We start from the raw sequence: 1,105,150 nt of genomic DNA on the forward strand, positions 1-1,105,150 counted from the left end.
CATCTTAAATCTTAATTACAAATTGAATTTTTACAATGAAGAGTAAGATTTCAGTAGTCCTCTGTTTATTCAGAATGTCTTTATACAGGTTTTCACAGTAAATTAATTTGTATAACACAGGAGGATTTTGCTACTGTTGTGATTAGACTAATGTCATTTTGGATAATCTTCGTAATGTCTGAAGCATCAGTATCTCCCTGAACAGCAGAAGCAGCAGGAAAAAAATAAACTTCTCTCCCCAGTGGCTTATGGAGTTATTTGCACTGGTTATATTAAGCACCTCAAATAATTTTTTTTTCTGTAATTAACACTTTCTGTTCAAGAGATCAGAAAATAAAACTTCTATGTCTATGGCCTTGTGTTTAGGACACTCTCCCAGAAGGGAAGAACAGGATAAAAAGGTGCAAAGAGAGGTAAAACTGAGAACTGCACCTTTTGGCAATGCATTTGACAAAGAATATACAGTAAACAGATGTTACAGTCTGGATCAGTTACATAGCAAGTAGTTCATAGAGTGAGCATTCATACTAAGAACTGCTTTGATGGCTTAAGGCACATATTCTGTTAACTAATTAGATAATGTAACCTTTAGCAATTAATTCCACTTTCAGCTGAATTAAATGATTGGCAGCAAAAGGAACTTTACCAACATTTCAAACCTACTAGGCTATAATAGAAAGGTTTCAGCTGTTTTTTTATTTTATTGCTTGCAGATATCTAGTTGGAGGAACTGTCAATTTCATGGGCTATCCTGCTTTGAACCACAAGGTTGGATTAACATCCTCCTAAGGTTTCTTCCAACCTGAATAATCCTATGATACTATAAACCTGTAATAGAATATTATTTGATTATAGTTACTGTATAATATACCAATAATATATTTTTATATAAACACATATTTTGACAGTTCCTATGTTATATTCATGCTTTTCAAACTCTTGTTCACAAATTCTGCAGCATTTATGAAAAACAGAGAAGAAAAGTAAGCCTTTAATCATCAGACTTATTTGCCTTTACAAGGGTACTTTTCCATACTGAGAATTTGTCAGAGGCCTCCAAAAAGGTTTAAAAATAATGAATTACATCAATCCTCCAGCTTTTAAAAGTAATCTCTGGTAATTGCTTGAGGATTTAAATAGCTTGTTAGGATATCAAGATTTTTAGAGACTGGAAATAAGCTTCTGCACCCAAATACACCAGTATCATTTATTTTTAAATACATATAATTGAGATCCTCATGAGAAGAGCTCTGTCTACTGAGAACTTCTCAGTCCCCCTGAGATTGGCAGCTAAGCAAGACATTTAGTGAAAATAAAGTTGAATTCATCAGGCCTTTTTTAGAAGTTGTTTCAACATTAACCTCATGCTCATCTATTACTGATTATTTAGTTTAAGAATTTTTTGTCTTTGAGAAGAAACACTGATACTGTAATTTTAGTCAGAACGCTCCAAAGCACTTCAGTTCTTTTCAAGCCCACAAAGTTAGCTTTTTCTTTCCTTTTTTTTTTCTTTTTAATAACAATTTTTAAAAAAAGCTATTTCTCCTTTTCTTCTCTGGCCCATCTCTTTTGTGATAACTGCAGTGGCTGGGCTGAAGTTAGAAGATTTTAGTTAAGAGAGCTGAACAAGTTTATGGTGTTAACAACAGGAAACCACTGCACTAATCTGCAGATTGCCTACCTTCACATACAGGGCTATTCATGAATTTGTGCTGCTGTTTTCTTGCATTTCAGGACTTCCATTGTTTTATATATGGGAGCTTGGAGGCTGGTTTAATTAAAGTGATCTGAATAGAAGTACAGTATGCCAGATGTATGTTATAAATATAGAGCAGGTTATGTAATGGTAAATAGTCAGGAAATATATGGGAATGGTTTGTGATAACTCATTGTTAACTAAATATAAATCCTAATTTATTTCACTGTTTTAAACTTACTACTCTTTTTTAACTAGCACAAATGAACCTTCTTTGTATTTTTACTTTTTCCTTTTTTTTACTACAGCCTTCCCATGGGGAAAGTCTGCTTCAAATTAGTTCATTCTGGTGAACAGGTACTATTCAGGATAAAGAATAAGGACTGTAGCATTTGGGCTAAGCAGGACTAAGACAGGGTATGCTCCTGCAGATGCTTCTTTCCACAATAAAGTTATCATAAAGCTGCCATCTAACTGGCATAAAGACAAAAAGTTGTGGGTTTTTTTCAAATTCCCAAGTTGTTTAAGGAAAATAGGCTTGTTCCAAAATATCTGCTTTTCATTATGTTGAGCTGTTCAACTGTATTGTCCTATTATTCACTAGTTAAGTATTTCCTCTCCTTATTTACTTATGTGGCCTGATCAATAAATATTTTTCAGCATCCTCTTGACAGAAAAGGCAAGGATAGTGAAATTCAAATTCTTACCTCTTTTTATCCTATTCTTTCTTTGCTGGAGCACCTTCAGCACAACACTGTAGTGCTCTTTGCATATCCCCTTACTGAAACTCACTGAAACAGAGTGTGTGGCAGCCCCATGTTCCTGTGTTCAGAGGAGGACTGCCTCTACTCAAAGGTAAAAAGCCTTTTCTGCAACTCTGATTCAGGACATACAGTAGTTGTTTTCTCTGGGTCAAAAGGTAGAATGCAGTGTATATTCTTCAACTGCCTGTATACTACCACATAAAGAAAACAACTCAAAGAGTCAGTTACCATGTAAGTCATGCTATATGCTTCACATATTATTTACTTTTTAATGGGCCTTTGAAGACCCATGTGCAACTTACTTAATAGTAAATAATTTTCAGGTTTCAGACTATGCTAATTCCTAAATCATGACACTTTTTGCACTTCCTTTTAGACTATTTGTACCACTTGACTAGCAAAGATTGAAAGGTTGAAATAACTTTTTATAAGCCACATTTTGTATAAAAATTGAAATATTTCTGACAAAAAACATGTGCCCACATATTCATTCAGTGCCTTTCCTGTCTTTTGCCCAATTAAGTTTCACCTGGTAGACATTTTCAATGCTGACTGGGCAGGAGGTGTAGAGCAGACAAATCCCACTGCTTGCTAATTAATTTCTCTCTTCTTAAGATCACTAACGGAAAAATCCATGGCCATCTAACACGTGTTCTTTATAACCTGCCAGTGGTTTAGCATAATTTGTTGAAACATTACCCAAACACTATTCACAAAGAGGTAAAAGTATGAAAAGATCATTACAAACAAAATAGTAAAGAATATTGCAAATTTTTCTTTGAGTGTGGAACTATTTCTGAAGAATTTACACCTCACAGCAAGTACACATCCTAGACTTCTGCAGAATTTCTTTAATTTTAACTTGCCTTTCAGAGAGCTTCTACATCAGACAGAACACCTGACTAGTCTGGGAGAGTGGAAATGAGACATAACTCCTCTAGCTTCACCACTACAACTTACTCTATCATTCCACTAGTAGTAGGTTAAACTGGAATAAACTAGAGTGATAAATGAGCCTGTCACGTCTGAATTGTCTCTCGATATCCGCAACAGAATTATATTTTTCCATTGGCTTACTATGTACAGGATACTTTGACACGAGCAAGCCATAATGTATCAGTGCCTCATTTTGCTGAAGATTAATATAAAGAATCAAGCCAAAATGTTAAATTTAACTGAGAGTATGATTTGAAGCCACAATGCAGCCAAAATGTTCAGAAACTCTAATCGTTTGTATTTGCCTTTAAATGCTGGTTTAACCCTATCTCTTAAAAAAATTATCAATCTCTGAGGACAGATTTTTAAGCTAGTAAACTTTTGCAACCAGGGGATCCTCCTCTGGCAGGGGGGTTGGATTTGATGATCTTTTGAAGTCCCTTCCAACCCCTAAATTCTGTGATTTTTTTTCTGTGAACATGACTCAATGTGACTCAAAGTGTAAACCAATGGGTATATTTGGACAGTGATTTTCAAGTTTCACGTATCTGTCTGTATCATCACCCATACACCTGGTGATGCTTACTGCAAGAGATTTGACAAATTATTTTAAATAGTAATTATTTTAAATACTTATTTTTAATGTTTTTTTTTAATAAGGAGCTTTGGAAAAACAGCCAGAGCTCCTGAAATAAGGAATAAAATTTTGCATTTATTTACATGTGATTTTCTAATACTACATCAATTAAAATTGCTTAGAAACCTATAACTATGTCCTTTCTTTTCTCTGAATCATTCCAATTATAAGGAGAGGAAGGTATCCAACCCATTCATCTATTATAACAGACCCAATATAAGTTATGTTAAAGACTTCTATAAGGCATTGCTGTTCTTTTTGTTTCCTCAGAGGCACCAGGCAAAAAAAAGAGCAAATGATGAATTTGGTATTCACAAAGCTATAAATGTGCTGCTTTGTATAAACCATTCCAGTCATGACTCAGTGCAAGTAGAAGGTAGATTGCAACAGCTCTGCCAAATAGGCCTCTACCAGCTATAGCAGCCAAATTCTACAAGCCTTGACAAATGGGGAATGATGGTCAAGCTGGTCAGAGAATGCAATATTTTAGCACATTTCTTCCGCAGCCTGAAGCCTCTTGTCCCTGCTCATATGAACCCCTCAGTAGTTATCCAAGCCAGTCTTTCCCAGCTGGATCTCTCTTGAAAAATCTGCTGGTGACACCACTCCTGACTTGATTTAGATAACTTGAAGAGATATAAGTGAACCCATCTCCATAGGTTGCAGGGATGTACATGTCTCAGTCCCCAGCTCTAGGCTTGCAGGGATGTCTCTGAGCTTTTTTGGGAATTCATTGATGCATGCAAACACTTGGGCATTTGCAAGGTTTAGCCTTGTCTGTTCTTCTTGATTGAAAACAAGTGAGAGACTATCACTATTCCCTGCAACAGGACACATGGGTAGTTCTCACTGTGTGGCTTTTTGGTGCTTTATGGGCCTGCAGCTGCCTGGGCAGTGTGTGAAAACAGCAGCTGACTCACACCTGCCAGACTCATTCAAATCTTGGCTTAAATATTCAGTCATTGCAGATTAATCCTTGATTTCCTTCTGGCTGGCCAGAAAGAAAAAAAAAAAAGGAAAAAAAAAAAAGGAAAAAAAAAACAATATTTGGAAACTAGGAGTCAACTCCTAGATTCTGGAAGTAGCGTGCAAGAATGTTGTGGTCATGTAGGACCACGTAAGATTCTTGTATTAGAGACCAGAAAAAAAGGCAACTACCTCCACAATGACTTTTTGTTTGTTTGTTTTTGTTGTGGTGTGGGTTTTTGTAAGTGGGAACTATACTAAACCCCCTTCTGCAAACAGCAAGAGAAAGCACAGAGATAAGCAGTCACCAGAGGTGGCTAAGACCCCAGCGCCCATCCCCATTCTCTCCAGTATAGAGGGCAGATGTGAATCTCCATCCTGGGGGAATATTCTAGACAGTATTCTCTGCCTCCCTGGGACTCTGCCATGTTGCATCAGTATTTCAACACTCGCTGATACCAACAGGAAAGCCACTGACTCCCACAGCCTTGTAAACTGCATGACTCAACTGGAATAAGAGATGTAGGCACTGAATCCTTCCTTCCCAGATACTCATTTGAGCAGTCTCTGCAGAAGACCCCCAAGCTTGGCTACAGCATTCACCTGATATGCAGTCAAGACTTTGCTCTTGTCATCCCAGGCTGTCACTGGCACAGGGACATGCTTTGGTACTTACAGTTAACTTAGCGAAGGAAAAAGGGAGATACATAGCCAAGAGCCCTATGTTCCTAGTACTATTACAGTACTAGTATGTCTTCTATTTTCTAATTATAGGTCTTGGTGTTCAATATAAAACAAGTTTCTGGGGCAATTTATATTTAGAACATCGTTAGTAACTGGAGCAAAAATAAGAAAAAGGGGGCGGTTCTAACCCCATCACTGTCTATTAGGTGCTGTGTTTGCATAGTCTCATGTCTCACCTGCAGCCCCAGTATACATCCCCCACAGAGAGAGGACAGCCTATGAGAGGTACCAGGCAGGGGATGATTAGTGTTAGGTGCATACATCCAACATACACATGCTTTGGGTTCCTAGGAAAACTTAGTAAGATTGCAGTCTTATCACACACATCATCAGTTGAAATTGACAGGCGCACCACTCCTCTTATAATTAGGAGCTTTGAATGTTAATATCCCTAATTCCCACATCATCAGGAGGATGAAATTTAATCTCTGTAAGTGTCACAGTGGAGTGAGCCAAGGTTAGGAAAATCCTGGACCTTGTGTATTCTTAGGCAGAAGGAAATGACCACATTTTACCGTAACACTGTCCTGTGCTTGCCCCTCAGAGGAGGGTCTATATAGTGTTTCAGCAGCATAGGGTCATTTTTGAAACTGACAGGGCATTGCTTTCTTTAAGGTCACAGCATCTAGCAAGACCCCACAGGGAGCAGCGACTCAGCCTCCAATACTTAGAAGTAAAAGATAGCTAGAACAAGACAAGTAAACGGTGGCTGGTGGATGCTACAAAACCTGAGACAAGAAAACAATGATCTAGCAGGACATCAAAGTGGGTAAAAACTTATTGCCTGAGAAAAATTAGGAAAGTCAGAGTTATTTTCGTAAAGTGAAGACTGCAGACTTAAACAGAAGCAAAAATGAGGGAATGACTACAAATTAAGACCTTTTTTTGGTTCATAATAGGGAACTGCTACCATACTGAAAAAATACCCTGAAAAATTTGACCTCATATTAACAAATTTTAACAAGCTATAAGAAGGTGAATTTTTGTAATTTATCAGGGGAAATAAAGAAATAGTAGTGATTTTCATGAACTTCACAGGGAAAAACCAGTACTGGTATTTAACCTGTGCCTTGTTAACTCTCCCTACAGAAATTATCTTTCTTCTTTGGGGCGTGTGCACTCCACAGTGGTAAATGCCCATGCTATCCTTTTCCACAGTCCCATATGTAAAATAGCTGCATTTTTGTTCATGATTAATGAGATAAGTTCAAATAAAGGTTATGTATTTAACTAAACCTCAGCAGCAGAGTTATGAGATGCACATTTAATATTTTTTTTTCATCAGAAGCTACATGCTGTTCTAATTTGCTGATTGCTAAATTATGTCATCCAGCTAAAGAGGTTTTTTTGTTGATATTCAGGACTTCAGAGATGTCTTATTTAAATAGCAAGATAGAGAGAAACTATTAATATGAAGGAAAAACAATGATCTAAACTACAAAATATGGTTATCAGACATTGCCAATAAATTCCCCTGTTAAATGAATAAATATGATCTGAGACTGCCCATATCATTCTTATATGCGAGACCGCAGTTAAATTAATAAATCTCCTACTGGTATAGATTTACTGCATAAACAGGCAGTAGGCTAGGGGGGTTATATGATCTTCACCTTTTTCGCTTTATTTGGGAGAAAAGTACAGGAAAGGAAACTGTTTTCACTTTTCCTTCTCATTTACTCTCATTTTATTCTTTCTTACACCAATAGATATAAGCCAGTCACTTCAATCTTTCGAAAGGCTTGTCAACTCATGTCATATGTTCAGACATCTTGCTACCAGCTGTAGAATGGATACAATTAAAATAAGAGGGAAGTGATAAAACTTTCCCTATAGAGACCAGAGCGCAGCACAAAGGAATCAACTGAAGAGTTTATGATAATAATTTTTGGCTTATGCTGGCTTGGCAGTCTGCAGGGCTCTGCAAAGCTACTAGAGCAAGATTTATACAAATTTATTAAGCCATGGTACTACCAAGCCTGGTGGGGGCAAGGCAACTGCAGCACTCTGTTGGGTCCTTTCTCACTCGTACTAGGATAATCTCACTCTTACTATCCTATCTTATTAGGATATTTCTGGTAGGACTTCAGTAGGGTTTTCAAGGTTTGTCTTTATACACAGAAAAAATATGTTTGGGGTGCTTAACTCATGCAATCCACATTCAGAGTTTAGGAATGGGAAAGAAGGGTTACGAAAAAACATCTAGTGTCACTCTGACAAAACTTAATGAGAACTGGCTAGGGAGAATGGAAAAACTTGAAGTTAATATGAAACTTTCAACCCTGAGTACATTAGTTTTAACCAAATAATACTTCATCTTTCAGGATTGATAAAAAGAACTGTAAGAATACAAATACAACGAGAGATTAAATTTTTCACATTTTGAACGTCTTTGCATTTCTGTTGTTTCTGTAAAAAATATTAGTGATATGGCTGTGATTTATCTACCTCAAAAACGTTAATACAACCATGTGAATCCAGAGGAGAGACACAAAAATAGTCAGAGGGATGGAACACTGCTATGAAGAAAGGCTGAGAGAGTTGGCATTGTTCAACTTGGAGAAGGCTCCAAGACACTTGCTTGCAGCATTTCAATGTCAAAAGAAGTCTTATAAGAAAGCTAAAGAGAGAGTTTTTACCAAAGCCTTTAGTGACAGAACAAGGGGCAATAGTTTCAAACTGGAATAGGGTAGATTTAGATTGGAATTAAGGAAGGCATTTTTTATTAAAAGAGTGTTGAAACACTGCGACAGGTTGCCTGGAGAAGTTACAGGTGCCACATCACTGGAAATGTTCAAGTCTGGGTTAGGTGGGCCTTTTGATCAACCTCGTGTCCCTGCTCATGACAGGGGGGTTGGACTAGACAATTGAGGGAGAGACATATGGCACCTAACAATTCTGGCTGTTCGGCTCAAAGTGCTAGGCATAAAAATCAGAGAGATACACTCTTTGAAATACTGTGTTGTGCATGGTCTTCTAGCCTGCATTTAATGTGCTAAGCAAGTCAGTGTGTTGATTATTTTTAAATTACTGTATTTAAGAGGTGTGAAGTTAAGTTGCATTACAAACCATTTTTTCTTTACAGGTGAAAATATGTAAACCCAAATCACAACTGGAATAGGGCAATTGCAATTATTTGCAATATTGTCACAAAAACATCATGGAATAGCAACCTGAAAACAAAATGTAGTAGAATTTAAAAGGACATCATCCAAGTATCCTATTACTCATCATAATATTTAAAAAAAACCATGCTAACTCCTCTGAACATACAAGGTAGCTTTGTACAAAATATTCTGTAAGCCTACAGACATTGTAGATACCCAGGTCAGCGTCTTCAGAAAAGCACAAACAACAAACACAAAGAGTGAGTTGTATGATAGTCAAGTTATATCTTGAATACAAAAACTTAAGCAATTAGAAACATTAAGAACATAACTGCATAAACATATGTCCTATTTTTGGCTGGCATAGAGTTAATTTTCTTCATGGTAGCTGGTATGGGGCTATGGTTTGGATTTGTGCTGAAAACAGTGTTGATAATAGAAGGTTGTTTTCATTACTGCTGAGCAGTGCTTACACACAGTCAAGGCCTTTTCTGCTTCTCACCCCACCAGTGAGGAGGCTGGGGATGCACAGAAAGTTGGGATGGGATACAGCTGGGACAGCTTACCCCAGCTGACCAAAGGGATATTCCATGCCATATGACATCATGCTCAGCATGTAAAGCTGGGGAAGAAGAAAGTGGGAACATTTGGAGTTATGGTGTTTGTCTTCCCAAGTCACCATCACACGTGATGGCTCCTGGCTGTCCTGGGGAAGGCTGAACATCCACCTGCCCATCGGAAGCAGTGAATTAATTCCTTGGTTTGTTTTGTTTGTGTACCTGACTTTTGCTTTACCTAATACACTGTCTTTATCTCAGCCTTCAAGTTGTCTCGCTTTTATTCTTCTGATTCCATCCCACCATGAGGGAAGTGAGAAAGGGTCTGTGTGGGGCTTAGTTACCAGCTGGGCTTAAACCATGATAATACATAAAATCTGAAATATTTATTTCATTGTTCATTAAATAGTGCAAATTCTGTGCATTTACACAGGAAGCATCATAAAGAACTAATCCCATGTGATTGCTACAATAAACATTGCTGTGGGTGCAGATTTTAATTTTATACAGGATGCTTAAATATCAAATTCTTCATGTGATCACTAAAAGGAAGAAAACAGAAAAAAATCCAAAATTAATCTCACTTTGCCAACTCATTTTAGCATAAATAAAAATACAAGTATTGCTAGGGGATTCCGTGCTTGATGTTAAGAGAGCAGAAACAACTTACTATGACCTATGCATTAATTTACCCTTTTAAAAGATCTCTATATTTTTAATTAAAAATACAGATTTCTCTTGTTACACACAGGCACATTTTAAGAGATAAATGTTCAAGCAATTTCACTTGAAGCTTGATTGAGACATTTTAAAAGAAAGGAGAGAGGTTTAAACCACTAGGTTGGATTAATGTAAATTGATTTGTCCAAGGTTATTTGTTTAGATAATAGAGGTAATAGAAGGAAGGCCCTGGGTCTCACAGAAGTGATGCTCTGAGACATCCCATCCTGTCATCATCCTCAAAGCAGGTTCACAACAGGGCATACTCCATTTAGGCAGGGAAAATTCAATTAGGATCATTCTGTGGACTCAGGGATCCCAATGGGGATCAGGGTAGGCAATATTCAGATTTCATTGTCTCACAACAATATATGCCAATGAAAGACATTTTTTGCCCTGTCTTGTGCTCCCCCTTGTGTTTTCCTAAAGTCTATGAACAGGCTTTTGGTATCAGAAAAAAACGAGATGCTAATTGTTTATGACATATTTTATTAACTATGCTTAAAATAATAAAACATGTCAATAATTAACTACTATTAGGAGCACAAAAAAAATAATTGCCAAACCTTGCAAAAATTATTATTTTGGCACTGCATAATTACTAGAATTAAAAAATATTCAGCATATGCAGAAATACAAAATAATAAGGAAGAAACATAAAAAAAAACCCCAAAAACAACTAAATTGTTTCTGGGATAAGACATAGTTTTTCCTGTGGTATACAGTCAACTAGGTATATACATCAGTAGAAGTCTGAAAGTCTTAGAAAAAACTTAGGAAAACTAGGAAATGCTTTCAGAAGGCTTTGTCATTCAAAATATGCAAAATACCAGGGTTGCCAATCCTAAAATTTCAAAATCCTGCATCAGAGATCTGAAGTCATGAGATCGACTAAAACAATGATTAAAAGTGAAATTGTGTTTGACCTGTCCTTTTGATTCTTGATTAGCTTCTTACCCTCCACACTCTGGATATGTCAGTTGCAGAGGTGTTGATTGTCCAAGACTGGTTCTGGTCTACACAGCAAGAGTTGTTATAGCCCGAAGACGAACTTCGTTCAGCTTTTTCCCATTATAAGAATGCTGTTAAATCCTTCATTAGTCCTGAGCCACAGAAACATCAGTTTCTGACCCGTAATTATTTCCTTCCACTGCAGTGTTAGTGGAGGAAAGTTTACACTTTTCTTACAGCAGTTTTCATTGACTTCTTTTCCACAGGATCAGCAAAGATATCTTATTCAGACCATCCATTCTTGAGGTAGAACTAAAATTCATGTGAATCCTATTAGCTGTATAGTAGACTTTTGTGGAGACTTAGGACACCATACTGAACAAAACAGATTAAAATTAAAAACACCAAGGCAGAGAAGAAAGAGCTTGAAGGACAACAGCCAAAAGGCATAAAATTAATAAACCCTATTTAAAACACATCAGGAGCAGGAAACTTGCCAAAGCACCTCCAGGGCCAGTAAGTAACCAAGACGTAGAAGAAATGTTCATACAAGATATAGTAGGAAAACTCAACAAATGTTTTCCGTCTGTTTTCCCTGTGGAGAAACATAGGAAGGATTCTCCAAAAGACCTCTTCTCTACTCAAGATTTCTCATCAGGTTCATCTGATACATTCAGCAGAATTCAAGGAATTCAGGTCTGAAGTTTTGCTTCCTACAGCTCTTGGACTCCTTTACAAGAACAAGGATGAGCACATAAGGATAAGGAAACCCAGATCATTTAATCTATCCAGATTTCCAAATAGTCTGAAAGGTGCCAAAGAAATGACCCTGCTATGGCCCAATGTGAAAATCTTAATCTATGTAAGTAATAGCTAAAATAATAGGAATAAGATAGTAATTGGAAGTAGCATAAGAGAAATAACTCTGTACATTCATTAGATGCATAGTTATCAACTTTATAATTCAGTTATAAATAAGTCAATTATTAAGGTTAATCTTAATATGCCCTCTCTGCTTTTCCATTAACACATCCCTTTGTTTTTCAAAAAGTCAGTGGTCTTACCTTAGACTTGCTTAGCTCTATTGATTTACCCTTAGAGAAGACCTCCAAAACACGCCAACATACACTCTGGTCTGTAATTTAAATGCTGTCAAGCTTCAGGAAGCCACCTTAGCTTCTCTGCTAGGAGTCTGTACTTGTGATAAAGCCTTTACTATATAGGTTTCATTCCTTGATGTTGAGTCAATATCTAAAAAGAACAGAGATATAGCAGACAGATAACATTTTGTTTCTGTCTGTCTATTGGGCCAGCTGCCTGCATAGCAGAGTTCAGCAGATAAAACACTTCTTGTCTACTGCATTCTAATTATCTCGAAACTGAGAACTGGTTAATATCTTCATTCTGCAGCTTTCCCTCCATCCATACTTGCTCAGTTCACATGTTGCTACTTACCTGTTTTCTTGTCCTCTGCTTTAATTTTGAAATGTCATTCTAATTCTCTTATACATATCTCTTGCTTTAGCAGCACAAGTATTTGCAATGATTGATAATTATACGGAAAGATCTTATTGCTATTCAGTACACAGCTAGCTGCAGATCTTTGTTTTCCTTCAAAATATGTGCTATTTGAATCTTAGGTCAGTCAGACTAGCAGAGCTGGAAGCAGAGATTATCATAAAATCCCAGGCTTTCTATTTCTACATTGAAGACATATGCAAAAGTACAAAGAGAAATACAATTGCTTCCAACTGTTGGCAAGGAAAATGAAATGTATATATAGATCTACATGTAATTGACATGTACCAATGGTGGTATGTGCATAATAGTAATTCCATGTTGGAATAGGTTTTTATTTGTCTTTGCAAAAACTGATGGCTCTGAGAGCTGTGCAGATGTGAATTTTGTGTGCATAGCAGTGTGTCATCCTGATTGCATGGACAAATGTTTGCATCTGCTGAAAGGGAAAGGAACTTGTACAGCAGGACAATATGGAGCTCCAAGAGAGTGGATCACTGAAAATAAGGAGTTACACAAAGAATCAATGTAAATCAATAGAAATATGGTCATTTCTGCAAGAAGTCAGTAGGAAAAGTGAATGAGATGACTGAAACTATTTAATTAACAGGGAAAATTAATAAAATGGGAGAAAAGAATAAATAATTTAAAAGACATACAGGGTACCTCTGTGCAACCCTTTTTCGTAATAAAATATTAAGGAGATGTTAAATGATTATTAAATTATTACCTGAAGATAATATTAAGTATGACAAATTTGAAGACGAAGTATTGTGTCCATACAAAATCATTAACTGATGAAATGCCCCCCTGTGTCAGAAGTTTCACAAGATAAAAACCCATTTATTAAAATAAAAGTATAGTGATAAAACAGTTTAAACCTCTACTCTCACACACACACAAAAAAGGCCCCAACTGTTCAGCCATTTTGCTTAGTGTGGGTATTTCTCTTCTGGACATTTTAAATTGTTCACTCATTGATAAACAAATCTGATGGGTTTGAATATTATTCTGAAAAATTTATGGAGCTGGGCATGCCAGACCACAGAACATATTAAGTAGGTAGGTATGTTTTTGGATCAGTTGTGGTAGTTCCTGTGTTGCACTGTTCCAAAACTCAGAAAATGAATGGTCTTGAGAGTTATCTGCAACATCCTTCAGTTTGATCCATGATGTCTAGGAGGAACAGCACTTGTTCATCTTTCCATTAAGAACACAAGCTTGTTTGTGAACTCCCAAATCATAGAATCATAAAATGGTTTGGATTGGAAGGGACCTTAAAGATCCAACCTGCCTGCTAAGGCAAGGGACATCTTCCACTAATCAGGTTGGTCAAAGCCCCATCCAAGCTAGTACTGAACACTTTCAGGGAAGGGGCATCCACAGCCTCACTGATCAGCCTGTTCCAGTGTCTCATCACCCTCAGAATGAAGAATTTCTTCCTAGTAATAGTTCTAATCTAAATTTACCCTCTTCCTTGTCCTATCACTAAACACCCTTGTAGAAAGTCCCTCTCCAGCTTTCCTATAGAGGTGCCCTTCAGCTACTGGAAGGCCACTATGAGGTCTTCCCAGAGTTTTCTGTTCTCAAATGTTTAGCTTCCACACATTTATGGTTAAGGACCATCAGCTGTTAAATCTCTAAGACCTGCTTGCAACCTCTCCCTTTCAGAGTTATAAGAGATAAAAGTGCCAAAGTAACGAATGAGAGCAACAGGTGAAACATCATTGTCATCTAGTCAAAAAGAAAAAACACACTGCCTACTATATGTGCAGGATGACCTTGCTCAACGTGTACAACATAACATAGTACGTTATTTACTTCACTGTGGGAGCCTGTAATGCATTTTCCCCCCTCCCCATTAATGGGAAAGGAAAACTACAAGGAAAAGGAAGTCTGGTGTTCACCCATTTTTGAAGTATTAAAAATTAACCAGGGCTGAGGGTAAGGTAAAGCAAAGTGCACAACTCCATCTACTTGTGTTTCATATAGGAAGCAGTCTTTCTAGAAACTCTTCAGAAACAGATAGTTAATCTCTTGACAGCTTTTTAATGTACTAGACAACTCTGGTGGCCTAAGTGGGTTTGAAATCCTAAGCAGTCCCTCCCAAGCCTATGAATCTTCAGCCTATGTGTTTCTGAACGTTTGGTCCAAATTCAATGGCCATTTCAGATAGACTTGGGAAAAGTATTTGTTAAAATACATATGTACTTTGTGTAGCATGAAGTATATGAAACTTTTGGTTCACTGAAGGAAGCTTTGTTTGACAGTACCATTGAAGCAGTAGCAGAGGAAAAATAATCAACCCAGTGGTATACAGTGAAATTTACTGTAGCATAGCAAGTGGGAAAACCTCATTTTTTATAATACCAATAATAACTTTTTACATGACAAAAACCAACAACTCAATAACCAGTCAATATTTTTCATCTTATGTCTTAGAAATAAGTCTGTGTGACTGCTTTGCCTGTTTGTATATCTGGCAAAATTGTCCCTCCCTCCACAATAACTTTTGAACCAATTGTCCAACTTCAGTCAAATTCAGCTCAGAGGCTAAAATCTCAAAGTTTAAATTCCTCCAAATTCTGTGAAAAGAGATGTCCAGATAAAGACAAACATCTAAATTAATGTCATTGGTAAAGAGAAAATTGTACTCGGAGCTGAACTGGTTTTTTTGACACCAGGGAATCTATTTCAGAAAAAAAATGAAGTGTAAATGAAAAAAAATGAAGTGTAAAAGCATTATTGTTCACAAAAAAAAAAAAAAAGTTTATTTTGACATTCATCTTATATATGATTTTCAATATTGTCAATTATATAAATTCTATTATAGTTTGCATCTAATTCAGTTTTTAATTCTGGATAATGTCTACAGTGAATATTATAATTTTGTTACTTTTTTGCAATGAGATATTTTTTCATCTTCTAAACAAACCAGTATTATTCATTTACTTAAATACAAATACCAGTATATAAAATAGACAAGAGGTGATGTAGGTAGCAGAAGCTCTGGGTTCACATCCTTTGATGAATAAGTAATTGGTTATTCGATTAATAAATAATAGTATTTTGTTACCATTTTTCTCAAACACTTTAAAAAAACCAAACCTCCCTGACATTGTTCTATGGGATACTACCTAAAAGCAGTCTCTTGAGGTCAGGAAATATTTTGCCTAAAATTTTCAGCTGGAGAAAGTGGAGCAAATGGAGGAATATGTTTTGCATCCTTGGTCAGTCATAGTTTCTGTGCTGCAAGTTCTGTGCTTTTTCAGGACCAATGAACAGAAGAGTGAGTGAAGGGAAGGATGCCCAAAATGTGAGGGGGTTTTTTTCTCCAGAAATTGATTTGTCCAAGAAGAGAAGAGACTCAACTTCTAATTACTCCATTTTGTGATTGCCATTCAATCATGGCAGAAATTCTACAGATAAAAAATTTGTTTATGAAGTATATTTACACCCTTTATGTTTTTTTGGTCTGGGTTCCTTTCCCACAGTAAATGGGGGAGCATGCAGAGGAAGAGCTCAACCTCAAGTATTTCCTCTGAGGTCCCACAAGCAACAATAGTAAAATTACATCAATGTACAACAATCTAGTCTTTCATTTTGTTTTCTTTATTTTGTTCCTTAGTCACTGAGATGCCTCATGCTCCTGATTTTTTTTCTAATCTCCTTATTTTCCTAGCACTGGTTTGAGAAATACACCTCTGAAGACTGGAAAACTCCAACCATTGTCATCTAGAGGCTCAGTAGAATTTCAAAACCTAGAAGATGCTGAACTACAAAAAAAATATCTACATTAAGGATGTGATGTAAACTTTTTAATTTATTTTTTTCTCACTTGAGAGAATCTTAACAGAAAGAAGAATAAACTGCCCAGAAGGCCTAATGCTGCTTTACTGGATGAAGTAAAAACCATGAAACTGGTAACAGCTTCATAAGCACTAAGCCAATTGCACCATTTTACCTGTAAGGATATAAAGCACACTTCCACCCTGTCATTATAATGAAAGTTTTGATGATGCCTGCTTACATACCTGCACCTGGCAGAGAGGAAAGTTCTCATGCCCCTCTAACAGGGTAAACCATTTTTCAGAATATCTGCATTAAGCAGACTCAAATCTCAGATGCTTTGTGAGACACACATCTAAAACCAACATTATTTTCCATTTTCTTGTCATAAACCTGCATTTTGTGTAAGAAAAGATCAAAAAGTAATCACAGAATGGTTTGGTTTGGAAGGGACCTTAAAGATTATCTTTAATGATGATCTTTAATGACAAAGATCATTAGTGAAAACACTTTAATCACTGATCTTTTTGCCAGAAATGTTATATTGGGAATTTTAGGAAAGGGCCTTAAATTAAAGACAAATATATTAGCTCTTCTATGTGTAAGGAATTCTTCTGATAGTGTCTTATATTAAATAGTACCACAAATAAAGCAATGTTTTCATGTCATACTGCTGCTAAACATATATAATACTTCTTGCATTATGAACACCTCAAGCTAAAGAGATTTTCCATAAACAGCTCTGTAATGTCTTGCTCAAAAAGATAATAACAATGAGCTACAAATGGCTTTATTAAAATGCATTAAAAAGCTTTTCTGAACATATTGCTTGCATTCTTCAACCTTGCTGTGACCCCCAGCACCTTTACATAAATGCCTTACAATGTGATTGTTGAATAAAACAGAAATTTTAGTAGGGACTTAAAACATGATGAACACAACTCATACAGCATAAGCAGCTTAAATTTTTATTTAAATTTACTGTAAAAGTTGGCACAAAAGCAATAGTGGATCTTGCTATGAGAGAAAGGAAAATAATTAAAAAAATTTATTACTGTATGTCTAATATTATAAATGCACTTCAAACTGCAGTAATACCTGGACTTATTTTAAACAAACTAGTTCACCTATTGATGGAAATCAACCTTGCTGCAAGAGCATGGAGCTCCACGAAAACTAATTTACTTTTCCTCACTGTAGTGCATAGTGTAGGCATACCTTTACTTTTCTTAAATTTGGGGTACAAAGATTAAAAAGAGCACTGTGTGCATGTGTGTATATATGCTATTCTGTGTATGGCCTCGTTTTATGTCAGACAACATGCAGAGAGTTAGAATTTTGCATGAGGAGGCTTACATTAAAAGTGCATTTCCATTAAGTAAAAGCTTTACTTAAGGATTTTTTTGGTCTTCAGTTTTTTTGTTTTAAGTTTTACAAGCTGCAAAAATGAAAGCTCAGTATATGAGGAAATGCAAGAAAGATACTAAACCAGAAGTGTGTTAATATAGGGTATATTGTCGCTGCTACCATTTGCATTCTGTCCAGTGAAAAGGTAACTTTAGAATGCAATACAATCATATTCTTTAGAAAGCAAATATATTCATCAACGATATATTGTAACTTTAAATTCAGATTTTGGAATCACTGTGGGCAATAGCCATCTCAGAGAAACATTACTTTTTGCAATACAAAGCAACATTACTGAATTTGGTCAGTAATTGAGCTAAGAAAAACTGCCACCTGGCTTTTGTAATATTTTTCTAGTAGATATTCAAAAAATGCTGACTGTACAGGACTGAATGGAAATATTAATTAATTTGTAATTACTATGAAATGCAATTGATATTACAGAGGAGCCTTAAGTGATGGTAACTGTACAGGCGGTATTGCTGGTCTTTTTTAAGAATATGAGTGATATGCAATTAAAAATGTGCTGCAAGTAGCCTCAAAGTGAAGGGGCTGAAGGGGCCCTACCATGCTGCTGTAAAGTTTGAATATATTTCTTATCAGAGAAAAGTATAGGATAAAATACTGGGTCATTCCCAATTATGCCAACTGTTTACTGGGAGGACTGAAAAATATTGTATTTGGGAAAATTTGTGGGGGACTGAGACAAACTGGACATACCAAAATCAGGAAACAACTTGGCATGAAAACTAGTTTGCTCAAACAAATAAAATTATGCTTAGTTATTATGATGGAAAGGATTTGCTTTACAGTCCTAGTAGTTGGTGGTATTTTATAGGACTATTAAAATAGAGCAAATACTTTTCATAACTGCTTGAACTGCTAATGAAGAGAAAATGTCAGTAGCAGGAACATCCTTCCTGCTCTTCAGTCCCTTTCTTTTGCTTTCAAATGTGCCTACCAAGATTTTGAAGAACTGAGACACTGCCAGGAATGTTTTTAGAAGCGAGAGACCAAAGCACAGAACTGAGACACTATCAGGTAAACAAAGGAAAATAAATCATGTGATTATAGATAAAAACCTCACATTACCATCAGAGAAATTATGCCCATCTATTTGTCCTGCTTTCATCCTGAGTTCATCAGAGCAACCACAATACAAGGAAAAAGTGAGTCTCATTCAGACAATCAGTCATTGTTCCTAATACTTCATTTATCCTCCATTTTTCATCCCTGTGAGGTGCTACATCATTTTTCTATTTAGATTAGATGTTGACAGAAGTTTTTCATTTATATTTGTACAATGTCCAGTAAAGGCTGGGGAGAGGGAGGTAAACTTTATCAGGCTTCTTTAAAACAAAAATGTTAAAGGTGATACCTCTGCTCACAGGAAGAGGGAGAAATCTCCCAAAACTCCCAAAGGAGTGAACTTATTTTTCCATCTGTTATTCCTAACCATACTCACTACATAACATACTCAAAATATTGACTCTGAAAATAATACCTTTTGGTTTAGAATAGTAATCTGCAGTTTTGTTAGAGAAAATCTTCCTTTGAAACTGAGTGATGGGGTGGAGCCATGCAGACCTCAGCCCACAATAATGCTGTTTATAGCAGCACAATCACAAGCAGGAGATGTGCTAATATGGACCCCTCTCAAGGTAATTTATGGTCAGAGATATTATTGTATAATTATTACTCCTTTCCAGCTGATTTTAGCAGTTATCAACTATAGCTGAATAAATGCTTGCTTTTCATATTCATCCATAACCTATCAATTTTGTCTTCCTTATTTAATTTTATTTATCAGTTAGCACTAGAAAAGATGATTTAAGTTGTGATATTCTACTGCAGAATATGATAAGTCAGAAGGGAGACAGCTCAAAGCTTGATTCTTGCAGGTTTGCTTTGGCTTGTGAGCCTCACAGTTTGAAACAGTCCCTTTTTCATCCTAACAGACAAAATTTATATAACATTTACTGTAACATGATTAACTTTGGTGCCATTCTCACAAAGGCACTTTTAGAGTATATCCATACTTTGTTTCAAAAACAACTGCAAGCAGGAGGATTAATATCATATAGCATCTTGAAAAAATTAAAAGCTTAGGAAATCTAGTTAGAATTATTCTGGGAAAAAATTTCACAAACAAAAGAAAAACCTTCTAGTAGAGGTTCTGACTTATGTCACTGTGTAAAGACAGAAGTTATGAAGGAGAAAAGAAAAAAAGCTATACTTTTCCTGACTTTTTTTTTTTTTTTTTTTTACAGCTTTGAATTCTCTAGTTAATAGTAATATTGAATTTTCTTTCTCTCTTCTCTTTCCCTGCACTGCCTCCTCCCTTTCATCCCCTTCAACTAGATTCAGGCTGCCTGATCAAAACAAATTACAGGACAGCCTTATAAATTAGTTACAGTAGACTAATGTCTAATGGTGACATGTCTGTTTTGCCATGGTGATGCTCATCCTCCAGAGGTAATGTCACCTAGCTTGTCAGACAAGCAACAGCATTTTCATAAATAATCCATATGATGCTAATACAGAATGTGTGTGATGCCTTATAAAAAGTTTGGTTTGGTTTGATTGAGTTTCCCTCAAGATACTGTATAGTTAACACTGTGACCTGATCTGCCTTGGCTGACTGATTTCTGAAAAGGCTACTCTAAAATACTGGTGTGCAACATGAAGGCACTGTGTTACCCAGACACAGCTACACTGGTAGTACACCAATGACTGTAATATTCTGCATGTCTCTCTGGTTAGATCAAAAATCACAAATGCAATAAAATACCTATAGAGTTAAAAAAAAATCTGTCTGACAGTTTTCAAGCAGGGATTTACTGGCTGAGGAGAGAAAACAAAGGGAGTTGAATATCTTCCCCCCGATTACCATGGACTAATGCAGTTTGCATGCTTCAGTTCACATGACACTGACCTGCCATTCAACTGCATAGCCCTCTTTCACCTCTCCTGCCCAACCCAATCATGGCTGATCTGGCCCCAGTTTTACCTTTCAAAAATGCAAATATCTGTGATGGTACTAAAAAGCAGCTAAAACTACAATGGAAAAATGCTTTTTGATTTATCTAATGAGGTTACGTACCTTATTTGTAAACTATCACCTCCTTTTAAACTAATAAGGGCAAAAGTGCACTCTATTATAATATCAATGAATCCCTAGATCTGCTTTATAAATATGAGCAAGATGCTCATCGTAATACTTGAAAAATGTTATGAAGTTCCACTACCAGAAATGTTGAGGTAGAGACCACCAATAACCTACCTGTGTCTCATTGCAACTGGTTATTTCTATGGGTTGATTGGCTCCTTCTGCTTAAGGACAGCCTGGGCTTTCCAGGTGTACTGCAGTTACTTATTCCCTTTGTTTTATAGGACATGTATTGCCAATGTCTTGCCATACCTTCTAGGAAGTTGCACTAGCTTCACTGTTGTCATGCAGAGCTGGCCAGTCCTGTGAAAATCATGTGGTTCTAGTTTTGAAAAGAGTATTAATGTGATAAAGAAAATAGTATAAATGTGATGCTTAGGATTTCTGCAGCACTTTTCAGGGTATGACTGAAGCTATTAAAAATTTTCTTGAGGGTCAGAATGTCTTTGTGCATACATGAGTAGATTTAGACAGTAAATAAGAGGAAAGAAAGAAAACATACAGGAAGATAGATGACAGAGTGCTCAGCTCAGGAGGAAGAATTCAGTACATACCATCTTTACGAAAAGATGAGAATGAGGAGCACCTTCTTATTTGTCAGATTTCCTATATTCTCTGGGTTTTTACAATGCAGCTTACGATGCAAACACTCTAATACTCATATATCAAAATCAAAGGGCTTATTAAAAAAAACCTGCAAAAGCTCCAGCCTATCTGGCATCCTCCTCACACTCTGATCAAAGGCAACAATATAATGCCAAAATAAGACAACAATTTAATATTGAGATCGAGCTATAGAATAACATCCAAGGATGCAAGGATCAGCACTACTATTTAATAAGAACAGAAAAGGAGTTTTAATAGTGCTGCAATTTGATCTCTTGGACATGCAGATTTCTGTGTTGGTGGCATTCCCAAGTCCCAGTGCTTCAGTCATGTAATTGCAATTGCTCCTCTTGAAACCTTATGCTCTGCAGTAAGCTAGCAGTTGTAGCATCTGACAGCATTTCTGGAGAAATGGAGACTCTCTTTGGTAAAGTGTTAGAGAAATTTTTTTTCTAAAAAGGACATTTTTCTCCCAAATCTTCCCCCAAATCTTTGTGTAAACAAATGAAGCCATCCTGGCAAATAAAATTTGCTCATATTTTCAAAATCTGAACTCTATCATGCCTCCCCTCTGACTTCATTAAGGTGCTCCAAGAGCACTTAGATGTCATAAAGCAATTCACAGGTGAAACCAACACAGTTCTTCTTCAGCTCTGATGTGTCACTTTAATTAAACAATATCCACCTCAAAATCAAGACTGTATAGACTACTCTACTTCTGGTGTTATCCCAAAGAATTAAAGTAGCTCCGTTACGCAGCATGTGCCTCTAGTCATCAGTGCATATCTTCAAATTTCAGTTAGGACTTCTGTTTACAGCTATGGTGGCAGAGATCCAAGACATGCAGGTTGCACAAGGCAGTTTTCCACATGACAAGCAGCTTCTCTTTCACAGCATTGCAGCAGGGCTACAGAGGGGTTTCTCTAAAGCAACACTCCTTGGCTTAAGCAACATCTGATACTGTCCCTGCTTATCCCTCTAAAGCTGTTTACTCTTCTCAAAGGACACACTGACACATCACAAGAACAGCTGCTGAAGTGTTTCTTTGTCCTTGGCTGACACTTGGTCATGCAGGCTCTTTCTCTTTTGCTTACTGGGCTGTTTCACGGCTGCAAACCCCTGTTCTGCCAAGGGGTTTTGAGGTACCAACTAGAAGGGACTGTCACCAATTTCTCATTAACTGCACTTTCACAATAATGACTCTTCTCTTGAGCTCACAGTTTGGTACAGAGTGTAACAGCTTTTCCAAACACCATTTCCAGCTGGGTATTTGTAGTTTAAGACATTTCAAAAAGCACACTGCCATGGTCCTTATATTTATTTGTGTTGTGAAACCAAAATCCTAGTTTTAATTGCTTGAAGAGAAGATTTATGTCCCAGTTAAAGGCATCTTTAAAACCAGATGTGCCATCCGTGTTCTAATACAGGTATCTAACTGTTGTAAAGCAAAGTAATTGTCCCATAAATGTCCCATCCTATGATGTTTCCAGATGATATCCACCCTTAGGAGAGCATCCATGAAAAATGCTGAGCAACCTGGAAAGATCTCACTTCCCACATACAGTATCGGTGCCCTGCAGTGCTACCAGCCCTGACTGCCCCTGCCCACCCTTCCCAGGACCTTTCCCCATCCTGCACGTGGCCAAAGAGCCCATTTCAGCCGACAACTAAGGCTGCTGGTGCCTTCTGGAGCTGTGCTGTATGTGTCCTAAAACCAAAGCATCTGTTAACTTGCAGAGAAAGAACTAGAACCCTAGTTAGAAAGGATTTTGAGGATGATGGCTGAAATCTCTTAGGTAGGTTCTAGATTTTCCTGGCAGTTATACACTACTTAGGAAAATAAATTAGGAGATGAAAGCAAGCAATGACTGTTTCTAAAGAAGAAAAAAGTTAATATCAACATCTGTAACTGAGCAACATAGGAAACAGAGCTTCATTCAGCAACCATTAAGATAAGGGGCAACATTAGCTACTATTTCCTAGTCAATGATCATTGCTAGTGGATTTTCTCCTTTCTCCCAATTTTTTCTTTTTTTTAAAGAAAATTCAGATATTAATCATGTTCCCAAATAAGATGGTCTCCTGCCTCTCATTAGCACCTGTTAATGAGATGCATATTCAGATGTTGCAATATTAGCTCTACCCTGCCAGTTATATCTGGTCTCTGGTCTTACCTGACGTAACTTGAACAAGGACTAGATTAATAACAAAAACCTACTAATTTCTTTTAAAAATTGCTTCAAGAATGTCCTTTGTGCCAAAAAATGAAGTATGCTACAAAGAAGCAAACCAGTATTTTTCTGCTTGGCATTTGAATGACATATTCACAGACTGTTGCAGATCTTCTCTTTTCTATACTTGGATTACTTTGGATGGGATACTGTTTCCAAGAGCTACTTTTTTCAGGTCTTCTCAGACTGAATTGAAAACAAAGACCAAAGGCACACAAATTATCCAAGCAGTTCATGTCCTTGGAGGAAACACAGGACAAAACTGACGTATGGTTTACTCAGTAAAAGAATACTGGAAAATTTCACAGGAAAATCTCCTTCAGTAAATTTTATTTCAGTTGCCAAGTTCTATTCTGTATGTGAAATAGTAGCTGATCTACAGCAAGAAATGGAAAGTAGAGGTGATCTAACAGAGTTGTTTATTACCCCTGTTTATTACCTCTGTTTACCAGGCATAGATTTTCATCACACTTTTCTTAGTGGTCCTGGAAATTCTCACAATATTTTCTTTATTCTTCTCCTTATTCCTCTTTTAATCGTCTCCTTGCATTTCTGTTTCAAAGTCTGCAAGATGGTTTCAGTGAGACAATTTCAGTGATCAAACACCTCTCAACATGAATGTGGAATTGCCGGAACTGTGTTGGATGTGAAGATAGGTAAGATCCCGTATGGTTCCACAAAATACTACAGGAGTAATTTGAATAAAAAAAATATTAATCCTTACAGTGATTAAGTGGCAATAACAGCCAACATAAAAAAGCTCTGATATTTATGAAAACAAGTTATTTTACTAAATATAAAATAATCAAAACAGTAATATCCAGCATTGTCATCCTCATGGCATTTTTAAAAACTATCAAGCTATACTTCATCATTTTGTAATCAAAAGTAAGGTCTCAATTATATTTATTATTTTCCTCCTGAGAAAAATAAAGCTCATACAGATGTGAAGAGTTTGATAAACATAAGGAAAAGAAATATTAGTTTTTCTTAAATGACTTTTTAACCAATCATAATGCATCCCCTGAATATGGGATATGACTGGATAAAATTACTCCAGCTGTCAGTATTATTGCCATTTAAGAAAGTAAACAATAGAGAACTATTTTCTGTCAGTTGTGAGCCAGCATTTCTTTCAATAACATAGCCATATCTTCTATATTCATGAGTGAAGATAACTACGGAACATCCCTAATCCTCACAAAAGAAAAATACAAAACTGCAGAATCCTTCCCTGTTTTTGTTCATCCCTGCACAATCACAGACAGCTACCCCTCAACTAAAAGAAGTAGAGTCAATTGTCTTGTTATGCTCCTTTTTGCATTACAGATGCATTACAGAGCTCTGCTTAGGCTTCATAATTGAGTTATAGCCATCATCCACATATTAGATTCTAGGCTGAGCTTTGGCAAGATGAAATAATAGATTGAAAAATACAATTATTGCTTACCTACAGAATTCCTTTGCTTAGGAGGTAAAGCATATATATCAGAAAAGTTGTTGTTTGTTTTTTTTTTTTCCTCAGGCCTATTCAATAAATGAACGTTACACCAGGATTCTTACACAGAGTATCTTTGAAATGGGTTTTGTATTGATTTTTGTAACTACCCTGTTAGATGACGTTATCCCTTAGTGTGTCATGTTTAGATGGGTCCGCCCGGAGCAGGTCACTGAGGTGATAACTGTCATTTGGAGGGACAGAAAAGCAATCATAGCTTTTTCATTACTTACTGTTTTCCCCCTGCAAGTGTGGGATCATTTGACATATTATGGCTTCTGTGATTTAAGCTGCATTCTGAAATTAAGTGCTAGAATATCAAGCTGTGGGTTTAGAAAAATAAACTTCATGTCAAAGAAACCGCAAGTCCTGTAGGTCATAACTAAGATCTAGAAATAGTCTTCAGCATTTAAAAAAAAAAAAAAAAAAAACAACAAACCAAACAAAAACCAAAACAAAGCAACCCCCCCCCCCCCCCCCCCCCTAAATATCTTCCAGAAAATAAATGTTTTTATAACAGGCAGAAGGATCCAACATTGTTAAAGAAATTGCAGACTGCACTTCCTATGTAAATGAGAAAATGAAAAGCAATTTGCAAACTGAATATCTCAATTTTCCATGCTAAAAGAAAAACATTGTCAAAGTATCAGCAATTTGTTAAAACATTCAGTAAGCCACTAACAGTTAAACGCTAGGGTACAAAAAGAAGCCGAAGTGTTTTTACCAGCCTTCAAAAAAACTGCTGCATTCCCCGCACAGCTTTTGTGAGTGTGACCAAATTTCTAGGAAAATCTAAGGCAAGTTCTGAATCAATCCAAATTCATTTAAAGACAAATCTGCATTAATGCATAGTTGTTGACAGAAAACACAGAATATGGTAGTTATTAAACTGTTTTGATATATGTGGCATTCAGGATATCTGTCGTCTGTCTTGTGGCATCTGAGAGTTGAACAACACTGGCTGATGGACTAAAGAGATGTCTCAGCAACCCACCCAACCATTTTACTTCCCCTCCTGCGACGAGTACCCGAGAACTGGGGAGTTTAGTGCGGGATATGCTGAGATCGGAGACAAAGGAGTTCTACAGCTGGCGCTGGGAGCAGAATATCCAGTGATAACCTGGCCCTGATATCTCATGAAAACCACCAATTTAGCAAGACAAGACAGAGTGCTGGTCTCAAACCACTTCCTAGGACCAAAACTCCACTGCAACAAACTCATCCTGTGGTGCCAGTTGTCTCAACCTCCTCTTTTGTAATGGCTGATCTCAGCAATTAGCCAAAGACTACATAGCCCCTGGCATCATACCTGCCCCCTGCTATCTCAGAAGGATTTTCTCACTTATTCAGGAAGAAAAGTGGGGGTGCAGTGGGCAAGAACTGTATAAAAATCTGGGACACTATGGGTGCATGTGAAGCACTTCCCCACCAGGAACCACTTCCCCACCAACGACATAGCTGGACCGTGGTGGCAATTATGCTCTCGCTTGCTGTCCTCTGTATCTCTGCTTTCTCCTTTCTTTTCTGTCTCTGTTCTCCTCCCTGTCCTATCCGCTCTAGTGACTTTGTTGTGTTACTGTAATAAATGTTTGTTGTGTGTGTGACACCTGACCTCATTTGCATCTTAATTTCACCATTTGGGATCACCTTTAAACTTCTTCTCAGGTCCTGCCGGGCAACAAAAGGTGCAGCTGCCGTGCGGCTCATCCCAGGAGAGGGAAGGCAGAATCCAGCCGCCCCAGCCTCCCACTGCGGTGAGGAGGGCTAGAAAGCAAGGGGGTTCTGCCCCATCTCTCCTAAGACCGCACGCCAGCCCCAGGGCCTCTTTGTGCATCCGATGTTGTGTTGTCTTTGTTTTGTCCTGGCAAGATCGTAAAAAATTGCCACTTATCTGAATACCGGATTGTGACAATACAGAACAAGGAAACTTGTTATACTTAGCTAAGCTTTTGTAATTTTAAAAAATGTATCAAATACTAAGATCAAATCAGGTTGATTAATGAATACACTAGCCTCCTCTCTCAGATGCAATTTTATATGCAAACTTTTTTTGGTGCATTTTTAAAAACATGACACAAAAGTCAAAATGTCCCCTCCCTAATCAACTTCGAATGCTTACTGTATAAGAAACATTTGTGTCCTCTAGGTATGAACTCCTAAACTCTCAGATTATTTTTCTTTCACTTTTTCAGAATCTTCTTTTTGATCAAAATCACTTTTCATTCAAAAGTCAGATCATGCCTCCTTACATGAAACATATTTTTACAATTCTCAGTCTGTAATTCTTCCAAAACTTCTAGTACTATAAAATGTCTTTATAGCAATGTTCTTATATTATATGGCCATTGGGTAGAATGCTCAAACAATCCTGGAAGCAAAGACTGGCAAGCAATATTTCAAAATATCCTACATAAATGCCAGGTTACAGAACCTGCTCTCACTTTCTCACTCTTCAAACTCTGTGAAGGGTGAAGATTTTGCCATATAGAGGAACAGTTTTCACCCAAGGCGATGATGGCAGTCTGGTTATTCAGGTACCCTCTAAAGAGCAGAACGTCTTGGTCTGAACAGCTTTAAGCTGAAGAATCCAGGCCACCCCTACGCTGTTCAAAGGTTTGAATAATGATGTTATGTTCTTCTACCATATTTTCAAGGAACAAGTCTAATCTCTTTCTCCAGAAGAAAGCTTAAAATTCTCTTTTATGATTCTAGAGTGGATAAGGTTCCCAGGCTCAGGAGAGAGACAGGCCTATCTATTCATGTACTCAAGCATGTGTGTCTGAGTTAGTCCTTAGTAACTCCCTCCTATGCTGTCAATTTGGATTTAATGCTGAAAAGCTTAAATCCCCATACCATCTCTGGGGACCAGAAACCACCAACTAAAATATTAAGCACTACTAGACAATTATAAAATTTTCAACAGGTTAAGAGCAAGATTAGTAGAACAAACCACCATCCTCTTATCCTTCCACTTTTCCCAAAGTAGTAATCTAAATAACTAACAAAATAACTTTTTCTTTTTCTCTTTTTCTTTTTTTCTTTTTTTTTTCTTTTAAGTAGACAACTATTACATTACCCTGTACTGAATTGACTATGGACATTTTCTTCCTAAACTTCTACCCCCCAAAACTAATGAAAGTTGTAAAGTCTTGTTAATCTTAACCTAACTTAAAATGTCCCACAGACTTGTGGTCCTGCAACTAAAATTAAAGGTCTTAATAACCATCATTTTACATTTTACATATGGGTCTTGTATGTAATATTTCTTTTAGGTTTCTATCTCACATACTTTGGAAAAAACTGACTGTAAATAAAATCAATTCTTTTTAGAATATGCTCAGAAATATTTTACTTACTTGGTGCTGATTAAACATAATGGAACAAAATAAAAATAATAGATGTTATCTGAAACTAAAAGTAACCATCAGACAGATCTCATTACCAAACACATGGAGAAAGAAATTGGTGGGATTACTTCTGTTGAATAATGTTGGTCAATGTATTCAGTAATTTTATCATTCATAAGAAATAACTGATCAAATTTATTGATGACACAGAGATTGGTTAACTAAAAAATAATGATGAGAATATGTCTCTTACTCAGAGATACCCAGATCACATGGCACCATGGGTCTATTCAAGTAACATGCATTTTAATATACATTTAATACATTCACTATTCAGCCAGAGGCATGTTTTTAGAGAGCTCAAAACCAGGTTGCTGTTGGAATGCTATTCATCATCTTATTCATGATGAAAACTTTTTCTTTTTTTCATTCAGAGGACAGTTTTAAATTCACCTATTTAAGATTTAAAGAAATTTTGTGTTTCTCTTTTTCAAATTTGCAGGAATATATATAACTGGAAAAGATTAAAAACGAGTTGTTTTAATTTAGTGGTTTTTTTCAAATGCAAAGTCTTCTGGTTTCTGGATGACATAAAATTCAAATTGGAGTCACACGTTTTTCCCTTGGAAACAAATGAAATAATCTTAACATTAATTACTGCAATCATTCTCTGAGATTCTAGAGGAATTCTGAGAATCTCAACTTTTTCAAATGGTTCAAAAAAGCCTCACTAGAAATATCCACTGTTAATTATAAGGAATTAATAAAATATGTGCATTATTCTTTTCAACTATTAATATGCTTCCTCCAAAGGGAAGCTAAGAGAGTATTGTGAAGGAACCTTTATTGTCCCTACAGAAAGCTATCACTGTGGGTTAACCGTCAAGGAAGTATGACAATGCTGTCCTTTTTTCACTGACATTATATTTTGAAAACACAGAATATTAAATCAGGATACTATCAGTTATTCTTTCTTACTTAAATTCAAGACTCAAAAGATAGTTAAAATTAAGTGAAACTGACATTTTTTAACTTCTCAAATCTCTTTCATAATAAAAAATCAGTTGTTTGGGTTTTTTTTTTGTTTGGTTGGGTTGGTTTGTTTGTTTGTTTATTTGTTTTTTTATTAAGCATTCTTTCTTTTCTACCTTACTGGGTCCTAGACTTGTCAAATGACTTTACATTGTATCATCTTAAATATGTATTATTGCCTATCATGTCAACTTTCAGAGATATAATTCCAAAAATGTATTCAGGTTGTTTAAAATCCATGCATATAATTCCGATAGAGAAACACTATAAGAATCCATTCTAAAAAAAATCCATTCAACCACAATGTATTTATAACTTGTCACAGACTATTAATATGCATCATCCCAACAAAGACTCTCTTTGTTCCAAACCAAAAGTGGAAGAACGGAGTGAAGCTGGTAGGATTCTTGATCCACAGGCTTCTGTTGTTCATTCTTAAGCCAGCATGGCTTCTTTTTCATGAATATACTTATTTACTTTGTCTTCTTTCAGGAATGTAAAGGGAGTTTAAAGTAGCTTTAGCTGGGCTGCAAGATTGGGTTAATAAGATTATAACAAATCTTTTCAATTTTTGAGTCATCTTGCCTTGACTATGGAGTCTGAGGAAGCTTTTGAGCCTCAGCTGAAACAACTTTTACATTTTTCAAGATGCAAACTTCTTGATCAACTCTAAGCTTCATTAATAGAAGCCAGCATCTAGAGAGCCATTATATGTTCACTATAAAATTAGTCCAGCTACTTTGCATGTCTGCTCTGTATTCATGAAAAAACTGACCAGATGACCCCATTATGTCTCACTGGGCTCAAGAAAAAGGCCAAAGAGATAGGAAGCATCAGTACAAGGTACTCACAGATTTCTAGATGTTTCATACTCTGAGGCACTAGGCTCCTGGGAGCCTTGGGCGAAGGTTATGGCATGCATTTCTTCTTCCTCACATCCACACAGTATCTGAATGACTACATAATTTAACCTAGTGTCAACCACGTTCCATTCTTTTCCCTTTCCCTATCATTTTTGAATAAAATATGTATATATATTTTTTAATATAAACAGATTTTTTGAAGAAATATCACATATTTCATGGAAATTAATTAGCTTTACATCATGTTCACTGGATACTGCCCAAGAGACAAACCTCTGAAAAGAGTCCTCCTCATTTTTCTAAAAATTTTTTATAATACAGTGACACAACATTTCTGTAAGATCTATTAAAACAGTATTTATTTACTCTACCCTTCAAAGACAAGACTTTCCACAGAGGAATTTGGCTGAATGCATGACTTTTTGTAATTAAAAAGTTACATTTAAGGAAAAGAAAAAAATAATCTATAAATAAATGGCTTTCAATGCACTTAACAGAAAGGGGAGAAATTAAATTGCCAGGAATTCAGTACTATTCATTCCAAACATTGATTTGCACATCTGTTTTTAGCTTCTATTAGTTTTGTCAATAGTTGTGACCCATAATACTGATTTCTAAAAAGTGTAACTGTTGGTAAACAGAATAGCAAACTTTAAATGGCTCCAGTGGAGAGAAGTATCTGGGGAACTCCAAGTCATTAAGTATGTTACTAAACCTATTTCAACCTGTATGAAGTATTAAAAAACAATAGAAACAGCAAACTCAAGGACACATGATTCAGTGGGGAAGAAATAACGTGGTATTTATAGAGAAGTACCGTTCTTACATTTTATTAATAACCTCTGTAGGACTGAAGACAAGGGTGATCTCCTTGACATGCTATATTTGCATTTTTACAAAATTATTTCACACATCTCTCATGGTAGGCTGTAAAAGAAATTGAAATTCCAAGAGATGACACAAATACCTATTTGTATCTTATGGAACAAAAAGCAGGAGAAATAATGAGCCTGTAAAGACAAGTCAACAGCATAGTCCAGTAGAAACCTGCCCTAGCATCTGCAGTGTTCAAAATAATATGAAGTTATTCAAGGTTCTCAAGTCAGAATAGATAAATGGAAATGCCTAGTACAAATGTCAACCATTTTTAAGAGGAAAACAGAATTAAGTCAGGTGCTGTTCAGGTAAGGGTAAAACAGCGCTGGAAGAGGTGGAGAGAAGGATGTTTGACACAAATTCCATACAAGGAACAGTTAAAGAGGATATTTGCCTACCTTTTGTAAGAAAGACAGCAAATAATGTTATGAGAAAGTGATATTAAATCAAGAGTGACCTGGGCAAAGCAAAATAATGAAATAGCATGTTTAAAAGGGGCAAGACTGTATCACATAATGAAGACAAAAAGCAAAAAATCCCAGATATGTTCATGAAAGAAAAATAAGAAAGATACTCCCTCTGACTTACCAAGTCCACACATTGCTGGCAGCTAGGGGGGTACACAGAGGGAACTATCACTGTATGCTTCCCTAGGCATCTGCTGCTAGTCACCAATGAAGAAAGGAAACCGGGATAAGATACTCTTTCATCTGATCCGGCATGGCAGTGCTAATGTTTTTATTCAGGAGCCCTTGGCATTGCAGAGGCAAAACAATGTCAATTGGCTGATTAACAGTATCTTGCAACAGGGAAAAGCAGATGCTCTTAAACTAAATTGCTTTATTTGGAATGCATACAGGACTGCAGCAGAAGTTCCCACAGAGATCCTGCAGACTGGCCAAATGCAGTCCTTCTCACACAACTCTGTGACCATCTTGGGGGGTAAAAGGGAGAGGGAAGGTTATCACATGTCTTTTTTTATACCCATCCAAGTTCACTGTAGGAGCACCTATTTTAGAAACAAACCAACCATACAATCCTGGTATTACTTGCACTTTCGCTTAAATTACTGACACCAAAACCACAAGCTTTTTGAGATCAAGGCTGACTAAAACTTTCTATACATGAATCAGATGAATGTCAATGTCCACCTCTATTACTTTACTGGGTTTAGTTGTGTCCTTCATTTAGGGTCCTTATAATTGTAAAAATACTTTGACCCTACAGAAAGAGTCCGTCTTTGAATCAGTTGATACAGATCTTCACTTAGTTACAAAGAAGAGATTATCATCGGGTTGGAACTAAAAGGAGACAGAAGCAATGTAACAACTTTTTAGTCACTTATGTAAGAAAACTACAAGTAACCAAGTTCTGCAAAAGCAGAAATTCTTCTCAGGGATTGTGCAAAATAATGAACTCTAATAATCTGTTTTCCTCGTTACATTTAGGTATAATCCACTGGAAAGGGAAGTGAAACTTGCTCCATGGGGGTTATACAAACCACACTATATTGTGAAGATTGCCTCTCGGAGTTGAGCACAATGGCTGCTGAAGCTCATTATTGCCTTGTGATGTATGCCCAGCTTTACAATAGTCTCCATAAGCCCACACCACAAACTAGGAATCACAAAATCATCATACGGAAAAATATCTGTGTCTCAGAGATGTTACCATTTCATGGCCAGGTCCAAAGAGAGCTAAAACTGAAAAAGTGGAATATAGGGGGATTTTGCAGCCTATTTCAAAGAGACATTGTTTTTAACTGCAGCCAAATACTGGTTCACCAGCTTTGGTCTGCTATTTTACCACTAGCAAGCTGAAATGAAAAGAGTTGAAACCCTTGGGCAAGAAAGAGGTTGATACATTTTTTTTAAATAATATTCTGAAATAAAAATCTAAGTGTTGCTGAAGATTTTTAAAGGAAGTGGGTAGACAACTTCAGGAAAGCATACCAGGTTATCCAGGTGCATGACCAATTCTCCGTGATGCCCTAGATAAGTCTTGTCAGAGAGTATGATGGTCCTCAAAGTTCAGACATGGTTTCTGTTCTCTTGGTTTTCTATTGCTTACATTGGCATGGCTGCACATGAAGAACATGTTCCATGCAGGACAGAACAATGAGCTGTCTGCTAGGGATTCCAGTTCAATTTTATTTGATGTATGATGACAGTTTCAAGAAATTTATTAATTTTTCCAAATAAATTAGATTACAACCATATTTAATGAAAAACCAAGTCTCTACTGATTTCCCTAAAACTGACCTATTGTATAATGTACTAGAAGTTGCTCATATTGTTATCCATAGCACAGTTTATGAACTGTAAGACAAGAACAAGTTAATCATATCTGTGTTGCCTCAGTAATATGAATTAATCAGGTGTTAAATGGGTTGTGGAGATGAATCTATTCTACTGAAATCATATCATATGTTTGTATGGAAAAGACTGAAAGTCTCCTTTTGAAGCCAAAAAGAAATTAAAGCTTTAATAATAAAATGCACTGTGGCCTTGATCCAACATAGCACATAACATAATCACAACACACTTTCAAATATGACACCATCAGTTTTGCAGTACAGTTACCTCTGGACCAGCTGCTGATATTCTCTCTTCCTTGCACGCTAATTATCTAGATGTACACATGTGCATATAAACATGTTCAAACGTGCACACTATACACACATACAGAGGCATGTATATAAAAGATAAAGTCAAATGGTATACACTAGACAAATTTAAATAATAGACAGTAGAAAAAAGCAACTTCAACCAGCCTTTTTTTAAGAGCATGAAGAATATTTTAGGAGCAGGACAGATAAAATGGCATTAACACATAAAAGAAAGTATGGGTAAGTAGATGCACAGGAAACAGTATGAAGTTAAAGACCAGAAGAATTTAGCACAATACCTAGTAGCCCAGATTCCTAAATAAGTCAGCTATTTCTGTTATAATCTGCATAGGTTTTGCGTTTTGAGTGTGCTGAGGTGTCTATGCAGTATAACTAGTCACTTTTTAAAACCAATGCTCCTGCTTCATAATATAGCAATGGAATTACACATTTGCTCAGCAGTTTTAACTTAATTATTCTTTTACCTTATTGTCACTGGTAAATATATATCATGGTTTGGCATTTATATTTATAAAGGGTTTCATTTCAGTTGATAACAATAAATTGGCCTATAGGGTATACTTGTTACAAATGTTTTCACATTTATAGATCACTGTTTCAAAGGAAACAACTTTAAATTGTTTCTTTTATAAAAACTTAATATAAAATTACTATATATTGGATCCTGTTTATATTCAAAGTGGAGCTTGTAGGGACTCCTGCAAGTGAAGTCACACTGTGACCTAAATGAGACTTGTACACATGCCTGCCATCCCTTAACTATTGTTTCTTTGGTTATCTGTAATATAGTGCCATTTTTTATTTCACTCACTTCAGAACCCATTTATTAGAGAGACCTAAACCCATATTTCCAAATTAGATGATATAAACTGTACTTGTTCAAGCCTGGATGTAGTAATTAAGTATGTAATATTACTATAAAAATACATAACTATGATTTTATTCATCTGTTACCTTAGCCTCCTACTTCTCTTTATGCCAATATAAAAATCACCTTTGACAATATGGGACCTAGCAGATCAATAAAATGTTCAGATTCCTTCAGAAATAGGAACTGCTTCTTATTATAGCTAATAGATCATTGTTAAAACCAAAATGTAATTTCTATAATCTGAACCTCTAAAGCCAGCACCACTAACTGCAATAAAATACAGAAGAAATGCATATTGTCATTTCCAGGAATGTATTGATTACTCATCCATATGCAGCAAAAAGTTTGTTGAAATTAGTTTGTTTTCAGCAACCAAACCCCACATTTTTACTTTCTTATACAGCTTTGATCTTACATAATACCACTTCACCTTCCCAATTGAATAACTGAAACTTTATAGGCAGAATTAACATAACCACAACAGCAATAATACGTGCATCTACACAAAGATCAGTTACTCTCTGAACACCAGTATGAACTCAATCTGATTTGCAGGAATGTCAGTATGATCTGACCACTTTACAGTCTTGTGAAAAACAGGTGTTCAGCTTGGAGTGAGCAGTAGACTAGCCAGCACTCATCTTTTGCCACAGCTCTCAAGCTGTGACTTTTTCATCCACCTGTGAGTTGTGACCTCCAGTGATGAAGTGCTACGTTTGTTAAGTATATGCTACTTTACATCCACATATAATTTTTTTAAAAGCAGATGGAAGAGCATCACTTTTTATTCTGCCAGACTGAGACCTACTTTAACAAGATGTGTCGCATGTGGACCACGTGTAATTGACCAAAAATCCCCCACTTCAATCCCTGTGTAGCTCAGCAATCTGGCTCTCATACTGACCCTGCAGTGCCTATCCCCAGGCAGACACTTCTGCTGTAGCCCAAATAACTCTCCCATGATCCCCTTTGAAAGGAAACCCAGGAATGTGAATAAGGAAGGAGCCACTCTAGCAACATCTCCAATCTGTTCAAAGACCACAGGTATGCAGTTCATGGAATAATTATCAGTCTCACAGTGTAAATATGGCACAGGGACATAGCTCTCACAAATAAAGTGTATGATCAAAAGGAAAAATGGGAGGATGCATCTGCAAAAACAGTCAATATCCTGCCACAGGCACATTTGAAGACTGAAACCCTGAGGATGTGTTATGTATCTCTGTGCCCTATGAGCAGGCTTTCTTAGCTCAGATATGATGCTGTGGACCACTGGAGACTGAAGCTGGAGAGTTTCAACTAATATTATTTTTTATATACTTATTTCATTTTTATCAAACACAATGGCTTCCATTGATATTTAACTGAAGATTACTTCTAAAACATTTGTTTTCTTCAAAAAGAAAAGCCTCACATATGAGGCAAGGTGATGTGACACGTACAGCTTTAAAGCAGCTGAGAATCTGGCCCAGAAGGAGTATTCAAAACTTCAAGTGCCTCTTCTGATGCACCATTTTCTATAGCTGTCCATACTACTTTATTTTCTAAACTGTGATGTCATTATATACAGTCAGAGGCACAGATGTTCTCAAGCAACTCTGGATAAATTCCTGATGCAGTATCAAGTGTGTTTCCTCTTGGTCCAAAGTACAGCATGAGACAGATGATTCTGAGATATGTGCTTTCAGAAAGCGTATTGGAATAACTTTAAGAAGACTTCTTCTCTTTCTAGTAATAAAGGAAAAGATTCAAGGCACATCTGTAATGCTCTATTTCTGAACTAGGTGTGCTTGTTCTACCAAGGATATGCCAATAATTCAAGGTAATCAGCAGGGTACATTACATAGGAAACTCTGAACCAACAAGCTGTACAAATAAAATAGCAATCAGAAGATTTAATGCATTTCTGATGTACATTTAAGGCACTGACACTGGGCCACAGATGTACATGTGTTGTGTTTTATCTTGTTGAGATATGGCCTGTGAGAACCTATTATAGCACATCATCACCCACAACTACTGGGCCCAGCAAAGGAAAAATTCCATCACACATTACTCCTGCAGATATATTAGAGAAACAAATTGTACTTGGAATTGAAAAGTCACAGGCTTATTCTGTCTTAATAAATTCCTGCCAAAAGGCTAAGTGTAAAACTAGAAATACTTCCCAAACGTTGTTACTGTATTATCATCTCTGACATCTCAAGGGCTGCTCAGGGGATCATCTAGATATCATTTCAGAGTTCTCACAATAAATCTGCTTTTTTTTAACCTATGCTTGGTTTTATGTAGCCATTTTGAATTTGCTGTACTTGAAATTTAACATCCCCTTTACCAAAAGGCAAAGGCTGCTTTATAACAAGAACTCTGATATTTTGGTGATCTGATCATACTCTACACTTTCCAGAATCATAGATACACCTACAAATGTTACTTTAACTTCTCTGAAGATACAATCTGAAGTCCTGTGATGCATCTGAAGAATCTTAATAGATCTGATTCTGTCCTTGCACTGCAGTCTTTCTGTTCTAGATTGTGAATTATATGTGGATAATTTTTAATTTTTTTAACAATGCATGTAAAGACTCTTGAATGTTTTCTCTCACACACGCTTTGTGGTTCTTCCATGTGTCCTTGCAGTATATAGCGATACTGTAAAGTTCTTTAATACCTCCAGTATTTCTTGTGTCTGCTGTTACGGTTTTAATTCTCTACCTCTCTTAATAAATACGCAAATAATTTATACTATACTGGCATGAGAATGACAATATGCTAAATAAAATGCACTAGGAAAGAGCCCTTTTTGGAGTTAATCCAAGAAAAGCATTCTTTCATGCCAACCAGCAAACCATGTTGTCTCATTTTATTTCTGCTTCAGTTAAACAAAGAACAGAAAAATTAAGATGGTGTGCTTAAGCTACAGGTTTAATTACTCTGTTTCACTCTGAGCTCTTGCTTCTTTGACAGGCCACACTTCAGGACTGCCAAATATTTCCTGGGATAGAGCAATGAGATCCTTACCAAGGCAGAACCCAGGCCTGGCTGAAAACTTGGCTAGGCAGGTGTCCTGGTTTGAGCCAGGATGAAGCCAGTTTTTCTTTTGCTGATTTTTTTTTTATTTCAGTGAGCTTTCTTCAACTAGCAACTGCGTGTTCTGCTAGGTTGATAAGACACTGGAATGTTTTTGTAATTGCTGGGCCCTCAAGGTCGTGCCTTTGCTCTGCCGGCTCAGACACTACGGCGGGATTTGTGGCCCCCCTGTGGGAGGCTGGGTTAGACGAACAGCAAAACTGGCCAGAGATATTTCATCCCATATATCTATGTAGGCTCGGGGGAAGGTCAGAGATGACAGAAGAAAACTTCCTTCCTTCCTGCTTCGCTCTCTCGCCGCTTCGCTTTGCCTCTCTGTCTGCCTTCCTTCTTCTCTCTTTTTCTCTTTCTTTCGTTCGTGACTGGCATCTGGGAAAACACCATCTGCCCATCCTCATCGACCCATCGACCTCAAGCCCTCCTGACCCTCGTAACTCTCTGCCTTTCCCCAGGAGCAGCTTCGGGATTCCTCGGAATTGTCTCATCTGAGGGAAGTGCTGTGGGAGTTGCTGGGGGTGGGGGGAGGCGAGAGGTTTCTACCACACCTTTGTATAATCACTATATATATATATATATATATACACCCTTATATCACGTATTAGTATTACAAATAAAGTTGCACGGTTCAGTTTTTAATCCAGCCAAGTCTCTCTCTCTTTTTTCTCTCTCTCCTTCCCTACCTGGGTGGGAGGGGGAGGGGATCGAGAGCATTGTTGTCAAACTGAGTCAAACGTTGACAGCAGGTACAGGGAGGAGACAGCTTTCTCCATTGCCCATCCCAGTCTGCTGACACCTTACTTTCAAAAACATATTCATCCCACCCTCTTCTGCACATGGTACATAACCCTCAGAATCATGGTCTTAAAGAAGAAATATGGAGTGCTGGAAAGCAGCCCTTTAACTGTCTTTGTTCTAATATATATATTAAATCTGAAAGAAACTTAAGCAAACTCTGTGTCTCAGTCCCAACAACAAAAAGCAGCAGACCACAGGGAAGAGCCAGCTTTGACAAGTGCTTCTGGCTATCCCAAATGCAAAGCCCAGGGAGACATAATCAAAAGGCTAGAACATGCTCTCTACATTTGTTTAGAGGAACCCATCAGGGCATTCCATGCTGAGGACCGTTAGCAGTACAGCCCCAAATTAGGTATCAACAGATGGCCTCCATTGAGGTGGGAGTTGGTATGATCACATAGAAAAACAGCCACATGCTGCAAGTGGCATGAGAGTCCCACAGGTGTAGGTGCAAAGGGCAATGAACCAGGTACCAAACATGAGAGTACAGAGAAATTATACAATGCAGATCAGTCAAAACACTGTGGGAGGAGCTGGCCGTGAGTGGCATGGGTGTCACTCACCCTCACTCAAATGCCAGGGAAAAGCAACGACACTCTGGAGCAAGTCACAAAGATAACATGGGAGTAGTCAAACCACAGAAACAACCTCTCAGCTGCCTATGCTAAATCTCACAAGGATCATGAAACAAAAGCAGCAGCTGATGATCTGCGATGGTTATAAATTAAATAGATTTGGATTTACTATAATAAAGGAGTTGCTAAACTGTCCAAGCTCGTAAGTTAACACTGTTTTACCATTCCTACTACATGGGAAACAACCTATAGCAGGGGAAGGGAACAGTGAGCTAGTGGTGTCAACTCCTGTCTTTGTTTCAGCAAGAAACGATTCTTCAATGAGAGCCTTCTGTCTCCCTGGCTGATGTCTGGGAAGCAATGTCGAGAACAGCACTGGGTATCTATAAAGAAAAACAGGTACATGAGTACTTTTAAGTGTGTGGGCCTGGATGTCTCCAGTCTATAAACATAATAATAGGCACTCCAAATCATGTCAGTCTCACAGAGTAACGTATCCCAGCAGTCACTAGTCCAGCGTGGTGTAATGGAAAGTGAACTGACCTAGTCAGAAAAAAAGCATTAATTAAATATAATGTTTAAATACAAAACATGAGAGGCTATGTCCTTTGTAAGTGAAGTTTTCCCTATGAAACATAGTTGCAGATTCTGCTTATCTACGAATGTGCACACTTCTTTTGGTTTAATACTTCTTCCTCCAACAATTCTGAATTCTCAATGAGATCTTTAAGTAACTAATGATTTTTTGTGCAAAAAATTGTTACCTTTTGGTCCAAGAAGCACTACCATGTTGTTCTTACATTAGAAAAAAGGGTATATAGTCATGGTCACCCTACTTTTTCTAATTCATGTCTCTATTATGATGCTTCTTCTGTGCTTCCTTCCTAAAATGTCTCAGCATTTTTTAGATGTAAATGTGGACAGTTCTGGATTTACACAGTGTCATTCCCTCACAGGTGATGGTACTTGACATAACTTTTCCACAAGTCATTCATATTCATCCTCATCCTTGTTCATGTCCGCATGTGTTCTTTTGGTGGTGAGGAATTGGCAGGTTACTGTGAGTACTTTGGTAACAATGATGCCTTATCCAGCATCTTGCTTATTTTGGGGGTGTCTTTCCTCCTTTTCTTTTTCATAAGTGTCATTTTTCTATCAGTTAAGGTCAATGTGGCTTCTACTAGCTTTATGTGCATTCACATATACTGTTTCAAAAGAGCTTCAAGCCTCCCCCCAATATATGTGTTTCAAGTGTCAGTGTACAGTGATCAAAAAATTTATGTCTTTGTCTCAGCATTTTGCAGAATCAGAACAGCAGATTGCTGTTGGCTGTGTAGAGGCTTCTCCACACAACTCTCTTAAATCAGCAATCAACAGGTAGGCTTAGCCAACCACAGATCTTGAAATAATGAAGTAGCAACTTGACATTTCAGCTGTGATGAAAGTCAACAACTGAGGTGTGAGGTATGAAAGTGCACTGCAAACAGTGACGTTCTCATTTTTTCTGGCATCCAAATAAGACACATAAGACAACTGGGTTTCACAGTTATGCATCAGTGCCTTGTAGTTTAAAACTCGTTAATGTTACTAGGCTCTGGTAAATGAATGAAAAGAAAATTGATCATTAAATGGTGTGATAAAAAGTATGAACAAGACATCCAGGTACCAGGATCTTTTCTACATCCTGAATGTAGCAACCTTATAAGCAACAAGCTTACAATGTACACCTGCAAACCCCAGTAAATTGTTTAGATTGCACACTTTACTGTAGGTCAAGGCAGTTAATCACTAGAACACCCCAGGGCAGCCACATACAGCCTTATTTATGGGCAAATCAAGAAACTGAAATACTGAACCGTGCCTGATTAGCTGCACTAATATGCTACTTGTGGCTAATTTCTGAGCTGCTTAATTCGCAGGTGTTTGCCCCAGCCAATAAATCATGCTTTCTACCTCCTCTTTGCACTCATGGACCTGCCATGCATATGTGGAGCCTGTTTAAGTGACAAGAAGGAAATAATTGATGGTGCATTAAATCACTCTAGTATTTAGTGAACTGGCTCCCCTTTGAAACAAGCCTTGCTACGTTCCCACTCCCAGGTTCGTTTCAGATGTTATTGTAACCCAAGTCTTCTGCGCCACTGCTTGCAACCTTTCAAAGGTACAATGTGTACATTTCCTCATTTTTATTTGTTTTACTTGTAGAGCACACCATTTGCATAAGACACCGCTATTAAATTTTCCACAACAGCTAGTCGCAAATGTGATGAAGCAGAACAAAATTCTACTGACTGAGAAGTTGAAAGAGAACGTACCAGGAGCCTTAGAAGCTACAGCCCTGCAGTTTCCCTTTGAATATTCTTAAACAAAGCTGTCAGTAAACAGGAGCTCTCGGTCATGTTTTGCATGGATCTTCACTAACTTGCTTGCTCTGATTTACTTTTTTCCTTCAGGTGGGAGAAAGAGATCTGAAAGTTGCACTCAAAGAAACAATTCATTCCAAACTCACTTCGAGTCAAAACCAGGCAGATTCGTGTTCTTTTCTGTATCTTGACACAAAACCACAGAGATGCTGCACTATTTCCAAATTTAACTGGAAATGCTGCCCAGAGTATACGGGGAGGCCTGACACTACGGAAAACCCAAATTTTTTTTCCTCTGTCTTGTGGTTCACCCCATATCATAATGTGGTTACCTGAAACAGTTTTTATTTTGGAGGATTCTCTGGTCTTCAGTTTGCATTGTAGTTGAGACAATAGTTCCTCAGGGAATTCTGAATGAGTCACATAAATCTTTTTTATATGGCTTATGGAGAATGCACTTTGGAGGATGAGATGCAAGACCTAACCACTTCTTTCTACTTTAAGAAGTAAACTTCTACTACTTAAGAAGTCTATTACCATTGACTATGATAAAATTCATTTGCCATCATTCTGGGGTTTAAGTAAACCAATCTCAAAGTAAATTGTTTCAATAAACAAGTAAAGAATCTGTTAAATAAAGGCCACTTAAGCCTTATGCTGAGACCAAACAGAAATTGAAGCGAACGGGTAATGAGGTTATCTGCTTATTAGTGTATCCCACAAAAAGCTTATTGGTGTCCTGCGAACCATGAAGTTGCCCTGAGTTTTGTGGTGATAGCTAAAAGTGGGGATTTCCAGAGATATTTTTCTGGGAGTACTTAAAACTGATTACATTAACTTAGCAGAGTGTTACATTGTCTGAGGTACATTTACCTGAGACTTTTCTCCTGCTGCAGCTAAGAACAGCAAAAAATGAGCTCTCCCAAAAGAAAAAAAAAAAAAAAAAGATAAAATGTCTGCAAGTGGCACAAAAAGTTTTTAAAGAGAATGTATTAGACATTCACATTAACAATCAATCATCCCCACCATTAACAAATATTTTCCATATGTTCCATAGGAAACCATAAGACTGAACAGAAAAGATATAGGAGGTAATATGAAATCTGAAAAAAAAAAAATTAAAAAATCCTCCTTAGTCACATCCAATTGAAGAAGTTTTAAAAATTCAAAATTGAGACAAATTAGATATAAATTGACAATAAGTCACATAAGAATTTTGGTAGTAACTTCCTAAAAAACATTAAAAATAAAAGATAATAACAAAACAAGAAACTGGTGGGTTGGGTTTTTTGTTTTGTTTTGTTTTCTAAGCTTGATATGTAATCTATGAAGTGAACAAAAGGTCAAAGTTTATAATGAGAACTTAAATGCCCTGTAGTAGCAACTGGTGAAGACGCAATTCTGAGTTACATGGATATTTAACCTGACCTAATATGGTAATTTTATGTTCTTAGCTTCTGAGCTTATACAACAGAAGTTCTGCTATCAGGCTGTTCTCTCTTGCTCTTACCTGCTTCCTTGAATGCCAAGTGAGGATTTGTTGGCTTCTGGGGAAGCTGTAAAGTCGTTTTTCCATAGACTTGCTAAAGAGTTATGTTATGATCTGGATTATGAGACATTTTAAATATATTTGTAAATTTTAAGCCCAGAGAGAGCCATTATGTTTGGCCAAAGTAATTTCTTTTGCTATCCGGTTCCTGAGTAGTTTCTGATTTGGAAGGAATTATTCTTTCCATTAAAAAAAAGTGTTTGTTTAGACTTAGAAACTAGTAACTTAAGCTGGAAAATATTTTTATAATTTGGCATACTGTTGCATTTTTTTAGTGGTAATTAAATTATAAAAATAAGAACTCTCTTTGAGATATTGTGTTTTAATTTATCTCAAGCACTTTGATTTAAAGGACATTATTAACATAAATATCTAATGAATAAAGGTAAGTCATAATGTCTGACCTGAAAACTTCAGGGTGAGATTTTCAAAGCTCTTCTACATTAAATTATCATAAACCATCTAACTGACCCTGGTATAAAGAAACATAAATTTCAGTATAAGGGCATGACATTTTCCCACTATTTATTAACTGAATGTTTTCTTTTGGTTTTGATCCCTAGTTTGCTAAGATGTCAGTGAGAGAAAAATATAGCACATGCATGTCAATATAATTTCAATATAACAGACTACAGTGTTTTGGCTCCAAAGATGATTTTTCCCTAAAATGGCTTTTCTTCAAAGTGAATGTTTGGAGTCAGGGGTTTTTTTAATTAAAATAGACTTTTCATTTCCTTTCTGGATTGCCTAAAAATTTCACAATCTTCTTATTAAATATTTTAATTACTTTTCTTGAGGATGAGAAGAGAGTTATTGACATTGATTATTTAATCAATACCATAGTTTTACAAGAAAAAAAATAAATGTTCTATGATGTGTTCAGTAGATATTTCAGGTAAATAGCACTGTTGAATTGAATTACATTATTTGAATAAACAAGTGCAATACATCTAAGCTTGATGTTATGTCACAAATAAATAATAATACAACTGAAGTAGAAAGATAAGGAGTGAATAAATCTGTCCAGAGCTTCAGTTCTTCATTTACAAACTGTTGCAGAACTTTGCAGGATTATTGGTTAGCTGACATTGGAAAACTCCAGCTTAATTCAAGGAAGACAGGGGGGGAAAAAAACCACATATACATTGCTGGTATTTTCAACTTGACTTGATATTTTTACTATCTTAGGAATTTTTGTGTCAAATTAGAGAAATCATAGAGAAGCTTAATGTTCACTGTCTCGGTTTACTGTCCTTTTTTAAGTTCAAGACTTTGTAAACATGATGAATTTGACACAAAATCTGTTTTCTGAAAAAAAATATTAAAATTATTTTGTCATATTTTCTTGTAATTTTTATGATATTTTACAGGAAATTACCAAAATGTTTATTAGGATTTTCAGACAAGACTCAGATCAGAATAATGAAATAATTTCATGTATATTTGTTTGCATTTTTCTTTTCTTTCCCCACTCATCCTGTTTAATACAATAGATAAACATATGCCTCAGTAATATTAACTTCATGCTTAATAGACACAGGACAAACAGATACAAGGATCATCACCAGGGCTTTTCAGACCCGTTTGTCACACCTGTATAGCAGTCTGAAAATTTAGTCTGAAGTTTCTGGTCTTTCAGAAAGAATATCATAAAACAAAGTAAAATATACTTCGAAATTTTTTTAGACTGTCTTGATTTTTATGTTGTGGTATGTTGTTGTGGGGTTTTTTGTTGTGTTGTTGGTTTTCTTTTTACCAACATATTTTTCATATTTGAAAAAGAGTCCCAGGCTATCTGTTACAGAAAATCTTGTAAGAATAAACTGAAACTACAACAATCTGCTCCTGATATGCAATCAAGCTCCTATTTTATGCAGTCTTGGAGAGGTTTATTAAGATAAGGAGTAACATTGGCTTGTGATCACTTGTAGGATGTATACTAGTAGCATTCTGATAGAATACTCTGAAGTTTCACTACTTTTCTCAAAGTGATGCGGTAAGGAGAGAGTTAAGATTGTTTGGGTTACCTTAATTGGTCCTCTCCATATTTATGATGCTCTGAGTGTTTTACAAAGTGAAACTACACCATGTCATTCTTGTGCTTTAAATTATCTTTGATAATAACTCTGAGAATGCGTTCTAAATAGATCTGTGCTAAAAATAATAAAAAGATATCTGCAATTTAACCTATAGTAACAAAGATCCTTCTTATAACTTGTTTGTGTTTTTTTGTTTGTTTGCTTCATTGGCCTTGAATTATTTTCTTAGTTGAAAATCCAGCCCGTATATCATTACATTCTGGATCAACACCAAAGAACTAATGCATGATTATTCAAAAAAGGAAAAAGAAATGCATAATGTAACTTAGTAACACTATGTAATTGTCATATTGCTGAAATATAAGCATTGGAGAGGGATATGGGAATGTCAAGAATTGTTGTTTCTGTATTTAAGAATTAAAGGTGTGCCAGCCTTTACTGTCAGAACACACTTTCATGAGGTAGCAATGAAAGTTTACATTACAAAGGTCACTCAAAGAAGAAGACTATCACAAAGTACATCCAGGGAAGATCAGATAATAGGGAATATCTTTTTCAAAGCTAAAAAGATAGATTGCAAGAATGGTAAAGTAGAGTGTATGGCAGATAGAAAGGGAAATCAACACAAGAAAAATAATAAAATAGAAGGGTAATACAATATAAGTGAAGCTGTAGAAATCACAAAAGAAATGCTTGGAAAACAAGAGTGAAACTTATTGAATAAAATAAAATCTATTCAGAGCATTCAGATGGCAAGATTCAGAAAAATAACCAGCAGAGTGGCATCTTAGCTGATTGCAAGATGCTTCACAAATACATTTTAAAAATTGTCATGTCATGTAACAACATATGAATAATTTAACAGCAACGGCAAGATTTATAAAAAGAGTATTATCAGAGAAATGTTAATGCCCAACAAAAGAAATTGCAGGGGATTAGGGTGACTATACAGTTCTAATTTAGCGTGGACTTGCAAAGCTGGGACGAGATCTTTCAGGACTTGTACAGTTTTAACATAGATGAAGGCTTGATGATGTTTGCAAGTTCTGTGTTAGTTATCAGTTAATAGATCTTTGCAAACAGAACATGTATAATCCTGTCCAAGCAATATTTATACAGAATATCAAGCCTAATTATTTTTCATTTAGCATTTTGCTTCCTTTGATGGGCTCCTCATAAAGTGATACTTTGTACCGAACAAGACATTTTATGATGTCATTAAAATGTCACAACCATTATGTAATGTTACTCACTTTGCCCTTGGAAAACCTATGAGGAGGAGCATGTGCAGGCAGACTGATTAGATTGCTTGCATGCCACAACATGAGACAGACACAATATTTCAGTTTCCTGTGGACAGCTTCTGTTGCATCTGGACAAAGAAACTCACCAATGTTCGACAACTTAGGCTTTCCTATGATATAATGAATTTTATGAACAAGCACAAAATCAAGAGGACTCCATCCTTTACCTGCGTAGCCCTCATCTACTACAGGATTGTAACAGCTCCTTGCAGTCATGGGAAGCTCTTGTTATCTGAGCAGACATAATTGGGTGGAGCACAAATATACAGACAGTGTCTGTTTTAAATTCATTATTCTATTAACCATTTTCTAACTTAATCTGCCTTAGCTTCAGCTATAGGGAGAAGATACTAAGCTGAATTGCCATGGTTGCAATATGTGTAGGACCAAGACACTGATCTTTAGGCACTAAACTAGTGATGTTGAAATCAAGAATGGTGAACGTAACCATTCCCAAAAACACACTTTCATAAAAAACAACATAATTTTAAGTAAAATTATCTAGACAGCACAATTATAAATTGTGACCAGAAGAGCATAGATCATGGCTTCAGAGCTCTAGGGCAGATGAGGCTTAAGGCAATGCTCCCGATAAACAATCTGTATAGCTATCTGTTTTTTCCAAACATACCAGAAGACAGCATACTAGTCTGATAATGTGGTGATTTCCACTTCTTCTCTACAAATGTTAAAAGTTTGTTCAAACCTTAAATCCCACTGAAGTGCAAGGAAAGTCTTGTTTAACAATTTTTATTAAAAATCCTCAGTTCCTCTTCCTTAACTGGTGAGCTAGAGAAAAGTAAATTATTTTTCAAACTACATGTTACAGTGTGCTTCACAAAGCAACTTAGAGGGCAAACTTCCTTCCCTGCATGTCATATGATGTGTTACCCATAATCAGTTCTAAATTTTCCAGTACTTTATTTCAATTAAACACTACAATATCTTGTCTTACCTTGTCTTATAATCAATTCTTAGCTATAAAAAACACATACCTGATGACCATGGTCCTCTCTCAGAAAATATACTAATCACTACATTTGTGGTAGCAATATAAAACTCACATGTACACTGAAACTGGTCATAAAATGTGGCCATTGTCTTGAGCATAGGATACCTTCAGTTACAGAAATACAGGCCTTGTATCAACCGAAAAATACATCTTGGTGTGAGCACATGGACTCCCAACTGGTTAAAGATGCTGGGGTCAATCCATTTCCACTTAGAACAATTGACAAAAAGCCAGATGGGAACAGGCTTTTCAGTTGGATCTCTCTTGATGTCAGATTGGCCAGAGAGCAAGAAAAAACACAGAGAAAAAAAACATCCCCAAATCCGTGGCGTGGCCTAAAGGGATCTTCAGCTAGAAGAAGCACATCCTTAAAAATCCGTTCCTCCTAGGCTGGAACCCAAACTATGCTGTGTACTTTGCAAAAACAACTGTGCAGCAGCAGGGATTATATGTGAGTAGGACTTTAAGAGAGAATTTCGTTAAGGTCTCTCAGCTCTGAGTAGGGTAAAACTTCAGTCTGTTAATCTTTCTTGTCCATCTAAGACTTTTTATGGGAATGAGTTTTTACTGAAGATAGGTCTTAAGCAAGCTCACTTAACCAAGAAAAGATGAGTTGGCTTTTAATGCTGGAGTTTTGGATTTTGCAATGTATTTTTGTAAAGGCATTTTTTAAGAATGTTTTGTGTATGTGTGCATACTATTACAGAGGTACGTTACGATTATAAAATAAAACTAACAGATTCCCTGCTTATTTTAATATCTGCAGTGAGGAATATTGGTTCATGCCTGCTTTTATGATTTTCAGACTGTTGTATATTAGGCATGACTACCAATAACAGTTGTGGTTATTCTTCATTATTTTTCAGTAAGTTGCAGCTGAGTTTGAAAAACAGCTCATATTTTTAATTTGCAAACAGTTGGAAACTCGTATTAAAAAAGCCAACAATTATGTTGTATTAGAATATTGGTCTTACACATTGCTGTCCAGAGGCATATGATATTAAGGGTGGGACTCCAGCTGATTATATAGTTTCTTTACATTCCTGTGGTTTCTTCTCACCAATGATAAAAGGTCTCGGAAAAACTAAAATACTAGGCCTCAGAGCATTTATCTTCTCTATGAGTAGTTCTCTGATTTCAGCAATCAAGATTTACTGTCATGATAAAATCTACTGATTTGCGAGCCACGGATTTACTTAGTCATCTGTTCCTACACAAGTCATAGGAAATAGGAAAGGCAGAACCTACATGATCATCTCATCCTTCTACCTGCTCAGGGCCACCTCTACTTTCATCATTCATGACAGACACTTGTTCCAACTCTTTTTGGAAAATCGTGTGACGGAGATCCAACAACCTCCCTGGCAGAACCATGCACTTGTTACTTTAAGAAAAGGGTTTATTACTTTGTTTGTTTTAAGATAGAACACATACGTCTTTTGCTACAAAGGAAAAAGTTAATTTACATTATATAAAAAAAAATAGTTATGCCTCTCTTTCTCTAAGCTACATAATATAATTTCAGTCAACCTTTTCTCATAGGTCACATTTCCTACAGTTGTAATATTTGTCATTACTCTACTAATTTGATTTTTTTATTTCTAAAAGCATGGTATTGTTAAACTGAAAATGATACGTCAGCTGGGCCATTCCCACACTTAGCAGGATAGAAGCATTAGGTCACATGTTTTTCATATTTTATATTCTTGACAGCCCAAGGTGGTGGTCTTGTTTTTGCAACACCATGTGCATTACTGACTCAGGGTTGGGTCCATTACAACCTCCAGATCCTCTTCTTCAGTCCTCCTGTCCAGACAGCTTGTATTTGTTCTTCCAATTATTTATTCTTATCTAAGCACAGTGCTCTGCTGATTCAGTATCTCTATCTTTGTTAGGAACCTTTTTTTTTTTAATCTAACCGTGTTAATTAACACACCTCACACCTCAGCTGATGTACAGATTCTTTAAGCATCCCCTCAAGTCCTTTTCCCCATTTTCTAGTGACAAACTCAAACCAAGACAGACCTCTGTCAAGTCTCATTCATTGTAGTCTTCCCTTTTGAGAATGTACTAATGGCTATAAACTGGGCATGGTTTCCCGTCAGTTCCTGTGCTAGTAACAATTTAATCTAAACCACATTTGTTAAACTTTCTTTGAAGATCCCAGTGTAAAATGTCTTACCAAAAGACATATATTATCCACATCTCCTTTCACCTATCATGCAATCGTTTTGATAGGAATTGCCTCTCCAAACTTCCCATTGGGTGTTTATTCCTCTCTGTTATCACTCAAGTGTTTGCAAATTCTTTCATTGTTAGGTGCATGGCTTTTTTCTAGGGGTGGAAGTTTCTATTGCCAACTTCTATTTCCTACCTCTTCCTCCTTTTCTTGCTTTTATCTGAACACCTGCTTTGCCACTTTCTCATTTGTGGAACTTTCACAAGGTGTCAGAGAAAATGGCCACCAGTCTGCAGCTGCTTCAGATAGATCTGTGAGCACCACGGGGTGAATTTCCCTGGCTCTCATCATCTATTGTGCCTACAGAAGAGCTCTCTCACCTACTCTTTCCCTACTGTGGACATACTTTTTTTCAGACTGACACTTGTCTGTGTTAACTGCGTGATCACAGTCAGTCCTTCTACTGAAGGTTGTAGCATACTGCCTTGTGGTATGCTGCCATGGTTTCCAGTAGCTTTCATGTTACAACACATCTGTAAATAGTGAAAAAGATAGAACAGCAGCAGAGTGAGCTGTTAGCAAACCAGCAGAATATGTTCATCTTCTGTAACTGACAAGCATATTTTTTCTATATTATTGTTTCCTAGCTTTGGACTGGTATATTTCTTACAGATCAAGCAATGCTCTCTCCTTCTTTACTTCTTTCCATGTGTCTGTATTCTTCCTTTGCTGCTTCTTCTCTGTTACTAGGAGTTACAGATCTTGCATGATCTAGTGAGATGAACGTTACAAAGTCAGAATGGGAAGCTCTGTGCTTTCACTGAATTAATCTCAACCCTGTTCTAAGAGGCTCATTTCCAGCTGAAACTCCTGGCAGTCTAGAAACGAATGCCCCATAAAGAATTACTTAATTTAGTTAATAATGTTTGAATCAAGTCATTCTTCATTTTCCATAAAACTAGAATAGGCTAGAAGTAATTCAATTATTTTTTACAAGTACTAATGAATAAAGTAAATGTGTAATTTCCAATAAATTACATAGTTACTTGTGGTGTGAAAAATTGTGCACTCAAAACAAGTAAAAAATGTGTCACTTCTATTTTTATAGTATGTCCTTTAGAAGAGATATTAAAGCACTGTTTATTTTATCCCATGGTACTCTACAGAAAACTGTAGATTAATTTTCCCTCAGAGAAGCCATATAGTATTTCAACCCTGAAAGAAAAAAAAAAATGCCTTAGAGAGAATCATTCAGGTACCTTGTATAAATTCTTCAGTAATAAGAAATAGGCATTTATGCACTTCACACATAGCCAGTATCTGTTGAGGAAACATATTCTTGCCCTGTTAAAGGAAATATTTGGGGGTTTTTCTGTCTGAGCCTTTTTGCCCCTCTTTTAATTAAAATGCAAACTCAGGCATAACACTGCCCTCTCAAACAGAGTTTTTCTGTTCTGAAACATGTGGTTAGACTTTCTTTTCTCTGGGCAATAGGTAGGATGGAAGAGTCATGAATGAAAAACAAGGGATGAATTACCCCTTGTGCCATGCAGTTCCTTTCCCTCTTCTTTCCCTTCCAAAGCTCAATAAAATCTCTATGTCTTAATGGAATTGGCAAAGGAATTTATTTTGTATTTTCAAACATAAAAAGAGGCAACTTAGAAAAGTGCAGCATTTGTAAAAATGCACTCACTGCAAGCTGGGATCCCTCTTGGCACACGTGTGTGCAAGCACTGTCTATGAGTAATCCATTCCCTGATTACACTGGTGCGCTGTGGGGAAGGGCAAAATACAGAGATTCAGAAAATACATATCTCAGTAACCATACATGAAGCAAATCCACTTTAGCTTTGCTGTGACCTCCAGGAAGCAGAGCATGAACTGCTTTGATTTATCACAAAATTGGAGCTTGCATCTAGAAATGTAAGTGTGAGATCATTTACTTAAAAGCTATAGTCATCACCATAATCTTTGAGGAGCCAGATCCGGAGGCAAATTGCTGACGTGCTGATGTGCTAAGGCCTAGAAAGCAAGTCAAACTTCCAGGATCCTTTACAAATATGGCAATATCAACAGGCTGCAAATTGGTTTCTTTGTGCATGCTGCCTAGCCAAATAACCCTTAAGGAAATCGTGACAATAGCATAAGTCATCAAATACATTTCACCAGGCTCTCTGTGCAGATATAACTCTTCAGAATAAAATAAACCAGCTATGCTAGTTTTGAAGACAAGGTACTCTTACTTACTTGTGAAATAAACCACCACCCAACACAATACAATCTCCTCTTCTGTGATAAGCTTTGTCTACAAGACATGAAACCAGTGTCTTCCCACAGAGTAGGGGCAGGACAAGCACTGATTTAACGAAGAAGCATACTGGCAACCCAGGTGAAGCAGTACCACTCATTCAGATCTGCATAGAGGAACAATGGTTTGCGAGACCTCCAAACTCTATGTGTTTCTGAACTGTTGAGGTGAACACAGTCTGTGCCAGAGTTTCTTTAGGTGCAGTGTCTTTTGGGTCAGAACATTTGCACTTCCAGTAGATAGAAATCCAAGAGTGACCCTTGTTTCAGCTCTGCTGACTAATAACCCATCACTTTTTTCCAAGTAATCCTCCTTACTGCATTCTGCGCTTCACAGCAAATTTGCCAATAGAGAACTGTTACTAAAACATTAAATAAATGTTTAATAAGTGTTGACTTCTTACAATGACTCTCTATTACCATCCTTTCAGCTTTTAAAAAGAAAGCAGGATAATAGAATGATAAAATCAATTTTTTAAAAAAGTTAAGTCATTTTCTCCCCAGTAAGCCAATTCAGAACAGAATTTTCAAAACTTAACAACACATGATCAGTATGTGCACAATTATGTACTAAAAGTCCATATACTAAGTGTTCCTTATTGTTAAAAATGTCTGAAGTACATTGTCTTCTCTAATATGCTAATGAAACATATTGATTTCCAAAACAATATCCAGTGTAGGCTAACTACTGGAAGTTATACAAATATTTACATAGGTGAACAAAATGGTGTCTGGTAATATACTTGCAAATTTATCTTACAGATGTCATTTCCAGACATAAATATATTATAATAATTTTCTAGCTAACTCAATTAATTAGGACCCAGCTTCAACAAGAAAACAGAGAATCAGCCCTTTCCAGCCAGCCTCATGAATACAGCCCCAAATATAGGCAGGAGGGAGAATGGCTAGAGAGGAATCCCAAGGAAAAGCACTTGGGGGTGGTACATGAGAAGCTCAGCATGAGCCACCAGTGTGCACTGGAGCCCGGAAAGCAATGGCATCCTGGGCTGCATCAAAAGAAGTGTGGCCAGCAGGACAGGGAGGTGATTCTGCCCCTCTGCTCTGCTCTGGTGAGACTCCACCTGTAATACTGCGTACAGCTCTTGTGCCCTCAACACAGGAAAGACATGGACCTGTTGGAGAGGGTCCAGAGAAGGGCCACCAAGATGATCAAAGGCCTGGGGCACCTCTGCTATGAAGACAGGCTGAGAGAGTTGGGGCTGTTCAGCCTAGAGAAGAGGAGCCTCCAAAGAGACCTTATAGCACCTTCCAGTGCCTGAATGGTTTTAAACTACAATTTTTTGGTAATGATTTAAAGTGGGTATAGACTTAGGTTAGGTATTAGGAAGAAATTCTTCCTCATTCAGGTAGTAAGGTGCTGAAACAGGTTGCCCAGGGAGGCTGTGGATGCCCCCTCCCTGAAGGTGTTTCAGGCCAGTTTGGATGAGGCTTTGTGCAGCCTAGTCTAGTGGGAGGTGTCCCACTAGGGACACCAGGGAGGTTGGAATTAGATGATCTTCAAGATTCCTTTCAACCTTAATATTTCTCTGATTCCATGGAGCCTAGTGGTTACGCTGCATCTCTATGTGGCATAAAAGCTGAAATTAACATGCTGAAATATGGTTCTGAAAGGTGTTACTTAATTTCTAAGTGTTACAGTGTTGAGTAACATTTTTGGTATGTTTTTTTTCTAATAACATCAAAACATCCACTTCCCAATGACTGCATTTTCAGAAGATGTTCCCTAAATGTTGTTTTCTCTGGTCCTTACATTATTTTCATAGATAATAATATTTTTAGTATTTAATTTTTTTTGTTTATTTAAAGTTACAAAAACTTAAGTAGGACTTATAATAATTTTTTTGCAGATATACATCTTGGTAGAAGAAAGCATGAACAGTAGGAATGGAGCAGTTTGAAACATTAATCTGAGTCCTTAAAATACAATTAAGCATACTCTTTGAGGGCTTATGAAATCTGAGAGGTCTGAATTGAGAAATGGAGAACAATTTTTTTTAGATTAAGGCCATTTTCTTGTGGAAACTGTGTTTCCATATTCCTCAGTTATTCCTTTTTAAATTGGATTTATTGTTTTTCTTTTAAAGAATCATAGGATCATTGAATCATAGAATCATCCTGGTTGGAAAGGACCTTGAAGATCAAGTTCAGCCATAACCTAAATCCCTCTACTATAACCTAATTTACTTCAGTACTTAAGTCATGTTGCTAAGCACTATATCTATATTTCTTTTAAATACTTCCAGGGATGGTGACCCCACCACCTCCCTGGGCTGCCTGTTCCAATGTCCAACCACTCTTTTGGTAAAGAAGGCAAAGGTATTGAAGAAGTTTTGGGATTTTTCTTATAACTGAGTTGACACATTTTGCAGCTGTTCCAATTTAAAAAACATAATGAATAATGCCAGGAAAAAGGAAACAACCACAATTTCAACACACTTCGTTCACCAAAAGAGGCACATATGACTTTGATGGGAACATAGACTGCAGACATTTTGCCCAGTGCAGTGATGCCCAATTTCTCAGTGTATTTAGAAGATGAGCTTCCGCAAAAATTTAGAAAACTATGATGTGCTAACAGAAATGAAAGAGTCGAGCCCATAGGTGTGGTGTATGGAAATGGTGTGTAGAAGCAGCTCTCACTCTCTCCTTCCCATGTCTGTTGAACCCATCTGTCTACAATTTCCCATCTGTCATCTATTAGAGCTCTGAGCACCTTTGAGAGTGACAAAATTACATTTGCAGCCCTTGTATTTCTTTGTGGATGGTACTGCTCAGGACCATTATCAGCTTAAGGGTAAGAAAAAGAAGGCTCCTAATGCTTCACCTAAAACAAGAACAGTAGCTCGTTTACACTGCTCTGTGCCCACCTGTGTCAATTTGGTGTTGCAGGCAGTGCAACTACTGGAGAGAGTCCAGCAAAAGGCCGTGAAAATGATGGAGTGACTGGACTACCTCTTTTACCAAGAAAGGCTGAAAGAGCTGGGACTTTTTATCCTGTAGAAGGCTCAGGGGCATCTCATCAATGCTTATAAATACCTGAGCAAAGAATGTGAAGAAGAGTGAGCCAGGCCCTTTTCAGTGGTGCCCAGTGACAGGACCAGAGACACAAACTAAAACACAGGAGATTCTGTCTGCTTGTGAGCAGGACTTAAGAACTAGCATAGGTTTTCCAGAGAAGTTGCCAAGTCTGTATCCTCGGAGATATTCAAAAGGTACATGGTCCTAGACAAGCTGATCTAGGAGGCCTTGCTTGAGTTGGGGCCTTGGACCAGATGGCCTGTAGAGGTCCCTTCCAACACCAGCCTTTCTGTGATTCTGTTAAGTATGTCTCGAGTCACAAGTGTGGATGTGTAACAAAGGCCAAACACTGTATGCACTTCTCCTGGACTCACTCATGAGGCCATCAAATTGTAGCATGTATAAGCAGGTGGTAGAGGCAGCACCTCTTTACTTCCCCCTCCTCTGAAGACTTTTCCTCACTCAGCGTTCCTCGGAGTTCCTATTTTTAGTGTTCTTAACAAAGGGACTGGGCTCTCTGAAGATTTCCCTCCATTTCAGAAGAATGCCCCGTCTGAGTTCTTCATCTCATAAATGTCCCCCATGAATAATTTCTCTTCCTGAAGTCAGCATTCCCCTGAGGGCTAATTCATGGTGAGAGAGTCTTCCTCAAGTTCTGCTCTTCGGTGATTGAGGTCCCATGTTTATGGAAAGAAAAAAATCTTTTGAGAGTCTCAGGGCATTGATATCTTGCATCGCAGCAAATTGCCATGGGGTAGAGCATTCTGGTGTTATCTTTTAATACCAGAAGGTGCAGTCTTATAGATTTTTATGTTAAGATGCAAAACAGTGGCACCTGGTGACTCCAGCTCCTTGAAGAGAAACAGTATTTTTGTATTGAGTCTGTTCCATTCCTGTACTCATCAAGTCACTTTGCTGAGCAAGAACAGATCAGTTAATTTTTTGGCCCAGCTTGCTGCATAGCCATATTAATTGGAATTTTCCATGAAGGATTTATAGGGCACAGTTAAAATGAAATATATTTGCTAACACCTCTGCAGAGGAGTTTATATTAGAAAATAGATGAGGACTGAGTTCCCTTTAGAAAACAAATGTACATGTCTACAGTTCACATTGCAAACCAGATAACACATATTGTTTGGGGTATAAATTAGACATGGGGGAAAAATAAGGAGAAGAGAAGATAAAGAATGAAAATCTGAAAAGCTTCCAGTTGTCTTTTCCAGAAAAATAATAATGAAAAATATTTTTCTACTTCTCCCCCCACCCCAAAACAGCTACCTCTCAGCCACCGGGTGGTAAAGTTTCAATCTAAATAAAGCATTGATGGTATGAAAAAACAGCTGCAAAAAAACAAATGACAGTCAGTTCTGACTGTCAATCTACACATTTAATGAGAAACTCTGCCTGTTTTAATGAATTCTGGTGCTTCAGTCTACCATCACTTTAAGTAGAACCTGCATACATAACGACATAGTGTCAATTTGGGGGGTACATTATGGCAGTACAACGCACCTCTGAAGGGAGAACTTCATTTTCTGAACTATTAACCATAGAAGCAATTGTTACTAATTTACTGTGAGAAATGTGTGTGAAAATGTATGTGCACATGATTGGCTTGGTGAGACAGCTTGAAAATGTTTAATCAAGGCTGAATAATTCTGCGTCTACAGTAGCAGTTAGATTAAAAAAAAAAATGAAAAGAAAGAAATAATACTATCACTTCACCAGTGTGTCAGGGGTGAAAGTCTAATTGGTTTGTAGTTGAAGATAAACTAACTTCACGGTGAACTGACTAGTTGAAATCTGGAGGGGGGGGGGGGTGTCATTATCTTGGGCTTAACCTCTGATTTCTGAGTCTGACAAAACCTAAGTAGACTTCCTCGGAGAGGACATTTCATATACCGGGGGGAAATAAATAAATAAATACATACATACATACATTGAATGAACAAAAAAAATAAATCCTTGAAAGCTGCTATTTGACATGAGAACTAGGTGGCTGATTACAATGCCTAGGTCAGGGTCATTCATGAATTGTGAATATGCAGATATGTTACCCCTAACAAATGCTTACATGCATGCATATGTTTATCACCCAGAAGTGCTAGCACAAATGAAACATTATTTTAAAAATACGTCTAAAGGACGATCTTGAAATTCTGCATGGGATTACTGATTTTAACATCTGTAATGCTGGCTCTGAACATCAAACTCATGTTCTCCACAAACGAGCCCAAACCTTTGCCCCTCCACCCCACACTCCCTCGCATAAACACATCCTGGCACAGCTGTAATGGACTGTAGCCCGGTTCTTCTCTGCGTGAGGCTGAGAACCAGTTCATGTAAATACAAGCTGGAGAATTTAGGTTGTGTCACGTAGGAAAAACAATGAGTGGAACAAATGAGCTGAGCAGCTCAGAGAGTTGGAAATCTCTAATTACCAGACCCAGTCACAGACAAACGCTAAAGGAGGGGCGGACTATTTACACCTAGTGCCACTCAACCAGGGTGACAGTAAATTTATGAAAGGTCAAAGAACTTTCCATATGTAAAGCTGGCGGTGGGAGTGGTGGGGGCTGTCACCCAGCCGGGGAGCCAGGCCTGGGACGATGCTGCCACCTGCTGATGTCTCACCGAGGTCCATTGCCAGCCTGTGCTCTGCTTTTCCAGCCTCACTGTTCCGCAGGTAATTTACATTGGTTTTGTTCTCTCTGCCTGACAGAACTCACATTTACTCATCGAGATTATAACAATTACTTAGTAATTTCTCAGACCTACTTGGTCATTTCTCTTCCTCTGCTCACTACCCTGTGTGCAACTGTAACATCACTTGCTGTAAAGGAAAACATAAATACTATACAGCTGCTACTCACCTTTCTTAAATAGAGCCTCCTTTTCTAAACAGAGCTTTCACTCCTAGCATTTATGTCACTGTGGACTATAGTATACTCCTTGTCATCATCCCCCTTATTGCTTAGTTATAAGACTGTTGAAAATTATTTTTTTATAATAGTGCCTCTCCCATAAATATACATAAACTTCCACATGAAACTGTCTTAATAAGAGCAGTAAGTCTTATAAAATTTACACTAAGACATGTATAAATCCATACAAATGCACACATAAATAAAAGGATTAAAAAAAAATAATTACACAAAATATAACCTAACAATATTAACGAAATATTTTCCCTGTAAATTCCTACTACTGCTTTCTTTGGACAATTCACCTATCTCAGACTAAAAAGTGGGGGGAAAACAATTGCAACAGCAGTCCAATGCAGGGTGCAGGTCGCTCTGGTTGGTTGCATCAAGCAGAGAAGAGCTGAATTAAGGGACAAGCTACTTTGGCATCTACTCCTGCTGCCCAACTGGACAGCAGTGCAAGATGCAGCCCAGCATCTGCTGCAGCTACATCTGCCTCTCAGATTCATTCCAGAGCCATACCTGGACAGTGAGAGGGACTGCAAGAATCAGCAAGAAGCAGGAGTGTGTTGCAAGGACAGTTCCCAATGGCACAGATGCAGGGGGACACTTCCCACTGTCTCTCTGGGGTTTTTGAGATTGGCTCCTAGTCAGTCTGGATTGCTTTGCAGGGGATCCATCATCTCTGCACTTGTACAGTCTCATTTTTTTACACATTTTCTTGTAGTTGTTGAAAAATGTCACAAGGTGTTTTGGAAGGACTACCTTAACCCTTCTCCCTCAAAATCTTGATTTTGTGCAATTATGTGTGTGAGACTCTTTAAGACAATGGCATCCCAAGTTTTCATTTATCTCTGTTCTCTGCACTTCCTGCAAATATGTTTGGATTCTCATACTCAGATGCTGCAGATACCATCATGATGTTTGCTTGTGCTGCAATCATAACTAGGCCAAGACTAAGTCACTAGGGCACTTTTGTCTTGCAGCAACTGCAGGAGCCAAACCATGTTCACAAGACCAAGTGAAGGCAAGGCTCCTTCTAGGTGAGCAAATGTTTGCATCGACCTCAGGTGAAAACCATGGTCAGACCCTAAAGGAAGCATGTACCTGTCCTCAGAGCAAAACCACCAGCTCTCCCACGCTGTCAGCCCAGCACAAGCATAATTCTTGTTTCTTTGTGCCTGGTTAAGGACTCTGCACCTGAATTTTAATCATGAGAAAATTGTGTCCAATATAAAGAAAGAGACAGAGAGAGGGTGCCCTTGGAGGACCTTTGCAGCAATTATTTGGCCTAAACCCCTAAATTTTTTACATTGTGTTTAATCATTATAAGACAGATAGACTGAGGGTAACAATTCCACCAGTGGATAAGCCCTGATGGTTAGCTAAGGTACCTAAGGGTGTGCATTTTAAAAGTCATTTGCATAATGATGTAGCTGTTTAAAAATTACATAACAGAACAATTAAAATGCCAGAGAATGACACAGTTGAGCTGTTGCTTCCATTAGCTGATGTGATCCTGAATTTCTCTGCCACCTGCTTTCTTCTCTGAAACTGCCCACTTGAAATGTAAAGGCACGTTTTTCTAGTAGCTCTCACAGTTTTCACTTACATAAATGTCTCAGGTGGGCTGCATGCTGTTTTCTCAAAGAAACATTTCATACCTATATTAGCATTTTAAGATTCTCCCCCAAAACAACACCAACATTTAAAGATTACCTTTATCTGCTGTTATGAATTTGTGAACTAAATATTATTTACAAATGTATATGATAATAATAAATGCATGCATAAACCAGGTGTGTTGGGGGTTTTTTGTGGTTTTTTTTTTGTTTTATTTTGTTGTTGTTGTTGTTGTTTGGGTTTGGTTTTGTTTTTTTTAAAAAAGGAAAATACCAATACTCTCAACTCCCTGCTAAGCTTTCTGTACATCTTAATAGTTTAATTGAACTATGAGTCTGACGGTTAAAAATCTGTTAACACTAATGTTTGTCACTGCACTTCAACTTCAGCACCACTTTAAAATCTGAATTTAAATACTATTCAACTTTGACATCCACAAGTGCTGTAGAGAGTGTTCATACTTTTTTCTTTCTGATAGCTTTCTTGTCAAATGTTGTAATTGAGCCTTTAACAGCTGGCACAAGTCTTATCTGCTCTAACAATCATGACACCAAATTGAAAGATATTACTTCTTTTGCCTCTGTTTTTCAAAATTACAAAAGATGCAGAACAGAAGGCCAGAACTGCATATTTCCTTCTTCAAATAAGACAGATTTCTAAGATTTACTCTGAATTTGAATTTTGTGTTGGCGCCTCATCCCAGTTCAAGGCGTGAAGTGGTGTTGGAAGGAACATGACAGGCCACAGAAGCCCACTCTGTACTGAATTGTAATACCATTTCCCATCTCTAAAAACGAAAACATAAGATCAGAACTTGCAATTCTTGGCTCAAAATTACTGAAAGGCACTTATTTTTTATTTGCTAGGAAATAAGTTAAAAATTAGAGGAAGTTTAAATGTAATCACTTTTCTGTGCTTCAGAGAATTAAAGCTACTGACCACTGAGAAACCTGCTAACTATTAAAAGTTACAGAAGACCAATGACAAATAGTAATGAACAACAAACGTTCAAGAAATTGCCAACCACTGGAAATCTTTAACAAAAACCTACAAAACCATAGCTATTTTTTGGTAAATAAACAATTGTTGTAGGAATTAAAAGTGCTTGATTTGATCCTAATTTCATTTTATCAGAAGGAACTCTACTACCATGAATGCTCAGCTGCTGCCAGGAATACTCTTATGTGAAAGTCCTCAGTATTGATTATTTTTTTTTCTATTATTATTTTTTTTTCTGGAGAAGTTGGAATTGAATCAGAAACATCCTTTTACTTTGCCTACCAAAATATGCAGCTTCTATGATGTGTAAGAAACATGGCAAACTGTCTCCAAGGGGACTATTTTCAAGCTAAAAAGTGGTTTTCACTTGCAAAAAATGCCTTGTTGTTTTAAAAAAGCAAATTAATTTAAAAAATTTAATTTTTAGATTTACAAAAGAGTTAGGAAAGGAGAATTCCTCCTTAGCAATAAGAAGATAAATTACAAGTTCAAAAACAATCTTCCCACTCAAAACAAAATGCAGTATGTCTGGCTGACATGTTTTTAATTTATTGCTGTCGTTACACTATTGCTACTTGTGAAGATAACAAAGGGAAGAAGGTATGTGGAAGTAACCTCCCAGGTATAATGGATCTGAATTGCCCAAAGAACATCATTTTCAGTAGAACAAATATGAAATAAATACGCCCAAGGACTCCATTAGCAGGTAAGCTGAAATTTCACAAGGTATACATGGCTGCAGGTAGAAACAGAGAAAAAAACCCAACATTTACATTATTTTAAATCCTGGAAAATAGGCATAACCACTGTAATGTCACTTTCACACGATAGTTTATACAGACAGGCTGTTCTCTGAGCTGTGAGTAGGTCAGTGTGTTTCTTTCAGAACGTCAGTATGACTCTTTCCTGAATAAATGTACAATGGTAAATCCATCAGGAATTGATGAGAGCTTTGGAGTTGCGGTGACTTACTTCCAAAGCCACACCTGTAGCAGAAGTCAATGAGAGATGTGTCTTGACCCATTGGTCACATCCACTGTACATACATGGCACACATTTGTCAGCTGTTTCAGGTTTGTGGCTGCTCAGCTACTGCATTAAGTAAGAAGGGAGGAAGACCAGATTGGCAATGTTGTTTATGTATGACAATTTCATACTATATTTTAGGTTTACTTAGTCTGAAAGCCTAGAGAATGGTCTCTTTTTAAAAAAACTAAGTAAAAAATCCATTAATTTTATCCCAAACATTAATAATTGAGACTGAAAGTCAAAGTAGCAGGACAGTTACAGTGAACAGTATGGCGTTGTGCCATAGATCTAATGAGGATAAAGAGAGTAAGAAAGCTATTTTATTTTCTGGAAAGTAGTCTTAGATGCCATTGACATAGAATGAACAAGATACAGTCCTCTAACAGACACATATATTACACATACACTAGAAAAATCACATTGAAATCACATTATGATGGGTGTTTGAATGCTATTTATTTATACAGAATTATACCATCCTTACTGAGCAGACAGATTGGAGATATGCATGTTTAAAAAATCCACTTAAACAGTTGAAAGTACAGCTCTTAATTGCTCCTCTTCAGTACATGTAAGACAATACCTTATGGGTGACCTTTGAACTGATCAAAATGAGTTTAATATAGTTATTACTGGAAACCAGATACAAATAAGTCAAGAAACTGGATTAAATACATTGCTTTGCAAGAACCAAATGAGGGAAGAACTAGCTATAATAAAATATTCTTGCTCTGCAAAATGTACTATGATTCTATGTAGTGTTTTAAAGTTTGTTCAGTACTACGTAATGTAATGATGTGCTACGTAGCAATACAGATCTTGCTTCTACTTGAGGTATTGTAAATCACTATTGATTTCTGTGGAGGCAGGATCAGGTTCTTAGGAATGATAACAAGTCAATTCTGAATCTCTTATACTTACCAAAGACAGTCGTCATCTTTGACAGACATGCAGAAATGGCAAGAAAAATCTATTCATGTACTTTAGACACTGGCTTTTAGCAGCAGAAAAAAAGATATGAAAGAGCACAGCTTTACAAGCATATGCAAGAGCAGCATTATAGATGACTTTCCTGAACAAAAGCTTGCGTGATCAGGCCAAATTGCTTGTGAGGCTTTCACCAAGCTTTCAAATTGGACAGAAATAAAAGGAGAAAATAACATTTTAAAAGTATTTTTAAACCTGTTGTAGTATACCGACTAGGTTTGAATTAAATTGCAGATTTCGATGTCCCAGAATTAGTACTTTTATTAACAGACAAAGAGCACTCCATTAAACTTCTGTTTCAAATCACATTACTTGTCATTAAACAATCAGAGCATGTTTTCTCTTTCTTTTGACCTTGGCAATTAACATATAAACTTTCAAAGCACTACACTCAGACCTCTGGAAAGAAATATGATATAGAGCACAATTAGTGACACAAAGATGAAGGAGACAAATAAAGGCTATCTAAATATAAAGAAATGCTCTAAAAACTCTTCCTGAAAATGAGACACTGTTATTAGAGATTAGACAGTTAAAAGTGAAAAGACATCTGACATTTGCATTGATGCTGTAGTAGTGTAGCTCTGACTTACAGTAGGTGTAATTAGAGCATTCACTCTACTAAGGAAGAAAGACCTGTCACTCTGCAGCAAAGCCCCAAGCAAGGCAGGATAGCTAACAATGTCTTAGCCTTAAATTACGCTTCTGATTTCAAAAAATATTTTAAGAAAACAAGGTTTGAGGTTCATTGTGTAATGTTAGTAACTGAACCTTTTCCCATTTCTCTGTTAATATTATTACAGCAAGTTATTACATATTTTTTGAAGCCCAGAGGACAGCTCAAGATTCATCTGCTTGAGTAAATGCACTGATAGGATTATTTTGGAAAGGTGTGATGTAAGCAGGCTCTTTTTAATAGAATGAAACCCTTCAAGATACTCATAATTAGATTGATTAATTTGACTTGTGAAAGTGCACTGTGTCATCTGATTTTGGAGGTAGACAAATATCCAAGAGATAGAATATCTGTGTCTTCTTGTCCCTTCTTTAGTTAGGGTTAGTACACTAGCAGCTAGCATGGGAAACATCTCAAACAAAAGCTCCTTTACAGCTGAGCTGATTGAAGAGAGTTGGAAACTTCCATTTTCTCCAGTCCTGCCCAAGACAGAATTTCCATGCAGTGGCAATAGCTTTCAATGTTCTGAAATACATGAAATGTGAACAGTTCAAGCCCTGTTCAACCCTGAAAACATTCCCCGCAAACCGCACTGATCTTAAAAAGTCCCCTCTTCTACTAACAGGAGTTTAGACAAAACAGATGAGGTTCTCACTTCTACCTGACCAGCGATAGAGTGGATGATACCTACAAAGAGGCCTTCCTCTTTGCGTGCAACACTATTGATCTTTTTGTTACCTGTGCCCAGAGATCTACTGGCATTATTTTGTCATTCCAGTGCTTTCTATGAGACTGAAGGGACATGCTGCTTTCTGAAATACTAGTCATTTTACAGACTTCAAAATGGAGGTTGAGCATGAATGCTGGAGTGTTTTGTGAAGGATAGCTCACTTCCAAGTAGTGGCCTCACACCTACTCCTAAAGCAAGCCATAAAGTTTTTGTCTCATAGGGTTTTCCTAAATTGCCTCTGTTTAGAAGGACCAGTAGCTTTCCAGGGAAGTGGTAAACAATACTAAAAATTACTGACAGTTTCTGCGTTGTAAGGATCCCCTTGGCTACAGCCACAACGGAAGAGAAGTACTTGGGCCTCCCTTGCCAATCTTATCAAAATCCATAACTGAAATCCAGGTCAGCAAATGAAATATAAGGCATATAAGCAAAATCAATTAATTCAAATAGAAAATCAGAGCAATTTGGCGAGTAATCAATTTAGGATTACCATGAAACGAGGCAAACTGGTTCCTTAAAGAAGACTTTCTCAATAGCTCTCCTACTTCTCTTGAGTAGGCATTGTATTAAACGTGATCATCATTTGAACTACTTATGAATAATTGATTCAGGAATAATTTCACTGCCAAAAACCTCCAAGTTCAATTTACTATGGTTTGTGGAACATATTTATATCCATTTATAACAATGCTAATCGACAGCAATCCAGGCTTTGGAGCCCTTAAAAAAATTAATTGAACATCAGAAACTCAAATACTGTCGATCAACATAATTTAATAGAGTGTCTTCCATAGATTACCTAACAAAGATCAATCATAATCACAGGACCCTAAACCATTTCTATTCTCCTGTGGTTATTAAAATAGATGGGATTTTCCGGTATGTCTAGAAGATTAATGAATCAGATTTCTGGTAGATCAGAGTGGGATACTAAATTAGGAACAAGTAGGTCTCCAGAAGAACCCTTTCCAGTATCCTGTACCCACATTTTTGTTAGTGGAGTTCCTTCGGAATATCTTTGTGGACCAATAACAGAAGTATGTCCCCAGGTTGCAGCCTATTTAGCACTTCATAAATTCCTGGAGGAGAACTGGGCCTACAATTGCACTGTAAGATGATGAAAAAAAAAAAAAAAAAGCCATTTTCAATCCTGAGATGTTAAATGTTGTCTTCATGAAATACGTGGGGGTTTTTATTATTATTATTAATTTTGTTGTTAGGATTGATAACTAAATGTAACATTGGTTTTCCACATGATTTTATCACAAAAGCTACAGTTAGAAACATGGGAGAAAGTGTTCACAAAATAGTTATTTTACACATGCTTATTCAGAAATAGGCCTGACACAGCAACATTGCCAAGTACCTGGAAAACTGTGATACTCAGAAAGTCCTTCTGCTCTTGTACACCAAGGAAAATTAAATCTCTCCTGGAACAATGCAGATTCCAAAAGAATCAACATCAGAACATTACTCTTGTCTTCCCTCCACCTGCTTTCAGAAAAGAGGACTACAGAGAATGAGAGAACTGCTGCAAATACTATACCTTTTTGTACTTGTTTTGCTCTCCAGACTAGTTTGGTAATTGTGTGGCTAACCCTTTCCCTGCCAGGGAGAGGAGGATGCCTTCATGTTTCAGGAGAGAGGTGCAGACGCTAGAGAGAGATCCTGAAAGGCCAGCTTCACTGAAGCCACACTGCCACAAGGCCAGAGTGATAAGGACAGGCAGAGGGTAATGAAGAAACCTTTGCACAGAGTGTGACTGCATCTGGTGGTTCTTCCTAGAAGCAGATTTTCCTGTTTGATAGATGCTTACCAGAAAGAAGCAATTCCTAACTGACTTATATGGTGAGAATTTCACCAGGTTTCCTGGTTTCACCATCTCTTAAAATGACCTGAAGAAAGGTGTCCTGTTATGTAAGAAAATTAAAACAAGTATTTGGAGATTATGTAGAAGACGTAATCTCCAGAAGGCTGGACCATCACATTGTAAACCACCTGAACAAAGGTCAGTAACTCTCTGCCACCAGTGCAAAGAGAGGACTCAAATGCAACTCACACACCAGTGCATCATCACAGTATGGTAATGGCCACAATGGGTTGGCCACTCTGCACCTGATTGATGAAGAAAGGTAAATGCTTGTGCAGCAGCAGCTGCTCTTCTGCAATGCCAAGTGTAACAAAGTGTGTTGCTTCCTGCTTCCTTGTGAGAGCATGCAGCAGTTGTCATCAGCTAGCAGAAGACAAATAACCAGTTGTACCGTCCCAGTGGCATGAAGATGAGTAAATATTTATAGAGTATTCTGGTATTTTTCTACATACACCTCAGCATCCACATATTTCCTTCCCTGCTGCAGCCTATCTCCATATTCGTGGTCTGACACCAAGATCTAATCTGGTAGCACACTGAGGGATGTTTTCCCAGGACACCTCTCAGCTGTGCTTAGACAGTTATAGGGAAAGGGGAAGCAGTGGGGTTCCTTATTCCTGACACCTCCAGAGAAGAATCCTGTTGTGAGAATGAAAATCACAGCAGCTGCTCAAATGTGGCCTAAGCAGAGGGGAGGACAAGATCACTGGAAGTCAAATCTCCTCAAGCAGGCTTACAGGTACCACACAGGGAGGACAAGCTGGAATTTTGAAGCCCTGCTCAAGAGGTCTGTTCTTTACATATGAGACCAAAGAGGCAAAACAGAGTCTATACATGCTGCAGATGACATGGAAATAAAATTACTTCACCAATTTGTGCCTGTTCTTCAAAATGCATGAAAATATATTTTACCTGATGGTCACTCAGAGTTTTAATGTTGTGATGTATAATGTGCAAATTGGTAGGAGTTTCATATTCTCTTTTGAGAGGGAGAAAATGTAGAAGTGAACAAGAAGTTACAAGACTTCTGTCTAGGGAATAATATGCAGTGGTATGGAACACCAGGAGAAGACTTGGATTATATGTTTATCTGTCCCTTTTTATGGGTGACCTTGAAAATGCTTTGAGAAAGCTAGAGAGAAAAGCAATTACATTTTTGAAATTACACACCGCTGTTCTCATTCATCTTGATAAGCACTTTTAAGGAATCCAAAAAAGGCTAGAATATTGCTTTTATAAGCGTTATAGAGACCTTGGTATTGCAATGTCAGTTTTAAAATAAATGTGGATGTACAAAAATGAATTTTTATTTCCTTTGTGTTACTAAATTGGCCACTTTTTTTAAAAAAATGCAATTCTATACTGGGGCCTTTGGCAAAAAAATAGTGTACAGGATTTTTTTTCCTTGTTCTGAAAAGATATACAGCAGCTCAGCTTATGTTGTGCAGTCATCCCTACTGTGTCACAAGCATCTGCATTCATCCTTTTCTGTGTGTTTATAAGTGTGATTGAAGTGTTGATAGGAAGCTGCATTTATAAAAAGAGGATGTTATGCAAACGACAGGCACAAGATCTTAGTTATTGCTGCTGGTGAAGCTCCCCTGTGTTCATTTAGGCATGATCTGTCTTTGTGTCTCTTTTACTCTCATTATTATCTTCCCTTACCAATTAGGTAAGGCACTGAACGGCCTGTAATTCCAGCCTGGGAGGGCTGAGGGTCAGAATGAGTCATGCTTAATGTTAAGTAGCTGTGAAACGTTAAAGCCTGTAAATTCATCAGGACAGTTGGCCTAGCCCACTGCAGGGCAAGGGTGTAAGTACTTTTCTGCTTGAATTACACATGGAGCACTGCTGGCTTTGAAATGCCAGGATCCATGCTGAGCCCAGCGAACGTTCCCCAAGCACGTAGCTTCAGCCTCAGCTCTAATAGCAGGAGCAATAGGGGTTATATTTGGAAGCTCTTGGCAGTCAGATAGAAAAAAAAACTTCAAAAATCATACTGCCTCTTTACTGAGGACCCCCTTAGGAGTACTACTGGGAAGAAGTCTGTCGACCTGCCACAGCTAATAGTCACTCAGCAACCCGGCATAACCACCGCTCCAGAATCAATGCGCTGCAGCTATTCAGTAGTACCACATCTGATGCTTGAAAGGATGGAAAACACGATATGTGACAGCTGCTTATGAGTGATAGTGATAGTGAACAAAAAGCCTAATGGGTACTGGAATCTCCCTGCTCTGTGTACAGGAAAGACAAGGAAAGGAATGATGACTTTTCCTAGTGTGGCTGCACTCTTCAGCAGGCACCGTCCTGTGTGCCAGATTGGCATCTCCAACAGCTCAACAGCAATTATTCACATGCCACCTCTGAAGCTGTGGTTTGCTACTCACAGAATTTCTGTTATATCACATACCAGACTGCTGACTGCATATCAAGAGATGTTCACTTGTTGGACAAGAGAATAAGAGACCAGCAGACAGAAAAAGAGAAAAGAGTCAAATCTGTTAGTCTAGATGGTTTTCAAAAAGAAAACAAGAGCTTTTGTGACCAACATGCACAAGGTTAAAATCTAAGCCAGGCTAATTTAGCTTTGGAAGAAGGATTTTCTGATGCACCAAAACAAATGGCCAGTCTTGGTGGTGTGCTGTTTTACCACTGGCTTTGCTGGGAACTCAGCTGCATATCTTCCTGGCCTGCTTGAAACTTGGCATCCAGCAATATTTAAATAATTTATGGAACTGTGAATTATTTCCTGAAAACCCATGGTCTCCCATTTTCATATACAGTATGGCATTTCTTTGGCAAAGGCAACCTTCCTTCTGTCTACTATATGGATTAGCATCACAAACTTTTTACTCCAAATCTGAACATAGTTATAGCTCACCTCCATGAACTTAACTCTTCATTGTGTGAACATAACTGATTGGTATTTAGAGAAAAAATATTCATTTGTTCTAAGAGGGATGGGCATTTATTAATATGACTGAAACTGTTCAAAAGCATCTCAAAACAAATGTCATAAACTATTCATTGTGGCAAGTTCTAAAGGAAAAATCTTCAGTATAAACCAGTAACATACTTTTAGCATGCAGAATGAGAGAACACCTACTCAAGAGGAAAAAAAAAAGAAAAAAAAAAAGAAAAAAAAAGGAATTTCATTAGGAGAGAATCTAATTATTAAATACTTTGTCTATATAAGAAAGTGATGTCTTGAGTTCTCAGTAGCTCTTCTTGACCTGTTTAAAGTCATAAGTGATACTACCTTGTAGATTTCAATTGGAAAGGCTCCATTAATATTCCCATGTATGAAAATAAGTAATCAACATATATTTTGCTAGTTATTTTTCACTCCAATAAATATTTTCTGTCATTATGTTAAATTTTTTATATTAAAAGATCTTTTTTCTCTTGGTTTAAGATACATAAACATCCTTTCAAATGTTTATATACCACCAATAAATATTTTCAAGGCTTTTTTCTGTTTGTCATTTTATCTTCATGCTAAGGAACTCAAAAGGTTAAGATCTTGATCCACTGCAAGGGATTTTCTGAATAAATGTCTTGTTTGTAAAGACAACACACTAAATCAGCTCCAGCTAACTACAACACAGTGAATCTTGTCAGGAAAATAAACTCTTCTGTTTATCCTTCCTTATGCACAGATCTATGAATAACTCTTATAACCAGCTAGTGAACCTGCCTACATCACCTTGTCTGTAAACATGCTCTGCATCCTGAACAGCTGAAAGGAATATACCAGCTCAGGAAAAATCACAGAAGCTGAAAAACATGTTTTAACCCAACTAAGAGAAAAAAATCCTCTGCTCCAGGAGAAAGGCTTTATAGTGTCTCTCATCTACCCTCATCCTCTCATATTGCCCAAGATTGCCCTACTTTGTCACAGAGAAGCTATGATGAAAAGTTCCTTAGAATGACCCAGCCTGAAGGAATACCTGCTACTTAATTTCCCTAAGAATAGACAGAATAGTTTAGAGGCAGCTACTTTTTTAATCATTGTTTCTCAAAAGGTATATTAGCACTGGTTAGAAAGAAATGTTGCATATGAGCAAATAAAATATAAGTCCCAAATAGTTTGTGAATTTGCAAATCACTGCTTAAACTTCAGGTTTCAACATTTTTACAGTTAATTTAAAACCTGGGTTTGTTACTGCATCTGTCTGATAGAAGAGTGTAAATGCACTTTACTGAATATTCAGTGTAGTCTGCAGCACCTCAGCCTCAGCTAAGGGGTAAGAGAAGAGGTTTGGCACAGTCATGTAACCCCACCTCAGTGACATGCTCTGCTGATGTTATGTATTTAGAGGCTGAAGGACCTTGAAAAATGTCACAAGGAAAGCAATTAATAGTTTAAAGATTCATTTATCCTACTTTGTGAATCAATACATCATAAACATTTATTGAGTATGTTTACCTAAAAAAAGCCATCTGGCAAACTATCTGGCACCCCAGAGTCCAGGCTGACTGGGGAAGGGACAGAAAGAGGATGCTCACCTTCCTTCAGAGCTTTAATGGGGTGAAAGCAGCTAAGAAATTGGATTTCTGGATGTTGCTGTCTTCCCCCTTTGAACACAGAAGCCTAACAACCTGTGCTGATGTTACATATATACAGCAGGCTCCAGGGAAACATGTCCCTCAGCACTGGAAGCAACCACAGCCTGCAACCCTACATTTCATACAAAAACTTAATGCTGCACACAAATAAAGGGGTGCAACATCTAGGGCTTAGACTCAGCAAAATCTTCCCACCAAAGCTGGAGTGATCCTGTATTTTGGTATCTTGACTGTACTTTTGTCCCACTCAACATTGACTGACAGGAGGGATTGTAAAATGATGCCCTGCCTCTTCAAGGGTAAGAAGAACTTGCAAGCAAGCAGAAAAATGTTCACCTGCAGCTTCACATTTGGTGGGGGAGGAGGGATGGTGACAGAAAGGAAAAATTTGCTCAGCAGCATGTTCAGGGGATGTATTTAATTTTCAATAAACCTCAGTTTATCCTTAAAATCCAGTGGTGCTATTTCCATCATGCAATGCAGTTAGCATTTCATGGGACGTATCATACACCAGGCTACTTTAGGTTTGTAGTTTTTTTTCCCTTGATAATTGGCAAAGTATTGATGTTGCTATACCATTAGGTCTTCTAAAATACTATTTTTACCAGAAAGGAATATAGTGATGAAATACATCAGACTAAAATCAGTGTTTGAAACCTACCACAAACTCCTCAGAACTCACAGTGGAAAGAAATTAAATAATATCTGTACAAATGAGCATCATAAGTGAAAGGTTAAATTACAAGATTTAAAATCCAGCCTTTCTTGCTTAACTTTCTACTTTAGGAAAAGTGCTAAAGGGGTGAAAAAAGGCCATGGACTTGAGTTTCTGAGTACTAAGAAAACGATTCTTCTTTCCACCTTTACTGGTGACATTCATTATGCAACTTCAGAATCAGATGTACATTCCGTGTCTGTTTAATAACTGTTACAGCATTTGCCAACAGTTAAATGCTTTTCCAATTAGAGTATTTCATATTTTACTTCTTTAGGCTGAGTTATCTCCCTTTAAATTATCTCAGTAAAGCTGTTGTGTTAATATGTCCTCCCTCAGTCTCCTGCTATATACATTACATGCTGCATGCATGCATACACACACATACATACTCACAGATGTATATATATGCTTCGTTTCAGTTGTACTTTTCTTCTCTTGTACTTGGCAGATTGTTAATTACTTTTATATCAGAGTAGTTTGACTGAATATAAATTACATTTTTATAAAAACAACAGTGAGATAAGATCATGATTAACAACAACTGGGTGAGTAATACCTCTAATTCCAGAAATGGTCATGAGAAAGAAAATTTATTCCATACCCAGAGTGTGTGAAATGCTGAATCTAAACTGAAATTTAACCACAGAATTTGGATAGCAAAGGTACCAGTCTAGACAAGGGAAGTATGAGTCCCTCTGTGATGGCTTATTAATTTTTACCTGGAGAGTAAATTTTAGGAAGAAAATAATAGCCTATATGTGCAGTCACTTAGTCTGTAATCTCCTCTCTGAACCTCTGAGATTCCATATTAAGAACTAAAATGGCCCTTGATTTTATGCCTTTCTCTGAACTACAAATGTATGATTAACAACAGAAGTGCCAAATCCTTAGAGTTCATTTTCTAACACATATAAGATAAAATGTTTACGTTCCTAAGTGCAACTTTGATCCTTCATGGGAATGGTTTCCTGATGCAAATTGAACATTAATGAGACCCAGTCAAACAGTTGCATGTAGAATGATTAAAAACAAGGACAAAAAGCAAACATCAATCACATGATCTTCAAAAACAGATGGAAGATGACAGAAGCTAGAGAGAGAATTTAACACTGATAATTTGGTCAGTTTTTCTCCATACACAAAGAAATACTAGAGATCCAAGAAAGTCATCCGGAAATATCATGGATTTCATTTACCACTCTCCTTTTGACACAAAACCTCGGGCCATAACTGAAGCATGAACTGACAGAAGTTTGGCTCTGATGAAAAAGAAAGTTTTGGAAACAGATACATAACTGTTAGTCATTGCACATAAGCCCTGCACAATGCCAAGTGCACTCAGTAAGCTGTTTGCCTCAAGCAGACCACATTTTACTTATTGGCAAATTTTGAATAATCACAAAATCAACTATGAAATATGATCCACAGCAGTTAATTCTTTTTTCCTATTCAGTGTCCAGAAAAAATTCCAGTGGAGATTATTTTGTAAAATTAAGCTAAACTTCCTATGTAAGATGCTGATTTGGAAAAGAGGATATGGAAGAAATTCTTCTTGTAATAGAAAAACTTGAAAGTAGACCACGGACATTAAAAAACTGAAAGATAAGCTAGGATTTCCTTCATGTTTTCTCTTCAAATTCAAAAGAATCTGACTAAGAAATCCATGGAAAGATGAAATTACACCAGTGAGAAAATACTTCAGGCATGATTCTGCACATCTTAATAATATACAAAACCAGAAAGTTTTAAATGTACAGAGAACTGTTTTCTCTAATAGCTATGGAAATGAAAAACGGGATCTCTAAATTTTTCTAATTTCACATTTGCACCTAAACTTAAGGGGTTTTTTTCCTATGAAGCCAAAAACTGCTACTCTCACCAGTTCTCCTGCCCAATCAATCACATTTTGCCATTTGATTTCCTTGGAACCCCATTCAAAGAATGAAGTTTTTTACAATTTTTTAGCATTTCTAAGTAAAACAAAATTTTTAAAAAGCCTCAGAGTACTTGTTGCTAATAAGGGCAGTAGTCTCACTCTGCCTGAAATGTATCATAAGGTACTGCATGATACTAATTAAGTTTTTTCTTAAGTGTTGCTCTTGCATTATACAGTTGGAAGTTTGCAGATTTGTCTGGTAACCAAGCGTATTTTATTATTTAAACTTTATTTCTATTATGAAGTGAAAAAGAATGTGACCAGCAGAACTAGTAAGAAGGGCAATAAAATTATCATTTGGTGTACAAGTTGGGACATTCTAGTCAGTTAATTTGCTCTCCTACAGGAAGTGTAACTATCTGAATTTCCATAATGTACAACTGTTTACTCTTCCACTACGTAGGAATTCCTGAACAAAATATCCTAGTGGCATGGTTTAAGGACAATTACTACAGTAAAATATAAATTTTTGTAATATATATGAAATAAACATATGGATATAAACCACTACCATTTCTCTCATCAGCAGTAATAAAAGCAGCAAATAGTGAGTTCATGAAGTGGACTTAAAGGAAGTTTTTACATTTCTTTGTCAGGATTTTTCATTGTGTGATCAGAAACATCAGCCACTTCTCTAATAGTTTATGAGTAAAAATGTAAAGAAGTGAACACTGCATATTATTCACTGAAGCTTCTATAAGTAAATTATATCATGGATTTATTAATAAAATAAAGATCACATTCACTCAGGATATGTGTTTGCTTTATTCCTTCAAATAGTTTCACAGGATCAGGAATCTCTTCTCATAAAAAACCTACCACTCTTCATAAAATGGGGAAAAAAATTGTAGTGGTGATGAAACACACCCAGAGTTCATAAAGATGAATCACTACATATGCTGGTTAACGATGTCTCATTTTCAAACAATACAATCCCTGAAAGTTGTGTATCATAAACCATTTGTTTCATTTGAGCAGCATTTATATGGATTTGTCAGCATTGCCAGAAGAAAAACAAACACATTTTAATATGTGGCCCTAAAACTTAGATGTAAGCATGCACTACCTAAAATCTAGAACCATAGCTAGCAGTGATATAAATGTTAATTTATTTCTAATCCTGTAGAGGGCTATTTTCTCTAATAGATACGGAAATGGAAATGAAGTGATGTCTAAAATGAGCATAATGTCTTTTTCTTCTTCAAAGACCAAGAATTTCATCTGAATAGCTTTGGATAAATTGTCTAATATATTTTGGCCAATACATATTTGGGACATAAAAAAAAAAGCATCCCAAACAGAATACCATAATACATTGAAGATAATCTTATAAATCAAAATACTGGAGACTTTTTGAGAATTGCAGAAGGATTCCCTTCCTCAGACAAAAAAAAAAATGGGGAATGCATGCATTCTGCTTGATCATACCTGTATATGTATGCATTATACTTATTTTTTGTATTCAGTGTGAGAGATGAAATGCAGATACCTAACGGCATCATAACTCTTGCACCAGCCAGAGGAGCCACATAGTGCCCTCCTTTCCCTCTTCCAGTCCTCCTAACACTTCTTTCTAGTCTGAGAAAGTACTGGAGCATTTATTCCAGAAGATGCAATCCATCTCCAGAGAAGTCTGAAGACCTTCCCTTGAAGATCATTCTCATAATGAGGAAAGGGAGCCTTTCTCCAAAGGAAAACTACAGGTTGGAAAAAGAAGTCCTGTGTGAAATGAAGACTTAAAATATTATCACATAGAATCATAGAATGGCTGAGGTTGGAGCAGACCTTTAAAGATCATTTAGTTCAACACCCCCTGCAGTGAGCAGGGACATAGACGAGGTTGCTCAGAGTCCTGACTGACGTGACTTTGAACATTTTCAGGAATGGAACACCTACCACCCCTCTGGGCAACCTGTTCCAGTGTTTTAACACTCCCATTTAAAAACACTTATTCCTTATATCTAGTCTAAATCTACCCTCTTTTATTTGAAATCATTACCTCTTGGTCCTATGGCAACAGACCCTGACAAAAAGTTTGTCCCCATCTTTCTTATAAGCCCTGTTTGATAATGAAAAGCTGCAATAAGCTCTCTCCAGAGCCTTCTCTTCTCTGGGCTAAACAACTCTAATCACATTTGTGAAGAGCTCTCACCATCTGATGAGGACTGCATTTAACCTGTGACCTTAACTCAGAACACCTCTGCAGTGTACCTTCCATCCATGGCAAAGCTTCAGCAGAGTTTTGTGTTGTCCTGACCCGGAGACCTGTACCTTCCCCAGCTAGCAGTGGTGAATGGACACTAATATCTGTGTTCTGTTTTTGTCCAAATACTTCAAAGAGACAAATAAATTCCACTGCTTATTTATGAAACACTTCGAAGCTGTGGCGATGGACAGGTGTTGATGCACAACCAGGGACTTATTAGCTTGAACTGAATTTCCAGTGCCAACAGTAAGACACTATTTGCGGCAAAACTGAGACACTCACTGAAGGCAATTATGTGAGAGAAGGTATCTCTGCCTGAGCTTTAAAACATACAACAATGTTGTTGTTTCTGGCAATCTGAAGTGCATCTTACTTTTTTTTTTTTCTTTTTCCTGAGACTCACCATCTGGTCTCTAGTGTTGGAAAGTTGGGGGGGGAGGAGAATAAAAAATCAGGCAAGTAGGTTTTCTTAACAGTTGCTTATTCCCTACCTAGTCCCATGCCATTCTATTGAAGATTTTTAAGGTATAACATGCTCCAGTATTCTGGGACAATTGCCTCCCTCAAACCCAACTAGTTGCTTCAAAATCTGAAAATTATTTCTGAATTTTCCCTGAACTTTTACCCTTGTCTAAAACCCTTCTGTAACCTTCAATAACCTTCTGCTTTCTTTGTCAAGGCAGCTGCTCCTGAAAGATGACCTGAACTACCTTATAAGAGAAAACAGAGATATACTTCCAGGCCAAGTCAATCAATTAATTGGTAAGAACTACTAGAATTAACCATCCTTGCCTATCTGGCTTCATTACTCAGAAACAAAACATCAACTTCTCTTTCCTGCTGTCACTTTTGTTCATTTTTCCTACATGTTTTGCTTGCTTTTAGCCATTACATCTGCATGTATTTAAAAGCCAGATCTCGTATTCCTTTTCAGTATCTGTGCTTTGGCCCTGTACCAGCGCAGCATAAGGAAATAAGGTGCTTTGCTTGCTGGGCTGCATTTTGGTGAATGGCAAGAGAAAGTGAGTATTAGGAACAGTGCAAAAATGGGCAGATCGAGAGAAGCTACAGCTTCAGCCTTTGCATCTGCCAGCACACTGAAAGTGTGGCCATGGACTTTAACAGGGATTTGAAGTGGGATTAAAATAAGATGGCAAAAGTCACTGTTCCTTGCCAGCCATGTCATATTCACAACCCTAAATGCACAGGCTGTTTTGCATAGGCCATCAGCAGCCATAGTCATAGGCTTAGTAATGTTAATATAAACGCTGAGGTGATATCTGTGAGGGTTTAGTAGAAAATAAGATTTCTCTGCCTCTAGAACAGAAACATCTGTCAGGCAGTTTTTGGAGATACCGGGACTATATAGATTCAGCTTTCCTGTTGTTATCTGCTCCTGGGTGTTTATCCAGTTCCTGTGCTACAATTTTTTATCCCAGAAGTGAAATGCAAGTACACTGTACCACAAAAATGGACCAGTTGCTGCCATTTCACAAAAATTCTCATCCAAAATGGTTCCCTTATTTGAGTAAACTTTAGACATCTATGTTGCATGTGAAATTAGTATGGTCAAATTCAACCATCCAGTCCTGATCTTCTCCCTCATGAGTTTTGGTTATTCTTCTTGATGTTACTATTAAAAGCCTTTCCATAATGTATAGCACATTGCTCCACACTTTCTTTAGTTTCTAAAGCCAGGTCCTAAATAAAGACCAAAAAACACTTCAAACAACTTAATCCTTCCTAGAAAAGGCTGTTAGCATTCAAAGATGACATTACATCAAAAGCAAAGGTTTAACTCCAGAATGCATTCTTTGAATGAAGTAACAAAAGCTCTATTATATCCTTTGATCACTTGAGCTCACCTGTAGGAAATGTTACACCTTTTTATTAAATTGTTGGATTGTCTTTGCTATACAAGCTGGAGACATTCTTGACAGGCTTAAAGTCATTAACACCTCTGAGGAATGCTCAGTAGAGCCTATAATACTCTCTCTTGTCTGTGCATGTTAGTACAGCAACTCTGTAGTTTCCTAACATCCCAGGCACTCTTTCCTCTTGATATTTGTCTAACAAATATATTGAAATTAGTAAAATAGTAATTTATTGGCAAAATTCTCCATTACACAGGTGTGAGCTGTAAAATATTTGATGGTTACAAATAAAAAAAAACTAGCACTAAATTAGCAGATTTGTTGTATTACCATGACTAATTTGTAAAATATATCACCAGTTAATTCCTGTAAAAAAAACCCACCAACTTTGCGTTTTTTATTGGTGTCTGGCCAATACATTTACCACTGCCCATTACTAACTACTGTATACACAGTCAATCCGTCTTCCATTCACATGACATACATTCATGCTCACACAGAGACAGGAACACCACACACTTTCTCTATCTACTTACGTATATGTATGCAAGCACCACCTATTAAAATAGAGTTAAAGATCAACACTGTGTCTTTGGTTTCTCTTCTTTTAAAAATTTTGTTATACATTTCTTTGGTTTTACAAGTATAGCAACTATAAACATGCCTTCTATTAAAAATAAATAAATAAGTTTAGAAGAATTTGCTGGTAATCCGGACTACTATTCAGTTCTAATATCTTCAGCAACGAACAGCTGACAGCTATTTTCCCCCAGTCTCTCTAGATACTTTGTTTCTTTTTATTCCTTCAGTTCTTTTGCAGAGCTCATCCCTTCATGCTTAAACAATATTTTTATGAAGGACTAGCATTGCTACACGGATGCGCTCTCAAACACACAGAGAACTGGGAGTTTAGTCTCCTTTTATTCCAGGTTTTGTAGTATATACATTTTTTCTTACATGTCATAAAGCTTTTGGATATTTCTAATACACTTTACACTTCAAGTTCTGAGACATCTTCTACTGAATAAGCACTCATATACATAAAAGCTTACTGCCAGACCATCACTACATACACTTACAAAAGGAATTCTTACATAGCAATGAGTGCTTTAGGACGGTTAAGAAACACAAGCGCAAACACCTACCAAATCCAAACAATGGTAGATTTTTAAAAGAACTGTATCATTTTTTAAAAATAAATAAATGCATGTGCTACCTGTGTTTTAGCCAAAGCCCCACACACAAGCTAATGTAATCACTAAAACTAAGCCTGCATCCTTCTGTCATAACTCACCTATGATTTTCTTAGAGAACTCCTGACTTAATCATTCTTCTATTCCTGGTCTTTTTAGAGATAACTATTCAGTGGAGGCTTACAGTGAGCTTCTGGATCTTAATCCTGTTGTCTCAATTAGTCTCTCTAATGATTACACAGTTTGCTTGCCTCAGAGGGAGGTGGAGAAGAATAGGGTAGAGGGAAGGGAGCAGTTTGTGGAGTCCCCTATAGCTTCTGATTACAGGAAAAACAAGATAGTGTCATGCTGGCTGAGTTCAGTGGGGAGGAAGGCAAGGTGCCTTTGAATAATTCTGTACAATCAAGAGATTAGAAGGATTAAATGTAACCAAACCTTTCCTAAAACAGAAGGATGAGCAATATGTTTTTAAATGGTAAACACTGGATAATTTGTTGACTCGTTTGTGAGATAGTCTACTAAAACATTGAGAACACTAGTGAAAATAAAGTAGCTGCCTATACCTGTTTCCCTGCTGAACCATGTGGAATGGATTTGAGATTGCTGTGCATATCTGACTTTGTTCATTGGATTTCTCTCTCTATCCCACTCCCAGCTCAATTGACCAAGAAAACCGCTATTTTGTAAAACTGAATTTTTTTGCATCTGTGGGTAACCAGAATGGATGTTCTAGTATTTCACCAGCCTTGTTGTAAAAAATTTCTTCTTAATGTCTAATTCAAAATCTATTCTCTGTCAGTTTAAAACCATTAACCTTTGTTCTATCACAACAGGCCCTACTAAAAAGCTCTCTTATAAGCTTCCCTTAAGTATTGAAAGGCCACAATCAGGCCTCCCCAGAGCTTTCCCCTCTCCAGACTGAACAAGCCCAACTCTCTCATCCTGTCCTTGTGCAGTAGGCACAGTTCTTTATGGGGAGTTTCCACTAGTGCCTAAACTGGAGAGCAGTAAATGTCACTCTTTTGACATTAGGAGTCACAATCTGAGATTTACTCAACCTGTGGTAGAGTGTAAAATGAGTGGGGCGGGAAAGGGGAGTTTGTTGACATTCTCAGGATTGAGGTTTCCAAATACATGCACCCTTCTTGTTGGAAGATCAGCCTCATTTGGAAAAGTAAATGTATATGCAGTAGCTAAATTAAGTATCTGAAAGATCATGTTAACATGGATGTTTTAACAAAAGGAAACTCATGATATAGTCATATAGTCACCTCAAAGTTGGATTGTTTTTCAGATCATTTGTTCAGCAACATTAGTAATCAGTAAAGGGATTCTTTTGGCACATTATTCATCACAAGCAGAAACTAGAAAGTTACAACACCAAAAAAAGTTTTTTGCCCTAGGCATGTTTTAGCTTACTGTCAGTTAAGTCTGTTACAGTATTTCACTTGTAATAGTTCCCTTGCTGTACTTATGACTAATAATAATAGAAAATTAACAAAATAGTTTTGCTTGGTGGTGACTCTAGAGATAGGAATGAAAGCTGTTGCTGTGCCCTTTGTTTTGTTTCAAGTCTGACAACTACTTTTGCTTCTATTACCACAGTATCATTTTGGTGCCAAATGGATCCATGAGAGCAGTAGCACCATATTCCTCAGTGGTGAATAAACAGGACAGAATGTTCTGCTCACCTTAGAGGGAATGGTTTTTTTTTTTCCTGTGGAGTCTCTTCCTTCTCAATTTCAATGCCTCAACACCTTCCAGCTTCCTCTAGATTTTCAAACTTCCTCCCTGATTGTTCCTAGAAGACATGGTGTAGCTTTTTCTCCTTGAGCTGCCTTGCTGCCTGTGTTGGACTCCCTTTCATCTCTCCCAGCTCCTTCTGCATTCAGTCTTCCTCTAGCCACAGCCCTTATAAACTACTCCAGTTCACAGAGTCTCCAGAGCAATGCTTGCTTGGCAAGTCAGCCCTCTCCCTTGTGTACTGCAGTGATATATGTGAAAGCTTCGCCAGTTCTCAAAAGGCAATCACATAAAATCACCCCAAACCATCTGACAGATTACATTTGATATTTTAAAAAATATTTTAATTTGATAGTAATTAGCACTTGCTTATAATTATGCCTACGGGCCCCAGGTGAGATTAGGCACCATCTCTACACACAGTAATAAACAGCCCTCAAGTATGAGCTTACTCAGACCAAAGATGGGGCAAGCACACACTATAATTCTTACTATCTCATTTCACCCCAACATACAGCTGAGTTTGTTCAAAATCTTTGGCAACTGCAGCAAAAGTGTTCAGGTAGTACTATCAGGTTGATGCTGAGTGTACAGTGAAATTATTTTTTAGCATTCTCATTCTTTTTTGCAAAAGTTTCATGTGGTTCTAGTACTTACAGAATTACAGTATATTTGTTTCAGCATTCATGCCTTATGAACTAACAAGTGATCAGTTAAGAGGTGTGTGAACTTTTCATTCAAAATAAATTCTGTGATAAAGTTAAGTTGAATTTATTTAAATAAAATAAATTTGATGGGTTTAATCCCTTGGATGATGTCACATGAATGTACAATTTTATGGACAAGCTAGGATGGATTCTCAGAAAGAGAACAAAGAAAATTAAACACATGTTGAAAAAGTCAGGCACAAACTATTGGCTAATTAAGGTTAACTTTTACATTTTCTATGTAATTTGTAATCTGTCATTAAAAACAAATAATGCCTTTAAAATATGTTTTGCAAACAATGTGACAAGAATAGACAAGATACGTAAACATGCGGAGATCCCCATTTGTTGTAATGCTATGGTCCTCAGCTCTTCAAGATCAAGGGAGGTTATCCTCCCCCTCTGTTCTACCTTGGTGAGGGTGCATCTGGTGTACTGCATGCAATTCTGGGCCCCCCAGTTCATAAAAGACAAGGAATTACTGGAAAGAGTCCAGCACAGGGCCACAAAGATGACTACAGGAATGAAGCATCTGTCCTACAAGTAGAGGCTGAGAGAGCTGGGTCTCTTTAGCCTGGAGAAGAGGAGGCTGAGAGGGCATCTCATAGACACTTACAATATCTAAAGGGGGGTGTAAGGAGGATGAGACCAGTCTCTTTTCTGCCGTGTCCAATGACAGGATGAGAGGCAATGGGCAGAAGCTGGAACATAGGAGGTTCAAGTTAAACATAAGGAAAAAATTCTTTACTGTGAGGGTAATAGAGCACTGGCACAGGCTTCCCAGAGAGCTTGTGGTCTCCATCTCTGGAGACACTCAAAACCCATGTGAACGTGTTCCTGTGTGATCTGCTGTAGGTGATACTGCTCTAGCAGCAGGGTTGGACTAGGTGATCTTCAGAGATGTCTTCCAACACCAACTGCTCTGTGACTCTGTATCTCAGTTGCCATTGTTTGTCTTTTCAGACTTTTGTATTCTGGTGCTTTTTTAATGCTGACACCAGTGAGCTCCAGATAGCAATATACCTTGGCATAATAGTGGTGATATGATTCACATTACCACTGGCAGGTTGTCTCCTGATAATTGTATCATTAACTTACTGTGTAATTACCATTGTTTCCAGCAGCTCGCTATATGATTCCCACCTTGTTACCACAAAGTAGCACATGTTGGTTTTGACATGGTCAAAGTGTGTGGTGTTTGAAGGCTTGTGAACTTTATGATGTCTGGAGGGTTCGCAAGCTAGTTTGTCATAGCTGGGAGACTGAAGTGGGAGTTGAGTCAACTCGTGAGGGACAACCATGCTTAAACAGATAATAGCAATTTCTCTGACCTCCAAATCAGAATATTTCTGTGAATAAATTATACACTCTCAAAAATCAATTTTAGATACATGGAAGCTACTATCAGTTAGGAAAACTCCAATATGTTTAGCTGTCCATATGTCACAGTGTACTGTTTTTTTAATTTTTCTAGGTGTCTCTTTTTTATATATTACAATCTCAATACTTTTCTACATTGTCTGTACTTTGCTTCCATTTTCAACCCACTAAATTTTAATTTAAATTTCTACTTCATTTCTGTAGCTATTTTGTTTCATTAACTAATTGAAAGTAATTTTCAAACACAGGATTTTCAAGCCAATTCAAGAAGAGGCAAATGTGGTCTTCTCACCCTGCATCCTTCTATAGAAACCAGGATGAAATGAAGAATCCCTAGTGCTTCACTACAAACACAGCACCTTTAAAAGTTCGATTCTGAGATGAGTGTTTTAATTTTTCTTACACACAGATCAATTGCTCAATTTTGTTCCAGCTCTGCTCAGTTTTTCTAAATACTGAAAGGAAGAAGGAAAACCTTTCAGTTCAAACTGCCAAATTTTCCCAATATCCCTGAATTGTACAAGCATTTAATTGCCTATAAGAAGACCAAACATTGACATAAATGCAGATTACATCTGCAGATCTGTATCAGAATCAGAGGTAGAGCAGATCTACTCGGTGATCTGGGAATTAATCAACTTTGGTTTTTAAGCCAACATGTGACACACTCTTTGCTTCAATTTCTTGGGCTGGAGACCAGGTTTATCTGTTCTAAACCAGCCTTTTAAACTTCCCTGAGAATGTTGAAAAAATTACACTGGATATAACCAAATTATTGTTATATAAGTAGCTAGAATGAAGTCTGGATTCAAATGAGACCAAAACCACTTTTTCTATTGAAGACTTTTCCAGTGAGACAGGCCAGAAGGGTGATGTTCACTATTGTTTAAATATCTGCCAAACTGCAGCTTTAATATTAATGGCTTATTCGGGTCATGCCATTTCTTAACGGTTTTTTGGTATCATGTTCTATGATATTTATGCTAATTGCCAAATGCTTTCAGTGAACCTAATTTCCAGCTTCAGTGAAATAGCTTCTACACATTTAATTTAAAAAGTAGAACATTTAATTTAAACAGAATATACATTTGCCTTGTACTGCTATTGTTAATCCTGAATCAGATAGGAAATCTAAGCTTGTTACTGGAAAAAAAGTCCATTTGTATTCAAAGTTTAATGTTACTCAGCTTTCCACACAATCACTGCAATAACACTTTATCTGTCTTCTATGAGTGTCCTTGACAAAATGTTCGTGAATTAATCATTTACAGAAAAAATCAGAAATGAGGATGGAAGAACATGTATATATTTATATATCATTTTTTATGTGTGTGTACACACACAAGTATATATACACTTGGAGTTGATTTTTTTCTGTTCTGGACATTTGCAACTTCACACTGAAGCCATAAGAAGTTACTATAACCTAAGCAGGGAAATCAGGGCTTCCAGATTTAGTTATGTTTTTGAATTCTTAACATTACATAAAGTGTTTGGAAATTCTTAAAATAACAGCCAGTGTTGCATACTGATTCACTACCTGTATTAAAGAAAATATTGTTGTCAACTAGAATCCTGTTCGGTGTTTATGATGAAATCATATACCCAAGCAACAAAAACTTTCAGAAAGCTATGACTCCAGTCAACTATTTACAGCTGGTGGCCTAACATACATTCTGCTACTTCTTTTTTAACCTCTTAATGAAACGTAATACTGCAGATTGAGTTGAACTCCTTAAAACTGCAGTTTACAGGGTACCTTTGTTGTGCATTAATCTTTTAACCCCTTAAGGCATCCTGAACATCAATTACACAGTGCTGTTGCCCAGAGGTGAGATATGTGAGCTGGAGCTGAAGACAGACTACAGCAGCGGCATCTCACACACAGATCATGAACAATCCATCTTCTTCAGGGTGTGGGGGCAGAACAACTTCAAAAAGCCATCAAAGCATAATACAGTATTTGAGTGTGTTTGCGGCTAAAACTAACTTGTCGCACGAGGAAGAGCTCGCAAATCATCCTGACCCTCCTGACCCCATGCAATCTGCTGCTGAGGAGCACAGGCTATTAAAGAGCCTTGCTAGGTCCACACAAAAGGAGCAAAAAGGGACTCTCATAACTGCCCCGGATTTCTCAAAACACCCAGCTTAAGAGGAGAATGGAAGGTAAATAATGTCAGCAAAATTATGAGTTATTATTGGCATTGCTTAAAGACAAGACAGGTCCACTCAGAAGAAACAGTGAAAACTCAGCTAAAAAAAAAACATTCTTATTAACCCTCTGCTACTGAGATTTCCTAGCAGTCACAGATATTTAAAAATTAGTTTTCCTACCTAACAAGGCTCTGTGAAAACTGCAAAAACTGTATGCCTCCTCTATATTTTCTGCCAGACGATAAGCTTGTTCATAAGGTGTTTACAGATTAAGATAGTAAGAATCTTATTGTTTTAGGAAATAGAAATCTAAAACACACAGAATGTTTTTTGTGAATGTCAGCTTGCCTAAGGATAGATAGCTCAGTGACGTCACCTTTAAGGTCATGCAGTACCTTCTGTTATGAAATTAGCTGCTTACATCATAAATATATTGATACTGTTCACAAGCAGCTATCTGCCCTTATAAGGTTTGATGCTATGACTTACCATGTCTTTGAAAACTCTCCAAAGCAGCCAGTTCAAGAAATCTCTAAATACTGAATAAAGGATGCATTTACTGAATAAGGATAACACTGAATAAGGATAAAAATATACTGAATAAGGGATATCTTATAGTATGATTGATGCATTTCCCTAAGATTTTCATTGCAGCACCCTGGACCTGAACAAAAGAAATGAGTAGCCAGGAACCAACATCAGTGTCAGGCTCCAGAACTAATCTCCTTTTTATTGCTCTTCTATTCCTATTAGACAGGGTAACATGGATAAAAAGGAAGTCTGCACTCATCTGCATTCAGTATTGTACATATTTTGATACCTATTGCACAGCTAATGAACTATCAAAATCAGTGCAAACTACTGGATGATTTATTTCTTCAGAAAATACTAGGTACACATCTTCTTGATGCAATTTTTTTTTGAGGTTGGTATTTACCACCTGCTCAATTCTTTCCTTGAAGAGGCTTACTCTAAACTCTTTCTCATCAATTCTTGTTTCATCTGACATTGCTATCTTCTGTGTTTTGAGAACATCTCCCTTTCCCATTTTAGAGATATCCTTTGATATAAGTAATGCTCAGTGCTGGCTGAATGTATAAAGGCATACATTTTTCTCTAGTAATCAGATAGAAAAGCCACTACTGTAAAAGTCCATTATCTCCTTCTGTTTCTTTGCAGCAAGTCTGGCTCCTGTCTCTTGACAGCCTTAGACAAGGTGTTTGCTCGTGCTCATAGTCACCTGCACCCTTCACCAGAGGCAGTTTTTAGAAAACAAAAAGAGGTCCATTAGTTTGTGGACCTGCCCAAGGTTTCTCAGTAGCATAGGCAAAATCGAGTTTATTATCTTTAAGATAAGGAAAAAGTCACTTACTTGCTTTTCATGCATGCCATGACAAAACTAATTTTTCTTTGCAGCAAAGCAGGTGCCAGTCAGGCTCATTCTCCACTTAAAGCTGGCCCAAGTTATCTCTGCCTGTGTCTTCATTTGCAGACTACCAGTATTTTATGTAGCTGGAAGAAGGCATGAAATATTTAGGCATTTGCTTGAACTGTATAACCAAAGAATTAAATGCAGTAAATAAACACTCACTTGAGTAAAACACAAACATTACATAGATTACAGCTATTCTAGATTCAGTATCTTGCAGCTGCAGAGGCTTGTTGTGCTTTTAAAATGACTTCACACAATCACAGCCTTTATTCAAGGAGAAGAAAGACTAGACGTACTGAAGTTGGGTATTTTGCATACATGTAAGCAGACTTGAACGTGGCAGCAGCACTGGTGGCCTTGCTGAAGTTTGTGGAGTCACAATTTTAGTAGGGTCAGGGTCTCGTTCCCTCGTTTTTAGAAAAATCTTGAAGGGGTTGGCAGCTTCTTTTACTAATGGAACAGTAAGGGGAAGTCTTGGCTCCATTAGATCTTTTACTTCTAGATAGATAAAGCTAATATAATATAGGATCCCTCTACAGTTAATGGATGCAGATAGACATCTCCAGAGCATGTTTCATCCCACCAAGTTTTGATGTATACTAAGGAAGAGCTACCCTCAGGAGGTGCATGTTTTTCTATGCTGATTATAGAGAGAATTCAACTGACTAGTGCATTTAAATGTCTAGTTTTCTGATAGCTAACTTTACATTAAACAAATAGCACCCTGAATAGATGTTTAGAGGCATTTTATGAAGTCTTGTGATCTCACTTCCAAAAAGAAAATAAAAATGCAGAATAAACACATTATTTATTAAAACTGCTGTATGTATGCATGCAAAGAAGGTAATGAGTCTCTCTACACTCCATAACTTTTCCTTAAGATGCTAGATAACCCTTATTTCCTTAGTCAGACTGAGTAACACATTTCTATGTTACATTATCTCTCAGGCCACACAGCTAGAGTAATATTCATTGCTTTCATACATAGGCATTTACATAGTACCTTCTGTGTGTGGCTCTCAGACTCACATTACAAACACACATTACAAACATTAAGGAATTTGACTTCCTTGTGAGCAAAATTGTATTATTGTGTATCCTATATAGGTGTTGAAACTATAGAAGCACACATGGGATAAATTCTAGTGCTTGAGAACCACAAACTTTCATTTATTTTTCATCCTAAGAAAATGTAAATATGAAACAAAGCTTTCTGAAAGCTGCTTTCTGGAGGAAATGGTTCTTGGCAGCAGTGCCAAAATTCCGACTGCCTCGCATTTTTGTGCAACTTGTGATTAGTGCTTATCATACCATGGAAGATTAAAATCAGACACTTTGTGATACTTTAAAATCTTGTCAAATGAAGAAATAACTTTGTAAGGCAGTTTGGAGGAAAGCTTACAACTTAATACGTGACACTGTCATTTCCATCATAATACACTAGGCATAATATGGTGAGTGTATTTCGTAAGACTAGTTGGGAAACGGGTATCACCATTACTTTAAATAAGTTTAATTTTAACACAGTATTTGTTCTGAATTACAATTAAAATAATTGTAATTTTAAAAAAATATTGTACCTCTACTCACGAAAAAATGTAATTTAATTTCAAATGTCAAAAACCCCCTTATAGTCTATAGTATTAGATAAGTATGTATTCTATACATTATATAATGTGCATGTCTACAAATATATACATATATCAGGAGAGATTTAGAGGAAAAAGCCAGTAATACTGGAGACCATGTAAACATTTTAAGGCAATTGTGTTTTATTATTAATTGAGAAATGTTTCTAATATATTTCTGCAAGCAGATAACTCATTTGGAGAAGAAAATGTCAAGAACTAGTTTGTAAAGTTGTGCCTTGAAGTATCGCAAGTGTTTTGTATTCTGAAAAAGAAACCTATCCACAATAATATTGACTAGCCTGGGATGTTTTATGTATAGAAATAAAATATCATATTGTTCAGTCACTGAGTTGTTCAGTCCTTTAGCCTTTTTTATCGTCAAAAGCATCATTCTCTTGTGAAAGTAGCCAACTAGAATTTTTTCATGTGCATTCTTTATGTATTTTAGACTCATAAAATGGTTTGAGTTGGAAGAGACCTTAAAGATCATCTAGTTCCAAACCCCTGCCATGGGCAGAGACACCTCCCACTGGACTAGGTTGCTCAAAAGCCCATCCAACCTAACGTAGCCTTTCAGGGAGGGGGCATCCCCAACTTCCCTGGGCAACCTTTTCCAGTGTCTCACCACCCCCACACTAAAGAGTTCCTTCCTAATGTCTAACCTAAATCTACTTTCCTCCAGTTTAAAGCCATTACCCCTCATCCTATCACTACACGCCCTTGTAAAAAGTTTTTCATCTTTCCTGTAGGCCTGCTTCAGGTACTCGAATAAATACATGCATATCTGTATGTACATGTATACACATAAAACAACACAGAAATTACAATGTCTCTGCAGTATCTTCCATTATTTTAATCACTGGTAAAGAGTAGGCAATTAATATCTACATCATTATCCACTTCAACTGTCACAACCTTCCCATCATCACGAACACATTAACTGTCCTCTCTCCATACAAAAGCATTACAGGACTTGCTTCTAAAGATCTATTGGGATCCAGACAGAAACCCAGGGGCCACTGTTAACTGTTTGGAGCCATCCACCTCAGTAGTAAATTCCCTGGTAGGCCAGTTTCTACCAATATAATATTGAGTCTGTGAATTGCATAGTATATCCAGTTCCCATTTCCAAGAAGAAATTGGAACCAGAAGGTATTTCAGGATAATTTTGTGCAGTGTGTCTGCTCCCTCACTTTACCCAAAATACTTCTCCCAGATTCTTCAAGGTGGGGTTTCTCCCCCACAAAAAGCAGATAGTACACAGGAGGCTGCTCTTTCTCTGAAAATTACATTTCTTGCCTTCCAGCTTATAAGAAAAGAAAAGGTAACACAGGCTGAAGACTCAAGACAAAGAATACTGAATGTCTGAAACAGGCAAGGAGTTACAATACAGGTCATTTCTCCCTTTCAAATTAGCAGCCACAGGGCTTTTCTCATCAAATGAGCTTACCTGCCTTAGTACTGCTTTTGGATCTCAGTGCCAGAAATACCTAGAAAAGTATCTACTAATTATCTGATAAATGTGTTTGTTCATGTCTGAGGTGCAGCTTATCTAATTGCCAGTGCCCTGTCTATTTTCCTCTTAGGGGTGGGTTTAGCTGAGAATGCTCCCAAAGAGCTTGCTTTTCATGTAACTAATTACGTGCTTTGCTTGCTTGGAAGGGGTATTAGTTCATCTGCCAATGGCAGCAAACTACAAAAAAATATTCCCAGCGAGATTGAGATCTAAAATAAAACAGAAGCAAAGAATTTTGTGTTTGTGGCTTTAGACTTTATTAAAATTAACATAAAACTAACAGTGACGCTTGCTAGAAAGTCCTAGCACATCTGTGTTACTGGAAGTGCTGTCCTAAGGGCATAAACTTGTAAGGCCAAGTCACTAATCAGCTTTGTACCTGGGAGACAGAAGATTGAAAAGTTAATAAAAACAATTAAACAAACTAGAAAAAAGAAGGTGTTATTAAGAGCGTAAACTCTTGCAAACTCTTGCAACTTTGCAAATATCTTGGCAACCACTTCTGCAGCTGAAATTCCCATGACTTGTTAGGTCCCACCAAACCAACTTTCAGCCCACATGTCCCTTTCGTTATGTTTTGCGAATGTTCAAGAGTTACTGCAGGAAGCAGAATATGGTTTGGCTTCTTACTAGGTCTACTGGACTTGAAATGAGAGCATAAGGACTCAGCCTTTTTTTCTAGGATGTAACACAGGTTTATTCTGGTGGGAGAAGACCTATAAGATCATAGAGTCCAATCATAACCTAAATCTACCAACCATTAACCTAACTCTACCAAGTCCAGTGCTTAGACTATGTTCCCAAGAACAACATCCATACATCTCTTACACACCTCCAGGGATGATGATTCAACCACTTCCCTAGGCAGGCTATTCCAGTGTTAATTACCTTTTTAGTGAAGAATTTACTTCTAATATCTAATATAAACCTTCCCTGCTGTAACTTGAGTCCATTTCCTCTGGTCCTGAAAATATAAGGACAATACAAACATTAACTTAGGCAGAATATTGTTCAGCTTTATTCAATAAAGGAGAAAGTGTTAAACTTGATAATAATGAAATAGATGAGATGAATTGTGATGTATATATATTACGTATAAAAATAAATAAAGCTTATATTTATCATTAGAACAACCATGAGGATGGAGACTACTAATACAGTTAGACAGTTCTATGGGTTCATTTGATTATGTGCTTCACTAAAGAATTTTAAAGAATATAAAATTCAATGGGACACAGAACAAGGAACCAATTAAAAGGCAGGAAATAATGAGACGTTTGGTTATCTCCTAGTCGTTGTAACTGAAGTCTGACAAAGAGCTATGTCGTGGATGGTATTATGCAATATGAACATTCTTGAAAGAAGAGAAGGTACTAAAACTTATTGGTGCTCATCAGGGTTGACTGCTGAGAACTACAAACTAACCTCATTATGCTTAGTGATAGAATGACAGATGAACTTCAACATATGTATTTTAAAAAGTGCAGGGGAAAGAAATTTTCTTATTCACAGACATGAGGATGGTCTTTTGACTTAAGATAAAAGAATCTTGAGGATATCTTTCAACCTTTATGAAAATATCAACCCAGTGGTAAACAACAGATTGTGAAGAAAAACAAATACACAGACAAGGCCCTTTAGCATGAAAAAATAAATAAATTACTGAAGTGCATATAATAGAAATCTTTAAGATTAAAAGTGGTAGAAGACAATGAACTGAGAATAGTTATTCATCATTCCTCATCAATATAGGAGTTAGGGGCAAGAACTAAGATTAGTAGATTGCATATTCAATGCAACAACAACAAGAGATTTCTTTACACAACCCACATCAAGTTGTGTGCCAGAAGACATTGTGGCTGCTAAAATTCACATGGATGCAAGAAATGTCCAAACCATGGAAAATAAGGCTACCACATACTCTTACAGAGCCCCTCACTGCTGTTATTAGGAAGACCTTATGCCATAATTTGTTGGATGGTGAAAGAATACACCTGACATATATCATGTGTTATTCTTACACTGTTCCTTATGCTCCATTAGTTTACATACTCAATTTAGAACAAAATAAGTAAAGCCATATAGCTAAAGCAACACACAGGACTTGAAGGAAACAATTTGGATATCAAAGCTTATCAAACCTACTTAAATGTCTTCATACAATTTCTTGCAAAAGATGAACAAGTTCTACTTTGAAACATTTTATTAGGGAAAAGTGGGAGATCATATTTTTTATTTTGTTTTGTTTGTTTTCTTGGGTGTTAACTTCTGGCACCCTAAGTGGAAACAAGAAAGAATAAAAGAGAAACTGGAAATATGACAGTGAGAGAAATAAAATAATACAAATAGCTTCACAAAAAAAGTAAAAATGGGTTAGTAACTGGTTAGATAACACAGAGATGAAAAGCATTTTTAAAGATCTGTATAAAACGGAATGTACCTGTAGTGTGAGCGGATTGTTGAAGACTAATGTTCCTGGAGTCTGAAAGCTGGGGGAGGGGGGTGCATATGCATAATACAGTAGATAACAAGTATGCTTCTGCATAAAATACTGGGGATAAGTTAGCTTTAATTTCCTTTTTTCAGTGTCTTTATGTCCTGTTCAGCATGTGTGATGTGTGGAATAACTTTTTCAATGCATCCAAAAATGTTTAGGTATTAGTAAGTACTAAAGGTAGGTTTAATATGCTGCATATATCCACATGCTTATGGTTTACAATTATTTAGCAATGATAGTCTTCCATCTCGAATATCTTTCTGATTCAGCTAGATACTACCTCTCCTGTCAGTAGATATGATCCAGCATTCTCTCAGCAAAACACATTCTAATTCAATATCATTTCACTGAAGAAAAAAATCACAGAAGACAAGCAATGATAGGAGATCAATGTAGAAAGAGAAATGGATTAAACAGAAGAGAAACAGAAGTACTTCACTGTCAAATGCTTCTTAATAACAAGGAAGTAAATCATTCTCAGTGGACTAGACTCATGCCAACTCCCAAATACCCTAATCTGACTATAAGTTTCACCTTCCTACACCTTATCACCCTCCATATTTTTTTTTTATTCTCTGAATATATTGCTACTATGGTGGCTGCAAACACGACCAAATATGAGAATCAATTAAATAAGTGTATGTTGCTAAGAGTATTGTAAAGAGCCACTATTCCCAGAGGAATATATTTCAGCAAGCTAGTGCAATTTGATGCGACTGTCTTATTTAGAATATGTGCAATTTAACTATGGAAAGAAAGTATTTGTGATTGCTTGGTATTATCCACATCTATGCTATTTTGGTATGTTATCTGTATCACAGCAGATGTCTCACTGCAGCTACCATGTAACTGCTGTCTTCTGAGAGGGGAGGCCAATACTGAAATACAGAGAGCTACCAGCTCACCGGGACACAGCTCTTCAGTGAAAAACTTCCCCTCTATAGAGTCCAGTTGTCACAGTAACTTATCAGGGTCTTTAAGCTTTTGAAAAAAAGGAGCAGAAAGTTACCTTAAGCAAAACGGACCACTGCACTGTTACTGCTAACAATTTTTGTTCCAGTCACTTATTCCAAAATAAGGGAGAAAGCCAGATGACTTCTGTTTGAAGCACTAAGAGAAAAGTGTAAGCAATACTACAACCACTTCTTTGATGTACATGCAAACAACTACAGGGAAGTATGAGGAGCCAATGGTAAGCTGAGGGAGAGAGATGTTAAAAGTTCCCTGATACTGTTATGAAACAAGCACGCTCCTGCAAAGTACTTTTTGTTTCAGTGTCAAATCTACAAAAAAACCTAAGACGGACAAGTAGCCTGAGGAGAGCTGTGATGAAACCTCCCTTCCCTCTTCTGCCCTCCCTGCTTCCTTTCTTCTTACCATATCAAAAAAACAAACTAAAAACTAGAAACATCACCAACTTGTATGCTAAATAAAACTGTGAAGCAACACACTTAAATTCTTTCAGCTGAAAGGTTTGTCTTCACCCAGTACAGTCTAGGATGAACAACGAAGAGAATGTGAAATACCTGGTAACATACTCGCCTCATTCCTATGTTATTTACCATACACTCAAACTATCTGAATGAAACAAAGCAAGACCTGTGGCACTTGGCCAAGAACTTTAACTCTCTACCCAAAAGATCATCTTAAGAAGAAAGCTTTTTCTTATGAAAAAAATGGGATTCACAAAATATATAAATCCCCAAATTAATCGTACCCCAAATCCTGTAATAATTGAATAGCATGTGACATCCTGCTTTGCTCTCAAAATTTCAGCAATGTCTTCCAAAAGCTGTTTTTGTCTTTACATGAGACATTTTTCAGTGTATGTGTTCAGTATGTCACTTGCTTTATAAGATAGCTACTTTGCCAATTATTTGTCATAGACATTCATTAACTATTTAACAGCTGAAGAAAACAGTCATAATCATGACATTTTGAGTGGGATTCATTTGTTGGTTTAAATTTAAGAGTTTATAAGTGAGATGGGCATCTGAGCTTCTGTCAGAAGAGACTTATGTCTCAATTCAGTTGTCTAAACATATACATCTAGAGCTGTTTGGGTTATCTGAGATATTTATAAGGCAGGTATGACACAGGTTGGACTGAATACCTGCAACTTTCTGGGATGGCAGCAAAAAAATAGGTTAGGATATCTTATCTTGTCTACAATGACAACAGAAAGCTGGTTTTAGGCAACTCAATGAGACCCTAAATCAATGCAACCAGTGCACTGAAGATTCCTTCAGTAGACATCTACTTTTGGTGAGCTGATTTGACTCCATTAATTGTATTGAAGACTCTCTTGTCCTCAATTTACCCTTCACGGTGGAGAACCTACCAAATTAGAGAGAAATTACAGCAAGCTTACATCACCAGTCCAATAAAACAACATTTAAATGTTGTGACAGAGATCCAGTGGGTGCAAAATATAAGATACCAATAGAGAATGTTTAGACCAATTCTTCCACTTTCTTAAGTTGCTGAAATTTTCAGAGCAAGACGTGATTTCATGTGATATTCAAATATTACAGAATTTGAAGTAATTCTTATAGCAACAATGTGCATGAAGAAAAAGAATGAAAAGTTTTACTGCTTCTTTCTGAGAAGCTGAAATATAAATTGATGTCCAGTCATTTCACATGAAGCTTACTTGATGTTCTGACTGACCCTTATCATCCAGGTTTTCAAACGACCACAACCAGCTATCATGATGGAAAAGAGACTGATATTTTGGCTGACCAACAATGGTCACCTAAGATGCAAGTAGATGTCCCAGTTGCAGGCATTAAAATAATAATAAAAAAGCCTTCTGCAGATAAGTATCCAAATGCTATTGTCTTCTAACAATATTTGAGTGTCCAAATAAATTAATCCACTTTAAAAATCCATGTAAAAAGGTGTGTCTCCTCTGCAGTTGCACTAACTACTGAAGTGAGATGTAAGTAAATGTTGCACAAGCTAGCACCAACACCAGAAGCAGTCCAGTCACAGGATCCTGAGCTCTTTTGCGACTGATTTCCTGAGTTTTCCTCAGTTTCTTGGACAGGTTTTGAGTCTTCAGTATTCAAGGCAACTGAAGTTATGTTACCTAAACTAATTCACTGAGTTGGTGACATAGTTATTTTAACTTACCTATAATACCCTCTTAAATTTCAGTAAAAAGTTTTAACTCATGAACTTTGACATTTTAAATCAATAAGTACCAGAGCTGTAAGAACAGAGTCATTTATATTATTTCACCATGGTAACACAAAAAATATCATAGAATTATAGAATCATAGAATGGTTTGGGTTGGGAGGAACCTTAAAGATCATCTATTTCCAACACCTCTACACAGGCAGAGACACATCCCACTAGACCAAGTTGCTCAAAGTCCCATCCAGCCTGGCCTTGAACACTTCCAGGGAAGAGGGCACCCACAACCTCTCTGGGGATCCTGTTCCACTGTCTCACCACCCTCACAGAAAAGAATGTCTGTGAGCTCCAACAGCTCCATGTCCTTCCTGTGCTGAGAACTCCAGAACTGGTCACAGGACTCCAGTGGGGTCTCACGAGATCAGAGGGGGAGAATCTTCTCCTTTGACCAGCTGGCTACATTTCTTTTGATGATAATTTGGTGTATCCATATTTAAAAGTAATTTGAAACTAGATGCTTTTCCCATGGTAGTGATATCTTACATTACATTAATCTGTCAACTTCTCAAGAAACAAGCTTACAGTTGTGAGTTTTAACTTCAAAAATTAACTGATTAAACATATAGTTTGATTTAATAGTATCTAGTACACTTTATATCCTAAAAAATGTGAGTTATTACTTTTGTGCTGATATTAAAATGATTAATTTCTGGAAGTTATAAACTGATTTGAAAGTTAAAAGTACTTAAGTTTCTTAACATTAATTCAATAAAAACCTTGTTATCAACATGAATATAATCAGAAGCAGGTTCTCAATGAATATTTAATGATGGCACTAACAGGGTTAGCTGTGAACAAACAGTACTTGGGAAAACAACTTTCAGCTGAATTGAATTAGTTTCAGTTAAATGGGTACTCGGTTAAATCATAGTTGCAAACTTCTGAATTACATTAATTACTTTCAGCCAGCCAGTAGCTGATACAGTTTCCATTAGACCTTCCAGTTTGACTGGCATACTATTAAGAGCTCAGTAAAGCAGTCCTGGGTCATTTTTATTTTGATTTGAGTACATGTGCTTTTTTAAAATAATTTTTACTCTCTTACTTTGATTTGTTATTCCTTGTTATTTCTTGTTACATACTGTGTGGAAATCATTCATTTAGCCGTTGTAAACACAAGTATATAACCACTTTAGTAGAATTTCTGCTTAATTGCCATCAAGCCCACATTTCAATGCAAATGATCTGCATTTGTGAGAAATATACTAAAGGACAAGGAATCCTCAACTGCAGTTATTTTACTAGCACATGTCTTACCTTAAGTACTTTGTTGTTTTCAACACAACAAAGAAAATTAAGTTGCAACTTCAAATTATAGTCTCCATTTTCAGAGCAGAATTTGAAGTCTGATGCAAATCAATTGTACTATAGTTGGACTGATTTTCAAACACCTTGATAAACTTACCAAATACACTTATGTGCTTAAATACAAGTTCAGCTGCTTTGAAACATTGGACGTAAAGGCCTAACCCTGTACAATGCTGAACTATACATATAATATTTCCATGATCTTTTTTCTTTTCTGTTGCCTTCAAACTAAATCTTCCCTCCCTCTGCAAAATACACTTCCATATTCACACACACATAAACAAACACACACACTTAGATCCTCCTTCTCTTTTTTCTGTATTTTCCTTGAACCCTTCTATGTACTTCCCTTCCCATCCCTTTAACTTTCTTCTGGTGCTCCCTTCTAAGGAAAAGTTCAAAGACTGAGAGGTTTAGCAGTATTTGGATAAGCATGAAATTCTAGTTGCTTATCCCAATTACACAAAATCTCTAAGTCGTTTGGACTTGCCCTTAGAAGGGAGCACGCAAAATTTCATGCTTATCCAGGACATCTGGATTTTCAAACCTGAGCTGTAATTTTATGAGGACAGTCTCTCTCATGGGGCAGTACAGGTACTAGAGTGAACACAGAATTAAGAACAGAAAAGCACTGATTTATAATCCTGGATTTACTACTGTTTTTTGAAAAGTTTCTGACTATCTTCCTCCCTCATATTCTGTTTCTGAAACATGAAACAAATAAAATTACCTACCCATCACATGAAAGCTGTTAGGACTTTCAATTTATAGCCCATTGCATGTGTTTTACTGTACAGAACAGCAAAGATATTGCCTCTTGATACATTTCAGCACCAGAAATTCCAGACTGACCAGTGCAGAAAAAAGAAAAACAATGTAAGGAGTCAAATAAACATTTGAAATTTAGGGTAACAGTAGCAAAAATGTAATTACATTTCATTTTCTCTTTACAACTTTACAGGTTGAACAAAATCATTGAGATTGTGCTTATGGCTTTTATGTCCTCCTGTTCCTCATCAATAGTATCAACAGACTGGCTGAGCACTTTAGCGGAAACTTTGTTTTCTATAGATATTGCTGTTGGCAAAAGTATGATTCTGAGATTGGCTTTAGACACTAGTATTGGAATGCAAGAACAAATGTATTGCCCTACAAGAATGGAGTGACTGAGACAGCCAGACATCTGCCCTTCTTGTGATACCTGTAACACATATTGTAGCTGTTTCCTTCAGTGTCCCTGGTTATGACAGTACCATCAGAAATATTTATGTTTCATACCTGTGCTTCTTCTAAGAATGCAGCAACACAGTGAAATAATGAAAGTGACATTATTAACATTAAATGTTGTAACATTTGACAGCTTCATGTAAATTAGGACCTTACTAGGCAAAAAAGAAAGAATGCAGCTCTTTCTTTAAAGTGAATTCAGGACTAAAATAATAACTCATATAGGCTGGAACTCAGGAAATGCAGTGTCTGTGACACACACAAGCACAAATTAGCTTCTCCTACTTTCTGTAATTTTTTGTTTGGAAAAGGTAATTTGTCTATTTTGATGTGAGTTGGATAATTCTCAGGAAAGCCATCTGTTTCTGTATGCTTTCTTCAGCTGTTAGGAAAGGAAGGGTTAGAGAGAGATGGAAAGGAAGGGAGGGAGGGAGGGAGGGAGGGAGGGAGAGTGATGCTGGCTGGACTGAGTGGCAGCACAGAACAGGACCAAAAGTTCAGATCCCTACCCTCTCTCTCTCTCTGTCAGAAACACAACATGGGTGTTTTCAGACCTAAGCGGAGCAAGTCAAACATTCCTCTCCCGTTGTCACAACAGGCTTAGCAGGTCCTCCTGATGTGGCTTCCAGCTTTCTCAGCTTCTTGCCTTGTCAGAGGGTTGCCATCATTTAGAAAGGTACACCCTATTTTGAAAGGATTATGGGATAAAACAGAACTCAATCCTTTACAAAAGAGAGACAGAGAGGGAGAAGTAGAAAAGCAAAGTGTCAGGTGCTACAGAGCAACTGGACAAGAACAAGGTACACAAATAAAAAAAGCAAATTGATTGAACTCCTGTTCCTGTGAGGCAGAGGCAGAAAGAAATGAGACATGACAAATACTGCAAGAGCAAAGCAGGAAGAGGAAAATGTAGATTATGACAATCTGTGAAGGCAGAGGATTAGGTGACACCAGCAAGGGAGAGGTCATACTATCCCCCACCCCCAAAGTTCTACAATTATTTAATACTGAATATATGGGAAGCTTCTGCTTTACTATTGACTGCGTATTAACTACAGCAATTTACAGCAACAACTGTTGCTTATTACTGTACTAGCAAAACCTGACAAGTTTATTTTCTCATTTCTTGGGCTTTTCTCTTAAACAGTGTGTTGAGAAATCCCCTTAAATATTCAGGTTTTCCATGACACTTCCCTCCACAAAAGACACTCTTGTGTATGGCCTTTGCAAATTTTCTTCTATTCTATTTCACAAATTGTTTGTCTGCTTATGAACTCGACATATTTAAAATATTTGTGCTGAGCAATGAATGAATATTCACTTCTGTATTAACAGATTCTATGAATAGGTCAAACATTTCTTGTTTCATTGAGCAATTTGAATATATTAAAAGTATGATTTATCATACATAGGCTCTTTTGCAAGTCAAAAGTTTGTTATGATTTGGTACTAATAGCTTCTAATATTAAATAACGAAACACACCATTCATTTAGAGAAAGTGAGATTTAAAAAATCACATTTTTCATCATTTGGATATATTTTAATAATTTTCCTCTCAATTTCTGCAGCAAATAAAAAATGAAAGACAACGATTTGTAATACCCCTTTTATCAAAGAGAACATTTTACTTGTTTCCCATTAAATGACTATAAGGACCCTTTATGGCTATCTTTAGTCACAAAAAAAAAGCCATGATTAATCACAGCTAACAAATTCCCAGGAGTTTTCTTTTGCAAGAAGCTGATATGAAACAGATTTCATTAGTGTCTCCCTACTATCTGCCAAGTTGTAGCTAATTTACTTCTAATTTATGTTTTCTCCATTTCCTTCTTTGCTTTCTCTGTTAGTGTACTTTTGTTTAGATGACAGTAGGTACTAAAGTAAGCCAGTATGCAAGTCATCCTTTGCATACAAAGATTCTGGACTGTGATACACAGCAGAAATGTTCTACTGTAAGACTACCTTTGCTAGAATGTTCATACTGACCAGGCAACCCATTGACTGACTGTCCCCGGGTATGTGAAGCCTCTGCAATTGTGGGTTCCATGTAACACAGGAAGAAGTCCAAAGCATTTGAATTGCCTAGGCCAACTTAAGCACTTCAGAGACCTGAAAAGCCACTTCCATTACTTTATCCAGCTACCTATGTTAGGAAATAAAATGAAAATAGAAAGATAATTTCCATGGATCTGGCATAAAGTTTTCTTTCAGTCATGGAAATCTGAAACTTGCAGAAAAAGAGAATATATATAAAATGGAAGTGGTGGGTTTGTCCATCAGGATGTGCAGTAAGGGAGCTTAAATTTTATGTGTTGGGGGGGTTCGAGGTGTTATTGTTTTGTTGTGTTGTTGCTGCTGGTTTTGTTTGTTTTGTTTTTGATGGAGTTTAGTGATTACATTGCTCCAGCTTATGACTAACCATATATTTACACAATTAGCAAACCAGGTCAGCCACTAGATAGCTAAAGAAGATAGGAGCATCAGTCTGGCTGTGGAGGTGCCAGACAGAAGAGATGTCATTTATGATCTTTTAAGTAATCTGACCTGCAGTAGGAAGACCCTGCAAGAAAACAACTTTGCAAGTGACAGTTTCATACCCACTTAGATTATTACGGCACTGGCTACACACACTACATTATTATTTGTAAAGAAATCTCTGCCACATGGTTGGCCTGCTATCTGACCTCTCGTAAAAATGAGAGGTTTACTCCTAACCTTCTAACTGAGGGTAACTGTCATATATAACATTATTTTCTTTCCCTTGTCACAAAGTATATTCTTAGGGAATTACTCTGGGAACTCCAAGTGACAGGAAATACTTTAGTGTATGATGCAACTTGAAGAAGCAGCTTCTACTAAGAGAAAGATGGGCCAAGAAGATCCTGAAGCACAACCTCCAGAGATATCAGAAAGTCAGAGGAAATAACAAATTCCAGTTAAGCTGTCAAAATAATCAAATCCGTTTGAAGTTTATCCATCTCTTTTTGAAGAATATCAGTCTCTTTCACTTCAAACGCAACACTGGACAGGCTCCCCATAGTCATTGGGATTGAACTAAAAATTATTTTAATAAAAAACAATATTCCAAGGCAAGTAACACCCTCAGATAGGTCTTTTATTTAAATGGTTTTACTTTTTAGAATTTTATTATTTTGGGTTTGCTTTTTTAAACATTTTTTAATTTTTGTTTAATCACTCACCTAGTTCACAAAACAACGGAAAAGCTTTTTTTCTTAACACTTTCTAATTTTGACTCTGCTACCATAGCTAATGAATCCTGGCTGACCACAAACATCATTGAAGTTCCTAAAAACAGAACTGTAAAGCTAGGGCTGACCTCCTCTGAAACCAGTCAATTTGCTAATTGTTGAGAGGAACTTGATTTAATGTGACAAAAGCTACCCTCAATCAAGAGTTTCAAAAGACTTTGTGTTCCTAAAAGGGTGTTTTGGAAGGGATATTACCTGATTCAGAAATTACAGCAGGATGTTGGCAAACTTCAGGATGTCTGGGCAGGACTTCAGCAGTCCAGCTAAAGTCTTTTCTACACTCTCAGCACCTACTTGGCCACAACACAATCCCATTTATCCTGGAACATCAGAACCAGCCTGAGCCAGAATGCATCTAGACAAAAGAGGAAAAAATAGTGAATTAACTACACTAAGTGGAAGTAGCTCTTTAAAGTGCTGTAAGTTGTCCTGGACATGATTTGAATGAAGTATGTGAAGCATGTGGACAGAAAGTTCACAGTAATCTGCAACTGTATGACACATGGCAGACTGACAATTAAAGGGGAAAGTCCTAGTACATGGATACAAATATATTATATATATTCAAATACATGAAATAAATTCAAATAGTCAAAAATATGTTTATTGCTACTTCAACTGTTTTACTCTATTTTCAGCCTTCTTAAAGCTGTTCTGAAATAGCTAGTACATTTAAAAGATGCTATCAGATCAGTAATTAATAAAGAAAAACACAGCAGTTATCACATAAATAGTTTAAAATTTAAATATTATGACAAAAGCATTTGTGGGACAACCTGAATGCAACCCAGCCTACATGGACATCTAAGCCTGAAAGCAAAGGTAGATAAACAAATTTTGTAATACTCATAGGAATGTTGGAGGTATTCTATCACTCTTACCTGTTTTGTGTAACTCATGAGAATACATAGAGAAATCTATCACTCATTATCATGGAAATACAGACTCTTAACCCATATAATCATATTTATTTAAATACTGGACAGTAATGTGTACAAATAAACCCCTAATTTTGACCTTTCCCAGTCTTTACATTGATCACTGCACTTCTTTACCATCTTCAGAATATGGAATTTTCTCTTTGTATTTATAAAGCTAGCTGACTTTCAGAGAAGTTTCAATAACAAAAAAGCTTGAAATAAAAATAATGGTGCATAATCTGTATTAGCAATTTTGCCATCCAGGTTAATTATGCCCAACATACGTTTTTGGCAGCTTTGAAACAAGAGGTTTATACACCAACTGAATGTGGGGTATTGGTTGCCCATACTTTCTGACCGCTTTTCATTCTTATCTGTGATGGAAAGGCCAGTAATCTACCAACAGGCATTACAGAGATGGACTGCTCTCTCTTCAGTAGCTGCAGAAATTTTCAGAAATAATTTTTTACTGTCAGTTCAGCTATTGGAGAAATTAACCCTTACACTTTGGATCATTTTATATCACAGTCTTCATCATTATTGATGTGCCATCTGTTACCACTTCCTACCGAAGCCATTACAGTGTGTTTTAAACAAACTCCTTCAAGCTGAGAATGACAGCCAGTCAGTGCATAGCACATTTCAACATAAGGCACGAAAGCTTGGCCAAAGACACCCAGATTCTACTTTTTGCAAAATGAGGTTTATAATGAGGTTGTAATGTTCAAGCAGAGCTGTGCAGAATCTCAGTCTATGAAGCTTTATCCTAAAACTCGTACTGAGAATTTCAAAACAAGTTTGAGAAGTCTGCAGAATTAAAGGCCTATAAACTGACACGCAATGGGTAGTGCTTAGCATACATCAAATGTATGTCAGCAATAAGGACTGCCACTCAAGAAAGAAATTTTGCTGGACGTTGCAGGTTGTCATCTTTAAGGCTGAAGTTCTGATGCAGACAGCTCATCTATTATGCTCCACAAGTCTTCAGTTTGGGGATATCTTAGTACAGAACTAGCCAATTAATTGCTTAAACCTGTAGTAATGTTATGCATGACAAGCAGGAAAATTGCTCTGATTAGGCAAAAGTGCAGAGTCAGACCTCAGAACAATGCAGTTGTTCTGTGTATATATAATTGTGCATATGCAGGATAGAAAAACCAAGACAGCTCTTCTCTTTGAGTAGGTGTGAAATAGGTACTTGATGCTTTCATTAAAAATCAGGTAGATGGCATTTTTATATCATCACTGTCACAGAGGGCCACCAAACCCCATTTACTGAAAGAGAAGCATTAGTCTTTGAATGGCGTGCTTGGAACAACATCTCTTACTCTTTCCACTGGAACATTAACAAAATTTCTCTCTACTAGAAATACACAAACAGAAGAAAGGATAATTCAGTAGGATCACTGAGAATACTTTCCCTTTTCCTACATATCTGTCTGGATACGTTGGTAGAGGAGACAGCACTGTGCACTGCAGTAGAGCACAAATTCCAGTCCAGCTGTAAAAAGGGCATTAAAGCAGAAACAAGTGGATAATTAAATGTGATAGACAGAGAAAAATTATATTAAACCAGCAAAATGTCCTACATTAAGACGAAATCTCAGAGGAAGACTGGACATTCCGTAAGCCAAAAATAACAGACAAAAATAAGATAGCTTGTGCTCTGGTTTCACAAATTACAGGTATATGTTCCAGCAGCAAGGCAGAGGTCAACATGAACTCAAAGAAAATTTAAAATAATAAAATTAATAACAGAATATAAGACAAATGTCATTATTAACTGATAAAATTTGGAAAGCATAAGGAAAAAATATCATGCAAGTAATGAAATGCAGTTCCCTGCATTTTGAAAGTCCTTTTAGGTGAAGACCATTGACCTCTGCCCATGGCCATGAAATTAGAAAGGAAATTACCTAAATAAGCTGAAAATTCTTAGTTAAAGGAGTAACATCCAGGATTATTGTAATAATTTTTCAAAGTCCTAGTAAACCAACCATTTATTTATATTATAGTTTACAGGGATACACCACAGTTTGAAAGGTAGGCATGTACACTAAAAATGCACATCAGTGTATGCATGTACACTAAAAATGTACAGTGGCATTCTGACATTTTTCTGAACCAAGGACCTATGTAATAAACATTATATCTATAAAACACTACACACATAAACAATGTATAAACAAGAAATAGCAAAAACAACAGAAAAGTGACATTGCCTAACTTTGAAGTTAGATTGGCTCTGAACACAATGTCAGACCAGACAATTTTGAAAGTTTCCTTCAAGATTTGACTATTCTCTGATTATACAGTGGATTTTTTTCATAGAATCACAGAATGGTTTTGCTTGGGAGGGATCTTAAAGAGCATCTAGTCCCAATCCCCTGCCATGGGCAGGGACACCTCCCACTAGACCAGGTTGCTCAAAGCCCCACCCAACCTGGCCTTGAACACGTCCAGGGAGGGGGTATCTACAACTTCCCTGGGCAACCTGTTCCAGTGTCTCGCCACCCTCACAGTGAAGACTTTCTTCCTAATATCTAACCTAAATTCACTTTCCTCCAGTTTAAAGCCATTTTCCCTTTGTCCTATCACTACATGATCTTGTAAAAAGTCCTTCAGCTTTCATGTAGGCCCCCTGCAGGTATGGGAAAGCTGCTATAAGGTCTCCCTGAAATAAACTAGAATCAAACACCTTGCGTAGTGAACTTCCTTGTGGTTCACCACTGGGGTGCAGCTTTGGGAACTGGCAGCTGAAGGAAGGTTGGTGTAATAGGGTCCCATGTGATCTTACAGTTGTGGGGCTGATGGCAGTAATGATATTCCAAAAACCCAGCAGCCAAAGCTTGAATATGTACTGCCTTCTGCCCTACCACAGGTCTCTTAGATATAAGGTCTTATATAACTGTTAGCTCTTGCAATTACCATAGAGCCAAAATAGTCAGAGAGGATAAAAAAAGAGTGGAATTATAAATTGCAGACATAGTATTAAGCTCTTGAGAAATATCATACAAATGAGACAGATATACAACTGTAATGTGCTCAGTATTTGGGCTACAAGACACTTTAAAGCAAGTCTTTTTGAATAAAGGGTTGGGTTTTTTTCTGTCAAGTGGTGAAAAAAGCAGGAGAAATCTGAGCACAGATATAAAAGATAATGGCCACAGTGCTTAGGCAGAGTTACAAAAATTAAGGATGATAAACAGAAAGAACTGGAAACAGATCTCAAAAAATGCCCTTCAGTGTATTTACTTTTGGGTTTCAAATAATATTTGTTCAGTTGCTGGTTTATTATAAAGATAAAGTGCTCAAAATTATAGGAACTATCCTCCAGGGTTTTCAAAGAAGTGGTAAAGTGAGCTAACTAGAATGTTGATTCTCATCTGTGCAGTAAACATAACTACATAACTCTACTGATGCTAAGAGAAACTCTAAATGAAGTGCTATGCTCACTTTATGTATTTGGCCCAAATCTCTTTCCGAACCCTGTATCGATCACTTTCCTGTTCCTTTGTGCTAAGCAATTCTTCATACTCCAGGTGGACACAGAAGAGCTGTCAAAACTGGCATGCAGACATTACAGGAACCAGGTATGTCTCTTTCTGAAAACCTGCATTAGGACCCAAAGCAGCTCAGAAACTCAGAAGAGAGTTGACAGCAGGCCTTGAATAATCCTGACCCTCTGCTGAAGTCACATTAACTACACTTGGGTTTGCAAGATAGAGGATGAGATAGCACCAAGACAGCTTGCCTGGGGACAGGCTTCAGGTTATTAAGACAGCTACGGGGTTAGCCAGGAGGGATACAAACTTCGGTGAATTTTCCTGAGGGGAAGGGGAAAAATGGGAGTTAAGACCATCCAAGCAGCCTGCCTGGTAGCAACAGTTATGCGAGGGCAGCCTTTAGCTAGCCAGAGGCGTCCATGAAAGCTGCACAGAATCAGTTCTGAAATCCAACTGTAATGTCCATTTGCTGTAGAAATTAATTCCCCAAAGAAGAGAGCAAAGGAAAAATATCAAACATAGCAAATTTTTCTGACATTACAAGATGAAGTGCAAGTCTATACCCTTCTCAATATACTATCTCTGTTAAAATACGTATTTCCTTGGCAGTTCATTTCTGATGACAGCCAAATCCCCGAGTATTAATACCATGAAGCGCTGTTAGATATTGAACCATTGAAGAAATACAGTAGCAGACTAAATAGTGATGCTGTTCAATTTCTTTGAACTAGATTTTTGAAACAAAATATGGGTCTTTCTGCTAGCTACACAGGTGTGACAGAGAAGCAGTATGACTGAAAAAAGAAATAAAATGTTCCTTTATTAAATACATTGAACCAGTTAATGTAGATGAATAAGTACTGCTCACTTGCTTTCCAGTAACATTGGCTTGCAAATTATTTGCAAGAGAATGTTAAATTCTCTCATTGGTATGGATCCAGCAAAACTACTGCCAGATCACACCTCCTGGGAAATGCAGGACTTGGCATGAAATTTGGCACAAGACTTCACAAATGTCAGCTTTCCTGTAAAAACATCAGGTCTGTTGTCATAAAAACATCAGTTATGAGTAATTTCTTTTCTTAATATTATTAGCCAATACAAATAGAAAGGGGATGAGATGTCAGTCACGTGCAGCCATGCACTCAGAACTTGATCTTTGTAACACAATTACCCAGAATAGAAATACGAATTTTGGATTTTGAAATGAATGTCCACACTTTGGATCAGTACATGTTGTATTCAAAAGTGTATCTGCCCTGTACTTCAGAACACCTGTCATTATGACATAACTGACAATTAGGAGGGAACCTGCAAAGAGTATGAGCTAGGTACTCACATTCAATCCAGAGTTGCTGCAGTATCATCCTATTTAATTTTCTTTACAGAAATTTGTCTCTGAACAGTGTGGATTTTTAAATTTTATTTATTTCTAAAAAACTGACCATTTCCTAAGAATATAAAGCACTAGAGAAAAGTTAGGATTTGGAAGGACAGTAATGACAACAAATGCAGCAGCCTGTGATATTATTTTTACCATTCAGGCAACAAAATTTTAATATAGCACCTAATCTGTGGGAAAGCAGAGAATACCTGCTTCAAGCAACTGCAAGTAAATTGTCTTTTGGAGTATGGCTATTAATTTTGAGAGGCCAGAAAAACTTTTTGTCTGAATGGACATTTTATTCCATGCAGCCCTTCAATAAACCGTATTAACTTCTTTATGTACCAACCCGCCAACACAGAAAGTATTCAGCCCTCTGAGTCATGTGTTTTATTTGCACTGGGACCTACTCAGAAACCTCATACTGGTAACAACAGCAGTTACATCTGAATCCTAAGACAAAAACTTAGGAAAAAACTTTGCCCATAACAGCATCTTTACTCAAATTTCTCTTATGATAAAGAAATAATTTGAATGTATATTTGTATGTCTAGAACAGTTAGCCAGGAAGAATTACACAGAACAAATCTCAGAGGTAAAAGCTTCAGTATGGGACCAGCATGAAAGTAGGTCAATTTTTAGGACTAACATCCCTGACAGTGTCCCTTTAATATGTTGATCTGTTTCTGTAAAGCACATTAAGAAAAGTTTAGTGTGAAAGAGGCTATAAATGTGTTTGATATGATACGGCAATAAGTGTACATTTTGAGCATACTAAAGCTGCCAAAGTACATTTTAAACTACTTTTCTTTACTAGCTAAGGGCCCAGTTCAGTGAAAAAAGTCCAGACTTCTGGACAGTAGAAGCTGTAGAAAATCTGTTTTTCTGTGACATCTGTAACCCACTGTATAATTTTCAGTGTGGAATCTATATCTTTCTTTGAGAGATAATTAATATTATTTGTCTGTTTGGACCCCTGAGAAATGCTGAGCTGAGATCAGGACTGGATGTTGTTCACATACAGCTGGGCAAAATCACTGGCCTTGAGGATTTATAAGTCCTGAGTACTTTTTTTTTTCAAGAACTCTGCTGAATCACCTCACCTGCTGCATTACATTACTACTGATTTGCTTCTGATGTCTATTCTACACATGCAAATCTATTTGAAGAAATCTTGATGCTGCAAGAGACATACAGTCTGCATCATATTTACAGGTATTGCTAAGGGAAACACACTTGCCAAATAATTTTTTTTCTGTGAGATGTTATGTCCAAATAGATCTTATGTTGTTTGGGTTTGTTCTTTTATCTGCTTTGATTAAAACAGCTGTTAATTCAATGGTGAATGCATACAGAAAGTGTCTAAATAGTACAAATAGTTCAGGATGTGGTTCTCTGTTAAAAGTTTTATTAAGAACCCTTCCTAAATAAACTTCAGAGAGGAAATTTGAAGCTGCCTTTATTTTTGTAATGTCTTGCACAATGTCTTTCTAAAGTATTGTTTATAATTGAGTGCTACTCTTATGAAGCACTTTATGATTACATTATGCTGGCCTCTTCAATGTTCCCACTGTTGCACGTTATTAAAATAAGTTGGTAAGAAATTCAGTAGTTTTGTTTCATTGCTTTCCTTTTAAACAAGTTATCCTGTAGTTTTCACCACTTATGCATCATCTGTAGCAAACAATATAGTAATCATGGGCTCTGTTTCAATCTCTTTTATTACACTAACTGATTAAATTGAAAGAGCTGATAGATTTTCAAGCACACAAGCCCTTTTTCAGGTCTGAAACAGAAACAGCGAAATGTTAAGCACGAGTTATACACATTTACAAGCCTGTAAAGCGAATACAATGAAATAAATTCATTTGAATAGCACTGTGTTCAGTTTCCTAGGAGCATTTCTGGAGCTGCTTCCAAAATACTTTTGGAAGTGCAAATATTTAAGGAAAAGCATTTAAAAATGTGGTGAAGTAAGCTACTATTAAGAGATGTTTTAAAAACTAAAATCCCATCACAAAGCAAGTTCTAAGGCTTCATAAAATGAAGACTGACATTCTACAAAATATCTAAGAATGAACAGATATAAAAAATACATTAACACAAAAATGTATTTTCAAGGAATATATGCACAACTGTTAATTAAAGGCAAATGAGGATCAAATAATTTTCTTGTGCGCAGCTACAAGTAATGAAGTGTAAAACAGGACTCATTGTGCAACACACAAAAAAAAAAAAAATCAAATCAACAGTAGGTATTTGATATTTCCAAGTTAACAACTCCTAATACTTCATCTTCAACCAAAATATCTTTATATCAGCTTTGATTGAGGCAATGTAGTCTTTCCTTTGAAATAGGGAGAGGAATGTTTCACGGTTTCTTAATTTTACAACAGTTTAATCTCCTTGTATTCATCCTCGGCACAACTGGATAGAAAGCAGACATCAATACTTTAGCTGTCAACATTTAGTCTTTAAGTTAATTTTTTTCCTCCTAAAATTTTAAAGATTAGAAATGTATATTTGCAGTCTTTATTCTTCCCAGAAACAGGCCTCCTTCATTTGACACAACTTGTACATTGCTGTTAAGATGGAATCTGGAAAAACATTTTTTGCAAAAAAAATGGAAAAGGCCTGATTCATACACTAGCTTCCAAATCTAACTACACAGTGAGCAATCCACACTTTCTTTCTGCAATTGTTGTTATCTGCAGAAACAATAAAGGCAAGGCTAGTTGTCACAAATTCTCATCTTAGAGTGCCTCTCTTTGTTCTTGTTCTGTTCTCATGAAAAAGTAAGCATTACCGCAACCTTTTTTCTTCACATCATTTTCTGTTTTTTTCCACATTTATTGTTTTATCTGGCAATCCCTCTCTTCCATTGCTCTTTTCTGCAGATATAACATATATAAAGAAAGTTTTGGGTTCAAATGATCACATTAGGAATATAATTCATTTCAAAAAGTTCTTTCTTTAGAATTTCATCAGCAATATCTTAATTAACAACAAGGGCAAAGAACTGGTGAAACAAGATTTGTGTGCTGCAGGGCATCGCGAAACACCTGCCTGTTTGCCTGTTATTTCTATCATATCAGACCCTAATGCACAAAATCAACATCAGAACAGAGCTCTGCACTACTCTGATTTAATACAGGGCAGCAGAAAAATGAATGCCTCATCTTTGCAACAAAAAATCCTTCAGCACAGAACATCCTTGATAAGAAATATTCATAAGGAACAATTTATATATATATATAAAGTTTTGACAAGATGCATCTCCCTTTCTTTTCTAGAGAACAAAAAGCTCTGAATCAAGATTAAGAAGTGGTGCTATCAGCCATTGCTGGCATGTAAGTTCAGCCCTGAATTTGAGCATGCAGTGAGAAAAAATATAAGGCTACACTGAGAGTACACTGTCTATGTGTCTTCCTTACAGCTTTGTCAATGTGCAGCCAAGCCAAAATCATAAATCAGCCCCATCTACTCGGAGTAGCTTTGTATACGTCTGTGTCCAAGGACTAGCAAGGTGCAGTCACAGCAGACTCAGAGGAGTGGAAGAATCAGTTTGAATGGATGCTGCATCCCAACAACACACCTGCAAACCAGAAACATAACTACTGTTCCTACAACACTGACAGGCAGCCTTGGATGGAGCAGGGAGGAGGAAGCTATGACCAAGTGTTCTTTAATTAATTATGCCAATGAGGTACCTGAAGCATCTCTATTTTCCTTTTCTTTTTGAGCAGTCACATACTGGCAGAGCTAAAGTTTTGTGCAGACATTAATAAATGAAGCATGGAGACACTCACTGCTGAGGAACTGTGGAGGGCCCTCAGTCCAGTACCAGGGCAGCCTTACCACACACCTTGTCCTCTTAACACAGGTAATTCTACATTCACAATTTGAAGACAGAAAGGTCAAGTTTAGCACAAGACCCAAATGAAACAGGTCTTGATGGATAAACCTGTTGAGAAATCATGTGAATTGATGTAATACCAGCTTTGTACATTTGGCAGCCAGGAGCCATAGGTGAGAATCATGAAGTGCATTCTAACCAAATAGAGTCAAATAAGTGACAATCACCAGAACTTTAAATAAACATTTTTTTTTGTTTCTAGGAACAATCTTTGAAGTCCTGAATTAACTTCACCAGTCATTTAGTACAAAGATAGCCCATTGATGTAATTTACAGTGAACAGGGAATAAGCCTCGTACAAAGCAGATCAGAGATACTATGTATACATTCGCTATCTGCTACCCCAATCCTATACAAGATATGAGAAATAAATGTGTTTTTTATATAACATTGCACCTTCTCAGCAAAAAGCTTATCACTGAGCCTAGGCAGACAAGAAAACAATCCCTCCTTCAGGGCACTGCATTGCAGTTTCAAGTACAGAAGAAATAGCATAATGTGAAAAGCAAGTGTCTAAGAGGTAGCGCTACCTCAGAACCCAATACTGAATATTTGTGCACACTGAAGTACAAATAGGAAAAAAGAAAGAACAGAGTGGTCATAAAATAGCCTTCAATTAAACAAAAGAAAAAACACCATGAATTACAGGAGCAGCAAAGGGTGAGATATTCAAGACTAGGGCACTGAAAGAAACCCTTTCCATTTATAGTCAAATTTATATGAAGACAAAGTATTTAGGATTAGAGAAGATGAAAGATCAAACACCTGGAATTATGTTTGTTTAATTGGGTTTATGAAAGGGTATATTAAGAGGTGAGCTGCACCAACAGATTAAGTTTATGTAGCTTTGATAGATCCAACAAAGGGTAATGAAAACCACAACTGCCACCGGGAAACAACAGTGGGTTACCAGCTCCTGCAAGGGGGTGTTTCAGGAGATGAGAAAATTATAAAGATCACTGCATTAAAAGATATTGGTAAGAGCAAAGTCCTAATGTGTTATATCTTCTGATACTTCAGATTTCAGCCTCGTCATGGTTTACTACAATCAAAATGCATGTAACATGACACAGAAATGGAAAGTAAGCCCAAGGTTATTTTCACTTGAGACAAAGGAGTTGCCACATAAATTGCTGAGAACTATTTGGCCTCCAGAATTTATCTGGCCTCTTTTCACTCCAGGAGCTAACAAGACAAATATAAGTCAGGGTCTCTCCAGGTGTCTGGAAGTATCTGCTGGATTCAAGGCTGCAAATACTTGGTAACTCTTGTTTTCACATCGCTGTAACTATTTTAACTCGTTTCCCATCCATTCCTGGCATTCCCCATACACGTACACTCTCCAGGTGATACTTATCTAAAAAAAATTTAAAGTGTTCTAAGATAAAACCCTTTCAGCCTGTCTTCCCATTTACTGATGAAGAATACTGCTGAGGAGGTCCCTAAATTCTACACTTAATCCCACCATTTCACACACTACAGGTTTAATTCTACTGCAGTGCCCAGTAATAGTACAAAATGTTATTGATGTTTGATTATTCATAAAAGCTCATATGCATTTCTAACTGCAGATTAACCATGCTACATTCCTAGCATTTTTAGTGACCTCAGACTACCTGCTAAGCAATCTTTTTGCATGGCTTTACAGCAAATTCTGTTTCTGTTTCTACATTTGGTATACAATAAAAATGTCTTCAATCATTCCAAGAGTTCAATATAACAATGCTTCAGTATTGCTACAGAAGACACTTTTATAAGTACAGTCATGGAGATGTCTGCAACACCACAGTCTATGTTATCACACAGCCATTAATTATTAAAAATGCCCTGAACAGATATAGAACTGCTTAGAGCTTCAGGATATTTCATTAATCTTTTCAGTGGAAATAAGAACAATTATCTTTATTACTTTAATATCAACATTTGCAACTGATATTTTCCAATAAAAAAGACAACTTTTCAGTTTGGAGGAAGGAGGCTAGAGGCAGTGGGGGGAAAAGGGAGACACAATGGTATCTTTGTACTGCACTCATTCCATAAGACAAAATAGCAAATTTCTGAAAGGAAAAGCAGCAAACAAGAGAAACAAAAAAAGAGAAATATGGGAATCAGGAAAAGTGGCTTTTTCTGCTTCAGAGATTATATAGGAGTTGGTAAATGAAATAGCTTGTGTTTTAAGATCTCTGTTTCATAGAATGATTAAGGTTGGAAGAGACCTTAGAGATCATCAGGTTCCAACCTCGCTGCTATGAGCAGGGACACCTCCCAGTAAATGAAAGATCACACTTCATGAGATCTTCTGTTTTCAGGAGATTTTAAATTTCCCCTTGGAAATTACTTACATTTTTAAAAATGAAATACAACTAAAAATAATTTTGTATCTCAATAGCTTCTGAGGGTTAAAATTAATCCTGGAATTTCAGCATAAGGTAGAAACAGGCAGGAAAGAACTACTAACTGATGTTAATAGAGTGTTACTACTCAGGAGTACTTCAATAAATCACACTGAAGTTCCAGAGAAGAGTTGCAGGATTTTTTTTTCCTCTGGTTTTGTTTGACTCTTAAAAAAATTTGCTGGATCCTTATCAGATTTCCTATAATTAGATGCTATATGAGGAAGATCATTAAATGGTAAATTATTTTTTCATCAGCCATATGGTCACCTCAGGGATTTTGGAATCTAGTTTAGGCCCCATTTGTGCCAGTAAGAGTTTACTGGCAGTGTCAAGAACTCCATGTTGTATACACAAGTGGACACATAGCAGAGGAAAATTAAATTCGAGGTGACATGGTGCCACAGACAGTTTGTGTATAGATCCAGTTTCAGACACTCTGAGTCATACACCTGAAGTCTGACATATTATGGAATAAGAAAAGTCATCATTTGGTTGATGTAAGGTAAGGAGGGAACTTCTAATTCATATTAAATTTTTTATCAATGTAAAATAGTCAGCAGAAAAAAAAATAATCTTGGTATAAAGTTAATTATATAGCACTATCTGCTGAAAAGGATAATTGATTCTCTAATAGTCTTTGAGGTGGCAAAGTTGAAACTGGAACTCATCAATACAAAGAATCTTGAGAGTCTAATCACAAAAAACTCTCTTCTGAAACGAGGGCCCAGCTATGACAAACTGTATTGTAGGTAAGTTTCTAAATGCAGCCAAAAGGCTGAATGATTACCTGAAATCACTAAACTTGAAATTAACTCTGAAAGGTTAGAATTCTATCTGAACTCAGCACTGAAGGAAGTGGTTAGAGTTATCGTTGGAAATAAAGCTTATAAGCATCTTCATTCTACCTGATCAGGTTTGTAAACGAAGTTGTAGATTTTGTATAAACCAGTTTATTTTGGAAAATTTGCCACTTCTTCATAGTCCTCATTATAAGCAGAAGAGAAATAGCTTTTATGCTGCTTGTGATTGCTCTCACTGATTCTGGGCTAGGCTGAAAATGAGAAAGAAAACATAAGAAATAGATAACAAATGTGGAAAAGAAAAAAATAAATTAAAAGGGAAAACCAACGTTTTAGGTTCTTCTTTTTTTTTCCACTGAAACTCAGAGGAATGTGAACTTTTTTTCAAATTTTAGAAATTCAGGAAAGAATTGGTCAAATTATGAGTAAAGAACTTTGTATTAAAAATCAGTTTATTTTTTTACATAGCATTCTTAAGTTTAAATGAAAGACCAATTCCACTCATTGAGTAACACCATAATGAAATGTATCATGCAAGATAGTAAGGGTAAGATTTTCTAAAAAGTTGCTGCAATTTCCAAGTGTACATTTTAGAGCGTTGAATACGAGAAAGAGATCTTTTTTAAATGAGCACATGCTCTCAATTTCCATGCAAAGTTTATCAAATGGATGAGCCAATTTAGGGAGTAGAGTACTATGTTCATATCACCAATATTGTCACTAGTAGTATAGCAATAGCAATAGCATAGTCACTACTAGTGGTACAGTGACTAATATTCATGTACTGAAGAACAGACTTGAATATTTTCCACCTCCCTGTGAGACACACCTTGATTGAAACAAACTGTGACTCTAACAAAACCACCTCTGCTGATGTGATATTAATTAGCTAAAAAACTTTGCTATATCATAGCACAGATCTAGTGAAAACTAGCTGTTTACAGAATCTGAAGATTTTTTTCTGTCTCCCTTACAAAAAGATATTAAGGGGTGAAGGAAATTTAAAGAAGTGTCATGCTGGCTTTTCAGTCATAATGGCTCAGTTACAACCTATTATGTTAGCTGGAGTAAAGGTGGCAGTGATCTAGACCAAGGACCCTTCGCTAACTCCCTTTTAAGACTTCATACAGCAATGGAGAATAACTAGAATCACTGCTGTCCCTGAAGCAAAAGAGCTGTATGCATCTTGCAAAAGGAGTAAGACCAGGTAGCCCCAGTGCACACGTTCATATACAACAGTTTTCTACTGTTCTATGACTATGTGCAAATGGAAAATGTGTTGCAATGCTATACTTGCAGAAGAGAATTCTTGAGAGTTGATACACAGAGTATGCATTTAAAGATTATTTCAGAAGGATTATCATGGTTGTTCCTGCAATGTGAAGCCATAAAGGTTTTTAGATGTGGCTGACCACAGATTGACTTCTACATTATCTACTTGTCATCACATATCACACTTATGAAAAAAAAATACAGTCAGAAGTAGGCTGCTATCTCCTTTTCAAATTTTTTAAAAACAAAAATATATTCATGCTATGTGCATGCTGACAGCTGAAACATCAACAGTCAGGAAACAGTAAACAAAGAAAAAGCAGAATAACTGCAAATAAGTTTGAACCAGCTTTAAGGCTGCCATAATTTAAATGTACTGTCAAAATGGGTAGGGGAACCCTACTTCAAAAAACTAACAAACAAAAAGTTGACAAGGCCATTGATGAAATCCATGGTGCTTTTTAGGTGAAAATTCAGAAATGCTCCACTGAACTGGGCTGATCTGGGAGCTGTCTTTATTGTTCATGTATATGAACCACTACCCTGGTGAAAGGCTCCCATAGTTAGATACAGTTAATTCAGTTAGCAAGACACTGTGCTTCAGGATAAACATGATAAAGCTACACTGCAAGTTGGGAAAAGCAGCCTGCAAAACTTCCATCTTTTTCCATTCATGAAAGAAGCAGCCTACCTGAAGAGGGAGAAGTCCTTTGTCTCCAGCTCCTTTGGGAATTACAATAAAGAAAACATCAAACTTTCTGACATAACAATCCTAAAAGGTGTGGTTTAACAATGCAACAGTCTGTTGGTTGCCCTTCCCCATCCATGTTGTGACTACATCTCCAATGCCCTTCATATAAGTCTCTAACCTCAACCATGGGAGCCCAACAAATTATTATGATTCCATGTCCATAGACAATCTCATATACTCTGTTTAGGACTTTCTTCAGTAGTACCAACTGTTTACACTGAAAATAAATACATCCAAGAGAACTAGTAAGACCTAACACTCATCTGAAAGTTCTGCATCTTGTCTGAGTTGGTGGTCTACACTCCCTCACTAGGCAATGGCAGATTTATCTCAAGTATATTTGACCCTTTCCTGAAAGAAATCACACTCTGTCTCCTGACTACAGAAGGAGCTTAATGAACCTAAGTTTGACTCAGGACTTTAAAATGTGTTAGATAAGTCATACCCATGTACAGTACCATTTTCTTACTCAAATTCTGGATCTTGTTCAGTTTCCCAAAGGTGTTACACAGGAGATTTGGTATCCTGAGCATAATGCTCCAGGGCTTCTATATCACACACTTTGAGAAGAGAAGAAAAAAAAACAGAATTCCCTCATTCATGCCATATATACAAATAACAACAAGTGGAGATGATCTTATCATTTTAACAAGTGGAAACAACCCTCAACTATGCCAAAGCATAAAAAAAAAAAAAAAAAAAAAAAAAAAAAGCAATCTTTCCATTTGATACAGAAATATGCTTTAAGCCAGTTTTTGAGGGCTACTTGAAATTTTTTAGACTATTCTCACTGATTAAAAGCTCAGCTCCACTGAGCTAGGTGCTGGACACATGCTGCCTAATCCAGATCTCAGAAAAGGTAACATGGAGTCTAACCTGAAGCAAGATGCAGTTGCATTTCAATTGTGTTTTGCCAGCTTTCACCAAACAGAATAAAAACAAAACCATTTTTTGTACCCTTTTTGTATGCTATAGTTGTTATCTCTTTTGCTTTAGTCCTTTTTCTTGTAGAAGAGTACATGCACTGTAAATTTATTTAGTATGTAAATACACTGTAATTATACTATTTGTTAATCAAAATTTACTGGTTTATTGCAATTTAAAGGAAATCAAGAAAAAAGATGTCAAACTTAGGACAAAGGAAATTAAAATGAGCTTTTACCAATTCATCATGAATTGGTATTTATTCTTCAATTGAAAGGAGGAAGACAGTCACCCATGAATCCAACAGCAATTGTCACACTGTTATAATTCCTCTTTACACTAGAAAGAAAAAAAAATATATTTGTAGTAAGCAAACAATAACATTTACCCTTTTGATGAGCATCAAAACTGCACAATGAAAAGCAGTCACATACAAATACCTTTATGAGCAACCAAATGCTACTAAATGCTGCATTTCAGTCTACTAGGTAGTAACTAATACAGTGTTGCAATAAGGGAGTCTTTTTGTAACAGAAAGATTACCAAGAACTTTTAAGCCTTATATCCACAGTCCTGAGATCTGAGGAGAAAACAAACGAGACTAATTTTGGTTCCTATTGGTTTAATGTATCACTTTCTACTAATTGAATTAACATCAGTAAGTTTATCTTCTCAGCTTTGCTTCCATTTAAGGTGATAAGTCACCCACAGTTTTGAAAAATTCATTATCTTACAGCCTCAGAAAACCAGAAAGTTTTGCACAACTCACCAAAGGGTAAGAAGCTTCAAAAACCTGGGCCTTTCTGAGCGAAGTGTTTCTAAGCAATCTGAGAAATTACAAGCCTGGAAATTATATATAAAGCAATCGTCTCCCAAGTAAGAGTTGGATAGCTGAGTGTTGGGCCTGCATCCCTCATAAAAATCAAGGAACAAATACAATTTCATAAACAAAGAAGCTAGCCATCACCTCACCTTGGAAGGAATTTCTGGAAAAGCAATATCCCTCTTATTTAGAATTTCACTCAGACTTCAACACTTTGTTAAGAATTCTTACTGAAAACAGGTGTGAAATTCTAGTGGGAAAGCAGATTACCCATCCAGAGCACTTCAGGGTGCTTGCTGAAGCCAACGCATAAGAAAACACAACTGATGGGGCACTGTCTCTTTGAATACCACCATAGGGTTTATTCCATCAATGATGCTCCACCTAATTCACCTTTGGCTAACTTACCATGATGTGTGGGGAAGTGGGAAAAAAATAAGGTATTGGTCATGGTTACAGGACTAGCTGAATCCCTCTTGCCTTCCTTATTTATCTTGAATACACCTTGCCCTCTCCAAGGATATAATTCTCTAACCTATCCACTTTGGATGGACCACAACATGTGCTTGCCTCCCTTCTCTGCCTGTACTCTGATCTGGCTGGACACAAACAAATGGAATCCAGAGTCTAGGTAGCCATTAGTGGAGCACTGAGCCTCAGCTGGTGAGTCCCACTGAGAAACTAACAGCTTCTGGCTCATGTCCACACATGCAGATACTCCAGCTCCATCTCAGCCTACACTATCCTGTGCAGCAGCTGCTCTTGTATAGCCTGTGAATCTGATATTGGTACCTACGAAATTTCTGTTCAAAAATCCATTATCAGTAGTAAATCCATCAGATAAACCACCTTATTATTTAACAATGTCTTGACATATGAAGAATAACACTTATATAAAGATTTGAAAGTGAGAGTTTACATTCAACTTTACCATAATTCAAGCCTTTAGATCCTTACAGGGACCAACAGAGCAAGCTACTCCAGGTGCCTCAGACCTGGTTCCTTCACAAAACTTCCCCCATCATAAATTACTGTAGCCTCACTGGTCACCTTACTTCAAACTCTAAGATCTACTCTGGAAATAATTCTCTGCCTAGGCTAGAGTTGAGCTAACAGTTCAGTCAGCTATTCAGTGTTGTTGAAGAGTAGCCCAGCTTGAACAACTGCTTCCTTCAAAGTAAAACTATTGTTCCTTCGATCGACATTTTTTATAATGTCAGTGGACAGGGGCAAGGTAGAGATGAAAATGCCTTCCTGAGTTGTCAGCAGACAATCTTACTGACAGGAGATATGACCACCCTACCTTTCCTTTCATCTCGCTCTTCCTGTCAAACTTCCCCATTGAAAGGAAACCAGTGTTTGTACACACAGCCTGAACCACACAGAGCAGCCACTCTGCTGCAGCTCTGCCCCAGCACCACTCAGAGCTAAAGGCTGGGACTGCCTCACTCCTCAGCAGTTCCTTCCTTCCCCATCCAAACCTAAAACATGACTCTGAGAATTCACCTGTCATTAGCATTATTGACGCTAGAAAGAGATATAGATTTTGGTAGGAGGATTTTCATGCTGTATAACCAACTTCGCATGTAATTCTTAACTGATCAATCATGTTCAAACATTTCAGTGCTCCTGAGGAGCCAGATCTGGTCAGCTGGCTTCAGCCACTGTTCACACTGACAGCACGGTGTTGCAGAACAACAAGGAAGTCAGAACAAGCTCACCAAGGCAATGCTGTAAGCACTTCAGCTAAACATCAAAGGGAACACCTCATATATAAAATTAACACTGAAGTTATATATCCATCAAATTTCACCTGGTGCTGCTTCATGAAGGAGATTTTACTTTGGGGGGAAGGGTAGGGTAGGAGGTGGAGGTAATGCCTACAAAGTGCCAAGTCTTCTAAAGGTGTAAAAAGCCTAAAAAAATAGATGGGATGTATTGAAAAAAAGAAAAAAAGAAAAAAAAAAAAAAGTACTAGTGTATTATTGCCTATGATCAGTTTGCTGTGCATTGCTGATCCAGCTCAATGCTTGAAGCCAACAGCACTGTGTTTTGCCCATTACTGAGGCCCTGGACAGGACGACTCAGTAGGGGTGGGGTTATCACAGAATAATCACACCCTTGGGTATTGGGAACGTAACCACATCTCAAATCTTGTAACACCCCAGAGGTGTGATTATCTGCTGTCATGCTTTAATTCTTAATTAAAACAAGAGCTGCAGCTCAGATAAGATCTGTGAGAGGATTATGGTCATTCTTGGTCAGACAAGGGGGACCGTGTATCTTTGGAATTAAAATTCAGGTGCTTGGGTGAACTCTGCAATGCTGAGCTGTGCTTGAATCCAGCTCTTCTTAGATTTCCCTTTGATATGACTTAACCAGGAGGCAGCATACACAAAAAGCTGCAGCCCCCTGGAACCAAACACTAAATAACCCAATAAACTCCACAGAGCTGCCATCATTCAAATATTTCTGCACTTTAATCACTCTCAGCATTTCTTCTTAAATAAAACTGCAAACTTTAAATGTGCTTCTAATGATGCTAAAAGACTGATTCTTATTACTAAACATTAGTACAAGTCACAGCATCCATAAAAACATTGGAGGAATGTCTTGATTAAATGTATACTAAACAACTCAACTTGCAAATATAAAGATGGATACACGGCCTGAGGAAAAATGAACATAAAGCACTTTTGTGATTTTTTTTTTTTACTTAATTTTATTTTTAACAAATATTAACCCAACTGAAAGTCTCTTTTAAAGGTTACATTTGCATTTACAAAGAACTTTCAAGCAATTTAACTACAATGAATTTTAACAAGGCGACTTCCTGTCCTTACTGCTCACCTATTTTTAAATTTTATGAGACTCTTCTGGCAGAGTTTTGTTGCTGTTAAGATGAAAGCCAGGATGCATGCATACTTTAAAAGTGGAGGAGGAGGAAGAAGAAGAATAAAAAGAAGAAAGGAAAATAATCAATTTGGTATCAAATTTATTCCAAAGCCGAAAAGTGCATTTTTTTCTGATTGTGAAAGAAGACATGCAGGGAGGTCAAAGGTCAAGCAAAGAGGAGACAGTATTGTGTAGGAACTGTCACGCATCACCACCTATTTTGACATGCACAGGGCCGTTTGTTGTCTGTTGAACATGCAAATTAAGTGCCTGCTGTCATAGCTAGCCGATATCTGAAAGTGGAAAATGAGACCACCTGTAACCAGTGAATGGAGTGATGGACAAGCATTCAGAGCTCGTCATTTCCAACGCCATTCACACCACCTCCGAATTGCATATGACATGTAAAAATCTTTTCTTAATATTCACAACCGGGAAGTTTGGGGAATTATGGAGGCTTCAACTGCTGCATCTAATGGGTTCTCCAAGCAGACAGCTGTGACTGTGAGCTGGCTTGATAATTAGGTGTCCAGGAAGATTTTATGCTATGAATCAGTTAAAAGGGAGAAAAGAAAAAGAAAATAATGGCAAGCAAAACTCGCTGGAATGGAAATCATATTAACCCTTGCATGTCTTCCTCAGCACTTGGCTTTTATAATTCCTGTGAAGCAAGATTTGCAGAAATCAGACACATAATAATTTGTCTTCCATCTCTGAGCAGCACTGTCTTCCTACTCAGAAAACTGCACTCCAATCCTGTTTGATGCTTTGTTTTCCTGAAAAGAACTTAGAAACATTAAATCTAAATATGCCAATCCTTTTCTAATTGAATTTCTAGTTAATATAGTGTATAGGATTTTAAGGAATAGATTCATAATACTGAAGTCATGTCTTGTCATGTGCCTCCACATATGAAAATCAAACAGTTTAGCTAGCTCTTCTGTAATCCTTTGTGTGTTATCCCTACTTCTGTGTGCATATCTGTCTTTGCACATGGAATGCCATGAATACTGCAGGCAGTATAATGCCAAGAAAAAATGCAATCCTCCTGATTTTTACTTCTGCTTGATAAATAAAGCTGCTCTAAAACATTTAGGATAGGAGAGTTTAGATGTGCCCAGCTGCAAACCTGCAGAGAGGTTGGTGCTGGTCTCTTTTCACAGGTAATTAGTGACAGAACAAGAGGGAAGGGCTTCACGCTGCAACAGGGGAGGTTTAGATGGGACATTAGGAAAAATCTTTTCACAGATCGACTGGTTAGACACTGGAATAGGCTGCCCAGGGAGGTGGTTGAGCCACCAACCCTGGATGTTTTTAAGGATTGTTTGGATGTGGTGTTGGTGGATATGGTTTAGGGGAGAACTTTGTAGAGTAGGGCTGATGGTTGCACTCGGTGATCCCAAGGGTCTTTTCCAACCTGAATAGTTCTATGATGTTATGATTCTATGAAAATGAGCTCACAAAAACTGTTACTTTATTCAGGGCCTAAGTAATTAATGCCAATATTCATTCCTAAATAAAAAATTAAGCTCTTCAGTTTGCAACTTCTGTGATGTGTTCTGAAAGCCATTCCTGCTGGGTTTGCTTTCAAACATAAACAAGATGAGCATATGTAGAGCAGACAGTCAGCATTCAGGAAAGTTATTCAACTCACTGAGGATGAATCAGAAATCAGCAGTGGAATATTGTCCACCAATACTTCTAAGCATATCTAAAGAGTTTGGGGAGCACATCTGAAGTCCCGTTACACAAAGATTGCAGTGCTACTCCAGATTCTCAAGGAGTGAGGCCAGGCACTAAGAATCAGAAGCCAGTGAGGTACTAGTACAATAAAAAAGCTTCTCTGAGTTATGTAGTAGAAAACCTGTATTTAATTTATTATTTTTTTAAAGCATTACACTTTTTAATTTACATTGTGCCAAGCCGTAAAATGTGGTAGTTATTCCATCACTGCCCACAACCTTCATTCACTGCTGCTCTGCATTAGGTCTCCAGTGATTCTCTTTTTCCCTCTTGTGTCAGGGAGAGTTTAGAGAAACTGAAACAGGACTAGCTGACCTCTCTGACTCGGGTTGGGTTGGGGGGAGATCAGCAAAGGAAGGGATGAAAAGAACTAGTGAATAGATATCCCAGGAAAAAGGAACAGAAGAGACACTGGAGGAAAAAAAAAAGATCCTACCTGCACATGTTCAAAAGCCATCCCTATCCCACACCTTCTCTTGAATAGCATGGCTACCCTGTGTCTTCCTCTGTGTTTTTGTCCCACTTATTTTAGACCTGCAAGCTTAAACACATTAAGGAGTCCCATTTCCCAGTCACAAGCCAGCAAACCCCATTTGATGGTTTACATCTTAAGACTTCTGGGAAACAAAGAAGTAAAACTTGAATCAGATCCCACTCAGACAGGCACAGCTGAGAATTGTACAAAGCCATACCTACACACAGCCCTGACATTGTGTTTCCTTGTTTTCCCAAACATGTTAGCTTTCTGCTGGTCAGATAGAAAAGGAAAAAAAAAAAAAAAAAAAGGCAAGCTCTCTGTTTCATCCCTTCACACTCACTCTGGACAATATGTTTGCTTTTCTGTGCCTGAAATCAAGATCCACACAGGACCTGAAGACAGGCAGCAGGAGGGTGCTGTCTTACTGGTCATGTTCTGACTTTCACAGAACAGAAAATCTAAAACACCTAAAGTTGAAACCATCCAGCATATGTGTTTCCACAGAACAAACTGTTTGGCAACAAAGTCAGATTAAAGATTTCTTCTTCAAAACACCTTTGAATTACTATCCACAAGCAACACACTCACATGCCCCAGCAGCAGCTTTGCAACTCCCAGACTGTCAGTGTGACCAGGGTTAGAAACAACCCTTGTCTTTGAGCATATTCCAGCCTTTTATCTTTTTTAACTCCTTATAAAATGAGAGAAGAATAAGTGCAAGCTTCACTGGCTGGCTTCTGATACTTCCCTCAGCTAACTCACTGCCTGCAGTGTCTGTGCTGGCACAAGTAGCAAGGCAGCACTCTGCCATGCAAAACCAAAAATCTGCAGCTTCAAGTGGGTCTTAAACTAGCATAGTTGTTGAGGGACTACATAGCATGGATCTATGATCAGGGCCACCCTGTTCTTCTACCTATTAGGAAGCTAGATGGGAGTCCAAGAAGCTGGGCTCCACGTCTTAGTGTGGCCCTACACAGACAGTTCACCACCAGCAGCATGGTTAGACCAGGGCCCTTTATGTCATTACTGCTGATAAGGGATACCATAAATAGCAATTATTACCAACAATTATCTTGATATGTATTTTACTTTGTTGTTATTTTATGAATAAAGCAAGCATTGTTTTCTATAAATGAGCTATTAAACTACAACTCTCTACAAACTTCAACATCTGGCAATGTACTTCTCAATATGACTTGCTCCAAGTTTCACATAAGAGCTAATAATTTTCAGACATAAAAAGTAGTCCATCAAGTAACATAAGGTTGCTATCTCCATTACACAAGAAGTTAGAGAGAGAGATAAAGGTCTTTCAGAAAGCTCTTATTGAGAGGGGAGAACTAGACATCATGTGCTTTCAGGTCAAACCAAGGAGACACTCGTGCATTACAGTTCAGCAGCATTGCTGTGAGACCACCAAGTCTCATTCAGGTTTGACCTTTTAGCCAACCAACACAGTTCCTGAATTTTAATTTCACAGGAAATGTTTCAAACAGGTCATAAGCTGGCACCAAACACTTTCACAGCAGGGGTCTGAGTGGTAGGGATACGGGGAGCTTTTAAAAGAGAATTCTAAGTGTTTCCTAACATATTGCAATGCCAGGAACCCAAAACAGTAATATAAAATGTCTGCCCGCAGTACTTCAGGCCACAAGTTGTCACTCTTTCCTTGCAGTAAGCAACATGCCAACCAGAATTCCTGGTTTACCAGTCAAAACAAGTAACAATGGTGGAGTATTTGTGGAAGAAGGTCTCCTGAACACAATCATGTAAGTCCTCCTACCCAAGTGGCAAGTCACACTCTCTGGAGCAGATCCAGGAAAAGAGCCCCTGGGGTAAAGTATTATATTACCAGCCTTCTCTGACTTAGACATGTCCAGGTCAATATAAGCCATCAAATATTCATCACTTCTAAAAATTCATTTACCAGTTGGATTCCTCCAAAAAGTATTTTGCCAACTAATCTGAGACTTGTGTTTCTGCTTATAAGTTCTTGTGGAGGTTTTATCTGGTTTTCTTAGTTTATTTAATGTTGGCAGGAATACAACCCAAGGACCCAGAAGTTCTCTTTGTTCTGGAGAGACAATATAGGTAGGGCAGACAAATAAGGCCCTTCACTTTTGTATCATGTTTCTGTAGAAATCTGCTTGTTCTGTCAAAATAATCTGTCACTGAGAAGCAGCACAACTAAAAAAGTCACAGTAGATGACAAACTGAATTTTACTGAACTAGGTTCAATCTCAAATAAAGTCAATGGTTTCTTCTATATGAATCAAATTTACCCAAATACAAGACCTTTATCATTCAAACACAAGTCCATTTTACCCTCACACTAAAAGCAAAGTGTGATTTAAAAGGGGTGCGATACATTGAATAGTCCCTCTTCACTAGGCAAATTTTCAACCTAATTCAGCAAATAAAATAATAAAAATTCTCAAGGTGTTTCTAGTAAAATGTCAAGGTTACATTACCTATGTATTATATTATCATTAACGTGTATTTAACCACCATTTGTATTGTGAAAAAATACCTGTACAGGAAAAAATATTTTCCTTGGTACACATAATAACTAAAATTTTCAGTTAGGTTTAATATTTAAAAGCAGCACCAGAAAATTTTATCCTTTTATTAATATAATCAGATTATATTCTTCAGTTTCCAAGTTAATATACTAAAGCTTTCTACCAAAAGGTTTTCCAATAATAGATTGTGCCAGTAGGTAAGAAAAAGTGCAAACATGCTTGTCCACTCACTTTCCAGATAAGTTTAATATCCCATGTAATTTTTTAACTGATAATTGTATAAGTATTTTTCCATGTGACTTTACCTAGCTATTTTAGAATCCTCTCTTACTCCTCTCTACAGATTTCTGAAATACGTACAAAAGCAAGAGAGAAGAAAACACAGAGTGACAATTAAATGCGCTATCAGAGGAAGTAAATAGCAACAACCAAAAAAGTGAGCACTGCACATTGTGATAAAGTCCTCAAACTGGAGTTTTATGATGGCAGCTTAAAGTTTCTTACATGCCCTTGTGTTGCAGTGCTGAGTGAGCCAGAGACAGCTGCACCAATTCTACACAATTAGTCAAGGTCAGACAGTGGAAAGGGAGGACACTCACTATTTGTCAAGAGAACAATGGCAGGAGGCTCAGCCTTTCTCTGCCAGGAATGACTGCTCACTACATGCATTCAATCAGTGGTGAAATTATGCCTGGCTCTTTTTTTGTGTAGTAGAGAGGGGCAACCTTTCCAGACAACCAAAGTGTAAGAACTAACAAGGCAGAGCAACAGCACAAAAACAAGCTTGTTTTAAGCACTGAAAGCATATGTTCCTGACACAAATTAATGTTTTGACTCTTGCAGCGAGGAAGGTAATCATTTCTGCAAGTTTCAAGTAAAAACACTAAACCCACTTAAAACTGTTCCTTTATAACTGATCCTTGGGGGTTGTAGATTTAAAAAAAAATAATCCTGAAAAGTTACTGGCAAACATTTTGCTTACTCTGAGGGGTTTTGGTGTTTTGTGTGTGGTTTTTTAAAACATGTATTTTTCATAAACCTAGAAAAATATTCAGAAATAAATGAGTTAAATTTCGAACAAACACAGGTAGGCAACTAGAGAAGGAAAACAGGAAAAATAATTCAAAGCATCTGTCATTAGCAGGAGGGGGAAAAGAGAAAACCAAATGTTTTTAGCAACGAGATTTTATTTCATTGTCTAATTATGTGCATTTGGAGCTGTATTTTGAGTTTCTTTATGACACAAAACAAATACAGAAAAGGCAAAAAGGTATTTATAAATAATGGATATGAAGTAGTGGTTTTGATACAGAGCTCTCATGGTACTGCACTGGAATAAATCGGTTTAATTGTGTACATTCTGTCACCTTTATGAACATGTGTGGGAATGCAGAATGTGCCTAAACTATTCTGTGGAGACTACACTGAGACCAACTTTTTTACAAGTGCACTATAAATTTAGATGTATTAAATTTTTTTCATATTCACAGCAAACAGTATTTAAGTAAGTTTATGGCAGTTCTGAACGACAACATACTTTTAAGTGTTTTATCACATTTGTATTCATCAAATAAAAACAACTTATACACGTTTAAGGTGGGAATTCTTACAATTAAGACTTTGAAAGCACTGCTTTAAGTATATTTAATTAAAAACATCAAAGGACAAATGTTCTTTTTCTGGCCACCATCTGAAATCTAGATTGCTTTAGCTTTAGAAGAAAGGAATTTCTCCTCCAGTAGTTTTTGCAGCTACTAAGGCTGCACAAGACAAACCTGTAGTTACACACTACCATAAAAGAGGGAAGGATGGAAATCCATGACCAACTGTCTCAACTTCATCTTCCGTAGTAAGAAAAAGTCTAGCCACAACCATACCTACCTCTTTCTCTGTTGCTCTCCTGCAGACACATCAAGATGTTTGAAAACACTGGATTTTTTTAATGCTCACCATCTGTTTGGTGGGGTTCTTTTTCCTCTGAAAATCTTTCCTCCTGTGACCTGAAGCTGCATCAGACCTGCAGTTAAGGAGCCATCTGCCCCAGCAGCAAAACTGATTCTGCTAAGATTCAATACAGGCAGGAACTGGGAGAAATTTTACCTTGATTTAACTTCACACTCAAAATATCTTAGGTTCATTATAAACCTCTACTGAATTATATCTGAACAGGTTTTTGATATTTTAGTTTTAGAATATCTCTTTCACCTGGAGCAATTTAGAGAAATCACTTAAACTAGCACAAATGTAGTTCTTCATATATCTAATAAAGACTGAGATTTTACTGTGTGAACCATGCCTGCTAATTGAGACAAGAAACTTGTGCACGACCTTCTAATTCTAAATCCTTAACAGCACTTTGTTATTGCAGTGTTTACAAAGCAAGATATTCTTGACTGGTTTCTTTATCATATTTCCAATGTTAACTGAATAAATTAGAACAGGAAAACGTCAGAGTACAATGTACCTTTTCAAGCCATTTGGCTTAGTGAAGCAGGATAGATTCAGGCAAAATTACCTCTTTTCCAGTCTGGTGCCTTTGAGGGAAGTCAGTGCCTTTTTGTTCATGGTTAGCAATCCCTTCCCGTCCTCCCTTCCTCTATAAAGAAGCCCTGTGAGGCAAATGAAATTTGCAAATGGAGGTAACCACTGAGGTCACTTTCAAGTTGCTTGTCATATACCTACTGTATTGATAGGTACAGCTACTGCTGCCTGTGATGAGAATTTAATACTAAATTTTGTTCATTCTAATCTTCCTTTCTGCCAGTAGAGGCTTTGTACCATCCTCCCCTCACTGGCTCTCATCTCATACAAGGTGAAGACAGGCCCCACGCTGAAAACATTGCTGATCAACAGAAAATAGTCAACCCCATCTAACACTGAATAGGGAAATTCATTAGAAAATGGAAGACATATCTTCTTCATTCTAGTCTTTTCACTACATCTATCATAAATCAAACAGACAAAAACCCCTGCTTGGGAATTTACTGGATCTGAGAAAGAACTTACTCAAGTGAATTCATCTAGCTAAAGGCAACTGTTATTTAACTGCATATTTTGAACTTTTTGGTGTGAAAAACTAGACATTTCTGTTTCATACTGACGTTTCACATCTTTGAAAAGGTGAATTGTGAAACCTCAGAGCACATTAGGAAATAATATTTTGTGGCATTACTGAGAGGGTTTTTTCCCAGAATGTGTCTACTGCCAAACCTGACTAGTTTGCAAATTTTTGCACACAGCCCAAAAATGGAAAACTATTGCTTAAAAATGTTATCAAGTATAAACTCTGCATTTTAGATAAAAGTTTCACCCACAGGGGAAACAAACAAACAAATAAACAAATAATAAATAAAACAAAAAAAAACACCCTATATTAATGCTGACTATCTAGTAACTTACAAGCCATTTTTACAGCATTGATTTAAAGTCACTATGTCATCTTTTCTCCAAACACCATTAAAATACAACTGGGAATGTTTCAAATTGAAGCAAAATCTTCTAATATTAATATTCTTGAACACCATGGGTGCAGAATGTTCCAAATATATCCATTCAAGTATATTTGTTCTTTAGAATGAGTATATAAATGTTTTTACATTATGGTAAAACATCTCTAAAATGCTTTAATTCCTTACCATAGTTTTATGATAGACACATATTCTGCTTAGAAATAGGCCTAAGTTTGATGGATGTACAGTTTACTCATATAGTAAATAAGAACATACAACAGCTTCAGGTAGTTTATAAAACAGAAGTCACCAGTGGTGAATAAAACACTATAAACAGCATTTAGAACAGTATCCAACCTGTCATTTTCATAGTACATTTATGCATTTGACAGGGAGTGTCTTCTCTTAAAGAGTAATGGAGTCACAACTTAAGTATCACCAAAGTTAAACTGATCTATGCAGAGTATCAAGAAAGAGCAGATGGATAGGTAAATTAGAAAATACTGAAACAACTTTCTCACTGTTATAACAAGGATGGAAAACAGGAGGACCTGGGACTCTGAAAACCATTACTTCCTTTAGGTCCCTATCAACCCTGAAAGCCTGAAACACAGGAAAGTCAACTACAAAGACCTGGCTATAGAGCAAATTATAAACTGATGCAGTTTTACTCCAAATACACTCTTAATGCACATTTGAACCATAAATATCACTGATCACCCATTTTTTTATTCTAAATGCTATGCTGTAGTGAAAACCTTTGAAATACAGTTGTTTGAAAGTGAGCAAATTGATCCAATGCCAAGGCATTATGGACAGATCAAATAAGCCACCTACATTTAAACCTAATAAACCTATTTCTACTCCAACAATATTCATTACTAAAAGAAAACACATGTGTAGGCAAAATGCAGTTCACACAAAATTTACATCATGAAACAAATAATCACTGGAAGAATTAATGTTCTTTAAAGAGGAAAACCACATCTGAACTAGATATGACATTAAAACCTTTTTCTGGCTTTCCAAAACTAAAGGAATCACAATGACAAGTGTGTGCTTGTAGAATCCAGAAATTAAAATATAAATATTCCCTGAAATTTTATAGGAATCAAGATCAGAAATTCTACTGTGAGGCATCCCAAACAAAGATAAACAGAATTATCCTATAAGGCTAAAAATAAATGCCTTCTTTGATAATGTGAATAGTGAGTATGTATTATGGGACATTAGCAGGGATTTCTGCTACTATTAATCCTTTGTTTTGCAGAAACACACTGAATAATTTCACTGTTTTCTGTTAGTTGCCTGGAACACTTGCAGAAAAAGAAGAATATAAAAGTAGAATCATGCATTAAAGAATCTAAAATAAAATTTGATAGTTAAATAACTTTGAATCTTCATTTACTGGTTATTACCTCCAACATGTGCTAAAACCAATTACTAATATAAGACCTCAAGTTCTGGATATTTGATAAAGGGCCTTGACTTTCAGAGGACAAGTGCTCACCACTTTCTGAATCATTAAGTAGAAAATTAAGGGCTGTGTTCCTCTATCCTGGCAGAAGCATACCATATGATTTAGGTGATAAGTCACTGAGCTGGAATTTCAATGATCAAATATTCACAATAAGATCCTTGAGAATGAGCTACAGACCAGGACCAAGAATTATTCACAGAAGTTATCGGGTGAATAGTTTTGAAGAATGAGCACATATGAGAGTCTTTGCTTATACAATCTGTGAATCAATCGTGGAATAAATTATTAATTTTAAATTATGTATCTGGCTTGAAGTATATTTACTGCACTATAGTGAACTGTAAGCCTGACTGTAAACTGACTGCCCTTTGTATTTTCTAAGTGCAAAGTTTCCACAATAGACATGCACTGCAAGAATAAATGTCTGAATTGAAATGACGGTGTGAGTTTGCTGTGGAACACAAAATATATTGCTTCTTTAAACAAAGGTCAAACCTAGAATAGTAATGTAAATACTCAGCAGCTGGGCATAGGTGAGAAGTCTTTCATAAATCCAGCAGAAGTGAAAGCTGTCACTACTTTCTTTTTATGAGTTTGTTTGATGACAGTGGCCTGAGGTACCAATTAAAGGGAGTTACTTTACGACATTATTAGTGCGAAATGTGTTCAAAGGTGAGCCTATTTGTCATGCCTGATTAGTAACAAGTATGGGAAAAAATTAAAATGGTAACAAGCAAAATCTGTATTTAAAATATCCAGTCAAATTGATTTGACTTTCACTTGCTCAACTACAATTTCTTGTTCCTTCTAGCCTGTTTTGTTTTCTTTGAAATTAATGATTCAGATGAGATTTTCGTACCATCCCACTAGTACCGTGACAGTTATTAATAATACAGTGCAGATAATTTTACTGAGTATTTGGGTGGGAGGTTACCCTATTTTACCCTTTGTTTCTCTCATTCTAACCCACTTGACTGATTCTCTTACCAGCTCGTGACTGAAAAAAAAGAGCACATAAATCAAAATCTTCAGCCATTACACTGGGTGATACCTAGGATTGCTAGGCATATTTTCAACAAAATCTTGAAGTTCCCTGGAAAAACTCCAATAGTCTTGCACATTTTCTGAAGAGAGGGTCTAGAAAAACATTTTTCACCCTGAAGTCAGGCAACCAGACAAAACTTTGACACTAAATGTCCCATAAGGGTAAACTTTTCCTAGTGTAATAGTCAGTGGTGCTTTCCCATTTTCCCACTTCCTTAACTTAAGAAAAGAGGTTTTGTTGAAAACTCCCCAAAATTCCTGACTCCAAAATCTGAGATTGAGCCAAAGTCAGTGATTTTGGTAGTCTTCCATCTTATTAAAGCATTCTTCTCATCCTAGCATAGAATTAAAAAAAAAAAGTTATAACCAAATTCAATCATATTTCAGAAAGATCAAGGGGACAAGGTGGATCTGTTTATTAAATACTAACACTCCATTTTTTATTTTTAAGTACAACCTAGAAAAGTTGTTTTAAAACATCATCATTTACCTAAAAGATCTCTTACAATGATATATTAATCTAGGAAACTAACTCCTCTTGTCATCTGTCCTTGAAAGGACTCAACAGAAGCCAAAAACCCTAGCATATCCATCTCACTCCCTCCACAACATTAAAAATCAACTTTTAATTTAATTATGAATCTAAATACAAGTCTACATTATGGAATTCTGTCAGTTTTGCCTGAAAAAAATCTATTTAAACCTAGTCCAACATTAAAACAGTGATTGTACCTAATTCATTTTAGGTAATGAGGAGGATGTAGATACACTATATGCACAGACTCTAGTCTCAATGGGCATGTAAAGTACAGTCCACCACAGATAAGCAGGTCAAGCACACAATGCATGAACTGGGTCCTCAGCTCACTGGCTGAGATTGCCCATATAGAGGGAACTCAAGACACTGAGTCAAAAAGTCAAAAAAAGACTTTTGCCACTGAGCTGCATATGCAGCTTATGTATCTTCACAGATTCTATAGGAAGAAATTACGACATGATCCTAATCAGATCCTCAGCCTAGTGTTTGGTTCATTTTTTTTCCTTAAAACCTTCTGGAAGTTGAATGTGCCTATAAATATGTATTCAGTTTGGCTACTCAAAACTTGAAATGTTTTAATAAGCTGTGATTCTAGTGTAAGACAAAAAAATTCTATCCAAATCCATTAAAAAAATCAGAAGCTAAATAAATAAAAACCCAGTCACAAAAACCAAATATTTCTCCTTTGACAGAGAAGAAATAAGAAAGTTTCATTTTAGATTTAACAAGTCTAATCACATTTCTTAACTGTACACCTATACATCTTAATGGGAACTTTTTCTAGGTTTCTAATGGTTCATTAGTTGAATAAATGTGCAATGATTTCTTGCTGTCTTTTCTTACACTCTCCTTCTCATGAATAAGCTAACCTGATACTTTAAAATTAGCCTCACTTATGCACAATCTCTTATTTTTGTTTTTTCTCCTGTGTTTATGTCTGTTCTTTACCTTATTTATTATTTGTTCAGCACTCTCCATTTGCCTTTCAAATTTCCAATATAGACAGTGAGAACAATCTCCCTTTATATGACAAACCTAAAAGTTAAAAGAAGTTTTCAGCTTCACCACTTTATTAGAAATGACTTTTGGCTTCAATGTGCTTGTGAGTCTTGGAGCACTTATAAGAATGGGAAAAAAATACACTGAGAAAAACTTGGGGTCCAGGTGGAGACAATGTACAGACAAGAAAAAATAGGTAAGGAATCGTGGGAGGCCTATGAAATACCAAGAAAATATTGTGGAACTTTACCACCCAATTAGGTCAGAGCGTGAACGAAAGATTATGAAAAACAGGTAATTAAAGCATATTGTAGAATGCTATCCCTTGTAATAAAAATGTCAACCAAAAGGGCAATAAAGTAGTAGGAAGGGATCACACCTAAGCACTCTTTTTAGGAATTAACACCAATGGTAAAAAATTCCTTCTTCCCTAAAAAAACTGGGACAAATTGAGTAACAACAGTCAAAAGGCTTACAGACCCAAATAAGGTGACAGCAGCAGCAAAGTAATTTTTCATTTTCCTTCAAATACGTCCTTTTCTTATTGTTTATGGGAGATTGACTATTGACCAGCTACTTAAAGGGAAAATTAAACTGAGGAAATGAATTTTGCATTCGTAGAGTCTCCTGCCATTCTTGCAGGAAGTAGTCAAGCAAAGATCTGCCTCTGGCTTCTCACCCTTAATGTTTGACACTTCTGCTCTCCCATTACAGTATTTTACCCCATCACCAACTCTCTAGTGCTCCGACATCAGCATTTTTCTCCACTGACTCAAAAATATTAGTTTTGGCGAAATATATGAGGGTGTTGCACCAGGAACTGAGTGTTGTTCTTAAGAAACAGTGTTTTATGTTTGTGTAGTAAAAGTATTCTCCATTGGAAATGTTTATTCAGCTATAAAATGAGATCCAAAGACTGTAAAAAGCAGACTGACTGCAGTTCTTCTCATAGAAATGCTGGAGTAACACATTCTGAAAAAAGTCTTCAGAGTTTCAAGGGGATCAATGACATTCAAAGGTGTTGGGCCACATTAGGTGTGCAAATATTGTTAGAAAGAGGTTAGTCTGTTAGGGACTGGGCAAAAGTTGGGCCTTTCCACCTAACCTCTCACCTCTGTGCTGGGCAAGGTCATGGAGCAGATCCTCCTGGAAAGTCTGCTAAGGCACATGGAAAATAAAGAGGTGATTGGTGACAGCCAACATGGCTTCACTAAGGGCAAGTCATGCCTGACCAATTTGGTGGCCTTCTACAACAAGGCTACAGAGATGGTGGATGGTGGCAGAGCAACTGACGTCATCTAACTGGATTTGTGCAAGGCATTTGTCACTGTCCCACATGACATCTTGGTCTCCAAACTGACAAGGCATGGATTTGACAGATGGACCACTCGGTGGATTAAGAGATTGGCTGGATGGCTCCACCCAGAGAGTTGTGGTCAATGGCTCAACATCCAAATGGAGGCAGGTGACGAGTGGTGTCCCTCAGGGGTTAGTATCGGGACCAGTGCTGTTTAACATCTTTTTTGGAGACATGGACAGTGGGATTGAGTGTATCCTCAGTGAGTTTGCTGATGATACCAAGCTGTGTGTTTTGGTTGACACCCTAGAGGGAAGGGATGCCATCCAGAGGGACCTTGACAAGCTGGAGAGGTGGGCCAGTGCCAACCTCATGAAGTTCAACAAGGCCAAGTGCAAGGTCCTGCATCTGGTTCGGCACAACCCCAGGCACAAATGAAGGTTGGGGGGGAGAATGGATAGAGAGCAGTCCTGAGGAAAAGGACTTGGGGGTGGTAGTAGAGGAGAAGCTCAACGTGAGCCACCAGTGTGCGCTGGAGCCCAGAGAGCAACTGCATCCTGGGCTGCATCAAAAGAAGTGTGGCCAGCAGGGCCAGGGAGGTGATTCTGCCCCTCTGCTCTGCTCTGGTGAGACCCCACCTGGAATACTGTGTACAGTTCTGGGGCCCTCAGCACCAGAAAGATATAGACCTGTTGGAGAGGGTCCAGAGAAGTGCCACCAAGATGATCAGAGGGCTGGAGCACCTCTGCTATGAAGACAGGCTGAGAGAGTTGGGGCTGTTCAGCCTGGAGAAGAGAAGGCTCTGGGGAGACCTTATAGCAGCCTTCCAGTACTTGAAAGGGGCTTTTCTGCTGTTCTGCTCAAGTGTTACATATAGGAAACACTGAAGCAATAAGTATTCTTATTCCTGTTCTTACATACTCTGTTTAAACATATAAAGAGACAATCAAATATACCAGTGTTACTTAACTAGATAACATTTCACTGACCTAGGAAATCCATCTACTCAAAAGTAATTCCCAGACAACCAGCTCTCCATCCATGATCTCTTCATTTGTGCTTCAGCACTTTAAAAAGCCCAAAGTGCTCTGATTGGTTATCTTAACATGCTAAATTGAGGCAGCTGGGAAATAGCCCAAGATAGAAACTCATGTTCCCATATTTAAATTATATATATATATATATTACTACCCAAAATTTACCCCAGCAATGCCTGCTGGCATTACAGCATGGAAAAGAACAGACAGTTAACTTTCTGCTGCTATACTAATTTCAGATATTTTCAGTTCTACAAGATCTATCTCCTTCTTATCAGTTGCAAAAATATCCCAATATTCTGTTGCTTAATGCCTGTCAAAGTCCACTTTGAAAACTTCTGGCACCTTTTTTTCACCAGACTTTTTGTTTTCCAACTTTAGATTCACCAGTCTCAAAAACTGATAGCTGATCATCATTCTGGTGAAATCAGGAGATATAAAACATAAAGGAAGTATAAAATGTCCTGTAGTCGTTTTACTAGTTTGGTTTTGGTGCTTGTTTGTTTTGGGTTTATTTTGCTGTTTGTTTTTTTTAAAAAAACAACAAAAACAAAAAAACAGTAGGAAGACTTCTGAAACTATTCTGATCTTACAGGATTATCCAACACATATCACTTTGAAGAAACCTGTAACATCCTTTCTGCAACATTGATAGTCAAGGTGACAAAAGTCCTACTTACTTTATTGTGTAGCGGTTGACACAATTCAATTTATTTATGACTTCTGTTGAACTGTAATTCAGATTTAAGTGTTCCCATTATATTGCAAACCCTGGTATACTACATAGTACAGGACTGTAATTCTTAGATACAGTGATGTATTTAGAAAAGGTAATCTCATTGCTGAGAATATGTGACATCTGCGTAAACCTAGTTGAGTAAGTCAGAAACCATTTTCAGATCTTGAAATACAGAACTGGCAACCTCATCTCACAAAGTATGGTGAAAGCTCAGAATAGTTAGAACAAACTATTTTACAGTAAAACAGTAGACTGACTTCTGTCCTTTCCAGAACAGGTTTGTAGAGGAAAACAAAGTATCCCAGCTTTCCATTGCTGCGTATACCGTTTTGCTTTTTAAAACCTGGAATGTTGAGTAATATTTTAACAAAAAAACCCCAAGTATTTTCAAGTATATTCAGAAAATAATTCGTTGTTTGATCAAAGACATTTTTTTCATTGCCACAAAATGAAAGGTCTCTGTATTTATTTAAATAAAAACAATAGTGAATGCAGCACAATGAAAGTGCAATTTAACCTGTGAATTGCAAGGTTATTTTTGTAGCTGTGTCCTGTCTAACCAGTGCAGCAGATGATTTATGGTCTCCAGCAGAGCTTCATCATCATTGTTCTCACCTTTATTTCCATCATAGTTAATTAAAGGGAAGGTCATTGTCACCTTATGTTTTAAACCTTCTTAACATAATATATCACCCTGGGTATGCTTTAATAAGGGGACCTGTGAAGGAAAGCTGTTATAGAGAAAAAAAAAACACAAAACTTTACAGCATAATCCATCCTGTTAACAATTACACCTTAGATTTACACATAATGAAAGTTAATAAGCAGACAGAATGAAGGCAACATCTTGATACTCATTCAAATCTTGATTAATTGGCTGTGTGATCTAATGGAATAAACAGTAGTACGCTCTTCTTGACTTCAGGGGTACATACAGAGAGTGAGTTTCTAAAGGGAAGATCTACCCTTTAAATAATTTTAGTATACAAAACACTGTTCCAATTGGGGGAGAGGAACAAAACAAAACAACAAAACCAACAAACAAACATAACCACAAAAGGCAAAGCACATAGAATCATAGAATCATAGGGGTTGGAAGGGACCTCGAAAGATCATCACATATTTAATACTACCACAGAAATCCCTTTTGATGTTGGATCTACAAAATAAACCACCTTTAAGTTGAAGATTGGCTCAGACTGATTATAAAATTTTCAGACAATGAAGACAATGGTTCTTAATACCGTTTCAGTTGGTGTTAGCACGTTTAAACCCCCTGAGGGAAAAATTCAAACTGACTTATAATTATCTACCAAAGAGAACCAACTCTCTAAGCCACACTCAGATCTAGGGGGAAAATTCATTTAAGTATATCTTTAAATATTAACTCCAGATGATCTCCAAAAGTCTTCTATGTCTAATCCATATCAAACATTGTTTAAACTATTTTTCTGTTTACAAAATTAGCCAAAATATGAGCTAAACATACATTGAAAATGGGAGTTCCACAGTACTGCAGTGCCACAGGTTTTCTTTAACCATAGTTAGCCAGAGATAGTTACAGAAAACATGAATGCTGAGCACTTCATGGCTTCCCAAGCTTTTTTGCATGCTAGAAGACAAAACTGATTTTTATTATAGCATTAGTGGACAAGAGACAATGTATAAAACTATGGTCCTTGTCATTTGCAAGTATAGTTCCTCCTGTCCTCAAGCTGTAAATAAAGTAGCCTTCCACTTGCCTATTTGGAGACAACTTGCCTAGCTGGGGGTAAGTTTTAACCTCAGTCAAATGGCCTGTGCAAGTAAACTATGGACCACAGAACCAATCTGTCTACTGATTGCTAAAAAATGGGATCTGGGGATGAAAGTCCTGCCCATCAGCTGAGCTAGAATCAATAATTTTGTTTTTCTTTCTATACACACCAAAATTTCTCCAACAGTGTAGAAGAGAGCTGGTTTATATGGGTCCAAAACCACACTCATTCAGAACCTCTTCATCCTGGTTTCAGTGCTTCCAGTGCTGCTTCCAGTGATGAAGTATGCAACTCTGGCATGTTAGTATGTTTTTAGATGGTGGGTCTAAGTTTTGTCTTGTTTCTCAGTGCTTTGAGGAGTCAGGAAGCATCTTCATGGTTTCCCCGAAAAAGAAATTTTTATCAACCCCTTCCAATAAGGGGGTTGGCTGACAACATAGGGAGAAGAATGGATAATAAGCTGCCACTTGGGCAACTTGCTCTTGACACCCACCATCAACACTTTTGAAAGTGTGCCTCTCCAGACCACATAAATATGATACTAACGCTCTATGGAGACAATCTAAGCACATTTTATCTTTATTCATCTTATCTTGTCTTCTGGCAGCATTAATGAAAACCTTAGAGGCCTGAGATCCAGATATATGAGAATCGCCATGGAGAAGGCACAGATCAGGTAAAGACAGCATGAAAAAAAGGTTGCCGTACACTCAGCACCATGCTGAAAAAAAAATGTGGCGCCTCTAAACAAACATATTAGCATGCTCATGCAACAAAAAAATCCATTCATGCACGTGCAGTAAGTTGCTGTGCAGTTATGGGGAATGTTAAATTGAGTAACCCTGTACGCTCCTGTTTAACATCAGATTACACTAAGTTGGGTGGAAGTGCTGATCTGCTTGAGGGCAGGGAGGCTCTGCAGAGGGATCTGGACAGGCTTGATTGATGGGCCAAGGCCAATTGTATGAGTTTCAATAAGGCCAAATGTCGGGTCCTGCACTTCGGCCACAACAAGCCCCAGCAGTGCTACAGGCTTGGGGAGGAGTGGCTGGAGAACTGCCCAGCAGAGAGGGACCTGGGGGTGCTGATTGACATCTGGCTGAACATGAGACAGCAGTGTGCTCAGGTGGCCAAGAAGGCCATCACCATCCTGGCCTGCATCAGGAATAGTGACCAGCAGGACCAGGGACGTGATCCTGCCCCTCTACTTGGCCTTGGTGAGGCCACATCTCGAGCACTGTGTGCAGCTTCGGGCACTGCAGTATAAGAAGGACATCAAGGTGCTGGAGAGGGTGCAGAGAAGAGCAACTGATTAGGGGCCTGGAGAACAGATCTTATGAGGAGAGGCTGAGGGAACTGGGGCTGTTCAAACTGAAGAAGAGGAGGCTGAGGGGAAACCTTATTGCTCTCTACAGCCACCTGAAAAGAGGTTGTAGTGAGGCAGGTGTTGGCCTCTTCTCCCTAGTGACCAGTGACAGGGCAAGAGGAAATGGGGTCAAGTTGCACCAGGGAAGCTTCAGATGGGATGTTAGGAAAAAATTCTTCACAGAAAGAGTCGTGAGGCATTGGAACAGTCTGCCAAGGGAGGTGGTGGAGGCACTGTTCCTGGAGGTGTTCAAAAAACAGGACGACGTGATGTTCCAGGAGATGGTTTAATGGTTAGGGGTTGTAGGGTAGAGGGTTGGACTTGATGATCTTGAAGGTCTTTTCCAACCTTGGTGATTCTGTGATTCTTTGATTGTATTCAGTCACTACAGAAGTAGGTCTCATTCTTAATACACTGATGTAAAACTTGTCTTAAACACCAATAAATCTTTTGGCTAATAGCATAAATAATGTACTGCAACAATGCTGATTTTTTTTAACACATCCTGTGCTTATATCCAGCCATCACTTCAGGATCTCCAGCCTCAGTGTTCTGCTATAAAGCAATCAAAAAGCAAAGCAGGGAAGTCAGCAAGGTGTTAGGCTTCCTATTAACCTAGCTGTTTGGCTTATTCTACTGTAAAGTTCTCAGTCATAATCATTAGAGCAGTTAATTTTGCTTCAGGACAGAAGTATCTCACAGAGCAAAGCCTAAAACCAATGTTACTACTTTGAATATTGAACTAGAGAAATATAGTCAAGGAGACCTCTCTTCATACACATTCATAAAAGGAATTAACAGTTGTAAATTTGAAAGATGTTTTAGTTCATGTCCCAGGCCTTCCAATTCTATTTGCTTTTTCTATGTTATTGTACAAAATGAGATATTTAGCTAAAGTATATCTTCTGCATAACAGATGTACTGTTTTAGCTCCTCCTAAGATGTGAGCAGACCTCTTAAATTTTGAGATCTTAATATTTCTCATGTACTATCACTATCATGAGTCTTAAACAGTCAGACGTAATGAGTCAGACATTAAAAAATAATGACCTTGATGGCAAAAGCCCATTGAAATCAAACAACTGTATTTCTGTGGCAATTAAGTGCACGGACTTCGAGTTGTCCAGGATAGAAGACCTTTTTTGTTTTTACAACGAGCTACTTATACACTTTACTTTGTTAAGCTGATGCAAGCATCTTTACTGTTGTAACATCTCTCTACAGTCCAGCCTTGTTCAGCTGAATGCAAGCACTTTTGCAAGCAGTTACAATATTCTTCTGGTTTGCAAGCAGTTGCAACATTCCCCTGGTATTCAGCCTTGCAGAAGTTTATGTTCCATACTGAGCGGTTATCTTGTTAAAAGGTTAACACTGCCTGACAACAGTTTCTACATTCTCTTGTTCCAGTTCCTCTTAAAATTCCTTCTATTATCCTGAATACACACTTCTCAGTCAGCTTTCCCATGGTTTCAGGCCCATCAAAGGAACTATATCACTCAGACCTGACTGCAATGAATGTCCTATTCCTACATATTTCTATTTCACATGTGGCAAGTCTTCTGACCTCCCATTAGGAAGGGCGTGTGTAAATTATGTGCCAGCTCTGCCTGACATACAAACATAAGTCTGCTTTAGAAGCTCCTCCTTATTACAGGAAGTATAGAACATAGCATAGAACTTCTTATTAAATCTCACTAATTACTACCTACATTAAGCTTCTCTGCTCTTCATATGCCCATCAAAGATCCACAACTAATTCAATCTTCACAGTCCCTACATGGTTTTGCACCCATTTCTGAGAGTAAAGCACTCACTCCTCCTGCAATTTTGGGAGATCTCCATTCTCCTCCTCCCTAGGCTTTGCTTGGCATCAGTGGGAAAGAGAGAAAAGATGATCTGAACTTGCTTTTTACATGACCTTCACCATCTGCCCCTTCCACAAAAACTAGGGAGAGATGTCAAGCAATCAGATTAAGAGTCTTTAAGGGCAGAGAAGCTGGCACTTCTCTCCCTTGATGGTGCCATCAGTAGAGGCCAAAATCATAATTATGCAACATGTCAGTTCTGATAAACTTCCTGTGAGGCAAGAGAGATGCTCAGCTAGAAAACACAGAGGGTCTGCCTCAAAAGGATGGGAAGTTCTATGCAGCCACATAGATCATAATCCACTTTGTTTGAACCTCACAGCGAGATTTGTTCTGGTAAAAAGAATGTCTCCTCTACAAGCAGCTTTGAACAAGGTTCACTAGGTTGTCTATACACTTGACAAAATTTTAGTATTTCCACCAATCTGCAATAACTGATTGACACTGATTATCCAGTAACAGCTCCAGCCTGTCTTAACGATGACTCTTGAATGGTTTCTCAACATGAGATTATGAAAATGGGAGAGAAGTCCGAAAAGTGAGACCTTCCTCCTTATACAGCAAGTGTCCTCTACTCAGGTAAGCAATCCCCTTAGTAGCATCATCTTTCTTGGCACCTGGTGATAAGATGGTCTGCATTAGGAGGTGTTCCTTAGAAAGGAGCAATCAAACCAGAGTGCACCAGTGCAGTGACCTGAGCCTTCAAAAGCAGCTGTAGAACAGACAACACAGGGTTTCTTTAGGCCATTCTCCAAATACTAGGGTAGCATCCAAACTTCCTTTTTCTCCTCCACAAATCAGACATTGACTAAATATCAGATACTTCAAGGAAGAACTTCTGTTCTGATGGTCATCGACAGCAAGAATGGGACAAAAAAACCCTGGAAGAGCAGGTAAGTCCTAATGTGCCCTAATTTATAGTGGAGGAAAGCATGAGCTTTTTGGCCTGAGGGACTTGGTGTCTTTACTTGACACTGGTATGTAAAGTGACAGATGATTATCCAGAGATGGAAATAAAGTGACATTAAAATATTCCCCAAGACATCCAACATTTGATACCCTAGCTCAATAAACCTAGTAAAAAAAAAAATTCAGAACAGGCAGCCTGGCTAAAGAGTGGTTAAAAATAAATACAGGAAAATGTGAAATGGTTCTATGCTTGGTCTTAAACCCTAACAAAGATATATAAAGGCTGGGCAGAAATTCGTAATGGGATTCACATGGGAACCACAGTGGATGAACTTTACTTACTGAAAGTCTGCCTATCCCAGATATGAGGGGTCTCATCATCAATACCAGATAAGTAGCTGTATATCAGACTACAGAGACACAATCTAGTATAATATATATACCAATACATTCTTAATTTCCAAAAAAAGTACACTCACAACTCACTGATGACATCCATGGATTGTAAGCAAAGTTCTGAACCCCTAAAAATTATGGCAGTTTCTTCCCCTACCCCCTCTACCCAAAACCACACTTTATTTTATTTTCTCCCAAGACTTAGGGAAGTCACACTGTTGAAAAGCACGGCCAGAGAGTTTTTCAACACAAAATAACACCTGCCAAAAACCCTCTACATTTTCTAGATTTTTATAGTTTAAAATATTACAAAAATGTCTGAGCTGTACTTACATTACTCATTAATCTTCCCTGATTGCTAGGTTTCAGATATCTAGCTGGTGTCCCAGTTGCCCAGAAGTTCAGCATGCTCCTCTACAATGTGAATGATTTGCTGGAGACAAGAAGTTAAAAATGATGAAACAAGTTCAATTTTCAGCATTACAAAAGTGGAGTTAGAGAATAGCTAGCAATAATATATATATATTTATTTCAAGCACTGTTTACTATTTATATCTTTATAAAACATGCATAGTATCCTGCTGTACTCATAGTTTTACAGCATAAATTACGCAGGTGACAAGTTGTGACAGTCATACAAAATCTGATTTCATGACACTTTTCCACTTGCTACCTTTGGTATTAAAAAAGTCAGGTTAGCGTCATTCTGCTTCATATTTATAGTTCCTATAGAATGACATAGAGAAATTTCCGAGTAGGTTAGTTCACAGTGATATGCATTTGTTTTCCTACATAAGTGAGACTGCTTATACATAAAATCAGCAAATTTACTATAATCCACATCTCAGCAAGCCAGAACTGTTTATACTAATTCATATAAAAATCATGTACACTATGAAATGGTTATAGGTATTCTCTTTGGGATTTTTAAATACACTTGACTCTTTTAAAATTATTCCCATCTCTTCAGTGATGCTGAAGAGAAACCATACCTAAAGCATAATGGACTACTTCTACTCCCCTCCAAGTAATCAGCATTGTGACTTACATTAGTTAGAGTAGGACTAGCTAAAACCTTTTTAACTGAATAAATTCTACAAAATAGGACTAATCAGTTAACACCTTCCTTTGACTTCCCCTATAAAGTATTTTTTAAAACTTGACACTCAAGTCAGATTTTCCTTTTTATTAAATTAGAAAAATACAAAAACCTCCACTGGTTTCCTCATATGCTAGAAACCATATCATATTGTTTATGCTGCTAATACCTCTTCTAAATTATATAAATACAGACACATACTAAAGAAACCACTTTTTTTATTACTTACTCCAAGCAACAACCCCTGTAGTCCTTCCTCAAATTATGGCCGGGAGTTATAAAGTGATGATATAGCTGTTTGGAAAATCTGAAAAGCTTTCTTGTTCTCACAAAATGGAAAGAAAACTATTTCAGGGTCTGTAAGAGTTTGCAGAATAAAAGACAGAACTAATAAAAAAAAGCCATGTCACTTGTTTAGCACAGATGGTGTTCAAGCAAAATTTGAGTTTTAACAGAATTTCTGTGGACATCCTCAAAAGGAAATATGCCAAGCATTTTTGGTTGTATTTTTTATGTCTTGCTTTTTGGTTTTTTATTTGATTGGCTAGTATAAGGCTCGTTTCATTTTGACTTAGTCTTAGGAGCATTTATTAATACTAGGGTGATTGGCGTTTTTTGTTTGCTTTTCCATTTTATTGATATTACCTCTCCATATAAAAAGTATAATGAGTTGTATTCTCTGTCTGGAATGCATTTGCTGTTCCTTTTGTCTTTTTAGAAGAAGTAAGGGTTCAGGATACTCTGCTAATAGGGTTTTAGGACTGATTGTCCAAAACAGGGTAGAAGACAGACTTGAAAAGGATCTCTTGCATGTAGCAGAAAGAAACCTAATAAATCACCAGCCCTCTCGCTTGCACGAGGTTATAGAATTACGTACTCCGTTTCAGACCTACAGATATCTCAGATTAAATATGTTGACCTGATGTTAACAAAAATATTTTTAACAGTCTACTAAATACAATACAGCTTTTTCAGGTATATTTTTCAGGATCTTGGATTCTTGTGTTTTAAAGTAGCTTCTAAAAGATAACTTTATATTTTGAAACACCTGGAATAATGCCTAGCTCTGAAGTAGCATTTTTATTTTTGTAGTAACACATTGTTTAAACTCATATACATGCATCTTTTCCACTGACAGTTTGTCATAAAGCCATCAGTATATTTTTTCAGGCCTCTGCAATATTTCATAAATAGCTGTATGAAGATTAAGATTTTTGTATGAAGCAGAGCTATACTAAACCTCAATGATACTTACATTAACAATAACCAGTCTTGTGCAAGTTTGATTAATTGGCAAATGTTGTGCAAGATTCCAAAGGTGAAAACTCATTGCTTAAAAAAACACTACCAACTTTTTACCAAATCAAACATTTATTTTGTTGTAAAATTTGTTATGTTTTTTTTTGCATCTCTCTCATTTTCCTCTGCCAAAGACTACTCTAGTGGTCCAAGGAAGCTTGCAAAGGCAAACATGTAAGAACTGTTCCAATGCAATGATGGGATACCAAAAGACAGGAGCTCTTTTAAATCCCACTACTCAGCTTTACTGTAGTTTTTTAATATGTCTTTACAAAGAGATCTACAGAATTTTTAATCTTTCCGGAGGTTATTTCTGCACTTCTAAAACAGGCAATAGCATTTCAGCCCTTCTAGCATGTTTTTCAGAGAACAGGCTAGAACTTATCTTACATCACACATGACTTGTTCACAGTGTTTATTAGAAGACAATCCCTATTGAGAAAGTAAGTAGCTTGCAAGAAATGCATTAAGTAAATGCAAACGAAACTAGTAATGACTGTGCGACATGTTAATCTGAAAGAACTACTATCAATATCTCATGTTAATTCTGTCTCAAAGGGACATCTTCTTGTATGACTACCATATGCTTTTATCCTTTAAAAATGTCGACCCTCTCTAGTGCCTATTAGAAGGATTTCTCCCAGGCATTGTGATCATGTTTCAAACCACTTATGCTCTTGGACAGCCAAGGGACTGCATTTGCTCTATTAGAAACCTAATGCTGAATACTCAATACTTCAATGTGTCAAATTTATGTTCGAGCATGAATTAAAAAGCACCAGGCAGTGAACTAGCAAAACTTCAAGGAAAAGAGACAGTACTTTTCTGATCTAATACGTGTACCTCTGTGCAGCTGCCATCTTTTATTGGATCAACAGAACATTACATGTTATGAAATCCAGAACATTCTACATTGGCTTCATAAATATTTGTAACTTCAAGATGTTTAAATTAGGCTTGGGTAAAAATTAGAAACTTCAGTTTCAATTAAGTCAGTTTAGAAAACAGAATTTGAAAGATTGCATTTTTTTCAACCTGAAATCTGTTAGGAATATATTTTCTGATTCCAGGAGGAACATAAGCCAAAACAAAACAAGACCTCCACAATGATAACTGTGATAGATACTTTCTGACACAAAACATAGCCTAAGTGGTCTGTAAGTACATGACTACTAGTTACTTCCCCAAAATTCCTGCTGTTCTACACACACATCTCATTATTTTGAGTTATACTTTTCACACACAGTGATTCCTACAATCTTCCTTTCTCTTTCATTGAGCACTGCATAGTTGCCCAGCCTCAGTCCAAGCACAACAGGGAAGACTTGTATAAATTTCTCTTCTACTCTTTACTGTACATCTGCTTAACTCATGTCCCCACTCATCTTGGTCAGCCTCTGATTCCAGCCTCTCAGGCCAGGGGCACAACCTCAGGAATGAACACAGTAGAAGTTGCCTCCCCCCACACTTCACAAGGAGGGCATGAAATCTGGACAGTCTGCAAGAGTTTAGTCTGAAAGACCCAGATTTCACAAAGCTTGCCCATAGTTGAATGACAGACACAAAAGAACTTGAAAAGTGCTGCTTTCTTAAGATAGATGTCACGGCTGACAGTTACGGCATGGAACTGTCAGCTGGGGGCAACGATACATTCACTGCCTAAATATTCTTCTCTCTCTCCACCCTAGGGCTGGTACCGCCCAACTTTTTAATAACTGCAGGCCAAGATTTGGCACTTAAGGAACAATTCATGAAAATCCATATCTTCAGATAATTAGTTCCTTGCCATAGAACACCTCTTAAAATTTTCTGAACTCTAGGCTGAAATTATAATTTTGGAGCACGCTTTGTCAAGCTTGTGCTGATCAAGGGAACAGACAAAATAATTGCTTTATCAAGATGAGTATCTATTTGATGTTCTTTTAAGATTCTGCCCAGCTGGACTGCTAGGCAGAAATTTATGAGGTTTTAGAACAGATGTAACCAGGTTTAGAGCAATGGGGATCCTTTTCTTCCTCCAGATGTACATGTACTCCTGTACAATAGTTTCATATTTAGTTTCAGCTTTCTTTCCCTTTTTCCTCCTCTCTCTTTCACACACACATATACATGTTTCCTGAGCTGATAATGCCATAGGCATTTTAATTAATCCACAAAATGCTTAAAATAATTTACTATGTTTGCAGCAGCGGGGGAATTAAAAAATTTAATAGTACTTTAAAATAATTTCAACCCTACTACATATTGTTTCACTCCATAGTTAACCCCTAAAACTGCTAGCAAGTTGCCTAATCTTTATATCTGCCACTATGCTGAATGCATAGAAGGAAAGTAGCAACATACACTCTGAAGACTAACTACAGACTATTCAAAAAAGTATTAGGTAACCTACTGGTTTGAAAGGTAAAGTATATTTCACTGTATGGAAGTATCATGAAGTTTAGAAAAGCCATTTATTAAGCAAAAAAAGTGTGCATCCTTATATTATACTTTTAATAAAGATATCTGAAAAAATTTGTCTGTATAATGATCACAGTCAGCCCAGATTCAGAGGAAGTTAAACTCACAATGTCATTAATTTTTTATATATTAATTTAAAATCCTCTAGCAAGAGAATCCCTAGGAGGAGCATTTAAAATAATTGCACGCTTACATGAGTCAGTAGCAATTCAGAATGATCGTTCTTTAGTACAGGCTCTGAAAGAACTTTTATAAAGTTAGGATGAAAGCTTGAAACCCATCACATGCACAACATTCATTGAAGTTTAATACAACTAAAGGAAATTATTTGAATTTATTTAAATAATCCAATATTATATATATATATGTTCTGCAGGATTCTCTTGTGGAGAAACAGAACAAAGATGACTGCTGTTGGAAGATCTCAAGGATAGGTTTGACAATTGAGCTTTGATTACATCTTGTGTTTGAGAGAGAAACGATTAGTCCTTTACTAACTAGTTTAGCATCCAGCAATTGAAGGGGTGATACCTTCATAAACACATCACTCAGTACAAGTTTTGGAGACACTGGACAAAACTCCAGCTTATCAAGGCAGACTTCTGGTTAACTAAAAACATATACATTCTGTGCTAATACTGAATACTAATAATACTGACAATGCCAAATACTAGGAAATAATAATAATTGTTGTTATTATTATTTCCTCATTTAAAATAATTTATTTCAAGTATTTTTATTCAAATATTGTCACTATGATTCTTCAAATTCTTACATTCCTTCCCCGTTATTTTTTTTTTTACAATCAGTTTACATTTTTTCAAGTAGCTGACTCTTGATACTGATGGGTATTCGTTGAAATATTTTCTATCTGGTGGGCTAAATTTTAGGCTACTGAGGTCTAGAGTCCTTTCTAAAGCTTTTAGCACTGAAAATGTATCACTGAGTTCAGATTTTGCTAAATTCTGAGAAGGAACAAGCTAAGGAAGAGTCATTGGGAAGAAAAGTAGGATTATTCTAGGCCTGACGCCAAATCCTGGCTAGAGCTTTAACTCTGATTTAACAGTATTCTGTATCTTGAAAGATATTCTCAAGAGATTTTTGCACCAGCCAAACTGAAAGCAGGAAAGGAGCTCTTCCAATTTAGGAGACAATGGTAAGCAAAGAAGTAGGAGTAGATTCAGATGAAGCAATTCAAATCACAAAGTAATCACCAAGCTCTTTCTCCACACAATGCAAAAAAGACTTGTCCACTTTGTTTTATCTGATTTTTGATTGTTGGTTTATTTTTTGTTTTCTTTCTTTTTCAAAAGAACACTAACAACTAATTTACCTTGTTATTTCTTTCTCTATAGCAGTTTTTCTTTACCTCATACAATGTATACTCCCACTTCTCTGCAATCATATGCTTTCTCACCCAAGATTCTGCCATTTCAGTTCCCTCAGTCTTCCAGAGGTTATGCTTCTTATCAATGGCAAATCTTTTAATTGACAAAAGAGGATTTTACAGCCCCAAAACCCCACATATGAGAACCTGAATTCTATATTCCCTGAAGTCCCATGAATAAGAGAGGTAGATCTTCATCTGTGTGCTGAAAATCAAAGACAACTCTAATGAAAAATGTGTGATGTGAATATTTGCTCCTTCTGCTCTTACCAGTGAAAGACTTTGATCTGATTTTGAAAGGAAAACAAATTGTAAGGCAAATAAATAATAATTCAATAAAATCCCAGACTTCTATGTGAAAGTTTCCCATTCAAACTCCTTTCTTTTTTAGTATTCTAGTAAATAATTTGTCTATTCATTATATTATCTAAAATCAAAAAAAACACTAGTTCAACTCTGCCTTATTTTCAAACACACTATTGCAGTGACTTAAGTAGAAATGCATGATGCTTAAACCTGGGCAGAATATGGTCCATTGTAAATTCCTCCTGTTTCTAGCAGAGTTGTTTAATTCCAACAAAACACAAAACTGTTGCATGAATCTGTGTTCAAACACAAGATTAAATGCATACTTGATATTCAGTTTTGCTCTCTGACTGCTATGCCAAGCTCTTGCTTATTTTTGGTGTGCAAATCTTTATGTGTGTAGGGAATATATTGATTAATTTATCTGAGAGTTTAACTCTGATTTCAGAAATAGTCTGAATCAAATATTTTCAGTAGACACATAGCTTACATTTCCATCTATACACATTTTAGAAGAAAAGCTAAGTACAGAGATCTTACTCACACACATTGTTTTCTTTCCTGCACTAGTAGAAATCAAAACACACACAAAAAAAGAAAAAAAGATAGATTGCAATATAAAAAAGGCAGGATTTCTGTAAGACCCCATCTTGCAGCTATAAATGAAAAAACATATGAACGTGTTCAATGGAGCTGAAGTTTAATATTACTATCCAAATTCCATTTTATCCCACTGTCACTGCCACCAAAAGCGGGGTTTTATGTTGGAGATAATATGATACCGCAGTATAAGCCCTCCTCAGATTTCAAACAGGTCAACTTGTCAAAGCTTTTTAAGGGAGCCAATTACATTAATTTTCCACAGCAGAGAAATACATATTTCATTTCCATCTCCCACTAGAGATGGGGCCCAGGGATTCTGTTTCGAAAGGCTCTTATCACTAAGTAACATTCGTACCCCCAAAGGAACCTTTGGCAGTCACTGGTCCATTGATATAATTGAGCAAGGTATGAGCTGTCTGACACTGCCATGGCATTGCTCAATAGTGCTGTGCACTAAGCACTTGGAACAATGAAGCTTCAGCAGACGGCTGCATTGTCAATAAATTTCAATTACACTAATTGCCAAGAGTTCAATGAGTGCACTTTCAAAGGGGAGGGGGAAGGACGGATGGAAGATTTAAAAAAGCCTGTGCCTACCAGGGCCAAAGAATAGGATGCAATAAATAAACTGCAGCTTCTAATGGGGGCATTAATGTATTTTTTTTAACATGGCTTAACAAGATTTTACAAGCTGTACCAGTTTCAGGGATCCTGTTTTACATTTCTTTGTTACTGTCTCCAAACAACCTATACAGAGACTCAATTATGTGGCATTATCTTTTGGGGAAGAATAATTTTCTTAGGTTTTTATGTTGTTCGTGTTCTGTTCAGGATGGATAATGCATTTGAAAGCAGAATGCTGTAATGTCAATTCCATGAGCAAATGAGGCTGCTCAGTGAACAGGCATATAGCGACCAAATGCATCACCTTGCTGGAGTGACACAGTCACATAATCCAAATTAATCAGAGCTATGCAGGAAACTTACTTATACACGTGTATTCACTCCAATCGCTATTAATATTTGGCACACAGCAATGTGCACAGTATAGATATAAGTAATTGATACACTTACCCACAGATTATTTACTGCAATGTCTGAACATGCATAAAAATACCAGCAACTATTCGGAGCTAAACCTGGGAACATTCAGTTTGCCTCATATGGGACAAGACCCCAAAAAAATGTTTCCTGTTACATTTAGTTCTATTTTGGTTTTTACTTTACAACTCAAAGAGGTACACATGAAAGTATGGCAATATCAAGAAAATTATTTGAAACTGGGCCTCTCCAAGTCCAGTCTACTGGCTCTACTGGTGTTCAAAACAAATCTCTTAGCTGTAAAAAGCCACACATAAAACTTTGAAAGGTTTTCCTGTAGCCAAAAATAGAAATCTCAAAAAACTCTGCAGAAGAAAATGACAGCTTCAAAATCAGTCCCAGAAACAAAGCACACTTGTAGTTTAATACTTTTCAAGATTTGTTTCCTTAGTAAGAAGCTAGAGAACACACAAAAGCCACTTCACTTAGACAAAATTAGGTCTTAAACATCTCAGTGTACCACTGAGAGTGGTGACAATAACGACTAAAGATGTAAAGGTCTCCATAAGACACCAGAAGAATTTACAGTACACTAGCTCAAGGCACAAAAGCTAGAATACACAGGAGATTCTTAATGATTTAGTTGTAAAATGAGCACATGACCTCAGCTTTCTTGGTAAAAAAGAATAAACACTCTCTAGCAAAAGAGAGGAGGAAATGTTTGAACAAGAGGAAGGCTGTTTTCTGCTCTGCTTGATTATGAGTTGATAAACATCTAAAGATTAACTCCTTTTTGTACACCTCAGAGAGACCAGATCAAGACTTGCCTGTGGACATATAGGAAAACTAAGGAAGGGCTGAGAGAAGGACTGAAATCTGGAAGCAACATTACCCAATCACAGCATGCAGAGATTTTGTGGCTGGCATGCTAAGTAGCACAGGACCGAGAAACAACACAGTATCACAGCATAGGAAGGAGGTTCACAACTTATATCACTATTAATAACAGTACAAATACAGACTAGAAGTGAATGAGGTATGGCTAGGAAAAAGGTCAGAGGTGATGTACTTCTCAGAGAGAATGCAATTGTTGAGACTCTGCTAAACAACACTGGGATAGAAGAAATAATCTATATTTCTAAATTAAAGGGCAAAGCAAGACTTACACAGCAGAACTAAAAAATGGCATTTAAAAGCTATTTCCAGGAATTTGTGAAGATCTAATCTAATCTAATCTAATAGTACATCTAATGATGTACTTTGTTGCTTAGGTTTTTCTGAAAATTACTATAAAAATAAAAACACATTTTGGTGCATCAGGCTTTTCCTTAACCAAAAGAAACCAAATTTACAAGCACAGACCGTCAGGTTCCTCATTCCCATCCATCTTCCCCTATGGGAAGCCAATCTGGAAGTGGAATTCAATGTGAAAAACATGAAAATTCTCAGGAGCCTTCTGAAAAATCAGTGTTTGTGAAGAACAAGGAATAAGGACCAAGTGTTTATCCACTTAGAAAAGGTGAGTACTGCTGTGTGCTGGCTACCCTGCACACCTGTGAATCAGTCTTATCAGAGTTTGCATTGATGCTTACTTAAGGCAGGGTGCTGTGGCCAAAGGACACAAAGTTAGTTTCTCATATAGCTCACAAAGCAGCTTGTTCAGGATAAGAATTCTCTGCCAGGCATTTTTGTGACTCCAGTGTTTCCTTAGCAATTTCAGAACTCTTAAATCATAGAATCATAGAATCATAGAATCATAGGGGTTGGAAGGGACCTCGAAAGATCATCTAGTCCAACCCCCCCGCCAGAGCAGGGTCACCTAGAGTACATCACACAGGAAGGCGTCCAGGCGGGTTGAAGTTGAACCATCAGTCAACTTCATGCCTAATAGTCCCTGTTGCTATGTATATGCTGTGCTTCCTTGGAAGCTGGAGTGTCCTGAGCTTTCCAAGAGTACTGTTGAAAACTAATCCTGTTGAGTCATTTATATGCAGACTACCTGAATACACCTTATTGAAACATTGCCCAGCATCACTTTGGAAAGTCTGCTCTTGCTGTCTTTGACACTTCTAGTCATTATTTTGTCTCATGGGACAGATTTTACTTTATCTGTTGCAAACTAGTGCTGTTAACTTATTTTAGTGATGTACAAATTTGTAAGAGACTTGAAAATTTGCATTATAGCTATTAAAAATACAACAGAAGCTTAGAAGGAGATTATAGCAAATGTTTGGTCACAAAATGCAAGGTTGTATTTCTGTGTTTTCAGTGAAACTTTTGTACAGATGTATTAAAAAAATACAATTTTTTTGTGACTTGGTGCCTACTTCTCACCATGAAACCTATTTAATACAGTGTCCTGGATGTGTGACATTAGTGGTGTAATGCTTTCAAGAGTTTTGAAGTTAAACATGGCAGACTGTTTAGCTTCAGCTGCTTTAGATGTTCCGATCACAGATTATTCTTGTTCATTTATGACAAAATATTTATTTTAACATAAACAAAAAAGAACACATTTAGACTTTTACAAAAATTTACTGCCAACTGATAAACAGGTTTTCTGATTTACTTTTTTTTTTACACAAACATTTTAGATGCTAAAATTAACCCATCAGCCCAAGTACGTCAATATTTATCATGCAGCTCACCCAAAAAAAAAAAAAACCATAAAAAAATAGAAAGACAAACTATTCGTCCATCTGGTTATTTATATTTTACTAATCAAAGCAAGGGGATTATCCAGAGATTTAAGATCAGGAGTCATCATGATCCTGTATTTCAACTTTCTGCATAACCGGTCAGCCTCACCTCCATCCCTGGAAAGGTGATGGAACAACTTGTTCTTCTCGCTATCTCTAGGCATATCAAGAACATGGGGGTCATCAGGAGCAGTCAGCATGGTTTTATCAAGGGTAAATCATGTTTGACTAACCTCATAGCCTTCTATGAGAAAATTACTAGGTGGATGGATGATGGTAGTGTGGTAGATGTGGTATATCTTGATTTCAGTAAAGCATTTGACACCGTCTCCCACAGCATCCTTGTAGATAAGTTGATCAAGAATGGGTTTGGTGATCAGGTAGTGAGGTGGCTCAAGAACTGGTTGAAAGGAAGGAGGCAGAGAGTTGTAGTCAATGGGGCGGAATCTGGTTGGAGGTGTGTGACTAGTGGAGTCCCTCAGGGGACGGTACTGGGACCGGTGTTGTTCAACATCTTCATCAACGACCTGGATGAGGGTATAGAATGTACTCTCAGCAAGTTTGCTGATAACACAAAGCTGGGAGGAGTGGCTGACACACTGGAGGGCTGTGCTGCCATTCAGAGGGACTTGGACAGGCTGGAGAGTTGGGCGGGGAAAAATCTGATGAAGTTCAACAAGGGCAAGTGTAGAGTTTTGCATTTGGGGAAGAGAAACCCCATGTTCCAGTACAGGTTGGGGGCTGACCTGCTGGAGAGCAGTGTAGGAGAAAGGGACCTGGGGGTCCTGGTAGACAGGAGGATGACCATGAGCCAGCAATGTGCCCTTGTGGCTAAGAAGGCCAATGGCATCCTGGGGTGCATCAGAAAGGGTGTGGTTAGTAGGTCAAGAGAGGTTCTCCTCCCCCTCTATTCTGCATTGGTGAGGCTGCATCTGGAGTATTGTGTCCAGTTCTGGGCCCCTCAGTTCAAGAAGGACAGGGAAGTGCTTGAAAGAGTCCAGTGCAGAGCCACAAAGATGATTAAGGGAGTGGAACATCTCCCTTATGAGGAAAGGCTGAGAGAGCTGGGTCTCTTTAGCTTGGAGAAAAGGAGACTGAGGGGTGACCTCATCAACGTTTACAAATATGTAAGGGGTGAGTGTCAGGGAGATGGAGTTAGGATTTTCTCAGTGTTGACCAGTGATAGGACAAGGGGTAATGCGATCAAATTGGAGCATAGGAGGTTCAAGGTGAATATTCGGAAAAAATTTTTTACTGTGAGAGTGACAGAGCACTGGAACAGGCTGCCCAGGGAGGTTGTGGAGTCTCCTTCTCTGGAGACATTCAAAACCCACCTGGATGCGTTCCTGTGTGATGTGCTCTAGGTGACCCTGCTCTGGCAGGGGGGTTGGACTAGATGATCTTTTGAGGTCCCTTCCAACCCCTAGGATTCTATGATTCTATGATTCTCTGTTTCTATGATTCTATAAGGCAGGCCATGCAATGTCACAGAATCATTTCTTCATCAGGATTTGTAACTTGTGGCTGAACAAAAGCTGTTCCTAAGAAGGTATCTGACCTTAAATTAAAAACGTAGTGACAAAAACTCCACATTTACTGGTATTTGCTAGGGTCTTAGTTCCTATTTTTGCCCTGACCCATATGCGCTGGACTGTCTACATTTTGTAATATGTTAGGATTTTATCTCCTAGTTTTAAAAGACCAGTAGGTATATATTTAGTGCAATTCAGAACAAGAGACTATCAGAGGTATTCTGTGTACCATTGACACAACAATCTGCCCTGAAACAAGAACTTAATATTAGTGTGAAGGCTAATTTTCATGTCAATTTGCATATACACTTCCCGTTTCCCTTAGATCAGTTTGTTTATGGGTTACAGGAATACAACGAGACATTCTATACAAAACAGATAAATCACAGATTAATTAAATAAGCACATAGATATGACAATTAATGTTATATTTATTATAATAATTCCAGAAAGCTACCCATCAACTAGAAATTGTTTTTCTAAGATCAAGTTTTGAGTACGCTGTGAGGTACTCCACTGGTAAAAACAATTTTTCTCTATTCAATACCACTTTTAAGAATGAGACCTGGGAGACATAACAACTCAGGAAAAATCTCTCCATTTAATTTCAGAAATGAAGAAGCTCCCTAGTGTAAAGAAGAAAAAAAGAAATATTTGCTTGTGAAGTGTAACCAATATTGTCGATTTCATTTTAATCATTTTTGAATATGCTTTCATATGTGTGTAAAAATAAGTAATGTTAATGGCACTCAGACTTTCACTCAAGGCATTTCTTCAAGAAAAAGAAAGAAAAATTTGTTAGGAAAGGAAGCTTGATGCTATTTCATCATAAGAGCAGAAATAGTGTGGTTTTTATCAGAAAATTGTGACTGAGTGCTTTCTGAGCTTATGGGACAATCAAGTAAAACTCATTGAAACAAAATAATTTTAAGCTTAAATCATTATAACTTTGGAATACTGACTTTCTAACTTGAATTTGTTTATTAATATACACTTTAATAACAGTTTTTTAATTTAATATGCTGTATTCTTCAAACTACAAAAAATGAAAAACATATTTTCCTAGTTCAATCTCATTTTTGAAAGAGAAACCCATGAGATTTAATGAGGTTTTCAAGTGATTCCTGACATCTGAGAGTCATTTTTTTGCTTCCTTCCACCTACACAACAGAGTACTACTTCCAGGATAATAGGACACAGCTATATGCAGCTTTCTGCAGAATTCTGCAGCATTTTAAGAGGCTTTTTTTTTTTCAATGTACATAAATTAATTTTCTATTATTTATTGTGTATCCAGATTGGAATGAAAGCTCTCTTTTAAGCTGCTAACTATTTAGTTTCTCTCAGAACTTTTGTCTTTAAAAAAAAGATATTGCAAGTGTTGTTGAAAACTCTGGGAATCTATGAGAACAGTATCCTGTCCAAGTGTACTAGAGAAGTATGATATATTAAACTTGACAGGATGATGTTCATTAATCTTTGAAATGTAGTTGGGACACTGGTAATTCCAAGAGGCATTACATTAAAATGAAAAGCTCCCTTATGGCAAATGAAGGTGGTTTTTTGTTTCCTGTCATCATCCATTTGTAAATGCCAATAGCCGCTAGTTAAATCAATGCACCTGATAAATATTGCTTGACTGAGGAAATCTGAAGAATCATCATTTCTTAGCACTAGGTATTTATCTTGTTTTCTTACTGCATTTATTTTTCAGAAGTACTGTACTCTGAAAACCTGTTTATACCATTTGGCTTTTCAGCAATTAATATTGGCCTAGGGGAAAATTGAGAGAGAGGTGGTTTCAGACTAAAACATATCCTACCACTGTTGCTTTACCACTCTTCTTTGCAGAGGAAGAGGTCTGTGGACAGATTTTCATGATTCTTGATGTTTTTATTCAACATCTACTTCTCTCAGCTGCATACAAACATTTGGAAGACTTTGGAACAGAAAGTCCTGTTTCCCATGCAGCTCAGGAAAAAAAAAATAATTGAATACTGTATCTATAAAACAACTCTAGAAATTTACCTATATCCCAGAAGCAGGTGAAGATGGATTTAGTCAATGATTTACACCTCCCCCAATTTATAAAATCTACAAAATTCAAGAGAAATGGAGGAAAATGTTTCATGCTTAACCTTACAGTTACAAATTATGTAGATATGATTTGTAAAGGAAATGCAGAAAAGTGAGTGGGGGAAAAGACGTATACACTCAATACAGCCTTTGAAAATCTCATTTTTTTGTTATTCGTGCTTAGCCATAATTCTTTACACTAAATATTTATATCTCCTGCCTATAAAAAGGCAGTATTTTTTTAAAGTGCCCATTTACTTTGATTGCTCCATTATTTTACAAGTCTAGCCTGTCATCCACATATTTGGGGAATCCAAGATTAGTGCTTACTAGATTTTAAAAGTACTTTTCAGTATTTTTTAATCTTTCTTTAGTTTCCCAAGCTATTAAAATGTTACCTTCAGTGATATGCAAAAACTCTTACTAGATGCTAACATTTCATCAGGGCCAGTGAAAAGCTAGCAGATTTGAGAGCTGTGAGGGTATCAACAACAGAGCACCTAAAACAGGTAATATCTTAAGGGGAAGTTTTTTCACAAGTATGTTACATGGCAAATGAACAAATAAAATATATTTGACAAATATGTTAACCACTTTTGTCTGTAGTTAGTTAGATCTGATGCCAAATCACTCCTCTCTCCCAAGACAGAAATTAATTAAAAATTAATGTTGCCTCATTATCACAAATAGGTTTTTGTCCATGACCTCCACATCAACTCAGCTGGACATGTTTTTATTTTGAGATACACAATTACCTGAATTTTTATAGGCACATTTCATGCAGAATTTTTACAGACAGCTGTCATAAAGTCTTGATCAAGTAAAACATTTAATTCATGCCTAAATTGAAGCACGCAAATAATGTCAGCTGGCTATGTATTTAAGATTATCTATGTCCATGCCTTTTGACCAAAGTCACAAGTTTGCAACATTGCCCTGTACTTTCATCCAGTTATACCACATCATGGAGAAGGCTGTTATTTTGACTGAGGAACCAAGAACAAATCATTCAGCACACACAGTACAGTTTTTCTGAAGACTGGCAGTGAAAAGGAGAGCAAAGAGTCTATACTGTTGCCTGGCACCACAGAAATATGAAGAGAAAAGCCGCCAGGGGACTGCTTGTGCTCTGTGTCCCACTCTGTATGTCACAAACAGAACACTGATGCAGAAAACATCAGGCATAACAGCATGGAAGTAGCTATTGAAAAAGTTCTACCACATTTAGAATAGAAAGGAAGTACTGATGTATTTTGTCAGAAACAACCAGTATCAATAGCATATATGTACACAAACGCTTGCATTCCATTTTTGCATCATTTGATGAAGTCGGACACTTTTGACAGCTTTCAGATCTGGCTTCAACACAAACAATAAAAGCTTACTCCATTCCACAGATCTACCTTGACCTGCAAGAACTGAAGGCCAATTCAGTGCCTCTACAGCCAGTTTTAGTGAAGGTGCCTTTAGAAACCTAGCTCTAGCTGACTGGCATTCACTATCTTCCTCAAATCCTCATTTTCAGTCAGGAATAGCTTGTTCCTATGTTTGACAATATATATTTCACATTTAGTAATTATTCTTCATCATATTATCATAATGTACCATGTCCTAAGGGCAGCAGCCCTTTGAGATTCAGTTCTCTTGGCCTCTCCCATTAATACAGGCCTACTGGCTGTTTTACGTGATTGAGGATTGACTCATAGAAATACAAATAACATAAATTTAGGCCACTGGCTTTTTAATCTCCCTTTGGCTTCCCAGCAAGGCAAATGACAATATTCTAATCTGTTTTCCATTATAATTAAGGCTCTCATTTAGTTTATGGATTTATAATTGCAGCACCACACCTCAAGAAAAATCACAGGTTCTTTCCACTTCATAGGCAAACCAGGGAAATTCTGCACATAACAGAAGAGGCCATAAGCAGTAACAGGAAATGTATTGGTTTAGAAGAAGAGATGCAGATCAGAAAGGTTCACATTTCCAAGGTGATGAAAAGCATGTCCACATTGCAAAATTGGGTACATGCTAGAGAGTGCTGAGCAAGCTCCACATTTGTATTTATCTAGTGCAATAAAAGAAAGCATTGCCCCATAAGCATACCAGAAGAATTAGCCTGCCTCACTGTGCAAGCTGTTTAGTTCTACTGACACAGTCTGGTCTGTGGCCAAATCATTTGATACTAGCAATGGGCAACCCATGCCATGCCTCCTGACACATTTTAAACATGCTTACCACAGTACAAATAGTTCAGAATTTACAACAGAGCTTCCCTTAGACCAGATCTTTCCAAGAAGGTGAGGTTTAATTTGAATTTGGAGAATTGTTTAAATTTTTTGGCTTTGGTTGGGAGGATGAAGCCAACTGTTGGTTCTTCAGCAAGGACTATGAACAAGGGCTCTCAGCTAAGAAAGATGAGAAGCAGAGATATGCCAAAGGATGGACTACTAATTCCATACATATCAACCTTGGTTTTGTTCTGAATAAGGTATTTTAGTTGTTAGCAACACCAGAAGACTGATGTGCATGTTTGTTCTTTCTTCTGTGAGTCATTAATGCTATTCCAGAAGAGGAAAACTTCAGTTGGACCATTATCAACCCAGACACACAGTGTTGATTAAAAAGACCACACAGAGAAAACATTCTACTTTTAGTCAGTCACAGGCAGGACATCACAGAAGGAAGAAGAAAGTGATAATATAGGATTTTTTTCCCCCCAAAGTCCAGAAGAATCAGGGGAGAGAATCCCCAGAAACAGCGAGGTGACACATGGATAATGTGGCACTTAATTCAGGAGCAATGAGGACAGGGCTGAACTGTACAACAGTAGTTAGGATTATTTTATGTGCCAAAAATCATCATCCATCAGCATGGGAACAGTGTGCAAAATGAAGTAAGGTTAAAAGACTTCCATTTCTTTCAGGACTTCCCAGAGCTCCTGGACTTCAGAGGTGCCAGGACAACAGAGCTGTTGGAAGGTTATATCCTAAACAAGTGTCTGCCAAGAGAAGTACTATTGTACTGGCATCTCTGGGGGCATTTCTGACCTGCATTTTCTCAAGTAGCAGTGTTTTTTCCATGCTGCTGGTGTATACTCAAAAGGTGGTGTTTAGCGAAGCAGATGCTATTGCAACTGACAGGTGAGCTGGCCCCTCTGAGGGAACTCAAAGACACACATCTTCATTAAAACAACACAGCTCCTGTTATCACAAAATTACTCCACAAGTCAGAACATGGTCCCAGCAAGGACAATGAAGACAGGGTTTGTACTGTAGGTCTTTTCAAACACTAACTTTATAAACTGGGATATGCATGAAATTGCTGTTTACTGTCAGACACACATTTTAACATCTAACATCCACACACCATGTGTCACTTTCCACATCCCTACCCTCCCACATATTTTAAGCTTAAAAAAGCTGACATTCCTTATCTAACCTTTGTTTTAGGGGAAGTGGTTCCATATTGTTTTCTCTTTGGTTCTCAGTGATATCAGTTTAGGTATTACCTACATGATCTATAAAAATATCTAAGAAAAGCTGTTGCAAGAAAGTAATTTTAATTTGCTTCCGGAGAAGGGTTTAAATTGACCTCACTTCAACTACACCATCATTGACTAGCAGTCAAAGAGATGATTATGACTTTGCTGCTGAGAGAGCATATTTTTACAGGAATTACATGGGAAATACACTATCTATCATACAGATAATACAAGAGAGGCTGCACATAGCACTGAGAGTGTTCAATGGGGACATGGGATACTTGCACCTGCTGCTCAATGCCTGTCCTCCAAAGAAGCCAGTTGAGATGGCTTGAATACTTCTCTACAGAAACAATCTGATTTCCTTTTCTTATATTGCCATATCAGTAAAAGTCTCAGCTTTTCAACTGGTAAATTAAATTAGCTACTAACAAAAGTTCAAAATGAAATTATGTCACAGACAGGAGAAAAAAAAAAAGTCTGGCATTCTTCTACCCCCTTTTTTTTCCCAATTCAAAATAAAACAAAAAATTCTAATTACTCTTTTAAAAAAATTTAAAAAATAATTGTTATTCTGCAACTTCCTAAAACTGCAAGAGGCTCTGAAATAGCAGAGAGTAAAACACAGATGTTATCAATTTCATTGCAAGAAGAAAAATAAGGATGAGAAAAGAAAATGTTAGGCCTGCATAATTTTGATGTTGCCATTTCATTTCATCAGTCTGCAGTGTTTTCCACAAATGGAGAAAAAAGGATCAGATTACAGTTGTTCTATTTCATATCATGTTAAAGGTAAAAATTTTGACGTTGCTTCTACTTTGGTGAAATTGCTCTGCTATTTTTCAACACATCCACTGTCATGTTATCCATCTTCACCAAACATCTTTCATGTGCATGAAGGAAAAGAAGAGAGGTTTGAATAGGCTTTCTCAAAAGCAGCCAATATTTCCACAAACTACTTGTATCAATAGTGTAATAATACTTACTGTTTAAGCCATAGCAGAAGTGGCTGCAAATCAGTCTGCATAAGGCATAAATTTTACCACCAACTACCGACCAAGTTGAAGAGTGCTCAACTCAATTTTAATAAATCTTAGAGGTCATATACCACAGTGAAAAAGATGACAAACCATAATTTTCACCAGGCAGGCTGCGATACCTGAATTTACCACTGAGCTAAAATGGATTCAAAAATGAAACAAATTCAAATTTTACTAAATTTGTAAAAGAGTTTCACAGCAGCTAAAATTCATTCTTCATAGGAGTTTTACAAAATGGTTTGCCAAACTTCACTACTGTTTCCCAGACAGTGAAGTTAAATACACAATTTAATTCACAAAAAGGATCTGCAAACGTGCTTATGCAAGTAGATTAAAAATATGACATGCACATTAATAAGTTTGATTTAAACTAAAAGAAGGCAGCACATGTATATTTTAACTAGAAACCGTTGTGGCTTTGGGAAGAAGGAAACTAAAAATAAAATCTGACTAAGTCAACAATGATTAATGCTGAATATCTGAGCCATAAAATCTTAAAGTAGATAGGACAAAAAAGCACACAGAAGACCTCGAAAGTTTAGGTGTGAATTTATGCTTCAGAATTCACAGAACGCTACAGTATTTGTAGATCTTATGTCATAGGGATGAGATGTTATCTGTCATTCATGAAAAGCCCAATTAGTGTAATTATCTTGTTCATTAGATGTGATACCTTTAGAATTAATTCACATCACAGGAGTTAAGGGAAGATATTTTTTTGAAAGGATCACTGTCAAACTAAGGAACATTAAAAATGATAGAAACATGGACATAGCCACTGAATTCTGACAGACATATTGTGTAGTCAGAAAAACACAGTTAATTAAATATAGATTTTCCATGGACAAATTTTTAGACTATTCGTTTGCCACTGGGTTTTAAAGTTGTATTTGTCTTCCTTTAAAACACTGAGAAGAAATTGCAAAACTGGAAGCTACCAAAAACTAAACTATTCTAAAGTGCCAGGGCTGGACAAAGCCACCACATATATAACTAGAAATATTCATCCATATAATTTGAACTTCTGAAGGAAGCAGCACACATTTCCCTCCCTTGTTCTTCAAGTATTTTGCCGACTACATTAAAAAAATTAATACAATCAAGATACAGTCCTCAGAAAGAAGTCAGGACATCGTGATACTGACCATACCACTTCACAATACCCTCCAAAGAATAACTGACAATTAATTCCTTTCGGGAAGTAAAGATTACTGTTTTGCATTTCACAGCTGATGAAATAGGGAAAAAGACTGAGCAACTCCCCTCCAGCTGCATGTAACTCTAATGGTTTCTCAGAGGCTGTGTGGTGCCCACTAGCTGGCACAGCATCTTCATTGCAATGATTTCAAACATACATTGTACCATCAGAAACAGGAGCCTGACCTAGTACAACATCATGATGCAAATAAACAGAAGACAAAGGCCAGCGTGGTGGAAATAAGACACAAACACAGATGATGCACACTAAGTGTTTTTCAGATAGGAACACAGGACTTGCCATTCCAGTTCAAACTTGTCACCCAGCAGGCCTAATACACTGTCTCCAGCAGTAGCCAGCACCAGATGCTTTGGTGAAAGATACAAGAAACCCCTGCAGATGCAGGATAATCTGTCTCCCTTGAAGGTCTCATCCTAATCCCTTTAGTTATAGATTCCTTTAAATCCTGATGCATGAGGGGTTTTATCCCTTCAAATACTTTTTTTTTTAGCATTGCTATCATAACTCTGGATATTCTTGTTATCCATATAAATGCCCCTTCCCTCTTTGAAGCTTGCAACATTTTTTATTTCATCTTCATCCAGAGTCAATGAGTTCCACAGTTTATACAGACACCTTTTGGTAAGCGCTTCTTTATTCTTAAGAGACAGAGAAAACTGTACTCTCTTGATCTTTGTTCCCAGATGCTTTACTTTATTACTTTCTTTTTTTTTTTTTTTAAACCCTGTACTCTATCATTCCCACTCTCATCTGACTCTTCAGGTAAGCAATCACTTCAGATACTTGCAAGTCACTAGGCTTTCTCTCCACTTGTATCTGGGCCTGTCCAGTTCTGCAATATTTTTTCCATGATAGGCTTTCCATTAATGCCCAATAGATTTTATATAACAACATACTGCTGGCTGATACAATGGCTGTGTATGCAATCACTCTACATTTTTTCTATATTTCTTCAAAAATAATGTGCCTCACAGTTACCTAGTTTGACTGAGTCCATGTGAAATTCCTTAAGGCTTCTCTGGGCTTGATTAACAAATAACCTACAAAGAGGTTATCTACCAAAAACATGGTGTTGCTGCCTAATTTCTCCTTCCTCTTTCCAGATAACTAATAAATACATTACAGAACAGACCTAGTACAGAAACTTGTGGCTATTAACCTTTTGCCATGATGAAAACGGACTGTTAGTTCCTGCTTTGTGTCCTGCCTCCCAGCCACTTTCTGATCCATGATATTACATTGCCTCACGGCTACTTGGTTTCTTCTAGGAGAGATATTATCAATCCACAACCTTCAAAAAACCATGCATGACTAGCCACAGAATCACAGGATAGGTTACAAATCCTGACATATTAAGATATAATAACAATTCTGTTTCTTCTGGTGTCTAACTTCAGAGCTAGACTGATTCATGATCATGAGCTGTAATTCCTGAGCTTCTGGGTTAGGTTTGGTTGGGGTTTTTTTAATTATTTTTTACAGAATCTTTTATTCCATTTCCTGACTTCTGTCATGGAGAATTTAAAACAAACAGAATCAGGTGACATGGAGCTTAAAAAAAACCCTGAGGACTAGCAATGTAGAGTAGTCCCTCACTTAGACCTTGTCAGAAGCGTTTTGAAAGATACACCCTCTATTAATTTGCTGAAACATTCAAAGAATTCTATCACATTAGCTGGCCAAAGCTTGCTTTGCAGAACTACATGATTAGATAGAGATTATTTTCTTCCAACTCCTTTTTTTCTTTCAGTGTTACTCCACCTAAGTACCCAGTAAGGTTTATCAGCCAGTAGTCCCACAGAGCTCCACTAGAACCTCGTTAAAAAGATATGGTCAGCATTTCTACCTTCTTACAATCTGGCTAGTCAGCCCATTTTTAAGCAAGCGGTTGGTTTTGTAAGAAATTAAGTCATGTCATACTTCACACTTCTTCAAAACTCTTGGATGCACCTCCTGTGGGCACAGTGACTTTCTTCTTTTGAAATTATCACTGTTTTACTACACCTTTCATAAGTACAGGTTGAAAAACCAGCCTGCACTTTTACAGATCAGTGAAGAACTGGGGCAAAGTAAGTGTAAATAACAAATTATTCTATGTTAAAGGACACATGGATTGTATAGAATATTTTTGGAATTAGTCCAATGGTGAACTCCAAGCACAAAGGCGAAGGAACAGACAGAACAGAAGCAGAGAAAAAAGTAAAGACATTCAGGGCAAATATCTTACCAAGGATTACATACTTACAGCTACTTTTTTTTTTTTTTTTTAGGGGGTTTAAGTGGTCCACATACTTAATTTCATTTCCTCTAGCTATTACATCTATCCTTTTGGAGAAAAAGAGAGGTTTCACACTCACACTGCCATAATATCTTGCTATCAGACCTAGATGAAACAGGTAGTTTTATAACATAGCTTACAAAAAGTACAATCTGAGAGGGTTCACTTCTGTTCAATGACAATTGTTCTACTCCTTTGAGTCCTGTGCAATTGTGGATCTATGAGAGAAGACTGGAAAATATGCAAGTCCCTCTAAGATGCTGTCATACTTAAGATTTGAATAATATTGCAGATCAGAGGATACAAAGAACAATTTAAGATGACCTGCATAGTTCTGTTATTTGCAGCACTTAAAAAAACCTATCAGTAAAAAAGGTCTGCACAGACCACTGCTAGTTGCTAGCAACCAGTAAGAAAAACAGATGAAGAACTTTAGGCCAGGATTTAAAGGAGGAAAGAATAAAGATAAATAGAGAAACCCTCTCAGAAAGAGTATATAATATAGGGAAGGCAACAGGTTTCCTTTCCCAGATCACTAATACTGGCAAGAAGCTGAGAAACATACCTTGCTTGTTTCATTTGATAGATAAGAACAGTTTGTGTGACTAAGTACAAAGCTAATGGTTTATTCTGAGTTACTGTATTTACTGCACATATCTTTGACATATGTATTCCAGATACTCAAAGTTTCAGTTCACATTATTTGAAAGTAAGATTTTAAAAACAAGAAAAGCAACTCTACTCTCTTGTGAACTTTGACATGGCAGACTGTGTAAGTTGTACTTACCAAAGCTCACAAATCAGAAGGAAATTCTGCCACTTCTGACTTCTTTACCAATCAAGAACTTCCCTGGAAAGGGTACTTCCGAATGCAAAAACAGTGAAGCATAAAAGAGGACACAGGCCAAGTCCAGCCATCTTTGTAAACCTCCTGAATTTGTACTGTATGCTTTTATACTGTTCTTATGGTCTGACAAGGCCACCATACACTGCCATACATGATGCTGTTGCACCATTGTGGGAATGAATTGCTTAGTTCTCTTGCATCTGGAAAGCACACCACATGGGAAATATTGGTTTACATACTATTTTAAAGCGAAAGCTGATTTCCAATAAAGTCGGTAATTGCAAGAAGATATTAATTTACTCACAATTACCAGACAGCGCTCACAATTTTCCAAGGTATTTTCTAGCACAACAGTTATATTACAGTGCCATCCACTGACTCTCTCCTGCAAGTACGTGCACTGACACACAGCTGCTATTTTACACTGAGTTGGCCTAATTCCCACTGAAGGGCCAACCATCCCCAGACAGATATATTCCCAATTCATTTCCTCCTGCAATGATAACTGTGAAATTTACCCAGCTCACAAAGGAAGAGAAATAATTTCTCTAATTGCCTTAATGGGTTTTTAGAGACCTTGGCCAACAGCCAAGAGAGACTTAGACATGGCTTTGCAGGCAGCATGAATACTGAGCTTACTTTTGTTTGTCTGTGTGTGTGTGCACATGCGTTGTGCGTATGGTTTTATTGTGAAATATGTTTCAGAAAAAAAAAATAAAAATGTATTAATTGAACCCCATCAGCACTGATGCTCCCACCAATAGTTTTCCCTCACTGACATCAAGGGATATGAATGAAAACTAATTGTGCTTCAAAGAAAAGGCAAATCACAAGTCTGTTGTAGGATTAGGTTTTTCTTTAATTAAGATTGTTGAAATAAACAGCAAGAGAGCTGTTATGGACTTTTTAATGTGTACTTTAGTTCCAGTTTCTCTTATTGAAATGTGAGACTATCGTGTTGTTACAAAAGAAGATCAAAGAAATGAATTCACTAGAAAAGCCTGAAAAGCTTTCAGAAATAATAATAATTTTTTTAAAAGCCAAAACATTAAGCTTACTTAAGAAAAATTCCCTGAAATAGTCCACCAAAGAAATGTTTGTAATATTTCAGTTACAAAGAGCTCAATAATAAACTCTTACAATTAGAATTTCATAGTATGGTCTTTAATCATACTCTCCTCCAAACAGAAGTAGAGAATGTAAAGACAGATTTTAGAAGAAATAACCAGTAATTCAGGGGCTGCATTATATAATTACCACAGTAAAATACATTTACTCACTTTTTGTTATAATACATGTTCATTGACTGGCACATTACATGCCAGCGGAGGAGGATGTGTCCAAACACCAGCGTAAACACACTGCAGAGACTCTGTAGTGCTTTAAAATTCCTATAGAGGAGGATCTGGTTTTGTGACGACTCCCATATTTAGAACAGGGTGACTGAGCCATGAAGAGCTTCAAATTAAGAACAGGTTAGGAAGGAAGGATCCTGAGGAGTACAAGGACAGTTCAGCTGGTTAGACTGTTTAATGGCGGTTCTGCACCATGCATGCAGACACGTTGCTTCAGACAGTCGGTGGGAGTAACAAAGTTATGCATTCTGCCATGATGGTGTGAACAGATCTTTAAAAGCCCTCCTCTGTGGCAGGCTGTCCCTGCCTGGATATGGGTTGAAAACCCATCTAGATGCTGCAGAGCTTTTAAAAGTTGGTGTACACACAACAGGCAGAAGAAACAGGCCAAACTTAATGCATGACCCTAAATTATCTGCCATAAATACCTGCCCTGGCCATACAGAAGGTCAGGGAGGAAATTTCTTCGGAGCATTGTGATTTGTAGCACTTCAGCAAGTACATCTCCTGCATGACTTCCCAGTCTCCCAGCCCTCTCCATTTCTTAATCTTTAGCCCCTTGTCCATTCTGCTGGTGACAATCACCCATTTCAAACACTCCCATGTTTCCTATTCCTATCTGCACTGGCAAAAGAGCAACAGTTGTGTTCTCTCCATACTGTGAGCTGCCTGCCTTCTCATATGTGAACTTTCAGCAACCAGGTACACAATGAGCCAGGAGACATCAATCAGACAACAGCTGTAGGTCTTCACAAGCACCAACCACCATAGTGCAATTATTGTTGTTCAGTAATAGCCAATTGAGTCACCATATGACAAAATCTACTATTGCTTCTCACTGTTAGCAATTAAAGCACACACCCAAGTAGCTTGTCAGCCACAAAGTCCCCCAGATTTCCACAGTCTGTGATCTTTGACTTTGGGTTACAGCTGAGGAAAACAACATATCTATTACCATTATATCAAAGGGTTTTAGCACACTGATACTGATGCTTGTAGTGCATAGTGCTTTCACAGTGCCTACATGGAAAATTTTTAATAAAGAGTATACTCTGTTACTTTATGAGCTGGAAAAAATATGTTTAAAAAAAAAAAAAAAAACCCAAACAAACAAACAAACAAAAAAAACAAACCCACAAAAACTGGGAAGTTCTTCCTGGGAATCTGGGTTCTGGTGAATTTGAGAGAAAAACCCCACCTCCTTGAGCTTCAGGTTAGTTCAATTCTACCTGACTGCAGGGTCCAACTATACTGAAAGTCACCTACATAAACACAAGAAAGTGGTAAGACACAAGGCTGTAATATTTGGAAGGAAAAGGGAAAATGAAATCTTTTTTAACAAAGACAGTATTCATAAAGACTACAATCCTGAGGCAATGCCTTTCAAACTGTTCCTTTTAGTGTTACTAGAACATACTGGTTTTATTTCAGTTAAACTTCATATTTGCAACCATCTTGATTTTTTTTTTTCTATCTCTTATCACAATGGCATTGGAAGCTTGAACTAATTTTGTCCTCATAGAAAAGGAACAAAAACCCGAATTCCCCAATTTTGCTTTAAACAAGGATTCTTTCTCAGACCTCTAGTCTCAGTATAGCAGAGATTAAATGACAGTTTAAGCTAGACTCTCTTGAGACAACTACTTAAAGCTATTTGAACATTTCTGTTTTGTCCTTATTTCTAAGAGCTACAGTGCTGAAGAGAATTCTCTTACTCAAAGACCACTGAAGTCTTGATGGAGATAGTATTAAAAAATTGCTGGATTTTAACATTAATGAAAGGTGGAGACTGAGCATAGGCCCTAGAAACATGCCATATATATGCATCTCCAGAGACAAAATTGCCACATGTCCACAGGAATTATTTTTTTTAATTGAACATTGTTTCCAGCACCTGGAGTGGCATCTTCTGTTTTCCCTACTTTTTTCAATATCCATTAATATCTTGTACTACAACTTTTGCAGCACGTGCGTATCAGTTGGCTAATGTATGACTGTCATCTTTTAGAGGCCAAGAAACACAGAATAACTTTAGAATAGCCACTAAGCGCAGTCGACATCTTACAGTGCCTAACCTGACAAAACCGTAAAATGAACAGCTGTTATTAGAACACAATATGCTGCATTTTAGGTCCATAATCTTTAATATCACATATCCAATATTGCTGATTGTTCAGAACTACTACAGAGATCCCAGGTCCATCCCTGTCAGATGAAAATCTGATGCTCCCAAGTACATCCAGAACGTCATTTGAAAGGAGCTCTCCATTCAGTTGGAGATTCACCATCTATCTAGGTAGCCACCCCAACATGAAGCCCTAAGCAAAGCAGAAGGCCATCCTCTAAAACAGGCAGAAACCTATTTCCCTAGGACTCCCAAAAGCTTTGTATGGTTGACATGCTGCCAGGCGTACCCAGGCAAGGTTTTCCTCAGCTGCTTGCAAAGCCCAGGAGATGACAGAGTGCAGGACATCATGTCACAATCACTTTTTGGCCACTCATCAGAAAAGCAGCATAGATGTAAACAGCAAAACTTAGACATTCACTTTAACCACACAAAATCCCATTCCAATTTCTCTTGAATAATGTTGTGTTTTGGTTAGGGTTGTTTTGGTTGGTTTTTTTAAATCTAAATTCCCTGTTGCTGTTTTGGTTCAACCTGCATAAAACACAACAGCAATGTGGATTAATAATACCTCTTCCAAAGAGATTGTGGAGAGACCAAAACCATACATTCAGAGAGGTTCTAACATACGTGATTGCCTCCAGTTCATACAGCCAGGACAATTTCTTATTTGTCATTTCACTTTCTCAATTAAACTCTTCTGTCTTGTTTAGAAACTGTAGTTATACTCTTCCACCTACATGCAAATGGATACATGCTGATGTACACTACCATGTTCTTCAGTCACTTTTATTAGTTAGTAGTCACAGCAAAGCTTTTTTCTGGTGTCCTCTTAAAGGAAAACTTTAAACCTTCCTTGTTACAGGGCATTTTCAGAATTACCAAAGTCATCACTTAGGAGCTCTACCTACATTACTTCTCCTTGTACCTTAAATTTCAACATCATTTTTTAGCCTGTTTAATTCAGTAGGTAATATATAAGTGTTTCAAATTTAGAGGATATCTGACCAAACTAAGAGTTTCATGCACACTGGTTTTGTAACAATCCCCTGAATGGCTTAGAAATACACCCTAGATTCATATTGCAAACTCAGACTTTCACTGCTATGTGTCAAGGGTGAGCTGTGGCTAACAGCCAAATGCTCAACCAGATGCTCACTCAGACCCTCTCCAGTAGGGCAGGCCCAGGCAGAGGGGGGGGAATGGGATGAGAAATAACCTTGTCAAGATATAGACAGGGAGATCGCTTACCAGTTATGGTTGTGGGCAAAAGAGACTCAACTTGGGGAAAATTCCTTTACTTTATGGCCAAATAAAACATACTCAGGTAGTGAGAAATCAAGAAAAACATTGAAAGCACACCTTTTCTCCTTGGAGAGGCACAGGAGGGGATGGCGGGAGCTATGTAGTCAGTACACAGCAGTTTCTCTGCCTCTCCTTCCCCCTCACACTTTTCCACTGCTCCATCATGGCCCCTCCCCACAGGCTGAAGTCCCTCAGGAAAAAAACACATCTGCTTTAGCATGGGATCTCTGTAAGCTGCAGTTCTGTCAGGAAGTATCCACTGTTCTGGCATGGGGTCCTCGCTCCAGTGCCATGCAGCTCCCCATCCTCCTCCAAACGCACTGTTCCCTCTGCTGTTTATCACTCTTTTTTTTCTCCCCTTTCATCCTCTGCCTGTGTGGTGTCTTCCACACTTTTTTATACACACCTTCCCCAGGGTGCCACCATCTCGGCTGAGGGGCTCAGCCGTGCCCTGCGGTGGATGGGTCTGCTGGAGTGAGCTGAAACTGGTTGGAACCAGCTGTGTCCAGCTTGAGGCAGCTCCAGCTGTGCCTCACAGAGGCCCTGCAAGCACCTGGGCATCAGTGCTGGATACAATAAAAAATATTATAATTTACAGATGTTAAGGCCTGAAAGAACCAGCAGAATTTTCAGTCTAACACCAGCTCTTATGTTTTACTCAGCTATGCCCTGCTCTGGCTAGAATCCTACATTCATCTACAAAACATCTCCCTCCAAAAGGTAGTCAGTCATAATTTGAAGCCTGAGTGCTTCACGCACCTGCTTAGCTTGTTTCAGTTACTCACTTCCATTAACAAGAAGACACTATTGAGCACTCCCAGTGCCTCAGTCTTGCCAGCACTACAAATACGCTGCTTTTGGTGTCCTGAAACTCTTATAAGATTCTGTGCCCAGTTTCCCAGTATTACTTATACTTTATCAAATCTCTGACAGGGTAACACTGGTCACTATTTTCACAGCTGTCATCAATCTTGTTGTTTTTTTACTAGATTTGAACAGCTGAAATGAAGCCACTCAGGTGAAGGTGCTGTCACCTATCTACTCTCACTTTCTAGGCAGCATTTGGCTCAGTTCAGCAACCATCTCCTTTTGGGCTTTCAGCTGCAGAAGCATGTTCTTTTTTCCTCTCACAGAGATGCATCATAAGAACTGTCATTTTCTGTATACCCATTTATTTACTTTTGAATTCCTTACCAATGACTGATGGGTACTCAGAAGTTGAAAGTCAAAAGAAACATCAAAATCCCTCTCTAGAATACTGGCATCTATGGAGCTAGGGAAAAGAAACCTATTAGAGTGCTTACACAGTAAGATCTACTCGCTATTTTGTTTCTTTCAGCAAATCAAAAATAAACAGAAGTAGACACGGTAAAAGAACTGATAACAATTTTATTGAAGAGAAACAAAAAGAACACCTAAAAGCTCAGCTAGCATTAAAATAAGCAAGTTGGCCCCTACCAAACCAAGTCCCACAGCATGATGCAATCTGGCCCCAAAGCACCCGCAAGAACTGCACACACACTTAAAGCTACCTGCAACAGCACCCAATCCAGTATTCAGAAGAAAAACCTCCTACCCCAGCAAGAATACCAGGAAGCTTCCACACACCAAAGGCCAGCTTAACATAGCAAAAACTCTAATATCTCAGGACTAATGAATAAGGCAGCTTGAAACTAGAGGTTTTGTAAACCCTTACCTACTCTTCCTTGCAGGGATGCCTTTCCCTTTAGCCCTGATTTTCAAGCTAATAACAAACTCCTAACATGCACAAGCCTCACAGTACCCTCTGGAGCTCTGCAGCAGACTCTTTTATCACCACCACCTCAAGGCTGAGCTGCATCCTCCTTTCTTGAAAAGTTTACATTACTAAAATCCTCCAGCAGTCTCATCCTGCACCATGCTGCAACCTAGAAGCCTCTCACAGCTGCACAAGATTGCTCTCAAGGGAAGACACAATCTCCCCTCCATCTATAGAGCTTTCCTGACCCTGAATGTAATGTGCTGCCCATCCACAGGCTTGTTAGCAAAACAGAGCACACTGTGTAAATTCAGTAAGCAAAATAAATAATTCGACATTCATCACACTGTTCCTCACAGAATTTTAAAATAGTAATGGTGAGCAAGTGTGACACAAGATTGAGGTGCATGTAAAAATGGACAGATTATCTGGGCTGAACATTAAGAAACTGTAAGTTATACTTTGGAAAGCCTTAGGTCACCTCAAAGGGCAGGGCATGCAGCATTTAGAATCTGCTAATGGAGCAGCATCAGTCCAATGTTGACTGCTTATGAAATTCCACCTTGCATTTTTGATTCGTGTCTCATCACATTTGGTTTTCTCTCTCTTTTCTTTTAAATGTGATTTCTCTTGTTCATTCCATAATTTGTTGGGTGTTTTTTAAAATATTTTCTTTTTGTACTTTCACTAAAGTGTCGTTTTACTGGTTCTCAGGTCTCACATGCTCTAGCACAGAATTAGTGTCACTGGTGAGCAGTACTGTGTATGTCCCCTTAAACTCACTCCACAGAAAGAGGAAAGAAAACAGCCTTATATTAGAGGAGAATGCACTTAGAACAATTCCATTTTTATAATACAGAGGGCAATAAACAGGATTATTTACAAGTAAGTTTTCATTCCTCTACACTGGTAGCCCATAGTGGTATGTCAAAGCACTGTAAAATCAGAGCTGAATGTCATTACCTACAAAGAGAGGCACAGAATGTTTAAATGACTCACCCCAACTTACACAGCAATATAATCACAATACTAGTTAAATAACAGTTTTCTGGGGCATTTAGATAAGACTAACTCCTGGCTAGCAGTTACACCGCAGTATGGCCATTGTTTTTTATACGACACAGTTCAAAATGGAGACAAGCAGATTTGAGATGAAGAGGCTTTGCTTTTAGTGTTTCTCACCCCAAATTCTGTCTAAAATGTTAGGCATGCAGCTGTATGTTCCTGATGTAGTTCACAGAGTAGTAGTTCATAGAGTAGTTAGCTGTGACACTGAGCTCTTTATTATATTACTAAATCACAATATCTGAAATTATGTTCTGTTATTATACTGAAATATTATAGCATTCTTAGTCCCAAGTGACTACAAGAGACACAAAAATATGCTCTACTGTACATAGCATGAAAATTAATTGGCCTCCAGATATAGAACTGTATCTGGAGAAAAGTGGAAATGTACTGAAGATAATTAGGTCAGACTTGATGGCCTCCTAAGCCTGCTCTTGACCCATAATATTTCTAACTTATGGAGGCAGTTACAGTATAATTGTTATATTCCAGAGGGAGCACAGATTTAAAGGTCTTTGCTCATCCTAACATTTGGGATTTTCTCATAGATAGTAAAAAACAGAGATCAGAACTTGTAGAATTGAGAATTTAAATTGTATTTTTATTTTGGGATTGTAACTGAGGCTAATAAAGTTGTTTTCCAGCTCAGAAGACATGTTAATATTTTCTAATGCTCTGGGACTTTGACAAACATTAACATGTTTGCAATTTCAGATTTAATTAATTTGTAGAATAAATATCTTTCTCAAATCCTAAACACCTCACTTCACCCCTCTGCTCAACCTACTCACTAGTGCAAGCTCATTCAAAAAAAATCTGAAGGGTAGAATTAGGCAAGTTGCAGCTGCTTTTCCCTCTGCCTTTTAAATGAGAAAGAACAAAACTAATTTCTTTCCATGATAACCTCAAATTTAACATACAGTCAGTCTGCTTCCATGAGCAATAAGGAGTGTGTCTATGTTATTGTTTTGCTCAACTGAGGAATGCACTTTTGATGCAGATCTCTCAAACCATCGATTTGTATTGTTTAGCAGTCTCAGAGAATCTATTTGGATGAAGCTAAACTGGAAGATGCGTGCACGCCAGCAGCACACCTAACACACATTGGATGAAATCGAGCATCCAGACCATGAGATCAGACTACAACTAATGAAAAGTAGACCCCATGGAAATGTGTAAGGTAGGGATGTTGGATTATTTAGCCTTACAAGGCTGTTTCTAGTACACCGGACTAATTTAAAGGTTACTACTGACATACTTTTGAAGGTGTGTCTATTGGCCCAACTTCTGATGACAGTTCATTCTGATATGTTTAAAATTTAACTACCTACATTCATAAGGCTAAGGCAGGAGAGTATTGTGTACAACAATAGGACAGTTGGGCAGCCGGAGCCCAGGAAGGCACAGATCCTTGTTTATGTACCCTACTTCCCAAGTGGGTTTTATTCTATTTTACATTCTATTTTACAACCAGTCTCCACAGTTACGTCCACATGCTCTGACTATAGTTCAAATGCACTCCACAATATAGCTCAAATGCACCAGCTGCAATCAGGCCCTTCACAAAGATTAGTCAGGACATGTCTCTCCACACAGTAGGAAGTGGAATGAAGACTAGTCCTGGTCTTCTAAATTAAATAGAAGCACAGAGTCAAATAGCCAGGCAATCACAATCTGAATTGCTTGAACTAATTAACCCTGCTGCTGCTTTGAACATAGCAGTTTACCTGACACCCATATGTATTGTAGTGAATGAAGCTCCAAGCTTTGAGCTCCAGAGTTAAATCCTGTAAATCCTATTTTAGACCCGCACACACAGTCCCACACCACCCTGCTTCATTTTCTCAGACCATACTCACTTACCTGTCAACAAGGACAGTACTAACCTGCTAGTTCACATTGTTTCAATCCCTCTAAATCTCAGGTCAGGGGACTGGAGGGATTGTGTCTCTCTTTGATGCTTGCTTTTCACTGTTTCTGAATTTAGCAGGTGTGTGCAGCATGTCCTAACTCTTGAACTTCTATAACACTTCTTTTTTAAGAGCCTGAAGTCAGTCCCATGATAAAGCTGGATCGAAACAACTAGAGATGCCCTTGTTTTTCAAAAGTTATTAAGAATTCAGTAGTTTCCACTGTCTTATTGGAGCTGCTGGATAGAAGGCAGAAGTCCAGAATCTCCTGGAGGATGTAGCCATGTTACTAAGAAAAACACAAAACAAAAACCAGAGGACAAAGGTCTACCTAGCATTAAACTAAATAGCTGAAACAAACAGATGGTTTATCTGACAATTCAGAAGTCCAGTAAACTTAATTTGCAGAAGATATTAATGGTATGTGAACTTCTACAGTTCACTGTATTAGCAAGAGCTACCCAAATAACTGGGTTTCACGCTGGTCTTGTGTACCTAGAGGTCCTGTGGCAGCTCAGTAGCATGACTTCAGTATCTCTAACCTGATAAAAATAGAACTGGTCAGGTAGTCTTTGTCAAATGTATTATTCAAAGACTACTGCTGTTATTCATCAAAACCACTCTTCAGCAAATAGCTTTTAGCAGCATTTGACCAATTCTGTAGCTGGCTGAGTATTATTCACTGAATAAATTAATTCATGTATAATGGCACTATTTGTTGAATAATTTATTTGAGGAATATTTTTTCAAGTATTTGACAAGCTCTGTTAAACTCCAATAAAATCTAAGACATCACCTAATTAAAAATAATTAAAAGTCTGTTTACAAAAATCGGCCTTATTCTTTGGTAAGTCGTACATGCTTTATGGCATTTGACTAACTCTCCAGTTTCCAGATTAAGTTTGGATAACCCAGACAGGAAAGCAGATTCAGATTGCTCAGGGCTTTAAACTCATATTTTCACTGCTATTTATACACACCAAGAAACAGAATACACGCTGAAAGAAGCTGTGTACGCATCTATGCCTGTATACCTTGCAGACCACAGCTAAGATTTCTATCCAGCTGTGTGATTTACATGTCAAGCCTTTAATATAAAATACAAATTATTAGGAAAATTAATTTGTATTAATTATCAGCAGGAATCTCATTTTGGTGTAACAAATAATTTTTTTTTTTTTTTCTCTGCCAGTCTTTTTGTGATTTTTTCCTATGGAAAGCATTTTAACATTGTAGCCAATATGATTTCACAGAGTCATAGAATGTTAGGAGTTGGAAGGGACCTCAAAAGATCATCTAGTCCAACCCCCCTGCCAGAGCAGGATCCCCTAGAGTGTGTCATACAGGAACACGTCAAGGTGGGTTTTGAATGTCTCTAGAGAAGGAGACTCCAAAACCTCTCTGGGCAGCCTGTTCCAGTGTTTGTCACCCTCACAGTGAAGAAGTTTTTCCTTATCTGTATATGGAACCTTCTGTGCTCCAGCTTGCACCCATTGCCCATTGTCCAATCACTGGACATCACTGAGAATAGCCTGGCTCCGTCCTCCTGACACTCATCCTTTACATATTTATAAACATTAATGAGGCCACCCCTGAGTTTTCTCTTCTCCAACCTAGAGACCCAGCTCCCTCAGCCTTTCCTTTAACTGTACTCTCTGCAGTGTACATACATACAAAGAATAAATTAATACTCTTGTATAGACTGAAAGATGACATTCAGATTTACAAATAGATAATTTCCAGTGGAATTATAATAATAATTGCTACCTCCACATTTCACAGCTAATAAATAGGTATTAATAAACTGAGTAATAATATTTTTCAGAAGCCTGTGCCTCCTTTTTTCACTGATGTTTGAGTATTAATCTAGTGTTCCATCTTGCAGTCCTTACATGTCAGTGGTGACCAGAATACCAGTCTGGTTCTCTGTTGTCTAGTAAAGAAATTAGACTGGATGCAAAGCATGCAGCTAGTACTTCAGTACCAACCAATTAGTCTTGGGGAAAACTATATATCCGTAGATGAGATCCATTTATTTAATAGATCAAATTATTCACCCCTAAAAGAATGGTGAGAAGGCATCAGAGGGAAGCTGCTCACAAGATTATCCTGTTGGAAGGATTTTCAGTACATGGGATTATATGTAATGAGATTAACCCCTGGGAGATCAAATTCTGAATGGATGCTTCAGGGAGACAAAATGCCCACTAAAACAAAAGAGAAGTGGGAGGTAAAAGCTACAGGATTTAACATAAAATCTGGTCCTGAAAATCCTGTTGTTCAGGCTGCAATAACAGGAAGAAGACTTGTTGGCAAACTTTCAAGGGACACATCAAGTGTCTGAACAAGAGACTCCAAAGAGGAAAACAACTACTTTTCCTTGAAAAGTTTGTTTCAAGGAATATTTTTCAGAACGTCAGTTAGTTTAATATGTTTTACAAATAGATATGTGTGTGTCTAGATAAAACAGATGCATGATTCAGTGTTTCTGTGAGCACACATTCACTTGCTTTTACTTCAGACATACAGCTTCAGTATTGTGGGTTTAAATTTTAAATGATACCTGCTTAATACAGTTCCATGCAAATAGTGCTGTAAATCAATTCGTAAAACTTTTGTCATGCATAAGTGAAAATTTAAATTTAAACCATTTCTACAGAATCCATGTTTATCACATTTCTGTATTCTTAGCAAGCTTGTTTACTCAAGGAAATATTATTCTTACTCTTGTCTTAGAGTATATACAAATTCCACAGGTTTTAAGTAATTAAGATACTCAGGATTTGAAGATCAAAATGTTGTTTCCTAACACACTTCTGAAGCTGTATGCATGCTCTACGAAGCAGCTCACTACAATATTCCTGACAAACACTCTATATCCCGTCTTTTTCATTACTGAGCCTTCAAGAATGCTTGACATTTTTTTCAAAAGGTGGCTGGATCAGGTAAGGGTAGTTTTGTTTGCCAAATCAAAAAGTGAAGTGAGGTGTGCAAGAGCAATTGTATATCATTAAATGGAGACACTTTACATTTTTCCTGACTTATCTTTTAACGTACTTGGAAAAATAAATAATTGGTATTCAGGCATCAGATGTGAATTCATCATTCCCATCTCTTCAGCCTCAGAGAAGTGAAAAATCTCAGTCTCATCTGACATTCAATATCTAACTTGCCATAGGTGGGAAACAATCAAGAATCTTTCAAGCTCATAAAGATAATCTTAGGTTGATACAGCTCAACTCTTCCACACATTTAAAATTTGGAAAATTAAATATTTTCAGCAACTAGAAAACTCGTTGCTGTACATTGGAATTCAAAACTTCTGTTATGTTTTCTACATGATTAAACGATGACTAATCTATCACATACTTTGTTGCATTATACAGTGTATGAGTCACGTACTCAGCTAGAAGCAAATCTTGTTCATTATTTACCATGAATTGTTTTCCTTCTCAAACTAACAGTAGCATGGTAGGCACCATGAAAAACTGCCCAAAAAAACCCTCTAATTTATTCAAACTTATTACATTCTCAAACATTTTTCATGACATTTGATTGCTGTTTTTAAAATAAGGGTAGATTATTCTTATGTACTGTTGGAAATTTTACATACTTCAGTTGTTTTAGCAACAGAGAAATATTTGCACTTCAATCAAGTTAGTTACTGTTTCCTCATCTGAAAGATGAACTAGCATTTTGTTGACAAAGCACAGATTTCTCTCAATCTTAAATATAGCTCTGTAGCACTCACTAAACGGTAGTTTAGATAGATCCTCTGTAAGAGTGGCTCTGGTAGCACAAGTCTTAGTAGCAACACTGTTTCAATGACTGTGTTCTCAACTATATAAGAATTGCCTTGGTGATTTACATTTCTAATTTTTTTTTTTTTTTTGCATCTCACAATCTTTCATGAAGAGTTAAGAAACTATTTCTTAATCACTGAAAACTTTGTCACAATTCTTATTATGAAAAATACTTTGTCCATCTTTCTGAAAAACACAACATTTAACCTCAAAAATAATCAAGCAAAAAAATGCTTTATAGTTTCTGACTATCTCATCCAGAGCAACTATGACACACATTTGGTGTTTCTACATTTTGAAATATCTTTAGCCTTCCAGTTTTCTCATTTAAAGATGCCCTTTTTTTGTTTTTGAAGGAAGACTGGTAGAGTGTTAATTTTCCATTTACTGTCAAAGTTATGATCCATTCACATATAACTTACCAAATGAAAATGCTTAAATAATACTTAGGCCCAGCTTCATATCATTATCACACAATGTGTGGTGTACTGAACTAATTGTTCAAAGTATTGTGTCCTGTAAAACCAATATGATAAATATAAAGAAGATAGCCCATGATAACTAAATATAATGCAATCAACGTTAGATATTCAGCACATTGCACATGAAATAATGGTTCTACAAATTTTAATGGCAGTAGCATTCAGATCTTCATAATTATTTTTTTACTTCTCCTAAAAAAGTCAGTGTAAGTATAAAATATATTAAGCCTATGAGTGTAAAGTATTTGGGAGGCCTTAATCTTAGACCAGGTGGGCTGAGAATATAAAGCAGCCTTCAGAACAGCTGCTCGTTTTCAGTCATTCTGTTATCCCACTGATACAGCAAATGCTAACAATACTTCTCCCTGTTTGTTATGCTGAGATTCTTTCTCCTCACTCAGACAAGTGAGGGAAAATTATGTTTCTCTCCTCATATTTCCTCAATAAATGAGTCTGTATCCAGCTCAAAGGAATTTTTCCAACACAGTTCTCTGAAAATTTCAGCTGGGCCTTACTGTAAACTCAAAAAAAGCCATTTTCTTTTCCCAGTTCCACATCACAGCTCAGAAACTCCTCTCTACAACACCTCAGCAGCAGCACAGTAAAGTAAAGCTCCACAAAGGCTGAAGATCTTCAATATACAGGCTGGCAAAGTCAAATAAGAACTCAGAAAACACTAGTAAGGCCCTGGACCCTTAATATTGCAATCATAGGAGCTGGTTTTCCCCAACTCATAGCACTGAGTCAGTCTTTGCAACAAAACAGAGAGGGCACACAAGCAGTAAATGCTTGCATTTCACATGGCTGCTAGACACAAAGACTTCTTTCTTGCACAGCTCTACCTTGCTGTGATGTGAGAGAGGGGAAAAAGATCTAAGAAATACAATCTCATTACTCAGCTATGTGATTTATATTTCAGGTAGTTCAGTGTGCTGTTACATCAGTACAAAGAAGCTTTTATTTTTCCATTATTATTATTATTATTGTGGTTAGCATAAGTATCCTATACGCTGCTTAAGGTTTCTTTATGCTCTCTGTTCAAACAATCTCTATTCAGCTCCTACATTGATCTGCAAAGGTTTGATGGATCTTTTCAGCCATCCTTTTTTTCACATAACAGAAAAAAATGGAAGAAAAGCCTTAAAAAGTAAGGCATTGCTTGCTTGACACAGACCAGAAATTAAAGGAATAGGGCACAGAGGGTAACGGCATGCACTTCCTGTTCCTCTTACAGAGGCGGTGCCATTGTGCAGACAGGAACAAGGGATTCCTGCTCTAGTTCATGCCCAACCCTGTGAGCATGTAGAGGTGAGTTTATAGCATGCCTACTGGTGTAGATCTAACATAGGATTCATGAGCTGCTCACGGAGTTACTGCTTCGTGCTCCATCAGAGGAAGATGTCTATCTGTGCAGGTGAGGGCAAGTATGAAAGGGCAAGGATAAAAGATGAGCTGGAATGTGGGGAACTTGCAGATCAAACTAAAAAGTATCTCAAGTACTTGACAGCTGCTGAGCGGGAAGTCTTTTTCAGACCACAGTTTTGTTACCAACATGTCAAACCTTTTTTTCTGATATTTTCACATGTACAGGAATTTCAGTTTCTTCAGGACAAGTGTTTTGTCAAAATAGTGCTAGCTTCTGCAGCCCTTCTATTACACTTTAATGGGGGAGAATTGCATATTTTTGGTTAATGGATGGGTAACTGAATAAAGAGCCACTAAGAATGGCTTATTTTACTACTAACTAATATAGTTCTCTCGCTTTTCTGAAAGGCGACATTAGCCTATTGCCATCCCTCACTGGGAAGTCATTCATGGTTAGGCTTCTGGTGATCCTGTGTGTCATGTCAGCTCTTTAAAACAGGAAGACAGGTTGAATAACTGAAAAGCTACCTGGCACTAATAATCCATAGCATTGTTAGTTAGCTTAATACTAATAAACATCTGCAACCTACTTCATTATTTCATTTTCAAAAGGACATGTAACTAGAATCCATCTCTAAACCAAACTGAATATAGCACTGCTTTCAGCAGCAAGATGCTAGGCTATCTCAGTTTTGTACAATTCCTGCTTAAGAAAATATGCATTATCACAGCATTTGCCAAAAATGAACAGGGATATCTGCAGGGATATATAATTAATTAACTAACAGCCATCACAAAGAATCATATTACCACTTTACATAACCTATTAGCTCATAAAGAATAGTTTTGAAGGACAGAGATTGAATTACAATGAAAAGACAAGCAGATGTAAAAGTAGCTATGCATCTTCTATTCTTTGTGCTTCTTTTTAAATATCTGTTTTTCATTTCAGTTTCTCAATCCCTTAGGTATAACATGAACTTAAAAGCAACCTAGATCCTTCACAGGATTTTTAGAGTATATGATGGATCAATAATTTGTTGGTTTGTTTATGAAATATGCCAACTTACTGGGACAGAGTCATTTTTAAGAGGAAAGAAAGATCAATATATATGTGCATAGATTTATGGGTGGTTTTGCTAAAATCAAAATAAGTCTTTCTGTTTAAAGAACTCTAAAAGGCAAGCTTGACTTTTCTTTTTCATTGATGCATTGGCTTGAGCAGGCCACTTTAATTCTAAATGCTAAGAAATACTACTTGTGAATCTTTTATTCTGCCAAAATCCCTTTTGGAACCTAATTTAAGTAGAGCAAATTCTAAAAACACAAGCAGTAAGTCTTCTAAGACTTTTAAAACATTATGGTTACTACAATTTGTCCACTTCTTTAAATAACTGAAATGCTTGCCTAGTACTATGAATCTCATCCACCATTGTACATTTTTTGCCATCAGGTTATATGGATAATACTTTATCAGGAGAAAAAAACATCACTAGATGGAAGGAACAGAGGGCTAAACCCCCCTGATTCCCAGTTGCATCCCACACACAGAGCCACAGCTTTTCCTGGCTCTTGCAGCAGCCATGCAAGTGTGACATGGAGAAATATTAAGACTAAGGGGGAGATTAAAGTCTCTGACCCCATGGCTGCATGATACAGTACACAGACTGTGCATTACTGTCTGTATGGGAGTAGGGAACTTCCTGGTCCACATCAGCCTTGTGTTAGCTTTCAATACTCTCAGTGCCATGGTACATTCTAAAATTTAAATACTAAATTTACCTGTCCCGTTTTTGCTGGCAAACGTGAAGACACAGAAGTCCCTCAGAGTTTCAGTGATGATAATACTGTTCTCTATTTCTTTTGCTACCCGCGACAAACACAGCACTCTTGCAGCCATTCTTTACTCATCAGTCAGGATTTCAAACTCAGGGCATCTCTCTGCATCTCACTCCCAGGGTTCACTTTGATAATTTTCATATTCCCAGACTTCATACAAACCATAATGCTTAGACAGTGATAGTGCTGTATAGTGATAGTGCTGTATATACAACATCGAACTTTTACCTAGCAGACACAGCATTTGCCTGGCGCACAGGTAAGAACAGTCAGTCTTTCCTCTTCCTTCTTAAAAATGCTGAGCAAACTTTATATATATGCAGCCTAACGGGTAGAACCCATATCTCCTAGGTAGCCTACTGTAAGGTGATCCTATAAGTGATGTGAGTTTGGACTTCCATTTGCCACGAAAATACCCAGAACCCATCAAGCCCACACTGGTCACTCAGCAGCTGTTATCTCACATTCACAGATAGCTGTGACACATGCCCAAACTGAGTGAGGCATGTTTAACCCTCCTATATGGTGCTTCTGGAGAGAACAGATTTTAAATATAAAAATACAGCACTTAATGCAAATCCCACTGTAGTCAATTGTTCCCTGAATCCTAGTCATCAGACACTGAACACAACGTATCAGAAATCCAGACTTTTCATGTGACCATGTATTCTCTTCTTTTGCTGCTGGTATGGATGCCTTCTTCATTTATTGAAAAAAAATTGTGGAATTAACTGTCCACCTCCCCACTTAGCATATCTATTCCCCTCATGACAGGAAAGGTCTTTCTTTCAAATCAGGGTAAATACTGTAATCAAAGATACAATTTTTTTTCCCCATTTTACACAGAAAGGATGAAGATTAATACAAAGTATCATTTAGGCACTATATAACAATAGAAATAAAATATATATTAGTAAAAAATTAACTATATTTTCCTGGATAAACTGTACTAGGTGATAATATTTTTGTTTGTTGAAAATGTCATCAAAGAATGGAATTTAGTACCAATTGTTAAAGAAAAAAGATAACTATTACATATTTTCAGTTCTTCATGGAGGTTAATTTTTTTGCATACTTTGTCCATAATTACAGTGTAATTCCACAAACTTTGCTTAGAAAACAAGACACCACAAGATTTATTTTTACTGCTTAAGCAACTAGGCTAGTTTATTGATCTTTCAATTCTTTGTGTGATTTCAGAGATCTTCCTTAAAATACACTGGAACAATCCAGGGCTGTGTAAAGGAAGAGGATAACATTATGCATGCCACCTGCTAAACAAGGTTAATTCAGTTGTTTGCCAAATTCTGTTTTCCTCCTCAGTGAATACACTCATTTCCATTTTTTCTCTTTCTTGCTTTCCATCTCCCTGCTCTAGCATCCAGTGCTATCAGAGGCATTATTAAAGAAACGAGAAATAAAGAAAATTAATTAAAAAAAAAAAACAGCAAGATCACCTTGTTAAACAAGAAGAAATAGCAAATAAAATAATAACACCTTTTTAGAAGATTATATTATTAATATTTTGATTGTGATATGTCTCAGAGTTGAGAACTGGAACTGCCTCACCTCTTCAGTGATATTCCAAAGGATTCCAAAATTAGCCATTTCAACAAGGTAGTCTATTAGCTTTGATAGCTTATTATTCCAATTACTGAAACAAATGTGGACATTATCTATTAAATTTATTTTCATTGTTCCAATATTCAGTTTTATTACATGACCAACAAAAGAGGTGGAAAATCATAAAGTAAAAAAATATTTTTAGGATTTGCAGAGTTGCCTGTAACTTTATAAAAGTAACCAGAGGAAATTTACCTTTCTTGTCTTGTTCTGACTCTATGGCTGTCATGGGTGAAATTCTTAGTTGTTGTCCTAATGATTAAAAAAAAAAAAGGCATCTGTCATGGCTGTCAAAAAGGTGAAGAAAATTAACCAAGAGTTCTGGCTGTTCCTTGAATAAAATGAAGAAAAAAGAACACATTTATTTCCTTCATTTATATTTGTATTTCTTTCAATGTACTTGTGCAAATCCAAACATAATTCTTTCTTGGGCTTTTTCTACTTCTGTTGATTTTATTGACTAATTTTTAAATTAATTCAGTGCAGCTTCAGGGGATTACATGACACAGATAAGTACGTTGGATGTGACTGACTACACAAGTGGTGGCCAGTTTCAATGGATAATTTATATACATTTATTGTGCTTTACAAAAACCTATCACACTAAGTATTAAATATTTATAATTCTATTTCTATTATGAATTATGTCTCTGCTAACTGTCATAACTACAGTGTGCCAAGCAAAGTATGAAACTGTATAACCAGCTTTTTATAAAGAACCTGAAATAATATTCTATTAATAGATAATAATTAATATTCTTCTCTTTGGTCCTTTACAGTTTAATTTGTAAACTCACTCAGAGGTAATTTTAAAAGTCTGTATCACCCCAGAAACTATATATCCAAGATGCTGCTTTAAATTTTGCATTTATATATCCCAGAAGTCTTTAGATTAATTGTTTGTTGAATTTGAGCTGATTAAGAAGATATACAGTCAAAGATATATATGTTAGACCTCAACAATGTCCAGTTAATTGATGAGTCTACTTAAAATTACTAAACTGTTTACATTTGCCTGTATTAGAGATATTATTTTCACATTTATTTTATGCATGACTGTCCAATAATCAAAAGCATCTCCTCTATCAATCCTTGCACTATTCATCTTAGTCCTCAGCCTCTATTATTTGTAGAAAAAATACTATTTCAAGGATCTCATGTGTTTTCTAGTACAGCAATACTCCGCTTTTCCAAGTTTCTATAACATGAACAAATAATTCCTAGTAATAATAAGATGAGTAATCTTATCTAAAGTCATAACAAATGTGCTGTTTTAAGAATTTTTGCTGTAATGAAAAATGTGCAAAGTAATGATGAAGTCTCCTGTCTTTGAACTTTCAATATGAAAACTAGAAACTACTTCTTGAAGGTTCTTGTTTACAGATTTCATTAGGTTTTGTTGAACTGAGTAGGAAACTCTTGGCTTTGTTATTTTTCAGTTTGCTGGAAAAGATGTTCCAATGCTGCATAGTTGTTGACTGTGTTTAATGTTAAAATTCTTGAAACAATGACTAGTTTTGTTAAAACCCTTGGAGATCAGATTACACTTCACCTTCAGAGTTCCAAAGGAATGAAATTCATTACAATTGTGATGCCATTCTTTGTGCATGTTGGCAATGTCTTGAGAAAAAGCCCACAGTGATTGAAAAGACCACACAAAACAATTTCAAAATGCTTTAGGCACAAAGTATGTGAGTGACAACTACAAATTTAAGTGCTGTAATTTTGATTAATATAGAGAACGTGATTTAGATTATTTTGATAACAGCCTTTAGGGAAAAAATGACACTTAAAGGAATATAAAAATTTGAGGTTTGAATTACTTGCCTAAGATGTGTTTTTATAAATAACCTGTCACCTATATTTTGGAGGAAGAAGAAAAAAAGCTGAGTTATTGGCTTCTTACAAAGCAAACTACCTACTATACACTCCAGAAGTGACACATTTTTTTTTTACCAAAGTCAAAACCTCAAGAACTTGAAACATATAAAAACCCATTACAGAGCCAAAGTATGGACATGATATGAAAGTAAACTCAGAATTTACTTCTAGTTCACTAAAAAGGGCAAAACTATGCTCTCTTCAAAAAATGCTTCCATATGAAGACTTCTCCTTAATAACAGTGATTTTGAAGACTGGCTGCACAGGTCAACAATGTATATTCATTTAGTGCCTCGTACACTAACATGAAACAAAATCACCTATTTTAATAAGTATATTGAAGCCAAATCCTGCTCAAAGGTTCTACTTGTTTGCTGTAAAGGAAAACAATTTCACTCACTGAGGAGGTCAAACAAAGAATTAGATGCCTAACTTCAAAGCTTCCTCTTTTCCTATTATTAATTTTTAACAAAGAAAAATCTGGTACTTCTTAGTGCTTTTGAACATGACCTATTGCATGACTCAGTATCTTCTCAGGAAAGAGAAGCCCAGGAAATCTGAAGATCTGCAAAGAAATCCAACATGCTATTCTATTCATAAATTGCTGAAAGGAATTTGTAACTCACCCGCTGCCCTTCTTCATTGAGGGTTGGACCCTAGAATTATTCTGCCACTCTACTACATTTACAGATGGATTTTGCGTAAAAAGCAAAAAGGGAAAGATCCTGAAAAAAGATAATTACTTCCCTCTTGTATCACTTGCTTCCCTCTCTGATAATCCAAAAGATCCTTGCTTAGACTAAATTTCAGCTGTTGGACCAATCAGTGGACAGCAAGTAATGTACACCTTAACAGGATGCAAGAGACAGCATTTGCTGAAGTTGTCATTCTCTCATTTTGTAGCTACTTTCACATCTGCTTGATCCTTCAGCTCGTTATTCAAGAAAATAACTTGATCTTGCTCAAACAAGGTAGTATTTTTAGTGCATCTTTACTGACAACTGACAAATATGTAGTACTTTTATATTACATGATTTTTAAAGAAGCACAGAATTTAAACTACTTTTTCAGCTCTCTTGATGCAAATAAGTACCAATAAATGAGGAAATCTGCAGATAGGCCCAACAAGAGTTCAGTCAAAAGATGTATCTATTTTATACCTCATAATTATTATGCTTAAACAATCTGTGAAGTCAGTTAAAAATGTATAGTATGACTCAATGCTGAAGGGCAGAAGAGACAAAGCTCATGTAGGCAAGTGAAACTGGATATGTCACAGGCCCCTTTAAATGTGAAAAATCACTGAGTCAAATAAGAAGAGGATGAATAAATTCGGAAATTCAGTCATGTTCCTACTAAAGGAATAAAGCTATGGGTAAGCTCAGATCATCATTATATCCTTGATGACATTGTAGGCGAAAGTGTCTCATAAACTCCTGTTCACAAGGATTGACCACTGTGAAAATGATTATTAGGATAGAAGCATAGGTTCTTTGGATAACTCAGGTTAGAAGGGACTTCAAGAGGTCTCAGGTACAACTTCCTGTACCCTCTCCTGAATTTTAGAATAGCCTAGACTAGAATAGAACAGAACTTACTTGAATTAATTGTTTTGTTGTAAGAGACCTACAACAATCACCTTGTCCAACTGCAACTTGGTCCAGTGTCTTTCTCTAGGTAGGGTCTAGGAGTGCTGACCAGGTGGGAATAAAAATTTTCCTCCAGCTACTGTCTATGTTCCTGTCAATATAGTCCAGGACCTTCTTTTCTGTCAGAACATACTGCTGGCTCATATTCAGCTTCTGCAGAGCCATTCCCCTGCCACTCTGTCTCCAGCCTGTATTCTTGCAGAGAGTTTTCCCTTCCCATGCACAGGAGATTGCTGAATTTCAGAAGGCTCCTGTCAGTCCATTCTTTCAGCCTGTCCAAGTGACTCTGAATGGCAGCCCTGGCCTTGATCATAACTGGTCGCCACTGTCCAGTTCAGTGTCACCTGTAAGCTTAAGAAGCTTGGTCTCCATTGCTTTCCCCAGGTCATTAATAAATGTGCTTAAAAGGGCAGGTTCCAGAATAAAGCACTGCAGCTCTTGTCATTCAACTCCAAGTAGACTATGACCCACTCACTCTCTGAGTTTGGTGATCCAGTCACTGCAGATCTTCCCTGATCTCCATGTCTTTTCAAAGTCATAGAATCACAGAATCACAGAACGGTTAAGCTTGGCAGGGACATCCAAGGTTACACAGGGCCACACAGAGGTGGTTACTCAGGACAACATTCAGACAGCTTTTTATTAACTCCAAGGTGCTCCCACTACCTCTCAGGCCAATCTCTGCCACTACTTAGTTACTCTCAAATTAAAAAACTGTTTCTTTCAGCTGAAACCTCTTGTGTTTCTGTTTATGTGCATTGCCTCTGGTTCTGTCACTGGGTACCACTGAAAAGAGTGTGGCTCTGTCTTCTTTGCACACTCCTTTTCAGGTATTTCTATACACTAATAAGATCTCCCCTGAGCCTTTTCTTCTCCAGGCTGAGCAGCCCCAGCTCTCTAAGCCTCTCCTTATACAACGTATGCTGCTGGATTCCCTCCAGTGTGTTCATGCCTCTCTTGTATTGGCGTGCCCAGAACTGGATCCAGCACTCCAGGTGTGGCCTCACCAGTTCTGAGTAGAGGGGAATGATCATCTCCCTGAACCTGCTGGGAACACTCCTAATTCAGACCAGGATATCATTAGCCTTCTTTTCCTCAAGGGCACATCCCTGGCTTATGTTCAATGTGGTGTCCACCAGGACCGCCAAGTCCTTTTCTGCAAAGCTGCTTTCCAGCCAGTCAGCCCCAGCATATTCTGGTGCCTGGGGTTGTACCTCCCCAGATGCAGGACTTCACATTTCTCCTTGCTGAACTCTGTGAGCCCATTTCTCCACCCTGTATTGAAGTCCTTCTGGATGGCAGTACAATCCTCTGGCATATCAGCCACTCCTTCCAGTTTTGTGTCCTCAGCAAACTTGCTAAGCATACACTCTGCCCCATCTTCCCCATCTTCCAGATCACTAATGAAGATGTTGAATAGGACCAGAGCCAGTACTGACTCCTGGGGTACACTGCTAGTTACCTGCCCCCAAATAGAATTTGTACCACTGATCACTACCCTCTGGGCCTGGCCATTCACCCAGTTCTCCAGTCCACCCTACAGTCTGCTCATCCAGCCCATACTTCATCAGGTTCTCTATGAGGATCATGTGGGAGACAGTGTTGAAAGCCTTCTGAAGATAGGAAGCAGACTCACAAGAGCACTTGTCAGCTCTCTCAGCAATCTTGAATACAGACCATGGACTTCTGTAGGTCAAGTTTTCTCAAGTTACCCCTATATGAATCTACATCCACTGCTGCTAACTCTCCTTGAACCCTTTCATCAAGCACAGAGGCCAAGGACATCTTGTGAAGACTGAAGCAGACAAGGCATTGGGTGCCTATGCGTGCTGTTACTAAACCACCCATTCCATTCAACAATGGACCAACACTTTCCTTGTTCAGCCTTTTATTACTGATGTCTTAATAAAATATCCTGTTGCTCTTGATATCCTGCACAGGAATCAATTCCAGCTAATCCCAAACACCTTCCATAATTCTCTGAGACATATTCCCTAAATTCCTTCTTCACAGTCTGTCCCTGTTTGCACCATCTGTGTATACTGCCTGTCTGCAGTGGAGCTTCACTGTGAGTTCGCTGCTTATCTCTGTCAGGCTCTCCATAGTCTTTCCACATTGAGGTGCCAGATGTATACAGGAGTTATACTGGTGTGTTTATAACAGAATGGCAACATAGAAAAATGTGCATGTATCAGTAAATATATTGGATCAATGTAGATAATTAAAAGATGATGCACTACCCCTTAAAAAAACCCTCAGCAGATTCACACAACCTTAATGAAACTGGAGATGAGGGAAACGTACTTTAACAAAACATCTAATGAGGTATACACTTCAGATTTAGTCTGTTGAGGAAAAATCTAAGTTCTGCCATTTTTAAAGGCATTTAAGAAACTTGGGCAGCCAGTCCCACAGTCGTGCCAATGGAGCTGGCTAGCCATTTTCCTGACACACCTTATCAAATCCCAGCCCACACCTATACAGTTTTGTAAAAATTTTGTAGATTAAGGGCAAATCCAGTCTGCATTTCCTTAAGGTCAACAATAACACAGGAAAAAACAGGTAACAGCTTGCACGCATAAAATTAATTCTCAGGTATTTTATAATTACACTGAAAACAGATTTTAAAGACACAAACAGATTATTGATAAGATTTTTTATTAAATTATCAAATTTTGCTGCATTGTGCATTAACCTGAAGCTATTTCATTTTAAAACACCTAAGTTTTTCTGATTTATCTCAGAAGAGGAATGTACTAAAACAATTTATTTTTACAAATATATATACATTGGCAGATGATCTGTTGGTTTTGTGCCAAAAGACTGCTTGTTGGTAGCTAGAAGTTTAGAACTCTAAAAACCAAAAAATCTTTCCCTGAAACACTGAAAGAGACACATAGTAAAAGAAGAATTGTGCACCAGCTGTTTTAAGCTCCATGGAAAAGGTGAATCCACAAAAGTGAATTTGGTTTGGAAGAACTATGCTATCACTTGAAGGCAATTCAGGCCTCAACTTTTCCATCCCTCCTTAAACACTTAAAAGATGATAAAATTAAGATAAGATTTCTTCCCAGAGATTTTACTGACCTACTGACAGAGTAATTTGGGTCATCACAGAGAAATTTAAGAATGAAGGGGCCATGGGAGGCCATCCAGTTGAACATATGGCTCAAGGCATGCTAAACATCAAAGCTAGATCAGATTGCCTGGGGCCTTGTCCAATCACATTTTGAAGCTCTCTAAGGATGGCTATTTCACAACCTGTCCAGGCAAACTGTTCCAGGGCATTAATGCAGTAACGGTACTAGAAAACAGTGCAAGCATTGGCAGTTGTATGACAGCCACCAGGAAATTAAGGATTTCCTCTTCTTCCAGCAGTATGTGATGCAGGGCTCCATGTCATGCAGGACTACTGAGACAGAGGGTTCCCAAGAAGTGGGCTATATACAGGAGCAGTGGCACTTCCACAAAGACTGAAGAGCACAAGGCCCTGGAACCACATGCAATTCCTGGCCACACCAGAACTCAAGGGAGCAGAATAGTGTCAGTGATACAAAAGCACTGATCTGGAAAATTAGAAACTGGCTTATGTTGAAATTGCAGAAAACAAGAATAGGGTGGAGAGGATCTGAAGACCTGTGCTCAGCCCCAGATTCCCTTCAACTGTTCTGGATGTTATCACATAATGTAAAAATGGATGAAGTCAAGTTGATTGCCTGCTTGCTGGCAACACAAAAATTCTATTGGTTTCAATAATAGCATGTTTGACTGAGGTTCTGAACAATGACGTAATGTCAATCAGGAGATTATAATTTTCTGTTTTGGACAAGAGAGATGTCTTCACAGTAGCAGATTTTCTCCTAATAATGATGAAATTTTTACTTTGTAAGCTGCTGGGGCTCGAACACAAGCTTAGCTTCTTCCATGTTTTCCCTTTTACTGCCTTTCAGTCACTCCCTAACAAACTTCCTTTTGCTTTTCATTTTGAATGATTCATCTCCTATTAAATTTAATTGTGGGACTGACAAAATGGGCTGGGTTATAGCCAGTATACTCCAGTTATTCTCTATATTATTTGTAACTTGTCTATTTAAATTGTCAACTCTGTGTTTGTACAAGGTTTAGAAAATGGGAATCAATACTTGGCTGACCCTTAACCATTGCAAAAATAAATATGATTAATAACAATTTCAGGCTTATTTTTATTATTTTTTTCAAGCCAAGAACACTAACAGAAGCAAACTCATTGAGAAAAGATGAAAATCACAGTGGCTGTCTCTCCATTCCACCTGCTGTTTAAATCCAGATTTACAAAGCCAAATGAATGGTCATTCTGCCTCAAACTTTGCTCACTTTTTTCCCTGTATAAAAGATAAGTCACTGCTACTATATGGAGAGCAATAGTTAGTTCAGTCTCCAATATCTGATATCCTTTACTTCCCAAAGTTACCTTTAGATCATTAAAGAATTTTATCAGCTAGACCTTTTGCACTCTGATACCCATCAAGAGAAAAAGGGAGCCTCCAGTGTCTGCAGGCTGATAAGAAAGTCCTGCTCAGAAAAAAATAAATTACCATCTTCTGTCTTATTTAACACTGCTTATTCGTTTTTTTGAACCATAGTGTGTCTCAGAGTGTGATCAACTAAGATTATTGCTTTTAATGCAAAACAAGACAGTTATGCTCTCCTACCACCTTCCCACCTTGTATTTACCTGGTTATTGTGCTTGTCACAAAATTATCTTAGAAGCTTTTGTAAGCAAGAGTATTTATATTACATGTTATACAGAGCCTAAAACTTCTTAATTAGAGCATTTGTATTATAAGTACTAACATTTTAAAGGTGGGGAAAATGAAAATCATATTTTCATAGCTAAACAGTTGTTACTTTTTCTATTTGAAAAGGTGCAGGGTGTTCAGACATAGGTTTCTTTGAGGCAAAAAATAATCAAAATCTGATAATTATCTCCACTTCTATGAGCAGAGGGGACCCAAATGAGCAGCTTTTGACTGAGGACGGGCCTATGGATATCTCCTGTTTGTAACTAGGCACAATCCCTGCCACAGCAGGCAGTTACTATCACCAGACACAATTTCTTGTGCAAATGTTCATATTAAATCAGAATTTTAAGCAATAGCCTCTTGATCTGAGACTGAATATATGTGATGAAAGCAGTTACTTAAGAATACCTGTGTTAGCTCCTCATAACAATTAGACGGGAAAGATTTTTGCATAGAGAAGGGGGAAATGTATCAATATCTACTTTTTGCCCTCCATAGCTAAATGCAATTTCACCTTTCTACATCCTGATATGCTTATGATGTATTCCTAAAAAGTCCAACAGCTCACAAATTGATGGGTACCAATTTTTCCCATGAACGTTACTGTGACAGAGGATCGATATAGGCAGGGACTTTAAAAATATATACAGTTTAAATACATAGGGAGAGTGTGTATGGGGTGGGGGATTGAGAGGCAAAAATCAGATCATCCTTATCATCAACTGGAGGAGATGTTGGGTTTTTTAGTGGCTGGTTTTACAGCAGCTGAGGTCTTTTGTAATTATTCTAAACCAATCAATGCATATCAAAATCTGCTAACCCTTGTCACTATGGTGTTTTCTGTCCCTTCTCTCTGGATAGTCTTGCTGACCTTGATTCATCAGAGGAAGATGATGAGGATGAAAATAGCCACTTAGACAAGAGAGCAAAAGTACTCGCACTAAAAGATTTACATTGGGTATACAGGCCCACAGATGAGGTGGCTGAGTCTGACAGAGCATCATGCTTAGAAAGGTCTGAGGCACCGAAAAGCCAGCACCTTCTGGTGCACCTGCACAAGCACGTGGACCTGACGATCTTGCTGTATATTTTGAATAGGGAAATCAGGGCCTAAACAGAATGGTGACTGGGAGAGCCAACAATTATGAGACTGTCACACAATTTAGTAGATTACTTGGGCTAAATAAGGGTAATATTTCTAACTTTGATCACTGTATTAGAAAGTAAAAAAGTCTTTAAATATAACAACCTTTCAGAATGCTGTGACAACAAGAAACAGAAGGACAAAATGAGCCAAATTGTAAGTGGGGTGTAAGGCTGCAGAAAATCCAAATTTATCAACTGTTTATACTCAGGTAGGCTATTGAAAAAAACAACAACCAAACACCCCCCACGAAAACCACAAAGTTGATTACACAGATTACTTAGTCTAATGTCTGCAACATATTTAAGCAAATTCTTAAAACATTAAGTAGTCAGGCAGTTTAATTTGGTTTATTCATGTAACCAATATTGTCACACTAAATACTATTGTATGAACTGAACTATAGTTAGAAAGAGCTACTGTTGTGACCGTGAGAAGCAGCAAGACATGCTCTGGACTTTCTGATCAGGACTGCTATCATGCTTGCTGCAGGATATCTTCTCACACAGCTTTGCAGTTAAAAATTTCTACTGGTTGCTATAAAGGAAGGGATGCGAAATCCTCACCCTGTCTCCACATAATTTTCTTTGCTTTACTAGAAAACTGACTAATACAGCGTTAGAGAGAGGAAGAACAGCCATTTCAACTGAATTCAAGGACTGTTATTCTACATTGCATTTTGTCATGGTTTGGGCATAACAGGACAACAAAGCTCATGGGTCAAGACAAAGGACAAGGAGGGTTCTTCACCAATTAAGGTCCTGGGCAAAACAGACTCAACTTGGGGAAAAAATAGTAATTTAGTTTCACACTAATCAGATACACACAGGACACAGACAACACAAAGAGCAGGGCCTGCATATGTTACCCCACCCCTCCCTTCTTCCCAGGCCCAAATCACTTTGTTCCCGGTTTCTCTCCCTCCTTCCCCCCAGCGGCACAGGGGGACAGGGGATGGGGTTTAGAGTCAGTTCACAGGCTGGTGCTTCCTACTGCTCCTTCCTCCTCAGGAAGAAGGATTCCTCACAGTCCTTCCCTGCTTCCCCACGGGGTCCCTCCCATGGAAGAAAGTACAAACCTCTCCTTCATGAGTCCTTCCCACAAGGTCCGGAGCTGCTCCAGCCTGGGCTTCCCACAGAGTCAGGGGCTGCTTTGGGAACAGCCACCTCCCCTGGTGCCGGGGTCTTCCGAAGCTGCATAATCAGAGACCATTGGCAACAAATCCACTGGCCTCAAAATCTGAGTCCACTGGCCAATTTCACCCATTCTAGCCCCTTCAGAGAATGTTCCAGCACGTTCCTCCATGAGTGCAGGGCAACAACCTGACATCTCACCATGGGCTGCAGGGCAACTTCTGCTTGGGCACCTTCTTCCTCTTCTTCCTCAGGAACCACCGGGATCTTCACCCCAGCACTGCCTCTCACCTCTCCAACTCAGCTATTCTTTTTAACTGCTCTCTCTGCTCAGCTCTTATATCAGTTCTTTCATATGTTAATCACACAGGCACATCTATTGTCCCTCTAATGGCTTCTTGGCTGGGTTTTGGAGCAGGGGAAGCTTCTCAGGTTCTTACAGGAGCCACTCCTGGGGCCCTTTCCCTGCTACCAAAAAACCTGCCAAACCAAACCAGTACACCTTTACAAGTGAGGCTTCATGGGAGATACCTGCCTTAACCTCCAGCTGTGCCTTTCTGAAGGTTCTGGGAATAGTCTGGCTTTTAGCAAGTCTGCAGTCTAGAAAGCAGTGACCAAGTCCAGCATATACTGCAATCAGTGTCTTAGGCTATCAGTATTCTTTTTTTTAAGTGTAAGGTAGAAGATTCCTGACAACACAGTTCCCTTAGAATCAATTCACCCAGAGACAATAAAATACGGCTACTGTAGCCCTAACATGAATTCCCCTGGTAACCACAGGACTGTGAGTCAAACTGTGCTTCACTTCAGTTACGGCCAACTCTGCCCAGCTCTGCCAAGCAGAAAAGGCAAAGCGTAAAATGGCATTGGCTCTGCAGAGCAGGTATCATTGCCTGGGAGGGTTTCTCCTGCTCATGTTGTCAACATAAGCTCTAAATTCAGTGATAAATAAAATGTGAAGGAGAGAGCTGGATATCCAGCCTGAGGAAAGGGAATGATTCCATATTAGTTGTTAAAAAACCTCATTCAGAAAGTGCAGAGTGTTTCAGACTTCATAAAGACGCATAGTCAAGGTTTTAATTAGCACTGTGACAGTTTCGAAACGGCTGTCAATCAATCTTTGGGGAAAAAAAACCCAACACTTGTCAAGTCTGCATGCCCAGGGAGACTTAAATTGAAATTAAAGTGAATTTTAAAATGTGGCAAATAATTAGGGCACCAGGAAAAAGAACCCAGAGAAAACGAAAGCTGTGAGAGGAAAAGTATATCACTAATTATGCTTTCTACTTTTCTAATTAATCCTCTTCCAGTCCCTGCCCACCATTAATAAAATTAATTAATGATTATACAGGGAGTGTTTTACTGTTCAATATTTGATTATGCAGATTTGCCACACCATGAGCACACATAAAAGCATGCCCAAATGACCAAGTATGTGCCCATCAGAAATGCAGCAGAATAGTCTACACTATATGAATGAGATTCACCAACTTCTATGTGCAGTTTATTAGCATAATCACACAGCCTAGTTTCAAGAGCAAATGCAAAGCTGTGTATTCCCTAAAGCCTGCTCAAGAAGATTACAGAGGATGTTCACATAGAACAAAAGGGTATCAGCATCAAACACTTCCATTCTCCAGTCAGTGCAGCTCCCATGCAAAAGCTGAAATCTGGTAGGACTGCAAACATTAGTTTTGAATGAAAGTTTTGAGAAAGCCATAAAACTACTGTGAGGCAGGCACCCAATACAGTAGTCTAACAGAGACTGGACAAAGCAAAAGCAACAAGGGAGTAAGAGATGGAGGAGAATGACATTCTGTTCCGAACAGGCAGCTGGGTGTAGGGAATACACTAGAAACCCTCACTGGAGAAGACAACCAAGACTTTATTTTGCTAAAGGAGAAATTAGAAATAGCTCCTGAAGCTACCACATTCATATGAACACATATATGGGAATGAGATGTGCACACATATGGTTTTATAGATAGAAACATAAACAAAACATATAATATGTCCTATACAAGTATATACAAAACCCCCTTTATCTGCAAGGTCAGTAAAGAGATGTAGTGTCATTTATACTTTTTCAAGGAACAAGCCTTTTATGGTGCATACCTAAAATACCTGTATTGCTTGAAGGCAAAGATCCTGATGCCTTTGCAGAGGGGTCTAAGAATCAGAATGAAATTACATACCCAGTGAATAGGAATTGTATCTACAACTACTGTGGCTGTCCTGAAACATGGTTAATAGTCTATATCTGACTCACTGAGAAAAAGTGGCAACCTTCTGCAATGTTTTGTGAACCTGACAATTAAGGGGCAAGATGAAAAGGAAAATTCAGCTCCCAGCTAGCCAAAGGGCTTCAGATCCCACCCACTGTCCTGCATCTAAAGCTCTAGCGTTATCATTAAACGAATACACAAAGTCATTCCAAAATGACAGCACACAATCCTAATGTCAAAACAAACAAAAAAAAATTATAAGGGCAAGGTCTAGCTTACAATATTTTATAGCATAGAGTCTTAGGTGCTGCTCTTGCATAGCTGCTCTATGCATCCATGGGGTTCTACTTCTGGGGGAAAGAAGTGATGTACAGTATTCTGGAGAAGTCTGTGTGCTCTCTGTACTCTCATGGCCAAGCCCTCCACTGAGAAGGTATTATCTTTCTCAGCTCTTTCCCTTTCTTATCCAAAAAAGTGACCAGAGTTCAGGCTTGCTTAAATGTGAACTTAAATGGAAGATGATGTTGATATAAATATATTGGAGACACAGTCTCCAATTTTCCAATCTCCAATAGTCTCCACAGTCTCCAATAAAGAGACACAGTCTCCTTATTTTCATGTATTCTTACAGAATACATTAAAATAAATCCAGGACCTCTCTATAGCTACCTATACTTCTTAATGATTCTGCAGCTCACCCATAAGATGAATGAGCAAGCTGAATTGGCTGCAGCATATTCACTCTTTTTAATAAGCCACTTTTCTTATCCCTACTTTCTCTTTTATTCCCCAAGGCAGAGAGACTGGACACACACAAGAGACACAACTGAGTGGCTTACTCCAATAGTCTCACTTCAACTGTAACTGTTTTACCCCGGCTTTTAAATAAGAAGGCATCATAGCTTTTAACAGGCATCTACGATCTAAATAGCCAGTGTCTGCAATCTCTTTTCTTGAGGGCCACGCTGAAGCAAGGTAAGAGCACTAAAATTGTACTCTATGAAAAAGCTGTTTTCTTTCCAAAAAAAGGCAAATGTTGTTAGAACATTTTTCGTCAGAGAAGTTCCACTTGCTTCAGAATAACTGCTGTTAAATATTTCTGCAAGAATACAGTTAGATGCATCAAAACATCTATGTTCAGTTTCACAAACTGCTAATACTTCAAATTGCCAACATAAAGAGCTTTCCATTACCCCCACCTGGCTTTATGCATGTACAGTTCTCCTGGCAAATGTGTGGTTTGTGAAAAGATTTTGCAGACTGAAATTATATCAATTGCTTAACTTAGCCCTCTGCATTAAGGCAATTTGCTGCTACTTCTAATATATGCCCCATGAGAAGTATGGTTTTTTAAATATATTCTTTAGTGTCTACAGTTTTAACAAAAATGTTACTATGAACAAGTACAGACAACCATTATGACTCTTGAGTTCTTCATTAGAACAAATAGTGATCTATACAGTTTTTCTTTTGTGTGTAGGGAGTGAAGCATCAGATAGCTTCAGAAAGTCAATTAAAAAGAGAGATGATGCATCTTAATCACAGGGCTTTTCCTATCTGTTTTTTCCAGTGGTTACTTAAAACCACTAACTTGAAATCAGTCACACACTGTCTTCAGAAGTTCACTCAGTCAAAGGGCCAAGCTCTGAGTAATCAAAGATCTTAAATCACTGGAGCTTCCAACATCAGCCACAGGAGGATTAAAAATCCAGTAGCCAGAACTCAATTCTTCGATCTAGCGAGCAACCGTGCATTATGAGAAGTCCCTAAAGCCCTAGATCACAGCCAAGACTTTGCCTACTGTGGAGCTAAGTGGAAACTGTCTTTAATTCCTTAGGAGATCCTATCTTGCCAGATGAAAATAGATATTGGCCTCTGTGTGTATGATGATTAGAAGAATGGAAGAGGATTAAACAAGATGCAAGGGGAAAGGCTCAGAGTGGCTCATTTACATGGTATTACTGCTGACAGATAGGTGTTAACAGAACAGAGCAACCTAAAGGCAAAACTGTATCTGAATTAAAGCTGTATTTGTTTACTCAAGTTATAAAGGGATTAAGTCCTGTTCATTTTATCACATCCAGCACTGTTTTATCTATTAAGCACTTTGATGCTTACTCAATTGCTCTGTGTCATGCATTGCACAGCTGTTTGGGGATGTGTTTATCCTCATTTAAAACAGAAGCTTTTAAATGTTTCAAACATAAAATATAGATGCTAATGGCAAGTTAAACATTCACGGCTGTCTTCTTGTCTCCCAAAATGGAGACATTTTTAAAACAGACATTGGGAAAAGGAAAAAGCACATTTATAAGTACTTTGTAGATTGCTGACAGAAAGAACCAAGCACAGGAGAGTATGTGACACACATAACACATGTGAACACACAAAGGCAATGACACTGACACAAAATAATTGTATTTCTATTAATTTCTAACTATTCAAAAAGCTTTAATTAGGCAGGAAAATTATTTAGCAAAAATTTCATCCAACCCAAATTATAAGTCTTTCTGGGACTCCATTAGTTTTCTCGAAAGCCAGTTTAACATCTCATGAAGTAGCTACCATTTTACTCTAAGTCGAGCTCCCAGGTGACCCAGTTCTCAGGGGACTACAGAAACTTTCTCTGCTCTGCCAGCAACATCAGAAAATCAGTTATTTGTAAGACCCAGTCTCAGTGCTGCATGACTGCTCTTATACCCTTAGCTGCCTCATTTACCATCCCAAGTTTGCACATGATCCATATTATCTTCTGGGAACTGAAAAGCTAAGTGCACTTAGCTCACCCTCCCCTGCCTGTGCTCCAACAGACCTGCTTTCTTTCTCCTCTCTTCTCTTCCTGCTCATTGTAATAATAACACTTTATGGAGGTTATTGGTTTGCCTATACTGTCCACGAAGAAATATTTACAAAGTCATCAGAATGCATTCAAAAGTAATCATACTCTTACTAATCCTGTCAGTAACATCAAGGATTTTGTCTTCCAATGATACATTTTCTGGTTCTAGCCAGGACAGAACTGAAGTGCTAAGAGGTTGTGGGAATAGGCTTCTGCAGAGTGTTTTTTTTGCAGAGGAAAAATGGCAGGTAAAAGGCAACGGAAAATAACTTCTGTCCCAAATTGTACAAGCAATAGTAAGATGTGTGTCTGTAATCTAGACACAGACCCCTGCAAAACCACAGATAATAGGACTTGCCATTGTACCCCAGACCCAATGTAAGAGGCCCATTCCAGATAAAATAGAGGCAAAGCTAAGTACTTGGTAGGAAAAGTTTCCATATATTGATGGGAAAAGCTGTGCTTCTTTTGTTATTAAGGCATCTCACTCGTCTTTGTGTAAGGCTTATTATTCACAGGAAGCTATCTGTGCCATGATGGCCAGTAAAATCTGTGAAACACTTAGTAGGCCAAGTCCTATGCCCCAGAAAGGTTATAATCAAATGGGAAAGCAAAACAAAACAAACAAAAAAAAACAAGCAAGCAAGCAAACTTCCCCCGCCAAAAAAACCCACAAAAAAACCCCACAAACAATCAAAAGAAAACACCACAAAAACAAAATCACCAACAAAGAGAAATACAGATTGAGGACATAAGTAATAGATTCAGTCCTGCTTTAAGAAAGCACCCAGGAACCATGTCATCTAGAGCAAGTAGCCCCTGGTAGGTATAAGGGTCTAGCAGCATGTCTAGTTGAATTCAAAACTCCAAGTTCATCACAATTAGGTCCTCCTTTGCATCACCTCAGCTGTCCCTGGCTCTCTTAACATGCTCCTCAACCCTCCCAAGCACTTTTTGCAGTAATGTTCTCGAACCCTGCCTGCAGTTGAAGCATGACCTACTTACACTTGATTTTGAAAGATACTGTGACCCTGACACAACTGAAGATTTTTTTCTCGGTAGTGCAGTTCCTTGTATTCTCCTACAAGATCAGACTCTGCCATTAATACTTTAGATGTGAATACTGACCCTGTTACATCAGGTACACTATTATGCACAAAGGAAACAAGATCAAAGTAAACAAGATTCCCAGGCATTAAATAATAATAAAAGAACCCAGAGACTTTAGCCTTTTTATAGAGCTTCAATTCCTCTTAAAATAAATAGGTCAGTGTTGATAGAAAGATTGGCCTCTGATTTTATTCTTCTGTATTTTCAGAATGTTTTCCAGCAGCCAAACACAATACAAAAAAAAATCAAATGCCTATCTGTTCATGCTTCTCTAGCCTTAGTATTGATATTAATGCCAACAAAATTAGTAATTTGACAATTAGTTTCCCACTTACCTGAAAAGATATGAAAGGCAGAAAGAAAGTAGTTTAACCAGATTATAATGTGGCTGTGACAAGTCAGGTTCCTGTCATGTTGTAGCCTTCCAACTTTAACATTTTCATGTCTGCGTGGCAGGTTATTAAAATAAATGAGGGTGTGTTGGACTGCTGTTGCACTTCCTTCTAATGGGAGTTCAGGAATTCACAAGCTGCTACCGTAAATTGACCGATCGTGAAGTCTGAAAGAAGTTGGCTAAAGTGGACAATTAGGAGCATTTCTCCACAGCTGAGTGAAATATTCCTTGTTATTTTAATAATTCAGGCACAGGCTAATTTTCAGAGGCTGAGTTTGTCAAGATAATGTGCCTTGTGCTTGTCTGCTTGTCATTTTTAACTCAATCCCACATGTTACAGGTGCAGTCTAGCTTACAAAACAGGCAAATCACTCACAGTGGAATTTGCATATGGAATATAGATATATTGTACTAAAGAAAAACAGTCCCAAGAAGTCAACAGATAGCTGTGACAGGAATGTACATGATAGTAAAAACTTTTGATGCTTGATAGTTGTTGCATCCCTCTTTATGCTGATATAATTAAAGGTCTTATTTGGCAGAATGCATACACAAATATGTATAATGTAAAGCATCATGTAGATTTCTTAGTAAAGAGAGATGGTCAGGCCACAGGAATCCCATGTGGCATGCAGATGTTCTGGGTAGTCTCAGTTACTTTTTTCAACTAAAAACATCTCAATGTCAAAAAATGTGGAACACGCAGAGAATAGTTAACTCCTCCAATGGAGAGGCTGAAGTCTTCTTTACAAAAGATGAAGCAGATTCTATAGACATTATTATACCCAGCTTCTGAGGGCAAAGGCTACACTACAGAGTCAGAATTTTGAAACTCCCGATTCTCTTTTCTCCTCTCTGTCACTTACCAGGTGCTTCTTCTCTGACAAGCAGTGAGAACGGCTTTCTCTCCATTCATTTTTCTCTTATTTTTTCAAGCTGGATTTTGGGCCTAACTTGAACACATACAGAAGCGTGTGTTAGATCCAAACCAGTTGAGAAATTCTTTAACTTGCTACAAGGTTTCCCTGCAGATACAAAATTTCACAAGGAGCCAGGACAATTCATTCCAAGATAAAACAATTGCAGACTTGCAGTGGATGAAGAATTTCTAGAACAGCTTCTTGAAGGTCAGCTCAGGCCACTAAAATACCAGCCTATACTGAATACACCAGGAACTATATCCTCCTAAGGAACATCTTCACACTACAGCAACTTTGGGGGAGGAACTTTGTACCTTTCCTGACATGCCTTGCTAGCTTCATAACCCAAGAAGTCTATCACGACGACCATCAGGGATGGACACTCGAGAGTGCAGTTAGATGTTTACACAGAGAATAAAGAATACAAAATAACTTGTGAAGGCTGGGCAACAGCTGCCTCTTAGTCTTTACCACCATGAGATACAAACACACACAAATGTATGCAGGTGTATTTGTTTTTATATGTATGTATACATGAATATATATTTGTATATATCTTTGTATTCGTCTATTTTAAGGTGTAGGAAAATTCAATTCGTTACTGCCTTTTTATCAACCAGATTTCTACCTTGAGGTCATACAAAAGATCTCTCTGCTAGAGGACAATGCAACATACCGTTCAGAGCTCACCGGCCAAAACAGTCATAATGCCACTTGATCTCTGGTCATGCCATGACCCCATATATTCAAGTAGTAAAGAAGCACTACTTGCATTTCCTACTATGAAACAAAACTGAAGGCAATTTTTTAACTGGGTTGGGAGATGGAGGATAGGGATCCCCAACAGCAACAAGGAAGAGCCCATTAAAACTTGCAGGACCATGAAAGGTCTGGTGGACAGAGTGCACTTGCACTTAACAGTGATATGGTATGAATGCTTCAAATAATGCACCATGAGAATACCCGTTCTCACGCCATTGATATGTGAAAACACAGAGAACAATGTGAATTCCAAAATTTGCATGGAAACCAAGTTATCCATGTGCAAACATGAGCATTTACCATATATTATTCATTTCTGACTGCATTTTGAAAGTTTCCATCATTCAGTCAGGGACCAAAGTCTGTCCTAGGCAGTTGAGGTGGCCACTCACTCAGCACAAGGAATGAACTGCACAGAGTGAAAAGCTGGAGCAAACAGTTCAAAAACTCCTTCTCAAAGACTACTCATAAAGAATTTTCCGTGTAACAAAGCATAGCCATAAAAACACAACTTGTAAAATGAATTCATGGAAGGAATTATGTCTTAGAAACTAGTCTGGTCTTCATGCACAAGGACCAAAAGTTTTTATGTCAGACCTAAAACACTGCTAAATCAAGAAATAGTGAAGACAGGGATCTGATGTCTATGCATACATCATCAGTTTCCAAGAATTTTATTTCAGAAGCTTCAGCAAGGAGACTGTGTTTACTGCATCTGGACTTGAGGGAGAAATACGTCAACATATGAGCCTAAGATCATTCTCAAGGAACTTGGTAACTCTACAAGGAAACAATTATCAGTAAGGGTAGCCAGCAAAAACCATCTCTGGTCATGGAGAGCATGAAGTGCTCAAAGATTAACACTAGATCAGAATCAACATAAATGTCAGAGCTCCAGATAAATAGATGCCTTCAACAGGGAACAAACCAAATCAAATGAAGCACAATATTACTGAGATAGCAAAAGGAAGAGCCTACAGTCTCTTCTTCACAACCATCATCCTATAGTGCCTCAAGTTAAAAAACTAAAATCTTTCCCAGGAAAGGCAACAACATGTGCAGAAGAAACATGAAAGCTGCTGACTTCACTTCTTTTGCAAAAGAACAATGTTCTCAACATATTACTGATGCCTATATATTAATTTATTTCTCCTTGTCTCCAGCAGATTTTAGCAGAGCTCTTCCTTCCATTGTGTTCTACAGCCCCCTGGTCCTCTCAGAGGAGAAAGGGGAAGAAGGGAACTGCATTCTTGTTTGTGTGTCATGTTTATACTGGTGTAAATATGATAAGAGCTGTGTTGCTTTATATTAGGCTGCAGGATCAAGAGGCATGATGTCACTTGTAGCAGTATAGACTTCATGCTTTTTCAGGATTATATAATATATAGCACATTATTTCTGAAAATGATGAGGATCTTGTCTGCTTGTTAAAAAATCATAGAAAATCTTTTTAAAGGAAAAAAAAAAAAAGAAAATTTTGTTAGAGACAGACACTTGAATCCAATGTGTGTGTTAACATAACAAATTAAGTACAGTGAATATGGAATTTTAAATGTCAAGAACATTACACCTAACATTTTCAAGTTGTAATAACAGAAACCATGGTGTTTCATTCTCAAAATACATTTTGGTGTCCAAGAGGAAGAAGGTAATCACCATTATCAGCATCAAATTAAGACCAAAAACAAACCATAAATAATTTCATAATATTCAGAGGTTAAGGAACAAGTTTACAAACATACAAGGTATGTTTGTAACAGAAATGTTAAGAATCATTATCAGGCAGGAAAAAGAAACCTTGATATTTCCAAATCTCCTATAGAACTCCAGCCTGCCAAGATACAAAAGTGGATAAAAAGCTTAATGACTTATCAGAGTCGGTATTTCTTATTAAAAATAGTAATAACTGACAAGAGTGTATGTTTATCAAATACATGGGGTACTTGAAGCAACTTCATGATAAAAATGTTACATTCCTCCATGATTGAGATTTTTATCTGTCTCAGTCCCCTGTGAAAATGGTTGTCTATCAGGTAATAAGAGAGCCAGTGGAGAATGTAGAAATATGCTGAATTATATTTTGCCATATATTCCCCCCAGAACTTCAAGGTGACTGCAACTTGGTTTGGAATTGTCAATTCACTGTCTGAACATATTATGCCATGATATATGTGGATGACAGAATGCAAGCATATTATTATACAACTATAGAACTGTACAAAATATTCATAATATTGCATATCAACATTAAAAAGAACCTTTCTACAAATAACTCTTCTCTTACTATCTTTTCCCCTTCAGGAAACTCTTACAGAGAAACCTGCCCTTTACAGAAAAATGATAGTGATTAGTTCCAATAACTTGGACTGCTAAATAAATATTTACAGTATCAGAACATACAGTAAAAACTCATTTGCATGAACATAGGTGACCTCATATGGATTATCAATTTTTGCAATTAGTGTGTAAATAAACAAATAGGATTTAAAAAGTCAAGGATACTGCACCACAGAGTGTACTTTGTTCATTTAGCTTGACAAGTACAGTTTGGTTTTAATTGTGAATAACAATGCTACCAAACATTTTACAGTTAAAGTATTAAGGGATGTTTGATAAAAAGAACATACTTTGAAAATAGATCTGTAAGGATACAGCATGTAGATAAGTTCAAAAGTGAATTTGATATAACAATATATGTCTTTTCAAGGAATTTTTAATGCTTTTTCTTTTCCTTTCACCACAAAATTTCATTATATGTTTTATGGTTCAATAAACCACAAAATGTTTTTCCAGTTATTGTTTGCTGAGGCAAAATAGTAATTGCTGGGTTTTTTTAATTTCGCACTTCCACATACTTTTTCCTTCCTTTACTCTTTTTGTGGTGCTTTCAAGGGTATCAGCTTAGTTGTGTAATCTTGGGCAAAGCAGATTCTCCATGCTTTAGCTTACCCACCTACAAAAACTGTGTCAGATGTTGATTGTGCAGAATTAGTACGATATTTAACCAATGTCCATAGAAGCACTCAGCTTCAGAATCCTAGTAGCACATATGTAGGAAGTACCAACACATTTGATTTCCTATGTCTGCAGCATCGGCAGAGTGGTGAAAAGGTAGTGTAGTTCCACTTTTTAAATGCTAAAATTATTAATGAGTCATGCTTTTCTCATTGCTGAGACAGAACACACTCATGTTTCTCTAAGTCAGAAGCTGACATTTTGCTAATGTAGCACTGAATATATTGGAAGTGTATTAAGATTTAAATGCAGCTCTATAGTAGTGCTCCTGAGACAGAAAAACTGTCAAGAGTTTTTTCAGTATGTTCCTTTTTGATTTTGCTCCAGTGTGTAAAAATGTTAGTGCCCAAGAACAGGAGTTGCTATATGTCATCAACCTGTCTTTTTAGTGTCTCCCTGTTCTGAGCAATGTTCCCTATAATCAACTTTATTATCAGATTGGCAACACTACAGCTGCTTAAATAACTGTTAAAGATTAATTATTAGCATTATTTCACAGGAATTCACAAAATATATCCAATGCTAGATAAACATAATAGCAAGACTGGGACTGTCCCCACATTCAGCTTCTCATCCTTCCTCATCCATGTGATGGGAAAAAGTGTTCAGAAATGTTCCTAGTTCATCGCCTGTGAAAATCAATTGCCAATCGATCGGGCTACACTCTTGCAACTAGAGGTCACAATTAGAAAGAACACAGTAATGCTTTGTAGATATGATAGTAGTTGTTGTGCAGATGCTTAGAAAGTAAAACAGCCTGTTTCTCTCACCATTACTGTTGTTTCTACCTGTTAAAATATATCTCTTTAAATAGATTTGTTGGTTAATAATATTTTAAATTAATGTCTTGTGTTGATCATTAAAGAACAGATTGGAAACTGAAGTAGCTGTGCCTAATTGAGTAACTATTACTGCCTCAGTAATAGGACGTGTGAAGCATTTTATCTGCTTTCTTTGCAGATTGTTAATTTAAACGGATGGCATTGTGATAAACCAGTTAGAGTTAATCAGCTGAACAAAACTGTAGCAAGACAATGTAAGGATCATTTTAATGCTAACTCAGAAAACTACAGCTGTTGTAAAATATAGTAATTAATAATTAATACAGTTGATGAGAAACTAATTTCTGAAAAACTGGACATTGTCCTCAAGCTACTCATGTGTAAAACCCCCAGAATTTCTTCAGCATAATGGCCTGAAAACGTCTTGTAGTCTAATGAAAAAGACTGAGTCACAGCACAGGAAGCAGGTATTTCTCAGCCTCTGTACCTGCACTGGAAGCAACTGCCAGGGCCACAGGCAAGGCAGCAGCCTCAAAGGGCTATACTTTGAATTGCAAAATCACAAGAAATGTGATTTACTTTTTTTCAAAATTAATTAAAAATCTCACTACCACCTACCCAGGGTTTCAGTTGCCTATGGACCATTAACAACAAATTGTACTTTCAGATTATCAGTGGTAAATAGTAATTTCTTGTATATGTTTTCCCAAACATTATAAGAAATTTTGGGGGTTAAGAGGCTTGGGACTTATGGGGGGGCGGGGGGGGGGGCTAAAATGAAATTAATAGTATACAGCTTAAACAACTAGGACCCTGGACCTGTTGTATTTAGTAATATAAACACATTATTACTGTGACACCAGTTCCATCAAGGTTTTTAAAACTCTGGATGATGTCCTATTTCTGCTTGGAACTGGAAGGGCAGTGGAAGGAAGACTCTTGTCTCAATATTAACATCAAATTTTGTGAAATCAGAAGATCCATTCTTTGGAGATCTTTGCCTATGTGTCCATCACAAACAACTCCAAAACCTGACAGCTATTAGAGGTGTCACTAAACAGCACACACATCAGAATGTATGGGAAACAAATGGGAAAATATCTATTTTTAACAGATAACCTCTTCATGCTGTACGATGCTTCTTGAGGTCTCTCCACCTTGTGACCACCATAGCAATGTTTTGTCCACAACAACTGTACAACAAATCAAAGGAAAAATAGTAACAAGAAATTTGGCCTTGAATTCTTGCCTCAAATATTAAACAGCAATTTTAAACAGCAAGTCTCTTTAAAGTTGGTGCATTGTAATCTGATTACTCAGGCCTGTAGAGCACAAAGGATTACAATCTGTAAACATGCTTTCTAGGTTAACATATGGGGATCTCAAAGGGGACAAATCATTACACAAATACACTGAAAGCAGTAGGACTGAACAGCAGTAGAGGTCTGCTGAATCTTAATCAAGTTTAACAATGGTCTGAATTTTAGGCTAAATAAAATCACTAGGTCTGAACAGCTTATACGCCAAATTCCATGGACATGTGTTGGAGTTCCTATGTAGAGCTGCCTGCTTCATATCATGAACAAACCTGGGACTGATAGTTAGAAATGCCACAGAATCAAATTTGTAATGCCAGGGATAATTTGTACAAAACAGCCATGACTCACATATTACCAGTTTCCGTGTTTCATAGATCTATACTAGAGAAAAGAATGAAAATATGTTTAATGAAATTATGAACTACACACATTGCATCTCTTCAGAATCTATAGACAACAACTTAATAGCAAGGGTTTTAGTATTTTATGCTTTATAAAACTCTTCTACTTACAGAGAAAGGAAGAAAGCTGGTCTAAGTTTTTGCATAAACCTGTAAAGTGGAAGAAGCAGCACCTATGTTAAGGTACAGACATGAAAGGTATTTATATACAGCTTTTTAAAGGATGACATATCAAAGACATTTGCAGGAATACATACTGGGTCATTCGATCTCATAGATTAAGACTGCAACATTTAAAATGTCTTCTCCTGAGTCTTCTCAAGGTCACAGAAATGTTTAAATAAACTACGAGGTGAGTCAAAATAGAAGAGCAGGTAAGCCAAACGTTATAATTCTCTGCCTTGTCAGCCTCCTTTGAACCAGCAGGCAGAACAGCCATGAACCAGCACAACTGCAGAATGCCTTGGAGATGCAGATGCCTTTGAAATGTCTTCTTCTTAAACATCTGTCTGAGCAAACATATCAGTGGGGTTTCCTATCTCAACAGCCCTTTGCCAGTTTGACAATGATGTAAAAATTGCCATTTCCACGAAAATGCCAGCCCTTATTCAGAAATATATCCAAAGTCCCTTTGAGCGCAGAGAGCTCCATGTTCATTATATGGATATTGTTTGTATCATGGAACTGGGTTACTTTTTTGGTTTAAGTTGATATGCTTCTTTGCTGACATACTGTAAACATATTAGTTTCTAATTTCTCTTTCCCAGCTATAAACTACTTTTTATGAGGAGTATTTTTTATTATTATCAGCAAGAAAGGCAAATACTGAGTGAATCATTACTAGACACAGTAGGCATGATTTTTCCTGAGTCCTATGGCAGCTTTGTTTTCATTCAGGGATCATTCAAATCTTTTAATTTACAATTTGTTTAGTTTTTAGAATCACTGTCCTTGACCTCTTTAAAAAGAGGGATAGGGGAAGCCAGCTGCCATAGCACTCCTGATCCCAGACAAGAGATCAGTGAAGAATGGAGCACTCCCCTGACCTCCATCTTACTTTATGGGGATACAGACATGCAGAATCACCCTGCAAGTCTCCACTCTAATGAGAACTGGATCTGTGGTCACATTCCCCTTCCTCCATCGTGGTGGTGGACAAGGCTAGCTGATATACAAACCACTAGAACTTGCTAGCGCCAACTGGGAAGTTATAAAGAAATGGTGGTTTTACTCTCATTCTGGAAAAAGGAGGAAGAGTCTACTGTCACTTCACTCTGTGGTGTAGAAAACTTAGGAAAACTTGGCTCTTCCAGCCATTAACAGCACTATAAAACAATGTATCTTTCAATTTTAAATGTTGACAATCTTGCAGAAAAGTCCACAACTGCATTAAAAAAATAATCTTGTCTTCAGGGATGAAATCAAAATTTGTTATTTCCCTTTTTACATTATAGTACATGATCGGTCTAGCTACTTGCATTTGTGAGGGTATAGACACCTTAGCAATAAACAAGGTCAGTAAAGCAAAAGCTGCTTTTCTTTAAGAGGCATTCTATAATAACCAACAGCTGAATAGCCAGGGAAGATTCATAATGCCTAAGACTGCATGGTATGGGTCACTCCAAATGAAAGGAAAGTTTACTTTATAAATTTAAAACTCCTCTAGTCCTGTGTTGATGTCCCTTTTCCGCTATTCCACAAGTCTCAGACTGAAAACAAGAATCTTATGTTTTGCCTCCTAAGGATCTATTCAAGTCCATACAGAAATGTAGCTATTTATAAAGTTGAAATATTTTCTGGCATCATTGCCTTCTTGCAGCTAAGCACAAAATGTTGCCATGATATCTCCATCTCTTACCCATGCAGCATTTGACAACTCAAAACGCTGCTCATCCAGACATGAAAACCATATATGGATGCAGTCTTCAAACAAGTGCTGAGCACTCCAAATCTTCTTTCAGATCCAGCTGCTCTACACATCTGTCTGTAAGTACCAAGCTAAAGCTTATTTATGCTTTGTCAGCAAGCAGACTTTCTGTTCCAAGCTTCCTCAATACCCATATTATTAGTCCACTGAATGCTGAATTATCAGAGAATAAGCAGGAAGCAAAGCTGCTCCGGTTGTTTAGTGCAGGGAACAGGTAGAGAAATAACAGGAAATCAGCACATTCAACAACTGCACACACAGGTAGCTTCTCTTCCGAAAAACATCAAAACAAAAAGAGGGAGGAAAGATTCATGCCTTTCTAGGAATCTTCTCTTAAGTTCCATTAAGAGGAGCATGGTCTAACTCTTCATAACAACATCAGTCATTCCCAAAACTTAAATACAATTAATTCTCATCAAAGACGGAATACAAGACGCACAACAACAACAACAAAGTTAGAAGAATAAATTACATGTATTCAAATCTACAGATCCTGGCAGAAATCTTTTGAGAAGAGATTGTCAGTCTTTCTGTAATCAAGCTGTATTTGAGAAATTTAGCACCATCTCAGACTTCTGCAAGGAGAGCTCCTCACCTCTCCTTCCTTGATGTCTCAGAATGGCTGCTGTGTTTCCTCTGCCACAAGAGTGTGTCTGGCAATTATTTCTTAGCACAGAATCAGTATCTGTCATGAACCGATGGGGCCATTTCCCATAGTATCTTATCCCTGATCTTATCTCTTACCTATTGCTGTGAAACTGACTTCCCTGCAACATTTATGAGTCAATGTGATCTCTAAACCACTTATTTTTGATAACTCGGTTTTGGTTTGTTACTTGGTAGAGTAACAAAAGTGAAAGAGTACCTAAAATAGAAGGAGAAGGAAGACGGAGGGAACTACAAAATGGCCCCATTTCAAGATCCTGGAACTACGTGTTAAGCATTCAGTGCTTAAGCACATAGAAGACAAAGAATCAGCCAACACATAAGAGCATGTAGCATCAGTTCAAGCTACTTATCTTCCTTGATAACATAACTGGCACAATGGAAAGAGAGAAGCAGCAGATATTATATACTCATTTATCTTAAACTTCATGTTTCCCTCATTATAGTCTTATAAGTGAACAATCAACGGCAGCACAGATTAAGTTACAATGGGGTGACCACTCGGCAGAAAAAATGCACATTAGGAGCATCAGTGCTACACTGGGAATACTGCTCAATTGGAGTAGAACATGAATTTGTCTTTGGCAAAACTCTAGTTGACACATTAATTTAAAACTTGAATAGCAGAGGAAAAAAAATTACCAGATTGCAGATGTCACTGATCTGGAAGGCCTCACACCAGAGATAGAAGTGGTATAAAAATGAACCTAATAAGTCAGGAAGACATTCAGTAGACAAATGCAAAGTACAGCAGCCTTCAGGAGTGAAGAGCATAATATGATATAAAGAATAAGCACACAGCTAGAGCAGTGAGGCGTTATTATGGTCCATAAATTCACAGACTCAACACTGGGATGTTGCTGCTGTGAAAGCAAAATCTTTTTTAGCATATACTGGTAGGACTGTCATATACATGACCAAAGTGATAAAGATCGTTCTACTCCCTGTTCAGTTGGCTGGAACACAGAGTACAGTTCCCAGCATCATACTTCAAGAAAGCAGAGAATTGAGAGAAGTGCTGTGGAAAAGAATGATGACAGGTTTAGGCAACAGGGCCTCTGAAGGTAGGTGGGAGGAATTACATTTGCCCAGCCTTGGAAAAAAGTACTGAGGAGAATCTCTAAAAATATTTAAGTTTTGTAGTAAAACATAAGATGATCAATACTTTTTCATATTCAGTGAAAGGGACACAAAAAGCAACCAGCTTCAATGGTAGCAGAAGACACTCAGGTTAGCTTTCAGGTGAAATGGTGAGAACTGTTCTACTCCAGACTAAGTTGCCTGGGAAGCTGCAGAATTAAAAGTTTTTGAAGCAAGTGTTATACAGGTATCTGTAAGGGATGGATTAGGCATATTTATGAGTGGAAAGGCACTGGTTGGCCTTTTTTAAGTAATTCCCAAACTTACATTGCTATGAATGTTATTATCTGCTTTGTAAAGGATTTAGTGACTGCTGTCAGGACCGTGAGAGCACACTCTGAGGTGGGAAAAAGGTTTTGCACAACCCAAACGCCAGCCCCTGTGGTTCTTGGCTTAGGGCTCAAGAAGGGAGCAGCAAGAACTGGCTGGTAAGGGGATGGGAGCCATGAAATAAAGGTGACAGCAAGGCAAGTGGAGGATTCATCAGTATGGGAGCAGCCCTGCAGTACCTAAACAAGAAAAGTAGGTCTAGTGGCAGCAGTGAGGTTGAATAGAGTCCAGACTACTGGACAAGTCTGTAATTCTGAGGCAGGACCACAGTCAGAACAGTCAGTTAAGTTCAGAAGTCAGTGTCTGGCACAGTGGGGTATGTGGCCAACCATGGGCAATACAGGTCAGGCAGCAACAATGAGTATGGGGCTGAGCTTAAATACAGCACTCTAGCAAAACGAACAAACCGCAACAAGACTTCTCACGCAACTTCTTTCACAGCAGTTAGATCCAAGGCCATGCAGCTGTGCAGCACTGATCTTGAGGCCAGGCAGCCAAACCTACAGAGGGGAGTGGGTGCAGTCAGAGACCCACAAATTCTTGGGAAGTGACACGAAAACCAGTGCTGCATTCATTTACCTTTTTTCAGAAGGTACCTCTTCATACTCTTGTCCTGTGCATGAATATTATTTGCAAGTTCCTACTCTGGCATAAACTAACATTTTTTGTTGCCTCTTCAGAGGTTCTAGTACAGTTCCAAGGTGAAAAAACTGATCTAGCACAATAATATAAAATCCTGGCACATGCATGGTTAATACCAATACACTAAAAATATTGCTTTCTTGGAATAAATACAACAACAAACAGGCAGAAAGTTCTAGCAAAATGATATGAATGTTCAGATTGCTGATAATTATTACAATATAAATGTTAAGGTTGTTTTAGTCAGGTAAATTTTGTTATATAGGTCAACTGCAAATGCATTCTCTAACGGCAGTATCATTACAAAAACTGAACAATTATGTTTGCAGGTATTTTTATTGATAGAATAAATTGAAGTAGTTGAGAGGATGTCATCTCTTGATGAAAAAATCATAATGTAAAAGTGATTAAAATAATTTTACTTGCTAGTAGCAATGCACTAAATATTTATTTTTTAAAAAGCTTCATATATTTCAAAGCTACACCATTACAGGAATGGCATACCTGTCTTCTATCCGGCTACATCTCTTTATAGTAGATATTTCACCTGACCTTCTAATCTAAAGCTTGTGCTTGCTACTTTACAGTCAGCTTTTCTTCAAGCCAGCTTGTCAAACACATGGGTCACATTTTCCAAATGCCAGCAATAATCTGAAGCACGATCACCCAGACTGCCTTATCTTTGGGAAAGCAAGAGGTGGGGTCATTCTCTTCTGTTAAGAAAACAGAAGTAAATGTTCAATATGTCAAGTCTCAGATCTCTGAGACTCAGCTAGTCATGCAAACCTTCACTTACCAGAACCCACAATTCCCTGTCAGCTTGGATTGCTCTCTCCTTTCAAACTAAAAGCCACCTGCCAGCTTGAACTGCCACACAGGGCTAGGCTTTCTCTCAAAGCTCCTCTAGAAAAGGGAGCTCTTCCCTAGGCATGCCTTGTTCCTGCAGTGAAGTACTTTGCTCAGATCTCAACAGAAGGGTCATCTGATGATAGACTGGTGAGAAAAATAAAGAGCAACTGCAGTACCAGCTATTGGTTTAACTATAAGGAAGCTCCAACACTGCTGAAATCAATGGCCAAAGACCCAGAACAGGAGTTTGATTTTAAGATGGCCTAATATTTTCATTTATGTGATACATGTGAGAAGTTCTGTACGGTGTTTAGTTCTAGTGTTCCAAATGTAGTATGTTTTCTGTTGGATTAGACTGTCATTTGCAGAGCTAGTCTAGGTAGGTGATAGAGACAATGCTGCTTCTGAGTTTACATTCTGTCTGTCCAACATTAAACCCTACCTAAAAAGGAACATAGTTGAGGAATTGTGCTGCCTGTGGTAACTGATATAAAATCACTTAATGTATACAATATATGCAACTGAATCCTTTTAATATTCCACCATAGAGTGTATAATATGGTGAACTGAGCCAGGTTAGTTGATGCTTAAAATGATGGAACTTGCCAAATTAGTGACTTGAGACGTTGTAACAATGTGTCAAAAATAAAACTTAGAGAAGGTGGTGTGCTAATCAGTCACTTTACAATTCCTACCCCTCCTTGTTTGCCAGAGCACACAGCAGTTTTAGACACTTTGGCATATTTCCATAAAAAGGCTTTTGCATTATTAACCAGATTCCAAGAGCAATAGAGTGACTGAAAAATAGGCTGAGAGTTGTGAGACTGCATGTTTGTGGGCCAGTAACATCTGGAGCAAAACAGTGACTTGACCAAATGTACTGACAAAAAAGAGTAAAAGGGGATCTTTCCCTTATTTTATATCATATATTAAATAATTCTCGTTCTTTTCTAAAAAAAAATACATTAAAAAAAATAATAAAGTAGAAGTAATTCCTTCTAGATTCTGGACTCCAGTTCTTCCCTTCTTCACTAGCAACTTCTATTTTCTTAAAAACTTACTGAAATGTTTCCTCTGATTCTCTTTGTTTAAAAAGACATGCAAGATACTTTTGTTTCATGGAAGTTACAAGCAGGTAAGAATTTAACAATTAATAGTATGTTTTTCATACTAGTAGTGCCAATTATATGCTGTTTAAGCTTATTATCTAATTGCATGCTAGTGCTAGCTTCAGAGATGGCATGACATTTAGTCAGACTTGTGCTGCATTCCCCAGCAGTGGAATATTCAATTATTTGTTCTGACTCATGTAATTCCCTGTATTCCAAGCTTGTTAATGTCATTACAGGGCTGAAATAAAGTGATTACTCCAAATGAGTATTTATCCGATAGGCAATGCAATTCCTGCCCCCTCCAGCTGACAACAGATGATTGCAAGTGTTCTCTACTCCCTCACCTGCACCTCCCCCTCCTTCCCCTGTCAAGGAGGAAACCATAACATTGTGGTGCTCTGTGAAATACTGTCAGATGGCGTAAAATATATATAATAAAATAAAAAGAAGCGCAACCTTCCCTGGCAGAGTTAAAGCTAATGACCACTGCTTCCATTCCTAGTCAGTGATGACAGGTTGAACTAACTGATAATGGCATGCCTGCTGTTGAGCTGGCCACTTAGGTTATTTCTCTTGACATGGTTCTGGGGAAGGCCTAATTTTTTTGACATTTGACCATGCAAATTTGAGTCCTGATACATTATTCTGCATTTACATCCTCCCAGTGTTGCTGTTTAAAATGTGCTACAAGCTCCTTGAGCTCAGCTAATAAAGGCCAAAGAATGAAAGAAAGTTAAATATGAATGTAAGAGGAGGCCTAAATGAAGGGCTAGCTTGTTCATCTCAGAGATGACCTTCTGGAAATGAGCAAGTGGAAAATCCTTTTTAAAGCAAATGGTAAGGAGTGTAACATTGATTTTTTTTATCCCTTCAAATTTTTTTTAAAGATTCTAAAATATTCACAAAAAGGAAAACATTAAGTTTTACATAGACATTTATTCAGTCAGCAATTCAGCAGAGTGTATTTTAAGCCTAGGTTCCATTAATGACTCTTAGTAATACACCTTTCCCAAAAAGCCAGAAATTCATAGTGCTTCATTAAATATAAGGAAAAAATATGGCTTGCTCTCTCTCTTTCTTTTCACTTGCTCTTAAATTTTTCACATTGTTGAAGTCCAAATGCATTACCTGTGAGCAAACTCAACTTTTTCCATCTCCTAAAATGAATTTGTATAAATTTACTGCTTATGAACAGCAATAGCTTGACAGCTCTGAGAAATACACATCTCTCTTTAGCTATAGAGTGGGTGCAGGCTGAACCTCTGGCTCCTCAGTTAAGGCTTTTACATCAAATCTGAATGGGTCACATGGAAGGAGAGGTCAGCATTGCACAGGCCTTTTATACGTCTGGACTCAGGGAAGCTCTGGTAAAGTTTTCATTCCCAAGTTTTTCTCTGTTATCTTCTCTCTTATTGACTCTGTTTATTACGAAGAACCTGTCAGTGCATAAACCAATATCCACTGAGCTCAACAGAAATTTTTCTGGTTTACATACTCTGCTTCATTCTCACATAAAAGCTCCAGCAATGAGATGGCTGCAAGAGGATTACACTGCATGCAGTCTCCAGGGTCTGGCATGCGGTTAATGCCTGGAATGTATCAGACTTCCCCCAGTCAATTATCATGGAAAAGAATACATTTTGTGAGGAGCATGGATCAGCACCTCTCAGCACAAATAAAACAGCAATCTGTCATAAGCAAGGGAACTTTGACCATTGTGCAATCTGGACCTCTAAGTAAGCCATCCACTCTAAGGCTACTGTAACTTGTTTAACAACACTCATTTACACTCTCCTTATTTTACGTACAAGTACCTGTGATTTCACCTGCGTTTGCCAACAACTAAAACCTCTGCAACATAAAATGAAACACAGTCTGGGAGATATTGGTATGTTTTAGCTAGAAAACTTGAAGACATTATTGTTGCACAGTATCTTGTTGCAATTACCTTATACTGTATAGTAATGTTACCAGCTTAGGACATTATTATGTTATAAACAAAGCAAAGTAACATCAAATTACTGATTCCATCTTTTTATTTCTAATATTCACTGGTATCAGGACCCAGTTTTCAAACTCCTTTTTTGATGCATATGTTAAATGTGGAACTTAAATCTAGCTCAGACTGACCAATACTGGGGAAAAAAATCAACGATCTTATCATTGCTCACTAGCCATGCAAATATGAAGGTGCTACCTCCGGTTTGGAAGTGTTTCTTTGCAAGATCAACAGTGACAAATTGATCAGTTACCTTCTAGTCACACTCAGCTCAAGGAATATGAATTCTTTCATAACTCACTCTAAATGGATGGTGCCTCCAGAAGACTCAATTTGCAGACATATCTGACTGTAAATTCTTAGTATCTCTCCTCTCCTTCTCACCTGATCAACTACATGAGAAGGAAGTCATTTGTCCTGTCTGTTCCCCAAGACTAAGGCAGAGCCACTCACCATCCTCTTCTCCCATGTCTGACTTTACACTGGCAACAGGAAAACACCCTCCTTTGCCTCGTGGTGACAAGGCTAGTCACCTTGTCCTGCAGGTGACTATCAGGAAAGTACCCAAATCCACATCAAAAAGAGGAATGTCACAGTCCATATAACTCTCTGCATATGCTTATTTTTACCAGAGTATCCCTGATTCTTCTGTGATACTTGCTGTTTTTACAATATTTCTTCAAGCTCCCTGGAATACTGCAGTTTCTCCTTTCCTCCATTTTTTAATAAACCTCATTAAAAATAAATGGTAGATTCATTGTACTGTTATATTGGGTTTGCATGGCGAGGCTTTGGTAGTGGGGGGCAACAGGGGCAGCTTCTGTGAGAAGCTGCTAGAAATTTTCCCTATGTCTGATAGAACCAATGCCAGCCAGCTCCAGAATGGACCCACTACTGGCTGAGGCCCAGCCCATCAGCGATGGCAGTAGTGCCTCTGGGATAACACATTTAAGAAGAAGGAAAGAAAAAAAAATTGAATGATGGCAGCCAGAGAGAGAAGTGAGGATATGTGAGAGAAACAACCCTGCATACACCAAGGTCAGTGAAGAAGGAGGGGCAGGAGGTGCTCCAGGCACCAGAGCAGAGATTCTCCTGCCACTGGTGGTGACAACCATGGTGAGGCAGACTGTCCCCCTGCAGCACATGGAGGTCTATGGCGCAGCAGATATCCACCTGCAGCCCATGGAAGACACCACACCTGATGGATGTGCCCGAAGGAGGCTGTGACATTGTGGGAAGCCCATGCTGGAGCAGGCTCCTGGCAGAACTTGTGGACCCATGGGAAGTCCACACTGAAGCAGGTTTGCTGGCAGGATTTGTGACACCATGGGGACCCATGCCAGAGCAGTTTGTGGAGAACTGCGGCCCATGGGAAGGACACATGTTGGAGAAGTTAGTAGTGGACAGTCTCACGTGGGAGGGACCCCATACTGAGGCAAGTAGAGAGTGAAGAGTCTCCCCCTGAGGAGAAAGGCATGGCAGACACAATGTGTGATGAACTGATCACAACCCCCATTCCTAGTCCCTGTGTGCCATTGCAGAGGGAGGAGGCAGAAAAATCAGGAGTGAAGTTTAGTCCAGAAAGAAGGGAGTGGTAGGAAGAAAAGGTTTTAATTTCTCATTATCCTATTCTGATTTGATTGGTAATAAATTAAACTAATTTCCTCAAGTCGAGTCTGTTTCGTCCATGATGGTTATTAGTGAGTGATCTGCCCCTCTCTCCCTGCCCTCATCCCAACCCCTGAGCCTTTCACTGTATTTTTGCTCCACTGTCCAGCTGAGGAGAGGAGTGACAGAGTGGTTTTGGTGGGCACCTGACATCCAGCCAGGTCCAACCCATCAGAACTGTACAAAATAGAATTTGCATACCATTTAACAGAAACAAACCAAAACAGAAACAAACTGGAGTAAGCATTAATTGTGCTAGATACTGATGTGAGTGAAAACCAAGTGATGATGGAGACTATAGGAGTATTTCTTCTACTGAAGTAAATGCTAATGATATTTGAACAGCCAATAAACTATTTCAGAAATCAGTCAGATTACTACCAGAAAGTCACCAATAAGGCAAATAGCAGTATCTTGGTCAGAATGTGGCAGTAACAGCACCAATGCCTTCAAAAAATCCTGTGGATTTTTATTTTGTACAGCTGTCTACAATATATTCACATCTTGATAAAGCATGGAGCATCTTGAAAATCCCCCAACCTCAAATGCTGTTTCATCCCATAGCAGCTGAGGCTGCAGAGGAGGGAAACCATGTGAAACAGCTGGCTGTGCAATATCCTCCCACCAATTACCTCACTTATACTATAGATGACACAAACTAAAGCACATACTCCTATTTTGAACATCCATGTTGGACACACATGCTACAGTTTTTAAATTGACAGTGTAGACATGAGAAGTCCCAAATATGCTTTGTAATTTCTCTTTGAAGACTCAACAGACACCTTCAACATTTGCTTCACTGAAAGGAAATCACATTTTTGCAATATATTTCCCTGGGTGAAAAGTCATGAACACCTTAGTATTCGTCACCAGCTTGTTTTTATAATCCAGTAACACAGTAAACATTAATCCAGTAATAAATAAAATAAAATATGTGAGGCAAACTTGCCTGGGAGAAAAAAAATACAAAGGAACAGTGACATGAACAGAAACTGGAAATGGGAAAAAGACAGTGGCCTAAGATATAAACACCTTAAAGATCATGATTCCTCCCATTTTCACCATTGGAAAAAACTCCACTGAGTGCATGTGCTGCTCAGTAGTTATTTAGTTAGAAAGGCTGATGTCCAACAATGTAAGCTCAAGGGTTTCCAGACCTACCCAAGCTGTCTTACTACCAAAAATTTATCACCTAAGCTCTTCCCAGGGAAATGAAGAAGTAAAATAAATGCTAAGAGATGACAACAGAATGAGATCCTATTAAGGCCTTCATGGAGAGTGAAAACATGATAGTTGCTACTTCGTTTCAAATATATAAGGCTCTTCTCAAGGTCAGTTTATTACAGCTCTCCTATACCAACAAAGGAAAAGTTAGAACTTGCTACTATCTTCCTGTTCCAATCTAATGTGTATAACATGTAACAGCACTGAATAAATTCCATGGGCTGACTGTCTCTTCTCAGGTTCAATTTAGCCTATTTCTACAGCAACTTACTTTGAATATTAGCATTTTCCTCTTTACATCTCTCTATAGCAAAAAAGAATTTGCAGCCATATTCAATAACACCTATTTACTACATGATTTATCACCTTTTTTTTAAGTGATAGTGAATTTAAAATGTGTAATACTAATACTTTTCATATTTATGCTTTAGGTACACATATATATCCTACTGCCCTCTGAAGAATGGAATTACATCATCTGCAATGCTCTCTTTCAAGCCAGGGTATGTTTTTTAAATATATACAACAGATTTGGAAGCATACAACTGTTTTCTATGTACTCGTATAACTCCAAGCATACATTTCATCCTTTCCTGAGTTCGGACCATGTTTTATAAAATCATATTATATCCATTCAGATTTTCATATAGCAACTGAAAAGTATTTAACCAGCAGCTGCATCCTGAATTACTGACCAGTTATTAAACCAGTAAAACTCCTGAAGTGGAACCTCTAATAATCAGTAGAATTTAAGGGCTGTTACAAGGATTTAAAATAAACTCTTAAAACTCACAGATAAGGGACCAGTAAAGCTTAGCTCTCTACTTAGCTGGGTTATCAATAACAAAATCAGAATAACAACTTCAGTTAATGCCTAAAAAGAGAAAACTAGTATATGCAGAGGAAGCAGGTAGATCCCTTCCAAAGACCTCTATTTCCCAAAATCCCATCTCTTTACAAGATTAATACAGGATTAATATCAGTGCAGCTGTATTTTTGTCACTTTAGCTCACCACAAATATTCTGCTTCTACATGACATTACCTTAATGCTAGCTAAGTATAACTTGCCACGCTCTGGGGTTATTTGCTGTTGCAATTTTAGCTTGCGTTCATACTTCGTCCCAAGCAATAAATAAAAACCCCCTACCTTACTAAAATAACTTTTGCCAGACCCATTTTGATCTTGCCTGTCCCTACTTTGCAATTTCTGCCACCTTTGCAGTTTCTGTTATTAATATATATAACCTCGATTAAGCAACAGAGTTGGGCCACAGGCTCTCTGCTTTATTAGGCCGTGTGCCCTGTTAGACTACAGTCTTTATGATCAGGTTATAAAAGTGACCTGAATTTCCCATTTTTCAGATAATCTATAAAGTAGCAGTGAGTTAATTTCCAGCAAAGAAGGAACAGCAATGTACAGTGCCAAACTGGTAACTAGAAGGCATAAAAAATTGCTCAGAGCTCAGTCTGAACCAACAGAGAACAAATTAACAGCGAAAAGCTGGGCAGCAAAGACCAGAAAAATGACCTGAAAGAGCAAGACTGCATTCCCAACAGGAAAGCTACAGTGACACGAATTGGAAAGGATGTGGCAATATGGAAAAATTAATAAAATCCCTGAGACTGCTGCTCAAAATACACTCACTGGCTGTCGCTTCTAAAAAGAAAAATCTACATCAAAAGTAAGAGAAAGACCACAGGCTGCCAGTACTCTGAAACATGGCTTGGCACTGCAGGGGGCAATACACTCCTCTATTCTCCATCACAATGACTGTCCAGTTCTCTCTGCCCTTGTCCTGGGAAGCCTGGGAAAGGTTGGCCCTGACAAGACCCACACTGCTTGTTACTTGAGCCAGTATTTATTTCCTGCTGTTCTTTTACTCTCACTACCAGCAATAAACACAAGCAGGAAGCGGCATGTGAAAGCAACATGAAAGGAGGAGGGGAGACAGACTTGAGTGGCAAGTGGGAAGGAGGAGAAAGGTATACAGTGAAGAATGTGCTCCAGATAACTTCAGGCAACCCAACAGTAGCTGCAAGAAAGCATTACCGATACTTCAGACAACCCTGAAGTAGCTGTGCTGTAAAATGATATCCTGATACAGACACCATTACTAGCTCTCAGCAAACATAACAAGGTACTGATGCCATTTTTGTGTAGGATGTGGACATCTGGACTCCCTAGATGACAGATAGGAACCATCAACGTAATGCAGAATGTGCCACAGCCAGAGAGTGTTTCAGAGTGATGTCAAAAAGCAATTGGGTCAAACAGAGTCTGATCTCAGTCCAATGTGTTATCAACAGCTATGTCTATCTTGTCACTTTATGTGGTGATCTGTTTACCTCCCATGCTATGTGCCTAATCTTCCCCAGAATCAATGCCTTATTCTACTTGGAGCAGTTTCTACTGTTCCCATAGGAAACAGAGAATCTGAATATTTGTCCTGGACTAATGGCCAGAGCAGAAGCAGTATTTTGGACTACCAGAACTCCATCACAAAGGACTACTGTGTGTATGCATGGAACACTTTGGACTTACTACTCAGGTGCAGAGGAGTCACTCTGGGCACACAGTGCAAACTTGATGAATCCACATGTCAGATTTGGTGCACACACAGAACTTGCATGCACGGTGAGCCTGCAATGTTGGAGTCATTGCATGTGCACAGTATTTTCTGTATGCAGGCACATAGCTGGGTGCTAAGCTGCTGGGCAACTGAAGTCCCAGCTCCACTACAGCCAGGCTGCAGGCCATTTGCAGGACCACTGTCAGTACATGCAAATGACTTGAGGGTAGCAGTAGGACAGAACTTTGGAGACAGTGCAAACCTACCTGTAAAATCTCAACACATTCCTGACGTAAAAGCCTTGCAGCCAAGATGGTCATGAACGTATAGAGAGCAGCAGCTGACATAACAGGAAACAACCCAAAGTGACTTCCCTATAAAGAAAAATAGGGATGGAGTATCTGTGAAAGGAAATTTCAAATTGCTGTCCTTTTTCCCACAGCTTCATTAAACTGTTTGAATATATGGTGGATAAATCTCCTTAGTTTTGCCAAGGGTATCAAGTCTACAGAAACGTTGCATCACTCTTCATTTTGCAGTTGGAAATGACTAAGCAGTAAGCATATTGCAGCATAGTTTAGACATAAATAAGTTGGCCCAAATGAGTTGGTCTATCTATACAAACCAGTGCTATGGAGAGAGTGCATCCTGAAGAAAAAGTGTACTTTCATTATTCCAGCATAGCTTTCTGCTTAGGCCAATTGCCTCTTTATGGAGCTAATTAGAGCTGAGCACATCCACCCAGACACTGTTTATCTTGCCAGCTGCTCCACTGAGATGCAGAACACAGTTGTGCCCTCTCAGCAGCCACAAGACAAACACAGGAATGTCTGCTGTGGAAAATTCATTGTTAATATTCATTCTGTAGCTGGCAAGCTCTGATTTGTTACCAATATAATGAAGAGACTTATAAAGAGGATGAAAATGTCCTTGCAAAACTAAGAATCTGGCTGCACATTTGAATATGACAAACACAAAGGTGGATGTATTAACAAGACCTTTTTGTGGAGACAAAAGCAGAACAAGCATGAGGTAAATGCTAGGTGAGTGAGTTTAGATGCTCTTCCAGAGCATTCACATGAGTGAGGAAAACAAACATTAGTGAACATAAAGTTCTTGCTATGAGCTGCAGCATCTTTGTGAGTGCTTCTGGAGTGAGAAAGTGTACTGCCCTGTTTGGGGTAACAAATCATAAAATAGCTGACAAAATTTGCTCCGAACTGGCCTCTGGATTTGGTTACTCTTACTGAAAATTATTGCATTTTTTTTATAGTAAATAAGATATAACTTGCTGTGGTTTCCATTTAACTGCCAGATTCCACTAGAAAGTTGTCCCTCTGTGAACATCATATTGTTTTCTAGTGCTTCAGAAGGCAGAGTCTGACCACTTCTTGACTTTGCTGTATTGATGGTATTTTAAATCCTCTCCTTTATAAGAGGGGAAGATTGGTTATTCTAGGCAATAAAACTGCATAGTACAGCAGCATTTTAAGCTTCAATAACTTACACTGTATCTGGTTTTGTATATTTTCAAATCTTTGGATGGCATATAAAATTTTTAATTCTCTTCTTGCAATGCTAGTTTTCTGATATTTTCTTTAGGATTAGACTGAATCAAATTAAAGGCTTTCTTTCCCCCCCAACCTAAAAAAAAAAAAAAAAAAAAAAAAAAAAAAAAAAAAAAAAAAGCTGGAATCTGATTTGTAGCTTCATTTTCAGTAATCTGGACCTGCTATCAGGCCTTTGATCATATCAAGCCTTACAGATGGAAAAGTTCTACTTTAAAATTCGCCACGTTTGGGGATGTCAATAAAATTCTTTCCAAGTGTCAGAAGCGACTGCTGTGTTTGCAGTTTTGTTAATATCAATTACAATTATATTGTCTCCAGTCAGAGGAGGGTATAAAGAAACAACTAAATGAACCCTTCTTATTCCCCTGCCCACTCCAGACAAACACCTAGGGTAAATAAATGGATGCATACACATGCCACCCTGCTTCTTTGGAAGGAATACATTTGCACTTTGGGACAATGAAGAAAACATGTAAATACACCACTCTGTTCTTTCAAGAAAAGCTTTCAAAATGCACATTCTCAGTTGCCCTAAATTATGGCAGAAGATGGGTCATAATAGCTGATGTAATAAGCAAGAAGAGAGAATGGAGCACAATTCCCTAAACTCGATAAAATAAGCAATTACTCCTGTTATCTGAATGGCTCTGTCAGTGGAGAAGTTGTCTGTGTCATACCAGAACCTAACAAAGCCTGTTGCCTTTAAGCATCAAAGGCTTTGGCCTTATTATCTTTCAAAGATGTGCATGTATAATAAGTTTTCTCAACAAATGGTGAGGAAGCGTCTCTGGCAAAATATAAAATGGTGATAAACTATGTCCAAATGATTAATTCACTGAAATTCTCCATCACACCGCAGCTACATGTGCCCATCTCTTCTGTTATGCCCTTGGAGATTTTCATCCTAAACGTATGTGCATATTTTTCATGGCCACTGATATTTAAATTGCAGCAAGCTCCCATGCAGAACATAAAACACTTCAAACTGCATAATGCTGACTAAATTATAAGTTCTCCAGTGGCCTGAGGTAGCAAGGGCCATAATAATGAGTGTGCTTAAGTGGTTTGTGTAGATTTTTTTCCCCTTTAATTTTAATGCCCTGACTTGCTGCTGCCTTTTCTAAAGCTAGGGATTGTCTCATACAATCATAACAACAGGGAAATAGAAACTGCATTATGCTTTGAAAAAATGTAGGATGCAAAGCAGAAGTTTCAGTCATCAAGCACAGTGATAGCTAATTCAATCCTCGGTCATGCGGCCTAGAAAATGCTTTAGTGACTTTGTTCATATTTGCAATCATATTTGGGCTGTTTCATATGTAAAGACAATTCAGACCATGTTTACTGGATACACCAAAAAGCTGCTATCCTTCCAACTGCATTCATATTGCATATGCAGGGGAAAAAAATAATACTAACACACAGTTGAAATGTCATTTGATTAAAATTATAATGAAACCAGGTAAATGAAGCCTACCAAAATACTGAGAACTTTACTCGTGGCATTATGACAGGTCAAAGAGGACATCTGTATGAGCTGTAATGAACACTTAGTGATTTTGCAATGTTTTCAGTGTTCTGGTATTGGTTATTTTTCTTGGTTTTGCTCAAAAGACAAATGGAGAAAATGCTTACACTGCAGCAATGCTCACTTCCAAGGTAATTGGAAAAATATACACAAATCGCGCTAATATCCACGGATGTTTATAGTCAGGAAGATAAAAAGGGCCTGGGCACATGTTAGCTGTTTCTATCAACTTCCCCCACCCCTAAACAGAAACCGTTTTTGGCCAGCACATTTAGGAGCAAGGAGCTATTGACTCCACAAATCAGTGCAAAGGAAGACAGGCTCCTCGCAAAACTCCTTTCATGTGCCCCTCTTTTGTCCTACAATGTTTTGGGAAGCTTATTTCTACATCCCCTGTGCTACAGGATGGAGGCAGATGTTTAAACTCACTTCTCACAGGATTCAGACCAACCACTTCATCTGGCCTACAGTTGAAGGACCTCTTTGCAGAGGACTGCAAAGTGAGGTAGTTCTTGTGTTCCTATATCAATAGGGCTATACAAATCCTCATCTGGCACCAGTTTTCAGACCTTCCTCATTGTGAAAATGCAGAAAAATATATTCTGTAAGCAGTATCAAGCCTCAAACAGGAGGAGTGAACGCAGAGACCTACCTCTAGGTTGCTCCAGAATACTGGTGTGGAGCTGCTTGGTCAGCAAGCAGTAAGAGTGGCTCTGTTGGCATAGCAGGAAAAGATCTGCAGTAGCTCCGCCAGCTGCCTACAATAGGTAAGAACTCTTGAGTAAACACCAAGATCGCCCAGGAAGTACCATCTCTTCCCTCTGGCCTCTTTTACACATCTTGCTTTCTCTCTTTCCATAACTGAGAGTAATGAATACTTTTCTCATTTGGGAGCTTAATTCCTTATTGTTTTGGATACTGTTAAGCTATTTTACATACTCAAAATAAGTCCAAAGTAAGACAATAAAAGTACTAGTTTATAGTGAGTACAACCTTATTTGTTGTAGTGTTTTGACCCTCTGAAGCTCTTTTTTTCTCTCTTGAATTTACACTTTGTGATTCAGGTATTGGGTTGTAAATACAGACTAGAATTATTTATTTAATCTGTCTTCATACTTGAAGTAAAACTATGGCATAACTCATGAAGTCACAGCATGATTGAAGTTGAAAAGGGCTTCAGGAGGCCACCTTGTCCAATTTCCCCACTCAAGCAAGGCCACCTAAAGCTGGCTTTATTCAGATGAGTTGAATATCTGCAGGGATGGAGACTCCACAACCACCTCCTTCTGTCTTCTTTGCACCCTCCCTTTAGATATTTGTACATGCTGCTGAGGTCTCCTTAGAGGTTCCTCACTAGACTTTCTCCAGTTTTCAGTCTATCTCACTTTCTGCTCAGCCAGCCCACACTTCATCAGCTTCTCCATGGAATCTACAGGAGACAGTGTTGAAAGCCTTACAGAATATGAGGTAGACAATATCCACTGCTCTTCCCCATCTACCAAGCCAGTCATTTCATTGCAGAAGGTTATCAGGGTGGTCAAGCATGGCTTCCTCTGGGAAGAGGAATCCCTGCTGACTACTCCTTTTGACTTTCTTGTCAAATTGTTTCCAGGATTAGCCATTCCATCACCTTCAAAGGGAATAAGGTGAGGCTGACTGGCCTGTAGTCCCCTGGATTCTCCTTCTTACCCTTCCTAGAGACAAGAGTGACATTTGCTTTACTTCAGTGTTCAGACACTTCTACTATTTGCCAGGAAAATTCAGTTCTAGAGAATGGCCTAACAATGACATCAGCCAACTGCCTCAACACTCATGGGTGCATCCCATCAGGGCCCATGGACTTAAGTATGTCCAGTTTGATTAACTATTTTCTAACCTGGTCTTCTTTCAGCAAGGGTAAGTCTTCTTTGCTCCAAACCTTTCCCTTAGTCTCTGGGTCCTCAGATTTCTGAAGGTGGCTCTTACTAATAAAGCATGAGGTGAAGATGGCATGCAGTACTTCAGGCTCTTCTGTCTCATATGTTATGAGGGCCCTTGTGCCATTCTGTAGCAGACACACATTTTCCTAGTCTTCCCTTTACCATTTATTAACTTTGAGAAGCCTTTCTTGTTATCTTTAACATTCCTTCCTATGTTCAATTATAGATGGGTTTGGCTTTCCTAGCAGAATTTCTGCATGTTCAAACAGTGTCTCTCCTTTTTCTGTTTGAGTTTTGCCAGGAACTCCTTGTTAATCCAGGCAACTCTCCTGGCATTTTTGCCTGACTTCCTGCTTGTTGCAATGCACTGCTCTTGAGCTTGAAGGGGGTGTTCCTTAAATATCAAACAGCTTTCTTGGGCCCTTATTCTACCCAGGGCCTTATCCTATGGGACTCTACCAACAGATGCCTGAAGAGGACAAAGTATGCTCTCCTGAAGTCCTGGGTTGTAATACTGCTTTTTGCCCTGCTTCCTCTTCTCAGGATTCTGAACTCCACCATCTCATGGTCACTGCAGCCAAGGCTGCCTTCAGCCTTCACATCCTCAACCAGCCCTTCCTTGTTTGTAATTGTGAGATTCAACAGAGCACTTTTCTTCATTAGCTCCTCTGTCATTTGGGTCAGGAAGTTGTCCTTAATGATCTCCAGGAATCTCCAGGGTTACATATGCTTATATGTGTTGTTCCTCCAGCAGTTATCAAGGTGGTTGAAGTTTCCCATAAGGACCACAGCCTTTGAACATGACACTGCTTCTGTTCACAGGACATTTGCTCTTCCTGCTCATGTCACCTGTAATATATACCTTCTACAGTGTCACCCATATTGATCTGCTCAGTAATTGATACCCATAAGCTCTCAGCTGGCTCATCATCCATCCCCTAGGCAGAGCTCTATAAACTCCAGCTGTTCTCTCACATAAACGGAAACTTCACCACCTTGTCTTCCCAGTCTGTACCCCTCCACTGCAGCACTGCAGTCCTGTGGGTAATCCCACCTCTTATCTGTGATCCAAACATCCTAGCCGTTCACTTGCACACAGGTCTGTACCTCCTCATGTTTATTCCCCATGCTGCAAGCATTAGCATGCACACTTCATAGAGGCACCCCAGGATGCTGATTTCCTAGTAAAGGTCTGGGTTTTTTTCCATAATAAGGCCTTGCAAGCATTTCCTTGCCTATGTGCAAATGCTTGGGGTGACCCTGCATAGGCTCTGTTATGTTGACTTTGTTAACTATCATTCTTATCACTGTTAATATTGATGAAGTGCCTGACTGCTCAGTAAATAGGAAGGTGTTTGGTCTCTGGGCAGTTATTTCGTCCATGAACATACATGGTTACCCATAAGTAATGATATATTAATTTATTCATTATTGTTGTAAAGGGTATACAACCAAAGTAAGCAAGACTGACCCAGCATACTTGATTTCATTTCAAGGGGCACCAGGCATATTTCATCTCCTGAAACATCTTTCTGCATATTTTTGGTACCTTAAACTCTCTGAATGACTGAGTTTCCAATCTTTGCATGCATAGATAGATCATGGATAATCTGTTCAATACATTGCCTTCACTGGCAAAATTAAGTTAGGCATGTATTTTAACATATGAGAAGTTGAACAGTGCCTTGGTTCATCAATTGGAATTCATGTGACAGAGATTCTTAAAATGTGAAACCCCTAAATTATTCTGTTCACGTGTGAAGACCCTTGCTTGCCAAAAAAAAATGGGCAGTCTTCTGACCTAAATCTGCTCCCTTGTCTTTTTCTCTAGCATAACTTGTTCCATATTTTAAGGAGCTGAAACAGCTAGTGTTTGGTACAGTGTGAGTCTCTTGCTCTGAAGTGCTTGAGGGCACTCCAGGCCTGCAAGCACCTGAAGCACAGCAGTCTTCCTGAAGTCAAAGATGAGTCACTCAGCCCAAGTGGACAGCTAACCTTGAAAGTAGCTTTCTGTGGAAAGTGCCAGCTTTGATTTGTATCCTTATTCAGAGAGCAGTGAGCTGAGAACTCATCTGTGGCTTCAGGCAGATTTTAATTTAAAACTAAAAATACTGCTACTATACTACTAAAAGAGAACAGTCAACTCCACTGATGGTGTGGCATGTAGCCATCCTACTTAACACTCTTCTGAGGCAGGCATTTCAGTTCTGAAAGCCAAATAAAATGTTTTCTTTATCATACTGAATTTCGTTTTATCCCCAGAGGTTTTTCAGAGAAGGTTTGAAAATAAAGGTGTGTTTTAGGAAATCCCATTTACAAAACAGTATGTAAAATAGTCAGGTTTCATTATATTTTAACAAGGAGGTAAGCTTTGCTTAGACTTAGCTTCAGAAGTGGAATATTTATACCACCTTCCACAATGCACCACTTACCTCTTGGGCATCCATGTGTGAATCTTGTCAAGATGCATTGCAGAGTTTTCAAGTGTCATTTTTAGGATGAAAGATTCTTAGAGAAGTATCTCACAAACAAACTTTCAAGAGTTGATTGATGTCGGAGGCATCTTGCTGTGAGTAAGACACTGCAGTTTGTTCAAATTAGTTTACAAGATTTCTCATTTCAGCTCATTAAAAGCACAAATGCTGGATGCTAAATACTTATGAAAGTAAGGCAATTTTTATGTATCCCATTGGAACACTCCCCATGTTCCCTAGCCCTCCCAGTCTTTAACAGGCAATAAAAGGTTCAATTTAGAAAAGAGAAGGCTAAATTAACAATAAAAAGGGCTTCCACACCGTACATCAAAAGGACATTTATGACATGCCGCTGAAAGTCTACCTACACTTTACATTTTAATTAATTTCTGAGTGAAATACTTGCACATTTTTCAATCCCACTGAACTATGCAAGTTTTGAGCACCTATCTCCACCAGGCATTTTGGTAAACTAGATCTATGCTTTTCTAAATGAAAATGTAGTGGTCATAATTACACTTCAGATTAACAGTCATAAAACCCAGAAATGTACTTTTTAAGCAAAACGCTGCACAAAATGGTCACTCAAACTGGAAAACTTATCTAAGAAGGCCCTGCTTGTGTGGCTCAGCCTCCTTGTTAAAGGATTTCCTTTCCCTATAAGAAACAAATTCAGCTTTCCTACTGAAACCAGCCCTAATGAAACACTTACCAAGAGCAGCAAATGAGCTGATAACTTGGTAATGTGGCCACCTGTCAGTTAGGCACTGGTCCAATGTTACTGACTGATTTCATAAAGGCTGAAGAAAAAGCATTAACTTGTAGTAACTTTCAGGTGTACTGACATGGGATGAACAGATCCAAGGGGCCAGCGGGAGCAGGTTGCTTATGCTGCGAAATTTTAGTCTCCCCATCTTGGAACATCATCTCTTCGCAAGCTGGAAGAAACTGGGGACACATGCTCCATTTCCTTAAATTACTCCCACTTTGATGTCATTCATAGCATGATTTTAAGACTGCATAAATAAAATACATGTCTATGTTAACCAGGCACGGGGCAGAAATACGAGTGGAAACCGGTTGCACTCATAGCTTTAAGTAAATGTAAGCATCGTAAGACTGACTGTCTAGCTCCTGTGTATCACCCAGTAAAGCCTTTGGCCTGGGTCTGCAAGGAATTATCCACAGCCAAAAGGATGCCACAAAAGCTGGGTAATAAATTAACCCCTTATATGTGACTAAGTAGCTAGGCCCCTCACTCTGCCTGGATTTACAATAATGCCTCCAACATGTTACAATTACTTAATAGGCTTTCAATTTTTCTCTAAAAAACATTCAAACCACTTCTCTATTCCACATCTTGCCATCAGCTGAACAAATGTTCTAGCTACAGTTCTTGTGGTTCAAGAGATACCATTGTCACTATCAAATTTTCCTATTAGCATAACTGAACACTTTCCAGAGCAGTTGGGCCCACCCTAAGGGGACACTGCTGAAAGACAAAAGGAATAATCGCTGATTACAGAAATATGCTATTGTCAGAACTATATACAACGTTTGGTCTTCATGTTGTCTAATTCAGTTCGGAGACTGCGTTCTTCTGATGCAGGTCACAGAGCTTTAGTGATGAAAATTAGCACCTTCAATCCCCTTAATTTATAAAGTATTTAAATCTTTGTACTTCTGCAAGGGCTGTCACTTGTGTTATTTGTCCTTCTCTTTTTAATGGATAGTTGTAATTCCCCTATGCTGATCTGAAATCTGACACATTCTTTTCTAATTAAGGCCATCTAATGGGAAAGTTACACTTTCCCATGATGCCTGTTACAATATATCCTTCTAATTATGAAAGTACCCAGGCAAGTGACATCTAATTATTTTTGGTGACTTCACAAAACCATTTGACAGGAAATAATGATGACTCAACCCCAATCCTAAATTTGGAAGAATTTAAGCAAATCAGAGATTTTTCACTACCATTAAAAAAATTTTATTCATGGAGGGTTCAGGTGAATTAAACTTTTTCTCACTATAATAGGGATGCTGACTGCAATGGAGATCAATGCTGGTGTGTTTTGAGGACTACGTGAGAACATGTTGTTCTCATCACATTTCCCTTCCTTGAGCTTTCTATACCCTATTTCTACAGTAAATATATATCATACTGACAAAGGGAGAGAAGGCACAAGAACAATTTTAGATATTACTTAATAATACTTAATGTACTTAATATCTGGTTTGCCATTCACTCACCAGTATTGTTTTCTGGGTTCTCCTTTCCTGTACATAAAGAGAGGGGAGCCTAGATCTGTTTCAGAGAGCGCCTGGTGAGCTCACCCAGCTCCCCACAGAGCTGTCACCGCATCACTTCACATGCAGCAATTGCCTTAAACGGGAGAGCAACTGCCAGAAACGCTCAGATGCTGGCACTAAGCAGGTATGTCACTGCAGGTTGGCTCCTCAGCCGCCCTCTCCCAGTAAACTTGGGGACCTTGCTGAGGGAACAGCAAAGTAAGACGTTGCAAACGCTTGGTAAGACTCTCTGGCCAGCTGAAGCTGCTGTATGACTGACTGCCCGGGCAGTGGGCATCAGCTGAGCCTGGCCTCCTCACAGGGCCCACAGGCCTCCGCTGAAGCAACACCCCCCCCAGCCTCCTCCCCGGCCCCTGGGGAATAACCCAGGGCCGCGCCTCGCACCAGCTCCCCCCGCTGTACTTCGGAGACTCGGTTTCTGCAAGCCGCCCGTGGCGCCGGAGGGGAGGGCTTCATCCCCGCTGGGAAACACAGCGGCCTCCCCGAGGAGGCGAGGCGAGGCGAGGCAGGGTCCGCCGAGGAAAGGGCCAGTCGCCCTCCACCCCAGCCATCCCCACCACCCCACGCTAGCGACCCCTCCCAGCCCGCCCCCTCCGCCCCCGCCCGGCTCGGCCGGTTCGTGCCGGCGGCCGCAGCTGCCTCAACTGCAAGGCGGCAGCGCCCCCTGCCGGGCGCCCGCAGGCATGGCGCTCCTGCCCGCCGGGCGGGCGGCGCCGGGGCCCGCAGCCGGGGCGGGGGGCAGCCCCGGGGCGGCCGGCGCCCTGAGGGCGCGGCCGGGAGTCTCGCTTCACCTGCGGTCATCGCTGCCACGGAGCTGCAGTGCGCTCCCCTGGAGCTTTTGCGGAGGGAACGTGAATTTCTTTGATCGCCAAGAGCCATGGATAATTCAAAGCTGAGGTGCCCGTGATGAGGGGGGGGTATCAAGTCATGAGAAGAGACTGAAACTTTTTGAAAGTGAAGGGTAAACTGTTAAATTAGATCTCTGACGTGTAGCCATATCAGCTCTTGCATATCAGTTTTCATCCAGAAATACCCTGAAATGCTCAGTGCACCCTCTCCTGTCCTGAAATGCTGCTGGAGGACTGACTGGGGGGTGGCAGCGGTTTGTTTGATTTTTTTTCCTCCACAAAATGTCAAGCTTTCCTCTCATGGAGCTGACACAATGTGTCAGGGAGCGGAAAGCACGCTGTCCGGCGGAAGCATTGCTTTACAGATCCGAGGTACAAAGGGACCTCCGGAGGTATAGTGCTCTAATCCATGCACCTGCTCAAGGCAGGGACAGCTCCGATGGAATAGCGGTCTGTCTCCAGGGCTTCATCCACTCTAAGTCCTGCCAGACTGGAAACCACACAGCCCTATGGGCAACCTGCTGCACTGCTTGGCCTTCATGGTGAAGAAGCATCACTTGATACCCAACCTTGTTCCAGCCTATGACAGTTGCCTGCTGTCCTCCCACCCTGCAGCACTGAGAAGACCCAGGATCCATCTTCTCCATGACCTCCTCGTATGCATCAGAAGGCTGCTGTCTTCAGTAGCTGCACAGCTAACAGAAGGTCCCATTAAGCACTCTTTTCCCCAGGCTGAGCAAGCACTTTCTTTCAGCCTCTCTTCACAGGACAAGAGCTCACATTCCCAACCATTTTCATGCCCTTTGCTGAGCTCACTCTGAAGTCTTTCTTCACTGGGGGTCCCTAGAATTGATGCCATTGGGGTCTAACAAGTGCTGAGCAGAGAGGAATTGTCACTCCCATCAGCCTGCTGTTACTACAGGCCAGGATGTTTTTGGCCTCTTTTGCAGACACAGCACACTCCTGACTTACGTTCATTAGGCCCCCAGGTCCCTTCCCACAGAGCTTCTCTCCCACTGGTCTGCCTGTATTGTTGCAGGACTTGGTATTTGTCCCTGTTGAATTTTGTAAGGCTCCTGTTGGCCCATTTCCACACCCTGTGCAGATCCAACTGGATCTGTCCTTGAGCATATTGACTGCTCCCCCAGTTTGGAGTCATGTGCAATGTTGAGGAGCAAGCAATGCATCACCTCTTCCAGGTCATTGATGAAGGTGATTGTGAGGGTCGGTACCCCTCCCCTCTCTGGAGCAACTGACTGCCTCATGGAGCAGTGATCTAACCTGCTCAAAATGCCTGCTCCTCGCATTTCCTGCCTTCCTCAGGGACTGCAGCAAAATGAGCTATAAACGCAGCCCCGGACAAACTGCCGCCACTGCTGCTTTTTGCCTTTGCCTCTGAACTGCTTGCTCTTTGCTGTGGGGCTGTGTCTCGGCTTGTGGCTACTGCTGCTGCTTCTCCTTTTTGGACCGCTGGAGTGCTACCTACGGATTGCCACAGGGATTGTGTGTGCTGCTGTCACGGCGAGAGTACACCAATAAAGGAGGGAGAAGAAAGAAGACATCGCTGTCAGGGATAAACCCCTGCAGACCACCGTCAGATGTGGTCTACCCTGTCCTCACTGTGCATAGTTTTGCTATTGTGCTGGTGAGGCCGGGTGGCTGCAAATACCATTGAAACAGCTGACCATCTCAGGAGCAGGGAAAAGACCCATCCCATGAATCCTTCTCCCCCTTTACCTTACCCTCCCACACTGAGGGGAAAAGTCAATGTCGGGCCTGTCCTCCATCTTCTCCTCCTCCTCCTCTCCTCAACTCTCCTAAATTCCCCCACTTACAAGTATTGCTGGGTGGGAAACACTAATGGTTGGAGCATTACACAAATTTTCTTTTGTTATCTCCTATTGCTCCTTGCCCTTGCTGAACCTCCTTCCCCTAAATTCTGTTAAGTGTCTTAAACAAACAGTTCAATTTGTAAATCTTAAATTTGGCATCAACTGCATTTATTGTGGGTGTGGTGAGGGTTGGCTGCTTTCCCACTCTAAAAGTTGGCACTGCAGTTGGCCGCTCCCCTGAGAGAGGCGAGTGCAGTGTGCAGACCTTTGGTCCTGTTAAATATCTCCAAAAGGGAGAAAAGAGTCAGATTGCGACAATGATAAACAGGATAGGCCCCAGGATAGACTGCTGAGGTACCCCACTTCCTACTGACTTAACCATTAACCACTAACATCTGAGCTTGATCATCCAGTCAGTTTTTTACCTGTCTAGTTATGTATTCTTGCAAACTGTGGATTCTCACCTTGGATATAAGATCTGAGAGATGGTGTTAAAGGATTTGCTAAAGTCAAGCTGCCGTGTCCCTTTATATCCTTGTCCTAGACATTTTATCATAGAAGGCAATCAGGCTGGTCAGGCAGTTGGTAAGCTCATACTGACTTTTCCCAATCGCTTTCCTAGCTTTCACTGTGAATCTTGGAAAGGAGCATGATCCACAGCCAGGGTACAGCAGTGTTCCTGTCTGGGCACCAACACAATTGCAAGTGTTTTTATGGTGTTTTTACTTTCTCATTTCAACATCCAGAAAATATTGAGCACATCAAAGAGCAGTTTACCACTAATGCCAATGTTAATTCTTCCTGGAGCTTTCTGTTGCCAGTGTCAGTCATTGCATAACCATCAAAAGGTCAAATATTACTACCTATTACTGAAGGGAAACTGGCAGAAAACTCAACAAGAGTATATACTCTCTGCTGGTCACATATTCATCCCCAAACTCATCACATGACAACTATTGCCAAGAGTATACCATATTGCCATTCAGACCTTGTGAGACAAATAAATACTTCTTCGATCCAGTGACCTCCGCCTGAGGCTTTGTTACATTACAAATATACCTTTCTAATTTACAGACAAAAAAGCAACACAATAGTGAAGTGAATTATCTGGATTACAATATGCATTTGACTGATAGTAAGCACTGAACAGGAAACATAAGCTCATTGGGACATGTTAAAAAAACCCTTAGGACAGAAAAAAAGCAAGTACCTGAACTGAAAATAGCAAATTTGGCAAAAATATTTCAGTTGGAAGTTGAAAGTGATTTCTTATTTGGTGTTTTTATGAGAAACCTCTAAGTGTGGGGCTTTTTTGTTTTGATTGTTTAAAATATGATGATAGATAGACAGACAGACAGACAGACAGACAGATAGATAGATAGATAGATAGATAGATAGATAGATAGATAGCACTGAGAAAACTGTTCTAGCAGGAGGTGTCCCTGCCCATGGCAGGGGGATTGGAACTAGATGATCTTTAAGGTTCCTTTCAACCCAAACCATTCTGTGATTCTATGATTCTACATCTCAACTGAAATGTAGATGTAGAGCTTTCATGTTTTAAGACTATCTATGCAATTTTTTTATTTGAAAATGCAAAAAGCACTGGAGAGTGTTTTTCTTTTCCTTGTCTCTTCCTGAATCATGCTTGCTTCATCTAAGGAATTGCTAGTGTGCCTTTACCAGAAGCCTTCTTACAGGCATGAAACAGAGAATCTATTATGTGTCTGTGTGGAAGTACAATAGAAGGAATCCACTGTAACATGGGGAAACACATAGAAGGTGGAAAAGGCATAACATGGATTTCCATCCCATCATCAGCTCTGGCTTCAATATTTGCTTTTTCTTTGGCTTTTCCTGCCTGTGAGGAAAAAGAAAGCTGCAGCAGAAAGCCAAGAATGCTTTTGTTAAATGGCCCTATGTCCCTTCCTATATTGCACATTGTCTCCAGGAAAGAAAGAAGGTGTTAGTCATGTTGTACTTATCCACAGCTCTCCCAAATTAATTTGAAATATACACATGTACATAATGGCTAACATATGACAAGGCTATTACTCATTTCCACATAATAAACAGCCTAAATCAGCTGCTCAGTTTTGTTGCTATGCCCAGCCAAGTCAGAGTTTTCTGGTAGGGTTGTTTTTAGTTTTCTTTTGTCCTCTTTGTCCCCCCAGCTCCAAGTATGATTTGCTCTTTATGTTGCTTTGACCAAACAGAAAAGGAAGGCAATAAAAACAAGTCCGTTATTAACATGGGTAATACTTGTTTTATCAAATTACTGCTTATCAGATTAGGGCATGGCCTTCCGAGGTGTTAAACAAAGATACAGTGAATGCCAACAGAGAGGTGAGTTCTAACAAATTAAAGTGATAACTAAAGGAGCACAATAGACACATTCTTCAGCTACTTGTCTAAGAACATACTTACCTTTTGTGCACATTGCACAACCCTAGATGCATTCAAGGAAAGGCTGGATGTGGCACTTAGTGCCATGGTCTAGCTGATGTGGTGGTGTTAGGTCATAGGCTGGACTTAGAGGTCTTTTCCAGCCTTGGTGATTCTGTGATTCTCTGATTCTGTGAATGGTGCAATCCCACATGGTGGGTAGGATGCTCTATTTACAAATTATCTCAGCATGGATTCTGTTGCAGTTCCCCACACTTAAATTCAGAGTGGTCTGGATTTTGTGGAGTTACACTGGTGCAAATCAAGACAGCATTTGGCTCTTTGATTCATTATTTATTTACTACAAGGTACAAATAGAGGTTCCTTTTTTAGAACTTCTCAGCAAGCATATTTGCCACTAGTAGAAAACTTTTATTATGTTTAAGCAGTGCTACCACAAAAGCCAGCACATTTAGGAGCTGTCACAGGGCACTGCCTAATCTGAGAACAACGTTGTCCTCTCAACTGAATGACAAACTGACAATATTAACAGGATGAGTCAGTATCTTTGTCTGATGAACAACGTTAACATTTCAGAATACTTCAGAAGTTGCATCTCTCCTCAGGCAGAGGAAATAAGAACCTGGCTGCAAGTAATTATTGCTGTGTGGAAAACAGCACCTGGAGCGACTGACTTCCCTGAGATTTGGACCCAGGTCTGCTGGCTGGCTAGCTGAATCATATTACCAGTCAGCATGACTTCACAGGCTGTTATCTGGATAAAACACAGGAAAACACCTGTGGCTACACTAACAAGAGGCATTCTATTATTGCAGGATTTACTATCTATTTCTAAATCTAACAGCTTGTTTCCTTTCTGTGCAATTATTTGAATGAATTTGTCTTATTGTACCTGTCAATGTGGTGAGTGCCAAGAATGATGTCAGGTTGGTCTAGGAAGCATATAGGCTATTGCAGTTTCAGGGTGTACTAGGCTTTTTTTCTCAGAATATTCAGAGCCCATCAAAGTCTCAGCATTTTAAAATACATCCTCACCTACTTCGTGATGATGCTGGGCTTGTTTGAAGGCTGATAACACAAAACAGCATTGGCAACTTTTAGCTGGAACCTTTTGTCCAAGGAAGCGGAAGAAGGACCGCAAAGCTGGTGGATCACTGTGTAAGCTAAGAGGCAACATAGCATGCTAAAAGAATGGGAACCATCAATACTATCACTGTGCATCTGAAATTATGGGATGCTTGGAGTATATCTGACCAATCACTATGAAGCTCACTGTAACAGGATGTCTATAAACCATCAAAGAGCTAGTAGAGGTGTATGCAGAAGACTCGTGGTATTGTCTGAGGGGGACATGTAGATGACAAAATACCCTAACACGGCATTCCAAGATAAGTTGTATGATGTCCATGAGTCCATGGGACCTGATGGGATGGACCCACAACTACTGAGGGAGCTGTCTTGTCATTGCAAGGCCATTCTCAATTATTTTTGAAAGGTCGTGGTGATTGGGCAAGGTCTGGAAGACAGCATATGTCATTCCTACCCTCAAGAAAGGCAAGAAAGAGGGTCCAGGGAACTAGAAGCAGCCAGCCTTACCTTGATTGTGGGGAATATGATGGAGAAAATAATAAAAATATTTTAAAACAGTGCTTGGGAGTAGTCAGCATTGATTTACAAAGAGGAAATCATGTCTGAACAGCCTGATGATTTCTATAGTGACTGTCTCAGCAGACAAGCAGAGAACCATGTACCTGGCCCTGTGTTGAGGGACCAGCCCTCAGGACCTATACTTGCTAGAACTGGTGTGGAAACCCAGTTGTAACCCCTAAACAAATTCTTGTTTGCATCTTAAAAGGCCAGCCTGAGAGGATAGAGACTGCACTGACAGCCTACATATGGCCTGAAGCTGCATGTGCAGTGATTGAGGTAAGGATCAGGGGCGAGGTCCACTCCAGCTGCTCAGGTTTATGAATCAAACACGCTTGCTCATCCTTGCAAAACAAGGAAACTGCCTATAACACAGGGGGCAGCAATGGTGGGCTTGGGGAGCCTCACTGACACCAACTCTCCCCTGTTGGCTGGCCCAACACTGGATCCAGGGCTGGCGATTTTCTATTATCTATCTCTCTATAAACTTTTCTTCTCCTACTCTCTCTCTCTACCTTCCTAACATCATTAAGTAACACAAGGCCTAACCATGATTTTTTTTTCTCAGGTTGTGCAGCTTAAACATACATGTATTGTGCTCTTGTGATTTAAATGTCAGCCTTTATGATCATGCAGCCTAAGATAATAATTGAAGTATCCATATTCTTGCCATAGTTTTAATTAAACCTAATATTCAAATTAGTTTGACAGACCTTGAGTGTCGTTTCACCTTAATCTGATCAAGGGGTATTGGACAGTCGAGCATTTCCTCAGACCGTGACGTTTTAATCACTCTCGATGGAAGGGCCAGGTCTGAGACAAAGGTTGGATCCATCTGCACCTGGGCTCCTCTCTGAGGAGTTTATAAAGCAAGGGGGTCTGATCTGAACCTCCCTGGGTTGCCCTACTTGGGTTGTGACACCCTAGACAATCAGCTCTAGTGAGCAGGGGGGCTTTGAACAAGATCATCTCCAAAGGTCCCTTCCAGCCTCAGCCATTCTGTGATTGTGTGAAACGCATCTGTGGCATTGTTAAGGAGTACAGTCTATGTGTGTGCCTGGTACACCAAATAAGCAATTAAAATGCACGATAGGAGATAAATGACTGAATGTATTAGGGGCATTTATGAACTGGAGCTGTATTTTCTATTTTTATAGATACACAATTTAATTACCAGCACAGAGAATGAGGCTTTCTGTTTCCTCTGTGTTAAAGGAATGTAAGCAATGGGTTTTAAATGGAGTCTGTGGTAAAAAGTGAGTGCTTTGGAGTCTGGAACTGCTGAAGCAAGTGAGTGCCAGGGCATTCAATATTAATTCTGACTATTCGAGAAACAGCCTAAAGGAAAGGCAAATCCTGGAAAAAAAAAACCAAACAGTAATTCCAATCTTATAATAATTCTTAAACTTTTTTTTCAGTTTAATTTCCTTTTATTACATCTTCCCCTTCTGAGGACAAACTGGCAGCAGAGAATGACTTGGAAAAACCATATATGAAGAAATCTACTGAGAACATTTAAAATCAGGCTCATGGTGATCAAATCCATCACACTTTGCTGGCTGCTCTCAGTGGGAAGTGGTTCTGTTCCATGACTCAGCAAAATGGGAGATCTCTGCTCCAGCTAATTGCAGGCCACCAGTTCTGTGGGGTTAGACAATTGCTTAGACTCATTAAAACCAAGAACTCACAGCCACATTTCAAGTAAATGTGTAAACACAGAATAGTTTCATAACATTTATAAGAAGGTATCTTGAGTGGGCCTGTTTTTCGCCATTCACATTTACCTGTTTATCACATTCAAGAACCCCCTGCTGCAATACAGCATTAGCTACTCTGCTAACAGCCATGATGTGCACTCCTCCTAAGACCAGACAGATGTATTCTGAGAGTGTTGTACACATCTACTGATGAGAACTGAGAGGAGTAAAAAACCAATAAAAATGCAGTAGACACAAGGTTGGGAATATGGCAATTGTACTGCAAAAATAAATTTGCTTTTGTTTTTATGACTTGGTGTTAACTCCTTGAAGTTTTAATGCACACTGGAATGCTGTGAATCACAAGTGGCAAAAATTACTTTGAAATAATTATTTGCTGTGACACTTTAAGGAGGACATTGCATTAACAGTTTCATTGCATTAACAGTTTATTTAAATAATACAAACTTCTGAGAGACTGCAAATTAAGCATGTCAAATGATTTTTAAATATAGCATAAGAAGTTTTGGGTTTAATGGAGAAAGCCTGCTCCCACTACGTGCACCCTGGTACTGCTAACAGGGCTTCAAAATAAAACAAAATCTAGAAGTGACAAGTTCGAGGCTATTAGTGTCAAGAGTCAGACCAGCTAAGCAATTCTAAACTAAGGTGATCTTGGTATAAAAGAAATCTGTTTGCATGAACTTTTATGTTCCCCATCACTCTGGAAACCAAAGTTCTTCCCTGGAGAGGCTACCTGGCTTCTATGGCATTATTTCCTGAAGCATGAGAAATACTACAGATGACTGCTTGAATAATTTCCACATAATGAAGTATCTTTATTTAAAATCTTTATTAATGTGCAAAGGGCAGAAAAAAGGAAAATTAAATTCAAAGAAACTTATAAAAGCTTCTGGTAAAATAGCAGTACTCCTCAGCAAAATAAGACATCTCAGGTTTAACAACTACAGATTAGTCAAGTCCATCATTCTAGACTGAATCAGATCAAGTAGTTTCTTCTAGTATTTACTTCTTTGGCTAAACCCAGAAGGTATCACTTCTCACTATGTGGCAAGCAAACTTTGCTAACAAAGATTTGCATTTAAACTAAAGAGGAGGACATGGAAAATGAATAGCAAATATGAAACATGGGAAATAGCTTTTCACCTTTGAATGTCTGTGACAAATCAGGAGACAGGTCTCTCTCTCTTTGTCCAAGTGACAGATTGCAACAAAGTGATCATAACCTTCTTTCAGTGTCACATCTGGCATCCCTTACAGGTGCTTTGGATGCCCTAGGCATGTAAGTGCCAGTGGATGTCCGTAAAACTGAACCAAGCTCCTGGTCTAGGCTGGTCAGATACTGGCTTTTGAGGCCCTGTGACTGTACTGAGCAGACCTCCACTGCCCACAGTGGAGTTTATACAGCTACCCATGTCAGCCCTTACACAAACGTAGGTGTTGGTTGCAAACTGACCTCTCAGAGCCATAAAAAGCAGCCATGGTAAGCATCCCATTTTGTTCCACCACTTAAACTGGCAGCTAAATCAGGCAGAAGGAACAGACCACCTTTAAGGAATAAGTGCAGCAGAAGATATGAAAGGTTTACAGACTCTAAAATAATATATTTTTGCTCCTTTGTAATAAAGCTAACTCTTTACATAGTGGGATTTGTTGATCAGACAGTCTGAGGAACCCTTTCTGTCTGCAATATAAACAGAATAACCCTTGAGCGCTGGTTGGTCTCCTTTGACAGTGCTGTGTACACTTCACATCTCTTTGCTGCTCGTTCTTTGATGTACTTTGGTTAACATTCCCAAATTTATAACACTACATCCTGACTTATCCTCAGTTGCTATGTGGCTTAGGAAATGGCAAATAGATAAATAAGCTAGAAGAACTAAAGCCTAACTCCTCCCCTTCCTAGACCAATGTCTTACAGAACCACAGTCTGTGAATACTGAATTATTTTCTGCACAGTGAGACAGATTCAGCCAGAGGAACAAAGCATGCCCCCTACCTTGCCTTACAGCCTTGAGGGTCTTGCAGTCTTCTGGGTAGTTGTATATGTGAATTTGAATCCTCTTAGATTGTAGAAAGAATGTACCTCTCAACCTTGCAAAAATATTTTTCACACTGAACTATTGTTCAACATTTATTGAAAAGGACCTGAAAAACCAAAAATGAACACCCACTCTGTTAATGTACGACAGGTGGATACTTCTCCTGTCAAAGTATAAGGCCCACACACTCTGAACAGGAACAGCTGAAGCCTTCTCAACTTGAGGTTTCTGTATTAGCAGGCTTGAGGTGACTACCGAGCATACTGCATGCACCTAAAGCACAAAACCGTGCCAGGAAATCGTGGCATAAGGCTTGCAGGCACTAGGTCATAGGCAAGATGGTTCAGTTCACTACAGATCACTTATTCTCAGTAAGAATTACAAGGACTCCAAGATGCCAGTGCATCATTTTGGCGCCGAAGCAGAACATGTTTCCTAGTCTTAATAAGAAGCTGCAATTATTTGTCTGCTGCATTTTGAAGTGCTTTAACCAAAACTGTCCACATGTCTGTTCAAGAAAGGACAGGGCCATTAGCTTAATGCTATATGCTTTGCACCTAACAAGCCTGTAGATCTGTCCTGCTATGTCATCTCTCACAGCAGCTCTTGAAATCTTTGAAAGCATAAATTACATATTTTTATCCTAACATTGAAATTAATCTTGAAGCACAACTCTGCATAAGCAGCAATTTCCTTGGGCTTAGGACATGTTGGAAACAAAAAATAGCATGCTAAATGCTGATTGTGCTGTAAGTTTGTTAACATATTTGCACTGAAAAAGAAAAATGGAATGAAAAATATTTGTTAATATATTAATAGCATGATAGCCAAGGACCTCAGGGTACTAACAGGTGGCCAAAATCAGCTTGTAACCATCTTTTTTCTGCAATACTTACCAGTAACCTCTTCTCTTCTTCTTCCTAGGAATTTAGCTGTGTTCCAGGTTGGCTCTGATACAGCACAGCTCAGCTGCTTTGCTGGTTGCTGTTAGCAACTTGGAGCGGTCTAAGTGGCCTCAGATGGCCAAACCAACAAAGCTATCACAGAACCAGCTGACACACCCCAAGGCACCTGAGGGACAGCAGGGGCATCAGCGCCTTCACTGGTGCTGTTATCTCTATGTCACCACACCCACTTATATCCCTGTTTTTTCTAAACTCTGCTAAAACCAGTAGTGTGAAGGCTGGAAAAATGTAAAACCTTTAGTTATGTACAAAAGTAATTACTTGAGATCACTCCTGCATTGGAGCTCCAAGGTCTTCTTGACTTTACTCCTAGATATGCACTGAATTCAGCCAGTGGTAAAGTTACATATTTGTGAATCTTCAGAAAGATAAGCCTCAGAGAGGCTTCTGATGACTTGTATTTTAATGGCTTAACAAACTTTTGTATTTGCTAAGCAGAAAACTATTTCCATTCATAATTACTGTAACTACTCCTTTCAAAATTATTACAAAAACCATATAAAAAACATATTTTAGGATCTGCTAGTGTTAGTATTGAAAAAAACACCTCAACCAGTATCAGTTAAATGGTTTTATTCTCAAAACAACTGATCAGCAATATAAAAATTTTTAACACTATTTCTGTTTAAATATTCGTGACAGATTATGCATTTCCTTAAATAAAGTGCTAATTTTACAAATAGGTACTTCATATTTACTTTTACTGCTGTTCTAACCTCTTAATATTGAATAGATAAAGTGTACTTTGGTTAATGAAGAATGCAGCATTACTTTTCCTTCATGTTCCTTCTCACAAATCCATTACATTTTCAGTTTGGACTCCTTTATCTGTATCAGGCCAACAGAGGCATATTCAGTTTATGTATTTCTCCATGTGGAGGCTCTCATAACTCATGGTGGTTTTCATGCTTTCTTTCTCACTTCTGTTGTTCCTATTGTGCCCATGTAAGCCTCATATGGGTTCTTCATCTATGGCAAGAGTAGAATGAAAAAAATGAATCATTTTGTATGGTCACCATTCTTCATGCTCTTCTGACTTTGTTCTAAAATCCAGACCACTGACGCCTTGAACAATTCAATACTTGGGCTGGACCATAAAAGCAATCTCTTTTTTACTTCCTTTGATTCTTGGTGGGATTCAAGTTTCAAAACATTAGATAGTCCTATGAAGATGTAGTTTGGACTAAATTTTCAAATTCTTGGATTTACTTCACCAGCAGAAAAAAAACCCATCTTTTTTTCCAGTAGCTACCTTTTAGGAGAGACAGCTTCTTGTGGTTTTATAGAGCAGCCAGGTGCTGTCAAAGAAAAGAAAAAAAAATCTGAAAAACTGCAACCAGAAAGAGTCACAGCTTTAAAGAAGACAGAGTAATTCCACAATTACTGGAAAAAAGCCGACACTTCCCAATATCATTGTTATACCAGACTCCAACAATTTGACCATGTAACTCATTTTACTTATCTTAAGCTCTCTCCTTACTGAGAAGGTATGAAAAGTCAGTTATGTGAAAAGGTCATCTACTGCCATCAGCCTTTCTAGTATCTCTTTTCTCAATGTGTACCTTTCCAGAAAGTGACTACCTGAATCCTGCATGATTTCTATTTGCAAGAATATATTGGCTTTGCTCCTGTTTTTATTTCTCACTCTAGACTCTCTGTAACTCCTTCCTTTCGATAATTTCAATGTTTTTTTTTTACTCTAAAAAGTAGGAAGATGGGAAATAAAGATGACTCCACACTTTCTTCCACTTTATTCTGTCACATATTTTAAAATACCTGTATCTGCAGATATGAATGTATAAGTATGTATCAATACACAACATACTACCATCTGTAAAGAGAAATGAAGACCAGCATAATCGCAAAGACTTATAGATTGAATGGTATAATAATCTTCTTTTTCATAGTAGGCACAATTATTCTCAGTTTAACTTTAATCTAGAGAAGATTCCGTTTATTCTTTTTGGTATCTAAATCCTCCGTTTGTGCAGTGCCACTACTAGATGCTGGGGTGTTCTCTGTACTTCCCACTTGTTTTAAGACAAGTGTTATGCTCAGGCAGGGGAGAACAGCTGGATGTCCCTACCAAGTGACGAGGCTCACTTTCTGAGTATTTCAATAAACTTGATATTACAAGGGGAACTAAGCTAATGGGCAGTTAGCTTTACCTCCAACACATCTTTGTTCATTTTTTGTCATAATGAGGTTAAGAAATGCTCTAGGAGAAAAAGAAGATTGCAGCCTTCAGAATATAAAACCTGGATGCTCTCTTGCCTTTTTTTCATGTCATTTTTGTAGAATTGGCAAATTCTTTTACAAGCCCAAGACCTGGACAAGGGAACTCCATGAGCTGTTTCCATTTTTTAATCACAGATCTAAAATGCAACACTTCCTTATATATACTATAATTAGCACATGGCATTTTATTTCTACTTTTCCAGAAAAATAATTTTAGTTGGCTTGCTCCTTTTTCTCCAGAGAGTTTCATAGAATCTACATGAACTTTTTTCAACTTTTTGTTTCAGATTTGGCAAGTCTATGCTGAGATGCAGCTCTCTCCCCTTTGGTATAAATTCTTTCAATTAACCTGCAGACCGTAGCCAGATCTGCTAAAATTTCTCATTTATCCCCATGATGACTGCATGAATCTTGACACCCCCCAAACCTCCCCCCTCTTCCCCTCCCAAAATGTAAAACAATTTGTCATGGCAATTAGGTATTTAAAAATCTTTCTTTCTTTTTTACCAGAATCATGTAAGCAAAAGGGTCACCTCAAAGTATAAACATTAAAATTTCCTAGGGTATAAAATTTCTTAAATCCAGCTTCCCCTGAAATGTGGACTTCATGCTGCCACTTGCTGTTTAATTGAAGCTGGAGTCCAGACCAAGGAGGAGTGTTTTGCTACTCAAAGAGGTCATCTTGGCTGAGGCCTCCACAGGCTGGTCATCCGCTCTAAATTTAAATGGTGAAGCAACCTTATTCTGTATTTGTTTGACACTGTTCACTGGGTTATAAAGCAGCAGTTATGTCCCTAGTAGTTCCTCTTGTCAGGAGCAGGGTGATAAGCACACAACAGCAATTTTTCAAGCCATAATTTTTTCCCTTGAAAACTTAGAAAATGTCCAAACCCCCCAGAATATTCAGTATAGGAATTAATTAATTATGGCATAATTTCGGAAGGTCACCAATTAATTTCCATTAATAAAGAGACAGAGGTATCACTCTCCATGCAAATAGTGTTTGCCTCTTCAGAATAGGGACAAGAACTGTGGCACCCCTGAACCAAATGGTTTGTGGGTCTAGCAAACTGTAATTCTTTATACTGCAGTTAGGGCAGCCATCTGCCTTATGCAGTTCAGGTAAGGACTGGAATATGAAGCTCTCATGACCTAACCTACTAACACACTGGTGTGGGGTAAGGATGAAGCAGTCTCAGTATCTGGAAGTGGTCTCAGTATCCTTCTGACAGAAAACAAATATATGTCAAAGCCTGTTGTTTTCTGCAAAGCAGAATCACCTCACTTCCAGCCCCAGGAATGGATGACACAGCAATGGATGTACAAAGGAATCTTTTTCCCAACAATGAGCTTTATTGTAATTGAAGCATTTCATCTGCCAAAACTGAACACTCAACAACTTTTCTATGAGTTCTTGTAGTATCACAGATGAGCTTGGAAGCAATGACCTCTGCAGAAAGTACTGAACTAGAAGCTATCTGAGGATACAATAAGCCAGCAACTGATTCTAAACTGTAGTATCTTATCTTAATAAGCCTGTTGTGTGAAATTAGTTATACCATCAACCTTCTACTTCTGATGGTCTTGCTTTTACTTTTTCTGCCTATCGTTCTCCCTCTCCTGCATTCCTTAGAAATATAAATGTAGGTTATAACTGTAGTTCTTTTGCATTCTAGAAACACTCACCTAGTGCTTTTCTGTTCCTGTTGGCTGCCACCTCATACCAGGTTTGACCAGCAGCAACAGCTCCTGACCCAGTGGCAGTAGGAGAGGGGTTGAACCTGGGCAATGTGGATTGGGGCATTTTTGGGGGAACACAGGCTAAGTGGACATTGGAGCTATGGATGTGGCAGGGTGTGGAAGCTTGGTGGAAGCTGCAAAGGCTTGGTGGTGGTAGTCAGCCTAGGGACCAACCACAATTACAAGCTACCTTTCCAGAAAGTGAGGATTTAGCTTCTTTTCCCCTGCTTTTTCATTTCTGAGTCTTATAGATGTATTTGGATCATATTTAATTATCTTCTTGACACCCCTATGGGCTGGAAACTTCACAAAAGCAGAGCTACACTGGCAGCTACTCCAGCTTATGTACTGAGCTTTTAAAATTATTCAAAATATTGAGGAAAACACAGTGATGAGTTTGAAAACAGTGATATTGACATAGCTGGAAGAGCAGGTTGTTATCCTGTGAGCCATATCTAGCTTTCTAAAAGGGCAAATCATGAAGTGGCTTACTAGCTACTGGTATTCAGATAGGCTTCTAGGAGGAGCTGTAGATAAACCAGTGGTTGTGGACCTTGACAAAAGCATAAAAATTTCACGTACTACTTTTCAAACACATCACAGGAGGCACCCAGTCACAGATGCCATGATGCCAACCAATTAGTGTACCGAGTTAGAGAAGTAAGTTCATGTTAGAAAAACTAAGTGTATTCACCATGGAAAAGCTTGGGAAGGTTCCCATTTCAGAAGCCTTCTTTCTGTGGGAGTCCAAGGTACCTAAACCTGAAGTACTGGCAGAAAAGTTTATAAAACTAATACACGATACAAATACTCAATTGGTAAGCCAGATGTTCTAGAGGAATACAAGGATTAAACAGCTGAACTGCTGAGTACAAAGCACAGGTTCTTTTTTCAATTGCCACATATCTGAGAAATGATAAAACTGATGATCATTTTTTTTTATGGTTCAAGAGGAGACCCATGGAAACACAGACCAGTAAGACGGCCAGAGAACCAGGCAGTTTAGCATAAACTGTAACAAAGAATCTGAAATTTTGTGGAAAACAATCAAAAGAATTGAAGGATTTGAAAAGTCTTGCCTCACCAACCTACTGGAATTTCTTGAGGCTGGAAACAGTCTTGTAGATAAAAGAGATCCACTTGATGCCTGGATTTTTAAAAGGCATTTCACAAGATCCAAGGCTGGCTCTTCAGAAAATAATTAAGACAGAATAAACAGAAAATACTTTTGTGGATAAATAATTAGTTAGGAAGGCAGAGGACAGAGGGTGGGAGTAAACAGCAATTTTTTTCCATAGTGGGGAGATTCACCACTAGCATTTCATAGGGATCTGCACAAGGACTCAGGATATTCAATACATGCTTTTGAAAGGGCATATAAGAGTGCAGTGACACACTTTCCTAAGTTATCCATATACAGAAAAATAAAGGCAAACAGAAGACTGCCGAAAAGACTTAATGAGACATCTCTGCCCAGACAATAAGATGGCAGACAAAATTTGATGAAGATAAATATGAAGTAATGAAAAATAAGGCATATGGAAAAATTGACATGAGTGGTTATATTACAGGCTCGAAGCTTGAACTCAGTAGATGAGCTAGATAGTAAGAGATAGTGCCAATTAAGACCAATTCAGTCTCCATTTACAGCCAAAAAAACAGAGTAGTAGAAATAACTAGGAAAGGGCAAAAGAACTGAAAACAGAGAGCGCAACTGAAAAACAAGTATCACTGTGTCAAGTGCAAATCAAATGTATGCCTACACCTTGAATAGTTTATGCTAGGCTAGTATCTCCAAGTCTGAACGGATGTAGTAGAAAAGAGCTCAGAAAAAACACAGTATAGGGAATGATTAAGCAGCCTGTAAGTCTTCCGACTGGCAAAAAAACATGACTGAGAAAGAGTAACACAGGTATCTGTAAAATCATAGGTGACATGGAGGCCGTGAAGAGGGAACAACTGTCCACGGTATCTTCTGATCCAGTAGGGTGAAGCAAAAGAAGTCAGGACATGGCAAGTTCACAGCAAATGAAAGCATGCTCTTCACACCAAGATCAAATAAGGCTGGATGAAAAAGCTGAACACAACCATATGGACCTTGGACCAGACTTGGTACAGCTGCTCTTATGCTGTAAAATATTACACATTCCTGGAAATCACTTCAAGTTCCAGAGACTGCATAAGGGTCCCACTGCTACTTTTTACAATAAAAAGCAGCTTACCTGGTTTGGAAATTTCTTTTATCTAAATGTTCTCTTCATCTTCCTTCTCTGTTAGTGCTTCTCTTGCTGTTCAGCAGCCAAATCTATTTCATGGAGCTGTCACACAGAGAAGCCCAAAAGCTAGATATCTGATGGCAGTCTCCTTGCAGCATCCTGTCAGCTGGAGTAACTGTTGCCTCCATTCTTAGAAAAGGATGTTCTCCCCAGCTCTCCACCATCATTACCATCTTTTGCTGTCATCAAGACACTTTTACGCTCAGTGGTTAGCAAGTTGCTTAGAGACATGTTACATCTGTATGCTCCTTCAGTTCTTGAGTCAATTCCAGTTCATTGCACCACGTCACCAGGTCCCAAACAGCAGCTTTTGCTCACCTAGTAGTACCTACAGGAGAGGCTCTTCAAGTCTGGGATGTTACCAAGATACATCCAGAAGTTCCCACACATGCTGGCTACTCTGAGAAAGGGAAGTAAGCTGCATAATGCATACAGTAACAACTGATAGTGGCTTTCAGCCAAGTGGACTATAGAGAATATAGAATGTAGCCCACACTGACGACCTACCAAGACAGCAGGACTACAGTTAGCACCTGCCTTCCCATATCTAGCGATACTAACTGGGATTGGAACAACTCGAACTTGCTCATTACTTAAGGCCCCCTAAAGCATGCAATAACTCAAATATTATTTAACATAACCACTAAACAAAGGAAATTATTTTGTGAGTGGATGCAAGCAGCAAAATGTGCAACTGAAGGAGGGTAAGAGGCACTTTAACATGGTGAATTTCTCAAGGTCATTCAATGGCTTCCATGTTCCTCCTAAACCACAGATCCAGAAATATACATACGAATATGTTTTGCCCCATTCCTTAACCTTGAGCAACAGATGCGTATCTGCCTTTGGCCGAGGTTGGTGGCAGGACAGAGACTTCTAACTTTTGTATCTAGGGGTGACTGTAGTAAGTGTATTCATTTGCTACAGAGGTCAGCAATTTGATTACAGATAATACATTTTAAATGGCTAACAGTTAACGCTGGTGGTTGGAATTGATGTATTCCGAAGAAACTGACTATAGACAATCATATGAAAATACTACCTATACCAAATAACTAAATGCATATATACATAAGTACATAATTAAGATAGCTATTTCAGCCAGTATACGAAATTGTAAACCTTGTATATATTGAATCTACTTGATCACACTGAAGAAAACTGTCTCCTATAAAGAATATACAAAATAAATTACGTATCATAAACATACCTCCTACTGCTGACATAATACACACTACATACATTATGTTATAGTTTTTTTATATTTTAATTCCATTTTATGTGTTCAGAAATGCATAAAAAAATCTTATGCCTATTTCAGATAGTACTAGAGTATGTATAAAAATCTTTCAGAAATCTCTACCTTTTTATCTTGAAATCTTCTCTACAGTATCAGCAAAAGACACAGACACACATCAGTTATTAACCCAGAAAGCAGTTAACCATCTTGTTTGTCACATTCTGTCTTCTAGCGAGTATTAATTAAAAGTATCCATACATATTTCATTTAATTTCAGGTGCTACTTACACTGGGAATGGCCTGCAGGTCGTGTGTTACTAACACTACTCTCAAAGGAAGAGTGGAAGTTGTGTATAGTTTCTTGTAAAATCTGTCTCTCTCGACCCTGTAATAACACAATGAATTAAAATAAGGCATTCTTAAATTCCTGTTTTATAAAATAAGTTTATCAAGAATGCAGAAAAAAAAATGCGTAATTATGTGTGTCTATGCCCAGAGTCACACCATACTATTAGGAATAATAACAATTCCTTACCTCCCAGATATGTAGAAAACCCTGTAGTAATGTTTTCCTGAAACAACCAGACAGCAATAGAAATATCTTCTTTACTTTCTTCTTAGCTTTCTAGAATGGAGCATCACACACCTCCCCTAATTTTTTAGCCTCATCACTTGATGCTGTTGATCTTAACTTGGGGAAATTATCCAAATTTGCAGCACCAGAGGCAGAATGGACCTCAAACTGACAAAGCAGCTGAGAAGTGTCAGCAGGCCTAATTAAAGAGATCCTCCAGTCCTTAATCCCTCCGACAAGAACATTGCTTACCATAGGCCATTCTCAGCATATTTGTTAAAGTCAATATAAAATTAAAAACCAATAAAAGTATAAGGAATGAGAAAAATGCAATTTACCTAAACACAGAGAAACCAAGAACTGTGAGGCAAAACAAAGGACACCTTTCCTTTTACATTATATCCTCTAGCTGGACTACAGGGAACAGAGGATTATTTTTCCATCACTGAATTAAATATTCAGTAACTGCAACATTGCTAATGTTTATGCTATCAGTGGCTTCTGATGTAATTGCCAATACTCTGTAGAACTGTACAGTCAATCAACTAGGAAAAAGTTCATGAAAGAGCATAGGGCATATCCCACAAAGAAAGGTATTTTTCACTAATCAAGTACATTAATCTGTTTTAAAAACATTAATTTGTCCTTTCTAACTATCATCTGTAATTGAATTTTGAAAAATATGTTACATTAACAATATAAGGAAACCTTGAATGAATTTATTAAGTACAGTACTTAAAAATGTACCTTTCCTGCATTCAGTTCAGAAATAGCTGCCAAGATTTGCTGCCTTGATCCATCAGTTTTAATACCCAGCTCTTTCAGATCACCATCAGTAAGTGTAAGGAAGGCTTCCATATCGACCTGCACGCATTAAAAAAATAATACCAACAAGACAAATCTACCTAGACAAAGATTCACTATTACAGGTTAAAAGTAGTTGTTTGGTTTGGGGTTTTTTTTAATGGTACAGACTTACTGTAAATACTGTGCACACAAAATTGTTTAACATCAAGTGGTACCCACTTTACCACTTCCTGTCAGGTTTTAAATCTGCTGTTCATAATTCAATTAATTGTGATATTTAAAATATTGATTATATTTTATTCAGACAAGCACTATCAACACAAAATATATACTCCACAAGAATTCCTCTACTTACAGGACCAGCTAGTTGAATAACCCTAAGATTTCTCCCTTTTTTTTTTTTTCTTTTTTCCTCCCTAAAGTATTTTTGGAACTTCAGAATACTTCATGTACTTTTCCACAGTCTCCTGAGCAGTACCTACGGTTTGTTCATATACCAGTTTTTATTGTATGAACACATCCACAAGGCTGTGATAGGAACAAACATCTGAAACTTTTCATATCACTGTAACCTTCACACAGAGAGCACACTCATTTCTACAAAATGCTCCCTTCCCAATCATGTAGGGGAACAATAATGTCTGGTGTATTTGATGCAATTGAATTATCCATTTGTGGTGCTGAACCCTGAACTCTACAGTGATGCCTCTTTATTGCATGTCCATTCACTACCCTCTCTTTGGCCAAACAAATACACAATCACTGCTTACGTGGTACTGTGTTAAACACTGTAATGAATCACTTTTACTTATTTTCAGCAATGTTTCCTGTCATTGCAGTGTTTAGGCAAGTCACTGTCACAGGCCTCATCTACAATGATGCTTAAGACTTCCCAATTTAATTCTCCTGTTGCTTATTCATAGTGGATAAAGAAGAGAAAGCAGCCATCTCAGTGACTCACACCCTTCATCTGCTAACAACGTTCCAGCTGTGATTCCAGGGATGTCCTATAGGCTGTTTAACCACATTGGATATTGACATAGACAGAAAAGGTAGAGTGTAAAAAACGAGAGGAAAAGAAATCTGAAGCACCTATCTATATCAAAATTGTAGGTTTAGTGTGACAAAGATGAATATCTGCAGTGTCCTGGAGAATGCCAGGAATACTGCTTGGTCCATGTTTCAAGGTCCTCTCTGCAACCAGAGATGGCTGCAAAAAAATTAAATTTTATATTCTGGATCACAAATCTCATTTTGTTGTACCCTACTTTTTCTAAAACAGTAGAAAATAAATCTTTTTAAAAGGACATACCTCTTGTTCCTCAAAAATAGGCTGATACTTCTCAAGTGACAATTTTTTAAGGATGCCAGTCAGCTCATCTGCAATAATAGAAAAGAAACAGAAAACTAAAAAACCCCAGGGATCAGTAGAGATTTTAGTGATCTCTGCACTGTTAACTGCTGAACATGTATATTAAAACACGTATTACACGCAGTTATATATGGTAACAAAAACCGCAATCACATTAACCCTGCATCAGAAATTAAAATATTGCCTTATCATGTTCTCATCTTCTTCAGTGTACTGTAATTCTATCTAGTCTTACCTTGTGTCATGAGCTGTCTCCCACACCTTGCTAGGATAAAATCTTTGTTGTATTGCCCTTTCTTCCTCCTTAAAAGGATCTAAAAAGACCAGCCCACTGAAGACAACTTAGGAACTTCAATGCCTAAAACGCAGGTGCTTGGCCCCACATGGCTGACCCAGATCATGCAGGCTAGATGGCCAAACTCATCAAGCAGGAAATGAACAGAAAGGCAAAATTCCATGTCATGATCCAGGAAGGCAAAGTGTAGAACAAGCAACCACCAGATACTAATTCAAAACACTGATACAAGGGTACATCTGAGCCTCTTCTTTTTCGGTCTCTGACATCCAGGCATCTTGAACATAAACAGCTGATGCCCAGCTAAGATGAAACCTCAGCAGCATTTATGTTTCATAAGTTAACCTTCCAAGGCTAACAGCACTGGATATTGGGTTTCCTCTCAAAGTCTAAGGAAATTAAAATTTGGAGGACCTCAAAGTAACCCTTCCCATTAATATAAAACACTAACAGCCAGTTATAAAGTCTAAGTGCAGTTTTGGAATAACCCACCACTAGGTATCTTAATTACACACGACATCTCTCAACAAAGGATTCTGTTTATTTTTATTGCTTTCCTGTCACAAATGACTCATATTTTTTTCCCAGAAGTAGCAAAGTGGGTGCTTCTCAGTTAAACTAAGAAGTCAAAGTCAAAATAAAGAGCATGAATTATTATGTTACACAAATGATGTTTTTTTCCCACATAAGCTCACTTTCATTATAAAGTTAACACTTTAAATATACCTAGCTTTTGTTTATTTAACTTCTTTGTCTTTTGTCTGTCCCTTTTCCTTCATCATCAGTAGAAATATGACAGAGAATCTCACTCAAAAAGAAGCTTCTCTAAAGACACCAAGTATCTTGAGATGGACACACTTTCAATGCACCATTCTGGAAGCCCCCTTCTTTCTATGCAAGAGTCCACAGAAAACTGGAGTGGAAGATTGTAGTTGAGTCTTACTTTCTGCTAGGGTTTTGGTATTTTATCCCAAGGCAAATTAATTTGCTATGCTTAACAAAATTTGTACAGGTTGGCATGGTTTCAGGCTAAAAGGTTTAGTACCCTAACTGAGATTAATCCATGGTAAAAGGTAACCAGCTTTAAAAACATAGCGTGAGAATTTATCTGTAGTTTGATGAAAAATACCATCTTACAGAAATAAAAGTTTCATTAGAAGTGCTTAGATATATTATTATTAAGCTTTTTTTCTTTAAGGTTGTTAGTTAACTTTCTTATTTTTCACTACACTGCTGTGCTTAAATTATAGGTTGTGATATGGGAAGAAACTTCCAGGCTCTCTGAGCCCAGAGCCTTGCTGTCATAGACAACTGTAACATCGGATTTCCCACACAGAGACAATGCTTTCAGCTGCAGGCTTTTCATGTTTTTTCTTCTCTCCTTCTTCTTCCAGTTTCTGTATTATACATTAACTTTTAACAAAACCTGAAATCTCTCAGTTTTACAACTCTTGTATAACATTGCTTCTGCTTTGCTTTTTCACTAAGCCTTGCTTTTGCTCTCATATCTTGTCTCCTTACCTACATCCCTAGAGAAAGAAAAGATTCTCAAAGCTTTTAATACTTCTGCCACAGGACTCCTATTTAGCACCTCTTTTGTACTACTCTGTAGTAGTAGGGTAACATTACCTTTCTCCAAGTTTTCAGCGCTTCCTTTTACTCTCACATGGTTTCGTCGTTCATGATTGTCTACATCACTGGTTCTCAGATTAGGGACAAGCTGTTGATGGTCCAACAAGTGGTTGCCTAAATAGAAAACATTCACACCTCTGAATGCTGCTGCCTACTGTTCCTTCACAGTAATATTCAAAGCAAAACAATTTTCTAAGTCATTTCAGTTTACTTGTAAGAAAAAAAAAAGTTAATACTGCAGGCCTTCTGTACTTACTCTTCCAATAACTGCCAGGCCTATGAGCCTGTACTGTTGTTGTGTGGCACACAGCATTGCTGTTGAATCAACTCACAGCAAGAGAAGCCCTGAATTAAAGGACTGCTTTACAGCAACAACCCACAAGCACAAAGAACCCAGAACTACTTAAGTTTTTGACAATCTATCCCTCTGCTTGAGAGGAAACTCACTGCTTCATGGCACAAGCAGTGTAGTCACAAAGCTCTGCTTCTCCAGGTGAGATTATATCAGCTGATACCTTGAGTAAATTCCCCTTGTTATCCAACAGGGAGTTCTATTCATTGTAAGTATTTCTAAATCAACAACTCTTATGTTACCAAGACATCATTTTAAAATTGCACTAACTAAATTGTGAGAGGATTGTATCCAGCAGTCTGCACAGTATGTTACAGCTAAACTATGGGAAGAAGACAGAAAACGGGTACCACCATCTCTTATTTAAAAGATACTGTGTCATGCTATTTTTTTCTTTCTTTTTTTATTTTTGAGATGTTTACCAAAGAAAAAAACTAACTGTTGCTGCTTCTAATGAAGTAACATGACATTTTAAAGTATTGTAATTTAGACCTAAAAAGTTCAACTTAAAAGGCAGTAATCTTATTAGAAAACCAGTAACATTATTATCCTTTCTTATGACCTACAGTTAAAATTAAGGACAAATTAGGGTATTTTTTCCAATAAAAAAAATAAATATAGCTCTTAAAAAATCAACTGCATGTAGCTATGACTCACTATGAATCAAAATTTTATTTCTGTAGTGATGTGCTTCACAGCATTTATAAAAAAGAATTTCCATTTTGAAAGTGGAGAAAGTGCCTTTTCTAACCTCAGCAAATGGTGAAAATCAGAATTTAAGAAAGAAAAGGGGGGTGAAGGAAGGAGGCCATTTAAGGGTGGCCTACTTGCATGCTCTATGCTAGCTTTGAGGTGGTCCAAATCTCCCTCAAACACAAGGGGACACAGGTTTTGGTAGAGAAATAGCCAGTTACTGCAGGAATGCCAATCTTGCAGTAAGAAACAACAAACATGCTGATACACACTAATTTAGTACAGTTACAACTTTAAACACATTGTGCTCTTGATTAGTAAATTTCCTATAATTACAAAGACCAACTCACCATCTTCTGTAATAGTACCACTGCTGGAACCATTGCTCTTGGCCTGTCTGTGAGAAGGAGAAAGAGAGGACTCTGCATTGTGAACCTTAGGAGATGGGGAAGGTGATGGGGAAGGTGTGAGAGTTGGTGATGTGCTTTTAGATGTCGATGAAGTCCCAGATGGAGGTCTTTTGTTCATCTCCAGTTTCTGCTGCATTTAATGACACAATTATTTTAGTTAAAAAAAAAAATCTATGATGCTTCAATATTACTTAAGTTACATATTGTTTCTGGAGAGCATGTAGTGAACAACTAGAAGCTTCTGCTTGATTCATACTGAAATAATTGGAGCAATACTGATTTATCCCAGGTGAGAGTCTGTCCCCTCAAATTCATCAAGAAAAATACATTTATTAAGTCGCTAATTTTGGAATAAGAAATTTATTTCATATAAGGCAATACTATATATAAGCAGTACAATTATTATTTCTTTAAAAGTTGAAATTATTTTTTTCTCTGAAAACAAGTCTTCTTCATTTAGGGATTGAATTAAATCCTAACACCTCAATTAAAGCTTTTCAAAGTACATCAGATGCTCATTTAAAGCACCACTTTGTGCTGGGTTAACCAAAAATAAACTAGATTTTGGGTGCATTTAAACCCCTTGCTGCACTGAAATGAAAGTCTCCGGTCAATCCTTACATTTGTTGTTACTTGTTATTAAGTAATTTAAAATTTCTTCAGTATTTTGCAAATATTTAATATATTCGGAGGCACAGAAAACAGGAAAAGAGATTAATTAAAAATGAAGATCAATAATATATGTTTGTGTAGCAATCAGTTCTGAAACAATCTAATGCACCTCAATTCAGAAATTCCTCAATCTAACTATCACTTCATGCATTTCAATGTTTGCATTATGTGACCTAAAAAGAAGTCTAAGTTCTTTTCTCCTGGATTCCTGAATTCAGAGCTTAACTTAAAATACCTTTTGTTAGTCAGACTGCTACAGGAAAAACATAAGAAAAAAGCTGAGTTGGGTAACAAGGCAAGAAGGGAGAATGACAGCTGTTTCTGCTTCTCTACTATTTAGCTTCTGTGGTATCGCATAAATGGAACTCTTCTGGTTAATGAAAAGGATGCAGATTAAAAAGATGTAAACTAATCTGACTGATAACATTCTTTGATTACTCTATCCTATGCCAGAATGCACCACCTCCTTAGCCCTGCATCTGAAATGAGTAGAAGTAATGTAGCATGATGCATTTGAGAGGACTCAGAAGAGCATTGTGCATTTATTTTTATTTTTTATCCCTTACTACATTACCAACTTTCCCTGCATCCTGTTATTGGCCATTTGTGTTTCAGAATGGTCTTTCATCTCTAGCACATTGTCTGGATTTATTCAAATGACATCCTCCTGTAAATTACTATTCAGGTTTTACTTTTCTTCCTTTAAGGCTTGTACAATGCTCTCCCCCCACATGGATAGTTTTAACAAAATTGATCAGTGTTAACATTGCTGCAGTTTTAGATCAGCTATTTCCAAGTTCAGACTGCATGATCATGGCAGGAGCGCACAAGCATTTCCATAATGGATATAGAAATAACATTTTCAGCATTTATGTTGTTGATTACAACAACAAAGTAGGCTGTTTGAACTTCTGCATCCAATGTGGATCCCTATGTGATTGTGTACTCCCAGCTGACACCGATGTACCCAAAATCACCTCAGATTTGTGATACGTGAAAGAAGTACACTGATTACATGTTTTGTTATTGGTAAGCAAAGAGCAGTGAAAGATTTGTTGCCGTTCCAATACACTGGCATAAAAGATTTATAAATCTTTTCAACAGTATGATGAACTCCATTACCAGAAGATGATCTGAAGGGCAATTCACCTCACTACTTCTTTATTCCCTAATGTTGTCCACTGTCAGTGGGAATAAAACATCTTAGTGGCAACAGTGTTGTAACAACAGACCTGGAGATTTGCAGCTCAAAGCTCACAGGCACAGGTATTATCTCTTAATAGGCTAACTAAAGTAACTGAAGAAAACTAAGATTTTTGGGAGCACAAAAGCTTCTGAAATTTATTCCAAGATAAAAACAAGCTGAGAGGAACTGCTGAGAGTTTAATTAGAAATATATTGGTCTGATCACCTCTGAAAGAAAAAGCATTTGGCAGCTGTTTAGTAGAGGATACTTTAATGAGGGAAGAGGATAATAAAGAGGCTTTGTCTACAGGAAAGAAAGAGACAGATCACTTATAACTCAGGGAGTAGTTATGTGGAACAGAAAGGGAGGAAAGATCATGATGTGCCAGACAACCAGCACAAGTCCACAGCTTCTGAGGGTCTTGCAGAGTTAAAAATTTTAGCTCCCAATCCCATCTTTGAAAAACAACCAGTAGTCCTTTCAGGATCAGAACTCATAGATCAGAGACAAAGCAACCACTCCTGCAATCTTTTTTGGAATTGGTAGTGGCATGCTTTTCTTTTTCTGACTTTCGTCCACCAGAAATTCCAGTTAAATCACAAAAAAACTTTGTAACTTCATTTATCACTGATATTTACTGATCTAATATGCATATTGCTAAATATTGCAATATAAGGCATGACAGAACAAGAAAGCAAATGTAATATTTTATACTATGGCCAGTTTTGTTTCTTCAGGCAAAACTTCATGAAGTACATGATTAAAAGACACAAAGAAAACAAAACAATGCAAAATGAGCTGTTTGGAGATTACACAAGCAGTAAGTTGAGAAATTTTGCTCTTGGTCATGATGTCTAGCATTTTCAGAATACCAGACATTAGAACTGAAACCCTGAATTATAGGCTTTTTTTTTTCTTCTCTGAAATGTAATGTTTTGCTGTGTGAATAAATCCATCTATTTCACAATAGTGTATCAGATCTTCTGTTATGATGCTGCTAATTTGTCTCTGTAAATTTTGAAGATTTAAATCCTTAAAAATTTTGTAAAAAGCAGTTAACAGTTTTGAAGTACATGCACAAAAACAGGCAGGTCATGAGGATAAAGCTATTTCAGGAAATTGATAGGTAAGTCAGCACAGATAATACAGCCTGCACTCAGGAGCAAAATCTGACTTGGATAATTACAAATTTATGTTCATACTGTTTAAAAACACCTGGTGGAGCAGACTGGATAGACATACTGTTGTGGTGCTCAGATCCTGGTAGAAACTATCTCATGTCCTGCACTCAGGTTCTGCCTTTGAAGGAAAACTAGCTATGCCACTTCAAAGTAAAGCCCAGGAATACCTAACAAATGCTGGACTCAGTCAGGGCCATAGAAAGAAATAATGAGAAACCAAAACAACAGTGAAGACCTACCCTAAGTATTACATTTGTTGTTTTTAAAACAGAACAAAATTAATAATGCAAAATGGTAGTTTACTATTAGGTCTGATCTTTTGAAGACTTGTACTTAAAAGGAAGATTTGTAGAGCTGAAAAGTTTTCACTACTATAACAGCTGTTCATTTGCTTTAGGCTGTGCAATGCCAAGCTATTACATTTTATCAACTATTCATGACTGAGACAACCTATTAAAATTGGTCCATTTGGAATTACACAAATTTACATCTCTGTACCTTTACAACATGTCCATTGCCAACAGTTTGAGCACACTGCAAATCAGACAGAGTGGATGAAGGAGTTGACTGGACTGGACTATGCTGTTGGCTTGGTTTCTGTTCAGGTAAGCCTGCTGCTTTTCTTCTTTGGGCTGCAATCTGGGACAAAACATTATCTGCACTGCCACCTAAGAAAAAAGTAAATAAAAACAGAGTCAAGGAAGCCATAATTTAAAAATCTTTGTTAATTCTCAGTTCACCTCTCTTCACCATTTACTTTCTTCTAAAAACTGACTGGATGAAGTAAGACCAAGAATTGTAAGGTTCACACTTGTTCCACAGTCTTCAGGAAAGGGAACAAAAAAAATCAGCCACAGGAGAAGAGAGAAACCAGCCTTGTCTGTACAGACACAGAGCTGACTTTCATACTTTTTTGGATATAGGTTTCATGAGCTGCTTCACCGTATTTTCTTTACCCTGCCAGATACAATGCTTGCAGTTTGTTTTCAATTCAAAACTGATTTTTATTTTAAATAAAAAGCAAGAAAAAGAAACAGCTCTATGAAATATATGTTGCAATGAACAAGCATCCATCTGATCCATTGTGGGTGTACTCAATAAACAGTTTTTCTGAGACAGGGGCTAACCTACAAGACTTCTCCAAGAGATGTGAGGCTTTTGTTCCCTTATGTAGGTATCCAAACTTCAATACTGTTCCAACAAAAATTACAGAAGTTTTGCTTATACAGCAGTAGGAGCTCTCAGAAAACACTTGGTATCTTCTACCATCATTACAAACACTATTTTTTTAGCTAAACAAGATTTGAATTACTTTCTTTATTGACAATAAAAGCAGTATGGTACCCGATCTGTTGTGCAATTCTCCTCCATGTCTGTTAATTCCCGAAATGTTATTAGATCCACCAGATGAATGGGGAGAATGGTTGAAGTTGTTGGAATTTGAAGGAGACGCAGGTCTTCTTGCAAACGCTGGTAATTTGACTGGTCTAGTACCTTTGCTAACAGATGTCTGGAAAAAATAAAGAAAAATAATTTTCATCACTCTTATTTGAGCAAATGATCAAACTTCAACTGTTTCCTTACATGTCATAAGTTCTGAAACTTCCATAAAAAAATATCAGAAATATATTTTTTACATACACAAATATATTGAATACATACTATACAAATATATATATATATATATATTTGATATATAGATTTAATGAAATAAATTACACTGCAATAAAGGATTAATTCTCCTTAACCTTTGGCCAACATAAAATGAGCATACGCAACACACCTGAGGTATGATATACACAATATTACAAGCGTTGCAGAGCAGGGGAAGGGAGGAGAGGAAACAAATCAGATTGGAAATTTCTCTACCCAAAACCCTGCTTTTGTCTCTCCCACCTTACAAAATAGGTACCACCTACTTCTCAGCCACTAGATCCCTGTTTCTTACTAAGCTTCAACAAGTGACAGGAACTTTCTCTCTTTTCACTTAAAAAAGGAAGACAGGAACAACTCCTTCTAAAATGTCTTCATTGTCCCATTTCTAGAACTGATATGAAATATAGTTCTGGACTAGTAAAATGAAGTCCTCTTTACACTTGGCTATTAGAGCCTAAAGTCAGGGGCATAGGCACTTCCCCTTTTTCTCCTACTATCTAAGCAAAGGTTGTTGAGATTGTTTTTGCTTCCTGTCACAAGTTTTGAATTTTCACTAAAAACTTCGTAGAATCATGCAAGCTCCTTCTATTAAAAAATTGAGTTTATCCAGACTTTTTTCTGTTTCCACAGTACATGCACTTTTAGGCTGTATGCCTTCAAACCCACTTGATCACTAATTGCAACAATCTGATCTATTGCGAATATTTCAGTATGTAGTGTCTGATATTTATGCCCTGACTCCGAGTTCCCAAAAATTGAGAAACTTTCATTCTTATATCCTGCCCTTAGTCTTCTTCCAAACCAGAGCAGTTTCCACCACACTCCAATGACTGCACCTACTTGGGCAACCAAAATAAACAGGTGGAACCACCAGCCACTTCAGTAGTCTGCAGCAAATTTGTTACGCCAAACTCTACTCTGGTTAACAACAAACAAGTTGTTTCATTTAATATAAAACTTCTGTTCCATTTATATTTCTTCCATAGAGAAGCGTAAAGGACAAACCATGACTGAGACAGTGGGTTTGAAGTAATTTCCAATCAGAAAAACAGTGTGGCTCAGTCAGCACAGCCTGGACATAACACACTATTTTTGTACACATTTTGTTTGCTTACTATATCAGAGTTCCCACTGCTGTTAAAATCGTGCTTGATCGCTCTCTGTGGCCAGGCAGTTCTCATCAGTTCAGTTTTGCCATCTTTGCTGATTTGTGTCCGGTCAGAATTCCAAAGCTCAAAACTTGAGGGTGGTAAGAAAGGGGGTATCACTGCTTTCAGTTTATCGCTGGGCAGTCTGGTAAATGGAGCACTACTTCTTAACTGGGAAAGGGAAACGAAAAAGAAAAGGAAAAGTCTCCTCTTAAGAAAGATTACTGAGATCTGACAACGTAGTTTCAAAATTATAAGTTAAATTTAAAAATGGAGACAAATGCATTTTGAAACGTGATACAACAGAAATAAGAACACAAAAGTCGTAGTCATGAAGATGTACAAAACAGAGCAACAGAGAGGATCCAACAGACATTTTGGCACCCATCCATACGCTCATTCATGTAACACATCTAATATAGTTCATTAAGTGGCAGAAACTGTCTCTTCCTTCAGTGGGCTGCATATTGCTTCAAGCTGATTTTAACAGGAATAATAACAATTAATTTCCAAAGAAACATCGAAGTAGTTATATTTCCAGATACAATACCCTGTATTTCCAGATAGGGCATCAGGACACAGTGAACAACTGCCTGCTTCTGCTGTATGTGTTCTCCAGAAAGGAAAAAACAATACAACTGGTTTGGTTCCCTAAAGTTCTCTCAGTAACATAAATAACTACTCAATCTTTCGATCTTCTTCAAAAAGAACATAAAGGATAATCAACCAAATTTAATGACATCTCCACAGAGTAAGCTGTAGGGGAATTTAAAGCTACAGCATAACAAAAGAAGAAATTGAATAATACAAATGACCATCTAGTCCCAAATATTTGATGGTTGCCTCTATCAGCGATTTCTCACTTTCACCTTGTACTGTGTTCCACCTGTGTTTTCCTTACAGCATACTGCTTGTCAACAACTAATCAGCTGTTCCATCTATTTAACTCATTCATTGCTGATTATACAAACGTATAGGTAACTCTTGAAAAAAAAGTCAGTACTTGTTAACACCTTCCATACCACACTACTTGCAGCACTTCCTACTCTTAGGAACTACTGATGTATCACAGTCAGTACTTGTCAGTTCCTGTTTAGTGTCTATCAACAAATGACAGCTCTCTTTCTAATGGTGACTTGGATAGTAAGAAAAAATATAAAAGTGATGACAGCTGCATGACCTTCTGAGTAGGGCTGAACACACCAAAAACCTTACAACATACCATGGTTGTCAATAATTCATCATCCTTTCCTCCTTTTGCAGTGCTTACCCCTGAAAAATATAGAAACGATGTTTCAGTGTTGGCACAGTCCTGTTTTTATTCTCAAGGATAGCTTATTGTTTTTGAACACTCAACAGCTTTACTCTCACTAAGCACATGGAACCAAAATTTCCAGTGACAGTGTTATGCACCTAAACGAAATTAATACAATAGTCTTATTTCACATCAAAAACTGTAGGCATTTTGCATGGAGAGCTGCACAATTTCAGTAGATGTGCTTTGCAATCTGGGCTTTTCTAATCTCTCTTCCTTCTCAGAATTATTTAATTTTTGTTGAAACAAATTTGTTTTCATTACAAAAATAGTAACAATTTTTGAGTGACCCGTCTCTACTGTCCAACTTAATCGTGCTTGCTAAAGAATAGTATTATTGTTGTATTAACATTTTCTTTCTTAAATGATGCAGTGCTCAGCGTTCAACATGATCAACAGTCAGGGGCACAAACATGTCTCTTTCTATAAACGGTAACTGCATTATGTGTCTTCTCAGTTATAGTAAGCTAAATAAAAACTAAACCAATACATTAGAACTAGTATCATCTGGACTATCCCACAAGAGCTCACTTCCCCCAAGACAACTCTGGCTTTACCACTAGCTTTGTTATTTGTAATCCGAGCTGTAGCAGCATCAGCGTTTCCAGAGGTGTCCACATCACTTTGCGAAACTGCTTTTATAGTGGAATTTAATGATGGTTCAGGTTCATCAGGAAAAGGCACAAACTGATTGGAAGGAAATCCATGGCGCAATGTCTGAGTCAACTTCAGCTTGCGGAATCGATTGGACATCCTGCTCCACCAGGACTAGATTGATAATAAGACATAACAATTTAGTTCCAACTAAAAGAAAAAAGAGGAAAAGAAATGTACAATTAATTAATCCTTACTGCAGTGATAAATCTGTCAAGGATTTTTTGAGATAAACTGCAACATCAATGTTATATTGGTTTGCAATTATCAACAGACTCCTCCACCATAATTTATATACGTAAAATTAATCTCTTCCCTTATTTTTCATCTTGCAAATGGCTTACAATATTTTTTTCACACTATCTGGAAAGACAAGGTAGATAAAATTATTAGTGCAATTTAAATGTGAAATTTTCCCAGCTACATAGTAAATATTTAATCTTCCCAATAACTTCCAATTCCACCATCCATTCATACACTCTCTGACAACAACTGACTGTCAGGTATATTTTCTGCTTTTTAGAGGCACATACAGAAGTTATCTGATCTGCATGACAGCCTATCCCTAAAAAAATCAGTGGCAAACTGAAGAGATCTGACAGTATCCCTGTGAAACTAAAGATTCACAATCTATACAGTGCTTCTAAACAGATAACTTAAACCCTGACAGACTTGAAAAACTATAAACTGAAGAAGAACAAGGAAAGGCAGTATCAGCTTTGAAAAAAACACAAACCTCAGGAATGCTACACCTAAAAACTCCATCCATACAGGTATCATATATGTAGAGACCATTACACTAAAAGACCTTCTTTGCACAAAACAGAATTTATCCACTTATTTACAGACTGGCACATTTTTACAGGCAGACAGTGCAAGATGCTTCAAGTACATACCAAGACATTTCCCTAGACTACGAGAGACCTGTAAGGCTATATTAAGAAGACCTGTGCAATCTGTATTAAAGGTTATGTGGCTTGCAGGTAAGTCATACTGTAAATATCTTCTGATTACTTTTTAGTACAGCTTCTGTTTCCCTTTCTGAAACACTTGTAAAAAAATAATAAAGTCATGTAAAAGTGATGATACTTATCAAGGCAGCTTTATGTGATATCTAATACAGATCACACATATTCCTGGTTTACTCTTTATGCTTAGCCATTCCTTCTCACCATACATATTCCCTTCTCTCCATACATATTCCCTTCTCTCCTTGCAATTTCACATTTTTCAACTGCTTACTGATATACATCTTTCCAACTGTCATACAGTAGAACTAAGTAATATAAACTGTAAACTTATTCCTTGCAAATCAATCCTTCTAGCAGATGATCATTAAAGGGATTATAAAACTGCACAGAGCATTAGTAATGGATAGAGTTCTCAGACCTCTGTATCTCTTTAAAGCCATAACTAATAAAGATTTACATTACTTTCAGCAACAAAGACCTGATAGAAAAAAGGCAAGAGACAAATCATTCTGAGAAAGCAATAAAACCCTCATACTTCAGCAGTTATTCACCTTCCAAAAGGAAATGAAAGGGAATAAAACCCAGGCATCTAGTTTTAACCCAGAATACAATTAGAGAGTGCTTGCACAATGCGGTTTGTCTGTTATAGGAAGAAGTTGGCTTCAGTGAACAAAAAGATCACTTTTCAGTTCCTATCTTTGTTACTGTGCCCCACAGTGCTTCTACTTCATTAACATGTGTTCACACCACAAACTAACCCAAAATGGAGTAAGTACAGACATTTATGCTACCACATAAAAAATTACTGCTCTCCAAACAGAAAGGAATGATACCAGAGAGGTTCATCTTGTCCTCTGGTGTTCACAGCATGCTGGTCGGGAATTTCCAGGCTGCTGCTGCAGAAGACTTTGATATTTCCATATACCCTACCACATCACACATAATAGAGAAGCTGGCATAAAGGGCTTTAAACCAGACTGAAGCAGCAGCCAAGTAACAAAAATGCATTTGTGGTTAAAAATAGTGTCTGCCATAAGGCTGAAATCTTGTAGCAAATGAGAGAAGGCATTAGCATCAAAGAACAAAAAAATGGTGTTGCCACTTGAAAAATACCTTAGATAGCTGTAACAACACCAGTATTGAAAGTACAAGGGGAAGAACTGGAAATCTCTGCCCTCAGACATCTTTAATCTAATAAGAAACTCGCTATGATAGTTCACACTGTTCCAATCCTGACATTAAGAATATGACTTGCTGAAGAAGCACAGGCATGAAAAAAGTGAGGAAATAAGAATTTTTGTACATGGAAAAGGCACAGTTTGTTTTTGAGACGACAAAATGGTGAGAAACAAAGTAGTTAATAGTTCCTGTGTGAAAAGGGTAAAGAATGAGACCATGGTTATTAACTGCATAATCAGTAGGTAAAAGAATGGCCTGTGTTACGCAGAAATTACAAATAAAAGAAACAGAACAAAATAAAAAGTCCATTAGCTAATAACAAAAGTGATCAAACAGAAGACACAGAAGTGGTTTTGATTTTTTTTGATCTTCAAAAGCAGTCTATGTATCATCTATTTTAGCATGAATACTGCTAACGGGAGGAAGGTAGGAGTATTTATGTGCATTTGCTTAACTGACTAAGAATCTTTAAATGAGCTTACAAGAATTAAAATGAGACAAGACTGATTAAAATTACCATAGAGTAATTACAAACAACACGACCTCTGAGCAAATATTATCTTCAAGGTAAGTTTAAGAGGATAGAAGCTACAGAAATCAGGCAAAAGGCAAATACATAATCACCTTTACCCCAAAAGAGGAAAAACTGAAAATATACTGGCCAAAAAGCTTAACTTGAAAGGATATCACAAAAAAACATATCTCCATAACATACCAACTCCAATTTCAAAGGAGAAAAAAAAAAAAGCTGTAAATATAGGAAAACATTTCAATTTTGAAGGCAGATTTAAAATTAAGATAATAATCAAAATTTAGTTTCAAACTTATGAACATGGTACCTTCAAGTACTTGATTATGAGAACTACGTCTAGGCACTGAAACACTTTGGTGCAAACTCTTCCTTAAGTTTTCCTTTTGCTTTGCCATCTGAGAAAAAGAAAGCTGAACACATGCCACATTTCCTAAAATCAGAAAGCACTGTCAACGAGAAATTGAGAACCACCACCCTTCAGAAGAAACCCTTACATATTAGATGCACAGTACTTCTTAGCAACAACTTTCTCTGCTTACTACATTACAGGAAACAATACACCAATTATTTATTAGGAGTAAATATATTTACCTTTAGACCTCCTTTGTCATCTGGCAATATTGGGACATTTAAGGATTGTCTACTTCTGGAACAAGGCAAAGATGATCTGTTGTTCAGTTTATTCTTGTCTTTGTCACCTTGCATACATGCTGATGCCAGTAACCGTACAAGCTCTGTGTCTAAAAGAAACCAAATTAAGATGTTTAGTCTGTTTTATTTTCTCAAATCCTGGCTGATATGCTGACACTTTCCCTATAAATCTCTTCTAAGTTGCAGTCTTACCATCACATCTATAAAGGTATTTATCAATATAAAAAACCATGCTATTCAGTTAGAATCAGTTGTGTGACCAAGCGAGCTGCATCCCCTCATGCTTTGTAGAAGTTAAGAACTTATATTGTGGTGCTCCCTTTTCTCACCTGACACAGAAGAGAGCACAGGAAAATGAATGTTCTTTCTTCAAGCGTAGGTTGCAGAAAAGAAGCTGGAAATTAAATCCCAAAGAGAAAGCAGATGTTCAGACTGGACAAGAAAGAGGCTGAAAAGACAGAAAAAATGGTGGACAAAAAAAGTAAGAAAAAAAGAAAGTAAAAGGAATTAAAAAGAACAAGCAATTATGAGATCAGAACAGGAAAGCAAAAAAAAGAATCCAGAAAATCTGTATTTTATACAGAAGTCAGAAAAGAGTTTCAGAAGGGCAGACCAAATTGACCTATATATTCCTTCTGCTGAATAGGTAACAAGACAAACTATCATACAAGAAGTTAGTTTTAAAAAAATTAAAGAAAAAAACCCAACATTCACTGCATTTATTTTCTAAAATATCATACTTTTAGTTATCTACTTTTGACAAAGGAAAGATATCTGCTAGTGACCAAACATACCATAATGAGTAAATACAGAGACAACAAACATTAATTCTGTCAGCAGCGGTATTTTCTGGCTTCAGCTAAAGCAATTCAGGTATCAGGCAAGGTTTACAGTAAAAAATTACACAGGCTAAACAAACCACAACAAAACCTAAATGTGTTTCACTGAAGCCTACCCTAAGCATGCTTTTTCTAAAGCACTCCCACGAAAAACAACCTGAACTCGGAAGTGTGATTTATTTTCAGCCTTCAAAGACCTAATGGGAGGTTCAGCCAGGAATTCACTAGTTTTGTTCTGTTTGCATTCTCTTTGTCCTGTCCCTTTACTGCTGTTTAGAAATTTCTACCTCTGTAGCTCTGTGCAAATGAAACTTCAGAATACCTGGGTCACCACAGTGAAATGCTACTAATCTGCCTCTGTTGACACAAACACCACACACCACATTTTCAAGCATCTTCAAAAACACTGGCAAGAGGAATGAGCAAAATCTGCTGTCACATAAACGTACACACTCATCTATCCAACTAACTCAAACCCCATCATTTTCATGCACAATCTTTTCCTGGTCCAGTACAACACAGATCTTGGAGGCCATTTCCCAGCAGCTTTAACGTACTTTTCTAAATCGAAAGGGATACTTATCTGTTTATGTTGTACATTTCCTCGGTGCTCTTTGAAATAACATACCTGGATCATTCAGGAGCATTATCAGGTCAAAAGCTGTATATCCATTTTTTGCACGAAGATTGACATCAGCTCCTTGATTTAACAAATACTTCACAACATCTTTGTTTCTTTAGGAGAAGAGAAAAAAAGGCATTGCTCATGTTAAAAAAACAAAAAAAAATAAACCCCGTAATACTCTATTTTCATTCTTTTATACAACTACTCCTCAATTAGAGGTCAGTTTGATCTCTCCTGTAACTACCTAAGCCTAAAATTTGTTCACAAGCTATTCCAAAGCTCCCAAGATTACTCTGTCAGTCACTGTTTACTCACTGTGAATTACACTTATCAGCATGCAGAAAGTCATCCTAAAAAAAAATAATTTGGATAGTCAGTTTCTTAAGCTGACAGCTGACTGTTTAGAACTGACTCTGGATTTGTTGCCAAACACCTTCCTAGTGAAAGGCCATTAATGCCTAGAGCAAAAAGCAGTGGGAAAGACAAAGGTCAGTCCAGCAATCCTGGTATGCCATCACTAATACTTCACAAACGTTCATATTCAAAACAGGTCAAAAATTGCATACAGAAAAGCCAAACCGACTGAAGATAATTTATAAGCTCCAAACAGTATTTCACTTAATTAGCAATATAAATTACATAATTGAGAAAGCACATTGCTTCCTTGAGGTGTTTAAGGTGGAAAACAAATCAGCTTTGAATGATAACCAACACAAACACCTTCCAACAAAACCTCATAAAAGCTAATTGCATAAAGGAAACTCACCATCCCATTCCCATTAGCCCCTCTTCCCTCTCATACACCTGAATAAATAAGCAGGACTTCCATTGTGAGTTAAAAACAATACTGTAATTCAGCCTACAAAATAAGCAAACAGACACCAAAGCTAGGGAAAATGTATTTAAAACAAAACTCCTTCTGAGCAGAGACTGACCTTGTATGAACACAAACTCCTACATGCATAAGCAACATAGAACAAAAATGCTGCAAACTCTAACACTGAAGCTGACAAACTGATCCCAAATACTCCAGAGCATTACTTCTTATCGTACAGATGAAGTTTTCACTTCTGAACTCAATCCTCACCCCTAAATGGAGGAGGAAGGTTGTTCCTCTCTTCTAAGAAAAAATCTGTTTATCCCCACCACAGCTACTCTGCATACTTCCCATTACTTTGCTTGCTCAAAACTGTTATCTCCCCATCCTGTTTTCTAGTCATTCACCTTGAAGGCACAGAGAGGCAAGATCCTTTACTGCCCCTAGCTCACAGAGACCTTGCCTGCTCCCTACTTCAAACCAGAGAGCCTCCAACACCAGTCTTGCTCCTGAGAAGGGGCAAGCCGAGGCTCTGCAGAGCCTAAAAATTTCCAGTTGTTATGAAAATTCCCAACTGGCTCACAATGAGCAAGGAGAGAGGCTAGGGACGCAAAGTATAGAATTACAAGGGTAATTTTTTATTAATGCACATTGAGGTGTCCCAGCCAAACTGGGGCACACCAAATAGGGTTTCGCACAGGGTTCTTGTACGAAGTTTCTACATACAACACAATTTGACTAATCACTAACACCTACACTCCTGATCACTAATCACATTAAAACTTTGCTCATTAACTGCATTTCTGCAGCTTTTCTATTAATCCAGATATCCCTAGAGTCAGTCTTACAGTTGTTACTTATCTATGACGCCAGACAATACTGAGAGGGTTTCAAGAGGGGTATGTTAAGAGGGGTATGGTGGTGATATTATCTTGGCCGACTTCTCCTCTACTCCACTCTCATGAGACCCCACCTGGAGCACTGTGTCCAGTTCTGGAGTCCTCAACACAAGAAGGACATGGAGCTCTTGGAGTGAGTCAAGAGGAGGGCCACAAAGATTACCAAAGGGCTGGAGCACCTGTCCTCTGAAGACAGGCTGAGAGACTTGGGGTGGTTTGGCCTGGAAAAGAGAAGGCTTCAGCGAGACCTTATTGTAGCCTTCTAGTACTTGTAGCTTGTCCAGGAAGGTTGTGAATGCCTCTTCCTGGAGGTGTTCAAGGTCAGGTTGGGTGGGGCTTTGAGCAACCTGGTCTAGTGGGAGGTGTTCTTGCCCACGGCAGACAGGCTGGATCTAGATGATCTTTACGGTCCCTTCCAACCCAAACCATTCTATGATTCTATTACTAATCCTATGACTAGGGTTATCTTTTATCCTTCATGGCCAGTTCTAACCTTTCAAGAAGCCAAGTCCTTACTTCCAGGGCTGGGATGTCCTTCTGATCCTTCCACTGAGCTGGTCTTCTTTAGCTTGTTTTACTTATGCATGAAAAATACCAGTCTCCAGTAAATTTCCACTACTTCAAACATCCTGTACTATAAGGACTGATTGATATAACAGGGGAGGGAATTTTAATAATGCAGTCCTTTGGGAAATTGGAAGAGTGGTATCTGAATACACACAGCACTCAGCTGCACTTCGCAATTTCACAAACAAGGCAAGTGCCTGAGTATGGGCAAGGGGATGTGCTAGCAGCTCTGCACATCGCGTTTTGCTGGCTGCTTCTACACCAGCTGTGGGGTGGCTGCTGATAAGCAAAATGGCCACACCAGAAAAACTGACCTTCAGGCACTTCTGTGAAATTCCTATAGCTACTATCAGTACACGTTGATGACGAAGCAGGTAACTGCTTCTCAGGTAGGCCCCAGGAACTACTTCAAAAAATTTTCACACAGCAATGACAACTCGACCTCCTGTTTTTCTCCTCTGTTGCATTTTCATAATCGAATGAGACCTGCTGACTAAAAATAAAAGCCAAAGCAGAATATCTGCATTTGCACAATTAATGTGAGCATTAGCAGGCAGTGAAGTGAATCTTCACCTTCCTGAGGGCCACCATCTACAACAACAGAGAAAAGCTGGCCTTCCTAAAATTAGTATCCTGCCAAGTATATGGCAGAGATCACATGTGAAGTATCAGCCCAATTTCTCCTAAATACCTTATTACATTTATAACATAGCTTTAGAGAATACGACAATCAGTTCTCCAGTGGGTGCATTTCAGAAAACTCAATGAAAACTAAAGGTTGAATGGGTGAACATAAGAATGACTTTAAGACTGGAAAATATGACACACTGAAGGGTGACTGTCTTCAAGTTTCATAACTTGATGTAGGCCTATAGCCCTGGCAGGGTGTGATACTATCTTACAAAATACTAAAAAACATTAAAAATCAAAGGATGAAAGTCAGAATCTGCACTAAACCTCCTAGTGCCTACTTGCAGCACCATGTTTTCAGCACTTACCAAGAAATATTTGAGTTCCCAAATGTGCCACTCATTCCAAAATCCAAACAGCACTCGGGTCTGCTCTGAAAAGCTGAGGGCAGTGCAAGAATAATGGAGAACTGAGGCCATAAATCTCTCAATTTCTCATTAAGGTTCCTATTCTTCCAGAGTCAGTATCAAAAAGATTTTTTCTATTGGATGTAAGAAGAATTTATCTTCTTTACTGCTAGACCCACAGAGAGCACATATCTTACCCATGGTATGTGGCCTGCATTAGTGCTGTCCAGCCATGAACATTATCCTGTTTGTCAATATCAGCATTTTTTTCAACAAGGAGCTGAACAAGGGGCAGCTGTCCAGTTACAGCTGCAATCATTAATGGAGATGCACCATCAACATTGGTAATGTTGACCTGACTTGGGTCTTCATCAACAATCTCTTTAACCAGCTGGAAGTTTCCTGTAAAACAGTGGTAAAACATAAATTTACAGAGAAGCAACAGAGATCTTCTTAGCCACTGAACTCACATGCATTTTGATTTGCTAGCATGGGTCTACATTTAGTGGAATTAAACCAGAAAATATAAAGTACTGCAGCAACTGCAACACTAAAGCTAAGTATCTGTACTGATTTTTGGTCTTTTAGTTGATCAGTACATCTTCCCAGGCTACATAAAACTGTGGCATAAGCGTGAGGCACTGTTTTCCCTCCTTTTCCTTACACCTATAGTATAATCCTATTACAAGAGTAATTCTCTGAAATTATCAACTCAGGTACAAAGGCTGTATAAACTGCAATGCATTCCACAGGTGAAGAAACAAGTAGGGTGTATTTCTCTTAAGTTGTAATAAGATTATGTCGTGCAAGGAAAACTGGTAATGCTGAAACACCCTGATTTGTCCTTCAGCAGGACAGAGATCCCTCTTGCACTTCCATAGGCTGCAATCAAAAAGCAACATTTTAAAATCAAAAAGAGTGGGAACAAAGACAATCTGAAAGGTGATGGAGGTCATCCCTTGCCTGAAGCAGAAAGAACAATGCCCCAGGTCACACTGAGCCCTAAGTTACTCATACAAAGGTGGTTCACTGATTCTGAAAACTTCTATTGATGTAATTCCACAATGTCCCAAGGAATTAATATCTTCCACTACTCTAAATTCTTACAATCAGAAAGTTTGGTTCTTTCTATTCTGCCTCAAATATTTAAATTAAATCTTCAATGCAAAACTTCCCTTCTCCTTGCTCAACAGTAATGGATTATTCCTGTCATCTTTCTAGTTATTTAAAAGTGAACCTAACATTCCAGTTTCCACATAAAGAGACTGGTAGCCACTGAGTTCTTGCTTATGTTATGAAAAGCAGTACAAAATACGCTGAATATTTTTTAACCAGGTTGTGTTGTTTTTTTTTCCTAAACCTTTATAAAGGTAGGAATGAGCATGTTTTAAATACCTATGAGGTAGGCAGGGTCATCCTAGGCAGAGCGTTTAAGCTCCCTCAGCTCCCTTACTTTTTTGATGAAATATGCCAGGCAAAGGCAAGTAAGAAGAAAAAAAAAGATTTGTGACCAAATATCTACCACCATAGGCACAAAGGCAAGAAGAAACAAATCACAGAATCATAAACTAGTTCAGGTTGGAAGGGGCCTTTAAAGGTTACCTAGTCCAATCCCCTTACCCTGGGCAGGGACACCTCCCACTACAGGTTGCTTAGAGCCCCATCCAACCTGACCTTGAATGTTTCCAGGGACGGGGCTTCTACTGTCTCTCTAGGCAACTGTGCAGGGTTTCACCATCCTCACTGCAAAAAATATCTTCCTAATACCTAGCCTAAATCTCTTTCGGTTTAAAACCATTACCCCTTGTCTTATCACTACAGGTCCTGCTAAAAAGTTTGTCCCATCTTTCTTATAGATGCCCTTTTTGTACTGAAAGGCTGTAATAAGGTCAGCCCAGAGTTTTCTCATCTTCTGCCTGAACAATCCCAACTCTCTCAGCCTCTCTTCATAGGAGAGTTGCTCTATTGCTCTGATTATTTTTGTGACCCTCCTCCGGACCCATTCCAACAGGTTCATACCTTTCTTGTACTGAGGACCCCACAGCTGGACACAGTACTCCAGGTGGAGTCTCATGAGAGTGGAGTAGAGAAGGAGAACCAGCTCCCTCAACTTGCTGGCCACACTCCTTTTGATGCAGCCCAGAATACAATTGGCCTTCTGGACTGTGAGAGCACACTGCTGGTTCTTGTCTAGCTTTTTATTCTACCAAGACAACTAAGTCCTTTCCTGCAGGGCTCCTCTCAATCCCTTCATCCCTCAGCCTCTGTTGATACCAGGGATTACCCCAACCCAGGTGGAGGACCTTGCACTTTGCTTTATTAAACTTCATGAAGTTCACAAAGGCCCACTTTTTGAGCCTGTCCAGGTCCCTCTGGATTGCATCCTGTCCCTCAGGCATGTCAACTGTCAACTGCGATGCAAATGGAAAAATCCTCACCGTTAAAAAATACCTTTAGATGGTAAACTGCTTTGTGATATGGGCTACCTTTAGCTCAAACACAGGCATGAACATTTTCCTTGGAAAACCAGTCAGAATTGGAGACAATGCCGGCAGGCACTTGAATGCACTCACTGAAAAACACCCACACATGCCACTCAGTTCATTTCTTGGAACAGAAAAGACACAAAAACATAGAACTAGTCTTTTATATCTTTGTTTAGTAAAAGAGAGCAGGTGGCTTTTTTATACAGACCGGCATCACAGACTTGGTTAAACAGAAACCTTCGAACCTACAGAGACTCCAAATTTTACTTTGAACTCTGGCCTGGATACTTCTTAACATAATGAGTTGGGCTTTCCACAGTGCTGCCATCCATAGCCAAGCATTTCAGAAAAAAATCCAAAACAAACACAACAAAAAAAAAAGGTGTATCCTGACCCGTATTTATTTTCTTCCCTCCAAGACTCCTTCTGACCCAGCACTAACATTTATAAATCTCAAACGAAAAGTCACAGGGGTACAATAAGGGCAGCTGAACTCCCTAAAATGTAATAGATTTGAGGTATTCCTAGAAAGAGGTTTTGGTAGCTTACATGTGAAGACTTGACATTTAAGAGAGAGATTCTGGTACTGCTACCTATTGCCTCTTTCTTCTCCACTGTTTTGTCTGCTGATTTCCAGTTCTGGCAGCCTGAAAAGCCACAAAGTTTCTGAGACAGCAACTTACAATATTTAATTGAAAAGCAACTGTTAAACTGTTGTAGCAAACCCGGGATGAGATCTAAATGCTAAGGCTAGGCTTGATAATTTAAAACACGCCTCTTAAGTTTACAATAGGAATGCAGCAACAATAAAACTTGGAAGATAACTGTTGGTTTAAAGATGCACTGCTATTTGGATAGATGTTGAGAAACAGTGGTATTTTCCTTCACAAAAATCACTCATTTACAAATAATAATGATAAATAATAATAATGATGATAAAAGATCTAAAAATCCATTAGAAACTGTGAAAGTTGCTAACTCAGAGCTCTCTTCAAGTTGCAGATTCCTGTTGAAAGCAAGAAGTTGAACCACATGGAAGACTTCCTGATTACGTTACAGTCAGGAGTATGTACATGAACAAAAAAAAAAAGCTGAAATAAGAGTGCTCAACCCTAAAGCTCACTTATTCTGTATGCACATATCACAGACAGGACAGGTAGAGCCATCCTTTTGTGCTCTTTGACCATATTTTCTATGTCACAAAAGCACAGCAAAGCTGTACTATCAATATTTCCTCATTGTCTTGGGCTCTTAGTCCCAGGTACGGGCAGGCTGACTGGAGAAGAAATAAACCTCTTACGCCTCATGGGATACTTCTCATGACTTCACTGGACATGAGATTTAATCTCACGTGGGAATGACATCTTCAAATGTTCGGAAGAAAACCCAACAAATTAAATAGATCCATGAGGAACTTGTCTTCATTACTGAATGACTGATTTTTTTCTGACTGTATATAACTAAGACTTCTGGCAATAGGCTATATACTATCATATAGCTGAAAACAAATGGCAAAATAGCAATTGTAAGAGCAGTAATCAGGTAAGGTTCAAGTACTGAATCTCTCTAACCTGTCAAATAAATTGCAAACAGTGCAGTTTCCTGATCTGTGACATTATCAGGAATCTCAGCAGAAAGTGAATAGTCCTGTTACCCATGCCAAAGCCATCAGACAGCAAAACTCAAGCCAAATTAATTACTTCAGCACATTTTCCTATGCTGGAAGATGCAGAAGAGGAGACCAGAAAGCAGCTTGCCATCTTTCACAGGTACAACCCATCATGGCCTAGATCAAATTTAAATCAACAGGATAGCACTGGCTCTTTCTGTTTGCCATGGAACAGTCTTACTAATTGTGTGCTCATGAAGGCATGACAGTCACTCTTGCTCATAACAGTACACGCAAAATCTGAGACTCATTCCTTTCTTGAATCAACTTTGAAGAGTAATTGCAATGCTCATACGAGTACAGGCCAGATTATTTTTGCACCAGTTAGCACTTCTCATACTTCCAAGTTTATCCGGAAGGAAAAAAAATCATATTAAAATTAGCATGGGTTTGGAATAAAAGAAACTACTAAATCACATATTTTGGCATGTAGGCCACAAGCAGGAGTTATAAATATTTTCTTATATTGGAATGTGAAGAAAAAATGAACTACAGAAATAAATGTATTTTTTAAATGAAAAGAAAAATAAGGAAAAAAACAAAGTAATATATAAAAACAGAACACATCTTGGCTTCCCATGTAACAAACATGCTCTGAAGAGTCCTGTCAGTACTTACCCAATTTTAAAGCATGAAAGACATCAGGTTGCCTCTTTTCTGTATCTGGAAAACATATTCCTATTAGCAATCATTGAAAAAACAAAAATTTCTAGTAAACTTTTTCTAGCAAAAACTATTAAAAAATTTGCATAAAGGTACTATAAAGCACATGCCTAGGCATACATTTAATAAGATCAAAGAAAACATTGATAACCTTTTTATTCCTTTTGGGAAGAATGACTCACCTGTACAGCCCTCTGTGCAAAGTTAAAGCTACAAACTGTAATAAAACATCTTTACAGGCTTTTGCTTTTCAACTGTCATTCTCAGTCAGGAAATTGTATTTGGGCACTTCTGTGCTTCCTGCCTGGAAGACTAAAGGTACCAATTAAAAAACCACAGTATGGTTCTGTGGTCTGGTGCGATACTCTTTACAACAGCAAAAACTCCAATGGTACAGGATTATTTTGAAAGATGACTCAAAAGCAGCTTTGTGAGATATCCCATTTCTATTTCCTCTTCAGTATTACCAGGTTAATTTGTGAAGGTTAAAAAAAATAACAGTGATGATTTAACTACATGGCTGGCTATTTGTGCATTAATAGATATCCTTCAGCTCCCACATAATTGTCTCCACAATAAGAACTGTGATTATTATAAATTTTAGTATTTTGAGTGAAGGATCTTTCCTTTTGACACTCCTTCAAAGTGCTTTGAAACTGCTGACACTACATAAGATGAGGAAAACTTTCCACCTTGCACTAAACCCAGAAAAATATATCCTCCTCCATCTTCCATCTGACACTACAGAATCAATGGGGTAAAAAAGATTTTAAGTAAACAAGGAGACATTGAGAGATTTCCTGAGCTTGATTCTGTTATTTTCATAATAATGAATACAGAATAGCTCAACTACAAAGGAAGTAATTTGAAAATGCTGAACAGAAGCAATTGCTAGAAAGCCCCTCCCAAACATAAGAAACTCTTAAGACTGGGAAGAGAACTCTGGGTCCTACATTTCCCGGTTCAGAAACTGATCTTACAGAAGAAAATGTGTATGAGCTCACCATTGGAAACCAAGTTTCAAAAGACTAGTTTAGAAAAGACTCAGATTCCTTGTTTAGCACATGAAAAGCTTGGAAGAGGGGCAGCCTCAGGGAGCAGAAAACCATGAGGAGATGCCAGAAGGAAGGACTGCTGTTCAGGTATTCTGAAGAAAGGAGACATGGAGAGAAGACAGGTAACACCCAGGCCGCCATTTCAAGTAGTTTTGAATTCGTTACTGAAAACAGCCATGAGAAGAGAGCTGCTTTCCTTTAGCAGGCAAATTGCCCTATCTTTGGCAATGGACCAGAAGGTAAGTTCCTTTTCTGCTTCCTTCTGTATAAGAGAAAGGATCTTTTTTATCCCAGGATATACAAGACTCCAGTGTTAGGGCAAGACTGAAGCCATGGTCAAAAATAAACGCAGAAATTTTTGTGAAAGCTTCACATTTTTACCCCCAACTAGTTACTACCCTTCTGCTGATGGTAAACTCTCCTTCAATACAGATGACAGGAACACTCACCTGCTTTAACACAAGTTCACCGCCCTAGCTTAAACAGATTTCTTCAATACTGTGAGTCATATGACTACAGAAGAATTTCTAGACCCATTAAGCCAACTCTGACTGCACATAAGCTCTGTATGTGCAAATGCATGGGCAAGATATAAAGCACTGCAATATTGAATTCCACAGATGTTTTGATGTCTGTTCTGATGTCTGTTCCTCAGAGACAGACTGGTCTACAGTGAGCCAGTTCTGTCTGGCATGTGGTTGTATGAAAGCTAGCTCCAAGTAGCTCTAACTTAGCTATCTCCTAGCTCCAACTTAACCTATGAGTCAACATCCGACTAAGCGAACACCTTCTCTGAAGAAATGTCAGATTTTTGTCCTTGCTTCTTAAAAGTACAAGGAGAACTTGATCTGCATGACTGACACCAAAATTTAATAAAAATTAACGATTTGGGATATTGTGGATATGTTCACATGGTAGTCTAATATAGATGTAATTAGACAGGATTTAAATGAGCCTATTTGAATATCACAAGTAGTAGTGAGATTGGAGTAGACTACCCTACCCTATGGCATTCTGTCACCATGGCTGGATGGGTGGTAGCACGTGGAAAAAGTTCTTACTAGGGCTAGCCATATCCTTAGATTTCAAAGCAAGTTCTCCAAAGCCAAAAAATCTAGCTACAGCTCTTCCAAACCCACTTGTTAAGCACCTCCTAGCACTGGTCTGCATCATAAAGCACAAATACCTTGAAAAGTGTCCCCCAAACAGCCGTATAGAGAATAAGGTCTCAATCTCTGAAATTACTTATTGACATTCAAACACAATGCCCAAACCAAACTGTCTGATTTAATGTAATGCATTTCTGTTAGCATAAATAAACTTCTGGAGAATAAAAAAGGACACCACAATACTTTAATAAAACTAATGTAAGATAGTAATGACATTTTATAGAACCAACTAAAAAAGAAAAGCTAATTTGGAAAGATATCTGGGTGAGATATCCACAATAAGTAAAAGATATTAAAAAACTAAATTCATTAACATTCCAAACTGACAGCGGACAGCAAGTAGGTTTAACCTTTATCTTAAAAAAAATAATAATCCTAGAAAAACACATATAAAAAACAGAATATAAATTTGCTTAGTAATTTTAAAAAACCTTGGAAAATTACTTGTAAAGACATAAAAGATATTCTGCCTTTTTGGTTGAGTATGCGGTACTGGATATAACTTGTTAAGGCTGAAGGAAAAACGCTGTAGTCTGTGCACACCTTCCGAAGCCTTCAGATCACCCAGTACAAGATATTAGTTCCCTCCACAAAATCCTGGATTCCTTATATCCTTCCATACTAATGGCTAAAGCTACATGACCACCACACACTTTTTAATTACAAAGTCACAAAATGTGTCTTTCCAAGTTCTCTTGTCTCATTCAGTGCACATGAATGCGTTACAGGGCAAAATTAAAACCCATAAAAGCAGTATTTCCTAACTTCCTTTTAATTTAGATTTACATTGAAATAATGTTATTTTAATCTAGTTTAGTACACACAAGAGCAGCGTGGGTGCCTATCTGTATGTGCACACACACAGACAGGCATATTCACGTTTGAAGGGAGGAGGTTGCTTACAAATTTTATGAAATCCTGAAGTTAATGAGGTAGTCCTCTCTTCTGCAAGAGACAGAAAAATAGAGGACATGCTGACTTGTTATTCATCCACACCATGGGTTTTTTTAGAATACACAGTCCACTACCAAAGGACTTTGAGGAAGTTTCATATATTCAGAGAGTGGCAGAAGAAACTGTTCAACTTCCTCCGGTTCTCTGCATGTCACAGCCCTTGAATGCGACACCCAGTGAAGAAAATCCAATTTTTAGTTTCAACCTTGATTTCAGCTGTTACACACCTTTACTTTTCCATGTGTACATGCTTCACCACAAAAATATAGTTTTACTTCCCATTCAAGTTCTTCTAACTTTAAACTCACAGTTTTTTTTTTAATTTGACTGCCATATAAAAAGGCCCTTCAGTACCAATTACCTGTCGTTAATGTGGACACTTTATTAACCACACTGCCACATGAAAAAAGACAGACTGAACTTCTTCAGTCTCTCCTTATAAGGCTGATTTTCTAGATTTTATATCTTTTGGGTTTTATTTGAGTCTGCGATATCCTTTCTTTTATATCCTATGGTGTTTTTTATGTTCCTTATATAGTGCCATTTCAAGTAGGCCTTTGCATTTTCTTCCTAAATGAACACCTGGATCATATGTTTTAAAAGCAAAAAACCCAACATTTAAAACATTAAAACAATTTTAAATGTTTCAAATTGGTTTTATTGCAGGACAGGAATCTCATCATGCTAACACAGAGTTAATCGGCAGAAGTTGGGTACTTCTGCCTCACCTGAGGAAGGTGCACCTACTCCAGCATTTTCAAGAGAGTCTATTTACAAATTATAAAGAACATCATGTACCTACAAAATAACCCCTCCAAATTCTAAATATGCAATCAGAACTTCAAGAAAGCAAAACAAAACAAAAACCAACAAAAAAAACACTCGTACCTGCCTGGGGCCTGACTGTTGTGAGAGATTCCAAGTAGTCCTTCATGTCTCTGTGTTTGAAGCCAACAGAGATTTCAAAAGGTGTTTTATGTAGTACATTCAGGTGATCAGGATTAGCACCCTTCTCCATGAGCTGCTGTGCCAAGCTCACCTTTCCAGTAACAGCTGCCAGCATTAAAGGACTCCAGCCCATAGTCTTCACAGAATAATTACAATCAGCTCCCCAGTCTAATAAAAGATGTACCACTGCCTCATGTCCATGCTGAGCAGCTGCCATGAGAGGAGTGATATCAGGAAGATCATCTCTGCTGCTGTTAAGTACACTTGTGCTAAAATGGTCATAATTGTCCACAAAAGCTCCAGATTCCAGCAAGAATTTCACCATGCTGACATGGCCACCTCTGGAGGCCATTGTGAGAACACTGGCTCCTAACTTATTTTGAGCATTGAGATCAGCACCATTCTCCAGCAAGATGTGAGCAACGCTTAGATGTCCAAATCTGGAGAGAAACAGATGAGAAGAATTATCACCTTGGATGGCAGAGGCTTCTCAAGGACAACTGACATAATCTGAACATGGAAAACTTGGTTACCAAATTGGTTACCGGCTAATACACTATGGAGGACCATGCAGGCATCACTGAATGTGACAGTGGTTACATTACTGGAGGGGAGTAACACCCAGATGAGGATTGTAAACTAAACCATTCCACATGTGCCAAGGACTATGATCATACACCAGTCTTCAATTTAAGAGGATGGTCTCATCAAAGCAGCAATGTGCTAGCCTCATTTTCAACTGAATGGCATCAACACACAACCTCCACCAACCACAGTAACTTTCATCCTCTTATTTCGAGGCCTGTATCAGATTCAGGAATCAAAGCCAGTTGGTATGCAGAGATCTTAATTGAGTACTCTCATTACTACTGAATCAGTAAAAACTTCTAAAAGTAAATGCTAAACAAAAAAAGAAAAAGACCATGTTATGAACTGGATAGGCAATCCTTTGCATTTACATCCTCCCTTGCTTTCCAGTTATGAACCATCAATGAACCCCCACAATGGACAAAGGCTGGGAGAAAACAGGAAGCTCAGAAAAGAATGTAACAAGTGGCCACAGCTGCTGTAAAGTAAGTTCAACTTTTCTCAACACAAAGGCGACTAGAGACTGCCTTTGTTTTAGAGAAACAGCTCTATCTGCAGAGCGTAAAACTGGCTGTGCAAATGGCCTTCCCTAAAACAATCGATATAAATTTATCCTCCTGAGTCAGCCAGAACAGCATAGGGAAAGCGTCTACACAGCTCACCCCAACTCAGCACACCAAAACCAAGCAACCAACTAAACAAATTCTGAAGAGAGCAAGGGACTTACGCTGATTCCAGCCACATATTCCTCCCTGGCAACTGGGGATGCCCAGCAGTGTGACAGTGAGCATGCTGTTTGCCTTCTGGTTCAACTGTGTGCTGCAGTTGCTAAGTGGGGCATGTATTATGGAGATCACTGTATCACTAGCTAAATTAAAATCCTGTGTAACATCAAACATCTTCCAATAAGGAAACTGCGTACTAAAGAACTAAACCCTCCTTGTCTGGATTATCTAAAAGAACTTGGTCAGTGTTGAACTCAGACACCAGTTTCACTCAGCTTTGATACCACTGGACTATGAGAGGCTCTTTTTGTCAGTAAGCAAAAGACAATCATGCAAGCCACACACTTAACCAGATAACTAACCATGAAAAAATTGAAACCCTTTGCTGTTCCTCAGTTGAGGAATCACACATTTTAATAAACATAATACACAGGCAATATATATCTTTTGTGTTCTTGTTACAGATCCCATACGTTGCCATATGCTCGTGCAGTTTAACACAATCAAACTTTGATCCTGAAAGCAGCCTTTGTACACTGCAGCAAAGCACATGCTAGTTGAGGAAATGCTGAAGAATGCTACTAACCACTAACTGCAGACATGAGAACAAAACTCCCTAGTTTTATTTCAGAAAGTACACAGTTGCAGAAGGAAGCCTCCAGGGTCTGTCTAGCCCCTACGTCTATCTTACTGTCTTTCACTGTGTCACCTCAGTAGAGCCTGCAACTACTGTACACGTTATTAACTTCATGCATATACACCATCTCCTGTGCAATTTCAACAGGACTGACCACAGGCAGAAAATTAAACCTACATTTGTGAAAACATTATGTTTCCTTTCTGGTTATCCATTAAAAAGAAAAAAGAAGCATGCCCTTCCACTTAATGTTTTCTCCACAGCTTTCAATGGTATCTACAGCACTTTTCAAATGGCAGCATGTCATGCCTTTAAAACACTGAGAGGGTTATAGTGATTTTTGTTTATTGTTTTTAGAGGACGAGTGCACGGTTTTCATTAAGGAAAAAAAAAGTTTCTGCATTTTATTTTCTTCTCTTTTTTTTAACCTTCATGAAATAACAAAATTGTTGAACCTTGTCTTCCTTGTTCTTACTGGGAAACCAGCTGTGTGACTCATTCTTTGGGAACTTTCTATGGGCTTTAATTGAAAAGAGAAATGTTGACTTTGAAACGGACTCATTTCTTCCAAGTATTTTAATCTATTATGAAACACACACAAAAACAACCAACAAAAAAAAAAAAAACAACCAACTAAAACCATTTACCCTCTCAATTAAGCATTCATTTACTATAGGAAAGCATTGCCCTCCAACCTTGCAAAGCACATCTGTAAACCCAGAAGGTATTTGTATATGTAGAGATAAGAACAAACATGAGCACTAGTAATAGGGGAACCTGCTAAAACCCAGCTGTGGGCTACCTGAAGCACGGCATCATTGATGCAAAGCAATTTAGTTTTGTCATTAAAACTCTCAGCAATTATTTTCTGTATCCTCCAGTGAGCCACTTAACAAAAGCCAAGTGAAATTACTTATTTCTGTTTGCTTCAGTATGTTTTATGTCAGAAGTGAGTTTTCAACAGGTACCAAAAAAGCCAACAGCAAGTGAAGCAAGGGTGTGCAGGTATCTCATTTCCACAGAAAGAAAGAGGGGAGAGGTGCCTGCACGTTCAGGTTACCTCTGACTGCAGTTCTGCACTGGCTTTGCCCAGACACAGCATGCACAGCTTCCATCACTACATCCTTAACGTGGAAAGGGGAAACCCAACGCCTCAGCGCCATACCTGGCCAAATTTAAACTCGGACATTCCCCCTCACCCACCCCGGGGGAAGACAACAGGCGAGCCCCCAGGCCTGCGGCCCGCAACATGGCGCCTCCGCGCCCGCCCTCCCACGCACCGCCCCGCTGAATCCCCCCCGTGCTCCCGGACGCCCTCCCCTGGCCCGGGGAGCAGGTTTTTTGAACCCGAAGGAGCCGAATTCCGGCGGCGGCCCCGCCCCGAGGCCGCCGCCCGGGGGGGGCAGCCGCTCCGCCGCTGACTAGGCCGGCGCCCCGCAGCCAGGCCGTGGGGCGGCCGGAGACCTCCCCTCCGCACCCCGCCGTCCCAGCCCCTACCTGGCCGCTTGCATGAGGGGGCTCCATCCGTAGTGGTTCCTGCTCTGTACGGAGGCCCCCTTCCGCAGCAGGAACCGCACCAGCTGCTCGTGGCCCCCCGCCGCGGCGAACTGCAGCCCCGTGTTGCCGGCCTCGTCGGTGCAGTCCACGGGCACGGCGGGGGACGGCGGGGCGGGCGCTTCACCGCGGGGCTCCGCCGCCACGGCCGCCTCCTCGGTACCGCCGGAGCAGCAGGAGGAGGAAGGGGCCGCCGGGTCGGCGGGGCCGCTGCCGGGCAGCCCCAAGAGGCGCCGAGCGGTCTCGCAGTCGCCCTGTTCGCAGGCGCGGAGAAAGAGCTGGACCTGGGGGGCCACCCCGCACTCCCCCATGGGCAGCGCCGTCGAGCCCCGAGCAGCTCGGCCGCCCGCCACCGCCCCCGCCGGCGGCGGCTCGGCGGCCGCCGGGAAGGCAGCGGGGAGGAGGGGACTCCGCTGGCGGGAGGAGGCCGGCCCAGGGCGGCCGCAGCGCTCCGGCCGGTCTCGGACGGCGGGGAGGGTAAGCCGGGCTGGGCCGCACGCCGAGCTCTCCGGAGCCGGCAAGGGGCCTCGGTGCTTCTGCCTTCCGAGCCGCCCTACCCGCCCTTCACCGGCAGTCCCGGCGGGGTCACGTCTCCTCTCCCTGCCAAGCGCCTGGGTGCCCGCCGGTCCGGCCCCTTGCCCCTGGAGCTTTCTATCATCTGCTCGGGTCGGGGCTGCAGCCGGTCTCCGTGCCATGTTCCTGCTGCCATTGCCGACCGCCACGCAGCGAAGCGTCTCCGCCTTACGTGTTTGTCTGCCCGGGGTCGCTGCAGCCGGCCCTTGCCCTGGGGCTTATTCGCTCTCACCTGAGAGAAAAACACCTTTCCTGCTTCACGACGTGACTTCTGCAGCCTGGTGCAATCTCTCACTGTCAGCCCCCCTCCGCTTACATGATACTTCTACTTGCACGTTCTTAACTTTGTTTTCCTTTTAACTCAAAACCCTTCACCGAAATGCAGGATTCACACTTGGGTCATTTCCCAAAAAACCAAACTTGCTATCCGTTGATAGTGCCAATTAGGCTTTGGGTTTAAAGAATGTGAGCATAAAAATGTGATTTTTTTGGTGGCATTTCTAAGTGCCTTCTCTCTAGCTTGAGCCTCCCAGATAACCTGAAATATTTTCCATATTATACTGATTTATAAAGTTAAAAAAAAAAAAAAAAAGAAGCACCAACGAAATAACTCTTGAACTGCAGCTGACTGCTCACTTAGGGATATCGCGTTGTGTCCCTGTAAGTCTGGGCAGGTCATTCTTTATTAAAATCAGTGACTTCAATGCCAGACCATGGCACTTAATGCAGTGGTGGAGGGCATGGGGCTGAAAGGTCAAGGAGAGGTTATGAGGTTTGTAGTGAAACCATCAAATGCCCCTAAAATGAAGCCATCCCTGGTTTTGGGCAGCAACATCCTTATCTTTCAAATTCTGTGGGTTTCGGTCTCTGATCCACTTGCAAATCCAGATTCCCAGACCATCACAGCAAAAAGGCCAAACAAGTTATACTTGGAGAAAGTCTCTGGCAAACATGAGTACTGGTTGTGTTTTTGGCCACTTAAACCAGTCCTCTGGGAAAGCACTGTTCACAGCAAATAAAAAAAGAACAAAACAATACTTACATCTTTGCAAATGTATCACTATAGAAAGAATAGGACAAATTCCTAGACAGGGTAAACATTCAGTGATGCTTCCTCAGTTAGAGATACCATGTGTTAACTCATGTACAGTATGTGAATATTTAAGGTATGTACCTATGTTAAATAATTTCCTTAGGCATAAAGATGTTTATAGTGGTCATCATTAGAGGCAAGTTACATGACTAGGTAGACTTTTGGTCTAGCTGGTACAACCATTCTTATGTTACAGTAGTATGAGGGCTTTGCCATTGTCAATAAAGCTGGACAGTGCAATTTACTCTGTAAGATTTCAGAGCTTGGTGGAAGGGAATGACAGGAGTGATTAATGCAACAATTCATGATTCCAGAAAATTCTGTCATACTTACCATATCAAAGGTCGTGCTTGGATATAGTCAAGTTAGCGACAGAATCATTCCAGTTTGTCTTTGAGATAAGCTACTGAACATGTTAATAATACAAATTTGTTATGTAGCTGATGATTATGCTATCAAATTCGACTTACGGTTTGGAAGTCCAAAGATATCATGAATGTAACTAGGCACCTCACAGCAAAAGATCCAACTCTTACTTTAAGAAACTCTTAAGTAAGCAATAGGAATTATTTGTTGGGGTTTACAAAATGGGAGGAAATTATTTGTGCTAAATTCTCCTGCTGTCATCTGATGGTCATTACTATCTTCAGTCAACATCCTGGGTATTTAAACAGGTATGATTACTCGGTGATTTCTGTCACTGATAGACAATCAAAATATCATGAGGCAAGGGAAAAGTAATCAGATCTCTTCTGAAATTAATAAAGGGCTATAGAATATTCTCATGGTGATGTAGCTCTCTGGAAAATATAAGACTTGATTTCTTTACCTATGAAAGAACAACCTAAGCCTTTCGAACTGTTGATTAGGGTAAGAGTGTAGAGAAAGCTTAGCTTGGAAGAGAATACAGGAGAAAACAAAACCAAGATTCTTAAGTGCAGATTATGTATTAGTTGTTTGGAAGATTTGTCTAAACTACATCTGATTTGTACTGTCAGTGAAAAATGCTTTGCTTTTGACAAGAAATTCTTTCACGTCACCAATGTGCTAATTTGTACAGGTCAGTGTTGGATTGCTCTGTGGTTAAAATAACTTAAAATTGCAAAGACCTGATGAATGAAAATAATTACTTCAAACTAACAGGGCCATCAAAAAAAAGAACAGTTAAGGCAAGAGCAAACATGAGACCAACATTTCAGAAACTTTTCTAAGATAATTTATGGTATCAAAACACCAGCAGGGAGATAAACAGGCCAATGTAAGCCTTATGGAAGCTTCTCATAATACAAGGTGACATATAGGAAATGAACTTAGAGCCATTGTTCTGCAAGAGACAGAACTCATTATTTCCAAAATGAAGCCTAGGAAACTATTAGGGCATGTAATGTACCTGTGGAGCTAGTAACATAAGTATAATATGGGAAACATGCAGTGATGTAGAACTACAAATAGGCCAGGTAAAATGACAAAAGAATTCTGTCACTCTTAGGAGTAGTAATAGGATATAATACATTTAGACATATCCTCATAGTATCACACACAAGCATATTTCTCTCTGATACATACATAATTCAGGATCACATAATATTGAAGACTATGCAATTACCATCATAATGAAAAGCATCTCACAAAGGGAAAAATGCAAGTAGTCAAGCAGTCTGATCCAAAGAAATCCAGAAAGCCAGAGAGAGCTGACTCAGCAATAACCTTCATTATGAAAGCCTGGGGATGACAGCATCACAAATCCTCATGTAAGATGGCATTATTTTCACAGCAATTCAAGGAGTAAAACGTTTATTTTCTACTGTAAAACCTTACTGATATGAATCACAAGGAAGTCATACTTCTGAAAAAAAAACCAAACCAAAGCCTGAAAGTTTTAGCATGTGTTTTGTGTGAAGACTCTTACCTCCATCTTAAAGAAAAACACAGACATGTATATGAGACATACCATCAGAGAAAATAAGGTGTTTCTCCTATATCATTAGACTCCTGTGATAACTTCAGTCATTTCAGGCATAGAAAATGAAATAATCTTGGAAAATTACTAAAAAAGGTTTTGATAAGTTCCTACAGTACAGGGTGACTAAGATTAATCCCACAGCATAATCTCCACTTGAGTTCGTGGTTCAGGATTTTAATCATGGCGTATATGGCAGGTCACCACTTTCTCTCCTATAGCCAGCTGCTATGATTTTGTGATTAAATTACTTCATTTATATGTTTCTGTATATGCTATAATTTTGATTGAACTTTCAAAAAAATGTTTGCATCACATTATTTCGATTCAGTGTGTCTGCATAAGAATGTATGAAAAATCTGTCAGGTTTCCAATACCAACAGGCCTTGAACAGTCTCTTCAGCAATGTGTCATGTCATGCCATATTCCATGCACAGAGGTGCAGTTTTGTTTCAGTAGTTTTTGGCCTTGCTAGCAATGGCTTCCTTGATGTACAATCTCCCTTCTAATGCCTGCAGCTGACACTTGCTATTCAGCTAAAGAGAACACCTGTGTATCAACAATAGCTACCCATAGCAAGAAGACTTAGCAATGTCTTTGACATGCACATCCTTACTACCTCTAAGCTATTGTGCTTTGCACATGACCTTTTGAACAAGATACTCTATGTGTGTGTATATGTGTGTATATATATTTATATAAGTAGGCATATACTACAGATATCTGCAAACCAGTACAGGTTAGGTCTTGCCCAAGCAGCATCCACAAATGCCGCCTGCTTTTATTAGCTTGGCATGTCAATACGAGAACTACACAGCATTCATCAGTCTGATGGAAGGTCTCCAAAATAGCTGACAGTTTCTATCTCACTCATCAAGTCTGTGTTTTTAACCCATTTTATTTTTAGGACTCCGTACCCACTGTTCTTCCTCTCATCTGAATTCCTGACACGCTCTGCCAGCTTCACTCTTGACTCAAACCCTGCCCTGTAGAAATGGGTCCTTGCAGAAGCACCCAGGACCTCAACAGCCAGACTTCCACACAGACCTGCAGCTGGGAAAGTGGGGGCTAAGCCTCTTTCATGTTTTGCCTGCACTATGCAAATGCCTCAAATAACAGCACTTTCAATACCAATAACAATTTAAAAAATCTTTGGCACTGGTCAAACAATGGGATAAATAATAATACTTTTTGAATACAGGTGAAATTGTGCTTACAAATCAGCCAAGGTAGGGGTTGAGGGTGGCTATTCTTTGCAGAGCTATGCTATTTTACTCTGAGTTAAAACAATGATGAACAACAACCCATAAGTCTAAAGCCATCTCTAGTGGGTATGTTTTCTAACTCAGCTAAATCTTCTGCTTGAAAAAATTTCCTGTCTTATCTGCAGTGTATTTTTACACCGTGTTCCTCTGGTAACTTTTTTTTCTTTTTCTAGAATACCTAAATGTTGGCTGTTTCTAAAACTAGGAACATTATTCTGAAACACATTGTTTGACACTTTCTTTCCTGCTGAAAGTATGAATTTAGGAAGCTATTTGAACTTCAAGTTTATTCAAAATGCAGTCTCTATCAGCTGAGACTTCTCCACAGTCCACTTCCATTTTATAATTTTGCTTCATTTTGCATGAAAGTACAGATCTAACAACAACAATAACAAAAGAAAAAGATAACTTTTGATAAGGAAAATTAAATATTTTTTCAAAATGTAATACTTTTTTTGCATTGTGTATGTCATTACTGTAAAATAAGCATAACTTACAATAATAATAATAATAATAATAATAATAATAGATGTGTAGAATAATTAAAGCTTTAAGTTTTCCTTGTCTGTAAACAAATTTCTTAAATAAGCTTGTGTATTTTAGGTAAACTAAATATTGCCTGCGATTCAAATGGATATTTTGGTGAGCAACAGATACACTCTTAATTTCAGCTATTACATTTGCTATAATGTAAGTTCTTATGGGCAATTACATGTTGTTGTGTTTACTCTTCTTCTCGTAGTGCTTTTTGAATGGTATGATTAATATTTTGTTTCTTTTTTGTGTGTGAAAAAATACCATTTCACTTTTTAAAAATAAACTCTTCAATAGATGTATTAATTATTCTTCTGTTTTAACAACTGAAGGTGTAATTGATTTCCCAGATCAGTAATTACAGGTTTTATATACCTGTATGGTTACTCTACTTATTTCCAACTGAAACTCCTGAAGAAAGTCAATTTATAGCTTGCTATCTAAACATTCTGACTTACCTTTACAAAAAAAACAACCTCAAACCAAATGTTTTGTTATTTTACCTGAAAAAACAGTATAATTGCTTAAAATTAACAATTCCACGAGAACATTTCTACAAGCTTTACAGATAGCAGGAAACAAATTTGCCTCATTAACTGTAGACTTTTTTTTTTTTTCCTCTGGAGCTTATTTTTACATTCAGAGCAGAGGTCTAAGCTTCAAGTATTTAGGCTCAGAAATTTCAGTCTTCCCGTGTTAAAAGACCCTACAAACTTAAAAAAAAGATGTTTAAGAAAGTGTATTTTCATCACATTCTTTAAATTTTGTCCAAACTTGTTTGTGAACGAAGCTGGTTTATTCTTAATGATTTTTGCATTAACACTATTATGATATTTTCCCTTTCTGGATTTTCTCAGATTTATGCACTTGGACATCACTACCTTTTACTAGTATGATTAGTCCTCACTGCATTGATGATCACATAAAACCTTCCCAGCTACTTTGCTCTAAGGGCTTTTTTACTACTGAGAACTGCCTCCCTTGCTTTCCCACCAGCTGCAACCTTTCTTGCTCCCTAGGAAGCAACCAGATGCTCTCCTACCTTTTCCTCTAGCCCCTTCTTCCTTTTTAAAAATCTGACTGAGAGGTAGCTATGCTGGTTATCCTTTTCAGTGGTCTTATCTTACTCCATTTGCCACTGACTGTGACATGCCTCCTGCAGTCCTGTCACATTCTGTTCTCAGTTCCCCATTTTTTATCACAAAACTTGTTTTAGTCATGTGATTGTATTCTCCTGTTTCTTCCATATTGCTCTAACACTTGAAATACTAAAATAAAATACTTATTCTTCTAATACTTAAGAACCTCTGCAGCAGTTCTCCACTGTTTTCTTTCTTACTGTTCTTAACACTTGGTCCTAAATTTTGCACTTTACATCTTCCCAATCTCCCTCAACAATCTATTTGGGGAGTCCAGGAGGATCTCCTTCTCTTTTGATTAATTCCACGGAGTCCTTGTTTGGCTCCTCATGCTTAATATTTCTGTTACCCTATTCTATGTAATTTGCAAGTTTACACAAAGGGAGAAACCTGAGACTATTTGCTCCAGACAACTGGATCTAAACCAGCAGCATGTTCCAGAAATGCTGGCTGCATCTTTAGGGTTTACTCCTCCACTAACCAGAAATAAACTAAGGGATAATTACACCAATTTGGCTTCCTTTATTCAGGAAGGATGGTGAGAACAGAGACGATGCACTTGGCATGCAATTACCAGTGCCACCTAACTCTTCAGGCCCCAAGATTGCTAGACATAGCTTCCTTTATACATAATGTATATTCTTATATCCAGCATATTGGTATTTCATGGAATCACGGAACGGTTTGGGTTGGAAGGGACCTTAAAGATCATCTAGTTCCAAACCCCCTGCATGGGTAGGGACACCTCCCAGTAGACCAGGTTGCTCAAAGCCCCACCCAACCTGGCCTTGAACACTTCTAGGTAGGGGGCAGCCACAACTTCCCTGGGCAACCTGTGCCCGTGTCTCGCCACCTTCATAGTGAAGAATTTCTTCCTAATGTCTAACCTAAATCTACCCTCTTGCAGTTTAAGGCCATTACCCCATGTCCTATCACTACATGCCCTCGTAAAAAGTCCCTCCCCAGCTTTCTTGTAGGCCCCCTTCAAGTACTGAAAGGCCACTATATTTAATAGTTGTCTACAAACCATATCTACACACACATACTTAACCACTATTATGTTTATTATTCCAGCTTGTATGTACGCTTTGAAACTAGAATTCATAAACATATATTATCTGCAATAGATAACTGTATAGCTGAGTAAGAAATAATGAAATTGTATCTGTACATACATCTGAAAATCCACCTAAACTACTTGATTTATGCTAGTTTTCCAGTGTCAGGATGAGTCACTATTATTCAGCATTTTTCTGTCCACAGCAAGATCTCCACAGTAGTTGACTACCTCTATGTTTGTTGTCACATACAGTATTTATTATCATGTAAAGTCAGAAGTAGTTCACAGCTGTATGCTGTGACCCTGTCTGGTAGTGATGAGGTTGTCTTCCCTTTCTTAGCATCAAAGGTGTTTTCATCCAGCAGTGCTGGTGAGCACCACCCAAGGATGCTTACCATGCTGAAGTCGCTCTCTGGGGATGACCAGAGTCCTCTGCTGAGTTGATCTTGACAGGTCTCCAACAGCAGAGAATAGCACAGTCAAAAGACTCTTTGTAAAACAGGGAAGAGCAAATGACACCTCAAAAGCAGAGTTTCAGCTCCCTGCTGGACATGAGAGATAAACTGTATCAGTTTTTACACTTATGTTAAGGTTTTTCAAATGCAAAATTACAATTCTCATGTAATCTCATGGCTTCAGGATTGCCAGTTTAGACAGATGGGGCTGCACCCTGTTAGGGAGTGAAGCAAAACGCAGTATGGATGTGTGATCGAGCATGAATTAAATTAGAAAGTTTTGACTAGATGACACAGTTGCTATTTTTCCATAATTCTGTCAAGCCATGAAACAGACTGCCCATAATCCACATTAATACATTTGGGGTTTTCACTTGTTTTCTTGATTCCTTCTATGAGGCCACATTACTTGACTTTTTTTTTTCAACCAACAACAGTGTCTTCTTCAGTGAAAGCCGTAACTCATATGGTTTCTTGGCCCATGTTCTGTTTACTCCTAAAACACATGCTATTCTAAAGGCGGCAGAATGGATGAAACCTGGTTTCCTGCCGTTTTGCTTCCTTCAGCACCAAAACACTTCCAAGTCCCTCCGAGGCAAATAACCTCCCTTGCTGTTCACCTGAAGCCCTGGCTACCTCTGTCAGGAAACCGCAAGCCATCCCTGAGATACCCAATAGCCAAAGCGACTTGCTGTGCCCATGCCAACCCTGTGCCAGCCAAAAAAATCCCTCGCTGGGGCTACTATACAGCTGCCTGTGCCCATGAAGGTCCCTCAAGCCTCAGGGTGACCAGACCACCTTTTCTTTGAAGGGCAACAGCACAAGCGCGAAGGGTTCATGCCTTCCTTCCTCCTCCCCACATCGCAGCAGCGTAGGACCCCGCATCACCGGCCCGGCCCTGCTCCGCTCCCTCCCTGCCCGGGGAGCTGTAGGACAAAGGCCTGGGGCTGGGTCAGGAGTATTTCTGGCTCCACCACTTGTGCCCCCGGTGACAGTCCGGAGCAAGCCCCTTCCCTGGGGTGCCGAGCCCTCGGGGCCGAGCAACCTGCCGACCACCAATGTCACCGAGAAGCACCGCTGCCGGGGAGCCGGCTGGGGAGCGGGTGGGGCGCAGCCCCCCCTGCCTGACATGCGGGACAGCTTCCTTCCCCGGAGCGGGCCGGCGGGACCCCTTCCCCGCCCCGCAGAAGCACCCGTTCGCGGCCCTTCCGCGCCGCGCCCCTCCGGGCGGGCCGGCGGCGGGGCGGGGAGAAGGGCGGGGCCGGCGGCGGAGGAGCCGGGCGGGTTTCCTGGCGGGGGCAGCGCTAGCGGCGGGCGGCGTGGGCAGGTCCCGCAGAACCTCACCGAGTCCGCCCGGGGCGGAGGCGCGCCCGTGTCCGCGTCTGCGTCCGGGACAGGCCGCCCGCGGCCCCGCAGCCTGCTCGGCATGGCCGGCCGCCTCGGCCGCGGGATGTGCTGGGGCAAGCGGGGCCGGGGCTGCCGGGGCGGGGGCGCGCTGCTGGCCCTGGGGCTTCTGGCCGCCGTCGGCTTTCTCGCCTGGCGGCACGGCCCGCCACCGCTCCCCGCCGCCCGCCGCGCCCCGCAGCCGCCGCCGCCGCCTCCCGCCGACACCGAGCTCCTGCGGAAGCCGGTGTATGAGAAACCAGCCCTGGACCCGAGGGCACTGGGCGAGCTGGGCCGGGCGGTGCGGCTGGAGCTGAGCCCGGCCGAGAAGCAGCGCCAGGAGGAGAGCATCCGCCGGCACCAGATCAACATCTACCTGAGCGACCGCATCTCGCTGCACCGCCGCTTGCCCGAGCGCTGGCACCCGCTGTGAGTATCTGCCGTCCCGCCTGCCCCCGCCGCCGCTCCGCGCCCGCCCCGGTGACTCCCGGGGCAGGTGGAGACGGGGGCAGCAGCGCCCTGCCTGCCCGTGGAGGGGCTCGCTGGAGCAGCGCTTCCAGACAGGAGTGCGTGGTAGCGGCGGGCAGCGCGGGATGGTCGTGTCACTCAGCAACGTGGAGGCTTGTAAAAGTTTCTACTCACCCCCCCAAAAAAAAAAAAAAAAAAAGTTTCAAATCGCAGCGTTCACTCACGTAGTTAAAAACGTCGCTGATTTTGCCTGGCTCCCCCTCCTCCCCAAGGCAGAAACAGTAACATGGTGCGTGTGCAATTGGAAGAGGTGGTTTTCCTCTGGTAGTCCTAGCAGAGTGTGGTGGCTTCAGCCCTTGAGCAGCGGCGTGCTGCCGTCTCTCCTGCTCCTGTCACCTGGAGAGGTCACCGCTGGCAACAGGGTACTTTTTCCAGGCACTCCCAGCTTTATAAATGTTATGCTTCCCTGACATCAGCTTTGCGTTGTATTCGGATGTCTTATGCCACGCAACATAAAGCAGATTGTTTTATCATGGCATTTACCAGGGCCAGGTTGCGGTATCATGGTGTAGAAATCCTTGCAGAGATGTATTTGCATCATATTCTTCTGAACTGGGACTTTGCTTGTTCCTGGGTAGAGAGTTGCTGGAGCAGTTTACTGGATGACGGCAGAAGCAGCTGTAAACTAAGGATTAGATACTGCTTGATGAGAGTATTCCAGTTTGCAGGAAACCATTGAGTGCAGTCATGAAGTCAGTGCTGCACGGTGGGTCCGACTGCGTGATCAGTTCAGGCCAAACATGGATGCTCAGTTTATCTGAGTGGCTTCCCCTCAGCATGGGCTGGGCAGTTACAGGGATGAGCCTTCATCCAAGGAGGTCTGGTCAGAGCCATGGTAGCAGAATCCACTCCGTTGTTTGACCTGAGCTTGGCTTCAGCCACTTTATTTCATTGCAACAGGTTTGTGTGGTACAGGAGCAATGAGCTGTCTGTACCGTGAGTTTGCTTCATGTCAGTGGTCCTGTCTGGGAGCTCCTCACCCAACTCTAGCTACAAGTGCTACAACCTGAATCTTAGGATAGTTTTTAAAAAATTGCAATGCAATTGTAGGATCCTTTTATCATAAATTCAAGTGTAACAGTAGGCTTGTATTTCTTGGTTGTCTTTTATTCTCTCCTTGGAAGCAGTCTACAGAACATAAGCTAAAAAGGACCACTTTAGTTGCATTTCTACTGGAAGAATTTAAGTAATTTCAGTGTGTTAGTCGAGACTGCTGCCATTTCTTTCAGACAGGACATTGGAGGAAATGGAATATGACCGTTGTTGAGCAGGGGACATGATTGATGAGGGGAAGATTCTTGAAATGAAAATAAGTGGGCAGGTGGGTTTTGCTACAATGGCACATCCTTTTTAATTTGAGTATTTGGATGTTGAAATGACAAAATACATCCAAATCAAAAGGATCGCAAGGCATTAGTGACACAACCTCAGAAATAATTACAGAGTAATACATAGAATATCTATCCAGCTCACACACAGCAAGTGTAAAAAAAGCTTCTCCAAAGACAATTTTGCAATAAAGCTGTTAACAACTTTATTGCAGTATGAGAGGTAGTTAATGATGTCTCTTACAAAGGAAGACCATGTAAGAGATTAAAAAAAAGAAGCATTGAAAAAGGTATCCAGAAGCCTGTAGCGACAGAAAATTCATTGCACTTCGAGTCTATATAGGTTGAAAAATACAGTCTAGGAAAATTATAGTTTAGTTTCTTTATTTTAAGGTTGGTAATGCTTGACTATTTGTGATCTTTAATGAACATTTGGGTGAGGCTACAATGGTAGGAAATAAGTAGGAATGGTAGACTTTAACTAGACTTTAGCTGTCCACAAAAACAGTGCAGAAGCTAAATTTTTAGACTGTGATCAACTAAATAGTTTTAGTACACGAAGAACAGAAGGTGACAAATACACCTTTTTAGTGGAGTCCCAGAAGAGAACCAGAGAACTGTGTGTGAGCCTTGGACCTCTTTCAGGCGTATTATTTGCAAACTGTGTTAAGGAAAATAATTAGTATTGGATTGGTAGGTGTGATCTATTGAGAAAGAGTCAACTTGGCCTGTGTCAAGGATGACGTGTCTCACAAACCTGTTGGATTTTTTTGAAGGTCGTAATTCTATGGATAAGGAAGTGTATTGTTATTTCCAGAGGCTCTTGCGGAGTTCCTTAAACAGCTGTGAAATAAGGTGGAAACTGTTTGCATTTATAAATAATTGGGAAGCACTTCCTTTTGTATTCTGTTTTGTTTTGGTGTTTTGTTTTTTTTTTTGGGCGTGGGGTTTTTGTTTGGTTTGGTTTTTGGTGTATTTTTTTTTTTTAATAGAGGAAGGTCACTGGTGAAGTTTCACATAAATTTGTCTTGGACCCAATGCTGTTCAACTCATGGCTTGGTTTCTGTACAGAAGTGACTAATTAATTTACAGCTTTTCAGCCTGAAACAGGCTAATGATAGTGTGCCACTTGCTGAGCCACTGCAATGCTAGGACAGTACATGAAGTGTATAACACAAATTCTGCCACCTCCTTGTTGAAAAAAAAAAAGAAAAAGAAAAAAACAATTTACTGTAAAGTAAAGGAGTTCCATTTATTAGAATATTGATATCCAGTATTCATGAGATATTAACAGATTGTGTGCTTGGAGATATTATCCTCCGCTACAGGTTCTTGGTCTGTTTCGGTATATTCTTATGTGTGGAATGTGAGTCTGGAAATTTTAGTTCCCAGGAAAATGAGAGGATGAAAAAAAGGGAAATAAGAAGAAGTAAAATTCCCACCAGCTGGCTGCACCACTGCTTCTTTTAACCTCAGTGTCCTCCAACATTCATCAGAGAACCAGCTTTCTGCACATGAATTGTGAAAATCACAAATGTGAATCTAGTGAAAACTAGAATGTTGCTGATAAGACTGAGAATATAAGAACCAGTAAGCCTGTAAACTTGGTCTGAAAAGTTACATGTACACAGTGTTGCTTTATCAGAAATCGATGACCAAAAGCTTTTTCCCTCTGCTTCATGTTGTACATGCTTGATCTGCTATCAGACCAGAAGTGTGTGAGTAGTTATTTGCTATTACCTTTGTCTAGTAATGCTGTGCAGGAAGAGAAAAATAATAGTTTGACTGGGATTACTCCTGCAAATAATGTATCATTTGACAATATTTGACTATGAATTCTATACAGGTGTTATTATAAATAAAAGTTTCCTCAACTTTAGATTCTTCTCTTACTGCTATATTCCTGCCACTGTAAAAGTTCAGATGACCTTTATACTTTCTTGTTCTCACAGACCCCTGTATGTTTTTCTAAGAACTGATTCTCTTTCTATTGAAAAGACTTGGAGAACTTGACAACTTCTATTATTTCCTTTAGGCAGTTTCTGCTTCCTTTAACTGTCTGCACTTGAGGTCAGCAACTGATAATACTGTGTTTCCTCCCACATAAACTATTTAGTTTAGTTGGTGGCTGGAATTTTGTATGTATGTACCTATATGTACATATGGAATAATTTTGGTTGGAAAAGACCTTTAAGATAATATATGAAGTCCAACCATTAACCTACTGCTGCTGAGTTCACCACTAAACCATGTCCCTAAGTGCCACATCTACAATGACTTTTAAATACCTCAAGGGATGGTGACTCAACCACTTCCCTGGGCAGTAAAAATATAAATAAATAATATATATATTTAAACATATATATAAACAAATTAAAGAACCATATATATAAACAAACTTAAAAATGTTCTTTGGGTAAAATATTATGCATAAGAATGTATAAGGAAATTACGAAATGGTGATATGGATTGTACAAGGCTTAGAAGTGAAGGTTGCCACAGGGTCAGAGAATGACAGAGGTTGGAAGGAACCTCTGGGCTTTCTTTTTGAGTTCAACCTCCTGCTCAGAGCAGGGCACCTTCAGTGTTAGAGCGTGTTGCTAAAGGCTGTCCTTTTCCTCTGAAATTTTGAAAGTCTCTAAGCATTCTAAGTCAACAGCCTCTCTGGGCACGTCTTTAAAGGCTACATCACTGCCACAGTGAAATTCTGTTCCCCACGCCTCCCAGTCCTGTTGTATGGATGGCCCAGGTTGCCTTCCCAATATCTATCCTTCATTTATTGAGTTTATAAACATGCAGGAAGCAACATTATAGCAGGTTTAAGACAAACAAGCATCTTTCCTTCAGGATTGACTTACTGAGGGTCCTGTTGGGGCTGATGTCCTCTATGTGCAGTGGCACGAGCTCTGGCCTCCTTTTGGCTACTGCTGCTCTCCCTTCCCCCATGCAACAGGATGGCCACATACCGTCCTGCCGGGCTTCTCATTGTGTGCTCATTTTGCAGACTGCAGAAGCAGGCAGACAGCTGGTAGGGTCTCTTGATAGCCTTTTACAGTCTACTAAGATGTATAAGAAATACACTTCCAGTTTTTCTGCTTGGATTCTTTTAAGGATTGTTCTCAAGCATTGCTTCTGATTTTAGACGTTCTACCTTTTTTTTTTTTTCTTTTTTCTTTCACCTAACTACATTTCTCACTGTAGGGGTGCATTGCACATTTATTTTGGGGATGGTTTCTGTAAAATCACACCAGCCTTTTGGCTGACTCTTGTTGCAAAAGGAATGAGGCAGCAATGGGTACCTACATGCCAACTCAGTGTTTTATGCTGCTTTTTTTCCATGCTAGAAGCCTGAATCAGCCCTGGGGCCTCATCTCACTTGTCCTCGCAAGCATATGGCTATGTCTTTCCTGTCTTGGCAAATGTCTGTCCTTGCAAATGAACATTGAATAGCCACAAAGTCCACAAAATATTGAATGTATTCTGCGTAATACTTAGCAGCTATAAACATTTTTGGAAATTTCTTCTTTAATTCTAGATGACTTTCTGTGTTTTGGGAGAGGTCTTGTTTTTATATATATGTGTGTGTGTGTTTTTTTTCTATATGGGTTTCATATATATGTATATATATATGATTGTTATATATTTAACTATATAGATAGACATACATATACAAGTACTTCAGTTCTTTGTCACCATCATTTATGCCTAGAGTTTGTTTTTTGAGGGGGTATATTGACTTTGAGTTTAGGGTTACAATCTTGTGCTAAGATTTTTCTGCCTTGCAAAACCTCTTTTTCCATTGATTCCCAAATTTGAATGTAATTTTCTTAGAATCTCACTTGGCACCGTGGTTTGTTCTGTTTACTAGATTGTAAATATCAAATTATGTAGGCTGCTCATCTGATACCATCTTGCTGGCAAAGTCCCAGAATAATCCCTGAGGCTAGCTTTTAGTCCCTCTTCTACTCCAAAAATCACAGCATCGGATTTTTATGGGCACACTGCTCTTGACAGGAGCTTTAACCTGACCCTTTCCCAGGAAACGGTGCAGCAGCCGGATGTTTCCTCCTCAGCCCACCCCAACTGCCTGACTTCACAGATGAGCTTCTCTTTTATCTGTTGTCTAAAGGTGAAATAACCGCAGTGACTTCATTTTTTTTCAGTGTGTGTAGGAAAAGTGAGCTCTATGGGGAGCTTATCTGCAACAGCTCGGCCTTGCTGGCGTCCCCTCCCTCTAAGGGCACAGCTGGTTGTGTACCCTGCACCCAGGCCTCGCTTTGGTGTAGGCATTCCCAAGCCTTTACATGTGATCAGAGTCCAGAAGACACAATATACTCTTCTACTTAACAGGCAAATGCTTTGCATAAAACACAGGTGTATTCAGTTTAGTTGTTTTGTAACAGTATGGTCACTGATTTGGGGTTGGTGGTTGTTGGTTTTTTTTGTTTATTTTGCCCGTTTTCTGAGTTTTTCCGGAATGGATAACTGGTGTACTGATAACTACATTAATAACTTTTAGTCATTACTTTATTGTTAGTTGGCAGGTTTCCTTGCATTTATTAACAGGCTTTAGACCTGCAAAGCAATGTGTCTCTAAGCCTTCTAATGCCTCCCTCATACAGTTAAGTGAGGCAGTAATAAATCTGCAGCATTGTTGGTTTGGGTTGTGTATTTTTTTTAATAAGTAGGGTTGGATTTTATGCAGTACAGAATACAGCAATGTGTCCGCAAGTACTTTGATATTTAGGATATTTTACTGTTTTTGTTTCCTGTCTTCTCTAAAAATGTGTCCATTTTCTTTGTCATTTTGCTTTCGTTTAACAGTTGCCTGCAAGCATTTTCCAGAAGAGCTCAGATTTTTTGACTGTTTTTCTTTACAGCTTCTGGTTGATATCCTTGGTTTCCTCTGACATCTAAATGAGTGTTTGCTTTCCATTGATTTAATTTTTAATCTGACAAGTTCCCAGATCAGTGATAGTAACTACAAATTACGATGATTTTTTCCTTTTCAAACAGTGCTTGTATTATACACAGTTGTTTGTAAGGACCAGGTGCATCCACACTGTACTGTTGGTGATGGTCACAATAACTTCTTTCAGTTACTGTATTACTTGCAAAATATTTTCCTTGTCCTGAATCAAATTACATGCATCAAAGTAAGTTTCTGAATGTAGGTGTAGGAAATCATATGGCTCTGTGCAAATGTTAAGTGTTTCTCACTACCTTGGAAGAAAATTGCAAGTATGGATAACCATTCAAGGAAAGTGAAACCACTGTTTCAAATCAGCAAAATAAAATAAAAATTGTCTTTTCCCGACGAACACATGCAGAAATGCCTTCTTATGTGCATATCCAGAATCTGAGTTAGGTAGGAACTTATATTACTTTTTTTTTCTAACAGTTTTGAATTAGGATAACCTATGGATTTCTTAAATTTGTGGATTTGAGGATATAGATTTAGTCAACCCTCGTGGGTGGGCTTTCTAGACTGTTTTTTCTTAATGTGTTTTTAATCTGTCTTAAACAGATTTGCTTCTTTTTCCCAAACTGCTTTGCAGATATTTTCTTCACCACTGTGGTGGTGTGTATAGGCAATGTCACGTACTGTAGTCACATAAATCATGTTCAGTCAGATACAGCAGCGACGTGTTGTTTTGAACTTTTTGAGAGAAGCTACAGGGTACTAAATTTTCTGTGTTTTCAGGTATTCACAATGAAACTTCAAAAGCTAAACTTAAAAATTTTGCTTTTGTGAATCGCTGAATATAATTTTAACATCTTAAATTTTAGCACATACCTTTTTCCTTTAAAAATGTTCCGGTATATTACTTCTAAAAGAAAAGTAAACTTTTAGAAAGCATGAAATAATTTGAGCCAATTGTATTCTTAATAAGTCACAGAATATTTCATGGTTTTTCTTAAAAATATGAGTAACTTGGCATATAGAACATAAAATTTGGAGATAAAAATGTATCCTGTCTTGCTATATCGTTGTTGCAGTTGTGGTGAAAGTCTTAAATAGAAATATGTCAACAGCCATTCCTAATTAACTCATGGCAGCGTGCCTGGTGTGCACACGTTCATGCTTTCTCTCCCTGCGTATAGATATGCATCTCTTAAGAGAGAAAAGCTCTTGACAATGAAATAAATTGAGCGATTACATTAATTGACACAAATGTTCTCTAAAATAGCCCATTAAATTTTGTTTAGGCATTTCCTGACTGATGTCTTCTCAATTTCTATGAAATAACCTATTGTAAAACTTGCTAACAGAAGATTTTGTAGTGTAGTAGATTCCAGAGTTAAATTATTAAACTTGTCAGCTGTATAATCTTGGTTAGACTGTGACTTGCCAATAGCAGTGTAAAAATGTGAAACCAAAAACCCATAGGAATGTTTGATGTGTGATGATAAACCTTTATATATTTTGCATCAGTTTGTGTTTTGTGGAGGCAGATTTTTGAGTAGGTGCTGTAATGAAAGACGGTACATGGTAAAGTTGTTTTAAAGTCTGCGTTTAGGCACAGCATTATTCTCACTCTCACCCCATCCAGGAATTTAAAGATTAATGCCTGAATACAAATAGATTTTTTAAAAATGCAGATGTTTATTTTATTATAAATTGATAAGCAAAAGTTGTGTCTTTTGGAATGTCTTGTTTTATACCTGTGTTGTAAGAAGCTATGATGAAGCAGGAGGGTTCCTGAAACATCCTCCCAGTGTGGCAGAGAGTGCCTGTGGAAAACAAAGGACAGTGCTGAAGCAGGCTGCTTCTGGAGCAGGGAAGTGTCCCAGTCCTCTCCCTGGGAGTTGATTAGGGGCAGTCCTGGCTGCGATTCCTCTGGATATAACTCCCTTGTGCCTAAAGACTCTGCTGGTACATTTTCTAATAGGGCTGCAGAGAACAGGATCCTTTAGAGGGCAGAGGCTAAGAGGAAAAGATGTCACTCCTTTGAATCGTGTTGCCTGTTATTGTTATCCATTATATATCAGTGTTGCCCAGTGAAATCCCAGTGCTCTTTAAGACATACCTTTGCTTTGTTCACTTTAAAAAAAGGTGGCAATGTTTTTTTCTCAATCCTGGTATCTGAGAACTTATCCCAAAATCAGCTTGACTAGTGATATGCATACTTTTCTGAAGAAAATGAACCCACTCAACATGCACACATTTTTAACTACATAATAGAATGCCAGGTAGGAAGTGACCTCAAAGATCATCTGGTCCATCTTTTCTATGTAGGAACACGGTTTAGATGCAATGGCCCAACACCTTGTCAAGCTGATTCTTCAGACTGTCCAGTGTTGGGGAATACTGTGTTATGTTGTTTGTTGTTGTTGTTGTGTTCTGGTTTGTTTGCTTTTTTTGTTTTCTTGTTGTTTTTTCTAATATATGTAATTATTTTGTGTCGGACTACACATGACAGTGCTTCTGCATTTATTGTCCGTGCTTGGAAATACCACATTCACAGACAACATATTTCCTTGAGTCCATACTATGTTTTTACAAACTGGTAGTTAACTAGGTTCAAGATGATTTATCAGGCAGACGATAGTAGGAACTATAGTTAGTTTCCTGTTGTTTAACTTCAGCCATAGAAAAGTTAAGCATTTGCTCTGTAGTTAAACATCCACAGGCAAGGGGGAAGTCTTGTTTCTCTCTGCTAGATAAATGACTTAAGGAGGATGAGGTGAAGCACCTCTGGATTTGTCTTTGTGGACATGCCGAGTCCAGACAGTTAACTCAAAGATAACGCCTAGCTTTTAGATGGCTAATGTAAGATGCAATTAATCCTGTCTTAATGTAATCCCGTATATTGGGAAAGGACAGCATTATGCATTTAAGGGTGGCACTAAAGAGCACCTTAGTCAGGAGCCAAAAGCAGCTTGCAGTATAGTTTCAGTATCTGCGAAAACATATTTTTAGGCTGCTGCCACCAGTTTGTATCTTTCCTGACATATCAGTACTGATATGCTTTTTTTTTTTTTTTCCTGATAAACCCAAAGTAGGAGTGAAATTATTCACCTGGTAAGTAGGAGCTTGAATACTTGGGTGACAGAGAATAAAAATACATCCTGCAGTTTGCAAGGCTGGATACAGAAAATGCACTGCTAAGGTGACTCCATTGTAAATAGGAGTTGGGAAATGGAAACGCTGAGTTATGACCACTAGACTTTGTCAGGTTTCATATTTGTAGTGAGGTTTTTTTGAAACTTGTATATCTTGTGAAGTGGAAATGTTTCATGTCCATATGCATGGTGCTTAATTGTTATTCAACACCACTTGTAAGCATTTCCATTTTAGAGATATTTTTTATTATTATTATTTTCTTTCACTATTATTTGCCCAACGTTTAAACACGTTAGGTTTGTTATTTTTCAAGACTGAGCAAAATGATTTGAAATTTCTTTCAAAACAGAAAGCTAAGAGAATTATGCTTCATTTAATCAATATTTGAGATAGTTGAGATCTTGCAGTAATATAGTAAGGAATTGGAAATAATTTCTGTGATAAACATGCAAAGCTACATGGAATTTGAAGAACTTTTTATTTTTTTAACAGTAAAAGTTTCAAAATTTTAGTTGGTCCATACCTGATGGTTAGTTTTCCCCAAAATAAACTTAATGTACTGAAAAGCTAAACTTTCACTTGTGCTCTGTGCATTTCAACATGCAAGGTGAGAGGTGGTTTCTCTCTTGGGCAGGTTGTCAGAAATGCCCAGCCAGCCCATTGTGCAGAAACAAGGCTGTCAAGAAGCCAGGCAGTGCTGAGGCAGGATGGCCATGCCAGTACGCTGCCTGCCCTGCCGCCCTGGCCAGCCACTGCTCTGCACTTCTGTGCCACCTTCCACCACAGAGCTAATAAATAAAATACCCTTTTTAATTTGGTCCTCCTTCTTGACTTCAGAAACCTAAGAAACATGTACCGTGGTATGTCCCGCAGGAGGCTGACCTTTTCCTGCGGTGTAGGGTATGCTCGTCAAAGGAGGCTGCGATGCATGGTGAATCACAGTTTCAGGATTGCCATGCTCTGTGCCAAACTATGTTTCCTATCTCCAGCACGTAGTTTGCAAGCAGATCCATTGAAGTTTTTATAATTAGGCTCATAGGCTTCTTTTGGATTTCCTTTTTTAAAGAACGGAATTGAACATTATTATTCCGTGAATCTTTCTCAAATGTTTTCCAGAGAAAGGTTTCCTATTTATTCCAGAGAAAGGTTTCCTATTTATTTCTTTTTTCCTTCAGTTTTCTAAAATGGCTAGGTAAAGATTCCATTTCCATCAAGAAATGAACTGAAATTACCTGATAGGAGTGACTGTGATATATAAGAAGAATTTTTTCCTGGCAGTACTGAGCATAAATGTTTTTCAATAGGCTAAAGTAAATATGTATTTCTAAAATTGGATCCATAAAGTAGGTTTTGCTGCTTTATAAAAATAAGGAAAAGGTAATTAGAATGTCACTCCTTTTTTACGTGTTAATACATGAACATATGGCAAAATAAACCACTTTTGTCACCAGGCAGAAACGTCTGTGGCAGTTCTCTGAATGCCCTTGTTTGCCTCAGAACAAGTCACAGCCTGGAGAAACTGGCAATTTTTTACTTCACACTTGCAGTATGGGTGAATTTGTATCCATTAATCTATGTATATCTGTATGTGTGTGTGCAGGCATACGCATCATATGTGAGTGTTGTTGCACAGCATTCCTTTCATGTCTGAGAAGAACCCCTCCTGTGTGCCTCCTGCCCAAGTGTCCTTTCTCCCCATTACTTCCTTGTTTTCAGGTATCTATCACAAAAATACTCTACAGACTTATTTTTCTTCAAAAGAACTATAATTTTAGGACTATGCAGACCTTTTTTTTCTTTTTATGCCACAGATCTTAGTAAATATTGCCTAATCTTTAAAAAAATATAGAAGTCCTTTTTTATTGCTAACAGCAGCATTAGTTGATCAGTAGATATATTTTCAATGTGCTATAGGTAAGCAGTTGTCTTCAGATGTCATTGTCTGGGTATACTGTGGAATTTCAGTTCCCCTAAATTGACCAAAGGGATTTTGCTGCCACATTTTTTATTGAGCAGTTCTGGTTTCCCTCTTCAGCTCCCAACAGCAGAGGTTTTGGAAGACTTGCTGCTGTTCTGGTTTGGTAGGAGTGTGCATTTGGGTTCTGGTAGTTGGGGGTGGGGAGGGTGCTACAGACGCGGCTTCTGTGAGGAGCTGCCAGAAGATTCCTAGGTGTCCGACTCCGACCCAGCTCTGGCCAAGGCTGAGCCCATCAGCGATGGGATAGCATTAAAGAAGGGAGGAGAAACACTGCACAATAGTGACTGCAACCAGAGAGAGGAGTGAGAATACATGAGAGAAACAACTCTGTGGACACCAAGGTCAGTGAAGAAGGAGGGGCAGGAGGTGCTCCAGACACCAGAGCAGAGATTCCCCTGCAGCTGGTGGTGAAGACCATAGTGATGCAGGCTGTCCCCCTGCAGCCCATGGAGGTCCATGGTGGAGCAGGTGGATGCCCAAAGGAAGCTGTGATGCTGTGGAGAATTTGCACTGGAGCAGGCTCCTGGCAGGACCTGTGGTCCCATAGAGAGAGGAGCCCATGCTGAAACAGCTTTGCTGGCAGGACTTGTGACCCTGTGGGGGGACCCACAGTAGCAGTTTGTTCCTGAAGGACTGCACCCCATGGAAGGAACCCATGCTGGGGCAGTTTATGAAGAACTGCAGCCAGTGAGAAAGACTCAGGTTGGAGAAGTTAATTGAGGACTGTCTCCTGTGGGAGGGGTCCCACACTGGAGCAGTGGAAGAGTGTGAGGAGTCCTCTCCCTGAGGAGGAAGGAGCAGCAGAGACAACATGTGATGAGCTGATGACAACTCCCATTCCTCATCCCCCTGCACTGCTGAAAGGGAGGAGGTGGAGAAGTTGGGAGTGAAGTTGAGCTCAGGAAGAAGGGAGGAGGAGTTTTTATTTCTCATTTTTATTTCTCATTATTCTTCTTTGATTTGATTGGTAATAAATTAAGCTAATTTCCCCAAGTTGAATCTGTTTAGCCCATGACAGTATTTGGAGAGTGATCTCTCCCTGCCCATATCTTGACCCATGAGCCTTTCATTACATTTTTTTCTCCCCTGTTCAGCTGAGGAGGAGAGTGATAGAGCAGCTTGGTGGGCACCTGACATCCAGCCAGGGTCAGCCAACCATAGAGGGGCATCCTACCTGCTTTGCTATCTATAATGACACAGTAGTCTACAGAAGCTGAATTGTGTCCTGCCTCATACAAGCCCCAGTGACTCTAGGCAGTAAGCTGGAGGCATGAAAAAATTCAAACATCTCTAAACAATTTCTGTTGGTTTTTAACAAAACTGTTCTAAGGAAAGGCGAGAAATGGTAGTAAATACCGTCATTACTGTAAAATTCTTTCAGACCAGGGGAATCTTTTAACAATTTACACATACTGCTCAGCTGGAAGCTTCTTGGCATCTTTATGTTCATTTAGGGAACCTCATACATATGTTTATAGAAGCTACATTCTGGAGCTTAATCCAAAGGTTTGCAAACTTCCTGGCTCTCCATGGAGCCAAAACCAGGCATTTCTATGTCTGTCTGTGTTTTCTGTGGATTTCATTATTATATCTTGGCAGCTCTGTGGTCTTCCCAAATTCTGCTTCAGTGTACATGCGTCTCAGTTCTGTTGCTGTTTTTTTCTCTTCACATGCTGCTATTCCTTCGCAGTTACATTTTTACTGTCTAGCACTTGTTTTATTTTCCAAAGCATAAGTTATCAGTAAAGTATAGTACTTAGGTTTTGTATTTCTTCTTCTTTTTTTTTTTTTTTTTTTTTTTTCTGTAGTCTGAGGCATGTTTGGCCATTGATTGTTCCTCTCCTTGGGGTAATTTTGTGCAAAGACTGCTACTGAATGTATATCAGCCCAGAATACCTCCTATTGTCTTTCTTTCTAGACATTTTTTGGGGTTGCAGAATTTTACCATAATGCTGCTGTGAAAATGCGGCTTCTGGAAGACCAGTGTTTGCATGACTTTCCCATGTACATTCAGGTCCTTTAAGATCCTTTATATATTTTTGTTTACAGTTAGTAGCATACAGACTTCATTAGAGAGTAGTTTTCTGAAAATGCTTTTGCACTTGACTAAATCTAATCCCCTCTCTTACAGATGCAGAGAGATAAAGTATGATTATTACAGCCTGCCAAAAACCTCTGTTGTGATAGCTTTTTATAATGAGGCTTGGTCAACACTTCTGCGAACTGTTCATAGTGTTCTTGAGACATCTCCAGATATACTTTTGGAAGAAATTATCCTTGTAGATGATTACAGTGACAAAGGTAGGAAGAGTAATTCTAAATAATGTTGATTGTTGGCGGGGTTATCTGATCACAGGAGGAAAAGATATGCTGTTTGGGTAACGTAACATAAAATTGTACAACATAAGTGTCTGTCTGGAAGATGGGTTTTCTTGTAACATGACAGTGAAAATTTTGGGTTCTGGACTAACTTTAGTTTAGAATGGGGAAGCACATTTGCTTTGTTGTGACATGAGTGCTTGCATATATAGGTAACTTTAGTCTTAGAGCATTTCAGGCTTCCTAATTTGAGCAAGTTTTGATTACTCCAAGGTTTCCCTGGTGTGAGGTTTTCTTGGTTGTCTGTTTTCATTTGAATTATAGGACACAAAACAATTTTGGCATTTTCCACCACATGCAAATTGTGTTAGGAGAAAAGCTTTTACATGGAAAAAGCTTTACAAAGCACTTGAGATTCACTTAACAATTTGAAAATTAATTACACAGGCAAATAGGAAGCATTCAGTTTCTTAAAAGTAACCATGATTTCAGTCCATCCAAGTTGTGTGCTTTTTCCTTGTCCTTCCCTAACACAGACAGTATAGCAGAATCAGAGTCAGCATCTTTAAGGCACTGCTGTAAGAAATACGCTACTGAAAAAGTTTCCTGTATCATGACGCTAATCAGTCATTACAGAATTATATTCCTCCTCTCTTTTTTTGTCTTTTTACAGAACATTTAAAGGAGACTTTGGAAAACTACGTGGCTGGCTTACGCAAGGTGCGTCTTATCCGTGCCAATAAGCGAGAGGGGCTGGTTCGAGCCCGGCTGCTGGGGGCTTCTATAGCGAAGGGAGACATCCTGACATTCCTGGATTGCCACTGCGAATGCCATGAGGGCTGGCTGGAGCCACTGTTGGCAAGGTGAGGTTATACTCTAAGCTGGTTTTCTCTCCCATTGCAGAAGGAGAAGGGACAGTTTGGCACACTTACACAGTGGAAAAAGGTCTCTTCGCGGAGAGTTTACGGGAAGTTACCACAGTCTGGTCCCTAAGGCACTCCTGGTGGTGAGGTAGCCAGTGGAAGCATGGAAGATGAGGAGGTGGACTATTGTTTTTTCCAGAGGACCAGGCTGGTATTTTTCTTCAGAGAAGGGACAGTTTTGTTTTCAGGAAGAGGAAACCTCCCTCGGCTTTGAAACTACCTTGGGTAAGGTGGTTACTTCTATCAGCCTTGGTGGTGTGTCCTGGTTTGAGCCATGATGAAGCCAATTTTCTTTTTACTGATTTTTTTTTTTCCTTCAGTGAACTCTCTTTTAAGCAGCACACTTGTTGAAACTAACAGCAAGTTTTTCTGCCGGTGGGCTGATAATGCCCACATATTTATAGTTACTGCCCAGAGATGAAGGACACTTTGCTCTGCTTGTTGAATCTGGTGCTTTGGACACTAAAGGAGCAGAAGAGTTGTATCTACAACCCTTATGTAGGGAGGAGAGGACTAGACAGATAGCAAAATTGGACAAACAGATTATTCCATCCCATATATAGTTAACTCGGTATAAATTCAGGGATCATGGAAGTGAACTTTCCTTCTAGTTCCCTATCTTCCATGCATGGCCAGCATCCAGAGAGGACTCCATCTATCCATCTAGAATACTAGCTCTATTACAACTTAGAGTATTTCTGATATCCTTGAAGCCTCACCCACATGTAGTTAGCAGCCATGCATGCACTTCTACTGTCAGTTCAACCACTGGTACATCTCACCACAGCACCCTGCCACCCACACATCACATGCATGAGGCAGTATTGCTTTTGCCTCTCTTTTTGACAGCGTGTATTTTACCCCCTTGGATGCCATTAGTAGATACTGATAAACACAGTACCTGAACTGTTGTCCCAGACTGGGCGAGGCAGCAGATGAGATCTATATGCATAGAACAAGATTTCTGTATAGATACTGTATATAGAAAGTCAGCTCTCTTTAAAACACCATTTTAAAATAGCCTTTTTTCAAGGCTAGTGGTTTGATTTGCATCCTATAAAGATTCCCACCAGATACTGTAGACTTCAGAGAAGGGCCAGTGCAAACTGTAGAAAGGTATCCAAAAACACATGCTGTCTTGAGGTGTGTAAGTCTTCCTTATTTCTAGTGGAACTTGTATTCTCAAACTCACCGTGTCCATTTGAAATAGTATCTGGAGTAATAGTTTAATTATTTTTTTTCTTAAAATTTTTTTATTTAACATGTTTCTAAGTTTCACTCCGAGTATATTCCAGATAACTTTGGGTTAACTATGAACAGTATAGATAGTTTGAAGAAAGGAAAAGGGTAAAAATAAAAGAATAAGCATTGTTTTAATGACTGTCTTCTGAAGAAAACCGTACATTACTGTGGAGACGATTCTGTAATTTCTTCACTTCTTTAGCACACCACTAGATGGCAGTCTTGAGGAGGGAGTTGGATAATTTCAGGTATCTTAACTCACCTTCTGTAAAAAGTTAACCCTGGATGTGTCTTGAAATTTTTTCCTTTCTTGCAAATGCAGACATAAATCTCTAAGGGGGTGTTTGCAAGGCATATCTGACTCAAATGTATGGGAGCGATACCACAGTGTTAGCACTTTGAAGTGCAAACATAGTTGCATTTGTAAGCTGCCTGTGCATTATACCATCTAGTTAATTCTTAACTTACAGGAAAAGTGCTGACTTTTCACTTATTCCTTTCATAACTGAAATCACATGCCAGCTAACTAATTTTTACTCCTTTTCATTTACAGGAGCAACAAAACATTTTTACCTTTTACTAGGATTTTTTTTTTCTCTGCATGCATGTCACTCTCATTGCTTTGTACTTAAGTTATATGCAGGTGAGATGGGAGATAGCAATAGCACAAGTAGTGTTTGCCTCCATTCCTCCTGCAAGAATGGGTGGGGAGGTAAATAGGAAGAGGTTACAGGTCAACGAATGGCTAAGAGACTGGTGCCAAAGACAGGGTTTTGGTTTTTTTGATCATGGGCTGATATATGAGACACCTGGCCTGCTGGTGGCAGGTGGGATGCACTTGTCCCAGAGGGGGAAGAGGCTTTTGGGGCAGGACTTAGCAGGGCTCATCGAGAGGGCTTTAAACTAGGCGTGATGGGGGAAGGGGAGAAAACTGAGTCTGTTAGGGACAAGCCCAAGAGGAACACACCAGGGCCCGAAGGCAGGTGGTCTGAGGAGGATTTGGTCCCACCAGAGTGCTCTGTTTGCTTCCTGAAATGCCTGTATGCTAATGCACGCAGTATGGGGAATAAGCAGGAAGAGTTAGAGGTCTGTGTACGGGCTAAGGGTTATGATCTGGTAGCAATAACAGAGACATGGTGGGACAGCTCACATGACTGGAATGTGGTCATGGATGGTTATGTGGTTTTTAGGAACGATAGGGCGGGGAAGTGAGGTGGTGGAGTTGCTCTTTATGTGAGAGAGCAACTAGAATGTATCGAGTTTTGTGCAGGGGCCGATGAGGGGCAAGTTGAAAGTCTGTGGGTAAGAATTAAGGGGCAGGCTGGTGTGGGTGATACAGTTGTGGGGGTCTACTACAGACCTCCTGATCAAGATGAGGAAGTTGATGAGGCTTTCTACAGGCAGTTGAAAGCAGCCTCACAACTACAGGCCCTAGTCCTCATGGGAGATTTTGACTACCCCGATATCTGCTGGAAGACTTACACAGCCAGCCTTTCACAGTCTAGGAGGTTCCTCCAGTGCATTGATGATAACTTCTTAATGCAAATGGTGGACAAGCCAACTAGAAGAGGAGCGCTCCTGGATCTTGTATTAACTAACAAGGAGGGCCTTGTTGAAGCAGTGGTGGTCAATGGCAGCCTTGGCTGCAGTGATCACGAGATGGTGGAGTTCAGGATCCTGTGTGGAAGGAACAGAATACCCAGCAGGATCAGAACCCTGGACTTCCACAAGGCAAACTTTGGCCTCCTTAATCAACTGTTAAGGGAAATCCCATGGGACAGGGTGCTAGAAGGTAAAGGGGCTCAAGATAGCTGGTCAACATTCAAGGACCACTTCTTGCGAGCACAGGATCAGAGCATCCCAATGGTTAGGAAATCTAGTAAGGGAGCTAGGAGACCTGCATGGTTAAAAAAGGAACTACTGGGCAAACTCAAGTGGAAGAGGAAAATTTACAGATCATGGAAGGAGGGGCTGGTCACTTGGGAGGAATATAGGTCTGTTGTCAGAGGATGTAGGGAGGCAATTAGGAAAGCTAAGGCCTCCTTGGAACTTAACCTTGCAAGTCAGGTTAAGGATAATAGAAAGGGCTTTTTCAAATACATAGCTAACAAATCTAACACTAGAGGCAATATTGGCCCTCTGATGAATGAGGTGGGAGCCCTGGTGACAGAGGATATAAAGAAGGCAGAGGTGCTGAACGCCTTCTTTGCCTCTGTCTTTACTCCTGCAGGATTTCCCCATGAGCCCCAGATTCATATAGCCCCAGAAGAAGTCAAGATAGAGGAGGAGTTTGCCATGGTAGATGAGGATTGGGTTAGATCAGTTGAGTAATCTGGACATCCATAAATCGATGGGTCCGGATGGAATGCACCCAAGGGTGCTGAGGGAGCTGGCGGAGGTCATTGCTAGGCCACTCTCCATCATCTTCGGTAAGTCATGGGTAACAGGAGAGGTGCCTGAGGACTGGAGGATAGCAAATGTCACACCAGTCTACAAGAAGGGCAAGAAGGAGGACCTGGGTAACTATAGACCGGTCAGCCTCACCTCCATCCCTGGAAAGGTGATGGAACAACTTGTTCTTGGCACTATCTTTAGACATATCAAGGATATGGGGGTCATCAGGAGCAGTCAGCATGGTTTTATCAAGGGTAAATCATGTTTGACTAACCTCATAGCCTTCTATGAGGAAATTACTAGGTAGATAGATGATGGTAGAGCGGTAGATGTGGTATACCTTGATTTCAGTAAAGCATTTGACACCGTCTCCCACAGCATCCTTGTAGATAAGTTGATCAGGTATGGGCTTGGTGATCAGGTAGTGAGATGGATCAAGAACTGGTTGAAAGGAAGGAGTCAGAGAGTTGTAGTCAATGGGGCAGAATCTGGTTGGAGGTGTGTGACCAGTGGAGTCCCTCAGGGGTCGGTACTGGGACCGGTGTTGTTCAACATCTTCATCAACGACCTGGATGAGGGTATAGAATGTACCCTCAGCAAGTTTGCTGATGACACAAAGCTGGGAGGAGTGGCTGACACACCAGAAGGCTGTGCTGCCATTCAGAGGGACTTAGACAGGCTGGAGAGTTGGGCGGGGAGAAACATGATGAAGTTCAACAAGGGCAAGTGTAGAGTTCTGCATTTGGGGAAGAAAAATGTCATGCACCAGTACAGGTTGGGGGCTGACCTGCTGGAGAGCAGTGTAGGAGAAAGGGACCTGGGAATCCTGGTAGACAGGAGGATGACCATGAGCCAGCAATGTGCCCTTGTGGCCAAGAAGGCCAACGGCATCCTGGGGTGCATTAGAAAGGGTGTGGTTAGTAGGTCAAGAGAGGTTCTCCTACCTCTTTATTCTGCATTGGTGAGGCCGCATCTGGAGTATTGTGTCCAGTTCTGGGCCCCTCAGTTCAAGAAGGACAGGGATCTGCTTGAGAGAGTCCAGCGCAGAGCTACAAAGATGATTAAGGGAGTAGAACATCTCCCTTATGAGGAGAGGCTGAGGGAGCTGGGTCTCTTTAGCTTGGAGAAAAGGAGACTGAGGGGTGACCTCATTAATGTTTACAAATACGTAAGGGGTGAGTGTCAGGGAGATGGAGTTAGGCTTTTCTCAGTGATGATCAGTGATAGGACAAGGGGTAATGGGTGGAAATTGGAGCATAGGAGGTTCAAGGTGAATATACAAAAAAATTTTTTTACTGTGAGAGTGACAGAGCACTGGAACAGGCTGCCCAGGGAGGTTGTGGAGTCTTCTTCACTGGAGACATTCAAAACCCACCTGGATGCGTTCTTGTGTGATGTGCTCTAGGTGACCCTGCTCTAGCAGGGGGGGGTTGGACTAGATGATCTTTCGAGGTCCCTTCCAACCCCTAAGATTCTATGATTCTATGATTCTATGATTCTATGATTTGTATATGCCCTTTTGTGCAGTCTAACAAACAGGATTTTAATGGAAGGTCATAAATCAGAAAACAGCTGTCTTGCACCTTCCCTCCAGCAACAAGAGAGCATTTCATTCTTAAGGCAGTCTTTCTCAGCTCAGACAATACTTCTTTGGAACTGCTGCTGTTCTCTGCTGCATTTAACCACCACAAGCTGCTCTAATTTCAGAGTCAGAGTCCCTTGGTCAGCCTGGGGGTTTTGAGTTTAGTAGTTCCAGGAAGAGCTAGCTCCTTTCAAATGACAGATACATCATGTCTCTTCTTTGCTTGGCAATATAGTGCATTTAGTTTTCTTTCTCCTCGGGAATTTGAAAATCAGAAGATGTAGGGCTGAAACAAGTACCAGCATCCTGAAGTCAAACAAGTCACTTCATTTCACTGAACTAACAGGAGATGTCTAAGACTAGTGTAGAGAAGATTGCTAAAGAGTGATTTAGGAAAAAGACCTTAGCTTGATCTTGTGTACTTGAAGTTGTTATCTCCTAGTTCTCAGAGAGGCCTTTCCAGAGGATCAAGTGAAAACAGAGGATCCCTCTGCCTTTTGTAAAGGCCAGTGCTTTTGGAAATGAATCCAGAAAACCGTGCATGGTATTGAGAAATGAGAGGAAGGGGTTTAACTCCTTGCAGAAATAGACCCGCAAGAAATATCATCAGAAATGACATATTCTGAGTATGAGAAATACCGTAACTATCTTTAGATCAGCCTTGCTGATAGGTATGTCATCCTGCAGTACTATCTTGCTTGTTTCTCCTTTATATCTCCCTATGTTGCCTGGGTTTTTGGAGGCCTCCTTCAATTACGTTTCATTGTTGGAGATCTAATTTCTGGGTTGCATGGGTTGTGTGTTTTGTTTTTTGGTGTGGGTGTTTTTTGTTTGTTGGTTTTGTTTTGTTTTTTCTTTTTGTTTAAGCTCATGGCTTCTTTTTGAGTTAGTGTTGTAGGGCTCAGTGTTACTTTTTGCAGTTGATAATAGTTACAAGAACAACCATGGCTTTAAGGGCCAAGAGGCTAGTTAATTAATTATTAATCGTTGCAGAACTATACTATTATGCTGCTCTCTTAATATCTTAAACCTAGCTATCTGTAAAATACAAAATAGACATTTTTGTTGAGAATGTGGTGCTGGCTATAGCAGCCAAGCCAGATGCTGAATGTATTGTCTCAAGCCATCTGACATACCTTGCTTCCTCTGTCCAGGAAGATTGATGATTGCCAGGTGCCTACAGCTGAGTCCATCCTGCTGTATCCTCCTGATGCAAGAAATGGATGCTTATTCTTATGGCCATTGTTCGCTTCTGTTCCAGCATGAATTGAAAGGGAGCAAAACTTCGTGTTTGGTATACATAAGCATTCCTCTGTTCTTGACAGTTCTAGTTTTCAAGAGAAGTTTCTAATGGAAGTCACCCTTTTCTTTTAAAAACATACTAGGATTGCGGAAGAAGAAACAGCTGTCGTCTGCCCTGTTATTGATGTTATTGACTGGAATACATTTGAGTACTTGGGAAATGCTGGCGAGCCACAGATTGGTGGATTTGACTGGAGGCTGGTCTTCACTTGGCATAGTACCCCTGAAAGAGAACAAAAACGGAGGAAATCCAAGACCGATGTGATCAGGTTAATTTTTATGCACCTTACGAAACTGTGATTGTTAGAAGTGTTTCTGATCTCAGTTGGAAATGCCAGGTGCTGAAAAATATTTGAGAAATGCTAATATTACTAAAAATTACGTATTTTGTTTAGTTCTCTTTTTTCAAAAATAGCTCCTGCTCACCATGCTCCTGGAAATATATTGCTCTAAAAGCTGAACTTCCTCTTTAATCTTCCATATGGAATCCTTACTGCACAAGTACTCTCTTGACTGCTGCAGGCAAACTCCTACAAATGCTTATCAGCACACAGAAAGGTTGTAACTGATTAACTAATACTGAAGGATTTCCTCTGTGCAAAGCAAAGATATCCGTGTTGTAAAGAATATATCATGGCCAATGATGAAAAAGGGGGGAAAAAAATCATCAACCAGTAAGAAGGCAAAGGTAGTCTTGAAGACTTACTCTGTGCTGTAGTGTTTGTGGTTTTTCCTTGTTTTTTTCAAATTTGCCGGTCCTATCCTGGGATGAAATTACTCAGCTTTACCCACCGTAGTTTCTATGAAGTGCTAATTCATAGGAGTTCATGTGGATGTCATCTTTGTCAATTTTAGTTTTGTTTGACTTTAAGGCAAGTTTGAGTCAGTCAGTGTTATTTGTCAATTCATACTGTATTTTTAGGAAAGGTGAGGTAAGAGTATAAACAATGCATCTGGAGAATGGACACCGTAGACAAAATCCTGATAGTTGAGGGTCTGATCAGTTCAACTTGGAAGTTGCTGTGTTGCAGCAATTTATTGTAAGAAATTAAGCAGCTGTTTGGCATTTTTAACATAATGATTTTTTTAGTCCTTGATGATTAATTTTTCTCAGTCTTTTCTAGGTTGCTTATCATGATAATTATATCCAGTACTTCACAAATAATAATAAACTTATTCTCAACTGAGACAAGTTTTTTTTTTAATGGGAAAAGTGAAGTAGTAATTTAATCTTTCTCAGCATATATTAGCCATATTCTTCTTTAAAACAGTTTTAAAATAGAGTAAATGATTTTAAAGCCTTTAGCTTAAATATGATGCTTTTCTTCTCCATGACAAGAAGAATTGTCTCTGGCAGGCCAAGGGGAAAACAATGAGGGATAAAGCTTCACAGTAGCCTGAGGACTGTGAGCCCAGCAAGTGCCAGGAGAAAGCAGCAGTGCTGAGACTGGTGTTAGTGACAGCTGTGTTAGGAAAGGGGAGATCTGGAGTGAGACAGAAGAGCTTGACGGGTTATGAAGTTTAGTTTTTTCCCTTCTGTCTCACCTCAGCTCATTCCATTCTTTGAAACAACAAATGACAGTGTAAGATAGTGTTGCTTCAAAAAGATGGCTGATAAAATTAGTTTTGACAGATTGATCACTGCACCTAGCATTTGTTAATATTTACCTCAACAGCAATTTTGTAAAATTCATAAGGTGTTAGCTGAATTTAGTTTGAAACAGCATTATATGCTTGGCATTTTAAAGAAGGTAATTTTCTAAGACTATGAACAATTAGGAATAACATTGAACAAATACAAGTTTATGTATATGTGCACACACTACCCTACTCTAAAGTGCACTTATCTTGTGGTCTGTGATGAGGAGCTGATCGGAAGTTTGCAAATTTTTTTTTCCCAAACTAAGTAAAAAATTTTAAAAAATACAGATGGGCAGATCTTCTTAAAAAGAAAAGAAAAATCTTTAGGGACTATGCTTACCTAATTCTGTTCATTTGATGCCTGAGAGTTTTTCCACTTCATAGAATCACAGAACCGTAGGGGCTGGAAAGGACCTCTGAAGATGGAGTCCAACCCCCCTGCTGCAGCAGGAACACCCAGGGCAGAGCACACAGGAACTTGTCCAGACAGTTCTTGAAAGTCTCCAGAGCAGGAGGCTGGGCAGCCTGTTCCAGTGCTCCATCACCCTGATAGTAAAGAAGTTTTTCCTCATGTTGAGGTTGAACTTGGCGCAGTTTCCACTCGTCCTACCGCAGGGCACCACTGAGAATAGACTGGCCCATTCTTGACATCTACCCTTCACGTATCTGTAGACATTAATAAGGTCCCCTCTCAGTCTTGTTTTCTCAAGACCAAACGGCCCCAGGTCTCTCAGCATTTCCTCATAAGAAGAGATGTTCCAGTCCCTTAATCATCCTTGTAGCCCTCTATTGGACTCTTTCCAGCATATCCCTGTCCCTCTTGAACTGGGGAGCCCAGAACTGGACACAATACTCCAGATGTGGTCTTACTAGGGCAGAGTAAAGGGGGAGGAGAACCTCCCTTGACCTGCTGGACACACTGTTCTTAATGCATCCCAAGATACTATTGGCTCTTTCGGCCACGAGGGCACATTGCTGTCCCATGGATAGTTTGTTGTCCACCAGGACTCCAAGGTTTTTCTCCATGGGGCTGCTTTCAAGTAGGTCAACCCCTAATCTATAGTGGTGCATGGTGTTTTTTTCTCCCCACATGCAGGACTCTATACTTGTTGAACCTCATTAGGTTCATATTTGCCCAGCTCTCCAGTCTGTCTAGGTCTTGCTGAATGGCTGCACAGCCTTCAGTTGTATCAGCCAATCCTCCTGCTTGATATTATGGGATCAGGAATGTTGTTATTAATTACTATAGCATAGATACTTCTTTACATATTACATTAGTAAAATATATATAAGGATATTGCCCTTAGAATTTTAGAGCTGACTAATGCAATTCTGCAAGTAAAAAGCTTATGTTCTATATGAAGGTAAAAAGCTATTATTTTATTGTCATTCACAAAAGTACTGTAATTACAAATATTTATATGAACACAATGTTTATATTCTCAAATTTCACTCTTATTTTTATTTGAATACATTCTGGAGCTTTTTTCACAAAGAAATTTTTACTACAATCTTAAATTGGAATGGCCTGATGATAACTGATCAATGGCTGCCTGTTCCTTTGTATGCATAAAATCTGAGAAAACTGAAAATAGAAATATATATATATTTTTTTATCCATTGCATTGGTTTGTTAATTTATATTTCTTCGCTTTGTATTCAATTCAGAATTAAGATTCTCTTTTACAGGTCTCCAACCATGGCAGGTGGATTATTTTCTGTGAGCAAGAAGTATTTTGATTATCTTGGTTCATATGACACAGGAATGGAAGTCTGGGGAGGAGAAAACCTTGAAATCTCTTTCAGGGTAAGTAAGGGGCTCAATTGAAAGTGTTTTTTCCTGAGAAGAAAAACAAGTTTCTTATTTTTTCACATCCTTTTAGTTAATAAGATAGCTGTAACGTAAACAAGCGTTAAGAAGAGAGTATTATGGGAGATGTTTATATGAATCTCTTGTCCTTGTTCTCACACCTCGTTATGGCTCTATTTTCCTTGCAAACAACCCTTTTAAAACATTTTTTAAAAACATACCTTTGTTTTGAATGACAATATAAAATGTAAGTAGTAGTATGATAATTGGCTAGTGAAGTTCACATTCTGTGGCTTGAAGAGGATCGTTGGAAAGAAACATTGATAATTCTCTGATGTGACACAGAGCTCTCACCACGGTTGATGGAGTGAGCAGGAGGCACCTGGGGACAGTTACCAGTGGGGCAGGACAAGCCAGCTCCTGCACTGCTTAAAGGTTTTATTCTGCTTCAGGAAAAGCTTGTATAAAGGTTATAAAAGGTGATGGGGTGTGGGGTACATAGATGGAATGAAAAGGATTTGTGGCAGGGGAAGAGATAGAGATGAGATACAGGACAGTCCAGACTGATGAGCAAAACAATCTTGTCCTCCTCCACTCTGCTGTTCCCTGTGCTGGCTGCTCACCACAGAGCACTGTTTGCTGTGGTTTGCTCCATATCACACTTAGCTTGCTGAAGCACTCCGGTGGTGGTGTGCACTGCAGGGCGGTTTTTGCCTTGCAGGGAGTTCACTGCTTGGTACCCTGGATTTCCCTTGCCTTTTCTGGTCAGCAGGTATATTTTATGGTCATATTTGCATTGCTCTGTGTCACTGAATTATGGGATGCAATGGTTGATGGTTTTATTTTTGTTTTCATCAGGTGACAGCAGATTTCAGGGACAAAGTAGTATTCTAATGTTAAAAAAACAGTTACTTGAGAAAGGAGGCATCAGCAGACTGTCTCACTTGATGTCTGCCTGTTAACCAGGGAAGCATGGAGTCTTCTTGGCTGCTGTTTCTGTGTCTTGGTGCCTCTAATGCAGAAATCCTAGCAAGGAGGGCACAAAAATAAGGAAAGAAAAGGATTAGGGAGGATAATAAGCACAGACCTGGAGTTGACAAGGTTTCTCTCTGAAGGGCAATTTTTCAGCTAGAATCACTGTTTGATCTGAATTCATGACCACCTCCTGTCTCAACTAGGGAAAATTTTCTGGCATGCAAGTCCAAACACACAGCCTACTTGGTCAGTAAATTCAGCAGGCCTTCACCTTAACCTCAAAGCAGCTTACCCACCTCCATCAGCTTTGTGAGCTTCTGAAGCAGGAGTCTCCCAGCTGTCTTTGGTTCTGGTGTAGCCCACGTTGAAAGAGAGGTCGTCCTCTCTTTCCACTGGAAGGGATTTCTTTTCTGTGGGATAATTGCTCAGTCATAGGGTCAGGAGCTATGAAATAGCTCTCAATGAAATTACTGTCATGAGAGGTTGCTCAGGGAGCCAGAAGTAGCAATAGACTGGATTTGAACAAATGATCGTGCTCATTATCAGTCACAACCCAAGGCAGGTTAAGCTGAAAAGCAGCCTGGTTGTGGATGCCATCCCCAGCTAACTCTGGCAAGGGAAATTTGGTTTTCTTGCTCACTGAGGGACTGGAAGGGGTGATGACAGTGAGGGGGTCATTTTTGGGTACAAATGCTTGCTGACCTGGGGCTTGCTGTGTCTCTTGCTTTCTATTGAAGCAGATGAATAAGTAGAGACAAGAGACTGTCAGTTTACATCAGAGAGCATGACACTGTCTCCCACAAGTCTAGCACAACAGTAGCAAGCATGTTGGGTATGTGCATCTCCTGAGCAAGACTGGCTCTTGCAGGCTCTTTTTTATGTCTGCTAGTGCATGTGCAACCAGACTTGAGCATCCATGAAGTGGAGAGGATGCTGCTTTTGAAACTAGTGCTATGGGCTCTGCCTCTTCAGAGAAATTTGCACCCTTCCCAAAGCCAGCAAGCTTGGAAACAAAAGCCAGAGTTGACAGAACTGGACTTTACAAGATCTGCTTTATGTTGTTTAAATGTCTACAGTCTTTTGTGACCCTGGCTGCCACAGGTTTGGTTGCCTAACCAGTAGGAGTTAGGTGTTGCACCACCCCAAGATGGCAGTCGTTTTCTCCTCCCAGGTGGATTGCAGGAGCTTTCTACAAGGAGCTTTTTATAGCTCCTTGTAGAAAGCTTTAAATATGGCTTTCTCTGCATGCAGTTCTTGGCTTTCTATTCTTCATATCTTGGTTTTTGGGAGACCAAGGCTTGCAGATAGGGCAAGCCTGACCCCTGCCCTAACAATATGGAGTGCCCCTGCACTGGCTGCTCCTCTAGACTCAAATTATCACTGCCATTGTGCTCTAGAAGGCTCTGGCAGCAAGTCTCATTTTTGATGTTGCAAAATGGCCAACATTTATGCAGGACGAACTGTGCAATAGCCAGCTAGTATGCCTGGGTATGTTAATTTTACTAGGGCAGATTGTCAGTAAGATCCAGGCATTTGGATCCAAATCTTGCACAACATGCTTTTTTCTCTGTATGATTTCAAGCCCTTGTAACTCATGCTTCCTGCAGTGAGGTTTTTTGTGGAAGAGAGCAGAGCGCTACTGTGTTGCTTAACTGTGTTCTGGTTGCCCACAGTGCTGAAGAAGGTCAAGAGGAATAGATCTGTGTTAACTCTATTGTCTCTCTGGTTTCTAGACCTGCTGGACCTGAAAATTAGGAACAGGGATATTGAAAAACAGTGTAAATGAATTGATTGCTCTTCCTATCTCTGAAAATCACCCTCCTGATGACATGAAAGGACTTGTCCTCAAGCCTCCTCCTTTCTCTTACTTTGATCATTCTAAACTGAAATTCTTTGTGATTTTTGGAGGTGCAACAAGGACAAAGCTTTGGCTAAAAGCTTGATGACTAAGAGAGATGGAGGCTGCATGCTGAATGCAGGATCGAGTCAGTGTTCCTTGATTTTGAGATGTTTAATGCTATTTGGCTGGATAAAATTTCACTTCATGGGCATAATGGGCATTGAAGCTCCTCTTCCTGAGGGATGCAAAATATGCCTTTTCATCTTTCCTCTCCTCTGCGTGGAGTGAGAGAAACCTGGTTGCAGGTTTTCTTCCCCCCTTTCTGCTCTTGGTTCTGCTAGAGGTACAGCAATGCAAGCTTGTTTCTGGAACCGCTGCTGGATATGCCTGTGTTTTGCCCTTCAACCCATCATCATGGCATGAGAAAAAGTCACACATGGAAAAAGGCAAAATTATTTACTGATAAATCCTTTTTTCTGTTGGAAATGTCATTGCCCATGAGCCTGGGTGATATGCCTCTGATTGCCTGGGGTCTTCTCTTTTCTGATCTATTGTATTGTTTCTTTCTGTCTCGATTTGAAAGTCTGTCTCGCAGTGGGAGAAGCCGGGATAGGTTAAATGCAGCTGAGGAGGCCCCTTTGCCCCCCCGTCTCTCAGCAGAGCAGCACACAGAGGGCTCAGCTGCAAGCTGACAAGCAAAATTGTATCAGAGAGAGGAGCAGAAACAGAATATTTCTGCAGTTTGTCTTTGTTCAGGAGGTAGCATCCTTTTTTTATTTTTAATTTCTTCCTGAGAGCCCTAAAATACTAGGTAGTAGAGCTTACAAAGCTTTTCTTGTTTAGCAATTAGGTCAGTTGTCCAAAGACCCTGGCAGGGATGAGGATCCCAAGGTGAGATTTGTACTTTTACTGTAGCTTTTCATAATGCCACCATCTGTCTCTGAAAAGACAAGAAAAAATATCCAGTCTGCATGCATCAAGATGAAAGTGAAAGTAAAACCGAATATCACCTTGTTTTCTTTTTCTGTGGAAAAAAAAAAAGTAAACTTATATAATGAGCTGTGAGCTCACCAGACCTAGTAAAGAAACATTTTAATGCATGTGAGCATGAAAAATATACGTGAAATCTAATGTGCTTAACTGTTAAAGAAGGTTTGAATAGTTTTAGGGGAGGACTTCCCCAGAGTCACTTATTTTGCGTTTAGTAGTCTTGTTTCCTTTTGTCTAGTAAACTCCTTGCTTTCTGTCTCTTTTCCTTGTTCTTGGTTTGTACATAATTTTATATAGAGCTCGAAATATGTTTTCCATTCAAAAAATAACCTTTTGTGGTGTTGTTTAGCTGAAATATACTTAATTTTTTTGTAACAGGAAGTCAGGAGTTTTGAACTGTTTTAATAAAGGAAGCAGAATTTAATGATCATTGCTTAGCAACCTACAGTTATTTTTTAGGGAAATTCACAAATGTTTATTATTGAAAAATAAGCTGTTGTGGAATGGCTTTTGGCAGCAACTTAACAGAGATATGGTCAGCCTATTTTACTGCATTTAAATCAGACTTTATCACAAAAGAAGAGAAGAATGTGCTTCCTTCTTAAATGTACATTTTTACTTCAGTAGTCATTATAGAGTCCATTCCTGGTATCTTGTTTAAAAACAGACTGATCAAAACATTAATGATCAATAAAAATGCTTATATGGAGTATAACAAATATGAAAATTGCTAAACTTCAGAACATTTAATGGTGCTTAATATTTGCTGACAAATCTTGCAAGATTAATTTCAACTTTAAAAAAGTCATCTTGGATATGGAAATAATAATGTAAGAAAGCTATTATTTTAAAACAAATCTCAAAAAGGGAGCTCTTAAGGTGAAAGTGGATAACTGGTTTTTAGCAGGTTTCAGAGTGACAGAGTAACTTACATGCAAAAATCTGCAAATGGTTTAAAAGATTAGTTCAGAATTCTAGATTTCTTTAGAATTACTTAACGATCTTTGTGTTTACATGACAGATACACTGCTTCCCCAGAAAGCACCAACAAAAAAAACCAACCTCTCAGGAAAAGCAATAAATTAAAATTTTAAATCCAGGAAGTAAAGATTATCCAGTTCTCCCTATAGTTGAATACTGAATTACCTATACCTTTAAGGAAACTATTTTAAAATTAAACATGTGTAAGAGTCTTATGACTTTGTCACTAAGCACAGTATTGTGTCACATGTGAAGGTCTGACATCATTATGTCAGGAGTACTGCATTCGACTCTGAAGCCTCCAACACAAGAATGATGTGGACCTGTTGGAGTGTGTCCAGAGAAGGGCCATGAAAATGATCAGAGGGCTGGAGCACTTCTCGTATGAAGACAGGCTGAGGAAGCTGGAGTTGTTCAGCCTGAAGAAGAGAAGACTCAGGGGGGACCTTATACCAACCTTCCAATACCTGAAAAGAGCCTGTAAGAAGGCTGGGGAAGACCTGTTCACAAGGGCATATAATGATAGGACAAGGGGTAATTGTTTTAAGCTAGAAAAGGGTAAATTTAGGTTGGACATTAGGGAAGATTTCTTTAATATGAGAGGGTGGTGGATCACTGGAACAGGTTGCCTAGGGAGTGGTGGAGGCTCATCCCTGAAAACATTCAAGGTCAGCCTTGATGGGTCTCTGAGGAATCTTGTTCTAGTGTGAGATGTCCCTGCTTATTGTAGGAGGGTTGGACTAGGTGGCCTTTAGAGGTCCCTTCCAACCCAATACATTCTGTGATTCTGTTGTTATCAAAAAGCAAATCAACAGAGACAACTTCTATTGCTTTCTGAATTAAGAAATCTGAGAGAAATTATAAGTAACTTAAAAAAAAACAAAACAAAAAGGCAGTCTGAATACACCGTCCGTCCTGTGTGTGCGCTGAAAGCCTTTGTCTGTAGTGACTTACTAGATCTCTAGAAGTCCTAGGTAGAGAGGTTAGAGAAGTCCCATCACGTTAGAAAAGTCCCATCACTGTTCCGTTGTAATTATTTGCCACTGCATAGCCTTCACTCCTGCTGTGTTAATTTTAATAACATGTAATTAAAATGTATGTGCTATATGAGAAGGTTGTCAGGGAGCAAACCTTTCTACCCCCTGAACATATCTCAGCTTGTTTCCTTTGTCCTATATTTATAAAGCAGTGATGAGCTGCCAGCTACATGGAGTTGAATAAGCAAGGAAAATTGGTTCACTGGAGTGCCAGTTCTCAAAAAACTTCCACAGAAAGTCTATTGGAGCCATTGGAGATAGCCTCAAGTTTGTTCAAGTGCCACAACGTGTATTACTCCCATCTGACTAAATTTCAGAAACCTCGTTTAAGGCACCCTTCAGAAACAGGATGTCTGCCCCATTGTGGTCACCCACAATATTAAATAGGGAATACTTAGCTGTGCTTTCCTTTCATTATATCAGACTTGAGATCAGAGCAGATGATGGGAAGGTGGCTGTGTATGTGAACTGCTGAAAGTCCACAGTTTTCAGAGGATAAGAGTATAATTACAAAAATTTGCAGAGCACTGAAGCTAATATATCTATTTTGTGGTCATTTATGGGCTTTTATCTCCAGTGTCATGTTTCCTGACCTGGGGAGCAGGAGGATGAAGACAAAGGCAGAGTGAGTTCTGCCAGTTCTATGTTCAGGTGCAAGTACCTTCCTTGACAGCAAGCAGGAATACTGCTTTAGACAGGGGGAGTTGCTTCACTAAAGCTGCTTGAACTACTATCAGTTAGTTACAGAATTACTTTTTCTTTTCATGCTTTGGATCTCTGGTTCCTCTTCCAGATTTCCAATGAAAAAGGTTAGTTATATGTATTTATGGTTAGGCATCCATGCCTCCCTTTTGAAGTAGTAAATATAGAAATGAGAACAAAACTAACCATTCTCCAATGACATGACAAGCTTAGCTGTTTTGCCAGATCACCTTTCCAGTAGAATATGGGCAAAGGTTTCTGGTTAAGCTGGACAAGAAACATGCTGCATTTTTCTTCTCTCCCTCTTTTTTTTTTTTTGTTGTTCTGGTTTTTGTGGGGGTTTGTTTAATAATGCTTGTATAACTTGAATTGTAGACCACAATTACACTTGCAGAAATATTGTGGACCTTTGCTTATAATGCATTCAGAGAAAGTGAAGCTAAGAACTGGATAATTGCACACCAGATAAAATCAGAGATGGAGTTATCTCCTTGTAACTCCCAGTGATTTCCTCTGAGTTCACAAGTATGTCATTTTACCCAGCTTATTCATCAAATGAGACACAAAATTATTGTGTGTGTTGCTTATATGTATGCTGTGGTATTCTTGAGAAGGTATTATCCTTACAAAGGCTTATTGTTACTGTATCTTTTTGCTTAACAAAGAGTCGAATGATGCACAATATTAATTCTTTCTTCAGATATGGCAGTGTGGAGGAAGTCTTGAGATCCACCCATGCTCACATGTGGGTCACGTTTTTCCCAAACAAGCTCCGTACTCGCGATCCAAAGCTCTGGCAAACAGTGTGCGTGCAGCTGAGGTGTGGATGGATGGATATAAAGAACTTTATTACCACCGAAACCCACATGCTCGCCTGGTGAGTTCAAGTTTGTTGTCCTGTTTATTTCTCATTTCTTATTCTGAAACTTTTTCTCAAACACAGAATAAGTGTGTATATATATATATATATATATAATTAATCTTAAATGCCTTGGAAAAAATCAGAAATCCTGTAAAACTAGTGGGCCACATTTGTGTCAATATTAAATGAATGAATGAAACAATGAAATAATAAAGTTAAGCAAGGTGACTCAAGTAAGGAGGAACTGTCTAGCCTGAAATGAATGCTGCTATGAGTCAGCTGATACATGATTATATCAATAAAGTATTACAGAAGAGACACACAATTAACGAATGCTAATTGACAAGGTTCAATGGACAGGTAGATCTTTAAGTGAACAGCATGGTAATAGTCTTTAGCAAAATTTACTATCTTGTGCCAATTGTAAAATTTTGGATGGATGTAAGACAAAGTGGATTTTTTCTGTTCAATTTACTGCTGCACGTTTGATTAAAAAAACAAAATAAGTATTGCAAAGATTAAAGTAATTAAAATCAGTCCTGGCAACTCAGATAAAAATGTTTCTAATAAAATGTCTGAAGTATCAGTTCTGTTTTGTTTGTGGTTTGTTTTTTTTGTTTGTTTTTTGTTTGGTTTTTTTTTTAATTATTATATTGTTTTCCATGAAGAAGAAAATACAAGATCATTTGTTTGCAAAATCTTTCAGGAGATACTCTGAAAGTTGAGTAGGTCAGAACAGTAATGCAGTGTGAAAACTCACAGCTTGAATATTTTTATCATCAGAGGCCTGTAGACCGAAGGATGGTAACACAGTGTCTAGAAATGACTTTTTTGAACCGCTGGCACTGAGTCCCAAAATTCAGGCCTAAAAGGAATCACTCTCTGCTGTTGCTTATTTCTGGAGGTGCTTAATCTCACCAGGCACTTCCCTTTGCACGGAAAGTGATCTGAGCACCAGCTTTCTGGTTTTATGCATGGGGAGATCTGCCCTGCATTGGGCTGTTGGGTACCCATCTCTGGCTATGGTGGACCAGAGCCTAGGGACCAGGCAGGGAGACAAGGAGCTCTCCACATGTTTGAGTGGTCTACTCTAATAGACATGTATTGGGAAAATTGCTCTTTAAACCATTACGCTTCTAAGGGATACACTGGAGCACACTGGGGAAGCTGAATTTGGTTAGCTTCCGTCTTGTGTTCTCTTGGATTAAACTGGATAATTATTGGAGTCCATGCATTTGTAATAATAATTATTTTACTTCAGCATCATAAAAGCCATTTAGGTTTTAGTATTAGAGTCTGACTTTGAGAGAAATAAGGGTTTTGTTTATCCAACGAGTGAAGCTCACAGGCAATGCCAGGCTGATTCTGCTTGTGATGTGCAAAGAGAAAATAGCAACACATACTGACAATTTTTCTTATAAAGTTCTGGGTAGCTGATGTCTATCGTGACAGAACTTTAAAGGACAGTTTTGTGTCAGTATCAAGTGCTTTGCATATTGGCTTATTGTAACACAGTGGATGTAAGCTGAGACTCATGCGGTTTGCTGCACAGATAAAACCTGCCACAAATGCACTCTGGTTTCTGTCATTACCTGTCCTCCACTTGTTGCTGCAGTTGAGTTTAGTCCCTTTTACTTCATCTAACCCAAATACTCAGTTCCACAGCATAATGGAAAAATGATTGATGCTATTGCTGTAGATTTTGGTTCCATAAAGTTTCATTTCAAGATCAATGTTCAGACCTCAGAGCTAATATGTCGTGCTGTTTGTTTATTCAAGCAGGCATCTCTGCTTTGTGTTTTCAGTGATATGTCCACAGCTCTGAGAAATGCAAATATATTTGATGAAAGAGTGTGTCAAGTGACCTGTAAAAATCTGGGGGCTGCAAACAGTATCTCATGTCTGACTGTCTGAAGTCCCTAGTCAGTGTATAAATAGATTTTTTGAAGACAGACATAAAAAGATGTGAACTCTGCTCCAATCAATAGACAGGGAAAAGTCAGCAATGAAAGTTTTTCTCTGGAGGTTTAAGATTTCATAGTTCCCAGCCCCCAAAACTATGAAGTTCAAAGGAACATTAGCAGATTTTACAAATTTCATCAGTTAAGTGTAAAACTGGCTGTACAGGTAATTTCCAATTGAATGGTGGAATAACTTGAAATTCTTAAGACTCACTAACTGCTTTTGCATATCTGATTATCCAGCTAAAGAAGTTTTATTTTCCAATACACTTTCTCAGTTCCCAGCAATCTGTATTCAAGGACTTCCTTACTTGTGGATTTGAGGAGGTTTCTCAGATGAACTGTCTCCTACATTCTTTTAGAGTTTGATGCGCACCATTCCAATTCTTTTTTGTCAAAACTTAACAAATGCAAGCATAATGAAATCAAATCCAGCACCCAAACATGGAGATTTTTCCTAACTAAAAGTCATACCCATCACTTCAGCATACGGTTCCTAATACTGTATGTAGATAATTTAAAAGAGAGCATCTGTTCTGGTTGGAGATTTTTAATTTTTTTTTCTTTTTTTTCCTCTTCTTTCAGGAACCATACGGAGATGTGACAGAAAGGAGACTCCTTCGAGACAAGCTGAAATGTAAAGACTTCAAATGGTTCTTGGAGAATGTGTACCCAGAGCTTCATGTACCTGAGGACAGACCAGGTTTCTTCGGTATGGTACGTGGCTGCTGAGAAGGGGCCTCCTTGCAGTTCTCTGAGCTCCCCTACTAATTCAGTATGAAGGTATTTTTATTCCAGAATCAGCTTGGGATTTTGGTAGAATTCAGTTTAAATTGCTAGAGTTTAAAATGTGATTTCTATCAGAATCTTTATTTGAGAAGACACCATTTATGAAGGAGTTCTGTGAAAAGGTGTAGGAGAACAGGTAATGTTGCCATGAATTACAACTTTCACATGACATCTTGGCAGTGTTAAAGACAGCAAAGAAGGACTTGAAACGTTGCATAGCAAAAAAAAAAAAAAAGAGCACCAAAGTGTTTTAGTTTGTAGTTGTTGACTTGAAAATGGAAAGATTGTTCTTTGAAACGTATATTTGCACATTTTATCTGATTAAAACAATGATGCTCTGATGATGGGAAAGACAGCTGGTGCGATGTCTTCTCAGATCATACAGGATTCTGTATGTCAAACAACCATGTAAATTTTTAATCTGGAAGTCACTTCAGATCAGCATGGGTTCACAAGCAATTTTCCTTGGTTCAACATCAGAATCCTCTTCTTTTTAAGAGCTGACAACTTTCTATGCTATCTGCAGCTTACAAATAAGTATAAACAAGGGCTCCACGTATATCACATTACTGTAATCTCATTTGGAAAGGATGAAGGTAGAGATGATGCAGCAAATACCTGCTTTCTCTGAAAAATCAGCAGGTATCTGCTGAATGTCTTATTAGTAAGACAAGACTGCACCTTTCTGCCAGGCAATGATGTATAAAATACCTTCCTGACTAACAGTGCCACGTTGTCTTAGAAGTACTTTTGCTAATAACTCAATCACCCTGCAGATCTAGCTAAGCTGCGTTCCCACACTGCTGCATTGCATCCACCCCTTATCACAACAGCCTTGTCTTGCTGCCATCTGCACTTCAGTTACTCAGTTTCTGCTGGATCTCCTTCAAGTAGAGCAAAAAAACCTGGTCACTGTGGGCGTGCAAAACATGCAGGAACCAAGTCTCCCCTCAGTAGCTTCATTGCCTGTTGGACAGAAAAGATCCGCATGTGGAAATGCTGCAGTTTCCCACAAGGAGCTCTATTTCACACAGGGAGCTGTAGGAGCTCCCATAGGGGGTGCATCCCCTGGCAGCAAAGCCCTTAGGAGCCTTGGAGAGAGTAGCCCCCCTCCTCCATTTTTCCTGGAGCTTGCACTTGATTCGGGATCTCTGAGTGAACACTAGGATGAAAGGTAATATCCACCATTACCCAGTACCTTGAACAGACCTCAGTACAACAGTGGTTAATTTTTAGTTATTTAGTGGTGGATCACTAACTGACAAGGTCAGAGACAGTTAAAGCAGTAAGATGTTATGAGACAAACCTTCCAGAATCATTTCAGTAACATTATCCTCCCCACTACCTCCACCCTTCACCCTCCAAAAGAAGCCGAGACTGATGGCAGTGATAGCACTTCAGCCTTCTTGGGAGGTGAAGGGATTTGTGCAATTTCTTTAATTATTTAACTGCACATCTCATCCTCAGGAAAGTTGTTGACAATACGTAGAGATAATTCTTGTTCAGAGCTGCTTGAGTTATCTACGGCATAATTTAGGTGTGCTTTATATATCTCTTTAGAACCAATTCTTAACCACTGTCATCTAGTTGTGAGCATAATAAGAATAAACCATTTTTTTGGCAGGAAGAATATAAGATGTGCTTAGAGTACAGCTGTACTCTTAAGAAGGTGGCAGTGCAAAAATGATACCTCCTGATTCAACTGATTTGGGGGTATTGAGTCCCATCTGCTAACTTCAATGACTCGTTGGTTGTGTTCTTTACTCCTGCCTTAACCATGAAGTGCTTTTCTGGTTCACAAAAACACTGTGTTTTAAAGTGTCAGCTTTGTTAACAGCTTGGCTTAGCTTTAATTTAATTCTTCAAGGAGATTGCAAAGAGATACGGGGATTTATCCCTCCCTTGAAAATCTTATACTGAAGTTGAAAAATCTAACATCACTGATAGGTCCACCATATGTCATTGGAAAAAATGCAAGAATTATTGGGCAGCACTTAATGCCATGCACTGGCTGCTAAATTTTTTCTCCTGATACATAGATAAATTTTTACTGTCTGTACTGAGCTTGGCTGTCTGAAAGGTTAGCTGCCTAAAACTTTATTTAAAGATTCAGAATTCTGAATATTTTTGCCTGAGCTGTTTGCATTCATACAAACTGCCTGAGGCCTAGAAATGAGGGAAATGCATCTCCTTACTAGTAAAATCAGTACACTTTATACCAAAATTGTATAGCATCAATAAATCTGGAATGCCACAACTAATTTCTCTCAGTACTTTGAACAATATCATACCTTGAGAAAGAATATTATCAAGATTGCAAATGTTCTCATTCCTAAAATGTTTTTTAACATAAGTCAAATTGTTTTAGTAAAGTTCCAGTACTGGAACAGTGGAGTGGAGTTCAAAACATAAAATTTCAAACATTAAGACTACAAAGGCCATCAGGATGTGAAATTTTGGAAAATATTTCAATTGCTGTATGAGATAGCAGCATTTGATAGAAAGATAACTGCATGGTCAACTTAAAAAATAAATTGCCAGAACTGCAAAGGCTGTTCTCTTTTTTGCATAGCTTATTTGTAGGGGCAAATCCTAAGTCTCTGTTCATGAGACCACATGATGTTCTGATACGAGTTTTACTTTGTTCTTCTCAGTCTCTAGCTGATCTTTCTTCCAGCTGAAGGTGAAGCAACTAAGCTGATAGATGCCTCTTGTGCCTATTTAGCCAGTGGCTCTTTTTACTACCTTAAAGCTGTCGGCGGCTGACTGAATCAGCTGAGTGATGAAAAACTTGCATTGTTCTGTTGGCAGATTCCTTCCACATTTTTCGCCAAGCCCATCTCATCTTCAGTGAATTTCTACATGCTTAGTCAGAATTTTATTTTAATTTAGACTAGATAAAACCTTACAAATAATCAGGAAGAAATATTTTAAGCCTTTAAATCAATGAAGAATTTTGTTTTACTGTGACATGAGAGAGACCATTTTGTAAACTATGTAAATAACCAAAGATATATATGGACAGACTTACAGAATAAGAAATCTTAACCATATGGCTTAAGTTATGTAATCAGAAAGATTATTGCATGTCTGGTGTTACAAGGTCTCAGAGGTATCAGCCTTCAAAACAGCCTCCTCTAGGGTCTGCTTCAAAAACTGTGTTATAATACAATTTGTAATGCTGTCACTTGAGATTGAATCGGTACCCAAGATTATGTCTGACTAGACCTGGAGATCTGATGCCTGTCACAGGAAAGCTTGAGACAGACGTTTTTAAAGAAAGTGGGAGAAAATCAAGTGTTTGATATTAATCTTAAGTGAACATGCTGTCACTTGAGACTTGCTTGTATGTTCTTGAGCCTTCTAGAGAGATCTGGACTTTCTGGAGTGAGCAACTGAATTCCAACAGCAGTGTCTCATAATTGGCTACTTCCAAGGATCCTCGTCATCAACTTGCATACCCATTTCAGCATTGCTTTTAAGAAGTTAACAGAAATCTGAAGATAATCATAATCTTTTTTCCAAAAAGGGTGATATGAAAAGGGCATACACTCAATAAAATCATTCCCTGTGTCTGCTTGGATTACCATTGAGGTAAAAGGTTACACCTGAAGCTGTTGGCTTGTTAGGAATTCACATCTTGCTATGTCCCCCAGTATCATCTGTCCATACCACTAATGCATCAGCCCCCAGTACCACTGTGGTGGAATAAAGAGGATTCTGATCTACTTTGTGGATGAAGAGAAAGGTTGGCTGTGCTCCACTGGCTGTATTTACCACTAATGTAATGAAGTTTTAATGTAAAAAATCTGTTGTTGATGCTTTGCTTGTTGTTATATGAAATAGATTTTATCTATAAAAACCCCAAACCCTAAGAATTATTTGCAGAATACCGTCTGTATTGTATTGTTATATGCAAGTGTCCAGAGGTTAGGAAACAACAGATTTACATTTCTTCAAGCAGTAAGGGATAAAGGTCTGAGGTGAATATCTCAGTAGTTGCTGATTATTACCTGTCCCAAACAGAGTAAACAGCATGCTAAATGGCACTGTCAAATACACCTGCAATGTTTCAATAGGAGGTAAAGATTGTAGAAAGATGCAGCCAGTAATCCTGCATAGGCAAAACTTACTACAGCTGAACTGTGTGTTTTAATGGTAATGTGATCAACATTTTTTCTTACTTCTGTTTCTCTAATGCAGCATTCTGCAAAAGAATTAAGGTAAGTCATGGAGAAAATTTTGTTCTTGCATGACTTGTTTGTGGTGTATATGGGAACAAAGATAGCTTCAGAAATGAATGGATGATTACTGTTTTGATAGAGCTTGTTGCATGTAAAAGGAATTTAAACTGTGTATTCTCATTTAACAAGGGAAAAATATTACTTTCACAAATTCTCTCATACACTATTCTGCCTTGGAACGGGGGGCGGATTTTATTTTTTTTTTTTTTTAATGATGCGGCAATCAGATTTGAGAATCTGATTATTTTCAAATCTTTGTCATTTCAGATCAGGTAATTTAAAAGCTCAGTAGGCACTATTCCCACAAATTAGGCCTTTTATATCTGTTAGGCTTCCAAATGAATTAGGGGTATAAAATAATGTCTATCAATATCTGGTAAAACATACTAAAAGAATCAGGTTGAAATATGGACCGTGTATGTTTAGGAATATGTCTGCATGTATCACAACCATTTATGCATGAAAGAGAAAAATGAGAAAACATACGTGGTAGCATCCTGGGAGTATGGGCTCAGTTTTAAGCTATCTGAAATTAAGCTTAAGTTAGTAATCTTTTACACAACTTTTGTTTTGTTTTCTATATTTGGGCATCGTGTAATGTGTGTGGGAAAGTTAGAGTAGTTCTGGTGCTGCATGGCATTTTAAAATAGGTTATTTGAAATTCCAGAACACAAAAGAGAGCCTGTGCTTGAGCATGTGCTGGGGCCTGAGAGTGAAAAGCTCATGCTCAGAGCAGTAGTGAAGGTGTTGGGTTTCCTGGAAGGGCACCACAGATAAGGGCTTTGCTGCTTTTATCTTCCCTTGGAGCCAGTAGACAGTCAGGCAAAGTCATGCATTGTTAAACATACTAATGAGAGACCTTCTGGTCCTGAGGACAACCACTGACCACAACCAAAACCAGTTTGTGTTTTTAGAGATACAATTACCATTTGTAAGTGGTTATGACTTTAAGTTGACATTTCTTGATGTAGAATGTAGAAACATGAGAAGCTTATTGTTTGGTTTATGTTGTTCTGTTAAAAATAATCTCCAAAAGACACTCTTCTTTCCTGTTTTCGTAATTGTAATTCTTGCCTAGTGTTAGGAAGATAAACAAAATGTCCTCTTCTGACAGATGGAGGAGGGGTGTAGAGGTCTAGTGTGTTTCCATCAAAACAAGCAGTGCTTTCTGTAGAAAGGGTACCCAGAGGGTTTGTTTTGCTTCTGGTAAACTTGGGCACTAAAACTAAGAATGAATGTTATCATACACCAAATTCAGATGTTCGTTTATCCTGTACTGAAAAACTATACCAAATGCATAGTGACTATATATTCAGAGAGGAATTAAGAGGCAAAGCCTGTGAGGGTAGGGCTTCAGTCCTACATTTATACATTTGGCTCTGACAGGAGAGCCTCACTGCCCCAGCAGCCCTGCGAGGGGCCCCAAGCAATGGCAGCTTGGTGGTCCTCCCCAGCCCCCAGTGTATCGCTGTTGCCTTGGGCTGGCAGCCCAGGCATGCAGAGTGCTGAGGGCTTGGCTGTCTTTCAGTGCGAGTAGGCAAAAAGCAATGGAAAGAAGATGTCAGGTAGCAATGAAAGTAGAAGTTGGGAAAGCAAAATATATGTAGAACACAAGTATTTAATTTTCCAACTTACGTGGTTTGCTCTGTGGTGGGTTTGGGTCCTGCAGCATTTTATCTTGTTAGTTTGGCTTTAGCTTTCTGTAATCCTTTCATGTCCGTTCATTCTCCACATTAAGAATTGAGGATACAAGTATCACAACTAGGGAGAAGCACTGAAATTACACTTTGTTGAAGTAACTCTTCTGAGATTTACTCTGCTTATTCTGTCTGTGATACAAGTACGCTTGGTAACAGGGGCATTCAGCTTGAACCTATGTTTACAGAACCTGTTTTGCTCTGTGTAATTTGAAATTTGGTGAAGTGGCTAATAGTAGGAGTCAGTAATTGTTAAGGCATTGTTTAACTTACTTTCAGTTATTTTTGCTTCCTGAATACTTCAATGCAAATCCGTGTTAATTAACCTAATATTTTTAAAATCAGGTAACTTAATCTTTTAAAACTAATCTAAAAGTTATGGACCTATTGTGTCAGAAATCAGCAACACTGGTAAAGAAAGTTTAATATCATACCTAGTGTCACTTTCAAAAGATTCATCTGACCTATTTTCATGATTTTTGGTCTTAAAATCTGTCTGCTTGCTCAGCCGCAAGAGAGTACTCTTTTTGAGAACAAATCCTTCTAACATCTCCCATTTGACAAACTGAGAAAAGTATGTAGTCTTCATAAGAAAATTGAACACGCAGATCCTGAGGGGAGAAAAAAGACATAGCAGACTTCTGTTCTGCATGAGTTGCTGGCTTATTTGATTTCAACACAGCTTTTCATAGTTCCTACCTACTTCATTTGCAAATATGTGGTGTCATTCCTTGGGGAAGCCATTGTGTCTGGCTGCTTCAATGCCCGAAGTCAAGATGGTCCAAGCAGTTCCATTTCACTTTAGTCAGAGAGATGTTACCATTTGATTCATTTGATCTATTCCAGTTAATTTGCACCAGTTCTGGGATACAAACCTCACAGCCCAGCAGGATGGGTGTAAAGTGACTACAGCATATCTTCCCATTAATGTTTTAGATTAATGCTTTAAAATATTATCTTTTTTTTTCCTTTTTTTTTTTAATTAGCTGAAGAATAGAGGAATGGCAAACTTCTGTTTTGATTATAACCCTACAAATGAACATCAAGTAACTGGACAGAGGGTCATACTGTACCCATGTCATGGTATGGGACAAAATCAGGTAAGATTCGTGTTTTATTTTCACTTTGACTAACACTATCATTATAATGTAGAAAAGTGTGGTAAAGGCATTGCAGTAGGGCTGAGAGAGTATGTTGCCACAGCAAAGTGATCTTAGGTCTAATTTTTACTCTTGCACTGAATGCTTTTAATTTTGATTTGTCTTCAAGTCAGATTTTCTTCATTCTGAAGACATGCCTACTCAGAACAGGGAACTCATCCATACCTTAATTATGCCTTTCCATGGAGCGCATTAGCAGAGGTTAATAGTACAGAAATGCAGCTGTAACACTTGTAGGCCAATGTTTGCTCATCAACAGCTGGCCTTGAGCAGACCAGCACATCTCTGAGTTTCTGTCTGTCCACGTCTCCGAAGCCCTTAATAACATTGCAAACCTCACCTAGTTCTACCTGTGTCTGTTATCGTTCCTCTTCATCCTTGTCTTAACTGCGCAAAAGTTTCTGGATTGTGTCTTCCCTTGTGCTCCACTGTACAGAAGTATTCTCCTGGTCTCTGGCTCTGGAATACTGGAGAACAGGTATCCCCTCTAACATACTCATTCTTGCTCCTTGGTTTTAACTTCTGAAGCTGAAAATGCTTGCTTCTGTCTTTATGCTGATTGAAACTGTGTGCAGCAGTGGTCAGTTATGGTACCCATAGAGCTCTCTGCCTGAGGCTGTGGTAGAGGTGTTGTGGGGCACCATGTGCCAATCTACAAAGGCTGTTTTCCATGGTTTGGAGTGGTCACCTTCTGGAATTAAGGTTTGGTATTTGATGTGTAGCATGTAACATGTACTTGCCTATCTAGCTTCATTTTTGGCTTCTAACCCAGATTAGACCATATGGCATGCTTTTAGTGGGGAAGGGAGGAGAAATACGTAGACTTGTTGAGACTAAGTACATAAGCATTTACAGTTTGGATGGCTTGACTGTTTCTTTTTTTTAAGGAAATTAATCCAAACATTCAGTTAGAAAAGGAAAAACAAGTTTGGAAAAGAACCAGAGATGTGACAGATAAGCAGTGTATCCGTTATTTTTCTGAACTCTACTTTAAAAAAACACAAAAGCTCAAGGAGTGAAAAACAAGTCTGTATTGAGGAGAGAGTTTCTAATATGAATTGCATTGTAAATGAGAAAAGGAGACCAAACAGTCTGAGCACTGTGCCTCAGATTTTAAATTGAAGTAGATTTGTTTCTGATAGCAATTTTATTGCCCTATGTATTAGAACTATTATTTAGTATTTTTTTATTAGATTATGCCTGGTTTATGTCGTAACTTTCCTAATGCAGTCCTGAGTAATGTGCTGTAGGCAATCCTGCTTTAGTGGGGGAGTTGGACTAGATGATCTCTAGAGGTCCCTTCCAACTCTGACAGTTCTGTGATTCCATGATTCCATGTTTCTGTCCTGGAGGCCAAGATGGTAGGAGAGGGCAGGAGGAGAATCTTGTGTCATAAAAGCCAAAGCATCTCAGTACTGACAGATGTATGTTAAGCTTGTTAAGCCACACAACACCAACCAATTTTACTCCCTCAGTTCAGCTTCATGCCCAAGTTAAGCATACTTCTATACACCTAATAATCAGATAACGTAGTTAAGCCACTTCCTTATGAGGAAGAGTTGATTGCTTTTGCCGATTAAGAAGTATTTCATGTATGGAATTACATGGTCACATGCAAAAGGTATTTATAGATTATTTCTTTTCCTTTGATTACAGATTACAGAGAGGAGAGAGGTTGAATCGGTTTTGTATTTCTCTGAGCAAAAAAGTTAATTTAAATTTTATCCCTTCTACCAAGAAAAAATAAAGGCGTAGGATAAAAGGTGAAGGCAAGAGAAGTACAATTCAGAGATGAATTGTTGAGAGACGACATTTTTACAGTTATCCTTTGTTTAGCTAACACTAAAAGATTAACTGAATTTACTGCCAAGTTATCACATCACTGGATATTAATGCTCTCACTTTTCTGCTACTGATGCTTTGCCTCTGCTTGGCTGTGATAGCAAGCAGTAGACCAGGAGCAGCCATGCTCTGAGAGCTGTGCAATTCGTGCTCCCTCTGCTGGTATCCAGGGAGCCAGAGAAACATCCTGACTGCAAATAAACAGAAAAAAGAAAATATAAGATGACACAAGGGAATTGCAGACCCTGAGGAAGGAATGCCAAACACAGAAAATAGGCCAAAACAGTATTAGCAAAATGGGCAGGTAATAGTTGAAAGAGACAAAGAGGACAGCAGGAAGAGCTCTGGTTGGGGGAACAGAGGGAGCATAAAATAAGATATGGAAGTGAGATGGGACATGGAAATCAGGATTGCTGAACTTGTATCACCTTATTCTGGCTCACAAATAGCTATGAAACCTAGGAGGACGTTTCTCTCCATTTCCTGCCTGTGTCCCTACCCTTTTGACAGTCAAAAGATAACAGGCTGCTCCTGGTGGTGTGAATTCCTTAGCTCAGTTGGCAGTTGACAGTGTCAGGACTAGAACAGTCAAATCTCCCACATGTACATCCACTGCTGTCAGCTAATGGAACTGATAGTGACAAGGTTGGTCATCCTCTAGTTGTATCAACATTAAAGAGAGCACAGTACTTCACCACAGAGTTTCACAGATGTTTACTGACAATAGGCAGCCCTTAACTTCTGTTTTTCCCTTGGAAGGGAACCTGCTGTCCTAATCCCAGGCTTTTTCTTCTGCCTGCTCTCCTTTGGTCTGTTCTTGTCACTCCAGTCATGCTTTAATGCCCTTCCTCTGTCTTTCCCCTCATGTATTCCTTCATATTACTAACCACACTAAGTCATGTTTTCCTCCTTTTCACATGCCTTTTTTCTTTCCTGATTAGCTTCCGTTTTTGTTCTGTAAGTCTTGTCATCCCTTGACTCAGTTGCTGAGTTTGTTCTACCGTTCATCACTTTCTTCCTCAAATAGTATTCCCTGCTGCACATTCACACTGTCCCATGGTAGAAAGGAGTTCTTGCAGCTCAGTGAAGTTATTATCCAAAAACATCTTGGTAGGATTTAACATTAATGAAAATTAACTTGGTGAGCCATATGTGTCTTACACTCCAGTACACCCACCCTCTGGCATGATATGCCAGTAGCAGGTGGCTGTTTATGTAGGGGACAACTGCAAAAGCTATTTTCACTGGAAGCAATTCTCCACTTAAAGTGACCTCTGAATATCTGTGTGCACTGTGCCAAGATGAGAGAGCTCCTTACTCTTGATTATTTATAAAGTCCAGCACCTGCGTTAGTAAGTAAAACCACTCTCAGAAAACTGAGGTCACTGGTAAGTTGTTTCTATTTTTCCTCGAATCCACGGCGTGAGAGGTTTCCCTTTAGTCCTTCTGAATTGCTGTCATGTAAGCAGTAAGAAAGCTAATGGTGGTTTGTTTAAAATCAATGTCTTCATTATAGCAAGAAGATGAGGATATGACTGGTGATATGAGCTGAGTGTATATGGAAGAGAGGCAGAAAATACACAAAACACTGCTTGCACCTCAGGCTGCTGATGTTGTGGCAGTGTCTCCTCCAGTAGACTAGAATGAAAGCCTTTGAATTCAACACTAATAAAGCCCATTACCCTTCTTGGTATGGTGGGCCTTATCCCATAGATTGCTCAGAAGTGGTAGGCATTGGGTAAAAGACCTCATCAAGTTTCCTAGTCGCACTTAATGGAATCTACGGGCTCTCAAGGAAAGAAATGCTGTAAGGCTGCTAATTACTGGGCCATGGATCAGTTTGAAAATGCTTCCTTTCTGCCCACAGAATGCATTGGGCAAGGAAAGAGCACTAAAAAACACTTAAGCATTTGAGGAGGAAGGGATTTACCTCATGTGTTATTGGAGCTTGAAAAAGCCTGAAGCCTGAGGTCTTTATTCCATTTGAAACAGTATAGGGTAAAGAACTGTAATTAATTGGGCAAGGAGGTAGGAGTGCTTATTTGCTAATACTATAACCCAAATCCTTAATGTTTTCCAGAAATTAGCCATTTTACTTGCTCTTCTCCTCCAAAATATGATTCAAACCCTCAAGAGGCCATTCAGGAAAGATGTCAGTAGTAAGGAGTGCTCTGACCTAGTAGCTGCTCCATCTACTCTTGATGCATCTGCTACAATCAGCTGCTTGCAGGATTTCACTGATACTGAATACAAATTGCTAAAGAGAGTTATTATATCATATAAACACTCATGAGCAAGTCTCTAAATGTGGCCTTGTAAAAGTGGCAGCTGTAAGAAAAGTGCCCATCCAGACACAGATGAGCAGGATTGAAGTTTTTCTTTAATCACAAGGCATAGGCTTAAATGAATGCCCTTCCAGCTTGCTGTGGTGCCCAAAGAGGCAGGGTTTCCATGTGCCAGTCATATGGAACCTGGGAACTAAAGTCCGAAGGCCAAGGAAAAAGAATAATGAAATGCCTACTGTGGTAAAAACAAATATAAATAAATAATAAAGAAAATTGGGCCAATGTTATCACATTTTACTTTTGTTGATGATGAGAAATTTCTGGCATAAACCAGATTTTATAAAGGCAGCACAGCCGACATCATAGGAACAGACCTAGCAATAGGTTTCAAGGGGAAATCAGAGTCTCTTGGGTGTTACATCAGCAGGTAGACTTCAGTCTTGAAGTTGCTTTCTTGAAACACTCACTGCCCTTTGTGGCTTACCAGAAATGAATGATGGCAAACAGGTTAGTTCTGGGGGGGTGGGAGGGTCACTTGCATCACTGCCCAAAGAAAAGCCACTGAGCTCCACAAGCTGACACAGTGGACAACATTGGTCTGTGTACAGCTGTGACAGGTGCCTTGGCAGAGAAATTCCTGATTGTGATAAAGGAAGGGCAGAGGAGATCTCATGAAACAATTGCCATCACCATAGATCAGAACTCTGACACCTGGAAATCGGTGCCTGCAGACTTTGTAATTCCTCTTTACGTTAAAACTCATTTCCAGATTTTCTTTCAAGGTCAATTAGCCTTGGTTGTTGCTGAGGATGTTTTTGTGGTAAATTCAAGCATATGAAACATTTCTGAATTGGTACAGCCCCCTTCATGAAGTCTTATGGTCTCTTTCTCCAGGAGTGAAACAAAACAAAGGAGGATTCTTTCTGTCCGTCATCCTTTTATTTCTTTCCACTAATGCAGCTATACTTTTGGTAACAAGCAATTTTCTGATGTGTATAAAACTCTCTTCTGTCCTACTGAGTATAGTCTAAATCAGATCTAAATTCACATCCGTGCACTATGGTACTATAAATTATTTACAAGCATGCTAGCTACAAACAACTCTCAAACTTTGCTGCTCTTTAATGAATTTCAAAATTTGGCAAATGTCCATGATAAATACAACAATTTTAAGGAAGTTTTCAGCTGTAATTGCTACAAAAGCCAAGATGTTTTAGAGTATTTTCAGAACACCCCTGTAGAATACTGTATGACAAGCAAAGCCAGTAAATTGTATTTAATATAAAGTTCTGTTCATGTGTAAAAGCAGCTGTAGCTGATTTAATCCAAATAATATCTTAAAATCTTACACAATAAGATGCTTATCACTACGCATTCCGAGTACTTAGCAACTGGAAGTGAACCTTGACCAAACTGCATTTGAACTATGCAGTGAGCAACTCCTTAATTAAAGTAACTTCGTTTTGTGACAACTGAATTAAGAAGGCATAATGTCAGGCTATAAAAGTAGTGTCCATCCTATTTTTAAGGATGATCTAGAAAGCGAAACAGAACATTAAAGTCAAAATTTGTAAGTTCTTTAATGCTAGAGCATCTGTTTTCCAGGGCATTTATTCAGCATTTCATACATTTTAAGAGCTACCAGAGTAAAGCAGTGCTGTGGTGAGATTGATTTTCTGTAAAACAGTAAGCAAACAGTAGCAGTTAAAGCTGCTTGAATATTTTTGGCAGAATTTCTCTATACAATAGCAACTTTAATGATAGTATCTTAGTATATCCTCCTTACAAGTACTTTCTTGTATGTATACAAAATGGTTATTTTCCTTTCTTATTTCTCTTGGATTTGTAGTTTTTCGAGTACACATCCCATAATGAAATACGTTACAACACCCGACAGCCAGAAGTCTGTGCAGCAGTTGATTCAGGGACTGACTACTTGACAATGTACTTGTGTCAAGAAAATGCCCACAATGTTCCTGAAAACCAGAAGTTTGTTTTCAGAGAGGTAAGTGTGCCTGGTTGGTTTTGGGTTTGGTTTTTCGGGAGTTGGAGGAGAAATGTTGAGTTTTTGGGGGGAGAGGGTGGGTAGGAAGAGAATTATTGGGTATTTTTCTTCTTGTCTTTCTGGCTACACATCATGCAGACACAACATCAGGACAAATCTCTGGGAGAAATATGCTGTCTTGGCTTTTAATATCTGAACATGGAACAGGGTAGCAGCAGTGTGTGGGTAAAGAGTACACCAGTCTAAAGAATAGGAAAACAGGAAGGAAGGAAAGTGCCCTTCTTAACCTCAAAGGAGTTGGAAGGTTGCCAGAGCTCTCTCTTTGCCCTGTCCACATCTAGACCTTTCTACATACTGCCCAGTTCTTTCTCACGTACCACCCCTGCTGCCTTGTGAGAACTGAGGTGCCTTCATACCCTTTCCTCAGCCAGTCTTGTGGCTGGCCTGCTTTTGCTGTCCTTTCACTGACTTTTTTTATTTACTGATTTCATACCACCATGTATCCCTGATACTTCACAAACCACCATTACTTTACAATCTGCTGTGCTTTTGAGCACCTGCTGCTTCTCCTCTGTAAACCACCTTTCTTGACCTTCCCTGTGAGCACCAGAAGTCCTCCCTGAGCTTTTCTGCAGTGTAATGTGCAATTGTGTAATTTGATGCACCATGATCAGCTGCCCAGCAGAAAAGGACCTGGGGATATTCAGCCAGCTGAATATAAGCCAGCAATGTGCCCAAGTGGCCAAGAAAGCCAGTGGCATCCTGGCTTGTATCAAATAGTGTGGCCAGGAGGAGTAGGGAAGCGATCATCACCCTGTGCTCAGCACTGGTAAAGCTGCACCTCAAGTACTGTGTTCAGTTTTGTCCCCCCCCCATCCCCTCAACAAGGACATTGAGGTGCTGGAGTGAGTCTAGAGAAGGGCAACAAAGCTGGTGAAGAGTCTGGAACAGAAATCTTAGGAGGAGCAGATGAGAGAACTGGAGAAACTGGTTGTTTATTCTGGAGAAAATGAGGCTGAAGGGGAGATGTTACTGCTCTCTTACAACTACCTGTAGCAAGGTGAGGGCCAGTCTTTCCTCCCTAGTAACAAGTGATAGGACAAGAGGAAATGGCCTCAAGTTGCACCGGGGGAGGTTTAGATTGGGTATTGGGACAGCCCTTTCAGTAACGAAATTTTTCAGGCACTGGAACAGGCAGTAGAGTCACCATCCCTGGAGGTGTTTAAAATACATGTAGACACATTTTACTGGCTGTGAGGTCTAGGCAAATCATTATGTCTCTTCTTAAAGCTTAATGCCAATTTCCAGGGGGGAGAAATACTGAGAAGCATGAAGTATATTAATAAACATAGCAGGTGATCGTAGAAAACCTTGTGTTTAGTAGTTTTTAATCTCTGAAGGAGTTCCTGGGTGCCTGAGAGAAAATAAATTTGATGAAAAATGATGGCCTCGGTCAGGTTCTGGAGTGTTATTATTTGGCTAATGGAAAAGGTCACATAATGTATCAAAATGGTATATTTACATAATGTGTCTACATAATGCATCTAAACTTCACAGACTCCATAGTTGACAAATTTCATGCTTAGATATTACCACCAGTGATAGATGGCAGATAAATTCTGAAGAAAAATATGAAAACTACTGCCCATTCACTAAATCTAGTCCAGCCTGAAGCTCAAAGTGGTATTACTGAGTAACAGAAAATATTTAAAGTGCTGACTTTATAAAAGACATTTCATTTTCAATGCTGCCTTAAATTTTTTTTTGAGGTCATACACATTAATTCCGAAGATGATGTACATTGAATGAACCTCAGTCACTTCAGGAAATACTTAAGAAAACACAATTTTGGAATACATCTGTTTCCACTGCATTCCTAACCATTAACTTTAAAAATAATTTGTAAAGTTTCAGATGCTAAATACTCTTTCTTCATCATGATCAGTTTGTCTGCATGTGATTTGAATGTACTGCTTTACTCCAATTCCTCTTTTTCTATTGCATTACATCAAAATCACTAGTCTCCATTTTTCGAGGCAAGAGATGGGCAAGGTGTCAGTATCTCATTTATCTTGCTTTGTGTGGAGAAGTGTCAGACACTGGAAAAATTGTCCTTATGGATGTAAAATAATCAAAGATATGAACAGCCTTCCCAGCAGCCTGGCAAGAATAAAGTTCTTATAGTCACTGTGTCAAAACTGAGTGAGGCAGATATTGATTAGTCCACTCTAAATTTTGAGTTACCAAAATGGAAACAGGAAAGTCCTTCAGCAGCTAAGTCTGTCATCATGCCCAAGAGCAAGGCACTGCTGGGCATCAGGAGCTGTGGCTCCAGGGGCAATTAGTGTGACATTGCTGATGAGGGAAGTGCAGACTTTCAGAGGAGTCAGGCTTACGCTCAGAAACAAGGGGTTGGCATTCTTCTTTTGAGGCTGTCACAGGGTTTGGAGATGGCTATGTATGGGAATGTCCCCTCAGAAGGAAGTGTCTTGGAGGAGGGCACTTCTCCACAGTTGGACACGCTGCCATTGTGCAGCTCGCCATCCTAAATGACAGCACTCCTGGATTGGAGCAAGCAATGTGAACTGGAGAGAAAATGTTTCTGGAGCCTCCTGAAATAGGAGGGCCTGAGGCCTCAAAATATATGTCCTGTGGGGATTCTGATTGTGGAGGCTGTCAGACCTTACACCTCCACAGCATCTGTGCTGCCCTCCAGCAAAGCAAGCTAATTCCCCAGAGGTCTGCAGGCAAGAGGCACACTTAGATTGTTTTGCCCTTTCCACTCAAAATATACTCTGTGAAGAAAGGAGAATATTTTTTTTTTTGCTAAATATATATCCAACATGTGTACTTAAACTAACTAACTTTACATTTTATGTGCAGTAAGTTGGTGAATTTGAGTAATGCTTGTACTTGGATTTGGTTTTCTCTGGAAGTAACAAAAGGCAGTGAAAATGAATGAAGTTAGCACATCCTTTACAAGCATGAATCACTCTAAAGCAGTGCTAATGTAGGTTTATAAGCAGGGTCTTCTGATCAAGTTTCAGAGATCCTAAAGTTAGGCATTTTTGCTTCACTGAATGGCCCTAAGAGAAGGAGGTGTGGTATTTGTTACAAATATCTTCTGTTATTTTTAAAACACAGTGATATGCTTACAATTTTTAAGGCATGAAAAGCAAAAATAATTTCTGTCTTTTTTAGGATGGTACTTTGTTTCATGTGCACACCCAGAAGTGCGTACAAGCAGAGTCAAAGGCTTACAATGGTAACCCAGCACCGTTACTACGACCGTGTACCAACTCAGACTACCAAAAATGGTTCTTCAAAGAACGAAGTTGAGCCACATGTCATCTAGAATATAGATGAATATGTATGTTCTCTTTCTAGTTGGCTTTTTGAAAATCACATAAGTGATATATATTTATATGGAAAGAACTGTAATTAGTTTACAAGCCTTGAATGTTGTTTTCTGGAGCATTAAAAGGCACTAAGCATTGAAAGCCACATAAAGTGCTGTGGTTATATCATGCCACAGATCCTGCTCCTTTTCTCTTTATTTGGCAGCTATATAACTGCTTCTGAAGTGTCTTAGGTTCTTTTCACAGGTGACAATATATTTTTTGAATCTACTGTGTGAAAGTAAGGCAGTCAAAATTATTGCACTAATGTTATCTGCCAATAACTTAAAATGTTTATTTTTCTACTAAAATATTATGCGGTTGTGCCGTTTAACAGATAGTAGCTGTTCATTTTTCTTGTCTCTTAAATACGAAGAAGGTAAGTGTAGGCCAGATTCTGCCTTAAGTGACTATCACATAACCCTCACTGAAAATAGTGTGGAGTTGCACATGAAGACAGAGTAGGTCTGCCATGTTTTTGCACAGATAACAATCTAGATGCATACAGATTGCACATGCTTGTCAAAATTATCTTTGAAATGTTGCAACAATTTTAGATGTTCCTGGCACTTGATAAGTTTCTAATAATGCCCAAGTCTGGTTTTGATGTAAAATGGGGATTCTCTCATCTCTCTTAAAAAAACAAGGTAACAATATTTAAAGACAATCCTCTGGGAAAACCTATCTAGATTCACACGGATCTAGCTATGCATCTGTGTGCCAGACTGGACAATGTATTCTAACATCATAGATTTTCAACATGCATAAAACTTGCAAAATCAGACCTAGCAATCGTTCTTTTGACAAATTTCAAAATTGTAATAAATTATATTTTACATTAAATTGTTAATGTTTAAACAGGTCATATAAAAATGATTGTATAAACAAAAATGGTTTTGCAACTAATAGATATGGTATGCAGCTGATATTAATACAAAAATAATTGTCTTTCAGATTTAACTTACATTTTGTTTGGGAACTCCTTTTCTAATAAGTTGTTCATGTCAGCACATATAGTCCTATTGAAGACATGGGGTTTAATCTGCACCTGTACAAGATGTTTTCTGTTGTGGTGTTTGGAATCTGCCTTACCCAATCAGACAAGTCTTGTGTATAGTAATCTATTTGGTCATCAACCATCATCATTATAATGTTGATTAAAAGGGTTTCAGTTCATAAGGGAAGGTTCTTTCTGTATCAGATAGAGTTATGCATAGAAACATGAAGATTTCAATCTTTTTACCTCAGAAATCATGGCATCTGTTCCATTAAGTTTTGGATTTCTAACATTGTTTGCCATTGCTCATTTTCTGTAAAAAATGTACAGCCCTTTATTTGATTCATCATAAGTTTGTCATTTTTCCATATCTATTTATATGATTAGGGTGTGGGGGGAGGGTTTCTGCCTGTAAGAGATGCATATATAGGTTCTTCCAAGGTCTTTCTAGATCCATGTAGATAGAAAGTTTTTGTGAGCACCTTTAAAGTTTTGCCTCTGTGGGCTGGACTGATAAATTTGATGTTAGAATTAATAAAATATTTTGTGATTCAGTAGAGTGGGAATTATCTTTGCAACTATGGGATTTTTTTCCTCTGGTCACTGGTTTTCTTTTAATCTTTTCACTGATCACTTAGGCTTTGATCCTTGCAGCACATGGGAGAAGACACCTGTACTTTATGGTCTCTCAAGTTTCCTTTGCTGAACTTGTAAATGCTTCAGTTCACCTGTTAGCAACAGTGGTGTGCACTTTGTGGAACCACAAATCAAATCTGGGTGGTGACATGAGAGAACTGTGACAGCTCCAGCAACACTGCAGGGTTTTTCTGATAATTTCTGCTTTGCCTATTTGACTGTTGATTGAATTACATTAGTAAGTTAATGAGAGCCCAGCTGTTAGAACTGTAGACAAAGCTCTCATTACCTCCATAGTCAGTGAGGTTTTCTTAGTTTCTGAACTTCAGGATTTCATCACCAGGTGATGGGATGCAAGTGAAACTTGGTAACTGGAAATTATTTTCCGTACGTCTTCCCACCCTGCGCTCCCTTGTTTAGAGGGAAGTATTGATGAATTTGGCTTATAGTTACATGCAGCTGAGCTGTTTTCTCATATACCAGCAAACTTGCTACCCAGGGTTGAATACTTGGTAGGCAAGCACACTTACGTTGAGTTCAAAAGCAGACAATGAACGTAGCAGTGTCACAACCTTGCTCTCCCTGTGTTGGCCTTTTAGTCCATATACTTGCTGGTTTTCTCCTTGACATCCTTTTGGATGGGAAAAGCTTACCTTGCAGGGGCAAAAGGGTTCTAGGACAAGGGTTAGCAGGGCTCATTGAAAGAACCTGAAACAAGATTGGAAGGGGGTGAGGATGTAACCAGACTTGCTAGAGAGTTGCCTGGGTGTAGTAGTGCAGCACTTGGGGGACAGCGTGCTAGTATTTTTGAGAACCAGAAGGCCTACCTCCCCTCAAGGGTGAAAACTACATGCTCAGCTCCCTCTCTGAAATGCTTACACACCAATGCACACAGCAAGAAGAATAAACAGGAAGAACTGGAGATGTGTGTGCTATGATCTCATTGCATTTACTGAAACATGGTGGGATGGCTCACATGACTGGCATGCTGTCATGAATGGCTATGTCCTTTTTATGAAAGATAGGCCAGCAAGGCAAGATGGTGGAGTTGCTCTGTATGTGAGAGAGCAAAGGGAATGTATCGAGCTCTCCCTGCGGGCAGATGAAGAGACAGTTGAGAGCTTTTGGGTTAAGGATTAAGGGCAGGCAAAAATGAGAGACACTGTTGTGGGTATTTATTCCAGTCCACCTGAGCAGGATGAGGAAGTTGATGAGGCAGAGCTGAGAGTAACCTCACAATCACAGGCCTTGGTTCTCATGTGGGACTTCAATCACCCTTATATCTGCTGAGAAGGTCACAGAGCCAGGCATGTACAGCCTAGGAGGTTCCTCTAGTGTAATGAGGATAGCTTTTTGACTCAGGTGGAAGAGGCAACAAGGAAAGGGGTACTACTGGACCTAGTACTGACAAACAAAGTGGGACTGGTGGAGGACATTAAGGCAGCCTTGGCTGTAGTTATCATGAGAAGGTATGAGTTCAGGATCATGGGTAGTATATACAAAAGAGTAAGTAGGACTGCAGCCTTGGACTTCAGGAGGGCTTTGACGTCTCAAGAAACTGCTTGGAGAAATCCCATGGGTTAGGGCCCTAGAAGGTAGAGGGGCTCAAGAGAGTTGGTTGATACTCAAGCACCACTTCCTCCAAGCTCAGGATCAGTGTATCCATAAGAGCAAGAAATCACTCAAGGGAAGCTGGAGACCTGCATGGTTGAGCAGGGAACTTCCAAAAAAGACAGTGTGCCATATAAAATTCTAGACTTAGAGATTAAGAAATCTGTCTCCCAAATAGATTTTATTCCTTCCTCATTGCCCAGCTGCAAAAAAACCACACACACACACACACACACCATCTTTACTGCCCTTTTTTAGGCATTTTACTGGATCAGTGTGATTCTGTGTTCTCCCATGTTCTTTCCCTTCCCATTGCTTGATGTTCCTTCGATGTCTCTAGGTTATGAGACATAATTGGCATGGTTAAGGCACAAAAAATCAAGCCAGAAGGACTTCAGAAAACTAAACCATCCAAAATGTTTTTCCAGTTTTCCGTATCCTGTGTTGAATACACCTCATAAGGAGAATAGTAATATGCAATGCATACATTACCTGATAGTATTATCCCCAAAATGAGAACTTGGTGTTGAAAGTACTGGTTGAACTTGCTGTTTTTTGGAATTAAAAATTGTCATTAAAAAACAACAAACCCCCCACCAAAACAAAAAAATAACCCCCAAACATTAAATAAAGTACTTATTTCTTAGTCCTTGTATTGCTTTATATCTATAAAAAATATAAATTGCAATCCAGATCGTAGTCTGGTGCCTACTTCTTTATCATGTTTCTTTGAACTCATCAGTTAACTCTCTCGCCAGGTTTTTTCTTTTATTCTTCCACCTCTCTTAAGTGTGGGTCTTCGACATGGGCTAAAACTTACTGAATTTTTACTTTGACAGAAGACAGCACATGTATTTCCCTTTAAAAAAATAAACCACTAAAGCCTCTGTATGTGTAGTTTTGACTGAACCATTACGATGGAGGACTGTTAGAACTTGCACAGGCACCCAGGAACAGCAGTCATCATTGTATATGCATCAGTCAACATGAATTGGAAGCAGTGTTTCTTGCTAGCGCTGCTGAATCAAAGACTCCAAACTGTCCTATTTATAGGAAGTGGTAAGATGTACTGGAAGGGGAAATTCATGTTGAGTGGACTGATGGAATTATGCTTCTATTCCCTATGTTTGTAAACTCGGGCAGTTACAGACTGATGTTGCTGGGTTGGTAATTAAAAAACTGATGTTCTTTCATTTGGTTCTCTTAAAGCCTTTAGATTGGGAGGTTAATTTGAAGTTGAGCTTTGTTCTGATACCCCTATATAAAGATACAACAATTGAGATGTCTAAAGAGACGATAGGATTAGGTTCATGCAGTTGTATATATGCGCTTGCACCTGTGAAGTTTTCTGGCAGTGTTTGAGATCACTGCATAGGTTCATAACAAAGACAAAATTTTGACTACACTAGAAAGTTAACTGAGGTAGGTGGGAAAGTCCTTGGGAGGGAGGGTGAGAGGGACAGCGAATCTTCCCCTGTTCTATCGGGGTGTTACCAGTTGACTGCAACAGCAATAACGGGGTTTGAATTAGGGCATTGTTATATTCTTCCATTTACAGAGGAAAACAATTATGTATGTATATGCAGGACCAAAATTACTATGCCTAGATCAACAGGCTTCAGTCTTTTCAGTCCATTACTCACTGACATTTATATGAATAGATGCAGCCTGTTGAGACCAGTCCTACTCAGCACTGACAGGAATGACGTGGCTGTAGATGACAAACTTTTAGAGAAGCTTCCAGGATTTCCAAAGGAGGTTGGAGCCAAAAACAGGGCAGGACCTTCTCAGTGAAGTTTCCTAACTCCAAAAGCAAGAAGAAAGAAGATGGAAGATGCAGGAAGTGAGTCACTGCCCTTTTAGGTTGTGTGACCTTTGATGTGGCATCAGACCATCTCCCAGAGTAGGAGAGGACTTGCAGCAAACACAATTTCTTTCTTGGTGGTAGGGAAAAATCAGTTTTCTGGTTTTCTTGAACTTGCTCATGCTCTGAAGATCTTTAACTTGCAGCTGAAGGAGAAGGGGTCAAGGGAGTCATAGCAGTACAGATACTTAGGCCTCAATTTCATAAATTACGTACTCAGTAATGAGCAAATATGAAGAATATATAAAGAAAAAAAATGTTAACTGTGCATATACTGTGAGAAGACTTATAAATAACTGAAAGAAATTGGAATTTATCATTAGCAGGAAGATACTTGACATAACTGCATTTAGTGAAATACAGTTGAAGGATTCACATGATTGATATGCTGAAGTGACAGGGTAACATTCCGGGAAGAAAATGACATTTTATTTTTGAGCAAAGGGATATACAATTCATGTGAACTGATATTTTAGGCAACAAGGAATAAACAGACATAGAGGGTGTTTGGTGTAGACAACAAAATAAGAATATAAAGCCTTTTTTGCAAAACAGGTAAAGGATGTGTGCTACTTCAGAGGCTTTCATCCTAGGAGATGCACTTTACCGATTTCACAGTAACAAAACATTCTGGAGATTTCTAAGAAAAAAGAAAAAAAAAAAGGCAACTGGGCAGGCAGTTGCATGTGACAAAATGTTTAACAAGCAGTATGGTGAAGTTCTCCTTTATGCCTCCTTTTATTTAAACTGAGCTGTTACCTGGGCATCTGTTACTCAGAAACCAAGGATAGTACCTATGAAAAAAGAAATTTCTCAGTGCTGAGAACTGGAAATCAAGGTTTACATGTATACATGTTGAAAACTTTTATATGTACAACATGAAAGTTTTTGCTAGGATTACAAATGAAATATTCAAAAGTGTCAGAAACAAAGTTATTTGTTAAATCTAAATATAATCTCTGTGCATCTATGTCACTATTGTCTTTAATTCCATTATTTTCTTGCATCATGTTCTCTGGGTTTTTTGGAGGGTTTGGTGGTTGTTTTTTTTTTGTTTGTACTTTGTTTTGTTGGGGTTTTTTTTGCAAAAGATGTGGAAATTGTCTTTTTCATGCCTTCCTGAGTATACAGAAAGGATTTTGAGAGACTTACTTCGCCGAATCCTCCTTGTTCAATAGATAGCCTTACTTACTTCCCTATAGTAAATCCCTAGCCAGAAAAATAAAGATTATTTTCTCAGCTGTTTATTATGGAACCTGAATGTTACAGTGTCTTAGACCTCCCCAAGTATTTATTACTCTGTCTTCATAGTATGGCCGTGAACAAGAACACTCCTGTTTTACTGACAGGGAATGCAGTGAGAAAAAGATTAAGGTTGGAAGTACCACATTATTAAATACTGTAATTTTAAGTGTAGCTTTGCTTGTTTTAAATGGTATCAGCAACATTCCAGACTTTTGTAGTTGAGACTCAGAAGCTGGGATTCATTTGACCAAAGGTGATCACCTTCAAATGAGAAATGCACACATAGATGAAGCATCACTGTGGGCTCACTTCACAGGCAAAATGATCCACAGAATAATGCGTAGAAAGCATCTCCTGCCAAGAGCCCCCAAAATGAGGGAGACTACCTCTGAAATTCTGCCTTAGGTTTTTGGACAAATAGAGGTAAATCTTGGTTTCCTGGGCCTGTTTTTGTACTCCATGGTGAGTGTGACACGGCCCGTCCTAGAAGTTTTTCTTTGGCCTGTCTCCCCAGCAGACTGCAGGGACACGCCTGGTGGTGGCTGGGCTCTGCCTCCCATCTGAGGGCAAGCCTTGAGCTTTATGCTGAATGGAACTCTGCCATAACTCTTTCTGACCTGTGCTTGGAAAGAAACACAGAGGTGCATTTGATTCTTAAAATAACAGAAGGATGTTTGCTGCTGCATCAGTAAAGAAGAAGGATGTCATGCAGTTACTAATAATATTCAAAGTATTCATTTTGTTGTACCACGTAACTTTGACTCAAGCTTTATTTCACAAAGACTGAGTTCTCAAAAAATGGGATTTTTTTTTTTTTTAAATAAATATATAAAATAGAAGCTTAGGAAGCTGGTGACATTCCAGAGGCAGTGTGAATGCATATGTTAATACAGTGCCAATATAAAATGATAACCAAATAGCTGTAGTCCTGCTAGCCAAGTACTGGAGAAAATGACGGAATTATAGAGGATACAAGCAGCCAAGAATGGTTTTCTGTGAATCAGATTTTGACAAACTTGGTATCTATTGCAGATCAGACTGAGAATAGTGGAACATCATTTAGCATATGAAATTCTGATTTAAAATAACATTATACAAAATCATTATGGCACTTATTCCTGTTGGCATCCTAGGGATGTGTTCTTGATTGCATGATAATAAATTTTCTGGAGGAAAGTTAAGTTACTGGATAAGACTGCAAGTGACAAACTGCTGGGCAGGTCACTTGTATAAATAAAGTACATAGTTTGTTTTATCTTAATCCAAGATCAGATGTAGAGAAGCAAAGAAGTAGGTCATGTTTTTACGCAGAATGGATCCAAAATACGGTGTAGATAATTCCATAAAGAGAGAGCCTCACAAAGACAAAAAACTGGCTGGTTTGCCTACAGGGATTAGTTCTGATCTGCCCAGCCCTTGGAAGCGGCTGGTGCTGAGGGAGCTGCTGTGTGAGGTTGCCCCTGGTGGCCCAGTGCTGACAGGTTGCAGAGTCGGAAGGCCCAGTTCACACATGTAGTGGAAAAAGGAGAGGTGCCTTGGAAATGCCTCCCGGAATCATTCCTGTGGTAAGGGAAAGTCAGTCTAATTATTTTACATAAGCAAAATGCAGTGATTAATCTTAGCTTATGTGCATGGGAGAAGATCACTGATACTATGTCCCCTTGAGCTGATAAAGGCATGATAAGAACCAGTGGTTGGAGGCCAGAACAAGACAAATAGTTACTGAATGTGAGATACAGCTCTTAGCAAACTAAGTAATGATTGAAACGATTTATTAAGAGATGTGGTGCATTCTTCATTGCTGATGCCTTTAAGCCAACGCTGCAGGATGTCATTCTGAGGGAAAGGCTGTAAAGCTGTGAGTGTTATGAGATTACTGGTTGAGGCCTTTTAGCCCAAGGTCAGATCATAATGATCTTCACATTTATGAATGTATTATTTCCAATTTATTGCAGAGATGCCACTGTTGTGTATGTGATATAAATTAGATGTATTAAGTTGATCTTCAAAGGTTTGCTGTGAGTGACTTCAGCAAAATTATGCATATGTATAAAAAGGGAGGTGCCTGAGGCAGGGTTAAGCAAAGCCTTGCGTTTTGCCAGTAACGCCTCCCGTGTAGGATCATCTTGCCTTGAAACCCACGGCGACTTGTCTCAACCCCTGGCCCTTCCCAGTGGGCTGCAAAGTCAGGCACCGCTGCTTGGGGGCTTTGCCAGCCCCCGCCGAGGGTGGGCAGTGTGTGACCCGGCCTGGGGGGTCACAGGGCAGACAGCTTTGGCGAAGAGGTGGAGTATGTCCCACATCCATGGAGATGTGCGGGTAGCTAGCTAGGAGAACAGGCGTGAAAAAACTCATCTTCCCCAGGCTACTCGCAGAGTTGTAGCAACCCTCCAGGGAGCTCCAGAGTCCTGCTGCAGCAGATTTTTTGCAGCCGCGAGCGGAGCCAGGCTCCAGAAAACCGCCAGTTCTGCGGGGATGAGAAAATAGTTTTTTTTAAAAATAATAAATCCCCGCTTCTGCTCTTGCAAAAGGCTCGACTCCTGCCTGCCGCAGAGCTGCCACGGCCTGGGCTCTGCCTGTGCCTGTGCGTGTGTGCGCGGGGCTGGCGGAGGTGCCAAGCCGGAGCAGGAGCGTGTTTGCGCGGTGCCGCCTGGGCGCGGGGGCGGCGGGAGCGCTGCGGCGGGAGCGTGCTGCGGGTAGCGGCTCCCTCTGCGAGTCTGGGGGTGTGTGCGGGGTCGCCGGCCGGCCCGCACCGGGCAGGGCAGGGCCGGGCACCGGCTCCGGGGGCGGCTCCGGGGGCGGGTGCGGGTGGAGCGCGGGGCCGGGGTGGGTGGGCAGCGGCCACGGGAACACCTCCATGCCTTGAGGCCGCCACCTGGAAAAGGTGCCCGACCCACGGGCACCGAATGCTGACGCCGTGAGGGAAGGTCGGCCCGGCCCGGCCCCGCTTTCCTCCTTGCCCCCCCCCCTCAGCCCCGGGCTGCGCATCCTGCTCGGCGGCTCTGCCGGAGCCGCAGGACGGGCGCAGGCGGCACCTCCCGCCCGCGGAGAGAGAGAGCTGCCCGCCCCGCGAGGCGCCCGCGCCCCCTCCGCTGCCCCGGCTGCCCGGGAATGCGGCACTAGCACCCCCGCCACGGCGCGGCACCGCTCCCCTCCTCCGCCTCCCCGGCTCTAGGGGGTGCGTTTTCCTCTTCGGCGTTTTCTGCCGGAGCATCCTTTTTTTTTTTTTTTAATTATTTATTTCCCCCCCCCCCACGTTTGGAGGAGGAGGAGGGGGGAAGGAGGGAGGTGTTCAGTGAGGGCTGCTCGGGCCCCCCCCCCCCCTCCGCGCCTGAGAGGTGCTGTCCCTCCCTGAGCGGAGAGGGGGGAGAGCAGCCGGGGAAGCAGAGGCAGGTCCCGCTCCCTCGCTCTGCCGCCGGGGAGAGAGGAGGACGCTGGTGGGGAGCGTTTCAGTGTATGCGTGGTGGTGCGGGGGGTGTATTTATTTATTTATCGCTCCTGATGGTTGCAGCTGGCAGACCTGGGAAGAAGTAGGCGCCATTGCCAGAAGGATTATTGCCAGGGGAGGGGGGGGAAGAGAGAGGAGACCCCGAGGCTCCCGGGGAAGCAGAGAGAGGCGGTTCTTTTTCTCCCGCCTTGGCTCCTGCCGCCGGGGGATGCGCCCGGACTGAGAGGGGCTCGGCTCCCTTCCGCCGCTCTGTCCGTCCCCCCCACCCTCGGTCCTCCTCCTCCTCCCCCATCCAGCAGCATGCATCCCTCTCCGCGGAGACCGGCCGCTGCCACCTCCAACCCTGCCATGCTACTGCTGCTCCTGTGCCTGGGCTGGGCGCCGCCGGGCTGGGGCTGGGCGCGGGGCAGCTCCCGTGGGGCGGCCGGGCTGCCCCCCAACGCCACCACGCCGATCTCCATCATGGGCTTGATGCCGCTCAGCCAGTCCGAGGAGGACCAGAAAAGCAAGATCGGCCGGGGAGTGCTGCCCGCCGTACAGCTGGCCATGGATCAGATCCGCAACGAGTCCCTGCTCAACCCCTATTCCCTGGACCTGCGGCTCTACGACACGGAGGTAGGGACCGCGGCGGGCACCGCGCCGCCGGGCGCAGGGGGAGGCGCCGCCGCCCAGTCCCGGGGCGCTGCTGGTGCCGGGGCGCAAGGGCAGCGCGGGCACCCGGGTCGGGGCTGCGGCTGCCGGCGGAGCCGTGCGTGGCGGCTCCGAGCCCGCGCTGCCAGCACAGCCCCCGCAGCTGTGGAGGGACGGGCGGCGGAGGAAGTGGAGCTGGCGGTCCGTATCCTGCGCTTTCCCTTGCGTATCCGGAGCGGCTCCCCCGGCAGCCGGGACTCGCCGCGCCGCTCGCCCCTGCAGCGCGGGGGTGGGCCCGGGCGGGTGCCCGGGTGGCGGGGGTGGCTGGAATCCACTGCCCTTGGCACGCACGTACGCGGGTGGGAGGAAGGCTGCCTCTCGTTGGCGCTTCCTTGCCCAGCGAAGCTGCGGCCGCATCCCTCTCTCCCTGCCGGTACCCGTTCAGCAACAGATGCACGCCGGTTGCTTCGCTCCCTTTCTTCGCCAGCGAGCACCCGCTGCCATCCCGATTTATCCCGTGCAGCACTGGGACGCGAAGGGCAACTAACTGTACTCGCTGTAGCCTGAGGAGGAGGCGGGGAGGCTCGGGCAGGGTCTCGCCAGGTCTCCCTCTCTCCCTCTCCTCCGGCTGGCGAGAGCGAGAGGCGGCGAGGGAAAGAGTTAAATTTGCAGTGCATATCCCCGCGGATATGCGGGGCAGCGCGGCGGGATGTCTGCCCGGTGTCCCGCTCCGGACCCCTGCCCGGGGCCGCAGGGCTGGGCTGGGAGAGAAGCCCTGCACCGGGCTGTGCTGGGAAACATCTTCCCTTTACCTGGCGGGGACAGAGAGGCAGGGAGCAAGGCAAGGGCTTTGTTAAGTTGGTTCCCACCGCCAGCCACCCGCAACTGCTTTTGGCTGTGGTCACAACTTCAGCTACTGTGTATTTGCGGAGGGTAGGTGGTAACTTAATGTCGAGGCTTTCCTGAAGATGGCAGTGGTTTCTTGTGCAATGCTGGCGTGGGGTGCTCATTTCCAAGACAACCCCCGGTGAAGCGAGCGACTACTGAGAAAATCTTCCTGGCTGTCATTTAAGGGAGACTCTGTCTTCTCCCCTTCGATTCTCAGGATGCAGGGGTAGCAAGCTGGGAGCGGCAACGACAGGCTGCACTGCTGTGTGACAGGTGTCTCCGGCCCCAAAATGATTACAAGAGCTCCTCCTTCTAGAGTGGCTGTTTTTTTATTGACATATATTTGTTATAGGGTGGTGGGGCTTTTTTCAGATAACTCTGAGTAGAAGTGCATGGAGGGCAATATTGCTGAAGATGTAATCTGGGAGAAAGCGTGTTGTGTTGTCTGAACAAGGCTGAGATATTGAAAGGGAATACAGGCAAGATCAGCCCAGAGTAGCTGTTTTGTTTCCTTAAAAAAAATGAATGTTGGGGAACTCTGCAATCATAATGAAAAGAATGATGGGGGATTTTCTGAATGGCTTTACCTGCTTTGTAAAGTGAGGTACTTGTTAGAAAAAAATCACAGTTCTTCTAATCCTGCTTTCACTAGGCTACTCTGTTGAAATCCTTCCTTTGGATGGAATTGCTACAAAAATAAAACATGCATAGGAAGCAGAGAAGCCTAGGCAAGGTCTTCCTTCTTCATACAGTAATATAATAATCAATAAGGTGCTGCACTTTATTGCAGTCAAAATATTTTGAAGTTCTTAATACAGACTTTGGGTTCTGAACTAGGTAGTTAGCATTACAATATTCAGAGAAAAATGCCCTATTTGTTCGGGAATGAGTATCAGTTTCTTAAAAATTCCATTATTACTGTTTTGTACTCTAGGGACATAAAGAATCAGGGTCATGTTGCCAGCTTGCTGTGTAGCTTTCAATGCTTTTAAGCAATTAATAAATGGATGGTTATGGAATGCTAAGTCAGGTGAATGTATGTATTAGGAGTACAGTTGGATCATTATTGCATGCTTAATAGTGACAAGTAAATAACTTAGTGTTCATGAAGAGCACTAGATTGACTGCACCAGAACAGAACAGACTAATGGCTGGAATAGCCATTAAATAAATAATGGCAGTGCAAACTTTTTCACTGGGTTCAGACATTACCTTATCCCTTCAGGGCACTTACGGTAAGCAGAAGGGTAGATGGCTCATCATTCCTACTTGTACCTCAGCCTGTTTTCTGAGATCGCCAATGAAGGGATATGCCTGACAGGCCTGGATCCTTATCATTGCATAATCACAGAGCAGGGAGGAGTTCTCCCTCTCGCAGGTGGTGATTGTGACATTGTTGGCTCTTGAATAGAGAATGTGGAGCCTTGAACACATGGGATTTTTTAACAGCTTGAGAAATAATTGTAGTATATTTATAACGGTTAGGAAATGTATGGCAGCGATTTAGAAAGTCATATATTCTCCCTCGCATCTTCCAGAAACCTCCCATTTTTGCAATCTGATGTTTCTGTTGCGATTTTGTGTAATATTTTAACAAAAAGCTCATGAAAAAGAATGACAATAAAAATCTGAAATTAAAAAAATTATGTATTCAGGTAGTTTTCTGTAAGGTTTGAACTGAATAGTTTAGTTTGCTTTATAGTTCTGATTTGTGTAGTGAAGCATTGTAATGCCTTTGCATTCTGATCAACCATCTGAAGAATTGCAGTGTACCTTCTAAGTCAGACTGTAGTCAGCACTTGAACTTGCTAGCCTTTCAGCACATGAGCAGCAGCCCTAGTGTTTTTGAAAGCATTTAAACTGAATTAAGAACGTAAATACAACGGTTAGTCTATGTTTCAACCAGCTGTGATTGTGTGAATTGTATCTTTGATACAAAATATGACCACAGGTTACAGTGAGTACATAAAAATGCAGAGGCTTCTGTCTTGAGTATTTTGGATGGTTAAAGGTGTTTGGATCCTGATCCAGTTGGGTGAACTGTTTTTCTACCCCATGAGCATGTCTTCATCTATTTGGACATTTCTACATAGGCTCAGTCAATAAAACAAAGCTTAGGTGTAGGTATTTGCTCTGGTCTTAAGTTAGTGACTTTAATTTGTGATGTTCATTTCAACGAGAGTAGGAGCAAACTCTAGATGAGGCTCTTAGGCAAAATGTTGATACTATGCTATTTTAGAAACTAGAGAATTTATAAAGTGGATCGTCTCTAAAGAGACTCATCCAAAGCCCTTTCAATGAATGGCAGTAATTTACTGATTCCAACGGCCCTTGGACCAGGTCCTAGAAGTTACGGGTGCTTGATAGTGTATGGCTTTGGATCAATAACTGTGATATAACATTTTTTCCTTTTGCTGTCCCTCTGATTGTAACTTCAGCTGGTTGAAAATGTGAATAAATATTTTGCAAAATAGTTAAATAAAAAGCTCTACATACACTAGATGTACCTCATAACTTCATGTAAATCAGGAAAGATGATTTCTGCTTAAGCACCCTGAGACACATCTGTTAGATGATAAAAAAAACAACAGAATAACACTAAAATAAAGGAATTAAGCATTCTAGTAGACAGTATTATCAATTTCAACAGTATTTAATTTGCATCAGGCAAAAACTGACCACGCAGAGACTAGAGGAGGAGGCATAGTGGAAGAAGACAAGGGCTTTAATGGAAGTTGGATATCTGCCCTTTTGCATCTGGGCATCTTCCCTTGAATACAGCATGTATTTTCTGATTTCTTGTAGGAGCAGTGCTGCAAGTGGTGCACAGACAGGCTGAATTTGTTTTTAATATAAACATGTATAGTCAAGAAGGCTGTGTATATAAGTTAGAATTCTGTCAGTTACTTCTGAAGATCAAAGTGAGGCTTGACAAAGTGAAAAAAATAACTTCCAGAAGTAAGTGGGATTTATTATCATAAAGAGGGAAGAATATTCATACTGTGGGGATGAGATGATTTAATTTTCTGTAACTACTACAAATAAATTGTGGTAATCCTGATATAATCTCATCTTTGTGTAATAATACACTCTAATACCCTTAAATAGCAGGTTGGGATAGAAGGGTGAGCTCTGGAAAATGAACAGGACTCCATGAAAACTGGAAGGAAAATGTGAACTTACTGACATGTAATATATATTTGCCTAATCATATTCTGTAATGTAGTAGAAAGTGTCTTTATGTGACAGGAAGTTACAGTCTAGGTATATTATAAATAGACCTATTTATTTATTTATTTATTTTAACAACAACAACAACAACAACAAGAAGTCTTTATTTTCAGTAACATCTTCCTCTCCCAAAGTTTAAGGACGGTTTATAGGTTGCGCACCAGTCTGGATCATTCCTACTGATTCTAAGTTAAAAAAGATGCTCAGCCTCAAAATAAAGATGCCTTTTCCAGAAAGCCCAGTCTTGCATGATGTCGAAAAAGTCAACTTATGTCTTGTTCCTGAAAGCTGAAGTTTAGAGTCAGATTTACTTTTACTAAGGATGGGGAATATATTCTGGAAACAGGAGAGCAGGTTTGTGTCAGTGGTGCAAAAGAAATGGTTCTGTCCAGAGGCCTGGGGTTCAGTGTTCAGTAGCACCCGGTGGTCCTCAGGGAGGGACAAACAGCTACCTTTTGCTGTGTGAAAAACTCTGCCCTAACAGAATTGAGCAAGGGCACCCTCCCAGAAAGAAATCACACCACATAAGGGTTAGGCCCTTTGTTTTAGGAGGCATAGATTCAAGCCACTCCAATAGCATGGGGAAGTATGGTGTACCAAAGCCCAGTGAGGACTCTGGGTGTGAGCCCTGACATGCTTGTGAGTTCTCCAATTACTAAATTGTCGGGAGCCTTATTTTCATTTTTAAAGTAGTACTCAAAATGGGACAGATAGATGTTGTTGTGGTCATCTAAGAGCAGCAGTCAGCTGAGTACATGGGAGATGTCAGGGTCTAAAAGAGGGTCCAGTTAACAGCAGACTGAATGGGCAGACTTTAGTTCTTGTATCGCCTGATGAGCTTGTGTCTGGCATATGTTGAAGTAGTTGGGTGATTTTTTACCTTTAAATATTACCAAGTACTTGTGCTGTCTGATATATGCAAAGAATATAGCATTAAAATGCAATGTGCTACGTGTATGCTGCCAATGATGATCACTGCTGGCGACATTCTGCTTGGAAGGGATGTACTTCTTTAAATAGTCAGTGTCCCCTTTGACTTTCGCTTAATGTGGCTCCATTTGCAACATAACCTCTTTTTTTCTCCAGAGTTTTGTAAACTTGGAGGGAATAATCTAAAAGTTACGTGTTTATGTTAATTCTATGCTGGCTCCTCTGCTGATGCTAAGATGTGGGTGGGGAGAGGAGAGAAATCATGTATTCACTGCACCCACTCCTCTGGGTGCAGATCCCAGACCTGCAGAATGTATATTCTCTAAATATCTCTGCAAAGAGATTAAAGCCAATGTATCATTTTCTGGCATATGTCTTGCAATTTCATGTATAACTTACCCTATGCATACTGCAAAACACATTGCAGTGAAATCTTTTTATTCAAATGCCAAACACACTCCATCAACAGGGAAAAGTTTTGTGTTTGTTTTTTTTTCTTTCATAAGTCCAGGAAGGAGTTTCCATTTACATTTGAAGAAAGAGGGGGAAGGCCCTATCCTCTGATTTCGTTATCAACCAGAGTGAATTACTCAAGTTTGTGGAAATGATGGGGCATAACACCCTGGCCAGAATTGCAAAGAAAATATTTGCAATAGGGAAAGGAGAGGAAGGAGATAGGAGAGAGAGATTTATTGACAGCATTCACACAAAAAGTTGTCACTGTAAATATTTCTATTATTTTAATTACATGCACGTAACTATTTGGGATGAAAACATGAACAGTGTCACATTGCATGTAAAGGCTACAAAGCACCATCTCACATTAATCATCTGAACATGGTGATGCATCCGTCTCTCAAGCTTTGTTCTCTGCATTCAGTTTCTTTGCTTTATGGATGTTTTCTTGGTGTATATTGGAATAACAATGCATTTGAGCAAACTGCTGAAGCTGGGAGCCAAACAGCTTTTATAAGAAACTCAAGTGGAGGCCACTGCTGTCACAGGAAAGCAGATGTTTTTACTTAGGAAGGGTTTGAATTGTTACATTCAAAGGCCTGGCTCAGGGAATCAAGTGGTGGAAATTAACAGAGGAAAACCCCCCATGATCCATTTTGGCTCGAATAATTTTTGGAGCAGCTGGGGCTAGCAGACAGGTACATTGAGGTAAGCACTTGCGTGACTCAGTCCTGTGGAGATGTGTGTTGATATATATCAGCCCCATATAGTCCAGGAGCTCTGTTTCAGGCTGTGGGATACCAAATGGAGAGGGTACAGTGCACGTACATTACATTTTTTTAAATTTATTTTTTCATCAGGAATCCTGGAACTAAATCAGTGACAGAGCCTTAAGCTTTTCAGGATCCAGATGCAGGATTCCTTGATTTATAGGTTTACCTGAGCTAGAAATGACATTTGCAGGGCTTCTTGATACTACTTGCTAGCTAATTGGAATCAGGACATACTGACCGACAAACACTTTTTTTTAACTTTTTTTTTTTTTCTCCTTGTGATGGAAAAACCATGTTACCTCATAGCCAAGTCAGTGATGGATGTCCAGTTTCTGTGCCATTAGTTTTTCATTATCATCGGCCTTTAGTTTTGGCACTTTTACCCATAGTATTTTCCAAATAAGTATTTTCAAATGGGAAAGGGAGAGCTAACAAATTAAAGGCAAATATCCACCTTCTCTCTGACAGTAACAGTCACAAAGAATGTAGAATATAAGGGCTAATTCAACAGGGCTGTCCAAATTGTTGTTACTGAGGCTCCTGAGCGATGAAGGCCCAGATAATGGACTAATTGCTTTAAAGTGGCCATCATGAGTTTGAGGGACAGGATTAGAAAACTTAGGTTTTCTGCTATGGCCATGGTACTTCTCGTAAATAATTTACAAGTTATAAGATCAGAGGACCATTAAGATTATCCTGCTTTTACAATATAGGCCATATATTTCACTTGGGAATTTCTGCCTTGTCCTCCACTATGAACTAGAGTATGTACTTTAGAAAGTCCTCCCAATCTTGTCTTCAGGGTTCCCCAAAATCCACCCTAGAAAACCTTTCTCTGTGATTTGCTTGAAATCCCTTTAAAAGACTGTTGCTATTTGCAGCTTAAACTCTGCTGATCCCGTAACCACTGAAGCTGTGAGAGTAGCAGCTCTCAGCTTTTGCATACGCTACTCACCCTGCAATCCCCTGCTGGCCACAGAGCTGAGAAATCATTGGCAAAGCAGGCTGTGCAGGGTGACCAAGGCTTTCTGCCTTTTTTTTTTTTTTTTTTTTATGGCTGTCCAGGGGATCCAGCCTTGTATGAAGGGCTTTGGTGGATTAGATCTTGCTGGAACTCTTAAGTCGTCTTCCCTTCTAAACGTTATCCCAGGCCAGAAGTTAAAACCTTGCTGGCTTGCTTTTTGGCAAGCTGTGTCTGCTGGATTCATGTGTTCCTTCACTGATTAGCTGGTTCTACAGAACATTTTTTGAATTCTTGGCTGAACTCCATTTTCTTCTCTTAATCTACCTTTTTTATAAGACCATTTTGCTTCGGTCTGCATTAGAGGGGCTCATCCTGTCTGCCTGGTTATTTCCAGAATCTCATTTTTTAAAATTAGTCACCATCATACATCTTTAAAAGAACATACTTGTTCAATCTTTTGTTTTCTTAGTTATGTATTTTAATTTACCATATACCTATAGTATGCCTCAGCTTCTGCTGCAGCTTCAGTGAGCTACAAGATTATGTGAAGATACATATACACAATAGGTGTCTTAAGTAACCATTTTACATCCAAAACCTCCGGGGAGAAGTATTAAGAGGCCCCTTTTGGGATGTTAATTAACTTCCTTTCTACTGTTCACTGCTCCTGCTTTCACAGGGAATTTAGGGTGGTTTTTTTTTCTAGCAAAGAGCACAGATCTTTCTTTTTTACTCTATATAAAGTGGCAGTTTTTAACAGATGCACACTTAGTGTGGTACAAAATACCACACAAAATATTTTTCAAGCATTCTTGTGTATCTTAACAGCATCATCGGGAAATATTCTAGCATACACATACAGTATAAAAATACTAAGCTCTGTATTTCTGTGGGGACTTTCATATAATTTTGAAATTCTGTAAAAGCACTTCAGGTTTTGCTTTCTGCTCTCCCCTGTGAATTCAGAGAGCCTTAATTTTCAGGAGGTGGACCAAAATAGAGAACCAAATTTCCCCTTTTTTTCCCCTTCCACTTTCTCCCTTTCTAAAAAATTGCAAACAGGACCAAATTCCATGTTTTTGATGAAAATCTAATCAGGAGAGATGTACCAGAGTCAGGAAGACTTTATGCAATATAGTAAAAGAAATCAAATAGCAATAGCTACCACTGTGTAGAGAAAGTGATACAAAAAGTTTTGCATTCCGGATCTTTACATTTAGTCACGCTCCTGTCTGCTTCTCATTTCTTTCTGTGAAGAAATGCTAATGGTATCAGCTCCAGATTGCTCTCTTTTTTTAATAAAAGAACAGTTTCAAGTTAGGTCCCTGAACTGAAGATTTGCTTTCTGAAAGCACCGTGTGATTTGCATTTTCTGTCAACATCAGGGGGAATTGCTGAATACTCAGCACTTTAGGAAGCCAGCCCACCTATGAAAATGCAACGTGGTTCTATGAGAAGGAGACCTAGAATTGCCACTTTTCATTAAGAACAAGGGCATTCATAGTTTCTTGCTCTAAAGTTTCTAATTGCCTGGTGGAATAAAATGCTGATTTTGTTTAGCCTTTGGGATACAGATTGTTTCAGGATTGGTGTCAGTATTATCACAATGAAATATCCTGTAGATTTAGATTATTGCATCTTGGAAATCAAACAATTAAAAAAAAAAAAAAAAAGAAGTAATTTTTGTAATTAACACGTATCTGGAAATGGTATGTTTGACCTTGGCAAAAATAACAGCTTGTGCAATGTAAACAAAAGGAGTGGCACGGTGGGAGTACTAAGTCCCTAGGGCCTTGTTACTCAAGGCAGGTCTACACTGCTGGCACATTTATGTCGCTGGTGGGTGTCAGGGAGCGTTCTCTCAGTGTCAGCAGAAGCCCTTAGTGCAGTTACAGCAGCGAACAGCTCCTTTTAACTCATCTAATAAATGTTATTTCACTTGAAGGGGATAGTGTACTGAAGGGCAGAAAGTGTTTTCCTTGACCAATGAGTACAAAAGTTTGATATTATTAGAAATAATTTTTTATCCATTATAGAGGAAGTTACAGATTAAATTGCCTCTGAGCACTAAAATAGAGAAACAACTTTTTTTTTTTTCTATCCCCCCACCCCCCTAGCTTTTTATGCATTCTCGTGGCTTTCTTCTGCATCTTTTACAGTTTGTTATCTTCATTCTCAAAGTGCTGCCACTAGAATTTGATCTATTGCTTCAGGAATAATCACACTGGTGCTGTATATACTAGTAATTTTATCTCCTTTCTTCAAGTCTTCTGTTCAGAATGGAGGAAATGAATTTGATCTTTGTGCTGCAATGCCAGGGAGGAGAGAGAGGAAGCAGAGATGAGATTTTCAGACTACATATGAGGAGTGAGGCACTAGAATCTGAAGCAAAAATAGATTTTCCTTTGCCTTCTCCAGATGAATCTCACTAGCAACAAGCAAATCTGGTCGGTCTTAGTATTGCAGTTGGAAGTAGATAGCCTGGTCATTTGCGTGATGCTGTGGCATGTAAATTATTTTAGCTGAACAGCTGGCTACTTAAGTTGGGACATTTTAGAGCAGATAATAGTGTCTCAATATGGAAGCTGCTCTTGGTTTAGGTAGAGGTTTGGTCTTGATGTAAGAGCTGGAGTTTCCATTCAAAAGAAATCATAATGGTTTCCAATGCATTGCCAAGGTTTCTTAGGATGTGCGAGTGCTCTAATTGCACCGAGCAATTAAGCAGCAAGAGCAGAGACATGTGGGACAAGAAGGGTGAATTATAACCTGCTTTGAAAAAAATAACATTTGAGGTTGGGATTAGAACATCCTATAAATGTTAATGGGAGTTTCTCAAGGGGGAGGAAGTTTTGTGTAGGAGGTGTGAGGTGACATATACCTTAAATATGTAGCCAGTCTTTAACACAGTTAATATAGTCTATAGCAAACCTCTTACATGACCTAATAACTCTTCTAGAAATACTGATCAGGGGATTTATAACTCAATCTAAAATGCAATAAAGGCAGGGAATAGTGCGGTAAGGAGGACAAAACAGAAAAGATTTCTCCTTTTGCCTTTGGGAAGTATTTGCTGTAGCCAATATATTTATGCCAGGTGTTGGAGTTTTTTTAATTTTTCATTTCTCAGGGACTGTGCTCCTACGAGGGCACACCACTCCCTCCTACAGTTTCCCTCTGAAAATTACTCAGTTTGTGCAGGTCTCACAAAGGAGATACCAGCAGTGAGTCAACTGGTCACCATCTCTGTCCTGAACCTTTCAGCTAGCTCTTGCAAAAGCTATAGTGACCTGTACTGTGCTCAAGAACAGCTATTTCCCTTGAGTAAAACCTCTCAAAATAGTCGGGAAAGGCAGGGTTTAAAATGAAATGCCTCAATTTTCTGACACTGAAATAGAGTTTCAAAGTTAGTACTGTTTCAAATAATTGTGGAAATTCAGCTGCACTTTTGAGAAATGCTTATAAGATGCAGTGAGCTGGTTTCTCAGATTAAGAATTCACAATTGTTATAATTTGCTAGTAAATTTGGAGCTTGTCAGTTGAAAAATTCTGTCTTCAAATGTGTAACAGGGGCCTAATAATATGCTTTTGTATGTATTAAGCCTCAGGAGATATTATTCTGAATTTGAAAATTATGCTAGTATGATCAATCATGTTAATGGCAAACATGGCTAGTTTTTTCATCAAAATGAAAACATATGGATGTGTTTTGACACAAGTATGATGGGATTAATTAGCAAAAGCAGATTTTAAGGGAGCAAGTAACACAAGGCTGCACTAGTACCTGATCTTGATTGTTCCTTTGCCAGTTGAGGTTTAAATGCAGCAATGCTGAGGAGATCAAGAAGTAGTACAAGGAGAAAAAAAAGACTGGTCTAGGTTGAAGCCAGTCACTTATTGATAGAATGAGGTGATGCTCCCTAAAATGTATGTTCTTAAAATGTTTGTCAATCCATATGGTGCTGAAAATTATTTGAAAGCCTCTGATACATCATTGTTCTTGAGTTTGAAGCCATTGGTTGGGCAATAGGGGATGAATGAGGTGTGGCTGCAGCTTTGTTTTTTAAACACAGAAGAAGAAATTGGATATTGAAACCACATTTTTTGTTTACCTAAATATGAGCCAAAGCTATGACTCATGGAGCCTCATGTTCCCGCTTAGTTGGAAAAAAGATTTAGACATAGGAAGAATGGCAATTCAGAGCACCTTATCTGCTGAGGTTTGGCAGCATGAATACCTCCTACTTTTCTCTCCTTCTCTCCCTTGGTGTAGTCAGTGCTGAAATAGTGCTGGTAAAGAAGGCTGGTCCAAGGACTATTTACTGACAAAATCCTGATTAATCCTCTAAGAAAGTAATTAAATGGGATTTAAGCAATATCTTGGCCTACACCAGCCCTTTGCTCAAGGAATAATTTAATCCCGAGTTTAAGAAATGTTTTCAATAATCATATTATAGAATCATAAGACTAAACAACAGAAAATACCTCTTAAGTCATTGTTCTAAATTGTTGCTATGCTTGACTGTGCTACCAGCATGTGCTCCCTGCTTAGTGTTGTGCCCAGCTCATGTGATAAGTTTCTCAGTCTAGGGGATTCCCATAATAAATTCTGACCCTGCTTCATTTGATTTGGGCATAGCCTTGTACAGGAAGAAAAGCAATATTGCCTTCCCCACAAGAAGGACTTGGTGCAGCCTTCTGCTTTCTTAATATAGGCAATGGTGCTGAAGAAAGCAAGGGTTATGCATCAGGTATTTTTATTTCACCTCTTGTTTGTGTCCAAGAATGCATGGAGGGGAATAATAATTGATTTGCCTCTTTTCTTGTCCACCCAGTTGCACAAGTTGGCAGAGTTGGCAGAAGAGTTGCTGGGGACAGTTAATAATAAATTGAGCGTAGCTCCTGTTTGGGGCTATTCGCTCAGCCAAGGGCAGACATTTGTTGCTTCTTTATTCCATATTATTTTGCTCTTTTTACATTTATGTATCTGTTTACTTCCATGCCCTCATGTAATGCAATATTTAGATTGTAATTATAAATTAGAATATTTATAATTAGACTTTATTTCTGTAGAAGCTTTTTAGTTGCACGCCTGTTTCAAAATAATTTATTGACCTGGAACACTGTGGTTTGAAAATGAAAAGTACAAAAACACTCTTAGCTTCTGTAGCAAACTAATACTTTGTTCTGAAATGTCAACTATTCACAAAATAAATTGTCAAGGTCTGAACATATAATTTCAAATTTAATTTATACAAAATCAAACTTCTGCCTATGAGCCCTTCTGTTTGTTTTTCTTTCAGATTATTGAGTCATGAAAACCTTTGAGGTTTTGGGTTCCCATCCCAGCTTGGCACAGGGTATTTCTTTTGAAATCTTGAATTTTCACAAGATGGCAAAACAATTTGCTATTCAGCTGCATGTATAATAACACTGCACTGAAAATCAGAGGTTTTTTCTTCTTGGACAAACAAGCATCTCCCAGGCCAGATGTTCTTTGTCTCACTGTCCCTGGGCTTGGTTCTTCCATTTCTCTCCCTCTCCTATGACAGTAGGTGTGGGGCACTCTTTGTGCATGAGGAGAGTTGGCTGAGTGGAGGGAAGAAAAGGATCACCCAGAATGGCTGCTTACATGAGAGCTGAGTGGCCTTGCTGCTGTGAAAGGGGGCAGGGAGGATGGTACTTGCCTGAGGGGTCAGGTAAGCTGCTAGTGCAGGGGAACAGAGATTCAGGTTCTTCTCTGATGTGCTGGTCCCATACATATTTCCTTCTCACCTTGGTGTATTTTGTTTATCGTCCAGCAAAGAAGATTTTCTCCAGCATTACTATTTCCTCTGCATTTCTGCACACACAGCATCCGTTCTGTTCTGTAGCCTGGCATGTTACTTGGAAAAACTGAAAATAGTGTGATGAAATTACTTAGCTGACTATAACAAAATGTGAAATGCCTATCAAAGGCTATGTGACTGTACATGGGAGGAACAGCCCTGAATTCCATGTATGCTCAGGATTGGCACTGATTTAAAGGTAAGCATGGTGTTTCTGAGCAAAGCAGAGCCAGGCAGAGGATATACAGCTTTGACCTGATGCAGCTTTTGCACTAGAAGAATATAAAATATTATCAACACTTGAGACTGCGCATTTTCTGTTTGGTCTGTGTGAAGCCTATTGAAAATGTGATATGTGCAAGATAAAACAAACAGAAACAATCTTCCAACCCAGCTCTGTACTGATTGCTGTAAATACGAGTTCAGTATGCAACCACTCTGATCAATCCTTAGAATACCCATTTTCAAAGGAATCATACTAGTTCCATAGTGACTAGTGACTAGTTGTCACCTATGGATGAGTATTTCTGCTACCAAAATGTTTAAAATGACACACATTTAAAATTAGACTTGGCAGAGCACTTTGCCTAGAGATTATTCTTGTGCAGTATTGATTCACAGCACTGCTGTGAGCTGGATTACTGTCCAAATTGGAAAAGCCAGCCGTAGAGAGGTCTTTATCCTTTAATAACAATTAGCTCCTTTCTTAGAGGGACACAGCTGACCGAAGCAAAGCAAAGCTGCAAAATGTTGGGCAACCAGGGAATATAAGGCCTGTTCTTCAGGGATGTGAGCTGCAGGGGAAGGGAAGGATAAAAGAAAAGCACCAAGAAAGATGGTTTTCTGGAACTGGAAACTAGACGTGGTGGTGCTGTTTGTGTTACTAATAATCAGGTGCTCTGAGGAACTGGGTCGCACTCGCCTCTCACTTCTTGGGCTTTCACCCACCAGCTGCCTGATTGATCGGAGAAACCTAACGGCAGGCGTGTTGCCTGCTGTCCATTTAGCTCTGAAACATTTATACAAGCATTCATGGATGCTGAAGAAATATAAACTCCATGTCTCATTCCATGATACACAGGTAAATAATCATAGGTGTAGAATTGTGAAATGTTTGAGTCTCTTGTGAGCATGCTTTTAAAAGCTTGTGAGTGAATCCTTTCCTGGCAAATCCTCCTCTGCTGAAATACAGAAAATGTGGCTGTCCAGAAGAGTTTGGGCTGTTAGATGGATGGTTGACTCTGATGGGAGGATCTTACAGTGCAATTGTCCGCTTCTGGTCTTAGAAGTAGGAATTAAGAGTGTGTGAATTAGAAGGGATGGCAAATGCGTGGCTTTTCAGGTGTTTCTGAGATACCCAGAAAGTATTCCCCCAAATCCATGGCTTGCCAAGTTGCTCTGTTCTTCTGCATGGTAGTCTGTGTCTTGCTCTTCCTGATTTCTCCACTGACAGCTCTATAGATGGCCACCTTTTATTCCTGCTTCTGTGTGAGCAGTAGAGAAGCCTGTGCTGTGCCATCAGAGCAGAGCATTTGCCTGTGTAAAGTCTTGCTTGTTGTTTTGGGGAAAAATTAAGGGCTGATACAAGAGGTGAGGGTTCTGAGGAGCTAGATATAAACAGTATTGAGGTGATACCTGTCATTGTAATACTTTCAAATTTGAGAAAAGCTGTGCCTTTGACCTTTCCTTCTAGGCTTGAGATATCTCTCTGTCTTCTGTGCAGAAATTAACTCAAGGCAATTAATTTCTTAGGTCTGTCTTCTAGGCTGGCCAAGAAACTGTGAACTAAATTCGAAGGAGGCACGCACATGTCGGAGTGATCTGGGACTGTAAACCTGTTCTTAGAGAGATTTTCACTGATTTGAACTTCTGTCTCCTGCATATGAAGCATGTTGTGCAGCTAATGCCCTCAGACTCAGACACAGTTACATGCTTAGTATTTGAAGTTGCAAAGTGGTGCACCTAAACATATTTGCTTATCTATAAGCTTTTAAACCTAGACTATACTGTTATTATTAAGTTATTAAAATTTGACATTATTACACTAATAACAGTTGCACTGCATTATAGAATGGAAAGAAGGTATTTTAAGTCTCCTTTTGAAGCTCTAGAAAATTATCCAAGGGAAAAATTCTAATGTTATTTTAATTGTGCATTTGGTTCATAAGCACTTAAGTGTAATTTTCAAAGTGCTTAACATATAACAGACATTATCCCATATGCTATAAAGTTACTTGAGGATAGCTTCCATGTTTATTAAGGTAACACAAATATATCAACTGCACATACTCATTAAGAAACTATCTCATAAATTATTTTTAATGCAATTCAGTGTTTTATTTATGTATTTATAAGTTCCTACTGGAAATGTAATTATAGATATGCAGTCCTGAAAAATGCATATGTCTTAGTTCCTCATGTGAAAAGATGAAGATATGCAATAACATTTCAGCTTAAATAACTGGTAAGTGTGGATGTGAGTTTAAGTGGGCAGCAATTATAACCTGCTACTTAGATTCACTGTTTTTAATCCTGTTTCATTGGGGCTGGGCATGTGTAGGTGGATGTGTATTTGTTAATTGTGTTTGCATAGTTTCCAATTCTAGAAGCAACTCCAAAATATTTTTCCCACATAAACTTTCAATATATTTGAATTTCAGAATATCAGCTCTGTTGCACTGACCTCTACAATTTGAAATTTGATGTCAAAGTAATCTATAATTATCTTTTTGTATCAACTCCTGGCAAGAGACATGTCATGATGACTTACAAGAGATTAACAAAATGAGGGACTTGAAGATTTTAGTTCCTGGTCCTGAGAGTAGGGAGCAGAGTCTTGAGTTTTAAGTACTGATTACAGAAAAGCTGCAGAGGTCCTTGGATTTAATTATTTCTCAGGGGTGGTACGGATGTGAGAGAGCTGATTCTGTTTGTTAATGTTGTTGGCCCAGGTCTGCCATAGATGACCTTGTACCGCCTTTCAATTAGTTTTCTTTTAAGTAGGAAATACAGATGCTTGACTCTTTGGACATGAGATTTTTCCGGCATAGTTAACCAGCGAAAGAGAAAAGTTACATCCAAAAATATTTGTGTTGCTTTTGCTGAAATAGGAAACATAAAGAAATCACATTATCTGACATGTGATGTTGCACAGGGCTTAAACAGTGTTGTAGCTTCATACAGGAGAGCAGGGTTGCACTCTGTCCTGTGTTTGAGGAGCTTTGAATCCACATCCTCTGCTTTCCAGGAGAGAGCAGGGCCCTACCGCATAGTAGGGCTTTCTGGGGAGTGTTCTCAGTCTTTTGCTTTGCTACTGTTTTATTTCAACTAATTAACTGTCACTACTCCAGAATGTGAATGGTACTTCTGAGGCAAAGGGAGCACTCTTGCAAGAACGATCTGAGATCTTTGTATTAACTGAAGCTGTTTCAGCAGGAGCCTTTGAGAAAACTTCCTTCAGCAGAGTACTTTGTAATCTGGTGGCTTTGGCACTGAACTGAGAAATAAATGCATTCTTTCAAGCCTCTTATAAGGTGCATTTCCTGATTACCACGTTGTCAGTTCCTTGGAACTGAGAATCCCTTGAACACTCATGATGTAGCACTTCCATATAAAAAAACACTTAAATATTCACCGAGAGTGAAGAGTAAGCAAGTGATGATGACCTTCTAGTTTGGTAGATGGTTGCTTATCCCTCAAATGGTACATCTATGTCTGCAATATTTATTTATTCATACCAGGACAGTGTTAGCAGGACTGATGCGTCCTTCTTTTCCAGCTGCCCCAAGCAAGGGCATCTTGGACAGGGGTGTGATGTGATTCCCCCTGTAACTGAAGGAGGGTTGTATGGAGAGTCCTAATCCTTGAAGTATGGGACAAAGGGTGAGGGAAGGCAGAAAAACTGCTTCTGCAGTTTTGTGAATCCAACCATGGAGCAGCTTTTTAGTGCAGTAGAGGAAATTATGCCCTTGAGATTTTTACCGGCGGGGGTGGGCAGCCAGGTATAATTGAGCTGTCTGCTTATCACTTTATTTCTGTCTTTCACCGTATGGCTGACATCTGGAGGCTCTCCTTCTCTGCCATCCTCAGGGTAACCAGGATGGTGGATTCTTATGGCTTAGGGAAATCTAAAAATAGTTTTAGCAGTGGATAAAGAACAGTATCTTTTGTCCTTCAAAGTTATTCTTCTGCTCTTACCTAGTTTTCTGTTAGTAGCCAATACTAGAACTGTGAAGCCAGTGCTTTGATTAGTGGTGATGTTAACAGGAAACATTCATGTGCTGTAACTGGGACATGGCTTGAGCATACAAATAGACTTAACTCTGCCACTGGGATTTTCTGATGAGTGCTGATTTGCACGCAGATTGCTTGTTGACACTTGGCTTAGTCTATCCTAATATGTATCATCTCTGACAGGCATGATACAACATTTCCCAGTCTGACTTAAAGGCTGGTTGTCTTTTCTTTGGTAATAAACTGGTTCTTTTCTAGTGGAATGACACAGTAACATGATAACTGTGTGTCAGCTTATTTAAGGCATACCTTTATGTGCTTACTCAAAAAAAACCCAAACAGCAATGAAACAGACACTGAAAGTGACATTGATAAGCAAATTATTTCTAAAGTGAAAATTTCAAGGCATGCTTGTTTTCTTATCCTACCTAAATAAGAAAGACATTTCTGCTTTAGGCTCAAGATACAGTAAATTGAAGCACTGTGCTAAGTTTATTGGATTGTGCATGTACAGGAATTACTACTTAAAAGCAAGTAAAAAAACAGACATTTTGCAATGACATTAAAATATAACACCACTTATTAATTAAAGTCTAATTTCATATACAATAAAAATAGCTATTGATTTTTATGTGTGCAACACATTGCATGTGATCTGTAGCTTCATCTTGTACATTCATACTTTCTGAGATGCTCTGTGAAACCATCTGCCAGGACAGGCATAGGAAACAAAAGTATCTTGTCATTCAGTAAGTCCGTGTTTAGTAAAGACTTGACAAGTAATTTTAAAAGCTTTTGTAAATTGGTGTCCTGTGAAGTTATTAGAAGACTGTGTGTTCAGTAAGTAAGTTCTTGACATCTAACTTGAGCAAGGTATTGTATTTTGCCTCTTGGAGAATACAGTTTCTCGATACATTATTGTAGGCATGAAAATTATGAACCATAAAGTACTTGTCACATGATATTTTAGCTTTCCTAAACTGACGAATCACTATCCCTATTATTAGAACTGTCATTATAAAAACAAGAAGATGTGTTCTGTTACCTGTTTTTCCCCAAAAAAAGGTCTTTATTATTATTCCTGGCAATAGCTCTTTGTTTTTTAAATCATGTATTTAAGAAAAAGAGTAAGTAGATGAGCCTGGCTAAATTCCTTATAAGCTATTCTTGTGAACTGCCACAAAAGGTATCTGGTTTCAGTTTTATTCCACTGTTTCAGTTTTTAGCACAGCAGATGTTTGGAGATGTACAAAGAGTACACAACAGTTGCCTTATGTTAACCCTTTGTAAATGTTATTTGAGTGAAATATCATACAGCAAAAAAGAAATGTAGCCTTTCCTGCCTTTTGACCCCAAAGGACTCAGTCTTTATTCATTGATGTAATTCTGTCTTTTTACTCTATTACTTCTTACTATCACCCTTCATTTATTTCAGGCCTTTGAAGTTGCTTGGTATAATACACCTTATATATATTGATGACATATATGCAGGCAGCCAATGTGAGAAAAATTATTTGAGCTTTGCATGTTTTCCTGCTGTGGCTTCTGAGCCACAGGAATTTGAGCAGAGAAGTAGCTTGTTGGATCCAGCAAGCACTGACAACCCCAGAGAAGTGTTTGGGGCTGTGAAGCTGGGGAGGTTTCCAGGCATGTCTAGGGCAGAACGGCTCTGCTAGGACTGGGCTTCATCTGACCTGGCTGGGGATATCTCCCTTCGGCTAATGTGGCAGGGGTTCCTGTACCATCACAGAGTAGGCACTTCTATGTGAAAAAATTAATCTGACCTATTTTAGGTAGCCATTTTAGATTAAAAATAATTGCACTCTAGAGAAAGCTTATTTCTCTCTGTGAAGTATAGAGGCAGCATCAGATGGCTGGTATAGATGTAGGTATCTCCTGTAAGGAGATCTGTATTGTGTCATCTAGAGGCTACCCTAGATGTCTGTGGGAATTTTAATGTAAAAAGCTGTAGTAGCAAGGCATTTCCATCACCTCTGGCTTTCAGTGGGATTTTAGCAGACAGTCCAGAGAACTCTCTGCCCACCACCCCCCCTTTGTCTTTATCAGTTACAAAAAAAAAATAATCCTTCTTTTGTCTCTCATGTCCAGCCAGAAAACCTGGAAACCAGGCCAGCAAAGCCGTACCATGTGCTGGGATCCAGGGTGGGGGCAACAGTGTAGCTTGGAGTGAAGACTGGGGAGCTCCTCTGTGCCACCCCGTGGGCACCCAGGCCATCCCTCACCTGAGCTGATGAAGGGCTTGCTGCTACCACATGGCACATGGCCATGGCCTAGGTATACCTCCCCATTTGTATCTTACTGATAGATGAAATTTTGTGACTCTGGGGATTCATATCCTGCTCTCTGGTCTTGCTTTTAACTCATGTATAAAGAGAAATTTGTGAGAACTACTCATGCAGAGTGCAATTTCTTTTAAAATCGCAAGGACTGTGAACTTATATTACCAGCATCAAGCTTTAATTTCAAAAGCTGAAGGAAGGATAGTTTAGATAGTCTTGACATCATTTTTGAAATTACATGCCCTTATATTTTCCTTTCAAAGTTAATTTCAGTCGAGGTGGTAGATTTTGAACTATATTACACATTAAAATTCAAACAAAAAAAAAATCAAAATTTAAATTACTAGGTTTTGTGAAGATTAAACATTTCAGTCAACACAAAATGGACTACTTACAAAACTATGTTTATGGAGAAATTAAATGTTTGAGATTTTTTTGTTTCTAATAAACATGAAAACCCCTTGCAAAATTCTTAAAAAAATCACTTGCTCTTGTTCTGCACCTCCCTGCTCGTGTCTTCTCATGGATGTTTTACTTGTGTGAAATTCTACACAAATGTAGATTTTATAATCCTTATTGTGAAAGTTTCATAGAATACCTCTTTTCAGATTCTAAAATTAGAATGGACATCCATTGGAATAATCAGATTCTAGAAAAATTAGTGCATTAAAATATACTTTGTTTAGGGCAACTTCCATGCAAGTTTTTATGCTGATATGTTGTATTTGAATGAATCCAAGTCTCTGGTGAATAGTATTGCTCTTGGAGCAATTTGCATGATTTTAATTTGTGACTTGTGCAGTCAGCCTCCAAAGAAATACCAACAGTCATATCTTAATTCTGCTGTCATTCTCAGACACATCTTGCATTTTTTTTAGCTTTCACTGTAAAGCAGTGATAAAGCAAAGCAGAGTCTTATTTTGCTTTTGAAGGTAAGAAATTTTTTAAAAAGTAATTGTTAAGTTCTGGATCATTTGCAGCTAGGCTAAAAAGTGTGGCAGCCTCACAAACTGCTCTGAGAATGGTGAACTGCTGGACAACTGAACAGTATCTGGATGAGTAAAGCAGGGTTTCTTTCAAAGTAAGACGTGGTCAGATAATTTGGTTTGCATTGTTTCACTGAAAGATTAAACACTTTGGTTTTGTATAACAATTCAAGTTTATTCAATTTTTGGTATAGGCAATCTTTTAAAATGAAAGTATCTTTCACTTTCAGGCACCATCTATCCATCTCAGATACCAACTATATACCATACCATTAGAAGCATTTTCTTGTTTGACACAGAGGCACAGTAAATATTTTAAACACAGAGAAGGAATATGGGATAAAAAAGGAATGAAGCAGTGTTCTGTCAGGCTGTTCATACCCAGTTCTTCTGGTTATTCTCCAAATATTCTATGTCCATCATAGTCAAAGTACTCAGTCCTGCTGTCCGTTTACTCTGCCTGTGGCTCTCGTCCTCATTTCCCACTGCAGGAGCCTTCTTGCTCACAGTTTGCATATGCATTATCTGGGCTCACATCATTACTGCTCAAGTGCTCCTTTCTCCTGCCCATGGCCACTGACTCTTGAGTGCTCTGTGGTTTCTCATCTGCCCACAGTAAGCGGGAGAGGCAGGGATCCAAGAGAGAGGAGTCATCGACAAGCAGGCTGATGAAATGTTGTGAAGAGGAAGGAGGCGTTTCACAGGGTTTTAAAAAGAGAAGGAACAGAAAAAAAATGACTGCTCCTATATCTTAGGAGCAGTTTCTGAGTACAGGGATCCTTTAGGAGAGCATGGCTCGGTACCATCTAAACCACAAGAAATTCAAAGACCCAAGAAATTACGAACAGAGTGCTGTATGTGAAAAGTGGGTGTCTTGGTTTTGGGCCCAACACGACAAGATGAGACAAAGGACAAGGAGGGTCCTTCACCCATTAAGGTGAAAGGAAAAACAGATTCAACTTGGGGAAAAAAAAAATATAAATAATTTCACACTAATCAAACACACACAGGACACAGACAACACACAGAGCAGGGCTTGCACATGTTACCCCACCCCTCCCTTCTTCCTGGGCCCAAATCACTTTGTTCCCAGTTTCTCTCCCTTCTTCCCCCCAGCGGCACAGGGGGACAGGGGATGGGGTTTAGAGTCAGTTCACAGGCTGGTGGTTCCTGCTGCTCCTTCCTCCTCAGGAAGAAGGATTCCTTACAGTCCTTCCCTGCTTCCCCACGGGGTCCCTCCCGTGGGAAAGAGTCCTCCACGAACCTCTCTTTCATGAGTCCTTCCCACGAGGTCCGGAGCAGCTCCAGCCTGGGCTTCCCACAGAGTCACAGGCTGCTTCGGGAACAGCCATCTCCTCTGGCGCCGGGGTCTTCCAAAGCTGCGCAATCAGAGTCCACTGGCAGCAAATCCTCTGGCCACAAAATCCATGTGTACTGGCCAAGCTCACCCCTCCTGGCGCCTTCAGGGAATGTTCCACCAGGTTCCTCCATGAGTGCAGGGGGACAGCTGCCATCTCGTCATGGGTTGCAGGGAAACTTCTGCTTGGGCCCCTTCTTCCCCTTCTTCCTCATCAACTATCAGCACCGGTCTCCTTCCCCAGCACCACTCTCCTGCTCCAGCACAGCTCTTCTCCTCCTCCTTCTCTTCTCAGGTGTTATATGAGTTCTTTCGTATGTTAATTGCAGAGGTGCATCTGTTGTCTCCCTGATGGCTCCTTGTCTGGGTTTTGGGGCAGGGAGAGCTTCTCATCTTCTTACTGGAGCCACCCTGGGGCCCTTCCCCCACTACCAAAAACCCCACCAAACCAGAACAGCGGGGTTTGAAGCTCTAGGGCTAGCAATATTTAGCAACAGGAAGAAGAAATGCATTTTTACTCAGATTTTGTTTGGAATTGGCTTCTTGTTTCTGAATCAATCCAGTATCACTGCAGTACTTTGCCAAGTGTATTTCATTAATTGCAGGCTGGAATTGAAATTTTCTGCAAATGATCTTAAATGCATCATTTAAAGAAAATTACGAGGCTTTTAAAATTTTTCTTAGTTTTGTGATTAAATGGGGTCCAATTAAATATTTGTTCAGTTTTACTATGAAGGCAGGGACATTGAGTTGTATTCAGGGATCCAATGCATCATTGTTCCAGTGATGTCCCAATTCTGCATCAGCAGTAATAGAAAGGAAAATTCCTCAATACATAAGAAAACTGACATGAAGATCTGACAGGTAGCTAGAATTGTTTTCTAATCTTTCTGTGATACCTATTAAATAATTAAAACCTTACTGGTAAAAGCAATAATGTAGGTACTTGTAATAAAACAGGAAGAATATTCTTGATCATATTCTAATTTACACAAAAGACTGTTTTACTGAATCCTGACAACGTAAAGTTGCCATAAAAAGGTCTGATTTTTACATCTACATAGACAGAAACCACAACCACAGCCAGAAGAATGAGCTTATGTGTAAACCTTCCATAAAACTTGAAAAACGGTATTAATAAAGTAAGACATTTAACCTGTGGCATGGATAGAAATGCAATTATAAAAGTAATTTGCCTTAACTTTGTTGTGCTGGTTGCAGCAGTTGAAGCTGTGCTGTAACACAGGCATATGGTAAAGTCAAGTGAAATGCCACGCCTTTATCCTTGGGACTAAGATCTATTTATTAAGAGGTTGTATGGAGAACTTTCTATATGGGAAACCATGAGAGGAACTGGCAAATTCCTCTGGCAATTGGAAAGTCGCTTGTTTGTAGCACAACCGACATGGCAAACAGCAGAGGAATCTGGATGACTGAAAAGCAAACCATAACATGTAGGCCTTGAGAGGGATACTTGTGTGTAGGTATTGGTATATCAACAGCAGTTGTAATAAAGTAAACTTGGCAATGATGGGCATGTTACTAGAAGTGTTAGCAGGATGGGTGAGGTGTGTTTATAACAAGAACTGCTACCTCTTAATTTCAAATATTAGTTGTTAATGCTGTCTGTCCTAACTTGGTCAAAACCTATCAGTAGATTAAAATGCAAAATATGGTTCATTAGCCTAAGATTCCATGAACCACTTACTCTATCCATCAAGTGATTCCTATGTCAGCTTTCCAGTCTCCCTCAGAACTGTAATTTATCTTTTCAAAAGATGTGCAATTTTTATTCAGAGTCTTCCAAAGGTGAAGAATTTACTGCATCTTATGCGAAGTCGTACCAAGAGGCAATTTCACATGTTATTTCTGGCTAAACTTTGCTGATGTAATATTTCAGTTGTAATATGTAATGCTGTCTCTATTAGATTTAAGATCGTACTGTCATCTCTGTATGCTGATTGTGGATCATGTTCATTTCACCACTTTCTATCAGCTGTGATAAACAGACAAAGCACTTTTATTTTCCTGCTGCAAGGCAGAATTTCCAGGAGCTATGTCATTCATTGAGCAAGCTTTCAGGAGAGAGAACAGAAGAGTATCACAATTCTCTGTTCCCTTACTTGACTCCTACTTCACCCTCCTGCCGTAGAAGCGTGGTTCCCATAGCAATTGGCTCTGCTGTTCCTACTGAGGTGCTGAGGTCCAAAGAGCAAGAGGGATACAAATCTAATACAACAAAAGAGCCCTATTTATTTTTAAATTGTATCTGAAGGTGAAAGTGTCTCTAGAAGAAGCTTTGGCATGTCCTTGAGTAGTCAGCACATAGGGATCACTTACTCTCCCATCTTGAAATAATGCTGAGATATAGGCTGTCTTCATAAAGTGTAATGAGTTTAAACTGTAATTGTTTAAGTCTGAATGTTTTTGATAGACAGAACCACAGTATGACCTTTTCTGCTTGAAATTTGAAACCCATCTCCCTGATGACAAAAAAACTCATTAGCATGAAAAACTGAGGATATTTTAAGATTTTACAGTGTTTCACATATCAGTCAAAGTTTGTTAATCTTTATTTACAGAATACTGCATGTATAAATATGCAGTTCCTTCAATAGAAATGATAAGACAGACATGTTGCATACTTTGAATTTTAGCTTACCTAAAAAGTCTGTATGTATACTATATGTGTTCCCAGGTAGTACTATAGAAAAAAGGTGTGGATTGTGGCTAGCTCTGAATACAATATCCAAATTACTGTTTTCTTGCCTAAGGTTTCTCCTCTGCTGTGTGAGAGCTCTTTATAGATATTTATTTAAATCTTTGGAAGAGAACTACCGATAAAATAATCTAATTTGAAATGATGGTATTTCTAAAGCTTCCATTACTTTTCATTTAAACTTCCTAATATACTAAACTTGTAGGGCTTTCTGCCTTGATAGTTATCAAGAATACTTTCATTCATACTTCAATCTAAATACTGCTGGTTTAGCCTTTAAAGTTCCTAAATGCTTCCTCTCACTTCTTAATACCTAATCTATAACCAGGATCCATATGAACAGATAAGAATTATCAAAGCTGAGCTGAACTGAGAGAAGTGATGTTGGATATAAAGATGATATCTGAGTCATCGCACCTATTTTTAGGTATGTGTGTCTGAGCTGGTCAGCCTTTATAGTGAAGACATTTAGATGTCTGCTTTAGGATGAGATGAATCCTGTCCTAGAGGAGTCTGTTTTTTTCCACTGTCTACAGAACTAACCTAGAATATTAAGCATAACTGTTTATGTTTGGTCAAATGAATCATGCTATGTATCTGGTAATATAGGTAGGGATTTGTTTCTACTGTTCAGATTAATGAAGATCATTAGCTTGTTGACCAACTGCCTTGCAAAGTTGTGCATTTATGGTTTTCTTACTCTTCCCTATTAATGAACTGATCTCTTAATCCAGGAAATACCTTCAAGTCTGAGTGTGTGGTAATGGAGTGCCTGGAAACCACCTAGGTTTTTACATGACAGACGATCCATTCAGTGTCTGAGAATTAAAACCACTAATGGAAATACATCTTTGCACCTGAGGGACTGCTACCTTCCAGCATCTACCTGTGTTACCTAATACATGTTCTCTTTACTTCCACTGTAGATTTTGTTTGTCTAATTTTCTGTTTCCAGTGCTGCTTCTAGCACTGTGTTCATATTTGCTTTTGTTATTGAATATCTTCCTTCTGCAGGATGCTTTTGCTAATTAATGACTTCACAGCTTCAAAAATTTAATCTCTTTTGTTATATTCAAAACATAATTCTAAACTAGGTTCCTTGCTATTATTTCCTTGTCTCCTTTAGTATTCTCAGGAGCACAGAGTTTAATAGCACCAAGAAATTTCCAGCAAATTAACCAGTTGTTTATTCCTTCCTTATAAAAATTAAAATGTTAAACAGGACTATGCTGACAGTGATCCTTAGACAGTCGAATCATAATTCCTTATCCCAAACTTAGCAATTTGTTATTTATCATCACAGTGGCACTTCAGCCACAGTTCAGACTATCCTGTCACTGATCCATGTAATCGTATGGTGAGATAATATAAAATTAAATGCTAAATTTCAAATATTCTCAGTGAGCTCAAGTTTAGTTTTCAATTAAAATTCCCACTCAGTGGGCAGATGCATCAGGAAAGCAAATACATTAAAAACAAAGTGCAATGCATAACAAATGAAAGGGAAAATAATGGGTAGAATATTATAAACATATACTAGATAGATCAGTGATACATTAATATATGAGCTGTACTTTACTCCATCCAAAGTATGAATACAGAAGTAATAGAAGAGGTTCAGAGACGGGTGAGGAGGCTGGTCAGAGGCCTGCAGATGCTTCAGTCATAAAAGACACTTGCACAACTGGGATCTGGTCAAATCCCCATGATGCCTGATTTGCAAGAGGAGGTCAGTCCGGAATATCATACTCCAGGAGATTTACTCAACTGTTACATTTTATTTGGGTTAAATATTCATTGGCCCAGACATCACAAGTAGAACCCTGTGACTGTGGTTTCTGGCTTCCCTGGAGTATCCACACAGATTGTTGGTATTGCCTGTCTTATCTGAGTGTTAGTCAGTCCACTTTTTGTATTGTCCAATGCATAATGCATAGGTGAATAACACCCAGACAGCCCTATCCTGTACTAGTTCCTCTAATTTTTTTGAACGAACATAGAAAATTGTTGCTTCCATTATTATTTCATTTAAAGGTCATGCCAGATCATCCTTTCCTTCTTTTGGCTCAGGTTTACCCAAACATGGCTTTTTTTAGAGCGTAAGGAAGTGTGGGAAAACTCGGGGTGCTCGAAATAAAGCTGCTGTCTTGGAGACTTCCCATAGGATGTAAGAAAAAAACCCAAACAAGTAGGAGAGAGCTCTGAAGAGAGTGCTGGAAGTGGTGATGAAGGTGCTGTGATGAATAGTCAGGAAACCATTCCAATGCTTTCATTTCAAAATAGGCTTGCAGTTTCTTGTGTGGATGCAGAGTAAAACTTGAAAAGGTGAAAGGAATGCATTCAGAAATCAAAAGGCAAATAAGCACTAAAAATGTAATAAGATTAGGTTCAGTTTCATGTTATCTTGCAGTTTGACTCATGACTTTTGAATATCTGTAATGGGTGATACTAGAAAAATATGAAAGACATTCTTAATGTCTAGCAGTCAAGTAAGGAGCCCAGTATCTGTCAGCCCTTTTGCAGAGAAACTGAAGTTCCTGTCTATTTTCTTCAGTGCAGAGTAGATGCTTTCTTTGTATTGTTCCATTTGACTTTGAAAAAATGTACCTTGTTAGCAGCTTCAGACTTATCTTAATGAATGCAGTTTATCTGTCTGAAACTTTATTTTGGGTTTCTTCTTTATAATGGTAGGAGATTGAACATATATATCTTAAGAGGCTTTTAAGTGTACCTCTGGTAACAGTATGCAATTCATGTTGGTCCAATTGTACTAAAGCAGAAATATGAGTTGAAATTGTGAGTATAACAGAGCAAATAATTACTAAACAAAAAATGGAGATGGTCAAATAAAAGTCCTCAAAATTTCTAAAAACAGAAATGTAGTGTAATAATACTTAAGCTTTGCTATAGTGAATGGCTTTTATAAGTCAGTAGAAATACAGGGACAGATTCTTAAATAGAAAAACAAATTCTGAACTTTATTCCTCATCCTGCTAGAGAAGTAATTTTTTTGCAACTTTTACAAGTCACTGAATATTTTAACATAACTGGAACCAGTCAGCAGTTGGGTCCATGTATTATATTAAGCCTGACTCAAAAGTCAATCTAGATGTAAGATTAACAGAGGTAGAATCACAGTTTTTCATCATGAGGCTCTAAATGTTTTTAGGATGGAAGAAATTCTTTCCTGTGAGGGTGGTGAGACACTGGAACAGGTAGCCCAGAGAAGTTGTGGATGCCCCCTCCCTAGAAGTGTTCAAGGCTGGGTTGGATTGGGCTTTAAACAGCCTGCTCTGGTGGGAGGTGTCCCTGCCCATGTAGGGGGGTTGGATCTAGATTATCTTTTAATGTCCCTTCCAACCCAACCCATTCTGTGATTCTGTGCTTGTATTATGAAGGTGTCTCTAGTCTGGAAGTAAGGGTTGATTTAAATCTGAAAGAGTCGCATTTCAATATAAAGGGAGATAATTATTACATATTTATTGGTTCTGGCAGTAATAGCAGTAGTAGATGGAGTAGTAGCAGCTGTACTAGTAGCAGCAGTAGTGTATTTTCAAGCAACATGTAGTCCTGAGGAGAAGCATCTGTCAAATTCCCCGTCATCCTGAATCATTGGAAGAGTACTGTTCTTCCTCTGTACGTGGAAGCCCACAATACTGGCCAGTGTTGGTTTGCAAGCAGTGGCTTGGATGAATACTCTCGTGGGGTTTCTCACAGGCCACAGAGTCTACAGAGTTATACCTTGCATCACATATAGCACTGGTGGTGCCATCATCTGGTGTAATCTGAGGTCACTCTGTCACTCTTACATGGGGCACTGCAGGATAAGAATTTAATAATGGGTTTACAGAAGTCTGGTAGGAGCCTGTATGCACAGGGGAATGAAACAAGGGCAAGACAGAAAACAAACACAAAATCATGTGAAGGAATTCTGCCAGTGTGATCAGAGCCTGAAGGCCTGTAGATTTATCCTGTCTGGTGAATGCCTAATCCATAACAAAGAGTCTGTGGGAACAGTGGCTACTTTGGTTTTTTTTTTGAAGACTCTGTATGTAACAGGTCTGGTAAATGATTTTTGATACTGTTCTGTAGCTTCGAGTTGCTTTTACGGTAGGACTTCCATAGCTATAGCAGTATTGAGTAGTTTAAAGTAGTGTATTTTAAATTCTTTTGAAAGTCAGAAGCAGGCAAACTTGGAGCCATAAACTGTGAACTTTTCTGCTGGAATCTAAAAATAAAAGTGCAACATGTTCTTCGTATCTGACATCTGCACAGAAGTTCAGGACACAGTCTGTAAATTTGTGCTGATGGTTTTTCTTTGGTGTTAGCTGGGGGATGGAATTAAAATTTATTATGATCTTGATGAATTGGAGAAACAGTCTGGAAAAAAACAGGTACAGTTCAATACAGACAAGTGCAGAGTTTCAGCTTTAGCATTAGACAAAGTTAATAAATACTTCCCTTACTGGTCTTTAGGTCTTTGATGCCTGTGACTTAATTTGGCAGTTTTCCTCAGTTTTGGATAAAGGGTGAAATCCGTGTTTGTTCATCACCGAAAAGGGGACATACCTTTTAACGAAAAGATGATTAGGGAGGGTTTTGGACCATCATTTCTTTCTACACCAATTGTAACATATTTACATTGGCTGTAACACATCAGCTATGCAGAGAATCCCTAAATCTTCATTAATATTTTTCTTTAGTATTATGTATGTATATATATACACATATAGTCAAGATCTCTTAGCTTAAGTGCATCAAAATGTTACAAGAAGCTGTCATCTGGTAAGAACAAAAGCCTATAAAACATTCACTTAAACATATAGTATGCTTGAGAAATTGTCATATGAAGGACCTATTATTTTTTTTCTTCGCTTACCTCTTTTACGACTAATTTCTACTGCTTTTTCTCACTTCTTCAGTGTTGTACAGCTCATTCACTGAAGATCTGCATTTCTTCCTGTCTTACCATGCATGAATTCACATACTAACATCTGGGAGATTCTGCCAGATGTCACTGAAATTGTTTCTTAGCTTCAGTGCTGGAGATATTATCTCAACTTCAGATACACAGAAGGTTTGTGATTGCTGTGAGGTTCTGTCCTGCTGCTTCTATATTCTCCATGCACAGGGCGTTCTGTGGGGGAGCTGCCAAAGGAAGGGAAATGCCAGGGGTATAAATGTACTTGTTGCATCATAGAGAACAAACAATCCCACATTCTGTCTCCTTATTTCATTGTGAAACAGCCAGGAGGAAGATTAAAAATTAGGGGACAGACCTTTCAGCCTGTGGAGCTTGAAGTATTAAACATAATGCGTCTTTATTGTGCCAGGAGTAGTGAAAGTATGGAAACCTCTCCAATCAGTTCCTTTCTAGATGATTAAAAGAAAATCCACACTAGGGGGCTACGCTCTTACCTGTTTAGAAGGTGATCATATTTTCTACACCTCCTCGCATTCCTTTTGCCTCTGACAGCAACCCCCTGCGTTTTCACCCTGCTCATGATTTGACATCTTTACTTTTCGCTGTATCTGTGTTTTGTCTAGTACTTGCTTTCTTTCTCTACACCTTTTCTCTCACACACAGTGCCATTTTGCCTTGTAAATTAGCCTTTGTAATTAGCCAAATGATTATCTATAAGGTTTTATATTCTGTGCATAAAAATAATATCAGGAAATTAGCTAGCTAGTTAAACAGCCCCACTGCCTTGCAACAGCCTGCTGAATCAGTCACTTGAAATATTATTGGAAACATTGATTGCTGCACTATTCCTAAATGAAATACAGATTTACGTACTTAATCTTCTCATGACAAGGGTAGTCTTAAATTATGCTTGTGAGCATACTTTATTTTACTGTAGTTTATTTTGGGTAAATGGCTTTCACACATAAATCACATCATTGTTCCTCTAGCCAGCCTTGCTGGGAGACAGAAAGAGGATATTGTAAGGTAGAGTTGTAAATACTAGAAGATATAGCATCACTGATATTAGAGTTGTAAGAAAACTGTTTTGCTGCAGTGGTGATCAGGTAGTGAGTTCCTAGTAGAGGATATTCTGACAATACATTTTTATGCTTACCCCTCAGGAATATGGTTATTCAGATCCTTACAGTTAATAATCTGATAGAAGATGCATGCAGAGATAGCCTATTCCATGTGTAACAGACTGCCAAATGTTAACTCTTTGTTGCCAACAGAGATCCAGAGTTGACGTTTGGCATAAAAATGCCAAAGGAAGTGGCTGATCTTTCCATCCAAGGACACAGATAATATTTGGCAGCAGAATGCTGATTCTGGATAGTCATGTGTTATAGTAAGGACTTAAAAGTTACCAGTCAGCCAAATAAGCAAATTAATAAAACAGATGTCACTTGACATAGACCTTATAAAATATGAGGTGAAGAAAAAAAAGCCAAGTCATTGTGAAAGGCTTACATGTGCCTTGGTGAAGAGAGGAAAATTGAGACAAAATGTCTTTGTGCAATACCAACAGAAAGCAGAGTGAACACGCAGAGTTAATCCTACTAGCTACTGCATACATTTTACACAGCTGCAGTTCTGCAGGGATTAAAGCAAACAAAAGTGGCATCACTGCTTTTGTGGTAAGTTTTCATGTCCCACAGATTTCTCTCAAGAAATTGAAGTAGCATCATTGTATAGAAACCTGCGTGATCTTTGGCTGGTATAGTAATAAAACATGTAGTCTAGTCTCTCTGCAGATGTGATACATAAAAAAAAAGAAGGGATGGATACTTTGATGTATGCAGCATGGTGTCAGAAAAGACATCAAATATATACAACCTTAGACTTTGCAACCTCCATTTCAGTCTTCTTGGCAGATTTGGAAGACAGAAATATGGTCCCTGCTTATATTTTTTCAAGTTCCTTGGTTTGTGTATATTTAATAGCTCACTACTATCAGAAGGTTATCAAACCTATGTTGTACTTATTTTTTTTTCTTGCCTTTGGAGTGATAAATTTGGGATGGAGGAATAGGAAAGCAAATGAATTGGTCTTGCTGCAATCTGGAAGAATGTTGCTTATTACCCATTTATTTGTACCCTGCAAGGCAAAAACATCCCCTCACCAGACAAAATCTGATCTCCATGGTCTATTGAGCAGATATAGCTATCAAACAGTTTCTCTTTATTTGTTGGGAAAGATGCTAAATATTTCTGATTTTAATCTGAACTCTATATGCCGATTCTGATATGCCTAGCGTGGGTGTTGTCCATGCAATACATTAGCACAAAGCAGACAACATAGCTTGTCAATCACACTGATATGCATGTTAATCACTACTTTCCTAGATTCCTTGTCATCCACAAGAAATGCCTTGATGGCATTGGGACCAGCGGCATCAACACCAGTACAACATCCAACTCAACATGCTGTCAAAAACCCTTCTCATCTTCCTGCAGCTCTTGCTCCAAACACTCCTTTCCCTTCCCCCACACAACAAGATCCTGATGTGAGATCACAGGACAAGACCAGGCACCTGCACATCAGGTCAAGAGGAGATGTAGGAGAGGCATCAGGTATGAACAACCCTCCTGCGATAAATCCCCCTTTTAATAAATGATATTTTTATGTGCCACATTCATCGTAGACGGATTAGCTGCCATGACTGACCAGACTCAAAGTGTGTCTGAACTGTTCCTGAGAGCTGGTCAGCTCCACCAGGACAGCGACTCCAGGCTACAGATCTTGCACTTCATCACTCCAATGCGAGACCAATTGCAGCAGTTAATGATGGCGTGGCGGGGGTGTTCCTGTCCCAGTGGCCTGGAGATGAACGGAGACCATATTGCTGCCAGAGACTGATGTGTTACAGTGGGGCACAAGGTCCAGTTGCCTTCTGCTCTACCTTGCAACTGGTTTAAATGCCCTCATAATCATCTGCTCCTCAGGACTCTTAACTTCTTTTGACTACTACATTTCCTCGCCTTCTTTCTTTCCCCAAAAGATGCCTTCAAGTCCACCTGTAGGTTGGTGAAAGAACATCAGTTTCATCCTCTGAAAAAAAAAATCCAGGAGGTGTCACTTGCATATTTTTTTCTGTGTTTAATCAGATACAGTAATGCAACAGCATTAACTCAGTGAAGTATAATTCAATAATAACTTACTTTCTGTAGTGGTTTTGATCTGGCTGCCTGAAAACACTTTAAAACATTAATACATTAAATTTAACACTGTCCCTCTTGTGAAGTAGGTAGGCATTATAGCCTTAATTTTACAGATGAGAAAACACAGGCACAGAGAATTTAAATGCCTTGCCCAAGGTCAAATGAGAGATTCCTGCTACAACTAAGAAACTGGGAGGAGGAAGGAACAGTGTGCTTCCGTTAGCTCTGAAGCAATCTATCCAGCTGCTGCCTTTTTATGGAACCAAGTGTGTGCATTAGTGAAATCTACATACATTAACAAATACATTTGTTTATCTTCATAGGTGTAACAAGACACTAGTATAAATTACTTCATAATCAACAACATACTTTTAAATTGAGAGAGTGCATCCAAGTGAGCAGTAGACCAAAGAGGACGTTTTGTTCTTTTATTTTTTTCAGTGTTATACCCTAATAATTTATAGTAGTAGTATTTTTTTTCTTGTTTCTTTCATACAGTTTTTGTTTTTGAGAAGAAATGAACTAAATAAGTAAGCAAGTGTGTAACCCCTGGAGTGGTTGACACAAGTTAATACAAGTCTGGACTTCTGCCTCTGGAGATAAACACAAAACCTGTTATTGAGCATCCCTGAAGCGGTGTTAAAAGAAAAAACATAGGGAGATACCAAGTTGAGACGAAAGCTTTATTGCAGAAGGTTTTAATGACTTTGGGGGTCTGTCCTGAGGAAGAAAAAGGTCTGGAGGGCTGTTAGGGGATGTTTTGCAAGAACAAGGACCTCAGAGACATGCTTGGGAAGGTCTGGAAATGTTAGCCAGAATAGAGGATGTGTAGATCGATTTTTTCTTAAGAACTTTCCAGAATAAGTTTCTGATTAAGCACGCCAGTCATGGAAGAGCCATGCCATGGGGGTCTTATGCTTTGGAAGAGCCTAAAGAATAGTTTCACCATGTTGCTTAGAAGTAGTGCTGTTGGATCTGTGTAGCAATGTTATTCCTAAGTTTCTGAAAAAGGCTGATGACATCAGAGGGTGTGGGCTGAGAAGTGACCTGCCCAAGCAGCCAACTAACAGCAGAGCCAGATTGTCACACAGCAAGAAGGCAGGATATGGAACAAAAAAATATTATGCCTGTCTCAGGATAGTGGGTATTAAATGATCCTTGTCTGTCTTGTCTGTTTCTAACCTTACAGTATCCCTTCACTCTGCCTCTTCCAGCATGTTGAGATGGTCCCTTTCTGACCATGGCCACTTGGGCAGATACAAGAATGGGTTTCAAGCCACTTCAAGCCTAAGCACTTTTCTTCAGAAGAATAGGTCAAGTCTCCATTCAGAGCAGGTCTTAAATAAAGCTTATCAACAGTAATGAGGCTTGAAAACAAACCAAAATAAAATATTTCATTTTATTTAGGTTTGTGTGTGAGAAACTAATGGTAAAAAAATTACTTATGTGATCCACAGAGCTCAAGACATTTTCCATTTCTTCAGTGCTGTAGTCTCCCCATTGCATAGGATAGAACCTGTGTGTGTAATCTAACTTCTGTTCTCCCTGGGGCCAAACAAGTGATGTTCTCCTAAAGAGATTTTCTTTGTGACCCTGGAAAATCTCTTTCTTCTCTTTGGCTGTTCTATCTTGTTGCATGGATGCATATACCCTAGAAGCACTTGCAAACTTTTCCACCCCTCCTTTTTCCTGTAATCAGTTGCTGCCAGCCACTTTCATAAGTGTATATTGGCTTGTTGCCAATTTGCCCAGCTTAATCCATGTAAATACATATAAATGCTTTTATCTCTTCATTCTTTCCCTTTCCACTTGATTTCTTCTGAGATCCTCTGCGTTTACTCTAATTTGTATTGCATGCAGCTCTGTTCTCAAGTTTTTAATAGATACATGCACTTAAATTGTCCAAAACTGTTTTTCAGTCTTGTCTCTGTGGAGAAGAGGACCATAACAACATACTACTCATAGAAAATATGGTCTACTGCATATGCAGCCATCACTGTTCTTGCTTTACAACTGCAAGTAGCTAACTCCCAGCTTCTCAAGGCAAAAGACAAAGGTGCTGTTTCTATCTGGGAAAGTCCAAGCTGGGAGCTACCAGAGGTGAGGGAGCTGGAGGAGAGTGATGAGCCAAAGTTAGGAGCTAGGGTAAGCTTCTAGTTATTTACCCTTCTTTTGCCTACTTTTTTCACATCAGTTCCCATTTCTTAGTCTATCATATGATGCTTTTTCACAGTCATCATAGAATCATAGAATGGTTTGGGTTGGAAGGGACCTTACAGATCATCTAGTTCCAACCTCCCTGCATGGGCAGGGACACCTCCTGCTAGACCAGGTTGCTTGTGTAAAAACACTTAATCCTAGAGCCACCTTCCCTGAACCTTTCTTCTCATTCCAAATCCCTGGCAGAATAGAAGAAACAGGAGACCCCCTTTCTCTGTCCATGTAGCTAATGAATACTCTGTTCCAAACAAAGCTTATTCAAGGGGTTGCTTTGTGTTGCTGCTCATGAACAGTACTTCATAGTATCTTGGATGTAGGGTAGCATGTGTCCTCATGGTGTTATTGAGGAATGAACGGACAAGGAGAAACACTGTTTAAAAAAAGGCAAAAACAACCCCTCCAAAAACAACCTCCTGAAACCAGCAAGAAAGAAATCTATGTCTTGCCTTTTGCCTCACTGAAGGAGGCAACTGCTTCTTGATGAAAGTTTATGTTTTATGTAGACTGATGCATGACATGAGCGATTTTTATGCTATGCTAGTTGATGGAGGAACTGAAAGCCTAGGCTCAATGGTGGGGTGTTTTTTGTGTGTGTGTGTGTGAAACAGCGAATTATTTTTTTATAATTCAGTCTGCATACCTTAGCTTAATCTGTATTGATTTTTATATAAAAATCTATATAACAAAGAATACATCCTCAGGGACTGACTTTTTGTCACCTTTTAGAGTCATACTTCTCCATAGAAATCACTTTTATCATGGAAAGTCACGGAAAGTGTTATTTAAATGAAAAATACAGAGTGTTGCCAGATAGCTGCTTTGAAGATCCAACTGGTTTTTTGCCCATAACACCAAAGTAATGGGCAGAGAGCAAATGTGACAGAGTATTATGCAGAGGCATTTGCTACATTGCTCCCATGAACTTTTTTTGTCATTTCTAATGCACTTAATAATGTATTGTCTTCTCACTAATATACTGATATCTCAGAAGATATAGTAATGAGATATCAACAAGATATATAGTGTACAATATTTTAGCTTTTATTATAAAATAATAGTAATAAAATAATAGATGGCTTCAGACCTTCAAGCACCCCTAACAAACTCATTTAAGGTATTTGCTCTTTCTGGATGTATACACAAATACAGAAAGATAGCTCAAAGATGGTTGCAATCCTGTTTTTTACCAGAACTAGGTTTCCTTTTGTATGCCATTAGAATACTGTATTTTGAAGCATTTATAACTAAGGAGAATCTCGTAATTTCTCAGTCACTCAGGAGCAAGCTGATGATGAAAGGAGAATGGAAGAGAATCAGCTATCATCAAGGATGTGTCATCCAGACCAAAAACTCAGGGAAACAGAAGGCAAGTCTGACAGTACCAGTAGCATCCAAAAGTGTCTGATCATTGTGCACTCTTGCACATTAAAATCTTTGCAGGAACACTTTATGCTTACTCCTGCCCTTGGGGGCAGTACGGTTCTCCTTTGCAGTTTCCTTGCACAGCTTCCTTCAGGTCTGTATTGGAGGCTGAACTTGGATCTTTTGGCATCAGAAATACAAGCTCACTGAGTTGCTAGAAGAGCAATTATATCAGCAGGTTGCAGTGCTAGGCTCTTGCACCAATTAATCTGCCAGCAGCAGAAAAGTAGTCCATTATCTTTCTATTTTAGGAATGTCCAGGATGTCTTTCTTGATAATGTAGGTTTTGATTTTGATTTGAGGATATTTCCTGAGCAGTTTGATGTGGTTTTAAAATTGAAGTGTTTTCAGTCAAGCTTTTTGCCAAAGGGAAATCTTTCTCCCAGTTGCTCTCTGCTGTTCTGCGACCAATTTCAGTGCCAGCCAGGTTTGCAGTGGGCAGACGTTGTCCTTTCCACAGGCCTGCTGTTCAGTAGTTGTTTTCTGGCTGCTGGCTGGATTGCAGCAACCTGAGTCCAAACACAGAGATGATGTAGAACTAAAGCTGGTTTTCAGCGTTTTTCTCATCCTGCTGTTTTTGTTTAATGCAATGTTATTTTTAATGTATAAGAAAGATGATAAATTGTTTCATAAAGTGGAAATTACAATAAATCTTAGATCAAAGGTTTTGGTAAAAGATGAGAGTGATTTTGACAGACATTGTAAAGTAATGAGACCTCACAGATTCACTAAGTCCTATTTTCTGTTATATACTCTCATATACTCTCTTATACTCTCAAAGTATAAGTTATTTAACCACAATAACAATGTTTTGTGCTGATTTCCTTTTTAAAGTGATCCATTTATAATAATTTCATTATATGTTACCAGATTATGGCATAATTTTATATTTGCATAGTCTGTTAAAGTCCATGTACACTTTTGCTTTCAGGACGATGATTTAAAATACAAAGCTGTGTGTTTGCTCAGGCAATAAAAAAAGAAAAATTACATGTATTATTGCACAATAACAAAATACTGTCACAAAATTAAATAATAATAATTTCAAATGCAATACAAAATGTGATCCAAAACATTCTCCTCTTCTTGCAGAAAAGCTAATGATCCTGGGTAGGAAACCATGTAAAAAAGATCTTTGAAGGAATTTGTTCCACATAACCATCTTTTACTTTTCCCTGAGAAGTTCTTTGAAGATGCCTATTTTAATGGCTGTTGAAAATCCGTTGAAGATTTGGAAGATAATCAGCATTAACAAACTTGCCTTCTCTGTACGTTTGTAGGATTGTCAAATACAATCTTAATTTGCCACAGGCATTGTATATTTATTAAAAGTTACATTTTCCCATTTTCCTCCAAGCAGATGGCTCGTATCTACAAAGAAAACTAAGTTAGAGAACAAAGACTGTATGTAATGCCTTACTACTCCTCAGTTGCAGTATTTCTGAATTTTCTTAAAGTGATGACCTGAAACAGACTTTTCCAGTCGCTGCTACCTGTGCCGCAAAGTTTCTTAATTAAAACAACATGGGCTGCCTGCATAATTCTTGGTTAATTTATTTTCAGATGGAGCACTTAATCTGTGTCTGTGTGTTTGCCTATACATAGACATACACATGCATACAAACTTCCTACATGCTTGACAGTATTTTTTTCCCCAAAAGCTGTATTTTCTCACGATAGAATAGGTTAAGTTTATGTTATAGGCCATTTCTGTCTTTTATTATTAAGACCAGATGTGATATATATTAAGCTTGAAAATATCCTGGACATTTGCTTTACAAATTTCATTGAATACAGATAGGCTTTTTTGAGTACACTACGTAAATTCTTATGCATGCACAAGAGGAATTAGTGAGATTACTTTCTGTGAGCACTCTACAGGGAATTCGACACACAGCAGTAAACTGGGTCACAAGCCCTTATAAAGTCAGTGATTGTAAGAATTTTGAGCATAACTTTAAGCTAATGCATCATTCCAACAAGGAAAACTTTTTGGACTTTTGAACCACTAAGTGTTGCCAGATGATCACAAATGTTTGCTTAACACGTCCTTCTGGAAAATGCATTCATCTGCCTGGGAAGAGTTTGCCAAAAGTGCATATAGCCGGATTAGCCTCTTACATGGGTGGCTAAGTGTAAACAAGGGACTTAACACTAGCCTGTAGGTCGTGCATCAGAGCTAAGATGTTCAAATACAAGACATTAATTTATTTGCCTCTTTCCTAACTAATCTCATGTTGGATCATGTGACATGATAGCCATAAAATAAGACATCAAGTGTGTGCGTCTGAGAATATTAGGAGTATTGATAATGAGGTTTTTTTGGTATCTTCAGGTGAGTAACAGAGAAGTTGATCAGAATCTTTAATTTCTTGGTAGAACTGTGAGCAGTGCATGAGCTGTTTGCAGAATCAGGAATCACTCTTTTGGTTTTCATACATTCATTTGAAATGCTTTATTTGCTTCAAAAGGATTAATCTTAATAGCTTTAAAAATGAAAGCCTAAAACTAGCAGGAATTGTTGGCTTAGGACCTACAACAGGGAATTAGTGGCTTCCCACTCACCACTAATGAATGGATTTTTTTTAAGCTCTGTTTATTTATGAGCACTGTTGAATACAAATCTTTTTAAACAAGTCATTTTAGGGAACCTGCTCTGCTTGACTTAAAAAAAATATTCAACAATCATATTAACAAAATGCCATTTGTCCAAATGGCAGCATAGCTTCATTTCACATTAAAACAAAGAAGCAGCATGCTGAAAGAAGAAAATACATAATTAGTAACTACAGACTTCTGAAAATTTACCTCCAAAAATGAATCTTAGCATCAGATACTCTTTGGGCAACCTAAGGTGCAAGTACATACTATCATGCCCTGTCATTCTGCATTCGATATTCTACATAAATGTTCCAGAAAATGCATATTTAAGATGGTCAGTATAGTGATTTGCTGATATCGAAGACCACATGCCTTAAGATTATTAGGGTAAAAAATAATTCAGATATTTGGGATAGCATAAGTACTTCCCTATAAAAGCTTCCTCTTATACATCAGTGTTATTCCTTTTTTTTTGTGCTGGCAAAAGAAAAGAAATTTGAACAGATTAAAACAGACTAATAGTGGGGTGAGTCAGATCCTGTATTTTAATATGAGGACAGAAGTAAAAAAAATTAAAATTTGTTTCTTGGCTTTTCAGAATTGACTGGTAACACTCTAACTGTTGGATTTTCTTCCAGATTTCCTATTTTAAATCCACAAGATGAAAGAGAAAACTATTTAACGAAGCTTAAGATATTTTTTCCTTCTTCCACAACCTCAGGTTTTGTTTTAAAATTTAATTTTTCATCATTGTTACAAAATGAAATTTTCTTTTTCCTGTGTTGTGGTTTGGGCCTAACCCGACAACAAAGAACCAGCCACACAGCTGCTCACTCACCACCTCACCCCCTACCCACTGTGGGCTGGGGAGGACAGAGGCCAACTAGAAGCTCATGGGTCGAGACAAAGGACAAGGAGGGTCCTTCACCCATTAAGGTGAAAGGAAAAACAGACTCAACTTAGGGAAAAAATAGCAATTTTATTTCACACTAATTAAACACACACAGGACACAGACAACACACAGAGCAGGGCTTGCATATGTTACCCCACCCCTCCCTTCTTCCCGGGCCCAAATCACTTTGTTCCTGGTTTCTCTCCCTCCTTCCCCCCAGCGGCACAGGGGGACAGGGGATGGGGTCTGGAGTCAGTTCACAGGCTGGTGGTTCCTGCTGCTTCTTCCTCCTCAGGAAGAAGGATTCCTTACAGTCCTTCCCTGCTTCCCCACGGGGTCCCTCCCATAGGAGAAAGTCCTTCACGAACCTCTCTGACATGAGTTTTTCCCATGAGGTACAGTCCCTCAGGAGCAAGCTGCTCCAGCTTGGGCTTCCCACAGAGTCACGGGCTGCTTTCAGAACAGTCACCTCCCCTGGCATGGGGTCCTCCATAGCTGCAGATCCAAGTCCACAGGTTTCAGGTCCACATTTGCCCCTCCTGGTGCCTTCAGGGGGATGCTCAGCTGTGTTTGTCCTCCATGGGGCACAGGGAGACAGCCTGCCATCTCACCATGGGCTGCAGGGGAACTTCTGCTCAGGCACCTCCTTCCCTTTCTTCATCACCAGCCTTGGGATCTTTACTTTAGCACTGCTTTCCTCTCCAACTCAGCTCTTCTTTCTTACTCTCTCTGCTTTCACATATCACTTCCTTCATCAGTTAATAGCAGAGGCGCATCTGTTGTCTCTCTAATGGCTCTGGCCTTGGCCACCTGAACCAGGGAGTTTTAAAGTGCCTCCCCTGCTACCAAAACCATGCCAGAACCAAACCAGCAAATCTTTTTTTACTTTTCTTGACTTCATGCTTTTCTCTCTTTTTTCTTCTTTGTATCTTTGATCAAGATGTTGCTCTCCAACATTTTCATTCTTGAGCTGTGACACTGGAGTGTGCTGTTTCTGGCATGCAGTATGCTCTGATGAGCATTTCTGGGTAGCTCTCCCCAACGTGGAAACTCCAGGCTAATGAAGGAGTTCAAGCAATGCCTGAGTCACAGGTGAACTTGGTTAAGCTGAACCCCAAGCAACCAGCCACTTTGCTTGCCCCTTTTTTGGATTCGCTTTGGTGTTGGGCTGGGATTCTTACAAGAGCTTGCCTGCATTTTCTTCCTTTACATACCTAACAATGCTGAGAAACAAATTACTTTTCACTGGGAAGCAGAACTACACAGCTCTGGCCATCTGCTACTGCTTAGCAGGGGAGGGATTCTGGTCCTGGATCAACCTACCAGAAAGGTCAGCTAGTTTTAGTTGCTCAAATTACTCCACTGACAGGTTGACCTGTGATTTTCTTCTTCCACCGTAACAAATTAAAACTCAGTTAGAGTGGGTAATGATTTGCTCCATTATCTGTAAGACGGAGGTGGGATAATTGACTGCATTCCTGTTCTGTACTAGAGTTGCCCATCAGATTAATTTGGGGAAAAAAAATTACACTGTGAGAAAACACAGCATTAAGTGGATTGTATGACAGCTTCTGCATCATTCAAGTGGATATCTCATTTTTCGTTTTTGAAGTGACGTATACTATAAAAATGTGTTCCCATTTGTTTTTTTGCTAAAATATGTATACATATGCACACACAGAAGAGCTCATCATTGTTTAGCACTGGCAAAGGTGTATCTTTCAGAGATAAGGCTCCAGATAATTGCAGAAGATATATAAGATCATCGTAGTTATGTATGTATTATATATTTACCATATAATAATTTTTTAAAAGTTTGAATTAGTGCATGCTACCAGAAGGTATTGAAAGGTGGTGCTGCGTGACAAGGAAGGGAATGTCAGGCTTGTCATTGAAATAATTTAGATTAAAATTGCAACATTTGAAAAATCAGCATATAAAAATACATGGAAAAGGAACCATTTACACACAGCATGCAATTGTATGAGTAACTGAAAATGTAGCACTGATTTTTTTCCCCTGTTTGTCCCTTGGCAGTTTCCAGCTGAACTGCTATGCATCAGACTCCATCATTATATCTGGCAGCTGCAGTGCAACATGGTTTTAGAACTTTCTGTGATTCCAGCACTGAAGCACAGCAAGCACTTTACTGGCCAAAAAAATAAAAATAAAATTGCCAGAAACCTCAAATTGAGATATTTTCTGTATCCATGGTAATGATGCTCAGTAAGGCAGGAAGCCTCCATTACATCGTCATTACAGCTCACAATAACTTACCCAGTTTTGAGTTTCCTGGACCCTCAAGTAACAGAGAGGCTAAGTGATCTGGAAAAGAAGCAGCAAGTTCTGGAGGATTGGGGAAGATGATACTAGCCGGAGTGGGTTCTGAAGGATACTTTTTTCAGTCTTTAGTGTTGCTGGCGTGAAGGTTTTTGTTGTATATTTATGCTTTGTTTTTTTCAGGGGGTAGTTCATGGGTAATACATGTAAAAATGCAGGACCTTGTCCTTGCTTCTCCAGGGACAGTGCACATGTTTCTAATTTTTTCTAGCCTTTTTTATCAAGAGCAAATGTGTACTCTTTGGTTTTATGCTACTGGTTTGTTATGTTTGTTTTGTTTTAAAAAAATTAAAATCTTAATAGCACATAGATGGTATATCATGATATGACTGGAATTAAATAAAATTCATGCCTCCCCCTTCTCCACACCTTCAAAAAGAAGAATGAAAATTTAAGCAGTTGAGGGTAGAAAACAAATGAGAACTGGCTTTAAGTGTGTGAATAGACTCACTTATGGAAATCTCAGAATCAGTCTTTGGAAAAAGTTCTACCATTGAAAGCTATAAACATATTTTAATTCTTTCTGAATGAGGATCAGTGTAAGGCAGTGTGTAATTCCAGTTTCCGTTCAGAACAATTTAATTCCACTTTAATTTTAAACAGAATTATAAAAGTTAGATAGTGCTCACATTTCAAAGTACATCTTTAGGGTTGGTCAGAGATAAGGTACATTTATATTTCAGATGTAACTACTAGTCCAGCTCTATAGCACCTTTTATGGATTTGAAGATTCCCTTGGGCCCCTTCCTACCTTGTGCCGTTAGAGAAAAAATTCAAAGAAAAATGGACTACAGCAACAGTTAAACTGGTAGATCTGTAGAGGTAATACTAACAAATATTTAAAGCAAAAATACTTCAGGAGACATTTTCACGAGCTTTCTTAACAAATTTGCAAGTAAGTATTTGTATTATGTGTATCTTTTAGGTAGGAGTCTGTTTTAAATTATTACAGTATGGCCTCTGTCCTGTTGCTATGATTCTAATAAAGAATATGCCAAAGTTGGTTTGAAGGTGCCTCTGGAGGCCAACTGGTCTAAATTCCTGCTCCAGGTAGCCCTCCTGCCCACACTACAGCCAGTCAGCAATGGCTGGGTTAGCCAAACCTCAGAAGCGTCTAGGGCAGAGACTCCACAGCCTTGCTGGGCCTCCTGCCCTGGGTGCTGCTCCAGTGAAAATGTTATTCCTGATGTCCAGCCAAATCCAGCTATTCCTTACTGCTAGATCATCTGCCAGGACTGTGACCCTTGCAGTTCCTTTCCAGGTACTGTTATGGTGCCACTCAGCCTGATCCTCAGCAAACTAACCAAGCCCAGCTCCCTCAGACTCTCCATGCTGGACTGTGTGCCCCAGCCTGGTGACTGGAAGTTTTCTGGAGACCTGAAGCACAACCCAGTTTTCCAGATACAGTGCCAAGCAGAAAAGAATAATATCTTCCCTCTTATAGTCTAATTACACCTAATTACATTATAAGCTAATTGTATCATGTCACAGTGCTTGAGAAATAATTGAGAAATATGGTAAGATATTTTCTAAAACAATGTTGTTCTTAAAAGTTACACAAAAAATGGGGTATGCTTTTAAGAAGCCTTGCCAGCATCAACAGTGCTGTGTAGATCTGAGAAATCAGTGCATGAGTCTTCTGTATTGTAATTGTAATAAATTTTTTAGAGATGCAAGGCCTATTTTCCTCAAACTTAAGTTGAAGTTCACGCTTGGTTAAGTGGCAGAAGGAAGGTAACATGGAAGGTGATTGTGAGCTAGTTTCGTCTTTAATTTCTGGGTGTAGTTTCAAGAGAAGCATCTACAACAGACACCTCTTGTATTGCTGTTTGAAGGCAGGACAGCAGAGGGGAGATCTGTGATACCTCTGTGCATGCAGGATGCCTTCTGTCTCTTACAAAAGAGATGTTGCTAGGCTTCATAAAGGTACTGAAGATGATACGAGGGATTTGCTTCATTACTACTTTTGACATATTTTTTTCATTATCTAGTTAAATACTAATATTATTTTTTAAATGTATTTTTAAAGCAAAGGTGATTAATCACTTTAAAAAAGTAACTTGATTCCATACAGTATACATTATAGTTTTTAAGGATATTAAGAAAACAGTAGATGTTTTCTATTAAAGCCTTTGTCTGTAAGTCAAGTGTAAGCTTCTGTGAATAAATTGTATTTGAGCAGAATCTCTTACATAACTGTTTCTAACCTCCTGACTTTCTTTGTAGTTCTTTGTCCAGTTTGACATTTACAATTTCTGCCATTTTAATAAAAAGGTGGAAACATATTTCCTGTTTTGCTTGTTTTTTATTTCAATTCCACTTCGAAGGATACTGGTTTCCTATAGAAGTGTATTCATTGTGAGCAACTAGATCTGAACAGGGCTTTACATAAAATACAACTTGCCATAGAGAGGCAGTGTCAAATCTGCTTGTAATTACAAAACAGTTTAGGACTCAGTGTCCAAAATGCATCATTTTTTTATCTTATGATAACAAAAGGAGTCCTGAAAATAATACTTATGATGTAACTTCAGTAATCAAACAGGTGTTCTTATCCCAGAATTCTTGTTCTCTTGGTGTGAGATCATCTTAAAATCATAGAATGGTTTGGACAGGAATGGATCTTAAAGATCAGAGATGTATGAAAACAGTGGCACGCAGCCAGTGTGGTAGAAAGCACAAGTAATTAATGTAAGAAAAAAAGTTAAACAGATTGACAAGTGCATTAGGATTTGTAGCTGTCCTGTTGGGACAGATTTAAAGGAAGCATTTGAAAGAGTTTTTGGCTTTTTGCATAGACGTTTTTCTTTAAGATAGTGTGTGAAGATTTTTGTAGGGAAGATGACAGTTGGGCACAAAAAGGCTGCTGTTGCTGACAAGGAGAAAAGACTTCATGCATTGACTCTATATTGAATTTTTTGGAGATTTATAAACTCTAACAGCACTAAAGGGGAAACCTTCCCCCAGCTCTGTATTTTCTACAGTGAGTAATAGTGAGAACAGGAGCTGGCTAGAATGATAAATAACAAAAACCTTCTTGATGAGTGGAACGAGAATTGTTACTTTAGACTTTTTTTTGCCTCTCTGGATTCAGAGCAAAAAGTAAAAATTTCCATTTTTACAGGGAAAATTTCCACCTATACACAAAGAAAACAAAATTTTCTGGAAGGCAAGACATGATTTTTTTTACATTACTGAAATTTTATTTATCTGACTGTGTGACAGAATACTTCAGTCAATCTCATGTCCTGCAAAACTCGACATAAAATCTTACATATGGAAGAAGTAACTGAATGGCCAAGCAGAATCAAGAGTTTGTTTAGGAAGAGAGGACTGAGTTTAGGATTATGATGAGTAGAACAAGCTGTAGGGTAAGAAAAGAGTAGAAAGATGAGGAGTCAAGAGTTGGAGAAAGAGAGAGAAGGGCTGAATTTCTGGATCAGGTGGATGAGGTGGAGCACTCAGTAATGAAAAACAACTATCTCTGTTGCACTGACAGACTGAAAAAATAGTAGGCAATAATGGGATAGCATAAAACCTGGCTGGGGGGCATGACTAACGACATATTTAATTTAGAGTCCTGAGGATTTTTTTTTGTTGTTTTGTTGTGGGTTTTGTTGTTGTTCTTGTTGTGTTGTTTTGTTGTTGTTGTTGTTTGATTTTTTATATCCTTCTAACTGCAAAGGCTTGTTTGGGCAGGACCTGGGTTGCTGCTCTTGGGACAGGTGAAGAGAGGTAGGCCCAGGGGACAGGTGGCAGCAAGAGGTAGGGAGCCTGCAGACCAGCAAGAGCATCCCAGAGGCTATGGGGAGGAGCAGAAACCAGAATGCCAGGGACAGAAATGACGTAAAACATTTCCTAGAGACAGAGGAGGCTGGGCACAGTTTGCTGCAAGTCAGAAAATCACTGAGTTGGCCAAGACTGGGCTGTGAAGCAAGGACCTGCCTACGTGTGCTGTTGTGAGAACAATAAAATTGAAGCAAACTCAGAAGTTGTCTCTCTCAAGTATCTTGATGATTTCCAATGATTGAGGGCATCTGTGTCATGCTATTTCTTTCCAGAATGTAACTCTACAATCAATATGCTGTATTGGCACTTTCAGTGCTAGATATGAAAATACAATAATTTAAATATGTAGCCAGAAAATTTGTTCTATCATCTCTTTCTCTGCTGTATAATATAACTCGTTTTTTTAATGTTTGATATAGATTCTACCTGGAATGTAGCGGTCCCTGTAGCTTTCAGGCTAATCTTGCCCTTCCCTTGCTCCAAAAAAAAAGACAAATACAGCCCAGTTAGATGAATTTGGATACACCAGCCAAACATTTAATATAGAATGAAAATTCTTTAGATGCAAAATACTAATTCTTCCAAAGCAATAGTAGCTACTGACATTTAAAAATGTTTTATTTGTGTATTTTGGGTTTTTTTAAACATTGGTTTCTTGATCTATTCCTTGCAATCTTCATTTGACAAAAAGCCTTCTTTTGACTGACTGTTTTCAATGGCCACTGAAGTTGCCAATTTCTAACTCCAGCTGCTGGTAAAAACAAGTGACTGAAAAAGGTATGACTAAAAGCAGTCTTCAGGTAGTTTTTCCAGATTACATTTTTTTAGAAGAAACCAAATCTTTGTAAGAACCCTGAGATAGGAAGTTCTTTTGCAATAATTGTCATGGTACCGGTTGCAATGCTCTTTTTGAGATAATGCACAATATCAGTGCTTTCTCCACCTCCTCAAATGTCCCAATAGAGTTTATAATGCTGTGACGGTAGCACAACTATTCAATTTAAGGGGCTACTTCCATCTTTTAGCAAAGATTCTTGTTACAGTAATGCACCCGCAGGCCGTGTAGCTAACAAGCGTGTTTGCTTCATGCTCTCAAGCACTGGCATCGCAATTGCACAGGTAGGGTAGTCTGGTAAAGTACAGGGAGCCTCTTGCTCAGCTCTTCACCAGAAACTGGAGAACAAGAGGACTGAGGGGACAGTGCACCCTGTGCCCCGTCCCACCCTAAAATGACGTATTGGATGGCGATGCATGTATCTTACAAAATCATTTATTGTACTTCCAGTGCTTCATCATAGACAAATGTTTCAATATACATATTTAATCAACCTAACTTTGGCTATTTATACCTAAAAAGTTTTAATTGTAGTCTAATAAGATTTTTCTGTTTTTTGGAACTCTCAGTGTTTTGTCACCTTCCAGTTGGAAATGTACGAAAGCCAATCTCAAGCTGCATTTGCCTTGCAAAGTTTCCTGGCTGCTGCCTCATAAAGATTATTGGCCTGAGCAGGTCTTTGGGCTGACCCAGTGGCTTAGTTCTTACCAGGCTGCTGGTGTGACAGACAGGTGAACCCAGTTTAGCAAGGCAGATGTGGTTTTGGTTTTTGTTGTTGTTGTTTTGGTTTGGGTTTTTTGTGATGGTTCTTTCTTTCTTTTTCCCCCAAATCAGAGCAAGTGTTTATTTGTAAATGTTTGTCTTCAAGCATACTGTGATGTTTATCTTCTAGGAGTGCAAAACACTACTACGCTGCCTGTTGTTTCCTCCTTATCATTTCAGCATCTTTCTGAAAGTATATGAATATACATATTATGCAAATTAGGGTTTATAAATCAAGAAATAATCGTATTTGCATTAGTGCAGATGCAAATTTTGATGTTGAGTTACAACCATTTAAAATAGTTTTATAAGCACCTCTCTTTACCTTGACAAAAATAACTCATTTCTGGAAGCAGTAACAGTCACACAAGCCACTCGGCTATTTTAGATAACTTCTTTTTGCTTTGGGATGCCATTTGCCGTATCCAGTGTGTCTAATCTGTGCAAATTCAAAAGGACAACGATTTGTGTGCTGGTAAACCTGTTGTTCAGAAGGCCACCCCTTGTATGACATCTGTATGACTCATCTTGTACAGTGTCTGGATTAAACAGCTATTCCCTTCCTAGGAGAAGCAAACATGAAGTGTATGTTACATGGGAAGGCGTTCAACTCACTCAAGCTTCTTTCTTCTTGGGGTGGAGCTTTGAAACAAAGAAGAAAAAGTAATTGTACAAATAAAGATCTGAACATAAATTTCAGAGTTAAGAAATTAAAATCTACTGGAGTGCATGGAGGGAGAAGAATGAGTGGGATAATAGTCTGATATCAGTGCTAGAGGCATACCCAGGCCTATGACTTTAATAATGACAAATGTCTGCTGTATATAGAAATATTTATGACCTCATGCTGTAGTGTAGGTTGTTCTTTATAAAAAACCTGGATACATTAAGCAAAGGTTTGAAGTGATTTGCTTGAAAATATAATTTGGAGATCACCCCTGCAGAAATACTACAACAGCAGTGTCTTTGGAAGAAGAAATCAAATCAAATTGATAGCCTGGGGGAAGAAAATGCTTTAAAATAAGATCATATGATCTTCAGATGTAATCAACAGTGTAATAATTTTTACAATAACACTGGTAAATTCATAGCTAATGACTTACTGATTTTTCACTTCTTGTTAAGTTATTCCTAACTGAAAATTGTTAAAAAAATAGCAGTCACACAGGCAAGAGACTCAGTGTTAGATGCTTCCCTTTAGAATGTTTTTAAGCAGCTGTTGACGAAGAGAACACTTTTAATTTTTTTATTTTTATTTTTTTATTTTCTGGGTGCCTTTTGGCTGCTACACCTTGCTTTGAAGGATTTCTTGCTTCCCTTCTTAGTGGTGCCAATGGTACTAGTTTAGTTCTAAGAGACCTCAGTGAGGTTAGATACAAACACACCATTATGTTTGCCTGAGGAAATTCTTGATTGTAACCTGATACCGTAATGAACAACATAAGGTGTCAAGTGTTATTACAGTTAATGGGCCTCAGTTTTCTTGCCACAAGCTTGAACAGCTGCCACCATGACAAGGCACAAAAAATTTTAAGGGCTGCCAGGGCTTTGGGATTGTTTGTTTTTTTTTCTCCCCCTCCCCATACAGATGGAGAGGGATAGGTAAGTGGGAACATAACAGAATAACAAAGCCTGTAGAATTAGTAGACTAGAGAAAAACACCAGCAGAAGGCAAAGGCAGCCTTCCAGTACAGCTCATGTCACACTGTATATGAACTATCTTGTTTATAGCAAATGGAGCTTTGAAGCCAGCAGCAACTGAAAATGTAATTGCAAGCATCAAGCTAGTGGTAGCAAATCAAATATTACAAATACAGGTGAGACAAAGTGACCAAGATAAGGCAATAAAACAATTCCAGACAAATTACTGAGAGATGCCGCCTGAAAACTTAAAAAGAGTAACAAAATAAAATCCTATAAAGAGCTGAATAAGTAAACTGAAAAACTTCTGTTTATAACTGAAAACATTTTGTTGTATTCCAGTAAAAGCAATGTGAGAAGTAATAACTGTCTTTTATGAAAGCGATTAATGTAAAGGGCAGAACCATGCTAGCATAAAATAATTCTTTGCTGTTCATTACTCTGAATGCTTTATGCAACTGGTATTAACTGAGTTTTATCATATCTAACTATGAATAGAAAAGGAATTAATAAAGAGACTGGAAAAAGAAGGGGCAAAGATAATGCAGCACCCTGTAGTTTTATAAGCTTCAAATAGCTACTTGAACCAAAAGGAATTCCTCTGAAAATTTTACTTCAAATATGTTGCCAGAAGTAAGCTCAGTTTTACTACTGTAATTCCTTATTGCATGTGGCCAGAGGCACTGGCCAGCACTTAATGACAGAGACAAGAGATGTAGAGTTGAGACATAAAAAGTGAGTAGCAACAAGGTTATACATAATGGAGATGCAAGTCATGAACCTCTACAACTATACTTTTGAAAGCATAAACACTAAACTGTTGTCCTTAGGGAGTGTTTTGAATTCTTCCTATGGCCTGGTTATGAAGATCATTTACTTACTAAAAGACTTGAGACTTGGCAAAGAAAAAATAAAATTCAAAGTATACAAGTAAGCTTGAAGGCAATCATAAAATGAAGAACATCATCTGGAATAGAATAATGGGTGAATTGTAAAGTGGCCTAACAACATCCACAGATTTTACATCCAACTAATGCCACTTCCCTCCCCCCCCAACCCTTTCTTTTAGGGAAGAGAATCAGCACAGGAGCTCTCCCAGAGGGCAGCTGGGAAAGACTAGTTTGTCACTGCTGTATCTTGACCATGAGCTTTTGTGGCTCTTGAATTCTTGTTGCTTACAACTTTCAGGTAGCCCAAGTGCAATTTTTATGTTGAAGCAAAGCCAGCAAGCCAGCCCAGATCCTGCCAGGTACAATGAGTCTTAGATGCTGTAGGCAAGAGGCCAACAGGGCTATCCAAGGTCAGGCACCATGGCTCGCCCCAGTTCAGACCAGTTCTACTTTGAAGTTGTTCACAGGCAGAAAATAGCCATTACTTCCATGAGATTGAATTAACTGCAACCTGCTGCCTCATTGAGAGGAAGGGCAGATGGCAGGTGGTTGCTCCTTACAGAAAAAGAGCCAGCCAAAGCCTCTGCCATGCTTATTTATGCCTACGCAGCAGCAGGGCTGACTGCTCCAGGTACTTCTCCACCCCTTAGCCAGGGCTGTTTCAGAGAGAAGACATCTGTACAGCTGTCCCACTTGTCAAGCTCTATATTAACTGTATTCTACCTGAGTTTGTAAATAGTTTACTGTTTTCTTTAAAAATAAATAATAAAAAAAACCCTCCACAAAACAAACAGCTATCTTTGCCTAGCCTTAGTCACAGCTGAACAGCTGTGAAGAAGCATTTCTGCTAATGCAGTACCAGTCCCAGCAGAGAAACTCAGCTTTTCACAGGTGGCTCTCATTTTCTGGGTTGCTGACTTGAGACCTCAGTGTTTGATTTGCAGAAGCACTGAGTAGTTGCAGCTGCAGCTGAAGTTAATAGTAGTTGGGCTTTGAACATGGAAGAGTACTGTGTAACAAGTCTTCTGAAAAAGCAGTTTTCAGTATTTTCAGACTGAGCATCCAAAATTAGTAAGAAGTGTGTGGTGTTTTGTATTTTTCTTTGATCTTTCTCTCTGGGGCATGTTTTAATGTTAAATATGTTATAACTTGTTCTTGTTGTAGGTATGTTGTGAAAAGAAATGTATTAAATTATATAAAGCATGTAGATATAGTTATGAACTTACAGACAAATCACAGAAGAAATTATTTGTTTTCTGTATGTGAACTCCTGTTGAGCTCACATAAAGATTTCATGGAAGTAAGTTGTGTGCTGAATCAAGTAGGATAGGACAAAGAGTAGCTATAATTTTCTCTGTCTTGTTCTCAGAATCATATGAAATGGTTTAAAAAGATAGGGAATCTGTAAAGTCAGTTATGGTCTCTCCATGTTGTGTAACTTGCTTTACTTGAATTACTACTGTTTTATTGAGATGTAAATTAAAATACCTTGAAGGATTGAAATCCTTCACTCCAGTGTGAAGAGAGGTCCTATACTGTCATGGGCTGTAATATGGTCTCTTAGTGCCTATAGAATATTACAACCAATTAATTCTCTTGCAAGGGCTTGCAGCAGTGCCAGATGAGAATCACAGTCAAAGCCTTAGCTTCAAAATGGGTAGCAGCTTACAAATAACAGTACTGTAAGTACATAAAACGTTTTAGTAGTTATCCCTTGGTTCTGTGCTTACTGATACTTTTGCTGTATATGGTTACGTGCTTATGTATTTATATATTTGCTTTATCAGGACAGTGTGGGGACTGAGGTGCATCAAAGAATCATTGATATGGCAGTCTTAAAAAGTCATCTCCTGTGACAGGAGAAGCCAACTGTGTGCCTGAACTGCTAGGTATCTTGTGCTTGTTAAAATGTTACAGGGGAAAGAGTGATATGGTAAGGGATAGGAATCCTTAAAGTTTTGCATTTTCTTTCTTCTGCATAGCTGTGGCTGATGTAAGAAGTGTTGTAGCTGATTCTAATTAGGATCTACGTATGTAATTGCCGTCAGCCTCTTTATGATTGTTTGTGCTTAGGATTTTATGGCAGTTTTGCATTGCAATTAGTTTAGATAGAAGTTGGAAGGTGAGTTTGATGAATCTGCTTGTACTGATTTAAGATTTCCCCTGGCTGTTAGAAATTGCCATCTTCATTACAGTCAGAAGAATGAGGCAAGTATCTGTGATTCAGGCTCTCAATTCCTTATCCCACATTAGACAGAGGTCCTGAAGAGCTTGAGTTTCTGATAAGAAGTCAGACAGTCAGTAGGAAGACCTAACATGTAAGCTCATGACCCTCAGCTCTTTGCTAAGGGCCAGCTAGGGACAGAGCAACCATGTTTGGTGCTTACAGTAGTCCCCAAGTGTCAGGCTCCCATGCTAACTTTTAAAGCTCTTGTCTACTTCCCTTCCCTGCTTCTAAATTTCTGTTGCTGTGTGATACCAGCCCACAGATTTGTTTAGTGACTTTATCTCCATACATTATCAATACAGAAGTCATTGTGGTTTTATTGCTCCTCCTGAACCTGATGTCTGATAAAATATGATGTCTAGGGGACACTATCTAAAGTGGAACAATTTGTCATACTACTGACTAAACAATTCAAATATTGAACATCAGCAGGATTTTGTAATCTAAGAAGTCCAATTCAATGCTGTCTATTACATAACAGATGAAAAAGTGAGAAAGCACAGATACCTTTAAACCAGTGGAGAAAACTATTTCTCACATGGGTAGTATGTCCCTGAAAAGATAATCAGTGTTTCTAATTGGCAGCAAACTGAATGTACTTTAGCAGCTTTCTGCGGAGGCTACCGTAAACCTTGGATAACTGTTCCGAGTCCTCCTATGACTCAATGTTTCAGAAACAGGATTTTGTTTCCCTGGTTTTCAGCTTTGAAACGATTCCAAATATCACTCCATGCAGCAGGATAACAATACCTGATAACTGGGGCAGCACAGTCACAAGAAAGATTGCATGCTTTTTGTAAAAGCACAAGTGAAGGAGACTTTCTAACTCCTAGTAATAGTACCACCCTAGATGGGAAAATAAATTCTGTCAGCTTTTCTTTTTACTTTGCTAAGCTGTAGTCTCTGAAATTAGTCACCATCAGTTCATCTGGTTTGACTCAATTTAAAGTAGAGGTTAATCTGTCCTGATCAGATCAGAAACTCCACAGCTTTCTCATAGTCATAATGGTTGAGGAAAGGAAACTATATACAATGATTAACCAAAATACTGTATTACACCTTCTGCCTTACTCAGAAATATGTATTAACACTATGTCAGCATGTGGCTTTTTTACATGCTGGCCTTTTAAATATAAAGAATCCTTGTTGCACCTCTTCCTGTGAAATTTCTTCAAATCCTGACTGCTCTCATTCCTGTTGTTTCTGCTTTTGTTGATATTTGTCCTCAAGAGGCTTTTTGACACTGGTCAAATCTTTCAGCATTTGAAGGTCAGTCACTGGTAAACTGAGCCTAATGGTTCTTGCTGATTTCCAGCCCTGGCCTGTGCTGAAATCACCTACTGGGATCCTGTGATGTTGCATTGCTGTTTCTCTGCATCTCAGTGTGGTGCTGTTGGCAGGCAGCTGGGATTCAGTGAAGAAGGGAGCTTTTTAATACCCTGCCACATATATACAGATCTTAAATGTTTTCCTTCACCTTCTTGGTACTGTTCAGTTTGTAAGCTAATGTGCTGTGGCCTATAAAATGTGGATGGTAAAACAAGGAGCAATACAGTTTTTCTGCCTGTGCTTTTGGCTGGTGAATCTTAGTTTTGCTCTCCATTGTCTCTTATCCCAATTTGCCTGGGTAACGATTTCTTGAAAGCTGCGTATGCTTTGCTGTTAAACTGGCTGTGGCGTGGGAAAATGTGAGATGTTCCCATTATGCTGGTTATGTAAAATCTGCACATCCTTGACAGTCAAACTGGAGAGAAGAAAGCTGGAAGGGACTTGGAGAGGCTGTGTTTTCTGTATACCTGTCCAAATATAAATGGATCAATTGTACCTGTCACTTTTCTTACGTATTTTTCTAACCTACTCTTAAAAACCTCCTATGATGGAGGTTCAAATCCTCTTCTAGTCTTACAGCCTAGCTTTCTGTGTTGGGCACAGGAAACTTTTTCTACCTTACGTCTGTGATGCAAGCTCATACTTTATTGCCAGCAGGTGTGGAGGATAAAAGGATACCCAAGTTCCTTTAGTTTACCACTTACATACCTGAAGACTGATGAATGATTATTGATTTTCACTTTCCAGGGCAAACTGTCATGATTCCTTTGACCTTCCTTTCCTTAGAAGCTGCTTGGTCCCATTACTTGCCCAGCAATCAGCTGTGGAAAGCCTGGATATTTCTTTAGTTTTAGTAGCCACAGCTGGACATGCTGGTGAAGACCTTGCTGGTCCCACACAGAGCAAAAGGACTCCTCCAGTTGTCTTAGGGACAATACTCTTCCTCTGATAGTATGCTTGCTTTTTTTGTTTAAGTATACAATCCATTATGAGCTGAAAAGAGATCAGCATGTGCCCCCTCTTTTTTTCCTGGCATAGTAATTTATCTTACATCTATAGATCTGAAAATGTAAAATCTACTGATCTAAAATAGAGGTCCATGATTTAAATGAAGGCCCATAGAATTAGCCTAACTAAGCTCCTCAGTGAGGAGGACTATTTTCCCCCCCACTGAAAAAAAGCAAACAAATAAGTGCTAATTGGGTGTTGATTGTGTTAGCATTTCTAACCTGTTAAAGACTATGTGTGAGAAGATCAACTCAAAATATATTTGACTGGAGCAAATAATTCAGGTGAGGACTTGGGAAGGCTCTGCTGACAGATGGTTTCACAGTGAAACAAATGGCATTCATAGACCCAGACCTATACAGCCACATGTGGATTTTTTATATATTTATGGTAATAAGGCAGGGAATAGACTGGCTTTTGTGAAATTCAGCTATGTCCTTTGTAGCGAGGAGACATATCTATCAACCTACAGGTTAAAATAGTGCATGTATGTTGGCTATGTGACTCCAGAACAGAAATTATCTCTGTTATACACTTGCAGACTGAATCTTCTGTGGCTTTATTTGATTTTGGAGCTTGCTAACAAAGCCCTGCCTCCAAGTCTGTGTGTACTGTCAGTTTCCCAGCTGAATGACATTTGGGATATGATACTCGAGAAGTCATCTGCAAATAGTGACTTTAGGCTGTCAGCAGTGAGATCTTAGCAACACGTATCTTTAGTTCAGACTAGCAATTTATGGAAAACTTCAGAAAACAGTTTGATAACCTGTCTTTCAAAATACTGTACATTTTACTTATTTTTTAAATAGATGTTTTTCTTTTATAGAATGCACCTCCATATGTGTGGGGTGGCATTGCGAAAAACAACATTACAAATTTCTTGCAATTTTGGATTGTTTTTGTCTAGAAGATAAACTAAGGTCATCTATTTCTTGCCATTTTCTGAATTACATCTTTAATCTCATTGAGCCACTACATAAACAAAGAAAGACAGAAAATGCAAAAGGCCTCGAAGGTTTTTATGTCTGACTTTTAGTGATTTTACTGGTGATGACTCTGATGTACTATGTGAGGCTCTTAGATTACTTGCAGTGAACATGTGAAAAAAACCCTAGTATTCCCACTAAATTCATTACAACTTATGCAGGCAAACAACCGTTCTTTACATTTTGTTGTCTTTGCTGCACTATTTTTTTTTGTTTTGTTAGCCTCTTAGCATTAATAAAGCCATTTATTAGCTAGTTCTGTGAAGGAGGTCTCTGTGCAATATCTCCTTCCTTCTAGATTTCCCTACATTCAAGAAAAAAATTCCCACATTAATTGATCGTATTAACACAATGAAGAGGACTTTTCCTTATAACCTGTGTCCTTGGAACTCCTGAGCTAGTGCAGTGGAAGCTAAAGCAAAAGATATGAAGCACTTGACTGGGAATGAGGGAAACCTGGCACCAGTTCAGAGTTCTCCTCATTTAATCTGCCTTACTAAACTCAGCATTAAAATTTTAAGCAGAAAAATACATATGAATCTGCAGGAAAAGACTCATAGTTATCAGCTATGGATCTCATAGCCTTAAGGAGAGTCCAGCCTTGCTGATAAAAGGATTTATAGTGGGGAAGTAGAAGTGCTGGCAATTGAGCAACTTGTCTATAATAATCCAGTAACTCAGAAGCAGAGCTAGGAATTAAAATCTTGGTCTTGAATATGACAATTTAGCTCTTAAATCCTGCTGTCGTGTGCAATGATGTACTTGGAAAACAAACCAGCACTGATTCTAAAACAATACCAGCTAATAAATGTGATGGAAAAATGTTTGCATAGCCAGTCAAATGTATTGCCCAGAATGGACTATATATGGAAAGCTTCAAAGGCAAAAAAAATAAAAGATGTTTAGGGGCATCTTGCAGATGGTAATTTATGTAAGGCTAAATGAAGCCTAAGTAGTAAAATATGGGTAGAATGGAGCTGTCTATGTCTTCAAAAGATTTATGAGAATACATGATTTACCCTCGTTTCCAGTGGTGACTTCCCGGTTTCTAATGTCCCTGCTTCAGAGACAAGTTACTGCTCCTTCAGTCCTCTAGTCTTAGCATAACTTGCTGCCTGATGGGTTAACAAGCAGAAGCTTTGCCTGCTCCTTGCTTTTGCTCTGTCCTGGATACATCAGCCTCTCACTCTGCTCCTTTGTACAGGCTGAGGTCTAGGCTGTAGGTGAAATCTTGCTCCTTGGTTGCACACTTTCAGGACAGCTATGATCCAGCCTATAAAGTTTAGGTAAAAGAGTTCAGTACCACTGTATGAGGTCTAGCAGCTCACTTGGCACACTGCAAACATAGAATCACACAGAATCACAGCATCATCCTGGTTGGAAAAGACCTTGAAGATCATGAAGTCCAACCATAACCTAAATCCACTTACCATAACCTAATCTACCCATTCAGTGCTTAAATCATGTCCCTAGGCACCACATTTGTATTTCTTTTAAATACTTCCAGGGATGGTGACTCCACCACTTCCCTGGGCAGCCTATTCCACTGTCCAGCCACTCTTTTGGTAAAGAAATGCTTTCTATTATCCAATCTAAACCTCTCCTGTGCAACTTCAGGCCATTTCCTCTTGTTCTGTTGTTACTCACTTGAGAGAAGAGGCCGACTCCCACCTTCCTACAACCTTCTTTCAGGTAGTTGTAGAGAGCTACAGAGGAGATGAGTCGCCTTCTGGAGAAAGTGAAGTAGCTTTTGGAATGAAATATGATAAAAATCAGGAATAATATGTACCTGTTTGTTCTAAAAAGCAGAAATCTTACCTTAGTGAGACCTAGCATGACATGTGCAATCAGTGATATTTATAGACAGAAATGTAGTACAAATGGAAATTTAGACAGGAAACATGAAGTGCTGAGCAGTCTTTTTTCTGCCATCCGAATCCCCTGACTAACCTTTTAATTTAACATTTGTTTAATAATTGGATTAAACAGAGTAAAGAAAAATTTTGCTTAATGGAAATAAGTGGAAGCAATGAAGTGATACATGTAAAAATAACTTTGACAAAAAGCTTTAAATTACGTTGCAGAGAATGGTGGAGAAAAGACAAAACAAACAAACATGGATTTGTCTTATGCTTGTTCACACATATATGAAATAGGGCTCCTTTTATTCTTCTGTAAGATCTCTGTGTGTGCAGGAATATGTATCATGCTCAGAACATACACTGACTGGGGATTAAGTAGATAAGCTCATGAGGTCCTTCTGTCCTGCAATTACAAACTAGGTTGGGTATGTCCTAGAGTATTATTTTAAATTTATCTATCTAAACATTTCTATTGATTATAAAATCAACTGAGTATAAAATTTATTAAAATTCAGTATTCTGTCATAACTGACAATTTAAGAATTCTGGGGATAGGATTAGATTGCTGGGGTTTATTTTGTTTTTAATTTGTTCAAATAACAGTAGTGATTACCTAATTATCTTTGATTTCTTGTGAGAGAGAAAAAGCAAATGTCTTTCCAGCACATCTAGCTTTCACATAGCATTAAGGGAGAAACTAGCTTTATATATTCTTTTTACTTCTGTAAGTGAAAGAACAGCTTTCCCTTGAGACACAGAAGGGCAAATGCAGTATGGAGGACAATTGATAAAGAACTACTTTCTTCTCAGACCTGTTTTTATGTGGATTGTAGTCAGTAGTTAGATTTTGGTAGTTCCCATCCTCTGTAGAAGGTCTTCAATTGCCTCAGTGATGCTGGCACCCCAGACCTGCTGATGATCATCACATCTGGTCTTGGTCAAGAGCCAGTGATAAACTAGGTATAAACTAATCTGCTACAATACTTGTGTGCATTTTTAAATTTATTTACGGTGATCTAAACTGTAAGATTCAGTGACAGATGCACTCCTTGCTGCTACATAAAGCTAAATAGCCACCAAAAGGGAAGGCAAGAATTTAGACTTTTATTGCAGCAAGGAGTTGCTTAGTAACTGGTCCAGCATAGGGGATAACATTTAGTATAGTAAAGAAATACTTGTGTGTCACTGGAAGGGAAAATCTCTTAAGAGACCAGCCAGGCTGTTTCCTGTGTCAAGGCAAGAAAAGGAATATTGAGGTGAAGGATGGGATTTCTGTATAATGTTTTAAAGGACAGCCAGGCCACAGGAGCTTGCAGGTGGCATGAGGGAAGGCTGTATGACTTGCAATCTGGAATTCTGATTACCACTCTGTTAGGAGGGACAAGTCAGCCAACCAATCAACAGAAAGAAGTTTTACAAAAGAATACACGGCTTCTTTTTTGTTATTTGTCTTACTTTTTTGGTAGTTGTTCCTTCTCCAAACACTTCCATCTCCCTTGCTCTTTGGTACTCAGCAATGTGCTGACTTTATTCTAACTGTAGCTTTATAATTTTTTCAAATATAAAAATTAATAATAAATATATTCAAAATATAAAAGGCAAACCCTTTAGCTTCTGAACAATTTACATTTCTAAGAGATACGAGATCCAATTATATAAACATATACATGCTGCTAAGTACTGAGTTCTTGGAAAAATCTGACCACTTCTGTTCCTCTACCTTCTGATTTCTTTAAATGTTTTAAAGAAGCAGTTCTGAGCATGCTCTCTTACTTCATTTTTACATAATTGGAGCATACTTACTGTTATTTAGAGATTTGGGCCCCTAAAAATAATTTGTTAAGCAACTTTAAAGCCAACATTCTGAAAATTTCAGGAGCGAACTAGACATGTGAATCACTTTGACATTTTTAAAAATATTGCTTCAATCCTCTCTTTCATCTTGTAATTTTAAAGGATTAAAGGCTTGACTGTCCTTTTAAGTCACAAGCCTGCATTATCACTGAAAGTAATGGCACTGTATTTTGAGATGCATAGAGCTGTCTATTCTTAGAAGACTTCTGAAAGCATAATTGTAAACTAGATAGATGAAAAGATCATCCTGAGAATTGGGATGTCTGTGGGGACGTGGGCAGTTCCAGGAGTGCTGGTTTAGGGAGCTACACTGTAATTAATGAGCCCTTTTTTTTTCCCCCCACCTAACTGACTGTTGCAACTGTTTCAACAGGTCCTGCTCTTGGGTGTAGTAGCAAATAAACAGAGAAACTCCAGCTCTTTGGGAAGAATGGAGGGTAGGAGATAGGCTTAGTGTTTGCTTGGTTTGAGGTATCACAATAAATGCAGTCTGATAAAAGATAATAGATAAAAACTGTTGGTTGGCTAAAAGCACTCAATTTTGTTATCAGATAAGGTGACAATAAACATATATATATCTCTCAAGTGAAAAAGAGCACTCATAATTTGCTTTACTTTTTTTTCCCCAAAACTGCTTAGCCAACATATTTAAGTGCCAACGTAGCATTAATGTTTATGTATCTCTCAATATTTCTGAATGTTGTATGTGATATTAGTGAAACATTCTTTCTCATTCTTTCCCTCTGCTTTCCTAGGATTAGTTGTGGTGTTGATAGATGTCTTTTGTGTCTAAAAGCACCTTTAGGTACAAAATGAGGCAGAAGTCTGTTGAAGAGAAGTATTCATCTAGCCCTTTCATTGGCAACAGCTCTCCTCAAGCACCCTGCTGCAAGACCCTCTGCTGGAGTGTATGTCACTTTCCATAAACATCGTCCTACCTGGACTTTCTCACATTTGGAGAGAAGGCATTTAGCTGCTTTGATTTAGCCTATATTCCAAAGAACTTTTGTAAGATAAATTGTACCTCCTCTCTACAGTGGTAGATAAATTGTATTGATGAGTGAGAAGGTTTTATGTTTCAAATGACAGGTAGAATTTGAAATCTCAAACTAAATTCCATCCCAAAGGCTTCCATTTCAAATCTTCATATCACTTCTGCTACACTGAGGAAGTTATAAGCTTGTGTGTTGTCTGCTAAAGCTCAATATGGTACATAAGGGAGCCCACAAAAACTCTGTCTTGTTTCCTACCCACACAAAGAAGAAATAAAGAAAAAAACCAACACAAAACAACAACAGCAAAAAACCAAACCAAAACAACAAACCCAACAGATTAAGAGGAATTAAATGTATCTCATTATAATGTGAAAGAATGGACAGCTTTGGACACAGAGATGTCGGACAGGAGAGCAGTATGTTCTGATGTGCATTTCTACTGCTGTGTAAGTAGCTTCAAGGACTGAAATAAATCAGTTATATGATGCTTGATCATGCAGATTTGGTAGCAGAATTAAGAAAGCAGCCAGGGATTTCCCCAAAACTTGTATGGCATGAGAACCCTGGAAAATAAACAAAAAACCACAACTAAACCCCAACAATTAAAAATTAAGGATAGATAACATTTCAGGAGAGCTTATCTTATTAAACACAGTTCTTGTTTTAGAAGTCATGGAGGAAAGACTATCATGTCTTATGAAGACTCTTAGTTCTTTCAGATTTCTGCCAGCTTAAGAAAGATACTCTATCAGGAGCCTGTGGAGTCTAAATTCTCACACTGACCAAAACCTGCTAATGTCTTGCAGCTATTTTCCTACTACTGTCTTTTCTCGAATGCTGCATTCTTATGAGACTGGTAAGGAATCACAAAACATCCAGTGTCCTACGTCTGCCACTGTCAGATTCTTTATCTAAATAAAAACACTGCTCCATTGTTCCAGAGCTTTAGTTTTTCCTTTATTTGCCACCGTTTATTTAAACAAAAGGATATGGAACTAGAAAATCTTGTCAGGAAGCTTGCAAACTGTATATTTTACTATTAGGTTTATTATTTTCAATATAAATTATATTTTCTCCATAGCTTGTATTGACTTTTCATGAAGCTTGATAGTTCTGGCTGTCAGTGGATTTCAGGCTGACTCATTGATTTGAAAATTTAATAAATTTTAAACTTTAAAAATATGGTTATGTTTGAAATTTGGATATGAAATCAACTAACAGTAATTTACCTATGTTCATAGTTCAGCGTGTTGAGCAACCACAGCTAAATACATTCATGCTTTGTATACAATATCAGTGGGATATTTGGCATAAAAATTGGGTATAATAACTATGGATGTAGCAACTTGAAAGATTTGGAGATCACTTGATGGCTGGACAAACATCTGTTATTCTTGAGTGTATGGGAATATCAAGTGGTAATAGGAACATTTTATGGCTATTCTTACTTTAATGTTAAGACCTTTACTCCAAGGGTATACTCAGTTCTGGTTTATCCATTCAGCATAGAAGCTGTAAAGGATTCAGAGCTTTATAAAAAAACCCCAAATCAGTAAGAAAGATGTGGCATTTGGAAAAGTAACCTTAACATGAGAGGAAAAGGAAGTCCATTTATTTAAGAGTTGCTAAGAAGTGACCTGATTACAGCCTAGGGCAGGATTGCACTGGAGACTGTTACGCAGGGTAGAATTGGCTGTAAGCACCACTTAAGAAGCTCCTGCTGTCCAAACCACCAGCTGCTCCATCTGTGACAGTCTATAACTTACAGGCAGGTCCTAATTTGGGTAGGAAACTCCCAACTTCAACAAAATCCAATAAGAAAATTATTTCGTACTGTTAGTTTGATAGGAGTCAGAGTCTACAGGCAGCAGGTAACAGACATGGAACATTAAGCAGTATGTTTCCACCCACTGAAAGATACAAACAAAATTTCAAGTGATTACTGAAATTAAGAAGCATCCTCTGAGATGTCTGTTGTCTTAATTGGGGTGCCATGGTAAAAAAAAAAATAAATGTAATTTTTTAATACATAGAAAATGTATATTCCTGTAACAATGACACAGATTTGGCTCAATGATTAGGAAAACAAAGTTCCTAAAGTTCTGGTCCTAATAAGGAACAAACAAAACCAAAACTCCAGCAACCCAAAAATCAACTTTTAGCAAAGAAGTTGTGTATAATAGAACATCCAGTTGTTGTCATCTGGAAAACACTGCAGAAATTTAATTTGATGCTTAATTAATCTTTCTGGTTGCATCAGTCATCTTAGCCTACTGCAGAGAAAGTGTTTTTTGTTAGCCACACAGAAACAGAACAGCTTCAAGAGTGCTCACTGATTTCTCTCTCAGGTATCCTGAAAAGAATTATTTGTAAATATCTGATCAACCTATACCTGAATAAACACAGAGGTGGCACCAATAATGCTAAATACCTATGGATGAGACCTTTCATGGTGATTGTAGATTCCTAAATTAGAAAAAACAAAACAAAACAAAATGGAATTGAAGTTATTATTCCACTCTGAATTTTCAAGGCTGGGTCCTGGCCATGAAATGCTGTAGTATTAAAAACTGAACAGATACATTGTAGCCCAGGTTAAATCAAGAGAGGGGTCTGGAGTTCATTGTTTATATGGGCAAATTTTGTCTTTGTCATATCTATTATTAAAATTATTTGATGAAAATTAGAATTTGACTGAATATTTGAGATCTGTCCCTGATGGGTCTAAGATGGTGCCTCTGGGATGTGAAAGCAGGTTTGTGACAGACAATCTTGGAAGTAAAACTCAAAAGCTTGCGAAGATATTAGGGGGCTACATTTTGTATGAATGGGTGGGAATGGAAATTACTGATTTTGGGGAAAATCTTGTTAAATAACCCAGAACTGCAGTTAATGAATCAGAATCTGAGTTGAAATATATTCTGTGAATATATTCTTCACAAATGCTCTTGAACCTTTTTTTTTGTGTTTAGACAAACTGTGCTTTTTCCCTATTACAATGCGGTAAGAAAATTTTCAGGAAAGTATTTTCTTAGTAGACTTGTGAGGGGAATATGAGGGCGGAGGAGGAAGGAAGGCAAGCTGCTGCTATCACATTTCACTTGTACCTGTAGGTATTTGCTCTGTTCCCCAAGAGCAGGCACAGGGATGCAGTGGGGGTCTTAGTTTGGGAGCGGTACAGGCTTCCTGGCTGCTACGCAGCACCACAGCTGCTACGTTTTGGCTTGGGAGTCTGTGCTGGTGGTGTGAGAAACAGAAATGGAAAAATAATGCAGATGGCTTTTATCTACAGCAGTGAAAACATCTTAAGTTTGTCCACTGTTTCCATGGTGACCATGCCATCATATAGTCTCCCTGGGTAACAGGCAGGAGGAGGAGAATGCTCTGAGTCTTGAAATATATAAACCAGCATATTCTTATGAGAAATTGTTTTGCTCAAAAATCAAATAGATAAGGGTGCTTTGGAGAACTGCATCTGTGCTTGCGCTTCTACAATCTCACAATGACAGCAGCTCTATTGATGAGACTGTCAGCTATTCAGAAAACCATGTAGGAGAAGTAAGCCCCTATCATAGAATCAGGTGGAATTATTCAGAGGCTTGTGACACCTGGATAAAAGGCTAATCTGCACATTACATCCATTCTAGTTTTGGATGTAGTCCATGCATATTCTGAAACTGGTTGATTGTGAACCACCTGCACTGGAGGCTTCTCTGCATTTTTTTTTTGTCAATTTATACTGAAAAGATACCCACCCTTTTCTCATGCTGATAAATTACTTTGTAATAATGTTTGCTTTCCTTTCTGTTTTTTAAAAAAAAAAAAAAAAAAAAAAGTCTGTCTTCTACTGGCAGAACTGGCCCTGGGTGGCAAGGGAGAGCTGCTTGTGGGCCAGGTGCCTGGTGCTGCACTCTGAGCACAGGAGAAGACCTTTCTTATGGAAAGGCAGGCTGCACACCCTGAGCTACTCTTGGGGCAAGGGTGCAGCTCAGGAAAAGCTGGTGGTGCCTGGGATGGGGCTTAGGGAGAGCAGTCACACTTGGCAAGCAGGGAGTTTTGCCCACAGGGGCAGACCAGCACAGGTTATACTTGGGGGTTTCCAGCTTGGGACCCCAGATTGGCTTCAGTTGTATCACCATGTGTCTGTGTTGCCTCAGCTCCTCATCAGTCTTATCTCTTTGTCCCTTCTTGCAGTCAGGTGTGGGAGGGGGTGGCGGTATGACTGAACCTTACGCCATCAGATTTTCAATTTGTTCTTTTTCTTTTGGCTTTGATTCACCCTCAGCCCTGGCTTGCCTTTGCAGGTGGCAGCTCAGGTGGCCCAGTTCCTGGGCACAATGCGTTCCTATTCAGCTGGGAGCCCAGAAGAACACGCTCTATGAATATGTGAAAGGCTGCTTTTCATTTACATGAAATTATATTATACATACATTAATATGCAGTGCATATTTATCATCTGCAAGACACATGTACCATATCTAATAGAGCCTGTACAGAACTGGCAATTTTTTGCTTTTAAAAGGCAGACTCCCAGGAAATGCTTAACTTGTGCTTCCTACAAAGCCAAGGCACACAAAAATGAGCATGAGAATCCACAATTCCAGCAACTGAAATGAGAATACTGTGGACCCAGCAGCCACTGTTTACTGGGGCTGAAGTGCTTTGACCTTCTGTTATTCTGAAAATCAGGTTTATGTGCAAAGAGGATGAATATAAGTAAGCAAATAAGCATATACTTTATATAAGTAAAGCCAAGCATTCATTCTTAATATAATTGGAATATTAACATTCTAATGATTATTAGTTGTAGAAAAAGCAAGTCTAATAACGCTGTTAAATTTGTTATACACAAACATCTTGGTTCCTGCCCCATTTCTGGTGTTATGTTCACTCATCCACTGCTCCTCTGGATCCTGAGGTTGGAAATCAGGTTAGTCCATCAGGATTTACTCTTGGTGAACTCATGGTGACTTATACCTACTCCTTGATGTTCCCAGGAATGTGTTTCAAGAGAGCTTGCTCCTTTATTTTCCTAGGTCTAGGAACTGTATTTTGCTTTTTTACTCACTTCTCAAGGAGTGAGTGATCCTTGAGTAAAGGATCTTGAACCCTATTTCAGGGTGATGAGAGCCAGTGCTACCACTGATTATCACATGCCTGCCAGGTTCTTGTGTTGTTAGGGAACAGCAGATCCAGCTGTGCATCCTTCCTGGTTGGCCCATCCTGTACTTCTATCAACAAGTTATATCTGATGCCCTCCAAAAATCTTCTAGACTAGTTGTGTCCTGCCATGCTGCCCTTCCAGCAGATGTCAGGGCAGTTATAGTCCCCTGTGAGAATGAGACTCTGATTCAGAGGCTTTCTCAAGTTGTTTAAAGAGGTCTTCTTCAGCTTCCTTTGATCATGTGATGTGGTACATACAGCTGGTAAACTGCAAACACCCACAGAATCCAGCAGCATTAGTGGTAGGTAACCCAGGCCCCCTGCACACCCTTCCCCTGGCAGCAGGCTTCAGGATGGGGCTTCCTCCTCTGCCCAGCAAGGCAGGCTGCTTCTCACTAGACTGTGTGCTTCTGGCTGCTGCTCCTCTTGCTTGTGACAAACTCCTCTGCTGCCCTTGTGGGAAATGGCAGCAAGGTATTGTTTGCTGTGTGGTGAGCCTTCCCCCAGCAGGTTCTGTCTTTTGCAGCAACTGGTCCCTACTCCCTGCAGTCCCAAAATTTGATCCTGAGTTAGTGCCTCTCAAGTAAAATCTTTCCCCTTGAGTGTGGGATGTGTTCCTCATTTGGTGGCAAGTAAGCTGATCTAGCAGGACTGAAAGTAACTTTTTTCAGCCCATCTCTATGCTCCAGAAAGCTGTGCAGAGCTGTTATCATTAACACTTCACCTGTTTTTTAATCCTACTTTCCTGTCAGCTGCAAACTTTATCAACAGAGATTTTTGTATTTGCTTTCAGGAATTGGTCTGCCATGTTGCTGACCTTAATCAAAGTAGAGAGGTTTGAGATTTGGCAGACTGTTTGTGTCAAAGCATCACTTGATTTATGGTTTAGCCAAGGCATACTCATTACTCACAACTCTTCTTTTGGAGGGTTGGATGTGCTTGTTTGTGTCTCAGGTAGTTTCTGAGCACAGAAGTTGGTAGCTGAGAGTTTTCAAGATGATATTCATATATATATACGACCTCTCACCTCCCTGGCCCAACCAACAGAAAATCTGAAAGTGCAGAATTAAGGTCCCATTTAATATCAAGGCATCAAACAGAAAGCAATATAGACTGTGACATACCTAAGGACTTGGGGTAGAAGTGAGTAGAGTAGAAGAGGTGTGAATAATATTCATAGGCAGAAAGGAAGTTGGATGGTTGGTTGTTCCCTCGGTATTTGTTTGTGGTGCTTAAATTACTACCTGTCCTGTTTTAGAAAATTAAGGAAAAGAGAAAAGCTACTTGCTAGGAATTCACATTAGATGAGTTTCTTCATGCCAAAAGCCTTGCAGTTGTGATTATTGTCTCTAGCTCATTTTTAATTGCTGTTGGCTGTTACTATAACTTCTTTTTTTTTGTCTTATCTTCCTTAATTTAAGTCATCAAACACTCCAGAAGATTCATGTCTGCATGAAAGAGAATAATTGGGTATCTATGATGGGATGTTGGCTTTGTAGATTCCTACAATGCTGATTTTCAGCAAGGAAACTTCTTGGAAAATTTAATGGAAACTTCTCAGCCTCCCACCATGATTATTTTCCTCTCTATTTTTTGTGTAAGAGATTCCACACAATCAATTATGAGAGAAATTGATTTGACCTTCCACATTTGCAGGTGTGTCTGCTCACAAGTGCAAAGCAAGGATTTTAGTACTTTTTCATTTTATAAAGCCATATAGTACAGTCCAGGATTTCAATGCTAGTAAGCTAGTTGTAGTGCAAGTAACGGGAAAAGCTTAGCAAGTACTCCAAGATATCTTACATTTCACTGGATTTATTTCCCTCCCCCCTGAAAAAACAGACCCTGGTATGCAGTAATTAATAGTATAATGGAGGAGGAGAATAGCACTAAGAGGAAAATCTTTCACATTGAAATAGTGGTAAATTTTGAATTCATCTTAAAGTGAAAGAGTCACAATCAACAGTTCTGAGTAATTCTTGAAAAGGAGAAACTTGTTGAAAACTGTAGATAGGGCAGAATTTGTGAAACAACAAATATGGAAACTGTTACATTTGTACTGTATGGATCACAGAGTGTTAACAGAAATGGTAAAAATCCTTCTAAAAATACACATTTCTTAAGAATGTCAGTGGAGCTATCTGAGTTTTCACCAGAGCTGACTTCCTTTCATATTTATAAATCTTGTCTGCTTGCGTGGTCTCTAAAGCAATTTCAAATTCCTTATTTGCATATTTATTTCTTAACCTTAACGTAGCAATAGAATGTATAACCATTTCCATTTTATTATGTAGCTCATGCTTGATTTTAAATTAAAGGATAAGAAGCGATTCATTGAACTGTAAGCTGTGACAAGTGCAGAGAATTTTTCAGTTAGTGAAATTTTTTACTGTGATTTCAACTGCAGCTTTATTTTTATATGATAATGAAAAAAGGAAGGGGTTTTTGTCAGTTTTTTATTGTTGTGGTTTTTTTTTTCTGTATGTGTAAAAGAATCAGTATCTCATATATATCAGGTAATTCTCCACTTAGAACATGAGTTTGCCTCTGCAAAAATTGCCATGTCAATAGTTCAGTAATAAATGCATCTATGAAGCTGCTTTATGATAGAGGACTCGTGTATCATTCCCTAGGACAAAGTTTAGGGAAAGACTGCCCTCCATTTACAAATCCTTCCAAAACTGTTCAGAAATACTAGCTTATTTTGCAGGAGGAATATAGGTTCAACAACAGTGCTCTCAATCCCCTTCTCCTCCCACCCAGGCTGTGTTCCTAGCTGCAACACTCTGCTACTAGTTAAGAGAAAGCTTACTGAAAGAAGAAAAAAAAAAATCAGTAAAAGGAAAATTGGATTCATTCTGGCTCAAACCAAGACATATATAATGACAGTATATCTATTCAGCCAGCCAATCCTGTGATTATAACTGGTATTATAAATGAGTTTTTTTCTAGAAGTAGACTATTAACAGAAGACAAAATAAGAGAAATATTCCCTCCCTCAAAGACTCTGAAATATCTTTCAGAGTATATAGATACCTATAATAATTGTTTAAAAAGGGATGTAATTTCCTATCTTCAGGGTTGCAGTGAAAATCATTAGCTGTGATCTAAACATATTCTGTTTAAAGGTGGAATATTCAAAATATTGTCCTGCTTTGAGTCAGGATGAAGCCAATTTTCCTTTTAGCATTTTTTTTTTTTCTTCAATGAACTCTTAAGCAGCACACTTGCTTAAAGTAAGAGCAAGTTTCCCAGGTAGTAGACTGATAATGCCTGAATGTTTATAGTTACTGCTGAGAGACCAAGGACATTGTGCTCCGCTTCTTGAATCTTCTACTTTGGATGGTAAGGGACCAGAAGAGTCATATCTACAGCCCTCCCACTGGGAGGAGCAGACTAGACAGTTGGCAAAATCAGCAAACCAAAGTATTCCATCCGTATATCTACGTAAGACTCAGTATAAAGTCAGGGATCACAGAAGTCAACCCTTCTTTTTATTCCTTTCTTCAGTTCATAGCTGGCATCCAGGGAGGACTCCATTATCCATCAACATTGACCCCAGGCCTGTGCATTCCTGACCCTCACAACTCTTCCCCTCAGCTCCTGTCTGCTCTGCCGCTCTCTCTGGCAGCTCCAGGACATTTCAAACTGCTCACAGCTCAGGAGATGCCGGGGGAATTGCTGGGGGTCGGGGAGGTGACAGGGGTTTTGCACATTCCTGCACATGCTTCTGTATATTTGTACATATTTTCTTTTATCATTAGTATTTTCATATATATGTGTGTGTATATATATATACGTGTGTATATATATATATAAAATTAAAGCTGTCTAGTTTAGTTTTCAATCTGGAAAGTCTCTCTCTCCTTATTCTCTCTCTGTTCCCTACATGGATTGGAGGGGGGAGAGGATGGGGATCAAGAGCATTATTGTCGCTGGCTTAATTGCCAATCCTGAGTTAAACCATGACAAATACTGAAGATGCTCAGAACAGATTGTAGAAATAAAAATTATCAGGAGTTTAGTTCCTAATCTCATTAAATCCTATTTTGATGTAGCTGGCAAGGAAACAGGACTGCTCTCTGCAACTTTTATTTTGTGGGATAAATAAGTCAAGCTCATTTAGCCTTCCCCTGAGATAGGCTTGCCATTCCCATTATTATTTTAGAAGCTTTTCTTTGCATCTGCTTCACTATAAATTAATCATTCTTGAATATTGTGATTCAAGATGCACATAGTAGTCCTTCTTGGGTTTCCATCTATGTGTGGAAACATTTCGGTAGGTATTTTTTAAAATTAGATTTTGTATTTTCACACCTAAATATTATCAGCTGTTAAATTAAAGTGTATTTCCTCTGTTTCCAACCAACAAGCTCCAAAATTAACGTGTATAGTTCTGTTTTATCCATTTGTAAGTGTATGACCAAGTTCTATTTAATGTTAGTGTTTCATTGTGTCATTCCTTAAAGCTGTAATATTTTAGAGAATATCTAGCCTATTGAAATAGGCGAAATAAGGCAGTTCAATTTGTTAAGAGAACTTACGCATGTTTTGTATTGCTTAGTGCTGGTCTTCATGGTGGAGCCCAGGCAGGAACCTCAGCAGTGTTGGCTGAAATATGAAAGGGTAAAAATTGAAAACAACAAAACAAAACGTCAGTCCACTTTCACCCTCTTTCTTGGGGGAAATCCTAAGCTGGAGGAATGTGGCTGAGTATCTGCTGATGAAGGCAAAATATTACTTCTATTACTGAAAGAACCTAGCATTTCCTGTTGCAAAATGGGCCTGTTAAGAATATTGTAGCTCAATAAAAGAGAAGGAACTGTGTTGGATAGAAAATTGCTCTCTCAGCTTTAGAAACCACTTCTAAAATAAGAAATTAATTTCCACCTGTCTTTGCATGACACAGAGCTCCCTGGGTAGTTTTGAGCCTCAAGGCACAAGGAGAAACTGAAGTCGCCTAGAAAGAAAAACTCAGTTGGTGTGCCTAAATACAGAGGGTTTCGCATGTTTGTGCTATTTTGTTTCTCTGTAGATCCTGCAGACTAAGTAAATTACTGTTCACCCATATATGCAACATATACAGGTATGTTATATAGTCTGGTTGTTAGCTCTGTGCTAGAACAATGTAGTTATAGTGCCTCTTGTAGTCAGAAGTGTGACTGCATCCTGCTAAACCATCTCTGAGTAGGTTTATATATTTAGTCGAGGTGCAAGTCAGTGATGCTCTGGGACAAAACAAGACAGCTACTGAGTCAATATGCATGGTCCCAGCACAAAGGCAGGACTGCACAAGATGGAGTGATGTTACGCAAGCTTAACTGATACAATCTAGTCCGTATATAGTGCAGCCCTTTGCTGCAGGAGATGTTTGCCTTCAAAGTAAGAGAATCCTGACCATCAACCCCAAAGGAGTTGCTTGCTTGTGTGCTGTGTCCTCCATGGCCCATTTCCTCCTTCAGAACAATGGGAGTACCAAATTGCTCTTAGGATCTTCATTGTGCAATTTATTGCATTTATTTTCTTGCATTCATTTAGGAGGTAAAGGAGAGGAGAAGAAAATACCAGAATTTTTTTTAGTTGTACAAGAAGCACAGTAGAGTCCTCTGCATAGTTTTGCTTTATCAATTGGAGGAATTAGTTGCAAGGGTCAAAATCCTGAAGTCAGATTAAAACTTAATACATTAACATGGACAAATTCACATCTATCACTGTAACTATAACCAGGAAACTGTCTAGTCCTAAATCTTAATATTTGTGTCCAGTATCTGCTATCTAATATGTTTAATGTTCTCAGTGTCTTAACTCAAACAGTACCTCTGCTCTATAGATATTTGCCCATGCTAGCATGTGTTAAAGAAACTAGAATTCCAATTTTCCCAATAGAAACATAATAGGGGGACAAGAAAACTAGAGCAAGAGGCAGATGGAGACAGAAAGTAAGAGTGATATTGGGTGTGTTCAGTGTAGCGCCAGAGATTTGCTGATTTCAAATGTTGAGTGTAGGAACTGGGAAAGGAGTGTGGCTTAGAAATGCAAACTTTAAATTTCTAAATTTTTTTTTAAGATGTTTTTAAATGTTCAGGGATGTAGGGCTTTTTTTTTTCATATCACACAAAGCCCTTACCTACTGAAGGTCAGGGTCCTATTCTATATGTTAATTTGGAGATGGAAAGGTAACAAAGATCTCTAGCATTTAAGAAAATTAGGTTTTAAGACTTTAAAAATTACTAGTTGCAAACTCCTCATTTATGCTATGTGGAAGCCCTTAGGTTAATTCCTTATTTAAGTTATTTTTAAGACTGCAACAGCTTCTTCTGTGTTATGAATGTGTAGTCTTGAGTATTAACTGACAGTGTATGACCTGTTTTGTTTTTTTTACCTCTGTCGTCTTTCCAGTTGTTGTAAATGACATTAGTTGGGAATGTTGTGTCAGATGTCTAACTTGCTGTAGGAACAAAATGACTCTTAATAGTGTGCCAGTATGAAGAAGAAAGTTGTAATTTAGAGACCAAAAAGAGAACTAAGAGGTGTTAATTATTGCATCCCTTTGTCCATTTGTCAGTTTTTAGCTGGCCACTGTAGTTTTAATGTACAAAAGAGCTCTATCCCTTTTCCGCTTTGTTACCTAAAGCCAATTCATTGGTGTGGCTGCGATCTTTTGTTGCAGTGTAACCTCAGTACTGTTTTCTGTGAGTGAACCAAAGAACATTTTTTCACTTTTGTAAATGAAGGTTATTTTAATCCAAGTGAGTAATGAGATGATCTTAATCTTATTGAGAAGATGTGTAAAAAAAAAAAAAAAAAAAAAAAAAAAGACATTACTTCCTCAGCTACAATAAAGATGTTTGTGTTATCTTGCATGATAACAGAACAAGGTGAAAATTAATTAAATGAAATTTTTCTTGACTAAATCTGATTGTTAGTACTGTAAGAGAAAAGTATTTTTTGGTGACAGTCTACAATAATGGGAGACAACTTTTTTGTGCCTCCCATTCTGAAGTAAATCTGTGTGATTCAGCTTCAATTAATGTATTTCTTTTAACTAGATATAGTTCCTAATCTGTTGATTTGGTACTTAGATTCTCTAGCTAGTCTTATTTCTTCATGGTAGGAAAAATTAATCTAGAGTTACAGAACATACTGATGCTGTTAGATGGCTAGCATCAGAAGCTTATGCTCAATTTTTTTAGCAAGTAAGTTTCATGTTAAAATGAAAAGTAAGCTTCTGTCCCAACACTTTCAAAACAAACCTGAAAGGTCCTATAGTCCCTACATGAAAGAAAATTGGTACTTTTATGAAGAGAATGAAGAGAGAATTTTTGGGTATTTTAAGTGAAATAATGGATGTTAATGTCCATTAGTAATAAACTCATAATCACTTCAGTTGGAGAAATGAGAATGGGAATGAATATACAGTTATGGAGAAATGGGAACTAGGGATTGCAGAGGGGCAGCAAACAAGTGAGACGTAGCAGACAAGACTCAAAACACAGACACGTTTTTCAGCAAAATGGTGCTGAGCTTAACTGTAGGTTGAGGATACAAGTAGAGTTTGTATTCCATTTGATGAAGTTTCAATCCACTTTCCTTGCCACCTGGGTTCCCTGTCTGACCTCTCACTGGTAATACTAGATGTATGCCAACTTCCAGCCTCAAGTTCAGTGTTATGTAAAGCACTTACTGTGAACTTATGCATCTTAATATAATTTAGACTTGAACCAATAAGCTGTAACAGGGAAAAATAGTTTCTGTTATAACACAGTCTTGTGAGGATGTTGAAAGCTGAAGCGCATCAAAACTTGTTCTGTTCTTTGTTAGTTACTGTCCTGCACTGAGGTGTGGATGGATCTAAGCATCATAACAAACTTAAATTGATGATGCGTGATTACAAATTTCTCAAGATGGCATGGCAAACAAAAGAGATTAGTTTTTAGTTTCCTACCCCCTTTTCCTTACTTTCCATATTTTCCGTATTTCCTTTCCTTCCTTATTCAAATTTAAGGTGGTCTACCTCCACCTTTCTGAGGAACTGAGTTTCACATTTCTGTTTATAAATAGAAATTATGGGAGTAAATGTAAATAGTGGCTATGTAGTTAAGATTCTTATAAAGGCATCTGTTTCAGTAAAAAAGTATCTTTTCCTTTTGTTAGAAAAGGGCTATCACTTGGGTTCAAAGAGACCAGAACCTTCATTCAGGCATATAGTCACATGGCTGCCTTCAGGTCAGCTGAACAGGCATGCAGAGGTCAATGCATCTAGTCAGTGCTTAGACAAGATCAGAGCAATGCTGTTCAGAGGAACAGTGGAGATCATAAATTTGGCTCACTTAAACCTGTTTGAGATGATAATTTGACTTCAGCAGCCTCCTAGCATTAACCTACTTTGGTTTCATCGTGTGTGCATGGCAGCTCCAGAGCCAAGTGCCAGAGCCATATGTTGGAGAGCTGTGAGGTAATGCTGTGTGGGAGAGGGAATGGTTGGGTAGGGATGCCAATGCATCCTGGGGGAAAGGGGTGAGGAGGCATTTGGAAGGAGGAATCATAGAATCATTAAGGTTGGAAGAGACCTTTCAGATCATGGAGTCCAACCATAATCCAACTGCCACAACCACTAAACTATATCCTGAGCTGCCACATCTAAATGCTTCTTGAACACCTCCAGGGATGATGACTTCACCATCTCCCTGGACAGCCTGTTCCAATGCCTCACCATTCTTTCAGTAAATAAATTTTTGCTAATATCCAAGTAAATTATACTGGTTTTTGTGTTTTGGTTTTTGTTTGGTTTTGGGTTTGTGTTTGTTGTGTTTGGGTTTTTTTTTGGGTTTTGTTTGTTTCTTTGTTTAGTTGGTTTTTTTTTTTAACCAGGCTATATTGAGATTTATGCAATGAGCAGTTGTGATCTAACTGCAAAATAGGCTGAGAAATACTGACTTCAAGGAAGATGGCAGGGAGCACAGTATTAGTGCCAGATTTGAGGCACGATCTGTCACTGAATAATTTGTTTAGGATGGCTAACTGGTAGACCAAACTATTGGTGTGAGCTTGCTTTGCTAGGATATAAAAGAATTGATAGTGGTTGAAGATTGGTCTCTACAGGCCTAATTCCTTTTATACTGACTCATTGCTTATGTGCTTTGTATAAGTGGCAGCACCTCTGTTTTGGAACATGTACCACCCATGGGTTTTGTACGGAATAGTGCTGTGGTTTTGATTTGCAGCTTTTCTCTAGCTGAAGGAAACTAAGGATTAAGGAAAGATAGAAGAAAAAAACATGTCCCAAATGAAAAGCCTGATGGAAATGTAGATTAAATAATCTAATATTCTGCTAATGTACAAATAAGCCTTTTCTGTAATTGTCCCATGGGTGCTATGCAATAGCAGATGAGAAACCAAGTGATTGCTTGATTCTCTAAGGCAGTAAAATTGACTTATATAGTGACAGAAGTGAGAGTCAGAGTGCCCTTCAAGAAATTATTTGTTAAGATGGCATCCATGTTTAGTATTAGGCAAAAGGACTATAAAAACAAATGTGATTTGTTGTTGGGAAAGAATCAGGAGGAGACCTATTTTTGCTACTGTTTCAACAAGTTTGAAATTGTGAATTTGGAGCTGCTCACAGAGATGGTGGGGTTTTTTTTATTACTCAGTTTTGTTAAATGTGATATGATGTATCATCTCTATCTCTGGAGATGCTTAAATGTTGTACAGAGGGAAAAGTAATTAGAATGCATAAGAAAGTCTAAATGTCAAGATACATGAGTAAATGTAACCTCATTGTTTGTAGAGTTTGCAAGTATTTGTGTATTTATATATTAAAAAATTATGCATATTATAACCATTGAAACTAAAAAACTGCTAGGAAATAAACCAAGTTGAAATATGGCCAGTTTTACACTGTAAAGAGGGAGGTATCTATCTATTACCAAATATTAATATTCTTACGATACAATGCTGGAATACACAGAAAGGTGTAGCTCAGATGCATGTAATACTAGATATATATTATTATAACTGTTTGAATGTACAGTTTAAAGGTCATTTCCCCCAAAATAAAGCTTGTTCACAGGCAATAGAAATACTTACTATGGAGAAAAATATGGACCCAGCCTCCATCAGCTTTTGTCTTTTCCCTCTTTTGAATAAGTTGGCCTTTAAAATAGAAAACTGCTGTAGGTAATTATAAGATGTATCTCAGAGTTTGCTGAGAAAATAATTTTGAACTTTGAATGGCCTAATTTATTTCAATGCCATTCAGATGGCAATGCTGGCTAACACCTTTTAAATGTTTTCATTGCTCGTTGAGTGTGTAAGTTTTCCAGATACTCCAGCTGCTGGTGTAACTAAGGGTTGGGAGCATGGGACCATTGAGATAGTGTTTGGGGTTGCACAAAACTAAATTTAAAGCCTATGCTAGAAGCTGAACATGGAAAAGACTATTACTCTAGAGGCTAAAGGTCATGTGTTCTAGAAACACACAGTCTAAATAAGTACAGTTATTTTACTAGGACTGTTAAAACCATAAAGTTGATTTTCATTATTCAGCACTGAAGTTTCTAATTCAGTTTGATATACAAGCACCAAGGTGTTAATCCCAGTGGCTGTTCTAACTCTGTTTTGTCCTGTTGCTGGAATGTTTTGCACCTGTCTTTACTACAGCTTCTTGCTATTTGGAAAATACTATTGGTGTGTCTACGTTTCAGACTCCATAGTAATTTCTCAAGGTGTTGAATTTTTTTTTTTCCTTTTCTGTGTGCCACACCACCATGATCTCTCTTTTAAGGCAAAATTTCAAAGGACTGTCTACTGACTGAACCCTGAGTTTAAAAATTTACTGTTTTCCCCTAGATAATTTCCCACTTAGGAGTAGCAAGGGTTCCTAGGGATATGGTACCAAGTTCTTTCCAGAACTAAAATACTTAATCTTTAAATCATAGCATCAAGGTATCAAGCAATGTAAGTACCTTTTTCTTGCTCCTCTGTCATGGATTGTTGTGGGTTTTTTTTAACATAATGAACCTGATGCTTTTCAGGATTTCAGCATTGTATGGTGCTCAGCTTTGCATGTACCTCAGATAAATCCCAGATTCAGGGAAGAGAAGAATTAAAAATAGATTACTGTAAAATTTTATTTATTTATTTATTTTACATATGTGTGGATCAGAATAGAAAATAGACTTTTGGAATAAGTAGTATGGAGGTGTATTTGTGGATTAGGCACAAGAGATGTGGTCAGAGAGCCTTGTTACCTGCTTTTATCTTGTGGCACATTAAACAATTTAATAGATACTACTGTTGCATGTTTTGAAATCCATTTATTTGTATTTCCTAACTAATCTTGGGAGATATCAGGTAACACAACAAAAACTTAGTTTGAATCAATAATATGTAGGTAAAACATATGAAAAGAATAATAAGCCCTGAAAATACTTTTTTTTTTTTTTGCCTGGAATTTTTATAATTCTAGCAATGTGGTCTAATAACATGAAAGTCCTTTCTAAGTGGCTGGCTTAGTTTTTTAATGTATAATGTGTTTTCATCCCTGTCTAAAGAAGGCAAATGTGATAAACTCTGTAAGGAGATTTCAGCAGTTCCTGATGCACTCCAGCTGAACGATTTTCATCAGAACAAAAGGAAAAAAAAAAAAAAGAGTGCCCTGGTGTCTAAGGGCTTCTCCTCTGCCAAATGAAAACATCCATTTATAGAAAACGGAGCGATTAGGGCTCTTTCCAAATTGAAAAATACAACAGGGAAAAAACATATTATCAGAAAGCTGCAGGCGTTGTTGTTATTTTTCCAGTGATATGCAGGCAAAAAGAGTTCTGAAATGGAGTATTACAGCAGGGCTCAGTCATTCACGGCAGCCTGGTGCAAGTGAATGGAGCTCTGAGTTCTCAAGCCCTGTTAGGAATGGTCGTCTCGCTGTGGGTGCCAAGGTCTGGTGCTAATACTAGGTTTAATAATTTTCCTGATTTAATGACTAAGTGACATTAAACACTTTCTCCCCAGCACAGACATACTTCTTAACTGCATCAGCTATGTTTAACACCTTTGCTTGCTTGAAAGATTGTAACAGCTTTGTATGATATGTGTATTGTTCTCGGTGAAAACTATGGTTTTATTGGCATAAAAATCATAGCTACAGTGAGCTAATTGTAACTCTGATATATGGAGGTCCAGTGGCCAATGATTACAATAGTTTTGCATATTTTTTATTCAGATCTGAAGTTATCACGTCACCCTTGCTGCCCCTCCTTTGATTTCTTGTGTGTTGTAACGAAACAGATTGCTTTTCCCAAATCAGTAATTCAGGATGAAACTTGAACTGAACTCCAAAGTCTGAGGAAATCTAGGCGGATGAATAAATGTATGAAAGCTCCAAATACAAAATTGCTTGTCTGCCAAGTCACTTCCTTGAGATTAAAAGATGTTGTCATTTAATTGAAATTAATTTTTGCTTAAAAATTGCCAACCAAAGACTCAATAAAATGACTTCTAGGTTTAGCAGTCGTTTGAAGATGACAATACACCCTTGAATAACATCCATATTTATTTAATATGTCAAATTAAATGAAACTATTGAGGAGTTTTTGCACCTTGCCTATACTTTATTTGTTCCAGAGCCTACTTTTGAACTTAATGTTGTTAGAACCAAGTCTTCTGAAGATAGTGTAATTACTGTAGCAAATAACCACTGAAAGGATGAGGAGGGTTAAGCGTGTATTTGTAATATAAAAATAATTTGTCATGAAAATGCTTTTACAAGGAACTGTTGGAAACCTTAACATAAAAATTAGGCCACGAGGCAAGACTTTCAGAAATACTGCCAAGGAAAGAAATCCCTGTTTCCGCTGGTAGTGTCCATGGCTACCACCCACTGCCCATTTGGCATGTATGCAGTCATGGGTCTGGTAAAAGTTATGTGTTTAATTATCTTTTAGTCAAAGTAAATCTAAGTGGAATTGAGTGTCCTTCACAGTGATACCTAGATGTGATAGGAAGTTAGCTGGATGCCTGGTAAAGCCACGTTATTGCGCTTTGAAAAGGAATTTTTATTTTTTTATTACCATTGTAAGCTGCAGGTGTATGTTGAAAGGTTATGTGTATGGGCACTGAAGGAAAAAAAAATAAATGATGAGGTTGGAAGGAATGGAAAATCAGCAAGTGAACAAGAGAAGACATATGACTATGGCCCCAGTAGATGTGAAGACATGTCCTTTGTTATAAAACACACTGGAGTGTCAGCTTTTTAATTACCATCAAGGGCACTCTTGCAGTGTGGCCAACCCAGATGGAGGCTTGCTGCTGCAGAAGGGGAGAACACTTCTTGTGCCTTCCATGCATGAACCTCCCCGCTGCCTGCTTGCTCCTGATTCATGTTAAACTGATTTAACCCAGTGATCAGAAGGAAAAAAAAAATCACCTCTGTACTTTGCTACTTTTTTTATAGTTGTAGTCTATTCACTGCAGGATTGCATGACTATCAAAACCAGATTTGCGGAGAGGGTGACAGGAGCAGGTCAGGGACTCTTGCTCTTGTCAGCAGCAAGATGTTAGTTCAGCTTCATCCCCTGGGATAAGCCATACCCTCAACTATGTTAAGGGCACAGGTGGAGAAAGTGCATGTGGATTGTTGTAACAACTTAGCTTTTAGGCTTTTTTTTTTGCTTGCTGTGACTTCATATTTTTCAAGAAGTGCCAAGACTTATAAATAAGGGCTCAAAAAAGCAGCAAAGGAGCTACCTTTATATGAGATGACTTGCACCCTAAATGAGGAAGTGTATTTCTCCCTACAGATGAGCATGGGCCTTTAGACTGGCCTCAGAGAAGATCTCTGTGACCTGACAAACCACTTCTGGATTGCCCTTTTGAGGACACACTCACAGTGCTTTTATTAAAGGTCTTGTGCTTGGGAGGAGAATATTGCTGGACATGAGACACTGAAGTGACAGAAAGTAACAGACTTAGCGAACGGCAATGTAGATGCCACTTTGCAATTGTCCATGATCTAACCATAGGCAGAGAAAGTAGCAGTATCCTCTGCTTCTCTGGTGGTGCAATCTGGTTCTTGCCCAGCCTGGTCAGGCTGTCCCAGCCCCTGATCTCTGCTTGTGCATGTCTGGTGTGGACAGAGATGGCAGGGTGGGAGCTCTGACAGGGAGATTCGGTCTTTTGAGTCTTTCAGGTTTCTTAGGCGCTCAGTCTATCCTCGCAGCATCTTCTTTAAACACTGCTAAACGGAGTCACCAGTGAGCGAGTAGTTCACCCTTCTCACTGTCTGTTCTTCAGTTAGACTTCAGGCATTAGTTTTTGTATAATTTCCCTTTGCCTTCCCTCTTTTTGTTTTACCAGGAAAGTGTTTTAGCATAGGCTTTGAATAGTAGCAGTAGGTTTATTGGTTTGGATGTCTTATCTTCCCAGTGTTTGTTGATTGTTCATAAACAATGTTGTGCAAGAGGTTGAAACAGACTCTTAACGATGAACAATTCAGAGTGCAGGCAAGACACTCTTTCCTGACTACAGACAACATCATGTGTAGAAAGCAGTTAAAATGCACAATACAAATCTTTACCTCCTGAACTAAGAGTAATTGGCAGCAGAAATAAGCTATTCTTGTGTGTGTGAGCAGGGATTTGCCAGTGATTAATCACTACCATTAACTAAAAACATCAGGGATTTTAGAAACTCATCTTCTACTCTGAGCCCAGAAGAATGTTTATTCTAGTGTTTGCTAATGACAGCCTTGGGTCTAGCAATGAATTAGGATCCTATATATAACTTTATGGGACTTGAATCTACCATATTAGCAACTAAGGGCTGGGTTCTAGCTAAGTCAGAGTCTATGTAGAAATAAAATGCATGGCCTAATGACAAACTATATGTCAACATTAGAATCAGGAATGCAGCAATATCCCTTCTTCTCTTACAAAGAATAATTCAGACAAAGGCATTCCTACACTGCAATTTACTAGGTTGAATTTTAAAGCTGGGACTTAGTGCTTGATTCTGCTACCCATCTACTGATTGACTGTACTCCTTACTTGTCCTTTACTTGAAATTTTTTAAATCTTAATTTTTTAACTCATACTGCCTGCACGAGGCGAGTGATAGGAAACTGGTTATTCCTGGCATACAAGAAAGGGCCAGTTAATCTGTCTCTTGGTTTATTGCATTTACTGAACACTATAGGAGATGGGGAAGAATTGTACAGAAGCCGTTACAGCTGCTGCATGCTGCTTTTCTCTGCTGAGTTAATTGTCTGGTGACAGTCCTGAAGGTCCTTGTATTACAGTGGCCTTGTACTAGTCTGCTGATGTAAGATCTTATAGCCCCTTCTCTTCATGGTCAGTGGACTAGGACAAAGATGAGGAGAAAGCAAGAGGAGGCATCTAGTGTGAGATATTTATTCTCTTAACGTTTCTAAATTATCTGCCTTGAGAAACTTTACAGTCAAATCAATACAAGTATGTTACTCTCAAGAGAGTATGTTAATGGCATGAATATTTGGGACTGACAGTCATGTTGATTGAAAAAAAAGAGATCATGTTGATAACACTATATAAAGCATTGGGATAGCATGTCCTGTTTTTCATCTCCTTATACTAAAAACATTTCAAATGCAGATTTCCTTAAAAATACATTCCCATACTGACACAATATGTTGGACCATTTCCTTTCTGTTTGAATGCCAGCATTTGAGAATGTTAGATCTGAAAAAGCCTTGTATAAACTACATTGAATAGAAGAGCATACAATGATAAGGTAACATAGATTGTGTTCTCCCAAGTGAAAATTATGCTGAATGCTCAGTAAAAAAAACTTTGGATGCCTGTTAGAAGTCCAAATTAGCAGTGTGGCAAATTAGCAAGACTATCTTATAAAAGTATTTAATCAATTCTCAAAAGTCCATCACAGAATTGGTTTCTCAGAGGATCTTTGCTGTGTGTGCATCTGCTGCAGCAACATGCCCAGCTTCCTGTACTTAAAGATTCCCATTTGGACTAAGTGCACTCCTCATAATTAAACTAAAGTTGTAATATAGCATCCTGTTTGTATTGTTTTTTTTCTCCCTTTCTTCCTTCTACATGTCCTTTGCCCCTCCATCCCCTCCAGATTAAGAGAATGCAGAATGTGTGAACAGGGAAAGAATTTCAACAGATTCTGAAGGAGAAAGATTGGAGTAAAAATAATTGGAATGTCTCAGGGCAGAAGTGGTGCTAGGGCTAGGAAGTACTTACACAGAGTTCCCATCTTTTCCCTGACAGTAAATTCTTGCACACACAATTGGTGTCTGCTGTTTTGCTGCCTATTTAAACCAGATGATAGGAAATAAAAATAATTTTAAATCTGATTACCCAAAGGAAGTCATCCAAATGAGAGCCGTCTTTAAAGGACAAGGTGTTACAATCACAATTTAGATGATGGATATTTTGGCACAGATTCACTCAGGGCTACTCTAGTCTGCCAGAAGTGTTTCAGTTCCCCTTACCTTTCCTAATTTTATCATCTCTCTGTTTCCACCTATTTTTTATACGCCAAATTAAATCTTCCCAATCCTCAGGCTTGATGGGGCTTTGAGCAATCTGTTTTAATTGGAGATGTCCCTGCTTATTGTAGGGGGATTGGATTAGATGACCTTTAGAGGTCCCTTGCAACCCAAGACATTCTACGATTCTGTGATTCTACGATTCTGTTTTTCCACGTCCTAGCTCTATAGACTATAATACTTGCCAGAAAGACAAGAATTACATTTAAGTGTCATTTTCTTGTAGCTGCACATGTCTGTATGTCTCCTGACCAGTAGTAACCAGTAGTAACACTGTGCGCCCTACAGCTGGAGAGTGATGTGATGGGGAGCAAAGGTTTGGTTACACAGAGTGTACATCTTATGTTGGCAACTTCTGGGTCTTGTCCTAGTTCAAGGAATAGTCCTGAGAAAGCAATGAATGGATATTAAGAATGTTTAATCCAAATCAGATCCCACTTTTCTGCTCTGTTTACCAAGATTAGCAGATGCCTTCTTTCCAGGAATATAGTCTAGGCAATCTGGTGTTTTCTAGGGGAAGCTGTAATTACATTAAGTTATAAATATATTAAATGGTTATAGTATTTCAATATTTTTTTCAAATTATTACAAGGAAAATTACTGTCATTGCCTCATTGAGCTTTTGCAAACTCTGACTCGCAAGACATTATCCTGGGATCTCAGCAAAAGGTGATGCATCCTGTGTTTGTAGACTAAATATTGTCATATTGTTTGTATTTTTCCTCACTTGTTTGAAATTGCTGGGTGAACAGAAGTGCATAAGAAACAAAGAACATAGATATCGCTTGCTTGACTAAATGATGTTTTAAAAAAAAGTTCTTAACTAAAAAATTTGAAATTAATCTAGTTAGAAAAATTGCAGCAAAATTCTGATGTTACTACAAAGAAAACAGCAGATGATACCAATTGTCCAGCTATTCATAGCAATTTGTAAATAATGCTCTTTATGCTAGCACAGAACAAATCATGATGGAAATGTAATTTAAAGAAGCAAAACAAAAAACAAGATTTCAAATAAAAACTCACATGGGAGTGAGAGACCATGCTGCTGTTCTGTGCAAATTATCAGTGTCATTCTTCCTCAAGCATTTAATATATGTTCTTATTGCTGTCTTAAGTAAAAGCTAGCTAAAGTAATCTTCAGCTTTTCCAATGCAAAGTGGTTCTGGGTGGTGCTTGGAAAGGTAAAGGTGTGATACAAGCCTTTTCCTATAAAACTTGCAGTCTTTAACTGCTCAGCTTCATCCCAAAAATGGGGTGAAGACACTTTTTTTTCTTTTCCTTAGAGCTCATGGGTGCTGTTAAAAGTTTTGCAGACCTTGCTATATCAATGCTGGAATTTCTGCTGGGTTGGCTAGATTTAGTGCTGCATTGGAGGCTGCTGTGGCTAGACAAGGTGTAGCAAGGCTGATTTTAGCTTTCTTGCTTTGCTTCAGCTCTTGTGGCTACTTGCTATTGACATATCACAAATTAATTTTGATTTAAAAGGATCTATGGGAGTCATCTGGTCTGCCATCCTGCTCAAAGTAGAGCTAATCTTGAAGATAAATCAGGCTCTTCAGGACCTTGTCCTGTTCAGTGTTGAAAATTTCCAAGGATGGAGATTTCCCAGGCTCTCTTGTTAACCCATTCCCATGTTTGATCACTGTTTGCCCTTTTTTCTTTTAAATCTAATCAGAATTTGTCTTCCTGCAAGTTGAAACTGTGATGTCTTGTTCTTTCACTGGACATCTATGAGAAATGTCTGGTTCCATCCATATTCTTCCCATTAGGGACTAGAAGACTACAGTTAGAGACCCTGGTAACCTTCTCTTCCCAAGGCTGAAGGAGCCCAGCTTCCTCAGCTCTTTCTCATGCATCATCATTTTGATGGCTCTCCTTGGATTCTTGCCTGCTTATCAACTTATCAAAGCAGGCAAGAATCCAAGGAGAGCCATCAAAATGATGATGCATGAGAAAGTGCCTTTGTGTTTGAAGTTCCAAAAATGACCACACAACTTGAAATGCAGCTTTGACAGTGATGACTAGGCCTTAGTCACTTCCATCCAGCCACTGGCTACACTTTTGCTAACCCAGTCTGCAGTTAGTGCCCATCACTGCACAGGCACACTGCTGACCCATGTTCAACAAGTTCTTCACCAGGCTCTCACTTTTCTTTCTCAAAGAATGCTACCTAGCCTGTCAGTCCCCAGCCTGAACTGTTGGCATAGGGCTGTTTTCTCCTACATTCAAGACTTTGGATTTGCCTTGATGAAATTCATGAGCATGCTGTCAACCCACATATTTAGCTTGTCAAGGCCCTACAGAAGGCCAGACCAGCCCTCCAGCGTGCAAACATAATAGTTTGACTTGACTGAGCTTAGGTAAATGAATTACAAGCAAAGCACTTCAGATTGTGGTTCCAACAACATCCCTGAAAGAAAACTGTGTCTTTCAGAGATCTGGCAAGGTGAATTCTTGGCCTCTATCCTTTTCCATTTGGCTCTACTGTTTGTGGCATTGCCTTGATGTTCCCTTTAGCTTTTCAGCTCATTCAGCTTTTGCCTTTTCTGTATTTTCTGAGAAGTTCCTGAATCGTAACTGTAACATCCTGAAGTCCAAGGTAATATTACCTGCTTTGCTAGCTTCTTATAACATTGATGAATGACATCAGAACTGAAATTTATGTTTGTACATCACCAAACGCTTTCTTCAGGGATCAATGGTATCAAGGAGTTACTGCATTTAGATTCAAGTCTAAAATGTGTTACTTTGACAAGCACTTGCTGGCAGGGCACGGACTCAGAATAAAAGGAGGGTTAGCTGACTGTGACCTTCGTGTTCAGAGCATTAGCTGATAGAGCCTCACGTTTGTGTTTCTTCTCAGCTTGAGGCAGTTCAGTCCTGCCACTCAAAGAAGGGTTTTAACTGCCAGACCCAAGATAGTCTGGACGAGATAAACTTCCGCTTCGCTGCTAAAGGTGTCCTGAAATTACTTGAGTTAATTTAGAAGCATTATTGTTGTCTAGATGTTCTGACGAAAAAAAAAAAGGTATCTTCTACACAGGTTCTTCGTGCCCATTTTTGTGGTTTATATTGAAGTGAAACAAAATCATCCCACGCAAAATAAGTATTTTTCGTTAAAGAGAAGAAATATCTTTTTGTACTCATTCATAAGTATTTTCTTGAAGTTTGAAGTCCCAGAGTGAGTAATGTTCATAGGAGTGCTTACAGAGACTCTGTGAGGTTTTGAAATGGGGCTTATTTGCAAATGGAAAATTAAATTATTTATAACAGGTTAGATCTGTGCCAATATAGTTTGTTTTATTATTTCTGAATAGAAACCATTGCTGTTTGCATTCTTTTGAACAATCTGGCTCAAGCTGTGTTACTTTTAATGCAGATATCCTATAAAAATGTGATTTATTGGGAAAAAAAACTTAATCTAATACTTCATATTAGATTAATTTACACAGGTCTTTCATAAGACAGTAATGTCGTTTTACATGCTCTTGATTAAATGGCCTTTAGAATCTTAGCATCCTATTTACTGGATTCTAAGAATTTATAATTAATAATTTATCCAATATTTACTGAAGATGAAAAAGTACATGAACTAACACTGGTAAATGTTTTTTAAAAGGCCAAACTAGACTGTTAAATGACATTTCAAAGTGTGTGTGCAAGTTCACTGACAGCGATAACTTGGGAATTGCATTAGAAGGTAAATTACTTCTACTCAGCGAGGAATATGGGAATGACTAGTGTAAAGTTATTCATAATACAGCTGATGGTGTTAATGCAAAAAAAAAAAAAGGAAAAAACATCTAAATAAGACTATTTTTTTGTGTTTTTTTTAATTGTCAGGAGCGAATAAAAACTAGTACTTTGTTAACTGTCAGCTAGTTTCTGGTCTCTGTATGTTGTGGAGCAGAACACAGTACTCAGAAGTTGATTATCAACAGTGTATGTACCAAGTCTTAAATACTGAAAAGCTGCTTGTATGTTGATTTGAATGTTAAAATACAATCCTGAGACATAATTTATGAGTAACACTGCGAATAACTCTTGTAGTCTAATTTTTCTGAATTTGTTTTCCATTGTGATCTCAATTAACTATTCTTGTATTTGTTTCTAATGTTTATGGTTGAACACACACTGTTCACAGTTTGTGAATAAAGTAAATTCACAGAAGTGGTTACAACGTGATGAAGAAAGCAGTGGACAACTTTTCCATTTTCCTTCCTTCGGTAGAGTTCTGTTATATTATCATAGTGAATTTAAAGCATGAGGAGTTCTGAAATCTGGAGGTGTAGTTGTTTTGTCATATCTACTTCTAACTGATATCTGTTGAAAAATTGTGGTAAGCTGAGCGTAAAGAAGTGAATAAGCTTTTGTGGTTAGGAAAGACGTACGACACTTTCTTTTTCCCCCAACTCAGGCACATGTTTGCATGCTAACACACCATATGCCACCCAAATCCATGTTAATATTGTGCATTTTATTATTAATAGGTATCTTTCCCTGTCGCTCTTCCTCTTTGGTGTGGGTGTGAGATTCCAGTCTTCCAACTCATATAGTAGCTTAAACTACATTTTGAGCACACTGGAATCTGGTACTCAGTCTCCCATCAGTTTGCATCTAGCAGTGTCAGTGGCAGGCAGTGGAGAATCTATGTCTGCATGTTTCACTGTTGCTAGGGAATAGATTCTTCATTGCACCTGTGGAAGGGGCTGTTCCATGGTCTTATAAACTGACATCTGAGGTGTTATTTATCACCACATGCTTTTTAGTTCAGCAAGTTGATTTGTGCTTCCAGCTTCATTTGCTGAAGAGATGGGTGACATGAGGGTCTTTGTGTTTGCTTGTGAATTTCTTTTTTTGCCATTAGTAAGAAGCCCGCTGGTAAACTGTCATATTCTTGAGGCCAAGTTATGGAGTGTTAAGAAGAGCATCTCCTTTTGACTACTGTGTTGTCACTTGCCCTCAAAGTATAGCAGTCAATTTGTTTCTGCAGGAAGACATGTGGTAACCAGCGATGTCCTCCTCTGTTTGTCCCTGCTCCTACATTCATGCACTAACACATGCACATACATCACATGTCCTGATTTGCCTAAGTAGAAAAGCTGATGTGAAATCTTCTCATCCTCTTCAGTGTGAGGTCAGGCTGACTTGTATTTCGACAACTACCAGTATCAACTGTAATCAGTCAAACTTGCTTTACCCCAAGTGGAAACCACTCGTGTGAACTCTTCTCAGTAGAGCCTCAGTAGAAGTAGTTTTTCTTGGCTGTACTGTGCCATCTGGTCTACAGCACTGGAATGTACCTCCTCTTGTATTATCTGAAAACCTTGAAATCCTAATACAGGCTTGCTGGTATGCATATTCTTACTGCTTTTTTTTTTAAAATAGATGTTTTGTCTCCCTCCTGCACCAATACCTTCCACAGCTGCCAATTTTCATGCAATTTCAGTTCACAACAGGAAACCTACTTAGGTCACTTTTCCTGCACCACTACTTTGTACCAGAAAACTGAATGACAGTAACATCTTTTCTCCCATTGAAGCACTCAGTGTTGTATTCAAGGAAGACATTTGAAATAAATTAAGGTATTTAGAGCACTGGTTAATTTTAAGAAAGGTTTACCTGGGCAGGGTCATTGTTGATTTAATGTTTCACCTGGTCAGGATTCCCTTCATCTTGTTGCCTAAAAAAAACTAAGCCAAAAAAATTTAACTCATTCACACCTTTTGTTTTGCCTTTATGATGCCATAGTAAGAAAGCAAAGAGGTCTAGAGCTGTACAAGTTACATTTTTTCACTTGACAATGAGATGTCAACCATGCTTGACAAAATGATTAAAATCATCCTGTTAGCATCTCATACCATTTCAACCTGTTAGGAATCTGGATGACAGTCGGTACTTATTTGGAAAAGGGATGTCAAGAGTCTGCTCAGTTCTCTGTGCAATCTTAAAGCAATTCAGCTATGTTGGAGTACATAGTGTGACAGAAAGTAGGCTGTCTCAAGGAGCTTGATGTTTGCATGATTTTTATATTTATTTTTTTTTAAATCTCTGGGCTAGTTAAGACTGAGTGAGTCAGGCAAAATCATAGAGATTTTTAAGGTTGGGACATCTTGTAGACAGATGGAAAAACTGATCTATTTGTCTATCCTTATACTAAACTGGTCTGAGAATTTTCGCCTATGATGATTTAGTAGTTTAGTCATTTAGAGTTTAGTAGAGTTTAGTCAATTTGTTTTTAGCTGGGTTTAGACAAGTCAAAAAAGTCAGTTTACACAGCCATGAATTCTACTCATGCATCTGAGCTTTGCATACATGGTAGCAGTGCCCAGCAGAGCACTGTGTGCCAAACTAAGAGCATCAGTGAGGTGCCAAATATAACCACAGTGTGAAGGCAATTGGACAAATGACAGAATTTGATGGTTTGGAATGTCTTCATGGTGTGTGTCAATGAGTTTTCTATACAGTTTGGTTATACACAACCAGCAGGAATTACTAGTGCAGTGAGACACTACTGAAGGAGTTCATGTTGGGGTTTTACTATGGAGAATACTATATAAAGAGACAATGTAGTCTCTTTTTAGGGTTACAGCTCTTATAGTTCAACTTGGGTGGCAAGCAGGAAAGGAATTGAAGAACAAATGAGTTAGTTTGTTTGTATGTCAGGAGCATATGCACATTTAAGAAACTAAAGTAGGCACCCAGGGAAGAGAATTAGGGTGATCTAATCAGGCTGAGGTGGACAAGCTAGTAGGTCTTAGCTTCTAGCATAAATTGCTGGCAGTTTCCACACTTGCACTGAATGTATTTGCTTTTAAACATCTGGGAGGTTGTTCTGGGGCTGACTGCAGGTTTGATCTATGTACACATTTTTGCATTTGTTCTATGTATGCATTTCACCTGCATACAGCCCAGCTCTATTTCCCGTTTGTTCATGTGCCCTATTTTTTCTGGAGCATGTGAAGGAAACACCCAAGGGTTGATATATCATGGTGAGTAATGCCCTGCTCTTGGCAAGTTTAATTAAGATTTGCTGTAGGTGTTCCAAGAGTATTGGTCATTCTGCTTGCAGAAATCCCATTGTTTGCTGTTGAATGTGAGTGCTGAGCATTTATTTGGCAGTCTGCTAGTCTGTCTTATTCTTGCAAAGGAATACCTCTTTGTTTCCAATTTGCAGCATAGAGGCAATATCTTGCTAGTTGTAACTTTAAAGCCAGAGAAATTTAGTGTCTGAGTGTGAATGTGACAGGACCACAAGTCAGACAGATCCACCATTCTGGGTTTTTGAAGTGGTTCCTAATGTATACTGATTTCCTGTAATATAAGACCCAATAGGTCAAGGTGAGCCTTTAAGTAGGTAAAACTGAGTAAGTTGGGAAGTTAATAAATAAAAGGCTTGAAGAAATACCTGCAAACATAGAGTTCATGAAGCTTGAATACTTTAAAAACATATTTCCATTCCAATATCTCCCTATACTTCTAGGGCTGCTCCTTTTCTTGCCTTTGCCTCTGAGACTCAACTTTTGGGTCTGCTCCTTGTTGCAGTTAAGCTTGTGGCACTTCAGCTTTGCCTTAGTCTTGCCAGTTCACCTTTGAAGTCTCTCTAGCACTGTCTGCCTTCCTGCCCCCTTCTGTGTTCAGGAAGTGCTTGTGTTTGTGGGAAATGGATAGTGCACCATGGTGGCAAATTGATGTCACACATGATGACACCATTTGTCACCGTGGGTTTGAACCAGAAGGACATTCAATCTGCCAGGTGCTGCAGATCAATTTTATAGAATCATGGAATGGTTTGGGTTAGAGTGGAAGGTAACTAACACCCCTGCATTGGCAGGGACACCTCCCCCTAGACCGGGTTGCTCAAAGCCCCATCCAGCCTGGCCTTGAACACTTCCAGTGAAGGGGTATTCACAGCCTCGTTGGGCAACCTGTTCCAATTGGCTTATTTCTTTTTTTTTTTCTTTTTTTTTCTTTTTTTCTTTTTTTTTCTTTTTTTAATTTAAAAAGTCCCTCTTCAAAACGTTGGTTGGTTGCTTGGACTGCGTAGTTCTCCTCAGAATAACAGTTTATCATGATGATTTGCACTGCATGAAGTATGGTGGCCCATGGGGTCAGGAGGAAGTCTTAGTGTGCTGTAGCAATTACAGGCATCTACTGGAGAAAACCACTGTCAGACATAACTAAGGCAAGCCCAAGTCACCACTCAAAATTTGGTTTTCAGTCTGGGGGAGGAAAAAGATACTCTGGCCTTTGGAAAATGGAGCAAGGGTCCTAGCTGATACTTGGGTTTTGTTACCTGGCAACTGTGAAGCACTGTGCCTGCTCGCACACTGCGCGTCAAGCCATGTGAGTAGTGGCTGAAATAAAATTGTTTATTCTCTATACTGTCTCTTTAACACCTGGAAAAAAGAAAAAATGTATCAAGTTTGCCTGTGCTGTTATGCACTCTATCCTTTTCCAGCCTGAGACTTCTATTAAATGGTGAATTATTGTAGTCTCGCGCTCTGTTAATTTAAGTAAAATTAAAACATACCATGATTATTTTTTTTTATGTCTTTTATGGGCTAACTTAAGTGTTAGCTTATCCACATGATCACACATTATTTCTCCTGAAATAAATTAGCTTAGCAGAATTTTATTAACTGTAGGCAAAGTTCAACTGTTTTACATCACAGAAATGTTTTAATCAAAAATCATAAATGTGTGATGAGCAATATTACACCAAATTTTCTTGACCATTGGGTCAAGAAATTTATTTTTGCTATTCTTAATTCATTAAACCCTTTTTAATCTCTTAGTTAGTTCTGTTGTTCTTCTGTTGTCTGTGTTTTCAAAATTCTTGTTGGGAAATTATAATACAATTAAAATAAGAAAAAAAAATAGCGATTAAAAAAAAATATTACTTGAGAAAAAGCTATGCTTTACAAGCCATGTACAAGCTACTTAAACCACTTCATTAAGAACATCATGCTCTAAAGGAAAAGAGTTTAATCATATTTTTAAAAAATACAATATACTTTCTGACCTTTTATTGGAATTTAAATATATTCTCAAGAATGCCATAGACATCCTTTTCATAGCTTAAGAGATCTTCTCAAGTTTTCAAAGTAAGTGACTTTCAGAAAGTATAAGAACAATTCTCAAGGGCCTTGGAGTCATCTGTGCCTCTTGTCATCCCCAGTGAATGATTATTTAGAAAATTCTGCAGTTAAACACACTGAGAGATGGGCCTTGTTGCCAGATAACTGAAGCACAAGAAAGATTTATCTTTTATTTTACCCTTAAAACTAGAGTCTTTTTCAAAAGTGAGTAGGTCATGGAAAAGAAAGAATTCATACAACTGACTTCTCTCAACTGATTCTTGCTGATTGGAGAAGGCCAAGTGATTTTTCAAAATATCATTGCACTCTTATCTCATTTTCAATTGCAGCTTATTACACTAGTATACTTACTTTTTCTTCCATCTACAAGACCTTCTTGATTGTTATTTACAAATTTGGATTTTCTCCTGCATTCTCTTCTTCCTGTCCTGTTTTTCCTGTTTTGCAGCAAACAACACAGCTGCAGTTAAAAGGAATTTCACCATTTTCAGTACAGAACCATTTTCAGTATACTGAAAAGATGCAAATCAACAGGTCAGAGATGGTGACCCTTCCCTGCATTAGATAATTTTTCTTTCTCCCAGAATGACATGGGGAAAATAATCTGCCTATTAAAACCAAGTATGTAGTCAATAGTAGAAATAAGAAAAGAAGTTTGGTAGAACTCAACTCTAAAGATTCAGAACATGTCTATTACTAAACATAGAACGAAGGACTTCTGTATTGTTTTGGTTTATTATTTTTAATTTTTCATGCTGACGGACATTTTTTGCAGTACTCATACTGTAGACCTGGAAAAGAAAACCAAATGTCATATATAAATGTGGTCATATACATCTTTTCACTTTTGTGACTTCTTCCCTATATTGTAAAAGCAAAGGAAGAAGAACAAAAGGAAATCTAACCAAAATATTCCAACAGAATGTGACTAGATCTGGTATGATCTATGAAAGCATAGTCTTTTTGTGGTGTAAATGGTAATGAACAGAGGGGGGAAAAAGACAAGTACAAAATTGAACAATTAACATTAGTGACTGTGTGTTAAGCCTGCCAAAATTATCTCCCTTAGCTCTTAATTTTGTAATTGAGCTGCAACTGGCAAATGTCTTGTAAATCTACTACAGCATGTGTCTTTCTTTCAGAATGAGAGGCAACAAAATACTAAGTAGCTTGCATCAATAAATTTAAGTTACAGTCATCTTGGGACTCAAGTGTCTGAAACAATTAGCACCTTTTGAGGTTACTTAAATGCAAAAACACAACTGATTTCCTAGTGGAATTTTAAAAGCCTTTTGATGCAAATAGCAGAGATCTTTTCTCATTTATTGAATAATTAAAATTAATTTTTTGTATCGTTAGAAATCATTGTAATGTTGAACTACTTTGGTAACAATTGGAAAAGCTGGAGAAAACAGCCAGTTTATTCTCAACAACAGGACATGTTATTTGTTTTCTGAACATCTTTAAATATGTTATTTTTCTATACTAATCCTATGGACTTTTATGCTTTTCCATAATTCCACTTTTTTTTCTCATAAAGCATAATAGCAATGAAGCAGTATAGATTACGTAGGGAGGAAGAAGCAGAAATAAGCAAGGCATTATGTGTCTTGGTCTCCCTGTTAATACTGAAAGTTCATCCTGGTCTGATGAAAGCTCATCAGACTTCCTGAACTGAAAGTTCATCTCTGTTCTAATACTGAAGGTTCCAAAATACCTGATAAGTGTTTGAGAACTGGGGTGTCACAGGAAACGATACAGTATTGACACTTAGTTTTCCTTTTTACATCTTTATTCTGTAAATCTGGGTGTCCACGTGCAGCTTTAAGGATATTTGCAAATATTTCTAAATCAAGATGACATTCTGTGTGTGTGTGAACATTCATCCATTTTACTAAATGCTGGGAACTAAAAAACATTGGTAAAAATGTCCTATGTGATATTATTGGATTGATATAGAAGTGAGTAAGTTAAACAAAATGGACTGTATGTTGTGAGTCAGCAAAGATAGTCTGGGCCAGAAGGGATTTCATAACATCCAGGAGTATTTGAATCAACACCAGTTTGATTCTGTTTAGATATGATGGGTCCAGCTGCAGAATAATCCCAGACAACTCAATCACTTATACTGTGGAATCTGACTAATTGCTCATGTTACACAATGGGAACTCCCTGAGGCACAAATATTAGTTTTTCATTAGCAATTCAGAACAAGATGGTAATGTTTTGAATTCATGTTCACGAACTTACAGAAGTCCTGGGCAGTGTTACCTGAATTATGAATTTCACTGCTGTGCAGCTGTAGAACAACTTCTCCATTTAATCAGTGGTATAGCCAGAAAAAAAAGATACAGTGGGCCCTATCTAAAATTTCTCAGGTGTGTGGTCCTCTGTGGGCTGCATGTGAGTATCTGCTCCATCATGGACCTCCATGGGCTACAAGGGGACAGCCTGCCTCACCATTGCCTTCACTGTTCTGGTGCCTGGAGCATCTCCTGCCCTCCTCCTGCTCTTACCATAGTGTCTGCAGGGCTGCTTCTCTTGCATGTTTCTCATTCTTTTTTCACAGCTGCTGTGCACTGTTTTTTTACCCTTTCTTAAATGTGTTATCATAGAGGTGCCACCAGCATCACTGATGGAGTCGGCTTTGGGCAGTGGTCGGTCCATTTTGTAGCTGGCTGGATCTGGCTCTGTCAGACATGGGGACAGCTACTGGTGTCTTGTCACAGCAGCCACCCCTACAGCCCTCCTGCTACCAAAACCTTGCCATGTAAACCCAATACAGAATTGTGAAAGGGGAGGTATCTTTATATTGCAAATATGCAGAATGTTTCTTGATGATTTTTAGAACTTCTCTTTGTGTGACAGTTGGAGATCAAAGAAAGGCTTAAACTTTCTTTGAGGAAAGGCTTCAACTTCCAAGCTGAATGCAAGTTTACTGTGGAAAGACGAAGTCAATGTTATCTCTGCTATTACTGCATAGTTAAGTGTGATGGAAACTTAGGTAGAGTCAGTTTTGATTACACAGGATTTATCTATTTGCTACACTCCATTTCATATTGGAGTTCTTGAATTAGAATCATCCAGTGTAAATGTTACATACTCAAAGACACAGTACTGAGACAGAAAATGTAAGTCATAGAAGTAAAATTGGAAAAAAATGCAAAAAAGAGAGAAAGTGTATTTACTCCTCTTATAAGGAGAGACAGGATTTTTTTTCTGTTTTGCTGGATAGACTTAGTTCCCAAGTAGTGAACCAAGAAATAGAAAATTATGTTGAGCAAGAAGCTGAGCCTGCACAAGGTGTTTAGACAGCCTCTTAGGAAGCAAGGCGACAGAAGGGTGAGTGGTCACCCCTTCTGTGGAGTCAGTGACTTAAGAGGCAGGTGGCACCTGAGGCAGAATGTGGGCAGTTAGATAGGGACTTTAAGCACCAGCACTTTAGTGGTAGCACTCTGAGTTATTCCCTGTACAGCAGGCAGGATCAATAAAGAAGTTGCCAGGTAAAGTCTCAAAGTGTACCAAAGGTGTCAAGGTGAGAGGGTTAGTTTACTGGGGAATATTTCACTGGATAAAGTCCTTTTCTGTGGTGTTTACTCTTTCTGAAGCAAAATGAAATCTGGTTTCTAATAGTTAAAATATGATAGAGGATTCATGTAGAGAAGAGACCACAGTTTAGGACAAATTGACTTCTGTTTTAAGATGCAGAAGTTTGATGTAGTTGTGGAATAGGGTTGCTTTTGTTTTTTCAAATACAGAGCACAGGAATGGCTATAGTGGTTCATACCGTGACTTGATGCAATTAACTCAGCATTGCCTTGGAGCTGATGATCTGTAGGATAGGACAGGGTAAGCATTTAATCCTGCTCCCCCACAGCACTGTCCTAGCCAACAATGCTCTGTGATTCTTGAGAAAATCACTCTCTCTATTAAGAAGTTTGGGATTGTTTTTTTGATCTGTGAACTAGTTCAATTTGTTTTCACATATTTGTGAACTTTTAACATTCGTAACAGCCCATGGCAAGATGTTTCACACCTACTTTGCACAGTGTGAAGACATTTATAACAAATGAAAGGAAGTGCATTTTCTTTCAATGGATAATTACATTGTCAAGTAGATGTAGTGTTTCAAAGTGGTGGTTCCAAGAGCAGTAGTTTAAACTCATGAAGGAAAAATCCAACTATAGTGATTCAATGCAAAAATAGAATTTCTGGCTCTGAAAGAACCTAAGTTGCAGATACATGGAAACAAAGATGATACCTCAGGAGAAGCATGCCCTGACCATAGAGCCAGGCACTGGATAATGTTATCATTATTGATCTTTAATTGTAGTTCAGAACAGTTGTCCATATGTTCTTCACTGAATTGTCTGTATTGCTTGATGACTTAGAGAAGGGAATGTAAATAATTTGTGTGCCCCTTATCTCTTAGCTCCTTTCATGCTCATAGTTAATGTGGAGTTTTGAGCAAGATTTTGCAGATTAGGAGTAAGGCTTTGTACCTCAGTTGTCTCTCTTCAAGGAAGTCTCATCAGATATTTATAATCATTTTCTTCTCTTTCCAATGATACTCAGTGCACAGTGCTGCTGAAAGCTCATATATCCCCTGAAAAAGTTGGGTGTTTCGTTATGCAGATATTAGCTGTTAGTTATTCCCTTTTATCATAAAGGATCTCTAGCCTCAGTACCCAGTAGCTCAATAAATGCCAAAATGGTTCCTTAGGTTTACTTTTACTCAGTCAAGTAGAGTTGTGCCAGAATATACTAACTGAGAAACAGCTGGGAAATCTAAAGCAAGAAGTCTAAATCATGCATCTGATGAGTGTATCAGTTCATAATAGTTCTCATTGCTGTGTGAATCTAATGAGGTCAGTTTAATAAAAAGTATCTGCTCTTCTGGCAGTCCTGTAGTTGCTCAAACCTGTCAATGTTGTAGGAGTCATCAAAGCTTTATGTATCAGACCTATTTCTGTCCTCTGTATTAAGATTTTGCACTGTGTCACCCCGTGGCCCTGAGGGTCTGAGTACACACCCTGGTATCTCTCTCACTGTCTGCCAGACAGCCTTCCTGACAGCAACCCTCATGAGTCAGTTCTGCTGCTCTCCTGACTTAGGTGATGCGTGTCCTTCACGTGGGGCATCCTTTCTCTCAGCTGCAGAGGGCCTCTGGAAGATCTCTCAGCTCATGTATTTGGCTGCTGCATTGTTCTCTCCAGAAAGGTTTCTTGTCCTTGTGCTTCCCTTATGCCTCAGGCCCTTTCTCCCTCTTCATTCAGGTTCCTTTCTTGGCGGAGGGTGATAGTTTTTGTGAGCCAGCCTCTCCTCTGAAGAGGATTCAGGGAAGTTAACGCTTCAATCTCCAAACTCATTTAACTCCTCTCCTATGCAGCAAGCAGTTGATCTGGCTGGTTTTCTTTATTAAGTGGTTCCGTTTCCTTTGCCAGGTGACACCTTTGATATTACTCAGTCTTTGTGGCAGTGAGAGGTGGGACTCTTACAGACCTTTCCTTGATGATTTGCTAATGTTTCTTCTTGTGAATTGTCCATATAATCTGTATGAAGTCAGTGCATTGAGATGCATTTAATGTAATTATTTAATATGTATGTTTGCTATTTTGTATGTGGCTTATTAGGGCTTTTGGCTGAGACTAAGCACAGCAATTAATGTGTTTGGGGTGAGTAGTTCTCAGCCCCTTCCTCTGAAGAAAGTTGTAGCATGCACCAAATCACAGCTATTTGAAGTTACAGTTGTGGTAAAACTTTCTTCAAGGAAAGGCATCACAGCCATCCTCAGAGTTTCAATGAGCAGCTGAGATCAGCAGCTCAGCATGGCTGTTTTCACAGACGAGTTGAAAGTCAGCTGGCTGCAATTCAGCTCAGCAAAATAGAGATATTGGTGATAATTTAGGTGAAAGAGCAAAACTACCTAACAAAAGCAGTGCTGGCTTCTTGGGGTGATATTTTTCATCATTTAAGTCTGTGACTTTTTATGAGGGATTCTTTCCCCTTCATTGCTTCCAGTCACGCTCCAATTAGTAAGCCAGTCAGATTCTTGTCATCCGCATGTGGCCAGGACTTTCTAGCCTCTGCTTTTTAATGTGGATTTTGGTTCTTATGCAGTCTTTTGTTGTACTGTAGTTAGATTGCTACATAGCGTTTCTCCTGGACCAAATTGTAGTTACTTGGTGGCAGCAATTCCAGAACTCATTTGGGTATTATATGGTGGGAATTTCAGTGGTGTCTGTGCTTGTGGTCTTTCAACAAGGTTGCCCACTTTTAGGGTTATGTGTGTATCGTTTGCCAATAGAAGATCATGAGCAATGATGATGGCCTTGTGGGATCTCTGAAAACATCCTCTTTTAAAAGGGCTTTGGGAACTTGCTAAGGATATGTTCCGCAGACTAGAGGCAGGAAGAAACCTTTCCTAACTGCTTGTCTGTCTGGCTTGGCAGGGCTATTATTTTTATCTGAATGTTTATTTTTCAATGCTTGTGACAGACTGTTCTGTTGCTTGCAGGGAAGAACGTTATACACAGTGTGTGTTGTGAAATGTGACATTAAACAGAAGTGAAAGTCTGCTTTCTTCTATCTCTCATTTTCCCTTTCATTTCTGTCCAGTCATGGCCAGCCACAATATTAAGTTATTTTTCTTCATCTCTGAGACATACAATAGACTATTTTGGCAGTTTCACACAAGGAGCAGACTCGACTCCTGTAATTATTTGTGGTGGCCTAACAGAGAGAGCTGAGACTAATCAAGGAGAAAGTATGAAGATGAAAACATGGTAGACTTTTAACTGAATCTCACTGAGGAAAAGTTCACAAGTTATTTTATGAACTTTGGATTGATCAATAAGATATCTCAGCAGTGATAACCCTTCCTTTTTTGGAGAGACAAATAAAGCTATAGCAAACCTTCCCAAGGAATCACTGTGTGATTGAAGTAGTGTTGTCTTTATGCAAGTATCTTTATAAACATGAGAAGATCAAATAAATATAAAGGAAAAAGCCTTACTATAAGAACAGTTCTGGACTTCCCAGCAACCTACCTACCAGGATGCTTAGCTGCAGAAGGTTGCTTTACTGCAGTAAGAAACAGTTTGTAGGCAAATAATAGCTAAAAATACATCAGTGTTTCTTCATGTAAAGGTGATTTTCAGTATGAATTTTACTTCAAATAACATATGACTTTATTTTTTAGATTACAGAATTTTATTTCTCCTTTTTTATGTATGTAGCAGTTCATGGGCTGTAGATTTGACTTTTATTATCAAGATAATATTTATTTCATATATGGCTTATATTCTTCTTAAACTGTTAATCAGTGATACATAGAAAACACATGATATAATGAAAAAATAAATAATTATTTTAAGTTGGTATGAAAACCAGTTCAACAATCACTGTTGCTGCAGCTTGAAATGATGAGATGGATGAGGACAAAGACTTGCTAAATGTCAGTTATGTTCAGATACTGAAAGCTAGAGTGTCCTTGGCTACTTATAAAAATAAGTATGTAGCTGAGCCTTCTAGTTGTGCTTGGAACTGATTTTTAAGTAGGGGGAAAGGGGATTAAGATTGGAAGGTGCTGCTTGTTCCAGTAATCACAATCTCAATTCTTCCACAATGTAAATTTCCCACTAATCCATCAAACTGTCAAGGGAGCCTCTGCCATACTGAATTTGGGTGGGTTTGTTTTTTTCTGTAATAAGAAAGAAAATGTTGTGCTATATTATGCAATTTTAAAACATCTATGCAGTGATAATCTGTATTTGTTTGAATAAGTGGGAGCAATAATTCTATTCTTGCAGATGGAATGCAAATAGAAAAAGAATTCTTTTAGCATACTAATTCAGTAAGAAGATTAATATAAGCTTGCAAACTTCGTAGTCAAAATCTTTATTCTCTCAATAGAATGCAGTACAATTACTACTTTGATGCTGATAGTAAATGAACTGTTTTATTGAATTGTCACAATGAAATATTGGAGGCAGTGTATGCTACTTCTTAAAAAGACTATATTTGAGGAAGACTTTGTAGAGCAGGCAAAAGAGAGCAAAAAAATTTGTTTCAAAAAGAGAGATAAAGAGGTAGCTGCAACTGGAGCAGTGGCAGCTACCATTACAGTCTGTTGACATTCCTGAATTCTGGACCCAGTTTGGAATAAAATTCTTAGCTTCAGGTATAATCACTGCAAGCGCAGAATTAAGCCATGACTACATAAATTATTATGAATTATTGATACTATTCCATTCAAGGATTGATATTAATATATTTTGCAATATTGACTAGCATCACCCTTTGTTTCTCAGTTTTCAGTCATGGTCTCAGTTTATGATAAAATTCTTTATACCTGAAATAATGATCAAGCTAATTCTTAGAGAAGCTCGGAACATGTCAAGTTCAAAGGGACCTCAGAAGATCATATAGTCTAGTCTTCTGCTCAAAGCAGGCTAATCTATGAGAGCAGACCAATTAATTCTTAGCACTTTATAAGAGTACTCTTTTCATATTTTTTTTAAGACTTGGTGTTGTTCTAAATAACAGCCTCTCTGCTATTTATTTTTTGCACAGAATACTAAGATCAGGCCTTAAGAAGAGGTTACTTAGAAGTTTTCATAAGAGACAGAACTTTCTTTACAGAGACCATGAGTAGTGTCTAACTTTCCTCCTGTTGTGAAAGCTCTGTAGACATTTGGTGTTAAACTCTAAATTGTGCTCCTTTTTTTCATGTTTGGATCTTAAGATATATATTGTACAATTTTTATATCAGTGCAACCCCCACATTTTTTTCTTGCCCAGTAGTTTATTTCTTAGTTAATTGTCATTTGTGACACTGAACATCACATTTTATTTTATTTTTCCAGTGTGACAACGCAAAAGGACTCAAAGCGTTCTATGATGCAATAAAATATGGACCTAATCATCTGATGGTTTTTGGTGGCGTATGTGCAACAGTTACTTCTATCATTGCTGAATCTCTAAAGGGATGGAATTTGGTTCAGGTAAGGCATGGAATGGAATATATTTAAATGCTGACTATCTTGTATCTCTCTATTTTTATTTTTATTTAGAAATGTAGTATTTGATGTTTTTTCAAGCTTAACATTTTGTATAATAAGTATATCTCAGTTTTGAAGGCCAGTGAAGTTATGTGCAAAGAACAGCTACTTCCATCTACTTTGATATAGCAATCCATTTTAAGGCTTCACGTTGTATTCAATATGTTTGGGACTATGGGGCAGCAGACATGTCTTAGTAGATTAATGGAATAAAATTAATCTAATGTATCTCAAAAAGCAACCTAAATGAAATAAAATGAAGTCACGGTGGGTGGGCAAATCCAAGACTCCCCCAGAGTTAGAGGAAACAGTTCTTCAGGCCTGCAGTTATGGTATACAGGGGTCTTGGTCTCTACTCAGTCATAATACAATAATTTCTATTGACTTCAAAAGCGTTAGAAATTTGTAAATTCTAAGTAGTAACTGAATACATGTCTCAGTATTTGATCGACAAAGCACATTTATTCCCAGCTGTTCCTTCTGACGTTCTTAAAGGGCAGGTTTGTTGGAAAGGTTCCCTCTGCTGAGGAATCAGAATTTACTAATACTAATCTTTAAAATGCAGATGATAACAGCACGATTTTCTTAATTTCTTCAATCATCTGTCCAGTGATGGTTTTTGGATTGATGGCTGTTGATGCCAGGCAGCTAGCCGGCTTGCTTTTCACAAGTGGAAATGCCCTAGCTTTCCTACTCAATATTCCTCTTTCTCCAAAGACAAGTTTGTATCCTGTTTATTAAAATGAACAAAACATTCTATAGCAAAAAAACCCAAAACTATAAAAAAATAGTGTGTAAAAATTACCTGAGGTTTTGGTTACCAACAGACTCATCTTTTCCATCTGGAATACTCACTGAGATTAGGGTAAAATGAAGAAATAAGGCATAATTAAGTTTGTGAAGATGATGATGATCAGAGTACAAATGAGAAAATCTTAGGAGAATAATTAAAGGAGCTTGTTAACTGTGTTTGCAATGCTTGTCATATCAGATAGTTTTTTTTTCTTATATTTCAGGGTTATTTTCTGGTGTGAAAAGCATCAGTTATCCTACGAAAACAAAATAAAAGTGTATCTCTCAGGACAATGGAGAAAGCAACAGAAAGCTTGAAGCTATCATTGATCATTCTCTCTTAAAAATTACCTAGTCCGTGGCCTATAATGAAGGTGGCTGGAGCTCTTTTTTTTTTTTGGAATTTGTCACATGGAACTTCCAGATGATGTTCTAAAGAGCTGGATTTCTTTGTGCTAAATCCTTTTCAATTGCAGTCAAGTTCTGCCTGCTAAGGTCTGAAAATCAATTTGTTAATGCAGTTGCTTAGTCAGTAAGAAAGGGCAATTAGAAAGCTTCTATTTACTTTTAAATGCCTGAATTTGTCAACATATGTGTTAACTTATATAATTATATGAAGCATTGCTATCAAACAGCATCTATTTCTTTGTATTTAACCACTACAGCTGTGACTAAGTCTTAAGCATTAATAATGTTCAGTACATCAAGGGTTTCTCTGCTGCTTGGGCTTAGTATCCTGCAGGCACTAGATAATCCTCACGTGGTGTAACTCCACTTTGTGTCAGGTATTTATATATTGATTGACTGAATGACAAAAGAACACATGGAAGCATGGCTGGGAAGTGTGGAGAAGTTTAGTGGATGGAACAGGAAGAATGGAAAGAGTCTAAATACAGTTTGTGTAAGTGTTATGTTATATGGTGACAGCAATATGTGTATCTGTAAATCAGCATGTGTAAGATAGTGGGGAAATGGAGTACAAATTCTTCCACTCTGAACCCACTGTTGTAAACATCTTTGATTAAAAACACAACTTGAATAGAAGGAATAGATAGAAATCTGTAGTTGTTGGAAGTGGAGTGATAATATTCAGCATGATAAAATACAAGATTGTCCTTCTGCAAAACCTGAAACTTCACCTCAGGGCATCACAGCAAGCTCATGTAAATAGATATTTGAATTTGTGATCATGATGAAGTCATTTTATGTTGCAATCAAAAAGAGGCAAAACAGCATATAGACAAAAGCTAACCCGACACTGTATTATTTAATAGAGGATATGCATTTGAATGTCTGACTCCATCTTTTTTTCCCTGTGCAGGCAGTCATGAAAACAGAGCAGGAATATTTGATTTGATTGTCATGTGGCTAAGCAAAGTGATGATTGTCTTCCGTTCAAGAGAAATTCAGGATGCTACTGATAGTACTGGGAGGAATAGGGAAGAAGAGAAAGATTAACAGAATATAATAAATGAAAAATTACTTTCTTTAGCAAATATGATATGAGGTTGCCTGCTTGCTAAATTTTTCTGAAAGCCTTTTAGCCCTGAGTTCTAGGTTTCTTTGTGACTGCTTTCCCTCTGGAGGAATTTTTCTTTTCTGCCTCTTTCTCATTCTCTCCAGCAAGAAGTCTCCAAAAACATGCAACAAAGTAAAAGTCAAAGAGTACAAATGTGCTGGAAATTATCACGTTGCATTTGCTACTCAATATTATAGGAGTGATGAAAGGGAAAAAAAGAGAAGGGAAATAAATTTTTGCAAAACAGCTTCACTCTTCTTACTGTACACTGTAGTAATGACACTGTATTTTTGACTTGTGCTTCAGTGGTTAATTCAGTTCACTGATGGCCTTGCAACAATGATGTGAAATAGAGAAGACTATCAGAGGTTGAGAAGAGTCTCACTCTGAAGGTCACTTGCCTTATTTCTGTACTGTATCTAAGCAGAGGGCACTTTTTCTCCCGTCTTGACAAATTTTATTTTACTTGCAATCAGCAACAGAATGGGAGATTGTGTTCTGAACTGTCTGCCTTCAACTGCTGGCTGATTTAATTATCTCTTATTGTAACAAAATTAATGATTTTTTAACAGAGCATTTTGTGTCTGTGGAAAGAGCAAGTTGTTTAGTCGGCAGACACTTATGTCATCCTTAAGGACTTTAACTGAGGTATACTAGGTGACACAACCTGCACATTGTTTTCTGAACACACGCTCTTGGTGGAACAGATGGAGAACCCATTCCTTAGCTTTCCAAAGGAAAAGTTTTCCTGTAATCACACTTTCCTGTGTGTCAGTAGTCCTTACTTTGTTGAGTAGCAATCTGAGCATGGGCTCAGATGTACAAAGTACAGCTTTGATGTCCAGTCTGTTGTATGGAACCCATTTGAACCTGTAGTATTTTAGTTTAAAAGTGCCAATAATATTCTGTGCGTCTGACAGTGGGTTATAAAAGCATGAAGGTGTAATGCTGGGCAGTTGCATTGCTGTAGGGGAATATTTCAATGTCAAATTCTTCTGGATTCATCTTATCCCCATTCTCGTCCCATGTGTATTCAAGGCCATTAAACAGAGTGAAGAAGAATCATTAACATAATCAATACAATATATTGTTAAAAGTGAATTATTTATTTAATACACTAAAGCATTTTCGCTAATATCCTCTTCATTACATGAAGGTAGGAGGGTAGTGGAAAATAGAGGAGATGGTTTGCAATTCAGTCTTTTTTCTTCTATTTCAGCATATCCATCAACTGTTTACCTTTCTGAGTTTCTTACAATGGCAAAAGTATCTAATCTGTATAGATTGGGGGTTCTCCTATTTTCCATTGTCATCTCTCACTTTTCCTGATTACCATATTGACATAAACATTTAACTAGGATGAGGATTTTGACCCAACTGGTCATCTCAATTTGGGAAACTCTTTCTCCATGTTGGAGACTGTCTTTTTCTTTCATTGTGCTGGTTTCATTCTCTTTCAGCCTGCTTAATTTACCATTTCCTTCAGCTCTGGAAATAAGCCTCTGCCAGAAACAAAGTATAAATCCTACTGCTTCTTAGAATATTCTCTTTTTCTGCATATATAATGTAATCTAGCCTTAACTGCTGGCTTCTAGAGAGGTAACTGCTGTAAGTGATCCAGTGGTTAAATCGTAACAACATTTTCAAACAGAGAAACCTTCCTTTGGGTTCAGCATCTCATGATGGAAAGTTTTCTAAGAAAATTATAGGTACCCTGATCACGATGTATTACTCATTTTCTGGGCTGGACTTCCAGGTAATACAAGTCTCTCATATTAACATCAGGATAGTTCACATTAGAAAAGGAAAAGCTGAGTATTAAAGAGCCTACCATGAAATTTGTTTTATTATCCCAGAGATCCGTAGGCATTCAAGATCCCATCTCTGACTGGAACCAGAAAGACTGCTGATGTTAAAGAAAATCATAGATGTTTCCGGTCCTTGGTTTCCTTCCAAGACAAGGCTGATGTGATTGCCTTGTAAGTTCCTCCTAACAATTTCTGACCACTGGCCATTTGCGACCAAACTTTAACAAAGGATTTCCCAAAGATTATTAGCTTCTATGCATTCCTGTGGAAATGAGCTGCTGAGGAGAGGGATCCACAGGAATGGCAGAGAGGCTGCAGTGTGAGCACAGAGAGAACTCTGAGCCAGCCATGATGTGTGTTGTTCCTTGTCCAGATGCTGTTTATGGGAAGTAGAGTGACTGAATTGAGAAGAGAGTTTGAAAAGTAGCAGAAAGAAAGTTGAGAAAATGCAGAGGAGAGGTGAAGCCCAGAAGGATATGGAATAGGCACTGGAGTGTGTGTGTGTAGAAACTTAGGCCACATGTTATCTGTAGTAAACCAAGTTTCATTAGCTGGCTCTGCTACTCATCGAAATACTTGTTAATACAGAATTTCACAACTGTATGCAGGTTCTAACTGATGGTTTTTAACACTTTAGTAATGCAAGTAATCACAGACATTTCTAAACTGGCAACCAAATGATTTTTCTTGCTAATATCTATATTTTCTAAATCCTCATGGTTGTTACCCAGAGCTGTAGCATGGGTGCATAAACATTTGAAAAAAAAGCCTTTTTTTTTTTTTTTAACATTCCTAGCCATGTTTGTTCCAGCACAGTGAGTTTGTGCTACTTTTGCCTTCACTGCACAATTTCCATGTATTATTAGTTTGAGCAATGAAAAGGGCATTTAAACTAGTCTTTGGCTAAGAAGATTAGCTACTTCTATCTACTAGATGCAGGCAGTCCCACTTGAACAGGCCTTTTTCCCACTGGAATATGACCCAATGCACCACAAAACTTTAGTCTTCAGCTTCTTGGCCCACAATTCACAGTCTTTTTTTTTTTTTTTTTTTCTTTGCTGTCCTGTTTTATTTCCTGGGATTGGAGGGATTTTGTAGAGTTCTCTACTGGTGTTGTACTTTTAACAGGCAAGTGTATGATGGGAAATGCTTCTTGAGGTCTTGTTATGTGAGGTGCAAACCTGATGACATTCTGGTCTTGCTTTTGGGAGTTATTCAGCACATAAGGAAGTTTTTCTCACTTCACCATAGGAATTCCTGGGAGCTCCTGAACAGGAAGAAAACACAGCAGGACTAACCTTCAGGCACAATTTCATGTAAAGTTTCTCCTCACTTGAGAGAAGCTCTGGCGAATTTGGAGGGAGCCAGACCTTTCAGTTCTGCAAATCCTCCCCTTGATACGAACTGCCAGCAGGAGCTCTACTGTGATTGATGTGGCCCTCCAGAAGCTCTGTGGTTGCTGCTGGGAAAGAGAATGCATGGGGAGTTGAAACAGATCAGCAGCACCATACCACCCAATTAGAGTGTGTCTCTGTGTGTGGATGGATGGATGCATGTAGATAGAGCAGACTTAGACTTGGAAAGTTAGCTGTATATTCACCCTTGAACTTGGAGAAATGAATGTTGCAGTGCACCAAGGGAAACTAGTCTAGGGCAGAAGAATTAGTTTAGTGGCAAAAGTTCTTTCACAGTGATAGCACTGACCCTGATTCCTAGTGCATTATTTCAGTTGTACCCTAGGACATGCATTATTAGCTTGACTTTGCTGTTAATAGCAGAAATTTGGTACACAAAGTTTAAACTGAGAAAGTCTGAAAATTTCCAGACTGAGGTATGGTAAGAAATGCACATCTTATATTCCAAATGCACTGCAAAATTTAGTAGGATCTTTCTTTACGTTCTTTCTATCTTCTGCTTAAATGTATGAAATTGATTTACAGTGAGATGAGTTGGCTTCACCTGACTTTCCATCAGTTTAAAATTGGCTTCTGTTCAGCATTTGCTTTATTTAAGTATGATTAGCTGCTCTTTTTCATCTCGTTCATCTTGTAGTTCTACTATTGGAGAAAACATCAAGCTACAGTATACACTCTACTTTTTGCCTTTGATCTACTGTCAACAAGTTCATTTCATTACATAAAGCATGAATAAAGGTATTTTAATACAGCTCTAGAGTTAGGTCCAAACTGTGAAGACTGAAACTGTATATTTATTCTAATTAGAAGTAGATGGATAGCTTTGGTTGCCATCTCCTCCTTCTGTCCTTTTCCTTGTACCCATATGATAGACAGACTTCAGGTTTGCTTCTTCAGGAAATCACTTGTGGTTTGACGTCTTCCCTATGCTGAGTGAGGAGGCCTGTGATGTACACTGATTTCTTTTTTGGATTTGAGATTTTTTTCATGGCACATTTTCTAGTATCTTTTCTGATAACTGTTTTCTGTATGGTCTGACCCATTGGACTGTAGTGATTCTAAATTTCCTTCTAGCCCATAGCTGGTCAGCATGTCTCCTCCTGACTTCCTCTGAGAAATGTCATACAACTTGTGTGGATATAACTGTGTGACGCTAACACCCCATTAATGATAATCTTTCATTCTAGCCACAGTTCTGCCACCCTAAAGAATTGTTCTATGATTCTTTAATCCCATTGCTTTCATTACTGTGACCCACAATCCTGGCCTTAAAGTCTCTTGTTGTTAGGTGGGAGCATTATTATAGTTTCTCGGCACTTGCAGCACGGAATTTTGAGCTCCCCTTTGCATTTTTCCCTATGCCTGACTTCACACAAATCTTCTTTTATGTTTCTTATTTAAAAACAAGCTCAGGGAAATTAGATGCTAATTGGTTGTCTGTCTGTATTTGATTTTTCTGCTGTAAAGGTTATATTGATTGAAAACTCTCACTTCACTGAAAATGTGGTACCTTTGTTACTTTTTTATTGGTTCTTGGCAATTTTTATTGATTTATTCCAAAATGTTCAGATTATTGTATAGTACTTCTGTGAATATTGAAATATTTAAAATATTCTAGAAAGCTGTTTTTAAGTTTCTTTCATCACTGATTCCCCAAGTATGGTCCTTCAGATTATTTTCACCACACCTATAATTTGTGTAAAGCTAGAGTTGGTTATTTTGGTATACTGTTTGCCAGGGTAACTGATTTAATTTGTTTCTAAAAAGTAGCATTGAGTGTTTTCTTAAAGACCAGCTTGCTGGCCTGTTTCTCAGCAGCTACCTTGAGAAGTCCTGGGATTGCTTTCACTCCAGTCCCTTTGACCAGCCTGGCTTAAGTGGCCCTGTATGAAGTAGCACCATCTACCATAGCTGTTGCTGTCCCTGGAACGTACAAACCTGGCCACAGTAAGAAACTAAGTCAAAACAAAATTGGATTGATAAAATTTGTTCCTTCATATCATTCCCCTCAGTCTTAAATTCACTTCTTCATTTCATTCTCTTCTTGCTTCAATGTTTTTCTTCATGTTACTGGCCTATTATAGGACAAGGAAAGCTTTCTCATGTGGCAAATTAGCCTGCTTTCCCCTGAATGCTGTTTTGGCAGCAGTTACTTAATTACTTATTTTGAGGGATAGTATAATTCATACAAATTCAGCAATGGCAGCTTCTGGGCATAGTTTGAAGAACAAACTCATAAACCATGCAGTTGCAAAAGGAAAGCACCTTTACATAATTTTGAAATGGAAATAAAATAATGGCCTTTAGAACCAGAAAAAGCCTAATTATGCTACATTGAAAAAGTAATATATTGCTGATATGTTTATTGAAAAGTAAGCACTGAAGTACAAATCCTCAAACAATAGAAGCTGTTCTAAGGGCCTGATTATCAAGTGCACTGTAGTGTTCTTAGTATATGAATAATCTAGTATTATGACCAGTATGGCATCTATCTTAATTCTTGGTGTTCTCAGTACTGCAAATCACTAGAGAAATTCCTGGGGACTTAAAGATCTTGCTGCATGCTTTCTCCTGGCATCAGTTAAATTTTAACAGAACTGGAGAAAAATAAGGCCTATAAAAGAAGGGATAGTAATTTTTAATTGAATTTAAAGTGATTTGGAAACACATTTATTTCCTGTAGCCTTAGTTATCACAGATAGCAAAACCAGAATCTTGGTGCCAGGGAAAATAAATATGATCACTGGCTGTGTTGGAAGAGCACTAATAAATGCATACAAAATTACTGCTGAACATCCATAGTTTGAGTAAGAAGGTTTGGTCCTAGGACTACCCTGAGTACAGGAATATATTACCCAGCTCTTAAGCATAGACTTGTAGTAAGGCATTTATTTTTCCCTAAACTCATTGGGGTTTGGTTTTGTGGAATTTGTTTTGCTTTTTTTGGGGGGTGGGATTTTTGATTGGTTGTTTCGCATGTTTGGTGGGTTGTTGTTTTTTTTGCTGGTTTTTTATTACACTTATTTTGGTGTGGGTTTTTTTTGTGTGTGTTTGTTTTTTTACTGAAAAATACACAACTGCCTCTTTCCAGTCTTCCAGAATCGCTTCTTGGCTCTCTGTGTTGTGATTCCCACCTGTAGATGAAAATTCCAGATTTACTTTGATTTTTTTCATTGTTTTCATTAATTTTTAGGAGATGAGTAGCTTTGAAATTTCTGATCTGTGTGTTGAGCTATGACACGTTCTGTTCCTAATTCTCAGAATAAAGGAGAAAGTGTTTCCCCAGTGAAGTATTGTCCTCCTCTTCCTTATTTTGTAGAAGTCCATTAGACTTAGTTATCTGATAGCCTATTGCAAGCTGATTAATAAGCTACAGGAGGACTGAGAGTATAACCACTATGAGCTTTGTTTGTATTATGCTACAACAAGAGGCTAGGAAACTTGTATGATTATTTATAACTTGTATGATTATTTATAATTAAGCTTCTGTGAGGGCACAGTATGTATCAGGATGTAGGTTCCTTTTATCCTGAAAGTAAAATGATGAGTAGCACAGCTTCTGAAAAGTTTGTTCAAGTCCTTCAATATTCAAATGAGGAAGCAAGAAAATATATGTGATTGAGGAGTGAAAGATCTCCAGCAGTTTAAAGTATTGCATGAAGTACTTGGAAGCTACAATTTCGTAGTCATTATTAAACATGGCCAGCTTGACATAAAGAAAGATTTCATTTGTTCTATGAAACAGAGCAAGAAAGCTCTTCATCATAACCTTTTGAAAGTACAAGCTGTAAAAGAATTATGACCATCTCAATTTGATGTAGTCTACAGTTACAAATCGAAAGCTGGATGCTGGGTTTTGTATTTGTAAACAAACTCCCAAACTGGATCCACTATTTTGTTGAAGAATCTCTGTAGCTGCCAGGAAAAGATCAGCTCTTGGAAAGACTTCCATCCCTGATAATAATGTGAGGGGGTTTTGCTATGAAGGATATACTCATGCTAAAAAGATTTGCCTAGTCTCTTGTATAGTTTAAACAATCAATTAAAAATTTGTTTAGGTAAACAGTTTTTTATTGACGCTCCTTTGAAGGCTCTGAATGCTACTGAGAAAAGGAGAGTGACTGAGATACTAATAGAGAAGCTCAGTATTTAGCTTTTATTAACAAAGTGAAAATCAGATAATAAAGGTATGAAGACTAAGGTGCTGATTCTGTCTTGTGTATACCTACCTATATAATTCATATACATCTAGTGGGAGGTGTCCCTGCCCATGCAGGGGGTGTTGGAACGGGATGATCTTTAAGGTCCCTTCCAACTTAAACTGTTATATGATTCTGTGCTTCTAATATATAAATATATATATATATATAAAAATATGAATATTTATATATATATATAATCTAAACCTGTCTTAAGTCTTTTTATGGCTCGTTCTGTTGCTGATCGGCCACTCTTATTTTTTCAGACAAATGTAGTTGTATTCTCTTACATTGCATCAGGATTAATTCTCATTCACAAATGCAGTTGACATGTGTAGGTGGGTGCTGTATGAACGGTCTGCTTTTAATTTTTTTTCCTGTGTTGCTCTCCAGTATTCTTGCCCTTCACCTGTTTCGCATTATTCATCTTCCTTATGAGAAGTTAAAAAAATATCCAGTTTTCAAATCTGGGCAAGAGGGGAAGGATCAGAAACAGTAGTTTACTGTTTTATAAAGGTCCTGTATGTTATTTGTGGATATTGGTACAGAAGGTCAGAATTACAGTTTACAGACTGTAATGAGACTAGTCTGGAAGGAATTTGGCTATAGAGACAGAAGGTTAAGGAACAATTTTCACTGAGCAAATGTCATACAATCTTTTCAAGTCCTTGTGTCTTAACTATTAAAATTCAGTAATGTTACTGTTGCCAAATCTGATAATGCTTCATGTTAACATTAATATTGATAATGAATTATTTGAACTGTCAGCATGAAAAATCTTTCGAGCAATGTGATTTCCTGACAACGTGATAAACTCCTGTCTTTATAGTGACTTTGGCTTGGGAAGAAGAGAGAAAACACAGAGAATTTTTTCTTTTTCCTTTTTCAGGACAAAGAGCAGAAAGGTGCAGCTATGGAGCCCTAACTTTCACTACCTGACGCATCCCCCTTTCTTAATCAAGGTCTCAAGCTACTGTTTTTGCAACTATAATTATTATAGAGTCACCTTATACATAGAGTGTACTGAAGGTTGCATGATCCCTATGCTCAGTTACAACTCAAATCTTCCCTCATAGCAAATGTGCTTGTGCTGGCTTGACTTGTCTCCTATTCTCTGCCTAATGGCTAGACCACAGCAAGAAATTTTTGATTCTGCTACTTATGTTGACTTATAAGACACTTTTTTTTTTTCCCATTTAAATCATTAAAACAGAAGACAACAAAACTGAGTAGTAATCTTTGTACAAATAATTCTGTTAGCCTCATTCTTAACTTTTCAGTTTCCCACTGCCACAAGCAGTGCTAGGAGGACTTAAAGGCAACACATTACCAATTAGACATGGCTTGCAGGCTGCTCATTTGAACAGCAGGCATGTATTTTTATGTCCAGAAGTCCATATTTATTACTGCAGATGAACCAACAGGGTGAAATTTCATAGTTAGTTCAGTGGTTTAACTGGTTATGTGAACAAGGGAAATGAATATCTAAATGTTTTTGCCCAGTATTCAGTTTTACAGAGACTTTATTATAGTATTATAATTGCCTTGCAAAGACAGTTTGTGTCTCCAGTCACAAATGAATTCACACAGAATATGACATTCTTAGTGTAGTTATAAAGGGGAGAGGACACTATGCAGTAAATCTACAGATTCATGTTTACTGAGAATAAGTGGATTGAGAGTGCTGTTTTGGAAGTCTTAGCTGCCTGTCCAGAGACTATATAAATCCTACCTCAATGTGTTCCCCTAAAAGCTGGATTGGTAAGCTGTATGGTCCCAGAAAGCAAATCTCACCCTCAAGTGTAACATTATTGTCCCAGATCCCTAGATGAATAATGAAATATGGATCACATTAATTCTACATAGCTTCAAACTTTTCTGTGTACAAAATGAGTTTTGGTAAACTCACTATATGAGGACACCTCAAGGTCCAGTCTCAGCATTCATCTCATAAACTGTCATCAGACTTTGTACTTCATCCTGCATTGCTTCAGAGTGTAAATATTTCTTATTCTGCATGCCTTCTCAGTAATCAGTCACAAGGGCCTCCATGGCATGCTTGGTTCTGACAGGAGTGGTCCAGTGCCAGATGCTGCTACTTGTGAGTTTGTGAGTATTTTAAACTGCAATTGCTAGTCGTTATTGAAAAAAAATTAGAACAGAGATCAAAACAAATGTCACTTTTCTGAATTGTCATCAAGATTATTGTGGCAAATATAATGATTTCTGATTTTGTACTTCTTTTGCTTTTGATTGTTGAGGGAGGCAATTCTGTCTTGCCACAAAACATCAAAGGTGCAATGAACTGTCTCAAATGGTCCTAGCTCAGTGCTTACTCAAGTGAAATTAATGTTAGGGATTGGAAGTGGTACTGTCTCAGCTTCTTTGGTGAATACTGATAAAATTAAGCTCTGTGTCAGTACCTGTGTCACTGAAGCAAAGGGATGGTTTTCCACTTCTCTTTGGGTGGTCTAGCCAATACTTACATGGAATACTAAGCATACTCACCTTTCAACTTTACCTGAAAGCAGAAGAGTGAGAAAGAATGATGTGTACGTGTTTTCTGAGCACGCTTTGGTCCCCATGAGCATGGAATTATTGTCTGCTTCCTAAGCCCTGTGTCAGGTGGGATTTCAGATGCACCACTCTGCTTGGAATGGCTCATTGCTCTACCGCTAAGCACCTCCAGGCCCATCCTGATGCACTTAGCTCTCCCCGTGTGCTGTACAGCAAGCTTAAGAGCATACCTTTGTATTTAATTACTCTGAAAAAGCACCGATGATCTCAGAGCATGTGTATTTGTGAAGATTTTCTGAAACCATGTCTTGTCTTTCATCATACTGCAACTGCTCACTATGTTTAATCACTACATATAAAATTGCAGTTCTAATTTTAACATCACAATTAGCTGCTGTGGAAGTGGCTGTAGTGAACAAAATGAAAATTTATTAGCCAAATCCTTTTTCCTGCTCTTCAATCTAATAGTCATCTGGAGAAATCTCTTCAAAGTTGTTATAGCAGCTTTATGGGCTCAGTATCGAGGAAGTTGTTGCTTCTGCTGAGATTTTAAGCCAGTATTATATGCATTGAAGACCAACACATTGATTGACAAAGAATCCCCTTCATGGAGATTCTGCCTGATACTTGGGAATGCCTAAATGTACAAGGCGTCTCCCTTTTTGTCTCAAAGGGTTCCAAGTGCTGGATATGTATGAATTTGCTTTTGTGCATTGTATCTAGATCTGCTCTAGTTGATGCAGGTTACTGTTGCTTAGTGGCAGAAGCAGGCCTTCACAAAAGGCAGTGCTTTTCTCCAAGGTGTTTCCAGCAAATAAGATAGTAAAGGACATCCTGGTGCTTATGACTGTTAAAATAATACAGTCAGAACACTTGCCCAGAAATTTAAAGGTTTACAGTTCTCCCTTAAGACAGTCAAAATCACATCTGAGTGCTATAGCCAGTAGGTTATGGAGTCACTGTCCCTCACATGCTCTGTTTTTCTGGTCACACAAACTTTTAAGTGCTTTGCTGTGCAGCAGGTCACCACTGATGTAAGGTAGAAGACTGCCTAGAGTATTTGGCAAACCTGAGCTTAGGATGATGGTAAACACCTTGCCCAGTGCCTCAAGCTGAGGGTGACACCCCATCTACACTTCTTTCTCCTGGACAAGACTTACTCTGTTGTACTGCCTTTAAAGTACGAGTGCTCCAAAGCTCTGGCAGTCAGTCTGTCTAGACACAACTAATGAACTGTGGCCAGCTGCTTTGGCAGAACTGGTACTCTCCTTCAGCCTGTGAGCTGCGTGGATGGATGTAGGGATCTGCTACCTTGACTGATGTACTTGGAATTAGCAGAAAGAGTCATTTGGCGGTCACCACTACCCTTGGCATTCCCATCAGCTAAATATGCTCTGTTTAGGATATGGCTTGTTTTCAGCTGTGTTTTTGCACCACTGCAATTTCCAGTTCATGCTGTAAGGAAGCGAAATGTGTGCAGAGTCCAGGGTCCTCCTGGGACCCGGCTCTCACAAATTGTGTTCTGCAGTATTTAACTTGCAGGTACTGGGATACTTAATTTCATCTATAACTGAGTTTGTATTCACTATGCTACATGAAGTTACCTTGTGCAATATAAATGCATGCTAAGGACAGAACCAGAAAATATCTGTTTTATTGATTATAGTTTAGGACTCATTTTCAAAGAACCTACATATGTATAGAGGCATAATGAGTCTTCTGTTCTCCTTAAAGAGAGTATGACTGATCTTGTCAGCTTCGATTTATAGTAAATATAGGATGTGACATTTGGTATGTCTGAGATTATGTTCATGTAGAAGATTGTCAATTCTTTGGAGTCAATTCAGGATAGGGCACTCAAACTACCTGTCTTACAGGAAAAAGTGACTGGAATTTTTTTTTATAAAGAAAGGGAAACCTTCAGTTCATTTTACAAAAAAAATATCCAGTTTTCAAATCTGGGCAAGAGGGGAAGGATCAGAAACAGTAGTTTACTGTTTTATAAAGGTCCTGTATGTTATTTGTGGATATTGGTACAGAAGGTCAGAATTACAGTTTACAGACTGTAATGAGACTAGTCTGGAAGGAATTTGGCTATAGAGACAGAAGGTTAAGGAACAATTTTCACTGAGCAAATGTCATACAATCTTTTCAAGTCCTTGTGTCTTAACTATTAAAATTCAGTATGGTATGTCTGAGATTATGTTCATGTAGAAGATTGTCAATTCTTTGGAGTCAATTCAGGATAGGGCACTCAAACTACCTGTCTTACAGGAAAAAGTGACTGGAATTTTTTTTTATAAAGAAAGGGAAACCTTCAGTTCATTTTACAATCCATGAAGAATTTTTTAAAAGTATTCAGAGGGGAGGAATATTATATAAGTTAGGTATTGATTATATTCAATTTTCAAACCTTCAGAGCAAGTGTCTTCTAGAATCACTATTGTGATTCTTTACCACCTTCATACATAGATCACAACATTCCTTACTTTGCCAAAAGTTGTGACTAAGGGAGTTATGATACCTTATATGAAAGTGCTCTATATGTACCAGAATTTGAAATATTTTAGCTCTTTTGGTTCTGTACACAATCTAGAAATAAAAGCTCTAACATTTTAAAACCTAGAAATTAAAAAAAAAAGTTAATTTCAACATTTTCTAAGCTTCCTTCAAGAAAATTCAGAGACTAAGTATCTCCATATTTTGAAGATGCTTATCTCTGCTGATTCCTAGATCCTATGCATTACTTTAATTATGTCTAAATAAATATTTATAAACCTTGGATTTTTGTCCGTGTCTCCATTTTTTGTTCAAACACAAAACTTATAAAATTCTGCACTGTATAGATACAGTATAATAGAACATGCAGATCTGAGCTGAAAATGTTGGATTTTTTTATTAAAATAGATAGAATTCTATGAAATTGAGCAAAATTTAAAACTTATATCTGGCATTATTTCTGTGTTTTTATTAGTCTACATGACTGACTTGGATAAAGATGTAAATTCTTAATAATTTTCTGCATAAAACAGTTTTGAAAGGGTTGTTATTTCAGGGAGAAATACCTTAGTATTGTGATTGGAGATTACAAACATTATACATTGATGTCTTATGTCTGCTTGACCCCAAGTTTGATTTTTCTGTAGAAATATCATTGAAATATCTGAAACTGTGAAAATGGGACCTAAATTTGCTGGGCACAAGTGAGATCCTGTTTTAAACCTATTGTCTGGTTTTAGTATAAACGTATTCCCTAGTTTGGATACTTTAATATTGTAACAAAGGAACTTTTGAGTAGATAGGCAAGGAAATTTTCTTTAACATGGGAGTGGTCAAATGCTGGAAGGGGTTTCACAGGGTTGTTGTGGAATCTCCACATGTTCAGTATCCTGGGCTTGACTGCAACAAGCAGACCATAACCAGCAGGTTGAGGGATGTAATATTTCCCCACTTCTTAGCCCTGGTGAGAGAACATGTGGAGTGGTGTGTTGATGACTCCAGATCTGCATACTGTGGTACATGAGAGTCATGGACATGTTGATATGAGTCCTGTCGAGGTCCACAAAGACAATGAACGGATTGGGGCATCTGCCATATGAAGAGAAGCTAAGAGAGCTGGAACTGTTTAGCCTGGAGAAGAGAAGGCCTGGGGGGGGGATCATGTCATTGTGTATGAATACCTGATATGGGGTGAGTGAAGCAGGCAGAGCTGGACTCTTCTCAGTGATGCCCAGTGAAAGGACAAAGGAAATGGGCACAAACTGAAATGCAGGAAATTCCATGTCACTGTTGGGGTGACCAAACCTAGAGAAATTGTGGAAAGTCTGTCCCTGAAGATATTTACTATTGTGACTGGACAGGGCCTGGAGCAACCAGCTCAAGGAGACCTTACTTTGAGCAGGGAGGTTGGACTAGATGTACCAAGGTGCCTTCCTATCTCAGCTGTTCTGTGAATGTAGTCTTCATTTTGATTCTTTCTTATAAGGAAAGATTGAGAGACCTGGGCATGTTTAGCCAGGGTGAGAGGAGGATGAGAGCAGATCTTATCACTACCAGTAAATATCTAAAGCGCAGGTGTCAAGAGGATGGGGCCAGACTCTTTTGAGTGGCACCCAATGAGAGCACAAGGCGCAATGGCCACAAACTGGAACATGGGAACATGAGGAAAAACTCCTCTACCTAGAGGGTGGCAGAGCACTGGAACAGGCTCCTCAGGGAGATTGTGGAGTCTCCTTCTCTGGAGACATTCAAAACCCACCTGGATGCAATCCCGTGCCACCTGCTCTTGGTTGACCTATTTTAGCAGGCGTGTTGGACTAGATGATCTCCAGAGGTGCCTTCCAATTCTATGATTCTTTGACATTTGTACTGCAGACTAAAAAAAATGAATAGTACTGAAGTTACACAGCCTGAAATCACTACAGATTGCCTTGCCAACTAAGAATGATGAGCAGGTTTTATTTTAATCCTGTTTAATTCAGTATGCATTTATTGTTACTGTTTTTTTTTTTCCAAATCCTCCTTCAGGCTTTAAAAGCAGTAACAAAGAAACTGAGAGCTATAACCTCTGAGTTTAATTGAATATGACTCCATGCACAAGTAAGTATTTCTGAAAAACAAAGATCTTAATAACACAAGTAACATTGGTTTTGACCCTCTTTGAGCAGAAGTCCAGACTATTTGATCTCATGAGCTTCCTGATTTGTGATACTGTGATTCTGAAATTGCTGAGCCATGGCAGTTCCTGTTACATTTAGAACACTAAACATGGTTTATCTTTCAGATATAATCCTGAAAGTGTTGGCATTGTTGGCTATCGCCAGGGCATTGAAACTTTTAATTCTGTGTTAATGTATTTCTAGATGATAGCAGAGTCTTTGCAAGGTGATCTGTTTGCTTGTTTTTCACACACAAATATCTGGTTTATTTTATCATAGTGCTACAATTTATGTTGATTTGTTTTGTTATTGGTTTGTTGTTTTTTTCTGTAGTTGGGGTAATGATTTTTGTAGTGATTGTATTGGGGAAAGGGGAGTAATTTCTAAACTAGGGATAATGTCTGTCCTTATACAGCACTTTTCTGCAGTAATGAATTTTATTTTCTCTAATATATCATGCATCACTTTTTCTTTGAGGTGCCATCAGATCCATAAAACCTTTAAACCAATGCCATTTTCAAGGTAACTCAAGTAGTTCCTTCAGAGAACTCCTGCAACAGCAATGGCTTTCAAGAAAGCAAAGTACCTGTTGTGAAGTCACTCTTAATACTTTTCTTGATTTGTGGAAAAGATAGAGCTTTACCTGCTTTTAAATATAACTCTTATCAAGTATCCAGACTAATGATTTACACTACAAAGAAGTGTGAAAGTAAAATAGTCGTTTAGAATTGCTTGTTGTTGTTTGCCTCAGTTGTGCCTGATTGTTTCTGGATACAAATGTGGCCTGCAGTGGCTGGCTGTGGAGGATACACCTTCTTGCTGAGTATACTGACAAGAGGAATGAAAAGTTGTCAAAGTAAATGGATTTCAGAAAACTCTCTTTGGCAGGTAGACATTAATATTAAAAGGTGTGAAACGTGTGATGCGGGCTTAAAATTATTCTCAAACAAGGAAAAGTTGCTTTCCAGAAACTGTGCGCAGTACTGAAAATGTGCTGCTTCCCAGCTGATAATAAGCACTTTTCCAAACACTGCGATAATGGCATTTGTGTTCAGATAAATAGAATTTACAAGATCTCTTATCATAATGATGTTTGATGGTAACTAAAGAGTTAAGGCTATTGTAATAGAAGGAAAGTTCTTGGGCCTCTTTGTTAGTTACCAAACGTCCCTAACAATCAAGAAATATGACAGGCGGCAACATTTAAAAGGTCTTTCAAAAAACCTTGTCAAGCTCGAAAGAAGAGATTAGGCAGAAATGTACAGAAATAGTGTAATGAAACAGTAGCTGCCTTCTTCCCTGAGCGGAGACTAAGTAAATTGTCTTCCTCTTCGCTAAAACAAGGATGGAAACTCTAGGGGAGATGGGTTTGGTAACATGGTCAGAAGATGACAGCAGTGAAGGTAAAAAAGCATAGAAGGAAGAGAGAATATGTACCTATCTAATGCAAAATGATAATATTTTTGCACACTTGGTGAAAATATTAATGGTCAGGGCATTCTTGGTTGCATTTGGGTTTCAAGTAAGAACTGGCATTGCTCATCTATAAACAAATTCAACCTTATGTATTACTGAATCTTGCTGGAAAGACTGACATAATTGGAGGGCTAAACTCAACACACAGCTTCTTTAAGAAGGATCTTAAGGGCAAAAGTCAAGAGGGAGTACTCAAAAATAGCATTTCTTGTTGCTGTGTCAGTGACCTCTTGAAAGAAAATGTATATTTAAGGGATTACTGTCAGACAAAAGAAATATGAAGCAAGTAATCAATATGAAGTTCTTCCCTGATGTTTGCAGAAGTCCATCAGATCACGCTAGGAAACAAGATGATGCATTCAAGAGCACACGTATGATAGAGTACTTCAGTCTGGATGACATATTTTAGAAATGTCAACTTCTTGAATGAGAGTAAAAAAAAAAAAAAAAAGGAGAAAATGGTAACAACTCATGGAAATCAGAAGGTAGGAACATTTGGAATGTAATAAGGTCCTGAGCAATCTGTAGTAATTAGCACTGCTATGGACAGAGATTAGTTCTCCACGACCACTGGAGGCCCCACCCCATACCCCATTCTGTTATTCTAGGGTAGTAAGAGAAAGGAGAACAACAATGAGATTTGCTTAAATATATGGGGCGGAATCTGGTTGGAGGTGTGTGACTAGTGGAGTCCCTCAGGGGTCGGTACGGGGACTGGTGTTGTTCAACATTTTCATCAACGACTGGATGAGGGTATAGAATGTACTCTCAGCAAGTTTGCTGATGACACAAAGCTGGGAGGAGTGGCTGACACACCAGAAGGCTGTGCTGCCATTCAGAGGTACTTGGACAGGCTGGAGAGTTGGGTGGGGAGAAATCTGATGAAGTTCAACAAGGGCAAGTGTAGAGATTTGCATTTGGGGAAGAGAAACCCCATGTACCAGTAGAGGTTGGGGGCTGACCTGCTGGAGAGCAGTGTAGGTGAAAGGGACCTGGGGGTCCTGGTAGACAGGAGGATGACCATGAGCCAGCAATGTGCCCTTGTGGCTAAGAAGGCCAATGGCATCCTGGGGTCATTAGAAAGGGTGTGGTTAGTAGGTCAAGAGAGGTTCTCCTCCCCCTCTATTCTGCATTGGTGAGGCCGCATCTGGAGTATTGTGTCCAGTTCTGGGCCCCTCAGTTCCAGAAGGACAGGGAAGTGCTTGAAAGAGTCCAGCGCAGAGCTACTAAGATGATTAAGGGAGTGGAACATCTCCCTTATGAGGAAAGGCTGAGGGAGCTGGGTCTCTTTAGCTTGGAGAAAAGGAGACTGAGGGGTGACCTCATCAATGCTTACAAATACGTAAAGGGTGAGTGTCAGGGAGATGGAGTTAGGCTTTTCTCAGTGTTGACCAGTGATAGGACAAGGGGTAATGCGATCAAATTGGAGCATAGGAGGTTCAAGGTGAATATTCGGAAAAAAATTTTTACTGTGAGAGTGACAGAGCACTGGAACAGGCTGCCCAGAGAGGTTGTGGAATCTCTTTCACTGGAGACATTCAAAACCCACCTGGATGCGTTCCTGTGTGATGTGCTCTAGGTGACCCTGCTCTGGCAGGGGGGTTGGACTAGATGATCTTTCGAGGTCCCTTCCAACCCCTAGGATTCTATGATTCTATGATATCAGGAAGCACAGGAAACTTAACAATGATACTTGTCCATTGTTAGGAGGAAATAGTATTGTCAGTAACACTGTATAAACAGTAGAAATGTTTATTTAATATTATTGTACTTTCAGTGTCTGTTTTGGGGGAACAGACACAAAAAGAAATCCTGTATGCTTTTCTGGAGTAACCTGTGAGGATGATGGTTAAGTATTTTAGAACAAGTTGTTCTAAACAATTTCATGTTCAGTTTTTGGAAAAATTACTCAAAGAACCTTGTGACTGTTTGCCATGAATTTCAATGTCTTGGACTACTGAAGAACTTCCAAGGAACCAGAAGGAAGCTGACACTTATTTAGTAAGTTAAAAGCCTCTAAAGGATAGTTTGAGTTGATATAGGCTGAAGTGAGTCCTACGAAATGGAACGCTTGATACATGTCTTGAATAATAACGAACTGACAGAAGGAAGAGAAAAATGACCCATATGGATTTATGAAAGATTACTTCCTGCCAAACTTTTCTTGCTTTGATGAAATTATCGTTTCTGTGGAGAAAATAATTAATTTTTTTGACTTGATTTAGTTTCTAAGTAATCTCTCATAGGCTTACAAAGGTTAGGGAATTACAAGTAACAGAAAACAGTAACTAGCACAGAGTGATCCTGATTAGTGAGAGAACAGCATGTCTAAATACATTCTGTACTCCTCTGTTCTGGATCATGCTCATCTCTTCTCGAAAGCAGTGTTCCTGAAAGAACTATAAATCTTAGTAGGTAATTAGCCTGTCATCACAGTGTGATGCTGCACTCAACAAAACAGGATTCTTGGAAGGACAGACAGATAAATAGGGGAATTTTAGAAGAAATTCCATGTCCATTTCTGGTGCACATATAAGAAGATGTAAATAAATACCAAAGTTTTCTTAAAACAGTTATACAGATAGCTAAATGCAGTAAAAATACCCCTTCTAAGGAGAGCTTCCAAGAATTCTGTTCAGATGCCCCACACAGATGATGGTGAAATTTGGTCACCTAAATTATACAAAAACTTTCAATAGCCAGTTCAGGCTACAAAAAAAATGTAAAGAAAAATTCTAAGTGGAAGCTAGACTAAATAGGGCTAGAAATAAGGTATAAACTTGTAACAACAATATTAAATATTAAAAGAACAATAATAAATATTAAAAGAACAATTTACAGAATATTTCATTCAATTCTACCTTACTAATAAGTCAAGAGCAAACATTTTTCTAAAACTATGGTGTAGGTTAAAGAAAATGCCATTCAAGGCAGTCTTTTGGCATGGCATGCATATGAGATCAGCATAGGTCCTCAAAATTATTTAGTCCAGCCTCATCTACAAGTCAGCTGAATTCATATGTTTTCACAGGAAAATTGAAGTGTTATCATTCATAGTATGAAAGCATGGAAAATGACAGTTAAAAAAAAAAATCAGAAAATCTTCCTTAGGTAATTAAGCAAAAGAGTATCAGAAGAAATTATTAATCTGGAAGTTTCATAAAGCAAAATTGTACTGGGTATTAACAGTTCCTTATATTCAAGATAATGTAATTGGAAAAAACCAAAAAACAACAAAGGCATGAATGACTAAGTTCTTTGCTCAGATCTTTTGAGAATGTGGTAGAATTATTTTTTTGTCAGAAATGCAGAATGAAAAAATTGAATGATTGTGTCCTGATTTTTGAGGACAGTCTAGAGGCAGGCAAATGTCTTTCAGAAAAGGGACAATATTTGGTCTTTTCAGGAAATAGAATATTTTCAATTATCAAATACAAAACATGTTCATGTGCCTCTTTTCTGGGGGAAGATGGGGACTGTTTCAAAGCACATTAGTTTGCAGGGAGATGAAGAAATCATATGCATTTTTTTATTTGTTCTTAAATTGCAATACTCTCATTATATGTTTGAACCAGTTCCTTAAATCACATAGAAGAGATTTGCGTCATTAGGACTTTTCTAGTTTTTGTATTGTGAAGAAAAGTTTGTCTCTATGCCCCAAGATATCAGAGATGTAACAATCTTTTGAGCCTATGAGGACATGGAAGCACCCTCTCAGGAAAACTGTCCTTGTGCTTTTCCACTACATCTGCACCCAGTTGGCTAGGACTCTAAGGCAATACCTACTTTTACTTCAGATCTGGAATGTGGTTTGGAAATAAATCCTACTATTGTCTTCACTTACCATGCTTTGGTTCTTACCAAGGGGAGGTGTTGGAGTGCATGACTTGGCTTCCACAAGGAAGAACCAAGAGCCATGTGTGCTTTAAGAACAAGCACTTTTCATGCTCTAGAAATCGTGTCTCACCCAAAGGACAAGTTTAGAGCTAATCTGTATGATGTGGTGGACACTGGGTCCTCAGCACCAATGGTTTTTCTAGCAGATCAGCTCCTCTTTCTTTACACTGCTCGCAGATGTTCAAGCAGCCTGACAGAACTCCAGGCATGCAGCAGATTCTTCTCCCTTCTTTGTGTCAGGAGCTGCAGAAACTGCTGAGGGGGGAAGGATTATGCTTTCTGCTATGGAGAAAGTTTCACAGAATGGTTTGGGTTGGGAGGAACTTTAAAGATAATCTAGATCCAAACCCCCTGCATGGACAGGGACACCTCTCACTAGATCAGGTTGCTCAAAGCCCCATCCAGCCTGGCCTTGAACGCTTCCAGGGCACGGGTATTCACAGCTTTTCTGAGCAACCTTTTCCAGTGTCTGTGCTTGGAAAATATTGCTCCTGAACTGCTGTTGGGCTTTCTCTGTGTTTTGCTCCTACATATCTAGAAGCCTGAAGTGTCACCTTGTAACCAGAACTCCAAATATTCACAGAGCTGAGACATGAGACCATATGGGTGAAATTATCACACAGAGTTTATCCCATCCTGTATCTGAGGCCTTCCACACTCACTCTGGGCCTTAAAAACTTTTGTTGAAACTGCTCTTTTGTAGAAGTAGAAAATAATTTATTTGCAGAGTCCAAAACCTTTGGGTCAGAAGCAACTATGACATTAGGTTTGACATCCAATTAAAATTCAGGCCAAAATTTTTCATCTAGTGTGCATCTTTGTACAGCCTAGTAATTTATGGCTAAGCTAGACCATAACTTTATAAAAGACATCCATTTTTTATTTTAAATGTTCTACAGAGAATCAAGCATACCCTGAAGTGAGGTCTTCCTTTGATTAATTGCACTCGCTCTTAGAATATTTCCAGTCAGACTTTGCTTGGCTTCCATCTCTAGTCATTCATCTTTGTGCTTTGTCTGTCAAGGAGCTGCTTGCCACTGAAAAATCTTCCAATATGTAGGTGCTGAGACTTTGATGTCTTTGGGAAAGTGGTTCAGTAAAAGCAACACACATTTTAAAAATCCTTTAAAAGAAACCACAACTTAGAAAAATTACCTTGTTTTCAGTTCTTTCTAATTTCAGGGTAATAACAAGGAGAGGCACCTCCTTTGTTCTTTCTATATAGTATAGTTATATTGAGCTTCCAAGAGATAGAGAAAGCTTTTTTACCAAACCATGGCCATGAGTTGAAATGAAGAAAGCCTAGAGTAGCATTTCTTTTTGTTACCTCACATTTGTCATATTTTTCAAAGAGGTATAACATGGTTACTTTAAATTTTTTAAAACCAGTTATGTCTCAGAAAATAATTCCTATTGCAGCTGCTACTAATTAAAACTCTTTTTCCTCAAATTGTAAAATTAGAGAAACCTAACGGGAAATGTACAGAAGGTGAAGCCAGGCTTTCCAGCCTGAGGTGTACAATGGTAGTTGATGGGCATAAGCTAGAACACGGTTATCTATAAAGAAATTTGTTTTGTTGTTTACCATGAGAATGATCAAGGAATCAAACAAGTGCCCAGAGAGGTTTTTGAATCTTCATTCAAGGCAACACTCAAAATTTTGACTGTACATGATTGTGAGCTACCTCATCTAGAATACCCTGCTTAAAGCAGGGAGTTGACCTGAATGATCTGCAGAGGTCCCTTACATCCTGAATTCTTATTTGATTCTGTGAAAATACTGCAAATGATGTTACATGAGTGTTTCATCCTTTTTCTTATTGAGGGAACTGTGGGCCACTAAGATGATTAAGGGCTGGAGCATCTGCCCTATGACAAAAAGCTAGGACAGCTGTGTCTGCTCAGCTTAGAAAAAAAGAGGCTGAGGGGGAATCTCACCAATCCTTATAAATATCTAAAAGGTAGGGTGTCAGGAGAATGGAGTCATACTCTTCTCAGTGGTGTCCAGTGACAGAACAAGGGCTAATGATCACTAACTGCTACACAGGTGGTTATGGAGTCTCCATCCCTGGAGACATTCAAAACCCTCCCTCCTGGATGTGTTCCTGTGTAATCTGCTCTAGGGGATGCTTCTCTCATAGGGGGTTGGACTAGATGATCACCAGAGGTCCCTTCCAACCCCTTCCATTTTGTGGTTCTGTGAGAAGGGCTCCATCCTCCATCTAGTGGAGGGTATGTGTGAAGTTTGTTGAAAATGGTTTGTCTTTGAGATTTGGAGAACAATCCCACAAACAAGGAGCCAGACCAGCACAGCTCCATTTGCTTAGGCAACTAGGCTCAAAACAGACAGCAGGTCCCCAGTTACCCATATCACCTAGGCACATGCTGCATGGGAAACCGTGTGTTACTGAACTGGTAGTCTAAGTTGGCAGCTTTGTCAACATACAACAAAGAAGTATTATAATTAGGTCCAAGATTTGAACTAACAATGTTCTGTACTGCTGGTTACTAAGTCTCAAATTAACAACTTGATATTTTGACAGATGGTCACATTTGGGTAGATGGTGATGCCTAGAATTGATTCGACTGGTTTTTTTTGGTAATGAGTAAATTGAGGGATGGAGTTTGCATTTATTGAAAATTACAAAGAAAGGCACAACAATTAGGAAACAGATCTCATATTTATTCACTTGCAGTTTGTCTCCTCATTCTCTAGCCATTACAAAATATTGCCTCTGTCAGAAAAGCCAATGTGCACACAATGCAAATTTATAGCTAAAAGAAAAATGAATCTCTGATTGTAGCACAGTGTCTTGTGTCACAACATTTAAACAAGTATTATTCTGTTGCTTAATTCATTCCTTTTAATCAAACAAAGGATATGCCTGTCTTGCTAATTTTTCTATAAATAAAACAGTGATGTCTGAAAATTTTTAGACTGGGGAAGCCAGGCTGTCAACATTCAAATATCTCCAATATTACACTCTTTGCTATGCATCTGATAAAAATAAACTTATTACATAAGGTCCTGATTCAGCACAGAAATTAACTAGATGTTTAACTGCTGGTCATGTAAGTGAATCCAGTAGAAAACATAAGTACACATATCTTAATTCAAAATTATTGAGTATCCAGAGTCATTATCATTGTTAGGAACATAACTGCATTTCAACTCTACTGATCATTAACAGTATGTCTGGTGGATTGGTTGGCTGCCTTGATTGCTTGTTTTAGCAGGGTCAAATAATTCACTTGTAGTTATGGTGAACTTATTTTCAGCAGTTTTCAACTGCTTAGGTAACAGCAGTGATCATATAATCAAAGTATCTGATCAAATATGATTACTAAAAAACCAACACAATTCAACTGTTTTAATTCCATTACCTCTTTCTTCTTTGTGCTTTCTGTCCATGTGCAAATATGAATCATGTTTCAGTTAATTATTGCTAGACTCCTCTTTTCCTCTGATTTGCCCACAGGCTGCTCAAGATTATTATGACTAAAGCTAGGCCAGTATTTTCATCTAAACCCTCATCTTTGTCACTTTTTATGATACTATTACCTCCATTAACATTTTTCTTATACAGAGTTTTTGCTTATTTGTAAGCAGGAACAAAGCAATGGTGATTTTTTTTTTTTTCTGGAGGAGTTGCTTCTGTTTTCTTGTAGTAGTCCCATTTGAAACAGATCTCAAAAAATCACAATGCTTATCAACTTTTAATGAGTTTTCTGTATGATGAGGGGTGTTTCCGAAGTTGCAGGGCTGAAGCTGTTGGCCAGTGTTTCCAGCTCTTTCTGTTCTCTCTGCAAACCGAGCACTGGTGTTTGCTTCCTATCTTTTCGAACCATTAATTGCAATCTAATTAGAAATGCTCAACAAGTAAATCTTCAAGAGTCAGCTGCAAACAGGAATCGTTGATTGCTTTCTCTACATTAATTGAGAAGCTAAAATAATATCTTATGCAATTCTTTTGTACATTTATTTTTAAAATGAGGTTTGTCATCAGCAGCGTAGTGCTGTTCTTAATAAGTCAGACCTGTAATAGCAAGGGACTAGATTCTAACTTGAGAGATCCTGTCCAGTCTCCATTCCATCTGAATAATGAAATTAGAAATTGCCAAGTCAACATAATAAAAATGGAAAGAAGCATGGAATGAAAAGGCATTATTCAGGCCTGTCATTCTGGCAAATATATGCAGAGCACATATCAATCCATGCTACAAATTAAGTATTTTCACTGCTATTTATCTTTCTTGTTGCCTGTTGATTTTAGTGTGTGATTACAAGAAGGGGAGGGATTAGGTACCTCCTGAGCTATAGTGCAACATTATGGGACTTAATTTTTGTTGAAAGAAGAAATTCTGGTATTTCATTCTGTGGCAGAAGATGAATTGTGAAAGGAAATGCGTGTGATATTTACAACAAGAGTATCCTTTTTCATACCAAAGCCTGCGCAAAAAGTACGTTCTTGAGAATTTTATGCTTTTGGTATTCTTCATAAAGTTAATTTTTGTCTTTTCAAATATTTTCAAGCCTTTCTATAGCTCTTGATGTCACTGCCTTTTACATTCAGGATTATGGCAGGTTTTTCAAGTCTGGTTTCCCTTGAACTTCACCCATAGACATGGGGTTTAGAATTATGGTGTATAGAATTTCTTTAATACAAAAGAAAGGGAATTTTACTGACATGTAGTACAATGGTGGAGAAAGCTTACTACCTTGGAGTAGATGTGATAAAATAGATCCTGACTTATATACATTTTGTATATCAAGTACTAAGACTTGTAAAGACTCAACATCATATAATTTGAGTAGTCTTAGTAGATGAACTGAATGCATGGTTCCATGGTTTCAATAAATCAGATGCAAGAAAATACAGAAGAAAGAAGATGGGTTTACTTCTAACTCCAGCACAGGTAGAACTACTGGATTATCTGTTGTACCTGCATTGTAGAAACTGTAGGAAGGATAGTTTGAGACTCAAATGTTTCATATATTAGAAGACCTTAAAAATTAAATTTGTTAAAATGGCGCTCTAACTGTCTGGGAACATTTTGGCAAGTTTTTTTCATGTTCTTTCTTCCATCTAGTTTCTTTGATATGGAATAAAGATTTAGAGAACTTGGTTTGTATGCAGGGAGTTGATTTATAAAGTTACTGATGTTCTCTGACTTAGCGGATAAAACATAATGTGATCCCGTGCTCAGCTACAAAAATTGAAATGTGCGTGTGAGGTGACATCATCTTTCTATGTGAGGCCTAATGGTTGATTCCTAAGAGTTGTGGGAACTTTGTGATTACTGGAAGTCTTCTGAACAGTAAAGCACAGATGGTTGGAGTTGATGTGGGAAGTGTTGAATGACCACCTCTTGCTCACCTTACATGAGGAACCTGGTGTAGGGAGTGTTCTCCTCTGGGCCTCACACCCTACATGTCCTCCTTGTTAACCCTGTAGGGACTGTTTGCTGCTGTGCTGCTGAGGGGTAGAGATAAAAGTTCATGATTAGAAAGGGATGTTTCTGTTTGCCTGTCCCCACTGCCTTTTTTTCACAACTGTCTTGGCAGTTGAGAAAGGTGCATTGCTCCTTGTGCTCCCTGTTGACAGTGTCAGGGGCTTTTGTAAACCCGAGTTACAGCGGTTATTCTCTGTGTTACTTTCTAAGGGCTACACATGAAGAAGACTGTCTAGACTGGTAACAGTTTTATGGACAAGGACTTCACAAACAGTGAATTTGGTACTTTGTAAGGGGATGATTTAATAGTGTCTCACTTCCTCTGCCAGTTTTCAGCATCTGCTGGTAAAACCAACCATGTGTTAACCATTGCAGGAGGACTAGGCAGATATTGCTGCCATTTTTACAGTGAAAAAAGAGTACAAAAAGGGCTTTTGTCAGCAAGCAAAAAGACTAAAAAAGGAAAAGCAGCTTGCTAGGAGAACACTAGAAAAGATAATGGAATTACTTCCAAAGACTTTCAAGTGCTTCTTAGTAAGTTATTTTATGATATATACCTTTACTGCAAAGAAAATCCAAGTCAGAAAAGTAACACTTGCTTCCTTCCAACTGCTTAGTTACCCAAGCTGTTTTGTTGATATAGATATTTTTTACCTTTTATTTGCTTTAGTAGTGACATATTTAGGATAATCAGAAGAATGATTTTAATGCAGACAAAAAAATCTGCTGAAAGTGACATAGTTTCTTTCCACTATGTTTCTAACTAATTTTTACTTAATCAAATGAAGTTAGAAGGCATGTCTTCCCTGGTGAAAAATCTACCACCCTTGTAAATAATAAATACATGCTTTAAAGCATGTATCACCAAATTTGTTTTGGCACTGTAGACTGAATCTATTTTGTATAATGAATTTTCAATAGACAAACTTTGTCAGCTTTTTGTTCATTTGCAGCAGATGACTTTCTCCTTTTTGTGTCTGGTTTCCCTTTTTGTGTTCGTTTTGATTGCTCAGTTTTTGTTTTTGTCTTTATTATTATTATTTTTCTTGAGAACAAGGGAGCATGTGTTTAGATACAGTATTTGCCTTTTTTCCTTTGTTGATGTTTTTTTTGCAGAGCAGGCTAAGGGTTACATGTGGGTTATAAATATGTGACTCATGCTCTGACCTGAGAAACACTTTGTGATGACATGTCAATGTCCTATAAGAAAGTGACTGAAAAGGCTGCATATGAATTATTCCTTTTTTAATTTTATTTTTAATTCTGCTTTTAGTATTAATTTATGGGAATCTAATTTAAGTTTAGCTCTTTTACTAGAAATATTCACATGGGTGACTCTTGAAATTAAAGAGCCAAGTTACCGTGAGATCCTAGTAAAGTAAGAAATTTTTATTGATGTGTATGTCTGATAATTTTTGAGTATTTGGTTTCCATTCTTCTAGTTCAAGAAAGCAAAATACAATACATGTCCTATAGTTCTTACTGTAAGGCTGTTTAAATAAATTCTCAGAAAAAAAAAATAAATCTCTGTACACCCACAAAGTTTAATGTTTGTTTTTTTTTTTTAAAAAAAATGTTGTTAAAATTATTTTTATTTAAATAATTATGTATGAATCACTGTAAAGAATGTTTTTAATTGGCTAATTCTGATGGCCTTTGCCTAACCCAAAGAATTAAGAAGGATTTTAATAATAACTGTTTTTTTTTAAAAAAAGTACCCTGTAAATTCTAAATTTAGGTAAACAAAATCTATAGACTGAAATGAATATACATTTATACACTTTCCATGTATGAAAATATTGATGATGACTTTTCTCTAACAGTAATCAAAATTTTACCTTGATAAAGTACATCTGTCTTTTTTTTACTCAGGCATGTTTTAAAGTGTTAGGTTGTTACTCTAATTCAAACACCTTATTTGTCTTCTGTGCCATAGCCTAATACTTGCAGTAGAAGATTTCTGTTTCTAATATCAAAGGTAGCAAAAGATATCCCCTTGATAATCAACAGTTTCTTTACAAACAAAATGAGCCCTGCTTTTGCTGTTAGCAAAACTTTGAAGTCAAGAATATTTTTAACTGAATGTCAAGTGAGGAATGTTTCATTTATCCTTGTTTCTCTGCAATACTTGGTTAAGGTTTGTTTTATGGAATGCATCTAATTTCATAGTCATAAAAAACTTCTTTTTATGTGTCCATCATTCAGTACCTCACTCTGTTAGAACCAAAACATGCCTGCAACCCCACAGCTTTCCTCCTGGTAATATCATACATCTGAAAGATACCTGCTACTCATTTATGTAAAAATACTTAGCTCAGTTTCTTCTTATTGCTTGATGAACAATTGTCTGTTTTATTATGCAGTATTGAATATTCTCCAATTTGTGCAGTCAGCAGTGTCAAAAAAAAATTTGCTAGCAAATAGTATAAAATCCTCTTATTGTTGTACCAATAACATGGCCCAGTATGCAGGATCCTGCAACACAGGCTGCAGACCCTCACTTCCCCCTTTCTTTTATTTGTTTATAATTTTTATTTTTCAAGTGTAAGTAATAAAAATCTCAATAATAAAATTTTCTACTTTCTCCTGCATGTCATCTCATAGTGGGTAACTGAGTATTCATCATTAAGCAGTTATCTTAACTTGCCCCTAGAAGCCAAGTGCATATTAGGCCTTCCCTGCTCCTGCAGGTTCCAGACAAGGTGTTTTTGTTCAGAAAAGCGTATATCACTTGTTTTGACGCCCAGAGCACTGTAAACATTTGTAACTTGTTTTGCGTTTAACAAAAATTAAAATGCCCTTCTGCGTTAGAACTTGCAACTGAAAAAAATCCTCACAAGAAGACTACCTGCTACCTTTGTACACAGCCCGTGAACCACCCACTTTCCCTTATCCTCCATAGATTTCCCAGTAAAGTGGGTAGAAAGTTTTTAAGAAGATGAAATAAATAATAATAATATCTAAATGTACTGCTGGTACCTAATGTAAATGTCTTAGTGAGACTGAATGTCACAAAGAGCTGGAAGGCCATTTTTATGGCTGCTTTTTATTGTCTTTCTCTTTTCTGGCGTTCTTAGCATTTTCTTTCCAATTCATCCTCTGTTTCTCATTTACTTTTTCCTTCTGTGTTTTATTGCTTTTGAGAACTCCCAGCTGATCCTCCTGTGCCCCGTTTCCACTTCCTCTCACAACTGTTTTCCAAAGCAGGATCATTGAACAGTTAATGCTGGCACTTAAAATGAGTGAACAACCCAATTAGATTAACCAAGGGTAAGGAAATTCATGTCTCAGACTTTTATTCTCTGCCAGCTCAGGAACACAAAAGAACATCAAACAGCTCCTAGGTTCTGCCAGGCATAGCAGGGTAATGTATAATTGGGACCATAATGTCCATGCTAGTGATGATGTCGCTGTTTTCTGACTTTAGAGGATAAGAATATTTGCTGTTTGCTGTGGTAGGATTAAATAAAAGAAATAAGATAATTTCTCAGCTTTAGTATTTTAGATTTTGGATGTGAACAAATAAAGGTATCTATTTAAGTCTTCCTGGGAGTAAAAGGCAGTATCTAACTCTTCCCGTCTGCTTTGTAGATGTTCACTGATTCATCCATACCTATGGCTAGCTTCCCGTGCATATAAACTTGCATTTTTGCTCTTGAGTCACACAGGGCATTGAAGAGAGAGCAAAGTCATGGTGGTTGGTCTCAAAAGATAATAAAATGTCACTAAAATTACTTTTCTGTTACTTAACCAGTGTGGTTGATAAACAAGGGAGGTGACTTCCAGACAAAAAGTGTGGGTTTTCCCATTTATTTATTTTTTTCTTCCTAGTCTTGCTGATTAAGCTTCCTATATTTCTGAAGGGTTTTGCAGCTGTACTGCTTATGCTTAAAGACATATTTTTTTAAAGCTCTAAGGCAAAGTTGTTACTGAAGTGCTGGTAGAATACATCTTATATATATTTATAGATATATCTGTCACAGAACAGAGGTCACCACCATTACTTTTTGTGGTGGGTTGACCTTGGCTGAACAATAGATGCCACCAAGCGGCTCTGTTACTCCTCAGCAGGACAAGGCAAGGAGAAAATAAGATAGAAAAAGGGTCAAGATAAAGGCAGTTTAATAAAGCAAAAGCAAAGGCCACACAGAGAAGCAAAGGAATGTCCAGCCACTTCCCGGGAAGGAGAGCTTCTTTACACAGAGCAGTTGCCCAGAAGACAAACATAATAAAGAATGCCCCCACCCCTCTCCCATCTTCTCCTTTCTCTTAGATTTTATTGCTGAGCAGACATCATACAGTATGGAATATCCCTTTGGTCAGTTTGGGTCAGCTGTCCTGGCTATGTCCCCTCCCAAGATCTTGCCCGGCCCCAGCCTGCTGGTGATGGGGAATGTTGGAGGGACAGCCTGGATGCTGTGTGAGCACTGCTCAGCAGTGCCTAAACCACTGGTGTGCTGTCAACGCTTTCTAGCTACCAGTACAAAGCTCAGCACTATGAGGGCTGCTATGGGGAAAATTAACATCATCTCAGCCAGACCCAATACAGAGTTATAGGCTGGCATGTTGATAACTTGGTTTCAGTTCCCTTCCTTCCCCTGCCAAGTGATGATAATTTTCAGTACTAGCCAGGACATAGGCATAGACCAGTACTCCAGATGTTTTGCACCGTATGTGATTTGATTCTCTTTGACAGAATAGAGGTAAATTGCCCTATTCAACTTCTGAGATTAATTCTTACATTTGACTATTTACTGTTCTCTCTTATCTTGCCTTTCACCATCTTCCTTTAGCTGCTCCCTCAGTGAAGGAGATGGCACAAGTTATTTCTGCCTTCAGCAGTCTCTCAAAAATCCAAAGTCAGTTTATTGCTAGTTGTTTTTTTTTTTAATTATTATTATTATTTAGATGTCCCTTTATTTTTGTAGCAAGGCAGAAGTTTAGAAGTAGTGAGGATATAAGCTTTAGTGCAGTCTGCTATTTCATCAGGTTGATGACCACAATTTAATATCTAGCATTGCCTTTCATTTGCTCAGCCCAGTTTGTAAGGAATCTCCTCTAGGTTTAACTCTGGCTTTGAGTCAAACAGCTAGTTAGGTTTTGATTTATGTGTATCCTCTCTCACTGTGTTCTGCATAAATTTCGGAATCAGTGGTCCTGAAAAAGTCTTTCCCATTGGAATTTTTCATATTTTATATATATTATATATGTATGTGTGTAAATATATATAATTGGCTTTACAAGACAGAATAGTGCGTGAGTCATGTAAATTTTCCCTTCTTAGACCTCCTTAATTTCATTTTTGAAAGATGCCATTGAAATTTGTCTGAAATTTTTTTCTTACTGGCATAGTATTTAATTCTTAAGGGTATTCCTGCAAGTTTGCATCACTTTATAAAGCCTAAGCAGACCTTAACAGACCTTTTCATTAGAATTCCTATGAAGTTATTTAAATGGTTAGGTTTTTTTGCCTTCAGTAAATTTCAGATCATAAATATTTGTCAAACATAGAGACAAATTTGTAGTTGCAGTAAGAAAGTTTCACTTTGCTTGAGTCAGTGTTTAACAAAACATGTCACTGGTTCATCATCGTGAAAGAAGCTTTCCAACCTACTGCTGATGTTTAATTTACAGATAGCCTGCCTACTTTGTTAAGCTCAAAACATTTCAGTAGAGCTTTATACCTGGTACAATATTTAATTCCTCAAAGGAATTGCTTTTGCCAGTCTTCCCATGCACTAGTTTAGTGTGGAATGAGGTTATTAACAAAGGGATGCTGCTAATTTCTAATCCTAAATTCTTTCTGTAGCCAATGGAGAAAGAGAGAGCAAGAGACTGCCCTCTAAAGAACAAGATCAGCTCCCGAGTTCAGCATTGCCTTCAAGAATAGTCTTTCTCCATTGACTGCAGAAGAAGACTAGAGGAACTAAAATAGCTTGTGTGACTAGTCTGGATTTCTAACTCATTAGGAGGGCTTAATTATATCAACATATTGGAGATTTTTCTGTGACATAAATTCACCTTCCATCTGCACAAAATTTTCATGCTTATTTTTTAGCTTTTTAGCTTCTAGTCTTCTCCATGAGTGTCCCAATTATACAAGAACATCGCTGAAAACTGTTCCCAAATTTGTTTTTGAGAAAAAGCGTAGAGATTGTTTGCATGGGAGGCAGTAAAACACTACATAACCTCTTACTGCATGTTGTTAATTTTAAAAGGGATTTGCATGGAACTTGGTGCTTCCTAGCTTGCACACCCAGTTGATAGTATTTAGTTTAAAACAGACTCTAAAAGTACCACTTAAAGGGAAAGCTGTTCAATGCACATGCAGAACACCTGCCTTTGTAGATGGATACTCAGTATTATTTGATAAAGATCAGCCATCACTTGGACATAAAACCTGAATTTTTCACAGAAAGCTAGTGTGACTTATTCTTAATACACCTAACTAGATTTCCCATACTTGCTGTCACTTGAGCTGTAGAAATATATATATGTGTAGCAGTTTACAAGTTTTAGCTTTTGATCATGGAATTTCTGTTCTCCTGATTCACTTAAAAGCATATGTCCTTCTAAATACAAGCCACAGAGTTTTATTCTTTGTACCACAAAATTGAGTTAAAAGTTCTCCCTTATGAAGATGAGCATGCTACAATATATATTTTGAATTGCTGCTCTGTTTATTTCCCAAACTTACATTCTACTCTTAAAAACATATTGTTTAATTTATTTTTTTTGTTGTTGAAGAACCTAAGGAAATACGTCTCTGTACTTCTGGCAGAAGAGTCTTTTTTTATCATATGTCCTGACTCCTTAAAATTAGCTTCTAGTTTGTAGTTAAAAAAGGCTGGAATTTGTGATTGGAAGTGTGATTTTACCAAACTGCCACTCGTCTTGCTTACTTGCAGTTGGAAGTTTTCTTTTGCTTATGATTGTACTGTTTTTCTGTTATTGTTCTCTGGCATGCTGCACTTTTACCTATGGATATTTCCATTCTTCATTTAAGTTTTGTTTTTCTCTACCTTTTAAGCCCATGCTTTTCCTACCAAGTTTCTAAAAGTAACCTCATTTTATTCAGATTAAATTTTATCGTAAATAAATTTAATTTCCAGTTAATCCACATTGATGTGATTTAGCTGCATATTGTTTACCATAACTCAGGGGCCTTATGGTGCAGCTGATTTCACATAAATAAAAGTGGGTTGTTTCCTGACTATGAACATCCAAATATCATTGAGTGAGTCACTCAGAAATTTCAGAGGCCATCAGTTTTTGGAGAGCAGGCCAGAGAAACTTAGGTTGTTGGCGCAAGCAGTTGAAATTAAATGCTTTATGGAACTGGAGGAGCATTAACAGGCATTTTGAGGATTTTTTTTTATATTGGGAATTTATTATTTATTTGTTTATTTTAGAAAATTGGCCATATAATTTCAGGGAGATCAGAATAGGTGGACCAAAATTAGTAATAGAAATATTTTATATAGAAGAAAATTCACTGTCATTTTGAAACTATTTTTATTTTCAACATTTTGTTCTATCGCAATAAATATAAAAAGTGTGAATTAAAATAAGAATTTTTATCTTGCCCAAAGTAAGATTTTGCTCAGAATTACACATTTTGTCACTTTGCAGCCATCCTGAATAAGCTCATCTTTTGTAATTCTTCCTCCAAATTCTGTCACTCCCATACTGTTGTTTTCTGTCAATTTACTGTTCACACTGATATTAACTAGAGGTCTGTCTTGTTCCTTGGAAGGGGGGTAAGATAATGTTACCTCAGCTATCCTGGAAAAGGATTGAAAGGTAGGAAAATGGTGCCTTTTGGGTTGAAAGATGCAAATGGAAGTATTCTATTTTGAAGTGCTCTATTTCTGTCACCATGTAATTAGCAGGCAGCACAAATGAATATGGTTAAAAAATGGACTCTCTGTCTGGGTACTAATCACAGTGCAGTCAGACTGACAAGTAACATCACTGCAGTCACCTGCTGGGCATTTATTCACTGACCTTAATGGCTACAATGAGCAAAACTGATTCTATTTAAAACCTAGACTGCAGCTTATGAAAGTGAAATAATTTTATCTTCAAACTGCTGGTTCAGTAAAGCACACTCAGTTGTAGGCATTCTCTTTGGGGGTTTCTTTCATTTTAGGAGATAACTCAGAACTGGGAACTGTCATGGTTAGCTGGAACTATAAGTCCCTTGTATGTACTTTATGAATCTAGACAAAAGTCTTGTTAGATTCAAGTAATTCATAAAAATTGATGAATCTGAAGATTATTGCCTAGTGTTACATTGCAGGAGTTGAGACAAGATTTGATGTTTCATTTAGCTGTATACAAAAGTGGCTGCATGCTTCTCCAGTGTACTGTTACTTGACTGAAGTATCTACTTGTTTCCTTACAAACTCACCTCAGCTCTTTACATTTTAATCTCTAAAGTCCTGATGTGAATCATAGTATTAGGAAAATCTTTCCATTCCCGAGTTTCATAGTCTTCATGTAATGGAATCCTTTTCTCTGCTTTTTAATTTGTCCCTAAAGAAAATGGAGACATGCTTTAGTGGGTTTTATTATCCATTTTTAGCATTTATTTTCTTAGGAATTAATGGCTCCAGTTCCTCAAGTTAACCGTCATACATAATGCCACTTTATTCTCTTAGGAATTTGTAGAAATTCCCCTTGCTTCCTCAACAATTTTCAGATGTCTGCCTTTCCCCTTCTTTGGGCATGGAATTTACTCTATCCTAGTGTCATTGATACTACACTCTGACCTGCTTTTGCTTGAATGGCTATGCTGACCTTTTTGATTCAGAGATCTTTCTGCAGCAGATTTTGTTGGGTTTGTGAGTATTTTTAGTTCCAGGTTATTTTGCTACATCTGGATCAGTACAACCTTTTGTGAAGGTGCACCTCAGTGGAATATAATTAAGTCCCTGTGATAAAAATAATTTCAGTCAGTGTATACTGTGTCATACGTACGACTTGGATTAGCTGTTGCATTTTGATAGCTGCTGAGAAATTATTTTTACAGTATCTCTTAGAATATAATATATAATTCTAATTTCCATTTTTAAATAAATACAAACAGAACAATAATTCACCAAAGTCCCCTAAGAGAACTACTTCAGGTTACCTGGGTTGGATTAGAGTATCTAGAACCAGATTTTAGAATTTCATCAATATGATGAAGTTATGAAAGCTGTTACTAAATTGCAACCTTCTGCATGGTCCAGGCACTTCTATTGAAGTATATGGTGGGGGAGACGTGGTCAGACTTCTATGGAAGAGGAGTGTAGTATGTTTGTTGTGCTTATTTTTTCAATGATTTAATTTTATGGTGAATTGGCATGGCAAAGTAGAGGATGTTTGCACTACACATTTAGTCAGATAAAAATTATTCCTTTTGTGTTAGAGATACCCTTTTACATCTCCAAGGATAAGATACAGCAAAAAGAAGAAAATATATTTTGAGATACCACACATTTGTGTTATCTATAGATAATGAATAAAAATTGTGGACAGCACTTCCATTTTCTATTTCAGCTCCTTTGAAGGGTTAATTTATAAGGAGTTTCCGTCCCATTTGGCTGACAGATACTGACGTCTGAATCTTGATGTAATCGGCATCTTCTCCTCTTACTAAATAATTCATGAATGTTGCACTACTTTTAGTCTCTTTATTCTGTCAATGACTTTGTAGTAAAAATAGAAATAGAGCTTTTGATTTCAGTGATGTGATGCATTCATAGTTGATGCAGATCATTAGCTTTCTAAAATGCATAAATCATTGACCCTAATTTTACAGTCTTCAGGCTTTTAATCTTTTATTAGTGTTCACTCTCTTTTTTAAAGGAATAACTGATTAATTACCTTTTTGTACTGAATGGATTCAGTGCATCTACAATAACAGATATTTACCCACAAAACAGGAATAGTTAAATTGGAGAGAGTCTCCAAGAAAAAGGGAGGATTATTGGCCAAAAAAAGATAAGCAATTAAAAGAACTAGTGTTACTCAACGTAGAAGGGGGGGGGGGGGGGGGGCGGGGGGAGAAAAAAAAAAAAGGAAGAAAAAAAAAGTAAAACATAGGGAACTAAGGAAATCAAGATCTGTTTCCAACTCCTTAAGTGACCTCAATTAAGAGGAAAAGAATTTGTGTTTATAACGTGGAATGAGAACTTAATGCTCCATGATGTGTGCTGTGTAAGAACTACTGAACTAAAAGTTGGGAAAAATGTCAACCAGAAGAAAATGCCTTGCTGCAAGTAAACCTGATGTACACAAATGTTTCTGCAGAGCTGGCAAAGACAGAAAACACAGGGGTAGTGGAAATGCATGCATCTTTATTTACAACAAAAAATAAATGTGGCTAAAATGAAGAGAGTTTTTATTAGGACAGTGAATCTGTGGTCTTCCCTAACTTGAATCAAGCTGAGCAGGTAAAGAAAAAACTCGTATCAAATATTTCAGACGTTCACAAAAGCCTTTTGGGCCATGAAAAGCTCCATGACATCTCATGTCCAAGAGATGTATTGAATCTGTGCAAGAGTTGTACCAGTGTTAAAAATTGGCTTTAGGAAGTTTTAGTTGGAATTGCCTTAAAGAAACTTGATAAAAATAAGTAGATAAAACCAGCAACAGACAGATAACTACAAAGCCACTTCAAAGTGCAACAATATGTAAAGTTTAGTTAGAGGTCAGTCTGCTTTTAGATATTGAAAGTATTTTGCCTTTTTCCATTGTAAAACCACTTACCATGATTGTTTGTGTGGAAATTTGAATATGTTTGATGTTAAAGCTATGGTTAGTGCTAAATAAATTTAAAATGCAAGTCAAGAAATGAAAATGCCTGCGTAGTAAGAAAAACAGAATTTAGATTAGGTTGCAGGTTTTTGCTCTTGAAGAACAGGCAGCTGCTCCTTAGTGATTTTTCTTTTTATAGAATTGAAAGAGAAAAGATGAGCAAACTCCAATGGAAAAACCTTTATTTGAATATTATGAGTGTCTTTCACAGCAGAGGAAGCAAATTGTTATGTGAACTGTGTTTATTTTACTCACATTAGTTTGATGAAAGTTTGCCCTTCACTTGAAATTCTGTAAAACATTAAAGCAACAGCTTATCTCTGACAGAAAAGGCTGTAATGAGTGACCATAGTCACTAATTTTTTGGTTCAAAGGAGGGGATATACATAAGGCAGTGGAAAGGCTCCACTTGAGTTTGGATTAGACCATTGCACAGGAACTGGGAGTGGAAAGCCCACATTACAGGGTGCTTCTGGGCTGAACTTAGATAACCACAAACACATGGCTGAATGACAAGAGCACTTTTGTCTTATGGAAACTGCTATCTCTCAAGTTTTCTTTGCTCTGTGTTGAGGTCTGTATCTCACAGCTATAATGGTATCTTATGCTGTAAGATAATGTACTGGAAAAGATAGCAAGAAAGTGCAGCAGAATGCCACATCATCTGCAAAGATTTTACTTCAAGTGTTTGAGGCTGGACTGTATGATTAATCCTTTTTTTTTTTTTTCCCCTGTGGAAATGTAAAAGTGTGGAAGGGACGTATATAAGCAAGGGTCTTGGCTTTTTTTTCTGCTTTTTTTTTTTTTTTTAATAACATGCACACTTGAAAGTTCAGATCTCTAAATGCCTATTGGAAGCATTCATCATCTAGAGAATCTAGAGAAATACTGTCCTTTTCTCAGGGCTTTTTTCCCCCTACTCTCTTTCTTGCAATCTTCTCCAGTATAATTTATGTTTTTATAACTCCTTTGCAAACTCATTTGTGTCTCTTCCTGGTTGCTTAGTGGGAATTCTTCCATTATTTTAATAATTTATGGCACTCTTTTGTTGTGCCTACTTTGTTTCTACTGCCTCATTTCTCAAGTGGAATGTGCAAAAGAGAAAAGTGAGTGTTGCAAGGAAGGTGACCTCATGGATGTAAATACACTGTCCTCTGTTATGTGCTATGGTCTTTTCCTATACATTCTTGATGTTCTTTTGAAATGCGTAGCTACCATGTGATGTCTACAGAGGCCTACCTGTCGTAATGATGACCACATGATGATCAATATTTTAGAGTGCAACTTTATAAACACCTGGTTAGAGCTACAGGTTTTGTTTGGGTTTACTACATGGATATGGCTTCCTATACAGAAATACTATCAATGTACAGTTATACTGCACTAAATCTTTCCACCTTAAGCTTTCTTATCCCCCTGTAGGACGTAAAAATATTTATGGCACAGTTTGATGTCTTATTTTGACAGAGAAATCTGCAGGGATTATTTCTCATTTTCACAAATTATTGAGAGACCTGAAAAAACAAACATGAAAGCATTTCCAATGTAGTTCATAGTGTTATCTGAAATGTTGCATTTTTAATTTGTTAGCAATTAAGGTAGTAAAGCCCCAAATCTGAGTAGATCTCTGCAGCTAAAAGGTAGTTACTGGTGTTTTCACCTTCTGAAGGTGACAGCTGAAAACTTTGTGTAAGTTTGAACACAAGTGTTAACTACAACTGAGACATTAAAATGTAATTGTCACATGTTATTTTACTATCAGCTGTGCACCTGTGAGGTGTAGACTGAATATTTTGCCACTTTCAATTAGAAGAAAATAAAAGTAGCAGTGCAGAGTCAGTTAACTGAGAATTTAAATCACTGCAACTGAAGTAGCAATTGTAAAGTCATCCCACGTACTGGACAACAAGACAAATTTCAAGACTAGCAAAGCATGATTTTCCTGAACTTAGGTCACCAAAGCTGGTAGTTTGGATGATGCCTTAGAAGACTGTTCGGCCTGTCAAGCACATGTATGATTCCTTAGTGCTACTTCAGAAAGGTAGACACAGGAAACATTGCCCTGGCAAACAGGGCAAAACAAATTCTTCCCACCATGTTACCAACATTGTGCCTTTGTATTTGTCTTGGTGTTTGCCATGCTATTCATTCTCTTATCCAGTTTTCAACCAGCCAGCATGGAAAAATGCATTTACATTCTCTATTTGATACATTTTTCATTGCAAATGGTTCTTGCAGGGCTGCAGCACCTTGTGTTTTTAGATATAAGCCACAGAGGGGTAACACGGTCATTTAACTTCCCTTCTAGAAAGCAAATCAGTTATAGTGATGGTTGATCCACCCTTGTTTAGTAAGAATTTATTTTATACCAATGTGAAAACTTTTACCTTGATCCTGTAAAGGTAACGACTACTCCAATGATCATTGTTTCTGTGATCAAGCAGCCACTGGTGTCACAGCAAATGATGAGGAGTAAAAGCTGAGAAGTGGTAATTTAAAAGTTGCCTAGACCTCCAGAATTGTAGCCACGTGTCAGATAACATTTTAAGCTTATTCATTCCAACTGAACCCTTATTCTATCAGAAATCAATTTAGTCAAACGTAGGTAACACAGAAAATACCTCCTAGAAGGTCTTTATGAGCAAAGGAATCTATGCATTTCTATTACCATCATTCAGATTTGCCTCCTGTATAGCACAAGCTGTTTAATCCAGTAATCCATGTAGCACGTTGCGGGGAATGGCTCGCGATACACATCAATACAGCTTTTGATTAGAGAATGCATATAGTTCTCAACTACTGGTTTATAAATTGAGACCAGTTAACTAATTAGTGTTCCATTCAGCATGATACATTTCTGACATGTTGCTGTAGGGTTAGCATCTAACAACTCCAGACACTTTTGTGAGAGTCATATACTAGCTGAGGCTGGAAGGCACATTGAAGATTGTCTAGTCCAACCCATCTGCTCAAGCAGGGCCACCTAGAGCCAGTTTCCCAGCACAGCATGGATACAGCTTTAGAATATCTCTGAAGATGGGAGACTACAACCTCTCTGGGATAGCCTGTGCCAGTGCTCAGTCACCCTCACAGAAGAAATATTTTTTCCTGATGTACAGATAGAATTTCATGTGGTTTTGTGGATCGTCCCATGTCCTGTCACTGGGCACCACTGAGAATAGTCTGTAACCCTCTTTTGTGTTCCATTCCATCAGATATTTATATACATTGATAAGTTCCCCCTGAGACTGCTCTTTTCCAGCCTGGACAGTGCCAGCTCTCTCAGCCTTTCCTTGGCAGAAAAATGCTCTGATCCCCTAGTTGTTTTTGTTGCCCTTTGCTGGACTCTTTGCACAAAGCCTTTATTTTTCTTGCAACCCAGTTTCTTCAGAAGTGTTAATTTTTATTTCACTTATTTGTCATTTAAGCGGCATATTCTAATGAGTTTCCTCTCATATTGTCATTTTCTTATTACAAACACAAATCTAGAATATGCACTAATTTTACTCTGGTAGTGACTGATGCATAAACTTGGAGTCTTCTTTCTACAATTCTGCAAACGCACCTCAAGTAAAATGTAAAATTACTGGTCTAAAATGTGGACTTCATATCAACTAAGCTGCAACAATCCAGACTTGAGACTGAAAATGTCTTTGATTTGCTGTAAACAAAGAAATTGGACTACTCCACCCAATTAAAGTAACCTGAAAGAAAACAGCACTATCGTATATAAGACTAGGCAGCAGTGATTTATTTTGTCAGAGAATACCAGCTTCCTTTACCTAAAAAAACCCTCCTCTCAGAATTCCTCCCACTGTTTAAACTGTCACCTAGAAAACAGCACCTATACCCTCATGGAAAGAGCACCAAAAATCTCCCCTCCTGGCTTCTGATTCCCACTATTAGTGCTTACTTTTATTACATAGCTGGGTATCACTGCCTGGGTCCAATGCATCTTCTTGCAGCTCTAAGGTTTCCTTTTGTGTTTAGCACTCAATAAAACATAGTGATACCAAATATCATTAAAAGCAATCACTGAATAGAACTTCAATTTTATTTATTTTTTTTTAATATTGCTTGTTTGAAGCATGAATACAGTTTTACATACTTCAGAGAAGAATACAGTTATACCCTAAATGTATGAATGATGCAGGCCCTTTAAATTTCAGACCATAATATGGCACTAGCTAGCATGAATTAAAAAATCCAACTTCATGTATAGGCTGATTTTTAGTTCCTTCCATCATCTTCTTATGTTCCAATACTGTCCTTTTTCAGGCAGCAGTCTAGTTTTCATGTTTTGGATTTTTAAATCTATTTTACATTTAAAAAAATTTCCTCATATTACATACTGTTCTAATTGGTGAACACAAAATGAATGCTGAAAGGAGAATCATAGTTAGGAAATTCATATCTTGTTCTCAAGTGAGTTATTGAATCTAATACATTATATTTTATTAATTGTTATTTTACTTTCTTAATATAATACATTAAATATTATATTAATATTTATTTAGTAATATTATTAATATAAATTAATATAATATTCTATTAATTGTTTTTAAATACAGAGTAATGATAGCGACCTAAAATGTATCAGTATTTATCTCATGCTATATCCTTTTTTGAAATTAAATAAATTTGACCTTCAGGACAGAAATACAGAAATATTCCAGGTGTAGCAGATGGAAATCTGAGGTACAGTTCACAGTGAATTTCCTCTTACCAGTGTCGAAAAAATTTGAAAGATGCTGTCCTTGAACACTAATTTGTTATTGTCACTTTCTGAAGCTTCCTTCTTTCCGTTAATAGAGTTAGGCTGTCATTTTATTAATATGTCTAATATTTGCTTTTTATTTACAGCCTTGGTGACAGTGTTCTAAGGTGTGATTTATTCTAATCAGCTGTCAACAGGATGATACTGTAAGCAGTGATGTAAAATAAAATAGTTTTCAAATGTTGTGTTAGCTTAAGAAATAGGTGCACAGGAATCTCTTCTGTATCTAGAAAGTAATTACTTGTCTTGTGACTGCTACAGATCTTACAGTCATCCAGCCCAACTTCTTCACTTGCTCCTTCCAGAAGAATGGAAATCACTCAGAGAGCCTGGACTTGAAGTCGAAAGTGTATCTACAACAAAATTATCTTATCATAAAATGCCACAACTTTTCTGAGCATCCTTGATATAGAAATGATATTTCAGGTAGGAAGGTCTTAACTACTTGAGGTTTTATATCTGAAACCTCTATGGATCTGTTATCCATTAAATGTTGTAACAGTGGTAATAGGTGCAGAATTGTTTAAAAGTCTCCTTCAAAACTAATCCACTTAATTCTGCATCAACAGCCAGTTTTGATTTTACAAAAAATGTTTTATCTCAGGAAAAGAAAGGCATATATAATTGTGGTATGACTACCACCAGAAGGATGGATCAGAGTAGCACTTTCAACATCCCTACCTGTAAGCAGAGACGGCAAAAGAAATAACTATAACACTACGTTGCATAAAGTTCCCTGTGGACTTTCCCCTGGAGACCTGCCTACTACTTTTTCTTCTGACGTTGTCTTTCCACACCAGCATATCTTCATAGCCCTTCACAGGACTCTCTCCAGTGCGTCCATGTCTCTCTCATACTGGTGTGCCCAGAACTGGACGCAGTGTCCCAGCTGTGTCCTCACCAGTGCTGAGAAGAGGGGAGGGATCACCTCCGTTCTCCTAATGGCAACATTCCTTGTGCAGCCAAGGATACTACCAGCCTTCTTTGTTTGTCGTTAATAAACAGGGAATGACTGCTTAGCTGGTTTGAAATATTTAGTAATTTATTCCTAGAAACCTAGATATTTTCTGCTGAGACTGAAGCATATATTTGGTTTTGTTTAACTGTGTCTAAATTTCACAACTCCTAATGACATTTTAAAGTATAGTTTGAATTTACTGCACCATAAGTGACTATCAACTGGCTATGCCGTAATGTGTGTTAGGAGGAATGAGTTGTGAACCAGCAGCCTGCCTAATGCAGCTGTTACTTATTGATACACAGGTCCTTAACTTCCACTTTCCATGTAGTCTGGGCACCCAAAACTGCTTAGCATGTCTACGCCTCTCTTCTGCATAAAAAGAAAAGATTTGGTCCATAATTTTTCCCTTATCAGACATTAACAGTACAAAGGACATCCACAGTAGTACATAATTTCACATGTGCCAGTGGCTATAATCTAGCTGGTTCACTATGTTAATAAAACACATGGCAACCCTGTGCATTAACCTTTTTGGGGACATATAAATTAATAAAAGTTAGAGGGATGTAATGCAAGTATGATTTTTTTTTTTTCTTAAAATCTTTTAACATAGCATTTCTATTAAACACTAAAGAATGGTTTGACTGTTAAAGTGTAGATGAAATGATTGTGTTTTGCAAAGGTTGATTGGTGTGTGTTCTCACAGAAAATGGGAAAGACTTTAGCCACAACCATTGTATTGGTAAGGTGAAGATGTTAAGACAATGACTGTCACACTGAGTATTTTGCTGATTCATGCTGTTTTAATATATCAGTTTAAGTTTTCATTCAGATGCCTCTAAAATTACTGCTCTGCAACCAGTTAATAAGATAGTAATTAAACATTGAACAAAATAATACCCAAGCTGTTGCACTAACAGCTTTCATTTTTTCCTGCACCTTCCCAACCTTGGACAGAGATCACCTATATGTTTCATCTCTCCTTCTTTCAAATTCTTATTTAAAGCATTTACTCTAAAAGGAGACAGTGTAAATCTGGGCAGCAGTGTATGCCCTATGCTCCTGAAGCTGTGGGAGGAGGTCTACCTTCTGCCTGTTCTACCTGGGGAATGGCTGTTGTCCAGATATGCCGTCCAGCTGGTGCGGAAAGAGGAGGGTTTTGGCTGTCTCCAATGAATTAATTGTTTCTTTCTTTATCAACAGTGGCAATGTATACAGGTAGAGGGGTTCATCTCTTGAGAAAATCACATCCTAATGGTTTTCTAATCTGTTTTGTTCTCACTGCGGAAGCAGAAGGCAGCAGAAGAAGCTGCTCTGTTAGTTACGATTTATCATTAATCTTCAGTCAGGGTCTCTGGGTCTCTCAGTCTTTCTGAAATTGTCTTGAAATCCATTGCAGCAAAAAGGCAAGAGTCCTGGAGACAGATACTCTGCCTATATCTATACATTGCATATTTAGATTTTGCAGCCTTGTGTGAAATTGTCTGCCATGATTGTTTGTAAATGTAATTTCAGTAGAAATCCATTAGTACTTTAATCCTGCAGACATAAGTGAAGATTTCAATATTATACTATGCAGTCAAGTTTACAAGACCACATTTTGTCTGCTTTATTCTCTAAGTCATCAGTTCCTTACATCATAAAGGTTGCACAATATGACTAGAGATTTGCAGGAAAACAAGTCCACACTTTATTTCTGCAGTCTTTTCAGGGATAACTGTCACAGGCAAGACAGACTCCATCAGAGCACTCAGTGTTTAGTCATGATGTAGCACGAAGCACAGGCATATGGTGACCTTCAGTGCTTAGTGTTTGCAGTGTCAGACTGTGTGTGTGTTATGTGTGTATATCTATATATAATTTCTGCAGACATGTATTTCGCTTCACCAGTAGCTAATGACAACACACAGAAGGATCTGTCTTTGACAAATATCAAAAGCAATATGCGCTCCATATGCATCAGACTTGCAGGCTAAAGTTTGCTTTAGCATGACTTTGGCAGTAATTCTTGGCAGAAAAATTTCCCAAATCATGACCTGCCTGAAAGTTAACATACTGATCCTGATAGATCCCTCTTAATGCCAAAGAATATGAGTTCACGGGAAATGTGGCATGTTGTGAAGCAACATATATTTTCTGGTACCTGTTGAAAATATCAACGACGTTGTAGACATTGAGGAAATTGGATTCTCTGATCTTTAAGGTCTTTTCCAACCAAGGTAATTTTGTGATTCTGTGAAAAAGAATCACAAAAGGCTTCACTTATGAAAAATGGAGTTTAGGGTTTATGGACAGTGTGATTTCTCAGCCTTAATTGACTTACTTTTGTCCACTGGTTTTAGTGAGAATTTATTTAAAAAGCAAGAAGGAACAAAAAAGGTATAGACAAAAAAAGACCTAGCCCCCACAGAAATATCAAAAAAGTCCTTACTGTACTTCAGTGGATTCTTTCTTTGCATATGTGTTTATGCATTTTGTATACATTTGTACAAGTATCGTCTTTGGTTTTGCTATTTTTAATTAAAAATCTGGTTGCATTTACTATTGGCCTGACGTGACATAACATCCTATGCAGTCCCGATGGCAACTCAGTAGGCGACCACAGACACTGCAGTAGAGCAAATGCCAACTCATGCCTGCAGGCAGATGGGAAAGTAAAACATGCATGTTAATTCCAAACCACTTAAAATAATAACTTCTCCTAGCACCATCAGATAAAAACATATAAAATAAAATCTGTCTTTTTATACACATAGATAAATATGTTCTGCAAGGCCAATTACATTGGGTAATGTATTTGAGCAAATATGCGGCAATTAGAGTATTTTGTTGAGTGTATCTGCTGTGACTACCAATCATATTAAAACTGTGTTGGTGGCAATCTTCTTTTTCATTCTTGAGAATAAATTAATGTGTGAAAAATTGGAAGCTGCAGGAAGTACTTGACACAATCTTCCTTTTTTTTTAACCTGTTCTATATATTCATTTAAAGAGTAACCAGTTATTGCTCATAGGTACTTAAATATCGATGGCAGTCAGCATCTGCTCTTAGTATTGTCCTTGTGTCATGTTTCAGTTGTGATAACCTGACTTTTTCAATACCTTGAAAGAAAAACAAAGCAGCAATAAAACCTTCTGTCCTTCTGCTCTGCTTCTGACCAAGGGGAATATGCCTTTGCTGAGATGTACAAGTGCCTTCTATACGATCAGGAAACTGTAGTCTGCCATTCCCATCATTTTGGAGATTTTAGTTTTCCTGAGTATGAGTAAACATTGCCATGGGAGTATGGGTAGACATTCTGAGTATGGGTAAACATTCCTTTCCCAGGGAGGTGGTTGAAGCACCGTCCTTGGAGGTGTTCAAAAAACAGGTAGATGTGGCACTTCAGGAGATGCTTTAATGGTCACGGGGGTGTAGGACTAATGGTTGGACTTGATGATGTTGAAGGTCTCTTCCAATCTTATTGTATGATTCTATGATGCTATTCAGTTCTTTGAGAAGTTGTTTGACTAATCTAATGAAACAGAGAAAATTTGTTGAATGCTGCCAGAAGTTGAAGAAAGTTGTAGATAAATGAAACCACTACCTAAAGACTGCAAACTGTGTAATCAGTGTGGGCTTTCAATGTTGGGGAATACAAAACATAGAAACTAACTAGGCTTGCAAGTCTTGCTTTGTGTACTGTCAAAATGATTATGCTTAGAAATAAAAGTGCTAAATATATAAATCTTCATACAACTATCATTTAAATTTTAAGACATAATATTTGACTGGCTCTCAGCATACAATTTATATAACAAGAAAAACTGCAGAAGTGTAGCTTAAACAATATATTAGAGTGGAAAAGTGGGAGTTTGAGGCATTTATTTTGATACTCTTTCTCCATCACATCATGTGTAGAGGGGAATCAGTTGAAATGATTTCTTATTCAACTTTCTATTAATATTTATATTTGGTCTTAGTTGTATTCATTTAACAGTTTCATGCTTAATTTTTTTAATTTCTAAAGATAACACAAAGTTTCCTGGCCAGCTCAAAGAATGGCCTTATGGTAGCCTACATTGTGCATTAATTGCAGCATAGGGATAAAATAAAATTTTCTGACTGGGTTAGTGATCATACTGACCTTACAGTCATAGGCCTGAAAGACAGAGCTGGTCACAGGATTCACTTCATCATAAAAACCCAAAACTTTTCTGGTGTTTGGGCACTTTAGTTTCTGATTAATTAGGCAAGCCACTGGGACTATATATACAGTGAAAAATTTGATCTTTATATTAAACTCAGGGTTTTTTCTATATTTAACCTAATAATCACAATAGAGGGGAAAAAAATCAGAAATAATTATCTTGTCACTGTCACAATCCTAGTTGGAAAACATTTTGAGTTAAAGAAATTGTACCAGTATTGTTACTGGCAGTTATTTTACTGATCTGTTTTTAAAGCTTTTCAAAGTGGGGATTGTGATTCCTGCTTTCTCCAAGGCTTGGCTAGCAGATTTTTTTTTCATCAGATCTAATCAGAATCTTTCTTGCTGCAATATAAACTCATATTTATTTTTATTTTTGAAAAAGAGTAAAAATCATCTCAGAATTGTCGGAGTTAGAAGGGACCGAGTTAGAAGAGTTAGAGATCGTCTAGCCCATACTCCTTGCTAAAGCTGGATTGCCTAGAACACATAACACAGGAATGCATCCTGGCAGGTTTTTATTATATATCCAGGGAAGGAGACTCCAGAACCTCTCTGGGCAGCCTTTTCCAGTGCTTTGTCACCCTCATATTAAAAAAAAATTTCCTCATGTTTAGATACAACTTCCTGTGTTCCAGTTTGTGCCCATTACCCCTCATCCTGTTGCTGGACACTACTGAAAAGTGCAGTATATTATTCTCACTGCCTTTATGAAGGAAGCCTTTTATATTCTTAAATCCTCCTGCCAGATCCATTGCCTCTTTCCAGCAAGGTTAAACCCCAATTTTTCTCTAAGGGTACTGTTTTCTGGACCTCTGGTCATTCCTCATGCTCATCGTTGGGCACCCTCTCTTTGGTCTGCAGTGTACTGGAAGTGTAATTCCTTAAGCTGTTCTTTTCTGAAAAATCACTCATTTCCCATTTGTGCAGGTGACCGTTTCTTCCTGTAAATGCAGTATCTTGCCCATATTTCTATTGAACTCCTGATTTATTTTCAAGCTATTTCTTCAAATTATTGAGATGTTGTTTATTAAGTCTAATTTAGCCACTAATTTGCTTACAGCTTATCTTTACCTGGTACTCTCTGATTGTTTAATAAGTATGTACTGCATTCAAATGCTACTGAATAGTTTAAGCAATAATCCCATATTCATACAAACATAGCAGTGAGTAGCAGTGGCATGAAAAGAAACAGAAAACTCCAGCAGAATCTCCATCTCCTGATATTTCATGGCTATACTTAGAAATACAGCTATCCCTCTGTGTTAGCTTTGCTTACCAATCAGTGGCCACTGGGAAGTTTTCACTGGTTAGCCAAATTCTCTGACAGGAAGAGCAATTCTGGAATATGAAGCATTTAAAGATAGAAACAAAAATGCTAACAAAGAGCAAGAAACACTTTAGCTGTTGAAGAAATGTGGAAGAATGTCCTTGATAAGTCCAGTAACTAACAAGTTGAGGAGCTTTTTCAGCTCTATTACTCTGTTTTCAGCTAGTTAGTACATCTTCATCCACCAATGGCTGGCTGAATGTTGTCCCTGTCACTACCTTCGTAAACTAAACAACAACATAAAGCCCAAAGAATTAGCTCAGCTCTCTGACCAACTGGAGAATTGCAAAGGAAAGTGATAAAGTGATGGGCACTTTACCCCCAGTAAAGCCTGGGGGTTAAGTGTTCATGTCTGAACATGATACTTGAAGGTTACATGCTCAGGTGAGCAATGAGGATGATTACTAGTCCAGAAAACCTGACCTGCAAAGACAGGCGAGAAGAACTGAAGTTATTCAAGAAGGGGTGAGAAGGAAGAATGGAGACAAGCTTCAAGTGTGAAGGAGATGCGTCCCAGGAGGAAGAGAGCAGAGACAGGATCTTTCCTCCACTGCAGTGAAAATGTTCAGCTCACACTTCAGGAAAAATTTTCCAACTTTATTAAGTGTTTGTCAGATTATCTAAAGAAGTGGAACAGTCTGTCTGCCAGAAGAGCGTGGGTCCCTTCCAGCCCACTCTAGGATTCTCTGACTTGACTCCTGTTACATCATCCTCCCATACCTGACTTAATTCCCCATCTCATTCCTGCATGTTTAAATGTTCTGCCTCAGCTTCTTTTACTCCTGTACTTGTATATACATGCCTCTTTTTTTTTTTTTTTTCTTCTTCCCCATCACGTAGAAGTACTCTTTAAACCTCTAGCCTTGTTTAACAGGAAATTTGCAATCACTGACTAATGTTCTTCAGAAATTAATTTTTCTGGTTATCTCCCAAGCAATTTCTGCTATACCAAATTCTCCTTCACAGCAAGGAAACACCAACAGATCCTTCTTGGTGAAACAACAGGTTCTTTACTCCATCTTCACCCTTTTATAGCATTTCTAAAACCAGTTATTATTCTCCTGGTATTATCCTGGTTCTTGGGTTATAATTTAATTTCTTCATCCTGTGTCTCATTTAGTGGGTATTATCCTCTTCCTCCAATGGCTGGAAATTTTCTTCTTCTTCCTTGATGTATTTTTCAGGTGACATTATCTGTAGCTTTTATGCTGACAGCACACATGTTTCTCTATATGAATCTGTTTTAAGTCTTGTAAGTCAGAATGTCTATAGGTCTTTCCATAGACAGGAAAGGAAGATGTGAACAACTGGAAATAAAGAGGGACATGCATCCTCGAAATCCTGGCCACTAGGTTTTTTTACATAGATGTAATCTTGGGAGAACGACAATTTCATACCTGCTTTCTTGCTTTCCCTCTGGCTTCTGACAGTGACACAAATTAGTGCTCTGAGGTGCCTGACTCTTCTTACGTGCAACCTACTGAAAGCCAAAGGCCATACAGATGTTCTGGGCCATGTATGTGCACAACAGGATTAGAAACTGCTAATCTGAAGGCACCTGTCTCCCAACTGTCTCCTAACTCATGGTAACACTTCTGAGGAAACTGTAAATGGGAAGTGCTGAGTGGTTCCCGACTGAGGGCCTTCCACTTTACTGTGGTTTCTAGCTACCCCAGCAAAATGTTGGAAGACTGTTAGAATTACTTTGAAATTCAATATTTTGTGATTGAATCTGAAAGAACCACCAATGGATCCAGGGTTTGGGGGAAGTGGGAAGAAAGCCAACTCTTTTTCTCTGCCAAACATGCCCAGTTCAACCTGCTGGTTCAGTGAGCTCATGAATAGGATAACCATCCATATTCTAATGGTCATATTCTAGTTTTAAGATACCTCTCTGAAACCTAGGAAAGTGATTTAGGAAGATGAGGGTTAACTTGCAGTGAAGTTTCATTATTTAGCCAATGCAAAAAAAAAATGCATTTTTTTAAGCTAGATTTTTAATTCAAACATAGACATTAGGTGATGATGCTGGAAAGCCATAAATCCACATTCATGCTAACCTGTTAATTAGGGCGTTTTTCTTAGTGATTAACAAACTTAGTTGAGTCATCACCCACAAGCTATTCAGTGGGTACATATCATCAGATCCTCTATCATACACAAACTCCCTCATTTTCAGCCCCAGCTTGTCAGCTGCTACTGTCCCTGGAGGCATGGACTGAACAGAGCTGTCAACCTCTCAAGATTCAACTGCAACACTTGTGATATTTGGTGCTTTACTTAACACCTCAATTCCTGCATTGTTGTTGTTATACAAGAATCTCCATACTCCCTAAAGAAAAATAATTAAATATCTTCTTTCTTTTTCCTCCCTAAATTAATGGGTCAAGCTTGAACTATGAACCTTGAAGAACACAAGAGGAAAAAAAGAGAATAACACTGTGATTTCTCTTTTAATCTTATTTTACTTAACTAAGGAAAGTGGGGTTTTAAATGTTTGATGTTGGTAGTAATGTAAAAATTACTGAGGGTTTATTTTCTTGATCTGCTTATCTCCATCAGTAGTAGTAGTAGTCAAACTGTAATAGGTAAATTGCTAAAATGGCTTCTTTTAGATAACACTTCTGTTAACAATAAATACCCATTTTTTTCAATGCCACTCAAGATTTATCCCAGGTAAGCCACTTGGCTATAGCACAATGTATCTTCCATGGGGAGATTGTGATCTATCTTCAGCAGACAGTTTCTCTTTGTTTAAAAGCCCTTCTGCATTCTTCTTGGGAAGCCTTCAGTGGCATTACTCTGCATTGGTGCCATGTCCCGTCCATCCATTTATGGCGGAATTATTTCTGATAAAGCTAACTGCTGTCATCATAGCTCGGCATTTCAGAACTACCCTTATACAGCTGGTATGCCAGGCTCTGGTGTACCTTACAATGTTTTTTCTTCAGTTGTAAAGCAACAAGATACATTGTCTCTTCTGAGGTTACCTAGCTCTTGAAGGAGTACTTAAAAAAAAAATTATGCCACTACAAGAGGACCTGAATAAAAGCCAAAATGCACACTTTTTATTTAGAAGGGCCACTAGTAGGGCAAGGGCCAGTTGTTTCTCCAGTGAAAGAAACCTCAGGAGAGTATTGGCAGCCTTTAAGTTATGTGAAGTCACTGTACAGTAACTCTGGTTCTTAAACTGTAATGTAATATATAATTCTCAAAAGCGTATTTTCTCAAAAGCATATTTTCCACATGAAATATTATCTGTGGGATGCTTCTACTAACCTTTAAACCTTATAAGCTATTCAGCCATTGCATTTTTTATAACATACAGATCTAGGGTGGTTGTCATTATCTTGAAATGTAACATAAGCCTGTTCTTTCACTGTACTATTCGTATTTCCATTCTGGTGGGTTTGAATGTCTGCATCATTGTACTACGGGAGTGCATTTTTCATACTTAAAAATAGACTCAATAACCATCTTCCTTCTCTGCCTTTAACTTTACAACTGCAGTAGCAGCTACATTTCCTGTCTCAACAGCACTTACGAGGCAATTAGGCAAATTTGGGACAGATCTTGCCACTTAATGCTAGACAGATTTCTCTTTATCCTCACTAGGACTTGTGCATTTAAAAGCTAACAGATTATACCCTAATGGCCTGATTCTTTCCCTGCCCCTGCAAGAAGCACGCTTCTCATTTTACACATGGGCCATTTGATTTGGTGCCACAAAATGAAATTAATGGATTCTCTAATTGGTCATTTGTAATTAATTAGTATCAATAATTATTCATCTTTATCTCTGTTGTACCTTCTGTTGTCTGCAGTGACTACTGCTTATGATTGTACTCTGAAGGAAATTATTAGCACTCAAGTTAGAAAGACTTGTAAAAATGAAAATTAGAAAGTTTTTTTTAAAAAAACAAAATACCTTTGATAGTAAAAATTGTTAGTATTTCCTTAAAATCTCACTGTTTCAACCAAATTAAGGGAGAAAATAACAATTTTTTAATCAGGTAAAAAAAAAATAATCTTAAAATGATTAAGTGCATATTAACAAAACTAAATAGTCTGTAAATTTCCTTGTAAAAGACTAGATAAAGGGGCACACCAATCCATTGCTGGTTTTATGCCCTGTATTAAAACAAAAAATGGATAAATCTGAATAACCCCCCAAAACAGAACATAACTTAGACCATCCCCATAAATTACACTTGCTCCACAGTAGCAATGGACAGTATACCTCAACATTTCCTGTTATTCCCTCCCCTCTGCCTCAAGCACAGATGCACATCTTTAAAACTATTGGGAACCATAACCAGGCTATATGCAGATTCACGGCCTTTCTTCTTTTGGAAGATTTCAAACCCTTATCTATCACCTTTTCACAAAGACCCCCTAAAAGCATCGGTGTGCTGGCTGCTCAACAGTTGAGGGGATGTTACATATCCCCTTGTCAAAGCTGTCACATTTCATATTGCTGAAGAAAACTTTTCTTGATGAATTCTAAAGGAAAGACACTTTTGAAAGGTGCAATAGAAACGGTAAGGAAGGATTCATGTGCAAAATCATGCATTGCAAAACTTAAAAACTTCTGAGGCACACTTGGAGCTTCAGCCACCTGTGACTGTAGACTACCAGTGTGATGTGTATACAACAGGCCATTCAGTTTTGTCACGGCAAGGGAATCTTGACAGGAACAGGGAACAATTAGTACCATAGTAGGAGACATTGGAAATACTTTATTAAATAATTAGAATGTTCTGCAAAAGTCTGGCTAAATTCTTCATGAAATTTAAACTGGAACAGCTCAAAAGACATGAATAAGAGAATGAAAGATGTGTCTTGGGGGAAGAGATTAAAAATTATGATGATGACATGTAATGGTGATGAGAGAGTACATTAATATTTTCCAACTAGCTTTGAGGCTACTTATCAAAGAGAAAGAATTCTTTCTGTTAAAAGAGCAAATGCATGTACAGTGGTCATAAAGTATTTATTTTAGAAGGTTTCTTAAAAGTTTTTAAACATCCAAAGAGTGGGACAACCCACATCAAATGGACTGGTGGAGACAGAGAGATGAATATTTACTGGCTGCATGTAGACTCTGTTACTGTTTTTATAGGGAAAGTGTAAGAAGCTGTAGAAAGATGATGGTGAAAGAGTTAGGCTTAGGATGAATCATTGAATGTCTGACTGGTTGGTAAACCCAGGAGGGGTTAAAAGAGGTTTTGAGCTCTGCCAGTTGTCATGATTCGGACAATTATACAAATATACATAACTTCAAGGTTTTCTGCTAGACCATTCAAGGACCAGGACAGATTTCAACTTCTAAGATAATAACTGGATTTTTTCCTTCTTGTTCATTTGTTTATTGCTTTACTTACAAGCATTGGTAACTGGCTACAGAAAGAGGCAGAAGGTAGGACAAGGCATGCTGGTGGTGCTGTTAGTAGGCAGATCTTTCACTTGGTGTGTCCTGCTCAGGACTGCAAGGGGATGCCTTGGTGGGGATCAGGGTCACATGTCTGCCACCTCAGACTAGCAGAGGCTTCCTCCCCTTCTTCTTCTCTGCCACATGAGACATAGCCCACTTCTTGAGGTTGTTACGGTATGAGAGAAAGGGCTTGTCTCCACAAGCACAAAGGAGCAGAGGGACAAGCGCAGGTGAAGAACCCCAGAAGCCTATCAGACAGTGCCCTGACCCAGCTAGTCACAGGTCTACCACACGGGGGTGATGGGCCTTGTCCAGGTGTGAGACCCATCAAGATCAATCAATAGAAGAAAGTCTGAGGACCACCTTTGAAAAGAGGGAGGCTACTGACTATGGAGTGTGGGAATCATTATAGGATATAGGGGAAGAGTGTCTTGGGATTGTGCTAGACTATTAGAGGAAGAACCACGAGCAGGGAAAAAGAGAGGGATCAAAGTGAATTGGGAAGGAATAAGCATGGAAAAGTAGAGTGAAAAGGGGTTAAAAAATGCCAATTGTGTGTAAATAGTTTGCTGGTTGCTATATTTGTCTGGCTGTGCCGTGTACTTGACCAGCAACATTTGTCCTGTCTTCTCATCAGACTCCGTTTCTAACTGCTTTCTGGCTGAGGGCCCTGTGTTCTGTATATGTGTGCATAAGGAAGTCTAAATGCCAGCAGCTGGAGTGGAGACCATGACTCACAGGGCCTGTGTGCCTGCAGTGCCAGAAACTAGATCAAGTGAGGGTGTGTATGTAGTGTGTGGTCCCTAGCAAACATGCAGCAGGACTAGCCAGTAAGCACGATTAGAGTCCTGCAAACCAGGTATTGCAGCAGCCAAAAGTCTTAAGATGGATACGGAAGAGGCCAGAAGGTCTGAGAGCTGACTTCTGGAGGGGCCAGGAAGCCAAAACCAGCTACAAAACAGACTTGGGGCCTGAGGGCTGACTGAGAGACCCCTTTGCATTTATGGTGCCTGAGGTGCGAGAGTATGTAAGGGCCAGCTCCTGTGTATGCTAAGGGTCTAAGGCCAGTGGCTGGAGAGACCCATAGTGTGCATCTGTGTGTCTGAGCAGCAGCAGCTGGAGTGGGGCTCTGGGTCTCAGGTGCTTGTATATGTCCAGATGCCAGCAGCTGGGGAGACCTGGGTGGCCAGGTCTGGACAGACTGAGTATCTAAGCTCAGCTGTTGGAGTGGTCCATGTTGTGTATACACACATATTTATTTTCCACTGAAGCACTTTTATCCTGATCAGCCAGAAAGGGAAGCAGGATGAGGCCACTGGTGCTGTCGGCGTTTTTGTGAGCGCTGTGTTTTCTCTCCCTGCTGATCTATGTGGCTGGCCGTGAGTTTATGTGCATGTGTGCCTGCACATGTGTGTATGTGTATTCCTTATGTAGGGAATACCTGCTCAGCCTCACTACTGGCTAGACCTGGGGGCAGCTTCGTCTGTCGGGCTGCTGGTTTCAGCAACTCTAACAAAAGGTCATTAGGAGTTTCACAGAATAAATTCTCTGTTTCTATGTAGGTCAAGGACGTTGGCAGTGTGCTCTCGTTTTGTGGTACATCATTGCTGTCTCAACAGGGGCTTTACTACAAGTTTTCAGTCTAATAAAGTGCAATAGGGAATATTTTCTGGGTTGGGGTTATTGAAACACATTTTCTGGTTTCTTCTTGCTATATGGTATTCTGCAATGCCTGCAGCGGGATTTAATGATCAAGGTCTAGTTTCATATTGCAGTAAGCAGCATACACAGACTACATGCCACAAAGTGAAAATGGTTGCTTTTTAAGTCAGTAGTTATATCACTTAAAGCTTCTGGGTTGATAATGTGCCTAACCTCTGGTAAAAAGCACAAAAGAATTGTTGACCTCTCAGCCTTTTGGTACTCGTAACAACAGCATGGTCTTAAACTCAGCTGCTGTATTGGCATATATCAGCAGTAGATGACAAACTCCACTCCCACTAGAGTACAGATAACACTCTTGTTCATACACAACAGCATGCCCCTTTCCCTGCAGAGTGCAATTGTTGATTCACATTTAACCTTGTGAGCTTTTATATGTTCTGATTTTTTCCCCCATGGAAGAGTAAAAAGTTGGGGTTTAGTTGTTTGGTTTGGTTTGATTTGGGTTTTGTTTGTTTGTTTGTGGTGGTTTGTTTGGGTTTTTTTTGTTTTTTTTTTTAATTTGGTGGGTTTCGTTGTTCCTAAACGTGGAAAGGGTTTTTAATTTCTTCATACTGAATTTAGTCCTATTTTTTTTCAGAGTATTTCATTAATTTTCTTTTGTAGTTTCCTAGCTAGTTATATACTAAATGAATAATAGTTCAGCCTGGTTAGAATAATTGTTAGCCTGCTTAGAAAGAGGTAAGTGTCAAACTTACCATAAGATAGTGTCAAAAGCCTTGTAAAAAAACAAGATGCATGGCTTCCCGTGTTTCAATTTCAGGTGAAAACTTTGTTCTCTATCAAATAAGATGATCTAACTGATTTAGCATGATTTGCCCTTCATTTGCCCTTTATGAAAGAGTCAGCAGTGGAAAAATAAAGAAACTTGAGAACAGCCAGTTATGCAGTAGAATTGTGTACTTCAACATCTGTCCAAAATTTTAAAAATCAAAATTACCTTTAGGCATGTTTTTTATAAGCTACTTTAATGCATCTTAAGGCACTAATTTTGATATCATGTTTAGATGTATAGTATATAAAATGCAAGCCAACTTGAACCAAAGTATTGTAGTGGAAAATGTTTAAACATTTTGAAAAAAAAATGAGAAAATTAAAGATAATACAATTTTTCTATTAAGAAGAGTTGAAACAAATAATTTCACAGGTATTCCTGAGTTTTGAAAGAAGTTTGTCTTCTGACAGGTTTTCTCCTGCTCAATAGTAGAACAATGTTAAAATACACGTCTATATTATAGGATTCAGGGGTTGAATTAGAGTACAGCTTTCATATGATGTTGGTTTTGAGAGTTATTTCACTCTAATATTTCCTTGAACATCTCCTCATGAAGACATGGTGGTGGAAATCCACAGCTTGTTCATAAGGCATTGCACATTTTTCTTTTTATTTTAAATTCAGATTAAAAAAAAATAAATCAACAGACATCTTCGCAAATAATGACAGTGATGTCTGAATTAACATTTTCTACGCCGACTCATGTCTGTGGTAAAACACTATTTTCAGTATTCAGAAGCAGAGCCTCTTTTCTGTGTTCTTGGCATCCTGTGTTCTCGACAGTGTAGCTTCCAGTATTTTCATGTTGCTGAAAATCTGTGTGACTTTATTAGCACTGTGCTGAGCCTGAGCTAATACATCCTGCCGAGGGACTTAGCTGCAGCACAGAGCTCTGGCAGAGTATCTCCTGATATTGTAAGAATTACTTGTTAAACTCTATACATGTTGTTGACATAGCAGCAGTATTTTAAAGCACTGACTAATGCTTCCACAGCTGTAGGTAGTATCAGGCACTTGGTTATTATTAGGAAAGTTGCCAACATATTAGCAATGTTTGTATGCACAGTTACTATAGCCAAAGGTACTCTTTGTTGTTAGGCACCTCTGTTAGAAATATTCTTAAAATGTCTTAAATCTGCCATTACTGAAGCCCCAGCTGACTGTGGAAGCTAATAGCCTTGGCAAAAAGCTCCTTAGAAATTATAAGCAACACCCATATGCCAGCATTTGTTGCTAAGTGTAATAAATTGTTCCTAGCACTGCCAAATTGCTGGAACTGCTTGTAACAGCTGTGAACCCCAAAGTAGGTGATTAATGTCAGCTTGTAGCATTGCCGGCTGCCTGACGGAGCTTGTAATACCCAGAAACTCTGAACCACCAGAACTGATGGCTGCAAGCGTTCCTGACTGCCCAGCAATACCTGTAACAGCCACAACCCAGAAATACAGGAGTCACAGCATCTTCTCTTTTGTCCATCTTTGCTTGGCTCTGGTGAAATCTAATTACCCCTGTAAAACCTGTGGGAATTTAGAATGTCCATGTAGTTATTCTTGCTAGCAAACCACCTGATAAGCTTCATTATATGAGAATATTAAATTGGGTTGTTTTTTTTATAATTTACAGCTGTCCTTGAAGTTTCAAGAAAGAAGGGGGGTGGATTCTCAATGTGGCTGTGCTCACTTTTTATTGCCAGGGGGTGGGGACAGGCTTTTACAGAACCACTTACAGAATTCTTATACTGGGAGCAGTTCCATGCTATTTCCTATCTCGATATAATTGAAAGCAGCCTGAGGATTAGAGATTTAGCTTCCAACTAAGAATTGTCAGAGTTGCCGCATTGTGCCAGCAGCTTCCAACCTCTGCTTTTTTGTGTTGGGAGCTGCAGTCAGTATAGGAAGCCTTAGTGATAAAACATAAACCTTTAAAGATGTTAGTCTGTGTGCATATAAAAGGTCAGTGCATAGGCCAGCTATCCTACAGTATTTAATATGTCATGGTGCTATATAGGATTTCCAAGGCATACAAATAATGATAACATCTCTAATATTACTGATGGGATACACAAAATTACTCATTACTCTAGGATTGTAACAGGCCAAAATACAGTATTTACTCATTAATATCTGATTTTTTGTTAGCAGAAGGAATATGTCTGCTGTCTCTGCTGAAGTTGTGTTTACGAGTCCTTGGACTGCTAACTGTACTCAGATCTCGAAATCCTGACTTTCTCATTTAATACAAATATTGTTCACTATGATAATGAGCACACTGTATTGCTAAGGTGGTTGAAATGGATTTATTAATGAATTCTTGTGAATTTTTACCAAGCCAGTAATTTATTTTCTGTTTTCTAAGCAAGAAGTATTCTTTATAAAATGAAATGTGAAAGAAACAGTTTCAGAGCAAAGTAGAAAAGATGGTTTCTCAAGTAAAATATGGTAAGCTGTGGCTCTGTTTGCTGTTGATTATTATGCAGGCCAAATATTACAACTTCAAAAAGTAACTGAACAACATAAATTCATGGAAGGAAAAAAAAAAGCATGAGGAATATTAAATACAAAGATATCAGAAACATCCAAAGAAATTTGTGATCCACAATTTTCTGGATTTTGAGTTTCCTTTGGGAGTGTCTCTAACAGCAGCTGAGAGATGTCTAGTGAAGAGCAGATGCAGAGGTGAAGGGAACAGTGGTGTATATCTTTGCTTTGACCTGGTGTAACAATTCTCCTGATATTTACGTAAGCTTTCCTGAATCAGAGCATGTAGCTCAGGTACAGTGGTCCCCAGCATAGGTGTTTTGCCTTCCTTCATGAACAACCTGATCTCATACATTTGAATGAACACATTTGAATGTGTGTGGATTTTTCCCATTCAGCTCCTCAGACTGCCAGCTCTCAAGTTTCTTGAAGAGGAGTGAAGTGATAACAAATGTAAGGATAATTACCTTAGGTGAAATCTAAAGCTACACTTTTGTCTGCAGTTCTTAGATGGATGGCAGTTTCTGAGTGCAGAAGCATTTGTGGGATTTGTGAATTTGCATTTGTGAAATCATGTCTTGGAATTATGTGAGTCAAATAACACTGTTTTTCAATGTCAACCATCTAAATAGTGAGTCAGTAATCTGGCTGCCTGAGCCTGAAATACTGCACAGTAACTGCATAGGCAGAAACAATACAAAGGACTGAGGTTGAACACCATTTGGGTTTAATGAAGATATTTTCTGTATAATTGTGTATGAAGAATAGGGCTAGGGGGCATCATTTGTATGGAATAATGTTTTTGCTCTGCTATCATTTTGTTGGCAAAGAGGAAACAAGAGAGATATAGCTTACATATGATTCTGCTTTAGAGCTTTATCTTGAAACTGCACCTTAGTGGTTTTTAAAAGTCATTTTTTTATGAAGGTTTTATTTCACTGGGTGTATTTTGATTTTTTAATCTATTTTTTGTCAAAAAATACTTTCAGAAGATGACAAGCCTAGAATTCAAGTACCCATGTAAGCATTTAAGAATATATTATTTCATATTTAGACTACAGGGGTTTATACTGGGGCCAACACTGCTTAACATCTTCATTAATTACTTGGGTGATGGGGCAGGGCACACACTCGGTAGATGTGCAGGTGTAACAAAAATAGAAGGATTGATAGATACTCCAGGTGGTTGTGCTGCCATTCAGTGGCATGTTGACAGGCTGGAGATCTTGGCCAACACGAATCTCCTGAAGCAGAGCAAAGGAAAATGCCAAGTCCTACCCCTAGGGAGGAAGAAGCTCCAGGCGCCCCAACCTGTGCAGGCTGGGGGCAGGGGGGTGAGCTGGGGAGCAGCTTTGCAGTAAAGGCTGTGGGGCTCCTGGTGAACAGCAAGTGGAGCATGAGCCAGCAAACTGCCCCTGTGGCATAGGCGGTCAGCAGCACCTGGGTTGCGTGAGGGAGTGTGTTGCCGCTAGGTCAGGGGAGGTGGGTGTGTTTTCTGCTCTGCTTGGCCCTGGCTAGAGCACAACTGGAGTGGTGTGTCCAGGTCTGGGCTCCCCAGAACAAGGTAGACATGGACATAGAGGAGCAAGTGTAGCTAAGGGCCACTGTAAGGATTAAGAGATTCAGGCACCTATCATATGAGGAAAGCCTGAGAGAGCTGGGTTCATATATCCTGCAGAAGAGAAGGCTCAGGTGAGATGTAATATGTATATAAATATGTATATTTATCTTATATTGTATAATAGTCTTAGGATTATTATTTTTTTAATACTTCCATTTCATAAAAATTATTACAATATTTGGCACAAGAAGGACTTCGCTCACCACCAGCAGCTTGTGTGTGCCACTATTGCTAGGTCTGAGGGGAAGCCACAACAGGCAAGGGTGCTGTGGGCTGCCTGCCTCACTTCTCTGCCAGGACATGGGGGCAGGCTGCCCTCTGGTATCTGCTCCTTCCCTGATCCTGGTGGTCTTTGGAAGCTATGGTGCAGGGGCTAGGAGAGGGATCGCTGCAGGAGGGAAGTGAGGGGCAGATCAGCCAGGGCAGGCACCCCTTTCTCCAGCCCTGTGTGTTGTTCTGTTGCTTGTTTTAGCCCTGCTGCTTGTTCTAGCCCTGCTGCTTGTTCTAGCCCTGCTGCTTGTTCTAGCCTTACCTTTCTACCCCACCTCCCCCAGGAACAGCTCCTAATTCTTGCCTCTTCGAAGCAGCTCAAGAGCAGATGAGTTGAGGTTACAATGGGGAGAGACGGATGGCTGTTTTGTGCCTTTGTATTGTGGGTCTCAAGAAAAAAGCAAATGTCATGTATTGCATGAGAAACGGGAGAGGCAGGAAGACATAGAGGTGCATGTCTATTCCCAGCCTTTTCCCCCTGAAAACTGCAGTGGCCTCTCATTGTTAGAAAACTGTTGCAAAACAGTGCTGTCTGTTCTGGGGGGAAAAAAAAAAAGAAAAGAAAAAAAAAAAGAAAAGAAGAAAAAAAAAAAGGTACCCAGAAATACCTGGAAGCTGTAATATTTCTTTTAGAGTCATTGCCCTCCCCTGCCACCTCCCAACAAGCTCCCTTCCAGCTATCACACTGAATTGAGTCCTACAGGCTCATACAGGCTCAGACCTTGAATAAATGCATGGTGTTACTGGCAGTGAGAGATACAGGCTGCCAACATAGAAAAATTATGCATATTGATCTTTATGTGTAGCTTATGACTTCTCAGTAACATCAATAACTAATAGCATCGTAATTTCTGAATGACTACATACTCTATGTGAGTACAAAAAAAAAAATCCTTTCCATCAGCAATGGGGCCATTACATTTTCATTTGATGAACAGCTGGAAAGTAGACACCACTTTAACACAAAAGGCCTTGAAACAACTGTGATTAGAATGACATCCTGACACCATCAACTTATTTTATAGCCAACGTAGGAGAGTATAATACTTACATATCTTTTTCTCTTTTCTGGATCAAACAATTCAAAACATTTCCAGACCATGTGTTTTTGAGGCTTTACTCTGTTTTGCTTTTTGAATTGTGGCTCCTACTGTCTCCAGGGAAACTTCTTATCTGTGGTACACCATTTTGTGCAAAGAACAGTGAGAAAGCCTTCTACCCATCTGCTTCCCTTCCATCTTTAGCTGGCTGTCATAGGGGAATAATTGTGCTTGACTCTCCAAATAAAAAATGGATTTGGTTTGGCTGTAGTATCTGTCCAGTATCCCCTTTCCCTTGGTTTTGCCATGCTGCTTCTGCAAAGCTATGCAGTTTACTGTAGAAGAGGATGGATTAAAGTCCTTTGGCTTTGATTAAGTCATGTCAAGTACATTTCCTGTTATATTTCAGCTGTGTTGCACTTGTCTTTTGATAAAGCTGAACATGCAGAAAACTGACAACAGAGAGTGAGTGCTTAGTCCCATGGATGTTTGTGAAAGCTCAAGTGTCTTGCAGCAGTTGGGGCATAGCAGGGGTGTGTAGAATCGGTCTATTTCAACAACAAATTAGATCAATGGAAGTTCAGCAGCTGAATTTGTTGGGACTCGTAAGTATCTCAGGTCTGTCTGCAACCTTAGCCATGTGAGTGTATGTATAGAAGCTTAAAAGGACCAGATGCAAGTCTATGGGCATTGTTTTGTTTTAGCTATTGCTTGAGGTTTAAGGCAAATGAGCTTGCCTAGTCATAGAGAGGTCTTATATGGGGATGACACATGACTTGTTTAATGATACTACACACTTAATGACACTGCAAAAAAATCGCAGGATCAAATGGTAAATCTTATTCAACAAAGTAAATAATTAGCCCATCATTTGCTTGGGCTCCTTTGTGTAGAAGTAGAAATATTATGCTATGATGAACAATATTTTAAGGACAGGGTTAAGACTGTTTTGAGACACCTGACCTGAATCTTCAGGTATTTTTAAGATTGAGAGAAATTACAGTGAAGTTTCTGTTATCTTAAACTTTAGCACTATAGTGACAATTTTTCCAGGCAGTGAAGACCTAGATCCACTGGAACATTTTGTGACATCTGTATTTCTCTTTTAATATGTTTTTTGAAAAATTAGGGCATGGGTAGTTTTGCTAACCATTTTCTTTACAGTTTTAGAGAGATCTAATACCTTAATATGCTCAGGTGTTAAGAGGCTGAAATATCTTCTAGGTGCCACACCATTTCTTCCTATGCTTAAATATCTATATATAGATCAGAAAATTGGTATGGGATTCATTCGACCAAGTGCACTGTAAGTGGCTGCATCTGATACGGTCACTATAGTCTTCATTAGTGCCTAAAGTAATGAGAAGCAGATGCTTCTAGGGAGTGATTCACCTCAAGGTTTATCCAAGGCATGTCAATAGAAGTTAGGGTGTACCAATATACATCACATGAAGTTTGAAGCACTGCTTTAAATATACTGGAAGGTAAAATTCCTCATGTAGACCTGAGGATAGTCTTAGGAAGCATATGATGTCCTCAACTTGCTCTTCTCTGAGGTCCAAGTGACAGGTTTTTCAGTGGCTGTAAATCTCTGAAGTTCCGTAGTTGAACACATGGACATATAATCATGTATCTGGTTAGGTGTTTGTGTTTGCATATATTAGGCCAAGTTCTTACAAAGCCAGCAGATTACAAATAAAGCCAAGATTCCTCCTGCTCAGTGCCTCTGTCTACCGTGTCTGTCCATATTTTGGTTTTGTTAATATCTTTTTTTTTTTTCCTGCTGTTTGTCTTTTTTTCTTTTTTTCTGTACTCTGAACAGGATCTCTTCTGTCCTTGCTTTTCATGTTTCCATCTATCCCACCATCTCTTATCCTGTTTTGCATTGCTGCTTATTTCCTGCCAGAGTTTTCTTCCCGCTTTTTATCTTCAGAGCCTTGTAGGTCAAGAGGCTGTATTCATGCTGGCTATCTTCTGATTACTCCTTATCTGTACTCTGGGAGGTCCTTTTTGGCTCAGAGTAGTATGAATCTCTCTGCAAGGGGAAAACAAGGAGTACATGAAGCTGGAAAATAAATAAGCTATTACTATGGTAGGAACAAAAGTTGGCAATTCCATTAGCTTAGGGATAGTATGCGGAATGAATCTGATAATCAAACTAAAAAAAAAAAAGAAAAAAATGCTTTATTATCTTCTAGAACTTTCTGTGAACTTACTGCAAAGATGCCATACACACATTAGAAGTACCTTCATCTTTTCTGCTGTGGAGAGTCACTTGGGGTTCATCTTCTCTTTTGGTACTGGATAAATGATCAAATGTATTGGGAGTCTCAAATCTCAAAGACATATTTCTCTTTAGTAGGTAGGCGTAAAGGTAAAAAAAAACGCAAGCCAAAACCCACACTAATTTGCTTATCATTTACCAAACTTAACTGTTTAACTTCAGAGAATTTCTGAGTAACCTACTTGTAAAAAAGGCAGTGAATAGAGTTAATCTTTTGGTTTTTTACCCAGATGCAAGCTACATTAATGTAGGTTTTTAATGCATATCTTGATATGTATTATTGATGAAGCTGACATTTTAACTACAGGATGGATGTACTTAAAAATTCATAGTGAATGCATATTAGCATGCAGTGAACTATGTTCCTCAGAAAAAGCCATCTAGATCACCAATTTAATTTCTGAAACCTTTGTCTGAATATGGTTTATATTGTCTCATCCGGAATAGCACTGGTCACCTCTTCCAAAGACACTTTCCTTTTGCCCTGCTGTTTGTCCTTGTCAAGTGTTTGTCCCATCGTGAGTTTGTCCCATGTAGAGGCAGTAAATATACTAAATGTGTTTAGGCTTGGCAGGAGTATGTCCAAGAGCACTGTTTGAGAAGAAAATAACTCAGCAGTACACAAAATAACAGTCAGTAAACTGTTAAGACCAAGTAGAAAAAAACAGTGCTTAAAAAAACCCCACCACGAAACCCAAAAAAAAACCCAACAAAAAAAAAAACAGACAGAAAAAGCACACAAATGTAAGAACAATTTGGTCATAAATGTTGTATAAAAATAAATGGCAATTCAAAAAACATTGGATCACAAATGAGAGGGTTGAGAAGAGGCACGTGGCTTTAAAAATTACAGCTGAAACGCACATGAGAAGTGAGTAATGAATAATTAATTCCATGAGATTGAATTAGGAAGGATGATATTTAAACCAGCCTTTCAAAACTAATAAGCACAGCCAAACTCTAATGCTTGTACTGAGTTTTCATATACAGGTTCCTTGTCTCAAATCAATGTAAGTCTTGAAATATTTTAAATTAAGTTCTTAAGCACTTTCCTGGCTCTGTGACAAGCATCAAGCACAAAGATATTACTTGCATGTGAAAAATTAAGGCTACATTTGGGTTAGTACTACATATGGATGTGGAGTGATTTAGTTCAGCTTTTATGTCACCTGGATGGATGTAAATTATGGAAAATATTATAAAAAAGAGCAGTTGATAAGGACTGTTTTCAGAAGTATATAGGATTGTAATGAACGGTTTTATGGAGTGACAAAAAAAGATAACAGGGACTAGAGAAAACATTCAGCTTTCAGCCTGCAGGAACTAGGATGATGGCAGCAACTAAGGAAAAATGGTTGAAAGATTTAATTGAAGTGTGCGTAATATTAAATGGTGTAGATAATGCTTCTACCCAGCACGCATTCTAAGACCAGGGGCAAGTACTGTACTTAAAATCAAATGCAGACATAAAGAAACACTTATTAAATTAATGGTAACTGCTGGAGTGACCTGAAAGGTGTAGGTATGGAGAAAAACACATTGAGAGTTACTCAGACAAAAATTAACTGATGTCCTGGAGGCGCCAGCACCAGGAGGAGACACTCGTGCTTTCTTCCACTTCATCAGTGACATTAGAGATGGGATTTTTGTTTTGTAACTGTATTCGGACAGCCACTCATAGTTATAGATTAGTAACCATAGAATTACAGCTTTAAGCTGACAAATAGGCTTGTGATTTAGGTTGTCTGAATATGTTTGCATGTACCTTTTCTAGTTGCATACGTTACTAAAAGCTTTTGTACATGTAGCTTTCTATCTAGAGCATCCTGTTAAAATCTGTATTGACTGCAGATAAAGAAAACCATTAAGTGTGTTTGATCTTGGTTATTTCTTAGAGGAGAATCAACAACACATTTGACATTTTAATGTCAAATATATTATAGCCATAATTGTGATTGGCATTTCTGCTGAAGGTTTTTAGTGGCAATGTAACCCAAGTTGCCCTTGCTGCTGGGCAAGCAGTACATATTTTGCTGGCAATGTCTGTTGGCAAAGAAAGTTCCCTGATTTTTTATCAGGTTTTATTTTGTCATCTGCTCCCCTCTCCCCCACCCCCCCTGCGGCTTCTCTCCCGAGCAAACCCTTGATTTCGGTAGCCTAACCTGTTTTACCCCTTATTAGTGAAGGTGCAGTTCCAAGCGAATGATGCCAGACTACTCTGTAAACACTCCTGTGAGGGTGTGACTGCCACATGTAGCACTGAGATACCAGAAAAGTTAGAGAGCTGAAAGAACAGGCAAATTAGCCTAAGCAGAGTGCAGAATTAGTGCCAGGATATTGGTGCCAGGACCTGATAAGGCATCTTAGAGATGTGCTGTTCCATCTAGGGTAAACAGCTTCTTTATGTATCGCTACATTGCATTTTTAGAGGTCCCTTCCAACCCAAGGCATTCTATGATTCTATGAAAATAACACAGTAGTTCATTATTTAGGGCTGTGCAAAAACTATTTTTTAAGGATTTCAGTAAATCATGAGTTAACACACAGGGCTCTTTTGTTTAGATGCTGCTGTTTTGAGGATAATCTGTTATAGACAAGAGACGAGCAAGCTGGACAGCAAGAGTATGAGTGTGGGAGATGGTTGGTTTGAGATAAATAATAGTACTGTGACTGAAGCAGAGCAGGGATTTGAGGCTGAATTCTGGTATAATCCAGGCCAGTAGCCAAATGTTAAGCAACTGAGTGTGACAGACAAAGACATACAACGCTTTTTTCGCAATGTGTTTCCATTAATGAAATACTCAAAAGATTTTGTTTGTTTATTCTGTTTGGAAATGAAAAATTTTGCTGTAACTTCTCTGAATCTGCTATATAATTTCAATGCTTTGGTCAGCTTCTAGCTGTAAGCTAAATACTTGTGTTAGGTGTAAATGATTTGTGCCTAATCTAGATCTGAAGAGGTTTTCTAGGGAGTAGAAAAAAACAATTAATGATTGCCAGATTTATTACTAGTAACTTTTTTTTTTTTTTTGAGATCTGCTTCAAACTGTGATAGAGCTTTTTGAATGAATGGTCAGAAGAAATACACAATGAAAAGGGGATAGCTGTTGTTTATTTTCCATTAATAGTGAAAGGATCAAGTTAAGCCTAATCCTGAATTTTGACTTTTAAATGTGATAATCTGTTTGAGGTGATTCTGCCTCCTGTTCAGCTGGCTACCTACTGAGACACTGTAAATCACAAAACTTGATTGGTTGCACTGTTAACTATTTAATTGAAGGACACTCTTCATAACTCCATTATATACTTCCTTGGCACATCTCAGCAGACATGTGAATGTATTAGATTTGTAAGGCAATATGTATTAGAATATGCAATTAATCCTGTTACTTGGACTAGGATTTGACATGTAACTTCATTCTGCTCTGAACACTAATAACTCCTATTTTCTGTTCACCTGAAATGTTGTTCAAGGAATTCCTTTAACTATTTTTTTTCTGCAAACTTCTTAGATGTCAACTCTGGCTGGTGTGAACAGGTGGGTGGAAGTTTTAATTTTCCAGCCCAAGAGACAGATGAAGCAGTAATGCTAATGTCTAGATTAGTTTTCTTCGTTTAATTTTTTTTTTTTTCAGCAGATCTGCTATAATGTTCAGCTAGTGTTTATCCTTTCCATTACTTGAAGACAAAAAGCTAAGGGTCCATTCAATAACTGATTTTCAACAGCAAAATTTATGGGAGTAGAAAATTTTAACACCAAAAGACCAAACATTATTTTCTGATCTGAATTCTTGCATTCAGACGTCAGCAGTTCCTACCAAGTCATGCTGGGAGTAGGTCAGGCCACCCAAGCAGGAAACAAATGGGACTGAATGCTTCTTTCCCATTAGTTTATAGGAACACATCTTTCAGCTGAAGTACCTCTCATAGAGATTTTATTTTATGTAAACTAGTTTCTAGCCTCAAAAATACTGATTCATTCAGTAGACAGAATTGCTTCCTGATATGTCTCCAGAGCAGCATGCAGCTGAATATCAATCTTATTGTGATGGGATTAATTCGCTGGAATGTCGTCAGCGTGCAGGCGAGTGCCTTCCAACCTTGAGACCAGCTGGAAGTGCTTTTTCTGGAAACTCCCAGGTGCCAAAAGCCAGTCAGTGGAAGCAATTTCAGACACAGAATTAATGAGGGTAATGGCAGACGATATTGGACAGGAGTATCTGGCAAAACATCTGATTTTAAAAGGAACAGTAGCTCTAATCAGATGGGTAATGTGTTACGGATGATGAAAGGGATGTTCATCCATGAGATCCATTCTTGTCTGATGTTTTTAATACAATGTGTATTTTTATGTTCCCATTTGGATGAGGCATCCTGCCCATTTACCAGCTAGCGAGCCATCAGAGATATTCTCCCAAACTCCTCTTTTGCTCTTACAGCTCTCATAATGAAAACCCATACAGAGTTAAGAGAAAATTTTTAATGATTGTTAGTGTTATTTATTACAGGACTGAAGTTTGTCCATTCCCATATAACCTTATGAATGAAAGTATGATGAAGCCTCCAGAGCTTTAATTCAGTAAATATTCAAGGGCATTTATAAGAGGTAAAAATGTAGCTGAGTTACCACTGGTGGAAAAGTATGATTTCTTGTTAATATTTTCTTCTTTAGTCTTTCCTCTTCTTTCATCTTTAGTGCGTCACCCGTGCGGTTTGGGAACCAGGACTAGAGTACGGATACTAGGGAAGATGGCCACTTTGATGCCTAGATCCTGTTCAGAACCAGGTCCTTTACTGTCTGTATATGGAAACTCTTTATTACCAGCAGCTGTGCACGCAAAATCTCAAGAAGCATTATTTTTGTTTCTTTATCTTCATTAATGTGTGTTGCTTTCACATGCTTTGAAGATCTATACAGTGCCTGTGTCAATGGAACTACTGCACTTAGCTTCTTATTTTGGAATATTTTCCAAATATATGGGGTTTTGCAACCATCTTTGCAATGTTGTTTCCACATACTTTTTCCCTACATCATCCATCAAAGCTGATTTTATTACAAATTTCATGCACTGGGATGGGAAGGACCAGCCTAATACATCACTTTTTATACTTTACATGGTATCATGTATTTCTTAAGGTTCTCTTTAATACTCTTCTTGATTATATATATCTATTTTCTTATTTAAAATATTGTTATTGTACTCAAATTTATTTATGACTAGTGTCAAGATCAGTGGTAGTTTGACCAGACATCTGGTCAAAGCGGCTTGCATAGTAAGGTTGCCATTCATCTTTAAATAGTGAATTCAGATTTAGCCTTTTAAATATTTATATTTTGTATCTTTTAATATTATTACAAAACTTCAATTGCCATTTAATTAAAATTGCAATTTAATTGTTATGCTTCAATCTATGAAATCTCTGGGTTAAGAGTATATTTTTTCACTTTTTACATGACATCATCTAATGCTGTTTTAAGAGTTACAGCAGGCATCTCTATTAACTCTTCATTATTCATTATTTTCCATTCTGGTCCTTCTAGCTCATGGGACCATCAAGTCATCACATGCCCACACTTGAGCATTATTGTTGTTGGCAGAGGCTTGTCAGAGCATTAGAGCTCCTGGCAAAGCACACAAAGGGACAGTGTGTGGCATCACAAGTACACATTGCCACAAATTATAATCTTCCTGAGTTTTGGCCTTGTTACTTTCCTATGACAGGATTCTCTATGTGCAGTACCACTGCAAGAGTCTTTACTGTGGAGCTTTCTGAGATTTTGTCTTCTTTTTGGAAATATTTGTTTTGCATTTTCCATTTTCATAGAAAATATTACTTCCTATCTAAGCATACCGATCATGCAATCTCTAGTTAAAACAAATGACATCAGCATTTGATTGAATCAGCAGTTTATATCCTATTAAACAATGTTGATTTATTGGCGTAAATTAACATTCCAGAAAAGGTACAGGAAATACAGGTGATATCTGCCACATATAAAATACTCTCCATCAAGACTAATTTTGCAGTAACAGGGCCAGATTTAGATTTCTAGGGATCATTAATAAAATACTTGTGCAAGCCACAGTGCAGAAGACTAGGAAAATTAAACTAATCTCTCCGATGCTCAATAAGCTAATTTTCCCTATTTGCAAACATGAATCAGTTGTCTTAGCAAATGACATTTTATGAAAGGGAGATTACCCTGTTACCTGAGTTACCTAAGGCTTTTTTTTTTTTTTCCCTCCAATATATCATATCATAAACACACAGAGTGTATAGCTTTGTTTCACAGCCTTCTGCTTTGGAGAGGCAAGGGCTGAGTGACACCTCATTCTCAATTTGGAATTGACAAATCTACTCTGTGGGCCACTCTTTGCTTCATGAGGGCGTGTAGCTGCCCTACTGGCCTGATGGACCTACAGGGACTTTGCTAAGGGTTTCTGTTACTGATTTACTTCAACTGATACAGTCCTCTTAAATACATGTGACTCTTGAACAGGTCTGTTTCCTTAGTTTAGGGTGACTGCTTCCTCCAGGGATATGTCCGCATTTTGTTGTGTTGTTTTTTTGTTTTGGTGTTTGGTTTTTTTTGTCAGTGTGTGCAATTACAGTGACAAGATTTAAATATAATGCTTCCTAGATATAAGAAAACAACCAATCACCAGGAAAGTATTTGCCATTTCTGGTGGCTTCCCTTCCCTCTGGAGTTCTTGCAAATGCAGAATGGTTTCAGCCTTCCAGCTTCCAGCCACTGGACTTCTATAGGGAACATACATACTCCCTATATAGTGTTGTTTTCCTTCCTAATTTGTTCCCTTCCTAATATCCATCCTGTCTTACATAACTCCTAGTCTTTCCCATTTATTTCATTAGAGTTGCATCCCATTTTCTTAAATGAATGCTAGAGCTTAGCGTCTTACCACTTCCACTTCTGTAATGTATTTTTAGAGGGAATGGACTGTTCCTTCCCTTATATGAGAACAAGCTGGCTTTAACTTGAAAGCACTTTAGATTTATGTACTTGGTTTAATATACTCCACCTCACTTCAGCTTCATATGGGATTATAGAAGTAGCAGAATTGCTCCTTTCTATACTTCAATTGTTTTTTTTTTTTCAATTCACTCTATCTAGTGTTGCTCACAACCTTTTTCAGTTTTCCAGCAAAGTCCACCAGTTCAGATTCCTCAACCTGGTCATCTGTCAGTTTAGGCTGAATCATTTTTCATAATACTTATAAATCACACTCTCCTCTCTTCCCTGTTATCAAATTCTACTTATCTCTCAGTGTGAAGCCAAAGAAATTCCCTTGATTTCTGTGGCATACTATTTGGTTGGGGGTTTTTTTAATCTGAAAGTAAAATTTATCTCACTGGCTTTTAAAAATTTTGGATAATTTCCAAGCTTTTTTTTTAAAGTACAAAATAGTTGTACATTTTATAGCCTCAAAACATTTTACCATAGACACTCTTTTACACACATAGTGCCATCAAGTCCTTTCTGCATCATCTTTAATTTTTTTTTTTTTTTTCTATTTCACACTGCTTCCTGAATTATTTTGTTTTGGACCCATTCCAGAACTGTTATTCATTGCTTCCTTTCTATTGACAGGGTAAGATAAAGCCATTACCTCTGTTTCTCCTCTGCTCACTCTTGAGCACCCTCCCCCCCATATTTATTTTTCAAACAGAAAAATCCGTAGATCTGGATGTAGGCGTGCTGCAAGCCATCAGGATGACCAACAGAGTTACAATTACTCTGATATTGTTAAATCTCACTAACTAAATCTGATTTCCAGGTACTCAGATTACAGGCTTGAAATCTGGGCTTTGAGAAAGCTGGTGGAAGATTTGGCACAGAGTTCAGTGGAGTTAGGGCTTCATTTGAAATACTGGCTTGCAGGCACCCTGTAGGGACCTCTCTGGTTAAGCTGTGCTTTTGCTCCCATGTGTTCTGTGGGGTGTATTACAGGGACAACACCGCACAGAAGTACATCAGGTCCAGGTGACATACTTGAAAGTCCTTTTGCACTGATTGCTTTCAGGTCCCTGTGCACTGCAGTGGGGCGCTGGACTAGGTGACCTTCAAAGGTCCCTTCCAACCCCACACATTCTGTGATTCTATGATACTGACTCCTGACCTGAATGATTTCTAGCTATGAATATTGATTTCTTTAACATGGGAGGACAAAATGCATTCTGATGAAACTCTGCAAGCTATAATCCATTTATGTAGTGATCACATAAGCACTAGGAATCATTTAAAGTCAGAAACAGTGCATTTTAGGTGCTAAGTAAAGACTACTGTCTTTCATTTTAGAATTTGAGCAGACTTAATTTCGATATTAAGGCAGCAGAAATCATGCTAAATAATGGCTTTTATGAAGAAATAAAAATTTATTTTTCAACACATAGGTCTATTTGGTTCTGATTTAGCTACTATTTTTACTTAATGGTAAATGTTATCTTCTTTTTTATTTAAAAGTTTTAAACTGTGTTTCAGCTCTGAAATCCCCATCTGAGTCATAGCTTATGTATGTTTCCCTACATACATTCATTTTAAGTTCAGAAGCTGTTTCTTGCAAATTGTATCAGATTACAAGCAGATTTCTAAAGGAAGATTTCTCAGGTATGGCCTGAGAAGTAGGTTCAGTTTTTTCAGAAAGTAGAGAAACATATATATGTATGTATGTATGTATATATGTATAGGTATTAATTTTTTTTTCTTCTCTAGATCTACATACACATGGACACAAACACCACACACACAATTATGATACATCACCTGGTGGTATGTTTCCACTGTGTCCTCCATTTTCTAGCAATTTGAAAAACATTTTTGCTGTCATCTCTTCTTGGAGTTTGCCTTTTGGCCGTCACCTTTAGCAGTTATATAAAGAAAGAATGACATGATACACCTCACAGGCTTTTATGGCTGAGTTATAAACCCACTTCTAACATTTTTATCGTTTACTCTTCCTTTAAGCAGAGAGGCAGCTATGTAACACCTGTAACATTTTTTCTGCAAAGCATGAATATATATGTTCTGAAAATACAGTAGTAAAAAATAGTACTCTTCTGGTTTGCATAGAGTTATATGAGCAGTAGGATTGCCATTCATTCCAAATTTTGACTAAATAGCTAGAAGTTATTAAAAGAAATTGCCATAATGAAAAGCAAAATCAGATTTCTGTGGCTTTCAGTCCCGTAGAATTAAGTGAAGAAACTATGAAAAGTTTGCCATTCAAGTTTCAAATCAACCATGAATAAACAACTTTAGTACTAAAATACAGAGGCTTTCTTTACTGTTAACAAGAGCTGTACCATCTCAATGCATATTTAGGTGGACTGTCTTGTGATCTTTTTTTTTTTTTTCCCCACATAGGTTAAAGTTTTTGTTGTGAATATTTTACTGATACTTCTATACAGCCATGTTATATCAAATACTTTTCCAGGAAGCCTACATTGGGTCAATTTATTAGCATGAACTTTTCATTATCACTTTTTAAAACATAATGAGGTTGTTTGTTGCTTTTTTTCCTCTTTGCTTTTCCCTTCTAGTCCCTCGCAAAGCAGAATATTGAGTGCGGGTGATTGTTGGGTTAAGTTTATTCCATGTCCCCAAACTCTCGTAGGGACTGCTTTGTGAAAAGAAGGAGAAGGGGAAAAAAACATAAGAAAGGATGGGCATAACTATTTCAGGTTGTTCGTCCATCTCTCATTAGTGTCTTGTTAAAATAGCAAAGTGATGCAGAATGAGACCATCCGTGGCATATGTGATGCTTAAAAAAAAGGCCTCTGAACATATCCTACATTCCAAGAATTGTCTGAGCAAGAAATTTTCCCATTTTATATGTTAATAAAACCTTTCTTCAAAAAGAAAATTAAGATCAATGTTCTCTTGTAGTTCAGGTGTCATTAGTATTACACATAAACCTGGATTAATCTCAGCTCCCTTTACAGGGCTGAGAAATCTAAATCTAAGAATCCTCATCTTTCTTTAATCAATTAAGAGAGGTAAGGCTTTCCTTCATTGTTTTCCAATGAAATTTGAGCAATTTGGATCCTAATTTAGGCACTTTGTTTAAGTGACTAAAATGTTAAAGGATGGATCTGAATTGCCTTGTTCGTATCACAGATCTTAGCCCTAAAGCCAGCTAGCTCACAACTATAGAGATGTGCCTCATTACTATGGCTTTTTGTACTTTGATCAGAAAAATTTACCATTCCATCTGTGAACCTGAGTTGGGTGACCTTTGCTGATGCTGCTTGTCACTGCTGTTACTTCAGCATTGCTCTTTACTTCTTTTTCTTAAGGATCAATCAAATTACATTCGATCCAAAACCATAATAACTTGAAAAGCAAGTCCTCTTGCAAGCAGCCAGGCTGCTGAGAGACATTCCTCTTCATGCTGGATTTCTAAATTCAAATTTTCTCTCTTTTTCAGACAGAGATAGAGGTCCTCATTTCCACTTTCATTGTGCACTGAATGCATGATGTTCAGCTTTACAAGGCTAGAGAGAAAAGCCTAGCCTCAAAACCTCTGGTTAGGTCTATCTGACAGACTTTCATTAGTTTTCCCTTGAAATCAACACTTCACAAACTTGCTGCTGGTAACTAAATCTCATGAGGTTTTAAGTGAGCCAAACAATATTGTTTTGGAAAATCAAGACTACAGTGTCACTGAACAACATAATGTTGTTTTTTTTTTTTAATAAAATACAGTAGAAGAGCAGGTTTTATATTAAAAATATTTTACCTTAGATTTTGTGGCAGTAGAAGGTCTTAAAAATCCCCTCTAGCCGAGGACTGGTGCAGATAAAGAATCTTCTCTTTTTTAATAGTTGAGTGTCAAGTTACACAGATCTAAAGTTGTTTGGATTTCAGGGGCTGTAATTAAGTTAATTATGGAAAACAAACTATATGGAGGCTTAGGAGGTTGTAACTATACAGTATGTTATGAATCCAGATTTCATGAAGATGAAGAAAAAGTTAGATCTGTTATTTCAGAGTTAAATTTTCTATGCTTAATTTCAAAAAAGGTTTTATAGCCCAAATATACTGAATGCTTGATTTAAGAAAGTGTAAACTTAATACTATGATTGAGTGTACTTATGTTGGCTTGAATTCACCTAGAATTCCTTACCATCTACTGAGTTTGAAAGACTTAACATAACTGTATTAGAGAGATTATTATTCAACAGTAAAACAAATATGCATTAAATTGGTATTAAAAAAAATCCTCAACAGCTGTGCATGGCTGGAAAAATAGCTTGAGAAACACATTCCTAGCAACCTAAAAATAGTAGAGGAAGTAACCACAAGTACCTTTGGATTGGGAGCATTTTCAGAAAGTGAATATGCAGCATTTCCTTCATAATGCTGCCTGAAAATAATTTACAAAAATATAGAATTCACCAAATATGCTGCCTTTGACTCAGGTGGAGTCCAGTGAAGTTTTTTGCATTTCTTTTTTTCTTTTGTTATAAGCATTCTCAAACCATGTACACATTATAGACTTTTCCTATGTGTACAATTAGCTGCTGCTTCCCCTTTGATGACTCAAATCACAAGGGGCCACTTCAGTGGAAGAAACAGGGGAGCCAGGTAAACTTCCAAGCTGCAGCCTTGGCTGCCACAATTATTCTCGCTGATGTTACCATTTTTATTACCAGAAAATAGCAAACGGTGCTACTAGAGGTTCACCTTCTAATTCAAAGATATATAAGAATTTGAGAATTTCCACTTGGAAAAATTCTCAACTTTTACAAAGAGAACACAGAAGGAAGTTAATGGAGAATTCATCATAGTGATTTACTTCCTTAGAGCATTTTGCTCTGTGCAATGTTTAAGATGCATGATCTCAAACAGAATGTTGCACCACTGACTTTATATATTCCTAGTTTATTTTTGTGGTAGATGATTTCTAGAACTAAGGTGTTTTTAAAAGTGAATTCGTAAATGCAGCTTGTAGGATTTCCAAGGTGTATGATGATGACAGTTCTCTACATGACCACACTGTGGATATTCTGCTTGTTATGCAAAGTTTTTCTTCTGGCTGCTAGGTGACTTACAGTGACATTAATTTTTTGTTCTTCAATTTTTTTTCAGCTTTCATTTGCAGCAACAACCCCAGAGTTGGCTGATAAGAAAAAATACCCTTATTTCTTCCGGACAGTGCCATCTGATAATGCAGTGAATCCAGCAATTTTGAAGTTACTCAAATATTACCAGTGGAAGAGAGTAGGAACTTTAACCCAGGATGTACAAAGATTCTCTGAGGTAAGATTTCCATAATTTCTAGTACACAAAGAGAGCTACTAATATTGGACTTCCAAGGGGCTATTTCCTCCTCTAGTAGCAGTTAAGTAAAATGAAACAGACACTCTGTTTCAGTCTTGTTTGACTTTGTCTTCTTAGGTCACATTTAATGTACTGAATAAACTTAATTCCCTTCTGGGGCTTATTTGATTGTCTGTAGTAAAAACTACCCATGCTTTCCCTTGACTGTTTTTTTACACCAAAATAATTGCACTCAAGTGCAAAAAACAAACCCACAACTTTTTTGTTTGTTTGTTTTTGTAGCAGGTTCTTTTATATAATTTAACTTGTAAAGTGTACAATTTGTGAAGAAGGCTTGTATCCCGACAATGGTCCACTTAAAAGTTAGAATAAATTTCATTTCATTGTCTTCCTTTTCATGTATTGTAAGCATAGGTCTGATCAGTCTGAACGTTGAAGGACAAAATCTGCTAAGTCAATGGCTGTAAACTGAAGCCCCAGAACTGATAAGATAACAAACTATGCACTCTCCAAATCTTCTGAGTTTCAACCTCAATAACATTTTGGTCATAGAAATGACAATAAAGTGTAGGCCAAGTGCCTTAAGCGTGGTTGTAACAGTAGTTAGAAGAAAACATCCTATAAGTAATTAACCAGAGCAGGACAAGGGAAAGAGTTGGCCTGTTAATTGACAGAGAGGCAAACCTAATAGAGACATGCTGGTTTCATCGATGGGATTTTTTTTCCCTTCCTCAGCATTCATTAAGAAAAGGCTGACTGTGTTCTAAGACTAGCATAATTAAAACACATTAGAGTCTGCTTAGATGAGTCAGATATTTTCAAATTGTCTGGCACAATTAATTCACTATGGAGTACTTAAGAAATCTTAGAGTCTTCCCTTCTGAGCTTTGAGAATTAAAGGATGAAAAATAAATTGTTGGGGAAGGGAAGAAACCTTCGTGTCTGTCTTTCCAAAAAACACATAAAGACCCGGAGAAATTATAGAACACTCAGCCTAAATTTAATTCCTGGAAAGACATTTGAGCAGGTAATCTGTTTGGAATCACCCAGAAGATAAAAAGATGTTAAACAAGGGCCAAAATGGATTTGTCAAGAATCAATCATGTAAAGCAATCTAATTTCCTTCTATGACAAGATAACAGGTCTTGAGGAGAGAGGGTAGGTGATAAGTGTAATACTTTATGATTTATAAAAATGTTAAAGATGTTCCTAAAGAAAAGTAGGAAAACTTAATCTTGAGGAAAATACTGTAAAAATAGTTTCTAAACAATATTCCTCCCACCAAGGCTAATTGACATCAGTTGAATGTTTGTTCTTGAAGTGAATGCTGCAGTAAAAAAATAAGCAAAAAGTGTGATATTTTTTTTCCTTCTCTGGCTTGGAATTATAATTTCAAAGATTAGTTATCAGTGTGTCACTGTCAAATAAAAAGGATGGGATTCTGTCAAGTGTTTTTCTCTAGACGAAGATAAGGTTTTCTCTAGATAGTGGGATGAAAAAATGTTTATTAAATCTGCAGTTGATACCTACTTGGGAAAAGCTGCAAACGCTTTGCAGAGGACAGGATTAGGTTTCCACATGATCTTGATCAGTATAAGTTGTTTTTAATATAAATCGTATGTAAGTGAAGAAGTGCAAAATGCTTGACTACAATAATCAACTATATTAACAAAGAATGGGTATCTAGGCAGCGGATCTCCAAAGATCAGGAAACACTACAATGAGCTGGGTCAGGGTCAAGAATGTCAGACTGCTTGATCTACTGTAAAAAGTAGAAAGGAAGCAAATGGCTCTCATTTCACCACCCCTGGTGTACTGCAGTATTGACACTTAAGACACACAGAGTAAACTTCAGCTCTACTTAGTGCTAATTAGTTACAGGTTGGAACATCAGATTGAGTATTGTTGTCAAGAAGGAAATACATCAGAGAAGTTTATAAAAACTTTAAGGAATCTAGAGCCATGTTTTATGAGAAAGATTAAACGTGGGAAAGAGTGGAATAGACTGAGTAGGTTGTTGAACCTTCATTGTCGAGGGTTTGTTAAGAGATGACTAAACAAACATAACATAGGGATTCTTGGTCTTCCTTTGGGTCCTGGTGTCACCGTGTTCAGGAATGTGCAAAAGCCTCTTGCCTCCCTCCACCCTCAGCAACTCCCCCAGCACTCTCCTTAGCTGCAGACAGTCATGAAAAATGCTGGAGCTGCTGGAGAGAGCGCAGAGTGATGAGGGTCAGGAGAGCTTGAGCCTGGGGGTCGATGGTGATTCACGGATGGAGTCCTCCCCGGATGCTGGCCATGGATGGAAGAGAAGGGGAAGAAGAAGCAGGAAGGAAGTTGACTTCTATGATCTCTGACCTTCCTCTGAGCTTACGTAGATATATGGAATGGAATATCTCTGGCCAGTTTTGCTGTCTGTCTAACTCAGCCTCCTATATGGGGGTCATAGATCTCCTTGTAGTGTCTGAGCTGACAGAGTAAAGACATGACCTTGAAGTCCCAGCAATTACAAAAACATTCCAGCTGTTATCAGTCCAAGCTGGTTACCTAAGAAATGTTGAAACTGCAGCTTTCTAAGGTTTGCTAGAATGCTGCAGCTGAGTTCAAAGTCTTTCCATTCCTATTGAAAGGTAAGCAAGTTCCCTCTGTGTCAGTCCACAAACTTGGTGTAGTGAGATTCATTAAGCACTCAAGTAATGAAGGATTCAGTTAAAACTTCCTTGAATCCAGTGATTTTAATAGAGGATGTTGAGTCTTGAGTCTTTGAAATTATTAGAGCTCCATACTTCCTTTTTCATCTCTGTGCAAGATTTCTCTCTTCTCTTTGTGTGTGGACAGTGCAAGAACAGGAAAAACTGCAGAAAATAACTAATATGGTGTCAAGGAGAAATGAGGGATGGGAGCCACTGGCAGCAGAAAGGGAGAAATTGTGGTGGCCATGTAGAGTCTGTCCCCACTGCAAGGGAGGAGGACAGGCCCAGAGGTTAAGGCAGGCTCAGCTAAGGGTGCAGACCACCAGGCAAGTAAATCCATGACACTGAGGCACATCCAAAGGCAAACTGGGAAGTCAATCCACAGGTCAGGTTCCGGTCTAGTAAATGCTGGGCAGGTTCATGTTGGAGACAGAAGACACAGGACTAAAAGTGTGGGTGGAGGGCCCAGAGGAGAAATCACTGAGGCATAGTAGTGACATCCACGTGCTTGACCTCCATGTCTATGCATCTGCTGAAACCATAATTTTCCCTCTAAAGGAATATCAGGGAAAACTATCCTTCTAAGTACTGTTTTAACTATTCAGTTTACTAACATTTTTTAAAAGTGACAAAATTGTTCGATAGTGTCTTAAACTTATTTCTTTGTTACGATGGTCAATTACAAGCATATACAAAAATGTATGCTACTTAGATGGTAATTACTTCCCAACCAGAAAAGTCCCAAACTGGGCTTGGCAGCAGATGGGGTTGCCTGAGCCCTGGGTCCCAGTGACAGTACACAAAAGCCTTGGAGCAGCCAAGCCAGTCCTATTGGGGAAGGCAGGAGAAGGTGACCTGTCCTGATGAGCAATGGTCTTTTCTGGTGAGAAAACAGAATAGAGGAGCAGCACAGGGAGAGATGACAAACAGAGTCAAACCCAGCCCAGCACCCCAACCAGAGAGGGGTTTTCTGAGGAGCCATTTTATATGGAGCCCCATTGGCAGGAGTGCTGTGATTGGTCCATGTGGGTGACCCACCCCTTCCTCCCCACAGGCACAGCTGCCCCTGCCAATTGTCACGGACACAGTCATGGGTGCTGGTGGGGTCCCGGAAGGTCTCAGGTCAGTATGTCTATAGGGAATTTCTATCCTGGTCCTCTCAAACCAGGACAACTGTGGTATTATATCCTGATAATGCTCACTTAATTTGTCAATAAGTTAGTTGCCCCTGAAAGTCATAAACCTGTTTGTTGTTTTACCTTGCCTTGTCATGAGGCAGTTGTCTCAATTACTTAGATGATCAGTCTTACTCCAGTTTATCACTGGAGGCCAAAATCACAGAGGATCTCTTGCTTCTATTTCAGCTGTTTATCTTGAGAACCCTTCCTGCAGAGATTTTGCATTATCACCCATTTCCATTTACTTCTCTTTCCTATAAACAAATATACTTCTTCTGTGTTCTCCAGGTCACATCGAGAGACAAAAGGTAGAGAGAGAGAATGCAGAAGTTCATACAAACATCCTTTCAGTTCTGGAAGCATATGGGCAATATCTATATATGTGATACTTCTAGCGTAGTTTGAGGATCCCTTTCTTGACATTGCTTGGATCCCAAGGATTATGACTTTTTAAGTGACCTGAATTCTGTGGTTGCAAATTGCAGAGCTTGTTATAGTATCCTTTGTAAGTTATTCAGGTCTGCTTGCACAACCAGCAATGTCTTTTCCATTTGATTAATCTTTAGATCGTGTTAGTCATCTTGGTTATAAGGTCTATACAAACTTCATCAGTTCTCTTACTTAACTAGGACAAGTTCATACCTGTTGTGCATCTGTGTCCTAGATTTTGTGGACTGCTGCCCTGTTTTCATCCTCTGGGACACAATTCTGTTTCAAAAGTTAATTATTCTATGCCAAAGGCTTGTAAATGAGGTTACGAAATATTTTCAGGATTTTCAGCTGTAAGTCTTTGCTATGGCATATAATCCCAGGATAATTTAGGTCGGGAGAGATCTCAGTAAGTTGACTGGTCCAACCTGCTGCTTAGAGCAAGGCTAGCTTTAATGTTTATGATCCCTGAAGAGTTACAGCTGTTGTGCTGACAGTTCTCAGAAAAGTCCTGACCATGTCCTCTTTCCAGTTCCCAGGTGAGCTTTCAGCTGATTGAAGATTATGCAGCAATTGCTGCCTCCAATTTTTCGGCCATCTAGCACTACCTGTTTGGTATTGTGTTTTGAATTAGGCAAACCAAGCAATGTTCCTGTCACCATTTGACTCAGGATCAACAACAATGCTCTCAAACCCCTCCCACCCAGGTAGGGAAGGAGAGAGAGATTGAGGAGAGAGACGCTCTGGATTGAAAACAAAACTGCACAGCTTTAATTAAACACTAATGATAAAAGAAAATATAGACAAATATATACAAACATGTTCAGGTATGTGCAAAACCACTTGCTTCCCCCCACCCTCAGCAACTCCCACAGCACTCTCCTTAGCTGTGAACAGCCCCGAAAAATCCCAGAGCTGCCAGAGAAAGTACAGAGTGATGAGGGTCAGGAGAGCTTGAGCCTGTGGCTTGACGGTGATGGATGGACAGAGTCCTCTCCAAACGCCGGCCATGGATGGAAGAGAAGGGGAAGAAGCAGGAAGGAAGTTGTCTTCTATGATCTCTGACCTTCCTCTGAGCTTATGTAGATATATGGAATGGAATATCTCTGGCCAGTTTTGCTGTCTATCTAATACAGCCTCCTGCGGGAGGGTCATAGATCCCCCCATAATGTCTGAGCCAGCAGCGCAGAGACATGACCTTGAAGTCCCAGCAATTACAAAAATATTCCAGTGTTTGTTATCAGTCCAAGCTGGACTTACTGAAGGGAAAAAAAAAACAAAACAAACAAACAAACAAAACAGTAAAAAGAAAAGTGGCTTCATCCTGGCTCAAACCAGGACAGATTTATACACATTTTTTTGTTCATAGTATGTTTCAACCCAAAAGTTGGCACTTTGTTGCTCTGGTACAGTAAGAGGGATTCTAATGTCCTTGTTTTGTGATAGAACACTTCCTCTAAACTGGTTTCAGTTGTTCCTTTTAGCTCCTCTGTCATGTTAAAAATCAGTGAAGCTGCATTTTAACTTCACATTTTCATGACATTTCTAGGTTTTAATATGTATATATATCCTTCCCACTGAGTATCATGTCTGGGATTGTTTTTAAGACAAGTTAAATTCTGATTGTCTCAAGTGACTCTTTGTTTTTCTGTACTTCTTAACAGTCATCTCTTTTTTATGATTTCTCTGCTTCTTCCTGGAAATATTGAGAACTAATGTAATTTGTCAGTGTAGGTGGCATTTCAAGAAGATGGAAGAAATTATAAGTGTGCAGTAAGCTAATAAAATAGATTAAGAATATGAAAAATAAAAGATAAAATATTTCCTCTTGTCACTCTATCACAATCTAATTTAATAACCTAAAAATACCTTGGTGACAAAGGCAAAAGAGAATCAACCCTTACAAGTGGACAAAATAGCACTTTTTTGGCTGACATGATTAACACTCTTAGGATTTCTTAAGGTTGTGCTGCATTTTGTACAGTGACACCTACTTCAAAAAACAGCAGGATGTCAGGGTCCATTTTACATAAATTGAAAGCATTTAGCATCTGTAAATTCTAATTCTCTTCCCAGAAATTGGAATACTGGAAAAAAGAAAACGGTTTCAAAGAAAAGCAGTTAGTAAATAAGCCTTCTCAAAGTAGTATTTGTTTATTCCTGTAAAGAAAGCTGGATAGGAGTCTTACTAATCTAGAAGTTTAATTGTTGTAGCCTTGCTCTGTCTATGTGAAGCCTGCAACTCTAGGATCTGATTTAGTGGTCAGTTATGATAAGAATTCATTGGATAAGGGGATGCAATGAGAGAGTGAGTTATTGAGGGGCGGAGAGGGATTAGGCAGGAAAAAGAAAAGAGATACCTAGTGACCTTTCAAATTTCAGCCAGAAAAAAAGCTTGAGATGCCAGTTTTTTATGGCTGTAGGTATACATTGTGCAGATTTCAAGATGTGATTACACTTTTTGATTTCTCAGACTTATCTTCTGAGGAAAGACAGAAGAACATAGATTGCCACTCTCTGTCACAATTGCTAAGAGGTTTTAGGGCAGCAAGAAAATATTACTTTTTCTCCCAGAATGAGCTTGGAAGCATCAAATTTACCAGATAAAAGCAATTTTTTAGCTGGAATCACCAGTGATTTCATCCTAGGAGGAGTCCTTCAACTTTGAGAGTAGAAAAGCAGAAATGAGAGGCAGAAGAGATATGAGATACGGAAGTCAGCCAAATAAAATAATATGGGAAAAAACACGGGGAGAAAAGAATGAGAACAGGAAAACTGAGACATTACATATTTTTGGTAGGTTGACCCTAGCTCAACATCAGGTGCCTGCCAAACGCTCTCTATCACTGCCCTCCTCAGCAGGACAGGGGAGAGAAAATACAACAAAAGGCTCATAGGTTGATATAAGAGTGGGGAGAGATCATTCACTGATAACTGTTATGGGCAAAACAGACTCAACTTAGGGAAATTAGCTTAATTTAGTACCAATCAAATCAGGGTAGGGTAATGAGAAATAAAGACAAATCCTTCCGCCCACCCCTCACTTCTCAGTTCAACCTCACTCCCGATTTCTTTACCTTCTCTCCCACAGTGGCACAGGGGAATGAGAAATGGAGGTTGTGGTCAGCTCATCACACATTGTCTCTGCTGCTCCTTCCTCCTCAGCAGGACGAGTCCTCAGACTTTTCCCCTGCCTCAGCTTGGCGTCCTCTCTTCTTGGGTCCACAGGTCCTGCCAGGAGCCTGCTCTAGCATGGGCTTCCCACAGGTTCCTTTGGGCATCCACCTTCCCCACTGTAGGTCCCCAAGGGCTGCAGGGCTACAGCCTGCCTTACCATGGTCTTCACCACAGGCTGCTGGGAATCTCTGCTCTGGCACCTGTAGCACCTCCTGCTCCTCCTTCTTCACTGGCCCTGGTGTCTGCAGAGTTGTTTCTCTTGCATATCCTGACTCCTCTCTCCACCAGCAACTGCAGGTTTTTTCCACCCTTCTTAAATACTTTATCCCAGCGTTGCTACTGCCGTCGCTGAGGGGCTCAGCCTCGGCCAGCAGTGGGTCTCTCTTGGAGCTGGACACAAGGGGAAGTTTCTAGAAGTTTCTCACAGAAACTACATCTGTAGCCCCCTCCACTTCCAAAGCCTTGCCATGCAAGCCAGATACAAATGTCATTGTTTAACTGTGGAAATTTTTAGAGCTATCATTTCCTAATGTTTCCTGTTTTTTCAAGGTGTCATGTCTTCCTCCTGTATTCTACCCGTCTTTTTGTTTGTTGTCTGCATAATTTTATTCTTTCATTTGCAGGTTCATATTTTTGTCCCTAAAGGAAACGAAAAGATTTTTGTCTGCTATGTCTTTCCTTTCCTGGTTTCACCCAGGAATTTCTCTCATCTCCATATTTTTAGCTGCTTTTGGGGTAGGAGCAATCTTCTAACATAGGTTGCTATAGTCAGGACAAAATAAACAGGTAACTTCATAGAATCATAGAATCCTAGGGGTTGGAAGGGACCTCGAAAGATTATCTAGTCCAACCCCCCTGCCAGAGCAGGGTCACCTAGAGTACATCACACAGGAAGGCATCCAGGCGGGTTTTGAATGTCTCCAGCGAAGGAGACTCCACAACCTCTCTGGGCAGCCTGTTCCAGTGCTCTGTCACTCTTACAGTAAAAAAATTTTTCCTGATATTCATCTTAAACCTCCTATGCTCCAACTTGTATCCATTACCCCTTGTCCTATCACTGGTCTTCACTGAAAAAAGCTTAACTCCATCGTCTTGACACTCACCCTTTACATATTTGTAAACATTGATGAGGTCCCCCCTCAGTCTCCTTTTCTCCAAACTAAAGAGACCCAGCTCCCTCAGCCTTTCCTCATAAGGGAGATGTTCCACTCCCTTAATCATCCTTGTGGCTCTGCGCTGGACTCTTTCAAGCACTTCCCTGTCCTTCTTGAACTGAGGGGCCCAGAACTGGACACAATATTCCAGATGTGGCCTCACCAATGCAGAATAGAGGGGGAGGAGAACCTCTCTTGACCTACTAACCACACCCTTTCTAATACACCCCAGGATGCCATTGGCCTTCTTAGCCACAAGGGCACACTGCTGACTCATGGTCATCCTCCTGTCTACCATGACCCCCAGGTCCCTTTCACCTACACTGCTCTCCAGCAGGTCAGCCCCCAACCTGTACTGGTGCATGGCGTTTTTCTTCCCCAAATGCAAAACTCTACACTTGCTCTTGTTAAACTTCATCAGGTTTTTCCCCGCCCAAGTCTCCAGCCTGTCTAAGTCTCTCTGAATGGCAGCACAGCCTTCTGGTGTGTCAGCCACTCCTCCCAGCTTAGTGTCATCAGCAAACTTGCTGAGGGTACATTCTGTGCCCTCATCCAGGTCGTTGATGAAGATATTGAACAACACCAGTCCCAGTACCGACCCCTGAGGGACTCCACTAGTCACAGGCCTCCAACTAGATTCTGCCCCATTGACTACAACTCTCTGACTTCTTCCTTTCAACCAGTTCTTGATCCACCTCACTGCCTGATCATCAAACCCATACTTGATCAACTTATCTACAAGGATGCTGTGGGAGACGGTGTCAAATGCTTTACTGAAATCAAGATAGACCACATCTACCGCTCTACCATCATCTATCCACCTAGTAATTTCCTCATAGAAGGCTATGAGGTTAGTCAAACATGACTTACCCTTGGTAAAACCATGTTGACTGCTCTTGATGACTTCTGCCCTAGTATTCAGTAATATTTATAAAGCTGACTGGAAATAAAACAAGTTGTTAGGACTTATTTGGAAGGCCTAACAAGTTTTTGAGGCAAAAGGTTTTTTTTCATTGTTATTGGAAAGTTACTGACATACTCTGTTCTTACTGTCTTTGGAGGATGCTTAAGATGCCTTGATATGGCCTTAACTATTCTTTAAGCATTTGATTAAATATATACTGAATCAAACAAAGAGGTGTTTAAAAAGAAACATGGAGATTCTGTCATCCTTGTGGTTCCAAAAGCAGAAGTACAGGCACAAATGTGCCTGAGATCTTACTTCATATTGCCCTATTCCTTGTTCTTGCCTGATTTCTACAGCAAAATCTTAGGAACAAATTACTTCAAATTCTCTTGAGCTTGTGAAGAAGAATGAATTCCCCTTTTCTGTCTTGTAATTATGCTTTCCTGTAATTCAAGTTGATACATTAAGACCTTCACAGAAAGGCAGTCTCTGAAAGTGACTTCTGATAATATCACAGGACACTATTCATATAAATGGGAACCTGTATCTTTGCTGGTGTTTGTAAGTGATTTAAATGAAGAGAATCACAGCAGTAATTTAAAATGGAAGGTACTGAGACATTTCTGTCAGTAAGAAATTTCAGAATCTGAAAGGAAGATACTTGCAGATATAAAATATAGGTGGTCATTTTATGGAATTTTCTGAAGGGCTTGTGTAAGTGTCTTTTTGGCCTTTTGTGCAAATGTCATCTGTGCTAGGAAACTTTTTTCTTATGGCAGTAGTATTTTGTCTGATATTTCTAACCTTCTGTTTCCTAATACATTTCTTAAACTTTTTTAGCTTCCAAAAATGAAAAAGAAAAGAGGTTAGAAAAACCACTTGGCAGAGAATTAGATCTATGCAATAGCATTATATGGTTGTGTCATCTTGCACTGAAGATTCACACTCCGCTGTCAGCCTAATAAGTCCTTGTTGAACTTCAGGTGTCTTGAACAAAACCAAATCAAACTTCAGAACTTTTTGGAGAGCTGCCCATCATTCCTTCATGTTTAAACTGTATATTATGCTTATGTGATAGGTTGGTATTTGTTCAGTACCTTCTATAGCTCTAATATGTCATGGCTGAGAAACTCCTAATGGAGATGATATAAAAATCATCAGTTTATCAGCAACCAAGGCTTATCCAGACTCAAAGAAAATAAATCCCATTTAATTCATATGAAAAAAAATTTCAAAGTCAATGTTTGTTGTAACAGATGTTAGCATTGCCTATTGCAGTTTTATTGCTTATCCCACAGCATTGTCCTAGTTCTGAGTTTTGCTATGCTTTGGTTCTTGTTTTTTAGAAAATGATAATACAAGGATGAAATATTATTCTAAATAGTGATTTAACTTGCAAGCATTCCCCCCACACAATAGTTTTTGTTTTGTGTCTAATTATCTTCCATTCATCAGGCACGATACTTTAAAATTAAAATCAATGGTGCGGTGATAAATTTTAAAAGAGGCACAGTTGTGTGCATGATGTAGATGATTAGTAAAAAATGTGATAATGTCCAAAATAATAAGTTCACTTCACTGAAATAACAATTTCTGAAACAATTTATCAAAATTCAGGGTCTTGATTGTTAGGAGGTTAAAATAAAATCCTGGAAAAGTAATGAAATGTCCTTTAGAATGATGGACCTTCCCAGAGGAGTAGAGAAACAGAATCCATTCCCTGTGAAAGTTAATCTGCAAGCACTAGAGTCAAAAAGATGAAGCATCTGTTAAACTGCTTGAAGTTAGGATTTGCAGGACAGGGCCTATTATTTAGGTTCGGTTTAAAAAATATGTCCATCTCCTATCACTTTCCTTATGAATGGTTAAAGCTAGAATTAGCTCAGGATATGAGAATAATTTTCAAATGTTCTTGTGTGTTTCGTTTAGTGCTGTTGTCTGCTCATAGATACATTTATTTACCAGGATTTCTTTTTTTTTAAAAAAAAAAAAACAACCCAACTTATCTTTTCCTTAAAACTGTGATTCCTTCTGTATTATTCTATTTTCTTTGTCTTCATTCTTGTTTTTAGATGGTTTTGCGATGTTTCAGGACTGAGTTTCAGCAAATTGGAGAACCTCTTGTGCCATGTGAGGAGAGTAGAACCTTTGCAGGGCTAAAGAACTTTTTTCCTAAGAAGAGGGTTTAAGAAAAGACACCCCATTCTTCCCTCTTGGACTTCACATCTAGAAATGTAAGATAACATACATAGTATCACACAGTCACAATTCTGCCTGCTTTTCATGTTATTACTTTTCTTCACACGAAAGGCAGAAAGGATCCTAGGTAAGGAGTAATGCTACTTTTCTGAGAGGCTTCTTCCATATTCTTAGTCATACCCAAAACATGTATCTGCCTGGCATTAATGCAGTGCCATTCATTGCCTGATTATCTGTGCTACAGTTTTGCACTGGGGATCTTGAGTGAACTAGTGATGTGGATCATGCTGTAGCATATGGGTTCAGGCAGGCAGTCTCCCAGAGAAATACGGATGAAACTGTTAACATCTGGCCAGTCTTTGTTCATTTGTCTGGAGCACGCAGATTAATCTGCATAGAGTTTGGTTTCAAGTGCAGTTTCACGTTTTATTTACTTCCCTTTAACTGCGGGCTGCTGATGAAAGGGGCAGTCCTGTCTTCCTCCATGCTCAACCACAAGTTTCTGTTGCACTTGATTTTAACAGGCATTCCACTGTGCAGTGAATTGGCTCAGCTGCCAAAGCTAATATTCCATTTGCAGGGAGGCTCAGACTCTGTGGTTCTAATTTGCCCTGCTGTTCTCACGTCCTTTGGAAAAGTGGGAACTTAACTTTCATAGGGACTTACTAGACCTCACTCTAAGTGCAGATTTTTGTATGGTGGGGGTGTGAAAATAATTTTTTTTTTAGTTTTGAGAAGTTTGTTCACCTCCAAGAGGGAGTGGGGCATGTAGTGGACCTAGGTGTTTCCACTTGGTAGGAGAGTGTTCCTCCCCATTGTGAATTTCCTTTGTTCTTTGGAAAAATAATCACAATACAATGGAAATGAAATAGGAAGAAATTGTCAAAGATACAGTGAGACTTTTAGAGGTTTTGAACACTACTCAAGTACTAGATTTAGCTTGGTTCTTGTGGGTTCTGGTAAATATTAAGAGCTTATAGGGTTATGATGTAGGAAATGTGAAGAAAGGAGAAAGATAGAACCTTACCCTAGGTTTGTCTCCATGGTTTCACCCTCCTCCTCACAGCCTTTCTCCTCAGTGACAGGAGGAAGGACACCACCACTTGGGCCCCTATGCCTCTGACTATTGCCCCCAGAGCTCTAAGTCACTTTTGATACCCTCTAGGCAGCATCACTGGTGCCCACATGGAAGAAAAGCAGGGGGCAATATTCAAAGGGTCAGACAAGCTTTGGCAGTGTTCACAACATCCTAGATCCAGGTCCCCAGGAAGCAGCAAACCTCTCTGGATGATAACTCAGGTCCACAGATGGGTGCTTCTGTTCCTCCTAGCAAGGAGCCACCCATTCCTATTTCTTGCTACTTCTTCCTGGTGGTCTTGCATATTTTAGGGTCAGTTGACTCAGATACTTTTCTTGAAAGCACATCTGGCTTCACTTCAACTTTAAGGGTGGTGAACCTTTTTTCATGTTTTTAAGTCTTTAGGTGGAGCGGGAACCTTCCATTTGGTGCCAGAGGTCAACCACTTGGGACAGACACTGCCTGCATCTCCACTGCAGCTTTGGGTCCAGGATTATTCAAACTGTAGTGTCTCTGAGAAGTCCCTGCCTCTCTTTCCTCTTCTCTGATGTTGTATAGCCTAATGATTTTCTCCTTTAACTCTTCTACTTAGTGACACAGGCCTTCAGAGACAGCATAATTCCTGCAGGACAGAGGTCCATCTCTCTTGGCATCAGAAAGAGGCTCCAGGTATTCTGTGCAACTTGGGACTTGGTGGGCTACATCCAAAGCACCATATGAGTTGAAATCACTAGCTTTGCAGGGTCAGATGCTCCAAAACCTGCTGGGAAACTACTCTGTGGTGTGCCTCTACCATACCTGAAACTTTTTATGCTGGCTTGAACACAGTTGTTCCTCCCCTTCTCTTTCTTTGTGCTCTTCTGCAGAAGCTGCTGCATCTGCTGGCTGCCTCTGAGAGCTGTCCTCTTGGCCTGGCTTTTATATAGACTTGTATCAACTGAAAGGGTACTTGACTCTCCCTAATTAGGGAGTAGCTGCAATAAAGGCTCCAGGCACCTTGGGCCAAGGGGATCTTGTTAACCAGAATAAGATAATGAAGGGTAGGACTTGCCATGTGGTAGGCTTCACACGCAGTAATCTTCCTAGAATTTCCAGGATTTTAAGTTAACAGATCCCAGATGTTGCAGGACCCGAAGACATTGGTGATACTTTCAAATTCTCTCCATTTAAACTCTTCTCCTTTGGAATATTATAGCTGTAGCTTTTAATATTTTATTACAGATTTAGGTTTTGGTTCTGGAAAGTGTTTTATAGCCTACAGCATATGAAGAGACCTCCCATGTGTGGATTTTTAAAATCTATATATCAACCATTTGTCCCAGGCAATCCTTTTCAGTGATAAGTTCTTGTGGATTTTAGACAACACTCTTTTCTTAACAAGACTCTCCTTTCCCTGTTCTTTCCTATCTAATCAAACAGAATTGTAATAATGAATTCCTTCTGCAAGTTCAGATTTTCAATTTGTTTAATCAGTGTTCCATCGCTCTGTGGAGAACTTGTTGAATGAAAATACTGTTTTTCTTTTTGTTAGAAAATACAGAATTAATGAATCTCTGATGATTATTGAAAATGTTATGATAACCATCATAATTTTATGATATTGAAGACAGAGTGGAAGATAAGTTCATTATGAGCTATTTTTGCCAAATGCCTCTTTTAGTCCAGATCACACAAAGCACTTGGACATTATATTAGTATTCCCTGGCTGAATGAATGCATGAGTGCTTCCAGCACTTCTGAACTTTGACTGCAGTCAATACCGTTAGAGTGAACTTAAGACAAACCTGTGAATGTCAAAAGCGAAATTGCATACATATTAAATAGTAGTTAAATTTACTAAAAATGTTTTTGAAGTGGCTGTCTCAGCTTCATCTCCAAAGCTGCTTGTAATTGCTTTGACACTAGAGGAAGCTTTAAAGAAGCTCATAAAGCTGTAGAAAGGTCTGTAAAATTGTTCAGGCTCCTTGTCCCTAGGTCCAAGAACTGTGGAGTTTAGGTGTTCTTCCTCCTTACCCAACTGATGGAGTAGTGTATAAATAATTTTTGAATGCATTCCCTACAGTACACAGACCAAGGAACTAGTAAAGGCAGCCAATAGTCAGCCCTAAGATTTCCAGTTATTGTAAATCCTGCCACTTTCCAGTGACTTAAAGCCTTCCTCTGGGGCTACAGAGATGTGCTTCTGTACATACAGAATTCACATCCATGAATCATTTTCTCAACTCTGGGGTGCTGCTTTCTGTGCTTCAAAGGCTTGATGGAGGTCAGTCCGTCCTTTCTCTCAGAAAGCTCCTTCTGCAGATGTTGATATTTTTGCCTTAGCTTCTCCTTCTAAAACACACCAAGGAAGCAGAACTTCTCTTTTTTGTTCCTTTCTCCTCGAATCCTCTAAAAGACATTCAAACTCACATCAGCCCACCACCAGGATGAGCCCCACTCCGCAGAGTGGCAAATATCTGCATCCTTTTCTGACAGTAAGTCCTAGTACTTTTGCTTCTGTAACAAATGGGAACACAGCCCATTCCAGAAGGGTACGGTGTAGGTGGAAAACAAGGAATGTGTCCAGATACTCTTAAACAGATGCATAACAAGAAATGCTTATATTTGCTCTGCACTGCTCTGAAGGAGGAAGGTGGGTGGTGAATTCCTGTACTTCATTCTGCAAATTTCACATGTGCTAAAGGGATGAGGATTATAGAAGAGAATAAGCTAGTGTTGTAGAGAACTTTTCACTTACAAAACTTTTTTTAAGTTTTAGCCTGTATATATGGCCATTGAGCTGGCAGTTTTTTGGATGATCAGAAATGAGCAGATGTTGGTCTTTATCCTGCAGAGACTGTTGTAGTTATTTCTTAGATATGAACAGTTAGCAATGTGGCATGAGCAGGAACATCTTTACTGTGCCTTTGTTTGCAGTATACAGACATAGTGGAGATTTGTTCTGACATATTTTGCATCTCTAATCTAAATAGGGGTTGCTAAGAGAAACTAGCACTGCACCATGAGAGACAACATGGTATGTGGAATTAGCAGGACTTATTGGCAGATCAAAGCTCCGATAATCTGTGATCAAAAGCAATTTGCCAGACAGAACAAACAGATATCAAGGACTGGGAGAAGCTGTTAGGCCATCTCATTTGCATACCCTAGGATGCAGTTACCTTTCCTAAGTAAACAGATGGGAGCATTTAGAAAAATGCGTTACTGAAAGTGTGTGTGTGAACCAGGTGTCTACAGCTTGACAATTATGAGGGCAGTGCTCTGCATGGTGACTGCTGAAACTGCAACTTCCTACAGAAGCAAGAATCCATAAAATAAACCTCCTATTCAATGAAGGACCATACTCCACCTCTTGCCTTCAAGCACAGGGCACAGTAAGGCTTGTTTGCTGTCACTGAGAAGGAAGCAGGAATGTTTTTCCCAGACCTTATTTGCCCCACTTACCCCCTTGCTTTGTGGTGAACTCTTCTGAATCTTGTCATGCCTCCAGCTAGAAGTGACCTTGTAGCTGGTCCTTCTGTGACCCTGCTGTCTGTTGCAGTCACATGTAGAGGTATGGTCTACTGTATCCTTCATCCATCTACCATGATTGAGATACTAATGGTAAAAAGAATAAGACTGCAGAATCCAGTTGCAGCACTTTTATGAATAAAAATTGTATTCTTTCATTTCCTCCAAGCCATTTTCATAATTGCCCAGCTTCATCAGAAAGATGTCCATTTGCCTGGTTTGAGTTAAAATAGAACCAGTTTTCTTTTCAGTGATTTTACTTTTCAGTAAAGTTTATTCTAAGACTGTAGTTAACAATTAAAACAAATTTTAGCAGGTTTTAGGAGTTTAGGAGCAGCACCACCTGCTCAGCTGGAAAGCATAAAAGAGATTAGGGAGCTGTAACCTAATTTTCTCCATCTGAGTCCAATCTGCAGCACTGTTCTTGCTGTAGGACAGGAGACCCAAAGTTACTAACGAGTTATTCTATCCAATACATCTCAAGTTCAATATAAAGCTGAGGGATCATGAGGGTTAAACTCTCTTTGCCCATGGTCTGGGAGGATTACATCCATTCTTCTGCCTTCGAACCTAAACCGTGCGTTCCTATTCTGTGCACTCCTGAATCCAGCTCTTGTCTTCTGCTGAGTCCACAAGACCAGTCAAGGATTTTTCCCAGGGCCTGCCCTGCAGCCTTAGTGGTGATGTAAGCATCGGTGGGAGTGGGAAGTGTGATATTGGGAGGAGAACAATACTGCTTTTGTATAAATGAGTATGTTTTTCTTTTTATAATTATTGTTTCATTAAAGATGTTGAAGTTTAGTTTGCAACCCATAAGTCTCTCCCTCTTATTCTCTTTCCCTTCCCTTACTGGAGAAGGGAGAGCAGTTAATAGAGAGCATCTGTCATTTGTTTATTGGCCAACCCGGCATTAAACCCTGACAGACCTCTTCTCTCTCAAAGACTGTAAACCAGTAATTTATACCAGTATTAAAATCACTAGAAGGAAGGTCCCAGGGAGGAAGATCTATTTGAAAATAGATTATTTGAAAATGCTTAGTATGAGTTGTATAAATCTGTGGGGTTTTGTGTCTAGTCCTGACAATCACAGTAAGAAGAGTTCAGAGACCCCTAGGCTACCACTGATCCAAATTGCTATGCTCATGCAGTGTGGTGCTTGCAAAGTTCCTGGCTCTGATATATTTATTTGACTGTACTGAGAAATTATACTCCTTAGAGTACCAGAGATTGTAGGGCTGTCTGCATCACATTGAAATGGTATGCCCTGGAGAAGAGGAAAATATATGAATTATCGTTTGATTATGATATGCTGAAGTATTTTGTGTAGCCTTCAGCTGTTCTGCTTTCCAATCATTTTCATCACTTTAGCTTTATTTTATTATTTTTTTTTATTTCAGCCTGTATGATGTCCTGATACACGAGCAAACTGATTTGCCTATAGCCTAGAAAAAAAATCTCATTTTTTGCCTCTGTCAGTTCTAATGATTGCAAAAGTGTTTGCTCTTGCACTAGCGGAACAGACAAGTGCTCTGTGTTACCCTTGTCAGTCTTCTGCAATCAGTCCTCAGGTCTGCCCTCAGACCAGCTTTATTTCTCTTCTCTAGCTTGCTGAAATGAAAAAGCATTACGTTTGCTGTGAAGGTTTCTGTGATTGATTCCATCACCCGTGGTTTCATGCATGCTTTTTTTTTTTTACATGAGTATTAGACACTTTAGGACAAATGCTTGTCAAAGGCAAAAAAGCAAGAACTTGTCAATACCCTTTCACTTGGAAACTGGTTGTTTTCAGCTTTTCTTTTCTCATGTAATTTCTTTTGTGCAGCTGTACAAATACAAGATTGAAGAAATCCCCCCACTCTGACTGCCTTGCTTATCTTAAACTTTCTATCCTTAAAATGCTTTGCATAACTTGTTTATTTAGGGTTTTTTCCTTAAAAAAGACCATAAATTTCTTAAATTTACCTCCGATTGACCTTTGCTTTCTCAGGTAGGATTCCTGTATGTCGTTGACTAATACCCTTAGGCATTTTTATTTTATTTTATTTTTTTACTAGTGAAAGATTGATTCTGGATAGGCTTGGTAAAAGAGACCTTTTTCCATCTTTCTTATAAAGAAGACTAGATTCAGTCTTGGTCCTTTTAAATATTCACTATACTAAAGATGCGTGACTCATGTAAAGCTTCAGTTGTAATGAAGAGCTGAGAACACCTCAGCATAACTCATGGCCACAGTGCACCCTTTGCCCATAGGGGTTGCTGTGGGTTTGTGTACTATTAACCACCTAAGCAGTGGTGTCTAGCCTAAGCTAATAATTTTTCTCTGTATCCCATGGGCACCACTCACCTGAAGTTGAGGTGTCTCAGTAGTAAAAAAATCAATGGTACTGTCCAGATTCCTACTGCTTTTCACTGGCTAACTTAAACTAGCAACCACAGGGGAGGCTGACCTGGAGTTGAGGGAGATAATGGTAGGCAGGGAGTAAAAGCACAGGGAGCATGTGATGGGAACAAGCAGGGTGAAGGATCACAAATGCATGCAGCCGGGGAAACAAACAGGAAGAACTTGAGCTGCATGTGCAGTCACCAGACTCCATCACTGAAATAACCAAGAGACAGTGGGAGAATATATGTGGTTGGTCTACAGCTGTAGATGGAAGCATGCTCAACAGGAAACACAGGCAAAGGTTGAGGAGGAATGGGCTGCCTTCTGTTGTGAAGGAGCAGTTTGGACACATAGATCTCTGCTATAGGAGGGATGAAAGTCTGGCAGAGAGTTTGGCAGAATCAGAGGAGAAGCCAGTAGAGGTGATGCTGTGGTGTGAGTTTGTTACCAAACAGTCAGGATAAGGAATTGGACAAATATGTCTCTAAGCAACTTGAGGAAAATGTTTTCCACAAACACAATGTTGTTCCTTGTAGGAAAAGCAATATTCAATTCTTCTAATTCTTCTGATTTCAAGCAGAACCACCATATAGCTGATAGTGAAGAGGTCTGGCTCCAAGCACTCAGAACCTGTAGGATCTGTGCTATGACATGCTTAGAACTAATAGGGAAAGCTTAACACCCCATTCTCCTTCAGGAACGGGCAGATAACTCACCAGTTCTATAATTCTGGGCACAGCAGGACACAAGTATCAACATTTAGTGGCTTTCCCTGATGCTAGCCTCTTAGCACTTCCTCTAGCCTCCCTTGCCTATAGGCCCTTACCAAAAAATACAGTAGAGCATTGCTATGTTATGACAACTATTCTCATTGATTGGAGTTTAGTGACAGTAATTTAACAAACCAGGCAGTTCTGACTGAAATATGGAACATACTAGAATCTGAATACTGGCTTAACATACTTGCATAGGAACAGGGTTAAATGCAATTAAATGGTTTAATTTTTATTTATCTTGTGGAAAAATCCCTTCTGCTGAATGTTTAGCAGTCTGTGGTAATTCATGCTGAAGTGATTTACATTTACTAGGAATCCAAGTAACCTTAAACAAGGCTCCTGGATCCTCTGATACTATTGCAGAAATTTTGTCATTTCAAATGGAACTGTAGAGCAGTACAGAATGCACATACATTTCCAATTAACAATATTAAAGGTCTGTTTCCTGTAAAATTTAATGTAAGAATGAAAGACAGGAAAGGAAAAATAATGCAAGTATTTTCAGGTGTACACAGTGTGGATGTTTGTATTTCAATCAGCAATGCAAGGAAGGAAGACATTCTCAGCACTAGTTAGGCCTATCTGCAAACCTTTCTCTGTGAAAAGAAAAAGAAAGCTAAATACAATTACCTGATAAGCAAATACTACACTCTGTGGGACCTGAAATTCCAAGTATGATCCTGAGAATATGTCTGCAATAAGAAGTCAAAGTTCTCACATGTCTCCAAGACAGAGAGGATGTTCAAAAAGGATTTTGTTTATTAAGGCTGAGATTCTGTCAACCTCCATTACATGGTCTTGATGTAGTACTTTCTGACTAAAGTATTATGTCCTCTACTTTGCAGGAGTGCAGGCTGAATGATTGATAAAATTCCTTCTGGCATTGAAATCTTGGTATTTTCCTTTAAAAATCTGGTTATCTACCAGTCAATTTTAATACAGTGTTGTGTAGTATAATGTAAAAATCTTTCCTTGAGATTTTATTCATGATGTCATACAGTATGGAATATCCCTTTGGTCAGTTTAGGTCTACTGTCCCAACTGTGTCTGCTCCCAATATGTTTTCCACGGCCTGCTGACCCTGGGGGGTTGATGAGCCTGGGCATTGTGCAAGGACTGCTTAGCAATACCCAAAACACTGGCGGGTTATCATGGCACTCTGCTGTGAAGAAAGTCTGCTTCCTAACTTCTTTCCAGCCAGGTCCAGTGCATCATGTTACTGCTGTGTGCTCAGGTTCCTGCCAGTGAAATGGAAGTCAGTTTTTTTCATCTGTACATCTTAAACAGCTAAAAATAACTTGATATGTTTGTTATCAATGGATATTTATTCTTATTTTGTCAACATAGACACTGATGTCCAAATAAATGAACATTGTGTTTTGGAGTGGGGGTTAGAGTGGATGCCAGTGAGACGTTCAAGATATGAAAGCTTGATTTATCTCTAGCATGGTATCATTGCTCCATATTCAAAACCCAGATATTTTTTTAGTTTGCTAAAGAAAAATGCTACATATTCATATAATGCATAAGATCCTGTTGTTTCTCATGTGTTCATGCTCAAGAACACCAGAAGGCTGGAAAATTTACTATATTCTTTGTCACTGTCCTAGTGGCTAGCAATACACAGGAAAAAATGTGTCTTCTTTTCTCTTTAACTTCCAGTCACTATATTTTATGTATTTTTGTCTGCTAGGTTAAAGAGATTGGAGTCAGAAAATCTTTCTAAGTAGCTAATGTATCATGTACGGATTGTATCATCATGATTCAGTTCTGTCTTAATCCATCTTATCACTCATTTACTCTCTTACTGCATAGTCTATTTCCAAATTGCAAATCAATCTTACAGTTTTCCTCTAAATTTTGAGTATTTTCTTGGCATTGCTTTAAGTGGAAAAACTGGGTAGAATTGGCTATCCCTAGTCTTGAGACAGAAGTGTATAAGGACTTCACGTACTTTAAGCATATGTCTTTTTTATAAGCATATGTCCTGAAGTGCATGTCTTTTTGCAGCTGGGCACAGATTGCTTTCAATCCATGCTGCAGTTCAGACAGATGCTGGCAAACTCTGAGCTGTGCCCAGCTAGCTGCAATGAGGCTTAGGATCCCATAGAGCAGTCATCTCCAAGTGGGGGGAATCTGCACCCCAGAGGGTGCAGGAAGAAAATAGTTGAACTTCCATTTATATTTATTTTTAGCTAGAAAATAGAAGGAAGAATTTAAGCCTTAATAGTATTTAATATTTGGGTTGACATGTACTTTTAGTCAGTCCATACATCAGATGGTCATCTAGGGCTCATGAGGTGCCCTGAGGAAAGAGTTGGTACTCCGCAATGTGGAGGAGCTGACAGCTGCATCCTCAGCCATTCATTCACTTTCAGTGTATTGCGATGTAATACAGTTTACATGTGCCCAGTTAAGTGGATTTATGGATTATTTTATCTAGTTTTTACAAATCTACAAAATGGACAAGTGGCTTAAAAAGATTTCTGCAAAGAAACTGCAGATTGAAGATTATACTGATAATGCCAGCATAAGTGAAAAAGAAGAGAGAAGCAGAACTGACGCATCTCCTCCTGCTAGTACAAGCTTTTCATCAGCCACATTATGGGTAAAAACAATGACAGGCTAACCAGATCTGACAAGAAGATGGCAAAAAATTAATTTAAAAAAAGCGCAAAATTATCAAGAAGACAATTTGAAATATGGATTTGTAGCTACTGTTGCTAATGATGAACCTTGCCCTAAGTCTTTACTGTGCCTTGAGCCATTAGCTATTGATAGTGTATGAAGCCATTGTGATTAGAAAGACATTTAAAAATTAAACATCCATAACATGAAGACAGACATACAATTTTTGTCAGTGATGTTTAAAGTCATGTGAAATTCAGTCCAGCACTGGACATAGATAAACGTAATAAGAAACGTTTTAAAGCATCTTGTGAGGTTTCTTACTGAATAGCAAAAGACAGAAAGCCACATATCACTGAGGAAACACCTGTTCTTCCCACTACAGTAAAAATGGCTGAAACAATGCATGGAAAATGATATAGTGACAAACTGAAACCCTTTCCTTTGTCAGCAAATACTGTTGGAAGGTGCACAGAAGAGTTGAAATGTTGCTGAAAAGTTGAAGAAAGATATTGGAACAATCACACAGTGTGGGAAGTTGGAATCACACAATCACACAGCTTGGGAAGCTGGGTGAATGATATTATTAAATAGTTATATTACATATATTAACATATTAATATATTAATATATAATATTTTAAATATTTATTATACAATACATATTATATAGGTATTTCTAATGTATTTCAGCTTATGCTGTTGGCTGGATTCTGTTTCAGTAATGAAATAGATAGAGAAGTACTTTTTTGTGAGCCACTAAATGAAATATGGTCTGGAGAAGATATGTTCTCGACAGTAAGTGACTTCTTTGTGAAGAGTAATGTTTTACGGAAAAACTGTGTAAATGTAACCACTAATGTAGTGGCTACATTGACTGCAATAAAAAATGTATTCTAGGGTAAGGCCACAGAGCTAGTGTCACACATGGACTTCCTTCACTGTATCAGTCATAGGTGAGCTCTTGCTCCAAAGAAGTTGGAACTGAAATTGCATTAATTGTTGCAAGGTGCTGTGATGTGGTTAATTTTATAAAAACGAGACCTTTAAATAGTAGACTATTTACAATGACATGAAAAACTAAGTTTATGCATCACAAATTCTACAGATGTTCACAGTAAGGGTTCCACCCTTTCTATGATCCAAGTACCCCTTGAATCCAGCAAAGTTTCTATGGGGTAGTTGCTCTGCTTCTGGATATCACTGTTTTCACTTCGATAAATAGCCTTAGTAAAATGTCCCTTTGACTTCCTGTAGGTTCTTTGCACACCAGGACACTATGAAGACCCTGGCATGTCACTTCCCCTTGAAAAGCTGAAAATTAATCTCTTAAACTCTATTCTGTATGTTTGAAGAAAGGCTAGGAAGCTAGGAGATGCATTGGATTATAAGATATGGTAACTTTCTTAATTTCCCTTCTCCTTTAGTACCAGGATCACATAATCTGGTGACCTAGAGAACTGGAGGGGGAAAGAAAGAAGGATTCCTCTTCTTTCTCTATTATACCCTTTTAGACCAAATTATCAGTAGTACATTTTCTGTTCCTCTTAATTTGATGTGTGCAGATAATGTGGAGGAGAATCTGGTTCCATATAAATGAAATTATATTTAAAACATTTATTCACACAAATTAGTGAGGAATGGTCAGTAGAAATGGTGAAATGTCTCCTGTAGAGATGTAATGGTTTATTAAAAGCTCTCATACTACCTACACTTTGGACATTTTGGAGTGCCTCTAGTTTTATGGAAACAAGCTTGTCCAGATATTATCCACTGAAGTCTCTGAGCAATAAAATTAATAAATAGATGAGACTTCAAGGAATTATTCTGGTTGCAGGATCACCAATTCTAAATTTGAGTATGCCTGCACAGATTTAATAGAAGTGTTCTGTGGAAAGAACTTAATCTCAATAAAATGAATGCTCTCTTGTGATTCCCATTCCAGCGAAACTTCTGCTTCCTAGAGAAGAGTTTGCTTTTATGGGCTATTGAGATTATTCCTTGTGCAGCTCTCTCTTTCTTATTTGAAGGAGGGAGATTAATATTGCAGGACATTAATGTTACATTTTTATTTTAAAAAAATCTTAAAAGGCATTATCTTTCAGACCAATAAAAGCACGTAACAAATGGCATGGAATCTATATAAAGCTCAGAAACAGATAGAGGTTATTTTTAATTCTGATGAGGTCAAATGCTTAACCCTTAATTATGCCATGTGTATTCTCAGCTCCATGAGTGAGCTAAAATCAAGCATTACATATGCTTATGAAGATACACAACATTTTTTCATGCTGGATTGTTGTTAGTACTTGTGCGGATACAGAAGGGTACAGTCTGATTCCAGGTGTTCTGTGAATTCCAGACACAATCTTAAATGAAAAGGGCAGCAACACTAAGAAGTATTAGCACACATGGTCAAGGAGATAATCACCAGATCATCTAATAAACAGATACAATTTTTACCACCTGAAGTTACCAGCAAATTGTCCAAAGACACAGAATGAAACTTCTTGCTTAACTTACAGGGTAAAGCACTTCAAGTAATTCTCAGGTAACATAAAAGATTTTGTCTTCTGGTTTCTATACTGAATTAGGTACATCATCACAGACAGTACTGATAAACTGCTTATATTTTTGTATCATTTTTCAGTCCTGGATAAAACTAGACTTCTTTCTTAAATAGCTTGTGTTAATGGGGCCCTGGAGGATTCCTTTGTAGGAAAAGAAAATGTGAAGTCAATGGAATGAAAAGATTCCACCACAGTATTCGTAATTACATTGCTCTGAATGCAACCACAGTAAGGCTGCTTAAGACAATATGCCAAGATGCAGCACAGTTCCTATTCAGAATCTTATTCAGAATATCATAAAATCAAGGACAGAATTTATTTATAAAGGACTTCATATAAGACATACCAAGACTTATTGCCATTTGAAAAGCTTTAGGAGAAGGTATTAAAAGGAAAAAAATTCAGAATGCAGAAGTCTGCCAAAGGAGAAAAGTGCAAGAGCAATTAACCAAGACGTTAAAGGGTTCAGAAAGATGTGTACAAAAGCCAGGGGAAAATGTCTTTTCTAGAAGGACTTTCACAGGTAACTGGAGTACAGCTTCAGCAGACAATTGAAATCTCAGTGGAGGAAGTATGGGAATCAAACTGAGATGCTAAAGTACAGTAAATTATCACCACCATATGGCATCCTTCTGAGGATTCTGAAGTAAATAAAGTGTGAAATAACAGTCATACACCATTTTAGGAAATGTGGCAGCAATTTTTTCTTCAGTGTTCAAAGACCTGTTAATGTAGCCTCTGAATTTTCTTTAAACTTGGAGGACCAAAGGATAATCCCCAAACTCTGAAATAATGTTTACTAAATAATATGTACTAAGTAATGTTAAATCTAGTAGTAGTAGGATGAAAATACTTTACTAGAGCCTCTACTTTATTCTGCTTTACCTTACTTTAAGCTTTAAAATCAAATGTAATTTGAAGTTAGCATAGCATATATTAACTGGATTAATTTAACTAGGATGGGTTAGCTGAGCTATTAACTAGCTTGCTTATCTAAACTCCTGCTTTCCAAAATGAATGCAGTTATGGCTTCTGTAAGTTTTTAATCTGTTTGGGTTTTTTAACAGAAGTGGATTCTCTTTAAAGCCTTCAGCAGAGGACAGTCGTGTCTCTCATGATGAATTTGGGAGAATCAGATGATAGTGCCATTATCAGTTCCTAGGCGAATGGAGAGGGAGAGAGAAAAAAGGATTAAAAGCAAAAATAATAGTTTAGCCTGTAACTTGCTTCTCCCTGGGTGACAGCAACCATTGTGTTTCACCTTATGCCAGAGAGTGTCATTTAAATATCAACTATTTTTTTCTGTTGTAGTTTTCCCAACTTCCCATCTCACTCCTTTAAGCAGCCTTGAACTTCATCTTGCCACTACAGATAAGCAACAGAGGGACAGCTTTGTGGGGTTCCCAGACAAGCACAGTTTCGTTTTGTATCCAGTGTGTGGCTTTTTTCAAAATACATTTAAGTAGTTGAAGCCATATGCCTAGGTGTTGTTTATTAGTCTTGAGGTTACCAGCTTTATTTTTAATTTTATCCTTTCTTCCTGAGGCAATGATTGGCATTATCATGCTAACTGAATTTTGCATGTGATCCATTTCCACTTCATCTCCTCTCCTCTTTTTTGTTTGGAAACAGAACAGTAAAATCAAGACATTTCTCCAGGAAGCATTAACTGACAGGTAGACTCCAGTCAGGTTTCCTACAATGAACAGTAGTTGGCAGATGAATAGTAGGGCAGAATTTGTCCACTGCTGTCCTTACCTGATAGCAGCAGTTGTCCAAGGTGGGTGCATAGCCACCATACAGCTCCTACATGGCTGCTGCTTACCTCTACAGAGAACTCTTCCACAGAAATCACTGCTTCAGTGGACTTCAGGTTAATGTCTCTTCCTGAAAGGGCTGATTAACAACTCTTTATTGAACAAGTCAATAAACTCTTGATTTTAATTTGCAGTTGAGATGGAGGAAAAAAATTGAGTCTATTTAAAACCTTAATTGGTATTGCTGGGTGCACTGAGGGCCCAGAAAAGAAAAGGGAGGGACATGGATCATACTGCTTAATTTTACTTAAATCATCGTGGGTTTCTGGATCTTCAACACTTGCTTAGGGAAAATTTTATATTGCAATATATTTTAAGCCTATATGAAGGGCATCGACCCAAATATGGCCTGTTTGCTTTGGCATAGAAAATCTGCCATATGAATACACTACTTTAAGAAATGGAAATATTTGGAGCTGTTGAAGTTGATTGAACATTTTATTTCCTTACTAAAAATAGTTGTTGATTGAGTGTTGTTTTCCTGCATATTTTTGTGCTATCCTGAACAGGAGCTTCATCTTTAGCCAGCAGAATCTGTTTGGTAACTACCAGAATACTAAGGGTGACTTGGTAAGCAACTCCAATTTCCCAAAAAGCCCATGTTTTTATCTAAACACCTTCAGGAAGTATAGTAGTTTCAAGTGTGACAACATACTCCATTGTGTGTATGCTTTTTGGTAGAATCAAGTCATCGAGGACTCATTCTTAAAGCAGCATTCTGCCTCAAAATTTCCTGTTTTGCAACTGATGAAAATACTTTTTAGAGGATTTATTTGTTTTACACCTAAATGCTGGACCAGCTGCATCCTACAGAAGTTGTAAGTGCAGTATTAATTGGTCATTATAGGATGCCTTCAAAAGATAGGGAGCAGTTTTACCTGGGTTAATACCATAGGAAGCTCAGTGAACATCCACTGCAGTGTATACACTGAAGTGAAACTTTGTCAAAGGTTACTGCACCAAATAATGAATTTCCCAAACAGAAAAAAGATTAGTTGTGTTTGGCCATTTGAATCTTCTCGCAGCTTTAAATGACAAGAAAATCAAACTTACTATTATCAGACATTCTATAGCTCGTTGTACTAAGTAATTTAATGTACTAACAGCTAAGGTAATAGACGTGGACGCCAGTTGGGATTTACAGATGGAATTTACAGAAGTCCTTTCTATAGAGTAAACTGTGGTTGTGTGTCTGGGGAAGATTTTTTCTCCACAAATCCTAGGTTACATAGCCTTTCAGGTAGCCTGTAAGATAGTATGTATAATATTTGAAATATGGAGAGTATGAGAAGATCAAAAGGTAAGGATGTGGTTCCCATTGCGAAGACTGCCACTACTAAAAATGTGGATTTCAACCTTCTGGATTGTAGGCTTGAAAGTGAGAAGAAAAGAGATTTTCCTGTAACAGTGACCCTATCTCAGTTCTTCATGGTCTGATAACTTTTCAGTTCCTCCAGTACAGATGAGTGAGTGCTAGCTCTTGATCCCAGCAATTAGACCCAGGTTTGCACTCTTGTTTTGGAAGGTCTGGGGTGCTGCTGATTTGCTGAGTCCCGCAATCAGAGCGGATGCAAAAGTAACCTATGCCTCAGAAACAGTTGTGAAATCATTTTGGTTTTCTGCATTATAAAAATAAGTAATAAAATAAAGCAAATATGGTATCAGTCACATAGAGCTGACACAGAAGCTTTTTGACTGAATGATTAGATCAGCAGTGCTTGCATGTGCAGAAGGTGGGCATTTGGGTTTGTAAATCAGTTACTTCCTCACATAATAATCCCAGTGATCACAGGAATGGTATTAGTGAGCATCTGAGTATTTAAGATAGAAGAGAGTTAATCAGTATGTTATGCTTCGTAATTGAAAAGACTCCAAAAGTTTTTTTAATTATTACTTTTTAAAATTAAACATTAGTGTGAAATTTCAATATTTTACACTCTAAGAAGCGTGTTACTGCTCTGACCTTGTCTTAAGAACATTTTATGAAGGTAAGTGATCTTTCAGGTTCCTAAGTTTCAGTGGATGCTACTGGTACTAGAACACAATCTTGAGACAGGCCTAGATTTTGAGACCTGGGATTCAGCTACCGTTCAGCTGTCTGTAACTGTCTGTGTCTGAGAGTCATCTAAGCTAACGGAGAAAAGAGAGAAGCACATCCAGGGTGCAATTAATCTCACCTGTTTTAGACATCTATTTATGGATGAGATGACTCATTCCTTAGAAATGCCTATTTATCTTAACTTTGGCAATAGCCATGTGACATTTTTCCTTGTTAGTGTTGGAATAAAAAATATTTTATCCATCATGGATTGAGAGATTGTAAATATGTAAATGTTACTGTTGCTTTCATTCTGCTTAATCAAGGCGGATTTTACATAAAGACACTTGCCTTTGTAATTACAAGTTCTAGCTCTTTTGGCACTGATAATATTTTCTTAAACAACATTTAATTATCATTCATGTTGCTTTGTTAGAATTATCCCTCTCAATGAATTCTGCTCAGAATTGTTTTAGTAAACAGGCTCTGAGTAGAAAGTGTTTGAAATGTATGTGTTTGTAAGAATTACTAATGAGTACTATACGTTGTCCACCTTAATAATGTAATTAGATGTTGAGTCCCTAATTTTTATTTCAGTGATCAGATAGTCTATTTGCTGCATGAAAACTACTACTGAAGTGGTGCTGAGGATTTCGTAGTAGTGTGCTTCAAAAAAAATAATAGTTTTCTAAGCTGTGATTTTTTTATTATTAGTTTTGTTTTGTTTTGTTTTTGTGATAGCATGAGACTTTCCATCTTGTTTGGGTCTTACTTCCTAACCCAGACCAAATTCACCAAAGCATTCTAAGTAGTTTTAAAAATATTTTTATGTCTCTATTTTTTGTCTAAACACATGCTCCAAAGCTTGTGAAATTTTGTCAGAAGAAGATAGAGATATATTCTGTATTTTTCTGCATTCTGTCTTCTAATTACACTCCACACATAATAATATGGAGTGCCTTTATTAATCTGCCTCTACGTTCCTTCTAAGTGAAAATGTTCTGTATTTCAGCACTCTTAGTTACTTGAATATTCGCACGAACTTTCAGTAGTCCAATTACATTCACTTGCTTTAATAAACAAGCATTTCTAATTTCTTTCTTAATTACTTGTGCTTTTGACATTCGTTCACAAATTGCTAGATAATCTGTTCTCAGCGTGACCCCTCTTTACTTTCAGAATACTTGGCATGAAAATTACTGTTGTGTAATATTACAACCTCCAGAGTCTTTTGCTTTTGTTCTGCTATCTTTAAGAGTAAAGTCTGGTAAACTTGTAGAGGAGTGGTTGTCCTGTTTATCTGGAAGCCACCAGAACCACACTGTCTTCAGTTTGTAGAGCGTATCTTACACTAAAGGAACCAGAAGAATATTTTGTGTATATTTTCTTCAGTTTTGTTCATTACTGCCCCTGAAATCTTGATGTGAACTGCTCTTATTTCTTATAGCATATATCATTAACTTTCAGTCCTTGCCTGCTTTTGGATCCTTTCTGGCTTTGCAGTGCATGGTACACTTTTCCAAAAGGAATGTGCCATGCCCTTTCGCTCCCTGCTGTGCTATTGACTTGAGTGTTTACTTGTCTTAGCATCTAGTCTTAATGAAGAGTTTGTTTCCTCAGACCACTCCAAGTCCAGCTGAACCTCTTATGCAGGTCTTCAGTGTGCTTCTAGATTAAGTGGAATTCAATCTGCCCATACTTTTTCATAGTTCAGATCTGTGTTTCTTTTTCCTAGATAAATTTTCATTTCATTGTATTATGCTGGCATCTTCAAATACCTGGTAGGAAGTGATCCACCTCTTGATAAGATGGATTGATTGTATCTTTTTGTTTCAGAGAAATCACTCAAACTGTAAGTAAACTTAACCCCCCCTAATAAACATCCCCCTACCACAAAACCCCTACATTCCTATTAATTCTTTTTACCCACAACAGTTTGGTTTATCATCAGAGTGCAAGATTACATTTAGCTTCTGTGATCAAAAAAACACGAGAAATAAATTTTTCTACTTTAGAGAATTTGGGGGGAAATGAGAACATTTTGTATGTGGCTTTCTAAAGGTTTATGTTTAAACAGGTAAGATCTGTGTGGTAGTCATGCATATGTAGGTTTTATGAAAAGTCATCTTTACTATGTTTGCATTCCAAACAGAAAGGAGGAAAATGTAGTCTTATATACATACAAAGTATCCTATTTTTATCTGTTATTTTTATCAATTATTGTTAGTATTATTATTACTATAGCCCAAGACAGTCTGAAACAGGCACTTCTCTCAGGCAGTAGTTTTATTGATTACATTTGTTTCAGGGTTAGATCCATGTGCTAGAGGCTTACTTCAGTGACAAAAGTATTTTTATTTTTTTTTTAAACCCCATGCTGAGTTTTCCGAACTCAAAGCCCAGTATTCCAGGATCCCTTCTTCCCTTCCTCTCACTCTGAAGCCCACACACATCATGTAATTAAAAAAAAATAATATCTGATTTCTATTGAAGAAAAAAGGAAATTCAGTGAATTTCTGATTTTTTTCTCTCCTTTATGCTGTAAGTGGGACTGTCTCCTAGTAGCTGAAAAATGTTTTACTGTTTCCATTTGGTTTATCTGTGCTTTATCTTTTGTTTTCTTTTGTCTCTTTGCTCAAAATAAGGTTCTGCTTCTTCTTTTATTTTTGTAATCCCAAATGATGTGCTTATCAATGAAAGTATGCCTCAGTTTTCCTCTTGATATAAGGGTAATGATAATTATCAGTATTAAGTGTTACACAATTTCTCTTCTCTGTATACAGTATTTCTTGAAAGTAAGTTTCACTCAATGCTTCTAAGCCTCTAAATGTGAGTAATATGTTTGTTTCATTGGAATGAAAATAGGGATAATTATGTTTGCTTGTAATGCATCCTACATAGTGAGATCTCTCTGTCTTTACTAATCTCAGAAATTGTAATCTGTCCTTTGCAATTACTTATGATTTACTTTTTGTCCATGTAATGAGTAAATATTTTTTCTTAGAATTCATGCATTTGTTTTGTACACATATATTTATCTCTCAGTACTGAATCTCCTACAATACAAGATTTTAAAGAACACAGTATAAATCTCAGCAGCAGGAAATTTTAGCAAAACATCTGACTATGTAATCCATCTGGTCTGACCACTTCTCATTCATTAGGAGTCTCTTATGATCAACATCTGGTAGGATTAGACTGCCCTGAACAACAAGGATTTAGCTTGCAGTACTTACATGAAGCATTAGTGAACGAAGAGGTCATCTGAAATATGCGTTAAAGGCAAATTAGTATGACTAATCTAAAAATTATTAAATTTATTTTCTAACTGGCAAAGTAAGGATTTAATAAGTGAACTAGGCCTTTAAATGTATAATCTGAAACCTAGTCTGGCCTGTCAACTGATGGAAATGCTTGAATGCCACAACATGGGCTAGAACATGGCACTAAGTGCCACATCCACTCTTTCCTTAAACTCCTGCAAGGATGGTGACTCCACCACTTTGCTGGGCACTCCATTCCAATGTCTGATCACCCTTTCGGGGGGGGAAGTACTTCCTAATATATAACCTAAACCTCCCTCGGCACAGCCTCAGACCATGCCCTCTCATCCTGTCACTAGTTCCCTGGGAGAAGAGCCTGACCCCCACCTGACTACAACCTCCCTTCAGGTAGTTGTAGAGAATGATAAGGTCCCACCTGAGTCTCCTCTTCTCCAGGCTAAACAACCCCAACTCCCTCAGCCTATCCCTATAAGACTTTCCCTTTGGTCCCTTCACCAGCCTTATTGCTCTCCTCTGGACCAGCTCCAGCACCTCAAGATCCTCCTTGCAGTGAGGGGTCCAGAACTGCACACAGGACTCGAGGTGAGGCCTAACCTGTGCTGTGTACAGGGGGAGAACCACATCCCTACTCCTGCTGGCCACACTATTCCTGATACAAGCCAGGATGCCACTGGCCTTCTGGGCCACCTGGGCACCCTGCTGGCTCATGTTCAACCAGTTGTCAACCAGTGCTCCCAGGTCCCTCTCTGCTGGGCGGCTCTCCAGCCTCTCTTTCCCCAGTCTGTAGCTCTGCCTGGGGTTGTTGTGGCCAAAGTGCAGGACCCTGCACTTGGTCTTGTTGAACCTCATACCATTGGTCTTGGCCCATTGACCCAGACTGTTCAGGTCCCTCTGCAGCATCTTCCTACTTTCCAGCAAATTGACACTCCTCCCCAAATTGGTGTCATCCACAAATTTACTAAGAGTAGACTCAATCCCCTCATCCAGGTCATCAATAAAGATGTTGAATAGGACTGGGCCCAGTACTGATCCCTTGGGGATACCGCTGGTCACCAGATGCCAGCTGGATGCAGCACCGTTCACCCCCACTCTCTGGGCCTGATCATCCAGCCAGTTTTTAACCCAGTGAAGGGGGCATCTGTGCAAGCCATGGGCTGCCGGCCCATGAAGTGAGCAATGTCTGTTCACCTGAGACTGAATTCACACCCTTTTTTATCTTTGCAAGGATAAAGATTGTACACAGAGAATCACCATGCAGAGATCACATAGGAAGTAAAAAACATGCCGACAAATGAAAGTCAGTGTCAGGGCCCTGAGAGCACCAAAAGGCCTTTCTGCCCCTGAGCTCCCTGATGCTCTTCCCACCCCAGAACCCTGTTTCAGTGCAGGTTGGCACCATCAGTCGCTGCCCCAGGGGTGCTGTGGAACTACTGGTCTCTCTTTCTCTCCATCACAGCCATGCCTGACATGGAGCTTCTTGGTTTGGACCCATTTCCTGGCTTGTCCTCAGACCTGTCTTGTCAGTAGAGATCTGTCCAGCAATCACAGGTGTGTGTTTGACCCTGTTCTCACCAGACATGATCCTGTCCCAGACTCTTGGATAGACTTCCCAGCTTTACCCTGGACCTGCCTGTTGCTGTGAACTTGCCTGGAGGTCTAACCTCATGGCTGAAATGGGCTGTTTTCCCTGAGCCTGTTTGGCATCCCTCACTGAGGCTCTGGCTGGTGAGGTCTGTGGACCAGGTTTGTGTTATTGTACTTGTGTCCCCCTTCCTTTATGGAGCAGCCTCTCTAGGCAGTCTGTTCCAATGTCTGACAACCCTTTCAGTGAAAAAGTTCTTCCTAATGTCTAGTCTAAACCTCCCCTTAAACCTAAATCCACCCTTCCTGATACAGACCTGTTGTAATTTCATAGAATCATCATAGCATAGTTTGGGTTGGAAGGGACCTGAAAGATCACCTAGATTCAACCCCCCTGCCATAGGCAGGGACACCTCCCACTTGACCAGGGTTCTCAAAGCCCCATCCAGCCTTCCAGGGATGGGAAAGCCACACCTTCCCTGGGCAATCTATTCCAGTGTCTCATGACCCTCACACTAAAGAACTTATTCCTAATGTCCAGCCTAAATCTCCTCTCTTTCAGCTTGAAAGCATTATCCCTCATCCTCTCACTATGTGCCTGTCCTGGTTTGAGCCAGGATTAAGCTAATTTTCTTTTTACTGTTTTTTGTGTTTTTTTTTTTTTCCCTTCAGTAAGCTTTCTTTTAACTAGCACCAGAGTGTTCCAACCCAGACTGATAGGACAGTGGAATGTTTTTCTAACTTCTGGGTCTTCAAGGTCACACCTTTACTCTGCCAGCTCAGACACTACGGAGAGATCTATGACCCCCATATAGGAGGCTGAATTAGACAGACAGTGAAACTGGCTAGAGATATTCCATTCCATATATCTACGTAAGCTCAGAGGAAGGTCAGAGATCACAGAAGACAACTTCCTTCCTGCTTCTTCTTCCCTTTCTCTTCCGTCTATGGCTGGCGTCCAGGGAGGACTCCGTCCATGAATCACCATCAACCCCCAGGCTCGAGCTCTCCTGACCCTCATCACTCTGTGCTCTCTCTGGCAGCTCCGGGATTTTTTGTGACTGTTTGCAGCTAAGGAGAGTGCAGGGGGAGTTGCTGGGGGTGGGGGGAGGCAAGAGGCTTTTGTAGATATCTGAACACATTTGTATATAACTGTATATATTTTCTTATATCATTAGTGTTTAATTAAAGCTGTGTAGTTTTAGTTTTCAATCCAGCAAAGTCTCTTTTTCTCTCTGTCCTTCTCTGTCTGGGTGAGAGGGGGAGGGGATCAAGAGCATTGTTGTTGAACCTGAGTCAAACGGTGACAATTTATTGGCGCCCAACGTGGGGCTCGATTTTAAGCTCGGATTATACATCTTTGTTAATTGGGAGTGTTCAAAATTCCATCTCTGATGGGAGGAATCCCTCAGATAGCAATGGGCAATAATTCTGCTGAATTTCCTGACGGATTGAACACTGAACAGACACTTTCTGCAATTAATCTACTGGACCTTTTGCCCAACATGCAACTGTACATGTGGTGTGCAGCTGAGAGCATTCTGCTCTGTGTAGCTGCTCTTGTGGTTGTTTCATGGTTTATCGACAGAACTGTAGCCATAATCAACTGTATAATCACCAGCCTAGTGATTGTAGGGGTTATGATACTGATCTTTTGGGGGGCACTGTATGTGTACAGTTATGGTACAACTCCTTGAGTGAACGGAACGGTCCATGTTGGCAGTAGCAGTAGCAGGTTCAATTTTACCTCTCCATTTTCTTCCAAACTGAATCTCCCAGCTTTTGATTTGAATAGCATTGTTGCAGTAGGGATGCTTCTGCTGAATGCTTGTAATGTAAAAGTCCCTCTCCAGCTTTCCTGTAGCCCCTTTAGGTACTGGAAAGTCACTGTAAGTTCTCCCTGGAGACTTTTCTTCTCCAAGCTGAACAGCCCCAACTTAACTTGGTCCTGTCTAGACTACTTTGGGGTTTTTTACAGCCCAGTTAGTCATTCTGTCTACTTTCCCAATTTGCTGAAGATTAAAGAAATTAATTTATTCCTTGGCAATGCATGTTCTTGGCTCCTCAAAACTGGTGTATTTCTTCCTTCACAGGTGCAGGGTCAGGGACTTTTTTGTTTGCCTCTCAAACATCACTGTTTTGAGTTTGATACAACAGCTGTGAAGTAGGCAAGTACTGCTGCCATCCACTTCACAGGAAAAAGATACAGCCAGACTTGGTAGCAAACTTTAAAAGCTCGTTTAAGTCATATGAGCTGTATCACAGAGCAGCTCTAGCAGAATGAGGGATAGAAGGCAGTTCTTTTGCATCCCATCCATTACCTTAAGCACAAGGGCCATCTTCTTCTTCCTGCAAGTGTGTCCCTTACAAGATAGAAAACCTTCATTTTTTGAAGCTTGCTGCTGAGTAACTATATTTGCACCTCGGTAATTTTTCAAGTTGACCACACATAGGTCTCTTAAATACTTTGTATGCAGCTTTGTATGCAGAGCAGTGTACAAGTACTTTATTTTTTTTTTTTTTCTGTCAAGGACTAGTGTCTCTAAGCAGTGGTTTGTGAAACCTCTCAGGTTTATTGATGCTCAGGTCTGGTAATCCCCGTTTTGGGAAAATGAAATATTAGTGTATTTGAAATGTGTAAAATTTATGCAGACAGAGCTACAACCTTCATTAAATTGTTAGCAGGGGATTAAAAATGCATGGAATTATAGTACTTGTGTATTTTTTTTTAATATATATATAGTGTATATATGTTGTATATATTGTATATATATAGTGTATATGTATATAGTATCTATAGTACTTCTGTAAGTCAGTGCAAGATTTGCTTAGGAACTGCAGATTTACTGCATAACTAGAGCTTAATGCAGTTTTGTTGCAACTTTCTACAGCAGTTTCCTCCAGTTGAAGTTACCCTATTCTACACAATAAAGAAGCAGAAGTATAGTATTTTGCAATTTCATGCAATTCATTTTGCAATGAAACAATTGCTGCTCAGCTCTAAAACTGCTTGTACTGCTGGCGATACACTTTCCAGGACTGCAGGCACCTGCTAAAACAAAACATTCAGCATTTTTTATTCTGAGTTTCACAAATTTAATGCAAAATTGCAACATTTGTTACAGGGATTGACAGCTCTAGAACTGAAGATGAGGCACAGAGCAGGCACAAGATGAGATTTGTCAGACTAATGGTCATAGCATTGAAAGGAGAAAAAACAACATTAAGTTGTTTCAACATTAGAAAAAACTGTAAACCTTGTAAATTAATATGTCTCCTAATATCTTGTTGTGATAATGGGAAAGAAACACTTCTCCTTTGGCAAAATCTACACAGCAGATGCATCTGAAAAGCATCCAGCATCTGATTGTGGCAGTGCAGAGAAAAGGTTTCCAACTTCTGTAGCACCAAATCTCATGTGCTGTGTCTTTTGGGAGATTAATGAGCAGTTGAATGAAAAGCTTAAGAGCTCTGAAAGCTGCAGCATAGTGGACTTGTAGAAGATGAGGCAGGGTTGTCTCAATCCAGTAATCAGATATATGGAGATTCTTTGGGATCCCGCCAGGGCAAAGCAAAGATAATCCGATATCGGACGCCCAAATAGGCTTTTATTTAGGTACAGATCAGCTAGTAAGATTTACAACTATATATTTGTCATAAATGTGTATTTTTAATCATTTCTCTCATGTTAATAATGGTCTAATTTGACTAAACTGTATTTGGTGCATCAGCTGTTTTCTACTCAGATCAGCTGAGTAATGTTAATCTAGTCCCTCTGAGATAAAAGAATGACTAGAAATGGCTCCAGAAAAAAACTGAGAAAATACCAGGAAAGAAAACGTACAACTAAACCATTTCTTGTTGTACAGAAGGTAGGTCACTATGGAATAGAAGCAGATTGACAAGTTATATGCCTTTGGAAAGAACAGTTCTGATAGCTAAGGAAAATTTTTCTTTTTCTAAGTAACATATGATAGTTTTAGTGAACTTTCATGCTAGGTAGAAGGATTTTGGACATTAGCTAAACTATGATCAAGAGAGGTCTATTTTCTTTTGTTATCACTGATGGTTTGTTTCAGAAAAGCAATTTTTCTCTGTATCAAGACTTTCAGTCTAGGAAATATAGCAGTAGCTGGGTCTTATTTTTGCATGGATAAAATCTATTCTCATATATAAACTTTATTATTATTTCCATTCCAATTAAGAAGTTCCTGAGGGACATATACGGCTTCCTCTTCTTTACTTGACCATGTCACTATATAACAAATATTTTCAGCTAATTTTGAATGGACTGTGCCTCTCTCTCGATGAGGTCAAGGAAAAGGAGAGTTAGGAGAGAGATTTAAAATGCTTAACCATTGTATCAACCATAGAATAATTTGATTTATAAACTTCTAAATTCTCCTGTTTAATATCATGCATATTTCACTTCCATGTATTGCATTTTCTCTGTTTGCATTTGAGATACCTGTTTTATACTGTGATTTTCTTCTCCTATTTCTGATACAACAAAAATAAAAAAGACAGTGAGTGCAATGAATATAATAATAATTTTATTAACCTAAAATTGGAGTGCCACTTCCTTTCAGTCTGCAACCACTGTCTCCAGTTAAAACTGGTTTTCCTCAGGAATATTTTTGCTTAGGAATATTAATGTGACATTGTTTTTACAGTCATGTGGCTGGAGTAAAACCAGGGGTGATTAAGAAATAAAACCTTGGAATAGTTATATTAAAAAAAAAAACCTAAATCTGTAAACCAGATTGCTTTATATGTTATCTGGGTTCTTCGTGCTATTAGGCAGCTCAAAAATGACAGACTCCTGCCACTGTAAAAACATAGGTGAGAAAATCTGTTGATAGATGGTTGCTTGTGTCACCTTTAAGCAAACCATACCACCTGCTACCCCTTGCAGCCAGATCCATCCTCTAAGAAGGAGGAGCATGCAGAGGAGTTAATGAAGCTTTGTAAGTCACTAAATGATGTAAGCTAAGCTCTGCTGACTCATGCTAGGACCAGCTGATGGTGGTTTCAAATCACCTCTCAGAACTGAGGATATGTAAGATTTTTCTTGATGAGCCTTTTCCTTTTATACAGGCTCAAACATCACTTTCTACCAGAAAGCTTTTTTCTCAGCACCACTGGAAATACACAGGACTTTTCCATCCTCATGATGCAGAGTGGGAGCCAATTATGAACTTTTTGTCACACATGCTAAAGCTTGTTATGTAGTACACCTGTTGATAGTAGATTATGGTGGTAATGGAATAGTGTCTTGGTGAGATTTTAGGTAAAATGGAAAAAAAAACCCTGTGGGTGTGTATATCATTATCAAGATGCCTGTCATTGCAGTGATAAATATAGTCCCTTTGCTTCCTCCTCACTGAATCTCGTTCACCAGTTTGCCTTTTTCTCAACTTCTGACAGGTGAGGAATGATCTGACTCGTGTCCTGTATGGTGAAGACATTGAGATTTCAGATACTGAAAGTTTCTCCAATGATCCTTGCACGAGTGTAAAAAAGCTCAAGGTACGTGCTGCTGTTTGAGGAATAAAAAGAAAATGTTTATTATGTTATGGCATTTATTTTTTTCTTTCCTATGAAGACTAAGAGAACAAATTTTGTGTAATAATAATATACTACTGCTTTCAGTTGTATAGTAGGGTTAATAAATGGCGTTTTGAGGGTATAATCCTGCTTAAGTCAATGAATGACCATGCATTTGTGTAGTTCCTGATAAGGACACAAAGTAAAGCAAGCTGATACTGGCTTAGTGTTTGTACCTAAAGCACAAGTCTTAGTGATGTATGCGTGAAAGCACTTGAGATTTGGAAACAGAATCATTTTAAGGTAAAATACCATGTAGCAAAAGGATTGAGCATATTTCCATTAGCTTAATTATGCATTCTAGATTGATCTTCTCTTATTATAATGATTTCTTAGATTCCTGACATCTCATAACATTAAAACTATATATTAGCATTACCATGTAGTGCAACCAACAATAAACTCGATAGAGGAAAAATGAATCTTAAATTTCATATGAACATGAAAATATGACTGAACAGGAAGAAGAAGCACTTTCAAATGGCAAAGATAAAATAGTTTCTGGCGTCAAATCCACAGGTCAGACAATCAAAGCCACAGTCCTGCAAATACTTAAGTAAGTGTAAAACAGGCTTAAAAAAATGCTAATTAACTGACTGGTATAAAAAAGCTGAAGCTAAAACAAGAATATCAACCCATATAAGACTAGGCCTCTACTGAAGTTAACTTGAAATGGTCTGAAGCATGGTAATACTAAGTGTGCTTTATTATTCCCAAAATAATAATAGAGATGCAAGACTGAATATTTAAAGTATGAATAGGTAAGGATTACATTTATAGGAAGCCATTTATTTCTGTCCAGTCTAAGCTAGTTTGCCTTTCCTGTCTGGGGATGAAAAGGCTCTAGTACGTGTTATCAGTAAAGTCCACATTTTTTACAAGGTCTTTAACCTCTGCCATCAGAAAGCTATCAATTCTGAAGGCAAGTGATGATGTAATAACAGGAAAAAATGCATATAAGCATGTATATTTAGGCTGAAGGTTAGAAACAATGAGATTCTAGCCCTCCTCTATGTCAACAATGCACTGTTTGTTTTACACGGGACACTAGAAGACTCTATCAAACAATATATTAAAATTATATCCTGATTTCTTCTTCAAAACAAGTAACTACAACATAAATAAGCAGTAATCTACACAGATGCTTATTCTTAACAGGAAAATAGGGTTAGTTGTCTGTAGGTACATATGTCAGGCATAACTTAGCTAACCAATTCTGAAAATGTTCATTCCTTTGTTCGAGATGCAAACCTAATATATGTAAACTGGTATCTGCTTGCTCTACTTGTGATTAAAATAGACATAAAACACCTTCCCTTTTCCTTAACACAGTTTAAATGAAAGAAATTAATGATTATGCAACACAAAAAATAGAAATATCTGTTATGATTTGCAGAAATATATATTTCCCAGAAACTTTTACTTAATTGACTCTAGCATCTTTGAATGACAGCTGGAAAGTATATTTAGGCTTAAGGATATATTTTAAAATAATTTTTTTGTTTAGAGAAGGGGATGTTGGAGGATATGCATTTGTACATCAACTCACATGTTTAAAAACTTCTAAGCATGCAGAGGCAAATTGTATGAGCAATAGCGCTTCTGCTTGCAACTTTCTTGTATCTTGCATGTAGGACAAAACTTCTGCAATGTATGAATTCCAATTCAATGAAACATTTTTCATCTGAGTTCCCACATACAATAGTTGTTTTGGATACTGACTAAATAGGATCTGTCATAACTCAATGAAGTTAATTAACTTTTAAAATTCTGGGCCAGGAACAGGTTTCATTGCAGCCTCAATCAAAGTAAGTGATGTGCACACTAACACAGCCATCAGCAAGTTTTGTCAGTGTGTGTATTTCATAGGAGCTGACATCCTCTAGTTCACCTTCACCATCAGTTATTCCATACCTAAGGTCAGAGGCTCCGCTTCAAGTTCTTTAATTCAGGCATTTAGAGGGCAGAACATGCAGATACCTCTATTGACAAAGTTACCCAGCTTTGAGTAGATTTATTGATATCATCTTGACTGTCAGATACACAGTAGAGAATATGACAGAGTGTCTGAGCTGTGCAATTTAGATCTTTCATAAAGAATCTGCCAAGACATTGACTTTTCTTGGCAGATGAGATATTGTAGCAATCCTTCTCTGGGAAGATGTGTAATACAACATTTTGGTGTTATTCATTAGAAATGAGACTGGTTAAAATCTGATCACAGAAGGGAAACTGCAGGCCAGAAAAAAATAGCTGCCTATTCCAGCATAATGTGTATCACTCAAAAATTCTGAAAAGGCTAAAGAGTGCCTCATATCTGAGCCTGTTAGAATTGGCAGTGGAGAAGACAAGTTGTTCTTCATTCCTCAGTGGAGCATCTTAGATGTCTTGATCCTCATTGTCTTATACTACCAGGGCTTATACTACTCACCTGCCGGTAGTGCCCAGAATGCTTTATATGTAGTGGATTAATATCCTCACCTATAGGAAAGAAGGAAGAAATCAAGACTAGTTAATTTTTGAGGCTGTCCTATAGTCTTAATTTATAAAGCATGTGCTTATGGACAGTCCGCCACAGCTCTGGGCAAATGAAATGTAATTCTTCTCCATTTTCTTGTTTGAACTTTACTCCATATGGGAACATATGTATTGCTTACCGAGGGGCAAAGCTTAAATGCTGATATTGCTACTCTAATCCCTGAGAAGAGTAAATATGACAGCTCACCATCTGGCAAATGGTCTAAACATTGGTCTTTTTATCTAAGTGCTGTTTGGGGAGTTGTCTTCCCTCTGGGATGTTTTTAATCATTTCATAGATCACCTGCCTAGTTCCATGAATTAAAAACTCTTCTCTCAAATATGCTTTAGCTCCATGCGAGCAATTTACAACTCTATGAGCAAGAAAGAGTACTTGACACTTGCTGCGATCCAGTTAGTGACTTCTTTGATCCCTGCAAGAGAGTTACGCTGCGTTAAATTGTGTCAGTCCCAAGAGAGTTGGTGTAAAGGAACGGTATATCCTTGCCAGGAATTCATACTAGTCGATATGCAGTTAATAGAGTAACTGAAAGGGAAAAATATTATGCCCTAGTAAGTATCTGATATCTCTCTTTGCATAAGACCATAATGTGGACATATATCTGCACCTGCAAGCATTGAAATGAACACAGCTCTGATACATTTTGGTGCAGATTTCACTGGCCATCCAGATAAAGTCTCTGCAAGGGATTTGAGCTATGTCCAGTTGCATTAATTTGAACTTTCAGTGTCTTTTATTCAGGACAGAACCAGCAGACCCAGGCCTTGGATCCAATGGATCTAGGCTTAATTACCATGTTGAATTCAGTTCTTCAGGAAGGAATTTTGGAAAAATGTGCAGGGGAATGCAAAAAAGCAGAGTTTGAGAGAAAGAGGCTAGGATGGTGTCATTGCATAGAGGAAAAATGTTACGTGTGGAAGAGGAAAAGCTAATGAGCAGACATAGCTGTTCCTTCTACAGATGTTCTAACATACAATTATTCACTTACATGACTGCATACTAAATTTTCCACTCTTTTTAACTGCAAGTCATAAAAGCCCAAATTGCGCATCTCACAGTATTATATTGATATCTGCGTGGTTATAAACTGAAGGAATATTTTATGATTTCCCATATATGACTAACCAACAAGAACTGTATATTATGTTCTTCATGATACAACTTTATGAATCAGGACAAAGGAAAAGATACTCAGCCATATGTTCACTTTCAGCTTGACCCTGTGATCCCATATTCTTTACTTAATCCAGCCATTATCCCTGTCTCATTCTGGATCTTCATCCTAGTCTGGAATTCCTTACTTACCCAATGCTATGTTCTGCTTTTCTGATTTCTCTTCTCCCCCTGATTACCCTTGCCTAGATTTTTGTTCCATTCTCATATGGACTTATTTTCTGAGACTGCAGTTGTCCTAACGTAAGTTAGTTCTCAAGCTTCCTATTTGCCATACTCTTGAAAAGTCCTAATACTTCCTCTCAAGCTCCTTATTAAATATTATCTCAAGCTTACTGCTACCTCCCCAGGTTCCATCTTTGCCTAAAAAGTTTAAGTACATCACCCACATTCTTTATTGGGTATGCTCTCCTTCCCACGTGCCCTTTTTTCTCTCACTGGATCCTACTTTCAGTCACTTTATTTACTGACTCTCAGCATTGTCTTTGGGGATCCATCTCTGGCCTGTACTGAGCATATGTGGATTGTGATTTTCCCCATCCCTCAAAGTGTTAACACATGGACAAATGTGGGGGAGAACTGAGAATTATATTTCTGTCAGAAAAACTTTCCATTTCTTAGCATATTGCCCATAAAAAGACATGGAAAATAGCATGATTTAAGTTACAACTTTTAGGGGAAAAAAATCAGAATTCAACTTCAATGGCATAATACTTTAAATGGAGTACTCATTACTTATTCCTTTAATAGGTGGTAATAGAACATTTCTTTTGATCTTCTTCAGTCAATTTCTGGTTTGATACCATCCAAATCTTTTAGTGAAGACAGGCATGCTAATGTCCTTACTGTACGGACTACTTCAAAACCAGGAATTTATGTGTTAACGTGGAAACTCACTAATTTAGGCAAAAGAACATTTGAGTATTTCATCTTGGCTCAATCATACATCCTAGGATTACAGAACGTCAGTGGTCTTCAAGTTCCAGAGCCGTAGCTGGTCTTTGAACTTAAGCCATGAAGCTTTGTTGTTCATCAGGGTTTCTCCAGAACTTGGTTGGGATGTGGTTCTCACACTTAGCAGATTTCCTGTTCTGGCATCAGAAGCTCAGCTTGTGCGGGAAGTGAAGGTTCCTGCCTAACAGAAGACCCACCTTCCCTGAGATTTTCAGTCAGATATTGAGATGGTCAGATATTCTGAACTGGGAGCTGCCGGCAGCTGGAAAAATCGGCAAATACACCCATTTGCTTGGGTGCCTGAACAAGAGTAAAGACTGTTGGCTTTCTGCCAATATTAGAATAGGGCTCTCCTGTGCCTTAAGTAAAATATTTCAAGTTGAATTTATTGAGCATCTGTTTACTTGCATGCCTGTAGACAAAAAGGAAGTGTAGAGCCACATACTCATGTGGCTGAATGTGCAACATTTGAATCTGAGTACTATTGCAAATCACACAGGGATTTTAGTATAAAACAATCCTTGCAGACAGTAAGACTGTTGAAAAGGTATAGGATATTTCTAGGGAAAAAAACCCCAACAAACCAAACCAGGATTAACTATACAGTTTTTGTAGTAAAAAGTGTGGGAAATGTATTCGGGTTTATGTGATAATTAGGTGGAAGTAAGGTCTTAAGGCTTGGGACCACATCCCACAGGCACTGCACCTTCAGTTCGAAGGTTGTCACACAGCCAGTGGGCAGCATTGTGCATGCACTGGAGAGTTATTCCCTACACCCAGCCTGCAGTCTCTGGTGCTCTGAAACCATGAAGCAGCACATGTTCTGTATTTTTTAAATTGATTCTCAGCATGACACATAATGAAAAGGAATTTATTCGATTTGACGTTTAATAATTGAGTGCTGTGTCATTTATTTTTTTTAACCAAACTTTGCTACTCTTTTTTTCAAATACATTTTTATGTTCAGAGAGGTCAAGCAATTAAGGCTTGGAGTTCCAAGAGTGACCAGAATTATTTTTAAAATGTGAAAAATAGGGATAATAGGTGAGAGTTTCTTTTGCTGCATAATTCCTAAATCTATTTATTGTCTTTGCAAAAACTGTAATACTACTGCTGTAATTTGTGTAATATGTTTGTTTAGTTTCATTTGACCTTTTTAGGTTTATTTTAAAAGAATCTAATCTACTTCAGTAAGATTTACGTCACTTTATCAATCTGTGGCAGAACATAAAAGTAAAGGGGAGCAGGCTTACTCAAAATGCACAGGTTCAGAATGAGCAAAGTATATTACTTACTGGCTGACTTTAACCATGCTATTAGTGATACTGATTTCATGCATTTAATCACAGAAGCATTCTAGTATATTTCTGTACTGTCCATCATTATATTTTCTGCTGAATGGGAGGAAACAAATACTGAAATAATCTAAACTGAAAATCTTTGATTAATGGATTTAATTAAAACTGGAATGTTTTTCACCACTGAAATTCACACCAAATCATCTGTTTCTTTTTCCCTTGGAGAGAAAAAGAGCTATTATTAATTCTAACCAAGTGTTTTATAAAATAAATGAAAAATCACATTTGCTTAAGCTTTTGCTGAGAACCCAGCTTTTGTGTGAAATAAGAGGTAATATTGTCATAAAAAGCTATCTGTTCTGTGTTTTATAGATTTTAGCAGCAAGTTTTCACATGAGAAAAAAGCTAGCCCAGTTCCTGAAGAAATATTTCCTGCATATGCACCCAAATTTAGAAATGTTTTCTTAGTAAGTTTCTAAGTATGAAAATGAAATTATTTCTTTTGACTTCAGTCATAGATTCTTAATGTGTGATGATTATTTTTAATGTGTTGAGGTGAGAAGGAGGAGAGGAGGGACTGACAATGTTTTACAGTGACTGTACAGAAGATGTTGTGTGAGTAAAACCTTTCAAAATTAAGAAAGTGGGCACAGTATCCAGGCATTTTATCTCTTTACAGCATTAGTTCATGTAAGCAGTGAAAAGTTATCTTTTCAGCTGGTTTTAATATGCAAAACTTTAAAAGAAGAAATCTTGCAAAGGATCAAAAGAATATTTGATAGTTTATTGTTATTAAATAGTAATATTTGACAAGATAAACATTACATTTTTATTCTAATTAGTGCAGTTGCTTAACAGTTTTCTCCAAACTCCTCAGCTGCTGTCTCTTGCACAATTTCAAACTCGAACTTAAAGAAAACGGAATAGTTCGGACTTAAATTTGCTGTCTGCAGCTGTAACCTGTGCAAACTCTCTGCACAATTTGAATGGCTATCTGAAGTGGTTTCTGGAAAGTCTGTGACTGTATTTAACTGCCACATATCTCATTCAATCTGCAGGGTAATGACGTTCGGATAATCCTTGGCCAGTTTGATGAGGAAATGGCTGTTAAAGTTTTCTGCTGTGTAAGTAGATCTGTTTAATTCCGTATCAGAATAAAGAATGCATTACATTTGAATTTAAAAAAAAAAAAGACATTTGAGCATAAACATTTCTTCACAGGGTTCATCTCTGTCGAGGTTTATATCCTCAAGAGAGGTTACACATGGTTAGCTCCGATTTACTTTCAATAAAACACTTTGTACATTACTTCAGTGGAATTTAGGTGTGGACTGCATGATTAGCTGCTTACTGCTTTCCTGTCGTGGAATTAAATGCCAAATTGAGCTTGAGCACTTCTCTTCATGTCAGATACAGGGAAACATTTGTATGTGTAGCAGCAGATATAGAGGACTGTAGGATTTGAATCTTGTAGGTTTCTGCTGGCGATGTCTGCATGTATGTGGTTTTGCATGTTTTTCTTTGAAAGAATTTTAAGCAATACATGCTAACTGAGCAACTCTAATAATTTCTGCTACTCAAAATGTTACTAATTGTACACTTGTCTGACACTGCTGTACGTTTTACATGTTTTATGTGAAAGCAAGTATTAGGTAGTAAAAAAAATATTTTTTAAAGTAAAAGAAGTGCGGTAAGGCCAGCATCGATAAAATTCCCTATCCTCGCTATTTATCTCACACATTTTGATTGCCATCAAATGTAGCAGGGTTAAAATGTGGGGTTTTATTTGTAGCTGCTATAAAAAAACAAAACAAAAAAAACAAAACAAAACAAAAAAAGAAAACAAAAACAAACCACAAAAAAACCAAACCAAACAAAAAAAAAACAACAAAAAAACCCACCCCAAACAAACAAAAAAACAGGCAGCTTTTAGTGGCCTAAATTTTCTGTTTATATTGAATTCTTAGTCTGAATAACAAGATTCTTTCTGTATGAGCCAAGAACACAATAAATACAATAGAAAAGCAATAATGATAACATTTACATCTCAAAGGGTGTTTTTTAGTGTTCACTTAGAGAGACATATCAAGTTACTTATCCAAGCAGAGAAAGGAAAGGCAGAAGTTCAAAATCTGAGTGCTGCAGGTTTTTCAGGCACATGTTGGTTCATACTCAGCAGCTGTCCCAGTTGCTGGAAAAATTTGGAAAGGAGATTGTAGAGTATTTTTAGAAGGAAAAAAATCTCTTCGTATCCAGAAAAAAATAGAAAACATTATTTTCTTTTTATCCTTCTCATCTTTGATAATTCTTTGTACATAGCCCTTTTTGTTCCAGCATTTAAATTGGATTGATGGAGATAATCTCCCATTTTTTCCATGCCTGAAAGAAGGAATGGTCTTTCCGCAGCCCAGCTCCTCCTCAGATCTGTTGTGGTTGGGCTGCTTTTCCTCAGGTGAGGGATCCCAGTCAGAACTGTCTTCCAAGCCAACGTTAGAAAAGACACTGGCCTCACTCATGCCACTGCCCATACTATCAAGTTGCCTTCCTCTGCAATTCTTTCCCAAGTCTGTGTGCATGTGAGGCCACTGAAGAAATGTCCCAGATGGGATGGATGACAGACAGTGAGTATTTGCAGCAATCAAAATTTATTCCATACAACATTGAGGGTTTTAATTATTCTGGATGAGAGGCATGAGTACAGTAAAAATGTAGGGAAATTGGGAGACAAGAACAGAAGTGCAGTTAGGATGCAAAGGGTATATTAGCAGTGAATTTACTACTTAAATCAAACAACAAAGGTTAACTGCTAAAATGCCAGCAACTTATGAATTATCAAATCCCATACTAGGCCTAAAATATCAACCATCATCTTTAAAGGATCTTACAATCCTAAATTTAATAATGAAGATTACTTAATGTTAAGTTTGCTAATAAAGACACCAAATGAGTAATATTTCTCACCCATGTCAGGCCACAGCCGGGTGTCCTTGGTCGGACTGCAGCTCCTGAGAATCAGTCTCTCTGTCAGGCATCCCTGCTGGAGGAGAGAAGGTCCAGCAACTTCCTGGGGAAAATGTATGGAGATCTTTTTTTTAATAAAAAATGGGACCAGGCTTTTACAGAATAAAGTGAATTGACTGCTGTCATTAAACCATTAGCCATACCTCCAACATCTCTCATTGGAGAATAAAAGGAAAACAGTAGGAAAAACCATGAAGGCCTTGTTCTCTCCCAGCAAACTTTGTTGTTTCTCTGTTTGTTATTACTGTATCTCCGTTTCAGGCCTCGCTGTGGCTGGGCTGAGCTTCGTGTTCTTCAACACCAGAGCGCAGCTGGTGTTACGCACATCTGCTTGGCCCTCTGTTCATACCTTTCAGGGTTGTTACCAGCTCAGAGTTTGCTAGGCCTTTTCTCTTCTCTTTGGAACCTTTCATTTCAGGCCTGTGCCTGCAAAACCGAGAGACAAAAAGCAGTTGAATTAAAAAAAAAAAAAAGGGACTGAGGCAGGCATATTGAGAAATGGAGCACCCTGCTACAAGAAATCCTAGAAGTCCTCAGAGGAGCAGGGTGTCCTCTTACCTGCACTTCTCTTGTCTGAAGTACTTCAGGTGGGGGCTGTCTCTTTCACACCAACTTGCACTGCAGCTCTCTGCAGCAAGGCTTTGGTACAGACATGGGAAGCGTGCGTAACTCAGAGCAGTTGAAAGGGTGATGACTGCTTCTAAAGGACATTAGTGTCAAAAAATAATAAGGTGGAATTTTCTGGAGCCTGGAGAAATCTGAGAGATTGTGTATTTAGGCTCGTATAAATATATGAGTTTCAGCAGGAGACTGAATGTAGGAGAGGGCAGTTCAAAGTAGGTCATTTCTGTATTAATGATCTACAATAATCAGTAATCTTGTTATTAGTCATAAAATATATTGTTGACTCATATACTCCTACAGCTACACATCTGCCAGCACATTATTTAGATATGTCCAATTTTTAAACCCCCTTCCTGAGTGTATCTTCAGACAGATTTCACTTGTGATTTCCTGCTATATTTTACAAGATGGCTGATGTCAGTCAGAGAAAGGCTTTGGGATTTGTTAAAGGAAGATGCTATTGTACTAGCGCAAGATGTTTATTTTTTTCTGATTGTGGTTATAACTTGAATATAATTTGCTAATGATTTATGTAGGTGGGAAAATCTTTGAAGCCTGCCTCAGTTTTCTGTCTGGATACAACAATCATATGCCGTGAGGTTTCCTCAGGACATCCATTGGAGATGATATGCTCATTTTCATTTTGCCTGGCTATTTCTTCCCTTCCCTCCACCCTTTCCCCCCACCTCCAACCACATACACATGTAAAAGATGCAGAGCACATAAAGATAAGTGGACTAAAAGACTGTCAATTCAGTGGCAAACTTTTAAAATATGACAGGATTAATTCAAGCCAAAGGGAATGTTAGCAGGTGTTTTCTAGGATAATTTAAACAAGCTTAGCTATTCATTTAACACTAGTGTCAAAAAGCAGTTAGCAATTTTAATTCTGTGGGAAATCTTAGCTTTCTAATGTTATTTTCACCTTAGTGGGATGAATGTGATATTTTTAATGGAATAGAAATCAGTATATTTTGCTCAAAAGTTTACACTTAGGTAATCAAAATGGTCAGCTCTGCTGTATAGTCATAATCTTTTTTTTTCATTTGAAATTGGATTAACATGAAATTGCATCTTCCCAATAAAAATTTCAGTTGTGCAGAAAATTTTATTCTTAAAAGATTGTTGTGGGAATTTTTCTAACATACTATCTTTAAGCCATAGACATAATGCTGTATAGCCATGCCCGCATCAAGACTGAAGCCTAGTTGACCCAATTATCTGTCTAACGACAGTTAAAGAAGATTACTATTATGTATAGGTCACTGCATGAGCTTTAGGTGGCTCTTATAGTAAACATTTAATAATAAGTAAGGCCAAGCTTAATCAGCATGGATGATACAAAAGGACTGGACTCTGTTCTCCTTAAGGTAATAGAGCTTTACTGCTGAGTCTCTGAGGTCTCTGCCTTTAGGAATTAAAGGCAGTGTTAATTTTTAATGAGAAACAGATGGAGGTTTATTGAGATTCAGAAGTCTATAGGCATTCTTGAGGAGTCAGATATTGGATGTGTCCATGCTGACGTAATGGAAGCTTGATGGAAATTCAGTGGGGGTAAGTTTTTGCAGGTCTATTTAAACAAACTACCAGTAATTGTTTACTACACACAGAAAGATCTCTTACAGAAATTTCTTTGTTGTAAAGAAGCATCTCTATGGATTCAAACAAAAAATTAAAAAAAAAAATAAAAAATTAGAAATTCAGTCTTACAAGGACGGAAAATGTTCAGGACATTTTCCTGGCTGCTTGACAGCAACTCTGGTCTTTGCAGCCCTTTGTGAAATATTAGGAAACACATATGACTGCTTTATGCTGTTCTAATGCTATAAATCTCTTCTAAACCTTCCCCTTACTCTTATGTGCCAACAAATCTTGTTTGAAACTAAAACCTGTAAGAAGTGGTCTGTGTGCATTCAAATTGTTCAAGAAAGTCTGGCAAATTTCAAGGAACTGTACCTTTTAAGCACAAGAATAATATCCATTTAGTAGAATTGACAGGGAGGAAATGGTGGCACAAAAAGTGATTTTTAAAGAAGTCTGGAACCTAAATACTGAACACTAACAAGTGTGCTGTCACTAGAAAGAATGACTGCATGGTCTTGGTGCTAAGCTTTGGAAGAGCCAATTTTGTTCATTCATTTGCTTTCCCCAGACTATCCTTCAAGACCTACCATTCCACCAGAACTCAAGTGAAGAGCTGACAACTCTTAAAGTGTTTGTTGGGTTTTTTTTAAACCAAATTCTTGTAGGATTGTGAAATTTTCTGTGCAGCCTTGTTGGGAATGATCCCTTGTTTCCAGGATGGAATTTCTGGCTGTTTTAAAAGTTTAAATTTTCAGCCCGTATCTCAGGACATTTACAGATTATGCAGGAAACAGGCTCAAGTGGTTGTGCAAACAGAAAATTTCCAACAGCCCAAATTTCAGAATATTCCACAGCCAATACTTTCTTGCAACACACAGATTGATATTTCAATCAGTATAGAGCGGGGAGAAGCTAGAGAAGATTGTCCTTCCCTAAATGCAGTATTCTGTGTCAATCTGTGTTCTCAGCAATTTAAAAAACTGGCAAATAACAGCCACTATATTACTGAAAGGTATTGGATGCCCTACTTGTGTAATGGAAACCCTTTTAGACATCAGAAAATATCACAGGATGGGATTGCTGTTTTCCTCACAGGTGAATTTGGGATGTGGTGTTGCCATAGCTGTAGGAGAGGAGATGGGCAGACGAGCAAAAGCAGATGTGTTTCTGGAAGGGTAGAACTAATAAGCAAGAGGAATTCCACAATCCACATAAATTACTTGTCTAAGTAAGATATGAGATGCAAGAGACTGGGTTTCAGACAGGAGCCCTTTCAAGGAGTGTTGTAGACAAATGCATGAAATTTTATTTTGGCTGAACAAAAGCTTCTGCAACCAGGGGCCATACAAATCTGCTTTTTGCACAATACATTTATGAACTGAGTTGGCACAATTACAATGGCCTTCACAGATTTAAATTCCAATTTGAATGTGGGTATTAACATGTTTAGGAGGCTGTCCTATTTCATATGTTTTGCTATTCATTTTTATTTATCTGATAAATGTATGATCTTTGGGATATTTTGGGATATTTTTCAGAATTGTTATTTTCTTAATGACTAATATGTCTTTGCATTCTCATAATTTCCTCCTTCTTTAACATTTTCTCTGAAGATGTAGCAATTTTTCAGTTAAGAGCTCTAAAGTTGCACCATGTATTTCCAAAACATGGAATTTTTATCTTCCAAGTATGCCTTGTGTCTCCAGTATTGCTTATGTTAGGAGCCGAAGAAGCATGAAACCTGCTGTTTTGAAATGGAGTCTGATTGAAATGTCAAAAGAAAAATATCTAGTTTCAAGCCAGTGAGGGAGACATCTGAGATAAAATTTGCTAATTTCATCCTAGAACACTCTCCACAATGGAATAGAATACCCATTGAGAATAGATCAGCTTTTAGGCACAACAGCATATGTGCCTGATTAATGAAGTATTTCCATTTCCTCTTATATGTGTCTGCTCTGTATTGAAAGGAGATAATCATCATCTCAGTATCTTGGAATACAGTGGGCTGTAATCAGTATTCGAACAATATAGAATTTCACCTTAAGAAATTTCTTGCTGGAAAAAAAGATAAATCACTGAGATTTGCTTGCTTTATCAATTTGCTGTTGATTCCTTTTCCTCAGAAGAAACCACTTACTTAATGCCCCTGCGGTCTCCATTTTAGCAGAGGCCTGTCATTTATATTTGCAACATTGTAATTGGATGGTGCCTAGGATCTAAGTTTTCTTGTTAAGTTTTATTCTGTTTTATGTGGTCTCTCAGATGATATCAGGATGATAATAAATTACTTTAAACATGGTAGCATAGTGGTCCTTCCACTCATGTAAGAGTCAGATTTTAAATAATTTTCTGTGCAAATGCTTTGCCTTCTACCACTGGTCCTCTTTATTGCCCCTAGTTTTACAATCCAGTATTTTATTTTCCTGTTATTTTTTCTTTTTAATAAAGGGCCTATTGAAAGCAAAATAGGTTTCAGGAAATTTTTTTTCATGTGATCTGAATTTCAAAGATGGGAATCTTCAAGAAAGGAGTCTTCATTATTAGCAAGCAATTATTCTAAACCATTCAAAATACTTATGTATCTTTCAATTATGCCATAATTTCATTAATAATGGAAAATACATGAGTATAAAACAATTATGTTCAATATGTCTACTACAATGTTTATTAGCTTTAATATTTTTCTTTCTTTGTAGGCTTATTATGAAGAAATGTATGGAAGCAAATATCAGTGGATTATTCCAGGGTGGTATGAAAACCTTTGGTGGGAATCCTGGATTAATTCCTCACAATGTCTCAGCAAAAATCTTCTTGCAGCCATGGAAGGTTATATCGGAGTGGACTTTGAGCCTCTCAGCTCAAAAAGTAAAAAGACCATATCAGGAAGGGTTGGTATTTTTTCCTCCAACTATTTTATTGAAATCAATATATCAATTGTCTCACCAGTGTCTTGACACAGCAAAGTACCGAGGACAGAGATGGATTCTTCTAACAAGAGAGTTGGCAGTCATCACAAACTCACAGATTCATCTTTAAGACCAGCAAGTCCCAGCTGTTAACTAGCATTGCCAAGTACCCCCCCCCCCCCAAACCATGTCCCTAAGCACCACACCTACATGTCTTTTAAATACCTCCAGGGGTGGTGATTCATGGTTAGTCTCATCTTTCTACTGGTTTGCAATTTTACAATATTTAGAAATCAATTCCAGTTCTCTACAGGGTAAGGAAGCAGAGAAGTCCCTTGCCACAAATCTATCCTGTTACTTCCTTAAGAATATTACAGTTAAATGTACAGTAAATCTGTAATTATAGTGTGCAATACCACATGCTGCATCTTGTCAAGTTAAATAATTCAGCACAGAATCAGAGAACTTTTATATTTAAACCTAATCCTGCAGTTGGCTAATTTCATTGGTGATGTATGCCTCTCAGAACTAGGGGAGTATGGGGTGTGGGTCTTCTTTTGAATATGTAAATATGTGGTATTTCCAAAAAGTATATAACGTTTTAGAATGGTTTGGATTGGTTTGGAAGGGACCCTAAAGATCGTCTAGATCCAACCCCCCTGCATGGGCAGGGACACCTACCACTTGACCAGGTTGCTGAAAGCCGTGTCCAACCTGGCCTTCAACACTTCCAGGAAGGAGGCATCCACAACTAACTTCCCTCAGCAACCTGTTCCAATTTGTCACCCCCCTCACACTAAAGAACTTCTTCCTAATGTCTAACCTAAATCCGCCCTCTTTCCGCTTGAAACCATTACCCCTCATCCTATCACTATGTGCCCTTGTTAAAAGTCCCTCTCCAGCTCTCCTGTAGACCCCTTCAGGTACTGCCAGGTTGCTGCAAGTTCTCCCCAGAGCCTTCTCTTCTCCAGACTGAACAACCCCAACTCCCTCAGCCTGTCTTCACAGGAGAGGTGCTTCAGCCCTCTTATCATCTTTGTGGTCCCCCTCTGGACTTACTCTAACAGCCCCCTGTCCTTCTTGTGTTGGGGTCTCCAGAACCAGACACAGTACTCCAGGTAGGGTCTCATGAGAGCAGAATAGAGGGGGAGAATCACTTCCCTTGACCTGCTGGCCACGCTTCTTTTCACAGAGCCCAGTCACGGTTGGCTTTCTGGGCTGCAAGCGCACGCTGCTGGTTCATGTTGAAGTTCCCACCAACCATCCCCCCCAAGTCCTTTTCCTCAGAGCCGTTCTGAATCCATTCCCCACCCAACCCATAACTGTGCTTGAGATTGGCCCATCTGAGGTGTAAGACCTTGCACTTGGCCTTACTGACCTTTGTGAGGTTGGCATAGGCCCATTTAATCATAGAACAAATTCATGTGGACTCTGGTCAATGAATAAACATGCCTGATTTTGCTGCTTTTCGTCTTTTTTTTCATCTGTCTTTCATGCCTTGCTGAGTGAGCACAAAAGGCAGCTTGACATAAAGGCAACTCATCATAAGATGGCACACCATAAAGAGCATAGTAAACTTGTAAAACGTAGACAAATTGCCACTCAGATAATTTCATATTAAGCAAATTGTTGATCAACTAAAGATTATTAGATTTGCATTAGCCTATGAAGTGTAATCAGACCACTAATTTGCAGGGATGCAGATTTGTTCTCTGTTCTATTGTTATGGCTCACCAGTGTGCTGGTACCTTTGGTTGGACTGAAGTCTTTTGTACAATAGTAAGTTTTCCTTCATAAAGAGAACCCGAATAACTGTTTTTCAGTCTCTCTGGCTTCTAAGTCACTATCAGTCTTGTAAGTCAGGCAGCACATGTTTCAGCACGTTTTTGTAATTTTAATTACTTTCTTGATTTTTGTTTTGATGGCCTTTCTGTATTAGTCACGCATGTCTCTAAATTGAAGGGTGCAGTTCAAGGTGTAGTTTTGGATGCAAATATGTAAAACGTTAAATATGGAAATAAACCTGATTTTTTTTCTTCTCTGCAGACTCCACAGCAGTATGAAAATGAATACAATGCTAAGCGTGGTGATGGGCAGTCCAGCAAATTTCATGGTTATGCTTATGATGGAATATGGGTGATTGCCAAGACCTTGCAGCAGGCAATGAAATATCTGAATGCTACCAACAAGCACCAAAAAATTGAAGATTTTAACTATACAAATCACAAACTTGGCAAAATTTTTCTGGATGCCATGAATGAAACCAACTTCTTTGGAGTAACGGTAAGTGCTAAACAGATACTTGTGGAGAGGAGGAGGTTTGTGATTTTGTGTCAGTAGCTGAAGCAAGCATTAATTTTTAAATTCTCTTAAAAAAGAAACACAGTTTTGTGTTTCTTATATCTTGAGAGCTTCCACAGTTTTACTTAATTTTAAAAATTAATGTTATTGCCTTGAGTCTCTTGCTCATTACCCATCTTCTGATGCCAAGTGATGACACTGTACAATGCCTCAGTTATCACATTTTTAAGCATGGATGTCATCTGTATTAACAACTGAGAGTGGTCTCAGGGGAACCACAAGTGTTGCAAGCTGCAGTAACCTTTTAAGTCACTGTTTTAGCAGTTGAGGAGTAGCTTGAATGGCATCTGAAAATACTTCCCATTGCCCTCCATAATTTATTTTTTATAATAGGTTATAGTACACCAGTGTCTCCAATTCCAGTGCTTTAAATCCTAAATATTCTTATAACGTTATTCAGTTGCCATTCAAGTGTATTTATAATTTGTTTTGTTTTGTTTCAATCAAGTTTGAAGCATGTTGACTATGACTTAAGAACTGGTCACATGTAGTAATAATCTCATTCTGGTTTCAGTTGAAAATTCATAGTAATATTTTTGTTTCAGTGACATTGCTTCTAGTTTCTAGAAGAGTAAGATGGGCAATAGGAATATGGACCTAAAACTTCTTAAGTGCTTAATTGCATTTGAGGCAATATCAGTCAGAAGTTAATGGTGCATGTGTGTTCAGGAGCATGCAGAGCCATATTCCTTCACCAAGAGATATGAGCAGACTCCACTCCTCTGTTCTTCAGTTTCCAGTAGTAGAAAACAAGGAAGTTACTGGAACATGCTTCATTAAGCAGTGTAGTTGGGCTGCAACATGGCTAGGTAAGGAAATCAGGGTTTAAAGAAATGTGTATTTTAGTGGTGCACAGAAGGAACGCTTTCAGGCACCTCCTTGCAGCAAGAGCATGCAGAAGGTTGACAACATTTGTACCATTGCTTGTCAGAGTCTGTCTGCAATCACTTTAAATTGTCTTGGGTATCAGTTAACCTCAAATACATGTTGAAGTAGCGGAACTGAGGTTGTCATACATGTCACAAATTGGTTCGAGAAGGAAATGCCTGTGTATAGACATCAACAAGTTCAAGCTCAACTTTTTGGCATCCTTGTTAATTGCTGAAGAAGCCCATGTTTGGTATCACATTGCAATTGAAACTGATTTAGAATTTGTAAGTAAAAAACAATCATATGTCAAGAGAGTTTTAGAATCTATTTGCCTGTACAATATGAAGTTTGCTTTCTTTTTACACTGAATTTGACTGATGGCTTCAGGGAGAGAATTGTGCAGTTATGAGGTATCCCAAATACATCCATAGCAGGACTGGATATTTGATAAAATTTACTATTAATAGCAGCTATAAACCGGGCTCAGACATCTTTGTCCTGAGTGATTCCAAGTACAGTATCTCGCAATGTGGATGAAATTGTATATTGCTATGCAGGTCTTTTTTTTAAAAAAAAAAAAAAAAAAAATTCCCTGTCTTAGCCCTTTTGCCTGCTGGTTACTCTTCACAGCCAATTATGGTAAAATTAATGGATTTCATTAGCACTGCTTAATGGCCCTGCACTGCTCCATCCCACCAAAAAAAATCCAAGATCTCTAGGTTGAAGAAGGCTCTTTTTTATTAGTTCTAGAGACACCAGAAGAAACTCACATATGAGCTATGTCCCTTTAGGGAGGGAGTGAATCAAAGCTTCACCAACCTTATTCAGCCATGTTTACTTACTTTATTCCCTCAGATATAATGGTTTTTAAAGAAATTAGAATTAAATGGTTAAGGTTGGAAGGAACTTTAAAGATCATCAGGATCCAATCTCCATGCTATAAGCAGGGACACCTCCCACTACACCAGGCTGCACAAGCCTCATCCAACCTGGTCCTGAACACCTGCAGGGAGGAGGCATCCACAACTTCCCTGTGCAACTGATTCCAGGGCCTTACTACCCTCATGGTGAAGAATTTCTTCCTAATATCTAACCTAATTCTATCCTCTTTCAGTTTAAAACCCTTTGTCCTTTCACTACCCTCTCTGGTGAAAAGCCCCTCCCCAGCTTTCCTGTAGCCCCTTCAGGCACTGGAAGGCTGCTGTAAGGTCTCCCTGGAGCCTTCTCTTCTCCAGGCTGAACAGCCCCAACTCCCTCAGCCTGTCTTCATAGCAGAGGTGCTCCAGCTCTTTGATCATCTCCGTGACCCTTCTCTGGACCCTCTCCAACAGCTCCATGTCTTTCCTGTGCTGAGGGCCCCAGAGCTGCACACAGCACTGCAGGTGGGGTCTCACCAGAGCAGAGCAGAGGGGCAGAATCCCCTCCCTGGCCCTGCTGGCCACACTTCTTTTGATGCAGCCCTGGATGTGGCTGGTCCTCTGGGCTGCAAGTGCACACTGATGGCTCATGTTAAGCTTCTGATCTACTACCACCTTCTCCTCAGGGCTGCTCTCTATCCGTTCTCCCCCCCAACCTGTATTTGTGCCTGGGGTTGCACTCACCCAGGTGCAGGACCCTGCACTTGGCCTTGTTTAACCTCATGAGGTTGGCATTGGCCCACCTCTCCAGGCTGTCTCTGGTGCTTTGTAAAATGTTTCTCTTTCAGATAGGTCTACATCATGACAATGTACAGCCCAAATCTGGTATCTCCAGTCATCATATTTCTTATTCCTATAATACTGTTGTGGTTTGGGCCTAACGCGACAACAAAGAAACAGCCACGTGGCCGCTCACTCAACTCCCTCCACACACACTCTGGGATGAGGAGGACAAAGCTCCTGGGTTCAGACAAAGGACAAGGAGGGTTCTTCACTGATTAAGGTCATGGGCAAAACAGACTCAACTTGGGGAAAAAAATACTAATTTGATTTCACACTAATCGAACAGACACAGGACACAGACAGCACACAGAGCAGGGCTTGCATATGTTACCCCACCCCTTCCTTCTTCCCGGGCCCAAATCCCTTTGTTCCCAGTTTCTCTCCCTCCTTCCCCCCAGCGGCACAGGGGGACAGGGGATGGGGTTTAGAGTCAGTTCACAGGCTGCTGGTTCCTGCTGCTCCTTCCTCCTCAGGAAGAAAGATTCCTTACAGTCCTTCTTCCCTGCTTCCCCACGGGGTCCCTCCCATGGGACAGAGTCCTCCACCAACCTCTCCTTCATGAGTCCTTCCCATGAGGTCCGGAGCTGCTCCAGCCTGGGCTTCCCACAGAGTCAGGGGCTGCTTCGGGAACAGCCACCTCCCCTGGTGCTGGGGTCTTCCAAAGCTGCATAACCACAGTCCACTGGCAGCAAATCCTCTGACCACAAAATCCAAGTCCCGTGGCCAAATTCACCCCTCCTGGTGCCTTCAGGGAATGTTCCACCTCGTTCCTCCATGAGTGCAGGGGGACAGCTGCCATCTCGCCATGGGCTGCAGGGAAACTTCTGCTTGGGCCCCTTCTTCCCCTTCTTCCTCACTAAACACCAGGATCTTCACCACAGCACTGTCTTTCACCTCGCCAGCACAGCTCTTCTTTCTCTCTCAGGTGTTACATCGGTTCTTTCGTATGTTAATAGCAGAGGCACATCTATTGTCCCTCTAATGGCTCCTTGGCTGGGTTTGGAGCAGAGGGAGCTTCTCAGCTTCTTACTGGAGCCACCCTTGGGGCACTTCCCCCACTACCAAAAAACCCACCAAACCGAACTGGCACAAATACATTCACAGAAACATTTTAATCAGAAAGATACGGAGAGAAGAAAATATATAGTGGCTATAGTTTCTCAGAATATCATCAGATCAAACAATGCTCAAATTTTTCCATACAGTGTGAAGAAGAAATGTATAGCAGATACTAAGAAAGTTGAAGGAACAGGTTGTTTCCTACCAGAAATATTTATAAACATTTTTTTTTTCATCAGTCTAGTAAATTGCTGTAATTTGTGACTTAATTAAAACTGTCACTGGAGAGTAAGTTTTCAGTATTGGAATGCCAATTCTCGTTTTAACATTTTTTTTTCAGAAAAGGTATTTTAATATAAAACTATTAAAATTAATATTTAAAAAACTTACTCTAAACAGGAAAAGGACATTATTCTAGAGTATCTATGCAGAATACAAAATGAGTTTCTGGAAAAAAAATAAAAGGAAAGACTAAATCTCATCAATCTTCAGAAACTTATCTGATGATAATAGTTGTTAATTATTGGGTAAGAGAAAAAGGTAGACAAGAAGCTGTAGACACGGATCTAAAAATTCAAAATCTAGCAAGAAGAGACATCTTTCTTCATGCTTTCTGATTATATGGTATGAAGAACATTATTCTGTCATAAATAATAAATCTCTTTAATTTTCATTTTCTTTGACATTATTTATAGGAAGACAAAAAATAAAAGCACTGTTGAGTGGTGGGTTCTGTGGAATTTTTAAAACAATTTTGAAAAGACTTTCTGGGACTAAAGTGTGCTAGTTCTGAATTGCACAGAATGTCATTCTTGCAGTTTTCTGTTCTTTTTTTTGATATTTTTTGTTTTTTCTAGGAGAAAACCGTAAACAGTTTAGGCTGTTAACCAGAGACTTGAAAGCGCTAATCCTCTTTTGTGCATCAGAAACTCAGTACATAGTTGCCACTTGTTCTAATTTTACTGTCAGAAATCTATTTGAAAGAAAATTATAGTTATTCCTTAGAAATCCCTGAAGGTTCTGCTCTTTTTCTGGATTATTTCTTTTTCCTCTTAGCAAAATGGTTTCTTCTGTTATTTTTCCTTCATGCTTATCTGACTTAAAGTCATGTTGATTACCGTATAATTTCTCTTGTGTTTTGAAACATGTATTTGGTGTTTTATAAGAAAATAGTAGTATAGAATCACAGAATCGTGGTGGTTTGGGTTGGAAGGGACCTTAAAGATCATCTAGTTCCAACCCCCCTGCCATGGGCAGGGACAGCTCGCACTGGACCAGGTTGCTCAAAGCCCAATCCAGCCTGGCTACTATGTTTTTCAAATGTAAAATGGATACTGTTTTACAGGTACAGACAAGACTTTGTGATGAGATATGCAATATGAACAAGCAAAAGACCTGCAGGGATGTTCCTACAGTTTTGTTAATCTGAATGTCCTAATTATGCAGTCAGATCCCCTGATGTTGGCTGTTTTCAAAACAATTAAGGCAATGTGTGGTTAGAATGGTCTCAACAACCAGCTTTCAGGGTAGGAGTAATTTTGATTTGAAACTATCTAGACTTTCACGGTTTACATTTTTCCGATTCCTTTCTTATCAAAGCATTTACTTACTATTTAATGGGAAAGGTATTGAAACAACAACGACAAAAAAAGTCTCTTAAAGGATTCTAAACAATTTTTTCCACTTTTCTTAGTCCAGTCAAGCCAGTTTTGTAAATGGAATGCAACCCTACTACCCTAATGGCTTATAAACTGCCAGATGCCTGTTTAATTTCTACGTGCCACAGTATCACAGAAATGTCATGGTTGGAAAGGACCTCTTAGATCACTGAGTCCAACCATCGCATCACCAAAAAACACAAACCAACCCAACACAACCAAACCAAAAACAAACAAACAAACACAAAAAAAGCAAAACAGCCCATAACCTTGGTCCCTAGAACATGCCCTGAAGTGCCACATCTGTGCCTGTTTTGAACACCTCCAGGGATGGTGACTCAACCAGCTCCCTGGGCAGGCTGCTCCAGTGCCTGACCACTCTTGCAGTATAGAAATTATTCCTGATATCCAATCTTCTCCTCCCCTCCAGCAACTTCAGGCCATTTCCTCTGGTCCTATTGTCATTTACTTGGGAGAAGAAGCCAACACCCACCTCACTACACCCTCCTTTCAGGTAGTTGTAGAGGACAGTGAGGTCTCCCTGCAGTCTCCTTTTCTTCAGACTAAACAACCCTAGTCCCCTCACCCACTGCTCATACGACTTTTTTCTCTAGACTGTTCACCAGCTTGGTTGCTGTTCTCTGGACACGATCGAGCACCTGAATGTCCTTCTTATATATCCCTTTTCTCAAATAGTACATGTTCTTTCCGATAACCTGATGTGATGTCATGAACTTTACCGTTCTCCCTGGTTTATGCCTGAAGTCCTGTAACTGTTGCAGTAGGGTATTCTGCTGCTTGGGTTTATTGCTATTATCTGTGATTATAAATCAGGCTTCAGAATTGTTAATTTATTTCTCATCCTTATGGCCTTCTATTATTTGTGTGTAATGGAAAAAGAATTACAGTGGAGGAGAGATAAAATTAAATGCAGTGTTGTCATTCCTTTTATGTCAGCCAGAGACTCTAGCACAGTAGGATAAAATTCCATCACAGTAGGTGCTTCAGAAATGAAACCAAAGCCATAAATTTCTTTCAGACTGTCCCTGGCATCCAGTGTTTGAATGGATCCAGTCATGTTTCATAACTGGAAAAATATTTATTGATATGAAGTTCGTTTTGTATTTTGATGCTGTTTATTTCTGAAGATTGATTTCAGCAGCTTGCCTCCACTTTCTAGGCTTCAGTAGCTACTATGCTGTACAGGATTTCAGAAATACAGGAGGTGTTAGCATCAGAACAGGGAGAAAGTATTTATTTCATGTCATCCTGGAAAAGTAGCATACCTGAAGACTGTTACATTAAGAAATACGCCAGTCTTTGGCAGAGAGTCAGATGGAACTACTATAGACTTCTGCAGAGTGAATTCATGCGTAATATGGGGTTCTAACACACATTTCTGTAGTGGCATTGATCAATATGGTTAATTTTGCAAAAACAGTTCTGAATTAAGCCTCAAGAGCTATTTATAGCTGGAGTCAGTTTTTCCTTGGCCTGGCTGAGGTAGGGCAGATAGTACAAGTATTGGGAGGAGGGCAGAAATTTTAATGAAGTTACTTCTTTTTAATCTAGAATAGTGTTTAAAAAGGACATTTACTTTTATAAAGGGAGGCTAGGTGGAGGTTTAGTGTGCAGTGGAATACTTAACACTATTAAGATACCAGTTCCTGAGAGATGCTTTTGATTGTTGCATCGAATTTGACTTGGTCTTAATTTTGAGCATTTGAAAATTTTGCATTTGGCCATTAGCCATATATGGGTGATTTGGGGGAGTTCAATTAGATAGCAAAACTCATATAGTCAGGGAACTACATATATAATGTATGTATGCATGTACATGCATATGCTCACAACCTCACATGTCTTTTGTCAGATCTCAGTTTTTTCCACACCTCACCCCATGGGTTATGAGCATGAACAAGTCTGAACTTAATGCCTTGTTGCTTCCTGTTGATTTTTTCGAGCTTGCTTCCTTTTCAAGTGTTTCTTGTGTAGCGCAAAAAAACTAAACTACTTGGGGTCTAGCTGTGTGCAAGACGTCCTACACGTCTTTTTGATATTCTTGAACCTCCAGTCTGACCTTTCCGCAGTGGAGACAAACATGATAAATCTCTTCGTTCCCTGCTCCCTCCTGACTTTCAGTGCATTATCCAACAGAGATGAGCACCACAGTGGGTTAGTGAAATAATTTGCTCTTATAAGGCAGATTCATTTAGGAGTCTCCTCAAAACAGAGATGCTAAAATGAGCCATCAGCAAGTTTGCATAGGGTCATAAATAATGTTTGCTCATTAGGAAAATCCAGTGCAAATGTTTTCATCTGCCAACAATGTAAAATTGCATACAGAAGGAAATCCTAACTTTTGAAAGTGAGAACTGAAATTAGCTGTGACATTTCAAGATTAGCCCTCCAGCTAATCAGCAGCTGATGATTTAATGGATATAGTAGGTGGCGAATAAAAAAGGTTTTAGTCTAAAGTTGTAGAACACTTATTACTACATCTGTCATTCTAATAGATGGATATTTGATGAAAATAATTTAACAACATACATTTACAGAAAAGCTAGTGAAACATTTTCCGAGATCTGCCTAATATCTTTTATCTTTCTCTGCTCTATATTCCTTTTGTCTGTATCTAGATATAATACATAATATGCCCCAGAAGCTGCTTGTTGCTGTTTTGGGTACAAAGAATGGAAGTCCCTACAAATAATAAAGAAACAAAGCTCTAGTGATGGTGATTGCATTGGCTAAGTGGTGGTGCAGGTTTGTGCTTCACAGGATAGTTCTCCTTCAAGCTTCTGAAGAAAAAAAGCGTATTTCAGTAGTTCTCCCACCTTAGTTTTTCTGAAGTGTGCTTTGTTTTGTAGCTGCCTGCTTTCAATAAAATTTTATTTTATCTCTTTTGTTTTTGTTTTCTCTTGTTCTTTTTTTCTTTTCTGTATTCATTGAAGGTGAATGATGAAAGACTAAAGAAAAAAAATAAAATGTACCTAATTTGGCATCTCTGTCCTGCTTCAAATCAGGATTTAAGCTGGAAGATTGTGTCAGTGACTGTAAAGAGAGTTTTCAAAACAGTTTCTTCCTCTGCCAGTTGATTTTATCTAAGGTTGGTATTGAGGGTTATTTAAAAAAATTTAAAAAGATACTGAAAGAGAGGCAACCTGTGTATGCTGGACAACCAACATTTGAACTACAAGTTCTGGTATCTCATATAAGTAGATGTTTTGTTTTTTCATGATGGTTAGATGGCCTTTTTTGTTCTATTTAGACAGATGTACTAGGTAGATAAGGTGGTTCTTTGCCAACCCTCCAGCATGTATTAGAAAAAGAAGGAAAAGTATTATGTACTTTCTTTCATTGTGGTAAAGTCCTGTGCCTCACTTCTCCAAATTCTTTTTGACAAGAGATAGGAGATCTATTTTAAAAAGGTGATAGAACAAAAATCTTACAAACATTTACAGGGAAGTGACTCTTGGAATAAGTGTAACAATGAGATGTCATTTCTGGAAATTAGAAGAAAACCTGGAGTAGCTACATCTGCCTGTATCGTGGCTTCAAACCATGACAGTATCTTATGATCACAGGCAGATGAGACATCACTGTGGATCTCTAGTGATGATCCTATATCAGCAAGAGAACATGCACAACATGTCTCTATTCTCCATATATAAGCCTGTGTAAAAGAGTTAAGGAGTTACAATATCAGCTATAAGAGCTGTTTTGACAGAGTCTCTCCTGCAATTATAATTCAAAATGGAAAATGTGGTGCAAGATGTTGGTAATATTTAGAATTTCTAATTTTCTGTTTGTGAAATGTAGCCATTTCTTTCAGTGAAATTGCAGCTGTAACCTCCCAAGGAAGGACTAGAACACTGCTGTAAAGGGAGGTGCAGGAGGAAAGTTATGCGTAATGGAGAACGGGGAGTCTCAGGTGCTTTAATTGCCTTGGGACCTGATGCAGTTCTTGGTAGCACATAATGTGTTAATTAGTACAGTAGCCTAACAATTGCATAGCACAAGTTAAAATTATTTCAAGCCCCTTTAAAGTATTATTGCTGTAAAGAAAGACTACTCCTTCCCCAGGAGAGACTGGGATCTGAATGAGGAGGCCCTGGGAGAGGAATTAAGTCTGTAGCTATGTCCCTACCCTCCACCTACTTTTTAACAACAAGTTGGGAAAGGAAGATTGCAGAAAAGAGTGCATTTAGGAGAAAATAATGGGAAAGGGAAAGATTTCCTGGAAGGCTTTAATATAATCAGCATCACTGAGCAGCTCTGAGTTTCCAGTCTCCAGTGCCTCTTGTTCTGATTTGCTTAATAGTGCGTGAAGTTTAATGAAGATCTCACTTGACTGTACGTTTCTTGAAACTGATTTTATTGTCCTTGTTGAGGAGCAGATCACTAACAGGTGATATTCATTCCGTAGAAATATGTCCAGATATAGACATATATGAGTGGGCCATCTGTTTACTAGATGGGGCATGTAAGTGTTTACTAGATGGAACATAATGGCCCTAAAGAGCCAGCTACTGTCTTTTACTGGCTACCTGTCAGGTGGTGTGTGAACCAGTCAGGTACAGGCTTGCACAGGCACAGCTGAACTGTGCTTCTAGGTGAGTTTTTGCAGAGATGCAATGACATAGAGGCAAAAAGATAGAAATTATGAACCTTCCAGAGTGATAGCATTTTTCAGCAGTATAGATACTGCTGCATTTAGTGTTCTTAAGAGAATTAAAAAATATGGATGACATATTTAGGGATACTACTGTTCCTGTGTGCTACCTCTGAATTTGAAATGACAGGCGAAGACACCTTCCATGGGTAGTTCTAAACCCTTAGCTGCCCAGGGCCTTGGGGATGAAATTCACCAAACGTAGTACAGCCTTCAGTTGCAGCATATTATCTCGGTATGCACAGTGATCAGAGCAGCAAGATTAGTTATCCTGCATCAGCCTCAGTCTGCAAACATTTTCTCACATCTACCTTAATTTGTCTCCCTTTCCTCTAGAAGAGTGAGCACTGCAGAAGTACCTGAGTTAGCTTAAAATTTGAAATGTGAATGCCTTTCCATCATGACTCTAGAGTTAAAAAACACTGGCATTTTAGAGAAAAGATATTTTAGAAATGTTATAAAACTGAATTCCTGAGTGCTGCAGGGTATTATAGCTCTTGTTTTATTTTCCATGGGAACAGATGTTAGCCCTGCTGCCTTGGGATCATTCCAGCTCTGGTAATACCACTTTGTGTACCTAAAACTCTCACTGAGGTTTCAGACAGATAAGGGAGTTATTGTTTACTAGCTTTGCACTGCGACTCTTCTGGGACAATAAATGCCATAAAGATGCAAAATTTTAGTATTATTATTCTCACTTCTTTTATTAGACATCACATTTTATTAGTATTTCACTGTACAGGCAAAGTATAGTACGATTTTACTGGCTTGATCCTATTCCTGTTTCAGTCAGTGGACAATCTCTTTTAACTTCATTGTGAGCAGGGGGAATTTATATTTGTGGATATAACTCAAAATGTTATTCTAAAATCCTTTTTGCCCACAGAAAATTTAGAAAAAAAAAATTCTTCTGAAATGCTTTCTAGAATTAATGAATATATTTTAAGAGTGCTAATCAGTTGTAGTGGTGTAAGTTAGTACTGAATGATTAGACACAAGACCTTGTTCAAGCACATTTGGAGAACGCCTCTAGATAGTGTACTATGTGGAATTAGATGACTCAGATGTCAAATAACTATGAGCGATTGAAATAATGTGGTGGAGTATAGCAATTTAAAAAGCAACATCTACTGATGCCTGTAAAAGGCTGCAACTTCTAATGCAGATCATATGATTCAAAGAAACACTGAATATTTTAGCGATCAAGTTTGCTTATTGTATATTTTTCTGTGTAATTCTTAACTGGATATAAAATATTTGGGGTTCTGAAACAGTAATATAGAAAAAAGATGAAGGAGAAATTTCAGAAAGGGTACAGATAATATTATGAGGACTAAAATAATAAGAAAACTGTCCATAAAATAGTTCATTAAAATCTTAAGAATATGTTTTCTGCTGTTATTTGAAGAGCTGTTATCATACCACTCTAAAATCTTCTCAATGTCTTTTTTGTTTTATATTAAGTATTGAGAGTTTAGAGAATTATTAAAGCACATAAATGGTAAATATATTTCTAAATATGCCAAAATCTTAAAGCAGGTTCATTCAGGGAATAAATTATAAAGTATAAAATTAATTCAAAATGGATTATGTTAATCCTTTACATCACTAATTTGGATAATTTGATAAAAGAAGTAAAAGAAGTTCATTTTTCTGATATTTTTTGTGTCACATTTAGAAAGATCTGTTGATTTACATTAACTGGACTGCTTCTCTCTGTTGCTGAGTAGTTGCGTGGCAAACTTTGTGTTCTGTTTTCATCTAGGTTAGCCCTAGGCTACTGAGGTTACCCCATCAAGTGTTCATTTTAAAAAATCTTTTAAAAGGTGTCTTTTCTGCCTTCAGTGAAATGACCCACATTGATGCTACAAGAATTAGAATTTAGCCTGATGGGAATTTTTCGGTGTACATAAGAGAAAAATTTTCCTTGGAGAATATTTTGCAATGTGACATTTTTACTTTCTGACAGGCTTAAAAAAAAATAATTAAAAAAATAAATGAAACACCTAAAACTTTATTTTAATTCTCTGTCCATACTGCAGTACTTCTGAGATTTTGGCTTCACCAATTAACATACCCTTTGCTTTTGTTAATCTTTATGACAGCTCAAGGCAAAAATATTCCTTAACTTGAATAAAGCATTTTGCTGAGTGTGAATCCACCTGTAATGTTAAAAATTGTGTTATTAGCTGACTTAGCCTGGAGATGCTCTGAGGTTGTCAGGTCTGATGTTCAATGGATTATATTTTCATACATCACTGCTTCTCTTTTGTGGCAGTCATGATTTCTATGATGAACTAGTTTTCCTCCTTGGAGAGGTGCTCCAGTTGCAAATATGATTCTTGGAGCCTGGAAGCGTTTTACTGAGGCTCAGGAAAATTAAACTATTATAGTGGCATTTTTTGTAGACCAACACAGAGTACATTTTCAAATAGTTTTATCATATTTTTGGAATTGGCTTTTAACACCTGTGTTATTTGTTACCTTCTGCTCACAACAGGTTGTTGCCTCAACAGTTGCTGGTGATGAGGATGTTTTTTGAATCATCTAGCCTCTGTTACAGCTATGATAAGATACTCTTCATTTGTAAGTTTTCATAATGCTTCAAAGATCTTGCACTTCAGAAGAGTATATGGTATGGTAGGACTTCCCCCTTGGAGTACTTCACAAAGAAACTTGTGGAAGGATAAGAGGCGGAAAGTGCAGTAAGGCCCCTGTTGGAGCCCCGTCAGTCTAGGACAGCATGATCTGCTTCTGCTGAGTCCCAGCTTCACACCTGACATGGCAAAACAGGGCCCACCAGAGGCAGGTCTTTGCAAACTAAAGTAGGCTACAAATAATCTCAGGAGTCTGCCTACTGCATTATCACGCACTTTATGCCTGGTCCATAATGACAGCTGAGATTGTCAGTGTATGAACCCAAAACACAGGCAGGAAGAAGGCTGCTCTGTCATTTTGTCATAAACTGTTCTAATCAAATCTAGGCCCCACTGTGTTTCACTTGTTGAATCTTGCTGTGTGACAATGATTTTCCCAGTTAATGCACCAAAATTATAACCATGCCCACTAACCACTGGGAGGAATCAGACTATTCTTTTAGAGTGTGGTCTAAAGAGAAGCTCACATATCTTTGTGTTGTTAATACTCTTAAGACAATCTATATTTCTCTATATCCAGCCTCCAACATCTAGCCAAAGCTTCATGAAACCTTAATGCCTCTCCTAACAAGTCTTTCTGCCACTCATCCAAGAACTTGTTGGACTGCTTTAAATCTTGTGTATGTGACTAAAATAAACAAAACTGTACCCAGCTCCCTTGCTTATGTGTGGTCAAGCCTTTTAGGTTGAGTGATCCTTCACTCTAAGCATAACGTGCACAGTTTTGCTGTCAAGCCACTAATGTACTATTGGTAGGTGTAATAAGAGGTAATCTAGTTGAAAATAACCCATCTCCAGCTGAAACAACATCACTTACGTCTTAAGAATGAACTCAAGGCTAAACAGCATCACAGCTAATGTGATTAAAGCTGTCTAGGGCTGATGTTTTCTCATCACTATAGAGAACACTCTACGTATTGAAATCTACATGGTGAAATGCAGAATTCTGAGTGTAACTGTTATAAGGACAAACTGAAGAATTTTCTAGAGTAAAATAACAAAAATCAAGAAATTACAGAGAATTATTTGAAGAAAGGTTTGGCCATACACTGTATTTAAAAATCAGCAAAAACTATTGTGTTTTTCCATCTATGATGGATTTAGTCTTTTGTTCGTTTGTTTTTAGTCAAATCTATTATCAGAAAGCATAAATTAGCTATCTAGGGGCCAACCTTTTAACTAGAAAACTTTGAAAAACATAGTTATGGGCCATTTTATACCTTGTAAATGCTACCCCTTTTATAGCTTGCAAATTGAGCCCCAAAAACTTCTGTTGAAATTCTTCTGCCTGTGTGATTTCAATTCTGCGTATTTGTTCTAGCTGCTGAATTGGACAGTGGTTCAGTTATGTTTGAGCATATAATTAGAATGATGTTGTGCATAAGCAGTCATCATTATCAGTGCAGCAAAATACACAGAGCTAAAAGCCACAGCTAGAGACTGCAATGAATGTTATTCCAGGAGTGAGAGACAGTAGCAGAGGGCCTGGCAATTTTCCCTCCCTCCATTAGCCACCCTCCACAAAGAAGAGGGTCCTGCATGTAGGTATGTCCCACAGTGTGTCTAGGAGGACACAGCTTGTTGCATCATTTGTGGAGTCTCAGGAACTGAAGGTCTTGCATCACCTGGCTTTCTAGTCCTGCATACTACTGCTTGAGTTGCTTTCTGATGCAGTCTGGTGATGGTGCTGAATCTGATGGTGGCTGTGGGGCTACAGCCTCAGCATGTTCATATTGAGAAACTTTGGTTAAAACGTTCTTCAGAAGTTACAAAGGGGAGAGGTGACAGTGATCAGAAGTGCACATCTCAGCTGAATGTGAATAATGTGAGACAGAGGTAAACTTCTGTAGCCCACAGGCTCTTGTTCTGCTGAGCTCAGATGTCTGCTGTGTACCAGAGAGGCATGTGAGCATCTCCAAAAGAGGCTGCAATAATTTTTCTAATCAGAAGTGCTAGACTATTTAGCATTGAATTTTCTAAGATCACAGTCACATCTCAGAAATTTTGTTCTTAGGAATGAATTACTTGTTAGTTAATTTTTTTTCTTCTTTTTTTTTTTTTCCTGGTGTCTTCCTGCCCCTCCTTTGTGCCAGTTTCATTGATGTAGAAGCGAGACAAAAGTTTAAAAAAACAACTATGGCACCACAAAGTGGTGATTAGGGGATTAAAAATATAAATTTACTTGGGTAACTTTAAAAATATAGAGATCAGTTAAATTGCATCTAAGAGTAAGTCAGACAAGCTACATGTGCAGCTGAGGAGTAATTGCTGATCCCTTTGGATTCCAAAACAAACCAATACAGCATTAAATAGAGTCATATACTTATAGTTGTGAGTTGTGTGTAGACCTCAGCTGCATCACAAAGGCATTTTAAGGACCTTTCAGTTGTAAACTCTGAAGTTGTTAATTGCTTTGTAAATTTTTGTTAATTTATATTTTAATGCTCCTCATTTCAATGGGATTTATCCTATAGCCTATTCTTTGAATGCAAAGACTGTGTCACTGTGGAAATTTGGCTCTCTTTGTATCTAGATTATATTTTCTTTTAGTTTCCATGCTGAAGATGCAGGTTATTTTTCAGAGGTCAAAGGACCACAATTAATATTCTGGGAAAGATCCAGCACTCAATTTTCAGCCTAATGTTTCAGACCTGTGCATGTCAGTGTTTTTCCTCTTGCAGAACATGAGGTGAAAGTTTATGGGAAGAAAGTCATCCTTTTGTGGGTATTTTCTAACAGTAGACCAAATTAAGCTTTTTCACTGCTTTAGGTCTGTCTTCTGTAACACAGCTGTTAAGTCCCAAGGAACACAACAGGCGCTGTTTCCCCACTTTGAGGCAACCCCTAAACAGTGAGGGAGGGGAGGGCAGAAGCTCCAGCGCACTTTTAGCATACATGCCAGCTGCTCCTGGGCTGCAGGAAAAGCTGTGGCAGAGGGAACACAAGTCTCTGTAGTTGTGGTTCAGAAAACATTTGGATAAGTAAATGTTATGGATCATGAATGTTAAGCATACTTTCCCTTAAAACCTAAGTAGTGGCATCTGAAACGTCAGGCTCATCAATTACCATTGTTGTTGCTGCAAGTATTATATACATGGAAGGAGGAAAGGAAGGAAAGTGTTGTAACTACCTTGCCAATTACTTCTTTTCAGATCTTCTTTTTATATTTGGGTATTTTGGGTTTTTAATATCTGGGCATTTTAGATTTCTATATTTGTATTGTGCATCAGTGAGCAAATGTCAGCTGTTAAAAGTTTCCAGGCAAGTAAAGATGCAGCTAAGCACCTAGAATATTTATTTTCTTGTGCAGCTTATTATTATTTAGTACGTATTTAAACATAAGCTTGCTGTGTTGTATTTCTGATTGAAATAAATCTGTAGAGTTTTTCCACAAGTAGGTGATGCACTTTATGCACATTCTGATAATAATATTATCTGCCTTATACATTCAAGGTATTTTAGATAGGCATTTTGATGTATTGGTAAATTGGTCCAAGGCTCACTCAAGGATGAGTGCTAAAAAAGAGTCGTGTTAGAAAGAACTCCATAAAAATTGTAAAATAAAGATGGAAGATCCTAACTGTTGCCCATTTACAAATGTCAGACTGGATGTTTCTCCGCTGTAGGTCAAGAGATCATGTAGTGTGTAACCAAATGTAACCACAAAAAAACCCCAACAAACCAAAACATTTTCTATATAGAGTTAACATTTAATAACCTCTCTTTGTGGAACTGTTTTACAATATCACAAATAATAACAGTAAGAGAAAATCAACTCAATATATCAAATGTGAGGATTATACAATTTTTAACGTGCATTTCAGTGAAATTAAAGGCATGTCAGACTTAGGTTTTTCAATAAATGCATGCCACAGCCTGGGGGACTGTCATGGCTAAAAATCTAGTTTGTGACATGCTTTTCACTTCTCTGACTGACATGTGAGGCAGTGCTGCAACCCAAACTACAGTGTTAGCACAGATATACCACATTAGGCTTTTGCAGACTGCATATATTTTATGATCTTAAGTTATAAACAGGAATATCAAATGGGGATAACAAAATTACACTAGTAACTTCAGTGTTAGGTTGGCTTTATTTTTTGAGGTCTGCAAATGCTTTTTAAAATACATCAAACATTGACTCCTCTCAGTCAGTAACAAAATGCAGCAATATGATGATGCAATCCCAATACAATACAACAACCTTATTTTCTCTTGTCTTTTGTACCAACCATATCTCAGACTGCTTTCCACAGTGCTCAGTAACTCCAGGAAGTATATAGCAGGTAGAAACCAGGGAAGAGCCTGGTCCAAACTCCTCATGAGTCACTAGAATAATCTCACACAGGAAGGGGAACAAGTGAAAAATTCTGAAACACAGCAATTCCTATGTGCTTTAATTAGATTTTAAGATTGTAAAAAGAATTAACTCATCATGGTAAAATACTGTGCTCTGTTAACATTCAGAAGGCTCTGCTGTTTCAATTGTCTTCCAGTTGTAAGAATGAGAAAAGTTACTTGTAATAACCACAACCTTTTAGATAAATGCAACTTTAAGTCCTTTAACCTTTGTTAGCTGGCAGCCAAAATAAGACACAGTTTACATTATTAATTCAGACTATGCTATCTGTTTGACTTAAACACTGATTGTAGCTAATCAAATGCATGTGATCAGATCTGCTATTTGCTCTGTACCACCTTCTCTCTTCCACTCCAAGATGGCACGGCCTTTTGCTCTGTACTTGAAACATAATACTGCTGTTCATGACCAAAGCTTGAAGGCTGTATTAAAGACATTTTTATGTCTCCTAGCTTTCTTTGTGCTATAGACCTAATATGCTTCTCCTGGTGTAGTTCTTCTTTAATTACCTTTGCAGTACCTAAACAAAAAAGCTTTATTCTTTGCTAATTGCCTCCTTCAAATATTTGTGGCAATATCTCTTTTTGCTTGTTATTCAACCATTCTATATAGATGGAAAGGTCTTAATCCTCCCGAGGTAATTAATCTCTATCTACTTAATTTGATTTAAATTCCTCTACTGATGCATATGTTAAGAATTGATGTGGCAGTGAGCAGGCCATTGATTCAAATGCTGTGATCTGAGAGGGGAAATAGTTCTTGACATGCATGGTTCTGGCTAAAGCTCTTGTGTTGTGGCTTTCTGATTTTCCCCGTATTAATTCACATCTTTCTGCAGTGGCAGTCTATATAAGTCATAGGCGTATTTTTAATGTAAATTGTTGCAGAGCTTACTCCAGGCAGGCACTGGCACTTTTACATCTCCTCCTCACCATTTTTTCCTCATTGCCTATAGATTGTCAATTAGTTTGTTTAGATCTACCATATTTTATTGTAAACACTGACTGCTTTGCTGTCCAGATTCCTGAAGCCTGGACATTTTGTTAGTTTAATCTTGTCATTAACTGCAGGAGGTCAGTACTGATATAGGTGGGAACAGCCCGCATCCTCCCTGGCCTTCCTCTGTGCAGTCTTTTTGCAGACAAGGTAACAAGAATGCCTTTACTGACAGAGAATGTCTATTTTGTCTCTCTTTAATGTTAATTGGCAAGGCAAGGCCTTTGAGTGATTCTGGTATTTGCTATATAGTAGTTCTAAAATGTACAGTAATTAGCATGCATTTGTACTCACTGATTGCAGACATTTAACATTAAAAATGCTAAATATTTCTTTAAAATTGGGGGTATCAAAATTCTCCCCAAAACGCCTGACAGTGCTATTGTTGAAAATTTTATGTTCTACTTGTGTCAGTCTGGGTAAGCTGAAAACCACTTAAAAAAACCCCTCCAAACACCAAAATAGGCTATTAAGAGTTATCATAAAATAACAGGTGAAACATGAAAGTTTGTTCCTACTAGTCATGTAGGAAAGCTGTATTGTGAATGCTACTTTGTGGAAGTTGTTGGCAAATACTGTTTTTACAAATAGATTGACCAGACCTGATCTGATTTTACTGCAGAGCAAAGGTTAAGTATAAGTTTAAGGGAGATATACTTGTAAACCATCAGTTTTTCAAAGGCCATAGTCCCCATATTGCTAAAAAGGGTGGAAATAAGAAAAAAAACAAACAAACCCTGTTTAGACACCAGATGGTACTGTTTGCTTCAGCAGAAGGGGTCATAATTCTCTTCAGATTAGCCATCCAGGATGTGAAACCAGAAAAGATTATTCATCTTAAAGAAAAGTGTCTCATGTTCTTGTTTCAGGCCTGCTCTTCATCTCTTCACCCGTTTTATTACTGTTTCCTTTTAATTTCAAGAAATCGGCAACCCTGCTATGCTGGACCTTAAACGGAGTACTGATGGGAACTGAGGTTCTAAATATACTGCTCCTTTGCCACTCAAAAGGAAGTTTCTCAGTGTAGAAATAGAGCCAGCCAGCAGCAGTAGTCTTGGACTGGCATATGGGAGTCACACATTAATTAGACGCCATTTCCAACTTTGCCTGAAGTGATATTCTGGGATGGGCTCTGATTATTTACTGGTTGTATGGTGGGATGCCTTGGTTTTGAAGGTCAGCTGCAAGACTCAGCTCTAAGTCTTGTGAAGTCTGTTAGAAGTGTAGCCAGCAGCAGGAATTTGAATGCATACTCCTGTATGAACTGTGTGTGTTTTTTCTAATGCATGGTATTTCATGGTCTGCAGGAAAAAAATTTCATGCATTCATTGTACAGTGAAACGAGCAGTCAGATTTGACAAAACTTGAAAATTTTTGCTGGATCCGATGCTTGTTGAAGTTCTGCAGTGGTTGTGGTCTTGTTCAACATATTCATCAATGACCTAGATGAGGGGACAGAGTTTATCCTCCACAAGTTCAGTGATGATACAAAACTGGGAGGAGTAAGTGATACACTAGAGGGCTGTGCTGCCATTCAGCATGATCTGGACAGGATGGAGAGTTGGAAAAGGAGGAACTTAATGAGATTTAACAATGGCAAATGTAAGATCCTGCACCTGGGGTGGGACAACCATGTGCATCAGTATAGGTTGGAGGTTGACCTGCTGGAAAGCAGCCATTAGGAGAAGGATCTTGGAGTCCTGGTAGACAGTAAGTTAACAATGAGTCTGCAGTGTGCCACTGTAACCAAGAAGGCCAATGGTATCCTGGGATGCATTAGGAAGAGTGTGGCCAGTAGGTTGAGGGAGGTCATTCTTCCCCTCTGTTCTGCCCTGGGGAGGCCACATCTGGAATACTGTGTTCAGTTCTGGGCTCCCCAGTTCAAGAGAGACAGGGAACTGCTGGAGAGAGTCCAGTGAAAGGCAGAAAAAATGGGGGACTGGAGCAACTCTCTTACAAGGAAAGGTTGAGAGAGCTGGGACTATTAAGCCTGGAGAGAAGAAGCCTGAGAGAAGACCTTGTCAATGTCTGTAAGTATCTAAAAGGTGGGTGTAAGGATGATGGAGCCAGACTCTTACAGTATTGCTCCGTGACAGGGCAAGGGGCAATAGGCGTAAGTTGGAACACAGGAAGTTCCACCTGAACATGAGGAAAACCTTCTTTACAGTGAGGGTGACAGAGCACTGGGAAAGGCTGCCCAGGAAGGTTGTGGAAGCTCCTCTGGAGATATTCAAGACCCACCTGGATGCAGTCCTGAGTAATGTGCTCTAGGCAATCCTGCTTTAGCAGTGGGTTGGACTAGGTGATCTCTGGAGGTCCTTTCCAACTCTAATGATTCTGTGATTCTGTGAAATGGGAAAAGGAGTAGAGAACTAACCCAAGAGTGTAGGTCTGTTGTATGTACCTTGTTTGCAGGAAATCTGCTGTTAATTTCAAACGTTCAGCTATGCTATTTTTGTTCAGTTGATTTTCTGTTTAGATGATTGTGTGAAAGAGATAAGTAATAGAAAAAAGGCTAAATGCCTAAAGAATCCTGAAGAATTTACTATGCCAGAACCTTTAGTTCATTACAGGATTGGCTAAAGTTGTGGAATGATAACATATATCCCCAATCAGCATCATTCTGAGACACACTAAATTTGATTCACTGCAGGCATTGACCAATATTGCTTTAGCTTAATACACATAGAAACAGAATGTACAATTTTATTACAGCTAATACCTATTGGGAAGAAGAGAATCAGGAGCAAGAGCTTTCCAGCACTTGATGTACAGAAATAAAAAAAAAGCTCAAAAAAATCCAATCGGAGGTTGTGCATTTGAAGTATATTTACTTTTCCTACCATGGATTCCTTAGATATATTTGGAACTGTCTGAAGCTGTAATTGGAGGTATTATTTTAGGAAACTGTGTCTGATAAAAACAAAAATTTAGAGGAAAACTCTGTGATACTAAAATAGCTTAATAGTTTTAGATTGATTTTATGTGACTAATAGAATATAATAATAAGAAATTTGAAATTATTTCATTAAATGGAAGCAATCAAAATGGAGAGTACTTTTTCTGCCATTTTCCCATTCCTCACCTGTAAGTAATATTCAGCATATTTGTGATGTGTGACACACTGATTTTTATATACACTTTAACTTACAAATTTTAAAACCAGGAATATTTTATATCTACCTGACCATAATTTTCCCTCAGGAGTAAATAGTTATCAGAGTGCTCTACTGCATATGTAAATTGTATAAATTAAGCACTGTTGATTAAAGATAGCAGCTGGCTTTTGCTGTAACTTCAGTGGCAATAAGCAGATCCATATAAATTGCATTTTGTTTGGAAAAAGAGGTTACAGTGCCCTATGGTAGTCCATAAAGTCTCATCCTTCTCACTGAGAGTAGTTAATAAGAAAGTTTCTCTTGCTTGGATATGATCAAGAATATTTAGTCCATTGTTTTCCATGGGAATAAATTCTTGGTGGAGTGAGTTGTGACTTGACTTCTAAGAGTGAATCTTACAGAGGTTCAGAGGCTCAGAAAACCTCAAAATTACGGTCTTTATTAGGAAGTGGTGCATGTTCTGGTTAAAAATAGTCATCATTTGGACACATTTTGACAACAAAGAAAAAACAAAGACTGTCTTGAAATAGAAATTTCTATTAATTAAACTTCACTGATGTCAGTAGGAGACCAGATATTTTCTGTGATACTGTAGATTAAATATGGTTTAGAATTACTGGAGACATTACTTTTTTTCCCCAGAAATCACCTTTAAATAGGATATTCATAGTCTTTTGGGATTTAAATATAAAAAAGGTTTGTAAGTAGGAGCAACTTTTTCACTGGATCCACCACTTGCCTCGTGCACACCACTGTATAGGGAACAAAATAAAGCCTTTAAAATGTAAGAGTATGAACATTATGTCTGTCTTCAAGGGTATGAACATACCTTGGCAAGAGTATGAACACTGTGTCTTTGTCTGTAGGACAGACTGTATCCACCCTGGGGGATAAATCAGAGCACTGGAAATTGTTCCTGGCCTCAAGCCACAAAATTATTGTCAGGGTTTAGTAAGTAAAATTCCTGTTCGTGAATACATTGAGTGAAAAAAGTCACATCCTCATCAGCGAATGCCTGACCTTTCTATTCCTATATAGTCACCCAGCCACATTGCAGAGGGAAGACTTCTGAAGGGAAAAAAGGAAGAACCTAGAGAGATAAAGCCCTGTCTGTCTCCAGGGGTTGCCAGTGCACATTATCTGATGGCTAGTAATAGAAGAGGGAGAAATAGGATTGAAAACCAGTGTTGCATAATTCCTCCATCTAGCTTGGACAGTAACATAGTCCAACAGTACCACCTGGTATGCAGACCTGCACTGAAACTTCATAGAGATTTCCCATGACTTCTCATCCAGAGGATAATTTTTTCTTCCACTACCAGGAGACATAGCAATACAACCCTTCCAGGGAAGTTGGCTTGGCTTAATGGCTTCAGAAAAACAATCTGATACAAGAGGTATCTTTTTTATATGACTCTTCTAAGCTTTTGAAAATAAGATAATTTATATGCTAATAAGACTTCCATTATTGCAACAATTGTTTTCTTGTCCATTAATTACACACACTTTGATCAGCCAGCATTAGTACTGTGCATAAAATAGCTTTACAAATATTTAATAAACAGGTTCACGTTATTAGTATTTTTAAAGGCAGTTGTTGCTACAAATTAAGATTCCTTTTCCAGCTTAGAATATGAAGATAAAATATGATCTAATTTGAGAAGCAATTGTTTGTGTTAGCTGTTTTGCAATTATCAATTCCTTTTATGAGTTATAGAGTAGGATCTCCTTTCAAGTGCTATATCCTCATTCCAGCTGGAATTCAACATTGTCAGATCACTGCAATGTAGTGAAAAACATCATAAATATTCATTGAATGCCAGTGGCAGATAAGGAAATACTTTCCTATTCTAATACCACTTTCATTTGAGACAGATTAAATAGAAGGCTTCTCATTAGTTATTTTGGGGCATTAAAACACTATAGGAATGCCATATACTTGGCCAATTAGCATATATGATTGATGGCAAGTATTAAAAAAATAGATGTAGCTGATTTTTAAGGGCAGCTGTGAATACAAGGTTTGTTGCTATTATACAGAGCAGTGCAGTTTGTCAAAGTATTAGAAAATAAATTTGGTCCCATTCAAGTCACTGTGAGTGTGGTGACTGAGATAAGGAAAAGGTTACGATACTGGAGATAGCCAGAGAAAATAATGGAATCTGTAATTTGTCTTCCTTCAGGCTGTTTAGGTATTGTTGCTGTCTTTCTTCATGATCTCTTCTCTAAGGAGCCAAGTGCCTGTTGCTGGAATGCTTTAATTATGGAGGTGTCAGCCTGAACTTAAAAAAATGGCACTTATTTAGAACTTTAGTATCGAACCTTTTCTAGGAAAATGAAGAATGCTGCATCTTTAAACAATGCTTTATTTGTTTTCCAGTGAGTTCACCTTCAAATGTAATGCTTTCTAGACCTTGAAGGTCTGATCTCTCAAACAAGGCTGAAGAAAGCAGCCAAACTGATAACGGTTTATATATTAATGTCAACCCAGGAGGCTTTTGAGTAGGAGGCAACCTTCTCTTTCCCCAGGAACAGGAAAATAAGCAAAGCAAGGGCTGGGCTGCTGGACTTGCTTTCAAAGATCTTACCCAAATATTAGTTCAGCATCGTCTGCAGAACAGAGTTTCAGGACCAACCTCAGCACAAGCTGAAATGCTGCCAGCAGTGGTCCCAGTGGATTTGCACTGCCATCAGCTTGCTCAGTTCCTAGAGCACACTGCTGGGCTCTAACAGCAATTCAGCCCAGCGCAGCGTGATTCAGGAGTGTGGGGCTGGGGTGCTACTCTTGAGACGTTAACTAGGGGGAAAGGAAACCTCACCTTGTATTCAAACAAGTGCAGGCTTCCCTGAATGGAAGTTAGGGAAACTAATCTACATTTGTATGTTTTATTCTCTAAAGAGTGCAATTATGAGTCAATCAAAAAAAACCCTGCTTCTCTGAGTGACAGTCTGCCACCATCAGCCTTCTTATACACTCAAATACTGTTTTTCAAACCTCAAATGTCTGAATGTTTTTTGTATTCCAATGTAGAAAACAGATTTTACATTTTCAAAAGAAAACCTTTAACATTTACCTTTAAAATAAAACATTTTTTAAATCTGAAAATTAATTATAAGCCCTTTTTTGCATGTGAGAAATTTCTGTGGTCTTTTTCTTGTTTGCCAGCAATTTTTGCACATCTTTTAAAGTTTATTCTTTTTCCTTTTAAATTCAACTAAGTCAAATTAAGGGATATATGAATTTCTAAGTATCTTAATAATTAACTAAAATTTGTTATTCTGCCAAATTATCATAGGACAGCCTTAGTCATTCAATGAGTAAGTGACAAGATGCAGATTTTCACTACACAGTTTCATTAGTGTTGCCCACATATAGTCATCGTTTGAACTGTTAGTAAATTGTACTAAATCAAACCTAAGACTAGAAGTTCAGGGTCTCTGTTCTTTGAATTATTCCCAATATACAATCAGCTCTACCTCCTGGGCAAGCCTGTAGGAGTGCATGGGAAATGTAGCGGAGTACATTTGTCTGATTTTCGCACAGTCATTTGACACAGGGTCACAAGAAAAATGGGTGAAAAAGGCTGCTAGAATATAGCTGTAAGAAAGGTGACCCCAGGCTGGACTTTTAAGATAGAAGACAATTAGAATATCATGTACTGAACTAAAGGATCTTGAGGGTTCCAGTAAGAGACACTGGAGGAAATAAAAGTAACAAATGCAAGGGTGTACACTGAGACAGCTGTCTACTTTAGACATACCAAAGGCATTTAGAGAGAAATTAGGTGTCCAAGGTTCAGACAGCAGCAACCAAGAATGATCCCTCTCCAGTCTCACTTTCAGGACATTTAATCCCTGCCTCCATTCTGGAGCTCATGGTCGAGAAAGCTTGTGTTTGCCTGTACACTTTGTGTGTGGGAGAGGCCTTTCAGGCTGGGTAGGTAAAAGCCTACCTCCTACATAATACCATTTTTTTTTTAATGGAAAGGTAACTCAGCCATTTTTTCTTCTCCCTGTGGTGGCTCAGAGAATATCTAGTATGCTGAGAGGAGAACTACTTGTTCCTTACATAAATATCAGCCAAAAAACACAGGGGGAAAAGCTGTTTAGTCCAAATCACATGATGAGCCTAAAGGTAAGTATATGGCCAAAAATGAGAGGAACCTCAAAGCTAGAGGAAAACTTAAAATTACTAGAATACTCAGGGACAGAAGCAGACTTCTGATGGGAATGATGGAAGTTCCCATGCTGAGTTTTATAATTCCAAGGAAAAGGCCTTTGTTATGAATGCAGCTCTTGCAGATACATTGACGAGTAGTAATTCCCTTGCAGTTCCAAATGCACTTACTCTGATTCTGCATGTGCACCTCATGAAGCTAGAATGGAAAGCAGTACCTTAAAGACAAATGCAATATTATTTTGTGTGTGTTTGTGTCCAGAAGCACTTTAATTGTGTCTGAGCTGAGTAAGGGATTCACTAGAGCAAGTTGGGCAGCCTGGGAATCTGACTGTTCTTCCAGACTTGAACTGATCATGCTTTTCTACGTAGATTTATCAGTTTGCTAGCCTAAGTGTGTCTGAATTAGTCGGCACAACATGGTGTAGCTACCACATTGGGTATGGGAACATTAGGGGGGAAAAATGAGAGAGATGTCTTCCCTTTAGCTATTTTGTCTCATTAATTGGACTTTGAGTCAGAGGAAAAGCAAACAGAGGACTCACTTTACTAATAATTTGCATTTCTCATTTTTGTAAATAAACTGCTGTGACTTAGGGGGTGCCAATGAAATGTGATCTGCTGCTTTGCTTTCATCTGCATCATCACATCCATAGGAAATCTTGAAGAGTTTACAAATATTATCTTTCTTTTAAAAATACACTGTTTCTCTATTAAGTGAGTGCATTCTAGATACGTCTCAAATTTTTAATATGACATTGATTTTAAGCTAATTTTAGGCAGAGAGTGTATTTGAAACAGCAAAGTATTTCACAAATGTTTTTAAAAACATCCATCAGAATGGGAAGGTATTTAAATATCAGTAATCCTTAACTCTACTGTTCTGAAAATGAAGGAAAAATTATCCCAAAGTAACACCATTTGTCTGAGCATTGCTTTATGAAGTCTGAAAATAGCTACACTTTTGAGACCTCTGCGATCTGCCAGCTGGAATGCTGTTATGCCTTGTAGGGTCTAATATTATATGTTGCTGATCACTCACAACTCAGAAACTGAAGTGAGCCTCTTCCAATGTCTTTGGATCTGACTGTTTTCTGAAGAACATAGAGACTGCTGTCTTTCCTCTGTAAAACTGCTACAAAGATATAAATAGAGCATCTTTGAAGTTTCAGAACTCTGCCAATTATATCCCATTGATTCACTGCAGGTCGTTGGCACAGGTTAGAACAGCCTGAAGGATCAAAATGGACAATGAAAAGGGCTGAATTTGAATTTATGAGGAATATGTTGGTTAGACCTCCTTCCTGCCACTGCTAGGCCCATCCAAATCTCCATGCCCAGCAACACTAACACACTTCTCTGCAGCTTTTGGTCAGAATTTGATGCTGATGAAAGCATCACCTGGAGGGATGCAGCACTAAAGACCTGGAAGAGGATGAAACATCTACTTCATTATCATCAAACATAACTGTCCTCAAGAGTGCATTCTGATATGGAAAGCAATAAAGACAAAATCTGAGTTTTTAAATAAAAGCAATTCTGAGAGTCCTAAGATTAGAAATAGTCTAGCTTAGGCTTTTTAGCCTTACAGAAGCAGCCATCTTGAATGTCATAGTACTCTGACAGTTGTCAAGAACAGCCAAGACTACAACTGGGCCAAAGTAAAAGGCTGTTAGAAGCTTGCTGTAAATTTAGATGAACAAAGATTATTGTTCTTTTATTAGAAAATGGAAAACTGTCCTATGTCTGACTGCTAGTGGGAAATATATATTAGAAAATTAATGTCCTGGACTGTTCCTATGTACCTTGAGCTGCCTTAATTGATTTGCCAAAGAAAGGTTTAAAATCCTGTAGTACTAGAAATATTTAATGAATATTGAATAAAAGGGTTTGAGTTCCTGTGTAAGAGCTCATCCTGAGTAAAGACTGAAAATCAGTGTTTGTGCATTCTAGGCATGGATGGCCCTTTACTAAGAGACCCAGCCTTTTAGCTGTTTCCACATACTCTTTCTTGATTGGCATCAGCTCACATTTCTGCCTGCAGGGAACATTAAGATGTGAAGTACTGGTTGCCCAGGGAAGTTGTGGAAGCCCCATCCGTGGAAGTATTCAAGGACAGGTTAGATGGGGCTTTGAGCAACCTGATTGAGTGGGAGGTGTCCCTGTCCATGCAGGGGCGTTGAATCTAGATGATCTTTAAGGTCCCTTCTAACCCAAAATTCTATGATTTTATTACTCTAAAGTCATATAACACTGGGAATGAGTCTCCTATCATAGCCTTTTCTTGAGCCAGTGGCAAGAATCACCCAGGACTGACAGGTATTCATACTTGAAAAGGCATTTGTAAGGCTATATGGTCTTTGTGCCTTTTTAAAATTTTCCTTTGTCATTAAGGCAGTTTTGAATTAAAGTTACTCATTTAGAAAGGGGGTAGTTTGAAGATCCTGTCCTCAGCTCTTTCATGTGAATAACACCAGTGTGCTCTACTTTGGATGCAAAGACCTTTTCTAATAATAACTGAGGCTGCCTGCTCATTAGAAAGAACATAGTAAACAAAGTAATCTCCTGGCTCCAGCCAATGTGACAGAGCCTGGGCAGGAAGGAGTGTGCAGGGAGCAGGTAGTGGCTCTTGCAGTCTTTCGAGTCATCATCAGAACAAATGAAATACAGCCTGTGTGATTGTGGTCTCCTCTGGGATTAATGTAGTTTAAGAAAAATGGAAGAAATTCCTTCAGAACATCATCTGAAATTGGACTATTGAAGAGATAGCACTGCTGCTTAATACAATGTCCTTAAAAGGCTTTATGCCACCTCTTCTGATTCATTCTTATAAAAGCAGTGAAAAAAACCCATTGGTGGTGAAATATAATGCTGTTATGCTGTTTCTACAGATACACAGAACTAGAAACTGAAATCATCAGGGACTCAACCTCAGAAGAACAATTCTGAACATCACCTCACCAGTTCATATTTACTTTTCAATACACACTGAATAGTGCTTGAGTTCCTAGTCCCAGTGCTTCAGACTATTTTCTCTTCTCTTGCCATCCTGAAAGACAGATTGTTTATATCAATGTTTTTACACACATCTGAAAGAGATTCAGTTAAGAGTAAAGGGATTCTTTTCCTCATGCTTCAGAGGCTGACCATAGATCAGGAAACTGGCTAAAGAGTAGTAGTCAGCCATCGGTTACATATATCACCAGACTTCAAAGTATTTCTTGCAAACAATTCCAGTGCCTGTCATTTTGTTTCCAAAGTATTCAAAACAATTTGCAAAAAAAAGTTTTTCAAGAGTATATGTTTCATTTTATTTTCTTTCCTGACAGGGTCTTAAACCTAAGACTGCTCATGATGACCATGGTTTAGGCAGCCAACAGAGATGACATGGGCAGAGGAAGAAATGGCTCACATAGCAGAAAAGCTCTATCATTGGATATAAATGATATGGCAAGAGAGAATGGCCAAAAAGAGCATCTAACTGCTTTGCCTTGTACTAATCATAAGCCTATTTGAATGTGTAAAAGTACATGAATGACTGACAAAGTATAAAGGTTTCTTCTTTCTTCACCTGAAATGACCTGCAAGCGTGATATGGTTTGACACGTTTCCTGGCTAGCATCCTTTTTTCCCCACCTTCACCTGCTTATGAATTTCTGGTACTGTGTCAGGAACGCTAGTCCTTTAGACTTGCTTTTGTGTGTAAAACAGAGAGCTCAGATGTTCACTAATCATACTTCTGCTTGCTGCGCTGAAACAAATGCTATGATTGTGCTGTCTCATTTCAGCATAGCTGTGGAAAATTGTCTGTATGCATCTAAATGCTAATCTAATGGAACAGCATCGTCTGGGCTTAACTCGTGTCATTGTGCTGGCAACAGCACTCTTTTGTGTAAAAACAACAGATGACAGAGGACGCTGCTGAGATGGAGGGAATGAATTTCATCCAAAGAAATTCTGCGCATTCCTCATCAAATTCCTGCACTTCCCTGAAAAAACAAGATAAAGTTCTGCCAAAAATGTGGTAAAGTTCAGATACCAAAATATTAGAAACAGAGGCACCCTTCTACACAGCAAGATTGTCTGTGTTGCAGTTATGGGTAGCGTTTCACAGGAAATAAAAAAGAAAATTGAAAAGAGGTTTAGAGAGTGCAGGTGAGGAAAAAAATATATATATAAAAAAATAAATCCTGTCTCCTGTGAACAAGAGACTGATTGGACTGTAAGTGGCAACATCTACAAGAAGGACTGGAAGGAGGATCCAGAGATCTACAGGCCTGTCTGTCTTACCTTGGTGCCAGGGAAGGTTATGGAGCAGAGTGTCTTAGGTGCCATTACACAGGACAACTGGATGATCAGGCCTAGTCAGCATAGCTTAATGAAAGTCAGGTCCTGCTTGACAAACCTGATCTCCTTCTATGACAAGGTGATCCACTTAGTGGGTGAGGAAAAGGCTGTGGATGTTGTTTGCCTGGACTTCAGTAAAGCCTTTGACAGTGTTTCCCACAGCATTATCCTGGAGAAACTGGCTGCTCATGGCTTGGATGGGTGTACTCTTTGCTGGGTAAAAAACTGGCAGGGTCTGCGGGCCCAAAGAGTTGTGGTGAATTGAGTTAAATCCAGGTGGTGGCTGGTTACAGGTGATACTCCCCAGGGCTCAATATTAGGGTCAGTTTTCTTTAATATCTTTCTTCATGATCTGGATGAGGGAATTGAGTGCACCATCAGTAAGTCTGCAGATTACACCAAGTTGGGAGGGCGTGTTGATCTCCCTGCGGGTAGGAAGGCTCTATGCAGGGATCTGGACAGGCTGGATTGATTGTTTTAGGTTCAACAAGGCCAAGTGCTGGGTCCTGCACTTGGGTCACAACAACCCCATGCAAAACTACAGGCTTGGGGAAGAGTGACTGGAAAGCTGCCCAGATGAAGAGGACCTGAGGGTGTTGGTCAACAGCCAGCTTACCATGAGCCAGGAGTGTGCCCAGGTGGCCAAGGCAGGTAACAGCGTCCCGGCTTGTATCAGAAATAGTGTGGCCAGCAGAACTAGAGAGTTGATCGTGTCTCTGTACTCGGCACCGGTGAGGCCAAACCTCAAGTACTGTGGTCAGATTTGAGACTGCCATTACAAGAAAGACATTGAAGTGCTGGAGTGAATCCAGAGAAGGGCAACAAAGCTGATGAAGGATCTAGAGCACAAGTCTTATGATGAGTTTCTGAGGGAACTGGGGTTGTTTAATCCAGAAAAAAAGGAGGCTGAGTGGAGACCTTATCACTCTCAACAACTACCTGAAAGGAGCGTATAGCAAGGTGGGGGCTGGTCTCTTCTCCCAAACAACAAGTTATAGGACAAGAGGAAATTATGTCAAGTTGTGCTGGGGGAGGTTTTGGTTGGATATTAGGAAAAATTACTTCACCAAAAAGGTTAGAATAGAATAGAATCGAATCGAATCGAATCGAATTGAATCGAATCATAGGGGCTGGAAGGGACCTCGAAAGATCATCTAGTCCAACCCCCCTGCCAGAGCAGGGTCATCTAGAGCACATCACACAGGAAGGCATCCAGGCGGGTTTGAATGTCTTCAGAGAAGGAGACTCCACAACCTCTCTGGGCAGCCTGTTCCAGTGCTCTGTCACTCTCACAGTAAAAAAATTTTTTCTGATATTCACCTTAAACCTCCTATGCTCCAATTTGTATCCATTACTCCTTGTCCTATCACTGGTCATCACTGAAAAAAGCTTAACTCCATCTTCTTGACACTCACCCTTTACGTATTTGTAAACATTGATGAGGTCACCCCTCAGTCTCCTTTTCTCCAGACTAAAGAGACCCAGCTCCCTCAGCCTTTCCTCATAAGGGAGATGTTCCACTCCCTTAATCATCTTTGTGGCTCTGCGCTGGACTCTTTCAAGCACTTCCCTGTCCTTCTTGAACTGAGGGGCCCAGAACTGGACACAATACTCCAGATGCAGCCTCACCAATGCAGAATAGAGGGGGAGGAGAACCTCTCTTGACCGACTAACCACACCCTTTCTAATACACCCCAGGACGCCATTGGCCTTCTTAGCCACAAGGGCACATTGCTGGTTCATGGTCATCCTCCTGTCTACCAGGACCCTCAGATCCCTTTCACCCACACTGCTCTCCAGCAGGTCAGCCCCCAACCTGTACTGGTGCATGACATTTTTCTTCCCCAAATGCAAAACTCTACACTTGCCCTTGTTAAACTTCATCAGGTTTTTCCCCGCCCAAGTCTCCAGCCTGTCTAAGTCTCTCTGAATGGCAGCACAGCCTTCTGGTGTGTCAGCCACTCCTCCCAGCTTGGTGTCATCAGCAAACTTGCTGAGGGTACATTCTGTACCCTCATCCAGGTCGTTGATGAAGATGTTGAACAACACCGGTCCCAGTACCGACCCCTGAGGGACTCCACTAGTCACAGGCCTCCAACTAGATTCTGCCCCATTGACTACAACTCTCTGACTTCTTCCTTTCAACCAGTTCTTGATCCACCTCACTGCCTGATCATCAAACCCATACTTGATCAACTGCTCTTGATGACCCCCATCTCCTTGATATGTCTAGAGATAGTGCCAAGGACAAGTTGTTCCATCACCTTTCCAGGGATGGAGGTGAGGCTGACCGGTCTATAGTTACCCGGGTCCTCCTTCTTGCCCTTCTTGTAGACTGGAGTGACATTTGCTATCGTCCAGTCCTCAGGCACCTCTCCTGTTACCCATGACTTACCGAAGATGATGGAGAGTGGACTAGCAATGACCTCCGCCAGCTCCCTCAGCACCCTTGGATGCATTTCATCCGGACCCATCGATTTATGGATGTCCAGATTACGCAACTGATCCCTAACCCAATCCTCATCTACCTGGGCAAACTCCTCCTTTAGCTTGACTTCTACTGGGGCTATATGAAACTGGGGCTCATGGGGAAATCCTGCAGGAGTAAAGACAGAGGCAAAGAAGGCATTCAGCACCTCTGCCTTCTTTAAATCCTCTGTCACCAGGGCACCCACCTCATTCAGCAGTGGGCCTATATTGCCTCTGGTATTCGTTTTGTTGGCTATGTATTTGAAAAAGCCCTTTCTATTGTCCTTAACCCAACTTGCAAGGTTAAGTTCCAAGGAGGCCTTAGCTTTCCTAGTTGCCTCCCTACATTCTCTGACAACAGTCCTATATTCCTCCCAAGTAACCAGCCCCTCCTTCCATGATCTATAGATTTTCCTTTTCCATTTGAGTTTGCCCAGCAGTTCCTTTTTTAACCACGCTGGTCTCCTAGCTCCCTTACTAGATTTTCTACCCATTGGGACACACTGATCCTGTGCTTGCAAGAAGTGGTCCTTGAATGTTGTCCAGCTATCTTGAGCCCCTTTACCTTCTAGCACTCTGTCCCATGGGACTTCCCTTAACAATTGATTGAGGAGGCCGAAGTTTGCTCTGTGGAAGTCCAGGGTTCTGGTCCTGCTGGGTATTCTGTTCCTCCCACACAGGATCCTGAACTCCACCATCTCGTGATCACTGCAGCCAAGGCTGCCATTGACCACCACTGCTTCAACAAGGCCCTCCTTGTTGGTGAGCACAAGATCCAGCAGCGCTCCTCTTCTAGTCGGCTTGTCCACCATTTGCATTAAGAAGTTGTCGTCAGTGCACTGGAGGAACCTCCTAGACTGTGAAAGGCTGGCTGTGTAAGTCTTCCAGCAGATATCGGGGTAGTTAAAATCTCCCATGAGGACCAAGGACTGTAATTGTGAGGCTGCTTTCAGCTGCCTGTGGAAAGCCTCATCAACTTCCTCATCTTGATCAGGAGGTCTGTAGTAGACCCCCACAACTGTATCACCCATACCACCCTGCGCTTTAATTCTTACCCACAGACTTTCAACTTGCCCCTCATCAGCCCCTGCACAAAACTCGATACATTCTAGCTGCTCTCTCACATAAAGAGCAACTCCACCACCTCGCTTCACCGACCGATCTTTCCTAAAAAGCACATAACCATCCATGGCCACATTCCAGTCGTGTGAGCTGTCCCACCATGTCTCTGTTATTGCTACCAGATCATAACCCTTAGACCGCACACCGACCTCTAACTCTTCCTGTTTATTGCCCATGCTGCGTGCATTGGTGTACAGGCATTTCAGGAAGCAAGCAGAGCACACTGGTGGGACCAAATCCTCCTTAGACCACCCCCCTTCAGGCCCTGGTATGTTTCTCTTGGGCTTGTCCGTAACAGACCCAGTTTTCTCCCCTTCCCCCTTCACATCTAGTTTAAAGCTCTCTCAATGAGCCCTGCTAAGTCCTGCCCCAAAAGCCTTTTCCCCCTCTGGGACAGGTGCATCCCACCTGCCACCATCAGGCCAGGTGTCTCGTAGAGCAGCCCATGATCAAAAAAACCAAAGCCCTGCCTTTGGCACCAGTCTCGTAGCCATTCATTGATAAGTAAACTCTTCCTGTTTATCTCTCCACCCATTCTTGCAGGAGGTATGGAGGCAAACACGACTTGTGCTCCAGACCCCCTAACCAGCCGTCCCAGGGCCCTGAAGTCTCTCTTCATTGCCCTTACATTTCTTGTAATAATTTCATCACTACCAACCTGAAAAATCAGCAGTGGGTAGTAATCAGATGGATTTACCATACTAGAGAGTTTCCTTTTAACATCTCTAATGCGAGCCCCAGGGAGGCAGCAGACCTCCCTGTGGGATGGGTCTGCTCGACAGATGGGCCCTTCTGTTCCTCTCAGAAGGGAGTCTCCCACCACAGTTACCCTCCTTCTTAGTCGAAGAAGTCCTAAGTCGTGGAGCTGAGCGACAAGTCCTAGGCGGTTCACTAGACAAATCTGTCACTTCAGCTTCATTTTCCTGTCCCTGAAGTTCCAAGGCCTCATACCTATTCTTCAGGGGCAATTCGGAGGGTGGAGGGAGTTGGGAGGGTTTTTTCTTGCCTCTCCGAGGATGGACCTCCCTCCATTCCTCCATGTCCCTAACGTTCTCTCCTTCTGTCTGAGGACAGGAGGGGAGGGGATCCGTCACTTCTTCTAGCACCTCTTCCTTCTGCCCTTGCCTCAGGGTTTGGCACCACCAATCTATTTCGCTCTCACATTCTCTGATGATTCTAAGTCTTTCAACCTCCTCTGTCAGTCTAACCATCTGCCTGAGGAGATCATTGATTTGCTCACACAAAGGTTGTCAGGCACTGGAACAGGCTGCCCAACAAAGTGGTTGAATCACCATCCCTGGGAGTATTTGAAAGATGTGTAGATGTTGTGCTTAGGAAAATGGTTTAGTAGCGTATTTGGCAGTGTTAGGTCAATGGTTGGACTTGATTATCTTATTTCTAACCAAAATGATTCAATGATTCTGTCATTCTAAATCCTTGGCTGCATCAGAAGAAGCATGACCAGTATGTTGAGGGAGTTGATTCTCCCCCTCAGCTCTGGTGAGACTTCATCAGGATTACTGTGTGCAGTTCTGGGGTCCCCAACACAAGAAGGACATGGAGCTGTCTGAGCTTGTCTAGAGAAGGGCCTCCAAGACACTCAGAGGATTGGACCATCTCTTCTACAAAGACAGGCTGAGAGAGCTTGGGCTGTTCAGCCTGGAGAAGGCTCCAGAGAGACCATATAAGCGGCCTTCCAGTGCCTGAAGGGGTCTGCAGGAAAGCTGGGGAGGGGCTTTTTACAAGGGCAGGTAGTGATAGGACGAAGAGTAATGGTTTCAAGCTTAAAGAGGGTACATTTAGGTTAGACATAAGGAAGAAATTATTTCCTGAAAGGGTGGTGAGACACTGGAACAGGTTGCCCAGAGGAGTTTTGGTTGCCTCCTTCCTGGAAGTGTTCAAGACCAGGTTGGATGGGGTTTGGAGCACCCTGGTCCAGTGAGAGGTGTCCCTACCCATGCAGCCCATGCAGGGGGGTTGGAACTAGATAATCTTCAAGTTCCCGTCCCACCTAAACCATTCTATGATCAATGTTTCATTCTTCTTTTCCATTGCTGTCGTGATTTTTTCTGGGCACTTCTTTTCCATCAATTTATCTCCCTTCTTCTCCACTGTCTTTCCCCAAGCCCCATGTTTTTGTGTATGGGAAAATGATTTCTTTAAGAGTATATTTTTCAAGTGTTTCTCCTGTGGTGCAGACAGATATTCAATGCTTAGAAATAAGCATGTTCATATTTTCCTTCTCTTTTATGCCTGCTCTATCATAGCTGGAACACCAGTATCTGTTTAGATGAGAATGGTATTGCTTAATTTAGAAAATGTTAGCCAAGACCAGATTTTTTACCTCTGCTTCACACCTGCTCTTCAAGCTGCTCTGCTGTTTTATGCTGCACTTCAGACACCAGTGTTCGGTAACCCAAATAAATTTTTTAGGAAATGCCATAAGACGGAAAACAGTCAGGGTAAAGAAATCCTTTTGGATCATAAATATTTCAAATTTAAATCTTCAGTCTTGAAAATTTTGACAGAAACACCTTTGCTCAGAAAAGTCTCGAGGCTTGAAAATCAGCAGTCACTGGATCTGCTTTGATAAAATGTTCTTGAAATATTTTATCCACAATGGTCTGCGGATATAAGATCATAGATTCAGGAGCATTGTTGATTTTATAGAGCATTTTAGTTTTCATCACCCTCTGCCTTCTGCTCTCCACGCACTGTTTCAAAGGTGACAACTACCTCTTTATCCCACAGGGGATGACAACTTTATTGCTGTCTCCTTAGTATCCTCTCTTGCACTGTGCTTACATCTCTTGTGTTCAGCTCTTCATCTCCAGCTAATTGAGTGATGTAACTAGGCTAAAACTAGAAAAGTTGTACACAAGCTGCCCTTCAGCTGGAAGTTGGCTCTTTTGTTTCAGAAGTGAGGTTAGACTAATACAGCTAAAAGCTTGTTGGGTTTCTCTCTGCTGTATCATTTGATAGACTAAACAATATTCCCTTTCTCTATAAGCACTGCTGTCTTCGATGTGATGTTTGGAGTGTGGAAGAGGTTATGAATTACAGCTTTTAGCTCTTCACTGCCCAGAAGTTGTGGAGCCAAAACCCACAGAATGCCAGCTTGCTGTTCTGTGCATGTCAGGGAAGGCACATTTGTGGCTAAGGAGTCTTGTATGAGTAAAATGAGTGTGTGTAATGTGAGTAGCAGGCTGTGTGGATTGCCTGGTAACACACAAAGGCTTCTAAAAGGAGCTGGGACTAACAAGATGTCTCGCTGCTTCCCTTCCAGCTCTTTCTCCTGGCACTTGCAACCAACCTTTCACGGCTCCTTTGTGCTGACTCTGGGGCTGGCACTGGAAAGCAATTCAGAAACAGTATCTCTTCCACTTGCCAAAACAACACAAAATAAAACCAAAAATACCAGAATCACTTAATACATTTTTCTGATGTAGTAGGCCATGACAGCTCACATAGGGACCAGCTGAGTGCTAAGCTAGTACCAGGTATGTGTAGGACCGTGCAGCTAGGAGCAACATGGGAGGGCAATACCTCTCCTTTAGGTGTTAATAAGCCCTCATGTTTGCTCTTCTGTGATGCTTCACCCTCCTTGGTTCCTACTTTTATTGGACTTAGAATGGAAGTACACCTTAATTTCAGGACATGTAACAGAATTTAAAGGGAATGTTTTCATTATTCTTTGGCAAAAAATGCACTGTTGTAGATTAAAAATATAACTTCCGTTGGTTTAGTTATCCCACTTCTTTTCAGCATTATTTAAATGGTCTACTGTATATTAAATGTCTAACCCCAAAAGTGACTGAGTTAATTTATTTTTTTGAAAAAGTACTTTGATGGTCACTTTTGGAACTGGTTTGACTGTGTAGGCTCAGGAAATTCAGAGAAAGCCTCTGGGGATAAACACTGTTATATGAGGAGATGACTATCCTGTAGGGGAGAGTTGTCCAGACTCCTGGACTGAGAAGTGGAACTTAGGCAGAGCCCTGAAGTGTATTGGCCTATGGAAAAATGCTCAGGGGACATGAGTTGTATGGCATTTAGCTATCTTGCATCCAGCTGTGATGAGTGTATCAACATACTCATGATCTCTCCTCTGATGAAGGAGTATTTGTGTTATTAATTCAGCATAAATATATAATTACGATTATTTAAATCAACAATAAGGTGCCAACTATAAGCTGAATATATAATATAAATTTACATAAACAAAAAACTATTTGGTGCTATATGGGGGAAGACTGTTGGAGAAGGAAGCAAGCAGACCTTTTTTGTAGGTGTAGTACTGAAAATCATGGAAATAAATTTAAGGTACTTGACGTGCTGTAACTACTTGTCATGCATTTTTATAAAGTAGCATGTTCCCGAGGAGCAGAGAAATAAGCAGTAACTGCAGCTGGAGTTGCAGTTTTGGTGTCTGGGTAATAAATAAGTACTCATCATCATTGTGGATTGCACTACAGATTTGTGCTTTGAAGCTTCTTGTTGGTATGTTTTTTGTTGATTTTACCTTTGAAAACAGCAAAATGCTTATGCTATATGTCTGTCCTACTAAATTATGAAAACGTGGGTGATTTTACAAGAAGCAATGATAATATTGCAAACCAGTTGCTCTTGGAATTGAGAAAATTTGTGAGCTGGTATATTATACTATCAATAATAGATTACAATCTTAGATGACTGTCATCACAGATGATAGCAGTGATTCTTGCTGTATGTTTATCTATAAATAGCATTCCACTAGACTACAATTTACAATCCTATTATCTTGTAATAAAGAATAAGAGGAGACAGTTAAAGTGAAAGGCAGTAAATTTAAAGTCAAATGGAAAAGTAATTTTTTCACACAGGGAAGAAGCTAACTATTGAAATCTCTGTCACAGATCACAGAACCAAGAATTTAGCAAGCTTAAGACTTGATTGACCAGAGATATGTGTCTGCAATAAATGACACTTGCACAGCATCTTTAAAAGTCTTTTCTTTAATACTTTTAACTGTTTTTTACTTAACCAAATAGCCACTTAAAACAGGTAGCCAATAGCATTATGGTGGTGTTCCAACAAATGAAGAGATATTAAATGCTACTTTGCCAAAGTTGAGGAGATCTGGATGAAGGCTGCTAAAGTGGGCACATAAATTTACCTGCTAATGTTTTATGTTCCCTCCTGGAGCTCTGTTATCAGTCACTATGGGAGCAGCAGTTCCTGGGCCCTTCTGCACCTATCACCAGAATCTTTCCCATCACTGGTGTTCATCTCTCTTGCTCTCTTTTTGTCACAGATAGGGCCTTTTGGCTTTTAAGCCTTAGCACAAATTAGCTTGAACTTCTTCTATTTATAAAAGGGAAATGGTGTCTTTGGGCTTGCAGGAATTGTGGGGTGTGTGTTACTACACATCTGTTGTACACTTCCTTGCAGGGATTTGAGTAGAATGGTTGCCTTTGTAGAAACCTCTTAGTAACCAAAATGGGTTATGCAAAAAGCATCTGGCTTGCACACAGAAATGCATTGTAGCCATACTTGCTTATTGTTTGATTTCTCTTATCCTTATGCCTGTTAAAACAAAGATTAATGGAGGTTATAATAACAAACCAAACTGGGGATGCAGTAAAACAACATATCTGTATTGACAGCACTCTGCACTCCACTCCAGGTTCAAAATATAAAAAATGCTTCCTAGCAGAAATGAATGAAAACCTCTTATTTCATACCTAATCACGAGAAATAGCTGATGTAAGGAAGAAATTTACCAAGAACTTTTCTTAATTCAATTCAGAAAATTGGGATGAAAGATGGGAGTAATTTGTTAGGGTAATGTGAGAAGATTTCAGCATTACGTGACCATTATTTTGAAGAGACATTGTCTAGCTCAAAAAAAAGGTAACACTGACTGAAAGGCATTACATTTAAAAAGAATAATAGGACATGGAGGTTGATGTAGTACAAAACCAAGCCATAAAAGCAATGGTTATCCATAACAGACAATAGAGCCATTTGGAAAACTATATGATGGATGAAATTGAGAACTCTTCTTGTGTGATCTCTGACAGCTATTACATATCCTTGATAAAAACAGTAACACAGTGAAAATCAATTGTTTGCATATCTCTCATCATGTGAGATTCAGTAAGTTACTGGCTTTATCATACCTCAGTTTCCATCCATGAAAAGTGGCAAGTAAAACTGGTCAATGTTGTAAGGTAATTTGAAATCTGTGGAAGAAAGCTTTAAGGAGGTGTTACACAGTTATTTTAACTTTGATTGAATCTGCTATCTTCAAAGTTTAAACTGTGCTTGGGTAATTTTAAAAGTGAATGGCAAATGATTGCAATGCTAATGAAACCACATTATGAGAGATTTACAAAACTTTAAGGTGTTTATTTCTTTTATTTAGGGTCAAGTTGTTTTCAGAAATGGAGAGAGGATGGGAACCATCAAATTTACACAATTCCAAGGTAGGTTGCAAACAATTTATTTTTCATTATATTTATTTATGCAAACTTGTATATCAGTTCATTTTGTTTCAGGATATTTTTAATATGTACAAATATTTTGAAAAGGAACTGCTTGGAAGAAGTAACAAGATACTTGAAATTTTTTGTTACCTGTTTAATATACCATGGTTTGAACCCTGGGTGCTTTGAGGTATTCCCAGATATTTCCAAGAATTTTTCTAGAAGAAAATCCAGATACTTATGGAAACTACTGATCTGTAACAGCCAACAGTTGCTGGAAAATCTCTACTGGTCAGCTAAGCATCCACTTCTTAGTATAGTATACTTATATATATAGTATATATACTTAGTATATATAAGTATATATACTTATATATACTTAGTATAGTAGTTTCTGAAAACCAGATCTGAAGAGGAATTTAGAGAGGAATTTTGCTGTTAAGCTCTTTCAAGTTAGTGTTTGTGCTCTCTGAAGACTAATTTCCAACATTCTGGAACTGCTTGCTAAAAATTGTGTCAGGAGTCAGTCCCTCAGTGTGCAGAGAACACAAACTGCTGGCACCATCCCTCAGAGGCAACACACAGAGCAATTCTGCTTCATCCTCTCAGCCTGGGCTGTTCCTGCAGGGAATGGTCTCCGCAGCAGAGACCACAAATGCAGCTGTGAGGATTTGTGAAGGGTCATTTGCAGCTGGGATGAGGTGCTTGCTTGCAAGTTTTCTGCAGAAGTGGTGATTCATAGAAGACATGTTATAGTGTTTTCTACAGTTCATAGAATGTAATTCATGGTTTTGTTCCTAGGCTGAGGCTGAGATAAAACTGGAGAGGATTACATTTGAATGGTCTCGTGAGAGTAGTAGTGAGAAAGCTGGCAAATCCTTTTCAGACAATGTATCAGAAAGAAGCTTGCACTCCCTTTGTCTACAGGAGATTGCTTTAAACATAATCCTGCTGACCAAGTTACAAAGGCTGATCCCTTAAACAAAAATTGTCTGCTGTATGGGCATTATTATTAATGAACAGCTATGTACTTGTGGTATCTGTTACTCGTTCTAATTTACTGAAGCAATTTTTGGGATTGCTCTTGCCTTCACCACTCTAACTGATCCTATTAACTCATGTTCCCTGAAGAACCTACTGAAACTTTGCAGATGTCATCTCATGGTAATATAATTTAGAAATTCTTGCTCAACCCTAATTATAAATATTGATTGCTTTTTGCTTCTTCTTCCTTTTCCAATAGCTTCCCCCCATTTTTTCACAGTTGCAGTGTTTACAGTTACATGAAAGAATCATGAGAAAATTCTGCCAGGGGAATTTTACAAGAGGTGTTTATTTGTCAGAAGTCTGAAGGAGCCCTTATGCATTATGCCTTAGGCAGCTGTGTGTACCCTTCTAGAGCATCTGAGCAAGGAGGAAGTTTGACACATTCCCTGTGTATGTTAAGGATGTGATTGGGGATCATGGGGAGGTGCAACACGTATCTTCTGAACTAATCTGGAGGAGGAATAGAAGTACAGGATAGCTGATTTCATATAGATTTTTATTTCCAACCATTGAAATTGAGTTTATTTATAATGGTTCATTTTCACATCAGATGCCATTTAATATAAATGGTTTTACCATCAGTTGAAGTTCTGTTTGGTCAGTAAGAACACAGGAGACAGCTGCCATATTTTAATACCTTTCAATTAGAAAATTACGATTTCAGAACTGATTTAATCACATACTTGGGATTCTGTTCATCAACCAAAGGTTTCCAATTAACCTACAGGAAAAAATAACCTGTGAGTCCTATGATGAAATGCAGAAGAGCTGGATTATTTCTCATGCAAGCAGCAGTCTGTCAATACATCTGAAGCCTGGTCTTAAGTGTGGTTTAGTGTCTTATTACTGTTGGAAATTAAAAGAGTGAACAAAAATTAGATGAGAAATGAAAATAAGGAACAGTATAACAATGTAGGTGAAAGTAATCTATCCTTGTTTAACAACAACTTGTGTTCTAAGTATTAATAATTTTTTTTTCCGTTACTCTGTAATTGGTATTGTTTTTATACAAGGCTCTTACATTCAATATTGTGGTATAATTGTAGAAATTATTAATTTGTTCAAAATAACTATTGGTTAGGAAGCTTTCTGAAACATTCACATTAACTTTTAATAAATCTTGAACTATTGGGAAAGTTCCTAATAGTGGAAAGAAGTTAATTAAATCCAGTACTTAAAATGGTAAATGGGCTTTTCTTGCTGTTCCTCATTTGCCAGGGTAGGAAATCAACTGGGAAGACTCAGGAGCTTCATTTTCTGTTCTTTGCTGGAAACTTTTGTGTTAATGAGACTATGTGCAACATTTTGGCTATGGAAAAAGCAAACAGCCATGTCTGCCAGAGGCAAGGGAAAACCAGCCTTTGAGGGTTGTGAGGATAACTGCCTGACACGATGTGATGAAATTTTGTATAGCTGGTTTAATTTTGAATCTAGATATATTTTTTCCCAAGCTCGCACTAGTCGTGTCTCCTTTTCAGCTTCTGTGCAGCCTGTTAGTTTTGCAAGTGGTCAAACAGATGGTGCCAGAGATAGCTGTGACCGAACTACTTACTGCTTCATAGATCATGAATATCACCCAGGAATTATTCTATATGCAGCACAGGATACAAAGCACATGTAACAGTGTTTTTTTTCCCTTACCTTACTGGCAAATGAAGAGCAGTCTATCAGTCTAGCTCAAATATCCAAGTGATGTTTGAAGCTGGTGTCCTTCCAAATAAATAGCAATCTTTCCATAGGTGCAATGAAAGGACTATTCTCCTTTTTAAACATGTAATTGAAGTAGATGGCCAAAATCTTTTGGCTAGTGAGAGCTGAAAGAGGGTCCTGGCAACTGTTGTGTGCACATCAAGGAGAACGGAGGGCAGCAACAAAACTGAGATTGTAGATTAGCTTGATAGAGGAAGCTGCAAGAACAGATACATAACTGTCCTTCAAAGTGTTTCTCTTTGGCAGATCTTTTCTGATTAATCTGACTGGAGCCTAAAAGGCACCTTGCTTTCAGTCATGTTCCTATTTCTGTCAGGCATTAGAGAAAACCTAAGAGACTTCTGTGCTGGAATAGATTCAAATGGAAAATTAAAGTTGAATTGTAAACAATTACCATTGAAATGTGCATAAGTCATGATTCTTGTAGATAGGAACAAAAATCTATAGTACTTAACATTGAAAAAAACATAAAGAAAGTGGATGGTCACTTGCTGTGTGTTTCTGAAAATGTGTTTCAGCTCATTTAGCCAGGTAATATGGTGCTACGTTTGTCAGTGTTGAAGGCTGATCTGGGTACCAAGCAGAGTGCGAACACAGCTTTTCAAGTGTAAAACTGTTGATCTTCTTAGAAATTCTGGAGTAAAAGCCCCTCTTATCTGAGTTTTAATCAACAGAAACAGAGAATCAAATACCTACCCTACAGTCAAGACCAAGGTAAATGAGAATCTAGGGTTGGTTTTCTGGAGCCTCAGTTCATCTACTCAGTTCTGACAAGAACTAAGCACCTGTCCACAGCTGCTTCAATGAAGGAGCAATTCTCCAGAATCACCTGCAGCTTGTTCTCCAGGGGCATCAATCCAGCCCTGGAAAAGTTTCCAATTATTGTTCTAAATACAATCCAGCAGACTCTTAACTACTTTTGATTGTTGTTTCTGTAAGGGTTCATATAAAAAATGAGACTAATTGACTTTGAATTTTTATTTTTTTATTTAGCATCTATCCAGTATATATCCCACAAAACCAGTTTGTGGGTCTTCCTTCTGTGATAATATAGAAAGAATGTAATCCAACAAACAGGAAGTATTTAGTGACATCACTGAAAATACAGTTTTCAAATATCTCATGTCATATATCTGGAATCTGTGGGATCAAATATCCAGAATCAGTGGATTCAGATTTTTCTGCTTGTACAGCATATTTACAAGACGAGAATAAAATATCCTTATAAATATTACATTTTTTGAAAGATTAGGTAGTACTTTGGAATAGCTGAATATAGGGGAAAAGTGAGTAGATAATTCTGCCAGCTAAGCAGAATTTGAATAGCGAACAATAAATAATCACTAGTGTCATGTAATGACCAATAAAGTTGTAAAACAAACTGCCTGGTATTTATCCTGGGCAGCTGGATTCTTCTGTAAAGGATCACTCTATCATTAAAGACTATAATTTTGCACGTAAAAAAAAGGGAATTAATTAAGGAGTCAGAAAGCTTAGTTCTGACACATCCTTACTGGAATGCCTGACTGCAATCACAAAAATGTATGTGGTAGTCTTCTTGGTGTACTGTATATATTCCATGTTATCTGAACATGAGTAGTACAGTTAGCCATTCATATCTTCATAGAATCATAGAAAATACCAGGTCATCAAGGATCTCCTGGTCCAAAAGGAGATCTTGGCAAAAGCACGGTCTAGATAAGATGGCCCATCACCCTGTCCAGATGAATCTTAAAAGTGTCCAGTGTTGGGGAAACCACCACTTTCCTAAGAAAATTATTCCAATGGCTGATGGTTCTCATTGTCAAAAATTTTCCTTAGTGAGCACTGTTGGTTTTTTTTAGCTTAGTGATCAATTAATCCTCTTGAATTAAGTCTGTTAAGCAGTGCCCTTGGTGGTTTGTAGCAGTGCTCTGCACACCACACTCATGAATCCCCCCTCAAATTCCCCCTGACCTCACCCTGAACATGCTTTTTCAGCTCCAGGGCAGTTAGTGGTGACTATATGGAACCTTTAATAGGTCCCTCCCAATTGGAATTCCCGTAAATAACAGTTTTCTGCATGCTATTAGATGTTTCAATACCAGTTCATCCTTATATTCTGAACTGTGGTATACAAAATCCCAGTGGTGCTCTCCTGTCTTTACAGCTCCTCATTTAGAAGGCTGATTCAGTGAGTATTTTAGGCACTGCATTTCAGTCACACTACCCCTGCAGAACACCACTAGTGCCACTTCCCTCTTTTGTTGGCAGTGTCTTTTCTTAAGCAATTTGCGATGGTATCATCTGTATGAAACTACAAAGTGTTCCCAAAACTGATTTAGAGTCCCATTTCAATGAAAAAGAATAGCCTCTTAATATGGACAGGTACACCAAGTAGAGTCCTGAAAGGGTGTGCCTTGAATCTGGAGTCATGGAATGATGTAATTACTGATTAAGAAGATGTGCTAGAATGTGTGATTATCAAATGTATAATGGTCTCTGAGGGAGCCAGCAGGCAGAAGGGGGACCAGACAAAGATTCAAAAAGCTATTAACAAACTGCGGAAGTAATCAGGAAAAAAAAGAATGCAGTTGATTTAGGTCAAATGCCTGGCGCTACATTGGGAATAAACTGCTGTATAAATACAAAATGGGCAACAATTCAGCAGGCTGTAGTTATACATAAAAAGAACTAGGGGTTAGAATGGGTCACAGGCTGAACATTAATAGGCAAACAAGTGAAGAGGTAAAAAAACAAAAATTGTGTACTGTCATGTATAAATAACAGTATCCTTTTAATCTACCCAGTGCCAAAAGGCTACAGCTAACTGCTTTGTCTAGTGCTGATTGAAGGAAAGTGTGTGAAGATGACAGAGGACTGAAAACAGGCCTCATTATAAGAGGTCCAGGCTGCTTAGAGAAGATTAAATACATGATAATTACTGCTAAAACATTTGCTTGTCCTGCCCTCATCAGCTGGCTGAGAAGTAAGGGATTTAAATAGTAGCAGTGCAGATTTAAGCCAAAAATTAGGAAAATCTCTCTAATGAAACTTGTATTTAAACTCTGGAAGGTGCATAAAATTGCTGCCTCTGGAAGTTTCAAAGTTAAACAGAACTCTGAAGTGGCATACCTGTATTCATTATGCCTTGAGACAAACAGGTGCCTTTTATTACATCTTGAGGTCTCTGCTAGGCCAACTGTGTTCAGTTTTAAGCTGATGCTCCTCTACAGTGTAGATTATGTGATTCTAACACTGTTTACAAGAATCTGTCCACTGGATGCTACTACATTTGTTGTATTTCTTTAAATTGTTTCTAGTAAAAGACATAAGATAAGCATGACACCTTAGACTGATGGCTAGGTAATTTGTAGGGATGAAACACTGATTTAATTCCTCTTCCAACACTGATTCTGGTTTTGAGGTTTTTTACCTTTAGTTTAAATCTTACTTGAATGTAAAATGCCCAAGTAATCTTTGGAGCTTGGATCTATTAATAGGTTGGAACTATTCATATGTTACAGTGTCAGGCCCTCTGACCCTTTTGTCTTCTGGTCTATCAGTCTCAATTTTTTTCCCTATTGTTGTACAAGATTTTTAAGAGGACAAATAATGAAAGTCATGTATAGCATGGTCATAAATAGAAAGAGGTGAAAATGACAGTTCTGCTCAGGCAGAAAGTGAATTAAACATGGGATTTCCAAAGTGTATGATGACTCTTCTAACCATTTATATCTAACTAGGTACTATATGTAAGGGAAGTGCTGCACCACCCCTTCTGCTGATACATTTTAAAGAAGGAATTCCCCATCCTTCTTGGCAGAAAGAGGTGAATCCTCCTCCCCCAACACATACACATACACGTGCACATGCTAAAATAAAAACTTACTGATAATTAAGAAATCTAGCAAGATACAGAATTTACCTCCTGGCAATCAAAAACAGAGAAGTGAAACTTCTCCCTTGTCTGTACATCAAGCAGTGGGATTTGGAGTGCCAAGATTTTGGTATTGCAGTGCCTAATGCTGCAACACCTGATTCTGTTTGGATCTGACCATAGTTATTTGTATGCCTCATGCATGAAGAATTGAATTATTGGGTCAGATAATGTGTTGTCCAGCTCAGCATCCATTTGATGGTGGATATTGAGGGAAGGATATGGCGTGTTTCACTTATGGGTAGGTGTGTCAGAACCGGCATATATAGAATTATTTTTTCTCTATTATACACTTTCAGATCCCAAAGGCAAGCATTTTCATGACTTTTAGAGCTGGAGGGTGTCTCTGGACCATCAAGTTTAACAGTGGCATGTGAATTTATCCTCTATCAAATAATATCCTTCATGAATCCATTTATACTTTTGGCCTTCAACACATCCAGTGGCAATGAGTTTCACAAAATAATTATGCATATAATGATTTAAGCCCTTCCATCTGTTTGTTTGTTTGTTTGTTTAAAACCAGATATCTCACAATTTAATTGGGCATACCCTGCCTCTTGTAATGTGAGAAGCAGTAAATGATTGTCTTACTCACTTTCTTCATATCATTCATGTCTTACAGATCTCTTTTATCAATGAATCTCTTTGAAATGCAAGGCCTTGTCCTTCATTTAAAAGCTCATGTCCTCATCTCAAAGCTGCTCTGTAATTCCAATAAACCTCTACCTCTTCTGATACCCTTATTCCCATTTTGCAATGGCATAATGAGAGCTACACATAGCATTGAAACATCCACCTCCACATATCACACTGCTGAATGACCTCTCTGTATTATTTTAACTGTGTTCCCAGTATTCTGTTCTACCCCATTCATCCCTCTTTGCCTTTCTCATCACCAGTGAGCACAGCACTAATGTTTTCAAAGAACCCACCACAGCAAGTCGAAGGTCTCATCCTGGATGCTATTAATTAAATAGTACCAATCACTTAGTCTGTTTACCTGGTATTATATTTCTCTTGTATCTCTGTAACTTACTAGCACTGAACATCACCTGTCATTTTATTATCATTGTCTCATAGTCCTTTATACCAGTCCCCTGTCAAATGAAAGCATAAAAGAGATTATATTTTTATGTGTTCATAACTGTTGTTCCTTTTTATTGTTTGATTTTTTGGAACACATTTCCTATTTGATTTATCTTTTTTTTTTTCCCCCCCTGTATTTACTAGCAATGATGTATTCCCCTAAGACAGTTATTCCTCTTGTATTGCACTGTATTGGTATTATTTAATCATCATTGATATTTTTGTTTGTTTGTATAAATAAACACGAAATATTGTATTGAGATTCAGGTACCTCAGTTGAGCAGGTGCACTGTCAAACTGGAGAAAGGACAGATAAGAGCAACAGAAATTGTTTGGGCCCTTAGGGCATTATAAAGAAAGATTAAAGGGATTAAGTATGTGGAGTTGCTGGAGTCACTTGATCATCTGGAACAAGCAGTATTGTGTGAGGATATAAATTGCAAGGCCAGGGAGGGTGCACGGAAAGGATACAGCTACTGGTTGTCACGGCAGCTTATTTTGTTTTCCTTGTGCTAGCTTTAAGCTGGTGAACTGGGTTGCTGCTGGCAGTGTAGCAAGAGTAAAACAGAGCAGACGGTAAGCTGGAAGTCTGCCAAGGAGCAGAACAAGCATTTTGGTAGGTAGCCTTTCCTTTGGGAGCGCAGCCATGGGAGAACATAGCTTTGCAGCTATCAGCATTCAAGCCAGCTAGTTTAGGCTAGCTGGGCCCTTCTGTGCCACCCAAAGTTGCAGTAAGCAAGAGGGAATCGTTGCAAAGAGCTGGATTCACTGTTTTCCCCAGGCCTGAGAGGCAGGCACCTGTGAGGAGCAGGGGAGACCTATTTATCACTCTGTGGCTGTGCTTTATAGAGCAGTTCATCCCTTGAGAGGTGGTTTGGACTGTGAGAATAATTATTACTGAGACATCCACACAAGTTATAGAAATACCTGATTTTTTTAATAGAATTCCACTTCATTCTGCATGCTCTGAGGAACTGATTAGTCGCTGTCACTGTTTCGTGCAAAATTGTCTTAGGGGCTGTCTAAATACCAAAGAAAAGGACTAAGTTTCAAAAGTAACAGCAAAGAAATAAAGTTGGAAAGCAACAGAAAATAATTTTACAATAATTAATCTTTACAGAAGTTTGAAGTATCCAGCTTCAGAAAGCTGACAGAGATCAGTACTCCACTAAACCAATGCTGTCTGAGAAAGACCTACAAGAATTGTCAGCTGTCTTCTTCAGAGCTCTCCTACTTTTTACTGCAACTTTTTTTTTTTTTTGCAATCAGTATTCAGAGCTCTATCTCTACTGGAGTTAACTCATGTGGATGTTGCATTTCAGGTGATGTACAATGCTGTCCCACCTCTTCACCACCCAGACCTCCTCATCTTTTGAAGAGAGACAGAGTCTCTCTTGAGGGCTGCTGAGCCACCCCGACGTACTGCTCTCTGCAAAACTGTGGCTGGCAAGTTTCTCTCCTCAGCATCTTGGAGAGATACTTTTTTGCTTCAAGGTGTTGTAATACAGTTTTTATAGGGGGATAAAGAGCCAGAAGCCTCACAAGAAATCCATCATATTATGATACATATTATCGGAAAATATTTCATTTCACGTAATTAATAGAGGATGTAGTCTATTGCAATTACACCATCCCTGACCTGTAGTTCAAATATTTCCACAAGAGATACAAACCCATGAAACAGGACAACTTTAATTCTTAATTTGTGGAAATGGAGAAAATTAAGTTTATCTAGGTCACTAAAAGGACATTCAAACAGAGAAAAAATGAATATTGTTTAGTAGTCCACTGTACCAGCACGTAAAGGTTTCTGTAGTTCTAGGCTAGAGATACCGAGAGAAAGTTATAATGCCTGACGGATCTCTAGGTCAATAGAATTTTATAACAAAGAATATTTGAAAAAAAAATCCTTTTGACAACTGCCTCTGGGATGGTAAGCAATATTATCACAGTGTTATAAGAAAACAAAGATGACAGGTAGACCTATCATAGATAAGGGAAGTGAAAAAGGAACACTTTTTAAAACACAGTGAAGATGGGTTTGTTCCCTGTGTAGGTGATAAAAGGCAGTTGTGAATCCTGTGCAGCACAATTCATACAGGTCTTGGTATTAAATCTTTGAGACCACAGGAACAGTATTAAACCAGATATTAGCTCCTTATCAAGGGCACAAAAAGATTTAATTGCTTTTCAGATGTACTTGTCCCTCTTTCTGCATCCTGATCATTGTTCAGTTATCTTCTGTTATTACAAGTGCTAATTTAAATTTAAGTCATAGCTGATTATTGTATGACATACAGTGATTGTGCTGGAACCTTGTTCTCTAAGCTGACATTTTAGTTTCTGTAAAAACAATCTGTTTCCATACATCATCACTGGAACCCAGTTCAGAAATGAAAGAATTCTGATGTTGTAAACACAGTAACAGAAAAAGAGCTTATGTAATTATTATTTTTAGGAGTAGAAAAACTGCATTCAAGTTTTTTTTCTGAATGTCTGACCTTAAGTAACACTACAGCAGTACAGGTGTCATTTTCAGGCTTGAATCACATAGGTATATTGAATCTGTTATATTTCTGTGATAAGCATCTCTCTGTTTATTTTCACTGCATCTTGCTGAATTGCTTGAACACTAATTTATCAACCCCAATTTCAAAAGAAATAAATTGGGGTTGCCAGCTCAGGATATAGTAGCTTTCCGTATCTTTATTTCCAGTTCCAGACCCTTTGTATTTACGTAAGATGACTGAGAGCAAACTCATTTTCCAGAGATCCCTCTTCCAAACTGTCATGATCCGATAATGCGATACATGGAGATTCTTTGGGATCCTGCCAAGGCAAAATTAAGATAATATAATATTGGGTGCACAAACAGACTTTTATTTAGGTACATATCAGCTGGTAAGTTACAACTCTATGTTTGTTGTAAGCTTATAATAGATGAGGTAACTAACCCTAAGCTATAAAGGAGAAAGACCAGGGAAGGAAACAAAGAGTTCAAGTCACCACTAGAGCTCCTGCTGGTTGGTCTTGTAGTAGAGGAAAGGTGGTGGTCTGGTCCCAGGAGGCATTTTGAGACTGGCACTTTTCTCTTTTAAACAATTAATTTCTGGGATACCCCATGGCAGCAGTCACCCAACCACTATTCCATCTTGCAGTGACAATTCTTTATCACCTCCTGAATTCCTTTTGTCCAGTTATTTGTATAGGCCTCAAGTCTCCTCTTGATTAATTCAAGGCCTGGTTATCCTTGGATCTCCTTGTTCAGTGCTACCTGTGACACCAGTTGTGGGGGGCTTACAGTTATCAGTTGAGTAAAACCGGTTTGGTTGGTTACCCAGATGTGTCTTTGTTAAACACTGCTTATCTCTTGGATGTCTCCAGACAACCACCAGACACCCTGAGTGTCTGAATACACTATTTATCTCCTGGATTGTATGAGACAAGTACCATATATCCTGAATGTCACACAACCCTGGGAGTCAAAAAACCCCCATATATTTAGTACTTAGGCAAAACATCTTCAAAAAAACTCTCTGTGGACTCTTATGTCCCCTTGCCAATGGAACAGAAGGACTGGGTCATACCTTTCTTACTCTTGAGTTATTGATTCAAAAATTAAAACCAAAGGGAGAACATGACTAAACTATTGAGAGAAAAGTCTGCTTAGTATTCTACCCATCCATCTTGGTATTTGTTATCTTCAACTGGAGGGCATGTATAATTTTTTCCTTTAATGATAATGGAGGACATGGTACAATTTCTTCATAGTAAATTATTTCATTAGATAGATCTAGTACATCTACCTGTAAAGCGATTTCACCACAGATGATTTAGAAGTGTTTTAGTTCAAACTACTGCCAGAATGAAAAATGCATTGAATTAATACTGTATATGTAAGAAACAGGGTCAGGCAGAGGAATAGGGAACTGTGGTTTGTACATAAAACTATGATCCCTAACCACTGACACAAAACTGTTTGATATTTGGCTGTATCCTCACTTTATTCCTCCCCCCTTTTTTTTACTTCTATGCCATGGACACATTTTTCCTTCTTGAGCTGTTTTCTGCATGTCCAGTTCAGAGCTATCCAGGCCATGCTCCACCTTGACAGACTGTGTACAGTCTTTGCTTGTTAATCACTTGTGTAGGAGCATATATGTATAATAATTCCCTTTTATTTTACCAGATCTGTGACTTGCCTGATCTGACTAGGTGGACTTAGAAGTCCGACCTGACATGAGAAGCAGTGGAGTACTAGCACAGCCTCCCTGTCAGTATGTAGGCCACTGCAAATCATCCTGGGGCTACTCATAAGGGCTAGTTTGAAGGAAAAGAGCAATAACTCACTGAAAGGGTATGCCACAAGTTGCTCCTGCACAGCTTGCACATCAGCTTTTGCCCTGAGCAGGCTGGATAGCTTGTCCCTGGGAAACATAGGTTTCCATCTATCATAAAACCATGGTGGAGCTTTGTCTCAATTAAAACTATGCTACAGGTCTCAAATTAATAATACAGATTCCTTGTTCTGGCCATTTTAAAAGGTCTGGTTATTTATAAGCCTAGTGAGGCAAGTAAATCCACATTCTGCCCTGGACGGCATTAAAATGGAAAGCTGAGTATGCCAGGGGAAGCAGATTCCTGCGGTCCTCAATCTGCCCATTGGAAAGAACATATATATACACCCAAATACTTGAGCAATCAATTTTACTCTTTTACAAGACTACTTCTGCCCCATAAGTTATAGGATGAAACCACAGAGAGTTTGGTGGACTGCAGGAATGTTGCATGTCCATAAAAACCGGCAACTCCAACAGGCTCTTGAATACAAAGGAAGTGCTTCTTGCATTTAGAAGAGAAAATAAGGAGTTGCTCCCTGCTCACAGCAAGGGGACCTAAGGCTTCCTCTCATTCTGGCCCTTCAAAAGGTCAGTGCAGAAAGTGTTATAACACAAAGTGATTTTAACCTGGTTTTGCTAATGTGACATTTGGAACGCAGTTGCAGTGGTGTGATGTTACAGCAGGCAGATGCTGTGTTGTGTTGGCAAATGGCAGAGAGCCTGATAAAAAGGAAGAAGTTATTCACATATTTAGTCGGTGCTTCCCCCCTCAGAAGGGAAAGACTGTGAAAAGCCCTTGAAGTGTGAATCACAAAGGTCAGTAAATACATGAAGGGCTTGTTGAATTTAGAGAAGGTAGCAAAATTTTTGAAAAGTCATTAATGGATTTTCACACCCAGAAAATGTTAACTAGGATTTAAGTTTGCAGTTGTATGTGGAAGTTATAGATCATCAAAAGCTTCTTAACTGCACATATCCAGGTTTGATAAATTCAGCTGACAATCTGAGTGATAACCTGCAGTCAAATGCTAGATTATTGCCTGTGTGTTACAGGTTCATTTTTCAGCACTCTAGGCCTATTTTAATCACTGAAAGCCTTCCAAGTTTCAGGTAGCTTTAGGCCAGCTGACGATGTACCATGATGGCTGAGATCACTGGTGTACATAGCTCAGACTGTGGGCTGGCTCTGTAATCTGTGGGGTTTACTGCAGCGTGAGGTCTGGAAAGGACTCTGGGCTCAAGAGTCATAAATACATATACATATGCCCTATGGATATAGAGTGCCCTACTGATTCCATGGACCAGCAGATAACTAGAATATTTCATCCCTCCTCTGGGCTTGAATTAGACTTATGCATCTGCTTCCCTTATTGATTCATTTTTCAATATGTTTTTTAACCAAAGTTCACTATTATTTTTTAGCTCTCCTATTATCACTCTACACCTATGGAAGAGGCTGGCTAAATGTAAGAAATATAAAATATAAAATATTAGGGGTAAATAGAATTGAGTTATAAGTCCTATCTTTCTAAATCACTTAGGCATTTTGAAAATGCTACCCAAAATGGATTCTTCCCAGATGGAGCAAATCTGAAACCTAACTGTTTTATAAGATGAAGTAGTTGGAGACATTGGCTTTGTAACTGAAGACCTGAACATCTAAGCAGTTTTCCAAGCCTTTCTCCCCTTAGACATTCGTTGTGATTGACAAAAGAGATCTTGCCAGAATAATGGTAATGTTTTCTTGGTCTTTTACTGCACTAAAAAAAAAAAAAAAAAGTGGTCAAGATAAAAGCATTGCAAAGTTCCTCAGCTCTGCCTTGTGTAATTCTGTGTTGAGACTTTCTTAGCATGAGATCCTAAAATGAAAAAAAGTTTATCTTAAATGATCTGTCAGGTTCCATTTATTTGCTGTAGTTGGCCTGAGGCTCTCCCATTTAGCAAAACCTTGGCTGCTCTTGCATAGGCAGAGGAGTAGGAAGAAGAGGTTGGTTTTGCTTCCTGCAGCTGCACCCGTACAAAGCAATTCAACTAGTGTCCCTGGTGGGACTTCATATCCCATAGGGCCATGGGCAGATGTATTGGAAGAATGACTTGAGCCTTAACAATCTGCATACATGCCTTGTGCTGGGCAGCAGATACCGGCAGAAATGTGCACTACCCCTTTCCTGACAGATTTGAGGAACTCTATGCAGCCTCCTTCCCTCAAACAGCCCTGAAATAGCCAGACACAGGCACCAATGGAAGGTGCTCTCATCCCAGGGGCTGCTGCCAACTATGGACTCTTGGCATGCACTAAAATGCTTGTTTGAATTCCAGAATTTGCAGTATTTTCCTGAACTACAGGTAACTACAAGCTGTTGAGGCAGAGGATGGTGAGAAAAGAGGTGTTTTCTAGGCTCTAGCAGTATCTGTTGCTTTATTCTTTCATTCAGCTCACAAATATTTGGACTAAAGAGAACAGGTGTAAAAGTGGCTCAGCAGTATCCTTCATTACAATATAATTGATTTAATGACTGTCTGTTATTTACACTCATTCAATCAGTATTCATTTCAGATGGCATTTATATTCTCATAATTTTGGATAAATTTAGACTGAACTATTCTGAAATGCTTTATTTAAGACTAGGTATATTTCATTTGCTTGCTTTCCTTTCATCTTCTTGGCTTTGCAACTATTATTAAAAACAAGCAAAAAACGGGGAGACGGAAATGAGAGAGTGAAATGTGACATTTGCATGTCATAAATCATGCACTCGAAAACCAGCAATTACAGGATCAAAGGTAAAAGCTCACAAATATTTTTTCCTTCTATTCTTAAGTATAAATTGACTAAATGCTGAAAATCTCTAGCAATTTAAAAGCTACAGGCAGCTGAGGTAAGCTCATTCAAGGTCCAGATAAAGAAACTGGAATGCTCTATGCTGACAGAGCCAACTTTAACTAGGTAAAAGATTAGGTCATAGAGTGGCTTCTTAGTCACTTTGCATTAAGAAAGTCAAATTCTGTCCCTGTTTTACATTGCTCACGATGGAGATGAAAACAGAGAGTTGAAATGTTTCATAATGTTACTCTAATTCGGTCAAATGGTTTGTCACTTAGCATTTACAAATAGTTTCTTGACTAATATAGAAACCGGAAAGCTGCACAAGATGGGCAGAAAGGAAATACAAACTACAGGGTTTTCTGAATTTCCCTTATGTCAGTCTTTTGCATTCATATTTGTTGGTATCCTTCCAAAACAGAAGACTGCTAGAAAAACAGATCTTGAAAACTAGATTAAATTCTTCCTTTGGTAATAATGCTAGACACTTTACAATTGGTTAATTTTTTTAGAAAAAGTAGTGTTGCACATACATTGTTGTCTCTGTCCCAGCATAGACAGCATTCAGTATGCCATCTCTGTCACCAGCATGTCTGTGTTTTCCACTCTTTGTAGAGGGCCAGTAGCAAATCAGTCCCTGAAATAATGGTAAACTCCTTTGTGATTTCCCTAGAATATTCTCCAGTGTATTCCCTTTTCTCAGATGGCATCAGTTTGCTCGGAATTGTCCCCATCTGAGATTTGTGAATTGCTGTTCAAGAAATTGCCACTGATTGCCTAAACAAAAAGATGTGGTTGCCTCTTAAGGTCTAAAAGAGAAAGAAACTTTCCTGCTTTGTATGCATGGTAGCTTTCCCTTTCTATACTACAATTTAGCTGCCATTCTCAAGGATAGGATTTTTTACTTTAGTCCATACTTAGGAGGCTAGATAAAGATGTTAGAAAATTTAGATTAAATGCCAGCAAAATCATTGGGTAAGTCTATGTAGCAGTCAGGCAGTAGAACCAGCTGCCAGGAAGGTTATGCCATCTACATTTCATTTTTCAGAACAAACTAGCCTTTTTACTACTAAAAGTTATGTTAGATAATTAATTCTGTTGGGGTGGCCAAGGACAAACAAAGCTGAACAATATATGTTTCTCCTTTTTATCTGGAATTATTCTATAAATTGTGCTGTTCTGTAGAAATCAATAGCTGATCTGTTAGATGAATAAATCCCAGTCAACAGATAAAATATAAATGGAGCTGAACTACTCTGAATTGGGTCAAATTGCATTGGAAATGGGTCAAGCCTTTAGGAATCCTTCCCTTCTGTTGATTATAATAAGTGCACAAGGTTTAAAACCAGCTTACTGGTTTTAGTCAGCAATAGCTTACGGTATGATGAATTACTGCTATGTATATAATTACTTTAATTAAGCAGTGCTTTATAAAGATGGTATATAGTACCATTGTAAACTCTGAGCCTGATCCAGCAACGTTCTGAGTAGATCTTGAAATGTTAAACAGGCACTCAGGGCTTCCAGCATCAGATGCAATCAAACTATAATCTGACAGACAATGCAAAATACTTTGTTCTGCCCATGGTTTAAATATTCGTGTGGGGCTGTATCTGATTTTAATTGTTAAGGTATTGCTCCACAGCCTATTTTGATCTCATTGTATATAATAAAAAACCTGAACCATTGTTAATAATAAGTACCCAATTATAGAAAATATGTTATTGAGGCATGTGAAATACAAATCCTGATGTCCTTGAAGAGATGTAGATATGCCAGGCAGAAAGTCTGCTGCAGTGCCTCCTCACACAAGCATAAATGCAATAGTGTGCATAGAATTTAATGTTTGCAAAAATGCCTGTACAGTTAATCACGTTACTTTCAAGGTTTTTTCAGTTTTGTTTTGGCTTTGACACATGCACGAACTGACTGTGCTTGCCAGGTGAAAATGATCTTCCAAGTTTGGATGATAAATTTGTTTTATTCAGTAACTGAGTATTATGGAGTCAATTGAAAGAGTTTTTAATTGTTAAACCTTGCTATATATTATCAAGAATGTGGATCTTCAGAGCTGTTTTTCAGACATTTGCCTGATCTTAAACTCCCTGCTGGCCCATGTTGGCATTAGCATTTGGGTGCTCCTGATTCACACTAAAGTATGGCACATCTAAGCCCTAGCACCTCAGGTCAAACTGAGTAGTTTCTTACATTCGTGGGTGGTATGCAGTTCCAAAGTAGCGTTCTGTTGCAGCTTCTGCAACAAGTCCCTGTGCCTAGTAGGCAAAGCATCTACATTAAAGGTGCATAAATCAGATTTGGTTCCATCCTCTGCTTGATGTGAAGCAGTGATTTGCATTGAAACTTCTCATTATTCTGAAGTTACTGAACTGCTCCTAAGATGTATCTGGGGGGAATCTCTTAAGTCTTTCATGCCCAGTCTTTTTTGGTATGTATAATAGCTAACTATTAATTTACCACAGGGAAAATACAAAGTTGCAGTCCAGGAGCTAAGCATTCATCTAGAATGGGGGAGAGCTGAGTTTATACCTATAATCCAGATAGTTCAGAGAAGGAATTTAAACTTTTATTTATTGTATCTTGAAGGAGTGCTACTGTGACTGACCTGTGGGGCAAAGTGGAGTTAACTTTCTTGTCACAGAAAAGTGTTGGGTCAGTTCTAGGATATATTTGCCCTGTTAGTTATGCCCATATTTATATTTTACCTCAGTGCCTACATTTTTATAAGCCCCATCATTGAATCTCTTAGCCAACACAACTGGAAACAGAAGTGGAAATTCCTTAACTTGTATTTCAACATTCACAGACCTTTGAAGTGCTTCCTTACCAGGATAAGCTAAACAATTAGCTTGAACTAATTCAAACCGCAGGAACTTTCAAGAAATAGCCTCAGTCCAAACATATCAGTTCAACAGCAACCATCTTTGGCTGAACTCAGATTCTATTGTTTGACTCAGATTCTGTTGTTTGTATGCCCGCTCTATTTGTTCAGGTTTAACTGATAGCAGGATTTTTTTTTAGGGTTTGTTTGGGGTTTTTTTTGGTGAGCAGGTATTGTTTTCTTTAGTGGCTTTTTCGCAGACATTTCTTCCAGATACTTGTTCTTGAACTCTTTTCAAAGCTATGCTGCTACACTTGATAAATATGTGTGTAAGAAGGGAATAATATTAGATCTCTCTTTTCATTCTTTCTTTGGTAAGATGGTCATCTCAGATGAAATCTGTCTCACCTCTGATATCAATGAAAAGTGAAGTAATTTACCCAGATATTTGCACCTGGGCAAGTTGTCTTGGTCCACAATGAAGACAGATACAAGTAAATCCAGCATAAATCTCAATCTTATCCTTAGCTATGTGTCTACAGTAGACCAAGCAAATAATGCTCTATAAGGAGTGTCTTTTTTCTTCATCATCTTGACAAGGAGCCTGGACAACGTAGCAGAAATATAGAAATCTACACCATACTCATTGAAGTTTGGACAGATGAATCCCACCACATCTTATTATAACTAATTAACAGTGTAGTGGCTATTAAAGGGAGGAATTAATTACAGTAATAATAATGAGCTAAATCAAGCATTTTTCAGTTGCCTGTTCTGTAGGTTTGAAATATGTACTCACTATTTATAGAATAAAGTTTAAATAACCAATTTCACACACTTACTACTTACTTGTTTTAGGTCTTACAAAAATACCTTGGTGCTGCTGAAGAGTAAATCAAACAAAATTAACTGTAAATTTGAGAACACAGCATCCTTGCTGAGAAAGCTCAAACTGGTTTTTTCAGTAATGCCAAATAATATTAAGATTACATTAATTTTAGTTTCTTGCTCAAGCACAGTAATTTGGAGAATGAAGTAAATCTGAAGACTAGTTCCTCAGTGCAGGACTGGTAGGAGTTTCACCCTAAATGACATATTCTAGGATGACAAGGGAAAAAAGGAGACACTAACATCCTAACTTACATTTGTTGCATAAAGTTTTCTTGTGCATGCAAATCATGGTAAACTCCAACCAGTTGCACCATCCATAAATGGCAGCTTTCAGCAAGATCACTAGTGCCAGGTTCTCGTGCACTTCTTACCCTCTCCATGGCTGTGTCCTGAATAGGAAGATCGATCTACAGGTGCAAAGGACTTTTGTTGAGGTTGTGCTTCAACATTGTAGTCTGACTTTACATGTGGTTGGGAACTGGAATTAATTTCAAAAAATTGAGCCTATTAGTTTTTTAATAGACAATGGTGTGAGAAATTATTTTGAATGTGTATTTCTGATGCCAAACCTCAGTTGTAACTGAACAACCTGCAAAATGGTGAGACTTTCTTGTGTGTTGGAGCTGATGTCTCTGAGCAGCCTTGCGGGATATATCATCTCAGGCTGTTGAGTTTAGTGCTAGAATGAACTTTAGAGCACAGGAATTGTTAGTGTCATACCTGGGCTTTGGAGACTTCGTGGGCTTCCTGAAGCACCTCTCTGATTGCTTGTTGTCTTAGACATTCTGGACAGCTGTGGCTGACTTTGTCCTGTTGTGGTGCTACTTGCTGTTCAGTGCAGTAAGCCAAAGAGTTTGGTATCAGCAGCATAGTAGCCTGATTTCAGGAGCTACCTCCTGTGTCTCTCTTATCAAATTTGTTATTGACACATAATATTTTTTCAATCATAGCTCTGCAGCAAAAAAACCCCAACCAAACACTGTTTGGCTGTAAATATATAATTTTAATTTTTTTCTCTTCTGCAGTAACAGTTTTAATTTTTTATATTTGTTAAAACAGTTATTATTACTAAATATGACAATCCTGTTTAATACCTGGGAAGGTGATCTAAATATAAAAAAATTGTTATATTTTGCACTTTTTGGTTTTGCTTGGCCAGCAAATAAAGCTGCAAGATTAATTTATTTAGTGTGAAAAGAAAAAAATATTTATACAGTAATGAGAGTTTTAAGTTGATTTCCTTAATTCATTTTTTATTTCCACCAAAAAATAAAATATTGAGAGAAATTGTAACTTGATTTGGAGATAGTCTTTTCAAAACTGGCTTTAAAACTCTAGTATTTGTAATTGCTATAAGAACTAGAGTAATATAATTTTAGAAAAATGTCATCTGAACTGGCATGCTCTTAGCAAAAATTAGTTGTGGTAATTCTGTGCAACTTGATCTTCAAGAGGTTTGTTTCCTTTCCGATGCAGAACTAAATTAGTCATGCACAGATTCTTCTAAGAAAATGTCTCATGCAAGAAGCAGAGAAATTCAAGATTCTTCAAATGGATTTTTCACCAAATTATGTGTATAGTGCTCTCTTGATTATTTAATTACACTCTGTGCTATGTCAAGGTATAGAATAAATGATAATAATTTGTTTTAAGTCAATGGAAATTAGATAATTAAGGATATTACTGGGTTTCAGATAGCAGGTAATTCTGTGTTTAAACTCAGTGAAAGGTTTGGATGGGGTGTAAAGACAGTGGGTTTTATTAAGAAAATAGGAATGGGAAATTGAACCACTTCAAAGCAGACTTACTCAGTTTCTCTTACTAAAATCAGGGGGCAGTTTTTCACAAAACCAGTATTAACTATTGAAGTTAAGAGACAATGTACAAGGTAGATAATAAGATGGATTTAGTTTTTAGTGGTTTTGAACTGGACCTTATTGAACAAGACCAGTAATTCTTTGGAACTTTCCTGGAAAACTTCAAAATGGTAGTAATATGCCCAAAGCAGTTGATTAGTTCCAAGGAATTTAGACTCTTCAAGTATGAGAAGCATATGGACTTAATGATAAGTAAAAAGGCCTGTAAATAATATTTTGGAGGGGTATTAAGAATCTTCATGGCTGTTTCCCAGGGCTCTGGTCTCTCCAGGGTTAGCTGCTGTAACTTTTGGTAATGAAGCATGGCGAGGCCACGTCCTTGTCCTCCTGCCAGCTTTGCGTCTCCCACCGTTTGTGCCTTCTGGTTGCTGGGCTCAGAGCAGTTGCCCTGCCTGACTGCTGAACTGTGTCCTGCAGCTGCACGTGTTAGCCTGCCCTCTGCTCCCTCTCTGGTCTGTCAGTCCTCCTGGTCACACAAAATATTTTTCTGCCCTATAATACTGCTGAAATTCAAAAACAACAGTGAAAAACTATGACATTTTGGCACAGGTTAAGTTTTTTGTTGGCTTTATTAGGAACAGTCAAGGTATATTGACATACAAACATTATATTTCTTGGTCTTTTTGGGGGATGGTACCAAAGCCATGAAGGAATTCAGTATTTTGAGGGTAGGAGCATCAACTGGAAAGGACAGTGTTGTTAATGGCTAGTCCAGAAGAGTGCATAAAATTTTCATGGTAGCTCCATTGTCCTTCCCACATACACAAGCAAAAAACACCAGAAAACCCATGACATACTATCTTTGAATAAAACAGCAACTTTGAAATCTGTCAGAAGGCCTAAGGGCACACTACACAGGAAAGAAGTAACCCAAGTGATGCAGCAGGTTGACACTGTCTTAATGCTGGTTGCAGAATTGAGAATTGCTTCTACCCTGCTTGCAGTAATTGGAACGCTGGCATCTTCTGCAGCTCAGGTGCGAATAGCATCTGCAGAAACAGGCTGTCTCCTGGATTAGGCTACAGAAGTTATAGAATATTTTCCATGTAAGTAAAAAACTTCCTTTTCTGGGAATACATCCACTGCTTCATGCCAGAAGGTATTCAGCAGAGCAAGGCAAATCAAGCTATGGTTGAGTGTTGGTGCTGTACATGGGAAACCAGGGTGCTGCCAAACAGCAGTGCTCTCCTGTGAATGGCATGATTGAAAAGGAGCCAGCAGCTCCTCTTGCACCAAGGCCTGAGCAGAGGAGGATGCCACACAAGCACTGTTCTGTTCAGCAGCTGTGTTTTCCCCCAGGTTACACGTGCTACTGATGCAATGAGGAACAGCATGGTCTAGTTGGGTGAGATAGTGTTTTAAGCAGGGTGGGCTTTTGGCACAGGAAACCTTGTCTTAGCACGTGTTGTGGCATGCAATAGATGCTGTAAATCCTGGCCCCTTCGTTGCTCCTTCTCTTTCCTGGTCCTACCAGGACCAAGACCAGGACATCTCTGTTCCTCTGAGAAAGCCAGAAGGTGCTAGATGCTGAGAAGGTAGCACTGTGGAGGTGAGGAGAGCATCAGGAATAATGAAAGCATTGTGGCTGGCATTTGAGGGCCCTGGATTTCCAAAAATGCAGGTGAGAAGCCAAGCACTAGTATCACACAAGAAGTGTGACCTCCTCTGTAAGATATGTTTCATATGTTTCTGCTTTGGCTGCTGCATGCTTATGAGTTTAGACCTTTTTTTGTCTTACAATTGTTCTTTAAATGAAAGTTACTTAAATATAGAAACAAGTGGCTTGTGTTAGATTGTTCTGTACCTACCCAAAATGGAAAACCAAAGCAACATTTCTATATTTTATGCTGAAAAGCAGTTAGTAAGAGCAGACTTGCTCCAGCTCCACTAATATGTAAAGGCTGTCGTATAAGAATCGAGTGGGGCTGTTCAGCCTGGAGAAGAGAAAGCTTTGGGGAGACATTACAGTGGCCTTCCAGTACCAGAAGGGGGCCTACAGGAAAGCTGGATAGGGTCTTTTACAAGGGTTTGTAGTGATAGGATGAGGGGTAGTGGTTTCAAACTGGATGAGGGAAGATTTAGGTTAGACATTAGGAAGAAATTATTTTCTGTGAGAGTGGTGAGACACTGGCACAGGTTGCCCAGGGAGGTTGTGGATGCCCCCTCCCTGGAGGTGTTCAAGGCCAGGTTGGACAGGGTTTGGACAACCTGATCTAGTGGGAGGTGTCCCTGCCCATGCAGGGGGTTGGAACTAGATGATCTTTAAGTTCCCTTCCAACCCAAACCATTCTATGATTCTATGAACCTGCTCCATTCATTTATTATTTTTTTTCTTCCTGAATTTAAATTTCCATTGAATGTTGTAACTAGTGAGGGACTGGCAGCAATTTCTTAGATACTTATGCACTGAAATACCTATATAATTTTTGATTCTGGAAACTCCTAGGTGAGTGTATTTAATGTTATGCACAAAAGCAAAGCTTACTTATGCATAAAGGCTTGTGTGATCTGGCTGTGCTTTGCTGTCAGGTGTATTATATAACTACTCTATATTAATTATTAAATCCTTTATTATTTAGAGTAATTATAATTTAACAGCTGTAGCTTTCCAGGAGAGGTGTTTTTTTTTTCAATTAATGCAGGCTTGTTCTCTGTAGCTATTCAAACTCCTAATGAAGAAGTAAAAGGAAAAAATAATCAGAACTTAAAATTAAATAGCACAAAAATGAAGCATAACATACTTTAGGAAAATTTTGAAGCAATCATTAAAGATAAAATGACGGACTATCACTTCACAATTCTTTTATGTAACTTAATCAGTGTTCTAAACCGGTTTATTTGCTGTTAGTAAAATGCATGTTGTTCCTAATTAGTATTAAGAGGAGGTTACTGTTGGCTCTTTTTCCTCCTTTCTGTGTTTTCCAGCAGATTATTAATACAAAGAGATTACGAAAAACAGGTTAAAGCAAGCAGAGGTTTGCTGAAGTAGCAGGAAAATGGAGTTATTTTTCCGGAGCTTTGACTTTTAATAAATTCCAGTTGGGAGTGTGTTTCATTCCTCTTGATTACAAGAATAGCTTACAGGTAAAAAAAAATATGTAATCAAACCAAAATAGTTTTCTGAATGAGCTTTCTTTTTTTCCTTGAAGTTTTAACACCATCAGAATTTAAAAGAAAAACAGAGAAATAGTAGTGGTGATAAATTTTGAATTTTAAGACTAGAATGTACTACCAAATGTACTGGTAGTAACTGGAGGAAGCCAAACAGCATCACCACTGTGAAGCTATATATAGCAGGATGAATTAAATTCTATTTTCACTATTACTATCACATGATTTTTCAGAACTCTTTCAGCCTCATCCTGACATACACTTAACATACGCTTATTTCTACCACCACCACCCCCGGAAAAAAACCCAACAAAACAAAACAAAAGATGTCAAATGGAAATTCATAAAGTGAGAAATACCATTATAAGGCGCCTATAGGGCTAGGTGGGTACACAGAACATTTCAAATGCTGTTTTTTGAAAATCCACCAGTTCTTTGGTGGATCACCAGTCTCCTTTCAGAGGATCCATTTCCTGTATCCGACTCTTAGAGCCTGTGAAAACTGGGTAGGACATGGTCAGTTTTTCTAGCTGCCAGTATTTCACACAGAGTTTTCACATCTTCCAGTGTCTTAGGACATGGAGGCTACACAACATCACCACCTGCACTACTCAGACCATGCCCCAGGCTTTAAGTTCCTTAGAAATATGGTTATGGCCTCACAGCACCCCTCCTCCTGGTGGGTACCCTAAACTTTCCGAACTTGCCCGGTAGCCTCTTGGGGGTCAAAAAGACAGGCAAGAAACAGACTTTGAAGAGGAGTTTCACAGCAGCCACTTTGGCTTGCAAAAACACTCAAAGCAGCACTCCCAAGGACATTTTTTCTGACCCTGTGAATTGTGAGATTCTTGGCTTTGCAGGTCATCCTGGCCATGTGTAATTTTTTCTGTTTGCTCGCTCCCTGGTGTGCCATCCCCAAATGTAGCAGTGACAAGCTGATCCCTGGTGAGGAGCATATTCCCAGAGGACAAAGAAATATAATCTGTGATCCCAATGTGGCTCTGAGCCCCAAGCCAGGCTTCTGCACGAGGAGCTGAATGTCAGGGGAGGGCTAGAGCTTTAAAGGCTCAGTGTTTGTGGCTTACGATGGCTCTTTGAGTGACAGCTCTCTTGTTCATCTAAGCAGAAGAAGCTGGAAGAGTGATCTAGGGGAGCATCACCACTTCTGTGGCTTTATAGTCTCCCCTATATCTTGGCAAGGGATCACATGCAGGTGATTACACGAGTGGACTCTGTTGTTCTAGTTTCTTTTTGTCTGGAATGCTTCCCCTACTCTTCCTGAATAAAGAACCTGGAATAAACCAGCGTGGATGAGTCAAAACTGGAAGTTTCTGTACAAATTGCAAGACAGAAAAGAGCATAGAATGTGCAGCTTTGTATGTGTTCAATGCTGCCTCAGCTACCTTATTTTGTATCTTAGGATGAGTGCAGTGGGAATTCTGCCTTTGGGTTTGACCCTGAATTGTGAGGAAGATATTCAAAGCTCTTTATGTGTGACACTGTTTTCACAGGCCACCTGGTGTAATGGCAAGAGTGGATATTCAGGGACATAGTGAGTAGTTCAGATCCAACACTCATAATGCACACAGCAGCTGGTGCTCTCCTCCCATCTCAGGCATGGTAATTGCAATACTCCAACCTCCAAATACTGCACTCTTAACTCTGAAAAAGTTTAAGGATGCAGTATGTAAGGAAGAAGCCAGAGCATCTTGTTCTCTGACCTCTCAGCTGGAGCAGACCAGGCACAGCCTGCTGTGAGGCTGCTCAGTGTGTGCTGAGCCCTCCCCTCCCAGGGGAGGGGAAGCACAGCCCTGACAGATGGCCAGGGAAGGCCCTGATCATGTCATCGTAGGTATGCATCCAAATGTGCCATAAAGGAGCTTTTGTTTTGTCCCTGCTTTGTGTGAGATAACTGGAAAGCAGGCAAGCCTTGCTAAGCAGAGGGAAAACACCCTTCTTGGGAGGCATTCAGTCACTTTGTCACGTCTGTGCCATATCTGGCACCATGCTCTGCTCCTGTCCTCTGGCCAAGGGTGTATCCTCTGCGGTGGGGGACATTCTTATTTCTGTCATGTTATGCATTTGAATTTGGTTATTGCATGAATTAGAAAGGGCAGCCCAGCCCTCAAAAGGAGAACTGCATCATGCAGCTTGCTTTGTGTGTCTGAGCAGCCCTAACGACACGGTGGCAGGGACTTGGTGGCACTGTTCAAGTCAGCCAAAGCTGTCCACAGACCGGGGCTGCTGTCAGTGGTTGTGATGTACATCACTGCTCTGAAGAGAAAAGCCTTTCTGGGGAAAGAGGTAGTTGTCCAAGGAGTCCTAAGAAGGAAATTATTTGTGGGGTTTTTTAAATTTGTTTTCTCAACTGCAAAAAATAAGTGATACTCTACATTAAATTGAATTTAAAATGTCAGTAATTTAGGTAAGTAAACATTTCTTTTGAGCACAAGAAAATGAAATTAAATGCTAGAATATTAAACATACCAGAGGAGGAAAGGTCACCCTAATCTTCTGTCTGATTCAACCAGAGTGTGCAGCTGGGCTGGAGTCAGGGTCATCCAGGTCCCCGTGCTGTCTCTCTTGTCAGGGCATCCCCTGCTGGTGGACAATCATATCTTCTGTTAGGTTTGTATAGAAAGCTTAACTGCTGAGCCAGGAGGTGGAAGCCGGGATCAGGTCTTGAGTATCTTGCATTTCCCAGCTACAAAATCATTTTAACCTGCTGAGTCTAAAAAGACTGCCAGCAGTACCATTCCCAGTCTTTTTTTCACTAAATGACCATTCTTGGTAAATTCGACTTAAGTTCACGAGTAACTTTTGAGTCATCTAAAAAATTCTCTAGTAATTTGGTGAGGACTCAAGTCTTTAATTTGCCAGACTCTCCTGATTTTGCACACTGTGCCTACTCAAAGTCAATTTCCAAGGCACCAGAGAGATAATAATCACATTTGTTCACCTTGTAAAAGAGATATGGAAACACTACTGCTCTGTCATCTTGAGTTTCTTTGGAATTCTCATAGATTGTCACAATGAATATGCTGCCATCCTATGGTTTGCTGTCCCTTATCTTTGAATCAGTACAGTATCGTGTTATATCTTGAATTGTGCCTCATGGTCTCTGACATTTCAGCACTCTGTAATCAGTCTCAAGAGGCAACAAAATGTGGCCACAGCCTCTCTCACTGGCGCCTCCACCTCCTGCGCAGTCCTGGCTTCAGTTGTCCCTCTCCCAGAGAGACTCTGACAGATGGAGCTGCTGCTGGGCCCTGGGTTGCTGCCAGAGGGCCTTCTCTGCAGATCAGTGGCACCATATCCAAACTTGTCACTGCCTGGATGGCCCTTCAAGCTCAGGAAGCTCCTGGGAGGTCTCCTGGGAAGCCAGCCCAAGCCTGTATGCCTGCACAGTTTGAATTCCTAGCCAGACCCACTGTAGAAAATGAACTAGTGTATGAGTAAAGGTACTTAAAGGGGCATAAGAATTAATAGAGTTATATTATTATTTAATAAATGAGAAAATTCCTCATGGTGGCCCCCTGTAGTTTTGCATGTGCAATGTTATTTTCCACTGTAAATTCTGAGTCAAGAAAAGCAGATTGATTCTGGACTCCACTAGGAAGAGGTGATTCCAACTGACAAGTGAAAAATCAGTTTTTGTGTGTAGACCATAGTACTTCTTTAGATAAATATTAATATTAAAAACACATGTGTACTTAGACTCTGGGGATACTCTGTGAATTCAAAGAATAATTTCTTATGCAGATAAACCGTCAGAATCATGAGGACTTTCATTCTAATAAAAGTTAAATAATAAAAGAGGATGAACAATAGAATAGGAAAACCTGGATGGAGATCTTGCAGTTATTCCATATGCATGTATCCCAGGAAATAATACTTTACATATTTCAATATTTTTTTGTGTCTGTTAACATCTTAATGGATTTTAAAATAACCTAATTAATTATGTATGTTTCGGTGGTTATACAGTTTGATTATTATTCTCAGTTAATATTTTATTTTCGGAGTATTAAAACAAAAAAAAAGTGTGATCTCATATACAATCTTATTTCAAATTATGAAGGAATCTCTTAAGCATTCTAAGAAACAGGAACTTCTTTTTAGAAGAGCTAATGTAAGCTCTATACTCTTGCTTTATAACATCAGTCATTATACTTCATGGATAATCTGCCTTCATTATTGTGTATTTGTTTATACCTTTCGTAGTTTCCTGAATGAAAGGTATAATGATGGTGTTAGCAATTCAGATTTTAAGAAGTAATTGTTTTGAACTCAAAGTCATTATTTTTAATTTCATTGTGTTTCTCTTTGATACATAACACATTCACATAAACTATATTCCTAAATTTCTGTGCAGAACTAGAAGCCATTCTAACAAGCAAAACAGGAAACGGGAGACGTATAATCAGGAAAGTAAAAACAAATGTTAAAAATAATCAGTAACATTTATTTTTATAAGCTTTTAAAAATACAGATGCTTGAACATTTTATGGAAAAATCTTCACAAGCTGTAACACTAGTACATGTTTTATGAGTTCAGGATACTTAATGAGATTTCATGTGCTGCTTGCTCACTTGCTTGCTGTGTTTTGCTGGCTAAATAGCATTACTAACATAGTGAACTAAGCCCAGGGTTAAGATTTCTTAGATACTTATACTGCTTTCATAACTCAGGATTTCCTGTGTGTTGTGTGCAGTCTAATCCAGGATTTCAGAAAAAAACCACAAGAACTTAAAATGAAGGAAATAATTCTGAATGAGTTAAAGATGAAGGTAATATATCTTTGGGCAACACAGAATATTTAATTACAAGGGTAAAAACTGTGGTAATTCAAATCCTTACAAAGGTAACATTTTTCTTCCTTGATTCTTTTTTTTTTGGCATCTTCTGCTGAAGACTAATCCTCTGTCTGACCTGACATTTTCTACTTATTTGAATTGTGATTCTTCATCTCAGCATTTCTGTCCTTAAACAAAGAAATCGAGGTCTGTAAGTGGATAGTAATTAATGAAAAAGGCTTTGCTCATTCATTATTTATAAGCTTCTCTTATGTTTTTTGTTTTGTTTTATTTTAAATTGGAACTTTCTGGTGTGTGATAAGGATAACTGAAAAGCTTCCCACTCCTGTTTGACAAGGATATATTACAGAAGTTAAGATTACATTAATTTGCTGAGGATTTCTACAGGATCCACGATGTGAAATGTTCATGTATTTATTCTGGAGGAAATTAGCTTTCATGACACTTGCTTTAATTTAATAATGTAAAGGCATTTAAAAACAGCATTTCCAGCTTTTGTGCTAGATCATTATTTTGTGAAACAGCTTTCAAAATGACTGACACAAAGTTAAGACATGTTAGAAGAGACTTTTCAGGCACTTTGCACAGGAGTCACTGAAACATAGGGACTGTTCTCAGACTTGCCATCAGTTTGCAGTCTCTAGCTTAGGTTTTTCACTGCTTGTGTTCAGCCCATCTTCTTTCCTGGGACTTGTTCTCTGGATACATTGGTCACAGGACTGCTGTTGCTCAGTGTGGTACTTCAATTCCTCAGGAGCCTTCACAGGAGGCAATAGAAGGAATGAGAAAGAAGAGCTAAAACCTGTCAGTGACAAGTGACTGCTAGGCGACTGACAGTTTAGAGTGCTAAAGGAATGCTTTATAAAAAGGAAAGTGAAGAAGCCAAACTGGAGCAAGGCAAGCCTCAGATCACCACAATGTAACAGTGTCCATGCACCCTTTGCCCTCTGGATGCAATGTGTCAATGAGTTGCCAATCACTTGTGAATGGTGAATATTCAGATTGGTTAGATGTGTCTTTGAAAGTGGGAGTTCTTGTGCAGTGGCATGAATTTTTATTCATATCTAGAAGATTGTTTTAAAAATTCTTGAGAGATCTGATGAGTCAATATTTCCCATAGCTGCCAGCAGTCCTGCTTGGCTGTGGTGAATGGATGAGGAACAATGTGCAAGATTGGAATGTTTCCATTGTAGGACAAGGTTTAATAATATTGGATCCTGAGGTAGGCTGCTAAGGGCTGAATATGCAGCAAGATTTTCTAATGTACTAAGTATCTAATCACTCCCACCGAATTATGGTGGTTAAGCAAGAAGGGCAGCTGACAAAGAGTGGGAGAAGGGATTGTTAAACTGATGTCAGAGTAAGGTTTTCAGGGAGTATCATGATCATTTCCTGAGTGGAGAAGCAGGAGGATATATATATATATATATATATGTTGGTAAAACTTTTCAAGGAGGAGTCATGGCGGCAGCACCTTATGCAGGGATGTTTTTTCAGGACAAACTAAGACCTAAATATTGTATTTCATCTATAGGTTATGGGGTTTTTTTATGCTGCTTCTAAGTTGAAAATAACACAAGTGTCCTTTAGATGTGAAACCTCAGTGGCCCTCAGCTTACCTTGAGAATAGTCCATGGTAAGTTTATTATACTGTGTCCTGGGCTGCATCAAAAGAAGGGGAGCCAGCATGTCAAGGGAATGGGATTCTCCCCCTCTGCTCAGCTCTCATGAGACCCCACCTGGAGTATTGTGTCCAATTCTGGAGCCCCCAACATAATAAGGACATGGAGCTTCTGGAGAAAGTCCAGAGGAGGGCCACAAAGATGATCCAAGGGCTGAAGCACCTTTCTTACAAAGACAGTCTGGGAGAATTGAGGCTATTCAGCCTGGAGAAGAGAAGGCTCCAGGGGGACCTCATAGCAGCCTTCCATTCACTGAAAGGCACCTATGGGAAAGCTGGGAGGGACTTTTTTCAAGGGCTTCTTGTACTGAAAGGACAAGGGATAAAGGATCAAAACTGGAAGGGGGGAGATTAGGTTAGACATTAGGAGGAAATTCTTTAGTGTGAGGGCGGTGAGACACTGGAACAGGTTGCTCAGCAAAGCTGTGGAAGCGCCATCCATGAAGTGTTCAAGGCAGGCTGGATGGAGCTTTGAGCAACCTGCTCTAGTGGGAGGTGTCCCTGTCCATGCAGGGGAGTTGGAAATAGAAGATCTTTAAGGTCCCTTGCAACTCAAACCATTCTATGATTCTATGAATCTATAGTGTAAACGTGTTTATATTGGCTTAACTGCACCACCACTAGGGTTATTTGTGCCATTTCAATCAGACTGACATACTTGAAGGTGCTATAAGCTTTAGATATAGACAGTCTTAGTGTTACTCGGAGCTAGCTGAAGTTGTCTACATAGAAGAAAACAAAGAAATCCCTGTCCCATCTCTTATGCATTCCAAGTATTTCCTCTCGTTCTTAAACATCTTCCAGTAGAAATTATCTTCATGAGGTGTGAATAAGTACACATAAAAATGTAGCAGAAACAGAAATTATTGCATATAGTGAAAGAAAGTGAAACAGCTTTGTCTCATCGGAAGATTCTCAATGTAAGTGGTTATCAGTCACACTGGCAATCACAACACTGACATGCATTTTAGTGTTTGTTTTACTCAGCTGATGTCAGTTTCAGGATTATTTTTGCTTTTATTCAGTAGGAACATGTAACTGCCTGATACGCAATTAAAAATCTGTTGTATTAACTTTGTGAAATATGGTCCAATTAATGAAATGGTAGGGTATCAATTTCTCTAGAGTTGCTTCAAGTGGGCTGTGAATTTCTGTAATAAATATGTAGAAGAAAACATTTTGATTCACCTTTAAGAGCTGTTATTTGTTGGTAGAAGGATTTAATCTTGGCCATATCAGTAATGTATTCTGTGACAAGTAATGATAAGTATCAATTGTTTCTAATTCTGTTAAATAGGCATAATTTTCACAGACATATTTCTGGGCCAGTTTTCTTTGGGTTTGTTAGTTTTCATACTTTTCTGTTCCTATGTGAAAGATTCAAGTTCTAAAATCACACCATTCCTCTCCTGGTTTAGACAAAACATCTCACAAAACAGGTATTTTTCCCTTTATATTTTTCTTCTCCATTTATACCTGAGCAGGGGGTTTTCAATACAATCTGTCCATCACAAGTACAGAAAGATCAAGTTAAAAATAATGAAAGCACTACAGAAAGAAGACAACGTTTTCTTCTGAATATTATGTAAAGCACTTTCTTTGTGTATTTATTTGAAGGAGTTCCACTTCCTCCTGTCCTTTTTTTGCTGAACACACAGAGATTTTGACAGATATGAGCTCCATTATACAAACAATATAATGACTTGAATAATTCAGAATTTCAAAAGGGAACTCAAAGTCACAGCATATAGAAAGTAGAGATTGCAGTCCCATGCTTGGCTATGCTGGCCTGTGCAGGAGAGCAGAGAGACATACTGCTGCCTCTTTCCTTCCTTTAACTAATATTAGGAGATGAATTGGTCACTAATCACCACTTTTATGCTGGGAAAGAAAACCCAACAGCTGTAGTTGTACTCCTTGCTGGGAATAGTAAAGAGCCCAAAGACTGTGTCTCCTCCTCAGCATCCCTGTAATCACACTATGAAATAGATACTATATCTTTCCTCTCTAAAAAATCATAGACTACTGCCCATGATTTAATCAAATATCTTTATGGCTTCTCTTGTCTTTGTTGAACCTTGACATGCACTCTACAAGCTGTCCTTTGCCAATTTTAAGGGACAAGGCATTGATAATATAGTTCCTAGGTACTAAACACTTCTATTTTTTTTCATACTCTGGGGTTTCTAACTCAAAATAGTCTTCAGCTCAGCCAACCTTGAACCAAGCTCCGTTCCTACAAGGGCTAGTTCCTGGTACCTGGGCTAGCTAGTTGTAGGCTACCCCATCTATATTGTGCTACATTGCAGTTACCTTCATAGGCATGTTCCCAGTGTTTCTTCATCTACAAAGGAAGCCATATAAGAATTTACAAATGGTGAAAAGGAATGGCATGTTGAAAGGTATGTCACATGAAGCAATCACAGAGGAAGATTCTCAGTTGAAGTACCTTCATCAGTTAGACCACAGATTTATGTAATTTTGTGTATGCTTACCCACCTCTTACGTGCTTCTCACATCTAATCTAGTCCCATTAGGTGCTCCATACAGAAATGTTTGTGGAGCAATCACTCCTTTCTCTTTGTTGTTCATCAGAGCTATCGGGTTTTAGCCTGTTGCTGTGAAGTTGCAGCTACACTAAGGTGCATGTTTGGCATAAGTAGATGCTGGCACCTAATGTGCTAAATGTACGTTGGTATGAATTCTGTTGTCATTCTCTCTAGGTTGTGTTTATCGTTTTAGATCTTCAGGTAACAGCTGTTGTACTACAAATACAGCTGGAAGTGAATTGGTTCAAGTTTTAGCAGTAACCATTTTAGCTTTTAGATGACTACTGGGAAGATCTCATTGTTTTAAGACTGCAAAGTGTTTATGCATATATCCATTTCACAGAGAATTTTCTGCAAGTGATGGAATGTATAAACTTACATTTACTCCTAAGAGAATGTTATTCTGTGTGGATGGGTTTTGTGAAACTGCTGCTGGAGACCAGGGGATTGTGCTTTTGTTCAAAACTAGTATTGGGGCCCCAGAAGTGGATCATGCTCATGTGAAAGGCAAATCTATTTTCAGCACGGCAAATGTCAGCTTTTGATGGCAGTATAGGAGATACTCAGGTATCTCTGCCAGATTTGCAGCCTGGTCTACAACTCTGCGTAAATAATTTTAACCAAAAAAAAGTGTAGTTTATATAAGAAAAACTTTTGCCTCCTGTGAGTTCTCAGATTAGTATTAATCAGCCTGTATATTTTACCAAAATGGAGCTAGCTGCTTCTTTCAGCAGAACTGAACAGGCACAATCACTTTGAGTGAGAAAGGAGGAAAGGTTAATGTGGAGCTGTTGGGTGAAATACAGTCTTTTCAAATTTGCCATCTAGTTCAAGATCGTCAGCTCCCAAAATCAGTGTCACAAATAGGGTCATTAGCTCAGAATTTAAATGTAAATTGGGTTGTGCATGCCCAGACATGGAGGCCTGAAAGGAAATTTTTGGCTCTGCTGAGCCAGTTCATCAAAGTAAACTTTAGCCAGTGTGCATGTGTATTATAGGTCTCTGATCAAAATGTAAAAGTTTTAGCATATGAGTGGTAATTTAGTAAGTTTCTGCACTTCTAAGCAATACCAAATCCCCAACAGTAATAGCAGAAATTAATTGATGCCAGATGTCATCAGAAGAGTGGGACAGATGTGTGCCAGAGTTCCAGCTATACTGCCAATGCAGCAGCAAAACACATGTTGTTCCTGTGTATCTGCAGGATATTGTTATTCTGTTCCTTTAGGTAGATGAAGGCCATATACGTGGTGATAGTCCCAAAATAGCAGACGAGTGTAACAGTAAAATTTTAGCTCGAGTGCACATTAGTTTTAATTATGTAACATAGTATGTTTTGCAGTCAGGGTACTAATGAGTTGCTAATTCCCAGTCAGACTAAGAGATTAGGTTCCCAGCGTATCTATTAACTAGCCAGTCTACTCTACAGTCTACTGGCTGGAGTCTGCCACTGTGACTCCCTTGGGAAATACTTCACAAAGCAAGACATCCTAGTTGTTTAAATGTGAGTGGAACACGTAATTTAGCCATATCTGTTCTCCCAGCAAAATGTTCTACACAGTGTGAGTGTGTGGTCTTTAAGCTGGAGATGTCTATGCCCAATACCAATTCCCTGATTGTGTAAACGAGTTCTTAAAAATAGTTTTTGTTTCTTTAAAGAATCAGAAATATTTCTTTTAATGATGTTAGCTGTCTGGACTTCTGCTTTAATAATTCATGCATTTCAGGCATATTTCTTTCCTTTTGACATACTGTCAAAAAAGAAAGCAAAAGCAGTTAAATAATTGAGAACATGTGAACTGCCATAAACAATCACTCTTGTTTCTTTCTCTGCAGAAAGAAAGGAAGTCAAAGTGGGAGAGTACAATGCTGTGGCTGACACACTGGAAATTATCAACAACAGCATCAGGTTCCAAGGTATGACAGAAAACTGGAAAGAAGTACAGGAATGACATAGAGAGCTGTATGTAGTTTGCAAGAATGCATACTGTTAAAGACTTGCTTTAGGATTTTTCATATCAGAAATGATACTATAAAGAGAACTAAGCTGGGCTTAAAAAAATAGGAGAATTCTGGAAAAAAACCCAGAAAGTGCAACATTTTGATAATGTAATAAAAATTGCTAACAAGAGAACAATAATTAATTATATTAGAAGCAATAGAATCAAACAGCCATTGCACGAATAAGAAAAATAAGTTGTATAGAATCACTGGTTGTTTCTATTAATAAATACAAATCATCATTATACTCTATATTGTAGATACAGGAAGCAAGGACTTTTTTCTTTTATATTAGTTCTTTTAAATCAGGCATGTGCTTTTTTGTTACCTGTTGCCTATTTTTTTGCAGTGTCATGCACTGTAAATGCATGCACTGAGGTGAAAAGAGAAAAGGGGGAAATCTCAGGTTCTCTTCTCCAATACCAAGTCAGAAAACCCTTGACTGTCACTTTATTTTGATCATTTGAAAGGAAATGTCTTTTGCAGAAATGCCGAACAAAAAGACCGAAAGATAGCGAGTTTCTGTTGTCTGAATTCTTTCAGTTTAACTGGAAAAGGTAATGCTATTTTATTGTGTAAAAACTTGACACTCCTCTGGGGTGCAAAGCAGAAGAGTGGACGTTAAACGTAGCTATGGCAGCTGCTAGTCAGTTGCAGCCCTGTGATCAGCGGGTCCACAGAGCTCTGCCTGTGCAGACATTGTATGAAAAGAAGCTGCTTTGGCTGGTGTGCTTGTTCTCACAGCTCCACAGAGGACAGGCTGTGGCAATGTAGGGCACACAAATCCCTTTCTGAAGGAAGACAGAGATGCAAAAGGCCTTTTGCCAATCTGCTGCAACAAGGAAAAAATGTAGTATGCAGATAAATTAGAGTGCAGGAAGTAGGTGATGCAGAGTGTTATTGCAGTTGTTGGAAAGTAATTCTCATTAAACCAAGAAGCCTTTAATTAGTGGGAGCTGACTGTTGCTCAAGCACATAGCTTTAAACATAGTTTCTAACTTCTGACATTCAAGTCAACATCTGCAGGGACTTACTAAGTGGGTCTGTCACTATAAAACCTTTGCTGTGCATTTTTCCATAGTGCTTCATTCTGTAGATTCCCAAAGGCACTAATGACCCTGCACACCTACCCTTCCTTCCTGGGCTTCTCCTACCCTGTCACAACCCTGGTCCCCATTTCAGGCCCCCGAGGCCATCAGTCCCTGCCCCAGTGATGCCACATCAAGGCTGGGGTGGGTACCGAGACAGGCAATTTGAATCTGTCCTGCTGATAATGACAGTATGCTGAGAAACCATGCCCTCTGTTTTCTGCTCATTGCTCTGTCACTTTTTTTCAGGAAAGCTTAACCTTCTGGAAAACTTCATGGTCACAGTATGCATTTTAGTGTTTATTTACTCTTTTAGATGAGGATAGTTAGCATTTAATTTACGGGGTTCTGCAGTAGAGTTTTATTGTGTGTTTTCTTCCAAAGATGATGTTTACCTACTCCAGAAATATAAACCTCCTTGTCGATTGATGTGATTAACATATGTCAAATTCAATTACTTTGTGAGCTCCTGGTGTTTTTTACAGTAGATAAATCTTCTAAATTAAGGTATAGTAGTGAGGAGAGTACTGTATTTTCTTACAGAAATTCAACACCTGGCTAGGCTTTAGCCTTTTTTTTTTCTTCTTGTTATTCTAGGACTGGAGCCTCCAAAGGACAAAACAATTATACAGGAGGAGCTACGCAAGATCTCCCTGCCTCTCTACAGCATCCTCTCAGCCCTCACCATCCTAGGAATGATAATGGCCAGTGCTTTCCTGTTCTTTAATATCAAAAACAGAAATCAGAAGTAAGGCATTTGTGTTACTTCTATCACTACCTCTTTCATATTTAAATGCCATCTTTGTAGAGTCTGTCATCAATATATATATATAATATACATATGTATCTATGTAAGAAAAATGTTAAAGCTGTGAAAAAATATTTTAGAACAATTTAATTGAAATCACTGTAATATATTCACACTGAAACAGATTGTCTGGTAAAACAAGTTCTTTTATACTGTCTGGAAAGTGTTTGTTGTTTTTTTTAAATTATGTTTGACTGCCTGCTAATAACATTAATTCTAGCTACTTAATCCATCAGTAAAACAGGAGATCTTTTTACTACACATTAAGAAACCTGAAACACTGCCAGACCTTATAAAACAGCAAGTAATGTGCATGCCTATAGATTTCACGGAGTTCTATAAGAAATGTTTTCTGTTTGCCTGGTTACAAAAAGCTCTTCTTTATTGCTATAATAGCCTGGCAGTAATCTTTTCCTCTTTAATGCACTATCACCTTTTGTCCATAGACTAATAAAGATGTCCAGTCCCTACATGAACAACCTTATTATCCTTGGAGGGATGCTTTCTTATGCATCTATTTTTCTTTTTGGTCTTGATGGATCCTTTGTCTCCGAAAAGACATTTGAGACACTTTGCACAGTAAGTAATTCCATATATTCTAGTTGAACATAGTCTTATAGGAAGCTCTGAGAGAAATGCAAACAGAAAAGTTCAGTATCTGGATGTCTCATTCCATTTAATCACTGATGCTCTTAGTTCTTTCTTGGGATATTTTCTGGGACCAAATTCTGAAACATGTGGAAAGCTACATTATTATTAGTGAAAGCTTCAGATGCATTGGGATTTGGCCTCAGACTAAAAGGGTAGATTTGCTTTTTTGGTTTTGAAACTGTATCTCTGAAGATGATTTATTAAAGGTTGTGTTCGTAGCATGACAGCTAGTAATATCTGTGAAGCTACTATGTTTTCTTTACAGATTCCACATTATTTTATACTTCATGACTGCTGCTTACTTAGTCTTTTTGGCTGAATCTCCATAGACTTCTATTACTATTTCCAGGCTACACTATAAACTAGAACATATGTACACATCCATGTACAATATATTCTAGTTTAATCCAAAGAAGCAATTCTGAGACCGGATTAATTATGTTCACCTAAAAGCTTCTAATATCTTAGTTGCTCACTGTAATAAGGTTATTTCTGCAATTTAGATTTGCTGCATGAACTGATAAAAGGTTTTGTCTACAATTACTTTTTCACTAGTATTGGAACCTGATTGCACACTGCAACCAGGCACCACTTCTGACTACGGTGTATTCTCAGCTCCAGTGTTAGCAGAATTTGTGTGACCAGTGCCAGGGTTATTATATAGAAGCTAGGCTTCTGTGCAAAATTTTTCATCATAGAATCATAGAGTCACAGAATCACAGAATCATAGAATTAATAAAGTCGGAAGGCACCTTAAAGACCATCTAGTTCCAAACACTGTGCTATGAGCAGGGAACCTACCACTTGACCAGGCTGCACAAAACCATCCAACCTGGCCTTAAAAACCTCCAGGGAGGGGGCATCAATAGCCTCCCTGGGCAACCTATTCCAGTTCCTCACCACCCTTATAGTAAAGAATTTCTTCCTAATATCAAACCTAAATCTCCCCTCTCTCAGTTTAAAACCATTCTCCCTTGTCCTCTCACTACATGCCCTTCTAAAAAGCCCCTCCCCAGCTTTCCTGTAGCCCCTTCAGGCACTGGAAGGCCACTATAAGGTCTCCGAGGAGCCTTCTCTTGTCCAGGCTGAACAGCCCAAAATCTCTCAGCCTGTCTTCATAGCAGACAGCAGGTTGAGCTTTATTCCCTTCCCCCTTCGAATCTAGTTTAAAGCTCTGGCAATGAGCTTTATTATCAATATTGCTTTGTCATGAGTTGTCTCATAGAATTCCTGCTTTGGCAACAAACTGGAAAGCTTTAAAATGTGAGGACTGAAGCCTAAATACTTCATCATACTGTTGCCTATGGTAGTCTTCTACTTTTGTTGGTGCGTCTTTACAATCATTAGTATTAGTTTATGCACTCAACCCTTTAAAACAGAGGATTCCAAACAAAATTCTGGAAGCAGCCTGACTTACAGAGGCCTTTCCAAAGAAGGGTAAGAACTTCACTGCAAGGTAATTTCTTCAAAAATTATACAAACAGCGTGTAAATTTACCAAATATTTTATCCTCAAAAAATCCTAAGATTATGATTGGCCCTTTCTCTAAGAACATCAGACTTACTCAGGAGTTATCCTCACTATGGTTCATCCTTCTTCAGGTCTCTAGAAAGATGCAGTTTACAGCACCTTGGTTTAGGAGTCTGAATTTCTCATGTGATCACTGGAGAGAGAGGAACTTTAGTTCCAGAGAATTCAAAGCTTGAGAGTTGGATACCTAAAGCTAGATGGTGCAGATATTTCCCAATATTTAAACTGAAAACCTCCATACTGACTAGAATAATTATAGAAGTGAAATATCACTTGCCTTGTTCAGTGATATAATTTCAAAACACCAGAGACATTTCAAGATGTACTAGAACATATAGTATAGATGAACATACAGGATTTTCTGGGAAAAGTCATAGGTTCCTTAGTTGGGCCTGGACACAGCTATGTTTTAGATGCCTGAACTAAATTAGCAGGGGGGGGGGAGGGAAAGGAAGAGAGAAAGAATGACCAGTGCAATTCTCTATATAATTAGTAGAAGGCATTGCCTCAAAGACTTCAAAAGGAAGTAATCATCTCTCCCAAACTAAGTATATAATTCTGACTACATAGGGGACAATAGGAAGTGGGAGAAGCCAGCATACATTTGTTATCCAGTAATTACGTCCTTTTTTGTGAAGCAGCTTCTAATGGAGCAGAAGTGCCATCAGGAAGCCAGTAGTTTATATTAATCCCCATTCTTTTCTCACCCTCTGTTGCAGAAGAATCTAGTGGTAGGAGGTGCAAATCTTAGGTCCTCATGTTTACTCAGCCTTGAGGGTCTTGCATTCAGAGCACTTGACTTCACTGCCAGGCTGTAGGTCATTGTATGACTGGGCTACAACCCTCCTGTTGAAGCGGCCAAGCCCTGCTCACTGCTCAACAGAAGGAAAGTGGGAGCCAGAGGTACTTACCAGCACAGAGCTGTTCTAAGGAACAGGTTTTCATCCAGATTTAGCTATATAGAACTAAATTTAAGTGATTTAAATGTGAAACAGCTCAGCCTTAACTCAGAAAAATGAACCCATATCCAAAATCCTGTGCCTCTGAGCTAGGACATTTCAGCAGATTTTTCTCTAATTTGGTTCTCAAAATCTAACCGCTGCTATCACATTCTAAATGCAATAAAATTAGGTGAGGGCTGCTTTGTTCTGTCTTACCTTACATATCTCTCCTCTTTTTTCTGATTTGTATCTGTCACATTATGTTAAGTCTCTTTATCTGTCTTCCATAGTGGGAATGATTTGGACAGGCACTTGAATAAGACAATTGCTTTACTTAACTGACCAATAAAAAAAAAAAAAAAAAAGACTGAGAGAGAATAGTGTCCTCTTAAAGCAAAAATTTTATTAAGGAGTATTGCCACATGACTTATACAGAGCTTTATTTTTTTAAAATATTGTCACTGTTTTAGCCAATAACCGGGTAACTGATGCTCTCCGTTATCGCCCACTGCCCTCCCAGGGGAAGATAAAAAGAGGAATAAGGGAGAGAGACTAAGGTTGGAAAAATAACTAGAATAGGTTTAATGAAGTACTAAAAATTATGGTGTTGAGTTACAAATATATACAGATATGTAAATATGGAACCCATGCTCCTCAGTTGGTAATTAATTCCCAACCAGAAAAGTCCCAAACTGGACTCAGCATCAGATGTGGGTATCTGAGCCCACAGTCCCAGTGACAGTCTGCAAAAGCCTCAGAGCAGCCAAGCCAGTCCTACTCAGGGAGGCAGGGGGAGGTGACCTGTCCTGGTGAGCTATCTTATCTGGCAAGAAAACAGGATGCAGTAACACCAGAAGCACACACAGAGATGACAAACAAGCAAGCCCCAATCCAGCCAACCAGATAGGATAGGGGAGGACTTTCTGAAGAGCAGTTTTATACTGAGCCCCATGGGCAGGAGCACAGTGATTGTTCCATGTGGGTCACCTGGCCCACCTCTTGCTCCCCACAGGCACAGCTGCTCCCCCCCTGTAACTGGCACAGCCACAGGCTGGAGCAGCCGGGGGCTCCCAGGCAGTCTCAGTCACTACAGCTCTAGGAAATGTTTGTGCTTTCCTGTACATGGCTACTGATGCATCTTACAAATCCCAGCTTTGTCAGCAATTAGTATTATGCTTATAGATGCAAGAAACTCTTCAGAAGCAAACTATCAGAAATTTTTTTTCTACCTCCTGCTCACTAAAACAATTCTTATAAATTTTCATCCTCCATTTTATTTATTTTTTTTTTCAATGGCATAGCTTATTCTTCTCTTAGGAATCAGTTTTTTATGGCTACCATTAACTGTGAAACACACTTTCTCTGTATGTAGAAAACACTGAATCAATGCTGGGGAATTTATAAAGATGGGAGACAAACCCAATTTTCTGTTCCATAATTCTTCTGCCTCTCTTCCTTTCTCCCCAAAACATCCACTAAGTGCTGGGTACAGTATGTACATTTGACTTCATGTCGTGAACATTCATGTTTCTCTATGGGCAATAGGCTTGGTGGTTTCAAAAGGACTACTTACAGAAAACAATTCTAACAGGATCAGGCCAGTATAAATGTCTCTTAGAATCCATTTCCCTGGAAATACAACATTTTGATTACCCATTCTAGCCATAGTAGAGATTAGTTTAAAATTCCCATTTTATGTAAGACTGTGACTTAGACTTTAAAAGAAGCAGCTACAATGGAGAGTGATCAGAAGAAGCCATTGAACCAAAAATGTGGATATAACTGTAACAAATACATCTCAGGCACAGAGATGAGCCATGTCATTGAAGGGACAGATATTTTTTTTTTTGTGTAGGGAAGTGGAAATTTTAATTCAGCTTGTATAAGCATATGCAAAAGTAAAAATCTCTCATTATTGTTATCCTTCTCTGAGCTAAGTAATCACTCTCTTCGTGTCCGTATTTCAAAAGAATTTTAATCTCACCAGAGTAGCAGTAGCACAGAATCACAGAATCTCAGGGGCTGGAAGGGACCTCCAAAGATCATCTAGTCCAACCCCCCTGCCAGAGCAGGGTCACCAAGAGCACATCACACAGGAACGTGTCCAGGTGGGTTTTGAATGTCTCCAGCCAAGGAGACTCCACAACCTCTCTGGGCAGCCTGTTCCAGTGCTCTGTCACTCAGTATATACACAACAGTAAGTTTATTTAATTAAGTATGTTACACATTGTCTCAGTTTAATTTTCTGGTAATTTTTGACAACACTTTTAGAAAGTCCTTAAATACTCCTGAATCTACCCACAAAATTCAGGGAAAATGGTTTCCAAATGGTAGGTATTGCATTCCAAATTGACTGTGTGTGCTTCCTGACTTATCTTTACTGACTTTTTGACAACCTATATACATATACATATGGCATATGTTTTATGCGCTAATATTCCAAGGACACTGAAACATGATTGAAAATTACACCAGTAACACCTGAAAATTTCAAAGGATTTATTTGATAAGTTGTACCACTCTTTTCCACTCTGTAAGGCACTGGCTGTAGGAGGATGTGGTATGTAAGTCAGTATGCTGAAGCACAGAACCAAGTGTTAATTGTATTTGAGAGTCAGCAAAGCACTTTAAACATATGGTCAAATAATTTGCTGAGTTGGGGTATTATATAAGGCTTTGAAATTATACAGTGTTGTCTCTGTGCTAAAGTGGGTAATAGTTCTCAAACTAAGCTCATTTTTGTTTTGGTATGCCCATTTTTTTAATGGAAAAGTGTCATGGTTTGACTCAAGATCTGCAATTAAACCAATGACAACAATGCTCTCGATCCCCTCCCACTTAGGTAGGGAAAGGAGAGAGCGTTAGGAGAGAGACTTTCTGGATTGAAAACTAAACAGGACAGTTTAATTAAACACTAATTATAAAAGAAAACATGTACCAATACATACAAATAAGGGCAGGAATGTGCAAACCCCCTATCACCTCCCACACCCCCAGCAACTCCCCCAGCATCTCCTGAGCTGTGAGCAGCCCCGAAATGTCCCGGAGCTGCCGGAGAGAGCGGCAGAGCAGACAGGAGCTGAGGGGAGAGTTGTGAGGGTCAGGAACACACGGGCCTGGGGATCAAAAGTGATGGATAATGGAGTTCCCCCTGGGCACCAGCCATGGACGGAAGAGAAGGAAAAGGGAAAAAGAAGGGAGTTGACTTCTGTGATCCCTGAATTTATACCAAGAGCCATGTAAATATGGATGGAATACTTCAGTTCACCACTTCTGCCGTATGTCTAGTCCACTCCTCCCTACAGGAAGATTGTAGATATGACTCCTCTGCTCCGTTAGTGTCTGAAGCAGCAAATCTGACATGTAGAGCAAAGTGTCCTTGGTCTCTCAGCAGTATCTATAAACATTTGGGCATTATCAGTTCACTGGCTGGAAAATTTATGGCTAGTTTGAGCAAGTGTGCTGCTTAAAAGAGAGTTCACTGAAGAAAAAAAAAAAAATAGTAAAAAGAAAATTTGCTTTATCCTGGCTCAAACCAGGACAACAATAATTACATTTAAATACAGTAAAAAATTGTGTTCTTATGTTAATAATTCAAAATACAAAATGTAGCATTATCTAGTAATAAATTATTTGTCAGTATTAGAGATTAGTTATCATACTGTGAAACTCTAGCTACATGGAATCAAATCTTTTCAAAGCAGTGAATTCTGATGAAGTGGTCAGTGTATTATAGAACTGTTAGATCATGTCTGTCTTAATAGCAACTTTATTGCTTGTACAGAAAAAGGAAAAGCAATACAGTGTTTCATTAAATGGCTCTCTATGCCAAAGTAGAAAGTGCTTCAGATATGAGGGAGAGAGAGAAAATGAGAATGATCTATCTTTGTTTTTAATCTCAGAATTACCATGGTATCACAGCAAAAGAGAAGTTAGAAGTAAGGGTGTGAAACAAGATGTGATGCCAACTGGAAAAATGCAAGCAAGTGGAAAAATAATTGAAAGCATTCATTATATGGAAGAGAGAGGCTCAAAATTAGCAGTGCCAGTGACATACCCTATGAATAGAGTTTAAGCTGACATACTAAATAGAGATACTTAAAGTAGAGATAATCAGAGATATGATCATAACGTTTAGACTTCTGTAATATGTTCTACTGAGAATGTTGTGCTTTACATTTAAGATGAGTAATGTCTTTGCAAGTTGGAACTGCCATGGGATAAAATGGCCCAAAGGAGGACCTTAGTCTCTTCTCTGTTATGCGTCTCCCTCAAGTAGGTAAATAAAATGCTGTAAATAAAATATCCATATTCTCTGAGTATAACTGATTAGGTTGGGGCTGAAAAGAAGATTGGTTTAAGTACTCCAGGTTGCAGTAAAAAGCCCATAGTCTCCAACCAGAAAGGCTCAGTGTATTAGGTAGTAGCAGACTGAACAGCTCTGCCTTTCCTTAGGCCTCATAGTCCTGATGTGTAGCAGCACTTTCTCCTACAGAGTGTGCTGCACTGGGTGATTGGAGTGATAGGGATGGCGCAAATCATCTACTTGGAATAGTTTAATATGGGATTCATGCCATTCTAGGAGAGTTCTATTCTGGAGATACCAATTGCCTTCTGATCTGCTTTACGCTCTAGAGATCTTCAAAGGTGTTCCATCAAAGATAGGAGAAGCTAAGTCTTGCAATGTACAGTCACAAAATTAAGCATGCTTTATTTTTTTTATCTTGTCAATTAGTATAAGTGATATGCATTGCCAAAACCAGGAGGGTACTCTGTGATTCCTGGTGATCTCACTGAGTCCTGTTTGGTGTTTTGCCTTGAAAAAAAGTAAACAGAGTGCTTTGCACACCTGTGGTATTCAATGGTGCCCTCCTCCTTCCCAGGCTGTGCTCAGGCTATCATATTTCAGACAATTGCTACCTGCATGATGCAAGCATTTGGGAACAGACTTTTTACACAGAGAAGGAACCAAACAGTGGCATAGAGTGGAGGGACAGAAAGGGAGAGAGAGGAGAAAACAGTAGAGATATCCATTGGTAAAGTCAAGCTACCTGTTGCAGTGTGTGTGACTGTCTGGACATTGTTTTTCTGTCAGACATCCTGAGAATATTCATGGCAACAGTAGATGTTATAGACCTTATCTTTTCAAAGATGTACTTTTAAATGTGACTATTCACCTTTAAATGTATGCAGATCTTCAGAAGCTCTTAGATGTTTTTTGCTAATATTATTCTTAATTATGGATTATGAAAATTTGAAATCTGACTCTGTGTCTTGTAGCAGTACAAAAGGCAGATTTTGTTATTTTTTACTAATTTTTCATAGTCATATGTATGCCCCACTGAGAGAACAGCTAGGGAAGGTGGAACTGCATGGTTCACATTGCATCTTTTCTTGGGAACACCTGAGCCTGCACAAGGGGAGGATTGCAGGGTGATAGAAGGGGGAGAGACATCCTGAAAACTACATCAAACAGAGACTGCAATGAGACGCAGGTAGGAAAACCCAGGTGTGAAAGGTTATGGATGGATTCCTAGGGATAGGGACAAGCTGCAGGGTGAGGGGCATCTTGGGCTATTTGCTAAAAATTGAAATTTGTGGAGCTGGCTGAGAGCAGCTCTGGAAGCTGGGACTTGCCTTTAACAGTTAAATGGTTAAAGGATTTATGAACCCTCTGTTTATTTCTTTGTTTCTGTTTTGTCTTCCCTTGTCACTTTGAGTTTTCTCTGTTTAACCATTTTTCAAGGAACCAACAAAAAGGAAAATGTCTATGCAGGGCCACCTCAAAGCTGTGTCTGTCATGGTGTACTATGGGCAAGAGCCATTTGGACTAGATTGTGTGCTACTTAATAGCATCTAGCCTTGATATTTGGTTAGTAGTTGATTATGTGCTTCTTATTTATGCACATTATGTTCTTCAGGCATTGCCATAGGTCTAATGTATCTCATTCTATGCCCCAGCCCGCTTTGGACTTTATATTTGCCTAATTCTTTTCCTCAAATTGTTTCCTTTTGACCAGGAATTTAAAAGCAACAGACAGACATTAAGCTCCTGCTGAACTGCAAAAGAGTTTGGATGTCTAATCCATTTCTTTGTCTCTGGAAGCCATAGCATTTGTTTGTATTTTTAGTCTGTCCCTTTTCATTTTGCTTGTATTCTTTAGTTTATTTCCTACTTAATTGTTTAGCTGTTAATTTTAATCTCCTTTTTTCTGTATAATCACTTCCATAATTGTCCTCACTGTAGTCCAGTCTGAGACTGATCTCATGATCTCACTCCTATTTAATTCAAAGGCAATTGACTTACTGATTTTAACATGAGCCTGATCAGCTTCTATTTTAGTGAATGACATTTTTGTGGGGAAAAAAAAACAAAACAAAACTACAAACAGTAGAGACAAAAGTTACAAGGCTGAATAGATCCTTGATACAAAATTATTTCATATGCTGATGCGAATGCGCCACAACCTTGCCAGAGATTTATGAAGGTAATATTTTTAGAACATTTTGCCTCTTTTTCAGTAGGACAGCAACCAGATTTTAAAGCCCCCTTGTACAATCAGGAGCAATTGTAGTATCTTTCACACTGCCCATGGATTAATTCTGAATAATGGTCTGCAATATATGAAAAGATCACTACAGGAGATCTCACAGCATGTGAAGAAATACTGTACTTAATTTATGTGAAAACAGCAGGATTCTATTATCTAATGTTACTGCTACTTACATTTTACAAGAACGTGCTGGTGCCACACAAGTTCTAAAGAATGAGTTTAAAGTCATAAACGTGTGTCATGGTTTAACCCCAGCCCCAGGTAGCTACTTCGTTACTCCTCCCTGGTGGGACGGGGATTAGAATTAGAAGGGTAAAAGTAAGAAAACTCGTGGGTTAAGATAAAGACAGTTTAATGGGTAAAGCAAAGCTGTGTGCACAAGGAATTCATGCACTGCTTCCCATGGGCAGGCCCGTGTTCAGTCATCCTCAGGACAGCCGAGCTCCACCAGTGCCCATGTACTTGGTACTGGTGAGGCCGCACCTCAAGTGAACTGTGTTCAGTTCCTGGCCCCTCACTACAGGAGAACATTGAGGTGCTGGAGAATGTCCAGAGAAGAGCCACCAAGCTGATGAAGGGTCTAGAGAACAAGTCATAGTAGGAGTTGCTGAAGGAACTAGGGATGTTGAGTTTGGAGGAGAGGAGGCTGAGGGGAGACCTCATTTCCCTCTACAACTACCTGAAAGGAGGTTGTAGGGAGGTGGGTGTTGGCCTCTTCTCCAAAGTGAATAATGACAGAACAAGAGGAAATGGCCTGAAGTTGCATCAGGGGAGGTTTAGATCAGACATTAGGAAGAATTTATTTACTGAAAGAGTGGTCAGGCACTGGAACAGCCTGCACAGGGAGGCGGTTAAGTCACCATCCTTGGCTGTATTAAAAAAATGTGTAGATGCAGAACTTCAGGGCATGCTCTAGTGGCTGAGGTTGTGGGTTGTGTGTTTGTGGGTTTTTATGGTTGGACTCTGATCTCAGAGGTCCTTTCCAAGCATGACTATTCTGTGTGTTATTCTGTGTGTGATACATAATGGTCACTTGGGAAGACAAACACCATAACTCCGAACATGTCCCCCCCTTACTTCTTCTTCCTCAGCTTCATATGCTGAGCATGTCATATGGAATGGGATTTCCCTTTGGTCAGCTGGGGTCAGCTGTCTGGGCTGTGTTCCGTCCCAGCTTCTTGTGCACCAGCAGCCTCCTCATTGGTGGTGGTGTAAGCACCCTGTGTGAGCACTGTTCAGCAACAGCTACTAATTCCCAGTATTATCAACACTATTTTCAGCACAAATCCCAAACATAGCCCCATACAAGCTACTATGAAGAAAATGAACTCTATTCTAGCCAAAACCAACACAGTGTGTAAAATAAAAATTGATTCTGTGATATAAATGAGAAAAGTATAATTCAAACGGATTAACTCATTCTTTGAGGCCTGCCTGTGTGGGGATTTTGCCATGGTTAATAGAAGCAGGATCAAGCACTGGTGAAAACTTGTTGAGATGACACACTTTTGTCCATCACAATTATCCTCTAAGTCCCCCATTTGCCAAGAAAAATAAAAGTGCTTAATTTTCAACTCATGAGCAGACCACAGAAATCAAAATTTTCTCCTTAAATATAATTATGCTCTCCAGGGCTAAACCAACAGCATAGTTTATTCTCATGTTTGTCACTTTTAAGTGCCTAAGTCTAATACTAAGAAGCCACCAAGCTGCTCAGCACTGATGTTCAGCTGCAGCTTAACCCTTGTGGGCACTGCAGCTTCCAACCTGGTGCATGTGCAAAACTGGATAATTATGGATATTCCCAAAATGAATCAGCCTGAGTTTCGTAAACTAAGAGTTTCTGGAGTGTCAAGTCCTATGAAAGATTAGAAAGTTTTATTTAGAATAAATCATTACATTTAAGGTCTTGAAGTGATAAAAATGGTCCTTTTGAGAATCTTAAATCTGAGTGATTCCTCTGCAAGAACATAATCTAAATATTTTGCTAACTGAAGAATAAATTGTTAAAGAACGAAATTGTTTCCCTATCCTATTCAAATAACTTGGGAAAAAAAAAAAGTCACCTGGACAGGTGGTGTTTGCAGTTTTTCATCCAACACTTGAAAGTTCTTTGTACTGATATTTAGTTTTCTTTATTCATCATTCTGAGTCTTTAAACCCATCTTCTTGCTGTTTGCTTGATACTGGCAGACTGGATTAGTATAGCAAATTTAAAGCTGCAGTACAAAATAGACCATGCGCAGTATATTCAGTTCAGAAACTTGTGGGGGGTTTTTTGTTGTTTTGTTTGGGTTTTTTCATTCAACTTAATAGAGGAGTAAAAACCATCAATTTCTTGATCAGCTGCATTGGAAATGTTTATTATTGCTTTCCTGAGCTCAGTACTTTCCCAGGCATTCCTTGTCAGTTCATGACTTTGTGGTCTTCTGAATGCATATGCAGTAGTGGTCAAACATGGGGAAATAATGCAACTTTTTTAAAAGTGAAATCTTTTTACCTTTCATCAATTCAGTCTGTTTTCCAAGATAACCTTATTTTATAACTTTATATAGAATTTTAAGTGTATTGAAATAAATTATTTTAAATAAATGTAAATAATGTTGTTTATGTGAAAGGTAAGAGTAGCAAAACCAGTGGGTTTGTTTGTAAACTTCATTCTTGAAATATATAAACAAGGAGAGACTTTTACTTCTTTGTTGAGGATGTTTTTGATGCTTTCATGACTTCCTAATTTCCTCTAACTAAGTTATTGTTCAAAATGAGATGGCTTCTTTTATTATTGATGAGTTGTAACATAAAATATTTTTGTAGGTATATTACACAAATATATAAATAGCAACCACTTTGCCATTCACATAACGAGATGATGGGAAAGGTGCAGAGAGATTTGTGTGAAGATATCAAATAGCATCATTCAAAATGTAGGCTAGCCAGCTAAATGCTGAGAGGAAATATAATTCAAATGGAAGTAACTTTATATAAGGCTGTTAAGCTATCAGTGCTTATTCTGTGACTGAAAGGGTTGTCAGACACTGGAACAGGCTGCCCAGGGAAGTGGTTGAGTCACCATCCCTGGAGATATTTAAAAGATTTGTAGATACGGTGCTTAGTTAGGGACATGCTTTAGTAATGAACTTGGCAGTGCTGGATTAATGGTTGAACTTGATGATCTTAAAGGTCTCTTCCAAACAAAACAATTCTATGATTCTGTGATAAATGCAGTGACACTCTAGCTGCGCTGTACAACTGTTGTTTAAACATTAATATTTTACAAAGGTGATTTTTTGTTTCTTTTGAATAACAACCATATCTGTTACAAGTCTGGAAAATTACCCAGAATGGTGTTTTTTTGTGGAGAAACTTCCAGTATTTTTTGGTCATCAGCTGTGTTGTCTACTAAATAAATTATTTCTAGCTTACTCAGCTATCAAAGGTAATGCACCTGTAAGAGCTTCTATCAAGTAATTTATAAAAAGCATGCATTCCAATAATGAGTGCATACATAGTATTTTCAAAAATAGACCCTAAACCAAAATAGCATAGGAAGTATAAAGAAAAGGGAACTAGGTCATTGCCTGTTAGCATCTGCATAGGTATGCTTGATTGTTGAATACCATACAATATTATCTCCTCTGACACTTTCAAGTGGACTTTGAATGATACAAAACCAACAAAAACAAAAGTAGGAGATATTAAATTAGTCAAAACATGTTATTAAAAAAAAAAAAAAAAAAGAGGTAATTAAGAAATATAAGCAGATACTTGAAAGTATAGCATAAAATTCAGGGAAGGCGTGAGGAATTTTGCAATGACCTAACCTTTTAAGAAAAAAATAAACAATAACTTATCTTTACAAAGTATCCTTCTATAGGAAGGGTTGTCTTCAAGTTTTGTGTCTCGTTTGGAGTAGGGATTTTGATGCAAGTTTCCCGTCTTCACAAAAGGTGCATTTTCTGCTCATTTGCTGGGTACTGGCAGGAGGCTGATCTTCCTTTACCTCTACTGTCAAAATGCATAATTGAAAACTTTTGACATCAGAGAATTACTGATTGATTGTAGAACATCATGGTCATGCTCCCCAATTATTTGTGTTATTTTTATCATGGTCTTTCAAATGACTGGGATTTGGAGGTGTAATACATTTAGGAAGATAGATGGGCAGATATATGAATTTGAGAGGCTTTTTCTGTTTTCTAGATTTATCATTTTCCTGGCTGCATTAATGAATTATAGCTGAAAAGTTCAAGGAACTTTTTCTTCAACATTAAAGATTTATTTTAATCTTAAACTTACCATCTTATTCTTAACAGCAGCTATCACATTTTGATAAAATCTGGTATGTTTAAGAATGTTTCCAATATAGGCAATAGTTACATTATTCTAATTTCCATAATCCAGATCAGGAATACATAGAAGTTTTTGAATCAAACATGCTAGAAATAACATCTTTCTGACTATCTAGTTTGAAACATATTGTGAGGATAATTGAATTTATTACTATTCCTAACAGGCAATTACTGTTTCAGTGAGAACAAAACAGTCTTATTAGAGACATGAAAATACCATGTATCTGTTTGCCAAATATATCACTAAACTGTACACAAAAGAGCTGAATACTTATTAATAGCAGCAAAAAGATTGAATGCTAAGAATGGTTATCACAGCTCAGTTGATGTGCAGTCAAAAAAAAAGATGTAACTGGCTGATATGAACCTGTTGATATGAAATGTTTTTTTGAAATCACTCAGAGTTGATTTAACTGTAGCTCCTCTCATGCTATTAGCATAATGTATGATAATAGATAATGAGCAAAGACTTGAAAAAACATTAAAGTTAATATCACTTTGCTGCTCTAAATATCTTTTTCCATTTATTTTGGTTATGAATTTCTTTTTCGGTATCGCATTCAAGAAAGTCACAAAGTGGCATAGCTCATGTGGTTTGAATCTAATCACAGTCAGTTTGCTGATTTTATTAATATCAACATTAAACAGCAATCAATATATTTAGGGTCAATATCAGCAATGCAATACATAAAGCACTTTAAATGCTAATAAAATGTTAATATATACATACATATATCTGAACAGTCTTTTATAGGTAATCCCAGTGTTTTCTAACAAACACACACTCTGAGTTGCATGCAGACACCTGCTGCTCATAGGACACGTGGGTTACCAGCACATCTTTTCTTCTGGGGTACAGGTTCCCCTGTAGACACCCATCCCGTATCTTTCTAACCTTGTAGTGCCCATGCCAGTGAGACAGCACCCTCCAAGTTCACACTTGAGCACTCGAGGTGTTTGTCACTGCATGGTGCACAGTGTTACCAATTTTTGGGCATATACCCTCTCAGGCAGCTTTGGGTGTCCATTTGTATACATTCCTCTGCTAAACCCCAAGGTGCCTGCTCTGTGTATACATTCTCTCACTGATTCACTATTATTGACTATAAAAATCCTCTTTCTTTAGTTAGTTTAAGGAACTGTAGTAATTTCATGTCTCTTACTGCTTTATCAACATTTTTTGAGTAAGCCATCTTTTTTTTGTTGTTTTTTCCTACCTCGATACCCAGTAACTAATACTAAAAACCAGACTTTCAATTCTGCAGAAGAACTGGGGGGGAGAGGGAGTAGATGATGGTTTGAATACAAAAATGAAAATTTCAAAGATGCTTGGAAAGGCAAAAACTAGGTAACACATATTTAGTCGTGAAACATTTAGATTATTCCTAGTAATGATCTTAGATACCAAGTTTTGCATTGTACTACAGCACTTAGTTTCTCATCAATATGCAAGTTACAAATTAAAAATCTCAAACTCCCTAGATGTCAGGTATGAAACCAGGCTCCTTTTAAATGAAAAAACATTGCCTTTAGGTCATCCAATAATTTTTTATTATTATTTTTTAATCCTTTTCCAGAATATTTGTGTTTCCATAAATCAGCTTGTGTTTGTATCAAAAAAGAGCTCTACTGGCCAAGGATGCATGGTCCACATGGCCAAAAGAAGGCTTGTTTCCCTCTTTTCTTGCTCTGCCTCCCCTGTCTTTAGCCATTTTCTCTCCTCCAGTTTTTCCATCTGCAATGCACAGTGCATTTTATTTTTGCTTCTTTATTGACTTTTGTGCAATCTTCCTTTTTGACAGCCATCCCAGGTGGAGGAATCTCTAGAGGGAGTAGGAGATTGTTCCTCCTCCTTGTGATTTCTCAAGCTCTCAGGTTTGGCTATAGGCTTCCAGCTCCCTGTTGTGCCTCTTGCACGGTCTTCCACCTGCTACGCTCTATAGTCTCCGGTCCCTCTTTGGGGAAGAGAATAGACTATGCAGACCAGAAAAGCTTTCAGACAGCCAGACCTCCAGGGCAATGAAAAGTAAAACTTCCAAGGACTTAAGAGGGGGTTGTGCAGAGATTGCTGCAACCCTGAAAGAGTTGAAACCAAGTCTGAAATTGAGGGCCTACCTACAAGGATGCTATAAGCAGGTTGGGAATTGCACAAAAAAAAAGCTTTTGTAACTTGGTTTCTGTCTTCCCTGATCAGTTTGAGATTTTTCTATGACAAAATAAGTAATTCTAGTTTTTAGTCTAAAGACTTCATGTCTTTTTTAGTCTAAAAGTATTTTGATATTTTGTGGTTTGTTTCATTTTGGTTTGTTTTGATTTGGTTTTTCTGGGAAGCTCACTAGAAGGAAAGTGTCTAGATAAGTCTATGTAAAGGTGAGGCCAGCTCATGGTCCCATTACTCTATCGCTCTGTGTAAGCTCACCATCTGCTTTCTTCTAGACCCCTATTGCAGGTATTATCTTTGATCTGGATCTTGTCCCCTGCCCACCAGACTATGGTCCTGTCTTGCCATTTTCCCCTATAGGATAGTTTAAATCAGTTTTTCTTATCTTTCCAGAATGCTCACGGCCTGCATTAAGTCATATATACCTCACATAGTACAATTTCCTTTTTTTTTGTCTGAATAATATCTCTACTTCTCTATTAATTTATGTCCAAAACATTGTTGCTAATAATAGCTCCCTGGGTAGTTTTTATAGTCTGTCTTGTTGTTCTCCAACAGTTCCTTCCTCTGTCTGCACAGAACACAATAAAAGTGAAAAAAACAAAAAATGCAGTGTATTGTAACAGAGAGAGTTGTGTTTTTATGTATAGAAGAGATTGTTAATTCAGCATCCAGATTTCTTATACTTGGAGAAGGGATGGAGAGAGGAGAAAAAAAAGGAAAAAAGCAATGAATGAGACAATTCTGAAATGAGTATTTTTTTCTTAAAGTCTTGAGGAAAATGTTGACTGAAATTATATCCACATTGTCTACTGAAAATTAAATGACTTTGTCTTTTATATATATATATTTTTAGGTTCGAACATGGATTCTCACAGTGGGATACACAACTGCATTTGGAGCAATGTTTGCAAAAACATGGAGGGTTCATGCAATTTTCAAAAATGTAAAAATGAAGAAAAAGGTGAGAGGCAGTAAACTCTTTTCTCGTTGCCCTGTTAATATAGTTTTTGAACTGTTTTGCTGCCTTTCCCAGATGACCATACTTGAGCCGACTCTGTTCATGTGTGCAAAGATCCTGAATGGTTTGATATTGGGGCTGTCCTGGTCTCATTTTTATTCTCTGAGAGTTGGAGTTGAGAAACAGCACTTCAGTATTTTTAATGACATTGTGGAGATGGCTGTAAACTTTCAAAGTAAATTCATATTCTCACTCTTATCTGTTAAGTTGATTCAGCATCCAGAGGTGGTTTTCTGGTAAATTCACAGCAGTTATGAAATGTTTTCTGTATCTGTCTGTTTGGAATAGAGGTATTACACGTAAGTTTCTGATGGGTTGGTAGGAGGAGGCAAGAGACAATAATGCTTATACAGCTTTCTATTTCTAGTTTTGATGGAAATTACATAACCTGACTCTAGTATTGATCAGAATTGAACCCCAGTGGTCACCTCTGACATATTTGGTGCAGAACATTTTCTGTAAACAGTTGGGCTCAGCTTAGGAGTAGCACAACACTTCATGTTTGTAATGTTCTTTTCATATTTTTCTCATGGAGCTTTGTTTCACACATGAAGTGCTTTTAATCATAGGTTTTTTCTTAAAAATGGGAAAACCAATGAACAGAAATAATTTTGATGGAAAAAAAAACATTTAAAAATGTACATTGAACAGAGGAAAAATATGATTATAGGGTGAGAAATAGTGCCAAATGCAAATCCTATACACAGCTAAATAGTTTTATTCTAATAAGTAGTAAAGAGTCACTTACACCCAAAATAAGTAGAATGATATCCCAAAACCTCATCAGATTCCTCTGTTTCCCTCTGTGTGTGCTCCTGGAAGAACTGTAGTTTGTTTGGGGTTTTTTGTTAGAACTGTTATTGTTTATACAGTTGCAACAGTTAGGGAACTGCTGTAGGCACAAGACACACCTGTTCTTAAAAAGGTTTGGGCTTTAGATAGACAGAGAATTACCTCAGTTCCTATGTCTTATGTTATTAAGGCAGTACATGCTACAGCTGGAACTGGCGCGAGCATGCTGACGCCTTAAAAACACAACCACCGAGTCCTTCCCTCTACTAGTTAGTCATGTCAGGTTTGCTTAAATATTTATTAGTTAAATCCCAAATACTAAATGACATATCTCTTAAAATCAGGTAAGATTATAATAAATTTCTGTTCCAGAAATGGAATACTCTGGATGGAGGGAAATGGAGACCACCCTTTCTGCATCCGTGCAAAGATCCCACTATAATACATCAGTTTATACTACCAGAGTCAAATGTATATTTTTCAAGGATCGTCCTGTATTAAAAACTTTTCACTCAGAGCTGAGCCAGTATTTTGCCTTCCTGAAAAATGAGTTTTTATATTGCGGAGATGCTTTCAGCTATATTGATACAAATCTTCATAAATTAGTGAAGTTACAAAAGATAATGCTGGTAGAACACACAAAAATGTTTCCTTAAAAACCTTTATTATCTTGAGAATTTTATGATTTCTCTAATACATACTATTCCAAATAGGAGTGAACAAGTACTTCAGTGGTCTATCACTAAATACTATATTTGCTTTATTCTTTTTTAAAAAACATTTAATGTAAGAGCTTCTAGTTGCTACTCAACATGAAATTTCATTGTCTGTTAATTAAACATGATCCTCAACTTTTATATAGTGCCTGTTCTTCAACAAGTCCAACAACAACTGAAAATTGCAATTGTTATTCCCATCTGGATATTAAGAATGGTTGAAGATCAGTTAAAAGACACTGACCAGCATAAGGGAGATAAACTTTCAGACATCTGGGTGCTGACCAATGAGATGCTTCACTCTGAGTGGTGCTGGAAATGTCAGGGCAATTATGGCACCTTATTCAATATTCTGGAATTAAGTAAACAATGCATCTTGTTCTGTAAACTTTAAAGAATGACTGTTTCACAGAATTATCTTGGTTTCCTTATTTGGATATCTCATTCCAGAACACAAGCATGAATCATAAAAGACAACAGTTTCCTTAATGCAAACCAAATTAGAGACCCATGATAAATGCTTACTACTCATACATTTTCTGTCTTTGATTTGCCAGGATAGATAAAACTGTTTTTAAGAGCTGATCAAAAACATGGCATTCTTTACTTATGTCTTACAAGAAGGTGTATTCAGTTTTCCAATTGTATTCCATACCGATTTCAGCAAGTGTAGTTTACAGACAAAGCATTTGGTAACTGTGGAAGCATAAACAATAGAAATTTTCACAGACAATACCTAGACTGACACGTACACAAAGGTGGTGCTGCGTGAAAAAGCACATTAATGTTTTTTTAATTAGATGTGTCATGACAGAGCAGACTGACATTTCACAAAATCACGGAATTGTCAGAGTTGGAAGGGATCTCTAGAGATCATCTAGTCCCTCTCCCCCACTAAAGCAGGATCACCTAGAGCACATTGCACAGGACTGCATCCAGACGGGTACAGGCGTACAGGAATACCAGGGTACGCAAATAGCAGGAGTACCCAGTTCCAAAATTCCAAAAGTATTGTGGATCCTATTAATCTGTGGTTGTTTCAGTTTCCACCTGCATTAGGTATACCACTTTTGCCTGTCATCCTGGATATTTTAAGAGGAAAAATTTTCAAGCAATGAAAAACATTGGTTCATTAATTTCATGGAAGTCGTTATTAAGTAAGGGAGAGAAGAAGACAATAAGTGACTTAGATCTTCAGATCTTCGAGTCTCCATGCCTTCAAGTCTGTCTTAATCAGATAGGGCAAGCTTACTTCCAAACTTTTAATGGACAACATGGCTTTGTGAAGACATGAGTGGATTACTCTCTCCTTGTGAGAAAATTTTAAATAATAATACACCATAGCTCCATTTTAGTGTGGTAGAGAATGGAACTAGGTTATGTAGAATGTCTTGAATTAGGTGAAGATTTTTATTAACTACTGTTTATAAAGCTGTCACAGTTTTCTTGCTTTCATCTATTTATACATCTAGTTCTTAATTATTGGGAAAAAAAGTAAAAAAAACCAACAAAACAATAACATTCAAAATACACTTCTTCTGCTATTAGGGTGCTAACTGACAACTTTTGCAAGATTCCCAGAGCTCTGTTGCCATCTTTGCTCTTGCTAGGGATGAAAGGAAACAACTTAAAACTGTATTTATTTTATCTGGATACGAAACAGAGGGGTGCAAGGGAATCAATTTTTGTCAAATGGAAATTACAAAATCAGTAGGAGGAAATGAATTGTTTTGGAGATTTAAAGAGGTAGATATAATGGAAAATAGAAGAGAATTAGTATTAAAAATAACTGTAACACTTATAATTGAGGTGCAATTCTGGTTTTGATACATCTCCTTCCTGTTGGTTTGGGCAGCAGAGTATCTTCTGCTCGGTGAGAGGTGGGGACTGCTTTTATGTTTCCTTCACCAAAAGAGGAGGGCTGGCAGTGGGTAAGAGGAAAGAGAGGAGAATATAAGTGGCAGAAAATCATGTGGTGTCGTGGGGAAGCTTTAGCTAGCTAAACACTTTGAAGGAGCAAGCCCTTCTGGTAAAATTTAGAAAGTTGTGAAGATGTCTTTTTTTAATGGGAACTGTATTGTCCTAGGCTTTAGGGGGCATTAAAGCAGTCCCGCATAAGGACTTCTCCTGCGCAACTCCAGGATGCCAGTTAAAGACCATTCACTTTTGACAAATACCAGAATAGTAATAAACTCAAAGCAGTGGTTTTTAAAGCCACCACAAGCTTTATATATTCTGCTCCTTCAAAGACAAGTACTTTACTGTTTGTAGGTGAACACAATAAAGCATGATGATCTGAATCACAATGTTGCTTGTTGCAGTTTGTATCTGAAAGCACAATACTTCTCAGTTGATGTTGCTGTGATAGGCTTCTCTTTTCTATAACATAGTACAATCTAGCTCTGTCTATTCATACTTAATCCTTTAACTGTGACATTGGTGGGGGATGTTTTATGTTTAATTTTCCCTGAAAATATTGTCAATGTACTCAGTTATTACCACCACTGTAGACTTCTGGTGGCATATGTCTTTATGTTGACAATGTTATTACACAAGGTAAATACAGACTATAATTGCACAAGGAGATGCATAGCAGCATCTTTTCTTAATACTTCTGTTGCTATAGTTTTGCCAACATTATTCTACTTATTGATGATATTTCATAAACTTTTCTCAGTTCTTAAATTTGCTCTGTGACTGTAGAGTTCTCAGAGATGAGAAAGGGCTAAAGAGCTTAACAAGAATTGAGAAGAGATATTGCTACTATCCCAGGGTTAGAAATCTACAGCCAACCACAACAAAGAAAAAATACTTACCAGTACAACCTGACTTAGCTATGCCTGTCAGGCTACAGTCTGGCAAACTTATTTTCTTACATTCAGCTGAGTCCTTAAAAGACTTTTGAAGAGAGCTCTGAACTTCATGCATTATAAAGCCAGGTTGGAGACTGTACAGCCTATTTTGCTGACACTAGTATGAGGAAGGGAGGCTGGCATTGTGAGAGAACCATGGGGCCAAGTGGTGGGAGTAGAGAAGAGGCTGAGAATGGGAAATTAAGTTAGCTGCTAAGGGTTTCAGAGGGAATGGTAGCCTCTCTGGATCAAAATAATAGGGAAAAGCTTGCAATCATAGACTGGGAAGAGTTGAGGAGAGAGACAGTTTTTAGGTAAGAATTCCCAGAGAGTTAAAATAAGATTGAGAGTTACCAAAGAGTTTAATGAAGCAAGGATGACTGTAAGAAGTGGTCAAGAAAGCTGAGTATGGTGGAACACAGAGTCTAAGTTTGAGATTCAAATGGAAAACTCCAGCTGAGGAACAAGGTCTGGTTTAAAATTACATTAAGATTGAAATTTAGAGGCAGGATGACAGGCCTGATAAGTAGGGACATAGACTAGGAAAGGAACATTGGAGTAGAAAAGAAATAAGAGGCAAGAAAAACTTGAAATTAGGACTAGCTGGAATGGTTGCACAAAAGTTTGTGCAGAGCATAAAAACTGAACAGGGGATTTTAGGGTTTCAGTGTTCCTTTTTCTATTACTATATATCTGTAAAGCCTACAGGCAAAATACTTGCCTTGTCTGTGAGGCTGTTGTACAGCTCGCGATAGCTACTAGTTACTGGGTTAGCTCAAGATCATGAGGTGTGCGAGGATCTAAAGGTTCCTTCTGCTGATGCATGCAGCTCGCTATATAATTTACTTATCCTTCTTTCTATTTTCTTTAAAAAGAATGGGCTCATGAAAATGTTGAAAGGCTTATGTTGTGGCTAAAAAAGTTGATCATCAAAAGCCAGCAGCTTCCGAAAATCTTGCAATGTATGTTTGTTCCCCCATGTGCATTACTAGGACACTAGTGCAGCCTTAGTTTCCTACAGTACACCAGTTCCATGGAGCAGACACTGATTCTTCTCTGGGCATGCAATAGGGCTGTACAATAAAAGAGGCAGTTTTCTGGTGCAATCTTTTTCACACAAACCAGAAAAAAATGCATAATGGAAAAGATGGTAATAGTTTTGAGAAAGGTGATCTCCTGTGTGAGACCATTAAGTGCCCATATGAAGAAAAATAATTAATTGCCGGAACTGTTATATGCTTGAAATCTCTCAGAGCACAGTTTTCAGAAAAGTGTAGCTCTTGTCTCCAAGCAGCAAATTTATTAACTGAGTGAAGCAGAGCAGGAATTCTCAAACTTTTTAGCTCACTGCTTTCCCACTCCTTTTTTTAACACAGATTTGACCAACCACCTGCTTAATTCACATACTTTGTGGCTCATAAACTGAGGCACATGGAAGACTGGAAGGGGTAGGAGACCATCTATGCTCTTTTGGGGGAATGGGGCTTGTGGGTTGCTCTGAGCATCCCCTGGTCCCAACCCCTTCAGTTGAGGTGGGCAGCAGCTGGCTGTGTGCTCTCCCTCCATGGTACCAGCTGCAGGGAAGCTGCAATTATACAGTGTCCCTGGGGAAAAGAAACAGAGAGAAGAAAGCAGCTGGAGGCCGCATGCTTAGAAGCTTATGTGCTGCTGCCTTCTCCTGACAACTTGTCTCTGATTGTTGTTAGAACCATCCCACATTTGAAAACCATTGTGAGAAAGTTTATAGGATGAGTGTAATCTCTAGTCAGAAAATTTTGTATAGATCTTTCAAGTCACATATGCAATTTAGAATTTATTACTATCTATAATCTTTCTCACAAAAGTCCTAAAGATGTTTTTAAAAAATATATTCATTATCTTAATCATTTAAAAATGGATGAAGGAAAGTTTTTCAGATGCTAGTGACAGAAGGTTTAGGTCAGAACCTCACAGACCACATCTTATTTAATCTCTTCAATGCTTTTGTAGACATAGTTCTTTCTGTATTAGCATAAATGTAGATAATATTAACTAATAATTTCTTTATGTAGCTGCTGCTTTAAAATATTTTTCCATGTCAGTTTTCAGATTGTAAATATTTATACTTTTCCAAGACTTTTTTTCTCTCTAGCTATATTTCCCCTCTATAAATTTCCCCTTAGTATTTCACTGAATATATGTGAGAGATCAGAAGTCTGAAAAGGAGAAGTGTCAGGATCCAAAAATTTTATTTGGGTAACCATATCAACAGTACAACAGCCTATTACGGGCCATCTGCTGAAAATGAACCAGCATATGGATACCTAAAAAAATGTTCAGCAATATTGTTCAGTCTTTGAGAGTAAGAAAGAAGACAGCAATTTGAAATTTGCTTATGTTTGGGATTTTTTTTTTTTTCATTATGAATATTCATCACAGAACCAAATAATCCATGATACTTACAGTGCAGTGTAAATTATTTAGGTATGGCTTTGTGGGTTATTAATATAAAAGTATAGTACTTCCTAAAGTGATGTAAGTGGAAACCAAAATATTTTATTACTTTTTTCCTCAAATAGCTCTAACTATAAATTTTAAGTCAAAAACTTTGAAAACAGTCAGAGTAATCTTAGAATCTATATATAGATGTAAAATGGGCATCCTCTTTTTCGTAAGAACTGATCAGCCAAAAATGCCAGCCAGGGAACAATAGGAATCACACTTCTAAAATTTAGGTTCATATAAATATCAAGCTCCTGACAGAGGAAGAAGTTGAGCTAATGAACTGTACATCTAGGAGGAAAAAAATCTGCTTTTGAAGTAATTTTTGTATGTAAATTTCTGCATGGTACAGTTTGATAAGGCTGAACCTCAGTAGCAATGGAAACAATGAAAACTGTGTGAAATGTAACTGCTCATAAACAGTGCTACAACTATAATTTCTATGTATTATGAGACTAATGGATGACAGAGAAATAAAAAAAACATGTCGCTATACAGTATGAGGCAATTTAATCCTGAATAGCTTGAAATTGGATTGTAAATGTAATCAAGTGCATTGATGTCCCCAGCTATTTGGTAACGATGTAGTTTGCTTTCCCACAGAATTGTTCATTACAGAAAATATTAAAGTGTAGATATTTTAACGTTATTTCAAACAAAATCAGAACACTTCTTCCAGACCATTCAAATCCTCTGTGCACATTTTTTCCTAAAGACTGGGATCCCTTTTAGCACTGCAGAAGAAAATTCACATTCCTAGTAGAATTTTCTCCACACTTATGGCCCATACAATCTTGGGCTCAGCAGATGCATTTCTCTTGAAGGTGAAGTTGGCCTGCCTTGTTGATGAGATACAGAGCCCAAGGCAGCAAACCTGGCTTTACTTGTCCTAAGGTGCAGAAGTTAACACGATGCTAAGGGCTGTGTCTAAACACTGTACAGCGAGAGTGGTTGGTTCTAACGCTGTAAACTCTGTTTTCTTAAGTGTCATTTTGGCTTTTATGACTGCAAAGTTTTTCATTTTTGTCCTTTCAAGATAGTTTTGTGAAATTAGCCGTGTTGCATCCCTCTGTGTGCTCCTTTAAGGCTGATTGTGCAATGTTAGTGAAGCAATCATCTCTCAGTTCTCCAATGCACTGTGGCCATAATTGAGGCTCAGGCTTTCAAAGATGAGTAATTTTATAATTTCTTTAAGCTGTCACTGAATCCCTTCCCAAACCTCTGTAAACTTTCTATCTTCTGCTCTCCCTAGGGAGCATCCTCCTAGAATGTGCCACCTGTCATTTATATGAATTGGAATAAGGATGGGTGTTTTCTAAATGGATAGTTCCTCCTGGCAGCATAGTGTAGTCAAAACCCCCACATTTATAATGCAGTTATTGAGAGGGTGAGTCTGGCCAAAGATGCTCTAAAATTATCCTGAGCATGAGTCAGCAAAGAAGAAACATTCTAGAAATGTGTGCTTTAGCAGGCTAGTGACTGTAACTATTTAATTTTCAAACCCAAACTTTTTGGTCATAGCCAGTTGTCCATTATTATAAGTAGTACCACACACTCCATTATCCTGGAAAATCAGGTTCTCAGACTTCAGGGGTCACAATAGATCCTCACAGAAAACAAATGTATGGTTTAATTTATAAGTAGATGTACAAACCTTTCAGCAAATTAATCTAAGTACCTTTAAGAGAGTGAAATGTCTTAAGCTTAGCTTTTTATTACAAGTGACTTACTGGTCCAAAAAGTTTGCTAGTACAAAATATACTTTTTAAAATGTTAGCATTCACTCATTAAAACTAATGTAATTGCAGCATGAAAAGTATTCCCGATACTAATCGTAGAACGTATTATAGGAAATACTTAAAATAGCTGTTGAAAAAACATTGTAGAGTTATTGGGAACAAGTGCATAATGTATTTTCAATGGTCCTTTTTTCTCATTCCATTACACAATAGAAATTAAGAATGTATTGCAGAATAGTCCTCTAAAATATTAATTACTTTAATAGCTCAAAGACAATTATCTCCCTTGGCCCACGTATGGCAAAGTTCACCTCTCTACCACTGATGCTGCATTACCAACCTCATGGCACCATCCCACCTCTGCTGGCCTACTAACCTAGGCAAACCTAAGGTGTTTACCAGTTAATCATATTGAGAAAGGGTAGTTTATGCAATGGAGAAAACATACTGAAGGCAAGTTTAGGAGTAGTTATTTGGTGCGTTTCTCCTGGCTTGAAGATTTTATTATTTTTTTTCCCCACAAACTAATTTTTTTCTCTTTCCCCTCCAGTTTGGAGAGAGGACTGTCAGCATGATTTCAGTATGTACCAGGGAGAGGAACATTGGGTTTTGGATTTCTGAGGGCTTCAATAATTGCTGTCAGTGCTATTCATTTAATGGATTAAGGTCTAGGAAGCTTCACAGAGGGATCCTTTAAAAATGGTTTATCGCTACAGATTCCATCCCAGGGGCCTGGGGAAGGGACAACTGAAAAAACAACAAAAAACCCTGACAGGTTACTGAATAACATTAAGTGTTTATCCAGCTAGTGCCAGAAGGCAAGGAACAGATCTGTCCTCAGGATAGAAAGGGTTAATCAACCTAAGAGAAAATAGAACGTTCTTCTTAAACAAAAAAAAATAAAATTAAATTTTCAAGGAAAAAGAAAATGTCTATTTGTCTCAAAACCTATAAATAGATTAAAAAATACTTGCTGTGCTTCTATGAATTCAGCCAACCCATCAAAAACCGAAACAAAAAACAAACACACAAAAACAAAACCAAAAAGTAAAAACCAAAGAAAAACAAACAAGCAAACAAACAAGACAAAACAAAACAAACAAAAAAAGCCCACCAAGATTTAGCAAATAGGTCTTCCTTTAAATTTAAAGAAATTTTATTGTGACAAAGGGAGGTGAAGTTCCTGGCAGCAAAGGAAGTAATTCTCAGTCCATGCTGGAAAGCTATTTGTGGAACTCAGAGAGTACAAATCTAATACTGCATTCTGGAGAAAAGGTTAAGTCTTCATATATAAGACTCCATGTCTAGGTTAAGAACAGAATTCCTAGCTTTAAGGTCCATGTCATTTACATTTGCAGAATTGTTTTTTAATAAGAAATAACAAAAGGTTTTCCCTGAACCTTAACTACAAAAAGCAAAGCTAATGTTTAATTGCTGTCTTTGCCAATTGGCCAGGTGATCCCATAAATTGGTTGAGGACAGGATCCTGCAGGGCACAATAGATGTGTTTGAGAAAGCAAATGGAAAAAAGCCCCACAAAAGGTCTGTTAAATAACATCCAAATTGTCAGCTGAATTGTGGTGGCAGGTAGTACAGCCTGTGATATTTCTAGAAAATCCCCAACAGTGTCTCAAGCAGAAACTTCATCCAGAGCTTTAGACAGGTTTTATATCTCCTGTGATCAGACTGCAAGGTCCATAAAGGAAAGGGCTTAGATCTTGAACTTGTCTTCATGGTCACAAGTTTTCAGAAAAAAAGTTATTAGTTCATACTGCAATGTTGCTGAGGAGAAAATGGCCTACCAGTTTCTGTTCTGAATGAATTTGTTTTGAGGACAGATAGCTTCCTATCCAGATACGTAGTCCAGACTGGTAGCAATGGCATTTATAACAGTGGTCAGATCTGCCAGGATGAGACAGATTCACCTATCCAATCACAGATGGTAGAAAATATTACTCACAGATGCTCTTGTATGAGAACTTGGCTTCAACAATGAGTCAGGAGTACTTGCAGAAATCAATTTTATTAGCTACCATGCATTTCTCCCAAGGCCGATTTACTCTATGCTACAAGGAGGATGAAAAAGTGAAAGAAATAAGAATCTTTCTCTAAAAGGAGAATTAGATGTTTGATTGTGAAGAGCCTCAGTTGCTCATGACTTTCTTTTGTCAGACAAATAAATTATTGGATTCACAAGATCTGAGTCAAGACTCCTTCAGTGCATCTGGTGTTTCCCAAGGAGTGAATGTGCCGAACTTAGGGAGATCTGGTGGGTGGGAGTGATGGCTGGGAAGAGGGAAAGCTGGGCTTCCTGAGGGTGGAGGGAGGGACATCAGCAAGCCTTTTGGAATTGTTGCTAGTGGAACACCAACAGCATTTCTCAGAGTAAATTTATGTTAGGACAAATGGCTAGTCACTGGCAGAAGTGGAAAATAATTGAATCTCAATGTCTCATTCTGAAAAGCTAGCATTTTGGTGAAGAGTTCTGCTTCAGAGCTGCATTACTGCCGTGGTTTTGCCAAAGGCAGAGCTGGGCTGTGCTGGGTGTGTGAGGCAGATTCAGGCGCCCTGCTTACAGCCTGCTCACCCTGCGTGCAGCATTGCTAATGCTGTGTTTGACAGAGCTCATGACAGTGGCACAGATCGCTTCCTCAAGTTACTTTTGGGCTTTGTTTTGCTTGCCTGCCTCCTGGCTGGCTGGCAGAAGGAAAGAATGAATAATACCTGCTGCCAGGGACAGCTGCTGTTATGCACCTCTCCCCTTCTGTCCAGAAAAAGGCCATTCACAATGTAATGCAGAAAAAAATGCTTTAAGAGACATCCAAGGAAGAGCTCAATTGTCTGCTGTATTTCTGCCTTTCTTTGTTCTAATAATAACCTGTCTGTCCTCCCTCCCCCCTCCAAAAAAAAAAAAAAAAAGGTTATCCAACTTAGATGTGAACTAAAATATATATTTTGACTGGCAGTAGTGCAAGGTCAGGTACAAATAAAAGATGCAGAAGAGCAAGAAAGTGCAGTTAGCGATGTGATCCTGAATAGGAAGTGTTAATATGAGATTTCTTTTGACATTGTTAGTGAGTGGATTTCAGTATTACTGCTTTTCATAGTATCCTTTCATTCTTTTGCTTCTAGCATTGCTATACCAGTATGTTTTACGTTGTCAGATGTTGGTAAAGCAACATGCAACCCTAATTTCAGCAACAATGTAGTCCGTATAAATTTAGAATAAAATGGGCTAGTTGTCTTACGTTTCACCCGTCCTAGGTAAAATATCCACTATTTTTATTAGAAAGACAGGGCATCATTACTGATGTTTTGGGTGTTCTTTGCAAGGAACTTCCATGGTTCAGTAGAGCACAGGGAAACATTTTGGGCAGATTCTTTTCACATAGCTTTAAGTATCTCAGATACATATTGGAGTGAGTCTAAAACAGGACCACAGAGATGACCAGAGGGCTGGAGCACCTCTGCTATGGAGACAAGGTGAGCGAGTTGGGGCTGTTCTGCCTGGAGAAGAGAAGGCTCTGGGGTGACCTTATACTGGCCTTATAGTACCTGAAGGAGCCTGCAGGAAAGCTGGGGAGGGGCTTTTTACAAGGGCATGTAGTGATAGGATGAGGGGGAATGGTTTCATACCAGAAGAGGAGATATTTAGATTGGATTTTATGAAGAAATTATTCCCTGTGGGGGTGGTGAAACTCTGGAATAGGTTGCCCATGGAAGTGGCTGCCCCCTCCCTGAAGTGTTCAAGTCCAGGTTGGACGGGGCATTGAGCAATCTGGTCTGGTGGGAGGTCCTCTCCAACACAAACCATTCTATGGTTCTGATTCTAAGCTATTTTTAGCTCAAGTTAATTGTCTTCACATCCACATGGTGGGGGAGGGGGAAGGGAAGGATACATTTCTGAACACTAACTCCTTTCATCCTAAATTGTACCTGAGATAGGTGGGATGAACTGTTCTGTGAAGGTTTCTGTCTCTCCCCACTAGGTACTGAGAGAGGCCAGACACATAATGGTTAAACAGCTGACTTCAGTTAAAAAACCTCTCTTAAATTAAAAATAAATCCAACCAAAATATTACAGATTACCTAGACACTTAAGAGGTAGAAAAATAAATTTGGCCTGAGGTGTCTAAATTTAATCTAAATCTGAATTCTTTTTGCACTTGATTCCCCTTGGTTTTCGTTCCTATGTCTCCGCTCATACCAGAGGTAGCACTAAGTATGGTTTGCATGAGTCCTATTTAGAGGCATTCAAAAAGAGAGAAAAAATGCATGGCCTTTTCCTGTAGTGGGTAACCTCAGTGATTAGCAGTCCTTTTTCATCGTCGACTGTGAGTTGGTAAACGCGTAAAAGGTTACGCATAGTTATATTTCGCAAAGAATACGAGGGACTAAGCTGTGCCTGAGATTCTTTGTTTAATATCTACTTTCCTTTTAGCTTAATGAGAATGCACATTGTGACAGTCTTCCCCCCCCCCCCCGCACCTCCTGCCAAACCATCTAGCAGAGACACACCACCCTCCCTTCCCAGGCATGCCTATGCTATCTCTGGTGAATGAGATGGACATATTGCTTTATTACTGCAGCAAACTGTGGAAAGCATAATTTTCTGGTCCTTTATGATGATGGGAGCTACATGGATTTAAATAATTGGTTGCAAGAAATTAAAATAATGCATCAACTTCTTTAAGTCATTCTGGTTGCTAGCCTTAGTTCTATGTTTAGTTTACATCAAATTATTTATAGAGTAAACTTGCAGATCAACAAAGAGTGGTGCACAATATTGCAGAAACATCTTTCAAAATAAATTATTAATTGCACTAAATATATGAAAAACAAACTTTCCAAAGTTCCTCGTACATTATTTCAAATTGTATTCATTTTTATAACTTTCTTTTGCTTGACAGGAATTCAATGCAAATGCAATTATTCTAGACAGGAATGCCAGACTTGCCTGTATTAAGATTAGCTGACACTTATAGCTTTGTACTGAGTTTTAAAAATCCTAACAAGTTTATCAAATTGAACTGAAATAATCACTACTTTATTAAGCTGCTCGGGCATAAGGTTTTTAAATATTTCATATGGATGAAGCTATCTGTTTCTAAGAACCAAAACTAGGGAAAAAGATGTGGTTTTGTTCAGGTTAAAACAATTTGGCAGTGTGTTTTGAATATTGGATGAGTGTTCATTAGCAATAGAAGTATGTGTTAATTTTAAAAACATGAACATAGGCAGACGTAGACTGACAAAGTTAATTTAAGTTTTATATTTGAACATGTTTCCAACTCTGCAACTCAAATAATATACTTGCAGTGTATTTTTTCTGTGTTGCTATGTGTATAACAGTAGAAGTAATATAGGGATTGCATGAAGTCATAGAACAAGGTAATACATGGTTTTGATTGGTCTTTTTTATTAGCAAATCTAGTTTTCATTTTTTAACCTAAAATTCCTGCAAAATTAAAAACATGTTTTAAATTGCATGTGCATAAAAGGCTCTAACATTTGTAATATAGAAAATATACATCATCCCTTTCTGCTTCCTGGGTGACAGAGGCAAATGTTACACACAGACACACACACAAAAACCCTTAGAAATGAGCTTTTCTTTTAATACTTTGCAAGTGTGTTTTCCATATCCAAGGTTATGAAAAAGTGAATACTGTAAATCTTAGTGAAAACTAAGTTCCTTCTTGACTCCTGCTGCTCTGGGAGATGTAATGGAAGTTGTTCTGCATTTGCATACAGAAACATAATAGTGACTCTCTAGAATTTATTTTTTTCATTTTCCAGGAGTTAATATTAAACCTGATCTTCAATATTAATATTTAAGAGTCCTCCCAATTTCTTTTTAGACATCAAAATGTACTTTAGGTACTTCTAATAAACATGAAACAAACAAAAATAATTTTGTGTCTTCTTGCTTCCATCTTTTGACATTTCAGAAATTTTTCTTCATTCATTATTAAAAAACATCTTTTTATTAGCAACCTGTGTTTTTCTCCTATATAGGAATAAAACTGTACAGGGATCTATCTATGGCTCATGGGAATCTCCTCCCTTCTTTTTTTTCCCTTTTTATTTTTTGTCTCTCCAGATCATTAAAGACCAGAAGCTATTGGTGATAGTTGGAGGGATGCTACTGATTGATCTTTGCATCTTGATTTGCTGGCAGGTTGTGGATCCTTTGAGAAGGACAGTGGAAAAGTATAACATGGAGGTATGTCCCCAAGCCCAAGTAATACTTATGATTGCATATCAGTATCTACTGCTTTTCTATAAGACCAAGCTTAACATGAACTAGGTTATGTGAAACCAGGTCAAGCTGTGTACCTGGAGGAAACAAAGTTGTGTTTTTCAAAAGCAAATAGAAATGAAATAACTGCAACCAAAAGAAATAGTATCTGTAGTTGGAAGGTGCCACGTTTCTGTCACTAGTGAGAGATTTTAGGTGTAAGTGTTGTAAACACAGGAGAATCCTCTGCTAAGACTCTCTATCAGAGTCTGTTGCAATAAATAATAGATTATCAGAACCCATTAGTAGATTTCAGTAAGAGCTTATTCAAGATAAGTGCAGGAGAGGTCACTGCTGAGACTGCATTCTTTGCAGAGATGTTAATGAATTATGTTACCTATTGCTATATTTATTTTCAGTAACAGAATGTGCATACACACATAGTGATTGTTCCTATTTTAATGTCATTCTCAGAAAGGTCATGATAGAGATTTTGGCAGGGAGGAGGTAGTGTCTTAATGCTCATTGAACAAATTGTTCAGCATTCTTGCAGGGCTGCAGTAGAGTTCTCTGGTCAAACTGAGAGTACAAAACATGGCAGCAACAATGCAGAACTAGGAGAGAAAAAATCTACCTGTATGCAAATAAGCAGCGTTTGAGAGTTTATTACCTCCAGCATGAAAACTGGTGATATCTGAAAGCTAGATTATATTAGAACACCCTAGAAGTGTCATTCTACTCTCCAATGTTTGAAAAGTAGTAAGAAAAAGAATGGTAGTTTTCTCTTTTGATGTTAACTTTTGTAAGAAAATATACGGTATTTTGTTCCATTGGTTTTACTTTGTTCTTACTTTGCAATGTAGCTCAGGAATTTTATTAGGAGAAGATTTTGCTGTTTATTTAAATATAATTTGTAGAGGATATTTTAGAATGATGCCTCCTAAACTGCAAGGAGTGCCTTTAAAATAGTAGTTTTAGAGTTTGACAGGATATGTCTAGTTGTTCCCTAGGGTTTGAACTTTCTTTTGAAGAGACTGCAGTTATTACAGTTGCCAATAAAAAATGGAAAATGTATCTGGAATTTGTGGAGATACTTCTTCCCTGTGTTTATAAAGCTTGAAAAAAATAGCAGTTTCTCGATAGCCTTTTTTACTTTTTTTGTTCCAACAAATTACTAATTTCATTGATTAAGGCAGAATTCCTATGCATTTCAAGTGTATAGCTGTTCTGTCGGACACATGACTAACCAACGAACCAGAAGGTCAGCTTTTAATTGATACGTTGAGGGAGTCATAAACATTGCAAGATCAAAAAATGGCTCTGTAAACTGGACAAATGAGCTGCTCAAACTAACTCATTTAGAAGCAGTTACTGCTTAATAATTCAACACAGAACCCACAAAGAGAGAATTAACCCTTGATTTCATTCTGAATAGCATACAGAAAGTGTTGATATTTGAAGGGCTTTTCTGTAGCTGCAAATAAATTGTTCTTAGCTTTGATAGCTCTGAGGAAGCAACAACAACCAAAAAAACCAAAACTCAGTAGAGTGCTACTCACCTTCTGAAAGGGGAACAACATAAAACTGAACAAGCTTCTTAAAAGAGATGCTAAAGAGGACAGTGCAGAGAGATGAATCTTTGCAGGTGGCCTAGAGAGTATTAAGAATATCACATTGGAGAGACAGAGTAAATGCATGCCAGACATAGGTAAAAACTGAAAAAGAAACTCAGCATGACAAAAGCACAAAGACTTAATTCAGAAAACCTAAGCTGTATTCAAATGAGGAAAACAGAAAGGATCATGAAGTCTGGCAAGTTAAATGTAGAAGACAAAAAAGAAAAAAAAAAGCTAAAAAAATCTTGCAAAAGGCAGGAAAATGAATAATAAATTTCTGTCTAAATATCAGTAGCAGTAAGTTTGGCAGGAAATCTTTGGAGACAATATTTGATCAGAATATAAGAGCATTAATTGCAGAAAACAAGGCCATATAGAATGATTAAATGATTGGTTTGCTGCTTTGTTCAGCAAAATTCTTTTTGTGGAAGAGCTTGAGGAGACTGCTGTGTGAGAACCCTTCTGATGAACTCACTGAGGAGAGACTAGGAGTTGCTGGTATGAATAGAGAAACTGATCAGAAATAAATCACTGGAAACAAATTTTATTCTCCCAGGCATAATAGTCAAACTACTGACAGCAGAATGTAATCATTAGCTCAGAACTGTTTTGACATCAGAGGGAAAAGTTGCAAATGTCTTACCATGTTTCCAAGACTGAGTGGAAGCCATAAGCTTGTAAGGTAATGTCTGTAGCAGGGCAACTTTTAAAAATTATAATCAGGAGTGGAATTAGACATAAATATGCTACCTTAAGGAAGAGTTGACATGGCACTTGTGAAGGAACAAAATTTTAAAAACTCAGTGAAGCCCTTTGAAGAAGCCAGCAGGCATATGAACAGCAGCTGACACAGCCTGCTAGGTCTCCAAAAAGGACTTAATGATTTCTTTCATCAAAGGTTCTAATGGAAATTAAATAGCCATGGAATAAGAGAGAAGCCTTCAAATGGATACAAGATTCTTCAGAAAAAGGAAACTGATTTAAAGAATAACTGAAAGTTCATTTTCCAGGAAGGAGGGCTGTAGTCTGTAGAGTCCTTCAGGACAAGTCCCAGTCTCTGTGCTGGGACTTGTGTTGTTCAGTGGAAGAGGAAGTGAGTGATGAGATGACAGAATTTTAGTGGTTACAGGAAGTTATTCCAGATAGTAAAAATGAGGCCTGATTGTGAAGAATTCTGGAGGGACATTGCAAAGCTCAACATAACGTGAAATGGTCTTTCCTGATTGCAGCTGCAGCAGCAAACGTAAAGGTTATTATTATCTCTTTTGCTATGCAAAGTCTTACTGATATAGAGGAAGATGAAATTTTAGGTTTTGATTTTAAGTTCAGCTGGAGGAAACCCAAAAATAGATTAGGTAAATTCAGGCTGTCTTTCATCTCTTTGGATAAAATAGAATAAACCTTATTTAAAACAGCTAGAGCAGCCTTAGTTTTTCACTCAAACAACTAATGCAGAACAAAATCACAGTGTTAGCTGACTTGACACAACTCTGCAGGTACCCAGACATATTGAGTATATTCTCAGTATGTGGATGCAAGTACAACAAGACTGGAGGAATAACTATTGGTCTTGATTGTCTTTTTTGTGCGACTGCTCCTAGTGTAGTACCTGAAGAAATGAAATTACGTAGATAATATTTGGACTACAGGTGAATTCAACTAAATATACAATTCTAGAAGTTACTCAGGATAGTAACACCAGATCAGTGAGATTTGTGTGGACATAACTGAGAAGTGGTGTAAAAAAAACTCAGGAAGGAGTTTATGTATTCGGTGTGAAAGGAAAGGAAAGGTAAAAGCATGTGCAATGTGACCCTGATGCCCTAATAGACCAGTTAACTAAGAACAGAGGTCACCGAATAGAAAAGTTTTCTTCATTTATTCTTGTGAAATTGATTTGTCTGTGCAAAAAAAAAAAAAAAAAAAAAAAAAAGTTAAAATTGGGAACCAACTGCACAGACGTAAACCGAGTATCATTTTCATACCAAATTTTACTTGAGTCATATATTAGTTGCCCGCATGCTTTTCCAGGATTCTTTCATGTTTTTAAAGCTCTCTTTAAACATGTTTTTTTGCAATGTGTATGATTTTATTTCTTTACTACTTTTCTCCAGTCAGGACACTGCTGCTATAAGAAATGGGAAATACTCTGGCCCAAAATTACATACAGAGAAAGGGGAATGTGTGTTTTTGTGTACACATGAGAAAAATGTGGGAGTAACAGGTCTGGAATTGGTAGTGATGTCGGGTTTAAATTCACGTGCTGAAGTGGAATTATACAGATTCTTTGCCATTTTGAAACAATCTGATCATGTTCTTTTCTCTGTTTGCATATGTATATATGCATAAACAGATGTGGTTAGGGGGTGTTGTTTATATTGTACTGTTGAGCTACAGCTAACAGCTGGATTAGAGCGAACTTTGTCAAACGTGCATTATGAAATTAAGAATATAATTGGCTGAAGTAGTTTCTGGGGGCGTTCAGCTTAACACAGGTCAGAGCTTATTAGTCAATTTGTTCTCTAAATATCATTATGCCCATCTGTTTTCCCTACTATTTTTTAAATAAATTGAATTTCTTTCCTTCCAATTTGAAATATTACAGACTGCGGGAGCCAAATGTCTCCTGAAATCTGTAGCCTGCTTTCAAACCCTGCCATTGGAGCTCACAGCAGGTGGCCCACCAGCAATAGCTGAACCTGAGAACTCTTACTTGCATCTGCTGGGACCCACCAGTGGCTGGTAGCCATTCCAGAGAGGAGAAAAATCAATGGGCCACCTTTTGTTGGCCCAGAGGATCTAGAGCAGGTAAAAATAAAGAGTAAATACTGAAGAGCAAAAGCTGGTTTACTTCTCTTTCTCGTTTGACATCAGTTTCCAAGGAAACGGAACAAAACGTGAGAACTGGGAGCCAGCAGCTGAGATTGACTCAGCTGGTGGCTGGTCCTGCTTCTGTTCCCATGGAAACACGTATCAAATTGGCAAAAATAAAGAAATAGGCCAGGGTCAGTTCCAAAATGGCAGGATGAATGGCTGCTGCTTCAGCTACTTAATAGGATGGGGCTTGCTGGTATTTATTCCTCTTCCAATTTTAGTTGTGGCTCCATTATTCACTTCCCAATAAATGCTACTTCCTAACCTCAGGAACATAAGAACCATTATCATTGACAAGCCTTGTAATTCATCTTGTTTGGTGGCTTATTTGCAACAAAGACTGGCACAAATACTTTCAGAGGTGGATGCTAGAAACATGTAGTGCACATCTGACAGTTCATCTGTCATGCTTAAGTTCTCAACCATGGTTCATAATGAGTAGTGACTTCAAATGCACAGTTGCTTATCTCCCATAACTGTTGATATGCTTGCTATTTGAATACTTTTATTATTCCCATAAATGTCCATTGGTTTTAACTCTTGGTAACTTTTTACAGTTCAGTGTAATTGCTATTTAGGCACTGTGTGAAGAGCTTCCATTTTCAGTTTTGGAAATGTTAATTTTCAGTCCCATTGAACATACGTTATTTGTCTTTTAGGGGAAAAAAAAAAAAAAGAAAAAGAAATAAATCTTCCACATCTGCTTTTGCAGTACCATTCATTACTATACATCTGTGTGTTTACTATACAACTTTATTTTCCTCTTCTCTCTTGGGTGGACAGTCCTGATCTTATTAAGCTTCTTCCTATGACATAGAAGCTTTAAGGTATCCTTTTTAGTTAGGATGACTAATGTTGCATATTTTAGAGGGTCTATGTCATGGTTTTATCTGTAATTCATCCTGTTCCTCATGTTTAGTGTAATTTTTTTCACTGTTGTACACCATTAAACAAAATGTTGAACTTTACTGTCAAAGTGATTCCCGGATCACTTCCATGCACTACTTAAGACTTAAAAGAAAATGCAAGTAGTTCCAGTGTTTTTAGGTGAAAATGGCTTTACAGTTACTGAAGTCCAATTTCATTAGTCATCATATGGCCCACTAATCCTAGTTACTGTCCTCACAAATCTTTAGACTCAATTAACTTCAATATTTTGGCTGCATATTTTCCTGCTTGTGCTGTTGGGCAACACTGATTTTCATATGGAATTATGGTTCTTAGAGTGCAAGTGTTACTCTGGAATATTATGTTGGGTTTTGTGAAGTTTTTTTAATGTACAGTTATTGTTACTTGTTATTTGTGCTGCTGTTATATAGTCACACTTCTAGCATGTCGCTGATGCTTTGCGAGCACTTCGCTGCAGCTCCCGTGGTTCTCTGGACTCAGCTATCAAAGGGACCCTATAGGAGTCATTCTTTCCACTGCATTTGGCAATCCAGACTAGTGTTATCAAGGTATAATCCCCAGTCCTAAAAAAAAATGGCTGTTGGAGGAAAGGAAATCAGATGGCAGATACCTAACACCAGTAAAACCATTACATAAGTGTGAATTAAAAGCAACCATTTACTGCTTTTGGTAACATAACTACTGAGATTTCTGTGTACAGTGTGAGGCTACCTGTAAATTATTCACAACCTGGTCACCATTAAAAGCACTAAACATATCATCTATCACTGATACCTGGCTAGTTCACACTGTTATAGTTTTGTTCATTCCCTGAGGAGACTCAGTATATGACTGACCCAGTGGCACTTACTTTATGCTTCAGATACAAAGGAGACATTCATTCAGATTTATTCCTCTGAAGGATGAAGCCAGAGCCAAACTTAGCATTGATTTTATCCTCCCTTATAAGGCTGAAAACAGCTACAGAGTTGGTGTAGGACAACACTGATGCTTTTTGGCAGTCAGGAACTGAATGCTAAATAGTGATATAACTGACTTTAGGTTATTTCAGCATTTGTTCAGCAGTGCCACACTTGCAAAAGCTTAGAAGCTCATATCCTCACATGCTTTCCTTGTTCTTTCAGAGATAAATCTCTGAGAGATCTCTGGACACATTTTTGCTTGAACTGCATGTTAAGTGTTGAGATTCAGAGGCATTATAATCTAGACAGGAACATCTTTTGCTCTTTTGTCAGTGATTTGATTTGTTTTTAATATTGGAAGCAAGAAGGAAGAAAACTCTCCCTCCATCAAACCCCAAAGCCTGGTTAAGAAAAACTTCCAGAAAACAGAATCCAGGAACTGATAATCTTCCTTGTTGCATTCTATCTTGGGCATTCAGCCCTTTCTAGCCTTCTAATATCTCTCTAGCTTTTTTTTTTTTTTTTTTTCTTTCCTGGAAGCAAACACCGCTGTGTAGAGAAAGACAGACTTAAATGTTTACATCAGGAAACAGATGCTGATGTAGATTAAATGAGGCATAATGAAGGACTCCAAAAATATGCTGAGGCTGCAATAAAGAGCAATAAAATCCTTCTGCCAGACTTCTCTGCTCTGTATTAAAATAGGTATTTAGGATAACAAATTGTTTAATGTAATAAATGCTTCTTTGGGGGAAGACTATTCCCTTGTTCCTTCAAATATTTAATAGGCTGATACTGAAAACATCCACCCTGATTATCCTGGTAGTCCTTTAAAACCATACCTTTAGTCATGAGCAATCTTGTGGAGAAGGCAAGCCTCAGCTTATATTACATTTTTAGACTCATTATAATTCACCTGGAACGTCCTGAGTTTCAGCCAAAATATTGTGTTGAAACACATTAATGGCAGTGATGGATAAGTCCAGCTCTCAGCAGTGAGGCAAGCCATCTAGTCATCCATCACAAGATCCTTGTGCAGAGCTTGACCATGAAGTAATGCTCTCTCATCTACAAGAAGTGCCATGGCTTTACACTAAAACTACTTCCATGCTGCTCAGATTTCATAGGCACTGGTGGACTTTTCCTTAAAGACAAAGTACTCCATGGAGCACATCTGTTTCTAGCATGCACAGGGAGACACTGGGTGAGCCAGCTAGACAGCATGGGCACATACAAGACCAATAAGCAGAGTGTTGGAATTTAAACCCCTGTAAAACAGACTTTATGCTGGTATGTAGAGGAGCTGAAGGAGAACTTCCAGGCTCAAAGCCATCCCCTTTATGTCTATACACTATAAGACATTTCACTTCTGTATTTCCACTTCTGCCTGGACACGTTCCTGTGTGATGTACTCTAGGTGACCCTGATCTGGCAGGGGGGTTGGACTAGATGATCTTTCGAGGTCCCTTCCAACCCCTAAGATTCTGTGATTCTGTGATTTGGTTCTCCTGGATTCCTCACTGTTGCTAAGCTGCCTTACAGGGCAGCATCCATAAGTGATACTATACCATATCAGTACTCAAATCTTAGAAGACCTTGTCCCACCCAGGTAAAACAATGCAGTCTTAGTTATTTACACCTTATCCTCTGCAAAACACCAATACATGGTGGACATGAAAATATAGATATTTTGAAACTATTAAAAATAGCACTAGTACCTGAACAGGATATTTACTGCAAGTATCTTAGGCTGTTCTCTGCTTGAGTTTTCCATACAGTAGTAAATCAAGATCTTTGGATGCCTGTGTCTTATGTATGTAAAGATTGTTTAGCTTAGAGGGTAAACTGGTTTCTTCTCTGATAAGCATACTCTAAAAATGCAAAGGCATATTTTCACATGTGAGAAAGGCTTTTTTTGGATCTGCCAAATATTAAAATTATTTTTCCTACAAAAATTGCAGATTATCATAAATCTCACTCCTACAAAAGGCTTGTTTCTGAATTAGCTCTCTCCAGCATAAATATCCAGCAGAATGTGTTTATACATATGTATTTTTTATTTTAAAACATCCTGCTCTATATTCTCTCCCTGGAGAAAACAGAAGAAACAAGTAATAGCTGTTTGACCACATTGTTAATGGGACCAATATACATTAGCAATGCTGCAGTGACATATATATTTTTAAAAGCTATAAAACTGGGGGCTTTTACTTTATAATGGCCTGAATTACTCTAAAGTCTACTTCCCAAATTGTCTTTGTTCTCTTGTCTCCAGTAGCTGCATCTCTGTTCTGGAAAGTGCATGCCTTCCACATATGCTTCTCCACCTTCCTGTAATGCTTTCTCCTGCCCGTGTCCATGAGCTCTCATGTTTACCAAATCTTACCTCGTGCTCACTTTCACTACCATAATCTGCAGGTCATTGGTAAAACTGACAGCAAACCTGTGGCTGCAGTCAGCACAGTTTTAAATTAGTACCTACATGTGAGCAGCTGGGAAAGGTTGGCTATGACCTGACTGCAGGTGGCCATGGTTTATGTACCACCAGGCTGGTGATGACATGCTTGTGGACAGTCAACCCAAGGCTTCCCACTAAGACTTAATATAATGGTTTGGGGTAAAAATCAAATATAAATGCTTAGTAAATTGTGTGGAAGTGAAAGATCTGTTGTAGAGATTTTGTCAACACTCTTTTCACTAGAAAATGCTGAGGCTTCATTCTGTTGTGATGCTTTTTGCCTCAACTCCAGCAATGTCATGGATCCCATTTTTTTTTAATTTCAGTTATATTTAAAGAAAATCAGTGTTCTCTTTTAGTTGCGTCTCTTGAAAACCTATGTTAGCCATTGTCATTTTTCTCATATAATTTTTTCCCTAATATATATCTTTTTTTCTATCAACTTCCTTATTATGGTTGTATGATAAGGGACTCCTGATTATCTCAAATAACATTTTGGGTTTAAGTGACTTGGTGTACTGATTTCTTTAGTATTACCATTTTATTCAACAGTTTCCATGCATTCTGAGATACTTGTAGTGCTTTCTCATGCAGCAGCTGTGACTCAAGTAAGAATTTTAGAGACCAGAGAATCTTTCTAAGCAGTTGATAGCTCCTCTATTACTGTGTCAGGTTATGGTTTATGAGGCTAGAATACTCATTTTATGGAAATGCCCAGCTTATATTTTAAAATCATTATGCCTGCTTTTTTCATTCACAAATAAAACATTGTGTAATTCTTAGTAGTGTAAAGTAATCTCTTCCGAAGTGTGCTACAGAATTAGACATACCAAAAGGCACATATTTGTGAAAAAATGCTTCTCGAAATATTTAATTTCTGTATATAGATGTACATATATATACTTGAATGAGTGTGTGTGCTAATATTTAGTATCTTGACTGTTGACATTTCCATTCTGGTATCTGGTCGGCTGCCACATGTGCAATTAAAGAAATCCTCTTTTTCTCCATCTTAATTTTTCTAAAACTTGATGTACATGTATTTTTCCAAGAGGCACAGAGCAGAGTCTCTCTTGCTTTCTGGCAATCCTGAGTGTGTGAGCTTCCTAGCTCATGTGAATTTCAATAATCTCTTATGTAATGGTGTAGGAACAACCCATAGTTCCAATTGTGAGAGGCGAAAAGCTGGATAGCCCTTCTGTGATATATTTCTGTGTGCTGGATACTTCTCCACAAAAAAGGAATTTTGATCTGACAGCTTTGATCAGTTCCCTCTCATTTCTGGGACTGTTGCAAATAAAAGTGGGACAGAACACCTACACCATAAATTTATAGAGCTAATGTTAGAAAGTAATTTACTATGGAATTTTCTGTTTGAAATAATACCATTGAACTAGCACCTAATTTTGTGCAGTGGATGAAAGCAAAATGAACATTTCTTGCTGCCAATGTGGAGGTGTTCTTCAGCTTTGTTATATAGGTTGAAGACACAGGCCTTTAATGTTTTCATTGGTGTCTAATCTTACAATAATGCAGTAAGCAAGGTTTTAAACCAAAGTTTTTTCATGTTTCTAATTTGCATATACTAATATAGAAGAAAGAACAGCCACTTAAAGCTCTGTGGAGACACATTCAGGATGAAAATGTGTGTGTGATGGTGGATCATCAAACAGCATTAAAAGACATGGCATTGCAAAAGAATTGGGCTGGAGCGAGATGGAAAAGATCACTGTAAAGGCAGGAGTGTGATAATTTTGATATTTTTCCTATTTTTCCAGTGTTTGGGTTTTTTTTAAAATAAATTAATAAAAATGACAGTCGTAGCAGAAATTATCAAATTTAAGCTGTTAAAATTATGGACTTTGACAAGTCATTTCTGCAAGTCACTATGACACTGAATTAATAAATTTGAATCCCAAACAAGGTTTATTTTTAGTGAAAATTAGATGAAAGGTGAAACTGAATGTAAATAAATGCCAGGTAATGGTGGGCTCTTGATAGTGTAGGACATACTTAGAGGAAAACATCCTCTTACTATTAAGTAGGAGTCAAAAAGACAAACCAAGAGTAAGGAAATATAAGAGGAAGGTAACAAAAATTTAAGCAACATAAAACATACAGTGCAGATGGAGAATTCTGCTGCAGTGTGTTGTCCATCCTGAACAGCTACATGGTATTAATGTAGCAATTGAACACATTCGTAGAAGAAGAATACATCAAGAGATGTTAAATACAGAGACGTGACTTCACTCTCAATAAATCTTTGGGTGGCAGATAGTTAGAATATTCTCAAGAGTTGTTTCAATATGCTTGGCCTATTTTAAGATTCTTCCCTAGGCATCCATTAAAGGGGTGGTGTGGTGGGACTTAAGATGTATTAGGCTGGGTAGACATTTGTGACTAAGTCCACCAGTTATTATATGCTTTAGCTACAAGGAGAGGAAATTCTCTTTGCATTTCATTTTATTTCTATTTCTTATAATGTTTTCATAGAATAGAGATAGGTTTTGATAAACTGCAGATAGCACTTCTGAACATTGATTGAAGAAAGTTTAGAAAATAATTCTCAACACTAGGTGATCTTCATTCTTTCCCAAGTATGTTATGGTATATTTTTATAGCACTTGATACTTGTGCTTCAATGGGAAAACATATTAATCTGTCATAAAGACGAAGAAGTCTCCAGTGTTTACCCATTTTCATTTAATTAATCCAAAATTGTGACTCCTGAAAAGGAAACTCAGAGTTAAGAACTGAGCAAAACCACTTGTGACTGGACTCCAGGTGAACATCATGCTGCTGGATATCACAATCCCTTGAGTCTGGCAGTATAGTCAGTTTTCAGTCCCCCTCATGGTCCACTTGTCTAGTCCCTGCTTCATCTCTTTGCCTATGAGGATGTTATGGGACAGTGTTGAAAGCTGTGCTCAAGAGAAGAAAAACGCTGCCAGCTGCTCTCCCCTCATCCACCAGGCTAGGCATTTTATCATAGAAGGCTATCAGGTTGGTCAGGCAGGATTGTATACATTTTACAAATCCCTGCTGACTACTTCAAATTGTATTCTTGTCCCTAATGTGTTTGGAAATGGTTTTCGGTGGGATTTGCTCCATCACTTTCACAGGAATTAAGGTGAGGTTGACTGGCCTGTAGTCCCCTAGATCCTTCTGCTTGCCTTTATCAATGGTAACAGTGATCTGCAGGTTTTCTAGTCCTCTGGGACCTCCCCCAGTCACCATGATCTTCCAAAGAAATTCAAGTGGTCTTACAATGACATCAGTCAGCTCCATTTGTCCTCATGGATACATTTAGTTGGGTCCCACAGATTTGCATATGCCCCTTTGGTTTATGTGTTCCCTAGTGTGCTCTTCCTAACTGGGCATAAAACTTCCTTGCTTCAGACCTTTCCACTACTTTCAGAGGCTGTGATTCCTCAAAGTAAATATTATTTACTTTGGTATACTTGGTATAAGCTGAGGTGAAGAAGGCATTTCCTTTTTTCCTCAGCCTTTTCCATGTCCTTTGTCACTAGGTCCCCTGCCCCATTCAGTGTCAAACACTTATTTTCATTAATCTCCCTTTTGCTGTGGAAAGACCTGTACAAGTCCTTCGTGGTGCCGTTTCTGTCTCTCCCAAGATTCAACCTCAGATGGGCTTTGGCTTCCTTAATCCCATTCCTGCACATTCAGTGTCTCTATATGCCTCTGGTGTTACCTGTTCTAGCTTTCACCTCTTGTACAATTCCTTTTTAGGTCTTAGTTGAATCAGGAATTCATTGTTCATCCATGCAGGCCTCTTGCTGCTGGGACCTATTTCCTCTATGTAGTGGTGGTCCATTCTTATGCTTGGAGGAAGTGATTCTTGAAAATGAACCAGCTCTCCTGATCTTCTCCTTTCTCTATGGCCAGCTCCTGTGGGATCCTTCCAAACAATCCCTCAACAGGCTGTAGTCTGCTGTCCTGCAGTCCAGAGTTGTTATCATGCTATTTGCCTTGTTTCCTCCTTTCAGGATCAGAAACTCCACCATATACACACCACTTTGTTCTGCCCTTTAATCTTAACCCATAAACTCTGGACTGGCTCATCATCCATCCCAAGGCAGAGCCCGAGGTATTCCTGCTGCTCTCATGTAATGGGCAACTTTCCCTTTTTTTCCTTTCCAACCTGTTCCTTCCTATGAATCTGTTGCAGCACTCCAGTCAGGGGAGCCTTCCCACCAAATCTCTGTGACCCCAATGGGGATGCAGCCCTGCAACCGCACACGTACCTCTAATTCCACCTGTTTGTTCTCCCTGCTGCATGCATGCATTGGTGTACAGGCATTTCAAAGAGATGCTCCATCATGCTGACCTCCCAGAAGAAGGGTGAATGCCTCTCCCACTGTTCGCTTCACCCTTGACCTCCCAGCATTTGCATGCATACACTGCATGTGGGCTTCCTTCCACCCTCTTTTGTTGTTTTAAAGCTCGTTCTTGTCTACCTCACTCTGCCTGGTCTTTCACTTTTCAAGAAAATAATCAGTGAGCTATTGCCTGTATCTGGTGAAATTTTCAGATACCTGTGTATCTGAAAACAGTTCAGTGCTTCATTGAACTTCTCTGTACTTCATTGACTTATAGAAACAGGAGTGCTGTGTGAAAGCAAAAGGCTTTCAAGGTTCAGTACAAATATGTATGCTTATTAGACAAAAATGTGCTACTTTCCACAAACCTTTTTTAATGAATTCTGAATAATGGTATTTTCTTTAAAAATGGTGACCTCTGATAAAAAAAAAAAAAAATTATAAAGCAGCAGATACATGCAGGAAATGTTGGGTTGATAAAACAATGGAAAACCTGTGTTATTAAAGAACTCTAAAAAAGTACTGGTTGCTTAATTGTGCAGAATTGATGCTGGGAGGAGATATGATAACTATGTCTAAATTTCATGGAATATTAAAGATCAGGTGGGGAGATGAGCTATTCAAACTGTATGGCAGTGCTGACACATAAAAAAATAGTCACAAATTTCTCATGGTAAACAGAAACTGCAAGTGAGAAGAGGTTTTTAAGATTAGTGATGGTCTATAATTGTCTTCTTGTAGAGGGGTAATAATTTAACATCTGATTTTCAGAATTTAGTAAGTATATTAAGGAGATTATATGATGTGGAGACTGGACCTGCATTTCTGTGTTTATGAACTGGGCTTCAGATTTTTTACAAAGAACTTATGAAAACTGCTTGTGTTCCTGTTATTTTCCAGTTAAAGGATGGCTAGTTTAACTGGATTTTGTGATCTTTTTTCAGCCACAAATGGCCAACACATGAGAGAGAATACCACAGCTATCACTGCATCTCCTTCAAAATTATTCATTTGCCTCGGGCTTTAGGATTTAGCTGTAATGAAGATGAAAGATTGATGGCTGGCTGGTGACCTACTTTGAGGAAATGAAAGAGCAGGTGGCATGCTGCTGACTAGGAGAGTAAAAGGCTCTACTCAATGCAGAGAAATAAAAGCATGGCTAAATGAAGTCTTGTTTAGATCACAGCTACTTTTCAGTAGCCCATCATAGAATAATACACATCTGGGAACCTTAGAGCCTCTTTTATATATGTGTGTAAATATATTTAACGTATTTGAAGTCATTATTTTCATTTTACATAGGAAAGCTCTATGAGTTCCTGTGAGGGCTTTCAAACTGTTACAGTACATTCCAGAAACTAATAGGAAAAGCTAGACAAGGCAAATTACAAAAAATATCCAGCTTAAAATGTGACAGACTTGTGTCAATGCTCGCAGCAGACTGATCCCCAAGTTTTGTCTAACCTTTGGTGAGAGAGAGAGGCGTGTTCATCTACACTGAGAATCAAGGCACTTCCAACAGTGACAGAAGTGTTTAATAGTGTGAACCAGTCCTTCAGCAAAGAGCTGCTACCTTTTAACTAGGAGCAGTGTACTCCAATTTGTGTGAGGAACTCCATAAATGAATCATGAGAAGGGGCTAAAGGAAAACATTTTCCTTACTAATGGTCTTGTGTTTGAAGCAAACTAGTAAGTACATTGGCAAACAAACCTCATATTGATCACCAAATATTGCTGAGACTTCTCATGACTGTCACTTTTATAGAAAATGGCATCATTTTTAAGCTAATTGCTTTCATTACAAAGCAATTATCTTCCATGTTTTGAAGCAGGTAGAGAAGAAAAGAACCATATTGCCTACCTTGAGATCTAATGGGAAATGGACTGAGCTGCAAGCCAAGAGACTTGAGTTGTAAGTGAACATCCTCCCCTTACATCTTGCATTCCTGCACTTCCAACAGCCCTCATTGTTAATGCAGTATCATGCTGACATCCTGAATTGAATGGAAATTTTACAATTTAAGTGGATCCCTCTGTGTTCAGCTTCAAATGGCAATAGGACCCTAGTATGTCATTTAAGACATGCAATTCTCACTCATTTGCAGAAGAGTCAAAGGTGTGTGCCAGTTTTAAATCAAGTCTGGCTCTGACTTCCCCTTCAGTAAATTAATATAAAGGTTCAAGAATGTGATAAAAGGCAACTTTGTAGATCTTTAGACTCTTGTTCTTCTACATGGAAAGTTTTAATTTATCCTTTGGGTATGATTCAGACATGGGAGATACCAAGCTATTAGGCAGTCCAGTCTGTAACTATTCCCAAGACCTTTCCCTTTTTAAGTCTGTGAATAAAATCTGATTTTAGCAACTGACATTCAGCCCATATTCTAAAATAGCTTAGTAATTAATTAGTCATTTTTGTGCTATCTTCTTTTATTTTCCGGTTTTGAAAGGGAATACAGCTAGAGGAAGTGGCCATTTATTATTTTGGTGTTATTGAAAGCCTGACAGTAATTTAGAGGGATAAAGGGAAAAACCATGTATGTGTGTATCAGGGAAAGCGCCACATGTAGGTGCTGAACTTAATTTTTTTTTTCCCATCCTGTAAAATATTCTAGTTAGAAGAAAATTTACATTTTATTTTTTTATTTCTGGTGGGCACAGGAGAGTTGCAGGAAATTTTTTCTCTGTATCCAAATAGTGCAAGGCATTGCATATGTGTATCTTGTAAAGGACAAAATATAATTTCCTTGGTTTTTTTTTCCTGAAAATAACTTTGTTTTCCAAGTTGTTGTATTAGTAATTATGGGTGTAGTTACCTTAGGGTGTAGGAATTGTGCTTATCAAGACTTCCTTTTCTCTGGTTTTGGTGCACCTCACCAGGTGTCTGATAGGTGTTCATACAAAGAAGCTTGTTTGGTTGCACTTCTACATTATGTGTCATAAACTCTCCATCGTACATTTCTACCATATTCAGGTCACTGAGAATACAGCCTTATTGAAGGTCTGCATAAAAGCTCTAGAAAGAACAAAGAAGTTACTTTTATAATGGTAGAGTTAATCCATAAAAGAGATGAAAATCTACATATTCATATTTTAAAAATAGTTTTAAGTTAGGATGATTCAGAATCTTTTCTGTATTATAAGACTGCCTGTATACACTAGTGATACGGACAAACAAATAAGCCTTTTCTGTTGATCTTACTTGACAAAAAGCATGAGAAACAAGAGTGAAGGTGAGGGTCACTTAAGGAGAAAGATAAGAAGACCAGTGTCTGAGAAGTCAGCAAAGAAAACACAGCAAAAATATGTGGCTACCAATGAAAACTTGGCTTGGACATACCTAGAAGAAAGAAAATACCAGAAATAATTATTTTATTGTCTTAGACACAGACTGCAAAGTAGCAACTCAACAGATTATTTTTAAAAGGTTAGTGAAGTCTAGCCATTGCAGTTGCAGGTCTTGGAGTGTGTTGGAAGTTAGGACTATTTTACTGCAGTTAGGAAAGAGTAATTAAAAATAAGACTCTTGCTTTAAAAGTTCTGTTTAGAAAATTGCACGGTGATGTCAATATTCTTATTCTGAGTTACAAATATGCTGCATCTATATGAAAAGGATATTATTTTCCTTTCCTATAAAATTAGAATCCATGGAATTATAGTTCCATTGGTACTGAAAGATTTAAGATGTCTCTGTATCCCTAGATGTGATTTACATATGAAATTGAGAGAGTTCAAGTAAGGGTATACTCTAAATTGATTTTGACCCACTTTATAGCCCTTTAATTAACATTAGAACTCTTGCTGGTATACAGTTATTAATGTTACACGTTTTTCTACTTCTGAAATCTTTTTCACCAGTTCAACTGAAATATTTTTAGCTTATTTAAATTAAGCCAGTGATGTTTATTATGTTGTGCAGCCATGAATTTCCAAGTTGGCAAGTTACCTGTCACAAAGAAACACTCATTCTAGGTGGAATAAGTTCAAGCATTGGAATCTTGACTATTAGACATTTGAATACTTGGATTAGGGTCTGTTTCTGGCTTGTGAGCAAAGGGATAACAAGTCTGACTTATCAAGTGAAAATTTAGTTTGCTTTGGGATTCAGGTTTTTTTCTTGATATTGTCAACTGAATTATTAATCCTAAAAAATTGTGGGATTTATGATAAGAGTGGTCTAAAAAAAAAATTCAGTTGTGATTTAATTCTTTTTTTGCCCACATTTTCAGTCACTACCATCCTTTTTCTCTTTTTCCATGTTTGCTTAAGTCTTTCATTGAACAGAACTGTAGCTTTTTCTCTTTGATGTATGTCCCTTTTGGTTACGAGATCATCAATTATTTAGATTGTTCCAAACCTTTCAGCCTAATACTTTGAACATAAGACTGTAAGTAGAGCATTTTGAGATCGATGTTTAAAAATAGGTCATGTTTTTCAAGAGACTACTCAATTCAGTGCTTGAAAATCTGGAGACTCTCCTGATTAGCATTCAGTATTTGTTAACCTAACATGGGCTTGTTTTTAAAACATTAGCCATATTATTTTCTCTATTTAGAAAATTCACCTAGTTTAGGCATAACATTTAATGCCAGTTGTATAATGAGCAGAATCTATTAAAAAACAAGAAGAATTATATTTAAGTGGTTTTGCTGAAGGAAAAAAAGGTATTTTCCTAACTTCCCTTTAACATCCATTTCATATGGTTTTGGAACCTTATAAAATGATCAGTGTCGTCTTGCTATGATAATTATTTAGTGCATTTTCTTTATTATTATTATTATTAATAGTAATAATAATTATTTTCATTTCTGAAGCACTTTTGATCTGCCGACTTCAGTTCTTTTTGCAAACAGCTAATTAGACTTCAAAACACAGTAAGTGGTGTTGTGCCCACTTTTCTGCAGGGCAGTACTGGAGGGCAAACCATGCTGTCTCTCAGTAGGCAGTCTGGGATGCTTGAGAGGATGAGTAGAACCCCCATGAATATACATTATGAATTAACATGCCATGAGGGAAGTTTTCTTACTTATTCCAACTAATTAGCTCATTGCCTGATAAATGAAAAGGACAGAAATTTCAAACTGTTCCCTGCAACTGCGTCCTTAAAAGTTTTCATCTTATCATATGGCAGTGACAGTTATGGCAACAGCAAAGCTTTTCACTGTGGCTTCATTTGCCAGAGACACATCCAAACAAACTACTTACTTACAGATATTTTTTTATTAAATGGTATTTGCCATCCTAACCTGCTTAAATGTTGACAATTCTACTTCTTCCAGCTTTGCTTCTTTAGTTTTGCTTTTGTTTTTCAAATGAGTGCTGGCCAATGTACCTCCTAATACTTGGCTTATTTTGCTGGCTGGCCAAGCACTGTGATGTTTTAAGGCCTGGCTGTTGCACACAGGTATACTAGCAATTTTCATTCCCCATAAATCCTCATACAGAACTAGTTCTGTCATCAAAAACACACAAGCAGTTTAACTTTGTCCTTTTTAAGTAAAGAGGATAAACTTAGCTGGTGAAATTACTGCCTGGTAAATGAGAGGAGAGCAGTGGATAGTGTCTACCTTAATTTTAGAAAGGCTTTTGACACAATATCCCATAAAATCCTCATAGAGCAGCTGTTGATGTGGGGGCTGGATGAGCAGACAGTGAAGCACATAAAAAACTGGCTGAATGAGCTGTATCCAGAGGGTGGTGATCAGTGGCACAAAGTCCAGTTGGAGACCAGGAGCTAATGGTGTTCCCAGGAGTCAGTACTGGGTGCTGTCCTGTTCAACATCTTCATTAATGGTCCAGATGATGAGGCAGAGCATACCCTTAGCAAGGTTGCTGATGACACAAAACTGGGAGCAGTGGTTGATACACCAGAGAGTTGTGCTGTCATCCAGAAGGACCTTAACAAGCTGGAGAAATGGACTGGCAGGAACCTCATGCAGATCAACAAGAGGGAGTGGAGATTCCTTGTCCTGGGGAGGAACAACCCCATGCACTAGTACGTGCTGAGGGTCAACAAGTGGAAAGCAGCTTGGCAGGAGAGGACCTGGGCGTCCTGGTGGACACCAAGTTCAACGTGAGCCAGCAGTGGGCCCTTGTGCCAGAAGTGGCTTAATGGTGTCTTGGGGTGTGCTAGGTAAAGCCAGCAGTTCAAAGGTTGTGATCCTTCCCCTCCACTCAGCACTAATGAGGCCACACCTGGAGTGCTATGTCCAGTTCTGGACTCCCCAGTGCAAGAGAGACATGGACATACTGGAGAGAGTCCAATGAAGAGCCACAAAGATGAAGAAGGGACTGGAACATCTCTCCTATGAGAAAAGGCTGACAGAACTGTAACTGAGGGGGACCTTATCTGTGTATGTATATACCTGAAGGGAGGGGGCAAAAAGGATGGAGCCAGGCACATTTCAGTTGCACCCAGTGACAGGACAAGAAGCAATGGGCGCAAACTGAAACACAGGATATTCCATCTGAACATCAGGAACACCCTTTTTCACTGTGAGGGTGACTGAGCATTGACACAGGTTGCCCAAGGAGGTGGAGGAATCTCCATCCTTAGAGATGTTAAAAAGCCACCTGGACATGGTCCTGGTGAACTTGCTCTAGGTGGCCTTACTTGAACAGGGGGATTGGACTGGAAGACCTCTGGAGATCCCTTCTAACTGAACCATTCTACGATTCTTGGATTTTGTGAAATAAAATTATGATTTGCCTAAGATTCTAGCTCAGGGCTGCTTGGGATTTCCTCTCTGCTACTAATTTTACCTTGGTTGCCAAGGAATCAAAGGCAGAGAAGCAGAAGAAATCAAGTAATGAAACCTACAAGTAGTTTCTCAAGGGAGCAAGGAACTGAATAAGGTAAATTGATAATAAAAAAAACTACTGCTCACTTCATTGAATGCTTGAGAAAACAGCTGAAGAATATATTTGAATACAAAGCTGTCTGGATTAGTATTTTGTATCTTTTTAACTATCTGTAATTTCTTGCTATTATCTTAGATTTATTTGTAGTAGCATTTTTACAAAATAACACAGTTTAATGTTCTGAAAGCTGTTGTGTGCAGAGGGTAATAATAAGACCAGTGAAAGTATTTAGGTCTTGTTTTAAGAGCAAGTTGAGGCTTAGATGGCTGTTCTACACATAGGTGGATTTCACTGTCATTTTTTGTTTATGTTTAAGAAGAAAGCATTTTCTGTTCACACATATTTTCCCAGAGACTGAAAAGAAGACCGTTTATGAAAGTAAGTACATCATTAATGTGGTCAGAAAATACTGAGAAGTTCATGGTACCTAATGTTTCGTATCTGAAAAAGAAACAAACAGCAAAACAACAGTGTAAAACTACTGGTAGAAATTCCTGTCCTTAACAACCAGAGTACAGAATGGCATTTTGTTCTCTGCATCTCTTGAAGCAGTTCTTCATGACATATGTTGTAGATTTTTTGTCTCTCTATTTTTTTTTCATTCTGGTTATACTGCTGATTCAGGCCCTAACTCTGCACGCTGTTCTGCACAGCCACTGGCATGTGCTTAGTGGCTGAACTGTGGCTTTTCCAAACACAGCCTGTATTTCTTTTACCACCAGATTATGTCTTAAGAAAATATGGGGATATGGGGTGGGATATGCTTTTAAAAACATTATTTGTATTGCTTCTTTTAAAAGAAAATAGTGTTTACTTGAGACAGACATGCAGTCATAGAATCATAGAAGGGCTTAGGTTGGAGGGGACATTTAAAGGTCATCTAGTTCCAACCACCTGCATTGAGCATGTTCAACTGAGGTTGTTTACAGCCCCATCCAATCTGACCAGGAACACTCCCAGGGATGGGCTTCTACCACCTCTCTGGGCAACCTGTGCCAGTGTTTCACCATCCTCATTGTAAAAAAATTCTTCCTTACATCTAGTCTGAATCTACCTTCTTTCACTTTAAAACCAGTATCCCTTGTTCTATCGCTGCTAAAACATTGGTTCTCATCTGTCTTATAAGCCTCCCTTAAGTATTGAAAGAAAGGCTGCAGTGAGGTCACCCAAGAGCATACTTTTCTCCAGGCTGAACAGCCCCAACTCTCTCAGCCTCTCTTCTCTGGACCCTTCTGATCATCTTTGTGGCCCTCCTCTAGACCCGCTTCAACAGGTCCATGTCTTCCCTCTGCTGAGGACTCCAGAGCTGGACACATACTCCAGGTGGGGTCTCACAAGAATGTAGTTGATGAGAAGAATCACCTCCCTTGGCCTGCCGGCAACACTTCTTTTGATGCAATCCAGGATATGACTGGCTTTCTGAACTGCAAGCACACATTGCTGTCTCATGTTGAGCTTTTCATCTACCAACATCCCCAAGTCTTTTTCTGCAGGGCTGTTCTCAATCCCTTCATCCCTTGGCTTGTATTGATGCCAGGGGTTGCCCCAACCCAGGTGCAGGACCTTGCACTTGGTCTTGTTGAACCTTATGAGGTTCACACAAGCCCCCTTCTCGAGCTTGTCCAGGTCCCTTTGGATGGCATCCTGTCCCTCAGGCATGTCAGCTGCACCACTCAGCTTGATGTCATCTGCACACTTGCTGAGGATGCACTTAATCTCACTGTCTGTGCCATCGATGAAGATATTAAACAGCACTGGTCCCAATACGGACGTCTTAGGGGCACCATTTGTCACTGACCTCCATCTGGGTGTTGAGCTGTTGACCACTACCCTCTGGATGTGACCATCCAACCAATTTCTTATTCGCGGAACAGTCAACTCATCAAATCTGTATCTCTTCAATTTTAGGGAGGAGGATGTTGTGGATTACCATGTCAAAGTCCTTACAGAAGTCCAGATACATGTCATCCATAGCTCTTCCCTTGTCCACTGATATAGTCACTCCATCATAGGAGGCCACTGGGTTGGTTAGGTAGGACTTGGCCAAAGGTAGGTCATTTACCAAAACTTGTAATGTGTTGTAAGGAAAAGTATTAGGAAACTGGCAAGCAGTCTGAAGTATTTTTATTTCTTACGCTTTTTTGCTAACTCGTTTCTAATAAGCAGAAAATCTCAGGAACTAAGAAACTACTAAGAACCATATTCACTAGAAATTACGTGGATCATGAAAAGACAGATCATAAATCTTCTGCTGATTTGTTATGGAACTACATCAAATTTGGGTGAAAATAACTTACTTTATAACACTAGAAAGTGTGCATTCTCCCAGGAGAATGTCTCCCAAGGTCTCCAGGCTACAGAATAGCTGTAGCCCCTCACAGGACCTATTTTCTTGGTTTTGACTGGTACAGCTGAGCAGCTGCAGACCCTCTGATTGATCTCTTTGTCTGTTAGTTTTGCCAAGGAAAGCTGTTCCGTGTGTAAGGATTGCCATTTATCAAGCTATCTCTAGGCTGCAGTATTTGCCCCAGGGGTGATTCTGATGGAATAAGGGCTGTAGCAGCGTGTGATATCACCTGCTGAGAGAACGAGCTGTGAGCAATAAGAAATGATCAGAGACTTTTGTTTAGGCAAACTACAAATCTATCTTGTTTCTTTCTTGCTTCTTGTTTTAATGTAACAGATGTCTGTTATCAGGACTTCTTCCCAATATCCAGCAATATTGAGAACACAAAAATAAACTTGTGTGTATTTTGACTTTTTAGAATTTTGAAAGGCATTTGGCACATATTCAAGTTTTGGCAAGGAAAAAAAAATATATGTTTTTTTTTTCCTTTTCATTTAGCATTTGACAATACCTCTGGCTCTCCTGGCTGGGACACTAAGATGATTAACACAGAAACTTTTGCTAACTTAAAGCAGTTATCATATATTACCTGGCCCTAAAATACACTGCATGTTTGGAGGGCATGACTTCTACTTCAAAATTCATCTAAGTGCAGATATATTTGCTAACTTGCTTTTTGTAATGCAGGGCAAGTTCAATGGTACTCAGTGCAGCAGCTCAGCCTGGTCAGTGCTCTTTCCAGAAGTCCCTGTGCTATGCCCTATAGTTTTTCTAAGGCCAAAATAGATTGCTGTCCTGAGAAAATCTATTTTGAAGTGACTTGTAGTAAACTTTTCTCTCCTTACACATTATTCATATATATTTATAAGTGTAGCTTGCTTGTGCTCTTCCCACACTTTTTTAGATTCACTAGTTCAGCAATTAATCATGCACCCTGGCAACATCCAGATCAGATGTCTCCTGTGAAGTCTGCCTTCTCCCTCTTTCCCCTGTTTTCCTCCTACACACCTTCTCCCCAGGCTTGTTGCGCAGATAGAATGAGGACAGGAGGAAGGAGCAGGGAGGTGGGATCCATTTTTCAAACAGGGGAACATGGGGAGAAGCAGCCCTGCTGCCAGTTGTCAAAAGTTTGACTCAGTCACTGTCGATATAAACTACATATGCTCTTGGGTTAGGTTCTCTGCAGTTATGGACTTTTGTAAGACAGTGTAATGAGTCTCCTTTGCACTTTTCAGAAAAAGGAGTTTGGCCCTTTTGGTTGATTGTTTTATATGACCTTCAAGAAAACTGAAATCTGAGACTTTCTAGCCTGAAAACAGCGGTCTTAGATTTTGTTTGCCTCTTTTAGTGGAAAAAAAAAAACAAATCCAAAAAGAGAAACCATGTTTTTAAACTAAAGGAACTATGGATTTTGTGTACCTAAGCCCTGAGGAGGAGCTAGTGTCCAACTCCCTCTTCACTTTATAACACTTAATAGCATGCATTTCTGTCTCAACATCTCTGTGCTCCTTTTATGTTGCAAATATCTGACAAAAATTCTAGTAGAAATGTCTTGTTTCTTGCTTCCCTCCCAGCTTTAGCTTGTCCTAGGTGGACTTATATTCCAAAACAAAACAACCATCATAGCAGCAGTGAGGTTTGTGTTCACCAAATCTGCACAGTCTTTCTAACTGAACCCATGTGAAAGAAACCCAAACCCAGATATGCTCTAAGCCATTTTAATGCTTATTTGAGTAGGATTATTTTCCCCTGGACTTGCCATCCCAGCATTCCTGTTTATCTTGAAACAACCAGATCCTGCAAATTCTTTTCCTATTGCTGCACACAGTTGCGTGTCTAATAGAAAAAAAACAAACCCCTCGAGTTATAATACAAAGTCAATCCGTGTTGAAACTGATGAAAAAGTGTTATGGAAATTAGTGGCTTTGGGGTGATCCAGATAAGTATTTAAATGTTCTCCCCTCCTCCTCATTCCTTGGTTTCTTCTACTTTTTCTCTCTGTATATTTTGCATTTTCTCTTTTCGTTCTTTCAGCTGCCTCCTTTCCAGGTTATTCACTTCACCTTAACTAATTCATTTGTAATCTACTACATCTCTTACCTCAACTTTTGCTATTGAAAGCTTGCATTTACTCCTCCTTCAAGGGAAAATGTTTGTCTTTCCTCTGCTGAGGACATTGCTGAGTTTTGTTAACTGAAGTACTTCCTTTTCTGCTCTCTTCCCTCTGTATCTAGTGAGGCATGCACTGATTTTGCCCAACTGTATGTTCTGTAGCACTGTTTTCCAGCAAAAGTTTTAGGGTCACTGCTACCATTTTTTTGAGTTTTGTGTGTTGTTTTTTTTTAATTATTTCTGCAGTTTTGAAGTTGCACCATTGCTGCAAAACAAGCTAAAAAGAGCACTCCCTATTTTATCCCTGAAAAATCTAAATCAAATATAGATTAGATCTTTGTCAGCCTCTGAAACTCTCCTTTTTTTTTTCTTGGGGCTTTTGTTGTTTTTTCATGGTTTTTCTTACACCCAAGTACCTGCCTTTCATGTCAACATTGACAGATAACAATTAAGCATATAAATGCGCACCTGCAACAGGGAGGGCACTGTCCTTCTTACAAAATTCCAGAATCTTAACAACAAAACAGAAATAAAAAGCTAAGGAGAGGAATTCATCTTTAGATAGTTAACAATACACACTCTTAATAGAACTCTATCATAAACATTCATATATGCAAAAAATGCTTGTTTGAAGCAAATTATAAGCTGGCACTCCTGCCTTAATTGCACTGACTAAAGTTTAAAGGGTCATATTGGTGTTGGAGCAGAAAGCATAATTGTTTTTCAAAATAGCACCAGCTCAGTGTGCTGGTTCATTTAGATTTGAAAACTAGTATTACCCTTTCCTAAGGCACTTAGATTGAAAGCTTTTTCAACCATTGACAGTCGTTTGACCCACTCTTCATTTCCACTTAAACTTTTATACAAGATTAACACCTTCCATGGTCCTTTGATTAATGTGTCAGCCTTCAAATATGTCTTCTTGTGCTGAAAAAAATACACAAAATAATTTATCTCCTTCATATTGAGAACCCCAAAATAAACAGCAGAAAGAAATGTTGCGTATGACAGCCTGTCTCCTGCTGAAAACAGAGCTGTGAAGTGCATAGACAGATGGCTGCTGCAGGCAAAGCATATTCTCAATGTGCAATAAATCAGATTTTTTTTCATAAATATTCTTGCCTTTTTTTTTTTTAAATTGCTGTTATATAAAGATTATTATTAACATTGAACAATGGCCTGTCGATTTCATCCTCACTGCTGAATGGGAGAACATCATAATTCACTTGAGACTCTTCACTGGCAAGGCTCTTCTGAGCAGCAGGGAAGACTGTGTTGTGCTCCAAGAAATATTCTAGTTTTAGATGTGACAACTAGACTATAAACTGTAGGGCCAAGACAGTTTTATCTGCATTCTTTCTATTAACCTGTACATGCTTATTGTTAGAGTCCAAACAGCTAACATTTAAGAAAAAGTCTGGTTATCCTTTCCTGAGGTATGGAATTATCAGCTGTTATCAGCTCATTCCAACAACTGTGAGATTTCTGAACCAATGAGATTTTAAGGTATGGTATCTTATGGTGCTTATCTTTTCCCCTTTACTCAAGTCTTCTTTCTCACTGCTGGATATTTTCCATTCACTAAACTTAACCACTGACAGTATTAAATTAGCACATATGCTCTCTTTGAGAAAATTTACTTTAAAAAGTGTATATTATGAAAAGCTGAACTACCTACTTATCCTGGTTTGAACCAGGATGAGGCCAATATTTTTTTTTTTACTGTTATTTTTGTGTGGTTTTTTTTCTTCAGTGAACTCTCTTTTAAGCAGCACACTTGCTGAAACTACTGCCAAGAGACCAAGGACGTTTGGCTCTGCTTCTCAGATTCGCTACTTCGGACACTAAAGGAGCAGATCAGTTGTAATTACAACCCTCCCGTAGGGAGGAGTGGACTAGGCAGGTGGCAAACCTGGCCAAAGAGAGTATTCCATCCCATAATATATTTGACGCTCAGTATAGATTGAGGGATCATGGAAGTCAAGCCCTTCTTCCCTTTTCTTCTGTCCATGGCTGGTGCCCAGAGAGGACTCCATCTGTCCATCACCACTGATCCCCAGGCCCATGCATTCCTGACCCTCACCACTCTCCCCTCAGCTCCTCTCTGCTCTGCCGCTCTCTCCGGCAGCTCCAGGACATTTCGGAGCTGCTCACAGCTCAGGAGATGCCGGGGGAGTTGCTGGGGGTGAGGGGAGGTGACAGGGGTTTTGCACATTCCTGAGCATACTTGTATATATTTCTACATATTTTCTTTTATCGTTAGTATTTAATTAAAGCTGTCTAGTTTGGTTTTCAACCTGGAAAGTCTCTCTCCTTATTCTCACACTCCTTTCCCTACCTGGGTGGGAGGGGGACAGGATGAAGAGCGTTGTTGTCACTGGTTTAATTGCTGATCCTGAGTCAGACCCTGACAATGGTTTACTATGGTCTGTAATTATGAATGCAAGAAATCCTACATTTTTATTTTCTCACAGAGAACTTGCTATTCTGTTTGGTTTCCCAAACTTAGGACACAAATTGTTTTATCCCATACTACATGCTCAAAAAGCAGGACCCAGTGCACTTTTTTCCCTTCTTTTTTCAGTTCTTAATAGTCCCCTTGGCACTCAAACACATTTTGAAGGAGCTATGTCTGCTTCTCTAGCCTGGGGCAGCTGTCAGACCTGATAGACTGCTGAGCCTCTTCCCTTTAGCCATCCAGGCCAGGTCATAGATTGAAAAAAAATAAACTAACCACATTTGGAAAAACTTGACACTGAGGCTTCATCCTGGGAAAGAGGAATCCTGAGCCAGGTCTGAGTGAGAAGCCAGGAAGAAATGGGTCAGAAAAAGTAGCATAAAACAAGTGCTGTTAAGTTAATGGTGGTAAACATAATTAATAACCATGGTCAAGCAAGGTCAGTGTTTGTCAGCACTGTTCAGTAGCCTCTCACCAAAGACAGTAACAGTTGCTGACCTAGGACTCTAATCTGTGAGGGCATGGACCTGTCACCTACTGTTGCAAACGTAATTGCATTTGTTAGTAGTGCTCTCCTTTATTACTTTGAGTTATTAGTTTTGTGTCTTCTGCCTCCACATAGTTGTTGTATAAACTAATTAATCATCAAGCATCTACCTGATTTCAGTAGTTGGATTCCAAGCAGTGCTTGGACTTAGGTTTTAAATCATCATGTTTCAACTCAGAACAAGCTGTAGCAGTCACAGGAAATTTTGCTACACTGTTCAAGCTATTGTAGGAATCCAAATCAGAGCTGTAATCTTTCACAGAGATAAAAATCCTACCCTTTAAATACTACTTTGCAACTTTATTTGGAGGGTTTTGTGCATGAGGTGAATGCAGTAGCATTGTGTGCATGCACTAAAATAGAATATTCCAAACATTAAATTTGTCGTTCTGCCATTAAGATTAATTCAGTTCCTTAACTTTTTATTTCTACTTTGTTATTGAAATTCTGGAATATAATGAGAAGGACAGTGTCTTCCTGTTTGTTGGTGCTCATTTGTATGCTTCATGTCACAAGGAGAATGCAGTCAGGAGCACACAAGTGAGAAGGAAGAATATAGACAAAGAAGAGCATCAGTGGTGCTGGTTGGTTATGGTCACTGACAAAGGTAAATCAATGACATCTCACAAATTCTTACATCTCATAAAATATATATGTATTATTATTCATGGGTTTTGATAGGCTTAGCTCTTAATATTCTGCCTGTGTGTGCAGCACTCTTCACAATGGCATATAATCTTGTATCAGTTTCTGAAGTGCTCTCGTAACTAAAATAGTAGTGATTTTTTGGCATTACTTTATTCTATGGATTTGCATTCACTTTTTGGTTTTGTGTCTTACCCTGTTTAATGTTGTTGGCAAGCTCTGGTGGCCTGTATATACTCAGTGCAGGTATTTGTCTAATTTACACTTCACATGTAATTTACACTGTAGTTTACACCCCTGCTATTTAAAAAACACAGCAAAACAAAACAAAACAAAACAACTTCTCATTATGTTTGTTATTTCCTTCAGTTCTGTCCTTTCCTGTTTCTCAATTTCTCAATTTCATCTTCTGAGAAGACAAATGGGCTTGAATGTTTTCTGGAGGCCTTTAGCAGTATTTATACTTTGCTTAGAAATCCCAGCCCATTAGTCTGCAGACATTTTGGGTTCACCAGTTACTTCCCTCATGCCTAAAATTCTGCATCTGTGAGTACCCATCTAGGTGGAAGTTCACAACCCATGTTGTACCTCAGGCCTTTAGGCATTCAGAGTAGTGTATGAAGTCAGAGCAAGACTAATACATGTAAGTAAAATAACATCTGGCGAAAACCAAGTAGAGGCAGATGCTTTTGCTAAAAAAACTAAAGGAACTGTTCTTGGTTCAGCCATGCTAACTGGGATGTTCCCTATTAGTCTACTTCTCTGTGCTCTGCTACCTTTTGTCATTGTCTTTGTAGCCCAGCATATCCCGGATGGTTTCTGTTAGGATCAACAGAAGTTTCTGCAGGTGGAACTGCAAGTGTGATGGTGGTTCAGCTTCTCAACACTTATAGTTCGCTGTGTCCTCAATAAGACATGTTTTATACAACTGAGGATTATTACAGCTGCACTGTCTGGGTGTTCTAGTCCAAAGTTTGGAGCAGACTCTCCACAGAATTTGTGTGAAACTAGGAAGATAGTTTACTGTGCCTGAGAGACTCCAGTGTGTGACTCCCTAACAGAGCTAATCCTCTTCTGGGAGTCCAAAACTGAAGGAGGGTGCAATTTCAGACACATCTCTCTCATTAGCTTCTTCCTTGGAGTCATGTTTGTGGCTCCTTGCTCACTGTGCTGCTGCTTTGAATCTCATTCAGAAGAGCACTGTAGAGTGCCAGCAGCTAACTCAGGACTGTGGGTTGCACTTCAGAAACAGATGCCGACCACTTCAAAGTCAGGCATCACAACACTGGGTCTCACACTGTGCCTGTGTCCTTTTGCATAACACACCATTACATTTTTAATCTGAGACACACAGGAATTTAACACTGACAGACAGCACCTGAGTCATCTCTTTCATCTGTTGTATTGCAGGAACGCACTTCACGCTAAATTCCTTAGCTCTGCACACTTCTTCCTATAGCAGGTTGAGGCAGCACTGCCTGGTTGTGGGTTCAGTAATCAGGCAGGGTAGCAGGAGGCAAGGTTGGCCTTCTTTGGATGAGCGACTCGGACAAGCCAACAGGCTCCAGGCATGCCACATCCCCTGACTGGAATGTCCTCTTTTCTTGTTGAGTCATGAGGGCACCTGTGCTAGTTAATTGTCGTTTCCCACCTCAGCTCCTTCTCTGTGCCAGGTCCTTCCTTTGCATGTGGGTGCTTGGAAATACCAAATATGGCAATGCTAGCCCCACACAGTGTAAAGACTTCCAAGACCATTCCACAGCTGGGGACACCTCACTTTTCATAAAGTGTCTCCTTGTAGCAATTTGAATCTTCCCTTGTTTAATTTACTTGTAAACATTTTTTAGATATACTATAAACATAAATATAAATAAACATTTAAAAATACTTTATTGAAGTTTATCCTTTTTCAATTCTTGTGGGTGGATATCCAGGACATACATACTTCATATATCTGTTCTCTTTATTTATAAATTCAATACTAAAGTCCCATCATCTTATGATCATTTCTCCTTTTGTTACACTGCTCCTTGTATTTCCTCAACTGTTCTGGCTCTGAACAGGGAGAGCCACATGCAGATGATCATATCATGGCTCTTCTAGAAATTGTTGTCTCTGTTATAATCAAGCAAAGGGATGAAGATTTTGTTAATATTTCACTAAAAACTTTTATCCACTTAGTTCACTTTATGCATAATTCTTCTCTTAATATTATTACTTTCTGAGCTGCATAATTTTTATTTGCATTGGTATTACAGATACCCTGAGGATAGTTTTACTTTTTTTATACCCTTGTATTTCATGCCTCTAATCACCTCTGCAAGTACCATAAGTCTGCTTTCTCTTTCCTTTGGTGGGTATAAGACTTCACAATCTTATATCACCTCCAGATTTGGTGTACATACAAAATTTCCTATACTACCATTAAGAAATACGTTAGTAATATGAACTGGTTTAATATTCTGTGACAAGCAATACCACATGCTTCAGAAGATGGTGTGAAATCTTCACACATACACACAAATCAAGCTCTTAGGTACCCATACAGAAAGTTTATTCTTTGCCACAGCAGTCACAAGCAGACTTATGCCTGCATCGTGTTGTGTCACAGGTCCTGTGTCCATTCCAGCTGAACTTACAAAAAGGATACCTCAAAGTATTTAGTTTCCAGGTCTTATTGAAGACAAGTGATATTTGTGTTCACCGTGACTTTGAACTCCCAGGATTTTGTCATATCAGTAACCTCCTTTAGTAAATTTTTCATCCTACCCACCCCACCACCCCACACACCTATTTGTGAAATTACACATGTAGTTATTTGGTTCTGTCTGCAGCTTCATTTTTCTGCAGAGATTTTTAGGTCATTTTTACAGTGAAATGTCTGGGTTCTAAATGAGGATACAAATGTTTTCTGAGAAACATACTGAAGTATGTGTTGTTTTTTTTAAAAAAAAAAAAACAACAAACCAAAAACAAAACAAAAAGCTACAAAGATTAATAATTCCTGGTTAAGGAGTACTAACTGAAAAAAAGGCTCAAACTGACTTTTCCTAACGATGTCAAAAGGACCATGTTTTAATCTGAACTACAAATAAGACAGAGACTGCTGATACAAATAATAATAAATGTACTCTTCCAAATTCAGCAACTGGATTTTTTAAATTGAATGACAAGTATGTATTTTACTAAGAAAAGAACTGTCAGTTTTAGTATAGAGAAGATAAACTTTGGGTATTTTTAATATTAATTTTTTCCTATCAAAATAAAATGCAGAGTTATTGTTATACTACGAAATATTGTTTTTCAAAGACTATGTCCTGGTTTGAGCCAGGATAAAGCCAATTTTCTTTCATTTCCAATGTATGTGACTATAAGATTTTAAAATTCTCTTCAAAAGTGAAAAATGGGAGACAATTACAAATTTTAAAATCATGTGATTTCTTAAAAACATTATCTTCATATTGGAAATACACTTCATATCTCTGAATGCATTTATTTGTATTAGTATTCCAAATAAAAAATAGTTACAATTATGTTTACAGTTGTTTTAAGACTGAAAATGTGCTCCCAATGCTGACTTGTAGTTTTTAAAAAGTCTGAAGTATATGCAGAGTGAAGCAGTAGACTGTGAACCAAATGCAGCTGTTGAAATATGTGTGTTAGGAAAAGGTTGTTCAGTTTAACAGCTAAAGATGTTTCCTTACCAGAGACAGATCTAATAAGACCTTAAAGGATGTGAGGCTAAATTGAGATAATGTTTATGTAGTGAGAGTAAGGTGTCTTAGTGAGCAACAATCTATGGCAATAACAGCAATTTCATTGGATGGAAAATGGCAATAGGAAGGGAGAGTGCTCCAGTGCCTGGTGCTTCATGCAGTCACTGCTGGGTTCACCACACGCCACCCATGCTCTGTTGTATTCTGTATGGATCAAATCCCTTCTCATCAATTGGAGATGGTGTAGTTGGTCTTAAGCAGAGGCAGGTCATTACACATGTAGGCAGCAGCGACCTGTAACTAACCACCTGGAGCTGCATGATCAGAACTTTTTAATAACGTAATAGTACTCAATATGAGATTGATATACAAGTAATTGGATCCTCTCACTTAACAAACCCAGCTTTCTTTGGTTTCATGTAGATTATGGAATAGACAGCTGAATATATTTTCTAGCAGTTAAAAAACCCCCAAACAAGCAAACACTAGAAGATATATATATATGTGAAGTTCACTAACAAGGTTTTATAGTTTTCTCAACAATAGAAACCTATGGTTTCAGTACCTCTTTTCTTAAAGAATAAAATGATAATTAACGCCCAGTGTTCTTCACAGAAGCATTTTATGAATGTTATTGTGTGAGTTCTGACAAAATAAATAAAGGAAGATATTTTATTATTTCAAGAAGTGTGTGTTTACAGAAAGGGAAGCTTGGTGATTTGTCTCAGACTTTAAAAATTTATCTCCAACACCTGAATTGCATAACATTGGATGAGTTATTTCTTTCAGAGTTCAGCTGCTTGTTAGTTCCACACGACATCTTCACCTAATGTTGTGTTAAAGTTTTGTTTTTAGGATCCTGACTGCTTCCCACCTAAAAAAGTCACTAACTGACTAAGTAGGCTAGGACTTTAGTGTTTACCTGATATAGTATCTGCCCAGAACTGCATAGATACAGTGCTTTTGCCCTCGGTTATCAACCTCTGAAAATGAAGGTCTAAAATAAAACTGATGATGTAGCCTTAGTTACAGGAGAACTCAAAGTCATTTCTATTACAGCACAAAGTGGGGACTTTTTTTTTCTCCTCTGCAGTATTGTGGGATGCTTAGACTGGGTAATTTCTTTGATGTGTAAATGCACCTTAAGAAGGACATTAAATATTTCAAGTAATTGGTATGAACATGAAATCTCTCATTAGTGTCTGCTAGACAGCTGCAAAGTGCAGATAAGAAAATGCATGTGCTAGTGCAAGAAAATATACCAAAATTCTTGAAGGAAGCTTTCTGTCTAGAAATGCCCATCTTCTTTTTGTCCTTCTAGTCTATGTCTATGCAGCCTGTGTCTGTTGCAAAAATTCTGGTTAAATGTAAAAGTAAAGCACTGTGTATGTTAATCTCCTTGTCACAGAGGCTTTTCCTTACAGTGACATGATGTCCTGGATCTAGGCTGCAGACCAAAATTATTTTCCCACCTACCTGCAGAATACAATTTGAATGTTGCTTATTTAAAACACTAATTTGTCTGATGTTTGATTTTAAATGCATTTTCAATAACATCCACCAAAGTCCATTATAAAACTGATGTGACTGTCTAAAATGAAATGGCAACTGCAATTAATATTCCACTTCATGTTTAATTAAAATATATTATATACTAAGAAAACACAAACTTCATCTCATAGAACTAGTTAATTAATCCTGTCAAAGCTGCTTTTATGAGCTCTGTTGCCTTTAAAAACTTTAAAATCTGTCTGGTAGAGTAATACAGATGTAAAGAAACCATATAGGCTGTTTCTGGGAAAGGAAAAAGTTTACTTCCCCACACATACTTCTGGCACTTTCTGAGAAAGTCTGGTTATGTAAATTCACCCTTCCTGAGACTGAGGAAGTTGTCATTGGGAATTAAGTAAGAACCTTGGAAAGGAAAGGAATTTCATAACAGGCTGAGTTTTCAGCATTCATGTGGTTGCTTACTGCACTGAGGAGAGAAGGGCAGCCAAGTGTAAACTACCAGTGTAACCATATTGAATAATCTAGTTTGGTGGGGACACCAGAGTTGAAGGCTGGAAACAGAACATGAGTCCTTCAGAGATCTGGATGTTTTCCAGATATATGATAGGGCAGAGTTGCTGTAGTGAAAATCTGATCTGTTTTCAGTGTTGCTCTGAAAACAGGGTACTATGATGTCCTTTTGTAGTGCAGAACGCCAAGGTGATTACCAAGAGCAGCTCTCCCTAATATCTACAGTTCTGCCCTGCATTATGCATTACCCATTCTTTTACTCTTCTTGGGTTTTTTTGAATCTCAGATTTCTCTGAAGATTACCTTTTTTTCACATAGTTTTAATACTGACGAACAAGTACCAGTTGGTAGCTTTGGTGAATGAAACTTTATGTCTAGAGTTTGGGATCAAAGCAATTTTTTCTCCTACAGTGGTCTGCAAGCAACCTAAATCAGAAGGAAGAAGGGAGTTCTTCTATACATAACAGGTGTTTCAGTCACAATAATTTGTACAGCTCTGGTTTTCCAGTAAGCATGCAGACCATGCTGATGGACAGGGAAGCAGAATCTGACAGCAAACAAAATCACTTCTTGAGTCTTTTAAGAAGGAAAGGCTCCAGCATCCTACTGAACTGGGCTACATTGCAGTAAATCTTATAGAGAGGAAATGTCCTGTTGCCAAATAAGCCAAAAGAAGGAATGCTAGTTTAGTGTTACTTATAAATAAATAAAATTTTTAAAGACCACAATAGATGTCATCAGATAATCAAAATCTAGGACAGTGCTTGAGTTAAGATACTGCTTAGGTCTGTCTTGTTGCATTTATGTGTCTAATATCCTGGGGCATAAATAGTTTTTCTGCTTTTGCATCTCTGATATTCTGAACAAATACTTTCTTTTAGTGCTATAAGAAGAACCTTAGCACAGCTCCTAGTAAGAAGTACAATCTTAAATGTTGCTGAGATTGTTAATCAGGTATTTGTTGGCTGCTTTGCCTTCCTCAATCCTAGAACAAGCAAGCAATAAAACTACCTGTTGTAGCCATTTGTATCAAGTTGTCTTAAGTACATAGCAAAATTAAGTTTACCTTGGAACGTTTTTTCTCTTCCTGCATTAGTATGAAACTTTTGCTTCCTTTTTGAGACTCATTTGCTTTTTTTCCAGGCAATCTAACAAAATATATCACCTCCTCCTACAAACCCCACTTCTCCTATGTCATTAAAACAGTAGAGCCAGAACAAGACTAATACTGCATATCATTTAGGAAATTGTTCTGTGGTGCAATTTAGCAAGGGAAAATATTTGTAGCTCTTTTATTAAAAAACTGAGGTTTATGCTCAGCTCTGCCAGAAATATCCTTATGTAACCTCAGGAGTAAAATGCATGCTATGTACTTATTCCTGAACAATAGCACTAAGAGGCCTTGATTGATGCTAAGGATTTTGAATTTTCAGAAATATTACCATACATAAGTGGGAGAGCTGGGACTACACAGCTCAGTGTATATTCCTCTGAGCCATAAATAGCTTTTGGAAAAGGTATCAAATACAATTTTTAAATGCCCAAATACACACAATTTATAACCCTGCTGTCTTTTATTACCAAGTATTTTGACCTTTATAGAGCCTGATCCAACTTTTGTGACAGTTACTGCAATCTGGCTTGCCTATTTTCAAATAAATTAAGGCAAATTCAGAAATACCTATTTACAGACAAAAGATGCAAGTTAGCTAGCCCTTTTGGTCTGGCAAACAAGAAGAGCATAATTTACTGAGTTGACAATCAAAATTATCAATGCCCACATTAAGAAACAAGACAGAACAGTTTAAATACACCAGTAATTAGCCATTAGGCCACCCTGATCATGTCATAAATTCTTTTCTCTTTGCCACCTTCAATTCAAAACTCTGCTCTAGGCCAGAGCATTTTCATTTGTGTAATAAAAGAGGAAGTTCTTTCAGTGAAGGTATCACTGGGTAAGAGATGTCTCATTGATGCAATACAGATTATTTAGCTCTAATGGTCTCTTTTGGCTGGAAAATATATGGCTTCTTTGAGCATCAACATAGCATTCATCAACCCAGTAGTGAAGTTTACATATACAAGAGACACTGTTTCATACAGAGAATTTGCTTGTTATGTTCATTATTTTGATGAGAGTGTCAAGACTTTATGTAACTAAAGTTGAAGGTGAATGTCTATATTGGTATGATTTATATAAAGGTAGGAATCTGGCAGTTTTCTTTGTTAGTCTAAATGTAAGATACTTAGCTTACTCAAAGAAGTCTAAGTGTTTTACTCTGTTTTTCCTTATAGAACAAACATAACTGATATTCCCATAATTGACCTAAAATTGTATTGCCTGCTAATAAAATAATATAGAATTTTATAATGTCATATGCATAACCAATTTCATATCTACTGATTTTACAGAGTATTTCATTGGTTATAATATTTCAAACTAAAGAATTCATTTCAGTATGTCACCTTGATCTGAGAATAAACAGGGAAGGACACCTTCTACCTTTACACCCTTGCAACTGCAATTCATTATTGCTATGAGCTTGTACTGTCATTCAGTTATATTTTCCCTAAAGGACTTTCTCCCAAATGACCAGCGTGAAAGAACTGAAGTTGTACTCTAAATATTATCTGACATCTTAACTTTTTCTTGTTTGCTTTTCAAACTTCGTAGCATTAATTTAGCTTCAGGGATTGGCCTTGTTGTTGGGGAGTTTTGGTATTTACTAGGAATTAACCTTGAAGATTCCATTATAACCTTCCATTTCCATGTTTATCTGCCGAAAACATTCACTGTGGTGAGTCTTTGGTCTCAGAGAATTATTTACTGTCTATGGGCAAAAGGTAAGGAACTTGAAAATACAGTGCTCTGTAGCATTAAAACCACAGAAGACATAGTGATCCAATTTTCTATTACCAGGAATTAATCTCCTAGTCATCTCTGAATACAGAAGTACCTTGCCATTTTGTAATCCCTTTCTTTTTCATCTTCCCTATTATATGGAGAATTATTTTCTGTTTTTCATTATCTTGATACAATCTGCAAGCCTTTCACATTGGAAACCTCACACCATTTCAGGTCTCTAGAGGGAGAATGCATCTTCTTTCTAACTTGGGTTCCAAACCAAGTAAGTGTTTCAATATGTTGTACACCTTCAGCATATGGGTCGTCACACAGAAGTCAACAGGTGACTCATACTTAAAGAGAAGCATATGCTAAAATAGTAGTGTTTTTTTCACAGATTTGGATCTCAAATCATGCTGGAAAGCTTGAATATAGAAGAACCTGCTGTTATTCCACTGTGTGGAAGAGCAGGACACCTGACATATTTCCATATTTTCTGTCTGTGTGCCCTGAAGCTACATTATGTGGGATTTTGTTCTATGTATGTGTATGAGGTTAGAGGAAAAGCTGATGTAGTGTGATCCTGTACAACTACAAGCATATCATGTAGTTTTCACTGTGGCACTGGAAGGCTGGATGAACAGTTCCAGTGCTTTCCAGAGATAATCTATTTGTGTTCTATGAAGACTGACAGAGTAATAGCAGTATTTGCTACAGTAACCAAGGCTTTGTTGCATAGATGCTAAACAAAAATTGTGTCCTGTATTCCAGGTTTATTTCTTTGTACAGCTCTGTGTAGGGTTTCTATTCAGGTCACAAAATAGCACTATGTTTTCAATGAGCTCGTGAGCTTTGAAGGGGCTAGATCTGCATGTACCATTGTTTGCTGCTTCTTAGCATACTCCATTCATGACATCATATTTTTTTGTCTTTTATGTTGCTCATTTGTCTGATGGAAAGCAGAGAGACTTCTGGGAGCAGGGTCAAAATCTAGCTGTGCTGTCTCCGTTTTGGATTTTTCCTAACAAGAGGATTTTTACTTTCTTTGGTATATGTGTAGAGAGAGGTTAACAAGAAGGATGCTAGTAATTCCTCGTTTTTGGTGAGTTGCTCTTACTCATTGCTGTTGCCTGCTGTCTGTGCAGTCTTTCTTCTGTTTGAAAGGAGGGCCAGGTAGTTGCAGAAAAGAATTCTCAGTTCTGGATCCAAGCAGACTGAAGTGCCTACCATGCCTACCTTCATTCATGAGCTGAAGCACCTGGGAGGAGCTATCCTCTAGCAGATGGTCTCTGGGCAATTAACTGCCACCAAATACCCAAGCCTGATACCTACCAGGGCTCTCCAGATCATTAACAAAAGTGACAGAATGACATTTTGGCTGCCACAGTATGCCACCTAAGTTGTTAACCTAAAACAAAGTCATATATGAGCTCTGAATTGCAGCAAGAATATCATCCATTCTGCCACATCTACTACAGTGGCAATAACCTGTGCTAGAGGCAAGCAGCTCAGATTGGTGACATCTTGAATCTTCATGAATTTCGAGAGACCACAGAGAGACTGTAAATCTGTCATTGACTGTATTGGGAATGTAAATGTCTAACTTAGATACTTTGATACTTAGGTGCTTTGAATCACCCTGTCTTTGAAATAAAACAAAAACTAAAACCTCACAAAAAAACCCACACACCTATACTTGGTTTTTAAAACAGATGTTTGGAATCAGCCCCTTGTATCATGCATATTGGTATTATCTTTTTGCAGTTCATTGGTTCTGCATGTATTTTGCCCATCAACTCAAGGCTTTGCCATAACCTCTTTTTTAGAAACTTGACTTTTAAAATTAAATATATTAACTTTTTCTCCCACATCCACTATTTTATGTACAGTCAAAGAACAGTAAGAGATAATTCCTTTGCAGAATCCATGCCAGTTAGATCATGCCAGCAAGCCTGGTCTCTCAGGTCTCTTTTCATTCTGCTTAATTTATCATTTCAGCTCATTTGCCAGGTTTAGATGTGAGGTTTATTGGCTTAGAATTGCCAAGATCAAGCCCCCTGGAGTTTTTAAAAATACAAGCATAACTGCAGTTGTGCTTAAATAGGACTTCATTTTTTGTAACTACTTTTTAAGTGTACCTGTTTCCAAAGGAGACTCTTCTCTCCACAGACTACAATATTTAAGGGATGTGGAGAAAATACACACTTCAGTCCCAGTTGGTCTCTAGGGGAATCAGGCACTTAAATTCCTCAGATTCTTTTGCAGTCTTACCTATATAGTGAAATTCCAGCAGGACAAAGACTTCATAGTAGGCTACAAATTATTGTGCTGAAGGTGACTAATACATACATGAAAACTGTGATTTGCTCTTTTAAGATATGTTTGCTGAAGAGTGATTGATAATTGCTCCTGAGCTGGGCACCCAGGGTCCCTGCAGGGATATGCTGGTTTTATCTCCGTTCTCTTCAGCATGCCTTGTCTTTTTCATGGGTGCTGAAAGTGCTGCCATACCTGAGAGTTCATCTAAGCAGGGATGTGTCACTCCTGCTGGTTTGTGTGTAGGTCTCAGTTATTGCATCAACAATTTGCTTCATTCTGATGTTTTGCTGAATGCAACAGAATCTGTACCGACACTTCAGAGTCCAATGGATGTTTTATCATATCTGAAAAATGTGCTGTTAGAAATTAGTATAATTCACATCATTTCAGGTGCCAAAGCATCACATAATAAAAAAATCCTTTATGGTGTGCCATGCTGTTCCATTAGTACCGTAAGGGATCCATGGATGTCTATGCAAGTGCTGTCACTGTTATAAAGTAGATGTGGAAAATATTTCATGTACATTGAGTAACAAAAGCTGATCAAAAAGCTTTTACTGCAAGACTCAGCATATCAAATTTCATACAACAGCAGTTCAAAGCTGAGCCTCCTTATGGGTCATATTTAAAGAACTCTTACCATAGTAATGACCAAATTTAAGACCAAGTAATGATGATGATGTAATTCAGACAGTAGATGTTGCATTCATCTTTCACACGACCTGTGTATGGCTTTTTGAACACAGCTGATTTTAAATACACCCTCTCCCTCACCTCAGGGAGGTGATAGGCTTCCATGAGAAGGCTCTGATGACCATGGCATAAGCCCATACAATATAATAATGAAATGAACAAGCCTAGTGGATTAAGTTACGGTCTAAAGAAAACCAGCCCTCACTTGCATCCCTTGTCTCCAGTGCAGTCGTGCCAGACAAACTTAGCCAAAACTGACATATTAATTCTTTACCTTGAGTCTTTTCTCTAATGTTAGCTCCCTAATATTTTAGCCATGTCTTAGCCATTCTCATTGTTTGTGTAGTTTACTAATAGGGTATCAGTGTTAAATCATTATTCATAGAGTTAGACAAACAACTTTGGCACAAAAGAATAAAAGAGGATCTTTTGCTATGGGTACTAAATGTTTTGTGTGTGCAGACCATGATGGTGCAAATTACTGTCTATAGTGTTCCTACATATAAGACACTTAAAAACCATGAAAATACTTTCTCTAGATCTCTTCAATTTGTGATAAAAACTTGATCTCTATCACTGTTATCAATAGGGCAGAATGTCAGAGCTATTTATCTCAATCTGTTCTGATTAAAGAATCTGAAAGAAAGAAATTATTATGGAGGGGTATCTTTTACTAGCAAATTTAGTGCTCACCCCTCATTCTGAGGTTGCTTGTGGACCAATATACCTAGTAATGTAATTGCTGTTTACTTGGATAAATATCAGTCATATATTTCTCAACCTTTAGTCTATTTTAAGCAAAAAAGGAAATATTTATTGTTTGCCAGCCCTCTTTTCTGTCTCATTTCACTGCACATGTTGTGGAATGCAGTTTCCTAGGCAAGCTGACTGCATTCATTCCATTCACCATTCTGCCATCTGTGAAGTAATTAACTTTTGACTTATGAAAAAAAATAGTAAAAAATTACAATCCTTTTATTTGTTTCCCAGTACTTGTGAAAGATAAGCACTAATATGGTTTCCATTTAAGCCAGGAGCACATGAACATCCAAAAACTGGAAGTTACTCACAGCTTCCTTTACAGGAGCCGTTTTAGTTTTACTGTAGCAAAAGTTTTACTCTCATTACTATGAAGACTGCTACAGTGAGCTGTATTTCTTCATCTGGGTTGACTGTGGCCCTGAAGCCTAATATGAGGACTGCATTAAGTAGTTTGATACAGACTGACATCCTCCTCTGCCAAACCACAGCCCCCCTAGAACCAAGATTTGCAAAACTGTTTGCAATGGTTTATGTGGTTTTGGGTAGGAGAGAAAGATACAATAATTTTTGTTTGTAATTTACAAATGTAAGATATACATTACTATTGATGATAAAAGAAGAGGCTGCTGATCGTCATTAGTTTTCACTTAAAAAGGAAAACACCTTGCAGACCCGTTACAGTGCTGATCCCATTAGAAGATCACAAGTCATGTTCTGTTGTGCAAAAAAGGAGAGAGCTGGCAAAACATCTATTTACATGCTTTGCCTATACCGATTCACAGTCTGCTGAATTAGCCTGAAGCATTCAAGTTCATGCCATACAGAAACCATGTGTAGCTACTCATCCAGGTTGGTGCACTCATTACTGTTCTTCCCTGCTGTTTTAATCCTGTTAAACTGACACAAGGTGAATTAATAAATATGGGAGAAGTGCATGTTGCTTTTATGAGTTTTCCCACCCCTAATCACAGGTGTTGCCCCGTGCAAAGCAGGCATGGCTGAACTATGCATGAAGTTTGCCACCCAGAAGATGGAAAAAATTATAGTCTCTGTCAGACTATTTTCTGCAGCAGTTTAGGGACTGCTTCAGGTGTGGTTCAACCATCATTTGGCATCTGTATACAACAGCTTCAGGCATCCTACTGCAGTCCTCACTGTCAATCAACAATATCAGTATTGCAGGCTGTCCTTTAGAGCTGCTAATGTTGCAGAAAACTTGTCCTGGGATGGTCATTTCATGGCCTTTACCCTGCAGCGCTTTCTGTAGAAGAGAACTTCACGTAACTGTCTCATCTGACTGCTGATGATATTTCAGCTATCTAGTAAGTGAGCAGAGCAGACTGTGTGGATGATAACTGAGGAAGCACAGTTTCAGGCCAGGAGTGATAGCAATTTTATCCAACACAGGGTTATGGCATAACAAGCTATCCATAAGCCAACTCTTCTGGACAACTGAAGGCCATGCCACCAGTCAAAAAACCTGAAAGAGCTGAACAAAGACAGGGAAGTTCTAAGCCAGAGAACAGATGATCCACATTTGGGTTCCATCAGATGGGATTTGAAACTGCAGTGTCTGTCACAGGCCTGGAAAAAGAGTGGCAGAGCCAGTCTCTGCCTTTCCATGTATTGCAGAGAGGAAAAAATTCATCCCAATTAACTGTCAAAGCACAGAAGCATCCCAGCTGCTCACCTCTGCAGTCCTCACAAATCATGTAGGTAGACATAGGTAAATTAGTAAATTAAACAGGTTACATATACTTATTTTCTAGCATGTTCTCCATCCCAGGTGTTCTGAAAATTATCCAGTTAAATTCAGCATTTTTTTCTGAGGAGACATGAAGGAATAGAATACAAACAGTACACAGTTTTTAATTTGAGTTCAGAGTTTAAATGGCTGGTGAACTATGTATTGACCACAGCAATCCAGAGTTTTATTTCCCTTCTAGAAGGCCAGGGATTTGGGTCTTGTTAATAAAATTTAGAAATGCAGATTTGTTTTTGTGCATCTTACAGCTCCATCTTCTAGTTTCAACTATGCATTCAAAATTATAGATATATGGATATGGATAGAGTTCTTGAGAAATATGGATGGATGCCCTGGAACTGCTGGATCAAAAATCTGCTGTAGTGTTAGCTGGCACAAGCTTTTTTCTTAGTTTTCCCACATGTATCATAAAAGTTATGTATTCCTACTCCTGCACAGCCCAAACCAAGGTAAGTTTTTTCCAGGGATTTAGTGAATTCTGGCATGGAACTTTCAGAAGGTGAAGGGCTCGATTCTGTAACATCTGGTATCAGATGGTCCAATCTGCCCAATTTGTACTAATCCATCTGTAGTTTAAGTCCTTTGTAGTATTTTAATGCCTGAAACCATTTAGTATAATCACCAAACTTTATTAATGCACATTCCAATTCTCTTTTTGCATAAATATGTAAAATAAGTATTGCTTATATTAGCTCTTTCGACCTTTTAGGCTGCTGGATAGTGTGAAAATGGCAATTCTCTGCTCTTGTGTGCTCTAACCCAGTATTTCTACACTCAGTATCACTTTGTTGATTTATCAGCTATACTTTGGACACCCAGAAATAGGACTGACTTTTTTTGGTAGAGACTAGCAGGGGTTGCTGCAGAGGCATTTCACACAAGAAGAGTACCCTAGGTACAGGCGCACTTCAGGGAGGAATAAGTGATCCAAAGTTTGTGCTTGTGTGTGTGTGCTTTGTTTTGTTTGTTTGGATTTGGTTTTTACCTGGTAGGCTGATGTTAAATTTAATAATCTCAAATTTTATCTATCAGTGTTTTACTAACTTACCAACTAGCTTTTTAGACAGTTTCCTTGGCCCTGATTTAAATCTACAGTTTCCAAGATTGTCTTTTTAGGAGCAGCTTGCTATCTTTAGAAACAGTTACTGGTATGAAGAATAACTTGCATAAACAGTAGGTATAATTGTACTGGGTTATGCACAATGTTTTCTGGATATATGGTAGAGCTAGCTCAATATGCACAAGTGCCCAGAAAAAGAAAGGAAACATTTTCTAGCTGTTAAATGTTAAGGGTTGACTTCATCTCCAATATTTAATCAGTTCTCATTGACCAGCATAGCATGGTTGAAATATATGCACATTCAATATAGATCCTGTATGTTCTACCTACTGAAATTGTTGCTAGTAATCTTGAAAGGCTGAATACCAAACATAAACATCAGTTTAATCTATTCTGCCTTTTAGCCAATAATTCTTTTGAGTCTCTGGTATTAAACACAAAAGTATTACATCATATCTAGCTATCTGTACAGACCTGGGTCCACTTAATTGTTGCCATTATAAGCCCAAGGCTGCTTACTTCTTAACCAGCAGTACAATGGTAATTAAAATATCATCCCCCAAATGTTTCTCTCGGATTATTGTGATAGATAAGGTATGACTCGTGAAATACCCTGATACTTCTTTAAATTAGAACATTTGTAAATGTCTTTATTTATTTATGTATTTATTTTTGTGTCCTTTATGGTCAGCTAAAGTTTTCTTCTCTACCATTGCAGACAAGAGGCTTATGCTAAACTTTGGGCAGCCAAAAAAGCAAATGCACAGAAACTAGCCGAAACTTCCAGACTATATGAAACAAAACTCCTTATGGTCAACAGCCACAAAACATGCTGAACTCAACAGAATCAAGGGGAGTTTCAGAGACAGCTCAGAAGTGGTTTTAGCTCAGAAGGATCACATGGTTTACACTGGGATGGGCAATATTCCTTTGGGTAACCCTGTAATCCTGTACCATGTCCCTGTGTTGCACCTGTTTGCATGTTACACGTCAGCCACAGTTTGGCCCTTTGCACTGGGGTATTTCTCACTAGATGGAGTTTTGTATTTAGAATCATAGAACTATTCAGATTGGAAAAGACCCTTGGGATCACCGAGTCCAACCATCATCCCTACTCTACAACGTTCTCCCCTAAACCATATCTACCAACACCACATCCAAACAACCCTTAAACACACCCAGGGATGGTGCTCAACCACTGCCATGAGCAGCCTATTCCAGTGTCTAACCACTCTCTGTGAAAAAAATTTTTCCTAATGTCCAGTCTAAAACTTCCCTGTTGCAGCTTGAAGCCCTTCCCTCTTGTTCTGTCGCTAATTACCTGTGAAAAGAGACCAGCACCAACCTCTCTACAATGACCTTTCAGGTAGTTGTAGAGACTGATGAGGTCTCCCCTCAGCCTCCTCTTCCTCAAACTAAACATTCCCAGCTCCTTCAAGCATTCTTCATAAGATTGATTCTCTAGGCCCTTCACCAGCTTTGTTGCCCTCCTCTGTACTCGCTCCAGCACCTCAATGTCGCTCTTAAATTGAGGTGCCCAAAACTGGACACAATGCTCCCGGTGTGGCCTCACCAGTGCTGAGTACAGGGGGACAATCACCTCTCTCCTTCTGCTGGTCACACTATTTCTAATACAAGCCAGCATGCTATTGGCTTTCTTGGCCACCTGGGCACACTGCTGGCTCATATTCAGCCGCTTGTCAATTAGAACCCCCAGGTCCTTTTCTGCCAGACAATTTCCAGCCACACTTCCCCAGGCCTGGAGCATTGCCTGGGGTTGTTGTGGCCCAAGTGCAGGACCCAGACCTTGGCCTTGTTGAAGCCCAGACCATTAGCATTAGCCCAATGATCCAGTCTATCCAAGTCTCTCTGTAGAGCCTCCCTATCCCCATGCAGATCAACACTCTCTCCTCGCTTGGTGTCATCTGCAAACTTACTGATAATACACTCTATGTCCTTATCAAGATCATCAATAAAGATGTTAAACAGAAATGGTCCCAACACTGAGCCCTGAGGAACACCACTTGTGACTGGCCACCAGCTGGACTTGACTCCATTGACAACCACTCTTTGGGCCACACTGTCCAGCCAGTGCTTGATCCAACAGATCGTGTGCTCATCCAGGCCATGAGCAGCCAGTTTTTTTATGAGAGTTCTATGGGGAACGGTGTCAGATGCTTTTTGGAGTTTCAGATAGATAATATCCACAGCCTTTCCCTTGTCCAATTGTTGGGCCATCAGGTCATAGAAGGAGATCAGGTTTGTCAGGCAGGACCTGCCTTTCACAAACCCATGCTGACTGGGCCTGACCCCTAGTTATCCTCTTTATGTCTTCTAATAACACTCAAGATGATCTGCTCCATAACCTTCCCTGGTACCGAGGTCAGACTGACAGGTCTATAGTTTCCCAGATCCTCCCTTCTGCCTTTCTTACAGAGGAGTGTTACATTTGCTACCCTCCAGTCCATTCGGACCTCCCCAGTTAGCCAGGTCTTCAGGTAAATAATGGAAATTGGCTTGGTGATCACGTCTGCCAACTCTTTCAGCACCCTTGGATGCAACCCATCCAGTCCCATAGACTTGTGTGTGTCTAAGTGGTGTAGTAGGTCTCTGACCACTTCCTCTCTAATCATGATGACCTCATTCTGCATCTCCTCCCTGTCTCGTAGCTTTACTTCATTTACTTCATTTACTTCATAGATACAGTCAGTCTAGCTTGAACCACATGTATTACCTATCTCAGGAAAGAACAAACCTGCATTTTTACTAATTTTGCTCTCTTAGATTTTGGTAAAGTTGGTGAGTTTCATCTTGTACTCTTGAACCTTGTTTTCTCAGTAGAAATCTGTCTCTGTGAAAGTAAAATTATCTTTGTAGCTCAAATATGTTGACTTTTAGAATTACAGTGCAAGACTGACTCCTTTTCTCAGGGAGCAGCAAGGACCCAGAGACTTGAGGTCACTCTTGTGTCACGAGAGACTCGGTGGACACTGTTAGTGACTATTCAGCACAGTGTTCGTTCTGCTGAGAGAGTGAAGCCTGCCTCTTTGGAAGCTGCAGAATAAATATCCTCTTCAGTACATTCTTCCACATTATTCCTTTCAGTCCTTGAATGAAATGCCATCTGGTCCTGATGACTTACTGTAATTGCATCTCTAATTGCTCTGTAACTTCCTCCTTAGAGAGTTCAGTCTCTGTGAAAGACAAATTCTGATTTACCATTAAAATTCCCTTCAGTATAGCAATTCAGTTATCAGGACTTTCCCTCTTCAACATCTCTCTGTATCCAGACAGTGTAGAAGGATAATGGCTAGGTAGTTTTCTGGCCTACAGGAATCCTGATTTGGTTAAATAGATATGTTTTTATTGGAAAATATATTACCAATCAAACAGGTAAAGACAGGAGATGGGCTAGGAATTCCCTAGCATTGAAAAATCTGATATTTATTATCAGTCCTGTTGCTTACATCTCTCTGGACACAGGGTTGACGTTATCATTGCCAACCACATTGACATTATACACTTACTGTGGAACATTTTCCTGTATTTAATGTCTCTGCCCTTGTTACTTAGTGTTTTGTTCTGATATACCTCAAAGATGCACTTACTTCCCCTGTTTTTTAAGACATCTTTTTAAAGTACTGGAAATAATGAAAAAATATGTAAACACATTTTTCCATCCACGTGCATGCATCTTTCTGGCCCTGTAGTTATGTTTTAATGTATCATAGCTCATACATACAAGTTGTTGAAGCATTCTAGTTAATGGCATGTGTCACTGAAAGGTTGAAAGTTCTGTGTGACAGCTAAATGTCTACTCTTTGATAGACTTCAACACCACACTCCAATTAATGAAACACATAAAAGGAACCTGTTAGATACACGAAGCAGTAATGGGGACCCTAATACAAGAGTATTCTGTAAGCAGGGCAAGACACAAGACATTTCATCTCCTCCTAAAGAAAACAAACATGTCTAGCCAAGTTAATAAGAGTCCTACCTCTTGCTTCCCATAAATTGCTGTTGCCATTTCTTCTTCAGCAACTAAAATAATTTTTAAGTAGGTTTTGCAAGTAAATAAGGCCATATCTTACTTCCATTTCAGAACTTCAGAACTTTCTGTTGCTAGCTGTATCACTCCTTACTGTGCATCCACGAGAAAATGGGGTGCTATAACTAATACAGCTCAGTCAGTTTCCCCATACGGATCTTCATCCCATGTGGGTTCACTTGCAAGATTCCACCTGAGGCTAATTCAGAGCTGGCTGCAGTCAAAAGCAGCATATGGGCATTTATATTATCACTTCTCTAGCACTGTCTTCACACAGAGGTGATGAACATGCACTTGTCTCAGTATCATATTTCTTTCCCTTCAAATGTATGGTCTTAACAGATGCCTCAACACATGCAAACAGAAGGCATAGTCGTCCACTCTTCCTGAGAATGTATTGAAACTCAGACAATCCAGTTTGTCTGCAAATACTTTATTCTCCTAAAAGAGAAGTCACATTTTACATCCTGACAACTGCGCTGTGCTTGTTACATTGTCCATATTCACTTCATGAGGGAGCAATTTTCAACCTTATGCATTCCACATGAAATATCTTGCACAGCACAGCAGTTACCAGGTGTAAACAACCACCCACTAGACTATTTTAAACAGTCAACAGTCCCCAGACTGCCAGGTAATGTGAAAGGCCAGTCCAGCCAGTACAAGCAGAAGAATGGGTAATGAGTTGAAAACATACCATTTTGTGCCATAAGAGGCCACACTCCAGGCCCTTTGGCATTCTCATTAAAAAAACATAACTAACATCCAAACCTATTTGCTGTTAAGAAATTACCATCATTCAAAATGCTTTGTCAGTGTGGACTCTATTATCTATTTTTCTTTCTCTCTATGCTGTCACCTCTAAGGTGACTGAAAGTGGTGGATGAAATACAAGTTTATAGTACCTGTAAGATTTTTGAAGCCCTTACATGTCTGCACCAGCTGAAGAATATAAGGGGTATGAGAGTATCCCTATGTACAAGGGATGCATAGAGACAGATACTTCAGAAAACTGTGGTTATAGCAAATTCAGTGAACGTATGAATATGTCAGCTGCTTTTGTTGGTGGGCAGAGAGGTTATGTAGAAATAACCTCAATTATTACATTTCTTTTTGAAGTCCTCTCCTCTTCTGGAGTCTATGTGTGTGAAAATCTGAATGTTATCTTTACAATTGTTGATATTTATCCTGATAAGCTATACAAGTGTTACAAAGACAATGATGCTGTTGACATTATTATAATTAGTATAATGGCTAGCTATTAGTTAAAAGATCCTTCTCTAACTAACAGAATATATGTCCATGATTTGTGAGGCCCTTATTTATTCTGGATTTAGGTTTAAAATACTTCACAAAATTATTCTCAAATGTAAACACATTGTGAACTTTCTGGCAAATTGGTCATAGAATCATAGAACAGTTTGGGTTGGAAAGGACCTTGAAGACCATCTGATTGCAACCTCCCTGCCATGGGTAGGAGCACCTCCCACTAGATCAGGTTGCTCAGTTCCCCACCCAACCTGTCCTTGAACACTTGCAGGGAAGAGGCATCCACAACTGCTCTTGGCAACCTGTTCCAGTGTCTCACCACCCTCACACTAAAGGATTTGTTCCTGATAGCTCATCTAAATCTACGCTCTTTCAGTTTGAAACTGTTACTCCTTGTCCTCTTGCTATATGCCCTTGTAAAAAGTCCCTCCCCAGCTTTTCTGGAGGCCCCTGCTGGTACTGGAAGGCCACTATGAGGTCTCCCCAGAATCTTCTCTTCTTCAGCTGAACAACCCCAACTCTCTCAGCCTCTTCACAGGAGAGGTGCTCCAGCCTTCAGCTCATTTCTGTGGCCCTCCTCTGGAATCACTCCAACAGCTCCATGCCTTTTTTACATTGAACTGCTCAGACTAAACTGTGATAGATTAAAACCTATGAAGCTTATAAATAATTCCTAGTTAATAAAGAGAATAATACACACTGACAGAAATCTTAGTTTTATGGACCTTTTTTTTTAAGATACAGAGACAAAACATATGATTTGTCTTCAGGCAAGAATAATTGAAATGTCATCCAATACCCATGCACCTTGACCTCTTTGCACTGCATAACATACCAGTTGCATGACAGGTGTATTTGAAATATTAAATTTTGATGGAACTGCGAAGTGCAACTAGAGCTAGATGTGTATGTCAGCAGAAATAAGAGACATGGCTAATCTACCAGGAACAAAAAACATTCTGCCCACTTCAGATGGAGCCCCTGATCAGACACTGTGTCGCTGGAAAGGTGATAGAGTTGCAATCAGTTTCTTTGATAGGATGATGAATCTGTCAGATTTTTACAAGAAAATGACATGGACTCACTGGACTGGGATTTGAGGAGAAAAGTGGATTTAAACTAGAAGTAACTGACAGCATGAGAGATTGAAAGGGTCAAAGGGGGGAAAGCAGAAAGCGCTTTCTTAGAAAAGTAATTTTTTATTCAATATAACTAAACCAATCTAGATGAGACTTCCAGAGAGTCAGACCAGATAAAATATTCAGACAGGCTATTTTAATCTGGTCTCTCTCTATTCTGTATAAATCTGTTTCTAATCTCTGTTCCCTTACTCAATATAAATAATACAGGAGTAAGATTGTATGGCTGACGTGAAAATACAAGGCCATAATTCCTTAATGATCTCAACTCCAGTCTGAAAATTAAATGTCTGAATTCTGAAGCCACTTTCTAAAACTGTTGCATGCCCTCCATCCTTCTAGTATCTCCTGTGGGGAAATAAAAGGGAGACATCCCTTACTGTGTGGAAGAGAAGCATTTTCCTGATTTTTGAGGCAAACAGGGGTTTTCCCATAAACCTGACAATGATGTGAACTGATACTCTCATCACACAATTTGTGACACTAGACTAAAATGGTGTTGTTTTTTTCTGAGAGATAACCCCCTTTCAGCCCAAAAGGCTGACTGCTACTCCAGCAGTACTGATCTGCAGAAGTTTACTGACATATCCAGAGATCCTTCCAGGTATTACTTAGTCTTACTTGAATAGGTGTGAGCAGTGGCAATGGGCTGTCCATGCCATGATGAAGTAAAATAGCATAAAACCAAAGCTGAGACTCCATCCCTCCACACCAGAAATTTCGTAGGCCAAAAAGACCTGTTGATCTTTTTTTCTGATATCTGTAGCAGCCAGTGCTAAAGCTTCTCTATTTTATGTTTTCTGAGTCCAAATATCTTGGATTCTTGTGCAGAAACATCAGCCCAATCTGCTTCACAGTCTGAGTTATGTAATGGTTGAGTAATTTTTGTTTTAATACTTGAGGGTCTGTGAAGTTTGGGCCTACAGAATAGTATTATTCATTACCTTCTTTTGTACTTAATTCTGCAATGCTGAGTGAATATGCAGTATAAAGGAAAATAAAGATAGAAGGTCAATAGACAAATTAAAAACTAAAATTAAAGAGAAAAAAAAATCAAGCACCTTAATTGGGACATGAGCAGAATTATGTAATTAAATCCAAAGCTGTTGAAGACTACTGCACAGCTGTCACCTAACCAGTAACACTCCATTTATTGCTTTAAAATCTACAGAACAATAACACACACGATTAATTGCCTCAGTCGTGGAAGAAGGGAGCAAACTCGTATCTTGTTCTGCCCTAGTAGTTGGAAGGGAAGCATCACTCCTGCTTTTAAGCTTGAGCAGCTTAATCCAGACATCACTAGGTTTAACTCACTCTGACAAACTTATACTTCAGAAAAAAACTTCAGTGACAGTTGTCCCTTTCTTGTAAAACATAACCTTTTATATAGCACAAGATGATGGTGACCTTGTTTGCCCAAGAACTAGGACACCAGTTTATATTCCCTCCTCAGCATCTAAACTCCCAGTTCATCGATCAATGCCCTAATCACCAGACATGGGCTCTTCTTTGTAGGAAGGTTTGTCTGTCTCCTGGAAAATTGTGTCAGTTTGCATTATAGGATGGGAGACAAAAACTGTCTTTGTTGATTATTGATCCCTAATCTCAAGGTTACTTTTTTGCATTTTATTCAATGAACCAGGAAACAGTTCCCCTCTACCTTATCAGGGTTTTAAGATACCAATTTTTATGTGAAATAAAAGACCACTTATTTAGTTAGCTTTGTTTTTAAATAGAAGCTCAGAGGTATGTTTGATTAGTGGATTTTGTGCTGAAGAAGAAAAAGAGGAATCTGGTTGATGTGCTGAAGAGGCAAGTTTTTATGATTCTGCTGTCCTTTTGCCTGACTCTAGCCAGCTTTCCACTCAAGACACTAATTGTTCTGGTTCCCATTTTACGATATCTGTCCATGTCCACATATCTAATCTAGCCACCAAACCTGTGAAGGTAGATGCCAACCTTGTCCTTACTTTTGGGATCACAATTTCTTGGATCCAGTCTTGAGAGGGCATTGCTGTTGGGCAGCAGGAAATTAACTATATGAAATGTATTTTTTTAATTCCTTCTTATCTGTATAATAAATTGCAGTCTTAAAAAAGAGAAAGAGCATGACCTAGAGAGTTAAATTTATCATTACATTAATCTGACTATGTTTTTACTCAAAGTTTAATTTGATTCTTTCTCTCTAATAAATCTCATTTTAATTAAGACAGCCCAAAATTAATTATAGGGACTGTTACTGGGTGCTCGTTGTTGAATATTTCAGAGATAAACCAAGTTGACTCCTGCCCTCAAGTGAAGCAGAAACAGTATGAGGGCATAAACACTGATGGGCATGAGCATGCAAATTGTAACATGAAGTAGAACTATGAGGATCCTAGCAGTAGGTCTTGGCTAGTAGACCCTGTATAGGCAGTGAAAAAACTTCTCATTTCTATAGGGAGTACATAAGACATGCTGTCAGTCCTATGTAGGGTTGTGGGATTTTTTGCAATGGCCATCCATGGAAGTCCCATAGATGTACATAGTATGGCTGGAATAGTATGTGCAAATTAATGTACAGATTTGACAGTATCGCGTCACGGCCAAACCTGTAACAATCTGGCCACCCCACTCAAGCACTTTTCCTGTCTTTAGAAGAAGACTCTGGGTGATGCCAAACTATACAAACAGCATTCAGTTCTTCTTTCTAATCAGCATTGGATTGAAATTGAGTTGTCCAGATATACTTGAAGGCACAACTGAGTCCATAAAGGCCCCGTTCCTGCCAAGAGTGATGTGCATGCAAATAACTCAGCCTACAATGATGCCCATTGACAGCATCAACTTTTGGCCAGATGTACAGTTTTGTGCAATCGATACCTTTGACAAGATGGAAGTTTTTTGAACATGAGATGCATGGCTTTTCCCAGCTATTAGAAATGAGCATTCAGTAAAAGTTCACATATTTGAATTTCGGAAATGAAAAAAACGGTATTTCTGCTTCACAGAGTATGAGTAGATACATAGTTCTCCTGGTTTACCAGCAGATATTGGCATATATAAAACAAGAAATTTCTATGACAGTACATGCTTTCATACTCTAAAATGATATTTTTATTTTAAAGTCTGTTCAGCATAAAAGAATCATAAGTCCTTCAAGAGTTTATTAGACTCTATGAACTGTATAAATGAGAACAAAGCACTTCTATTGCAGTATTGTGCAGCTGGTGCTGTATATTGTATAATTAAAATCAGTTACTGAAGTGGTGATGAGGTCACAGTTAGTATCTCTGTTAGGGCAATAAACTCTGTTAACTTTTTTTCCCAAAGGAATGGACTCACAGGTCTGATGTTTTAGATGAAGAATGCACAGATTCTATAAAGCAGTTGCAAATGGTAGAATAATCAGTAGAACTGTAAAAAGACAAAAGCAGTAGCAACTGATTGTTATAGGTTGATGCCATCCAGTGGTTCAGTAGAGCACTGAGGGACAGATTTTGAGCAGTAGCTGATACAAGATACCTTGTACAGATCAGGTTATAGAATTGCTCTTTTTTGATATTATGATTCTAATTGAACTTGATTGTGTTTAGTGATTATCAGTTTACTTATGTTCTAACCTACAGTTACACAACACTCTTATATGCTTTGGCCTATATGCATATGCACAGCCATATATTGTCTCGCATGTGTTGTGTGTCTGTCTGCACATAGAGACACTAGTCATGTAACACAGTTCCCACATCAAAGGGCACATGGCAGAAGAGCACAGTTATCAGAAGGAAAAGCAGCTAATTTTTGCTGAGGTAAATCAGGTTAAAAATGTATGCTTCCGAAGTGGAACAATTGTTCTATTTCAGAGTTCTACACGTCAGTAAACTTTCTATTGTATCAGATGCCTGTAAAGGGGAGACATACTAAATTAGCTGCATGTGATTTTGAATACTGTTATAAGTAAATTACCTACACCTTCATAACAATATTGCAATTTATACATGTGGTCTTTATTTAGAAAATTATTTTATTTAGAAATGCCAAAGGAATTGGTTTAACATGGGTTTCAGATTGATGCATTGCATTGCCAAGCTGTAGAAAAATTGCCTGTAGATGTTAATTTATTGTGTTCATTAAGCAGAACTGATATTCTGATTTGTTTCAAATTAGCAAATCAGTGCAAAATTTAAAAAAAAAAAAATATTCAAGCTCTAACAAGGAACCTGCTTGATAGTTTTTTGTTGTGTACAATGTTAATATTAACCCTCCAAAATATTATTCTCTTTTAACAACTTGAGGTCTTCAGTTCTATACTAACAGGATTGTTGATTTTTAAAAAGGAATACAATCTTCATTATAGCGAAATACTCCTCAAGAGAAGTATTGGTTGCATGAAAAACCATTGTTAATCATCAAGTGAGGGAAGAACCACTGCACAAATGGCGAGGTATTTATGCCAAAGTCAGAAGAATGGATTATGTGTGGATTCATAATGAACCTCATACCTGCAAGCAAGTGTGAAAGAAGAGTACAATCTGAACTTCCATATTTTAGGAATTCTCATGAGGCGGGAGCATTTGTGCTATCTCTGTTGCTTTGTAAAGCCTCCAGAATGTGAATCCTATCCTCCTAATTCAGGCATCTCAGTCACCTTAATGAAGTGGAAATTATTCAAGAGCAGGATGCATTCTGAAGAGCAGCACCATAATCCTGAGGAGATCAGAGGCTTCTCCCCCTCCATGCAGAAACACTGACATTACTGTCACTGCCTCATGTGCCCCAGGCCTAGCTTGTTCATCTGGAAGGACTGGAACAAGAGACCCTGTCTGGGGACAATACTGAAACATGGTAATGTTTTTTTCTACAATCATTCAACAAACATTCAGAGAAAAAATTTCCGCTCTCTCTTTCACCAGTTTCACTGCCCAGACCTCCTACTCTTCTCCCACTCCCTCCAGCCACCATTTGCCTCCTTACCATGGAACATTCAAAGTGTCTTCCTTCCTAAAAGAACATTCAGCAATGTCTTTTTAAAGCAGGAGAGAAGTAGCAAAGGCATGTAGCACCTGACAATTCTTAAAGGGCAGTATTCCAAACAGAACAGGATCCTTGTTGCTGTCAAAATTAGCGTATCATATGGAAACATTAAAAGAAGAAAATAATTAACAAAAACTACAGTGTAAAGTCAGAAAGAAGGGGTATCAATACTAGTTATCTCAGAAGGCAACATGTTCATTTTAAAATTTTCTAACTCCAGCTGTATCGTGGATATCTTGTCCTTTGCATCTTAGAGACAGGAAGATGGTGAGCTAAAGAAGTGAGCACTCCTTCTAACATTGATTGCATACTTTTCCAAGGTGTGTATGAATTTATAGAAGTGGTCTATTCATGCTAATACAGTCTGTGAGACACAGTATAGTTGTTCTAGATTATATGGTAGGCAAAGAGACATGAATTTGGGAAACCTGACTCGATCTTTGCAGACAATCGCCTTAAAATAAGCGCAAAGAAAATGTACCTTTTGTGTACATTTATATGATATAACAGTTTAAGGGATTGAAGGAGATATTGAGACTTGTTTCTTCTTTTGAGAATGAAGGTCAGTGCTAAACAGCTCTGAGAGATCAGAAACAGCTCACACTATTTTTCCATGCAAAAACAACTTCTTGAGTGTTCCATATTGGAATTCCTGCCATTCCCTGTGGAGTGACAAGTGATAGCATTGACACATTGTAAAAACATTTTGAAGTATATTGGAGGAATTACTGGATTCTATTGTCCTCTGTGGGAACTGCATGATCTTCAAAACAGCAGATTTTGGTGGGAAGGAGTGTGCAGTGATGAAGGAGAAAAATCTATGTTGTGTGCTTTTTTTCTTTTCTGAAAATAGCAGAAGCAGAAAGCAAAAGGAACAGGCTGAGAAAAAGCAAAGTTACTGACAAATGGAGTTATCCCACTTCCATTTTGACAGGAACACAAAGGGTGTTACAAACAAGCCAGTTTCCTGGCAGTCTTTTTATAGCAATTCCTATGCGCTCACAACAATTATTAAAACAGCAGTTGAAACTTTAAATTCAAGTTAACAGAAAAGCCTTTTGAATACTTAATCGTTGCAGATTTTCTGAGCCCTTGAGTGCCAAGCAGTTTGCAGTTAATGTCATGCAAGCCTTCCCCAAAATTGTGAAGCCCACAGCATTTCAAATAGACCTAAGGTTTTGTGTGCCTGTTAACAGGGAAGTGCCTTCTCTCATTTAGTAATTATTTCTTTTTTCCCTAATCTCAGCCACAGGCAGTTCAATTTTACTTTGATGAACTGTCTTGTCTTTGTATCACCTCTCTGAGATCTGAAGAGAGGGAAAGATGCTGAGGAAATCTTTGTGGACTGGCATCGTGATTTAAGTTGTTTGAATAAGTTTTGGATTAAATTTGGCACTTTTTATCTGTAAGTTTAGATAGATAGTTTTCATAGATGTTGAGATGGGAAAGCATAAATAAATGAATTTGCTGCAATAGTTGTAGGTGCCCACATATGCCTGAGCTTTGACTGTAGAAGTAATACGTCTGTGCTCCATTGTGTACTTGTATCAATTATTTCCCACCTTCTCTAACTTTGATCTTGCCTTTTCCTCTGAAATACAACAAGAAGGATACTGGTTGTTGCAGCATGCTAGAACTTAACAGATGGCTTGGGTGAGGAGAGTGAAACTAAAATCTCTCAGGCCAAAGTGCTAGCTGCCTGTTATGTCTTATGCTGAAGATTCTGCTTCTCTGGTACCCTCAGAGGTTGCAGTACGGAGTAATGGTTTTGGTAGTGGATTTTGCTGTTCTTATTTAGATCCTTGTCAGACTATTTAGGGCTTTGTAGGTTTCAAATTTCCTTTCAGTTCCATGCTGGATATCACTGGAGGCCAGTACAGTGGTGCTGAGGGCAGCAGTGTAATAGATTTAACTCCTACTCATCCTTCTGTGTAACCAGGTTTCAACATCTCTGACATCTCAGTCAAGCCCTTTCTGAAAATTGTATTGCAGTTACCTTAATTTGGCATATCTTGCAGTGGAGAGGAAGCAGCATGAGGGAGTGGACTGATTTCTGCATGAGAGTGCAGGAGCAGCCAGGTCAACCAAAAGAAGGCCCTGTGTAACAAAAAGGAGTTTCTTCTGTTTAAAATAAGTTGCTGATATAAATTGGAACGATGTTATCTCTGGCTAAGTTAACTGAGTAGTGCCTGAGTGCTAAGTTCATCCAACTATTGGATAATATCTTCCCCTAGTCCAGCAGCTTCCAACAAGATGAAGCTGTAGGACTGTATATCACCACAAACTCCTTGCCTTCGTTACTCCATCCAGAGCAATCCTGGGAGACACGTAAGTAAGGAGACACCATTCCAAGGAATGGTTAAAGACTAGATGGTTCACAACGTAATGGTCTAACCTGTCATTGAAAGCATCCAGATTTTTTACAGCAGCCTTCAAGTGTTTTGTTACTGAAGGGTTTTGTAAGAATAAAAGTTGTAAGCAATATTGTCTCGAGGCTGAAGCACTTTGTAGTTTATTATTTCTCAAAATCCTTTGCTACACTGCATTGTCCTAGTAGCTAATTAAGACTGCTGTCCCTCAGCAATTAGAAATCCCTTACTCTGTGTTTATTTATGGCTGAACATGAAGAATAAGTTTGGAGGTAACGGCGGATCTATAATTGAGATTGCTTTAGATAGATCCCACTGGATTTCTTGTTTAGTCCTGTCAGATTGCACTGTCCAAACAGTGAGACAATTTGAATTACTGAGCATTTGTGATGTGCAAAGACAATTGGCAAAAAAAAGGATAAAACATGAAGTCAGTGGTTTTGTTTTGCTAATCGTTGTTAGGAGTTTGCAAACAAGTCCATGGCAAACTGCTTTTGTTTTGCTAAATCTGCCTAAGGGTCATGAAGGAAGATCTTCCTGAGGAGGACTTTGAAAGAGGGTAAGGAAAAGGATTTGTGGCCTAATTCAGAGAAGGAATTCAGAAATGTGTCTGTAGAGTCCTCATTACTTTTTCTTACAGAGTAAAGAAACAGTCTTGAAGCAGGCACAATTGCAATAGTAGAAGAAACCAAAGGCAAAACCCAAATACAAAAGTAGGGACAGAGATGCACAAGTTTCTGTTAAAATTTGTAATTTAGTTAAATCAATGTGCAATATTTACAATTACACTGTAAGTTGCTGACTTTGAACACAGGCATTCAAGAATGCTTTGGCTACAATAGCAATTATCATAATTCTTCTGTAAATTATTGCTGATACCAGAATTTAAATTGTAGAGCAGTCACCCTGCCTTCAGTAGCCAAAAAATTACTGAGACAAATTGTTAAATAATCAGTTTACAAGCACATAGATAATAAAATAACAAAGTGATATGAAACAGCCAACATCAGTTTATCAAGAACAAATCAAGTAAAATCAATCTGTTTTCCTTTTTGACAGTGTAACTCGCCTAGTGGATATAAAGGAAGGTATGAATGTGATATATTTGGACTTTAATAAGGCTCTTGACACACTACCAGTTACATTCCCATAAAAACTTAGGGAAATGTTCTGGATTAAATTACCATCTGGTGGGTGCACCCACTTGTTGCAGAAATGTAATAAAAAATATTTATGACCATTCACTGTCAAATCGGAAAAACGTTTTACATAACATGCTTTACAGACTTTTACAGCTTTGTTCTGGTTTCATTAATGAGCAGAAAATACTAATAAAAAAATTATTTATTTTCCCCAGTGATGAAAAGGGAATATTTTGGAGAACAAGATTAAAATTCAGAAGTCATGGTAGTTTGCAGAAGTGGTCTGAAATCAGTAAAATTGCATTCAGTAAACATGAAAGAACTGCGACAGTTACTAAGGAAGAATAAAATGCCCAAACAGAAAATTTAAAATAGGTGTCATAATACTGTACAAAGGTGCATAGGTGGATCACAATCTAAATATGAAACTACAGTATATTATTGAAAAAAATATAAAAGAAGCAGATGTGTTGCAAATTTCATATGCAAAGCAGGGGAGATAGGAGGTATTTTATTTTACACATGACATTTTAACTAGAGGATTATGTCAGATGCTTGGCTTTCAGGAAAAGGTAAACAAATAGCTAAGAGTCCAGAGGAAAGTCAGAAGTATGAGAGGTTTAGAAAATTACTTGTGAGAGAGGCTTGAGAATTTGCTGATTTGTTGTGCCTTTGTTTTAAACTAAACAAATGCAAGAAAATTTGTCTTTAAAAAGAACAGTGAAATATTAAGATTATTGTAAGGATGGGAAATCAGAATTTCCTCCTATCCACTGAGGATAGGCCAAAGGCAGTTAGCTGAATTTACCCAAGAGAGAGTTAAGTTAGATGCTAAGGAAAAGTAAGTATAGGGACAGATTGTGCTGGAACATGCTAACTGTGCAGTCTTCTTCACTGGAGATTTCTGAGGACACGCTAGATGAATGTGTAATCAAGAGTGAGCTGGATATACTTCATCCTGTCTCAGAGGTTTCTTTCAGCACAGCTTTGTGTGCTTTCTACTTAGTAATGCAAATGTCTGCAATTAGTACTTAGGTGGATTCTAGAAAACAGCTCTTGGATGGATTCAGGCAAAAGCATCTCTGCAAACAGACTGGCAGCAAAGCTGGATGAGGAGACCTTGAAGCTAGGAATGAGGGGGTGAAGGAAGATGATGACCCACAGTCCGTTGAGGAAGTGGTGAGCTGCACTGGCAAGAATGTGTGAAGGTATGGCAGGCAAGACAGGGCTTAAGGATGACAAAGCAGGGGGAAGGAGGCCCACTTCATGCACATGTGCATGGACAGAGAAGTGCCAAGAGGACAGCATTATGGGGGGAGCTCTTTTACTCTTTGAGAAATCAATAGGCTGGAGCATCTCTATGAAGTGTCTTTACAGTAATGCATGGATGTAGCATGGGAGAAAAACAGGAAGAATCAAAAGCATGAGATGTGTACACTAAGCATGTTCAAACACAATCTGTTCCTGAGCTTACTTTTTCTTAGCATCTAACTTAACTCTCTCTTGCATAAATTCACCTAATTACCTTGCTCCTATCCTCAATCATCCCTACTCTACAAAGTTCTCCCCTAAAACCATATCCACCAGCACCACATCCAAACGACCCTTAAACACATCCAGGGATGGTGACACAGCCACCTCCCTGAGCAGCCTATTCCAGTGTCTAACCACTCTTTTTGTGAAAAAAAATAATTCCTAATGTCCAATCTAAACCTCCCCTGTTGCAGCTTAAAGCCCTTCCCTCTTGTTCTGTCGCTAATTACCTGTGAAAAGAGACCAGCACCAACCTCTCTACAATGACCTTTCAGGTAGTTGTAGAGACTGATGAGGTCTCCCCTCAGCCTCTTCTTCCTCAAACTAAACATTCCCAGCTCCTTCAAGCGTTCTTCATAAGATTGATTCTCTAGGCCCTTCACCAGCTTTGTTGCCCTCCTCTGTACTCGCTCCAGCACCTCAATGTCCCTCTTGAATTGAGGTGCCCAAAACTGGACACAATACTCCAGGTGTCACGTCACCAGTGCTGAGTACAGGGGGACAATCACCTCCCTACTTCTGCTGGTCACACTATTTCTAGTACAAACCAAGATGCCATTGGCTTTCTTGGCCACCTGGGCACACTGCTGGCTCATATTCAGCCGCTTGTCAATTAGAACCCCCAGGTCCTTTTCTGCCAGACACTTTCCAGCCACACTTCCCCCAGCCTGGAGCGTTGCCTGAGGTTGTTGTGGCCCAAGTGCAGGACCCAGCACTTGGCCTTGTTGCAGCTCATACCATTAATATTAGACCAGCTAACTAATCTAATCTAATCTACAGGTCCATCAACAACAAAAGGGGGACTACGGAGAACTACAGGCTTGTCAACCTCACCTTAATCCCTGTGGAGGTGATGAAGCAAATTTCCCCCGAGAACCATTTCCAAACGCATTATTATGTTTTAGACATTTTCCATCTTGTAGAAAAATGCAAAACATTTAGGTTTTTTTTGTTATAATACACAGAGGTTACATGTCCACAATGCTGAGGCTCTGTTCAGTTCAGTGATCTTGCTGGCCAAATGTCACTTTGCCCTTTTCTATCTCAACAACAAGGAGACTATAATTTTTAGCATCTCACAAATGCTGGTATTAGGTCCACATAGTCAGACAGTATCCTCCAAACAGCACACTCTCTATTACAGAACAGATTTAAAAAGAAATGCCCATTTATTCTGAATTTACCCATTTCTGCACTACCATCCTAATGCCATAGTTTGGCATAATGAAGTGGAATTATCTGAGACTAGTAGGTATTTGTGAGAGAGGGTGAAGATGAGATTATCTGGGTGCAGACTGACTGCAGTTGCAGAAGTAATAAATTCATTTTTAAGGGAACAATTTTCAGCAAGTTTAATTTACAGAGTGAGAAAATTAATTGAGAGCATGGGTAATTTTCATATTTCCATCCAGCAAGGAAAGAGAACTAAAGGGAAAGAGTGAATATAATCAGAATGACAGGAAAAAGAAAATCACCCCTAATTGTTCTTGATGACAACATAATTTTTTCAAGAATACGATCAGAGTTGTGTGCAATTTACTTTCTGTAGCACTGAAAAGTATCCAGTCAACTATTTATGATGACCAAACAATTGCACAGTAAGTCAGACACTTGGAGGGGACAAATCCATATTTAAAATATTTTAAAAATCGGTAATTAAGATACAGACAAACACAGACAAACAGAGACGTTTGTTGTCTATGCATAACCTGTATCTTATACTCTTGATGCAAAACAAACAAAAAAAATCACCTTTGTAATTCAAGGGAAAGAATGATACAGCTTTATTAAGCAAGGCACTGCTGTGGATCTCTCCTGAGGCTGCAGGGGAAAAACTGCATTGAAAAAATTAAGATGTTTTTACATTTGTATTTGTTCTGGTATAGCACAGAATTAAAATATCTATTTTTTTAATAGAACAAAATTACTTTTTTTGTAACAAGTTTGTTTTCACATTCATGATGATCATGGCTTAGACTGGTTATTGATTCTGGAATGGTTCTGCTTGGGTTATGGTATATGCAGCATTTAGTGCTGTTCTGAAGACTGCTAATTGGCAAGTGGTGTAAAGGAGTTGCTTGTCACACCAAGCAGAGTGCAAGAAAACTACAGCCCTTTCCAACATTCATTTGTTAGGAATAATGGGATACTACTGTATTTGTGATCATAATGAACTGTCTTGTACCAAAAGCATCCCTGGCGGGCAAAATGTGTCTCACTTTTAAGTCGTCTGGTTGAACTGTGAAATGTAAGAGAAGCAGATCTGATAATCTGGCCCACATGACTCCTTCACAAAGTAAACATTATCAATGAACACTTGATTTCCTGTATCCTCAAGAAAAATTGCTTTGGAAGAAAAGACTGCTCATGAGTGGATTTTGATAGTCTCTTTTCAAATGCTTATCTTTCTGGATCAGCAGGCAAGCCTTGTCTGTTAGGAGAGCTCCACTCTATCTCCTTGTTTGTGATACCAAGGGTAATTCATATACATCTGTATCTTGGTTTTCATCATGTTTTGTTCAGTTTTATTGATAGATATCAGCCTCTCTGATACCGCTCTGTTGGCTGAGATGTGAAATTCACCAGCTCCATTTTTTATAAGAGCATCACCCAGAGATACAATGAATGGCAGCAGGGATTGGAAAAAGCACTTCATATGTGCTTAAAACCCAGCTTTGCTCGTTCTTTGTGGTAATTTGCTCTAGTGCTTGCTGCCTAATAGTGCTTAAGCTGCAAAACAGCTCTTCCTACATGACTAGCCTTCCCCACTATTATAATAATGTAATTTTTTGTGTTTGACCTGATTGTGAGAACTTCCACATCAGGCTGCAGCTGGAATTGTTTTTACATTAAAAACACCAGGACTGTGTTTCAGGCACTCCAGATTCTCTAATAAGTAGGTAAATAAGTAAATAACCTGTCACTATCAGGGACAGAAGACAAGTGCAAGCAAAAAGATGCCAATTCTGCACATTTTGGTTATCTGTGTAATCTTTGCTGCATAACACAAGTATTCTGCAAATTGTAAAACTTCCATTGTTTAAAAAAATGTCTGTACCTCTAAAAATGGCTAAGTATACTGCTATACACTTCTATAGAATTAGTCTTGCAGAAAAATGTTTCAAGGCAAAGCGAAGCAAGCCTGATTCTTGACCCACATCCAGAGTTTTTGTGAACACAAACCCCACAGGCTGTTGAGTTGGTATGAGTTGGAACTGCAAAGAGTTTTTCCTTATTCTGTTTTTCCTCATGGCAATGCAAAGCAACACGAAGAATAAATGCAAAACCTATATTCGTACATCCATATCACAAATTTAAAAGCACTAAAAAAGCAAAAAGTGAAGAAATATTATTTTGGCTTCAGCAATACCAGGTAATATTAAAGATGATTTGATAGGTATCTGTAAGTCCAGCTGGATTTTAGTCATAGAAAATAAGAAAGAGCAGCCTATTACCTTGCAGTTTTCGTGATGTTATCATGAGTTTCATGCTTTTGAGAGTTTCCTTGGCTTTCTTATCTTCTCTCCTGGAAAATTTTCCCTTTATTCAAAACAGTTTCTTTGTCCTATTAATTTCAACGGAATACTTCTCGTGATTAACATATCTTTCATGACCATACGTCTTTGAAATTAGAAGTGAACTCGTTCCTGACATTACCCAGTCTGCTCTTCATTGCATATTTTAAAAAATGTGGGACTGCTACTTTGCTCATTGTCCCCTTAATTGTCCCTAGGACATATGTAGCCTTCTGATTAAAAAAAAAAAAAAAAAAGTAAATAGATTTAAACTTTTTTTTGCATGCCTGTGAAGTCAATACCATATATATTTTACAAAAACATAAACTAGGATTAAGTAGGGATAAGCTAGGGACATAAATGATAAATGAAGTTTTTAAGTGCTACATTTTGGTTTGGTCCATGCATCTTAAGATATAACGAAGTATCGGGAGACAATTATTATTTCTTTAAAATCCTGTCAACTCTAATACCATAAAGTGGGCTTGGGTGTGGAAACGCACTTACTACTGGCAGAAAGCATCCCTGGGTTGCCCATGCTACTCCTGTGACGTATGTGCTCTTTGGCAGAGGGATTTCCCTGTATTTCCTTAGAGAAAGGCCCCATCCATTCTGTTGCTGTTGCCATGGCCACATTCTCTCTCAGCATCCTTGAGTGGAGAAGACTGTGATTGTACTGCTTCCCCAGAAGATCTCCTGTGTGCTTTCTGCTTCCTTGTGGGCAACATCAGGTTGCCCAAATTATAATTCTTGGTGATGCACTTGGTAAAATATAGCAAGTTAATGAAACTTTGACCACAGAAGCAGACAAAACAGAGCCTGGTCTTCAGCTGCAGCTTGTGCTCCTCATTTTAGCATTGAATTTAAGAGTCTTCTTAAAAACAAAAAAAAGTATTTATAAATATATGCTCTCTCTAAATGCATATTTATTATGTAACACATTATACCTCGAGGATAAAATCAGGTTTCCCTGGATTATGAAATTTGGGGTTGAATATTGAGGGAAAAAGAGCAATGCCTGTTAGCTGGTCTAGGGGTTTTCTCCTCACATGCTCACCACTTCAGCTTATTCACAGCAATCCCCTAGTATCAGTAAATATGCCTGTTTTTGTAAGCATAGCTTTGGTTTCTCAGTAAATTAATCTCTTTTTGTTAGCTTTCTTTGGTGATAACATTTTACAAGCAGCTGCTCTGTGAAGACTGAAATGAGGACTATGCGATAACCCCACAAAGCAGCAATGCCAGGCTGCAAAGGGCTTTTTCTTTGTCTAGGTACCAGCATTAGTAAGAATCAATACAAAAAGAAAAATTAGGGTGAGAAAGAAAACAAATGCAACTGTGTCTCCACTGCATTTGCTCTCAGACAAAGCTTGTTTCTCAGTGTTGAAACCCTGTTGTTAAACAGGCAGAGGGGAAAAGATGATGTAATGCCAAGAGATATGAAAAAATTAACCTCTCAGAGTTCAGGACTGTGTCTTCTCTAAAAAGGCAAAGAACAAGATCATATAAAGTTAGTGAAATAGGAGCCATTCTTATTGTGGCTTTCAATTAAAGCAGGATTTGGGCACACACAAAGATTATTTTCTCTGCTACATCCTTTTCAGACTCTGACCCAGTAATGACATCTCAGTTTAGTGTGATGACTTCGGTAATCATGTTATCTCAGGTGTGCAGGGGCAGGTAAGAAATTAACATCTTACAAATGCCTGCCACCGTAATAAAGTGACAATGCATTCCATGCTTAAGGAATGGAAGCTTTCAGAGAAATCATAGAAACAATTTAAGCAGTCATGGGTAGAGATAGAAAAGATTTCAAGAGTAATGCGAGGTTCAGGTAGCAGGCAAAAATACAGTTTAAATGTCAGGTCACATGGTCCTTTAATTGGGATATTCGTGGTGCACAAGGCTTTAGTTGTGGGTTTTTTTACAGTAAGCAGGCATCCAGCAAACTCAGACATATATCCAGCTTGCATATACTGCAGGTTATGGAGTTGAGTAAGCAGGGGGTTAAGATCCTTCCACACTCAGAACTATACTTCAAAAATAACAGCCTTAAAATATACAGACGAATTGCGTGTGAGGCTTTTGCACTGTCTCTTGGGCAGAGTGTCTCTTCATCAGCTGAGGTGGATATTTAGATTCAAAAGCAAATCTTAGTAATTTTTTATATGCACGAGCCTCTTTTTCCTGGTAAAGGGAGTTTTACAACCTGGTTTTCTCCAGAGTCGAGGGCCACCTGGTGGGTATTGGCAGCGGTGCTTTGCTGGGTTCACTTACAGAGTCCAAAGGTTCTGCAATGTTCCTTTGCTTATTAGTCTTAGGATCTCTGCTTGCAAAATTTTGTAGGCTCCTAATTTTTTATGCTGTTTTTTTCTTATTTTGTGCATTTTTTTTTGTGTTTCGTTTTCTAGGTGTGCAATCGTAGTTATTCTTTGCCAAACAGTATTCACTAACAAGGGTTATTGTTATGACAGAGCTGGAAAAAATGTAGCAATAAAAGGGAATCACTTCAAAGTGCAAATTCACTTGCTCCAAAATATCTTACAGATGTAGACTCAGTTCAACAAGTACTTTCATGTGGAAAAAAAAAAAAAAAAGGTTCCCCCAGATGTAGTTTTGAGATAGGGAAGAGGAATTAGCATCTCTTCAATTCTGTTAAAATCCACTCTGCAAGACTGAAGGCTGGATATGGGCTGAGGAGGAGGTACTGATAATCAGATTATATGACATTCTAAATAGGGCTTACTCACTCTTCCCCATTGAGGGTTTTTCTCACTATTTATTAAATACTGACATAATTATACACCAAAAACTGAGATCAGGCTGAGACTGATTCTCCAACCATGTGGCTGGGGCATTTGCTGGGTAGGCAGTATAAGCATCAGTGTTGATGTGAGTTACTATCTATTAATACACTTAGTACTTATTAGTGCAGTGAAAGAACATCAATAGGTGAAATGCAGGGTACGCTGCCTGTAATAGTGGCAGGGTAAGGCAGGAACTGGGAATTCCGATCCCCTCAAGCAAAGGAGACAGATGAGCTTGGAGCTCCTGAGCTGTCAGTCCCTGAATGGCTGAATGAACCCATCCTTTCTTCTTGGTTTGGTGAGTCCAGGCTTTCTTTAACATTGTTTTTTCGACAAGTTTCTGAAGCAGCGTTTTCTCTAAGGACAAATGAAATTATTTTTTAACAGAAAAATTATTTTTTTAACAGAAAATGACTTTTTTTGAGGCACAGTAGGAGCAAAAATGGGAAAAATTTAGTTGATCCACATCAGATATGGATGTTTGATTCAAATCTTGTTTGATTCAGCTAAGTTTAAAAAAATGTTACAGCCTTTGTTCCAAGTGAGGGATATTTTATTAAGTACTCATGTTCCTACTGATATTTCAAAAAAATACAACCAACATTCAGAAAATACTCCACCTGTATTTTGCATCAGAGTTTAAAGAGAATGTTGGAAAGTCTCATAGTGTATTTTCAGATTTCCAAGTCTTGCAGGCAAACAGGAGCTTACGTCAGAATTGTGTGCATCCTTCAGCCCAAGAAATATCTGGGAAGTTATATCTCTCTGCAGGAAACAATGGCACATGGGGCAGCTGTGGGAAGAAGGAGTGTCTTGGCAGGGAGCACACAGTGCCAAAAGCACAGGCTAAGCATGCAATTTGTAGAGCAAAAGTCAGTATGGAATTACCAACCAGCCCCTTCAAATTTATCTGGTTTTAAATTATTGATCCTTCAACAGAATTCTTTCATAATTTGTGTCCTTTTTTTCTTTCCTTAATTTTTTAAAATGCATTTTCAGATTAATGTACTTTATGTCAGAGACATATCTAATTTGAATGTTCCTCTACTTAGTACATGAGTTGCTATTTCATCTAGAAGGTCATTCAACAGGATGTCTCATTGTGGAAAAAAAAAAAAAGTTAGAAAATTCGTTATGCCCCTTGGTCATATTTCAAATGATTATTAACCTTGTTGCTAACTATTTTCATTGTACTTCTCAACTAAGTTTCAGAGTTAAAGTGAGGGGGGAAAAAAGTGTTTGCTGGCATAATATAGATAATTTCTTATGTTGGGCCTCAGCTTTTAAAATCTTTATCTCAGATAAAGTCTAAACCATAGTAGATGCTTCAGAATAAACCTTAGCTGCTTCATACTTTTCATCTGGTCTGATGCGTGCGGAAGCCTTTTATTGCAGTTCTGTCTTACAGAATCAGCTACTCACTGTGAGCATTCATGTAGAGTTGCTGATTTTACAAACACGCACATCCACCTGTCAAAACCATAATTCACATTAAACGAAGGTTGTAAAATTCACATTCTTTTGTGAGCTAGGTCACATGTGATCTTAAAGCTGATAAAGCAAGAACCTAGGACAGAGCCAGTTTGTGATCCTAAAACTGCTGTTCATGTCTAAAACGCATGTGATGACAATTTCAATTGGTGTGCCTCCTGTATCACTGGTGATTCAAAAATTGCAATTTTGTGTGAAATTCCATTTCTTTGACTTCTAGAGACTTGAAGCAAAGCACTACCACATTCTAAATATGCAAATGCTTGTCTCTGAAGCAAGCCCAGCACAGGGCCACCAACATGGTCTATGGCTGGACCACTTGACCTAAGTGAAGAGACTGAAGGAATGGGTCTTGTTCATCCTCAAGAAGAGGAAGCTTCAAGGTGACTTAGCATCAGCCTTCCAATACTTATGAGGAAGTCATTGAGAAGATGGGGTGAGCTTATTCTCAAAAGCACATAGTGGGAGGATGAGAAACAATGAGCACAGGCTGAAATGAGAGGCTTGACCTAGACACAAAGAGAATCTTTTTCACAGTGAGTCCAATCCTGAGCTAAAATAGGTTGTCCAAAGAGGTTGTACAGTCTCTGTCCATTTTAAGATGGGACTGGATGAGTAACCAGGTCTGGTTTCATAGCTGAACCTGCTTTGAGCAGTGGTTTATACTAGAGACAAGTGCCTGAGGTCCCTTTCAACTAGAACTTTCCTGTGAACTTAAAATTGATTATTTTAAGGCAAAACTGTCAATCATACATCAGAACCATACTTAAATGCAATACTGAAGCAGGAGAAGTTACACAAGAAAACCCCTAAGGTTTAGCCACCTCAGGAGACTTCCAGCAATGTCATGCAAAACTGGATTTGTTCTGATAAAGGAGCTTTGTTATGATTACACCTAATTATCCCTAAAGCCGCAGGGGAATATTGTTTCCTCTCCTTGTCACAAGCATGGAAACAGCCATGCTGATATTGGGAAGGAAGAATTGCAGTCATACGCAGTTCTGACAGGAGGAACTCAAGAAGTGTCTTGGCCTTGTATAAAGCCGGGTATGCACTAGAAGGGGTTGCTTCTGTTTCTAACATTCTTTTTGAAGAACTTATTTTCAGAATATAAGCTCTCTGCAGCCTTTTATGGAGCTATTTACATTTTATTTACATGTAAGATTCATGTTAAATGGAGTTGTTTCTTCTCAGTCTGGAAGGGCTCTTCAAGACAATTTGCTGTGGCTGTCATAGTTGTCTCTTCTTCCCCAGCCAGCAGGGGAAAATCCTGCATGAGATGTTGTCACAGGACAGATTTGCGTACAAATTCCATGTGCTGTTGAGTTTCATATTTTAAATACAGGAAGTTTGTGGCAACAGCCGAGTGAGGTCTAAATGTAGCTCCTCTTTTCTCTATGCCTTAACTGCTCAGTATAGGGAAGTTAATTTCAATAAAGTACTCCCTGAAGGCTTCTTCTACTTCCTGATGTTCTTGTGAAAAAACAGAGACTTGCTTTAAGGTAATAAACCTATTATTCTGTCAGGGTTTGATTTTGTCCTGGGGTCATCATGTCATTAATTTAGCATCTGTGAAGAAAAATTACTAAAATCCAAATTGAAATATTTGATGAAATGCAACACTCTAGCAAAGATGCCTGTTCTTTGTAGGAATATAAGAAATACTTAGCTGACAACCTCAGTACACGAGCCTTTTCAAGAGTAATTGCTTTGAAAATTAAGAGAGCAGCCACAAAGTGTGAGTCACTACACCCAGTTGTGAAAAACAAACTAAATATATCTCACATGCTCTAATAGTCATATGTGAAGAAGGCAGAAACTTTCAAACTCTTTTGTAGGACAAACCTCCCACTTTCAAGTATGAATCCAAGAGAGGAGTTACATTGTAATAAATAAAATGTGTGGTATTAGATGAGCATACCTTTGGAGTTTCATTTATCAAGTACAACAGAAAGTGAAATGTCTTGAGATGACCATTCCTTTCAGACATCACAAAACCAGCAGAGCATTCCTGTCCTTTATACTTTCTTTAAACCACTTTGTGCACATATATATTATACTGAAATATTCAGTTCTCAAGAATACCTGAGAAAAAATATAAAGAGGAGCAAAATTTGAATGTATACATACTAGAGCAATTGCATACACTTTCAAAAGGTTTTCTTCCAGTATCTGTCTCTCTTACCACAAGACACTAAGCAGTAATTGTATTGCAAGAAATGAACTTACATGTATTATATAAAGTGACGATCCAGACAATCATTACCAAAAATGCATTGTAGAATGCTTTTTAATAGTGGCAAGCAGAGCATGTTACTCTTGTTCTGCTACTTCAGTTCAAAAAGCAGCTAACAGTTCAGAAAAGGCTAGCTTCATACATCTATTGGTTAGAAATTAATAGAAAAAAAAAATATATTTGATCTAACAATGAAAGGCCTAAAAACCAGTATGAAGATCAAAGTTACTTAAAAAGTTTATAGAAAAGTTGTCATAAATATTTAGGTAGCAAATATTGCAGCTGACCATGATTTAATCAGGTAAATTTAGGAGGGTTGTGAGGCAATTTAAAAGAACTGTGGAAAGGACAGCAAAAAGAAGGGTAAGGTAAGAATTTCCCTGTTGAAGAGTGATTTCGTAGCTGATAACAATGATAGATCTGTGGCACGCATTACAGTATAGGAAGACAAGAACAGAGAGGTGAAAGAGAAATTAGAAGACAACAAAAATCATAAAAGAGTTTTGGTTCAAATGCTTTCTAAAAACTCAAGAAAAGACATAGGAGCCAATATGACAGCAGTATATAAAATAATTAATGGTGAAAAAGGCAAAACTATGCATTTACTCTTTTTAATGTGACATAAGGACTCGGTGTTGGGGCCAGTTCTGTTTAATATCTTTGTCAGTGATCTGGATGAGAGCATGGAGTGCACTCTCAGTAAGTTAGCAGATGACAGTAAGTTGCATGGGAGTTCTGATCTGCCTGAGGGTAGAATACAGAGAGATCTGAACAGGCTGGACCAATGGGCCATGGCCAATTGTGTGAGGTTCAGCAAGGCCAAGTGCAACAACAACCCCATGCACCGCTCCAGGCTTGGGAAAAAATGACTGGAAAGCTGGCCAGTGGAAAAGGACCTGGACGTGTTGGTCAACAGCCAGCTGAACATGAGCAAGCAGTGTGCCCAGGTGGCCAAGAAGGCCAATGGCATCCTGGCTTGTATCAGAAATAGCGTGGCCAGCAGGACTAGGGCAATGATTGTGCCCCTCTACTCAGCACTGGTGAGGCCACACCTCAGGTACTGTCATCAGTTTTGGGCTCCCCACTACTCGAAAGACATTGAGGTGCTTGAAAGAGTCCAAGGAAGGACAACAAACCTGGTGAAAGGTCTGGAGAACAAGTCATACAAGAAGCGGCTGAGGGAACGGGAGTTGTTTAGTCTGGAGAAAAGAAGGCTGAGGGGAGACCTTATCAGTCTCTACAGCTACCTGAAACAAGGCTGTAGTCAGGTGAGGGTTGATGTCTTCTCCCAAGTAACAAGTGATAGGACAAGAGGAAACGGCCAGGTTTAGAATGGATACTAGAAGAAACTGCTTTACTGAAATTGTTGTTGGGCTCTGGAACAGGCTGCCCAGGGATGTGGTTGAGTCACCATCCCTGGAGGTACTTAAAAGCCATGTAGATGTGGTGCTTTGGTACATGGTTTAGGGGTGGACTTTGCAGTGCTGGATTAATGGTTGGACTCAATGCGCTTAAAGGTCTATTCCAACCAGAATGATCCTGTGATAAGCAAACTGACAGCAGAAGCTTGAAGTTTATCAGCTTATATTTAAGAGATAAAAGGGTGTCTTGCAGACTATGCATAATTAGCCTGTTGAACTCACTTGTGTAAGAAATACAGAAGAAGAAAATGCAGGAGAAAAAAATAATGCAGACTTTAACATGGGTAATATACAGGTAATAAGGATTTTACCACTCCTTCAGAGAAAAACAAAATGCCAGCAGCTTGGGGGATCAATTTTTAAAAATTATTATTTTTTTCCTGGAAAAATGGTTAGCTAGCAAGTTTTGTACACTGAGCAAAGCACCTCTGGAATCACGGTACCAGCTAACTGGGCTATTGGTCTTCTTAACCACAGTGATAGTTCCTGTGGTGAAGTGTAGATATATTAATTATTAAAATAATATAAATTTAAAAAGGCAAAAACACTGAAATAAACTATGTCTCTATGTGCAGATGAGCACTTCAGAATAGCAACAGCAATAAAATGTCCACTTAAATGGAATGCTCTTTACTAGCAGTGATACATCAGTTATTTTTGTAAATTAAGTGACTCTGCTACCACAGCAGATGTTTGTGCTGCTTATATGTTGTCATGAAACTTCTGGGTAGGTAATTTATTTTCCCTCCCAGTTCTCAGAAGCATTTTAGATATCAAAGTGTATGTCTGAAGCTTCATTTACTATCAGGTTTGCCCTTGAAATTAATTCAATATTTGTCATTTATGCCATGAAAAAGTGTTTTGCAACAAGGCACAGGTGGAATGTTACTGTTCAGTACAAATGACAATCAAACCTATTGATAACCAGGGTAGTAGACTGGCATAGTGGTCTCATAACTAACTCAAGATTCCGGTTAGGGCCACTGGAGTATAGTTACTGCCTCTGTGACTTTGGACAATCCATTTAATTTTTCACAGTTCCCCACCTCTAAAATGGATAATCATTCTTTTCTTCAAGTTATATTGGAGATACTTTGTTGTTGGGGTTGGGAGTGGGAAAATTTCAATAAAAGATATATTTATTTTTTAAACAATCTATTTTAGGGTACTTTTTTTTCATTCTATTGGGGGATTTTAAAAGGTATTATTTTTTATTGCTTTTTCATAAGGTGGATGGTAAAATGTCTTTGGGATAGTTTTTGTCATTCTTAAAAAGTTTCCCATTAAAAATACATCATTTTCTTCCTGTTCTTTTTTTTTTCCCCAGCCAACTTAATTATAACAGAGATTACTGAGCAGGTTCATATTCTACCAAATGCAGTTTATCTCTAATCAAGCGTTGTTCATGTATGAGAAGGATTAGAATATTAAGGACTTAAAGTCAGGATTAGCTGTAGAAGCTGTCTTCATCCCTGGGAACAAATTAAAGGCACTGACTTTTGATTTCAAAAAGTAAATGTAGATAGCACATATGCATCTTTCTGTCACCATCTTCTAAAAAATGTTATTATTATGTGAATGTGTGACAGCATTATTTCCAAAAAAAAGAAATTATTTGCTTACTGTGCACAAGCAGGCACTGTAGATAATTTTTAAGTATGAAGAAATCTGTTGATGTTAGTTCTGAGTGTTGATGATCATATTTCGTCTTTATTTTATTACTTTCTCGGTTATCTGAGTCATACAGTGATTTGTCAAGAAATGTTTGATTTCCCTAGACTTCTACCACATTTTAAGCTTGTTTTTCTCCTTCTTAAAGCCAACAAAACATCTGACAGGACTGATTTCTGTGCCACATGTAATGAAATGTTAGACCAAAAATAGAAGATTAGAGACACTCAGTGGCCAGTAATTTCTGTATACCAGTACACCATCTCAGAATTTCCCAGCTTCCTTCCTAATGTGCATACTCTGCCACTGACTAGCTGCCTTACTTCCTCCCATTTCCTTCACCATTGCAGAGCCACACAGAGAACCAGGTCCATTTTCAAGTACTTGCACCAGTTAATAGAATTCCTGGCCCCAAATTAGGTTTTGAAGGTCATTGTTTCTGTATCTCCTATCCTTCAGTTGACAGCTGTACATCAAGGTACATGAGGAGGTGGCTTTTTCCCCTCATATTCTTTCTTCCCACTTTGGGTGGAAGGTTTTAAACACTACTATGATCCAGCAAGTTCAAGTACTCAAGTGGAAGATGCTGGTTCGAGTTTGCTGAGGTCAAAGAGAGTTTAGAGCCCCTCTCTCCTTAGTCCTTATCGATGAGGCTAGGATTGGGAGAGGGAAGAGGAAAAGCACACCTCTGCAAATAAACATGAACTGAAATAATTAAATCAATTACTACCTCTGGTTATTTTACTGTTAATTTGTGTAGCCTATATGGTTTCAGAATAATAATGTTGAAATTAATTTTAGCTGAAGTAATTTTTTTTGTTGGGATTCAGGCCTTCTCAGTACTCAGAACTAGGTCTTGCTTGAGGCAGTCATTTAATTTATAAAGAAATTTTCTTTCTAAACTTTCTCTCAATGTGACTTTTGACAAATTTATGTGTGGATAGCTGAAATAATAAATTAATAACAGTTTTTTAGCTTCAATTTCAATTTATCTCTTTTGATATAATGCATTCAAGAGCCTTTTTGTGACTTGGAGACCATCATTATAACGTGCAAAGTCTGCATTTCAAGTGGGGTGAATACGCATGTAGTTTAGAGATAAACAGAATAGCTTCTGTTTGACTTGGGGGGAGCTCTGGATGCTGTGGTCAGTTATTACCAGGATCCTGTAGTCTTACTGTCACAACCTTCCCTCAGACATCTGTTTCCCTTTCCCACATGCCCCAACTAAAGGGTTACCTGTCACGCAGCCTCCCAGGGGCTGAGTTGCCCCACATCGCACAGGTGAGGTGGCTGCCTCCCTCATGCTTCCCAGATTTTCTCAGCCTTGTAGAAACCTGGCTGTTCAGTTCTCACCTCTGCCACAAGAAAGGAAAGACATCATCAATAAGGGTAATGTGCCCACAAACGCCAGGCCTGCAACAAATTAATCTGGTACCTGGGAAATGTTCGTAGCTAAGGAGGGGATCTCCTTTGGACAGGAGAAGATGGACAGAGGGGTACAGAAGAAAATTAGCTGGTAGTGGCAGACATTGGCTGTGATTTGACAGTAGTATTTATCGTATGATGGTGCATTATTCATGGAAAGCCAGCAATAGCCAAACTGCTGCAGGAGTTATGTGGGAATAGAGAGCCAGGACCCCAAATTAATCTAAATTACCTAGATGCTTCATAGGCACCAAAGTGCCAGTTAACCTTTCCGCAACCTCAATACAGTTGCCACATCTCCTTGCAGGCGTCTGAAACCCTAGCTCTTAGACTTCAGATCCTCAAAGTGCCATTTCTAGGGAAGAACTAACTGTCTAAGCCTTGTTTGCTGTTGTGCAGCTGGGCTCCTGCACCTCTGCTGGGCTTCCCACACTGAGCACTCCTCCACCTGATCTTCTGTTTGCACTCTTGGAACATGTTGGCTCAATTAGAGGACTCAAAACAGAGATCACAGTATCAATAGGCTCTTTATTTTAATAACCTGTGAGAATATAAGATGCACATTTATGATTATTTTCTCCTGCCTTTTATCATGTTTCTCGAAAGAGTACCTTGGCATTTCTGTTTGCATGATCAGGAGCTTAAAATATTACATCACTTTAACCAAGTGCTCAGTTTTTATGAATCCCTGTCTGACATTGTTCCTCCTCACTACTTTATTTTTACCCAGAAAATAAATGGCAGATCCTTAGGTTGTAAAATGTGTTTTCCTCAGTCCTTGTAATGAACTTCACCTCTAGTCCCTTCTTGAAAGGTCACTGGAATTTACAACAGGTTAAGTATGAAAATCAGAGGAAATGGCTTTTATTTTGAATGTTACTGAAGTTTCTATCCATAAATTGCACATAATTTCGATGTTGCAGATACATTCTCACTATAGGTCCCATGAGAGTTTAGCTCTAATGGTATGCTTTATTTTTGATGACTTATTTTTTAATTAGAAATTGATTGCTTGCTGTCTGACTGAAAACTGCTCTCATGTATGTAAGTATATAGCAGCTCCACTCAAGCCACTGCAATTGTACCAGGGCCACTGAGAATTCTATCGTCTTTAGAAGAGTATAAAATTATTAGGATAACTGTTTGAATTTATAAGCAAATTCAGCAAGCTAAAATTACCCTTCATCTAAAGCAGATAATTACACTAGGGTTAAATTAATTGATTTATTTGACGGTTATATGCTGGAGGCTGCCAGGATCCTGAGAGTACCTCTCTCTTTATTGCCTTGCTTGCTTCCTAGGATGAAGGTGACGGGACTGGGAGAAACGTGCAAGTTCCAAATGCAAAAGTGCCACCACCCACTTCTCTGTTGTTTATTGCTGTTTACATAGCAGCTCAGGTTTGTGTGACTTATCAGGGAAGTAAAGCGTCAGGTTGCTGGCTGACAGGATAGGAAACCGGATTGTTCACCACCTGGCTTTGGCATTGCTGCTTGCACAAAATGAAAGTGATGTGTGCATAACCTGATGGCAAATTTAAATTCTTCATTTGCCTACACTCCATTAGATTTGTGGTTTATGCTGACTGTTCACAGAGGTATACTAGTACAAAAGTCACATGATATACCAGCTGTGCTCCTGAAACAGGAATCAGATGTGATCAAAATGTGCTCTTCTGACTGCAAAAGGGTGGGAAAAGTAGCTTACAATTGTGGAATAGTTTTCAAAAGTGACATTTAGAAGTGCAAAATGCAGATGAAAAAGAACAAAAAAATTTGCGAGGAAGGTCATCTTTCCCACACCTCCACTGTTTTCCTTTCTTTGTTCCTTTCTGTGTTTCCTTTTTTACCTGCAGTATATTTTTTATTCCTACTTGAACCTCTGTTGTTTTTTAAAGTTATTCAAGTTCAGCCATGCTTCTGGCATAACAGAAGTACGGGTCACCATTTCATTACTGCAAGGTCCATCATATATCACCACAAGTCCCATTATTTTTTTTCCAGACTTCAGCATAAAGGCAGTCTTATATCTGTTTCACCTATCTTCATGTCATTATGAACACTGGTTGAATCTTAGCCTTCCAGTTACCATGTTCACACTTTAGACTCCCCTGAAGTAGAGCTTCTGTGTACAAGAGAGAGGGAAGGGGAAATAGAGAAAAAGAGGGGGAGACATGTCTTTGATCTGCTTCAAGAGTGAAGAACACATGTGTTGGGACTTGGACTTTATTAAACCCCAGCATCTATCAATCTAAACACTGAATCTGAGCAATCAGGCTTCATTAGCTTCATTTAATGCTGACCTACTTTTTAAACACAGAGTGAGATGGAAGAAGTCATAAAAGTCAATCTTTTTGTTAAAACTCTTGCTTCTGGTGGATGATACAATAATTTTAATTGAAAATTGAATTGTAGACAATCATCTGAATGTGGCTAAACTCAACATGGGAAACTGTTCTGAGAAGAATATATGATGTATCTTGGGAGAAAAGTAAAACATCCTCAAATCTAACAGTTGCTATGGAAATGCTTAAATTAAATGTAAACCATGAATAAATTTTCAATATACTCAGCATTTCAGCAGTTGGGGACATATGTTAGGGGAGAAGCCATATACATGAACACTAAGCAGAAGATAAAACATGGGATTTTTTTCTGCAGATCTGTGTATGGAATATTCCACTGGCATATCTATACTTCATTTTGAGGGCAGACCAAAACCCACAGTTGAAGACTTAAGTATTTTGATGAAAACTTGAGGACAGGCCAGAAACTTGGGATTAGCTAATTGTGCTGCCAACTATCCTATATTTGCTTGCAGCACCACAACTTGGCCAGCTTTGGGCAATCATGCTGTACTTCAGCAAGAAGTTCAAACAACCATGAAGTTCAGCAAGACCAAGTGCAAGGTCCCGCACCTGGGTCAGCACAATCCCAAGTAGAAATACAGGCTGGGTGGAGAATGGATTGAAAACAGCCCTGAGGAAAAGGCCTTGGGGGTGTTGGTTGATGAAAAGCTCAACATGGGCTGTCAATATGTGCCTGCAGCCCAGAAAGCCAACTGTGTCCTGAGCTGCATCAAAACAAGCTCAGCCTGCAGGTTAAGGTAGGTGATTCTGTCCATCTACTCCACACTCATGAGACCCCACCTCGAGTACTGTGTCCAGTTCTGGAGCCCCAACACAAGAAGGACATGGAGCTGTTGGAGTGAGTCCAGAAGAGGGCCATGAAGATGATCAGAGGGCTGGAGCACCTCTCCTGTGAAGACAGGCAGAGAGAGTTGGGGCTGTTCAGCCTGGAGAAGGCTCTGGGCAGACCTCATAGCAGCCTTCCAGTACGTGAAGGGGCCTACAGGAAAGCTGGGGAGGGACTTTTTACAAGGGCATGCAACAACAGATGAGAGGGAATGGTTTCAAACTGAAAGAGGGTAAGTTTAGATTAGATTTTAAGAAGAAATTCTTTCCTGTAAGGGTGGTGATACACTGGAACAAGTTTCCCAGGGAAGTTGTGGATGCCCCCACCCTGGAAGTGTTCAAGGACAGGCTGGATGGGGCTTAGAGCACCCTGGTCTGGTGGGAGGTGTCCCTGGCCATGGCAGGGGGTTTGGAACTAGATGATCTTATAAGGTCCCTTCTAACCCAAGCCATTCTATGATTCTTTATAGAGTCCCTTCTAGAAAAGCCTTGAATACCACCACAGAATTCTGATCATGATATGTGATTGGCCCTGTCTGGCCCCACATGGAGCAGAGAGGATAAAACTGTTTCCAGAGTTGCCTTCCAACCTTAGCTATTCCATGGTTCCCTGAAGTTGGAATGTATAAATAGCCTAATACTGTGTCGCCCTTCCAACAGTCTGTCCACTGAGCTACAGATGTTCTTCAGAAGGTGTAGGTATAAAGACAGGAAATCACACTGGGCTAAATTTCCCTCCCTTTACGCCCATTCTCCGTGCACTGTGGTTTTGACATACACTGAAGGCTTGAAAACACACACATTGCATGACACTCCAGACATTGCCAGCTCCCTTGCAAGACACTTTTCACTGTGAGAAGGGATCCCTGCGAGCCGTGCTCTCTACCAGGTGCTCGGACTGTTTGCTGTTTAAGCTCTATGCACTAAGGAGAAGATAGCACACTGTGGCTTCTCTCCTAATCACCTTCAGTAAGTCCTGGACTTGTTGGACATGCTGGGGTATACCTGTACGTGCTACAGCATCACAAGCGACTGGGTGGGTGCAATGCCTCGAAAGAACTACCAAGAATGACTAGTGTTTCCTATTATAGTACATAGGAGCTACCCTCACACATTGGCCTTACCATACAAGATACTATGCTATCATTATCTTACATAAGTTAAAAACACAGATCTAGACTGAGGATATAGGTAAAAATACCCTCCAGGTTTCTGTCTGTGCAGATGTTGTTGTGGGGAATGTCTAATCAGCCTGAAAACTACAATTCACAGAATCATCCTGAGTCTCTACATGCTTGAAAGACAGTTTTTATAAGGTAGTTTGGTTTTCTGTTTTGATCTTCTTGTTAAATTGCATTCTAATGCAAATTAAAAGAGAAACTAAATCTTAACTTGCAGCTTCTCAAATGTCAATTTCCTCTTTAAAAAAAAAAAAATCCATAACAGAGAAATGTCATATGAAACTATAGACACACATACACACACGTACATTTGATATTGGAAGTTATTCACTTTAATCTGTCTTGATTTATGATATGAAGTGACTTCCCTCCCTAGGAGATTTTGTGTCTCTCTGCATCAGCGTTTTGATTTGGGAATGCACCTCTGGAATAGCTGTCAGAGACGAAGACAAGAACTGGTGTCCTTTTCAGTGAACATAAATCAGAACATGTGCTCCAAAACTGTGCCTGACCTGCTCTGTCCACTGATGTGCACTGAGACCACAGGACTGTGTTTGGTTAGGTATGCCTAGCCCAGAAGTGATACAGATGGTGATTCAAAGTCATTGCAGTTGTAGGAACCACATCAAGCTTGAAAGAAGCAAAAGACCACAGGTGCAATCCTGACTACACTGAAGTGAAAAATAAGATTCCCTTTCACTTTAGGGAATGTATATTATACCTAGAGTAGGCATTCTCCCTGCCCTGGCAACTGGATGACAAGAATGAACAACTACAGCAATCAATTTTTAGATACAGCTATTGGATGCATCTGTATCTAAAAGTCATAATATACTCTGAATTGCACTTATCTGCAGAAAAATACACCCTTTTGCACCATTTAGTGAAAGCATATGAACTGTACTGGACAGTTACCTTAATGGATAGCTTTAATAACGCCATAGCTTGTTTGTTTGCCACTGTCTAGACGCACAAAATAAATTCCTCTGCCAACAAAACCTGCACCTGCCTTTTACAGCCTTTTTAAACACTGTTTTGTAGAGATGGGAGTGTTCATAGCTTGTTCATAAGTGGCATGATGATGGTAAAAAAAGTATATTCAGTCATGTCCTTCATTTGTGTATTTACTATTTCTATTTTTATTGTTTCATTTAAATAATGCTGGAATGCTAAGGGTTGAAGATAGCCATTCAGGTGTACAGATAACCCTGTGTTCTGTCAGTAAAGGTGCTGTTATGTCCATGTAGGCAAGGGTTTGATTAGAGAATTTCAGGTATATATTAATTCTCCACCAAGTGAAATATTCTGGCAAAAAAAAAATAAATCCAGAAGCAACAAATGGTACATGGAGGATTTGATTTCAGCCTATAAACTACATTCTGTGTCTTTGTAACCTGTGGCAAATTATTTTAACCATAGAGTTAAATGTTACTGGGCTCTTTTGCAACTATTTTGGCAAACATAAGGCCTCTTACAGAGAGACTCAGGAGTCATATTTGTGAAAATATGTTGGGAATAGATATTAAACAATAACATCTGCATTATGAGAATATACTTTTACATTAAAAAGAACATATTTACACAGCTAGTATAGATCAGAAAGTATTGGAGGAAGCTGTTATTGCTAGTTACAATAGACACTAGTCCTCAGGTTTGATTTGATTCACATGTGAACAATGCATATCTAAATGTTTAGATTCATAGTCAATTCTAATTGCATACTGTGACTATTGTATTTGGTACAATACTTGAAAGCAGTGTATTTAAATATACTACATTGAAAGTTAAAACCTTTTATTTGTTCATAATTAGCAGATACAGGAATCAAGATACCACAGGCTTTATTTCTCTTGGGGGGAAATAAGTATTTAAAGAACAATAAGAAGATAATATGTCTCTATAAAAAATTTAATGCATAGGGCCAGATTGTGACAGTTTGCTCACACAGCACTAAGGTACTATTTAACATGCAAATTAGGTAATGTGGACTATCTGCTTTTGAAAAGCTAGATTCAGATATCCTTATTAATTTTTGCTTATAGTTAAAAATACAAAACTCTAATATTCTGAAATTTAAGGTAAGGCTTTAGGGATTTATGCCCTGAAAATTATGAGTGCTTTGAACCAACTTTACTTTGGGGGTGCTTTAAAAATTTCTCATTAAAAACAGATGTTCTAATCCCTAAACTGTATGCAAATAAACTGTGCTACTTATTCACTCTATGTAATATGTAAATTGTGGATTTTTAACTAAATCATTGTCCACTCAATTTTTTACAATTCTTCACCCCACTGACATCCTGATCAGAACGCTGCACCTGTATTTTGCCTCTACAGGAGTTCCTGTTTCTAAAATAATAGTATAGTTTATGATCGATACAGAGGTGATTTCCATAGCCTTCATCCACCTACTAAGAAAGAGGTTTTCCATTGCTAACCAATAATTGCTGTTGTTTAATTTGTTGCATTGGGCATCTATGTATTAATAAAGTAATGTCAAGGTGATTGTGGGAACATTTGGCTTTGTTGCCACCGCAATACACATTTACTTACACCAACATGTTTCAAAAAGAAAAACAACTTCTATAAAAGTTCATTAAAATATTATTGTTTAAATATTGATCAGATTACAGAAATAATTAATTTTTGTTTTTTGTTTATCAGTGTTAACTGGGGGACCATGTATGGGATTGATGCTGAGTCAGTTCCTAATCATAGAATCATAGGGGTTGGAAGGGACCTCGAAAGATCATCTAGTCCAACCCACTAGCTGTGGCAGATTCTAGCAGAAGGAGAAAGCTATTTAGGGGAAGCATATGAACCTGGCCACTTTGTGCTTTGGCCCTCCTTTTTTTCTTAGCTTTGCAGGCAAAAGAGAATTTTTCACCACCATTTCATTTCTTCCCCACAATCTTCTTGAATCAATATGGTCTGATGTTGCAATTTGCTCAAGTTTTCAGGATTTTCCTCCTTCCATCAGATCTCAGCATTTCTCTCAAGGTTAATTTCTATCCTTTGTGAGTTTTCATATTTTGATTAGTTTACCAAAAGTCTGCTCTACTGTATAGAGAATCAAGAGATCCGGGGTTGTTATCACTGACACTTTTTCAAGCCTCAGATGAGTTGTGAACAGAAGCTCAAGCTTTAATTTCTCATTGGTAAGAGAAGCTTCTTCTAGCAGAGGAGCTAAGATGCCTAACCTTGCCAAGTTGGAGTATTTGGCTCTTGCCATAGCTGCTTGGGAGAACTTTAGCATGGGTTTGCTTTGAGGAAGATCAACTAAGCTCTGTAGCAGAACACTGCATTTCCCCTAGCTCCTCAAAGCATATCAGCAAAACTGGTATTTTCTGGGGCCATACTGCTGCTGCTTAGTCTTACGCAGCTATTTTGGCTGGTCCTGCTCCAAGGAAATCCTCTAGCACTGCAGCACGCAGTCCAGTACAAAGTGCCAGAAGGTCACAACTCCTGCCTTTCCTAGAGTCTTCTCACATGGCTACCTTACAGGGGATATGGTGACAGCATAATGATTGCTCAGGTAGCTCAAACAGAAGAGATTTGTCCTGAAATGTGTGACAGGCTGGTGGCTGTAGGTTGATACTGCAAAGGAGGTGAATACCATATCAGACAAAACTAGCTGACACCATCGCTGTTCAGAAAGCTTCAGCTTTTCCTGAGCAGAAACCTTCCTGCCTTCGTGCTGCTTTTGCCTGTCTGCCAGTACTTATCTTCTGCCTGTCTTCAGTGAGCAGTGAAAAATGGTGTGGAAGAACAAAGGCACTAATCCACTTACAGTTTCTTTTTAATGTCTTGATCTCAGAAATGAAAACTTGGGTGTAAACGTAAGCTATCAGCAGCCATGCTGAGAAAGAGTTTTGAGAGCTTTCCTGTCAGCTCTAGACATGCTTTATAAGAATTACACATGCTCACCTGCTAAAATAAAATTATGTAATAGGCATTCCTAAAAAATAATGGGAGGGAGGAATCATAAAAACCCTAAGTATGCCCTAATAAAAACAAACAAACAAAAAAATCCACCACAAACACTATGAATAGATTCAGGGGATAGTGGCACCACATTACCTCAAAAATAACCACCTCAACGAATTCTTCAGAGCCAGTAAAAATGACAAGTTTTGTTGCCAGTACTGGATCCTGAAACAATCCTTTCATGCTAATGCCTGACACATCTGTACCAAGAAGATGCTTGTAGGTAAGATAATCTTATATACCAAGACAACTTAAAGTTCACATGATAAGAGAAAAAAAAGTTATAACTGTAGGTATACACTGTATACTTAGTTACAGAAAAAAATACTAAAATACATTCAGATCAATGCTTCGTATAATTCTTTGGTTTGAAAATAAGCATTTTGTCTCATTCAGATCTTTTAATACAAGAATGCACTAAAACATAATCTTATAAATAAGCATACATGCTGCTTTTGACAAGAAAATATAGGAACCACAAGGTAGAATAGGTTGAGATTTATCTGCATGTACTACATATATATTAAATGTATGCTTCAAAAGCCAAAAAAATAATAAACTACATGGAGCTCAAAAATGTAAAAAATAGCTCTATGGAAATATTAAATTGATTTTATGGTTGCTATTTTTTTTTTCATGTGGGCTTGCTTTTTTATCAACTGAAAATTCTTCTGTTGTATATCGGAGCAAAGGACCTGCAACATTTAAAGCGTGTGGTAGACTTGTGTTAAATGAAATATGGTCTGACAGATGCTGAAAGCAGATAAATTATTCAAGAAAAGTGTTGCATAAAAGTTTTACTGAACTAAGAAGAAAAAATTCCCATGACTACCTACTTTGTTCTGAATAACGTCAATAGAAGTGGTGACACTGAAATAGCTGTTTGTAGAAAGATGTAATGGAAAAATCAAAAACATCTCCGTAACTGCTATTCTTTTTGTTTCAAGGTATCATAGAATTATAGTATCATGGAATGCCAGGTTGGAAGGGACCTCAAGGATCATCTGGTCCAACCTTTTTAGGTAATACTGTAGTTTATAGGAGATGGCTCAGCACCCTGTCAAGCTGAGACTTAAAACTGTCCAATGTGGGGGAATTTACCACTTTCCTTGGGAGATTATTCCAATGTTTGATTGTCCTCATGATGAAAAATTTACCTCCTGTGTCCAATTGGAATCTCCCCAGGAGCAAATTGTGCCCATTACCCTTTGTCTTTTCCAGGTGACTCCTTGTAAATAGGGAGTCTCCGTCTTCTTGGTAGCCACCCTTTAGGTACTGGTACATTGTAATAAGGTCTCCCCAAAGTCTTATTTTCTCAGGGCTGAACAGACACAGTTTTCTCAGCCTCTCCTCATAAGGCAGGTCCTCCAGTCCTCTAATCATCCTTGTGGCCCTTCTCTGGACCCTCTCCAGCCTGTCTGCATCCTTTTTGTAGAGCGGCGACCAAAACTGAACACAATACTCCAGGTGTGGTCTGACAAGCACCAAGTAGAGCAGGATGATGACTTCTTTATCTCTGCTGGTGATGCCCTTGTTGATACAACCCAGCATTCTGCTGGCTTTCTTTGCCACTGCAGCACACTGTGCGCTCCTGTGAAGCCTGTTATCCACCAAGACCCCCAGGTCCCTTTCGACAGGGCTGCTCTCCAGCCAGGTGGATCTCAGTCTGCACTGCACTCCTAGGTTATGTGTTCCCAGGTGCAAGACTTTACACTTTTCCCTGTTGAACTTCATAAGTTTCCTGCTAGCCCACTCCTCCAGCCTGAGCAGGTCATCCTGGAGGGATCAGGGTGCTCTTGATCCCAACATCCAGGTCACTTACGAAGATGTTAAACATCATTGGGCCCAATATCAATCCCTGGGGGACTCCACTTGTGACCAGTTGCCTATTTTGAGGTAGCTTAGTTCAAGTATTATTGGTTCTTGCTCATGCCAACTATTCCTATGAAATCAGGAAAAATACTTGGTAAATAAATTTCAAGATTATCTATTTTCTTTTCTATAGCTGTTAAACTATCTTAACATCTCTCTATTCATTTAGAACAGAGTAAAGAGAAATTGAGATATTTTATGGCATTTGCGATTTCATATATACATGTTGGTCTAACTTGACCTTAGATGTTATGGTATTATTAATCTTGGATATGGCTCCAGGGCAACCATGACTAGCATAGTGTGCTCAGTTCTACACTTTAGAATTCTGGAAGCATGTTGGTCCTATGGTCCAATGACGAGCAATAGCACTTGTTGAAGAAAGATAAAATGAGCTCAGTATTTAGCTCATCAAGAGTTTGCTGGGCCAAAGTCTGTAAATGCCAACACAGGAACAAAATTCTGTCTCACTCTTGCAGCCAGTAAGCAAGAGTGGTGTAGATTCATTGTTACTGATTTTTTTTCCTAAAAGAGACATTTATTTCAAAATGAATTAATGAAAGGCAAGTCTACATCCTGTGCTTTGTTGAAGATGAAATAATTATCAAAACAGTCTCATTTAACTGTAATGCTAATATAACTATGGAATCCTAAGCTTCATTTCTTTAAGGCAGAAAAAGTGTTGATAAAAGATTCCAAGAGTAATTTTAGTTTCCCAAGGGAAGCTTTCACAGCTGAAGTGGAACTCTACTGAAGAAGAAGGCATACTTTGTGTACCTTTGGGCACCTGTGCTCACCTCCAGTCTGCAGGCTTTGCTGGCATAATTATGCCAGTAAAAGTTGTAAAGATGTCTGGTGCATTCACTGATGTCACTCTGCTTTTAATAGAGGCTTAGTTACACTGTTGTGTGTGAATCTTCAGAACTAATCTGTCAAGACCATGGATTTACAGTCTTCTTGATTATGATATTTCTTAATTTAGGTATTGAGGTATTTTTTTGCATAAAACATTGAATAGTCATAAGATTTATATACTTGTAAGAAAAAGGCAGTCTCAGGTTCCCCAAGCAGAATTATTTTGGTGGAAAAGTGCTAAATGATCTTGTTGACCTTTGTTAACTAAAGAAAATGTATTTTTAATTCAAAATGACCTTTCTTTTCAGAATGAAGTTAGGTTATATCAAATAAGGTTAACAGTTTTAAAAGGTCAAAACCAAATTAAATATTTTTAAGTTTTCCAAGTATTTCTGTTGACCTGACCTATATTTATTTATCCATCCCTTCAGTTTTTACATGGTGATATGTAAAAATGTTTATATGTGAGACATTACTAGTGTTGCAAGGCGGGAAAAAATTGAAACCTTTAAAATTCATGTGAGAGTCAATGTTGTCATGTACTTCCTTATATTAAGAATTACCTTACATTTGGCTGTCAACAAGAAATTAAGAGTTGATTTTAGACAGAGCAAATTTTGCGATGGAGAAACTGAATCCCCTAACTCTAGAAAGACTTTGGAGGAGATGTAGATGCTTCTGCTACAACTATTGTGATGTAATGATGAGAATATACTTATTAAGCTTGTCTTAGCATTTATGAATTAAAGATTTGCTCAGAATTTTTGAAAACGAAGGAGAAACCTGCACTTAATACAACAGTTTCTGAATTGTGTCTTAGTGCAGTCATAATAATAGCAGCAGAGTACTCTACTCCTCCAGTAGTGGATTGATGGACCATCATCTAACCATTTTTGAGGGTATAAAAGAATAACTGAGGGGATGAAAATGTCCTTCATGTTGAGAAGTAATCCTTTTTATTTGCCACAGCCCAGAAACTGTTCATTTGTCAGTGCCTGCACAAGGGGACAGTGATCTCCACTGATATTTGCCTCTGAAAATGTCATACAACCCTTTTTGCTTCTTTCTTCTCCCACACCACATATGTATCTTTTTAAATCGTCGTAGGGAATGGGTTTTTCACTTTTTGCATGAAATAGTGTTCATTTATTGTTGTCACTGCAATGCAAATAGCAATAGTAATAAATACTGTCAGAATCCATAAATCAAAGGAATTATAGGACTAAACAGAAAATATAAGATGATTTTAGAGATGAGATTGTTGCCTCAGCCCAAATAGCTGGGCACATTTGAGGATCTAAGTTTTTCTTGTTGGGAGGAGCAACCTCTGGTAGATTCTGTTAGCTGTTCTGTGCAAATCTGGTTTATTGGCTGGAAAAGTGTTAAATCTTGTCGCAGAAAGGATAAGTCATTGCCTTGCTTACAAGTCAAAGCTTACCCTCCACCAAATTATCTGCAAAAAGAGGCTCTACCTTGATTCCTTTCAAGGCCACCCAAACAGTTTGCCTGTGTTTGACCTCTGCATTTGTGCTCCACAGTTTTCCTTCATGCATTTGCTGTGCTTCCACATGAACGCTGTTTCCATTAGCATAAGCAAGGACATATTGAATTGGCCCAGCCACCAAGAAGAGTGGCTGCTGTGGCCTCCATCATAGCAGGAAATCTAGCTAGGGGAAAAAAAACCCCAAACCTAGAACAAACTGCAAGTCCAGCTTGTCACCCACGATTCAGGGCAGCTTCACAGGTATGGAAGGAGAAATATTCTTCCTCAGTTTGAGGAGCTGATACCAAGGAGTGCAAGAAGCGCACATTTCTGGAAGAATTTGTGCACCACAGGAGGGTCTGGGTAGTAACAAAGGCCTTCATTCTTCTAACCTGCTTTTCCTACGTATCTTGGCCTTTTGTTCTCCCTTCAAAGAAAAACACACGTCCTACTGCTGCAAATGCTTTGTTATTTGTAACACTTGTCCCTCTGCCTCCATGCACGTATGCAGAAATATTTCATTATCCAGTCCTTAGATATGTAATTGGGGCAACATTCTCTGAAGAAATAATATGATGTAAAATTTCTACTGAAGAGATCACTGAGTGCAGGGAAGATTTAGTCACAGTTGTTTGAAACACTCCATGATACAAGAGAATTTTGCTTTTTCCCTGTCATTGCTAGTCTGCATTTGTTGCAGAGATCACAGGGCTTTCTTTACTCAATCTAATCTATTATATTTTATTTTAATGCAAATAAATGAAATTGCTTAGATTGGAGGATGATATTAATAAAAATACCAATAAATCTCTGGGAACGTTTTGGCTCTCAAAACTGAGTTTAATTTAAATAAAAATGAAACACCACAACAGGAAAATAAAAATCATCTGGCAAAGTGATATTATAAATAAGTCTGCTGAAGGATTTTCTTTACAAGTAAATGCATGGACTCATTCACAATACAGGAGTTTATATATAGCTCTTTCAGCATTTTATCCTCTTTCAATCACACTTGCTTACTGTATGTTTTCTTACTGCTTTGTGGAATTATTAGTAAAAGACAGATGGGGAGCTACCAAGCAGGTTTGTTTTAAATGTAATAAAGTGTGGATATCCCTGTGACTGCACTGCCAGACCTTATTTTTTCGGGGTAGTAGAAATTACAGTGGTTGGCTCTAAAATGTTTTCCTATTTTTCTATCTTTGTTTCTTTGCTCTCATCCACTTGTAAAGTTAGACCTGTATTCTATATTTGTAGCAATTTAAGTGGTGTACAATAACTACATTAATATCCTTAAAGCCCCAAAATGTGTTAGTACTTTTTTCCTTGGGTTATATGGTACATCTTTTTTAAGTTTTAGAAAAACAAATTGGGGAAAAAAAAGAAAAAAAAAAAAGTGGACAGATCAAAAATAGTCATGTACATGTTGATATTCCAGCAAATGCCATTTCATTGTGTGAGGATTTCTAGTACGCAAAAATACAGAATCACAGAAGCACAGAATGGCAGGGGTTGGGAGGGACCTCTGGAGATCATCTAGTCAAGCCCCACTGCTAGTGCAGGATCCCCCTAGAGCAGATCACACAGGAACACGTCCAAGGGAGTTTTGAATGTCTCCAGGGACAGAGTCTTCACGACCTCCCTGTGCAGCTTGTTCCAGTGCTCTGTTATCCTCAGAATAAAGAAGTATTTCATTATATTTAGATTGAAAGAAAGATTTAGGAGTTACATATAAACACGATTTCTCCTGAACTGTTGGAAGAGTTTGATTCTTTAAGTCTTTGCAGAGCCAGATGATGCCTAAGTCCAGTCCATTGACTGAGGTGGTGTGGGGAGCTGAACTTCAGTATAACAAGAAAATGAAGCAGAAAATACCCTGTAAATCACCCTGAATAACCTGAAAATATCCTCCATGCCACAGGGGTCAGGGGTGTATATTCAGGTCTATGTGAGAAACCTTGCATCCTGAAGCACTTCATACCAGAGGTCTGTGCAAGCCTTCCTCTGGAGGACCCCTCAGAGCCACTCCTGTTGTGGGTTTAGGAAGAAGGGGCATGCTGTGCCCAGCACTGACTTCTGTCCCACAGAGTTCCCTCCTGAGCCTAAGCAATGAGGTTATAGTTTAAAGTAATACTTCTATGATGCACTGCTGGAGTTGTCATCACTACTATGGAACCTTTGGAAACTTCAAGAGCAATCTTTAGCCTCATTCATTACCATCTTTGAAGTGGTTGGAATCTTCTCTGTCTCTAAGACAAACAATGTTTCTAAAACTTCAACAGATCAAAGCATCTGCTTGTTTTGTTTTGCATCAATTTGAAATGCCAGTAATTTTTTTTTAACCTGTATATTTAGTATAAATAAATGCTGTTTTAAATGTTAGTCACAATCTATAAAGCAAATGTTTTCATTTTAAATAACTTTGCTGGAGAACATCTTTCAGTATTGCAAAACTGATTTTAAATGTAATTTCAAGTAACTAAATTTATTTAAATTTATCCTTTTCCAAACAGAAAAATATTTCAATAGAGAAAGTTTTCTTCACCATTTTTCCAGTAAATTTCTAATTAAAAATTGACATTAGACTTAGAATCTTAGACATTCTTAATTCCAATTCCTAATTAGAAGTTTATGGTGGAAAACTGCTTCTATCTCTGGAGCAATAAAAGCTGGAGTGAGAATTTTTTTTTATTGATCATAGTTATCAGGAAGAAAGATGGCCTTCTCTAGCTCAAAGAAGTAAAGCACAATAGACTGAGTTCCTCTCAGACTTCCGAGGCAATTTGCTTAACTTCATATGCCTCCATCATCACCTACAGAAATGAAGTTACAGCTCCCTTTCCAATAGTGCCATAAGCATGAATCCATTGTTCCAGTACAAAGCACATAAAACCACAGATTAGGGGCTGAAGCAGTTGTAACTATTTCATGAAACAAAACTTTGTCTTCCACCTTGGATTATGGAAAAATGCATTGAAAAAAGTAACATTCCTAAAATTTTTATTCTTATGGCTAGTTTTTCTATTCATATGGGAACTGATACAGCATGCTATCTTGCTGCAGTTGTGCATTCAGAGTCATCAACTGTAAATGTTTTTCAAATATAAATAACATTGTTTAAATTACTTGGGAAAAAAAGAAGAATCTAAATTCAAGTCTAAAATAATTTTCTCCTTGGGACCTACATGAGAGATCATCAGCTATGAGCACTGCATGCAGTGGGTGTTGGGGTTGCTCAGAACCTCTCATCCTTACCTTCTCCTGAGTTCAGAGGACTTATGCTTCTCATTTCTCTCACAGGATTCATGGAGCTGCCAGGCATAAGGATAGTTATTTAGTTGAAATCCTCCTTTTATTAACAGACTCCTGTATTCTAATACTGGAAAACATCTCTTACTATATGAAACAGTACTGCAGTCACCTATTAAAAGCTGGTTTTCTGTTCCATTATCAGATTGTCACATGACTCTGAATCAAAGGAAAATACTTGAAGAAAAAGTCTTTAGATTGCTCACTGTCATGGATCATTAGACTATTACAGAAATGCCCAAATTTCTTAATTAATCTTGAAGAGAAATTAAATGGACTGGACTATAAAAATACAGTAACAGTTTTGTAGTTGGCTAAGCTACTATACAGCACAATGTGAATCATAATGTATCTGAACCCAAACTCAGATATGAGCAAAGACGAACAAGCTTTTATTCTAGTTTGCCTATCAAATTTTTAATTGGAAGACATTCCAAGTGAGCTACCCCAGCTTTGCATTGCATTTGCTATTTTGCATTCATGGAAGGCATAACGACACAAGGTCAAAAACATATTAAACAAAAGTGATCTGTTTCCTGGCAAATCTCTTTTTCATATCACAGCTGTTTTTCTCTAAAAATACCCTCAATTTATTAAGTAATTGAAAAGTAGATGGCCTGTGATCCTTCTTTTTCTCTTTTCATCAGTAATTGAGAGCCTGGCTGCAATACACTGCTTGCAAAACCTGTATAAATCCTTTTGTGGAACACCTTTCCATATGGATATGCAGTCTAGCACCGAGGAGGGTCTGTTACAACATGCATGTAAATTTAATTTGTTATAGAATTTACAGTATAAGTCAACTATAATTATCCTTGAGTGGGTGGGGTAGGGGAGGGGGAGTAAGAAGTTAATTTAAAAAGAAGTAAGTATGATCTAATTTAGCAAAGTCTGGATTTTCAGACAAGGAATCACATTTGGTCTCCATATGACTGTCTAATGTGCCAAATTAAAAATGCCAGAGACATCTAATTCATGCTGCAGATTAGTGATAATATACAGACATTATGCCAGTTAGATGGAAGCCATTTAAAGGGAAGATAAAACAGAGTAGGATGGGATATGAGGACCATTTTAACAGTGTGACAGAAGAGTATGCTCCTGTATTTTACTATACTATGGGAACTGCACAATTTATTTTAAACCCAGTAAACAGAAGCTGCAACTATTTACCCTGTGTTTCATATCTATCTTTGAAAAGACTGAGGCAGGCCTGATGCTTGAATTTTGTCACTGCTGAAAGTGCAGCTGCAGAAGGAGCACAATGTCACACTGGAAATCTGATGCGAAGTTTCTTAGCAAGCTTGCTGAGATTGTCCCCTCCTGAGCTGCATTACACACCAGCACCAGATCTGTAAATAAGGATCATCTGGTGTACTGGCAAAAGGACCTGATGAGGTGACCACTAGAAGAAATACTCTAGGAAAGTGAAGGACTTTTGGATACTGTGGGGTGACCCAACCTGTTTTTCACAGACATTTGCTGAATGAAATACCTTGTGGAACATGGACTCATAGAATGGTTTGGGTTGGAAGGGGCCTTAAAAAGCCACCTAGTCCAAACCTCAATATAGACCCTTCCTCCTTTTAGGTCCTATGTGGAGCTATAGAGAAGGAGTGACAATAAAGACACAAAATAAGTCAATGATGCATTAATTGTCCTACAAATATTTCCCCACAGTTCAAGGTGTTCTCCAAAGGGATCTTTGACTAGTGTAATAGCCACTAAGAATTAATAGTTATAGATTAAGAAAAGGAGACATAGACTGTCTTTATATGAATCAAATAATACCATGCCTGGAAGGCAGATGTGCCTCAGAGTGATTTGCCCTCTCTTCCCACACCTTAGCCTGAGATAAAGAAAGCTGGAAAGCTCTCCATTACACTGCAGACATTGTTTACTCGAGTAGAGCCAGATCTTAAAGGAACTGAGAAAATTGTTCCAGAAAAACTGCAGTTGCATTTGTAGCACTGCCCTTTTGCTTCCCTAGCACAGGTCACTCTGGAAAGCATGCACAGATAAAGCCTGTAGTTTTTTAACACAATCCATAGATATGTGAAGGAAACGAGTCTCATCGCTGCTTGGTTGTTTCAAGGAGGTGTAGGAAGGCAGGAGGCACTCATCAGTCTCTGTCATTGCCCCTACATATTTCCCTGCTGGTTCCGGGTGGTTTTAAGCTTCACTCTTCCCTCTGGCAGTACCCACCAAAGATATTTTTCACCTATTTTGTCTAGGGCCTGCCAGCCCACCAGCAGGCTGAAGAACAAATAAAATTAAAAGGCAACAACACTACAAAAGTGACTAATAATAATATGAATGTGCAGAGAAAGGGGATATAAATATTTTGTAGGTAATCTGTTTATTGGTTTGGTTGCTTTCCCGACCTAGCAGATCTAATGTAAAACAAATGTTTTACTGGAGAAGATACACAACTCTTGTATGAAGTGAACAGATTAAACTGTTTGTGTTCAACTGCTGAAAACACTCCAGAAATTGATGTCAATCTTGGAAACCTTATTAGGTTTCAGAAGAGGTAGGAAAGCTTCAGCCTAATCACAAGATATGAGGTCTTCAGGCTTTTGAGAACAACATCTGAAGGGCATTTAGATTATTTTCTATAAAAGGAAAGGGCAAATTTCCAGTACATTTATAATCACTGGTAGCATTTATGTTGTCATCCTTTCTAAAGCAGTAACAAAGTGCACAAATGGTGCATGATTGGAGAGGTCAGTAAAGTGCTCCATTCAGCTGTAATTGTAGAGTTTTTAAAAATTCTTTTGACACCAGAAAATATCATATGTTTTTTTAATCCAGCTTTTTGCCATGATTAGTTAATTCATGCAAAATCAGCGAAGAAACAGAATGGCAAATTAAAAACAGTAAAACAAGGATGCCATTTTGCCGCAGCGAAAAGTAATCAGCAAAAATCAGTTCACTAAAATTATTGCTACCTGCCAATGCTGAATTCCACATGCACAAGACTTTAGCAAAATTTTCTTGAAAATACTACCATCTTGCAGATTTGGAAAGTGCTTTGAAAGAAGTGCTGCCCCGTGTACGTTTTTGCTGATGCTGCAATCATTATTCTCTCTTTTCCTGCTCCCCCTAGAGCACATCACAGGGATTTCTTATCTCACATAAGAAATCTGAATACACTGTTTTATTTAATTAAGATTTTTTTTTTTTTTTAATATCATTGCCTTGTAATATCTAGCAGTCTTCCTACTAAGAAATTATGTGAGTTCTTTCTCTGTCATAGTATTTGAAAACAAATTACGTTTTCCATTAGGGAATAAATGGCAGAATGAACAAAGGGCTGGGCAAATGAAGAGACAGTCCTGTGCTGACTCCCCAGTGTGAAAGGGGAAAACAAAAATAATAATAAAAAAATAAATAGAAAATACCTTCTGATGACCACAGACTTAAATTTTATGTAATTTCCATAATTCCAGATCATGAGGAATGCAGCTGTTGGCATATTAAAACTCAAAGATGGAAAAAAAAGTATCTTTCTAGCAGGCTCAGGTGTAGTTCACACATCAGTTACACATCCAGAGCTGTACTTGAATCATTTGTCATGTTGTGAACTGTACTTCATAGTGGTCAAAAATTATGTTGAACGTGGCAGGTTTTAGCTTTGACATGAAAGACTGCTTTCCTTCAGTGCACCTAAATTTTAGGATTTGGCTTTTGACACTGATGAAGGAGAATGAGGTAGTTTAACTGATGCCTAGACAAACATCTGTATAATCTTAAATGTTGTGATGCCACTTAATGTTTGCAGTCATTTCAGTTCTTCAGCTAATGGTTGTTGACTTGCCATCAGCAATTGCTGAGGCAGAGTCTTAAGGTCTCTGGGAGTGTTAATATTGTCTTCTTGTGTTTTTATCATATTTTATATCAGGACACCTTTTTTCAAGGATCTTTATTCTCCTGTTCAGGGTTTCAACAGAAGTCCAGGACTAGAAAAGTTTTAAATGTTAGTGTCTTGCCTACTATAGGATTTGCAAAGAATCTTTTGACTCCGCAGTCCATAGCACACGGTTGTTTGGGTTTCCGCCCGCCCCCCAGCCCCATGTCCACCTGTTAAGTGATAATTTTTTTCACAGCATGTGAGATCAGGGACAATACCTTCCGTACAAAGAGATTGATGGAAGAGATTGAGCTGCACATTAATGCTGTGATCACTGAAATCCATAGAAAAATTCATACCAGCATCAGGAGCAGCAAGAATAAGCTTTAGGAAATTATTCAGATCTCTCTAAAATCCTATTTGTCAGTTGGTGAAACTGTGATTTTTTTCTTGTCTCATGTAATAATCATTATACTTTTGCATAAGACAATTTATGCACAGTATTAATCAAAAAGGGAAATTGCAAAGTTATGTCTGGATTGATCTTAGTGTAGCTGAAGTTCCAATCCAGTGCTTCAAATTAGAAAGGCGAAATAGCTTTCAGTTTTTCAGTTTTCTGTAAAGCAATACAGAATGTAGGCACACACAGCTCTGAATACCCAACAGGAGAATTCTGTGGTATCTAACTAAAACAGGATCTCATAGAAGCACATACAAGAAGAATCTGGTATTCTTATATAATATACACCGTTAAAAAGCATTTTACCAGGCCCTAATATATATTCTAAGTATAGACAGTATAGTAGCTATAACCCATTTGGTCTTTGTTTCAACTGTTTTTTCTCCTGGGTTTTGGGTTTTGTTTGGTTGGTTGTTGTTTTTTTTAAAAGGTGAGGAGTGTGAGGGATGGTTCTTGCAGGTTTGTCTAAATCTCAATGTTAACTTCTCCCTCATACAAAAATTCCTGATTGTCTGCATCTCCTCTTGATGCTGCACTTTTATACAGTCTCCTTTTCAAAATAAATGGAAAGCTACAGAGCTTCCAACCGTATTAAATTTTGCATAGATATTCACTTGCTCTAAAGGACATTTTTTTCCAGATTTTTTTATGATTTATGCTCCCTTCTAAGCTACTGCTGTAATTTCCATAGTAAATGGTCTTTGATTTTAGCTCATGGCTATCAATGAAAAAACACCTGAAACACAGCAATGTTTCATACATTGTTTATCAGCTATTTGCCAGTGACACAAGAGCGGCAGGTGAAAGGAAGGATGACTTCAAGCACATTTATTTCCATGCCTGTGCATTCAAGCTGTTTGCCTTGTAGAAAAATTAAATGTCCTAAAGCTGATAAATGTGACCAACACTCTTGAAGACTGACTTCAGTCAGTCAGACTGACACCTTAAAGAGTGACTTCAGAGATTTTCTCTCTGTTTTGCAGTAGAGGTGACCTCACCCAGTGGTTGCTATCAGGCAGTTGTGTGTTTTTTGCTGTATTCCTTTGCAGGTTCATGGCTCTGTAGTAGTCAGAAGTAACTTGTAAGTTTTTCATTCTGTACTGTATTTTACACATCCTCAATCTACTGAGAACAGGTTCAAGTACCTCTGAGGTGTGAATACAAATGAAATCTGAATCCAAATATTTCACATTTTATTTTTGCAGCCAGACCCTGCAGGCAGAGATATCTCCATCCGACCAATCTTGGAGCACTGCGAAAACACTCACATGACAATTTGGCTTGGGATTGTCTACGCTTACAAAGGGCTGCTGATGGTAAGCATAGCTTGTTCTGCACAACGTTGACTTCAAGCTGCTGTTTACTCACAGGCTGAGCTGGATTGTATTTGCTTTCCTGATGGCTGGGAGTGAGTTGATACTTCCTTGAATGCATCTTTTATAATTGGACCTGTTCTAAAGTTCATTAGGTGGTAATATGTGGATAGAGACATACGTAAAATAAATAAGACATTATAGCACTTAAACTGAATAATATAGATATACTGAAACCCAAAAAATTCAGTAGTGAAAAGATGGGGCCATGGATGAGACAACTCTGTAAATAAGGAAGTTCAATCATCTGAATTCCTTTAGATTCTCCAAAAAGGTGGGACTATGTTATTCTAGGTGTTTGCCTCTGAGTTGCAAATGTCCTTCAGAAACAATTACAGGAGATTCAAGATTAATTTGGAGCCTGAATCAAAACAATCCTTTGTCACTGAGTCCCACCTCCACAAAAAGATTTAGTTACTAAAATGGACCTCAGGAACCAGGAATCCTGAACCTTGATAGTTTAAAAAAAACAGACAAACCAAAACCAAAAATCAAACCCAACAATTAGTTGACTATTAGTGACTAAAAGCACATAAATGTGAAAGTTTTAAAAACATCTTATTTTGACAGCACTGACCAGCTGAATGCCTACCTTGAGCTGACCCCCATCTGGATCCTAAACCTGGATAAACAGCAGAGTACAGTGCCTAAAGGGTTCAATCTGTTCTGTGTGCTTGTAGCAAGCCTGTTTGTTAGGACACTAGGACTGGGTCAGCTGCTTCCACTTGGTGGGACTGGTGCTACTGCTTGGAGCACTTGTCTTTCCACAGTAAATGACTGGGCTGGGCTGCAGAGTCCTGCTTCTTTTCATGCTGTTTTTTTCAGGCTAAAAGATCTTTAAATAAGCAATATGAAGCTCAATAGGAAGATGAGAGCTTTTTTTTTTTTTCCTAATTCTAGAGACAGGAGCTTTGTGGTCAGACTCGTCTGCTGGGGAAAGCCTTCAGGTAGAGAAGGCAGTACCAGGTTTCTCTAGTTTGCAGGTGAGAGCTACTGACCAAAAGGAGGCCTTCCCACCTTCCCATTTAAAACAGAAAAAAAAAAAAAAGAAATAAAAAGAAAAAGAAAATCAGAGAGAAAATAAAAAGGCAACTTGAGGTGTAGGATGCATATTTTTAGGAGTATGTCTAAAGAGGCTGTGAAACTAAGAGCTGGGACATGCTTCAGCATTGAGGGATTTTTGTTTTGAAGGCAAGGCCACCAGAAAAGTTAGGAGTCATGACACAGACCAACACTGGGACCACAGACCACAGTAAGATAGAATTGTCCATTGGCATAAAATATCATGCTTTATGAAAAAACACAGCACACCACTCCAGATTGTACCCATTCATTGTATATGGAGCTTCTTTGCACTCCAATTAACTAGTCCAGCTCAAAGTAGATTGTTGCAAATGAAAGGGAGTAAGGACTCCTTCAGGCTTTCACAGCCCCTGCACTGTAGCAGGGCTTGTCTGTAAGTCCTTGGGTGGAGCTGGGAGCTTCTGCAATTCCTACTTATATTTCTGTGTTTGAATCTTCCTAATCTGCATAGTGCCAATTTCTGATTTTGTCTCTTTTTTAAGCCAGATCTTCCAAAGAGACACAGCTAAACTGGAAAGCATAGGTTTAGTACCCAGTTGCTATCAAGGTATTTAACTTTATTGCAGTTCTTACTTTCTATATGGTGATGGCTTGTACCTGTTAGGTCATTTATTTATCTTCTGGGATGAAGTTCTTAACTTTTGTCCCTCTTCTAGTAAATTAATTTATTGCTGGTTTGACTTATCTGTCAGTAAATTCCTTCTCCTCATTTAGGAGGGTATTTTTTACTTTACATATTTAATTTTACAAGATTTTTCTTAGATAATTTGTTAAAAGAAACAATGTTTTCCATACACTTCCATACTTTTCAGTCCACTTGTGTAGAAATTTTGAACAGTTCACTTACTGTTTCCCCAGATAGAATTTGCCAGTGTTCCTTATGCAAGTGCTTAAGATATTTTTCTCTGTTTGAAAAGTAGGCAAGTAAATGCTTTTAGTTCCCTTAGAGCAGTGTAAATGAGTAAATCAAATTAAAATTCCCTTAAAACTACTGAGGGACTCAAACAATGGTATTTTTAGGGGGGCAAAGAATCATTTCAATAATGTTTTAATTAAAAATCTATAATTTATTATTAAAGAGGGAAAATAACTTTAAACATTATAAAAATAAATTCTTGGGTCATTTTTTTTTGAAAGTTTCTTTCAGGTTTGAGTTGTGCTGGACAGTGATCAAACTATGTTGGTTCTCACTAGTCCTTTGCCCTGGATTGGTTTGTTGGCATGTATGTTGGGCTGTTTTCTGTAAGATGTGTGACTCAGTTTGTTTCAAAGTTTGCAAATGCCATTTGGCATTACTCACCATACTTATTTCAGGCACAGAGTGTTTTCATAACCCCCAGTGAAATATCCACTTTTTATTACTCCAGTGCCCTTTTATCACACGAATCTCTGTATATGAAAAAGGAAGATAGATACTCTTCTGAATCACTTAAATAATTGCTGTGGAGAGCTATATGAGGACAACAGGATTGATGTGTTTTATCTCATCACCAATGATATTTCTGTGTGCTCCACATGCTTTGCCTTCAGAACAAAAACTAGAGCTGCTCATGTTACTGTAGCATTTTATAAAGGTTTAACTAATATGAAATTCTGCAGTTTGAAATAATAAAACACTTACCTCTTACCTACTTTATACTAGAGAGCTAGTATTGCTAATTACAGTACAAGGCAAAATTTCAGGCAAAATGCTTCATAGTTTACTCAGGCTAAAATTATTTTCAGTGAATTCTTGTTATGTCAAATTGAGAATACAAAAAAATGAGGTTAATCTAAAAACATATTTTTCTTTTTTGGCTTCAAGATATAAACCAACACTGTCCATTCTGATGGCTTAAATGCACTGATAAAATGAATAAATCATTCAAGGTAGAGCAGAGAACAGAAAGGCAGGGAAGATAAGGCAAGACAAGGCAAAAAAAGGGAAGCAAACATTAAAAGTCAGATTCAAGATTCTTTGATTGCCTTTGAAGAGATGTGAGGAAATGCTTACTAACTGAATGAAGGCTTCTCAGTTATTGTATTCAAACTCCTCAGGACTGGTAACCAGAGACTAAGAAGACAACCATCCTAAATTTTTCCTTTGTTATTGTATTAGTCTTAATGACCCTAATCAAGTCCCACTATACGTATGGGACATAAGGGGTTGTTTTTCCATCTCAGGTTCAGCTCTTGAAAGGCTGCATACGATACAGTTCAAGGTCTGTGTATGTATTCATGGCGACCATCAGCTGCAGGATGTCTAGCTTTTACTTTCTGATTATAAAGGTAGACACGGTTGAAAAGTACCTTTACTTCAGGTATTCCAAAACTTGCCAGTTGTGACTATTACTGAGCACTAACATATTTCTGACCTCTGAATTATTTTTCTAATCTCAGAACAATACCAGATGAAGGATGAATTAGACTCCTCTAGGGTGCTTTCATTATTAGCCACACACACACGCTAAACTTGGCTACATTTTGATTCCTCTGTTCCTGATAATGCGTTTGGTTAACATTAGACTGATGGTGCATATATGTTGGAAGTTTCATTGTGTTGCTTATGTGTTATTACAGGTACATATTATTCAGCCACTGAGTAACAGGTTTCAACACCAAGGTGTATTTCAGTTTGACTTTTGCTCTGTGTATCAAATCCTATTTTTACCATGTTAACTGAGCAGTTTTTAAGCAATAACTAATACTACTGATCACTTCTGATACATATTTTTTAATGTATGGTCCTTGGCTAACCTTGCTATGGATGAAAACATCAGTATTTCATAGTGGAGGTAGGACAAATTGTGGATATACATCATTGAGCTTGATAAAGGTCACTAAGAATAAGAAATTTATTTCCTTCTGATAATTTGTATTTCAGTGTTCTGGTTTGGTCACTATAGTTGACATACTGCACAACACAATCTGTGTTCAATATATGAAGCCAAATAAAATATTAATTCAAGTAAAATATATATTTGCGGTAATGTTCAATCTTAATTTCAAGTCTGAAAGAATCCCACTTCTTCCTGAGGGTCTCTAGTCACTAGGTTGAATTTGACTTTCAAACCTTGGTGCATCTTTCATGTATGTTAACCCTGTCTCTAAAAGTACCTAACACCTTTATTCCTAGGCAAGCTACCTTGACTTAGGTCAAATGTCTGTGACCTTTCTAAGAATCTTACTGCTTAAAGAAAGTTACATGTATTAAGTGTTCACCTTTTCTTCCTCTGCATCATTTTCAGCCACAATGTTGTAGGCTTCTTCAAGTTAATGTTACAAATATGAGCCACTGTTGCTTTAGAATTTTTTTGAAACCTGTCTCTTTTTTGAGTAGCTTCTCATTAATAATTATATATTGAGATCTACCACTGAGATTTCAATCAGTTTGAATTTGTTGTATTGATTTGGTAGCATTCTATTTTTAAACTACAATACTGTGCAGTAATAAGACAAATGCTGCTGAGAAATCCAAGTAAGCTCCATAAATGTGATTGTCTTTATTTAGTCTCACAATGTCATTTAAAAAAATACTAGTATGTTGAATCACATCTATCTTCTTCTTTTTTTTTTTTTTTTTTTTTTTTTTTTTGTGTCGTTTATTGCATGAGTTTTGTTTCAGCCATTTCATTAATTTGCTTGGGTTAGAAATTACCGTAATAGCTCTATAATCACTGAAGATGTGATTGTCTTTTCCCATATGGCCTCTTTACATCTTAAGTGGAGCTTTGCCAGAATTCCGATAAATATCAACAATTAAGTCCAGCAGTCCAGACAACTTCTAAATCAATTCCAAAAACTTCTGCGCACAAGCTACTGGATTCTTCTGATTACAACAGCTTGCCTTGACAGAATTTTCAAGAGCTCTCTTACACTGGGATCAGCTGCCTTTCGCTGTTCTGGCAAGATGTGAATGCATTGTTCCACCTCTATATAAATATAGGACAAAAATATTCATTAAACATATCTTACTGTGAATCATTACTATTGAATTTGTCATCTTCCAAAAATAAATCTTTATTAGGATTCCTTTTTCTCCATATGAATTTTTTGAAATCCTTATGAACTTTGTTAGTGCTGCTAGCTATTAATTTTTTACTGTATATTTAACTTCTTTTTCCACTGTGTCTTACAACTTCAACTCATAATCATTATTACAAATTTCCTCTTTTTAATCTTTGTTATGTTCTGTCTAGCCATCAGCCCATTTCATTGCATGTTTGATTTAAATTCCACAGCCAGCAAACCAATTTTTGAGGTAGGGAAAATTTCTTTATGTTTATGAAGATTAGGGCAGATAGTTTACAGCATATACCCAAACATCTTTTGGTCGCTGTTTGTAAATATTCCTGTTGCTTCCCCTGCCCCCTTCTCAAAGCTCTTCCTTTGTTTTCATAGATAGTGTATAAACATTGCTTTTCCTATGTTTTTGAGCACTTGGGAGTAGATGATACTGAGGGACTACTTGACCCCCTTGCTGGATGCTGAATGTAGCTTCTCAACCACTCCAGGTGTTTAAGGCCTCTCTCTACATCTAGCCCATGCTTATGAACAGTACAGCTGTGGTGTGTAACCTGTGCTCCTCATTTTTGCCATTTTATTATATTTACTCAAGATAGACTTATATTAAATATTTTTTTTTTCACTCTGAGGAAAATGAAGCAGTGGAGCAGGTTGCCCAGGGAGACTGATCAGCCTTCATCTTTGGCAGGTTTCAAGACCAGACTGGATAAAGCTATGAGAGGCCTGGCCTGACCTCACATCTGAGCCTGCTTTTTGAGCAGAAGGCTGCACTAGTTGATTTCCTCAAGTCTCTCCCAGTGATCCTATGATATTATATCAACAAAAAGTCTATTCTTAATAATAATTCTTTTAATAAAATTAATAAATTCTATGTGTAGAAAAATTGAATACTCACCAGATAATGCTAAAATTCCTAATTATTTTCTGAAAATACCTTTGATTTTTAACAAATGAACTTGCATTCTTTCCTAATTCCTTTCCTGATCAAAAAGAGTACTCAGAAGAAGGGGCTGCTGCCTTCTCAATTAATTTGCATTATTCCAACTCATATTTATGTTGGGTTTAGCACCAACCCATCTGTCCCATCTTACAGTCATTAGGAGGACAGTTTAGCTTTGTGGTGGGGGAGGGTAGTTTACAGTGGTACCAGATATTTGTTACATCTTTAATAAAACACTGACAGCGTTTTAGCATCCAAAACATAAGTTACCATATGGTTTTAGAGGATACATTTTTCCCAACTCTGACCATAAGGAAACTTCAAATATATTCTTGACATACTGCAGATATTGTAGTATTCCCTTACATGTCTTTTGGCATCAGTTTTTATATAGAAGAAATAGATTCAAATTGTAGCACACTTGTTTTTCTCAGAGGTATTTGATTGTTTTACAGTGTTGTGACTGACAGGGTAATTTTGTGCCAGAGACAATATAAAGCTATTCCAAATAGATATTTGCTAATAACCAATGGTGTGTTTGTTTCAATTTTGTTACAATACTGTGTTTCATGACTAAGCAGAAGTTACATGGAGGAAACTCAAATGCAGTCTGAATAGTAAAAAGGGAGAAGATATTTATTAAGCTGTTGATTTGGGAGGCTGGAGTATAAAGTGGAAAATTTTATCTGGATGTGCATTAGTGTCCACATCTTTGTGCAGCTGCAATTCCATGTTGCCCTTGGCAGGATCATACTAAGTGCCCGTCAGCATGAAGGACTCTGCCAAGACCTTTACAAAGAAAGTCCTCCTGCTGAATAGCTGAATATCATATCTTGCAATTTAAAAAATGTCTGGCTATTATCCTAATACTCAATAGAAATACTAAGCTTCCCTTTAGGCGTGTCTTTCCAGAGCAACTCTTTAAAAATGAACTAAATACACAGCTGACTCAGAACTGATCAGGGAAGTGAGCGATCATTTAACATCTGGTTGTACTGACTGTGAAAGTAGGAGATCCACAAGGGTACGCTTTGTCTTTCCATTTACTAACCTTACTTGATGTGCTGGTTAAAAAAAACAACAAACACTTTTCTGTGCATCTTTCTGAAAAAATATGAGATTATGAGTGTTTTTTACTGCTCGGTTCTCTGATGAAAACCTGAAAATCAAAATGCTTTTTTTTTGTTAGTTTTGTTTTGAAAATTTTCATTGAAAAAACTCTGCAGCCATTTCACTGACATAAAAATGAACCTGAGTCTGTGATGATCTAGATGTAATGAATGAACATGAGTAGGAAAACCCACAACTCCAGCTTCTCAGTTGCTTCAGACTGAGCAATCTTTACAGGTCAAAGTCTGGAACTGCCTTTGTTTTTAGGGGGAGGCAGGATGGGAAATGTCCCACAAGGTAACAAAACCAAACAAAAACAAAAGCAAAACAAACAAATAAAAAACCCCAAATCAAAACAATGAAAACAAACCCAAAACAAAACCAGAAACAAAAACAAACAACCCAAAAACAAACCAAGAAGGGTCACCAGATGTAAGATTTCTGAAGTGAAGGCTTGCTTTTGTTCTTACACGCATCACAGCATGGCTGTGATCCACAAGTGAGTTCAGTAAGTGCTGCTACAATACAGTAATTAGCTGCAAAGCTGCAGCCTGGACCAATATATAGTCTTTCCAAAACCATACCCTGTACCTATCAGCAAGCATGACTTCTGACACAATTGGAGTATTTTCCTCCAATATTTCTCTGCTTTTGTCTAGTATCCTCAGTATAATTTTATTTATCTTTTTTTTAATAATATTGCATGTAACCCATGCTCAAAGAATAAGCAGACATGACCTTGAAACTAAATTTATAGACAAAATGGTTTAAAAGCAGTACAGGGCAAGAGGGAATATAGGAGGATAAACAATTTCCTATCTGTCATCTTCCAGTCTATGCAGTCCAGTAGCAAATTAGACTCTTGATTGCAGTAATATATGTTGTGGATCAGTAAGCAATCATTGTGTTTAGCAGTACTTCTGGTGAACAAGATTTAAAACTAACTAGCTAGTAGAGTTTTGAATTTTTTCAATTTTCCAATACTTCAGCTAAAAACACTTTTATTATATTATGAGGTATCATAATGTAGTCAGTGCAAGATTTTTAAAAACTAAAGTTTGCCTCTCAAAGTCTGTAAACACAAATATATATATTTATACTGCATTCTCCACAGTCTGGTTCTCCCTCTAAGACTTTAAAACAGATTTCACTTAGTGACCAGAATTCTGTCTTTAGTCACAGTGGTATAATCCCATTGTCTTCAGATGCTGTTTTCCCCTCATTTATACAATGGTTGTCTCACAGCCTTTTTAGTTGCACTGACAGCACAGTCTAAATTCACCATATGAGCTGCTACAAAGGCAATACTGTAAATCAGTGTAATGTCAAATGGAAGCTGCCTATGCTCAAACAAAAGATGAAACAAACCAATCTTGCCTGGACAGCTCATAACTTCTGAGAAAACCCAAAACAACATTTTATGACACTTTCTACATCAAGAGCTGTATTTAGTAGACAAAAATGGGAAAAGGCTTTTAAGTTAATGACAAACGATCTAGGAAGCCTTTCCAGTTGCATTTGCAAACTGAGATCCCCAAAGAGACTTAAATTAGACCATTAGACTTGAGGGTAGACTATTGTGCCCCTGAACTTTTAAATACCTCCTTTCAATAGGAGAATGCATAGCCCTGAGTTATTCAAACTCCTTCTTTGATACACAGGACCCATCGGGAGCCTAAGGAGGGGAATTGTAACTGCCAGCAAAGAGCTGCCTAAGTGAGCTGGCATAAAACAGTAAGGATTAATGTGTCCTGCCCTTCTCTGAATCTAGCACATCAGCACTGCTACAAGCTGCCTGACTCCATCCCAGGGTGTTCATGCACGCCTTCTCTAAAGACCACTTAATCAAATTTCTCAGCAGAGATCAGAACTAACATCCCACACAAGTGCCCAAGTAATTAAGACAGTCAGTATCTCATTACAGAAAATCTGACAGCTCTGAAAGAGCTCCTTCTGAAGACAGCCTCTATTCTAGGACTAGGGAGCATGTCTCAGGCAAAATTTGGAATTGTGCCATGTTGTCCAAACATGAAGTTATGCAATGATCATCACCAGCACCATTGTGTTCAATGAAGATGGCTGCTGCTGTTATTTTGTGTGGGGCCCAAGCCAAGAGACACACTCTGAGAAGCATTTACCAGCTTGGACCCTCCAGGAGCAATAGGAGAGACAGCTGCATGGCAAATCTCAGCAGGCAGCTTTAAATAGAAAATAGTCCTTAAATTCCACAGCAGTCTCAAGACTTAGATGCCCCCAAGCATAATGAGTAGCATGATTTACATAGCCAGGGAAGATTAATATTTTAAGTTTAGGTACCAGGAGTAAAGAGCAGTTGAACTGGGGTACTAAGAGTCTGCGTTTTTAACTGGACCTCATAAGTTTCATATTTAAAACTTGTCAAGGAATCACAGAAATCCAGACTAACAACAGCTGCATCCCATTCCTCAATCAAGTCATTTTTAGGGATTTTTCAGTATTTTTGCAGTCATAAATCTTTCATTTGTACAGACTGACTGAGCCTCAGAAAGGGGGACAATAAGCAGGGCAGGTGGAGAGGAAGTAAAGTGTCATGTTCCCTCAGAAAGGTGCTGTCTCAGAGGAGGAACCTTACCAACCCCATGGACCCCTGCAGGAGCCTGTCACAGGCAAACAAGGAGCACATCACAGCTGTGTGATCACAACTGCCCTGGCAGCAGGCTGCAGAAAACTCTAAGCTCTTATCCATGTTTGAGTCTCAAAGATGAGCTGTGTCTTTTAGAAAATAACAGCTCTCTTCCTGAGGCAGTTTTTTCTTTTCCCCGAAATGCCAATAAAAATTAAAAACAATGCTCTCAAATGTATAGTGCATCATTCTGAGGAAACCCACTTGCTGCAAGAGCCTCTCCCTTTCTTAGTTATCTTATAAATAGTATCTTCCTTTCAACTGGAAGATACTCGACCATTTTCCATGCTGTTTTCAATTATAAATGAGAATGGGCCAAACTGTAACCCCCGCAACACTGTTTAAATGATCTTTTTCCATTATAATTGATATTTTAGATCTCTTTATAACTGCCTCAACTATAAGTCCATGCCCATTAGTTACAATAAGTGCTGGCCTCATTTAGGTATGTTGGCTCTATTCCCAGAATAATGCTTTTAGAAGGGAATCTGTTCATACTGGGAGAAGTGGGGGAGAGTGAGGGATGACCAACACCACCTTTATCTCATTGTTATTTTTTTACTTTCTCATGTTTGATTGAGTTGCCTTTATCTAATTGTGAGATAACCAAAAACAATTGGAGAGCAAGGTGGACACACACCTCTGATGGCTGAGCACAATCAAGGCATGAGATTAATCAGCTAGCAGGTGCTAAAAATTGTGTGACTCCTTTATATATACAAAGTTTATTTGCAAAAATCAGAGTGTTGTGAGCAGAGCTACTTGCTCCCCAAGCTTCTGCTCATGCTACTGAGCAAGCAGTATCTGCTGATCCACATACAGTTGTCCCACTGGAAAGTCAGCAGTGTGGAAGAGTTTGGAGGTGAGCTGGCTGCCAGAGAATTGGTTTCAGCAGACAGTTGGTGACACACAGTTGTCCTAAACCCTGACTTGCTTTAGGATTGCAAGAGCAACTGCTGCTACTGCTGGGAAGGGCCAACTGGTGTGAAGTGCCTGGGTGAGTAGGTGGGTGGCTGCATCCTGCTACTTTCTGTGGGAATGCAGAGCAGCTGCTTCACAAATGCTTGGGTTTGTTGCCATTGTTAGTTGAGGTAAAAATGAAGCAAATAATCAAGGAAATTTGTAGTTATTAATGTCCAGTTGTTACTACAGTTGAAAGCACGTAAGTGCAAAACTGAGTTTGTACAGCAGATATAAATCTGTCAGTTCCCAAGTCTCTTGTGCTTGACTGGCAACCAGTGTTCCTCTGCTCCAAGTGATTTGCCTTTGAAATTTGTTATGTTTTTTCCCCACTGAAAAAATGCAGAAGGTAAATTTTTCCTAGGCAACTGAAATGCCAAGTGGCATCATCACAGAACTCTAACTTCCTGGGTTACCACATGGGTGCAGTTGTATAAAAGATTTTCTCTCTGTGGCATGGCAGTGGGTAAATGTGATGGTCTGGGAGGAAGGGTACCAAGGTCAATGGGAGTGCACCTCTTTTTATTTCTCCTCGTCTGTCTCTGCAATGTGATCAGAAAAAGCTAGAAAGAAACTTTGTGAGGGTTTCTCTCTCTCCTTTCCATATCTCCAGTGCCATCTGCTGTCCGCCATTCTTCCCAGGGCACCATACACTCATCAGGCTTTGCCTAGAATGTAGGCTGGATCACCTATTTACAATATCTTGAGTTCACTTAAGGTTTTACAGTGTTGCTAGAATTTCTCCAAGGAATACAAGAGAAAGAAAATAATCATCTGCAGCAGTCTATGTTGTAGGAAAAATCTAACAAAATTTCAAGGGGTGAAGATGGCTTCCTTACACTAAAGACTTTCCCCTACTGAATTGCAAAAGCATATTGCAAATAACAAATGGGCTAAAACTTAAAAACACAACAAAGAAAAAAGCCAACAAAAAATTGCCACAAGAATGTTTTATGCCAGAAATCATTAGGCAACTGCAATTGAAAGGCCATTACCAACTCCCACTATAATAAAAGACATTATAATCAAAGTCTGAACAACTGGGGCAACACTTTTTACATTATATATTTGTCTCCCATGGGACATATCTTGGTACTGATGTTTATTAATGTAGGTGATAATCATTGAATGAATTACTAGATTGATAAGCGTATATTGAGAACAGCTGCTAAAAATAGCTAAAAGAACAATGCACATTATATCTTTATTGGAATCCTTGAAAACAAACAGGAAGGACTCTCTTCTAAAAATACTAAAAGTATAAGATAAAAATAGGTATAGCATTTAGATAAATTTATTCTCATCACAACTGATTCCAAGTTTCATGTTTTTCATGTGAAAGCAGGAGTCTGTTCTAGTGAGCAAAACAAATCACATAGGTAATTAGATGTTGGGTAAAAGGTAGGTGTATATCTGTGTATTGTAATATTACCCATATTTGTCAAGTTAGAAAACATAACACTTTTAAATTAATGTTTTTCTGGATGTCAACCAATTCAACTTCTAATTACCGTCTTTTTTTCCTTCTTTTGCCATTTAGTTATTCGGGTGCTTCCTAGCCTGGGAGACACGAAATGTCAGCATTCCTGCTTTGAATGACAGCAAGTACATTGGAATGAGTGTATACAACGTGGGGATAATGTGCATTATTGGTGCTGCTGTTTCCTTCCTCACTCGGGACCAACCCAATGTGCAATTCTGCATTGTTGCTTTAGTCATAATATTCTGCAGCACCATTACTCTCTGCCTTGTGTTTGTACCTAAGGTAAGTGAATTTGTTTTGCATGGGTCTGGATTTTTTTCCTTCTGTTTCATAATTTTGATTTAATATGTAAAAGCTCATTGCCTTTTCAAGTTCAGGGGATGTGTGTGAATTCTAAACCAAACCTATCTACAATTTCTTGGCTCTGGATCTTGAGAGAAAGAACAAAGCTTGATGAGATTTTGGAGAAAGTCGAATATGCAAAGCTACTGGAATGTGAATACATGCATTTCTGATGCCTGTATCTTTACTGAATCTGTGACTGGGGCAACAAAGATTATTTTCTGTAATTTCAATGGAATAGTCTCCTTTTCCAACTTCTTGGAACTTTTTGGAAAGGTTGATTTATGGAGATTCAGGAGGGACAGGCCCAGTTGTCTGCTCTGCCATGTTTCTTAGGTACCCTAAGCAAGAATCTCTGCTTCTATACTTACAAAACAATAAGACCTTTTTAGTTCACTGTCATACTGTAAGGTCAGCTATGTTGAAACTTCTAAGGTATTCAAGTATGGTGGTAGCATAGGCCTTATCAGTACTTCAGAGGAAAACTGTATGTGCACTGCAAATGTACACTGAAGTTTTATTTATTAATGGGTATATTAATGGAGTGAGGCACAGACTTCGAGGCATATGCTTTCATTTCTTTTTGCCCTGTTGGGCTCTGAAGATGTGTTCCTTATGCATTGTTGGAAGAGCTGAGAAGGCACTCACAAAAGGCTGGAACTTGGTCGTTTCACTTGCAAAATTAAGCTTTAGACATGAGAATGATGTATTGAATGAAGGGGAAAATGGTTTCTGTGTAAGCTGTCTTTAGCAAAGCCTCAAGTTTTGGAGAATGTATTTGATATTTTGAAGTAAAATGTGTAATCATATTAATTTTAAGTGACTTGCATAAACCTGTCTTTTCACCCAAATCAGGTGCTTATGCAGTTGGATGTCTGAAACATTTACAAGGCAAGAGTTAAGATGCAGGTCCTTTCAGCTCTAGAACCTGTTTTAATTTTTTTAAATGAGTATTGATAACAAGTTTGTGACTCCTTACTGGTCCATGTTCAATCAATGTATGAAACAAATTATAATGAACAGGTTCTGGTGCTAAGTGCATGCCTGGTAATGTTTCTAATAGGGGGACCAAGAACTATGTGTGTAAAAGGAACAAGCTAATAAATTTATCTCTGAAAGAAATTAGAGGTACAGAGTAGCAACAGAAGCTGACTTATTTGAAAAAAATCAAAGTAATTCATTCTTCAGGACTGACTAAACAGGATGTTTTTACAAGTTCTGCAATTCACTTCTCAAATATTAAAAAGCTGTACAGACATACATGGTCATATTTTTATTCTGGTTCTTAGGGAGGAATCACAACTTCATTCTAAATTAAGGGAATCTTTTGTAAACACAGCAATGGAGACTACTTCAAAATACTGCAAGATGTAAGCATGTAAGCTGTATGAAAATGCATATTAAAACTCTGATGCCAAAAATACCTCCACAGAATGTCAGAACTCTCTTCAAAGAGAAAATATTATTAATGCTGCGGCACGCTCTTCTGCCCCTTTGCTTTCATGCTACTTTGCCTATCCCTCTTTTTTTGCTGCCACAGGCTCTGAAATGACTTTTTTTTCCTTTTTTAATCCCTTCATCTGCTATTTTTTTAAATCCCATTTACCCTGCCCTCATTTTTCCTCTCAATTCTTTCTATCAAAATACAAACATGAGCTGTAGCCTTCTGGTGTGAGGTACTTGATCTCATTCCATGTCTTGTCAGGTTTCCACTTAGCTCTTCTGCATTAAAAATGGTCATTGGATAAGGTACAAAAAAAAAAGAGGTTGAAGCAGAAGCTGGAAAGCAGCACTTCCGGTGCCCATGGTAGCACTTTCACAGCTGGCGAGTTCTTCTTGCACTCATGTATTTTGCCCTACATGTCTTCTCACCGTGCTGCGCCAGAGTCCCAGCAGGAGAGCTGGCAAGTGCTCTGTCCTGCATCTGTCTCCGGCACAGGTTTCACAGTAGCCTGTCTGGACCCCACAAAAGATTAGATCCAACACCACCCAGTTGGTACTCGTAGGTAAGATGTCAGTGGAACACAGGCACCCAATCTCGGTAGTCAATTAGTACAATTTTGGCAACATAGGAAGATTGCTGGTGAAGTGCTATGTCTGTGGTCATCAAGCACAGGAGACAATAGTGAGGACTTGCAAGATTGCACTTTTTCATTTATTAAACTGTGGCCCAACAGAAGCAAGCAGTAACATGGTTTGGGGCCTGGTGAGTATTTCTGCTTCTCAGCTATTCAGAGTAAAACACATTCCTTTTAACTAATATTCAGCAGTCTCCTGGGCCAACAGTGCAGGAATTCAGTTTTGTCCCACAGACTTTTTATGAATCTGAATAGACAAGTATTCAGTGATGTAGGCAAACTAGGAAATGAAACATGACATTTTCGCCTTACTTCTTGTCAGCTCTACTAATCTTATTTGCTTATAACACAGCAGTTACTCTACTTCTCCAGTTAAATGTTCACTTAATCCACTGCCATCTTGTTCAGCACCAAGTGTCTCAGAAAAACATTAAGAAAATCCCAGAGTAAGATAGATCAGGGAAAAAATGTTCATCACTCTCTCAGTTTAAAGAAATCCTCAAATACGGAGGTTGATACACATTGTTCTGCATCCTACTTACAGTAACTGTAGACATTCTTGTTATCCAATCAAAAAATGTCCAAACATTTCAAAAACTATTATAGATATCCAGGTTCAAGGATACCTTGTAGAAGTGATCTGCAGAATTCACATATACATTATGTATATTTTTCCTGTTCAAAGTTAACTGCTACATCCAATTATCTTTTAAGGGCCAAAACTTCTATAATAATTTTCAGCATACTCATAATTTCTTTCAAATAAGCAATCCTGATATCTATTCTCTCTTCATAAAGCTTTCCTGTGTTTATCCATGTTTATCAAACTTCCATGTCCTTCTGATTTTTCTGCTCCATCCCTTTTAAGACAGAACACTGAGCTCCCTTCTAGTCACCCTCCAAGTGTGTATCATTGTTGTCTGCAATGGCATTGACACATTAATTCTGATCCAGTTTCCTGTAGAGAAGCAAGGCAAGGGAGGCAGGATTAAAACATTAATTTTCTGTGTTGGTAGCACTTTTTGTCTACTTGGCAGTGACTCTTTGTAGATATACAGTCTTGACTTTGTTGAAATTGAAATTTCACAGGTGTGAGGCAGCAAGACACAAGTTCCACAGAATTTATGGCCAGAAAAAAAAAAAAGGAAGCTCAACTAACCTCATCCCCTGTACATCTCCTGTAGTATGAGCCTACAACATTGCCCATGGACTTTTCCATCTAATCCATACCATGTGAATGAATTCATTAGAGCATGTGTCCTTGTGGCAAAACATCCAGTCTTTAGCTATAAACTCCCAAATGAAGATGAGTCAATTGATGGATGTCTATACTTCTGTCTTATATTCGGTTTGAACATAGAGCACATAAAATTGCAGAGCTTTTATCTTGTTATACTTTTGCCTGCTAATTTAAGAAGCCTTATAATTACCATTCTTCACCTTTAGCTTCATTTTCATGACATTTTTGGTCTGGGAGTTAAACACACCAGTCATTACAACCAGCCTAATTAGAGTCAAAGAAATGGGAGAGGGGAGAGGCAGGGAGTTCTAGAAAGACTCAGCTACAGCAGGTTACTCAGCATCTTGATTACCTCTGTGGATTAAAACTCTACAGCCTCTCTTAGCATCTCTACCAGTGTTTGACTATGTTCACAGAGATGTTTAAATGAAATCTCCCATTTTTCAGTTTATGCCTCACTTCCTTTCATGGGGCACCACGGAGAAGAGTCTGACTCCATCCTCTTTACTCTCTCCCATCATGTATTTACACACAAGTGATGTTTCCCCAAATCTCTTGAATCTCAAGGCAATCTCAAGGAAAAAAATTGTCAGTCACTGCTTGTATCATAAAGGCTCCAATCGTTTCCAGCATATTTGTGTTCCTTCACTGGGCTTTATTCAGTATGCTCACATCTGTCTTGTACTGGGAAGCCCAAAGCTGGACACAACCCTCCAGGTGTGCTCTCACTGGGCCCAAGTAGTAAGGATCACCTCCATTAACCCAGGGTACTGCTGGCTCATGTTCCACTTGGTGTCTACCACAGTGTCTTTACTGAAAAGCTGTTTTCCAGCTAAACCCCCCTCAATCTGTTTGGATGGGTACTTGGTGTTTCTTTCTCCCCAAGGGCAGGAGTTGGTGTTTGCCTTTGCTCAGCTTCAGGAGATTCCTGTTGTCCCAGATCTCCAGTCTCTTGACATCACACTGAATGGCAGTGCAAACATCTGGTATATTGACTCTGCTTCTTTGAGGATCATCTGCGAACTTGCTGAGGATGTGCTCTGTCCCACCATTCAGGTCACTAATGGTGACAGAACTTGCTCTAGTGTGAACCTCTGAGCACTAGTGACTGGTTTCCATAATCCTTTGAGCCTGGCAGTTCAGCCAGTTTTCACTCCACCTCACTGGCTACTTACCTAGTCGCTACTTCATCAGTTTGACTGTGAAGACATTATGGGAGATAGTGTTGAAATCCTCGCTTAAGCCAAGAAAAATAACTCTCTCTCATCTACCAGCCCAGACATCTCACTGAAGAAAGCAGGATTTTCCCTTCATAAATCAATGATGACTGCTTCTAATCACCTTCTTGATCTTAATGTGTTTGGGAATGGTTCCCAGGAGGATTTGCTTCAGCACCTTCCATGGACTGAGGTGAAGATGTCCAGGCAATATTTCCCCAGATCCTCCTTCTCACCTCTCTCAAACACAATTTCCCTTCTCCCACAAAGCATTTCCCTTCTCCCAATCCTCAGGAATCTCACCCAATCAACATCACCTTCCAAAGATAATAGAGAAAGGCCTCACAATGACATCAGCCAGCTCTCTTAGTCCTGAAGGATACACCTCATCAGGTTGCATAACTTCTTGTGCTCAACTGCTTTAGGAGTCTTAGGGGTCTGGAATTTCTGAAAGCAAGTTTTATCTGTAAAGGCTAAGGTGAAGAAGGCATTAAGTACCTCAGCTTTCTACATCTCCTTTGTCACCTGAAAAATTAAATTTATTGTCTTCAAGCACCATCCCAATCTGCAGGCTTGCTCTGTAAATAAATACCAGGGCCCAAGTGCTTCAGTGTCTAATCAGTCAGATCTCTCTCTATCAGAAATTAGGTGCTTATTTCACACCACTGCATCTGCAGAATAGTTTTATGCTCTGAAGAACAAGAGGAAGCAATTCCAAAACTGGGCTATACCACAAAATCTGTCTGTGCTGTGCTTACAAAATTATAGCCCCTTCTCTCTTTTCAGATAACTCAACACCTTTGGATTTATAGTACCATGCTTATGCTCTCAGGGCAGGGAGCTCCTTCAGCTTTGTCTGTATACAAAGATATATGTGTGCTGCTTGGCAAGTGATCAGAAGTTCTGCATTCTCAAGAGTAATGTGAGAAGCTCTCTCTCCATTGCTAAACAGCTAATAGCTTTCTCTCCTCGTGTTGAGATGATATTTTCATGTTGTCATTGAGTGTTAAATCTTCCTTTTATTTGCCTATATTAAATATATTTAAGTGGCTTATTTAATTTATTTGAACAGATTTGGTTTATTTTGGGTCACTAAAACCTAATTAACTTTCTGTTATCCCCAGAGCGCAATCTCCCGTGAGTTCTTTCTTTTAATACTCCTGCTTCGTGCATCTCTCTGCTTGAGTGTTACTTGTAACAGTAGGAAAGTAGGAATTTCAAATTGAGCTTGGGAAGAGAAGGGCTTGGTGGGTTGTTCTTTTCTTAAAGGAGGAATATATCCTTTGAAAGTATAAAGATAGCAATGGAGGAGAAATACATGTTTGATTAAATATTATTTTTTTAAATGTAATTAAAGTTAATTCAAATATATTTAAAATGCATTTTTCCTAATTTTTTCAAACATTTCTCCTTGCAAAATCGTTTTGGTTAAACCTATTCTGTAAAGTTATTCAGAAATCCTCTCTCTCAAGTACTGCACATGGCAAGCAGAGCTCACTTTCCAGAAGTCTGTACTTGAAAGTCAGAAAGGAACTCTTGGTTTGCCTTTCAATGTTTGAGATAAAAAAGAAATAGCTGCAAAAATAAAACTGTGGAAAGGATTTCTTAAGGCTTTTAAACCTTTCAGCTCATCACATTGAGGACAAATCCAGATGCAGCCACACAGAACAGACGATTTCAGTTCACTCAAAATCAAAAGAAAGAAGATTCAAAAACATCAACATCTGTCACCAGTGTCAATCAGGCCACCACATCTCGACTAGAAGGATTGCAGTCGGAGAACCATCGCTTGAGAATGAAAATCACAGAGGTATTGTTTGCTGTATACACTGCCTAGGCCATTTTTTTAAAAATTATATTTTGTTGCAGGTCTGTAATGTGCTTCAATGCTGACTACTTTTCAGAGGAAAAAATGAGCTGTCCCCATAGAAAATACTGAAATAATAGGAAACAAATTATTTCTATGACTAGCTGATTAATACAGCAAATACTTAACAGGTGTGATAAAATGAAAATATGCTTTAGCAATTAAAATGAAACTTCTATTTATTTCTAGCAGGCAAATTACCCTTCTGCTTCACATGGACATGCTGAGCACCATGGAGCAACAGCTCTAGAAGCATAACCTTTACATGCAAGTGAAAGAGTCACCCGCAGCCCCAGGGGCACTTAAGAGCTCCTTTGTTCCTGTTTATGGCTGAGTTCAGAGACTGCTGTTGCTGTTATTTCTCAACCTCTCTGAGAGTTCACTCAAAACTCGCTAGACAGATTTTTACATCTGCCATGAAACAGAATTACATATTTTCTTAAGGTAGAAGAGATCTTGATGACCATGTCAGCTGACCCTTTTGGCACGATGGCTGTGATATTTCTTCAGTCCCTACCAAAAGGAAGGCTAAGTACATGGAGTACATGAATTCCATTGGGGCTACAACATGTATATTTTTAATTATGTCCATCCTTGCTCTGGACACCTCAAATGATGACAAATCAGCATTGAAGACTGCCCATTTTGTGAGACAGGATAACCATGCCTGATCTTACAAAAAACTGACCCATTCTTGCCTAGTCTGTGAAGTATTTTTCTATCTTGAAGAAAAGGTATGTTATTGCAGCCATTATTTCATCCCGATCTTAACAACAATTGCCTAGGTAACCAAGAGGTGTTTATTCAAACTGCCAACATCTCGGAAAGGAAAAGTTATCTCTGTCTTGCTAAAGACGCTTAGTTCAGCTTTACCAGGTCCTCTTCATGTGAGAGCCTCTCAATTTTAAATGGAGGCTCAGCTGACTGCTGGGTATTTCAGTTACTTTATCCTGCAGTATTTTTTTCTACTAAGCCTCCTAACTCACAAGATCTCAGCCTGTGCCCTGCAAGGCTTATGGTGGTGATCACAGGTAACGCTGGTCAGGGCAACTGAGCCGTGTTGGTGCATGCAGGTCCTGCTGATCTTTTTAGACTTGGCTTAAATAGATTAAGTACCCTGAACCAATAGGAGTTTCATTGTCAAGGGGATTTGGAGCATGCTGTAGTGTGGTGAGCAGCTACACCTCTGGCTCATCTTGCCTGAGTTGCTCTGTCTCAGTTTTATGAGGAGACAACTTTAGATCTAAATTCAGCATTTTTTTTAAATGCAGTTAGGGCAGTAATGAGTGGGATGTACTCTGGACATTGTATCCTAGACAACTGTTCACAGAGAACATCCCAGATCCCAGAGATCCCAGACAATAACCAGATAGAAGCATCATTAAGATGTTTCTATCTGGTTATTTCCTGCTGGGGCAGTAGTCAATTGAATATAAATTAGTCTCTACGGAGAGGCCCCTGTGTTCAGCTTAGAGCTAAAAGCTAGGAGTGTGCCAATCTGGCATTTCTGTTATGGCTCTTCCAGTCAGAAAACACCTGTGCTTCTATCCCTCTCCCTCTAGTCTTAAAGGATGCTTTTGGGGAGAGAGATTGAGGACTGGGATTTTTGATTCTTCCCACTCCTCTTAGTTCCGTTTTTTCCCTCTTGGCAAGTTGTGCTTGCAATGGCAGGTTAGTGCTAGCTGTAAGACTACACAGTTGAAGACAGAAACTATAGAAAACATGGGAGTTATTTTCAAATCCCCAAAGTATAGAGTACTCCAAGCCCCAAAACTAAAAACTGTGAGTTGGATTTTCTTCAAAATTGCACACACACACAGACACAAAGGAAATGTCTACCAGCAGTGTAAAGGTAATAGGAGTCAAAATAATCTTAGGGAAGCAAAACAGTCCCAGTACAGTTGACTGCAGTCACTCCTATGACTGGACATGCCCATGATGCCATAGTTCACTTATATTCTCCTTTATGTTCGATAAATTGACTCAACAAAGTGGTTATAGCTATCTATGGTCCATTTGTACACATAAATAATAAATAGTTGAGAGGTTTTCAGACTGGGCTTTGTAATGCCCATTTCTTTCTCATTCAGCTCTACATCTGAATTGCTTAAACTGTCAACTACTAAAGCTTATTCTTCTCATTTGGCCTGTGTGCAATATCACAGCTGAAAAGGGTTTCTTACTTGTAGCATGATTTTTAGAGGTAATGTTCTATAAGAAAACTGTATTTGGCACAGTGTGACAATTGCATTACTGCCTTCTAGTCTGATTATAGAAAGCTATGCAGTTGCTGCAGATACCTGAAGCAATGACTCTTGAATTTTTAGGGATTCGTACTCCTTCTGTTTTGCAGCTGGACAAAGACTTGGAAGAGGTCACAATGCAGCTTCAGGATACTCCTGAGAAAACAACATACATTAAGCAGAACCACTATCAGGATCTTAATGACATTCTAAGTATACGGAACTTTACAGACAGCAAAGGTGAGTTAGTAAAAAAAACAATAGTAGCTTAACCCAAGATTTTGAACAGCAGTCTCATTGGATTGATTCCAGAGCACTTGAGCCTTGGTAAGATGGATCTTTATATATTTTGGTTGCATGACAAAAAGCAGGCAGATTCATACAATAAGCTGTATGGTATCCACTGAGTAGTTGTTTCTCTGTATTTCTTCTATTGTATGCCCTGTGTGTATAATACACATAGTAAAGTGGGAAAATTTTAAAAGCGTACTTGGGTTCAGAAGTTAAGTTTTGTGTGCAGCATGGAGGGAGGAGAGTCACAGGATATTTTAGATCTTGTGAGAGTTAATCAGGCCAGCCTTCAGCAGTAGGAAGTCCAGTTTAATATGTACTTGTCTGAATATGATGTTCAAATCCTGCTTTTGGACACTCCTATCAAGCAGGTAGAAAAGAAACGTGTAAATATTTCAGTACTGATTTGAACTTTAAACGTAGAACTGAAGGCACTCATGTATGAAAATTATTCCCTAGGAACTGATAAAAAAGGATTTAATGACAACTGTAATATTCCTAAGCTGCTCCTGCTGTGTCTTTTTGCATCACTCCCTGAAGAAATACATGGAAAAGAATTGCTTCCATTAAAGCTGTTTTGCTTTCAGGAAGCAATAAGATCTGGTGCATAGTACAGTAAAGTGGCAGCCAGGACACCCAGCTTCCATTTCTGACTCTAGAATGGATCTACTTTGTGACTCCTGGCAAATTACTTTGAACAGCTGAATATTACTATAATATGTGAAAAACTAGTTTCCCCCTGTTGGGAAGTCATGGACACATGGCTCAGGCTTCCTATTGATGTGGCAGCGTGAGTTTGTTTAAGTGAAACAGAAGCTACTGTCCTGTAAATAGAGTTGTTGAAGAGTAATTTTAGAACAAGAACAGTTTACGTATGCTTTTGAAGTATGGTTGGATAAGGTTACTTTTTCATATGCCTTTTGTTTTAGCCTGGGTGCACACGTGGTTGTCTAACCTGTGGGGGGGGGGAAAAAGAAAAAGAAAAAAAGAAGAGCTCCATAGAGTTCCCAGTGTTCTTTTAAAATTAAAAAAACAGAAGGGAGGTGAAAGGAGGAAAAGGAAAACGTAAATAGCTGCTGGAGGCGTGTGACTATTGGGCTGAGATCAGCAGCAAGAACTAACATCAGTGAGTGGGATGAAGCAGTTTTACCAAGTGTTTGAAAAGAACACATAGAATATTCCACTCATGTCAAATTCTTCAGGAAAAAATGATAAAGCATGAATAATATTTCAAGCAGAAAAGATACATTGCACTGTGCCAAATGCCCATCTGAGTTTGGGTATGAGAAATACAAATTATTCTCAAGATATATGCTGCGTGTAAATTTAGGATTCGATGCTTCCCACAGGAGGTTGCACTCCATTAGCAGTAGTTTGCTGGCAAAGAAATCAAGGATAAAATATAACCTTTCTGCACTTACTTGTGGCTATAGCTACAAAAGACACCAATGTCAAACTACTGATTTAAGCAGCAGCATCCAAGATTGTCCGTGATCCTAATTTCCCCCCAGTACTGTTGCCCAACTTCTACATTTCTGCTGCAGTGTTCATGTTTAAAATCGCCTGTATGTAGAGAGCTGTACTGTATGGAGTAGCCTGGAATTATGTCCTATTGGGATTTACAGGGTAGATAGTCTTCTGCATACTGAAGTTGCTCGACACCATTTTCTGAACAGACCTACCACATAAAGGTCCACACAAAAGAGGCTGGGGGCGGGGGAGGGGAAGGAAGATATTTTCCCTTGGCCACCTTTGTATTGAATAGGTTAGAGCATTTATTCACCTGGACATGAGGAAGAGTTGGATCCCAGTTTGCAACAGGTGTTTGAAGCTTGGTCCTACACCTGGTAGCAAATGCCCCAAGCATGAGTATTATGGAACATCCTGATCCTGACTCAAGTGACATCAAATATTCATACTTCCACGCTCTGAGCCACCACGTTCATCAACCTTTGCTACCCTTTTTCTGTCCCTTTCTACCTCTTGATTTCTCACTTTCTCCATTTCACTGTTCCTTAGCTACATGTCTGAATCTCCTGTTTCTCTCACCACATCCATTCCCAATAGCCAACCTATGTGCTTAATTTAAATTTGCTATCCCAATAAAAATAACAAGGCTTTGGAGAATTCATGCTGCTGAGTCACTGCTGCTTCTGTGCAGATGCAAACAGACATCACTTAAATGGTACTTAAAAAAATTCTGGCCCTTGCAGCTATAGAAAAGCTAACTCTGACTGACATAACTTTGCTTTCTGTAGCTATGTGCTTCATGTAACTTTCTGTAAATGAAAGTACAAGAACCTTGAAATTATGTGCCTCTGATGCTACTTGAGCAAAGCTTTGGAATTATAAATTATTTATTAGCATGATCTAGAAGAGACCTCCACTGTGCAACTGGGGAAGCCAGTTCAATGTTATTTTTAAGGTGAAGACAAGGTTTGTGCCTGCCTTAGACCTTGTAAAAAATGTCAGCTGAGAGAGAAAGAGTAGGAAAGTGAAGAGAGATGCTACAAATAGCAGCTGACTTGGAGCTAAAAATCGTAGCAGATGTTCTGCCACATTGGCATTGTGTACATGGCTGAATCCTATGTCAATCTTCTTTATAAAATACCTTTCTGGTCTGATGCAGGTCACATAGAGGATGCCATGTAGTGTATCCTTATTGCTATTGCTTACATCAATTCAGGGCACTGCATTTCAGAGAACAAATACTATCAAAAGACTTATGCAGTGGATCTCAAACAAGTCCTAATCAAACTTTAATGTTGTAGTACACTCCAGGAGGTTTCTGATCTGTAAAAGCTGTCCAGAGTTGAAATTCCTTACTCCTATAGCTGAGTGCCAAAGGAGGTTATTTGCTTCTTCCCTTCCTTCCCCACCACTGTCATTTACATCAAATATGGATTTAGGACACAAAAGTTAAATTACTTTCACAAAAGTTAAATTACTTCAGCCAAAATAGATAGACAGAGCTGTGCACTCCCATAACTGCCTGACCTCAGGCAAAGTTTCAGAACTTTGGGATTCCTGATTAGTTATTAGCAGCAACAGCTCCTGGTATAGCCCAGGAGCTTTTTGATGACATGGGGACTCCTTTAAAGCACTTTTCAGTTCAGTACATCTCATTTAAAGAAAGATATTAACCAAGACACTCATCTCTTTTACACAAATGTTCTGAGACATCTACAGCAATTGACTACGTAAGAAAAGCAATTAGGAAATGTGGTTTGTAGTTGATTATTTGATTGGGTTTTTTTTAATGCAGGCTTTTGTCTGCACTGATAGATAGCTTTATGTGGTCAAGCAGTTCCCAGCGTCCTCCATGGGCCATGACTCTGCGACCTCAAATGGCTTTTCCAGTTGAATTTAAAAGGACATTCCCTTAACTTGATTTGCTACATTCCTCCGGTGACTTTGAGTCATTGTGTCTGCTGTCAATCTTGGCTGTGTGCACAGCACAGCGTGAGCTTCTCTCCCAGCTTGCTGTTTGTGAGATCTGGTCACCTTGCTGGAGCTGCAGAGCCTGGCTTTAAGGCAGGGGTGGGTGAAACCACAGCTTGGCTCTCCCAACTCCTGTCACTGGCAGTGCCGACCAGCAAGAAGAGCCAAGCTTGGAGAGAGGGCTGAGTTTTCCAGACTGACATTTGGAAAAAAAGGAGGACAAGCGGTTGTAACTGTGACGGTGTGTAAAGAGGAAGGTTGTGCTGCACAACTCCGGGGAAGAAATACCCTGGCACAGGCACAAACTATAGCTTCTCAAAAGCACTCCCTCCACCCATGTAGCTGTTGTGCCAGAAACAGGAGAGATGTTGTGAAGGCAGAAGTTATTCCTACTGTGCAAGTTCCAGCAGAGATAAAAGTTACTGAGGAGAGAAATACAGAGGGAGGATACTATGTGGTTTGGGGGGGCTGGCTAATTTTGAAACACTTGGAATCTTGCAATCTTACCGTATTTGAATTCTCTTTGACATTTTATTACATGAAATTATTTCTACATGAATGATTCATAGATTGCAAGAGTATCACATAAAGCCACTCTCAGAAGAAATCCTGCAGCACAATCTCCATTTATTTCTACTTTTGCAAGTACATTTCTGAGTAGCATATTAGGAAAATTAATGAATGACAGACACACTATGGAAAGCATGTAAGAAGCAAGAGAGAACCTTGCAATAGTCCCCACTTACAGACAAACCCTTTTTGCAAATTCTCCCTCTGCAGGCACCTTTGCTTGCTCCAAAAGCCTTTTCTGTTTTGAGCCAGAAAACAGTCTTTACTGACTGCTGTAAATGGACTGGGAGCGTTCATTTGCGTGTCAGATATGCCTACATACTGTCAGTTGTCACCCCACTCCAATGTTTCCTAGTGTTAGTTTTTTCCCCATGTAAAAGCATCTCAAGGAAAAACAGGTTTCAGAGGCATGTTGCTTGTAAATGCAAAGCAAAATTGAGTTCATAAGGGGGGTGGATACTACTTCTATGAAGTTAGTGTGATTCAAGCATTATGCTTGATATTGAAATCACAGAGTCAAAGGAAGGGCTTTCAGCAATAGGTGTATGAGACTTTGAAGGAATTCTGTTTTAAAGAAAGGATATAGTTCATTATATCTGTTGTATACAGAGATAAATAGGGATACATACACTAGGGATATACTAGTTTCTGTGGAGCCCAGCAAATGGATTCTAATCCTGTAATTGCAGCTTGTTTCTTTTTCAACGGTGAGAACAAACTGCCAGAGGTTCAGTGCCTGCCCTTCCTACAGAAATAAATCTGTAGTAAAGGGAGTTTCTTCTGACTTAAAATAGTATAACTCAGACGATAATCTTGCTGGCTATTCTTTTAAAAAAATACCTTCCTTTCAAAACATAACTATCAGAAGTCTGCCTGATAGACTGCCTGGTGCTGTGAGCTTACGTCAGGAAAACTTTTTCTGAAATACTCAGCAGAGGATGTGATAATTTTAATTTTTCCTTTTATTTTACTTTCTTTTCATCCTGTTCACATAAAACGCAGAAACTGGCTAGTCTTGTTTTATGGTCCAAACAACAGAAGTGTGAAAAATTACAGTAGATTTTAAAACTCTACTCTTAGCTTTAAAGTTTCCAGAATTCTTTAGTAAATCAGCAAGGCTGTCTCTGCCAGCTCTTGTAAGTCATTACCAAGCCACACTTGCTTCTTTGTGGAGCATAAAATATGTTTTCTAGTAAAGAGAAAACAAGAGTGGAATTGAAAGATGTGGGGTGAACTGTGGTTCTGCCATCAAGTGCAGTGATGAAGGTGTTCAATAAAGCTGTGGCGTACAAACGTCAGAAAGCCCAAGCTTCTAGTTAAAAGAAGTACAGTTTCTCAAATCTTGTAAGAAATTGCAGCAGGGACAGTCACCTGGTGTTTTCTGCCGGCAGCTGAAGAAGGGTTGTTAAAATGCACAACACGTTTATGCCAGCCCAGGTAATTTTGGGAGAACCAGGTTGCAGAGCGATTATACGCACGGCAGGTCTGAAGGGAGTGTCACCCCTGGCAGAAGGAGAGGTGAGCAGCTGGGAGCAGTGACCTCCTCGCCGAGCCTCTCGGCAGCCAGCCCTGGATGTGCTCATGCAGCTCCAAGCTTTGTAATTGGAAGCTGTTTCTCAGCTGCAGGTAAGCACAGGTCCTGAGCCAAAGCCTTCTGGCTCTCACCGACAGCTGGGCACTAGGTTTTGCTTTCTAATGAACCCATCAGTGAGTGCCATGTGAGGCCCTTGAGATCTATTTGTCTTCCTTTCCCCGACGGCTTTCTGAATGGAAGGTGCTCAGGCATCACTTATCCAGACTTCTGAGTTCTGGGTTGAGGTCTAAAAAGGTAAAAATTACTTCGAAACTGCTTCTGGCTAATGCAAATTCAGTTTTGAAGGTACTTAAATCATTCCAGTGCAAGTTACTCAGTAGCATCTGCAGTGGCAAAAAGGGCCCTGAGAGTGAAGGGCATTTTTCAAGCAGTATACTTTATGAACAGAGAAAGAAAAGTTGGGGAAGTACTAAAACTACTGCTGCACTTCCCAGGGGAAATTGGGAACCCAAATGTTTATGGTTATCCTTGCTTTAATTTCTTTCGGTTGTTCATGTATATTATTTCTGTTTTCTCCATCCTTAAGTTTTTTAAGTGCATATGGTGATAGTGTTTTTTCCTTAAGCTCCTGGAAGTGTATGAGTAAGTGAGAATCTTACTCTTCATTGTTTAAATGAAAGATAAATAAATAAATTTTAAAAATATATTATTAATTAAAATTAATAAAAGAATAAGGCAAAAAGATATTCCAGTTTCCAACAATTCCTCTCCCAAAAAGCTTAAGGAAAACACTCTCCAGACTGCAGCAGTTTTAAGTTGATTTTATTTGCATTTTTTTTAACCTAGTACATTAATACTTATATATGGTAACCTTGTATACAGAAATATATGCAGTGTATTAAGTCATCTGCAAGAGTGGCAGAGAAGGGTCTATTAAGAATAACACACAGTGATATATGGGCAGTTGGTGTTGAGGGGTGAGTAGGCAGAGAATATAAGATTTCTGTTCTACTTTAATCTAAATCCCCCACCTTTTTGACAGGGACCACCTCCTTCTGTCTCTCTCTCTCTCTCTCCCTCACAGCACAACTGAAAGTACAAGAAACCCCTTGAGGAATGTACAACACAGATTAATATATGAAATTGTATCAGAAAGCCCCAAAGTTGCATATTCCAGTCATTTGATTAAGAATTGTATCTTCAGTAACTTGTAAAAGTTAAATTGCTTATCTTGGCCAAAGTGCTTGGGACCCTAAAATAGTTAAATAATAGACCTTTTCCATCCCTAACTACAAGGATTACTCAGATTTAAACTTTGGTCTGTACCCTAAATCAGCAGGTTTCATTGTCACCTTGGATCAGCTCAGGATTGAACATTGTTTTTCTATTACATCATGGAAGTAAAAAAGTCTTTTCTGCGTGTCTGTTTATACACATCACAAGGTTTTTATGCAAACGTCAAGCTCAATAGACACAGAAATGTGATATATGGAAAATAAAAACTGAACTCTAGTGACAGCAAATGCCACACCAGCAAACTTCAGGCTGCCCTGAGATGGTAGACCTCATTTCTTATTTTAGCCACTGTCAGATATGTCTCTTTGCTGTCCTCCCTTCATGTCTAAACCATCACTGGATGCTGTCATATCTTCCCTTTAAGCACTCCTCTTGCTATAACTGGATTTCCTAGCTCTCTTTTGCTGACATTTTCTTGCACCAACAGCAGCAGCTTCATGTGCTCCGCTCGCCTCCTTTCTGACCCGGACCCTTGTCTACCTTGCAACATAAGTGAAAAATCTTCTTTCTTGATCTTCTGAGCTGTAGTGATCCCCATGTCTGTGTGTTTTTGCACACCTCACCTATTCACTGCTATCCATGTTGCTTGTTACATGCTTCACAGCAGGCTGTGAATGCTACAAAACTGCCAGGGCTGCCCGCACTGGGAGGGCAATTATACGTGTTGAAGTTTGCCCTCAAAGCATTCCTGGTGCTGCTTCCACCTTCATTCCTCACTCTTTGTTTCTGCTGCCTGTTTTGTCCCACTAGTATTGTTCCTGTGCTCATTGATAATGTAGATATTGTGAGTGTGCTGGGACCTGAGCATTATTTAGGGCTTCTGAGTGTTAGGAGAGCAGAAAAGCAGCTTAAGCCTTCAGTATGCACTGGGGTTTTAATGCCATTTTCATTTTCTCTTCAATATTTTCCTGCATTCCCACCCATTTTTACATTCAAATCCTCCAATATCCTTTTCCAGTTTTTACCTTTGAGTATTCTTCCATGCTGCCTTAATGCCTGCAGCAATCACTGTTTCTCTGTGTATGTCACAAACAACTGCCAGTGATGGATCTGGAGCTGCTCTGTAATTATTTATGAAAACTGTGTGCTGTCCTCATTACTCAGATGTTTTCCATGTGACTTTATTTGGCTTAACACAGCAGGAGACTTTGGAAAAGCAGGCAGGAACAGAAAAGCTCCCTGGTGAAGACAGCCTTCTTAAAATGGCTGTATCTGTCCACATGTCTTGGGGGGACCAATGCCACAGCTAGCCAGGGACTCTCAGGACATCATTAGCTGCCCTTCCTGAAAACAGCCTATGGACCAGTGCAACGGACATGAATTGTATTTCTGTGCTACATGATAGCAGGTAGTTAAATGATGGCACTTCATTGCTTATGTGATTGCAAGAGAATCAAGGTTCTATACATCAATGAGATTATAGCTTTTTTTCTAGGAAAATACTTAAAGAAGAGGGTTTATTCATATTGAAAGGTAGCAATTTTTTAGTGCAAGATAATAAGGTGCAGTTACATTGGGTTTTTTACACAGTCTAAGACCAGGTGAAAGAGCATGATAGGGCTACACAGAGGTGAGCAACAAGGTTTGCTTTGTGTATGTTTTTTTAAAGGTAGGGGGAAAGCAAAAGAAGGACAAAAGAGGTTTTGTCCCTTGTCTGTTTCTTCATGATAGTTCCGATGAAGGAGCACATCACCGAAAGCCTAAGAGTAACAAGGACTCCTGGGGAAATCTAAGACTGTATTGGAATATAGGCAGAAAGGGTTTACTTTATAGCATTATGAACATCTGGGACATTTTAAAATGAAACAACTTAAAAACAGTCACTTGGTCACAGTAAAGTAAAAATGAATTTGTTATCCATTTAGATGGTGAGAAAGCCATTTTGAAAAATCATCTTGATCAAAATCCACCAGCACAATGGGGCTCATCAGACCCTTCCAGAACAAGCAAAGACCCTATAGAAGACATCAACTCTCCAGAACAGTAAGTATACACCACTACATGCTGGTAGAGGAAGGTCCACTCTCTCAGGTATGCATGGGCTCGTGTGCATACTGTTTTAGCCATCAGTTCCCTCCTGGACACCAGCTGCCTTGCTGACAAAACATTCATTTAAATGATTACATTTCATCAAACCCCATATTTCTCTTTCATGCATTTTTATGGGAAGACCTTCACTGTAAACCACTTAAGTCAGCCCCAGATACAGAGAGAGTCTGGACCATCCAACAGCAACAGAAGATATGAATGCCAAGTCCTAAAGCACCAGTGGGCAGCAGTGTTGTATTGTGCTGCCTCCCTGTCCCCAGCTCACCATCCCCACCAGATTTAGAGAATATCAAGGGCACTACATCCCAAAGGGCACTAGCTCTTAAGTTGCCCCAGAGGCAAACTAACATACTTCTTTTATCTTGGCAGAAACATCTATAACATGATGTCTAAAATTTCTGTAGAGAGTTACAGGACAAGCTGTGCCCAACCACCAATGTATATTTAGGAGAGAAGAGGATGTACATATGTGCAAACGTTATGACTGTTGTCAAGAATCTAAGTCCTTCCACACACCAGCCAGAGGGGTTTGTGGTGTACATAGCCATTTTGCTCTCTTTCAGTCTTAAGCAAGCTGAGAAATAAAAACAGTCTTAGGGCTTTTCAATGTTACCATAGCAGCTGGGCCTGAGTTTTGGCACAAGAAAGCCTGCGCTGAGGAGTTTCCCTTAGAAACCATGCTGCGCCTACAAAAAGAAGGATGGCACAAAGCACTTGCTGGATTCATGGAGGGGAGAGAGTCTTACAGTATCATCAGTTTTACTCTCCAGGAACCTATATAATAAATTCTCTACCAGCTCAGCAGGGCCTGCGGGGGTCCAGAGCTCAGGGAAGTGCTGTGCTTGTTTGTTCCTGGACCAGTCCTTTCCCCAAAGCAGCCTAGTTACATGGGCACCATTTCATCTGGATCTGAGCTAATAGAGATCAGACTCCTGTTTTGTACATGGGCAGCTTAAAAACTTATTTAAAACCAGAATAAATTAAATAAATTCCTAGACTGAGGCACATGTTACATCAGTGATAACAAACTTGATTTGAGGTAACGTCAACCATCTTGAGATACCTGGAGCAGGAAAGCACACAAATTTCTAACTCTGTCCTTGTACTAAAAAAAAATAAATCCAACCCAAATCTGCACAGAAGATAATCCACACACACACATGCACATATATGCCTCAAAAAAAGCCTCCAGTAGCTGAAATACGTGTTTTTTTTCACAAAAGCAAGGCCCTCACTGAGAAAGCTCTCGTGACTTTAAAGGGTCAGCAGAGTGCTTTAATGCAGAGCTATTAGAGGTCTGGCTCTTTCCAGCACCTTTTGCCAGAAATAATGTAGTGTGACTGCAGCCTCAACCACTCATGGCTGCCTTATATTAAGAGAGATGCTGAGGAAAACACAGACACAGATAGATCAGTTCTGATACAGATTTAATACAGAAAAAAAAAAAAAAAAAAAAAGAAAAACATTTGGTGATGATAGACCCTCCTCTAGGCTAGCAGATGAGAAGGCTGAGATTTCCCAAAGGTCTTAAAGAGCAGGTCAGTACAAATCTGAACAGTCATTGGCATTTATGGAAAGCAATTCATTAAGTCCTGCTAAATCTAAACAGTGTCATTCAGCACTTGCACAGCTGTGCCAAGTCCAAGGAACATATCTTCCCTGAGGATTTCTTGACAGTTTGGGTACCAGAGCCACACCACCCAGGCACAGTGGTCCTGCCAGAGAGAAGTGTAACCATCTTCAGGACTAGGGTTTTGTGACTCACTGTCTTTGACAAGAGATTGCCTCTTTCCAAACTTCTCTTTATGAATATCGCATGTACTTTTTCCCAACTTGTCTGGCAGCACTTTTGGCCCTCCATGCTTATTAAATACATCATTTTTGTCAAAAAAAAAAAAAAAAAAAAGAAAAAGCATTCAAGACAAGCTGTAGGTGTCCCTTATCTTTCTCATTTCACTGCATACATAGGGCATCTCATAAAGAAGCAGTCATACAATCTGCTGAACCTATTTCTCATTCAAGAACAGAGAACTCAAAAACATTAGTCTGAAAAAAGATTTCCTCTTTGCAACAACCTATGAAAGGAGGTTGACTGCAGAAACATTAACTCTTTAATGGCAATAGCAAAAAAGAAGTATCCCAGCTTCCCTTCAGTGACAGCACTCAGGAGGGCTTCCATCTGCCAGTCTGAAAGCTCTTGTACAGTGCGGAAAAGAGTTTGATTTGGGATTTTTTCATTCTTTCTTATCACTGCTGCTACGTTTGACTAACTGCATGTGCTCTCTTACTCTACAGTTGTTTCCAAAGTGAAAGCACAGCAGTACACATGCTCATTGGGCTCAGGAGTGCAAGAAATTTTTCCACATTTGTTTATGAGGTCTTGTTTACATGCTCTCAATCAGAATGTGAAAAAAACATTTGTTTTCTGCTTAGCTCAGATTTAGAACCCTGCACCTAAGGAAAATGCAGTCTGTATGACTGTAGAGCAGCCATAGAGCATTAATTTAGATGATTCACAATTCCCTTTGCCTCTACTGCCTTTCCTGCTGGGCAGGACCTGGTAGGTTATCCACAGCATCAGGTAAAACTTGCCATACCTAGTCAGACCATCAGAGATGAGAAGCAAAAAGTGGGAGCTGACTGCTTTCTCTCCCATTTACACTGGCTACACCATGTAAATTACCAGTTCCTACAGGAGACAAAGCAGTGCTGGTGCACAGGCTCAAGCCCTGTACTTCGGTTTTCCAGCATACTCACAGCATCACTGCACAAATGCACAGTTGCATCAGCTTCTGCTTTCCCAGCTGATGCTCAAGCACAGTCTGATATTCAGAAGCCATGTCTGGGGGCAGCTTATCCTGCAGGGGTGAGAGGTGCACCATGCCAGTTCATCTCAGACCCAGAAGGCAGCCTGGACCAGTTTAGAATAGATATAATATTTCATTTCCCAGTATGTCAGGTCATCTCTCACACAAAGTCAACTCTTTCCACTCCCTTGGGTGTGTGACCTGCTGCAGAAGGTTGGTGTACCTTATCTGGACACACTATTTCTGTACCTGTTTTATCAATGCAGTGTGCTGGGATATTAATCAGGATACTATTTGTATTCCAGCCTGATAATGACCTGCTTACTTATCTAAAGATTGCATCAGTCAGCTTATCTGCACGATGGCCACACAAATAGATTCAAAGGAATATCTTCCATGACCCTTAAAGACATTCTTCTGTGCATCTTCATTCCTGCATGGTGTCCCATTCAAGGCCTTACATTCAGTGAGTTAGTTTTTGGCACCCTTAAATTTTATACTGCTCTTATTGTAACAGCAAGAATATGTCACAGTCTCCCAGATCTCTGAGTAAAGGTGATGATGGATTTCTACAGGACCCCACTGAAATCTGACATTTGTGCAGATTATTTCCTCTATGTGGTCATTTTTGTAACCTTCAAAGCAGCTAATTGCTGTGTAACCCTTGTAACAGAAACTACCTTGATATTTTTGGAGCTAAAGTTCTGCTTTTAGCAGCATTTAAAAGACAGTCAAATACCTTGCTGGAGCCAGTTATGTCAATTTTAGTTAGTAACCAAAAATTCTCATTTTAAAAAGTTAGTTATGACAGGATTATTGCATTATAGCCATATGCCTTGGCAAGAACATGCCTCCTTTATTCAGTTTCTTCACTGACAGTGGTTCATATTAGTCTACCTACGATCCTACTCAAATCTGTCATTTAAATAAGGCAGATTTAGAATTATTCCTTTATTTGCTATTATAATATCTTGAATTATTGTTGTCTTTTGGAACTTTCCAGCTTCCTAGACGTTGCTAAAAATCAACATTAATGGGCTGAAGAAATTACTGAAATAATCCCGAAGTTATTAGACACAGCTACACATTCCCCCAGATCTTCAGGTGTTTGACTGTAGCAGCAGTTGTTCCAGTCTTCCCGCTTATTGATGGATCTCATCAGTAGTTTTGTACAGCAGAGATTAATTATTTTTCAAATGCCTCCGCCCCTTTTGTAGCATCTTGCATTCCCATGAGCATTACATTGTGTTCCTATGTGCATTGACACCAGAAGTCAAGTTTTCGCTTGATTTAATTAATCCCTGGTAAATGGCTTTTCTGTACAGAGCTGCAGATACACGCCCTGTTCTAACACGGTACCCTGATAAGTGACTGCTCTTTGTACAGCAGTACCTTTCCTTTCCATCTCCTTCAGTGGTTGCAGAAAACCACCAACACTAACCATTCTCTCCCCAACGTACTCAACCATATGCTTTGCCATATCTATGTTAAACAAGCAACTCAAAACAAATTGTATGCCACCATTCTGAAAAGCACTGACAAAATGTGGCAGGGTTGGAGGAGGGAGAAAAGCACTCATGCTGGAGAGGGAAAAAGCCACACACAGGGAGGCACGTTACAAGATTTACTTTCGTTTAAGGAGAAACTAGCAGTTTTCTTTGGATTTTGTTACTTTTCTTGGTTTCTTTTGGTTTTCCCTTTGCCTAAACTTTTAATTGTGAACCAGTCTCCAAGCTACAGCCCTCTGCCTCAATTCCAGGAACCAAGTTTTGAAGTGAAAGTAACCATTAAGTACAGTTAAAGCAAAACTTGCCACCCACTGCAGCCACTGTTGGCTTGGCCAAATAAACATGCTTTGTCCATGGTATGGCTAACACTTAAATGGATGAAAAAAAAATCCCATTCACTTGATTATGCAACAGGATTCCCACGGAATAGCTTCAAAAAGGTCTTTGATGAGAAGTCTGTAACAGTTGAACGAAGTAAGCCTTTCCACTGGTGGGAAAATAAGGACGAGCAACTCTGCCTTTGACCCTGCAACAAGAGAAAGAACGACAATCTGCAGTGTCAGGCTCATAAGGATTCAGCCCATGGAATCAGCAAGCCACGCCACCTCTGCACTCCTTGGGAACAAGGCGTGATTTCATTGATAGCACCAGGAAGAGTTGAGCACAGTAGCAAAATAACAATGAATGGATTTTGTTTAATCCTGGGTATGCATTGCCAGCACTACAGTGATCAACACTGCAGTTGAATATTGCATAAAACATTTTAAATTAGTTTGAGGGGGGAAAAAAATGTATGAGAATTTCCCAGCTAGGCAAACTACAACTATTCCTACCACATCCCTGTATAAATAACCCTTAGTTTGTAGTGAGGAAAGTAAAAAGAAGTATCATTACATTTAATTTTGTTTGAATTTGAAAGCTATATTGCTTGGTCCCCAAGCAGTGCTATAGATGCCTTTTTAGCTGTCCCCACTTCCTAACACAAAGCAAAAAAGAAATGAAATGTCATTTGAATCAGAAAGGCTGTCCAAAGGCAAGCTTTTAAATGTACACTTCTTAGAAGGGACTGTCAATACACAGTGATTATAACAGATATCAGGAAAATATAAATTTAAAGCTCTATTGTACTGATACAATGCTTTGTATGGGCATTTTTCTTCTGGAATCAAAAAGCTGGTCTTCAATTCAGCTCTGTCACTTTGACATCTATCTTCTCTTTCAAAAGTCTCTGCATGTTTCAAGAGTTACTATCTCCAAATGCAGAAGCAAGCCCAGTATGATAACATCTTAATCACTGAAAACTTCTTTTGCACTAACAAACCTCAACTGAATTTTGATTTTGTGTAAGGTGTCAGTATCTCCACAGCACGGGGGTAGCAGAGCCTGTGTCTCATTGCACTGTCCTCTCCACCAAGGGGGATTAGTTGGGCTGAGATCAAGGTTTAGTTTCCAAAGCTCTTCCTGTTACTATTATGTCAGACTTCTAGGGAAACTGGATATAGAATGTTTGGTACCTAAATACTGAATTTTGGTGTAGGTGGTAGGTCAGGCTGCTTTTGAAGTGCTAGCTCTTCAGTCCCACAGCACTGACTGTAGGAACATGAGAGCCTCCAGCATGTCAAAAATCACAGGCCTAAACGGCAAAGAGGAACTACTTGGAAATAGCTGCTGGTCTGAATTCCTTCCCTCCCTCCTTTCCTCCCCCCTGCTTTCCCTCCCTCTGTGCACCTGTGTTTGCCTTAGCTGGAGTTGCAAAATTGTCATCTAACATCTTAATTCTAACATCCTCGTGGTAAGTGATGCACGGCTTCAAACTCAGCCTGTGACCTCTTGCATGTCTACCCAGTCACCTGGGGCTCTGTATGCAGCAGATCACTTTGAAAGGGGCGAGGGGTTGCTAAGCCATATGCCCTCATTGCAAACTTAAGCTCTTCCCGTTTTCTGATATCCGCGGTCTAACAATTAGCCTGAAAGTGCTGGCGAATTTCAGAAGGCTGTGGGATGCTGAGAACACACCCTTAGATTTGTTTGTCATATCTAGCCTGTCAGAAAAATGCCCCCAGGGGAAATAACACTAGAGTAGCTAGCTCAACATGCTTTCTGCGAGGGCATTAACCCTTTTTATCGCAGCAGCAGGCACAGAGAATACCCTTGCAGCAACCTGCAGGCATATCAAGCGTGTCATGTCTTCCATTTTCCTCTTGGCTAAAGCTCCTCTCTCCCTCTTTCTCCACCTCTCCCCCAGCATACAGCGCCGGCTGTCTTTGCAGCTGCCCATCCTTCACCATGCCTACCTGCCATCCATAGGAGGCGTTGACGCCAGCTGTGCCAGCCCTTGTGTGAGCCCCAGCGCCAGCCCTCGGCACAGGCACGTGCCGCCCTCCTTCCGAGTCATGGTTTCAGGGCTGTAGGAAAAGGGAGATCAGTGCTTCCTGGACTGCTTTTAAGTACTCAATGACTGGACTAAACATCTGACCTAGAACTCTGCTACAAAACATGTAACATTTGGCTCTTACCGCAGAGGAATTGCCGCCGAGGCCGTCATCACAGGAGTGCCCGTGTAACTCGTGTGGGGAGGCAAAGGAGAAGGACACAAGGAGTTTGATCTGTAGCCTTATTCATGGAGTTTTTATTTCTTCACGCAGAAGTCACTCAAAAACGTTGCTTCCCAAATTTCTACTCGTAACAAGAAGGCTGGGAAATATGGATCTTGCAAAAAAGACACTGGGAAAACAAAACAAAGCACTCAAATGTCACTGGGCTTTATGTGGCTACTGAGAACATGCAATTCTATACTGTATCCGTGTAAGGAACATACAACGGTTGAGCTATACCGTATTTATTGAAATAGATACACTCATTTTTACAAGAATTGTGTTAAATTGCTGGAAACATTCTGCACTGGTTAGTCTTGCTTGTTTTCATTTCAGGGACGGTGTTTGATAGGAAAGAAGGATTGTGAGAAATTATTCCTCAAGTGTCATTGAGACTCCGCAGTGCTGTGAGCAGGGTCACCTCTAGCTTGCAGCTGTACATGAGACCCAAGCAGAGGCTAAAGCTTCAGCTCTGAGTTGTCACCAGCTGGAGAGCTGCTGGTGGAAGGTGGAGCACTTCACCCTTCTCCAGGGATGGCGGTAGTTACTGCTGACCATCTGCAGCTTCCTTTTTAGCAAAGTTTCTGCACCTATTTCAGAATAAACACAACCAACCATAATGTACTAAACTGTCTGGAAAAGTCCTAGGGCTGATAACTCAAGAAGCTGAGGACAGATGGGTAGTAAGGTCTTAATGTCACAGGGTGGATTGTTTTTCATAGTTTGTTTTACTTATGTCACACATAATTACGATAAAATTAACTTAGTGGGCCTGGGGGCGGGGTGGGGAGGGATTAGGGCACAGCACTTTGCTGCTGCAGGCAAAGCCTGCGGCGCACATAGGTGTGAATATACACTATGTTTGCTTTGTACCTGCGTGTGTGACAATTGTAGCGGGTAATCGAGAGGACAAATCAAATTTACCAATAGAATATTTTACCTGAATCCTAAAAAGACTGTGAGAAACAATGGGTTTTATACTTTTAGTCCATCCCCTGAACCAAAGTAATATGGAGGAACAACAGTGGCATGCTGTCTGGACCGGCTCTGGAGCCAAACCCTCAGGCACAGGTGAGGTACATGTGCAGTTCCATTTTCCAAGGGACTGGAAACATGGCATCTCACTGCCAGGGCTTTAGCTAAGAGTAGAGGGGGGGGCGGGGCGCGGAAAAAGGCAAAAGAAAAAAAAAGGCATGAAGCACCCACTGGGTTCTCATTTTTCTTTGACCAACGCCTGTGCACCTCAGACCAAACCTTTGGAATGATGTTCCAATGAAGGTTTACAGAACAGCAATGACTGAAGCACAGCTTAAGAGGTTCATTATCTGAGGGACTTACCTGCAGCTTTGAAAAGCTAGCATAAATCTCCATTAAAAATAAAACACACATCATAGTGGCCAAAACCAACATGAATATGTATCTGAATCTTACAATCGGGAGCTTCACAAAATATTTCACTTGGCACATACAGTAAGAGAGGTTATGGAAATATCTGTAGCTTTTAGAACAAAAACATGTAAGTATAAACACAAATAAAATAGAACTCATTACTCTGTTTAAGCACTAAACACTGACGTTGTCACTCAATGTGTGTTGACAGTATTCTCTTGCTTTATTAATATCATCAGGGCCTGGTTTATTTTAAAAGGAATGTTAATTTTTTAAAAAAGGAGAAAATTACAATATTGTATATAATGTATACACAAAGATCTCTGTAGAAATATTATTCCAATTTAGCAGGAAAAAAAAATAATTCAGAAGTATTGGACCATTGGAGGTGAGTGTGTGTGTGTTTCTGTAACTTCGTGAATACTGACTGTGTGACGTTTATTAGGTTTCAACCATGCAGTACATTCTTTGTCTCAATGATACTGTAGTTTCTCCCATAACATTATTTTTTTTTTTACTTTACTGCAGATAACAAGACCAACCAAGTGAATATAGCTATTTAATGTTTCTGTTCTTTTCTACTGCAGCAAAAATGTACTGTAAATTTATGAAGAGGCTGTGCCCCAATGGCATTTTCCAATGATGTTAGTGCACAAATGCTTTAAACTAGACTGGAACTGCCAGAATAAAATGTAAATGAAGAATTTCTTGTATAACCTTATAATGCATGAGATCAATTTTTAATAAATTGTTGCAAATCTGTTTTTATTAATAAAATATATAAAAACCTAGGATTTTGGACTCAGTGCCCTCTTCCCCCACAGCAAAAACCTTTTAAACGTGTATGCGTTTATACATATAAATATAGCTATATTTAAAAGACCCCCTGGAGAAGGAGGAATCCTATTACAACATTGTAATAAAAAGTCCAGACACACATCCTAGTAGTTGAATGGTTCACATCTGGAGAAAACAAACAAGCCTCTGCCTTGAAGTACAATTACTGCAGTACTCATGAGTGAAGTCTAAGTCCCTTTTTCAAATGGCAAATTAGCAAAAGCATGCTGAACATTTACATTCAAATCACACTTCATACATGCATTATTCTTTTTGGCACTACAGTGAGTGCAAATTCAGGAGAATAAGAAAGACTGAGGAGAATGTCTAAAGAAGGTCAACAAGGCTGGTGAAGGGTCTGGAACACAAGCCCTATGAGGAGCATCTGAAGGAACTGGGTTGGTTCAGTCTGGAGAAAAGAAGGCTGAGGGGAGACCTTATGGCTCTCTACAACTACCTGAAAGGAGGCTGTAGTGAGGTGGGGGTTGGTGTCTTCTCCCAAGTAACAGGTGATGGGACAAGAGGAAATAGCCTCAAGTTACAGCAAGGGAGGTTTAGATTGGATATTAGGAAAAAATTATTCACTGAAACCCTTGTCAGGCACCGGAACAGGCTGCCCAGGGAGACGGTCGAGTCATCATCCCTGGAGGTATTTAAAAGATGTATAGATGTGGTGCTTAGGGACATGGTTTAGTGGTGGACTTGGCAATGCTGGGTTAATGGTCGGACTTGATGATATTAAAGGTCTTTTCCAACCAACATGATTCTGTGATTCTGTATCACATAAATTACTGAAGTTGAGCCAACCTTCCAGCTCTGTAGTAAAAGATGATCTTCAGCAAATGAGAGGTTTCTGAGAATAATCACTGATTGTTTTGTGAAGGCAAACACTAAAGTGTTTTGTGTGCTAAACCAGGTGAGTCTGGCAGAACAGGAGGAGGGTGGGAATGTAGTGCAACAAGCCAGCTAGGAGAAAGAGCATTTTCAGTAGTTTGCTTTTCAACAAGCCACCACAAAATGACATAAGGCCCAAGATGAGAGAATTCACAGTCACCACAAATGTGATTTCTGTAGATTTCTGATGCAGCTTAGGAGTCCCACCAAACACCTGCAAAAGAGAAAATAGCAATGAGGAGCAAACAGCATGGATCCTGGATCTCAATGCAGAATACCGGGTGGCAGGAGAAACTCAAACAAATAAATCAAAGCTTATTCAAGAAAGAATGAAAAAAAGTCTAGAATGACTTTATTGTGAAAGTTATATTCAACCAGAAATTGTGGGAAGTTGTGAACAACTTGGAGTTGCTCAAGAATACTAGGAAAGCAGAACAAAGCAAAACATTGCTTTAAGAATTCAAGAAAAAAATAAGAGAGAGGTGTCAAGGGAGCAAGTTTACTCTAACAGTTTGGTTTCCACAGTCACATCAAACATGCTTCCTATAAAATAATAAACTTGTTATTGAATTTATGGAAGATTACTATTGTTGCAACACTTCTTTCAAATAATGAATAAAACTGAGGACAGTAAGGGAAGAGCAAGAGAGGCACTTTTCAGTTTTATCTTTCTTTTAGAAGATAAAACACCTTTTCTTAAAGGTTTAAAATCAGACCTTTTCTGGTCTTTCCATAATTTGATTGTTCATTACAAATTCTAGTATGATGTGCCTGTTGTCTCCAAGACTGTATTAGTGTTTCTGGCCCTTTCTGCTGAGGCTTGCTTAGCTACTGGAAGCCAGCCCAACAAGACCTCTCCTGGAACTTCCACAGCACCTTATGGGTACCAGCAGGGCTTTGCTGTGCTCTCAAACCGCAGCCCAAAACATGGTCCAGGCTGCCTGTTCAATGAACTGTCACTGGCTTGTTTAATAGGGATTTTCTTGTTGACAGGTATATTACAGTGGCTTAAACATCATTATTTTTATCTGTGTTTGTTTCTCATATTCATTGACTGCCTCTTCCATCTCTTCAGATGGTGAATAGCACTTGTGACCACTGCTTTAATATATATCAATGTTATTCATGACTGCACTTTCAAGAGCACTCTGCCTCCTAAGCTGATCAGGATTCTGCCAGTGCACTACTGAGCTTATTACTCATCAAATGACATTGCAGAGGAGCAGAAGCAGGTCTAGGGCTGCACTGGAATAAGTGGGGAGGAGACAACCAGAGCCTGTGTAGGTCTGCTGGCAAGGACAATCCCGGGTGATAGTAACATTATGTCAGTCTTGCCACAGATTTCTCTTCATGGAATCATGGAATTGTCAGAGTTGGAAGGAACCTCTGGAGATCATCTAGTCCGACTCCCTGCTGAAGCAGGATTGCCTAGATCACATTTCTCAGGATGGCATCCAGAGAAGGGGACTCCACAGCCTCCCTGGGCAGCCTGTTCCAGTGCTACATCACCTTCACTGTAAAGAAGTTTTTCCTCATATTTAAACGGAATATCCTATATTCCAGCTTGTGCCTGTTGCTCCTTGTCCTGTCATTGGGAACTACTGAGAAGAGTCATAGAATCATAGAATCCTAGGGGTTGGAAGGGACCTCGAAAGATCATCTAGTCCAACCTCCCCTGCCAGAGCAGGGTCACCTAGAGTACATCACACAGGAATGCGTCCAGGCAGGTCTTGAATGTCTCCAGTGAAGAAGACTCCACAACCTCTCTGGGCAGCCTGTTCCAGTGCTCTGTCACTCTCACAGTAAAAAAAAATTTTCTGATATTCACCTTAAACCTCCTATGCTCCAATTTGTATCCATTACTCCTTGTCCTATCACTGGTCATCACTGAAAAAAGCTTAACTCCATCTTCTTCACACTCACCCTTTACGTATTTGTAAACATTGATGAGGTCACCCCTCAGTCTCCTTTTCTCCAAACTAAAGAGACCCAGCTCTCTCAGCCTTTCCTCATAAGGGAGATGTTCCACTCCCTTAATCATCTTTGTGGCTCCATCCTCCTTGGAGCCACCCTTTAGATACTTATAGGCATTAATAAGGTCTCCCCTCAGCCTTCTCTTCTCCAGGCTAAATGAGTCCAAGTGCTCTCAGCCTTTCCTCATGAGATGCTCCAGTCCCACAGTCATCTTTGACACCCTCCTCTGGACTCTCTCCAGTAGCTCCCTGTCTCTCATGAACTGTGGAGCCCAGAACTGGATGCAGTATTCCAGCTGTGGCCTCACCAGGGCGGAGTAGAGGGGGAGAATGACCTCTCTTGACCTACCGGGCACACTCTTCCTTATGCAACCTGGGATTCCAGCAGGTCCACCCCTAACCTATATTGGTGCATGGGGTTCTTCCCCCCCGGATGCAAGACCCTAAAGTTGCCCTTGTTGAACCACATTAGGTTCCTCTCTGCCCAGCTCTCCAGCCTTTCCAGGTCATGCTGGGTGGCAGCACAGGCCTTTGGAGTGTCAGCCACTCCTCCCAGTTTGGTATCATCAAAAAACTTGCTGAGGATACACTCTGTCCCCTTGTCCAGTTCATTGATGAATAGGTTGAATAAGACCAGACCGAGTATTGACCCCTGGGGGACCTGGGGGACTCTTACCTGCAGACATTTTGAGCCACCAACTTTGCAAACTGTAAGTTGTTTAAACTCTCGCCCTTGGTGATGAGGTACTGAAGTGGGCCAAATAAGGGAAAAGAGTGACGGGCAAGCAGGAGGAGAAAGGAGGGAGAGACATCTCCAATCATTGAGTGTGTCCTTCATCACTCCCAAAAAAGTGGCTGCCTCTAGTACCATCAGACCCAAGCATCACACAAGTATTTATAGAGGCTAAATTCAGTAGAGGTTGAATAGATCTGAGGACAGGAGCAGGAGGTGGGTGCAAGCTGTAGGCACCCAGGCAGCACGCAGCCTGTGGGCTGGCTCACTAGCAGAAGCATAGCAGAAAGGAGCTCAGATGACCTTGAGCTTTAGGAGGAAGGCAGAAATCTTCATGAGTTAGCAAATACAGGCTTTGCCTAGAGCAGAGGATTTTTATCTCCTTCCAAAAGGTCATGTAGGAGAAGTCCTGTACCCACACATACTGGGTGCAACTTAAGCTGAGAAAGTATCAGCTAAATGTATGACCTCCAGCTGCAACTGCTTGAGGGACCACATCATTCACCTACATACTAGGGCAGGCAGCAATGTGGCATGCTGCTTGAGCCAGGGAGCTGCCACTGGTAGCAAACAGCCCCACAGATGGGATGTTGTCATTCTGGCAAGTCAGTTTGACTGGAAAACAACGTGTATTGCACAGAGTGCTGGCAGGACACTAAGTACAAGCAGCCCAGTATTAATGGCCTGGAAAACACCATGAGGATCAAGGCAGGGACGGCCATGCTACCTCCTGCTTTTGGATTTTGTCAAGCATCTAAAAGCAAAACTTGTTCTAAAGGCATATATATACACACAAGCCATCCTCAGCTCAGTTATCAATCCTCCTTGGCCCTGGCCCACTCTGTCACACAGTGCAAAACCTTGAGCCTGTACATCCCTTTTGTCCAGGCCTAAGGAAAAAGGAAAATGAAGCAGAAACTGAAGACTCTGGAAAAGAGCAGATAGGAAGTACATGCATGGCTTTCTACTCATTAAGTGAGTCCTCTGCTGCACTGTTGTCCAAGTGGCTCCTCCTCTACTCTCCCTGAGGGCACTCCAGTACTTCCAAATGACAAGGACCCCTCCCAGCAGATAGAGGGACAGAGAGATCTGTTCTGCAGGAGGGAGAAACCTCACTTCCTCACCAAATAAGCTAGCTGGCACAGTAATTAGTTCATACTATTAAGCAGGCTATCAACTGATGACACAAACCAGCACAAGCCTTATATGAAGAAAGCATTCCTCTCCAGGATATGGACATGTCTCTTAATGCTGGGCTGGCAATTAAACAAGCGACAGATTGCTTTCTGTTAACTCCTCTCACTTCCCCTATAGGGAAAAGAGAAGGAATAAGGGAGAGAGACTCTGATGGGTTGGAAACTAAACTACACAACTTTAACGAAAGAGCAGTGATGAAAAGGAAAGCAACGAAATATATACACATATACACAAAAGCACTATTGTGCTCTCCCCTCACCACCTAGTACTGCCCACATCACCACCAAGACTGCAGGACAGGCCCTGGAAAAGTCCCAAACTCAATTCCTGGCAGTGGCAGACAGGAGCTGGTGTGCAGGAGCACAGGGATCAGGATCAGAGACAGATAAACAGATTGAGTCCTCCCAGGATGCTGGCCACAGACGAAGAAAGCGAGTCCCTTGTGATCCCACAAATTTATATCCAATATGACATTTATGGGATGGGATAGTTCATTTGGTTAACTTTGGTCACCTGTCTGGCCCGCTCCTCCCCAAGAGAGGGACTCAAGTGTGATCCTTTTACTCCCTTCTGGTTCCAGAGAGTAAGATGCTTTCTTCAGACCCAAGCACTGGCCTTGGTCCTACACACCATTCTCTCACCATAGCTATAAACATCCAACATTAGCAGTCCTAGAAGCACACACTGACTGGAAAACATACTGTTAATTTCAGCAACTGCAGCTACTTTGAAGGGACTTAACAGAAGAGTAAAATCACAAAAAAACCCTAAGAAAATTAGTTCTATCCTGGCTCAAACCAGGACATCTCTTCAGGAAACCTTGTGTTCCTGTTACTTTGGGCACAACTGTACAGCACAAAACCACCACAGCTCTTGGTAAACCAGAGAACAAAATAGTTCCTCCATCCTGAGAAACCCTTCACTTTATTACCTACTAGACCTGTGCCCAACAGCTGATGCTTCTGAATCGTGGAGCCACAGACAAAACAGTGATGGAAGTCACCTCTTGAGGAGTTCAGGAGATAAAGCCAAGTGAGGCAGCAGTGTTAGGACTACCTATCCATGGGGGCTCTTAAGGGGCACCTGCAGATGTAGGTGCCAATAAATACCTGCTGCAGAAAAGCAAATTGCTGAGCATAGTTCAGTTTTTCTCAAGAAATGTAAAAAGAAGCCTAGTCTTAGTAGGTCATCTTAAAAGCTTAAAAACCATTTTTCCAAATACCTGGACTCTCTCCATGGTGAATGGCAGGTGGAGGGAGCGCACCCAGGAAAGGACAATAATGGGAGGGCAAGAACAGTAGCTTCACACTAGAGCTGCAGAGGGAGGGTGATGAGATAAAGGTTAAAGGCTTTAAGGTAGCCATTTCATATGCCCTACAATTCATCCCGATTCTCAACACTGTAAAGAAATCCTCCTTGGTTAGGCTTGGCGCATACTACACAGTATCACGTTATCACTCTGGTTGGAAAAGACCTTTAAGATCATCGTGTCTACTCTAACTCTAACTCTGCCGCATCCACTACTAAACCCTGTCCCCTGGCACCACATCTGTCTTTTTAGATGTCTCCAAGGATGGTGGCTCAACCACCTCCTCAGACAGCCCAGGTCACCAAGTCCAACTCCTGCCCAGAACAGGACAACCCCAAAGTTCACACCATGTCCCTGAGGGCGTTGTCCAAATGCTTCTTGAATATTGTCAGGCTCAGTGTCATCACTGCTTCCTATTCCAGTGCTCCACCACCCTCTGGGTGAAGAATCTCTTCCTAATGTCCAGCCTAAAACTCCCCCTACACATCTTCCTACCATTCCTCCTTCCCTGATGAGGAAGCAGTAAGCTGTGATGAGGTGTCCCCTCAGTCTTCTCTTCTCCAGAATGAACAGATCAAGTGCCTTTAGCCACTCGTCATATGACATCCCCTCTAAACCTTTCACCAACTTTGTGGACCTACTTTGGTCACCGGAAGACATTATTTGAGCAAAATAACAGAGCTAATGGGAGAAGAGGGCAAAAGAACCCTGTCAAAACAACCAACACAAACATACAATAAGATGGCCTGAGAATCATAAAGATGCAAATGAACGAGGGACTCAGCAATAACTTCTGAGGAAGACACATCAATGTCAGCACCAGATACAAGCTCTCCCTGCAAAAGATAGTCACTGTCATCCCATAAAGCTAGCTGTACAAATGAAGCTGTTAAAATTGTCAGAACTGAAGCCAGTAGCACCACTAACTGCTTATGTGTTGCTAGTAACTAAAATGGAAACAACTTTCCTCCAAATTTTGACCTCAGCTTCTAGTAGGCTGAAAGTTTGAAATTCAATTTAGTACTTCAATAGCCTGGGCTGTTTGCAGGCTTTTGTTGTCACTGGAGAGCTGCAGGAATGTGAAATTTGAAAACTACCAATCCTTAAGAAAATTTTACAAAAACTAGTTCTCACACATGCACAGAAACATGCATGGGTTTGTTTGTTGGTTTGTTTGTTTGTTTGTTTTTTTAATGGACTGCCTCCATCAGGGTGTGGGGAAAGGGTATATGTCACTGTTCTCCCGATGTATACACAGTGTTTTCAGAGACCTCCACAGAATTTCCCTTTGAGATTATACACTCTCCAACTTCAAAGCTGAAAGCACAGCTGAAAAGCTGCCATACTGCTGTTATAATAAGAAATATTTATTTAATAAGCAGCTCCATTCTTTGAGGACCTTTCAGTCCTTCCCCTCCCAGATAATATTCTATATTTGCTGCTCTGTTTTAGTTTTAAAACCCAGTAACTTATTTGCCTAAGAATTAACTGACATTTGAACTTAAATAAGCAATTTATGATGAGAGTGAAGCTCAGCAAAGTGGAAAAGTGCATGAGTTGTTGCAGCATAATCTACATGAACAAATAAGAACAGTACTTGCTCAGTTCAAAACTTTCAGAGGTATTACACTGGGACAAATGAAAGCAATTTCAAACCAAATCAAGTAAATGTATCCCAGGTTTAATTGACCATTAAGCTAGAGGACAAAGTTAGCTCTCAGTTTTCCTTCAGGGGCTGATTCAGGTTGCAGCAGCCCAGGATCAAACCTGACTGCTCCAGTCACTGGGGCCTGCTCAAAGCAGGCCTTATCTACTTATCTACTCAAAAACTGGCAAGTTTTTGAAGGTGAAAGAATTAACTGTGAAATTCAAAGTAGCACATGTGAATTCTCCATAGACCTTTTCTTGCTTTATGTTAGCCTGCTGCTCCACCCATTTTATTATGCCATTTGATATAAAGCTACTCCTATTATGGAGAAGCAAAATTGTCATAAGGGTGGAAAGATAAAAAGACATTAATTTTATTGGTCTGTGGCACAGCATGTTAATATTAGGAGTGTCAAACTGATGAATCCAAAAGGATCTCCCCCCACTGAGGTTATTTGTTTTTGTCACCAGATGGGAGCAGTCCCACCAGATGTCCATCAGTTCCTCTCAAAAAAAGTTTTCTTTGCATTTTTTTCCAACCTGATCCCAAGCAGCAAGACTCACTACTCCCCTCTGCTTCCAGACTTTAAGAAAGAGCTCTCCTGGTTGCTTCTTTTTAAATCTACCAAGAAGGTGAAACCTCTCCTTCATCCTCCTTTATCTGCTCCACTCTGCTATACTGCACTCAGCAGCCAGGCAGACCCTCTCCAAACAACATTTCCCTGCAATGCAACATTCAGAAAGGCTGCACTGTTGCACACTCCTCCTTTTATTTTCTTTCTTTTTTTTTTTTCTTTTCAGCTTCTTTACCAGCTTAATGCCATGTGCCATTTCCATTGTTCTTTGTGTAGTTGTTACTGGTGCTGGAACACCTGATATTTTTCAAATCTTTCTGCAAAGGCTGTCAGTCCTTACTTGAGAAATCATTACGAGAAAACACTCACTTCAGGAGTTCCAAATGTGACAAAAATAGTTTCAAGAGTTAAAAAGCACCTATTTTAATACAGCCTCCTTTTAAATATGCTGTCTATTTTTTCCCAGTGCACGTCAGCAATCATCTTCTACAAAGAAAAAGTGTGCACTCACCTCTGTCTCAGACCTCTCAGGCATGTTAGCACTATTTTTTCATACCCCTTATTTTCTGCTTTTTTTTTTTTTTATGTTCATGGTGCTGATTTGTTGTTTGCTTGTTTTCAAGCAAGACAGAAACAAAATGAACTTTCCCATATGGAGAACACCAAGCACAGAACACTCATGTCTGTGCAGTACAAATGCTCAAGTATAAACTGCTTTTTCCTCATCCAGCATGCACAGTGCATATCCCAGGCTGTGCATGTAGAAGCTTAGAGCTTCAGTCAGATGAAAGATAATAAAACCAGCTCGGGCCTCATTAACTTACCCTGTTGATGCGAATATTAACATAGATTAAAATACAAGCTCCAAAAAGAAAACGCAGTCCCAGCTCTCATCACAGGCAAACTGCAAGCAATAATAAATTCCTTGAATTCATTTAGTTCATCATACACTAGATCTACAGTAAGACACTCTACATAAAGACCTTCTCCACATGGTTTTCAAAGTTTTGTAGCCAAATGCAATTTCAATAATTGAATCTCTGGTTATGCACTTTGCTTATGGCTTTGATGAATACCCTGCTGCTCTGGCTGCATACACAGAAAGAGTCTAGCAAGGCACTTTTCTTTCTTTCAGGACCTAGTTCAGCTTGTTATGAATAAAAACATTTCTGAACGTATCAGAATGTAGACAACCTTGCTTAAATTAATGTAATGGGGTATATTCAAAATTATGAAAATATATTTCTCATTAATTTCTCTCTCTTTTGCAACAATGCTTTCCTATTACTGATACACAGTTCTTTTGCCCTCTTCTAAACAGATGTTATATTACCTTCATTATGATTACATTACAGTGCTAGCACTACACTACTGATGCAAATAAGGACTCTTCATCTTATTTTTCCCCTTTTCAATTCCTACAGCAGAGCAGTGTTTACAGCCAACTGTTGCACTTATATAAGAAAAACTAAGGTTGAGTGAAGAAAGGAACTGCTTTTTTTTACTTACACTACAAACTTCATGTTTATTATGGAAGTTCAAAAAAGCGTTTAGCACCATAGCAAAGGGAGAGAGATTTATTGAGCTCATTAGCTCTTTGAAAAGTCCATTCCAGTCTTGAACTGGCCCTTGGAAAAGCATCACCCTCTCCCTGGGGTAGGAAGTTTAATTAAATTAAGCAGTCATCAGCAATCTTCATCCCAAAGATTTAGGTTATCTTTTAGCTTTGTTAATTCCAGTCACCAGTTTATTATTTTAAAAGTATTTTCCTCAGACTCCACTGCCTCATTTGATTCCCATGACAAGATTCTTTTGCTACATGGCATGAGACTGCTCTCTTCTTCCCTGATATAGCTGATATGTTGAGATGTTGAAGCTAGTTTTACCCTTAGATTCCCCATATGCAATGGACAGATAGCCTTGGATGGGGGGGGATTTTACTAATTATGGAACTTCCCCCACTCTTTGGGATCTGCCTTCATATTTCTCCACTTAAATGTGATGTTGTAAGCTGCACCGTGGAAACTGTGTTAGTCTAAGATAGTTGTGTGTTCCTGCATCTGTGACAAAGAAACTTCCTATTGGCAGCTTGCACAGCCCAGTAAGATAGTATTATCCCACAAGAAGGGTACAGTTGCCTCTCATATGCATTTCAGTGACATATTTACAGTTGGAAAAGATTTATTTGGACATTTGTGGTCCATCAAGCAACACACTGCTTTGTGCACTGTAGTTTTCATTATATTTAATACACAAATCACTGGCTGAACATACAATGGATGCCTCTTTGCTGATGACAGTCTTCTGTCAGGTATACCCTCATTCTGGCACTCTTCCTAATGGAATCACTGTGGGCAGAGCTGCACTTCCCTGAAGACAGACCTTTCTGCATAAAAACATCCCACCATCTGCTAACTTGCTTTTGCACCTGTCAGGCAGTCATTTGGCTACCCATAAATTACAGTATTCCTTCTTGCCCTACCTACCATCCTCCTCTTTTTTTTCCAGTCCTGTTTCTGAGAGTGTCTGGCTTCAAGTCCTAAGAAGTCTCTGCATTTCTATGGCTATTAACTTCCACCTCTTTGAGTTTCTTTGGTGGCCAAAACTGCTTCCTCACAATGGCGAAGAACATCTAGCCACCTAGTAGTTTGTGAGGCTACTGACTTTTGCAGGTGAGACAGCATGAATCCCAAGAACAAAACCTCTGCTGAAGATGTAAACCAGTAGATCAGTGCTGCTAGTGGTGGGCTACATCATCTGCATTTACTGAGTGATGACTTTGGGTTGTGTTTTGGGCAGCTCTGAGCTTGGTTTGTCTATGACTGCAAAATGACTAAAGGGTTGGGAACAACTGCGTAACTTGTTACACTCTGCAGCAGTAAGGTTTAACTGTATCCAGTAAAGGTCTAATAAAACGTAGTGATTGTTGTGTAACTAGCCAGCCCACTAACAAGAAAGAGGGGCCAAACAGACTACTTAGGAAGACACCAAGATAATCACCCTATACCAACCCAGAATGGGTTGAAGAGACACTGGAACAGGTTTCCCAGGGAGGTTGTGGATGCCCCCTCCCTGGAAGGGGCCAGGTGGGGATAAGTTGGATGGGGCTTTGAGCATTTGAGCAACCTGGTCTAGTGGAAGGTGTCCTTGCCCATGGAACTAGATGATCTTTAAGGTCCCTTCCAACCCAAAACATTATATGATTCCATGACTGGAGGAAGGGAGCCCACTTGCACTACTGAACTCCTCCTGGTGAAGAATTTGAGTCACCAGAAGCTCACCATGAACCCTTTCTTCTAAAGGAAATCTGGTGCTGTTGATCTTAGGGCCCAGAAGGCCATGGGAAAAATGAACACAAAACGCCACAAAAATGTTATGGGATCTAATGCAATAAAGAAAAAGTGAAATTCCTTCATCTCAAGTAATTCAATCGCCTGAAAAAAATATGCTTCTGCTGCTCTTTTCTCACCCTCCAGCATTAGCATCAGAGAGCAAAAGAGCATGGACTTTACAAGCTCATACAAGATGCAAGATATTTGCTGTACAAACAAGTCCATATCCTCAGAGTTACATAAACTGACTTATTCCATGCTCCCTGAAACCATCATAAAAAAGGCTGACAACAAGGAGTACTTGCCTGCTTCTGCCTCAGCACTCATCATTATTTCTTTTACTTAAGCCACCATAAATCCATCACAGGTTTACTCTAATGAAACAAGTTCATCTTGCCTATAAGGGAGAGCAGACTGTTGCTTTATGATCAGTTTTTAATCAACACTCTAAACACGGGCAATTATCTGGAAACCAAATTTGAAAACAAACAAACAAATAAACAATGAACAAACAAAAACCAATGAAAAAAACAAATAAAAAAATCAACAAGAGAGAGAATTATGAATACATGAAGAAGACTGCTTTCCACCTTCTTTCCCCCTTAAAGAAAACATTTTTCTACTCAATTTTTAGATCTACTTGGGCAGCCTCTCAAAAATAGTAAAAACAAAACAAAGCAACAAAAAAAAAAAGTAACAGGGAGTTCTCTGCCACTTGTTTATTCCTTCCCCAGTTGTTATGCTGGTCAAACCGGTCACCAGGCAGAAAACATTACTTCCAGAGGGAGGAAAATATTCAATATTGAACCATATTTCATATGGTTTTCCAGATGGGAACTCATAAAGTAGGGTGAGGGTTTACTGCAAAACAAAACAGAGTCTGGAGAAGGGAGAAAACATATGTATGGATGCATATATTAGAAACAGTTTTAGAAGATCAGTTAGTCTTCAAGAAAATGATAAGGAAATATAGAATAAGGAAATATAGAATAAGTTTCCACATTTTTTTCCAACCAAAGCTTTTCAGCAGAAACTGTTGTCTGGATGTATTCACAAGTTGTGTATGTACAAGCACATTGATTTTTACACTGCAACATTAAACATCCCTGCTGTCAAATTCAGAACATTGAAGTCCTATATGTAGAGCTAACATAACCCATATTCATGTGCTGATAAGAAATATTACATAAATATTATCTTGATTGATTATGTAAGGAATTTTGACAGGATGTTCTGGGCTCATACATTTTTTATAAATTGTTGCTATTTTGGTAAAGCAGAAATGTGGGGAGAAAAAAGCCAGCAAGTTGTTGCAATTTCCTGAATTGTTACTATGCAGCCTGCCAAGATTTACACCTAACTTCATCAATAGCTTTCATTGTCCTGCCTTTATACATCCTCATTAATCTGTTGGTGGTGGGTTTTTTAATCATTAGCTTCAAATTGAGATCCTTGGACCAATTAATTTTTAATTTAGGAGTGTGAAACAAAAATAGCTTCATGAGTCAAGAATTAAACGAATGAGAAATGAGCATATAGCAAACCCCAAGTCCTTTTAGCTGCTCTTTGAATGTACTACAATTTAAAACAGTGAGGTAATGTGATAAAGTTTAGAGCACAAAGCTTACTAAGTTATGAATACAGTGCTTCCATGTAATTTTGCTGGCAATAACCCTGAGCAATTGTAATTCATTTTGCTTCCCCTCAGCTGCAAGGACAGCTGTGGATGTGCAGCTTTCCTACAGAAGCAGAGATCTGCAAGTTCTCATCTAGATTTTATTTCTTTTGCTATCAAAACTCAGCTTTGCAACTAATTTTGCAGAGGAGAGCCTGGATTTGCGTAGTTTCTGCTCGTTTATGCAATTAAAGAATCATCCCTACAATGACAGGCAGAGAAACCCCAATAACCCAGTTAGAGCACCCTGACATCGCTGCTGCCCAGGCATCACAGGAGGGCAGTCAGACCAGCAAAGGTCCATCTCCACCAATGCAAAGGAGCACAGAGCAGCAAGGACAGGCAGCTAAACCCCAATATCCTAACCAGAGGGGAGCAACCTGACCTGGGTACTCCAAGGTCCATCACAGCAAGATGCTCAGCTTGCCATTCTGGTAGGAAACCCATTGAGTTTTGGTAGGAGAGGGTCTCTGAATTACCTTACAAACTGAGCTACTATTTTCCTGGGTGAAGGGCTCTCTGCTCTGTTTGTGTTGAGGTCTGAGTGACAGCAACCAGGGTGGGGGACCATAAGCCACAAAACCCTTGTGCCTAGGATGCCAGCAAGTGGAGAAAGTGGCATGCCTGCATGCGTGGACAGGTGTGTGTATTGCTGTGTGGTCACTAGCAAATATGGAGCCAGACTAGCTGCTGAGCATTAGAGTCCTGGGAGCCAGGTATTGCAGCAGCCAGAAATCTAAGCCAGAGAGGGGAATGAGCAAAGTGTCTGGGAGCTGGCTGCTGGAGGGACCAGGACACCAAAAACAGCTGTGGGAGACACTGTAGGGCCTGGGGGCCAGCTGGGTTCCCTTTGAGTGTGTGTGTCTGAGTCATCTGGAGACTAGAGACTCTGAGGGCCAGCTACTGTATAGGCTGAGGGTCTAAGGCCGGTGGCTGGAGAGACCCATAGTGTGCATCTGTGTGTCTGAGCAGCAGCAGCTGGAGTGGGGCTCTGGATCTCAGGTGCTTGTATATGTCCAGATGCCAGCAGCTGGGGAGACCTGGGTGGCCAGGTCTGGACAGACTGAGTATCTAAGCTCAGCTATTGGAGGGGTCCATGTTGCGTATACACACATACATATTTATTTTCCACTGAAGCACTTTTATCCTGATCAGCCAAAAAGGGAAGCAGGATGAGGCCACTGGTGCTGTCGGCGTTTTTGTGAGCGCTGTGTTTTCTTTCCCTGTTGATCTGTGTAACCAGCCGTGTGTGTAGGTGTCCTGTGTGCCTGCAGGGCATACTTGCCCGGCCTTGCTGCTGGCTGGAGCAGGGAACATGGAGCTGCAGCAGTTTTGCCTCTGTCTGGCTCCCAGATTTGGCAGCTCCTAACGATTTCCTCCACAGTGTGCAGCTATGGGGGTGTAAAGAGCTTCACACATAATTTCCTCAAAGAGACTTAACAAGATATCTTGCTGCTACCACGAGGTCAGAGTCCCCAGCCAGCAGCAACTGGTAGTCCAGCAGGTAGGTCAACCATTCTGCCACTTGTCTGCCCTGGCAGAAACAGTAAGACTCAAGCCTGTTGTTACTATCTGCTTTGTGAAGCCTGGTGTTCACCTAGATCATTTGTCTCAGCCGCAGTTCCAGACTTAAGAATTCACATACTTTAAGTTCTTCTTGCCCCTTTTCCTCCTCTGCCACACTAGCCAGTTTCCAATTTGATTTGTTTTCTCTCCACTGTGGAAGCCTCCTGGCAGATCACTTCAATGAACTCAAAAGATTGCTGTAACACCTAGAGAGCAAAGAGCCACCAGAAGACACATCTTTGCTGCCTCTGTCTGCCATGCTAATGGCTGGAGACTGGACCTTCTAGCTCAGTGTGAGGCTTCCTTGCTTCCCAGCATCACGAAAATCTGGAGAGACAGCAGTAAGCAGAGGTAACTTGCCTCAGGACCAGAGATGAGGTGATCAGATGATGACTATGGTTAGATCTGTCTAAAGAATTTTAAATCTATCTTTACCTGAAGCTCAAGACCTTTCCAGCCCCAGCACCTGGTACAATGAGTTTCTCTAGTGCATGTGAAGAACTCGGCAAATAAACCTGTCCCAAAATGCAAGATCTGCTTCCTGCCTGTCCCAGTTTTCACTTACTTTAAAGGAGCAAAAAAACTGAACAGAGATTTTTTCATTTTTTATTTTTTAATGAAATCCAATGTGCTGCCCTTATAATTACCAGAGGCATGTTATAATGAACATAAATCTGACCCCATAGTTCTCATTATCTTTGGTTGTCTGACAGAAATTTTTCTGTTTTTTTCCCAGTCACTAAGAAAATGAGAAAATTGTACCTATTCTGCTTCAGTATTATCAATTTGCTACAAGAAGTTCATATTCTTAGACAGCAGATGCTTGGAGTCTTGCCAAATGGGAGAAGAAAATTGACATAGGTTTTCAGTTGTAATTACAAGAGTACTGTGTATTTATAGGTCTATAACATATCCTCACCTCTGTAGCAGTCTGTCAGACAGCTGGAAGGTTTCTAAATTACATGAAAATACCAGTTTTAGGTTCTGTCACTACAGATACTTACAGCAGCCAAATCCAGAGAACAGAGCAGAAGGCTACACCAACAGGATAAGCCAGATGGGAGGGCTCTCTGCATGATGGCAGACCCCACCAAGCAGGCTGAGTGCACAGTGCAAGCTGAGTGAATTACTGAAGCAGTTTTTCCTTAGACATCCATTCATGCTCACTGTGGTATATGTGAGCCCAGATGTCTACCCTTTTTTATTTTAAAAGAACTGTTACTACAATGGATATAACAGCATATATGTTTAATTCCTTGCACAGCTGTTGGTGAAGAGTGCAATGATTTCAGCTAGTTTGTCAGGAATGATGAGAATCATAGAATCATAGGACGGCTAGGGTTAAAAGGGACCTTAAAGATCATCTAGTTCCAAGCCCCCTGCCAGAGACAGGAGCACCTGCCACTACACCGGGTTGCTTAAAGCCCAATCAAACTGAGCCTTGAACACTTTCAGGAATGGCACCTCCACAGCTTCTCTGGGCAACCTGAACCACTATCTCACCACCCTTGTAGTGAAGAATTTTCTCCTAATGTCTAACCTAAATCTCTGCTCTTACAGTTTTAAGCCATTATCCCTTGTCCTCTCACTACATGCCCTTCTAAAAAGCCCCTCCCCAGCTTTCCTGTAGCCCCTTCAGGTACTGGAAGGCTGCTATAAGTCTCCCTGGAGCCTTCTCTCCTCCAGGCTGAACAGCCCCAACTCTCTCAGTCTGTCTACATAGGAGAGGTGCTCCAGCCCTCTGATCATCTTCATGGCCCTCCTCTGAACTCGCTCCAAGAGCTCCGTGTCCTTCTTACTTTGGGGCCTCCAGAACCGGACACAATACTCTGGGTGGCGTCTCACGAGAGCAGAGAAACAGCCAGATAAACTAATGAAAGAGAAACACCAAGCAGCAACGGGACTTAGAGGTAATTAATGCCTCATACCATTTGTTTTCCAAAACAATTCCCTCTTCAGCCTCACCCACCTTCAAACCAAGAAGTGTTAGCTAGTAGGAGATACTCAGTTGATCTCTTCACCATCAACACTTATTCTGCATAACTGCAGTTCTGCTGGATCTTACGTACATGAGGCTGCTTTGTTGAAAGGGCCCCCGAGGTGGGCATGGCTCCCCACAGGTGGGGGCCCGAATTAAATATACATCCCACAGGGTGGTTACGGTGGTACATCCCACAAAGTGGGCATGGGGAGAGTTCCCCGGAGGTGGGGGTCGACCCGGGAGATTGGATCCAATCGTCCTCTCTCAGTTAATCTCTTTTACCAACCCAGTCAGTGAGATTAACCTCTGCAATTCTCTGCACAGTATTCTAAGAGTAAGACCATTACCCAGGAGGCTCATACAAAACATTACTTTACTTAAATTGACTAAGATTATAAAGCTTGTAAAAAACCCCACACATTATCACTCTCCAAGCAACAGATTACAACTAGCAGAACTTAACAAAATTCTACTCTCAAAACAACAGGTTACAACTAGAAAAACAGCAAAATCAGAAATTATGTTACCCTTATGTAAAGTAAGAAATTATGTTACCCTTACCTTAAAGTAAGAAATTGAGAGAGAGGGAGAGAGACAGTGATGAAGAGACAGAGAGAGATGAAGAAAGAGAGGATAGGAAAGATCTCACCACCCTTGGATCCAGTGACAATCTCAGCATGACCCTGTGGTCCTTGGATGGCAGGCTCACCCCCCGAGCATTTCGAGTCTTCCTCTTTTATGGCACTTGGCCCCACCTCTTCTGCTGAGGCTCGGACTACTTTGCACAGACCCATTGTTGGATTTGGGAATGTTCTAGAAATGAGTTGGTGGGGCACAGGCATCCAAGCGATCACTTGCCCTCCTCCCCCATGCAGGTTGACTGAGCAATGACCTGTATTTTCACGCATGCACTCTGTCCTTCAACAGAAAAGTGGTTTTTCACATGATAGCACTGTGCCTCCATGGGGCTCCTCTTGTCGGCCACTGCTCCTTATCAAGTAAGGGCAGTGTCCCATTTATCAGGGTGACTGCCAAAGGAGGGGCTTCCCTTTCAAGGAGAGTGTCCAGTTCATCAGGGTGGTTACCAAACGAGGGGCTCTCCTTCCTTGTGAGAACAGGATCCAGGTGGCTTATTGAATGAGGGCCCCACCCAAGCACAATGTCCAGTTTGCCAGAGTGGCTATTTTGAGACAATTATTCTTTTTGGAACTCTACACTGCCCAAACTTCTTTAAGGGATTTCAGTTTTCAAAATCACTTGACTGTAATTAGACACACAAGACAGAGGTCTCTAAAAATCACCAATCTGTTCTGAAAACTTAAGGTGAAGGTCTCCCTTGCTAGAAAGTGAGGACGCGCTGTTTCTTGATAGCTTCCTAATTTAGAAAAATACATTCACTCTGTACAAAGATGTTGGCAGTCCTACCTAACTCTTATTAATTCTCTTTAGGCTTTCTAACAAGACATCACATGGTGTCTTTATCTAGGGAGTTAAAGAAAATTTCTAGCTAAATGGCTTACTGACAAAGTTGTCTGCTGTTGAACATAAAACAGGTATTTTAAAAATCATTCAAACCTCTGGACTCAAAGCTAAAATATATTAGAAGAAAATAACCACACATATGCTAATGTCAACCATCATCAACCATTCATAAACCCCATTAGGTCTCATCCATCATCCTCTCTTGTCTATCCCACTCTTCTCACTCAGAAAATTTTGCAGCAAAATCTTGAGATGCAAAAGTAGAGTCCCTGGAGGATGAACATAAAAACTATTTCCAAGATCAAGGTCTCTTCTGTTGAAAATACCATGTGTATCAGCTTCCTTCAGCTAAGCTGTGAGATGTCAGCTTTAATGTTTCAGGCAATTGTAGTTGTCACCAAATGACTTGAGGAAGTTGGCCTTTAAGTTATTTGAGAAGTTCAACCACTTTCTGGAGTACTTCAATTTACAACAAGAAAAAATTAACTCAAGGTCAATATGTAATACAGAACACAGGATTAATCACAATTTAACCGATGGGCTCATTCACACAAGAAAAAAAACCATTGCATTTGGAAAAACAAGGTAACTAATAACTCTTAGAAGGACTAAAACTCTTTTTTTGAGTACTGACTAGCAGAAATAGGGCTGGTTCAATTCTGAGAGGTCTTCACTAAAAGCTTCCACCTAGAAGTCTGGAAGTTAAACTGTACTTTCTGAGGGCTCAAGAACAAGCTGGATGCAGAAGTGGCATTTTACAAATGAACGTTAAACAATCAGAAAGGGACAATAGAAAAAACAACATGTCAGCACAGAAAACCTTAATCAGTCCTGAAACCCAGAGCATTCTCATCTTACAGGACAGCATCATGAGCCTTGACCACATTGTCTTTCAGCACTGCTCCTCTTTCTATCACACTCTCACTTTAATGCCTAAGTACAAAGAAATCCATGTAAGGAACAAAACAATATGTTGCCCAAAGGCAACACTGCTTTTCCCACCTAGGTAGGGAAGTTTTATCAGGTTTGGTACTCCAGGCTGATAATCCTGATTATCAGATTCATCTATCCATCTCTAGCTAGGCTTACTTTGGCCACAACCGCTGCTATTATTATGAAGTGCACATGTCACAAAACTTGCACTCCAAGCAATTCTCCTTCTCTGTCTTGCTGGGCCACCACTGGCAGCACTCCCAGATGATTCCTTAGATGGGCTGCATTATGTTCTTTGTGAAAGCCACAGAGACTCTGAGTGCAAACTCCTACCTCCTTTTAAAAAAGAAAAGATCCCTCTTAGATACTTCTTTTCCTGCAGGTTCTTTTCCCAGGCAAGCAGGCTGCTGTCACTGACTAAAAGAGCACTGGAGCCTTGCCCACCTCCAGGCACATTGGGTAGTACTTAGCCTAAGAAGTGGCCTGAACAGGGGACACCAACCACTGCAGTCTCTAGCCCAAATGGCCCCAAACCTCCTAGGCAAAGAGCCCAGGACAGATGGGAGAGGTATTTCCAGAAAGGGTATGGGGACTGCAATGAGTGAAGAGAGTCAGGATACTGCTCACACATTTTGCTTTCTCTTCATGCCCACATAGCCCTCCCAGCTGTGGGAGGACAACCCACCCAGGTTCAGTTTCCCTTCCTCACCAAAAAGGGATCCCAGCAAAGTGGCTTTTCTCATGAGTGCTTTGCACCTGGAAACCACTGGAGGCCACTTACTGGTTGATAACACTGATACCTTCTTCTACCCATGTATAAAGGAAAACTGCTATGGTCAGCTCTCTCAAGGTTCTGACTCACACCCTGCCCCTGCTTGACACCTGGCAAAGCTGTACAGACTGGCCAGGCATGGTTTCCATCTTCCCCATCTGTATCCCCCATTTGCAGTCTCTCTCCATCTCTTCTCTCATCTCTCTTTCACTAAGAAAGGATTTCTTTTACTTTCTTTCATTACTGCTTTGACTGTTTGTTGTATTATTATTTGTTGTATTTGTTGCACCAGTTGCCAATCCAAGCCCAAACTAGAAGGGGACAGGTGCCTAATAAGCATAAATGAAAATTCTCCCAAGAACATCAGGATTTTATCTCTGTCTTAGAAACAACAACTTATGAACGGCCCTAGAGTGCTAGACTGCCACCAGCCTCCCCCAGGACCTGGTGTCTCAGTGTGGCAGGGCCAGTACCTCACTCGCTTTCTGTCAGTGGCAGCTGCTATTAGAGCAGCAAGGCTTCTGCACCTCCTTCCCCACCAGTCCCCTCAACACTTAGAGGGAGGTAACTCCATCTCCACTGTATCCACCCCTGACTTCACAATGTCCTTCATCATCACAGCCATTGTCAACACCTGTCCCTTCCTTCACCTGTAGGTAAACCACAAACACGGTAAAGCAAAGAACTCCATGGGCCTTACTACAGTGAAAATTGCTTGTGTTAGCAGGGAGCTGCTGTCTCTGATTCCTCTGTCCTGCCTCCTAGAAAAGGGCTTGGAGAAAAGGCAGAGTCCTAACCTTGCTCTTGCTATCCTGTTCCCATTGCTCCTCCACAAGCAGGCAGTAGCCCCATCCTTCTCTTCATATAACAGCTGAGATGGGAAGGGACCTCTGGAGATCATCTGGTCCAACTCCACTGCCCAAGCAGGGCCACCTAAAGCCAGTTGCCTAGGTCCAGTTGGCTTATGAATCCTCAAGGAGGGAGACTCCACAACCTCCCTGGGCCCTCCTGTGTTTGTGTTTGACCATCCTCACCATAAAGAAGATTTTTTTTATATATATATAAACAGAATTTTCCACGTTTCAGTTTCTCATCCTTCCACTGGGAACCAGCATCCTCCCTCCTGAGATCACATTGAGCCAAGGCCTCTGCTGTGCCAAGGGCACTTGCTTGAGTCACTGCAGGGGACACTTGCACATGGCCCCAGCAGACTCTGTTGGCTGCCTCTGTCAGCACCGCTCCAACAGCTCCCCTGCATTTTCAGCTTCTCTTAATTAAAAAAAGAAAAAAAAAAGTACACAGCTGCTTTCCTACAGCTGTTTATTCCTTCCCTGGCTTCCTTGCTTGTCCTTTTGCATGGCTTATTCCCAATCACTGCCTGTCACCACTCTGCTCCACTTTCCTCCCCACACCTTACCACTCACCCCTCTGCTCAGTCTCTTCTTCTTGACTAGCTGCACCCCCACATCAACCCCACCATCTCTTGCCAACTGTTCAGGGCAACCAGAGGAGAAGTTACCCTTATTTCCAGGCAAGGAAATTTTTCACACATTTTCCTTAAAATGCAAGGGGATTAGACTGATGAGCCCATTCTTGCCTACCTTTTTTGGACCCCTTCAGGGAACTCCAGCACATTTGAGAGGCAGAACTTCAGCAGAAAGTCCCACTGAAATTTCTGTTTTTTTGGTTTTACTGCCTGTCCACTATTTCACTTTTACAGTTCTTATTAGTTTTCCCTATTAGTTTTCATAGCAGAGGTGCCAAGTTTACCACCCTACAGTTTCCCCTCTCTCCCCTAGAAACCTTTTTAAAAACCTGGCATCATGCTTATAACCTCCAGGCCTTGTAACAGCAAACTGGTTTGAAACGAGAGGTTGCACACTGCTGCACACAGATCAGCTCTTGCATCTTTACATGCATTTAGAACAGCTGGGTAGAATACCTTCCAGTTCTGGTAATCTGGTTACATTTTGTCTGTTCCTTCCATAATCTCTTCTGCAGTCACTTCAGACTGGGCAACTCAATATGTGGCTTGTCTATGCTGTGCTAATCAAAGATGAACTCTGCTGTCAGGATCCTTTCCCCTGAGTCGTCCACCCTTTTCCAGATGGTGGGAATGGGCAGCAAACACTCTGCTCTCTCACACACCTACTCCCTGCCTACTGAAAATGTATTTTTTTTATGCCCACGCTCAGAAGGAAGAGATACAAGTACTGCAATTTCACTTTACTGATTTTGTTGCGAATTTATGCAACCCACCTGCTTTCTGCTCCCCGAAGACTCGAAGAGCCAAGCAAGATGTCCTCAGCTGGATCCAGCCACAGGGCACAGCACAATGGCCTTTGGCACTGCCATTCCCAGCTGCCACACAGCCCAGACTGACCAGGCTGTGGACTGTGGGTACAACGCAGGCAAGTCCTTTGTACTCAAGAGTAAAACTTAGCTGTGATGTAAAAGACTTGCGATTTCATCGGTACTACAGAAGATGCCTTTGCTCAGCTCTGACTCCTGCCCCAGATGAATGCACAAATTAGATGTAAATCCATTCTTATTCCACTGGCATGGGAGGGTGGATCCTGCTTGGTTTCCATTTCAGAGGACTGGCTTGCATTTGCATTTTAGGGTGTGTTGTTTTCTTTCCCTGTGCCCCTCACATCACTGTAACTTACATCTCTTTCCTTCCTTAGAGAGCTGTTACAGTTTTGAGAAGGTCTCCACTCCATCGGCCTTGAGAGGAGAAAAAGCCTCCCTTGCCCAGCCTCACGCTGACAGGAAAGCCCATGGAGACTGTTTAAATATGTATCATCCTGCTGCCTTCTGTCAAGGAGGACTGCTGTGGCTTTCCATGGATTCATTAATGCAAAAAATATATAATCAAATATTCTGCCAACCAAACTGGCTGTGAAAATGGAATGTTACAAGTGACCAAAATAAAATATAACCAGTAAGTTTCTCATTCACTCCTAGCAAAGTTATAGCCATCACCAGCTCTGATCCTTACTACAGATTATGAGAGCAAGATTCCAGGTGTACTTCAGCTGTTTATATATTTTTAAAGAAAAACAAAGGAATTAATTTGGTGTAGAGTGAATCAAATACAGAATTCAAATCTCCATTTCTGCAGTCTTTCAGAAAAACACTTCAGTTTAGACATAGGTTTGCTGCCTGGATGATAAACCTGATGTGATTTCACACTGATTACACTTATTACTGTGGCATAGCAAAGTGGAAGGGAAGTGGGCTCAGAGGTGATTCTGTAGCTTTCTAAGTGATCTGAAAAAGCATCTTACTTCCTTACTTCTTCTTTCAGCTTAAAACCACTTTCCTCCTTGCCCTATCATGACAGGCCCTTGTAAAAAGCCTCTCCCAGCGTTTCTTCTGGTACTGGAAGGCTGCTATAAGGTCTCCTTCTCCATGCTGAACAACCTCAACTCTCTCAGCCTGTCTTCATAGCAGAGGTGTTCCAGCCCTCTGGTCATCTTCATGGCCCTCCTCCAGACTCACTCCAACAGCTTCATGTCCTTCCTATGTTGGGGGCTCCAGAGCTCAACAGGGTGCTCCAGATGGGGTCTCACGAGAGCAGAGGGGTAGAATTAGGAAACAAAACAGATGGTTAAATTCAGTACATCCACAATAACTGTCAGTAACCACCTTACCCTCACCACACTGTTTCTGCCCTCCTCACCAGGACAGGTAGCCCATGCTCAGCTTTGTGCCAACCTGCTGCAGTCAGATTCAGGTGTTTTAAAGCCTCACCTTGAGCTGACTTCTATCAGCTCCAGTCCCACCAAGTGTGGAGGGTTCTAGAGAAAATCACAGCCAGGTCCCCACCAGCCATTAGCCTCTGCCTCCACCACACCTTCCCCCCTCACTCAGAAGTGCTTGGTTCTGAGATGCTCCTCTCTCTCCTAAACAGCTGCCCCTGCAAGCTTTCCCTTTCCCATCCTTCCCTCCCAGGTTGTGATCCAGGACACTTTCCCATTTCTCTAAACACAAAGGAAGAAACAAAGATGATCTCTACTGAGCAGTGTGGAAATGCAGCTGATGCATTTCTTCTCCCTGCATTCCCAGAACTTCAGCTTCACATCTAACATCAGCTACTAGAAATTTATGAGCACACACACAATCTGACTCTTTTAAGTGCATGCACTTCTCCAAATGGAAACATTTCTATACTTTCCTACAAAAAGCTGAGTGTTGAGGTTATGAAACAGTTAGTTAACAGTGTTTCCAGAAGCACTCATTCATCCCTGGTTTTGAAGGACAACTTAAACACATAGCAGCAATCATTGCGCCAGCTTTTAAACCAAAAATAGGACACTCTCCTAGCAGTAAACTTTCTTTGTCATTTAATTTTGCAGTTATATTGATTTTTTTTTAAACAGTTTGGCCTACCGTTTGCATAAAAAGAGGTTTTAGAAAGGTCCCTATATTGGTTTTCAAATTATTGGCTAATGCAGTCCCATAACAATTTCTGTTATCTTTGATGTGTGTCCCCTTACATTAGGAAGAGACTTTAAAGTACTGTCTAGTTCCAGAACAAATAAGATAGCAGTGCCAAGGTGTGTTCCTTCTGTTCACTCCTACCCCTCTCAAAATCACTGAATTGTCTACATTCATTGCTGCAATTCTTTTCAAATTCTATTTCGCAGTTTCCATTTGAGCTTCTTAGATGCACAAGTGACTTTCCAGTTGACACTTAGGCATAGAAAAACATTCAGCAAGAACACCCTACGCATATTCTGTGCTCCTAATAAACACAAAGATTTTTTCCTGCCCTCTGGTAGCTTTATCCAGTGCATAAACAAAGACTCCCTCATTCAAAGCCTGCACAGCCTCCCCAGGAAAACAACACCTCCACAACCACCCTGCAGCCAGGTCACTCAACTCTACATAGAAATACAGGATAATTAGAGCTTAATTTCAGCAGCAGGTGCAATTCATTAACCCACAGACACTTCCCATCTCCTGGGGAGCAGAGTCAACTCAACTTCACCAGGGAGACAGAGGCCCCGCAGGGAAAGTACTGGGAAAAGCTGAGCCTGGGGAAGAAGTTGAAGCCACATGTTAGGCTTTGCTGTATAGCTACATCTGTTCTCTTTGCTCTGTCTCTTGACAGAAAGGGATCCTTGGACCCGCTGACTTCAGGTTGGTACCCAAATCATTCTCAGGTTTTCTTCACCTGGGCATATTGCTAGCCAAACACAGACAAGAGGTAGCTGGCATCTTTGCAGCCAGAGTCCCAAGAACCCTGGGCACAGCTTCCCTTATTCATGTTCTGCATTACAGCTTTAACCCTTTCCTAACCAGCCTGGTGCTGCATTTAAATCTCTGATGCACTCCATGTACCACTCATCCACTGGGCACATATTCCTGACCCTTTCTGGGGCTATCCCACACACCAAGAACCCTTGTCAGTAAATAATGTTCTGCCTGTAGTGAGCCATGCTGCCAGCCTGGGGCAGGGGAACCACATTTCTGCTGGGGCTTCCAACATAAGAAGGACATGGAGCTAATGAATTAAGTCCAGAGGAGGGCCACAAAGAAGATAAGAGGGCTGGAGCACCTCTCACAGGAAGACAGGCTGAGAGGGTTGAAGCTCTTCAGCCTGAAGAAGAGAAGGCTCCAGGGAGATACTATAACAACTTTTCAGTGCCTGAAGGGGATTACAGGAGAGCTGGGGAGGGACTTTTTAAAAGGCCATGTAGTGATAGGATGAGGAGTAATGGTTTCAAACTGAAAGATGGGAGATTTAGATATTGGGAGGAAATTCTTCACTGTAAGGGTGGTGAGACACTGGAACAGGTTCCCCAGGGAAGCTGTGGCTGCCCCATCCCTGGAAGTGTTCAAGGACAGGGAGGATGGGGCATTGGGTTGGAACTAGAGTATCTTTAAGGTTCCTTCCAACCCAAACCATTCTGTGTTTCTGTGATTAGTATTATTCTGCCCCTGACAGGAACATTACATTTTTGCCTATTTTTTGTGCTTGGTCTTAGATTTTAGTTATTAATCAAATCAAACCAATGCTGGAAAATACACTTTTTCTTATGGCTAGGAATTGAATGGGGACTAGCTGTTTTATCCTTTCAGGTGCTTTTTACTTAGCCTAATTGCTAAGGTATGTTTTATATTTTAATTTATGTCATTTGGTTCATTCAGGCAGTTTTATCTTGCTTGTTCATCCCTCTGCAGGTAGGAAGTGTCCTTTGAGAACACAATCAAGCCTATTTGTAAGACCAGCAGTAAGGAAGACATAATTTTTAAATAAAGCATCTTGTAATCACTTAGAAAATAAATATATAACATGTTTTGAAACTGAAATCAGCTAGTCCCTTGACTGAAGGAGAAATCTGATGAACAGGGACATTTTCTGAGGGAAATTGAGGTACAGAAGTTTAGTGACATGCTAAAAATTTCTGATGAAAAAAAAAAAAGACAAATAAAGCAAACCTGTGATTTGTATTCATCCTAGTGGCAGTCTGCATGTGTTATCCTCCACACCTCTTTCCCTCCTTAATTATCTCACCAGCTTTAGTGGCTTTCAATCTCAGGGTCACCAAAGCCACCTGCAAGTAACCTGATTGCCAAGGACAAGAAAAGACTCAGAACTGCCTATTTTGATTATTGTTTCATTTTCATTCAACTCACAGCCAGTCAATAGTTAGAAGGGCTTCTTAATGTCTGTCTGATGATCTTGAAATTCCTACCAATGAGTGAAAATAGCTGCTGCTCAATAGGAAGTCCAAGTCCAGAGATGCTGGTCATTTGAGGACTCCCAAACTCCAGCAGGAGCTGTTTCTTTTTAAGTGCCTGTCCCAGATGTGCACTCATTTCTAGGGCCCTTCTTCAGCATCCTTCGCTGATACATCAGCTTGCTCTGATGAAACCGTCTGAAAAATACCTGCCATGCACAGATCAAAGAGAAGCAACAATTAAAACTGGGCCAGGGTGTTGCTGAAGTTTAAAGGAGAAATGCTGGAAGACATTCAGAGAGAGAAACACAGAGATGATGGGCATGTCATTTTGCAACACCAGAGCTCTTTCTGATGTGTGATTTTACATGGCCGTAACTGGTGGAATATTTTCAGAAGATCTTTTCAAAACAAAGTAAGTTTCAGCAATACTCCAAACTTCCTCAGGCACAGCTCAATCAGCCTTGAGTGGGGAAAGGAGAAGGGAAATATTAAAAATAATAATGGAATGCAGGCCAGTAGTTGTCCCTTTGCCATCTAGCTTTTCACTATCCATTTGTCAGGTAATAGCAATGCTATGACTGCTGCTATTGCAAACAGCCAATTTTCTCCAGGCCTTCCTGATCTGGTTGGGATGACAGCCTTATGCAACGAAGCTGTGAGAGCCTGTGAAGAAAACCCCATCAGTGCCAAACCGGCAGCTGGGTGCAGGAGGCAGACCTGGCAGTGATTAATTTGTCTTCCTTGCACAGGTTCTTCCTTGCTGCAGCCACCACCAAGGTCCCTGGAAGAAGGGCTGCAAGGGAGAAACGCATGTGAGAAAGAGGAAGGTTTTGCTAGCTAGCTAGTATATAACGCTCCTGTTGAAATATTTAGGGAAATAAAAAGGTATATTCCTTCAACTGCCTCTTCTCTTTTGCTTCCCGAAACTTGATCTCAGTGGCTCTCATGTGTGAGAACCACGAGCTACCTAATAATGCCTTTAGGATATTTAAGGTTTCATCCTTGTGACATAAACACAAGAAGGACACTGATAGTTTAAAGGTGTTAAGGAAAAGGAGGTGGTGGGATTGCTGCATAGAAATGGAACTGGTGATAGCCAGAGAGATGTGTCTTCTAATGAAGGAGAAAAAAAAAAAAAAGAAAAAAAAAGTAATACCAACAAATATGTATAACACAACTCCAAAAAGGCTCTCAGAATGGCTTTTAAATAATCAAAAAGGGAGTTTAGATGCTGCTGAATGGTGATGCTCTGACTTTCAGGCTGAGTTTTCTGAAGTTTACTACAGACTCCAAAGCCGGAGTGCACTCTGGCTTGAAAACTGAGCTGAGAGAGCATCCAGCTGCATTGGGATCAAAGTTTGTTAATATCTTAATGTTTCTAACATGATGCAGAGTGTATGAAAAATCTAAGTTTTGGGGACTATCTTGCTTAATTTATGTACCGAGTCACTACCAAAAACCAAGGCTATAGTTCTGCCTTCCTCACAGCAGCTTGAATTCTGGCTGTTCTCAATATGAATCAGTAAAACAACCTCTTCTTCCCCTTCTACTTTTTTAACAAAGAAAGTAGAAAATTAATCTGGTTCGGGACAATAATAGGCAAGCAGGAAAATATGTTGGAGCTGACTGTCACATGCTCTAACACTTTTCAGGCTAATGTAGAGATAAATCACATCAGCATTTGCCAAACAAAACAGTCATACTGACACTGGAATGATTGCATGCATTGTCAGAAGTGCAAGTAGAGGTCCTTCAAACATTCCATCTACTTAAAGTCAATACTCATCTATTTAAAATAGATACCTACAGAGCAAATGTGATCTAGTGAATAGCAGCACTGAAAGGTATGAAAGGGTGAAAGTAATGAGAAAAAAACTGGTATTAGCAATGCACTTCTGAAGAACTGAACTGTGGGACAAGCACTAGCAGGCTAGCTGCCCAACAGCAAGACATGTAGGTGGATTGAAGAGGGGAGAGCCCCAAAGGGTTCTCCTTTCCCCCTAACAATCCCACATAAAACCAGGCAAAACACTAGCCCTCCAGCTGCATATGCAAAGGTGTTAGGACAGGAATCTTCCCAGTGAGAGGGTGATGTAGCATAGATCTCTTTCCTATATTAAAAATAATAATAAATAAATAAATAAATAAATAAATAAATAAATAAATAAATAAAATAAAGTTGTCAGCCTTAGACTGCAAGCCTTAGCCCTGGGAAGAGCAGAATAAAGGAGTCCAAAACTGCAGGTAGCTTCAGACACTGAAAACCACTGTGACATCCAGGACACTTTGGCTCTCCTGCTGTCTCTGCTGTCTCAGAGCAAAACATCTAGGTGAAACCTAGGACAACTCATTTGTGGCCATTCAAAGAGGAAGACACTTCATGAAAAGGGCTGTACCTGTCTCTCTGATGGCAAACTTGCTAAAAGTCAGGGATGTCTAGGGAGATGTCCCCACTCCAAGTCCTATGGACCACACTGCATTGCAGTAACGACTGTTTTCTCCCTCTCCATAAACAATACTGAGCATTAGGGGAAGATACCTGAACTCAGTTCCAGTTTCTGGTGTCCCACAGCACTGAGCTGTCTTGTCCTGCAATGGCTGCTGCCTTGCAACATTTAGTGGGTGGGGTAAAAGTGGAAGTGCTGGTTTTCCAGGGTTAGGGTGGGACCTTGTCACTTTCTGAAGTTACTTGACTGCAAGCAATGAATTTAGCTTGGTCACTAGCTCCAGAACCATCTAATTTGTACAGCTGCTGCCAGTCAAGCTATAAACTGAGTTCAGCTAAATTAAATGAGCTTTAAGCCTCAAAGAAGAAAAAAGGAAAGCAGATTTATGTTCTCCCGCATCTGGTAAGGCAGCAGACCCCAATACATCAGGCAGTCTTTTAACCTGACAAATAAAGAAGCAAAAATTGTACAGTTTGTGTAGACCAGTGTGACTGGCTTTTACCTTGCTATATAAGACTATAAGCAATGACAGAAGACTTCATCTTAGTTTAAAAAGACAAAAGATTATTATTCTTTTATTACAGCTTTGCTCATCCCATTGCAACATGATTCCCCAGAAGGTTTCACTAAGAATGATGTCTTATTCTGTTTGTGTCATGAAAGACCATCACATCTCAGAGACATTGCAATATGACATTGGTTCAGTGTTTCAGAAAGACTTCACAGCAGCTAGACAAGCCAAGTGCTTTAGGAAAAAAATGACACTGTGTAGGGTCCAACTAATCCTGTGGCAACCTGGAGAGTGCTATTGCCTGATGCTTTTAAACAAGCATCCAACATTGATCTGGGCCCACAGTGGATCTCCCAAAATAGCCTGGTACTGACTATCCTACTGGAAAAGAGAACAGCACAGCCAAAACCCTGCAAGCATCTGGCACCAACATGCCTCCACATGCCATGAATGCCTGCTAGCAAAGCTTCATATGGCCATTATCCTATGAAAGGTTCATTTGCATATCTGTGCCACTTGGGAAGTGAATATTGTTTATATTAGCCAACAGCTGATGACAAAAAAAGAGAACGACTGCCTGGGACGTGGTGTGCTTTCCAGAGCTGAGATAAATTGGTTGTCTGTAGACACACTGCCATGAGGTATGTCAAACTGTTTTGGGATTTGAACATGGGAGTGGCATCACAGTAAAAGCCATAACTCTGGCCAGTTTCAGATGCCACCCTGTCGACAAAATATTGTACATGCCTAAAAAAAGGTTTCCACCAGTCAGAACGGTGAGCAAGCAGCTGAGGTACAAGGCAAGAAGATGTCTGTAGGAAAAAGACCTCAAAAAAGAACGATCCCAAGCAGATGGGGGGGTTATTGTCACTTGTCACCACTGCTAGCTGAGGGGATGATGCACAATATGAGTATCAGATCCAAAAGCACGTCAGCCTCCATATCGACCTCTGAGCCTGCCACACCAGCAGCCCTGTCAAGAGCTACTTGTCACAGGATAAACCGTCTCAGTGACTCAGCGTGTATGGCACCTTCAGAAGAAAACAGGGATACAAGAACTTCTTTAAAAGCATATGTTCACCTCCCTCCCACACCTACGCAGAAGTGCAAGGAGCAGAACAGGCTCCACATGCACATCATCATCATCGTCACCACAGCAGAGTACGATCTGCTCCCAGGCAGGGTAGGAGTTTTGCAACCATTGAGCTCTTAGGCAAATCCCAAAACTCTGTGACATTTCCATTTGTTGTGGTTCTTCCACACTGAAGCTGTGCTCGGGCTGAAATCAGGCATTTTGACTGGTTTGGGCTGGCTCATTGCCTGGGTCTGGGATACCAGTTCTCACCCTCAATCGAACAGCCACTGGGGAGGAGGGGATACGGTCAGACCTGGGCAACATCTTTCTAACATTTGTTTCCTCTTAGAGACATATCAAAACCAAACTTTCACTTGCTCCCTAGAGACATATGGAGACAAGTGGGTACTAACTTTTTACATGTCTTCTCTTCATGGTTAGTAGACAACATTTTGGTGTCTTATTGATAACCAGTCAACCCCACCATCACTGTAACAGAACAAGTCTCTAAAATCAATGGCACAATCTTGTAAGCCCTCCTTTGCTTTTTGAGAACCTCTTTTAGCCACATTATAGTGACTGAGTTGTGGAAAAGCAAGGAGATGTTTCAAATTTCATTTGCTTTTAAAAGATCTTACTGGTTAGCAAAGTGCTGCCATGGGAAAAAAAAACAAAACAAACTCACATGTCACTGCACTGCTCAGTAACTCAGCAGGATACACTAATTCCCTTCTATGTTATGCAAAAGTTCAAGCAGAACAGCCACAGCACTTTCCTCTGGACTTAAAAAAATCAATGATTTGTTTGTTTTTAAATGTGTAAAATCCTAGGGAGACTTTTTCCTCTTGGCTAATTTTGTCAGCAAGGTCAACTGGAAAAGGTTTCTGGCATCTGCCATGTCTGTTGGGAGGCCTTCTACACAGTGTGAAAACCCTTCTCTTGACGTGGCTGGAAAGGCTCTCACTGAATCACAGAAGAGACACTCACCAGCCTCCTCTATTTTTACTAAGTCAATAAAGGAAATTCTCACCACCATGATTGACTGATTCTTTGACGGAACTGCAAAGACACAGGAGGCATAATATCAGCTGCTCCACAAACTTGCCAAACATATGCTGCCAGTAGCTTCAGTCTTGAGTTGCAGCTACCCTGTCATTTTAGCATTAAGTTTATCCTTTAACAGCAAGTGCTAATCGTTCCACAGCATCTGGCAATTCTGAGGCCTCTGACGTTTGTCACTGCACACCAGAATGATATTAGAAAAAAATCAATTTATGACTTAAATGTGGAAAGAACAAAGGAGTCACAGAATTACAGAATTGCTAGACTTAGAAGGGACCTCTAGAGATCATCTAGTCCAACTCTCCCACTGACGCAGGATAACCTAGAGTACTTTACACAGGACTGTACCCAGGCTGGTTTTGAGCCTGGGTACAGTCTCCCAGAGATGGAGACTCCACAACCTCCCTGAGCAGCCTGTTCCATTGCTCCATCACTCTCACTGTATTTAAATGGAACTTCCTATGTTCCAACTTGTACCCGTTGCCCCTTGTCTTGTCACTGGGAACTACTGAGAAGACCCTGTCTCCATCTTCCTTGCACTCACCCTTTAGATACTTGTATACATTGATAAAGTCTCCCCTCAGCCTTCTCATCTCCAGACAAGAGAGTCCCAGCTCTCTCAGCCTTTCCTCATAAGAGAGATGCTCCAGTCCTCCCAGTCATCTTTACCACCCTCCTCTGGACTCTCTCCAGTAGCTCCCTGTCTCTCTTGAACTGTGGAGCCCAGAACTGGATGCAGTATTCCAGCTGTGGCCTCACCAGGGCAGAGTAGAGGAGGGAATGACCTCTCTCAACCTACTGGCCACACTCTTCCTCATGCAACCTGGGATTCCAGTGGCCTTCTTGGCAGCAAGGACACACTGCTGGGTCAAGGATAATTTACTGTCTACCAGGACTCCCAGATCCTTCCCCTCAGAACTGCTTTCCAGTAGATCCACCTCTAACCTGTATTGGTGCTTGGGGTTCTTTCTTCCCAGGTGTAGGACCCTACACTTGCTCTTATTGAACCTCATGAGGTTCTTCTCTGCCCAGCTCTCCAGCCTGTCCAGGTCACTCTGAATAGCAGCACAGTCCTCTGGAGTGTCAGTCACCCCTCCCAGTTTTGTGTCATCAACAAACTTGCTGAGGATACACTCTGTCCCCTTGTCCAGGTCATTGATGAACACGTTGAATAAGACCAGAGAGAGTATTGATCACTGGGGGACACCGTTGGCTACTGCCTCCAACTCGACCCTCAACTGTTGATCACCACCCTCTGAGATCTGTCACACAGCCAGCTCTCAGTCCACCTCACTGTCCACTAATCTAGCCCACTCTTCCTGAGTTTCCTAATAAGGATGTTATGGGAGACTTGCTGAAGTCAAGGTAGATAACATCACTGCTGTCCCCTCCTCTAACCAGCCAGTAATGATGTCATAGAAGGCAATCAGGTTGGTCAAGCATGATTTCCCTTGGGTGAATCCATGCTGACTTATCCCGGTGACATTCTTCACTTCCACATGGTTTGTGATGGTGTCCAGAATGATTTTTTCCATCACCTCACCAGGGACAGAGGTGAGACTAAGCAGCCTGTAGTTCCCTGGGTTCCTCCTCCTTGCCTGTTTTGAAGACTGGAGTGACATTGGCCCTCCTCCAGTCCTCAGGCACCTCTCTTGTTCTCCATGACCTCTTAAAGATGATAGAGAGTGGCCTAGCAATGACATTTGCCAACTCTCTCAGAACTCATGGATGCATCCCATCAGGGCCCATGGATTTATGGGTGTCCAGTTTGGCTAAGTAGCCTCTAACCTGGTCCTCCTCTCTACACTGTCACAAATATCCACAAATATATAAATGCTTATCACTGAAACACTGCATGCAAACAACTCAGAGGAGACCAAATACCTGTTTCTGAATATATTTGTAACTTTGGGGTTTTCGGGTATACATGGCAGGTACTGGAGATGTGCACTTATCCTTTGTCTTTTATCGCCACCTGGTGGTCCTAGGCATATGAAAGCACAATTTTTCAGTTAAATGACCACAGGTTAGGCATTTAAAATAGCATCAACTATTTTTTCTCTGAGATACTAGATAAGTACTTTAGTAATGTAGAATTTTTAAGGGTGAGAGGCTGTTTGTATTTCTCACCAATGTTAGCCAGCACTTTATGACAAAAAATATGATAGTTCCTGTGTGTAGTGTAGTCAAATCTTGATTATCTAAATAAATGGCTGCACTGGTCACAGGGAAATGGTTAGTATGGATTGCAATTCCCCTGTAAGCTCTGTTCATCTGCTTGTGCTGGGTGTTGTGATCGCAATGGGCAGGTGCCCCATGCTTGGATGGAGCCACGAGGCGAGCAGAGCTCCCAACCAGAGCCAAACCATCATCTCTTTCTTCCAACCCTTTCCACATCGTCAGTGGTGGAAAGATGGTGCAAGGATATTTACCTAGTATGAATGATGTTCCCAGAAGCAGCATAGCCACATGGTCGGAGAAACATCCAAGTTCACGTCTCATGGAGATGTTTGAGTACACTGCACAGCGGGTACATGGAAGGTGTTAAAATCTGCAGCCCTCAGTCTCAGGCTTGCATTGCCTCCACACACAGCCAAGTGCATGCAAAACAATATTGTAGGAAAGCAACAATATAAGGCTAATTTAAATAAGGAAGCATTATAAGCTTGGACTTCATAGGGGAGACATCTGTACAGTAGACTCCAGACTGGTCTATTGTAATGAGACCATGTGTTCTAGTCCAGTTTTTGGCCCCTCAATACAGGGAAGGTGCTGTTAGACTAAAGCAAGTGCAGGAGACGGCCACCAAGGTGGTGAGGGAGCTAGAGCAGTTACCCTGTGAGGGAAGGCAGAGGGACGGGGCTGGTTCATCCTGGGGAAGAGAGGGCTTTGGGGGCACCTGGTAGAAGTCCTCTGAAACCCAGGAAGAGGCTGTGAAGAAGATGAAACCCAGCTCTTCACAGTGGTGAGGTGCAGGAGGATGAGAGAGAGGGGCATAAGGTGAAACAAGAGAGGTTTAGAGCTGATATAAGAACAAACTTCTTTACCATTAAGACAGTAAGGAGGAAAACAAGTTACTCAGAAGGCTGTACAGCCACCATCCTTCAAGACTTTCATGACCACACTGAAGCTCTGAGCATCCTGGTCTGATCTCATAGCCGACACTGCCCGGAGCAGAAGGTTGGACTAGGACCTTCCTGAGCTCCTTTCCAATTTTAATAATCCCATTATTGTATTGCTCTGTGAACCACAATCTGTTTATATTTCAGTTAACAAAAGCTCTATACTAACAATTTTCAGTGCTATTAACCTATGGAAATGCACTCTTGAGTAGTTAACAGGAATTGCAGAATTTTCCATCCCAGACATAACTCCTGTTTTGAGATGTGATAATACTTTTTACATGATAAAAACACAGCCAAATTCTTTTTTATAGGTATAAAAAGTTGAAGTTTCCCTTTGCCTAGTAACAGTTAACAAAAAACAGCATTTATAACCTTTTCATTGGTTTTCCCAGACTACATTTCATGTAGCTGTAATTTTGGGGCCATCTACCAGCCTGAATCAATACTTAGCAGCTGTAGAGGGGTCCCTCTTTGACTAATCCCAATGGGCTTAGTCAGCTGGAACTGCTACAGAATATACAGCAATACAGCCATACAGCGAGACTATCCACACACTGAAGTAACAGAATTTTGACCAAAGCACCCACGGTAGGCTCCTACATCACACCTTTTCACCTGTGTAGGTCAGACAGACCCACCCTAAATATGCACAAGGAGCAACCTACAGGCATCTCAGGCACTTAGCTGCAGTACAGCTTCTTCAGCCTCCCTGGCTGAACCTCTTCTGCAGAGAAAGAGAAACGTGTGGTGCAGATCAGTGCTCTCTCCAGACAGCAGGGAAGACTCGTAGCATCGAGTGAATCAATAGGTGACTGTCCCATATAGGACTGCCTGCCATGCCAAAACTTAAACTGCAGAAAGCTCCTATGCTCCAAAAAGACTGTATGTGGCATACAGATACTCTTTCCTAGAGGGATGTATTTATATGAAAACTTCTAGGATGGGGACTCTCCAAGATTATGAAACAGAAAGACAAACGCAACAATTGCCTTATCTTGAAAAGTGCTAGGAGAGCTTCCCTTGGGGAGACTGCAGTCAATTCATTTTTGTAAAGGAGAAAAATCCCCTACCAGTGGTAGGTAGACAACTTATACTTTAGCAAGAAAGGGAGGTTATGCTGCTCACACATTACACCAGTAATTTGTCAGAAAAAAAAAAAAAAAAAAAAAAAGAGGTAATGAGACTGGAAGACTGGACAGCCTGTGTAAATACCAAAAGCCCAAAGCCCAGCAAAGAAAGAATTAGACACAGAGACAAAGAAGACAGAAGAGAAAATACCAAGAGGATATTATAGTCAGTATGTATCAACTCTCTTAGGATTATGTATTAAAAAACAAAGGATTATTTTACAAAAACAATAGGAAAAGATAAGAGGAAGTTGAGAAAATAAGGATTAATTATATGAGGATTTAGGGGCCTGCAAGAATGGACAAGGGACCAAAAAGGCAAAAAGCCCCCTTAGTAGAAGAGTGGGTGAGTAAAGAGAAAAAAGGTTTAGGAAAGAAACACAAGATCAGGCATCCTTGTTTGCACAAGCTCTCAAGGGGAAATAGCTCATCTGCAGTAAAAATTCTGGTTACTGCATCCCTTGTTACTTCAGTTAGGATCAGCTGGAGTCTATAAAGGTGACACTACTGTAACATGGCAATTACCTCAGGCACAATGCATCCTCTCCTCTGTACAGCAATAATGTTAGCTGAATCATGCAAACACCAATTACACAGAGCAGCTCTCTTAGTGAACTTCAAGTCCAGCGGCATGTCTGGTTGGTACAGCTACCCCAGGGTACTGGAGCTAGCCCTGTTATTATGGTACAGCACTGGGCTTTCTCGTGTGGCTTACCCTAAATTCCTTCTAGAAGGAGTGAGGGATCATTTTTGGTTTTATCACTGCATTACAGTATAGATGAGTTACTGCAGAAAATTAAATTATGATCCTAGCAAAGTTTCAAAATGCCACTGAACATAAACTTCTTGAATACAGTCACCAGAGCTGGTCACACAAGGTAAAAAGCAGGAGCTGTGCTTGAGTGTGAGTATAAGGGACTGGCAAAGGGAGCCCAAAGCCCTCCAAGCTTTCTACCAGAAAAGGCAGAAGCTGGATAAGGGGGATCTGGTGGTTGGCACAGGCAAAAGGCAGCCCCTGGCTGGGAAAAGGAGTGTCTGAAGGAAGGTGCCACAACTGTACAAGGATGTGTGGGTACACAGAACAAATGTGGGAATGTTTGGAGGATCAAGGGCTGGGGAAGTCACAGGGTAAACAAGCTGCCCTGCCACCTCCCAATTACCACTGTAGAACCTGATAAAGTACTGCTTGTAAAATAGTAGTAGTAAAGCATTGCTAAATTGTGCTAAACAACTCCCACCTCCAAAAGCTTCCTAATGTACTAAAGGCAAATTCTGTTTTTTGTACTGTCAGAGATTTTGTCTCATCCTGTGTACTGCTCCAGATGCTCCTTAAAACAGAACAAGTAGTATTTTTGCTGCCCATTTTCAGTTATTTTAAAGTTTTTGCATTTGTGACAGCCACTTTTTTAAAGTGAGCTTTGAGTTTAAATGAGGACACAGCTGTTTCCTCCTCTTCCCTCATCTCTGCAATAGCTGCAAGCAGCAGCAAGCCTCGAAGCATACTCATTTTTTCCCATCAAATATTTGGGAAAACAGAGATTACTCAGAGTTGCTAGGGTAGTATTTTCAATAGCTGAGAGCTCAATAATTGACTTCCTTGAAATGTTCCTCAGCTTCTAGTTACTTCTGGAGAACCAGCCCACAAGACAGATGACAGAAGAATATACTTTGCTTGGTTTTTAGGCTTAGCATAACATGGAACTTGTTCCTTCTTCTCCATTTCATAACTAAAAAATGGGCACAATCAATAACTTGCCACTGGCAGCAGCATTTAGAAAGCCTGCTATGTGGAGCCCAGGCAGGTGTTCCTAGGGCTGAATGTCAGCATCTCTCATCTTCCCAGTTTACACAAGCAGCTCATTTTGTCCTCCAGGCCCCTGTGGACTCCACAGCATCCTCACCACTGAATCAGTGTTAGCACACCTTTCTGGTCCAACACAAACTTGAGGATGCCTACATTTTGGACTGACAGATTAAACATGGTGTTGGATAATCTCAATAAACATTTTATTGTGGTTACAGATCTCAGATTACAAACAAGATCCAGGCCATTTCTTGCTTTCTGTTTCAGAGATGTCTCCACTCTGGAATTAGATAATTCTACTCCTTTAAGTCTGGCTACATAAAACAGCTTGTTCATATTGTCAGCCATAAAGTCTTCTCAGAACAAACATAAAGCCAGTAAAATACTTTTGATAGTGTGCACCCAAAATATCAGTGGGACAACTTTACTACAAATTTATCAAAAGGTATTAGAGTATTTTTTTTAAAACTTTGTTTACTTCTCATTTTTTTCAACTCCATTCTCAATAGCACTGCACAATGAGCAGAGAATTTCAGAGTCCTATGAACACCAGACAGAGCTCACTTCTTCAAGCATTACTTCAGCTTAGTCCGAAGGACTGGTTATTACACTTTCTTCTAGTGTTTAATGATTTATAATCAGTAAAAAAAAAATATAAATTTTTTTTTTTTTGCTTCTTTTCAATCATTTATTTAACTAGTCTCAAGTATTTTAAGTTTTTGACCTTTCAATAATTCTAGGGCTTAATTTTCAGCAGCAGAAGATGCATCAGGGCTCTTACATGTTAACTAAAACATGTGAAAACATCTCAGAGAAACTACAAATTGTGGTTTCCTTGTCTTTCCTGCATACTAGCTCTTTACTTTATAACTTTAAAGAAGTCTTTAAACACCTTTGCTCTATGATAAATGGACTTTTTTTCCCCACATAAAGATGCCAGAACTGAGATTTCTCCCTGCAGAACACGACACTCTCCTTCCTAATAGTGCATTTTCCAGATGGCCTTTAATGGGACACCGTGGAGAGGCTAATGGCACCAGTTTATTTACATTGCCTTTAAATCAGGTAGGGGAAGATCTAGCAGCAATATAACTTTACAATGAATATTGGAGTGAGAATGAACACTGTGGTGTGTAGTATTTGAAAGCAGATGAGACGGAGATTCAGACTGAAGATTACAGGCTTTTGAAATATAGTTCTGGCTATAGTTGATGCAGAAAAACAAAACAGCTCATATTTGAAAAGGTTAAAATAAATCAATAAATGGTAACTTACCCACCAACTGCAGTGCAGGAAGGAATTTACTTCCTGGAACTACTGAGATTTTGGGATAAAAGCTCATACCATTATTGTGATATTTTCCAATAGCAACCACATGGACAAAGCAATAAACTGTTTTTAAAGATATATGCTCTATGTTGTTTTTCTTTTGGTCCCATACAAGCTTTACATCTATTGGCAAAGACCATAATAAAAGCCAATTAAAGCATTAATTGCATTAGGGCAAAACGAGTTGAGTGTTGACATTTTATCAGAGCTTTCGTTACATATTTGATACTGGTGTTAGGTTTTTACCCCGGTCTCTTAACCATAGAATCACAGAATGGTTTGGAGTTTGAAGGGACCTTAAAGATCATCTAGTTCCACCCCCTCTGCATGGGCAGGGACACCTCCCACCAGACCAGGTTGCTCAGAGCCCCATCCAACCTGCCCTTGAACACTTCCAGGGACAGGGCTTCCACAACTTCTCTGGACAACCTGCATCACTGTCTCATCACCCTTGTAGTGAAGAATTTTCTCCTAATCCCTAATCTAAATCTCCACTCTCCAGTTTTAATCCATTACCCCTTGTCCTCTCACTACAAGCCCTTGTAAAAAGTCCCTCCCAGCTTTCCTGCAGGCCCCTTCAGGAAGGCCACTATGAGGTCTCCTCAGAGCCTTCTCCTCCAGGCTGAACAACCCCAACTCTCTCAGCCTGTCTTCAGAGCAGAGGTGCTCCAGCCCTCTGATCACTTTTATGGCCCTCTTCTGGACTCTGTCCCAGAGCAGTATGTTCTTCTTATGCTGGGGGCTCCAAGAGTACAGTACTCCAGGTAGGGTCTCACAAGAGCCATGCACTCCAAAGTACAGACCCAGTTCTCTCAGTTTTGGATGTAAAGGTTGGTTAAAAAAAAAAAAAGGACAGTAAAGTGTAAATAGGACTAAGGAGAGCCTCAGTTTAGAGGGGATGCTGCACTAGCTTTGCATCCTGCAAAGGATTAAAATGAACACACTGCCCCTGTGCAACCTGATAAACAGCAACCAAGACAAAAACTCAGAAATATGTAATACTGCTAGAGTTCAAAATTCATGTGGATGATTAGGCTGCTACAAACAGGTGCATTTTGGCATGTACCATTTGCCTCTGGGCTTTCCTCACCAGAATAGTATCCTTGCACCTTACCTTAGGACTGGCAGGAAAGGGTAGTGCAAAGATGGAACCATCATGACTCCAGCCAGCAAGTTCTTACCCCTGACCACTGGACATGATCTTGCATCACATTGTTACGGGAAAACAAATGCAGTATTGGAGTCTGTGTCATGAAAAGTCAGAGCTTCCTAAGATTGAAGTTGGCAGGGCTTATATGATGGTCTCAAACATAAATGGCAAGAAATAAATCAGATTACACTTACCTCAACTTTGTTCTGCTTCTATGATGCCGAACTATCTGCTATAAAGAAGGTGATAAAAGCAACTTGCAAAGTATAGAAGCTAACTCCAACTCCAAAATACACTTGAAAGCAGCTAGATTCTTCATGTAAGGGAGGCCATGAAAAATAACCACATTTAAAAAAAAAAAAAAAAATATATATATATATAATGAATGTATGGACTGTTAAAAATGATAGCCATTCAGTGGACAAAACCAACAATAGATTATTTCAAATAAAAACCTAATTAAGAGTTTTAAGTTTTGGGAAAAATTAAACAAAAAGGAAAAATAGCAAGAAGGTATCCCCAGCAGTATTTACCAAACCAGTAAAACAAGAACAACAAAGTAGAACTAATATAGTAAATGTCTGGCAAGTGCTTGCCTTTCTTGATTTTTTACAACGAAGCCAAACAAAAGAGAAAACAAATTTTCAAGGGACCCTCATAATAATCTTAAAGGGCACTCTTTTGCTGTTTTAAGAACTCTGTTCTTCACTAGACAGCAAATGCTACCCCCAAAAGGATCACATAAACTATAGTGATTTATCCTTGGCATCACATTGATTCAAATAATTTTCTGACATTAGTTGAGATAATGAAATCCGTATCTTACTTGTTACTGGTTTGCAAGGACTTCAGTAGACTTACCAATAAAGGCATCTGGAAAAGACATGCTCACTAAATGCATAATAATGTGATATGTGAACAAAGATAATATTGTACATCAAAAATATTAATAGTGTGTTGAGGTGTCTCTTGACAACCTCTAATTTAATTGAGAACACAGTGACATTTCACTTTTGCCTGTAGGCAAGAGTGGCTGCATGGAAAGACATACTTGTATTGGCAAGTATTATACAATATTATAATCAAATTGTAGGTAAAATATCATAGATAAAATACAAACTTAAAATTGCAACACAAAATCAAGTTACACTTTTGCCCACTTTTTGGAGCATTATGAGTGGTAAGTTATGTCTTGCTTTTGCCAGGGTACATTAAGTGGTTGTTTAAAAATTCCTGGACAAGTAAAATACACTAAAAAATTATTAAAGCACATATGTAAGGAAAGCACAAGTAAAACGTAGCACAGTAACTTTATTAAGAAGTCAGGATTATATTCCCCTTTTACAGAATTATTTTTTTTAATGCTGAAAAACAGAATTGAAAATAAAAAGCTAAAGTATAAAAACCTTTACAACAAATTACCATTACTCTCAAAAGTAGCCCACTATGTACAAACTGTGTACTTCAGCTAAAGATGTAAGCAGTTAAGAACAATTCCAATGATTTCTGCACTACCAGTTTGAGTAGCAATTGATTCTGAACAAAAATAATTTCCATCCTGAAGTTTCACTGATTTCTAATTAGATTCTGGAACTAAAGACAGACCTGCTGAGGTCTGTTGGCCAAGTATGAGGTTCTGCACCTGGGTCGAGGGAATCTCATGCACAAATACAGGCTGTGTGGAGAATGGATCAATAACAGCCCTGAGGAGAAGGACCTGGGGGTGATGGTTGGTAAGAAGCTCAACATGAGCCAGTAATGTGCACCTGCAGCCCAGAATGCCAACTGTGTCCTGAGCTGCACCAAATGAAGTGTGGACAGCAGGTCACACTTTCCCACAGGAAAGCTGGGGAGGGACTTTTTACAAGGGCATGTAGCAAGAGGACGAGGGGGAATGGATTAAAACTTGAAGAGGGGAGATTTTTATTAGACATTAGGAGGAAATTCTTCACTATTAAGTGTTGTGAGAGACTGGAACACATTGCCCAGGGAAGCTGTGGAAGCCTCATCCCTGGAAGTATTCAAGGGCAGGTTAAATGGGGCTTTGATGTAGATGATCTTTAAGATCCCTTCCAACCCTAGTCATCTATTGTCATTCTATTTAAATTACAGGACAATCAGACAAATAAGGTTAACTGGTTCAGCTTCTCACCAGAAAGGTAAGGAGCACTCAAAAGTCCAAAAGAGTCCAAAGGCAATATAAGGAATGGCTGCCACCTTTCAGCTCCTGACAACTGATACCTGTAAGCTCTTCCAGCCTGGACTGCAGAGTACAGCCAAGCAGAGTAAGAGGTGCTCTTCTATAGCACTTTGCTCAGAAAGGCCTCACAGGCACAGAGGGGAGACACCAGAAGATTTAAGTGGTCTGTGAGTTAGGCTTTAAGCCCCATGTGACCAAGAAGCATGAGCCCAGAACTTTCCACAGCAGAAAAAAGATGAATATAGCCAGGAAAAACAAACAAGCAGGCCTGCCCAAGCATGCAGATATTAAAACTCCTTGAGTTTAATAAGAATAAGGAGTTCAGAACAATTCAGTACTCCACTCGTAATCCCAAGCACAGAAGAACCTAAGTACTGGCAGCTTCCCACCTACCCTTGGAGTCACAGTGAACAAAGGTGTCTCATTACCCTCCCATGACCCACCTCACCTCCCATCCCTCGGTTCCAGGATATTCACCAACCAAAACATATAAAATACTTCATATTCCTGGAACAGCAGAATTAGAAACACATTTGACATTTTAAGCTACCACAAAAAAAGTTGCTTTAATAAGGTACACATCAGATGCTTCGCTTCCCACAGCAGAAAACAAAATTCAACAATCAAAATGGCTAAAAGCTGAAATAAAATGTTGTGAATCTGTTTTGCAAAGACAAGCCTGCTGCCTTTGCTAAAGAGCAAATCTGTTGACATTGAATATCTTAACACAGTGATCCGCTCCACAACTTGCAAGCTGCAACCACTCACTGCTGTTCTGATCATTATGTCCAGCTCTGCCTGCGTGATGTCTCCAACATAAACGTTTCACAGCAAGAGCATGACTTTGGCTGCAACAAAAAGAAATCCATATGTAACTGCCAAATGTCACACACAGTTGGGCATGTGAGTGCAAACATCAACATTTATATAATTAGTAGTCTTCTTTTAACACTACCAACTGAGGAAAAATTGACTTGTGACAACCAGCAGGTACTGTTCTTAAAATAAGTAGGGCCATTAACACTAATTACATTTTATCCTCTCACTCATCAATAATTTATACAGCTATTGATTTCAAGTTTTACCACATTATGCTGCAGGTCTAGCATCTCAGTTACTAAGATATGACAGATTTCTGGCTTTTAGCCTGCAGTTTCCTGTTATCTGGTATCTCTTTCCAATTCACTTCAAGCATACACACGCCAAAGTCACCATCAGCTTTCCCTTCTAGTATAACCAATGCCAGTATGTGAAGGAAGAATCTAGGGCAGTGCTGCAAGTGAAATATTCAAAGTCTCTGCACACCGTTTCTCTAGCTGCCACCGCAGCAGCACCACATACAGCTTGTCATTCCTTTGGTTTCTGCCAGAAGCTGCTCTTGAAAACTTGTTGTCACCTTCTCCAAAATGTTCCACTGATGTATACAGGCAGTGATTCTTTTCCCACTCTTCAGTTTTTTCTATCATCTTACTTCATGGGTAAAGGTAATCCAGTTTTTTTGGGTTTTGTTGGTTGCTTGGTTGTTTTTTTTAACTGGTGCCAACAAAGAGTAATACTTCTCTAAGTATTTGCATACTTTGGGGTTTAACATTTTCCCCCTTGGTTTTCATGGGGGTTTGTTGTATATTTTTGATAAATCTAAATAATATTTTCTCTAAATAATATTTTATTTGCTTAAGGATGTCTTTAAGACTTCCAGGGATCAGCCTTTTGCTAAACAGATAAAAATGTTTTATATACAAATAAACTAGTTCCATTTCCTTCTACATAATAAGAAGAAAACTCCAGCACTATTCGTCTCAATAATAACATCTCCTTGCTCCTAACTTACTTCAAAAGACATACCTGTTATCCATCTCAACAGACATGGTCCAATCAGCTAGTGCTGGTTCTTGCCCACTCTGCTTCCATGTGTACAAGAAAATCTTCCCATTCTCTAAGCCTACTGCAATAATGTATCTATGAAGAGAACAGCTGCATTAGTTCTGAAAGAGATTACAAGAGTCACCTCACTGAAGCTGGCTCTAATGCAAGCAAGAAGGAACTACCAAACACTGTATTGCACCTTGCCCTTCCAATCAGTTTTTACTTTTTCATAGAAAAAAAAAAATAATCACAATTTAATTCAAAGTTTCTCCACAAAAAATGAGCACAGCAGAAACCTGCGAAAGGGAAAAAAAAAGCAGCTTATTAGAGCATCAGACCAGTCAATATTGTAGGAATATTGTCCTCAATATTTGAGAACATAACCAGGTGGACAGATTAAGGTAGAGCAGTGGCTGTGGTTTATCTTGATTTCAGTAAAGCATTTGACACCATCTCCCACAGCATCCTCACAGCTAAACTGAGGAAGTGTGGTCTGGATGATTGGGTAGTGAGGTGGATTGTGAACTGGCTGAAGGAAACAAGTCAGAGACTTGTGGTCAACAGGACAGAGTCTAGTTGGAGGCCTTTAACCAGTGGAGTCTCTCAGAGGTCTGTACTGGGACCAGTAGTATTCAATATATTCATCAACAACCTGCATGAGGGAACAGAGTGCAGTGTCAGCAAGTTTGCTGATGACACTAAACTGGGAGGAGGGGCTGACACACCAGAAGACATCCAGTGAGATCTAGATGGGCTGGAGAGTTGGGCGGGGAGGAACTTAATGAAATTCAACAAGGGCAAGTGTAGAGTCTTGCATCTGGGGAAGAACAACCCCATGTACCAGTACAGGTTGGGGGCTGACCTGCTGGAGAACAGTGTAGGAGAAAGGGACCTGGGGGTCCTGATGGACAGGAGGATGACCATGAACCAGCAATGTGCCCTTGTAGCCAGGAAGGCCAATGGCATCCTGGTGTGTATTAGAAGGGGTGTGGTTAGTAGAGCAAGAGAGGTTCTCCTTCCTCTCTACTCTGGCCACATCTGGAATATTGTGTCCAGTTCTGGGCCCCTCCTCTCAAGAAGGACATGGAACTGCTTGAAAGAGTCCAGTGCAGAGCCACAAAGATGATTAAGGGAGTGGAACATCTCCTTTATGAGGAAAGGCTGAGGGAGCTGGGTCTCTTTAGCTTGGAAAAGAGGAGACTGAGGGGTGACCTCATTAGTGTTTATAAATATGTAAAGAGCGAGTGTCAGGACTACAGAGCCAGGCTCTTCTCAGTCATGTCCAAGGGGCAACGGGTGCAAGCTGGACCACAGGAGGTTCCATGTAAACATAAGGATATGTGAAGGTGACAGAACACTGGGACAGGCTTCCCAGAGAGGTTTTGGAGTCTCCTTCTTTGGAGACATTCAAAACCTGCTGGGACATGCTCCTGTGTGATCTGCTCTAAGGAATCCTGCTCTGGCAATGGGGTTTGACTAGATGATCTTCAGAGGTCCCTCCTAACCCCTAACATTCTGTGATTCTGTGAAAAATTAATGTTTCAAGTGTACTAATGCCCTCCATCCCCCTGTTTTTTAGTGTTTGTATTTCTTACACTTCAAAGAAGTCATTATACACCTGAGAAGAATGCTAGGAAATAAAAAAGGAGTGCTCATTCAGTTCAAAGAATGATCAAAATATTTGACAGACAGATTTTAGAAGCTGTTTAGCCACAGAAAACAGTAATACCTTCCATCAGGTGTAAGCACATGGCTGACACTAACAGCAGTAACAGAATCCCCAGCATCCAGTACTGCTGAACAAGGCTTGATAGTATCCAACATATTCTCTTCAGTAGTCACAGACACATTGCACTGGCCCCAGATAATGACCTACAAGAAAGAGAATAATCTAAGATTTTTCACTTTCATATTTTTGTAAATGTATTTACAAAAACCTAAGGAATAACTTAGTTAAAATACTCCCACGGCATAGAACAAAACAGATGATCCCTAAAATAGTGAAAAATGTCTATCTACAAAGATTCAACATTTTAGACAGTCTGATTTCATTAAAGGTACTGACAGGAAAAACAGATTCTGTTATGAAAGTTCAAGAAATACTGAGAGACCCATAGGAGTTACATGACATATGCTTGTCTTGCTGTATGAAAAAAGAAGGAAGGAAGTCCAGCTGGCAGACCAGCCTTGTACGTACATATCCAAACCCTTTATTTGGCACATCAAAGTCTTACTGATTTCTGTAGTAATACACAGAATCAGCTTTTTGTGTATTTATAGAATATGCCCTCATCAGATCACAGCATTTGCTAATCTAAAACACATTTAAAATAATTCTGGGCTTTTAAAATTCCTTTCATGATAATTACCTTTTTGTCCCGACTGCCAGTAACAAAATACTTGCTATCTGGTGTCCAATCACAAGACCAAATGATTCGACTGTGAACAGCTGTATTTTTGTCTGTGTATGCACAGCAACTGAAAACTGGTCCTGGAATAAAACATACAGAGGAAAACCCATGCTTCAACTACTTGACCTATTACAAGTAATTGTTACTCTTACTCCATGTAAGAACTGCAGAAATACTCAGACATTATCCCACTCATCTTTAAAGCAACTGGGAATACTTAGCACCACAATTTTTTTTTTTCCAACACTTTACCACAAAGATAATTAGCATTTGTTCAAGACCTTATCAGTCAGCCCTTATAGCACTAAAGCAATAGTAACAGATCAATCTGTCACACACATATCCGTTTCAGAAGAATATAAGTCAAAGTGTAAGATCTTCATTCCTTCTATAAAAGGATTAATAAGAACACCGACTTCAAAAGTTTTAGTACAGTGCAATGTTTCCCATGTGTACACATATCCCAAACAATTTCACTATAGTTCTTACCTACCAGTAAGCCCCAAGAGCCAAAATCATAATGATTTTATTGTAAAGACTAACATACTCCCAAAGAGACAGGCTGCTATTTGAATATGCATACTATCAGGCAATAACAATCTGATCAGCAGATCAGTAAATGTGAATACTTTTCAAAAGTAGAAGAGGCTGTCACTTTGGAGCATAGACTTCAAATACCCACCCCTTGGGATGCCAACACCAGCAATTTTGGTTTAGATTTATAAAGTTTTTGATTAACAGATGAAAAGATTATTTCCTCTACTCCATACAAGAATTCATACTTTTTATCTTGAAACACTGTGTAACTCCTGTGGACAATATGCCAGGCTTTAGAATACAACTCTGAATAGAACAGAAATCTCAAGCCAGGATACAACCAGACACTGTCTGAAGGGGCCAAAACTCACTGCCAAGTCTCTAAGAAAACTGTATAGAGCCCAGTAGCGTTTATGTGCTATGAAGCCAACAGTGCAATGTTAATCGTTTCAGCACAAGCATCTGCTCTAAGAAGCCATTAAAGTGTTCAGCAGCAATCTCCTAATGATTTTGCAAGGCTCAAAGTCTTAATGAGAAAGTCAACTGAATCTTTAATATCAGCTCTTTCCCCAGACAGAGCCAGTTCTAGTCAAATTAATCAATTGTGTAGGATTATCAGAAAGCCACAGCGAAGGCAGAGATTAATCCTGTCAAGTATCATGCCAGGCTATCAGGGATAAAGCAGTTCTATGCAGGACACAGGTGTAGCAATGAACCTTCCAGCCTTGCCTGCACAGAACACCAAGATGAAGGTTTTCCTTGATAGAATGCCAGCTTGAAGTTCAGGCATTACACTCGAGCATGTATACTTGATTTCAGTAAATCTGAAACATATGATCACGAACAGAAGGCAGGAAGACGAATAGCAGATTTCATTACACCCATCAATTAAACAGCATTCAAAGCCTGATTATATTGTTCTCAACATCTTAACTCCCTTTCTAGCTTTCCTATACACCATTAACTGCACTTCTTAAAGCCACAGGAGTCTACAACACTATTAGTTTATATAAATTGTACAGAAAATGTCAATTAAAATATTTTAACAATTCTCTTTCAAATATTTTGAAGCCAAACATACTGAACTAACAGCAAAGTCTTCGAGTATGTATATCCACGTATCTTACCTGAGTCTGATGAGTCTTGTTTCCTCCACAGTGACCAATTTCTGTCTCTAGAAACCGCTAACAGATATTTATCATTAGGAGAAAATACCAGCTGAGTAACAGTCAGATTGTGAAACATCAAACTCTGCAGTTTTTTCCAAGAAGAAGTGCTCCACAAAATAATTGCTGCATGTTCTTTTTTGGAAGCCTGTATTCATGTAAAAAATATCAGCATTAACGATAATAAGAATTAACGAAAGCAAACATAAAAGTCACACATTTCAAAATAACTAAGGTGCTCAGGGCATTGTTTTAAGGCTTACAATCAAGTTACAACCATCTTTCCTCTGTGCAGTTTCAAGATTGCTTCACTACTTTCAACCAATGCTGACAAGATACTAGTGAGAAAATGTTTTATACTTGTATTTATTAGAATTTATCTTACTAATAAATCTGAACAAATTATACATCATTTACAAATAACAGCTTATCTGCATTCACCCTCATCTTTGGAAGGTGACTGTCATCAATACAAAGTCTTTCACATTTAAGTGGAAGGACATAATTCAGCCCAAACTGAGTTCTGAATCCTGCTCTGTCAACCCTAGAAACCTAATGGCACTTTTCACTAGATGGTGCTAAAATCTTTTCTTACCTTACATGCTGAGGCAATTAGAGTGTTTGAATTATCGCAAGCAACACAAAAAACTTCATATCCGTGTCCATATCTGAAATAAATGTGAAAAGATATTTAACACATCATAGTCATTTATGCAGTATATATCAAGGCTCTTACACTAATTTCAGTCCCTTTGAAAATGTGAAATGCACCTGCCAGGAACTTTTCACCACTGTTTTGCTATTACATCCCAAATAATTCCTAATAATATTCAGCATTCAATATAACATCCATGTAAACTCTTTCACATTTAGGAACTGACTATAGAACAAGCTCTCCTAAAGCACCAACAATGCAGAAGCTACACTAATGACTAACAAAGCAGACTATAGCAGCATTTAATATATTCGTATTTCCTTTTAAAGGAATTTTAACATTACCAATAAAAATCAGAAGTCACATATTTGAAGATCAAGAAAGAAATGACACCACAAACACTCAGCCAAAGGACACCTGTTCTGTGAAATACTAAAAGATGATTTCTGAACTAGAGGACAAGAAACATGTCAAACAGGAAAGCAATACTGTAAAAAACAAACAAAAAAACCCATAACGCAAAACAAAAACAACGAAATAAACCAACAACAACAAAAACAACACCACAAAGAAACCAACAACAAAGAAACAACAACAAAACTTCAAAATTTCTTGCTTCCTCCAGAAATATGTTTCTATCACCTTTTGTATGAGTGCTGCTGGAATTCAAATTCACATATCTGGACTGGGATTCAACTAGTAAGCAGAAATGCCGTATTGACTAACACAAATTAAAATCAGCCACAAAACACATTGGAAGTAAAACTGGAGATGCAATCTATAAGCAGTGGACTAATGTCAGCTACGAGAAAGCTGAGGAAGAACATTTTATAACGGCATGTAGTGGTAATAAAAGGGAAAATGGTTTCAAACTGAAAGAGGGGAGATTTAGGCTAGACATTAGTAAGAAATTCTTTCCTGTGAGGGTGGTGAGACACTGGAACAGGTTGCCCAGGGAAGTTGTGGAAGCCCCCTCCCTGGAAGTGTTCAAGGCCAGGTTGGATGGGGCTTTAAGCAACCTGGTCTAGTGGGAGGTGTCCCTGCCCATGACAGGGGTGTTGAAACCAGATGATCTTTAAGATCCCTTCCAACCCAAACCATTCTATGATTCTGTGATGATTCTAAATACCAGTTGTGGGGTGGTTTCCTTCAATTCCTAACTCTATTAAGAGACCTGTCTCTTCAAAGTCCTTTCATCAGCTGTGCCATAAAGAAGTTCTTATATGGGATTGATGTTCATGGGATTTCACTAGCAGCCAACATGTCCACATGCTTAAATGACAAATTACTGTCTATCAATTAAACAAGTACAGAAGAGCCACTGCTGGGCATACCCCATAGGCAGACTCTCACACTAATTTGTGAGGATTGGGGATGCAATGGATTTTCATGAAGAGAAACTGTGCTTGGGCCTCCCCCTGCAGGGAGAACGACTGGTGGCTGTGCTTAACTGGAATGTTAATTTACAAATCTGATTGTATCTTACAATAATGAAGGTATTACTGCATGTCTCCCCCTTACCCTGCCACCAGCAGGAGCTTTATCATAATGCTTACTTTCAAAAGAACATTCCCAGAGAGTATTTTGTAGTGAAAACCACTGAAAATCCAGTTTCTAAAACTGAAAAGTATTCATTTAACGAAAAGTATAAATTTCCTGAAATTCAGTGAAGGAAAAATAACCTATGGAACAATTTCTGAAGCAAGTGCTCAGTTACTTTGTTTTCATCTCCTAAATGTAGTACTGAATAGCACTTGACAGAAAGATTTTGACCTTCTGCATGCTACTTTGTTCTTGCTAAGCAGAAGCATAAAAATTTAATACTTCTCTTGAAATAAAAAAAAACTTAAAATACCTTCTTCTGCAAAGTTACATGATCAGGACCATCAGAGGTCAGACCAACAGTTTATATAGCCCAGTTCTGTCCTCAGTAAAAGAGAACAGTTAGTGACAACAGGAGATGCTGTTTAGAGAGAATATGAGCCTTGCAAGTACTGAAGCTCTAGCACACCGCCTTCCCCTGCCCCCATATGCTCAATCCAATCCCTCCATTATGTAGCACACCAAAAAAGGTTTACAATGGAGATAAGCAACTGCATGAATGAATAATGAAGTGACTTTTTAATCCACAAGTGATTTTGCCTTGGCAATGTGCAGTTCAGCAAGTTTTTAAGCACAGGTAAACTGACTGGACCTTAAAAGTGTCCAGACAAATGACTACAGTAATTTTCTAATGTCAAAAAGGATCTCTTAAGACTTCGAAGTGTATTACATGAAATGTACATACATATAAACATATATATATTTATGTCAACACTCAGACTTAAATCTCAGCCTGCTGCATACAAACTCCCTAAGGTAATTTTCAAAGAGGATAAAGATTAGCACACTCACAGGATTTTTCACATTTTTCTTTAAAGTTATTAGATTATGTAAAAAATACAGCTAGTTTTTCATATTACTCAAGCAAATGGTTTCCAAAACCTAACAGTAATCCTTCAAAATTTAGTGTCAAGTTAAAGCTGGGGATACACAAATGTCAATGACAAACAAGCTATTTTTAGCAAGTCAGCTCCTCACACTTTTTATCTGCTGCTATGGCAACACGAAATCTACATTATGCAATTTCATGTTACTTCTGTCAAGCTTATCCTGAGAAAAAAAACCCTGAAAGTCTATGAATGCTTTACATCTTGTTACCCTTGCATAAAAGAACCTCTTGTAATTAGCAGTGTCTCTAAAAACAGGAAAAATTGCTCAGGTAAGTCACCTGAAGACCATCATAAAACGCACTTCTTTTAATGAATGCAAGATATAAAAGCAGATAAGCAGTATTCCTGCAGCAGAATATCAAAGATTAATGTCTCACCAGACTTTGAGAAATGTCAAAGGCAAATTAATAAAAATTTTGACCTTGCCTCCTTTTCACTACTTAAAGATCCCTCATCAAACTGCTTCTGTGAGTGAGTGCATCAGCAGCCATAGCAAGCATAGGAGAATCATTTAACGTAACAGTTGGAAATTACAAAATGTGCAGATGTAGTCTAATACCCACCAGCTTCCCTCTCAGAAGCACTTTCGAGTACAAACGCAATAAAAGAACTTAAAAGCATACAAAAAAGATTTACTGCCCAGGAGAAGGTAAAGATGAGCTCCCACAAAACCTCCCATATGGTCAAAGGAAAGCAACCTGCAAATTGTTTTCCCAAAGCTTATTTACCATCCCCTCAACTGAAGTCACAAAACTGGTAATGTATAAAGGTAGCTGTAATCATCAGTACAGTCTCAACATCCTTCTTGTTAACTGTCTGAGATCACTCTTTCCAGAGATTCAGATAAATCAGTCCATAAGAGCTTGAGAATATTTATTTCTTTGTGCTATATTTTGAAGATAGATAATAAAACTTCTAAGATTATGGAAGTATAGTCTAATGTTACCAGGATCCTGAAGGAAAAAGAAGATGACTACCTTCATTTGCAAATTGTTGTGAATTTTAGAGAAGAGGGAACAAAACAGAGCTGAAGAATTCTAAAACCCTGCAACCATAAAACAATTATTGTCACAACCACATAACTCTATTAGTTTTGCATTCCACCACCCACTCTGTCAGCATTCAATACTCAAACTGGGTTTGTGACCATCTTATTCCTCATTCATCATGCTGCTCCTACTGGAATTAATTTTATTAATATTAGGAAGAATTTCTACACTGAAAGAGTGGTTAGGCACTGGAACAGCCTGCCCAGGGAGGTGATTGAGTCATCATCCTTGAAGGTATTCAAGAAACATATAGATGTAGCATTTTAGAGCATGCTCTAGTGACCAAACTTGCAGATTTTTGTGGGTGATTTTTGGTGGGTTGTGTGTGGTTCGTTGTGGGTTTGGTGTGGGGGGGTTTTGTTTGTTTTGGGGGATTTTTGTTTGTGGAGCTTTTTTGTACTGATGGTTGGACTCTGTGATCTCAAAGGTCCTTTCCAACCATGACAATTCTGTGATTCTGTGTTAGACACATCCTGTCTTGGCTGCTGCTCCCATCTATTGCATCTTACAACTCTGTTAGGACTTTATGCCTCAGCCTTTACTTCCATACCAGAAAGACAAACTCGATCTGCAAGTCTGTGCCACAAAGCGGAAAGAAGCAGAAAACTCATTACACAGAGAAACCTCCTGTACAAACTGATCTTAAGCAGATGCACCAAGCAGACTAAGGTTGCAGCATGGAAGAGGTTCATCACATTCAAGGGCAAAGATAAGACAATGAAAACATGCCAGTTTATAATAGCAGACTGGAACCTCACTGTTCTCTTGAAACAAAGAGGAAAAATACAGGGATCTGTGCACTGAACAGAAGGCACACTTGCCAAAAGACAAGCAACCAAAGGGAGAATGAAAGTCTGGTAATTACAAATTCAAAATAATAGCTTTGTGCTTAAGATATATATATATATATATATATATTTAACTAGTACAGAAACAATTACTGAAATAAAATTCTGTGACACATCAGTCTTAACTGCCATTTTCTGCATTGTTTCCTAATTTTATATACATATAATTAATTTTACAAGCAGTACAGCATACTCAAAGTCAAATAAGGTAGCAGCACAGGAATAGTTTCAAGACCAGACTTCATTAATATGTAGCAATAGCTTTCTGCAAATATTTCAAATAAAATTTAAAAAATTAGAGAAAGAAAATGAAAACAAAACTTACAACTTCTGAATTTCAGGCCACAAGGTATTCTGCAGCAAGTGATCTTCTGGAGGAGGTTCTAAAAGATATTTGAACAACATACTCAAACATGGTACTAAATAATCTAAAATCAGATAAACAGTGTTTCAAGTTTAAATCTAATGACCCTACTTCCCTATTTCATACAATAGAAAATAATCTCATACCTGTAAGGATCAAGGGTTGAAAATAAATCTCAGGATACTGATTCGAAATGGTATTAAATGTTTCTTCATCCTCACCTGGTTGAACAGCCATATCTCCTATTCAAAGTAAGGACTTCATTAGCTAGAGAACATACTTGACAGGAGCACTTACTCTACTAGTGAAAAGCATGTATTTTTTTTACAATATAAGAAGCTGAAATTGGGTTTCTCTGCTTCCAGAGTTACAATAATATGAACATTAGAATCTAGTTATTTTAATGCACATGGGCATGAAGAGAAGAAACATCTAACCTTCAAACTACCTCCATTCTGAGACTGACCTTCTTCCATCACCACAGTCTATTTGAAAGATTTCAAGAAGCAGTTACCAGAGTTGAACCTATGCTTCCCCAATATTAAACCTTTCCTTCTGTATCTGAAAATGTTTAAGGCAAAAATCTCAGATACAAATGATGAATTCCTAAATGTAATGTAGCCACATTTTATGAAAAGCCACACTGTGCAGCTACAATTTGCAAAGTTCAGCAAAATTGCCGAGGGCTCAGTCCTTACCTTTAGGCAAAAATACCAGAAGTAACTGAAATGACTCAGTTAATTTTAAGTTAAAATTCAATTCTGTCCTTCACCTTGAAGATAGTATTTAAGAAAATAGTATAGAATTGCTCTCAGACATAATTAACTTTTTGCCAAATGCACATCTCAAACACAGCAGTTTAAAAAAGCAGGCACAAAAAAAAACAGAACAGAAAGACTAGCTTCTCATTCATCCTGTCTTCCCTCCCCTTGAAACTGAAACTAGCCACATTTATCTTATTTGAGATGGCTATCTGATCATTGCTCATCATGAAGATTCCACTACAGAGTAAGCAGGAAGAGATGTCTTTAACCTAAGCCATCAGTGCTGACAGCATTGAGTGGGCAATGGTGGAGAACGCAGGAAAAGTGGACAGCTTTTCTACTCATAGTGCTGCTTTTGGGTGTGCCACATGAAGCCAATGAGAATCAGTTATTCTCTGTGCAATTATATTCTAAGAGAAGGAAGTTTTGTTCCCAGTCTCAGCAGAAGGACTCACGAGAAAGCAGAAAAAAGAATTTTTGCCAAAATACGAGTTACTTCAAGTACAACAATCACAGAATCACAGAATCTTAGGGGTTGGAAGGGGCCTCGAAAGATCATCTAGTCCAACCCCCCTGCCAGAGCAGGGTCACCCAGAGTACATCACACAGGAATGTGTCCAGGTGGGTTTTGAATGTCTCCAGTTAAGGAGACTCCACAACCCCTCTGGGCAGCCTATTCCAGTGCTCTGTCACTCTCACAGGAAAGAAGTTTTTTCTGATGTTTACGTGGAACCTCCTATGATCCAGCTTGCACCCATTGCCCCTTGTCCTATCACTGGTCATCACTGAAAAAAGCCTGGCTCCTTCCTCCAGGCACCCACCCTTAACATACTTGTAAACATTGATGAGGTCACCCCTCAGTCTCCTCTTTTCCAAGCTAAAGAGACCCAGCTCCCTCAGCCTTTCCTCATAAGGGAGATGTTCCACTCCCTTAATCATCTTTGTGGCTCTGTGCTGGACTCTTTCAAGCAGTTCCCTGTCCTTCTGGAACTGAGGGGCCAGAATTGGACACAATATTCCAGACGCAGTCTCACCGAAGCAGAATAGAGGGGGAGGAGAACCTCCCTTGACCTACTAACCACACCCTTTCTAATACACCCCAGGATACCATTGGCCTTCTTGGCCACAAGGGCACATTGCTGGCTCATGGTCATCCTTCTGTCCATCAGGACCCCCAGGTCCCTTTCTCCTATACTGCTCTCCAGCAGGTCAGCCCCCAGCCTGTACTGGTACATGGGGTTGTTCTTCCCCAGATGCAAGACTCTACACTTGCCCTTGTTGAATTTCATCAAGCTTCTCCTGCCCAACTCTCCAGTCTGTCCAGGTCTCGCTGAATGGCAGCACAGCCTTCTGGTGTGTCAGTCACTCCTCCCAGCTTAGTGTCATCAGCAAACTTGCTGAGGGCACACTCTGTTCCCTCACCTAGGTCATTGATGAAAATATGGAACAGTACCTGTCCCATTACCGACCCCTGAGGGACGCCACTAGTCACAGACCTCCAACTAGATTTTGTCCCATTGACCACAACTCTCTGACTTCTTCCCTTCAACCAGTTCATGATCCATCTCACTACCTGACCATCACGACCAAACCTCCTCAGTTTATCTACAAGGATGCTGTGGGAGACAGTGTCAAATGCTTTGCTGAAATCAAGATAAACCACATCTACTGCCCTGCCTTCATCTATCCACCTGGATACTTCCACATAGAAGGCTATAAGGTTGGTCAAACATGACTCTCCCTTGGTAAAACCATGCTGACTGCTCTTAATGACCCCCTCATCCTTGATATTTGTCTTTCACACAAGATTTAGGAAAATTTAGCAGTACTGGTATTGAAGGCCCTGGAGGCAAAGCATATTAACATGCTTTTAATCCATACCCCCTGATAAAGCTTTAAGCAGAGAAAAAAAACAGGTCTGATCTAATTTGTAGATGCCAGAGCAAGTGCATTCGTACCATCCCCAGTGTCAAGTAACTACTTGAGTTATTTTTATCATTCTGTGCAATCCCCATACAATGCAATTCCCACCATCTCTCCAAGAAATTCATCTGGTGCCTCACAAGCCTTCACCAGCAGATCATTAGCTACTGTTGGCTAACTAATTCCTCCTTTCCAAATGCTTTCACAAAGTATCATTTACTTGGAGAAGGTTTATGGACATTTTCACTGGAACAGAATTCCCCTCAAAGCAGCATTACTTTTATAAGCCTCTACCAGGATGCTAACACTTGAGAGGTGTATGAAAAGGACTCCAGAGTATAGCTTCAAAGGTCAAGGTACTTAGCAGAGCAACCAGAAGTGGCAAAGAGTAGTGAGTATGGAGAAAACAGGAACAGCAGGTGGGAAAATTCAATATCCTACACCAGCTACTCCCAGACCTATCATAGGAGAGCAACGAGATCCAGCATCCATGTGAAACTCATGAAGATCAGTCAACAGGAGAAGCTTTCAAGAGGACCGTGCAGATTGACTGGGATCACTTCTTACAGGTGTGTGGGACACAACAGGGGAGCAGAAAACGAGCATTTTGGATTTGCACAAGACATTAGAGAATGTTTAGGGAAAAAAACAAAGGTAGAAAAAGGGAGAAAATATTCGCACTTGTGCTTTCTTTCATTTTTAGGTGCTATCAGAGAGATAAAAATTTTGCACAATTTTTTTTTTTCTAGATTTTAAACTGCAGTCAAACTTACAATGACAGACTTAACACAAGATACACACTAAAATTATCTTTTTAAAAGTTTCCACATGAAACACCATCACCATTATTTCTGATTAGTCATACCTTCAAAAACAGCTTTATTGGATAATCCTAAAGCTGGTACAGTTGCACCTTCTGGAAGATCAGATGACTGCTGAATCTAAAAAAAATATTAAATGTTACATGCATTGTCATCTAGGTTCACATTTCAAAGTAATAAAAAAATTACTTTTCTAGAGAAGTCAAGGGGGGCCCTTTGAAAAACTCCCTATTAATCCAGAACATACCCTGAAAAAAATGAAGACCAGTACTGCTGCTGCTTCACCACCAATTAAAGGTTTTCTTCCACAATTTTATTCAATCTAGGTTACATATGATAATTAATCAATTACTGAGAACTGCAGTTTTTAAGACAGCAGGACTGGGAAATAATCTGTTCTGAGGTGAAACAATAAAGCACCAGTTTGGAAAAGGGTACAGAGGGTGAATGCCTGTGCCCACAAGCTAAGACACAACACCAGTCCATAACACAGAGATGTGGCTGGACTGGGTGGCTGTTTAAAGCAACAGAAAGACATATCAGACTGAAAAGACTTCCATAAAGGCATGGGAGAAATAGCCAAAATTTAGAAAGTGTAACTGAACTTGGGGCCATTTGTGCAGAGATGGAAAAAAGTTAGATTTAATAGCTATAAATCCCTGCCTTACAGTGTTTGAAAAAGTTAAAAGACTGCTTTATGGAACTGGATTAATAATCTAAGTGATATCTTAAAATACTATGTTGTTTATTTAAAAGTTCATATTTTTTGTGAGAAAATGTATAAGACACATACACACCAGTCTAAGGCCATCAAAACAAAAAATGGTTCTTCATTACAAGACAAAGTATAATCCAATCCCATGGATTTGAACTGAGTATAGTCCTATTCAACCCTTTCCAAATATAAAGCTGGCTTTTTTAGTTTTAAGTACTTTTTTGGGAAAAGCTTTTGAGCTAAATTAAAAAGTTTACCAGTTCACAGAAAACAACTTCAATGAAGCTTTTTAAGAGTAGCTGTACTGTAAGAGCTCGTAAAGCCTTCCTCTTTAAACAAAGTCTATGTGAAACACTTTGTAATATCATGAAGCAAAAAACAGAACTCAGAGGAAGAGCTGATAAGGAAAGTCTACATAAAAGTAAAATAATTGCATCTGCCAGCCTTACAAAAACACAATGTTATTTGTACAGTGTCACTAATGCAAATGCTCACAAAGTCTTGCAGAATTGAAATGCTAAACAGCTACTTATAAAACCTCTTGCTATCAAAAATAAATATATTTTTTTCCCAAATATTTCAATTGTTAGATGAAATGGAAAGGCTGATCCATGTCTGAGAAGCTGTATAGAAAACACCACTTTTAAGCCAGACATGCAAAAATCATGCAAGGCACTGGTAGAGAGGTCTGCTCTACAAAATGGGGAGTAAAAAAACCAAACAGAATTAAAGATCTTAAAGCAAATGGAGAGCAAAAAAGGACAGCAACTCTGCAGTCTTCTCTTTCCACAGAGCAGGAAAGTATATTTATTAACAACTAAGAACTGAAATGTAAAGGCCTCAAGAAAATTTCCAATGCCAGAAGGAAATAAAGCACGAGCAAGTACACATTTGTAAATATTTATATGTAACAGCTAACAACAGTGCTGGATGCTTTAAGCTATTTCCAAGCATACAATTAAAAAAAAAAACACATAACCACACAACAATAATTACATCTAGACAAGAGTACTACACTCTTAAATTAAGGAGAAGCACATTCCCAGACTGTATTGTTTGCTTTTAAATCACCAAGTGTGTACACTAGTCTACTTGGTCTGACTTACTTAAAATGTAACCGTACTCTGCAATCTTCAGGCACTAAGTCTAGTTTAGTTTCAAATACAACCTGTTTTATAAGACAACATCATAAAACACGCATGCAACAATATACACAGAAGCAAATACAAGGGAAAGAAAAAGTAAGGTAAAGGTTTCAGAACTATTATATTTTTATGGAGCTTAATGCAATTTGACATTTACCAAAGAATTTATTTTATTTACACGGAAGACAACTGTCTTCATTAAGCATTGCTTTAGCACACTTACATGGGAGCACAGCTTTTCCATCGGAATACCAGTGATGTTACTGAAATTTTCTATAAAATTCTTGGGAGCACGAAAAACTCGAAGCACTTTTTCATCTGCTCCTGACACAAACTGAAACCGACCGACCATTGCCAAACAACGCATGTCATATCCATGTACTTGAGGCCTTGCAATTTCATGCCAGGTAACCTAAACAAACAGACATGCAGTCAAAACAATTCTTTGAACGAGAGAAGCAAAAAGATTTTGAGTTCCAAAAAGGTACTAGTGTTTTACTTCCTGACTTTATTAACATAAAGGAAAGTTACTAGCAACCTTCTGCTGAAAGTCATGAAACTGATGCACACTCATAAACATCAGTAACATCCTATTTTTCCAACCAACAATTCCTGTAATTAATAAACTGTGTCCCTGCAGAGATACATTTAAAGGCACTTGCTTATCTTTGTTACTAAAGCCACACTGCACTTACTATGATGACTTCTTGCTAGACAGTCAGGAATATAACATAATTTGCTTGAGCAAAAGGAGGACTGCATGCTACTTGCTACTTTCAAAACCTTAACTCTGTAAGAAAGGTAGTGATAATTGCCTCACTTTATGTCTTTCACAAAGCACAGGAGCACTGCTGTCCTTTCTACAAATACTTTATTTTAGTGAGCCCATTTAATAGAAGCTTTGCAAATACCCACAAAACCAAAATACTTCTTTACAGGAAAAACATCTGGAAAATTCTCATTATTTTGTATTTTCATTTAAGTATTTTTTTCTCTAGTTTCCTGCAATATTCATATACACACTTCAAGTATTCATCCAAGAAAAACAGAATTAACAGAAATTAGATAGGGAATTTAGTTGTACAGTCACACTAAGCAAAGAGCATTAAAAGAAAAAGGTATTATAATATTTAAAATGCTTTTCTAAAAAAAAAATAAATCAATTATTCTACACAGAAAAAAAATATTCCAAAAAAAGAAAAAAACAACAGCAACAAAAAACCCACAACAAAAACCTTAGTTTTTTAGCAAATACAGTTTCATGTAAAAATTTTTAGCAGTTGTCATTTGCTACTATTCCTGCGTGATACCTCATTTGGAAAAATGTAGCATGCTCTTTTGAGTTAACAGCTAGTAGAATTAGAAATAATTTAATCAATTGAAATTAATTTCATCTACTTCAGTATTACAGTGCCTGGTAACTTCCAGCCAAGATAAAATTTACATTGTACTAGGAATCATACAAACAAAAGGAAAAGAATTATGTTGACTGCAAACTGCATATATCACACTAAAAATTCAATTGAGTTTTGAATTTCAAGTTTCTGATAAGACCTGAATGGAATATTTGAGAGATCCTACAAAATCTCCTGTTTTCACAAGGGCCTGATTAGTTTCCAATGAGAAAAACATCTTCTTTTAAATAATGGATATAAAAAAAAAGAAAACCCAAAACCACACAAACACAAAAAACCCCAAACAGTGCAATAAACTCTTTTTACCCTCAAACAAAACACACAACAGGAATGAAAACCAAAACAAGACAGAGGCCTGCATAAGTCATGCAATAAGCTTCTTTCAGAAAAATCAGGGTGCAAATGTGCATGAAAAACTGAAGCTGATTGTTACCCCTTATTTCTGATATTTGAACCCAGTACAAAATCCAAACGAAGATTAACTATCTGTATGTAAAAGTTTCCCTTCTATTGAGAAAAACTGGAACACTGACCTGTAATAGTAACTTTTCATAGACACCTGAACCATCCATTATGTCTTGTCAGATGTCACTTGTAATTTTTCCGTTGTTATACTCGGTATGATAAAGCAAGTAAGGCATTTTAAACACCTATGATATCTAAGTTCATGAGCAGCAGAACTAACCACCTGGTTTTCATGGTTCAGAAATCCTGAACATGTTCCTATCTCAACCCTCCACCTCACCCCACCAACAGGATACTGTAACTTTCTCCCACATCCTATCCAGCAAGAAGTGTTGATACTTGCCAGGTGTCTGTTCTTCGTCAGAACAGGAAAAAGTACGATAATTAAGTGCACACCAAACTTAGATACAAAGACTGCAATCACTCTGCTAAATAATTAATTCAGAAGTTTCACAGACAGCAGGAACAGCTGTACAGGTAAATCACATAAAGCTCAGCTCTTTCTGAAAATAGAGTTAAAAATTAGCAAGCAGCACGCATAATAAAGAGTGGTGCTTCTCACAGAGAACATAATATTGATAACTCTTTTGAATGCTGCCAACTTACATCATGTGCTAGTCCTGAACTTTGTTCCCATATGTCAAATTCAACACACTATTTTTTCCACAGAGCTGCCGTACCCTCCAAATTGGAGATTACAGGAAAATGCAGGGAAGGAAACTGGAGATGCCCTTCCTACAACACAAGGCAAAGCTTAGCACTTGAGCTGGGGTTGCCACCACTTCCATGTGGCCTGGAGAAAGGAAATAAAGTAACCAATGCCTAACTCATCCTTCCCAAAAAAACAGACATCCTGTGCTGGTCTGCACTTAAAAAAGCTTCGATAAGACAGTTGCAATAGCTACCCTTTGCTTCCCACACCTAACAGCAGTTTGCACAGGGCCTTACATGACTTCAATCAGCCTGGTTTCTGCCACTTTCCTAAATAGAACATTAGTACTGATCTGCCAGGAAAAGCTGTACTTGTAGTTGAGGAATATGCATGATCAAACAGAAACAGGAACTTCTGCATTCCTAGACAGGGTTTCCCACATCAAAATTTAGATATATTTTGAACACACAAAGTTATTCAGGAATAATTCTTCCTGAAAAGTTGTTTCCACAGATACCAACTGCACTTACGCAATTCAGATAATCATTTTGGTAAAGCAGTAACAGTCATAAACAAAATAGCATAAGAAATACAGTGAGAACTTTGCTTAAATTAATCTTGTGTAAAAAAACACAATCAAAGTAGAGTTTCTTTATGATTACCTGTAGCAATGCTAAGTCGAGTGTTTAACAAGGTCAATAGATGGTTACTACTATCAACCATGTATTTCTTCTTCTGAATTACTGCACAGCCTGGTTTTTAAGAAGAAACTTGGAAGAAACTTACTGAATGTAACCCAGAGATGAACTCAGGATTATACAGAAGTCATGCAATGTGATTGCTAAAACTCTGCCACTAGTATTTTTAAAGTTAAAACAGCACATGCTGAACGACCAAACCAAACATTTACACAAGCAGTTTTGAATAGATCATAGCTTGGGGAAATATAAAGTATGAGTTATGTTTAGGTGACTTGTTCCAAACTCAGGACAGACAAGCACTCTTTACCAACCTCACAAAAAGTCTGAAGATCATACCTCTGTCTCATGTTTTCTTTTCCACGGAGCAAAGAGTCTAGTAGTTTGATCAGAACCAACACTGATGATAAACTCTCCTTCTGGGTCCCACTTTACATCTTCTACACTGTTAAAGTGTCCTGAAATCACAACTTCTGGAGTCCATTCTTTCTATCAAAAAAGTCACCAAAGAAGCAAGAATTTTTCAATTGACTGAATGGCATATTCTAATAAAAATTGACTTCACATTTCCCACAGGCATGCAACAGGTTTTAAAGCATGTGAGGACTGCAACTTCCCTTCCGTGCAGGAGAGACTCCTACAGAATATTATATTCAGAGGAAGACTATTTCAATTATTAACTTTAAAATGTACTGTCACTCTTTTCTATTAACAATAGAACTTAGCTCAAGTGACATACAAGTGTAATTCTTCTAAGTAATAATAGTAATAATAATAGTAGTAATATAACGTACCTTATTAACTGTAGCCTGTTTCCAAAGGTGTAGTGCTCCATGAAAAGCATGAGCAATGATCATTGAACCATCTGGACTAAACTGGCAGTCAAAAAATCCAAGGGTATTGCCACCCACTTCACCTACCCGCACCTGAATTAATGTTTAGAAGTGAAATATCCATGAAAACGGCCTAATCTCATGAGATGAAAACTTATCTATAGGCAACAGTTCACATTACACAGAAAAATACATTTTCAGAACATTGAGCACTAAATATAATGGAAATTAAGACTGCATGCTGCTTTAAGGGAGCCTCCCTTCATAAACATCTCAGGATAGGATCTTGGTCAGTCAACCAGGGGAAACAAAGCACTACACTAGATGAGAACCCAATCTTTCTATGTTTCAGACCAGTCTGCTGGATGCAACTGTTTCCCCATTACTTTTTTTTTCCTTCGTAATTTCCAAGATTCACTACCATATTTCCACTTCCTTCTTCCTCCATGAATCCCTGCAACTTGCTTCATATTCCTTCTGTGGCATATTTTGGCCTTTGCTTTGAGCTTTCCCTTGTGACTGTGCATATATGTATGCATACACACACACACCTTATAGATGCTCTAGTGCTCTTCCAATTTTATAATCACATTAAACTATTATTAAAGTTGCATTTTCAAGTGTTATTAAAGAGATAAGGGCACTATTCCTTTCAAGCTGAGCTCTTGACAATTCCTCCATTTTTATACAGCTGCTTTTAAGATCACAATGAAATGAATCCATACCTCATTCTAAATGGCGGTGTGGACCAGTATGTTCATTTTCTTAGCACTCATTTAAAAAAAATAAATACTGCTCATATGGAAGTGACTTTGATAAGCTATGCTAGAGGCAGAACTCCAGTCTCACCTCTCAGCAGGGGAATGACTTTGTGAAAGCCTCCTGTTCATCATACCAAAACAGATGAGAGAGAAAATTGGATGTTTCCCTTGCACCTTTTCTGCCTGCAGGCTTCCAGCTCAAGTTCCCTTCCCTTAATGCAAAAAGAATTGCTGCAGTTGAAATATTTGATCCAAAATGCAAGTTTCGTGTTCGAGGTTTAACCAGTGCAAATGGAATGCATAAAGAAAGACTAATAGCTTGGAACAAACTTTACTGCACAAACCATTTTTAGAAGCTTGTAAATTTAGTCATAACTAAGTATGACAACTAGGGACAACAAATGGTATTCTCTGTGACCATCCTATTATGAACAAATTTCTACTTCAAGTAGAAAGGCACAGGAACTTTTAAGTGCAACAGGGGAAAAATTCAATCCAACTACTGTAATTTTATTTTTTTTCTCTTAAGAGAGGATTATAACTTTCTTCATGACAGGAAAAACCATAAACAATGGTTGGCAATACCCAAAAGAAACAATTTCAGCTAACTACTGCAATTTGGAAAAGCAGGTCAGCTGAAAGCAGGTCAGACATCTATCAAAGCACTTGATAAACCTAGTTGTATTACTCCTTTATTTAGGATGGTCCCCATCAGAACAGCACTCAAAATACTATAGTAAAACACAGGTAACTAGCTCAAATGGAAGAAAAACCTAATGACACAACCCATGAACAAGTTACTGTGAGTAAAACGAAGCTTGTGAAGTAAGTGCATGTCAGCTGCTCTGTAGTAACTGCTTGGGTGCACATTCCCACGTGGATTGCAAATTCCTGCAAGGATTAACTACAAATAATTCAGGATGGCTTCTCCCTCTTCTTAGCAGGAACAAACGGTGTGTTTTACTATGCAGCACCATGCTTGCTACACTATGAAAGCCAAATGAGCACAACCTCCCCTTAGGAACTCCCCAATACAGTAATCAGAAAGCAAAGAAGCATCAAAAAACATACTGCATCACATCATTTTTTAAAAACACAGTTTTACTTGCAAGGCAGCATGAGAATGAGTATTTTTGCAGGAAGATCCTTCTGCCTTTCTCTCACAGAGTTACAGGTTTTGTTCCCTCCAGTACACACACAATGCTGGAAATGCAACTTGAGTACAGCAGGTATTGTGAGAAAGACTGACACTTACCTGTTCTAGCCAGACTCCAGATTCCTTATCAGGTTCCCAGATGATCACAGTTTTGTCCATTGACGCAGACAATATCCTCATTGGTTGTTGCATGCTGCCATCTACAGCACAAGGAAAGCAATTACCCTACAATCTATAAGAAAACTTTCTGAAAGAATTGGGTCATACTGAAATCCAAAGATGCTACGAAAATTGTTCATCATCAGAGATGTGTAATGCAGTAACAGGCTCTGCATTCATACTAGATGGTCATTAGGAGGTATTGTATTTTTAAGCCATAGCCTCTCAAAGGAAATGTTAAACATGTACATGAGAACAACCATATTCTACTGTTTATTCACTCCAAATTGACACTGAAACAAATGTAATTTAGATGAAAATAGAGCTTCACAGAGAGACTGCATAGCAGTTCTCAGTTCTACTCCTCAAATCGGTATTTACAGAGATTTTCAGTTTAAAATAATCTCTACACCAGAATTTACTGTATTTTTTTTCCAAATTAAGTGTTAGATTCACTACAGACTTCAGTAGGCTCTAGCACCTTGTAATACATACAGCAGTAAGAACCGCTCCCCAGAATGCAGTGAAACACTTGAGACAACTGCCCAACACGGCCATAACAGAAAAGAAGAAACCAGTTCATCATCCAGTTGGGAAAACCCTGGGACTGGTAGGGAACCTTTCTTGACAATAGAAATATAGACGGGCATCTCCTGAGGTATCTTACATCATATCAAACCTTCTACCTTCTGCATTGAGAATGTCTCTCCCAGAACAGTCTGCTTCTACGGAAGTAGAAAATCTATTTTGGAGAACCCATGACTGGGCAGGCTACAGAATGCAAGCAGCTGCACATACGCAGAGGCATGATACCTGGAAAACTTCATGGTCTAACAGGACAGTTTTTCAGATTGCAGTGCAGGACTTACGTGACTATGTTTTAAATCTTCTATGGGTGTTTAAAAGAAAAAGTGAAAGAACAGATAGAACTAAGTAATTTCTAAAGCAAGTCCTATGTCTTTCATTGCGACTATTCTGACATTTTAATTGCACTCTGCTGTTCAATTGTTGTAAAAACACTGGGGGAAAAAAAAAAAAGCTGTGCTTTGTACTGGTGAAGTCACCTCCCATTAGTAACCCTTTCCAATTGGAAGGGCATTCTGATGGTGCAAGAACATCAAGTATCTCCTTCCCTTACAGTCCAGGCAGACACGTAGCAGCAAATCAGTACCACAAACAAGGTTGTCAGAATTTAAGGATTTAAAAATAAAGACTAGGGCAAGATGCAATATTACTCTGTAATTTATTATTTTTTTTTCCAATGAGAGTCTGCATTAATGCCTTAAAGCTACATGCTAGCTAGAGAAAACTGATACTCTCGGAATCCCTGGCATGTTATATTAATGCATGGGTGAGTGAAGATTAATCTTCTGAATGTTGCTATTTGTTCCTTTCTAGACCAAGAGAAAGAAAAGGATACTCTCGTGTTAATGCTGACCTTACAAACAATATACATTTCAAATAAATGTACCAAGGTAAGAATATTAGAGCTATTAATTCATACTGCTTAGTTAAACTACTTTTTATTCCACAAACAGCAAACCAATTACAATAAAGCCAGTACAGCTCAGTTACTCCATTCATTAAACAAAACACAAGTAAAAGAGAGCATGATACAACACACAATGACAGAGCCTGTGCCATAAGATGTGCTGTTGCAGCACATTCAGCCAAACATCCCTTTACTTATAAAACATCACCTGCAGGATTTAAACATTTTCATAGTCCAGTGACAAGTGAACATGCAAACACAATACAAAGACATGTGACTGTACTCTGTGTATACAACAATTAACATAACAGTAAGTATTTAGTATCTTTTTACCTTTGGAAAATGGAGGTTGCCAGTGAACTGCATACACCCAGTTTTCATGACCAGCCAACACAGACTCCAAAGTAACTGCGTATGTTGTATCAGTATCTACCATAAATCAGAGAAAAGCATGTTTCTTTCTAAAATTCAAGAAAGACTAGGTAATTTCTGGTATCTTCAGTGGGAAAAAAAATCAACCGCTTTCATCATCTACTAATATTGAACAGCTCCTGGAAAATCTACCTTGCTGCAAGCTGAGTACCAGAGTGACATTAAGAGGTTAGACACTTGCCTCAGAGTGGTATCATAGAACTCCTGGAGAACTCTAAATCAACTTTGAAATAAACTCATTGACATTGGCACTAGCCATAGTCTTAGCTTAAGCACATTAACATCTCGAAATGACTGTGAATACAAGCATTAAGATACTTCAAACAACGAGTGAGGATTTGCAGCAACCTGCATGACCACTTTTTACACACATCAAGTGAACTACATTGTATTACCTAAACTGCCTAATAATTTATCCTGCAATGTCAGTATTGCAAGCTTCTGATGTTACAGTCCTCAGCAGTATGTTAAATAATAAAGAAGTAAGCCTGCATATACTTATCTGTTATCTCCAGTATTTTTCTAAGATTTAGGAAATAGCAGCACCTCTTAATGCATGGAATTCCAAATAAAATTAAAGTGATGCTATCCAACTGGAGGAGAACAGAACAACAGCTTACCTGTCATAGACAAATACATCTCCTGACTATGTAACTACATTTGGAATACGTGTAACAATCCATGCTGATATTAAGCTCTCTCACTCCTTTACCATTGTTTGTAACTCATCACTAATTTTCCACAGTCACAGCTTTAAAATGACAACTCAATTTTTTCCAATAGCTGAAAAAAACTAATGCAGTCAAATTGATCTCAGATTCTTTTAATACAAGAAACAAAACAAGTAAGGTAAGAAACACCTTGTCAGCCACCCTAAAACCACAAACAGATGCTCAAGTGAGAAGCTGTGCAAGAGAATTTTACAGCTGTTGCCTACCTTTGACAGTAAAAACATTCTCTTTCAGTCTTATCAAACCATCCTCAATTTCTGGAAGTTGCTTTGATTTTGCACACACTTTCCAAATTCTTATCAAACAATCCTGAGCACAGCTTGCTAAGAAAAGGTCTTCACCTATTTGAATTTAAAAGAAAGAAAAAAATTAGAGCCATGTTTTCACAGCAACCACTGCCATGACTAATCTACCATCTTTCCAAATGTGTACTACATACAGCATTATCCTAATTGTTCCTGTTGTACACAGTACCATGTACTATTTGAACATAAACATCTTCTCCCATTTCAAACTCTCCACTAGTTTAGAACACACTGACTATGGACATTTTTCTCCTGATAAGTCATACAAGACACTGTAAACACTGTACATACACTTCCTTACTATCTATGGCCTTCACTCCCTGCACATTGAAAAGGACAAGTTAGTAGAACTCCTATTTGTTTGCATTTGTAAATGCCAGGTAAACATACTTGAAGAAAGCAAGACAAAACCCAGGATGCAAACACAATACATAAGTGTTCTGTATCAATCCTACTGTAGCCATAATTCTGATAACTAAAATCGAACTGTAGTATATGTTCAATAATTCTTACGTTTTAACGGCACAGAGTTCTAGCTTGACTTTTAATATTGGTACCACCGTCATAAAAAAAAAATCACAACCACAAAAGCTTAGGTGCTACAGTGCATCAAGCCACCTGTGGGAAAGGTAAAACAGTAGTACTGTTATTAAACCAGTATTCCACTTCATTCATATTTCATACTGACCACACACTGCCCATTCAACACCTCTTATCCAATCTTCATGGCCAGGGAGTACCAACGTTTTCTGAAACTGAATACAAATTCCTATTATATCACAGAAATGCACTTAGTTATCAAGTCTACTATGTTTACAGCTTCTATTATTTGAAATCAGAAAAATAAGCTGTTACTAAGGATTGTAATTTACTGATGAATTCTAAATAGGCTGTTTAGGTTTTGCTACCATTGGGTAAATGTGTTACATCATGGCACTTCCCATAAATGAGCAGGAAAGAATAAAAATTTAAGGTGTTCACCTTCAAGAGGCTACAGTCTCTCTGTGATACAGATTATTTTTTTCTTTAGTTTATCAGGCTTATAATGGTACACAAAGAATAACATAATGCAGATATGACATGGTAAATAATTTGTATTACACATGTGAAGTAGATGCAACTACAGATGATGTGGAAAATGAATACCAGTAAAATCAAGTGTCAAAAGAAGGGCAGAAGTTTTCAAATTATTTCAGTAACTAATTTGTATTACAATACTAAGAATTACTTGTGGGGCCAGAAATATTTCCTGTTTCTTAAGCTTATTGACTAAGCTTGTTAGGAAGGCAAACATCAAGAACCATCTCCTGATAGAAACCTTGACATGAACACAGGCTCAAGAACACAGGAACAAAAACACAGCCCAGATGTCCTATTAAAAGCTTACATCATTAGTGTATTTTCATTCATAGCATATATAATATTACCATTTTGTTTTGATTCAAGTAAGGTAGAAGTCTTCATTGCTTAATAAGCATTTAAAACATATTTTCTTTGCCCAGAAAAAGCCTTACTTCTGTGATTTTTTGATCCCAGGCTTGACTTAAAATGTCTGAAATAATCAGTATACTTAAAATGTTAGTGTAGTTTAGTACAAACTAATAACTATAACATTATTTCTTGCATTCTATTCTGCTAAATCCCTTACTAGGCCTACTAAGGGATAAGACTGATGACAGTCTTTGCTCTTGGCACAAGACTGAAACTGAATTATCCTTCTCTATTTGCAATAAAAAATAATTAAAGAAGAAAATTTAAAAATAGCACAATAATAAAGGCTCTCTCAAAATCTCTGTCTTCAGCTTCAGAGAAGATAGTGAACAATGGTAATTCATCTGAACAATTTCACAGCTAGATAAACATAGTCAGAAATCAGTGCCTCTTCTCTTTGGTTCAAACATTCCTAGGTATTCCCCAAAATCACCTTCCCATCAAAAAACATTGCTCAGCTTCTCCTCATTCTACATTTGCATTCTTAATGTTACAGAACAATCTGTATATGAGATACATGATCAGAACAGCTTAGTAGAAACTTATAAATCAGAAAGTTTTCATCTTAAGAGTGTGTTTCACAGCCACCTAAGACTCATTTGGCCTGTCACTTCTGCACTCATAGGCACTTCTGGATGTGGCATTCCAGATAGACGTTTATGTTAAACACCCAACTGGTTATGTGTAAATAAAGGCAGGAACAGCCCAGGAAGTGAGATCAAAGAGTGATCTAAAGGTTCTTATGAAGGCTACGTGTTTCTGGCAATACATCAAAAAAATCTTTTTAGCAATTCATATTTCAGATAACAGAGAAAACAGCTATTTGTTCATTCATTTATATGACCTTTGACATTATGCTGTGTATTTTACATTCACCAAGGTTAGTTGGTAAAATTATTCCCAACTGAAAGACTGGTTCTGGCTGAACTCTTGTTAACATTCTTGTCTTCTGTGGTCCCTTTTATGTTGAAAAACATGCATATCTCCTGAAACTTGACTTTAGTATTAACCTAAACACACATCTAATAATTTTTAATTTCAAGGTGTTGGTTGGTTGTTGAGTGTGGTGTTGCTTTTTAAATTATTCTCTTCTTACATATAAAAAAAAAAAAAGGAAAGTACACATAGCTTTTCTCTTTCTTTAAAGAGAGTAAAACTCATTATTTTGAGGTTATTAATACTACCTCAGGTTTCTAATTCACCTCCCAAATAGGCTTCTACATAGTACAAAGCCTTAAGTCAAGCATGCAATTCTTTTGCGCTATAGAAAAAGCACTCAAAATGTTCCAAGATATTGTTTCCAATAAAAATTGTCCACCAAAACTGGGCAAGTAGTATTGCTGTTATGCCCTCTGCTTTGGTTCTTTGGATTGTTTTTGCTGTTTTCTTTGAAGTATGTGTGCCTTGGTATCACATACTCCAGTTTCTGCAGATGTATTCTGTTCTAAAACGACATCAACTTTTCTTTCAGATGCACATGGTCATTATTTTTAAATTATTCAGTCAACGGTTTAACTATTGCCGAGGTTATACTTGCAAGTATTTTAAGCTGTCATTTGTCTTGTTTTTACAGATTTCGTTTCTATAGTCTCAGCTTTCTCCTTCTCCATTTCAGTTTTCCCCTGGGTCCTTACAGGATACTTAAAGATTACTGGAAATTAAAGTACCAACAGCTGCATCTAACAAAAACTCATGGTTCCACCTACTTCAGCAGCTTTCCCATGCCTCAACTTATCTCTGAACATTTTTACGTAGCAGAAATCTGGTCTCTTCTCTTTTAGGCAAAGAACAAAGCTGTTCTGTAGAAACAGAAGTCATGAAACCTGTTGTCTGTGGATATGTGCAGCACACTCAGCACAGCTAACTCTGCCCACACTTTGGGTACGTGACCCTGAAGGACAGTCTGGTAGTACTGTTGGGCAAATTTGACAATTGTGACATAATGTAACAGAGGTCCAAATCTTTCCAGTTTTTCTCCACTGGACACTAGATGCAGTATCTCTTCTCTATCCAGCTCTTAAGTCTTGTAGAATTAGAAAGAGCCCAAACTGTCTTTGAATCTCTTATTCCACTTTTAAATTAGACCAAATTATTTGGGGGAAACATACTCAAACATGCACAGTAAAATCTTCTCATAGAAACCAAATTCAACATCGAGATGTTTTGTTTTAAAGGTCTATTTTGATCTTCCAGTTTACTTGCTTCCCCTCCACAGACCTGTAACAGCCCAAGCAGAAAAACATATAATGGTTTCTGGAAGACTTTTTTCCCCACTCAAGTACTTTTATAAATCAATACTCTCTTTCAAGAACCCTGAAAAGTAGAGATTATTTTCTCTCGACTGTTTACCACAGTAAAAGATCTCTCAGTAGAGTCTTAAAGGATTTGAAGCCTGCCCACTCAATTTAAAAAGCCAAGCAGTTTTTTATTCATAAATGTATTTCAACTGTAAAACTCACAAGTTTACCAAAAGGTAGTCTTCACTAGCTAACTGAAGATGCCTCATCCTCCCTCAGAGTGTAACAGTGCCTTCCAAGTTTCATTAGAATGTCCCATTAAAAACTTAGAACCTACCTTTGGGTTCATACAATGTTTTTTAGGACGTTAACTAAAGAGAAAGGCTCCCAAGACTCAAAATTAACAGGACAGAGCTACAGTGAGCTTACTAGTGAGGGAAGGACGCAGAAGTTTAGATTCTAATCACTATTCTGAACTGAGTTATTGTGAAAATTATAGGAAAACATTAATATTTCCTTTAAATACCTCCAAAATTAGAGCTACAGAAGCCATAAAAAGATGTCAGCGGATCTGAGAGAACCTGACTAAAGAGAGCCTCCCTTTAGCAGCTAGGACGGAATTTCTGTCAGAAGGCTCACAAGGATGTTAATAGTCGCTATGCACTATCACAGGCACTTTTACTACACCAGGAATTGAATTTGGGCTTTTCTCTTTGAGGCCTGTACAGTCTACTTAGTGAAAAGATATGCCTGAAAATTTAGAATAGACACCAACCAGAATTTCTACCTCTTTTAAGTAAGAGACACTCTGAACCCCAACTCTGCCACGACAAGTGGTGAAAATACTTCCTAAAATTGAAATGTGTTAAAAATAACACATGTAAAATTACAGAAAATTCCTCATCCCTTGTAAGATTAAAGTTTCCTACCTCCAAAAAAAGAGCAGCATGAGCTTGCTTATAAAGCTAGTTTGCTTATTCCAATTACCCTCCTTTATCCTCCACAGACTGACTGCATTTAAGAATGGCCAAGACTGCTATTATACTTAAAAGTTTGGTCAACGATTGGCAAAATAAGTTCTGGAACATTTCTGGCAGTCACACTGCATATTATCTGTTCATCTGAACCATACAAGAGAACCAGTTCCATTTTTTGAATAAAGAAAATCAGCTGCACAAACTCTGACAGAAAAGTCTTTCTTTAGCGCACCAGGAATCACAAGTGGCATTCTGCCATTGCTAATTCCCAGGGAATGTCATTGAACTGATTTAGCTGACGAGTTATGTGGGGAAAAAAAAAGCCAGGAAAGCAACCCTTTCTTTCCTGCTTTGTGGTCATAAGAACAGAGCATAGCAGATAAAGGATGAAGGATTTATTTTATGGACAATAAAAAAAATCTTATTATTGCATGGTGAAGCATGAACAGGCAAAATTATCTATAAAGTAGCTTTTATCTCTCCCAAAAAGCAAAAAGAAGCATCTGTTCTTTAATCTCTAAGGGGCCTATGCCTGAACAAATCCAAAAAGTAGTTCCTACATATGCTAGTTTCAATGGGGGTTTCTGAATGGTAGGTTCACTGGAGCATGGTGCTGTGTTTGTGGTTTAAGGTTTTGGATTTTTTTTAAGGGAGCAATGGAGAACCATGTGAATGATTCAATACATGGATGCTTAGTGAAGACAGATATTTGTAGCTATTTTAAGTCAGTGAGAATATAAACACAGGCTGTCTTCACACAGGGAAAATACAAGAAAGCACTTTTATTCACCCAATCCAACTTCAACATTCTGCATGTACATTTTTCATCATTACCTAGAAAACCGGATGAACTTTTTGAACAGTGATAGCTGTATGAGATGGCTATCTAGAGACAGAGAGCAGTTATTGAAGAACCTCAAAAAATCAGCAGCACATACAGAAAGAAAAGAAGCAGAAGAGCTGAGTAATGTTCTGAGCAAGAGACAAAAACTAATTACCTGGCCATTCTGCTGTACAAACAAATGTATTTTGCAGTCATCACCACCACAAGCCAATACAGGTGCTGGAAAGGGAAAAAAAGAAAAGCCCTCATTACTCAAGTTACAAAATATATTATTATATAATGTGAAAAATTATATAAATAACAAAAAATTAGTACAGTATCAATAAATATATTAACACAAACAGGCAAGCATACCACTTTTTAATGCTTTCTAAATTAGATAACTAATACTGTTCAAAATAAACCAGTATTTCAAGAACACAAAACTCACAAGTTATTTAGGCATGTAAATAATATCTACAAATACTTAATATGCTAAAGAGTAGTTTCCTTCAAGCTCACGTTTCTTGGGAAAATTAAAATATTAGATATTTTAAGTTAATTGTGTTTATTTTATTGATTTCAACAGGCATCTGCTCTAAATACAAAAGGAGCAAGCAACAAAACAAAAATACTCAGAACTAATACAGTCCTAAATCAACTGTAGTAGGTACACAGAGGGAGGCAGCTATTCCACCACTTAAAGAAATGTCAAGCACTCCACAGAATTTTGCTTTCAGAAAGTTTAAGAATCTGATAATCTTCTAGGGTTTTTTTCCAAAATTAATGGTCACTTCTCTTATATGCAACATGATTTCAACGTTAAACAGATGCATTAGTGTTACACATAGAATTTCCTTCCTGTTCAGTATGACAAAAGAAGAAATAATCTACTTCTGTGGATTATGAATTTTATACTCATTAAATTGGCATGATAGACACTTCACTTCTAATGAAAATTCATGCTGGAGGTAATGATTTTAATTTACCCTCAAGCCTTTAAAGTTCATCTCAACAAGCACCTGTTAGTATTTTCACAGGAAAAACAGAGAGTGGTTTAAAGTTCTTCAGTGGTGCAGATGCTGGTTTTTATATCAGACACACTCTGGAAACGGACATAAGCGCTTCCAAATAGGAAAATGAATCTCAGCAGAGCTTTCATATCTCCCAGAATTATCACAAGCCAAAGAATAAAATACACTTCTGTATAACTGCTCTGAAGACAAACAAGCAAAAAACACATCAGTGTGGATGACATGCAGCAAATAGTTGAAAACTCTACATGAGGTAAGAAACTTCAGTACTTTTTCTATGGGGAGCCTGTCACTCCTCCATCCAGGTGAAAGGCTCTAATGATACTTAAACCTAATTCAACATATGTATTTAGCCTGAAGATACAGGGTTTTTTTTTAAAAAAAAAAAAGCTTCTACAGATTCGCAAGAGACTAAAATGTCTGTAGCAGGCTACAAAATCTGAACATTTATGTTAACAGAAAACTACACAAGCCATACTAAGCAGTCAGGTTAAACCTGTTCAGCATCTCAAAGTTTTCACATTTAAGACTGAATAGGTGATAAACACTGCTCGTTAATCTGCAATTTTTGATGCAGGCCTGCAGATTCTTTTTCTGGATCCTGCCCTTCAATCCAAACAACAAAAACAAACATATGCAGTAGCAGCACTACAAGGAATGGGTGAAACTAACAGCATCATCCCATACCATTCACTGTTACCCCCTTTTTAAGCTCTCTGTCTCAACAGCTCAACTCCATTTGAGCATAATTTTGAAGACACTGTCATCACCCAGTTTTTTTCTCATTGCTAAGAACAGTTCAGTGAACAACTTTAAATATAACCAGCAGCTGTAGGAAACAAAAAATATGGCACAAGGGTCTGGAGTCAGTCAAATGAAAATCTATTTGGTGGATTTCTTAGATTTTACGTTTCCTGCAGGATATTTAAGATGTGCAGCTGTACTTACCATTGCTGCAAGGCAAGAAGGATAAGCAGACATCCATAACAAATCCATTTCCAAACTGCAGAATTTCAATGCATTTAGCTGGAAAACAAGAATAGACAGCATTGGTCTCATTCACCATAAGTATTACAGTTATACTGTCATTTCCTACTACATTACGTAGTTCAGATTTCCCATTCAATGTCATTTTAAGGAGCTGAAAAACTGAGAAGCCTAAATAATGTTATCTTCTGTGAGGCCACAGAGTTAGCTGAGTATTAAAGTTGTAGAGCTTCACTGTGGTAACACATCAGAAGCTATAAATACTGCAAATTATATCCTGTGGCAACAGCATTCACTATGTAGGAAGCTAAATCTGAATCCTTTTGCTACAAGAGCAGACAGAGAGATAACAAAAGTCTGCCAACACCCCCAGGATCCTAGAAGTGGTCAAACTGGCAATTCCTCAAGATCACAGTAACTAACAGATTAGCAGAAAAAAACTCTCTGCAGAAGCAGGAATTGGTCCTTCCATCACTGGAACCCACAACAGCAAGACAAAAAATAAAGGACAGGGCTTAATGGTGTTCATCAGGAGCATGAAAAATGCCTTCCAGAACTTGGGACTGAAGACTGGCAACTCACACTGATTCATGTAGGCAGGGAAATGGGAAATCCTCAAGTACACGAGGTGAGAAAGAAAGTAGGTTGAGATGCAGTCGGTACAATTCAGGTATCAATTCTAGATTACCTGCCCTATTTATTTTTATCTATTTCAAAGAGCTGTTCTCATGTGTCCAATGCAAGGGCCTAGTTCACCAGGTCAAGATCCTCTCATCCCACACTTCACTGGACTCAACTCAATAACATCACAGAAGAGACTAGTTTAATCTCACCTTCCTAAGGCCAGCATTGATTGTTTTACTAAGTAATTTTACTTCACACACACATATAGCTAGTTCATGCCCACATTATACAGCAAAATGATTGTTCAGATCATCAGATTTTGAGTACCTATTTAAAAAGAAACAAGTAAATTCAGCCAACACATCACTGATGAAAAACAATGGTAAATCCTTCTGCAGAACAAATCTGACCCAAAGCGATTAAACTAGTATAACCCCTGCCTTTCAAAGAGCAATATGTACCAAAGTTTGAAGATATCAAAGTAGTTGCATTAAAAGATCTTAGTATTTAGCCAATTACTTCAATGAATAAGCATTTATCACTTTTATTAAGCCAGCATGTTATCCCTAATGTTAAAAAAAATTACCTTCTGAACCATGCCAAGACCAGATTCTCACAGTCGAGTCAGAAGCTGCAGAAGCTATCAGCACACTGATACCAGGTTCATCTGGCTGGTAGACAGCATCCACAGCACAAACAGCTTCAGCATGGCCTTTGAGAGGAATGCTTTTCACAAGCTGAACACATCAGAAAGTTTTACAACATTATGCAAATGAACAAAATTAAATTCCAGTAACTTATCCAAGAGAATTTTTAAAGGCATTTTAAGAAATAAAATAATTTAATATCAAAACCTAGTTTTATGCCTGCAACGGCAGAGCATCTGCCAAGCTATGCTCATGCTGTAACATATCCCAGTAAATCACACAGAAGGGAAAGAGAAGTTACAAGGATCAACTCGGTAACATTTTGTTTAAAGTTGAACAGAATTAAATGTTCCTGAGTAAACTATGCAAATCTCACCATTCCTTGAGGAAAGCTAGAAATGGTACAGAAGTTAGGAAGAGCAGTTTTCTTTTTTCCCCTTCTCTTGCACCTCACCCTAAGGAACATCTCAGAGAAGTCTGGAGACCCTTAGTGAAGGAGACAGAGCAGAGAACACAACAGAATAAGGAGCAGCTGCTGCAGCTCTAGCAGCAATGGCTGGTGTGCTCTTGCAAATCAAAAGAGCTTTTTACTCCCTTCAGAATACCAACATGAAAAACAAAAACTTTAGACTCGAGTATCTACTTTCCTAGTAAACGAATACAGGTGATTCAATATGGCATCTGTTCCTCATAAACACCAAGAGAAAGAAAAGAAGCTTTTAATCCTGCAACCAGAAGCTGTCCAGCATTTATCCAAACGTTGTCATAAGCACACTCGACATCTCTTTCCAAAACACAGCCCAGTAGGCCCTAGAAAGAATTTCTGATGGGTCCAATATAAAACATTTCCTGTTTTTAAGAATTTATACATATTCAGCCACACTCTTTCTCAAAGACCATGACAAGGCTGTGCACGACTTCAGTGGAAAAGGTTAATAAGGAAATCTGCAATTTATTTTAAATAAATACGTAAACAGTTACAATGGATCAGGATAGGAAATTATACCTTTCTGAGCCTATTTCCCCATCAAACTAGGTGCATTTCCCCTTAGTATGCATTCTCATGCACTTTAAAATGCCAAGTCTAAATCTAGTTTGAGATAAGTCTATGAGATGGGTTACCTACACAGCCATTCACAAAACAATGCTTAATAAGTAAGATTTGAAAAGTTAGAAAATAGAGTATTGTTTTTCATCTACATTTCCTTTCATTCTTAAGGCTCTTTTACACCATACTCCACCTTTGCCTTACATTTTACAGTATGAATAACAAAGTATCATGTCTCCTTACTCTTCTCAGTTTCTCTGACAAAACTTTTTAATTTTGTTTAAACAACTACCCCAACTTGTCTATTATCCTGGTAAGACTACCTATATATAAACACTCCACTGATAAACAGATTGGCCAGAAATTTGAAGAAGATAAACTACAGAAAAGAAGATAAACATCTAGAGTAAAACATAGCATGGCAGAATATGAAGATAAACATGAGGTTCAATAGTCAGGGTAAAACAAAGAGGTATAATTAAGAAATACATTACAAATGATTTGTTTTGTCTATGTAAGCAACTAGGGCAGGGGACGGCTTTAAAAAGAGGTTATTTCTGCTTACCTGATTATTCCATGTTCCTTTTCCATTCCATTCCCAAAGAATGACTTGTTTATCAGATCCACCAGAAATTAGCTCTGTTTCAGAAGCTAAAAAACACATTTTGGTAAGTTTTGCCAACAGTCACTCTGTAACAGCAGTCAATAACATAAGCAGTCGCATGGGTCACTGTACACAAAATATCATGCAAATTATCATGTAAAAACTGTAAGCAAAGTTTCCATCAAAACAAAGTATGGCTAATATGAGTTGCACTGTGCAGGGCAGCTTAAGAACAAAGGTATTACCTGAGTCACAAGAATACTTAAGAGTTGTGTACGCATGTGATTAGTAAGTATTTTCAAAACTAATTTCAAATCCAACAGTGTAATTATACATTTTCTATTTTTGTTTGGTCTATTTGGACAGTAGGAAAATTAAAAAGACAAATCTAACCAAACAGAATACAAAGCTTCACATGAAAATTTAATTTCCAAGTGCCTTGGAAGTAACTGGTTCTAATAAATTTTAAGAAGAAAATGTTTTGGTGCAAGCAGTTAAAAGGATGGCAGCTTACATCGCTATTAAACAAAACTATTTTTGCCTCAGTAGTGCTCCCCCCTAAAAGCAATAGGCACGTTACACTGACAGTCTAATCAACAGTTTCTTTGTCAGTGAGTTTCTATAAATGCCTAAAGGCAATAATAATGTATTTGAAAAGCTTGCATTAAGCAACTTCAAATCCTGCAATTATCATCAAGTAAAAGCCTCATAAGGGTCTCAAACATTTCCATCTTGACAGGTTATTATTTCGTGGATATTACCTCTCTGAAACTTGCGGGTTTATAGCGAGAGATTTCTTTAAAGGCCCTGCACGCCAGTTACAAAGTCACGCAACCTTTCAGAACCTTACTGAAGGGCGAGCAGCAGCCCCGCAGCCGCTGACCTCTCAGAGTCACGGCAGCCCCAGGCAAAGCTCCCAGCTCCCGAGCTGCCGGGGCCCGGCGGAGCCGGCAGGACCGGATCCCCTCGCTCACCGCACGGTTCACCTGAGTCTGGCGGGCCTGATGCGGGGCCACCTGCCCAGCCCCCACCGGGAAGCTGGGCTTAAGGCGGGAGGACGCGCTGGAAGAGCTCCAGTTCCACCTGCCCTGCCCTGCCCCGCCCCGCCGCGGCCAGCACCCGCCCCCGGCTCGGGGCAGCCGCAGAGAGGGGCAGGGGCAGCACGGCCGCGCTACTCACCGCCGTCCCGCCGGCGCACCCAGCGCACGCAGTTCACCCGCTCGCCGTGGCCGCGGAGCGCGGCGACCGCCCGCCTCGCCTGCGGGACAGGGAGAGAGAGAAAGAGAGAGAAGGCACCGGCCGTCAGGCCGCGCTGCCGCTCCCGGCCCCGGGCCCGCCCCGCAGCCCATGGGCTCACCGCCGGGTCGTAGAGGACGACGTCGCGGCAGCTGCCGAAGGCGAGGAGCCCCCGCCGGCCCCAGGACACGGCCCCGCCGCCCGCCCGGCTGGCGCAGCAGGCGACGTGACAGACTGCCACGGGCGCCGCCATCTTCCGCCGCGCCGCGTGCGCCGCCCCGCGCGGCTCCCGTAGCAACGAGGGGGCGGGGCCTGATGAGCGGGGGGCGGGGTCTGAGGAGCAGGGGGGCGGGGGCTGAGGAGCAGGGGGGCGGGGGCTGAGTGGTGGGGGCGGGGCCTAAAAGCAGGGGGCGGGGTCTGAGGAGCGAGGGGGCTGAGGGGCAAGGGGCGGGGTCTGAGGAGCAGGGGGCGGGGTCTGAGGAGCAGGGGGCGGGGTCTGAGGAGAGGGGCGGGGGCTGAGGAGCGAGGGGGCTGAGGGGCAAGGGGCGGGGTCTGAGGAGCAGGGGGCGGGGTCTGAGTGGCGGGGGCGGGACTGAGTGGCGGGGGCGGGGTCTGAGGAGCGAGGGGCGGGGTCTGAGGAGCAGGGGGCGGGGCTGAGTGGCGGGGGCGGGGACTGAGGACCAGGGGGCGGGGACTGAGGACCAGGGGGCGGGGACTGAGGAGCAGGGGGCGGGGTCTGAGGAGAGAGGGGCGGGGTTTGAGGAGAGAGGGGTGAGGGCTGAGGAGCAGGGGGCGGGGCCTGATGGGGAGAGGGGCGGGGCCTGAGGAGCAGGGGCGGGGCCGGAGGAGCAGGGGGCGGGGTCTGAGGAGCAGGGGCGGGGCCCCAGGGAGGCAGGCGGTGGGTCCGCGGAACGCTCAAGGGTTTAAAAGCGTTTCTGGGTGGTGATTTGGGGGTTTTTGCGGGGTTTCTTCACACGGACGTGGGTTCCGGGTGTGCTAGGAGAGAGGTGAGCTGGGTATCAGAGGCGGTGCTGTTGTTATTAGCCCTGTGTTTGTCACCCGCGAAGCCTCCCTCTGGCACAGAATCCTGCTTAAGTCGCTGCCATCTGGCTGTGGTTACTGCTGGAGTTTGTTATCGTGTCCTGGAATAACTGTCATGGGAATAATGGGAATTTGCCACTGAGCGATCAGCAGGGCCCCAGTGGGGTGGTCTGGATATGTGTACCTACCTCTGTTTTTCAAGACAGAAGATGAGGTCACAGGAGATGAGGGAATTCATAGAATAATCGTAGAATGAATGAATGGTTTGGGTTGGAAGGGACCTAGAAGATCACCTAGGTCCGACCCCCCTGCATGGGCAGGGACACCTTCCACGAGACCAGGTTGTTCTAAGCCCTGTCCAACCTGGCCTTGAACACGTCCAAGGAGGGGGCAGAAGTTCTTCCCATTTTGATCATTTAGAACAATTGAATTGTTTTGGTTGGAAAAGACCTTTAAGATCAAGTCAAACTGTTAACCCAGCACTGCCAAGTCCACCACTAAACCCTGTCTCCAAGCACCACATCTACACATCTTTTAAATACCTCCAGGGATGGTGATTCAACCACCTCCCTGGGCAGCCTGTTCCAGTGCCTGACAACTCCTTCAGTGAAGCAATTTTTCCTAATACCCAATCTAAACCTCCCCTGATTCTGTCTGTTACTTTTTTAAAAAAATATTGATTGATGTGTTTCTTCTCTCTCTACCCAAGAAATTAAAATATAAACACTGCAGCAGTATTTTAGTTTTATTTGCATGGTCACTGGCCTAAATAAGTGCGATTATCAGAGGGTGTTACACTATCTGGATGTACTGTTAACTGTTTCAGCCATTTGGCCTCACAGGCCCAAGAATCTTACCAGTTCCCAGTGGCTGCAGATGCCACCTGCAATCTCACGAGCTGGACTGAAAAGCTGGAAAGCCTGTGGTGGAGGGAGAGGAAAGAAGCAGCAGAAAGCAAAGTGGGTGTCCAGTGGAAGCACTCTGTATAGCACAGGGAACACTTTGGGCCCTAAACCCCTCCTGCCTGGCCTGTATCTCCATGTGTGCCTTCCCGGGTACCTGCCAGCTCATGAATGCTGGCTGTCGGCAGTGCTGTTACCTGACACACAAAAAAACAAACACTGCAGCTGTGCACAGCTTTTTCCAGTGGGCAGAGGGGAAGGAAACTCTGCCTGATCCCAAGCGAGATAAAGCCAGGTTGGCAGCTAAGGGAACAAATGACTCCTCGCACATCAAAGCATGCATGCCCTGCCAGGGTCAGAGCCAGGTCTCAGGCACTGCCAAAAAAGCTGAGGCATGTTGTAGGAGTTGTGTTTGTTGCCGTGGGAACGAAGCTGGCTCTGACTGTGGTTGCAGGCAAAGTGTAGGCTTTTGCAAGACAAATTTGGGTGGGGGATTCCTCTGTGACACGAGAAGTTTACTCATCTGATAGATAACCTGCTGCTGCTGGTGTCCTCCTGTAGAGAGGAAGGCCCTGAGTGCAGTCTGTGTCAGATTTGGAGGTGCACATCGTGGCACTGCAGCCCCTTGCTGCAGGCTTTTGTGGTCCTTCAGCCGCCCCCCTGGGGCTGGTGCTTTCCTAGGCAATCTGAGGGAGCACATTGCAGGGGGCTGCTAGCACCAGGTACTGCTAGTCTTTGCCGCCCTCCTGTCATGAAGGTCTGGCACTGTCAGCCCCATCCCACCCTCGCACCTCCCAACACCTTGAGAGATGGGATAAATCAACACAGATTATGGACTTGAAAGTGCCATGGGGAATGCTGTGACAGAACCACTGTGGGATGGCCGAAAGCATGGGAAGCTGGGCCTGTAGCTGGCCGGATCAGCCTAAACAAGCCAAGTTTCTTACACTTTTCAGAAGTATTACATCTGACCAAGTCCTTATTCACACAGGATGCTGGGCCATTGGTCTAACCCAAGAAAGAATTTTTTGTGTGTTCTGAAGTTAAAGGGTCTTCGCTAATGTCTGCAAACCGAAGCATGTGTATGGTAGTGTATGAGAAATTTAGAATATCAGATAATTTTAGCAGAACCAATATGGGTTTTAAGAACATGTGCATTATAAGGAAGTGATAGTGGTGGTCAGTGATGTTACAAGAATGGAAAAGGACATATTCTGGGCTAGTCATCAACTGCCAGTCTTCATTCATGGCTAGCATCCTTACTGAATTCAAATCTGCCTTTGCTGTTTTCCTTCAGCTTCCCAGAAAATGACATCTTCACTTCTCAGAAATCTATGTAAAAATAATCTTCCTCTTTTTTTCTCCCTTTGGTGTTATTTTTGAAGCATGAGAAGTACTCAATTGACTGAACATCAGAAAAGGTTTTGATGGTGCTTAAGCAGACTTCAGCAGTCACTCCATAGCCTTGTTCGTATCTTTTACGTGTCCCAGTTTAGTTCTGCCAACAGAGCTACGTCAACAAATTCCCATAAGGGACATAATATTCATTCTGACAAAAGGTTTCTTTAGCTTAAAATAAATTCACCAGTTAGATACTGGAATAACTGCTATTATTCCAGTGACAAAAGAGACATTTTGATGGTGAGTATGCTCATGTCTACAAGTCAGTTTTTGCAGGCAGAGGTGGCTTAGCGATCTTCATGTGTTCCCACCCAACTCAGTTATACCTACAAGCTTTTAGATAGAAGCTAAGAAAATACTAGTAAAAAATGAGAAATAATACTTAAGATATTTATCTAATGATGTCTAAATAATGTAATGAATATATAGTAATGTTGCAAACATGTTTTCCTTTCCTGCAGAATGTTTCCAATCTACTATACAGCGTATTTAGCCTGTTCTGGCTTTTCTGGGTTTATGGGGAAAACTCAGATATATATATTCTATGTATTGTTAATTGAATGCATGTTGAGAAAAACTGGTCTTTGCTAGATTAAATCAAAAGTTTGTACTTTCTCTTATTGGGTAGGGTCTTGTTTGTGTAAGGGGATATGTATTATTAAGCACAGGTTATTCTGCAGGATACTGTGAAAAGCAACAATCATATGTTAGGTTTAAAGTTTAATTATATGCAGCTTAATTATATAGAAGAACATTTTAAAGTTGTTAAATTAGCAAAGCCAAGTAGTCAAAGGTTGGGTGCCTTGTTCTTCTTGTAGTTGAATTTGGCCTATCTTTATTTGTCTTCACTGTACACATGCCTTGTGAAGTAATCATTAATGAAGTTACCTCATACTCATATTACTGCCTGCTATTTTTAGCATAACTTGCTTGCCTCCAGTAGCAGCCTGGATGAATAGTGCCTGGTAAATGAGGCAGCTGTTCAGTATTTCAATTTCTCCTCATTAGTTATATTGTGGCCCTAGGCCTAATTTGCTGTACAGAATTCTTAGCACAGAATTGTCCTTTTCCTAATAGCCTTTTTTTTCTTTTTTTTTTTTTTTCTTTGTGTGTGTGTGTGACTTCTACTGCCACAGACCTGAATGTCCCAGAAAAAGGTATGAATTACGTTTTTCTTTACAATATCACTGTTAGGCAAAGGGGTATTATTATATTCATTTTCTGGGTGACAATTTCCTCCTAGGACTAGAATTCATAACAAAAGCACAATGGTTCTTCGGTTTTGAAATGTCCAATGTGGAAGATATAGCATGGTTCCTATTGCCTCCAGCTGAGACCTCAAGCATTTAAAACTTTTGGAAACCAGATTCCAGCATGGGGACACTCCTGATGGCTTCTGCAGGGCCAGAGTTTCACCAGAGGGATCAGAGCTGGCGCACTGAGAAAACCAATAATAAACAGTAGTGACCAAATACATAAAGATGAGTTAAAATTACCTGCAGACTTCAGAGAGGGTACCTGTACAACAGCTGGGAACACCTCAATTTCCTTAGACACCTTGAGTACAAATCCAGCCTCTTCCTTTTTGCCGCCTGTGGGATCTTCAGAAGGTATTTCAGTGTGTAAAGAATACTAATTCTTGGATTTGCTGGGATTTCTTTTCCTTGAGCCTGCACCTACCAGTACACTACCAGAAGGTAGACAATGACCAAGGACAAGTGCTATTCCTAAAGCTAATGACTGGGTCCACTGAAACATAGTGTCAGACTAATTTTTAACTACCACCGACTGATTCTGGAATTGTTGATTGTACATTCAATACAAGTTAGGATTTCCAGTGTATCTTGAGCATAATGTAGGCCTGTGGCATCCTTTTCAAATAAATTTCTCAACATAATAAAAGCAGGTATTGTCACTTGAATAGATTTATTTTAAAATACTTAGAATAAGTTTTCAGGAACAATTTCCCCTTTAATTCATCTCACTGAAAAGTTGAATGGGGCTGGTGAAAGAAGCTGAACTGAACAAACCTTAACAGTAGCTATTTCCATTTATCTTGAAGGCTGTATTTTAAATATTTTATGAATGGCTTATATCCCCACTGGCTAAATAGATTTCTGATTTTCTGAAGGAAAAAATAAACTAATGATTTAGAAATATCATCAAAATTAGCTCGCCAAATAATGACTGTAATTGCTGACTGAAATAAATTCCACAGAAAATCTCTCAACTTTTTTTTTTTTAAAGGAAGACCTAATGCAAACATGACCTAGAAAATTGTTGGGGGAAAAGAATACGGATGAAACAGCTTGCCACATAATCAAACTGATTATGCATTATGTTTTTGAAGCAGAAGCTCTAAAAGGAGACATGATAATGGCATGCACTCCAGAAGGCCTGCATGCACACACACACACAAAAGAAAGAGTACTCAGAAATGCAACCTTGAATGCTTAAAATCATATTTTACGCTTAAATTCTATATTACAGCAGTTCTGACAGTTAGGATTGATTATGTATCTAAATAATAATATTATATCACATATCTCACAAAAATAAAACATGAATTCTGCGGTGTTTTCCTGACATGTCTTCATGATCTTTTAAAAATAAACATATTTAATTTATAACAATGGGTGATTTTATTTATACACACACACACACACATATATATGTATATATATATATATGCATGCAACCACATCCACTACACATTATCTTTATAATGTGTTTGATCTTGAAGCCTTGTTGCACAAGTGATCTGATATTTAGCAATTTCCAGAAGGATAAGTCTTTGGTGGTCAAAGAGATTCCCAGTATTTTATGAGGTTTTGAATCAAGGGTCTGGTTCCTGCCACTAGGATCTGGCAGCCTTTTTTATCTGTATGATAATGTCACGCTTCCTTGCAGCTTGCCACTGTCTCACAGCCAGTAACTTGGTGAGCACAGGTATGAAAGTAATAACCTTCTAGCCCTCAAGACTGGAGCTGTCAGAAATCCCCATTCCCGGTGCTAAGTGCACAAAGACAAATGTCTCAGCACAGAGTATCAAACAGTCTCAGAGCTGTAGGGGGAAAGGGGAATACAGCACAGGGCATCAAACAGTTGTACAACAGCCTGCTTGTGCTGGTTGAGACTTTGTTTCCTAGAAAAGGTAATGAAAACCCCTCTAATTTATGTAAAAATACAGTTTCCTTTTTAAAATAACATTTTTGTTTCATTATTTGTTTGTGTTTTTTCTTAATGTGAATATTGGTGTATATTGGTGTACAAAATGTATGTAGCAGGCAACAATTTACTTGGAGAATGCAATTAACTGCTTTACCACCCATTGCAGATGAAGTCATAAGAAATGCTTGAACCTGTCCCACCTCAGTGGCCATGAAGCACCCTGTGCCATTCAAGTTGGAGGTGGCATTGCAGGTGACTGGTAGTATTTTTCCCCTCTGTTGCCCACAGCAGGATGCAGCCTCGACAAATGCCACAGGCAACAAAGGGGAAGTAACTGTATTTTGAATGGGGAAAAAAGGTATTTCTGTTTCATGTGGCTCAGATTCAATAAGCAGCTCAGAGGCAGACTTCATACCACACTAGCATCAAAACATGGTTAACAAGAAAGATGTTTCTTACAGAGGTATAAGGCTGAAAAATAGTTGATGGGAAAGAAATTTGTAAGAGAAAAACAGTGACTGAACAAGAGGAAAAAAATCTGAATAGTAAATCAGGCTATAGGAAACTGCAGACTACTGAATGGGAACTTTTGATATATCTTCAGATTTAAGGTGTTGAGTTCTGCTTTGCAACTAAAACTAGAGCTCAGCCTGGGCCTGTACATAGGGCTTGGGCAGCCTGATATTTATCATGAACAGCTGCTGCCTGGGAGCTTGCTGCCCCACACCAGCCTGAGCTACACTGGGGAGTGTTAGGACAGGAATGTTGGGAAACTATTAGCTGAACAGCCTACTCAGGTAATCTGTAACTTATAATACGATTAAGAAAGGTAGATGATGTGTGGATCAAGGGGTGGAGTGCAGCACTCCTGCCCAGGAGAGTGCTGCCCGTGGGGGAGCTGCTGCCCTCCCCTTTGGGTTGTGCCAGGCTGCACAGGCACCCTGGCTGTGGGGTCACCTCAGCCACATTATGTTCATGGAGCCAGCCACCTGTGGGAAGCTCCCACACCATACTGGCGATTTCGTCTCCTGCGTGGCCTTGCCTTTATCTAACTGGCAGCAAGGAGTTCTCATGCAAACACCCTTTAAGAAAAGAAGAATCAAAGCAGATCAAAGAGGGATCTGGACAGGCTGGATAAAGGCCAATTGTAGGAAACTTAACAAGGCCAACTGCTGGGTCCTGGAATTTGGTCACAACAATCCCATGGAGCACTACAGGCTTGGGGAAAAGTGGATAGAAATTTGCCTGGCAGAAAAGGACCTGTGGATGTTGATCAACAGCTGGCTGAACAGGAGCCAGCAGTGTGCCCAGGTGGCCAAGAAGGCCAACAGCATCCTGGTTTGTATCAGAAACTTCTCGGGACTAGGGAAGTGATTGTCTCCCTGTACTCGGCACTGGTGATGCCAAACCCCAAATATTGTGTTCAGTTTTGGGGCTACCACTACAAGAAAAACATTGAGGTCCTGAAGCATGTCCAAAGGACAACGAAGCTGGTAAATGGTCTGGAGAACAAATCTTATAAGGAGTGTCTGAGGGAACTGGGGTGGTTCAGTCTGGAGAAAAGGGGGCTGAAGGGAGACCTTGTCACTCTCTACAACTACCTGAAAGAAGATTGTAGCAAGGTGGGGGTTGGTCTCTTCTCCCAAGTAATAAGGGATAGGACAAGAGGGAATGGCCTCAGGTTGTGCCAGAGGGAGGTTTACATTGGATATGAGGAAAAATTTCTTCACTGAAAGGGTTGTCAGGCACTGGAACAGGCTGCCCAGAGCAGTGGTATAGTCTCCATTCCTGGAGGTATTCAGAAGACGTGTAGATGTGGTGCTTAGGGACATGGTTTAGTGGTGGACTTGGGAGTGCTGGGTTAATAGTTGGACTTGATGATCTTAAAGGTCTTTTCCAACCAAAATTATTCAATTATTCTAAATGATCAACAGGGGGAGAACTTTTGTCCATGGAAAGGATCTGCTCTGCACAGCATCACTTGGGAAAATCCATCTGGGCTCCATCTAATGCTGCATGAACATGAAGTGCCCAGCATCTGAAGGGATGTGAGATGTAGTCACAATATATATTCCTCTTCTTATTCTATCTTATAAACCCTGCTATTTTATTAAGCCATTTGTTGTCTGGCCCTTCTTGTTGAGATGCATACAAACCCTGCTCTGTCCCTGTCCCCCCTCACTTCACCCTCTCCCTGGTGCATAACAGTCTCCTTTGCCAACACCCAATGCCAGGCGCCAGCTGCTGTAACCTGCCCACTCAGCCCACTGCCCACCTGCACCCTTGTCTCTCTTTCCCCCTCACAGCCCCAAGAGCCAGCCCGTAGAAAGACGGGCTGTGATGTGGCATAGAGTCCAAGTACCAGGGGGTGAAAGACTCTTGTCAGTCAGCTCAGGGCATCCAGTACATGTGCTGGATAAATTCGACCAAGTCACCCTGTGTATCAAGCAAGCAAGAAAAAGATGCACTACAAGAATGACTTCCACCCACTTTTCTGCTTCTTGTTTAGCACTTGAGTGAGTGCTAAGTGAGAATAGCTTTAAATTATTCTGTTCTCAATGGCCTTTTGCCTATTTTTCTTTTTTTCTGTCTGTCATTAGTCATTACCTGACTTTTGTTGGAAGTATTCAGGATCTGGGGAAGCAGAGATGTTTTGGTTCAGCTGTTGATACGAGGCTGGTGACAGATGGCAGAACTGTATTCTTACTGAGAAGTTTGTCCACCACAGGTGTCCAGCAAAAGAGTGCCCCCTAAGCCTGCAGCAAACCCAAGGTCACTGCAGTAGGACAGCCTTAGGGGGGTACCAGGAAAAAGCAAGAGCCTTGGGGTGGTCTGTAACAGTCTGCACACACCATGAGCTTAAGAGATGGTGTTGTTACCCCTAGCACAGTTTTACCTTTTTAACACTGGGGTGTAATAATAAGGATGGCAAAAAAAAAAAAACATATAAAAGGAAAACTTTTTGCCTCCTGGAAAAGTGGAAAAAAAAAAGGTGGTACATTCATGTCAGTGCCAAAAAAAATGTTGTGTTATTTACTTGGACTTTATTACAGCCTGCATCCAACTGCATCAAAGATTAATCACCTTTATAGAGTTTTTAGTAGAAGGAATGACTAACTTAATTATAATAAAAACAGCATTCTTACTTTATAATAAAGTACAAAAGCAACTAAAATATTAGCAGGTAAGCTCTAAAACCACAGAGCCAGTTTCTGGTTGTACTTGAATTATATAATCTGTAATAATTCTGTAACGCTTAGGTATATTTTTCCAGATGTATACAAATGGAATTATCACAACTATTTCCAAATTCTTCTAATGAAAGGCATCAATCTGAAAAAAAAATTATGGTGTGAGGCAGTGATTAGCTTTAGAGTATGTGAGAGGCATTATGATTTCTAGCTTGTATGTTTCTCACTTTCTGTATCAAAATTTATATCTAAAAAATATTTTCTGATCCCCTTTCAAATATGTAATGTCTATTAGGAAGTAAACACAGATTTTCTTGTACTGTGTGAAAGATGTTGATGTTCTAGAAAATGCTAAAAAAATGTTTTAAACATAAACCATTTTTAAAAAATGTTATTTTTTTTTCTTTTTCTTTTTTTCCTGAGATCTGTGAGAAGAATATATGTTGCTTCTCACTACTTCCATCACATACAGGAAAATGTATTTGTTTTATTTAATCAAGTAATGATTCAGACAATTCCTAAAATAAACCTAATCTCTCTCTAGACAAGCAAAGCATTACAGGAGTTGTCCCAAGCTGATATAGAATCATAGAATCAGAGAATGGTTAGGATTGGAAGGGACCTTAAAGGTCATCAGGTTCCAATCTCCCTGCTATGAGCAGGGACACCTCCCACTAGACCAGGCTGCACAAGGCATCATCCAACCTGGCCTTAAACACCTCCAGGAAGAGGGCATCAACAACCTTCCTGGGCAACCTATTCCAGCACCTTACTACCCTCGTGGTGAAGAATTTCTTCCTGATGTCTAACCTAAATCTCTCTCTTTCAGTTTAAAACCATTACCTCTTGTCCTGTCATCACCCTCTCTGGTGAAAAGCCCCTCCCCAGCTTTCTTGTAGGCCCCTCTTTGCTTGTTCACTACTTCTGAGGGCCTGTCCCTGAACTGTGAGAAACAAAGTGGCATTTTATTCTTCACTTTAGTAAATGTTCAATATTCCCAGTGGACTATGACATAAATTCATTTTACTGTCTTGTTGTAGCCGTATTACATTTTAAAAATCCTTTTCTGAATGTTGGAAATTTGATCTTCCTTTTTCAGTGCTGCAATTTAAAAACAAAAGGAATAAATTTTAGGTGGGCATTCATGCAACTGAAAAAAAGGATCAGTGGCCTGATCTTGGGCTGTGTTTTTCCCTGATGTTGGTTTTTTTCTTGTTTTGCCTTTATGACATACAAACAGGATCTACCTTCCCTATTCTATCACATGTAATTGCATCCAGAGCCTTCCAGATAATAAAATTAGATCATCTTCCTGTATCTTTGTAAAATACCTGTGGGGTTTTTTCTTATATTCCACACCACTATGATTCCATGTATCGTTATTTCCATTTCTCCAGAAGTATTCTTTTTCAAACAAGATCATTAGATGTAATTTGACAATATGTTGGCAGAAGCTTTAATAAATAAAGAACTACTAATAGGGGTTTTACCATTATTTCACCTCACTGGTCACTTCCAAGTGAAAACATCAACCTACATGTTTAAGGAAGTTATTTGTATGAATAGCCTATTGTTTGGGCTTTTTTCAAATAAGCAGCATAAGGTTATCATTTATCTTTTTGTCTGTTGTTTTCTCATATAGTAGTTCCCTTTCCTTCCCTTCTTTCCAGTTACCTTGATTCCTGTAAGCACATTATCACATGAATATTTTACTTTTCAGTACCTGGACATCCTTCTGCTTTCATCTTGTGCATATTTTGGACTTTCAAAACTTTAGAAATTATTTTTGTGTCCGAGGGGCTTAAATATCTTAGCTGCCATTTTGCTAAGTGATCTGCTTCATTCTGAGTATTATTAAATTCTAAATAAGTCTAGTGGCAAATGAAATATTATGCACAGCTACAAGATATATTAATCTACATAACTGAGTAATATGGCAATCATTTAGCATTTATATCTATAATAGCCATAAAAAGAGAATCACATTTTTGTTCAAAAAGTCTTTTTGAATATTGCAGCCTGAGACAATCTGGTTTAGGTTTACATTTTATGATCGCTCTGTTGATTTATGTCTCATTTGACAAGAAGCTATCTGATAAAGTGTCTTTTGAGTTATAGAACAGGAAGATTTAATAAATTTAAAGTTTTCACATCTTTGGTGCATGAAGTTGGGCTCCAAATCCAAGTGAATCACAGAATCACAGAATGTTAGGGTGTGGAAGGGACCTCTGAAGATCATCAAGTCCAACCCTCCCTGCCAGAGCAGGACCAAAAAGATAAGGCAGATCACTCAGAAAGGCATCCAGATGGGTCTTGAAAGTCTCCAGAGAAGGAAACTCCACAACCTCTCTGGGCAGCCTGTTCCAGTGCTCTGTAGCTCTCACAATAAAGAAGTTCTTCCTCATCTTGAGGCGGAGCTTCCTGTGCTCGAGTCTGAAGTGAAGCACTGTCAAACCGAGGTGGCCTACCTTGCAAAGGTACTAGCTCACAGCTAGTGTGGACATATTCTCACTTATTGCAGTGTCCCACAAAAATCCTCATGTCTTCTTCTGTCTGCACTCTGTTACATATGACGTCTTCTCTGATCACGCATTCTCTCACCTAGTTCTTCCCCAAATTTTGACCCCAAACCACTCTTCTCATTTCAACACAACCCTGTGTATGCTTATAAATGATTTTAAATTCCATATAGAATTTTAAAAGGCAAGACACAGAGTAATACTTGACCACAATCTATTCTTCATATTCTGTTTTCCCATAGCCTCGATTTTTCCTATGGTGTATTATTTCCCCTGCTTCTGCCCTATTTAGGCATGTTTAAACCTTATTATGTTTCTATAAAGCAATTCCTCATTTTGGCTTCTTCACAGACAATAATTTATTCCAGACAATGGAAGTTTTTTACGTATGAGCAAATGCTTGACTAAGACCTAGCCTGTTTCAATGCATGACAATTGCTCACCATCCTTTCTATCTGATTGAATTTGGTAATTTGCAGTTCTTCCCTTACAGAATCAGTGGCAAGTTGGTCACCTACAGCTTTCTTAAACCAAATTAAATTTTGTATTTACCAAGAGAAGAAAAGGTCACTGTAAAATATTTTCTAAAGTAGAAATAAGTGACAGAGCTGTCCATGTTGCCTAACAACCTAACATTTCCTGGTAGCAGCATCAATTAGATCTACCTTCACCAGGTCTGGACAGTGAAGCTAGCTCCTCTTCTTATTTTCTCAGATGACAGCCTTTTCAACCCTTACAAGTTTTTCATGTTACTTTTTCAATATTATGCCTGTTGATGAAATGCCTAAGGATAAGTCCTGATCCTGCAGTTGTCTGTATGGCAGGCTACCACCCATCCTTCCCACCCCCCTGTCCTTTCTGTAGAAAGACGAGAACAGCAGAAGGTAACACTTTTCTCCCTGCCACCTTCCTTCACTGCATGATGAATCCTGTCCTACTGTGGTGCCTGGGGTACACATAATAACCCAAAAGACTGAAAGTGATCTGAAGTCATATAACCTGAAGGCGGCTTAAGATGCCGGGCTTTGCACTGCATTGCTGAGCAAACACTTCAGTCCTGCCAGCTCTGCACCAGAGAGTTGTTATCGGCAGTGACTTTTGTTATTTCCTAAACTGCTGCAGTAAGTTTAGCCTAAGTTTTTTGATCAATCCCCTCAGCTCATAACGTGAAATATCATAACCAGGCAAGACACAACATTCGTAAATGAGGACGCTTCTTATCTGTCAGAAGCATTATTGTTTTCTGTGCTGTTTTCTTTTTCAGCAGTCACATAATAATATTTCAGATTCTCAGAACTGCCATCTTTTATGATGAAATGTTGTGATATTCCTACATTTAGTAAGCAACAGAATTCCTTCAGGGCAAGTATAGGTATGTTTTCAATTAAAGCACAATATCATACATTTATTTCTGTTCCCATCTCATTGAAGACACTGGAGGTGAAAAATATATATAGTCTTTTCATCTAGCTTGTATTCACTGATCAGGGCCCTGACCATTGAATACTCCTAAGTGGCAACACCACTGTATCTCAGTGCCTCTATAGTTTTCACACCTAAGTCAAATGTGCACAAGCACTTCTAGCTCACAAAAGCGTATCCATCTTTTCCATGTCATTTGGATTCAACAGGCATTTATTTCACTTATTCTACATTATGTAGATAGTACCTATGACCCCAGTGTTCTCTTCCACTTCTGAGCACTGTGATTGGTCTGATTTGTTTGAGCAAGTGCCATTCCAAACAAAGGCAAGTGACAGATGTGATACGGCTCTTCACTACCTGGAAACCTAGTGGTCTGTCATAGAGGTATTTTGGTCCCATTCCTGAGTCCCATATTTAATGTTAGCATCTCTGATAAAAAGAATTGTCCTTATACGAATAATTTTGATGGCACTTCAGATGTGCAAGTTTTGTTTGGTTGTTTTCTTTTTTTAGTATAGTTTGGTTTAAAGTAAATTTGGTTTGTTTTGCTGAGCATCATTTATAAAGGCCTGGAAGGTGGTAATGAAGATGTCTGACTGTGATGTGCTCTGAGTCCTGCAGCTGCTGATGTGGCCCTTGTATAAGCTGCACTATATGCAGGGTGCATGGTGGAACCTGGATAGCTTTCAGCACGACTTTTTCCAGAGTATGCTGAGGTTGTAACTTCGCTTATGACAAAAATTGATGGATTTAATCTCCAATGTAGAATCTATGTCCTTCTGCTTTTTTTAAATGTAGGGCTGTCAGGAGTTCTGGGGACAGTCCTGAGTTTTGTCAGCTATATAAAAGCAAACCACCCTACATTGTATGAAGCATTCTAGAAACTTTTTTCCAGAGCTTCTTTTGTTCTATCTACACAGGCTGTCCTTGGCCTCCACTGCCAGGCCTATCAATGCCCTGTATGGCTTGCTTTCTTAAAACTTAGCAAATGGATCTCCTTATTTTTTCCCCTTGTTGAAAAGAGCTTCTGCCCGTGGGCTGTTTTTTGCTGTGCTATAGAGGCACACATATTCTCTGCTAATGAAGTATGATAGCCTTGCTGATCTTTCCCTCTCTCCTTGATTTTCTTCCTTATTGTTCAGCTGAGGCTGATTTTCAAATCTTTTCTAGAACTTCAAATGAGAAAGAATTTTTGCAAGGATCATCCTCCCTCCCACTCACAGTGAGTTATTATTTTCTCCTGTTATTTAAGGCAACAATGTTTCTGAAGAGACATTACTTACATAGAAAATTATTACTTGGAAAAATATTTCTTCTCCCACTACTATTTCACAGCTTATCAGGTAGAATCAAGCTAAAATGGCTAATCCTATATCCAGTTTGCAGTCTGTAAGCCACATGTAATAACCCCGTTTTGAAGTCCAGCTGCAGACACAGAAGGGATTGGATGACTCAGAGGAATAAAAAAGGCTGGGTGAGTATCTGGAAACATTTTCTTGGTGAGTCTGTAAAAGATTAAACAAAGTTTTCCCCAGAAGAAAAAACAAAATAATAATTTTTAAAAAGGACAAGAATTGTCGGTAGCTTGAAAAATTGAAAACAAGGTTGGATGCAATAGCTTATAGAGGAAAAAAGCTGCACTACAGCAGGTAATAAACAAGAGGGCTTGAGTGTCCTTTTTGATGTTTCATCTCTGCGGAAGGGTAATTAGGTATGTGCACAATTACAAAGCAAATGACGTGATGATGTTTTCCTCAGTCAGATTTGCCTTTCTGTTCTGCTAATTTAGCTTTAATTAATAATAACACAAACAGGTTGTTTGATTGTGGGGTTTTTTTGTGGATATGAAGACAGACATATACTGCATTAAGGTTTTAATCATGCCTGTGATGCACTTGGATAATTTCTATTAGTGTCAAGGTACCCTGAGTATAACACTGATAATAAGGCTTCATTGCATGTGTGAAATTTAGCAAAGGAAATTAACAACTGAAATGAGGGCTCCTTCATGAAGGATAATATTAAACAAATCTAACTTTAAGTCCTGACCTTCCTACCCATAATTCCTGTCAGGAGGCTTTGAAATCTGATACCAAAAAGCTTATGAAGCTTGAAAACTGAAAACAGCATTTCACAGGTATTAGCATGATAATTAGGAGTCTGTTTTACACATAATTTTAAATTGAAAGTAAGTGATCAAAGTTTACATGACACTTTGCTTAATTATAGTGAATGCTTGACATGAAAGGAAATTAATGGCAAATTGATTTCCACCATCTGCTACTATTAACACCGCGAAAACCAAAAGAGCTTCAACCACCATTTCTTTATCCATTTTTAATATTATCACCTAAAATGGATGCTGCATCTTTATGAGAAACAACACAATGCACTTGATGGAAGAATCAAGCAGCCAAAACAGTTCTCTAGAGATACAGAAGAAAACTTTGGGGCTCTAGAAGCAGAAGAAGTGCTAGAGTGGGATTGAGCCTGTAGCACCACCACTGCCCACAACATCAAGGCAAACTAAAGTTTCAAGTGCTGTACATTCCAGACTGCATAGGGTATTTTTTGTGCAACTGTATGATAAAGAGAGAGAGTCCCACTACATACACTTAATTCTCTATTACATAGAGAAGATGGGAAAATAAGAGCACATGTGTTCAGGTTTATCGTTATTCCTTATTGCTAACCAAAGTGCTGTACATCCCAGCCTGACATAACTGTCAAGTGTTACCATCCCTCCATTTCTCCAGGTTAATGGAGAAACTCTTTGGAAATGTTCAGCCTTTGTTGTTGTGTTTGGTTATTTTTAATCTCCTGAAGAGCATGACTTTCTATATAAACTACACAATTTATATCCAACAAAAAAGGATACAGTGAGAATGAGTTATGGCAATAAAACAGTGCAGGCATTTTTAAGTGTGAATGTTTATTTGCTTTCACAATACAATTTGTGAAATGTGTGCTCAACCTAGCAATGTCAGTCTCTTTTCTTGTTTTGCTAAACAACATGCAGAACTGCTGGGCTTGTGCTCTCTTCCCTATGCCTTCTTTGGCTAGTGGTTTTCAGATAATTTTCAAGATTATCCAAAAGAGATTATTTTTGAGAACGTGGAAAAGAATTAAGCCCTGAAAAATTAAAAAGCCCAAATGCAAGAACCCCAGCAACTAAGTAGTCAGGTTGTGCAGAAGCAGAGCTGAGTCCTGCAGCCAGCAGTGAGCAAGGCACTTACTACCACCAACCTTCAGTGCTTGGTGGGATGCTTGCAGAATTGATGTTGACAGTTGCTCTTGTTCAGCCCTAAATGAGCCTCTCCTCCAAAATCCCTGTCCTGTCATAATAGCAGACAGTGTTAGCAAGCTACAGAACCAATAGAGGTTAGAAGATATGATTCTCTAAGATCCCAAGTGGTCTTCTGTTTGAGCCCCTAGGGAAAAAAAAACAACAAAACAACAACAAAAAAACAACCAACCAAACAAACAAAAAAAACCCCTCTGAGATTCTTGAAGCATTAGAAAAACATCAGCTTTATGAAGGTATCAAAAAGACCTGAGAATTTCTTTGTGAAGAGCATCCCTTAGTAACCAGCCAAATACTGTTTGTTTTTACCAGTGGTCCTTGTGACAGATTCATAACCGGTGTACTTGGATCCCCACCTTACATCTTGACTGGGACTAAAATATCCCTTTTCAGCAGCAGATTTCCTGCCAGAGACACTCACCTGTGATCATCAGCCATCTCAGGCACATTGGCTGTTCTGGCCATGCTGTGAACAGGTTGGTCTTTACAGAGCAGAGTTTCCTTACAGACAGGATTTCCTTTCAGCTTCTGTATCTATGCTTTTTTGCTCACAGGGACAGTCTTTAAACCTACTAATAAGAATATACATGTATTTTAAAGCTTCTGAGTGCCCTCTTTAATGAGTATATTTCTTAAGGTTTATTCCATTTTGATAATTATAAAATTTAACCTAGTGTATGGGTATAGACATTTAACATATACACCATTCTCAGAAGAGATATACTAGTGCCTTTGATTTATGCTGGAGTAACAATTTAAACTACATGGATTTTAGGTTTATGTAGGTTTTTGAAGATAGAAATATCAGCATTATAAATTATTCTAGGTTAGCTAAAATCTTGGGAAAATAAAAAATTAAAAAAAAAAAATAGGTCACATAACTCCAGAGATAAAATTCAGGTGATTTCTCTATAAGAAATATCCTTAACAACCTGTTTCATTTTCAGACACTATTCAGATAGCTCTTGAGAATGGCCATGAAATTCAGACCAGTTTATCAACTCTCATTTTCAGAAAAGAGTAGCTTAAGTCTATTTTCCCTTTAAGGTATCTCAGATCAGGTAAGAGAAAATTCTGAATGTGGGAACTGGAAATAATTTATCTTTCTCTTTTTTTGTAAAAGTTTAAATAAATGGATAGTTGCTGTGCTTAAATAGAAAAATTCAAATACTATTTATGAGCTAATTTTCCCTCTCATGAACATCCCACATCTGATTTTTCAACAAGCCCCCCCGAAAAAGTTTATAATCTATGATGATTTTATCTCTGAGCCTCATCTACTAGTTCCTCACAGATTTCCTTGCTACTCGCTAGCAGCACATTATATTAGATGACACATGGCTATAGTTCTCATACAGTCTCACATAGCATGACAGGAAGGAGGTCCAGCTGACTTTGTTGAAAATTCAGGCAAAAAAGGCCTGCCCTTCTGAAACAGTCCTCAGGCTTACACTTGCCATCAAGCATTGAAAGAAGAAATGCAGAAGACAACCCAGGGAGGTTCCCTTTGTTTTTCTTTCATGACTCTACGTGTAAAAAAATTTAGACATATTTTAAATCAGCTCTTCAACAGACCATCCTGGCTTTCCCGCCATAGTGGTGATTTGCTTCGTGAAACTACAAAGCCAGAGAAGCCAGACATGGCTTTGTAATAATTACAGTTTTAACTGTTCAAGTCTGTGAGAAAAAAAAAAACAACAACATTGTATCATAGCCAGAAAATAAAGGCAAACCCCTGCTTTTAACAAAAGAAATATATTTGCTATGCTGGATTTCCATTAGAAGACTGGAATGTTTCCACCCCTAAGTGGGAGCAGTAGCTGCTGTGCTCCTGCTGTATAACTGCAGAGTCTGCGTGATGTCTCTGGTGGGCTATGGGCTTTTCCTCTGCCAGACACATCGTGTGTGATAAAACATTAAAAGAGGAGAGATTTAGAGGCTTACATTTTCATAAAACCTTTTTGGTGTGAAATTCTAGGGGGACAGTATCTGCAAATGGTGTTGGAAGTAGGCAGAAATTATGAACTGATCCTGCTTTTCTACTTTGCATCTTTGGCATGAAAAGAACTTACCGTTCTTACTTCATTAAACAGGTAGGAAAAAAGATCATAAGAAGATGATTCCAGCCTCTTTTACAGAGTTATTTTAATCACAAAGACATCTGAATTTTTAAGACTGGCTGATCTGACCTCTGTAGTCAACAGAGAAACAGTCAAGGAAAAGGAAGAATATCTTAATCTCACAGGTCTGTCTATACTGGGAATTTAAATTATTATCTATATTGGAGCTTAAGGAAGACTTACCTTCCATTTAACAGGAGATATAAGGAAAAGATGCATCTAGATTTGGGGTAAGCCTGCAAAATCTTGTCATGTTAATGGTTATATTAAGAACCATAGAGTCACTTCCTTGGTGGTGATCCTATGAATAAAAGATTAATATGTTACCTTGTGTTATACCTGTATTTTTAAAAAGTTATTGGCCTTGACACTCAGGATGGCCATCAAAGGCAAATTTGTAATTTTTACATACTCATTTTGATGTCTAATTATAATACTGTCACATTAAATTGCTAATCCTTGAGGGAATATAGCCTCCCAAACACAAAATGTGTTGCTGAAGCAGTTTTAAATGCTTAAGGACAACTGCAATGGTCCAGACTCCCAGGACAGATTTTTTTAGTGGTTACACTTGTACAAATCTCAAACCGGAAGCAAAGCTGTTTCTATTAAACAGGTAATCCTGTGAACACTAGACCTCAGGAGTCCTGCTTCCACTCAGTGGAATCTCCTGCTGAGGTGCAATCAACAGAGACATGCTTTGATGGGAGACCTGGCTTCCCAATATCCAGTAAGGTGTGAACTCCAGCTGAAAGAAGCCTTCTCAGAGTTGGAGCACTTAGCATCAGATAGATGTCAAGCAGAGTGGGATGCCTTGGCTGAGGGTACTGATGGCCATGTCTATATTAGCAAGGAAATTCAGACCAATAGGACCAGGTCTGTAGAGAGGAACAGAACATCCCAGTCTCTGCTCTCTACATTTCAGGGATTTTTTAGCATCCCTTGCCTGGTCTTATGGACTATATGTCCATATGTGACTGAAGTACATTGAAGACAGTCCTGGAGAGCATCTCCGAGCTCAGTTTCATCTGAATGGATTCCTGTTGGTATACACTGAGACCATTCCATGACATGAAATGACACACAGAAAGACTGGGCAAATAGGAAATTTGCTTTAAAAATTAGTACTGAAAAAAGTACTGAGGGTAGTACCTACTACATGCAGCCTGTCTCCTTTCTCACCTGCTTGCTTCAAATGTAAAGGAAACTTGCATCTTTATCTGTTCTTCCTTTTTTAATTTTTTTTTTAATTTTTTTTCTTTCTAGATTGACAGTCTTTGGTTGTGGCTTGTGTTCAAAGGTTGTTAGAGGGAAAATGAAGTGCATGCACACAAAGCAGTATCACATACTCTATGTACATTATCAGGACACAGTGTAGAGTTACACGGGCTTTCCTTTTCACACATATGAGCATAAAAGTTAACTCCTAGGGTTACGATGTCAATTTATTTAAATGTTCACTGACTTCAGAGTAGATGCAATGCTTTACTCAAGTCAGAGACTTGGACCCTTGTGTTTACAAAGTGCAAACTCATTTAACTCAATTGATCTGAGAAAGAATCCTGATTAAAAAGATTTTATTAGGGATAGATGTTCATTATGCATATCCACAGCTTCCCACAGAAACTAATTCTTGGTGTCCTGCTGTGACAGAGATTAGTCATTATGCAGTAAAGCTGCACTGCTGGGACCATATTTGCATTATTAAATGAATTAGAGTATTGCTTAAGAAAAAGCAGTCCCATAGCTGTGATCACCATCCTCAAACATAGTCTAATGCAGCCAACAAATGTTACAGGACATCTTTCACCATTTGGAAAAAAAAAAGCCTCCTCAGTCACCTGCCACAGTTAAGGGAGGCCTCATAGAAATTTTGCATTAATAGCCAAGCTGTAAAAAACAAAGTGACAATAGATACTGTTCATAAAATCTTATAACAGTGACTTTTTGGGGTTATTTTCCCCACTACACAAAGCCTTCAGCACCACTGAAGCACACCTACATCTGAGCTTTAGTATGGACCTTTCTCCAAGTGCACTGTCCAACCTGCTGCTGCCCTGACCACATCAGCATACAGCCAGGTACTGTTCCACCAACCAGGGGCAACTAGCATTTGGGATGCAGTCAGGAAAACTTTTTTAGCAATTTTTCATACCCATATCCTCTTTGGGAAGTTCACTTTTCATCTTAGTGCAAGTTTAAGTAGGTGTGTGGAAAGCATCTTTTTTTGTTTGATCTAAAAGAAACAGGAAGGATTCATAGTCAATACTATGTGTGTTTTGGGAGACAACAAAATTGACCTAAGGCACTTGACCTTCTTAAATGTCCTCCTAGCCATCCTAGGACACTTAGGCTTTTCCAGTCCATTTCAAGGCAATTTTAAACATAACTGTAATAAGGTAATAAGTTCAACTTTGAGGCTTTGTGAATTAGAAGCCTTCATGTGTTCAATGCAGTTAAAAAAATTTCCCCATTTCTACACACCTACAGACTGTCCCCTTTTGGTCCCTGCTCCTGCATGACTTACTTGTTCAATCCACACAGCATGGAGAATGCGGGCTGTGGTCACGGTTAGAAATGCAGGCTGTCTCTTGCCTCTGTTCTGAACCACATCCCCACAGAGATTTCAACAGCTAAGCTGGAGTCTGCTATAGTCTGGGGCTGGTAGTATGGCTGGATGGTAAACGAGGGCATATGCTTTTGCTCAGGTAGAAGTTTAACAGTTCAGGCATCATGTGCCATAATTCAGGCAGCCCAGAAAGCCATGTGATGAAAATCAGGAAGGAAAACTGAGCTGCAAGCATGCCCTGGCTATGTAAAGGACTAAGAAATGGCTGGTGGCCAAATGCAACAAGCTGGTGCATTTTAGAGTACAAATGCCAAACTCAGTAGCATTTTAGAAAAAATGCCAGACTCAGTAGCACAGAAGCACACAGGCACTGTCTGAAATGAAGGCAGCTTTTTACCCCCTACAATAGCTATTATTGCAAGCTGTGAGCAATCAGGTGGCTTCAACTCGGTTCTTATTTTCAAGGTTATCATCATCATCATTCCACAGATGCAAGCACAGTAAATTCTAGATCCTAGCTGTTACCAAACTCTTTGAACAGCAAATAAAAAAGAAGTTACAAATCTAGCAAAAAACCAGGAGCCTAAACATTTTATTAAAACTGGGTCTAAATGTGTGAACTGTGGAGCTTTTGGGCTACTGCAAATCTAGAGTAGGACCCCCAGGGTCCAGTCAGACCAAATAGGCTGAACTGATCCAGCATTCTCCCTCTCCTCCTCCTCCTTTTTTCACCAGTGTCCTCCTTCTTCTTCTTACCCCAGTGGTCCCCAGCTCTTCCCTGGATTAACTTGGTGCTACCTGACCTTTCAAGGAGGCAGCTGAGCTCATGAAAGGAGTAGAAATTAAGCCCCCCCCAAAAAAAATTCCAAACCCCCCCCCCAAAACCCCCAAACAATTATTTTTTAGCAACAGTAAGCTATGAAGTCTGCTCATCAACCTCATCTGATTGCATCTTCAGTCCAGCTGAATAGAACACAAGCAAACACTGGCTGTTCTTGAAAAAAAAATATGCTGAGTTTTTCAAACAGCAATAAATTGCCTTTGTTACTTCTGCAAAGTTGCATGAAGGTGCAAGACAGTAAAGTCTGACTCAAAATTTGTACAGCTCTGGTGTACTAATTTAAAGTGTTTTTTCCTTGTGCCAGTTCCAAGATGCTGCCTAAACTTTCAAATGTTTTTGAAGACAACTGCAATTTTACTTGAAATGAAGGACCAATGGCTTAATATTTAGCCAGTAGCTGTTGTCAGCTATTTAACCTTGTCCAGAAGTGATTCTGTAATTCCCCTTTGCTAACGAAAGTGTAAAAATATCTTAAAATGACCTTGTGCCAATTTTATGGTGACAATTCACACTTCAGTAAGGCTACACAGCTAATAACAGTGTTGACCTTTTGTTCTTAGCCCTCTAAAAACGTTAAAATCTGACTGGACATGATTATGCAATCTTAGACTCAAAGTGTAGTTAAGTGAACACATACGCTTAAATAAACCAAGGGGATAAAAGAAGGGGGTGGCAGTAGTGAGGACCAGCCAGCCAGAGGCAAAGCCAGCTGAGCCCTCCTCCTGGCAGCCCTAGGGAAGAGCTGTTCTAATTTTATCTCGCTTATTCTTGGCTGGTTGTAACATTTTCGTTATCAGAATTGACTTCTTTATTTGGACAAAGGGTGACTAAGAAGGGGTGACTTATTCACATTAACAGACAGTCTGTACTAATGACTCATTAGCATGTGATCAGAGAGGGTTTGTAACCCTGCAGGCCTTGCAGGCCTGTGAACAGGACTCAGCAAATCAATAGAAGAAAAAAAAACCCAAAACACAGTTATGAGCTTACATTTGATTTTGGGTTTTGGGTTTTGTTTTTGTTGTTGTTGTTGTTTTTTGGGCTTTTTTGGGAAAGTAAGCCAGATAAGGTGGTCACTACAGAAGTAGACTGACTAGTGGATATTCCAGTAGGTTGGAGGTGCCTGCCTAGTTATTCATACATGCAACAGAAACAGAAGAGATTTTGTGAAATGCAATTCCATGTTCTCTGTTCCTGACCCTGAAGGCTGAAACATGCCCTTTCATTTTACCCTATCAGGGTGGCATCTACCTGCTATATCCCTGCAAAATATATAAGGAGTTTTCAAAAGTTAGGCCACTGCTCTGCTACAGCCTCTTGGTAGTTTTTGAAACAATCAGGCACATGCGGACAAGAAATCCCATTTGGTCCAGAAGTCTTGGTCCAGAAGCTCTCTTGGTTTCCTCTCAATGCCAACTGTGCAAAACTTTGTTTCTCTAAAGAAAAAGCTGTATGGCTCTCTACAGAGCAAATCCCACTGCTTTCTGACTCAGCCATAATTTAAAAAAAAAAAAAATTAAAAAAAAAAATTGCTTTGATGTGAATTTGTTCCTGAATGCACATAAACAGGCAGGGTTTGAAATTTTGGTGCAGAATTTGTCCTTTGGGCACAGATTACTGTCTGGCATAATTATGTTTTGAAATGCTTGATTTCGTTGTACTTCTCTCTGTTGCTGGACTGGATTAAGTCCAAGCGAGCTCTTATCTTCTTCTCCTGTAACCTGGAAGGTCTCACATCCACTGTAACCAGAGTGGTAGGTCTGCATTTTAAGAGGAGAGAAGCTACTTTTAATCTCCCAGCTCATAAGCGATCCGCCAGCACAGTCTCTTCAAAAGTCTCCAACAGCCAGAAGCAGGATCACACTGCAAGTTTAATCTCCCCCTTATCACTAATTCTGGGGAACGATTGCTATGGGAAACAATGTCCCACTCACTGCTGTGGGCTGGAAATCCTGGCTCTTGCTGCAGGCAGCACAAGCTCTCCAGAGTGATAGACCCAGCACTGATGGACTGGACACCACTCAGGGGGCTGGCACAGTCCGTTCCACAGGCACAGTAAACAGAAGATAATAGCTGGGAGTTTTCATCTGAATATAGGAGCTTCAGTGTGGCCTCATTCATTTTCAGGATGAAATCTCAGGAGAAGTCTGTGTTTTGATTGTTCAGACTTCAGAGCAACTGCTGTAAACATGATGTGCCTGAATGTTTCTTCCAGGCAAGTGCTGGTGACAATGCAGCTCACAAATTCTGATAAAACAGATTATCTTCTATCTCCCTGCTCACCCTTCTTAGGGCTAAAAGACTAGTTATTAATCCTTGAAAATTTATGAGAGCTATAGGTCTCTTTAATTTGCACCTAGCTTCTTCTAATCCAAAATTATTGTGCCAGAAGCCAAAAATAGCTGCTGCACATATCCAGCTGTCCGTTTATTTTACCAGGGATGACCTAAATATCAGTAGGGACAACAAGATGCTGCATTATTTTCTGCTAAATATGTGTCTCATCACATTCCCTCCCCATTGATAATATTTGGGGGGGGGGCTGTCACTTCCTTCAAAGCTCCTTGTGGCAGTGGAGCAGCAAAACCAAATCACAGCAGAAGGGAAAATCAAAATCATGTTTCAGGACGTGAGACTGACACTGAGCCCACATATTTACCTAAACCTTTGCCAAAGAGTAAAGGGAAACACAAAACTATTAATGATGGTAACATTGCAACCCAGAAGGTAGTTTTTTTAACCCACTCCTGGAAGGTCAGTTATTCTCTGGTTTGCAAGCAAGGACAATGTTTCACAGCAAAGATAAGCAGGTGGAAATATGCATCAGCAGAGACCCCCCCCCCCTTCATTCAAGTTGGGTCCAATGCACACACTGCTGCTCTCTTCTAAGAGAGTGGGGAAATGGTCCATTTTTTAAAACATAAATTATCATTTGCATGTATTTTATGAATTCCCAGCATCCAGTCTGAAGGCACGTGCCTGTAGATATCATGACTTAGTCACAGCTTCATTAAAGGCAAAATCAAACAGCTTGGGTCTTTTGGCCACCTTAAGGTGTAGAATGCCAGAGTGTCCTCCCAGTTTGCAATGTCCAAAACCCCCTTTTGATTTCAAAACAATGAACTGTCAGCATATGGTTCTGTCACCCAAAAGACATTTTCTTCTGACCTCTGAAAAAAAGTCTCCCCAGCTCTCTCATGCCAAGTCTACATCACCATCAGCAAGTTGTGTGATGCAGCTGGAGTGAATCCGACTAGTGGATAACAATCCAAGCTTGGAGTGATGATCCAGTGTTGAAATTAGACATGTTTCACCTTTTCTCTGGTCACCTGGACTGACTGCCCAGTAGTGGCTGGAGCACCCTTAGTGCAGTCCTGAAGCATACCATTTGATGAAACTAAACCAAATGTTTGGTTTACTTTAATAGAAATGGAACATTTTTTAATGGGTCTTAGGAAGACCTCTTCCACATGTGCCAAGACCTATCTATGATGCAAACCAAAGCACAGTAATTGGATACAATGAGGAGAATTACCTCAAAAGCATAATTCTGATCCGAACTACATCATTAATGACAACACATCTGGAATGAGCAGGCACCTGGCTGAGTTTAGCTAACCAGAGGTAGGTTTTAAGGACGATGGCAAAAAATGGGCAGCTTCTGATGCACTCAAGTCTAAAGGCTGATGAGACCCCATCACATCAGTAAGCACTCCCTGCTGACAGAAGACGCTTTTCCACCATGGGTCCCCCCCAGCTCAGGAGTTTGTAGCTTTTCATTATCTCATTGAACATCGTACAGCCTCAGACAAAAGTCAGGGTGTGGCTGCTCTTGAGTTGTTACTGAGCAGTCTTCGTCAGTAGTATGCCTTACAAGGTCTCCTGAAAGTGCACATCTTCTATTTCTTGCACATCTTTTCCACTGAAAAGGTGTTGTTTTCTCTCAAGCCCATGAAAGTGCTCTCCAAGCATCTCATAACAAAAGAGCAGGGAACCTTCTTGTCACTCAGAGGAGTTCACTCCAGACCCAGAAATAGGGTTTTGTCATAGAAGCTGTTCTCAAATACCACAAAAGCAAAAGATGCATATCAAAGAAAAAGAGCATGAGACAGCTGCAAAAAATCATTGTGCAGCTGTTGGTCTTAGTTCCCAGCTCTCTACCATTCATTCCCTCTACTTCACAACATCTGCTGCCTAGACCTTGTGGCAGATTTCCAAAAAGTTCATCGGAGACTGTGTTGCCCCATGAGAAAATCACCATTTCATTTCTATTTCCAGTTTCAGAAGAGAACAGTATCAGGTTCTGGGGGATTTAACCCAAAGCCTCCTAAATACTGAGAAGTCTGTCTAAAATCACCTGGAATTTTCCACTGAGGGAGCTCTACATGAAGCTCAGTGCAACTACAGAAGCATAATCTGAAGCTGTGAGGACACAAGGCAATAGTGCAGCTAAAACTGCTCAGCTGTGACATAAACACTGCACTTTCCATTTTCTGATGAATGGCAGCCCTTCACCCTGCTCAAGTTGCAGCTGAAATCTGAATACAGGTCAGCAGCAACTAGCACAGAGTGGAGGACACTGAAATTCTCTTAGCTGAGCATTTCCTGAAGGCATCCTAGCTTCACATGCCTCATATTTATCAGTATGAGACAAGAGCAGTAGCTGTTCATCTCACAAGTGGTGAGTGATTTCAAAGTTATTACTCTTGATCCTTGAATAATTTTGGCATCCATTTAACTAATCAGCAGTATCAGACATGAGGGGAAAGGGCAATGATCAGTAGCAATGTTTTGACTTGGAGATCCTTCTTAAACAGTGTCAGTGTCCTACAGGAAGATTATTTATTGCTGTAAAATGAGAATGGTGACACAATATGACATGAAAGGAAGACAGAAGAAAGAGCTTGAGAGAAAAAGCTCAAGATTCTTAAAAAAAGTGCTAAAAAGGATTATATTATAAACAATCCTTTAGAATTTATGTTTATCATACTTAAATGTCATTTGTCATTATTTTAGGTCTAGAATTGACTGTTCAATTGTAGGAGAAGGTATGTTGGAATCATATAGAAAAACATCTGACTTAATCTTAAATATCTTAATTGATGAGAAACACTAGAAAATACTACTTATGGGATTCTGCTTTACTGTAAGGATTTTCAAATGTTACAGCAAATACAAATGAGAGGAAAAGGTTGCTTAAAAATAGCAGTTTTATACCAAATACACAAAAAACCAGAATGTATACACTGGGGAAAATTATCCAAATGCATAAATCAGTGGATGCTTGGAAAATAGTTGTGCTCCTTCTAACTGTCCTGGTGCCTTATGCCCAAAGAACCCCATCCTCTTTCTGTCATAACAATGCTGAATATCTCATATTTGGGTAGCGAATTTACTCTTTAACCTCTCAAGCATGAATAGTTCAAGATCTTTGTGTTTTAATGTAAATGAGAAGTAGGACTAGATATTCAGCAAAATAAAACCTCTGTCCCTTGGGCCTTGGGCCTCTGACCAGAAAAAGCTAATTTAAAAACTAAATATCGACTCATTCTCTGGAAGTGTTAAATATCTGGTGTCACCTCTTGCATTTTAGATAATACCAAGAAATATTTTTGTTAAAAAATTAAGATAGTACCCAGCTGCCTGCTATAATGACAGATTATTTCTTATTCTATCTCCCCATACTGTGTTATTTCTTGTTCTTTAGAAATTCTGTTCAAATCCATAAAGCCACGTACATGGGGTGAATAAAGGGGAATGAGAGCGTGGAGAGTGAGTGGAATGTGTTGTGTGGGCTCGAGGAGAATAATCTGCCAGTAGCAAATTATGCTCAGATAAAATACCAGTACGTTTTAGGTAATGAAGTGGCAAAGTCCAAAATGCCTGTAAAAAAGACTGTTGGACACAAGCAAACAGAAAAATGGCAAGAATAATCAGTGTAAAATTAAACTAACCAAGCAGTAACTTCCCCCAAACATGTAAACAAAAGCAACTTGTCTCCCTCTAACACAGTGTGCCAGTTTCTAATGTCACAGTTGATTTTGACCTCTCAAATGTACTGGACAACATGCCCTGTGAATCAAACTTGAATTCATGAGCTCATTAGGTAAAAATCAAGGACTCAACCTGCTTTTAATGGACTAGCTGAACTTGTTGAGTTTCTAATTCACTACCTCATTAATTCACAAATTCCCTAACTCACAAACTCACATGTTTTCTTGTACTTATGTGCAAGACAGGTCCCCAGCCCAGGGAGTGAGGGCTCCTCCTTCCTCTTCTGTCATGGTGTGGACATCTCCACTATCACACCAGGCAGCAGGAAAGTCTCAGCAGTCCTGCTACTCTTGGATCCATGCCAAAAGTTTTTGGTGAAAGCTGACATACCTCCCAGCTTGGAAGTTTGGTCTACACAGCCTCTGGAAGTCAGTGGCCTCAAAAAAGACTGCCCACAGAGAGTGTTGCAAAAATACAGATGACAGCTCCAAGAGGTATCAGCTGCAGGTGGTAATGGCTGCAGGACAGCCCTTATCTCTTCCTGTCTGCATTGTCTGAGGTACACTTTGCTCTCACTTTCTCCTGATGGCACCACTCCCAAGCACACCTCAGGCTTCCACATGAGCTGCGTTTTAGGTGAAAATCTGAGCCACTGAGTGAACAGCCACTCTCCTCCCCTCCCTTCCATTCCCTTCCTGCCCCTCGTTTCCCATCCCTTCTCCTCTCCTTAGAGGTAAAATTCTGCAGAATAAGATTTTATCCATCTATATCAAAACTTTTCTTATTTCATAATGCAGGCTGTCCTCTGTTTGAAAGGATCCTCTGTCCTCACACCAAAATGCAAACACGCTGAAGAGCACAGAGTCCTGACAGCCAGCACAGGAAAACATAGAAAATGGAAAGCCTTAGGAGAAAATTAAGAAAGCTATATTATGAAGAAAACTACTCTGAATAGAAAAAATTATTTTGCTTGTAGTAATGAGAGCACTTCTTAGGCAAGGCACTGACCCTAAATATTCTGAGCCCTTCTGTGGACTGCTGTATATGGAGTACTGCCAGCTTGCTCCAGTAGACAAGGCATGTTGGCTGTCACAGTCATGGGTATGAAATTTATCTTTCTGCAAATGAAATACAGGCTTATGAAGCCAGCAAGCAGCCAAGCCTAGGAAGGCAAAACTAGAATCCAGATCCCCGAAATCTTGGTCCACCACTTTGCACAGTGCAATCTTGTAGGACTCACAGGTCAGCCCAGCTGCTCACAACCCAGAACTTTCACAAATCTGAAATAAATCCTCTGAAACAGCACTAGCAATTGAGTGATACTATGATTCCGTTATTTGGAAAGCTATTACTCTTGTGGGTCTGTGACCTGTAGAGCTGAAGTCTGAATGAGAGGATGTTCTTAGGTAGCTGTTTCTGTAAAAGATATCGAAGAGCTCCACTGCCCATTTTAGTTTTTAGTAGGATTTATTAAAAATGAGAATTTGTAGTTCCTGGGAATTCCACCATTGAAATTGGATGATAACCGAAGGCCAAAAATTTATTTATTCGTCTTCAATTAGCAAATTTCAGTTGAGAAAACTCCATAATTTTGTTTTGGTTTGAAATTAACCTGTCCCTTGTCCTTCCCTTGGTACCTCAGAAGCAACTCGCATTCCTGTTCTTCTGAAGGGTCTGGGCAGGTTGCCTTTGCCACTGCCTGTGGTCCCTACAGTGCACTGTATCACCTTAACAATGGGGCAGAATTCTTGACAGAGTAATTTGAAATAAGAAATAAAAATGTTTAAAACCAAGTTGTCTCAATTCAAGTGAGCCACCACTGAAATATGATAAAATAAGTTGGGTTTTTTTTCCCTAGCTATCTTTTATTAAGAAAAGAAATAATTAATAATTTTTAAATATCCCAACCTACACGGAGAAAGAAATGCATCTCTAGATATGTGTTTCTTCATTGGGGCTTAACTGGAAAGTAAATCTGATAATTTTCCTTTAAATTCTACTTTATTTTTCAAAAAGATATTCAGAGGAATGTTAACTTATACTAAAGTGATAGAAATCCAATAACTGAAAAGTTATCTTTGGAGAATGAATCTTTCGTCAAACTTCAGTGATTTAGAACAGTTCTGACATGTTCATATTCATATCCACTATCTATTAATTTTTTTGTTTCCTCTTTTCTGTCACGTATATCACCCAGTGCAGCTGCCAAGTACAGCTTATAGTGTGCTCAGCTTTCATGAATTTTTCCTTTTATGTTCACGATGAATTTATAAAGCAGTTTATAATGAAAATTCACCATAAGAGTAAAACTTACAAGGTATTTTTATGGAGCGTGTCAGAAGTTTTACAATTTAAACTGGGAAGCAGTAACACTGAAGTCATTGCCATAACCACAGTATATTTCAGTCATCTGTCCACAAGATGCATAAGCTGGAAGAAAAAGGATTTTTAAAACTAATAAAGGAGGCTTTGCCCTTCTCAAGAAGCAACATAAGTAAGAAGAGGATTCTGTGATTTTAAGACTATCACTGATACCAACTCTCTGTAAAGATAAAAGCAGTGAATATTGCTGAAGGAATAGCTTCATTGTTTATTGATTCTTTTGATATGTAGACATAGATATAAAGGAATGATAATATAATGATGGAACTAATGAGAGTTTCCACCATACTCGGAAATCTCCTTCTAAACAAATAACAAAGGCACAAAGAGCACCTCCACTAGATCCTTCAGCTAAAAGTCTCTAGGTTGAATATGACAGTTCTGAGGTAGCACTATACAGGAGAAAATACAATCTCCTGAAAATAAGTCCTGGGCCAGCTAGAGTTTATATATTTAAAGCAACACTTCTGAATCCCCAACCATAATTCTCAACCAGCTGTTGCAGAGCAGAAAGCACTAGTACACTTGTTCACAGTAAAATATTCTGCCAAATTAAGCCATCCATCTTGTAACAATCACAGACTCTCAATGGGTTGGAAACCCAGTCACAACTGGGTTGTTGCCAAGGTCTAGCTCTGTGGTGCGCAGGCAATGTGTGGAGATTTGCTGGAGGGGATCACCGTCATCGTTTGGTCTGTCCCCAGTATGATTCAATACATAAACCAGGAGATAGGAGAGCAGAAAGTTAGACTTCTCTTGGGAAGACTCCCAAAGGAGTAGGGCAGAAGGAGAAGGGAGTAGAGTAGATACTTTCTGAGGCAAGAAACTAGAGGACAGTTACGTTGTGTTTGACAGTAGTTCTGGAATGAGAGTGCTATTCCAGAGAACCACAGGAGCTACCAGCAGTACTTTTCTCAGTGCTTTGAGTTTGAGGAAAACAGGAAGAGAGGGATTCCATTTGCAGAGGCGGAGATCCAACTGAGAAGCATAGAATATCTGAGGTTGGAAGGCACCCCTAAGCATCATCGAGTCTAACTCCCAAAACTTACAGAATTAGGGACCTAATGAAAAGATCTTGTACAGACCTGGATATAGTTTGTGTGACTCAGAAAGTGGGCTGATGGTGCAGTTTTTGCTGCAAAGTACCAATAGCACATCAATAGCTCAACTCATGATGCTTTACTTGACCTTAAAAATTAATGACAGCAGAAGACAGAGCATACCCTTCAATTTTGTTTTATTTCATGAGGGGGTAGGAGAGAAGGCCAGTAAATCAGAATGGAAGGTCAGATTTGGAAGGGCTATGACAAAACCTTGTCAACACATGCACACTCTCAGCAACCATATTTGATGCGTTTAGGTGGTATACACCTTTTCTGTCACCTTTTCTGGTATGTTTGAGATAAACTGGACAACAGAAGTTCTCACCATGTTGAAATGGCTGAAAATGTGCCAAAAAGTAATTTCACTAAAGTATTATTCAGATTAGTAACATTTTGATTTATTTTATAAAGTTAAAAACAGCACTCAAAATGTCAAGATTTGCACAAATATTTGAAGCGCTTTTGTGAGCCCTTTTGAATGCCTGCACAGAAGAACAAAGACTGCCTGCTGACATGTATGAGACCTCAGGGAGCTGTTGGTGAACTGCTTTATCCTCTTTTTGAGGTGGGCAGAGTACATAAAGCACCGTGGCCTCATGGGTCAGCAGGCTGGGCTGCATCCCAGAAAAGGAGAGGAGGAAATGGGCTATGCCAGGAAAAAGGGTGGTGCAAACTGTTTCCCCTCTGCAGCAAGGAGGATGCCTGACACTGTGAATCAGAGTTCCCAGGGTGGTTTAGCTATGCTTCTCCTTTAAATAGGCTGAATTGCATTGCCTGGTGGAAAGCCAATTTCTGCATTTTTTTTAAAGAGAGAAACAGTTAAATTCCTTTGTTAAAAGTATCTGCTCTGGGTTTCCTTTGGTTTAGGGTGATAAAGCTTCTTAATTGTATTACACAATGATTGGAGCCATGAGATTCCCCATGAGATTTTATATCAATGTTTAAAGGGTGTTTTTCTATTTAGCACTGTGTTACAACAAAATGTAACTGTTATATTAGTGAATTTTCCTGTTTTCTTGACAACTAAAAAACCCTGCCATTTGACTCAGCCTCTCTGCTTCTCTCCTTGTTTCTTGTCTCTGCAGCAATCCTTCTGTTCTGTAATTATGAAACATTATTAAATGTCATGGAACTGATAACTTCCCCAATTTTTTAGCCAGTGTAGTTTCTCACTGCATTAATGGCAATACAAGTCAATGTGAAAGTAAGCCTGAAGCATCTTCGAGCTTTACTATAGTAAATATGCCTATCAAGGAGCCATCCACTATACATGTACTATCTGTGTGTATGTAATGTCTGGCATATTTTGCCTCTATAATCTATAATGTCTAGAATTATATTCTAGATATAAATAATGCCTAATTGCCTGTCCTGTAACTCTTAGGCTACTAGCTTCTCTTAGCATATTATAATATCTTAAGCGGTTTGAATAAGTAGTGGAGCATACCTGCAGCTTTCCTGCTCTCTGGAAGGGATGGAGTAGAAGCAAATGGATGGGCTGCATAGAAATATACAGCCAAACTGAAGCTGGGTAGAGTGGATGGCAAGAAGATGACACCAGGTAAAAATATAATCCACCAATGACTCAGCTTCTACTTGTACAGCTTCCTAGGTATTCAGAATGCTACAGGTTCAAAAACCATGAGTTATCACATATGTATTTGCCAAAACACATGGTGAGTCCCATGGTTAGAGCAGGGGACAGAAGAACCCAGGATCCTGTTTCTGTCTTAGCTACAGGTTTGTTGCGGGCATCTAAGTAAATTGAACTCTATGTTCCCCTAACTTGGTCTGCAAACTAGAGACAGAGAAAAGTTATGCTGTAAAATAAAAGTTTTGCCTTTAAGGAGTTAAAAGGAAAAGCAAATATGTTGAACTTAGTCCTAAATCACTAGTTCTTTATGCTGTAGCTCCTAGTAAATTCCTCCCTGTAAGAAATGCCAAAATGAATTTGAAGTTCAGTCTTTCCTGGAAGTCCCTCGCTTTTGAGAAGGAGAGGAAAGGAAAGGCACCAGCCACATAAAAGCATTCACTGTAGAACTGCAAATGAGCCTGCACAGTGTTTTATCCTTCACCAGTCTTCTTTGTCTCCTTCTCTTCTGACTGCATTCTTGGAACATCTTGTACATGATTTTACAAGACTATTTGTTTTATTGCCACATTTTTAACTGCACAGACCACATTGCAGCCTGAGAAATAAATTTGAAAGGAACGGCAAACTGTTGTTTTGGTTAACAGTTCTAGGTAAAAGAGAAAAAAAATGTTTTTCTTACATTAGATTTTTTTTTTTTAAAGCATTACTTTGATAGAATCAGCACACGAAAGGTAACTGAAAAGTTGAATTGTATAAAGACTGAAATTCTATCAAGCAGAGTTTAACTGGAAAGCATAGGATGCAGCATCAATTGCAAGTACTCATGAGTTTTACCTATTTCAAACGTACAAAAGCTGCGTCAGTTTTCTTACAGTGAATAAATGTCTTCTGTAACTTGAAAATTACAAGCGAACACAATGCACCTGCTGATAAACAGAATTAACATCCATCAGAAATATTTAGAATTTGAGTAATGTTGGTATTAAAAACCGAGCTAGAGGTCACCAAGATGTGCCTGGAAGAGAGTGCATAGGGGAATCAGTCCAACACCATGGGTGTAAATAGCCCTGCAGGTTAAGTCCCTCCAGCTCTCTCACTTCAGAAGGCAGCAGCACAGCTCATCTGCTCAAAATGATGGATGTGCTGCTCACCTGATTACCTGAGCAATGGCAGGAAAGGGAAGACACAGGTCCTCTAACAATCTTTTTGTACCAGCTAACATTTCAGCTGCACTGGGTGGATTTCATTTCATGGAAAAAGTGACAAACATCAGAGAACTGATCTAAGTACAGAGATTTCATCAACAGGCTTTTGGTTATTGTGGACTGCATTATTGGATTACAGGATCCATAAAACTGTGTGGTAAATAATAAAGAGATTATTAAAATTATATCATTAAAATGATGACAAAATGGAGTCTACTTGTTTAAGTAATTCGAATTCCCTTGAGATAGATGACAGAAAATTATTACAGAGAAAATACAGAAAATAATTACAGAGAAGAAATACAGTTCAGACACATTAGCTGATGAAAGAAAATAAGTGAAGTGGTTTCTAAGAATATATTTAGGAGAAATTAATAGGGAAGGCAAGTTTAGGAGCTTCATGATGTAAAGACGTTTCTTTAACAACATCACTGCAATTCTTAACCAGAAGAGTCTGTAGGAGTGGTGTTTTTTCATGGGAAGATACAAAATCTGTTGAAAAGAGTATGGGATAAATTTTTCCTATAAATATTTAAAGTAATTTGATGCATCAATTTTATGCATTATTTTCTACACTCATTCATTTGAATGGTACCATCTGTGATATGTTTGCATGAAAAGAATTTCAGTCTAACTATGAAATATTTGCTGAAAGTAATTCTGAATTTACTTTGGAAAATATTCACTGTACAAATCTGATAAAACCTCTATATTCAACCAAGTAAAAGAAATTTTGAAGGAATCTGTAAACAGTGATGTTAGCCTAACTTTCTGGTTTTCAAACAGCAAACAGCAGAGAATAAGAAATTAAGAGAAACTTTCTTTAACATGTTTCAATAAGGCCTGCACTGGAAAAAAGAATAAAGAAGTGATATTCATTGCATCAAGCTGTTATAAATTATATTATAGGCTGCAGCAAACATTGCTAATGCTCTTTATAGCCTTCTCTAAGGTATCACAGGACCACATTACTGGTACATAAGTAGATGCTGTGGCACAAAGATTACTTCCAACTTTATGTACAGTGCTGTTTCAGGTTTTCCTTACCACAATGGATACATGATTCCCAAATTTCTCTTATGCACAGGCATTTTCAGAAACTTCCAGCTCTGTAACTAGATATTGTAACTTATTCCAGTATCTCTTTAATTTTTTTTAACTAAGATGCGTTACATACTTATAATCATTAAGATTCATATTCATAGAGTACCTGGGAACTTTGTTTGTTATAGGATTCCCAACTCCTGTTTGAATCTCAGCTTTAATGTTTCACAGCTTTCTCCAAGTATTTAAGTCCTAGGTCAGAAATAGGGAGGCTGAATGTCCCTTGCTCTGCCTTATACTGGAGCAAAAAGTTCCACGTATATTCAGCTTATGCCTTAGCAAAACATGTTAGAGAAATTGTTGCAAAAAGAAAGCTTTGTCTGTCAAATCTGCTTAGTGTGCCTGCCTTCCTGTTGTCTGTGCTTTAATGCCTTGTAAGAAAGGAGGCTCAGTTATCTCCATTTGCCAACAGGCTTGGACTTTAAACATGTCTCTGAAGACACTGAACTATTCTATGAGATAATAATAAAACACACCAGAAGGTTGTGGTGCTAAGTCAGAGGGACTTAGACAGGCTGGAGACTTGGGCAGGGAAAAACCTGATGAAGTTTAACAAGGGCAAGTGTAGAGTTTTGCATTTGGGGAAGAAAAATGTCATGCACCAGTACAGGTTGGGGGCTGACCTGCTGGAGAGCAGTGTAGTTGAAAGGGATCTGGGGGTCCTGGTAGACAGGAGGATGACCATGAGCCAGCAATGTGCCCTTGTGGCCAGGAAGGCCAATGGCATCCTGGGATGTATTAGAAAGGGTGTGGTTAGTAGGTCAAGAGAGGTTCTCCTACCTCTTTATTCTGCATTGGTGAGGCCGCATCTGGAGTATTGTGTCCAGTTCTGGGCCCCTCAGTTCAAGAAGGACAGGGAAGTGCTTGAAAGAGTCCAGCGCAGAGCCACAAAGATGATTAAGGGAGTGGAACATCTCCCTTATGAGGAAAGGCTGAGGGAGCTGGGTCTCTTTAGTTTGGAGAAAAGGAGACTGAGGGGTGACCTCATCAATGTTTACAAATACATAAAGGGTGAGTGTCAAGAAGATGGAGTTAAGCTTTTTTCAGTGATGACCAGTGGTAGGACAAGGAGTAATGGATACAAATTGGAGCATAGGAGGTTTAAGGTGAATATCAGAAAAAAATTTTTTACTGTGAGAGTGACAGGGCACTGGAACAGGCTGCCCAGAGAGGTTGTGGAGTCTCCTTCTCTGGAGACATTCAAAACCCGCCTGGACGCCTTCCTGTGTGATGTGCTCTAGGTGACCCTGCTCTGGCAGGGGGGTTGGACTAGATGATCTTTCGAGGTCCCTTCCAACCCCTATGATTCTATGATTCTATGATTCTATGATAATATTAAAGTTGGTTGAAGAATGCCTTCACAGACTGAATGGTTATGATGAACTGGTTAGTGCTTAACAAATCCATGGCTGGAAAGGTATGAAAAGTTTAAATGTCCGTGTTGGATCATACTGATATTTTTGATAGGAAAGCATATAACCTAAACTGCATGACTTAGCACAAAGTAAAGGCAGCTTTTGACAGTAAGACTTTGACCTCAGATAAAAAATTGAAAGGAATGCGCTAAATTTAGCGTTTTTATCCTTCATCAGAGTTCACTATATTGTCTTCTAATAAGGCTGAACTTAATACAGTCTTACTTACGCACTTAACAAACACTTCTAAGTTTCATTTAACAGTTTCAGTATTTTGCCTATCCCTATAGGAAAAACATAAAAGTGTACACAGCAATGTCTCAACTAGAAACCATTAAAGTACCTACTCAGCTAAACCATGTGTATCCTTTCTTTTTTTGGAGTAGTATGAGGTCCTGTGGGATAGTAATACCATTCACTACTTCTTCTGTCCTAGGATGCTCTCCAAGGTTGTTACCTACAGAAAGTAAAAGCCAGAGAGTTGAAAACATCAATTCTCCCAGCAGCCTCACAAAAATAATCCAGAAAAGGGAACACTAACTAAGTGGGATCAGTTTTCAGGACATTCTTAGGATCAAAGGAAAAACTCTAAAACAAATCACAAGAAAAGTCTGTGACCAATTCTTCTGAAGCAAAACTGCCAAGTGAGGACAAAAGGAAGGTATTGTCTCCATGTTGGGAGCAAATCTACTTCCCCTTTGTCACAGGTTGTCATTGATCTTTGACTAGAAGAGTCTGTATTTCTGAAGAGCAGAGGAATTACTCAGATTCATCATTAGAAGGTGAAGTCACTTCCTACAGCTAGTGGGATACTTGCTGATCAGCACTGTTCAGGGTGAGCAGCTGTGTCACACAATCAGCAGAGAGCAGGGAAGGGTTTCCTCTCCCCCATCACCTCCAATTTCCATCCATCTCATTAGAAAGGAAATGACTGTGGAAAGAGCTGCGTGGATAAGGATGAAATGTCTCTCATTATCAACACTACAAGCACAGGACAAAAGTAGAATTATAACAACTATAAATATTATAAGGTTCAGTAGGTGCATGTTCCCTGTGCCTAGTTCCTCTAGCAGTCTTTCCACATTAGCCTGCCAAAACCCAAGATCATCCATAGTGCTGAACAGAGGATACCTTGATAAGAAAAATAATCAGGAAGCCAGAATACAGTAGTCCCTGAAGATCACAGCTTGGCATTACTAGAAGATGGGGTCTAGGAAGTAAGGATTCACAAAAGTGCCTTTTATTGGCCTGTGCCTGATCCAAGGGATGCAGGAGATGACAGCTGACTTCCACAGGAACAGTTTTAGGATAGTGTATGAGGGTTTTGAGTCTCACCAAGGAATATCCTTCAGTGGAAGCCTAATGGGAGAAGTGTAAGATAACAAAACAGTTTGTTGGGTTTTACTCTTCTTTGCTAGAGGATTGCAACCAAGTATAGCTGTAAGCAAGTTTGATGTATTAAAATGAGGAATGTAACAAACTGGTGATTCTAATAATATTAACATTTTGCTATATAAAAGTGTGGAAAAAATATTCTAAGGGATAACAAATGCAAGATGTAAATAAGAAGAATGTTAACAGGAAAGGAGCAGAGATAAAAAAATGTAAAAGTAACAGTCTAATACAAACTGCATGGCTGTAGTACAACTTCATCATGCACATTAAGTCTATTTGAATCAGCCTATATACACAAAATCCCTGTCTGCAGACAGGTGCTTACGCCTTTTATAAGGTGTCCTTGGAATTATGAAGTTTCTCTGAAACTCGTATTTCAGATATGAAGTGAGTTTTAAGAGGAAGAACCAAATGGTACATTACTTAGAAGTCAAATATATTAATTTGGTTTCCATTAAGAAGGTGCTGGAGGAAAGTGTCTTCAAATATTGAAGAGAACATTAGGAGTGAATAAAGAAATATTTATGCTTAACTCCTTATGTGGACTCTAGCACCATTTGTTTGGGATGAAAGGTAAACCTGCAGGAACATAGCTAAACATAACACAAGCTGCTCCAGATCACACCTTTTAGACCCATTTGTATTTTGAAAAAAAGGGCAGTAAGTCATAAGACATTAGTAAAATGTTGAGATTGAAAATTTCACATTGTATCTATTATTTTTTCCTAGATTTAGGTAAGAATTAATTGTGGGGAACTCAGCAGTTTCTGCTTTGTATAAAGATGAAGACAAAACCTGCTTGAGACTTCTTTGAAAAAAAGACATCCACAGCTGAATAAACACAAGGGAAGTGGGAATCTGGTTTAAAGGCCATAGCCTAAAGTTGGCTGAGCAGGGATTTTAATCAGATTATGTATGCCCCATGTGTGACCTGGACACCAGGCTAGACTTAACTATGTGGATTTTCACTTTCCATCTTGTTTCTGCCATGCTCATATATTTTTTTTAAATATTAATCCAAATCAGCTGTCTTCCAAAGTCCAGGACAAGCTCTGCTAGACCTAAAATAATATTACCGCTTGCTGTTTTCCCTCAGAACTTTGTTCATAACTTTTGAGAAGGACACAGAAGTTGATAAAATACAGCTGTTGCACAGCTTCTACTGAAAGGACTGCAATTCCCTACCTGACAACTATCAGTATCTGAGCATGACAGGTACATTAGGGAGCAATTCCTTCAGGACATAATCATCGATGCATTTTACTCTGTGGTACTTTAAATTTAAAAAATACACTGTTTTAAAACAGAGTGATATTTTTCTAATTAATGCTGCTCTGTTAAGATACACAGTATTGAAAAAAAATCAAAAAAGGTACATATGCAGTGATAGACACTAAGTGAGGTCCTGAGAGTTCTGAAGCCTTTTGTGGGCTAAATAGCTGACAAGGAGCTTGAAACTCTGAAAACACAATTTGTCTTCTATTGATTGGTTGCTCTTGTCTTCAAAAAAGCAAGACTTTTGCCATTCTTTATAAATAAAGAGGAGCAAAGAAACTCTTGATGAGGAAATTTTATACTTATCCAAACCATACAATGTAATTGCACATTCTGACCAACTGTTAGAAGAAACTACCTGTGAAACAAGAAAGCTTGGACTTTGAAGTGACTTTCACCTGATATTTGCAAACTTGTTCCTGTTGGAGGAACATGTGCAGTGTCCTAAGTGCACCTAAACATGCAGTCCTTGTTTGGCACCACACCAGTTTACACCAATGGAAGTGCTGCCAAGTAAGGAGAACCACTAAAATATTCTGTTGATGTGCTCTTTACATTCAAACGTCTCATTATGCTTTCAAAACTTTTTGCCTATTAGGGCCTGTTTACATTATGATATTTCAAAGAAAATGGTTGACATTGCACTGGCAGTTAAGTACAAATGTAAAGTTTTAAGAAATACTTTTAGTACTTCAAACATGCTTGAAAAAGAGAGGTTTCTAAATTTTCAGTTATTTCTATTATGTTTTCTTGAAATTTTTATATTTAGTATAAACTCATCGAACGTACTTATTACAAAAATCCTTGTGTTCCCTTGGCAATAGCTTGCTGCTTCCCTTTCCATTTCAGTTGCACTTACAATTTTCTGCTCCAATTCTGATACTTCAGCATGTACTATTCTGCTGCCAGAAACAGAATTGAAACCTATGAGCAGCCTGTAAGGGGTTAGGCTAATGACTTCTCCAAATAGCACAGTACTCTAATTTAGCCACAATACACCATCTATCTTTTAGCAGAAGTATTTTGTTAGTAATGCCTATTTGTAATATCTTTGTTGGGGTCGAATTGGTTAACTGAGCAACTACGACCAGTGTTTTAAAAAGAACATATACTGAAACAAAGTAATTTTTAGTACCCTGTTATGGAGAAGTTTAAATAATGCTATGACCTCTGGTCTAAGCTGTCTTCTTTTTTTAATTTTTTCTTTTTTTTTTCTTTTTTTTTTTCTTTTTTTTTTTTTTTGAATATATCTAGGTTACTTTAACACTGTCACATGGTTAAAACTCCCTAACAAGAGCAAACAGTTCAGAGGTCTTGGAGGTATGAAAGACAGTGTTGTTGGATATTCACAGTTCCTTTCTGTAAGGTGGCAAGCAAAACAAACAACAAAAAAAGAGGGTATGCAGTGAAACATACTCTTAAATGTTGCAAAGACATATATAGAAGAGCAATCTAAATAGAACCCACGTGCATTAGCATCTGTGTAATTTTTTTTTACTGTCTCATTAGAATCACAAAATGCAGACCAGTAGGATTTTGATAGTCAGCCAGCTCATACATGTTGCAATTATCCTTCCTCTCATATTATTCCCATACTTCCCTCAAATATCCATGCAAATTAACAGTATTTGTATTTTAAAGTCATTAACATCTATAAACCATATATTTAAAAATAATACACAGAAAATTCAAACTTTTCAAGGAGTGTGATATTTATTGCATGAATAAGCTAGCAAATGCAAATTTGAAAAGAAAATAGCTTCTAATCTAAGTATTCATTTGCTGATGAATTAAAATCACCAAGTTATTCAGCACAATTCAAAATGAAAAAGCTGAGTTATCATTTATTGTAAAGGCCACAGCTATAATAAGAACGTCATTGTTTCCTTTTCTGCTGGTCTCACACATTCTTTTTAATCGTGATTATTTGTCAGCCTGTTAGGGACTTTTTATGGTAATTAAATCCTTCTGTCAGTGATGTCACTGGAGCCTTTTGCTGCATTTTCCCTTCCTACATAAGTTACAATTGCAGTTATAAACACCGAGGAGGTTTCTTCTGAACCACACAATTGCAGATTGTTCGAAGGAGACACATGTTCCCGGCTGTTGCTAGGTGGCAAATGCTCTTAAAGATTTTGAAGGCCAGAGATTTCTTCAAACCTTTAATCCTCCATATTTTTTTTTTTTAAATGAATGGTTAAAAAAAACCCAAAAGCAAAACACACTTAGTGTTAGGATAATAGATTTGAAAGAGGTAAAACATTTGGTGTCAAAACTTAATCCCATCCCTAGCTACAGTTTTAAGTTTAAGACTTTCATGAGAGATGATTATCATGTATCTGCATATTGCAAGGCTGCTCATGTCTTCTAAAACTAGCTAGCTCCTGTTCAGAACAGGATCCCAGATGCAATGAGTAAGCCTGAGCTATAGTCCTTTGAAAAACACACATGTATGAAAGAACTACACATAGCAAGCAAAAAAGGCCAAATTATTCCTTAGTATCTAGGAACTGATCATCTAGGAGTTGATTTTGCCTGGTATATTACAGCAGCACTGAGAGTTTTGAAGAGTATATTAACTCATTGTTAAATTTGTATAGTGCTAGTCTGAAATGGGTCCTGTACTCTAGGTTATGATTTTATAAAACTGCACATTAATTCTTACTAACAGTTCATGATGAAACTGTATTTTTCAGATGTCCCTTTTAAAATAAGGCCAAATTCACAGCTGAAACTAAACTGATGAGACTTTTCACCTCCAAAAGCTGTCACAGCAACTTCAGTAAGTGTTAGACTCCTGTCCGTACACCAGTAATACTTCTTAAAGGACAGAACAAGGAAACTCTAAATCAAGGAAAAAATACTAGACTTGATTACAGAACAGCTTCTCCTGCAGTATGTCATAGCTGTGTAAAAGTCACACAGACAAAACCTTTTGAAGGTAGTTCCTGCATCTGGACACCGAAATCTCTGACTATCTCAGTACTTGCTTCCCCCTACATGTCTCCCTCACAGCCTGGCCTTTATTCTGACATCACATAGTGTGCCCTCCTTCAGTCTGCCCTTTTCTCATTTATTCCTTCTCCTTACATTTAGCCCCTATACAAAAAATAACCCTGCTCAATGTCTGTGGAGTTGTCAGAAAATTTAGTTGTTAGTCTCCAAATAAATTCAACAAAATATATAACAACCCCTCAGTTTTCAGAGATCTATTCTTCAGCTAAATTCAAGCAAACTGTTACAGGGACTACATCCCATTTACATACATGTCACTAAATTTCAGCTTTGTGAGTCAGCCCAGATCTTCTCAGCAAAACAATGGTAAGAATTACTCAGTTTTAACAAATGCCTTTTTTTTTTCCCCTAACCTCACTTTTTTTAAACAAAGCTATGCCATTTCTTCTGAAAATTAAAAAAGCAAACATTCTGAGACAGACACCTGGCAAAGAACCACACCAAAGTTATGTTCAATGTACTTATATGTAACTGAAAGCATGACTCTTACAATGGAAAGTCTTGGGCAACTCTAGGAGTATTCATTAGTGTAGAACCTTCCTTGCCAATAAAATCTCATGTGATCTTTAAAAAAGGAAAATGGTACAGTATTGAAAATTGTACCCTTGCTCTTCCCTACCTCAGACATGCATCTGCTGCAACTATAGGTGGCTTTTGAGTAGGAAACATCAGTACAAAGCTAGGATATGTTTTTCAGACCCTGATTTTAATGATCTTTCTTTACTTCTGATCAGTTGACTGTCCTGGTTTGCGCCAGGATGAAGTGTATTTTCTCTTTGCTGATTTTTTTTTTTTCCTTCAGTGAACTTTTTTTTAGCAGTGCCAGTGGACTGATAACAACCAAGGACACTTCTGAAAGAGCAGAAAAGCTCATGTCTGCGGCTTCCATCCTCCCACCCCCATGGGGGAGCAGACTAGACTGAAGGCAGGATCAGCAAATCAGAATATTCCCTTCTCATAATATTTTCTCTATTTGGTTTTCAGAATAGGTTAAAACACTACAGAAGTCAAGCCCTTGGTTCCCTTTCTTTCTCTTTTTCTGCTTACTGTCACTTCTATTGCACTCTCTTTGTCTCTATTTTTCCTCCGTTTTTCTTCATAGGCGACATCTGAGGACCCCACCCGTGCATCCAGACACTCCTTCCTTCAGCCAGGAGTCACCAGAAAGAAGAGTTGCTTTGAGAGTCGCTGGGGGAAGGGGCAGGGGATTGGTTTTTGCACATCCCTGTTTTATATATATCCCTTTTCAACCCAGAAATCCTCTCATTTCCTCTCCCTCTTTCCCCAACTTGGGAGGGGGGGGGATCGAGAGCATTACCGTTATTGGTTCGACTGTCAACCCAGAGCCAAATCATGACAGTTGATTAAAGCTTCTGCACTCTGCATTCAGCATGTCACAGGAAAGGTCGGATTTATACCTATATGTATTCTAGAAAAATTAGCTACTCATTGCAGAAGTGTCTTGATGGTGCTGGGATTTATGAAGTATACAGGGTCTTTACACTTCCTGGAGAACTAGCATGGGTAACGGTATTCTCATGTGCTCCATAAAAGAGGCAGTCAAGCCATGATGGGTTATCAATAACTGACCATCCAAACAAGGTTCCTTGGAACCTTGTCATAAGGAGCAGAAGTGTTTTGGAGGGGTACCACATTTGTTAGCATGGCTGAACAGCTGCTACTTGCTGAAGATTTTGCCAGTTACCACTTTGTAAACTCGAAGAGAACCACTGCTTGAAATCACCATCTGGCTGCATAGTCACAGAGGCATTCTGGATAAACATCCAGGATAAAAACAGACACTAGCTGTAGTCCTTTGGTTATGTCTATACATTATTTTTACATCCCCTTCTTCTTCATAGAACCTGTAATAACTCCTAAAATCCCTTTGTGAAACTAGGAATTCACAAAATGACAAAAATACTGTCACTGTATAGTCACATAAAATGCTCTCTATGTAAAAAAAAAATTAATGTTATTTTTGTGAAGTGTTTTACTACGACATATGAGGTAAACATAAAGGACTGTTTGGTTTTACTAAGACGTGTAGTGTACTTTGGAGTTAATAACCACAAATAATCAGGATTAGGCATTTCAAGCAATGATTGCCTCCCATCTTTTGACATTTCTCAAAAGCATCACATTTTTAGTCATCTTTAATATTATTGATTTCACAAGTTGCCTGCAAAACATCCCCAATGAAACAAAAAGAAATATGACTTTGTCAAGTTATAGGGGAAACCAGAGGTAATAAAGGGAAAAGTTTAATCTAACTGGAGTGAATTTCTAAATTTCATCTGGAAAGCTGATTGATGTGCTTTCCCCTCCCACACTGCTCTAACTTTATTCTCACCTGGAGGAAAGAGAAAGGGAGCAATCTGACACTTAGCCCACTCAGCTCTGCTTTCCAGACTGCAGCTGGGAGATAAGGAAGCAACTGAGGCACTGCTTCCCCTGGATATTTGGGATGCTCTCTATGGGAGGATAAAGAGCAATTATCTGCTCTTGGAATTCATCCACAAAGTGTTATTAGTTTAGATAATTCCTGTGTCTTATCTGATTCATTATAAGCATGCATGGAAAAATGCTCATTATCAAAACTTACTGAAAAGCCTTCTGATCCCACTAGCTGCCCTTTACCAGTATTTCCTTGTTCTCCCTGCAGTTTGTGTTTCCTAGACCAACCGCTCTTTGTGGCCAGAAACTCTGAGGCTCCTCTTCACATCAAAAAAGCTCAAACCTGTCCCAACTGGTTAAATGGCATCTACTTCGTAGATGCTTTTGTAGAGGTATGTGCCTCCACAGCATGTATACAACCGTAACAACCTGTTTCCAAAGGGGTGGACACAAGGTTTCTTCCAGTGGAAAAGGTTTCTGTCCTCATCACTGTCTTTACGCTAGTCAAAATGACCAGATTAGCAAAAAACTGTTAAGTGTTCCCCATCTCTTTTTGCTTATGTGTAAACAGGAAGGTAAGAGCAGGAGCTAGCTAGTTCATCAAACTGAGGCTGACTGACAGCCTCTTCAGACAAGCCGTGGTGCAGATAGAATAAGATGTTCTTACTCATTAGTACATTTCATATCATTCTCATCAAAGCTAAGAGGCGAGGATCCATGGTCAGAGGCCTACCTATGTATAAAGGCTCAAACTAGCCATCCTTCTCAGAAGCATTGTCACTGTCAGGGTGTGGGGGACATGAGCTTAAAGACTGAGAGTCTTGGTGCAGCACTGTGTTGAATAGTAATGTTTTCTCTGAAAGGTGCTACAGGTAGGTAAGACAAAGGAAGAGCTAGATGAGGGAAAACTGGTTTACCTTTTCTGTGGAAAACTGTCACCAGTTACAGAACCCAAGCTTGAGGGAGATCATGGACAGAGGATCAGAAGGTGTCACATCCTTGAGTGAAGTCTGGAAACAATATGAGGAGGAAGAGATTGACATGTCCATAGTGCTGTGAGGATATGAATCACTTCCTTCCCCTTGACCACTGACAAAATTATGAAGTTAGAAAAATAGTCCATTAGGCATTACTCTTTTCCTCTATCCCTATACTTCAAATGCTTTTCAGATACAACATAGAGCCAAACAGTAGTAGCTGTCTAGAGACTGCCACAGCCAGTGGTCCTTGTGTCCTACAGGCATAAGGGACCTTCTTTTGGGGCTGGTGGGGTATTGCTTTCTTGAATGCACCACATCGGCTGAAAATGACAGTATGCAAAATATTCTAGTGCTGTGCATTGCCCATTTAAAGTGCTCCCTCAGAAGTACGTGTTGGTGTGCCAAAGGTGTGGTTGCAATCTATCACACTGGCTCATTCAAATTGTCTTCACATAATTAAAAAGCACAATTAAGCTCCAGGCTATATGTTTGAAGATCTCCTCAAGGTGTGTTCAAAGGTGTTAGTCTCCAGCATGCTAGAGCTTTTCAATTGTGTCAAACTGAAACCCTCACAACACATGTTCTCTTTTCCCAGCACAGGACCCAGAAGCAGAGCATGTGGTTTCCATGTTTAAACTGGAAGCACCTGAAGAGGAGAAGTGGCAGAACTAGACATTGTTGTCACTAGCACCACCCACTAATGCTGCTTCTCTACTGAAAACAAAATGAAAGAAGGAAAAGAGAGTGGTAGATTTGGAATAGGATTTCTGCCTGCAGAAACGCATTGCAAATTTCCCATAATCTCTGTAGAAAATTATTTTTAAACTTCTTTTTTTGGTACCATTGCTACACCAATCTTGTTTTTTTTCAATGTGAAGATAAAATCTTTCAAATTAACCACTACCCTCTGCTACTAACTCTGCTTTGAATCAGACAATGTTATCTCTGGGAAGCCTGATACATTATTCCACTGAAAATGACAGCCAGCCATCTTTGAAATTAAGTGACACAGACTTGGCTGACCATACCAAATTATAAGCCATGTGCACCCAAGTGTGTATGTGCTTTTAGTTATTTTCTGATGTGAATCATAGACTCGTATCTGTAGATGTTCATGGTGTAGATAATTTATGACAATGTTAATAAAATAGTCAATGAGTGGGAATTAACAATTCTGAAGGAGGAAACAACTTCAAGTAGAAGAGGGCAGGAAGGAGAGAGCAAAGGAAGGCATTCCTCTCTCTCTGGTATTACTGACACTGTCCAGTGAATGCTTCAGTTTGTATGATCCAGAAGTCTGCTTTATCAGCATACAGCCCTGGGGAGGCTGCAACCACACCTGACCTAGGTACTCTACCAAAACGTAACAGAAGACAATTATTTTCAAAGGCTTAGAACCTGGGTATTGAGAAGTAAAAGGAAAACAAATTAACTGAAAAATGAATGCCAGACATTATAAGAAAATGAAAAATTTTAGGAGAAAAAACCCAAGAAATCTCAAGTGTACTCTAAACCACTTTGATCAAGTATCACTAACGTTTATTTCAAGTCTACACCGTCCTTTAGATGTTTTTATACTGTGGCAGATTTAAGCCTTCAGTTTTCTCCTGTAACACTTGATGTTTGTTATATAAGTTGTCATTTTAGAAAATATGAGACCATGTTGGAAACCAATTTCCTAAAGAGATACAAACAGGGTCATATTGTTTTATCTAGGGCTGTACTTGCAGTTCTAGCAATTTTTCTTTTTTAATAAATATGGATAAATCCATAGAACTCCAAAGGACAGCAGATGATGTTATCTTGTATCTAAGTTTCAAATTTGTGCAAAAGAGGCAAGAAATCTTTCCAAAGACAGAAAATGGCAGGTCCTTGATCTAGCAACATAAAAAAGCCAAAGACATTCAAAAAGTTGTGTTGTCTAAGAGCTGAGCAGTCCAACACAAATCATCAGTTCTGGCCCGGACGCTGAGCAGTGATGTCAGGGCAGTTTACTAGCCCAGACCCCAGGTAGGGCTGGCTAGTTCACGCACAGTGCTGCACTGAGTTGCCCCAGTTCTGGACGAGGGCTGCTTGGTGCACACCTTCCTTGGTGGTTTGGATCACAGCCAGAAGAACTCCCTTCGGTTTCCACAATTTTGTGTGGACAAGCTTGTAGAAGAATCAGCCGTATCAAATACAAACAGCCAACTTAGTCTAAGCAAACATTCATGTGGCGATACTGAATACAGGTTAAGAGACTAAAGTGGGAAAGCAAGTTTAGCCCATTCCAAAAAACAACACAGAAACATCCTTTCATTCCTTTTAAATTACTTTTGCCGCCTTCTTGCTAGATCCACCACAGACGGCTTGCTTTAGCTCCAAAGCTGGGCAAACCGGGCACACACGAGAGCTGTTCTCTGAAAAAGAACGTTTAACACACAACCCGCTGAAAGGCGGGAGCTGGTTTCCCTTCCTCCCCCTCATTGGGAGGCTGCTAAGAGAAAAGCCGATGGAGTTAAACGAGTTTAAGACAATTCCTTGTTCCTCGCAGGCGCTGATAAGTGCACGAACCGTGACTTCCACGCTCGGAAGGAAGGAGCGATTCCCTGGCTGACTCCCCCTTTTCCCTCCACCGCCGCGCCTGACCCCCCGGCCCGTCCCGAGGTCGGCTCCAGCCGCTGACGGGGAAGCCCGGCGGGGACTCCCGTTTCCCCGAGGGCCGCCCTCAGCCGCAGCCTCGTCCGGTTCCCCCCCCAGGCGGGTACCGTGCGGCTGCTGCCGCCTGCCTCGGGACGAGAACGAAGGAGAAACTCCGGGTGGCTGCGGGGACCGCTGTCCCGCTTTCTTCATCCTCCAGGCCCGGAGCGCTGAGGGGAAGCCGAAGTTAGGCTGCGCGGGAGCCGGGACGGGGACAAAGAGGCGGCACAGCCCCCCCGAGGCCGGGCACTCCCGCAGGGAGCCCAGGGGGAACACGGGCACGGCCCCTTTAAATCCCGTCCCCAGGGGCGGGGAAGGGGCCGCGCGAAGCGAGGCGGGGTGGGGGGGGTGCCGAGCGCGCGCGCGCGCGGCATCGCCCGGCGCCCCGGGAAGGCAGCGCTGCCCGGCGGGCGGGGGCGGGGGCGGGGGCGGGGCGGGGGGCGGGGCGCGGAGCGGCGGGGGCCGCCGTGCGGAGCGGCGCGGAGCGGAGTTGGCCGGGAGCGGGTGGCGCGGGTGGCAGGGGTAGGGGCGGCGGGTGTTGCTGCCGGTTCCTCGCCATGGCCACGTCCCCGTGCAGCAGCAGCGGCGTCTCCTCCTCGTCCTCGTCGGGGCTGGGGGCGGACGCGGGGCTGGAGATCCGCACGCGCTCCGTGGAGCAGACGCTGGTGCCGTTGGTGTCGCAGGTAGAAATGCCGCCGCGCGAGCCCGGCCTCCCCCCCCACCCCCCCCATCCTCACCCCCCTTCTCGCCCCCCGCACGGAGCTCCGGGGCTGCGGCAGCGGCGGCCGGCTCCCCTCCCGGGGGCCGCTTCCCCCTTCCCGCCCGGGACGGGGCTTGGCCGCCGCCGAAGTTAGCGCGTCCGGGCGGGCGGCGCCGCTCCGCAGCCCTCCTCTCCCCGGCCGTCCGGGCGGGGGCGGTTTCTCTCCCGCCGCGCCCCCTTCTCGCCCTCGCGTCCCGGGCGCGGGGGGTCCCGCCATCGGAGCGGGGGCGGTGCGGGGATGCTGTTCGCGCCTCCCTCCCCGAGAAGGTCTCCGGAGTTCCCCGCAAGGTCGCCGTGCCGTTGCGTAACGTTAGCCCGAAGGCGCTGCGGTGCCGCCGGCGGCGTTGAGACCCCGGGATGCCGCGGGCGGGAGCGAGGGGCCGAGGGAGCCGCTCCCGCCGCCCCTCCGCGCCCCAGGGGGCATCCAGAGGGAAGTTTTCCCGGGCGGTTTTCCGCATGGGAGCGTTCTGCTTTTCTCACGGTTCGGCACGGGGTGAAGCGGTCGGCTTCCAGGGGGATTTGGTGAAGCTTTTGTCTTTTCGCGGTCTGGCCTGAGCGTTGCATTGATTGGAGCTCTTAGCCGCTCCCGCGGATAGCACCCGAGTTTTGTGAAGCTGAATAACAGACAGACTGTGCTTTAGTGACCTCATCATGTGTCCTGCACAGGGCTAATTGAGTTAAAAAAAAAAAAAATACACGAAAAAAGAAACATGTTTTTAAGTTAGTTTCTGTGGTTTTTTGGTGTTTTGTTTTTTTTTTTTTTTTAGATTTTTAGATACAAAACTGGATTTGTTATACCCGATACATTTTTTCCTTTTTTTTGAAAATTAAGTATGAAAACGGCAGTGTTTGCTTTGTAGCGTTTTTTGTGCTTTGAGCAGTGATTATTAAAGTTAGCAAGTCAAAACCTATCTTTACGAAGCCTTTAAACAGTGTGTAGCAGCTATACAAAAATAGCTAGTTCTGGTGAGATCAGGTTATGTTTGTATCGTCATAGCCCATCTGGAAACAAACTGTTGTCTCAGCCTTGTTTTGCATTTGTACAGCTGGGCTGCAGGAAAGGTTTGTGATGGGTAATTGTGTTTCTGTATTTATCATGAGAATTTGTTTTTCTCTATTTGAAGAAACCCCGATCAGTTCAAGGAAGCCTGTCGCAGGGATTAAACCGCTTGTTTCCAGGCAAAGTAAAATTAAAAGTTAAATTAATTTTCTACTCATTAAACAATTGAGAGAGGTAAAATGTGGAACCCACTTTTAAGAAGCTTGAGAACAAACAGAAACTCCTCCAATTGCAAAGGCTGGACTTTATTGCATATGTTAAATTATTTCTTTTAAATTATTTCTTTTAACTGCTATCTGTGAAGGTATGCATGTTCTTATTCTTCTGGAATACTCTTTAAGAACCATGGCTTTATTTCTCTGTGGATTCATTGCACATATAATGTCACATATGATTTTTCTTTGACCACAAAAACTATGACTGCATCTTCCACAAGTGCTAAGCATCTTTCATTTTGCCTGTACACAGCGTAAGGTCTGAGCATTTATGAACACTCAGAGCTTGCTGGCTTCCTGGTAAATCACTCCAGATGAGCTTGTTCCCTTGGAAGTGCGAGCGCTGAGCTCTCTTCAGATTCAGGCTGAAGTTGCTGATGGTATCAGCTGTAGTTCCTTACACTTGCTTGATAAAATGCCCCACTTGCTGTACTCATCTCTCAGTTCTGGCTGTACTGTTTCATCTAGGTTGTTCAGTAGAGGTCTCACTGGCTGGCTTTGTTTGGGTAATTATGCAGAAAGGCTGTTTAGAGAGTACTTAATCGGAATTTGGTTTTTATATTCTGCATAAGCTATGTATCAGCAGTAATGCTCAAGACTTTGTTTTTCTGTATGAAATACCCTTGCAAAGGGATTTGTTGTGAAGTTAACTTCACAGTTTACCCTTTTGTTAAAAGCTCAAAGGGTGCTATGTGATACTTGTATACTATTGAAAAAAATAGAATGTTGCTGCTGCTGTTCACTACTTATTTGAAGCAAAGAGGAAACAAAGCATGACCTGTCTGACCAATTCTCTTGCTATCTGCCTTAGAATCCTAGAATCACTTAGGTTGGAAAAGACCTTTAAGATCGAGTCCAACCATTAACCCTACTCCACCAAGTCCAGCTCTAAGCCATATCCCCAAGCCCCACATCTAGACAACTTTTAAACACATCCAGGGATGGTGACTCAACCACCACACTGGGCAGCCTGTTCCAATATCTGACAACCCTTTCAGTGAAAAAGTTCTTCCCAATGTCTAGTCTAAACCTCCCCTGATGCAGGTTGAGGCCATTTCCTCCTGTTCTACCAGCAGTTATTTGTGAGAAGAGATCAGTGCCTACGTCTTTATAATGTCCTTTCAGGTAGTTGCAGAGGGCGATGAGGTCTCCCTTCAGCCTCCTTTTCTTCAGACTAAACAGCCCCAGTTCCCTCAGGCACTCCTCATAAGACTTGTTCTTGAGGCCCTTCACCAGCTTTGTTGCCCTTTTTTTGACACGCTCCAGCACCTCGATGTCTTTCTTGTATTGAGATGTCCAAAACTGGACACCTGTTAGAGATTTTCCCTCACCAATGTCGAGTACAGAGGGACGATCGCCTCCCTGGTCCTGCTGGGCACACTATTTCTAATACAGGCCAGGATGCCCTGGGCCTTCTTGGCACACTGCTGGCTCATATTCAGCTGTCTATCAATCAGAACCCCCAGGTCCCTTTCTGCTGGTCAACTTTCCAGTCACTCTTTCTCAAGCCTGTAGCATTGCATGGGGTTGTTGTGGCCCAAGTGCAGGACCTGACACTTGGCCTTGTTGAACTTCATGCAACTGACCTCAGCCCGTTGATCCAGTCTGTCCGAGTCTCTCTGTAGAGCCTCCCCACCCTCAGGTAGATCAACACTCCCTCCCAGCAGATAACTTGGTGTTATCTGCAAACTAACTGAGGGTGCATTCTATCTTCTCATCAAGATTGTTGATAAAGATGTTAAAAGGAAGTGGTCCCAACACTGAGCCCTAAGGAACACCACTTATGATCGGCTGCCAGCTGGATTTAACTCCACTCATCACCACTCTCTGGGCCTGGCCATCCAGCCAGTGTTCTGCCCAGCAGAGTGTATGCCCGTCCAAGCCATGAGCAGCCAGTTTTTATCAGAATGCTGTGGGAAACGGTGTCAAAGGCCTTATGGAAGTCCAGGTAGACAACATCCACAGCCTTTCCTTCATCGACCAAGTGGGTCATCTTGTCATAGAAAGAGATCAGGTTCATCAAGCAGGACCTTCCTTTCATAAATCCTTGCTGACTGGGCCTGATCACCTATTTTTTCTGTATATGGTGTGTAATGGCACTTAAGATGGTCTGCTCCATGATCTTCCTTGGCACCGAGGTCAGACTGACAGGTCCATAGTTCCCCGGATCCTCCTTTTGGCCTGTCTTATGGATGGGTACCACATTTGCTACCCTCTAGTCTGCTGGAACCTCCTCAGTTAGCCAGGACTGCTGGTAAATGATGGAAAGAGGCTTGACAAGGGCATTTGTCAGCTCCTTCAGTACTCTTGGATGCAACCCATCCAGCCCCATAGGCTTATGGATGTTCAGGTGGTGTAGCAGGTCATTGACCATTTCCTCCTGGACTATGAAGGTGTCATTCTGCCCCACCTCCCTGTTTTCCAGCTCAGGAGACTGTGTGTTTAGAGAACAACCAGTTCTACTGCTAAAGACTGAGACAGAAGGCATTTGGTACATCAGCCTTTTCCTCATCCCTTGTCACTGTGTTTCCCCCTGCATCCAATAAAGGATTCTCCCTAGTCCTCCTTTTGTTACTAATGTATTATAGAAAGATTTTTTTATTGTCTTTGGCAGTAGCCAAGTTGAGTTCTAGTTGGACTTTGGCCCTCCTTATTTTCTCCCTGGATTGCCTTACTACATCTTTGTATTCCTCATGAGAGGCCTGCCCTCTCTTCCAGGGGCCGTAAACTCTCCTTTTCTTCCTGAGCTCCAGACAAATCTTTCTATTCAGCCAGGCTGGTCTTCTTCCCCGATGGCTCGTCTTTTGGCACATGGGGACAGCCTGCTTCTGGGCCTTTAAGACTTCCTTCTTGAAGTATATCCAGCCTTCCTGGGATCCTTTAGCCTTCATGATAGTCTCCCAAGGGACTTTGTTGGTCAGTCTCCTGAACAGACCATAGTCTGCCCTCTGAAAGTCCAAGGTGGCAGTTTTACTGACCTTGCGCCTTACTTCTCCAAGAATTGAAAACTTTTAAGTTCATGGTCACTGTGCCTTAGACTTCTTCCGACTGTTACTTCCCCCATAAGTCCTTCTCTGCTCATGAGCAGCAACTCCAGAAGGGCATCCTCCTTGCTTGGCTCCCTCGCCAACTGCATTAGGAAGTTGTCTTTCATGCTCTCCAGGAACCTGTGGGACTGTTCTCTCACTGCCAAACTGTATTTCCAGCAGACATCTGGGAAGTTGAAGTCCCCCATTAGAACAAGGTTTAACGATTGTGAAACCTCTCCCAACTGCTTATAGAATATTTCATTCACCTCCTCATCCTACTTGAGTGGTCTATAACAGACTCCAACCACTATATTACCCTTGTTGGCCTTTCCCTTGATTCATATCCATAGCAACTCAACCCTAAAATCAATTAAATTTTTAGGCATTCATATATACCTCTAATGTAGAGGGCCACCCCACCACCTCTTCTCCCTCACCTATCTCTTTTAAATAATAATTGATTCAGCCTTTTTTTTTTCTTAAATTCATGACTGTACAGTACATTGTCCAAATTGATGTATAATACTGTGAATGTGTGTTTGACCACTTGCTCTTACTTAGCAAACACGAGGGTTGTTTTTTTTTTTTTCAATTGCATTTTGCAGCTTGATTTTTCTTATAGATCATATCATATTGAGAGTATAATTGCTGCCAGCAGTGGCGTAAGATTCCTGTTTTCCTGACAGGAGAAATTACCCTTAGATTAATTACTGGGCATGTTTATTAATAAATTTGTTTTTAAAACTTATTATTTACAGAGAGTTGAACTACGTCTTCATTTTCTCTAGATCTCTTCAGAACCTGATGTGGCCCTTTTCTTATAGTGCCACAAATGACCGAAGAAGGTGGCAGATTTAAGCCACAGTATGAAGCATATTTGCTAACACTTCTTTTTACTAACTGTGTGTATATACTGTGAAGAGAATCATGCTACAGTATTGTGTAAAGCATGTGCTGCAATTGTGGGGTCAAACCCCACCATTTTCTTTAGAACAAATAACATTCTCTTACTTTATATATGTCTTTAGTTCTGTGTTTCACTTGAAAATAATACAGCAGTCTTTAAAATCCAGACATCTCCTTCACTGCTGCTGCCCATTTCCAGTCTAATTATGCTGGGTTTTATTTTTTTATGGAAAGTTTTTTGGCAACACAAGTCAGGAAGGGTGTTTAAAGTGGTCAGTGCTGACTCATTTAATAACAAGTAATTTAAACAGTTGAAGAATGGCAAAGACAGGGAAAAAGCACTTTCCAGGATGTGACTCCACCAGCTACTTCCTCAGCTGCCATTATGTATGTACCTGTTTGCTAGTCTAGCAGCAGTTGGGTATCTTCACAGCTGTAGGAGCCTGGTTGTCTGAATCTGTTCTAAGGAAGCACTCTGAGAAACTGCAAACTGGGTTTTTGTCAGCCTTCATATTCAGGCTCTTGGGAAAGTTCACTGAGAGGGAATTTTGAGCTCTCTCTGTCTATGTTCCTGAAAGAACAAAGTCAGTTTTCATAGCTGAAGGTGACCTACCCTCCAGCATCCTGAGCAGAGACCTGTGCTCACTGCTCATCCTACAGAAAGCCCATTTTGTCATAGGTACTTTGGAGAATGATTGTGTGCCCATGTGTTACTGAACATGTTCCAGCTTTCTAGTTACTGGAGATCTTGTCAGAGGTTTTGGAATTGGATTGATCTATATAGTCAAAATAAAAGCTTAAATAGCTACAAAAAGTCCATGATACCAATGTTTCTGAATTTTGTCATTGTTAGCCTTATGTTGTGAACAACCTAGCAGTAAGTACGTGCCTTGAAGTGGATAAAAAACCCCTGTTCTTTCCTGTGATGCTGTTTCCTTGTTTTCTCTGAAACTAGCTAAAATAATTCCCATGTCAGTAAATGTTATATAACTATATAACATTAGATAATGTTTTGCCGGTATTCTGTTTTTTCAGAAGTTTCTGGAGTTATGTACTGGAGCCCAAAGAAGATCCGACAACTCTTATTTTTCTGTTTATGTGAAAAGCTCACAAATACATTTTTCAGACTGCAGGTATGACTTTAGAATAGCCACACTGGATCAAGCTAGTGGTCTGTGTATAATCAGGGACCGTTTCTGGGTGTTTTTTTGGTCAATTACCGGTGATATCCCTTAGGGAGTGATAAAGTGGTCAGTAATGTGTGACATCATTCTTATCACAGTGTTGGGATGGTGGGCCTGTATGTTCAACAGTCATGTTCACTCCCCTACAGCAAGCTGTAGAGTGTCTGATCCACTGGAGGACTCGGCTGATAGACAGAGGGACAGGCTGGAAAGATGATCTGGCAAGAACTTTGTGAAGTCCAGCAAAAGCAGTAACATCTAAAGTCCTGCTTCCGGGCCACGATTACACCACACAGCAGTACAGACTGGGGTCAGTTGTCTACAGAGAACCTCTGTGGGGAAAGATATAGGGGTCTCAGTGGCCAAAGAGTTGAAAAGGAGTTGGCAATGATGGCCAGCTGCATGCTGGGTTGCTAGCAGAAACTTAACTGACAGGCTGCAGGAATGATTCTTCTCTTCTGGTTGGCACTAGTGAGACAGCATCTGGAGTATTATGTCCAGTTCTAGGCTCCCCAGTGCAAGGGAAGATGTTGACATAGAGGAGCATGTGACGTAAGGGGAGAGGTTCAAGGAAGCAGGTTTGTTCCATCTCAAGAACATGCCTTGTGGTCAGCTAGGACCTAGCTTTCATACAGGAAGCTAGAATGGTACTTCCCATCTCTATTGATTAAATCTGCAGTGATTTTTCGTCTTGTCAATGGGAGAGTTTACTGCAGTCTACAGCTACAATCTAGTGGGAAGTTATGGAGAAGACAGACAGACTGATCCTATATGTATATGGTGATAGGACAAGAAGCAATGGGTTGAAGTTACATCAGTCTTCTCTGGCAAGGGCTCCAGGCTCATCACAAAGGCCACAGCAGGTGAAAGCAGGGACTGGGAGAATGATACACACCCCACTGTAGGAGAAGAACAGGCTCGTGACCATGTATTGAACCTGAAGGTGCAGAAGTCAGTGGGACCTGATGGGGTCCATCCACAGGTCCTGAGGGAGCTGGTGGATGCAGTTGCTAAGCTTCTGTCCATCATATTGGAGAGGTCATGGCAGTCTGGTGAGGTTCCCACTGATTGGAAAAATGGTAACATAGCCCCTATTTTTAATAAGGGCAAATAGGAAGAACTGAAGAGCAACAGGCTGGCCAGCCTCACCTCTTTGCCCAGCAAGATCATGGAACAGATCTGGTACATGGAAAGTAAGGATGTGATTGGTGACAACCAACATGGCTTCACTAAGGGCAAGTCATGCCTGACCAATTTGGTGACCATCTGTGACAAGGCTACAGAGATGGTGGGTAATGGCAGAGCAACTGATGTCATCTACCTGGATTTGTGCAAGGCATTTGACACTCTCTCACATGACATCCTGGTCTTCAAACTGGCAAGACGTGGATTTGACATATGGACCACTTGGTGGATAAGTAATTTGCTGGATGGCTACACCCAAAGAGTTGTGGTCAATGGTTCAGTGTCCCAGGTGGAGGCAAGGCATGAGTGGTGTCCCTCAGGGGTCAGTATTGGGACCAGTGCTGTTTAACATCATTGTTGGAGACATGGACAGTGGGATTGAGTGTGTCCTCTGCAAGTTAGCTGATGATACCAAGCTGTGTGGTGTGGTTGACACCCTAGACGGAAGGGATGCCATCCAGAGGGACCTTGACAGGCTGGAGAGGTGGGCCAGTGCCAACCTCATGAAGTTCAACAAGACCAAGTGCAAGGTCCTGCACCTGGGTTGGCATAACCCCAGGCACAAATACAGGCTGGGGGGGAGAATGGCTAGAGAGCAGTCCTGAGGAGAAGGACTTGGGGGTGGTAGTAGATGAGAAGCTCAACATGAACTGCCAGTGTGCGCTGGAGCCCGGAGAGCCAACTGCATCCTGAGCTGCATCAAAAGAAGTGTGGCCAGCAGGACCAGGGAGGTGATTCTGCCCCTCTTCTCTGCTCTGGTGAGGCTGCACCTGGAGTACTGTGTACAGCTCTGGAGCCCTCAGCACAGGAAGAACATGGAGCTGTTGAAGAGGGTCCAGAGAAGGGCCACCAAGATGATAAAAGGGCTGGAGAACCTCTGCTATGAAGACAGGCTGAGAGAGTTGGAGCTGTTCAGCCTGGAGAAGAGAAGGCTCCGGGGAGACCTTACAGCAGCCTTTCAGTACCTGAAGGGGTACTGTTTTTCTGTTTTTCCCCACATTGTGTATCAGTCTTGTGTATAAGATGATGTTTGAATGTATGTAGTCATGGTATTATATTGCCCTACAGGCTCATTACATACCTACTTTTGAACTTGTTGCAAACCAAATGGTTATCTCTTTCTCCTTGGGAGACTAAATGGAAGTGTCTCTTGTAGTCACTGTACAACAGTGAAATTAAGAAATACATGTATCCTCATCCCCTTTCTGAATTTTAGCATTCATTCCAAGCTCTCATCTGTTTCAACTTACTTGGATTTCCCATGCAGCAGATGCACTGAGAAATTAGTTCCAGTGAGTCCCTTGGCTGCCTTGTTTCACTAGGCAGTTTTTGGTACCTCTGAGGTGCTAAAGCTTCTTGCTCCATTATGGTGGGCTTTGTGCCTTACGGCTCTTTTGGAGACAGGAAAATTCCTTTTGGAAAACCTATGGTAATCTATTATTGTCTTAAATTAATTGCTTTTTTCAGCGCATCAGAGGAAAAAAATCTGAGTGCATCCCTTTAAAAATGCTTCTTGGGTACAAGTCTTTATCCTTCAGTACTTTAAAAATTCTGCTAACTTGCAAGTGGTCTCTCCCCTATTCCAGGATTTTCTTCTTTGTGGAGATTAATTTGGTACTCACTTTAGGTTTGAGACTTGGTCCTACCTTTGAATAATGAAATTGCAAATTATGGCATAGAGGCTTATGTTGTAACTTGTACTGAGTGAAGCAAACCTCCTACTAAACTAGTTTACATTGTGTACAGCAATTAAACTGTGCCATGGGTGCAGAATCATACACGTTAACTCTGCTGTAGAGTCTGGATGCATATGGTGTGGTGCCTACACAGCTGCACCTGATTAGTTTCAGTTAGTCAATAGCTCACTGACTCTTCTCCCTTTGGTTCCATAGGTATAGTGGGTTAAGTTGTGAGCTTGTGATTTGTATTACACATCTTCCACTCAATCCAAATTATTTTTTTGGAAAATTAAGCTTGCAGGAGATCAACTGTTATTCAGCCTATACTAAGTACTCTGTGGCCCTGAAGGAGCCTGCTTTGTTCTCTTTGATTTATGCGGGAAAGTTAATCTTAAGAGTTTTTTATCTGGCTCTAGATAATGTGATTACTTCGGTCACAGTATCTGTTGTATCTCTGGGCTGATGTGGTTGTGGGTTTCCCTTTACTAAGGCTAGTTTTTAATTGTCAGCTATTTAGTCATTGAAATTAGGTTGTAATGAACCAGTGAAAGGGAAATTAATAATTTACAGTTATGATTTTTAAGGTATGCTGGGCAGCTCAGGAATACCTTAGAATATCCTAAATAGGCTAATTAAAATTATTTTGATATATTACTAATTAATGATGTTAATGTCACTAGTGATACTCTGCTTTACAAGAAAAATTATGCTTGAACATTATATCACATGACCAACAGTACTGCCACAAAACAACTGTGGTTTCAGGGTTTGTTCTCTGTGACCCCTGGATGGTGAAATCAGCTTTGAGTTAAGCTTGGCTCTTGCTTTATAATGTTCAGTACCCTAGTCTTTGATGTGATAAATGAGTCAGAGTAACATTTCAAGTAGCTGAAATAAGATGCTTCATACTGAGATATCTGAAAATCAATTGCTCTTTTTCAAGGGAATCTTATATTTCAGATTGATGAAGTCTAATTGATGGCTTTTCTATAGATTAAATGATTTTTTTGTAGTTTTCCAGCAGAATGAGTATTAAATCAAAACTGCCTCACAGTTGTCCTGCACAGAAAGAATTAGAGAAGCTTTCTAGCTTTCAGCATTGTTAGCAGATGGTTTTAGACAGATTTGGTAGGGAAATTCGCAAAGGATGAATGATGAATTAATGATTTCAAACAACTCTGATTGTAGTTTAGTAAAACTGTTGTATGGTAGTATAATCCTGTGGCTTTTTGCATGGATTTATGTTTATTAATTCATTGAGAAATTAATTCATTGCTAGATAGAGCATAAAATGGTAATTTTGACTTGTAGAATTATACTTCATCAGTTGCCTTGTTTGAAGCTAGTGGGGTATACGTATATTGATATAGATTCTAGTGCCAAGTTGTAACTATTAATTTACTCTAGCTCCTGAATGGTATGATTTCTTGTTTTTATACATAAAATGAATTATCAAATAGTAAGATAACTCCTAAAAACAAGTTACAAAAATACTGTATGAACAAATCCTACAGTTCCTTTAGATGTATATGGAAAATAAAAAATTAGATGGTTGCTTATGTCATAGAGAAACATCTTTGTATTGACTTTTTGTATTAAGCAGAATGGATATAACCACTTATAACCACACAAATAATGTATTTTCAAATAACAGTAAAGCCAAATTGTGCTGTACTAATGTAATGTTGTAAATGTGGGTGTTTGTTTTATTCACAGGTTTCAAAATTGTTTAGAAGAGTAATATTGTCAAATGTTGCAAGTGTTTAACATAAAGAATTTAAATCCATGTGTGGGATGTTCCCTTTTAATTATTAAAGATTTTGTATTTTATCTCAGTGTTAAAATAAATATTCTTAAATTTTCCCAGTGAATGAGGTTTTGTTGCCCTTGAGCTCCTCAATCAGAGGAATATACAAGCTCTTTATAATAAATAATGGCTCCTAGATTTTTTGTTTTAAACTCCTCTAGCTGGATAGTGGTTGGATTTGTATAGCATTTTCCAGAGTAAACTGTACTTCTCTGTTAATCCCTAGGGCAAGTATGTGCTTTTCAAGATGAAATGCCAGGTGTTGCTCTGAATTGAAGTGGTATGTGAAAATGCTTCGAAGGAAGCCTCCTCTAAAAAAGGTTGGAGGAACCCTTCTGTCTGCAACATGCAGTGCAAGATAGATTGAATGGCTGGTGTTCGTGGCACTGAAGCTGCCTGTTTATGGGTGTAATAAGTAACTTTTTCTGCAGCTTTTCAAGCCACTCCTGATTTTAATAGAAAGAATTCAGGTTTTATCACCGTGTTGTCCCTATTACACTGTTTATCATAGAATGTGTGGGGTTGGAAGGGACCTTTAAGGGTCATCTAGTCCAGCCTTCTCTGCAGTGAGCAGGGACCTCTTCAACTAGATCAGGTTGTTCCGACCCTTGTCAAGCCTGACCTTGAATGTTTCCTGGGATGGGAGCTTCACCACTCTCATAGTAAAGAACAATATCTGAATTATGACAATGTCTGAATTTTCAGTTACACGATAGTGCTTTTTTTTTTTCTTTCTTTTTTCGTTTGTTTTTTTTTTTTTCTGTTAAGCAGCTCAGAGCTGGATCGGGCATTGTTTGCACAAGCAGTAGAAGGTTAGGTATGTTAACAAGGGCAAGTTAGGGGGGAAAGCCACAATAATAATTTACGATTCAGTCTCTGGTTTTGAGGTTACCTGATTGTGTTAGTAAATTGAGTTATTTCTGAGACATGCATCTCTCTGGTGCTGAAAACATGTCTGCATCTGTTTTGACCACATCTGAAAATACACTTTAAACAATTAACTTCCCTCTTAGTTGGTTTTGTTTACATAGGCTTGCTTGTGCCCAGGATTTTTAGGTGCAGAATGAAAAAGGGTAATGACTTTGTTTGTGAAATCTGCCTATTTGGGTAAGAAGATACTGAATTAGAGGGCAACAGGACAGGAGGAAAGTGTACTGGCTTGTATACCCCTCAAGCAAATTATTTGGTATATTAGCTGATGTTAACTTTTTCTAGTGAGGCAGTTACGGGTTTCAGCAAACTTGAAGACAGCAATTGAGTTAGAAAGCCTGTGCTGTGCACTATGAAAAGTGCAGCAAAGGCCATTTTATTTTTTTGTGTTTTATGATAGGGAAACGTATCTTCTGATGTTCAGTATACTTATACAAATTATCATATAATTAGAAGAAGTTATATTGGACTTTCAGTTTGAAAAGCTATTTTTGCCAACTCATGTGAAATTGCTCGAAGGTGCAAATTTCAGTCTGTACACTTCGATACATCTTTTCAAAAAGAGAAAGATACTGGAACTAAGATTGCCTGAAAGTGATGGTTTTTATCATCGTCCCTCATTTCTGCAGAAATTCTGAAGGCGTCTTTTTGGGGGAGGAAGAGTCCTCTGACTTGTAAGGCATGTAGCTCTAAGAGTAAACAAGTTAGCCTTGTTTGATCAGTGGTCAAGCCTCACTGAGCATTCTCCTGTCATCCTCCTCTTCAGTATATGGAAAAAAGAAGGGAGGATGGCAGGAGTGCAGGTCAATTTTAATGTACTTTTCTGCTTCATATCTGCCAGTCACTAGGGATCTCTAAACTTAAGGAGTCTGTGAAAACAACATTAAAAAGTGAGTGTAATGGTCCCCTACAATTATTGTTACTTTAGGAACATTATTAATGTAATTCAAACCTCCACATAGTGTCTAAGAGTCTAGAGATTGCAAGAAAAAGTCATGTTTTGATTATTTTTTTTTAAATTATTATCTGGAGTTCCTTTTCACAACAACTTGCAAAAAAAGTTGGAAATAATTTAGTCTCACTGAAAAAAAAAATTAAAACATTCAGAAACTTCCAGAGTTTTCATTACTTTGAAAAAACCCACAAACCCACCCAACCCCCAAAAAACACACACTTGAAGAAATAAATCAGTGTCATCAATGTACTACATCTCAATTGAACAAGTTTATCTATGTCGTATTTTGGTTAATAATTTTCTTTCTAGTGTTCAGTTAGAATTTTGAAATTTAAACAGTCCTAGGTTTTCTAGGAATGTGTTCAGCACAAAGAAAGGGTGTTCTCTACTGTAGTACAGTCTTGCTGTGAGTAAAATAATTTCTTTTGATCTCTTAACAATTCCAAGAATGTCTTAACAAGTACGTAGCAGTGGTACTAATAATCTGAGGTGTTTATTCAAATTTGAATTTGTGTACTCTCTTTCCTGGCAAACTTAACAAAGAGATCTGAAGTAGGTTTTGAAGCCTAGATCTGAAGGAGACAGAGAGGACTGTTTGCACCCCTTCCAGATAACATTTTCTACCTGTTGAAGCTATTGTGATTGCAAGAAGTGCACAATTAAATGTGATGTTAAAAAGTGAAATGTACAATTTGCAGTTAACCAAAAATTTGGTTATAACTACAGTATAGCTAGTGTCTCATTTGCTTGTTTTATTCTTACGCTCTTTTCTAGGCATCCATGGTTGGGTATTACAGGAGATACTAGGTTAGGTATACCAGTGATCTGACTTGGCAGGGCTGTTCTTGTATTGCTTGTCAGCTTCTACTTGTCACCTCAAGTCCTGGATCCTTCTTATTTCTCAGAGGTTGCTTATCAGCTTGTTAGACACTACATATGAAAGATTGCCTGAGGCTCCTCTAAGTATGTTAGCGTTTGCCCGCAGATAAGTGAACCAACTTATAGGTTGTTAAAGTAGTTTATTTCATTTGCTACCCTGAAGGCTTTTATGAAAGATGTGTACAAAAGTAGTGAGAAGATGCATTGAAAAAGCCTTCAGGTGAAGATACAACTAAACAGTTTCAGTATCGCAAGCATAACAGAACCCAAGAATCTTAGACATGCAACATATTTGTACTGCCTTTCTAAACAGCAGTGCATAGGCAGTATGAGGGAAATACATAAATATGGAATAGCAGGATCATTCCACTTCTTGGAAGTGGTTCTATTACAAAAGTGGTGACTTGGAGTCCTGAATGATGCGTTGAGGTCTGTGTGACTTCTGCAGGAAGGGGTTGGTTGTCTCTTGCATAATAACGTCTAGAAGAAACTGTTCAAGTGTCCATAAAGCAGAGGCAGAAGTCTCAAACAACGTTTTCAGGATAAGTAGAATATGGATTCTTAAAACTGACAAGCACGCTAGTAGTTAATGCAGTTGCATTTCATTTTGGTTAATCTTTTCCAGCCTTTTAAAGCTTTCAAGGTTGAGTTTTTACAGAGTTTATTTGTAGAATTTTTCTACAAAAATGAAAACTGAGTAGGCTTTTTTGCTTCTAAAAATCTGCACATTAGTCAGACTTGAAAAATATTTTAGTGCTTGAAATTGTAGAAGATGCTGGACAGGCATCTCAGCAGACTTTCAATTTCTAGGACAGGTAAGTATGCAGTCCTTGTTCACTTCTCAAAATCCCTGAGGCTCATCTTTTGTGATGGGGAGTCAGTGTGACAGTTCTGCTTGTTGCCTTTATGGACTGGATGTGAAATGCCAGCTGCTGCTTCTGTGCTGTCTCACGTGTGTGGTTGTATTCTGTACCAGATGTGGGCGTTGGAACAACGTGTGCTGCTGTCTGGCTAAATGAGTCTGAAGGCCTGTTTGTCCTTACGGTAGTGCACACGACCTAATGAGACACAGTGTGTAAAATGTAATATTAGAAGTTTTCCCCCCTTCCAAACTCAAGATGAACTAATAAAAGCAGAAGCCCCTCCCCAGCTTTCTTGTAGGCCCCTTTCAAGTACTGGAAGGCTGCTACAAGGTCTCCCTGGAGCCTTCTCTTCTCTAGGCTGAACAGTCCCAACTCTCTCAGCCTGTCTTCATAGCAGAATAAACCTCTTGTTTGTGGTTGTTAGGTTTCTTGTGGATTATAGCTATTCTTCATTAACTTGTCCAATTTTTTATCTTTTTAAAAACATTTTAAAAGTCAGGAGCAAAAATTTTGCTTATTCTTTATTTTAGAAGTCCATCTTATTGCCTTTTAATGCTCTTTGCTTTATTTCTATCCTGGTGAGGCCACGTGTCAAGTATCATGGTCAGTTTGGGCCCTCCACTGCAAGAAAGACAGAGGTGCTGGACTGAGTCCAGAGGAGGGCCACAAAGCTGTTGAAGGGTCTGGAGAACAAGTCTTATGAGAGATCTGAGAGATCTTATGAGCATCTGAGAGAACTGGTGTAGTTTAGTCTGGAGAAAAGGAGGCTGAGGGTAGACCTTATCGCTCTGCACAACTACCTGAAAGGAGGCTGTAGAGTGAGGTGGGGTTTGGTCTTTCCTCCTAAGTAACAAGCAACAGGACAAGAGGAAATGGCCTCAAGTTGTGCCAGGTGGAGGTTTACATTGGGAATTAGACACTGAAAGCGCAATTAAACACTGGAACAGCCTGTCCAGGAAAGTGGTTCAGTCACCATACCTGGAAGTGTTAAAAAGATATGTAGATGTGGTACTCAGGAGTATAGTTTAGCACTGGACTCAGTAGAGTTAGGTTAATGGTTGGGTTTGATCACCTTAAAGGTCTTTTCCAAATGGAATGATTCTGTGCTTCTGTATGCCTCTCCCCAGTGCCCCTCCAGTTGTACTACTTATGGATTTTTTTATTATTATTATTATTGTGTTCTGAACTGGTTAAATAATGTTTGTGCTGCTTATTATCATCACAGTTACCTTCAGTTTGTCATAGTATACTAGTGAAATTCCTCTCCTTGCTCAGTTAAGATGTTGTTAGGTTTTTTTTTACACTGATTGTTAATTACAGCTTTGATTAAGTCTTGAAAAGAATCTGAAACTGCAGTTGCTATTACCTCTGTTTTTCCATAACTTTAAATGAAGATATATCTGAGTACATACCTGTCACTCTTAACACTTCATGAAGGAAAAAGGAAAACAATTCTCCAAATTATACGTTCTCCTTGTTTGCACAGCAGTTTTCTTCAGGTGGCAGGTTATGAGAAGCCCATCTGTATCTAAGAACTTTACTCATTTCTTTAACATTATTAAGTGTAGGTCTAACTCATGTTTCTAGAACAAAAGACAGCCCTTTTTCCATTAGCTGATACATGTTTTTAATATCTTCCTCTATCCCTTTGTTTTATCATGACTTACCTACTCCTATTTCAGGGCTGTTTGTTACTTTTTTAATAACAAACTTACACAGTTTTTACTATATTAGTACAGGCTACATATGCTACATACCATTAATAATGCTTGAAATAGGTGCTATATGAAGATGTTTTATCTTCATGTGTTTACAACTTCCTGACCAGCTTCTGTTTTAGTTATTTTACAATGTTTGTTTTTAGCTGGCGATCTATATAGTTTTTGACTTCTCAGAAAAAAAAAAATTACGGAGCTCAGCAAACTTTCCTCCAATCTACTATTAGGATAGTTATTGTAATGGCCCTGTTAACCACTGTGAGAAGAAATTACATTATCCAGCTAAGAGTTCATTATTAGAGGAGGTATTTGCAAAGCCTCAGCTGCTGTATATAACCATAGGCTTCCAAACTCAGTTTAATCTGCATGTACAAGCTACTCCAGTGGGTGTCTAGAGATCTTAGAATTACAGAATGGTTTGGGTTGGAAGGGACCTTTAGGGACCATCTAGTTGAACCTACCTGCTGTGGGCAGGGACACCTCCCACTAGACCAGGTTGCTCAAAGCCCCATCCAACCTGGCCTAGAACACTTCCAGGGAGGGGACATCCACAACTTCCTTGGACAACCTGTTCCAGTGTCTCACCACCCTCATCATAAAAAAATTTCTTCCTTGTGGCCAGTCTTAGTTTACTCCTGTACTGTCACTACTGGCCTTTGTAAAAAGTCTTAATCTTCTTCATAAGCTTCCTTTAGATATTAAAAGCTGCAATAAAGTCTTTCCCAGAGCCTTCTTTTCTCCAGGTTGAACAACTCCAACTTTCTCTGCCTGTCTTCCTAGAATAGGTTCTCCAGCCCTCTGATGATCTCTGTTGCCTTTGCAGAAACCCCTCCCTTGGCTTGTTGGATTGATTTTCTGGGCTGCAAGCACGGTTTGCCGGCTCGTGTTTATTTTTTTCATGCACCAGTATCCCCAAGTCCTTTTCTGTGGGGTGCTTCTCAATACCTTCATCCCCCAATCTTCATTGATACTGGGGATTGTCCCAACCCATGTGCAGGACCTTGCACTTGGCATTGCTGAACTTCATAAGGTTAAGATGACACTGGTTATGGACCTGCAAAAACAGCTGATTCTTGCTTCATTTTATGTGTATGTGGGGGTACAGGATTTGTCTTTTTCTGCAAAGTTGATCATCTCCTTTGAAGAGAGTGTTAAAGAACTGATAGAATTGTAAACTCACCCATGTCTCAAATGAAAGTGTTTCTGAAAATGTGTCGTGAGACTTCATTAAAGCAACTTCAACTGTGACATGTTCATGATTTTTACCATTTACGTACTTCTACTGTAACATATGGGATTAAAATGCCTTGATGATTTGTAAGGCAGTGGGATTCGTTTCACTCTGCAGTGTTAGTTGCATGTGCATTTTTTGGGGGATTACTGAGAACATGTTTAAACTTCTACTGCCATATAATGCTCTTGGAGGTAAACTTACAGACAGGATGTTCATACACCTGGTATTCTATTTGTCTTAGACCATTGTTATTTTATGTATACTTCTAAGAAGTCAGTAGCTGCATACATGTAATATTAGCCCTTTATTTGCACAGCATTGGATTGCTGTTGTGTTTTTTTTTAAAATCAGTTGTGGAAACAAAGTTGTGATCCTCTACCAAATTGGTTTTCTTCAACATTTGGTCTAATGCTTTCTGGAGGTTGCTGCCTGTGGGTAGCCAGGAATTTACCAGATGGGGTTTTTAGATTAGCTGCTGTCAGGTATTTGATAGTGTGGTGTACCTGAAGTATCTACAATGCAAGAATTTAGGAGAGCTTCACAGTGCAGCTGTTTTAATATCCATTTGATATTAATCTGAATTTCTATTGAAGTGATAGTAATTGTGTGTTTTGGGGAATATTATTCTTCCTCTAGAATGAACCTGAAGGTGTTCAGGTGTTTACTTAGCTTGCTCTTTGCTAGGGCTGTGTTTTCATCCTAAGATGTATTTTCACTGGATGGGCATCAGGAGTCCACAGGCTTTGAGATTGAAGTTTGGTGAATCGGGGGACTCTTACACTGTTAAGTTGCATGAATTGTAGAAGTGGCCTTCCTTTAGAGCTTGTGGCTTAGGTGCAAGTTAAAGAAGTAAGGCATATGTGTGAAGGCAGTGGGCAGACAATGCATTTCTGTAGTGATGTTCTGTATTAGGACAAAATATTCTTCTGTTCCCGTAGCAAAATGCTCCATGAAATATCAACGTTTTCCATTGCACAGACTTTAATACTGCAAACTTGACTAAACCAGCTCCTGGTATTCAAAACGAACCCCAGTAAAGTGTTAAAAAACACCACTGCCTTTTCCCCAGAAATATGAGTTGGTGATATCTGAGAGATAAGCCTTGGGTATTGATCAGCTTATGAAGCAGAACAGTTCCTACATTTCTTCCTGCTTTCTCCTTGGATCTGGTGTGAGCATTACAGGTACAGCTACTATATTCTTGTCCTATGGTAGGCTTGACTGGTGTAGGAGAATGTATAGTGAATGGTGATTTATATATTTTTGAGGAACAGATAAAGATATCTGTGATTTAGCTAATGCAGGTGAGGTGTTCAGACTCTTAAATAATTAATTTAATTCTGGGTTTCTTTCAGCAGAGCCCCTGTAGATGTGGCTCACAGTGCTGTTCTGTGGGCAGTTTAAACCACACAGTTGCTGAAAGCAGCATTTCTGCTTATCCTTCTCTCTCCGGACTGTATCTTCACCCTTTTGTCACCAAAAAAAATCATACAGCTATACAGTCACCTGGACTGGACAGCTGATTATGAGGAAAACTAAACTAAAAGATACTATCTTCTCCATAACTCAGGTTTAACCCACATCAGATAAATTCTTTGCAAAAGTGAGAGGCAAGGACAGGCAGGACTATCTTTGCAACAATGATGGCTTTTATGCTTATTTAGGGTGTTCAAAACTACTGAGTTTGACTTCTGTCCTGCATCTCACTAGAAAATGGTTGTCGTACTAAAAATATAAAACTCCCATACTTTTTGTAATGTAGCTTGGAATTAGTTAATTCTGAGTGGCAGAGTTGCATGCTGTTCTCATTTTTGTGTGCCTTAATTGAAAAGCTAGTTCTGCTTTACCTTTCTTTTTGGGTGAGAGAGAGATTTTTGTGTTTGTTTACTTGTGTTTGTTGTTCTGAGCAAATGTTTAGTCTCCTGCAGCAATCAGAAGGTAATCTCTGGATAGTGTGATCCAAGAAGAGAAGAGTAGTGCTATGTTTTACAGGGCAGAAAAGCAGGTATAGGTTGTGGAGTTGAGAATAAGAATGTTCTCACAAATTGTTTTACTGATAACTTGGATCTAAATGGCTAACTTTTTCTAAACTCTGGAAGACACATTGAGGATGTTTAAGTTATGAGTACAGTGGGTATTTCAATGGGGGCAGACTGGGATACTTAAGATGATTTCTAGAAGACTAATGGTCCTTCTTACTGTGTAAAGACTGTGCTACTGCTTGTTGGATAAAACATAATTTAGAAAGGCTTCTTTCTGTAAAAACAACAACAGCTCCCAAATAATACTTTATAAGATTGATAAGTGTATTTAGTTACCTGGCAGCACAAAAACTTCTTAAGATTTCCAATGCTGGCAAACCCAAAATGATGATGATGTGTCTAGTATTGGACTCCTCAACTTTTTCTGTCTCTGTAGTGTGAAAGCCTATTGAGAGGCCTAGAGCAGCTTATTTTACTGCTGAAAATTGAAGGAAAAAACAATCCTTCCATTCATTTGAAATCTGAGATAAGCTGAGATCACACCAGATGAGCAAACTTAATTATACTCCAAATATTTTTTTTTCATTTTCTGAGAAGTTAAGTGATACCTCATTACTCAACACTAAATTTTATTGGAGAAGTATGCTAAAAAATCTTTTACTGAGTTCAGTTCAAAACTTGCCTTTAGTGCTAAAGTTAAAATGTCTTCTTGCATACAGTTTTAATAATTAACTCTTTTTGTTCCCAGATAACTACTCTTATTAATCATAAGGATAAACCAAAGCGTTCAGACAAGACTCTGCAAGCAATTCAGCGAGTGGGCCAAGCAGTTAACCTGGCAGTTGGAAGATTTGTTACAGTAGGTGAAGCTATAGCCAATGAAAATCATGAATTGAAAGAGGAAATGAACATTGCTTGCATTGAGGCAAGGCGAGCAGGTATGTAGTTACTCATTAAATCTGTAGCCTGCTGCACATGTGCCATTTTTGGCACTCTTAATTTTAGTATCAGGAACAGTGTAAGAACTTAATTGTTTAGTTGCTTAACCCTCTTCTGTTGGTTCATTCAAGGCTTGATCTGTTACCTGATTTTGTCACTTGCTTAAATTGCTGTCATCTTAGAACAAAGAATGGACTTGTGTATTGGCTTTGATTTCTAGAAGGTCTTTTGCCATAAGGTCTATTTATTTTTGCCACCTGACTGCTTTTTGTTTATGATGTTAGTACAGATAAAGAGCACAATGTTGAGAATACAAATTTAGAGTTTATTGCCCTCAAGCTAAAACAGTTGAATATTTTAAACAATTTGAGTGTCATGCTATTTAGGTCACTATGTTCTAAATCTGCATGTCTGAATGAAGGTCAGTGTCAACCCATATTTAATCAGGACTCAGTAAGATGTCTTACATCAGTCATCTGATGACTCCCCTTAGTGGAATGAAATTTATATAATACTTGGTTTTTTGCTGGTCAGCTTCTGTTGCAGGCTTGCACTGTGTGTGGATCGAATGTGATGTATGGATTATTGAGTTGCTTGCTGTCACCCTCCTTCCCGCAGAAGCCTCTGTCTTGGCAAAGAGTGGTTTACATTCTATGATGCAGTAAGACAATGTCAGTGTCATGCTAGAAACTACTTTCCTAGATAGTAAATACTGTTCCTTGCATAGTGCTTTAGTGTTTAGTAAATGTTTAGTTTAGTAAATGCATATTCTTATAACTGCAGTGCAGCCTTCAAGAAGATCACATTTAGAAGAACATTCCTTGTGTTTTTCATTAGTGGTGGTAGGTGTTTGGTTTTTTGTTCAGGTACTTTCAGATTATGAGAAATTCTGCTTAAAGCTTTTCCCATTTAAGGAGACAGAAATATCTACAGGTGTGATAGACTCTCTTCTTATGGTGGCTTCAGGGAGACAATCTTGACCTACCAGATCTAGAGGCAAATAATTGACCCTTCAAAACGAATGTCTTGATAACTGCAGGAACGAGTAGTACTCTGCTTCAAGACATAGGTTACTGTACTTAAAATTAATCTGTCAAGATAAACAAGTGGACTTGTGGGAGAGTGTATGCTTTTTTATCTTTTAAATAACCTGAAAAGCCAGATAAACTTGCCTTTTGGTGTCCTAGTTAGTATGTTTCTTGCTGAATCACTCTGTTGACCTCAGACTTTGGGGTTGCAGTTCATACTATTTTTGTGTTTAAAGAAAACCCCACAATTTAGCAGTTGAGTGTGGTACTGTATGGAATCCTCTGAAAGTCTCTCAACAATGAGTCACAATGTCTAGAGACATGCTAGTGATGAATGATTATTTTTGTGATTTGTAGAACTACTTTAGATAAACTTCAGACTGAAAATTCATGGCCGCTCCAGTGAACATGGCTGTGAACAGAAATGTCCTAATTTGAAAACATTCCATTTATTATGTGGAGCATGTATTTTCACTTCAGAGACTCAAGTAAAGTGCTGACAAGCCGAAAATTGCCAAAGTTTACGTCAGTAATCTCAACTGCTAGAAGGGCAGTGCAGTCTGAATCTCTGATTCTTGACTTGCAAGTTATGTTGTGACCAAGTGTTTTTTCTCCCTATCTGTATCTGGGAGGAGTTCAAGATCTAAAAATAGTCTAGAGTATTTCATCTCACCAAACGGTTATAAATTTTTACATTGTAGGTTTTATTTCATGTAATGCAGTAATGTGCCTCAATCTAAAAGATTGAAGATACAGACTGTTTACCTTTCTGTCAAGCCTCATATTTACCTTGGCTTGGGTCATTTATTCTGTCTGAGCTGTATCTGTTTGAGATCTAACTAGCACTTATATGGGAAATTCAGTATATTAAACATGTTTACTGCTGTTTTTTTGTTTGGTGGTGTGTATTTTTTTCCTGCCAATATTATCTCTGTAGACTGTTGAGTGTTGGGCAAGAGTCCTTTGTGCAGATAAATTTTTATGGATAACTGTCCTTTGAATTTGGTCTCTGAACACAGCTGCTTAAGTGCCATTTTGAACAACATTGTTGTTCCCAAGCAAGCCAATAAAGTGTCCTGGCCAATTATAGCTAAGAATACGGGCTTGTATAAAGTAATCCCATGTTCTGATGGCGTGGGCAGTAGAAAGCCCTTGCTGTTAAGGGCAGAGGATGCTCTAGAGCTGTTCATACTTTAATTAGATGGTACCTCAGAAATTAAAGGGACACTTTGTTAGGCATAGAAGATAAATTTCAAGAACAATGAGTGTCTCAGTTGCTAAGAAAAGCAGGGAGTCTTTAAATCAATTACGTATCCTGCAGAGGCTTTGAAGGATGATAGATGTTGTATCTGTGTCTTGTGAAGGGGATAATTAGTGATCTGAAGTGTTTCAGACTTGCTATGACTATTTTCTTCTAATAAACCTGGTAATTTTATTTGGCTCTGAATCATAAAGTACTGCAGGAGATTTTGTCAGTGTTGACAGTGACAGTATAGTAGTAGAATGTAACTCAGAGATGCCCATCTGTGATTTATTTTTTTTCCTCTCCAAAACTAGAAACGTCTGGTTAATCTAAAAGAGAAAGCATGTCAGGAATGAGTTAGTGTTATAACATTTTCAATATTCTCTGCCAATTAACTACGTAGGCCAAAAGGAAGACATGGAGTAAAATGGAAGAAATCAATAGCTCTCTCCCGTTTTTGCCTTGCATTTTAGTACAGAGATGGTCTCAATTAAGAAGGTTGAAAATCAACAATTTAGAATGGATAAATAGAATCACAGAATAATTTAGGTTGGAAGGGACATTTAAGTCCAAGAATGGAGACTGGGCAATTTCTTGTACACCTCTTACAGTGTTTGATGGCCATTACAGTGAAAAGCTGTTTTCTTCTCTCTTATCCATTGCTTTTGTATTTGTTGTCTCCATACCTGTCCATGAGCCTGGTAGACCACAGTAAGCTCTACTATTGACTTTTTTTTTCTTGAGATGGAACAAAACTACTTCCTTCAATCCCTCTCCCCTTATGTCATATGCCCACTATGTTAGTCTTTTCCCTTGTACTGGGAAGCCTAGAACTGGACATAATACTCCAGATGCTGTCTCGCTAGTGCCAACCAGAAGAGAAGAATCATTCCTGCAGCCTGCCAGTTACATTCCTGCTAATAACTGAGCGTGCAGCTGGCCATCATAGCTGGCTCCTGTGCAACTCGTTGTCCACTGGGACCTCCATGTCTTTCCCCATAGAGGTTCTCTGTAGACAACTGACCCCAATCTGTACTGCTGCGTGGTGGAATCCTGGCCCAGAAACAGGACTTTAGATATTATTGCCTTTGCTGGACTTCACAAAGTTCTTGTCAGATCATGTTTCCAGTCTGTCCCTCTGTCTAGCAGCCCATCCTTCAGCATATCAGACAGTTCCCCAGTTTGGTATTGTTCATATGCTTGCTGAACATGCTGGCCTGTCATCCAGGGAACAGTTTCAATATGCCTTGGATGAGTCCCTGAGGGATGCCACTAGTAATTGATCAGCTGTTGGACTTCATACCACTGATCGTAATCTCTCAGCCCAACAGTTAAGTACATTTCTAACCTTATTGTTCGCTTACCCAGTCCAGATCTCATGATTTAGTTACAAGGACACTATCATGTCACATGCCTTCTACAGTTGAGATGCACAGTATCCATTACTTCATTTTCTAGAGATGGTATCATCTCATTATAGAAGGCATCATGTCGATAAGGGACTATTTACCCTTGCAAGTCTGTGCTGGCTCTTCCTGATTGCCCTTTTCTGCTTCATGTGGTAATGGTTTCCAGGATGATTATAATAGTATGCCTGGAGACTGACATGAGGCTGATGAGCCCATAGTTACTTGAATTTTTCTTGTTACCCTTCTTGAAGACAGGTGTGACTGTTATGTTCCTAACATTGGAGATCTGTCAAAATGGTCGCAGTCTTTCAGACATGATAGCAGAATTACAGTGACAGTGAACTACTCCTTTGATTTCCTCAGATGTGTCCCAGTAGTGGACCAGTAGTTGCAGATCTGCAGAAAGGAAAGGAAGCCTTTGTTCTCTTGTGAGAATTCTCAAGTTTCTAGGGCCGTCTGGAGCTTTTGGCGGACAGTTGTTGCATCCCTTTCTATGTTGTCTGACTGCTCTTTTTATTATTAAATGCTTCACTTATGTCTTGATAATTCAAGGTGAATCCCACAGAATAAGAAACAGGATAATTATGTTTGCAAAAAACACTTTTTCTCTGTGTTTCTACAGCATTTTATATTGTCACATATATTTTGAGGTCAAAGAAGACATTTGGGTAATCTGCTGACAAGTTTTAACAGTTCGAACTAGAGGTTGGCTTGAAATAAAATGAATATGACTGGAGAAGACAATAGCCTATGTCTTGCTCTTAAATGATCTCCTTGCCTCACCAGAGGCTTGTCCTACAATTTCACTGTTAGTGTTTCTGACTACCTTCACTGTTAGGGTAACAGCTGTACTTTTATAATTCTTCTTGCTTCTATTAATTTTCAGTCCCTTCAGCTATGGAACTCACTATCTCAGACTGTACTCTGTTCATATTTGCATACGTAAAATGGAGAGACCCTCTGGTTATTGGTAGCATTGGTTTTATGAAACCCAGCCTGGTCCTAGCAGAAGTACTGTGAGTTCCTTGCCATAGTGCAATGCCTATTCAGGCAACTTAGGAACTAAAGGAGTTATGATCATCAGAGAAGAGAAATCTATGCATAAACATTACGAAGCATGGAGCTCTGTGGTTTGAAGGACTCTTGGGCCTTCCTTGTTCCATAGTGTTTGTGTGTGGTTTTTCTCCAGTGATAATGCACTCTCAAGTTGTTCGTATGGGACCTCTGGCCTTATCAGGCTCTTGATATGAGTATCTTCTCTGCTTAGATGAATTACCTTCATTGCGATTTTGAAGAGAAGTCATAGGGTACTCAATCACATGTCCTAGATTTTACATTCAGGGATGATCTACAGGTTGGTTGTGAGTTGATCATGTTGTCTTGCATGCTAACAAAAAGCATGTCTTGGAGTGTGCCTGAGTTCAGTCTCCCAGCAGTCATTCTGCAGTTGTGGAATAAGAAACTGCTCTATATCTTTTTTCTATTGCACTATTATCTAGAGAACTCAGAAAGATTTAATTGGATAGGGGCCTGTGTTTTTCTCAAAGAGATTTATTTGCTGCATTGGACTGTAGAATTTTTAACTCCACAACAATAAAACTGGTCAAATAATCCTATATAACTATTATAATATTAAATGGTAGTTGAATAAACTGAAGACTTCTACAGGAATATGAAATCCATAAATTATGATTATACCGACTGAAATTTGGAAGGTGGAGAGGAGTGTGTAGTTTTTCCTTCCTTGCTACATCCCACTCCTTCAGTGGGTTGGTGCTACAAGTGTCTGTAGTGATTTGACTTTTGCTATTCAAACTGGAAAAATATCTCCCATTAATGTTTTTTCCCTCCACAGTCCCCAGATCCACCCCCTCCACCAAAAATATCTGTACAGTACTGTATGAAAATTAGTGTATGTTACAGATTGGAAAATGAGGCAGTACTGCATAATAGGTCAAATTTACATATGGAGAGGGTGCCACCAACTGTCAGTAGAAGGAAGTGAAGTGAAAGAAGTTGTAGGTAGCTCTGATATTGTTGATTTATCCCTCAAAGGTAAAACTTAAGAATCCGTAATAGCCCTGTGTCTTCTTTTTAAGTATGAAATATTATTTCTTCTTTACCTCTAGGTGAAACAATCGCACAGCTCACGGACGTGGCAAACTTGGATCATCCAGAATCTGACAGCTACATAACAATCTTTACAGACAAAACGGGTGTGGTGAAAGCTGCAAGGTTATTGCTTTCTTCTGTCACGAAAGTGCTGGTGTTGGCAGACAGGATTGTTATTAAGCAAATTATAACTTCCCGAAACAAGGTATTTGTGTCTTCTTTTTTGTTTTCTTTAGCTGATACATGCAGTCAATGCGAAAGAGTGGTGCTAAGTGAAGTGGAATTTTCATTATATATCTAGGGGTAGTGCAAAGTAAAGAGGTAAAAAACGTATGTCTTAACACATGTTCACCTACCAGATAACTGAAAGCGTTGGCTGTAAGTCAGGAGGAGTAAAATAATAATTTTCAGTGACTACATTTTAGGTTATCTGTATTGTACTTTTGATTTAGTATGCTGGAGAAGGTGGTGTGTTACAACTAACTTAGGTTTGCTGCAAGGTGGAAAGCATTATTGCCAGTAAAACAGCCAAGAAAAGCTTCTGCTTGCTGAGGACAAGATGTTTGTACTGTCAAGGTCAAGACAAGGAGAATATTATGAATGTTTCTAAGGCAAAAAGCTATAAGAGATGCTGATAAAAATCAGTGCTAGTGAAGTGAGGCTTACAAATTAAATTTTTTGTGCAGTTTAACTGATGCCTTAAAATTTACCTTGAAACTACTTAGCTGCTTTAAATAGTGTGGGAAGGCCCATTTAGCCTCATATGTAATCTATTTAATGTACTGCACTGTCTTGACTGGAGAATATGATTCATTTTTTTTCCTCCCCTGTTGTGTTAGAATAAAAATAGAAAAAATTCATATTTCCAAAAATTAGAACCTGATAGAGCATGTGTTTTTTCATTAATCTTCAGCTCATAATCCAGATGAGAAGCCCTCTTTCCTCTTCTGACTCCTCATACTATCTCTTTTCCTTTGTCCCAGTTTGCTTTCCAAGTTATTTGTTGTAGCTTTGGTATTTTCTTGCACTGGAGACCAGAATGGTGTATTTAGTATCTTTTGCTGCCTTTTGTGAGCTTTTTTTTTTTTTTTCCTGCCCTTTTCTGCAGCCATAGAGAGGTCTGAAATAGTTTACCTTTCCAAAAGTGGCTGATATTAACACAAATTTAGGCTATAGAGCAATTGTGGAACTGCTTGTATCGTGAAGGGATAAGGAGGGATACATCATTTCAGCAGCGGGGTATAGTTTGTGATAGTCTTAAATACAAATGAAATTATTCTCGTCTATACAACATTGTGAATAAAGTAAGCATAGGTGCAGGATTTAATTTTTAAGGTATTAAAAATGAAGTCTAATTTTCCAGAATGTGTCCAGCTCTGATTGCCACAGTCACCTTAGTCATTGTAGTCTTTTTGGGTTTTACTGCATTCTCCTTTCTATGCGTAGTCTACATGTGCTTGTAAATGTCACCTTCTCTTTGTGGTACCAGTAGAGTAATTCACATATTTAGGACCAAATTAAACAGATTATGGTGTCTTATACAGGCATACCCTGTTATTTATAGAGCACACTCTGGCAAGTATGTCAGACACTGGTATGATGGATAGTAAAACAGTTCCTGTAAGAAATATTGTAGTAGATAGATGATGTGAGTAAAGGCTTAAGGAGTGCACACCAGTACTTGGAGACTGTAGTATAATATGGTGTAGAGGATGGCAAGGCAGGAGCAGAACTATCAGTACTACCAGCTGGAGCAGATGCTCACTTTTTGGAGTGGATCACCATTCTAGATCTCAAACACGCTTTCATCCTAGAGGCTGAATGCCCAGTGTCAAACTTTCAGTGCCAGTTTCCTTGCTGCCTCTTTCTGAACACCTTGATTTTCATTGTCATCATCATCATGTTTCTCATGAACCGAGAGTAGTTAAGTCAACCACTGGCAAAGGACAGAAAAATAGCTTAGTGGTTGGACATGCAATCCCATAAACTGATGAAGTGATTAAGATCTTCTGGAATGGTGATCTACTCCAGAACCCAGCCTCTGGATAGTGATACCAATTATTTTGTTCCTGCTTCTGTGTTCTCTGCACCATATATACCATCCCTGTGTTCTTCGATTGTGTGCATTGTCCCTGCCCACATCTTTCCTACCTTAGAAAATTTGTTTCACTGTCCATCAGACTTAGTCACTGCATCAGTGAGCTTAAAGTCTTGCTCCATTTGCTGTAATCAGTCAGGTTAGGAGTGCCAGAACAATGAAGAGGGAAGTGACAGATAACGGTGGTGTTGCTGCACAATGTGGATTGGATCAAAACAGGGATGTGCCCTGAAGTGGTGTGAGCCTAGTGCTGTCTGAAAGGCCATGTTCATAATGCAGCAGTAGCTGTGCAAAACTTAAGTTCTAATTTAGATATTAATAGGGACTTAGAGCCTTTTTTAATACATATTTTTAACCTGGTGTTTTAAAATGTACGTTTTAATTACTGTCGGTGTTTCATATTGAACAAAGTTTAAAATTAAAAATTACAAAGACATCACAGATATTTTGCCTTTTAACAGCTTCTTGAATAATTTTTAGACAAATGTAGAGCTGTCTGTATGGTTTTTCCCTGTATGTAGTTTTCTGGAGCATTGGCTCTGCCTAGAGTGTCCAGAATTGTTAGCTGTAATGGAAATGTGTGCACTGTCGCTAACATTTTTATTTGACAACAGATTTGTCATGGCAGAAAAGCTTGCTCTAGCGTAACTGTAGCAGAGTTGCTTGCAACTAATACCATACTCTGGAAGTACTATACTTGCTTAAACCAAGAATGATTGAACATAATTACTACTATTTTTTTGTCCATTCTTAGAATAAAAAGTTGGACCTTAACTTGTACATTTTCTCCTTTCTCCACATTCATTTTCCTACATCTTTACTTTCCTAGTCCTGTGATACCCTGCTTTTTCTACTCATGTACTGTAGTGCTATTTTCACATGTTCATCTTTCTTTGCAGCTTTCTTGTCCTTTCTACCTGAGCCTTGCTCATGCACCAATACCTGAATCACAGAAATTCCTTTTTCTGCAGCCTTTATGGAACTGGCTGTGTAACATAAGATACTCAGACCAATACTGTGGTCTAGTATTGCATGGTAAAGCAGTCAGTTCCACTGTACACATAGGATTTTGTGGAACATTTGCTTTACCTACATTATAACTATGAGATTGAGGAGCTGCTCTATTACGAAAGAATGGGTGCTTCCAGGACGGTTTTCCTAGGTTGCATGGAGAGAGTAGTTTGTCATAATTAGGTACAAAGAATGTTTTTTTAATTGGAGGAAGAGACTTTTGGCATAGGAAAGGAAAAGTAAGTTGACATTTTCTCCCTTCCAAATATAGTTTATCACATTTTCATGCAGTGTCTTACCTAAAGTCTGAAACTCAATAAAGAACTGCTTTGACTGTCTTCCCTTTTTGAAGACTTCTATTAGATTTGAAAGATCACTTTGGAACTAGCAACTATACCTTTAACCTGAAAAACCCTAATGTTAATCTTTGTTGTAAACCATACTGTAATGATTTCAGCAGTATAGCTTTAGTAATTTAGAAGCTATATAATTATTGCTGAATGTTTTAAAAAATGCTGATTTCATATGCTTTTATGTATCTTGAGTAAGAGCTTGATACAACTTGTGCTAATTTAGTTCTTTGGTTTATATAGAGATAATAAAAATCTTCAGAGTTAAAATAAGTTGTTGTGGAAAGTATAAAACTATGTATTAACTGATTTCTAACTTTGTTTTATTTTATGGAATGCTGTGCTTTTTTTTTTTTTTTTCTTTTTTTTAAATGCACACAGCCATTACAACACCTGTCTGGCTGTGCAACTGTGGTTTTAGACTTTGAAAGTTATGCATTTGAAATGGAACTTTGAAACTGAGAGTTACAACATAGGCATAGAATCTGTAGAATAATTTCAAGTACTTATGTTTTACAATTTAATATGACAGTAACATTTTTCCTAAATCTAGAAACTGAATCCTGTAATACTTTTGATATTGGGAAGGGTGAGGAAGATGTTTTTTGAGGGTTGACAGCAAATTACTCAGTTTGAATGAGGCATTATTATTAATTTAGACTTGATTTCCAACTATAGAGTTATTGATTCTTAAATATGACAAACTAAATGCATTGAAAACAACACAATTTAGAAGTGTCTGCAACTAAGAATAATATTCCTAGTTTAGTAATAATGTTTTCTGTTTAGCATCTTGATACTATACAGTATTTTCCCTTATCTTGCAGGTTCTTGCAACAATGGAACAACTAGAAAAAGTCAGTAGTTTCCAGGAGTTTGTACAAATATTCAGCCAGTTTGGAAATGAAATGGTAGAGTTTGCCCATTTAACTGGAGATAGGCAAAATGTAAGTATTAATAAAAAGCTGTGAGAGATGTAAGTATAACTTTTATCTGATTCATTGCAAGATTTGGGTCCTTCTGGGATTAACCATTACAAAACAAAACAATTGCTCATGTCCTATCTCGGAAACCTAGCTTTGTCTCCTTGCTCCACCCAAAGGACATCTTTTGATTTTAAAGCTCAGCCTGAGAAATATCGCAGTGTTGTTTGATCTGGGTATCTTCCAGAAGCCTTAGTGCATGTTATTTGAGATGCTCTTTAGCTTCAATCACTGTCTTTTGTCTCTAACTTTACTGGCTTACTACTCTGGTAGAGAATTTGTTGTTACTTGACATAAGCATTTTGTGTTTTGGGATTTAAAAGCAGAGTAACTATTTTAGAAAACTCCAAATGTAGACTCTTTATATCCTAACAGAGCGTTTTGTGGGTTTTAAAAAATCATTATTCTGGAATATTTTTTTAAGTTTAGGTCTAAACCACCTTATGTTGGAGTAATGGATTTTTGTCTTGCATGCAGCTACTCTTTCAAAGCTTTTCATTCGTGCAGTGAGCTTTTTACTGCTTCTTCCCTGTAAATGCATGGTTTGCTGAGGCTTAGGACGTGCTGTGAGCTCTATTTGCTTCCCCTTGGCAATCAAATCCTCCATTCAGAAATGAAACAGGGCCTGATACAGATGTACAGAGTCCTCAATATCCAGCAAGATTAAGAATTCACTTTGTATAACTGGTTTGCCAACTGCATGCATATAGAAGTGGATTTTTGTGATATGGTGGAGCATCCTTCAGATAAAACATTGCAGAGCTTTGTGAAAAAAACCCACAACATACCCTGCTGCATTTATGATTGATTTGTTCTGAGTCTGCAAAGTACCTGCTCAGTATCAAAAAATCAATTCTGGAAAAGCTACATATAATTCAAGGAAGTACCTGCTTGGAAGTGAGCTCTATTTTACCCTGAAATATTAATAGCAGTTGTTCCTTGTAAAGAGAGAGGTGCTTTACTAGTAAGTGATACTATTTTCAACTATTTCTGGTTTTCAGTGTTAACTGGTCTTTGGCTCTCCCTTCCTTGCCTACTTGACTCTCCTGGAAAGAGTGTTTCATTAGTACTTCTTAATTGTGTCAGGACTTTGTAGATATGCTGCAGACTTTAGAGTTTGTGGGTTACTGTGTGGCATTGTTAGTTTTATTGGGAGGAAACATCCCTCAAAGTATTTTTCCTTAGTATAATTATAGTAAGCTAGAAACTCATTGGTTGAGTCAGATTTATCAGAATGTATTGTCAGAATTTTGGAAAATAGCTGTTTGTTTTTTTTTTAAATGTGGTGGTTTTCATCTTAAAAATTTTCTGTAGTTGCTAAACAAGACTTTTATAGAAATGTCAAAACAGACTGCTGCTATGATGTATCTGGGATTTTTTGCTAATGGAATGTAAATTAGGATTATTTCCATCCTGTAATATGGTCCCATTTAGTTGTCTTTTTAATGCTCAAGTAGCACTCAGCTATCTTTGCTACCATTGAGAAGATCTTCGTTTTAACTGTCTAAGTTTTTATTCTTGTTAGAGTCCACATTAATGGATTCTTGCTCACTTCCCTCCATCCCACCACCATTCCAATTTGGCCTCTAAATTTTTCCCTTTTGCTGAACTTTTCTGGGGGGTATAGTCCAGCTTTGCAGGTACATCCCTCTCTCTGATATGTTATTGAAACGTTCCTCTACTTGATGCCTTTCTACAGAGGAATTGGTTTTTTAGCCTGTTAAAACTTTTTCAGCACTGGTGTGCAGTAAATATAACACTCAAGTAAACAAAAGATTTATTTTGACATCGCCTTCACTGCCATACAGTGAAAACCTGGTGGTTTAGGTCTCTCCACCTGCCATTTCAGGCAATTTTTTTTAGTCAGGTGTATTTTTTCCCCTTGTTTTCCTCTTTTATGAGTAGTGTTCTGTTATAAAGATAGCAAAGTTAATGTCATTGTACATAACACACTCTGTATCTCCAAGATCTTCCTTTTTTGAATAGAGCCAAGAATAAATGCATACATTAAACTGTGTCTGAAAATCAAGTTCTAGAACATGACTTAAGCTGAAAATAGCAGCTGTGAGACAGAAAGAAGCTTTTTCACAACCCATCCATCTCTAAAGGAGTTTCCTTTTTTCAGGCTCACAAGCAGTTAACATTTTACATCTTGTGTAATATTCAGATCATTTTTTCTTTTGATGTTTAGGATTTGAAGGATGAGAAGAAGAAGGCTAGAATGGCAGCATCTAGGTCTGTTCTTGAGAAATGCACCATGATGCTTCTGACTGCTTCAAAGGTGAGAATGTGGCCTCTTACACAACTTGGATAAATCACAGAGTATGGCATCTGACAGAATAGCTAACTTTTCTTTCTCAGCCCCACTTTAAACTGCATGCTAAAGAGTATAACAGTAAAAGAATAAGCAGAGGAAAATCTTCATATGCTGAGTAATGCTATGAGTTCTGCGTAACACAATAGCAGTTTAACAGAAAGAATTTCATAGAATCACAGCATGGTTTGGGTTGGAAGAGACCTTAAAGGTCATCTTGTTTCAACCCCCATGCATGGGCAGGCACACCTCCCACTGGATCAGGTTGCTCAGCACCCCATTCAACCTGCCCATGAACACTTCCAGGGAAAGGACTTCCACAACTTCCCTGGGCAACCTGTTCCAGTGTCTCACCACCCTCACAGTGAAGAATTTCTTCCTAATGTCCAACCTAAATCTACCCTTTTCCAGACTGACAGTCTACTCATTTATCATATTCTAACATATTCTTAAATCTTGCCTTAGCAGGAAGCATTCATTTCACTATGATGCATGTGTACTCTTTCGTAACACTTACTTTGCTTTCTTTAAAAAGACTTGTCTGAGGCATCCAGACTGCGAATCTGCTCGTATAAACAAAGATGGGGTTTTTCATCGGATGAGATTAGCTCTGGAACAAGTAATAGAAATTGTAACTGATTCTAGACCAAATGGAGAAAATGAAGTGGCCCCCATCAGCATATATTCTGGCATCAAAGAATTCAAGGTAAGAATAGAAATAGTATTGTTTTCTACAGCGTAATATAAGTTACATTAAAACCAGAGTTTTGAAAAAAAATAATATAAATATTTAAATTCCAAATGGTGGAGATGTGTCTGTCCCAAAATATAAGAGAATCTGACAAGAGGTGATCATAGTTTCATTGTCATTGCCAAAATACACCTTCTGGTACTTGGCATCTCCTCCTGGATCAGAATGCATTCAGAACTCTCATGTTTTGTTGAGGTGAGGTCTTGAACAGTGGATCAGCTTAAATATCAGGATAGCAATCAGACGCTCATTAAAATAGTTGTGGTTGAAGAATTCTTGCTTTAGAATTGGTAGTATTTTTAACTCTGCACACAAATACTCATCTAGACATTTAAAAGAGCAAACTGTTGTTCAAAGGAAATGTTATGAATTGAAATTGTATCTTGTAGCTCAGTCTGTTTTTTCCTGATAAAGTGTCTTTTAAATTTCATACTTAGTTAAGAGCAGTTAATGAACAAACGGTGTCTCATTTCTTTGGAGTCTGTCTCTTTGGTTTTTTAAAAATTATTTTTATTTACCCTAGCTCCCTTAAAATTTGGTGGAAATTTTTGTAAAGTGCCTCAAATTGTTTCATTTGTTACACGTAACTTTTAAGTAAAAATACTCAAAATAGATTATATGGATGTGGAAAAACTTCTGAATACGCAAGTAATTTCTGATGCATAACTGAACTTAAAAACTTCTTTTGACAGCAGGAGAACAGTAGTGTATTTGCTGTTACTTCTGATGAGTGCCCAGTACTTTGCTGATAGTATTATTACATTTTAAAAAAATCCCTAAGCATAAAAAAGATGTTTGGATACAAGCAAAATGATTACTTTGAATAATTAAAAAATAAACCCAAACACTGAGGACAAAAATAAACTGTAAAATAATGCATCTTCTTTCTGGTTTCACAGAAAATTTCACAACTGTGTAACCACATAAATTCTCAAGGAACTGTTGTTTCTTTTTCAGAATAAGGTGGAGGGTCTTCGTGAGAATCTTTATTTTCTCTCAAAAGAGAACCTTTCAACAATGCTTGAAGTTATCCTGGAACATACGGAGGACTTCACAGACTCGGCCTATACCAGCCATGAGCACAGAGAACACATTTTGGAGCTGTCTAAGCAGGCTAAAATGGAACTAGAGCAGCTGGTTTCAGTGTGGATGCAAGCTGTAAGAGCTTTTTAGCAAAGTAAATCTTTTCTCCTCTACTTCGGAAAGAAATTTTTAATTCAATGTTTTTTCTGGTCTAGGAAGAGAGAACTGTTTATTCCTCACAGTGAGAGCTGATCAAGGAAGCCAGAGATTGTTCTGTGCTTCTGCAGCTTCAGTATGTTCTGTCCTCCCACTTCCCCAGTGGTATTGCTTTATTGATTCCTTGATGGCTAAATTTAGGCTACTAGCTGTGGTAGCCAAATGCTAATGAAGCTCTAAGTGAAAACAAGAAGGTGAATGGAGTTATAATTGCTCAGTCTTAAACAGTTACATCTTTGGGTTGGGTTGTTCAGATAGTTCAATTGTCTTGAACCCATGGTAGTGACCACAGTTTCTTGTTTTCAGCAGAACACTGAAAACACTTAAAACTATTGAAAAGGGAAATACTCTCAAAAAAATACTTATAAATCTTGTTAAGAGAGAAGGTAGAGGAATGAGAGCAACACATGCTGCATTTCAAGAGATAGAAACGAGTCTAGTAGAAGATTATGAATATATATGAGCCATGAAAATACTTGGGTGTGCACGTGTGCTTCTGCATTAAGTATTTTCATTAATAAATAACCCAGCCTTGCTGTAACTGAAGACACAGTGAGCAGATAAAAGAGCATCAGCTTACTGAAGTGGCTTTTTAGTTTCAGATCAACAGCTTCATCAGAGTTTGAATATTTTCTGAGGGACTTAATGTAATTCAAGTGGGATTGTTGATTTAAAAATAAATATTGCAGTTAAGGGGATACATGACCTAGGGGAAGTGTAGGGCTCTTAGACTGTGCAGTTACTACCCTCTCTAACCACTGTACTTCCACTTAGCAAGCAGAGTAACTGGCTTTTTTTAAAAAAGAAGTGTCTTATAACCTAGGTTGAGTCTAAATTAGACTGACATCACTCATCTGTTCTTGTTGGTATTACTGTGTGGTTAATGGAAACAGCACAACAGATAATCTAATGCTGTTGATTGACTTTTAAATGTTTCCGGAATCCTTCCTGTGTATGTTTGAGCTCGTAAGATCAGAAGCTTGCAAGCTCCTGTCTTTGTTTTAGGTTTTCCTGTAACCTTATTTTGCTAGAAAATTATTTAACTTGTGGTTGTTTTGTTGTTTTTTTTAAAAAAGTGCCACATAGAAGGAACAAAACCCTGCACATTAAGTAATTAGAAGAGATAAAAGGGACAGTCTAGTGAGTGTAAAACATTATGCTCTTTGTTTCCAAAGTGATATTGACATGTTACACTTTTATACAAATTACTTAAGGGACAGCATCAAATTTGAGGGACAGGTAGCTTTGAGACTTAAGCCAGAGAAGAATACTTGAGAATATGTTCATATGGCTTGGGTGGATTCTTTTTCCTTTGAATAAAATGGAGAGTGTGCAAGTCTATACATACATACGTTTTCTGTGTGTGAATGTTAATTTAGACTATGAGAGGCTAATGTTTTTGCGGCTGTGTACCTGTTAATTGCTCCCACCTGGTATAATTGTTTCCAGTATATTTTGGAGGAGAATGTGAAGTCACTGCTACTTAACTCTTTTCCCCGTGTATGTGTCTTGACATCTGAGTTGTTCCATAGAGAAGGTGCTATTTGCAGAAGTGGGTGGTCTGTCTTTAAGCTACCTCAACAAAACGTTGTTAGCTACTGTGCTTGTTTAATTTAGATGAGCTAAAGTCTCACAAGGATGCTCTAAGTAACCTTTTTGTAATTCCAAATAGAACATTTGGTACAATATTTTAGGTATTGCTTTATTTTTAAAGGGTGTTAATAATTTTTTTTTTAAAAAAAGCCTGAAACCACTACGCTACCTTAGAGTGTTTAGAGAGAAGATTTTTGGAAGTTGCAAAGCCTAAAGAAAACCTTTTCCTGAAAAAAAGCTCAGTGAGGTTCAGAAACAGTCAATTAGCTCGCATCACTATTTCTAGATTTGATGATAAATGCTTCTATAAAATATTTTTTCAAGTAAAATATACACAGCATGTGCAAATTGAAAACACTAAACCCACTAACTTTAGAAAGAACAGGCTGTCTGTAAAGCAACCTAAGGTAATGATACGTGATGTAAAGGTGAGATATGCTGGATTTTTAGTAAAATGTTTTGTCGGTTGCCTTCTTTGGCTTGTAGCAAAACCAGAAGACAAAGGATCTCATGGAAGACTTGGAAGTAGCCATATTAAAAACATGCCAATGCATGAATGAACTTAAAAGAGAGGTAAGTCTAGTTTAAGCAAGCATAAGCCGAATAAAAGCTTGTATGTCTTACTTATTTCATGTGAAGTTGTAAAATAGGATTTTGTGCTCAGAAAGGCTAGTGTTTGTTTATAGATAAGAATAGCTAAATCAAAGTTACATTAGGAAGCTAGTATGCAGTCATCTTATCTGTCCTTACTTAGGACTGATTAGAAATCTGTTGGATATGGAGGCTCTTTGCTAATTCTGACAACAATAAAAAAAGAGAAGTGTTTAGAAATAAGTGCTATGTATATACTAATTACTGTTTTAAATACTTTTTCTTTTTAGTGTGTGCTTGAATGAATAAATTACATTTGCTGTTTGTTTACACTTAACCTATTCTGTTGCTTTCTATGGCAGAAATGTGTTAGAACTGCCTTATACGCAGGTATTTTTCTAGATGGTGGGTGGCAGTGTATGTGCTTTATGTAAATCATTCTTTTCCTACATGCAAGCATTCTGGGTGTCAACTTGCACACACAAATGAAATAGCTGCCTCATTTGATACATAGGATAGACTGCACTTGGTGATGATGGGTTCTCCTTCCCACCCCCTTTTAATGGGCAGCATTGATGCCTTGTCTGTTCCACAGATTGGAGCCAAATGTAGAATTCCTGGTTTCTGGCAGCTCCCGAAATATTTGCAGAGCATTCAGATATCTTTTCAGCTGCTTCATATTAGGTTCATATTATGTTCCTTTGAACATATTAGAAAATGAAGACGTAAGGACAGTGAGGATTTCAGTACTTGGCTATAGAGCAGTGCAAAGATGTTAGAGAAGTATGGTCAACTTATTCAGACTGAGCTCTCAGCTGCTGTAACTAGAAAACCTCGATGGCTCAGAAAATCCTGCTGTGTATTTTTTAATAGAAGCAAAATAAGACATTTCATCTTCCATCTTATAATTCCTGCAGCTGTCCTGAAGATTTGAACAGTGCTTTGAATCTGTTTCATTTGCTGTTAAGTTCTTTGCACTTCTGCTGTCGGGCAGTGTGTTGGGACCCCAGAAAATGGAGGGTACAGATTTTTGTACTTTCATTAATAGTTTTGTCTTTGGTCACCATTACTTAGGAAGTCAGTAGCAGAGGGTTTTCCAGGTTGACATTCAGCTGCTTTATTTGTAAGATTGTCCTTTTTGGGTAACGTTGCTCCTGTGCGCTGAATGATGACAAGGGTTCTCAGTCAAAATGGTATGAAACTATGTAATTGTACAGATCATAAAGCCGAAGGTGGCTGGAATATAGTATGTGGAATAAATAATTAATATATTGTATTATCTTGCAGCTCCATAAATGTAAATCTTACCATAGAATCATAGAATCATAGAATCATAGAATCATAGAATCATAGAATCCTAGGGGTTGGAAGGGACCTCGAAAGATCATCTAGTCCAACCCCCCTGCCAGAGCAGGGTCACCTAGAGTACATCACACAGGAAGGCATCCAGGCGGGTTTTGAATGTCTCCAGCGAAGGAGACTCCACAACCTCTCTGGGCAGCCTGTTCCAGTGCTCTGTCACTCTTACAGTAAAAAAATTTTTCCTGATATTCATCTTAAACCTCCTATGCTCCAACTTGTATCCATTACCCCTTGTCCTATCACTGGTCTTCACTGAAAAAAGCTTAACTCCATCGTCTTGACACTCACCCTTTACATATTTGTAAACATTGATGAGGTCCCCCCTCAGTCTCCTTTTCTCCAAACTAAAGAGACCCAGCTCCCTCAGCCTTTCCTCATAAGGGAGATGTTCCACTCCCTTAATCATCCTTGTGGCTCTGCGCTGGACTCTTTCAAGCACTTCCCTGTCCTTCTTGAACTGAGGGGCCCAGAACTGGACACAATATTCCAGATGTGGCCTCACCAATGCAGAATAGAGGGGGAGGAGAACCTCTCTTGACCTACTAACCACACCCTTTCTAATACACCCCAGGATGCCATTGGCCTTCTTAGCCACAAGGGCACACTGCTGACTCATGGTCATCCTCCTGTCTACCATGACCCCCAGGTCCCTTTCACCTACACTGCCCTCCAGCAGGTCAGCCCCCAACCTGTACTGGTGCATGGCGTTTTTCTTCCCCAAATGCAAAACTCTACACTTGCTCTTGTTAAACTTCATCAGGTTTTTCCCCGCCCAAGTCTCCAGCCTGTCTAAGTCTCTCTGAATGGCAGCACAGCCTTCTGGTGTGTCAGCCACTCCTCCCAGCTTGGTGTCATCAGCAAACTTGCTGAGGGTACATTCTGTGCCCTCATCCAGGTCGTTGATGAAGATGTTGAACAACACCGGTCCCAGTACCGACCCCTGAGGGACTCCACTAGTCACAGGCCTCCAACTAGATTCTGCCCCATTGACTACAACTCTCTGACTTCTTCCTTTCAACCAGTTCTTGATCCACCTCACTGCCTGATCATCAAACCCATACTTGATCAACTTATCTACAAGGATGCTGTGGGAGACAGTGTCAAATGCTTTACTGAAATCAAGATAGACCACATCTACCGCTCTACCATCATCTATCCACCTAGTAATTTCCTCATAGAAGGCTATGAGGTTAGTCAAACATGACTTACCCTTGGTAAAACCATGTTGACTGCTCTTGATGACCCCCATCTCCTTGATATGTCTAGAGATAGTGCCAAGGACAAGTTGTTCCATTACCTTTCCAGGGATGGAGGTGAGGCTGACCGGTCTATAGTTACCCGGGTCCTCCTTCTTGCCCTTCTTGTAGACTGGAGTGACGTTTGCTATCCTCCAGTCCTCAGGCACCTCTCCAGTTACCCATGACTTACCGAAGATGATGGAGAGTGGACTAGCAATGACCTCCGCCAGCTCCCTCAGCACCCTTGGATGCATTTCATCCGGACCCATCGATTTATGGATGTCCAGATTATGCAACTGATCCCTAACCCAATCCTCATCTACTATGTCCTCACCTATCTTGACTACTTCTGGGGTTATATGAATCTGGGGCTCATGGGAAAAGCCTGCAGGAGTAAAGACAGAGGCAAAGAAGGCATTCAGCACCTCTGCCTTATTCATATCCTCTGTCACCAGGGCACCCACCTCATTCAGCAGTGGGCCTATATTGCCTCTGGTATTAGCTTTGTTGGCTATGTATTTGAAAAAGCCCTTTCTACTGTCCTTAACCCGACTTGCAAGGTTAAGTTCCAAGGAGGCCTTAGCTTTCCTAGTTGCCTCCCTACATTCCCTGACAACATTCCTATATTCCTCCCAAGTAACCAGCCCCTCCTTCCATGATCTATAGATTTTCCTCTTCCACTTGAGTTTCCCCAGCAGTTCCTTTTTTAACCACGCTGGTCTCCTAGCTCCCTTACTAGATTTTCTACCCATTGGGACACACTGATGCTGTGCTTGCAAGAAGTGGTCCTTGAATATTGTCCAGCTATCTTGAGCCCCTTTACCTTCTAGCACTCTGTCCCATGGGACTTCCCTTAACAATTGGTTGAGGAGGCTGAAGTTTGCTCTGTAGAAGTCCAGGGTTCTGGTCCTGCTGGAAATTCTGTTCCTCCCACACAGGATCCTGAACTCCACCATCTCATGGTCACTGCAGCCAAGGCTGCCATTGACCACCACTGCTTCAGTAAGGCCCTCCTTGTTGGTGAGCACAAGATCCAGCAGCGCTCCTCTTCTAGTCGGCTCATCCACCATTTGCATTAAGAAGTTGTCATCAATGCATTGGAGGAACCTCCTAGACTGTGAAAGGCTGGCTGTATAAGTCTTCCAGCAGATATCGGGATAGTTAAAATCTCCCATGAGGACCAAGGACTGCAGTTGTGAGGCTGCTTTCAGCTGCCTGTAGAAAGCCTCATCAACTTCCTCATCTTGATCAGGAGGTCTGTAGTAGACCCCCACAACTGTGTCACCCATACTACCCTGTCCTTTAATTCTTACCCACAGAATTTCAACTCGCCCCTCATCAGCCCCTGTACAAAACTCAATACATTCTAGTTGCTCTCTCACATAAAGAGCAACTCCACCACCTCGCTTCACCGACCGATCTTTCCTAAAAAGCACATAGCCATCCATGGCCACATTCCAGTCGTGTGAGCTGTCCCACCATGTCTCTGTTATTGCTACCAGATCATAACCCTTAGACCGCACACAGACCTCTAACTCTTCCTGTTTATTCCCCATGCTGCGTGCATTGGTGTACAGGCATTTCAGGAAGCAAGTAGAGCACATCGGTGGGACTAAATCCTCCTTAGCCCATCCTCCTACAGGCCCTGGTATGTTCCTCTTGGGCTTGTCCCTAACAGACCCAGTTTTCTCCCCTTCCCCCTTCACATCTAGTTTAAAGCTCTCTCAATGAGCCCTGCTAAGTCCTGCCCCAAAAGCCTTTTCCCCCTCTGGGACAGGTGCATCCCACCCGCCACCATCAGGCCAGGTGTCTCATAGAGCAGCCCATGATCAAAAAAGCCAAAGCCCTGCCTTTGGCACCAGTCTCTTAGCCATTCGTTCATCATTAAACTCTTCCTGCTTATCTCTCCACCCATTCTTGCAGGAGGTATGGAGGCAAACACGACTTGTGCTCCAGACCCCCTAACTAGCCGTCCCAGGGCCCTGAAGTCTCTCTTCATTACCATATTGTCCTTCACACAGGTTTCTGTTTATGAAAGTGTAATGCACCAAAGACTACACCTTTACCACACTTAAGTCAAATAATTTTGTGAGGTGAAAACAGTAAAAAATTACCTTCTGTAAACCAGCTAACTGAGGTGGCACAAAATACAGAATACTGGGTTACCTGTGCCCAGTGATGTAGCTCCATATTAAAAACAATGCAGGTGAAAAATTAGCATGCTGATATAGAAATTGTGGAGCAAATTGAGTGGGTTTGGATTTCTAAACTGACAAATTCTAAGGTCTGTATGACTTGCTTTGGTGACCTCTTGAGTATGAGAGCTTGCTTAGTAAAAGCCTTTTTAAAATATGCAGGAGTCATACTATTCATAGAAGTAAATTTAGAGTATTATGTAATTTTCCTTGTTCTCTGTGTAGTGATTGGATTGCTCCCAGAGTAGCCATGTTTCTGTACATGGCAGAGGAGGACTGTCCTCCCAGTCAAACTTCAGGTGCTGCAGTCTGTCAGTCAGCAATCAGTACCTCTATTGGTAAAATGTATGTTTTGTGACTAATTAAAATGCTTTTGAGTGCCTGGGTTGCTGAGAACACAAGTTTTAAAAGTAGTTCTTTCACATCTCTGTCACTTTATGGAAAAAGCAAAAGGTATGTTCCTTCTCTGAGATGATTTTCCTGCTAATGATCAGAGACAGCATTAAGTAGAAGTAAATTTCTTTTTTAGATCAGGATGAAAAGATTCTCTAATTAAAAGATAATCTCTGTGTAGCCCATCTATAAATGAGAATTGCCAGTTCCTGCTCTATTACAAGCCTTGCAGATATCCTTTCTTCAGAGTTGGCTGCATTTCTGAGTGTAGTGGTTTGTTCTAGTTTGTAATGGTATGTGAGCACAGCTATAAAAATAGTTTATAACATGTTGTCATAGCTTTCTCCCCAAAAATAAAATAAATGTGCCAGGGGTTTTGAGGCAACAATTCAGGTTTCTTGTATGAAATTAAAAAAAAAACAAATAAAGCCCCCTTAATTCTGGACTGTGAAGGAAGTACTGCCGAGGACGGGGGTGAAAATAGGTAGAGTCCAATGGAATAAAAAACCCCTACATACTGTTCTGGTAAACATGCTTTTCTCTACAGAGGCAAGGCACACCAGTGTCACAAATTTAAGTTCATCCAATTTGTAAGAACTTGAAAAATAACTTCCTTCTTGAACAGCCAAGTTTGTTGCATATTCAGTGCAGTCCAACAAAGTGAGCGTAGTATTACAAGACTCATAGTAGTCTTATGAGTGTAAGAATGCTCCACTGTTTCTAAAGAGGTTGCTGTTTTGTTGTTACCTGTGTTTTTGAAATGGAGCTGATGACAGGGTGTAAGGAAACCTGTGACGACTAGTCACTAGGACTAGCAGCAGCTGTCGCTGATAGCAGTTGTCATGCAGAGGCTTGCACAGTACAATCTCAGTAGCTCCGTGGGGCTGAAAGTGTGTCTGGATTTAGGGATGTGTTTCAAGGGGAAGTTTCTCCTCACTTGTTGGAAGTGTAGGGAGAGTGAGACTTCCCCAAGACCCATTCCTGGCTTCAGTCTCCTTGCAGAAGAGGTGCTTCTGACTTTTTTAAGACTCTGTCACAAGCTGATTAAATTCAGTCTTTTCTTTGCATCACTGAGAGTTCAATTTATTCATAGGAATTCAATGTCTAATGTATTATAGACTCGGATGCTGTGTGGCTTCAGTCTGATTCACACAGTTCACTGTTCTCATGTTCTTCACGAGAAGCAGAGTGGCTGTTGTGCCATTCTTGTGCTGAACTTGGTGCCCTGCAAATTCATGCACCTGTTTTTTCCCCAGCTGTACCATTATCAGAAAGCAGCAGTGAGATAACTGCATGTTCTGATTTTACCCAGCTGGTCTTTTGTTTCTCTACATATTTGAGTCTTGTGGGGTTTTCTGGAGTGTGGTGGATTTTATCTTTGAATAGTAATTGAAGAATTAAAGCCCCAGATAATACACAGGGTGTATATGGGCTTTCATGGCAGTAAGTTTTTTACTACTTGGAAAAATCAGTCGGTCTTTTAAGTTTATTTGATTTGGCATGGAATGCAAGATTTTTATCTCCTTTTCATGCTATTCAAGGTCCACAGTGCAGCAACATCTTTGGCAGCAGATCTGCTAAAATACCATACAGATCATATGGTTCTCAAAGCGTTAAAAGTCACAGGAGTAGAAGGAAATCTTGAAGCTGTAGCAGAATATACTTGCAAGCTATCAGAGCAGAAAGAACAACTTGTTGAGGTGAGTTCATGGCTGTTTTTGTTTTGTAAGGCACTTGGAAAAGAGTGGCCAGATTTGTCTTAATCTATTATTTAGGAAGGCTTAGGAGTTTGTTTTGTAATGTTTATTTTATTTTCCTAGTATAGTGTAAAATTTGGTATTGTTCTTGGTGTGGTCTTAGCCAAAGGCATCATTGTGGTGTACAGTTGTAGAAGGGATGTACAGCCCTAACTTGTTTTAGCTTTTACAGGAGTTTTATGTTGACCTTTTCAGAGCACAAATTGTGGTATCTACTGAAATAGAACTTTCCAATTCTTTTCTTAGGTTTTCAGGAATACTATGGAGCAAGAAATACACTTATTTATTAAATTCTATTTTTTAAAAAAGAGTTACTAAAAACATGTGCATGTGTGGTTTTGTTTAACTTCCACAAACTCTTGTCTCATACTGTGGACTTAAGATGGAAAAGAAGTAACTGCACTAGTAGCAGGCAGATGTATCATTGTAACATAGTGATGCCAGAGGCTATATGTGCATGGAATCTAAAACTCATTCATTTCTAAAAAATTTTGTTATCATATGAGGCTTTAGGATTAATCTCAGAAGTTTGAGTATGCAGAAGCAAAACCCTTGAACTTCCAAGACTGGCAAATCACCATTGTGGATTTTTTGTTTTAATGTCCTCTTCTGTGATTTATTGATACGCTCCCTGAGAAACATCCAGCTGCACAGTTCCCATTTAGTTTGTGAAAGGATTATCAATAACTTTGTGTGTGTGTGCAAGTGTTTGTGCATGTGCACCTTTACTCTATTAATGATACCATATTTTTCTAAAAATATTTAGATGTGTCACTTGTTGAGGCACGTTTCTGGAACTGAGCCCCTCGAGATCACTTGCATACATGCAGAAGATACTTTTCAGGTCACAGGCCCACAGGTATGCACAGCTTTTTTCTGGCCACTTGTGGACATAAATAAAACTTATTTGTATGAATTTTTGGACACCTCTTCAAGCAGTTCTAAGAAAGAGTTACGCTTTAATGGTGGGCAGTGGCTCAAAGGATGCACAAGCCTGCAAATGTCATATGAATACACTACAAAGACATAATAGTAACAGTTGAATTTACTGGTTTGCCTGTTAAGGCATTTTTTAATTCATTTGCAACACTATTAACTTGGACTTAAAATATAACTTTTTTTACTCTCCATCCAGATAATTTCTGCTGCAGAAACACTGGCATTGCATCCATCTAGCAAGATTGCAAAAGAAAATCTTGAGGTGTTCTGTGAGGCTTGGGAATCTCAACTGAGTGACATGTCTCTGTTGTTAAGAGAGATCAATGATGTATTTGAAGGAAGAAGAGGTAAGAATGCTATGTACAAATAGAAAAATGTAGTTTGCAAAACATGTCGTCAAAATATTTTAAGTGTGATTTAGGAAATACTGTTTTCTTAAGAAAAGAGTATAATAAATAAGCCCACATCCCGTATGGCAATGTGGAGTCTAGGTGGTAATACGCAAATACATTGTTTTTGTACAGATGTCAAATTAAGGTGCTTCTTGGATTTCTTTGAAGAAAATCAGCCAAAAAATTAAAGGCCTTGTCTGTGTAAAATTAGGCATGTTTAACTTTCCACACTGTGATTATTTCCAGCAAAATCAAATGGAACTGCTGAAGGATGAAAAAGTATTTGACACAGCTCTTTGCCAGCGGTGTTCAGATATTAGGGTTGTTTGGCTTTCAACTCAGTTCATGACAAGCAAGCTATATTTTGAATTGTGTAACATGTTCAGTTAATTTCCTGTATTTCTGGACAATATATACATATATAAGTATTCTATATTGTCAACTTGCCTTGTATTCACTTCATAATGTAGTGAATGTAGTTATTTGATTTTTAAACTGCTGTCCTTTCTCCTGGATGGAATCCCTGATGACTCTGCACAATCTTGGGATATTTTCTCTGGTTGGTAAGTTTATTGGTATTTGTACAACATGTAAAAGAAAACCTTGGAATCTTAAGAAAAAATATTCTGTTTACTTTTAGCATAGGGTAATTTACCTTAAAAATGGAAGCCATTTTGTTTTTCATTTTTAGCTAACAATTTTTTTTTAGATGATGTCTTATTGTAGCCTGTCATACTACTTGTGGCTGTGTGTTTGTTTCAGTCTTCAATATATATTTGCATACAGATAGAATGTAATGTATAATAATAATGAATGTCTTGTATTTTTAAGAAAATCACTCAGGTTTAAAAGTTTAGATTTACTGAAATACAGGGACTTCATTATTTTGTATCTAAGATACAGGAAAAATAAATCCTCATTCAGGTTAGATCACATTTTATCAAGAATACAGTATTTCATCTTGCTATAAACACGAGACCTTTTTTCATGTTTAGAGTTTATTTTGTCAGTTTACCTTTCTGTACTTGATCAGGTTTTTGTGTAAGCTGTTCTTTTCTGCCAGCTTTGGTGTGAGGACAGTAAACAACCAACCACAGGGCAGTTATATGTTAAATTGTTGCTGCTGGTTACTAGATCAATGTGTGCCTAAGCCTGGAGACTTGTAAAAGGAAAATATATATTGAAATTCTGAGTGGGTTTACAATAATTGTATGTAGCGCAGGTTATTGGGAACTGGAGGCATTTGAGAAATACATGATTGCTATCCTACTTGTTCTTCCACATTGGTCTGGAATGCTATAAAAAGATGTATAGCAATCAGAGATCTTGTTTGTGGGCCTTTTAAATTTCAGTGTGTTTTTTGTTTTGGGAGCCAAGGACATACTGACTTTGTTTAAACGTAGCATTACATTTTATATAATGTACCTTAAAACATGGTATTACTCTAATGTTACAATATATTTGGAATTTGCAGGTGTGATCATGCAGTAATCTGATTTTTTTTTTCATATTCGTACAATGGTCTAGCAGGGTTGAATGATAACCTTTTTATATATTTATATGTATGTGTGCATGTGTATGTATACATATATAAAATATAGATGATGTTATACATTAAAATTACATATTGTAATAGTATATGTAATATTTTAAACAAGAACATAAATATAGTATGTATCTCTAAAAACCTTTATTTTAAAATCATAGGATGAGAATGATGCAGCCACAGCAAAGCATATATACTTGGCTCCCCAAACAAATAGTTCTAGAAGTGTTTTTGCAGATTCCTAGGCTCTCCTGTAGCTCTTCTTTAGTGGCTGTTGTCAGCAGATAATAGACATTTCCCACAAGTGGTACTTTTAAGGTTCTTTAGAACATCGTTTCACAAGGCAACCCAATGTTACTGCTTGAAGGAGACAGAAGAGAAGGGTATGTGTTGCGTGTTAGAGGCTGTAGTGTGTGTGGGTCTGGGAGCAATGACTGTCTTCTGCTGTTTGGCATAGCCAGATGAGTCTATTCTTGTTTGTCTCTTGTTTCCTCAGCCTTTCTTTCAGCATAAAGTGTTCTGGTACTACCATTGGAAAGACAGTAAGTGTAGCTTGTATTCTTCATATGGCCTTGGGTGTATTAGGTGTTGTATTGCCAAAACAACGCTCAAGAAATCATGTCTGTTTTCCTTGTCTTGTGGCCTAGGCTAGTGAAAGACTTATGTCTGAATCTGTATTGTTTCATATTACTGTTTATTATCTCCTTAGAAATTATTCAATTTCCTATATCCACCCATCTGTTACAAAGTTTTCCTCTGTATTGTGGGCTTATCTTTTGTTTTTCGCTTGTTTTCTCTTGGACTTCAGAGTGACTCTTGTCAAAAAAAAAGAAAAAAAAACCTGACCCAAATATTGCTACCTTTTTGCTTCCAGAAAATACTCTAAAGTTACATTGCCACTTTCAATAGTTTTTTCTTCTAGAAAACATGACTTATGACTGATTATATTATTCTTGTAACTCATGATAGTTGTCTTAATATTGAGGTTCGTAAAAGTATTTTTATTTTACAGACTGAAGTGTAACAAGTGCTTTATTACTAGTAGAATTGTGATTGTGTAAGAAAAGATAGAATTACAGTAAGAAGGTGGGTTTTTTTCCTTCTCAGTTTAAAAAACTGTATTTTTGTACTACCAATTTAAATGTTTGGCTTTGTTAGAGAGTTCAGAATACAGCTTAAGAGGCAAAACTTGAATGGTGACTAAATGTGCTGGACACATGAAATAAAAGACTTACTTTTCTGATTACACTGATTTACATTGTTTATACTCATTTCCTTATTTTTATGAGCAATTGCATAGCTCCTTATCCAGTGTTTCTTTCATATCAGCAAATCAGGTATTTCTCATAGTAAGATTCAAAACTCACATGGGTAGAGAGACAGATCTAGCTTGGAAATAAACCAATATTTTACTTCATTTTAACACAAACACACCATATTATGCCCAAATTCTAGTGGTCTTTTCTTGGGAAGAGGGGTGCACACACACATAGGGCTCAGGGAGGTTGATGAGCACACCACAGCCCCACAACCCTCACAAATGTTTTGAAAATGTTTCTGTGCTATACAGAACTGTATAGTGAGGTAGAGCTGGGTTTCTTTTTTTTACCCTTAAAACACTTCTAAATCCAATGGTGAGGAAGCCCATTCTGTACCATGTTGGTGTTTGAAATGCTGTGTGGCTGGTGTGGGCTGAAAAGAGTGCTGGGCTCCTCTAGAAGGTGGCTCCTTGTAGCTGGGAGGTTTGTTTCAGTGGTGGACGGATTGGTTTGCTCTCTATGGCCTGTGCAGAGAGCTAAGAACTACTAGTTTGCATTAGATACTTTGAGGCTCTTTCATTTTGAAATGGATCACCTAATGAAACTAGATCAAATCTGTTGGGGGTCAGACAGTCTCTTTTTTTCCTTCTAACTTTATGGTTTCAGTATGTTGGGGAGGGATGTGAATAAACCCTGGATCGCTCCCTTGTAACTCGGTCAAAAGAGAGAGATTGATTTATAAAGCTGATTTCCTTTTCCACCCCCTTCTGGTTTTTTTTGCCCACTTGATTTGAGAGGAGTTAAATGATCATGAGGACTTGGGATGCCAGTAGTTGATGGACAGGTATACAGATCATAGAATCATTAAGGTTGGAAGGGACCCTAAAGACCATCAAGTTCCAACCCCCCTGCCATGAGCAGGGAACCCTACCACTAGACCAGGTTGCACAAAACCTCATCCAACCTGGCCTTAAAAACCTCCAGGGATGGGGCATCAACAGCCTCCCTGGGCAACTCATTCCAGTTCCTCACCACCCTTATAATGAAGAATTTCTTCCTAACATCTAACCTAAATCTCCCTTCTCTCAGTTTCAAACCATTACCCCTTGTCCTATCACTACCCTCTCTGATTAAAGGCCTCTCCCCAGCCTTCCTGTAGCCCCTTCAAGTACTGGAAGGCCACTATAAGGTCTCCCTGGAGCCTTCTCTTCTCCAGGCTGAACAGCCCCAACTGTCTCAGCCTGTCTTCATAGCAGAGGTGCTCCAGCCCTTTGATCATCTTGGTGGCCCTTCTCTGGACCCTCTCCAACAGGTCTATATCTTTCTGGTGCTGAGGGCCCCAGAGCTGTACACAGTATTCCAGGTGGGGTCTCACCAGAGCAGTGTCAAACTCCTTGCCCAAATCTAAGTAGACGATGTCAGTAGCTCTGCCACCATCCACCATCTCTGTAGCCTTGTTGTAGAAGGCCACCAGATTGGTCAGGCATGACTTGCCCTTAGTAAAGCTATGCTGGCTGTCACCAACTACCTCTTTATTTTCCATGTGCCTTAGCAGACTTTCCAGGAGGATCTGCTCCATGATCTTGCCAGGCACAGAGGCGAGACTGACCAGCCTGCAGTTCCCTGGGTCTTCCTTTTTCCCCTTTTTAAAAATAGGCTATGTTCCCTTTTTTCCAATCAGAGGGAATCTCACCAGACTGCCATGACCTCTCAAATATGATGGACAGAGGCTTAGCAATTTCATCCTCCAGCTCCCTCAGGACCCGTGGGTGAATCCCATCAGGTCCCATAGGTTTATGTACCTTTAGGTTCTTTAGGTGGTCATGAACCTGCTCTATGCCTGTGGTGGGGGGTAATTCATTCTTCCAGTCCGTACTTTCACCTTCTGTGGCCTTTGTGATGAGCCTGGAGCACTTGCCAGAGAAGACTGAAGCAAAGAAGTCATTGAGGACCTCAGCCTTCTCAATATCCTGTGTTGCTGCCTTGCCCGTTTCCTTCAGGAGAGGGCCTACATTCTCCTTGGATGTCCTTTTCTCCCCAACATACCTAAAGAAGCTTTTCTTATTGTTCTTAACATCCCTGGCAAGATTTAATTCTAGCAGGGATTTTGTTTTCCTAACCTTATCCCTAGCTGCTTGGTCAACCTCTCTGTAATCCTCCCGGGACACCTGCCCTAGCTTCCACCCCCTGTATGCTTCTTTCTTAAGTTTGAGCTTTTCTAGGAGCTGCTTACTCATCCACACTGGCCTCCTGGAGTTTCTACTTGACTTCCTCTTAGTTGGGATGCAACGCTCTTGGGCCTGGAGAAGGTGATCCTTAAATACCAGCCAGCTTTCATGGGCCCCTCTACCCTCCAGCGTGTTATCCCAAGACACTCTCTTGAGCAGATCCCTGAAGAGGCTGAAACCTTCCCTCTGAAGTCAAGGGTAGTAAGCTAGCTGTGAGCCCTCCTTACTCCTCTTGAACTCCACCATTTCGTGGTCACTACAACCAAGGCTGCCCTTGAGCTTTATGTCCCTCACCAGCCTTTCCTCGTTGGTGAGGACAAGATCCAGCATAGCACCTCTCCTTGTTGGTTCCTCGATTACTTGGAAAAGGAAGTTATCCTTGCACTCTAGGAACCTCCTGGATTGTTTGTTTTTAGCAGAGTTGTTCTTCCAACAGATGTCAGGGTGGTTAAAGTCTCCCATGAGGACCATGGCTTGTGAATGTGAAGCTGCTCCTCTCTGTCTATATGGTGCCTCATCTATATTATCCTCCTGCTCAGGCGACCTGTAGCAAACTCCCACCACGATGTCACCTTGGCCTTTCTTCCCCTTAATCTTAACCCATAAGCTCTCTGTTGACTCCTCATCTGTCCCCAGGGAGAGCTCCATGCACTCCAGCTGGTCTTTGACAGAGTGCAACACCCCCACCCTGTCTTCCCTGTCTGTCCTTCCTAAAGAGTTTATAACCCTCCATTCTGATGCTCCAGTCATAGGAGCCATCCCACCAGGTCTCAGTGATGCCAAGGAGATCGTAGCCCTGCAGGCTCACCCTCATCTCTAATTCCTCCTGTTTATTCCCCGTGCTGCGTGCGTTTGTATAAAGGTATTTAAGCTGGGCCTCCAGTGAGGTTTCCAGACTAGCTGACCTGACCACCAGACCATCACTAGGCTCATCTGTAGTAAGCCTGGCTTTATCCCCCACCCCCTTCCAACCTAGTTTAAAGCCCTATCAATGAGTCCCGCTAATTCCTGCCCTAGTACCCTTTTTCCCCTGTGGGACAGGGTCTTCCCATCCAGTGTCAGCAGGCCCAGTGTCCTGTAAACCAAACCATGATAAAAAAACCTGAAGTCCTGTTGGTAGCACCAGTTTTGGAGCCAGGCAGATCGGAATTGAGAAGTTAGAGGTCTAGAAAGAAGGGCAAAGCAAATATGCAGCCATCCTAGTGGATGGCTTAGATAAGAAGTGAGAGCAAAAGCAAGACTTAGAAGTTGAAATAGAGACATTTTGGAGGGAAAAATGCAACTTGAACTACTAGAAAGCAGAAAATTAGAAGACAAAGAGGATGAAATAATAGAAATGAAGTTTTTTAAAAAATAATAAGGAAAACCAGAGAAAACACATTAGGAAAGCAAAGCCAGACTGGAATAAGTAAAAAAAGATCACATAATGGCAAAAAGTCTTTTGCTGTTATAGCCATGATCTGACTTACAACTAAGGAATTTAAATACTTGAAAAAATATATATGAGCATTCTGGTAATGGAATAAAATATAAATTCTGTTATTATCCTGATACAATGAAGTATTTTCTGATGAAGTAGGATTATCTCTGGCCTGAGTTGATCTGTGCTTTTAAAAGGTCTGGTATCTGTGGGTCCAGGTGGGTTGTGTGGGTGGGTTTTTGTTGGTTGGGGTATTTTTAAGTGTCTCTGTAAATAAACAGTGAGATCCTTCCTCTTTCTGAATATGGTGAGCAACTAAACCTTGCAAAGCCAAATAATGGGAATTGCTTGAAGAGCAAAACCATTTTTTTTCTCATTTCCGTTTACTGCCTCTTTCCATTTGGTTCCCATTATTCTGAATGCCCACCCTGTGTCTGTGAGTAGTGTATCTTCTCAATATGCATTTGTATTCCATTTGTTTATATCAAAGCTTTCTATGTTTGAACTTTTTTTTTTTTCATGGTACAACAGGTTTTTACGTATCACCAAGGAGATCTTTTATGTTACAGCATTTTAAACTTAAAAGTTAGCTTTTGTTCTTGGTACGTCTTACATGCTTTCTTACATGCCTTTTAGCTGATGTTTTGATACACAGGATGTTGTAAATCACTTCTTATATGTCAGTCTGTAGTGTGAAATCCTGCTTGGATGCATGTTTGGGCAGTTGGTATCTGAATAACTCTGCATTCTGAAAGAAATAGGCAGCTTGTGCTCTGATAGCTCTTTTCATCTTTTGCAAAACTGGGTAGTGGAAGAGGTGATTTTAGAAAAGAAGAATTTCATTTTTCATACTCATTAAGAGGGTTGAGGGACACCTATCAGCTTACTGAAATTTGTTTTTTAGGATTTAGTTGCATAGATATGGAGCTCTTGATCTTTCTGTGGTGTCAGGAGATTAAGAGTATGCTTTCTCAAAATCATGAATGGCCAACATAACTCCTCTGAGGACTCAGAATGGAATTACTCTGGGAGCTGGAGGAGAGGAGGAAATAGGAGTTGTAGGAGAGTTTGTTGCTGTCCTTTGTCTGTGCAGAGACATCTTCTCTGCGCAAACCTGATACTGATATCCATTATAGTAGCCCTTTGTTTCTTCAGGTAAAATCTATTTTTCCCAATCTCTTAGATTTTTTAATATATTTTAATTTTATTTAGCAGTCTTTCCTCTCCTGAATCTACTGTACTAAACGTTTTCATAGGTAGTTAAGTCTTCTGGTAGCTGGAGCTCTAATTCTAGGCTGTTAGCTTAGGCATCGTTTCCTCTTGACAATAAACTTTTCTTTACCCACTTTTAGGTAACACCCAAAATAATAATTTTTTTCTCCGTTTGTTTTGCTCAGACTGGGAATATCTGAGGCTCCTGGGGTTATAAGAAATAATTCAGTATGTGTGTAAAATGCTGTAGAACTATTTTCTTTATACAGTGCACGTGGAATACATATATTACAGTACAACATGAGGGTTTTACTGGCATTACTTAGAAAGCCTCCTTAGGATTTTATCACTAGTACCATTGCCAGCTCCAAGTTTTATACCATCCAACCCATACCAAGGATGGCCTTACATGGGATGACCAGTGTCAGTTCTGTACTTTGCAACAAAATGAGGGCATCTACCAGTAACTACTTAGTCATTGGCATGAGTTACTTTACTTGCTTGTGGACTGCATGCAGGGGACTAGAAATCTTACTGAGGGAAGCTGTTCAGAGGAGGTTTCTTAACTGCCAGTTGCTGAGAGCTAAAATCTGAACAGTACAGTTCTTGTCCCTTCTCTCTCTGGAAGCAGAGGCAGTCCTCTGCAGTATTCAGAGAGGAGAAATTACAGGTAAGTAACTTGCTTTTATAGTACTACAGCTTAAGGGAGCATGAAGTAAGGTATGTGATCCCATTGATTTAAAACTGCATACAAATTTTGGTGTAAATATGTGTGTTCTTCATAGGAGAGAAGCGTGTCTACCTATCACTACCCAGACCAGGGGTAAGTTGTTCTTGGGATTCCACTATTTATTTCTTATCTGCTGTTAACTAGTTGACATCTTTCCATGTTGCACCTTGATGAAGACATAGCAGTTTCTTGGTAACATGCATCCTGACTGGGTGGCTGACATTAAAATGTCAAACTTTGTCAATTTATTAAATGAAAAACGAACATACTGAAAATCAGGGTTACTAGTTACATAATATGCTTTAGTCACTTTGATTCTACATGAACTTTAATTCTTGTTCATTAATATGTCATTCTTTTAATCACGTCCTGAACTGTCATGCTATATAAATTAAAAAATGCATTGTTGCTATTAAAACAGTAAGAATACTCTGAAACATACTGAAAAAAATCTTGGTAGTCTGATTTGTTGTTGCCTGAGTTTACCTGTTTGGAATAGATGGACATGTACAATATTACGCTAGGTTCTTCAAATAACAGGTTCTTGTTTCCTTCTTTGATCTTAAATGTTTTTAATGCAGAGAAAAAAAGCTACACCAGATGTTCAGGTTTAGTTGTGAGGTAATTAATATCCTTAGCTGATTATAACTGATAATACATTGTTTCTAAGAGTATCTATGTTTTTAGGAAACCTCCTAAACCTTATTATCATGTAATCAGTCATTTGATTCACTTGCTACAACTGACTCTTTCACGGGTAGGAAAAAAGGGAAGAATGCTCTCAGAAGGTTCCCTAAGCTCTAGCTTGTTGCCTTCTCTCCTTGCTTTCTATCCTTAACCTGTAGTGTTGAGGGATTTGGGTGTGAAATGGTCCCATCTCCATGTCTCCTGTTGAGCGGTAACATTATCTGCTACTTCTGACCCATAATGAAAAGAGAAAAGGTCGTACGTTATAAATCCATTCTGCACATTTAAATACAATACAACATTAGGCTGAGTGAGCATGGGTGCATTTCAGTGTTACAGAACTAAACAGTGAGAGTAGAAAATAGATTGGTTCCATGTTTTTTGATAGGGTTTTTGTCCCTCACCAGTTTGGCTAAACTACATTGTTTCTGGACTTAAGCCAAAATTTTAAGAGGACATGTGTGAAGTCAGGTTCCCTCTTACTGATTCATATGCCTTTTAAAAATACTTTCTGTACATCTTTTTCCAAGGATTTAAGCAGTTCTGCATGTTGTCATTAGAAAGGTTGCTGCCTTTTGAGTTTTGCAAGATGCTTAGATTTGGGAGAGTTATGATTAAGAGACAGTTTGGAAGTAGACAGGAAATGTAAATTACATCCTTAAGACAACAGAGTTTGTTCACAGAGTAATTTCTTTGCCTAACTGATGCACTAACCTTTGAAACTGCCTCTCTTCCCAGTGCTGTGACTCTTGGTACTGCCTCTTCTCTCCCTACTGCCATCACAGAGGTCTGCTGTGCCTGGCTAATGCCCACGCTGTCCTGCACAGAAGTCACACTGTTCCTGTCGATCTAATTAAATTATATGTTTTGTCACACCTGTTTAATTGCAACTGTGCTGTTTGGCTGGTAATGAGTGGCATCCTACACCATGCCATAGTTGAGGACAGAGCAGTAGTGATGATTCATGTATGTGCTTAATGCACAGGTATATTTTTCTCCATAGTATTAGGTGTCAAATAATGTTCTAAAAGCAGAGTAACTGCTTACCTGGTATTTACCAATTCTCCTATTCAAATAGTGTGAGTGAATACTAGAATAGAGAAAATGACAAATCCGACAATCATTCTGAGGTTTACCTGTGCTAGAGTGCTGGTTTACTTGAATACCCTTCACTTGGCAGGTTAAATATTTGCCGTGCTTTGTACCCCAAAATTTGTATTTACATACAAATCTGGTTTGGCTTTGTGATCCTTTCTTCTTTTAAGATTCTGCCGTAAAACATTTCTTGAATTGCATCTCTAACATGCAATATGGTGAAACTTAAGTGACAGGAGTATCAGTTCGTATCCTTTCTGCTAAATCTTTCAATATGACACCAGCATTTCTAATGAGTGGGCAGAATTACAGTGTCTAATCTGATTAGACATTGATGAGGTTCAGAATATTTAAAACTTTGAGCATGGGAAAAGAGAAATGGAATTAAAGCTAAACTAATCAGCACAATGCAGTAGGAGCTTCAATAGTAGTACCTTATTTTTGCTCAGACTCTTGAAGTGAGAGATGGAGACTGCACTTAGAGCTTATTTCTGATGCTGTTCACAGTGAATAGTGCTAATTTGCCTAAGTACTCCCACTAATGAATAGCAAGCAGCTCTTTTCAGATTCCCAGACAAGGATCTCAGTCCAGCACAGTTATAATGAAACCTCCTTCACTGGCTCACACCTCTTCCAAGTTAAGACACCACTTTTGTACTTCCCATTCCTTTGCACTCCAGTGCAGTTTCCAAACTGGGACCATGGCTCCCTTGTCTGTTACTTTTTGCTGTCTTTGAACAGTGACAGCACCAGCATGTGAAATTAAAGCCAAGAGCTGCTCCTCTCCACATGCAAATTGTTTTAAAACAAATTATGTTCTACTGTGTATATGTGTTACACAGTTGACAGGCTCTGCCTTATCAGATATTCCTCTCACATCAGTACCATTAATTATTGTTTAATCAAGGCCCATATTGGACTTGCCAGCCAGCCTGGTATTTCAAATGATTTAAAGTTCATTTCTTAAATAAAAGAGAGAAACCCATAAAAATATCAAAGTTTCATTATTTATTTCCAGTATTCTGTTGACACAGAACGTGGTCACACCAACATTTACATGGGTTGTGCCCTCGATCAGCTGGCTAAATCACCTTCCAAGTCTCTATTATATCAGTATCATCTTTGATGGAAAAATCAGTGCAGCAGTACTTGACTAAGACTGTTTGTTTAGTCCCAAGTATTACTGAGGATTTAGAGGGTGAGGAGAAGAGGTGGTTCTGTGTGAGGAAGTGGAATCTGAGAAGTGTGGAATGGTTCTTTTCCTTGAAACTTCAGGGTGTCTGTAGACACAGACCCTGCTTGCACATGCCATTTCAGGAGAGCAGCCAGATCAGAACAGGTTCTCAGCATCTACTGAGAAGTATGAACCACTAGAATATTCCTGCAAAGTCTGCTTCTGAGTACAGAGCTACTACCTCTTATGATTTTTTAGCAAAATGCTTCCTAATTCGTTTTATTTAAAAATATTATTTTTTGTTTGAAACAGAAACATAATGCAAATCTGAAAGCATTAAAGCCAGTCAAACTAGACACTGAGGTAAGATGCTGTCGTTTTAGTCAAAAACCTTTTTTTATTTCTTCAGAAGGTATTTTCAAGTGCCATAAATACAGTTCCCATTTACAGGAACAGGCAAAAATTGCAAAACTTGGATTAGAATTGCATCTGCTCACATCCGATGTGGATTCTGAGACAGAGAAATGGGAGGATCAGGACAATGAGATTGTGCAACATGGACAAGGCATGTCAAGTATGGCCTACTCCATGTACTTATTTACCAGGTAATTACACTGTATGCAGCGTGTTTTGGTGGGAAGAAGAGCACTGACAGTGTTTGTAAGAAATAAGACAATTTAATTTCCAGAGTATAAGAATTGGGACACATTCAGAAAGGAGCTTTAATTTCTATCCTTACACTTGATAAAGTCTTGTAAATTTCTAAGCTGTTTAATAATAAAATTATGAGGGGTTTAAAGGTGCTAAACATTTGTTTTGTTGTAGAACAGCTACTTAAATATCTTTTGGGTTCAGAAAACATTTTAAGAAGTATGTTCATACTTTCAAAATTCAGGGAATTAAAGCAGTTATGTAACTGTATGTTAGAATTACTGATCTTTATTGTACTGAAATGTGATGTTCTGAAACTTGCTAATGCAATGTCAGCTTTTGTATTTGAAGAATTTGGGGTGGAGGTTTAAAAGAGTTGAGATTTTCCTTACCTACCAACCCAATAATACTCAGTATGCCAGAAGCATGAATTTCTGCCCTTGCTCAGCTGATGAGAACTGAACTATTGCTAATTTCCCAGTGGTGCTGTAGCCACTTAAGTGTTTTATATAATATTGTGAAATGCAGTTCCTGTAGTAAGTTATTGTTGTGCATAGTATCTTCTAAAATACTGATATTTTACAGCTCAGTGATGTGAATGGAAGTGAGAGAGAGAGAGGGACATACTACAAATTGTGCAAGTAACAGGCAAAATAACCTGCAGACTGTATGTGGCATATTTTCTGTTTTCATTATTTCCCACAGAGGAGAAGGACTGCTGAAAACTACTCAAGATCTATTTCATCAAGCAGAGGTAACATATTTTTAAGAAAATAGGAGTTAGGCACTGAGTGAAGAACAAATTAGAACTCAGCTCTGTGATTCCTTACTCATAAGTACAGCATACAGTGAATTGACTGGCAGCTGTAGTTTTTAAGCATCCTAACTTTGGTATGTACATTCTGAAAGCAAACATTTCAGTCTTCTAGTAGTAGCTTAAGACATCATTCATCAAACTGACAGATTCCAGTTAGGAGTAGGGAATGGCAAACTGGCATTAAGGCAAATACCATGGACTTCAGTGCATTAGTAGTATTCATTGTGTCACTTAGGTCAGTCCCTGATGGTGTTAATGGATACTCCATCCTAGTCTGAGCAGTGGTTATTTTCACAGGAAAGAATATGTAAACATTTGAGTAATGAAAAAGACAAGGGGCCAAATGGACTTTGCTGTGATATTTCCCAGATATATGTCTGGGTTTTATCAGGAGACTGGTTACCCTTGTCAGGACAATAAACAAACATGGCAGGTGCCACCTACCCACAAAACTCCTGTGAGCTGCTACAGTGCAAAAAAAGAATTGGATGTAAGATTTTTTGTTTGTAAAGGGAAAGCCTTTAAACTTTGCTTATCTGGGAGAATGGCAACTTGTAACGTAGCTTGCTATTTCAGAAATCACTGCGAGCCACTGACTTGTTAATTATAAATGTATACAACTATCACAAACATTTCCTGACAACCTTTTTACTCTATAGTACACTATTAAAACAACAAAGAGCCTTATCTTCCATGGCGATTCATTTTGTGATACGCTTACTTCCCCTTTCAGATTTTTGCTACGGAGGGCACAAAGCTTGCTTCAGCTCTTCATGCCTTTTCTGATCAGGTGACGTATGACCCCTGAAACAGCCTTTCAGCTTATGACACACCTGATAACTGCTTAAAAGCTGCTTGTGGCATCTTCTCCATTAGTTTAATATTGAAGTCTATAATACAGAATGGTTTTGTCATTCTGAAACAATGTTTCAGGTACCCAGTGATGACAAACCTCTACTTCTCTTGGAGGCTGAAAAACTGATCTCGATGTGCAAGCAGCTCCAGATCACAGCTAAAGCATCTGTTCAGGGTAAAAGTGCTACATTTACAAAGGTAATGTAAAAATGTATATTCCTGAAAGTAAGACCTAACTTGCTAATTTGTGCTCCTGTAAAAGTATGAAACAGTTAATGACAGCTGAACTTCTTGGACTGACAGAGGAACATAAAAATTAGTAAGTACAAAGTTTTATGCTGTTGTGCAAGTGTTTTTCTGGGGTGCAGTGTGTCGTTGCTGTTCCTTATGTAGAAGTGGAATTTACCTCAACTTGAAGTACTTTTGCACTTCCCGTGTTTTGAGAAGTTGATTTATGAGGTATAGAGGAAGAACAGTAAGACTGTTCCTCTTGCTGAAAATGTGTTTTCTATTGGGACATCCATCGCTGCTAACTATAAGCCAAGCCATTTACTATACTATTTTGTTGGGAGGGGCATTTCCTTCAGCATGGGTACTGTTTTCTAGCCTTTTTTTTTTTTTAAATTTATTTATTCCTCTGTCCCACTACCAGAGAAGGGCAGAGAAGTTTAGCCTGACTAACATCCTCATTCATGCTGAGAGTTTGATAGGAGGCAAAATATGTTACGCTTGCACCCAGCATCCATGGAAGCCTGCCAGTGGATAGCTTGGATAGTATTACCCTACAGGTTTACATTCATGTTTTCTTTAGAGAGCACAGATATCACAGTTTTATGTAACTGGCCCAGTGACCACACATGTATCATTGATTTTCATGTTTGAAGGAACAGTTTCCCTACCCCTAGCATATCAACTTTAAGAATCAGTAAAATAACTATTAGTTTTTTTCCTTCCTATTACTAAAAATACTGAAATTATCTTTCTGGTTTTGGATTTCACTGTTAGTGGAGAGTTTACAGAGATGTTTCCCTGCTAAGTTACTTGGTTTGTTTTACACTGTCCAGCTAAATTAAATGCAAACTCCAGTCTGCTTATACAAAATGATGTATACATAGTGACAACAGGCTATTGGATATTTCTTGAGGGCCTAGATACGTGACCTGTGCTGAGTCAGACTTGAGGTGTAAGCTGGAATAATTTTAAGATTTAGGTAAAGCTTACATGATGCATGGCTTTCTAAATCATGCTGACGACATAAACCAAAAGGAAAAACAACAAGAATTGCCATTCATACGTAGAAGGTAAGAGCTCCTTTCCGGGAAACTTAGATTACTGTTTAATATTATATTATTATGAGTTGCTTCTCCTGCGATGTGTGTCATTCTCTTCTACTTTCTCGATCAAGTTTTGGGCTAACAGAAGGGATGCTGTTGCTCTGATGTATAGAGGAATTTTTAAAAGCTAGGCAAAATCTTTTGATTAGAAGGGATCTATAAAGGAAAAGTATTACCTATTCAAGCTTGAAACAAATTATCATCTCATGCATTAAATAACTGCCTAATAAAAGTTATCAGTGGTCTTACTCTACTGTACTTGCCTTGTTTAGGTTGATGCATGCATTCTGAAAACAAGAAACGTGATGACTCTTTTGTGCCAACTTCTCCCACTTTGCTGCAAATTATTGAGAAAGGCAAGTACTTTGTTCCTCTGCAGTATAGTTTGGGGAGAGGGGTGTTGGTTGGTTGGGTTGAGGGGGTTTCTTTGTTTGTTTTTAATAAATCTTTTTTATATATATATATATATATATATACAGAATAAAGCAGGAAATGGCTGTCTTAAACCTGCTCCACCGTGGAGAGAAGACAGAATTCGAACTGGAACTAATACACATACTTCAGAGAGGAGAGCTGACACATTTGGTATCAAGTCTTTAGAAAATCATGTTGCAAACATGACATTTTTGGAGACCAAGTAATTATAGCACTTCGAAATGCAGAAAATAACACTCACTGAATTCTTCATGTTGTTTTAATTTGTGGAAAGTTCAACCAGGTTGATTTCTATTAAAACCGCTGACCTTTCTCACATCTAATAGATGTCCCATTACTTAGCAATTGCAACATCAACTAGTCTTAATAATTTTGTATTTTTATAATGTGAATGCCTTTCCTATGCTCACTGTTGATACTGGTTTTGTAATTAATGCTTATGAATGTCTTAATGGATGTTTCAACCCAAAGATGCTGCTAATAGACATTTTATATAGAATAACCTTTTGCTGCACATGGTAACACTACTGTTGGAAGTCTGTAAACTCATCTCTGGCCTGTTGCAGTCTACGTATTAGATAAAGCAGAATCAGGAACATACTCTGAAAGGCTGTGACCTAAAGCACTGAAATACCATCTTAGTTATGCGTTCTACCTGCAATGAAGTATTCTAGGAAAAAAACCTTCTTTCAATAGCTGCACCACTGAATTTTAATCTTGTTGACATGATTCATACTTCCAAAAGTGTATTTCAAAGTGATTAATACTCTTGACTTTAACCCCTTTTACCATCTTTATCTGTAATGTCAGTTACTGCTTTCTTTTTTATTAAAATTTACTGAGCAGCATTTGAATTGCATGTAGAACCACTGATACATTATGTAGACTTTATATTATACCAATTAAAAATTAAGAAAATAGATACTGATTATGACAAACTTCTGTACAAAGAGCATTATTTTACTTCAGGATGCCATGAATATATAACCTGGTGTGAAATACGTATTTTCAAGTTTATCTGCTCTTTGTACATTGGCTTCTGTTGCCTTTTTATTTTCAATTCACCTTTGTCAAAGCCCATATTGTATTGGTTTAGCTAAATTAAGTGATAGCTAAATTGTATTATTTTTCTGCATGTGTTATGCTTGTACTGTGCAGAAGCAAAGCTGCCTGTGGAACAAATACTTTTCCAACATAGCATTCTGTGCTTATTTAAAAACTTGTAGTGCTACAATTCAGAGAAAAAGAGAAAGCAAATTTTAATATACAAACTATTTGAACTGTTTTATTGGTTGTATAAATCAAGTGTTGAAATTCCACTTTCAAAAACAGGCACTAAGCCTTTTGATTATCATGAGTTACAATGTACAATAAAAGTAGCTTATTTAGTATAAAATGCAGAATATGGCTGTATAATTAATTCATTAAGCAGAATTAAGACGTTTCAGCAAAACTTCCTCATACTCCTTCTGTGTTAGAAGTCCCTGAGTTACACTCTTGCTTTCTTCAAATTTGGGTAGAACCACTGCAATATATCCCTCGGTTGATGGCTAAAAAGCAAGACTGAAGTTAGTAGTGAAATAAAAGTTGGAAAATAAAAAGCAAGAAAGCTTCTTACCTTTTCTTGCAGAATAGCTGGATTGCTAAGAATGTTTTCATTCACTTCTATCAGTCGTCCTCGTATACAACTGCAAAAGTGTTAAGTTTCAGTAAAAGTGCACAGTATGTCAAGGTAAGAAGAAAAAGGGAAAAACCTTACCTGTAAATGGTGTATTCCTCTCCATCTGATGAAGATATCCTGCACAGAGGAGCAAGTTCTGTTAAAAACTGAGCTCCCTGCATTTGGAAAAAAAAAAAATAATAAAAAAAATACACACACATGTATACACACTTTTAATTACACAGGGCTTTTAAAAGTATTACCATCAGCAACACAGTGAGTTTGTAAGCTTCAGAACAAAGCAAGGAAGTGTGACAGTAACACGTCACTGCAAGTGGCAAAGCTGTGCTTCCCTACAAAAGGGAGTATCAGAACTCAGTTACATACACAAATGGGTTAGAAGCTTGTAATGTCTTAAAAATGTAGTCATAACTAAGTTTCTTGTGGAATAATAAGCACTGTTGACTTCAGTATAACCAGGTTAAGCTACTGGTATTTGATAATCCACCATGAAACACACTGAACCAGCCCATCTGCTGTCCAGGTCTGTTTGACAAAAACAATAGTCTCCCAAGCTGTGGCATTTTGATGGAAACAAATTTTTATCTATGAAGGCATATTTAAGCCTCTCTGTATTTTCTTATACTATGAAAAAATTACTAAAAGCAACCATTAGCACTGATTCAAGCAACACTGGAAACCACCTGTATTGCAGGAGACCTGTAATACCCCAGCTAGAACAGTTGGTGCCTCTAGAGAACATCAATTCTTTTAACTCCAGAGGGGCTGTTTTAAAATAAAATGCAAAGGTAACTTGGCATGTTTCTATCGTAGAAAGGACAGAAAATCTCAGGCAGTGTGAGAGATGAAAATGACAACTAACCAAATGAAAAAGCCATACCCTTTTTGACTTCCCAGAGACCTTATTCTGGAGTCTGCTGCAGTTGGTGCTGATTTGATAATTAATGCTTGTAATTGTTTTTCCATTTTGAAGAAGAGGATGGGCTTCTGCCAAGGTGATAACACAGATTCTGCAACAAGAAATGTAATTATTGCACTGTAGTTGTGAGAAGCCATGCTCTGATATGCTCTAAGTCAGCTCTACAACCTCCTCTGCCTATACTGGCAGGATTTAAAGCTAATACTACGTAATTTGGGCTTTTAGTCTAAAATGCTAGTGAGACTTCCAGTGTTCTGAAAGCTTTTCTTTCATTCTGTAAGTGGTGTCTTCCCTCTATAGCTTAGCAGCCAAGTTAAGCTGATAGTTCAGCTTACTGCAGTGTGAGTCACTGGACAGGCACTTACCAGGCCCAGGGAGGAAGCAAGGACAGACAGGTCTCGGTGAGTGCTTGGGGGCTGAGTAGGGTAACCTAGAACACCATCTACCTGAGCTAATGAAGAAAAATGGGGGATAATTGTTGGCATTGGTCAGAGACAAATTTTAGTTTTCCACTTGCAAACCTTTCAGACACAAGATCAAACTGGACTCACTTTTTTCAGGGCATCTTACTTGATGTCTGCTGTGCAAATGTACATTGCATTCTGACCCCCCACTGCCACTCCTCTTTGCAAGCTCCTGTGGCGCAGCTCCCTGCAAGAGGGAGCTGGATGTGGGCAAACGCTTCCAGCATGCCCAGCAGCTCAAAGAAAGGGACCAGAAAATCTACCTCTGCTTGGCCCCAGCCTCTTTCTCAAGGGAAGATGGCAGATCATCTATTTGAGCTGTAATCTATTAAAGCTGAGACCAGAACAATCAAGTCAACTGCATGAATCAGCCCCAGCAAAGCCCCAGCTCCAAAAACTGCAGCGAGGCTTGTGGTTCTGCCCTGTACTTCCCACCCCGTTACCCTTAACAGGCAGTCCATCCACTGGGAACAATAAACACCTCTTCGTCTTCCCTCAAAACACAAGCAATTGGCACTGTCAGTTTCTGTGCGGGCAGTAGTTAAGTTCTGTTCTTCCCTCAGGGAACAAACGCCCCAGAAGCTTCCACGATGCCACTGAGCCACCTGCAGTCCCACCAGGCTGCAGCAGGGGGGCAGGAGCTAGGGAAGGCAAGGTGTGTTTCAGAGTCCAAACCAGGTACAGGTTGACTTACTCCACATGACTGGATACCCAGCTACAGCCAAGTAGAAAAAAGGTATGACGTTTTATTTCCTGTCTTGCATTCCATGTATTAGACAAAAAAACAATGCAAGTAAGCTGGGTTTAGAAAAAGCTAAAGGTTTGTTCATAGGGACCCAATTAATTTCCTAGAAACCAAGTTAAACAGGCTACTTCTAAATGTCATTATGGCAGAGTTTTGAAACATTGCTCTTCTGCTGCTGAAGATGATGCAGAGGGCCCTTTCAGCAGGAGATGATGCAAGGCCTTGAGCACGGCATGAAGGATCCTTTCAGACGTGTGTGCAGCGATACGGGGGGAAGAGTTCAAGCTCCACTGTCCTCACCAGACTAATACTTAAAGAAGGATAACAGTAAGGCTGAGATTTCCAACGCTCCCTCATCTTCCAGAAAAATCCAAGCTCGCCTGTTATTTTCCACCTGCCGCCTCCAGGCGCTCCTGCAGGAGCGGAGCCGTGTCGGCACCTCCCCGCGGCTGCGGGCTCAGCCCGCCGTGTGCCGCCCGCTCCGATGGAAGGGGCTGCGGGGGCTCCCTTGTCCTGCCGGGAAGCACCGGCCGTTCCTCCCCACGAGTCAGAACCCAGCAGCGCTGGGACTCGTCCCGGAAGGACATCCTCAGCCCGCCCCCCCCCGGCCCCGCCACTCGCCTGTTGGAGTGCTGCAGCACGCAGAAGTCCTCGCACGGCCGCCCCTTCACGTCTGCAACAGGGCACAAGCACCGGTGAGCGCCCGCTGCCGCCCCGGCCCCCCCGCCCGCCCGCCCGGGCGCTACCTGGCTTGTACCAGCGCGTGAAGTAGCGCTGCGCGCCGCCCGCCGCCGCCATGGCCCCGCTCCGCCCCGCCGCCGCGGGAGGGCGGCGCGGCCCGCCCCCCTCCCAGCCCCGGTGCAAGGCGGGCGCTTTTGCCGACTGCACGGATTTTGCCTTTCCCCGCCCCCCGAGAAGGTAAGTGAAAGAAGTGGTAGAAGCTACATCAGTGAGGCAAGCACTCAAAGCCCAGCCTTTGGTTCAGTGGTTTATTGTCTCTAGCACACAGCAATACAGAGAGAGCTACAGTGACTTACGAGCACCGAAATATTTTAAAAACATGTAAAAACGTTTTCATTAAATGTTTGTCTTGCTTGTGGTAAACAGAATGACCCGTTTTTCCTTGTAAACTCGGAAGTCAGGCAGGGGGAGGGCCCCTGCGAATTACATTTTAGCCTTAATTGCATTTCAAATCAACTCAGCTGGGTTCCCACAGGACATCTGGCATCAGTCTGAGGTGCTCTGGCCACCCTACCAGCAGCTGAACCCCACAGGCTGGGCACACACACATCACCTCTTCTGTACAAATACAGGCCCAAACCACCCAAATAAAATAACCATAGCATTAATTTGTTTACCCACCTCTAGCACAGGCACTAAATAAGGCAGCTGTAACAGCATACAAAATGAAGGCCTGTCCCATAATTGAGGTACAGACAGAGAGAAAAACAGATACTTCAACTTCTCAGACAGAATAGCCAGGCACATTACAACCTACTGCAGAAAAACAGATACATAAAGGGCTGCTTGGAGGCTCTGCTCCATCAGTTTGCCAAACCGTGAGTATTTTCAATGTCAGTACATTGCAAATGAGGCAGATTCTACTTTATAAGGCTGACAAAACAAACAAACAAAACAAAAAACACCAACCGAATCTTTTGTCATCTTTCTGGTACAAGCTTACAGCAGGTTTCACTCTGTAGTCTTCCCTGTTACAAGTTTGGACAGCTGTGCATCATGGACATGTCTCCATCTAAGAGATGTCCATTAAAAATTAAAGCACTGAAGCAAACATGGGATATGTTTGTGCCCTGCCTACTGAGCCATGTCTGCCCACATGCTCTAAAGGCAATTTATTTTTCACATTGTTACCTTAGCAGTGTGTTGTGATATGCAGATCTTTTAATGTCTGTTGATTATATCATAAGCCAGCTAAGAACTGACTGAAACTTGTAGATCTATCACCATTATTTAGTCATTGATCTGAACATCTCTTGGGCAACACTAGGCTATGTGCTTGTTTCCTATGTCCTAGCCCATGGACAAGAGAAGCCCAGCTGAATTGGCAGATACTGAGGTTGTAGGCAAACAGAAACCACTGGTAAAAAATTCCAAGTTAACCAAGCTCCTCCAAGTCTGAAATCCCTCATGACCAAAGATAAGGAACTTGCTCAACTTCTCTGACAGGTGAGAATGCAGGAGAGAAGGCAAAAGACCCATAGGCTAAAGCACCCTGAATTTCCGGTGGGTTTACCAGACCACTGGTAAACACAGTGTCTGAGAGCTGCAAAACCCACTAGGATTCAGTGAGGTTGTATCTCAGACACTGCAAACTATGATGAGATATTTGGAGGGAAGGAGGGGAGAAGTCTTACTGATTTTTTTTGCCCAGGGACACATCTTGTTCATGAAGAGCATTACAGGAGCAGAAACTGAAGCCACACATCAGCTCCAGAGGTGACAAACACCACTACCCTAGCAAAGGCAAGACTCATTTGCACAGCTCAGGGTCAAATCCAACCACACCAAAGGGTGGCACATTCAACTGCCATAAAGAGACATCAGGAAGAGACCGCCAGAGGAAAACCAGCCACATTTTAAGAGACGTGGAATGACATGGGACTGCCAAGACAGGATGTCAGTATAGGAAAGTGAAGTAGCCAAGGCATGAAAAATTCCATTTTGACAGGATTAGTGTATGTGTGTCAGCATGGTTGTTTGGAATTTAACTGTTTTTCTAAAGAAGAAAGCAGCAATGTGCACATGCCAGAAATGAAACAGCTTTCGATGAACCAAAGATTATGGTATACAAGCACTAGAAGCAGACAAAGGAAAGATGAAGATGAAAAGACAGATGAAAGCAGCAGGTGGGTATCGTATTTTAGCTGCAACAAAGTTAAGAAATGAATGTAGCACAGGTAAGGGCAAAAGTATCATAAGAGTTTAGACTGAAAAAATAGAAGTTACTTTCTCTTCAGAGACTTAAAATAAGCTAAGGGTTTAAATGCATGGAAGATACAGAAATAATGGGTGTATGTATATACACACATTTTTCATCATACTCACAGGCATTACAAATTCAAGCTTGGGAACACTGGACTATAACTATTGTAAGAGTAAAAAAAGCAGAGGATGGGTGATCAAGGAGATGCTATAAAAATGTAGCAGATAGCTACTGTACCATGGCACCACTCCTCTATCCAGAGGTGTGCTTTTAACAAAAGTCCAAAGGCTCAATTAAAAGGCAATAGCATAGAACAAAATACACACAAAATGTGAAGTGCTTGATGAAGGGAGGGAATGCACCTATGTTTTGTCACTGTTCTTGTTAGAGATGAAAGCCCAGCAACAGTGCAGGATACACAGGTTCAGACATGTGCAGACCTGGGGGAGCTTGTAAGATCCCACCACAACTTCGTGCTCTCCTCAGGATGCATTAGCAGAGCTGAAGGAAATACACACCTTTCTCTACCCTGACTTGAAAGAAGGAAAGGAATAGGACTTCTTCACTGTGGAAAGAAGATCAAATCTCAATCTTGCTAATCTGAGTAAAAACTGAAGAAGGAAAGGCTAATATTCCACTGGCTGTAGAAACTCCTGCAATCCTCATTTCTTAACTAGTAAAAAGCCAACAAAACCTTTCAATTAATTCCAAACATCTACTTCTGAAGGGACACAGGAGTTCTTCTGACTTTCATGCTATAACAGACCAACAGATGCCAAACTGTTTTAATCTGTCAGACACAGTATTATCAAACACTTCCTCTTTGTTCAAGCTTTTTAGTCAGCTGAGGATCTGAGGCAGTGGTAAAGCTGAATTAAAAAAAAAAAAATCAACTTTCTGGGTTTTTTTAAAGCTAGCTAGTTAAGACAGCAGAATTTCTTCCTTACTCATTACATAAAATTTGTCTAATGTTCACCTTTCCTGCAAATGCAGAATTTATTTTGCAATTGGCCTTTTCACCCTTCTCCTTCCTTCACTTTCTTTCAGGGTAGTTAAAATATTCAAACTGTAAGCTCAAGCTGCATACTTACATATGCACTTATAATTATGCTTTACATGCTGCTTCCTTACACATGATGTTTAATAACTTTTGCTACTGTGAATCTTTCAGCTGTAGTTGTTGCAAAGGATATAACTGTTTTGCAAGCACAGGTTTTTTGAATTAGAAGTAGTCAGCTCTCCCACACTGCTCATCTCCCAGAGTACAGCAACACTTTACTTAAGGATGCTGTTATAATAAATGACTACGTGTCTCAGCCTGTAGCACTCCCCTCCTTGTATTAAAATCTGTTTGATAACATCTTTGCCAGTTCAGGCAGCATAAGTGGGATGGATGCAGCAGATACAGCAGAGCTAGAACTATGCTTTTACAATCTAATAGCTGTACTTTTGTTGCCAATTTGAGAAATGAAACAGGTAAAACACTTGGTGCACACACTTGAAATAGGACTTCATGAGAATTTGTTTGGAGTAGAAACCAACTGGAATAAGACACAAAGAATCCACAAGCTACTGAGTGGAACCACCACAAAAATGGAGTGTACTGATTTGCCACTCCATGTAAACCAGGTCGACATAGAAGAGATTGAGTTTCTACCAACAGAAACAAATACTACAAATTACATGTCATTTTCTTGTTTTAAACTGCTCACAGTGCTCTGTATCCACTGGTTTTGATTGTGCTAAAATAAAAACCACCGCCCTTTGATTTCTTCAAGCCAACAAAACCACTGAAGTAAAAAAAAAATTACAAATAATTACATACAGTAAATAAATTTACTAAAAAACCAACCCTAACTTCCCAAACAATACTGCTTTAATAGATTTGGCACTTTCACCACGTTTTACTAAGTACAACTTTCCACAGTACCATATGCAATGCTAAATCCTAAGTGAAAAAAAACCCTAGTGTTCATTTCTAACTGGGGGAGAAGCGAGGGAGGGACACAACAAAGCACACCAATAAAAACACCTAGTCTGTACCAAACGTACCTCTCCTTTAGGGAATTTAGTAGAAAAAAAACTAACCTACCACTTATAATTTAACACCAAGCTCTGCCTGGCAACCAGGATTATAGATTTATGCTGAACACAATCTTATGTTCGAATACAGAGATAAGCAGCATTATCCCAAAACCCAAGAGAATTCCAGCATTCTGTAACAGGAAGTACCCCCAACGGCTACATCCATGATCACTGGCATCATTGTGGAGCATTTCAGGCACCTAAACAAACAAGAAAGTGTTAAATGCATTAAAAATAAAGTTACTTCAAAAACCCAGTTCTTCAACTGTGAGAAGTCTTACTGCTCTGGTCTTTTCTGTTGACTGCATTAATACTACTCTTTGAATTAGGTGTCTCTCAACATGAACAGTATTATCAGAATGTACTTTCATATTTAGAGAATCTGTGATGTTCTAATTACTGTTTTTTGTTATAATTATGCTGATGTCTTAATCACAGCCTGAACAAATGGTTGGCTTATTTACCAACTCATTTAATCAAGTCACACCAAGAATTTTAGTCTTAAAAAGACAGTTAAAGTTTTAACAAACATTCACCAAATATTTTGAATTTCTGAGGTACCTACTTATGAGGTACAGTACAGGTTTTAATACAATTCTGTCTTGATCCCAAGAAGCAGTAACAAATGGACGATGTCTCTGCCCACTGAAGGGGCTTGGAACTAGATAATCTTTAAGATCCCTTCCAATCAAAACCTTTCTGATTCTGTGTTTTGCTGCAAAAGTGGAAGCACATTTGGTGGTGCCAACAGCATGCAACTTGCAGCCTTACTGCCTATCTGCTGTATTAACCACTGCCAGAGCAATATTTTTCCTCTAACTGCCTGTGTTTAACAACTAAGGGAGAAACAATCCCTGTTCCTACAACAGTCTAAATAAAATGGCTTCCACCTTAACACTGAACTTCCAATTTAACATTTCCTTACACTGCACACTCATCAGTATCTTCAAATGCAGAAACAAAAAATAAACAGAGGGAGAAGAGGTGGAAGAATGTGAGATCAAAATACACTTGGCATTAATTCTTAAACTATGTTACCTAAACCAAGTAGGTCTAGCCACTTACCATATCCACAAGAGCCACATACATGAACAAGCCAGCAGTAAGTGCAAATATCCACATTGAAACGTTGTCTGCATAATGGCCGATAAGGATCCCGGTCATCATTCCAAGGTAGGCCAGCATAGCTGACAGAGCATTATAAAGCACAGCTTGCTTGACAGTCATACCAGCTTTTAGAAGTACAGCAAAATCTCCTACCACAGGGAAAAGAAAAAACAAATTTTCATCCTCAGGTCATTATTGCAGTGTTCCCAAGGTCTTCTCTTACTTAAAGGAGCACTAATCTATTTTTATGCCGTCATCTGCCTTATTTTTTTTCCTTCTGGAAATCAGAAATCACTGGGCAACAGAAAACTGAGAAGTGCACATGAAGAACAACACAGCAACAAACACTGTAATAACCTTACAGGCTTAGGATTTTTGGAAGAAGCAGCTTTTAATATTTTGTATTGAAACCAACATTGTAAAATACCTGATATGCATGAGCGTTCTAAACAAGTAATAAAACATTCCCACTTTATTGCATAAAGCAATACTGATAATTGCATTTATTATCCTGTTACTGTTCTTTTTTCTTTGTCTGTTTCATAAATTTAGAGAGTATTTATTAATTTCTCTGTAGGATCATTAACATCTTATTTTCCCTTGAAGGAATGATAGACTACCAGCCAGAAAGGGGTTTTCCATCATTCAAAATAGTGTGGGTTTTTTTGTTTAGATAAATTAGATCTAAATCAGAGTAAAATACAATTTTATAAATTTGAAATAAAATGGATTCTAGATAAAAATATTACTTCCAGTTAAAGTAAACAAAAGCCATCTTCAAAGCTGAGTTCAGTAATTAGTTACAACAGCTGTTCCCAAAATATATTGCAATTAAAATGAACTGATATGTCATAAACATTGTTCAGAATTACTAACAGAATTATTCAATTTTATCCCCAGCTACCTTCAGCTAGTCCCAGTTGTTTCAATATTCCTACAGCACTTTGTGACCTCTGTTAGAGAACATATTTCTGTCAAGTTTTTTGAGCTGATTAGAGAATCACAATTTAAATTTTAAAGTCTTTTTCTTCCTTTCAAAGCCAACAGAACAGTTGAATCTAAAATTATCAGATTCATAACATGAATTTATTTTGCATATTTGTAACAACAACGTTTAGTATGTGTAATTAATACAAGTTCTATGATTCCTGTGGAATCTATATTAAGATGAACAAGATTAAATTCCTTCCATGTACGTTTTCTTTAGAGTAGTGTATTTCTGTACAACATTGTTGTACAGACAATTATATATCAAACTGTTTAATAAATAGTTTGATGTATACACATACTGGTTTACAAGTCCCAGCAAATGAAATTGAACATTCTACTTTCTAAGGAATTAAACTTTAAAGTGCAAGCAAACAGTTCTCTCCTCATTCTATACACCACATGACTGTGGCCATGACAGCTAAGAAAGAATTACCAGTTACACATTCAAAATTATTTGACAATTAGAAAGATCAGCTTCATTCCAAGTTAAACCAAGCTGCACTGCAAAATGGCCAAATAACTGTATTTACAAGGTAAGACACATGCATTCCCATAAGAAATTATGGTCATGAATTTAAATCACTAGCACTTGAAAAACAAACTATCTCTAGTAAAGATTTTTAAATAGTTCCAAGTGTACAGCTACCACAGATTTTTGCAAAGCTTAATGGAAAAGCAGCAAGTGTTATGCAGAAAGTAGTTCAACTGATTGTGACCTTCCGTTCATCAGCACAAATGCAAGACAAAGATGTGAGAAAAACAAATTCTGACACGTATTCCCCTGCAATTCAGTTTACGTGGCTACAGAGAATTAAAAATTTCAACTGAACTATACAGAGCCAGTTGTAAGTAACTGCAAGACAGAGTTTGAAACCAAGTATAAAACATTCTTTGACTAAATTAGAAGTATTCTTGAGTAGACAACCTGAAAGAGATTAAGTTTTCCGATGAAACTGTGCTGTGCCACAGAAGGAAATCAGTTACTCTCCAAAGTGCACCTGGAAGTACCTAGGTAGCTGCAGCATATAGATACCAGGGTCTTACCTAGCTCATGAGGTAATTCATGGCAAAATACAGCCACAGAAGTGCTTAAACCACTAGATAACCCTTCAGTAAAGGCTGCTCCTATGAAGAGACAAAAAAAACCCGCAACAACAAATTAAAAACATTACTGCATATTCAGACATCAAGTTCAGAAATATTATTGCACATGCTCATATCAGATTAGAACATATTAGTTTCACTCAAATGTTTCTTATGCTTAGGAAGCATTTAAACTTTAACAGTTGTGTATGCCTTTTAAGTTTCAAAATTAGAAGCAATATGGAATCCTCCAAAATAAATTTCACTACCTTATTTCTGAACTAAGTCAAATACCTTTCAACAATACAACCCTCCCAAAAAATGCAGTAAATGGAAATACTGTCAGAAAAGACACTTTTTTTAAAGATACAAAGGGAAGAAGGCAGCTCAACTACTTCAAAATCAGACACTGGAAAAAGAGAAGCCAATTCAACAGTTAAGAGAGGCTACATGGTCATGTGAGATAAGGAGCAAAAGGCAGTGAAAAGACAGCTTCCACATAAGTGAATCATCATACTTTAAGTGGAAGAAAAAAAACCCAAAACAAAACACAAAACCCCCTTAAACTAGTCCAACAGTCCTCATCTTTTTTGTTTTCTCCAATCCTGTTGCTTGCTATTTTTCTTAATTGACAGCAGCTCAGGAGGAAGCTGCCCAGACCAGGGCTGAAGAGCAAAACCTCAGCTCACAGACAGCACAGGAGGTCCCCAGCTGCATGCAGAGCCTCACCAAGGGGTGCAGCAGAACCCCAGCCAGCTTCCTCTTCAGCTGATACCAGGAACTTGCCAGGAGGCCACAGGGCCCAATCACAGCAGGTTGGCAGGCAGGGCACCCAGGAGTTCTGCTTAGAGAGGAAGAGCTATAATGGCAGTAAGACCACAGGAGACAATCCTCTCTCTCTGCTGGGGTTGCCTCTACCCAGATGTAACTTCTGAGGGTGAAAACTGCCATACAGGTCTTTATCTGAAAGAAAGGACTGACGTTCCTGGCTGCAGTGCCAGCAACAGCAACCTTACCTCTGCGGTGCACACTGTAGCACCCAGTGAAGGAGATGCAAGCAGCAGTGAGCCGACAGCTCTGGATGAGGGATAACAAACAGGGGATTGAGAGGGTTGTCAGAAGAGGTTCTACAGAGACAAAAGCCCAACTCCCTTCAGACTAAAGTGGCAGGACCAAAGCAGTGCTTTAACAGGAAACATGAGCTCCCAGATGGGTAACATTTGAAAATAGTGAAGCCTGGTGACAGAAAGAATCCTCAATCCCTAGCAGATTTGCAGCTGATAATCTAAAGATGGTCATGACCCTGGCAGCAGAGAGAGGATAAAGGAGTTCTGCCCAGCCCAGAATATTTGCTCAGTACATCAGATTAGGCCAGCAATACGAAAAAAAGATTTTCAGTGGCAGGAGATTCCTTCACATGCAGGAAAGAGGGCAGACCTGCCTATCAGAGCTCCTGCCCAGGGAAGTAATTTTTTTTTGTGTAGAGCCTGTCTTGATGATGCTATGGAGACATCACCAAAGCTTGTTTGGCCTATCATGGATAAAAAGACTCCCTAGAAAGACAGAATACAAGTCATTTTTTTCCCTGTCTATATAAAAGTTTCTTGACTGCACAGAGCTCCAGTATAAAACCACATATGAATGCATCCCTTGTGCCTTTTGAGTCTCTTGGTCAGGATCAGGACAACACTAGGAATATGGAAACCACCTAGCCAAGAAAAGGTGGTAGGTAAGGCTACCTGTGAATAACCACACAAGACATCATCATTCACATCAGTTTTCAGTTCTGAAGGTAACAGCACTGGGCACACACTCCAGGATGCTCCTTAATTGTATTGGAAATGGTTTCCTTGTGCAAATGATAGAAGCTCTAATCCAGACAGGATTAGAGTTCTCCTTGACCCACTGCTCACAACAAAAAACTGAGAGCAAATAGAGCAAAAAATGGCATCTTGAGCTCTAGTGAGCATGAGGTAACTAAGTTCAGGACACAGAAGGAGGCTGGGAAAGGAAGAAGCAAAATTAGGACTCTGAATTTAATGAAGCAGAGTTCAACTTACTTCAAGAATTGCAGGTTAGAATACTCTGGGAATCAAAGGGGGAAAAGCACCCAGAAGAGATGGCTGATTTATAAAGCAAACTTAACAGAGTGTGCAAATGAACTACCCTGTTTGTACAGGAACACTAGGACTTCCAACAGAAGGCACACCCAGTTAAGCAGAGTGTGTCTTAATTCATTAAGACTCAGAAAGGAAACAAAAAGTAGAAACAAAGAGTAGCAACAAGAGAGATAAAACAGTAGAACAAAAAGTAGGAAGACCAAAGCCCAGCTGGAGCTAAGACTAACAGGACATGCATTCTTGGGTGCATTAAGAAGCTGGTAGCCAGTAGGTCAAGGGAGGTTATCCTCCCCCTCCATTCTGCCCTGGTGAGGCCATATCTGAAATAGTGTGTCCAATTCCAGGCTCCTCAGTTCATAAACGATAAGGAACTACTGCAAAGAGTCCACTGCTGGGCCACAAACATGATTAGAGGAATGGAGCTCCTGCCCTATGAGGAGAGGCTGAGAGAGCTGGGTCCGTTTAGCCTGGAGGTGACAAGGGGGATCATAAATGCTTATAAATACTTAGAGAGTGGGTGTCAGGAGGATGGGTCCACTCTTTTCACAATGTCTGATGACAGGACAAGGGGCAAGAGGAACAAGCTGGAGCATAGGAGGTTCAAGTTAAGCATAAGGAAAAACTTCTTTACTGTGAGGGTAACAGAGCACTGGAACAGGCTGCCCAGTGAGGTTGCTGGAGACATTCAAAAACCCGTCTGGACATTTCCTGTGTGATCTGTTGTAGGTGATCCTGCTCTGACAGGGGGGTTGGACTAGATGATCTTCAGAGGTTGATTCCAACCCTGACAACTTTATGAGATCAACACTAACAAGAAACAACTCTACAGGAATGCTACCTGAGAAACAAAGTGCAGGAAAAATTTGGGTCTGTTGATGGATGGGAAAAGGAATCAAGTAGCAGACACTGAAGGCTGAAGCACCAGCACCACCTCTACCTCAGTCTTAACAGACAATGCCAGGTCCCAAATCCCAGCACTATTCCAGGAATAAAGAGATGGAAAACAGAAGAGAAGCAACAGTTTGGAGACACTTAGAAAAAACTAGGCATGCTCAGATGCATCCCAGGATGGGCTACAGAAGGCTTTAGTGGAACTCTGCAAAATTATTAACACTGCTCCCAAGGCAAAGGACAGGACCTAGGACAAAAATCAGTCTAACCTCAGTTCCTGGAAAGATCATGTTGAATATCTTCTTCAAATCCCTCTCCAAAGCCTTGACCCAGCTTGAATAAATTACTATAAAGACGGCAACTGCAGCAAATACAACATAACTTGACTTTAGTAGGATTTCTGACACTGTCTCCTACAACAGTCATCTGGGAGCAGACAAAATACAGGCTTCACAGTTAAAATGACTGCACATTGGCTGGACTGCTGAGCTAACAGGGCTTGATGGCTGGCTAGTAACAGGTAGAGTACACCAAGACAAACACTGTGACCCATTTTCTTCATCATCTTCACTCTCCTCAAGGTGCACTAGGCAAGGTGCTATGCACTAGGTAGTAGATACTATGAAAAATTTCTTCACTAAAAGGATTATCAAGTACTGGAACAGGCTGCCCAGGGAAGCAGTTGAGCCACCATCCCTGGAGTTATTTCAGAGACATGTAGATGATGCTTAGGGTTTAGCGGTAGACTTGGCACTGCTAGGTTAATAGATGGACTTGATCTTAAAAGTGTTTTCCAACCTAAATGATTCCATTATTTGGATGAAACAGATTGCATCCAAGTAGAAAGGGATGACTTGATGGATCAAGCACTAGAGCTTTAGACAAGGAACACCACTATAAACTTGAAGACTAGGCCAGCAGAAATCTTATGAAGCTCAAAGAAGAAAAGTGAGAGTTCTGCACACAGGGCAGAATAACCTCATAGTACAAGGTAGAAACCGACTGGCTGGAAAATAGCCTTCCCAGGAAAATTGAGAGGATTATGATGGACAAGTTGAATATGAGCCAACAGTGTGCTCTAGTTGCAAGTACAGTAATCTGCAACCTGCGTAACCTTAGAAGCAAGGCCAGCAGACTAAGTTCTGGTGAGGCTGTTCCTGGGATTCTCTGCCAGCTTTGTGGTGTCCCATTTCAAGGTGGATATGAATACTGTCCAACAGAAGCTAACAAGATGATCAGAAGTCTACAGCATAAGGCCTGAAAGCTTGAGGAAGCTAGCTATATTTAATGTCCCTCTCCACCAGACTAAGGAGTGATCTGACAGCAGCTTCTAAGTACCTTTAGTGCAGTCACAAATACTAGGGAGCCTAACTCTTCAACATAGTGACAGATGACACAACAGGGGGAGAGGCTGCAAATCACCACTTGGGAACTTTGGGCTGGACATTAATAAAACTTTTGTTATTAAGAGACATTAGTGCAACACTAGGAGAGGTCAGCCACAGATGTGAAGGAATCTCCCCATCTCTGGAGGTTTTCAAGAATTGACTGTGCAAAGCCATGACTGATGCAATCTAGCATTCCCAAGAGCTGTTTCAAGCAGAAGGTTCAACTAGATGACCTCAAGATGTCACTCACTTCTGTGACTCTATTTGTGAAGTCCACTTCAGAGATGCACAGCACGCAGGACAAAAGCTATTTTGACTTTTGGCCTCAGCAGGAGTGTTTTTCACCATGCTCCAAAACCTTCAGTCATACAAGTCTATACAGTAATTACCAGGTAATTGACAGGAGTTACTGCTACCTGACTAGCAGAAGAGGTTATTAGTGAACACTATCAACCTTTTGTATCTATCAGTCTGATAGTTTTTTACCCCTCCCAAACATAGCTTTATAGTTCTAGATTTGGATTTTCAGAGACAGGATAGCTACAGTTAACTCCTACTAAGACAGCAGAAACCAGCATTTAATCAGGCTTCAGATTCTGAGGAAATCAGGTAATAAGTAGAGGAAGGCAGATAATAAATTACCTTCTCCCATGCCTGCAATCCTCAATAATCTACAAGTTCCTGTATATTACTGTCTGTATACCATGTTTTTCTAGTCTTATCAGAGGAAAACTAGAAATACAAGAATCCAGCTTAATCACACATGATAAAATTTAATTCTGGGGCCACAAAGGCCACGAACTAAACAAAACTCGACTGCTTTGCAAAGTACTTCAGTGGTTGATATGGCTGTGTACGCTACAGGTACATAACAACCAAAGTACAAGTTTAAATAGTAGGAACATCTATTTTCATTTTTCATTGCTAAAAAAGATGCCTTGAAAGATTAACTGAAGACTACATTAATATATCTAGTATTATCATCTCACAATAAATTGATTTATGTTGTGATGTATTAAAATACGCTTAAAACATAATTTGTCTCAAAAGAACTAAAGAAAAATATACACAAGATCAATGCAAAAATAAAGTGTTCTGCTTTTCAATTATTTAGTTGAAGCTACACAGAAAAGTTTCAATCACAGAAGATAATATTGTACAATTAGTGAGAGACAGCTGTTATAGAAAAGCACTTTAAAATCTTATTCTTACATAATTAATGTAATAGATTTGAGGAAAAAAGTAATTGATGGAAGTTATTAATAAGAATCACATTAAGTGAAACCACTTAAGTGGAAGGTTACCCTGGCTAAAGCTATCTTCCCAGAAGCATTCAAATCTTCACTTAAATACAGGTGAAATACTATACAAGTAGTACTGGTATTTTCACATCATCATCAAATCCATGCTTTTCCATAATACTTTTGAGCACATCCAGAACTGAAGGAAGCCTACATTTCCATTAGCCTGAACAAGCTACACAGAACAACTTCTAAAATCTATTGCTCTCACTTGTCCAATAAGTCTTTATTAAATCTTCCTCATACTTTTCACTTCATAACTATAGTGTCATAGCTCCTTCCCAAATCTCCCTAATGCCAAGAGGTAATTGATTCTGCATGTCATTTGTATGCAAATCCTCCTTCCACCCCATTTTCACTACTGAACTGCTCAGAAATTTACATTCCATGCTTCAACTTTCATCAAAAATGAGATTAAATCAGATGGTGTCTTTTCACATTATATTCTGAATTGATTCTATTTGAACAATTTCACATACTGTGAGGAAACAGTTATTATTGAGTTTGCTCCTCAAACAAGAATGAACTTGTTCTACAATAAAATTTACAGAAAGACTGATGAACTGACCCCAGTATACTGTACAAGCTGGAAATTAATCCAATACCTGTGAATTCAGAGATGAGTTCAAATACTAAAGTCAAGATTATGAAAGACTAGCATAAGAACCGAGGATTACTGATTTGACGTCACTTTCTAGAACTTAATTTAACCTTTTAAATTTGCAATACCAGTAGTCTGATATTGCTTTCCTCCTAGACAAAACAAGGAAGTTCCCAAACCCTACCTCCCAGCAAGAAGTCCAAAACTTAATATTAAATATGTTATTTCTGTGATAAAGAAATACTTTCATTGAAGCACTGACAAAAAAAGACTGAACTACAACAACATGTAAGGGAAAAACCAGGACAAAATATATATATTCTGATTACACGTAAAATAACTGCTTATACCAGTTTAAATTTAAAAACTCCCACAAAAATGGACTATTGTGCTCAACTTTTAAGAATAAGATTTGAGGATAACTGGTGTTTAAAAAAGTAACTTTTCTAAAAATGCTTTTTCAAGAAGAGAGACTGAGTCTGTTTTGAGACTGAGGACAGCACACCGAGTATCTGAAGGTATCTACTTGTGCTACACTATTTTAATCAGTGCAGACACCCTTAATCCAAAAATCTGCATAAAGGCAACATAGACTTTATTGGTATCTTTGCCATTAATCATATTTCTGACATATACCAGCTAACTAATGTCCTACTAATTAATGCCCTATTCACATGTTCCTAGGATACAAAAAGCAGCACAAACCTTCTGTGGAAGGTTAGTACAAGCACTATGGAGAACTACCATGTTGTTGTTTAGTGGACAGGAAGATCTGTATGTGATAGCAGTGCTATGCAAAATTGTAAAAGCACCGTAGAGAATACAATGCCTTGGACCAAATTCATCCTACAATAAAATGAATGCTAGCCTACCTCCTACAGCACAAAACTCACAGATATATGTTGCCTAATACATGCAAGTAATCTTCAGGCTAAAGCACAGAGAAACCAGGGTCCCACCTCCCTGCTCACCAGTGCTCTGGGGAAATTTTTGTGTGATGTGTAACCAGGCCCAATATAGGCAAAGCCAAATGTTCAAAGCATAGAACCTGACCATGCTGTGTAACAAGTAAAGATGGAAGAAAAAAAGAAACAAAGCAGCTAATAATACTAGTGGCCTGATTGAAGTGAAAAAAAGTTACTTTATATGTGACCAAAAAGACAACCTTGTCTTAAAAAAAACAACTCAAAAAGGAATTGCTAAGCACACACAGGCCTTGAAATACAAAGTCAGTTCTAAGTTCTAAATACTGTTTTATAAGCCTAGCTTTAGTTTTGAAGGTTATCTTTAACTTTGCAAAAAGTAAGAAATAAAGTTTTTAGATTTCCCAGAGAACCACAGCTGTAAGCACATTTTGTTCCACCTAGTCACTACCTCCAGGCTGTTAAACTGAGTCTGAGTCTCTTATTCATTCAGAGCTCTTACCAGATAAAAGTTTAGGCTTCAAAGATCCACCACTACTTGGTTATGTTCCTAATAAAGAGGTGACAGCAAGAAGACTTCACTGTCCTCACATACAACCAAGCTGCAGTGTCCAAGCTACCACTTACCAATTGCTAGGCCATCACTAAAATTGTGTAGTCCATCTCCCATAATCACCATCCATGCCAGAGTTGCTATCCCAGCATCCTTCAGTTCCTCAAGTGAGTAGCGTTGACTGTGACTGTGGGGATGATGGTTCTGATGATGATGATGATGCAGAATATGATGGTAGTCGTGGTGATGATGACTAAGATGATCTGTCTGTCCTAGAGTATCGTGTAAGTGAGAATGACATTTGTTTCTACAGCCCCTGGAAGTGTACTCATTGTCAACCTCCTCTAGATGAGAATGAGCTATCATCACTTCCTCCTCTTCTTGTACAATTGGCTGCTGAGAAATGAAGGGCGATGGATCTTGAGAGTCTGTCCCTAGATAGCCCTCAGGCCCTGTTACAAAAAAAACAGGGGATAATATTACACATTTTTTTTAATCACCTAGGAAGCAAAGATACAGTAAACAAGTTGAATAAGCGACATGGAAAAGAAGAAACCAGTAAGTTTAGCAGTTGAGACTAATACCCCAGCTTCTTGTAACCCAAAGTTGTTTTGTTTCCCCAGGGTTTCCACAATTTGTCTTTAATCAGATTTCTGAGATAATTGCCAATAGTTCAAAATAAGAAAAATTGTAGCTTCTGTTACTTACTACTGAAGCAGCCCCTACATTACAGCCACAAATGCCTGCTCTAAAAGATAGAAAAAAAAGCTTTTAACACAACAGCATAAGGCTGTATGTCCCAGTTTCACAGAATGAAGGCTGTTAGTTCAATTGCTTCACAAAGCGTCTGGAAAGCATATGCCATTTATTCATCTCAGGGCTTAAGAATAAGAATGCAGAAGAGACTTATGAAAACTCCTCTATTAAAAATACAGGAGTTTAACTTTCAACAACTGAAAAATAAACACTCAAAAAGAGTCATCAACATAGACCATGAAACGTCCTCATATAAACATGAGTGTCACATGAAGGTTAGATACTTTAACTCCTACAACTTGCTAAATTCTTCCCCTGCAATTAAGTGAATACTTTTATTTTTTCTGCTGTACCAACAACTTCTGCTAGTCACAAAATTCTGAAAAAATGAACATCTCTTAGCTACAAAAGCTAGCAAGTGAGGTGTGTTTTAGCTTACTGCATGATCTTGGGGACACGTGATCATTTGCAATACAAATACTTCAAGTAACCTCTAGGATTTTAGATTATCCACCTTATAGCTCAATAAATAAATAACAAAATATATGAAAAAATACTTAAGATATACAGGAATCTAAATAAGGGATTACACAAAACATTTAACAGTCTAAAAAGAGTTGTAGAAGCCAGTAGGTACAAAAACCTGTGAATTCATTACTTCCAACCTACTGATCCTTTTTAAAGGAAAGCAGCAAACAGAGCTAGTCCTCTACATATCAATGCACAGGCAGGTTTTGTTTTGAAAAGAATTAATACAGGTAGTGATCTAACCTACAGTAAGAAGCAGATCTATGAGCTGCCATTAGTTAGGTGGTTTTTTTTAAACAGCACTGCCACAAAATAACAACATGCAATATTGCTGAGACTTACGATCGTCTGCATCTAACTTTTCTTCATTTGCTGAGAACTTCTTACTTTCTCCATCATCTTCATTTTTTTTCTTATTCCAAAAGAAAATACTGTAGTTATGAATATTTTACTTTTTTTCAGGATATACATGAGTAATATTATATTCACAACATTCATGCAGCCTGTACAGAAAGAGGACAACGTGGAAGCTATATAGAGCACAGAAGAGGAACATTACAAACTCATTTAAGTCCAATACAACAAAGGTTCCTCAGGCTCAACAGGACAAAAAAACCAATCAAAATCCAAACAAACCCACACACATACACACATGAATACCCCACACTTTTGAACAAGGAATAAGCAGAGGTGCTCATCTGAGAAGCAAAACACATCAAGTAGAGTAAAATTTATTCCACTGTTCTTTCCATTGTAATGCCATTTATTTTTTCCAGCGTACTGAAGAAAAATCAGGTAAAATCTGTAATTATTGCTCACTAGTGTTTGCATCACAATTTATAATGAGTGATTCAGTATTTAGAAAGGCATAGTTATTCTAAGAGGAAATCTATTCCCAGTAGCTGAGAGAAGGACACAGAAAAAACTTGCTTTGCTTGGAATTCTTCATGTCCTCCTTTGGCAAATAAATTTATCTAGAAATAGGAAAAGTGATCCTATTGCTCACAATCAGTTTAATTTCAGTATAAATCACAGCAACACAACCTCCTGTGACCAAAGTCAAAGAGCTTACAGGGCATCTGCTCCAAGACTGCTGCCTTAATGACCAACACTCCAACTAAAGAGAGATTATCAGTCATTGCAGTAGCCTAGAAATTAGCTACTTTTAAGCCAAGTAATTTACTAGCTTTCTTAAAAACAAAGATATTAAGATATTGCCAGCTTTTACTGATTTTTTTGCCAAGTCAACTTTTACATCATTGCCTGTAACAACTGTATGAGGCCATCCTATCAGGATCACCTTGAGATGTAAGCAGGAAGTCAATAATGAACAATAGCTTCTTAAATCACTCTGGGCGCTATTAGATGTTTCCTTATGAAACAATCTACTGTTTGTGTTAAGCCTGTGCTGTATGTTTGGTTAAGGAAATAGCTCAGAGGTCTTCCATAACAGGACCACACAAAAAAGTTATCATGTAGTTTAAAAGGACACATATCACTACTAAACGAGATTATAACACTAATCAAGTGAGCAATTGCTATGAAATCCAGACAGATAGATGATACTCAAGTTTGTTTAAAAGTGCATTCAGAAATGATCATGCAATACAATGTCACTTCAAAATAATAGTTTCTCTACCTTTTTCTTCTTGTCTTTAAACTGCTTTATTAAAGTGATCAAATGCTCCACTAGAAACATGAAATACAAGCCTCCAAGTGCTGTAAGTCCCTTCCATGTAGAATCCAGGTAATCACTCTCCTCTGTGCTTTGAAAAATGAGATTTTTGAACATAGAGCCTTTATTTTGTTCAACCAGAGGTTTTTCGTGGTGATGGTTTCCATGAGACTATGGAGAGAACCCAATGGGAAAGTCATCATATTAAAAAAAAAAAATAGTAACATAAGAAACAAAGTATTCTTCACATTCTTTCCCTCAAGTCTGGAGTCCAGACTTAGCAATTTTCATGAGGTAAATGCTCTGGTTTCAAACTGAAAAAATTATGAATAAATCTGTTGATAGGCAGAGACACTGCAAGGCCTGCATCTCCTCACTGCAGCTACCTCCCTACCCCTCAATACAAGATGCACAACTGCCCCCCTTGACACCAAAAAGGAAACTGCATTTTAAGTAGTCATCACAGGCAGCACACCTATTATTTCCCATGTAAAACTGCTCATAGACACCAAACACCTTTTTCTACAAGGAACTTAAGAATAATCTTCTTTAAAGGAAGTCTGACATTCGTCCCCTCTTCACTGGCTACTCTTACATTTAGAATAAAAAACCCCAACTTCTTACTCACACTTTTATATTTACATAACCTCACAGAGCAAATGCAGAAGTAACTGGCAGGAAGAACCCCCTGATGAATGACAGGCAGGGCTCAGAAACCACCACAGGATCTGCAGTCCTTTTGATCCATCTTATCTAAGATCTGGAACAAGTTACCTTTTCTGGTGCTGAGGGAGGGAGAGAGCAGGGCAGAGGCAGTGTCTATTTAAGAGCTTCAAGAAAGCTAGAAATTTAGTAATCATACTCCAATTTCATTGTCCACATTACATAATAGCACTATATGTAACTCCAAAGTCTATCAAGTAATGCTTTCCCAGGACTTCCGAAATGCTTGAATCCAATAAAAAAAATTAAAATGGATATGCAATCAACACTGGTGGCTGATAACAGAAAATACTGGAATATCTATTCCACATTGAAAGTGCATATTTAAATACAGCAATTTCTGCTATCTATAAAGTTCATTAAATTGGAAAAAGAAAATAGAGGCAGTATTGCAATAAGTGACTAAAAATTTATGCAAAATTCTTGCATGCAAGGAATAGCAAGTGACTTAACAGCATTTATAGCTGAGAACAGTAAATACATTGAGAGATAATGGTGTGAAGTTCTTACATTGAAAGGCCTGTGAAATGACTAATACTAACAGTTCTAAATGGGAAACCTTACCACCAGATAATCTACTTTACCAGGCTAAGAAGTCACTCACCAAATAGGTATTAATAGGGATTTAAATTCTCACTAAGTAGTACAGACAGGTGTCAAGTTTTCTGCTTTGAGATAACGAATGAAACAGTAATTAATACTTACATGTGGAAGGAGATGCAAGAACGCATCTCCACTCAAAGTTCCCACAGCCAATGCCACAAGAAAACTTAGAAGAAATTTGAAAAATACACGATTCATCAGAGGTACCAATATAACACCCAGTAAGGAAAGAAAGCTGATGACAGAGATGGATATAAAACCTCCAATCCAAGCTGGGAAAAAAAGAAAAAAGTAACATCAGTAAGTAACCGCTGTATGAGATTTTGATGCTTAACATTCCTGTTATCAATCACACCTGATCATTTGATTAATTGGATATTAATAAATGGTACACCCCACCACAAAAATTACTCTCTAGATACAGTCAAGTGCCAGAAGAAAATTACAAATTTCTTTCCACTTTGAAATAAGTGTATAACTACCATAAATAGGTTTCCAGTAATCTTTTATTCCGTGTCAAAAAAATAACCTACCTATTCGCAGAGAGTAACTGTCTGAAGGATGTTCAGCTTTTTCACTAGTTGCATGGACTATGCAGGATTTGCCATCAATCTGATTAATAAGAGCTGGACAGAGGTAACTGAACTCAGTAGGAGTCAACAATACTTGAGTGCCTATTCCATGAGACTGCATCAGTTTTGATGCACTGGAGCACTGTGGAAAGACACAAGTGTCAAAAGATTAACCAGAACCAAAATACCATGATATATATCAAGAGGACTACACATGCCATTTTAAGTGAAATGCAGAGGCATCACATGAAAACAGCTGCATCAACAGCAATTAAAAACTGGTAACAAAGCAACTAAGAACCGTACCTCCACCCCCCCATCTGGCTCAGACAGCTAGTTCAGGAATCCTGGGAGATGAGGCATAATTATCACTCATTTTCAGAACAAAGGGGTCAGATGCCTTGCTATGCAAGTAGGAAAAGGCTGACGTTTTTCACTTAGTTTTACAGGCCATATAAGGAAGTCGTAAGGAGGTCAAATATCTTTTCACAGAAGTAATTATTACTATGGAAAGTCTTGTACAGATCATGTCATGCATGCACTTCCCCCAGTGACGATTTCCCCACTGAATGACGTCCAGTCTCTCTAGGTTTCCACCACAGGAGCACTTCTGCTCCAAGTGAGCAGAACACTGGAACAACTTGTGAATTCAGCACCTATGATCACGTGCCACATGACGCCCACTCCGAGTTACCTGGCATGGCTGCATAAATCAAGATCCCAGGGAGAGACTTGCTTTTTAAAGCCCTTAATGGAGAAGGATCTGATTGTGTAAGGAAACTGTACACAACACAACTATGGTCTTAACTGCGAGTTTTTACTATTTTAAAGGAACAGAAAACATTTTGCACCCACCTTTCTCACAATTGCATACAATCTTAAAGAGGAGAGAGAGGGAGGGGGTTGAAGGAGGAAAATGCCAGTTACTTCCCTGCAGTTCTACACCACCTGCCATAAGATTATCTAACACTTGTGGAGCAGCTTTGATAAGAATGACAGTATTTTAACTAGATTTTTTTACCTTCACCACATTATTATGAAAACAAGACAGATTCTGGCAGGGCAGCAAGTTTCAAATTTGAAAAAAGTGTTTATGATTTCTAGTAGTATTTAAAAATTACACTAAATATATATATATAAATCTACAAGTATGTTTATACTTAATGTAAATCCAGTATTCCTTTTTAGGGAAAAAACCCAACTCAATTGCATCTATGTTCTTCTCTGAGCTTGTGAACATAACATTGCTTCAAAATGTTCAAGTTTCAAGGAAAGTTGTGTGAGTTTTGCTATAAGTACCTGACAAATAAGCCATAATAACATTCCCAGTGGATCTGAATTCCCCAGAAAACAAAATAATCAGTCTCACCTCCTGGGTATTTTGCTTTTTCAGTTTAGAATACAGGTAACTTCCTCTTTCTGATTCCTTGGGAGAAGCACGAGACTCATTGGCTTTGCTGCTGACAGGCCAGCTTGCATTGTTGCCACCTGTGGCATTAATGCCATTAGAGCTGGTCTGACCTACACGGGCAACCAGCTTGGCTTCCCCGGGCTGCACACTCTGCAACTCAGAGTGGCCATCTGTGGGAGCAGTGATGATTTCATTAGCCGTGTTCTTGCTGCGTACAAAGTTCTGCTGATGTTCCACATTCTCTACCTTATGAGGCTCCTTCGAGCGACTGCTCCTGTGGTCTTTGCTAGCCTCAGATTCATGATTTGGACAAAGAGTCTTCTCAGTGTTTTTACTCAAAGAAACATGATGATGAAGGTGATGATCGTGGTCATGATCATGGTCTATTTTGATCCGTTTCATTTTGTCTATACCTATGTTCTGGAGCAGTTTTCTAAACCCATCAACTGACAGCGAGTTGTTTTCTCCATAACGATGGAAAAGTTCTTGGAGGTGAAACTTCTGTATTAATCCTGCCAAGTCAATATTAACACAAGCTGCCTTTTCTGGAAAAGTTCTCTCTGATGTATGCACAACAGTAGCTGTCTCCAACCCATGGTAGCATTCACACAGTAGTATGGAAAATGACACAAGGAAAGCGACTGATGTTGCACTCTCCATTGCAGCTTCTTTTTCAGGAAAAAAAATATCTAGAAAACAAACCAAAAAAAGTTAACAGTTTGAATACAACTGATCACATCTTGCTCTGTAATAGATGGTTCATAATTCGTTTTAACAAAAAAAAAACACAACACCACAACATACCAAAGCAAACCCTGCTCAAGGAATCAATGCAGTAAGAGAAAAGCCATTTAAATGTTTTTCACGTCCAGCATTTTTCCCAGCTGTGTGGCCTCAGACAACAGGAGGTGAAGCTGCAGCGAGATCAGAGGCTCCCTAGTGCAAGCTCACCTTTCTTCAGCTTAGCCCGAGTCACTTTCCTAAGCCAAGCTTAGCAATGAGCGAGCATCCTCAAGGCTGCAATAACCGAGCTCTAGGTCAGGCTTTTATGGTGCTAAAAAAAAACCCCAAACCCTTATTATTTCACTCTTAGCAAAAAATCAATACTACGCATTACATTTTCCTACTAAAAAAGCAGAATTCCAAATCTTCCATGGCTGGATTTGCCGGAGCTCTCGGCAAGCCAACACTCCACCAAAATTGTTCACACTGTAGCTGTGTCTTAGCACCGCTGCCATGCAGCCCTTTCCACTAACCAGGCAGACCACTGCTGTTGGCCTAGTGTTCACCAGCGTGAGGCTCGTCTGATGTATCCCACAAGAGCTCCAGCAAGGCTCTGAGTTAGCTGGTGCTGAGGCCGCACGCAGGAGCAGGCCGCAGGGCTGCCGCAGCCCTTCCTCAGGGAAGCACAGAGAGCATCACGCAATACAGAGGACTTAACACTTTGCAACAAGACTATAACCAGCCGTACGAACCCAGCACCAGCGCCGGGACCAGCAGCAGCACGAGTGCGGCCGGTCCTGGCTGCAAACCGCAGCCGAGGGTGTGGGCCGAGCCCGGGCCGCCGCCCCAGCTCTTCCCGAGCCGCCTGTGCCCCGCGGCTGCCCCGCGGCCGCCAGCTCACGCCAGGGCGGGGCCGAGCGCAGCCCCGAAGCGAAGCAGCAGCTCGCCGGGCCGGCCCCCGCCTCACCCGGCGGCTGCTCCCGCCGCGCAGCGAGGCCCGCTCCGCCGCCGCCACCCGCCTAGCCCAGCCGCGAGACGCAGACGCCCGCCCCGCAGCCTGCACCCACCGCCGGGCCGGGCCGGGCCGGGCCGGGCCGGGCAGGAGGTCACCTCGCCCACCGCCGGGCCGGGTCCCGCCGCGCAACCCCGCTCCCCGCGCCGCCGCCACGCGCGGGATAACGGCCGCCCGCCCCTGCCCTACCTCTTCCGGGTACGGCGGCCGGCAGGCGGCTCTCCGGCAGCCAATGGGGAGGCGGGGCGGGCGTCACGTGGGGGCGGCGGGGCGCGTGGCGGTGGCGCGAGCGGGGGTTCGAGGCCAGCGGGCGAGGAGGCGCCGGCGGGGGGAGGGGAGGGGAGGGGGAGGGGGGAGCCCGTCCAGTCGGGAATGTCATCCCAGGGGAGAGCCTGCGGCCCGGAGGCAGGGGGGCGGCTTCCCGAGGGGGTTCCTGCTCTCTGAAAACCCCGGTCGTTCGGAGGCCGGCAGCTCTGCGGGAGGTGTGAAGTCATCCCGGGGCAGGTAAAGCTCAGCGGTGGGTAAAGAGCCGGAGCGACGCTTCCCCCAAAACTCGGGTCGTTCTGGGCTGGGAGCCGCGGTGGGAGCGAGCACAGGAGGTGGTGGCACCGCGTCTCGCAGAGGGGTTGGCGTTGCGAGCTGTGTTCACCTGGTTTCGTGTTAAAGCGGAGCAGCGTTAGAGTCACAGGGTGGAGAATAATCCCTTGTGGAACAGCGCGAGAGTCACAGAATGAGGAATAATTCTTTGTGTATAGTATCTTTGCTTGTGTTGCCTGTTTTTGTATAGCGTCACAAAATCTGCGTCTTCTGCTTGCATTGCGTGTTGCTCTTGTATCGTGTAGCAGACGTTGCTTAAAGTTATTTTTTTAGCATAGGCCGGCTTTGTTGTTAAACACGAGAATGTTATAAAGCAGATTCTTGGAAATAATTAGCGTAAGCCAACCCTTTTCTCGAAATAATAATGCATAGGTATTAGTCAAAAAGATAAAAGCTGAGAGCTGGAACTGTTCGGCGCGCCTCTTGGTGGAGCGGAGGCTAATTTGGATAAAGATCCCACTTGGGAAGGAGTCATTTATCACAGCATGGACACTGCCAGTCTTGAAAGGAGGCCGTGTGGGGGGCTCGGGCAAGCAAGGACTGCAGGTGAACTGACTGGTTTGAATTAGGGGTGTGGGTAAGGGGCAAGCAACATGGGGTTTTTGATGGCATCCACTGGGGTATTGCAGTGAGCGCTTGAGTCTGTCAGTGTAATTAATGAGCTGGCAGAAGAAAACAGTACATCATGCACAAGTGAGCAAAGAGACAATAAAAAAGCAGTGAGATCACATCCCAGAAAGGCTTGAAACTTGCTTTAAACATATTTGTTTCTTCTGAATAGACACACTCTATTTCTCAATTGTTTCTTCACTGTACCACTTTTCTGAACTGGTCATCACCCCATGACCAGTGTATGTCCCAGGCACAGGTTCCCCTGCCTTTCCACATTCTTTCTCTACCACTTCTAGAGTTCTACTTCATCTCATCACGTCAATTAATACTGCTAGTACAGCGGGTGCAGTTCTGCTTACCCATCCCAACTGGCTTTGGAATGTGTGTGATCAATTGCCAGTGTTTTTCAGCCTGCTGGACTGTGAAGGCAGTTGCATCCTGCCCTACGATCTGGTTTTCCTGATGGCTTCTAAATGTTACACCCAAAACATCCTCAGCCATTTTTCTCCTGCTGCTGTCTGCTGCTCTTGACAGTTTGCCAGTCACAAGGTGATATCTCTTCTTTGTGCCTAATACCTCCCAACTCTCTGATTTAAACGTGTTTGTGAGTTCAGCTGACTGGAGGTATGTGTTGTCAGCAGTTCCAGAAACAAGAGAGTACCACTTCAGAGCATTATGGATATACTCCATACAATAGCTTTTGAAACACTGAAAAAATACTGTGTTACTCAGCCTTACCATTTTGTTTTGTTTAGTTTGGTTTTTTTGTGGGTTTTTTACCCTGGAGGAAGAGAGGAAATCAATAAAATCCAGGAGTGAGTAGGGGTTTTTTATTTAATGCTAATTCATATTGCATGAATACAGTTTACCAGATGCCATTGTAATATTTCAGTAACACAGCATTGGTGCTAATGTTAGACATTTCATTGTTCTAAATTATTCTTTTTTAAAACCATATAAATTACAGCTGCTAAATGATGGAGCCTGTTTTTCTAGCCTCTTTAATGCATCCACTGTCTTGGACTCTTGCACTGTATTAAATATGCAGTTTTCTCTCACATGTCTAAGTCATTTACTGATCTGTGTGTCAGAGCTTAGGTCACAGAACTGGTCTTCAGTGCTAAAATGCCACCTTTTTTTTTTTTATTTTATTTTGATTTGAGTAGTTAATGCATATCAGCTAGGCAAAAAGACCCCATGCTGGTAAAAGCAGTCCAGTAAGAAATCCTGCAGTAAAACTTGAGGTCAGATTTGTTTTACTGTACCTGAATTGATCTAATTGAATTTATCTCGTAGTAAAATAAAAGCCCTTTAGCCATTTTTTGTTCTTTCTGTTATCCAGTGACTTAGTCTGAATACATGCCCAGCCATTAGCTCTGCAGTAGCTGTCATCATGTAAAACAAGGGTCTTGGTGTCCCTTGTGGGTGGTTTAATGAATGCATAAAAATCTCTCAACCTGTGGACAAATGGGAAGCATTATTTAGAAAGCCAGCAGAGAGACACGTGGGAAGTGGTTCAACTGCTGTCTCAATCTATCATGGGACTGCATCTTAACTACATTATGTAGCCCCAGGCCTCTTATTTCAAAAATAGTATGTTGAGAATTGAAAAGATCATCCTCATTGGATTTTTTTTTTTTTCTATCAAGAAGGGCTTTTCAGAAGGTGAAAGTCTTTCAGATTGGAAAAGATATGAAGAAGAGTATGATCAAAGTAGGAAAGTTTATTGAATGATACCATCTGCTTAACTGTTGCAACTAGTGTTGCCCAAAAATGTCATGGTGCTTTGCTGAGTGTTGGGGCAAGTGCTGTAAAACTTAGAGCATTTGGAACCAGTGAGGAGCTGGCTGTTCATGCAGTTCTAGCCTCTTTGGTTGTGATTGGAGATATTGTAAAGGCTTCATCACAAATATGTGAGTTCAATGTCACACACTGAACTGAGGTGGCGATGAGTAAGCGGGCAGAGAACTGGCCCTGAGCGTGGTGCTGGAAGCAGCTCTGCGGTGGTCCATGTAACTTCCACTTCTAAAAGTTTCTGAAATTTGAAAAGATTTGTATTCTCTTGCCTTTTCACTTTTCATTGAGAACAGCTGTGTGATTTTGTTCTATTAACAGCATTTTGCAGTTGGAAAGAAATCTCCAAAGCAGCAATTATTTCTGTTATTGTTCAAATAGGTTACTCTCGCCAGCACCATACTGAACAAGTAGTTAGCAATTGCATATTTGATGGTACTGTATTTTTAAGCCCTTAAAACATATTTTAATGTACGAATGTACTTAGTGTTATAAATAAATGTACTATATTGTTTTCCAAAAGAGTTAGAATTACCATAGAATGGTTTGGGTTGGAAGGGACCTTAAAGATCATCTAGTTCCAACCCCCCTGCCATGGGCAGGGATCCCTCCCACTAGATCAGGTTGCTCAAAACCCCATCCAGCCTGGCCTTGAACACTTCCAGAGATGAGGCATCCACAGCTTCCCTGGGCAAACTCTTCCAGCAGGGAACTACAGACCTGTCAGTCTCATCTCTGTGCCTGGCAAGATCATGAAGCAGATCCTCCTGGAAAGTTTGCTAAGGCACATGGAAAATAAAGAGGTAGTTGGTGACAGCCAACATAGCTTCACTAAGAGCAAGTCATGCCTTCTACAACAAGGCTACAGAGATGGTGGATGGTGGCAGAGCAACTGATGTCATCTACCTGGATTTGTGCAAGGCGTTTGACACTGTCCCACATGACATCCTGGTCTCCAAACTGACAAGGCATGGATTTGACAGATGGACCACTTGGTGGGTAAGAGATTGGCTGGATGGCCACACCCAGAGAGCTGTGGTCAATGGCTCAACGTCCAAATGGAGGCAGGTGACAAGTGGTGTCCCTCAGGGGCTCAGTATTGGGACCAGTGCTGTGTAACATCTTTGTTGAAGACATGGACAGTGGGATTCAGTGTATCCTCAGTGAGTTTGCTGATGATACCAAGCTGTGTGGTGTGATTGACACCCTAGAGGGAAGGGATGCCATCCAGAGGGACTGTGACAGGCTGGAGAGGTGGGCCAGTGCCAACCTCATGAAGTTCAACAAGACCAAGTGCAAGGTCCTGCACCTGGGTCAATGCAACCCCAGGCACAAATACAGGCTGGGGGGGAGAATGGCTAGAGAGCAGTCCTGAGGAGAAGGACTTGAGGGTGGTAGTAGATGAGAAGCTCGACATGAGCCACCAGTGTGTGCTGGAGCCCAGAGAGCAACTGCATCCTGAGCTGCATCAAAAGAAGTGTGGCCAGCAGGGCCAGGGAGGTGATTCTGCCCCTCTCCTCTGCTCTGGTGAGGCTGCACCTGGAATACTGTGTGCAGCTCTGGGGCCCTCAGCACCAGAAAGATATAGGCCTGTTGGAGAGGGTCCAGAGAAGGGCCACCAAGATGATCAAAGGGCTGGAGCACCTCTGCTATGAAGACAGGCTGAGAGTTGGGGCTGTTCAGCCTGGAGAAGAGAAGGCTCTGGGGAGACCTTATAGTGGCCTTCCAGTACTTGAAGGGGCTACAGGAAAGCTGGGGAGGGGCTTTTCATCAGAGAGGGTAGTGATAGATCAAGGGGTAATGGTTTGAAACTGAGAGAAGGGAGATTTACGTTTGATATTAGGAAGAAATTCTTCACTCTAAGGGTGGTAAGGAACTGGAATGAGTTGCCCAGGGAAGCTGTTGATGCCTCATCCCTAGAGGTTTTTTAAGGCCAGGTTGGACAAGATTTTGTGCAGCCTGGTCTAGTGGTAGGGTTCCCTGCTCATGGCAGGGGGGTTGGAACTTGATGATCTTTAGGGTCCCTTCCAACCTTAATGATTCTATGGTTCTATGATCTTACCACCCTCACATGAAGAATTTCTTCCTAATGTCTAACCTAAATCTAACTTCTTCCAGTTGAAAGCCATTACCCCAGTTATATCTGGGAAAATAAAATGGTATTACTGGTTCTGTCTGTTGAATGGCTGCATATTTTCAGCAAGCTGCAAGCTGAGCTTTGGAGTTTTCTTATTAGCATGTGTACAGAGCAATCATTTCTTAAGTAGCAAAACATTTATAAACGTCGATCCTTCAACAGCACTGCTAGCAAGCAATACACAAGTCCTTAAGTAAGAATCTCCAGGATCTTCTAATGTGCTCCTGTTTCTCTTTAGTGACTCATTCTTATGTCAAGAAATACTTTTCCATCTCAGACACAGAGAGGTTTTAACAAAAGAAGCAATTATTTGTAAGCTGCGCAGCAAGAGCGTTAGGTCCTCTTGTTCTGTGCTTAGCTGCATAAATGCCTGGGGAAGCACTAACTTCTAGGGTAGGGCTATGACTCATATCTTTCTTAGAAAGCTTGGCTGTAGTAATGGAATTTCAGTTTAGACCTGTTTATAAATAATTTCTAAAGAACAAGCCCTGAAATTATTAAAACAGTAAAGAATGGAAATAAAATATTAAAGTTATGCCATTTTTTCCCCACAGAACATATTTTACCTTTAGCCTGATCTATCAGTTATTGAAGTTGGTGGAAAAACTCTACTGATTTGAGTATGTGATCACGAGGTGTTTATAAATCAAGAACTTTACTGTTCGGGTCTGTTGCAGTCCTTGCTTTCAGTAATTTTGATTATATTTTGTGTTCTTCAATGTTTATGATGTATCTAGAATATTTTGGGTCTACATGTGGCTGGTGACTGGTCACCAGTGGTGTTCCCCAAGGTTTAGTTCTAGAGACAGTTTATCAAAAATCTCGATGCAGGAGTTGAATGCAGCACTAGCAAGTTTGCTATTCCATTCCAATCCATTCTGTTCCAGTCCCTTCCCTTCCCTTCTCTTTACGGAAGATAATTAGTAAATTGTTAAGCTTTGCTTAATAACGTAACAATATCACAGAAAAGTATCTTGGTGTAAGTGTACATGAGGAGCAGTGACAGGTAGTGAAATTCTGGGGACCTCATCAGGGAAGAACACCCTGACCTGAACCTGGGCTGTTGAAGGGGGAGGATCAGCCTCATGTGCAAGTGTGAAACTCACCAGACAAGTCAATGGAGGAGGCTCACTGGATCGCTACAGACACCCTGAAAGGGACACTAGAGTGATTGTGGGATGCACGGGTAGAGATCCTTGGGATTATGCAAGACTTAATATGAAATGTCTGGGGCAAGGACTGAGGTGAAGAAAGGGAGGATCAAGGGGATTTGAGGAGTAGCAAATGGAAGCAGATGGGGAAGATGAGACAAAAGGAGCCAGTTGCAAGGCTGCTGGTTGGTATGCTTCTCTGGCCAAGTCCTGTATGTGGTCACTGCTGCCCATCCAGTCTTGTTACTGAACTCCACTTCTTACTGTTTTCCTGGGTGAGGGTGTGTCTCTTCTGTGTGGATGACATCTAAGTGCCAACGGCTGGAGATGGGGCTGGGGGTCACAGGGGCCCATGCTTCTGTGGTACCAGGAGGTTGCAAAGACGAGTGTGTGGAGGTCTGAGTGCCAGCAGCTGGACAGAGGGCCAAGCATCACAGGTGTCCATCTGTCTGGATTAAGAGCAACTAGAGAGACTGGAGTGCACGTTACATGAATGCATATGCCAGTGTGTGTAATTGCTTAGGAACATTGTGCTGAACTAGCAGGATAAGAGGCTTGGGAGCCAAGTGCTGAAACAGCCACAAGCCTGGGCTGCATACTGGAGAGACCAGAGTACCCAGAGTGTTGGCTATAGGAGGGACCCAGAGGTTTGAGCCAGCTGCTGGAAGGAGCCATGGGATCAGGGGACCAGCTACAAGAGCTCCTGTTTGCATGTGCCCTCGTGCATCAGGCGACTGTCAGACCAGGGGATTCAGGGGCCAGGTGCTAGATAGACTAAGGCCAGTTACCAGAGAGAGTCCTAATGTGTGTGTCAGTGCAACCAGAGGTCGGAGTGCCAGCAACCCGTGTGGGGCTATGGGCCTTGGTGGCTTATATGTCTGGATGCTCGCAACTGGAGACACCAGAGGCCAGTTGCTGGACATAAGGAGTGTCTAAGAGCTGCTGCTGGAGGGTTCTGTATTGCATCCATGTATCTGTTCCTGTTAATGGATGGACTTCCATCCTGATCAGCTAGACAAGGGAACAGGATGTGGCTGTTGGTGCTGTTGGTGATTGTGTGAGGTCTGTTTTCTCTTTGTGTGTCTGCATGGCTGGCTGGCTGTATGTGTGTGTGTGCATGTGTGTACTGTGGGCGTCTCCACCCATTAAGAAAACATGCTTGGCCTGCCTACTGGCTGGACCCAGAGCAGCAGCAGCCTGTCCTCTACTGGGCAACAAGATTTGGTAACATCTCATCATTATTGTTGTTCAGGTATTGCTGCAATATTAGATCTAGACACAGAAAGGCTGAGTTTTCAGGAAGGAAAAGAGTATAAGCAGCAGTAAGGCATACTATAAAAGAATATAGAGAAAATTAGTAAAAAAAAATATTAAAAAATGTAATGTTCCAGAGACACCTATTCAGAATGGTAGAACAATGCACTTTGTTATATGGCAAGACTATATATACACAGTATGTACAAAATGCAGTAATTTTATACCTTATTACTCAAAGATACTGAAGGATGGGATCATGAGATTTTATTCATGCATGGCATGCTTTTAAGTAGCGTAAGTTATTACATATATTCACAGGGGAATTTACAACATGATTGCAAGGTATCAGAAGATAGAGATTCTGTTCCTTTGTGCCATGGGAATATTATAGTTATAGTGTCTGAGTGCAGTTTATAATCTGGAGCTTAGAGCTTTTATTTACTTCTAATAGTTGCCAAAGAGATTCTGAATTGTAGAACATGCACATTTTATGTGTGTCTAAAATACAGGGGTAGCAATTCTTTCATCAAAAAAATTCTGCTTAATAGAAGAATTGTATTTGAAAAACACAGAAGTGATAGCTTTCTTGTTTGTTCCTTATTTCCTAATTTGATTGCTTAAATAGAAGCCTGACTCTCAATTGCCCTGGCGAAGCTGGGTTGCAAATCTTACTGGTATAGCATTGGGCTTTTTGACACTTGTTGCCATCACTTCTTTACCTGAGGTAACAATGCAACGTATACTTGCAATGAGAAAAGTCATAGTGAAGAATGATGTTTGTGGTTCTAGGTGCAGGGTTCTGTGAAAGGGGCATTGCACTAGGGTGACCTCAGTGTGGCTCTTTCATTTGGGCTGAACACAATACTGGATTTATGGCTGGCCACCTTTCCCTTTGACACAGTCTGTTCTTTTTTTGCACTCTCCTTTGCTTTGTCATAACAGAAAAATGATGGCACTGCAGTTTGTGTATTTTGAAATAGATTGTAATAATGGAAGACACAGCTTCTTAATGTACTGTTGGAATAAATTTTTTAGTGTTCATGTTACTTTGCAAAGCTGGGAGAGCTGGATTCATATTGGCTCTCTGCTGGGTACAGAAGATAACTGGAAGGCATTTGTTTGGGAAGTTGTCTTTCTCACATCAAGTTTAAAATCAAAGTTTTCAAACCAAATGCCTTTGAAATCACTGAAGCTAATGGATACTCAGCATATTGGAATCTAAGGCCACTTACATTCTTCAGTCTGGATCTAGAGTTCCTATGCCATTTTAAAAGGTTGTCTTTAATGAATAATATAAGCTTAAATTCTGGTCAGTAAAGCTTTTATGAATGCAGCTAAGGTAATATTTGAAGTAAACCTGTTCTGATGCAAGGGCTAGATCACAGATGCAGATGTTTACTGTAAAGTCAATACATTAAAATTATTTCAATATTTCTCTCTGGCGCTTTCTGGAAAGAAATAGCATGTGTTGCATAGTTCTTGAGACATGACACAACTGCTTGTTTATGTTCTTCAGAATTGATGGTGTCCAAAATGCATTGTACTAATTGCACATAACTTGATAAACTCTTAAAACTCTATATAGCACTCCTGACACTCTAGATAAGCTACACCTCTGCAACTACTTGGCATATGCAGGGTATCTAGATGTCTAGCAGCCCAGCTCTAATATTCAGAACTTCCCATAACATTTATAGTAGGAAAAGGAGATGTGAGTGCAGGGTCTGTTGCTGGCCTCAGGACTTGCCTGTTCTGATAAACTGGTACTCTGATGTCTTTGCTCTTGATAAATTATTGCTGTTTTCAGGTGTACTTGTTTTGGAGCTGCAGTACAAAAATAACCTCATACAGCATATGACAGATGCCACAATAACGTTTAGGATCATTGTTGTTCTGGTTTCTTCTGCCTGGTATGTATTAAATTTGGGTGGTGTAATATCTCCTGTGAAATAGAATACTAGTAGATAACTTGAAAATGTGGCACAGCAATTTTTTTCCTGTCAAACTAATTTCCTTTAAATCTGTATGTTCTTTAAGCTGTATCCATCAGATCTTGTCAGCAGCACAATGAGGCACCTACTGTATATTGTCAGTGGAATACCAATTAGCCTTTAATTTTACCACATGTCCAATCAAAAGAGCTATTGCTTTCACATGATGGCAGAAGGTCATTAAAACAAATGATCTTGCTGCCAGACAATGACAATAAAACCACAGCTCAGTAAGTAGTATATCTGTTATTGGGCACTGACAGCACTAAATGCTGTGCTGCACTCACTTTTTCATTCTGACTAGTTTCAGATGATCTGATGGCCTGACAGCTATAGCTAAAACATGCTCTCCTAACTTAACCTTTTAAGATAAAATACTATTTGCCTCAGACATATAAGTACATGAGTACTTTTAATGTCATAGCTATCAAATTCTGTAGCTCTTCTTTTGCTTTCAGCTGTTACTTGCCGTTTTAGTTCTTAACAGTGCCTTCCAGAAGAAACAGCAGCCTGCATAGTGGCTCTCCAACCCTGTGAAATGTGTGCTGGTGGATTACTTAAGATGTTAGAGTTTTTCTGGGTTCAGTCATCTGGGCTCTCTTAAGTCTTTTACTTCCTGTTCTCCTGTGAACCGTGACTGGTGCAATGCTTTCTTCTGTTCAGGACGTCAGAGAATTTCCAGGTTCTAACTTTCTCATATTTCTCATCCTACTAGGTTTTGAACTTTCTTCTTGTAAGACAGTTGCCTGTTTTCCTTTCTTCACCTCGAGAGCAAATTACTTTTCAAAATTCCAAAATAATCCAGTTACTACTGTATGATTGGAAGGTGCTATTCACAGTTCTTGAGTTTATCGGCACAAAGTTACCAAAAATGTGTTAGTGCTTTTACATTCAACAAATAACAAAACACTGCATGCTGATAACAGATACTAATTTCCCTACTATTTATGCTTCCAAGATGTCTGTGCAAAAGTGAAGTAAAGAAACAAATTTGGAAACAGAGCATGAGTAACAGCAAAAAAATTCTTCTCTATATATTAGAATTTCAGTTCAAGCCTTTGTGATGTTTTTCTGTGCTGAGTTGTTCCACTGCTTCTTTTTAGGAAGCAAAACTTGCACTGATGGCACATGGTCCTGTGGCAGGTTCTCAGCATGTCTGTAAATAATGTGCATGTGAGCATCCAGAAAATGAGCATTGTGTAACCACTGACCAGGTGACCACATCACGTCCCCCTCCTCCACAGCTGAGAAGAGTTTATGTTCCTCAAAGTGTCACCAGAATGTTTTTAACAGGGAAAAAGACATGATACAGTGGTAATACAGGTCATTTGCAGTCTCCAAGCCTCCTGGTAATAAGCAGTTCTCTTCATAAGTGGTGCTCTGAGAAGGGATGATGCCTCCACTCTGCTTAATTCACCAGATGTGGAGATCAGAGTTTTGGGTTAGAGACCTGCAGATACATGAAAATAATTTGCTATACCATGTGCTCCAGCCAGTCCCTGGAGGGTGTCCTGACTTGATGAGGTGGGAACATGATGCAGTGCAGCACATGTCTAGCAAGTCTGATTTTTCACTGAGGTATATTCTAAAAGCTTTACTTTGGGCCATTGACCCAATGCCCAAGGATTAAGTTTGACTGCCTATTGCAAGTTGGTGGAAGGATGGAGAAAAAGTGAGAAGGATGGAGAAGTGAGAGAAGTCCCCTCCTTAGGAGGAATGTTTTAACTGAGAATAGTTTAACTAACAATGAAATTGCAGGAAAAGGGCAAAGGTATTTTTTCATTATTTTGTGTCTCACACTGCCAACTCACATTTGGTGGATTCAGAAAAGCCTTCAGATATTCTTCATGTTCTGTCTCCTGGGCAGTTACTGCTTAAATTGTAAAGGAAGGAATGGGGACATGTTTGCATGAAGGACTTTGTAGAGGACTCTACCTACCTGTTGTGAATTCATGACTCCGTGCTGAATTTTATTTTCTGATGTTTATTTTAAAGCCCTGAAGTACTGCTGGTTTAATAATGGACTTAGAAATTAATACCAGTTGTGATGTATTTAAAATACATTTCTAACTCTTGCAGTTCCAGAGGAAAAAAAGAAAATTTTATCCACATGCATTCAGTATTTCAGAAATGAGCAAGGAAAACAGAAGGCCAAGGATTGCTAATTGTAAGTATTAGAAAACAGTGAACCAAATGCTGTAAGGAAGCCTGAGTGACTTGAAGTCTCTACTCAATGTTTTAAGAAAAAAAAAATAATAAAAGTTTCCTTCTGGCATCAGAGATTCAGCAATCTCTGCTTTCAGTATTTTTGCAACCATAAGCACAGAAACTCAAATCACACTTCTCCAAATAACTGAAAAATATGAACATTAGATATTTCTGGATCATATTTCACACTTTATCATGTATTACTGGACTCATGATAAAGCCTCCACAATTGCTGGTGCTCCAGTCATCAGCCAGAGAAGGCTCCAGGAAGACGCAAAGTGGAGAAAGGTCTAATAATGTATTTAGGGCAATGGTTGCTGTATTTTATTTCCTGCAAGTTCTTCCCTCACCACTTTGTCCAGTGACCTGTATATAGCACTTTTCTAACCACTTTTCACTCTTTATATAAAGGCATTTCTTCACCAGAGTCTTTTAAATGAAGTTTTACCCACCTGAAAACAAAACATTCCTTGCAGATGCAACTGCTGTTTTTCCCTTCAAGAGCAGAGAAGGAAATCTGAAGCTTTACATACTTGAAAACAACCACAATAATCCATCACGCATCCTTTGGGCAGGGGAGAAGAGAAAAACAGTAAACAGTAAACAGTGTGTGAGTCTGCTCTAGCCCAAAAGCTGGAAACCACATTAGCAAGTCACTGAGGCAGAGCTTGCTGAGCTCAGAGCTCAGGCAGAAGACTCTGGTCTTCTCAAAGCACTTATTAGTGCAGATTTGGTGCCATATTAATGCAGTCACCCATCTGTCAGCAAAACCAGCTTGCATTTGCCCATAAGGTTATACAAAGATACAAAACTCTTCTTTATGGGCAGTCTATTTCACACACCCCAAAGTGTGCTTGGTAGGTTTGTGAGCTGAAGCATTTTTAACAGTGGAATATATAAGTACACAGACATATATACATATATACAGAAACACACAAATATTAAATGTGTTTCTGAGAGGCTTAGGATTATTTTGTTGAAGATGTAAAGGTATCATTTTCTATTATAATTTTGTGCCCAAGTGCATACTCTGTTAAGTCCACATAGGATTAGAAGCTGAGGCACAATTTTGGGACAGTTTCTCAATAATTATTGTTCTATATATATATGTAGTATTCATTCTAATTATGGGCAGCTGAGAATGCAGCTGCAAAATCTTCATATCATTCAGTATACTGTTAGTATTCATTACTGGCAAGGTCTTCTAATTTTTAGAATGTAGTATTTTAAGCTCTCTATATTCCTTGTGTCTCTCCACAGATGTTTTAAACATTATTTTCAATAAGTACATTTTACAGACTCTGGACACAATATTTTTATATTTTGGGTCTTTTTGTGGAAAAAATAATAATTTTTGAGTTAAGTAAATGCTTACAAGAATGTGTATACAAACATTTTAACAGAGCAAAAGCTTATAATTAGGAACTGAGGAGCAGACTTTAGACAAGTCTACAGTCTTCCTTGAAAATAGATAAATAGCAAGCAAAAGCAGAAGAGCAGCTAGGTTTGAAAGTTTAAAAAATGGTAAAAGGATGATGAGTTCTCCAGACCTGAAGGTCTGTTTCTGAACAAGGAAAAAAAAGACACGTATTACCTACCAAAGAGAAGAAAAAAAAAAGCTGCTGCCAATCTTCAGTATTTTGGATGCTGTGTTCTTGCAGAAGCCATAGTAAAATTCCGTTTTCTTTGTTGCTTACAAATAAATCTTCTGAAAGCAGTTTATCTGCAGTGTCTTTAACCACACTCACAATGGTTATTTTGACTGAAAGTTTCTTCTCTACAATCATAGAAAAAACATAGCTAACAACTCTTCCTCCTGAAGGCGCCGTTCCCTTTGCTATTGTTACAACTATATAATTTGTGATGTCGCTCTGTAGAGAGTCTGATACTCTAAAAGGGATGAAGCAATATTCTTTTCCTTTCAACCTTTTTTCACTCCCAAGACAGTTTTGCTGTCATACAGTATGCTGATCCAAATCTGCAATTCTCAAATCTGTTGTCATTTTCTCTCTGTATATTTTTTATATACATGGCAGTTTTTGTGTCTTACAAATGGCACTGTTTACTGTTTCCTTTGAAGCATATCCTGTCTTCCGAAAGCTCTTTTTTCAAACCTACAATCCACTGATTTTAATGAGCATTTTTAAATTTTTTCTCTAACTTTATATTATAAAAAATAGGGTTAGAAGTCATACCAAAAAAAGATCTTAATAATGATCATTCCAAACTGTAAAATTCACAAGATCAATTATGCAGTGCTTGTCAGGCCACACCTAGAGTACTCGGTTCAATTCTGATCCCTACAGTTCAAGAAGGATGTGGACTGACAGGAGAGGGTCTAAAAGAGGGCCACAAAGGTGCTCACAGAGCTGGAGGAAAGACTGACAGGAGTTAGTCTGCCCCTGGAGAGAAGAGGGCTCAGAGGGACCTCATCACAGTATGCCAGTACTTAAAGGGTGGCTAAAAGAGGATGTCCTTTTTTTCAGAAAGAAAATCTGTTGAAAAATTCCTGCCTTGGTGAGCGAGGAGCTTGGAAACCTTTAGTGCCTTCTCAAACTAAATGTAAGCACTGCATTTCCACTCTTGAATATAGATAGATTTTAGAACCATATATTCAAAATTTACAAGCACATTTTTATTTGAAAAGCAATTGCTTGACATAATTATTTCACTACTGTATAGGCATTGTGATAGAAGGAACAGCAGCCTCTAACCCAGTGTGTTTAATGCTTTCTGTAATAATAATAAAAAAAAGGTTATAACTTTAAGAGCTCCAATTCCATCATAATTTGCTGCACATTTTGGAAGTTTGGCAGGAGAGAGTCTTTGGGTTAGAGAGGTGCCTTTTACTGCCATTATAAAAATTTCTATAGCATTGGCAGAATTATAAACTGTCAGGAATAGTATTTTTTCCCATGTAGTATATATTGTACAGATGAGGGTTCTTAATTTCCTGCCAAAACCCTTGACACCTAATAGTGCTGCATGCATATCAAGAAGATAACCCAAGTTTTCATTCTATCCAGAATTCAAAGTCTGATTGGATCATGGACAAGATTGATCTCCTCTTTAGAAAGTCTGTGGGGAATAGGAACCAATTAAGTAATAAATTCATTCTGTACCTTTCTTGTTGTCTTCACTATGCTCTGTACCCTTAATTCTCCATGCCCTTTACTCTCCCTATTAATAGAAATGTCTCTTCACAAAGAATATGCACAAGCTTGAGTGAGAAGACATGTAGGATACATACGAGCCACCTGTGAAGTTACACAAGGAGAGCACTACCTAAAGATTCTTCATTGTTTAGCCCACTAAAACAAGACTTGCCAAGTATAAACAAACCTATAAAAAGGTAAACCAAACAAATAAAACCAGTAGATCTGGCATGGCTTGGAAAGCTCTGTGGATATAATAACTAATCATTGTAGGGCTCAGAACATCTAACAATTTAATCTCCCATTTTAAACAAATGGCATCCGAAACCTCTGCAGATTTCCCAGTTTATATTCCACTAATATTTATTCCCTTCATCCTAAAATGCTAGGTTTACTGATAGGGAAAAAAATATCAGAAGAAAAGATTAAAGATACAGAAGGCTATTATAAATCAATTTGACATTTAGACAAATCTAAGCAATGTGTCAGTGGATGCATCATGGTGAACAATTTCCATCTGGTAGCATTACAAAATTTTGGTCAATAAAATTGCAGTAACAATAACTTGAATACAGAGTTGATTTCCTGAATGATAGGATTGAATTTTCATCGTTGTTGTGAAGGTGTCAAGAAACTGTAGAGCTGCTGTGGCAGTAGGGGCTGATGGCACCCACCGATAGATTTAACACAGAGAATCAACTGTGAAATAACTGGAGCTGCCTAACAGGAACTAGGGAGGGGAACTCTGCAGATGTAAACAATATGAATACACCAGGCCAGGCTTGTGAGAAGTGATCATATCACTTGTAGGCAGATCCCACTTCCTTCCTTTCAGCAGGGTCAGGGCCAATTTACTGTCATGAGGAGGGTGCAGCATTCACTTTTATACCTAACAAACTTTTACCCAACACTTTTATACCTAACAAATCCTCTAGGGGTTGAGCTGTTTTACATAAAAAGTAAGAGATGCACACGATTTTCCTCTCTATATATTTGTATGTTCAGTGATTCCTGGAAAAGTTAGGAAGAAATTATTAGTATTTAGCCTGTGATAACAAGGCAATCAAATGCCTAGCTAGTCCACTAGTCATGAAATAATATAATAAAGAAATGAACACCATAAATGTAGTAAAAATAGTTCTGGGTGATAAAAGAGTTAAAAATATGACTTAAGGTATTTTAAAATGCAAGACGAATTTGTGTAGCACTTTAAGTCCCAGAAGTAGCAAGTACAGTAAAGTACAGCAGATTTTCACAAAAAGTTATGTAAAATGTAAGCAGATAGAAGAACGCTTTTGTCACGGATTATATTGTTGATGGTATTTATCAAATGTTTAGGACATTGTTCATATCTCAAACCACAGACTGTTTTCAAACCAGAGCAGTTTTAAAGTAGTCTAAACCCTTAACTGAGATTAATTGTGATAGAAATGCTGCACAAGTTTTTAGAAGCAAATTAATGAGATTAAATCAGTTTTCTGCTGTTATAAAAATTCTTAACTCTTGGCCAAAATCTCACCATTTGAGAAGTCGATTCTTGCCCCTGCCAACTAAGTTTGTTATTTACAAACCCACTTCTGAAAAGATGTACCTTATCTTCTACATTTGTGCTTTATTGGCTGATACTATCATCACAGAAGGGTTTGGGTTGGAAGGGACCTTAAGTCTTTAACGTATTTTTCTCCTCCGGAGTGTCACATTTGATATCATGAAATAATGTTCAGTTTTATTTAATTGAACTTATAATAGTCATTTAAAAGTATGTAGCCTGGCCTGCAGAATTAATTATGGATAAATTGCCAGTTACATTTGGATTCATAGAGACTGAGAGAAGTGCTGCAAGTTGGTTTTTTTCAAAGTGTCCAAACAGAATGGACACTTGATTTATGGATTTCAATCAGAGAATGTAACACACTGAAGTGCATTTGAAAGTCCAGATATGCACTCTCTACCTCTTTAGGGTTAGAGTTTCAAAAATACTAATGTGCTGAACTGAAATGTCTACTGACGTCTCTTTACCATAACTATGTGGGAGGTAAGGTCTCCAGACAGCCTGTGACAAGGTAATGCTTTTCCAGGATCTCAGTGCTAACTGCTGTTTCTCACGGAAGAGCAAGTTGTATTCTTGTTCGTTCTTTTATGGTTTTTCCTGTGACTGCTTAACAGATGCTGGTAACAGCTATATTTAAAAAAAAATAATTAGAATTTCCTTGAACATTTTTAGGGGCTTGTTCTTACCTACTTCATCTTCTCAAAGAATTATGGAAACTATCACAATAAGTTTAATTTCTGGAAATTTCACTTAAGTAACCATCAGTTTCTCTTTCCCCTATATATCAGCACAGACTTTGTAGCAGTTTTGTTAACTAAAATACAACCAGACAAATATAAACTCCTAATTAATTATGTTTCTCCTCACACTATTTTTTGTGGGTTTTGCAGGCTGTATCTATTTGTATTTTTAAAACATTCTTAAAATGCAGAAATTAGTTCACATAGGAAAATGAGGAAGTGATATTATCCTCCTGCACCTACAGAAGTCATTCTCTCCATATTAGTTAAGGTTCACTTATCACAGTGTTTCATATTCATAATGTCATCATCATTTATTGTAATGTTTAGTATCTTCATAAGTGATCTGGATGTTGGGATCAAGTGCACCCTGAGAAGTTTGCAGACGACACCAATTTGAGTGGGGATGTAGACACTTTAGAAGGGAGAGCCACCCTCCAGGAATACTTGGACAGACTGGAGGAATGGGCTAACAAAAACCTTATGAAGTTCAATGCGGAGAAGTGTGAGGTCTAGCACCTGGGAAAATGTAATCCAGGAGTGCAGCACAGACTGGGATCCACCTGGCTGGAGAGTAGCTTCGTGGAAAGGGACGCGGGGTCCTGGTGGACAACAAGCTCAACATAGGTGAGCAGTGTTCTGCAGTGGCAAAGAAAGCCAACAGGATGCTGGACTGCATCAAAAAGGGCGTCACTAACAAAGATAAAGAAGTCATAAGTGCAATCCCCCCAGTGCTTGTCAGGCCACACCTGGAATACTATATTCAGTTCTGGTCCCCACTATACAAAAAAGATGTTGACAGGCTGGAGAGGGTCCAGAGAAGGGCCATGGTGATCAGAGGGCTGGGAAGCTTGCTGTATGAGGAAAGGCAAAGAGAGCTGGGTTTGTTCAGCCTGGTGGAAAAGAAGGCTTAGGGGAGTCCTTATTGCTGTGTTCCAGTACTTAAAGGCTAGCAAGAACATGGAGACTCCATTTTACAAAAAGTCAAATGGAAAAGAGGAGGGTAATGGGTGCAAGTTACTCCTGGAGAGATCCTGATTGGATATCCAAAGAAGATTTTTTACTATGAGAACAGACTGACTTTGGAATAATCTTCCCAGGGAGGTGGTGGATTCCCCAGTGCTGGACACTTTTAAGACTCAGTTGACAAGGTGCCGAGCCATCACATCTCAACTGTATTCTACCTAGAAAGATTAGACAAGATGATCCTTGAGGTCCCTTCCAACCTGGTATTCTATGAGTCTACCAATTACATTGGGGAAATTTTTTTTCCTGCACATAGGATAATACACAATTTAATAGATCTCATTGTTAGGAAATGTCTCTTGAGATCATAATTTGCCTAACTTTATCTCACTCACTAAATTAAAAACACAGTTGACTTTTTCTTAGGTTTTTTGTTGCTTCACCTTCCAGAGCTTGAAGTACTAAGGAACCTTCATCATCTTTTATTTTTGTCTTTACTGTAAAAGTTAAGCAGGCATTTGATTGACCATCTCTGTTCAGCTTTGACTGAGAGAGACTAAAAGAATAAGAGGCCAAGGGAGCCCTTAAAGCACTGAAGCCTGAACTTCCCAGATAACAGAAAATAATGTTATTTCTCTCTGAAATGTAGGGACTAGTTGTTTCAGTGAACTGTTTTTAAAAGCTAGTTTCTGAAATGTAACTCAAGGAGATGTATAAATTATTCTCTCTTTTTACATTCTCAAAAGGTTAAATTGGAAACTGCCTGTGTCTGAGGTTCTGATAAATGGAGGGGAAACACAAGGGCTGAAATAGGAATGTTGCTTTAATCCGTGCAAGTTTGAAGTTTTGTGGTGCTTTCAGTAAGAATAAGTATTCAGAAAGTTGTTGCTTTGATAAAACCTGGATTGCAAAAGTGAAAAGATTAAGCAATCATATGGCTATTGTAAAGTGACAGTGGAGACAGGACATAATCATACAATTGCACATGAAGCAATTTAAAGACAAATGTTAGAGCAAATCATTTCAATGTTACATGGGCAAAATCAGTACAAGTGGAAGAAGGGCTGAGGAGGTAGCCCAGATCTTATAAACTACTGTCCTAGTTTTGTCTGGGATAGAGTTAATTTTCTTCCTAGTAGCTGGTATACTTCTGTAGTTTGGATTTAGGATGAGAAGCATGTTGGTAATACACTGATGTTCTAATTGTTACCGAGCAGTGCTTTACACAAAGTTCAGCACTTTTCAGCTTCTCATATTGCCCTGCCAGTGAGGCGGCTGGGGGTGCACAAGAAGTTGGGAGGGGCAGCTGACCAAAGAGATATTCCATACCATATGACATCATGCTGAACATTCTGAACAATAAAACAGGGGAGAATCGGCCAGGGGGCAGTGGTGGCTGCCTGGGGACTGGCTGAGCATTGGTCAGCAGGTGGTGAGCAATTGCATTGTGCATCACTTGTTTTGTATATTCTTTTATCATTATTATTATCTTTCCTTTCTTTTCTGTCCTATTAAACTGTCTTTATCTCAATCCGTGTTTTATCCTTTTTTTCCCAATTCTCTTCCCCCATCCCACTGGGAATGAGTGGAGTGAGCAAGCTGCTGTGTGGTGTTTTGCTGCCTGCTGGACTAGACCTCAACAGCTACATTCCTTGTAGCCCTCGGTGCTCATGGATGTTTGCATACCCAACTCTAGTTTGACACCAGCCACTCCCTGTTTTCAAGGGGAAAAAAGCTTCTAAATATAAATTTGGAGCCTTAGTACTCTTATGAATCTGGTTCTGTACTTCTTTCCATATTCAAGTATCTGTAAAATCAATATTGTCTGCCTTGTTTTTCTCTCATTTCAATAAAGTGCAATGATTACGAGTCCCTGTTGTTGAATGGTCATGAACTGGTGAAGAGATTTCTCAAGGCTGAACACTAGAAGTATCTCCAAATGACCTTACTAGTAAATTGGAATGTAGCTTGGGAGAACAGAGATAAATGTAGGTTTATAAGCAGTGTGGGGAAGACAAGTGATAAATGGGGTATTTTAATAGAAATACTGAGAAGTTGTGTTCATAAAAGTAAAATAACAACTGGTGTTAATTTAGCAATTATTTCTTGCAGCTCAGTAATGTATATGAGTAATTTTCTACATTTCTTGCTTGAGTCCAGCATTGCCACTGACAGTTTGTCCAAGCACGTATTTCTTTAATCACTTTTTTTGGCTGAATTTTGCTTAACATGATTGTTCATAGAAGCCAGAAATATTACCTGAGTATGTGAGCTATTCACAAATGAACAGAAACCTCATTATTTTTTCTGTCAGTGTTTAAGGTCCTCTTGATTGTTTCAATTCGTATTTCTGGTTTTGTTTTTAAACATGTCACAGGGGTTTTATGGCTTCTGCTTCTCATGTTTTACACTGTAAATCTCAGATGATACATCTCTATATTTAAACCAAGGAAAATTATCTTAAATTACATTTATGATTCCAGAATTTATTTTATTCTGGACTTTGCCACCACCAGATAAAATGTTTGTGTATTTACAGTGTCATCTGTCAGCATTAAATATACTCAGCTGATACTTCAGTTAGCTTCTTATTTTGTCTTTTCATCAAATCTATCTATAAATCTGCAATGTTAAGTTTACAGAGTCAAGGTTTTATTTTAGTGTTCCCATGATTTGTAAGTTAGTTCATTTGGTAAGCTACCTCATTTGTATACATGCTGCATGGTTTTTAACACACTCAAGTCACAGATCAGTTGCTCTAGGTTTCAAATGTATTGGATTCACTGAAGCTTTAACTACCCACCCTAATTATTTAGAGACCCCTTGTGGATAGTTATGACCTTGATTACTATAGACACAGGCAGAATTATAAGTATAGAAAAATCACAAACAATATATAAGATAAAAAGAGGAATTTTATCAATCAGATTACACAAAAATGGAAAAGATAATTCTGTATGCCTGGAAATTTAATCCTTAACCGTTTTCCTTCAGTATAGTTTTGATTACACCCAGTAAAGGTTTTTCCACTATTTAATGATTTGAACTACTGTACTATCTGAGAGTTTATAAATTCCATTTACATTTAATTTTTCATCCTGTTACTCACAGGTGATGAGTTAGAAGCATTGAAAGCTGGCAAAGTTGAATTGGCTTAAGAAGTTTTACACCAAAATGCATCACCAAAACATGAGTTACTCTGTTAGCCTAAACCATTACAGTCACCAGGCTGTGTACTGCAGCATTTCCAAAGCCATTCTTGGCAGCAGGAAAATTGTAAATTATCTTTTGGGGTCTCTGCAGAGGTCTCAAAGAAATTATAGGGGGAAAGGTCAGTTCTCATCAGGATCTACCCTAGGTGCCTATAACTAGCTTTATTTGGAAGTACTCTCAGAAAGCAGGTACCAAGCAGACAACACTGAATGAGCAGTTTGACCAACAGTACTTAAGATCCTGCTGTTACTATAGTCTGTGTGTCACAGTTATGCTTTCATCAGGGGTCAGTATGTTGAAGTATTCTGTTTTAAAATAACTGAGATTGCTTCTGCACCCAGAAACATCAGGAAAATGGATGTCATTACTTTAGGCAGGGTTTGTAAGAACTTCCTGCCTTACAATGAGACTGAGACTCCCAACAAGACACAGAAGGTCGTAGCTGCTTACATGCCTCTTTGGAGGCCACTCCCCTCTCCCTGTGGAGGAGTCTTCCCACCTAAGGTGTTCAGTGGGCAGGACATCATCAGTTTACTCAGATCTCTTGCTTCACCATCCAGCATCTTTTTGTCACAGTAGCTCCTCAGAAGTGGAATTGGAAATTTGGAGGGAATCTTGACTGCACAGAAAAAGAGCTGTCTTTTCTGAACCTCTCTCAGAACCTATTGTTCCGTCAAATATAAATTTGTACTTGTTGAAATTGCTCTTCAAATGTGTCTAGAGAAATTGAGGGGAAGTTTGTTTATCTGGATAAATGTCTCTGTAATAGTACTTTTCCCTTTGCATACACAAAGAAAGAAGAAACCTCTTTCATCTGCTTTTGTAGTACTTGCTTTTGAGAATGTCTGGTTGGAAACACTCATTTGTATCAATCTCCTCAAAAAACTGCATCAGGATCTTCTTGTGCTAGCAGTCAAAGTGAGAGTGTGTTTCACCAGTCAGCTGGTTTCCTCTTGACGTTGTCTGATCTCAACTAGGGAATGTGCTGTTGGTTTTCTTCACTGTATTTGTCCAGGAGAGTTCTGTATTTGTTTCTCTACTTGTCATCTTCTACAAGTCAATTTTTGTCTTTGCACTCAGAATTACATAATACATTCAAAACAGTCCATTGCACATTGTGACTTTAAAGGAAACAGGGCATTTGCAACACTGATCGATTGTTACTGGTCTTTTATCTCTGCTGGTTACTCTAAAATTTCTCCTCTGAGGGGCTGTAATAGATTTTCTTGTGGCCTGCTTAGGACCTGCTGTGGATTTCTGAGTTTCCTCTGAGGTTAAGCCAAAATGAATTTTAGGATCTGTTTTTGGAAGTTAGATAGTTGCACAAGAATGTCAAGATTTTGTGGGTGGACTTTTTTATCTTTTTTTCTGTACAGATGGATCTCTAGCCCACAGGCTAACTGGGACCATGATGAAGGGAGTTCATCTACCTGAGCTCACAGAAAGCCTGAAAGAGCTGCTTTGGAATGTAAATTCCAACATTCATGTCAAAGAGCTACCAACCCAAAAGCCACCTCTCTTGACTCCCTCCTGTGAGAGAATGCTCTGCATGTGGCAACCTAAACCTAAAAACCAAGGAGCTAAGGAGCAAAGAAGTCTTTCCCGTTGCAGCCAAAGGGAGAAGAATCAGTTTGTTAACTCTTGAGGAGTGCAAAGAGGAATGCTTTCACACCTTCCTTTCTGGGCAGGAAAGATGTGTCCTCCATCAACATCAAAATCTTTCCTCAAATTTGCATACTAGCTATTTGCAATTTGACAAAATTTGATCATCTACATTAATGCAGCATTTCTTCAGGTGAATCAAAGCCCAGTATCTCTCACATGTTTAGCCAAAATCCCATTGAAATTCTATAAATCTCTTTACAGTTTAATGTCTGTAAGATTTACTAGAACACGTATAATTTAGAAGCATTACATTTTTTTTACAATAGTTAAACTTTGAGCTCAGTTCTCATAACAGTAATTGACAAATTTAAGCAGATAGATGTAATACTAATGGGATTAATTCCCTAAAAGCAAGAGAAAGCTTTCAGAAAATAACTTCTGCCTTCATAATGTAATTAAAATGTAGTGAAATTTCATTATGCATTGGCAATTAGAGCAGAAAAACAGTATTAAAATCACCAATTAGTTCTAAAGAAAATACCTGCAGTTCACTTTCCTTTAACTAAACATTTCAAGCAAGATTCTTCCAGGTCAGAGAGGAGGGCTGTAGGCAGGATACTCTTAACACGCTGTGATTGCAGCAAGAACCACAAAGTCACACTTTATGGAGACTACTTTAAGGGCAAATATGTGATATGTTTCTGACTCTGTTATTAACAAAGAGTGGTGTCCTACATTATTCTCAGAACAATCTAATTATCTTGAACTTCCTTTGAATTTAAGCGGGGTTATTTCAGTTTCTGAAAACTGGAGTGTGAACTGTTTGAGGCAGGCATTGCATGCTGCTTTGTGTTTGCAGCACACCTACTGTACTGTCAATTCAGCCAGAATACAAATAGTCTCTGAAATTGTTCCAAACAAGTAGGCTGAAGTTGAGCGATCTGTGTAAACTCCTACAGGAGACCCTAAAAAAGCTCCTTGTGGGAGCTCCCTTTGTACTGTTCTGTACACGCTTACAAGGATCCACCCAGTGACAGCACTTGCAGCAGTCTCTACAAGGATCCAAGCCAGAAATAGGGGTGTTTTTGTCACTTAAGATTTCTGAACTGCCACCAAGTTGTTTACATTAGAGTCATCTCCAATGTAAAATCAATAGTATTAAGCTATGTCTTTAGTGGATGTATGGAACAATTTTTGCCTTGTTTCTGGATCTCATACAGCTTTATTCTTGGCTTTGTGATCTGCTTAGTGCCATAGGAGTTCAGCTCTTTCCTGACTGCTGTTCAGCCTGTAATGGAGCTGGGGACTGACCCATTACTTTAAATTAACATTAAGATGTAAACATTGCAAGCTTTAGAATCTGATCAGCAATCAGTGAAGAAAGGCCAGGATGCATTAAGAGCAATAGGTTATTTTTGTTAGAAATTTGTGTTTATCAAAGCCAAAAATTTTCATGGAAATGTGGAAGAGTCAGAGAAATTTTGGTAAGGAAGTTTATATAGGTGTGGCGTGGAATTTCTGACCTGATGGAAATATGTTCAAGTGCATGCTCTTTTCTTAGTCAGACTGTAGTTATTTTTGTTTCTGCTTTTTTTTTTTTCCATATCCAGATTCAGACTATAAATTGATAAACCCCACCAGTACTGGGGAGACCAAGGAGACAACAGCCTAGACTGCTGTGTGGTCAGGTGCTTTTGTGGAAAGAACGAGTGAAATTTCCTGGAAAACCAGGGATGAATTAGCATCTCTGTAGAAAACTGATGCAGTCTGTTGTGTTGGATTTCTCACTCAGCCTGGCAGGGCACAGGTGAGCCCTCAGGAGTGGGGACTTAGGCTCTCCTTAAAGCCTCAGAATTGAAATAATGGATGTCTGCTTTATCTAGAGTGGGTTTTACCCTGCGTTTTACATTATTTGCATATACTGGGATTCTTTAGATTTTCAGAGACTTATAACACTTCTGTCTAGCTGACACCACAAACTGTGGCACAGAAGGGAAGGCTGGTGCCCATGGCGTGGGAGCAGCCCTGCAGCCCAGGGCCTGGGCACCCCAGGCTCAGCTGGTGCCCTCAGGTGCCTTGTGGCAAAGGCAGCAACCAGCAGACCTTCTCTGTGAGCAAGATGGGAGCTAGCAGGACAAGGGAAGCTACTTCTTCCCTCTCCTCAGCCATTTGTGACACCAGAGCAGAGGGCGTGGCTCCATGCTTGGGGCTCACCACCAGGAGAAAGGCACCAGCACAGTGCATGGGGCTCTGAGGAGAGCAGTGAAGGGATTGTGCTGCCCCTGGAGTCCACTAACCCAGTGGGTGGGTCATGGGGACTGTGATGTTGAACATCTGGAGGAGGTAAACTCGTGCTTGATCCTCTAGTTTGCAGATGACACCAAACAAGGGGGACTGATCCCTGCGCTTGCAGGGAGGGCAGTTATCCAGAGCAACCCAGATAGACTGGAGAGTTGAGCCAGAGGGGACATTGTGAAATTCAGCAAAGACAAATGCCATGTGCTTGCATGTGGGAAGGAAAAATGCCTTGGTGAGAATATCAGCTGGAGTCTGAATGGTGGGGACTGGCTATTAGAGGATGAGGAGAATTGACCCAGATTAAGAAGAGTATTAAGGAATGTATCTTTCTGAAGGATACAGTTTGCACTATGAATTGCTTAAAAATGCTAGATGCCTTTAAAAATAAAAAAGTTTTAACTTTTAAGTTTTTCCAATTTTTTTTTTTAAAGTATGGGTAATTTTCCAGAAATAATAGAACTTCATAGACCAGCAAATGAGAAAAAATAGAACTTCTGCAAATATACTGGATTGAAAGTCTGTGCTGAGGAATAAGGTTCTGCAAAAGGGAAAATAAGAAAGTGCCTAAGAAGCAAATGGATGCATTTAGCATAGTATGGTCAACATGTAACCTGTATCCTAGTCACTTCTTCTGTAAGATTACAGGTCTGAAATGTATATTCATAAGCTTTCAGACAATGGTGAGTGCAAAGAAATTACAAAGATACTTGGTTCATCTGAGTACTACTGTCATGTAAATTTTAAGTTGTATTGAGATAACTATGTGAAAGGAACATTGGACTGAAAAGTCAAATATTGAAAAATGGGAAAAATTCCAAACACGTGATTTTAAGTCTCATTATACTAGTTTAACCCTGCAGAGCAAGAGCAGTGTGCAGCTTCCTGAGTCCTAGTCTACCATGACCTATAGGAAAAGGTCAAGATGTCTCATGGCAAAGGCAGTTGAAAACTTTAAAGATGTGCTTCATGGTGGTGAGCACACAGGGAACAGCAATGGGCATGCCATTTGTCTTGGGGTTTAGCTGTATGTTGCAATAGCTGTATTGTGCTTGTGTTGTGATCTCAGCATATTGCTGTCTCATGCTTCTGCATCAAAATGGCATGCAATGCCAAATATATCAAATAAGTAAACTCAATGTTAAACTATTAATCTCTCTTTGTGTGGAACATTTGAAATAACTCGGTGAGAAACTTTTGGACTCTGATGCCAGGAGAGGTCTTGAAATAGTTCAAATAAGGCAATTTCATGCATTATTTATAAATGCATTGTAGCATCCTGATAGCAGATTCTGCTCAGTAAAAATACATTTCTGAGGTATGCATTTTTTTTCATTGCATGTGGATCACTTTGTTTGAGAACAAAGTGGTCTTTTCAGGACTTGAATAAGTAGTAATGGGTCATATAAATTCCTTAAATAAACTGGATTCAGCCATAAATTCAATATTTGTAATTCCACACCAAGAATAGTAAAGCCTTTTATGAAATACTTTAGAATGAAGCAAAGCCTTATTCCTTCCTGGTCAGAATTATTTTCTTTCATATATTTAATGTGACCAAATAAAATAGAAACTAAACTCTACTTTTCAGGTTATTGACCATGTACAATCTAAAATGATGCATCTGAGTGCTTCCAATATTTATCTGGGTGTGAATAAGACACCTAAAAAAGGTGTGAAATGAAAATAGAGTTTGCCTCTCTGAAGGTTTACTCCTTTGTACCTTGTTTTGTTTGGTTGGTTGGTTTTTGGGTTTTTTTTTTTAGCGTTCAGCATCTTAGCTAGACTACTCATTTGGCCAGGTATTGGAAATACCTAAATAAAATTGGATTTAAATCAATAAACACTCTGTTTATGTGTGAGTGTACCATGGAATGTTTTTGGTGTTAAAACTTATTTTTCATCATTTGCTGTAGTACAGCTTAACAGTAGCAGGTTTTCTTTGGCATCTCCTATTTATTTTTCCAAATTCCATTGAATATAATCCTTTATGTCTCTACACTGCAAGTCAATTTTCTTATAAGGACTAGATTACAGGTCTTGGCCTGTATCAGTGATTGCTGAACCAAGTAGGATAAATTGAAGCATAAATTCACAAATCACAGTCAAATCAGCATCACTTTGAGAAGCTTAGTATGTTGGTCATGTTTATCCATTAAGCCACTGGTGATTTAGGATAAGGTTAGGCATTCAGTATATAAATATCCACTGACAGTATATATAAGCTTAATCAAAGTATTTAAGTGTAATTTGAAAGTAAGTGCAATTAATATTACAAAAAGTTTAGAACCTACAGTGTCACAAATGCAACCAACAGCTTCACAAACTTTGCTTAGAAAAACAATCACATTACAGTAATAACAGTTACTATTAGTAAGTCACATCACAGTTGTGATATGTGTTGAAAAACTGAGCTGTTAAAAAAATTTAGTAATAGTTTTAATAAAAAAAAACTCTTAGCACATGTCATTAGTAACATGTTTGGAAAGTTACTTCATTAATAAGCCCTTTAACCTGACCATTTGAAATACGCAGTGGCAGAATCTCCTCTCTTTCATTTCAAAGTCTCAAAATTTATCAAGTGGGTCTTTTCCCTCATTTGCTCTGTAGAAAACATCTGTTACTACACCTAGAATGCTGCTTATATAAATAACACACATACTTATATACTTATATTTATATTATATATATACACCCCTGTAGATCAAACCAGCGGTTGGATAATCCACAATATCCAAGTGAACAAGCCTTCTGAGAATTGACAAGTGACTTTTCAGATGAGAATATAGTATTTTTCCTCCTTTTCATGAAAAACCTCATAAATCTTGAGCGGAAATATTCACTATCTCTTTACATGAGCACTTTTATTTTCTCTAGCTATGAGGCTAATAAACCTGTCAGCTTAAGATGGGTTGACTGATGGCCATGGATAAGCAGAAAATTTCCCCAGCACACTTGGACATTTGACCAGGGATCGTTTGCAACAGATCTTTGTCATCTCTGTCTCCATGGAAGAAATACATTGCAGAGCATGATGTATCCACCTCTGGGTGAAGTGGTTTGATTTCTTTCCATGAGCTTTTCTAAGGCCCAGCCTTCTTGATTTTGCTCCTGGAATAATTTTTGTATGGCTTCCTCAGGGCAGCAGTCCAGCACTATAGGTTTTGTTTTTTTTTCCTGACAGGCTGAAAAACGGCATTGCTAAATACTTACATGTGCTATAGCAGCCTTCATATTAATTATTCCTTATTCACTCATATGGGTCAAACATAATTATCCCTGAATAAGTTAGTATGCTTCCCATTAGCCTCTTCCAATGGGCTGCTATTTTAATGGCTATGCATTTGGCTTAAATGCTTGGCCCCATGATTACTGAGAAAAAAAAGAACAATCTCAAGTTATCCATATTCTCTGCTTCTAAGCAGGAATAAGTGTTGCTGAAGAACAGCTGATTCTACCCCATCTGTTCTATCAGTTATCTGAAGGAAGGACTAGCAGATGCAGGGAGGGTAAGAAGAAAGTGCTGTCTAATTCCTGTGTAATCACTGAAAAGGGTTTTGCATTTCAGTTGAGCAAAAATTGGATAATGTCAAGTTTTTTATAGCACAGCAGAAGAAATGTATTTAGCTAATTGTGCTCTCCAAACACAGCTCTCTAAGAACACTGTGAACTGAAAAGTAACTGGAAAAATAACTTGCATTAAGAAATTTTACAGAGATGAGTCTACTGTGGTATCATATTTTCTGCAATATAATACTTACAATAAAATTCGAGGAGTGTTGTTTTTACCCCCAAACTTACTAAAATAAGGGGACCCTGAAAGACAAATAAATCAGTGTAGTTTGAAAGCATCTAAATTATGTAGCTGTTATTTCTGTTCTTTAAAGCTACACATCAAAAATTAAGTCAGAATGTATAAGGATAAAGATAGTAAGAAAAGTAAAGCGAAGCATAACATTTTTAGGAAGGAAGGAAGGAAAACTGAATTATACTAACTGACCCTGACCACGTACTGAGTCAGAGATAAATTCCTGAAGAAGATTCATGTTCTATTTGAAAAAACTCCAGAGGATTTACTAAAAGATTAATGAAGATGATGTTTTAATGAACTTTTCTAAGTAGAGATTAAGAGTGGTAACTTTTAGAAATTAAATTTCCTTTACTTGGAGCAGACTCAGTGTCTGAGTGTTGTGAAGAAACACAGGGCAGAAGCCTGTGACCTGTGACCAGCACCTGAAATGTGCCTTCCCCAATATGAGCTTAGGCTTAACATGCTCCTTTCCCCATGCTCTGTTTAAGAGGCAAGCAAAATAACAGTTCCTAACTGACTTGTTCTGGCTTCCTTACAGGGTCAGGAGACAGTTGTGTTGCATGTGTAGTGATGCCTATAATATTTTCCTTTACCAGAGGCTGGCACATAGATGCATTTGAGATTGTGGAAGGATTGTCTGCTACATATGCCCATTCTAGCTCCCTTTTTTTAAGGATGCCACACACTGTGGAACTGAGCAGAGAGTGATGGAGGAGTTCAGTGAAGTTGCAACATAGAATCACAGAATCACAAAATCACAGAATCTTAGGGGTTGGAAGGGACCTCGAAAGATCATCTAGTCCAACTCCCCTGCCAGGCAGGGTCACCTCGAGTACATCACATAGGAATGCATCCAGGCTGGTTTTGAATGTCTCCAGTGAAGGAGACTCCACAACCTCTCTGGGCAGCCTGTTCCAGTGCTCTGTCACTCTCAGTAAAGAAGTTTTTTCTGATGTTTACATGGAACCTCCTATGTTCCAGTTTGCACCCATTGCCCCTTGTCCTATCACTGAACATCACTGAAAAACGCCTGGCTCCATCATCCTGACATTCCTCCTTAACATATTTGTAAACTTTGATGAGGTCACCTCTCAGCTTCCTCTTCTCCAAGCTAAAGAGACCCAGAATGCTTGAAGGATCTGGGAATGTTTAGCTTGAGGAAGTGGAGGCTGAGGGGAGACCTCATCAGTCTCTACAACTACCTGAAAGGTCATTGTAGAGAGGTTGGTGTTGGTCTCTTTTCACAGGTAATTAGTGACAGAACAAGAGGGAAGGGCTTCAAGCTGCAACAGGGGAGGTTTAGACTGGACATTAGGAAAAATTTCTTCAGAGAAAGAGTGGTTAGACACTGGAATAGGCTGCTCAGCGAGGTGGCTGTGTCACCATCCCTGGATGTGTTTAAGGGTCGTTTGGATGTGGTGTTGGTGGATATGGTTTAGGGGAGAACTTTGTAGAGTAGGGATGATGGTTGGACTCGGTGATCCCAAGGGTCTTTTCCAACCTAAATAGTTCTATGGTTCTATGATTCTATGTTAAAAAATGAACAGATGATGTTAAAGGTTTAAGCCAAAGGTGAAGTCATCCTACATCGTCCATAGCACATTCTCTGTCTTCTTTCCTACCCACTTTCTCCTGCAATGCTTTTCACTGCCTTCTCCCTCTATAAGCAGCTGCAGTGGCAGCATGAAGAGGCAGTTTGCTAATTATTTTTTCTCTGAGAGCAGCAGCATAGGAAAGAGAGAATTTCAGGTCTTCCCAGTTGAGGCAGAGGAAGGAAAACATCTCTTTTATGTCCTTTAGTGGGGCTGGTGAGCAATCTGAATAAGTATGAGGAGTTCAGGGTACATAGCATTCCTACCTTTTCAACAGTAATCTGTGATCTGCCACGCAGCACAATACATATTGTCAAACCTCAAAGGGGTTAAGCAGATCAAAATCCCTTTAGTGTTACAGGATAAACAGTAGCCGTGACTCTACCTAAGAAAATGTGTGTAAGGTTAGACTTGCTGTAATTGCTACAGTGTTATCTGCAGCCTGAATCCTTGGTTCAGACTTTATTATTTTGCTTGACAATCTTGACAGCAGTGATGAAAATTATGAGAGTGTATGTGGGAGAGGAGAGAAATCTGTATATAATAAGAATTTTAAAAGAGGAATATTTTGCAAGTTCTATGTATAGAATACCATAAAGTAAGGAGATTGTGAACATTAAGAAAGAAAGTAACAAAACAGAACACAAAATGTGAAAGCAGACAAAACATGACAAAACATATCATAGAATTACAGCATAATTAAGGTTGGAGAAGACCTCTAAGAACATTGAGTCCATCCATCAACCCAATACTACCAAAAGATATGCTGCAGCCAACACAAACACTTTGTTTCCAATCCATGTCACAGAGTCAGAAAGCCCAGCAAGATTTGAAAGGGAATGACAAGATTTTACTGTTATGGCATGGGAATATTATGGAATGAAAAAAAGTAGGACAAACTAGATGCAGCATTCATTATATATGTACTTTGGTTGAAAGTGCAGAAGAGTATCTATGACTAATACACCATGTCTACTATATGGCATAATAACAGTATAGTATCACAAGAGCATAATGTCATCACTGTCTGCCATAAGTGAGCCATACCCAAGGTCCGATTCAAAGTCCACTGAATATCAATAAAAAGACCTTCAGTCGTTTCAGTATTCTTGGGATCAGTTAGTACAAAAAAAGGGAATGGCTAATGCTTCCCCTAGTAGCTTATCTAATTAATTAACTCTTGGTTGTTGAGACATTTGAGAGGTGGTTGCAGCAGCCCAATGATAAACAAAATGCTTCATGCTGTGGAAATGCCAGTCTGGGTTTACTCAGACCCTCACACAACCCTGTGTTACTGCTAAATGAGTAAAAAGCAGTTAGCACTTAACTACTACTGAAGTACCAGTGAGCCAATTGTCACAGGCCTTGAGCACGTTCCAATGAATTCTTCCTCATGTCCTCAAGACATACATAAACCCCAAGTTGAAGCCAGCATTTGAGCCCCTGCTTGGCCTGAGGTGATTCGTGCTGTTTTTTCCATGCTCCCTGCACATTTTTGGCCTCTGCCAAGTACCTTCCTACCAGGTGGTGCCTGGGCACTGAGGGACAGAAATGCAAGGGGACAGTCCTCCTAAGGCAGTGCAGGTAAAGCCACTTTGGGGAGGGGAGAGAGGGTCATCTAGAGACAGAGTATGCTGTGTCATTTCACCTCATGTGGCCAATGAATTGTCTTTGGCCCTGTTTTAAAAAGTCACATCTAAGTACTGCAGATTTATAAAAGAAAAATGTGTAACAATATGTTAGCTGGTGATAATGACCTAGTATACCAAAGACTTTCTTCCAGAAATGAACTTTATGCTGCAGTAGTTAATGTAACAGAGACTGTGTAATGATTAATAGTATCGTCAGAGAAAACACATTGTACTTTCTTGCTTGCCTGCCTTAGATTTATGCTACTGCTATGCTATGTGTGTATGTCTTAGAGAAATAATTGTGTAAAACTAGTGGCAAATGAGAGAGCTCAGCAATGCTGTCAGAAAGTTCTCATCACTGCACAGACGTGCACCTTCCCATTGCCTCCAGAAAAGGTTATTACATTTACTGTCATTTTATATAGAATGAAAAGCACTTCCGGATGTTCTTATAGGATATTCTTGGGCAGGAAATGCATGAAGTCTGTCTATACTTTTAAAGATGAAAGGATGCTTAAAAAGGGCCATGAGTATGAAAATATTGGAAGTATGTGGAAATGCATGTGCTGTTTCGCTGGCATCTTTTGAGAGACTAGATTTTATCTTCTTGTCCTAAATAAGACATTGGGTGTTATATCTCAAGCTGAAGTCTACATTACTACGTAAGACCATGGTAAAGGAAAAAAAAAATACTGTTTTTCATTAAGGATCTTTGAAATTTCCTGTTTGCCATCACTGGAAGAAGAAAGCAGTGAAAAAAATGGCTACATTTGTTCTTTGAAGTGTTTCAACAGTTGTTTTAGCAGTTTCATTACACTAGCTGCCCTGTTTTCTTTTTAATCATTTAGCATGGAGACAAAATATTCTTTATATTCATTTGAAAAATTTATTGTCTGTAAGCAGTAGCAGGGATCTCATTTCTGAAGCTGGGAGTTCTGCATGCTGTGAGGTTTAATAAAGCTGTTATAACTGGCTACTCAGTTCTCTCAAGTGTATAATTTTTTTCTTTCAAAATGTTAATGGCGATGTTTTTATTGTGAAGGCTCTCCTTCTTTAAAGTACTAATATTATTCTCTATAAATCTGAAACATTTTGTGCTGTTTTTCATACAACAGTATAACATAATGGTGCATCTACATGGGCTATCAGTTTAAGGACATCCACCCAATGAACACTGCTTGCTGATCTTCATTAGGTAACTAACATACCTAATTCTTGGCTAGAAAAAAATTAAGATCCTCACTTCCACACAGTATGTTTTGTTTCCTTGAAGAGATACGCGTGTCTCAGATCAGGATGCTCAAAAGCCTGTGCTTTAACCTGGAGTCACTTCATCTGGCTAGTAGGAAACACAGAAGTCTCTTAAGTCTCTTGACAACTTATTTTCATTTGTGCCCTGTGACAGGACGAGGGTTCAAACTCGAGCACAGGAAGTTCCACCTCAAGATGAGGAAGAACTTTACTGTGAGGGTTACAGAGCACTGGAACAGGCTGCCCAGAGAGGTTGTGGAGTGTCCTTCTCTGGAGACATTCAAGACCCATCTGGATGCCTTTCTGAGTGATCTGCCTTCTTCTGGCAGGGGGGTTGGACTCAATGATGCTTGGAGGTCCCTTCCAACCCCTAACATTCTTTGATTCTGTGATTAAATAGCACCATCCTCAGCATTTAGCCACCTAACACTGAACTGCAGGAGTTTAGGGTTTAATTGACCTGGACCATTTTAACCTTTCTTTTAAGTGCTTCAGCCGTTTCTATAACAAGCAGAAAAAGTGCAGAATGGCCTTTTATTTCAGAAGGCTTTAATAGGAGGTTGTTGTGCATTCTTTTTTGTTCAAAATCTGGGGTAACTCCATGAATTTAATAGGCTGCTGGACTAGTCCTGAACCAGGAGAGCTGGAATACCTGACTCCAGTGCCTTCCTCCAGCCAACTCAACTTTTCCACAAAGAGAATGTTCTCCCTGGCTCAGTAGGTATGTAATTTTTCTGTGCAAGATTAAACGGCAGGAAAGACAGAGAAAAGGGAGCAAGAAGATCCCATCCCAGAGCAGTTTTTAGCAAGATTGTCAGCTACATGTATAAGAGAGCACATGGAGGAACCTGACCACCAACCAGACAGGTCTCCATTGCTCCATTGTTGTCCAGACGTGTAAGATCTGTTTTCTAAAAGCAATGTGTGTGGAGAACACTAGATTGATTTTGACTCACTTTTATGTCCAGCTGATTAGTCCTCTGCCTAGGTGTCTGAAAACAGCCTGCTGTAATACCATCTGCTCTGGGCCCGACTCTGAAGCTCTTATATCCCGTTCCAGTATCTCTGGTTATCAGAATCCAAACAACTCCATAGTCCAACCTCCATACCCTTTTTTTCCAGCTGCATGCTACCACATCAACATTTCCAAGCCCCAAGGGTCCTTTGTTCTTCTTTACTGCATACTCCTACCTTCTTAGCCTCCTCTTCCATTTTGCACAGCATCTTGGCTAAAACTCTAGTTTTGTTATCCTTTCTGCCTTCCTCCCTTGTGCCAGCAACCCTGCCCTCTTAATCTTTCAAGCCTTCTGCCCCATGGCTTCATGTAGAAGTGCTGGTGTCAGGACTGACCCAGTTGCTACACAGGGTTTTGCTGATAGTTTGCTGTACTTGTGAGGGGAAATTATAGATCCAGAAAGGACTTGCTGAAGGATAAGAAATCATCATGCATCAGCTGCTTCATGGCAGCAACCCTGGTCCATGTTATTTCCCCCTGGTAAACAGGAGATGGTTTGCCTCTTTGTAAAAGCATTTCACATTTACTCTGGGGTAGGAACATGCCCCTGGGCAGTTACCATGATAATTTTTCTTCATGTGTCCACACAGTTTTCTTTATTCTCAAGCCAAATTATCATGCACCACGTGACTGGTAAATTAGTAATATCAGGTAGCACACTTGATCTTAGCACCCTGCTTCCTCTCCTCTGCCCATTACCAGGGATGAGGTCAAAAGGAGGAACAAGAACAATTTGCAGAAACCAAAACAATTTTCTGGTCCAACAACCAGAAGAGAGTCATGTGGATTACGACTAAGGAGGGTCACAGAAAAGAAATGGCTTAACAGCATGTGAAATGGATTGCAGGACTGATCTAAATTACCACTGTAGCTGTACACTTAAGTGTAATTCTGGTACTAATTACCAGCTGAGCCCTGAGAAACGAGATTTTGACTTAGGCAACTGATACGGCAGTCAGTAACAACTTGTGCACCTTGCAATAAGATTTCTTGTATTTAAATTCTGAATTTCATAATAACTAAAAAGAAAAAAAAAATCCTAGAAAGGTTTATGAAAGTCCTCTTTCCAAAGAAATCCATTAGAGAACAATTCATTTTAATGTTACATAGTGGCATTCTTTACCAGTTCTTGCCTGCTTAAGAGGAATTAAGTTAGGAAGCCTGTTAAAAGGACACAATTATCGTAGAGCAATTTGCTCAAGTAAAAACTTGAGCTCAGGTATCAGTAACTTTTTCACACTTTTTCTTGATTGTAGACTATATTCTCATTTGTTAAGACAAATAGTGTTTACATTGTACGCAGTAGCTGCAAAATATATACAACTTGCATGTGGCTAGGAATATTTTATTACCTTCCTGACTATAGAATATGTTTTTGTTGCTATGTCTCAGTTCACAAAAAGTACTTTATATATCTCTGTATATTCAGAATAAATGGTTTGTTTTAGGCAAGACAAGAAAGAGGTTGTTCATACAACATCATATGTGTCAGTCCACAGAAAATTCTGTAACTGTTTACCCTCACTGAAAGCAGAGATGATTGACATTCCATATATACAGTGGAAAAAAGGCCTACCGATCTAAGTAGAATTATACACAAATATACAATTATGAAATATGAAGATGGAAACAGCTAAATAAAATTGCATCTCAAATTCCTTAGAATTCTCAGAAACCGATATAACTTTCTTGAAGTATATGCATGAACTGACTTCAGAGTCATTATAATTTTGTAAGTCACAGAAGCCACAAAATCCAGATGGTTTTGCTTTCTTTCAGTAAAACTGATGATGACTCATGCATAAGCACTGTAATTTTTCAGAGTCAGCAATAAGAATACAGATGTATCCAACCAAAATGAAAGTTAGTTTTACAGAGTAGCTGCAACACTGTCAAGTATAAAGTAAGCAAACGAAGACAAACTATTTTATGTGTGCAGTAATTAAAATCTTGAGTCTGAATCTTTTGAGACTGTGGAACAAGGGCAGCATTTACAGGATATATGTTTCTTACTTGTAGATGGTGAGATGTGGAAATTCCAGGTACAATTCACAAAAGGAAGGCAACCAGTGGCTCCCCAGATTATTTGTTGAGTAATAGTGATGGGGTTGGTGTGCAACTGTATCCTTGAGGGGTCTGGAGCTTGCTGGCTTACTTCCCCATACTGCTGAGGATTTACTGAGCAACCTCTGCTCAAGCTCTGTCCAGCTGCCAGTCACATCCATGGCAGAGTCCTGGCATAGAAATTGCTCTTGAATTTTTCACAAAGTCACAAACAGCTCATCAATCACTGCTGAGCCCTTCTGTCATAGAAGAATGGAAATAGCCTACCTAATGTTCAGTTCAGCTAGAAACTGACTGATCCCACCAAAAGCTTTTGCAAGCTTTTCCCCATAAGTTTTCTAAGATTTTTCAGAATTTTTGTTATAACAAACACTAAACCTTTCAACTGAGCTTGTAATCTTTAAAACATCCTTTATTTCATCTTAAAATACATTATGTGTTCTGCAGTTATCAGAGGTTGGATTATACAGAGTGCCTGTATTTCCAGTCGTAGGCTCAAAGACAACATCAAACTCCCACAAACTCAGAAGTGCTCCAGTTTCATGACAGCATATGATTTAGCTCTCAGCTTCCTAAAATTTTCTGATTTTCCCCCTCTAGCCAGACAGGGATGCTTGCTGGTTGCAGTGGGTTGACCTCAGTGGGCTGCCAGACCCCCAGCCAGGTGCTCTTTCACTCCCCCTCCTCAACAAGATGTTGGAGAGAATAGGTTGAAATGCTCGTGGGTCAATATAAACCAAAGAGATCACTTACCAGTTATCATAACAGGCAAAACAGACAACTTGGGGAAGATTAATATAATTTATTGCCAATTAAAATAGATTCTGATTGTGAGAAACAAAGACAAAACCCTCCCCCCACCCCTCCTTCTTCCCAGGGTCAATTTTGCTTCTTCATCCCTAACTCCTCTACCTTCCCTCCAACCCTGAGTTGCACAGGGGGCTGGGAAATGGAGGCTGCAACTAGTCCATAAACAGCTCCTCTCTGCAGCTCCTTCCTCCTCATGCTGTTTCTCTGGTCTAGCATGGGGTCCTTCTGGTCCACAGGCTGTGGTCCTTCAGTATATATTTGCTCCACCGTGGGCTCTCCACTGGCTGCAGTTACTTCAGGAAATATCCATCTGCTGTGATGTGAGGCCCTCCATGGGCGGTAGGGTGGAAATCTGCTCCAGCATGGTCTTCTCCAGGGGCTGTAGGGGAATCTCTGCTCAGCTGCCTGGAGCACCTTCTGCCCTCCTGCTTCTCTCATCTCAAGGCTGCTTCCATCACATTTTTCCTCACCTCTCACTGCCAGGCAGTGTTTTGCCCTTTCTTACACACACTTTCCCCGAATCACTACCATCTTGGCTGAGGAGCTCAGCCGTGCCTTGTAGTGGGTCTGTTAGATCTGGCTGGGACTGGCTGGAGCCAGCTGTGTCTTCTCACAGAGGCCTCTGCAGCCCCCACTGCCAGCACCTGGGCACCCACACCCCGTATACATTTTCTATTTCCTTGCAGTTCTCTGGTCTTGCTTTACTTTTAACTTGCACATTACAGCCCAAGTATCCTATGGTCAATAAGTAAAATCTAAAACTACCTGAAGTTGATAGGCAAAATTTAAGATAAGCAAGTTACCTCTATATAGGTATTAAAGAATGTATACAGCTTCTATATAACGGCCTAGTAAAGGACAGATCTTCTCAGAAAAGGCAAACTTCAAAAGCTCTTGTAGAAGGTGGCACCAGATAAATATCTACATTCATGTCACACATCTAAGAACGGACTTAATTTGTGGGGAAAACAGATGAATCATCCTGGACAGCTGCAGGATTTTGTCATCCCATAGGTGTTTTTCTCAAAACCGAGATCAGATTTTTTTTTTTTGTCTGTGTGTTAACAGGCTACCTGAAAGATTAAGGACAGGGAAAAAACAGACTCAGAGATGATAGTACCATTGTGCAGAGAAATTTGCTAAACTAGAGTGACAAGTGCAGGCAGCACACTGCTAAAACCCCAAAAGGCTAAAACACCCACAAGCAGTAAAAACAAGGGATCGATTTCTTCTTGAAATGTTTTCACGTCGTTTTTCAAGCACTTAAATGAAAGGCAGTGCTTCTCTCCCAAAGTGCCATGGTAGGATAAATAATAAATAGACTTCAGCATTTGAGCCCAATGACTGAAGAAGTTCAAGGGCAAAGAGAAGGAACATTAAAGGAAGGAACTGATGATCCAGGATGATACCATACAGGCAAATGGATAAATAAATATTTATGTAGGGTGTGTGTGGCTGGTTTTCTGTCATCCAGGCCCTGTACAAGCAGATATTTTGAGAATATATCTACTGATTTTGTACATCTGACCAATATGAGTACATCACATGGGCATTTTCATAATTAGCATCTCACAATATTAGCCAAAGGCATTAGTGAGGTGTTGCATTGGGCTCTGAAATCCTTTGTGTCAAGTAGGTGACTTCCACTTTCAAAGGGTAACTTCCACTTCAGATGCACTTTTCATGGTGACTGATAAATGCTAGCTCCCTAGACAGCGTTCATTGCTGCCAAGGCTGAGCCTGTGTGGTCATCCTCGGGCCAAGAGCTCAGGGTGAGAAGTGTTGGAATAGTTTGTTCAGATTCGAAGGGTCATTGGGCCACAGCTGTCACGTGTTTGCACTTCCATCAGCTGGGCTTGGGTTTCAGTAGAAACATGATGATCAGACGTAATTGAGCAACTTTTAAAATATGTATCAATAAAACTACACAATTCTATATTATAGAGACAATCAATAAAGGTGCAGGAGTTCACAGGGTTCTGTACATGCTTAGTAGTACACTGTCAGTTTCCTTCTTATTTCCTTAAAAACAGAGAATAAAGGTCAGAAGTTATGCTGTTTGCTTTCTATGGGTTCATACACTGTGTTACTAATAAATACTCAATAGGTAAAGCAACTGTTCAGACTGATATAATTTAAGATGGAACGTTTGTTTGTAAACACTGGCAGGTTAGCCTTCACTTCTCCACACCTTCCTGGCACTTCAGTTCAGCTGGGGAACAACACCAATGCACCAGAGCCACAACTCTTCACCCAGCATTGGATTTTCATCATCTTCCTCGTGGAAGCACAGCTGCCTGTGGAGCGGAGCACAGCAAGCCTCCCTGGAGAGAAGTTACACATTTCAGGCACAGACAACACAGCCATTTACTTTCTTTTGAGTGCATCTGTCCTGTTAGATGAGTTCAGAGCAGTAGTGCAGGCCTGGAGTGCATTTCCTAGTCATCCTTAATGCTCATGCTTTGATTCACATTGTGGAGGGATCCCTGAACAGATTAATTGGATTCCTTTTGCATGAGACTAAACTGAAAGGTGCAGTCCAGGTGCCAATAGGTGTGCAGCTCATGGGATCAGCTTCAGTCTGGCTGAAGGAAGACATCACCAAATGTGCACTGCAAGGATGGAAGATCCTTAGAACCAGATCTGTTCTTGTGGGTCTTTGATACCTGCTAAAGCCTTTGTGGTGACCTGCCTTGACCTCAACAATTCATCACCAAGTTGAAATGAGCAGGTACATTTTGCACAGTCAGTTCACGGCACACCTCCCACTGACCAAGGAATATTTTGCAATCTTCAAATGTTGGAACAGCATAGGAGTAGGTTTTAAGGAATTTTAAGAGGTTTTGCCAGTGCTTCAGGTTGGACAAAACAAATCATGTGGAAAATTCCTGGACTTGGAAGTAGTTTCTTTATAAAGCCAACTAAAGGGATCCTGGCTTTTCATCAGGCCAACCCTGATGCCAAAGAGTAAATCACAAAGAAACCACAGTTCCTTAAATACTGTTCCAAGACATTTTGTAATGGAAAAATACTGTTTATCTTAAATAAAGGTCTCACCACTTCTTACCTTACCATGCAGAGTTTAAAATAATACAACTGAGCTTGTTGATTCACTTCAAAAGAAAATACTGCTGTGCTGAAAGCATAATTGGAACATTACTACCCAGAATAAATTAATATACCTAAGTTAGGAGCCATTGTAAGGTGGTGGGAAGATGCTGTAACAGAAGTTGCATTTCTCTGCTAGTTAGAATGAAGCAGACTCTGAACACTGGGTTTTTTCAGATGAGTTCAGCAAGCCATGGACAGTTAGAGATCAAACTAGGTGGACAGGTTTTCCAGAGAGCCAAGATCTGGAAACTGCTGGATGCCAGGCTCTTTAGAGCATGAGGGTCCACAAGGTTTCTGGGCATTTGGGAGTGTTAGTAAAATACTGCCAAACATATTGTAGTCTGAGATCTTAACTTCCAGATGTTGATCATAAATTTCCTTGTACCTCCTCTTCTAAGATCAGGTTCTCTGAAGTATTTTGTGTATTAAGATACACACTGTTTACAGTAGTGGCATGTACTAACAGTAGCTAGTAGATCCTGGTCTGGATCCAGCCAGGATCTAGATGGGGACAGCACAGTTTCTCCAAATGCAGCAGTTTTTTTTCTAGCTAAGACTGGCCTTTTATATCTTACAAGTCAACGAAGTTATAAATATGCCTTAAAGCCTATACTTTAAAAGTACCATTTTATATTTTCATATTATATTTCTCTTAATTTCATATTAAATTTCCTTGTCTGATTACATTTTTTGCAATATTAAAAAGATTATCTATTCCCTAACAAAATTCTCACTCTATCTCATTAGTCAGACAGCTCAAATTGAGAAGAAGACGTTTGGAACAGCAATATCGTGCTATTTTAGTACTGGATTATTTTATTTCTCTCCCCTAGTGGAAAAATGCCTCTTCAACATTAGAAATTTATGTTCATTTGTCTAGCCATATAATTAAGAACTTTTTGAAGAAAAAAAAAAGAATAACTTTATTAAAAATTTATCTCTGTTCTAATCCTTTCTTGTGAAGACATCTCACATCATTCCTCCCAAATAGTGTAAACTAACAGGATATTTTTTTTATTGCTCTCACAATAGTCATCAGAACAATGGAAGCAAATCAGCTGTATTGTTTTCTGCTTAGATGTTCAAGTGCATACAACAGAATTAGATGGGATCGTTAGCTGTGTATCATAGGTATGTGTAAACTGCTTTTCAACTCAGCATCTACATTTTAAGGGAAACAGACATTATTTTAAGTGGGTAGTTCTATGATCTTTTTGAAAAACATAAAGGTAAGTCCACATAAGTGTTGGTTGGGGGAAGATTCAGAAAACTGAAACCTTTTAATCTGAAAATAATATAGAAAAATCCTGCCACCAAGACAGTGATGTTTTAGGAGATTGTTTCTTGCCTGCAGGAGTCAGTCAGGAAATAACGAACATGTACAGTGATAGTTTTCTAATAAAATTCATGATCACAAGCAGTTGTGCTGTTCATCATCACTATGACTACAGTGTTCCTCACAGTTCAGCGTCTTTCATTTCAATCATAAATTGAAATAAATCAAGGATGTGACAAATCCATTTCTCTCCTGATTTGTCAGAACTAGTGGCTCTGGTAAGCAGCAGGTGCAGTTCTTCTTGCTGTGCCAGCCTTGCTGTGTCCAGTGTTCCAAGCCAAGTGGGGAGGTCTGTCAAGCTACCTATCAAGGAGTTTTCAGGCTCTTCCCAACTCAAAAAATGAAGGCCTGCATGGCAGATGAGGTTTCATTTTCCTCCCTGCCCCACCATCTGCCTTGCAGAAAGGGTTTTCAAAAAGGTAGTGGAGGATGTTGCTTTCACAGCTCTGGCTACCGCAGGTTCCCAGGATGCAAAGAGAAGCTGGATTTGGATCCTGCCTATGGGCATGTATTGAAAGAAGAACACTATATCCACCTCTGACACATACTCACTGATTTATCCTTTTTGCTTCTCTCGGTAGCCAGCCTCTCCACATTTGTGAGTGTGTGAGCGGCACGACCACAACATATGGGTCTTGTCCTGGAAGAGGAAGTGGAGACTGGGATAAAAAAAAAGGGAAAACATCCTGATGGGGTGGGAGCCTCATGTGTTATGAGGCTATAAAAGAGAGCATATGGATTCTGGAGTTCAAATTAAAACTGCCTGATTCTTAGTGTAAGAACAGCTAAAACATTTTTTCCCCTGTAACGCTGTGTTTGGCTCCGACTCATCCCAGCAGAAGTTATGCCGGAGGAACTGTGATACTGTACAGCATAAGGAGATGTTAGCAGTCCTTCCACCACTTGTTCCCAGGGATAGATTCTTGCTAACAGTGGGTACAATGTGAAAAGACGGTATGTACAGGAAGCTATTTCAAGCAGCAGCTTCCTCATCCACAGCAGTGCAAGTTGGGTGTGCATCTGGGGGTACTGGAACCAAAAGTATCTGATAAATCTATATGGAAAACATACTTTCCTGCATATTAAAACATATTTCAAAGTAATGTATGTAGTAATATAGAGGTTGCACATTTTCAAACACCTCAGGTGACAGAGATAAAACCAGAATTAACTGATATATCCTCTTACTCAATGTAAAACATGACACTGGATAAACAGAAACATTTCTTTTTGCAAGCATGGAGCCTTAAAAGTGGATTACGTGCTGCCACCATTACTACAGATGAATTTAAAAATTCTTTTAGAAATCAGTTATCTCAGTGATGCTGGTCACTAAGCATCAAAAGATTTTTTTAAAGTTTCATAACATTTAACTCCACTAATAAAAGCAAGTTTTTTTCATATTTCCCCTCAGCCTTCATGTGAACATTCATTGTGTGCAGATTGAAATTCAGAACACGGTTCAGAACCAGTTTTCTTTCCTTCAGTAGCAATCCTATTGTCAGGCTCCACATGACATTCAGAGTCATGTTGTGCTATTCCAGAAGGAATATAAATATCCAGAGCTGTGTCAACAGTAAGTCCATGACATATTATGCTACTAGGCATAGAAAGTGCTTTGGTAAAATATGTCTTTTTAGAGCAATCTGCAGTTTTTATGGCTCTGATGCAATTCCATTTCTCCCTTTGTGAAAAGAAGGAGTGTAACAGGTTCAGGATCTTGTGAAGTAAAACTGCTTTCATCATCTCTGGCATCAATAGCATGTGTGACCTGATGAAGAACAGAGGGATTAATGATATTCTGAAAGTTAACTATGACTCACATCACTGTCCACAACATCATGTCTTTCGGGGAGGGAGGAAATAATAAAATATAAATAAAATTTAATTGCGTCTCTTGGGGCGGCACGATAGCCATATAATTTTTCTCTATGTAAGATGTAGTGCATCTCACTTAATAGTTTTAGCCAGTGCTTTCATATTGATTGAAATATTTCAGCCAATTTAGTCTGTTCCCTACTTACAAGCAATTAGTGCCACTTCCTGACACAAAACACATATCCTTGGGTAGGGAGAAAGACTTATTTGAACCTTACAAGCTTAGAAGCATCCTGTGATACAGACAAAAATTCCACATTTAAAAATTGTGTTTAATTGATGCTATACTGCAACACCTACTGAATCTGCAGCCTACTGCTGCCTGTTTTTTCTACAAAAGACCCTGTCCATTAAATATGGAGTGATGCTGCTTCAAGAACATATGCAGATGCAGTAGGTTGAATGTGTTTACACCAGCCATGTGCCTCTCAAGAGGAAAAGGTAGCCACCCACACTCCAAGCAATTGTTTGAGAAGTGGGGATATATTAGAAGACAACAAGGATTCCAGATACTTAGGCAGCTTGGCTATGAGTTTGCATCCCTATGAGAGAGTCATCAGTGCCCAAGTCAACTGGCAGAGCAGCCAGAAGGAAAGCCCTGCAGCCTGTTGATGGCTAGGGAAGCCTGGAGAGCAGGACTTGGCCACCAAAACACAGCAGAGCTGTCACAGGAGTATCCTGCAGAAGGAGCTCAGTCTTTAAACAGAAATAACTTTTAATCTGTCAGAAGCAGGTGGTCTTTGAGCAAGTTAATGCTCATCACAATATATCCAACTAGGGGAAGAGGCATAACATTTCCTGAGGGAAAGCTGGGACAGGAGACACTAACACATACAAACAACCCCAGGCATAAATACAGATTGGGCAGAGAATAGATTGAGAACAGCCCTGAAGAGAAGGACATGGCATTGTTGATCCAGCAATGTGCACTTGCAGCCCAGAAAGCCAACCATATCCTGGACCACATCAAAAGAAGTGTGGCCAGCAGGACAAGGGAGGTGATTCATCTCCTCTACTCATGGCACCATAGCTGGACTCCAGTTCTGGGGCCACCAACATCAGAAGGACATGGAGCTGTTGGAGCGAGTCCAGAGAAGGACCACAAAGATGATCAGAGGGCTGGAGCACCTCTCCTATGAAGACAGGCTGAGAGAGTTGGATTTGTTCAGCCTGTAGAAGAGAAGACTCTGGGTAGACCTTATAGTGGCCTTCCAGTACCTGAAGGGGCCTACAGGAAAGCTAGGAAGGGACTTTTTACAGGGACATGTAGTCATAGGACAAAGGGTAATGGATTTAACCTGGAAGAGGGTAGATTTAAATTAGACATTATCAACAAATTCTTCACTGTGAGAGTGGTAACACACTGGAACAGGTTACCCAGGGAAGTTGTGGACATCACCTGCCTGGAAGTGTTCAAGGACATACTGGATGGGGCTTTGAGCAACCTGGTCTAGTGGGAGGTGTCCCTGCCCATGCAGGGGGGTTGGAACTAGATGACCTTTAAGGTCCCTTCCAACCCAAACCATTATATGATTCTATAATTAATTAGAGTACCACTACTATGCAGTGGTCAAAAGTTTCATACTTCCAGGTGCACCCTCACTGGGGTGCACCAGCTGTTGCTTGCCAGCTGGTGTGACACCTCACCCAGTGGGTCTTGTTCTTATCTTGAAAACTTCCAGCAGAGAGACAGAAACACGTGGCAAGATAGCTGATGCTCTGGATAGTCTAAATCCCTAATAGTGGGCATAATGTAATCATATTAGACAAGTTCCTATGGAAATTTATGTATTTGGCTTTATTACCCACCAAAGATTTCAAAAAGTGCTGGAATCCAACAAACCTCCCATTTATAAGTCATGGCTTGCAAGTACTTAGAACTCTGCTGCACTGGAAAGGCATATTTCTATGTTAATGGACACACACTGAGCTTCCTTGGGATTTGGAAGTTCTTCCTGACTTTTTTTGTGGAGAAACAAGATGAGAATATATTATTGTTTAAGAATGTCACTATTCTAGACTCTAATCTCTCATCAATCTGAACATGCATTAGGTTAGAGTTGGCACCCTGCCTGAGTCTCACTTTATATGCTACAATCACTATGCACGTTAAAAAAATCTAGTCTCTGTTTTTTCCTTCTTGACAGTGATTTTTTTTACTATGTATACAATTACATATTAACATAGTGATAATGTAATTGTTTTTGTGCTTATAAGCATTACACATAACGTGGATCAAGAACAATGTAATCTGTCTCTTTTGTGCAAACATATTTAAGAGAAGTAAGAAAATGAAGTTTCAACCGTTTGGTAATGATACAAGCATGAGAAATAGAGCTATTGATAACAGTGCATCTGGCTATGCTTGAGAAGCCTAACTGCCTAATGACACAAATCAACATACAGCATGATGGAACTGGTTAGTAAACTTTGAAAAGTTATGCAAAACTAGACTATGAGAACAGTAGAAGGCTAGAGAAAATTAGACTGAGAAATACAATGCAATACAGCAATAAATGAAAGCTTGTGCAATTCTGAATTACACACTGTCACAGTGCAGGGAAGTGATAGTCATTTTCTGTGTGCCTTCAGTGGGCTGACAAGCTGGATGCTGCATCCACTTGTGTGCTTCTGTAGCCAAAATTAAAGCAGAATAAAGTTGAAACTACAGAACCCCTTGGGAAAAATGTCTGAGAATATTTTACTGTGTAATGTACTACTAAAACCAGTCATCAGGGACAATTAAATGCAGCATAAAACATGTCATTCTTTAATTTGCTTTTACATTTTGATTAAGAATTGCAGATAACAACGTGAAGGGCATTCTCAAAGCAAGGGGCATAATTGGTAAGAGCCCTAGCATTCATTAACTGAAGATTACACTTAATGTGAACTAATACCCAACTGATTCAGAACACAGAGAGCTGTCAGGGCAAGTTCAGTGAAATACACTTTTATTTTTGACTTTGAGGATACCAAAAGCTAAAAGCATGATGAAAAAATCAGCATTATGGTGTGGATACAGTGTAAGAACTGCAGACCTGAAGGAGGTGTGGCCTTTCTGTCACACCCAGGTGCATGGAGGCTACTACGTGGAGAATTAGCTGCAGTCTAAATGTGATTCACTGGGGTCCATGCTAACAAGGAACTGAAATAGTCCAATCAATAAATGACAAAAGCATTTATCAGCATCTAGAAATCGCTTTTACTGATCAGTGGTTACACTCTGGAAGTATTTGAGTAAGAGGAACATGTCAACAAATTAGAAGAAACTGAGAAAATGATATCAAACATTCATGTGCTGGAGAATTGATTAATGAGGAAAGAGTAAAAGACCTAAATATGTGAAGGTGCTAAATGACAGCTTGTATTTTAGTACATAAGCTAAGAAAGGAGAAAAATCGTTCGGAATGCACAAGTCAGAATCAAGAATACAGATGTAATGACAATGCAAGATGGACAAACTATCTGTGCCAGCCCTGAGAACGTTTTGCAGCTTCCACTCCTGTTCCTGCCACCACTTCAAATAAAATTCAACAGAAGGTCTTAGTTCTGGAAGGAACGAAAATGCACTGGAGAAGCATGTGTTTGAAACAGTGTTTTGAAAGGTAAGGATTTTCTTTGTGATGGCTACAGAATTCTTTGTGTCCTGTGGTTGTCGCTAGAAAAAAGAATCCTCTTGGTGCCCTGGTTTTCTCAGCAGCAAAATGGACTCAGCAGTAGTTTTTGATTCATGGGGACACTGTGACGGGAAATTCAGTAACTTTTGTGGGCCAGCAGGCTAGTGTGGGGACAAGTTCATGGTTACATTAGTGAATAAATTAACTACGAATGTCACTATGAAGAGACGAGAAGAAAAGTATCTCTAGCCTAGTTCTTAAAAATCCTCATTGACTCAAATGGGGTTTTTGGGCAGGTCTTTCAACTGAATAAAGATATTCTGGGAAAGGAGAGGCCAAACAACTGCAAGACAACCAGATGTGGCATCATGTTGAATGGAAAAGTGAAAAGCAGAAAATTAGGGAAGGTAAGAATGTCTGTAAAGATCTGAAAAATTAGGAAGAAAAAAAAGGGAAAAAGAGAAAAGAACTACAGGAGAGAAGTATAAGATGAAAAACAGAGTGGCACCACAAAAGGAGGGAAAGGGATTTCAACATCAGAAGAACAACTACCCTGAAAGTGTTGCTGCCTCAAAATCCAGTAAGGCATTGGGGCAACTTTATGTGCTGGAAAAGGACACTGCTGCACAGGGCAGCAGGGTGCTGGGGGTGTCAGTAAAATGGCCACTGCCTCACTACCCATGTTGCTTATCCCAGAGCCATGATCAAGTTATATTGAGGAGAGAGTGGGCACAAGCAGTCATCTGCCTTCTCTTTCCCACCTCCCAAGAGCAGCAGTCTTGAACCTGACGTTCCTGAGCTCTTGCCCTTAGTCTGTCCTCCTTACTGTGCCAGCAAATTCAGTTTGGCTTTAACTGTCTTTTTTTTCCTAGCTTTGAGATGTGTTAAGTACTTGAATCACTTGATCAGCCTTCTGGACCAAAAGTTAGACATGTGAAACTTTAACAGAGGGCAAGAATTGATCTGAGATTGGTGACACATACTTAGTTTTGGACTGAAAGGAGTAAGAGAGTACTGAGCTAAACACTCTTTCTCTTCAGCAAAGAGCCTTCCAGGCAAGAAAACATCTTCAAATGATGTTTGTGTGGCAGGTGGATGAATGCGGCAAGATAAAACTGTGCAGAGTCTGTTGAAAAGGCTCCCATGTCCTGTATAGTGACCTTGCTCTAAATCCTGGCCATGCCCTTGATTGCTGAAGCACACAGGAATAACTCAGAAAAAAACCTGTGGTGTTGAAAAATAATTTTAATATGAATCAATTAAATATGAAATTTAATAGCTAATTAACTACATATGAAATTCAATTACATAGCTAGTACCACCTGGTCCTTTCTTGACTGTTTTAATTCTGCACTCCTTTTATATTATCAGAATACCGTGGGATCATATACTGAAGATCCTTATTTGTATTATCCAAATTGGGAATGCTGAAGGTGACAGATTTAGGTAGGTGTTAGATGAGAGTCTGGTCATGGAAGATGAGTATAAAAAAACAGGGACAGATAAATGAGTTCAACTATTAGACAAACTGAGTGGTTTTGATAAAAAATTAAAAGTGAAATAGTTTATATCAGAGGCATCCTGTGTCTTGAGGCTTTTGTTGAGGCCAATTCCAGATTTGTTTATCAACAAGGTCTTTCTTTCTGGACAAGAGGCAATGGGCACAAACTGAACCACAGGAGGCTCCCCCTGAACATCAAGGAAACACTTGGTTACTATGAGGGTGACCAAGCACTGGCACAGGTTGCCCGGAGAGGCTGTGGAGTCTCCATCCTTGGAGATATTAAAAAGCTGTCCGGATGTGGTCCTGGACAACTTACTGTAGGTGGATCTGCTTGAGCAAGGGATTTAGACCAGATGACCTTCAGAGGTCCCTTTCAACCTCAGCCTTTCTGTGATTCTTTGATTCTGTGAACATTGTTGCAGTTTATACTCTTATTTTTTCACAGCTACAGGAGTTGGAAGCAATTTTTGGTTATGAATCAAAGTTGAGAATACTAAGTACAATTATCTGGAAAAATACCTGGCAAGGGCAGGATTCTACTGCCTAGATACATAGGGGTGCAGAGGTCTCTGTACAACAGTTAATGGTTTCATTAAATTATAGATCTCTCTTCTCCATTTTGTTCTCCAAGATGAAATAGAACAGTGCTTTCACAATTAAATGTATCTGTATTTTATCCAGCTCTCTGGCAAATGAAACCACTCTCACTGGTCTGGCAGCTTTTCTCTGCTCTTCAGTATTCCCTGCTTTCCTTTGCTTGTGCATCTTCCTTCCTATAATTACTGGAGAAAAGTGAGGGCAGAAACTGTGTATGCACCCACAGCAGGCTGAAAAGCTGCTGTTGGTGTTCAAGAGCTCTCTGCGGATGACAATTTTTGACAATCTATAGAGCTTCCTACTTTCACAGGAGACCAGTTGGAGGTGAGCAGAAGCAAAATTATTGTATAATTGCAATAAAGTCACATTTACTTCCCAAAGATAGAAGGTACCAATGTGACAGAGTTTAGCAAGATCTCAAAGAAGCACCAGATCTGTAATTTCGTTGCTGTGGCATTCCCTTCACCTGTATCAATTTGTGTCACAGAAGCAGCTTATTAAAATTATTTCAGAGTTCTTTTGCTTCTTTAGCTGACAGTTTTTGTTGGGTTTGGGTTTGTTTGTTTATTTTGTTGTTGTTTTGGGTTTTTTTGGGGTTGTTTTTGTGTGTGTGTGTGGAGGGAGGGTTGTGTTGTTTTTGTTTTGTTGGGATTTTTTCCATATGTGTATCAGAGAACAGAATAAGAATGAATGCCCAGCTGGCATAGTGTGAATTTCCCAATCAAACATGAGCATATCATTCACTGAAGACTAGCTAGAGGTGCATCCAGGCAGACAGCACAACTCAGACCTGTTTTTTCTTCCTAAGAAATGGAATGTCATCCATCTCAGGAGTCAAAAAATAGCAACGACAAAAAAAAAAACAAACAACAAACCCAAAGCCAATCCCCAGGAGACTTACAGTCTATCTGGACTTGTTAAAAGCTTCATACGATGCTGCACAGGGAGCGCCTAGTTAAGCCGAAAAGGATGCGAAGCTGAAATAAAGCTGCAGATTCAGGTGGGAATTCAACACATACAACAACATGTTGCCCTGGAAGGAGAAAGTTTGAACTGGGAGAAGTTACTGTTTCTTAAGGTTTGTTCTAGCACCAATAGTTTGTATGTGCATATATTTTCATTAGCATGAAAGTGGGAGTGCTCTGGACACAAAGATCTGGGCAGGACTTGTCAATAGAAAAGAGATTCAGAATATCCAGTGGAGATGACTACATAATCTTGAGAACTGGAATAATAGAAACAAGATCAAATTCAATAATGGAAAAGATAAGGTCAGGCACTGAAACATTTATGAAAAGCATTTTTATTATGGACTGTAAATGACAGACAAATAGAAGGAGTTGCTTGTACTAGTCACTCACAGCATGACCCCAAACCATCAGTGAGATTGGTCATATAAAAAGGAAATTGGCTGTATGAGAAGAGGTCATTTTGGAAGAAACCACGAGACACTATGTCCATTGTTAAGTCTGGCAATACTTTGTGCAAAGCTGCTAAATGTTCCATGTCAGCTAGGCTGAAGAAAGCTGAATTCAAATTGTATCTAGTACAAAAAAAAAAATCTGATTTACAGATGCTCAGACTAAGAAAACTTACTGATAGGCAAGTTGAGAGAGGCCGCTGCCTATAAACGTATTATAGGTTTAAATGCAAGGGAAAGAGAAATGCCCAACTGAAACACTGTATGGTACAAGGACAAGTGGGTAGGAATGTATTCACGCTGGGTGTTAAAAGGACCTTTCTAATAAAGAGATGAGGGAAGTTCTGATCCAGCCTTCCAGCAGTATGTGCAAGAAAATGCCACATTTAGTGTAAGATGGAACTAGTTGTGTTTAGGCAAAGGGTTATATGAGTATTTCCTCCTACAACACGAAAGCACTACCTTCAAAACACATGATCTATGCCAGTCCCATGGCCTCAAGGTCCAAAAGGCTTACCTGCTTGGCAGACCAGATTCCAGTATGGAGATCTAGCAAGCTTTAAACATCCTGGCCAATGTACCTCAGCAGCCCAGTTCAGCAGAACAGGCTCCATACGAGTTAATGTACCTCACCTCACCAAGGAGCAGAGCTCTTCTGACATCTAGCATCACTGCTAGCAAAAAGAGCAAATAATGACAGAAGAACGATTACTTGGCAGAGGCAGTCAGTGCTGAACCCTGATGCCAAAAGGAAATTGCTCCTCTCTCAGTCTTAGTAATACAAGACTTACTTCTTCATCTCTGTATTTAAACAGACAACAATCTGGCCTGGCCACTGTGGCTACCCAAAGCTCACTGCTGGATTTATGGCCTTATTCTTGGCTGCTCCAGTTAACAAACTGCTCAAAGGTCTCCTCACACAGGAGCTCTACCTTA

General features: G+C 39.0%; 7 protein-coding genes across 16 annotated transcripts; 3 read left to right on the forward strand and 4 right to left on the reverse strand.

The window, feature by feature from the left end:
• Positions 1-244,067: 244,067 nt before the first annotated feature.
• ANKS6 (ankyrin repeat and sterile alpha motif domain containing 6) lies at positions 244,068-285,882 on the reverse strand. 8 transcript variants are annotated; one of them, XR_007888495.1, is made up of 19 exons: positions 285,461-285,882; positions 281,954-282,453; positions 277,843-277,887; positions 273,267-273,471; positions 269,753-269,859; positions 268,226-268,374; positions 264,856-265,066; positions 264,206-264,255; positions 262,951-263,154; positions 261,524-261,689; positions 260,678-260,847; positions 257,081-257,270; positions 255,683-255,799; positions 253,699-253,766; positions 252,327-252,443; positions 251,294-251,390; positions 249,712-250,093; positions 244,764-244,809; positions 244,463-244,480 (listed from the first exon to the last, which is right to left on the reverse strand). XR_007888495.1 is itself a non-coding variant. In XM_051609236.1 (18 exons), exons 1-18 carry the CDS (start codon positions 285,826-285,828, stop codon positions 244,477-244,479), a joined length of 2,814 nt encoding a protein of 937 aa, XP_051465196.1. In that variant the 5' UTR covers positions 285,829-285,882; the 3' UTR covers positions 244,068-244,476. The 8 variants fall into 8 exon arrangements, 5 of the variants coding, with proteins under 5 accessions (XP_051465196.1, XP_051465197.1, XP_051465198.1 ...); XR_007888494.1 differs by having other exon boundaries at positions 244,068-244,809; XM_051609236.1 differs by lacking the exon at positions 249,712-250,093 and having other exon boundaries at positions 244,068-244,480.
• A 9,140-nt stretch (positions 285,883-295,022) lies between these two features.
• GALNT12 (polypeptide N-acetylgalactosaminyltransferase 12) lies at positions 295,023-389,280 on the forward strand. 2 transcript variants are annotated; one of them, XM_051609248.1, is made up of 11 exons: positions 295,023-295,408; positions 309,013-309,182; positions 309,874-310,063; positions 316,727-316,912; positions 319,974-320,091; positions 327,320-327,496; positions 330,028-330,159; positions 337,159-337,272; positions 343,309-343,464; positions 346,666-346,834; positions 389,267-389,280. In XM_051609248.1, the coding sequence occupies exons 1-10, from the start codon at positions 295,023-295,025 to the stop codon at positions 346,801-346,803; spliced, it is 1,767 nt and encodes a 588-aa protein (XP_051465208.1). In that variant the 3' UTR covers positions 346,804-346,834; positions 389,267-389,280. The 2 variants fall into 2 exon arrangements, with proteins under 2 accessions (XP_051465208.1, XP_051465207.1); XM_051609247.1 differs by lacking the exon at positions 389,267-389,280 and having other exon boundaries at positions 346,666-348,295.
• Positions 356,547-833,484, forward strand: GABBR2 (gamma-aminobutyric acid type B receptor subunit 2). The gene is made up of 19 exons (XM_051609256.1): positions 356,547-357,278; positions 457,420-457,557; positions 535,149-535,319; positions 574,169-574,270; positions 581,371-581,436; positions 588,241-588,432; positions 590,497-590,733; positions 630,427-630,487; positions 665,019-665,099; positions 666,869-667,019; positions 667,526-667,658; positions 684,122-684,229; positions 698,970-699,092; positions 794,845-794,955; positions 807,313-807,537; positions 813,760-813,942; positions 816,353-816,482; positions 825,240-825,357; positions 831,984-833,484. Exons 1-19 carry the CDS (start codon positions 356,964-356,966, stop codon positions 832,147-832,149), a joined length of 2,811 nt encoding a protein of 936 aa, XP_051465216.1. The 5' UTR covers positions 356,547-356,963; the 3' UTR covers positions 832,150-833,484.
• A 42,759-nt stretch (positions 833,485-876,243) lies between these two features.
• Positions 876,244-914,986, reverse strand: ELP2 (elongator acetyltransferase complex subunit 2). 2 transcript variants are annotated; one of them, XM_051609240.1, is made up of 22 exons: positions 914,837-914,986; positions 914,659-914,737; positions 913,441-913,526; positions 911,767-911,917; positions 910,518-910,595; positions 908,711-908,775; positions 903,696-903,762; positions 902,909-903,043; positions 901,873-901,968; positions 899,988-900,088; positions 897,933-898,064; positions 897,478-897,627; positions 894,132-894,320; positions 892,093-892,168; positions 888,687-888,782; positions 888,502-888,559; positions 883,728-883,800; positions 883,094-883,280; positions 881,388-881,509; positions 880,748-880,890; positions 878,998-879,111; positions 876,244-878,000 (listed from the first exon to the last, which is right to left on the reverse strand). In XM_051609240.1, the coding sequence occupies exons 1-22, from the start codon at positions 914,966-914,968 to the stop codon at positions 877,844-877,846; spliced, it is 2,487 nt and encodes an 828-aa protein (XP_051465200.1). In that variant the 5' UTR covers positions 914,969-914,986; the 3' UTR covers positions 876,244-877,843. The 2 variants fall into 2 exon arrangements, with proteins under 2 accessions (XP_051465200.1, XP_051465201.1); XM_051609241.1 differs by lacking the exons at positions 914,659-914,737; positions 914,837-914,986 and adding an exon at positions 912,204-912,313 and having other exon boundaries at positions 913,441-913,479.
• A 49,286-nt stretch (positions 914,987-964,272) lies between these two features.
• Positions 964,273-1,027,137, forward strand: CTNNAL1 (catenin alpha like 1). The gene is made up of 19 exons (XM_051609242.1): positions 964,273-964,420; positions 984,872-985,061; positions 990,872-991,059; positions 995,141-995,260; positions 997,488-997,577; positions 998,146-998,316; positions 999,319-999,519; positions 1,001,680-1,001,766; positions 1,008,514-1,008,672; positions 1,009,496-1,009,588; positions 1,009,865-1,010,015; positions 1,018,511-1,018,548; positions 1,021,724-1,021,774; positions 1,021,862-1,022,016; positions 1,022,768-1,022,816; positions 1,023,613-1,023,669; positions 1,023,813-1,023,932; positions 1,025,341-1,025,424; positions 1,025,548-1,027,137. The coding sequence occupies exons 1-19, from the start codon at positions 964,295-964,297 to the stop codon at positions 1,025,707-1,025,709; spliced, it is 2,292 nt and encodes a 763-aa protein (XP_051465202.1). The 5' UTR covers positions 964,273-964,294; the 3' UTR covers positions 1,025,710-1,027,137.
• ABITRAM (actin binding transcription modulator) lies at positions 1,026,761-1,030,138 on the reverse strand. The gene is made up of 6 exons (XM_051609255.1): positions 1,030,059-1,030,138; positions 1,029,934-1,029,985; positions 1,028,065-1,028,194; positions 1,027,263-1,027,339; positions 1,027,122-1,027,191; positions 1,026,761-1,027,053 (listed from the first exon to the last, which is right to left on the reverse strand). Exons 1-6 carry the CDS (start codon positions 1,030,108-1,030,110, stop codon positions 1,026,928-1,026,930), a joined length of 507 nt encoding a protein of 168 aa, XP_051465215.1. The 5' UTR covers positions 1,030,111-1,030,138; the 3' UTR covers positions 1,026,761-1,026,927.
• Positions 1,030,139-1,033,612: 3,474 nt separating this feature from the next.
• SLC39A6 (solute carrier family 39 member 6) lies at positions 1,033,613-1,053,473 on the reverse strand. The gene is made up of 10 exons (XM_051609246.1): positions 1,053,357-1,053,473; positions 1,051,525-1,052,255; positions 1,050,117-1,050,297; positions 1,049,686-1,049,855; positions 1,048,222-1,048,428; positions 1,046,925-1,046,994; positions 1,045,373-1,045,750; positions 1,037,483-1,037,563; positions 1,035,407-1,035,597; positions 1,033,613-1,034,541 (listed from the first exon to the last, which is right to left on the reverse strand). The coding sequence occupies exons 2-10, from the start codon at positions 1,052,224-1,052,226 to the stop codon at positions 1,034,389-1,034,391; spliced, it is 2,133 nt and encodes a 710-aa protein (XP_051465206.1). The 5' UTR covers positions 1,052,227-1,052,255; positions 1,053,357-1,053,473; the 3' UTR covers positions 1,033,613-1,034,388.
• Between the last annotated feature and the right edge of the window lie 51,677 nt (positions 1,053,474-1,105,150).

Source organism: Apus apus, chromosome 2 (genome assembly GCF_020740795.1).
Source record: "Apus apus isolate bApuApu2 chromosome 2, bApuApu2.pri.cur, whole genome shotgun sequence".
In the NCBI taxonomy this organism is placed as follows: Eukaryota; Metazoa; Chordata; class Aves; order Apodiformes; family Apodidae; genus Apus; species Apus apus.

Excerpts from the sequence above, each read along its gene's own strand:
- ANKS6 (XM_051609236.1), bottom strand. The coding sequence starts at position 285,828 with ATGGGGGAGTGCGGGGTGGCCCCCCAGGTCCAGCTCTTTCTCCGCGCC. Across the intron at positions 269,860-273,266 it reads ATGCAGGCCACATACCATGG|AAACAAAGATGTTGTGAAGT; the intron begins GTAAGATATGTG and ends CTTCTCCTAAAG. Across the intron at positions 244,810-251,293 it reads ACCTGCAGGCCATTCCCAGT|CACCTGGCTGCTCTATAAAA; the intron begins GTAAGTAGCACC and ends TTTCTTTGACAG.
- GALNT12 (XM_051609248.1), top strand. The coding sequence starts at position 295,023 with ATGGCCGGCCGCCTCGGCCGCGGGATGTGCTGGGGCAAGCGGGGCCGG. Across the intron at positions 310,064-316,726 it reads CTGGAGCCACTGTTGGCAAG|GATTGCGGAAGAAGAAACAG; the intron begins GTGAGGTTATAC and ends AAAACATACTAG. Across the intron at positions 320,092-327,319 it reads ACCTTGAAATCTCTTTCAGG|ATATGGCAGTGTGGAGGAAG; the intron begins GTAAGTAAGGGG and ends TTCTTTCTTCAG.
- GABBR2 (XM_051609256.1), top strand. The coding sequence starts at position 356,964 with ATGCATCCCTCTCCGCGGAGACCGGCCGCTGCCACCTCCAACCCTGCC. Across the intron at positions 807,538-813,759 it reads GCCTTGTGTTTGTACCTAAG|CTCATCACATTGAGGACAAA; the intron begins GTAAGTGAATTT and ends TAAACCTTTCAG. Across the intron at positions 816,483-825,239 it reads GAACTTTACAGACAGCAAAG|ATGGTGAGAAAGCCATTTTG; the intron begins GTGAGTTAGTAA and ends TTATCCATTTAG.
- ELP2 (XM_051609240.1), bottom strand. The coding sequence starts at position 914,968 with ATGGCGGCGCCCGTGGCAGTCTGTCACGTCGCCTGCTGCGCCAGCCGG. Across the intron at positions 900,089-901,872 it reads GCAACCTCCATTTTCCAAAG|ATGGCAGCATGCAACAACCA; the intron begins GTAAAAAGATAC and ends CTTGTGCTGTAG. Across the intron at positions 894,321-897,477 it reads AAAGAAAACATGAGACAGAG|GTTACCTGGCATGAAATTGC; the intron begins GTATGATCTTCA and ends CTGTTTGTTTAG.
- CTNNAL1 (XM_051609242.1), top strand. The coding sequence starts at position 964,295 with ATGGCCACGTCCCCGTGCAGCAGCAGCGGCGTCTCCTCCTCGTCCTCG. Across the intron at positions 999,520-1,001,679 it reads TTTCAGTGTGGATGCAAGCT|CAAAACCAGAAGACAAAGGA; the intron begins GTAAGAGCTTTT and ends TTTGGCTTGTAG. Across the intron at positions 1,023,933-1,025,340 it reads AAAGTGCTACATTTACAAAG|GTTGATGCATGCATTCTGAA; the intron begins GTAATGTAAAAA and ends TGCCTTGTTTAG.
- ABITRAM (XM_051609255.1), bottom strand. The coding sequence starts at position 1,030,110 with ATGGCGGCGGCGGGCGGCGCGCAGCGCTACTTCACGCGCTGGTACAAG. Across the intron at positions 1,029,986-1,030,058 it reads CACGCGCTGGTACAAGCCAG|ACGTGAAGGGGCGGCCGTGC; the intron begins GTAGCGCCCGGG and ends GCCCTGTTGCAG. Across the intron at positions 1,028,195-1,029,933 it reads GTGCTGCAGCACTCCAACAG|AATCTGTGTTATCACCTTGG; the intron begins GCGAGTGGCGGG and ends TTCTTGTTGCAG.
- SLC39A6 (XM_051609246.1), bottom strand. The coding sequence starts at position 1,052,226 with ATGGAGAGTGCAACATCAGTCGCTTTCCTTGTGTCATTTTCCATACTA. Across the intron at positions 1,048,429-1,049,685 it reads TCTTGCATCTCCTTCCACAT|TCTCATGGAAACCATCACCA; the intron begins GTAAGTATTAAT and ends TTCTCTCCATAG. Across the intron at positions 1,046,995-1,048,221 it reads TTAAAGACAAGAAGAAAAAG|AAAAAAAATGAAGATGATGG; the intron begins GTAGAGAAACTA and ends TTTTGGAATAAG.